This window comes from Neofelis nebulosa, chromosome 7, assembly GCF_028018385.1.
Source record: "Neofelis nebulosa isolate mNeoNeb1 chromosome 7, mNeoNeb1.pri, whole genome shotgun sequence".
Lineage (NCBI taxonomy): Eukaryota > Metazoa > Chordata > Mammalia > Carnivora > Felidae > Neofelis > Neofelis nebulosa.
In genome coordinates, this window is record NC_080788.1 from 44132639 (window position 1) to 45286071 (window position 1153433).

A 1153433-nucleotide genomic window follows, 5' to 3' on the forward strand; every position below is an offset into this window, starting at 1 on the left:
TCTGACCCTCCCCCATTCATGCTCTGTCTCTTTCTGTCTCAAAAATAAACATTAAAATAACTTAAAAAAAAAAGAAAAACAGTGATCATCTCTGTGCCTCACTTTTCTTATCTATACGACATTTCTTACCCTATTTATTTAGCATTCAACCTATATGTGCTGAACAACGTACTAGGTAAAAGGTACACTGTAGTGAGTGTGAAAATAGGCCTGGTCATTCTCTCCACTGAGCTTATAGTCCAGGGTAGGAGGAAACAAATTCATACAAATAATGTAAATAAATATAAAATAATAAGTGTGATATAAAATAAAGGTAAAATATCAACTGTGGCAGGTGCTATGAGAAAGGGATGGTGGGGATATAACAGAAGGATTTTACATAGTTATGGGATCAGAGAAGATTGACTACCTGAGGAAGTGATTTTTGAGCCTAATCAGTTGAGCATCTGATTCTTGATTTTTCTTGATTTTGGCTCAGGTCGATCCCATGTCAGACTCAGTGCTGAGTATGGAGCCTGCTTGAGGTTCTCTGCCTCTCTCTCTCTCTCTCTCTCTACCTCTGCCCCTCTCCCCCACTCGTGCTCACTCTCTTTCTCTCTCTAAAATTAAAAAAAAAACTTAAAACTTTCTTAAAGGGTCTATAATTTTATTCCACTGGAAGCTAACAACTTAATCTACTACAAGTTTATGGTACTGGCAGAAGACATGAGATTCCTGGGTCAGAGACAAAGGACTTACTTCTCATGCACAGGCAGTTTCATGTTTTTATCAGTTTCTCTTGCCCCAAAATTGCATGAGGGTGAATGATGTGGCCCAGGTGGGTGCTGAGCACACATTGGTTCCTATCACAGCTGAGAACCTCCAGGCTTAGGAAATGCAAATCCTTTATAACAGGTTGGCACAAACCTGCCCTTGTCCTAGAAAGAAATATGATCTTTATTTTAGTGGACAAGCAAATCTGCTCTTTGTTCGAGAGGTTGATACTCATTATAGAAATATCCTTAATAAGATAGTCCACAAAAAAAGCTGTGAGTGCCCTGCTCACAGATGTGCAAAAATATGAAAGACCCAGAGGGAATTGTCTTTCTATAGTGGTAAACCCTGGAAAACAACCTTAAAATTTTATGGCTATCCTGAGGTTTTCTGTGAGGATCAAACAACACAGTGTAAGCTAAACTGACTGCAAAACTGCAAAGTAAGAAGCATTAGTAACCATGCCACCCCCTGTCCTTCATGAAGTCACCCTATATGCTTCACTTGAAGTTTTGCAATCAACAAGAAGGAACGGAATACAAGAAGGAAATTAACATTTGGGAGTAAGAGAATTACTAGATATTTTCCACATGCCAGGTTGAATGTTAACACACACTATCTTATTTAGTTTTCACAATCAGATTATAAAGTTTAATATTTATTATGTGTATAAGAAATTGAGCTTTGAAGAGGTTAAAAGACTTTTTCAGAGCCCCTTGTTTTGTAAGTGATGTGCAACAGCCATTCAATCCTAGGTCTCTTCTCTCCTTCAGCCCATAGTCTTAACTCTTCTGTCACATTATATGCCTTTTTGCTACATTTGATCTTCACACAAACTTACAGGGTTGGATTATCATCTTCATCTTTCACAAAAGAAAACTGAAGGCTGGAGACATTGAGTAATTAACTTGGCTTTGCATTCAGCGAGATGGAGATGTGATGGGCCTCCCTTCCTGAGTCCTACCAATTAAAATGCCAGTAAGCAAAGAAGAAGGGTCATGGTAAGGGCTACCTGGCCCTGATCAATAAAGGCAGGATTGGCATCTATTTTGGTTCATTATAGACTACCTTGCAATCTATAATAGTCCTGAGAAAGTTTTTAGTGAATGTATTAGAAATGATGCCTTCTCAGGTATTTCTTAGAAAATAGGCAGACAAGCCTTCTTTAGAATTTTTGCTATAATAAAGCATTTGCAAACACTTTCAATAACATCAATAAGATACTGGCTAAATAAATTATGGAATATCCATGATGTAAGATAATATGTTAGCCATATGTTAACATAAAAGATCCTGTGTTAACCATTTATATATGTATGTAAAGTTATGGCATCCAAAGGGATGTTTACATTTCATTTTTTATACTTTGGTACCGTTTGAATCTTTTACAGTAAGAATGCTTTTCTATGTCACTTATACAATTAAATGAAAAGACAAAAAAAGCTTAATCTCCACTTGTATTTGTCCCTTCCAAGTGTCTTCCATGTCCACAGTTTGTTACAAGGACACATTTCCATTTATTACTACATGATCTACATTTAAACCAAGTGCTTGAATTTTGCATGGGCCCAAGTACCTTTTAACATTGCCCATGGAAGGATTGTCATTTAAAATATGTTTTGTACTGCTTTTGAAACACATTTAATCTTTTCTCCATTAATCTGCTTTCCCTAAACCTTTCCCTAATTCTTCTCAAGGATTTCCCACCTGCTGTGCAGGATATACAACAGAGTGACTCTAATCATGTTTAGAATTATTTTTATCAATTTAATCCATATTTGCCAGTTATTTTCATTCCAAAGTCTTAGACATTTTAGGCTGTATGCTGATCAATTTCTCAGTGTTACGTGACATTGGCAACAGATAAGATAATAACTGGATAATTATCTTCTGAAAAATATGTTAGCTCTTCACATAGGCTAAGCTAAGCTTGGATCTATGCACTGAATATGTTTTAGACCTTCCAGTCATAGAGGTTCTCTGCAACCAAAAATAATACCTTTTCACTACATTATATACAGGCTGCATATGTTTTGAAGTCTTTTTCATGCAGGCTTACGGGCTCATTTTTTTGCTGATTTATGGGCTACTTTTTGATGCAAAATCCAGTTTGAGACTTTTAATAGAATGGGAAGGTCAGATGGCTCAACATTTGAGACTGCACCTGCTTAGATTTGAACAGGACTCTCTTTTGTCCTTGAAGGAACGGAGAGTCAGTTTCTCCTGGTTTGGTCATCCCCACACCCATTAGCTGCAGATGCTGGGTCTTCCTCCTAATTTTGCTCTTTATCTGTAGCATGCCCATCACTATTTCTTCATTTTCACAGAACCAGGAGCCTTTGGGGATGTGTGGGTAAAGCAGTGAGACTGGCATCAGAGAACACAGCTCTTGGTCACTAGGTGGGCACAGAGCTGCAGGGAGACAAGGCAGGCACCACTGGATGCATTGTTTGATTTGTTTGTTTGTTGTTCTTTTCTCAGGAATGGAAATCCATGAAATGATACCTGGTAGCTCTGATAAGAAGCTCTATATTTTGAGGTATTTTAGGGTATATTTCCAACATTCTGACATTCATAAAATGGAAGTTATACCAAATAACCTTGTTCTACTGCTGTCATAAAACACTAAAAATTCTTTACATAAATAAAACCTCACCAGATTGTAGTATTTAGTTACTTTCTATACCCAAGGCTTTATGTGTTTGACCCTGGCCCTGCTTCTTATCACCTTATATGACAAATAATTTAACCCTCTAAAGCCTCACCTTCTTCATGGCTAAGCATTGGACTTTCCTTATGAAACTGTCATGACAATTAAACGAAATAAAAGTAATCAACCTTGAACCCACTCTACACTTGGACTTCTCTTCATGTGAAATAATTAATCTCATTACTGTTTAAAACATAATACAGGTTTTTTCTGCTCACAATAAAGAGTATCCTGATCAATGTGTCACATTTGATTTTGCTGCTTCCAGCCCCTAGAGCTGTCCTTCAATAGTTTCTGCTTTGTCCTCAGGATTCTCCTGTGGGACTGTGGCCATCCAGGGTCCTCCTGCTTCTTCCTCTATATCCTGACAGTAAACCTCTGGCAGAATCTGGAACTTTTCTTCTTTTTGTTTCTTTCTTTTCTCTTCTTTTATTTTTGAGAGAGAGAGAGAGAGAGACAGGGCATGAGCAGGGAAGGGGCAGAGAGAGAGGGAGACACAAAATCCGAAGCAGGTTCCAGGCTCTGAGCTGTCAGCAGAGAGCCTGACACAGGGCTTGAACTCACAGACATTGAGATCATGACCTGAGCCCAAGTGGGATGCTTAACCTACTGAGCCACCCAGGCAACCCATTTTCTTGTCTTTGCGTTTTTACTTTAATCACCTGGTGTTCATCACAAGTGTACTCTTTAATCACCGTCACCTATTTCCCTCATTCCCCCCACCTCCCCTCTGGTAACGATCAGTTTGTTCTCTCTAATTAAGAGTCTGTCTCTTGGTTGCCCACCCCCATGTCTCATTTTTGCCCTTTGCTCATTTGTTTTGTTTCTTAAATTTCACAAATGAATTAAATCATATGGTATTTGTCTTTCTCTAACTTACTTCATTTAGCTTTATACTCTCTAGCTCTATGTTGTTGCAAATGGCAAGATTTCATTCTTTTTATGGCTGAATAATATACACACACACACACACACACACACACACACACACACCCCACATCTTCTTTATCCATTCATCAATCAATGTACACTTGGGCTGCTTCCCTATCTTGGCTATTGTAAATAATGCTGCTATAAACATAAGAATGCATGTATCCCTTTGATTTCGTGTTTTTTTTATTCTTTGGGTAAATACTCAGTAATGTGATTACTGGATTGTAGGGTAGTTTTGTTTTCAGTTTTTTGAGGAACGTACGTACTGTTTTCCAGAGTGGCTGCACCAGTTAACATTCCTACCAACAGTGCAAGAGGGTTCCTTTTTCTCCACATCTTCATCAACACCTGTTGCTTCTTGTGTTGTTTATTTTAGCCTTTCTGACAGGTGTGAGGTGATATTGTAGCTTTGATTTGCATTTCCCGGATGATGAGTGATGTTGAGCATCTTTTCATGCGTCTGTTGGCCATCTGTATATCTACTTTGGAGAAATGTCGTTCATTTCTTCTGCCCATTTTTTAATTGGATTATTTGTTTTTGGGTGTTGAGCTTTGTAGGTTCTTTATATAATCTGTAACTTTTCTTTCTAATTCTTAGATATTATGTTCTGAATTCTTACCTTATGTTCTTTTTAATTGCTTCAAAGAGGCAAATCCATGGCTCCTTTCTCTCAACTATTCTACTTGTAATCTAAATCCTGGAGCTGAGTGCCTACCCTATATTTGTCTCAGACCTTCTGTTGGCATGAAGTTTCTGTGGTTTCCTTCATAGTTGCTCCTGTGACTTTCCTTATGAGGATCCCTTACCTGCTACACTTCCTTTCTCTGCAGGCAGGATGAAGCCTCTAAATGCCACGTTTTGCAATTTCTCCAGGGTTCTACATGAGGTGGACACTCCCAGGGAAAACTTTAACAAATGCTTGTATTTCCTTTCCAATTCCTTTTTCTTATATTCTTTTTCTTTTCCCAGTTTTATTATTAATACAGTAACGTTGATATATATGAAGCACCCAGACTTCAATTTTCTCAGATTTCTAAGCCATTTTGTTGAATTTCTTCAAAGCTCCCACTCCTTTCTTATCACTACCTCATTCAGCTGGATATTGTGTGAAATAGTCTATCTGATCCTGACTTGCACGCTCTAAACCACTGTATTTGCCTAGAGTAGGGATAGGTTTCCTGAGTACTGAATGGATAAATAGATTTCTTTTGCCTAATATGGCTACTATATATGGTAGCCTCTAGCCACCTGTGATTTTTAAATTTAAATTCACTACAATAAATACAATTTAAAGTTCATTTCTTCAGTCATACTATCCACATTTGGCTAGTGGCTACCATATTTGACAGTATAGGTTATAGAATATTTCCATCATTACAGAGAGTTCTGTTGTATAGTATTGCTCCAGGTTGCAAAATATCAAATTTTAAAAGCAGAGTGTCAATATTCCAATAATGGAAGGAATATGGGTTTAAATATGGGAATTAATTATTGACCCTCAGGTTCATACCTCTGCTTTGCCACCTAACCATGTGACCCTGGGCAAATTATTTTACTTCTTTAAACTTCAGTTATTTCATATCTATAAATGTGTATATGTGATAAAATGTATTACCTACTTCCCTGAGCTATTGTACATGAAAGTGCTTTGTAACTGCAAAAGTCACATCGCATTTTGTTGGGGATTGCAGGTAGGGCATGTTAGGACAAGTGATCACCATGTGTCTATTGCCAACTCTTAAGACAGACGAAATTATTTCAGGGCTGACCTTCACAATAGGTAGGGAGAGAGATGTGGCAGTGGCCACAGCTCCGCCAACTCCTGGGATTGGCCACATGCTGTTTTTGACAGGTCAGATTACCAAACTTTCCTCTCAACCCAGCTGTACTCAGGGACATACACTGATTGCTTGACTCTATTGACACATTCTGTCCAGGGCCACAGTCTTTAAGGACAGTCTGTACCTACCGTTTCACCAATGCAGATCTGAGTAGCACAAAAGGGCCCTGGTTCCACTTGGTGGCTGTTACTGACAGCCAAGAACCACTTGATTCTTGAGGCCAAGTTCAGAGATTCCATTCTGCCTTCTGATGCAAGTGCAGAGGTCTACCACTCACCCGATGATAATGCTGTTGTATAGCATTACTGAGCTGACTGTTAAATAATCTCATCACAAATAACGTGTAAGCCATTTGCAAAGTCCCACAGTTTAAGCCATTTTCCCATAGAGGAGGACATTAGAAACTCAGCCCCTTTTCATTATCCATTTGAATAACTTTTTCAATTTCGAGCTTGCTGCCTAACCATGAAGGCTGAATTATGACTAGATTCTCCCTCTCTTGCTCTCTCTTTCTCTCTTTCCTTGCCTAGTGGGAGCACTAAATAGATAAATAAAAATCACTGCAGATTAATTGTAGGTGCTGTGGGCTAGAAGCCAAACTGAGCCGATCTGCAGCCTCTGAGCTTTGTCTGTTTGGGTCTTTTTTTTTTTTTTTTTTTTTTTTTTTTTTTTTTTTTTTTTGGCTCATCATTATAGAGGATTCAATTATAATCTTTCTCCATAAGCACAGCAGAGGTTTGCATACACCAGCCCTGGGGCATTATTCATCATAATGCATTTTGAAAGTGAAAGAAAAAGAAGGAGATGTCTCTGGTTTCCCCTAAAGCTGTATTTTTCATTTGGAGACTTGGTCAAATTTTAGTATTTTTATCCTTCCCCTAAGTCCCTTTCTCAAGCATAAGCTATTCTCAGAGTATCCTCATGAAAATGCCAGAGGATACTGGAGTAGAAAGCCAGGGTTTGTTGGCATTTGTTGGGGAGGGTGCCTCAAAAAAAAAAAAAAAAGACAAACAAGCAGAGAGAAATGAAAGCCTGGAAATGTGTCCTTTTCCACGCAGGCTTTTGGGACTTGGGATAATCTTGGGGAGGGTTTCCATTGAGAGTCAACCAAATCTGTAAGAGTCTGCTTTCTCTGATGCCTGCAGCCTCTCCTGATACTGACAGCAACCACCAAATGCTTCCTCCTGGCCAGCACTATTCTGAGTGCTCTAAAGGTATTAACCCATTTAAAATCTACCTAACTCCTTTGAGGAATATGGCATAATTATTCTCATTTTGCAGAGACAAATGAAGAGGGTTTTTTTTTCCTTTTGAACACTTAGTTCTGTTCACAGAACAGGTAAGTGACTGAGATGGGATTCAAAATCTAGACAGCCAGAGCCTCTGCTTTTAGCTTTTTATATACACAGATAATTTCGTGTAAAAATAAGGAAGAAATATTCAAAACTGCTACAGTCTTCACATAGTGGGATGGTTGTGGCTGCCATTTATAACTACTTTCTTCCACTAATCATTCTGTATTACATTCAGCAAGTGTGTTGGCGGGTATGTTTCCTTGCCTGATAGAGTGACCCAAACCTTTCTTCCTGAAGGGTGTTAACCATAAGCTGTTCTGTCTATATTGGGTTGTTGTGGTTTCCATTTAGTTTAGTCATAGGACAGGGGAGTATTAAGACACTTCAGGGGGATTTCTTGCATTGCAAACATATTCCTCCTTTCCCTCATGTTGTGGTAGCAAACCATTTTCGCCCCAGGAGTCAGGTTCAGTCACCCCAGTTAGTAGAGAGAAAAAACTCTTTTTTGCCTGTTCATTCCGTGTCTTGCAGAACCCCGAATGGCCAGGTGGCAGTTTCAGCTTCCACTTTCAGAGAACTATTGCTGTGTCCCAAAGTGGAAGCATTCCTCCTTTGGAAATTGTGACCTCTAGCACACTTGTGGGGATGGATGCAGAAATAGTTCTAGTAGATCACTAGTGAGAGCAAGCAGTCTCTGCATTTTCACTTCTGGTCACAATGCCATGAAGCCTATCTATGGAAAAAATGGCACCACATATTGGTTGCTGATTTACAGCACCTACTGCCTCCAGGAAGACATTGTCCTAAACAAGGTCTTTTTGCCTATCTGTCACTGCATCTAAGCCTTAAAAGCCATGCCACTATTCTGTCAGGACAGCCATTTTAGGGGTAATTGGGAAACATAGTGATACCACAAACACGGGCCCATTGCTACGTTGCATTTGCTATACAATGTGTTTTTTATCAGAAGCTAGGCTATTTAAGTTGTTGTGATGGTGAGTACAGCATTCACCAGTCAATGGATGGTGGATTTACCAGAAATATTGCAGGGATGGGAAGCAAATCTATATTCAGAGTAAGTGTTTATTCTCCGGTAAGTGAGAATAAAGCTCTGCTCCTTCCATAATGAAAGTGTTCCAGTGTAAACAACCTGCCACCAGCTTGCTGGATGATACCCCTCGGGAATGATGCCATATCAGGGGCTCAGCAGGTTGTTGGTAGATTAGGCACTCTGTAGGGGTAGAAGCCAGTTTGGACTTCATGAATAGAAGTCTGTGTGACTGAGCCCAAGCTTAACCTCTATCTTTGTCACCAGGGCTACTTTATTTGTAAGCCCATTGGACAAGGATGGAGGTGGCTGAGGGAAGAGATTCACTGATGTCCACAGGGCACTTTATCTTTTCCACCTGATTAAGTTTGTGATGATCCAGTTATTCCAAAATATACATATGTTCTGCATTGTTGAATGGAAATGTGGTAGGAATCATCATGCCTCTATCTTTCAGGTCCTTGATGGTATCACTAATCTCCATAATCCACTTAGAAATGTGGTTTTGCTTTGACTCACTATTTTCAGTGGCTACCACTTGGCCATTATTACCATATCTCTCAGTTAATGGGTCAAGGAGCCAATATGGAAATTCTCTCAGTTTCTTAGTTATTTCTATTCCAATTATGCATTCTAGGCCTCGTTTAGTGGTAGCAGTTCTCACTGTCGTTAATGGCCTTTAGAGAACAACCACCACAAATCTCTTTGAGGAGACTGAAGCCCCCTAAATTTGCAAATGTATTTTTCACAGCCTTAATAAACAGAGTGCATTTATAACTCTGCAAGGGACATGATGAGGGAGTGGGCGAGCAGGTCTTAACTTATATGAAATCCACTGTGACGTTCTAGTCTCTCTAAAATTTTAGATACTTCCCTCTGCAACATACTAAGGAAGTTGTGGCATTCCAACTTCATTTAGTGTCAGATACCTTCACATCCAGGTTTCTTTTAACCAGCTAAGCAAATTATTAAGACCATTCACAGCTCCCCATCCTAATACATTGAATCTCTGACCCCAACCCTGCACTTGTACACCTCTGAAGTTCTGCATCTAGGTGCCTTATTTAACTTACCCTAGACATGGCCCTAGTAGAACTGAAGAATAAAACGAATTTTCCAGTAACCTATAAAGGTGTATACAGTGGGCTGCTAAGCAAAGAAATACTTCTTTAGAAGTATTCAGAAAGCTAGAATGTTGGATGTAAAGCATCAAGAGCTCACCAGAAACCTGCAACTTGGGATGTAAAGTATAAAGAGCCATCAGTAATTCTAGGCCTAGCTGAAGGGAAATCCCTGGTTTTGCTCTCAAAATATTTAAAGCTAGTGGAAAACTGAATCTAACAAAAATGCCTTATCAAATTATAGACCCACATAAACTACATAAGAGATGAATAAGCTTCCTCAACTAGGGGTCTTACAGGAAAAGAGACACGCTCTTTTCTGAGAGTATATATTGTTTAGTTAAGTTCCTACTGTTTTTAATACACAGTGTCTGGAATATGATAGTAATAATAAAGATACTGGCAAAGAAGCAACAAAGTGTGACCTAGGATGAAAAAAGGAAATGGTCAATAGAGGCATAGCTAGAGATGGTCACAGTGTTGGAATTTTCAATGAAGACAAAAAGCAAAAGAGAACTAAGAAACAATATCAAATGATCTATACCTTTGTAATTGAGATTCTAGAAGCAAATGATATAGGGAATAAGGGTAAAAAAATATTTGAAGAGACAATAGCTGAAGAACTCAATTGTCCCAAATTGTGTCCCTTGCAAGCAAGAGAGATCAAGAGATGATATTCCAATCTCTCTAAAAGTTTAGATACTTTCCTCTACAACATACTAAGGGAGTTATGGCATTCCAACTTCAATTAGTGTCAGCTACCTTCACATCCAGGTTTCATTTAACCAACTAAGTAAATTGTTAAAGCCATTCACAGTTCCCCATCCTAATACATTGAAGAACGAGAGACAGTTATGCCAAACCTAAGCATATGATACTGACATTGATATAAGCTAACATTAAAAAAAAAAATCTTTAAAGCAGCCAAATTGGAAACACACGCACACACACACACACACACACACACACACACACACACACACCCACATTATATCCCCAAAAACAATGATAAGAATTATGACTGATTTTCCATAAGAAATAGTAGAAACCAGAAAACGGTGGAAAGACATCTTTGAAAGTGCTGAAAGGGGGAAAAACTGTCAAACTAGAATCTCAAAACCCATGAATAATATATCCTTAAAAGTGAAGACAAATAAAGGCATATTTAAATATACAAAAGAAGAGAGAATTAACTACAGCATACCTACATTACAAGAAGTGCTAAAATAAGTTCATCAAACTGAGTGTGAAATTATGCCATATGGAAGCTCAGATCTTCAGGAAGGAATGAAAAACATCACAGGAAGTAAATATAAGTTTAAAAATATATATTTATTATTTATATTTATATGTGTTTTCATATCTTCACAAGACTACTAATATTTAATAAAAAATGACAGTAGTGCTTTGTGACATTCATCACATATGAAGAAAGTAAAATACATGATGAGAACATAAAGAGGATAGTAAAAGGGTAACGTCAGTTATAGTATATTAACAGTCTCACGTGGTTTGGAAATACGTATAATATTTAAAGGTACACTGTTATAAATTAAAGATACATATTGAATCTCTAGAGCAGCAACTAAAAATAAAAACTAAAAAAAAATAAAATAAAAAATAAATATATCTAAAAAATGAATAAAGAAGATAAAATGGAATACTTGGAATTACTCACTTTACACAAAGTAGGCAGAAAAGACATAACAGAGGAAAAAAGCAACAGAAGAGACAAATAGAAAACAAATACTAAGATGACAGGCTTACCCAACCCTATCAGCAATTACATTAAATATAAATACACTAAATATTTCAATTAAAAGGTAGAGGCTGTCATACTAAATTAAAACATTAAGACTTAAATATATGTCCTTCATAAGAAACACACCTTAAAATCAAACAAAGGAAGATAAAAAATAAAATTATCAAAAATCAGTTGGATAAATAATAAGCATCAAAAGGTATAGCAGTTACATTAATATAAGGCAGATCAAAATCAAAATTATAAGTATTATTATGGATAAAGGGGGATATATAATAATCATAAAAGAATAAAGTCATCAAGAAGATGTAATTGTCTTAATATGTTGACTTAATAATTGTGGTTCAAAATACATAAAGCAAAAATTTTATTACTATACAGAGAAATTGATTGTCTATGATAGTTGGAAATTTCAACATTCCTTTCTCAGTAATTAATAGAATGAGTAGTCAAACAATAAGTAGTCTGTAGAAGATCTGACAATATTAATCATCTAATTGACCTAGTTGACATTCTTGAATAACACATCCAACAACTGTATTGTACACATCTTTTTCAATGGTTGGTCTATAAAACAGGTTTCAATACATTTTAAAGGAGATAAATTGGTAAATTTATAACATGTTTTCTGACCATAGGAATATTAAATCAAAACTGAGCAATAAGATATCTAAAATTTGGAACATTTGCAATTAGAGCAACATTTTTAAATGTCCTATGGGTTAAAGAAGATAGCATAAAAGAAATCAGATAGATTTGCAAAGTGAAGTATAATAAAAATATATCACAGTTAATGGCATGCCCCTAAAGTAGTGCTCAGAGGAAAATTATGGACTTAAATGGATATATTAGAGTTGAAGAAAGGTATAAAATCAGCAATCCAAGTTTCCTACTTAGGAAGCTAGAAAAGACAAATTAAAACAAAATAAGTAGAAGAAAGTAAAAATTCCCAGAAGTAAGTGAAATATAAAACTATTAATAGAGAAAATGAACAAAGTTAAAGTTTAGCCTTATAAATGAGTGTTCATAGTATCTTTATTCAGTACAGCCAAAAATTGGAGACAATGTCAGTTTCCATCAACAAATAAATAAGCAGTGGTACAATGAAATGTGGAATGAGCTGATACATGCAGCAACATAGATAAATCCCAAAACCATTGTAGTGAGTGATAAAACAAAAGAGAAAATACTGTATGATTTAATTTACATGAACATTAGAATAGGCAAAACAAATCAGTCAGTGATTTGTCATTCCAGCCTAAACCATGGAATGAATAAGGATTGACTAGTAAGGAATACAAGAGAACTTTCTGGAGTGAGGAAATGCCTATATCATGACTAGAGTGATGCATTTTTTATCCTTATGTTAAAAATGGTTATATTCACTTTTAACTACATTATTGAGGTAGAAATACCATATAGTTCTCCACTTGTAAATTTGTAGTTTGATAATTTGTGGTAATTAAACAGCTGCACAACCATCATTACAATCCAAGTTTAGAACAATTTCATTACCCTAAAAGAATTCCTCTTCCTATTTGTAGTCCGTCCCCATTTACATCCTTAGCCCTAATGAACTACTGATCAGATTGTTTTCTGCAGTTTTGCCTTTTCTTGAAATTTCGTATCAATGACATGATAAAATAGTCTTTTATATCTGACTTCCTTTATTCAGTATAATGTTTTTGAGGTTCATCCATGGTTTTGCATGTATTTGTAGTGCCTACATTTTTACTTCTTAGTAGTATTCTATTACATAAATACGCTACATTTTATCTTTTCATCTAATGACTGACATTTGAAATATTTCCACATAATGGCTATGACAAATAAGCTGCTGCTAACATTTGTATTGTAAGTCTATATGGACACGTGCTTTCTCTTAGGTAGATAGGAGTGGAATTGGTGAGTCATTAGAATGAGTGCACATTTAACTGCTATTTGAAAACTACTTAAAAGATATTTTAAGAAACTGCTTTTTAAGAAGCATCATGTAATAGTGGAAAAAATACAGTCATTAGACACCAGCAAACATGAACCGACACCCTGCCCCTGGTATTGAGCAGCTGAGTGACCGTGGGTAAGTCATTTAACCCCTCTGTTTCCTCACCTGCAAATGGGAGTAAATAACTGTATATTTTATCAATGTTGCAAGAATTTATTGAGATAATGTTTATAGGGAAGGCTCTCCATTCAAGCTAAGGATAGTAATAGTAGTATAGTAGTAGGTAATTCCTCAAATACTTTGTTATTTGGCAAACAGAGTTGACACAAGAAAATAGTCAACTGATCATTCTCAAACTCCCAAACAAGCAACAGGTGTATGTCGTTTAAAGTACTTGCAGATATTTACTTTCATTCTTCCTTCTTTTTCTAAGTCTTACTTGGCATATGAATTAGTAAACCTACCCAAATGCAGGCCATCAGAGAGTGTTGTTGACAGGAGAGAAACCAGAAGGCAAGAGAGTACAAACCAGAAAAACAACAGTAGCCTTCTAAATGTGGCTAGGAAAAACTTTCCGAGTGGTTCAAGATCTGAAGGGTTATCACACAGGACGAACAGGACTGAAGAAAGACTGTTTATATACCTAAATCTGCGTAATGCAAAAATGTGTCCGTGTACCTTATGTGTGCCTAGGAATAGGTTGTTAGGGGGCTCAAGGCATTTGGAGAACTATAAGCTTTCTTTAGCTGCAAGAAACTTCCTATCTAGTTAAGAGAATAAGACCAATATCCGGGAAAGAGTCAAAAAATACAGTTAGTTGCTCAGTTATGTTGTCCAGATTCACTTAACTATGGGAATCAGTAGGGGGAAGAAATTTATGTAGATATGATGGAAATCTTGAAGAATGTAGGGTTTGAAGTGGAGGCAAATATTTCCTCCTTTAAGAGAGAGAATTTTTAAAAGATCTCAGTAAAGGAGGAAATACAGAAATTACACACAGATGTTTGGAGAGCAAAATGGTAGAAGATAGGGACACACTGTGAAATGATCACTCTATTCATAGATCATAACACTATAAGATATAGACTGATACTAATATGGCCATTAAAATGAATTTAACGTTCCATTTAATATTCACAAATCTAATAACGATGTCTTTTACTTTCCACGATGTTGAGTTTAGGTATCCAGGAAATAGTCATCTTGCACAAGACAGGGTGGTAAAATATCTTACAGTTATGTACATCTTATGGCATTTCACAGTTATGCCCACTGTCCTGATTATATGGTAATACAGTGTGCACTGTGAAAACTTTGAAAGACATAGACACATACACACACACACACACACACACACACACACACACACAGGCAACTCATTTGGCCACAATCCGACCTTCCAGAGAGTCTCCTTGTAGCGCATTGCCATTATCTTTTCACATATGGCTTCGTGTGTATTGAAACGACTGCATTGAAGTCACAGTGTGCATTCTCACAGTGCACATTTAAACCTCACTCATCCTCCCCCCAGATGAAAACCAGGTCACTTCGGATAAAGAGAAGTCCTTCAGCTACTTTTGGTCACAAAGCAGTTTGGATCAGTAAATAATGTCAATCCCAGAGTGATAATATAAACATCAGTCTTCACTTAAAGGCAATATCCCTCCCCAACCCCACTCATTCCTTTTCCTTCAGTTTGCCCCATGTAGGTCCACAGCCTATAGTGGTTAGGTAACATTTTTTTCTTCTTTCCTCATCAAGTTCTTCTACTTCTCCTCTGACTTACCTACTGGGTTTCGGATCCTACAAAGCTGGATTGTGTGGAGGGAGAAGGGGAAAGGGACACAGGAGAATTCTTACTTTACTAATGCTGATGAGTTGGCCTCCCCTGTATCTGGTCCTTGCAAGTATTTAAGCTCATTCTTTTACTCATAGAACATTTTTTTTAATTAAAACTTTTTTTTTATCTTTGAGAGACAGAGTGTGGGTAGGGGAGGGGCAGAGAGGAGAGACAGAATTGGAAGCAGGCTCCAGGCTCTGAGCTGTCAGCACAGAGCCTGATGAAAGGCTCAAACTCATGGACTGCGAGATCATGACCTGAGCCGAAGTTGGACATTTAACCAACTGAGCCACCCAGGTAGCCCACTCATAGAATATTGCTATGGGTTTTTTGGAGATCCCCACCCCACCTTATTGTTGAGAATATCTTACTTGTAATCCCCTTGATATGAGTGGGTGCATTCTTCTCGCTGCTCACTTAAGAGGCCTCTCTGAGTCTCTAAGATCTGGCAGGATATCTCCAGCTTGCTTTGCTAAAGTTCCCATATTTAGACAGGATCTGAGACAACCACTTACCAGCTCTCCCTGGCATGTGGCCCTCCAATCTGACCCACAAGAAACAAATCTTCTTGTGAAAGGAATGAAGTTACTCCCCCAACTGCAACCCCTAGTCCTCTTCTGCCAGGTACTTATTCCAGCTTTTCTCTCTTTAGACTTCTCAAGCATGAGTCAGACACATTCCAGAGGACACAGATTATGTTCTCCAAGTAGTCTCATTGAAATCTCTCTATGAGGCTTTCAAGTGGGGAGGAGAGGTATGGGCCTCATAGAACACCAGTGCCTCTCTTTCTCTCTAAATAAATCCTCTTTGCATCTATAACTTAAGATTCTTTTTATACTCTTGAGCCAGATGTGAGGTTGAGTTGCAAGACTGTTGTGAACACTTTCTTTGCAGATTCTACATGGTGCTTTCACATCTGTTGTCTTAGGGTCATGGCTTAAATTGAGACTAATCTAGTTTTATTATATATTTATATTTATATACACATATATGACATATGTCTCCTATAAGGCATGTAATTTGACTGTGGCAGAGATTAGATACATGTTCACCAACCATTTCCTCTTCTTCCTAGACACATAACTATACAATATTTCCTGCTTCCCTTGGACTTAAATATTCCCATGTGAGTGTGACTTAATTCTAACCAACAGAATACAAGTGAACATGACATGTACTTCTTCCAGGCCAGGCCTGTAAAAACTCCTATACATGAGCCCTCTAGGTTTTTCCTCTTCCATGGGTTGGTACCCTGGAATGCACCATCTTGGAAGCCACGTGTTGAAAATGATGGAGCCACAAATGGAAAACATGTGGTCTTTTAATCTTTACAGGGAGAAAAGCCTCCCACCAATAAGGAGGCTTATATATGTTAGACTTTACAAGAGTAAAAAAGAATTTCTATTGTACTAAGCCACTGAGATTTTTCCAAATGTGAGCATTACCCTACTAATATACTTTTTTTATGTTAGCATATTGGATTTTTCTTACTGACTTTTAAAAGCCCTATATTTATTATTAAATATATTCAATTTTGTCATAAGTTTTGCAAAAATATTCCTAGCTTGTTGTTTACATTTTAAAATTGTCTTCATAGCATTTTGAATGCCAAAAAAAAAATAATTACATTTTTCACAGTGAGAACCGACAGTCATTACTTTCATGGTTTGATTTTTTTGCCATTATGTTTTATAAAGGTATTTGGACTGTTGATAATTATAAATTCAGTTGCCAACCTCTCCACTGATATGCTCATATGCCCAATAACTCTTAATTCCTGGTTTGGAGGCTTCTCCTCTAGATTCTACACCCAGATTTTGAAATAGTCATTTGAAATTCACTTTGGGATACTAAAGGTATCTCTTTGAAAGGGTTCTCAGCCAAAATGAAAAAAAATATATACGCATTCGGGTCTGGCAAGTAAGATTAATCTCTGCATTAAAGAAAAAAAAAGTCTTGTCAAAATTCACATAAGTTCAGTTTTAGGGTTTTCTAGTCTGTATCTTCATCCCCATCTCCTGCCAGATACTCAACCCTCACAAGATAATTCCTGGCTGGTTTGGAGTCCTTAATAAATCCTTTTGTTATTCCTGGTCTTTGAGCCATGATTCATGCACCTAAGTTTTATGATGTCACCCTCCACCTTGTCTCCCACATAAAAGCTGCTTGGACCTATATCCTCTTTCTTAAGACAATGAAGAACAGAATCTGAATTAATCTGAGCCCAAATCACTCATATTTGTTCACCACAACCAAAGCAGAGAATAGGAGAATTTGTGCAGCCTTGGGCAAGGAATCTCTAAGATCATGCTACTTTAGGCACCCCTACTTCATTCATGAGTTGGGCTGACGCTGAGTCAGACAGTGATCAATATAATTATTTAGCGTCTGAGTTTATCACATACCAAAAAAAACCTCTGGTGTTCAATGATTTGATTTCCAGCATTAGTATACACATGATTTCAGTGAAATACAGGGTGTTATTTAGGGAAAATATTATATGTTAATACACCTGCCTTCCCAGAACTTAACACATTACCTGGCATATAAGCCATTCAACACATTATATATTGAGTGAATGAAAACTTTTGTCATCCTAGGACAGAGAGTGATTCGAAGGTGTGATGTACAAGTGTACTTGAGAAACAAGAGAAAATGAAGGAAAAAAAATTCATGCTTTGCCATTATTTATATCTATTGTCCAGAGGCATGGGAACCTGAAGAGAATGCAAGCTTAGGGCATCAAATCCACAAGAGGAAGAAATGGCAAGACTAAAGCCAAGGCTGTGATCAAGAATTTCTATAGGTATAGAGGGATGAGGCTGTCTAAGAAAATGGCACCAATTTGGAGAAACCCCATGTGTGAGAAACCAAAAGAAAGTTCCAAGGAAGAGAGAATCTAGGAGAGAAGCATATGGCAGAGAGCCATTCCAGAAGTTTCATGGGACAGAGACAGAAAGATCCCCAGCTCTCTTTATTTCAGGGACAGTACCTTGTTGGAGAGCCACATAAAGAGAATGTGAAAGTATTGTCATATAGATGAGTTCAGCCTTTGACAGGATAGAATTATGGGCCCTATATTTGGGAAGAAAATAAAAGCCCCTAGCATTGTCATTTGTCAGTAGACTTTTGCCAGCCTTAGTGGAGGTACAGAGAAGTTGAGGAGTCATCCAAGAGGGAGACCAGGTGAGATGACACAGTGACTTGCCTCTCTAATTTAACTTATTCAAAGAACCACAGAGCATTACTGCTATTATAGGGAGCTCTACACAGGCCACTGTGTTTTGTCCTCTAGACTAAAGCTTCTCAGGATATAATATGCAAATAAATTGCCTCAGAAGCTTGTTAAAACATGGATGTTGACTCATTGCATCAAGAGTAGGGCCCTAGATTCTCTCTTTTTTTAATTTGTTTTAAGGTTTATTTATTTCTGAGATAACGAAAATATTTAAGGTTTATTTATTTTTGAGATAGACAAAGCACAAGCAGAGCAGGGGCAGAGAGAGAGGGAGACAAAGAATCTGAAGCAGGTTCCAGGCTCAGAACTGTCAGCATAGAGCCTGACACGGGGCTTGAAATCACAAACAGTGAGATCATGACCTGAGCCAAAGTTGGATACTTAACCGATTGAGCCACCCAGGTGTCCCTAGATTCTCATTTTTAACCAGCTTCCCAGTAATGCCAATATTGCAGGTCAGTTGATTAGTCTTTGAAAAGCAAGGCTCCAGAGGATGTGTTCAGGATATGACACTAAATTAACTTAATGATGAGTGGAGGTGGAGCTATTTAAAAAAGTGAGGAACACTTGGAACTAACTGAACAGTGATGACAAATGGAAGCATCAAAGCTACATGGAAAAGAAAATACATTAGTGGAGATTAGCAAACTGTCACTTGTTTTTTGTAAATAAAGTTTTATTAGAGTACATGGCCATTCATTTGCTCTGTATGAAAATGTACTGGAAATAAAGATCCCATAGTCTAAAAATTCCAAAATAATTACTATCTGGTCTTTTATAGAAAAGTCTATTGATCCCTGAGCTAGAGACAGCTGCTTCAGTCCACTACATCATGAGGTGCTCATAAAAGAAAGAGGCCTGTTTGCTTCCTCGTTAATGTTCATTCCTACAACATGCAAGAATTAGAAAGCCTCAGAACTGGAACCAGAACCAAGGAAGGTGAATAGAGTGTACATTTGTTAATCAGAGTTGTGTTTACTGTGTGCCCAGTCCAAGGCGTAGGCCTTGTCGGGAGTATAAGAAAAGTCAGAGCAATGTCTTAGGTTTTTGTTTTTGTTTTTTTTTTTAAATATAACTTATTGTCAAGTTAGTGAACATACAGCGTATACAGTGTGCTCTTGGTTTGGGGGATAAATTCCCGTGATTCATCGCTTACATACAACACCCAGTGCTCATCCCAACGAGTGCCCTCCTCAATGCCCATCACCCATTTTCCCCTTTCCCCGCCCCCACCGGTGCATCAACCCTCAGTTTGTTCTCTGTATTTAAGAGTTTCTTATGGGTTTGCCTCCCTCCCTCTCTGAAACTATTTTTCCTTTTCCCTTCCCCATGGTCCTCTGTTAAGTTTCTCAAGTTCCACATATGAGTGAAAACATATGATATCCATCTTTCTCTGACTGACTTATTTCACTTAGCATAATACCCTCCGGTTCCATCCACGTTGCTGCAAATGGCAGGATTTCATTCTTTCTCATTGCCAAATAGTATTCTATTGTATATATAAACCACAATTTCTTTATCCATTCGTCAGTTGATGGACATTTAGGCTCTTTCCATAATTTGGCTATTGTTGAGAGTGCTGCTATAAACTTTGGGGTACAAATACCCCTGTGCATCAGCACTCCTGTATCCCTTGGGTAAATTCCTAGCAGTGCTGTTGCTGGGTCATAGGGTAGATCTATTTCTAATTTTTTGAGGAACCTCCACACTGTTTTCCGGAGCGGCTGCACCAGTTTGCATTCCCACCAACGGTGCAAGAGGATTCCTGTTTAGTTTTAAGAAGCTTAACATCTAGTTGAAGCTGATTTTCCCTTCTCCATCCTAGTTTTTCAGTAGATCCTTTTGAATTTGAACAAATGACTAATCCTCAGGTACTCATGAGAAAACAATTCCTCCATTATGTCACCATTTAAATAGAATGCATTTTGTCATGTTTACTTAGATGTTCTTTTAATGTAAACATTTTAAAATCAGTAACAAAGTATATATGCAATTTGGTATTATAATCTATATCATAAATATTCCTCCATGTTGCCCTATAGCTTTAAAAAGATTTTTGAGAGAGAGAGAGAATGAGCAGAGGAGTAGCAGAGAGAGAGGGAGACACAGAATCTGAAGCAGGCTCCAGGCTCTCCTGTGTCAGCACAGAACCCTACGCGAGGCTTGAACTCACAGAGTATGAGATCATGACCTGAGCTGAAGTCAGATGTTTCACCAACTGAGCCACCCAGGTGCCCCTAAAAAAAATTTTTTTAATGTTTATTTATTTTTGAGAGAGAGAGAGAGAGACAGAGCACAAGTGAGGGAGGGGCAGAGAGAGAGGGAGAGCCAGAATTCAAAGCAGGCTCCAGGCTCTAAGCTGTCAGCACAGAGCCCGATGCAGGACTCAAACCCAGGAACCATGAGATCATGACCTGAGCCAAAGTTGGAGGCTTAACCAACTGAGCCACCCATGTGCCCCACCCTATAGCTTTTATAATATTCATTTTTGTAGCTGTATAATGTTCTACCAAATGAGCACCATAAATTTACTTAACCTTTGATATATTATTGGAAATACTTATGTCTCTAATAGCTTAAGCATCTAATACTTGAAATAATTTTGGATATATAACATTTTCTAAGTTTTGGTCTCTTAGGATAATTTCTCAGAAGAACAATTATGATACCAAAAATATAAATACCTTTAAGGCATGCTGTGTGTATTTTGAAATAACTTTCTGGAAGGATTATATCAATTTACATTTCTATCAGCAATGAAAAAGCCTTCTAGTTTTCCCGTGCACTTACTAAAATAAGGTATCATTATTTTTGGTTAGTTTGACAAATATTACATGACAATTATGGTACAAACATAGGGATGATTTAATCCTTATGCCTGAACAGAAATTTCTATTATCTCTTCCATCCTGTACTTGAATATAGAACATGAGTTGACATTGCTCATTTCCCTTCATGGAACTAGAAACTGGAACCTTCTTATGATATTATTTGCTCAGGAGTCTGACTAAGGTATGTCTGATTTGAATCACGTCTAAGAGTTTAGTTAATTTGGTTCTAAAAAGAACTCTTAATAACAACACCACTTAGAAGGTGCTCTCAAGGTATGATCCCTGAAGTGTTAAATTGAGGTTTCAATATGAAAAGAGGAAACAAATAAGAAAAGACAGAGTAAGCCACATTCAGTTTTTATAATAGCTCATATTTATACAAGCTTTTTTACTAAGCACTTATACATCAATTATTTCATTGGTGGAAATACATCATAAATTCATCTGTTGGTGGGATAAGCACTGTTACTTTGAGGGTGAAGAAGCTAAATAGAACAAAGTTTATAAAGGTTAAGTGACTTGCCTAAGATTACAGAACTACTTATTCTGAGATTGACCCAAAACCTAGAATATCTATTCATTAACCCATCCGTTCACTTATTGATTAATTGGATAAATATTTATTGAGCATGCTGTATTCCAATGCTAAACCCTGATATGAGAGCATTGACAAAAATAGAAATGGTCCTTGCCCACATAGAGTTTATTGTCAGACAGTAGGAAATAAATAGGAGAGTACTCAATTACATAATACCTAAATCCACCAATTATATAAATTAAATTGTGGTGAATATTATAGAGGAAGAAAATAGGGAGAGAATAATGGAAAGCTATTTTATTTAGATAAGATGTTCAGAGAAAGCCCCTATGAAGAAATGATATACAAGCCAAGATCTAAAGGATAAGAAGACTTCAAACAAGTGTGTGTGTGCGCACGCACACATTCTAGATAGATCCCGATGTCCAAAGCCTCTGAGATAGAAAAGATCTTAACAGATTCCAGAAATGTAAAAAACATCAGTCTAGCTTTTGCAATTTGCAATAAAATACACCAAGTGGTAAGTCCCACCAAGCTCATAAAGCTTGCAAGCAGCTTTTATTAACTAGTTTTGAATATAAATAAACAAAAAGAGCAGACATCTTCAGAATATCTCCAAAATGAAAGAAAAGAATAATACAATCTAAAAAAGGGAGAAGCAGGGGAAAGAACCTCAAAATCAAATGATAATTATATTCTTAGAATGGTGAGAGGTGATATGATATACATGACAAAGGACAGGATGCTATGAAAAAGGAACAGGAAATAAGTAAGAATTTTTGAAATTGTAATTTGACAATCAAATTTTTAAAAACAGAACAGTTGAAAGATGAATTAGAGGAAGTCTCATAGATCATATAAAAACAACAGCTAAAAAGATAGATAATAGGCAAGAAAAGAGAAGATAATCAGCAGATTAATGTAAGAAACTCACTATCCAACTAATTTGATTCATTAAAAAGTCGCCAAATTAAAAGACACATTTCTTGAGTGTAAAAGGCACCATTGAGTGCTCAGCACAATAAATGAAAAAAGACCTGGTATTTTCCATTGTGAAAAATAGAGCTCAGAGACAGACAGAAGATCCTAAAATCTTCTAGACAGAAAGAAGATAATGACATACAAAGTAAAAATAATCAAGATGACATTGGACTTTTCAACAGCAACACTGAAAATTAGAAGAAAATGGAGCGCTGTTTCAAAATTTTGATTGGATATGATTTTTCACATAGAATAAGATTCTAGGTATATTATTAACCCAAAGAATGAAGATATAATAAATCCCTAACTACAAGGATTCAAATGGGTATAGTCTTTCTTAAAAAGGTATTGAATGTTGTCAACTATACTTCAGTTAAAGAAAAGAAAAAGCTATTGAAGAATAGTCTTTAGCAAAGTAAGGTTGTAAACCAAGAAAGAGAAAGGGATCCAGAGAAGATTTTACACAGCACAGGAGAGTGGTGAAGTGGAGTCATGAGATGTCACTTGTGCTGGAGAATCAGGTTGGGTTGATGCAGAAGGGCAGATGCTAAGGAGGTAAAGACTCCAGGGAAAGATATGGAACTGTCAGATTGTCTGATGATTTTGATTTGGGGAGAAAGATATTAATAGGCATTTATCAGTATTGTTTGGCTTTTTAACTCTTGTGCATATGCTTCTTTGATAAAAATTAAAACCGGTTTTGAAAAGCCACAAGCCACTGGACTGGATGAGATTGGTCATGGCAAGTGGAGAGGAGTTAAGATTGAGTCCTGAGGACACTGTAACCTGGAGGTCACAGATAGGGAAGAATGAGTATCGTGTGATGAGTCAGAGAGGGAGCATTTGAAGGATTGGTTGACTGCTACTGAGAAACTAAACAAGATGAGGATTGAAGTTGTCCATTTGATTTGGCATCCTGCAAGTCTTTGGAAACTTTGGCATGTACTTTTCCAGTGGAAATCATTGGTGAGGGGAAGGGGGCAAAAGCCAGACTGAAGTGGGAAAAGTTAGTGTGAGACCACTGTGTGGACAACTATATTTGTGAAGATTTAGGCTATGAAGTCAAGAAATGAGGTGATCCGTGGAAAGAGCTATGAAGTCAGTAGAGACTTTTTATTTTGTTCTGTTTGCTTTTCACAAATATAGGAGATAATACAGCATGTTTGTTTATTGGTAGTGCTGATCCAGTAAGAGAGAGAAGACTGATAATGTGTAAAGAGGGAACATCCGAGGGAGGACAGTGATTGAGGGGAGGAAATCCAGGGTGCATGTAGAAGCGATTGGACTTTGATAGGCTGAAGGGCACTTTTTCCATTTTAACCAGACCAAAGAAAGAGAAAATGGGCCCCAATGAAGATTGCAGGTTTGGTGAAAGGAAGATGATTTTTCAATTTTATCCATGAAATGAGAAGTCATCATCTGAGAGTAGAGAGGAAGGAATGTAGGAGGCTTCAGGAGAGAAAAGGAGGTATAAAATAGCCCTCTCAGGGAATAGGTAAGTAAATCAACAAAAGAAAAATAAAAAGCCTGCTGGGCAGTTTTTGAGTGTCCATTTGAAGCTGGGGATCATGAATTTAAAGTGACTCTTACAGCTCTACTGCATTTTTCTATCCACATTCAGCAGCCCGGGTACAAGCTCAGAGAAGGAGAAGGTAGAGTTCACCAGAAGCTGGGGTCTTGTCTGATTAATAAGGTGGAGGGAGTGAGAAGCAGAGATTTTTGCAAAAGAAAAGAAGTAGAGAAGGAACGCTGGAATCTAGATGGCCAAAGGGGAGGTCAGGGGGGAATTGCTGTGCAGGAAACCTCCCTGCCCTGTGGAGTTGCAGTCTTGAGGGAAAGTAGGCATTTGTATGGTGAATTAGGGCACAATGTAATTATTTTTTCTGGGGTGGTAATTAGTAGAATGGGTTGCATGCTTGTGATGAGAACCTGTGGGGCTTCCCTTAAGGCTGATGTTCCAGGACAGGGCTAAAAGTACCAATATCTGAGTTATTGCCATCCTTCTTCAGAGCTCCCAAGGGAAATAATTCATTTAAATAAGAGTTGGCCTGAGGCACCTGGGTGGCTTGTCATTTGGGCATCTGACTTCGGCTCAGGTCATGATGCCACAGTCTGTGAGTTCAAGCCCTGTGTGGGGCTCTGCGCTGGCAGCTCAGAGCCTGGAGCCTGCTTTGGATTCTGTGTCTCCCTCTCTCTCTGTCCCTCCCCCACTTGCACTCTGTCTCTCTCTCTCAAAAATAAAAGAAAAACATTAAAAAAAATTTTTAAGTAAGAGTTGGCCTAAAGTTGACCCCCCAAATGTCTTCCAGCTCTAATACTCCATATGCTGTAGAAGCAAAGTTCTAGGCTATGGAGAAATTGGTGTTTCAGATCCTGTGGCTTCCATTTAAAAGGCTGTGAGAGTGCTCGCTTTGGCAGCACATATACTAAAATTGGAACAATACAGAGAAGATTAGCATGGCCCCTGCGCAAGGATGACACGCAAATTCGTGAAGCGTTCCATATTTTTTTTGAAGAAGAAGACCAAAGCAGGAGGCATCACAAACCCAGACTTTAGCCTCTACTACAAAGCTGTAATCATCAAGACAACATGGTATTGGCACAAAAACAGACATATAGACCAATGGAATAGAATAGAAACCCCAGAACTAGACCCATAAACATATGGCCAACTCATCTTTGACAAAGCAGAAAGAACATCCAATGGAAAAAAGACAGTGTCTTTAACAAATGGTGCTAGGAGAACTGGACAGCAACATGCAGAAGATTGAAACTAGACCACTTTCTCACACCATTCACAAAAATAAACTCAAAATGGATAAAGGACCTGAATGTGAGACAGGAAACCATCAAAACCCTAGAGGAGAAAGCAGGAAAAAAACCTCTCTGACCTCAGCCGCAGCAATTTCTTACTTGACACATCCCCAAAGACAAGGGAATTAAAAGCAAAAATGAACTACTGGGACCTTATGAAGATAAAAATTTCTGCACAGCAAAGGAAACAACCAACAAAACTAAAAGGCAGCCAACGGAATGGGAAAAGATATTTGCAAATGACATATCGGACAAAGGGTTAGTATCCAAAATCTATAAAGAGCTCACCAAACTCCACACCCGAAGAACAAATAATCCAGTGAAGAAATGGGCAGAAAACATGAATAGACACTTCTCTAAAGAAGACATCCAGATGGCCAACAGGCACATGAAAAGATGCTCAAAGTCGCTCCTCATCAGGGAAATACAAATCAAAACCACACTCAGATATCACCTCACGCCAGTCATAGTGGCCAAAATGAACAAATCAGGAGACTATAGATGCTGGCGAGGATGTGGAGAAACGGGAACCCTCTTGCACTGTTGGTGGGAATGCAAACTGGTGCAGCCACTCTGGAAAACAGTGTGGAGGTTCCTCAAAAAATTAAAAATAGACCTACCCTATGACCCAGCAGTAGCACTACGAGGAATTTACCCAAGGGATACAGGAGTACTGATGCATAGGGGCACTTTTACCACAATGTTTATAGCGGCACTCTCAACAATAGCCAAATTATGAAAAGAGCCAAAATGTCCATCAACTGATGAATGGATAAAGAAATTGTGGTTTATATACACAATGGAGTACTCCGTGGCAATGAGAAAGAATGGAATATGGCCCTTTGTAGCAACATGGGTGGAACTGGAGAGTGTGATGCTAAGTGAAATAAGCCATACAGAGAAAGACAGATACCATATGGTTTCACTCTTATGTGGATCCTGAGAAACTTAACAGAAACCCATGGGGGAGGGGAAGGGAAAAAAAAAAAGAGGTTAGATTGGGAGAGAGCCAAAGCATAAGAGACTCTTAAAAACTGAGAACAAACTGAGGGTTGATGGGGGGTGGGAGGGAGTGGAGGGTGGGTGATGGGTCTTGAGGAGGGCACCTTTTGGGATGAGCACTGGGTGTTGTATGGCAACCAATTTGACAATAAACTTCAGATATTGAATGAATGAATAAATAAATAAATAATAAATAAATAAAAGGCTCTGAGGCTTCAGAGAAGCCACATAATCTACCAGAACATCCATTGTTTTTTAACATGTTTCTTAGAGATCTGATATCCATTTTGGATAAGCAGAATGCACATGCCCCACTATAGAGAAGAGAAAGTCATGCATCATCTTACACATAGTGATAGGGTTTTATTATGTCAAATGAGGAGTGTCCAAATGGCCTTGCTGAATAATTATTGCAAAGAGGAAGAGCTATGGATCAACTACTCTGAAATCAATTATTTTGGTTGACATTTCTAGTCATAACTGCATGGTAGAGACCAATCCTGTAAGATGTGACCCTTTATTTAGTTGCATATTGCCTGTCCTTCTAAGTAGCATGCTTTCTCCAGCTTCAGGGATTTTGCATTCAGAATGCTCTTCCCTGATCCACCCACATTTAGAGTTTCTCTTCCTATTGATCTCACCACTTTTTCGGAGACACCTTCCCTTCCTCCTTGTGTACCATCCCCACCCTTAGTCTCCCTCATAGACACACTCTTGTTATTTTCCTCCTGGCACTTAGCACTTTTTATTTGTGTGTCATTTAGCATCATATCCCCTATATGGAATCATGATGGAAACCATCAAATTTATACTGAATGTTTGAAACAAACTGGAGAATTTTAATATCTTGATCATGAAGACCTTTTGTGGGATTAGGTGGTTATGTGACTGTTGGGTCTCCCAACTGGCCTTCCACCTCCATTTGGACAGTGACTGTGTTTTGCTCTCCAAAGTATATCTAGTACATGACAGGTATCCCCAGATATGCATTGGTTCAGTGAATGGATGAATGTTATATGTTTCACAAATAATTTTTTAGAAGAAATAACTGCCCAAATGTAAGTATTCTATCAGTGTCTTATTGAGATTTTCTTTTAGCCAAGTGAAGATCAGTTACAATGGCCTTCAATTTTTTCAAAGTAAAACTGTTTTATCCTTTCTATGGCTGAATAATATTCCCTGATATAGATGGATAGATAGATAGATGGATAGACAGATTGATATACATATATAACCACATCTTTATATCCATTTATCTAGCCATGAACATTTAGGCTGCTTCCTTGCCATGTGAAGTATAATTTAAGTCCTCATCATTAAACTATCTGGAATCAGAAGAGCACTTATAAAGAATAATTCTATACCTGATCAGAATATTCCCTGGAGTTTACTCATCTCAGAGTGGGGCTGGGAAGGATTCTATTCTAGTTGTGTCCTTGTTAATCAACTGTGCCCAGTTTTCAGTTAACTTATATGGATCTACAGTCAACTACCATTCCCTGCTGTTTGAGCAATCTCTAACCCACTGTTAGTTAGCACCTTCCAAGGCTGAGCTAGGAAAATGGCATTGAAGGTTGACAATGAGAGGGGTTTCTTGAAAAATACAACACTTCCATTTCTCCAAGTTGTCCAAGCTATAGTTCTGAATCAAACCAGAGCAGCCAAATGCTAGGTACTAGACCATGTCACATTTGTCCCAGAAAGACTGCATTTCTGAATTGTGCTTGGTTTTGATGCCTCAGCTTCCCCTGGGGATCTCTGTAAACCTAACTCTGTAAAAGCCATCCTCGGGTCTGTTCTGAGTAACTGTTGAAAAAGTCATTCATCACCAGAGCACACCAAATCTTCTGTAGGAGAGGCCATAGGAGATCTCCTCACATGATCTGGGTGTTAAGGGAGGTTTGAAAATTGATTTTATAATTATATGGTCACAGTGAGTTGTTCACCTGACCAGATTCCTCTTTTCCTGTTGGCTTCTGGAAAGTTGAGAACTAAGTATGGCTTATCCCTAAAGGCATGCCATCATTATGTGCTCTTTGAGAGCCAGAAATCTGGCTCTCAGATTTTTTCTTCTTGTACCTACATGTAAACTTGTGCTCGTGTGTCTTATGTTAGATATTCTTGGACATTGCTTTAGACTTTTATTGGAAAGTAGAGTGTGAATAAACATTTATAGTCTCTTTCTTGCTGACCTGCTATAAGAATTACCCAGAAAATGTAGACAGAACTTAAAATATAAAAGGTATTCAATTAATGATTCTACTGCTGCAGCTACTATTGCCTGCACTCTACGATTGCACCTTAAATTTCCTTACCTGACTAACCAAGTGTTGTCTGTAGCTTTAAATAGACCCTGGTTAGATTATTGTTTTAGCTTCAACTCTCAGCTCTCCCACACAATTACCCTAATGGTACACACTGGATAACAGCTGGAGAGTATTAGAGATGTCAGTCTGGTTTTAATTTCATTAAGAACTACTTGGGATGGCTTCAGAGATCTGGCCACTAACTACTCAGTGAGAGAAGGGAAGGTACTGAGCTTTGAAAAGAGGTCCTATTCAGAATCCAGTGCATAATTTGGAAGGGCTGGGTGTCAGCTAGGATTTTGCTACTCAAAGTGTGGTCAGCTAACTAGTAGCATAGGGACCACCTGAGTACTTGTAGCTCGGCCCCACTCCAGACCTCCTGAATAAGGCTCTGCAATTTAATAGCCCCAGGTGATTTGTATGCACTTTGATGTTTGAGAGGCACTGAACTAGGACAAACTGTGAGGACAGCAGTGCGGGCAGCCTGCAGTGGCTGAGGGAGAAGTACCGTGCTGCCAGCTCACTTGGCAGAATTTCCATGGGATTATGGGAAGAGTGTGCACCCTGTAATCTGATGAGTGGTTCAGCTCCTAGCTCCGCTACTTGTGTCGCGTGACCTTGGGCAGCTTGCCTCACCTTTCAGAACTTCAGTTTCTTCATTTGGCAAATAAGCACATACATCTCAAAAGTTTGCCATGAGGACGGAGTGAAATGAGGTATGTTAAAATGACCCACAAAGAAATGAAACAGTCTGGCGATTTCTAAACAACTAGCTTTGGTCTTTGCCTGAAAGAGACTAGTTGTCATGGACATTTCTAGATCATAGGTGGATCTAGAAATGGTGTATATCTATGGACCAGATGCCAGAGTCACCACAGGCACTGTCACTAATCGTCCAGGGCTCTCGAGAATGTGGGCGTTTGCCATTGAAGCATCTCTCCAAGCAAAAATCAGCCAGGACGTTCTTACTTGATTCTACCCCAAAGGGAAACCAACTGGGAGACAGTATCCCACCCTGAAGAGTAGGAATCATGAGTCCCCTTTGTTAGACAAAGAAAGGAGAATTGATTGACTCAAAGCCCACAGCCGGCATTCACAGACCTGCTGTTTGGACACAGCTTTCCAAATCTGTGCTTTTTAAAAAAACTATATGAAAGTTATTGGGGATACATTGAGGTACCCATCATTGTAATTACAAGTTTAATGACACAAATCTAATAGTACCATTCCTGGAGTAAGGTACTCTCCTCTTTGATGCACATCCAGGATACATAGTCCATTCACCAAAATAAGGAGTTTCTTGTTTAAGCACTTTTGTAAATACAAATGATGTCTCCTTAATTATAACTCATTTCTATCCCACTGGCCTTGGGGCTCTAAATTAGTTTTATGATCCTGCTCATTGCAATTAGGGTCTCATCTCACAATGAATGATCTTTTTCCTTAAGGACAGTGACCAGTGGCTCACTCTACGTGATTAACTTGGTAATATTTCACCCACATCTTCCTGGGCTAAAAAGCATCAACATTTCACATCAGGACCTTGATTTACTAGCCATCTGCTTAGAAGTCTGTCATCCACGGGGATGATTTCTTACTCCCTCCAGACTGCAAGACTTTGCCAAGGTTCTAGTGAGTCAAGGCCTGACCTTGAAGGCAAAAGGCATACCGTACTTCACTCTTTAATTGGTTTAATTGTCTGCCTGTAAAGGTAGGCAGTGAGCCATTTTGGCTTTTCTTGCCAAATTTTTTACACATTGGAGATGTGACTTAAAGGAAACCTCATATGGGATTTCTGAGGAATTTATTTATTGGGACTTCAGTGTTAGGATCTTTGATACAGTAATCTTTTAGTTAGAAGAAACAGACTTGTTCAGATGCCTCTGGGAGGGAAAAAGAAGAGATTAAATGAAAAGATACAGGTTTATGCTAATCCAGGAAAAGTTGAAGAAGTGGGCAATAGCAAAGTCACAAACTGTACTATCTTTGGAGAAGAGCTTTTCTTCTCTACTCACTATTCTTTCACGAGGATGCCTGCTCTGTTTTTATTTCCGTCACATTTAGTTGCAATTTCTTTTACATTCAGGCTTCATTAACAGTCTCTCAGTCTCCAAAAGATGAACATCCTAGAGGATAAGTCTGATTGGTCAAATTTGCTTCTACAGATCGTGCATTAAATTGGCTTTAGGTCAAGTGTCCATCCTTGGTCCATTCTGATTATGGCTCCCCGTCTCCTCCTTCCACGAGGGACGGACCATCATGAGCAGAGGAGACACTCGTGGGCAGGGCATGAACTTCTAATTCCAGGGCACATCCTTATAATTCCACCCCTCTGACCCATGCTTTAGTCAGGACACAGCAAATATGCATAAAGTTACCTTAGCCACAAGTACTACAAGTTAAGCAACCCCACTCCTGATGATATCAAGAGCACCCAAACATAGCAAGAAGAGTGAGTGGGAGAAAGAGCAAACATCCTCGATAGAATAACATCTGACCATGTAAGTTATTACCTTGTTGAATCACTGGGGCACTGTAGACCTTTGTTTTGACCCTTTGGGTCTTGTGCATTCCTGACTACCTCGCTCTTGGGCTCTCCCTTCTCCTGCCTTAGTTAACCCTAAACTCTGACTCCGTAGACCCCACCCAAAGTTCTTGGTGCCTAGGTTTTGATCTGCAATTGCTAGCCACTGAATCTTGCCCTCTTACCTAACTTGTTTTCCTTTTCATTTCATCCATTTTGAAAATCTAACATGAGGAAAAGATGTTTAATATGTCTGCCTCAATTATGGGCATCTAGCACATCTAGTGAAATGTCACACATTTAATAAAGTGACTCTGTCCTCTATAAACATTGTGATTGACCCATCAACTTTGTGGAATATCAAGTAGCCGTCAACATTGAGAAAAATTATATGTGAAGAAATATTCTATAATAGACTACTAAAAAATAATGTGCAATCATTCTTACACTATGGGTATTCTTATATAAAATATGAAATATGTGAATAAGGAGAGACAGGGAAATTAAAAAAAAAGAAAACCTAGGGTGTTGACTTTGTGCCTTGAAAAAAATTATTTGCAGAGTTTTGATTGCTATGTCATTTTTACATTTAATTTAAAAAGGGGGGTTGGCAAGAATGGTGTGAACCTAAAGAACAAGGAATCAGAAGGAGAATATTTATTCTAATTAAGCAGGTACAACTGATCATGCATAGGGGCCCTGCTGCTCTTTCTCCCTTGAAAACAGTAGAAATGTTTCAAGGCACTTTTCCAAAAGTGATCAATAATTTTTCTTTCAAATCTGCTTTGTTGGACTGATCTGAAAAGTGGAGGGCACTGACCAGATGCATGGAGGTCGAGTGGAAGGAAATGGAGTTTGGGGCTTGGCTTACAAGAACAGAAGCATTCTAGGCAAGGAGCACCAACAGGATTAAGCAGAATGGCCTCTCCGGGTGATGTGTTTGGAGAATACTGAGACACCCAGAGAAAATCAGAAGGTCTCAGTTGACTTTCGGTAGTGCACGGGACCCACATCACAGAGGCCTGCATGTTACCCAAGATTCCAAGGCCCACATGACTAAGTGATGGGGGACACTCAGGGCCAGGAAGTCAACCTTTTCAAGCTGATGTCTGTGCAACTACCAGAGTTATTAAAGCAGGATTGCCCATCTGTGTGTAGCACCAGGGATGATGGCCTCAGACCTCATTATGTCAGCATCTCTGCACATCAGCTTTCCATCAGGGTGCTGTGGCTTCTGGTGGTTTGGCTGCACTGCACTGAACACAAGTTAACACCAGGAGAGTATGTTTAGTTGTGTGTTTAGAGACCAAACCGGTCTCTATCATATATAAGTGACATACATTAGGCATCCAAATAGGCAGCCCTTCTGTTGATGAATGTCATGTGTCAGAATCCCAGGGAGCGTATCTGTATCAACATGGATTGCAGGTGGAAGATTCTAGGCTTTGAGTGTGTCGCTTTGCATTGGCAGCCCAATAGGTGATAGACAGTGGCTCTCAGGATGAGGATCTTAGCAAATCTAAATGAATTCCATTGCTCCATAGATGGTAAAGAAGCATGGATGGAAAGTAAGGTGGTAGAATAGCAAGAGTGTTGAACTAAATGTCCAGGAACTGTATTCTCTTGGAAGCTCCACAGCTTACTTGTATACCTTTAGTAAGTCATTTAGTCTTCCAGGATCTGAGTTCCTCTTCTATCATATGGGAATAGAGCTATTTCAAATTTTTTTTTAAGTTATGTTCATTGTTACCTGATTCAGTCCTATTACTCTAAACCAGTCAACTCATCCCAGGTTTCCCAGCCCAAACCCAATAATAATGAGACCCTGCATCTCTTATATAACTCACAGTCCACATCCTTATCTGTTTCATTTTGCCCAACCTTGTTTCTTAGCTACTCATAGCTCAGGACTTGTTAGCTAACGTGTCTTTTCAAGGGTGAGATGGGATTCTTGGCGATGAATCCTATGACTCTGGTCTGCCCCTTCCCATAACACTCCCCTCTTAGACTTGACATTACTCTGGACCCTCCCCATAGTGGGCTGGCCCACTGGATCCTCCCTGGAAACATTTCCACTGCATCTCCCTGCCACCAACAGTAAGAACTACATAGTTATTGCTTTGCGCTCTGTGATTTTATTCTGAGCCCTGCACTTAATCAGAAAGCATGTTGGTATGACAGGAGTTGGGCCTTGCTCCTTCATCTCTTGCTGATTAAGAAATACTTAATATTTCATATGATTGTCCTGACTTGGAGACTGAGTATATTTTTTAAAATGTAAGTGATAGCAATGACCGAATACATACAAACAAACAAAAGAATCCTGAATAAACCTGAGAATACTCTGTTACAAAGCTCATTGTATGTAAAGTGAGTCCTAAGAGTCATGAAAAGGTGCCCTATAAACAAAAGAATTTTATGGAGAGTATGTTTGGAAAATGCTGTACCATGCATGAAAGCATATTAAAAGCTCTGAGAAGTCCTCTGTTAAAGAAACTTATTTAAATTTGCCTAATCCATGGGGCGCTTGGGTGGCTCAGTCATTTAAGTGTCTGACTCTTGGTTTAGGCTCAGGTCATGACCTCGTGGTTTCGTGAGTTCAAGCCCCACATTGGACTCCAAGCTGGCAGTGCACAGCCTGCTTGGGATTCTCTGTCTCTGTCTCTCTCTGCCCCTCCCCCACTTGCACTGTCTCTTTCTCTCTCAAAACAAATAAATAAACTTAAAAATTTTTTTAATTTGCCTAACCCATTATTTGCCACATCAATTCAATCAAGAATCCTCTGTTCAGGAGTGCCTATTCATATATATTATGGCATTGGAGTTACATGGAACACACTTAAAGAAACACTCCTTTAGAAAATCAGGACATCTGTAATGTTCTCTACTTTCATCTCTCTTTTATCATCATCATGGTTATTCTCATTTAATAAATCTCCAGTTGGTTGCTGTTTATAACACATTAATGACCAGAAAAAAAGCTGATGCAGTGCTGTACAAATATTGTGTTTGTATATTCAGAGTGCCTTATGGTGATACCTTTATTGTGTCACTTAGTAATAACTTAATAGTTACCTGCAAGCATCAAGTTCTAGATATGTGAAGTATATTAGATACTCTGGGAAAATGATCAAAGCAAAAAAGAAAATAATTTAACAGCTTTCTAATCAAGTTGGAAGAAAAACTATCATATTACATACAAAATAATTTAAAAATAACTTTGAAGAAACTTATTAATATCTGAAAAATAGTAAAATAAGGTCTTTGGAGCTAAGAAAATAATGGTTACGGTACGGTGGAATTGATATCAGAAGTAACCTGGAGACAAATACAGGGGTGAATAATCAGAGAGCAATAGAATTCTGGAAGCTGGAAAGCTTTTGGGCAAGGCATATAAAACAACAGAAAACTGATTCTAAAACTGCAAAGGAAATTGCCAAGCATTTATCTGATATCACAGAATCTCCAAAAGACTCAGGAATTCATCCCATCAGTAACTTCAGGAAGTGGGTATAGAGAGGTTAAAATTAAGGATATTGGGCTGCAAGTGTAAGGAACATTGAGATCTCCAGATCTCCTTCCCTGCTCCTCTGACAGCCCAGTTGCTGTCCTTCCCCAACCCCAATAAAAGACTTAAAAGGGTAAAACAGTCTCTAGTTTAGGGGAAGTCAGGACAGTTGAGGATGAGAGTTCTGAACTGAAACGGGGGCAATTAAGAAAACATGGATATTTAAATGCCAAGAACAATTCCCCTACCCTCACCCGTTTTTTCCAAAAGAGTGCAAGGCATCCTGGAAGGTATAACCCAGAGATTAAAAAGGTCAATTCTCAAGGATCTGAACTGCCCAAGAGGGAATAAGATGACAATAATGACACAAGACATCTAAGGAAAGCCTCTAAAATGGAAGATGAAGACACAAATAAACAGAAATAAGCAACTTGAAGGAAACAGAGACCAAGCAGGAAGAAGGAATTTTCAGAAAATTACCATCACTCTCCTAAGAGAGATTTTAGAAGATCCTTCAACCATAAAACAAGAAGTGCACTAATAAAGAATCATTCAAAGAATGACAACCACCACCACTACCTCTTGGAAATCCACATTACATAGAAAAAAAACAAAACAATTGATAGAAATTTTCAAAGGGAAGTGCAGAAAAATTCCTAGAAAGGGAGGCAAAAACAAGAGGAGAGAAAAATAAGAAAATTAGACAGTTCAAGAGGTCCAACATCTAAAAATTTTAGAAAGGTAGGATAGTGAAAATGATTGGGAATAAACAATCAATACAGTTAATTCAAGACAATTTCCTGGAGATGACAAACCCAAATTTTCTGTTCAAAAAAGTTTACTAATTGCTCAGAAAAGTGGACATAAATAGACCCATACAAAGAATATCATTCTGAAATTCCAGAACACTCAGCTTAAAGAGAAAAACAGGTAAACTTCTAGGATGGAAAAAACACGTCACATAGTAAGGATTAGGAATCAGAATATCTTTAGTCTTGTCAGAATTAATGTTGGAAAGTATTAGGCAATCAAGCAAAATTCTAAAGAAATGTTTTAAATCTAGAATTTTATAATAAGCCAAATAAGCATTCATGGAAGAGTATCATAGACATTTTAAGTGATGTAATATCTCAAGAACGTTTGCTCACCCCAAGAAAGTAGAAAACATAGGTTATACGAAATGGTAGCTCCTTCAGAGGAAAGGAACAAAGGAAATCCCAAGATGATGGAGAAGAAAAATCCCAGTATGATAGGTGTCCACTAGTCTACTGTGTGGGTCAGAAGTCTACTAAGAGACTTCTTCAGAAGATAAAATTGGTAGATTGCCTATTACATCTGAATGTCCTGAAAGGAGATATGGACATTGATAAAAGGAGTTTAATTTGGGACTGAATTTGTGACAAAACATAGAAATTAAGCAAAGAAACCAAACAAATAAAAACACAATCATTATTTATTTTAGGCAAAACAAACATGAAGCAGGAAAGGGAAAACTATCTCGGTTTTGAATAGCACTTATACGGTCTGTATAATGCGACTCTGATGAAGTCACTTCTAACCAAAATTATAACATGATTCCATTAGAAAGTGGTAGATGGAAGGAGTATGTGTGTGTAGGAGCAGAGGAAGTAGAGAAAGATAAATCCTCGTCCTTCATAGTGAGAAATCAATACTTATTACTAAAACTGAAGAATCAAGAGGTAGCGGTGCAAGCATGTTTTCCAGACATCTTGACTTAATTGTCAAAATAGTCTGCTAAAAGTTTTTGCCCCTGGGCAGAGAAAAATGATAGGAGGACATGCTTGGGGTGAGGGAAGTCTTTTTTTTGGTTTTGTGTATGTATATTTTGTATCATGCCTTAGAGAAACTATTGTACTCTTCAAGACATGAATTTATAACTTTGATTTAAAACAAAATAAATCTGAAAGTAAAGAAAACTATGAAAGAAAAAATGAGGAGGACGCCTGGGTGGCTCAGTCAGTTGAGTATCTGACTTCAGTTCAGGTCATGATCTCATGGTTTGTGGGTTTGAGCCCCGTATTGGGCTCTGTGCTGACAGCTCAAAGCATGGAGCCTGCTTCACATTCTGTGTCTCCCTCTCTCTGCCCTGCCCCTGCTCATACTCTCTCTCTTTCTCTCTCTCAGAAATAAACATCAAAAATTTTTTTAAAAAAGAAAAACTGAGGGAAGATTTCATAACTCATTTTATAAGGTTATTATAACCTTGATTTATATGAAAATGAATTTATAAACCAATCTCAATTACATACATAGGTACAGAAATCTTGTATAAAATATTAACACATCTTATTCAGCAGCATCTAAAAAAGTAATATTCCAAATAAATTTAGTCTCATAAGTAAAGATCAAACAAACATGTAAAAATTGATCAGTTTAACACACTGAACTAATTAATGAAAGGGAAAAACATCATTTTAATAGATTAGGAAAATAATTTGATAAAATTTGATATCTATTCAGGAAATAGACTCTTAGAAAACTAAATTTGGAGAAAACTTCCTTCATCTGATGATAGGTATCTACTAAAAATCCATGTCATACATTACATTTAATGAGAAACTTTAGGTGCAATACCACTAAATTAAGAAACATAACGAGAATACCTACTATCACCACTTCTAAGAGGCTAGCCATTGCATTAAGATAAGAAAAGTAATGACAAGCATTACACATGAAAGAGAAATGACTTTATTTACAATGATTGTTTATATAGGAGATCCATCAAAACTTTCCAAAAACTCCCATAATTATTAAGGAAGTTCAGCATGAAAACTGGATATCATTTCACTATTAAAGATCAATATTAAAATATATTTGTCTATATACCAAGAATAAACTATTTCAAAGTGAAATGGAAATAAACATTTTATACACAATAACTATAAATGTCTGAGCTAATTATTACTATATAAATAAATATATTACTCTGAAGAAAATTTCAAAATGTTATTGAATAACATAAACATTATCTGAATTAATAGGAAGTCATACTGTGTTCATCACCTGTGAAACTCAATATCATGCATATGTCAGTTCTCACCGTTTTAATCTATAGATACAATTTGTAAGTGTAAAGAATGTCGACTAAAATCCCAAGGAAGTTCTTAGAATTTGGCAAGTTGACCCTAAAGTTCATGTGTAAGAGAAAAAAGCTCAAAGTGGCCAATACAATTTTGGAAAAAAAGAACAAGGTTGGGGTTGTCAGTGGTGCTTGCCCTAGTAGGTACTAAGATGTTTTATAAAGGTATACTAGGAAAAACAATGCATGGCAGGCATAAAGATGAGAATAGATCAATAAAAGAGAAACAGAGCCATTAAAAATGGAAAATTGATATTTAACAGAGATAGCATTACTAATCAGGGGAGAGCAAATGGACTGTTAAAACATAAGATGTGGGGACAGTTGGTTATCTATATGGAGGTAAAATTAGATCCCTATCTCACACCATACATGACTAAGTTCCAAGTGGATTAAAGACTTAAATATGGAGGGCAGGGGGAACTTTAGGTCCTGTATAAGAAAACATTGAAAAACATCATTATGACTTGGGGTAGGGAAGGATTATATAAACAAGACACAAAATGTAGCTACACAAAACTTACAAAATTGTGTTTGACAATAGACACAATAAGAAAAATGAAAACAAAAACAAAAAACAAATCCTAGACTGGAAGATGGTACTCACAATGCACATACTTACAAAGGATGGGTATCCAGAAGCTATAAAGAACTCTAGAAATGATCTGGAACACAACCCAAGGTGGAAAATGGCAAATAAGAGTTCAGGGAGGAGGAACCTCAAATGAAAAATAAGCAAATGTAGTAACGTTTAAGCCTCCTAATAATCAGAGAAAGGCAAAACAAGACAGCCAGAGACTACCTCATACCAACCAGAGTGGCAAACATTAAAAGGCCTGACAATATCAAATGTTAACAAAAATGTAGGGATATGGGGCTCTCACGAATTGCTGATAATAGTATAAATCAGTAGTGCCTCCAGAGAGGGCAATTTGAAAATATCTAGAAAAGTTGAAAATGTATGTGCCTTACAATTCACCTCTCCCATTTTTAATATGAATGCTAGGGAAACAACAACAAATGTGCACAAAGAGCCAAACAGAAAAATGTACATGCTAGCATGGTTTGTAATTGCAAAAAAACAAAAACAAAAAACTGCAATATGATCGTAGCTAACAATGGCTATTAGCCTTTGGACAGAAACATTAATACCATGTCATATCCTGTGTAACTTCATTAAATATCACCAATGTAGCAAACAGCACAGAAGTTTTATGGTCAGCCATTTCAGGTCCAATGTCATGTGAGCTACATATATCCTAAAAAAAAATCTTCCCACTCCATGTCCCAGTTGTGTGCCTGTTATCTAAAGGACTAAGTTGTGTATGATCATTTAGAACAGAGTTCAGACACCTCAGTAGTGACTAATTCAAAGTTCACTTTGTACGATTGAAGAGAATACAAATGTGATTTTTGTATATTCAGAAACAAGGATTGACAACTATGTTAATCAAATATTTATTTGTCAGTCGTAAAGTGCCTTTTAATTTCATGTGTTTGCACTTAGTGAGAGCTACAGGTTCTACAAGTATAAATGTGGTTGGAAACAATCGATACAAGCCAATTCCCTGATGATTAGTGGGCTCTTCTGAGTGGCCCCTAGTGACACGTTCTCCTTTGAACACTTAGTACTTTTGGCAAGAGCCACCACTTGGACTGGGCAGCTATGATTTCCAGAGGCTCTGAACATCTGTCCAAATTGTGGCACAAAACCTGCGTGTCCCAAATTGACCTCGTTACTCATTTATAAACATACAAATAGATGACGGGGGGAAATCATCCTTGTGTTCCACAAGAGACTGCTCATTATACTCCCCATCAGTTCTGTTGCTGGCTTGCATTTCTGGTGAGACCTGGAGATCTTTTCAAAGGGCAGTCTTAGCAAACACCACGTTACCACTTTGGATGTGGCATGGACATAGCAAGCCTGGAAGAAAAGAACAGTCTTTGTCCCTCCCATTCAGAGATGATTCATATATGTAACATGAACACATCGTCCAGAACGCTTGTTCTTTGATGCTTGTTTCCTGTTTCCTCTTTTAATGAGCAGCCCAGGTTTCCCTGTGTACTGTGGGCTTTGTGAGCCCCTAAATGGTTTCTAGGGAGCTGCCAGTAGCATTAGCTGGTTTGGTAAAGCATTTGGACCCTGTCCCAGTTTCCACTTCACCTTCAGATGAGGAAGAACCCAGTTGAAAGCCCTGATCAGACTCTGTGCTCCCTGTAGTTTTTTTTTTTTTTTTAAAGCCCAAGGGTAGCTTGAGAAGGATGAAACTTTTCAATTTTCAGATCAAATCCAAGTACCAGGCAATTAGTAATATTCCCTATTAAGCAGGAGTTCCTTTTTTGTACAAAGGACTCTTTATTGTAGAGTTAACTTTTTTCTGTTTAAGACAAAGTCAATTGACTCATTAATAAGTATTAAAACATTTATAGATCACCTAGCACAGGCCGCTTGCAATGAGTGGTCAAGGGTCTGGACAGCCTGTATTTGAACCCTACCTCTCATACCTCCTTGCTGTGTGGTCTTGAGCAATTTACTGAATCTCCCTAAGCCTTGCTTTTCTCATCTGTAGACCAAGGATAACACTAGCATCTACTCACAGGGTAGTTGTGAGGTTAAATGGGTTAAAACACACAAAGAGCTTAGAATACTGCCAAGTATGTGACAAATGTTCAAAAAATGTTGGCCACTGTGAAAACCTAGCACTATGCTACACATTTGGGGATAAAAGAAATTATACAGCACTGTTGCTTCCCTCAAAGGTATTTAATTGAAAGAGACAACTACTATTCATATGAGATAATTAGGGCACAAAACATTTTCTCTGTCAGCAGCATATGCTGAGGTAAATTCCTAAACAGAGCAATACAGACTATCAGAAAGTCGGATGGCATCTGTTCTACCATTTCAGCCCCATGGTTCTGAAAGAGTTAACAGGGTGACTAGATCTGAGAGGAAGGGAAACATGAAGGGAGGCTCACAGAGAAGATAGAACTTGACCTGGATCTTGAAGGGCCAGCAAAATAGAGATAGCTAGAAGGCCATTTTGGAAGGAAGAACCACATGAGAGAAGAGACAGATGGTGTGAGTTTGGCAGGTAAGAAAATGGTAGGCAACATGAAAAATGGGATCTGGGCACCTCTTACTCTTTGTAGCATCACTTCTCAACTGTACACCTGCAATGACTTTGTTCATTGCTTTTCCAACCAGACACCCTCATTTCTGTCCATGTTATTTTTTCCCCTTTATCTCCTTTCCTTTACCCAACAGACCAGACACTTCCCCTCATGACTATAATCGGAATCTTCCCTTAGCTGAATAGCCTCTAGACATTCTTGTAAAGTGTCTCCCATCTTAACATGGGCCTTGGTATCCATTCTCCAGGATAGTGCTCTTGCTGGATTGGAGCCAGATGAATGTACAGGCAATAGACACGTTAATCGACGATATTCATTGTCAGCTGCTTTGTGAATGCATTTTTAAATATGAAACCTACCTAAAATCTTTGTCATCTTCCTTTTAGTCAGAGATACAGCCAAATTACTGCTTAGAATCAGTATTACATTCTCTTATAGAATTATTTTTACTAGATATTGATTTGTAATCTCCTCACCAAATCTTCAGGTAAAAAGTAAAGAACTTAACTAAGAGAGTACTTTTCCCCAGAAAATGAATTCTCTAACAAAACTAATCTGAGTTTCCTCCGAAGTTTTCTTTCTCCCCATTTTCCTTTAATTGAAAATTTCATGTTCATTATGCATTTTAAGTGAAAAAAAAGAAACAAAAAACCAGCTAGATGCATGCAAGGAGAGGAAATGGTACAACAAAGGAATGGAAGGCTCGTCTTTGTGGTGCCCTAACAAGCTGGAAGTTTGCTGCCCAAGGATGATTCCTCCACTCTAAGTGGGACTTTTCAACACCTGCCTCACATCCCTCTTCAGTGATTTCTAGTAAAATCACAAATCTTGAGCCCTCTTACCCTCTCCAACAGTAAGGCCTCCACGTAACAGGCCCATTGCACTTGGTCTGTAGCTGAGTGGGGGCGGAAATGCATTCCTAGAGCTTGTTCGTTCTGGAGCATGGTCCTTCCAGACTGGCCCATGCTTCCAAGTCCTAGGATTGTGCTTTATAAGAAGGAGTGCTGGGGAGGGGAAACTCTTTTCTCATAGGGGAGATTTCCCATCCAAAGTCCAAGCTTTTCTTAACCCTTGACAAGGGAATCTCTTAGTGTTCCTTCCCCCTCAAAAATTCCAGTATGTGGCAAGAGGCCTTTGAACGAAACAATTCTGCATAAATGTATGACAACTTGCATAATGTATGGCAGCTGCTGGCTTACTTCTTGTGAATCCACTGGCATACCATGCACTGGTAACTGGCCCAGAAAAGGAACACAGTTAAGGCAACAATAAAAGGAAACACATTTTGCTTTTCTATGTTATAAGTCAACGAATTTGATATACGGGGTAAAGCAAACCACAAACATAGCTTTAAGCTAAATGCACAGGTCAAGCATCCAGAAGTTGGAAATAACTCTGAACTGATCAGAACATGTCAGAAGTACTAGATGGAATCTCCTCCAGTCTACACACCTTTTATCAGTATCTAACTACCTGCTAGGATATATGCAATGCCTGGCATAGATACGTATTTAATAAGTTAACAAAAGCTGCACACTAATGAGTCAGAGGATCTGAACAGAATCAATCAGAAGAGGGAGAGATTGGGGAATGAGGTAGGTTAATGGGGTTATGATTATGTTTGTTTAGTCTGTAGGGGAGAAGACCTAAAGCATTCATGATTTAACAGGTCACTTTCATCTATGCAGGAGAGAGCTCACTGGTCCACAGTGTAGGGAATTTTCATTTCACTCTGGCGCTAATTTGTATTACACGTGCTGATGAGTTAATGTGTATGATCTCATCAGATGGCTCCTGAGTGCACCTCGCAGACTGCTGGAATCTACACTTGACATAGACTTTTGTTCTCTACTCACATCTATGTATGTGTTTTATGGGACAAATTGTGTAGGCAATTTTAAAGTTTCAAAGTACCTCGGGGTCTCCTGTGATTAAAGACTTGCCATACAGAAGAGGAAGGAGGCTTCAATCTAATAAATGCGCTGATTAAAACCAAAGTGCAAAAGACACAGGGATGAAACTTAAACACTAGAACAAGTTTCCTTCCAGGGCAGCTGAATGACTTGTAGGGGGTCTTTTTTTTGTTTGTTTTTTTAAGATGTATTTATTTTGGAGAAAGAGAGAAAGCCAAAGTGGAAGAGTGGCAGAGAGAGAGAGAGAGAGAGAGAGAGAGAGATTGATTCCTAAGCAGGCTCTGCTCTGTCAGCATGGAGCCCGATGCAGGGCTTTAACCCACAAATCATAAGATCATGACCTGAGCAGAAGTAGGAGACTTAAATGACTGAGCCACCTAGGTGCCCTGTGGGTCTTAAATAGCCAATTTCTCAAGGCTTTCATGACCAAGGGAACTTATGACATTTGTCTTCATACATCCGGTACTCAGCACGGTGACTGGCACATTAAAAGGTCCTAGTGAAATCACAGAATATTAGAGCTCTTGAGGCTCTCATCCAATCACACTACTAATTGATGAGGAAAACAAACCCCAAAAGGCTAACTGACTTGCTCAGCACCTCACACTACAAAATGGCAGGGCCAGTACTAGAGCCCAGGTCTTTAAATGCCATTTCAGTGCTATTCCTGATAGAGAAACACTTCACATTTATGTTCATCAAAATACTCTTGAGTGTTAGATATGCCACACATATTAAGTGGTTTCTCAAGCTATTTCTAGAACTACCCTGAAAGAAAGGGTTGTTTGAGGACATTCTCGATGGAGCTTTCTCTTCACCCCAGCTTCACCATTGTGCCGCCATCTCCCCCGCAGCAGAGATTGGCCAGAAAGGGCATGAAAAAGGAGCACAGGGGATTCACTGCCTCCAAAGGGTTACACCCTCATCTAAAGAATTGGAACTTCGAGATCTCAGTTGAGGGAGGGACACTTCCCAATTCACCCTCTTTTGTTTGACTTTGGTACATGAAGAAGTTTCAACCATTTATTCAGCATGTGTTGAGAGCATCATTTATGTTCTAGGCACAGGGGCACTGTGGCTGGATCTAGAAGAATTCAGAGAGAAGTGCTGTTAGTCCAGAGGAGACATAAGACAACTGCTTTCATGCATAGTGCATGTATGGAGGGACAGATGAAGTGCTTCCTTCTCTTCCTCCATAGAAGGAAGGACCTCATATCTTGGATGGTAATCAGAAAAGTCTTTCTGGTTTTTGAAGGAGGAGTAGGATTTGCAGATATGGTTAAAAGACAATTCTAGGCAGAGGGAACTGAATGGGTGAAGCATAGAACCTGGAAAATATTAATGTATGTACATATGTATGTATATAAAATACTGAATCAGTTTGTCAGAAGTGTACAATGTTTGAAGAAAAAAAGACAAACATGGGTAAGCAGTTGGTGCTAAATTACTGAGACTCTGATGTAGTTAAAGAGCTTAGAGACCTTAGGAAGTCATTGATGGTTGCTAAGTAAAACAACGATTGAGCGGTAATCGGGCAGTGTTTTGCTGGCCATATAGTGGAAGCTGGTGTAGCGGACACTGCTGATGCGCTCACAAGTGCCCACGTTCCCTCAGATCCCTTTTACTATTTCTTTGTGCCCTTCTTCCCAGCTTCCGGGTGCTTCTAACAGTTAACACCTGTGACTTTATTGAGCTGCCTACCTGCCTTTGGGCAACAGGGAGCACTTTGACAAAACAAGCAGAGTGCTGACAATGCCTGGGAATTGACATTGTTTGGGGCAGCCCTCAGCCAATGATTGATAGTATGGAGATACGAAGGCCCGGCTTTCCTGCCTCAGAAGTGCAATTTAGGTTCCAGAGTTCCTTGCAGGATGGGGTGGAGCCAGGACTTCATGAGAAGACTCATCTCGTCTTATTTTCTTCTCTTTCCCTATCTTGCTTCCTGCACTCCTACCGGTTTCTCCCAGAAGCCCTTCTGTAACACAGTGGTTGTTCATGAACCCTCATCTCGGCCTACTTCTGACGAATAGGTTGTACTGAGGAGAATGCTGAGCTGTGGCTGATTGGGAAGCTGCTGTAAAACTACAAGCAAGAGATCACAGGGCCCAGTGCTAGGACAGTGGCGATGTTATAAAAGGCAGGGAAGCAACAGGAGAAATATTCCAAAAACAAATAGACAAGACCTTTACAGTATATAGGGAGGAAGAATTAGGAGTCAAGCAAGAGTCAATAATTTCAAGTCTAGGTAACAAGATTCTGTGAAAGGAGCTGGAGAACCTCAAAAGGAAGAGCATATTTGGGCAAGGAGGCAGGTTCAGTTTGGAGATGTTGCCTTTGCAGTAACAGGAGATGAATATCAAGATTATCGTATGAATGCCGAGCAGCTAGCAGAAGGGATCAGGCTTAGGGAGCTTATTCTGGCAGTCATTAAGCATGGCCTATTCACAGAAACCATGAATTAGGAGAAACTTCCAGAGAGATTCTGGGCTCTGCGTTCATCCGTGGAAGTCCCCAGAGAGGAAACCACTGTAAAGGTCTTAGCCTTTGGAAAACCACGTCCAGCTCTAACAGTGGGCATGACCAAGTCTGGAATGGATCTGACTTGTGTACCAATGTCTGCTTCTAAGAACACTCTCAGTGAGTGAGTACTCTGGATAGGTACTAACCTCTACTCTCATAGCCTCCTCCTCAGAAAGGTATCTGGAAGATATACAGGGGCTTGATGGCCACTGGAGAATAAACTGTGACAATTCTTGAGGATATCCTTCTAAAAAGAAATGTTGCCTTCAAAGAGCTAATTGGGGGAATTGTTAATAACTCTATTATGTTAATCTAAAGATCTTATCATGGAAGTTTAAGGCTGGAAGTGACCTGAGGGGTCTTTAGTCAGTTTGATAGAGGAAAAAACTTGAGGCTAACTGTTGTGTGATCAGTCATGGTGGGATCATGGCTGAAGAACTCACACCTTATAAGTCCAGTGCTGAGCTCTTTCCTCACCCAAAGTAGTGCCCAATCCCCTACTGACGATGCTCTCTATCCCTGTCTGGGACTACTTTATATCCTGGTCATGTGCAGGAGGCTGTCTGATTGGAATCATTTTTCCTAGTGAAATAACAAGTTATATATATTGGAACGCCTTTTTTTGTATTATTTTTAAGGATGTACTAAGATAAAGGATGTGAAAATGTTTTAACATAAAATACTATTCAAATGTAAGTATGCAAAGTGACTTTATTTTGTGGCTTGGTTCCTGTGTGATGATTATAGATGTATATTGGGGTCATGGTATAAAGTGAAGCCACCAGACCTATGTGGGACTAAATACCTTTCCATCATTTTCACTCACACTCGACTCTAAGCAACCAAATGAACATCATTTGTATCTATTGGAGGGAAATCATGTTTATTTTTATTTATTTATTTATTCATTCATTCATTCATTCATTCATTCATTCATTTATTCATTCATTCACTTTGAGAGAGAGAGAGAGAGAGAGAAGGGGAGGGTCAGAGAAAGGAGGAGGGAGAGAATCCCAAGCAGGATCCACGCTATCAGTGCAGAGCCCAAAGTGGGGTCAAACTCATGAACCGTAAGATCATGACCTGAGCCAAGATCAAGAGTCAGACGCTTCACCAACTGAGCCTCCCCAGCACCCCGAAATCATATTTAAACCCAAGTTCCTAGCTAATTAAGTCAAGTGAATGTCCTTGCCCTGAAATAATCAAGCTCACAAATAAATACTGATCAGCAAACATGGGCCAGACATTGTATGGGGTTCTGGAGTTAGAGAAATGCAGTACAACATGTGCCCTCAGGAAGTCATAGTCTACCAGAGGGAAGAACTTATAAAGTTGGTGCTTGACCCTGAACTTGGATGAGTTGGAGGTGAGCCAGATAGGAAAGGCTGGGATGGAGGACATTATTTCAGAAAAGTCAACAATAGCAAAAGCAAGGAAGTAGATAGTGTGTGTAGGTAGTGCTTTGCTCCTTTCACAAACTCTTAGGGAGGGGCACCTGGGTGGCTCAGTCAGCTAAGCTTTTGACTTCGGCTCAGGTCATGATCTCAACAGTTTGTGAGTTCGACCCCCGCATTGGGCTCTGTGCTGACAGCTCAGAGCCTGGAGCCTGCTTCGGATTCTGTATCTCCCTCTCTCTCTGCTCTTCCCCTGCTCACATGCTGTCTCTCTCTCAAAAATAAAGATTAAAAAATTTAAAAAAAAAAAGAGAAAAGAACTCTAAGGGATTTAGTATCAGGCACATAGTTGCTAACTGAATGAATGAAAGACTGAGTGAATGCCAGTATGCAATAACAATAGATAAAAAGGATGGAACAGGAGGAAGGGGCCAAATGATTAAGGGCATTCCATAGCACAGTGGCTTGTTGGCTTTATATACTCGAGCCCAATGGTTCTCTGATGTGTATATGGACCAGCAGCAGCAGCATTCCTTGGGAAATTGTTAGAAATGCAAATCACTAAGTCTTACCCCAGACCTATTGAATCAGGAACCCTGGGGATAGGACACAGGAATCTGTGTTTTAATAAGATCATCCATTCTGATGGATGCTGAAGTTAGAGAACCACTGCTCTGGGCACTCGGGAGAAAGAGATAGTTGAAAAAATAGTTTATGGGGGACAAAGAGCCACATTCATTTCTTGGGGCTAAAAGGGAAGATGAAAGCATTGACTTCTTGCTACAAAAATGCTAGCTCAATCCTCCAGAAGTGCTCAGCCAGAGCCATCTGGGGTCCTGCCTGGGTTTTCAATCGAGTCCTCCTGTCTCATCAGGTAAGTAATCTTGTAGAAACAGCACCTCATTACCCTCCATCAAATGAGCAGTGAGGAAGCACTTTTCATCTGAGAGCTAGATGGCTGAAAAGATTTGTCTGGGGCAATCGCGGTAGATGGCAGTGATTTAAGCTAAATTCAGTTCTGGAAGACAGCTGAGCTATGGGACAACTTGTGTAAAGTTTAGGCTGAGGTATCAGCAGGAATGTCGAACAGTGCACTCAAACCTGAAATAGCAGGAATTAATTTCACTCATGGATCCTCTTTCAAACCAATTTATATATTGAATAAAATGGAAGTTTGCACCTGGCCTCTGATCTGTAAATGAAGTCAGATAGCCCATGGTTTGGTTGACTGAAGAAGCAAACAATCAACCACCACTATCACCCTCCCCAAAAAATACTAATGAAAGAAAATGGAAAAATCAGTAGAGAAGCCAAATGATTCATAAAAATCAATTTTAAGCAGCATGAGATAAGCAGAAAGCTTAAATTTTTGAAAATGCAGTTAGGCCGTCAGACAATTTCAAATGAAAATAAATATCTTTAAACAAGATTCTGAATAATGTTGGTAATTGTACTGAGCAGGAATTGACCGCAAAATCCATGGTTAAAATTCAGAGAGCTACCCTTAGCCAGCGACACATTTTAATAGACGAAAGAAAAAAAGAAAGAAAGAAAGAAAGAAAGAAAGAAAGAAAGAAAGAAAGAAAGAAAGAAAGAAAGAAAGATAGATAAAAGGAGCAGTTTGAGGATCAGCACCCTGAACAAGGATGTGGGGATGATGGACAGACAGGCTCAGAAGCAGGCTCTATATGCACGTTGGAAGCTTCCCCTTTCATGATGACACAAACTGCCCACCACTCCCTATCGCAACAGCTGGAGCTGGTGTGGAAGCAGGCAGAGCCCATAGTCAATAGGCAATCACAGTAATCGAATCTTGGAGGAAGTGACACAAGTGTAAATAGCTTACTCCCAGTTGGCCTGTGATTAACGTGACAACAGCTTGGATGTGATTCCTTCCATGGAAGCAAGGGCAGCCTAGTCACTTGGAGTGAAATAGATAAAAAAAAAAAAAAAAGTAAATATCCTACTGTTATGGCCAAAGTCTGTTAGTATCAGCTGGAGAGGAAACCTAGGATGAAAGGAATAGGTGGGTGCATTTGAAATAAGAGAAGCATGTTTTGAAAGTGCCAAATATTTGCAGAGGATCTCACATGTACATTCATTCAGTTCTTTAAGAAGCAGATGTTAGCATGAGCCCTATTTTATCCCTTTTTGACATGGACTCAGATGCAGAAGTAACAACACTCAGATTTGAACTCAAGGGTTTTCTGAACCTAGATTCTGAGCTCTTCCAACCACAAGAAAAATAAGATAATTAACTGGGGCTGCATGGGAAGCAAAGGGATGCAAGGGTTTATAATCAGAAGAGATTAATGAAAAGCTTACTAGATCCAGCCTTAGGAATTAAACATGGCCCCAGTGTCAACAACACCACCTCAATTGCTATGGCTGTGTGCTCGTATGGGTACTCAGGAATGTGAGGACTCTCCAAATCTTGGCTGTTAATGTATGCTCAGAGGAAAACAGACCTTTGCCTTCATTTTGAGATTCATGAGAGTGGCAACAAACTAAGAGACATGAAGATTTTAAATGTGGTTTGAACAATGAGGTTTGGTGGGGAAAGTTAGAGTGAGAACTATCTATGACAACCATGATGGGAGAGGGTCATACCTCACTTCCCAATGGGGTGGGGATCAGGAAATCCAAAGCTCTTGCTTTTAGTGAAACTAACTTTAGAGAGGAAAAGACAGGTGAAAATGACAGTCCTCAGAGGATAAGATCAAGTGTATTGGAACCAGAGCTTCATATCAGATATAAGAGAAAGGATGGGGAATCAAGCTATTCTAAGTGGGGGTGGGGGAATGTTTTGGTAAGCAGGAGAATCTTGTTATCTTGATAGAGGATGAAGCACTAGAGAGAGACATAGGCATCATCTTGGCTCAGGGGGTGAGCGGCCCAGGGGCAGGTCCTGGCTCTATCGGGGAGTGAGTTTAGGGGAAGCCTTGAGCTGTGGGTTCAACTTTTGGGGGTGGGGTGGCAATAACACCCTGTAAAGCCTGTAATGCCACTCAGCTTGTGCTCACTCTCAGAGCTCCCGCTGACGTCTACATGCTCGGTGGGACTGGGGATGTCAGCATGGAGGCTGAGAACCATTCTTCACCCATGAGCCATCAGCTCCAGGAAGCAATATTTCAACAGAAGTGTCAAAAGCAGATGCCTTCAGAGCCCTTAGGAGAAGGTGGGGGAGACTGTGCTTGAGTCTGAGGAGACCTGGATGCCACTAGTAGCCACTGCTTATTTTGGCTCCTTCCTTAGCTGTCACTGCCTTGAGAGAATGGTCTTATAATAACTCGTATGTAACAGGGAAGACATTTTATTCTTTCTGTTGGGAGGGAGAGGAAGGGGATGTGCTCTAATAAGCTGCTCATGATGAAGGCTAAGAGGCCAAAAGCAAGCTTGAGAGATAAGTGTGCTCCTCCCTTGGTTTACAAGTTATCACAGCCAGTTTAGGCATGCACCTGTAGGGGGAATTCAGAGAAGACATCCAGTGACACGTGTGAGCTCCATAATATCTGGGTTGGGGATAAAAGGACATGGCCAAGAGGCCAATGGGATTTTGAGAGAACAGCAATGTTGAAGGAGGGATTTCACAGTGTTGGTTGTGGGGTGTGATATAAACCTCCTCTTCTGTGTCCTGTACAAAATCTTTGCTAGACTATAGTTGCTTAGTGATGCTTTTCCACAAGCAGATTATTATTGGGGGGTCAAGGTCGTCTAGAAAATGAGCTAGTTCTGGCATTTGCATGAACACAGGAGCCTGATGATTAGGGAAACAGCCCTCTGGGCTATACATCTGACATTTTCAACAACTTTGTAAAATAGATAGTATCACCATTTGAGAGTAAGGAAGCCGAACCTCCCAGAGGTTTAGGAATTTGCCAAGAAGCTGAGTCATCTGGAAGGTCTATTAAAGCACAGATGCTGGTCCCCAACCCCCAGGGTTTCTTGGTTCAGTAGATCTAGGGGTGGGGCCTGAGACTGCATTTCTAACAAGTTCCCAGGTGATGCTAATACTGCTGCCCCAGAGATCCACACTTCGAGAACCATTAATCTGAAAGTGAAACAAGTGGGCTTTAGCATCACCAAGATTTTGGTGCAACTTTGGCTCAGCTTCTTGGCAAATTCCTAAACCTCTGGGAGGTTTGGCTTCCTTCCTCTCAAATGGTGATACTATCTATTTTACAAAGTTGTTGAACATGTCAGATGTATAGCCCAGAGGGCTGTTTCCCTAATCATCAGGCTCCTGTGTTCTTGCAAATGCCAGAACTAGCTCATTTCCTAGACGACCTTGACTCCCCAATAATAATCCACTTGTGGAAAAGCATCACTAAGCGACACTAGTCTAGCAAAGATTTTGGTCTTTGGTCTGATGCATGCTAAGGTTTGAGGACCATTGATCTTCACCACGACATCTCTTGGAAAGCCTGCGCAGCACTTGGGGTGTGATGCGTGTGTAACTCACTGCTAGGACATGACACACCACTGGACAGTTTGAGGTGCCTGAGTGAGCAAGACCTGCAGAGACACAGAACCCAGTCGCTCAGCTCTGAAATGACATACAACCACAAACCTCTGAGGAACTGATGGGATCCCATGGGTAGGGATTATGCAGACGTAATTAGAGCCACTTTGAAAGTCAAGGCAACAGTGTGAAAACAGAATTTAATCAGCTTGCTCCAACGTCACCCTTCCTCCAGGCCACCTCTGCGGGATCCATCTTTGGGCATGATTGTCTACTTTCTGTTGCGTCGTGTCTATAGACTGCCTTGGAAATTGGGGGAAATGGGTCTGTCAGGTTTTTTCATAAAACATATATATGGCTCAGGATAACTGAATTCTAGGCTGAGCCATAGAGATGGAGAGTGTGCCTGTGGGAGGTGAGAACACCTGTCCTGGACAGTGACAATGAGCAAGCCCCTCCCCTGGGTGCTGATGCAGGCCATTTTTCTGCACCATTTATATGTGACTAAAACCTGCTCCTGGCCAGAGCTTTTCCTAATTCTATTGTATAGCCAAAGAGTCTGCTAGATTGTAAGTCAATATAGGGGCTGGGGAGGAAAATATATATTCAGAAAAAAAAAAAAGAAATATTTGAATGCAGTGTGGTTAGAATATATTTATAACTTCTAAAAGGTAGCACAGTGGTAGAAATAGGCCTTAGAAAAATGCATCGCCATTTAAATTTAAATATGATTCATAACAACAATAGTAACAACCATACTACTAATAATAATTGACACTGGGTTTTTACCAAGTATCAGGTGTTATGCTATTGCTTTGTAGGGATTATCTCATTTTGTCCTTCAAAGAGACAGATGGATTTGATATGACTATCATCCGTGTTTTAAAGATGAGAACACTGGGGCACCTGGGTGGCTCAGCCGGTTAAGCATCCAAATTCGGCTCAGTTCATGATCTCACAGTTCATGTGTTCAAGCCCCATATGGGGTTCTGTGCTGAGAGCTCAGAGCCTGGAGCCTGCTTCAGATTCTGTGTCTCCCTCTCTCTGTCCTTCCCCTCTAACACTCTGTCTCTCTGTCTCTCTCTCTCTCAAAAATAAACGTCTAAAAAAATTTTTTAAAGATGAGAACACTGAAGCTTAGTTAGGCGATTTGCCCAAGGTCAGATGCACTGATATAAACTGAACAGTCAGACCCCAGAGCTTGAAACCATTTCGCTTAGTTTGCTGTGCTGTCTGCAAGGACCATTCCTTACAACCTGGGTGACTTGGGCCAAATTACTCACCTCTCTGAATGTCATCTGAGAACAATCAAATAATAGTAGTTCAGCAGGCCTCACAGACTTGATATAGGGATCAAAAAAAAAAAAAGAAAGAAAGAAAGAAAACCAAAACCACTTTAACTTACTACACACAAAGCTAATTACTATTATTGCTAGCTTTCTTACAAAAAGAACAAAGGATGTATTTATTGTAGGGCAATTAAAATGAGAATAAAGGAACAAAAACTGTAGCAGGAGGAGAGACTGACGTGAGTTACAGCAACTGAGCCCTGAACTTATTAGCTTGGAGCTTCCCATAAGCCAAGGCAAAAAAAAAAAAAAAAAAAAAGAAAGAAAACAATGCTTTCGTGATCCTTTAAACAAAGGAGTGATGCCACATTATCAGGAAAGACCAGCTACTTGCAGTGCATTCTAAGGATAATTCATTCCTTTATTATTCCCTAGAGGATGTTAAAGAACACAATAGAGGTGGCTAATGGTGATGATGTTCTAAAAACCAGGGAAGTTTTGTGAGTGATCTTCCTTATAAAAACTGAGGGCTTACCTGTCATTCTAGGAACATGTTTCAGTGAGTTAAAACAATATGGCAGTCAGTGCGTGTGTAGCTTTCTACCACCTTCATAGGGAAATAGAATCTCTGTGATGAAGAGTTTTTATTTATTCTCAGCAACAGGGTAGGATTTTAAATATAGAGCCTTTTCCTTTGAGGGTAGGAGTCCAAAATTTCTCTACAACTATTCCTCCTGCTGCCTCCCAACATACAAACAGGAAAGGACTTCTCCTCTTGGACACCCAAGGAGCCACCAAGTGGAAATGGCATGGGCATGGTTTCTGTGTCCTCATGGAACAGAATTAAGATGAATAAGTGGAAACTGTCCACAGATCCAGTGATTCTGTCACAACATACGGTAACCATTTTCCTGCTGGAGGTGAAACTCCTAGGTGTGCCCTCTCAGAAGTAAACCTGTGTTCTGATTTTCATGGCTACGACATCTCTGGGAGTTGGAGATGGGATGGAGAAGAGGAAGATGACGGAGGAAATGGAGTATTTTCCTTCCCTTCTGCCTCCATTATGAAATGCCTTTAGAAAGCAGCATAGCCCAGTGTTGTTGGAATGAGTCCCACCAATAAATTCTCTGGGTTCAAATCTGGCTGCTGTTGTTTACTGAGGATGGTGGTAATACTCAGCTCTTGGGATCCAACTGGCTGTTCAGCTACCATGTCAGATCCATTTCCACCCCTCTCTGCCATGACCAGTACCCAAGAGGCTGAAATTTATGGACTGTATCACCCAGCTCTCAGGCCCTCTGACTTCCATTAGACTTTGGCAAACAAAAGGTGGGAAGAGGAGGGCCAGGGTACTTACTACCTTTCAGTTCTTCCCCACAGCCTGCACTCACTGAGATCTTAATTGGGGCAGTGAATGCGTTCCTCTATAGCCACAGCTTTTGAGGGGAGGCCACAGCTCTCAGCTCTAGATTCTAAGTACACCATTACCTCCCCTTGTCCTTTCTCATTGTTGTGACGGGCCATAATTGTTGGTAGTCTGTGGGTGCGGGGCCATCCCTGGTTGGTTCTCTTAATCCAAACTACACATTTGCAAGAGTAAATAGCTCCTTTACTAAATTCTCTTAAGTTATAGCCTTTGAATGGGCCACTTTTATTTTTGGCAGGGACACTGATGCAGAGTTGTAGGGAAGTTAATGTGCTTAGCACCTGACACATTGTAAGTGCTCGGTAAATGCTGGGGAGTATTATGAGCAGCAGCGGTGGTGGTGGTAATAGTGGTCATAAAGCCCAGACCCTCCTAAGCCCAAGGGACGTAGACAAGCTTTTTTTAAATCTCTGTTATCTGAGCCATTCCACTGCATGAAGCTCTGCCTGATGAACCGTTGGGTTCTCTGGTGGGAGCAGATGAGCTGAAACATTCATTTGATTTGGAGGAATTAAGAAGAGAGGGAACTAATATTGACAGGAGAAAAAGGACAGATGAGAATAGGAAACCTCCTAAGACAGAGCCCATAACCCAACAGCAAGTGCTGGAACCAGAGGATGGGGAGAAGGTTGCTGGGGTGGGGGTGGGGGCCCTGAGAGCAGTGGCTGGTTGAAAGGAGCCACCCAGACCTAGGCAGAGGAGGGCTCCCTGGGCATCTGTGCCTGTGTTTTGGGATGTGATTTACCCACCATAGGTTCAGTGACAGTGTGAATCCACCCAGAACACCCTAGGTCACTTGCAAGGAGCGACTCTAGTTGTGGGAGGGAAGAGCTCAAGTATCTGTATTTTGGAAGCAAACTGGATGCAACTGGGAGACCCAGGGAGAGAAAAAACACCTGTCACTCATGATGAACCTCTGTTGGACTTGGCCCAGGAGAAACTGCTTCTGTGGAGATGGTGCCCCCTGTCACTACAAGGCCCGCCATTTCAGAAGGTTGTGTCAGCTGGGGTCCTGAGAGGAAGCAGATGGCCCAGTGAAAATGGGTAATCAGGTGCAGAATTGAATATAGAGGCTGTTTACAAAGGCGTGGGCAGGTTGCAGAAAAGCAGCAGTGTGCTCAGAGCGGCCCATCATAGTCGATTGGGTGTGCTCCTTCCCAGTTCCATCTGCCTTGGGTGACTTCATGTCGGGAGCTTAAAATTAGCCATGATGGATCATTTGTGTAATGGAAATCCGTAAACATGACAAATCAGGCTTGTGTTTTTGTTTCATGTTTTTGTTTTTGGAGAGCCAATTTACTAGCGCATCACTATAAAGAAGCATCCCAGAGCTATTAACAGGGCTTGAAGGAACTAGGATAGGCAGCAATTACCAGAATATCTGGGCAAACAGCTGTGTGGCCAAGGCCTCCAGACAGGAGCTGAGTCTTTGGTGAAGAGACTGGCATAACCCATGGTAACCTCACAGGGAAGAAGCCAGAGAAATATTTACCAAATTTCCTTCTCCTTCCTGCAGGGCTCCCATTGACCAAACCCAATGAGAATCAGAAGTCCAGAAGCCAGTGGATAGAATTTACACAGGCCAGTCTCCCGTGGTTGAGGGTGAGGGCTGGAGAGCAGACCCCTAGAGCAAGTAGCAGTCCTACAACTCCCATGCTCTCTAGCACTGTGATGAGAGTGGAGGTCGGGGCTGGCCCTGGGAATTTTGAGGCTCTTGCAACCCAAGGGTCTGGGATAACAGGGCAGGCTTTTCAAGGGTCCAGGCAGACGTTTACGTGTTTGAGATGAAAGGCGTGGTATCATGGAAGACAAGGAAGGGACTCCAACTGTATGGAAACCAATACGCCTGCCTCAGTTTGGTCCAGCCCAGTTCAGCATTCACATTGGAATTTGATTAAGGACCCCCTTTTCCAGAAACACGGCCCTTGAGCCCTTGGAATTCATAATGAATCCCTTTTCTTTGGCTTCTGTTATTTAGCACATTTCAGACTAGAAAGAAAACATAAACATTTCCATGCCACATCTAATACAATTATAAGGTCATTACACATTCTGTAGCACAAAACAGCTGTTTCAAAGATCCTTATTAGAATTTAACAGAGTTTTATTTGTTTGGGGCAAAAAAAAAGCAATCTTTTAAATTATGATTTAATGAGACTGTTAAATGTTCATCACTAAGTGGTTACTTATTAAAGCTGCATGGCGCTTTGTTATTTGGGTTCATAGGAGGTTAACTGAACTTTTCTTCCCACCCTAGCCCCGGACATACACACACACACACACACACACACACACACACACACACACACTCTCACACATGTGCACACAAAAACAAATCTAAACCCTCCTTTCTCCCAAATCATGGCCTATTCTTTCAAAGACCAACTTCATAAAGCTAAATAGGTCTAAACTCCAAACTTCTGTGCCTGAGTTGGCTTTTAGGTCAAATTCATGAGTCTATGTAAAGATACCTCGGCTTCTAAAAATCTTCTTCCTGACACCTTTGAAGAGAGAAGTGTTTGCACGAAACCCATCCAATGGGTTTTAATAAAGAATAAAATGTCTGTGACCAGCACTAATATTTGGGGTTCTACATATTTGGTTCTTTTGGGTTTTATAGTATTTCTTACTGGATTAAGAAACTTTTCACACAGTCCTATTTTCTGGGGTGAGTTTTGGGGTATAGGGAGAGAGAGGATTTTGCCTGATGACCTCCCAGTGATCTACTACAGGTGTGTCATTTTTTAAGGCTGCAATGCTGTAGCAGTTAATCCATCAGCATTTATAATAATTGCGGTATCCTGCAGAAGCCGTACTGTGACACAATGTATCCCTGGAATTCATAAGTAGGTTGTTTAAATGCAAAATAATTATTAAGCACTCATTCTTGGAATTCATCCTGAGATAAGTAGCCCTTAAGAAAATGTCTAATACAAAATGACATTTGGGTTTTAGAATATATAACCTTTTGTATTAATGGTATCCCAAGGTGTTTTACATAGTAATTGGATGGTAGTGTGGTAAGTATTTCAGTAAATGAAATGGCTCTTGGGACTGAAGTAGAGGTTTAGCTATTCTTGGATTTCAAGTTGGATTTCATTGACTATGGGGAGGTGAGGTGGAATGCCAGGCTGTTTAAAAGTAGCCCAAGGCCTTCTTGAAACTTCATTGAAAACATCAGGAAGCAGAAGGGGTCTTAGAGTTAAAGAGAACAAACCCCTCTGTGATAGATGAGGGACCTGGGTACAAAGGTGAGTTAGTGACCCACACGGGGCTGGACACCAGGTCTCCTCACTAAGAGGACCCGAGGTATGATACTCAATCAGGCCTCCTATTTCAGCTCTCCCAGGTCCTAGATGGTTAACTTAGGGCAAGGCACTTAAAATTGCTGGGGCTCCATTTTGACATCTGCAAAATGAAAAATAATAATGTCTGCCAGAGTCAGGGGAGAGATAGAAATAATATATATATAAAGTAACAAGTACAGTTCCTGGAACATAATAGCTGCTTCCTAAATGGCGATTATTATTATTATTATAAATCCACGTTGCCATCAATCTTCCCTGCTTGAACATTTTCAATATCGATTTGCATCACTTATTGTATTAATGCTGTTCTGTCTTACAATTACAAGTTATAATTAGGCAAATATGACTCATCCGGCTTTCCATGTCCAATTCTCAGCACTCCACCCGCACATCAAGAAACAAATCAAAATGCAATTAGATGCTGACTGGATGCTAAATAGAAAGTTTATAATGTATTGTCTCATAGAAGATTACATTGTGAATGTGAATTGATCTCGCGTCAGCGACGGAAAGGTTGAGACTAGATCTGTGTCAAGCGTGAAGAAGATTAATGTAGATGCTGACTTGACATGTTTGGTGGGGGAATGTCTTAAATTGCAATGGATAGGTGTTTAAAAAGTACAACCACACAGCAACAGGCTGAGAGACTCTGCCTGGCACATTTGAACAGATAACATCCTGCGTTTCTGTATGTGATAATATGTATAAATATCCTTATGTGGAGACCACTACCACCCAATTGAGGTATCTATGGAAGTTCATATTTAACCCCCTCCACAAAATTAAGAGTCATTATTAATTTTACCAAAGGAGTCACAACCAGAGGGTTCTTTAAAATGGCTCATCTGCCTCGTATGAGTAAAGGATGATTTGACTCGTTTTAAAATCAATTTACAAGTAAAATTTTCAGGAACACATCTGCTAGGTAAAGCAAGTTCTGCCAGTATCCTGCAATGAAAGTGACAGTGATATGTTCAGTTTTTTTTTAATGGATAAAATTATGTGAGCAGGGAACATAATTATATATTTTAGAAAGAGCGTAGAAATACTTATAAACTCAGGCTTTCAAAAAATCACTTTTTGAATTTCTAAGCCACTGTATGAAACTATTCAGTATTTACCGATTTCTCCATATAGGCCATCTTTGAGACACAGGGTGGGTCATTCCACAAATATGAAAAACTTACTAATGGCTAAACCCTGGAGGCTATTAGATGAGTTGCCGAGTGTTTGCACAAGGGTAACAGAATTTAATCCTTCGACAACCTGTGGCCAGGAATGTCATTATCCCCATTCTACTGATGAGGAACTTAAGGCTCAGAAAATGAATGAATTTATACAAGCTGACAAGGTTAATAATGCATGGCCAGGCTGGAATGCTGGGCTGGCCTCCTATGTATTTTTTTAAACCCACCACTCTCCCCCTTCTCCTCCAGCTGCCCAGTTCAGCACAGCACCATCGCTCACCCCAGCCATCAGGCAACCCCTTCTTCCTTGTGTCTGCCTCCAGCCTCGTTGCCATCCATGCATCACAAATCTGACCTTACCACTCTCTGTTCAAAACCATCAGGGGCTTCTCATTACCAGTGCGTAGAGTCCAAACTCTGTCACATGTATTAAGACTGTACCATCTGCTCTCCATATACATCTCTACCCTTATTTTCATTCCTCCCTGCTTTGCATGTTTTAATCCCAGCCATACAGTCTGATTGGAGGTATCTGCAAATGCTACATATGTCACCTCCACTAGCTTGCTCATGCTCTCTAAAATGCCTTCCTCCCCTCTTCTCCTGGTTCACTTCTGTTTACTCTTCAAGACTCTGTTAGGTTATAACTTCCAAGGACCTTGCTCTGCCCAGTCACATCTCCCCTTGGCTAGCTTTGCTGTGCCTCCCCAGGGCTTTCCTAATCCTCCATTATTATCCTTGATATATTATCCCATGAAAATGTCATTGTCTGGACATGTCGCCAGTCGGGGGCTCCTTCACATCAGAGGCTCTGTTACCATCTTTGTCTGCCCAGAGCCTAGCTCAGGGTCTGGTCCACATTAATAATAAACATTTGCTGAGTTGATAAATGTATACCTAAATTAGCCATAAAACACACTGCAGGGCTCTTAAATTTAAACCCAATTTTCTTTTCAATATGCCAAAGCTCAGTACAAAACAACAACAACAACAACAACCCCCCTGGGCTTCATGCTGAAGAAACTAGACAACACAGACATGGGATACACAGACCCAGAATCGTTGGGGAATGGCAGCCAATGGCACTGCACCAAGTGCTCAGGGATTTCACACCGCACTGTTCCCCCTGAAGGCCCCGGGTGGCAGGGGAGGTCCTTCCTGGTCTCCCCTCAATTTCTGGGGGCTCCCAGAAATCCTGGGTTTGTGGCCACATCACTGCAGTCTCTGCCTCCATCATTACATGGTCTTCTTCCCTGTGTCTTCACATGGCCTTCTTTTTATGAGGACACAAGTAATAAGATTTAGATCCAACCCTAATCCAGTATGACCTCACCTCAGCCAATTATATCAGCAAAGACCATATTTCCAACTAAGGTAGCATTCTGGTGTTCCAGTAGGCTTGAATTTTCAACCCGGTATAGGAGGTATCTCTCAGTCTTTTCTATAGATGGTACACTTTACATCTCAGTTCCCAAAACCCAACTTTACCCACTTCTCCAGCTTAAGTTGGAATGTCTGAAGAACTTAGATTGGATATCTTCCCGTTGAACACCCAAGTTGTCCTATGACTGGGACCCCGGTAACCAATGCCAGACTTTCTTATTATCAATCTCTCCTTTTGTGCACCCCAGTCACTTCCTGCTCCTTCCTTCTGTTTGGATGATGATCTGAAACAGAATGGCCTCATCCTGGACTTTTGTCTAATGGTAACTTGAGCCTCCTTCTGTTCCTCTCACAGACTGGCTCCCATATTCAGAGCAACCACAGACTCATGTTCTACATATGTCCCCCCAAGCCTGCCCTGGCTCCCACACTCTGATGCCTGGCCTTGCCTAGGCCTGCAGGTCTGATGGATTCCCCGTCCTGGCATATTCCCAGGCTGGTCCACCTCACCCCTCCCACAGATCTGATTCTAACAAAGAAGTATCTTTTCCTTGAAGTAATTTTTCTCTTCCTGAAATCCCCTGTGACTGTTGCAGCTCTCATTTATAAACTGAAATGGTCCAGATGACAAGCTCCAAATGTACTAACACTTTAGCATCATAACCTGTTACAAGGGAAAATATTCTTGGTCATCTTCCTCTGTTTAAGATGTTTTCTGTTGATCAATCTGCATGCTTCCCTCTAGGGCACCTCTTAAAACACCTATAAAGGCAAAGGCAGAGTATTCAGCTAAATGTGGCCCATCATTGCTGGCGTGTTATATGGAAGACAGATGTGAATTTCATCTTTTATTAGCACAGTACCTATAGTCTTTTAAAAATGGACTTGCTTATGAATGTGAGGTATGAAATCCATCTGAATATGTTCTTCACCTTAAAAAAAAACTAGCAAATTTCACACCAGTAACTTCCTCCTGTATCAGGCAATGGGGTGAGATGAGGTTTTGACAAAAATGGTAGGTATTACATAACACTCCCGTCTTCTTACAGATGCGTGCGCAGCTTTAAAATAGAAACGGGAAAGCGGTGCATTGTCTGCAGAAGCAAACTGTTTGAGGGAGGTTAGCAACATTCCCAATGCCCGTAATATGAACAAATTAGAAGGGGAGGAAAAATGTCCCCTGCTGGGCATCTTGGAGTGATCTCAGAGAAATGATGTTGGTTAGACACTTTTTAGGAGAGCTTCCGTGGTCACAGGAAGGGTTTCCGTCCCCTTGATGGGCCACCTGCCTTTGTGTCAGGAAAAGCTGTCCCTGTGTCCAGAAGCAGGGTCTTGGTGAGCACCTTGTAAATTGTACCATTTATAGAAAGGATATACTAGGTTGAATAATGTTCCCTAAAAAGTCATGGCCACCTGGAACCTCAGAATGTGACCTTATCTGGAAATAATATCTTTGCCGATGTAATCATATGAGATGAGGTCCTACTGGATTAGAGTAGGTCCTAAATCCAGTGGGTGGTGTCCTTATGTGAAGAGAGCCATGTGAAGACACACAGGGAAGGCCATGGATGGCAGAAACAGAGATGAGAGTGATGTAGCTACAAACCAAGAAACATCAAGGATCACTGGGAGCCACTGGAAGCTAGGGAGTGACAAGGAAGGATGCTCTGTGGTTTTAAGCCCCCAGTTTGTGGTAGTTTGTTCCTGCAACCCTGAGAAACTAACACACCACCCCCAAACCTGTTTCACAACCAGCAAAAACAGACTCCCTGTCTTGCTGCTACCCATCATGAAGATGCTGCCCAAGTCACACAAGTGCCTTCTCTGCCCTCCAGTCCACTTTGCTCATTCCTCCCTTTAGACTCTGGCTCATGCTCTTGGGATTCCCCTTTCTCCATGCCCACCACCAAGCCTGGTTCCTTCAAGACCTTGCTCAGCCCCTCAATAGGTTCCAACTAACTAGCTTAGGTTGTCTTTCTGCTCCTCTATTAATTGTTTATGTCGGTTGTTTGGGCCCACCTCTTTCAACTTGGAGCCCTCTCCAAATTCCATGTTCCTGCCATTCCTCCAGACACCTCCGGCTCGCCCGGCACTGGAAGGCCCCACACGTACAAGACACACTCACTGAATTTGTGCTGAAGGTGTGTTACTCGCCAGGTAGATCAACAGCGCAACAAGGAATTGTGTAGCTTTTCATATAGGGGCTAGCTCTGGCACTGCAATGCAGACCCAAACATGTAAATTAGGTCGAGAAGGTGGCTTGGCATCATGGGAAGCAAAGTCTCCTTGGAGACCTAAGGCGGAGACCCAAAGCCTTTGCTACTTATCAGGTATTTTAAACAAATTTGAGGTGACAGAAGGCAAGAGACTTCCTCCACAAATTGACAGCTCTTTATTTGGAGCCATGTTTGTGCTCAGATCCCCAGTGAGACCACTGGTTCCATCCAGGTGCACAGACTGCATGAACAACTGGAGGCTTAGATGTGCTGCTGAAGCTCTCACCTTCAGGATGTGTTTCAGTGGAAGCATTGGGGGTGTGGTGTGTGCAGCAATGGGCATGGAAGCTTTGAAGCTAGACAGGCAGTGATGTTCTCTGCCTGCCATGGGGTGCCCTGTCCTGTGTCTCAGATCTAGTTTCCCACAGGCCCTGCTCCCGGACTAGAGGCAGACACGTCTCCCCATACTCAGTCAGTGCTGCCTGCCAAGAGAAAGGAAGGGGCATGCAGAAAGGCAGCAGCCTGGCTGGTCCCACTAACCAGCCTGCCAGCATCCCTGGGCCCCTGCTAGGGCACCGCCATGCCCAGAAGTGGAGCTCTCGGTGTTATCCCAGACCTTCATTAGAGAGCTCTACCGGAACAGTCTTACTCTTCAGTCTAGATTCTGTGCTTTCTTCCCAATATCTCTCATCGTTGCTTCTAGGCCATCACGACTTTCAAAATGTTGCTGTGATTTCTTCTCTCACTCGCTCTCCCTCTCTTTTTTTTTTTTTTTAAGTTTTTTCTTTCCTTTCTAGGAATTTAGATCAGGAAGGAGAAGCTGTAGGGAGGTGATCAATCTACCACCTTGAACAGAAAGCTCCAGACAAATTATTTAACTTCTCTAAGCTTTGTTATTTTTATCTATAAAATTAGAAAAATAATAGCAGCTATCTCATAGTTCAATGAGATAATGCACAGAAAGTGCTTATTACAATGCCCACAACACAGAAGGGGCCATAGATATTATAAATTATAACCTTTGATGAATCACCTAACTAGCTCTTCTAAGCCTGGAACTTCCCCCTCTGTAAAATGGGGTCATGATAATAACTTCATATCTGCTACCAGCCAATGTTTTTGTTCTACTTTTCTCCTGAAAAGCCTATGCTCTAACCACAATGGCCATTTGAAGTTTCCCACGTGGTTCATTGTTTCCAGGCTTCTGTGCTTTTATGGAATTATTCTTTTTGCCTCTAATTTCATATGGGGCCACACTTTCCTGTCAGTAGAAACACTATTCCTCGTCAGGCTTACTCGATTCTCACATTGTCTGGTAAACCTTCTCCTTAATTCAGGCAGGGGTTCTTCAGTTGTTCAGTCAATAATTATTTACCAAGCAGCACACTAGGCTAAGAGCTAAGAATTCAGCAGTGAACAAGATGGACAAGACCCCTGTTCTCGTGAAGCTAAAACAAAATTTCAATAGACTTTGTTTTCTACAGCCATCTTAGGTTCACAGAAAAATTAAGAGGAAGGTTACAAACATCTCCCATCTACCCCCTGCCCCCACACATACATAGCCTTCCCATTTTCAGCAGCCCCCACCAGAGCATTATATTTGTTGCAGTTGATGAACCTGTATGAACGCTGTGTTATCAACCCAAGTCCATCGTTTACATTAGGGTTCACTCTTGGTATTGTACATTCTATAGATTTTGACTACTGTATAATGACATGTATCCATTATGGTAACATACTAGTATTTTTCGCTGCCCTAAAAATCCTCGGTGCTCCACCTATTTATGCCTCCCTCCCCACGAACCCTAGGTAACCACTGATCTTTTTACTGTCTGCATTGTTTTATCTTTTCCAGAATGTCCTACCTTGGAATCATACAGCATGTGGCCTTTTCAGATGGGCTTCTTTTACTTAGTAGTATGTGTGTAAGCCTACTTTGCGTCTTTCTGTGGCTCGATAGTTCATTGCTTTTTAGCACTGAATAATAATCCATTGTCTCAGTAACCGCAATTTATCTCTTCACTGACCGAAGGACATTTCGGTTGCTTCAGAGGTTTGATGATGATAAATAAACCTGCTATATAAACCCACATCCATGTAGAAGTTTTCTCGTGGATGTAAGTTATCAACTCCTTTGAGTCAATACCGGAGAACACAATTGCTGGACGGTACGGTTAAGAATAGAGAACACAATTGCTGGAATGCATGGTGAAGAATACACTTAGTTTCATCAGAAAGTGCTGAGCTGTCTTCCAAAGCAGCTGTACCAGTTGGCATTCCCACCAACAATGGATGAGAGTTCCTGTTGCTTCACATCCTTTCCAGCGTTTGGTGTCGTCAGTGTTCTGGATTTTGGCCATTCTAATAGGTGCGTGTTGGTATTTCACTGTTGGTTTAATTTGCATTTCCCTAACGAGGCGTAAAGTGGAACATCTTCTCATGGCAGCTCATATTTTAAGCCTGGCAACTTAGTCTCTGTTGTCTGTAGCCACTGGCCCCAGAGCACCACCCTCTCCAGAAGCCCCCATAGGCCACGAGGTCGTTGCTATCTCCTGCAGCCTGGGAGGCTTTAAAGCAGGCCCTGTTTTCACTCTCATTTTTTATTTCCTAGAGCAGTTGGCACACGGTAGGTGCCCAGCAAATGTAGGTGAGATGTCTGCATGTTGAGTGATTGGTTGAAAATTTAAGCAGCGTACTGATGTGGAGAATTCATGGCTGAGGGCAGGAGTAAAAAGATACGTAGCAACATTTGTGAGGTAATACACAACAGGCGTGTTATGTCAGTGTCCAGATCAAGTGCCGCTCTCAAAATTGCAAATTGACTTCTGGCCAGAGCCCTCTTGGAAGTTTCCTTATTCTGCAAGTGCAGCTCTTTTCCTCTGCTTGACAAGGGAATGTATTGAATACTCCCAGATGGGCCTTTCCCCAAGCAGGGCCCAGTGGGGCCCAAATGAATCAACTTGAAGGAGAGTGAGCAGAGTCAGCAGTGAGAGAAAGACTTAGCTGCAAGGTCATACCCCATCTGAAAACAGGCGTGACGGAAGGCGGAAAGATTTTCTTGGATCATTGTACAAGGAAAAGGGATATTTCATTCCTTTGTCAATGAGTACCTTCTTACTGTATGACTAAATAATACTGTCATGATTGATTCCCTATCTCCCACCTAAGATGAGGAGAATTGTGGCAAAACCCAGTGGTAGAAGACCCAGGGTCTAGCCCTAGCACCACCCCAGACAGCTGGAGTGACCTGGACCCCTCACCTCTGTGTGTCTCCATTTCCAGAAAAAATAAAATGGGTGTGGTGAATGTATAACAGTTAATGGAAAATATCTTGAAAAACTATAACACACTTGACAAAACCAAAGTGTTAATATTTACCTCTTGGAAGCGAGTTCCTACAGTAACCCCTTGCCTTATCAGCATCTTTGTCTCAGTATCTACTGTAGGAAGGAGCATCTAAAAAATATTGAGAAAAGACCAGAGAATGCAGAATTGAGGGAAACCAATGGCCATAGAAAGAAAGCAAGAAAGCAGAAAGAAAGAAAGAAAGAAAGAAAGAAAGAAAGAAAGAAAGAAGAGAACAAAACAACCAACAGCAGATACAAAGGCACCAAGCAATAATAGCCTCTTTACGATACCCTGCATCATTCAAAACACATTTACTACCTTTCGCTGTCTTCCCAGCAGCTGGTTGAGTCCATCCAAATAGGATAGACATTCTGTTCCATTTGAGCAATGAACAAACTGAGCCCTACAGAGAGTGCATGACTTGTTTGAAGTCCATGGAAGTCCAGAGTACAGCCAGAACTAGAATAAATGTCTCGCAAATCCTAGCCGGACGCTTTTTTTCCAAAACAGCACGCGTTGCTGTATTAACAGGCACGCATGAGTGTGCCTTGGTGCCACAGTCCCTGAACCAAAAAGGATCCAGGAGATGGGTGTTAGCTTTTAGAGTCTTAAGAAGCTGTTTTGAGATTGTGATGAAGCCTCACTAAAATCAGCTTCCAGGAAATTGCATGCAACTCTCTCACAGTTTTAGTACACATGTTCAAGGGCTTGCTTGAAGCCAATTTGCAGGTCTGGACTTGGGTCCCTCTTCTAGGCTGTACTTAGAAGCATGTTCTACGCAAAGAGATGAAACGTTACTGACTGTTGAGGGGATAACTGATAGGTCGTTTTTGTTTTGTTACGTATAATACCTCAAGTAACTCACAAGTTTCAAAAAGGATCTGAGTTTGAAAACAGGAAAATAAAAAGTGGACTTTAGTCCAACCACCTGTTCCAAGAAGTGTCAAAACTTTAGAGATACAAATCCAACTTTTAAAAGGCTTCAAGGAGGCCCAGTAAGTTAGTAACTTTAGAAATTACTGCTGTTACTGCTTTTATTTTATTTTTTTTAACGTTTATTTATTTTTGAGACAGAGAGAGACAGAGCATGAACGGGGGAGGGTCAGAGAGAGGGAGACATAGAATCCGAAACAGGCTCCAGGCTCTGAGCTGTCAGCACAGAGCCCGACGCGGGGCTCGTACTCACGGACCGTGAGATCATGACCCGAGCCGAAATCAGCCGCTTAACCGACTGAGACACCCAGGCGCCCCTGCTTTTATTTTTTTTTAATGATTCTTACCATGTCTGCAGGTCTAATCATTTTTCTCTCCAGATGTAAGATTTTACCAAAGTAATAGTAGATAGGGTAGCTAAATGTAAAACACTGAAATTTTCAAAACTGCTCAGGAAAGCATCAGCAGGTGGTTCACAAGGTCAACAAGAACTAACAAGAATAGCTTAGTCTCCTGTTTATAAATTGAAATCAGGTCTAGTTTTGGAAAGAACTACAGTTGTGGGTTTTTTTTTTTCTACAACTCAGTGTAAATTCCTGCGACAATTCCTTTAAGCCTTGAGTCTCAACATTAATGTACCATTTTTTAGGTATAGCCTATATGTAAATCCTTTATTTAAAAAAAGCATTCAGGAAAGTCTTGGGTCAGTGCTGCTTGGGCTTCATAATCAAAGTGCTTGGTTCATTCAATGTGAGATGCCTTTGTGGATTAGAAATTCTTTAAAAACTGGGGCACCTGGGTGACTCAGTTGGTTAAGCCTCTGACTTCATCTCAGGTCATGATCTCATGGTTTGTGAGTTCAAGTCCTACATCAGGCAGGCTCTGTGCTCTCAGTGCAGAGACTGCTCCGGATCCTCTGTCCACTCTCCCCCCCCCCCCCCCCCACTGCCCAATCTACCCCTTCCCTGCTCATGTTCTCTCTCTCTCTCTCTCTCTCTCTCAAATAAATAAACATTATAAAAAATTTTTAAGGGGTGCCTGGGTGACTCAGTCGGTTAAGCGTCCGACTTTGGCTCAGGTCATGATCTTACAGTCCATGAGTTCGAGCCCCATGTCGGGTTCTGTGCTGACAGCTCCGAGCCTGGAGCCTGCTTTGGAATCTGTGTCTCCCTCTCCTCTGCCCCTCCTCTACTAGTACTTTTTCTCTTTCTCTCTCTCAAAAAAATAAACATTAAAATTTAAGAAATTCTTTAAAAACTGGCTATTTAAAAAATCTTTTCTCAGGTAAGTACATCTACTCTAACAGCTAATGTGCAACCCCTCCAGAGTCTTGCCAGGGTTTTAGTGCTTTCACATTTGCACCTGAACCCTGGAAGTGCCCTTGGAATCCTTCATTCTAAGTATTTGAAGGTCAAGTCTCTTTTCCTCTGGCAACGTTCCTCCTCCTCCGTTTCTTGGTGAGGGGGCCATGATCTGCCTCAGTACACAGGCCAAAAGCTGCTAAGACGCATGGGATGTTCCCATTCCTACTCCCCACTCCCCCCACCCCATTCATTTCAGCTATTTCCCAGGTCCTCAGTGGTCCATCTTGACAGTGTCTCTCAACTGCCTGCCTGTCTCCATTCTCACAGGTGCCCTCTTAGCACCTGTCTGGATGGAGGTTACTCATTTTCCCACAAGGGATGCGATGTGTTCCTTCTCATCGCTAGACATTCCACAAACCCAGGGACCAACCAAACACACAGAACAGCTCTGTTCAAGTCATTCCTGTGCTCAAAACCTTCAAAGGCTTCCCAAAATGTGTGCATATGACTTAGTATGGCATTCAAAGCTCTCCAGGACCTGGTTCCTACTAATATTCCTAGGCTTCTCTTCCTAACCGTGATTACATAGCCTAGACTCCAGTCAAAGCTCATTTTTTTTTACTCCCTGCTTCCACTTGACTCCATTAGAGGGAGATTTCTGGAGTTTTCACTGCCTGGTTTTCCCCCACTCAGCCCGTTACAGCCGTTGTACCGGGCAAGGCACATAACTTGTCTGTGCCTCTTGTTTGTACCTGGGATAACACAGGCACTGTGAGGGTGACATGATTTAAGTATGTAAAACACATAGCAAAATGCCCAGCATATAGGAAAATAGAAATAATCGTCAGTATTACTATTATCCTGCCAAGAGGCAGTATTTTCTCCCTGATTTATTTGTATCCAAAGTTGTATCATTTTTTCAAGGCCACACACAGATGTCATCAATTGTTTGAAGCCTCTTGTTCCCATAACTCAAAGGACAATTTTTCTCCTGTAAGATGTCCAGCCTCACTCACCTCCACCTCTTTATGCTGGATACCGTTTTCTAACACAGTTATTTGTATCCATGTATTGTCTCCATAACCATGTTACACATTCCTTTTTGAAGGAGGATTTATTCATTCAATTAACAGCCACTGAGAGCCTGCTCTGTGCCGGACACTTTGCTGAGCACAAGATGCATCTTTTCCCTCTTTCTGTGCTTGCCAGCATCCAGCACAGATACATCTAAAGCTGGCACTTAACCACCATTTGTATCAAAATAGGAGGGTCTGGGTGGCTCACTTGGTTAAGCGTCCAACTTCAGCTCAGGCCACAATCTCGCGGTTCGTGAGTTTGAGCCCTGCATCGGGCTGTGTGTTGACATCTCAGAGCCTGGAGCCTGCTTAAGATTCTGTGTCTCCCTCTCTGTCTACCCCTCCCCGGCTCATTCTCTCTCTCTCTCTCTCTCTCTCTCTCTCTCTCTCTCAAAAATAAATAAAACATTAAAAAAAACCATTCTGTCAAAAAACCTTCTGTCAAAACAAAGGATTGTTATGTCTATTCCATTTATGATTTGGCAGGGACATAAATCGTCTCTTTTCCCCAAACTGGGAGAATGTTTAAGACCCAATATGGTGAAATTAGCAACCTCAGACTATTGTTAAGACAATACTTAAAAGCCCTGTAATCCTAAAAGCTTCCACCTTTTAAAAAATATTTTAAAAGTTTTTATTTTTATTTGACAAAACTCTTAGTTTTTCTTCAAACTTAAAGGACATGTGCCGGTTTATGGAATAGTACTTAGCAATAAAAAGGAATGAACTGATAATACGGCAGCACCTTAGATGGATCTCAGGGCCATTATGCTAAGTGAAAGAGTCAGATCTGAAAAGGCAACATTCTTTATTTTTGCATTTATATAGCATTCTCAAAGTGACACAATTATTAGGATGGAGAGCAGATCACTGGACATCAGGGATTAGGGACAGTAAGGTGGAGGTGACTCTTTGAAGGGTAGCACCAGGGAGATCTCTCTGGTGATGGGATAGTTCTGTATATGCTGGGGTGATGAGTGCAGGGCTCTCCACATGTGCTAAACCAACAGAACTATCCACACACAGTGCAGCCTCGTCAATTTCCTGGTTTTACAACTGTGCTGTCCTTATGTGAAGTATGAGCACTGGGGGAACAGGGTGACAGGTATGCTGTGCGGTGTTTGCAACTTGCTCTGAATCTATTTCAAAATTCAAAGTTAAAACCTTTACAGCTTCAACTTTGGAAACGGCCTGGGCTCTTCTGATAAATGAAAAGGCATCATCAAGTCTACCAGAAACTCAAAAGGCCGGGGCTTCCTTAGAAGCATAGGCAACTTCATGGGGGACTCTTCTTAGGGGTCCTGATGTCCCTGCTTATCAGAGCACTCTTGCCATCATGCAATATCCATCTTTAACCCTGTCACCGTTTCCTTCTGGCACGCACTTTCCTGCTACATGCATTCTTTTTATCCCTTAATTTTCAACCTTTATGTTTCAGGTGTATTTCTCATAAAGAGCAGTTTTTATCTGATCTTGATGCAATTTGAGGATTTATACATGTGAAGATGTGAGTTGAAGCCATTTCCATACTGTATGTATCAGTCAGCGTTCAACTGGAGAGATAAAACTCTCCAGTTTTGTCTGGATTTATTGCAAGGAGTCAGAAAGGGCAGGCCAGAACTGTCAGGCCTGGGCTGAAGCTGCTGTCCACAGCCTGCATTTCCTCCTCTTCAGGGAAAACTCAGCCCTGCTTTTAAGACCTTTCACTGATTGAAACAGACCCTCACAGATTTTCTAGGATAATCTCTGTTACTTCAAGTCAACTGATTGTGGGCTTTAATCGCATCTACAAAATACCTTCACAGCAACATCTCAATCAGTGTTTGAGTAACTGTGGATTGCAGCTGAGTCAAGTGGATAAATAAAACTGACCATCAAAAATAGTGTATTTGTCACCATTAACATATCTGTATTAACTCCTACCAACTAACCTTGGATTTTCTATTTACTCTGTTTTTCAGTTGCTGCTGCGGCTTCTCCTCCTTTCACTCTCCACCACCTCCCCTCCCTCTTTCTTAATTTCCTGCCTTGTGTTGAACTGTGAGTCTCTCCGTTTACATTTTAGCCATTTTCTAGTTTGCAAGTTATGAGTTTCCCTTTTTATTCTTTATGTGATTGCCCTTAAAATTTTAAGTCTGGATGTTTTCCAGCAAAGTCTAAAGTTAATCATCTTTGTTTACCCAAATGACACAAGGAGAATAAAATTTGCAAACCTTATCTGTACTACTCCCCACTAACAAAATACTTCATTTAGCATTTTTTTTACATTTATTTATTTTTTGAGAGACATAGAGAGACAGAGCACAAGTTGGGGAGGGGCAGAGAGGGGAGACACAGATTCCAAAGCAGGCTCCAGGCTCTGAGCGGTCAGCACAGAGCCCGACGTGGGGCTCGAACTCATAAACCATGAGATCATGACCTGAGCTGAAGTCAGACACTCAACCGACTGAGCCACCCAGGCACCCCTCATTTAGTATATTTTGACGCTTACATTATTTAGGTTTTTTCTATCACCCCTCATTTTTTATGTGCGAACAGGCTTCCTAATGCTCTTCTCATTACTGCCACTTGGTTTCTATTCCTTCCTTCTCGATTCTGTTTCCCTCGTCAGAAAGTTCTTTCAATGAATAATAAACTTTATATCTTAAAATACCTTTATGTCATCCTCATTCTTGAGTGATAATTTAGTTAAGTGTAGGATTCTGCATTGGCTGCAATATTTTTCTCTTCAGACTTTGAAGGCATTATTCCATTTTCATCCAGATTACTTTCTTACTGATGAGAAGTCCTTTGTCAACCTTATTGTTTTTCCTCACAGGTTATCTGTCTTATCACTTCTGGCGATTTTTAAAATTTCTTCTTTATATCTGATAGACTACAGTCTCCCGCTCTGTGTGTGTGTGTGTGTGTGTGTGTGTGTGTGTGTGTGTTCTTCAGTTTGGGATTTGGTGTGCGACTTTTTGATGTGAGAATTCATGTCTTGCTAGAAAATTCTCCATCAGTGTATTTGCATGTTACCATTCCCACATTCTTTTCCCCCTTCTGGAACTCTTTTAGACACACTGGAGTTTTTTATTCTATTCTTCACATCTCTCATTGCCTCTTTCTTATCATACATCTAGTCATACTCTAGTTGTATTCTTCAAGTCATCATCCAATTTATTAACTCTTGCTTTGGTCTACTTTGACATGTTAGGTTGAATTTTACAATTAGGACAGCACTCTTTGATTTCTCAGATATATACCTGTTTTCGAGTCTGCTTACTCTGTTTTTATCATGTCTTCTTCTGACATGAGTTCAATTGATTCCTTTATGTCTTTGAACATTTTTGAAACCACTTATTTTGAAGCTCTTCGGAAACTGCTCTATTTTCTTTAGTTTCTCAACTGGAAATTCTCTCATTTGTTGTGTCTGCTGACTCTCTCTTATGGGAATGGATTTCCTGATGTGCTTCATATCTTTTTACTGTTAGCTTACTTTCAACAGTGGTCTTCCACGGTAGTTTCACAGTGGTGTCCTGGATTGTGGAGGCGATCTGATCGAGCAGGTTAGCATTTGCCTCCAACAGCGCCCTGCACATTGACCAATTCTGGACCCCTTCAAAACTGTTTTATATTAAAATATTTCAGAAACACCACAAGGTATAAAGAATAGTGTGGTGGATACCTGTGTAACCATTAACCAGTTTAAGAAATAAAATGTTACAAGTAGTTTTGAGGGTCCCCCCTCCTTGTATCTTCTTTCATTTACAAGTTCTACTCCCCTGCTACCTCCAGAAATAAACACTGAGCTGAATTTGGTGGTTTTTTGATCTTTTGCATGTCCATGTATTCCTGCAAATAAAGGTAGTGCTGCCTTCGATATTTTTAAACTTTCTAGGATGGTATCACACTAACCTTTTGCTACTTTTTGTTTTCAATTAAAATTTTTGTCTGGTCATGTTAATACATAAATCTCTATTTTCAATTTGGTATTATACTCAATAACATGAGTTTAATTTGTATTTACTAATGATATAATTTAATGACTTATTCTGCTGTTGATACATATTTAGTTTTTCCCAGTATTTTGCAATTGCCAAAAATGCTGCCGTCAACCTTCCTGAACTTGCCAACTTGTGCACATGTGCAAGAATTTTGCCAACTTGTGCGCATGTGCAAGGATTTTTTCCAGAGAAAATCCCCAGGAAAGGAATTGTTGGGCAAGGGGGAAGCCGTAGTGACAAATTAATCGGTTTTGCCAAACTGTGCTCCAAAGTTACAAGTCATTTCACCTGCCTCTTCTTTATCAATTTCTAGAATGATCCGAATTGTAATAGTTGCCCTTCTAATGGATTTGAAACCTTATCTCCTTGTGATTTTCATTTGTGTTTTACTTCTATGGTTCAGATGAAGCATGTTTTCATGCTTTTTACCTTTTGCTGTTTGAGTTTCTCCCTTTTATTCCTGTTCTTTTTCTTCTTGATGTGTGGGATGCTTTAGAATTAGCAGGATGCTAATTCCCAGTCTGACTTAGCTTTCCCTTTTTTTCATGGTGACTGTTGGCCTACAAAAGTTTTTATTGTAATATAATCAAAGCTCTCCATCTATTACTTTAACATTTGTGCTTATTTTCCTTGTTAAAAACAATCCTTCCATTAATTACAAAAAAAAAAAATCCTTTCACACGTGTAGTCATAAAAATATTTTCCTACTTTTTTTTTTATTTTAAGGTTTTGCTGTCTAAATTAAGCACTTAAACCCACCTGGAATTTATTTTGAGTATGCTGTAAGATAAGATTCAATTTTATTTTTGTACATGAATAATTAATTATACGAGTAACCTTTATTAAATTTTCTTTTTTCTAATTACTTTACAGTTCCACCTCTATTCCATATAAGCTTTGCATTTATGTATAGGTCTGCGTCTTGCTTTTTTTTCCATTCCATTGCTTTATCTGTCCTCCCTGTGTTAAGTCCACACCATTTTTTTTTTATCTTTCAAGTTTATTCATTTTTGAAAGAGAGACAGAGTGTGAGCAGCAGAGGGGAAAAGAGAGAGGGAGACACAGAATCTGAAGCAGGTTCCAGGCTCTGAGCTGGCTCTGTGCTGACAGAGGGGCTCGAACTCACAAACTATGAGATCATGACCGGAGCTGAAGTTGGACACTTAACTGACTAAGCCACCCAGGTGCCCCCACACCATTTTGATTATTATAGTTTTATAAAAAGATTTGATATTTGACATGGTAAACCCTATTCAAACTTATTCTTCTTCAAAGATGCTTAGCTATTTGTGGTATGTTGCTTTTCTATATAAATTTTAGGACCAATTTGTCAAGTCCTACCAAAGAACTGTCCATTTTAATTGCATTTGTACTGAAATATCAGTGTAAATTATGCATTTTACACTAATTATATTATGTGATTATGTAAATTGGTATAAATAATGATACTGAGTCTTCTAAATTTGTGATACTCAAAGTGCAGTTTGTGGACCAGCATCTTGTGGGAGCTTATTAGAAATGCAGAATCTGGGGCACCTGGGTGGCTCAGTTGGTTGAGCGGTCGACTTCGGCTCAGGTCATGATCTCATGGTTCATGGGTTCGAGCCCCGCATGGGCTCTGTGCTGACGGCTCAGAGCCTGGAGCCTGCTTCAGATTCTGTGTCTCCCTCTCTCTCTGCCCCTCCCCTGTTCACACTGTCTCTGTCTTTCAAAAATAAATAAATGTAAAAAAAAAAAATTAAAAAAAAAAGAAATAGGTTAATAGAAATTATCCATTAAAAAAAAAAAAAAAAAGAAATGCAGAATCTAAGGGGCACCTGGCTGACTCAGTCCAGAGAACATGTGACTCTTGATCTTGGGGTCATGAGTTTGAACCCCGTGTTAGATGTAGACATTACTTAAATAAAAAATAAAAAAGGGGCACCTGGGTGGTTCAGTCAGTTAAGTATCCAACTTCAGCTCAGGTCATGATCTCACACGTTGTGGGTTTGAGCCCCGCATCGGGCTGTATGCTGACAGCTCAGAGCCTGGAGCCTGCTTCGATTCTGTGTCACCCCCTCTCTCTGTAACTCCTCACTCATGCTCTGTCTCTCTCTCAAAAATGAACATTAAAAAAAAATTTAATAAAATAAATACTTTAAAAAAAAAAGAAATGCAGAATCTAATGGCACCTGGGTGGCTCAGTTGGATAAGCATCTGACTTCAGTTCAGGTCATGACCTCATGGTTTGTGGATTCGAGCTCCGTGTGGAGCTCTGTGCTGACAGCTCAGAGCCTGGAGCCTGCTTCAGATTCTGTCTCTCTCTCTCTCTCTCTCTCTCTCTCTGCCCCTCCCCTACTTGCACTCTGTCTGTCTCTCTCAAAAATAAATAAACATTAAAAAAAAAAAAAAAGGAAAGAAAGAAAGAAATGCAGAATCTAGAACATCACCCTGGCCTTCTGAATCAAAATCTGCATTTGAGCAAAGTCCCAAAGACTTCGTATTCACATTCAAGTTTGGGATGCCCTGGTGGAATCCCTAAACACAGAAGCCCTCTACAATTATTTAAATCTTTATAAATTTGTCTGTAAAGGGCTTGTACCTTTTTTGTTAGGTTTATTGCTAGACCCTGTGTTTTTAATCATACTTTATATCCTGTAGGTATTACAGATATATAGAAATGTAATTGATAGTTGCATATTGAACTCACATGAGATTATTTTACTGACTTATCTTAAAATTCACTAATCTTTTCTTCTACTGTATCTAATCCACTAGTAATCTATTAAATTCTTAATAGATTAAGTATTTGTTATTACACTTTTGTGTCTAAAGTTTCTATTTGATTACTTTTTTAGGTTCTCTGATATATTCTTTGAGGAAACACTCCCTCTTTCCCTCCATGTTCTTGAGCTTACAATCATGTTGTGATTAACCATGAGACTCTTTCTATTGTCTTTTATTTTTAACTTTGTTTTTGGCCACTTGATTCTCTCTGGCTATCTATGATAATTCTCACTAAATGTTAGACATTGTACATAGCAATAGAAAATTGGAAAGGGTCTGGATGATGTTGTCTTTCTACAGAGAGGACATTAATTTTTTCTGGCATGTGCACAGAATACAGAGAGATCCCACTGATGCACCTGAGGTTGGGCTTCAGGCTCAGTTGGGACAAGGGTTTCCATTTCCAGTTTGTCTTTGTTCTAGGGCACAGCCCTGGCTCCTGGAGCAGATGCTTGAGGAGTGTCCCCTGGACGCCTGGGATGTTAACCCGGGTTTTTCCAATTTGGTAGGTCCCAGCTCCAACCTCTTTCTCTCCAAACAAAGCCTTTAGTCAAGCTCTTCTGCCTCACAGAAGCTGCTTTCCGCTTAGATTCTTGGCCCCTTGCCATGTGGATATGCAGCTTCTTAGGGGTTAAAAATCAGCTCTAAGGAAAAGTACAGGTCAAATTTCAGGCTCACTTTTCTGCAGCTTCCACTCCTCTGAGATCTGGGCTTCTCAGGTCCTGCCACCGTGGCCACCTGAACTCTAACTTTTGTCTCTCCGGCTCAGTGAGAACTCCGCAAACTGTAAGCTGCTTTCTTCTGCTTCTCTTCCTTGTTCCACAAATCTGCAAAACCCCTCAGGGGACCAAATGGAGGCAAATGTGATCTTGCCCTCAGTGGACCTTACCTACTCTTGAAGATCTTGAACTCTCAAGTCCTGTTTACTTGGGTTGATCTCTGATGCCTGCAAACAGTTCTTTTTAAAATTTTACCCAGTTTGTATAGTTATTCTTGGTAGTGTGGTTAGTGTTATGCAATCTTTTTCATCATAGACAAGAATAGAAGTCACTTTATACATAATTTTAGTTTATTCTATTTTCTAGATTTTGAGTAGATGCTTGGCTTATTGGTTCTCATTTTTTTAATAGAAGGATTTAAGGTAAGATGTTCTTCATATACAATTGTAGCTGTACCCAATAAGTTTGTATACATCATGGTTCCATTAGTATTTCGTTCTAAATATATTTTTTTTAATTCTAAAGTTAGTTAACATACAGTGTAGTCTTTGCTTCAGGAATAGAATCCAGTGATTCATCACTTACATATAACACCCAGAGCTCATCCCAACAAGTGCCCTCCTTAATGACTATCACCCATTTTCCCCACCCCCATCAACGCTCAGTTTGTGCTCTGTATTTATATGATTTTCCTCCCTCTCTGTTTTTATCTTATTTTTCCTTCCCTTCGCCTATGATCTTCTGTTAAGTTTCTCAAATTCCATATATGAGTGAAATCATGTGATATCTGTCTTTCTCCGGTTTATTTCACTTAGCATAATACCCTCTGGTTCCATCCATGTTGTTGCAAATGGCAAGATTTCATTCTTTTTCATTACCAAGTAGTATTCCATTTTGTGTATGTATGTGTGTGTGTGTATATATGTGTGTGTATATGTGTGTGTGTGTATAATTTTAGCCATTTATATGTGTGTGTTGTTAATTTTAGCCATTCTGACTGGTGTGAGGTGGTATCTCATTGTGGTTTTCATTTGTTGGCTCTAAATATTTTTAATTGTTCACTAGGATTTATTGCTTGCCCTAGGAGTTATTAAGAAGTAAGGTTTTAATTTCTCAGATATTTGGGATTGTTTAGTTTTCTTTTCCTTATTGATTTCCAAGTTATTTACGCTTTGTTCAGAAATGTGATCTGCACGATATCATTTCTTTGAAATTTACTGAGACTTGCTTTATGGTCTTGCTTTATGAGGTGTACTTCATGGTCAGCTTTCATTGAAGATCTACAAATGCTTGTGAAGAATGTGTATTCCCCAGTTGTTGGGCATAAGGTTATATTTCCATCCATTATGTCCAGCATGTTGATTGTATTGTTCAAATATTCTTTATTCTTGCCAATTTCTAATTTCTAGAGTTATTGTAGTGAGTTATATATTAAAACCTCCAACAAAGATAATGGATAACTCATTTTTTTCTGTGTAATTCTGTCCAGTTTTCCTTTTCTGTATATTTGGGTACTCAGACTTAGAATTATTATAGCTTTCTCGTGAATTACATTTTTTATCATTATGTAAATAATGTCTTTATCTCTGATAATGCTCTTGATCTTACCAAGCCTTCTGTTTTTAAGAAAGTTACCGGGGCGCCTGGGTGGCGCAGTCGGTTAAGCGTCCGACTTCAGCCAGGTCACGATCTCGCGGTCCGTGAGTTCGAGCCCCGCGTCAGGCTCTGGGCTGATGGCTCGGAGCCTGGAGCCTGTTTCCGATTCTGTGTCTCCCTCTCTCTCTGCCCCTCCCCCGTTCATGCTCTGTCTCTCTCTGTCCCAAAAATAAATAAAAACCGTTGAAAAAAAAATTTAAAAAAAAAAAAAAAAAAAAAAAAAAGAAAGTTACCTAGCTTTTATTAGGGTAGTGTTTTATTTGTATGTAAATATTTATTATATGTATTATGTTATATACAATTATATTTTGTTTTATATTATTATATTGTATGATATCAATTATATTATATAAATATAAATATATTTATTTATCTATATAATATGTATTTATGTGGTTTATTTTTATTTTTTCTTTTATTCTTTGCTTTTCAACTTTTTAGTGCTCTTAGGTTTTAGATGTAGTCAGTTTTTATTTTCTTAACTAATTTCACCATCTCTATGTTTAACCACTGAATTGAGGCCATTTATAGTTATAACACATATATTTAGACCTGTTTATACTATGTTATTACATGTTTTTATTTCCCTTTTCTATCTTTTTGTCTCTTCCCTATTAATTTTTTAATTGGTCAAGGTTTCAGAGGAGATTTGTTTCTCCCTCATTTTTCCCTCTACTGTTTGGGAAATTATATATTCTCTATTCTGTTAGTGATTCCTTAAAGTTTTAACAGGGAACATTTTAACTTTGGTTTCTGGGAAGAGATACCCTCAAATGACTTTCCATGTCTCTCAAGTGATATGAATTGCCGCCCATGAGCATATATAGTACAAAGAACATGGGATTCCAGTTTCTTTCTTGGGCAATTGTTTTCTCACTCCCAGTCCAGCAGGACTTGTGTGCTACAGTGCCATTTCTCAGGCTACTGACCTGAGTTTTTCAGGACGGTAGCCAGCTGCCCAGTACCAGCTGCCTGAGTCCCAGACTCCTTCTTACATCAGACATTACGTTTCCTGTCCTAAGCCACTAGCGGGTCCTGTTAATCCCCTGGCCTCTCTGTCATCAACTTTTCACTCAACTTATCACTCAGCTTTTAGTTTTGAGTGTCCTGCTTGTTTATACCATCTTGACATTTTCACCTCTTGTTTTCATACTTAGTTATATATATATATATATATATATATATATATATATATATATATATATAGTTTTAATTTTTAAATATATTATTTATAATTTATTATGTTTGGAGTGGGATAGTGTCCTCCATATTTAGCTCATTATACCCATTGAACTTGCTCTATAAATCTAGAAAACTTGTAACATCTAGAAAATTTTCCATTCCAGTTTGGAAGATCCTAAGATCTAAATCCCTTACCATTACAGAGCATTTCTATTTCTATATGGGGGGGTGGCGGTTGCAGTGTGATATGACTGGAAATTCAGTTGGTAGATAGACTACTTCACCAAGTGTCATGAAATTCATGTCTTAGTTGTGGTTCTATAGCTAACATTGTGACTTTAAGTTCTCGAGTCTTTCTGGGATAAACTTGTTGCCTTCATATAATGTGGCTAGTAATGCTTGTATCTACCTCTTATCTCAAAGAATCCCCCCTGAATATTAAATGGAAGATTAAAAGATTATATTATATAAGTGAAAGTTCTTAATTTTTTAGAAATATCTACAGACAGCTAACTATTACTATTATTGTCATTATCAATGACTAGTTATATACCATAAAAGAGAAAAGAGCTAAAACTCCTGGAGGGGTAGAAACTGTATCTCAACTAGCCTATAGCTTTGAACATAGTGCCCTGAACAGAAAAGATGCTTAGAAACTATGGGTGGATCAATGTCCAGGAGAGATCCACAGTGAAATTTATAGACTCATTCCTTTTATTTGTGTTTGAAAGTTAATACATTTAGCTTTAGACACTATGCCATAATTTGAGGTATTAGGTCAGGAAATATTGTCAGAGTATTGCTCCCTAGAGTAGAATTCAAGCAAATCCAAACATAATTTTCAGCTATTGGTAAACACTTAAGCTTTTAATAATGGGGGGAAAAAAAACCAAAAAACATTTTACTCAGAAAGAATGATTGCCTTTGATAGCTGAAGTGTAGTAAAGCCTTAAATAATACATTAACTAATTGCTTGTTCTCTCTGATGTTTGCTGTTAATGGTTTTTAATTGTAACATATGAATTTTAATTCGTTTTCTCCCAGAAACCAGAAAAAAGTGAAGGTAAACATGGTGACTGCGACCCCCTCCCAGGAATTAGTCAGGTACACTTTATGTTTTACCTATTTGGATGATATAAATTGAATTCTCTGCATGCGTCCTTGAGTCAAGTTCCTTACTATAGAAACCCAAAGTGAGAAAGTTGATTGCACTAGCCACCCTGGGCAGAGTCTTTCTGAACAAACTGTGGCCCTGCATCGTCAAAAATGTACTTGTCAATCTCAGTGTGGTTTTGGTCCCAGCGGGATATCGTAGACACAAGCTTTGCCAGCAGGACAGGAGGAAAATTTTAAGATCTCTCCATTATATTTATAGATCTGACCAAAATGTGGGAAGCCATCAGGGTAGCTGAGTCTCCAGCCACAACTAGTCTGAATTCACCAGTGCCTATAAGCTACACCTTGATGGGGATATCAGAGTCTCCATTGCCTGGGGAGTAAAGGAGGAATATTATTCACCTCTTGCCTCACTCCATTTGTTTAAGCTCTGCCCTGGTGAAGCCAACCAGCCAATGTTCCTTTCAGTGCAGCAAATTTTTCTAGTTATCCTTGGCCATGGTGTTAGAACGCCATTTGTGTATACCAATCTCCTACTCAAACATATGCAATGCCTTCCCATCGTTGAGACTTTAAATTCCTTTGTCTGCCTTCAGAGCCATCGAGTGTGTGGTTCTGGTTCCGGTTTATCTCTCCCAGGCCCCTGCTCTGACAGCCTGGTTTATACAGTGGTTTCACTGTATTCCATTGTATTCCATTCCTCTGTGTGTCCGGGACTCCTCTAGCAAAAGAGGTTTCTCTCTCACATCCACTTAGCTGAATCCTACTTTCTGACTAAAAACAGGTGCTCCCCTATTTGGAAGGCTTTCCCTTTTTGACCAGATCCTCAGCTTTTGAAGAGCTCTACTTGGAACAGTGTGAGATGAAGGACACCCTTTAGCCATCCAGGTGAGCCAACTCAATCTAGAATCACCTGGTTGGGGAGTGTTGCAGCCAGATGTCACTCACTTTCTGAATTCTACATCTTTTTCAAAGCTAGTGCAAATTTCACCTTTCCCAGCCCATCTTAATGGGATCTCTTTTTCCTCTCAGTGGTTATAAATCTTGTAGATTCCAGATAAAACACACAAAAGATAAAAACTTGCCTATATCAGTATTTCCCAAACCTGAAAAACATATGAACCCCTCAGGTGGAAAAAAAATCCTTTCAGATCCCTAATGTTAACTTAAATTATTTTTATGATGATACTTAAAATATCCAACCATAAAATAAAGCACAAGTCCTGTACATTTTTATATCTTATAAAAAGTTATAGATTAAATGAAACAAAATCTCATAACCAAAATCAAGTTCACAGCATGTCACAGACAATGTCCTTTTGCTGAAATTAATTATGAAAGATGATGTCATTTTGCTGAAACTATATCAGCAACAAAAATGTGAATGTGGTTCTGAGTGCCATAGTGAAAGTTCTTCTGGGTTCAGCCAATATGTCGCTTCCTAGCTGATAACCATGGGCAGATAACTTCTCTGAGCCTCAGTTTCCTCGTCTGTAAAACAGATCAGTGGCTTCATTATAAAGTTATTATGAGATTAAATATATCTGGAAAGTACTTAACTATAAGACAATTATGAAGAATTAAATAGGATGCCGGGTAGCTCAGTCGGTTAAGCATCTGAATCTTGATCTCAGCTCGGGTCTTGACCTCAGGGTTGTGAGTTTAAGCCCTGCATTGAGCTCCATACTGGGCAAGAGACCCACTTAAAAAAAAAAAAAGAATTAAGTTAAATATGCACATGAAGTCCTCTGCATAGTGTCTGACACATGGTAAGTGTTCACAACTTGTTACCCTTTATTATCATCATTATTATAGTAATTATTATACCACTATTCTAATTTTATAATTAAAAAAAAAAAACGTAAGCCCTAATCAATTAAGTAACTTTCCATAAGCAACACAAAATACTTTATGTCAGGATGCTCTGTTAAGAGCCTACAATATAGAGAAGAGACATTACAAATTTAGGCTTCTTTCTTGGTCATAGATTGAGTCAGTTTGAACAATATTCTAAGCACTCCAGAGCCACAATGTTAGTGTTACAAGAGTATTTCATTTCATGTTATTAATTAATTTAGCCTCAGCCTTGTTCCCAAAAGAAGTTGAGACAGCTTTCATATGTGCAATGCAAAAATAAGATAAAATAATCTGGAAGGGGAAACAAAATAAAGAACCAAAAGAGAAGCTAGTAAGAAAGTCAAGGTTAATATCAGTTAGGCCTGTTATATGTTTCAGCAAAGTCACTGTAGGTAATGCAAAATTTCAACTTTTCTTTTTTTTAATGTTTGTTTATTTATTTTGAGAGAGACAGATAGAGCGTGAGTCGGGGAGGGGCAGAGAGAGAGAGGGAGAGAGAGAATCCCAAGCAAGCTCCATGCTGTCAGCACAGAGCCCAGTGCAGGGCTTGACCCCACGAACCCTGAGATCATGACTGGAGCCAAAGTCAAGAGCTGGATCCAATTTTTCAAGGAACTGAAGCATAAGGGATTTTTCTGCTATGAGTCCTCAAATAGGAACACTATTTGATGGGGTGTTTTTTAGTTCAACAGCATTTTTGCTTCAACTCAGTTGTGAGTTTCATGAAAATGGTAACTGCTGCGTTCCCCAATACAAGTAAATAACATAATGCCAAAGATAAAGGTAGTAAAAATCTACTTCCACACTAGATGGACTGCTGCTAATGTAGAGGGACTGTCACTCTTCATGAAACCTCCATAGACATCACTTCTATCGACCGAGTCTTTGGTAAATGTTGAGTAACATATTTTTAGGCTGATAAAGATTAAAGTAGCTATATTTTGAGAGATTCCTATGGCCACATCATCTAAAGCTTTGTATTACTTATGTCTAATGGTACTGACTAACATTTATTTGGTGCTTTCTACGTGGCAGGTTCTGTGTGACTCTGACTGGTGATTGCCTTGTATCCTTCATCTCTCCTATTTGACCAGGAGGAAACCAACGTTCAGAGAGTTTATCGAGCTTGTCTAGGGTCACAGAGCTAACAAGTAACAAAGTTGGGATTCCAAGGATTCCAACACAGGTTGGTTTGAACACAAAGTCAGTGTTCTTAATTATCAGCTCATTGCTACAAAGAGTACAAGCTCTTCTTTGAGCTGCTGGGGAGAAACAGGAGGGCAGGACCAGGCAGGTCAGTCCTGTTTCTGTATATCTGTCTGCTGAGTTTTATTATAGTAATGATTACAAACATCTGTTGGACCTACTAAGCGCCAGATGCTGTGCTAAGCACTTGAATTGTGGTATCTCATACCATCTACTACTCTGTAAATTAGGTACCAGTATTATTGTCCCCATTCTATAGACGAGGAAACTGAATTCTTAAGTTTTAGTAACAGAGTCACACAGGTAGCGGTGCCAGATGTAAAAACAGGTCTGTTTTCAGGGCTGGTCCTATTCTGCATTACTGCTCAGAACTGTGCAGAAAGCCAGGGGAAGGTATTATCATTCTAGGTCCTCATATCTCCCAAGTCATCTGGCCACGCCGCTGTGGGTCCTCGGAAAACTTTGGTTGACTGGCTGACCTGCCAGGAACCCCACCACACAGAGGTTGCGTCCTGGTGGCTTTATACCTCCTTGTATAGTTATAAGGAGGTAAAAGGCTATGGATGCAATAGTGATAGGTAATAGATGGTACACAGATAGATAGACTTTCTAGTACCTCTTGACTCAGATATCCTGTTCACACGTGCCCTCTTTAACAATTCGAACATCATAATTATTGCCCAGTTCGCCCAAACAGCATGCTCTTGTGGTAAGGCTAAAGACTACAAATTTATGTCAGTAATTTTGAACTGGGGACTTTCTCTTTGCTGTGAACAGTGTAAATTTTTTTGATCCAATATTTTTAAACAATGAAGTCGTATGCTAAAAAATTACGTTTGGTGCTCATTTTCTCGGGAAATGAGTCCCAACTCTTCACTTCTCTTAGTACGTATAGACCTGGCCAAGTTGTCCTCAAACATCCTCTCCCAGCCCTGAATGCTAGCCAAGCTCCAGGGCAGAAGGTAACAGATTTCCAGAATGAAACCTTTCAGCAACAGCAGCCAATCATGTGGGAGTGAAGGAGGCTGTCTCCTACAACTGAAACCACAAGGGAGTTAGAACAGGAGGCAAGATAATTACCTACCTGGACAGCAGCCAGGGAAGCAGCCCGGGCCTCTTGTGAAAATGCCATGGGAAATGTAATGACCACATGTGGTAAGAAGGACCTGGGTTTCCTACCTGATCTGATAAGCAAGGTCAAGGCAGGACGCTGATCCCAGGAACAGAAGGGACTGGTATTTATTATTTATCCAACACTGGCAGCCAGGCAGGCTCGGCACAATACGAGGATCCGTCTGAGCACCTTCCTTAGGGCTTAAGGTTATTCTCTGGGGACCTAAATTTCTGGAGTCTTAATGCTCCCCGTTTCCTTAAGCCTAACCCTTGAAGTTCGGGGCTCTTCAGTGACACGTATAGGAGTGGGAGGCAATGGCTTCACAGATATTGGAAGTTTACCCTGTATCCTCACACATTCATTTCTCTAACCTTTCTTCCTCTCTCTCTTTCCTGTCTTTCAGTTGCTCGTCCTTCAGGCCATGGCTTAGATGTCTCTTCCCTGATCCCACACGAGTGGATAGGGGATTACCTTGGGGGGAATGCATCTTCTGCCATAGCAGTCACATCACTGAACTGTGAACCATTTCTCTCACTAGACTGGAAGTTTTGTACAGTCAGGGACTGTTCAGTAATTTATTCAAAGGTGGTGTCCCCAGAACAATGTCTTCTAGAAGACATGGCTTCTGTGATGACAAATTAACTTATACACATATCATAGGTAGGGGTATGATGTCTGCATAATGTGGAAGTCTCACTGGTTTGTAGACAGTATGCTCTAACACTTATCTTTTTGTGTGTCACCAAACAGCAGCCGATGTAGACTAACCCAGCAACTCTAACATGTCACGAAAGAATACAGTGCTGAAGCCAGGGCCCAGTGCCTCAGTGTCTGTGATCCCCATTTACCCACTCACAGACCTTTAGGCTTCCTGCCTGAATCATTTCAGTCCCATCTACTTCTATTGGGGTCACTTGCAGAAGATTCCAGCACCTGCCTGTCACTTTCTGCATCTCTCTGACTGAGGGTATTCTCTGTCTTCCAAGAAAGATTGCTTGGTTTGGATATAACACAAGAAGTGCCAAGGAATTAGTGGCCCAGGAATGATCTACAACTTGACAGGGTCCCACTTGGGGGCTACGTCCCAGGTACTCAGGGTGGTTCTGCTCACTGATGCCACTTAGTAAGGTGAAGCAACTTTCCTTCCTCCCTTGTCTCATTATCATGGTCCCTCGCTGTTCTTCCTGGGATCACCTCCCAATCGACGACTTGCACCAAAATCCTGTTCTCAAGGTCCGTGTGGGAGGAAAGCTCAATGAATACGCCTCATTCTTCCTCTTGACTTTGTCTTCATGCTATCTTGCAAGCGCTCTGGTTCCAAAACTGCCTAGGTTTTGAATGGTCTGATCCAATCTAATTTAACCTCCAAGTCCTTTTATCTTTCTAGTGTGTGAGTTTACAGGATATGAATGTTTTTAGCAATGCATATATTGTATTACAGCATAACCATCTGTGTTTAGCAAGGTATGTAGCATTCAAAAGTTGATCAATAAATATTTGGGGAGGGACACCTGCCTGGCTCAGTTGTTGGAGCATGCAACTTTTGATCTTGGGGTTGGAAGTTTGAGCCCCACACTGAGTGCAGAGATTACTTAAGTAAATTAAATACATACATACATACATACATACATACATACATATTTGGTGAATAGATGAATGGCTGAATAAGAATTCTAGTTGTCCCACCTAACTTTAGAGAAGCCCCAATTTGTATGTGAGAGAACCTTCCATTTATAACTAAGACACCAATTCCTATGTCCACCAATATTTTCAGCAGTGCTTTGTTACAGTGATTGCCCATCTTATTGGATTTAATTATGTACCATTAAGATATGGGGAGAAACCTTTAAATGAAGGAAAATATCAAAAAAAAAAACTTTCCTCACAATTTAAATGTGTATAATTCATTATCTCTAGCTACATATTTATTTCTGTAGAAGTACCACAACCTATAAATTGGATGGTGGCTATTTTGCTGTCTGCATGTAGATTGTTCTTATTCCTGCTATTTCTAAATTTTAAACACATTGTTCAGTGACAACATGCTATTATAAAGAGTACAGTCAATTTATACAATTTAAGTAAATATATTTCAGCCAACAGGATTCAACTGATCCACTAAACTCCATAGAGCAGTCAGTTAATCAGCACATAGGGAACTGAGTAAACATATTACATGGAAAGGACTATACTGTAAATCATGGGAAGATACAGAAAAGTAGAAAATGACCGTAATTTAGGTTTTTCATGGTGACCTTTAAATATTCTGCCCTTCTGGGGCATCTGGGTGGCTCAGTTGGTTAAGCATCTGACTCTTGATTTCAGCTTAGATCATGATCTCATGGTTCATGAACCATCAAGCCCCGTGTTGCATTCTTCACTGACAAGGAGGAACCTGCTTGGGATAGTCTGTCTGTCTCTCTCTCTCTCTCTTTCTCTTTCAAAATAAATAAACATTAAAAAGTCATCCAGCCCTCTTTTTCCCAGAAGTATGCAAGCCCTGTTTTGGGGGTTGAATGATGTGGTACCCATAATAAATAACATTCTCCACCTTCAAAGGACTTTCATTTAATGGGAATGATAGACACAGGTGGGAAGGGCAACAAATTGAGATGACGATACAAGCAGCACAGACCAGTTTTCTCCCAAACTCTGTGCCCTGTGTGTCCCAGGGGTTCGTTGAGGAGCCGAGAGGAGTGCAGAGTGTGGGGGACTTCCCAGAGATCCACTTGCTTTTACAAATTGGGCTTATATATAATATTTCTTTTTCTTTCTTTTTTCTTTCATGTTGAGAACTGCAGACAGAATCAATGGGAGCAATGAATTGGAGGAAGGAGCTGGGTCCGGGGCATCTCTGTGAGCTATGGTTGTGTAGGAAAACATTTTGAGAGGGAACAAGGAGAAAGAGACTTAGATGGGCCTTGAAAGAGGGGTGAAATCAGGACAAGTGAAAGAAGGGAAATGTTAGGCCAGTAATGAGGCCCATCCTTATAGATACACCCAAGGACAAGGACAGGGAATTGCAATTAGCAAGTTAATGCTGCCACCTCCCAAAACACCACACCAAACCAAACCCAAAGCACCTACCACCTGAAATATCTAGATACTCAAGGCCAAGTGTGCTTAACTGGAACTTTCCGACAGTTTTCAAAAATTACAAATGTTTTCACTTTGTTTATAATCACTCCTTGCTTGAAAGCAGTAGGCAACAAACAGAGGTCTGGGGAGTCAGACATTCCTGGGCTAAAATCCTGCCTTTGAAACTTACAAGTTCTCAACCTCTTAATGTATTCATTTCCTCATTTGTAAAATGCAGAAATACCACCAAATGTGCACTATAATTATGCAAATAAGGGATGTAAAACACTGCACACTGAGTCCTAGCTTTTTGTGTGCTTTTTGAACATGAGTGAAAAAAAGTTAGTGTGTTGTAACTTTTATGTCTACAGATTTTTAACCATTCACCAGGGTATAACGCCTGCTAAATGAGAGTGATAGGGGCCCTCGTGCTTCCTCTAATGGGGAGGAGCAGAAAAATATATGCAGAAATATAAAGTACCATAGTGTTAATGCTGTGTGTAATAGAGGATCAAACAAGTGATTGATTTTTCATAAGGAGCCCACCATGCTATTTTGGGTATCTGTGCATTTGCACATGCCATTTCTTTTTATTTGCTCTCTGCTCTTTTCCACCTAGGTGGGGGGCTTCTCAGATGTTAATGTGCATATGAACCCCTGGGAATCTTTTTAAAATGCAGATTCTGGTTCTGTAGGTCTGGATAGTGCCCTACATTCTGAATTTCCAGCAAGTTCCCACATGATGCCATGTTGCTGGTCTGTAGATCCCGCTTTGAATAACTAGGACTTAATTACTAATTTTCAGTCCTCAAGTCCCTTCCTCTGGTTTCGGCCTCCTTGTAGGAGGGCTTTCTAACCAACTTGACATTGTCTCAGTCTTCGGGAACATTCTAAGCAATTGCAGCTTCAAGATAAGTCTTCTACCACTAGGATTACCAGATCAAACCCGAGATTTCCAGGTACATTTGACTTTCAGATAAATAGCCAGAAATTTTTAGTATTTTGCATAGAACATCCTTATGCTAAAAGAATATTTGTTCTTTATCTGAAATTCAAATTTACCTTGGTATCCTTTACTTTTATTTGCTTAATCTGGCATTGCTTCCTACCACCTTCCCCTCCCACCTCACTCAAGCCCCTACAATTAGATTGCTACTCCTCAACCTCTTTTACACACAAATCCCAGGGCAGGCACTGTCCACACCACCACGGTAACTTGGGAATACTTCTCATTTTTCACTTAGTGCGCAGAGATGAGCTCAGTGTTCATTACGTGTTTGTCTTCCTGTGAGCTCCTTAAGCATAAATACATCTTCACCTGTGTCTCCCCAGTTTCTGGCAGAATACAAGATGTGCAATAAAGGTTTGCCAAATGTAAGTAAGCTGAATGAACTCAGTTCCTGATTCAGCTGCTTTGGTTGATGGTAGAAAAATGGCTTTGGCAGAGGTTAGAGGGCTTTAGGGTCAGGGCAGGGCTGTGGTCAAAGAGAAACACATTAATCTTCTTTTTAGCAAAGATCTTCATTCAAGAAAAAAATCTTGATTAATCCAATCCAGGAATATCTGTCCACATATTAGAACCAAGTTCTCTCTCTTTTTTTTTTTTTTTCAAGTTTTATTTATTTTTGAGAGAGAGATCATGAGTTGAGGAGGGGCAGAGAGAGAGGGAGACACAGAATCTGAAGCAGGCTCCAGGCTCTGAGCTGTCAGCACAGAGCCCAATGCGGGGCTCGAACCCACAGACCATGAGATCATGACCTGAGCCAAAGTCAGACGCTTAACCAACTGAGCCACTCAGGTGCCCCCAAACTAAGTTCTCTCTTAATTCCAGCTAGACTAAGGACACACTTTACCATGCCCCAAATAAATTGTCCCCACGTCTCCACTTAACATTTCTTCTGAAGACCCCTCTGCTTATTGCCTCCCACCCTCCTCTTAATTTGCCAGGGAACTAAAATCACACTCATTTGGATAATTATTGTGTGACACTTATTTTTTGCCCCTTTAGTGATCTGTAGTGGAGAGTGGCCTCGCTTTATAGAAACAAACCAAACCAAAGGATACGGGGACTTTAAGCGCCTTCTGATATATCGGCTGAAGTGGCTACACCAGCCCTCCCTTCCACATGCTTATCTGACATCTTCTTTGCTAAATACTAGAAACCCTGGAGTGTGTCCTGAGAGACGTGACCATTTCCAATCTGTGCTATCAACATTCGGCAGCTCTGCCTCATGGATCTGCGAGCAACTCCAAGGACTATGAGAACTGCTGCTACCCAGGTGCCACAATTTGGACGGCCCATGTCTGCAGGAAGGAGGAGCTCAGACAGGACTACCCTCTGCTTATCTCTAGGGCTGTCGCCATCTTCCAGCCAGATGGGGCTATGACGAGGTTGTTGCTCTGTGGCCGTCCTGGCGTTCTCCTTCACGGAAGCTGACATGGTGGACCGATGCCTCCAAAACTACGCGAAGTCATGGAAAGCCTGTCGCAAGCAGAAATTTCATTTTAATTCATTATTCAACATTTACACAAGCTTAGGTTCATTTGGTATATATAATAGCTAGCAAGCCAAGTTTCTTTTATGAAAACCGGGAATCCAAACACAGAGTAATTACTCTGAGGAGGGAAAAACCACCGCCGATCAAATAGTGCCACTCTAAATATTGACATGATGTACTTTCTGCTCTGGGTTAACCATTTGGATCCCATTGGCCTCCAAGTGTAATGTTGTGCATTCAGAAGAGAAAGGCATTCAATGTAGGAAAATGATAAGGGGAAGATTGGAAGTCTGAGCATTGGCCCAGGTGGCAGGAGTGAAATGTTCATTGTGGTCAGAGGGAAGAAAGAAGAGTATAGATCACATTTGCAAGGCATGATGGTCATAGCCACCATTATTGGTACTCTTTGGTTATCAGCCCGTGTTGAATGCTTTATATGCATTCACTTTTTCACTATTCACAAAAAGTCTTCTGGGAAATTGTACAATATCCATTTTACCCCATCACCCATGAGGTCTACATGAGCAGCCTGTGCACAGCTACTGTTACCAAATAGAGGCCTTCAGGTCAGAGGAAATTAACTTCCAACATCCCCTTGCTCTGGACGTCTCTATCAGCCCACCTCTGTTAACATTTGCTTCGTATCTTATTTTTTCCTGATAACAATTTATGTTGAGCACCTTTTCATGTCAAGAATGTTCTCGTGAGAACTCCAGACCCTGGCTGAACCCAGGATGGAAGTGCTGGATGCCTGTCCACAAGGTAAGAATGCTTTCTGATCCCAGAGAGGCAGTGACTTTGGGTGAAAATAGTCATCTTCTAAAACAATCAGTTCTGCTTTTTTGTTTTGTTTTCTTTTAAGAAGTCAGATCCCCAAGAGGATATCACAGTGGAAAGAGAATCCCAAAAACATTTATTCCAGGAAAAAAACTTGGTGTCACATGCTCCATGCTCCAATACCCTTATTATACCAGTGAAAATTCAGGTTTGGAGATGTGAAAAGCATGCCGACATCCACATAAACAGTTAGCCTTCAACTTAATCTGTCCTCTTATCCACCACTCTTCTCCCTGATTTCTCTCATGGAGACACTGGTAACTGGAGAACCAAACTAATTTGAGTCTTAAAACCCAGGTATTATTTATGAGAGTCCTCCCCTGAGGAAGAACCTAAAACTAAAAATGCTCAGCACTCAATCCCATACGGATGTGAAAATCCAACCAGCAAGCTCAAAGCCTGAGTACTGTCTGCTCCCTGCTGAGCAAAGTCTCCCTCTTCCACCTTATTACTGAGTTTCAGGGGCATCGGTAACAATGTCCACCAGCCTATGGAGATGTAGACTCCCCCATTGCCAGGCATGTGGGGCTGTTGAAACGTGTGACATTGATAAGGAAACAAAGGGTTTTTTTTTTCATCTAATAGGGTACACTTTTATTAGAAGCTACACATAGTTACTATCTAAATTAAGAAGATAAAGATAATGAAATAAAATTTAAGGACATCTAAAATTTTTAAATCTCACCCTCCAGTGGCAATTACTATCAATATTTTGTCTATCTTCCTATATATTTATCTTTGGTTATATGTGTGTATGTATGTTTCTCTTTATTTAAATATATTTCTCCTACAAAAAGAAGATAGTATTTTATTTACTATTTAATCACTGTTTAAAAATTTTTTTTTACATTTATTTTTGATAGAGACAGAGCACAAGAGGGGGAGGGGCAGAGCGAGAAGGAGACAGAGAATCCAAAGCAGGCTCCAGGTTCCAAGCTGTCAGCACAGAGCTTGATGCGGGGCTGGAACTCACAAACCATGAGATCGTGGCCTGAGCTGAAGTCAGACACTTAACCGACGGAGCCACCCAGGTGCCCCCTATTTAATCACTTTTTAATTAATAATAGCACATTTATTTCCATGTCAATGAATGTACTTCTCTAATCTATTCTGATGTATACAGAACATTTTATTATCATGTATTTAATTCATCTGGTAATCATTTGCTGAATGCCTACTGTATGTACCCCAGTACAGTGCTGAGTATCAGGGACACACAAGTTGAGTAAGGCAGTTAGCACCCCATCCCTCATGAAGTTACATCCTATACAATACTCCCAATTTGCTTCCTGACACCAGTCAAGATTTCAAGGATTGAACTCTTAGGTCTATGGAGCAGGGGCAGTAACTGGTGTGCAAGATGCCGTGAGAGCAGCCTGAGGACACAGTTACCAAAGGCCCACAGATCTTTAGAATTGGTTTCCAGTTCTAAATATAAGTAAGACATTCTTACATCTCTCCTCCTCTTATGTTCCTTATCTTACTATAGAGTCTAATGCATAGCAAGTACTCAGTAAATTTTATAGATTGATTGAAAATCAATTATTGTTATCTGAATACATGAATCTGCAATCTACTTGTTAAATATGCATTTTATGGGTTCCTGGGTGGCTCAGTCAGTTAAGTGACTGACTTCGGCTCCAGTCATGATCTCACGGTTCCCACACTGGGGCTCTCTGCTGTCAGCATACAGCCCACTTTGGATCCTCTGTCCCCTATTACTCTCTGACACTCTACCGCTCACTCTCTCCCTCTCTCTCGAAAATAAATAAACATTTTAAAAAATTAGAATTATGGGGGCACCTGGGTGGCTCAGTTGGGTGAGTGGCCAGCTTCTGCTCAGGTCATGATTTTGTGGTTCGTGGTTCGAGCTCTGCGACCGGCTCTGTGCTGACAGCTCAGAGCCTGGAGCCTACTTCGGATTCTATGTCTCCCTCTCTCTCTGCCCCTCTCCTCACATTCTGACTGTCTGTCTTTCTCAAAAATGAATAAACATTAAATTTTTTTTTAATTAAAATTATACGAAGAACAAATATTGTTGAAATGTCAATACTACCCAAAGCAATCTACATATTCAGTGTAATCCCTATCAAGGTAACACCAGCATTCTTCGCAGAGCTAGAACAAATAATCCTAAAATTTGTATGGAACCAGAAAAGACCCCAAATAGACAAAGCCATCTTGAAAAAGAAAACCAAAGCAGGAGGCATCACAATCCCAGACTTCAAGCTATACTACAAAGCTGTAATTATCAAGACAGTATGGTACTGGCACAAGAACAGACACTCAGATCAATGGAACAGAATACACAACCCAGAAATGGACCCCCAAACGTATGGCCAACTAATCTTTGACAAAGCAGGAAAGAATATCCAATGGAATAAAGACAGTCTCTTCAGCAAGTGGTGCTATAAAGCTGGATAGCAACATGCAGAAGAATGAACCTGGACCACTTTCTTACGCCATACACAAAAATAAACTCAAAATGGATGAAAGACCTAAATGTCAGGCAGGAAGCCATCAGAATCCTCGAGGAGAAAGCAGGCAAAAATCTCTTTGGTCCTGCCCACAGCAACTTCTTACTCAACACGTCTCTGGAGGCAAGGGAAACAAAAGCAAAAATGAACTACTGGGACCTCATTAAAATAAAAGGCTTCTGCACAGCAAAGGAAACAATCAGCAAAACTAAAAGGCAACCGACAGAATGGGAGAAGATATTTGCAAATGACATATCAGATAAAGGGTTAGTATCCAAAATCTATAAAGAACTCATCAAACTCAACACCCAAAAAGCAAAGAATCCAGTGAAGAAATGGGCAAAAGACATGAAGAGACATCCAGATGTCCAAAGAAGACATCCAGATGTCAACCAACACATGAAAAAATGCTCCACATCACTCATCATCAGGGAAATACAAATCAAAAGCACAATGAGGTACCACCTCACACCTGTCAGAATGGCTAACATTAACTCAGGCAACAACAGATGTTGGTGAGGATGCGGAGAAAGAGAATCTCTTTTGCATTGTTGGTGGGAATGCAAGCTGGTGCAGCCATTCTGGAAAACAGTATGGAGGTGCCTCACAAAACTAAAAATAGAACTACCCTATGACCCAGGAATTGCACTACTAGGCATTTATCCACAGGATACAGGATACAGAACCCAAATGTCCATCGATGGGATGAATGAATAAAGAAGATGTGGTATATACACACAATGGAGTATTACTCAGCAATCAAAAAGAATGAAATCTTGCCATTTGCAACTACATGGATGGAACTGGAGGGTATTATGCTAAGTGAAATTAGTCAGTCAGAGAAAGACAAAAGTCATCTGACTTCACTCATTTGAGGACTTTAAGAGACAAAACAGATGAACATAAGGGAAGGGAAACACAAATAATATAAAAACAGGGAGGGGAACAAAACAGAAGAGACTCATAAATACGGAGAACAAACTGAGAACAATACTGGAAGGGTTGAGGGAGGGGGGATGGGCTAAATGGGTAAGGGGCACTAAGGAATCTACTCCTGAAATCATTGTTGCACTATATGCTAACTAATTTGGGTGTAAATTTTGAAAAAATTAAAAATGAATAAATACATAAATAAATAATAAAAAAAGAAAGCGAAGAAAAAATAAAATTAAAATTATGGAAAAAAACTAATGTGCATTTTAAAATAACGTATCCCCCAGCAGTTAAATGTTAGCAAGCAGAGAACCCTGCACAGAAGTTCCCTTACTATACTTTATACTGTACCGTCATAGTCTATTCAATGCTAAACTATCCTAGTCTGTTCTATACTTTTACTATGCTATGTTACTATGTTTAGTACCATGTGATTAGCTTGTCACGTAATTGGTCTACTTGTGCCCTAGCGGCAAGTCTACAAAAAAACGAAAATGCTTTTCTATTCACTACCCTGGGTGGGTAGGATGGCATTACCCCCTTTTAAATATGGGAAAGTGAAACCCAGAAACATGAGGTCGTCGGCTGATTATCCCACACTGGGAGTATTAGAGCCTGAGCCAGAATACAGGCTCATGCTCCGCTTGGCCCTTTAGCTACAGAGCATTAGTAGCAAAGCAGTTAAATTCAAATAAAAAACAAAGCAAACCTGCCAGAGTGGAGGAATGAGTGACAGCAGAACTTTCTCAGTCCAGGGTGTGGCAGAAAGAGTAAGAGTTTTAGAATCATAAGGAAGTAGGTTCAGATCCCAGCTGCATCATTTCAGTTGCAAGCGCTGTTACTCTAATACATTTCTCAGTTTCTGGGGCTCTGTTTCATTATCTGTAAGTAGGGACTTGCAAAGGTCTGGTGAGAATTGAAGACAACGTATGTAAAAGTGCCTTACACGGGGCCTGTGCATGGTAATGTTCAAAAGGAAAATGCTATTGTTGATAGCATCATCATCGTTATTACTATTATTATTAATTTTTCTGTAAGAGGGAAGATGTTCCCTTCCACAATCCTTTATTAGAATATTCAGAAGCCGAAGAAGTTTGGTACTGCTCATCTGCCATGGGGCTCTGTTTACATCTTGAATTACTCAAATGAAATGTAAAAACAGCTTCACTGCATCTTAAAGTGCTCATTACTTTAATTCAAATAGCACAGAGTTCCCCTCAAAATAAATGACTCTGTCCATCTGTTTATTTCCCTCTGCTAAACTGATTTCCTGCTTTTCTTGGGCTGGTGAGAAACACTTCAAAGACAGCTGATGTAAACTAAGTAGGGAAGTCTACAGCCCACACCACTGGGCTCCGGAGAGCCTCAGCCAGCCCGCGGGGAGCAGGCATCATCAGCACATTATCCAGTCTGTACATGTCTCCATGTCCACAGTCCCGGGCTGCGTCACTCTCGAGGTCTGCTTTAGGGAAGAATTTGTCTGGATGCCAGTTTGGCCATTTTTTTTTTACGTCAGTTTCATTTTGTATGCTTGAATATAATTTTATTTTTGTCATCCTTTACATCATTACTGTCATAGGATACAATTTAAATCAAAATATTGATGATAACACATCATTAAACGATTTTGTGTAAAGGCCAGAAAAATAAATTTTATGAAATTGATGCGCAATAATTTATGAAATGTGCGTGTCAGTATTTTATTGCTCTCCCAAGCGCTGAAAGCCTATCAACAGATCACCCAGACACGTACGATCATTAAATTACTTGTCTTCAATACATTTCTTATTTTTAGGTCTATGAGACTATAAATTTTCACATATTTTTAAGTCCCATCATTATTTGTCAAACTATACTTGATTTAACTGTCGGTGAAATAATTGATCCCTTTAAATACAGATGGTCCCCAACTTAACAATGGTTCAGCTTACAGTTTTTTGACTTTACTATGGTGTGAAAGTGATACATATTCAGTACAGACCATACTTCATATTTTGACTTTGGCTCTTGTCCCAGGCTGGTGATCGGCGTAGGGTCTTGGTGACACTGGGTGGGTGGCCACAGCTCCCAGGCCGCCATGCCATCACGGGGGTAAAGAATGGAGACACTCAAAACCATTCTGTACCCAGACAACACTCTGTTTTTCACTTTCAGGAGAGTATTCAGTAAATTACAGGAGACATTGAATACTTTTTTTAAAAAAAACAGCCTTTGCTTTAGAGGATTTTGCCCAACTGTAGGCTGACCTAGGTTTTCCAAGCATGTTTAAGGCAGGCTAGGCTGAGCCGTGTTGTTGGGTGAGGTAGGAGTATTAAATGCATTTTTAACTTAAAGTATTTCGACTTACGATGGGTTTATCAGGAGGTAATCTGGATACAGAGGAATATCTGTATTTAGACTTGTTATATATGGGCCTCCACTTACATTGTTGCCTTTACCCCCAGCAAATGTGAGCGCAGGCCTGTTTCTGGCTAACGGTGACCACAGTGATTATGTTAGTCCAAGGGGCAGGACTGCACTGACCAGGAAGACTGAGAGGTTCTGACAGATTAATTGCTTCTTTTATGACTTTTACAGAGAACTGGCCCTTCTGTTTGTGATTGTAAATCTCAATAAAATGTACAGGGTCCTCAGGCTGGTAAATTCTTTTTTTTTTTTTTTTAATTTATTTTTGAGAGATAAAGTGAGACCAGGAGAGCAGAGAGGGGCAGAGAGAGAGGAAGACAGAGGATCTCAAGCAGGCTCCACACGGTCACTGCAGAGCCCGATGTGGGCCTCCACCTCACACACTATGAGATCGTGACCTGAGCTGAAGTCCTACACTCAACTGACTGAGCCACCCAGATGCCCCTCAGACTGTTAAATTCTTAAGTGCTGCCTTACTCTTCTTGATTTTTGTAAAACAATGGTAGAGTTGAGTAGTTATGACAGAGACTATAGAGCTTACAAAGCCTATCACTATCAAGCTGAGTAATTCCTAAACAGTTTTATAACATGTAGATTTTCCTGTTTGAGTTAGGAAAATAATTACCTAAAATCTTACCATTTTTTCCACAAGTCACTTCTTTTTATTTTTTGTTATGCCACCTTAGTCCATATCATTTGCATTACTAAATAGTACATTTTAAATTCTAACCTAGACTTCTTTTTTTCTTTAAGCTTTATTTCTTTTGAGAGAGAGAGAGAGAGAGAGAGAGAGCAAGCATGAATGGGTGAGGGGAAGAAAAAGGAGGAAGAGAGAATCCCAAGCAGGCTCTGCACTAGGCTGTCAGCACAGAGACCGATATGGGGCTCAAACTCATGAACCGTGAGATCATGACCTGAGCAGAAACCAAGAGTTACATGCACCACCCAGGCGCTCCTAACCTAGTTAGAATTCTTATATTCTATTTTTTTTTCTGCTTAACGTTGTGGTATAAGTAATTTTTCCATGTTGTTAAAGAATCACCACAAATGACTACAAAAATGTCTATCAATTGCTAGATACTATTTTATTTAATCATTTTCCTTTTGAAAGTTTTTGTTGGTTGTTTGTAAATCCTTGCAGTCAAAAAATTCTGAAATAGGGCACCTCAGTGGCTCATTTGGTTAAGCATTAGACTTTGGCTCAGGTCATGAAATCTCAGTTCCTGAGTTCAAGTCCCACATCAGGCTTGCTGCTGTCAGCACAGAGCCTCCTTCAGATCCTCTGTCCCCCTCTCTCTCTGCCTGCTTCGGATCCTCGTCCCTCTCTGTCTCTGCCCTTTCTCTGCTTGCTCTCTCTCAAAAATAAACATTTTTAAATGCTGAAATATATTATTCTCCCTCTCCCTGGCTGGCCTTATTTGGGGGATTATTTAATAGAACTAGTAGTAAAGTAGTAGTAGAAAAAGAAGTATTCCACAAGAACCCTTAGCAATTACATTTTGGAATTTAGAATCATTTAGATTTTGGAAAGGCTGTATGGTGAGTATACTGTGTATCATGTTTCAGTGTCTGAAAACAGCACCCCATAATCGATCCCATTGATATTTCAATAGTGAGATGTATGAATATACACTCTAAGTAGGGGAAATAAAGGCTGTAAATATCTTTTCATCAGTTTAGGTCAGGTTTTGCTATCTAATGAGTTCAACTCAGGTCAGTTACTGCTGCCAGATGAGTTACAGAAAAACTTTTCAGAGCTTTTCAGACATGGAATTGAAAATAAGAGATTGGAGACTAATAGTAACTGTAATTAACATTAGCTGCCTTGAATTTAGAATTTATTATTAAGAACCAGGTACCATAAGAAGCCCTTTTAAAACAGCAGAGATCTGTATTTTACTTCACGTGAAAATTTGAAAACCTTTTTCTCTTAAGAAGCAAGAAAAGTCTACTCATAGTTATTTATACAAATGTAATTTTTGGTCTCAGTGCTATCATATCATCTTATTAGTAGTTATTGGGTGTCTTATGTTATGTTTACTGCGTTTATCTATTTGAGATATCTTCCTTGTTTTTTCAAAAATTTTATTCTAGTATTTCAGAAGGATGACATTTTTATCCTAATGGCTACTTTTATTTGTATTAATACTTTTTCTAATGTCCTTACTTATTGTCTTCCCTGGTTGCAGTGGTATCGTGTAACATCTCTCACCTACACAACAACCAGTGATCCTATTCAAAGTTCTCTCTTTTTCCTCTCTTCTGTTTTTCATGCTCTTTAATTTTGCATTCTTTCTGCTCTATTAGAACACAGAATGTTTACATCACACTCTTTGACCTTCAATATTCTGAGATCTGGCACACTGAAAACTGTTTTCATATGGCATCAGTAGTGGAAGGACAGTATAGCTGGATTCAATAGCCTTGGTTTGTACTTTCTTCCTCAAGCTTACTGAAATGCTGGTTCACTGTTTCCTTGCTTTGTACATAGTTTTATGAAACATATAGCATTCTGATCCTTTTGCCTTTGGTAATTTATTTTATTTTCTTACCTGAAGGCCTTAAAGAGTTTTATCTTTAAAGTCAAATGGTTTTACCAGGGTCTTTCTCAGATGTCGAAGTTATTTTCCACAGTACTCAGTGAACACTGATTCAGGTCTGCTTTTATTTATGGGAAGTTTTCTTGGGTTTTAGTATTAAACATTACATACTATCTGTTGTTTCCAGTTTCTTCCTCAGGGACACTAGTTACACTTACGCTCAATCTCCTTTGCCTGACTTCTATTTCAACCATTTTCTCTCTGGAACTGTGTTGCTTCTTTCTTAATCTTATTTCATTCTCATGGTTGTTTATCTGCTGGCTTAAGTGCCCTTTATGAAGTCTTTATTTCTGATTAGCTCTTGCTTTTTTTCTTCTATTTCTTTTTTTAAAAGTTTATTTATTTATTTTGAGAGAGACAGAGAAAGAGAACACATAAGCAGGAAAAGGGAACAGAGAGACGGAGTGAGAGAATCTGCTATGAGGACAGAGCCTGATGCAGGGCTCAATCACTCGAACTGTGAGATCATACCTGAGCCAAAACCAAGAGTCAGTTACTCAGCCGATGAAGCCACCCAGGTACCCCTTTTTCTTCTGTTTCTTTCCTGAGTTCCAGTAACTCATGTTTCATTCTTTCTTTTTCTGTCTATGTGTGTTCTTAGTTTTTGTATTTTGTATTCAAGGTGTTTTGAGGGATTTTTTTTTCATGTCTCTGAATCTTGTTTGAGGATATTTAATTCCATTTAGAATGAGGTGTTAAAGTTTACTTCAGCTTCATGGTTCACTGAAATGGAGAATTTTCATCAGCAGAAGAGTTTTATTCACATCATCTTACTTTTTACAGTAACTTTGTGTAGATGTAGTATGCTTTTTTGTTGGTCATATTCATTTCATTAACAAGAGTTCTTAGCTTGAGAACAACACTCTCTGTCAGTTTTGTGTTCTTTGGAGTAGGTTATTTTAATGATGATTTTTTTTGTTGGGCAGAGGAAGGGCAAGAGTTGCATGTTTTGTTTCTCTTTTATTTCTTCAGAATCCTTAATTTTCCTCTTCTTTCCTGATTTCTCTTAACTGCACCATCACCAAGGGATGTTTTTCTAATCACAACGCATTTGAAGGTTGAAGAGTTCTCTTTTTCCTAGTAATGCAGAAGATGGTTTTTGTGTATTTTTATTTCTTCTCTTTGGTGATTTTCTGTTTGGGGGATGAAGGAGGAAAAGAAGATTGATAATCAGATGTATACAATTTTTCTGCAAACCTGGAAGTCCCAACTATTCATTATGACACTTTTGAAAGTATGTAACATCTTTTTATTGATCCAACAATGAAGCCAACAATGAGAGGTTCTTAAAGATGTAGTTCCATATTTCCTGCTTGCATAGTTACATCATGGATATTGCCTTAAATATTCATTCTCAGTGATATGAAACACCTACTAGCCAACCTGTTTTCCTTTAAGTTAAAGTTCCAGGCATGATTTAACATAAATTTGTTTATAATCTAATGAGGTATCATACCACATTGCTATTATTTGCTTTTGCTATTCAGTTATAATACATTATTGTTTCTATTTAGTGGCTTTATAAGGACTTGTCAGGTTTTAGTACTCGAATATTTGTGCAAGTCACAAAATCTCAGTGTTCATCCAGCAATCCAGAGGAAGAGAAAACAATCTGGCGGCGTTGCTACCATTCTCGTAGGCTAAATTTCTCTCCCCCTGCCTGCCCTCCACCAAGAATCAATGGTATTAAGATTAATGTTCTTAATTTTTCATATTAATGATATTAAATACTTATGTTATAAATATACTATCAGGAGAAGAGGCACATTAAGTTATTAATATCAATAAACACTTCAACACCAGAGCAAAGCTCCGAGAAAATGAGGCTTAGGACTAATGAGGCTGTGCTGTTAAAACATTGAAGGCGCGGGGCGCCTGGGTGGCGCAGTCGGTTAAGCGTCCGACTTCAGCCAGGTCACGATCTCGCGGTCCGTGAGTTCGAGCCCCGCGTCAGGCTCTGGGCTGATGGCTCGGAGCCTGGAGCCTGTTTCCAATTCTGTGTCTCCCTCTCTCTCTGCCCCTCCCCCGTTCATGCTCTGTCTCTCTCTGTCCCAAAAATAAATAAAAAACGTTGAAAAAAAAATTAAAAAAAAAAAAAATTGAAGGCGCTAAAAACAATAGCAAAACCAACATAAAAGTAATAGCAGTAGCAACAGTGGTAGTATTGGCTAGCATGCATTAGGTACCTACTCTAGGCACAGGGTATACTAATCACTTTCCAGAATCCCATCCTTTTGACATTCTTAGGAGGTAGTTTTATCATTATTTCTCTTTTACAGAAAAGGAAGCAGAACTTTAAAGAAACAAAATCACTTCTCCAAGATACAAAAGAAATGTAGAATTGATGGTTACAAATGATCTCATTTAATCCTCATAATAATACTATGAAGAATTGACTATTATTATTCCCATTGTACAGATAAGAAACTGGAAACTCAGAGAATAAAGTATTCAACTTAAGAAACTTAAGAATTAGTTAAAAATACACACACAAAAAACAAATAACACAAAGACATGTCAAAAAAGGAAACTTTTTAAATCACTCATATTTCCACCATTCTGTGGTTACTAATGTGAATATTTTGCTGTCTCTCCATTCAGTAAATACACAAATACACACATGGGATCATACTAAATGAACAATTTGTAAACTCTTACAATAACTATGTGAAAATTACATGTGCATGTATTATTCCCACAATTTTCTATTGCTCATTATTCAGGTTGTTTCTTTTGTATATGTTTGTTTTTAAATAATTCTGCAATGAATATCATAGGAGACAAATTTTTGTACAGTCCTAATAACCTCCCCTGGATTTCATCCTAAAAGTTTATTTCTTATTCAAAAAGTATTTCAGTGCTTAGAAGGTTTAATATTTAATACTTAAATTGCATTTCTAGGGGTGTCTGGGTGACTCAGTGAGTGTCCAGTTATTGATTTCAGCTCAGGTCATGATCCCAGGGTCATGAGATTGAGTCCTGCATCAGGCTCCACACTGAGCGTGCTGCCTGCTTAAGATTCCCTCCTTCTCTCCCTTTGCCCCTCTCCCACATTCATTCACACCCCCTCTCTCCCTCAAAAAAAAAGTTGCCTGTCTCTTTTTTTTTTAATATGAAATTTATTGTCAAATTGGTTTCCATCCAACACCCAGTGCTCATCCCAACAGGTGCCCACCTTAATGCCCATCACCCACTTTCCCCTCCCTCCCACCCCCACCAACCCTCAGTTTATTCTCAGTATTTTAGGAGTCTTTTATGGTTTGCCTCCTTCCCTCTCTAACTTTTTTTCCCCTTCCCCTTCCCCTCCCCCATGGTCTTCTGTTAAGTTTCTCAGGATCCACATAAGAGTGAAAACATACGGTATCTGTTTTTGTCTGTATGGCTTATTTCACTTAGCATAACACTCTCCAGTTCCATCCACGGTGCTACAAAAGCCAGATTTCATTCTTTCTCATTGGCAAATAGTATTCCATTGTGTATATAAACCACATTTTCTTTATCCATTCATCAGTTGATGGACATTTAGGTTCTTTCCATAATTTGGCTATTGTTGAAAGTGCCACTATAAACATTGCGGTACAAGTGCCCCTGTGCATCAGTACTCCTGTATCCCTTGGGTAAATTCCTAGCAGTGCTATTGCTGAGTCATAGGGTAGATCTATTTTTAATTTTTTGAGGCACCTCCACACTGTTTCCAGAGCAGCTGCACCAGTTTGCATTCCCACCAACAGTGCAAGAGGGTTCCCGTTTCTCCACATCCTCGCCAGCATCTATAGTCTCCTGATTTGTTCATTTTGGCCACTCTGACTGGCGTGAGGTGGTATCTGAGTGTGGTTTTGATTTGTATTTCCCTGATGAGGAGCGACGTTGAGCATCTTTTCATGTGCCTGTTGGCCATCTGGATGTCTTCTTTAGAGAAGTGTCCATTCATGTTTTCTGCCCATTTCTTCACTGGATTATTTGTTTTCAGGTGTGGAGTTTGGTGAGTTCTTTATAGATTTTGGATACTAGCCCTTTGTCCGATACGTCATTTGCAAATACCTTTTCCCATTCCATAGGTTGCCTTTTAGTTTTGTTGATTGTTTCCTTTACAGTGCAGAAGCTTTTTATCTTCATGAGGTCCCACTAGTTCATTTTTGCTTTTAATTCCCTTGCCTTTGGAGATGTGTCAAATAAGAAATTGCTGCAGCTGAGGTCAGAGAGGTTTTTTCCTGTTTTTTCCTCTAGGGTTTTGATGGTTTCCTGGAGGCATCACAATCCCAGACTTTAGCCTCTACTACAAAGCTGTAATCATCAAGACAGCATATTGGCACAAAAACAGACACAAAGACCAATGGAATAGAATAGAAACTCCAGAACTGCACCCACAAAAGTATGGCCAACTAATCTTTGACACAGCAGGAAAGAACATCCAATGGAAAAAAGACAGTCTCTTTAACAAATGGTGCTGGGAGAACTGGACAGCGACATGAGAAGAATTAAACTAGACCACTTTCTTACACCATTCACAAAAATAAACTCAAAATGCATAAAAAGTTGCATTTCTAATCTAACATGTTTCAGATAAGAGTAATGCCACTTTATATCATAGTTTTGAACTTTACTCAATATATTGAGATGTGTTATCACAAATCTATACATACTTGTACATTCTTGTTCCAAATGCATAACATTGGTTCAAAATATATTTCCATTGAAATAATTTAAAAAAGACCTATCACTGAAAAATCAGATCAAAATTTCTGTAGATCAGAAATATCCAAAGGCAAATGGAAGCTGAAACCTTGGTCCTACTGGACTTCCAGAATAGAAGCAGGCAAAGGCAGCCAGGGTTTGCTCCAGGAGAAAGGAAACAAACACACCCATTCATGGTGATTGATCATATTTAGACTCACTTTGTGAAAAAGATTCCAGAGTAAGGCTCTCCCAGTGAAGTGAGACTGAAAAATGTTTAAACTCCTACCTGGATCTGATAAATGGACAAGTAATTAAAGATACAGTAATGTGGAGTTAAGTGGTTCCAAATATGAGACTTGTTTCTGAACTAGGGACTCTACATTGGGGGCCCCTATGAAGACAACCAAAAACTCTCAAGTATAAAAGGTTGAGTGCAGAGAGTAAGATGTCACAAAACTCCCACGAAAAAATGAACTTGCATGCCAAATGTCAAAGCTAATGTGGAAAGTTGAGGTATGAAGGATACCTCATCAGCCAGAAATTATTTAACTTCAAGGAGATGGATGTAATAAAGAATTCTGAAACCAATTTCCAAATAAATATGTTTAAGATCTATGAAAAAGACTATGGAAGCACAAGGATCATAAATACAGTAAACAAGTTATAGAGGATTATAAAAGACCCAACTAAAAATCCTGGAAATGAAAAATACAGCCATGGAAAGAAAGAATGCCCAAGGTAGAATAAACACCACACTCAACTGAAAAGAGAATTAAAGACTAGAAAGAGAGTAGTGAGGAATTTATCCAGATTGCAGAGTGGAAAGATAAAGAAAAGACAAAAAAAATAAGAAAGAGAACTTAGGAGTCACAGATAACAGAAAGGGAAGCTGTAATAATATATGTGACCAGTTCAAGAAATAAAGGACAAAATCACAGAAAGGCAGTGCTGAAGAGATGTTAACTGAGATTTTTCAGCATTAAAGAAAGACTTCAATTGTTAGACAAAAAAGAGTACTGAATTGTACTCAGGGAAAATAAAAATGTGGCGGACCCATCAGAGTGAAATTAAGAAACATGAGGTGTTCTCTTATGGAGTATTGTGGCGTATTTCTGTTATGACAAGTTTGCATGCTTTAACACTTGGGTTATTTTTATTAGCTTTGTTTTTTCTTGAAACACTTATAGAGTATACATGGCTAAACAATGGGGGGAAATGCCTTGTGATACTCCCAATACAATGAACTATGTGACTTAGGAATTCTTCCACATGAATCATCAAGGACTTCAGTATGTAGCATGGTTTCTCCAATTTTTGGCCACCATATACCACTTAAAGGCTGTTCATCATAGCCAACCAAAGTGGGGATGAGCATCAGGTGTTGTATAGACGTGTTGAATCACTATACTGTACACCTGAAACTAATACTAAAACTGTATGTTAACTAACTAGAATTTAAATAACTAGAAAAAAATAACTTTTTAGGGGCTCCTGGATGGCTCAGTTAAGCGTCCTACTTTGGCTCAGGTCACGATCTCACAGTTGGTAGGTTCGAGCCCCACATTGGGCTCTGTGCTGACAGCTCAGAGCCTGGTGCCTGTTTCAGATTCTGTGTCTCCCCCCCTCTCTCTCTGCCCCTCCCCTGCTTGCACTCTCTGTCTCTCTCTCTCAAAAATAAATGTTAAAATTAAAAAAAAATAATAAAAATAAAAAAATTTTTTAAAAGACAACAAACGTTAGGTTAATTTCTAGAAGATTTATCATAAATTTTATAAAATATAAACATTTTAATAAGAAAACAGTAATGGTATTTTTATGTCAGTTCACTTTATGTCAAGTGTGTATTACAATCTGTCAACAACTTATCTGTGCCAGGCTCGCTATAAATTTCCCAGATCGACCCATTCCCACTCACAGTGGCCGCTTGCCTTACCTCCTGGCCAAAGCTGCTCTACCCACACCTCCCTCCACTCCCAAGATTTAAAACCCAGCTACACCACCATGTTCACAATTAATGAACTCCTGTGTATGGTGTCATTTGATAAGGAGAGGACTCCACACCTGTGCACCAGCTTGATGGACCCCTAGAGACTTTGGCTAAAGGAAAGGTGGACTTCAGACACTGGAAGAGGAGAGGCAAAGGGAATGAGAATATACATTGGTCAGCTTTTCTCCCTGCTCCGTCACTCTACCTCTCCCCTACCCAGGGTTGTTCTCAAACACCTAAGTTTCGTGGGGCCTCATTGATACCTCCATAAGAAAGAACAACTGAGCTATGTTATGGAATTTGGCCATCTCACTCATGCACTCCTTTGTATTTGATCTCTCTTGTTCTCTTAATTAATTCCCTTTTTCCCTCACTGTTAATTCCCTGGAATTGCACTTCCCCATAAAATGTTAGCAGATAATCTTTTGCCTTAGGCTCTGTTTTCTAGGGAACCTGAGCTAAGACTGTTAATTAATATCTGACAGATAACTTGAGCCATAGGCCATGTTCTCTAACCAGTCAATTTCTCTCTTTGCCCTTTCTCTTCACTATATTAGAAAAATCCAAATTTACAGTCACAGGTTGTCAGGAATGGCAGCAAGTTTTTGGTGGCTCTGACAAATGGCTCTGGATTGAATATGGACATAGAAGTTATGAAGAGATTTCCCACTGAAGACTACTTTTATCATTCAGTCAGATGGTAAATCAATGAGTATATCACATTCAAAAGCCAGAAGGTTGAATATTTCAACTCGAGACATAGCAGCAAATGGAGTACCAATTTTGCTCTTAGTGCGTTTGATTTTGGAGAGTATTTCTTCGTGTCCTCATGGTTCTCATTCTTCTGATGAGAGTAGAAAATCAAATGATGGGAAATGTCAAATTCTTGGTGATTATGTTATTTGCACCACCCTCTGGTCTTTGTAACACATGCTAACTTTTGTCCTTGACATAAAAAAGTATTAAAAAAAAAACCCTGCAGGGGCGCCTGGGTGGCGCAGTCGGTTAAGCGTCCGACTTCAGCCAGGTCACGATCTCGCGGTCTGTGAGTTCGAGCCCCGCGTCAGGCTCTGGGCTGATGGCTCGGAGCCTGGAGCCTGTTTCCAATTCTGTGTGTCTCCCTCTCTCTCTGCCCCTTCCCCGTTCATGCTCTGTCTCTCTCTGTCCCAAAAATAAAATAAAAAACGTTGAAAAAAAATTTAAAAAAAAAATATTTAAAAAAAAAACCCTGCAATAATAGTTTTATCTTATTAAAAACACTTAAATTATTGCTAAGAAAACACACATGATTAAATATCTAAAATCATAGAAATGGTCTTTATAAAAATTATGAAAACAATTATTTTATTTATTTTCTTGCACATTTTTAATATTTTATTATGAAAGTTTTCAAACACATGGAGAAGTTGGAAAAATTGTACTGTGAGCACTCACATATTACCTAAGTTCTGTATTTAACATTTTACTGTATCTGCTTTATCATATATCTTTTCATTCATCCATACTACTATTCATCCACTAATTCATCTCCTTGTTGATACAAATGAAAGTCAATTGCAACATGCTTATCATTAACTAGAGTTCAAAATATTTTACAGTTCCTTGTAAAAATAAAACTCATTATATTTACTGAATGCCCAAATCATTTTTTAAGTGTTTGTTTGTTTTTGAGAGAGAGAGCAGGGGAGGGACAGAGGGAGAGGGAGACAGAGAATCCCAAGCAGGCTCCTCACACTGCCAGCAAAGAGTCCGCCACAGGGCTTGAACTCACAAACCTCCAGAGGATAACCTGAGCCAAAATCAGGAGTCAGACGCTTAACCAGCTGAGTCACCCAGGCGCCCCTGAGTGCATAAATCGTAAGTGTACTATTCTATGAGCTGTGACATCTTGAAGCATCTACGTTAAGTCAAACTCCTATTAATATGTAGAAAAGTACCATCATCCCAAGAAGCTCCCTCATATCTCTTCCCAACAATTTCATCCCTATCTTCCAGAGAAAATCATAGTCTGACTTTTCTTTTCACTATATATTAATTTTACCTGTTCTAGAGCTTCATATAAGTGGAATATTAGAGTATACACTATGGACTATTTTTTATAAGAACTTTTTCACTCAACATAATGTTTTAAATATTCATCCAAGCCATTGGGTATATCAGCGGCCCATTCTTTTACATGGCTGTGCTCTAATACGTTGTACAAGTATACCACAGTTTAATTAGCCATTCTTCTGTTCATGAACACCTGAGCTGTTTCCAGTTTGGGACTTCTATGGACAAAGTTTCTATGAACATTCTTGTATAAGTCTTTTTGTGGGTATGTGTTTTTGTTTTCCTTGAGTAAATACCCAGCAGTGGAATTTCTGAGGCATAAGGTCAGTGTCTATTTACTTTATTATAAGAAACTGCCAGACTCTTTTCCCAAATGATAGAAGCCCTTCTCAGGCCATCAACAGTACATGAGAGTCTCTGTTGCTTCACAGCCTTGCCAATAATTGGTGGTGTTGGTCTCTAGTTTTAGCCACGTTAGTGGGTATGTAGTGGTATCTTATTATGGCTTTAACTTCCATTTACCTGATGATGGTGAGCACATTTTCATGCGCTTATTAGCCATTTGTATATCTTCTTATATAGAATATTCAAATATTTTACTTATTTTATACTGAGTGAATTATCCTTTATTATTGGGTTGTGGAACTTCTTTCTATTTACTGAATGTCAATTTTCTCACAGATATATATTTGTGAATATTTTGTCCTAGTTTATGTCTTGTCTAGTCATTTTCTTTCCAGTGTCTATTGAGGAACAGAAGTATTGTTATTGCAATCAAGTCTATATACATTTTTTCCTTTTATGATTATTATGTTACTTGTCTAGGAGAATTATACCAAACCCCAAGTCACAAAAATATTGTTTTATATTTTCTGCCAAAAGTTTTAAAGTTTTAGCTTTTACATGAAGCTTACAATCTACCTTCATTTAATTTTTGTGTATTGTGTAACGGAGGGGTAGAGATTCCTTTTTTTCCATATGGGTATCTACTTTTTCCATCACCATTTGTTGAAAAGACTTTGCTTTCTCTATTGGGTTGCTTTGGTACCTTTGTAAAAAATCATTTTAACCTCTATTGAGCACTCCATCCAACAATAGTAGTATACACAGTTTTTCCCTACTGCACATGGAATATTTTCCAGAGTAGACCATATGTTAGCCACACAAATAGTCGTAATAAATTTTAAAATGTCAAAATCATACAAAGTAAAATCTCTAATCACAATGGAATTACATTATAAATCAATTTAAAAAGGAAAATTAGAGTATTTACAAATACGTGGAAATCAAACAACACAATTCTAAATAACCAATGGGTCAGAAAAAAAACTACAAGATAAATTAGAAAATACTCTGATATAATTTAAAACAAAAACACAGCATACCAAAACTAATGAGATGTAGTAAAACCAGTACTCAGAAGAAAATTTATAGCTATAAAGGCCTATATCAAAATGAGATCTCAAATTAATAATCCAATTTTCCCACTTCAAGGAATTATAAAAAGAAGAGCAAACTAAACCCAGAGCAAGGAAAAGGAATGAAATGGGGGTACCTGGGTGTCTCAGTCAGTTGAACATCCAACTCTTGATTTTAGCTTGGGTCATGATCTCAGGGTTATGGGATTGAGCTCCTCATGGGGCTCCGTGCTGAGTGTGGAGACTGCTTAAGATTCTCTCTCTCTCTCTCTCTCTCTCTCTCTCTCTCTCTTTCTCTCTCTCTCTCCCTCCCCCTCCCCCTCCCTCCCTCCCTCCCTCTTTCCCTCTGCCCCTCTCCTCTGCTCATTCTCTCTCTAAAAAAAAAAGAACAGAAAGAAATGAAATAGTAAAAAATAGAGATAAACAAAATAGGAAAACAGTTCAGAAAATCAACAAAGCCAAAAGTTGGCTCTTTGACAATATCAACAAAATTGGCAAACCTTTACGTAGACTGAATAAGACAGAATGAAATTACTAAAATTAGGACTGAAAGATCTCACTGCTAAATTTACAGATATAAAAAGTATTCCAAAAATTATTATAGACAACTATGTACCAACACATTAGGTAACCTAGATGAAATGAACAATTCCTAGAAGCATACAAACTACCAAAGCTAACTCAAAAAACAAAATGAAACAAAACAGAAGAAAAGAAAACTTGATTAGACCAATAATAAGTACAGGGATTGGCTGAATCAAAAAAATTTCAATACAGAAAAGCCTTTGACCAGATAATTTTACTGGTGAATTTAAATTCAACCAGAGACATGTGGGTGGCTCCTGGGCTAAGTGTCCAGCTCTTGACTTCAGCTCAGGTTATAATCTTGCAGTTCATTAGTTTGAGCCCCATATCGGGTTCTGCACTGACAGTGTGGAGCCTGCTTGGGATTCTGTCTTCTTTCTCTCTCACCTGCTTGCTCTCTCTTTCTTAAAATAAATAAAAAATAAACTTAAAAAATAAAATAAATAAATTCAACCAAACATTTAAATAAGAACTGACACCAATTCTTCTCAAACTCTTCTTAAAAAAGGAAGAGGAAAGAATACTGCCCAACTCATTCTGTGAGGCCAGTACTATCCAAACACCAAACCCAGACAGACATAGCATATTAAAAGAAAACTAAAGACCATTATTCTTTGTGAATGTAAATGAAAAAGTCTTCAACAAAATAATAGGAAACTGAATCCAGCAGTGTATTACAAGGATTATATACCATGACCATGTGGGATTTATCCCAGGAATGCAAGGCTGATTCAACATACAAAAATCAATCAGTGTAATACATCATATAAAAAGAATAAAGGAAAAAAAATGATCATTTCAGTAGATGCAGGAAAAAGCACTTGAGACAATCCAATGCCCTTTCAAGAAAAAAACACTGAACAAACTGGGAATAGAAAGGAACTTCCTCTACCTGACAAAGGCTATCTATGAAAAACTCACAGCTAACATCGTACTTAATGCTGAAATACTTAAGGCTTTGCCCCTAATTTAAATAAGAGAAGGATGTAAGCTCTCAACACTTCTATCTGAAATTATACTTGAAGTTCTTGTCAAAGCAATTAGGCAAGAAAAAGAAATAAAAGATGTGCATATTAGAAAAGAAGAAGTAAAATGATCTTTATTTGGAAATGTCAAGACATTACATAAAGGAAAACACAAATAATCCATAAAAATATATTAATACCAATGAATAAGTTCAGCAAAGTTGCAGTCTTCAAGATCCATATAAAAAATTAGTTATTCTCCTATAAACTTGCATTAAACAAAAAAATGAAGTCGAGAAAACAATTCCATTTACAAGGCCATCAAAAAGAATAAAATACTTAGGAATAAGTTTAATCAAGGAAGTGCAAAACTTGTACACTGAAAACTACAAAACATTGCTGAAAGTAGTAATAAAAGACAAATAAATGGAATTATATCCTATATTAATGAATTGCAAGATTCAATATTGTTAACATGGCAATACTCTCCAAATTGATCTGCAATTAAATGCAATCCTTATCAAAATTCCAGCTTCATATTTTTTGCATAAATGGTCAGGCTGATTTTAAAATTCACATAGAAATGTAAGGAACCCCAAATAATCAAAATGTTCTTGAAAAAGGTTAGAGAACTCATTGGAAGATTCACATTTTCTGGGTATGAAATTTTCTAGAAAGCTACAGTAAACAAGACAGTACGTTATTGGCAGAAGGATAGATAAACAGATCAACGGAGTAGAAATGAGAGTCAGAAAATAAACCCAGATATCTATGACCAAATCATACTTGACAAGGGGGCCAAAATCATTCAAATAGATCTTTTCAACAAATGGTATTCAGACAGTTGGGTATCTATAGACAAAGGATGACTTTGGACCTCAACCTCACACCATATGCAAAAATTATCTCAAAAAAGCAAAGACCTAAAGAGCTAAGACAATAAAACTCTTAGAAGGAAACATAGATGAAAGTCTTCATGATGTTGGAGTAGACAATAATTTCTTAGGTTTGATACTAGACAACGAAAGAAAAAACAGAAATTGGACTTCATCAAAATTTAAAACATTTGTATTTTAAAGGACACTATCCAGAAAATGAAAAGATGCCAACAAAATGGGAGAAGTGTTTGTAAATCATATATATCTGATAAGGGTCTAATATTCAAAACATTTAAAGAATTCTTATAACTCAACAATGAAAAGACAACCCAATTAAAAATGATCAAAGAATTTAAATAGACATCTCTTCACAGGAGATATACAAATAGACAATAAGTACTTGAAAATATGCTCAATGTTATTACCCATTAGGGGAATGAATATCAAAGCTATAATGACACACCACTTCATGCCCACTAGGATGGCTATAATCATAACAATTTTTTAATGGAAAATAACAGGTATCGGCAAAGATTTGGAAACACTGGAGCTCTCATACGTTGCTGCTGGAAATGTAAAATGGAAAGCAGTTTGGCAGTTCCTCAGAAAGTTAAACTTAGAGTTCTTATATGATCTAGGAATTTCTCTCCTTGGGTATATACCCAAGAAAATTGAAAACATATGTTAATATAAAAATAAATGTTCACAGCACCATTATTCATAATAGCTAAACAGTGGAAACAACCCAAATATCTATCACTGTGTGAACAGATTCACAAATGTGGTATGTCCATACAGTGGAATATTATCAGCCATAAAAAAAGAATGTACTAATACATGCTAAAACATGAATGAACTTGGAGAGTATTACGCTAACTGGAAGAAGCCATCCGTTAAGGTCCACATACTGTATTATTCCATTTATATGCAATATGCACAATAGGCAAATCCTTGGTGACAGAGACTAAATTAGTGGTTGCCAGGGTATGAACGAACAGGGAACAAGTAGTGACTATTAACGGGTATAGATTTTGTTTTGGAATGATGGAAATGTTCTAGAATTAGGTAATGGGGATAGTTGCACAACATTGCAAATATACTGGAAAAAAATCACACAGATTAAAAGTGTATGCTTTAAAATAATGAATTTGGGGTGCCTGGGTGGCTTAATTGGTTAAGCATCCAACTATTGATTTTGGCTCAGGTCATGATCTCATGGTCCTGGGATTGAGCCCAGCATCGGGCTCTGCACTGAGTGTGGAACCTGCTTTAGATTCTTTCTCTCCCTCCTTCTGCCCCTCTCTACCACTTGTGTGTGTGCTCTCTCTCATTCTCTCTCATTCTCTCTCTAAAATGAAAAAAGGAATAAAATAAAAATAAAATAATGAATTTTATGTTGTGTGAATTTGATCTCAAGCAGAAACTATCAAGCTGATAGTATGTGTGTGTCTATTTCTGGACTTTCTAGTCTTCCCCACTGATCTATATGTTCTTTTTACCAGCACCATGCTGTCTTGATTATTGTAGCTTTATTGTAAGCTTTGAAGTGAGAGTAAGCTTTCTAACTTCACTCTTCTTTTTCAAGAGCACTTTGGATTAAGTTATAACTTGCTTTTAAAACCTTGGGTTTGTACCTTTTCCTTTCACATCAAGCATATATCAGCATAGAAGAGCATTCTTTTACCTGCTGCCCATTTCTTCTTTTTTATTTAAATTTTTTTTAATGTTTATTCATTTTTGAGAGAGATAGAGCATGAGCAGGGAAGGGGCAGAGAGAGAGGGAGACACAGAATGTGAAGCCGGCTCCAGGCTCCCAGGTGTCAGGACAGAGCTTGAGGCAGGGCTCAAACCCATGAACCATGGGCTCATGATCTGAGCCAAAGTCGGACGCCCAACCGACTGAGCCACCCGGGCACCCCTACCTGCTACCCATTTCTTAGCATAACAAGTTGGGAAACTGGAATGGGCATAATAGACATTGGTGGCTCTGATGTGCTTGTATTCACAGAAGTCAACATTTCCTTCGGGATTTGATCAAGATCGGAAGGAATAGTGTTGGCTCCTAATTGCCTTTTTAAAATAAATTAGTCTGGATTGGTGTTGAGGTAAAACATCTTTGTGTGGATGTAGTAATGCGTTTTTTTTGTTGTTGTTGCATCCGTGTCTGGTCCTCCATCAGTATTTATTATAATGTACCTTTTACATTTCTATCTCAGTTCACAAAATGCCATGAACTAAAATCCTGTATGTGCATTTTTTTAGTGATCAGCAATCAAAAGCTCATCAAGCCCTTGTCCCTCCTCATATACCGTAACACGGCAGGCCCTGATTTGTGTGTTACCTCTCGTCGGTTTTCTCCAACTGCAAGCCTGAATGTGGGAGTGATTGCTCTTTCCCATTGTACTCTATTGTTGTTATGCTATGTCCATCTGTATCATTTGATAAAGAAATCGTACCAATAGCTGTTCTTCCTTCTCTCTAAGTATAATGTTTATTATATTGGGATCATTTTAGAAGCTTTCCAAGAGTGACACTTATTTTTTTAATGCTGTAAGGAATGGGACACAAAGGATGTTTTCTGTCCTTTTCATCTCTTCTTTGCCTTTAGCAACAATGTTCGTCAGTTTTTGTGCCGGAAAACATGATTTTGTGTTTCTTATGGAGAATCTAAATGTATTGACTAGAGTCGTCACAGTGTTTAGAGAGATTTTTTTTTTTAATGTGGTGGTTTCATACCACTATTTGACAGTTTCTTATCAGACAAACACTTAGAATTGAGAGTGAGTGTCTGGCTGGCTCAATAAAACTTAATTTTCAGATTCATCATAATTCCTTCTATTGCCTTTCTTTCTTTTTTGACTGTGAAAAATTATCGCACTTGTGTCCCAACACCCACAGCTTGTGTATGCATGGGGATTCCTCACTCTTCATCTTTTCGACATTATTTTGAATTATGTTATTTTATCACCACTCATATATATCAGTCACTGACTTCTGATTTAGGGACCATTTTGGTTTATTGAGAGTATAATCCAACAGTAGGGTAACAACAATGATTGCAAATTTCTCAAACAAAAATAACATATAAGAGATATGCGAAATATTTTAGCCGACATCAACTATACTGGTTATCTGAAATTAGCCAAGACAGAATAACTAATACAATTCTAGTAGCCCATGAACAGCATTTAAGAATATAAAGATTATTAAGATTATAACTGGATTTCTAGAAAATCATAATTAAGCTCATATTTCAAGATATGTATATATCTTGATATATGTAAAGCATATGTAAATATGCTTATGTATGTAAATAGAAGTGTTGTGAATATTTTCCTTTGAAACCATGAGGAGTGCCTGGGTGGCTCAGTTGGTTGAGCGTCCAACTTTGGCTCAGGTCATGATCTCATGGTTCATGGGTTCAAGCCCTACATTGGGCTCTGTGCTGACATCTCAGAGCCTGGAGCCCGCTTTGGGTTCTTTGTCCTCCACTCTCTCTGCTCCTCCCCCATGCACGCCCTGTCAGTCTGTCTCTCTCTCTCTCTGTCTCAAAAAAAATGTAAATAAAGACACTAAAAGAATTAAAGATTTGAAATGATGAAAAGACCAAAGAACATTTGATATAATACCAGAGACTACCGACATGCTCAAAACCAACTAGGGAAACTCTGGTTTATAGTCCTCTGTCTCTGTTGAGACAGATAACCAAAATGTTTAAAAATGGCCAACGAGCAAACGTATCTTCTTGAACTGCTTCACTAATTTGTTACCCAACTTTGCCAACAATCTGTCCCCTTGCTTGTTGAACAAGCTACAGTTCTCAAACACCTCCTGGGCTGTCGAGCTTCATGTATTGCCAAATTATCATCAAGAAAGCTTCTATCAACTTATATTTCTCACCAGCTGTGTGTGAGAAAGTCTGTCTCCCCAACTCCTCATCAGTTCTGGATAAAAAGAAGTTGCATTGCAGATGATGTTTAGATTTTAAACATAGCACTTAGAGCAAAAAATCAGATACAGTCCAAATGACTCTGGCAGATCCCTTACATTGTGCACGAAGTATAGAGAAATAGGTCTCTGTGTCTTAAGTGCAGTCTAGGGTGCAGGTTCATCGGGTGGGATGGCCGGCAAAATAATCCCAATTGTTTTCATTGTGATTTTTCCCTCCTTTTATATTTGTTTGTTTTTAACTGAATTATTTTTGCCTTCATGTAAATTGAATATAATTGTTTTGTGAATTGCCTTTGTCATTTTTTAATTTGGGGTGTTCATCTTTCTTTCTTTTCTTTTTCTTACATTAAGGATATGATTACCTTTTTAATCACATGTATTTTAAAAGTATGTTTCCTAATATGCCATCTTTGTGCATGCTACAGTGTGTGTGTGTGTGTGTGTATATGTGTGTGTGTGTGTGTGTGTGTGTGCTCTTTTTATGGCCCCCCAACTAGATTAAGTATGTAACATCTTAAGTTAATTGTAGAATACTTTGTTTTAATGTTTACATTTTTAAACTTTATGGAATTCCTTTTTATATACAACATTAGCTAAGCATCTGAATTTATTTTTCCTCAAGAACTTGAACAATTATCTCCTGAAGGGACATCCTTAAAAGTTCTCTGAGATATTTGTATGTTCCCATTCTGGTTCCCATACAAGACTTTCAGCTGTTAGCTATCTGAAAGATAGGAAGAAAATCAAGACAACTTTTTCCCGCCACACACTTGTACCTGGCTTTTCCTTCTTCTTGGAGGAGAATGTCCCTACTTCAATGATTTGGTTATAAATAACACATTGGAGAAAATAAATCAAGTTAGCTTTTTAATCGTGTGGCAAAAGCTATTTACTGCCCCTCACTATCTGTTTTTGCCTTCCTCTTTAATAACAGAATTCTCAATTATTAGCTGGGGTACAAGGTCAACCAGAATAAAGACTATATAATCACTAGCTTCCTTGAATCTGGGAAGTGTCTGGTTTTTGTGAAATGTCCTCAAAGGTAGGAGGCATGACCTTTCTTGTCCCTACTTCTTTATTGCTGGCTCAGCTGTGGACCTGGTGGCCAGAGCTAAAGCAGCCATTTTAGACTATATGGCATCATGTTAAAGAAGCCAAAACAATGAGACAGAAGTGGCCAGGGTCCTTTAGAGGACCTGGCATTTCAGTCATGGAGATAAATGTAGCCGAACATGAATAATACAGAAACACAGGGACGTCTTTTGTTTTATTCAGCATTACATTCTCAGGACTTGACACTGGACCTAGAACATGGTATGTGTTCAATAAATGTAGGAGGCATATATTTCCTTTTATAGGCATTATAGGGATTCTGAGAATTTTTCAGGTAAGTTGAAACCTATTCATTCCACTTACCATCTTTTGTATTTGGACCTGTGATTTTGAAACCTAAAGGAAAACATCATACCCTCTCAGTGATGTTTTGAGTAACTATCGTCTTTTATAGACAGCTCCTTAGAAGGACCTCTTTTGACTTTTATTTGTTAAGAATATGCAAATCTGGGAGTGCTCACCACCATTTTGATGCATGTTCTCTTGGAGCACACTGTGAGTGGGGGATGGTGAGTTATCTAGAATAGATCCCTGCCAAGTTCTGGCATCCAGGTGACAGTTCTCTGCAAGGTTTATGCACCTATTTAATTGCAGTTACATCCTTCTCCATTCCCTGGGGCCCATCTTTATGGAGAAATAGGCAGTTGGCTGAGAATGTTGGAATTGAACATTCCTTGCTAATTATTTAATTTTCGTCTGGCACAAACTGAAGCCTCTTAAGTTTAGTGGGAACTATAAGTCAATTACCTTCCTTTGCTACCAAAGAGCCTACCACATATAACTAAAAACAAACATACAGCTCTATTCTTGCCTTTGTCCTCGACACTGGCCAATGAATCCGCTTTTCTCTTCCAACAGCCTTTCGTGGAGTAATGAAGCCAGCATCTCATGCTTTCTGTCGTAAAACAGAAGCCTCGGTAAAGATGGAGTAAAGACAAAAGCCCTGGCCTCTCACACCCCCATTCCTTGTACATCCCCTTAGCCTTCCTTTATTTCATGTACAATTTATCGAGTACTGGCTTGGAATGTAATACCCGGAACAAGCCAAGGAGGAAGGTGTCAGAAAGCCTGGGTCTGGAGAGGTGAAGCTCCTCCCCCAAGGCCACGCAGCTAACAAGCAGCAAAGCAGACATTTGAACCCAGCTCTGCCCTGGTTATGATTTAGGCCCCAGACTATGGATATATTACCTGTAGTGCCAAGAGGATCTTTAACCTTCTTGTTTCCTTCATGAACCACTAATTCATCTTTCCTGCAACATCCCACATCTTTATTCCAATAAAATGTTTATTTTGAGCATTGCATTTATTATGTGCTGTAAATGTTTTACATGGATTACCTATTTCTATGTCAACTAATCTTCCCAGGGAGGCTACTATGATTAGGGACAGTCTATGAAGAGGAAACTTGAGCAAATAGAGCCAAGGGTGCAAATTCAGGCTTTTTTTTTTCTTTTTTTGATTCTGAAGACCCTGCACCTAACCATTATGGTACAATACGTTTATTATTTTTTTAAATGTTTATTTATTTATTTTGAGGGGGCAGGAAGGGCAGACAGAGAGAGAGAGAGAGAAAATCCCAAGCAGGCTCCTGCTCTTGAGCAGAGCCCAACGTGGGGCTCGAACCCACGACCCTAAGATCGTGACCTGAGTTGGATGCTGAACGGACTGAGCCACCCAGGTGCCCCAAGACATTCATTTTCTAATTCGACGGTGTCCTTCTTGGACTCTAAATTCTGCAATACCAGGCACAGTTTCTTACTCATTTTGTACTCTCAGCAGGCAGTCCACTATGACACTGTTCACTGGTTCATCTGATTTAAATCTCCTGCCTCCTTTGTTGGTCCTTGCATGTGTTACCACTACATGAGGTGGGAATATTAATTTTTGGAATGGACACAGTTCCAAAAAAAATACACCTACGAGCAAATTGAGAGCCACAGATTCATCATCCTGGGGCATACATGGACTCACAACCTGACTGAACTTTTTCCCACATGCTTCCAAACATGGAACGAAAACTGTCTTTTAAAGGAATTCCCGCTTAGGCATGTTCCTTATGGTCTGGTCATCGTCAGTGCTGATTTACCAAGTATTTAGCATGCTCCCTTTTGGAAACATGTTAGGATTTCCTTTCTCTGCCCCCTTGAGTCCGTTGAGACTGTGTGACTTGTTTTGGCCCATGCAATGTGGGGCAGACAAGTGGAACCTCAAGGTGGAAGCCCTAAGAGCCTGTGCATATGATCTCTCACTGGTACGGTAACAAGCAGTGTTTGAAATACAAGTAAGACTATGAACTGAGCCCCCACCTCTGACCTGCAGTGAACAGTAGGGTAAGTAGGACACAAAGCTTAGTTGTTCTAAGCTGTTAAGGGGCAAGCAGTTGAGGGGCACCCCTATGGGTGGCTCAGTCAGTTAAGTGTCCGACTCTTGGTTTCAGCTCGGGTCACGATCTCATGGTTTCATGAGTTCAAGCCCCATGTTGGGCTCCACGCTGACGGCACAAAGCCTGCTTGGGATTCTTTGTCTCCCTCTCTCACTCCCCCTCCCCCACCCATGCTTTGTCTCTCTCAAAATAAATAAATAAACTTACAACACAACAAAAAACTGGGCAGTCGATTGTTTACCGCAGTGTAACAGTCTGTCCTGTCTTAGACACTCCTGACAGTCTCCAGTGGAGTGATTCTTGGCATTTTTATGTTACCTTGAGGAGCTAGGAGGAGAGTCATTAAATTTAGGCTTCACCTCAAAAGCTTTAGACCCAACAGAAGCTTGGTAACTACCATCAGGCTTAAAAAAGTTCTGACTGGGACAGTGCTGCGGATTGTCCTCTATCTCCACTCTGGGCAGAGAAGGTTGAAATGAGCCCAAGTGACCATGAAAGGGATTTAATTAGATGAACGAAAATATTCTGAAGGTCAAAGGGTGGGATGACATTCTGGAATCTCCTTTGTGATGCTCTTTTGAAATCAGAGACGTCACACTCGCCTGAGACTGTGCAGTGAGAATGCGCCAGGAGGGTGGGGATGCACCTGTTGCTCTCAGGGAGTGCCTTCTGGCTTTATGATTTTATATGTTCAATCTTGGCTGGTTAGAAGATTCATTTAGACACTTAACCAGATTTTCTCAGGGTGTAAATTCCCCCCAGAGATAAATTAAACACTTTTAGGGATACAATCAGTCTGTGAGGCCACCAGGGTACCATTCACTGCTTCTCAGCAGCAATTTGCCAAATGGTACCCTGGTGACTTAGGGAGTGAGTGCACATCTGTAAAAGGACTTCCTCTGCATCCAGGGATGCGCTTTCAGAATTCTCACTGCAATGTGCGGACAGCCAAGGGTGGAAATGGAGAGAGTGAGGCCCCCTAGTTCCTCCTCTGTTCCCATCACGCTCTCAGCTGGGGTGCTGTGTCTGTGGAAGATAAGCCACGGTAAATGAGTGAGGGACGGGAGCTCAGCTCCTGAGTACATGCCTTTTCCCCTTGGTTACAGCCAGCTCCTTTGGGGATGGTCCCTCCCCAAGGGACCTGCTGTGTTGCCCAGGGTCTCAGGTGTCAAGGGCTTTTTCTTGGACCACATTCCCAGGTCGTAGTCCTGCCTGTCTCTCTCGTCTCATCAACATATAACTTGTTTTTCCTTCTTTCAGGGCATTAAATGTATTCATTCATTCGAAAAACAATTAGCAACCACTTATTGTATTCACAATCAAGTTTTAGGTAATCACGCCAGTTTTTGGTTTCGATGGACTTGATTTTAAATTTTGACTCCACTATTTATTGGCTTTCTGCCTCTATGCCTCACTTTATCCATCTGTAAAACAGAGGTAATAGTGGTGTTACAGCAAGGATTAAATGAAACAATATGCAGAAAGTTTAATAAAGTGTTGAACACAGAATAAATATTAGCTATCTGATTTACCACATCCTATGTGTCAGAGACCGAAGTGCTAGAGATATAAATATAAATAAGATCTGGTTCTTATCCTCAAGATACTCATAGTCTAGAACAGTGATTCTCAGTGATTCTCAATTCTCAATTCTCTATTGTTCCTGATCACGATCAGTAGCATCACCTGGGAACTTGTTATAGGAATTCTCACACTCCCCCCAGACTTACTGTATCAGAAACTCTAGAGCCCAGCAATCTGTTTTAATTAGCCCTCCAGGGGACTCTGACCCTCACTCAATTTGAGAGCATATGCTTTATGTCAGAAGAATACTAGTATCTTATACCTGAAGGCAGGCTTAAAATGTATAAAATGTTGCTATATGCTTTTAATTCTTACAACACCCCTGCAAAGGAGGAACGGTTATTTCCTCTATTTTCAACTGAGGAATAGAAGATTCTGTAGCAGAAATGGCTCATTCAGTAACAGAAGTGAACTTGTGCTTGGGTCATCCCTCAGGGAAAGCGACCATACAATAATTCAGGACAAATCTCATGTAGGCGAAGCCAATTATGGTAATCCCAATACCTTTTTAAGTGGCTGGTTTAAGAGCGGGCTTTTGACTCAGTCTGACCAACAGGCATGAAGAAAATCTGTTGAAGGATTTCTAAAGATTTTCTCCATTTTTAAAAACAGAGCACACAGATAAGATGGCCTTCTCTTGCTGGACAAGATACCAAGAGTAGCAGCAGCAGCCATCTTGTCACCATGAGGAAGAAAGCACCAGGTCTAGGCAGACATTCAGTGAATGTAGAGTAGGGAGATGGGAAGGCCCTTGTTGATATCATTAAGGGGCTGGATTAGGCAACCCCAGTACCACCCTATCATGGGACCTCTTATCTTATAACACTTTTTCCTTCTTCTTTAAGCCATTTTGAGTTGGGCTTTCTGTTCCTTGAAATGAAACATAACCTGATAAATTCCCAAATGGAGAAAGACTGGCAAAAAGTAACAGAGCTAGCCATCTGAACTCATGCTCTGAGGTCCTAAATGGCTGTTTTTTTGATAATGTAACTTGCTGACGGATGATAGCTCTGTTGGATAGGGCAAACTGATACAGTAAGGCCTGTCCTACCTCATATTGCATCCCGCATCCCTTCCACCACCCACTCCACCTGCTATTTTCTTGAACTAAACTCGAGGCTATCACATTTTTATCCCTATTACTTAGCAAAATGACTGGCCCACAATAAATGGTAACTAATATTACTTGTAATTTTATAATAAATATATAAAGATAGAAATACATACATTTTAGAATGTCTGTCAATGAAGGGAATGGCCACATAATTGCATGAATAAATGACTGACTATTGAGAGGTGATGGCATATATACATTCAATGTCCCCCCCCCCCGAAAAAGTCAGTTTAATGGTAGTCTTACATGCCTTAAATCAGACTGTAAAATGTGAGAGTTCAGGGGAAGAAGCACTGGAGAGGGGAGAGGCTTAAACTGTCCATAGAATCACTGCCTATAAAATGGAAAGGGACTTTATGGTTACTGAGACTATTATTTCAGAAATAAGGAAATTGAAGAAACTCCTCTTCCTCTCCTTTCCTGTCTTCCTCTAGTTTCTTTCCAATTATGAGTTTTGCACATAAACTCATTTCTCACACAGAATCAGCAAATGTTGGATTGGGAAAGGCCCCTACAAGTCATCTGGTCTGGCCTCCTTGTTTGATTGATGCAGAAGCTGATGTCCAGAGAGAGGAAAGTGATTGTCCAAGGGCTCTGAGCATTTTTAGCAGGTGCACTGGACAGTGAAGGCCAGGTTTGGTATCAATCTGAAATGGGGGGTGGGGGGGCAGGGTTGTCACATATGAGCTCTGCCATCATAAATTGCATGGTCTTGGCCGTGTTACTGATCCTCTCTCTGCTTCGGTTTCCTCAACTATGACACGGGGATAGCAGCACTAGCCGCTCACTGCGTTGTTATGGGGAATACGTGTACCATGCGGGAAGTATGTTTAAAGCTCTTGAAGACTGCCCAGTGGCTGTGGGTCATATAATAATACCTAATATGTGCTGATGAGGAGGATGGGATGGTGAGCAAAAGGAAAGACTGGGAATTTGGACCCAAATCTCTAAATTCTTACTTATTTCCATTAACCCAGCCATTTTTCCCTTTTTCTTTCTCTTTTCCCTAACCTGAGATTTAAGTTTCATTTTTGTTTTCCATTTTATTATCGTTTGCGTTAGAGAGAAAATGTGTCATAGGAAGAACATGGGCACTGGAGTTAGACCTAGGTTGAGAGCTTCTATTTGTGAATGTTAATTCTGAAGCTTTGGCCAAACCCGTTACTAATCTGGGCTAGATTTCTTTGGAAAGGAGGGATTCCATCACCCAGTTTCTAGCACTGTGATAATGTAAGTAACACTCCCACTGTAGTCCAGGACATGTTGATTTTTCTCCGAAAGCCACAGCCCAGTAAGTGTGCAAAGGTTCCAAGTCTTAACTGTATCTCCTCTGGGACACTCCTAAAATCGAATAGTGGCACTATTTCCGCAAATGGGCCAAATCCAAATTAACTCGAATCCAGCCTGATCATTCGGTTAAGCCTAGGGCAGATTGCTGACCTTGCAGAATTGTGTCGGTAAGTTGTGGCTGACGATGTACATGAAATGTCGACCACAGCTGGGGCCACGTTCACTGGGATCATGCGGTCTCTCATCTTAAAAGCTAGGTTTGTCCTCAAAGATCCTTTTGCTCACGCTAAAACAAATAGTGCTTTAAAGTGACATTTCGGTCAGCCAAATGAGGAGAGGCTGCCAGGGAAGTTTCAGGCTGCTAAACTTGGTCCAGTGGAGCAGCCTGGGGCAGAGGAAAGGCACTAAATAGGGAATTGGGAGCCCCGGGTCCTTCTTTCATTACACTGCCAGCTCTGTGAGTGCTTTTGGCCAAGTCTTCCCTGACTTCTCTAGTTTCCTCATGGCAATTAAGACCCTTCCTGTTCTCTGGGTCCACAGCATTATTTTTCCGTTTAATGAACTTCTTTAGCAACAGAACATGCCACCATCCATCTTCCACAGTGAACATCTGCTTTTATCCCTGTCTTATAACACAGCTCCCCAACACGGTGTCTTTTGTAGGGCCGAGTATTTAGGCACTTAAATGGAAATGCAGAGGGGCCTTGGAAATCATCTAGCTCATTAGATGAGAAAACTGAAACTCAGAGAGGGTAAGCAACTTCTCCAAAGTCACCCAGCTTTTTGGCAGTGGTTTTAAGACTCCTCCCCTCCACCCCTGCAATGATGCGATGGTTGGGGCATGATGATGGCATCCTTTTTTGTCATATCATCACGGAATAAATGTTAAGAGTAACAGCTGTGTAGACCCAAGGCTTTATTTTCTTTATTATGACAACATGTCCCTGGGAAGAAAATATTTGTGGATCTAACTTTTGGATGTGAAGTAAGTGTCAAACTGAAATGTTATTGACTCAATGGTGCTTCCTACTCTGATAAATGTATCCAATATGTTCCCAGTGACTCATCAGCAGGGCGAATGTATCTTTTTTTTCCTTCTTCTTCCACACTGACATTTTTGTTTTTCTACACAGTGCTGCCCCTAAAATCTGCATATGCAGCATTATAGAATTTCACCCCCAAATTAATAATTTTATTGGTTATTCAAAATCTCAAGCATCCTGACAACCAGCAGCCAAGGGGGGGGGGGGGAGGGGAATAATATGCAAACTGATGATTTATCTTTGTTTTTTTTCCCCAACAAATGAGCTTTCTCTGAGCCAGACAACTTACTAGAAGATTATGGGAGAGTGTTTTGAGTATCACTATATTAGAAGATCCCTAAATGAAATGAAGGATTTTCTAAAACACAGGTTGGCCCTTGAAATATTATCTTTCTTGCAGAAAAAAAAAAAATCAGAAAGGGGGCTGCAACACAATAATTTTATTTTTTGCAGTGTCATAAAGAGATTTAGGAAGATCCCAAACTGAACACTGTGAAATAAATTTAGTGATGGGACAAATGAAATGAGAGTTTTAAGATTAAAAATATACCAAGATTCTGGGCGCCTGGGTGGCTTAGTCGGTTAAGCGTTCCCCTCTTGATTTTGGCTCAGGTCATGATCTGGAGGTTCATGAAATCGAGCCTGCTCCAGGCTCTACACTGACAGCAGGGACCCTGCCTACTTGGGATTCTCTCTCTCCTTTCTCTGCCCCTCCCCCTACTCTCTTGCATGCTCTCTCTCTCTCTCTCTCTCAAGATAAATCAAACATTTAAAAAATATGCAGAGACCCTTAAGTGGCAAACACTATGCTAAGAAGAAACATGGTATACAAAAGACTAAGTAAGGTTGCTGATTTTAATTAGCCCCAGGTATCCTTTCCCCAAAATACATGGCAGAAAACAAATGCCCTAGAACAGATCTGTATATGAACAGTTAGAAGATCCTTTATAACTTCTACGTATTTACAGAACTTGGAATGCCAGAAAGTACCAAAAACAGCAACAACAACAAAATGCTTTCTCAATGTACATACATAAAAGAAAATATGAAAAGGAAAAGAAATGGGTACAGTATCTATGCCAGTGTCCTATGCCTTGAGACTATAGATGCTAATTTCTAATAACAGTGGAATTCTATACTCCTATGCACAGGTTCTCCAGAAAAGTGTGTTCACTTTAATGATAGATAAGTGACAAGCAGAATCGCCCGCAATTCATTAGAATTCCCCACTAAGAAAATCTCTGATGATACCTTTTTATGAATTTGACCCAAGGCTGCTCACTGGAGGGAACAGAAATTGCATCTGACACAGTAATGTGCTTTAACTGGAAAAGGTCTTAAAAGATAGGGAGTTCCCAAAATGAACAGGAAAAGGACCTCCCCAAAGCAGTGGTCAAAATTTTTTGTTTGATCAATAGCATTTGGTTTAACACCAGTGGTTCTCAGACGTGGAGGCTCATTAGAATCACCTGGAGGGCTTTCACTACTCCCAACCTGGCATATACCCTAAACCAATTAAACCAGAATCTCTAGGGGTGGGACCCAGGCATCTGTACTTTAAAAAAGAAAATGAAAATAAAAATAAACAACTACCTTGTGATTACAATGTGCAGCCAAGCTTGAGAAACTGCTACCCCCACGACTGTCTCATTGGCCTCCATTGTTCACTCCTTGATATCCCTGAGCTACTCTCTTGGTGGGCAAAGGTGCTTCCCCATGCCTTGAGTTTGGATATGATCATGTGACTTGTTCTGGCCAATGGGATGTTAACACATGCAATATGTGCAAAGGCTTGACCTGTGCTTTGTTGATGGGCTTGCTCTCTTGTGCGCCACCTGCCTTTGGCCATAAGCAGAGCAGGCCTCAGTCAACCGTTGTCCCGAGAAGAATGAGAGATACACTGAGCAGACCCAAACCCAGTCAGCCACCACAGCCAAGGCCAGCTGAACCCTAGCTTGCTTACAGACATAAAAATGAGAAATGCTTGTTGCTGTAAGCCACTGAATTTTGGGATGATTTGTTATGCAGCCTATGTATAATCAGTAACTGAGATTCGTAAAATACAGAAAATAATTAGTGAGAAGATCAATACATTTTGGAGCCAACTACATTTCTTCTGGCATGAGAGAGAGGGTCAACGTAGAACTATTTCTAAAGGAAAGTTTGACCCATAATATCTACTATGATGGAGCATTTTGGAACAGTGCTAATGTCTTTGTCACCCTTCTGATCTATTAAGCAGAAAATATTTCCTGCTGATTTTTTACTCAGTTTCACACAGGCTTTCCATCTAAATATCTATCTTCACCAGGGCAGAACTAGCATTCTGACTCATCAGTGCCCCAGGCTAGTTGGACAGCAATTTTTTTTTTACTTTTACTTTTTTCTTATTTTTAATTTTTAAATTTAAACTCTATCCATGTTTTTGTGGAAGAACAGAAAAACACTCTCTATGTAACTCCCACCCAAATAACCAGACAGGTATAGACTCAGTTATGGTGACTTTCATTACTTGGGGCGGGGAACCCTGTGGTTGTCCTGGAATCATAGGTCAACTTAGGCACACGGGGCATGGGTTTGTTTCTCTCATAAGAAGAGCCCTCCTTTAGGATTCATAGTTGTTCATATATGTGCGTTTATAAATAAGGTGGGCCTATGTTATGATAGGGGTCCTCAACTTGAGTTTGCATCAGAATCACAAGGAAGGCTGGTTATAACACAAATTGCTGGACCGAATCTCCAGAGATTCTGACTACGTGTGAGACCAGAGGTTTTGTATTTCGAACAAGTTCCCAGGTGAGGCTACTGCTAATGATCTGAGGACCACACTTTGAGAACCACTAGACTAGAATGAAAAGTTTGTATGTGTGATATGTCTTCTCTCCGGGACACTGCCTTGCACAGGAAAGATTCTTATGTTCTTTCTCAGTGGAGAGATTTCTGATGTCTGCATACCACACTAAGGACATGGCCACCTGAGGGACATAAATGGAATCAGGGACCTCAGGACCTCATCTTTTTTTTTGCAAATAGCTTATCTACTCCCATAACCTAACCCCTTGCCAAAAGTTTATCTTCAGCCCTGACTCCGCGAAAAACATCTCATGAAATACCTTCTTTCCAAGGAAGCTTTCCTTGATTTTTCCAACATTGGCTCCTCCTTCTGAAGTTCTAGAACTTTATCTGAACCTGTCCTAAGGCATTCAACACTTAATATGTAAAGTATAGGTGCTGATCGGCTTGCCTCAGTTCCTCACAGACGATGTATAGTCTACCTCTTAGAATTCATCTTAGGGGTGCCTGTGTGGCTCAGTTAACTGGCTAAACGTCCAACTTTGGCTCAGGTCATGATCTCACGGTTCATGGGTTTGAGCCCCGCGTCAGGCTCTGTGTTGACAGCTTAGAAGCTGGAGCCTGCTTTGGTTTCTGTGTCTCCATCTCTCTCTGCCCCTCCTCCGCTTGCTCTCTCCCTCTCTCTCAGAAATAAACAAACATTAAAAAAAAAGAAAAAAAAAGAAAAGAATTCATCTTAGAATCTTACAGCATCATTCCTAGAAGATGCAAAATAAACATTTACAGAATCAAATCTAAGAGTGAATATCTACATGAGGGTGTCTTGGAAGGTTCAAAAGATTAAACTTGAAATGAAAAGTCTGCACCTTCAGTATAATAGCCACTAGCTACATGTGGTCGTTTCAGTTAATTGAAGTTAAATAGAATTAAAAATCCACTTCCAAGCTACAGTAATCAGGACAGTGTGGTATTGGCAGAAGAGTAGACAAATAGATCAATGGAACAGAATAGAGAGCCCAGAAATAGAGCCACATAAATACAGTCAATTGATCCTTAACAAAGGAGCAAAGGCAATACAATGGAGAAAAGATAATCTTTTCAATAAAAGGTGCCGGAACGATTGGACATTTACATGGAAAAAAATGAACCTAGACACAGACCTTACAACCTTTCACAAAAATTAACTCACAATGGGTCATATACCTAAATGTATAACACAAAACTATCAAACTCTTAAAAGGTAACAAGAGGAAATCTAGAGGGCTTTCAGCACTGCAATGAGTTTTTAGATACAACATCACAGGCACTCTCCATGAAAGAAATAATTGATAAGCTGGACTTCATTAAAATTAAAAATTTCTGCTCTGCAAAAGACAGTGTCAAGAGAATGAGAAGACAAGCCACAGACTGGAAGGAAAGATTCGCAAAAGCCACGTCTGATAAAGAACTGTTATCCAAAATATAAAAATAACACTTCAAAATCAACAATCAGAAAACAAAAAACCCAATGGAAAAAATGGGCAAAAGACCTGAACAGACAGCGCACTCAAGAAGATATATAGATGGCAAATAAGCATAGGAAAAGGTGCTCCACATCAGGTATTAGGGAAATGTAAGTTAAAACAACAATAAGATACTACTGTATACCTATTGGAATGGCCAAAATTCAAAACACCAGCACCACCAAATGCTGGTGAGGATGGGGAGCACAGGGAACCCTCATTCACTGCTGGGGGAATGCAAAATGGTGCAGCCACTTTGGGAGGGAGTTTGGTAGTTTCTTACAAAACTCAACATACTCTTACCATATAATCCAGCTATTGGGCTTCTTGGTATTTACCCAAAGGAAGTGAAAACCTATGTCCACACAAAAACCTACACATGGGTATTCATAGCAGATGTATTCATAATTGCAGAACTTGAAAACAACCAAGGTGTCCTTCAACTGGTGAACAGATAAACTGCAGTATATCACCTTCAACTGGTGAACAGATAAACTGCAGGCAATGGAATATTATATTGTGCTAAGAAGAAATCAGCTCTTAAGTTATGAAACCACTTGGAGGAAACTCACGTGTGTATTACTAAGTGAAAGAAGCTCACCTAAAAAGGCTGCATTCTGTTTGACATTCGGGAAAAGGCAAAACTATGGAGACAGTAAAAGGATCAGCAGTTGCTAGAGGTTAGGGACGGATGAATAGGAGGAGCACAGAGTATTTTTAGGGCAGTGAAACTCCTCTGTATGACATTACAATGGTGGATATATGTCATTATACATTTATCAAAACCTGAAGAATCTGCAACACCAAGAGCAAACCTTAACGTAAACTGCAGACTTTGGGTGACAGCGGTGTGTCAATGTAAGTTCATCACTTGTAACACATGTACCACTCTGGTGGGGAATGTTGTAGAGGGCGAGGCAGTGAATGTGTGGGGCAAGAAGTATATGGCAAATCTCCATACTTCCTGTTCAATTTTGCTGAACCTAAAACTGCTCTAGAAAGGTAAAGTTGGGGTGCCTGGGTGGCTCGGTTGGTGAAGTGCCCGACTCTTGATTTCAGCTCAGGTCACGATCTCACCATTTGTGGGATCAAGCCCTGCATCGTGCTCTGCACTGATGGCGAGGAGCCTGCTTGAGATTCTCTCTATTCCTCTTTCTCTCTGCACTCCCCAAAATAAATAAATAAACCTTTAAAAAAAATAAAGTCTATTTAAAAGGAAAAAAATCCAGTTTGTTAATCACATTAGCCATATCTCACGTGTTCCATAGCTACATGTGGCTAGTAGCAATCATATGGGACTGTTGTCAAATACCGTTCTGTCAGGAATACTCCTCTTAGCATTTCCAAGTCACTTTCATCTATATTATCTGAACTTCATCAACTCTCGTGTAAGTTAAGTAGTTAGAAAAAAAAAAGTCATCATGTCTATTCTATAGACGCGAAGATGGAACTTTAAAGAAGTAGAGTGAATTGTTTTATGGCAACATGGAGGAATCTAATCTATAAAATAACTAGGAGACAAGAGAACGTGCCTAGTAAGTAAACTGTACTCCTTTATTTGTTGACGTAGTCAGTTTCCTTTTTTTCCCCAACCATACCTCATCCATTCACTAATTCAGTTGACGAAAATTGCGTTCATCGTGTGTTGGACACAGTGCTTGCACAGGTGAACAAGTGAGACAGGGTCCCTGCCTTCAAGGAGCTTCCAATCTGGCCTTCTTTACTCTTATGTTTTTCTTTTTAAAAAATTTTTTTTTTTAACGTTTATTTATTTTTGAGACAGAGAGAGACAGAGCATGAACGGGGGAGGGGCAGAGAGAGAGAGGGAGACACAGAATCGGAAGCAGGCTCCAGGCTCTGAGCCATCAGCCCGGAGCCCGACGCGGGGCTTGAACTCACGGACCACGAGATTGTGACCTGAGTTGAAGTCGGACGCTTGACCGACTGAGTCACCCAGGCGCCCCGACCCTTATGTTTTTCAAAGCCAGCCAAAAATATTTGTGAGCTCAATGTCAGTAGGATCATGACTGTTCTGTGAAGGACCCAGCATATCACCTCAGTCGTCCAGGTGAAACTTGGGTGTTTCTGGTTGGAAACATGGGGCTACAGGAGACCTGTTCGGTAAGTTCCTTGGCATTTGCATGTTGTCAAACGTCTTGCGCTTATTGAAGTCCACATACTCGGTTTGTTAAGGTAACAAAGTGAACATTAGCTGCCCAGGGCAGAGCCCCTCGTGTTCTATTCCCTTAGAAAGATCTTTAGTAACTTGCATGCTGATCCCTAGGGCAGTTGAAGCCTCATCATGGAATGAATGGCCCTTAGTTTTGGTGTGCACTTCTTACCTTCACTGTAAGACATAATAGTTTTATCTGTATTTTCCTTAGAATCTAGCTCAATGCCCTGAAAATAACAGGAGCACAATTAATAATAGGAGCACATTTTGTAAAATGACAAGATAGATGTCATTTGACTCTTGACCCAGTGGTTCCCCAGTTGAACCCTAATGATTACTCTAAAGCATCATGATACTTACCTGTGTGCCATATATGTTCCATATTAGCTTATCCAATAAGTGTATAATGTAAAGCATATACCAATTTTATATTTTCAGTAGCCAGACTTTTTAAAGATAAAAGAGGTGAAATTAATTTTAATAGTATATTTTATTGAATAGTACAGGCAAACTATTATCGTTTCACCATGCAATCAATACAAAATTATTAGTGAGCCATTACATTTTTGTGTGCCACCTTTGAGATCTAATGTGGGTTTTAACATTTATCATATATTTCAGTTTGGATTAGCCACATTTCAAGTACTCAATATATTGCCACATGTAGCTAGTGGTTACTGTACTGGACAGTTCAGCTTTTTACAGTATTTTGTTTTTGTTTTTGAGAGAGCGCAAGTGGGGGAGGGGCAGCAAGAGGGGGACAGAGGATTTGAAGTGGGCCCTGCACTGACAGCAGTGAGCCCGACGTGGGGCTTGAACTCACAAAATGTGAGATCATGACTTGAGCCAAAGTCAGACACTCAACTGCCTGAGCACCCAGGTGCCCCAACTTTATATAGTATTTTATTAAATCCTATATGATGAGGGGTGCCTGGGTGTCTCAGTCAGTTAAGCATCTGACTTCGGCTCAGGTCATGATCTCCTGGTTCATGGGTCCAAGCCCCTAGTCAGGCTCTGTGCTGACAGCTCAGAGCCTGGAGCCTGCTTCGGATTTTGTCTCCATCTCTCTCTGTTCCCCCTCCCCCCCACCCCCGCTCACTCTCTGTCTCAAAAATAAATAAACACTAAAAATTAAAAAAAGCAAAAACTCCTACAAGATGATTAAGAATAATAGCAAACTTTTGAGTGGCAAGCATTCTAGAAGGATCATCTCATCTAACCCTCCTAACAACCCTCATACATAGAAAAGGAAACAGACCTAGAAAGATTAGTGACTTACTATCAACCCACTGCTTCTTCATGGCAGAGCTGGGTCTTTAATTCATGCTCTGACTCTACCAGGTCAGGGAACAGATTAACTGGGTGGTCTTAAGCAAGGCAGTTCTCTGCATTTTAGTTTCCTCTTTCACAAAATGGGAAGAGAGTTACAGTGGATCATCCAGAGTGGATGCTGGGTCCCTTGATCTTCCTGATTTCCTAGCATCTGGCAAGCCTGTCTCTCCTGTTCCTACCCGTGAGGACTTCAGTTTTATATGCTTCCTTCTCCGATGTGAACAGTCGGCCCTTCCTACCCTGGACTTAAGCGGCTGGAGTTGCCCCGTGTGCAAACCTTCAAGCCTTGCAGCAGGATGGAACCCCTCCCATACCCAAAACCAGTGCTACATTTTCATTTGTGTTTCTTCTATTTTCAGCATAGAGTCCAGCTTTGGCTTCTTGATGTTTTTTTGAAAGAAAAGAAACTTGTTGTCCGGGCACTCAGTTTTAATTTTCTGTCTTCTTTGTTCTTGGGCATGTTGTAGAAAGTTCCCCTCTCCCAAGGATATTCTACTATATATTTCCATAATTTTCCTGCTCTCCCTCTCCACAAAATGCAAAGAAAATAACTGTGAACTTTTTTGCATATATAAATTTTAACAGCCCATACATGTCAACTAATCTTTTATCCAGGAAGGAAAGGCTTATTTCAAGTGATTGAAAGTTGAAATGCTTAGGTTTTCATTCTTGTTGTGTAATGGAACACTGTGTGGACATGCCATGTTATGATTAGTTTATTAATTCCATTCCCCAAATCCACTAACTCTAATGTGTGCCTACTATGTGCCAGGGCAGAGCGCCTGTTTTCAAGGAACCTATCTTTCACCAGGAAGGGTAAGGCAAATGTTCAACCAAGGACAACACAAAGTAGATAAAGTATGCTGAATTCCTTAAGAGGGGTGCAAAGTATAGTCAACCCTTGAATAACATGGGTTTCAACAGCACGGGTCCACTTATCTGAGGATTTTTTTTTGATACGGTATAATATTATAAATGTATTTTCTCTTAGTTATGATTTTCTTACCAACATTTTCTGTGTTCTGGCTTACTTTAAGAACACATTATATAAAACATATAACATACAAAATAAGTGTTGACCGTTTATGCTATAAGTAAGGCTTCCAGTCAACAGTAAGCTATTAGTGAAGTTTCGGGGGAGTCAAAAGTTATACGTGGATTTTCGACCGCACGGTGGATCAGTGCCCCTAACCCCTGCGTTGTTCAAGGGTCAACAGTACCAAGACAGTTCAAATATTTGGTTTGGGGTAAATCAGAGAAAGTTTCACAGAAGAGCTGCCTTTTAGAATGGACCTTGAAAGAAAGGTAGGGTTTCAGTAAACAGAGAAAGGCAAGCAGAGCATTTCGGGAGAAGACGCATAGGCAACTAACTGTCCCTGTCTCTGGCACTACAAGCAGGAGGAAGCGTAGGAAGCAGCACATGGTGGTGTGGTCTGAGGATTACACATGGATTGTGAGGGATTATGTAAAGGACGTAAGGCAGTTTGGCAAACTCCGCACACTCCCAATCCTCCACCCATGGGAGACAGCATTCATTAATCACAGCCCACACCTCTCCAACCAACCTCAGGAATTCCTTCATAAAAGGAGATCGATGTGCCATCCCTGGTGCAGGAGTGCAGAGATAAGTGAGGTAGAGCCTTGAATACCGTGTAGACTAGTTAGTAATTAATTGGATAGGCAATGGGGAGCCATTAAAGTCTTACAAGCAGGGGAGTGACATGGTGGGAAATGAGAGCTGTAGTTCAGGGTAATTAACTTGGCAATGTTATCTGAGATGGATTAGAATGGTTAGAAGACCAAAGGCCAGTTACTTGGAAGGGTATTGTAATGGTTTAGGTGAGCAAAAATGTGTGGAACTGGACCACTCGTTGTAGAAAGGGAAGGGCAGATGTCAGAGAGGTGGAATTTAAAGCACTTGGCAAGTATGTTAAGATGTGGAGAGCTAGGTAGGGGCAGTGGTGAGAGACAGGAGTCAAAGCTAACTCTGAGGTTCCCAGTAACTATCCTGGAATAAGAAAACCCAAACTAGTGTTACCGTAAAGAGGGGAGTCTGGGATTGGCAAGGAGGTAGGGAGAGTTCTGGTGAATCTGGGGAGGGAGAGAAGAGTCTGCAGAAAATGGATTTAGGCTTATCTCTTCTACAAAGCAGGGGTTTTCTAAGCCATTTCTAAGTCTGTCAGAGATCTCAGTAGTGCAAAGTGAAATAACCATTTTTAAGCAAACACTATTGCCCTTTGTCAATGAGCGGAGTCTAAGGAAGGCTTCTATCTTTCCAAATATTTGAAACATTGGAAAGCCTTAATTAGTAGGCAGGTGAGGGGCAGGAGGGAAGGAAAAAAATACAAACCTAATCACTGTGCTTTTCAGGTTTCAAATGCTTCCCCAATCCGGGTAATTTACACTTTAGTAACAATGATTGACAGTTGAGGAATGTATCTAACTCACTTTTATTTTTCCCTTGGGGAAAGCACTTTCGGTCCCAATTGTTTTAAATTGCAGAAGCAGTAATTGTTTGAGAGAGTTAGGAGGAATGGCTTTTTAGAGCTGGAATTTACCACTGAAGGGAATATGGATTCTATCTTAATTGACTAAGGTCACTAGGGCCATTTTCAGGAAGGTCTTTCCAGGGTGAACAAATACCAGCTTAGACAAAGGCGAACAGCAAAGGAACCATTTGAAAACTCGGGGGAATAGACTTAACCAGAAAAATGTTAATGAGTTGCTACTGGTACTTAAAAAGGAGCCAGGGATAATTTTTGAGCCACTTGTATCCCCAATAGAATTATTGGTGAAATTTAAGATGAAAAGGTTTTTTAAAAAAAATATTTTGAAATAAATATGGGGCAGTGAGTGTATTTTGAGATATTCACTTCCCCAGAGGAACTTGCTTATTTATTAAACTGTGCACTTTGATATATTTGTTTACTCAGAAAAGTCAAGAGTGACATGCTAGGTCAATTGCATCAAGAACATTATTAACAGGCTAACCAGTTGTAAATGGTGTGAAGGCTGTTCTGGAAATCTGTGCTTTGATGTATGGGGAAACCCACGCATCTGATTTGGGATGGAGAACACAATCGTGGCTCTGTTAGTAGGCGCCAACAGACAGGCTAAAGCCAGGGATCCTTGCAGAGACTGGATTAAGGTATCAGAACCGTTCACATCTCATTTACATCGCTCCGAAGAGTGGACCACACGTTTTGCTGATTAGCACACAGACCATGGCAAATAGCACTGTGTATCTGAAATCAGACCAAGATCAGTAACAGTAACACAAACCATGTGTGAAGTTTGGCACATGGAGGTTTTTCTTAAGCTATTATCTAACTAGGTCCCCACCCCCCCCATTTTAAAAAAAACACATTTTTCCAAACCAGGAAGGTAGCAAAAGCAAAATGTTCCCTACTTCTCCCTCCCATCCCAACCCCCTAAATACACATATTTATGCCACCTTCTGGTATATAATAATATTTTGTATTGTTAAAATTTGTGAGCTTTCTGAAAGGAAGGTGTGTGTGTGTGTGTGTGTGTGTGTGTGAAAAATGTACTGATTTCAGGCGCCTGGGTGGCTCAGTCTGTTAAGTGTCTGATATCTGCTCAGGTCATGATCTCACCTTTCTGGGTTCGGGAGTTTGAGCCCTGCATGGGGCTAGTGCTGACACTGTGGAGCCTGCCTTTGGAGCTGCTCTCTCCTCTCTCTGCCCCTCCCCTGCTCACGCTTTCTCTCTCTCAATAAATAAATAAATAAATAAATAAATAAATACCTTAAAAAAAAAGTAATGATTCCATCACTGTCTCCACATGCAAAAGGAAATGGTAGATTGAGTACTGAGGCAGAGAAGCCAGGCTACTACCACCTGAATGTTTTCTACTTATCCAATTCGTATTGTTCCTTCATATAGAAGTTGGGGTCAAGGTAATATTGATGCAGTTCTCTACCTTCTGTGGATTTCATTAAACACCTACTATGTGATGGATGTGTTTCAATGGAAGGGAGGTGTAGAATGACGATGTGACTTACTAGCAACCGTTAATTATCTGAATTTTATCATCCAGATATTATTTATGTGTCTCCAGTATATCTTTTATGGCCGAGACTGTATGTTTAATAGCAAAATTACCAGTGGGAATTGGCAATTAGCGGCCACACGGAACTAGATGCGGTGTGGCCTATTTGAATCAGCTTAGATAGTCATCAACCAAACAAGCCAAAGTTTTCTTCAGTAGAAACTACCCTGCCAAGTGGTTTCTGGATCCTTCTCAGAGGAAACAGCAAAGGAGCTGAAAGCCACCTCTTTCAACCACACCAGAAATTGGCTGTCCACGGCGATTCTGGACTCAAAATCTGTTTTAGACACCAATGTATCAAACCAAGACTGGAAACCCACTGGACGTCCCATCCCGAAGTAATAAGTGCCACGTCCCCCCCCCCCCCGCCCCATTCCTCCTCCTTCCTTGGGGTGTCATCCCAGGTCGAATTCCTTTTTAGTTTCTCCTCAGTCCTGGGGTGGGCTGGCAGGAAGCTACCTGCGATTCCCCAACGTGGAATCATTTGTCTCTTCTCAGGCTGGCTGCAGATGGGGACGAGTTGTGTTCCCGAGAGAGTCTCAGAAGTAGGCACGGAATCATCTCGCGGGTCTTAATTTCTGTCCCTGGGCTGGGGAAAGGGGAGGATCGGGGCAAGGGAGCCTTTCCCCTCCGGCCCCCTCTCCTCTCCCCCCCCCCCCCCCCCCCCCCCCCCCCCCCCCCCCGCCTCCCAAAATTGGCAGCCAGTCGGTGGCTCTCGGTCTGGGGTCTGGAGGGTGGGGAATGTGGGTGTGGGGGCCGGCTGGAGAAGCTCTCGCTAGCGCTGCCTGTGGCCAGACCCGCCTCCCAACCCCTCTCGGGCGCACACTTACGTCCACCCAGACACACTCCGCGCGCTCCCTCGCGCTCTCGCTCGCCCGCCGCCGCCGCCTGCTCTCTCTCTCCTGCTCTCCCTGGTCTCTTTCTCCCCCCCCCCTTTTTTTTTTTTTTTGGTACCATAGAGTTGCTCTGAAAACAGAAGATAGAGGGAGTCTCGGAGCTCGCCATCTCCAGCGATCTCTACATTGGGAAAAAACATGGAGTCAGCTCCGGCAGCCCCCGACCCCGCCGCCAGCGAGCCGGGCAGCAGCGGCGCGGACGCGGCCGCCGGCGCCAGGGAGACCCCGCTGAACCAGGAATCCGCCCGCAAGAGCGAGCCGCCCGCCCCGGTGCGCAGACAGAGCTATTCCAGCACCAGCAGAGGTAGGAGGCTGCGAGAGGGGCTGAGGAGGGGGCGGCGGGAGCCCGGGAGCGGAGCGGGGGCCGGCCGGGAGCGGGCGCCCGGAGCGCGGGGTCCGGGGCCGCGCGCGAGCCTGCAGCGGCGCCCCGAGCCCGGAGAGCCCCCTTCCCCTCCCCCCTCCGCCCCCCAGAAATGTTGCAAACTTTTGCAGCCCGTTCTCGGGTTGCAGGAGGAGAGGGGGGCGGGGGAGGCGGCAGGAGGGTTGACAGCCGGCGGGCTCACCCCCAGGCTTTGATTTTTCTGCAAAGAGGAGGAAACATGCGTAGCCCAAATTAAATACGCTCCCCCAAAATACGGAGAACCGGAGAGTGGGGGCCCGGGAAAGAAACTTTTAAAGCGGCAGTGTCCTTTTAAGAAGGAAAAAAAAATCCGTTTATGGCCACCCTCCTCCGGCGTTACCTTTTCTCCTCTTGACAGTTTTGGCCCCGGCTGCCCCAGACGGGGTGTGTTTTCAGCCCCCCCGCAGAGCTGAGGGGGTGCGGGAGGAGTGAGCGACCTGGGAAGCCCCGAGGGTGGAGAGGGGGCGCTTCTGGATCTGGGGGCGACGTGGGCACCTTCTCTGGACCACGGCGGTGGGTTTGGGATTTGGAGGAAGGGCTGGAGGAAGGGGGGTGCGGGCGCGCGAGGTGTTCGCCAAGTTGTTTGGCGGGCGCGGCTAGGGGAGATCCGCAAGTTTGCAGACCCCGGGTTCGCAACCCAGCGCCCAGGCTGGCGGGGGGCGTGTGCACGCCAGCGCGCGGAGGGCGGTGGTGGTGTGGGACGCTCCACGCGCATTCGGAGTGAGCGTCTGCAAAAGCAAACAAGCAGAAACAGAAAGATCGAAATGCACCCAAACTTATTTCTGCCCTGGGAATCCTTCCCTCTCTGAGGTTCAAGCGTTTCTGTAAGAACCTGGGAATGGTCAGCGAGAGTTGAATGCTGGTTGGATAGTGCGAGAGATGTCCCCCCCACCCCCCCATACACACACTTACCCTGAGCGATTTTTACACTTCATTTTGGAGAGTATGTGCGGGGGGGGGGGGGCTCCATTGCCCCCTCTTTGCTTTTTTCTAGTTAAAAGTCGAGTGTTCGGGAAAGCTAACTCTCTTTCTTAAAGGTGTGGGAACCTGATGTGTGCGTGTGGGGGGGTCTTGGGGGTGGGGGATTATTTATTTGATTGCGCCTGGAGTTTGCAAAGAACCGGAGGAAGCTACGGCTTTAATTACTGTTGTAAATAATGTATAAATCACGCCTGTCACTCCGGAGGAAGCGGGCTCGCTCGAGCAGCCCGGGGCTGGGGATCGGGAGGATCTCCAGCCCAGGCTTGGGCACTGGCCCAGCGCGCCCCCTCCTCTTGCCATTCGGCTTCTGGCGGCGACTGGGGAGGGCTGGGGAGAGGCGAGTGGGGGCCCGGGAGCCGCTCCCTTCCTCTCGATGTTATAGTTGGAGGTAGGAATATGGCTGATCATGTGCTGGCTGTTTTACAGTATTCACCCCCCCCCCCACCTTAGCCACACCCCCTGTCCGGGCGCTTTCCCATTCACGGAATTCGAGTACAGTAAAAGCCATCAGGATGACACACACGAAAAACATTTAATTAAAGGCGATTTCCGAGGAGTGAACACGCTGAACCGCGGTTTGAGCGGAGGGGGGGGTGGATCGAGGGCCGGGGGTAAAGGGAGGGGGATCAGGGCTGGGGGCCGGGTCCTGTCGCCAGCTTGGTGAGTTTGTGTGTGGAGAGCTTTTGGCTGCAAAGAGTATATTTAGACCCTGAGACGGTGGATTTGGAATGCGAGCGGGTTATGTAACAGGGTTAATCAGAAACACTGGAGAAAATCCCCTTCATGTGTTTCTGAGTTTTTTTTTTTTTTTTTAACCGGGGGGGGGGGGGCGGAACATAGTATATACGAAGCCACACTAATTTCTGGTTTGTGCTGCCACCCCCTTCTGTGTTAACCTCCCCCCTTCCGTGTGTTATTAGCATCTTCAGGTGTCATTCTTGCCAGAAGGTGTTCTTGCAAGAGACCAGGGTGACAGGCTGCAGAACTGACTAACAAATCTGTAACTTGCTGTTCTTGCAAATTATATAACGCTGGGCATTCAGTACCACCAGACCCCAGGCATAGCAAAAAGGGGAGAGGGAAAAAGTAGGGGTGGGATGCATCTTGCACAGCTGACCTGTTGACCTTTATCCCCTTGCCCCCTAGAGGATCACCCCTTCCCCTCACTCTTCTTTGAACCATCCCCTAGTCCATCCCTCCCAGGATTTACTAGGGGGAGGGAGAAGAGGTAAGGCCCAAACACTCAACTCACATCCTGCACGCAGGCACTAGGTTATATAACAGTCTGAATGGAAAAAGGAAGGTCAGAGATGGAGGCATCCTTCAGCTAACACAGCAGTAGTAATAGCTTCCAGAAATTATGTGCATTTGCAGACTTTAACCTCAGATGTAGTGTCTGCTCCTCAGGGATACCAGTCTTTGTGTGTGTGACCTAGGGAGAAAAAGAGAGAATGTGTAAGTACGCCTGGTAGAGGAGAGTGATTTGAAAATGGGAAATGTTTGGGTTTTCAGATGATGTAATGGAGTTGGCAGAATATGCAAGCCGGCTCCCAGAGTGTAAGCAGCAAGAAAATTGGAGCTGGCATCCAGTATTAATGTTGCATAAATTACAATATCGGAGAGAAATTAACCTATACACTAGGTGATTACGCCTTTTTAATACTTAAAACATAAAGGCACCCAACTCAAAAGGAAAAGCAAACATCATCACCTTATAATTAGCATTTTCAACCTCAGGGAGGATTGAATGGAGTTCTTGGCACTGGGTGAAGTGGGAAGCTTTTGGATTTGGGAGATGCTTTCCAGAGAGGTAGCAGGGTTAGCTTCCAGCCAGTCGGTGTTGTGCAGTCCACAGAAACTGTGGTCTGGATTCTCATGACATTGAGGTGACCTCATGAGACATGACTTAGGTGCACTTGAAGCTGTTGCTGAATGCCACGCTCCTGGGAATCCCCGTGTGAATGGACTGCGTCCCCTTAAGTGCCTGAGCTGCCAAAATCGGATGCGTGACTTTGTAATCTGAAATTCGGACCTCCCCCAGTCCTTAAAACTAGCAGAGATCCTTAGCACTTGTACTGAAACTGTCCTGTTTTCTAGGTGGTATTAATGATGGCTGGTGTCATTCAGTACCATCTTCACAGAACAATGAAAGGGAAAAAAGAAAGGCAAGAGACAACATGGGAAGTAAGAATAAGGCGGAAAAAAACACAGCGAATCTTTTTTTTTTTTTTTTTAAATTTTTTTTTTCAACGTTTTTTATTTATTTTCGGGACAGAGAGAGACAGATCATGAACGGGGGAGGGGCAGAGAGAGAGGGAGACACAGAATCGGAAACAGGCTCCAGGCTCCGAGCCATCAGCCCAGAGCCTGACGCGGGGCTTGAACTCACAGACCGCGAGATCGTGACCTGGCTGAAGTCGGACGCTCAACCGACTGCGCCACCCAGGCACCCCAACAAATCTTTAATTTAACAAGGCTTTCAGAGACTTCAGGGAGCCATAAGCATTGTGACATAACTGTTGTTAAAAACCCTTTTCCAGAATCTCATTATTATATGCATGCCAGAAGCTTACATATTGTACTTCCCTAAAGTTATCCTCACAGGGCTGTGTGGCACGCAGTTGGTCTGGAACACTCGTGCAGTAGGATGAAGGCTTTTAGGGCAGGCCAACCTGAGGGAAAAATCGAAACCAGAAGACGGGATTAACACTGAAAAGCTCAGTTGGGTTGAGATTGAACCCCCTGGAAACTCAGTTTAGATTGACGTAAAATCAGTTAACAAGGCCTGTACTTTATTTGTAGCCCTGAGGACTTCTAGAACCACATAACCCAAGTGCTCCACCTCCACACCCCGCTTTCAGTCTTGGCTGATTCACTTTCTGGGATGTGCCCTTCTTGCCTGGCAAATTAGAGCCCTATCTAGAGATCGATTCGCAGATCAGCTTTTCTAACGTGGTCCTGGCTCTCCACCGTGAGCAAATAAATGATGCCCCATAGTTTGAAAGAGCTACTGGCTGGGATAAAATCCTTTGCCGGAGGGATGGGATAATTATTTTTTTAAACTAAGGGACTTTAATTTTCCGGTAAATTGCTCATAAAAAACATTTCTAATTAGAGCCTTAAAAAATGTAATGGAATAATTTTAGAAAATGCATTTGGTGATAGTTGTGATAACCTTTTTTGTTGCTCCCCCCTTATTTCTTAAAAAGAATTGTATTATTAATCCAAAAGTCAAATCCTGAATGGCTAAAAACTTTTGTAGCAGACTCATTTTATGTTAGTCACCTTTTGGAATTTTCCAGAACCTACCGGCATGATGAGAAGCCTTGGCTGTAGAACATGTCTCCCTTTCCAAAGCTGAAATATGGAGCCTGCATGGAAGCTCCCTAACTATGAGACCCTTCAGCTGGTGTTTTCAAGGCAGCAGAGGTGACAGGCGGTACACGCCTAGTTCCACACCAGGTTCCTAAGTGGGATGTAGGGAGGTGTGAGAATATTCATTGTTGTAGTTGTACCTCCAGGTGGAATGTTCTGAGGATTTTTGGTGACGGCTGAATTTCTTTTGGAAGTGAACTGACCCCTGTCCAGAGCTAACTTTTGGAATGCAAGTGAGACAAGCCCATGGGTTCTGATCCTGGGGCCACACTTTTGTCACATCTGACTTAAGATGCGCGTTATTTCTCTCCATTCTCCCATTTTTGCCTCCAGGATGTTGTGGTGTGATGTTTGAAGTGCAGACTGGGTTGGATGTCTCTGAAAATTCTTAAAAGTGTGCTCTTCTCTGTGCCCTCATCTTCTTAGTCTACTTGATGGATTGTGCTTCTTAGGTTATATTTGTACTTACGTGTCTATAGAAGCAAAATACATAACTACATTTCACGTGTCTGGGAAGAAATAATGATGTGACTGCCCTGTGTGCAAAAGACTACGTTTTCTAGAAAATCCAGCTCTCTCCATGTGACATAACGTTCTGCTCACCCGCTTTGTCTTCCGTGAGCCATTGTTCAGGAACTCTGAGGTAGACATCGTCTGCTCCCTCAAGGAGATTCCTGACCAGTCATCCCAGATTAGTGATAGATTCTTCTAGAGTGACAAGAGTCTGCTTTGAAAGGCCTTCCGGTTCCAGAGTGAACATTAACTTAGAATGTGGAATACCATAGTTTGAATATGAAGACTATCTGAATGTGAAGACTATCATCCTTGTTGAGAACTTCTACTAACAGTCTCTCTGTCCCTCCCTCCCTCCCCGCTCTGTTCTCCCTTCTGTCATTTTTAAAGTAGTGTTCTGGCTTTTTGGGGTGTGGGGGGATTGTGTGTGTGTGTGTGATTCATAATGGGAAGTGTTGGTTTGGAAATGAGCTGTTCAGTTTTTCATTCATCTTACTAAACTGTATGTTAAGAGAAATAAAAGTGAATCATTTTGAATTAGTGCTTTAAAAAAAATTCTCCAGATAATCAGTGTTCAAGTGTTGATTAATATATAGTAAATCATGATTTTTCTATTTTTCTATGAGGGTACCAAGGCATTACTAATGAATTCGTTTTTCTGGCTAACGGTAGATTAACCAGAAATCTTTTCTGTCTTTTTCTTGTTGAATATGCTTTTTAAATGTGTTGGTCCCCTTTCCTACCCCGGAAAGAACATTGGGAATGTAATTGAATCTTTCTTTGAGGTTTGAGGATCTTACAGTGCCACAGGGTCACTGTTCTGAGGATGAATTCTGATTGTACATTATAGAACTGTGAATGGAGACAGTGCCAGAGATTGGACTAAATCTGCCATGATCCCGGTTTGAAAATTGTTTTCTTTTTCCATTAAGTCCTCGATATCAGTATGTTTTGTTATTTGCCGTTTTTGTTCTCTAACTTGCAAGGACCAAAACGAAAATTCCCTTTAATTAGTTAATTCTGGTTAACTGAGGTTTTTACTTTCTAGGAAAATTGTACCCTGAATCTAGAGCCCTAATTCTTTCCCTACAGTTATAGAGGATGTAAAGTCATTCTCAGATATTTAAGAAGACTGTTGTATTTACAAATAAGTTATGTAATATATTACCGTAGCATTATATAACTTCTCTCCCGTGTAATAATGGTGGATAGAAATATCAGCTAATTTTGCGTCTTCCTTAGATATACTGAGGGGTATCTAATAAATCTTAAAAGCTAGGAAATTCTGGGTTTGAGAGAAGACTTTCAAGAATATCAATAAAGAACATTTAAATTCCCCTAAAGGAGATTCTCCTTTAAAGTGTGGGCCTTTGTTCACCGGGCCAGTATGGAAAGCCTCCCCAGGACCGTGCCATCAGAGGCTGACTTTCTCAGGGCTGCCCCACCTGACTTAATGATAGTCTGCGGTTATCTTCTGGTATCTTTGATGTCTCAACATTGCAGATTCTTTTTAGGAGTCATGGTGCTCTTCTGTGACAGCCCAATTATTATTAGTTTGTTTTTGGAGTAAGGACATCAAGGAGATTGTCTAGAGAAGGCCTCGGAAGAGGGGGAGGGGGCACGATGAGGAATACGTGTGCCACAGCTCGTGGCTTGGCTTTTTGCTCCCACTTTTACATGCTGAAGTTAAAAAGAATTACAGGTAACAATTCCCTTGTGTTGGTGGAAGAACTGTTTTGTTTTGTTTGCTTTCCTGACAGATGTTTATGGCCTCTGTTGACATGTCACCATTACAGACTGTCTTATCACATTATGTGCCGTGGCACATTGACGGTGGCTTGGCCCTGTGGCCTCCTGGTGATTGTCTTGTGCGCACAACCGAGGCGCTGGTGGCCAGCTGCAGAGCCCTCCGCGGTGGCCACCTCCAGTTGAGAGTGCAGGTTTCCCACCCCCTTGAAGGTGCTGGAGGTGCTGTTTTTCCTGAAGCTCAGTCAGAGGCTGGAACTGAGTAGGAATGCTTGCAGGGTTTAGAGGCCTCATGATCTCCCAGCCTCTCATCCTCTCTAGCAGTGTTATTTGAGTTTTGATTGTGAACTATCTTAAAGTTTTTTTTTGTTTTTGTTTTTTTTTTTTTCTGAAATAATCAGGAAGTCCCTCCATCCATGAACAGACAGCGATAGATGAAACTCTTCTGGGGCACAAGGAAGGGTGCCACTTAGTACAGGATCCTCAAGCCTGTGAAAGAGGCAGCGCCTTGTTAAAAATACCTAGCTTACTTCGGGGGAGGATTTGGCTGAATACTGATGAAGTTTATGAAATATGAATGTAGTGAAGTTGCTGTACGTAAGTGGTAGGCGTGTGTGAAAGAAGTAAGAAGAAATAAAATTGTGTATAAATGACACTCTGAAACTTGATGGAATTGTATACGTGACAGGAATGGTGACGTTTGGGTCTGTGCTTAATGGGGGAAAGTAAACTGGCTTAAAATCTATATGTCAAACTAGGTGCGGGACTAACAATTAGAGAATATAGGATTTTTGAACATACTTTGTGAGCAAAGAATGCTACCGAGGATAAACGGGGGGAAAAACTGAGGGACCAACACTTGAATTTATGAGGAGGTATGGTAATCACTGTTTTAAGTAATCCAGACTATTAACTGCCGTGCTGCCAGGTAGAGAATTCGTTAGCCCAACAAAAGGCATAAATCGGAATTTGAGGTTGTGTGGGAGAAATCCTCTTGATCCCCAAAGCATAAATGCATGTACTGAGAAGAAAGCTGCACACGATGTAATTTTTTCTGTCTTATCCTGATTAATTGACAGCCAACTGTATGCCTCTTTCCTGAAGGTGACTTTACAATCTCCAGACACAGACATTTCTCTCTGAAGTGGAGTGAAGGAAGGAGAACCCACAAGCTAAAGTGTGTTTCACTGGGTGAAGTATTTTGGGGGGAGAGATAAGGAGGGTGCAGCAGGGGAACGGAGAACTGTGTACAGGGATGGAGAGTGTCTGTTTGGGGCTGGGGAGTGGGGGCAGTGAATGAAGAAAGGAATCTCTGGAGGGAAAGGAGACTTCTGTGCAAAAGAAAATGAAATTAGCATTGACTCTGAAATGGCTGGGAATGTGACTTTCTAATTTTAAATTATCTTTAACAAGGGCAATGAAAAGAGGAAAAGTTGACACTTTGAGAAGTTATGACGAACTTGTCGAGAATGCCAATTGACAAAGGCAGGTAAGGGAATACTTGGAAAAACAGAACAAGAACAGGTCTGAAGGGCATGATGATCTTCTTCCTAGTGTGTTAAGGGAATTGGCGGGCATGTTTATTGACTCTTCCAATTAGTTTTAAAGAAACCTGAAGAAATGGACAATGACGGAGAGAAGCCAACCAGATGTGATTCTCCCCTTCCAGAAGCAGAGAGCTTATCTCATCCCATGTGATCGATGCCGGTCCTGGGGAAGACTGACTGTGTAGAAGTGAATGGATTTCCAACATACCAATCACAGAAGAAACAAGGGTATATTTAGCAAGTCTAAAACCTCTTTGATAAACTGCATTGCTTTTCATTTGCACCGTAAGGTCATAAAGCCAGTGGATGGTAAGAAGGCCGTGGTAACGACACAGCGTGTACTCCCAGGAAGTGTGTGGATGGGGATGTTATATCTGAAAGGACAGGGCATCTGGGAGGATGAACTGCCCATAACTCTCAATTGTCCAGGTAATGAAGCATTGGAAAGCAAAGGCAAATGAAATACTTTGATAATCAAAAATGATGCTTCTTGTAGTGATCCTATTAGTTGACTGATGATGACAAGTGTGAAATTGTGAGCTGTATTTTTACCATTTCTGGCACTCATGGCCCATTTCTGTTGAGTGCATTTATGCAGAAAGTGGGAACCCGGACAATTTCCATAGACCAGGCTGTTAACCCAGAAGATGTAAAATTTCACAGCGTGAAGGATGAGGGTTGAAGATTAGCGAGGCTCTAAAATTTCTTGAGGCCCTACAAAGAATCTGTAGAAGAACTGATAACTACACTGGTTGGCTCTGGGAAGTCCTAAAGCTCGTGTTCTAACCTTGAGCTGTGAGGGTGTGTGCTGGGTATGTGGTGCTCACTCATGGTGTTGTCGCTGGTCATGTTCTGTTAGCCCAAAGCCTGTTAGAGACAGAAGGGACCTTATGAATCATGTATCCTGGCCCTCCTGGTTTAAACTGACGCTCACAGAGGTGTAATAATGTGCCCGAAGTTCCGTTCCTAGTAAATATCAAGGCTGTGAGAAGAGTACAGGTCTTCTGCTTCCACACCCAGTGTTCCTTCCACATGGATGCTGTGCCAGGATGCTCAGAAATTCCAGGAATGTACAAAACCAAGCTCCTGCCCTCCTAGGAAAGCCCCCTGAGGATACTACAGTGTGTACACAAGTTAACCCAGCACGAGATAGTTGACACGTATGAAAGTCAGTGCGCACCACGTGGGTTCTGCAGCAATAATAGAACATTATCAGTAATTGTTATTTTTTTTTAAAATCCCACTAGGCATTTTTATTATATACAAATGAGCTTGTGAACTTGTGGCTGTGTCGAATAAGACCATTCTAAAGCACAGTGACCTTGCTGCCTGTGGCTCCGTGCTCTGATTCAGTAGGAAGTAAAATAGAGGCTATGGTGGGGAATATCTTGTCATTAGCGCCTGCGTGGGCAGTTACGCTAGCTGGAGCTGGCCACAGGGGAGGCGTCTCTCAGCAGCTGCCCTCTTTCCTCGAGGCAGAGGATTTATACAGATGTTCAGAAGCAAGTCTGCCAATGGAATGCTATAGAGCCAGGAAAAATCATGTTGTAGTAGAAAAATAGCTTTTGACGGGAAAATGGCAGTCACTTATTAGTGAAGAGTAGTAACTTTCATAGTAGTATACACAGAATGTCATCATTTTTGTAAGGAATTACCGTGTGTGTGTGTGTGTGTGTGTGTGTGTGTGTGTGTATTAATATGGACCCATCTACACCTTGATAATGAAATGATAAGATGGTTATTTCTGGATTGATTACCTCTGGTGTTAGTTTTTTTTTTTCTCTGTGCTCTTCTGTATTTCTGACTTTCCTGTGTTACACATGTATTACTTTTGTAACTAGAAAAAAATAAATCTTACTTTTTTTTTCTCAAAAAAAGATTGTGTGTTGTGAAACTGGGGGTACTTTGAAGGAACTAATTCTGAGCTTAGTATGTTATACAGAATTTCTGGGTGTTTCAGGATAGGCCAAGTTTACTGGCCCAAAGAGTAGTACCTTTGATGGTCACATTCAGCCAGGAACGTCAGGAAGACAAGGGTCGTTCAGCTTGAATGTGAAAAAAAGTGTCAGATATTGGAATTTCTTGCCCCTCTAGGACACTGTCTTTTAAGTGTTTATACCGTGACCTCCAATGCGAGAAACATACTACATTGTGAGGCAGTACACACAACACACACAACACACACACACACACACACACACACACACACACAGCACATGGGTGCAGTAAACTTTTCACGTAAAATATGTATCCTTTACCTATGATGTGCTGTTATTTTTGCTCTATTATTTACAGGCAAGATACAAATCTCAAGCCACCAAATTGGTTTCGTGATCTGTTTACGGGCTGCCTCTTACAGTTTTAAAAACCCTGTCCTGGGTATGAGCGGGTGGCCTGGCAGTAGGAGGGAGGGTGTGAGGGATGGACTGTTTCCACAGTAACTGATGTTGGACTCCAGGTGTTACTCATGATTTCAGGGAGGAGGTGGGGGAGGGAAAATAATGTAAATACTTATCATTTGTATTCATATGGTATCTTTATGCCACTTTTAGCACATGTTCATTAATACCCTGTTACATTTAAAATTAAAAAAAAAATTTTTAGATTTATTTATTTTTGAGAAAGAGTGAGACAAAGCGTGAGTGGGGGAGGGGCAGAGAGAGAAGGAGACACAGAATCGGAAGCAGGCTCCAGGCTCTGAGCAAGTGGTCAGCACAGAGCCTGACACGGGGCTCGAACCCATGAGCTGTGAGTTCATGACCTGAGCTGAAGTCGGACACTCGACTGACTGAGCCACCCAGGTGCCCCAATACCCTGTTGCATTTAGACATGCATCTGCCTAGACTGGCTTAGAATGTAAATTCTGGGATCCCCTTTGCTCGGGTTTGTTGTCACTGTGTCAAGGCACGAGGGTGGCATTCTTTGATTCAGCAACTGTTTTCTGAGCCCCTTGCTTGTGCCAGGCACTGTGCTAGGCTCTGGAAGAAAGCAGCAAACCGAAGAGGTCAGATCCCTGCCTTCTGGGATTTTATGTTCTAGTGGTGGCATCTCTCAGTGGAGCCCATGGTTTGGGTCACTTCTGATGATTCTCTGCTTTGAGTGTCTTAGACTTTGCCTTTTTCAGCCAGTTCCTCATACGTGCTTTGACCCTTCCCCTCTTCTTCTTCCCAGCCCAGTCTCCCATCTCACGTCCCAATCTCTCTTGGCTTCTTGAAAGTCTGCAGTCATTTTCAGATAAGGCTGTGAGGTAAGACTCACCCTCTCCCTCCTGCAGTTCTCGTGACCCCTGCCTTCTACAGTAGTCAGTCATGTGGGCCTTGCTCACGCAGTAAGCACGCAACCTCTTCCTTTACCAGGTTCCTTTATACTGTCTTATGGTGTGAATTTCCTGGGTAGGTGTCTAGTCTCTCCAAGAAGATCAGCACCGTGGTTTATTATTTTACCCCTGCACAACGCTTTGCAACAGAGGAAGTGCTCATTAGCTGTGCAGCGAATCCCTCTGACATTGCCCTGCCAAACTGGTCACTTTTTCAGTAGATTCAGCTCTACATTTCCCAACTCTGCCAGCGTAGCTTCTATTTGCTTATATTTCCAGCTGGGCCTTGGGTTTGGACCCAGCTGCCCTTGTTTGTCCCATTTCTTTCTCTCTCAGATCCGCCAGTCCTCCCCTCAGTAGCAGGTTCAGGCCTGCTCCAGTCTTGAGCAACGCAGATGGAGGAAGGTTGGACGTGTCGGGAAACAAGCGTGCATGGTTGTTACATGCTCCCTGCTGGGAGTGAGACAGACCTGGGCCAGAGGCCCGGGTGTGCTGGGTGCTGGCTGTGTGACTTTAGGTAAGTGAATTCACTGCTCAGTCTGTTTCTTTTATCACCTAAAAACTAGAGATGTTTATGATGCTGGCTTCCCAAGGTGGTTGAGGATCACCTGTGATCATACGTGCGTGGCACCTGCCAGGATGCCTGGTGCACATCAAGTGTAACTCTAGTGGTGGTGGTGATGATGGGCACATACAGAAACAGGGGGTCCACTTGCCCCCTCTCGCCTGTCTCCTCCTCAAGGTCTTCGGCTCCCTTTCCTTAGAGCGTTTCTCCCTGGTTTCGCGTGGTCGCTCTATGAAACAAGCAAGAGCATCTGAAGGCATCTAAAGCCTTTTCCTCCTTTTCCTGACTGGATCTGCCCCAGTCCCTCAGCTCAACTACCATGGGCTGGATTCTTGTGAGGACGAATCACTTAAGCTCAACCCTGTCAGCCACTTGGGCTTCTGGAGCTTACACCCCACACCTTCCAGTGAACCAGAAGAGGGCTATGTTTGCCCGTCCCCTTCCCCCATCCGTACTATTTGTTCAGTCCTGCTGGCTGCCCCCTCCAGACATTGAGGCTGTGGGAGCACCCTCCTTCCCACTGTGCTCCGGAGCTCTCTCCCGCCTCATTTCTCAGCAACCCGTCATCATTCCTTGCCCTCCCTTCCCCTTTACTCACTTTCTCCTCCCTGCCAAAAATCACGTTGGAGAAGCCTGTCTGCGAGGGTTCCATTCAACTTGTTCTACATTAATGCTCCACTACGGTGACCCACTGCTGAGTCTTTCACTTGTAATGTAATCTAATAATTTACATGCACTTTGCAAGCAATACTCTCAGAGACTCACAACCTGCTTGAAATTGCTCTGCTGTTACAGCAGTTGAACTGATGAGAGAGAGCAGTGTGAGAAAGAGTAGTTATGGGGACCACAATGGTATTGGGTAAACCCAGGAAAATATTAGTGTAAGGTGAAGGTGTGCTGATGGATTATAATATCCTTTCTTAGAGAATCAATTAAACTCGCTGAGGGTCTGGTATTGATTTTGACTTATAATTGGACTAGGATCGGTCAAAGTATAGCCGGTAGAAGCATTAGCAGGAAACAGGAAGAGGACCAAGAGTGGAAGCCTGTCTTTCTCGGAGGCTGTGAAAATGTTTTTGTTTGGATACACTACGTGACTTTTACAGAATTAATTGACACTCTGATTAGGTTGTTTTATTTCTTTACTCAAAGATGTTGGAAGCCGGTTCTCATATACAGTAGTAATGAAAATAGAGTAATGCTGTAGTAATGATGGCGTTGTAAAGTGAATTACACCATTAATTAAGCATCTATTTGGTCTCATTTGTATTGTGCTAGTGTGGGTGATACACATACACAGACATAGAGTAGCTGGTTTTTAAGAGACAAACTGTAGCTGAGAAGCCCCGATCCTATAATAATGAACAGTCAGTGAAAATAAGCCATTGTTCAGTGAAAAAGTTTTTATGTATTTATAATATATTTATAATATACTGACGTGTCTATATAAAATACACATATTTTGTATATGTATGTATTTATACATACATGCACATGCATCCATATACACATATACACGGGCACATGCATATGTTATGACTATCAGGGTGATCAAGAAAATATAGGGTGACTGTGGCTTAGAAATGTTTGCCTTCTGTTGCCTTTTAACAAGTTGGCTAGCTTGCATGGGGAGAGGTGTCTGTTATGGCAAGCCAAGTCAATAATGGTATCAAGGACAGGGTTTGAAAACAAAGCTTTGTGTATTTTTTGCAACCATTTGGTCCTTATTATGGTGTCTGAGAATCTCTATTTATTGATATTTCTCAGGTGGGGGAAGAAACATTAAGGCCCAGGAACTAGGGTCATTTTATTTTCTGTCATTGATCTCCCAAAGAAGGGCATTGGCCAAAGAACTTCCTCCACAGCAGAAAGGTAGAGGCATATTTTTATGCCTTAAGTCATAAGCCAACCCTAGAGCAGAAACAGGATCTGGGAAGGCAGCATCCAATGTGGTTGCTCCCAGTGGGACATGGAAATTAGAAAGTCCACAATTCTATCACCTTTGCCATGGATCCAGTAACTTTAGCCCTTCACTCCTGGGAGCACTGGTGTGGTTGGGGTCGTTTGGCATTGTGTGTGAGTTTGTAACTAGGAGAGTGGTATCTCCAGTGAGGTGCTGAAGACTTCCCTCGGGCGTCTCTAGCCTGGATTGCTGTGGTTTTGTGCAATAGCCATCTGGAAGAGATCTTCCTGCAGTGTCCATCAAGAAGGCATTTTATTGTAGTCTCCATCTCTCCCCTCCACTTGCTTCAGAATTTTGCTTTTGCAGCATTGTCAATACCACCACTTGGTAATCTGTAACCTCAGAAAGACCTCATCCAGAGAGGTGAGATTATATGTAGCTTAGAATATATTTAACTTCAATATATATAATACTTGCTCTGATGACCAAAATGTTGAAAGCAAATTTGCTGCATAAACAACGGTGTGCTCACTGCATCACAGATCAACAATGCTGATTGTAGTCTCTGAGTATTTGAGGAGAGAGGACACAGCATCAGTGCCTGGAGGGTGGATTAAGAATATATTTAGTGGAGGGGCGCCTGGGTGGCTCAGTCGGTTAAGCATCCGACTTCGGCTCAGGTCATGATCTCACAGTTCGTGGTTCAAGCCCCGCATCGGGCTCTGACAGCTTGCAGCCTGAAGCCTGCTTCAGATTCTTCGTCTCCCTCTCTCTCTGCTCCTCCCCTGCTCATGCTCTGTCTCTCTCTGTCTCAAAAGTAAATAAAAGCATTAAAAAAAAAAAGAGTATATTTAGTGGAGAGATTTTATTGCAAACCTCAATGAAAAAAATATCAATATCATATTGTGCCTAATAAAATGTTATAATGAAAATTGCCATGATGTTTGACAACATCCCTTTATTAATTAGTCTTTTTCATTATTATTTCTTAGTAGCAAATACACTCTGGTTTTATCGCTCATTAGTTATAGTCCTTATTGAATTCATGTTTTGCTAATTCGACGTGTTTATCTCCACATTGGTCTCCGAGACGTTCCTTGAGGGCAGTGTTGTAGACTGTCTCGAATCTTCGGTCCCCTATCTCTGTTACTTGGACATTCGGTGAATGCCTTTAGGAAGCCAGTGACCGGGCAGTTTAGAATCAATATGTGTAAGATGAGCCAGCAGAGGGAAGACTAGGATGAGGCAAAAAAATCTAATATGCTTCGAAAGCCTCAGATGTTTAAATGTGATGCAATATATTGCCTCCTTGCATTCATTCATCAACTATTTATTGAACATTTGCTATGTGCCAAGTCACATGTTGGTCGGTGGAGGTACAAGTTGAGTTAAAGGGAAGTGATAGGTAGGAAAGACCCAGTAATTTCAAAAAAAAAAAAAAAAACGTGGAGAGTGCTATAACAGAGATACTTACAAAATATATAGCATACAGAAGAGGGAGGAAAATCTTCATGAGGAGTTAGGGAAAGCTCACAGGTAAGTAGCTTTGCCTGGTTTTAGGGAAAATGGGGAGAGATTTACCAAGGAGGCAAAAAGGCCAAGGTACAGGAGATCAGAGTTCATGGCACATTCAGGGAGGGTGAATGAGGTGTAGCTCGGCATGAAGTATGTTGGCAAGGACGAGGGGATGAAGCTGGACGAAGTGGGCAGGGGCCAGGTAAGCCTTTTGGACATTTTCCTATGCAAAATTTTGACACAAGTGTGTTTGAAGTTGGGATGGAAAATCGACGGTGTCGACAAGGAGCCAAGCTAGGACGTCTCTGTGTCGGCTGTGCAGAGACATACTGCAGGCCAGGACTTGGATGGAGGCGGGCTGGGCTGTGAGGTAGCATTTCTCGGGAGGTAGAGTGGAAGGCTCACGAGGGAGGTAGTGTCAGGAGTCAGTACCTGAGTTGGATGGAATTACTGGCTGGGACAGTCTGGGGTGGGATGTGAAAGGGGAGAAGGCCTGGGTTCCCAGGCTTAGTTGGAGGTCCTGGGGACGTGTCTGATGGGCAACTGGAAATCTGGGGCTGGCAGGGAGAGTGTTAGTCGGGGAATCGGGAGAAACAGTTTTTAAGAAGGGCCTGGAGCTTAGGAGGGACAGCTGGGCTGGAGGCGTTCTGGAGCAGTGTTTTTAACAGGGGATTGGAAGGTGAAATTTTTATACCAGGACATGTGTACATGTTTACATCAAGAGAAGATAAGCCCAAGGTCCAAGTGGGTGTGGTTGCGAAAGTAAAAGGGATGGATTGTTGCAGTGACAGAGAAAAGTGTCTCAGAAGACTGGCTTTAGACTTGGCAATTTTACATTTACTGAAGCCATTAAAAAAAACAAACAAACCAAGAATGTCTTTAAAGTCAGAGTGAGGCTCTGATACGTGTTGCTGCTGCAGGTTGTATTTGAGTTTTATCTGCTTTGATGGTGGTCTCCTTCCCATCATGTCTAATTGATGACTATAGAGTTGTTGCTCGCCTCTCCCGTCCCCCCCCCCTTTTTTTTTTTAACTTTCTACACAGCTCAGCATTGATTTATCCTGTCTCTAAAGGGAATCTGCCTCACACTTGGCAGAACCTCAAGGTTGGGAGAAATGGAATGAATAGTAGCCGTGGAGAGGTCTCCACATTGCCCTGGGAGAAAGGCTTCGTGGGAGAGAGAGTTGAAAGAGGGTCTTGAGAAAGGGTGTGAGATCTTCAAAGGATGGGGTCTGGCCATGGGAAACTAAATGGGAGACTTTTTTCTTTGTAGTTGAGAAAGAAACCGAAGGGCACAAGTGTTTGTTGGCATGATTATGAGTGTGGTGGAATTGCCGCTCTGTGTTTCCAACACATAACTGTTTTCAGGGGGCGTCCACGTATGCGGTAGCCTCTGGAGGTCCTGGAAAGGAGTTGATAGTGTCACAGCTCACGGAGGGACCAGAGAGGTGTTGTGTCATTAGGGAGACCTGTTGACTTAAAACAAGTGGGATACTGATAGGCCGAACTTATCTCGGACTCCAATGAGCGTGACAGGAGGGGCTTTGCCTGTCAGAAGGGCCGTTCCTTTGCCTTCTGAGGCAGATAGCAGAGCTCCCCATTGTTTTCAGTGAGCTCTGGCTAAATACTTTCCCTGTAGATATTCCACTAATATATCCTATGAATTATTTGTGTTATCTCTGTGCTGTGAAATTAGAGGCCTTCACCCACAGTGTGGTAAGCAGATTAAAACGAAAGCCTGTTTTTTATGGTATGGGGGAAACCGGGCAAATATCAGGGAACCATTTTGTGTGTGTTTGATCTGACAGTGGGGAGGCCTTGGGATGCCAGTGTCTTCTAAAATCTGAAAGCTGAGCTCCGGCTGGAGTTTTCTTCAAAGAGGTTTATATTTTATCCGTTGGCACTTCTGAGGGGGAAGGAAGGTTTGGAGTGGGTGATTCTGCGATGATTCTTTTCTCGCTGCTGTTTTTCTTCTCCATCTTTTTAACTTTGCAGAAAGCCCTTCCAGTTCTACGGTCAGACCCCATTCAGGACGTTGGTGGCCAAACAGTCCCCTTTTGTTAAGCGAGCGTCCTATTTTTGTTTCTCTTGAAAGGTGCCCTTCAGGACAGCAGAGTCTTTATTTGGGCTGTTTAGAATCAAGCCCTGAAGAAACCTAGTTAGAAATTGTTCTAAAGCCAGGCCAAGCGCCTCCTTTGCTAGCGAGGCAAAGCTAAACCCACAAGATGAAATCTAACCAGTTGGTTACCTGAGAACCACCGTGGGGAGTTCTCCAGCTTGACTTCTCTTGCTCTGGCCGCCATCCCAAGAGTGAACGCTGAGGGTCATGGCCTTTCTGTGCAGAGATGCAGGAAGAGAGTTCTGGCTCTTGGTGAAGAGGCGTAGGTTGGTTTATGTTTTAAAGGGTCCTGTGTCAGCTCAGCTCGCAAAAACGTGGAGGATTAACGTTTATTCAATTAATCGATTTCATTTGCCTTTTTTCAAAGAAAAAGGTATCGATGGCTTTAGCCTACCACAGATAGGTCCAGGACTACCACTTCTGCCCTTTTCTTCCACAAATTAGGTAAACTGAGTCCTTTGAGAGCACTGGGGCATATGTAGGATTTGATAATTTGGAGGTTATGCATATGAGGTTATTTTATTTTCTTCCGTTATAATAGATATGGGCCCAACGTCTGTGATTTGAAACAGAATCTTCGTTCCTTCCCCAAAACCAAAGATCCTCTGGTTGAGGGCTCAGACGGGCCTCATTGCACAAGTACTGCCTTCACTTTGTGGAATTTTTCTGCCCACTTGAGAGATCACCTGGGTCATTCAGGTGGCCTGGGGAAGAGTGTTGGTCTTTGTTAGAGAAAGAAAGACTGGCTGGACAAGTTGGATCCCTAGGGGCAGTTTGGAGCCTCTCGAGCATGAGGTCATCGGTATATTTAAATTCTCAGCTTCCACACACACTGGTCAGCGACGCTCCACCCCCTCCTCGCTCACTGCATATTTTCTCTTGTGTTTCCAGCGGAGATCTCTGCCTCTTGGGGATCCCCCAGCCTCCTGGGAGCAACCATGCCACTGGTCCCTGTGTACACAGACAACTCAAAAGTGAAGTGGTTTGGAGATAGGCGTCATTTTAAGGCTAAAGTCATACATTTTAGAAAGTTGAGGGCTGGTTCTGTGACAGGGAAGTTGAGCTAAATATGCAGTTCTATTTTAATTTTCACTTTATGCCAAGGCAAAAGCATTGGGAGATAGGCTATAAATGTATAAGTAAGTCACTGCAAGAATAGCCCTTGCAAAATGCAGATTTAGGAAGGCTAAATATTTTCTCACATACTTTAATGCACACGAATAACTAACCCCTGATCCAGTTCCTGAGAAAGGGATGTTGTATAACCACTTAACCTTGATCGCTGTCGTGAATAGTACAGAAGTCTGCTTAGCTGTGTTGTAAGTATTTGGTTGTCTTCACTCCAGCCACAAAAACAAAATACCAGAGACTGGGTACATTAAACTACAGAACTTCATTTTCTCGTGGTTCTGGAAATTGGGATGTTCCAGACCCAGGTCCTGGCAGATCTGCTGATTATTGGTGAGGGCCCTCTTCCGGGCTTGCAGGCAGCTGGCTTTTTATGATATCCCCACATGGTGGAGAGGGAAAGTTCTGGTGTCTCTTCCTCTCCTTATGAGGGCACTAATCCCATCATGGGGACCCCAACCTCCTGACCTCATTTCAATCTAAATTACTTTCCAAAGACCTCACTTCCTAATAGCACCACACTGGGGGCTAAGGGCTTCAATGTATGAATTTGGAGGAAACACACGTAATCCGTAACACCGGTTGAGGCTTAAAGCCTGCTAAAAATTTTCAGGGCGGTCGATTTGTCTCCAAAAAGTTGTTGCACATTCTTAACATGTTCATTTGTTTGTTTAAACAGAGTCCTATTTTTCTATGTATGTTTTATCTCCGGCATGGCCGTGTCTCATCATATTCCGGTACTGTTTGAAAGCTGCAGTAGTAAAGCCCAAGGTAATTAAGGCTATGGTATCATTGTTTTAAATTAGCATGTGTGATTTTTTTTTTTTTTGTAATTCAACAAGTTCCTTCATATTCTGCATAATTGGATCACATTTTAATTTTGTGACAAATAAAGATCTATTTTACATTTCTATTAGAAAGACAAGCCCCTGTGGCTAGGTCTGAATTAGGATACTTGCTGTTGGTTGTACTGAAGGAGCAAGACTTTCAGAGTTCATTCAGCTTCTAAAAACCTCACCTGTGAATCTTTTGGGTCAGGAAACAATCTTTGATTTAAAGGTATACACAGGCATAGAGTTCACGTGAAAGAAAATATCGAAACAACAAGAAAATGAAACATAAGCACTCACTGCAAGCAAAGAATAACAAAATCATGGATTATCCAGTATGGTATAGACTCCAAGAGCATATCAATCTTTGACTCTGGCATATCTGTTTGTGAATACATTTTATTATTTGTATGGTTAATGCCCTGGGAGTTTGCATGGAGCAAAATAATGAAGATATCATACCAGAGAGTGCACCAGACACATAATTGAGAGGCCTAGGTTCTGATCCCATCACCACCATTAATTACATAAGTGGCTTTGAGCAACTAGTTGGCCCCCAACCCCCCACCCATTGCCTCACCTTCTTCAGGTGTGCTCCACGTGTAGCTCAGGGATGCACTGAATTACAAGTTCCTGCCATTTCTGTCATTCTATGACCTCGTGACGAAGACCCAGCTTTTTTTTAATAGGTTTTTTTTTTTTTAAATTTTTTTTTTTTTTTAACGTTTATTTATTTTTGAGACAGAGAGAGAGAGACAGAGCATGAACGGGGGAGGAGCAGAGAGAGAGGGAGACACAGAATCGGAAGCAGGCTCCAGGCTCTGAGCCATCAGCCCAGAGCCCGACGCGGGGCTCGAACTCACGGACCGCGAGATCGTGACCTGGCTGAAGTCGGACGCTTAACCGACTGCGCCACCCAGGCACCCCTAGGTTTTTTTTTTTTTTTTTTTTAATGTTTATTTATTTTTAAAAGAGAGAGAGAGCTTGAGCGGGGGAGGGGCAGAGAGACACAGAATCCGAAGCAGGCTCCAGGCTCAGAGCTGTTCAGCACAGAGCCTGGCGCAGGGCTCGAACTCATAGACCACAAGATCATGACCTGAGCTGAAGTCAGACGCTTACCTGACTGAGCCACCCAGGTGCCCCCAAAGACCCAGCTTTTTTGAGGGTCCAGCAGAGAATACACTTTTCTTATTGTCTTTACCTTATTTTAAAGTTGAAGCATAATTTACATCTCATAAAACTCACCCTTCTTAATTGTACAATTCAATGATTTTTAGTAAATTTATAGAGTTGTACCACTACCCGCATAATCTAGTTGTAAAACATTTCTGTCTCCCCCGGAAGAGCCCTCGTGCCCATTTGCTTTTATTACCCCTTCCTGCTCCCAAGCTAAGACAGCCATTAATCTACTTTCTATCTCTACAGATTTGCCTTTCCTGGAATTTATTTAAATAAATCATATAATGTGTGGTCTTTTGTGTCAGTCTTCTTTGACTTAGCATCATGTTTTTGAGGTTCATCGATGTTATGGCAGGTGTCGGAACCTCGGTCCTTTTTTAGAGCTGTGTACTATTCTGTTGTATGGATAGACTTCATTTTGTTTCTGCAGTCATCCTTTGATGGGCTCCGTTTTCTTTCTCTCATTTTTTTTTCCTGTGTGGGCACTTCTCACTGTAGCCTGCTCCAAATGAGGAAAGAATGCATCTCTTTAAGAGAAATGCTAATTCTTTATCTCCTGGCTTCCTTCGTGGAGGAGGCTAGAGTTTTGTGTTTTAAACTCTTTGAAAGCTCCCAAGTGGCCTGAGCTCAATGAACATGTGATGAAGCAGTATATAGTATCCATCAGTAAATGTGAAAGTACTTTCATTCTTTTCTGTGCATTCTTTTCTGTGATGTAGACCTAACATAAATATGAGGTTTCCTCATTAGGAAACGTGACTCAAAACCTTTCCCAGTGATAGCCTGCTTGTTGTTTTATATTCGTTTTACACATTGGGTAATGAAATACTTGAAAGCAAGAGTTAAAGACACTGGCTGTTACCCTGACTTAGTAATGTCACTTTTAGCATTTTCCTCTGGAAGTCATCAGAGTTATTATGAGCAACAACAAATCCAGAGAGGGAAATACTTGCAGAGAAATTTGTGCCTTGCTTTTCAGCTGTGAATCAAAAAGACTACTAAATATAATTGCAAAGAAAAGGTAGGTAGAAGGAGAAGGGGACTGATTTAAACGTTCAGGCTACTGACCTTTTTTTAAAATTTTATTTATTTATTTATTTTTTTTAATTTTTTTTTCAACGTTTTTTATTTATTTTGGGGACAGAGAGAGACAGAGCATGAACGGGGGAGGGGCAGAGAGAGAGGGAGACACAGAATCGGAAACAGGCTCCAGGCTCCGAGCCATCAGCCCAGAGCCTGACGCGGGGCTCGAACTCACAGACTGCGAGATCGTGACCTGGCTGAAGTCGGACACTTAACCGACTGCGCCACCCAGGCGCCCCTTTTTTAATTTTTAAAAATGCATTTATTTTTGAGACACAGAGAGGCAGAGTGCAAGTGGGGGAGGGGGAGAGAGAGAGAGAGAGAGAGAGAGAGAGAGAGACAGAGAGACAGAGAGACAGAGAGACACAGAATCCAAAACAGGCTCCGGGCTCCAGTCTCTGAGCTGTCAGCACAGAACCCGAAGGGGGCCTGAAACCTAGGAACCGTGAGATCATGACCTGAGCGAAAGTCGGCCAGCTGAGCCACCCAGCGCTCCCAGGCTATTGACTTCTTAAAAGAGATGCCATACACGAGACGACTCTAGTGATTTCTATGCTTGGTGTTGGTTTTGTTTTGTGGGTGAAGATGGGGCGTGCATTTCCAGTCGGTAAGCTCCTAGCTAATGGAGGGTAGTAACCTGGCATCCAAGATGCTCCTCAAATTGTTCTCCAGTTTAGAGTTTACTCTGAAAATGTGGTTAATCTGCAGTATGTTTCCATCTTCAGCTGCTCCCAGGTCCATTCAATTTCCTGGAATCCATCCTTGGCTAGTGCCTTATGTAGAATGAGGGAGAAAGGCTGCTCCATTTGCTTCCTCCTCTCCATACGGTAGACGTGTTTTGTCGCCATGCTGTGTTCTGCATTTCAGAAAGGTTGGAATCACGGGTGATTGTGTGCACACGTGTGTGCATGCATGAAGATGTATATATATGTCTACACAGACACATTTGTGTATATTCACATATAATATATCCTTCCAGCTGATTAATAGGGCTTGACTTATGAGAACCAGCAACTTGACTTAGTTTTATTTAGCACTCAAATTATGAATAGCATCAGCAATATCTTTTGGAATTTAGGTTAGATTGTTTACTCTTCCCAGTGATGGAAATGATGTTGAGAGCATCATACCCTGCCTCTCAGGTCCCGGGAAGGCTTTGCCTTGGTTGAATCCGTATGTAGGGTGTTCTTTTTTTTTTTTTTTTAAGTTTCATTTTATTTATTTTGGGGGGGAAAGGGCAAAGAGAGAGGGGGAGAGAGAATCCCAGGCAGGCTCCGCACTGTCACCACAGAGCCTGATGTGGGGCTCCACCCCATGAACAGTGAGGTCATGACCTGAGCCAAAATCAAGAGCCGGATGCCTAACTGACTGAGCCACCCAAGTGCCTCATATGGTAGGTTGTTGTACAGAAAGATAAACTAGGGCATTCTGTAGTCAACCCCAGACCTTCCTTTGTACAGAGCCTGAGATAAGGTAGCTGTGGGCAGAGAGGGCCGCCCAAGGCTCTGTGCCTCTAGGCCTTCTGGAAGATGAGCAGGCTGCATCCAGTCATGACCACGTTTTTATCCTCTCCTACAGCTTTAAAGAGGGAAAATTTTCCTTCTCTCAGTACGGAGGAAACCAGTTGGGAAAAAAGTGTCCCCGTCTCTTACTTTTTTTGGTGGTGCAGTGGGGGAGAGAAGACCGGTGCACTTTTTTTACTTGGAACTGTGTTACTGTATCATCATGTTGATCATTACTAGGTTATTTACGTATGAGTCTAACTTGTGAGATCCTTGAGGATAGGGATGTGGTGGAATACTTTTATGTTTTTCGGGAAACTCAACATAGTGGTTTGCATACAACAAGCACTCCACTATAGTTTTGTGAGTCAGGATGATGAATACTTTCGACCCAGCAAACCGTGTTTGTGAGTATGTTAGTATTCACAATACTGCCTGGCACTGTTGCTGGGCACCAAAGAGAGAAATAAAAGACAGAATCTCTGGCTCTTTCCCTCTCTACCTCCTCAGTACCACCTTCCTTCCTTGTATAACCACGTATCCGGTTCCTGTGCTTTCCAGGCACTGTGCTGGGGGCTGAGGTTAACGAAATAAGAATAAAATACTATGTGTGTCTTGTATGAGTTTGCAAGAACACGTATCCTGGAACGGGAGATGTGATTTGATAGGTGTTCACAATAGTTAGAAGCTCCTACTTATTGAACCCTTGTTCCAGGTCCGAGGCATACTAGCTCATCCTTAAAAGTCTCTTGCATCCTTAGGAGATTAGAATTAAGACCCCCATGTTGCAGATGAGAAGACTGAGGCCTAGAAGAGTCAGTTAGGGTCCAGAATGTTTATACCACACTGACCAGTGCAGCCCCCTCCCTCCCCCTAACAGTGATAAATGTGTCTACCTAACAGCCCCAGTGCCCTGGGGTCCTTTCCCATCTCTGTTTATGCTCTTCTGCATCTGCCGAGGCAGGAAGTTTTAGTCTAGGCAAAGGCAGCTCCTTGGAGTTGTTCAGCCAAGTCAGCTGACCACAGCCACCCCTGGAGATTGCTTTTTTTTTTTTTTTTTTCTTTTCTAACTTTCTCTTGCCCTCTGCCTGTTCCTGTGGCAGCTCCTTTATCCTTCCGGTTGCAGGTTTTCCTTTTATTCCTTAGGTATCCTGTTGCCCTTTCTGGGCCTGAGATGGTCATGCCAGAGAACTCCTTGAGATTTAGCTGTCTTCCTTGCTGTCTTAGCTGACTTCCGGCTGGCTAGACAAAGTGAAACTCCGATCTTGCTGGAGGAGCTCCTGCGTGCAATCCTGACAAGTAACTTTAACCAATTGTTGAAAGCAACCTGTGCTTGCCGCTTCGCAGATGTGTGTGCCATGGATGATGAATACGAGAGATGTAGATTTTACCACACATCAGAGCACGTGAACACAAGGTCGACACATCCTCAGGGCCTCCCCACCTCGTCCAGTGCTTTGCAGCCCCGACAGGAACTGCCAGCAGAGATGTTGCTGAACTTGGCATTGGCTGGGGCATGGTTTTATTAAGCCAGACTCTTGTGGGCTTGCTGCCCCTGTCGGGAGATTGTCCCCACAAGGAGAGTCATAATTATTACCATGGACCCTTGTCTGGTTCATTGTTTTTTTGCAAGAAAGAGGGAAACTCAAACTTCATGCAAGTTAGGAAGCCTTGCCTGGGCCCACATGTGACACGTTGATATTTTGGGGCAGGGTTTGGCCCAGTGTAGGGCAAACAACATGAGAACAGCCATGGTGCCGACCAGCACATTGAAGTTTTTAGATTGAAAAGCCTGAACAGAATGTTCAGCTGGAGCTGGGGACATATTCCTTTCCTATTTTATCTCTGCCATAAGCCTTGGGGCTGATTGGAAAACACACCCACTGCAGGATTTGGATAGCCAGGATTTTATGTTTATTTCTTAGACCTGCTCACGCATAGTCTCTCTCCCTCCCTCCCTCCCTCCCTCCCTCCCTCCCTCCCTCCCTCCCTCGGTTCCTCCTCCTCCTTTCTCCCTCTCTCTGCTTCTGCCCCTCCTTTCCTCCTTCCTCCCTCCCTGCCTCCCTTCCTCTCTCTCCAGCTCTTTTGGGTAGAAATCTGAAAGCTGCTCATCATATTACTGGTGAGCAAGTATTCTTTCTCTTTATAGAACAGTGCTAACTTCTCTGACATTGACACTAGGGCCCAAGTGATTTTTGCAAATGCAAATCTAATATATCCCTTCCTTGCTTAAACCCTTCTTTGAATTCCTATCACTCTTACAGTAAAACCAAACCCTTTAACACAGCCTAAATTGGCTCCTGTCTAGCTTTGCAGCCTCATCTTTCACTTGTCCTCCCCACAGTAGTTACTTGCATACTCTGTTCTCCAGCAGTACTGAATTGTGCTGCTCAAACATGCTGTGCCTTCTCCCCGCCTCCGCGTGCTTTCCCTTTCACCTGTGTTCTAGCTACTTCATTCACTTATTCATTCATTCATTCAGTCAGTCAGTCAGTCAGCACTGATAGAGCACCTCCTGGGAGTCAGCTACTGTTCTGAATCCTAGGGATACAGTTGTGCACAGACCGACAAGCCCCTGTTGTCCCAGGGAGTTTACAGTCCTTACTTGCTAATCCTGTTCATCTGACAGATCTCAGCTCGGATTTTCTTCTTCCTGGAAGCTTTCCCTGACCTCTGGCCTCTGGGTTAGACACCTTTCCTTTGCCTTCTGGAGCCTCTGTATTTCTGCCGTCACAATACTTACAGCTTACCAGAATTCAGCGTTTGGACCTTTTGAATAGCAGGGAAGTTCCTTGACTAGCCTGGCACATAGTGGGTGCTCAATAAAGACCTGTTGAAGAATGAATGATGGTGGTACATTTAACACGGAAGGCCTTAGTGAAGAAAATACATTCTCTGTGCAGTCATTTCAAACAAAACCCGTTCTCCACATTTTCAACAGCTTTGCAGTGGCCTTTGACCAACAGGAGGCACTGAGTGTGCAGATGATAAGTTTGCTGTCAGTCACATCACTGCTCCTTTATAGGTAATTTGTCTTCCTGGTTGCTTTTAAGATTTTCTCTTTCTCTGGCATTTTGCAGGGTCACTATGATATGTTTAGGTGTGGATTTATGTGTTCGTTCTGCTCGGCATTTGGTGTGCTTATTCATTCTGATAACTCATGCTTCCCTTGCGTTCTGGAAAATTCTCTGATGTTGTCTTTTAATCTCTCTTTCTGAAACTCCTGTTGGGTAGATGAGAGACCTTCTCGTTTTATTTTCTGTTTCTCTTCTCTTTCGTATCTGTTCTGTTTCTCTCTGTTCAGCATTCTGGACGATTTTCCTTGGTTTTTCTTTGTGTTCACTAGTCTTCTCTAATTTGCTATATAAACTGCCCATTGAATTTTTAAAATGGTGGTTTAAGATACATGCAGCAGAGTAACGATGGCTTTCCATGAAAATACACTCTTGTAAGCATCACCCAGGTCAAGACAGAAGAGTCTTCAGAGACCTGAATAATCTCTCCCAGACAGTACCCTCTCAGAGCTAAATGCTTTGTGACCTCCATCATCATGGATTTGTCTTGCCTCCTATTGAATTTCATATGAATGGAAACACACTAAATACATTCTTTGGTGTCACATCTTTAATTTTAAATGACTGATATCCGTCCTTTATAATTTTTTTCCAAATTTGTCTATTTTGTTTTGCAATAATGTTCTGATACTTCGTTATTTACCCTTATTTCTTCTTTATTTTAATCTCTTTAATCACTTCAGAGTTCCTTATTTTATAGAACCTTCCACAGTATCCTATTATGTCAGATTCTTATGGTGTTGATTTTTGTTATTGGTACCTTATTATAGTGGCACTTTTCCTTATGGGACTGTAATTTTTTATTGCGAATTTGTCTTCATCAGGATTGTTTTCCCCCGGAGAGTCCTGTGTATTTTGAGTTTAGAAGTATCCCTATCGTATAGCACAAGGATGGTGTAGATTCAGAACCTGAATACATTTACACATTGCATAGCTTTAGGATTTCAACTTCCTATAGGATGGGGCACCTGGGTGGCTCAGTCAGTTGAGCATCTGACTCTCGATTTTGGCTCAGGTCATGATCCCAGCATTGTGGAATCAAGCCTCACATCAGACGCACACCGAGTGTGGAGCCTGCTTAAGATTCTGTCTCTCTCCCTGTACCCCTTTCTCCTGCTCACACTCTCTCTTTAAAAAAAAATTTATATAGGTGTGTGTGTGTGTCTATATATATGTATATATGTATATATGTATGTATATATATATGTATATATATATGTATGTATATGTATACACACACACATATATATGTAAATTCAACTTGCTATAGGAGCCTTTTTTCTTTTCCCATCTGGGGTTCTAGGTAGATGACAAGTTTCTTTCCCTGGGTAAAGAGTAGAGTTTTTCTAGTGTTGCTGTCATGAAGGTGGCAGATTTTCACGGATCTCTATTTCAATAAGAACCTCGATTCTAGCTTCTGGCCTAGTAAAGATGTATCTCTCATCTCCTGTCCCTGTGTGTTAGTACGCTTGTTCCCACCCCCCCCCCCCAGGGGTATATACTTTTAGGGATGTGTTCCCCTCTGTGTCCAGGCCATCTTTGCATCATGAGGCCATCACTTTTCTGGCTCTTAACATTTTTGCTTTGCTTCTGCCCTCTATGTTTTATCCTAAGTTTTGGCTTCTGTGAGTTTGTGCAAAAGAAAAGATAATTGAGGCACAGCCCAGACCTACTGAATTTAAAATTGTACCAGAAGAACCTAAAGCCTGTATTTTTATGAAATGCTCCGGGTGGCTGTCCAAATGAGGCAAGTTTGAGAAATGTTACATATGGTAATCTCTTAGGTTCTGTTTAGTCTGTGACGTTATGAGAACCTAGTGGTTCTTTCTGTGTTTCTGTCTCTCTTCCGTTATCATCCTCTCCCATCACATCCCTACAGAAGTGGGCACTGAAATGTCTAATCTGGCTATTCAGGCAAAAATGAGTTGGTCTCATTCTATTCTGAGTTACATTAATCTTTCCTGGCCCGTGGCTAGAGGAGGCCCTCTGAGACCCTGGTTCACTACTTTCTGTCTCTGTCTCAGAGACAGTATCAGAAAGGTACTGATAACCAAGTGGTGTGCAAATTTCTGAAGAACAATAGAAAGAAATTACTAAACACTTCAGTTAATTCAGAAATATTTCTTGGAAAATTTCGAGTTAATGTGCAGTGTTTGAAAAACCTTGTGCAGTTAAGTACCCACAGGACCGAATCTGACTGGAGGCAAATCACCCAATTACTGGCAGGGAATGAAATCATGTTTACAGAGAAACCTTCAGAATCCCACCCGCCCCTGTTTCATTTCTTCACCTCTTTTTGCTTGCAGCACGACTGTGTTCCTCTTGGGGCCTGGTTTCAGATTTATCTCCTGGTAGATGGTCTTACCTGCCTTCTTATCCCCGGCCTTTCTAACCGTCATGGCTATCGTGGGATACGAGAAACTGCTGGGGATTCTTTCCCTTTATTTTGAATAAGCAGCAGGTTCACGGATGTGCCAACAAATTCTCAGAGACTTTGACATTCCCAGCATTTAATCAGATTGGTCAATCTGGCCTGACCTTGCTGGGGCCCATGGGTCTGAAAACAATAGCTATCCATCCTTCGGGTTATGCGTGTGGTGCCTCTGAGAGATGCCTCAACTTTCCAAACAAAAGCCCAAATGTAAATTATGAGGGTGGCGCGGAAGATAATAATTGTTGTAAAGCCTAATTTAGAAAGATCATTTACCGTGGCACTCTATTGCTGTGAAAATATATGTAGTCTCTCGCATTCTGCTTTCTGGGCTCAAACCACACTTTGCATTTTTTTTTTTTTCCCTGGGACCGTCAATTTAATTCAGGAATGATCTAATTATGAGGAAGTGAATCCAGTCCTCTGGATGATAAGTGTTGACTACCCCGGGAGAAGCCCTAGCAGATGGTTAGTTCAGAGTGAATTTACCCTGGGATTGGGGCTTTGGACTGACAGCTTTTTTCACTCAATTAAGTGCAACAACTGCCAAAAGGACAGCATTGTACTTGATGCAAATCACTACTGTCTCCAGCGTTGATAAAGTTGAAGCCTGGGCCCTGAGTCCGCCGAGAACTTGTGAGGGTGTTTCAAGGCACCACATCAGTGTGAAGGGGAAACAGAACCCGGTGATGGTGATGCGCAGAAGAAAACGAGGCCCTGCCTTTAAAATGCAGGTATTTATTTCCTTTTCCAGGTCAGTCACTCGATTTAGGGCCTCTATTTTGGTGTCCTGTCTGTCAGTGATTCATGAGGGATCTCCAGCAGTTTGCTTTTGCTCTGGGCCCCACGGATCCTGGGGCGACTGGATAGTCCAAAAAGTTAATTTATTACCATTCTATTTGGGATACCTGATGACCCTACTCTGCATGGCCTGCCTACCCTGGGTGGCCCTCAAAACACCTGAGGGGCAGGGTCCGAAAAGGAGAGAGACCTTCCCAGCGTAGGTGGCGCCTCCGTACATGAAGAAGCCCTGCATAGCTTTCTAGGCCACCCCTCAGAAAGTCCATTTGCACCAGAAACTGTGCAAGAGCGACTCTTCCCTGACTCCTCTGCCAGGGCGGAGCTCTGATCATCTCCAGTCCTCACCGCAATGTGCAACTTTGACTCCTGTCTGTCTCTTTCTGCTCCCCGAAGATTCTCCTGACTTAGTGCTGGATTTCTGTGGTGTCCAAGGTCAGGACCCATTAAGATGTTTTTGCACGGTGTGACGAGAAATGGCTTCCTGCAAAACAAGGTCTGTGAGGCAAGCCTTTCAGAGGGACTCCTTTGCTCCCCCTGTGCCAGGCTTTCTTCGCCCTCTGCCCTCTGCCCCAGAGGCTCCCAGGTGCCCGGCGGTGCTGCACAGCTTGTTCTGGGTTGTTATTTCTGTTTTACAAGCCTGGGGAATCTGAGCCTGAAATTTCTCAGTCAGGTATATGCCGTTGTCAGCCTGTTATCAGTTTCCTGATTTACTGTGTAAGCAGTTTTGATAATCCCTGTCATATGTGATTACATTTCCCCCCCTTCCCATAACATCTCGGTGTAATTGGTTTGATAAACTCGACCTCAGTCCAGTAGTTTGCTTGGAATATACTTTCACCTTCTATCTGTGTGACTAAGATGGTTTTGAATTGCTCTGCTCGGGGAAAATCAGGCTTTGAGCCCCAAGCCCTTAGCTGCGGAAGCAAATCGCCCCGGTCAGGCGGCACAGGCCTGGGAGAGCTGGGGGCTCCAGTTAAGCTTCTGGAGTCGAAATGGAATTTTCTTTTCCTCCCCCTGCACGGGCCAAGAGTAGGTTTGTGTGTGTGTGCTCTTCAGGATCCAGAGAATACTCGTCTTAGATCTATATCTGGGGCTATTGGACCGACCTCTTTTCCATACTTTGTCTTTATTGAAAGTTGGAATGCCTGCTTTATTCCAGGAAGAGTCAGTGAGCGAAAGGAGCTTTAATTGTTTCCATTTGTTCTTTTCTTTCCTCCCTGCAATGGCACTCCTCCTGAGGACGGAGAAGGAATAATCAGTAAGCTTTGACAACGGGGTGTCTTTTGGTAAATTGGGTCTTTTGGTCAACTTGGGGTTAAACTGAAATGCAAAAGCTACTTAGTGCTATTTTTTACATTAAGTTGTCTTGTAATTTAGTACCCAACAGTTCCAAGTCTTCATGGAGAAGACAGTTTTAGAATGGGAGAATGAGTAAGATTTGGAAGAGGAGAGATGGGTTGGCGCAGGTGAGAGAAGGGTGTTTCTGCAGCTAGCGGGGGAACAGCCTCAGCAAAAGTAGGAAGGCTGGAAAGCCCCGTGGGGAAAAGGGAAGGGCCTGCTGGCATGTGGGTGGAGGAAAGGGGAATAAACAGAATAGTCTAAATTAGTGCAGAGAGCAAGACTCCTTATTGCTGGGCTTTGGAGTTTGAATTCAAGTCTGCGGGCAGTTGGGAGCCACGGAAGGTTTTTGAGTGAGGGATGACATCGTCAGAACTGTCTCCCCCCCGCCCCCCCCCCAGAAAATAAACATACAGCAGTATGTAAAGTCATCTTTTCTTTCTTTTTTTTTTGTTTTTACATTTATTTAGTTTTGAGAGAGAGAGAGAGAGAGAGAGAGAGAGAGACAGAGCACAAGTGGGGGAGGGGCAGAGAGAAAAGGAGACATAGAATCCGAAGCAGGCTCCAGGCTTCGAGCTGTCAACACAGAGCCTGACGCGGGACTTGAACTCACAAACTGTGAGATCATGACCTGAGCCGAAGTTGGATGCTTACCCGACTGAGCCACCCAGGCACCCCATCTTTTCCTTTTTTAGAGGAAAATATTATGCAGGCCAAGGCTTTATCACTACTCAAATAGTAATTATTTTAAAGAATTATTACTCTAGAATTTTAAATCCTTTTTAAAATTAATTAATTAATTAATTTAATGTTTTTCTTGAGAGAGATAGGGAGAGAGAGAAAGAGAGAGAGAGAGAGAGAGAGAGAGAGAGAGAGACAGGGCATGAGCAGGGGAGGGGCAGATAGAGAGGGAGACACAGAATCGGAAGCAGGCTCCAGGCTCTGAGGTGTTAGCGCAGAGCCCGACATGGGGCTCGAACTCACAAACCGGGAGATCATGACCTGAGCTGAAGTCGGATGCTCAACCAACTGAGCCACACAGGCGCCCCTCATTCTAGAATTTTAAAAAATGTGGACAATATTTTCTTCTAGGACATAGACTTTTCTGGAGGTATCCCTGAGAATTTCTGTCCCTTCTTCTAGTCTTTGAAGATAGAAGCCACATACACTCCCATTGGCTTGTCCCACTGAGTGATTCCACAGCTGTAACGCTCATTCCCGAATATCCATGATCGGAATGTTTCACAAATGTGGATGTGGACGTGCCAAGGATGAGAATGGGGAGAAGTCTTTCATGCTAATTTATCGTGGTTATTTTCCTAGATCGAAATTTAAAGTGGGATCAGAAGATGTTACGATGGTTTATTTTACACAAAACAGGCCCAGTCTTGTGAAATCACCTGGCTGTGCGGTCATTCCTTGACCGCTCTTCTTTTTTCTTTAAAATTTTGATATTTTGCTCATCATGATTTTTTTGTATAAACAGTAACTTTTAGGATACTGTGTTAAAATATGATTTATCTTGATTACAGCGTTTTTTGGCACCTTTGTATTTTGTGCCTAAGCTGAGTGCCTTATTTGCCTTGTATAGTCTGGTCCTGTTGAGTTTACAAAACAGAGTGGAAAATCTTTTCAGTGCTGCGGGGTTTTTCAGCCTTTCTTCCAGGCTGCTCCTATCCTTGTAAATCTGTCCCTCACACCGCACCAAACAAACAGCAAACAAACCGACACAACTCTCAGGCCTTCCTTGAACCCACTGGGAGTGTCTTGCCTGCACCTGTGCTGGGCTCTTCCCTTGCCCCTCACCAGAAGGTTTTGAGCTGTGCACGGTGAGCACATCTTATGAATGGGAACCTCCTTGTTGAGGCTGACTTCACCAAGTTTTTTTGGAAGGGGCCCAGGACAAACCTGCTTCATAATGAGATCTGCTGGGGAGCATAGAGGATTGGAAACATGGTCCGGTGGATTTATATTTTTTGACATCTTGACAGTTCCCAGTGAATGTCCTTCTCTTAGCCTCACCTGACAGAGTCCGGTTTAGAATGAGGGGTTCCCTGCAGAGCTATTCCTTGTCTGTAATGAATAAACATCCGCCGATGAGTCTAGAAGGAGAAATGAGAGCTTTGGAAGGGCCTCCAGGAGAGTTAACCCTCATCCCTTACTTTGCACCAGGCAAACCGGAGCCACAGGGAGGCCGTGGGGCTCCTGTTGAGCCACGCAGCCTGCAGTGGAGGGGCAGGACTAGAACCCAGGACGCAGTCCCGCTCTCAGCAGGCTTCACCCATGCCCCGGGCAAAGGTGGGATCCACTTTGTCCTCACTGTAAAGCAGCCCGTTACTAAAGCTTCCCTCTGATTCTGGGTTTCAGTGCCTTCCCTTCCGAACTACATTAGGCCCCTTAAGTGCCTTTATTGCCAGGTAGGGAGAGGGAAAATGCAGGCAGCTTTGTAATTGAACAACCATGCTCTTGTCAGTACCCGTTATTTTCAAACCAGCTGTTACAGGGGGCCAGTGCCCTGGTCTGGCACGGTGGCCTTCTCCGCCTCTCTGGCTGAACACTCCTTGACCACTTTCTCCCTGTGGTCTGTGGGGCGATGTGTCTTTAAATGTTCGTTGTTTCCTAAGTTCTGCTCTGGCAAGCAAGCTCTGCCTTAAACCTGCAGAGTTAAATTTACCCAGACTGACAACTGTATATGCAGGGTTGAGTTACATAACAGCAGTTGCTGCTTTTCACTTTGTGCTAATCCAAACACCGTGCTCAAAGAGCCCGTGAAAAAGCAACCTTCCGTTCGGTGCGCTGCATGGGTGACTGGATTATGTGTCTTTATTTTTTTTTTTTTTTTAAACACTGGAACAATTATCCCATTATCCTGACTTTGGTGCCATTAGGTGACTTTTTTAATATCTTAATTATCGGGTTAGCAGATGCTTTGCGCACATGTGCAATTTGTTAATTGATGCTGTTTGAAATGAAATCCAGTTGTTTTCAGTGTATTTCATAATATTATGGCTAACCGAATCGTAAGGCTCCCAGAATTGTAAAGCTGCTAGCAGGAAAAATGTGCGTGTGAGCCTCCATGCTCCCTCTCTCTGATAGTCTCCTCGCGTGCAGCTTGTAGAACTCCTCTGTGACGGTCGCCTCCCCAGTGTTCATCTGGGAAGATCTCTGGACCCTTGCAGGCTGCAGTGGGCCGACGGGCTGGGCCACCTCAGCTGCAGAAGGAGGCTTTTCCATCTTTGAGCAGCCCTGGCTTGCTGGGTGAACTGCTGAGCTGCCCGAGTCATCACAAAGAGACTCAGGGCGTCCGTGGACCAGCGACACAGGCTGCTGGTTGGGTGAGAGGCTAATGTTACAGATGTTTGGTACAAGCCACCCCTTAACTATTCAAGCAGTCCCGCAATACTTATTGAGGAAGCAGTGCACGTGAGGTTAAATAGATGTCAATTCATGGGGCGAAACTACATGGCCATTGGGGTCCGATTTGGTTTTGAATTCTGGCTTTTGGTTTATTTGCAGTGCCTCGGCCCAGTAATTTTATGTCCTTCGGGCTCAGTTTCAACAAAGGGAAGAGAAATAACCCACTAAAGGGCCTATTGACGAAGATTATGAAGTGACCAGCAATATGCTTGACGCATAACAGACGCTCAGTAAATGGTCACATCTTCCCTTTATTGGTCTTGTCTACTCACGCGGGATAGAAGGATACAAGTAGCTTCAGGGAACTGCTGTGTCAGGGAAGAGGCAAAGCATCAGTATGTGCTTAGTTAAATAAAAGGGCAAAGTGATCATGTGAGACATGTCCCAAATAGTCTGGGACTCATTGGCTAGTTATTGGTATAGACCTAAAATTCAGTGAGCTGAGAAGAGGAACACTAGATCACTAGTAAGTTGAGGTACAGATGGTGCTTCGAAGCAGGGTAGACTTTGACCAGTCCTTGAAGGATAGATAGAATTTAGATAGATGGAAGGACGAGTGGGGAGTGTGTGTGAGTGTGTGTGTGTGTGTGTGTGTGTGTGTGTGTGCATGTGCGCTCGGACGCATGGGGATGTCAGTTTCTTACCAGTGGTGGCAGGTTATGCATAGGCACAGAGATGAAGAGGCTGAAAGCTCATTTATGAAATAATGAGAATATGCATTTGTTTGGTCGCGATGGTTTATACGTGGTAAATGGTGGAATACGAGGTTATGTATATATATATAGATATAGGTATGAACCCCACTGTGGAGAGCCCTGAATACCAGATTAAGGAAATTGTTGCATTATCTAATGTGGTTTGGTTTATTAAAACATGGAGCTCTGAATAGACCAGCAGGCTTCTGGGAAGCCCAACACAGCAGTGAACCCATGAGTGAGCGATAGACCTCTGGTGGCCGAGAGAGTTACTGCAAAGCTTAATGGTATGAATTTTGTTTAATTCATAATTCTCATGAGCTTGGCTATATTGTAAATTGGAAGCAGAATGTAAATAACGTCCAGGCTGACAGCGGTAATGGCTCACAGCCTGAAATCTTAGAGTCAAAGGAGCTACAGAAAGCGGGAAAAACATTATGAAACAGCCTGGGGTCATTTAGAGATAGAATGACCCTCTGTGTACTTCTGTAGATACTAAGGAGATCGCTATCTTACAAAACAATAATTGATGACATGAAAATAACAACATTAACAATATAATTAAGCGTAACAACAAAAAAAGGCTAATATTTTTTGGCTGGCACAGTGCTAAGCATTTTGTTGCATTATCTTATTTAATTGTCACAGCACTTCCATGAGAATGGTCTTGCTAAATTGTCCCTGTACACAGATGTAGAAAATGTAGCTTAGAGAGGTTAATTAACTTGCCCAAGGTCACAGCAGTTGGAAAATCGTGTGACTGGGATACAAACCCGGACAGCATGGCTCTGCCTTCTAACAAATACTCTATATTCCCTAATAACCTTCTTGCCTTAGGTCACAATGAACTGATGTTCAGGAAACCAACCCTTTGACAACACATTGAAAGGTCCAGTGTTTCATTCACAAATCTTCCAGTGAAAAAATAAACAGTGAGTTTTCAATGTCTGTGAAATCACTTATATGGAATATTGCCTTCTCCAACAACATGGTTGAAATGAGAAATTATTGCACATTTTAGGTCAATATAAGGAATATGTGTTGGTTTGTTCCTGTCCTTTCCCCCGCCCTGCCCTGTGCATTTTCTTTCTTTCCTGGGAGCTTGGAAGGACAAAGAGTCACACTTCTCTGAAAGGCATTCCGTTTACCTTCTGCTCTAGAACTTGAAGCAATTTCATTAGTGCCCTCATTGATTCACGTTTGACTTTAGTGCACTTCCCTCTGGCCATTCATTATGAGTCTTGGCCTTGCTGCAAGGGTGAGTGAAGGGCAGCGAGAGGTACGGTTCGTAAAAGCACACTTCTTAGGGCTGTAGGAAAGCGCTACATCTGTTGTTGAAAATGGGGCCATTGTAAGACCGGCGACTCTCCTACATGCCCCCCAAAGCCATCCACTAAGGTTAGTGTCTCTGGGTGGCATATGGTGGAAATGGAGCATTAAGGTCTTGATGTTTGACGTTGTCACTGCTTGTGTGACCCCGAGGAAATTATTGAACGTCCCTGGGTCTCAGTAGGTCTACAACTGTAAAAGTGGAGAGCTGAAATGTATCATATATAAAACAATTAACATGATGTTTCTTCATACTCAAATGGAACTGCCATTAATATTGATGTTGGTCATAATTATTTGGTGTTCAAATGAGAAAAACCAAACTCAAGCTCACCAAAAATGGGAATTAATGGGCTTACATAACTAGAAAGTTTCAGGGGAAAATCCTAAGAGTCAAAAAGTTTCTGAGTTGGCCTTTCTCTTTTCTCAGGCAGTTTCTCTCTAGCAAGAGATCCAAGGAAAAAATTCAACTCTCCCTGCTCTGGGTCCTAGATGAATCCTCAAAAACATACCCATTGGCTCAGGCTGGATCATGTGACACCCCCCCCCCCATCCTCCACCATTAACTGTGTGTGGGAGGAGGCATATGACACTTAATGACCAGCCTGGGTCTTGTGCCAATCCTTGCAGAACATGTAGTAGAGTAAAAATATATTTTTGGTTTTTGAATGAATAGAATTCAGATAGGCTGAGCTGAGATGCAGACAAGTATTTCAGGATGATATGAATAAAAGTTTAAGGGGTGGAAATCAGCATAATAATGTTCAAGGATTAATAAAAACGTGTATGGTTGGAGGGACACTTGGGGGGCTTAGTCGGTTAAGCTTTTGATTTCAGCTCAGGTCATGATCTCCTGGTTCTTGGGTTCGAGCCTCAGGTCAGGCTCTGTGCTGACAGCTCGGAGCCCGGAGACGGCTTCGGATTCTGGGTCTCCCTCTCTCTCTGCCCCTGCCCTGTTCTCTCTCTCTCTCTTGAAAATAAATAAACATTGAAAAGTTTTTTTAAAAAATAAAGAAGTGTGTGGTTGGAATAGATGGGTCATCCTGGGGGGGAAGAAGATGCAAGTTAGGAGAGGGAATATGGGCTGGGGTGGGTTCTGACAGCAGGGCTTGTGGCTGGTTGTTATTCTCTTGGTAATAGAAAGTTGTGGAAGGCTTCACTGCTACGAAGTTGTAAGATGATAGTAATAGCAATAACTGATATTTGCGAACGCTGTTCCATTTGCCAGTCACTGACATAGATACCTTGTCTGATCTCCCAGCAGCCTTGTGAGGCAGGTGTTAGCTCTGTTTTATAGATTAGAAAATACGTACTCTGAGGTTTTAAGGGGCTTGCTGGAGGTCCCTGATTGACAGTCACAGAGCTGGGAGGTCACCTGGCCTCTGCTCAGCAGATGACACACCCAGGGTGGGAACCTGGTGAGGTTGGATGTGAACTGGCAGCCACAGGCATCAATCATTTATTCATTCCCTAAATCACTAATGAGTGCTACCCAAGGAAAAACAATAGGTTCACTCGCTGCCTGACTGGCTTTGGGTCTCAGGGAAGTCAAGAGCCACTTTGCATCATGGCAGACACCTGTATTTAAGGGTTCTTCCAGGTAAATGAGGCTGGGCCCAGCCCTGAGCTGCAGACAAGGCCGCAGGTACTGGGCATGTATTTTTGTAGCAGGTATACCTTTGGTGGTGAACGGGATACCTGTGGGCCTCAGGTAAGGATGGTAGGTTTGTCATTTTGTGCCGCCCTTTTAGATTTTCTCCTCTACCCTGGCTGGAGTGAGCTGGATCCCTTGTAGCTGATTGGGGAACCGGCAATCCAGAGTGATTTGCCTGTAAGCACAAGCCAGTACAACATGTCACTTTTAAAATAAAACACATTAATTTACGGAATGACTATTTTATGGTGAAGAGCAGCCTGTCTAAATGAGGGGAATTAAAGGCCACTGGTCAAGTCCTCTGCATTATTCACACCACCCTCCTCAATAAATCACAATTGCTAAAACTGCAGGTTAGCACTTACTTAAATAGCAACGTGTTGGTTAAGGACAACGTGTGCTGATGTGACCTCCGTTTGCACACAACATGCTCTGTGGGGAGCGAACCCCTCAAGAGCCACGCGTATCCCTGGGCCCTCAACCTACCTTGTGCACCACTAAACAAGTTTTAGGTTGGGCCTGGACTGCAGTTGTAATCTTCATTCTAGGCAGCCTTTTCTGGAAGAAGTGAAGCTTGAATGGCAATAGTATTTGGCATTCAGACCTTACAGCCCCGTGCAGACCTGACTTTTGAAGATTCTTGTTGCCACCAGGTTTTCAGAACAGATGCAGGACTACAAAATGTGGGGAATCAGAAGTAATGGACCGGCCCACTGGCACCTTGGGCCTTTGCTGGAGCTGCCTTGATGGACATAGCTGTACTTGGGGTACCACGCTGTGCCCTTGGGTTACTCTGTGTGCGTAATGTCCACCCGAGGGCCACATTGTTGTTTTTATTGTTTGGAGAGAGAGACCGGAAGAGCAGTCACCCTGTCCGTCCCCCTGGAAGTAAGGATAGAAGGGGAAGATGAATATTTTACAGGTTGACTGTGTGTTCATCTGCAAAGCGCAGGTTTTGACTAAAATGGTTTGGACACAACCTCAGAAATACAGTAGCCAGCCTCTTAGTCCTCCCGGCACGCATCTAAGAAAAGAAAGAGAAGGGGCTGCGTGGTGGCGTCATCTTCCCATTTCACTTCCAAGTCTTAGGCGTGCCTCTCCATCAGAACTGATTGCTGTGCTGTTGCTACGATGAGAACGGTGGCAGTACAGATGTGCTTTCTTTAAGAAATTTCAATTTGTGAAATAATAATGTAGGTGGTAATTAGCGAGCGTGCGCTCTGCACCAAGGGTCGTACCAGAGGCTTCTTGTATCGTGTTTGCATCCTGTGTGATGATTGTGCAAGGGAAGTGCTGCTGTTCCTATTTTTAGATGAGGAAACAGAGGTTCAGAGCTTTGCCCAAAGCCACAGCAGTGGAGCCAGCATTTCAACAAAGGTCTCTGCGACTCTAAAGATTATGTTCTTTCCACTATGCAACGCTGCTTCCCAGGTGAAAACCCAGACGTACCAAATATCTCCCTGACGCATTTAGTCTTTGTTTATAGATCATTAATTTATCAGCTGAAAGGCTAAGAATCTCAAAACTATACGGTCATAAGCTATTGAAGATCAATCAGGTGTGGTTTTGTTTTTGTTTCTGTTTTTGTTTTAAGGATGCCAATGGGGGAAACAGATCCATATATACAACTGAAAGTATTTATACTTTGTATAAATTATATGTAAAATTATACACACACACACACATATGTGCAAACATTCAGCACTTTACCCATTGGGTGATATATAGGTGCTTCCTTGAATTGTTTATGTAACCAACATCTTCCATGGCTTTATTTTGTAGTGAAAGCATCTTTGGATATTTAAAGGTAAGCCTCGCCTTATGCAGGCACTGTCTATGCAAAATTTGTGTTAGTTTAGTTTTCATGATATATCATGCTTTCCATAGGACCTGTAAAACGTTCAATTTCGGGGAATCCATTGGTGTTGCTTTTGTGGGTGGGAAAACACTCGTTGTAAAGTGAGGAGTTACAGCTAGTTTTGTGTGTGCCTCCTAATTTTAGGTCTGAGTACACTGATGTTCTTAAAGCAGGACACAGTGATTTTTTTTTTTTCTGGACCAAGTGCTAATTTTTGGAGAAAATAATTTTGATTGACATGTGTGCGAATTTGCCTCAGCAGGATTTTGGGGTGAGGAACAGATAAACTTTAAAATGTATCATAGACTTCAAGTTAATTTCCTTTTTTTTTTTGTAATGTTTATTTAATTTTGAGAGAGAGAGAAAAAGTGTGAGTGGGCGAGGGGCAGAGAGAGACGGGGACAGAGGATCTGAAGCAGGCTCCACGCTGACACCATAGAGCTTGATGTGGGGCTAGAACTCATGAATGGTGAGATGGTGACCCGAGCCGAAGTTGGACGCTTCACCGACTGAGCCATCCAGGTGCCCCTCTAATTTATTCTTTTTATTAAGATTTGCAGAGTTTCCCATGGTATAGACATACGTTAATTTATTTATCCCTATTGATGACTATGTATGTGGTTTACAGTGCAAACAATGCTGGGGTAATTATAGATATCAATTCTACCTTTAATGTCTGGGGCCCCTTTTAGGCAGTGTTTCTCCTTCTTGCTGGGTCGTTGATATTGTGCTGGTCCCATATGGCTCCTCCTTCCATCAGCTTTTATTTATTTATTTTTATTTTTTGAAGTTTATTTTTTGTTTTTATTTTTTTCAATATATGAAATTTATTGTCCAATTGGTTTCCATACAACACCCAGTGCTCATCCCAAAAGGTGCCCTCCGTCAGCTTTTAAAATCACCTACTGTAGATCTCCTTGGGGCTGGGACACCAAATAAGCAGGGCTGGTGAAGATCCTCTCTAGGACGAGAGTTCGTGGATGCGGAGTGGGAACCTGCAAATGGAGTGGCTGCATAGAAATGCTGTGTATTATTTATGTCTTCTCCTTTATGTTCTCCATTATTAGACTGTTAACCCTAGGAAAGCAAAGATCATCTCGTATTCATTTTTAATCTTTTATAACGTCAAGCATGGATGTAAAAATTCACTCAAGAACAATTTGAGCACTGTGTTAACACTGTAAAGTCAAAGATGATGAAGATGTGGTTTTAACCAGACTCCGGCTTGCCTCCTACCCCCCAGTAGGTCACCGAGAGAACCCAGGTGTCCTTCCTCATGTTTTCTTTCCCCAGTGCTGTGTTTTGTGTTTTGTTTTTTGTTTTTTTCCTTGTTCTGAAAAATTTAGGACTGGGTTCCTAGGTGCCTTTAGTTCTGAGAAGCTTGTAAAACATTTCCCTTCTGAGTACTCCAGATATTAGCTCTTAATACTGATAATGGTGGTAAGGGTTTTTTTTTGTTGTTTTTTTTTTTTTCACACTGACTTGTGTTACTCATGTGTTGGGAGATGATGTCCTACTTCATTAAAAGTGTTTTGAGCTACTTGAGGGAGTGCCCTAGAGAAACATGGGATTCTTTTGAGATGCCCTGTTTGCTTATAAACGGTAGGGCCTTTTTTTAGTATTTGCTCTCTTCCTACCGTAGACCTCATGTTTTCAAAGATTTTGATCATCCAACTGTATTTATTAGTGGTTATTTCCCAATTTGTGTTACTCACACAACGTGAGGTCCTAGTTCCTGCCAAAACAAGTAGCTGATATGGTTCCTGCCAAGAGATTTGGGTTAGCCTGGGTTAGTGTGGTAAAAGCAAAAGGTACCTTTTATTTCAGAAGTTTTGAAGTATTTCATGCAGTTCTACAAAACTCAGGAGTACCGGGGATCCTGGATTGGGCACGGGCTGCCCTCGAGTAAGAATCCCCAAACTACAAGCCAGGGGTCAAACCCATCCACCTACTGCCTGCCTGTTTCGGGAAAGATTTATTGGAACACAGCACACCCGTTTGTTTACATATTATCCGAGGCTGCTTTCAAACTACAAGGGCGGAGTTGAATAGTTGCTACAGTGACTGTGGGGCCTATAAAGGCCAAAATATTTACTCTCTGGCCCTTGGCAGAAAACGTTCCCCCATCTCTGGTCTGGTCTAGGGGAATGCTGCTAAAGTGTGTGGAATAGGAAACCCCCTTCAAAGCAAGACAGCTTGGAGTTGGGTTTTGGAGTAGCTGGGGGCACCACGGGGAATGTACTGAAAGCTGCTAAAAGAAAAGGCTCAGGGAGAAAGGCATCGCCCAGAGCCCGTCAGGATCTTCCCTCCTGAGGGGCAAAGGAGGAAGGTCGCTAGGCCTTGAGGCAAGGAGTTCAGGGCTGTGTGAGTGGAGCATTACAAGAGAGGACAGTTGGGGAACTGCCTTTGAATTCTTTCCTTAGGACCAGCACAGAAAGAAATAGAAACATTGACAAAGTGAGACATTGGGCAGTTCTGTCTTCTTCCTCACAGAATGTTCTCCACAGCCCCCCAGGGTGCTTCTGGGGAAGCAACCAGATAAACAGCAGCTCTTGCCAACAGTGCAGGCTTGTAAACTTTTTTTCCTTCCTTTTTATGCCTGTGGTGACAAACATATGCTTTGAAGCATGAGATTTGATTATCCTGTCTTAGCGCTTATAAATACAAATGTGATTAATGGTCATAAAAAGCAGGTTGACAGTGTAAGACTAATTCTCAGCAAAGTAGCCCCTGTGCTGTTCTCTGGAAGTGCCTGTTCCTTACAGAGGCCTGTTGAACGGCGTGGGTGATGGCGGCCCCTTTCCCTACCCCAGTCTGGCTTCCCCTCCTGCTCTTCGTTTTTCCCTCAGCTCTCCCCATCCTCCCCTCCTTGATAATTAAAATCAGTGGATTTTCCCCTAGAGAGCTACCTGAGGTAAGAATCCGAGTCTCTTTGTCATGCCATCAATAGTCCGGAACTCTGCAGAAAGGCATTTGGCTGCATTCTCCATTCCCCACTTGGGCCTGGCGGGCCGCCTGTACATGTTGGGGAACAACACAGCCTAAATCCGGACAATTTGTATTTTAGTAGTGACGGGGATATTCGCTCTCTCCCTCTGTCATTTTGCATTAAAGACCTGCCACTAATAAAACTAATTAATAACTGCTGGCTCGGTGTGCAATAGTTGGACTTCTTAAACCTGGCAGGCTGCCACCGCTGCTTTTGAAAGAAGCACTTCATCTCTGTCACGGACAGGATGAATATTTCTCCACACTTCTAATTGGACAAAGTGCCTTTCAAACTCACTGGCATTTCGGAGAGAGCAGATAAGTAGTTTGTGTGCTCTCTAGATACAATCACCTCTTGGCTGCCTCCGACATGGGGAGCCGATTCCTGAGAGAAGCCTGCTCCAGGGGTCCTGAACATTCTCTGCCTCAGTGATTCCTTCTGACGTTACCTCTGACCTCTGACCCCAGAGGGAGGGAGCCTCAGGAGCGCACCTAGGACCGGAGTTCTCATCACACTCTCAGTGTGTAGGAGGACAGGTTCTCATGGAACCTCATGGGAGCGGCACAGTTAGCTGACAGAAGTGGGGAAACTTAGTGGAAAATACAGATTTCTAGAACTCTCCCCAGTCCTCTAAGTGAGAATCACCAGGGGCAGTGCTAGGGCATCTGCGTTTTCAACAGGCTTCCTAGTGGATTCTGATGCACACCAGGAACTGAGAATCAAAGATAGAATCCAGGTGCTTTCAGCTCCTGGTACAGGGCAGTTTTTCTCTTCAGCCATTCACCAAGACATCTTACAAAAAAATTTTTTTAATGTTTATTTATTTTTGAGAGAGAGAGAGAGAGAGAGAGACAGAGAGAGAGAGAGAGTGGGGAAGAGGCAGAGAGAGAAGGAGACCCAGAATCCGAAGCAGGCTCCAGACTCTGAGCTGTCCACACAGAGCCTGGTGTGGGGCTCGAACTCATGAACTGTGAGATCATGACCTGAGCCAAAGTTGGACGGTCAACAGACTGAGCCACCCGGGTGCCCTTCAAAACATCTTTTTAAATGACCCAAGTATGCAGAGTGCTATGCTAGGAGAGACCAGGGGGGAAGGAGCTTCTCGTCTAGTCAAAGATGCAACACAAATGCACACGAAAACTTAGATGGTAACAGTTAAATAATTAAATGCAACAAACGAATTGTGCTATACAGACATTTCACAGATGGACAGGTCTCCCCCTTTCTAGTAGGGACCAACCCTAGAACGAACTTTAGTATTGGGTACTAAGTAACATAGTGTGCTTGTATTTCCCTGGGGAAGGTTAACCAGCGTACTTTGAAGCTGGGTGATGAAGGATACATAGGAGTTTACTGGGTAGAGAAAGGGAGTGTGCATTTCCAAGTGCTTGTTTGGTAAGAGATCAGACGGAGGGAGGCACTTGCAGACTCCCCTCTCTGGGGCCAACAGAGCTGCGGTGAGGAGCTGCCATTTGGTTGGGTCCAAGTTACAGATAGGGATGTCCCAGAAGCCAGGAAGCCAGCGCGAGCGAGGCCTTTGTCATGGTCCACGCAGGAGGCGGCAAAGGCTGGGGTTTGATTCCTCCTGCAGTATGTACAGGCGTGTTAGTTTTGGTTATTTCAGTTGCTGATTGGGGACATGAGGTTTTCACGTGGTTGTGTGGGCCGAGGGCGGGAGAAACGAGGACACCACTGTAAGGTGTCTACTCTGGGGACCAGAGAGCTAGCAGTGCAGCAGCCAAAATATAGGTGCTATCGTAACACATGCCAACACGGGGAATAGAGAAGAACCACTCTGAACACGGACTTGGCTGATAGGGAGTTTCTGATGAGAGCATTCTGGGCAGATTTCACTTCTTTGTACCACAGCAGCCCCGGTGTCATGAGAGACCCTCTGGTCTGGTTGCCCCACACCCTGTGGTCTGGTTGCCTGTTAATGCTCATAGGGCAGTCAAGATCAGATCAACAGGTCGGGAGGTTAACTACCATTTAGTCGGCCGCAGAGGCTCAGTGAAGTCACGGTGTCAGTAGTGATGATGCTCTCTGGTTCGTCATTGTGCCCAGGCTCGCAGGCTGCGAGCTCACTGCAGCGACCAGAAGATGTCTGGAGTGTCTTTGCAGCCTGGGTTCGCTTCTCGCAGGTAACGCCTGCACGTTCCCTGTGTCTGCCACCTCAGGAAGTTCCTGAGGAGTAGGAGCCAGAGAGTGGGAAGAACAGGCCTTCTTTGATTCAGCAAACATTCACTGTATCGCTGACTCCATGCCAAGTACTGTCCTAGGGGCTAAGGATACACAATAAATAAAGCAAAGTTACTGCTCTCAAGGAGCTCCTGTTACATAGTTGGGGAGGTGGATCTGTAAATAGATAATTAAAATAGAGTGTTATAAGTACTAAAGCAGAATTATGTACCCGGCACGTAGGTACCACAGAGCAGTAAGTGATTAAGCCTGAGGAGGAGGCTTGTCAAAGGAGGAGGCTGAGGGGTGTCCAGGGGAGGCTTCCCGGAGGAGGTAATACAATTCATGAAGTTTGGGAGGATGACCCAACACTTTTCTAGCCCAGGCAAAGAGCACAGGGAATACAGAACAGCACTTGCTTCTTAAGCGTTCAGTGGGTGAGGGCAGCGTGCGGGTTGGAGGCTGTGCAGAGACAGAAGTGTGACTGCGAACACAGCTGGTATGGTTTCATGTACAGAATGGGCAATTTGGGGCAAAATCATGAAATGCAACAGAATACATATAACTCATCCATGCGAAGCAGGTGCATTCTAACATCAGCTGTTCAGAGATGTGTTTGTGAGTTCTGTGGAGGTGGGGATGGGGCTTTAGCAGGAGATGCTCTGTGTCTATTCCTTCCCAGAGGAGGAGAGTCATTATTGTCACGACAGTGGGGTGTGGGAACACTGGGACCCTTCCTTCTCTGTGAATTCCAAGGGTAGACAGATTTAGACCAGACGTGTGTCTGACATGCATGCAAGGAGACGTATGAAAGGAGGAGCATGACGGTTGAATATTTCTTATTCATGTAGCTGATTCCCCCCTCCTCTGTTATAATTGACATGTAACTGACTTACAGCACTGTGTAAGGTACAGCATAGTGACTTGACTTACATTTGTTGTAAAATGATTAACACAATGATTTTTGTCAACGTCCATCATTTCATATAGATGGAACAAAAAGAAAAACAGATCTGTTTCCTTGTAATGAGAACTCTCAGGATTTACTCTCTTAACAGCTTTCAAATAGATGAAATGATGGTGTGAACTGTAGGCCTTATTCTGTACAGTAAGTATATCCCTAGTACTTACTTATCTTGTGACTGGAAATTTGTACCTTTTGACCATCTTCCTCCAATACCCACCCCCCGACCATAATCACAAAGCTGATCTCTTTTTCTGTGAGTTTGCCTTATTTATTTTTAGATTCCAATTTCACCAGTTCCAATTCCAGTTCTCACTGTATGTGAGGTCTGTCTTATTTCACTTAGCAAAATGCTTCAGGGTCCATCCATGTTGGCACAGATGCCAGGATTGCGTTATTTTTTATGGCCAAACAATATTCCATTGTGTATACACCACAACTTACTTATCCATTTGTCCATTGATGGACACTTAGATTGTTTCCATCCTGAGCACTTATTTCGTGAATAACATAGGATGAGGTGCTCTTAACAGTGATGAAGATTCTTTCTGGTCTCTGCCCTTAGAACATAATCATTTTCAAAAGATATACAAATAATCAGAATAAGTGAGGGGAAAAAAAGAGCCTGTGCAAAGTGCTTTTGAAAGTCAGAGGGAAAAGTGATTCTAACTGGGGGCTGAGAGGAGGGACTGGAAAGTCTTTAGCTATGTTTCCTGCCAGTCATGAGCCGCTCAAAAAATTTTTGTTAATTTTAAAGTAATTTTGGACTTGAAGAACTGTGGCAAAAATAGTACAAAGGGCTCCTGTCCACTTCTCAACAAGTTCACCCAAAATTAACATCCCACACAGTATCCTCATGGTACAGTTATCAAAACTAAGCGGTTAACGTTGGCACAGTGTCACCACCTGACCTACAGACCTCATTCAGATTTCATGTCTTTCCACCGGTGTCCTTCTTCTGTTCCCAATTCCAGCCTAGGATCTCACATTACATTTGCTTGTCTTGTCCCGTGGTCTCTCCCAACTTGTGACAGTTCCTTGGGTTTTCCTCTTTTTTCATGATCTTGACCTTGAGAAGAGCGCTAGTTACATATCTCATAGACTGTCCCTCAGCTTGGGTTATCTGGTGTTTTCTCACGGTTAAGTGGAGGCCAGGATTTGGGGGAAGACCATCGAGGTGAAGTGCCCTTTGCAGCACATTATGTCAGAGGAACAAGACATTGATTTGTCCCATTTCCAGGGATGTGGGCCTTGATCCCCTACTTAAGGTCGTGTCTGCCGGGCTTTTCCGCTGTAAAATCATTTATTTTTTGCCTTTGTAATCAACAAATACTTTGGGGAGGCAAAGATCCTGTTACTCTTTAGACTACAGCACAGGCCACTTTCAGATCTGTGCCTTGGCTCACTCCAATCTCCTCTGTTTCCAGACTCAGCATTGCTGCTTCATGGTGATGCTCTGTCTTTCATCTTCCCACATTTTGGCTGGAGGAAATAAACAACACACACCATGGATGTTCCTAGGGTGACGGTGGCAGGTGGAAAGCATTGCTTTTATTTATGTAGGGAGGAAACGGTGCTCAGGGCTAGCAGTTTGTCCAAATGCACTTTTCCAAATGAACATCTATACTTCTCGGCTTTGGTATCGTGGAAGCGGCACTGAACTGGAGGAAGCAAGATGTGGGGCCCTGTCTGCTTCTGACAGTCCTTGGCTGTGTGACCCCAGGCAAGGAACTTCAGTACTCTGGGCCTTGGTTTTCCTAAAGTGGAGGGGGCCATATTAGATAATTCCTGGGGTGACTTTCAGCTCTAACATTCTGTGGTCCCCTGGCGAAATTGCCCCCAGGGCTAAGACTCTAGCTCTAATGAGGAAAAAGTGAGTTATAATGGAGTAAAGAAAACAAATATGGAGAGCATCTTGGTGTTCTATAACCTTGGGGTCTCCGATAATTGAGACATCTGATAAGGGTGGTTTGAAATCAGACTAATGAATGAGAAGTGAATTGCTATTTTCAAAGTCTAACAAAAGGATACACATCCAATTATGTTGGATGGTTGTAAGGATGGACGAGCTCTTTATGCTTCAAGACTTTTACTTTCTGTAGCTTTTCAGAAGATTAGATTGCCTGTAGCTACCCAATCTGAAATTTCCACTCCAGTACTACTGTAATAGCCTCTTTCTTTGGAGGCGTGTAGTTACCTCTTCCACAGTAGATTGTGGGCCACATGTTCATCCCTTCCATATGGCCATATGCTTAAAGCTGAACATGGAAATGACCTACTTTACCTATGTCTTTGCCAAAGCTAACCCTGGGCATTGCAAATTCTTTCTTGGCTCTGCTTATGAAAATGTGTGTTCTTTGCTGATAGGCATGTCACTTAAAAGATGGCAACAAAGTCCTGACTGATTTTAGAGCATGACTTTCCAACCTTCTTTGCTGTTGTGTAAGTACTGGAATGGTTAGAATCCTGTCTCCTCCAGTCCTTTTCTGCTAGTTGACTGTTTTTCACTTCAGTACTGCTTTCGGCCTTGTGAGTTTTTACCTTGGTTTGATTTATCATTTCAAGTACTTGCCTGTATCATTTGCAATTTGTATCCTTTCAGAAGGATGAAAAGAGAGCTAAATATTCTTCCAGGAGATGTGTTTTTAGGAGAGGGCTCTCTTTAAATGGGCTGTTCTTTATTCTCAAATAGTGCAAGACAAACTCAGCATCACTAAGATACAGGTGCTGGGTTTCTGGCCAGGCTGTAAACAAATGAAATTTCACCACTTCCTTATTACTCTTCTGCATTTTACTTTATTCTGGTAATTCTCCTATATGCCTATTAGATGGCTGACGAAGTTTGAGAGGTCTAACCATATTTTGGCACTACACTGGGTACTGGAACATAAAGGCAGACAATGCATGGGCCCTCCACCTTCGAGGTGCTCATGTTCTGCGAAGCAGTACAGTGAAAATAAAGAATTTCGATAGCCATGTACTACATGCTGCCACAGACAAACGCACAAAAATAGAGAGGTAAGACAGAGGAAGAAATTTTTAACCACCTCTGGGAAAGAAGAATTCAAAGAAAGCTTTCTGAAGGAAATACTGTCCGAGGTAGATTTTACATGGTAAAGACAACATTACCAGGAAGAAAACTGGGAGGAGCACATGAACACTATGGCCATGGAACCCAACTTACACATGGCCCCATGACCTTGTAGGGTTCTAAGCACTTGAACTGTGCAGGATGTTGCATAGGCCTGTGTAATTCTTATAGACCCCTTTTTAGAAGACATTCTCACCTTCAGAGAAGATATTGTTTCTTTGAAAATAAGAAATAAATTAGAAATAAATGGTGCCAGGATAAAGGAGGTCTACTGATAATCCGAACCCATTTGTACCAATATCCATGCAGCCACTCTCTACTTGCCTTTATGTGTTTTTAAGGCATACTTTTCTAGCCTCTATAATGTAATAATTGTGGCCCTCCACTTTTGTGTTCTTACTGTCTTTTTTTATATCATGTTGTAAGTGAGTCAGGAGGACCTGAAGGTGACCATCCAAGGGTCTTTACCGGCTATATCCATGTATTTGAACTTTGACATTTCTTGCACAGTTAAAAGTCATCATTGAATCCCTTTAATCAGTCAGTTCACCACATACATATTGAGCATTTATGCTCAGTATGTCTGGTATTGTGCTAAATAAATCCGTTGTGGTCAAACTCCCTGGTCTCAGGTCTTAAAATTTATCGAAGACCTTTAAGGGCTTTTGTTTATATAAATTATATTTACTTATATTTGCCATCGTGGAACTGAAAATGGGGAAAAAGTTTTAAAATATATGTATCTTAAGGTAATAATAAATCCATCTCATTCTAACACAAATAACATATTGTAATGAAAACAATGACTGTTTTCCAAGACAAAAACCAGAGTAGCATTCTTTTTTTTTTTTTTTTAATTTTTGCACATAATTCCTTTTATGTCTGGCTTAATAGAAGACAGCTGGATTCTGAACTCTGCCTCTACATTCAGTCTGTCTCCGTACCACACGTCCTGAAGCCTCTGGAAAACTCTGCTTCTTATGATAAGTATTATTATGAAAATAGTTTTGACCTCATGGATTTCCTTGCAGGAGTCTTGGGGACCCCTAGGGGTACAGGGACCACACTTTCGGGAACTGCTTCACCCTTCCCGTCTGTAGAGCAGAGGTGCCCACACACTGGAAATGGCTCGAGGGGAGCCCGGGGAGGCAGAGCTGCAGATCCATGACCTCCCATCTGCACTGCGCTCCAAAAGATCAGGCCACAGAAGTTTCATGTGACTGTGTCTCTTTAGGTTTAAATCCACATAAGAAGAGAGACTGCACGTGTTTAGGTTTTCTTCTGCCAAAGGAAAAAAGTATGTGGATGAGACAGGGTCATGGAAAAACACTAAATGATGGGGTATACCAAAATGTTTTCATCCCAACCAAAGATATTTCAGAAATTGTATGTATTCATACAGTTAGCTATTCAAGGACTCTGTCGTTGGTGTGATGTTTCTATTTATCAGATATCTTTTGGTAGTTTTTTTTTTTTTTTAACTTTTTTAATGGTTATTTTTGAGAGAGAAGGAAAGGCAGAGCGTGAGCAGGGGAGGGGCAGAGAGAGAGAGGGAGACACAGAATCTGAAGCAGGCTGCAGGCTCTGAACTATCAGCACACAGCCCAGCATGGGGTTCGAACTCACAAACTGCAAGCTCATGACCTGAGCCGAAGTTGGTCACTTGACAGACTGAGCCACCCAGGTGCCCCATCTTGGTAGTTTGTTTGGTTTTTGTCAGTTATATGAAGGCTTGTTTTCTGTTTTTACCAATTCATAATTGTTCATAGTTTCTTCATAGAGAAAAGCTGTTAACTTTAAGAAGTTTTTTGGGATGATAGTTTATGTTAGAGTTAAGTTGATCAAAATACCAAAAACAGCTTTTTGCAGTGATACTTTGCAGGCATTCCGGTGAACACAGTACAATCAGTATTTTTCCTATATCCATGAAAGAAACCGGTACGAGAATTCTAGACAAAATTGATATATTTATCTGTACTCTTTAGTTCATAAAATGGAATTTGGTCAGTCTTGGATTATATTTTGAAATATTTAGGGCAAGGTAGTTAAAATGTTTTAAAAGTTAACGAGGGAGAAAAGATGAAAGACTTAATTTCCTTGGACTTGAATAGCTCAAGTTGAAAGCCTCTGTATTCAATTTTCCTTGACTTCTGTTGGTTGGTTTGGGGTTTTTCTTGGCCTGGGATTGAATATTTTACGTCACTTTAGGAAAGTCAGGATGTATCTAGCTTTTGAAGTAATAACCTAGATTTATAGTTGAATGGATTTAGAATCAAAGGATTTTGAAGAACACGTATTAGGTCTGTTACTCTTTTTTTTTTTAATACCACTAACAGAGAATCAGAGTATTCTAAACACTCTTTCCGGTGGAGCTCTTGGAAGTCCTTCTAAGGCTACAAATTAGAAAATGGGAGGAAAATTTTTTTTTTCCTCCTTTACTCTTTCCCTTCCTGTCTTCCTTCTTTCTCTCAATTTCCTCTTTTTTCCTTACTTCTGTTTTTTAAGAAATTTCTTCATACTTTCCCTCTCAGATTTGCAACAATCAAAAGCCCATTAAGATGTAAAAACAATGATGTGATGGAAAGCGGGCCCTGGTGCTGACAGCAGTATTTTTCACATAGTTGTGAACATGTGTGCAACCACAAATTAGTCTTTGGTTCAACTATCTGTAGTAATGGTCCAGTGATTTATACAAGTCCAATTTCAAAACAGAGTCTGAGTGTGCAGACCACAAAAATTATAAACATATTTGAAGACGTAGGGTGAGAGACCCAAGCCTATCAGTATTTTTAAAGACAGACTTCTGCAAACACAAGTTTTCACTCACCTGCTTTTCTAAGTGCGTTTCCCTCGAAGTCCCTTTGTGTTCCCTTGGAGCATCAAATCCCCCTCCTCTGCCAGAAGGAACATTATTGCCCGATGCTGAAATGTTCTAGATGTAAACATCAGAGCCCCTGCCATTTCACAGAAGGCAGGTTATAAGCACTGAATGGTCTTGTAGGGATTTATCTCTCAAGTGTCTCTTAAATCTTAAATCCCACCAACCCTGTTCCCTTCTTCCTCACCAGCCCCCCGAACCCCGAACTGTGGGAACAGGCTTTCCGTAGATGCAGGGTGGCAAATATTCTGGAGGCCGGTAACATTAAAAACAGGTCAAGACTTACACAGCATTAACATTCATATCAAGACTTTTGTACATCTTTGGACCGTGTATGGATGCCAGCCGTCATTTCAATAACAGCAATGATAATAGTAGCCATTGTTATTGAATGCTGTTGTGTGCCAGACATCATGTTAGCCACTCTATATTTATTATCTCTTTTAATTATGAAATTGAACAAATCTATAAGGTAAGTATTATTATTTTCCCATTGTACAGATGAAGAAATATCAGCTTGCCCAAGCCCACAGTGCTTCATTAGCAGGGAAAAATATTTCATCTTCCCAGACAGGTTTACTTGAATGGCTGGCCTTCTGATATGCCAGGAAACGGAACCTACTCTCTGAAAACCAAATATCCCCCTAGTCACTGCATTTAGAAGACCAGGTTTTCATTTTGATCCAAGTGAAACTAAATGAGTTAGAGCCCCTCCCCCCAATATTGGCAGAGCTCATTACTTAAATGAAAGTAGGGTGGTAGCAGAGGGCAAGCCCCACAGTCCACCAGTAAGAGAACGTTGGAGTACATTGTATAGCCTCTGGACTATGGGTGTTGGGTCTCACTGACCTGGGAATGGATTCAGCATATGTTAAGTGCTAAAAGTTTTAGAAATGAGTGTGTGTGTTTATTCCATTTTTGTTAATGAAAGAATGTGTGTGTGTGTGTGTGTGTGTGTGTGTATGAGTTTAGTAAATGGTGTGATGATGTACGACTTATACAAACTGAACCATTGACATTGGTGATCTCTGGAAGGCAGAAGAAGCCTTCAGTCAGAGTGAGACAGGAAGAGCATTATTTTTCTTTATGTAAGCCCTCGTTTTACTGCTACAGTGATCCTATTTTCTTTTTGATTGAAAAAGTAAGCAAAAAAGAAAAGCCTGACTCAGAGCAGGAAACATAAGTTTGAGCCCCCCCACTTAGTGGCTCATCGACTCTGTGACCTGGGTGAACACTTACCTTCGTGGGCCTCAGTTTCCCCATGATTTTTAAAAAATTTTTAAAAGGTATTTATTTTTGACAGAGAGACAGAGCGTGAGCAGGGGAGGGAGACACAGAATCTGAGGCAGGCTCCAGGCTCTGAGCTGTTGGCACAGAGCCTGACGCAGGGCTCAAACTCATGAACCGTGAGATCATGACCTGAGCTGAAGTCAGGTGCTCAACCCACTGAGCCACCCAGGTGCCCTCGGTTTCCCCGTGTTTAAAATGAGAGAACGAGACTAGCGGTATCCTGAGTCTCTCCAGTTCTTCTGTCTTGTGAAGCACAGTGAGATGCTGTGCTGGCAAGGTAGGTAGGTACCTGTGCTCACTGAGGCCTGGGTGCCAGATTCCCATGAGCCCAGCGTTCTCAGGGCTGATGGCGTGGCCCCAGTGATGCCTTCAGTTAGAAGTGCTCCCTGAGGCCGGCTCCAGCTTTTGCCTGATGAGCTCTGTGCTCTTGGCAAGTGTGCACTCACATAATTAAGCTATGTCCTCTGAAAGAGTATTTTCTTGCCAGCCATAGCACGGACCCAGAGTCTTTCCTTCTAACACTGGTATGTTGATGTCATTGTTTATACTCTGTAAAATCGTTAAGGATATTCTTATCTTAAAAATCAGTAGAGGGGCCCCTGGGTGGCTCAGTCAGTTGAACACAAGACTTCGGCTCAGGTCATGATCTCATGGTTCATGGGTTCGAGCCCCGTGTTGGGCTCTGTGCTGACAGCTCAGAGCCTGGAGCCTGCTTCGGATTCTGTGTCTCCCTCTCTCTCTGCCTCTCCCCCACTCGTGCTCTGTCTCTCTCTGACTCTCAAAAAAAAAAGTAATAAAAAAATTAAAAAAAAAATTAGTAGAGTAGTTAAAAACATGGGCTTTGCAGTCAGGCCCATTTGAGCTCAAATTCCAGCGTTGCTAACTGAGTCACTGTGGGCAAGTTATTTAACCTCTCTGGGCTCAGTTTTGTCATCTAGAAAATGGCAGTAATAATACCTCAGGGGGCTTCTGTGAGGATTAGATATTATGCTTAAAAATAGAGGCCTCAGTGCCTGGAATAGGAGGTCGTCAATAAACATTGGCTATTAATCAGTAAAATTCTGCTCCCCCCAGGGAATAGATGCAAGTTGAAAATGTGGAGTTGGGTGGCTGAAGCTTACCTGGGTCTGGGAAGGTGCTGTTGGGCACAGGAGACCATCATTCCATCTCTGGTGTGATTGAAGTTGGTTGATAATGATGACAGACGCAAGTATTAGAACTCTATGTCAGAGTTTATTACAGAAAGTTTTGATCACGGTCAAATACTGGTTCCTAAGAATCATCTGTGTGTTATTAGTTCTGGGTCTTTGTTTCCCTTTGTTTAATTGCTCTATGAGCCCCTCTCCTTTTCCTCCCCTTTCCTCCTTCCAGCCAGTGAGGGGAGAAGTCTGTTTCCAGTACAGTAGCAACTCCTGGTCTCCAGTGGCAATTAGACCTGCTAATCCTTATTAAGAGCCTTGTATGGCCACTGCCTGTGTTAAGAGCAAGGGAGCGATGTCAGTATGCATCAGTTCTATTCTTTTTTTTTCATGTTTGTTTATTTATTTTGAAGAGAGCATGTGTGTTTGCGTGTACACGTGTGTGTGCGAGCGAGCGAGGAAGGAGCCGAGATGGAGTGAAAGAGTCTCAAGTAGGCTTTGAGCCAGGTGCAAAGCTCGACTCAGAGCTCTCCGTGGGGCTCAAACCCACGAACCATGAGATCATGACCTGAGCTGAAACCAAGAGTTGGATGCTTAACAAACTGAACCACCCAGATGCCCACCCTCCCGGAGTCCTATTCTTAAAGAGCCTTACTATCTACTGGGTTGGACTGAGAGCTCATCATAAGAGAAGGCAGAATGTAAGTAGGGTCCTCTGAGGGCGGCTGGGACATGACAAATTCTAACAGGAGACAGCAGGCAAGGTTTCCCAGAGGAGAGGCCTTTGAGCTGGGCCTGGGGGAAAGGGTGAGCTGTACCTTGCTCTCTGGGGGAATAGTCATGGGCAAAGTGTGAAGCTCATAAGTAGGTAGAGTAGGTAGTGTGCCTAGTAAACGGTGAGCTGCCCTGGGAGATCAGAGTTACCATGTCTGTGAATGGCCATGATCAGGATGGAAATGTTTTTCAGTCTCACCTGCCAGTACAGATCTCCTGGGGAGCTTGCTAAAACTTCAGATTCCCTGGCTTCTCACCTATTGACTCAGACTCAGTGTGAATAATGCACTTCTGAACGATGGATTTGAAGAGATGGGGAGGGCCAGTTTAAGAAGAGCCTTGAATATCATTCAGAGTTTTGACTGTGTTTGACTTTGTATCCCATTGGCATCTGATAATATTTTTAACTAGCTCTTTTTGTGCGGACCTAGAAGATTCACATTGCAAATGATATCTGGGTGGTTCTAGGTCACTGGTTCCTAATGTGAGGTCAAGGATAGCTTGGGGTCCATGAAGACTTTAATGGGTCTCTTCAAGCTATTTTAAGTGTTTCTAAAAATTCAATGCAAGTTAGGCAGTTTTCTATCCTTCACAAATTTGTAACTAGTTTAGTCCTTTTTTTTGGTGTGGAACTGTATTAACACAGTGTGGTAACGTGGATAAGGTGAGGTAGCACCGTGCACTGGTTAAAAGCACAGATTTTGGAGACAGATCTGAGTTCTTCAATTTATTTCATGGCCTTCCAACCCTAAGATCTCAAGGTACTTCACATGTGTGATCTTGTTTCCCCGAGCGTAAAATGGGGATACTCCTAGTACCCAGCTCATGGGGGTGTGGGGAGGATTCCATGAGAGAATGCATGCATGATGCCTGACATGCAGAAAATGCTCAAAAGATGCTATTCTTATTAAGCTGTCTCATGGAAAAATAATTATATATCACTATGTGTAATTTTGTTTGGGAGCAAAACTCAGGGGAGTAATAATAACAATAAAGGAGACTCACAAGTGAAAAGTTTGGAAAGCTCCTCAAAGGGCTTATTTGGGCCACGGCATCTAGAGCAGAGAGCAGACATGCCTTTCCTTAGCTCCCCTAGTCTAGGATAGATGGTCCTCGGAGGACCCTCGCGCTTAAGCTCTGCCTCTGGAGCGTGATTTATCCTGGAAGTGGTTCTAATGGAAAATAATAGAAAACTACTTGCCAGGAGAAGAATCCAATGAGAGTGTGTATTTACTTTGGGCGATTTTCCCATCGCGCTGTGTTACCCTGCCAAGAAGTTAAAAATAGTGGTGATAAGCAATCTGTGAATCGGTCCCTCTTGGGGTGGCAAGGGTCAACTTAAAGTAGAATTGTTCCTCGGGGCCCCTGAGGCCTCCACCTCATCCCCCTTTTAACCCTCTTGTGGCTTCTGTTGGCTGCTGTCCTGCCATCTGTGTACCCTGCCCGGGCTGCCCTGCCTGTCCCATCCACTCCTCAGACTTGTCCTAGGCGGCCTATGTTAGACCTGCCGGGTTTGGATGGCCTCTTGCTTTAAATACACTGTTTATAACCAGTAATTTATGTTTTCGTGATACTTCATGTAACAGCTGGTCTTTGTGCAGCTGTAATAAGGGAATAACGAAATACATGGTATTTATACCAGCGGCTGTGGTGTTTGTCATTTCGTATATGGATTGCAATCGTAGGAAGCATGTAAAATTCCAAAGGGTATTTTTTTTTCTCTTAAAGATAAGCCCTAGCATATTAAATATTCATCTGCTGTGGAAGAACACTATACTATCTTTTTGTTTCCTTCACCCTTATTTTCTCATGGAAATATATTCAGATGTCTACAATATGTATTGTTCTCATAAAATTCTCCTCATTACAACCAGTCCCCTGAGCAAAACTTAAAAATCTTCATCAACAGCTGTTCCAAAATATGCTAATATGCGTGCCCTTCAGCCTATGGGGTCATAGCTAAAGAACACCCGCGGAACACGGTTGCACACTTGCCTCCCGAATTCCTTCAACCCCGGTCAGGCTCGTGGCTTTGAGCTGTGGGTCAGGCGCAAAGGACTGACGGCCCGAAGAACCTTTGCCCTTGTAAAGAATTGCTTTCTCGTCCCCACTACCTCATTTCCAAAGGTGATGTTTGGGGTCTTGTGTTGTTTCTCATTGTTTGGCCCAGCTGCAGGGACTGGAAGGGCAGGTGATCCAGACCTCTCTTCCGAAGATGCGATAAAGCTGAGGCTGCCGCTGAAGGCCGTCAGGAGGAGCAGTGGGGGAAAGTGAGCAGGGTGTTGTAGGTTCTTTGAAGAAGTCCCCTCCCACCTCCGCCCCGCTGGATAGTATCAGTCAAATGGCCCTAGCAGCTCTGTGGAAATCATCAAGTGGGAAGGGTGGGGTGGGGATCAGTGAGCTCTGATACCACACATCTGAGCAATGTGTTCTCTTCCAATGAAGTTCCCTCCAGATCACTCCAGAACAACGATTCTCAAAGTGTGGCCGGACTGGCAGCCGCAGCGACACCTGGGTGTTTCCTTGAAATGCAGATTCACGCCTCCAGAAGTCTAGGGGTGGGGCCTGGGACCCGAGCTGTGGGGCCCGCAGGTGGTTCTGATGCTTACTTAGGGTTGAGAGGCACTTACCGATCTCATTGGGCTCTCCGGTTCCTCGCAAAATAACAAAGGCGTCGTGGCCTACCTCCTGTGTGCCCGCTGATGGGTGTAGGGCTGTGAAGGACAAAAAAGAGGCACAGACCCGCTTTCTGCCCTGAGAGAGTGTGCCGGCTGACAGCGGGGCAGGCCTGGTATAGTTCTGAAGGTTGCGGTGCATAGGAGCCGGTACATTGCCGTGTCCTGGTGCCTGGAAGGAAGATAGGCTCTTGAGCCGGACAAAAGAAGGTTCAGATCCTGCCTTTGTTTGTCACTAGCTGCCTGAACCAAGCGAATAACATTACGTTTTACTGTGAGGAATGAAAAGTGGCCGGTGCCCCATTCGCTTTTGTTGCTGAAGATACTGAGGATATAAAACTATGAAGGATGTCTCTGGGCATTATCTAGCTCCAGTGATACTTCCCTTTGTTCCCGTTAAAATTTGAACCACATGACTTCACTTTCCTCAGTCAGCATTAACATCGGTTTCTCACTGCTGCCAGTGCTAGTATTGGGATACTGCTATCATCATGGCTGACGTCTTTTGAGCACGTTCAGCATGCCGGGCACTGTTCTGATGACTATCCACGTACTCTTCGTATACTTTCCCAACAATCCTGTGAGAGAAGCCTGGTAGGCAATATTATGCCCTGTCAGGATGATTACACCCTAATCCTCAGAACCTGTGACTACGTTACTTCCAGATGTGGTAAATTAAGGTTGAGATGGGGGATTATCCTAGAAGATCTGGGTGGGCCCCAGGTAACAAGGACCTTGTAAGAAGGAGGCCTGTAAGCGGTAGCAGGGAGATATCATGGTGGAGGCAGCCAGAAACGGGGAGGGGGGTGTGCGGTGAAGCGTGTGAGTGAGGAGTTTGAAGGTGCTATACCACTGGCTTTGAGAACAGGAGGAAGGGCCGTGAGCCATGGACTGCAGGTGATCTTGCAAAACTGGAAAAGGGAAGAAGGTGAATTTTCTTCAGAGCCGCCGGAAGGAGCATAGCCTGCCGACCGACGCCTTGATTTGAGGGCTTCCAGAACCGTAAGTAATACTTTTGTATTGATTTAAGCCGCTAAGTTTGTGGTGATCTGTTTTGGTGCCATCCGAAAGTGGTATAGGAGGTCTCTTACTGTCCCCGTGTGGGTCCCGTGGGGGAACTGGCCTTCGGAAAGACCAGAGTAACTCCCACAGGTCCCTCAGCTTCGAAGCAGTATGAGGGGGAATTGTGCCCAAATCTGGCTCCGGAGCCCAGACTTGGGAGCTCGTGTGATACTCAGCACCTTTACAGGAGTAGGTGTCTTGCTTGGAACACTGCCTTCTGGACTTTCTTTTCTGTTACACTGTCCTAGCAGAGTTGGCATAAAGGTTCACATCCGACTGAACTTGGTGATGAAATCAGGTGAATTTTTCTGTACTGTACTCTTAATGTGAGCTGTTTACTCTCTTCTAAGGCATTTGGTAAAGAAGGCAGTTTCTGGAGGTGGTGTTGAGGGAAAAACAGGAAGTGGTTTTAACATCCAATACAGATCCATCAGCTGATTGAGAAAGAGCCAAAAAAGAAAGTGCTTTTTCATGAAAATGGGGTGGAGAAAACAACAGCTGAGAAACACTGAGGCCAAGGAAGCCTTGTAAGGCTGAAGAAAGCCTCAGAGTGGTTTAGCTATCCCCCTGAAGTGTGTTGTTCGTTTGTTGGTGGAGGAGAGGGGCAGAGAGGAGATGTTGTTTTTCCTCTCTCTCTTAGTAAGTCTGCCCTCTGGGAGCAGACAGACCAGGAGTCTGGAGAAGAGGCTGCAGAAAGAGGCCGAGAAAGAAGCTGCTGGGGTGGGGGGGTTGGGGAGGATGCCAGGCACAGAGGCATTGTCAGGACCCCAAAGAGCCGAGCTCCAGACTGAATATTTTAATATCAAAGTCAAAGCAAGGCCCCAGAGAAGCCCAGACTGTCTTTGAAGGTATCTACAGAGATGCAAGAGGGAAGGGCCTAGAATGGCAATGTTTAAGGCAAAAGAAGGCCCAGTGCAGGGACCAGCATTGTGCCAGGGGCTCCAGGGGCCGGTTGGAGGAGTCTAGGCAGCCCCACCTTCACAGGTTGTCTTCTGCCCTGGTAGGAAGAATACAGCATTTTCAGAAATTCTTCTAAGGTAAGAACCAGGAGGGATACAGTCCCAGGGACACGTGAAGAGTAGTGGAGGTTGAAAGCATGAAGAAATCACGCTGATGAAGGTGGAAAGGAAAAGAAATGACTAATGATTGAGGGTCCCTGTGAGGCAGGTTCCATGGTAGACATACTCAAGTGAATTCTCTCCTTTAGGCAGCCAGAGACTGGGAGGTAAACACTGCGTTGTCATGTAGAATGAGGCTCAGAGAGGTTAAAGAACTTGCCCAAACACAGCACGTACACGTCAAAACCAGCACTGAAACTCCGTGTTTTGGTTTCAAGCCCAGCGTGCCTTCCACCCCACTGCATTGCCTCCTGGGGGGAAGGAATCCTAACACGCCTCATGTGTTTTTTAATGACATGGAAAGATGTTCAAGAGATACAGCTAAGTGGATAAAGCAGGTTATGTGACCCAGTTCTCATTATTAACACTTAACCTTAAAATATGGAGATGAATAGATAAAACACCCTAATCCCATCAAGTGGCTGCCTCCAAACATTGAAGCTGGGAGTATTTTGTTAAAATTCTTTTTGCTATTCTGTAGTTAACAAATTTTCTACAGGGAACAACGCTTCATGGATTCACAAATACTAATGGAATGCTGGGTTTTAAAATCCCTTTGGAGGAGTTTTGTCTGAGCGAACATTTCCATGGACTTTACTGGTGCCTGAAAGGATGGGCGGCTGTCCTAGCACTTGGAAACACTTGACAAGAGCGAGAGCAAATGTGTAGAAGTGGGAAATGTTAGGACTGTTTTTGTGTCTGTGTGTATGTGCAGGAAACCTGGACCCAGGCGTGGCTGTAATAGGAGGACTCTGTGGGAAAGTAGTGGGGATTGTGAGTGTGGGTCCCGTCTCTTTGGAGTATCCAGAATGCCAGGTGTAAGGCTTGGTGCTGAGTTCTACAGATTGAGGAACCAAATCCAGAAGTGGATTTTTGAAATGCTATCCTAAAAGTAACACCTTAAATGTGGTAGGGGATTATGTGAGGGCTTTGATGAAGGGGTGGTTTTTGTTAGGATACAGGAGGCATGGGGAATGTCCCCTGCTCCCAGCCCTGCCTGTTCTGGGTTGTGGCACACTATCGCCACCTTGTGCTCTCACAGCCAAATTGTAGGGCTAGTTGGTTCAGAGTCCTGTTGGTAGAGTAACTTATTAAAGCCAAAAATGACAACTTACCTCCGTCTCCAAAGATGTCTAAAGGTTTATAAATACCTGGAAAAGGAGGTGAATGTCTTCGTGTTAAACTACACGTCTCTAAAATGATAGGGACACTGCTTCTTTGAGTAACTCAAAATTGTTAAAATCCAGTAGAGAGAGAAAGAACATTTATATCCTCTTGGAATACACAAATACCTGGGTTCAGCTGGAAATGGAGAGCACTCAATAGCTTTGAGACTTGTAATGAAGAAGAAAACTTTCTTAATTTCTACCAGGTTGGCATTTAAGAGACTTAACTGCTGAGTGCCGAATGAGCAGTGATTTTTACGGAAGCCCGCATTTCAGCTGATTCCACAGCCTGATTAGATGTCATTATAACAAAGACTGGATTTTGAATGGAAGAAGAGTTGGGGATGTTGCCGAGTGTGTGTGTGCCTGTGTGTGTGTGCGCGCATGTATGTGTGTGCGCACGTGTGTGTGTGTGTGGGGGGGCGCTTTGAGAAAGGTGCTCCCTACAGCCAATTTGAGACCTCTTTTGGCAAATAGTTTTTCATTTTCTGGGATTCTCAGGAGGGTTTAGAAGATGTGAACATACTTGGGCACAGGTAAATGTTGGTAAGGATGATGGAGGGGAATAAATCTGATAATGGAGATACAAGTGACAGAAAACATTCTTGATTACCATGTTAGATTTTGGCAGACAAAGTAGCTGTGGATAACACCCAGGATTTCTGTGTCACACATGGAGCTCTTTGTGTGGTGAGGTAAGCACTGTGTTAGGAGTCCTGAGGTCTGGAATGTAGACTTGACTCTACCCTTAATTAACTCTGTGACTTTGGGTAAGATGACCTCTCTGAGGCTACATGTTCCTCAGCCACAAAGCTCGGTTTTATGTAAGCCCTTCCTATACTATAGTAGTGTGGTGAGGTTCACTCAAACAGCACTGAGTAAATGCAACATGGCCTAATAGTTATTAGTGGATGTACAATTTCTTGGAAAAGTCCAAATGCTCTGGAAGGTTTACTACTTACTTACTCTTCCCTATTCTCCCTTGCCCTCTGTACTGTTGTTGCTCCCGTTCTGTGTCTGTTCCTGCTCCTGTCTCTGGCCCTGGCCCTTTGCTCTAGTTAGATCGAGGACAGAGGACGATTGTTCTGTCATTCCAGGTTGTCTTCATCTGTCATCTGTCTAGTGCCTGGACATATGATAGATAATCAGTAGAAACTGGTCACTTCAGCAGGTACTGAAAACTGTGTTAGTGTCACCTTTGTCTCTTTTCATCAAGGTCCTCGAGAACCTTTTAAGCCATTAGTTGTCAAAAGGCTTGTCCTAAAACCTCCAGTCTTTAGGTTTGCTACATTTCTCCTCCAGTTATTAGTTCCTAGAATCTTCTCCCCTTGGGTTGATGGGTCTGCTCTTAAATGATCCTCATACAGAGGAGTTTGAAAGCTTGCAGCTGATGGTTGCCCAGTATGTATGAAGAATAAAGGTTTCAGAGTCCAGCCTTGGGCTTGAATGAAGGTTCTGCCACTTAGGGCTCTATGACCTTCAACAAGTTACTTACCCTTTCTGGGCTTGACATTCTCCATCTCTAAGAGGAAAATCTATAAAGCAGAGAGCCGTTGTGGGGATTAAGTGAGCTATCTCCAAGTGCCTGGGTTAAGCAGTAGTTTTAATTTTTGTATGGCAGGCCTAGGAGTTGAATGTTTCTGCCTGCCCTATACAATTAAGAATTGGTTAAAGACGCTCAGCTTCCATGTTCAGATGGAATATTGATGGCCCCTTTCTGAATTCTGTGCGCCACCCCCTCCCCCAGCTTCTCCAAGTCTTAATCATGTGTTTGCACTCTCAGGGATCTTAGTGATCCATGGAACCCTAGGGTTCTCCAGGGTCGGTGCTGGTGATGGGATTCCCGCCCCATCTGTACTCTGTAAGCAGGTAGCCTGCCTTTAGTCTATTTTACATATTGGAGTTTGGAATAGGATTTCTTCTGGGCAAAAGTTCTTGAGGAAAAGAATTTGAAAACCCCACCCTAAGTTTAGGATAAAAACATTGGATCAAAAGAAAGAATGAGACCAAGTTCTGGACTCAGAGCAGTAGCAGCTATAAAATCACAGAAGTGCTTCGAGAATAAGAGTAGACCTGGATACACAGCGTGGGTTTTGACCTGTTGAGAACATGGCGCTATAACTCCAGCAAGAAACAACCCCAAAGGATGACCATCGGAGTTCCATCCACACTCCATTTGCAGTTGAAGACCTTTTCCTCATTAGAAGCTGGATGCTGTCCCTGGATGCCTGGTATGGTGTTGACAAGGGGATGCCACCCTCTAGGCTGAAGCAGCACGATGACAAAAAGCAGGAAATGGGGCTTTCTTCAACTCACAGATGGGGTGTTCACAGTCACAGCTCCTTCTTGGGCTTTGTGAGGAGGGCCTGGGAAGAGAAATGGGAAGCCTACCTCTCAGTGGGAGCTGCAGGGGGCTGTGAAGGGCAGTGGGAGTCGGTGGAGATAGTACAGAGTGTAGGGTGACTTGGGGCAGGACTCTTTTGTCTTGGAAAAGATTCTCTGCTCTACAATAAGCTCGGTAGTCTTTAGTATTGATGGGCACTCAGGGTTTTGTGCCGCTCCTTTGGAAAGCGCTCAATAATTACCTGCAACATGGGCTATTTTTCTTTTAGACCTCCATACCGCTCAGCTCATTTTTTCAGAAACGGTCTTTCAGCTTCCAGATCTCTTTAGCCCTTAACAGGAAACCTCTATATAATCTGCAGATCTGGTACAGGGGAAAAAAAAAAAAAAAAGTGTGAATTGAGGCTTTACTGATGCAGAACTGGTGATAACTGTGTCAGAGGTAGAGCCAAGTGTCACTAGCTCTGCTCAAGAGGAAAGGGCCCTCCGGAGCAGTGCTCAGGGGTAGAGTGTGAGCGGGATATGGAAGAGCATGCAAAATGATGTGCTAATTACAAAGCCTTCTCCCTTTCCATTCAAGCAGGACCTCTGCAAGGCAAGGTTGTATTAGATGGTTTGTGTTTTTCCTGGTAAGAAGAGTGACACCTGATGGTTCAGGAAAAAGCAAACTTACTTTCTGGTAATCTGCTGATCCTCCACCCCCTTACTACCTAATAAGTCTGAAGTAGGGAGGCTTTACCACATAAGAAAATTAGCAGCCTGCCAGCAGCTCTGGCAATTTTGGGGTTTGGAGACTACAGAAAGACAACAAATATGGGGACAATGTTTCAGGTGCTGAGGAGATCTTCTACTTAGCCAGAAGAAAACCCACATGTTAATGTAGGAGTTAAATTGAAGAATGTTATTTCCCACATGTTTTTGATCTGACAAAGGTCACTGAGCCATCTGGCCAGTGTATTCGCTGTTCCAGTGATAGAGACATCTGCCCTCCCTTGAGAGATGAGATCTCCAGTTCTAAGGGTTTTTTTTTTTTTTTTTTCCTGTTTGTGTTTGTTTGTTTTTTGGCTTATTTTGGTACCTATGTACTTGAATTATGTAGCAGTTGATTTGAGCCTACCTTCTAATGCTACACATTTGGATCGAGTTAGTCTCTGTCTCCTTAGGCAAGTCATTTTCTTTCAGCCTTGCTTTAAATTTCTCCATGTGAATCACTGGGTTAACAGCCCCTTTTTGGAAAGAAACAGTCTTGAAGGAGCTCATTGCAATCCTTTGCATATCAAAGGCCCTCCAAGAATGTGTGGTGGTAGGCTAGCTGTGGGATTTTTTTTTTTTTTTTTTTTTAAAGTGTATTTATTTTGAGAGGGCGGGAGGGAGGGAGAAGATCCCAAACAGGCTTAGGCTGTCAGCACAAAGCCCGATGCGGGTCCTGGACTCACAAACCATAAGATCATGACCTGAGCTGAAATCTAGAGTCAGAGGCTTAACTGACTGAGCCACCCAGGTGCCCCTGGGATGTTTTGAGATGAGCTGTGGGCACATGAATAGCTAGGATTCCTGTAGTTCCTAACCAGCTACCATTGTTTTTATGTCTTACCTGTGTACCCCAGTCTCCACACATTTGGTCTCCGTTTCCTTGTGTCTGTTCCTTGAGCGTCCCGTTTACTCCAGTAGGAAGTACAAAGCATGAGTTGCTCTTACTTGAAGATTGGGCCCGTGTCTATATATTGGTGGCTGGTGCTGTTTTCTTTCCTTGTCTATCATCAGATTATACAGCCTTCTGCATGTCCTGCTGTTTTGGGGTTTTGGAATGCTGACTTGTCTCTGGACAGATAGGCATAGGTGGCTTACCCTGTCATGGCACTGGCTTACAGTCTCTGACTTACCTGACCAAAGGGTGTGTACGGGAACACTAATCCCCATCCTTTGTCCTTCAGGCCCCAGGACACTTGACTGTTTAATTCCTAGATAGCCTTCCATGCTTTGCTATACTGATACTGAAGCAACAGATAAATACCATTATACATGCAAATAAATGGAGGAATAGGTAGTTGGAAAACAGTAAGTAGAATTTTGAAAAAAACACTGAACTACATGGGAGGAAATGATGTGTAACCATGCTGAATGTGTTTCTCTAGCTACTTGGAGCCATTGGCATTTCATTCATTCATTGACTTAACATCCAACATATATTGAGTCTGTGCACCTTAGCTGTTCTGATGGGTGCAGTGAGTCACATAGTTTGGAAGACCTGTTCTGACGTCACTAAATGAAGCATGAGACCATTCTGTGTCCTCTCATATTCCTCAGTAATAGTGGGCTTGGTTCTGGTGTTAGGTTGAAGAACCTTCAGCTTAGACCTCTTTGTTAAGCCATAAAAAAAGCACCTGGTCTAGGTGAGCCAACTCTGGAAATCTGTTAATTCATAAACACTTGGGAATGTCAGGAATAGAAGAGCCATGACTTGATTTTTGTCTTGCTTCTTTTCTTACAGTGGATTCTTTCCCAAGACCTTGCCACATAAGCCTAGTGTGGAAGATCCTTAGGAGTTGGAGCACCAGAAATGCCCCCATTGGCAGCATCTCCTTGATGAACATTTCACCCTCTGTGGCTACTGTATGGGTCCTGACAGGATTTTTGCCAAGACTGGTTTCTGTAAAAATACTCACTTGCCAAGGTTTCTTTTTTAGCTCTAAATTTTTTTTTTTCATTTAATGGTTAAAGAGCAAAATCAGCTGTTGAAAGCTATTACCACCATAATGACCTAGAACTGAGGACTTAACCAGATGGCTTCTACACACTTAGGCCTGTAGGGCTGTTGATGACCCAGGGCACGTGTAAATGTGTACATGTGATAGGAGTCAACTACTATACTAGCTCTTTCAGAGCAAACTCCATGAAGTTCATGGAAGCCTGTCATTACTATACCGTGAAGCATTTATTAAAGCCATCCTTAATTTTTTCTGATTATGGGCAAATCATATGCTCATGTTGGGACATAACAGTAAAAAGTCCTAGTAATGAGCACTGGTATGCATTCTCTATTTGTGTATTCTGCTTTTTGCATGAAACATTATAGTGTTTGCATTTCCTATATGATTAAAAATAGTTCAAAATAATGATTTTCACTGGCTGCATATACAATCCATACTGGTTATACTAGAATATAACGGTTGCCACAGTTGATCACTGTGTTTTTATTTAGACTCCAGGAACTCTTTCTTGTGAAGTGGCCTTAGTAGATAGACGAATGTCTTTGGATTAACACATTTGAAGTTCATATTGGTTGTGAGAAGAAATGACATTTAATTAGCATATTCAAATGTTGTATTGCAGCCACATTCTAAGATGCTTAATGTTTAAAGATTCAAATAATACATAAAGACTAATTTGGAAGATAGTATTTTTGCACTTATGTGTGACCAAGCCCAATAGTAGAGCTGAAAGAATGAAAACCATGAAACATAAAGAGAGGACAGGAAGGGTGACAGTGGACATTCATGGAGCATGTGCTATGTGGATGCATATACATTATCTCATAAAGGTCTCAAAACCAATCTCTGAGATAAATACTATGTGTCCTTATTTCACAGAAGACAGACTGAGCTCAGAGAGGTTTTGCACTTGCCCGGGTTAACCTGGCTGGAAAATGGCAGACCCAGCTTTTGAACCAGGTCTGTCAAATACAAAATTTGGTATTTTTCTTCTATTACACCATGCTGCCCAAGTCCCATGAAATTCTGCCTGCCCCATGTCACTCTAAATTGGTAGGAGAAATTCAGAAAGATAACAATGGGTCTTGTGGATTCCCTGTTCCTTGGAGCCACATAGGGCCTGGGAGGGTGTGGGTTCATATGGCATCCCTAGCATCTACTCTCCTGCTTCAGCCAGAGCAACTCCTCTTTGTCCAGTTTTACAAGTTGACCCCCGCTTGTGTGCCACCCCCCCCCCCCAAATGTAGCAAAATTGATACCCTGGTGAATCTTTGGAATGCAATGGCTTTTTCTGGTGACTTGGTTCAAAGCAGATCTATGCTCCTCCCCAGTGTAAAGTGGCTTGTTAGATTGCTATACCTCCCAGAAACATCCTCCCCAGATTTCCAATGGAAATATTCATTAATGGAACAAATCATTGTATTGGTTGGCCCTCAGTGAAAAAATAATTCCCTTTGTCTAACTGACTTTTATGTCCTCATTTATGAAGACGGCTCTCTTCATAACCCCCTAAAGAGTTCCCACTCAGAATTCTGTCTTCGCTATGATCAATTATGATAGCTCTAAAATAGCATGCAGTTCTGAAATTCTCCACTTGCTCCTGTGTTTCTTATCGGCCGTGCAGTGCCCTCATTCATCCATTTATTCATCAAGCACGTCCTGAGCACCAGCAATGGACCAAGCATGAGGCCTTACTCCATTCTCTCTAGTGTGCCTTTCTCAGCATTTGTAGAACGCTGTTTTTTTGCAGGGTTTTTTTTTTTTTTTTACATTTATTTGAAGTACTAAGAACAAACTTATTTACTGAATATTAAAGCTCTGTAAGATACTATAGTGTGAAATGTGGTTCAGCGTTAAAACAACAATGCTGTGAAAAAATATGTAATGTAACATGAACTTGTAAATTATGAAAGTTATCTTTCTCACCTCATAGTTACTTTACATATGTTACCTAAGGCTAGAGACCTAACAAGCTAATGTCTATAAATGAGGAACAGCTTTTCCTGGCATTGCTAATTGGAGGCAGGTTTTTTACTTTGCGATTGCTTTTTGCTTGAACTCCTCCTTGTCTCTTGTTGGATTAGTGATCTCTGTCAGTAACAGTAGAGGTGATGCTTCAAGTTTATATAACCCTTTGACATTTTTACAAAAGATGCTTCCCAACAACCTTCTGATGTAGGTACATATTAGTGTCTCCATTTCATAAATAAGAAAAATGAGGGCCTGCAGCTGGTGAGGACAGAGAAGGGATAGAACAAATCATTATCTCAGAATTCCTTACATGATCCTTTCGTTTCCCATCCCCAACCCCCAAATTACATAGGAATTGTGTCTTCTATCATTTGGGTGTATCTTCAGATCCTCACAAAATGAAATTTCTCCCTGAACACACGATGTATTCCTGCTTGAACAACTGCTTTTTCATCGACACCAGAAAAGGGAATGTCGCAAAATGAATTTGGTAATTGCTGGTCCCTGTTTATGGACAGCTGCCCAAGCAGGTAAAACATGCATAATGTACACCTTGTTGCCATTGCACGTTTAAAGTGCAGTGTGACGGATGGAAAGGTACATTATTAACCTCCGTCAATACGTTGCCTAAATGTATGAATGCAATAATACACTGTGGTATTTTGGAACACGACGTTAGGTATCCTGATTGGAAATGTTCTTGAACTAAAATATCCTCCGCGAGAAGCTTTTTTTTGTGGTTACAAAAAAAGATCAGCATCTCGCAGGTTACCCGATTTGCTAATTACATAGAATTCAGATCAGGTATTGGTGATGAAATTAGCATGCAATAACTATCAGTTTTTGACAAGGGCTTTGGGTGGAAGAAAGGGATGGCTGTAGGTGATAAAGGGATAAGAAGGTAGCAAGTAGATTTTCAGGGTTGAATTGGATCACCTCGGTTAGATGATGGCTTAATGTTTCAACGTTCAGAGAGAGTGGCTCGATAAGTAGAAAAAGGCAAAGCCACCTCTTTGAAGCGATGGGTCTCAAAAGGTGTGGCCTTTTCTCGGAAAAGGCTAATCACTGGAACTCTTCATGTGGAGTGAGTTACCCCCTCTCATTCTGTGTAGGAGGACCAGTAAGAGCTGGTTTTTTTCCAATCAACAAAGGGTAGGAGGTTCTTAACATATTTACACAGAGGCCCTGTTTTATCTATTTTTATCTGTCTATCTTTATATATCTCTGTATCTATATATCTGTTACTCTACGCTTAAAGTGTACTCAGTTCTACTTCTGAAATGACTTGTGCTGAATCGGACAAAAGCCCCTACTACGTTTGGGTCCTGTGCTTCCCTTTGTATCCTCTGTCCCTAGCTAAAGATGCTGATAAAAATGTGAATGCACTATTAACGACGTACATCGTTCATGAGGTCCTCCCCTCTCCAGCCCCACCACCATCCTTTAAGTGTCATAGACTGTCTCCCATTGACTCACCCCTAAACAGGAATGGGGCGGTTTTATTCTCAAATTTTGCATCAAGTACGGTTTGATCTGTCAGGACTGCTCCCGCAGCCATCTAGATGGTGAGCTGTTCCTTAGCCTTTTTGGGTCTCGGTTACTGCATCTGCAAACTTGAGGAAGCAATAGTGCCTCTCTCAAAGGACTGGATGAGGAGTAAGTAAGTGGGTGTTTCTGAAGCACTAGAAGAGTGGTTGGTACATAGCAGGGGCTGAGAAAGGGGTACTCAATAAAGGCAAAGATAGTTACCCAGGAAGTAAAGAGGTACTTTACACTTAGACATCAAGGAGGTCAAAAAATGTGCAGTACTTTGTGCTAATAAGCAATATTGCTACCCTAGAAGTGGAATGGAAGATTGATACCCAATTCAGCGGTTTGTCCATCCCCACCCCTTCTAGAAAGTTGAGAACCCAGGACTTGTAAAAACAACCTGGCTGATGTGCAGTGGAGATGACCGTGCCAAGGGAAGAGGCTGTCAGACCTTCCTTGAAGCCAAGTCAGATGAGCACGTATTTCCCTGCTGTCTGGAGGAGTGGAAAAGTCCCGCTGTCACTTCAAGCACTCTGGAGATCACATCTGTCAGGATGGGATTGCTCATCCCGCACTCTGTGGACAAAGGCTTGGCGTCTAAGTCTAACATGTGATCAACACCCCATTAGGGATAGTGGTCACTGCAGACTCTTCTGGAAGGGGACTGGGGGAGTCATCCCAGAAGGCAGTGTACAGCTGGGTTAGGGCTTTGGCACTGCCTGCCATGAATTGAACTATGGCTCTCCTGCTCTCTCGGGGTTGGGATTTGGCTTTAGGCAAGGAACATACACATGCCTCTGAGGCCTGACATTATTGTTCTCTGCAGCTCCATGGATCATGGAATTTTACTGATGTGGGTGTGAGGCATGGACTGACTGTCCCAGTGCTGCTTTCATTTTCATCTGTTCTTCTGTGCATGCCTTTATCCATCCACTTACTCAACAGCCGTTTAAGAGTGGCCTACTGTGTGGCAGTCACTAAGCTAGGGCTGGTCTACAGGGCTCTAGTCTCTAGGGCTAGGGGTGTATAGAATAGTGGCACAGATCTACATGAAATCAATCCTAAGGACTTTTTATTTCATTTGGAGAAAGAGAGAGAATGTGAGCAGGGGAGGGGCAGAGAGGGAGACACAGAATCTGAAGCAGGCTCCAAGCTCTGAGCTGTCAGCACAGAGCCAACGCGGGCCTTGAACTCAGGAACCGTGAGATGGTGACCTGAGTTGAGGTGGGACGCTCACCTGACTGAGCCACCCAGGCACCCTTTCTCAGTGCCTTTCATAGTGCTTAGCACATGGTGTGGGGAGGGTAACCCTTAACTTTTGGCTATTTGAGAACGATGGGATACGTGTTAACAATGAAGCTGGATGCAAGATGCTTAGCAGAACCAGATAAATGGTATTTGTGTAGCACAAATACCTAGTTTTGTCTAGTATTAATTTTACAACTTCATTTCATAGTCACACATCACTTAGTTTCCACAAGTAACTTTAAAAGATACTGTACTTTTTGGTAGGTAAACAGAAGTGCTAACTTAATTCCCCAGCATCACACAGTTCTTTGTTAACCATGCCCATCATGGAATTTCACTGAATTCAAGTCCCTTTTTCTGTTGATGGCGTTACCTATATCCTCAATCATGCCCAAAGGGCCATTTTCCCTCCTTTAGGTGGTTAAAACCTAATGTCTCCGATGACATAACATATTCCTATTTGGCCAAAGTACTTGGTTTTGGTTATTTGTTTATCACACAAATATAATGAGCACCTACTGTGTACGAGACACTAACTTAAGTATTTTGCTTAAGATTTACGATGTGTATCATAAGGTTTTTTTTTTTTTTTTGGTTTTCCTGAAGCTTAGAAAATGATCAATTCTACCTTGAAAATGTATTGATCATACTATTGCTTGGGTGATTTAGAGGGGACTTGAGGCTCTGATAGTCCCCAGATTCTTCCATATAACGTTCATTATAAAAGATAGATGGTGTTGAGCTCAGTGTGCCCTGGCTGTGTTGTACATTCTGGAAAATCCTTTGAGAAAGCAAAGCCTTAATATGGGCCAGTATGAAGTCCTCGAAGTGTGATCTTGAATAAGCTTAAGAACCTCTTTTGTTTTCTTAACATCATTTGTAAAGTGGAGGGGTCTGGGGAAGTGCCTTCCTAAGGGTCTTTACTGTTCCAAGCCTTGGCTATAAACCTAAATGGTGGCCTCTTAGAATGCCACAGTTACCCAGATGTTCCTCCTTCCCAAACCGCCTCTACCTCCTGGGGGCTCAGGCTTCCTGTTTGCTCTTCACGCCCACAGATTCCTGCTGGGCTGTTCTCTGGCGCCATCTCACCCTGTCTCTGGGGAAGATAATAGAGAAGAGCTGAGAAGACTCCATGGAGCTGCCTCTTCCATGAGCTATTTTATGACTCATGGACTGCCGGTGTGTGTGTGTGTGTGTGGGGGGGGGGGGGGGTTGGTGGTGCTGGCCTGTGTGGAGGGAGAAGGGACTCATGCCCTTTATTTCTTTTGCTTAAAAGAACCACTCAAGGAACCTACTATCTCAAGTGGACTCTGCTTCCCCTCACTATTGGATCATTTACAAGAATTATAAAACAAAACTCTAGAATTATCCTAAAAATGGTAACAAGAACAGATATTTAAATATCTTAATACTTCTGACCTTCCCCCCCCCCCACTTGTTTTATACTATTTCCCTTTGCTTCATGCTCTTAAAAAAAAAAAAGTGACAGGAAACTGGCTTCTCACCCAGTGAAGAGTAAGAACAGCCCTTTGGGTTTTGAGTAGCTCGTGAGATTTTTCTTCAGATGTTTAAGGGAATTTGTTCCAGAAGAGTCATGGGTGAGGAGGGTGAAGAGTTGCACCTGGGTTAACGCACTGCCAGTTGGGTTCTGTGCCATCAGTAGCATCTTTCTCTCTATGATTGTCCCCATTTTCCAGAAAACAAAGGCCAGAAGGCACACTTGCCCATTTGTACCTTGGCTTGATTGAAACCCTAGGGTCTCCCTTCACCTTGAATATGAGGAGGAGAAACAGCTGTTTTGTTTGGTTTGGTTTTTTTTCTTGAGGTATTTGAATCCTTGAAGCTGTGCCCAGTGATTCACTACATTTGCTATATCTAAACACATCATCAGCCTTTGTCAAGTTTCTGCTGTGGTTGGGCAATTCATGTTACTGGAGGAGGTGAGGAACTTTTTCCTCCCACAGCTGTAGATGAAATGATTTGTCAGGCATCATACACAAGAGTCTTTTCCTTCATCTTTCCCATTGGAATGATCTCCGTCACCTTGTAGCCCAAGGACTACCTCCAAAGATCTTCCCAAGCCTGAGGCTACAGATCCCTAAACTGCCAGAATCCCTTTAAAGAAGGGAAGTCTAGCACCTACTGGAGCTCTAATCTTGAACTTCTCTCTCCACCCCCATTTTTTTGCCTTTCAATGTGGAAACACTAGGTGCTTTCTTTTGACTTGAATTTGGCTGTGTTTAAGGTTTATATGTGTGCCTATTTAAAGTTTATATGCATGCCTAAAGAAATACTTCTCCTATTTTGAACCAGGGAAGTGATAGTATCTGTATCATTGATTTGCCCAAAGATCTCTCTGCCCAGGTGGATGCCCCCTTGGTCATACATAAAGCAAAACCACCATTTTTCACAGTTCTCAGATCACTGTCTATTTCTGAGCCAGCCAGAAGTCTCAACGTGTGTCTTCTGTCAGAAGACATGGCAGACACAATAACCTCACCAATGACCTTTCCCTGCTGCATACACCTGGCTGCATGCACCTGGCGGCATAGACACAATGGGTGTCTGAGTGCTAACACCACTGCTTTCTTTGCTGTTGGAGGAAGCCTAACAGAATGTAGGACTGTGAGAAGAGCTTTATTAGGTAATCACCTTCAATCCCTCTAATTTATATTGGAAACCTGAATTATTTGAACCCTTGAGAATGTGTACTATTTTTAGCCACAAATGGCTTATGACACACATGGAGTGACAGGTCATCTAGAGACATTGAGAACCACTTCTTTCCATTCCAGATACTTTGCATGGACCTCTTGCCCAGAACTTCACTTAGTAATGGAGTACTGTGGCCTCACAGTTTCTTAGTAACGGTACTTTGCACCTTGAAAGCTGGGGCATGAGAAGTTTTATGGGTCTGATAGAGCAACCTGCCTGGTTGCAGATGGGCTCAGGGATGTCCAGTATATAACTATGGAGAGAGCTTATGTCTGGGTCCTTCCTGTCTTGCCTTTTCCATCTGTAACCCTTTCCATCCCATAAAGAGGATATGCTAAGAGGAAGAATGTCATTCAAGGACCCCATAGAATAAAGCAAAATGTTGGCAAGGAGCATTATCTTCAAATTTAGCTGTGGGCTTTGGAGAGGTGAAAGGGTGAACTGGGGGTGAGAGAAGGGGGGTAGGTTAAAAGCTTGCAGTTGGGACAGGAGGGAGAAGTGGAGAATCTCCTTGGGAACTGCAGGATGTAAGCATTTGAAATCTTACATCAGTAAGATATGTGAGCCCACTGTGGGCAAGATGTCCAAGTGGCTGGAAGTGACTTAGCCTTACCAAGTCTGCTCACTACTGAGACAGCAGTAAATACTAGCCAACCTGAGTGATAATGGCAGAGTCCCACCACAGCCTGGCCCTCCATGTCCTTGTGTGTCCTTGTATAGCTTTTTGCTCCTGAGGGTTCTGAGCGATTGAAGAGGGAGCCCATGCATGAAACCCACAATCCAGAATACACAAGGTCATTACTGACGCATGTAGCCATAGAGCAGAGTCATGGTGTTTTAGAGCTGGAAGAAAATTTAGAGTATGACATGGCCAAATCCCTTCATGCAAATCAATTAACAAAAATTATATAGCCAAACATGCACATCGGTGCCCTGTAATTACTAACTGGAGTTTGAGGTACTCAACAAGGTAATAAAGCCTATTAACAGCCATCAGACCCACAGAGTCTGTCTGGCGCAGCTAGTGGGTTAGCAGCTGCTCACTGGATGAAGTGATTGAAAGGAAGAAAATGTTATCTCTTAGGTTCTGCTGGGCCCCATCCAGCCTGGGCCAGTCACACCCACATTTCTTTTCCTGGTGAAAGCCAGCAAAATTTTCTCCCATTCATGGGGGGATTGAAGGAGGATCAAAATACTGAGGGACAAATCACCTCATCCCATTTGAGAAGTGATAGGGTAAGCTTATTTCAACACGGTATTAACCAGAGATGGGTTCCTCAGGCCATTCTCCCAGATTAACGGGCAAACACCTGGACACGGCATTGAGACCCAGCCCCTTGGGGCTTCAGCCTGCCCTTCCAGAACCCTTTTGTCCCAATTTTTACCCCAACTGCAGTGGGTCTTCGAGCACTTTCTGCACTCATGTGACTCTTTGATGCGGTTCTCTGTCGGGAAGCCTTGCTCCCATAGTCTCCTTGCTGTGCTTGTATTCATCCATCAAAAGCCAGTTTGGTTGGGACTTGTCTTCTAAAATGTAAGGTACATTGATCACTAGTTTGGCCATACGTCTGTTAAAGAGCCCATTATTCTGTAGTGGATTGCTTATTTACCTGTAAGTGGTTGCATGTTAGGGTCTTGTTTTTTTCCTCCATGCTTAACATTGAACCTGGTATGAAGTAGTTACCTAACAACTGAGTGTATGGTTGGACAGATGCATAGAGAGATGTACCAAAAACCTCTCATGGTTTTTTGTTGTTGTTGTTGTTGTTTGTTGTTTTACATAAATGTGAAGTCTACAAAGGCAGAGATGTTAGTTGGCTTGCTTCACTGGTGAATGCCCCACCCCCTAGAAGAGTACTTAGCACCTAATAGGTTTCAATAAATACTTGAAACACAATTTTTTCAAGGATACAACTTAAAGAGATAAAGTAGACTGTTGCCCCCAAATGTGGTTTACAAGAAAGTATCCCTTTAGACCCATAATGATTCTGCTCCTCAGAGTGGTTTGGCATGTTTGTCCTCTTCCTCAGAACTTTGCCTCTCGCTGCTTCCTTCTGGTGGCCTCTTAACAGTGAGCATTGGCCGGAGCTCAGCTGTTGGTCCAGTTTAAGAACTGGGGAATTTTTACGGGAATAGGAGTGTTAGGTGTCGACTTCAGAAAGACGTCCGTTGAACATGTGTTGATAACAAGTACTTCTCTGCTGCTGCCGCCTTTCCTGGTTTTATGATTCTCTCCCAGGAAGTTTTGGCAGAGATGAGAAGGTACAGTTGTTCGTTTTTAGTTTGCATATCTAGAGGGAAACTCTGGAGTTGGAGACAGGGTTGGAAATAGTCCTGGCTTTTTTCCCAAGCTACTCTGACTGACAGCTGGAAGGAGAAAGAGGAACAGTTCCTTACACCCGCTCCAAAGCAGACTGGGCCTTGTTGATGATGAGTATGGCCAGTGGCAGGACAAACCATCAGCTCACAGTGGACACCGGCAATGGAAGGCAGTAGCGATGTTTTGTTTGATTTTTGCCTCGTACCTATCAGCGCTGTGTTTACAGGAGCCTATTAAATAGTGGTGCTGTATTTAGAGTAAATGTTTGCTGAGTTGTGTCATCAAAAAAGGTATTGGGGATCAGGTCTCGGAACCTTAAGAGGAGAAGGGAATAGTCAGCATAAGGTATATAGTAGCAATGTCAGGCCTGGTGTGCAGTATACGTCCTCTGGGAGTTAACTTGTGAGATGTGTTAAAGTGAGATATTTAAGTATTTTTGAATCTAGGGGTAGGTTTCAGTACTTATCATTTGCCTACTAAGCTTCATTTGGGACCCAAATATAATGACTTGATAATGATTAAGAGCATGATCCACACGTGTCTTCACAAAAGAAGAGGGGAAGGCACTAAAGAACACAAGGGAAGTGTTGATTTATTCACTTGTGCCATGTTGTGATTGCATAGTAAGTATACAACGCTGCACACTGTGTGTAGTAGAAGAGCGCTCTGTAAAAGAGTATAGAGTTCAGGGTGTAATCCTGGCTCGTTGCTTAACTACTGTGCACCTTAACCAACTTGGAGTTTGGTGTCTTCAGCTCCACATCAGCCTTGGATGACCTTAAAGAACGCAAAAGCATTCGCCTCCTGCGCAATTGATACTGCCTGCCTAAAAGTGCCAGGTTGAAGAGAAATGAAGCCACGTTGGGGTGCAGAATAAATTGGTGCTATCTGTGATTGGCTGGTGATGTCTGCTATGGACAGTGGGTTGAAAGTTACAGTACATGTGCAACTTAATTGCCATTCTGGGCCAGATGACCTGTGAAGTTCCACTGCCTGTATAGTACTGGTCCATAAGGTTGAATCTTTGCCTTCTAAGAACTTAAAACTTCTGCAGATGGGTATAGTTCTGTCGAACTTTATTTAAAAACCCCTGAATGGCAACTGAAGCACCATCGTGATTACAGATCCCTCTCTTAAGTGGAGATATGGCAGTTTTCCTGCAAGCACCTTTCTGCCCTAGGTCAATGGCTTTAAACAGAACAAAGCAAAGGTATAGTTCTCCTGGTCATTCCTGTTTCCATGTATTTTGAAGAAGAGTGCTGAAACTAATCCAAATGCACCAGTAGAATTCTTCCTGAGTTACTATTTAGCCTAAATGAAAGTTTAGTCATCTATGCCTCATTTCAGTGAAAACCTTGAATCTTTAAATAAGTCACATGAAGTTTAAAAATATAAGCAAGAGCCTTTTTGTATATTTTGGTCTAGGAGACAGATTTAACTCTAATTTGAAATTGTGTTTCATTAGGGATGTTTTCTTTTGACTGTGGGTTTAAATTAAGGTTGTTATACATAATAGTGTTAGCCTAGGGAGGGCTGAAAAAGGTCGTTAAATATGGACCAAATTTATGAGATGATCTGTTTGTGTGCACATATGCAATCAAATGATGGCTCTAAAATAATTATTTTTAAATTGTGCATTCCATTTTAAAGAACGGCAATTGATACAGAGCTTTAGAAGCCTCAACAGGATCAACTAAATGAGGCCAGTAAGTGCTTCACAAGTGATTTTCTAAAGTGTTTTTCTTTTACTTCTAATAAATATGATAGAATGCCCCTTGTCACATGCGGCTTACTGCTACCCAGAACTGCACTCCTAAGTCCTGTGATAGGTCCAAAAACTTAAAAGCTTAAGAGTTAATTGAGAAGGAGGATTCCGTCCTATTTCTCCACATGTACAGGGATTTGACCATGTGTGATATTCTCAAACATGTTAAAAACACATGATTAAAACCATGTAAAATTAGAACTGGAAGGGTTATATATGTTTCTTGCCTCTTGTCGTATCGGAAGGGTAGGGCTGTTGGTCTAAGGATCCCTGGCTAGTGATGGCAGAGCTAGGCATCCCAGGATGACCTCTGGACTCAGTCAAATGCCTGTTCTTTCTCCCGAATAATTAAGAAAATAGAGTATAAAACAGGCTGAAGTCCTATGGAAGTCACACAAGAAATGGGCATTCTTATCCAACGACTGGGCTTTCCAAGTCAATGCTTTTTCAAATCTGCTCTGAAGTTTTCTTCTCTGGGATATAGGTATGCGTCATCACTTCTGCTTTCCCTTTTGTTGTGGTTACCTACAGGTTCCTGGATAATGTTGATGTCCAGTCTCCACCTTTGTATTGATCATTATGTTATGGGCTTAGTGTATTGGCTTCCTGTTTTCTTCAGAACTGACTTTTTTTAAGGACCTATCTGCCCTTTGCTGTAAGCTTCTTCAGATCCTCTCTGGAGGGAGGAAGGAGAAGAAATTACTAAATACAAAAAAAAAAAAAATTTAGAATGGTATCTTACTAGCAGCTGGAATAACTTGTAGTAGCAGTGGTGGGGTTCTTTTGATGAACTTTGTGTGATGAGCATTCTACAGGAGAGAAGGAAACCTTTGGAGGACCCAGGGTTCAAACCAAAGATAAGATCTCTTGGTAGATGAAGTGGGACAGAAAGGACCGTCGAGAGTTGAGCTGAGCACAGAGATGTGGGAGGAAGCAGTCGAATGGGGACTCTTCCTTCTGGCCCACAGGTCCTCTGTAACATGAATGATCACAACAGGCTGGGCATGGTTGAATTTCTCATGGCGGCCCTTGATGGGACTATCTTTTCTGTAGGTGATTGCACATGAATAGAGTCAGCTGACTAGATGAAGTTCCTAGCACTAGAGTTACATTTGCTTAGCAGACCACACTCCAGCATTTGGAAACCCCAGATGGAACTTCTGTTCATTTGTTGGAAGCATCATCAGGGGGAACAGAGCAGGTTGCCTAATGTAACGCCCCAACAGAGCTAGCAAGGGAGTCTCCATCTAACAAGCACGTGGGTAGGAATCTGCAAAGCGTGCCTCCACAGACTCAGCCGGAGCCCCTCTCTATATCACAGGTTTTGTAAGCAGGGTTTCTGAGTTCCCTTTGTTTAATCAGCTTTCAAAAAGGGTTACCTGGGTAGACTCCTGCCCATACAAAACATCATCCAAACCTCCTTTCATCTTGGACCAATCAGACCATGTGATACCATTACCATCTGATTTTAAGTTAACGACTGAGTAGATTTATAAGGACCTCTTAATGATACTGAACATTTGGTCAGGGCATCATCTGTTTCACTTTCTGACCTGAATAAGTTGGCCCTGAAATTGCAAGAATGCTAACAAGTTCTTGAGGCTATTCCTCACCACCCTGTTTTTGTTGTTGTCCTTGCATTTTTTGGAAAGGAGAGATGGTTAGAATTAAGTTATTAAGTCTTTTAATAATCCTCCATAGGAGTGGGTCCCTTGTATTTCATGCCTTGGGTGTGTGATTTCTTTCCTTACAGAGGCTAGGGACAGGCTTCCAGATAATAAGTGAGGTGATTTGATGGCTAGCTAACAGATCACCCTTTTTGCCTTTGTAGTTGAGTGAACTGTATAATGTCTGGGAAGGGGGAACTACTAGCCAGAAGTCCAGGATTGGCTTCTGAACACCTGTGTTTGGATGTGCCTTAGGCATCTGTAACCCCACATGAGCAAAGCAGAGCTAGTGACCCCCACCTCCCCCTCATCCCCTCCTGCTCTTCTACCTTCTACTCTTCTCCTTGTTTACTTCCAACCTTTGGAGACCAGCATCAACCTTCTTCCTAGCTGTTCTGGTGTGCTGGTTCCAAACCTTGATCCTCCCCTGTCACTTAGCTCTCTTCACTCGGTCCTCACTGCCACACCCTTGTTCCCTGCCTTTGGTCCCCTTCTCATCCAGATTGATAGGACCTCCTCACTCATGTCTCCATCGCTTTCACATCATTTCCCACCTTGTTGCCAGAGTGATGGCAACACTTGTTTGGAATTCCTTGCTGGCTCTCCTTAACCTTTCTGATGATAAAGTGTATATATTTCTTAAGGTGATTCTGAATGAACGGCTATGTTTCTGCCATGTCCTGTTTCTCACCACTTCCTCCACATGATCCCCAGGCTGTAAGCAGGTAGAATTTATAACAAAGTAGGTAGGTAAAACCCTGAAGGTAGGAGACACACACACACAATTGCTGCTGACTGGTAACTCCTGTCTGAGAACTGAGATCATGGGTGCCTCCCTTACTTGGGCTGAGAAAGGAGGATCATCTGGTTAAGAAGTCTTCCTTATATAATCGCTTCTCGGCCTTTTGGCTAAGATCAAGTGAAGAAGTCTTCCTTATTATCTTCCTTTCTAGCAGAATAAGAAGTTACCTTCTAATAGAAGACCCATTTTTTTTTTTTTTCAAATAATTTCCTCTTTTTTTTTCCTTTGGTCTCCAACCTAGTCTGTGTTGTGGGGAGTACTGGAGCCAAGATTTCCTGAGCCAGAATCAGCTAGCTTCCAGCACGGGCTAGAAACGTCCACGCTCTGTCCTCAGTGTCCTTTTGCACCTGTCAAGTGTGACCTTCCTCTCTCTACCTGGACGGCTGGGGAAGATGGCTGTGAGTTGCAGTACCTGAGAGACTTAGTATCCATCAGGAGCTGGAAGCACCAAGCCCAAGTGGTTTGACCAAGCACCGTGGAGGGCCAGAGTCCTAGCTACCCAGCCTGTGGGCTTCTGTTTCCCTCTGGTGATGAACCTGTCTCTGGTTCAGGCCATGGCTTTGTGGTTGACTCATGTGACCGCTCTGGGGAATAAAATAAGACGGCCTGAAAATGGCCAGAATGCAGGAGGCATCTGCCCAAATCGGACCTATTGTGACACTTGTCCCGGTTGGTGCTCTCGAGTGCTCAGGGGGGCAGAGGAAATAGAATCCATTTAGTTCCCCCGTGACCGCCCCCCACCATGAATAGCCTGAAGTGGGTTTTCTTGTGAAAATGTCTGCTTCAACCTTCTGTTTCTAGCCCGTGTTTTATTGTCTCCCCCCCTCTTCTGCTGCTGTTATTTTACTGCCTCTGCCCTGACAAAGCACCAGGTTTATTCTCTGGCTCTGTGTGTTGGCCCGCTTGGGTGTCTAACCAATGTATCAGCCTCAGCTAATACATTAGAATTTGAATAAATGTATAACAGCAGGTAGCAAGTGACTGGTGACAGGGTGACATATTGACTTAATATCTTGTGTAATGTGATATGAAGGATGTGCCTTTTGGTGTGTATTTTCATTTTAATTATTTTTTGTTGCTTTTCTTAGGCAGACACTTGTAGGCAGTTTTGAGTAATTGTCTGAAATCATTAACATGTTTATTAAATAAGGAAGCAGAGTGCATTATCTAGCGAATCAATTATGTAAATGCACAAAAAGCATAAGAAATTAGTCTTTAACTGTTGCCGAACGGCTTCCATTTCCTAAATTATAGATGAAAGTTGCTGTGTGTGCGTGTGCATGCATTGGGGGGTAGGGAGGTATATTTAGACGCATTCCCCTTTCTCAGACTTCTAAAGCAGCCATGATGAACTCGTGTTTTTTTTAAGGGGGGGAGCATTTCTGAGGTACAGCAACTAGTAGGGATTTATGTAGATCCTGAGTGTAGATGACAACAGATGGTCGGCAGTGAGAAACAGAGAAATCTCCATTGAAGGGTCCGGGTGAAATGATAAACCGTGTTAGTGAAGCACAAGCAAAAGCGTCTCTCCTCTGGATAACAGCAAAACTCTCTAGGTTCAGAATTCTCAATAGATTTTTTTTAAGCCAAACCATTATTCATCCTGATTACTTACAATTAAAATCTTTCTTAAAAAGATCCTACCGTTGACTCCAGTATAATTTTCGGTAGCAATGGTAATTTGTCATTTGGGGAGCAGTTACCCTAGAAAATCAGGAACACACTCCCAAGTATCCACCATTCTCGAAGTCATTAGATAAATTATCTCAACATTTAAGAGAAACACCATCTTTTCCTTCGTGATTTTATTGTGTGGTGGTTTCTGTTCATTTTTTTGGTCTCAGAATTTTGTGGATCTTTCTCCCTTTATATTCAAATAGTTCATATAAACATACATAGGTTTCCTTTATTTAGCCTCAAGTTTAATGACGAAAAGGAAAACAATAGTGCTGGACTCCTACCCCTGCTTTTGGCTGAACGTACTCCCTCTAATCTTCTTGGTGGCAATCCAAAAAGGAAAACTTGAGCAGAGATCCCACCTGCTTTCATTTCCTTGGTAAAGCTTTAGGATCAGGTTAAAGGCTACTCAAAAGGAGATAGTAGTAGGAAGATGAAGGCTGGGGTGCTAATATATGAAATTTTAGCTTTCTGAGCTAGAGAGACACATTTCCCAGTTATTATTAATCAGTCTTCTTTAAATCATGGTGCTTGGCTGGCTTAGAGCGTGGGATTCTTGACCTTGGGGTTGTGAATTAGAGCCCCATGTTGGATGTAGAGATGACTTAAAAATCTTAAAAAAAAAGAAGTAATAAATTGGAAATCAGACCACTTGTACTTAATCATACCAGCCATTTAAGTTACCAGTAGATGCTTACAAACTACTTTGGAACCCAAAAGAAAAATAAAATGGGAGGCAGAAGGATGTTGTAGAAAGAGGTAAACATCTAGATATGGACTGGACATTGGCTACTTTTAGTTGTATTACATAGAACTGGTCATTTAACCTTTGTACACTCCCTTGCGTATTGATAATTGGGGAGTGATAGGACATAACTGGTAGGGTTGTTGGGATTAAGTTAGAATCTATATTAGGATACTATGAGCACTGAATATAACTGGTACACAGTATTTAAGTAGCTCAGTTTCCTTTCTAAAAGTGTTAATAACTGCTTGGATTTGAGTTTAATTGGTGTAGTTTCCTGTATAGAGGACAAATACATCTAGAGACTTGATACAGATTGCTTGCATGTGGGAGTATGTTTATGATACTGTAAAATAATCCAGGAGGTAGTCTAGCTCTAGTAGAATGAAAACAAGAGGGGTTGTCTAGATACAGAAAACATCTTAAGCATAGGTCATAAACTTAACTGTATAGGTAGATACTTTGATTTCATGCTCAGATTTTCTTTTGGACCACTATTTTAAAAATTAATACATATATAGGGTAAAAAAAAATCACAGTGTGAAAGGAAATAAAGTGAAACATGTGACCTATCCTTGCCCTTCCACATGGACTCCAAACAAGTAACCAGCATTCATGGGCTTTGTACCTATTTTGGATACACACGCAGATGATTCTCACAGATTCAGAATGTGAAGATACTGGGTCAAAGGGTATATATGCACTTCGAATTTAGAAATATAAGCCAAATGGTCTTCCAAAGAGGTCTTTAGGGATTCGAACTCCTCAACAAGGTATAGGAGTCTCAATATTAACAACTCTGCATTGACCATTAATCTTGGTATTGTGTTAGTTGTGAATGAAGTTGAACATCTTTGTTGTGTGTTCATTAGCCATTGGCTTGTCTTTTTCTATGAACCGGCTTTTATTAACCCTGGAGGTTGCTGAGCTGTGCTACTCAGATTGCCCTTCAAGAAGGAAGCTCATGTTCCCTCAGCTGCTGCACAGGCTGTAGCGGAAGGAGCTTCCTCTCCAGGCCCACCCCTTTCAGGCCCACCTCTGCTTAAGAGAGCCTGCTGGCCTCAGATCTCACTCCCTTCCAGGGAGTCCCCTTTTCTAGCTCTTAGTGCATAAGGGACTCTAAGGGCTCAACCCCTGACTCCCAGTTTGGCAGTCCCTGTCCTTGCTTCAGACCCTCAGGTGTCTTGTGATTTCACTGCCGAACAACAGCTTTTGTGCGGCCCTGGCTCCTTCTCTCCCCTGTGGGGCTTGACCCTGAGAACACTCCCCTGGGAGCCTCCTGTACCTTCTTCTGCATCTCTAACTGCTTCCCGAGAGAGAGCCCAATGTGCAAAACCAACCTTCTCCATTTTGACACCGGGTTCTTGGTCCTTTTCAAAATGATTTGAAGGCATTCTGTTGGGGAGAAATTCACCTTTTGTCTAATTTAGAGGCTGCAAGTATTTTTGCCTCTTTGTCATTTGTCTTTCATTTTGTTGTTGGTATTCTTAGCCTTTCAAATGTTTCAAATGCTAATGCAAATTTATCAGTTGTCTTTCCTTTTTATTTTATATTTTAATTTATGGCATTTGGTTTTTGTCCCTTGCCTAGTAGGGCCTTCCTTATGGGAATTTTTTTTTTTTTTATGTTCTCTCTCTCTCTCTCTCTCTCTCTCTCTTTTTTTTTTTTTTTGTTCTAACAACTTTATTTTTTACATTTAAATTTTTGAGCCATCTGGGATTTATTTTGATGTAGGACATGAGAATAGAACCAGAATTACATACCCCTCCTCATAACTGGCCAATTGTACCAACATATTTATTGGATAATCCATCATTGTCCCACATCTGAAATGCCAGCTTTATTATATAATAAATCTGTGTGTATTATGTCTATTTCTAAAATAAATTTGCCCCATTTTCCTCACTATTCTTGGCCTAGTAACAAACTGTTTTAATTACATTAGTTTGATAGTATGTTTTAATACCCAGGAGGGCCAATACCCCCATATTTCCTCACCAATTCCCAGAGGTTAATTTTGCACGCACATTTTATTTTTGTTGTTTATCATGCACATTTTAGAATTAAATTTCCCAGTTTCCAAAATACTCCTGTTGGCATTTTTGTTGGGGTGACATTGAATTTACAGTCATTGGGAGAATAACATCTTTACAGTGAGTTTGATCTGTGGACAAACTGCATCTTTGCATTAATTTGTCATATTTTATGTCTCACGGTAGGATCTTAAGGTTTATTCTTGATTCTATACACTTTAAAACTTTTCTCGAGAATGTATGTCCTTTTGCTCTTGGAAACTGGATCTTCATATTTTGTTGGCTTTGGTGTATATAAGAAAACCTGTTGTACAGTAGTTTTGTAATCCTCTAATTTTCTCAGTGTTTTCATTCATTTTCAGTTGCTTCTCTTTGGTTTCCTAGGTTGATAGATGTATCATCTGCAAAGATAATAATTTTGCCTCTTCCTTTCCAATTTTTATTATTCATGACTGACTCGGCTCGGGCTGCCATAACACAATACCTTAGACTGACGGGCTTAAGTAACACACATTGATTTCTTACAGTTCTGGAGGCTGAAAGTCCAAGGTGAGGTGAGGGAGGTAAATGAAAGCATGAGCTCTCTGGTATCCCTTCTTACAAGCACTAATCCCTTAGGACCTCTTTTAATTACTTTCTTCACCTAGCCACATTGGGAGGGTTATGGCTTCCACATACGAATTTTGTGGGTGGCAGGGTACAAAATCTAAGTCCATAACAATGACTTTCTCCTAACTGCATGGGCTGCTGTTAATTGGAAAGTGTAAAATTATAGAGTGTTGGTAGTGGCCATTTTTGTCCCAATAACGTTGCTACTTAGGCGTCACTATTAAAGCCTGATTCTGGATTTTGAGCTGCGATACATTTTTATTAATACCTTTGCCGTAGTTAGAAGTATTCATAGATTCCCAATTTAACCAATTAAATCATAGTAGACTTTGATTTTATCAAATGCGTTTTTAGCCTCTATAGAGATAATTGTAAGGTCTTTCTTATTTAGCTTATTAATATTATGAATCCTAGAAGTAGAATTTCTGTTCTCGAATGATCGTGGTATCCCTGAAATTAGTACTACTTAGTTGTTGTGTGTTAAGCTTTTATTGTGCTGGTAGATTGTGTTTGCTGATGTTTGAGTTAATATTTTACATCATTATTTATAAGTTAGATTGATCTGAATTTTCTTTCTTGGGTTATTTTTGTCGGGTTTGAAATATGTTAAAGCTGTATTGAAAAAATAACTTGGAAGCTTCATTTCCTGAATACATATTTAAGTATTTTAATGTGAGTCAGTATGAAACGGCTTATTGTTAGTGTCTTTCCTAAATACATTTTTGGAGGAAAATACTTGATGAATTAGAATAATTGCCAGGGTTGGACCTCTACTATTCAAGCTGAAAAAGGCAGATAACAGACACATCCCTGAGGAACTGAGAATTGTGCCTGCAGGTGCTCTGAGAAGGTGGGGAACTATAGAATTCAGCTGGAACACTGGGGATCCACTGAAAAATCTTGGCGCTCTTGAGGGTAAAAACAACAACAACAAAACACCTTTATAAATTGGTCTCTACTGTGTGCAGCCTGAGATTCTGAATTTTGACGTATTCCCCCAGTTACCCTGTGACACGACATGGGAAGGGTAAATGCTGTCCTAGTTCATTTTGCTTCCCTCTTGTAACCATATCTGGAGGTATTCTTCTGTCTTAGCCTCCTGCCTCTCCTCCTTCCCACAGAGTCCAGGATCCACCTGTTGGCACTGAACGGCTGGGCACCAGGACTCTGTCATTTCTCTTCCCCCGTGAAAGCCCTACCCTTAGTTTGGCAGCTTCTTGATAAGAAACTATTAGACTGATCCAAGCTCAAGTGGAGATTGGTGATGATGGTTTGTCTCTGTACCTCCAGAAGGTGACCTGTTGATAGTTTTCAGGGAAGTCTGACAGTACTTAAACCAAAGGAGTGGGTGGTGACCTACCAGGCAGGTTTGGAGGGCCCCTGTGTGTGACGGATGGAGCCACGATCCCCACTTCTAGCTCTGGCTGTTATGCGTAGGGTCTACTTTATATTTGAGAAATCAAACCGTAATAGTATCTGATTCAGCCTAGGCAGTCTTAATCTTTGAAGCTGTTGCCTGCTTTTGTAAAGTCGTTAGGTTTCTTCTCCAGCAGGTTTCTAAAATTTAAAAAGAATTTTTTTTCTGGTTTCTCTTTCCCTCTTTCTCATGCTGGAGAGATGAAATTGGATCGTTTTGCCGCCTCCTCCCCCTTTTTTGTTTTGCTTTGTTTTGTTTTTAGCTTCCCCCCCCCCACCCCCCGCCCCTTCTCTCTGGGTCTCTATCTACTAGTCCTGAGCAATTGTGTTACAGTTTTTAACAGAGTAGAAGATGTTACAACGTGTTTCGGCTTCACACCCTTTACATCACAAATAGTTGTGATAAAATGTTCGTTCCAATATCTACATTGATTCCAAACTTAACTGATCTTAAAACTTTACTTCAAATGACCTATACTGAAGAATGTTGTACATAACACAAAGCCATGAATATTGCTTCAATCCTAGAAGTCAGTATGCACCCCTTTCTAAAATATATATAAATCTCTGAAATATGAATATAGCCTTTTGAAATGTGGACAGAAGTCCTTGATCAGTTTTTGGCTTTAAAAACAAAGATGGTTTTTTGGGTCCAATTTACACTTTGCCGTTATGATACTAACAGATAAGAGGACTGCAAATAGAATGAAGTCGGTAGGATTTAGGGTCCTGAAAGGAGGTTTCTTGTGTGAAAAACAGCTTTTCTTGACAAGCTGCTTGTCAAGGTTTTCAGCAGCCTCTCTTCTCATTTATTTATTTGGTTTGAGGGAGTTAGGAAGGTGTTTGGTATATTTTGTGCTGGCAGCTCACACGTCAAAAACACAAGACTAAAAATATTCTCCAAATATGAATATACAGTAGTTTCTTCTTCTTGCTTGCCCTCTCCCCTGCCCCCCCCCCCACGAGTACGAGTGTTAAAACCTAGACACAAGGGCTGACCCCTGGGAAAACTGGCCTGAAGTGAACCCTGTGCCTCTGCTCTGGGTTCCCTGTGCTCCCCACCCCTGGCTCCACGTGTACTATTCCTTAGAAGATTTCAGGTTCCCCTTGGGGTTCCCTGCCTCACCAGCTCCTCCCCAACTGTTAGAACCATTTCTCATCTCTTCTGTCCACCACTGGAACATCCCTTTCCTGGTTCCATTGCTTTGTATCCTTAGAGTTTGAGCAAAAATGGTTTTGAATCTGGCAGCGCTAAACTGGAAGTGGTTAGGAGCTCTTGGTTGACAGGAGCCAGGGAAGAGACGATACGGAGAAGGTGTGGAAGCAGAGGAAGAAAATTGCTGTTGGCCGTAATGTAAGCCTGATTGGCTGTTGATGATTGATTGTCCTTAGCCTGTTGATTTCTTAACATGGAGGCAATTACAGACTTAGATTTTGGTCTATTTCATAGAGTCACTGCTGCCTTAAAGCTACTTCAGTCTAATGCCCTCCTTGTTTATTTAACATAACAGTTTCAAGCTATTGTCTGGGAATTTCATTGGAGACCCATTAGAGAGTGAAGGAGAGGTCACTTCCAGGAAGAACATCCTAGAATATGGGGTAAAGAGGACACTGAAACAGGATCTTGAAGGGGAATAGAATTTTGACAGAAGGTGATCAGTCAGGCACACATACTTGGGCGCGTCACTTAAGTTACTTATCACACAGCATAATTCCTAATTGATTTTAAAAACACCTATTCCCAGAGACCTTGAAGGAATCATGGTACTGGTGAAAATTTAAGGCACTGTGTTTGGCCTTTTGCCCAAACCTAAAGCAATTGAAATCAACATCAACTTATATTCCTCTGTCTTTGCATTTTTGGAAGTGAGCAGACATTGGCAAAGGACACAATTGACAGGTTGAGGAGAATTTTTCTCGAAAAACAAGTCAACATTGTACATGAGGTGTACTGTGAATGTATATGCATACCGATGGGTACATTTATAGCAATACAACTGAAAATGTGCAAATGAAATCCGGGAAGTGCCAAACGGTGTCCTCTAGCATCTAGCAGAACTTTTCTGGTGTGCGAGCGACTTCCAGTCAGGTAACTTTGATTCAGTCCAGTGTATTTAACTATATTTTTAAAGAAGATGTATGACAAGAAACTAGAATTTGGGGGGGGGGGGATGTGGAATGAATAGCTTTTGAGAAAGCATGTTTTGATTTTATGTTATTTAAAAAAATTTTTTTAATGTTTATCTTTGTGAGAGAAAGAGAGAGTGTCAGCACGGGAAAGGCAGAGAAAAAGGGAGACACAGAATCCAAAGCAGGCTCCAGGCTCTGAGCTGTCAGCACAGAGCCTGACGCAGGGCTCGAACTCACCAATGGTGAGATCATGACCTGAGCTGAAGTTGGATGCTCAACCAGCTGAGCCACCCAGATGCCCCCGCATGGTTTTATTTTTGTGTGATTTATTTTTAAATTCTTTTTTTCCCAGTCAGATGTTAGGCTTACTCTGTCCCACCTAGCCCTTGTTCTAAGCCCCAGAGGTAGGACAGCAGGTGTGAAAATTGTCTTTTAGTTGAGTTTCTGGATTTCTTCAAGAGACTGATGAACAAGGGGGCTCACCTGAAATCTCCCTACAGAATCATTCTTGTTTTCCTAAATGATCTGCTTCCCCCAACAAGAATGCAGTCCCTTAAAGCACAGGGTTTCTGTCCAGCTTCTAGCTTAGGTGGCCCCTAGGCTGACACGATCACCTTTCGTCACCTGAAAATCAGAGAGCTTTATTTTAATTTCTCCTTAAGTTGACATGTTAGGATTCTCCTCTTTGTCCCTGTCTGACTTGTATTGACTAAGAGTGTTTATTTGTTGATATGTGTTTATTTCAAAAAGAAAAATAAGACTTTGGGTCTCTTCAGGCAAAATGTTCTTTTCAAAAAAAATTTTTTTTAATGTTTATTTAATTTTGAGAGAGACAGAATGGAGTGGGGGAGGGGCAGAGAGCGAGGAGACACAGAATCCGAAACAGGATCCGGGCTCTGAGCTGTTAGAACAAAATCTGATGCGGGGCTCGAACCTATGAACTCCCGTATCATGACCTGAGCCGATGTTGGCTGCTTAACCAACTGAGCAGCCCAGGTGCCCCAAAATGTTCTTTTAATCTGTTCTAATTTTTCTAATCTATTAACTTTAGACAGGTGTTTCCAAACTGATTTCTGTGGAACACTGGTGACTGGTGAGGGTGTTGTAGTTCTGTGGAAAATATTTCCCTGGTCAATTTAGTTTGGCGAAACACTGCCTCCTGTATCTGCTCTTGGTTGCGTTCCAGTGCACGTTAGCATACTAAAGACCGACAAGTTTGCAGTTAGAACAAAGTTTTTTAACTTGTCTGCAAGAACTTTTTTTTGCTTAGGTTTTTTTTTCCTCCCCTCAGTACCTCTTAACGTCTGAGGGACATGAGTATCTCACAGAACAGTCTAGACTGTGCAGAACAAGACCCGCCCCCGCATCTTGTAGGAGTTTCTTTCTGTGGCTCACAAGCTTTTTGCTGATGGTAGTAGTTTGATCTTGAGTCATGAAGGGACTTGGATTTCTTGAGATAGAAAAAGCTCATACATCGTGCAAAGGATTTCCAAAGATCTGTGCTTAAAACAGGCAACTTTGGCAACTGGAGCATTTTCAGAGTGGTCTTCTTTGCCCCCAGGGGAGTAATGACAGCTAACCTGAAGCAGTAGGTTTTCATATTGTGTAAAGTCTGCTCTCTGAATATTTTTATTCATACATCATTCAGCATACACAGAATCATCTAGCTCCATCCCACGTCTACGTGAGTCACTTTTTTTAAGTACTTCTTTTTTAAAAAATGTCTCATGCACATAGATAATTAGAGAGAGAGAAAAAAAAACGAGCAAAAATAAATCATGTTGTTTTATTTTAAAAACTCAAATGAATCTTAAGAACCGAATGCATATGTTTCTCACTTTCTTGGATTACCAAGAATTACCACCTTTGTTCTGGTCCTATTCCAAGCTTGGGAGTTAGCATTTTTTCACCATAAATATGAATGATAGGAAAACAGCATGTCAAAATAGAGGTGATGCTGTATTAAATTTTCCCAAATGACTCAATATAAATAAAGCATGTAGAAGTCTCTATAACCATGTGCCTCAGGTTAACAGCCTCTTGTATTTCTCTTTCCAGGGTAATTATGTTGTCCGGTTGGACAATAACTTTTCAATTTATATGGTCCCCTTTCAAGATTGTTGCCCAGGAAATGGAATGTTGAAAGTTATTCGTTATTGTTGAGTGAATTTACTGATTGTGTGATATTTATATCAGAATTGTAACCTGTTATTACCTATTATTTCATCATTAAATTTAATGCATGAAATGTGTGATTTTATAGTTGTCCATTACTATGTTAATTTAACATAATGTATAAACGGATCAGCAAGAATGGCCCTCATCTGCGCACATGTTTTATATGGTGAAATGCTGACTGTAGTTGAGCTCCGTTATGAGTGCTGACAGGAGGTGCGTTCTGTGGTTTTGGAGAATGTCTGTATTTGGCAAGGTCCAGCACACTGACAAGAGCACTGGGGTTCACTGCTGCAGGCTAATGCCTCTTGAACTGTGAGGTCCAGGCTGTAGGTACACAGTGCCTAGAAAGGGGACATTTTATTTTATTTTTTTTTTAATTTTTTTTAACGTTTTATGTATTTTTGAGACAGAGAGAGACAGAGCATGAACAGGGGAGGGTCAACGAGAGGGAGACACAGAATCTGAAACAGGCTCCAGGCTCTGAGCTGTCAGCACAGAGCCGCACGTGGGGCTCAAACTCACGGACCGCGAGATCATGACCTGAGCCGAAGTCGGGTGCTTAACCGACTGAGCCACCCAGGCGCCCTAGAAAGGGGACATTTTATAAATGAGGACGTGGGTGTGTGGTAAATTAATTTTGCGAGGTAGAGCATAAGGTCTGTTTAAGAAAGTGTAGAATTCGAAAGCACAAGGCAATTGAACCTCCATCTCTAGGTATGGGCTGCCTTTCTCTCTTGATAGAGAACATCTTTGAAAGACTGGTAACTGCTATAGTTGATATTTATTTGTATTGTATGTGCTGCACAGTAAATGAATGATGAAGAGCCTGCAGAGAAATAAAACACGTCAGAGTCTGTAGTATTCCAAAGTTTTAGAGTAAATACATGTAGATTTCATCAGAATCTTATTTTCATTTATATTGCGAAGTGATGGCCATATTTATTTAGATCTAGAGCAATAATTATTCCTCCTTCATTGACACATGCTAGCTTTGGTCTCCAGTCATTGGATGTGGACCATGCCTTTGTGGAATGGGTGGATGCCAGTGTGGCAAATGCTAAGAAATAATCATAGGCACAGCCGAGGCCATCTTGACTTTGGACTTAAGGGTCATAAATACCACATTTATTTTAAGAGCATAACCTTGAGGAAGAGTTGATACCCTGTGAAAGCGCTGTGAACAAAGTTTCGAGTGCTTTATGAGAAGGGGTTATAATTGCCATTATTGTGATCAGCATCCTCAGTGTCACTCGTGGGTTGGTTCCTCAGTCCTAGTGTCTCTGAATTGTGTTAATTGAAACTCTAATCGGGATAATTGCCTTCCTCCCTGCCACGAATGAATTCTTTTTTCCAAGTTTTATAGAGCTATAATTGACATACAGCATTGTCTAAGGTGTACAGTGTAATGACTCACATGTATTGTGAAAGGACTACCACAGTAAGTTTAGTTAACGTCCTTCATCTACTGAAGATTTAAAAAAAAAAAAAAAAGGAAAAAAATTTTTTCCTTGTGGTGAAAATGCTTAGGATTAATTTACTCACCAGCTTTCACGTATACCACACAAGCAATGTTAACTGTGGTCAACATGTTGGATATTCCCTATCTAATACTTACCTGATAACTGGAAATTTGTACCTTTTGACCCCCATTCCATTTTCCTCTTTCCTTCTTCTGCCTCTGGTTAGCACAAATGGGTTTATTTTTAGATTCCACATAAAGTGAGGTTACACAGTATTTGTCTTTGACTTACTTAGCATAATGCCTTCAAAGTCCATCTATGTTGTCCCGTATGGTAGGATTTCCTTTTTGCATGGCTAAATTATAGTCCATTTGTTTGGTGTGTGTGTGTGTGTGTGTGTGTGTGTGTGTGTGTACACAGTATATTGCAACTTCTTTATCCCTTCATCAATGCGTGCTTAGGTTGTTTTCGTGTCTTGGCTATTAAAAATAATGCTTCCGTGGACATGGGAGTGCAGATACTTCTCCAACATTTTAGAACAGTTTTGTGGCCAAATGTTTCTGGAGTAAGACTCTGGGGGAGGGGAAATGATAACGAGATCCACATACCCTGAACTTGGATGACGAGGAAGTATTGTGGAGAATGAATGGTGGAGAATGAAAAAAAAAAATAGTGGGGAATAAATTCCGTAAGTGCCACACTGAATTTAAGTCATTCAGTCACTAGAAAGGGGGCCAGATGATAAAGGTGTCCAAGTAGTATTTATTTTCCACCTTCTGGTAGCCCTTTTCCTTGAGATTTTGAGGAGCTAGAAGCTATTCCCCTCTCCCCTGCCCCAGAGTGCAGTTTGTCGCTGCTTCGCTCAACCTGTATACACAACCACGGGGTGGTTTTCCTGATGTTTCAGAGATGGCAGAGAGATGGCCAGTTGAGTCAAGATCATGGTTATTGCTTATTTGCTTGTCTCTCTTAATCAGAAATGAGGTATTTGGTGTGGCTCCCAGTGTCTTGGTGTCCATTAGATTTTCCAATGGACCGGTTTATCACTTTGAGCTGCCTCTCTTAGTTTACCACCTATCGTAGCAATCGTCCTGCTCTGTTGTCCTGTTACCTGGCAAAGCAGTGGGGCCTAGGGATGTACTGGCATTTTGTAGCTATGTGGTTTTAAGATTTGGTGGTAGGTTTTTATTTTATTTTTTGAAATGTGGAAATACATTGACGTTACAAATGTGAGAATAACATCAAAGTGTGAGAAAAGCTCTCACACGTAGATATTATTCTCACACTCTGGGGAATAAAATAAGCTTTACTGGTAGGCTGTGTCTGCACTTGCTGTGAGTGGAATATATATGATCCCTCCAAAATTATGATATAAACAGATAACACAAAACTTTGGTTAAAGCAAACATTTAACTGGTACATCTGCCAGAAACAAAACATTATAAAGAAGACTATGAACTTGTTGTTGTGGGGGGTAGGGGATGGGAGGGAGAACAGGTAGTTTTTGTGATTTATAAGAATTCTCAATTTCATCTGCAAGAGTGGCCCTTACCTCAAGAAATTAACAGCTAAACACTTTTTTTTATGCTGAATCAATGGGAGGCCCTGTGACAAATTCTGACTGAACTCAGGAACTGGTTGACTTAGATCAAGGTGCCCTGATAGAGTTCATTCTAGATGAAAAAGGAATGAAGATACTAAGTTTCTCAAGCTATTTTTAAACGTTGGGTATTAAGTTTGAAGTAGTGATTTTTGGCTGCTTTCACAAATGGATGTGACCTACGTCTGTCTCCTCATCAACTGAAGTTTCTGGTCTGACTTCTACTTGTGGTGTCCTTTGCTTTGGTTCCTGTTTATGTGAATGGTTCCCATCTTCATAAAGAAACTAACTGTATATATAATAATATATATAATAATAATAATTCTCCCTGAGAAAACAGGTAGTTAGGACCATAAGAAGAATTCTTCTCATGTGCTTTTTCTAATAGACCAAATAATTGTTTAAAGTATCAACTTTATCACCCTAGGGGAAAATAACCTTGTGTGGTGAGTTCTCCTGAAATCTCACAGGACGGTGCTTTGTTGGCAGGGGCCATATTTTTTGAGGCAGTAATCTGAAGGATGGGGAGTTGGGGGAGTAAGGTACTGATGAAGGAGAATGCCTGCTTTCCAGAAGGCCCATAAAACTCTGAGATGTCTCAAGGTGTGACCACACCTGTCAGACACTTATGTTGTGTCTGTTGGGCCAAGGACAACCAGAACAGGTCTGAATTAGGTTTGAAAATTGTGTGTTTGGTAATCTGAAATGAAACGCACAGTTACATTGTTAGAAATCAAACTTGGGTCAGGGTGCCTGGGTGGCTCCGTCGGTTGGGCGTCTGACTTCGGCTCGGGTCACGATCTCGCGGTTTGTGAGTTGGGGCCCCGCGTCGGGCTCTGTGCCGACGGCTTGGAGCCTGGAGCCTGCTTCTGATTCTGTGTCTGCGTCTCTCTCTCTCTGCGCCCACCCCCCTGCTCACACTCTTTGTTTCTCTCTCTCAAAAATAAACATAAAAAAAAGAGAGAGAGAAATCAAACTTGGGTCATTGCAGAGTTCTGCATTATTCCTACCCAAGAGGTTGAAAAGAGGGTTTTTGCTCAATTCCACATTGGCTAATTAGAAAAGCCGGTATTTACTGAGTGCCTGCTCTGTTCCGGCATTCTTCAAAGTGCTTTACGTGTATTCTTCTAGTCCTGTCTTAGAGTGTGTGTGAGGTACTATCACTGTCCTCAGGCCTTGTGAAGGAGGAACTGAGGCACAGAAAGTTATGCACACAGGATGCTGATAATGAAACCCTGGTAGTAGGCTGCAGAGTCCATGCCCTTTCCTAGCAAGAGAATAGGTGTTTCTATGTAAGAAAGGAAATCTTTTTTTTTTTTTTTAAGACAAACCCATGAAGAAAGTGTACAGAGGGTGTATTGATGATTAGTAGTGTTAACCTCCTAACCAGATCAGACCATTCTGTATTTTCAGACTAACTCAGTCAAGCCCATTCTGAGACTTGAGAAGGTTTTGGAGGGAAGGGTACAAAGGTTCAATGGGTCATATATGGTTAAATAACGGTGGTTAAATCAATGGTTAAATGTGGGTGCCCGGTAAGAGCTCTGATGCTCAAGGAAAGAACCCAGAGCTGCCCATTGAACCAACTGTGGTTACAGAAATCCACAACTCACCTTCCTGGGCCTGCAAGAAAGTAGGCATATTAGAATAGAAACCAGACAATGGTTCAAAAAACCAACCTTGCCCTTTCAGTTGCATTTTGTTAAGGTGTGTCTGAGAATTTCCCTTCCTGTGGGGGAACTGAAGTATGTTTTGCTGGAGTCAGAGATTTATTTTCATTGAGTGTCATGCTGCAGTAGGAAAAAGGGTAGGTGCTAGAAAAGACGGACGTGGCGGGGGGGTGAGGGGGTGTGGCATCAAGGCAAATGTTCCCAGATTTCTGGAACTAAAAAGGAACCTTAAATAGGATGTCAGAGCAACCAGTCCATTTTCAACAAGAGGCTGGTTTATTTTAGGTTGGAGAAGAGCAGAGACAGTAAGTTTCTAGAGTGAATATGGCTGTAGTTGAAGTGATGGCCTGAGTGCCCCCACTGGTGACAGTGAACCTCCTGTGTGTTGGGCTCCTCTCCTTGTGGCTCCTCTGACTTCTGACTCAGCCCCTTCGCTGGCTTTCATTACGTCACAGTCTGCTGACCTTCTCTTCCCTCTGATCAATCAGCAGACGTTTGCATTCTGGGTTTCTGGATCCTCATATATGTCGCTCAGATTCATTGTGCTTTATCATTTCTTTTTCACTTTTTTACAATAAGATTGTTCTGTATACCTGCTGAATGCGTAAATTTAACTTATTTTACTGTTACTACAATGATGATCTTAAATCTTGGGGGAACTCTACAACGCAAACAGGTGGCTATCCCATAGTGAAAAGATTCAGGAAGATGTTCAAACTGCTTTCCCTTTACATTCTCAGAATTAACAGTTACCTTGCAGAACCTTACATATAATCTGATTGACCTTATGTTCTATAGACATATGTGATTTGGAGAGTACTTCTTTTATATTTTTATTTTTTTTAATGTTTAATTTACTTTTGAGAGAAAGAGAGTGTGAGCAGGGGAGGGGCAGAGAGAGTGAGACACAGAATCCGAAGACAGGCTCCAGGCTCTGAGCAGTCAGCCCAGAGCCTGATGTAGGGCTCGAACTCACGAACTGTGAGATCATGACCTGAGCCGAAGTCCGACGCTTCACTGACTGAGCCACCCAGGGGCCCCTGAAGAGTACTTATTTTAAAAAGGTAACTTTTGTTTGGCTATGAGGAACAAAGCTCTGGTTTCCTCTGTACATTTTCTAGTATTTACTACTTTACTTTGAAAGAGTTTACCTTTTGAAGCATGCTTAGTTACTATTAAACTATTGTGTTCCCATCCTTGGGAGAATCTAATAAAAAGCAGGCTATTTTTATTAACTGCCAGATTTCACAACAGTCGAGTATTCCATTTTGATACAAAGAGATCTATAGCAGGATTTATTCAGCAAGTTCTTTATATTTATAAAAGTGTCAACAGTGAAAACAGCACACATTTATACAGGTCAGTCATATAGATGTACTGCACAAAATGGTGGTACCGAACTTGTAGGCTGTGTATCTGCTGCTACCAATACAGTTTGACCTTATTTACAGAACGGTGTGTGGAGTGGGTATCTGTTCTTTCAGCTATGTACATTTCGGACAGCAGTACTGTTACAGCAGAATGTATCCAAAAGCCAAAGGAAATTCTATTTGTGTTTGTAATTGCTAAAATAACAAGCCCTTAATTATTGCGCTTCATTTTTTTTTTTTAGAATTGTAATTATAGCACATTGAAATTTACATTTTCATTATTCATCTTTTGACATTATTTATTGCAATTTCTTGAGATTATTAAGGGTAAGATTGGAAAGAAGGGGAAAGGTCTGGACTGGGATATCTGATGCCTATAAAATGGGGACAAGAATGATTATACTTAATTGTGGTCTAAAAAATTTGAAACAGCAGTAACAATCTAACATGAGACACTTGCCTCAATTGTCTTTGTTTGCCGTGATGGAGGTCATGGTTTCTTGATCATTCAAACATCCTTTAAGATATAAAAAAATTAATTTTCCTGTTGACATATATGCCAGCATTTAATGTGGTTTATACTTTGGGGAAATTAAGATGAATTGGAAGTATTTTTCCAGAATGGCATGGAAACCACTCTGTAAACCACTCTGAATTCCACATTTCAGTGTTTTCCTCCTTCCGTTTTATACTGAGGATACATAGATTAGTGACAAATTCCTTCTTTTTTTAAGGGCTTGAATGCAAGTCGGATTTCTCTCTTAAAAAGAGGGAGGGTAGGAAGGAGAAACAGAGGTAAGTGATGGGGAATGCCCAGAGGGACATGAAGGCTACAGAGATTCCAGATCCAGTGGGAATCTGGGTCCCAGCATCCAGCCCCAGTGCCAGTTTAGTGCTTTTTCCTAATGACATTTTCTCGATTTGCCAGTGATGAAACTTGACAGAAGTGAATGGCCTAGAAACTTTCGGTGATAGAGCTGAGCAATCAAGTCTCCTTTTTCTCCTCCCTTGGACTCCCTTGCCAATGTTGGAATGTTGGCTCAGTGTGTTTTTCTGCTGTACCAGATCAGTGTTGAGATTTTAGAATATTGAGTTTCATATAGTGAGTTAATGCATGAAAAGTATTTAGGATACTGTCTAATACTAAACCGAGCACATTTGCTTAGTTATATTATTATTATAAGATAAGTAATTCAATCCTCGTTTCTCCAGCTTTCCAGTGAATGGCCACAGTGCCCTATAATCTCCCTTGGTCCTTGCTTAGTAAGCTCTCAGCCCTCCTACACTCAACATATGCATAGCTTCCAAAAACACTGTCCCTGTGTTGTCTACAGACAGTGCTGCTTAAATCTGTACTAGTCTCTTGGACAAAGTCTAGACTCATTTTCCCACAGATGAATCAAAAACTTTCAAGACCTCTATTTTTAAATTTTTTTAAAATTTTTATTTTTTTCACATTTATTTAATTTTGAGAAACAGAGCGAGACAAAGCATGAGTGGAGGAGGGGCAGAGAGAGAAGGAGACACAGAATCTGAAGCAGGCTCCAGGCTCTGAGCAAGTGGTCAACACAAAGCCTGATGCGGGGCTCGAACCCACAAACAAACTGTGAGATCATGACCTGAGCCACCAAGGCGCCCCATGACGTCTGTTTATTTTTAATGGGTAAATAGACAAATAAAAAAATATTCTGCTGAGACGTGAGCAAGATTGGATCACCAGGAGAGTTCTTGAAATAGGCTCTGATAAAAGCAAAGACAGAATGTTTGTGATCGTCATATTAACACCAAATGTTCAAAACTGGTATGACCTTGCTGTCCAAGCATAGCATGTTAATCCTTTCCACAAAACACATTAGTGAACCAGCTCTTTGGTGATCTGTGTTTTTGCCTCACTGGGTATTACAGAAGGTTTGACTCGTGGGCACATAGTAAGAACTAAATAACTGTGTTAAGGTTATTTATATGCATGGAATATTGGGAAATACTGGCAAATATTGGGAAATTTTTCTGTGTGAGGTCAGGAGATGTGGGTTTCAGCTACTCCTGATGAGCTGGTCCTCAGTGGTACCATAATTGAATTGCGAAGAGAGATCCCAGCCCTCTCTTTGTTTCTTCTTGAAGCCCTAACTTACTTTTTAATGCATTTCCTACCATTTCATTTTGAGTGTGTTGAAACACACAGAATAGTTGGACGGGATTTATATGGAAAACCCATCCTAGATTGGATTTCAATAGTTCTCATGCCTTAACAACTATCATGGACTGAGTACTTGGGGTCTAAGTCTTGTGTTAAACTTTTACCTGTAGTGTCTTCATTTGATCCTCTTAGTGACATGACGGTAGATATACTTTCATCCATTTTGTAGATGAGGAAATAAAAGCCAAAAGAGAAGAAAATTTTACTCTTAGTACTTTGCTCTATTGAGTGGCAAAACACAATTTGAACCCACATCTGGTAACCACAAATTGTAATCATCTAGCTACCACCCTGCTGCCAAAAACCTCTTTGGCTGCTGATGAGGACACTTTGACTTGATTCTGCCATTTTTATAGAATCAGAATCTTCAAAGCCCAACATAAGTTACTGTCTTTTCAGGTCTTCAGAGACCTTACTTTATCTCCCCTTTCCACTCATGAGATGAGAGGGTCATAGAGGCTTTAGAAGCATCGGCCAGCTCTGAGATCATGTAGAACCAACTACCATTACCAAAAATCAGCTGCGTGTATCTGTGGTCCCGTTCAAAACAAAGCCGAATTAGCTCTTTTTTATGGATGGAAAGACCAGTACATTTCTATGCCAATATTATTAGAACCAATATTGTTAAACCTCTTCAGAACAATGAAAAAATAGTAGTCACTCAGGGTTCAAAAGAAGGTTTCTTCAGATAATATTCTCCCTCCTTCCCTCCGTCATCTTTCTGCTTTTTTTTTTTTACCCCCTTTCTGTTTTTCTCTTTATTTCTTGATAAGAGAGAGATGATCAGGATGTAACTGTCCAGAGCATTTTTGGAGTGCATAAGCAGTCCTCTTGTATTTCTTATTGTTTGCAGATAGTCTTAGGAAATAGAATACATCTGAAACATTGTGAGCTGACTGTGGGTTGGTCATCTGCTTGGTTGGACTTGGAGGAGTTTTTGGCTTACAAGGGAGAGAAATGATCATCTGGGTCCTCATGACCCACTTCTTAGTCTTGGATCTCTTTCTTAGGCAGACACATGTAGGGATTAGAAGGTTAGAGCAGGAGAGCAGGTAGATGGAGGCATTTCCTTCTCGAATTCCTTAATGAAGTCCTTGACAGGGTGAGCAGAGTGCCCAGAGTTTCTGATCCTTTGATTCATTTGACATTTATTAAAACCCAAGTTTCAAATGTTACCATTTAAAACACTGTTACTTTTTTTATTGTGGAAAAATAGCCATACCCTAAAAATTTGATGAATGTATCCATTTAAATACACACGATTTGGTGGCATTAAGTACTCTCACCACGTTCTGCAACCACCACAACATCTAGTTCCAGAAATTTTTTACCTACCCAGACAGAAACTGTGTACCCAGTAGCTGTCACTCCCCACGAAACCCTTCCCCCAGCCCCTGGCAACCAGCAGTCTACTTCCTAAGTATTTTTTCTAGACATTTTACATAAATGGAATTATACAGTATGTGGCCTTTTGTATCTGGTTTCTTCAAGTTAACCTATTTTTTCAAGAAAACATTGGGCTTTTAAATCATCATCTATTTATTTTATTCATTTTTATTGATTGATTGATATTTATTTTATCATTTATTTTTGCCCTAAAATCACAAACGGTACCTGATTTTTCTTAGCGTCTTTCAATACCTTCTGTAACCTACAGAGAAGGAAAATCTCTAGAAGTGAAGAAGATTATCTAGAAATGGGAGATCAAATAAAGAGTAGACCTATTTCCATAATGACTTGTAAAACTGCCAAATGCAGATTTTGATTTTCTGCCCAGCTGGAAAGTCATTTACTGTTAACGAGACATGTGAATTCTTAAATTATTCATTTTTTAAAAAAGAATTATTTTCAGCTATTTTAATTCATGATGCTAAATTACTGTATTCTAAAGGGTCAGGGGCATTCAAAGAATGGGACTTAGGCAAACACACTGTGATGGCCAATGTTTCTTCTTGGCCGGCATTAAGTTAACGTGGAGGACGAAGCCCCGGGCCATGATGTGCTGTTACCCATTGGACTCCACTTACCACTTGATTTCCTTTATCTCCACTTGCATTGCCAGTATTGGATGGTGCCCTGAGAGAATAGATCCCTTGTGCTCTGCTTTTGTTTCCTTGGAGGAAATTTGGAAGTAGTTTTCCTGTCGTCTTCCCTGACAGATATCACAACATTCGTATGTGTTCCTGGCAGTCGAGAACAAGAGAAAGAACCATTTCAACCCTCGTGTGAAACTGGAAAGGCCAAGGGAGTTTATGTGACAAAATCGATTGCACACCCCAGGATTTCTCTCTCCCGATATTCCTGAGTTATCGAACATAATCAACAGCCTCATAGGTCTGTGCTCATCCTGTCTGTAATTATATTCATTTGTACAGGTACCCAGGGGATTCCAGTGACGAGCCCTCTGGACTGGATAACTGCAGACAGGAGCTTGCTGGAATCACAGTATCGTTCGGGGTCTTGCACATTTTATGTGACTAATCTTAAATGTATGTAGTATGTGGGTTTATTTTTCTTTATTTGTAGTTAATAAAACAAAGGTAAGTCAATCATTCTCAGGTCAGTTTATCATTTTTTCTTAGTGCTTTTTAAGTGTGGCCCTGGAGGGGAGGGGAAACAGACATGTGCACACACACAGACACACACACACACACTTGGGATGTAGGGGAAATAGAGGAATCAATCCAACTTAAGCAGAAATGACAAGTAAGCTGACTCCTGAAATGACGTTTCAGTGTGAAACCAAAAGCATTTTCCCTCCTTTCCCCTTCCTATTTTTTCCCTCCAGATTTAGAATCGTTATGGGTAAGCCTCTGTCACTGATTGCACAGCTATGTAAATTAATTAGTACCTGTCCAATAGCTGTAAGAAGTTGGTGCATAGTGTGGGCTTGCAGTCTATGCCAGACCAGTTAAAAACGAGCCGGGGTGGGAGGGTGTGTCCGACGTCTGGCCCTTAGACATTTCATAAATGGAAAATACTGAGAACCAGGCCTGGTCCTGTCTTCCTGGGGAAAGCCGGAGGGGTGAGTGCAGTTGTGCTGGGTGACCTATCTGAATGGCCCATGGTAATGATGACAAATGAACTTAAAGACAATTGTTGAAAAATACTGGACACCAGAGTTCTGTAGTTGAAATGTTCTGTCCAATTAAAGAGAATCAGCTCACGGGCCCGCAGTGTGCGTTCCAAGAAGGCAACTGGGAGGACGTTCCTGGATCATCAGGTATTCTGCATATTGGACATTGCCATTGATGAGGTTTGTGAATCATGAGATAAGATAATTTTGGGTAGTGGGGAAATGACTACCCATTCCTTTGGATGAATATTTGCTAAACATTTCAAGTCAGTGGAATAACAGGTTGTTGAAACAAAAAGTATAAAGGGTGTGAAGGTCACACCTGGACCCTCTGTGGTGACCCTGTGTTTGCTGATCTCACACAAATTCCGTGTCTCGAATCTCATCAGTTTAAGTGCTGTGTTTAATTTGTTTAATAATCTGCACGAGGAAGACTTAATATTCCTCGCATGTTGTCCTCTGAAATAAATTGGTAATAATGTTGTTATTAAACTTTCTCTGTCATGAGACATAAACCTAGTCCTTTTCTTCTCCGGAAAAGGCTGCTAGATACTGTTCAACACACACTCAAGGTCAGAGGGCACAGTCAGAAGTACACATGGCAGCAGTTTGAAGGCTGTGACACACTGCCTTTCAGAGGAGGTCCCCTGCCGGATCTTTCCTGGGTAGGTGTCTAATATCGTAATATATTTATAATTGGATTTTAATTGCAATCTGATTTTAGTGTGTGTGTTTCAGTTTGCTGTTACAGAAGGACAGTGCTCCAAATGAAATTACAGAACACCTCTCCCAGGGCAATTTATTCTCCACCAAAAATATATCTGAGGAATAAAATGCACGCAGTGTTGTTTGCCTTAGTTTATTGGCTTAACCACCTAAGTGCCTTTATTCCTGGATATTTTATCTTGTTTGGTGGTTTAGCCCAGCAATGCAGCATGGCGGAGGCATCATGTACTGCATCGCAGGTTGTGGGGTTCCAATAGCCACTCTGCCCTTCCCTAGTCTTGAGTCCCTGTGCAAATTACTTGGCCTCTAGAAGGGTCAGTTTTCCCATCTGTAAGATGGGAATGCAGTCTTAATGCGGTGTGTGCGTTGGCCAGGGGAGTGTTAACGGTGATGAAATTGGATAAGGCGTGAAACGTATCTGGCACCTAGAATAGAAGGTGACTTTTCTTAACAAGTAGTAACTTGTTAATTATAACTCTGGATAATTTCTCATTTAGTATTCCTCCCTGTCCCCATATATTAATCATAAAAAATTTGTTGAGAGCCTTTGTTGATTCAGTGGATATGGAGAATCAAGGTCTGGTAGTTGACCGGTGGAGTGGTTAATGATAGCCAAGGTTAATGCCTTGAAGCCTCGGAAGAGGGACTTTTTAAAGAAAAGTGACCAGAAATCTTCCCAGCTCTCATTACTTGGCTGCAAAACTATAATTTAAGGTAATATGAGACTTCAAAGAGATCACAACATTAATGGTTGGGTCAACTGGCATTCCAGTATGGCTTCTCAATGTGAGATGTAGCTTTTTCTGGATCAGGTGCCATAGTTCCTGTGGTTATAATATTGCTCACGGTAAATGGGACATGTTTTCACTGCCTTCTCGCTAATTGATTTTTTTTTTTTGTACTAATGGCACTGGTTTTATTTGAGTCACAAGAGCATTTGATAGCAGTGTTTTGATGGAAAACAGAAATTTTAGGTTGATCCTTGTCAGTTTGGATTCAGCTAGGGAGAGAAATGGGGAAAGATAGAAAACAAGCAAAATTGTAACAGTATTTGCCAAACAAAGGAATTAGAAGCATTGCCAATAAAAAAAAATCCGTTCACAGAAGGGTCAGTGAAATAGTATAACAAAGATACTTTGTTCTAACCTAATTTTTAAAATATTTGGGATCAAATAACACCATCTCGTGTCCCTGACACTCTAACAGCCGGAATGATTTGATAGAGAATTGAAGTAAGCATGAATTCAAACAAAACTAGTAAACCTTCTGTGCCTTCTTGTTTGAACAACATTCAGAAGAGTAGAGTATACATATTTTATAATCTAATAGTACCACTAAAAAAACTGGCCTGCTCTGTAGGTGAACCTTAGCAGTGGTCCCCAATGTGTAAGTTGATAAAGCCTCTCCGCCTGCAATATCAAAAATAGACCCAAACTCCGTCACTTTACATAAACATATATAAGGTGTTTAATGTCACGTTTTATAGTATCTTTGTCCTTATTTGTGCTGAAAAGAGGTGCTTTTTACAATAATGTGATAATTGGCTTTTGATGAGAATACTAATGTTAATAGATGTAAAATAGGACATTTAGTGCAGAAAAAGGCAGTTTTCTATCTTACAGCTAATTTATTTTCATGCCGTCGATGTTTCAATCATAGGTAACATTGATAATAGCTAAAAATTTTTTTGAATTATTTCAGTCCTTTCTCTCCCACCAGCCCAAACACATACTTTTTCTCAGGGATGGACAGGGATGGAAAGATAGTAATGCTATAATGCCTGTTATGAATTAGATGCTGGAAAAACCTAAAGATGAGAATGGAGTAAAAGGGGATTACAGTCATAGAGTCCTATGAGGTCAGGATGAAAATTAGCAGTCATCTAATGAAGTGTGATCTCCTTACTAGATGGGGAAACTGAGGCCCAAAGAGTTCAGTGTTACTCAGTTACAAGGCTCGTGAGCAGCAGGTCCCAGATTAGGATCAAGGTTTTTTTTGTGGTCAGGCAGGATTTGAAAAGTAGGAGAATTCAGGGAAAATAATGCTGAGAAGAAAACAAAAGGTTAAAAACTGGTTGAATACAGATGAGGCATTGCTTTCAGTTATGTACAGAAGCTAAAGGGTTATTGGTCTATTGAGATTCTCTGGCTAGAAAGCCATGTTCAAGTTCGGCCTTCTGCTGTTGGTCTTTCTGAGCTGCTTTATGAGAAGGCAGACCTGTGAGCCACCCCACACTCTGTTCTTAATCGGATGGAGAGGGTGCTGAAGCGGCATCTGGCGCAGGCAGGAGCCTTTCCCTGCCTCCACCTGCATCCATTTTGTTCCCGCCTGGAGGTAGACTACAGTCAGGACCCGAATACACAGGAAACAAAACCTACCAGCATGAATTATTATAAGCTGTACCCACTAGAATATAAAAACAGCATTTTCCTAGTGATTGCATTATCTCTGAGCCCTGATAAGAGAATGGCTTAAAGGAAAAGGAGCCGATACTTTAATGGTGTTGGAGGGGGTGGGGGACAGGCTGCATAATGGGCCAGGAGGCAGGAGGCTGGCCTTGGGGAACAGTGAGGAAGCTGTGCTTTGAAGGGAGTATGCAGAGCCCGCATGGTGCCGGACCCCTAGAGGTAAGGAACCTCGCAAGACCTCCCACGGCTGTTTGCCTGTACTTGGGGAAGTCTGAGGCCCGATAAGCATTTTATTGAGTACAGCAAGAGACTTTGAGGACTTAGCAGCAGTCATAAGAAACTGTTCCTCTTGTCTCCCTAGCATCCCACCTGGAGATGTCCAGTGCCTGGAAAGGTTGGCCCCAGCATGGAGGGTGGGGAGAGCCTTCCCTATTCCCTGGTGGGAATGGACATAGAGGGTGGGGAGACATTTGAGGTCCAGGCCATGTGGGGAAATGTCCCTTAGGCCTAGGCTGGGGCCGTGCTTCTCAGATTTGCCTGCATAGAACAACCCCCAAGGAAATAGGAGAAAGGGCGCTTAGAAATCCCAATGCCTAAGCAGTACCCCAGACCAGTTCCAGCAGACTCTGTGGTAGGACTGGGGGAGCTAAAGTATCAGCTTTTTTTTTTTTTTTAAGACTACATTCCCATTCTGTAAATAGTTTTATCTGAAGAGTTTGGGAGAGATTGGTTGTCTTGATCCACAGGAAACTCCTTAGAGGCTCTGCTCAGGCACCCTGCCGTCAGTTAGACACCCTGATGTAGCCCACGGGGAGGAAGAGGAGGAAGAGACAGACAAGATGACACTGGATCTTGTATTATTTGGGATGATGGATTAGCTGCTTTGTTTTGACATGCATTGGGATGTGAGTCAGTGAAAAGCTTTGTCCCCACCCCAAGCTACACACACACACACACACACACACACACACACACACACACACACACACAGTGGTTAAAGTCAGCCTCTGGTGTATTAAGAAAAATCCTCCCTACCCATGTAGGGAGGACCATCCCCCCTGAGAACAGAGACAGAGGAGCTGAGACAGAGGAGTGGAGCCCCAGGAAAGAAGCCTCATCATGAGTCGATTAAAACCCCAGCCTCCTGACCTCCAATCATAAGTTCCTGGCCCTGGGAAATAGCTCTCTAATGGGCTTTAGGCGATAAAGCAACAAGGTTGAAATTGAGGTTACGTTAAAGCCTAATTTTCTTATGAGGAAAAATGTGCAAATGAATATGAAAGTGATGTACCTTTGTAATACAGCTTCTTGCCTGAGCCCAAACATCCATAGCCTTTGTCTCAATTTTCTCAGTGCACCGTGTGCCTGCAGCTGCCCGAATATATTTGACCCAGTAATGCAGTCTCCCTTAACTGGGGTGCGGGCAGAGGGTGAAGGCTTAGCTCCATTTGGGGTGAATCGGGGCTAACGAAGCCTGGTCCGGGTATGGATGTTTGCCTGTACCCACACATCTCACACAGGCGATACGCTGAGAATGGGAGAATGGTTCCAGACATCTGCCCTGAAGAACCACCCCTTACTAGCTGTATAAGCTTAGGAAAAAAATAAATTTCCTGAGCCTCAGTTTTTCCACTTGAAAAAAGGGAAGGTGCAGGAGGAGATCATACCTGGGAAAGGGCTTTAAGCATTCTGGAGCCATATATTAAATAGAAGTTAGGACCCAGCTCTCTGAGGAAGCCAGCTCTGTAACCTCAGGCAAATCATTTCAGTGCCGTAAGCGTGGTTGGCTCATTTTTAAAATTCAGAGTTTGGAGTGGGCACCTTTAAATACGTTCTAGCTCTAGAATTCTCGTGCCTGCATTCTGTAGAAAGGAATTCTATGCCATTTCCCAAAAGTGCCCTTTTTCAAGCGCTTTGCTTACTTCTCAGTCTGTGTTCCTCACTCTCCCCTTATCCATTGTGAGATCTTCGAACAGGGAGTGAAGGAATAACATGGAATAAAGACCATCAGAACTTCGCACCTCGAACAGCAGAGCTTGGCTTAAGAAAGAAAGTTCTGTGTGTGCTGAGAACTGCTGAGATGCCATCCGGAAACACTTTTTACTCCCTTGCAAGCACCGAGAAAGGTGATGGAGAAGGACCAAGTAACTATTTTTCTTCTTATGTGCAGTTCTTATTTCCCTGGTGTTTCTAGGCAGTATTAGCCTTTATGCTTAAGCAACCCATCTTATGTTGTCCGGGATTTCATACACGCTAGATGACATGATGCTATTTTCACTTTTAATGCTGCAATAATTTTCATAACATGCAGGATGTATATGGGTCCTTATTATAACTTGGACTTGGGCCTTTTTTTTTTATACGAAGTCATTTTTTTTCTCTTGGCAGCTACATTGCTAAGGGCTTTGAGAATTTCCTTAATGCCATCACTCGATGGGTGTGTGTCCTGAATTGTCATTTTTTGCTTTTGTGTCCTGTTCCTATGAGCTTCGTTATCTGCTCATGAAGAAGATGGCTCTTAGGAAATTTGGACTGCAGGCAGCTCTAGTTATGCCCAGAGTCTTGTTAGGAGGGCATTTCTTCTTGCCCTTGGCATGAGAGATCTGATTCTGGTACAGACTAAAGCTGAAATGAACCGCTTAAGGTGAGACCCCAAAGACAAAGACGCCTGCAAGTGGCCGAGGGCTTCAAGGGGCAATAGAACCATTGCTGACTTTAGGCTTTCTGGTTTGCCGAAATCCTTCCCGTAGCAAAAAGCTCCCACTCTGAGAAGTAGGGTAGAGCTTGAGTAAGAGGGGTAGGGGGTTCTCAGGGTCATTTGATGGTATTTAGTAATTCACTTCAGAAAGCACACGTGGGTTCCTTGGGAGAAACATGTATCCCTGCACTGAATGCAACCTCCCAATTCTGTTTCGTACTAGCTTCCCTTGGGCAAGAGAATAACCTCTCCCAGACTCAGTTTCCACGTCTATAAAGTGGGACTCTTACAACCAGCTTATTTGACAAGATGGTGTTAAAAAATTGTTAGATAAAGCTAGTTTGAACAAAGAGCACTACAGGACCCCCAGTAAATTTGTTTTTATTAATTGTCCCTAGAAGATAGTGGAATATAAGACTTTGATTCTTATTAAAGTGACTTGTGGCCTTTGGGGCGCCTGGGTGGATCAGTTGAGCATCTGACTCTTGATTTTGGCTCGGGTCGTGATCCCAGGGTGGTGGAATTGAGCCCCACGTAGGGCTGTGTGCTGGGTGTGGAGCCCGCTTGGAATTCTCTTCCCCGCGCCCCCACTCCCCTGCCTTCTATCTCTCCCTTCCCCCTCTCTCTGCCCCTTGCCCTTCACTCTCTCTCTCTCTCTCTCTCTCTCAAAAATAATAATAAAAAGACTCGTGACCTCTAAATGGGGTTGTTGTTTTTTTTTTAATTCTCCACATAGGACAATGGTTTTCAGCCCGCCTTATGTATTAGATTGATTTAACTGGTCTGGAGTGGGGTCTGAGATTAATACTTTAACTTGTTTGAGGTATGATTTAAGACCATGAAGTACACACATCTTAAGTGTATGGTTTGATGAATTTTTACATAAGATTACATCCCTGTAACCAGCACTCCTGTCCACAAGTAGGACATTTAGCATCTGTGTGTTTTTGTTTTCTCCAAGTGTTTCAAATGGGTGGCCAGGGCTGATAACTACAGCCCTGGCGGTGGCCACCCACACTTGGATCTGACCCTGGCTTTTCCTCCCTCCCCAGAATACACAGTGTATTTACATAACCCTGTGCCCATGCTCTCCCCTCCTGTCAGCTCAGTTTCATAAACCTCTTCTCCCAGCCCGTCGGCATGCCCCCAGCAAGCATACTTAGCTCTTGCTGCCTCGGCGCTTTGTACAACACAGTGAGTGGGTAGGTGTCTTTCTTGGAGCTAGGAACTTCTCCAGCACAAAGACTAGATTTCTCTGGCTCTCCGTGTCGCTCCAGGGCAAGTACACTGAGCCTGTATAGGATAAATGAGTTCATTCTGGAGCCCCCCTACCGTCTGCTGCCATTTGCTTCACTCCTAAGAATTAATTATGATGGCAGAAAGCAGATGCAGTTAAGTCTAATTTTTGATGGTAGCCCATGTGGCCAGTCTGGGGAGCAGCCACGGGACGAGCTCCAATGGCACATGATCTTGGAGGACGTCCTGGGAAGTTGTTCTCTCTCCAGGCAGGCCTAGTGACTGACTATCCCTGCATCTTACCTCCTACTCATTCTCCATAGTGGCTGTCCTTCCTCCTCTGTTGACTGGATCTTCCCAGACTTCATTGCTCAGCTTGTGCTGACATCCTTTCTTGAGAGTGTCTTCCAAGGACCCCAACCCCCATGGATTCCTGGCTTTTTTTCTTTCTCTTGCACTGGTGTCATTACAGTCGCTCAGGACAAGGTTGTCAGTACCCCCTTCAGTTCACGTGAGACATGAATTGAGCCTGGATACCTCCTTTGTCTGCATTGGAAAGAAATGGAGGGAAAAAATGTTTTGGAAATATTTTGGAAGTTTTAAATGTGGATTTTATTGCCTTCTGACTTGTTTTTATGAGGGGAAGTAATCTCATAGAAAACAACTGCTCTTGGTTTTTTCTTTTTTTTTTAATGTTTATTTTTGGGGGGAGAGAGAGAGAGAGGATGATAGGGGGAGGGGTAGAGAAAGGGGGACAAGATGTGAAGTGTGTTCTGTGCTGACAGCAGTGAGCCCATTGTGGGGCTCAAACTCCCCAATTGCGAGATCGTGACTCAGGCACCCTGAGGTCAATACCTGAGCTGATAAGGGATGCTTAACCCACTGAGTCACCCAGGTGCCCCACTGCTCCTGTTTTGGCAGAAGGGGAGTGGAAAGGAAGGAAAATGGCCTTTCCTACCATCACAGCCCTGGGCCAGCTTCTCTCAGACCTCTCACTGAGCCTTTGGGTTCTTTTCCCCCTAGCTCTTTGGGCCCTGTGCCTAAACTTCCTCATCGGTGAAATGGAAGTAATCGGGAAACAGAAATAAGCTTCAGAAAATCAGCTGAAAGTGGTTTTTTAAAAACGCTCCCGCAAATCACGTTGGATGTTTTCCTCCATAGCCAGAGACAGAAGAACTCCCCCTCTGCTGGGGCTCCCTTCATCACCCCGATTCAGCTCTTCATGCTTTTGTTCCCAAGGCCCTTTTCCGGGCTTAACTTCATGAAAGCCCCACAACGGTCCCGTGGAGCCAGAACAGGGCAGGTGTTAAGACTGGGGGGGTGGGGGGGGTGGGGCGGGCACCTGGGTGGCTCAGTTGGTTAAGCGGCCGACTTCAGCTCAGGTCATGATCTCGGGGTCTGCGAGTTGGAGCCCCACATCAGGCTCTGTGCTGACAGCTCAGAGCCTGGAACCTGTTTCAGATTCTGGGTCTCCCTCTCTCTGACCCTCCCCCGTTCATGCTCTGTCTCTCTCTGTCTCAAAAAAAAAAAAATAAACGTTAAAAAAAATTTTTTTTTAAATAAAAAAAAAAAACGACTCGGGGGAAGCATCTCCTCCTTTAAGAAACCTTGAAACCCTGACCTTGCCCTCGTCACCTCCCCTTCTTTTGATTCCTGATGTTCTCTCTATCTCGGTCGGCACCACGTGCACTGGAGTGTTATCTGCCTGTGTGGCTCTTTCCCTCCTGGACTGGGGCTTCTGAGGGCAGAGACTGTCTCCTACTTCTCTATAACCAGTGTGCAGCACAGTATCTCGCGGTCACATTCACTCTTTGTTGAACTACGGAGTGAAAGAGTCAGGAAGGTTGCAAGGTAATGAGGTGGAGCGGTATTAGAGAACCATGGCATCCTGAGGGCCCTCGATTTGAGGGCATTGAATCTAACTTTGTTACGGTTTTTGTGGCTGTTTTGTTGTGGACTTTTGGAACTCTTCCTTTTTTATGTTACCATTGTTTTATTTTATGATACCCGTAATTAAGAATACTTAAACTCTTATTTTGATGGATTGTACGATGCTTCAAAATAGAAAATGGAGAATTTCGGAAGCCCCCCAGTACACTCGCTGAACTGAAATTACTGATTCAATTTCTTTTGTCAGGGAATGACTTTGAAAGGGTCCAACGATTTCAAGATCCAGGTTCCCAGTATCTGAAGCAAAGTTTCTCAAACATACTTAGCAGTCAAAACAATTGTATAGGGCATAAAAGATGGAGACACAGCACTTCTATTTCAAATTAAATTTTGTTAACTCTGTGAATGAGAAAAAGTTGAAAAACTAGTATCAAAATCTTTTTAGTGGGAAAGAATTTACTTTGGGAGGTACTTAGGCATTTACAGGAAAGAAAGAATGTGGATTAAGGCAAAAAAATCGTTTCTCTAATACGTACACCTAAAATGGAGGAAAGTCTATGAATGTGAACTTAACCAAATCATGGTAGATAAACAGTTATGAGAACAGAATCTTTGAATGGTTTTATTTTTGGATTTACTTAGTGCCATTAACAGAATCTTTGTGCCTGCAACCCAGTGGAGTTTTATTTTGTTTTAATCGGATTTGTTGGCTGAGGCAGTTATGTTGTTAAAAAGAAAATGTAACTTTTAACATCCAGCTGCTTTGCTGAGAATTACCCATCTATGAAAAAAGTGGCACCATTAACATTTATGAGAAACAGACTTAACATTATCATAAATTATACAGTAAACTATCTTGGCCTTGGATTGAAAGGTGTGTGTTTGTCTTTGAAGCTGATGTATTTTGACAGCACACCAGGAGGCAGCTCACTCTGAATAATGGGCAAGATGAGAGCCTCAGAGGAAAGAAATCACTCCCTTAAGTGAGCGTAAACCAGATAGGGGGTAAATGAACTTCCCCACCTGGACACATCGCAATTTTAGAAGCATTGATCACAAGAGAAGTTAGTGCTAGCAGGGACCTGGAAGCCATTTAGTTCTATCTTTTCTATTTACAATGCAGCATCTGAGGCTCAGAAAAAAAAAAAAAAAGGAAAGAAAGAAAGAAAGAAAGAAAAAAAAGCTCTCAGCTTTATCCAGGGAATCGGGGAAGAGCCAGTAACAGAGCTCGCTGAGCATCACTGGGTCCAGGCCTCAGGACCTGGGGAAACAACAACCACTCCCTCATTTTCAGCCTCCGCCTCCATAAAATGAGCACCTTGTTGGAACTTTACATCCTGTCCAACTTGAAAATACCATGCTTCGCTGATAATTGTACTCATCTGGGTAATTTCTCTATTATCCTAACTTGTGTCAGTTGGTCTCCAAGGAATAAGTGCTTGGTGTGGGATGTCCAGGAAGAGGTGTCCAGGGGTAGGTGACTATGCTGTGAGGTCATTTGGAGAAGAAAAGTGGGGGTCCCTCACCTGCCCCTCTACTCTGATTTTAGGGTAAACAGATAGGTCCTGCTACAGGCTAGTGTATATACATGGCCAACCCCTGTCCTGTTTGGTCTATACCTAAAATTCCGAAATTCCCCAGTTGGGCAGGTCTGACAACTTGCTCAGTAAGAGACCATCTCTCAGCTGTGCCTAGTAATTTTCATTTCCATACCCCCTCTTTCCTTTCTGATGCCATCTGCATGACACCTGAGTGACTACCACTCCTTTATAGCTAGTTGCCTTGCCTTCTCAATTCTTCTTGCCATCGTTGCTAAAATGGTTCATCCTCCATCAAGACTTTTTTGGAGAAAGTGTTGAAGGGCCAACAGTGGGGTTTTGTGGGTGCTTCTAAATTGCCTGGATTACGAAGGCTGTTGATCTAGTTGTGGGCATTTCTGTGCGACTGAGCCACCCCACCAATGTACCTTGTACCCACTACATCCCGTGACTCACTGTTGCCCACCCCACCCAAGTAGCTTCCCTTTGCCACTGAGAACTTGCCTCAGCTTCCCTTAGAACTGAGCTCGTGACGTTCCCATCAAGGAAGCCCCCTCATTGACTACTTCCTGGATTTCTGACCTGTGAGTGCTCCTTATAGAATAGTGACTGCATTGTTGAGTTTTGTGTCCACATTGTCCAGGTCCTTCTGGCTTCAGAAAACTTATGCTCCTGAAATTGCTTATTCTTTCCCAAGGTTCTTCAGGGTCAACCTAAGGCTCCCAAACCATGTGGCACCTTAAAAGAGGCATTTCCCTTCCTGACGCACTTCTAGGGGGAGGCTGATTTTCTAAGACTGGTATCATACAAGGGAAAAGGAATCCATTTAGTAATGCCTTGTCTCTCTAATAAAGAGAAACCTCACTTCACTTTGCAGCCGCAAAAATGTGCTCTTGGCTTTGTTGGAGGGAATCTGTTTTGGAAATTCCATGGTCAGAATCAGCAGGTCTGCTGCCGGGTGGGGAGTGGCAGCCGTGTAGAGCAGCATGTCCAGGATCAAGTGTCCTGTCTTCCAAGTCAGCTAGCCTCCCTTTAAAACCAGCGGTTTGCTGAGAGATTTTGTGTGGGTTTTCATTTTAAATGGTGCCCTTGACTGTGGCTTGTATTTGCATTTCATTGGAATATCCGTTAGAAAGCCTTCATAGTGGAGCGCCTCCCAGTGAAAGGGACAAAATTGAAAGTCTCAAAAGCCAGCTCCTTCGTACATTCTGGAGATATGAAAGACGGCAGTGTCTTCATTGGGCCAAACCCAAGATTCCAAACCTGTGGGTGCTGGATCCCCACGGACCTCTGAGTCCTCTCTAGGGGTGTGGGAATCCACATACCTCCCACCATCAAACAGTGCCTGCCCCTTTCACACGTTGCAGCTTCTATACTACTCTTTCGTAAATAAATTTAGATGGTTTGGGATTTATAGACAAATACTTGTTTGAAAGCACTGCTAAATAGTTTTTTTTAGCGGGCTAAAATTATAAGTTGAGTAACATGGGAGCCGACGTGATATTTTGATGTTACACCGGAGTTTTCACATCCTCCAGGCCAGGAGCCAGTGTACCAAGATCCCGGGGCTTGTCTGTGGTCATGTGTGTGGACAAATGCTGACCAGGACTCCCTATCAGAAGGGGTTAAAGCTTCTTTGGCGGATTCCCATGACACGAGCAAGGTGTAGGGTAAACAGCTTCCTCTGAGGGGGTTATAGACTTGAAGCTTCTGAAACCATTTGACGGTGTAGTATTTTTCTCTAGGGCTTTCACTTGTGGAGACTCTGGTAAGTTTTTTTCGGAGACAGAGGTAAATGTTAAGGCCCAGTTTTGTTCAGTCACAACAACAGAGCCTTCAGTAAATATGAATCCAGTGAAGAAATTTGAGAACTAGGCCTGATAGCAGTATGTTTTTTTCTGCAAAAAAAAAAAAAAAAAAAAAAAAAAATTCTATTAATACAATTTTCCCCCTTTTGTGGAATGGATGCCAATAGAGTAAAGGGTCTAGGCTTTATCTTTACTAAGTTTTTTTTAAAGCTGAAACCCACCTGAGTATTAAATGTTTGGAAGCGTGTGCCAGCCGTGTGGTTAAAGCTGAAATTTCAGCACTGGGTCACTCTCTCCAGAGTTCATTTGAGTTTAGGGAAGAGGAAAGTGGTGATACTGGATAGAGCAGTGACATCAGTCTTCAGGACTGTTTTTTTTGTTGTTGTTTTGTTTGTTTTGTTTTGTTTTGTTTTGTTTTTTGTTTTTTTAAATGTCTCCAGTCATCTCTGTGGTGAGCCAAATTTTTAGTCTCGCAGTTAAGTTTAAATCCAAATCTGTGTTGGCTGAAGTAAGAACTTTGTGGGGTGACATTTCTGTTTTAAGGGCTTCTGTTGGGACCGTATTGCTGGTGTAGGAATTGAGCTTGGGGCAGGAAACCGTTACAGGCCTTAGTGAGTAACATTCCCCTCTTGGATGGAAAAACATTGCAAATCATGATTTTTGGCCCTCAAAGAACAGCTCTTCGTGGCTGCCATGGTTAACTCTGTCTCTGGTTTTGCTTTGGCAACAACAGCCAATTTACCAGGATAACAGGGACTTTGATTTTTTATGGCACTTGACATCTTAAAAGTTGCTGAAGTGCCTCACACACTAGTAAACAGACCAGACCAAATATGCCTCCAAATGTGCGGTATCTCAAGGGTCCTGCACCTCAAGGTGGGGATGTGTGTATGTATGTGTCGCCTATGTGTGTATGTTTTTAGCATTACGAATTGTATTTATGTATTATAAATATTACTTAATACATATATAAACAAACCTTTTTAAAAGGAGTTCAAGAACTCCCTAGCTGGACATTTGAATACCCTGTCTGCAACATGTGGACTTGAGAATGACTGTGGGCTCTGTAGGCAGCTGGTTTAGGAAGACCTGACTCAGTTATTTCAGCCCATTTTTCTTTTCCTTAAAGGATCAGGCGACAGGAGTAACTTGGTCCCTTTCCGTAGTATCTTCCTGTTAAGCCAAAGGCTGTTCTCTGTGGTGGTAAAGAGCCTCCCATAGGATTATTATGCCCCGTCCGTCTGCATTGGCCCGCTACTGTCTTCAGGCTCCAAGTCTGTATCCTCAGTCCAGAATTGGACCTACAGGTGTCTCGTGGCCCCCACCCACCATGCCAACCTTATCTCTTGCCTCTCTGGAGGCAGTCAGGTCTGAGTTCGAATCATCCATACATATCACACCACACTTAGTTAAAAACAACTGCAAGATGTCTGTACTCACTGGTAGGAGCAGATCATGTATCTCATAAGCTTAGATTCAGGTCTATATTTAATTAGCTAGAAGCACAAAATCTTACCACTGCCAGGTGGCTGCTTTTAGCAGGATCCAGATGCACCAGCTCAGTGGGGCTTTTCCTAGGTCGCTAAGAAGGGATGTGCAGGAAAGGGGGTCTAGCTGGACCTAAGAACCCCATGCGTGTTGCTCATCTGCTTATCCCTCCTTGGGCTCACATCACCATTCTAAACTGCCAGGACAGTTTTGTGCCCTTCATTTAAGTAGATGATTCACAAACCAAACTCAGCCCCACAACCTCATCCAGGAGCAGACAGAGCTGGTGCCCCTCTGTCTGTGAATGAGCCCTGTCCCCTGCCTTCCCAAGGGGCACCCTTACCTCTGATTTAAGAGCCATCATCTGTCTGGGAAGTGTTTTCACAAATCAGGGTCCCTGCAGGCAGTTGGAAGGAACATATGAGATGATTGTCACCATCTTCTCAGCAACAGAGCCCAGCTTGCGGTAAGTATTCTGTAAACGTTAGCTGCTATTGTTACTCACCTGTCTTTTGCTTTACAGAGACTTAATTACACACTGTAACCTCTATGAACTCTTCACTTCCTGGCTTCATCATTTCGCATTTCATGCTGCTTCAGAAGGCTCTTTCTCCTGTCTTTACTTCCACATTCTGCTGTCCTCTCAGGCCTTGCTCGAATGCCACTCCCTCCAGGAAGTCTTTATGGACTGCTTCCTGCCTCCCTTCCCTTCTAGAAGTGCACTTACTCCCTTGCCCTCTGTCTCCCATTCTCTCTCTCGAGCTTTATGCTACTTTTCCTTTCCTCCAGCAAGGCTTTTCAGACTTGCTCTGTGTTCAGTCCTTTGTGGATGAATACTTGTATAAGATACAATTAAGAAGAAAACAATTTCAAAATAAAAGCCCCGTTTTTTTGGCTTTTTTTAATTCTGAAATTACCAGACATGATACTGTCGAATTTACGTGAAAGCTTTTAAAGGCTAACACTGTTTTTGTACTCCTCTTGCTCCAGAACAGTACTGACCAGGTTGAGGACCATCTCAGTCCACAAAGCACACTCTGAAAGTGCAGGGTTACGTCTTGTCGATGGGTACAGGTTTTGAGGTACCTGACCATGCCAGTGACCTCACCCTCCTACATCTGGCAGGAGCCTTTCACATCGATGATTGTTGATAAATTGGTTGAACTGAGTGAATGAATAAATGGATGCACAACAAATATTAGTTGAATTGGATGAATGAATATGTGATTGAATGTGCAGAGCGTATTTAAAACTCATAATCCTCAGGAAGAGTTTTCTTAATGAATGGCACGCCAAAGGGATTATAATTTTTTATCTTTGCCTTTTATAAAATTTACTCATTTGCATTGCATATTAAGACTCATTCTTTTTCCTTACTTTTAAAATTTTTCCATCTCTGATAGCTGAATCAAGATAAGGTTTATGCTTTCCCCAGAATAGGGGCATAGTTGATAATATGCTGAGAAAGAAGACAGATTAGAATCTTGAGGGAGAACGCATACCTGTGCTTTAGTGAGAATCCGAATTTCTCAGTTTAATAACTGCTAATTAGCAGAAGGAAGGCAGTATGTACTTATATGTATATGAACTTGACAAGGAAAGTTGTAACTCAAGAACTATATTTGAATTAACAGAGGTAAGAGTTTATTTTATAGCATTGCCTTCAGTCACCAAATCAATGTTGAAAAGATGAAAAGCAAATCTCCCTTCCAAGGTTTTCTTTCTCCTTGAGGAATGCACCCTGGTCATTCTCAGAGACGTAAAAAGGAACCAGTGAAGCAGCTAGGAGGATGCTTTCCAGTAATCTCTGCTTCTCTCTGAACAGAGACAAACCCAGCTTGATCTCTTCTATAACCACTTACAGGAGGTTTTGAGATTTGGAGATAAGCTGTATACATTTCTTCCCTACAAATAACACACTGCTGTTGTTTCTTAAAAAAAAAAAAAAGAAAAAGAAAAAGAAAAAGGAAAATATTAAGACGTGCAAAACCATTCAACTTTCTTCATTTTACTCCCTCCCTACCTCTGGTCTCAGACTTGTCAAGGCCATAGTAATCTGTCCTGCCTTCAGGGTCCACACTGTGTGATCATTCAGCCCACAAACATTTATGGAGGTCTCCTGTGCGTAAAACGGGTACAGAGGTAAACAAGACACAGAAGCAAACAACTCTACACACCAAGTTGACATTCTGTTGCACAAGTGATTCCAAGAGTGATTTTGTCTACAGAGAGGAAGTGCAGAATATAGGACATGTGGGGATTGTACACTGCATCCTGACCGAATGGGAGAATGGGTTGGTCAGGGAAGTGGCATTTAAGCTCAGACATGAAAGATGGGTCGAAATTAACCACAAATGCCCTGGAAGGGGGGAGAGTATTCTAGGACTGACTGATGATTCTCCTCTGTAACTATCAGCCCTGACAACACCTGGGGTTATAAAATATGATACTGTGTTTCTCACTAGTAAGATGGTTTCATATTCTTCCAATCATAGAATTAAGTAAAAGTAAGTCAGGTGTGTGTGTGTTTGTGAGAGAGAGAGAGAGAGAGAGAGGGACAAGCATTGTAACTACAGCAACTTAGGTACTATGGACATCTTCATTTACAGAAGGAGAAACTGAGTCACTAGGGGATTAAATAACTTGACTAAGGTCACAGTCACATAGCCAATAAGCGATGGAGTCAAGAAGTGAACATTGGGCACTCTCTCAGAGTTCATGCTCGTAACAACCATACTGTTAGGCATGTGCTAGAGGCAAAAAGCATTTTCTGTTTCTTTTTTAGGTTTGTAGTTTCCAATGCAGTGCTAAGTAAGTCAACCCCAAAAAACTGCTTACCATTTAATGAGGTTAGATTGAGTTACCCGATTGTCAAAGGGTCTTTATTTAATTGAGAACAAGAAGGGCTGGAGGAAGGTTTGCTGATTGAACTATGTATTAACAGGTATTAAGAGATAGAGGCCACCTGGTTTCAAATCTCCTCCTTGCTACTTTGCCTCATACCAGGATGTGCCCTGTGGCATTTTGTGAGAACTGACTTTTTCATTCATTCCTCAAATGTTTATTGGGTAGCTCCAATATGCTACTCACTGTTTTGAGCACTGAGGATTGGGCAGTAAACCCAGCAGACAAAACCCTGCCCTTGCAGAGCTTACATCCTGGTTACATGGTAATGTGTGTAACGTGCTCAGCACAGGGCTGTGGTACCACTTGAGTCTATCACATGGTGCTGCTGTTTAGTGCTTTATACAGGCGGTATTGGCACATCCCTAATCGGAGGAGGCATGTCAAATGAGATAGGAGAACAGGATCTGTAGATGCTAATGGCCAGTTGGATCATAGGACAAGGTGATTGTGGGGGTCTGCTGATGACCACTGTTGAATTAATCATACAGCCATTGGCCACGGTTTTTAAGATGAGCAAAGTGTTCTCTTGGGACATTAAACTAGTGTTTCTGGTGCTGTGCATTGTAGCGGTAATGTTTGAGTAGTAACAAAGGTGTTACCTTTGGTGGTAACAAAGAGTATCTGTAAATGGCCAGAGAGTGAACGTTTTAGGATTTGTGTGCAATGTGGTCTTTGTTACAATACTCTACTCTGCTGCCCTTGCAGCAAGAAAGCAGCCGTAGACAATATGTCAAGGAATGGGCATCGCTGTGTTCCAGTGCGGCTTTATTTATAAAAGCAGGCATTCAGCTCATAGGTCATAGTTTGCCAACCTCTGTTCCAGAAGACAGTAAGAATTCTGTTAGCGATAACACAGCATGCAGCATTAGCTTTTTAAGAGAAAACGTGAACTGACAAAGCAAAATGACATTGACTCACTTCAAACCTAAAATACACTCCTTAGACACTTTTAAGTTTGCATCTGACTCTTGATGGTTTAAATTTCCTCTTTTGCGTGACCTTTCCTGTTTGGTTCAAGACCAAGACCAGTGCAAGGAAGAAGTTTCAAGAACTTGGAAAGGGCATCTTTCCTGGAATAGAATCAGAGTTAAACTGTCCCATGGGATTTATGTTGGGTGCAAGGAAGAATTTTCAGCAGCGGGGCCTTGGGAATATTGAAATAGATTACTGAGGAGGGTTATTGCTGAAAAGCCTCTCCTTACTCAAGACATTCTAAATTCTAGATAGGACCCAGTTTGGCAGCTACTCAACACACAATTACCAATCACTCACTGATTAAAAATCTGACTTTCTCCTTCTCTAATCTGAGTTGCTTGATGCCTGATTCAGACAGAAGGACGATGGTGTGTGAATTTAATGGATTGTATGTTCTCCCTGGGATTGGGTGGTCAGCTTTATAATATTAGCCAACTAGATTGATGTCTCGCTAAATTATAGTAAGGGAGAGGAAGGCACTCTGAAATGGAGAAAAGAGATGTTTCCAATGTCTTTCAAGAATGAAATTTTATTCAAGAGGCCAAAAATGTCTCTGAGTAATGTGACCATGACTCAAAAATACCTATCCCAGATAAAAGTGTAAAGTTAATTAACATATCAATAGTTTGTAGATCTTAGGTGCTTCCAAAGTGCTTGAGGGTGTTTGACAACTTTTTCTTCCCTTAAGCTCTTTTGCTTTCTCTTTGAAGAATTATTTTAAACAAAGAGAACCCCTGTTCCAATCTATTTTAATCTCAAGGATGTCTGATTTAATATAATTTTCTCACGTTCCTATCAACTTGCCCAAGGTGAGGAATAATTTACTTTGTTAGAACAGAAGAACAAAGAACTTTTGGGAAATGGAGAATAGTGGACTTCCTTAAAAAAAAAAAAAATACTGTACTTTAGTCCATACTGAAAAAACTACCCTCTTTAAACCTCTACGTCTTTAGAGGGCTTTGCATTTCGGGGCCTTTGTGAATTTGTTCACATAGGCAGTCATGCAAAAACAGCTTGTGTTCTCTATCAGTGATCTCTTATGTATTTAGATTTGGTTGATGGGTGTATTAGGAACAAGCAAAGCAGAGGTGATTCCAGCCCAGTGGATACAGCAAATCATTACTTGTGTGATTTTGGAAACCATTAAATCCACACCCACTTGAGAAATGAATGTAGCCAGGGCCCAGCTGGGCAGATTCTGGCTGCTCAGTGACCATGCTCAGGAAGAAGTGTGTAGGAGGGAAATAGGGTTTCCAAGAAGACTTGGTACCCTCTACTAGGATTTTTAAGACTTAAATGGGTCTGAAGAAGGGACCAGGCCTATAGCTTGTCTCTCCAGACAGGTTACTTGATATTCTTACTCCTTCTTACTGCTTTGAGTTGCTTTTAGGAAGGCACACTATAATCCAAATAAAAACGTATTTGTTGAAAATCTGTAGAAGATGCAAAGGCCATGGCCTCCCAGAGTTCATAACCAGATGGAAAACTGAAATGAGAGCCATGCTAGAAAAGACACCTGGTGAACAACACAGGCCATGCTGATATTGAGTGGTGAAGTCAGATCCAAAATAGAAAATTCTTTAAAAGGGCGGATGGAGGAGGTGGAACTGGTCCAAGATGATTAAGGAAGCTTCATGGGTAAGGTGCGATTTGACCGAGGCCTTGATGGGTGAGTGGGGATCTGGATGGACTGGAAGGGAGGGGATCGGAGGTGGTGAGAGTTACAAGCTCCTGAAACGAAGGTGTGTGCTTGTTTTTCAAATCAGTGCTAGTGTTTAAAAACTCCTTAAAGATGCCAATCAAATGAATGAATGAATGATTCTTAAGTGAACGGATGATCCATCTGAACTTAGCCTGTACCACCAATTTAACACTGAATTCCGTATAGGCTCATATTATCAAGGCAATTCTTGTTTTTCTGGCTATATCGTTAGTGCCGTGTGGGAGAGGCCTGTATTTAATATTTCTGCGTCTTTTACAGTAGTAACTGGAACGTTGAACACAGAATGGGTGCTGCCTCAAAACTCCTCCTCATTGAACAAGATGGCCATGCTTGGAAATGTATAAGCAAGCAATTGTAGAATGTATAGGAACAATTGAACAAGAACAACATGCTTCAAAATGTACAAGAGCTATGAGAGGATAAATGTGAGGCCTTCCCTAGTCTGAGGAAGTGACCTGTGAGTTGAGACCCAAAGGGATTAGCAAGGGTTAACTAAGTGAAAAGAGGGCTCCATGCAGAGGAGTAGTATATGCAAAGGCCCTGTGGCAGGTGGAACTTGACAGTTTGAAGAATTGAGGCGACAACCTTGGTGAGGGGGCTGAGTAGAATGAGGGAAAGAGCAGGGAGGAGGGTATGGATAGAGAAGTAGACCAGAGCTAAATGCTTTCAGGACCTTACAGATAATTGAAGGATGTCAAGTAAGGTGATTGCATGCTCCTTACATAGCAGTGGGTGATACACAGGGAGGTGAAGGATAAATGGGAAAAATGCTAGTGACTGAACGCTGATACTCTATTTCAAAAGAACAGGTAGAACTCAGAGGCACCATCCTACTGTTGTGTTTGCAAGCTGTTGATGCAACCTGCAAAGGTGAAGAGTTTTCCACAGACTTGTCAGAGTTTCTGTTGTATGGAAACTGACAGAGCCTACAGGCTGAGGGGCTAATTTTAATAGAAATAACCTAGGTGGGTTTGTTAATTTTCTTCATTCCCTCGATGACCTGTCTGCATAGCGTGAAGGTGCTTTGATGTGACTAGGAGAACAGAAGGATATTTTGTGCATAGCCAACCGTGAGCAGAATGCTGGTTTTGCAGTGAGGAAGTGCAGGGCGATGACAGGTGAGTTGTGAGGAAGGGGGCAGGGGGGATGAGAACAGGTGTGGCTTTTCCCACCTTCCCAAATGCAACCTTGTTTATCTAAGATCCATCTTTCTTCTAGCACAGAATTAACTTTTATGAACTCAGGGTGTTCAGAGTTCCAAGGAAATGCAACACGATGGCAGATTATTTTGTAACTGGCACAGTGTGAACGTCCGGGGAGGGGGGAAGAGCCCCTCCTCTGTTCTGCAATTGACTGAGTTTGTTGTTGTTCCCCTGGGGTTCCATGAAAGTTATGGTGCTCGCGGAGGGCCTTTGAGATTCAAGTCTCATGGCACTTTCTGCCTGTGTTAAGTGGATGGGATGGGGGGTGGCCTCTCCCCTGCATGCAAATAATCTGGGTATTGCCTTTGTGGAGTTCTTTGCTGGATCTGGGGTCTGTTCTGAGAGACAGGTTGCCAGGGCAGCGCGAATGCCATGGGAATTATAATCGATCCCCAAGCATCTGTGCCCACTGCCTTTGGGTCTTTGAGATCTCTGCAGAGTGACCGACAGTCTCCATGGGGGGAGGGGACAGGACCAGACACTGAGGAAGGTATGGGTGCTGACAGCCACGTTGGTGGTCCTTCTTGTGGTCCTGGTGTCTGTGTAGTGGTGACGTTCACCTGGAAATGGGGAGGACCATGCTTCTGGGGTGCACCTCCCTCCCTATTAGGGCTTGGAGAAAGCCCTTGACCCGTGGTTCACATCATACAAGTTGGGGTCATTGTGGACTCAGCCCTCAAAGTTTAAGGATCAAGGGAGAGGGAGGGGCAGAAGAGGGCCTGAATAACCTCAACTTTGCATCCAGTTAAGGCTAAATTACCGGGCAGCTGATTACCCATGCAATCATGCTTTATGCCCTCCTCCCATGATGCTCAGCGCCGGTCCTGTGCTGCCGAATTAGCCCTGCCACTGAGGGGAGGGCAGCTCATGTCTCACTGTGCCTTCCTGTGCTTAGCCAGCATGCTGCTTACTCCTACTCCAGAGCACGCTGTACCCAGTTACCCACCTAAAGTCAGGGGAAGGACTTAGGAGCAAGGGAGATCAGAGACTTTTTGAATAGAGACACCTATTCTATAGATAACTCTCTGCCACGCAGAGAGCAGGCACTCAGTTTTCGTCCAGCTTTAACCCTGGGTGAGCATTGAAAACTAAGGGGCATTCAGATTGCGAGTGTAGACTGAATCTGAAATAGGAGAATGGGGTCTTTCACTGGGACTTAGAAAAGTGTCTGATGGTCCCTCCTTAGGAGATCATCTGGCCCGTTAACTGGAGGAATCTCACTTTGTAGAGAACTGTCCTGGAGGGGAAAGAGCGGTCAAGCAAGTAAAGGTAGAGAGGCCTGTTTCCCGTGAGCAGAAGGAAAAGTGGTTGCATCTTTCTGAGTAGAAGGTGGCACTGGAGAACAGGTGAGGGGACTGTGATGGTCAGACACTTGGGTGTGGAGATGTGGGAGCGGAACCAGGAAGGGGTGGGTGCATAGCCGGTGAACGCGGAGCGGTCTGCCAGCAAGAAAACAAAACTGTGCTTTTGACAGTAGGGGCCATATAAAAGGGAAATTGGATATCAAAGGATGTTTTCAGAAGAGCTTTGGATGTCAGGGGAATGGAGTAGAGGGAATACTGAGCAGAAACTGAAAGCTTGGGAGGCCAGAGGTCCTCAGCTGTGGCCCTGACAGTTAGGGCAGCCAAGGCCAGAACTCACAGTGGGAAGCAGAGCTTTTATTTTGTTATTTTAGGGGAAGGATGTTTACAGGGCGCTGAAGGAAGAGGAGAGATTAGATTTCACCGTCTGTGTGACATGTTGAATGAAGTCTGTCGCTGGCAGCCCTGGAGCATGTCAAGTTGGTGGGGGTGAAGACGGGGCTCCTCCTATGGAAGCCCCAGGCGTGGAGTTCTGCACCCTGCTTGACAACTGTTGACAAGGTCAAGTGCATGGCTTCTCTCAAGCAACCGCTTTCTTCAGTGAGGTCAGGACCTGGACCAGGGGATAGGACCTTGTGATGTGGCCTGGGAGGAGTGTATGTGCAACTTGTGCCCGAACCACGGTCCAGGGGGACAATCCGGGGCTTGTCAGGGAGCATTCTCAGCCCAAGCTTCTACCCAGATGCGTGCCTGGGAGATGGTGTGGGAGTTGGCCTGCTACCACTTTGCCCAGTGGGCCAGGTTAGCTTTGGGAATGCATAAAGCCACAGGCACACATGGTCTTTATGTCTCGCTGCCATTTCGAATCCATTACCTAAGATCTTGAAGGTGTTAGCTCCAACATTCATAGCAAACCTGTCCGCCATCCCCTGTCTGGCCCAGGCCCCAGGAACTTGAGTGGCCCTGTGGCCAGCCTCCCGCTGTTGCTCTTCCTCCCCACCTTGTCTTCCCCTGAGATGCAGCAGCGAGAATGTTCTTTCTGAAATGCAGATCTGGTTCTGTCACTCTCCTCTTTGAAATGCTTTCTTTTGGAGTTAAAATTAAAAACCACTCAACGGGTCTACAAAAGCCTTGCAGGGCTTCATTTGGTCGTTTTAAAGGAAGACTATATGCTGGACACTCAGGAGAAAGCAGAGATGAGATTTCCACAGTCGTTCCCGCTTCACCTTTGTATTGCTAAATTTTAGCCACGCCCATCTACCCATTTCTTGAATGCATCAAGCTCTATCCCACCTCAGGGCCTTTGTACATGCTGTTCGCACTGCCTGGAAAACCATCATTGCATTCCCTCTCCTTTCCCCCTCTTCTCCCCGTCTGGCTTATTTCTTTAACAGACTCTTTTTTTTTTTTTTCAACGTTTTTTATTTATTTTTGGGACAGAGAGAGACAGAGCATGAACGGGGGAGGGACAGAGAGAGAGGGAGGCACAGAATCGGAAACAGGCTCCAGGCTCCGAGCCATCAGCCCAGAGCCCGACGCGGGGCTCGAACTCACGGACCGTGAGATCGTGACCTGGCTGAAGTCGGACGCTTAACCGACTGCGCCACCCAGGCGCCCCCCGTCTGGCTTATTTCTACTCATTCCTCCAGTCGCAGACTAAATAGAATCCTTTCCTCAGTGTCTCATGGTCTCTCATTACCCTTACTTATTACCCTTTGATTCCCTTTGTGGCAATTTGCAATTGGCTGTTCGTTCGTGTGATTATTCAGTGTCTGTCTTGTCCGTTAACCATAAACGTCCTAAGAGCAAGAATGTAGCTGTGTTAGTCATCTAGATGTATCTACTGCACTTTTAAATGTTGATTGAATAAAAGAATGATTGAAGGAATATATTACAGCAAGTTTCTGTGTTCCTGTTTGTGCTTCATGTAGACGACTTTAAGCATTTATTCGTTATCTACCTAATTTGTTCATTCTACCAACATTTAATGAGTGGTGAGTATGTGCAAGCCGAGAAAAAGGCACAGTTCCTGTGCGAGGGGAACGGTGGAAACAGTGGTCTCAAAAGCTGGCGTTGTGCACCGGAGAGGGCTGGGTGGAATGCTGGTAGGCTCCTAGAGAAGGCCTGCGTGCACAGTCTTTGTCCTGGCATTCCGGGTGGGTTATTGAGGATAATGTTCTGAAATGAAAGCTGTTCAGAGTCAGTGGATCGGGTAGTGATCAACCATTCCCAAATCTCATTGGAAAGATATTAGCCTAAACTGTAAGGGGTGTGAGATAAGCTGTGGTCTAGTTAATTGCAACATGAGGGCACGTGCTGGTGGCAGATCATACGGTGGCTGATAAGGAATATGGAAAACCAGAGCCTGGGAGAGCCGGAATGTGTCATCGACCACTCACCCTTTGGGAGAATGGAGACTCTCCCCTCAAATGAATGCCTGCACTCTCCAGATGCTGGTAGCCCTGAAGTGGAGGAGGGCAAACCATTCTGCCTCTTTCAGAAGAGGCTAGTCCTTGTAGCCTTGCAAAGTACTGCTACAAATTAGCAGACATTTAAAAACTGCTCTTAAGGTGTGGTGGGAGAAGAAGAGGGTGACTTCTGGCTCTTTTGCATTCTGCCTGTGATTGAAGATAATAGAAGACTTTATTGGATTTAGTAAATTAAACATGATTGTTCCTTTTTAAATTATGTATGACAAGAGGTAATACTACCTAATCCAAGTTTATCATTTCTAAAATTCACTAACTCTAGAGAAATGACCTTTAGTTCGTTACCCCAACGGTGTCCTCCAAATAGGTTCCCTTCACCTAAGGCTACGAGAGTTTGAACTTTATTTCCTGACTTGATGAGTATTTCATGATAAACCAGTTCTGGCCCATTAACTTCATTTCTCAAAACACAGGTTTTAAAAGCATGTTTCCTAAAGGAGTTGCCTCTCAAAATGGAATGAATCCAACTTGGGGGAAATAAAAATGGTCAGAGGGAACATGGCACACAATCTTGAAGAAAATGGTTTGTGTGTGTGTGTGTGTGTGTGTGTGTGTGTGTGTGTGTGTTCGTGTTCAAGTAGTAACATTATATAAGTGACAAGCAACATGTGTCTGATTAACAGCCCAGTGTCCAATAACTATTAAGAATTCCTGTTAAGTATGAGCCTGCCCTCCTGTTCTCCTTCTATGTGTTCTAATTGATCTAGAAAATTAAACTAGCGAGGTAATGTTCCAAGAAAGCCATCCCCTCCCTGCTGGCGATTTAGTGGAGAATATGATGGAGTGTCCTTTTAAAGATAAGTGTGGCCCACATTTACAGGGGTCTACATGCAGATTGTCCCCCACTCATGATGGTTCAACTTCGTGTTTTCAGCTACGATGGTGTGCACACGATAGACATTCTGTAGAAACTCTGCTCTGAGTTCTGTTCACTTTCCACAGTTGATTGTAAAATAGGCTTTGAGTTAGATGATTTGACCCAACTGTGGGCCAATGTAAATATTCTGAGCGCCTTTAGGGCAGGCTAGTGTAAGTGATCATGTTCACTAGGTTACGTGTACTAAATGAATTTTTGACTTGTGTTATTTTCAGCTTATGGTGAGTTTATTGGGATGTAACCCATAGTAAGATGAGAAAGGTCTGAATGGATAGATTGATACAGAATGAATTTGCCCAAACCCTGCCCTGGGAAGTTAGGAACTGGAAATACATCATGGGATTTCCTGTCCTGGGGTGTGGCCTCATCCAAGGAATGTCTGCAATTCCTATTTCCATTTGAGTAAACAGGCAGATATGAAGGGTCACTGGGGTAGACCATAATTAGGTGTGTTGTTGAGATTTTCAGACCTTTTGAAAATTGACAATATGTGAAAGATAAAATATTCCCCACAGAGGATTCAGCTAATTGTTCTTCTAGGCAAAGAAGGGCTCCATTTCTTGGTCTGTCTGATGAGGCCTTTTCATTTTCCGCTGCAAACTAACCTAATTTGCAAATGAAAAACTTCACTGAGGCACGCGTTGCCTGCAAGGGAATTATAGTCCTGCACCTTTGGAAGTGTTCAGTAGAACACACGATTGCATTTTAAACAAAAGACTTATGATCTTAATTCGCAGTTAAAATAACAATTGCTCCTAAGTGGTGCTTATTATTTGTAAAAACGTAGACATTCCAATAACGGTAATCAGGAGGAGTTAGGTTCACTTAAAAGCCAAACACATGAGGAGTAATTGTGAAAACTTGCTTAGTATTTGCTGTTTTGGGGGGAGATTTGATCCTCAGATCCCACCATATCCCCTTGTTGATACATTTCACGGCTGGTCTTTTTTAGATCCGTGGAGACTGGGAACCCTTTACAGCTTTCAAGCATAGCGGCAACACTTCTCGTCCGAGCCCGTAGTGTTTCAGTGGGGGCTTAGTGGAAGCAAATAGGGTTTAGACGAGGCAGAGGACTTGGGTTCAAGTCTTAGTTCCTACAGTTACGGACTTTGTGACTGCCTAGAGGGTCGTTTGCCTTGAGGATCCTCCTCTCAGCTGCGAAGTAAGAATTAAAATGCTGAGGCTTTTTATGTGGACTACGGCGATCACTTCATCCAAAGCCACAACGGTACCAGGCAAGGGCACCAACCTTGACACTTGTTCAAGTCCTTGTGGTTGAGGGCAAGTGAAGTGATGGATAGCCCAGATAGATTTATTCAAAGTTAAAAAAAAATCCAAGTGAGTTACACAAGGAGACCTTCTACTTCTCTTGGGTCTTTTCTACTTTAGAACTGTATTTGATCTATTTATTCCAAAGATGTTTATGGTGCTTGTCTTCATGCACTGCCTGTGTGCTAGGCAATGAGGATAAAATGTAAAGGAGGAGACACGGGCCTTGCTGAAGGAGTTGACTGTCAGGGCAGAGGGGGAAGACCAGGAGTGGGATATCTCAGTGGAGCGACTGGGCTGGGCGGCTGCCGCGAGGGCATGGGAACTGGTGGTCAGCAGTGAGGTCCGAGAAAGGTGGGACAAGTGGGCCTTAGGATTTAGTGGAAAGGGTTTGGATTTTATTCCTGTTCTCTGGCTGTTGCTTTTATTTACTTTGCATGCAGAAAGTCTCTCCAAGTCCAGACATTAAGCTGCAGCTCCAGTGTGTCCGAACAGCACACAGGAGGGGGCAGACGCCTGTCTCATTTGCTCCCCGTGACTCCCCACTTATCAGTCTTGCCCATCTTTCTGGACCCTGCCCCGGCCTTCCTTCACCACAAGATCCTCCCGGCTTCCCGTTTATAACATTTCCTTTCCTGTTGGCCTTTTTATAGTACTTCCCACATTCTGCCTTGTTTAAAATTCTTGGTGTTGGTCCCCCTGGTAAAGTGGGAGCCTTGGGATGCCAGGGCCTTATGTTGTTCACGTTTTCTTTTGCATCCATTGCCATGCACAGGTGCCTTCTGCATGGGAGATGCCCAATAAATATTTATCGAGTTGAAACCACTCAAATCTGGATAGGAAGCTAGCAGGGAATAGTTGCCCAAAGCACTGCACGGGAGAGAAGCTGATCTGAGAGCACAATGGGGAACGTACCATACGCACCCACAAAATGGTTTCATTCTTGTATTTGTTCGGACTTGCCGAGGAACTTAATGGGTCTGTGATAGATGGTTTCATTTACTAGATGGATTGGATCGAGAGGATTGTGAACCTGTAAACCTTGAGAATTAAATTCCAGTTCCAAGAAGGGCATTTTACTCATTTTTTAAAATTCTAAACATAATGCATAATTACAAAAATTCAAACCATTAAGAAAGTACATGAAGTTAAAAAAAAAAAGCCTCTCTCCTATCCCTCGTACTAACCTCCCTCAGAGGTAATTGTTGCGCATAATTCCTTGTTTATTCTCCAAGAATGTCTCACCTGATAGTACATCTCCCTTCGTCCATGTCAGTACCTACAGATGTGTTTCTTTGTATTACTGATTGTGTAATCTTCCCTAATGTGGCATGTTATTGACATGTTCCTCCTTTGAGATCTGTTGATACTGTTTCCAGTTTCTTACTCTTTGCAGTGAACTCTTGGCACATCTTGCTACCACCCAAATGGTATGGTCAGCTCAGTCAGAGTATGAGCACCTTACCCGTTCGTAACACGTCTTGACTACCTACTGTGTGTCTGGCACTTGGCTTCCGTAGTTTGCCACACCACACAAAAACCAATTAGGTATTGCCTGTGCTGTCAGGGAGCTCGTAGCCTGGTTGGGACAGTTGGCTCTACCTACCTAACAGTCCACTGTAATGAAAGCTAGACTCCAGAGCTGTACGAGGTGTCAGGTGTCGTGGTTACCAAGTGACAATGATCAGGTGGGCTGGTGGGTGTCAGAAAGGGCTCTGTTAACGAGGGGCTAGGCTTGAAGGTGGGCCGGGGGGGGGGGGGGGGAGGGTGTCTAGAAGGGCCTTCTGGAACAGAGCAAAGCACTGAGAATAGAGCTGCCAGCATGTAGGATGTTGAGAGAGGGAAAAGAGGAAAAGATGGGGCAGCAACTGTAGGCCAGGACAAAACTGCAAAGGCCTTTGTGCCACGTGAAGGGACTTGAAAGAAACCTGAGTAAGAATGAGTTGGGCATGTTTCCTGAGCCCTTTCTCACTCCGCTGCATTTAATGCAAATATGCAAGACATGCTGCATATTCAAAGCCACAGCATAATGAGCTGTTTTCGAGAAGAGTTCCCTGCTCTGTCACAGCAGCCTTGCTAATAAGCCAGTCTGAGTATAGAGTTGCTCTTCCAGTAAGCTGTGCTTTCCAGTGGACAGCCCCTGAGTCCTGGTGACCTTGCAGTGGGCAACATCTTTCTTACTCTCTCCCCCACTCCCACCCTCCTCTCCCTCTGTGTGGAGACCGTGCAGAAGGGCCGAGCATCTTTTGTGGATTCTGCACATAAATGGATAGGATTGGTCCCCAAGGATGTCAGCTTGGCAACCTTTAGAGTGTGAAATCCATTTAAAAAGGGATCAGGAAAGGAAATTCAGAAAGAATGGGAGAAGACTGTTTAGATGGGGTGGTTTATACAGTTAGTGGGTTTAATTTTTATTTCCTGGAAAGGGTTTGAGAGAAAGACATGTGAGGTAAATTCTCCTGTGAAGTGCTTACAGAATTGCTACTCCATCAGCAAGGAAACCGCAGACCAGGGCATAAGTACTGTGAATTTAAAGCAACCTTGGATTAAATTCCTCAGGTAAGCCTGCTAGTCATGTCTCCCCAGTGCCTATTTATCCAGATGTCCTTTTGGGATGGGACAGGACTGGTTTTTAATGACTCTGAACTGCCTTCCCTAGGCACTGGAGGCTGCGTTTTGCTGACTGTGGAAGCTCTTTGTGTGAGCTCGCAGGCTGCTGTGTGTAAGGAAGATTCGGCTCTCCCCTTGTCCCTGCGTGCCTGCACATGTCAGTCTCTCCATCTCTGAAATGGGGATTATAACCTCGCAGGAGGCCTTTGTGGCAACAGATAATTTTGTTAAGAAAAATAAAGATTTATGGTTTTAAAATATGCATGTCTAAAATAGCTCCTGGTGCTATTTGGCTGGCTTTTCCTGAATTTCTCTATGCCTGTAAGTGAGATTCAGCATTTTCTTGTGGACTGTGAATTGTTGCTACTAAATGAGCTTGTCAGTCTCTGCTAAAGAACAAAATGTCCTTGGATTTACCCCACACTGCATTGCTTTATGCACTTACACCGGAGTGCTAAATACGGAATGTGCCCAATTCTGATTTTTCCCCAGAAGGCTGCAGCTCCAGAAGGGACACTGGTATACACAGCCACTCCCCAGAGCCACGTAGAAGCCTCGGGAGCCTTTGGACTTGGCTCTGCCGCAGACTTGCCCCCACACGGGCCCTGGGCGGGATGCTGCCCACTAGACTTCCTTTCTCATCTGCAGAATCTCAGCTCTGGCACTCGTCCGCAAGAGCCAATCTTTGCTGCTTTAACTTCTCGTAGTTGGCATTGGATTTTTGGGCATTTTCTTTGTGGTTTGTGACTCCTAATTCCAAACCTTCCGGTTATTGTAAAATAAGCAACAGGAACAATCCAGATGCCTTTGGGGTATATCTCCTTACTCTGAGGACCAGGTCTTTGATGTGAAAGGTGGAAGTTTGCCTGACTTAAGGAGAATACTTTGTGTCCCAGGGTACTGCTGGGTGTTCATGGACTCTCAGGGCTGCCTCCAGCGGATAAGGAGGGTACAGAAAATAACGGACCCTGGGTCCCCAAGCCCCTGACACTCTGTTGAAACAAGCATCCTTATTTGTTACCTGATTTGCCTGCAAGATTTTGCATAAGATACAAGAAAAGGGTTCTGCTGCTAAAAAAAAAAAAAAAAAAGAGTGTTTAAAACCTCTAGTTCACGCACTCTGGGATTTTGTATCCTTGCACAGCCTTGACGCAGTCTTATCTTTTTCTCCATGAAATTGGAAAATGCATTTGTCACCCAGGCCCAGCCCTCAGACTGGGTTGATATTTACACAGTTGCCAGGATTCCTCAGACAGGTAGCCATTGACCTTGCTTCATTGTTTGCAGTCTTTTTATTAGTGGTTTTGTATATGGCTTCCTTTAAAATCATTAGTACATTTTATTGAAAACTCTTTCCAGAAAATAAGCCTTTAAAAGGTGTTCTCATTTAAAAAATATTTATAATAGTATCTTTTGATAAACAAATTACTCTAATAATAGACGCTTCCTGGAAACTGCCTCGTGTGATTATCTCTGCACATCTTAGTTTTCCCTGCGCTTCAGACATGTGCAGTATTCTCCTACCGGGCTTCTGATGGATCCCGGGACAAGCCAGTTCAGTCCCCCTCTGCAGGCTACTGGAAAAAAATCTTCTGGCAATGAGGATCTGACCATTGACTCCTCTGATCATAGCTTGATGCCCAAAGAACAAGCTGTCCATCCATGCCCTGAATTCTCTGCTTCATTCAGTAACCTTTCTTGAATGCCTGTAATGGTTCAGGTGTTGTGCTGGGCCCTGAATTCCAGAATTCCATGGGATATGGAATATCCCATATGATTCCAACATTTCTGCCTGAATCCTGTGCGTGGAGAAATAGGGGCTTACCATTCCATAACCGGCTCACATAGCACCTCCTGTGAATTCTTCACGTAAGCAAAGGAGCACCTTTTTCTGGTTTTGGACGTTCTGTGCACATCTATCTATCCATTCTCCGTCGTCAGGATTATGGTAGCTGGTTGTCTATCATTGGACGCTGCCCTTGGAGGGTATCAACTGGGTCATACTGGTCATTGTATCCCCAGCATTTGGTCCATCCCCAGATGATGTCCATCTACTGGAGCCAGGAGAAACCAGGAATGCAGGTCACATTCTTGGAAAAGGAGCCTTCACTACAGTCAGACCAGCTCACACCAGCATTGTATCCCCAGCCTCAGATATCTACTAGCTGTCCAAAAAATATTTCCTTTTACTTCCTGGTCTTTTCTGTTTGGGCTGGAAATAACTTACCCTCCTCTTTATGACATTATTTCTTTCCACTTTTAAAAATAGTTGTTTGTGGCTCAGTTGATGAAGCATCCAACTCTTGATTTTGGCTCAGATCATGATCTCACAGGAAGTGAGATTGAGCCCCACGTCAGCCTCTGGCCTGACAGTGCGGAACCTGCTTGGCATTCTGTATTTCCCTGTCTGTCTGCCCCTCCCCTGCTTGCTCCTGGACTCTGTCTCTCTCTTTCAAAATAGACATGAAAAAAAAATTTAAATAGTTGTCTGTATTTAAATGGTAGCTTCCTCTTTCCCACTGGAGTCTGAGATCCCAGAGGCTAGTCACTTGTCTCACTCACCTTCGTCTTCCTTTGAGAGTCATAGCATATACTGTGCTTGGTGTGTTTTATGGGCTTGGGCACATCTTGGTTCAGAGAGCTGGTATGACTGCAGTGGAGGCTCTTTTCCCGAGAATGTGAGCTGCATTCCCGGGTTGTCCTATCTCTAGTAGATGGACATCATCTGCGGATGGGGCAGAGAAAAGGCTGGGCCCTGTACTGGTGACTGTTAAAAATAGATCAGCCGCCAACCGCTGAAATATCTGCTACATGGGTTCTGCTGCTTTCTATCTTGTAGGCATATTTGATTTGAGTGGGTAAAAGGAAAATACCACTCCGAGGTAATTTAATGGTCTAGCTCTTCCTTCCTGTAACTGTAGGGTGAATTTCTGCCTCATAAATCTATAGGTCTTTGTGGGGGCAATAATTCTCAATATTTTGAGATCGCCTTGGGATTTGCAGAAACCTCAGTGTTTTTGTTTTCCCCTAAAGCAATAGCAATGCGTGTCTCTTGATCATTTATCCTTAGGAGGAAAGGATAGGTCTTTTCAATGAATATTACACCATGACCCGCAAAGTTCATCAGCATGTGGCTTCCTCCTGTGCCCAAGTCCCACATGTGAGAGGCATAGTCCTGGGCCATACTGAACGGTGGTGAGGATATCGGGCCACCTGCTTCCCAGGACTTGTCACTGGAGCCAGGGAAGTTCGTTGTTCTCCTCCTGAAATAATTTCTGTCCTCTGTGGCCCTGGGAGTGTGATAGACATGGTTTCCCTTTGATTTAGTGCCTCCCTGCCCAAACCGCATTTCATGGAGCTCTGCCTCTCTGTCGACTGTGAGTGAAGGATAACAGGACATAAACTACTTGTAGACGTGATGGAGCCAAAGAAAGATCGTTGCCTTCTGAGTTGGTTAGCTTCGGAGATGGCTGTCAAGTTTTCAGTCCTGATGTGAACAGTTCTGCTACGACCACTCCCTCCCGGAGGTTGATGTGAAAGGACTTCGCTCTAGAAAAGCCCCAAGTCCAGATGAGCGCTCTGCCTTATTGTTGACCCGCCCGTCGTCACCACCGTGTCATGGAATTTCGTATGTGTGGTGCCCTCTCCCAGATGGGATGTCGACATCTCCACGATTGAGGTAAGCTCTGAGCATAAGAATAAAAAAAAAATCAACAGCTCAGCTTGGTGGTAGAGGGAGGAATGTATTGTTTGCCTGTGTCTCCAGGCTTCGGGGATAATGTGCAGATAATCTGCTTTGTGCCTACATCATTTGGTTGACTCATGTCCTTGGCAGACCCATATGTGATGCACAAGTAGTGCGATACCTTAAGTTGTGTTTGGGGAAGCTCTCAGTCCATGTTGGTCTCTAATGGCACCTCTTGTGTTCATACTGAAAGAACCCAGTCACAGGAAGGGAAGCTTTTCTATCTAGTGGGAATTTAAGAAACCTGTCACACCTAGAAGAACATTGCCTTTTCATGTTCACTTATCCCTTGGTGAGATGATGAAGTAAATACTATGACCTGAGTCACGTGAGAGAGCTGTCAGTCATTAGTCTAATCAGGGAGTCAAAGAAAGTAACAAGAGTAGTACGTCTTTAGGAAGGCTCTAACAGAATTAAGCAGCATTGTCCACAGCAAGTGAAAGGGGTGGATCTGGGAGCTGGGGGGTAAACGTCCCAGTAGGTCTGCACACACTTCATTCACCTGCACAGTGCATTAACCTCCTCTGGAGTTTATCTGGAGGGAGGAGCTCTGGAGAAGCCCCTGAATCTCTAGTTTGAATTCCCTTAGCACACCGATTCCAAACCTCAGATGGTATCTGTTGACTGGAGGGGAAGGAGGTTTTGACTGTGGTTAGTACTCACCATTCTGTACGCAGTGCCAGCACCTCCCAGGGCGGTTTGTGACATTCTAAATTCCACCTAAAATGTGTCCTTTTTCACTTGGCAATATGTAAGCTCCTCTGATGGTAGAGATTTAAGTAACTGGAGAATGCTGTTTAGGTGAAATCTCATGGAAGACACACCCAGAGATCATTTTCATTCATATTTTTTTTCATTTCTTTTGGCAGCAATAATGCAGTATTTCTGTGTTTCATTATTATGTAGTGTTATGGGGCATATTCTTTGTGGGTTTAGATTCCAGAGTAGCATATCTGATCTATACTTCATAAAGCAGTGTTAGCCAAGTAATTTTGCTGAAAAGCAGCCACTTTGGCGGAAAGGGAAGAGCCTCTTATAAAAAGAACAGCATATTACGAAGCTGGACTGGAGTTCATTGGGACCAAGAGATGTTGGCTACCAAAGGTCTAGAGACTAAAAGTTTGCTTGATTTGATTTAAATTTCAATTTCATTTAACTTTTTTTTTTCTTTTTGGACAGTCTGTCAACCTTTAACTTAAAGTGAGTTTCATGTTTGCTTATCACCAACACATTTGATAACTTCTTCCCTGAAGGACCGTCACACTGAGCTAAACACTATAGGTGACTGTATATCGTAACCATGGAAACTATTGTCGATGACTTATTAAGCATTCTTTGTCCTGATCCCAAACAATACATCGTGTATTGTCCAAGTTCCCTGGAGGGTTGCCTTTTCCCTTATCATATAGACTGAATTTAGTCTTATTTCTATCTTGGTTTTTTTCTATTGTTCGATGATGGTATTGGCTTCTTAAAACGTAAAAGCCAGTTTGGGGACCACCATTAAGTGTTTAGAAGTCTTTTTAAAATGTGAATCAAAGAAAATGTTACCATGCGCCATTATATTACAAGTCAAGAAAACTGAACCTGACTTTGAGTCTTTTTTTTTTTTTTTTCTAATGAGTATGGATCCATAGAAACAGTGGTTACGTTTCTAATAATGGCTGGGTACTGGTCCTCAGCAGTCCAAGATACCATTAGACACTGAGCGAGGGTATGTTGACTCTGCTTTTCCTGATGTTTTTTTCATGTGAAGTAGCTTGTGGATCAGTAGAGAACATCAAGGGAATGTTTTCAAAAGTTTGTGTTGTTTTTTTTTTAAGTTTATTTATTTAGAGAGATGATGCGTGCATGAGTGCATGGGCAAGAGGAGGGGAGGGGCAGAGAAAGAGAGGGAGAGAATCCCAGACAGGCTCCATGCTGTCAGACCAGAGTCCAGCATGGGGCTGGAAGATCTGAGCTGAAAACAGGAGTCAGTGGCTTAACCAACTGAGCCACCCAGGCACCCTTCCAGTACTCCGTTTTGAGGCTATCTGACTGAAGAAGCTGGGTGGGGCTAAATTTTTCAGTCCTCCCAAACCTCCCAGAGGGCTTTGTGGTATCCTTTGTTGGAACACCATAGGGAGGCCTGCCCCTGGGCAGAGGGAGTCTTTGTGCTTGGAGAGCCCGAGAGCCCTGGGCCTCCTTCATTCAACAAGCCCTTGAATCAGGCTCAGGCAGTGGTAGTTGTGGTGGTGCTAACGGCCGCCCATTTTGATGGCAATTTGGCAGGGAGTCAAACTTTGGCCCTAAAGCAGAGGTGGTGCAATTAGACAGCTGAGATGCATTCTCTAAACACACACTTTTAATTGATTTCAGCTTGTTCAGTTCACAAAGATAGAGCTCTGACACATAGCAGCCTTCTTAGAGAGGCTTATTTTTACTTTCCCTTTATTCAGCAGCGTAATTCAACAGCAACAGAAGCAACAATAATACAGAGCTCTAAAGAGCGCGTATTTGGCATGGCTGGGATACAAAAAGTATTATTAAGAACTAATGAGTGAGATAGTTAGATGTTAACCGGAAAAGCATTAATGAGCAGAGGAGAATTCTGGCATAAACATCTGCTTCTGAAGCAGATGTTTTGTTACCTTGTAAATCTGCTGAAGAAAAGCCTGCGTAAATGGAACAGTGGACCGTTTTAGGTAATAGGAGTGACAGAATGATATCATGAGGTTTTCAGATCCTGTTGGTGGCTCTTCTGAAACTCAAAAATGACTCTCAAGGCAGTGAATTTGGGGGGGTGGGACAGAGTGGGGGTGACAAAGGATATCAGAAGAATTACAGTAGGAGATCACAATGAGCAGGAGGCCAGCGATTGCTGTCTCACAGGGAGAGATTTGGGTTTCTCATTACTTAAATAGCTGACTCCTGTCCCATCTTGTCTAGGGCTCCATAGTCATCCCCATATAGATGGATTGTGGCTGTTGTCATCTTCTTGGGCTAGAGATTTAAGATCTGTTCTGCCCCCAACAAAAATTACCTAACCTTTGGCTGACTTACTGGTAGCTTAATTTATGTAGATGACTAAATGGCTAGTAATGAGTTAATGGTCACACTTTGCGAGATTACACAATGAGTATGCTTTAGCAGCTTTCCATCCTTCATCCAAGAGTCGCTAGTTGGCAAGATTTTCAGGGATTCCCAATGGAGGGTTAGGTGTTTTTTTCAGAGACTTCAAATGACCTACTCTTGGCAACTGCCCCATTCACATCTACACGAAGACAGCTTGATATGGGTTATTTTCACTCAGTATCCTAGAACAAACTTGGAGCTGGAAGGAAGCTTTAGAATCGTCTAGGTAGTCCAAAACCCTTAGAGATCCAACTGAAAAACAGAAGTTCCTAAAAATGATTCTACCAGCATCACCTGGCAGTTGGTGAAAGGGTTGGTTCCCAGAACCCAGGCTCATGTCTGGAGCTCTTTCCACTGTGCCTCATTCTACACAGCTCCTTTGTCCTTCTCTCCCCTCCTAAAGGTCAAGAATGGGGAGTTTCCTCTAGGGGGAAGAGTGCCTTCAGAGAAGACCATGGGCTTGCCCCGTTTGGTGCTTTGAAAGTTAGAAGCAGGGGCTAGAACTGAAGTGAAAACCAGCCCCCAGACCGTATAGTTACAGATTGTCCTTCTGTAGCTTCTTTATTTGTATCCGTCCTCAGAATGGTCACAGGCGTAGATATGGGGATTTTTATTTATTTATTTTTGTAACCATTAAGTTTTGGAAAGCTGTGTTAACTAGATAGGTGACAGTGTGGTTGCTTCTGCATTGGCATAGTTGGAGCCCGCTGCTTGTCTGTTAGTGGGCTGCAGAGGAACCCAGCAAACCATTCCCACCACCAGGGACCCGTAGCCTGCAGTGATGGTTTTGTTGATGCTGGATGAGTCTACTATCTGCCACAAAAAACACTACCTCTGAAATTTTTCAGGAGACTTTGAGTAGGGGGATCTTAGCCATTTGTGGCTGCTCTGGGAGTCTTCCATGGTGCACCATGTTTATAAGAGATAGGGGTCTCACCTCTGCATATGTGATGATTCCTTTTTCCGTGTGAGTGAGTGAGTGGGTGTGTGTGTGTGTGTGTGTGTGTTCATGTAAGAAAAAACATGAACAAAGCTATAGCTTCATGAAACGGGATGATATCCCAAGTTAGCAAGGCCTGTATTTTTCTATGGAATTCTTTCTCCTACAGAATTAAGGAGGGCCCTGGTGAAGAGTAGCCACTAATCTCTGACTTCTTCCCAGATCACAGGCATTTGCTCCTAATCATGAGGGGCTTTGTATCCTCCCTAGGAGGAGCCACAAAAGCCCATGTTAACAGAATATTCTAAATTAATTCCTTCTGTTATGCTTGAGGTGCCGATTGATTTCTCTTGAAAGAAACTTTGCGTCTGTCATGTAGCTCATGGCGAGTCAGAGGCAGATTTTGTGTTACTTGAGGGGAAGTCTGTTTGACACCCCTAATGGTCCTGGGGACACAGGACGCCAGTGGAGCTTGTACTGGGTTGACATTGTGAAGGTGCTCATGAGGCTGCCATTTTGAATGGTGTCCATTGTGTTTGTGATTCATCATCTCCCTGAGAGCATTTCTTCCATGGGCATGATGATGACACAGGGAGACAGGAGATGTGAGCAGTGTTGCTGAGCCTTTGAGTTGCTCTCTTAAGTGACCCCTTCCATCATTATTCACTGCTGAGGGAAGAGGCTTCTGAAAGAATGCTTTGAAAAAAGAAAGAAATGTTTCTCTTGCTGTTGATCGTGGGTGTATTTCCTTCCTGGTGGCTTTGCTCTTCTTCAGTTTACTAGCCCCCTTGGTCTCAGCACCCAGCCATTACCTCCCTTGATTCTCACACCAACCTCTGAGGTGTGTATTACTAACGAGTACTCGGAAGGTTGTGGAGATTCTGGAAATTACCCAAGGTAACACTGCTAGTCAGTGATATGTTACACTTGAACTAAACTCCAACCCCTTCCCAAGCCTGTACTCTTAACACACTGTACGGGTGTGTCCCTCAACCCCTGTCACATGAAGCTTGACCTGTACTAAACTAGGTGGACATTATAGAACAAATTGTCCTGGCTCTTGGAAGTGTGGATTTGTTCATGCTTTTCTCACGTGAACGACACACATGTGTACACAGACTCATGAACACACACGCATACACACGTAGATTGCTTTGCTTAGTTTCCTTGTACTGATCTTTCAAGTCTTGGATCAGACATGACCTCCTGCAGCCAAGCTTCTTCTATGAACCCTCCTCTTCACCCCTGCTGCTCTCTTGTGGCACTCTGCACAGCTCTGTTACAGCACTTACTATGTCCTGTTGTGTGTACGACCTGTCCCTCTGGTCGGCATGTGCATGCCTGAAGGTCAGGGGCCTTGTCTCAGGGCCTAACCCTGAGAACTTGTGGCCCTGCAGAACTTGCTACGCTAGGCCTTGCCAGCTCTCTAAATGTGAATGGAACCAAGTCGATAGCGGGATATTTGAAACCTATATGGCACTGATGATACAGGTAACCTGAACTTGAGGGGGGCCCATAGCCTGTGTACTCGAGCAGGTCTAGAAACGGCCTGCTAACAGAAGACATCTGTGCCTTCCTGCTTTCCAGGCACTGTGAAAATCTCCACAAGCAAAAGGTTTGAGGAACTATAACATTTATGGCTCCCTGGCCATAAATTCACTGAAGAACACATAAAGAATGCCATTCCCACAGGGTTATGGCAAAGATTCAGTATTGCAAACATCTGCATATGAGCAGTAAAGCTAACCTCTGGTGCGCACTGCTCGACTGTTATCGACATATATTAACATTAGTGACAATCAGATGTGATTATCTGGGATGGCATTTTATCTGCCAACTGCAGACTTATGGCTTCTAAAAACCCAATTCGCTCCCTTTCTCATATGTTGTTTTTATATGACTCAAATCACATGCAGAAAATCGTGATGAGTGTGGCTCTGCTTTTATGTTTTGGTGAATACGGGTGTGTATAAATTTTCAGTACTTAAATTGATTTTTAGCATCCTGGTTAGAATAGGCTCTCAAAAGTTTGTTAAACAGCTAAGTAAATTTTAAAGCATTATGACTTTACATTTGAAGACACTACTGAGAGCCAAGAAAAGGGGATAGATGCTGGTACTGGCTGATAGGGTTTTTGGTGTAACAGCTTTCTAATTAATTTACAAGATTGGAGTGCATATGTTACATGACGCATCTCAAGGTTTAAATTGCTGTCATTATCTCATTATTTAAACCAGGGTTTAGCAGAATTTCTCTGTTCAGAGCTAGATAGTAAATATTTTTGCCTTTGTGAGTCCTGGGTTCTCTGTAATAACCACTCCTCTCTGCCACTGTAAGGTGAAGGTAGAGAATACAGCAACAAATGAATGGAGTTGTGTTCCAGTAAAATTGTATTGACAGAAATAGGCAATGGGCTATAGTTTGCTAACCTGTGGTTCAAGCAAATAATACATTTTTCTAGAAGGTATTGGGAGATTTAGGAAGAAAAAATTCAGACCTTTTGCAAATGGACCTTTCCTCTGGCTCCCGTTCTATTTGGCAGTGTCTAAAGTGGCCAAATTAGATTTTAAGTTAAAACATAAAACTTTAAATCAAAATATGTTCTTTATGATAGCACAGTGATTCTTAATACTTATTTGATTTTAGTTCATCGAATGCATTTAATGCATCTCCAGTAACAGTGACTTGTTACTGCAAAAGTTTTAAGAGGAGAGGGTGGCATTACTCTGTATTCTTTTCTCTAAATTCCCTTCTAAAACCGTATGAGCATGAACCATTGCATTGAAATAAGTAGAATTTCAGATGGGCAGAAATATATAGGTGTCAGAAAGCAAGAGCTTAGAATCAGAATTCCTTTCTGAAACCTAATGTCAGCATCACTGACACAGGGCTTTCTCCATTTCACACCAGGCCATAGAACCTTTGAGAATGGACGTATGCTGGAACTTGCAAATATCTTACGGGTGATCGTCAGATTTCCGAATGGCAGGAGGGTTTCTGGTTTCACAGTTTGGAAAGGATTACAGAGCTAGGCGCAAGGGAAATAAGTGAGAGTATACCTTATCATACTTGTTTTTCTCTTTGTTTGAGGTTATTTTTTATGCCTCTCCAAACGGTATGTGAGACGACCCAATTTGCATTGCACTATTCTGGGTGACTGAGGCGGTTGGCGAAACCGTGACCCAGGATAACATCCCAAGCAAGTGGAGCCTATATAGATTATTCTTACTTCTTATTTGTTTATTTCAAAGCAGTGTTTCTACCTTGTAGTCCCAAGTGGTTTTCAAGACGTCCTCACCAGTGTAGCAACTGCTGACAGCTTAACGTTAAGCCTGTAGCCCTCCCCACCCAGGTCTTGGCTGCTTAGCTTTGCAAATTAGCGAGCAGAAGTTGGGGGCAAGAGAAAAACTGTGTAATTGTAGGAGAGGCTTGTGACCCATCTAGCGGGGAGTACTTTGTGGAATTCTTCATAAGGTCAGAGCCAGACAGTTGTGACTTCTCACGTGACCAGTTTGGGGATACAGCAGTGGGATGTTTGGAGGGGAAGATGCATGGTCCTCAGACATGCACCTTCGGCATCACCAGCTTTTTAGAAATGCAAAGTCTCAGGCCCTATGGCCAGGCTACTAATCAGAATCTTGGCAGGTGGGTCCAGGAATCTGATCTAAGCAGGTCTCATGCTGATGGTCCTGCCTACGAAAGTTCAAGAAGCACTGCTTGATTCGCCAGCCAGTTAGCTCCATCTAGTACCTTTTTATGGTTCTGGAAATTGAGGGCAAGTGACTTGCCCAACATGAAGCCTGGGGGTGGGGACCTGGTGGTCTGATTCCCAGGCCAGGGTCCAAGACAGTGCCAGTTTAGGTAGATGACAAAGAGGCCAAGGGCCTTAAACAGAGTGGTGACTTGGGACCAATGTCTGCACACTGTGCCATTCATGTTGTGGTGGAGAGACCTGGTCGGAGGAGAGGTGGAAGAGTTGGTGACTGCCAGCTCTCCTCCTAACCTGGGGCAGCCTTTCTCCATTGAAGAGCCTGGTGACCCTGCTGTTGAACTTCCTCTTTTAAATAAACAGCTCCCTAGAGCATCCTCCGCTGAGCTTAGCAACAAGGGAGGAGGGAGTGAGGAGGGGCGGGAGGAGAAAGGCTCCCCCGTTATCATCATGTCAGTGCAATCACTGGGAATTACGGTTGAGGATTAAGAGTCACTTGGGGATAATTCAGCCAGGCTGGAGAGGGAAATACGCACCCGCGCGTGCGTGTGCACACACACACACACACACACACACCCCGTAAACATATTGCTAAAACTCCTGGCAGGAAACAAACAGCGCAGGAAAACAAGTATGGGCAGAACTGAAAGGGCCTGAATTTTGAATAGGTGGTATAGGCTCCAGAATGATCTGTTTCCTAAACACTTTGGGGGAAGTTGTATACACAGTGACTATAGCAGAGCAGCTGCTTCCCCAACTCTGTGCATTGCTCTGTTTCAGAACCAGCATCCCTTCTCCTCCAGGCATCTGTTCCTGAGAACACTTGAAGGTTCTGCCAAGAGGACTCAAACTGGCAATAGAATACTTGAAATGTAGAAAACGATACACACACACACACACACACACACACACACACACACTTCTAAAAAGACGCAGCAAGTCCCAAAGGAAAGTGTCGCCTATCTCCCAGAATCAGGTGCCTCTGCAGAAGGTCAAATACATTATCCATCTCTTGTGGTTGTCCTTGCACTGAAACAGGAGACCTCAGCCAGTTAATGTTATGCTTTTCCCAGAGACAGTGTGGAATTGGATCACACTCTGGGTGTGTGCTGCCTGTACCAAGAATGTCTTTTCTCAACATGTGACGTGAATGTCCAGCCTGACGGGATTCTCCCTAAGCATGGTAAATGGAGTCTAGAAGAATCCTGTGCTTTTCCGATCAACTCTGAAAGAGCTAAATAGACCAGAGCAATCTAAAGTAGCGAGGGGAAATAATTTGTTCGCCTTCACTGAGAGTCTTGGCAGAAAATTCCACTGAGGGGCATGGCTGAGACCTCATGGGGCCAGTTTCAAGTGAGAGCTCCCTTCACCCTTCGTGTGTCTCTCACTTGAGGTTGGCTGCGAGGCAATTAATTATCTCCATGGTAGATGCCTCCTACTACTTCTTTCTAAGCAAGTCCCAGGCCTTAAACAGGGGTTAAACCAGGAAGGAAACGGCCCCAGGCTTTCCAAGTGTAGGTGCTCTTAATATCACTCTGAGCCAAACAGAAGCAACCGTTAAAAACTGAGAACAAACTGAGGGTCGATGGGGGGTGGGAGGGAGGGAAGGGTGGGTGAGGGGTATTGAGGGGGGCACCTGTTGGGGTGAGCACTGGGTGTAGTATGGAAACCGATTTGACAATTTCATATTTGAAAAGTTACCTTTATTTTTATACTCTTTTTCCAGTCTTCTTCATGCTTTATGACTTGAGAGAGATCTTGTTGTTGTTTTGCGTAATGAGACTGACTTTATTTTATTTCCCGAGGAGGAGGAGTTCCAGAAGTGAGAAGGTGGGGGGAGGTGCAGGCCAAGGAGGCTTTCTCTCCCTTTCCAAATCCTCCCCGTTAGCATTAGAGCACTACAGAATCCTTTTCCAGATGGACAAATGCTGCAACAGATGTGTCAGCAGTCGTGTATTCTGGGATTATTTGGGTTTGTTTAAATTGAGCTTACCCTGCACCAAAGGATTTTGTGGAAATATGTCGTGTTTTTGGACAAGGAGAGGTTTCCAGCCTCAGATTTGAAGGGGCTGAGAGATTACCCCATTCCAGAATGCCCATGGGTATGCGTGGCTCTGTCTTGGGGAATTGCTGCTTCAAGGCCAAATAAGCTGAAAGAACACATCTCTTCTTTTCTCTGATACCTACTGGAACTAGACGTTTCATAATCTGGATCTTTCCTCTTTGATTTTCTGCCCAGGATCTTAATAAGACCGGCACTATCTGTGAAGCTGAGGTGACCTGTTCAGATGCTCTCAGAGTTGGAGAGGGAAGCCATGTTGGGCTTCAAGGAAGGGACACACGTCCTGTCTGCCCATTGTGGAGGTACAGAGAAGGGACCCTCCAGGGAACAGTCAGGCACCGCCCTCAGCCGCCAGACACAGCTTCCACAGCAATTCCACACTTTTTTGAGAAGGATGCTTTTGTGGTCTCAGATGCTGGCTTCATGTGGAAAGCTGACAAGGAATGTTTTGTTGCGCATGGGGCGCTGCAGATCTGGAACACCGTGGAAGTCAGGAGCTCTTGGATCCAAACCTGGTTCTGGGATTCTCTGTGTCCTCTTAAAGGACTCATTCAGCCTTTCTCTACCTCCCTTTCCCCATCAATGAGGTTGGATTAGAATTAGATGCTTCTTAAGTATCTGCTAATGACAACACTCCAATTTTTTGACTCTGTACTAAACTAACCAAGTACAGTGTGTGTATTCTACCTTCTCCTAGGATTTGAGAATGTCTTAGCCAAAAGAAACCTAAAGAAATAATTGATGGACAGGGCGTCTGGGTGGTTCAGTTGGTTAAGCATTGGACTCTTGATTTTGGGTCAGGTCATGATCTCAGGGTCTTGAGATCCGGCCCCCCATCAGGCTGAGCATGGAGCCTGCTTAAGATGCTTGCTCTCTTTCTCTCAAAAAAATATATTTTTTTAAAATTGATGGAGATTTCCCTACAAAGGTGAAAATTTACACAGAAATCCTATTGTTAACTCTTTCCTGCAAAAGCAACCCAGTGGACATTTGCCCTTCAATCTTGATGAGGAACTGGAAAGATCTTAATTACTACTAAGAAGCACAGTACATTACAGAATTCTTTCACATATGATCCTCAAAGCAAACCTATGAAGTGCTGTGCGTTATATCCACGTTTTGGAAATGATGAGTAAATGGTAAAGCTAAAACCTAAATAGGGTTCTTCTGTCTTCCAGTTTTCTAGAATTCTAGCTAATATTCCTAGTGCTAATTCTAACTAATTGATGATAAATCCTGGTTACTCTGCTAATTGAGTAAGTTTTTAGCACCTGCTATGGAGCCCCCCTCCACCCCCTGCTCAGTTTTCTTTGGAAAGTAAAATATAACCAAGGCAAGATACATATGCTGAGAAATGATTAATAAGACCAGTTTATATTCAGCATCTCCAAATATGTATGTATGTATATATATATATATATATATATTTTAGTCCCAAACTTGTAAATAATTTTATAAATGAGTCACTCTCTTGCCTTTTTATAAGCTGTATCTAGTTCATTTCCCTCTTCCAAATATAAATCCCTAAAGGTTCAGCGTACTCTTATTTTTCAGGCAATAAGGAACAGACAAAGTTAGCCTTTTCAGGTATTTTCATGTAGTCAGGGAAGCTCGCCAAGGGAGTGAGGATAAGATGGCCCAGTGCCCTTGGGCCTTTAGAAAACGTCTCATGGGGGCAAATGCTTTGATTCCCAGCAGTGCAGGAGGTAACAGATGTGAGGCTCTCCAGGTGCTTACCAGAAATATGTATCTACTGTGGGACAGAACAAGGTACTTTGAAGATTGGAGAATTTGTCGGCCCTGTGACTGTTCACTTTATTGCTTTCTTCCTGTGCAAAATGTCTCCGGACCCAGAGGGAGAGGCACCAGCCAGACAGTGAGTCAAATGACAAGTTGACAAAATGGTTGTAATTCTAGAAGCTGCAGTCCCATCCCACTCTTTTTATGTAGGGATGGGATGAAGCCAAAATCTGAAACAGCTCCCAGGAGAGCAAAAAGATATTGTTACTAATGGTTGGACTGACCTGAATTCTTTCCACATTTATTTATGCCAACCATCAGAATAAACATCTGAATCACATCCACCTTAACACCCATATCTAGTGAGGGTGTTCTTATTAAGAGAGTGCATCAGCCAAGCCTCACAACATGCCCTGTGCCCACCAGGTGCAGGACAAGCAATTGATATCATGGTAGAAAGGCCTTAGAGTGACACCACAAATATCTCTGCTCCTTATCCAGAGATTTCATGACACCAGGCACAAGATGGGACAGCAGAATTTGATGCCACATTTGAGCCAGATACTTTATGTTAAGGGAAGATTTGTGTCGGTTTAGACATGGTATCTGTTTGTGTCCATTCATTCCTCTGCTAAACAAATGGTTACAGAACACCTGCTACTATCCGTTATTGTACTAGAATCTACAGAGACGGCAATGGCACCTGGTCCTGGCTTCCGCTTTCTTACTCTCGGGTAAGAAAACAGCGACTTTAAAACACCAGCGACAGGTCCTGAGATGTAGGTAACAGGTGTTGAAGGGAGTCGGGTATGAGTCCTGTATCTTTTCATGGAGACAGAGTATCAGGAAGAAGCAGGGATAGAGGTGCAGGTTAAGCTAAAGGTGAATACAGGTGAACCAGGTGAAATTTGCACGGAGTCCACAGGGAGAGAAGTAGAAGTTGCAATCGACTGAAGGCGTACAAAGCCCTGGGAGGTAAGAGAGGGAAGTTGTGAATCACTACCGGCTTCCAGGCCTGCTTGTGATGTGGCAGAGTGGACCAGTGCCCTCCTGCTCGCCTGTGCCGTATCCTGGACCTCACTGATCCTTACTGTCTGCTGGTCACGTGCCATCCTCTTGATATACACGATTTGCATACTCCTCCTCCCCCTGCTAGGAATATTACTGTCTCACCACCACCATCCAGAGCGTCCAGGCCGGAAGGAGCGAAGCTTGTGGAACCTGATAGTCCGTTCTGTCTTGTGTCTCCCTGTCTCAGCTCCCTGCCAGCTCTGTGAGGACAACGAGCAGGATTATTCTTCAGGTACCACTGCAGTGCCTGTGACGGAGCAGGCCCGTGGTACGTTCTCTGGAAACACTGCTAGCTCAGATGCTACTCTGTCACACATTGCCCTCTTCCATCCTTGTCTTAAGAGTTTAGAAGGGGTTCCATGTCCAGTGACTTGTGGACATACGCACTTGTTACCTGATTCTTCTGAAACCGGGTAGGTGACCTAGTAGGGATGGACTAGTTGATGGTGTGAGAGACGTAGTGACTATTAAGAGACCCTTGAAATCCTCGTACTTGGTTTTGCAAGTGAGGTCGTTAATGCTCAAGAGGGAGAGAGCCTACCCTGCTGCCAGAGATAGAAAGTCAGGCTTATGTTGTGGAAAAAGTTCTCCAAACTAGACGAACCATGTAGAGCTGCGTCAAAGATCTGCTAATGAATTCAGGCATCTCCATCTCTTTAAATGATATATTAACATATTTCAGGTTTACTGCTTTTTTTAAGCGAGTGCTTTTTAAGTAATTTTAAGACAATGTCTCAGTGAATTGGTACTATCATTTCTGATGCTCACACTAGATAAAATCTTCAGGGGTAGGGTTTTAAGAGAGTATGGATTACAGTATTTGTTTTTACTGGTTAGGAGGAGGGTAATAATAAATCTGTAATTGGTTAATAAGGGGATCATGGACAAGTGGTGCCAGTAAGTCAGAGTGGGAAGTGTGTGGGCTAATTCAATCTCCTATACCTACCACTTAGGGAAGTGTGGGTGAGTTAGTCTCCTGTACTCTGGGTTTTCTTGTTCATTAAATGAGGAAAACACAGCTTTCCTTTTAGAGGTGTTGTAAGGTTTAACAGAAGTAGTTCATAAAGAATAATGAATTCATTGCCCAACCTGTAGTAGGCATTTAAGCCCCTAATTCTATGAGATACGTGAAAACCCCATGCCTTTCTTCCACTTATCCCCGAGTAGGATATGCCCTGATTGTGGCAAGGTCTCTGGCCATAAGTGGAGCATAAAAACTTGGCCACCGAACTCACAAAGATGTGGATTGAAATGATGGCTTTAACACTATCACTTTGACTTCTGCAATTTTACTTATTCTTTCTGTGCATAATTTTTTTCCTCTATAAAATGGGGAACATGATACTATCTACCTAGGAGGGTTATTATTGGGACTGAATGAGAGAAGCCGTTCAAAGCCCTTAACGTGGATTTGGTGCATAATAAATACTCAACAGACACTAGTTATCATTAGCTACCTATCACCCAGTGTTGCTTTACTAGGAAGTGGGTATCAGGCTCCTCCTGGCACAAGAGAGCTTGCTCTGTTCACTGAGGCTTGCTCTGCAAGTAAGGTTGCAGTCCAGTATTACTGAGGATGTGAAAGCCACTCTGTGGGGGACAGAAGCAGGAACCCTTGCTGTACTCTTTCCCAGTCCAGAGGCACTCAGGTAAGAGGCCAGATCTGCATGGGAAGGTACAGAAATGGAAGAAGTACCCACATAGGGCACCACAAAAGGAGGTTAAGGAAAGCAGAGATTGCTCTATAGGAGTAGGATTGGAGGCTTCAGAGGAATTCTGGGCATTTATTTTTATTCCAGAGACCTAACAGCATATAGAAGTTAAGAAAGCACATTATTGAAAAGGAGATTTCTTTGGAAGACCTGCATCTTTCTTAGATAAACACAGAGAGAAACGTTGACAGAAGCCACGTAGCTGGCAGTGCACTTCTCAGGGCAGGCTTCTCTTTTCGGGTGCCAGAGCCACCCAACACAGAGGTGATCATGACTTCTTACCACGGTGAATCGGGCAGTATGGGCAAACAGTTTCTGCCTCCCGGAGCCCGTAACACTTGCTAGGTACAGGCAGTCTAGACTGAAGGAAATGATTGAGACTTCAAGATACAGTCGTTTACCTGGGGACACAGATGTAGAAAGATAATAAATAACAGCTGGCCAAATGCAGAATCCTTCACTTTCTTCAAACACCATCTTTTTCATTAGGAATCTGAATCTGCTAGATGATCCATAGAGTGCAGTCCTTCTAAAATGATTTCTTACTCTCCCCCTGTCTCTCTCTCTCTCACCCCTCCCCACTTAAAAAAAAAATAGATCCCCCTTGCTCACACCTGGTATCATCTACAATTAAAGATCACTTGAGCTGCTGACAATGTCCCAAGCTGTTCTTTAAGACGAACTCACTCCACTTAGCAGTGCCCTGTGCCTGCTGATCCCACTGCAGTGTTTTCTCCGTTGCAGGCATTGCCTCAACAAAATCTGTTTTAGAGTTTTCTTTGCTTCTCCATGCTGAATTACAGTCACAGTCAATGGCCCACTTGTGTGTAGTTCAAGAAGCAATTAAGGGCTCTTTTCTTCGAACAAGCAAGGGAGGGGGTAGAGTGAAAAATGATCATTACTCTGATGAGTCCTCTGCGTAGCTGAACAGTTCACAGATCTTTGATAGCATGAGTCCCCCCACATTTAAACCCATCTCCGTAACTGCCTTCTGCAGCCTCTCTTGCTGTCAGAGACACTTGAGGGCAGGTCAAGGACTCACATGTCCTAAGGTCGGAAGAGCCCAGTCTGACTTAGGGTTCTGATTAAATACGGTTGTACCAGCTGTACAGAAATCCACAGCCGGATGATGGTGTCATTGGAAATTAAAAAGTGGAAACCTGGGAGACCTCCTAAGTAACGTGGCAGTCTCCATCATAAGCCTTTTGTTTTATTCAGGGGGATTTATTATAATAAACACGGTAGTCTTCCTATCTATGCTCTTCTACGTGAGTTGTGTCCATCTTTAGCTTGTATGTTGGTAGAGGGCAGAGACTTCTCTATCTTTGACCATCCTGGTCTAAAGACAGAAGCTGCTCAAATGTTTTTGTTAAGATGATCCCTGGGTACCCTCCTTGATGTTTCTCAGTAAATATCTGCTCTGTGTGGAGCAGTAAGCTTGGCTGGGGTGGGAGGGGGGAGAGACCAGCCATTGAAGTCAGTGGCTCTCAAAGAGAGGGCCCCTCAACCACATCATTAGCCTCACTTAGGAATGCGTTGGAAATGAGTGCTCTTTTGGCCTTACTCTCAGAAACTCTGGAGGTCAGGTCCAGCAGTTGGTGCTTACCTAAGCCTTCTAGCACATTCTGATATGTGCTCATGTTTGAGAAAGAGTGCTCTAATAAATCCCTCCTGGCCCTCTGGCACCTTGTTCGCTGAAGAGGAGACCCCTTCCTCTTATACGATGAGGATAAGCTTTAACACAGCCTCTCAGCTTCCTCCACAGGGTGACAATGTGGCTACTTGCCACCGTTGGAGGTTTGAGGACTGCCTGGCAGCTCAAGGAGCCAAGGAGCTTGACACAACTATGTGATGTGCTATTTGACCATGCTTGCCTTGAAGAGAATGTCTTCGTTACTGGGTATGCACGTTGAGTTACAGAAGGGCACTGCTTGTTGTTCAAAATCGAAGCAGCTATGGTCTGAAGAGAAGTTTAGATGCGAAAGACTTGGGTCAAGGCATAGATCTTGTGGAGAAGCTTTGGGACTTTGGGAAAATCCATTAACCTTGCTAAACTTAGATGGACCTGAGTTTCCCCATCTTAAAAACAGAGTTAATTATATCTGCCCTATCTGCTTCATAGGACGTTCTGCTCAATGGAGATAGGGGTCAGGATGGGATTTTGCCCAAACTCACTTCTCCACTCAGATTTTTGGATGAAGGTGCCCTACCGACACAAAAGGCTCAGTGGGGATAAAGTATTTTTTAATGTATTAATCTGATGCATTCACATACCTGTGTGTGTACAAGTGCACACACACTGTGTTGCTTCTCTAGTGAGGGATAATAAAACATAAGGCCGAGTCATGTCAGCCTGAGTGAAGCCTTCCATCTCCACCTTGTGGTCAGATTCTATGTCCAGTCACCCCACCAGCCCAGGCACGAGCAGCTAGGACCCCAAGCATGACTAAAGTCTGGGTGTCATGACCACCCACAAGCAGGGACCTAAGTTGAGCCTGCCCACTACAAGTGCCAGAATGAGTGTGGGTGGTTGAGAGTCTAGCAGGCTGCATGAGAGGACAGCAGTTCTGTCCATTGTGACCATGGCCCAGAGATGGCCAGGCTCCAACCAGTGCATTGCGCATGTTGCCTCCCATGGGAGGAACTAGCAAGGAGTAGACTGTAGAGATGCATGTCTGAAGCAACCCCTACAAGATCCCCCTCAAACATGAGCATGCTCAAACTCTACTCTCCAGGGTAGGAATTCTCCTTCCCTAAAGTGTAAACACTGGAAGAAAATAGGAGTTTTCTTCTTCCTCATTAGCTAAGCACTCACTCTGAAAATGTTAACAGTTTATATGTGTGAGATGCTATATTCAGTATTTCTTTGCTCTAGTCCCCCAGTGCCATGACAATCACCGGGCCCCGAGGACTCTCATTGTCAGGTTTGTCTCTTCTCTGCCTAGTGGGCAGGGATGGGGCTTGGTGACAGGGGTAGGCAGCAAGCTAGCTCAGCTTGGTTGGGCCCATGGTGCTAAGGCAGTTCTGAGGGAGTGGGCAGAAAGGAAAATGGTGTGGAAAGATGGAGGCCAAGAGGAAATTTAGGTCCTCAAATAGGAAGAGGCACGTATCAAAACAAGATGAGAGGGGGCTTATGGGCGAGTGCTTTGAACAGTGGCTGGTATTTGTGATTTGCTTCACGGGCTCAGGACTGTTGAATGGATGCATTTGCTAGGTCTAAAATGCTAGGGATGGATGAATTTTGGCTTGACCTGGTAGCACATCAGAAACCTAATCCCACACCTAGGTAAGACCTGATTGTGTCTTGATGCTACCCTGTCCTCTTCCTGCTTCTCAGCCTGCAGACTGTAGCCGCCCAAGGCTGTGTGTGCGCCTGGTCCCCACAACTGCCCTTCTGCTTAAGCCGTGGTGGTCTACCACCTGCCAGGGCTGTGGCCCTTCCTCACCCCAGCACACCTGAGCAAGATCCTGAGAGCCCTGTCCCATAAACCTGCTCTCTCATTGTACGTTCCATTTTTACAACTTCTACAGTACCAAAACTTGCCCAATAATAACCATAATCATTGACTGGACACACTCGTTACTCTCTTCCATCTGTCAGGTAGGACTCGAGGTATTCTGAGCATGGCAGCTGCATACGGTTGTGCAGGTTGTATCTGGACAACTTGGGAGGGTGCTTTCTGGATGGTGGCCTATGTATGTAATGTGTAAACACACCTGGTAGCCCTGAGTTCCGTGGACAGAATGTGATTTTGTCATACTTTTTTGCATATTGTAATTTAGACTGACAAATTTAACTTTGCTGCTCCACAGCTCCTTGCAATGATTGGGCTCTTCGGGTAAAAATGAGGTAAGATTAAGTTCAGACATAGGTTTTTAGGTCAGCAATTAAGTCTGGATGGAATTAATAATGGCAATCATTATTCGCCCACCTCCCTTGTCACTACTAACACTTCCTGAGCACCTGTTACATGCCAGGCACATGCATGGTTGAAGGACATCCCAAGACTTTCTCTAACTGCAACATGGCAGAACCATCACTTCTTCGTAAATCCAAAGGGACATGTTACACAAAGATGAAATCTATGAAGCAGCTCCCTTAGAGGTGATCTTGAGGAGTAGAGACTCTCAGGCCTGCTACCTGAGGATGTTAAGGTCTGATAAGCGAAAGCTTCCTCACCCCAAATTCCTAAGGTCCCCAAACGTTGTCAGTTTATTGTGTCTTGGTTAGTAAATTTTCCAACCCCTAGACCGAGAAAAATACCTAGAAGTTCATTTATGTATAGCTAGTTTCAAAAAACTCGATACTCATAGTCTGCTCCCTGACATAGGTCACTGTGTGACCCTGGAAATGTAAAAATAGCCTGTGGCTTTCCTGTGAATTTGCTACAGCACACAGTCTGGGAACCATGACCTTAACCACATCTGAGGCAAAGAGGATAGAACTTAAACACTTGAGTCTGCCAGGAGTCTGCCACCAGCAGGTCACTTTGCCTTGGAATAGTCCAGTAAAACAATGAAAATTTTTACCCAGTCGTTTGGAAAGGAAGGCAAGTTGGAGAAAGACGATGATTTTGATAAATTGTAAGGAACTGGTAGACATAGTTTCCTTAACAGGCATTTCAATATCAGGATCACTTTTGGGCCAAAAGACAGTTCCTGGCCAAGAATCCCTTTGGACCTATTGGCAGATGCTTCCTGTAGTTTAGCTTAGAAGCACTAGTTTCTTTCTGGAATGACAGAATCATTGCCCATGTCCTGAGTACTTTTGAGTCTGTGTCACTCAGTGGACCTTTGGCTACTTCAGGGCAGGGACTGGTATAGATTAGGTGTTTAATGCATGTTTTTGAAATATGTAACTCTTTTTTAGATGACTTGTGAATATTTTTATTCCTCAAGTAGTTTCTCTAATGAACATAACTTTGTCATTCTTTGGTCTTTTTTTTGTTTTGTTTTAGGTTTGCAGTCAAAAGGTAGCATGAATTCATCAAGCAGTGCAGCTAAGTATGCATTTAAAGGCATAGGCTTATCCTTTCGAGAGTTGCCAGAGAGAAGGGAGATCAAAGTGTATTGGTGTGGCTGTGGAGATCCTGGTACACCTTTCTTTGCTCCTCATGATAATAGCAAGCACACCATTCTCAACATGTACATAGACTCCATTCCGTAGGTGGCCATTGGAGCCTTAATGCCATTCCACATTTTATGGTTAAGTTCAGTTATGAGCAGTAAGGCAAAGTTTTCATGGCAGGAAACCAAGAAACAGTATCTTATGTTCTTTGAAACGGAATGCTTGATATTCTGGAAAATGAATGAGTCATATACCATTGAAATTCAGCAATGAACTTGGCAATGGTTGGCATTTGTGCTGGGAAAAACACAGTGGGGAAATTGAGGAGCTCCAGAAAAACCCAGTAGTTTTTTTTTTTTTTTCTTTTAAAGTAGGTCTACCATGGAATGCCTGTCCCTAATCTAATGACGGGTAAAGCATAATTATATTGATGTAGGACGTAGCTTGAAGAGGCAACACAGTTTCTGTTTAATATTTACTTTAAGGGAGTACCTGGTAAACTGAGATGAGAACTTCAGTTCTGGAAATTTTTTGACTTTCTCCACAAGTCCCTTTCTCTTTATTCCCTAGGCCAATGTCCTCAAAAATCCCTTGGGTTGAGGCGAGTCACTGCAATATAAGCAGTGGTGCTCTTTCCAGGCAGTTCATTCCATTTGAGATATTTGAACCACTGAGCAATGAGTGATAGCGCTACAAGGAAGTCAGCCCAGACAACCTTTAATAACCATTCCAACCCTGAGAGAGTCCATGCTTTCGAGATGTGAGCTGCTAATAATCCCACAGGGTCATTGAGTGTCTTGGTTTTAAATAAAACAGGAGCAGTAAGGAAGCTTGTTGTGACAAATAGTACACCTGCTCACTGCCCTCTACCTTGCCTCACAATCAAACAAAAGCCCTTTAGCATAGGAATCTCAACAAGCTGCTCAGAGGAGCCATTTATAGCACAGAAGTAAGAGAGCAGAGAGCATTTCCAGGCTTTTGCCAGTTGTAGTTCAAAGCAGACGTTGACTTTCGGCTCTAGCTTAACTTCTTTTCTGCTGAGAGGTAAGAAAAGGTGCATATGATGGTGGTAAGGAGGGCTTAGGAAGCCACACCTTTGGGGTTTTTTTTTTTTGTTTCTTTTTAGGAAGCCACACCTTTGTAAAAGTTTTTTCTTCGTTTGTTACAAACCACATTGGGTCTGCCCAGACCTAAATTCCTGGAACTCACTTTTCCTGGAACTCTGATGAAATGCAAACACTGACTTTGAACACTTATTCCAACACTTTTACTGTGCCCCATGCCCAGATCGTTCTGAGTACTAACTCATTTAATCCTCAAAAACAGGATTAGAATCAACGAGAAAGATACTATAAGTGTGATCTCTCATTCGTTCATAGGATTTTATGGTTGCCTGAGATACCTATCTTGATCCTCCAAGAGTTCACAAAAATAATGTTTCCATTGGGGGTGGGAGGGGGGCTAGGCTTTATAAAGTAGAAACTATTTCTTAAAAAAAGAAAAATCCTGCAAACAGTATAGCTTACATTAACATTTTTTAAGTCAAAATATGCAGAAGAAAGACCCCACCTGATACAGAACTCCAGTTGGGTTCTTTTTTTTTTTTTTTTTAATGTTTATTATTGAGAGACACAGAGCATGAGCAGGGGAGGGGCAGAGAGAGGGGGAGACACAGAATCCAAAGCAGGCTCCAGGCTCTGAGCTGTCAGCACAGAGCCCAACGTGAGGCTCAAAGTCACAAAGGCGAGATCATGACCTGAGCCAAAGTTGGATGCCCAACTGACTGAGCCACCCAGGCACCCCTTTTGGGTTCTTTTAAGGTTCAATTTTTTGTTTTTGTTAAATGGTAGACATTTTAGGATAAACTTACTTGAAGGTCATAGATGAATGTAGTTCTTGGGACAGATAATCTCTCCATTCAGCACTTAAAATTACAGTCTTTCTACTATACTGATTCTTAGAGGAGCTTGAGATACAGAAATGTGGGTGAATGTGCTTTTTCCACTCAGAATATTACTTGATGTTGTAAGATCATAACATAAAAATAGAAAGTTACTACTGTATTTCTTGTAGGCTTATCACTGCCAATGTCCATGGAGGGGACTGAGAGAAGGGGGCAGGTTGCAGGTAATACTATCTTTTCATGAAAGAAAGAAATGGAAATGTTTTGGCTTTCTTTCAGTAACATATCATTTGTAACGTCTTCCCCTCATTTACAATCATGTCCATTTATAAACAGTAATTTGCTCTTACCAACTTGTACTGTAGTTAGAGTTCTGTTGGGAGTAATTGGTGTTCTTTATCTGTGACATCATGAGCATTTAAAAAACTATAATTATAAATATCCTCTTGGGTAAAAAAAAAAAAAAAGTAAAAAGAAGGACTTGAAGAATCTGTGTAGACTGTTTCTTACTGCTTTGTCTGAGTGTCCTGCCCCCACCCTAATCTCTGTGAATTGAGACACCTCCAAATTCTTCAAAACTCACTGTGGATGTTGCCTAATACAAATCTTGGAAAATGTTACTGTTTAGAGAACAGCATTTAATAATAGTATTTCTTTACATCTAAAATAACTTGTTGCTGTTAATGTTGATCTTCCAGTTCTGAAGTCCCAAGAATAAGCTTGGATTCCTTTGTCTAACACAGTGAATTGTGGGTTTTGGGCTGGGCTTCCTCCCTCTTCTTCTTCTTTTTTTTTTTTTTTTTTTTTTTTTGCTTTATCCAAGGATAGACCAATGGAATCAAGGTTTATATTTCTCTGAATGGTTTGAATTAGAAACAACCGGTCCTAGTGATACTGATGAGTGGTAGGAGACTCAAGCATAAAGTATTTGGAGGAAAAGGACCAATCTATCAAAGACAAACTTCAGTTTCCTAAAACATGCAGTTACAGAGAGGCATTTCGACAGAGGGGAGACCAGTAGATTACTAATGGGGTATTTAGAGAGGAAGGAGCACAAGTAGAGTGTAATCTCAATATATAAACCGCTTATGTTCTTAAAGTCCAATTTGTACCCAGTATTTTTTTTTTTTTTGTAACTCAGAATGTATTTCCCCATGGAACTATATTTTGCATGCTTTTGGGCTCCCTGGCCAGCTTATGAAAATCTATGTCAAGCATAATGTAGTAATGTGGTTTTTTAGAAAGAACACAGAATTAGATATCATATGGCCCTGGGTTTGAGTCCAAACTTTAGCACTTACTCGTTGGTTTGGCCCTAGGCAGGTCACGGAAGCTTTCTGTGCTTCAGTTTGTTCGTACCCAACATTCACATGCTGAGAACCAGTGTTTGATAGAGACTAGACGTTCAATGAATGTTTGCTGGTTGAATGAACAAAGGAATAAGCACGTTTTTTTCTGTGGGGAAAAATATGTACAAGGGATGAGAACTTCTACAGTCTCTGCTGCCTCATGGTGGAGGTTTGAGGCCAGAATCTACAGAAATGGAGACTTCTTACAAAGCCTTTCGTGACCATTTACATGGTGTCGGGTTTACTCTGAAGCACCTGGCGGCTGGACTTCTAGGTGCAGTAGCTTCAGAGGCAAGGCCAAGGCTTCAGGAACACCTTTACAGGCTCCTGTACATCGAGCAGGCACATCGCACATCAAAGGGCGTGGTGGCCATTTGTATGTTTGATTCACACACAAGCTACATCTTAGCAAATCAAGAACTTTGTGTATACATTTACCCCTGTGAAATGTAACAAAGGGCATAAAAAAAGTTGTTTATTCGAAAATATATTACCTATATTTTGATTGGCCCAAAGGAGGTAGGTTAATACATTTAAAATAATGAGAAGGAAAAAAATAAGCATAAAAAAAGGAAATGCATCATGTTATTCCCAGAAGGGAGCAAAAAGACACAAGGTACTACAGACTTGGAGGCAGTTGTGTTCTGATTTGGGGAATGGACTTAAGTTTATTTTAACAGACCCCTGCTTTTCTAATTACAGTCAGTTCTCAAACAGATGGGTAAGAGCAGTTGTGAATCTATCTTCTATTTCAGTAGGCATACCTTCTGAAAAATCCTTAAAATTTCAAGAGGAACTATTCTTCTTCATCATCTTTTTTTTTTCTTAAGCAATTGCTGTATTTTGAGCTCCAAGGGCTGACAGCTGTTCTAGTTTTGCTTGGGGACTTTTTCACAATGTGGATTAATCAATGTTATGAACTGGGTCCGTGGGGTTTTGGGAATGTAATTGGTTTCAGATGACACTTTGCTAGTCAATCTGTGAAACAGCCGAATGTTGACACAGCTGAACAATTCCAGCTGTTTCCACTCGCCCCTTCCTCTTTCCCTGGACGCTACATCCTTTGCCTTTATTTTTGCCAGCTCTATCTCATTGTGACTTTGCTAAACTAATTTGTTACCCTTTTTGAAATTTCTGTGTGGCTCCCCATTTATTACATCCTCCACTCAGTTTTATTTTGCACAACGTTTTTTTCTTGGCTTGCATAGTTCTTCAGGATATTGTGGTTTTACCATGTCAGTTCCCTTTCTTATGTGGTGATTACCTAGGCTATTTATTTAAGGGCACACAGTAACAAATTTGGGTTTTACACAAGCGCTTGGAGTCCTTGGATATTTGGTTTCACAACTGCTTGATTAACGTTTTTATTTTTTTAATTACCAGAGGCGTCCCATTGAATAAACAATACAAGTCATTAACTTCATTCAGTGCGTAGCCGTGTTTGCTACTGTATGTCCCTCTGAAACCATGAGAAAGGGAGATTCAGGTGTCTGTATCGCTGCTAGAAAGACATATGATGAGGAGGAGAGAATCAAAAAAAGACCAACCCTGAGTTACCTACAGTATATTAAGAGTTTATATACTGTCAGGGGAATGGTTTGCAAATTGCTTTCAGTGGTTTTTCATTATCAGACTAATTTCTCTTTGTTTTTTTCAAGAGTACTTGTTTCTACACCTTACCCAGTGGAGGAAAAGCTTTAACTGCTTCTGTGCCCAATAAAATGTTGCCGTTTTGTTGGGGGATGGGTTGCAGATCTAGAGCTACACAGGTAAACCAAAGAACAGGACTGCCTGGATAGGTACATGGGTCAGTGTGATGATTCCCACTAGCTGAGACCCTTGGTGTAAACTGAGTAATCCTGCTGTGCCCAGAAGGGTCTGTGTGGACCAAATGGTTGGCCCAGATGTACGGGAGCCTGCTTCAGATTCTGTGTCTCCCTCCCTCCACCTTGCTTGTGCAGACCTAGATGCACAACACACTTACATATTCTGAAGTCAAAGGCCAGCCTAACATGGCAAAGCATATGGGACAACGGAGCAGTTCTGAGAATTTGGCAAATAAAAGCAATCGACATAGTGAATTTTTTCAGATGTTTCCTCTCGCTACAATCATGAATGAACATAGTATCAGAGGAAATACTTGGGGGCGGAGACTATCTTACAGACAGGAAACAATGGGTAGATAGACGATGTCATTTCTCTGAATGGAGAACTATAAACAGTACAGGCACTTGGGCATTGGTGAGGGCTGATCCGATTTAATTCTTACATAATGGTATTATGTGTAGTGAAACTTGGGGATCTTTTTAATAGCGAAACACTGAACTGTCATGGGCCACGTGTGCACAAAAGAAGCACCAGAGTATCTGCATCAACAAAGCATATGGGGAAAAATAACACAAATTGCATTTGTAGATGAGTAGCCAGAGTTATAGGTGCTGACCCAGTAAATGGGCTTTTAAATCATTGCACAGAGTTCTCTGAAGACTGACCAAATGTTGGTGAGGGCCAGAAAGACAGATCAAGTACTGGATGTAATCATGGAGGGTACTAGAATCAAAGTGAAAAGTGCCCATACATAATATAACCTATAGGTGGACCTGTGCACCTTAAGGACACTCTGACCAGACCAAGGAAGGTTCTGAGAGGGATAATTAAAGAAACTAAGGGATTTGAGCTATACCACTTGAGGTAAATAAATAACTAGTACCTTTATTTAGGAAGTGGAGAATGAATGGGAAGGAGATCTCTAATATCAGACTGGGTAGGAGAGTGTGAACCTAGGCTTACTTACCCAACATGGTGGCAGTACAGACTTGGAGGGTAAAACCACAGTGTACTGGATAAGAACACCAGTGTTCAAATTCTCGTTCTACTCTTCTCCATTTCTAATTATGATGATTATTTTTTTAACCTCAAAATGGAGGAAGTCACAATCTTCATAGATTTGTACAATTATTAAACGAGAGGCCTAATGTGGAATGCCTGCCATCATTCTTGTGCTGTATTTAACAAATGGCTATCGTCACCCTCACTGTCATCAACCACATTATTGATACTGTATTTTCATTATAGTTAATAAAGCTTCATAGAAGCACATTTAAAGCACATTGTGCAGGTTAAAAATTAGACTTTATAAGTTCAGATGGATACATAGATGACATGTCAATAATGGTTAACTGGGAAGAGCTAGAGGTATGTGGGCTAAGTCTTGGGCCTTCTGATAATGAAATCAAGTGAGAACTCATTGCTTCCGCAACTATACCTTAATGTGGCTGCCAGAAATAAATGACTGTGCTTCAATGGAAGCAGGCCTGTCCTATCTACCACTTTTTCTTGGTCTTATTAAGCCTTTTCTTTCATGGCCTGTGGGTCTAGAAGAAGAAAGGTTTGGATCTTCTGGGCTTGAGAAAACACACCTTAATTACTTGGTTCTAAGACGAAACACCTGGAACCTCTTGAAAGGATGTTTTAAATTCTTAAGGAATATACTGCTTTTTCTTAGTACTATACATATCCTGGGCTGCTTAGAGCTTTATCATTTGTTCCAAAAAAAACCAAAACCAAAACAAACAAAAAAAACCCCCAAAGAATCAGTTTCTTCTGGTGGAACTTCAGTTTTGTAGTAAATACTTAACATTCTCAAGTTTATGTTCTGAAAAGTGACGAGGACACTCCTGTGTCCTTCTGCTTCCATAGTGCCTGTCTGACACCATGGAATCATTAACCTCTTTTAAAAGCTGGTGGATGGCTTGGAATGTAAGATGAGAGCCAGTAAACTCTGGCAAAACGAGTGCTTACAAATCAACAACAACAAAATACTAAGTGAATTTCTCAGACAAGGAGGCACAAGTGGAAGGCCCAAATCCTCCATAACAGGGACATTGATTCAGTCATTGGCTTTATATGAAGATACTTCAACCAAGCCGCAGCTAATCTTGAAGGGAAAACACCAGCCATGGTAGAGAGAGAAATTCTCTGCTTGTTGGGTAGAACAGAGAAGTCATTGGAGAATATGAAATATAGTCAGACTAAAGTCAGACCAGAGTTTTGCATGAAGGAAATGGATTATGCAACGAAAACAAGATCTTGGCATTAGCGTTCTTGCGCTCTGAGAGATCCTTTGTTTCCCAATTTTGCAGTCAAACTGGGACCAGCATGAGGTTTATGCTGGATTCCTTGAATGCAGGAGCAGGAAGGACCCAGGATCAAACAGTCTGTCTGAGGCGGAACTGTCCAGGTATCCAGCTCTGCCCTATATTCTCTCACCAGCCTCTTTAAGGGCAACATTATTGACCTCTGAATGCTTTCATTCATTCAAAGGATGTTTTTAACATATAAGGTGTTTTTATATTAGTTCCCTTTGTTGCGCTTATGGAGCTTACGGAGGTCCAAGTCATGGATCAATCAGTCACTGAAATGCTAGGAGATGGCAGCTGCATCAGGTTGTTGCAAAGGAGAGGTGGAAGGTGCCGTGAGCTATAGTGAGGCATGTTGACTTGGGTCAGGGCAGGCTCACTGGGGGGAAATGGCAGTTGAACCCAGATCATTCAACGTGAACCTGGCTAGGGGCACCTGACTTTGGCTCAGAACATGATCTCATGGTTTATGGGTTCGAGCCCTGTGTTGGGCTCTGTGCTGACAGCTCAGAGCCTGGAGCCTGCTTCGGATTCTGTGTCTGCCTCTCTCTCTCTCTTCCCTTCCCCAGCTTGCACTCTGTCTCTCTCTCTCTCCCTTTGTCTGTCTCTCTCTCTCTCTCTCTCTCTCTCTGTGTGTCTCTGTCTCAAAATTGAATAAACATTAAACAAGTTTTTTTTTTAAGTGACCTTGGCTAGGCAGATGGAAGCCAAGGCTATAAAGTTAATAAGGTGCCTACCTGCAAAGTGGTTCTGGTGCATTTGGATACCTGCTACCTGTGATAGAGGTTTTCCTAGGGACGTTTGTTAGCACCTACAAGGGAAGTGGAAAATATTACCGGGGAGGGGTTATCATCAAGGACAGCTTCCGGGAAGAAGTGACATTTGAATTGAGCTTTGAATGATCACACTACTGATAGTTTGTGAAACATCCCGGAGCCTTAAATACATCCTTTACAAAATTGCTTTGGACTCTGATTCTCCAAACTTGATGTACTCTGAACACTGAGTGATTCTTTTTTAGTATCTATGGGGGCAGATTAGGAAGAGTGAGTAGCTCAGGGCAAGCAGTGAAGCAGCATTAAGTATGAGGGGACATGGGGTGGGGTGGGGAACTTGGGGAGTACTAATCGCTCCCCAGTCATATTGCATCTTAGAAAACTCTAGAATTTCACTTCTGTGCCAGGAAAGGGAGATTGTACAATAGTTTTTCTTGCTGCCTGATGACCGGGGAAGCCATAGGTCAGGTAAGGGTGGTCACTCAGCCATCTGTCTGTTGTTTCCCAAACTCTCCATGATGAATCCCAGAGAATGTTTTTTACACTGTGCACCACTGACATCAGAGGAATTTGGGGAGGCTGTTAAAACAGCATACCCCTGGGCACCACAGTAAACCTACAGAATCAGTAAGAAGGTAGGCATCTGCATTTTTAACAAGCTCCCTACGCTCACACACTCTGAAGTTGGTGACCCCTAGAATTTGCACTAGGATTTTAGGCTATGTGTGAGTACTGGATTCTAGCCCCAGTATGATGGGATGTAGCTCACCAGTCTAACATAAAGCCACTAAGAATGGGCCATGCCCACGGGCCCTTTCTTAAAATAAAAGGAGCTGTTCACATATCTGGTGCCAAGACAGTACAGACTAAAATTACCTAGACAGCCTTCTTAGGTGGAAACAGTGGCTCAGGCGAATCAAAGCTGTTCTCAAAAATGTGATGTGAGTTGGTGCCTTTCCCTTCAGAGTGCGATTGTGTAATTGTACACAGGCGCTCCCCCTTCCTCCAGGCAGAGGGCTAATTACATAACGTGGCCAGTGGGCCCCATCACTCTGTCCTCTAATTATGGTTCATAAAATGTGCTGCGATGACCTTTGCCATCACAGTTGCCCTCGAGGTTGACTCCAGAATGTTAGGGCTCAAAGGGCCTCGAGACATCTCCAACCCTCCTGTACTAGCACCTTATAGTGAAGTGAGGGGGAGGCCCAGCAAGGTGAAGTACCGTGCCCAAGGCTTCGCAAAAATGAGCAGGGAGGGCCGTGACCAGCCCTGATCATGGTCTTTGCATTTCCAACAGCTAGGCTAAACCTGCTGTTGCTTTCTTTTGTAACACTGCCTCATTTCCGAGTCTTTCCACAGCAAACCTGATTGGAGGTACTGTGGGATTTTTAGGGTCAAAAGCTGCTAGTTAGTGTTCTTACTGTTTTATAACCATGATAGTTAACATTTCTGAGTACATACCATGAGCCAGACAATGCCCCGGACACGTTATCCACCTTAGCTATCTGATCCTCTCAGCGGACCTATGGAAGTAACTATCCCTCTTTTAAAGATGAGGAGACTGAGGCTTGATAAACTTTCAAGAACCTTTTGAAGGAGATCGACCTGGCAAATAGAAGACCAAAGATTTCAACCAGGCCAGTCTGGTTCCAGGACATTATTTTATATCCTAGGACACTGTTGATCATGTGGATTCATGACAAAAATGCCTTTAGTGCAGGTCGAAGCTTAGGTAACCTTATCTGAATTACTGTTTACTTTTAGATGATGAGAGACAAACTGTAATAAATGTTTACTTTCCCCTGGGTCCTAGGTTGCATAACTTTTTGCTTTATCAAATTATATTAATAGAGTATAAATACTCTAGCGTGACCTCACTAGACAGTGGTTGTCTTCTGTCCGTCTCCCGCCCTGCCACCCCACCGTGTTTTCTAGAAGCTTGTTTTCAGTAAAATAACCCAAGAAGAAGAGAATCTGGACTTTGTGTGAAGCCTGATTTTGCAGTTAGAAATAACAACAGCTCCACAAGGTGAAGACTTTGAATATTGTGTGGTCGGGGGAGCCGTGTTGGTCGTGCCGTTCATTGGTTGATTTATGGGCTTTGCGAAGCCAGCTGGTATGTCGTACAGGTCGGCAAGCACACCGATGAACACATGGGATGAGAGTGCCCAGTCCTGACACCTTCCGTGACTGTCCTCCTGTGCTGTGGATCTCCACCTTGGGTAATTTACACAGACCCTAAATTCTACCCTTTTCTGGTGATGGTCATAAATTAGCAAAGCTAAGTATGGAAAAAGAGCTCACATGAAGTGGGATGTCTTATTCTGCCGCATGAAGTGGGATGCGGGGAGCATCTCCCTAAACCTTGATGGTCAGCATGGAAATGCCCTCGCTCAGAGATGGAGACTGCATTTCCTTGCACAGAGCTCCTGTCTGTCCCCATGCATTTGGGAGAGGGGAGGGTGTAATCACTGTCGTCACCCCAGATAGGAGTGCCATGTGGACACTGGATGCATAAATTATCATACACGTGGAATGCAAATCCTGTCCAGGGACTCCTTGAGGTTGCTCATCTGAGAAGCAGTAGTTACAAACAGGCCGAGACTTTATCCAAGCTGTTCCCTCCGCCTCAAACACCCTCCCAGCTCTGCTCCACTGGGCTCACTCCTTCTGGTTTTCAACACTCCACTCTAGGCCCCCTTCTCCGATACCTCTTCCCTGATTCCATCCAGACTCGGGGGCGGGGGGAGGTGCTCCCCTCCCCAACCCACACTGTTGTACTGACCTCAGGCAGCTTGTGCACTGGGCTTGGTTAGACTGTTTCTTTGTTTGGCCAGAAGTGGTTTTCAGGGTTCCCAGAGGCCTCTCCAGGGATACAGCAACCCAGAGGAATGCCCCTTTCCAGCCAAGGGAGCAGAGGTGGATACTTGACTTCTCTTCGTTAGCATCCTGGTCACTTGCTTGGGGACTGGGATGATCGGCATGCCTGGCCAGGAGCCATGGTGTGGCCCCGTGGAGCCGATCACCCAAATGGGGCGGGGGCACCCTCTAAATGGGGTCAAAGGGGCTACTGACTCCCCCTCAGAAGTCACGAATGAAATGTGAATAGCAAGCAGTGCAGAGATGTGGACTGGAGCTGGGAACAGAGGGGCCCAAGGAGAACCTGAGTTGGACCTTGAGGTCAAGGCTAGGAAAGAGACGAGGAGTGGCATGCATGGTCCAGGGCCATCTACTCAGTTCTCTTTTACCAAACAGAACAGAAGAAGCCCTGAGTGCCTTTGTCCCTGTTGATGGGCTGTTGCCCTTGTGCTAGGGTGTTCAGAGCAGAGAAGGCCTAGTGAACGGGTGGCATTGTCCCTCAGGGTGGGGGTGTGCTGACTTTCAAGAGTCAGCTTGAAAGTGACTCCTTGACGTTTTTTGAGCACTTCAACTCCTTGACATTTGTTGAGCACTTACTGTATGCAAGGGGCTGATACAGTGATTCATAATAACCTCTCTGCAGGCGTCCTCTGCCTGGCAACTAAAGCAGTAGTTTAAATTTCCTTTTGGGACACCTGGGTGGCTCAGTCAGTTGAGCATCTGACTCTTGGTTTCTGCTCAGGTCATGGTCTCATGGTTCGTGGATTGGAGCCCCACGTCAGGCTCTGCACTGACAGTGCAGAGCCTGCTTGGGATTCTCTCTCTCTCCAAATAAAGAAATAAGCCTTAGATTTCCTGTTAACTCTTGGAATTAGAGAAAACCTATGTAAATAGGCATTATTTTCATTTTCCCTAGGGACAAAGAAAGCACAAAGGGCTTCAGGGCTGTTGCATAAGAAAACTAAAAATCTGGGATTACACTGTAGAATGAGGGATGAGGCCAGAAGCTTGTCTGCCCGATGCCGGCAGCACCTGAGTAACACCGTCCATTCCTCACATCAGCACATGACATGTATGGGTGCCACTTAGAGCAGTATTACCATGATAGCACTTTCTGCTCTGTCCTTTAAGGCCCAACTCCAGGGGGAGGGAAGGTAGCTCCTCCCTCTTAAGGTCCGTTGGGGGCTGCCTGCTTTTACACTCAGGCTGGATGTTTTAGATCGTCTTTGATTTGGATTCTAGCCTTTGCTTTTTTAAACAAGAAATGCTAGATGCTTGTATATTACCGAACTAGAGTTTAAATAATATTTTGAAAAAAGAAAAAAAAAAACGCTAGCTGATGTGACCACTGGCCTCTCCTAAGCTACTTTTGTCATGTGCTCTTTGGGTGAGAAAGCCAGAAATTTCGGCAACGGAGTCCTCAGTCCTGAGCAGCCAGTGGTGGTCTGTGGCCAAGAAAAGCATTGTCAACTCTGCTTGGAATCTCCTCTCTTCATTCCCTGCTATGGGCCTCAGGGTCTGCCACACTCCCTCCTGCTCTCCTGTGTCCCGGGAAGGCTCTTGTCAAGTGCTGCTCAGAGGGTGTGTTGTCATGGCAACCACCTGGGACCAGGCCAGGGAGAAGCAGACTCCTACAGTGCATCAACTCGAGCTGAGCAGAATGGGGAGGAGGAGGTGAGCTGAGAGGGTCTGTGAAATGTGCGTCTGGATGCCAGAGGCCCAGGGAACAGGATTATCAGGTGCTCACTTTTGCAACATGGGATGCCAGGTGTGAGTGAGGGGGAGCCTAAGAAATGTGTAAACTGCAAGAAGTTAGTTTACAATCCATTCACTTAACAAGTGATAACTGAGTACCTCTCTGGAACCACATCCTGCACTAGGAGATGAGGATTAATCACATAATAGCTCTTCTGCTTCCAGAACTTACCAGAAAAGCATAGATTTTTTTTTGATGTTTATTTTTGAGAGGGGGGGCTTGCACAAGCAGGGGAGGGGCAGAGAGAAAAGAGGGTCAGTGGGTCTGAAGCAGGCTGTGTGCCGACAGCAGAGAGCTTGACGCGAGGCTTGAACCCTAGAACCATGAGATCATGACCTGAGTTGAACGAAGGCGGACGCTGAACTGAGCCACCCAGGTGTACCTAGATTTTTTTTTTCAAATACAGAACTGTGGTGTTTTGTTTCTATGTTTTATATTTTACGAACTACATTATTTACTGAAAGTCAACACATCCCTTTTTCGTGATGAGACCTACTCGCTGCCAGAAAAACGGATCTTTGAATCTACTTTAATTTTTCTCCTCAATACCATTGGTCTTGTCCCAGCTTTTAGCTTAATTCATATTTAGGGATGGTATAAGTAAAGAAAATTGAGAAGAAGGATCTTTTATCATATCCCATAAATAGCAGGGAATTCTGGGCTCTAATTTCCCCACGGGAGGAAAGATTCTGCTGATGTAAATTACAATAGGGTGTCTCAGAGCAGATTTTGAATGCAGTAAGGAAGATTTCTACAGGCCTCTGTTCTTCCAGAAGTGAGAGTAATTGTTCATACTGTGGTCTTGTAATAGGTACATTGTGATAACTTTCTGGTAGACAGGGAACATAAAATAAACTATCCTTCACCGTGACAATTAACTATCATGACTTTGAGTTGAGTAAGCATCACTCTAATATGCAGTGGACATCTAAGTGGACTCATTTGCCAATAAAATGCAAGATTCCCTGCATTTTATGTGTTCCTTCGATGGGCAGGGATCTTGGTTGTTTTGACTCTATGAAGACAACTGTGAATTCTGTTTCTTTTTTTTTTTTTTCCCTTGTGCTCCCCTGAGGTTCATTTATTGGCTTTCTTTGTTGTTTCTTCTCTCTTCTTTCTTTAGGAGACTGATCTACCTTCCTAGCCTTAACATTCATCTGTCCATCAACAGTAAAGGCTGTAACTAACAGACATTGGGAAGGAAGATGCACAAATAGGTGTATTACTGGGGCAAGAGGGGAGGGGAGGGGGCGTGCTAGTTAAGAAATCAAACAGGACTTCTCACATTTCAACATGGATCTCCTCTCTGGGAATGCTTTATCACGGTAAATTCACTCTGCTTTCCCACCGCCAACCTCCTCTTCCTCCAAACTGGGGTCTGCCTTATACAACAAGTACTTATGGAGCGTCTGCTTAGTGTTGAGCGTTGTGGTTCAGGAGCTTGAAACATACAAAGGCAAATAGTATGCAGGTTTTGTCCTAGCCTGGTTGACCGTCCAGCAGGCCACACTGACTAATCATAATACAGTGTGTCTTTTCTGGTTAAAGCGCTGAGTCCTGCAAGTAGGGACAAAGTGTCTCTGAATTCCCTGTCTGTGTCAGCGCCATCATCATTCTGCTGGTCACCCCCATGTAAAACTGGGTTATCGGTAATTTTGTCCTCTGCTCCCTGAGTCGCTTGGTGCTGTTTGGTGAGTCTGAAACCTTCCTGGCACTCGTCACATTACCTCCTCCCTTGCTTGCCTCTGTTCTGTCTGAAACCAGGGCCTTCCTGTCTCCTCCCTGTGTGTTGTTTTCCTTGCTTCCAAAGTTGATTTCTTTGCTCTTGAACTGACTCCTTCCAGTCCATCCCAGATGATGTAGCCAGGTTAGTTTCTTAAAACATTTCTTTCCTCCCCAGCAGACATCGCATGCACATTCATTCATTCGGCAAATGGTGACGGGCTTAGAATCACTGGACGCTCCCCATGGCGTTGGGGATGAACTCTGAACCACGGCCTGACTTCCAGTCTGGCTGCACTGTCAGCATGACCTTCCAGCTGGCACTTTTTTCTCACTGACTCATGCCATGCCTTGTGTGTTCCTGTGTCCTCCTTTGCTCTTACTTCATTCCCTTCCAGGCCATCCCGATACCCCATTAAGGGCTAAGTGAAATCCATTGTCTGCCTGGAGGCATCCTTGACTCCTCAGTCCTAAGAGTATACAAAACACCCTATCCGGTCAGGAGCAAACCATACTCCTGCCCCGATGGCCCACGAAACCCCTGGTCCCACTGAATCTGTTAGTGAATCTCTTCTTAAAACTTGGCTTAGAAATAACTGCCCATCGTTCGTTCTTCTCTATCTATGGTGGTCTGTTCTAACAGGTGTTTTCCCAGAACGGAGAGAGAAATTTGGGGAACGCGAGGGTCCCCAAGTTACCTATTGTTAGTGGAATCACTGTTACTCAGTAAATTGGGGTGACTCAAGAGTTAGCGATAGGTCCTGGAAGTGGCCTTGTACAAAAGCATATTTTCTGTGTGGTTTCTTATCCCCTGAGTTCCCTGCTTGAAGAAAAGTAGAAGGGGCAAAGACATTAAAGGTTTCTATAGACGTCCGTGCATCAGAGGTGGCCTTTATACACTCAGTGTAGGGGGCACAGGAAGGTGGCTGCCTTAAAGATGAGCATAATTGTTGTTACTTACATTATTCTATGACAGTGTGGTGAGCCGACTCCAGATTCAGTTGGGTTTCAGTTTAAAAATGCTTCATGTCATCTGCAGTGCTGAAGACACTGCCCTCCTAGAAGAAAGTACTAAGCGTAATCATTGTGAGAAATGCTGGCATAAAGATCAAGGTTGAGTTTGTAGGGGCTAGAAATCATGTGTTCATGAATTTCTGCTGTTGGGGCTTGGCAGGCAGAAATAATATTCTTGGGTTCTCTTTTATACTTGAATATTAGAGAACGAGGCAGAGTGAAGTACATAAGGGTGACTTAGAGAAGTGGGCTAAAACACCTCTATTTTATGGTGAGTATTCAGTGTAGAGTATCCTGCTGGGGCTTCCTTCCTCTGTCTTCCTCTGCCTGTCGTGTCTAAGGAGACCTGGCAGCCTGACATCCCCTTGGGTGTTCATGGAAATCGTTGGAGGCAGACGCCTTTGATGTGCTCACCTACCAAAAATGTCACATCACCACTGGTCCTGTTGTTTCACATTGAATGCGGATTATTCACTGAAAGGTTAATTTCAAGTCTTGTCAAGTGTGGATCATTAAAGGCATTGCCTTTTTGTGGCACACCAAAAAAACGTCAGGGGGCACGAAGGAAGGGCAGATACAAAGGTTGAACAGGCTGGATACTGTCAGAAGTCCTTTGGACAACCACATTGGGGTATTTTTATCTCCTCTCAACAGAGGCAGTGATTGTTGACTTACTGCAGAAGGAAACTGGATGGGTGTCTGCCTGTTTTAATGGTCAAACAGGCCCAGTCTACTCTAAGACTGACTTTGGTAACCATTTTTCATTCTGTGCCTTGATTCTAGGGCAGAGATGGCCCATATTTTTAAAAAATGGTTTTTATGTTTCTATTTGTTTTGATTTCTAGGACCGTGTTTAGATGACAAAAACACCAGATTGAAAGACGGTCCATCTGGTATCTTTGGCTTTCATAAAAGCCAGTTTGAATCACATCATAGTTGATCCAATGGCAGGAAAACACATATTTACTCGAAATATGGTTAATTTGATGTCTCTGAATAATCTTGGATTTTGTCGCCTTGAACAGGTCAGGCTTTAATTTCTTCCCATTTTCCTTTCTTCAATTTGAGAAGCATCATGAATAGTGGAAGGGCCCGGGAATTCAGAGAGACCCCAATAGGAGTTTCAGCTTTTGCTCTTCAGAACTTTTGCCCTTGGCCAAGATCCTCAACCTCTTTGAACCTTGGTTTCTTCCTTTGACCTAAGGATGTTAATACCTACCATAGGATTTAGGGGAGGGCTAACTTGGCGAACCCATAGAAGAGTACCTAACATAGGAGCCAGGAAATTAATAGTAAACAGCCCCAAACTGGTGTCCACTCTTGATATTGTTGTTTGTTGTTTTCTTAGTTTTTGTCTTGTTTTCGTTCTTAATTTTTTCCTTTTCCTCTGCTTTAAAAGATAATAGAAGTAGGGTGCCTGGGTGGCTCACTCGGTTAAGCATCGACTTCAGCTCAGGTCACGATCTCACCACTCGTGAGTTCAAACCCCGCATCAGGGTCTGTGCTGACAACTCAGAGCCTGGAGCCTGCTTCAGATTCTGTGTCTCCCTCTCTCTGTGCCCCACTCCTCCTCACACACTGTCTTGTCTCTTTCTCTCAAAAATAAATAAACGTTAAAAAAATACTTTAAAAAATAGAAGTAGATGGATTTTCTTATGCATTTGAGTTGATAACTGAAGAATTGAATATTTAAGAGTTGTTTATTACTTAGAAATAGCATGGTTTTCTAAGACAAGTATTGAATTAAAGTGTGCTTTTTAATAACAAAATGGTTACCTTGAACAATCTGGAGTTATGGCCTCACATAAAAGAGTATTACCTGTCAAGAGACATTTACTCTACTGGATGAAGAAGGGTGGAGAGTACCATGATGTTAATTATTTAAAGCCACTTTTTCTGAAAACATCTCTCAAACCCTCAGGATTCTTTGTGCTGCCTGTAGTCATTACCAGTCCTATTGTATACTTTGAGTTGGTTCTAAAAATATAGAAAGGAAATTTTGAATTGTGATAAAAGTTCAGGATGGTCAGCCTTTTCTGCCTGTGTACTTGTGTTCAGTATTGCTTTCAAACACCAGCTGGACTATTTCTTTGAAGCAGCCTTTTCTTTCTAAAGTTACTTTGTGTGGTGACCCTAAGGGTGGTCCAGCTGGTGACCCAAACATTCGAAACGCCGTAAGAAGACGCACTAACTGTGCGGGCATTGCCGGTGAGGTGGTGTAAGAAGGAAGTAGGCACATGTGTTTCCTTTGAGAAATGAAGTGATTTTCTGCTGAACAGCTTAAGGTACTCTGTAAACATTAGCCACAAAATAAATATTAATCCCCACTGTGGCCCTGGTCGCTCAGGGAAGCCATGCTTACTTTAGGAACGGCTGTAATGAAGGGGGAGGGGAATTCTGAAGGCAAACCAATCCGTAAGATGTATTAAAGCCTACAGTATTGAACTCCACTACAGAAAGGGTGAATTCAGACTTCAAATGAGAAAAGAGAAACCCGGAAAGAAGAGGAGGCTTCGGATGGGCAAGGGGGCAGTGTTGGCCACCGTGTGGGAAAGCTCAGGTAAGGATTTTCTACATGGCCAAGTTAAAGGGAGAGTCAGCCATCACTTCATTAGCACAGTCTGGCAAATTTGGCCTTTTTCATAAACAGTGTGTTGCTTGACCGGGTGTCCTTTAGCCATCCCGTTGAGGTGCCTCAAGCTGCTCAAAAACAGAGTATTAAGAGAATACAGATAATAACAAGAAAGATACAAATACTCAGTGAACGGACTCTGTGGGCAGCCTGAGTGTTGCTTGGAGTTGAAATCGGAAGGCCAGGTGTTTCCGTTGCCTCGTCGGCATGAGGAACATACTGGCTGCCGTTCGAGTCCTGATGCTCTACCCCCAGCCTTATTGTCTGCATTACCCCGATCGCATCTCTAAGGGAAGACACCGGATACCATTGGAGACCTTTTAGAAACAGGGTATGGCCGTGGCAAGAAATGACGATGGACTCTTCCATATCTTGGCTGGAAAATACAAGTTGAGGGGCGCCTGGGTGGCTCAGTCGGTTAAACGTTCGACTTCGGCTCAGGTCATGATCTCACTGTCCGTGAGTTCAAGCCCTGCGTCGGGCTCTGTGCTGACAGCTCAGATCTTGGAGCCCGTTTCAGATTCTGTGTTTCTCTCTCTCTCTGCCCCTCCCCTGTTCATGCTCTGTCTCTGTCTCAAAAATAAATAAATGTTAAAAAGAATTGAAAAAAAGAAAATACCTTAAAAAAAAAAAAAAGAAAATACAAGTTGAAATGTTTCCAGGAGCCACAGGGAGACACCACAGCTGACACCTATTTTTGCTTCCTGCCTTATTCTTTCTTTTCCTTACTTGACAATACCTGTCATCTTAGTCTTCAGGAGAAATGGCACATGTGAAAAAAGGACAGCTAGGTGTGATGATGCTGGCTAAGTCCATCCTTAAACCATCCCCTATCCATTCCCATTCCTTTCGCTTTTTTTTTTTTCTTTCCCTTCATGCTCCACTCAAATGGGTGTGCTTAAAATACACTACAGATTTCCAGGTCCCATCTACCATCCAGCAGCTTTGGGATAAAAACGTTATTAAGGTTTGTTTACTTGGAAAGGATTCCTTTTAAAGAAATACCTTTGGGGGCGCCTGGGTGGCGCAGTCGGTTAAGCGTCCGACTTCAGCCAGGTCACGATCTCACGGCCCGTGAGTTCGAGCCCCGCGTCAGGCTCTGGGCTGATGGCTCGGAGCCTGGAGCCTGTTTCCGATTCTGTGTCTCCCTCTCTCTCTGCCCCTCCCCCGTTCATGCTCTGTCTCTCTCTGTCCCAAAAATAAATAAAAAATGTTGAAAAAAAAAAATTAAAAAAAAAAAAAAAAAAAGAAATACCTTTGCAGGAAACAAAATAACAAAACTCCCCCTTTTCCTTAGGTATTGAATTTTGTGAAGGAGACCTTCCCCCAAGAATGCAATAGGTGTATTATGCTCTGGGAGTGTTAAAGGAGCCAATGGAGCTGGATCGTGCTTCACTATTGTGTGGATCCCACAAGCGCCTTCAGGGAGAAGCATTTGTCTGAATAAACGCCCAACTCTTACATACTTGTTTTCTGGCTACAAAAATAACCATCAGCTGTGTTGTTGCCCTGGAACCCCTCAAAAGGGGAGAAGCAAGAATTTGTTTTTGAGAGGCATTCTCAAAGACTGTGCGTCCGCAGCTTTGTTACTGAAGTTCTGCCTTCTCTGGACACAAGCTTCAGGGCCACCAGTAACAGGGAAATAAGGGTCATCCTGGCGTCCATCCATTCATAAGTGCCCACGGCCTGTGTGGTGGCCCCTGTGCAGCTGTGTCCCCAGCAGTGAACCCTGTCACTGAGCTCTCTGCTGCAGTGGGGTCACCTGTGCAAGGCCTAATTACGTCTGGACAGGGGGGTGGGAGCCAAGGGAACCTTTGTTCTTTTTGTCAGCGTGAGTCAGTAGACCACCATTGAGTCTCAGGGAAGAGGGGCAAAAGCTAGATTTTTGTTAAAAAAAAAAAATGTTTTCGCAGCTGACAGCTGTATGCAAACAGTAATAGTACATTGCAATGAGCATTTTAAAATAGGAGGAGTCAAGATTATTGGCTTTGGGTGAAAACCCAGTGATGTAGGATCAAGTGATTGAGTAGATCCAATCACATCCGTCTCTCACAGCACAGGCATTGGTTGTTGCAGGGACAAACACAGAAGTGATGTATTTGGTTAAATCTTTAATCTTAAAAAAGTAATGAGCTGGAATAGGAGATTTATTTTTCTTTAGAATACTTTATTTATGATAGAATATCATTTATCCCCAAAATGTACTTTCAGTGAGTTAGAAAAAGATGTCCCTTTTGTAATCCTGTAACAGATACACAGCTAGGTAAGTAGGCTACACACCGGATACTTGTGCAGGGCACAACTTAACCAACTGTCCATGGCATGCTGCCTGAAGTTTCATCTTAGCCTCTGTTTTCCCTCTGGGCTTTCCGTATACCTTTTGTGCTTTTGTCTTATGGATGAGCTGTATAAATACAGTCAGGAGTGCATGGAAATATACTGTGACCTAGAAGGGAAACAATCAGTGAGGGGGACCAACTACCCAGTCTGACAACATGCACTCAGAATATTTGGAATGGTTCCTGCAGAATTGGCGATGATGTGTAGAAATGGGCTGTCTTTGATCTAGTGAAGCAAATCCATTTTCACAAACTACAATCTGATAAATGTCACTTACCCTCCATTTCTCTCCTGGACTGATGTTTTCCTTCCTTACAGAAAACACACAGCCATAGTTTATTATAATAGCCTTGTATGATACTAGAACCACTTCTTGAAAGCACGCTTAGTGCTACTGCTATAGTTAGCTGTATTTTGAAGGATGAAAAGCATTATGCATGATGCTCTGCCATCCAGACTTCTAGAATCCTAGCTATATTCAGTGGGCCTCTTGCAAGGAATCTGAAATGAAGAAGAAAAAAAAACAGCATAATTTGATCCCAGAGTCTGTCCACAGCCTTGAGAAGGCTTACAAGACCCTCCCCTCCGCCACTGCGCTTGGTGGAGGACTGGACCAGTTTAATGAAAACACTGATGGTCTCTGTGTGCATAAACTACACCCACATAGCACTAATGTTTAGCACCTCTAACTCTTGCCACTGTGGGATGGGGAACAGATCCTCACCACCCATCTTGTGTCTTTTCTGTTTCTGACTGCAGATGATCGCATTTCTGTCTAGTTGAGAAAGCAGCAGATGCTGCATGCATAAGACTTCCAGGATGTACAATAAAGGAAACAGGTTATTGCAGCCACATAAGGATGTGGGAGAAGACCTTTCTTCCATCACTGCTGGAAGGTGGGATGGGCGAGTGGGTGTCTGCTGTATACTCTTGCATAATTAGCGCTACAGGTTTGGGCTGCTCCCTTTAAGCACGACGTCGCTTATTTCTGGGCCCCTTGGGGAATGGCAATTGCAGCCACAGGGAATGTTTCGAAGCCAAGACGAGACTTCAGACTCTTCTTGCACGTGGAAGTGTCGGCCAGAAATAGCAAATGCCAGGCCTCCCCGAAGCCTCTCCTGCTCTCTTCGGGATGAGAACAGTACACGCAAGCATCACTAGGTGGCATAGCTGCCCTGGTGTATTATTCTCGCAGAGCCAGGCTTATAACTACTGTGGGATGCTTTGATGATTTACCGGATAGGATTCCTATCCAGAGGCATCGATACAATTTATTCTGATCAAGTTGAAGATCCCATTAGCAGTGGATCATTGGATTGACTCCAGGAGGGAAAAAAAAAAAAAAGCCACATATTAGGATCTGTCACCACAAACACCTGCACAGCACAATTCATCTTGCTCAGGCTGTGGCTGAGGCAGAGCCGCTGAGCAGAGCTCAGGCTTTCAAGTGTGTGAATCAATATGACCCACCCCCACCAGCCCCTCCTTCCCGCAGATATATATGTGTGTATACAGGAGTACACACACACACATGCACACACACACCCACACACACCCTTAACTTAGAAGAAACCAGGAAGGTTGGGGAAAACATATATATATATGTTTTCCCCATATATGTGTGTGTATATATATATACACACACACACACACACACACACACACACATATGTGTATATATAAGCATATATATGTGCGTGTGTGTGTACATTTGATAATGAGTGTTGTGACCTTTAAAGACTCAAATCATAATACAACAAACCCATTTGATTGGACCACCAACTCATTTCCCTGAGCCATAGTTGTTATCCTCTCTATAGCTGGGGTCAGATCTGGCCACTGCCTGTTAAGTTTTACTGGAACAGAGCCAACCTTGTTCGTTCATTGTCAATGGCTGCTTTTACACAGCCGCACAGCTGAGTGACGAGACAGATACTGCATGGCTCATAAAGCCTAAAATACTTACTCTCTGGCCCTTTACAGGAAAATCTTGCCAACTCTTGCCCTCTAGAATACAGTTTGGGGAACCTTCATTCCTATCATCAATATTTCTAATAAATTTCTTAAGTCACTCTTGAGACACTTCCCATGGATAATGGAATTTCTGTAATAACGATAGTAAATACCCTTCTCCTGGACCATAAAGCATTCTGGCGATAACATAGAAGGACGCTGTGCCATTATATATGAGGCCTGTCTTTGGGGAGCTCACAAGCTAGTGTGGAAGGCATGCGAGACACCGCAGAGCGGCGAGAACGCAGGAGTGGGGAAGAGTGAAACACAGGATTTAGAGCAACCAGAGTTAGGGTTTAGTCTTGGTTGTGACACTTTGTCCTGTGATAACAGTAAAAGCGACCTTTCGTCGAGCATTTACTATGTGCCAGACACCATCCCAGTGGCTTAAGAACATGAATTTCTTCTGCTTCTTGTCACCTGGAAGTAGCTACTGTTGGTATTCCAATTTATCTGTAAGGAAAGGAAGTCTGCGGTCAGCTACTTATCAGAACAAGGTGCACATGTAGGAAGTGGTAAATAAGGACCAAAACAGGTACGTGTGTCACGTAGCCACCAAGTAATAACCGCTTCTCCTTAGGGGTATCACTTGACATGTGCATTTCCCGCAGGCAGCAGGATGCCACAGCACGCCCGGCTCCAAGACAGCATGCGGAAGGTAATGTTCTCAAAGTTCGGATGCTCAGCTCCTGACGGACCAGCCGTGCAGTGGGCAGCAAGAGCCTCGGGTGGTGGGAAGGTCACTGTGGGTTGGATGAGTCACAAAGAAGGCTGCCTCTGAGATGGCTTTAGAAGGCTGAGAGAAGGAAGGAGGAACAAGACATTCAGAGTAGACACAAAATGGGATAGCACCACATCCTTGAACTCTGAAGGAATCGGGAAAGGTTTGGGGAAAAAATAAATGTATGTGTGTATGATTTGAGCCTTTAAGCTTCACAGTTAAAAGCTCTGAGAAATCCTGCAATTAAGAAACATCTTTTAGGGGCACCTGGGTGGCTCGGTTGAGCGTCCAATTTTGGCTCAGGTCTTGATCTCGCCATTGGGCTCTGCGCTCACAGCGCTGAGCCTGCTTCAGATCTTCTGTCTCCTTCTCTCTTTCTGTGCCCCTCTCCTACTCACGTGTGCTCTCTCTGTCAAAAATAAAAATAAAAATCACTTACGACTTTATGTAACCTACAGCTTTTCTACTTTTGTGAGCACCAGGATGTGCTTTTTACAGCATATCAATTATCATTTATAGACCAGTATTGCTCACATCACCAGTTACAAAAGGTGGATTTTTAAGTTTTGACTCAATCCAACCAACCCTGTATTTTTTTGATGGTAGGCTAGTCACATTTATGAAATTATCACTTTTGTTCGAGGACGTGGACTTACATGCTGACCCGTTCTTGTGCAGTTCAGTTGTTTGTCCACCGAAGGAGTTGAGCACCTGGTCGGAAAGGAGCCGTGTGCCCTGAATCCGCACGGGAGGATGTTGGAGCAGGGTGTATCGCAATGCTCATCTCTGTGTTGAGCTCCAGCATAAGTGGGAGTTCTTAGAAGCCGTGTGGTTTAATACATCTGTCTCCTTGGTGGCTGTGCCAGCTTTTCATGACAGTGCTTTTCATCATCTGAAACATGTAATTGCTTTTGACGACAACAAGAGAATTATGGCAAGAGAACTCTCTACAGTTTGCGAAAACACTGAGCCGCCAGTGCTCCCGGTCCAGTTAAGTTCAGCAGACGTGGTGTTGGGACGAGAGGGTTTTCAGACCCACAGGGGCACCCAGCCGGAGAAGGATTTGGAGTTGGGTGCCTCGGTGGGCGTTTTTGTCAGAGTAAAGGTTTGTGGCTGGAGTTTCCCCCAGCACACAAAGGGTTGAGGGGAAACTGAGGTGATTCTGTGTAGTGCAGCGGGATGACCCCTGGCTGTTTCTGGGGCCTGATGTGGGTCTGGCCTCCCATTAAGCTCCAGGGTATGGTGTGTGCTTGGAGAGCCGAGTCTGAAGCAGGAAGCCTGTCAGCGGGAAGCTCAGACCCCACCCTCCACCGCCAGCCTCTCTTTCAAACCTTCCCTTAGGCCTCCCACACACATGAGAATTGTTTGAGGGGACTCTATACGCCTTCCTGGGATTGACATCAAAGTCTCCTTGCGTCCTGAGCTTCAGAAATGTCAGCAACTACACATGCCGGAAGATCGTCTCTGTCAGGCAGGACAATCAAAAACAGGTTGGCTGCTGGGCCATGGTGCTCCCTGGGCTCTGGGGGTGAGGCCCGCCATCAGCAGATTTGGGGTGTGGGGCGAGGCGAACACTTCTCCCGGGGAAAGGGTCATGTCGTTCCTTTGTGTGGCTTTCCCCAGAGGACAGAGACCCTGCAGTGGGAGGTATCTCAGTGGGTTTCTCCCTTCCTGGTGTTGCTGGACTACTGTCCTCTCTGGAGGCCAATGGGGAAGAGAAAACCCAGATGCAGTGTTCAGCTCTCATTTCCTGGGGAAAAGTGGGCATTCTGGTGAGTGCAGCTGGATAGGTTAGGAACGAATTGTCAAAGGCTTATGGATGGGAACCTGCAGAGTGGACCTGTATACAATTTAACTGGGGACGCAGGCATACTTTGCACTTTCAAGTGTTGGTGATGGCCGTTAGCTTCAATACAAAGAGAAGAAGCCATGAAAGATGCTGATTGAAAGTGCACGTGTCAGTGAATCTCTGCAGTTTAGAACCCACGGGTCACACCCTTCATTAAGATGCCAGTAGTCCCTTGTAGGCCTGTGCTCTTTTCCAAAGCCCTATCTAAAGCCCTGGTTACATAAACACATGAATCACGTCTGCCTTCTGGGGAGTTTTCAAGTTACTCATTTTATCACTGTGGGAGCGAGTATCTTGGTTTGGACGGTCTGTTCTGGAAAATAGGTCTACAAGAAATACTTGCTGAGTACGTGACCGTACCCTCTTGTTGCACCTGGGGAAACCAAGGCAGAAAGTTGTGGATAGAGGCCCATGCTTTCTCTACTTTTCTTTCCAAGTCGATTCAGGATATGAACAATTACGGGGCAAGAAAGGAGTGGGATGTTTTATGTGCTATCAGACATACAGGAAAGGAAAAATGTAAAACTGGCATTTTTTTTTTTCCCAAGGAACAATGCAGGAAAAAAAAAGACGCCTCTGATTTTTCATTGACTTTTTTCTTGACCACTCTCAACACCCTCGTTGTGATTTATTTCTCAAGAACAAGGCAAGAGATGCTCCAAGCACAGGTTCCAATTACCCTTTTGAGAAGGCAGAGTTGCATTGGAGGCTGCTATCACCAGGTCCTATAGAGGCACTTCTGTGGTCTTAATGCATTTTATTCCTTCCTCCTTGCGAAAACCCAAGGCCTTTTGTTTGCCTGTCCTGGAAAAATGTGGGTCTGGAATGAGAAAAGTGGTCTTCCGTTTGAAATCCTTCAAAAGCTGGGGGACACAAGTCGGTCCCTTAGTAAACCTGCCTTATGTCCTAAGTCCTGTGCAGCAAAGGATTCTGCAGGGGGACCCAGGCCATGTGCCAGCTGACGAGAAGAGCCGTGGTTCACATCCTGGGCATAATTGAGGACAGGTAGAATGCATTTACTTAGGGCATCAAAGACCCTCTGTGCTGCCCAGACAAGGTCATGGGGTGCCATTTCTCAGCACGCTGGAGAACCCTCTACCCCTTCTAGAATAAAAGAGACACTGTTTGTAGGTTGATACCACAGTTGGCTACAGTATGGCCAGCTGCCCCATTTGAAGTAAGAAGCTGACGAAGGACTGTACGTGCTCTGGGCAGAGTTGTCTAAACAGAGCAGGTCAGGCTGCCCCAGAAGACTCCATCAATCTAAGACCGCCATTTTGATCAAAAGTTTCTCTCAAAGAAGAGCCTTGAGCTTGAAAACAGAACTCCTCCTTGACATCATGTGCCTTCTGGCAGGAGGCTGGCTCTGAGTACCTGAGAGGGTCCTTGTTTTGTTTTTATTTATTTATTTTTTTTTGTCAGAGCTGCCTTGAAGTCACAAGAACTTGAAAGAGTTCACACCATATGAGGCTGTTCCTTTCCTCTCTGTTGAAGACCTTTTGGAGTTTATGCTGAGAGCCCTTCTGGCTTCATTTCTCCCGTACTGGTCCTACTACATAACACCCCACCCAGTCCAGCTGGAGTTTGTTGATTTTCTTAAAATATTGAGCAAGAGCTGACAAAGGAGTCCTGCTGCTTGATGGGAGGGTCTGGGGATAACCCTCCACTTGACCTGAATACCTCTGTCGTGACCTCCGTGGCTTGCCTGTGGCTCAGGTGGAACTCCCAAGTTGCCCCAGCTGTGGCAGCAGGCAGGGTGGCAGTGTGCCCAGGCCCACCTTCCCCTTCACGAGAGGCTTAGCACCAGTTGAAACCTACTGGTTCTATCCCACCACCTCTCCTGAGGGGGATGTATCCTGGAAGATAACTGTCAGAGCTAAGAAAAAGCTGGTAATGTTTGCCAAAATGGGGTGGAAGAATGATGAGCTTTCAGAAGAGCTATTCCTATTTTGTACAGCTCTCTGGCCACACGGAGATGCCCCTTCTTCCTCATGCTAATTAAAAGGGAGATTTATTGTTTTATTAAAAATTTTTTTCTAGTGGACCTTTATTTTACAGAGAGGGAGAGAGAGAGTGTGTTCAAGCTGGGGAGGGGCAGAGAGAGAGGGGGGGACAGAGGATCCAAAGTGGGCTCTGTGCTGATGACAGAGAGCCCCATGCAGGGCTCAAACCCACGAACCAACCATGACATCATGACCTGAACCGAAGTTCAGGCACTTAACTGACAGAGCCACCCAGGTGCCCCAAGAGAGAGATCTATTTAAGACTCACCTTCACATTCTCCTCCCTCCATCCACCCCTCCCTTGCAGAGGCACAGCTTCTGATGGAATTTGCAGGACCTCACTTGTTCTTAATTCCTCTTCCTCTTCTCCTTTCTTTGTTCCCCGACTTCCCAGTCTCTGCTGTCTCTCCTCTCTCCTGCCGCCCCTCTAGCCCACAGTGCATCCAGTCTGAGGCTGGCTGGATGGGATGGTGTGTGACCAGGAGAGTGCCCGGAGACCGAGACCGTGGTTGTGACCTTTGTATGCTGCAAGCCGTGGCATCCTTTTTCCTGAGTATGTGCTTCCGATTAAGAAGAAAAAAATCAGCTTTATGTGTTTGTTTTATAGCTCATGTGATCAGACATTCCATTTGTGTCAAGGATGTTAGGTCTAGTAAAGGAACAAAATGGAGAGTTGAGGTGCACAGCAGTCCTTTGTCAGGTCTTTGTTTGTGGAACTGTGCTGTGAGGCCTGCCCTGCTGGCCTGTTGTCTGCTCCCATGGCCCTAAGGCCTTCTTCTCCCCTGTGTCTGTTGCTGGATGGTCTGGGTGCCTCAGAGTCCCCACTGCCCAGTGCCCCCTGCAGTACTGGTCTTCACTTCTTAAGAACTCCTGTCCCTGATACTTCAGCCTCTCACTCGTGAACCTGCTTATGTTTCACCTGGGGGCCTAGTTATGATTCAGATTGCACACCAGTAGGTCTGGGAAGGATCTAGGATTCTACGTTCCTGACAGATCCTAGGATTTATGGACTGTGCTTTCTCAAGGACCACTTTTGGCTTGATTTGGTGGTCACGCTAAAGTGAAAGGATTAATCTGATGAGCACATCAGTATTAATCAACTAAAGGAAAAGTTGGGAAAGGGCCTTCCCCTTTCCCCAAGTGTCCTGTGTGCAGCAGCCTCCTGGAGACAAATCATTTATCCGTTCTACAACCATTTCTCAAGCACCTGCAGAGGGCCAAGTAATGTTCTAGGCCCTAGGGCAGTGCCTCTCCAACTTAAATGTGCATGCAGGTTACCTGGGGATCTTGTTAAAATGAAGTTCCTGACACAGTGGATCAGGGGTGGGACCCAAAAGTCTTCATTTCTCACAAGCTCCCAATCCATAGCAGTGTGGCTGGTCCACGGAGCACATCATAATGGGGACGAGTGTCGACTAGAGCTGTCCAACGGAAATAAGATGTGAGCCAGATAGGATAACCTCACGTACGATTTGAAATTTTTTCGTGGCTGTTTAAAAAGGTGAAGAGAGACCGTTGAATTTAACTTGGAACAAATCTGTTATTTACCCCAGTGTGTGCAAGCTGTTCTTTCAACATGGAACCAATACAAAAATTATGGAGGTAGCCACTTTGCTTTCAATATCAGGTGTGGATTTTGCACCTGTAGCACGTTTCAGTTTGGAGTAGCCCCATTCCAGGTGCTCGGTGGCCACATGGGGCTGAAATCTGTTGCAGATACTGCAGGTGCACATGATGTGCTCCTCTCTGGGTGGCCCAGCACAGTGACTCTGAGAAGAGCAGAAAGCCCCTCCCCAGGGCCTGGGACTCCCATAGCAGAGCCCCATGGTCTCCTCTTGTGAGGAGCAGCATCAGTGACATGAATCTTAGGCCAGCTCACTTCCCAATCGCTTGCAGAAAAATGAAATGGAAACCTCTCAGCTTAAGTGGTTTCTTCCTATTAGAGGCAGCGGACTGCTCTTGAGTGGGTCAGGTTCCCTTTCCATCCCAAATATGCTCATTCTGCTTCGTTGAAATCAAACTCCTTCATCTCCACCGGTGAGTGAGCAAGGGGTGGGGAAGGGTCCGGCTCCCCTTCTGTGGCTCTTACCAGGTTTGTTTTTGACGTCAAGTGCTTTGAGCACAGCCTTGCTCTGGGAACCAAATTCTGACTTCGTGTTACTGCAGATTCTCTTGTCACTCTAGTTTGCTCTCAAAACTGGGAGATGAGAGCAGGTGCCTGCTGCTTATGAGTCCCCACCTCCACCTGACCTACCAGCCGATTGGAGGAAAGGGGCCGAGTTGGAGGGCTTGGAGACATTTAAAAAAAAATTCTTTTGGCTTTCTTGACTCTTGTCCTCTGCTTCATCCCCTGCACTGTGTGCCTTCATAGTGTTTCGAAGGTACTTTATCCTGTAGCAGATCTGGATGTGGCAAATACAGCCACCCTGGAAGATAATGCAGGGCAGTCATAGCCCAGGATGCTGTGCACTTTCATGGGGGTTGGAGTTCACCCAGGCCCTGTGCCTGATGTCCAAGTATTAAGTGGCTCTATGAGAGAAAAATAAAGTTTAAAGCGGGGATTAAGGGCTGGTGTAGTGATAGAAGTTAACATTAATATAGCCCTTCTTAGTTTATATAGCTTTTTGATCTTCTCTCATTTCATTTTCACAAAGCTCTTGAAAGGTAAATGTTTTCTAGAAGAGGAAAAACGACAGAGCTGGAGTCCTCATCTGTGAGGCAGGGAGGTGGGAGGCATGGATCTCTCCAGTCCCATTTGAGTCCGATATCCTCTTATCTGGGGTTGGTTTGTGCATTTGAATCATCGGACTCTGGGTGAGAGTGTTAGCTCTGAGGTCACGTAGCCTAGATTGGACATTGGGCAAAATTTTTAACCTAAGTCTCAGTTTCTCCACTTCTAAAATGAAAGTGAGAATTGCACATGTCACACAGCGTTAGGTGAGATAATCTATGGAATGTACTAAGTTCTTGGAAGTATTTCCATCATTCTCATCACTACCACCCAAGGCCTACACTCCATGTCTGACTACAGTTGTGAACCATGTAAATGAGTGGAAGGATCTAGATAACTTTGTTCTTGCTCACACCTGTGCTTCCTTGCTAGCCATGTAGTCTGATACCCTGATTCTTCCCTGTGTTGTTTCAAAGGGGAGAGTCTGGGTGTCTTTGCTGATATTTCCATTTCCAAAAGAAAAATGGCTCATGAGGAGACGTAAAATTGTACGTCAGAGTTCCTCTAGGTAGGCAAAATGGGGTAAATAAAGGGCTTGGCCAGCAGCTCCCAAAGAAGCACACTTGGGAAGGATGCATCGAGCATTGGTAGCAAGGCTTACAGGGAGAAGCTACTGGTTCCCTCACTGGCACCATCTGCCAGTGGTAGTATTGAGATACCGCCATGTCTGCTCAGCCAGCTAAGTACAAATTAATCTCTCGTGGCTGACCAATGACGCACAGTCTTATGTGGGAAAACAAGTTCAAAGAAATGCGTTAAGAGAGGAGTAGCTGCTCTTAGAGTAGGCTTGCCCAGTCGGAAGGCATTTAACTTCCCCAGCTATCGTCCAGCTAGTCTTACCAGAAGGTGTTGGAAAGTGACTATATCTAGTCGTGTGTGTATAGACCCATATTCGTTACCAGGGTAGCCAGGCACCCAGGTCACCTGGGTCAGTTCCAGATTACAATGGCAGTCCTTGAGTAATTATTAATAGCACCCCCTTTCACTCTCTTGGATGAGTCTTGGTTTGGGCAGTAAAGTACTTGGTTGCCTTAATTATAACCACATAGTATGTCTATATATGTAATAAAAACACATGATTGATGGTGCTGGAAGAGCCTAACTGGCTGTTATGGAGGTGTGCCATTTTTGTTTTCTCTAGAAATATAAACAAAAGTTGTATCCTAGAAAGAAGGTCGCCTTTGAAAACAGGGCAACTGAGGCCCTATTATACAGGAAGTTTGGATGTGGTAGTTAAGAGAGTAGCCTCCAGAGCTGGCCATCTGGGTTCCAGCCCTCTGCCAATGACCAGCTCTGACTCCTTGGGCAAGTTACCTATCCTCTCTGTGTTTGACCTCTAAGAAGGACCTAGAAGTACCTCCTTCATAGGTTGAAATGAGGTTTAAGTGAGTTCATAGTTAACACACAGGAAACAATGACATTGATTAAGCCCTCTGTACATACTTCTTACTACTTTCGCCCCAGCTTTACTGTTCTTTGGCTGCTTGGCCAGGAGGGGTGGAGGTTTCTGAGTCCTGATTCCCTGTAAACTGAACATACTACTTTCTACTTCCTAGAAACGTAGGAAACATCTAATTGGGCCATGTACGTGAAGAGTTGAAGTTTAGTGCAGCACCCGATTTTCAATTGACTTTCCACAAATGTTAATTTCTCCTCCCTCTCTCCTTTGCCCTATTAAGATGGAAAGGTGGGGGGCGGCGCCTGGGTGGCTCAGTCGGTTAAGCGGCCGACTTCGGCTCAGGTCATGATCTCACGGTCCGCGAGTTCGAGCCCCGCGTCGGGCTCTGGGCTGACAGCTCAGAGCCTGGAGCCTGTTTCAGATTCTGTGTCTCCCTCTCTCTGACCCTCCCCTGTTCATGCTCTGTCTCTCCCTGTCTCAAAAATAAATAAATGTTAAAAAAAAAAAATTTAACAACAACAACAAAAAAAAAGATGGGAAGGGGGTCTGATAGCTCATGGAGCTCATCTGTTCTCTTGGTTGTTTGAGGTGGTCTTCTGTGATGTGCCTGGCATGAGGCTGTGAAGCCTACCAGTGAGATAAATAAATATCCCAAGGGTTGCTTCTGTCACATCAGTAATACACAGAACCTCTGAGCCTGGGATAACTGTAGTGTTGATGGCAAAAAGATTAGTTGAAAAGATGCCTCAATTTTTATAGGCTTCTAGAGCACCCATTGCTACATACCCTGGTGAGGTGTGGTTTGTTTTTGTTTTACTATTCCCATCCCCTTTTACCATCCCGCTCCCCCTTCTCTCTCCCAGTGTCTATGGGTGAGTTATTTTGATTTCCAATGACATTTCTGTTTAGGTTATAATACTGAAATGAGCTGGAGACTGCGAAGAGAAATCTCTATGGGAGCTGGTATTCCAAAGGAGGCTTTGTTTAAAATACTTGCTTTCGGTTTCTTTGGGGGTATACAGCACCTAATCAAGAGCTTTATCAATAAGAACATTCTTGGGGCGCCTGGGTGGCGCAGTCGGTTAAGCGTCCGACTTCAGCCAGGTCACGATCTCGCGGTCCGTGAGTTCGAGCCCCGCGTCGGGCTCTGGGCTGATGGCTCGGAGCCTGGAGCCTGTTTCCGATTCTGTGTCTCCCTCTCTCTCTGCCCCTCCCCCGTTCATGCTCTGTCTCTCTCTGTCCCAAAAATAAAAAAAAAAAAAAAAAAAAAAAAAACATTCTTTGAAAAAATGAGTAGTCATTGGCTAATGCTATAAACCGTGGATATTTCAGACCAGCTTGATTTATTCATAGATGAGTTTTTACTTGCCTATCATTCAGCCATCCTTTCATTTATATTTTGTTTTTTTAAAAAAAGTTTGCTGTTTATTCACGTTTGTGAGGTAGAGAGAGCAAGCAGGGGTGGGGCAGAGAGAGAGGCAAAGAATCCGAAGCAGGTTCCAGGCTGTGACCTGTCAGCACAGAACCAATGCGGGGCTCGAACCCACAAACTGAGATCATAACCTGAGCCCAAGTCAGATAGTCAACCAACTGAGTCACCCAGGTGTCCCTCATTTATATTTTCAGTAATTATTTATTGAGTACTTACTACATGCCGGGAAGAGTACCTTCACATTTAAGGTCTACATAGTGTTTACACAGTCTCCTTGCCATCATTTAAGCACGTTCTAAGGCCCATTAAATGTCCTAAAACACACAAGTAAAAAACACAAATGGAGCTAAGAATGAAATACAGGGAAAGGATCAGTATTACTGACCTAGAAATAAATAAGCAAAAGCCTTTTATCAGTGTTGTACAGGAAGGTGAAGTTGGTAGCTTGAGTTAAGGTCATGCAAGATGACTAGACCAGAGAAGTGAAGCAACCATTTCACGTTAAAGCTTTCACATAGTTCTTGATGCCTTACTGGTCTCCTTTCAGGCCTGAACCTGTATCTGCCTTACTTTTCCACCTTTCTTGCCTAGACAAACGTAGATGGCTGTATTAGAGTGTGCCATAGGCCATCTACTGATTTAAGATAAAGTCTACTTACAACTAATAGAAAATGGTTGTATATGTGTGAAAGCTTGTGATCATAGACGTTAAAAGTGTATTCTTGGGATACAGGCGATATAAGCCATGAAGTTGAAAGTGGCTGGGAGAGAACATGACTGAAAAACCATGATCAAAAAATGATGCAAACCCTTTACCAAATGTCATTCATTGCCAATGTTCTCCAAGGTGGTTGGCAGACAAAAGGCATCAGGGAACCTTGCTGAAAAGGCACCTGGTAAGTGAAGATATTTAGAGGTAGGATCTGGGGATCTGCATTTTTAACAGCTTTGGGTAAGTTTTCATGCACAGCGAGCTTTGGGACCCATCAAGTTACCCGTTTTACCTAGAAAGAGTGTGAGCCTCCATCTCAGAACACTGTGTCCCTGAGAAATGGGCAAAGCAGGATACAAATAATGCCAGATAAAAAAGAAAAAAAAAAAACATGAATAAAGCATCCGTTTGAGAAAATATAGAAGGATCTTGGAATATTTGGGATTTCTAAGACTGAACCTATATTTAAAAAGGACCGTTGAACCAAATGCCTTTCAATTTCTTTAGAAGTCCAAGATGATTTTCCTAAGGTTTGAGGTTGACAAGAGCCCAGATACACTGGCCAGAAGCAGCTCTTCCCCCTCAGATTTTACCTCCCCCTCCCATGCATTTTTAGGGGAATTCAATCCATGTGTTCTTGATAGTTTTACCCTAAATTCATCAAAATGTCATTTTTGTAACAATAATTTGGTAGCCCCATAGTATGTCGTCGTCTTTTGTTCCTTGCCCCCCCCCTCCCCCGCCAAAACCGGAAGTTGCATTTGCCCAACAACATACTAACCCCAAACAGAAGTTTGAATTGGGTCCAAAACACAAGCCCCACAAGTATCCTGTGAGTCTCCCACAGGCTCTGGGCACTCTGCTTAGAACTGGAACCTAACTTTCAAATAGCTCCCTTGACTCAAAAAGAAGGCATTTAATAATGGCAGCATGACATCCCAGAAGAGCAGGGGCTCTTGGAGAAAAATCATGCTTTAGTCTTGGGTTTTCCGCCAATTAGCGGTGTGGCTTTGGGCAGATTATTTAACCTCTCTGGTTCTCTGCTTTTTTTGTGTTTAAAAGGAGAGGATTAAACTGCAGATAGCCTCTGACTTACAGTGGTTCAGAGCTTAAGATTTTTCAACTTCAGGATGGCGTGAAAGCAACGCATTTTTAGTAGAAACCATACTTGAAATTTTGAATTTGGATCTTTTCCTGGGCTAGCAATATACCATTGAAAGCGTTCTCAGATGCGGGACAGCAACAAATGAGCCTCAGCTTCCAGTCAGCCATGTGGTCACGAGTGTAAATGACTGATATGCTTAAGACCATTCTGTACCCTTAAAACCATTATTTTTCACTTTCAGTACACTGTTCAGTAAGTTACATCAGCTATTCAACTCTGTCTTATGAAGTAGGCTTTGTGTTAGATGATTTTGCCCAACTGCCGTCTAATGTGAATGTTCTGAGCATGTTCAGGGCAGGCTAGCCTAAGCTTTGGTGTTCGGTCGGTTAGATGTGTTAAATTCACTTCTGACTTAACATATTTTTGATTTATGATGGGTTTATTGGGACATGACCCCATTGTAAGACAAAGAAGATCTGTATGTGACTTCTGGGTCTAACATACTTCTCTGTCTCAAGTATCATAACAATTAAAGAAATTGCTCCCTAAATTCCTCCATGACTGCAGTGTATTTTGGTTGGCCTGTTTATTGCCTTTGCAAACACAATGCAGTACTATGTCTCTGGCTTCTTGCCAGGGAAGACGAGCCAATTTGATTGTGTTGCTTCTGGTTGTCAAAACATTCTCATCTGACCATGCCACAGAAGAAGTTTGTCGAAAGTGTGACTGACTGACATAATGACTGATTGGCTGATAACGGTGGCTGACAGTGATTGATTGAGTGTAAAATTATCTGCTCTCATTACTTCTGAAATTGAATTCAGATTGGTTCTATTGGAGGGTTTCCATGGAGACCATAAACTGCTGTAGCAGGTGTTAGTGGATGCAGTGGCTTATTGTGATCAATACCTGTTTCCTGTGCTAGTCTGAAGAAATTATTAGTGATTGTAGTAGAAAGAGGCAGCCATATATAAGGGGGGGAAACTCATGTTTTGTCTTATTGCAACTCAAAATGCGGGCCTTCGTACATTCACTAATTTGCCATTTTTATTTTGTTCACTTGGAGGATTTGCTTTTACAAATGAAAACTATTCTAGGATTTTTTTTTCCTCTTTGAAGAAGATCAGAACAGTAAATAAATGTTCATACTTGTTTTTAAAAACTGTGGTATGTTACGGTAACAACAAACCTTTAATCAAGTCTTAAGCACACGCATGTTAATGCAAAGACAGGGATGGTCCCTCGGGCTTTATCTGGGTTGTTTCCACAAATGAAGAAGTCATTAAACAATTTCGGAGACTCGCTTATTGATCTCTTACAATGGCATGCTTCGTCTGCTTTTCAGGGAAGCCTTTGCTAACTGCCCCCATCAGAGTTAATTACTATTTCCTCTGTGTTCCGGTGGCTTTCTTCCATCCTCCTGTTGGAACGTTCACCTCAGGCGACCTTGCCTTAAAATTGTTTGCATCTCTCTTGCCCTCTAGATTATGACCTCCTTGAGGACAGGGTCATGTTCTTCTTTCTCTTTATGTCATCCTCAGCATCTAGTGGAGTTCCTGAGACATCACCGGGGTTCAATAAACACTTATTGGATTGAATCATCTGGGTTTGCATTGTGAGGTCATCTCTTCCGAGACTGGTGTTTAATGGGATTCCCACAAAGGGAGGCAGTGGAGCGTGTGCCTGGTGGTTCAGTGGCTTTGTGTCCTGCCCTGTAGCCATGTCTGTGCCCACGAGGGTTGTTAGGAAATGCTGTGCTACAGGAGGTTCACGTTGCATGGAAAGACTGGCAAGCTTCTAGAACAGCACTGACCATGCTCGGGTGACGGGGGAAGGTTACCCAGTAAGGATTCAGTTTTATGCTTAGCTGCACTCATTCATTTCTTCAGCTGGACTCTGCTGCAGTATACCCATCCCCCGCCCCCCAAATTTGGCTCATTAGGTTGAAAGCACTTCTGGATGGATCCAGTATTAATAGCACCTAACATTTTTGGGGCACTTACCATGTGCCTGGTTCTGTGCTAAGTACTTTACATATTTTTCTGTTTTTTTCCATTGCTGCCATTATCCCATTTTGAAGATAAGGGAACTACAACAGAGTGGTTAAGTAATTTCTGTAAGGCCACACAGGACATGTAGAGACAATTCTCGAGCTCCAAACCCCACTCCTAAAACATTTACTAGGTTGCATCTTGGCAAAAGTATTTCAAAATTTAGTTCCTTCACCACCTGCATGAAAGTATGCAGAATCATGTCGAGTAATTCTGTTAAAAAAAAATCAAAATAACCTAGAGTGTTTGTTACAAATACACATATCCTCTGACCTACTAATTAAAATGCTTCTGAGTGAGGCCAGTGACTCTGCACCAGGATGTTTTATTCTGTACTTCAGGATCTTTGGCGTTGGTTAGTGGTCTTGTTTTGTAAGAGGGATAAGCAGTTTCAGTACCACAATTTTATGAATCTCTGCTCTAAGGTAGCCACACTCCTTGAGACTTCGAAATTAAAGTTGAGGCTTTTGGGCTTTTGTTTTTTTGTCCTCTAACTTTATAAATAACTGCCAATGGTAACATCACAGCATTTTTAAAGAAAATTACTGGGCCTATCTTTTTAAAGAGAATGGGTGTTTAATGGAACAGTCCAGAGAAGTCACCAAAGATGGGCATGAAGAAGTACAGACTTGCTCCAATTAATGGCTCAGCCAGTGGTGGTAGCCGTGAAGGGACTGTTCAAGGGGCACCCTCCACGGGATTCTCACGACTACAAGCAGTTTGCAGGGGGCTTATCCATGAACTTCATGCCCTCATGCTTGAGCCTTCTGATGTATGCATCCTGCTTTGTATTTTCCTCCATGGTAAATGCAAACCAGTGGAGGGACACCTCAAACAGTCTGAGGGCAACAAGGAAAACCTTGACTTCCTCCAGAAGGTTGTTTCTTCTTGCTTTGTCTTGGCTGAGGCTCTCGTATGGGCCACCTGCGTCACGTCATCTTTCCTCTCCTTCTAGCAGAATTTGCCTATTCTGATCCCAACTCCTCCTTGCAGGAATTTTCTCTGCCAGGTGCATCGCATCCTCCGAGGGGAGGCTCCCCACCTGAAAGTTTACTAGGCTTATGCCTCTGGGGCTAATTCGGTCCTTGGTCTTAACTTTGTTTTCCCTTCCTACTTACCTTTCTGTGACTTGTTTCCTGAACTGCTGGAAGGGGCAGAGACTGTATCTTTTAAGCTCTCCTGTTGTTACCCCTCTTCCTCACTCCCGTGACAACCACAGCACCTCCACACACCAGGGCTGCCATTACATCTTAGAATTAATCCTTCCACCCCTCACCCTGGATTCATTGATACAGTTGACATAGAGGATTGTATAATGATTTGGTAATACATATATTGCAGAACGATCACCACAAAAAAAGTTGAGTTGACATCTGTCACCTCACATAGAGCATTTTTTTTTTCTTTTTCATGTTCCTGTTGGTTTATTTTCTGTCTTCCACAGTTAGAATATTTATGGACCCCATGCATGCTTATGGGGGTTAATGGATTTTCTCCATATCCCCTTCCCCCAGTCTTCCCCCTCTCTCCCCCAGACCCTTAGAAATGCTTCTGTTCTTGTACGTAGCCACTGTCTGTAAGCCACGTGCTTGTATGTAGCACTTCATGCCCATCAGTGTTCTTACAGTTTGTGTGTAGCATAAAAAAAGTTTGTTAAATAAAAAATACCTTCGCTTAGATGGTATTTATTAGTGATTCAGACACCTATCATTCATTTTAGCTATTGTGGCCTTTCAAGGGGAGCAGGAGACCTCTGTTTTGTTCTAGAAGCCAGTCATGGTTGAAAAGCCTCCAGGTGGCTTTGCCCCAGGGGTCCAGCGACCTCCCTGTACTCCCAGAATGGTTCTTGTGACCCCAGCTGTGTGGTTCAGGCAGGATTCTTAGGACTCTTAAGTGAAATGGAACAGAAAATTGCTTGATGTATTTTGCCACATGAAGTACCTTTAACCGCCGCTTGGTTCTTTATACTCTTTCGATTAAGAACTCTACTAACATTGTGTGGGTAAGTAAAAGATTCTTTTTATTTTTATTCTGTTTAAAAAAAGAAAGAAAGAAATCCAGGCATTGTCAAAATATTTGCTTAATCTTGCAGATTCAGGAAGTTGTGTAGCTGCTTGCTCTGACAGACCAGAACAATGGTCATTAAATTAGACACAGATGCAATAAAGTATGCGGTAAAAGCCTTCTATTACGGGCTGTAAGGGGAGAAAAATTAGTTGTTAACAGAACACAGTAAGCGTTATGGAGTAAATCAGAACAAAACCATTCCCAATTACTGTACAAAGATAATTAAAGTCTACAACGCTAATTAAGGTCTGTTTATATCTATTTCTGTTTGTGTACAAACATATGCACATAGTTAAATATTTTCTATTGTTTTTTTATGCGACGCTAACTTCAGAGTCTAGAATCTCTCTGAATTTAACTTTTGTTTTTGTATCACCAGGAAGTACAATCTCCAGAAATTGAAACTCCAGCTTTTCCTTCTTGATTTTACTTTATTTTTCTTGGCTAACTTCAGAAAATTGTTCAAGTATGTAACACTGTTTCCTTGAGTGGACTTTTTTTTGCTCTACTGTGTTTTCAGCGGAGTCAACCAGATTTTTTCCCCCGTCGTTCTACAAAGGAAAAACGGGTTTTTCTTTGAGCTTGACCAATATGCCAAATTGTATTCACACGTTAGTGTTACGTAGGATTACAGAATGTCCTTTGGATATGGATCTCTAGATAGAAAATTCATAGAAAATTCAAACTTGAAGAAAGAGAAATTGATAAATAATCCTCCCTACTGGCAGTTCCCCAGGGTTTTCTTCACAGGCTATAAATATCCCATAAATATTCCCTAACTGTAAGCTATAACTTTTTGGATGAATGTCAGTGGTCTTTAAGAGGGAACAACAATGAGCTATAATTATCATTCGAAAGTGATTAGCTAAACAAGTGGAAAGGCAATATCTTTTAACTAAGGTCCCGGAATAGCCGCTGCATATACCTTACTTATCTTTGTCAATTAGGAAGGAACTTTTTTTCTCACTTGCTTTTGACCTTCTTTTGAAAATGACTTCATGCCACCACACAGATACGAAATTTCATTTTTAAGAGAAAGTACAGGGTTGTTCTTTTGACTTCTTCTCTTTCTTTTTGTCAAACCCAGCTACTTTCTGTTTTTTCCCTTAGTCTCCATCCTCCAAGGATTTAATGTAGCTGAAACTTGACTACAGCCCTTCCTTCTAGGATTAAACTAAAACAAAAACGTGTATATGACTCAGAACTTCAGCAGGTCTGTAAACAGCATTGGTGAGACTTCATTCCAGACCAACGCTGTCTAACAGAACTGTAATGCAAGTGGCTTATGTAATTTTAAATTTTCTAGTAGCCATACTTTAAAAAGTAAAAAGAAACCGATTAAATTAATTTTGATACAGTATTTTGGATCTCTTAGGTTTAAAAAGATATTAATTATAGCATGTAACCAATATAAAGTAGTTGCTAATGACATATTTCACATTATGGTTTTGTTTTTTTTTTTTTTTCATACTAGGTCTTTGAAGCACAGTGTGTATTTTTACGCTGTAACACTTCAAATTGGACTGGCCACATTTTACCCGATCAATAGCTGATTGGGTTGGTGGTGACTTCACTGGACAGCATCACTGTAAATAATAGTTAGAAAGGACCCAGTGTGAAATTAACAAAATCTTGGGGCTTGAGTGTCATGTTTATATGAAGTTACTTATCTAGGTCAGTTTGGAGATAAAGGACGAATCACCCTGTGTCTCACTTGGGTGGTGATGGATTTGGAGAAAGGAAATGGCAGGAGGTCTCAGTAATGTGAAGGGTCCGATTGATAAAACATGACGTGATTTTTCAGCAGAAAGCTGCAAATCTGGAGCTGAGGTTTAACTTGAGTGAGAACTGTCTTGTTGGGCTTGACGTTCTGTTAGGAGCAAGCTAGGACTTCACTAGAAGGATCGTGGGGAAGAATTGGTTGTCCCTGAACAATTTCAGAACAGAAGGGACATTTGGTTTGAAGGGAAGCTCGGCACTCCTCTTTCCTGCTTGCCTGAGGCAGCTCCTGCTACACAGAAGACTCACAGTGTCTCTTCTGTCTTGTATTCTACCCATAGACTGGAGCCTAAATCCGTTTCAAGCTTGGTGATAAACACACGCAGATTCTTTGGGGTGTAGCCAGGAGAGCATGGAGTTTTAGAATCTCCGTTTGAACAGCTCGGTGACTTGAAGCAAATTGCAGATCTGAATCTGTTTCCAGCTGTAAAACAGGAAAGATAATGCCTGCCTTGCCGAGCTGTTCGAGGAGTAAATACCATCAGGTGTATAAAGCCCTTGGCAGAGTACCTGGCACATAGTAGGCAGTGAATAGAAGATAGCTGTCATCATGATGTAAACATTGTATAAATGTGCAATATTTGTATAGACATAAATAATAATGCTACTGTATTTAATTTCTGTCTCAAGCTGCCGTCGTGGTCCTATGCAGAAAGATCTTTTGTATTACTCTAGGGTCCATGAATGAAAGTAATGTTCTCTAGTTTATGATCTGCGTGAAGATCGCTTTTGGTGAAGGTGGGGTAGGAATCGTTAGCTGTCTGGACTGTTAGAAAACTAAGTATTGGTCAAACTTAGCTCCTGCCTCTTTAAAATTTTTTTTTTCTTTCTTTTCGCCCAGAATGATTTTAACCATGTGAATGCAAAATGTTTCTAACATCCATACTTGGTGCAGCCTGGGTACATCACTCTGTGTTAGAACTCCTTATGGTTGTCCTCTGAAAAGGTAGGGCATGCTTTGGTCTACTCTGTTGACCAAATATAGATGAAATTCTTGGTTTTTACATTTTAGGGGCTTCGAGTTTTCTTGGAAGCCAACTTTTTATTATTTCTATTCTCTAATTAAGTTTCAAGTTAGCGAGGTTAGCCAAATCTCCCACTGACTCATTCTTACGGCCAGACAGGCCCTATTTGCAGGATTCTCTTTCATTTGTGGGAAGTGGGTGGTAAGGATCTGTGTTCTTCTATTCAAAACTCTTTGCTTTAGATTATGTTTGGGCCACATTTTATAGCTTATTTTATGATCCATAAAAGTGGCAACCATAATTGGTTAAATGTGATGTGAGCCGCTTGGACGAGTTTTCTTTGTAATTCTGCATAGTTTCAAGTACTCTGCATGTAATTTTGCTAACCAGCCAATTAACTGAAGAGTTCTTTAAGAGCATGCGCTGAATTTGATGTATGTGGCTTATGTAAAATGTATCCCTTTCACAGTGTACTTCTCCTGGGACACAAAAAGACACTGTTCTAAAGGCAAACCTTTTCAGGAGATCAGTGATAAAGTGACTATTCTTGGCAAGACCAGTCAGAGGGACAAATATCCTCCAGTTCTTCAGAAAGGAAGCCAATAATATTGAGAACAAAATTAAGGACACCTTTATCTGTTACACAGAAACGTCTCCATTTAATATGTTACATAAAAAGTTTCTCTAACCATTTCTGTGGCTCTGCCCGTCTGTCCTTGCCCCCACATCATGATGGAGCAAGAAATAACAACTGTTACCTTTTACCCCATTCTCCTAATAGAGATGTATATACATACATGGACCCATTGATAGAGGGGGTCTCTCTGGAGGTTTTTTGGTTTGGAAATAGGATCCTACTACACATTTTTGTTTTGCATTTCACAGTACATCCTGAAACTCTGAAAACTCAGTAGATAGAGTTCCGACACTGTCTTTCCCCCTCTAAATTGCCAAGATCTTTAGCTGCCTCCTGCCTGCACGTTTAGAACACACACAACCACATTACATTCCCAATCCTTACTGACAGTAGTCCTCGAAGTTGGTTGCTTGCTAAGCCAAGCCGTGTTTCAGTTCAAAATGCATCTGAGCTAAAACCACATCAAAAGCGTATTTCCATTTGGTGTAGACCAGAAAATAAATAATTCAGGTAAATAAACTTGACTCATTGTAGCTTACGAGAATTATAGAGCCTTGGTAAACATGTGTCAAGTAAAGGGACTCTTTACCTGGAGACTAGCAAGATCTGGAAAAGAAAGAATATAAATGACAGTTCTGTAAATACCTCATTTTACCGAGATTGATATTCAGAGAATTTTTATTTATATTATAGTTGAGTTTCAGCTGGCCAGAAACAACTTTGGATTTAATATTTCTATTCAGTTGTATTTTTACCTACTCTTTGCCCAAATATTGTCAGGAGGCCAATAATTTATAGTGAAATTCAGTTGCGTCCAGAAACCATATATTGAACAGTTAGTAAAGCAAATTAACTATTGTTGCTTGAAGTACTAGGATGATATTTTATTTTATTTCTTTAAATTTTTTTAATGGTTGTTTTTGAGAGAAAGAGAGAGAGTGTGAGTCGGGGCGGGGCCGAGAGAGAGCGCGAGAGAGAAACAGAAAGAGGGAGACACAGAATCCGAAGCAGGCTCCAGTCTCTGAGCTGTCAGTACAGAGCCCGATATGCGCCTCGAACTCATGAGCCGCAAGATCGTGACCTGAGCAGAAGTCGGATGCTTAACCAACTGAGGCACCCAGGTGCCCCTAGGATGATACTTTAAACAACATGTGGTGTTATTTTATTAAAATGTACATTAAATGTATACATAAATATGCACATATACTAAATTGTGTTGTGAGTTTTAAACCAGATTTTTCTGATATCTTTCAAAATTATTAATTTGAGTTTTTCTCAAATAAAAATGAAGAAGGAATGACCTAAAATATAGTTTGTCTATAATTAGACATCAACATGTTTGCTAAATTACATATACATATCAGTTAAAGAATCATTTTAAAATGCCACCTTTTTGAAGTCCTTGAATGTGATTCAAAGGCATGGATGGCTTTGTTTTGTGCATAATCACCATCTTGATATGAGCCCTAAATTTGCCTGACAGTCTTTTTCTACCTCTCTGATCAACTCATTCTCCCATGTAAAACAGCAATATTTGGTCTTTTCTCACACTTCGTTCCTGCACCACTGCATCGTTGATTTTTCCTTCTCTTTTATGTTCTTCCCTCCGTACCAAATGGGTCATGCCCACTGGCTTATGAAAAGGTAGCAAGACTCATACAAAGAACTTTATTTTCTTCTGAATCGCCTGGGGGTAAGTTGCCATCCTCTTGTCCTATCACCCTTGGAATACCTAGTATATGATCCCTGTATACAAGAATATTCTCCTGCATATCCCTGATAGAAACATCAAAAATCAGGAAATAAGTGCTGACACATCACAGCCTTTGAACCTGTTGACTCCTTTCAAGTTGCCCCAATCTTTATATGGGTATATTATATAAATTATGTATATATAATGTGTATGTGTGTATTAAATACATATAAATAATATATATAATGTCCTTTCATAGCAAAAGGTTCCAGTTTAGAATCTTAGATTACATTTGGTTGTCATGTGTCTTTGGTTTTCTTTCATGTGGATCACTTTCTCCATTGTCCCTTGACACAGTTGAAGATTAGGGGCCGGTTATTTTATAGAATGACTCTCTGTTTGGGTTTGTCTTTTGCTTAGATTCCGTTTATGCACTGTCAGGCTATTCAGTGTTGGAATTCCTCACGGTCCAGTTGTCTTCTTCTTGACTTCTCGCTGAGTCAAGTTCACGCACACACAGGGTTCCACTTACCGCTCTTTAGGTGATTCACAAATTCATATCTCAAGTTCAGACCTCTCCAGGGAGCTCTGGAATCCTAGAACCCACTATCTTCTTCATTTCTCCTCTTGGATACTGTATTCCAGTCAGTTGCCTTGTTCTGTTGATTTAACATCTTAAACATCCTAATCGGTCCACCTCTGTCCATCATTGCTACCTCATCCCTTGCCTTGGACTGTCACAGCCTCTTGACTGGTCTGTACATATACTGTCTGGTCTCCTCGGGTGTATTCTCCTTATTTCAACCAGAATGTTGTTTTCAAAATGGAAATTTCGTTGTCATTTTTCCCTGGTTACTTATAAAACCCTCCAATGGTATCTCATTGTGCTTTGGAGAGACAGAATGTTAACATGGCTAACGGGGTTCTGGGTGGACTGGCCCCCGATTCCCTCCTCAGCCTGACCTCAAGCCCAACCATATTCTAGCCATACATACTGGCCTTCTTCCTGTCTTTCCAATTGTGTGCCCTGTGGTTCTGCCAACTGTCCCAGCCCATCATCTTCCCAGCCTTCTAGTATTTTTTTAAAACTTATTTATCTATTTATTTTAAGAGAAAGGGACAAAGCAAGAGCAGGGGAGGCCAGAGAGAGAGAGAGACAGAGGAGAGAGAGAATCCCAAGCAGAGAATCTTCATACAGGGCTCAAACTCATGAACTGTGAGATCACGATCTGAGCCAAAATCAAGAGTCGCATGCCTAACTGACTGAGCCACCCAGGCACCCCCAGCCTTCTGGTATTTTTAGGGAGCTATTGAGGTATGATTCATATACCACTTAAAGTGTACATTTCTGTGTTTTTTAGTGTGTTTTATTATATTCAGAGTTCTGTGACCATCACCACTGTCTACTTTCAGAATAATTTCATCATTGCAAAAAGAAATCCCCTCCTCATCAGCCACCACTCCTCAGTCATACCTATTAGCAGTCAGTTTTCGTCCCACCCGCCCCTACCTGCCCAACCCTAGGCAGCTACAATATACTGTCTCTGTAGATTTTCTTGTTCTGGCCACTTTATATAAATGAACTATATAGTATGAGGTATTTTATGCCTGGCTTCTTTCACTTAGCATAATGTTTGCAAAGTTCATACATGCTGTAGCATGAATCAGTATCTCATTCCTTCTTATGGCCAAATAATTCACTCTGGATATATCATATTTGATTATTCACTCATGAGCTGTTGGACATTTGGGCCAACTTTCAAATCTTGAATCAAGTATGCCCTCCTCTGAGAACTTCCCTTACCAACCCAGCCTGTGCAGACCCTGCCAGGTGGGGTTTCACTGTAGTTTCTCTCTCTCTTTGGTAGCTTTTCTCAGAGCTGCCATTTTTGTTTGCATATTTCTTGGCCTAAATGCTAAGTAAGTGCTGGTCTTTTCCACCATTCTGTAAACAAGAGAAGGCAGGGACCGTATCTGTTTTGACTTACATGGTGTGCTAACAGCTAACACAGGGGCATGCACACAGTAGGAATTGATTACATATTTGTTAAACGAATGAATCCTAATTCTGTTCATTGAAACAAGATTGTTTCTGGCAGTCTAGATATTTGAACCATTTGTATGAATTTCCTTGGCATAACCTCTATTATGCCTTAGAAGAGAAGGGCCCTCTATAAACCATTCATTTCTTCTTCTTGCTTCCAGCACGCCTTTACTCAATTGTATTTCTTAATAGAATTCAGCATTTATTGTATATATTTATTTGAATTAAGTTGCAAAAACACAGAAGTGGCTGTGAAAGGCAAACGCAGAGAAGCATGGGAAAGCCAACGCACTGCGAGGCAGGAGCAGAGCTGGGAAAGTCCAGGTGACTGTCAGCCCTAAAGAGAAAGGGGATTCCAGAAGCAAGCTTCTGGGAGCCTCTGGGGAAGAACTTTTTTTGGTGCATTTCCTTTTTGTCATTAAAGTGTGGGAAATTGTTGATGGTAAACATTTTTTTGCTTGAACAAGTAGTTGGCTGGAATGGCTAGTATCTCTTCCTGAATCACTTACCCTGGGTTAGGCATAGTGCTGGGAGCTTTAGAGGTTCATTTAATTCTGCTAACCACCTTCTGATCTAGGCATTACTGTTACCATGTTACAGATGGGTAAACTGAGGATTTGAGAGAAAAAAGTAGCATGGCATTCATTCCATAGTGTTTTCTAATTTGGAATCTTACGTTAACTACCGCAGTTGATTTTGGCAGATCTGGGGTTTCTCTTTAACTGGAAAGTTTAAAGTAGAGAATTAAACTAGAAAATCACAGGCTATTGATGATGATGTCTCAACAAAAATATCTGTTAGAGAAGAGGAAATCACTTAAGCTCTGGAGCTGGATGGATCTGGATTGCACACCTGTCTCTAATGTTTATTAGTTGAGTGCATTACTTACTGTCCCTGAACCCCAGTTTTTTAATTTTACAAGTGGGGGTGATGATAGCCATCATGGTGGTTAGTTAGCGGTTAAGTGAAACAAAATAAATCTCTAAGTAGTGTCTGACACAAAGCAGATCCTTGAAAAATAAAAAAAGCCTCCTCCCCTTTTCATGTCTCCTAAGTGGCCTATAACAGTATGCAAATGATTGGCTTTGGTATAAAGTTTCAGCTAGCTCACTGAACTAATGCTCTTTTTAGGCCAGGATTAGAAAGAAACTAGGTACTACACAGTTAAAATGGTTGTTGGAAAAAGAAACTTCCCTTCTCACCTTAAACAGTCTTCTCTTATTCAGTGAATGTCCATTCAACTGGTCCTGTTGGAGCACAGGAATGAATGTGATACTCATGGTCCTTTGCCCACCTTGGGCTCAAATTCCAATAGAAGAGACACAAACAAACAGGCTTTTACAATTCAACCAAATACAGCTCACTCACTACTACAAATGCCTTTGAGGCAGCATGGGGAAATTTTGTCAACATTTTTTTGCAGGCTAGAAGGCTTTCTAAGCTTGCTTCTGATGCAGTTAAGACTCAAAAGCCTCCGGGAGCCAGTGAAAATCCCCCCCCCCCCCCCCCCCACTGCAGCATAATTACAAGGGAGAGGAAATGCAGGGTATTTAATGAGGCCAAGTCTCCGTTAGGTGCTAAAGGACAGTATTGGGCACATGTCCCACCCAACAACTCCTATAGGAATACAGGTCATCAGCCATAGGTGCTTCCGGGATCTGGTTTTTAAGAGTTTAAAACAGGAATAGACTAAGGACCAGTTTAGAGGCCAACTTGAAAAGTTCAATTTTATTGATACACATTTCCAATTACTTTGTTGTGACCTAGAATTTGCGAGGCCAGCAAGCGGTTTATTTCACTATTTATGAGGCAAGCATATTAAATATGACAGAGACCAACTGGAATTGTGAATGATGTTTCACGTAGTAGTGTTAAATATCGGGGGCAGGGCAGACCAGGAGCCAGAGTATACTTACTTGATTTCTTCTGGAGTCACTTTGTTCTTAAATACCCAAATACCAGATATTTAAACACATTTTCACGATTCTTTTGAATAAAAAGCAAACAGAATGGCTACCATTGTAATTCTGCTGCTTCTAGCAATTCACCAGCAGAATACATCCCGAAATAGCAGATATACAATGCAGCATATGCTTTGGTGAATCTGATAATCTCGTGAACTCCTTCGCTTCTGGGTTAGTAATCTACATAGCTTGAACGGTGAACTTTATAAAATTTGGAGCCTCATGAATCAGAAGGGAAAAAACAAAAGTGGACAGTTTTAACAATGATGGATGAGTTGCTAGGGAGTAAAATTAAATGGTTGATAATAATTGTGGTAGCTCACAAAGACTGATGTTATTTACAAAAGCTCCATTTTGCATGTAATCAGATGTCTATTCCCATGAGCTGGGTCATAATTCATATTCCACTTTAATGTTCGTGGAAAATGTGCTTCTCTGTGTGTATGTATTATTTTTAGGATGTTATGTTTCCTTGGTGCATACACAATGAGCCTCAAATCCTTTAGGAATGTGTTTAATTTGAAAGTTTTATCCTCTGGGTCTGGTTAATTCAAATACACAGCTAGGAACATTACGGTAGGGTCTGAAAGAATGTAGGCATGGCAAATTATATGCACAAAGGCAACCCCATCCTGTGTTGCCAATGCGCATTTGGTGAAAGGGTGCAGGGCGAATTTTCTCCCCAGACTTTTTCTTCGTCTTTTCATTTGATATTTCTGAACTAATTCCTTATCTTAATCAGCTTGATTTACACTGGACTGGTTTTTTTTGTTTTTTGTTTTGTTTTGTTTTGTTTTGTTTTGTTTTGCTTTTAAACTCAGCATCATCGCTGGTGGCTCTTTTGAATTAAAATGTTAAGCCTAGGGACTTTTTAGAACTTTGTGTCTTCCTCCCAATAGCCAGGGCATCCCATGGTCTCCTGTATATTCTCTCTTGTCCTTGGTCGCAAAGATGGTGTGAGCTGCATTTCCATGTCTAGAAGTTGGGAAAGTCCTAAAAGTATAACTGAAGGATCCCCGCTCTCAGAAATGGGCGAGATTTGTCCCACTGTCTCAGAGAAGATGTTTCTGGATCTTGTCATTGTGTCACGGAAGAACAGCGGGGGCCTGGGAATTTGGCCTGAAGCCTTTCGAGGGGATGCGTGGCTTTCTGGGAGCTGAAAGCTCTCTCAGGAGAGACATTTTCACAGGGCTCTGTGATACTCCGCCTTACTTATGGTCAGAGACATGCATCCTAAGACTTGAGAAGTCTGAGGAGAAGGTAAGTTCTGTCCCGATGTGTCGTGCTCTGCCAAGAGAATGGTCAGAACATTCCAGAGCATCCCAGGGTTGATAAGGACTTCTTTACACATGGCAGTGGGTGGGTGATGCTTTGGAGTGACACAGCCTCAGGTCTGAGTCCTGGCTGCTCAACCCGTGAGGTGTGTGATCTCGGCTTGGACTGAAACTTCAAACATCTTCAGCACCAAGAAGATTGTGATGCACACACACATAATAAGTCCACGTCATGCAAAAAATAAAAAGTTAAACCACAAAGTTACTATAAGGAGAGCTAACAGATTTCTTTTCCCCCAAAATGAATGCTATTTGTATGATTTTTTTTTTTTTTTTACTTTCAAATTACTTCTCACCCAAATACCGCTCGTGCCCTTGCTATGCTTTTATCCTCCGCCTGGGTCTTAGGTTTTGCGTAGAAACCCAACATGAGGGATTACCACCTCCCTCTCTAAGGATCATGCATATTAAATAAACAGAAGTATGTCATGAACCTTGTATGGTGCCAGACATACTGGAATCAACTCTCAACATAGGTTAGGTTTTTTTAAATCATTTCTCATCTTGTTTTTCCCTCTAGACTTGTGAGAGACCAGTTTACATTTCCCCCAGTGCAGTGTAACTGGACCTTCTGAACTGGGCTTGATCAAAGCAGGTAGAAGAGAACCATGGTTATATTTATCCATGTGTATACATTGGGTACTTGTATCTTTTTTCTCAAGCCCCGGGGAGTTAACTACTGATGAAGACAATATCCCTTGGAAAATCATGAACGGGAAGGAGTCCGGTTTGTGATTATGACAAGTGAAGTTGTGTCTTGTAGAGATTGTTGGTCCATTTTCGTATGTTCCCACTCCAAGGGAATTTGCTTAGACAAAAGTTGCCAAAGCTCTTAACTGGAATAGTGTAGGGATACCAGCAGCAAGCCAGCCATCTCAAAAGTTCATAGCTGATCCTGAGGTAGTCCTGACACTTCATAGCTCCGCACAAGTGGAGCACGTAGTGCTGTCATTTATTCAGCCTTGCTTACCCCCAGGTGTCCTGTCGCCACTCTGCATCTCTTCCCTGAGGAGCCAAGGACAACCTGAAAACTCAGGCTTATGCTCAAGACACCATTTCTCCTACCCTCATCTGGACAGCCAAACCACAAACAAGGTGTAGAATGGAATTCACCAGTTAATCCTCATGTAACCATTTTGTTTAAACCTCCGTGGTCCTCACTGCAGTGTGTCCCGGGGTTGTAGTTTTACCCGGCCTTAATATCAGAAAACGCAAAATTACGGAAAGCTGTCTTACTTCACAAGGCAGGGCTCTGAACGTGACCCCACCTCCCAGTTTGCAGCGCTGAGCCGTATCGGTTTTATTGTGTCATCTGTTCAGTTCATTTTTAAGGCCTCTTGAAGTGGAATGCATTAAGTGTATTGTGTTTATGCCTTGCTGAGTCTGTAGCAGATGTCACATTAACACAGTGTGTCTGTGTGGGCACCATTGACGGTACTGGCATGAAAACAAAGATGGCACTCTGAAATTTGAACTCTGTTCTTAAAAGCACTGGGAAAATGCTGTTGCCCTTCAAGCCAAGCCCAGTGGCCACACATCTGATCCAGATTTCTATTCCTGCAACATCTCCGCCTGTGACATAGTTGTCATGCACAATTTCTACTTGTATACGTTTGTTCACACAAATGGACATGTATTAATTGTTACCAAAATTTTCAGTGGTTCTGTGTCAGGCATTTTCCATGCATTAGCTTACACAGTGGTTCTCACCACCTTGTAGGGTATGTGCCTTTGTTATCACAATTTGCCAGATAGGGAAACTGAGTCAACAAGGTAGTGAAGTAAGTTGTCCCCAATCACAGATCCCACAGTGGTTGACTTCGTATTTGAGTACACGCGATCTGAGTTTGTACCTCCCCCACTCCTCATAACTGCCAGCCTATGGTCCTTTTCCTAAGCAAATACTACTCACTTTCTAAGGCTCCCCGAGGTCAGCACATAGTTAATTGACCAGGACCGCTTACTGTGAGCAGGGCATCTCCTGAAACATACAAGCAGATACACACGCCATTCACTTCTAGTCCCTGCCCACACAACCCCATTGTACTAGTAAGTTGTGATGTGGCATGTCTGTGAGCACTCTGTTGGAAGTTAAAAACACAGGGAGGATGGTCACACTTTGTGCTTTTCCTGGGGACAGCATGTCCTCCTGGTGTAATTATTAAATGTGCTTCTCTTCACTCTCATAGCCTTACTTTGGATGGTATCATTGTCCTAGCCATAGAAGTACATTTGAGTGTTTAAGGAAGGAAAAGGGTGCATCTGGTCACGGGCTTACATGCAAGATACTGTCTATGGAGAAGGTGGTACTTAAGCCATTCTTTGCAAGGTAGTGTGGTGCTGTGGCTGGGAGAATAGATCTGGAGTCAGGCTGCCTGTTTCAAATCCCTTTTGGCCTCAGTGTCCTTACCTGGGAGATGGGTAGAATTCTGCTCTTACCTCAGTGTTATAGTGAAGAATGAATGCTAATTCCCATAAAGCATCTGTAGCTTTGCTTGGCCTAGAGCAAGTGCTTGATAAATACCTGCTATCATTACTTAGGTAGAAGGAAAGATGTTCTAGGTTTAGGCAGTGACATTTGGGATGCACTGAGGGAACTCTAAGAGTCATTTGTAAAGCTGCCCGCTCCCTGTCCACCATAGAGACCAAAGAATAAAAATCACTTTCGCAGCCTGCCTTGTCGTCAAGTGATCCATTTATGGCCAATGAGGCAAGACAGAGGGGCCCTTGCAGAGAAGTTCTCTGTTCAGGCCCCTCCCACTTCCTGCATTGGAGTATTGGTGTGGACTTTATACTTGAAGGTACCCTTGTCATCTGTTTCCCTTGAGGGAATGACCAAGAGAATTCCCAGCTATGGCTGGAGTCCTGCCCTTGTGTGACCTCTAATGCAAACTGCAAAGTCAGCTGCTTCCAGATTTTGTGTTATATGAAGGAAGATAAATGCTTATTTGTTTATCCCCCTATCTATTGTGTTTCTGGTACCTACAGCTAAATTCATCATAACTGATAGGGAATGAGAACCTAATTTGGCACAAGGATCAGTTGTCATTTGACAAGTAGAGAAGGAGGGGTTGGGGGCGGGGAGTGTCCTCAGAAAATGATAGCGAGCCCTTGAAGGTTTCTTACCTTGGGAATAATATGACTTGAGTTATGCTTTTGGAAGGTAATTCTGTCTTCATGGTCTATGATGGATTAGAACAGAGACTCCAAAATCTAATTGTGCACCCAGATCCCCTGAGAAACTTTACAAAATACAGATTTGAGGGGCCTTTTGTCGATACTCTGAACCAGAATCTCTGGGGGGTGAAGGTGTAGGAACATGTGCACTGGAGGAGGGAGACCCGGGTGGTGTAACAACAGCCAGACATCCTTATTTTCAGTAAGCCGTAGGAAAGGAGTCTCATTTGTATTGTAGACATGGCAAGGTTGAACCTGAGAGTGATTAAGTCAGTGTCCAAAGTTAGTTCTTGAAGAGGCAGCAATTGTGAAGTAGAATCCTGGCTCATCTTTGTGCAATGTGTGTGTGTGTGTGCGCGCGCGCGCACGCGCACCCGCACACGCGCTCACCCTGGCCTTTGTGAGATGCCCACTTCTGAAACAAAGGGCTCTTTATTCTGGGCTTCTGGGCTTCATGTGGGAAGGTCAGAAGGTGAATGAATGGTGAGGGAGAGGGTGGCATATAAGTAACAGATGTAAGGAGTTGTGTGGAGGTGATACTTGGAAGCTGACTTAATGTGGGGAGCCAGGAGAGGGCCAAACAAGGCATTTCACACCTGCAGAACTCTGACAGTGGTAGCCCCGATGGGGTTTGGAAGGAAGAGGCAGGCTTCAGAGCCGGTTTCCTGATACTTTACAAGGGGACGTTCCATGGTAATATCCAGCAGACACTTGGGGATAGGAATGTAGTGCTCCTGAGAGAAGTTAGCACAACCCTGGAGGGTGGTGCCATGGGAGGGGTAGTGAGGGATGCAGGGAGAAGAGAGCAGAGCAGAGGTCCCCCACTGGAGTACATTCAGAGTCAGAGCAGGAACAAGAAGGGGATATTTGAGAAGTGGGAAAGGAGCCAGGAACGCACTTTGCTGTGGAGGTGAATGGAGGGCTGAAGGCTCAGGGTGGTGGACAGACCATTGGAGGCATTAGTGGGGACACGATCAGGAACCTGGCCAAGAGGGTAGGCCATCATTAGTGGTGTGGGAAAAAAAAGGCGAACTCAGGTGTTTGAAGTTATGGAGAGAACTGGGGGGGGACTTGAAGCTGCAGAATGATTTACTCTTTGAAGACCAGTACTCAGTGGGTCGCCTGGGTGGCTCAGTTGGTTAAGTGTTGGATTTCAGCTCAGGTTGTGATCTCATAGTTTGTCAGCACGGAGCCTGCTTTAAATCCTCTGTCTCCCTGTCTCTGTCCTTCCGCACCTTCTGTGTGCGCATGCTTGCTTGCTCTCTGTCAAAAACAAATAAACACTAAAATAAAAGAAGAGCAACGCTCAAAAGGGGGGGCAGGGATGGGGCAGGAGGACTGCTGCATTTCCACCTCTTCCCCAACCACTCTGGCCCCAAGCAACCGCTATGTTTTCTGAGCATCAGTAACGGTTATCATCTGAATTACACTACTGAGCAGTAAGATTAAATCTTCCATTGGCTTCTGATTGTCTGGGGTTACAAGTGTGATCTCTTAAAATCTCACAGATGGTTAGTAGACAGTGGTGTTTATTACATACTTGATAGCTGATTGACACACCGCACCAGGAATTACTACACAAAATGGAGGAGGAACCCAGGGGATGACGTTTCCCCTCTTGAAAGAAAGGGCATGATGAAGGACAGACATGGGGAAAATTCTTGTTACTTGAAAATGAGGGAAGCACAGCCCGAGAACAAATGGGGTTATCATGACAATGTTAGAAATTTGGGGCGAGTGATGCCGGCAATATCAATTTCAGAGGAGCTGTGTGGAGCAGTGCGTAATGTATTCCGCTGGGCATGTTCTGTGGAGCTGTGCCTCGCAGCAACTGGGTCCTTTTGTATTAGAGCGCTTTGGAGATGTTAAGAGCATTTGGGGATCTTAGCAGAACTAAAAAAGGATCTTTCCTTTCAGAGGGTGTATTAGATAAGATGGAAGAAGACTCAGGGGGGACAGAGTTGTACAGGCTGTGCTTGCTTGAAGCCCGTCAGCCTGGACATGTAGGTCTACATTTAGTCTTAGGTGATTTCAGGTAGCCTCTGTTGCACAGGGCACAGGTTAAGTGGCTCAGATACATGCGCATTTAATGTGTATAGTCACACACATATAGACGTGTGTATGTAAGTATGTACTCATGAGCTTATATGTGTAGGATGAGTACATACCTGAGTCTGCCATATACGCACAAGCTCATGTGTATTCAAATGTATCTTTGAGGTCACCATATTCATAGATACATCTGTACTTATCCCTGGGGATCTATACATGTGTGTGTATGCATCAGTATACACATACATGCAGATATATATATTCATGAGTGCAAATACATGTGTATACAAGTGATGGAGAGTATTTAGTTCATTTGCACATTCCCCTTTACCATTTGGAGACCTGTGACACTTTGCATTTATAAAGTACTTTAGGGGCACCTGGGTGGCTCAGTCGGTCGAGGGTCCCACTTCGGCTCAGGTCCTGATATCATGGCCTGTGAGTTCGAGCCCCGCGTCGGGCTCTGTGCTTACAGCTCAGAGCCTGGAGCCTGCTTCGGATTCTGTGTCTCCTTCTCTCTCTGCCCTTTCCCCACTCATGCTGTCTGTCTTGCTGTCAAAAATAAACATTAAAAAAAAAAAAAAGTATAAAGTACTTTAGATACTTGTCTAGATTGTTTTGGCATTCCTTTCTCCCTACTTTGATTTCCTAAGGCAATCCTGGAATGTGAGTGGGGGGCGGGGCAGCGGGGGAAGAGAAAATAAATCCGCTAAGGCTCAGGGCCTCTGAGCTGTTTGAGCTGTACTGGACCAAGGTGCAGCTAGAGCCAGACAGAAGAGGCCCCAGGAACTTCCGACTTTAAGCCCGCTACACTTTGTCAAGGAATCAGAAAGTGAGGTCCCTCTGAATTAGTCAAGAGCCTGGACCGTTGATACTTACAAAGACACTCTGTTTTATCACTTTTGTTCCGTGTGTAGTGAAATAAAATGAAACGGACCAACCAAGCATTCCATAGGAGAGTTCTTTGGGGGAATCCATTGTAATCAATAGAAAAGGCGGTTGAATACCTCAACCAGTTTTCTGTATGTAAACAATGCTTCTAAATGCTTGGGAAGAGCATATTCCATTATTTAGGCTGAGTATGTGTGTTAGGGTATTCATTTGTTTTGTCAGCCCTTGCACCCTTCACGTAAAAGTCAACTTCTCCCCTACCCCCATCGAAATGATCAACATGGGGAATTAGTGGAACCGGAATCCATAAGGTTTAACTGTAACAGCAGTTAGGAAGGAATGCACATGTGCTTGTCTCTGGGAAGGTTAGGAATGGAAATAAATGCAAAAATATGCTTTTCTGGAAAGTCATCATTTTTAATACGAAGACGGAAAGCACGAGACAGCTTTGTTTTGCCTTTTTTCTAGGGTTGTGGTTGATTTTCTTTTCTTGCTTCCTGGTTTTTGCTAGAAAGAAACTTGTTTATTCCCACCCACTCCCCGCCCCCTCTCCCAAGCTAAAATATCTGTCCAAGATCAGCCTTTTAAGTGCACAGTCTTAGAGACGATAGAAGAAAAAGAACTGTGATTTAAAATATATATGTACATCTTTTTTTTAAGCTTGCAAACTGGGATTTCTAGACTCAATTTGTGTTCTTGAGACACTGGAGTCAAGTTTATATATAGTTTTTGATGTAGGACCTAATTAGGCTCTCGGCATATCTTAATACTTTCTGCTACATCTGCATTAAAGATAACGTTGCATACATTTGCATTTCATTTACATAAAAAAGTTAGCCATGCTGTATGTAACAATCACTTTAACCAAGTACCGTTGACAGCAAATATTTTGAATAAGCATGTGAAAATCCATGGCTACACAAAGCCTGTCCTGGATTCTGTCGCATCTCTCTCATTTAGAACTTGTTGGTGTGTGACACAGTCCGGTGGAGCCCTGGAGGCCAAGCCAGCAAATCAGGACTTCTGAATCACAGTGGTCTGACGTCTGTGATGTACTCAACTAGGGAAAGAAAGGCTCAATTGATACTCTTCCTGATGCTTTTATAATCTTCTTAATAATGACAGTCAGTAGTAATAATGGCACGATTTTTGTGATATGTTTTAAAAGAGAGGGGACAACCTTGAAAGAAAAGTATTCATTCATTTCTTTATTCATTCATGTGTATTCAGATGAGTCTATATGGGGCAACCTTATTTCCAGGTCTCATTTAATGAATCTCAGGTTTATCTGGGCCAATTTGCTTTAAAAGTGAGCCTTGCCAGGGGACTGCCCCACCAGTTTTCTCAAAATGAGCTGTTGCTTGCCTTATGTCCTCTATGTCCACCGGGCACATTTCCTGTGTTTCAGACCTGCCCAGCGGTTCCCCTCCCAAGTGTATCACAGTTGGGCGGTTCTTTCCCCTTTAAGGGCCATCCCCTGGGCTGGCTCTCTGGGGTGTGGTTTAGGGACATGACATGACAACAGACATAGCTTGTGATGTGTGGTCTCTTCAATAGTCATGGGATCCCAAGCTTGTTCTGAGAAACACACTCTTTCCAGGGAATATTTCTTAATAACGGTTCTAACCAAACCCATCTGGGAATTGTTAGGTACTTTTATCTCTTCCTGGAGATCCACAATGTCTAAAGTGAAAATCTTGCTTAATTTGCTCTAAGTTGGTATTTCCCAAACTTTGGGGACCATGGAAGCCTTTGTTGGCATGCCACTTATTTACCCTGGGAGACCAGTTTTGTGCAGTGATTTTGGAAATCACTGTTCTATTTTAAGGACAACAAGGATAGCAACAATAATAATAGCTGCTGGCATTTGCTAAGAGCTTCTTGAGCAGCTTGTACTCCGGTAAGTGCTGTACTTAACTTATCTCAGCTGATTCCCTCAAGAACCCTAGAAGGTTAAAGTGCCATATTAGTGCTGAGAGACGAGAAGACTGAGACCTAGGAAGGTTAAATAATGTTACTCCACACTCGAACCCAGGGCACTTCTCCTATTCGCTGTGCTTTGTGTGAGCCCTCACAAAGCCTGGTGTCTTCTTTTCCAGGCTGTCACTACCTGTCCCTGCAATCATTCCTCACATGTCATGCAAGTCCCTCACCATGTCAGCCACCTTCCCCATGGTTTATCCATGTCCCACATAAACTGTGCTTGCTTTACTGAACGCAGACCCCCAGCTGGATGCTGAGGTTCAAGGAGTCAGGCAGAGCCCCCACCTCCCTTGTCCTAAAGGCTGTACTTCAGTTAATACAGCCTAATAGTCAGTGGCTCATATGTATGCAGCCACTTTTTAACAACTGAGTTTGGTGATCTAAAGCAAGTTTTCACCCTCCTGAAGATTCAGGTTTTTATTTTCCTGGTGAGTAGAATGGAGGTTCAGACCTACTGGGACCTGTGGGGGGCAACACATGAACACATGAAGTCATTGACACAGTCTTATGTGTAGTAACTGTTCAGTACATACTAACTGGTATAATTGTGTTACTGCTGTTACTAGAAAATTTGAAATGGCTGTTGAGCAAAAAGCCTCCCTCACCCCGTTTTTCTGTGTATTTTATTGTAATTAAATTTTTCTTTACTTTAAAAATGTTGAATTAATATCTCTGTTTGTAAGAGCAGCTCTGTCAGTACATTTGAAAGGATTCCCACAATGCTGATTTAGGCATTTCACATTTTTATGTGCATTTGTGGCTGTTTTTCAAAGTTGCAAGACTCTAAGGGGGAAAAAAAAACCCTAATCCTTAGTTGGCAGGCAAGTCCCCTCCCCAAATCCTTGGATTAAAATAGAATCTGCCGCCAGGGCTTTCCTTGTCTCCTGTGATTGAGATCTGTCTTAGGCAAGAAGGCTTCCAATACCTGTGCGTGGCAAGTACGTTCTTTAGAGGTAGAATTTGCAACTTTAATATCTATCGATAGGCACACTAATTCTCTTGACGATGGTAATTAATGAAATGCTTATATCTTATTTTGTGGTAGTTTAACAAGCTTCAGGCTAGCAGGGAGGTCTGGTGCTTGCTGTAAATGCTAAGAATCAGAGATGCTGGAGGAAAATGCAGAAAATGGAGCAGAAAAATTAAGGTCTTAGTAGCTAAAATGCCTCAGATTAAAACAACCTCAAAACAAACCTTGCTAAAGCAGCATCATTTAGGAATCAGTGAGAGCCTTCTGGGGAAAAAAGTCATACGTTTGCCATTCGTTCTCCTCCAACCATGCTGTTAATTTTGACCACCCATTTGTCTTTCTACCCGTTTGCTCTGGTCTGCGTTAGCAGTGTGCAGTGAAAAATTGAGAGGAAAACCTCTTTTGCTTCTTAAGGCTTAGATGGTTGCAGCCAAAACATTTTGTTGTAATGTGTTTTGAATAATTGCTCCAAATCTACGCTTAATTTTGCCACAGACAGCTAGCCTTATAACCCTACTTAACCTGTGTTTTCTCTTGTTCTTTCATCCTTTGGAAATGAGGTCCACAGAATACAAATTCAGAAAGGCATAAATTCTAACTCCTCAGAAGACAGGAATAGAAGTCAAAGTGACCTCAATAAATCAAAAGCAAGTTGAAGTTCAATAGGGACAAATGTAAGGTAGGACACTTAGGTCCAATAAATGGACTCACAAATTTAAAATTGTCCAAGCCCTGTCGTGGTGGAAAACTGCCTTGGTCAACAACGTGAGGAGGGCATTCGTAGCCTTGTCCTAGGACCTACTGCGTGCTGGTCATTCTGTATAAGTCAACTTCTTCACGAACACACTGTCGTCATCTCCCTACACTAACTGTCTGAGCTCTACATAATGCGCTCTCTGATTTTATACAAGTGGAAGCTGAGGTTGAGGGAGGTTAAATAATTTGCCCGAGCATTCACAGTTAGTAAATGATCTATCTGGTTTTTGGACCATGCTTGACCAAGAGCACTTCATTACAGAGCTGTTATTTAAAAAGCCAACCCGGTTCTTGGCTGTATTAACTTGGATTTCACTGGAGAACCAGATAATAACCTTTCTAGTATACTATACATTAATTAAAATTTAAAAGAAAAATGAACAGGAGAAACTGGAGCAAGTCCAAAAATACCCACCGAGCAACAAAGGCAGGGAAAGAAATTGAAAACTGGCCTGATAGGGAGAGACTCAAGGTGTTAGGGATTGCTTAACTGGGAAGAATGCATCTGTGGGGTCAGTGGCACAGTAATTGCCTATAAACATCAAAAAGGCAGTAATAAAGATTCATTTACATTTTACATAAATATTGCAGTTTACAAAGCACTTCCAGACCAGTCATTTTGTTTGTCTCTCACAACGGACTTCCAGAGGAGGAGTTGGCAAACTTTTTCTGTAAAGGGTCAGGGGGTTAAATATGTTTGACTTTGCAGACCCTGTGATCTCTGTCACAACTACATGGCTCCGCTGTCATAGCCCAGTAGCCTGGGCTGTTCCTACACGTGTGGGGGTGTCTGTGATCTAATAAAACTTTATTTACAGTAAGAAGTGGCAGGCCAGATTTGGCTTGTAGGCTATAGTAATTGACTATACCTTATTGTTCCGGTGATACAGTCAAGGAAATGGAGGCTTGAAAAAGTAGTGACTTGTCTGATGCAACTCAGTGAGTAAACACTGGCTATAGAGCTAGAATCCTGGTTCCCTGGTTCATAGTTTGATGTGCAAGGCGCTAAATAGAGGACATGTCCCCAGAAAGATTTTGGGAAAGGTTGTCATCCCAGGATACCATTTGCTTGTGATGGTGATTGAAATTTGGAGCAGACTAATCAGGAAGTTAAGTGACTACCTGGTGTAGTGAAATGTTATTTGCCAGGCACTTGAGAAGGGGTATCTGGTCACATAACTTTTTCCATCATGGACATTTCCATTATTAAAGCAATTACTTAAGGATCTTCTTGAGACATGTAAATTTGCAGTGAATTATAGCTTTCCTGTACCTGAGAGAGCAAATACGTTAGATGACTTCTAGGTGTTTGTTTGTTTGTTTGTTTTTTCCAGTTAGCTTGCTGGTGCTGTTTTTTAGCTAGTAAAGAGTAGGATTGAGGAGTGCCTGGTGGCTCAGTTGGTTGAGCGTCCAACTCTTCATTTTGACTCAGGTCATGATCCCAGGCTTGTGGGATTGAGCCCTGCACTGGGCTCTGCACTGAGCATGGAGTCTGCTTAAGATTCTCTGTCTCACCTGGGTGGCTCAGTCACTTGCGCGTCTGACTCGTGATTTCAGCTCAGGTCATGATCTCGGGGTTCGTGAGTCAGAGCCCCGCATTGGCCTCTGTGCTGACAGTGCAGGGGTGGCTTGGTATTCTCTTTCCCCTCTGTCCCTATGCTGCTCGTGTGCTCTCTCAGAATAAATGAATAAACTTAAAAAACATTTTAAGATTCTCTCTCTCCCTCTGCCTCTCTCCCTCCACCCCCGCCCATTAGCTTGTGTACTCATGCTCTCTCGCTCTCTCTCTCCCTCCCCCGCTCTAGAATAAAAAAAAAAAATTAAAAAATCAAAAAGAAAACAGGATTGAGAAGGAATATGGCATCATAGCAAGTTAGTGTGTGTGCAATTTGGGGTAGGGAATAAGGTCATGAGGAAAGATTACTGTACCACTGTAGGTGTTCGATATGAACAAATGGCGAAAACATTACTATCTGCTAAATTTATTGGGTATTTAATATCATTGTGGGGCACATGTTCTAAGAGTTGTGCTTGGATTAATTCTCCAAACAATCCTGCAAGATAAGTGCTCTTATTTCTATTTTAGAGGTAGGGAAACGGAGGCACAAGGGCTCACCATACGTATGGTGGAGAGGACACATAAAACTCAGGTTGTATATCATCTGCTAAAGCTCCCTGGCCCTGTCCTTCTTGGTCAGCTCAGGCAAGGATCTCCTTACACCACTGTAAAGCAGACTGTGTACCCATGCTTTGACGCCAGTTGGCTGAACCAGGTGATGGCACAGCTCTTTCTGTTTGTTTGATAGAGATGTAAATTGAGGTAAGCTGTGGAGAAAACAGAGGCCACACAGTCTGCAGGTTAATGCATCATTCCTGGCCGGGCCGGATGGCATGAACTATGGCTGAAGAATGTTTCCTCTTGTTTGCTGAAAGAATCCTTAAGTGGGCCCTTGGAGCAAGCTTAGATACACCTACCCTGCTCAGGGTTAAACCCTCATAAATCAGAATAGCTCAAGTGACCCTAGTAAATGCCAGGTACCCAGCAATGGATGAAGTAAATCAATCTGCTTTATAAGTGTCAATCTACTTTATAAGTGGCAAGTAGCCTAATACTTTTTTTTTTTTTAACATTTGTGTGTGGGTGGGTGTGTGTGCGCAGGGGAAAGCTTTTACAGATAGACTTTCAATGAGATTTTTTTTTCCAGTGTCTTCACTGAGAAAACAGAAGGGAATGCCAGTTCTATTTCCTCCTTAGATTACAATTTTATTTCAAACTCCTCTTCTAACATACTTAAAATAGATGAGATTTATGCATTTAAAACAAACAGTGCAAAACCTTTTATCATTTTATTAGTCTTGACATTATTAGTTTTAGGATATCATTATTTTTAGAATTTCCCAAATTTCCATTCTTCTCTTGGGTTTCAGGAAGTTTAATACCTATACAATAGAGAAATAGATTGAGTAATGAGATAATGAATGTTTATAAAGGAAGAGAATATGAGAGATACAGATCGTAGGAAGGGAAGGGAAGAAGCCAGGTGTGTGCGCAGCGGAATGAACAAGTGGGAAGAAGCCCTGGCTTTGGAATCGGAAGATAGGAGTTCAGTTCCCAGCTCTGCTACTTGACTGCCTGACCTTTACCTTGTTACTTGACCGTCATCAGATTCCTTCTATATCATGCTAGAATAATAAGCTTTAAAGGGTGTTTAAGTGACATGATGTGGATGAAGTCACTTGGCTTAAGAAAGGTGTATGGAATCTATGTGTCTTGGAATTACAGCAGAACAAAACCAAGGGACCAGGCTCATGATATAAATGGGGAAAAAGGATCTCAGGAAGTCAGTTTGTTTAGGTGTTCTCAACCAAGTCTTCATTTCCAAGCTCTGAAAAGCCATGGAACATTCTTCGTATCTACTGTGGATTACACAGTACCCCCTTGCGACAAAATCCTAATATCACCAGCTTGCTAATGTTGACCAGAACTTTCTTTTTCTTTTTTTTTTTTTTTCAATGTTTTTTATTTATTTTTGGGACAGAGAGACACAGAGCATGAACGGGGGAGGGGCAGAGAGAGAGGGAGACACAGAATTGGAAACAGGCTCCAGGCTCCGAGCTGTCAGCACAGAGCCCGACGCGGGGCTCGAACTCACAGACGCGAGATCGTGACCTGGCTGAAGTCGGCCGCTTAACCGACTGCGCCACCCAGGCGCCCCGACCAGAACTTTCTAAGGCAAAGGCAGGAATAGGATCTCTTATGTGCACCATTTAATGGGTAGACACGTTAAAGGGATGATAACGGGTATTATAGTCACCTTGGGATGGGTTCAAGATAACTCTACATGAAACAGAACCTCTCGATGATAGTGTTAGATTCAGGTTCCAGTCAGCCTTGAAAAATTCTACATGGATAAGTACCCCCAATTTTCTCAAGCATAGATTTTTCTCTCCCCAAAGCCAGGAATTTTCATAAGCTAGATTTAAATTTAATTCTTCTCTCCCTGTGTCTTTTCTTCTTAACTCACCATCTGACAGGGAATAGTTAGTATATAACCCAAAGCATATGTGGTAAGTTTGTTCCTCTCTGCCTAAATATGAGTTTAATAAAAAAAAAAATAGCAGTTAAACATATGTTAAAAATGAGGCAGTACAGTTGGGGGCAAAGACTAAAAGGCGACACAACTGTTTATTAGTTGTGTTTTTCATTTTCATGTTCAGAGAATTTTAAAACCTGATTTTTTTTTCCTCCTAGATGCAGCCAGATCTGCACAATTATGTACTCTATTTTGGTCTTTATTTCCTACAGATAAACACTAGACAGTGTTGAAGTCCATGTCCAAAGCAATGAACATCAATTACCAAATTAATGAGTTAGGACTCTTTTATGTGTCAATTGTCCAGGTTAATAATTTCAGGGCTTGTAATGTTTTACTGCAAGAGAGTGCTTTGGCATTATGTATAGAAATCAGAGTGAGGGAGCGTTAAGTGATCTTGGCTCCCTGAATTGCAGTTCACGATTCCTGAGATCTAACCAGAGTAAATCAGATGGTTCCTTTTCTCATTGTCGTTAACAGCTTTATTGAGAGAGTCCATCTGACTTAAAATCGGTGATTAGTCTTGATCTTGTAGGTGAAAATTAATTGGCCCCCTTTTCTTCCCTGTGTCACAAGGATGAATCCAGGTAGAGACATCTTCTATCGTGGTGTAACTGCCTCCGCCAAACTGTGATCAGAGACATGGCTGTTTCCTTTACTAGAGCGAAATTAGGGCTGCACGCCCAGACTTTTCATTGCAAAATGAATTCTCCCTGTAATAATTTTTTTGCTCTATATGTATGACATCAGTGACTTTTTATACCCATCCTTCTACCCAAATGGGCTGTTTTATAGGAAAAGAGAGGTGACATCAGGACAGAGAATAGAATGGAGAAGGATGGGTCAAAGTTCTTCTTCCGAAAGTGTCGGCTTAGAAAAGCTTTTCAGACTCAAAGTGATGAATCCGTAATGGTGTATAAAGAACTTTTGGATTCATACTCTAATTTGCTACTGACAAGAGTCTTGTGAAGTAGTAGGGAAGGTGTCTCTCTTGAACTCCTCTTGAAAAATAAGGAAACTGAGGCCCTGAACGGCGAAAGCATTGTTTGAGGTGGGGAGTCATAGGACCTGCTTCATTCTTCACCCTTGTCTTTCTAATTGTGTTGAGTGGGTAACTTCCTGAAGTGGCCCCTGGTCAGAGTTGGCAGAGAGGTGGAAAGATAGCATGTGTGTCCCCGGTAATTCTTTGGTGTAATTTATTTCAAGTCTTTTTCATGGTTTGGGTGTGGGTGTATGCATGCAGCTTTTTAAATAACATAGTGTACTTCGCTGTGGGATTTTTGCCTCATGGAATCAAGGATAAGCATAATAAGGTCAGATATGGACAAAAGCAAATTCTGTTCACATGCTAATTTTTTGATAGGATTTCTTCCATTCTTGCAAATAATAAACATACATTACTTCATTGTAGCTATAAGTCACAGTGGGCCGCTTAGTTTTCCTTTGCCTTCTGGGAGTCAGGTATATCCCACCCATCAGGGAACCACCCACTGTCAGACACAACCCTTGTCCTCAGAGTGCTTTGTGCTCATTCCTATTTTTGTGCTCTGAGCACCTCCTCCATGAGAGAACCAACCAACACATGGCCTGTGGCTTGAGGTGGAGTGTGGCCTGATCGCGTGAGAGGACAAAATCATATATTTTCTTGAGGCCCTTTAATTTTTTTTAAATGTTTATTCATTTGGAGAGAGTCAACACAGAGCTGTCAACACAGAGCCTGATGTGGGGCCTGAACCCACGAGCTGTGAGATGATGACCTGAGAGCTGAAGTCGAATGTTGAACTGACTGAGCCACCCAGGCACCCCTAGACCCTTTAAAAAAATTTTTTTTAACATTTATTGATTTTTTGAGACACAGAGACAGAGTGTGTGCAGGGGAGAGGCAGAGAGACCGGAGTCACAGATTCAGTAGCAGACTCCAGGCTCTACGTTGTCAGTACAGAGCCCGACCTGGGGCTCCAACTCACAAACCATGAGATCATAACCTGAGCCGAAGTTGGGCACTTAACCGACTCAGCCACCCAGTGCCCCACCCCTAGACCATTTAAACCCAGGAACATAAATGTCATTTTCTGGGGTGCCATAAATGAAAAAGTATAGTCTTGACATGTAGTAGACAGTGAATTTCAATTTTTGGCCATTTATTCCCCCCACAAAAAAATAAGAATTGTGAAGTTTTTTGTATCTCCTTCCTCATGCTTTCCTAAAACCTGACATTTAAAATTTTTCGTTTTAAGTTTAAATAGTTACAAAGGATATAAATTCCTGGCAAATGATATTGACATTTTAAAATAAAACTGTTTGATCACTTTTGAAAACGCATGCAGTTAAATCTAAATGCTATTTTGAGCGAATATCCACCGTCATTCATTTTTTTTTAAATACACGAACAAGCTGTTCTTTAACATCCAAAAATTGTGTATCTTTTTTCTTTGAACTGTATTTCCATTATATTTCCCCTGTGGAATTTTATACTGATGTTACATATTTTAATGCTTAAAAGTCTTTTATTGATTATGCTGTCATAATTCTTTGCAATAAAAATGTGTAAAAATAAATTAAAATTTTAAACCCAATGATCATAAAGCTCTAAGTAATAAAGTCTTCTAGATTGATTTATCATTATAATGAATTTTAGTACAAAGTTAATCAAAACAAAATAACCATATGAAACATTTTGATGAATAATTATTAAATATAAGAAACAAAAATTTATTGGAAATGCATTTCTTAATGAGATGGATAGGGCTTTATTTCCAGTTAGTTCAACTTATGGATCAATACTATTTATTGCTAAGGGTTCGACATCAATTCTACTTCTGGTTTTAGTTTCTACAATATGGTGAATATAATATATATAAAAATATAAATTGTCTAATATTATGAGATGGGAACAGATGCAGGAATGTTAGAGCAGTAGCATTTCTGTTTTTGAACTTTGGAGTCATAAGCCAAAAACAAACGACCAGTCACAGCAATATTTAGTGATTTCTAGGTAAATTGATTAGATCGTCCTTTGATTTTGTGAAAAACAAACAGTTGGTGGGCACCTGGCTTCCAAAAGTGTTTGTAACCATTCTTAAAGTCCTCCACTTTCTCACTGTACACTAAACAGTGTATCATATTTGCTTTATCAAGATGGGAAATGACTAAAAGACGTATGTGCTCTTTCACTTAGTGGCTACTTCGCCTGATCTACTTAGAAAGTGTTGGTAATTAGGCGTATTGGAAATTTCAGTGTACCTTTGCCTGCCAAACAATATTTTTATACGATTACAGTAAGGATGCTTTTGTCACATCTTTGAAATGCGTATTCATCAAACCTTGGATCTGCAGATTTAGTTCATGCAATGCATAGATAATATACCCTAATTGTGCCCATTATTTAATCAACCAGCCAAGTCAGATTTATTTTGTGTCAGAAGAGTCTGACTACATTTTCCAACGGATGTATTTTTCACTGTTAATATGCAGCCCTGTGACAGCCTTATCATCTGCGTTCGAATTTTAATACAGAATTCTGACCACATTATAGCTCTGTAAGGACAGGGTTTTTAAAAGTGTATATTTGGGGAGGCAGTAATTGCTTAATAAATATTTGTCAGGGGGGTAGAGGGAGAGAGAGGGGAAGAGGGAGGGAAATTGCGCTTTGAAGCCCTGACCTGGTGACCTGGGTGTGATAAGTCTGTACGACCTTCACTGGTTCTTACTGACTCTCTTTGTTCTAATGGGCTCTCCAATAATAGTCAAGGGGTAGAGGAGAGGTAGTGAAACCACAATTACCATCCTTCTCCTCATCCCACTCCACCTATCTAAATCTCCAAAGTGGTCAAAATACACTACTTCTGACTCTTTATGAAAGACCCAAAGGCCTACCCACCTTGGATTCATTACCACCCTGATTCCAGGAGGCTTACTTTTCACTCATGTATCAAGTTGGTTCTTTCTGGAGCATCCAGTGCCAGTCATAGCTGCGGGTATGGGGCACAGGGGATTTGAGAGGGGGGAGAGTCAGGGCTTTCTTCCATGAATGCATGGTCGTAGGAGGCTGGGGAGTATGCTGGCAGGCACCCTTGAGCACAGATGTGTTCTCAGACAAACTTAGGAAACAGTCTAGGGGAATAGAGATTCTGTAAGTTTATTCCCTTAAAATCACCTGTGTCTATATCTTTCTTGGAAGGATTTTTGTGACACTTCAGGTATATATGTTCCCTAGTCTGAAGACCACTGTAAGGGAGAAAGAAGTACCCTTAAAAACAAATAACAGGGGCGCCTGGGTGGCTCCTTCGGTTAAGCGTCCGACTTCGGCTCAGGTTATGATCTCACGGTCCGTGAGTTTGAGCCCCGCGTCAGGCTCTGTGCTGACAGCTCAGAGCCTGGAGCCTGTTTCAGATTCTGTGTCTCCCTGTCTCTCTGCTCCTCCCCTGTTCATGCTCTGTCTCTCTCTGTCTCAAAAATAAATAAACGTTAAAAAAATTAAAAAAAAAAACACACACACACCAACTATCATTCAGAAGGGGCTATAATTTGGGAGGGGAGGCACAGGACACACATGTAAAGGTACCGATAAGGCATTTTTCAGGCAAAATATATTTCCCTGTGTTTTGAGTCCATGATCTTCCCGAGGACCGTGAAAACCGTGTGTTAGGCGGAACCTGGAGAAAGGGTACTCCTGGGATTGGTGAGTTCCAGAAAACTGGTAAGAGAAAGGGGAAACAGCATTTATTGAACAGGTTTTGTTGGTCGGGAGGGGTTGTATATCTTAACACATTTATTTCTCCCTTTGCATTGGAGAGGTTAAGTGACCTTTCTCAGAGAACATGGTCAGTGAGTGGTTATGCCTGGCTCCAGAGTCCATCCGGGAAGAAGTGTGTGTGAGCTGCTTTCTGCCTCTTCCTAAATCCACCTGAGTCCTAAGGAGTCAGGTGATGATAGTCAGAATCTCATCTTGAAAGAAGAGTCCATTTTATTTTTTCTTAGTTGCAAAAGAAACACATGCTCATTGTAGAAATCATGAAAAGCACAGGAAGGCCAAAGTCAGTAGACAAAAATCATCTCTAAGCCTACCACTCCAATAACTGTGAACATTTTAGAGTGTATATATTCATGAGGAAGGACAATGTACAGAAACGTGCACACAGTCCTTGTCACAGCAGAGACAGAAACTTTGTGTGGTTTACACCACCCCCATTTGGGTTTCAGTGTGCATTTCGGCATTCGCCAGTTTCTTCATCTGTGGAAAGGCAATGATAATAGATATTTCATAGAGTTGTTGTGTTACGTGAGATAATGCAAGTATGCTTAGCTAAATGCTTAACCCACAGGACACCAGATGAAGGGATGGATGGTTGAATGGGTGGATGGCAGATCGTAGAGGTTAAAATTTTCTTTGGTTAACAACACTTCCTGAACACTTCTCCATCTCTTTAGTTGTGTGTTGCTGTAAGCATGACCTTTAACCACATCCATTGTATGAATACAACACAGTTGACTAAACTGGTTGTCTTATTGTTGGGCACTTACATTGTTCCCAACAGTTGGCTATTCTAAACAGCCTTGCATGAAACACTCTATTGCAGGGGATTGACGCAGTAAAACTATAGACGTGTAATTGCTGCTCTGGAATGCACACGTGGAAGACATTTTCAGCATGTTACCTAATTTAACTTCAGAAAACTCTACTAATTTATATTCCAACTCTATATAGATGTGAGAGTGCCTGTTTGCATAAACCCTCACCAACATAGGTATTATCTTTCTTATTCATCTTTGCTAATTGGATAAGTTTTAAAAAGTGTACATGTTTTAGTTTGCATTTCTTTGATTATAAGTGAGGTTTGACATTCTCTGTTATTTCTGTGGGCTTACAAAAAACAGCCTAACAATGAGGATGTGTGCAGGTGTTTGTTCTTCTTATGATGCTTAGTGTTATTTACTCCCAGTCTGTATCCCTCTCTTTTCTGTAGGAGGCATAAAATTAAAGTTCAACTTTCCCAGGGCAGGTGTGTATGCATAAGAGGTTTAATCAATAACTGACAGAGGAAGTGGGAGTTCAGAGTTCCCTCCCAGGTCTCTATGGATTCTTTCTCTTTGAATCTGGCTGCTGCTTCTCTGACAGGTGTACTTCTTAGCTCCAGGGACCTGGACCAGACAGCCCTCAGCTCTCACTCTGCCCAATGTGCCATGGGACTCTGGACGTTGCAGAAATACATATGGTCTGGAGAATGCAAAAGGTCACAGGCTTATTTTTAGATGGGAAAAATGAGACTCCATTTTAAGCCTAAAGGATCCTGTAATAGGATGTGCCCTCTTGCTGCGTTATTTGTATTCTAGTATTCATCTCTCTCTCTTTCTCTGTCTCTCTCTGCCTTTCTCCCTGCCTCTCGCCGGCAAATTATCCTCTTCCATGACAAGAGGTAGTGTCAATAAAGAAAGCAAATGTCTAACAAGGAATTTAAATAATAGAAGAAAATGTCCTAAACCTAGAAAATCTTGTTTGCAAATTGACAGAATGAGAAGGCTGTTTCTCCCTTGGCAAGGAGTTTGAAACCTCCTCTTGTCTGAGTTCCCTTCTCTCTGGGATCTGAAAGCTGTGACAGGTCTCTGTTGCTTTTGTTCCTCCACACTGAGATTGGGTTCCCCGCCGCTCCCCCCCCCCCAAGTTTTTTTGTTTGTTTTTCTTGACCATGAGAAAATTTTTCTCATCGAAAGAGAGAGACGGAGAGGCAGTCTATGTGTGAGAGAGGCAGACAGACAGATGGAAAACAGCAGGAGCAAAGGCCAGGCCTGTGTCACCTCCTCCTAGTTCTGAGTTTGATTTCCTTCCCACCAGGGAGAACAGCCAGGCTTCGTCAGCCGCTGCTGGAGTGCCTTGGAACTATCACCCGTAGCTTCACTCTCATTTCAGCCCTTCCTTCTTCTAAAGGTGGTCTGGGATACGCATCATTTCTTCCTCAAAGCTTGCTCTGTTCTCTCTCATCTCCCATGCCTGACCTTGCTTTGCATTTTGTCCAGAGAACATGAAATAAACTTGAAAACTTGCTTGATGAGATAAATATTCACAGGCCTCACAGATATACCCAAGCCCACATGGTCCGTATGACTACACTAAGCAGACGAGGGCACCAAAGATGCAATCTAGTTTGTCTTTGAATTTCGAAAGTTTGCATCTCCCAGCTGGAACCCTCGAGTGGGTTGCATTCATATATATTCAATACAAGCATAAACGGGATCCTAATTAATGAGTTGGTTAATTCTTCTTGCCAGCTGGGGACAAAAACCATTGTTCCAGGCTCCAGCCATTGTGTGTGTGTGTGAATTTGGAATCTCCAGATTTCAAATCACTAGATCAGCAGATTAGATAGTGTCTTCAGTCTCTCAAGATTTTTTAAAAACATAGATACTCTTTCTTATAATGTCTAATAATCAGAAATGACCCTTTTTGTAGGCTGCATCCTGTATAGCTTGTCATAATGGATACCCAGAGTGATAGATGTTGGGTAGTTATGTCCTTGTGTTTTCAAGTGATTTACAGAAAACCAGTTTTCTGACATTGGTGAGCACAAGGTATTTATATTCCCTGGCTGGGTGCATCCAATAACTCCTTTTCAAATGGGAGCATCAGCTCCAAGGATGAAAGGATCACTTCTCAGAGTTTAAACCCTAAAGCAGCATCATTCACAAGAATGATTTGCTGGCAGAGATTAACTCTCTCACTAGATGATGCTTTGGATAAAGTAAGAAGTGGGCTGACTAGTTCCTAAATTACAGGTAGGCTGTGTTCAGAAACACGAAGGTATTTGTTCAATATGATACAAGCCCTTTAATCTCTCTGCATGGCATTGTTTTAGCACTGAGCACAACTCCTCAAAGCCCAAGATTAAATTAGGAGAAATCCCCCTGCTGCTTCTATTGAATTGAGTTAATATAATGAGTTTATTGTTAAATTAAACAAAATGAAACTTGCCATGTGGAAGAAATACGGCTGAGATCGCAGTGGGATGTTGTTTTTTTCCCTTCCTACCTTGCTTCTGTGCTGCTGAGAGGCAGCTCCTTGTATCAGATGGTACCACTCTAACACACTCACTCAACTTGCCCTGGGAGGTGGGACCTGGGAGTTACAGTTGACACACAAAACAAAAAGGAACTTAAACCTTGTGGGGTGGTAAGGCTCAGTGCCCAGCCTTTGTAGACTAGGTCCTTCCTTCGTTGTAGATACACTTGCTAGTGTAAACCAGGACATGACTTCCACTTCCCTCCCATGGGTTCCATTAAAAGACAGGGTTGAAACCAGCCAGTTCAGCTCCACAGTCCAGAGAAAGGAGCTTTTTGTGCAACAGCCACCTTCCCAGCTGCCCCTCCTGTCCATCCCTCGCCTCTTCTGGCTCCTTTCTATGTGATGTCTGCTGCCTCCCCCGTGTAACTAGTGTCTTTTCCTCTTGCTTACTCCGTCTGACTCTTTCCCTTATCTCTACATGGTTGGGTCATTTTCATCATTATGCTCTTGTTTTAAATGTCACCTCAGAGTCATCTTTCTTCCTTCACCATGTAGAAGCAGCCCCTCAGTCACTCTCTATCATATTCCCTGGTTTTATTTTTTGTCACATTTCACATCACCATTTATTTCTTCACTTCTAGCTTATGTGTTTACAGCTGCTCATCTCTCCCTCCAATAGAAAGTAAACTCTCTCAAGGCAGGTGCCACAGGGGCTCCTCCCACTGTATCTCACAATGTCTAGAACAGAGCAAGCACTCAGTAGATACTGGATGAAAGGGTGACTCTGCAGTCTGCCCACGTGACCTAGAGCAGGCTTCTTGACCTCTCTGAACTTAGGGTGCAGAGATAATAAATGGCCATCTTCCTGTGGCCCTTGAGAGTTAAATCCTTTAAAAGCAAATGAGCCCAGAACAATGACACATGCTAGTTTGCTTCTCTGGGCTCTAAGACTTAATCTTCAAATGCTTTTTCTGCTTCTTAGGGCCCATACCTTCACCATCCAGCATGCGTACAAGTTAATATGGTTGATGTTCCCAAACGCAAAGCTGGGCTGTAAGTTGAGTTATTAATGACTTTTCTATAGCACGCTCTTCCTATCCCACAAAGATTTGTAATTTGTTTTTCAAAAGCATCATTTCCCCCAATAAACCATGAATTGGTAAGTATTATCTCTGTCTCAGCAATGACTGATGGAGTGAGGAACCAGCATCTCAGTGAAAACATGGGCCAGAACCAGAATGTGGGGAGGACCCTTAAGAAATAATTGGGTAAGACATGTGTCTTTTATTAAAGAAATTTAAAATGGAATGTCCTCAGCATTGGAGAGAGAGGTTTTTATGTTTTTATTTTTAAGTTTATTTTGCATTAAAAGATCCTCTGGAGCTGGGAGGAACCTAAGAAATCATTTGCCGCATTCTTATGTTACAGATGTGGGAACTGAGGAGGCCTGCAGCAGTTAAAGTTGCTTATCCAAGACCTCCTCACTTGTAAGGGGCACGTGGGCCACCCTGGTCTCCTAATTCCCTCACTGATCATTTCCCTCTTGCCTGGCTGATGCACCTCCTCCAGAATGCCCACCTGGGTTTCTTTTGCTGTCACCTAATTTCCTTAAAGCCTCTTTTTAAAAATCAGTCATGTGCTTGATGATACTAAGTTGCCCTTTTTCTTTTCTTCTGAAGTCAAAACCACCCCTAAATCCACTGCTCTTGCCTCTCACTAAGTCTGTTTCCCGTCTAGTTAGCAGCTTCCCTATCCCTTTAGCCCCTCCTTGGATCGCAGCGGCCAGCCTTCTCTTCTCCCTACTCTCCGAAACATTCTCCCTGGACGGGGTCCTCCTTGCCTCTGAGCCTATGACCCCGGGCATCCCTTGACTTCAGAGTTCTCTGAGCAGCATAATTATTATTTTCAGCTATGAAATGTTCACTTTGCATCCGATGTCCTTTCTGTCCTGATGCCTCTCATCTTTTACATTGGTTGGCTGCTCAGTAGGGCAGTCTGTTCCCCAACCTTACAATGTCTTGTATTTGGCATCTTAAAATGTCCAGTTAATGTTAGGTGAATCTAGAGATTCACGTTAAGCTGATTGAAGTATGATTTAGTAGAACAGAACATTTTAAAGATTCTTGCCATCATCATCAAGAAGTACTAAACATCAAATGTATTTTCCAAAAAGATCTTCTTTAGCTAATAATAAAAAAAACCCTAAATGCTAAGTATATCCTATAATTTTACATCTGTTAAGTGATTTGAACTGTGAAATGTTCACACTGAAAAACAGTTTGCCTTTCCAGCTGTTGATCTGCTCTGAACACTGAGAATTACTGTACAGGAAGTCTTCTTCGCAGGCTCAAAGTAGTTCTGTTCGGATGCCTTTGAGCGGGGACTGGGGAGCAGATTAATTTTTGGTCTGCAATTCAGCTGTTTTCATTTTCTTTGAACATAAGAAGTCTATTTAGAATTTGCCCCTAGGATGTAATGCATTAAATGGCCACAAGCCAGTTTTTGTGGCCCTCTATTCAGAAAGGGTTAAAGCCAGCAGACACACAACAAGAACCTGGCAGCAAAATCCCATCCTTCCCTTCTTGTCCACACGCAAAGTCAAAGACACCCTGGGCCCTTCTGAAGGCTAAGTCCCCAGCATCCATATGTACAGGAAGCCTTGTTAAGATTAGTAGTAGGGAGCATTGGTTTAAGTCTGAACACTTGGGCGACAGGGAGGAAATGTGTACACAGCAGGCCGTATAATGAAGGGCGTGTTGAAAATTCAACATACCTGCTTCCTTTGAGTACATGAAAAGCCCTCCATGTGAAATGGGGATATGTTATTTTATTTGGCCTCAAAGGGAAGTTAACATCCATGAGTATGAGCTACCAGGAGACAGATATCACCTCCGTGCATGGAAGAAATCCTCTAAGAATCTGAGCTACCAGTGGTGGAATGGCCTCAGTGGTAGGAATCTTCCTGTTGTGATTCTTTTGAGAACCCCCCTGTTCACATGTGCTCTGCGAAACTTCCCACAGCCGTGTTTGAGGACCCCGTGAGCAATGAGCTGAACCTTTCCATCAAACAGTAAGGAGTTTTAACTGCCCAGCTGCCTGTCCCTCAGTTTTGATTGTTTTCTATCTCAGGATCCATGTAGAGTTAATTTCCGATAGAATTCTTGTTAAAAAAAAGTCACTTGAAAACCACCACACTTGATCATTTTTCAGCCCCCTTCTAGCTCTGGGGTGCTGTGACTATAGCAGAATCCAGGATGGTTGGTCATCAGGTTCTGGACCCCTAAAGCCCCCAAAAATACGACCCTGGATTCGCAGTCCTCAACTTTTTCTGGACGTTCACCTCCCCATTGACTGGAGGGTGATAGTTCTGATAAGGTGGCCATTCTTCCTCTGAGCCTTGCTCTGTAGTTTCTTGTCTTTTTGGTTCTGGCTCTATAAAATGAGCATGATCATGTGTCTCCACTGGTGCTAAGGTGTCCAGACCCACAGGAGGGTCTACACCACCTGGAGAGGGGGGGTGGGCCCTGGCCAGGCTCAGAGAGATGTCTGGGATCTGTAAAAAGCATCATGGTCATCCGCCTTCAAAAACACCTGTTAGCAATACCCGCAGTGAAGGTAGCTCTGGCTAAAAGGAAATGATACAGCAGAGCAAACCCACGTGGCATTCTGAATTTTCCTCTAAGGCTTTGCAGCCATGCCAGGATCATGCCAGTTGCATCTCTCTAATGGGTTCAATTCTGCTTGTGAGCTGTAAGTCACCCGTGTTCCATGTGGCTGGTGGGGACACAGGCACATCCTATTAGCTTCTGTTCATGGGGTTCACTCCACGAACAACGTGTTGAAGACATGAACAAGAGTGTTTTGTTTTTTCCTATTACACATAATAATTGGTTTCCTTGGGATTATGGCTCTTTTACCTTATCACTGCCAATTCTTACAGCTCCAGAGAGAAGGATGGCTTGCCCAATTGCTGAAGCAAAGTTAAAAGACACATTAAGGTCCAGGCAGGAGAAAATGTGAGTTTGAAGTGATAAAATGCCTTTGAGAATCTTCTGTTTTAGGGATTGGATATTAGCAAACATGAGTGAGAGTTTTTAAAAGCCATAACTCTTACAGGGAAGATAGATGAGTGCATGAGTACTTTCTAAGAAGTTAAACTTGAGTAATTGAGTGTGATGCTAGACTACCTAATTTTTTAAAATGCTTTTGGAAGCAACCATTCTCAGGGGGGAGGGGAGAAAGAATGTTTGTCTGAAGATGCTTTACCATAATATTTAGTAACAGCATTACTTTATAGAAAGTTGATGACAGATATAAATGTCATATTTGCTTTAAAATACTAGTAGGAAACGGCATTTAAAATGAGGATAAAGAAAACTGGAAGGAGAAACAGAATTGAGAGCCAGAAGATTTGCGTTTGGCAGAAAATGGCTGTGTGTTCTTGGGAAAACTGCTTTTCTTCTCTGAGCCTCAGTTTTTATAGTGGCTTAATGAGGGGTTTAAACCATAGGATCCAGAGCCTTTTTACCTCTGAAGTTCTGTCCTTCTCTTTCTGAATTGAACAAATGTTCTCCTTCCATCTGTGGATCAGATGGAATGTGAATCGGACCAGTTTTGTTGCCCTCCCTTCCACATTCCCAGCCAGGATGCCCCTCATCAAGGTGTTTGACACCAACTGATTCAAGCACCTAACATATTCTACTTTCATATGATAAGAATAGCAACAACTAGTCAGCTCGTAGGTCACATGAAATAATATCATCTTTCCCTTCAAAAAAATCTTTCTGAGCCACTCTGGATTATTAGAGGCTCCTAAGACTTAATTAAGGATCACATAGGCATTACTTTGGGATCTTTTGAGATTATTCCATATGTAAAGAGTAGACTGATAAAGTGTCACAAAGTATGTTTTTTTTTTCCTTGTGTCTTTACGTTAGTCAGCTGGTATAGATGCTTTGTATAGACACCATGAGTGTTACAGGAACATAAACCCTTAAACTTTTTTCCTCAGATATAATTAGCATACGGCAAAATAGATCTTCTCTGTTCAAGTCAGTGAGTTTTGACAATCGTATACGGACATGTAACCAGTGCGTAAAACAAGATAAAGAACATTTCCATCCTTCTGGAAACTTTAAGCACTTATTTTAGTATCTTAGTTTCTCATTTTGGTCCTTTTTACTTAATTATCAAACAGTCCATAAACAAGAATCGGTGAAAAAGTGGACAAGTTCATAAAACTTGGACCTTTACATACAGGAACACTCTCTTTACCTTGAACTTGATTCAAAGTATTGCTTTTCTTGAACCGAAGGGCCAGGTTTGCACTCTTTTATCCATGTTCCTACTCCGTGTGTAAACACAGCAATGAGTAAATAAACTTGGGTGGCATAGTATTTGATGTTAGTGAACATTCACACAGAACATTTACTGCCTTGTGGGGAATACCAGGGTATTCTGCCAGGGTGTCTGGAGACAGTGGTGCGGCACAGTGAAGACACTTCGGGCATTTTCTAGGGGTGTTGAGGTGAGCATCAGGTGTGTGCTCAGACACTTGAGGACAAGAGTCTTGTGAGTGGGCAGAGGGCAACCCTGTCGCTTTGAAGGAAGGAGAGATTGTTAGTTGGGAAGATGTTGGGGAAGGGAGGAAGGAGCAGAGAGGGGAAACCTCTTTCAAGGTCACCTTGCTGGGAACACAGAGCCAGGAGGTAGAAGGGGCACTGGTGAGATACTCGGGGCCAGAAGGCCACCACTGGTGCGATTCAGCATCAGCTCGGGAAGATCTGCTACCACACCTGAGGCAGCCCCTCATTTATCTGAGCCTCTGTGCCGGGGCTGCTAACAACCAGCTCAAATTGGCTGATTTTTCCACATTTGTCAGGGAGCCAGCTGCACTGGCTCAGCTGAGCATCTGCGGAAAGGGAAGCAGAGAACCAGAAAAAAAAAAAAAAAAAAGCTTTTAAGTCATTATTCTTATTCATTTCCCTATTCTCTGCCCCTCCCCCTCGCACTCTCCACTGCCATGCCTCTTTCTTCTTCTTCTTTCTTTTTTTAAAAAATCTTTTTATAACCATCTTTTCCTTTATGTGGCGAGGGCCCTTGGCATCCTTCCAGTGACCTGTCTATAGAGAGATACTCCTCCCTTATAATTAGGCCTTTGTTACACCACTTCCTGATTTTCTTCTTTTTCTTTCCCTTTTTAAAAGCTTCTGGCCCTTGACACCCCAGTGCCCCAATGGAGTAACCACACTTGTTAAAACGAAGGGTCTTCAAAAGGGTGATAAAGTTGGCTTCCTCAAGGAGGCCTGTGAGTTCATTCAAGCCTGTGGATACAATGGACCAGGGCATGGAGGGACCCAAAATAAGACGTGCATTGAGATGTCTTCATTCTAATCACAACGTCACCTGCTGCACTTCTCTGACCTCCCCGTGCACGTGCCCTGGAAGGAATGGGATCATCGTGCATTCCCGCATCATGCGTGCATCTCTGGCTCTCCCTGCCTATTTGGGGTTTAGTTCTTTCTGTCATCTCGGGAGCGTTTGACAGGATGATATCCCATCCTTCTGCCCAGAAACCTGTATGAGGCTAGCCCAGGAATGGTGGAATGTACCAGCTGTGATCCAGAAATGACGTGGCCCAAGAAGAGGGCCTTAGGAAGCTAAGGGACACTGGAAGTCTTGCAACCACTGAAGTCTTCAGAATATAGAGAAGAAATGATGAGAGGCCTTAGTCCTTTCCTGTCATGATTGGTGATGTTCCATTCTGTTCCCTTTGTTCGGATCTGTGGCTCAAAAAGAAATCAATGCCACATAGGCTAGATAACCACTCTTAGTGACCTCTGTTTCTCTAAGGTGGCTTTGAGAAATAAAACTGTTTGTCCATTACAAACAAAATACTGGATTTTTCCCCCTCAGGTTGATGACCTGATGAACCCGATGTGTTACCAAGCGTTTCTGGTAGGCTTAAATCAGATGAGGGTAACACTAAGGTTTGGTCCCCTCTTTTATGGGTTTTAGGACTGTTAGATATTGTACTTCATTTCCTTTTGAAAATTTTATGTCTAGGGGAATGTTACAGGGGCAAATGTTTCATGACGGTGGTGGTGGGGGTGGTGTTACAGAGATCCAGCTTTTCAGTTGTCATAACCAGCTTACTGGTAGCTCTCTTTGTTGCTGCCTAGTTAAGAATACCAAATGCTCTTCCTAGTGGTTTAAGAGACTGAAGTTAAGTCCTTTGGAAACACTTGGACTAGGTCGAATGAAAATTAAATGGGTTATTGATTTAAAGGCATGTCTAAAACACTGAAGCTAGATCTCCGCTTTGTAACTTATTTTGTAAGTTATTTGGCTTGTCTGTGACAGGGGATCATTGATACCTTCCTTACAATAATGCGTAGGTTAATGAGCTCCTGGGTATGCAGTGCCTGATAGGATGCTTGGCGTAAGGTACATGCTGGAAGTGTGCACTGACCAGCCGTTTTCAAAGACCTGCAAGTGTGATTTTTCAACCTAGAAAAGTTACCCCTATCCAAGTAGGCGCTGAACTTAACAGAGCAAGAGTATTGTAGATAACCAAGTACTTCACTGTCTGGTAACTGATGCCGAGGATAGGTAAGTGTTGCAGGAGAGCTTGACCAGAATCCCATGCCTGCCCGTTTACACTAGTTCAGTAACTAGAGTACCTAGGTGGGTGGGACACCTCCAATTTATGGATCAATTTCTGCTGAAGCATTTGAAAGTTGTTTCTTTGTTTGTTTTGATCCAAGAAAGCCTTTTCCTATAAGGACTGTGGGACAGTGTTGAAGTAATTAGTTAGGTACCCAAACCAGCCAAGGTAGATTTGTCTTGCAGCACAGATTGTGTTTTGAGTTGCTTAGTACCTGCAGTATTTTTTTCTATGAAACAACTGCATCCTGATTTTCAAACACATGCCTTTCCTCTACATCTCTGCAACCTGTGTGAGTGGCTGGCTGACCCATTCTCTGGTGTCAGAGACTCTAACTGCCGGGCAAGGCATGACAACAGATGGGCAGGTGCTGATGAGATCAGTTTGAACCCTCTCAACACCTAAGGCAGCCGCAGGGGAGGGAAATCATTCCCCTGTGACTCTGCTTCTGGATCTAGGCCTGGTGTCCCCACCTTCCCCGAGGAACAGAGGGTTTCCGACCCACAGGGGTGGGAGGATCTTGTTCTGACTACTCTCTGTTCCCATGGTTATGTATGAATCATACGTACATTGGAAGTATGTAGTGTCCGTTGGCACCCACCCGACCTGAGTTGGAATGGCAGCTTTGTAATGCAGAGGTTGTCGAGATCTTGGGCCTGTGTCAGAAACTGGTGGTAGAGCCCAGACCTCCAAGGGATTCCAGTGGATATTAGAGTTCGAGGATTACTGGTGTAAGCACTAAATAGGATTCCTGTCTATGCTGCAGGCTTTGGGTCAAGGGATGCCTGTGGAAAATGGGGTGAGGCGAGTCCCATGGGCAAGATAGGGGCTCAGTAAACATTTATGTCTTTCTTTTCTTTGGAGTTGACTTCTCAAAGTCGAGCTGCCAGGTAAAATATAGATGCCCAGTTAGATTTGAATTTTATTTTATTTAAAAAAAAAAATTTTTTTAACGTTTATTTATTTTTGAGACAGAGAGAGACAGAGCATGAACGGGGGAGGGTCAGAGAGAGAGGGAGACACAGAATCCGAAACAGGCTCCAGGCTCTGAGCCGTCAGCACAGAGCCCGACGCGGGGCTCGAACCCACGAACTGTGAGATCGTGACCTGAGCTGAAGTCGGACGCTTAGCTGACTGAGCCACCCAGGCGCCCCAGATTTGAATTTTAAATAAAAAAGAAGTAATTTTTTTTTTTTTTTTTAGTATCAGTAGGTCTCATTTGATGTCCTGTGTTTTTATTGGCTAAATCTGGCGATTCTGTGTGGCAGAAGAGTTAGGTTGTATAGAAACTTGAGCAGACATCACCTTAGTGATGTTGACCTTGCTTGCTTGTGTAGTGATAAGCTATGTTAATATTCTGTGTCCCCGATAAGATGTGATGAGAAGGGCACTTGACCTCTGAGCTGTTTTTGTTTTTTTGTTTTTTTTTCAAAGTCTGTAACCTCAGTGCCATCATTAGGGAACGTCAGACACACCCAAACTGAGAGACTCTTCAAGTGTCAAGGTCATGTAAAACAAAGAAAGATGAGAAACTGTCAATGATTGAAAAAAAGAAAATTAGGAGATGTGAATAACTGAAAACAATGTGGGTTATTGATGGTACCCTGGAAAGAAAAAGAGACATTTATGGAAAAGCTGGCAAGACGTGGGTCACCTGGGTGGCTCAGTCTGACTTAAGCTCAGGTCATGATCTCCGGGTCTATGACTTCGAGCCCCACATGGCTCGCTGCCATCAGCCTATCAGCGCAGAGCCTGCTTCTGATGTTCCTCTCTCCCCCTCTCTCTGCCCCTCACCCGCTTGCTCTCTCCCAAAAATACATAAATATTTTTAAAAAACTGGCAAGACTAGAATAAAGTCTAAAGTTTAGTTAGTAGTTAATGTACTTAGTGTACTGTGGTTATATGTGTTGTTACCTATTAGGTCAAGCAGGTTAAAGGGTAAACAGGAACTCTGTACTATCTTTGCAATTTTTGTGTAGATCTCAAAGTATTTTAAAATGAAAGGTTTCACAAAATTGGGTGGGATATACCTTAGCTTTGTGAGTACCATCTTTCTTTGGTTCCTTATGGGAACAAAGATATACTTTACTTAATTGCTGAACTGAGAACATTTTGATGAATGATGAACACATGGAACATAGCTCTTCCAACATGGTAGGGGCCAGCAGTGTTGCTGTGGGTTTAAATCTGCCATGGACAAATAGTATCTTTGCCATGAGCGTATAATGCATTCTGCCTGGAGACGCATGGGAATCCGTATTTACTGTTAGGGGTTATTCAGTCTAGAGCTGATTGGGACAGATTTTTGAGGAGGAAGAGAGGTCAGCGGTGGGGTTGCTGTGTGACTGGAGCTTACACAAGGATGATTGATCAGAATGGCTTGATTGTGCCAGGAAAATTCTGTTGTAGCTCCCCAGTTTCTAGATTTCATCTGCAGAGTTTGGTCTACGTGTGTCCCCAAGCCTGGGGATGTGACAGTAGCTTCTCAGCACAAAAGACTTTTCCACAGCACCGGTTTGCAGATGGCTGACCAATTTGTTCCAGAGTTAATGGTTTCAGATAAAAACCTTTGGGTAGGCCTTCTCCTTTCAGGCATTTGGAATCAGGCTGTGAGTTTAGTTTATTCCCAGCCCCACCTTGCCCCTTCCCTTCTGTATCTGCTGTACTTCCTCGGATGGGGATGTCTTTTAAATTGTAAATTTGCCAGCTATAGGGACTGTGTCATCTTCTTCGGGGACTGAGAGCCCTCCCCACAACAAGAGGCCTGAAGATTGCAGTTACCTTCCCTGTGGAGGCTTATGTTAACTTCATCCCAGCTCATGTCTTAACCACAGTGAGTTAACCACAGTGGCTACATCCTGTCGGAAGGAGCTCTCGCTCAGTCCAGTTTGTTTGTCTTCCCTTTCCTCCCTGTCATCCCAAACCCATGGGCCTTCTAGGCGCTATTTCCTCCAGCAGGAATCCATTTTTCTCCCCAGTTTGAAACTCCTGTGTTTCCTAAGGAAATAATATTTAGAAGCATACATTGTATGCTTTGCAGATTTTTTTTTGCACTCATCCATTTCACTGTCTCATAGGTGCTTCTCCTGGAGTCCAAAGATTGCTTTTATTTACTTTCCATGATTTTCTTCCCATTTTTTCAGTTATTTATTATAGTTTGTTAATATTGAATGTTTAGTATTTATTAATAATTTATTTCAGTTGTTATTTTTTACTGTTAGGTTGTTTCTAATGTTTTACCATTTTAAATGACAGTGGGATTTACATTTTACCAACTTTACTAGTTACAACTTTTTTCATCTTTTTGAGTCATTTTTTATCAGGAAAACCTCTCAGGTATAGAATTACTGGGACGCAAAAACTTTTAAAACTTTTAGGACTTTTGATGTGCATTGCCTGTCAGGGTGAGTTTTTACATGTCTAGAATGACCAGAAATGTCCTCTCTTATCCACTCTAATGCATGCCTATAATCTTGAAAACCTGCATTGAAACATTGCTCACCCAATCTGTAGTTTCAAACTTTATTCTTCGGTGATCTTTTCTCATCCATCCATTCATTCATCCATCCATCCATCCATCCATCCATCCATCCATCCATTTCTACTTGCTTTATAGGTGTTACTAGTTTTGTAAGGAAGAAGGGGGTGGTTATAATCTGCAGGGTTTAATTGATGTCTTCACAACAGGCTTTCCATTCATTTACAGAATTTTTATTTTTACAGTGAACATCCAATAGTTAATGAAAAAAATGAATGTAAATAATGTTGTTCCTCGCAAGTTTGAAAAAGTTGGATTATTCAGTAGGCATAACATTGACAAGGATCACCTGAGATTTGGTGACACAGAGCACTTTTACATAGTTGTCTGTAACTCATTTTAGCTAAGTAGATTGAAGGTTTATAATTTGATTTCTACCTTCATCATATTTTTGAGATCCCATTTGTTTTAACTCCTTTATATCATCTAGTGCTTGCTACCCTCAGGTGTTGGGTAAATGCACGTTAAAATAATGGTACATGTGTTTTTGCTTTGGGGGAAGCCTGGGAAATTTGCTCATGTTCTCCGTGAGTATTCAAGGTATGGGTGGGTGTATGTTCACATACAGGTTTGTGAGGAAATAACTTTGTATACACATAAATTATACACTTGTAAATGTGTTTGTTACCTCATTCAGAGAACCAAAATTCTTCCAGAATTCACTCTCTTGCCAGTGTTACATTCCTGATGAATGTTCAAGATAAGTGTGCTGGCTGTTTAATCAGCCATTTCTTATCCAGGAATAATGAGCTTTGAAGGAATTTGAACCACTTCTCAACAGTCTATAGGACTCACCATTATATTTTACTTTTTATTTTCTCAGTTTACTGCAAAAAGCACACGAGTAGAAATTCACTCACTTTCTACCTTTTAGTAACTGAATTACTGCCCAATCATAGTGCAAGACAAGTATATCTTAAAACAATGGCTAATAAAAAAAAAAAATCAGAAGCCTTACTAATTCCAAAGTATCCTGACACTTTTATACTATTAATTGACAAATTAATATTTCACTTATCATTTCATTAAGCCTTCTGAGTGCATAAACTCTGCATTAGGGCATAATTGGAGCTTTTTAAAATAAAAGTTATATTTGATCTAACAAGATAAAGTCCATTGCTATTGATTTGCCTGGGAAACAAAAAGCTCAGATCTCAGCATGAACCAAATGAAACTTTTGGTTCCTCAAGTTCAAATTAGTGTTATTAATCATATGACCTCAGGGTGTTTGAGTTGAGATTAAAAGTAATAATGCTCTACCAAATAATTATTCAGTGAACTTTTAGCTCGAGAAGCTCTAGGGTTAGTGGCTGGACTAGTGGGAACTAGGTAGACCTGGGTCCCAATCCTGGCTTTGCCACTGGTAAGCTGAATGATCCTGGGCAGGGTGCCTTCCCTCTCAGCCTCAGTTTCCCCATTGTGCTTAGAGCAGCAATTCCACTTCTACATATTTACCCAAGAGAAACAAATCGTTTGTCTACACAGAAGCTTATGCATGAACGTTTGTAGCAGCATCATTCATAACAGCCAAAGGTCGATCCATCAGCTAACGAATGGGCAAACCCATGGTGGCAAGTATATACAATGGAACATTATTCAACCATAAACTAACAAAGTGCTCATACTTGCTACCATTTGGATGAAGCTTGAAAATATTATGCCCAATGAAGGAGGAAGCCACACACAAAAGTTCACATATTACGTGATTTCCTTCATCTGAATATCCAGGATAGACCAATCCATAGACACAGAAAGCGGATTAGTGACGAGAAGATAGGAGAATGGGAATGATTTCTTGATAGATACGGGGTATTTTTCTGGGGTGATGCAAAATGTTTTGAAACCAGAGAGAGAGCTTGCCCAATGTTGTGAATATACTAACCTTTACTGAATTGTACATTTTAAAGGGCTTAACTGTATGGTAAGTGGATGGCACTTCCATAAAAAAGAGTACAATGAGAATACCTCACCCTCAATGTTACTAGGATTAAATGCGGGTGATGTGCATACAGTAGGCACTCGAACAATAGGTATTCATTTCCTCATTCTGTCTTTATCACTCCTCTGTTTCTGGGCAATACCTTCACCTCTCGAATGAGATAATAGCATTTTGAACTGAGTAGTGGGTGGAAGTTAGGAAGGGATGTAAATGCCAATTTCTGTGCATCTGGAATACATACATCTAGGTCTGCCCTTAAGGTGTTTGTGTCTGTGACACCACGTTGTGTAACTTGCTGAGAGTGTTTCAGGTGGCCTTAACCATCCTAGAGGGGCAGGAAAGGACAGAGACAGCTGCATTGTCTGGAGCCCTTCATCTAGGGCAGGCATTTGCCAAGGAAGCAGCGAGTCATAATTCTAATAGTTTAGCAACAGAGGATTTGCCATGGTCGATAGGCTGTTTGTCAGTGAGGCAAGTGTTCTGCCTTTGGCTATGACTTTTATATATTCTTTCCAACAGAGGCAGAACAACACAAGTCCCCAAATAGTGCATTCACTGGTTGAAAAATAGGCGTTTCCTGAGCTGAATGAAAGTAATTGCCTTCTGACCTGTGAGGTTATCAGTTCATTTCCAGAAGCATCAAATGTGACTCCCCTGATATTAGCATGCTGTGATTGATAGCCAGTGTATTTGCTCCTGATTCTCTACCCCCAGGAGAATTAATATTTCTACTTGGTTCTAGAAATAGGGAATGTGTCTTTCGCCCCCAGTATCTGCTCTCTCCAAAGCCCCCTTTCAACCTCTCCAAACGTGCTTGGGAGTTCTGCCCGCCACCTTGTTCTCACTCATACCACTTAGTTGGCCCCCAAAAGATGGTTTGCCGACTGCCTGGGTCCTCAAGAGCTGTACAGCATTGTGCCGATGCTCAGTGTAATGGCAGGTGTGACAGCAGAGCCAGGATGGGAAGGTGGATGGCAGGTGAAGATGCAGTGGGGAGAAGGTTACAATCTGATGGGTCGGGGGGTCAGGGGCAGCGTCGTGGGGTGTGTGATGATGGGAGTTATGAAATGTGTTCCAGCTCACCAGTCAGTCGGTGTTTGCCCTTGGGCATCTACTACATGTACTGTTTGGAGAGCACGTGAGTTCACGGCCAGACATGCCAATTACTAGTTCTGTGGCCTCTGGAAGTAACCTGTAACTCTGGGCCTCAGTTTATTCATCTGAAAGCAGGAGGTAAAAATCTCTTCTCGGGAACATTTTGAGAATTTAGTGAAAACTCCCTAGTACCTATCAGAAAGCAAGTGTTCTGTACGTGGACACTCCATATAACTGAAATTCTGCTTCACAGATGTGGGATACCATCCCTGCCCTCAAGGATTCTTAGGGAGATAAGGCCAAAAGTTCTGAATTATTGCACAAATCAGACAAATGCTCAAGGAGGGAGTTCTGATTCTTGTGTCTTGATTTTCACAAGAGAAGGGCTCCAGCCAAATAGATGGTTGGAGTAATAAAAGTCTGAATGCTCACCAGTTTTTGTAGCCCCAATCCTCACAACAAACCAGCATTTTACAGTGACGCCTCTGTGACTCAGAGAGGGTAAGTAATTTGCCCACCTCAGGTTTGGTCAACCTGAAAGCCTTGGTTTTATTCCTCAGTATTGGAAGGAAGCCTTTGTAGAGGTAGAAATTGAGTTGAACCTTGGGGCATCTGGGTGGCTCAGTTAGTTGAGCCTCTGCCTTTGGCTCAGGTCATGATCTCACAGTCAATGAGTTTGAGCCCCACGTCGGACTCTATGCTGACAGCTCAGAGCCTAGAGCCTGCTTAGGATTCTGTGTCTCCCTCTCTCTCTGCTCCTCCCTTGCTCATGCTCTCTTTCTCTCTGTCTCAAAATTAAATAAACATTAATTAATTAATTAATTAATTAATTGAATTGGACCTTGAAGAAGAGCCGACTTGGATAGACCATGAGTCTCTTGGGTAGCCATGATGAGATAGACTATCTTCCAGGCAAGGAGGTACAGCTGGGCAGAGGCAAAGGAGAGGAGAGTGACAACGCCAACAATAAGGAAACACAGTCCGTGTGGAGTGGGAGGAAATAATGAGACATCACAACCCACATCTTCAGTCTTAAAGTCTGTTTAGAGCATTATTTTCCCTAGTTGACCACAGCATGTCGCCAGCAGCGTCTGTCCCTTTTCATGTGATTACAGTCTTTCCATGGAGAGGCTCCTTTAGCCTCCACCAAAGGAATATTAGGCATTGCTGCATGTTAGAAGTAGCCGAATCCTAGGTGCCGTAATCACTCAGTCTGAGGATTGTGCTCAGTGGAAGTCCGATGATTTGGGGCACTTCTGTGCCCCCCTTTTACTAAGAGCAGGTGTTTCAGGGAAAAGTAGAACTTGGACTGCTTATGTAACCTTTCTGGCTCCAGCAGACCCACACGCACCCGGCTTTGAGAACATTGTCCTGCAGCTCGAGGCCAGTACACATCAGTAACGGCAACCATGACGTGTGATGTGTTTTATGTTCCAAACACTTTCAGAGCCTTTCAAAGATTCCAAGTTTGTGTGTCGCTGGGCAGAGCAAGCTTCAACAGAAGTCACCGCGCTGCCCCTAACAGCCTCAAATTGCCACCTAGTGAGCCTATGTCTTCATTTAAACACCTAGTGAGCCCTTGTTTTAATTTAAAGCTTTATGTAAGTTCTTGATTTTTGAAGAACCCCTTGATTTGAGTAAAACATGTCAAGGCAAGCTCTTTGCCTAGCCTCAGCAGAAGATTAATTTGTCACATAGATAAATATTGTCTAACCCCATTTCCAAACAGAATGATGGCTTTTGAAAATACAGGTACTAAGGTTCAAGAAGGATTTAGTTTTTCTCAATTTAATCAAATATTCTGATAACTTTCAGTGCCAAACATTTTAATTTAGTTCTGCTTTCTCTTAGGCAAGCTTTTCTAATTTTGAAAATGAGAAGACATTTAATTTATGTTTTCTCTTTCACTCGAAGATTCTACCAATCACGCTATTTAAACTCTAAATCCTTTATTTAAGGAACTTCAGAGTCAGAGAGGAAATTAAAAGATTTTAATCCATTTCCTGATTTTACCCATCATAAAAGAAAGAGATGCCTACATTCAGACAAGAGAGATGTAAAACTGTAGGAGAATTCACACACATTTTATTTCCAAATCTTAAGGAAACTTGATTCTGGAGTTTCCCCTGTTTTCACCCATAATCTGTAACAATAGAATTCTCTTGTTCCATAAATCCTGCTCAAACCACTGTAGTACATGGTGATTTCTCTGTTCGTCCAAATCTGAATTTACACAACTGTTACCTGGACCTTTCATTTCACAAACCCAGTAGCATAGATTGTCTAAACTAGCACTTCTCAAACTATCTGTAGTGAAGAACTACTTCCTCCCCCACCCCCCACCACACCCTTCTAGTTTATTGCCGACTAATACTTTTGTTTAAAAAAAAAGAACACAATAAAAATGAATTATCAGGAAAAAAAATGAAATAATACAAAAAAAACCATACAACACACAAAACTGCATTCATTATTAAATTTTACAGACAGAACTTCATTTTGGAGGGGATGTGCCCCATTTTCGAAGTGCTGTGAGTTTCTGTGCTTACCTTGTCTCGAACCAGTAATGAGCTTGCAGATCAGCTCTGGCCAGTGCACTGTACTTTGAGTAGCACTCATTATTATATGCAGTGTTGCATTATTTTTGCAGGTGTCGCTTGCAAACTAGAAGTAGAAAAATATGAAATATAGAAAATGATTCCACTTACAATAGCATCAAAGATAATACTTAGAATAAATGTAACCAAGGTAATGTATGTCATGCATACTGAGAATTAAAAAAAAAAAACAAGTTTTGAAACAAATATGTCTCTTGTTGATGAGTCAGAAGATGTAATATTGTTAAGACAGCAATACTCTCCAAACGGATCTACAGATTATTTGCAATCCCTATCAAATTCCAACTGTTTTTTTCCCACAGAAATGGACACACTGATCCTAAAATTTATATGGAAATGCAAGGGACATAGCCAGAATATACTTGAAAAAGAAGAATAAAGTTGGAAGACTCACACTTCCCAAATTAAAAACTTGTCATAAAGCTGCAGTAATCAAAACAGGATGATACTGGTTTATAAACATATATAAACCAATGAAATAGAATTGAGGGTCCAGAAATAAATTTTACTTGTGTGGTCACCTGACTTACAACAAGGTGCCAAGAGAATTCAGTGAAGAGAAAATAGTCTTAACAAGTGTTTCTGGGATAACTGGATAGCCAGGTGCAAGGGAGTGGAGTTGTGGACCTTTAGCTTACACTACATACAAAAAAAATAGTTCAAAATGGATCAAAGACTTAAATGTAAGAGATGAAACTATAAAATTCTTAGAAAGGAAGGTAGTTGTAAATCTTAGGGTTTGGGATCAGGCAGTGGTTTCTTAAATACGACACCAAAAACACAGGCAACAAAAGAAAAAATTCAGTAAGACTTGATCAGATCAAAATTAACTATGTGCAGCTAAGAATACAACTAAGAAAGTGAAAAGCAACCCAAAGAATAGGAGAAATAATTTGCAAATTATGTATCTCATAAGGACCTGGCATCCAAAATATATAAGAACTTACACAATCCCAACAGTAAAAGACAATCAAATCACATGGGCAAAGGATATGAATAGACATTCCTCCAAATAAGATTAACAAATGACCACTGTGAAAAAACACTCAATAGCACTCATTGGGGAAAATGCAATTCAAAACCGTGATAAGATACTGGTACACACCTACTGGGTTGGTGATGCTGCTGCTGAAAACAAATGGAAAATAACAACTGATAAAGAGGATATGGAGTAATTGGAACCCTCATACATGGCTGGTGGGGATGTAAAATGGCCTCACCTCTGTGGAAAAATTTGGAAGTACCCCCAAAAGTTAAACATGGAGTTGCCATGTGACCCAGTAATTGCACTCCTAGGTATACACGTAAGAGGATTGAAAATGTGTCCACACAAAAACCTGTACATGGATATTCATAGCAGCATTATTTGTAATAGCGAAGAAGTAGAAACAAATCCAGTGTCCATCAACTAATGATGGATAAACCGAAGGTAGAATATCTATATGATGAAATATTACTCAGCTATGAAAAGGAATGATCTACGTGCCACAACACGGAAAAACCTTCAAAACGCTATGCTCGGAGAAAGAAACCATATATGAAATGTCACATATTACATGATTCCGTTTATGTGAAATGTCCAGAAAGTAACGAAGTTGCTGCCAGGGATTGGGACGGTCTACTAACAGCTATGGGTTTCTTGGTGGGGTCGTGGAAATGTCCCGGGGTTAGTCTTGATGGTTGTGCAAAACTGTGAATACTGGAAAACTGCTGAATTGGGCTTTTTTTAAATGCGAATTTTATGTTGTGTGAATGTTTTCTCAAAAAACAAGAAAACTTTTCATAGAAGAATATTTTTAAATGAACGTGAACGAACACTCATTTGGTTTTAACACAGAATTTTATTGTTAAACTGTTTTGTTAGGCTGACAACTGACATCTGTTTTTTAAAAAAGGCTACAGAATACTGTTCTTGTTGTATAATCTTAAGACACTAAGTTACATTTACTGTCCCCTCTCCACCTGTACCTCAAACTAAATATATAATAATGACTGGGCAAAAATTTCCCTTCTTCATAATAGTGGAAAAGTCATCTTACAATGTGATTACTGATGGTTTTGTAGGTGTTTTCCCTTCCCTCTAACAAATTTTGAAAATAACTTGGTAGAACCTGGCTAGCTATATTATTTATTTTCCACATAGGACCCTTTTGAGCATGAGAGTGGGCACTAACCATATAGGATGCTGGCACAGCTGGCATAAGCCAGATTGTTCTGGGCACCCCAGGACATACGGCTACTTGAGCAGAGGTGGCCTCAAATTCCAAGCAGAGACTCATGGCTGGAGACTTAACAAAAAGTACTTGGGGTAGGTATGAGGATTGCTTCCAAGGTAATAGGTGTGCTGTTGGTGAGCTGTGAGGTTTCCTCTCTCCTAATCGGGAAGGACTGGCTCGAGTAGAGGCCACTGTAATCCTGGCACACCGGGCCCAGGGTTTCAGTGGAGGCGGGGAAAGGTAGGGGTCTGCCTTCTAGATGCCTGTGTGGGGTCTCTTCCTGAGATTATTACCTCCTTTCCTGTTCTGCATCTGAGTAAGGACTTGGGGATCAGCCTGGGTTGCTGTGCTAACATTTACCTGTCCATTTTCAATGGGCTTATGTGAGAGAGAACATGCATGTGGTCAGATCGAATGGCAGAATGGAACTGTGGCTGCATTTGTTGGCAGTCCTGGGCTGTTCAGACTGACCAGCAGAAGGGGTGGGGATCAAAGAATTGGTCTTCACTACCTGCTCTATTCTGATCTGCATTTGCCTGAAGACACTTGGGGACCGTTTCATTTGATTGCTCATGATTGCAAATGACAAAGCTGACACTCAGGAGTGGTTCAGGTTTTTCTGTTGAACACCTCCCCTTCCTGGAACAGAAACTGTTCCCTACCTATTCAGCTTCCATTTTCCCCGGGGGGTGGGAATTGGGAGAGAAGGGGAGCTCTTGGAACGAAAGAGATTTGTGGAAGTAGTGGGTGAGAATCTGGACAGTCCAAGGCATTAGTCCCACAGGGCTTTTGCTGTGTGGCACGCTCAGGGAGCTGAGGTTTCTGTTGTCCCTCCTGCCCTGCCCTGGCCCAGCCCATTTACCACTGGCTACCGCTCAGCAGTCTCATTAGTGAAATTGTGATCCTCTGCCTCCCTGGGCTGGGTTGTGGATTAATTGCTTGATGTTCTGAAAGTACCTTAAAGAAGGAGCGGTTACCTGAGCCCTTCCTGCTGATCTCATCACTCAGGACCAGGCCCTACTTGGAGGTGGGGAGAGAAGGCAGGCGGGTTTCATGGCTTCTAAGGCCCCTGCCCCAGAAAACCTTGCAGACTGCCTATCCTCTTAACTGAGTTTGAAGCCGAGATGGGTACGTGGGCGTGTGGGTGTGTTTATTAGTGATGGTGGCTTCAGTGAAGTAAGAGGGGACACATGCCAGACACGTAAGAATCAAGGAACCACGTTAGAGGTGTCAACATTTTCTGTGCCTCGTTTTGTACCGAGTCTGTTATTTTACATCCATTCGCTCCTGTAATCCTCTGATTCCTCAGATATGTGTGCTGTCATCCCTACTTCCTGGACTAGAGTGAAAGAGCTCCCAGAATCCAGCGTAGCCTAGATAGGGAGCAGGTGTCATCAAAGGCAGCCCTGATCCCACACACTCAAAGCAAACACGTCCTGGGTACAATCCACGTGTGTATTTCAACACTCTTCATAATGAGCTGTGAGGGTCAGCTTTTCTTATTGTCTTTTGAGTCTGGAAAACTGGAAATGGACTCCTTCCAGAAGGTCTTTAAGAACCTGCCTTCAAATCTAAGAAGATGTCCTGCTGGTGACAGGACTTAGAAAGCCTGGGAAGGGACTTGGCAGGCTGGGGCGACTTAGGAACAGGAATCCAACGCTTGGTTTGCCTGCTTTCTGTTTGCAGACCTCACTTGTGAACCCTGCTTGTCTTCACACTCTGGGGCGTGATAGATTGGTATTTGCTTACGTCTCCTTACTCCCTGCCCAGATGAGTGCAGCAGCTTCCACAGGGCATCCACAGGGACATCTGTCCTCACGTGCCCTGTCCCCTTCCTCCCTCCACTTTCTCCACAGTGAGCTCCTCACCCCACTTGCTCTTGCTTTTCTGGTTGAATCCCCATGCCCTCCCCCTTGCCAGTCTGGCTGTGGCCCACATTGCTGGCCTGCTCTCTCCAGGTTCAGTCTTGTTCACCAGGTCCAGCCAGACATGCAAGCCTCTCCCATCCTCTTAAAGTCTAGAACAGCCCCCTTCTCCCTTCCTCACTGGCTGAGTCCTGGCAAGTCGCAAAGTAGCTTCAAGTTTCCCCTCCTTCAGGAAACTGTCTGATACCTTGATCCCCTCACCTCCAGGCTAGGAGTGGAGGTTGTCCCTCCGGAGGGATGAGACCTCGTCCCTGGCATTTAAGTCACAGTGCTGGCACTAATCTGTAGGCTCCATGGAGGCCTTGTTTGTGACTTCTCTCTACCCGTTGCCTTGCACAGAGCCTGGGACAGAGAAGAGGCTTAGTGCATGTGGAATGAATGAGGCCTTTTATTTTTTTTATTTTATTAAAAAAAAATTTAACGTGTATTTATCTTAGGGAGAGACACAACAGGAGCAGGGGAGGGGCAGAGAGAGAGTGAGACACAGAATCTGAAGCAGACTCCATGCTCTCAGCTGTTAGCACAGAACCTGACGTGGGTCTTAAACTCGTGAACTGTGAGATCATGATCTGAGCCAGAGTTCTGGATGCTTAACTGACTGAGCCACCCAGGTGCCCCTGGAATGAATGAAGCCTTTTGGAGGACTGACACCCCAGAGCATATTTTGCACATATTTTAACTCCTTTTTTTTTTTTTAGTTTAGTGTGTGTGTGTGTGTGTGTGTGTGTGTGTGTGCGTGAGAGAGAGAGAGAGAGAGAGAGAGAGAGAGAGAGAGAGAGAGAGAGAGAGAGAGAGAATCCCAAGCAGGCTCCACGCTGTCAGCGCAGAGCCCGATGCAGGGCTTGATGTCACAATGGTGAGATCATGACCTGAGCTGAGATGAAGAGTTGGTCGCTTAACCAAATGACCCACCCAGGAGCCCCTCACATATTTTGACTCTTAAGGGTGTTGGTAACTCAGGAGCCTCAAAAGTAAAACACAGAGTGAATAAAATCCTCGCCACCCGAGGGGGTGGCAATATTTTCCTCAGGGCAGAGAGCTCTGTGCCAGAATCACCTGGTGACTGTAAGGGAAAGAGATGATGAGGCAGAGATTTTCCTCAATTTACAGACAAGGAACTGGAGAGGTGAAGCGCCTTGATGAAGATGAGCTGGCCAAGGGTGCCCGTGAGGAGCGTTGCTTTGGGGTTCGGTATAGTCTCTCTACTTCCACACCTCCCTTAATAGCAGCCTGGAAGGATGTGAAAGAACCCAAGCCCATTATAGGATTCAGGAGGTGACTAATGGCAAGTCCATGCTTACTTTCATGGGCCGGCTCTGTGGGGGCCAGGGTGGAGGCCAGGGCATTGGTCCCTCCATGTCGTTGTAGACTTTCCCCAAAAGGGTCTTCATCTGGGTTAACTCACTCCCAGGATTCACGGAGCAGCGTGTCAACTAGATGAAATCAATTAAAAGAAGTTTGAAATGCAGTGTCCTGTATGGAATGCTAAAAATAAGTCCCCGTGTACGGTGACCCTTCTCGGCTCATTGCTGATAGGGATTCCATGCAGAAGGGTCTCCTGGGGCAGTCCTGTCACAGTCTCCCATCTCCAACGCGTAGTTAGAGAAGGAAGAGATTGCAGGAAGCCGAACTGAGCTGTTGGCGGTTCCCAGACCCTCGGAGCCAAGGTGACTTTTGTCTTTGTTCTTCTTGAGGCCCCGGCCTGACAACATCACCTCCTCCCTGGGCCTGGCTACAAGGGTCTTGAGGGCAACTTCTGTTGTAAGCAGAATAATGTTAACAGCTGGGATGTGCCAGTCTGTCAGAGGTCACTGCTGTTACAAGTTTCAGAGTGAACATTTTTAGTAGAAGGTGAGACAGGAGAACTGCAGGCTACGCTTTGAGGCCGCAGACTTGAAAAATCAGAGCGTTTTCAGAGCAGCAGGCTAAGGCTGCCCAGCCACCCTGTCTGTCCCTTACCAGCCCTGTAAGTTCAGACAGAGCCCATTCTAAGTAAAATTGGGCAAGTGGCAGGGGAAAGTCCCTGGACCCTGAAACAGGAGACAGAAGCTTTAAATCCTGCTTTTCTACCACTGAGCTGTGTCACTTTAGGCAAGTGACTTAACCTCTCTGGTTTGCACCGTGTTGTGTGGACCAGGGTTCTCCTAGATTCTGTTTGGACATTCCGTGAACCTGTGATTTGAGAATTTTCTTGTAGTTGGTCATCTTCCACATTCCTCTGCATGACCCTGCCCACCTCCTTTTTGATGTCCCCACCCTCTGAGACACACAGGGCTTTAATTTGTGTCCTCCCATGCCCAGTTGCCAAAGTGCTTCTCTTTTCATTCTAATCCCAGATTTCCCATGAGTCATGGGACGATTTAGCAAAGCTCTCTGTTTTTGATGCTTCTTCATCAATTAAAGCAGGTCCTCATCTATTATTTGAAGAGAGATGAGGATAATTGAGTGAATGCTGGTCAGCTCTGTTGGAGAGTCCTCAGGTCAGAGGATCACAAGACTAACAGCAACACCTATTATGAGAATTCACTCTGTGCCCGGCCCTGTGCCGAGGGATTAACATGGTTTACTGCATTTAAATCTCCCAAAAAAAACCCTACAAGGCAAATAATAATATCATTCTCATTTTATAGGTGAGAAAACTGAGTTTAGAGAGGTTAACTAATTTTGCTGGAGTCACACAGCCAGTAAGTATTGGAGCAATGTTGGAATCCATACTCAACACTGTGAGGCCATTTGTTTCCCCAAAGACTAGCGAAATGCTTGACTTTGGTTTTAAAGTAGCAAAACTAAATACACACACACACACACACACACACACGGCCAGAATCCTAACAAACGGGAGAATTTATGCATGTGAATGAGTTCCAGAGCTCAACGCCATCACCTTATAAGGTTGGTTTATGCACTTGTTCCAACAACATTACACATGTGTGTTGGGGTTCCTCATGAGCTACACACACACACACACACACACACACACACACACACACACAGTATTTTTAGGTCATAGCTACAGTCTACGTTTGATTCGTTATTGTCATCTTTCTTTACCTTCCAGTGGCATCATTCCTTGAGCTAATGTAACTTTTCACCAGTTAGGGTTCCAAGTGGCCTTTGGCTCTTTGCAAGATGCAAATCCAATCTAACCTTGAAAGATTTGCCACCATTCAACCAGTCTGACTGGAGGTTTTCCCACCATTCCGGTGGCTCACAAAGTATTTTAGCAGTGGAACCATTTTTATTTCTAGTGGTCTCTTTTAGAGAAGATTCCAATTTGTAAGGCAGATAAAAGTAGAGTCTGTGTTTGAAGCATAAATTAAGGCATGACCCCCATCCATTCTTCTCTCCTGCCCTTCTTGTTCTCCTCCTTGGCCTAGAAGGGTACCACCAAGGAAGCTTCAAGTTCCATGGGACCCGGTTTGAAAACCACTGCCCTCACCCAGGCTGCCCAGTGATGGGTGGGGCAGTGTCAGAGCCCCTTGCCCTCTCACTGGTTGGGGGTGAGCAACTCCTGTCCATGAACTGAAGGAATATATTTGTGTCTCCTTCAAGTTCTCACCAGCTGCAGGGTAGGTGAACATGACTCTTGGATGAACACTGCTTGTTAAAGGCCTTGGGGTCTTTAATCCACCACTCATATTTGTAGAAGAGCCGTTAGAGGTTTGCAGAATGCTTTAAGGAGGGAAGAAGAGGGAGCTTGGTGGCTATAAATAGAAAGGCTAGTTTTGAGGTCAAGAATGGTGGAAGAGGAGACAAAAAAATTAAGGATTGCAATGGAATGAGGAAAAGCATCACAAAGATGTTAAGAAAAAGCATACAGAGTGGGGATTTCCAGCAGAAAGCGAAAAGCACAATGCATCTAAATCCCCGGCTGAATGTTGGATGTCAGCTGCGTTCTCTGATGTGTCCAGCCTCCCACTGCAGTTAGGGGCACGCAAAACCAGGAGGGATACCTCCTCCGCGTCAGGTCCTGGGGCTACCAGCGAGGATCCCTCTCTTAACGAGCTCACTGCTAAGTAGGGGACTTACTCAAAAACTCTGAATCCACGAGGACATCTGGAAAAGCAGTAAGGGAGATAAAATTGGAGAAGTTACGGGAGATCAGAGGAGGAGCTTCTGTGAAAATACCTGAGCCAGAGTGAGGTTCCTCTAATGCATGATGTTCTTTTCAATCCTTCAGTGTGAACTTTGGGTGAAACTTTAGATTCTTCAAATTGTATCTTATCAAACTTATTTGGACTCCTTTATCCTAATTTTGCTCTTCTCAAAAAAAAAAAAAAAAGGAGGAGTAGGAGGAGAAGAAATAATTGTCTGTTTCTACCCTCAGAGGAGGTATAAAGTCATAACTGTGTTTTTTCCAGCATGAGTCAGTTGGACCCTTGCTTTAAGTCGTGATTGCATGTGGCTCAGGAATTTTTCTGTTCTCCTGTCTGAATTTCAGTGGAGCATAGCAAGGCCTTCCCATTTTTGCTTAATTGCTTTCAAGTTGCTTTCCCTTAAAAGTATTGTCTAGTACCTCAAACCTCCAATTTTTTGGAGGTCAAAAAATCTCTGACCATCAAGGGGGAAAACAAAGAGACCTCAATTAGTTTGGAGGACCCCAGCCAATTACCAATGATCTGGGAGAAGACTTAGTTACCATATAAATATAATAAAACCAAGGGGGAGTATGAAGGGTTGTTGGATCTCATCCTGTGATTTACTCATTTTCCTGGTGGCCCAATACTGTGAAACAGGTTCCAAACCAAGCTCCTGTTTCTTTTGTGAACAAGCCCCTTTACAGGCGGAGTTTGCAACAACTTCTAACATAGGCCAGCAGTGGGCAGCACCTTCACTCTTGGCTTTGGACTTGAAACAATGCTGCGTTTCGTTCTCTATTTCCAGGGCCTAGGACAGTGACTTGCGGGTATTGTGTGTGGGGGACTGAACCGGTTATGACAAAGGCAGAGAAGGGGAAAGGTACAAGGGATGTTTGTGGACACGAGAAATAGCTGACACTTGGTAAGCATTTACTGAGAGCCAGTTCCATGCTAAGTACTTTGCTTTCTTCTCTTTTGACCTTCAGCAGACCTCCAGGAGGTAGAACTATTAGTATCCATTTCATTGGGGAAACAGATCGCATAAGCGATGTCTTCGTTTGTGAGGACCACCATAAAAGAAACCACAGACTGGGTCACTTAACACACATTTATTTCTCCTAGTTCTGAAGATTGGGAAGTCCACGATCAAGGTGCCAGCAGGGTGGATTTTACTCTTTTCCTTTTGGCTTGTAGATGGTGACCATCTTGATTTGTGTTCCCATGATTTCTTCTTTGTGCATGTTCACTGGGGAGGGAGAGAGGTCTGGTGTCTCTTCTTGACAGGACACTATCCTCTAGTATCAGGGCCCCCCTTGGGGACTCTATTCAATTTTACTTTCTTAGAAGCCCCCTCTGTACACACAGCCACATTGGGGTTAGGGCCTCAGTATACAAATTTGGGGTGAGAGGGACACAAACATTCAGTCCATAATAAGTAACCAGCTCAAGTTTACATGACTAAGAGGCGTCTGGAACAGGAACTTGAACCCCTTTACCCTGAAACCCATGCTTTCCACTGTGAGGCATCGTTTCCAGGACGGGTGGAGTTACAGCCTAGTGTATGTGGAGGGAAAGGACTCTGATGTTGGAGATGATAATGATGAGGTAGTCTGGAACCCTAAAAATGGAGTCTCTTGCCACACCATCTGTATCTTGCCTGCTCCCCCCTATACTGAAAACCTTGCAGTTCCCTGAGGCTTCTCTGCTCCTTGACCTGCTGAGTACGGTGCTTTGCTCTGTGTTACTGTGGTAGCCTTGAACCTCACCTGCACATTACAGCCATCTGGGAGGGGCGCGTGGATGGCTTAGTTAAGCATCCAACTCTTAATTTCAGCTCAGGGCATGATTGCACAGTTTGAGCCCCGCGTCGGGCCCTGTGCTGACAGTGCAGAACCTCCTTGGGATTTGCTCTCTCCCTCTTCCTCTGCCCCTGCTTGCACATGTGTGCTCTGTTTCTCTCAAAGTAAATAAATAAACTTTAAAAAAAAAAATCACCTGGGAAACTTGAGGAAAATCAAGAGTCAGAGCCGAAGTACAGGGCTCCCTTGAGCCCCAAACAAATCATGATAGTGACAGAAAATAACGTGAACAAAATAGAATAGTATGAGTTCATACTGATAAATTACCTAATGAATGGATTGAAAGTTTGATTATAAACAGGATACTTATATAATTTCAAAGCACCTCTCCAAACAGGACTGATGAAATAGAGGAATATGAGTGAATTTACAGTAGAGAATCTGCCAGTCACCACCTTAATCAAGTGACCAAAGTGAACATCATCGGTATTGGGACAAATAGAGACCAGGTGCCATTTCACAGGTGGCAATGAGAAGGCACCAGGCACTGCCGTGATAGCCCTATCAGGGAGGTGTAACCTGAATCTCACCATGAGGAAACATCAGACCAACCAAACCTGAGCAACATTTCCACAATCTTCAAAAGTGTCAACATGAAAGCTAAGGAAACAATGAGGAACTTTCCAGGATCATGGCAACTAAAGAGAGAGAGTGAAAGGTGACGTGCAGTTACGAATTCTGGAGCCTTTTACTATAAAAAAAAGAAAATTAGCATTTGCCAGAACTTGATCATAACATATCAGTGTGGATTTCCCGATGTTAATGGTCACATGGCAATTATGTTGGAGAAGGTTCTCATTTGGAAGAAAATACTCACTGCAAAGAAGGGAGTAATTGGACACCAAATCAAATTACTTCCAAATGGTGCAATTAAAAAAAAGTTACTTATACTGTAATTTTTCTGTAAGTTTGAAATTCTTAAAATGCAAACACACAAAATCCCTGATGTCCAGTTTGCATACCAAACCAATTAAAACAGAATCTCCAGGGAGGAGACCCAGGGTTCAGTTGCTTTTGAAATTCCCAGGTGAATCCAGTGTGAGCCTGAGCTGAGATGCTCAAAATATAGTCCCAGAAGCAGTGGAGTGAGAATCAGTGGGGTATGTGTTAGCACAGATTGTCTGGCCCTACTCCAGACCTCTTGAATCAGAAAAATCTGAGGGCAGGGCCCAGAAATCTGTATTTTAACAAGCCCATCCAGCTAGTTTTGGTTCATGCTTCAGGACTATTCACCTGGAACCTTCCTCATTCTTCGGTCCGTATTTGCTCCCAATTATCATTCCAGAGTCAGTTCAGACCCTCTTCAGATACCATTTCTGGGGCTATCTCACTATCTTAGTGTAGCCTCAGAGTTTAGAAATGATCTGTTTACACGCTGGTCACCCCCACTAGAGCTGGTCCAAGCGCTGTTTACCCAGTCCGTGGCACAGAGTGGACACCAGTGCATGCCTGTTTAATTGATGCTTAGCAGATGATTGGAGGGACATTCAGTGGTGTCCCCTGTGTCACATTTGCTTCCATTTGCATGCCCTTTGGAGACACGCAGTGATGTGTGTAACTGTGATGGGAATCGGATAAGGGGGCTCCGTGGAGGCAGGGAACATGACAAGCATTTGAAACCACATTCAGAAGCACCCCCACCCTTAGGGGAGCTGGTTCGGAAGCCTTTTACTAAAAGGTGACTGCGAACTGCTGGGCTCTCTAATTAAACCAGATGGACTGGATGATAGCTGATTAGATTCCTGACGTACTGATCCTCCTTCTATTTACTCACATAAATTCGTTGATGAGCCAGAAACCATCTCATTCAGGAAAAGCACCTCGCTGAATATTTTTAGAAAATTAAACTTTTATGGATGACCCAGTCTGTGAGCAGCTAAAATGCCAAAGTCTGTTTCCTATGGCACTCAGATGGTTGAGCTTTCAGCAGGGGAACCGTGAACAAGTTTGCTTCTGCAAATGTATGCCAAAACAACAGCAACAACAAATTACAGGCCCATCAGTCATTTTGGATGCAGAGAGCAGCACGTCACAGTGATCAACACAACCAGGGACTCGGGCACTTCTTCGCTGGAGCTGCCTCTCACTCCTCTAGTTCCATTTGGTGGCGTCACATTTGTTGATGCTGACTCCCGAGGCACTCGGCTGTCTTGATTGGTAAGATTTCAGAGTGGGGATGATGAAGTAGAGGCTGAAAGGAACACACAGTGCATTAAGACATTCATTGACAAACACATACATATAAATCCACCTACATCTGTCCGTGCATAAATACATATGCATATGCGTATCGATAATGATGTCACACTCTTTGAAAAAAATACTAATTAGAATCCATATCTACGCCCTGTAGAAGATAGGTAGGTGGCCCAGATTGGACCCCAGGAAAATTGTTTTGTGAACTGCATTGCTTTAGGACTCTTCCAAGACCGTTCTGCTGAGATGACAGAAGAGTGAGTAGAATATTCTAAAGGTATGGCATGGGATGCATGGCCCTGAAGAAACATCCTTGCACTCGAGAGAGGACAAATCTCAGTCCCAAGTAAGTGCTCACACTGGGTTTGACCCGTGAAAATTGGTGCTGGTCTGGACTGACTTCCTCAGCTGAACCTGTATAATCAGAATTCTGTTCAATCACACGCAAAGAGTATTTTTGACTGCCTGATGGATTGCTAGCGGGTGTTTACTTCAATGGCTGATGCAACATATTTAGAACATATCAGGTTTACTGAAAATATAGAAGCATTCCCTCTTAGAGTCAAAGCCAAGATCAGATTGTTCTCTAAAGGCATGGCAGGTCTCTGGAAGGTCAGAGGGAAATAATCCCAATGTGTAACTTTCTGCTCATTTATTCACTCAGCTAGTTATTTAATACATTTCTACCTGTGCCAGATACTATTCTAAGAGTAAACAGTGGTTGGTAAGGCAGGCACAATCTCTTCTTTTATGGAACTTACAATGTGTATGTGTTAACCAACCATTAAATTTGGTGAAAAAAGAAATGAACAGCATTGGTAGAACTTGCAAACTAGCTGGGAGGTAAGACTCATCTTCCAGAAAGCCATCTCTGTAGAATATTGTGAAGGACTAATTGTATACTCTCAAAAATCCGTGTGTTGAAATCCTCATCCCCAGCACCTCTGAGTGAGACCTTATCTGCAGACAGGCTCTTTCAAGAGGTAATGAAGTTAAAATGAGGTGATTAAAATACGCTCTAATCCAACATGACTAGTGTCCTTATAAGAAGAAAAAATTGGATAAGGTAACATATAGAGGGAAGATAAATTGAGTACACAGGGAGAAGATGGCCATGTCTAGGCCAAGGAGAGAGGCCCATAACAGGTCCTTACTTCACGGTCCTCAACTTTGCAAACTCCTTCATGTCAGGCATCTAGCCTCCAGAGATGTGAGACATGACATTTCTGTGATTGAAGCCACCCAGTCTGCAGTACATTGCCACATCTGTCCTAACAAATGAGTGCAAATATATTACATGCTAAAATGTGGACAGGGACTGGACTGGCTTGATTGGGTAGGGACAGGGTGAAATCAGTTACACTGTTTGAGTAGTGAGGAAGGATGGCTTAATTAGTGTTCCAGGGAGGAAAACAAAAAAGGAAAGAAACTGGTGCTTGGTGGAAAAAACAAACAAACAAACAAACAAACAAAACGGTTCCTGCAAACAGAGAAATCAAGATGCAAGTCTCTTTGCATCCTAAGAGCTTCATCAGTGTGAAAGAGGCTTCTGCCCTCTCCAGAGAACGCATTCCCCTTGATGTCACCACGGAGGATATTGAATTGTTTTGTTTTTCAGCAAAGCACAATGGCTTCAGGTTGGGCTCCTCCCTTCTTTTGCTCAGATACGTTAAGCTCTTCCATTGTAAGACTCTGTTTGTTCCTTATAATGTACCCTAGACATTTCCTTCGGGCTGGGATTTAGAGTTGAAGCCCAGGAAGGCCAGAAGGCCTCACCAATGCTGTGTTTGTATTGTGCCCTGACCACCAGTGGCCCTGGGGACATCAGGACACATACTAGGCAGTGAGAGAAGCAATAGAATTGAGGAAAGGTTGATGCTTTCCCATTGCCGTCCCATTGTTGATAAGCTCAGTGACGATTGGGAGGAAGGTTGGGGCATGAGCTCAAAGAGGTGAAGTCAGACACTATCAGCACTTGTGTGTGAGGCGATGCAGTGCTGGTGCTCAGGAGGCATAGAAACTGCTGTAGTAGGTGAGGTGCCTGCATCGATCCTGTCAGCCTGGAGAGCTATCTTCATGGAGGGCTCTAACACACTGTTGTGCAAGGGGCTGATGGGTGGCCTTGAGTGCTAGTTGGAAGTCCATTGTCCATCACCACATAATGCCTTCGCTCCTGTTCCTTTAGTCTCTTGAACCTCCTTCCCACTGCTTTCCAGAAAGACTTGACTAAAGGGAGGAGGAGTTGCTCCAGCCTCTGAGAGGGATCCATGCTGGGAGGAGTCAAGGGGCCTGTCCCCATTACTCTTGTGTTACATTTGCTCATCACTTCTCTGTCTCCCCCAAGATGGAAAACACTCAGTGACAGGGATCATCCTGTAACGTTCTCTGTATCCTTAGAACCTGGTCTCTGCTTGGTTCACAGTTGGCACTCAGTAAATATTGGCTCCAGGGAGAAAGGGAGGAAAAAATGCTTTATTATTGGTCTGAGCAACACCCCTTTGTGGTATAACGTGGCATAATTCAGTATAATTTGTGTAACTTAAGGCTCCCAAGAATCTCAAGTAGGACCTCTCCCTGCCCACCCCCCCCGATAACTGCTTCACCAAGAAGGTGACTCAGGTGTGCTTCTGAAGCCAGTCCTCCCAGCGGCCACTCACAGGCCACCAACCTCCACAGTGCCTGGAGCCGGAGACCAGCGGTTCTCCCCTACTTTCTCCTGATCCTTAGGGCGTTCGCCTGGCAAACTACTCAGGCCACTGTATTCTCCACCAACAGGACACTGCACCCCAAATCCTGCTGGCTGCACTTACCTCAACTGGCCACAAGGCAGCACTGCCTTCCTTAGGCTCTCCGGGCCCCATGAGTTTTTACTAGCACTTTTATTCTACTTTTGGGACCTAGGTATGAGGCCACAGGAAAAGGGACTGAATAAAAGTGCAGAAAGACTGTTCCCTCTGACCCTGACCCTGGTTCTTAATACTGTGACTGTTGAGGCTCATTTCCTCGGGTTGGGGGCTCTCCCAGGAAGCTCCCCAGAGCCTCCTGCAATCGGAAAACCTCCTCATCCCACCCTCTGCCAGCCGAACCTGAATCCTAGGGTGAGTTCCAGTTAGGCTTCCTACGCTGCTAGCTCAAGGGTATCCTCCTTGGCTGGAGGCCACACCTCAACCGATCCAGATGGGCATATTCATGTCTTAGTTACCAAAAATAATCCATGTAGCTCCAAAAAGGCTTTAGCAGAGCATGAAAGCCATGCAGGGGTGGGAGTCAGAGGTACTTCTGTTTCAAACCAGACTGTACCGGTTGCTATGTGTGTGACTGTGAACAAGTTACTCAGACTTTATGGGCTACGTTAAATGGGATAATTCCTATCTCACGAGACTCTAGAAGGTTTACATGAGTGGAAATAGGAAATGAGGGTAGGGCGTTGCCGGAAGATAGTAGGTACTAGATCTATCTTTCTTTTCTTCTCCTCCTGTTCCCTTAAGTTAGGAGTAAGGAATAACTTGATACAGATCTTTGACTTTAAACCACCCACTGGTGACCTCCCCTTGAATATCCTAGCGGGAGAGCCCCATCAAGGAATCCCCATCCCTGCCATTGGAATGCCTAAGTATCTGAGCTGCTTCATACTAACCAGGGCTGAAATCCACAACTGCCCACTGAGCCTCTCGGGATGTGCTCGCAGAGCTAACTGGGCCATTCCTGCTGAGTTCTGTAGCATTCGGTAGAACTCTTTTAAGATGCTCAGAAAGGGTTTCCCATGAAGCTGAGGGAGGTACCACAGGTGAAGTGAGCTGAGCAGGGAGCAGAGGAATGGAAGGGAAACCTCGCAAGTGAGTACAACCTCCTGGCCAGGAGGCTGCTAACCAGAGGATGCCAAGTTCCTTTCCAGCACCACCCAGAGGTGGTTCGTTGCTCTAGGTCTAAGGGAAATTAACATAAACATCTTTAGATTTCTTCCAACTTGGCAGTTTTCAGCCATTTGCTCCCACTGCCCACTTCCTCCGTTCAGCATTACCGCTGTTCCTGTGTGAGATCTCTGCATAGTGGACAATGCCTGTGACCTGTGTCCCCTGCTTGCATTGTGATGAACAGAGGCGCTCCTACACCATCACCACCCACATGAGACACACTTACTCAAGCTTCTGACTTCGTGCCTTAGGGTACAAAAGCCCAGACCAGAATGAGAACTGATCTCCCCTATTAGCTGTTCAACTTGGGGGCAAGCCATTTACCCTCGGAAAGCTTCAGTGTCTTCTGAGTGTAAACTGAGATCGTTACATCTTCCTCACAAGTGTGAGTAAATGAGATAGTAGATGGTTTGGTCACTGTTTATAGGTGTCCTGGCAGTAGGAAGCGTGGCAGGTGTGAGAGGCATTCACTCATACCAGGAATACTCTCCCCACCTCTTAAGACCCTCCCTGTTCTTCATGCCTGTGAATGGCATCGTCTCCATATTGTTTTCACCATCTTCTGCAACCGTCTAATTCCCTTTGAATGCCTGTCATACCTACCTTCCGCCATTTCTTGGCCTCTTGTTGCCAGTTCTTCTGAGCAACTCTTCCGTTTTCCCGGTTTGACTATAGGCCCTTTCAGTCTAGGGCCTTTCGAGACTAAAATCACCCTTTCTAGTGAGTGTTTCAGTAATGGCTCACGGGAGCTGTGAATATCATTGCATGTCAACACCCGTGTTTGGGCAGGTGGACGTACTCAGGTTGGCAAGTGTTCATGTCCTGGTATCTGAGGCAGTGTACTAGTGTGCTGAGGACAGCTCAGAAATGGCCAAGATAAAATGGAAGAGGGAGAAATGCTACAGCGTCAAATAGAACTCTTAGGGCCACGTCCAGGGACTATACTCAGAAAAGGCCAGCTTTGATCTGTGTGTTCCCTCCGGGACCAGGTGATTACAGTTTAGGATGGATTGGGGAATTTCCATGCTGCTGGAAACACCATATGAGAACCTTCCTAGTATTTGGGTTCAACAGCAAATGCTGAGACAGAAAAAATATTTCCATCCATCTGCACTAATCTCTTATTTCCCTAGCAGTTAGAAAGAGAGAGAGGGGACGAAAAAATAAATTAAAGGCTGCATCAGAAAAAAAGCTCAAGAGCCAGGCTTACGCTCAGCCCGCTGCCAGGTCATTTTCTAGTCGGTACAGGAAATGCCAAACTTCTGCGGCTATTGGGTGGAGGTGCTGGGAATATAATCATTTGAACTGTGATAATTGAAGGCATTAAAGAAGAAAGCCCAACTGAAAAACTTCCAGAAAGGCAAAGGCACTCAGAATTCAAATCAGGCCGCTCGCATCCTCCAGTTTCTAGGAAGAAAGCTGCGCTTCGTCAGGACCAGGTCTCCTTTCCGTGTCCCGAGACGATCCATCCACCTGCAGCCGGTGCTCCGTGCCAAGCAAAACCCAAACCCCAGCACCTTTCTACTTACTTATGTGCAGACCTTCCATGTATGTATATGTAAATGCGCCCACGTGGTGGCTGTATCAGTTACTGCTTTTAGGCTGGGACCCCAGGGAACATACACTTGACGAGGGCTTTGCACTTACCTTCAGTTATACAATCTGTGTCTTGTTACACTGCCCATCAACTTAGCACGTGCTTGTGGTCGGCTTGCGCTGGCGGTTCTTGGTGCTCCTGGAGCCAGGCCAGGCTGACAACATCTATCTGTGGATTTAACCATTAAAGCCGTAATGGCTTCTTCCCCCTCCTCCCTCCTCCTTGCTTTGGCCCATTCATAGCCAGAGACGTCTCTCAAAGGGAAGAGGCTTGTGCCCATATATATCCTAGGCCAGATCGAAAGTAGCGGCTGAGAGCTTTCACGTGGGCACAAATGTGGTTGCTTCGTACGATCAGTACTCAACTTTTAAGTCTCTGTCATGTCCATAATTAGATGGTAAACATTTTCCTCTTGGTAACGTCTATTTCTTTTCTTGTGGATCTTGGCTTTCAGGACCAGGTATGTTTGTATGGCAGCTATGGGAAGGTCGAAAAGGGTCCAGTACCTTCGTAAGGCCATCAGAGAACTCATCTGTGAACAGGTTTCTGTTCGGTGGCTTGTGCATGTAGTACTATGCCGGACATTGTAGTAATATTTGATCCCTGACTTGAGGAGGCTCACCGTTGGATCAGAGGCCATACACAAACTGGAATTAAAATAAAAACTTAAAAAAAAAATGAAACGAGCCTAAGATTGTATGCTAACTTACTGGAAGAAAAACTTAAAAAAAATTAATGGAGGCCATAGACACCAACATCAGCATGACACAGCCCAGGGCATAGAAGGTGAGTGAGAGAGGGTAGCAAAGAGGGAAAAGGTGGTGGGGGGGTGAGGGGACTAAGAACACGGAAAAAGTGTTCTCTGAAGGATGTGACATTGGCACTTGACCTTGATGATGTGGTCACATGTTAGAGAGGATGACACGGTAAATAAAGCTTATAGAAACTGGTAGTTATGAGAGAAGACTGAAGAGAGATGGCATGTTCTTAAATCCCAGCTCTGCTTCCTACCCCCGTGACCTTGAGTAAGTTACTTAGCCTCTTTCTTCCTTAGTCTCCCTACTTGTAAAATGATAATAATAGTGCTTGTCTCATAAGGTTGTCTTGAAGATTCCCCAAAATACCACCTAGAAAGCACGTAGCTAAAATGTGGTGATGGTGGCTGGTGATACAAAGCTCATGGGAAAGCCAAGAACAGGAGTGGTCAAATGGGAGGGGCATACTGTAACCTGGTGAAAATGTATTGTTAGGGGAAACTAGTGTGTCATTGGTTCATCTTTCCTGGTCATTTGAACCTGCAGTCACCGGCCCCCTTATTAGATCCGATGGGCAGACATCTAATCGGCCATCTCAATGGGCCAAAGCATCAGTTGGACAACTTTTGGAGCGGGTGTTTTATTTTGAATCAGATGGGAAATGTGTGACCTCAGTTAGTGATAAAGTGCCAACTAGAAAACTCCAGCACCTACTTCTTATGAGGGTCGGCCAGCATTGTGGCTGCTTTGGAAAGACGGAGGAGGAAAAAACTGGTGTATTTGCTTCTGGCGGCTGTCTTGGTCACAGGGATTTCATAAGACCAACATGTTTGTCAAATGCATCAGCCATACGCTGATGATTTTATGATAAAGTAAAAAAAAAAAACAAAAAACAATTTATTTAACTTGTCTCTATGGAATCCTGTAATTTTGGAGTGGGAGAGGGCCTCAAAAAACTAGTCTTTGTAGCATTGAAAGAAATAGGAAGCCAGATGTCTCCATAACCTGGGAAGAAGTGTCCAGAATCTCAGATCCTAGTTTCAGAAAATGTCTTCCTCATTCCACAGAAAGTCTTATTTCCATTTGCTTTGAGGGCTTTTAAGGAAGACTTTTGCAGTCCTCATTGGCTGCAGGAAAGGCTGCAGTAGAGGGCAGCCTCTCCTATGGTGAGCCCCACAAACCCCATTTCCAAACCCAGCAATGAGCAATGATGAGGTCTTAAGTGTTGGATGAGAGAGGAATTGAGAAAGATGTTCCTAGATGTGTCTCTACCATAAACATACATGGCAAAAGGGAACCCTCCTTCTGAGGATCATGGAATCCAGCAGCAGAAGGAACCTTCAGGATCATTGAGTATTTTTAAAAGTGTGTTCTACCAGTTTCCCAAGATGTTTCAAGGTGTTACATGTCACAATGTACTAAATTTGGAAATGATTACTTGAGCGACAATAATAGGTCTGTTTGCCACAGGAATTTCAGAGTCTCTAATATGCTACCATTAGCGTTGTGACTCTCCAAGAAAGGGATATAAGCATGAGCCCAATTTATGGGGGTATTTTTGTTGTTGTTTTTTTTATTTTTGTGAAGAACTCTTTCATGTTATGGTTCCTGGCAGTATTTCCTAGTATTTGTGTTCTGTAGAGCTTCAGGACCCTCTGATTTTGTCTACTGCCTAAGTTTACCTATGAGGATACTGGAACAAAGTCATTATCAAATTCATGATTGAACTAGGATTCAAGCCCAGGTCTCTTGAGCCTCCTTCAGAGTTGCAGAACTCAAAGTAGGCAGATGAAGCTGCCCACTTTATCTGCAGTTATCTGAATGTTTCAGGAAAACCATGGTTTTAAAAATACTTACCTTGGCCTCTTTGGATCTATATTTCCATTTGTCACTCTACCTGTCATACAGAGGCAAGTGGTCACAGAATATCTAATACAGCCCTCTGTCCAATAGACCGAAAAAAAAAGAGAAAAGGAACACTTAATTTCTATTCCTTCTTCACAAAAGTGCCCAATAAGATTGGCTCTGTTATAGAGGCTGGTAATCCTGGTTTTGAAGTTTCCACAATCCTCCACATAATTAGCCTTGGAATGTGTTCATAATGATCTATTAGCAGGTAGAGTTTTAATGGGTGTGCCACTTTGCAGACATCAGCAGTGTCTGAAGGGTTTTGGTACTCTGATTTGTTGGGAGAGATTCCAGCTCACATGGCTCAGAATGGTCAGGGTCCTTGCTTCTCTGTCATAGGTTGCCAGCTACCCAAGAATGTGCCTGAGCCAAGTTGCTCTGCAAACCTGTTGAATGGACAACTGAGATGGTGTCCTCTTGTAACCAACAATCAGGAGGCCCCTTCAGGCATAGTACATTTTCCAAGTAATTCATTTGGTGGATGTAAGCTGAGTTCGATTTTCTTAATGACAGCAATGGCCACCATTATTGCTTAGCTGTGAGTTCTCCTGCTAGGCATTTAACATATGTTTTATCTCATTTATTCCTCATGACAGCCATTGCCAAGTCCTAGTTACCTGACCTCAAATAAGACAATTTAATCCCTTTGTGCTTGAGTTTCCTCAGGGAGTTGGGAAGATTGAGTACAGAGAGGTAGGATTAAAAGAGCATCTATCTCATGTTCGCACATAGTAGGCGCTTAATAAATAGTCATTTATTGGGGCAGAATTTATATTGCATAGGATATTATAAAATCCCATTTTCCTCCTTCCCTACCTCTAGCCAAGGCAGTTAGGCCATAGTAATATTGTAGATAGTCATAAGTTTGGGTAAAGAGGCAGCAGACCACATTAGTCTGCTAAATCCAGAATGGCTCTTTTTATCAGGATGAAATGGAATTTGATTGTCCATACATGCAAAGGCTCAGGTAATTTGAGTCTGATGTTTAATCCAGTATGAACATCCTTTGTATGAAATCACTGCCATCACCACTTTAAGAAAGTTAATATTTATACCAAACATCTTCTGTAATGAGATAGGAACTTTTGACCACCCAGAAATCTAGCTCAGATTTTAGATTTTCATGCTCCCATAGTCAGGTTTCGGAATGATTTCTTTATCCAATTGCAGAAATAAAGTACATGCACTATTTCAAAGGAGACATTGAATCAAAGCAGATCACTCATTATCCCCTTCTCAAAGTATTCTGGTTGTGGAAAATAAAAGAGGGCTCTGAAATCAAACATATCACGTAGATACTTTTGAATATTTATTATGTTTATAAAGCTCCTTATAAGACAAACCATGAAAGGCAGGTGACCTGATGGGATGATATTGTGAGACCAAGTATTTACATTTGAGAGGAACATGTAGCAGTTTCCTGGGGTAAATGGGTAATTCTTCCAGAGTAGTCTCTGCCTCTCTTGGTGCTTCTCCTTTTTCTATCACCCTCCCCTTTGCTCTCATCTAGTTATATCTTACCATTGAAGACCAAGATAAAGTGGCATCTCCTCTAGGAACCCTTCTCTGGCCTCCAGGTGGACTTTGTCCATTTTCACGTTGAGCCCTTTGCCTATCTGTATCTCAACCATGAGCGCCTTCTTCTGGAATCATTAGTGTGTGAGTCTGTCTGTTCTGCCGAACCACAGCTCTCTGCAGGGCCTGAGCAAAGTGGCCCTTGTGTCTTTGTTTACCAGGCACAATAACTCGGGTTATCAATAAGTGGGTCATCAGTAAGTGTCTATTTAAAGAAACAACAAATCCTGGACGGTGGGCTCAACCATTGCATTGCTGAGAAAAAGAGCCAAGGGGTTAAATGGTGTCAGGGAATGGATGGAACCGTTTCTAAAAAGACCTCTTGGATTTACTAGTTCTTTCATGCTGGAAGAAAGATGGTAGGCACAGTGGAGTCCTCACCTGCCTTTCCTGGCAAAATTCCTAACCGTGGGTGTTGAGAGGATGTTAGTCTTCTCTCCAAAAGGATCGTAGGCTGTGTTCACATTTTTTAAGTGCTCGTGTAGCCCCCACGGTATCTATTTCAGTAATAGGCACATTGTAATAATACCTGACTTGAATTCATATCATAGTATAGTCAGTCATTTATCATTTTGCGTGTCTGTCTCCCCTGCGATCCTAACTCACTTTTGAATCACCACTCTTTAGTGCAGTGGCTGGCGCTTGGCAAGGATGCTGCTAACAGTCTATGAATGAATGGGTGGATGGAATGCATGAAAAATACATGAAGCCGTTTGTATCATACCTTATAGACTTTATGGTACCTTCTCTGCAGATCTCACTTGATTTAATCTGTACAGCAATACTATAGGGCTGATGTGACTAGGGTTATTAGCCCACTTTATAGATACAGAAATTGACCATCAGAAAGTTTAGATAACTTGTTCATGACCTCATATCTGATCAAGAATGGGACTTAGGCTCAGGACTTCCAGTGTTTGAGTCATAGATTCATGGCTCTAACTCATAGTTCCCTCTACAATTTCTGATAGACTGGCTGTATATTTGGTGGTTGAAGAGATGATGGGACTTGATAAGCTACTTTTCCCAGGATAGGAGGAGTAATTATAATAACAACGACGGTTACTATTTATTGAGTCCTTACATTGGGTACGTAGTAAATGCCAAGCACTTTACCCAAGTCATCCTGACTAACACACTCCAAGGTAGCTACTGTTGTTAATTTTGTTTACCACAGGAGACTGAAATATAGGATGTTTACGTAACATGCGCCTGGTCACAGAGCTGGTTCATAGTAGAGGCAAGATCTGAACCTAGACAGTTGGTGTTCAAAGCCTCTACTCTTTTTTTTTTTTTAATGTTTTTTCATTTTTGAGAGGGAACATGTGAGGAGCAGAGAGAGGGGCGACAGAGGATCCCAAGCAGATGCAGGGCTCAAACCCATGAACCCCCACTAACTGCGAGATTATGAGCTGAACCAAAGTCACATGCTTAACCAACTGAGCCATTCAGGTGTCCTACAAAGCCCCTACTCTTAAACCGCTCTCCTATACTTCTTCCCTTGAAAGACCAGTTTTCTTCTAAATTGTCATTGTTTTCCTAACAGGCCAACACCTTGTGAGTAATTTTGACCTTGGGCACATTATCCAACTTACCTGGGCTTCTGCTTCCTGTTTTGTAAAATGAAGAAATTAATATCTCCCTTTTGGAATTGCTGTGAGGATAAAATGGTAATACATGAAGAATGTGCTTTGTAAGCTATAAAGCATTATACAAATGAAAGTTATTATTGCTTAGTGGAAAAAAAAGGCAACAAGCTATTGTGATAATAATTCGATTGAACAAGTGTTTATCGAGTTCATACTGTGGGCAAGGCATGATCAAAATAAGAGAAATACTTCTATTCATCACTGAACATAATGCTATCAAATTTCCAGCCAGAGAATCTCCTTCCCCTGCTTCTTTCTGTTATAAACCTGCTGGTGAAATTATCTAACAAGAAAGAAAACAAAACCATGTAAAGCAATCTTGTTTAAAATGGTGCCAGTGATTACAATGTGTTTTCTGATTTTCTGTTTTCAGTAATGCACCATCCTACGTAAAAGCTTGCCTACCATTATTGTAATTTCGGACGTCCTCTGGCCCCTTTGGAGAGTATATGTATGTAAACTGTTCTGTTCTCAATGGAATAAACAAAATGGATAAACTAAAAACAGTGCCACAAGGAAGAACTAGAGAGGCATCGGGACTGTCAGGATTGAAAGTTGGGATTCTTGGTTGGGTCCCATCCTCCTTCAGATACATCCTGGCTTCATGGCCTTGGGCTTCAATGACAAGGGTTATTATCCCATCTTGTAGATGCAGAAATTGCCCATCCGAAAGTTTAGATAATTTGTTCGTGACCTTATGTCTCATAAAGAGCCAGGCCTCATACCCGTGACTTCCAGTGCTTGGGCCACAGACTCATGCCCCTAACTAAGAACTTCCTCTGTAGTCTCTGACAGACTGGGTGAGCCTCCACTGCTTTACCAGCAATGTGCAGCAGTCACAGCTTGGTGAAAACAGTTCATGAAATCCTTCTCACTGTAGAAATGTGAGTTCTTACTTTGTGTTGAATTCACAAGAGTATTTAGCATCTTGTTGAAAATAATTGCATGACAGTTAGCACCAGGAATCTTGAAGGTGTAAAGTCAATGTCCAATTAAACTTCTATATGATAACAGTTCAATAGCTAAAATGTATTGAGAGTCGAGGAGCGCCTGGGTGGCTCAGTCGGTTAAGTGGCCGACTTTGGCTCAGGTCATGATCTCGTGGTCCGTGAGTTCGACCCCCGCATCGGGCTCTGTGCTGACCGCTCAGAGCCTGGAGCCTGTTTCAGATTCTGTGTCTCCCTCTCTCTGACCCTCCCCCATTCATGCTCTGTCTCTCTCTGTCTCAAAAAAAAACAAACATTAAAAAAAATTAATACAAATAAAATGTATTGAGAATCGAATATATAACCAACATAGGCTTTAGATGTATTGTAGAATCATGTTAATAGTTCTTAATCTAAAATCCTAGCAATTGTAATAATACACTTAATACATATAAATGAAGACTGTTTTTAAAAAATGTAAAACCCAGGGGTGTCACGGTGCCTCCGTTGGTTGGGTGCCCAAGTCTTGATTTCAGGTCAGGTCATGATCTCATGGTTCATGACTTCAAGCCCTACATCGGGCTCTCTGCTGACAATGCGGAGCCTGCTTGGGTTTCTCTCTCTCCTTCTCTCTCTGCCCCTCCTCTCTGCCCCTCTCTCTCTACCAAAATAAATAAAGTTTAAAAAATGGAAAAAAAAATGTGAAACCCCCATAAATACGGCAAGTCAATGCAAGAAATAAAGGGAGAGAAATGCTCAATTTTTTCAGTAATTACCGATTGAATTAAAACGTGCCAGTTACTGAATGGTCGCAAAGAGAAGCGAAACTGGTCCGTTCCCTCAAAGAGCTCATCATTTGCCTCAGAATGTGATAAGAGCTGAATAAGACTCATAAAGTACTTGAGAATTCCCAAGAGAAAATAACTAGTTCTCCCTGAGGAGTCATAGAAGAATGTTCCAGAAGAAGTGGCATTAAATCTAGAAGACACACAGGTCAATAAGTGATGGGTAGCAAATCCAAATAAGGACCCTCCTCATAAAACGTAGCCTCAACAAAGCAAAAGCTTTTATCATCCATGTCTAAGGAGGATTAGAGTCCTACCCTTAGGTGTGTATAGAAAGTCTCCCCTTTGAGTGTGCCCAGAAACTCTTGGAGTCAAGATTCACCTTCTAGCCTACAGAGCTTGAAACTGTCCTGAACGTTCCCATAGTCTTAAAAGATCCTTCTCGTCCCTTTTGCAAAACCAGTGTTGATGGCACACAGCAGATGGTATGAAATGGAAGCTTTATCAGTTGATTTCACTTACAAACCAAGTTCAGATAAAGATGTAAGGAGCTGCCGAGCGGGAAATGTTACGCTGAAGGTGGGTAGGAGTGTGTCATTGCAGTCTCTAACACCCTACCGTGGGATCTGTGGCAAGTGCAACACGGCACCATGGGACAAGGAGGTTAAAGAGCATCCCCTCGATCTGTATCCTGCGGCGGAGCGTCTAGTCTAGCTCCAGAGTTCAGATGAGGCTGCAGCAGTTAGAACAGGAGCGGAGGGGTCTCTGTGTTGGTGCTTTGTGTCCCCACACTTCACAGCTGCTCCGTGAGCAAGTCCAGAGCTGTGTGGCTTTCTCTGGTGTGTAGTAATATTGGATGCCAAATACAGCGGCGAGGGAACACTATTTGGGCAGTTTATTTTTACATGCTGAGTTTTTTCCCCTTTAGCTCTATATTGAGAGGTTTTATCTCTGTGAGGCAGTGCTGATAAACAGCCTAACTGGAGAAGCCAAGCAAGATTTGGACTGGCAGCTTGCAGCGTTTTCATTGTGGATGGTGCGAGACAATTTGGCTGGCCTGGGGATCACGTGGGGTTCAGCTGCCTCACTGCAGTAGGCTAGGAGCTTCTCGAGGGAGAGACCATGACTTAGATGCATGTACTCCTGGGTGTAGCAAAGTGCTTGGCACATGGTAGGGACTTTGCAGATCTTTGTAAGAGAATGAATGAGTGGACAGCACCATTATCCTGTATTATAGTGCTGGTGCCGCTTAGAAAGACCGCTCATATTTCTTCTCCTTCAGTGCTCAGAATACACTTCAACTCAACCCTGCCTGCTCTCTGTTTGCCTATTAAAATTCTCATATCTCACCCTCCCTAGAACAACTCTCTGACAATCGCAGCCTTCATTGATCTCTTCTTGCCTGAATTACGGTATCATTCCCTTTAGCACCTGTCTTTTGGAGCTAGGGGAAAATACAACCAAGCTCTGGTTTCTAATTGTTTACATGAGTTTGGGTCTCTTGACTTCTTTTTTTATTGATGTGTAGTTGACATACAATATTACGTCAGTTTCACCATAGTGATTCAACAATTATAGACATTGTGAAATGTCACCACAATAGTATACTTAGCATCTGTCACCATACAGAGTTGTTACAGTATTATTGACTATATTCCTAGAGCTGTACTTTACACACCTACAACCTCTTTATTTTATTATTGAAGCTTGGACCTCTTAATCCACTTTATTTACCTAGTTCACCCATTCCCCACCCACCTCCTTCCTAGCAACCAACAGTATGTTCTCTGCATTTGAATCTTTCTGATTTTGTTTGTTTTGTTTTTAGATTCCATATGTAAGTGAAATCATGTGGTACATGTCTTCTCAGTCTGACTGACTTCGCTTTAGCCCAGTACCCTCAAGGTCCAGCCATGACATCTCGAATAGCAAGATATCATTCCTTTTTGTGGCTAAGTAATATCCGTGTGTGTGTGTGTGTGTGTGTGTGTGTGTGTGTGTGTGTATGTCTGTCTCACATCTTCTTTATCCTTTCATCTGCCAGTAGGCTCTTGGCTTGCTTCCGTATCTTAACTGCTGTAGATCGTGCTGCAGGCAACATAGGAGTGCATACATCTTCTCAAATTAGTGTTTTTGTTTTCTTCAGATAAATACCCAGTAGTTGAATTACTGAATCATATGGTATTTCTATTTTTAATTTGGGGGGTGGGGGAACCTCCATACTATTTTCTACAGTGGCTGCACCAATTTACATTTCCACCAACAGTGCATGAGAGTTCCCTTTTCTCATTTCCTTGCCAACGTTTGTTATTTCTTGTCTTTTTGATGCTCACTATTCTGACTGTATGAAGTGTTATTTCATTGTGGTTTTAATTTGCATTTCCCTAATGATTAGTGATGTTGAGCATCTTTGCATATGTTTGTTGGCCATCTGTATGTCTTCTTTTGAAAAATGTCTCTTCAGGTTCTCTGCCCATTTTCTAATTGGATTATTCTTTTGGTGTTGAGTTGTATGAGTTCTTGATATATTTTGGATATTAACCCCAGTATGGTACTAACAGAAAAATAGACACACCGATCAATGGAACAGGATAGAGAGCCCAGAAATAAACCCACGCATACATGGTCAATTAATCTACAACAAAGGAGGCAGAATATACAATGAGGAAAAGACAATCTTTTCAATAAATGGTGGTGAGGAAACTGGACAGCTACATGGAGAAGAGTGAAACTGAGCCACCTTCTTTCACCATACACAAAGATACACTCAAAATGGATTCAAGACCTAAATGTAGGACCTGAGACCATAAAACTTGTAAAAGAAAACTTGGGAAGTAATGTCTTACACATCAGCCTTAGCAATATTTTTCTGAATCTGTCTCCTCAGGCAAGGGAAACAAAAGCAAAAATAAACTACTGGGACTACATCAAACTTAAAATCTTCCCCACAGCAACGGAAACCATCTACAAAATGAAAAGGCAACCCATGGAGCGAGAGAAGATATTTGCAAGTGCTCTGTCCAATAAGGGGTTAATAGCGTTTCTTAAAAGCAGGGAGTAAGTAGGGACATGTCTTTGTACTCAACATGGGAGAATGGTTGTAGGGGATGAAAAGCATCTGGAGCTACAATTGGATCCAAGTGTGTGACCTGGTTCTGTCCCTTAATATTTGGATGATCTTGGCCAAGCCACTCAACCTCTCTAAGCCTCAATTTTCCCATCTTTAAAGTAGGAATAAATGCTGCTTGTCACAGTGAGGTCATGAGATTAAACGAGGTTGCTTATGTTAAAATGTCTGGCATAAATTAAGTGTTGTTGTTACTTATCCCTGACAGAGGCTAGCACTAGCTGAGAACTTCATCTATTTTTAGTGGCTATTAGTTTAGTGGCTGAGGTAATGAACCATGGAGAGTATTTTGCCTTCCAGAAGTGACTCCTGTAACTCCTTTGTAAGTGTTGGCATTTTGGAGGGGAAAGAAGAAATGGATTTTGGTTCTTTTAAATGGATGATGCCTCGCATTTGCATCACAAGGAAAAGGAGACAAGTGTTTTCGTTCAGTTTTATTTTTCTTCTTTAACACTAGTGACTTGTATTTCTTGGGTCATATTTGCCTGGGAATAAAAAATAGGGTCTGCAAATAGTTTTGCTCCCACGTATTCTGGAAAGAACTTTAATTCCTCCCCGTCCCCGATTTTTTTTTTAATCTTGTGGCATATTTCAGGCAACCTGGTCATTTTGGCTGCCTTCATGTTACCAATGGCTCTTAGTGGTGACATTGTCTGAAGCTGTTGATGCTGAAATATAGCAGTGTGGACCTAATATCCAAGTAAAACATCATCTACCACCAGAGATGCCTATGGGTGACTGTGGGGGTGGTGTTGCTGCTGCCTGTCGACTTCTGATGCCCACAGATGGCTGCTCCAAGGGCCTTGAGACTCTGTGCCCTGGCATTCAAAATGGCCATCACCATTGTACTTCCTGCCAGTATCCTTGCTCAGGTACCAGCTCCCACCACTGAGCCTGCCAGCAGCAAAGCAGCCAAGATGCCCTTGTTTTTGCTAGGTGCCATTCATGATTTTTGGGAAATCGTTCTTTTTTTTTTTTTATTTCATTTCTAGTCAACCATGCAATCGTGGCTGTTCTCCCATGAGGCACATGACAGTTGGGGCAAAGAATGAAGTGCTCCACTCAGAATCACCCCTTTCCCTGATCCTGGCCCAGTCTCAAAAGGTGTATTTGATTCACTCTTCCTTTGGAAAATAGATTGCCATCCTGGAGGCTCTTCGATTCATGCTGTGTGTAACTCACATCAAGTGTCACCTCTCTTCCAGACCTGCTTGAATCCTAGGGTGAGCCCTCCTTGAACTCAAAGTGGGGACCCTGCTATATACCCCTGAGTCTTCAAAGTGTCCAGCTGCTGGGTGACCTCATGATCACCATTTCCTGGGCGAAAAGGGACAGGATTCAGACCCAGTTGGTCTCATGGAGTAGAAACTGGGTAGACAACTTTGTCTCTGGCTCTTTTGGCCGATGAGGTGACTTTAGGTGGTCCCGTCTTCCTCACAGACAGAGGTGACCTCGTGATTTCAGGCCTCGCCACATGCACTGTCTTGGATGAGCAGAGCTCATCTAAGTGTGAATTGTCTTCCTTTGCCAAGGAAATGCCCCTCGCCTGAACCAGTCATTTCCCCTTTTCCCAAATACAGGTTTGACTGTATCTCTTCATGTCTGCTAACACTTCTTGACAGAACATCTTTTTGTGTATGTTGCTGGGGAGTGGGGGAGGGGTGAGTATTAAATGGAAGGAATTTAAGAAAGAGCTCCTTTTCTCCCTGAACAGTGAGGAGCCTCATTTCTTCTAAGTAGCTCCGTTCTTGGCGGCTGTAGCCTGGAGAGCCTCATTCTTTCCCTCACCTTCTCATCTGCAGCAGCCACGATATAACAACATTTCCCCTGACAGGAGCTCAGGCAAGCCACTGTCTCCTGGAGGCGAGCCAGCCATGTGCTGGCCAGATGGCACTACCCGCCTGAATGTAGGGAGCCAACGTTCTTCTCCATCCCCAGAGATGTCAGTCCTGCGGTGCCCAGCTCCCTCCAGCAGGAACCTTGCAATACGTATTTCCCTAAAAAAGAGACATGAGAATTCCCATTTTCCCCCCATGACATGCGGTTTATATGATGATGAACTTGGATTTTCAAAGTGAGTGTGGGGAGGCAAATGCTACTTTATAGTTTTCTGTCCACCCCAGCTCCCGCTTGCTGAATTCACTGCATATATCCAGCAATAACCTTTCTCCCCTCTGCCTGTAAGCCGACCAGCTCTGGGCAGTTTCTGTCCTAAAGCCAAAGTGGGATGTTTGGCTTTGGTTGTGTTTCGTTCTATATATCGTGCTCCTCTCGAGCATCTGTTGCACCTCCTAGCGGTGGACCCCGTGGAAGCGCTGATGATCTGTCTGCCTGGTGCTAAACCCAGGTCATTGTCAGTGGGGGCTCAGACCACCTCGGGCCTGGAGCACCCTCGGCCACGGAGTCTGGCATGCGGTTTTAAGTGTTCCTCTTGTTGCTGACATATTTCTAGCCTTTTGCAGGGACACCCATTGGAAATGGTTGCCTGCCCTCTAGAAATATGGGATTCAGGAAATCTGGGCAGTGCTGTTTACCATGCACCAATTTGGGATTTATCCACCTACGGCTGTGACCGTGAAAGCAGTATGTGCCGAGTGCCTGGTGCAGCATTCACAGAGGCAGGCTGGGTGTAGAGCAGGGTGCCTCGTTCTAGTTGTGCATGCGAATCTCTGGGGGACTTTTAAATCATATTGAGGCCCAAGCCCCATCTCAGCTCCAAATCAGACTCCTGGGGAATGGGAGTGGCAGGGGCTGGGCTTTAGGAATTTTTAAAGCTCCCCAGGTACTTCTCATGTTCAGTCTGTGTTGCAATGCTTCAGTTTATAGGATTTCCCTGACAGCTGGATGACCTTGAGTGTGTGTGTGTGTGTGTGTGTGTGTGTGTGTGTGTGTGTGGTTTTCCTTTCACCGTGATGGTCGGCCAATCGACCGCGGCAAAGGCCTCTCTGTTTTATGGTTTGTTTAGCGAGCGGCGGTGATCTATTTATCCTCGTGTTATAGACACACTTGCCGGGTCCCCGAGATAGCCAGCTGCGGTTAAAAATGTCATACATGGAGAATAGGGATTGTTTCAGTCCCTTCCTGGGCCTTCAGTCTTGCCCTCATTAGCCCTGTCCTCTGAGACAGTAGCTGAACCTTCCCACTGAAAACATAATCATCTCAGAATCCTGATCAAGAAATAACACCCCTTTTAAAGTATGACCTTGATTACAGCAAAGCATAAGAGCTCCTCAGAAAAGTGACGACGAGAGCCAGAACAAGATGGAATAGATCAGAAATGACGCTCTTAAGCTAATTCAAAATGTGAAAAATAGAAGGAACGTGAAAAATCAGATTCTAAGCCTGGCAGTCAGTCCCCTTTTCAAGTGTCCTACAGAACCTGACGGGCTGTTTTCCTCACAACACTGTGGCAAAGGCACCTTTCTTTCTCGACCACTGGCAGGTCTCAAACTCCGAAGATGCTGCTGTGTGTAACTTTGTGAGCTTGGATGTGGGCATCAAGGCAGCAAAGATGGCTACATGTACCCTGTATCTCCAGTTATCTCCATTTGGGTGAAGCAGTAGCAAAAGAGAGTGCACGTTGAGAACAAAAGTTGTTATTCAACCATACTACAAGAAAATATAATACATTTAGCCTTCAGTGAGCTGCTATTTAAACTCTAAAAGGGCTCTGTGGGTTTGATAATGTGATTAGCCTTGTTTGTTCCATAATGTGTAAGGGCAGCAGGGTCCAACCTTGGAGTCGTGAATTTTTGTGTCTTTTTCTCTCTCGTTACGCTGAGCTTTCTTTGGCCTCCCCATCCCCGCCCCGCTGTATGTCTCTGTTATCACTTGTGCACATAAATCTCAAGATGAAGGACAGTGAGTGTCTTAGAGGTGGATAGACCCAGGGTACAGAGAAAACTTAAGTGTTGGTGTGTATGAGCACAAAAGGTGTGTACCGTGTTCTAACAGCTGCACACTAAGCATCATCGGTAACGGGGAAATTATTTTAACGGATAATCTTACAAACGGATTACAGGTCACTGCTTACATGAATGTGTGCCTGAGGCTACATCACTAATGTGAAGCAAAGTACAAGACATGAGAACCCTAAACACATACCTTTTTTATTTGTGGGCAAATAATTGCAGAACATCTTGCTTAACACACGTAATGAGCCTTGTGAATAGAAATGTAAACAGAAGCCTGGTTCTCATATGTGCAAATAAGCAATAGGGGAAAGAGCATTGATTTTGGATTTGGTCTGACATGGGTGTATATTTGAGCTCTGCTGCTTACAAGCTGGGTAGCCTTGAGCTTGTGACGTGAACTCACTACAACGCAGTTTCCACATCCAGTTAGAAGGTTTGAAAAATCCACTGTGCTCAGAGTACCTGACCATTACTAGGGGCTCCATAAATAGTTATTTTACCATTAGCTATGCTTTTTGCTGGTATTATAGTTTCTGGCCAGACCCCTCAATTTAAAAAAAAAAAAAATCACTGCTTCTGGAAAATTAAGAGGAATCTTCACAAGATACTATGGATTAAGTTTTTATTCAGCCTTTTAGGAGGGAGCGGTTGCTCAAAGACATAGCAGGTTTTATGCATAGGAGGTATACCCATTCACTGGACTGGTGAATGATGCAAAAATCAGTGATTAACTTTGTAAAAACTGCTTTGGCAATAACTGCAATGCTAGTCACTGGTTTTGGGGTTTCCCATCTTTTTTTCTCAGGAGCAAACATTTGAAGTCCTTCCTTACTTCCAGTATCTTTGAAGAGAAGAAAAAAATAAATCAATGATGAGAGGGAGTCTTGGAGTTATAGATGTTAATGTGTTGAATGACTCATAATTGAAAAAAAAAAGTGACCAAAAAGTGCTTATCTTAAGGGACACCTGAGTGGCTCAGGTTAAGCGTCCAACTCTTGATTTCAGCTCAGGTTATGATCTCATGGTTTGTGAGATAAAGCTCCATGTCAGGCTCTGTGCTGGGAGCTTGGAACCTGCTTGTTGTTCTCTCTCTCCCCCTCTCCCCACTCGCTCTTTCTGTCTCACAAAATAAATAAACAATTTTTAAAAAGCCTCATCTTAAGATCTGAAAATTTTCTTGGGCTACAAAGTAAGTACTCACCAAGGAACTAAAAATAAAGCAGAGAAGTCACTGGAGATCTTCCAAAAGCACCTCTGGATAAGAGCATCACAAAAACTGGCTACTGTTGTCCGGAAGGGAACATCAGCATCAGCCTGGGAAGTACCATATCATTAGGGTTCCCTGTTGACCATGGCTTAATCTTCCCCCAAGTGTCTTAGAGCCCTTTACCCCATTTTACAAAATGTTGACATTAAGACTAGCCAGATTTAACTTGGAGGTGAAGTGGGGGATCCCAAGAGCTAAGTGGGATCGTAAGGTGCCAACTCATTAAAGAACCTGGAGAGATCAAAGTATGGCACAATTACACCATTTAAAATCTTTAAGAGCCGTTATGTCCAACTCTTTCACTTTTAGAGACCACAAAACCCTTGAAGCCCAGGGAGGTGAAAACCACATGCTTGAGATCACATCTCTGGTTAATTATTTACTCCAACATTTAGTGCTTTTTAGACCTAGCTGGAATTAACCAGAAGTGGAGCTGAAACTGGCTGGTCTTTTCTTTCACGGTGGTGGCGTATAGGTGATCACCATACTGCAGAGATTACAAAGTGTTTAGTCTCTGAAGGTCAGGTTCACAAGGGTGGTTTGTTCCTTTTTACATTATGAGTGTAACTCATTTTCCTGTATACTACCATTTCTTTCTTAGAGAGCTGTCACAGAGGAAGCAGTCAGGGCAATTCCCCTCCATTAACAATCTTTGCTCTTCTGTTTTTTGTTTGTTTGTTTTTCCTGCTTCCCTTTATTAAGATAGCACTTATATACAGTAAAATTCAACAGCTTTAAGTGTACATGTTGATGAATTTTGGTAATTGTGTACAGCCCTATAACCACCACCAGTCAATATATAGAACGGTTTCCTCATCCTAAAAAGCTCCCTCGGGCCCATGTGCTCTCAATTCCCTCCCCTACCTCCTTGCCTCTGGCGACCACAGATCTGCTTTCTGTCACTATTGTTGTGCTTTTTTCTAGAATTTCACATAAATGAAATCATGTAGTACATGGGCTTTTGTGGTCCAACTTTTTTTTCTCTTAGCGTAATGTTTTTAAGATGCATCCATGTTGTAGTTGCATATTAATATTTTGTTTCTTTTGATTGCTGGAGTCATTTTCCCCGGTATACAGGACATAGGAAACACAATCCGTTTATCCATTCACCACCTGACTGCGACCGGATGGCTTCCATTTGGGGGCTGTCAGGAATCATGTCAGCTCACGGTTGTGTCCTTGGTTTCTCCTACTGACTTAATATCTTGATCCTCTGATTTGTGTGGTCTTAGGTGTTTGTCCTCACTATTACAGAGAAACATTTTCAAAAACGGCTGTTGGGCTGGTGGTGCTGCTCCTCTTCCTCCCATCGGTGACTCTGGAAGTGATCTCCTCATCTCAAAGTAGTAACCCAGGGCCCGAAGCTGACATGTGGCCTCTTTAGTGTGCTATGATGTCATTTGCCATCGGGACAGGCCTTCAGGGACATGGCAGAGTGCAACGAAATGCAGTATCCAATATTGATAGTAAAGAGAGTTGAGTGGCTTTTTATCCTGCCTTGTGGAAAAGTGCCCCCCCCTCCCCGTCTGTTTTTCACCCATTCCAAGTGCTCGCAGAGGGACAAGAGGGAAGACCCATGGGCAACACCGTCCCACGCTAGCGCAGCCGACTTGGAACAACCCGGGATGAGTTAGCGCTTAGAACGAACAGGAGAGACTCTCCTGAAAAATGTGCTGTCCCCTGTTATAATTCACCGTAATGAGCGGGGAACAAAAGGTTGTGAAGGAGAGTGGTGACTGATGGCCGACACGGCCGCCCCGTGCTGCAGCTGGCACGGCTCCCGCTGGCGAAAGGCATAATATATTATAGCTCCAGGTCGCGTAGTGGTAAATGAACACTTACGGCCGCTATGGCAACTGGATTGATTATTGCAGCCACCACAGGCCCAGACCGGCCCGGCGGTACAAGTGAGCACGTGCGCCCCTGCCGTGCTTCAGTCAGAAGAAAGCCTCACAGGCCATTTGTACAAACGCAAGTCCCTGATGACTGCGCGCCCCTCCTCTCCGGCTCCCGCCTCCGGTGGGGAGTTTGGCCGAGGCTGGCCAGGATGGAAGGGCCTTGAGGCCTAGTCTGAGGACTAGGGAAGTAGAGCCACCCTGTGAACAGAATATCCGGTTCGCTGTGATGGCAGGGCCGCTGTTGGTCGAATACGATAAAATAAACGAACTGGGCGAATCCGTGAGTGGAATGGTCTCTGAGACCGGGCTAAGGACATAGTGGGAAAGTGAGGGTGGGGAGGCCATAGTGGGTATCAGGAGCTGGAATGCCTCGCCAGGAGGTCTGAGAGAGCGGGAAGAGGCAAGCCAGACTTAGCAAGTTGAAATGGACCAATGGACGGTGGCCTGAGCGAATACGGTTGGTCAAACCATTGCCGGTAACTCGACTTCTACATGTTTCTGAAAGCGTGTGCTTCACTTCAGAAGTGTGGGATGGACCGGTTCCTTTTCTTTGAATCTACAGATATTGGTTGGAATTAGTGCCTAAATCTCCAGTTTTTCCACTAGCCAGAGGAGGGAGAGCAATCCATGTCCCCATTGGAAGGTTTAGGCGGAATTATAATAATGTTCTAAGTACACTCAATTATTTATTATTTTTTATTTTTTACCAATATTTTAAAATGTCTAAATGATTTTTTCCTTTTTTTTTGGATATTGATCTAAATATGTATCATCAAGGTTAGAGGGTGGGTAGCATTGGGGATGCATTAATCTTATGTTTTGGTTGATAGAAGATTTACCCTGTGGAATTTAAATGTGGAGGTATTTTAATTATTTGTACATGGCCTCTATGCTAGACGGTCCACAGTGACAACTAAAGTGGCCACCACCTTCTCTGGGACCATGTTTGAACCCAGCATACAGACTTTCCTTGTAGAAGCCTAATGGCATGGTATTAATAATAACCTCCATTAATTATGGGAAATGGAATGATATAGTGAAGCTAGACCTGTATCTCTGAAGTTGTTGACTGTTGCTTTCTCAGGAGCCTTTTTAGGTATTGTTTTTTCTTAATTGTCCTCCCCATGAAATTTTAGTGTCACAGAAATAGTGTGTATTTGGGTTTTTTTTTAAATTTTTTAATGTTTTTATTTATTTTTGAGACAGAAACAGAGCATGAGTAGGGGAAGAGCAGAGAGAGAGGGAGACACGGAATCTGAAGCAGGCTCCAGGCTCTGAGCTGTCAGCACAGAGCCCGACGTGGGGCTCGAACTCATGGACTGTGAGATCATGACCTGAGCTGAAGTCAGACGCTTAACCAACTGAGCCACCCATGTGCCCCAGAAATAGTGTGTATTTGTTTTCGTGCTGTATGTATATTTGTCTTTTTACATAAAAAGAATAATATTTTTTGGACCCCAAGAACCAGTTTTTACCTTCTTGGGGGTGATATCAACTCTGTTGAAAATGCACAAGTTAGGAAAACCTGGGTTCAAGTTCTCCCTCTGCTAATTTTCTCTGTAAGCCTCACCTGCTTTATCACCAGCAATAGAGATATTAATACGTACTTAATGGGGTTCTGGGACCTAAGATGCAATGAAGAGATGTTTGTTGTCATCACTTTTATTGTTATTTATACTCGTACGTGTTTCCGTATAGAATATCTTGATTGATCCTAATTGTGAACGTCTCAGGCATGTGGATTTATGTCACATTATTACAGGTATCATCCCCCCTTTACCAGTTAGATCACACACAGATGGTCATAGTGGTTCGGTGATTTTCTCGAGGTCATGCAAACAGTTAACATTGGTTGGAGCTGAGACTTGAACCTAGGCTTAAGCTGTAGCTCGGAACTCTCTTGTTTGGACCTCTCTTGGGTGCGCCTTGCTGCCTATAGTGGTACTAGGTTCTACTGGGTTATGAAGACCTCAGTTGGAATTGGGAGAATTGGAGAAGTCACCTATGCAAATGGGCTCTAAGAACCAACGATACATTTTCTGTCCCCAGTGTGTACAGACTGAATTAGCAAGGCTTGGAATGAAATGGTCACACCCAGTTTCAGGAAATCTGTGATAAGCTTTTCCTGTGTTGCTTAGTAACTCATGGGTTTAATGAAGCAGGATTTCCCCAAGCTTGGAAGAACTTGGCTTTCCAGCTAGATGAGGGTGAGTCCTTTCTCACCAAGATAAAGCCCTTATGAAATGAACAATAATAATCACTCAGATAGGAAATACTCTTGAGCAACTACCATATTCAAGCTCAGTGCTGACCATCTAGAAGTATTCAGAGAGTGCTTATGCTGGGCGTAGCATTCCTCTGAGCTCAGCGAAGGGCTGTGTAGCGGAAGGGGAAGTCCAAGGGTTTTATTTAAGCTTTGCCATTTGACAGCTGGTGCCTCAGTTTCCATATCCATAATCCAACATAACGGCACTCCATACATTGTCTGGCACGTAATAAATGTTTGTAATTGCTATTATTAGTTGAAAAATGTAAAATACACATTCTTCCCATCACAGAACGTAAGATCTAATAAGCATAGCCACCTCAACACAGTGTTTAATCTTTTTTGAAGTGGTTTCAGAAACAGAGTCTTTGGCATCTGGAGATTTCTATCTTTCCCTGCCCTGCCTAAACACCTTTCATCAATATCACCTGTTTGTTCCTTTTTCTAACTAGCTAAGAGATATTTGATTCTCTGCGCATGAAAAAAAAAAGCATGTTGAGAACAAACATGTTCTTGTTTGACCACTTCATGGTCAAGAGCAGTGCCTGTTGCTAAGGCAGAGCCATCTGTATTGGTCACTCCACACAGGTGCTTTCAGGGGTGACAGAACTGCTGTGATCCTCATTTGAGGTACAAGGTGGTAGAGATGCTGATGGGAGAATGCTGAGGCAGACGTTCTCACTTCTGTAGCTACAGAGGCTGAAGGCCTGACAGGTGCCTAAGGAATGCCCTCTGCTTCTCCAGGCAGGCTCTTTCTGAAAACATACCCCCGTACTGCTAATAACACCAGATCCCTCCAACAGAGCCGCTCCACGGGTTGCCTAGCACGAGGCTAAGCCGAGAATTGGAGGAGAGTAACTTAGTGTGTTCCAGCTAAGAGAGGGCTTTTGTGAGCAGCTAAAAGGAAACCTGTAAGGAGTGAATCACATGATGTTGCTCCCAGAGATGGATCTGCCCTTTGCCCAAGAGGACTTCCTTCAGGGTCATAGATACCACAGCGACATCACTTAGGCTTCAATCTGACATAGCTGTCTTTCTGCTGGAACTTTGCACGGGTGTTCTGGTGACTTTCTCACGTGTAGACTTCCTCATGGCTAGTATTGCCATGGTGAACTCTAAGGCTGCGTAACTGCAGGGCAGGCCATGTGGGGAAACCCTTGGAGGTAACCCAGAAACTTGAGCTGGTGATGAATTCAGCACCAGTGTCGGTTTACCCAACTGAAAGACATTTGGGTTCAACCCACTTTGCCATCATTGTCTTTCATCCATAGCAAACAAGAATATTTCCAAAAAGGGCAAAGCTGAGTATCTTCTGGGAAGACCACACTGCTTGCCCCCGGTCTCAAAGGGTCGCATGTTGCTGATCATCTGTGCAAAATGTAGCTCGTGAAGTCCACTCTCTCCAAAGCAGTGAAGGATAAATCTACCAGTTTGAGTCTGATGTTTTATTTATCTGTACTGGTAGCTTTATGTATGGTGTGTTTTCTCTGTTTGGGCCTCAAGGCTGGTTAAGCAAAAGGCAGGAAACATAAATAAGTAATAGACAGAGAGGGCTGTCCATTTATAGACTTTCAAAGATGACCTGGTTTTCTGTGCCAATGTAAGCATTAGTGTTGCATTAGAGTAATATGCATTCGAGATGTTTTTGCCGGTGCATTGGTGGTGATAATCAGGAGAGACATATTCATGTTCTATTTTTATAATAAAAATTAAGAAACCTCAGGCTGTACCAGGGGCCCTTGTTGGCAGCATGAAACCATGAGCTTGAGCAGTCCATTTTCCTCGGGTTGTGTGGGATCATCATGTTCCTTTCTGCTCTTCTCCAGTTTCTGGTTATTATTAAACAACCCTTTGTGAAGGATTAACTCTGGCTTTCCTCCCAGCTAGGAGATGTCTACACAAAGCCAGAATATCCAGCCAATTCCAGGCAAACGGGTTATTTGGTGTAGGACAGGAACAAATAACTGGTTGGCAAGCCAATTCTTCACTTTTTGATGGCTTCCCTTGGCATGGAAACAGCCTTCTGTAGTACATGGTATAAATGCTTATGAGCATCCCTTTAGCCATTCATTCAGAAAATATTTCCTGAGGGCTCACTGTGGGATTAATTGTTTCTAAAATGGGGATAATAATAGTACCTACTGCATAGAATTATGTGGATTAAATGAGTTAATATGTGTAAAGGGTTTAAAACAGCGCCTGGCACACTGTTGGGGATTAGTCAATATGAGCTTGGCTGTGGAGTTCGAGTTTATTTTAAAGGCAAGAAAGAGGTAATGAAGCCAATGGTATAGGCAGATGAGTCCTTCCGAGAGGTGGTTTCAGTAGTAGGGTAGGGAGCAGAGCTTAGTGTGGCAGAGCCTAGCAGCAGGGAGAAAGGCTGTTGTCCTCTTGTCCTGCCTCTGATGGCTTTCATTTGCCTTTCTTGGGATCGCCTAGACCAGTGCTTCTCAAAGTGTGGTCCCTGAACTAGTACATCACCTGGGACCTCGTTGGAAAGGTGGATTCCTGGGTCCTGTCCAGGAACCAGACTACAGAGTTTTGGTCCAGCCATCTGTTGGTTTAACAAGCTCCCCAGGTAATTTTGTCCTTGCTGAAGTTTGAGAACATTGGTCTAAGTCTCTTGAGGGCAAGTGGAAAGGAGAGCTTTATTTAGAACATCTTCCCCCCACGCACCCACCCACCCACACGTTAAGATGGCACTGGGTCAGCATAAGGCAGGTGCACAAGTTTTGGGGAGGGTCTCCACGTACAAAGGCATGCCAGGTGGCAGTCTCCTTGTTAGCTGGTCACACAGAAGCAGGAGCCTTGTTAACACAGCTCCAGGCCACCTGTGGAGCACAGCAAAACCAAACCTCAAATCTCTGCCTGGCTCACTGCCAAGAAAGCATTGTGACCCACCCCTGTTGATACATATGGTGTAGAGCTGAAGTGGTGCCATGCTAAGTAGGTGTTTTGTTACCAGAAAGACTGTCAGCTGCAAGACTCCAGTGTGCCTCTCATGACATTGAGAAATGAGGGAGCCCAGGTGTTCTAGGCCCTTGCGAAGCACGTGCTGCATCTGGCTCCTGGGAGTCTGTGCGCACACACCCAGAGTCATTGCATGACCAACAGAATGGATCACATTAAATGCTTCTGCCCTTTCCCATATGAAAAGCTTGTGGCTGGGCTGGGTTTTTCTTCCTGACGTGCTGCCACCTCTGGGACGAAATACCACAGCTGTGGATAATTCTAGAACATCCATCTAGATCTTCTGAATTCATTCATTTGTTCATTAGTGCAAATTCACATACACTGGCATGATGGGAAATAACCATAAGACCTCTCCCTCCTCAACCCGTACTCACCCCTGGAGTATGCCACCCAGGAGGAGGTAGAAGTTATCCACACAAGTGCCAGCAATTTGGAATAGCGTGCTGTATGTCAGTGGGAAAGTGCCAACAGTGGGTGGTATGAGAAATCAACGGGGCTTCCTTGGAGTGACCTGGGGAAGCTTCATGGGAGAGGGGGTAGCATGTGATCTGGGAAGCCTTTCAAGAGGTAGGGAGAAGGGATCTCCAGTGAAGAGAACTGCAAGAGCATGGGAGGTGGGAAGCACATATGGTCCCACAAGAGCCAGGGGTCTGGTTTGCCCAGGATGCCGAAAGTAGCGCACTAGAGGAAGATGAGGCTTGAAAGATAGATGGCACTGTGAATACCAAATCTCAGGCTAGGATGTAGACATGATTCCATAGGTGGGGGAGCCCTTGGAGAGCTTAGGTTGGGAGGTTGGTGTAAGAGTCATTGTGCTACAGGGCAACTGGGCTGAGAATGAAATTGGGATGGGAAGGATTTGAGGCCATTAGTAAGTGATGTGCTCAGGGTTCTAGCCATAGGAATCAGCAGATTCTAGGCTAGAATGAAGTTTTCGGTGTTCACAAATTCATGGCTATGGGAGGCAACCTGGATGCTCCCAGTAAGAAGGAGGACTGAGCTTTAAATCAAAGGTTTCCTGATGTAGAAAGCCATCAAAACTCTCCACAGATGGAGAGGAAGAGGGAAGAGTCACTGCGTGATGCCACTTGCTTTTCTGGTCCATGGTTCTTGGTCACCTGTCAGAGAAAACATTTGTCCCTTTATGTATGAACACCAGAGGTCCTCAATATCCCATGCTAGCCAAGCCCAGAGCATCTCAACAATGCCACGGAGCCTTGGCAAGGGGCTGAGTCACGGGCTTGGTTCTGACTCAGAGGAGTCAGAACCACCTACTGAGTCATTTGCAGGAGCTGTGGTTTCCCGGGAGGCTTTCCAACCAGTTACCCACCCTGCCGAATGGCTGGTAGCATGCAAGATCTGAAGGGAGCCGCACTTGACTGTGCCATGGCTTCAGGCAAATGCAAGTTGCATATCTCAAACTGTTGCATGGAAATTATTTCCTTGCTCTGCACAGAGAAACTTGGCACTTGGCGGTAACAGATAAACAGATGAAACTTCTTTTTACTCACCTGTTAGTTACTTGATCTTAAAGAGGTCTCAGTTTCCCCAACTACAAATGAACAACTACTCATGGACAGTTGTGATTTCTGAAAGAATTGTTGGTTTCTCTTGAGGAAGGTCCAGAATTTTCCAAATTTTGCACGAATCTGCCTTCCCCTGTAAACTAGTTGCCTGAGAATCCTGGTGGAAATGGAATGTGGTCCACATCCAAATTTGGCACCTCCGTTCCTTACACCTTTATTTACCTCTGCTCAAGCAGCTTTGCCTTCTTGAGTCTCTCATGTTTTTCTACCGTGAGTAATCTTAGAAATTTCAAGTACCGAGAAATCGTTGCACTCAGGGATACACCACAGTTTGTTTTTCAGGGTGAATTCAAAGATACTGGTACTGCTGTGTTCTTCCAAATAAAACTTGCTCCTCTACCCTCACCACTGGATCTTTGTTTTGATGACGACATCTCTTGATTCAGTATCCTTTTCGAGATAGCCTTTAGAATTCAGGGTTAGAACCAGTTCTATTGGTGAAGTCTAGTACCTAACTGCCAGCAAGTGAGCATGGATTCCTAGCATGTATGAAGTTGAAGTGCTAAGCCAATACAGTGGTTAACATGGTTCCCTAACACTGAGCTAATGTTGATCTAATGAATATTTAGCTGGAGATCTAGGCTAGCTGTGTGGAGTCCAAGCTCTTAACCATTCATAAGGCAGAAAAGCAAAGAAGGTTGAGATTTTTGCCAGACCGTGTCCCTTCTTTTCCTGCCCTTAATTTGGTTATGAGGAAGTCACAGTGCCCTGTGACCTGTAAGGAGTTCTCTCATAGATCTTTATCTCTGTCTCTTTCTGTCCCTTTCTCATTGTGTGTGTGGGGGGGGGAGGGAGGGGCGCACGCGCACAATGAGAGGCAGTTTTGGCCCTGTGCAAGATACTCAGGAGCATTAAATCTTGGCATTAGCCTCAACGCTTTTGATACCAGTGCCTGTTTTCTGGAGGCAAAATAAGGCTACTTGATGAAAAGAAAGGATAGTCAAATGTCAGAGACTTGCAAAGCTCCCGGAGTCTGGGAGATTGGCAGAGCTGTTCCTCTGGAAGCTGGAGCCAGGCATCTCCTCTCCTGAGCCAGTCGCTCTGCGGCTCTGAGCTGGGTTTCTCTTCTGTGGGGAGTTAGGGGAGTGAGTTAGGAAAGGAGGTTGGGCAGGGATGGGATGTCTGATGGTGACGAGGGGGCGGTGAATGCTGGTGGGCTGCCCCTTCCCTTCCGGAGCAGGGTCTCTGTGCCTCTGGTCGGGGCAGCCCACCTGCCAAGGCCTCACATCTCCTGAGCCTGTCTGGCCCACGTGAACATTGCTGCTGCTGCAGTCAAACACACCCTTCACGTTCCCAAGCAGAATTTTCTCACAGATGGGGGGTTCTGCCTCAGATCTTGACCAATCACCCTTCTAAGCGGCTTTTTGTCCCCTACCCTTTAAGAATATATGTATACATATAGTGGGGGGAGTCCCTCTCACAACACCATTAAGAGACAACACCAGTGTCCTGTTATCATCAGAGAACAGAATACTTTCTGCTTTTCAGGGGCCGCTTGCCCATCTGATGTGCAGCCTCAAGGAAAACGTAAGGGGCCTTACCTAGGCAAATATGAGGCTGTTGGATTTTAGTTCATACTGTTGTGCCCTACCAGTATCTGCCACTGGCTAATAAGCCCTGGGGCTCAGAGATGAATCAATCCTGATCTTCATGGATCTCAGTCTCTGCAGGGTAGCAGGGGAGTAGGTAATGACAGTCACACATGCTAAGTGTGACCATAGAGGGTGGGTCTCATCTCAACACGACAGAGGTAGTGGGGAATCTACCTTGGGCACGTAAGGAAGGGGTTTAGAAGTCTGTATTCTCTCAGGGAATGGGAGATGATTAAATACAAAGCTGTCTCATTAATTCCTAAGTAGGGAAGGAACGTCTCATGTCCGAAAGTGTTCACAACATTAGCTAGAGGACAGACTCCTGGCCCCTTGCTTCTTTAAGTATTTTCTGTTACAATCCCAAGGCTTTCCTAGGGCATTTTTATCACACTGTGCCATCTGGTGTTGGGTCACCTGTGTGTTTATCTTCTCTGTATTGGGAAGGAAGGGACTTCATCCTGAAGGACCAGGGCCATATCTTCTTCTCAAAGACATCCCTCGCAGCCCCATATAGAAGGTACTTAAGGAATTGAATGTTTCTGTTTCCCCACTTGTGTCGACATTGGGAGTGGAGGTGGGAGGATATGCTCCTCCCTCCTCCTGTTCCACTGTGACTAAATAGGGCACACCCCCAAGGGCTTACAGTATTTATTAGCTGCAAAATAATGGGAAGTGGCAGGAGACTGGTATATCAGATCTCAGGTGCATATTGAATTTTTCAGTCTGTACATGCTCTCCAGAATTGAAATATGCAGTGATTTGCTAGAGCTCTGCTGTCCAATATGGCAGCCACTGACTACATGTTGATGACTTAAATTTCCATTAAATAAAATTAAGAAATTCAGTTCCACACCAGCCACATTTCAAGTGCTCAGTAGCCACAAGTGATTATTAGCTACAGGGTTGGTCAGTACAGAACATGTCTATCACTGTGGAATGTTCCCATAGACAGCCCCGGGATGCAGCATTTCTTCCAAGTAGCATTTCTGGATCCAAACTGTATTCCATGAATCCTATCCAGCTGAATTACTTGAAGGCAAGTAGAGAAAAGAGCTTATCAAAATAAACCTTCATAGGGTCCTCCCTAGATCTCAATCAGAATCTCTGGGAGGGAAGGAGTTGGGGAAACCGGGAATCTGTCTTTTAACAAGTACCCCCAGATGGCTATTATGCATGCTCACATTTCAGGATCAGTCCTCCAAGGGAAGCCAGAAGTTGAATAGCAGACCTGAAAAACCTCCTGGTAGAGCAATTCTGAGCATCTGAGATGTCTTATAGTCCTTTCCACTCCAGTGTAAGATTTCCTAACCCAACATTTCCAAGAGTGTGTGACTGGAGCTCCCAGATTGCAGCGAAGGGCACCGTCTCTGTAAAGTCCTGCCCAAGCTTCCACCAAGCAGTAAATAATGAAGAAAGAGGGTGTCCTAGCATTATCTCCCTTTCTCCTCTTGCAGAACCAGGAGGATGGAAATAACCTCGCTGTTCCCCTTGAGCATGTTTGAATCACAAGTACCTTCCTCTAAAATAAATTTATTTCCTGCTGCCTTCATCCCAACAAAGACCAGCCAGTGATGAATACCAGACTTCATAGCTTATTTGTCAAAGCAGCACACCTGTGAGGATTCCTGTGGAAGATAAATTTTGGTTTGGGGGAGGGGCGCCTGGAGGAGGAGGGACCTGGCCAGGAATAAATCTTAACATGTTGCACCAGACGGTGAATGAGCGTTTGCCTCACAAGGCTCGCCCTCCTGACAAGGTATGATAAATTACCCTGTATGTTGACACCTTCATTGGGTTATTTATGGCTCATTAATTGAACCGAAAAGGGGCCTTGTAGACCCAGCAGGGGTACCTTACAATGCTCCTCCAGTGGACCCAGCTCAAAGAGAAGAACAAAGGAGGGCAGAGGGGGGAGGGGACACACAAATGTGTCTGCTTCTTGGCTTGAGACACTCTTGAAATCCAGAGATTTCAAGATGTGTTTTAAAAAAAAGAAAAAACCTGGGGAAGCACAGGTGAACCTCTCTGGGGATGATTAGCTGTCTACCTCACACCCAGCCTGTGCTGTTGTCTGGCACCTTCTAGAGAAGCCTGTGCCTAGAGCTCTGTGCACGATTGCCATTGTTGCTTTAGATTTGCTCAGAAAGTCAGCTTGCCATAATGGAGACCCTCAGAGGCCCCAGACATGGCCCTAGGTCATTCATGAACTTGCTGTGGGACCCTGGAGAGGCCAATCGATCTCTTTGAGCTTCAGATTTTTCCCTTATGAAGTGAAGGTATCAGACTGGATGATCTCAGAGTCTTTTATATTTCTAAAGGGTCCAAGAAAACAAAGAACTGTTTGCTCTTCACTTCCCATTGTATTAACACCTCCATTTCTGGTGACTAATGGTTTGTTTATTCATTTGACAAATAGTATTTACAGAGATCCTGTCATGTATCAGTTCCAAGGCGGGGATGCAGGCATACTGGCTATGTATAGTCTTGACAGCTTCCATGAGTTTTCAATGTAGACTTTTATTTGTGTTTTCAGGGGCTGGTTAGTACTTAAGGAGGAATTGAATCCTTCAGTTAAGTACTTACAGGAGAGCCCCTTAGAATAAGCTCGCTTTTACTTGACAATAAGGTAACATGCAGTATTTCCAGATATTTTGTGTGAAAGGCTATCTCCCCAGGGTGCCACTGTGGCCCATGGCTGAGTTGAAAGGCCTCTCTTTTAAAGTGTCAGGCATTTTCCCTGTTGTTGCCTTCCAGAAGGTTCTATCCTGTAGAAATAACGTCTGAATAAAAGGAATGGCAGCATGTTTTCCCTCATGTATTTATTCATTCATCCATTTAATTATTTCTTTTTCCATAGTATTTTATTGAGCATGTACTCACATCTTTGTGTCAATCTGTGTTCACAAGATGAATGAAACCAAACTCAAGGAAATTACACTCTGGTGGGAAGGCAAATGCACTCCATGATCATTGAGTACTACTATAGTCGTTTCCTTAGAATCTATGGGAACATGTGGGAACAGAAGCTTAACTGTGCTGGGGAAAGCTTCCAGGATAATGAAATTGGGTTTTAAAGGACGGCTAGGAGTTTGCTGGGCATACAAGTTGTAGAAGATTATTCCACATAGAGCAAAGAATGTGTGTAAAAGCACAACTATGCACATCAGCTGTTTGAGAAATTACAAATAATTCAGTCTGGTTCGTGTCGAGTATGAATTCGGGAGATGGGAGGCCAAGTGTGGAAGATGGGGCTGGAACTAGGCCAGATCTTGAAGAGGCTTGTGTGAAATGCCGGGGAGCCTGCACTTTGTCCTGAAGGCTATGAGAAACACTTGAAGAGATTTATTCAGTAGAAAGGTATAGTAAAATCAATGTTTCAGGGAGAACTTGTGGTACCAGGGTGGAGCGGGCTTTCATGTGTAGGAGATCAGTGAAGGAAAAACCTGCTAGATGACTACTGCAATAGTCCAAGCAAGAGCAAATACATGGGCTCAAAGGAAGGGCATGGCTGTGAGGAAGGTGGAGAGAACACAGGACTGGCAACTAGAAGGCCTTGATTCTAATCCAGGCTCTGTTGGTATCCACTGTGAATTATTTATTTTCTCCAGGACATGTGACTGTCTGTTCTCTAACCTGACTCTGACATTCTATAAGGATTGGGTTTCCTATATACTCCCTGTAGTTAGAAGCGGGAAGAGGGAGGAAGATAAGGGGCCAGTATTTAAAATTGAGGGCAATTTTATTTAGTGGTAACGGGTGGCATGTTTATCAGCTCTTTCCTGCTAAGAAGATAGATGGGCCGTGGTAAATGAATGCTACAACTGGTGATAGGCCAAGTTCTTTGCCTCCATTCCAAAACCCACAGAGAGGGCTTCCTTAAGACTCATACAAAACTCGGGGTTTGTAGAACCCACATTCTGCTTTAGGAATCAACTACCAGGCAGCTAGATGGGACAGCACCCAGGAGAACTGGTCCACACATGCTGAGTACTTTCTGCCTCGTCAGTCAGGTGAGAAGGATCAGCATGCCGAGTGCATACACCCTCAGAAAGGCATTTCAACCATTTGAAGAGATCTCTACTCTGTCCACTCAAGGTTTCCAGTGAAATTACTTTTTTATTCCAAAATGAAAATAATTCTTTCTCTGATATCAAAAAAGAACATGCTCATTGTGAAGACACCAAACTGTTTTAAAAATATGTATAGAATAAAATTGACCTGAAATCTCAAAATCCAGGTAATAAATCAATGTATCTGTAAGGATCCTTCCAGGCATCTTCTCTGTGTGTAATAATCTGGATATATTGACATGTATGGGCCAGATCCCATAAACTGTTTCATTCAGGCAGTAATATCTTGTGGACATCTTTTGTGATACTTTCACGCTTCATCATTTTTATGACACACAGTATTTCGTTCATTGATAGATCATAATGTATTCAGCTGATATATCAGTATTAACGGACATGTAGGTTGATACCAATTTTTCTTGTATAAACAAGGCTAAAGAATACCTGTGTACACTGATGTTTGTGCATTTGTCATATTATTTCCTACAAAGGAAGCTGCAAGGGCAAAGTTTATGCATATTTTTAAGCTTGGCTACATCTTACGAAACGTGCTCTCTGGGAAGAGTTACCGTTGTGCCTAAAATGTAATTTAACACGCATTTTCTTTGGCTGGAAAACCAGTGTGCCAGGACTTGCAGGTGGGACGAGATTGAGACGAGGTGGGGTGGGGTGGAGTGCGGGGGGACTCTGTGGTGTGCCCCACAGCTCTCTTCACCAAACACTGCTGAGTCCATAGTCCGGATGGGAGCCTGAGACTTTGCCAAGGGCTCATAGAAAGCTTTGGAGAGTCAGGATGCCAGCTAACACTAGGTCAATAGGGTGCCTTCCAGCTTCCTCTCCAGAGTAGCTAACCCTAGATCTCAGGACATTTGGCTTCTGAATAACAGCGTGTCAGTACATGCACAAGCTGGAAGAAAGGCAGACGCAGAGAAGCCTTCATAACCGCAGGTGTCTACCTTTCTGAAATGTTACCTTCTCTGGGCCCCAGGGCAGTGTCTTCCGGTCTCTAATACCACAGCCTTCTGTCCTTGGTGTCCAAGGACACGTCCAGTTCAGTATACTCCAGGCTTCCATGCGTGGCAGACCATGCAGGCCAGGTATGGCTTCATCACTTGACACCATGTGATGAGTTTGAGTGGACTTGACCAACCATTGTGTTTCCATTCATGACAAGCATGGCGTTTCCATCTCTTTATTCATTGCTCATTTATTCAATGTATATTACTGAGAACTTGTGTTATTGCCAGCACCGTGCTGGGTCCTGGGCAGAACACAAAAATGAGTAAGAACTTAGAGGGTCATGGTGTTTTTGAGAAAAGAGGAATCCTGATACTTGTCAAGTCCAACCTCCTCATATCCCTGTTGGGGAAACTGAGGTCCAGAGAAGTGAGAGTTTTGTCTCCAGTTGTCATTCTGCATATCACTTCCCCCAGTCAGGTGTGGAGTATACTTTTCCTAAATTGGAGCAGCTGAGCCAGAATGCCATGTGGGTCTCTCTGGGAGAGACCCTGACTCCCCTCTGAGGACAGCTAGCCTTGCAGGACCAGAGTGTTTATGACTGGGCCATAGAGGCATGGCGTCCTCACTATTGTGGGCTCGGGGGTGCACGGGAAACGGAGCAGTGCTTTGCGGCCTCTAACAGTGTGGTAACTTGACATCTCTCGGCTGCTCTTGAGATCAGCCATCAGCCTGGTTCAGCCATCTCCTTTAGTTTTGAATGTGGGAGTCTTTAAAATCTCCTTTGAGGGCACCCGGGTGACTCATTCAGTTAAGCATCAGACTCTTGGTTGCAGCTCAGTTTGTAATCTTAGGGTTTATGAGTTCGAGCCCCACATTGGGCTCTGTGCTGACTGTGTGGAGCCTGCTTGGGATTCTCTCTCTCCCTCTCTCTCTCCCTCTCTCTCTCTCTCTCTCTCTCTCTCTCTCTCTCTCCCTCTCTCTCTCTCTCTCTCCCCCTCCCCCTCTCTCTCTCTCTCCCTCTCCCTCCCCACCTCCTCTACTCTCTCTACCCCTGCTGTACTCTATCTCTCCCTTAAAATAAACTTTAAAAAATGCTCCTTTGGAAGTGATTTCTATTTAGAGAGTATAGATAGTCTGAAGGCGACAAACTCTGGGCTGAGAGATGTTTCAGTGGTGAGGAGCTGACAACATTTCAAAACTGCTGTTGAGAGAGCGTCCTATAATTGTGGCTGTGGCCAGGATCCACCTGCCATGATGTGATGTGGAGGAGCCTTCTCCGTTGTTAGATTACCATTGAATCCTTGAAACTGGTAACACATCTTATCAATTACCAGTCGTCAAATCTCTACGATCATTAGAGCTTACAAGGTATTTTCAGCACATTAGCTGTTTCCTTCCCTGTATCACCCTGTGTATTAGCGCTCCACTAATTAATTTTGCTATGTGTTCATGCTGTACTAATCAATGAGGCATCTGAAAACAGAAAGATTGAGTGACCTGTCCAAGAGCTAAAAAGAGAATTGAGTTTGCAACCAGGTTGCTGTTTTGTTTTGTTGTTTTTTTGTTGTTGTTTTGTTTTGTTTTGTTTTGTTTTACTTCTAATTCCATCCTTTTCCCAGACCTGTGCCTTTGTTGGCTCCTGGGTTTGTACATCGACCAGCCACATGAATGGCCAGCAGAGAGTCAGAACAGAAAGAGGCCTCTGTGCCTGGAGACTTTAAGATGGGCTAGGAGAGACCCTTTGCCTTAGACAATTTGTCCGTACCACAAAAGGTTCATTCCTTTGTATCTTGAAGGCTTTCAGTAAAATGAAAATGGAACCACATAATTCTGTTCCATTTGAAATGGAATAGAATAGATTAGAATAGAATAGAATTTATGTTCTATTATAAACAAAACACAGGGGCATCTGGGTGGCTCAGTCAGTTAAGCATCTGACTCTTGATCTCAGGGTTTGTGAGTTCAAGTCCCGCATCCAACTCAGTGTGTTGATAGTGCAGAACTTGCTTGGGATTCTGTCTCCTCCTCTCTCTCTCTGACCCTCCTCAACTCATACTGTGTGTATATTCTCTCTCTCTCTCTCTCTCTCTCTCTCTCTCAAAATAAACTTTAAAAAAGACGTGAACTAGAATTCATGGATAGAAGTATGATTATGGACACATAAGAATTATACTCACTTATAAATATGTGAAAAATATCTGGAGTCTCTACAGTGTAAAAGGGCTGTCATATGCGGTAACTTTAGTTTTCTTCTTTATTCCAATCTGTATTTTTATATAATTGAATTTTTTTAAGTTCATTTATTTATTGGACGGAGGGAGGGGAGAGTAAGCAGGGGAGGGGCAGAGAGAGGGAGAAGGAGAGAGAGAATCCCAAGCAGGCTCCACACTGTCAGTGCAGGGCCCGATCCAGGGCTCAAACCCCACAAACCATGAGATCATGACCTGAGCCAGAATCAAGAGTCGGACACTTAACCGACTGAGCCACCCAGGCGCCCCTGCATTTTTATATTTTTATGCCATGAACATGTATTCGTCGTAGTGGCACAGTAAGCTAGTTCTTAAAAATTAAGAGACTCCTCATTCCAGTTGTGTGCTTTGTTTTCGGTGAGTGAAAAAGGATGGAATAAATATGACTTAATGCCTCTGTTCCATTCTCCTGGCACCCACGTTGGTCACACCTTAAGCCTTAGAGAAGTCACCAGCTAACCCTTTTGGAAGATGAGTTGTCAACAAGCTAAGAGCCAGAGTTTGTCTCTGGAGTGGGATAGTACGCAGCGGGGATGGGAAGGATGGCAGGGGGCAGGAGAACAAGTACCAGGGTGAGTGTCACCCAGTGGGCTGACTCTACCTGTGCTGGCTCCCTGAAACACAGTGCCCGTGCCCACACAGAATCACGGCCAATCACCGGCTCTGTTCAGAGCAGAGTCAGACACGGATGAAGGGGTAGGACCAGCCTTCTTAGTCCCTGCTCACTCCAGCTCCCAGGGCAATTTAACTGCATCTAGCACACAGCATGCTGTTGGGTGAGTTGGATGGGAGGGTTCCTTCTGGCCATTCTGGGTGAGGTCGTTGCCACTGTGACTTGTGGTGGGAACATAGTAGGCGCATAAGGTATAGGGCAGCCGGCTAAACAAAGTTTTGTTGCTGTGGCGTGTTCCGAAAGGCATCAGCACTTTGCCTCGCAGTTTTTAGGTGTAAATGAATAGATGGATCAACACAGCACCGTCATAAGTAAATACATTCTAGAATTGGGGATTCTTTTAAGAGTTGGAAGAGATCCTAGAAGCTGCCGGAAGCCCATGGAAGTCAGTGGCTTGCTTCAGGTCACCCCAAGGGTCAGAAACACAGTTGAGACTAGACTGTAGGCCTCCAGCCCCCCAGTCCAGGGCTTTCCCCATTGGCTCTGTTTACCCTCATTCACTAATTTATCCCACGCACATTTACTTTGGGGCCAACTGGGTGCTGGGCGCTGAGTGGGGAAGGGGGATCCACACATGAATAAAATGAGGGCCCTTTTCCTCAGGGTGCCCATAATCTGGTTGGAGGAGCACATTAGCAGGTTATTGAATAAAATGCACTGAGATGCCTGCCTGAAAGGAAGGACCATGAGACGCATAGAAACCAGGAGACCATCTGTTTGAAAGGAGTCAGCACATGGTAAAACCCTGCTCTTGGGTGTGTGATGCCACCATTACTCAGACCCCAGAGGAAGACATCCAGGCTACAGATAAGTTAAGAAAGTTGGAGATGAAAGAGGGGAAAGAGAGGAAGGTCAGCTTTCCTCCTTCATCTGGGCGGTGTGCTCCTTTGAGGAGCTCTGAACTCTTGGTTCATGCAAACAGTTGAGGCTGGACACCATGCCTTTGTGTCTCCCAGAAGTACTCACCGCAGGGTTTCCTTTGTATGTCACGTGACGATGGTAGCTGCTCTCCTGCTTGTGTTCACAGTTGGAGTTAAAGGGTCTGTCCTTTATTGTGTTAGATCTTGTTTTGACCAGGACAGCGACCATCGATGGTTCTGAAGAATTCAGAAGAGTGCTTTAGACAGAAGCTCTGGGTGTTTCCAGGAGGCTTCCTGACTGCACCCTTTTCCCTTCTCCACAAAGGATCCTGTGCTGGTGGCAAAGGACACAGACAGCCTCTCTGCCCATTGCCCTGTGGTTTGTTAAACGACTGAACAAATCATGAACGAAGACATATGCATCCATCTTCCTTGTCTGGATCTTGATTTGAGCAAACTAGTTATAAGGACATTTTGGGGGTAATCAGGGAAGCTTGGTTAATAGCAGTAGTTTTTAATGATAATAGTATTGTGATTATGGTTTTCAAGAGTTATTTCTTAAAGATGCAAACTGATACATCTTATATATACATAGCAGTAAAATATACTTTTTTTTTTCATATGAAATTTATTGTCAAATTGGTGTCCATACAACACCCAGTGCTTATCCCAACAGGTGCCCTCTTTTTTAACAATTGGGGATACAGGTTTAGATAAACAAGTTTGGCCATGGATTGATAATTCTTGAAGCTGGGTCATGGGTCCATGGGGGTTTACTATACTTTTCTCTTTAATTTTGTGTATATTCAAAATTTTTCCATATTAAAACATTTTAATATTGAATGACTATATATTGAGCAGCTGCCATGTGTCAGGTCCTGGGCTAGATGTTTTATATGCAGGGTCTTATTATATTCTAACAATATCCTAATAAGTGGGTTGTATTATGCTGATTGCTCAGATGCAGAAGCTGTGATATAAAGCTGAATTGAATTCCAAGTCACATAGTCGGTGGCAGGGCTGGGAATTGAACCCTGACCTTTTTAACTTTTGATTGAAGTAGAACATCTACAGAAATGTGTACAAACAGAGTTGTACAACCCAACGAATTTTTATATGACCGCATCAAATAACCTAGACCCCCAAAATGGCCTAGTACCAGCATCCCTGAAGCCACCTCATGACCTCGATAGTCACAGTCCCTCCTAAGAGGTCACCACTATCTTGATTTCTAGCACCTTAGATGAGTTTCACATATATTTTGAACTTCGTATAAATGGAATCATACATTTATGTATGGGTTTTCTTCCCCCTAACATTCTCCCATGTTGATGCCTGTACCACGTCTTTCCTTTTTGTTGCTGTATGTTTGAGGTGGACGATGAAATGAGACAGACACAGAGGAAGAGGTACCACACACAGCATCAGCCACACTGTAGCCATCCAGGAAATGGCACTTGCCTTTCTTTAAAATATTTTAAGTTTATTTACTTTGAGAGAGAGCACAAGTTGGGGAGAAACAGACAGGGAGGGAGGGGGAGACAGAGAGAGAGAGAGAGAGAGAGAGAGAGAGAGAGAGAGAGAGAGAGAGAGAATCCCAAGCAGGCTCCACACTGTCAGTGCAGAGCCCAATGCAGGGCTCGAACTCATGGATCATGAGATCATGACCTGAGCCAAAATCAAGACTCAGACACTCAACGGACTGAGCCACCCAGGGGCCCCTAACTGTTGCCTTTCTTTGCTGCTTATCAAATGTGTTCCTGGTTATTAGAGTTCTCTCCCCAGGTTGCATCACTCCAGGGTCTCTAGAAGCCTTTTTATTTTGCCTCCGACTCTCTGGATGTAATGGTTGGGGGGACGAGATGGTGCTTCTGAGGCTAGACTAAGGCTGATAAAGAAACTGGCCTTTTCTGTCCACTCCTCTTTTTCACTGAAAGGGAGCCTTCCTCCCCTTGCGCTGTGTATGTGGACAGCACGGGGACGCTGTGGCATCCTTCTCAACTTGTCTCTGTAAATCCTGTAAGATTTTTATTTCTTGAATGGTTGAACTCTCAGGTTTAAGATTACGATTTTTTGTTTGTTTATCGATTGGCTGATAGTCCCACCTTCTTCCAGAGATTTTATAATAACAACACAGGTACAAAAAGATCAAGACAATCTACCTAATGCAAAAGCAGGTTTTAAGAAAACAAGAAGGAAAGAAAACTATAATGGAAATGCCTGCCTGAGGCAATCTGAACAAAGGAGCACAAAATGTGGCTCTCAGCCTCCTAGCAGCTGGGGCGGAAGAGGGGACTGTCTCCTATTCTCATAGTAGGAGGCAGTTCAGGTCAGGAAGAGCAAATGTCTGCCTGTTCTTGACCACTGAAAGGAATCTATTGCAGGAGTCTTTGCATAAGGTTACTATGCAAAGGTTATTTAAAAAGGCAAAGAAAAAAAAAAAGCATCCCAGAGTCCCTTTCCTGGTAGATGGAGAAAGACTTCCCATTTGGCTGTTGTTTCTATTAGCCTCCTCTCAATTTGAGACCGTGGGCAACTTGTCCCTCATGATGGAGTTGCCTTATGGAAAACCACTTGGAGGTAATGGACGTGCATTCTAGGCCCACCTCTGACCTTTACCTGCCGTGTGACTTTGGGCCACACGTTCACCCCTTTCTGGGCCCTGGGTTTCCCCTCTGTTCAACAAGGAACCCCTTGCAGTTCTAAGAGGCAATAATGTTCTTACTCTACACGTGCCAAGCGTGGAGCTCCTGGATAGCTGAGAACCCATCATATCACGTAGGGTTCTTCTTTCCCTATCTGCTGGATATCCCCTGAAAATAAACAGCAAGAGCAACTTCAGAGAATAGTTGGCTCCAGGGGATGTAGAAGAAGGAACTGGGAGGACACTGTTGCCCAAAAAATCAGCCTACATACCAGATTGGTTTTCAGTGGGGTGGGGGTTTCATGCCCACATGTGTTACATGAGCTGCATGCCTTTTCACAGCACCCCTGTTCCTAGTGTATGGAATCCCTCACCCCACCTCCTTTGGGCCTCCTTTCTGCAACTAATATTCTCCTGGTCCCCACACTGTCGATGACCAAATAACCCCTTAGCCGAGTTTCCTCACTCCATAGTCAACACGCTGGTAATTCCCACCCGTGCCCTGGATCAACAGTTGTGCAGACTAGCCTCGCAGAACTCGGTCCTCACACCCTTTGCTAAAGCTCATGTGTGTCTTTCGGCCCCCTCCCTGTCACCGGGGCACCCCAGACCTGCCCAGAAACAGGACGAACCTGCACAATGGCATCCTGTGCTGCCAGAAGAAGAAATTAAAAAAATATATGTATTCCTGGTGTCTCCAAGCTTCCTGCTTTTTCTGTGAATGAGGAATCAAAAGATAAAGTCCCTTACCTTAATAACCTTTCTTACAAGGCCACAGCCCATCATGTCATTAATGGGTAATTCCAAGGTAGCCAGTTGTTGGTAAACACACACCTCCAAAGTGCCTAGTTTCTACCTGGCAATTCCAATCATAATTACCATGAAATTACATAACTGCCAATTACCCTGCCATGTGAGTGGTGTAAATAAGTACGTTCCTGCTCTGTGATTATAAATTTGAATGACATGGCTCGTTAATTAGTAGCCACTGGAAATTTACCGATGGGCTACCAAACCAATAACTTTCTCCTCAAGAAGGAAGGGGGTGGTTGGGGTTTGATGTAATCAAGGCCTTAGTGGAGGCATTGGTATCGCCTGTTCTTTCTCTTTTCCTGGTCCCTGCTGTTTGAATGTGGAAAGTGAGGGGGTGCTCCCTGGAACGAAAACATAACTTGGAGACCAAAGGTGATGAATCCCAAGTTAGCCACTGGCTCGCTGTATGACTGGGAGACAGCACTTAATCCCCCTGAGTCTCAATTTCCTCTGTAAAATGAGCGATGCCAGTGCTGATGACGATGAGTTCTTCCTGGGGTTGGCAGGAGGATTAGATGGGGTGTGCACATGGAAGGTGCAGTAAACTCCCAGCCCTCTCCAGGGTTAGCTGTTGTCATTGACCAAGGATGGGAGGGAAGCCCTGCTTCCCAGGCGATTCGGCTTCTGTACTCTGAGGGCTGGGTCTGATTCAGTTGGTTGTGAAACACCGTCACGGCACAGACACTGTCACGCTTTGTCAGTTGAGGGTGGCAGATTGAACTCGGCTGTGAACTTTTGCCATTTTCTAAAGCAAGATTAGAACTCCATTTCCATCAGGAAATAAGGGGTGATGCTTCAGATGCATGAGAGGAAAGGATTACACCCAAAGAAATTTAACTCCCAAGAGATTATGTTCTCAGCCCTTGCCTTCAGCGGGGAAATAATCAGCCGAGAGTAAATAGTCTAGTAACAGCTCCAGTTGTGCAACAGGAGGGCTCTGACCGGGCAGCCAGAGCTGCCCCACAGCCAACTTTTCTGACTTTCTCCCAGATAGCTCTCCTTGTGGGTGCCTCACTCAGGCAGGAAAACCCCGGGAGGGAGAAAGTGGGACAGCACCCAGCGATTTCCAAGGAGTGTCTACAAGAGGCTCGGAGGACTTTCAGATAGAATTAGACCAAGAAAGGCCACTTTCCTTAAGACGGAAAACTAATGCCGCTGCTCATCTTGCTTTTTGATGTGCATAAGGGCTGCACCTTGACAAATAGAAAGCTACTCTTGGAGATGATAGATTTATATTCCAAAGTACTGCTAAACTTGTAACCATAGTAACAAACAAAGCTATTACATAAAATGGCTTCACCATGTGAAAGCAATAATTATATTAACCAGATGGGAGGGAAAAAGAGAAGGAGGTCTGATCACTGTGGAAGGTACCAGCAAATTGGATTGAAAATGCATGACATTTTCCTAAATTACCCCTATTTGGGGGCGGGGGCAGGAGCCAAGGATGAGGAGCAGAGGCCGAGTTGGGACCAGCTCCCACCAGGTGGCAGTGTGCAGAAGTTGTAGAACCAGCACTTCTGCTGATGGCTTTCCGCTAGCTTCAGATGAACTTGCTTCAAGGCTTGATTTTAAAGCACCACCCCCCTGCCCATTACCAAGTCAGTGGGGAGTTTCCCTGTCAACACTAACAATGTGGAAACGGCCCAAATTAGACTTTATTAAAGAGGATGTTGGTTGAGAATATTCTAGTCGCGAGAAGCAGAGTGTGCTGAGTGAAACGTGAAATGTGAGTGTAGTCTGATTAGGCCCAGAGCGTGTGATACAGACCAGGACCCCCGGTGCGGTTAACTCCTGAGCTTCTCCCCCGATTGTTCCCTCTAGACACGCGGTTCTCAAACATTGGTGCGCGTTAGAATCATCCGGAAGACTATAAAAATCCCTGGCACCTGGCTGCCATCCTCACCATTTCTGATTTAATTGTATGTGGCTTATATAGCCTGGGCATGGGGATTTTTGAACAAAATACCTTCCAGGTGATTCCAGTGATTTCTGGGGTGGGGTGGGAGGAAGCCGTTTACGAAGAGGGAGCTGAGGTGAACTGTTCAGAGTTGGCATCTTTGGGGGCAAAAGGAGCTGGGGAGTGACTTTCTCATTAACTGCTCTCTCTTTTAACCTGGTGAGTGGTTCTCTGTTTAATTATTCTAACTAGAAAATATCAGCTGACCAGCGCAGAAAGTGCCTTCCTGATGTTTCAGGCTATCTGTGCATTTGTTGTAGAATGTCAAGGACCCTTCCCTCGTTTCTCTTGATCTGTATATCTCAGTGATGATGCCTCCTGTCAAATCCCTGGCCAGTAAGATCTGTTCCTTTCCAAGGCCAGGGGGATTGCACAACACAGATGCATCTGAGGGAATCTGAATAGCTAGATCTTGTGTAATTTGACCCAATCAAAGACACATGCAGGGACGGCCCTGGGAAAAATGTAGGCAAAACTGCCTTTCCTTCCCTCACCCCTCTCTCCTGGGCACCCCCCCTCCCCAGGGCCCCACCCAGTGGATTTTAAACCTCTCTCCTTCCACTCAGTTTTAAGTGAAGTGTTGGTGAATGAAATAATGGATTAATCAAAGAAACTCCCCCTCCCTTCCTGTAGGGAGCCTTCACGTGACAGACAAGACCCTAAGAGCTTTATCTCTGCCACTTATCTCAGCACATTTGTGTGGTAGGCCTTATTATGTTAATTTTCAATTTTTAGAAAAGGAAACAGGCTTGAGGAGGGTAAAGGTCTTGGGTTTGGCCTCCTAGCTAGTGAGTGGCAGAATGGGATTTGAACCCACATCCTTGAGAGCTGGAACTCTTAATCCTACCTTACACTGCTTCCTTTTTAGCTTCTTAGAACTGAAGTTTCCTGCCTTGGCTCTCTAATACAGAAACCACTAGTGGCTGTTAACATTTAAATCTAAATTAACTAAAATCATGTAAGATTAAAAATTCAATTACTCCTCAGTCACACTAACCACATTTCAAGTACTTAGTAGCCTTTTATGGTTAGTCACTACTGTATTGGGCAATGTAGAAAATAGAGCATTTACATCATCATAGAAAGTTCTGTCGTACTTAGAAATAATCTGTCAAGTCTTTTCAACTTACAGATGAGGAAATAAGGACCAGGGAGGAAAAGTGATTTGCTCAAGAACCAGCCCTCTGTGGCTGTACGTTACCCAGAGGATAAAGTACAGGCTAGAACCTGGGCTTCCTGATGCTCATCTCTTGCAACCTTTACATAAGACCATACCTGCCACTCAAAACCGTTCTTGAATGTTGAACAAAGGAAGACTGGGGCACAAACCTGGGAGACTGTGCATCAGCTGGGCTAGACAGCTAAGGTAGACAGAGGGAGGAGACTTTAAATGCTGCTAATCAAAGCTCCAGAAGGCCTTCTCTAAGCCCCTGGGATTATTGCTGCTAAGGTTGAATCGCAAGGGTCTTCAGAGAAGCGCATGCTCTATCAGTGAAATCAGTGCTGCCTGGGTACTTCCTCCGGGGCCAACAGTTTGTAGGTATGTGCCCTCCCTTTGGTGGTATCCAGGCTGTAGTCAGACTGCTTATTGGTAAAGAAGTGACAATGCTTGTGATCTGGAATGCAGCTTAGGGAACACTTATTGGTGATGCTTCTGGGCCACACTAAGGAGAGCAGGCTGCAGAAATGAGTAAAGACTAATCTCTCCCCTGTGGGACTCCAAAACCAGAGGAATAATAGGGGCCAGTGATGTGGACTGGAGAGAGTTCGGTCTCCAGGCTTAGATCTGTATTCAGTTTCTGGCATGGCCACTTGCTAGCTGGGTGCCCTTGGGTATCATACACAGTCTTTCTGATCCTCTGCTCCTTAATTGTAAAGTCACATTTGTCATGGCCAATTCCCTTGCCAGAACTGAAATGAGAGATTGAAGTACTTGGCCTGGTACCTGGCTCAGAGCAGGTACCAAAGAAACCTTAGTTCCCTTCTCTCTCCACCATTGCTGCTTCTTCGTGGATGGCCCACCAGCCCCCAGAGTCCCCTGACATTTCTGGGGTCAGCCAGAAGGTGGATTATCACTTTAGGATGCCTGAGATGTTGAGTCTTTACTTATTTTTTTAAATGATGGAATCCCCAGGCCTGGGTTCCCATGGATTTACCTTATTTTCTACTTGTTAATCACGTTCATGGATGGCTTCCTGGACAAGTGAGATGTTCCATGGAAAATTCATTTCAGGAAATTTGTGTTTTAGAGCACAGGAGTACAAAATAACATATTTTCTGGTGAAAGAAGCCAGCTAGACCCTGAAATATTCATTCACGTCACAAGTATTTACTAAGTGCTTACTGTGTTCTGAGTACCGTGTTAAGCGTCTGGATACAACAGTGGACACGCTCGACAAAATTGTGCAGGCTTTTTCATAAACCACAAGTTGAAAGCACACATTTGCGTTCCTTGTTGTGGATCCAGTTCTGAGGGTAGATGTTTGTGAGAAGGAGGGGTTGCTTAGCCTCAGAAAGCATGGCTGTGGAATTACATACGAATTTCTTCTTTTTCACTGGGAGCTGCCTTCCCCCAGCCTTCTCCATGGGCACATACTTGGGAAAGCCCCTTCCCCATAGCCTCCAGCCCTTTCTCTTGGAATCCAACATTGCAGTTTACATTTGGTGCTTCTTGAGCCCAAAACAATTTCTTAATTCAACAGATTGTCACAAATCACTCCCTGGCCATGTAGAGTCTGGCAAATTAGCACAGCTGCCTGCAGAAGAAGATATTTGTTCTGCGCATGAGCCCCTCTTTACCTTCGTGGTCCTTTCCTCGTTGATTGAGCACAGATCATCTCTTGGGCGTCCTCTCTGTGCTAGATGGGGTTTTAGACGTCAGGGTTACAAAGAAGAATGCAATACAGTCCCCTTCCTACAAGACTTGCAGTGTGGAAGGGATAGAGACATAAAACAGAAAGACCCGGTCCTCCAGACTAAGTTCCATAGGACGGAATGCCACAGAACAAAGGAATGGTCAGTTTGTTTGGGTTTGGAGAGCTCCAACATGGAAGGGCAGACAAAAGGAGGAAAGGGGGTTCTCAAAAGAGAGAACAGCATGTGTAAAGGCATATACATAATTTCTTCAGACTCTTTAATAGACTCTAACTTCACAATTGTTACTTTGACCCTAAACAGTAAATCCATAGTGTTTAAGTGTGTTCTACACTCAACCAAATATTTGTTCATACCCTTCTTTACCCGTGTCTGCTACTAACAAATGCCAGCAATGCACAGCAGAGTCTTTGTTCTAACGTTTGCTTTAAATAAAATAGGGCTGCCTTTCTGTCTTCCACTTGACTCACAGTGAAACAGAAAGCCCTAGAATGAGGTAAGTCGTTTGGTGCACTGAGATAAGGGACAGAGTAGCCTGTCACATGGCAGTCAGTGGGTGTGGGAGGGGTGTTGTGCTGACAGTCGCTAAGAAGTGCAAAAACATTAAGGGGGCTTGGCCAACCCAAATGGAATGCCAAGTTGTTAGCCAATTTCCTTCATGCTTTCTGTGGAGAGGTGGGTGTAGGAGGCTGATCATAGCCTGGTTTCCTGGTTCTGGAAACTGGAGGTGTGGCCAGGAGCCCTCTGTAGCTTTCCAAGTAGTGGTCATGAAGGCTATGGAAGTGACCATGGACCTTGCTGTCAACACCGGAGTCTGAGTACTGGGTGGCTGGGCTCTTAACTCACCCCCACATCCCAGCATGCAGCCACTTAGAAGCCAGGAAAAGGAGGCAGATCTTCCAAAGCCTGGCTGCCCTTATGCAGTATTGTAGTGGAACCTAATCCAAGCAGATATTGATAAGAAGAAATCCTATAAAGTGCTGTTATGAGCAAACATTACCTTTTCAGAGTATTATTTCTTCAAATATAACTTCTAAAACTAAATTGTATGATGGTTATACTATGATATGAATTTACTAAAAATCATTAAATTGTGTACTTAAAATGAATGGATTTTATGGCGTGTAAATTTTATCTTAATAAAGCTGCTTTCAAACTTTTTAAAATCAGATTCATTAAAGGGTCCTCAGAGCACTTCTCTAGAGTGTAGAACACTTAACAGGCATTTCCTTAAGCAAAAGAGTACAGTCACAGGACTGTGGTCAGGGCTCCTGGCATACCTCTTCTGCCCCTTTCCCACCTCTGTGGCCTTCCCAGCATTGGTTTCCTGAGACCCTCCTCTCTTTTTCCCCCAAAGAATTGCTTAGTATTTTACCTATTCGCTAGTGAATGAATCCATTGCCCTGAATTGATTCTTTAATATTTTGGCCCTTGCAACTTGTCTCTCATTGTCGAATGATTATTTTTAAATCCCCACTCAGGGGATTTCAAACCTTAGAGGAAGGGCTAGAATAGAATTGAAGAAGGGATGCCTTCCCCTGAGAATCTGGAAGTCACAACAGGAAGGCAGCCATCGGCATTTTGTCTACAAATGAAATCAGTCAACCAAGTCTGACCACAGATTGAGTTGGTCCGATGTTCTTGGACCTGGCCACGTAAATGGCTTTGGGAGCAGAAGGTATGCTACAAGGCTGGCCCGGCCATTCCATATTTCTGTCCATTGGTGAGTAGGACACAGCCAGGTGCTTCCACAGCCCCCTGTGGTCATAAAGACAGCCTGAGACTTAGAGATGATTTATGTCCATGGAGAAGAGCATGGCCTCCTAACATTGACGTGATGGGCAGGGTAGGAGTAAATTTAGTCACTTATTATAGGGTCACTCTTGTCAACCTTGTAAAGCACCTTGCATTCACCAAGAAGAAAGCACTGTGATTCCATGGAGAATTGGTTGTGGAAAGCCATTCTAGGCTTGTCCCTTCTCTGTTGCTGTCTAGCTGTATGAATGTAGATGATCCACTTAACCAGCGCTCTGAACCCTCTTCCGCTCATCTCCAAAATGGGACTGTCATTCCCAGCCACACAGGGTTGGTTTGAGGCAGGTGATACTCCTCTGCTCACGGATACTACAGCTAGTAATTCAGATTGACTGAAGGAAGGGGTTTTTACAAGCTGAAGTACTCTACAAACGAGAGTATTATTATTCACTCGACCTTCCCAGTAAGTTTCAAGAAAAAGATAATGCAGATGGTTATTATCTGTCTACTCAATGGCATAGAAAGGCACACTGGTAGCTAAGTGATCTGCCTGCCCAGGATTAATATTTGCATCTCCTGATAGAAACATGTGGCTCTGTGGGAGGCAACATTTTCAAGTTCAGGGTTAGTTTCTACTGTGGTTCAGGAAATCTAGACAGGGAACGTCGACACTGACATTTCAGAACCCTTCCAATTAGTCTCAAGAGTTCAAATATCTCTCTGTTCAATACAACCCAGAGTGTAATCGTTTGTTGGTAATAACCTAGCCCTTGTTTAGCTTCATAGATCTGACTCTGAACCTGGACATCCCATGGACAAAAACACCACTTGCTTTTTATTGGCATGTTGGGTGGAATGGCTCCACACAGCTAGGAAACAATTTTATTTTTCCCCTTTGCAACTCAATTATAAGGCTGAAGGGCACATATAGATTTTTCTGCAGGAAGCAAAGGGCTTTCAGGCTTACTTTATTGGCAGATTTCTGCATCACCTCCACGGTGAAGGGTTAGATGCTTTTAAGGGACAGAAATGCCCAGACTGGAAAAAAAAAAAAAAGGAAAAAATAATAATACATTCCAGATGGCCTTGTAAAAATGAAGGAGGTGTTCTAAATCTTAGCCTTTCACTCCTGCCCCACCAGAGGCCGTTCTCTTCCCAGAGGCTCCATGAATCAAACAAGAAACAAAACAAGGGCCCTGGGCGGTGGTAAGAACTCTGAATTCGAAGCCGGATGCCCAGGCTGGGGCTCTGTCCCCAACTCTGACACATGCAGAGTTGGGGCCCTGCTTAGCCTCTATTCCTCAGTTTCTTCATGTGTAAAGTGAAGGTTGTGGATAGATTGCTTTGTAAATTCCCCCTTTATTGATGTTCTGTGTCTCTGTTTCTTCAGATTTTCTTACAGGACATCTTTCTCCATTTATTGGTGCATGTTGCGATTAAATATTGTGGGAAGGCTCAATGTGAGAGATGGAAAGGCAGGAATAAACTGTGATCCTGGGTTTTCTGCTAACTTTGGCTTTTCCTCTTGGCCCACTTAGGTGTTAAGGAGCCTGTCTCTGAAACATCAACACCTTGCCTTGGCAAGATACTCTCTGCTCTTTTGTTCAAATCCCAGAAATTCCCTGATGGCTCAGAATAGCTCAACTGGGAGTCTCGTGCCCAAGGCTGGCAGATGTGTCCAGCATAGCATCTGGAATAGAACCCAAAGCAGCTAGAATATTGGGAGCCCGTGTCCTTGCAGTGTGAATATTTGCAGTTGTTTTTCTAGTCCAGTAAAGCTGTCGAGGGCTCACATGGCTTCTTGGGACACGTTTCAACTTGCACTGACACGAGTGGCATGAGCAGACCCATCCACCTCCCAGCACCCTGAAGTAACAGTGGCAAGGAGGTTCACCCGTTGAGGGCAACACAGTTTGGGCAGTATACTGGGCCGTACTCATGAAAGAATCCCTGAGTCTGAGGGGACATCCTTTCTCTCCAGCACTGGGTAGTTGGTCTACGGTAACCTGCGAGCTCTCAGTAAAAAAGAAAATCAAAGTAAAGGAAAATAATTCCCATCTTTAGTATACCAGGCAGCAAGCAGGGTGTAATCGCACCAGTGCTATGGTACCTGGCACAATATTCAGTTGGCAAAAACCACACTGTCTTACATGCATAATAAGCTCAATATTCAGCCTGCGTTACTGAGGCCCTGGTGAGGAGAGGGTCGGAAGGGGAAACAAGATGGGAGAGAGAATAGAAATGAATATTGAATCCAAAGTATTATTGTTAGAATCTCTGGAGAAAATGGCTCCCGGACATACAGGATTTTCAATACAGTTTAAAAAAAGGAATGACTCTTCTGGTTTTTCCATTTATTGTAGCTTCCCAGAGCTTATTTTTAGTAGCACTAATAGTGCCTCCTACCCCTGTACTCATTTTCTACAGATTTAAAAATTTTGTATTATCCTGTCCCTCCAGAGGTGCCTTCTATTTCTACAACATTAGTACCATGGAAAGGGGGGGGGGGGTGTGGAAATAGGGCATTTCTGAGAGAAAAGCGTCTTGGATATTTGCATTCCAATTTGATTAGTATTTTTGCTTCTCCTGGTTCATTCTGAATCAAGGGAAAACATATTTAAATGGAAATAGATTGATGCCAAGGATCTCTGGACCCTAAAGGTCCCCCTAGCCCCTCTCACTGCCCCCCCCCCCACACACACACACAAACACAACATGGTTAGGTCAGGCACGGGTGTCCCCTCGGAGCTGGGCTGATAAAGGCCTTGACACAGGGGCCTCACCAAGATGGATCAACTATAAACTCAACCCTGCCCAGGCTGAGCTACGAGCAGGAGAAAACCACATGAGCATGTGGCCTGTTTCTTGGTGGAGGTGGGGAGTTCTGAGCAATCAGACCCCATGCACAGTCTCAGAGGCCAGAATGAGGGAGTCTATGAATGAGGAAGTCCAGAAACTGCCCTCGTAGAAGCACCCTCTGGGTTGATCATGCACGTGGGAACAAAAATATGACCACGGAGTCTGCTGCTAAACAGTGACAATACTGGAGTTCTTTACAATTCTTTTTTTTTTTTTTTTTTTTTTTTTTTAATTTTAAGTAGGCTTCCACACCCAATGTGGGACTCAAACTCACTACCCCAAGATCAAGAGTTGCATGCCCTACTGACTGAGCCAGCCAGGTGTCCCACAGGACTTGTTTTCTGACTGGAGTTTCAGACCTCAGTGACTTTGCACACACCTCTTCATAAACTGGGCCGCTTTGCCAAATTACACATGGGAACTAGATGGAGTGTAGCATATGCTATCTTTACCTGTTGGCTCCTGGGGTGGCTGATGGTTCCTGAAAGAAAGCTATCTATGGGCATTCTCAGCTCATCGCTGCTTTTATAAAGTGATGGCTGTGTGACAACATGATTATCTGGGTTCTAACAGGGACATTACAGGCCAAGTGTAAGAAAGTAGTGCTCTGTTAGATTTCTACATACAGTCTCTTGTAGCTTAAAGAATTCACAACTAGCCTAAAAATGTTAGATCTGAAATGGACTTAAGAGATACTTTATCTCACTCATTGTTATGTAGTTGAGGTCCCTGAGTCCACAGAGGGGATGTCGCTGGCTGAACATCACCCAGCAGGTGTCTTGTACAGGTTCATGGACTATGTCTCTGGACCCTTCTATTGCTCCTTCCAGTGCTCCTTGAAGAAGACAGACGCCAAAAAAAAAAAAAAAGCGGGGGGGGGGGGGGGGAAGAAGACAGAGTGGCTGCTGTGACATTATGTGCATGTAGGGAGTCAGAGATGCCAGTAACACCTCCCTGTGACTGCCTCTTATAGCTTCTTCCCAACTCTTATGTGCTGGGCAGCCCTAAGCAAGTTGCTCTCCCTCTCTGTACCTTGTTTACCACTTGTGTAAAACGCAGATGAAGCTGATGCTGATCATTGATGTTACTTCCCTCTCAAAGTGCTAAGTGGTCCAGAATGAGCTTTAGAGTCAGACAAATGGGTTCAAATCCGGATGTTACTTCATTCAGCGCTTGGAGCACTTGGGTCACTTACTCTCTCTGAGCCTCTGTTTCCTTAATTTTAAAATAGGGGTAATAATACCTAACTCACAAAGTTATTGTAAAGACTAAATGATAAAATATATACGTAAAACTCTTCAGCCCATGTGCTCAATAAATGGCCACTGCTATTATTGTAATTGCCAACTATAATAATGAGTTAGAAAAATGTAGGTAAAAGTCCTAACACAAATCCTAATGTGTGATAAAAATATTAGTTATTATTAACTAAAACGGCCATAGTATTCATCCCAACCTGTTAAGATTCCTACGTATCTAGCAGCTGGATCAGCCCAGAACTGGGTACTAGGTTTGTTTGCTAAGTCAGCTTAAATCACTCGTTTGCCTCTGATACAGTCTGGCTATTTCTGACGTGGCCAAAGAGACTGCAGAGGGCATTAAGCTCTAGAAGAGGAACTACAAACAAGATTTCAGAGAGGGAGAGATTTCCTATAATTGCTAGGACCACCTCCCCGCCAGTTTGATTTCCCGTGCAGACGAGTGTGTTGAAAAGATTGATGTGGGTGTGACCTTCAGACCCTGTTTGGAAATTATAAATACAAATGGTGCTTTAATGGTACATGTGGCAGTTGGGGGGTTGTGTTAATTACATTTGAATAGAGACATGGTGATAACTCACTAGCTCTGCCCCTGGTAGTTAATTTTGTTACATCCAGGGGAAAATTCTGTTGGGGTCTATGAGTAGCTGTGGTGCAATTAGACGGCAAGAGGGTTTTTGTCGGTACGGTTGCTATTGATTAGTATTTACTTTAAAAAGAGTAAAAGCTATTCCCTCGTGCTCAAGCTGCCTAATCTGTCAGGGACGCGGCTACATGTTTTGGAGATGCATAGCAGGCTTTTTCATATATTCTGACACTCCCCCCCCCCCCAAAGAGAGTCCAGTATAAAAATCTCCCCAACTGGTTTTAATGATGCTCAAATAAAAGGCATATACCACAGCCAAGATCTCATTAAAAGAGGGAAGTCTTTTTGTAGATTTGCTTATTTATTTATGAAACGCCTCTGAAATATTTATAAATGCTTCCCTGATATTTGTCTGAAAATACATTTTAGGGCTTCTTTGGTGGAAGGCAGGGGAGGGGGAGACTGGAGGAGAGGATGCCGGTGGAAGAAAAAGAGGTGAACTTGGCACAGTTTCTTCCCCTTGCAGTGAAGTGGGCTGTGCCAGGGTATTATCCGCATGTGTCACTAGGGGGTGCCCCAGGAACCGGGCAGACTCTAACCTGCTCCATACAGGTGACCCGACTTGCTTGCATCCCTTGAACAGAAGCAATGGCAATCACTAGTGCTCTGTTTAATTTTCCTGACAGAACCAGGGCAGATTCAGACACTCTTGAGGCCCTTATCACTTCCTTCACTTTTAGAGCTATTTATTAATTGAAATAATAGTTATGCTACCGCTTGCCTCAGACCTACTTTCATCTGTTTAGCAACTGCTTTCTACGAAACACAAAAGGGCTGAGCAATGACACTGGTGTCTTAATTAACCATTGAATACCTTATAGAGCATTTGTCACTTACAAGAAAGCATAGTGGTCCCTGTTTTTAAACAAAACAAAACCCCAAAAACCAGATACACAGAAAAAAAAAAAAGTCAATCTAACGAGCTGTCTTGGATGTGTCTTTAGAATTCTATTTTTTTATCATGGTGCTTTGCACTCACATACCTATGCAGAGTAAGGAATCTCAGGCTTATCTGGAGCAAACCAGTGAATTTACTCTTCTCCTCAACTTTCAGAGAATCTGGTTGCACAGTGGCTCAGAGAAGTGGCCCAAGATCAGAGAGGATAACACAGCTAAGACTGCTTATTAGTTAAAAGAAGAGTAGGGGCTGATTTAAGCTTACGTAACCAAAATGTTTCCAAGCCTTTCCAGCCTGTGGGTATAAGTAAATCTCATTGATATTAAGACCAGAGCCTCGAGCCCTTACCTATTAATGTAGGTAACACAGCCCCTTATAAAGCTCATTCCAAACTCAGTGTCACTTTGAGTTGCCAAGGTAGAGTTTTATATCTGGTTAGGAATTAGTCTGGGCTAACTCACCGCTGGATTCTGCTTGCTATTCCGAGTTCCACTGGGGCCATCAATATTGGCCCCAAAGCATGCCACGCTTATATTATTATTATTATTATTATTATTATTATTATTATTATTAACTGTTAGTTATGGACTTCTGCCTCTTCTCATGATTGATTTCTGGCTCTAGCCACCAACCCTCTCATATCTTTCATTACCAGGACAGAGCAGTAGCCTATGTTGAAGTGAGGAAAAGTGTTTTCTGTCTCTGGACTCATTTAGGAAGGTTTCACCTTAGTAAAGTAGTTAGAACCTGAAAGTACTCCAGAATTTGATGAGGGAGGCTTTTCAGTTTATACGTACAGCCCTTTCTCCCTGAGGTGTATACAGCCCCTGGAAGATGAGGACTGGATGCGTTGAAACTCCAGCTAGCATAATGGAAGAGAACATCCAGCCTATCTGAACATCTTCCCCCCGGACTCTCAGCCTTGTGCCTCGGTCTGATTGGCCCTGCTGAATTCTCCCATGGTGATGCTTGATTTTCATCCCGAAGAAGGTTCTCAGCCCCCATGCAAATAAATATTTAAGGAAAAGACTCCTCTTACTCCACATACTATGTTTCTGAAGCTCTGTTCTCTCCCAGTGAGGACCTCCAAATCCTAAACATCAACCTAGTAAGAGAGAAGGCCTTCAGTAACAGCCGGGATAAATCTGGGGAAGGATAAATGTGGCAATGACATTATGGTTACCTTGTTTCAGCTCTCTTTCAATGGTTATGTGGTGTTTGAAACATTACAAAGAACGGATGCCTTGTAAGGACTGTGCAACCCCTCAGGGCGAAACAAATACTGCACCAAACATTGAGCTTAAGGTTCAGAATTAGTAGACACTCAATATAAATAATAGGGAAATCATAGCAGCCCAAGGATTGTTGTTATTGACCTTTCATTTTTCAAAGCAAACAAGATACTTTATATATCACTATATAAGAATGCAAAATGTATCCCTGCAGGCTTAACAAATCAATGGGACAGCAAAGCATTTTTAAAAATTAAAAAAAAATTTTTTTTTGATTTATCTATTTATTTTTGAGACAGAGAGAGCTGGGGGGAGGAGAGGGGAGAGAATCCCAATCAGGTTCTGCACTGTCAGTGCAGAGCCCGACAACAGGGCTCAAACCCATGAAACTGTGAAATCATGACCTGAGCCAAAATCAAGAGTTGGAAGCTTAACCGATGGAGCCACCCAGGTGCCCCAACAGCAAAGCATTTCGTAACAGGAGTTTGCCATGGACATTTTAACATGTTAGAAGATACTCTACTCACTGCTGCCTCATTTAAAATCTCTGTTATTGGGGCGCCTGGGTGGCGCAGTCGGTTAAGCGTCCGACTTCAGCCAGGTCACGATCTCGCGGTCCGTGAGTTCGAGCCCCGCGTCAGGCTCTGGGCTGATGGCTCAGAGCCTGGAGCCTGTTTCCGATTCTGTGTCTCCCTCTCTCTCTGCCCCTCCCCCGTTCGTGCTCTGTCTCTCTCTGTCCCAAAAATAAATAAAAAACGTTGAAAAAAAAAATTTAAAATCTCTGTTATGTGAACTTTTCGACTGGCCTTGTATTTTGCATAATTCTAAATTTAGGGTCCCTGGGAAGGCAGTCCCCTTGTCATAACTACTGTATTACTATTTATTTACTTCTGTGTGTCCTCATCTGTGAACATGTTGGGATAGCATGGTACCTTCTTAGTGGTGAGTCTCTGAATTTGCCACCTCCAGTTGCCCAGCCCTTGGAGGAAACAGTTGGTGGAATATAGTAGTTTGCCAAATGAACTTCAAAATGAAGCAGAGTTTTGAAAATCAGTACCAGATCATGTGCCTGGGGCCTAGAGAAACCGAGGAAGTCCGATGCAAAGTGCGTGCACAGGACTCTGAGGCTGCTGACTCCCCCTGGGCAGAATGATTCCAGAAGGCGTTTATGTAAAGTTTCTTGCCAAATAGGCACATAGGGCCCATAAATGTGTCCAGCGGTAGAAACCGTGGACCCCGGTGGTCTCTTTCGAGGGTGCCCTGGGGAAGACCGTGTTACTCGATGTCCTCTCAAGTTGCAGTGAGAAGAGACTGGAGCCAGTTTTGCTCACCCTTCCCCAGTGACATTGTCAGTACAGAGTCTACACTGTCTTCTCCTGGGACCCTACTACTACTACTACTACTACTACTACTACTACTACTACTATAAATATCGGGCCCCTGGTGGCTGCCTGATGAATACCTGTTGAGTTGATTTTCCTGAGCTGGAAGTCTCAGCCAGCAAGGTCAGGATAGTCTCCCCACACCCAGAGGGACTTGCCAGAATCCATCCCCTGCATAAAATGCTTCACATTAGCCTAGTTTCTCTCCAAAGCCCTTTTTCCCCCCAACTTTATTTATTTGCGTCTGAGAGAAATCCTCAATTAGGAGAACATAAACTTGAACGTTTGCATATCTTCCTTGTAGCAAAAAAGTGTGTCCCTCAGTTCAGAGCATTCTGCAGGCAGCTATAGATGAGAAGAGACCCAGAGCTGGTGGTGTGTGTCATGCCCCGATTCTGAACTCGGTGACCTTAACTCCTCTGTGGTGGGGGGGTTTGTAACCTAGAAACCAGCCAACGCTGCAAAGCAGGGTTTTTCCTCTCAGGGAGCCGTTGTTAAGCACACGAGACATATACCCGCTGCCCCACCCTACCTCACGTTACCACTCTCCCGAGCAAGGTTTTAATCATCTTTCAGCATGCCTACAAAACAAGGTAGAGTCGAGTCTACATAGGAGCAGCAGCAAGCCCTCCTGCTTCCTGGGCCTGGGTTCTAGATACGAGATAGAAAACACGCAGAGTTCTTCAGTGATGAGCTCTTCCCACATGTCCAAGGAGAGGCCCTTCCTTCATCGCACATGAACCTCCAGGAAGCTGATCCACAGCTCACAAATGCCTATGAATGAGAAAGATCGACAGGTAAACTTTGCACCACTCTATGGTTTTCGAGGTAAGTCAACATTTGATACTGAGATAAGTAGATGTTTATCCGTTTGAATTCCCAGAACCATCGCTGCAGAATTTATCTGGTGACCAGATGACACTACTAGGCTAGCTTTTAATAAGTGAAATGTTCAGAGTGAAAAAATGGAATAGAAATACAGCCAGAACTCTGATATAAGAAGTCTTGTTATTATTCGGATATACCTGTAATGTTGTCCAATGCATAATTCTGTGATACAGTAGCAAAGAAGAAGAATCTGATTTGATCTGGCTGATTAGCCTTTTGTTTCCCAGACAGTGAGCCAAGGCACCCTGGGCATTGCAGCAAACTCCAGAGTGCCAGGAAATATTTTCCAGTAGCTGAGGGAACTGTATCAATTCCTGACATCTCTCAGACATCGTGTGAACTATCAGCTCCAGGCAGTTCACAGTTTCACTATTGGAATGCACGACATTCTTTTCAGTGATGTCATACCTTTGCGAAGTGAGGTTTCGGCAGTTGGTATAATATAAAATGGTACCACGTGGTGCAGTGTGGAGCAGGAAATGCGGGTGGGCCTTTCCACTCTAATGCCAGGGTGTCAGAAGTTGTGAAGTAAGTGCTTGTGATTACTGAACAATGAAACGAAAATCCTATTTTTATTTATGCGTACAGGTTTAAAAAAAAACTGCCCAATTGGTAGGACATACTTATTAAGTTATTGGGGCCTCATTAATACACAGAACTTTTAGGTTATCCCTTTTAGCCTAGGAGTGCTATAAAAAATTACTCCCGCATTAATCATGAAAGAAGAATGCTTGGGAACTTCTGGGTTAGACAGTACACAAGATAAATAATCGTTGTTTGTTATTGAATAAATGACAAGAAGTATCTATTGTGTGCTTATCACATATAGGCGTGATTTTAAAACTACAGAGACATGTATGTGAGATCCCTTTGCCCAAAGTTGGAGGAGGGAAGCAACAATATTAAGGACGTAGGATGTGCCAGAGCCAAAGACTTTACATGTTACCTTATTATATCTGTGTAAAAGCATACGAGGAAGGTTCTGTAGTCATCTTGTAGAATATAAGATAGTTTCAGAAATAAGACAGTTGCCCAAACCACACATTGGTGGTGAGTAAACAGGCTCGTATTTGACCCAGCTCTATTTGATTCTGAAGCATATTCAGCCTTGTGCTATCAGTATCTGGGACTATTGTCACAGCAAAATCGAAAGAGCAGTCCACGTGTCTCAATACAAATCAAGAAGATGCTGTTTTAGGACTCCCGTGACAATCCAAATAACTGTGTACTCTCAAGATACTGTGTTTTTATTTTGCTGTGTTGATCAGTGTGGGAGCATACTTAATTCTGTGAGTGAATATTTTAATTCTTTTTCCCCCTAATTATGTGGTTAAACCATTTCACTTTGAAACATTTCATTTGGCAGACAGTAAATGACCCTTTTAATCTGGGTCTATGTGCCTTGTACCCAACAAAGTTAAAAAGCACCAAATGATGCCAGTTGGGTTGTGATTGTCAGGTTGTGTGATGTTCAAGCTTAACCCCTAGCAATTAAAGCAGCTCAGGGAAAGAACTTTCCATTCAGACTAAGGGGAAAAGGCTCTCTTACTCTTTTCAGGAAACAACTAAAATAATTCTGTGGCATATATGCTTTCCTGATCTTTGCATAAGGAAAAACAGGCTGTTGGGTGGAAGCTAGCATAACTCTGGGCTTCCCTTGCTGTCGTGTATTGGCTAGATTAGGGAGTCCTCAACAGCATCTTGAAAAAGAGTTTGACTTTGTGGTCTGACATTTGTATAATGGATATTCTGTACACACGTTCCCCACATTTTGTTGATTCAGAGATTACTCAAACTCCGTCCTGATAAAGCTGTATTTAATCTGGGTTTACTTAGTCGTTTGTTTAGTTTAAAGGGTGGAGAGTTGTTTTGGAAAGTGGGTTGCTACTTGCGCTGAAAAGGATTTTTGCTGACGTCCCTACCTGGTGAGATGGCGAGAGGCAGTTCCAGTAGATGGTCAAGCACGTCACATGTCTATCAACCTAACCTTAAGAGAACCCCATGAAAGGAGTGTGGCTAAAAACTGCCGGGTTATGCTTGCTCAGGAAACTCCCTGTCTGGGTTACTTACCTTTCATTACTAACGTTTTACCCAGTCATTATACTGGATTTCCCCTTTTCCTCTCAGAAAATTAGTAATCATGTCATTTCCAATCCATATTTGTGCATTCAATCAGACAAGAGCTGTGAAGGCTCCGTGTCCATATTGGGACATATACGTTAGCATACTGCATGATAATCTGCTTTTGTCCTGCCCTGGTGGCCGGTGCCGTTCTTGTTCAGGACTTTTGAAAATGATGCATTTGTGTTTACTTCTCTGAGATCTTGCCTAGGAGATCCTAAAGCAGGATAGAAGAGGAGGCTGGAAAATGGCATGTGTAACAACATGTTTGCATTTGGCCTGCCCAGGGCAGCCTGGAGATGAAATGCTGTTCCTTGTTCCCCTTAAGTTGGATGTTGACCACCTCCGAACCCAGTGGTGGCTGAAGATGGTGTGAAGGTTAGGTGCTGCCCATGAGACTCCTTGCTACATGTCGTCTGCAAGTTCCAGGGACCATTTACTGTAGTCTCATCCTTCAATAAGCCTGAGATCATGCCTTGCCCCTCACCCCATTCCCTACTTCCATGCCCTCCTATCAGATCCCTGAAAAATGGGCACTAGATAGAACTTCTTCACAGTAATTTTGAATAGCTGTCCTCGGAGCGCTTCACCATCTAACCCCGTGTGATGTTTCCCAAAAAGCATCGCCTCATTTTTCTGAAGAGTTCTACCCTGTCTGCCTTCCTGCCTCCATTTTAACCCTGTAGGACCTGAGCTGTACAGAGGTTTATCAGCTTTGATTCCTCTTCTTTCTTGAACCTGGAACTAAGACCATCCCTCCAGTAAACAGAAGGCCTCCAAAGCCTGTAGTTCACCCTGAATCTACCCCCATTCATGCCTTGGAGTCACCAGAACTGGATTTGAATATGAGCTCTGTTAGTTAGTCATCTACAGCTTGACCAAGCCGAGCCTCTGCTTCTTTGGCCTATAGAGTAGAGAAAATAATGCTGCTTCATTGTGCTGTCACGTCTAATGTTGGGTCAGTTGTTGCATGTAAAATACCTAGCACATAGTAGACACTCAAGAATTAGAGCTTCCTTTTTTAAACTTCATTTCTTGACTACTCCTTAGGATCCATCTTCGACATTTGCTCATCTAAGGTAAGGATAGGAGGAAGTAAGGGTGTAAGGCAGCATGGAATCTTGTCTCTAACAAAGTGGGCCTCGCCTATTCTTTTCAAAGGGTCTTGCCTTCCTTTCTTTATCGTGGGCACAGTTTTGCTTTCCCAATTACATGCCTTTGTGTTTAAGAGGAGGTAAATGAACTAAGATGTGGGACTATCCTTGCCAACTCTTAGGGGATCAAGTAAGTGTTGTGTGTGTAAGTGTCATCTGATCTCTGGGCAGGCATTGTAAAATGTCCAGGTTTATCTCTTCCATGTAAGCTTCATCTTTGCGAAGAAAGTACAATTTCATAAGAACTTCCACATAAATAAAATTCACAGATCACTTGGAAACAAGTGTCTCAGTTTGGGGCCCAAGAATATGTCTTCAGCCACAGCAAATCCAACCAGTGGATGTGGAACACAAAAACACAGGCTCTTCTCTGAGCAATGGTCTGTCGGACTAGGGGAAACTTATCCTCACCCCCCAAAAATAGGCACTTGTGTCACCAAGATCATTAGTTCATGTTTTCCTTTGCCTATTCATCTAGCACTCATACCCCCTCCACTACAAGAGCCAGATTTGAGGCAACTGTTTAATGTGATCTTTACCAAAGTGGAGATTGTGTATACACCCTGATTACTCATTAATCCCATGGGCAAAAATCTGGAGATGTCACTTTTGAGGTAGGTAATGAGTATCAAGGCCCTGATATGTAATCAAGTCAGGGCAGACCTAGAGGGAGACTGGTCAGGCAGTGGGTAGAGATGCCTGTCGGCTGATGAATAGAGGAGGCAACCGGCAGCCCTTGGGGAACTCCTCTGGCCTTCTGTCTCCTTTTAATAACTGTTACTTAAGCTCTGCGGTCCTCTCTCCCAGGTGACTGGTATTCTCCTTGTTCTCACTGCTGCCATTAAACAACATGCACACGTGCGCACACACAAACGCTCACACGCACATGTACTTGTGCATATGGCAACCCCCTCCTGGAGCTGCCCTTCCCAGGATGTGCCCTGTTTCTTTATCTGTCCTCCACCTGAGGAGGATAATCTGTCCTGACCTCTCTTTCCCTGACCCACCAGCCTGCAATTAGGGGAACTCACATGACTGAGCCCTGTCTGGATGGCAAACCCCACTCAGTATGCTCTTCCTGTTTGTTTATTCACCTCTCAGGGGTGGGTATTCCTCTTCTTTTGTAAGTGACACAGCTGAGCTTCTTCGAGGTGACATGACTTGCCCAAGTTCACAGTCTTAGGAAAGGGTCTTGGCTTCCAGCTCAGGTCTGTATAACCCCAAGGCTACATTCTCTTGGCGATGTAACCAAAATAAGACTGGCTAAACTCTCCAGAGAGTCTTGCTGATTAAATAGATTTAATGGGTTGCCTCTTGAAATAATTTAATGTAAAAAGGGTATAGCTGTACCTAAAATATCATAAGGAGTTTTTAGTCATGAAATTTTAGGAATGAAGTAGATTGGGAAGGGAACTATTTGGGGGTTGGAATTTGGGGTCATTCCCTCGTATTACACAGTGAGAAGGAATAACCTAAAACCAGGTCTGTAATAAGACTTGCTGTATGCATATCAGGAGAATATTTTTATTTGGCAATGGATTTGTTTTTTTGAGGGTCTCATGGTGGAAATGGGAAATTTAGAAACGTAGTCTGTTTCCAAGGGGGTAAGATCAATCTTTATTCACGCGTGGAGCATTTTGCAAGTGTGTTAGCTTTCCACTGATTGGCACTGGTGATGTCCAGGGTGCGTTAGCTTTGAGAGCTGATGGGAGAACAAAGGTTTGGGCAGAAAAAGTGGAGTGTGACCATCTGGGAGGCAGATCTGAAAATGGTCTTGCCAGGTCACCCTCTCACGGAGCTAAATGCCAGAGCGTCTCCAAGTGTTTCCAGTGTGAGTGGGTCTTTTCTATACACTAGCTTAATGAACACAGCCAGACCTCCCTAATCCAGTGATAGGAACCGCAGACACTGCTCGGAACTGTAACACAAGTCCTGATTGATGGTTTTAAGAGAGTAAAACAGGAGACCCTTTACTGAGAGAATTAAAATGTGTACTCTGAGAAGGCTGCCTGTGAAAAAGTTCGATATTATCAATGTTTACCTTTCTCTAATTAAAAAAAGTAATCACCTACACATGTTTAAGGAAGAAGTTTAAGCTCTTCTCCTCGCTAAAAGAATAAATGGAGCAGTTAAATCTTGAGGAAAGAGACCACACAGAAAGAAGTGGAAAGCTGAAGTAAGAGTACTAGCTTTTAGGGGCGCCTGGGTGGCGCAGTCGGTTAAGCGTCCGACTTCAGCCAGGTCACGATCTCGCGGTCCGTGAGTTCGAGCCCCGCGTCAGGCTCTGGGCTGATGGCTCGGAGCCTGGAGCCTGTTTCCGATTCTGTGTCTCCCTCTCTCTCTGCCCCTCCCCCGTTCATGCTCTGTCTCTCTCTGTCCCAAAAATAAATAAAAAATGTTGACAAAAAAAAAAAAAAATGTTTAAAAAAAAAAAAAAGAGTACTAGCTTTTAATAGCCATTTATTAATTGTTCTTGGGGAAATTGCTGAAGGAGGAGAAGACAGTATTTGAGCCTGTGTATTGTGTGGGCAAGACTCTGGAACATGTACGGGGTGCCTGTCACAGTTTATTTCCAGCCACTGACTTTGCCGTGAATGACAGAGTGTATTTTATTTTATTTTATTTTTTAAAGAAGAAGGCTCAGCCTAAGGAAACGCTGTGCTTCCACAGGATGCCAAGCTCTTGAAAGAGCCGTTCTGAGAGGAGGGTGGGGGCAGGGAAAGTATATTTTCTAAGATTTTCCGATACTAAAACCCATTTACGACTGTTGAGGAAAATCTCTCTGACGGAGGATTTAGCTCTCGCTAATCCTTAAGTGACTTGTTTTGACAGAGCCTTTATAGGAGATTTTCTCAGTAACTTTGGTTTGCTCTAAAGGAGCAATTACCGATCTGTCCTCCAGCACCTTCTTGTTTTATGTTTTTATTTTTTTCCTGTTTAATGTGTGCCAATTAATGAACTTCATGTATGTTCCAAAATAGCAAGAGAATCCGATCAGAACTGTTTACTGTAGAAATTCAGGAACGTTTGGATTTTCTTGGATCTTCTGCTCTCTTTCTTGCCTCTGGGTATCAAGGACCTGGATTTCATTTCGTGTGTCATGTGGCCTTCTCAGCAGATTCTTTGACTCGAGCTTGTGGAAATCGAGCCCCACTTTCTATTTAGACTGCACTTTCTCTCCATAAAGACGTTTTTCCTCCTGCTTGAGGAACGAGCATGGGGACCCCGGGCTTTTAAGCCTCCCGGTGTTTGCTTTTGCTCAGATAGGCATTACCTTTTCCGAGGTGACTAAAGGAGCCGGAGCACGCAGCTCACCTCCCTGTTCAAGGGACCCCTGGTGCTATGACAACGGGGCCCTCACGTCTTGGCGCTTCCATTTCCCACCCTGCCTGCTGTGGCTGTGAAGCGATGCTGAAATTCCACCCCACGTCCCATCTCCCACCTTGCCGCTGAGTCCCACCCCAGCAGAGGCCTCGGTGGGTCTTTCCAGCCCACAGGTTCCCAAAGTGTGGTTTCCCAGACTGGCAGCATCAGCACCACCTGAGAACTGGTTAGAAATGTGGATTCTCGGGGCACCTGGGGGGCTCAGTCGGTTGGGCCACCGACTTTGGCTCAGGTCATGATCTCGCGGCCTGTGAGTTCGAGCCCCACGTCCGGCTCTGTGCTGACAGCTCAGAGCCTGGAGCCTGTTTCAGATTCTGTGTCTCCCTCTCTCTCTGACCCTCCCCTGTTCATGCTCTCTCTCTCTGTCTCAAAAATAAATAAATGTAAAAAAAAAAAAAAAAAAAAGAAATGTGGATTCTCAGGCCCCACCCCGGACCTGCTGAATCAGAAAACCAAGGAGCAGGGCCTACCCAGCGGTCTGGGGCTTGGCACACTTTCACGGGGATTCTGACTCGAGCTCACGTTTGAGAGGCCCTGTTTTCTAGTCCCTCGGCCTGTCTTGTTTGCAGGAAGGAAAGAGCAAAGGAGCCACCCTCCTAAAGAACCACCCCCACTCCCTCAGACTGCCCCCCCCCCCCCCCCCCCCACATTCGTGACTCCACACTCAGTTTTGGTTTGTGACTTCGAAAGTTTCATCCACACAGTTGGGTTTCTGGTCCTAATTTATGGTTGGGTTCACTGTACCTTTTTTTTTTTTTTTTTTTTTCTAAATTTCATTAAGCCGTGCCAGTGACATGGTGATTACTGTTAGGGTGTGGCAGGAGAGATTTATGAGTTTTCACAAAAGTGGCCAAAACTCTAGGCGGGCATTAACATACTGAGTTTTAAATTATTCTTGGGACTTTTTTGAAAGCCGCCTGCTTTAATCCTCTTGTCAGGGAGCTGCCGAGTTAAAAAATGATCGCCGAAGCAGCTTTGCCAGCTTCACAGGGAAAGTCAGCCGTGAGAGCTCTTCCCTGGAAGAGCTGTCTCTGGGCCCATGTGGCCAATGAAGATAGTTTTTAGAGAAAGTGAGCAGCCATGACATTGGTTCTGAGGAGAGGAGCATTATGGGAGGCCTCTTGGGGGTGAGCATGGGGTCACCCTGTAGGTACCGCAGCGTTCATGCCGCTCCTGACAGGGTGACAGCAGCCCAGTCTCTGTGGACTGGATTAGAGACCTGGGAGGGCAGAATGCGGGTCCTGCTTCTCTCCTCACAAGTAGCGTGACCTTGGGCATTAGCGTTTCTGACTTTGGGTTTCTTCATGTACAAAAGAGAGGAGGTTATACCAGGTGACTTCTAAGGGTCCTTTCAGCTTTAAAATTTATGACTCTGGGATTCCTTCTCCCATCTGCCTCCCTGCACCATCCTTCCCCTTGTGTACAGAAGCAGTCGAATTTATTGATCCCTCAGAGGCTGTGCCACCCACTTCTCCTTCCTCTATGCCCCTTCGTCCCTTGAGAGCCTCTTGTAGGACTTGAAAAAAATAAAAACACATACAGCGGACACGTCTCTTCAGCTGCTCAGAAGTCACCTGCAAATCGGCTTCTTGAATTTCATACGGAGGGTTGAGGTGGGCACCCAAAGATGACAGAGTCTGAGTTGGGCAGGGTAGGGGTTTCATTATCCAGAAGTCCTTCAGAGAAACTTGAAATGAAAACATACAATAATACTGTCTTCCCTCAGAAAATCAGGACTCCCGGCCTAATCCCATTCCCACTTGCCCTGTCCTCTGAAGAAACCGAGCTGCTAAAAACACAGCGGAGGTGAGACAGAGGACATGGTTGCTAATTGCTGTTGAGCATTCTGGGAGAGGGGGTTTAGGGAATGTCCTATCAGCATCTCACATTTGCCTCCAGTTCTGGGAATTCTCCCGTCTTTGGTTAGAGCCGTGTCCTTGGGTAACCTGGCCAAGCGGGCCATTTGCTGTTGAAGCGCATAAAGGCAGACATCCTCTTGATTCCCTTCAGCCCATTTAACCAAACTGAAGGTTAAAGGTTAGGCGACCCTTTGCAAGCTCGGGCCATGCTGGGAGAATTCATCTCACATCCCAAATTCTCACGGGAGCATGAGATGGGAGGAGAGGGGGTCGTCAAGCACGTGTCGCATATCGCCACTTACTGTCTCAGGAAAGTGCTTTTCACGATCCTGTAAGATGTCCCAGGTAAACTTAAGGACAGTAGTAACGTGACAGCTTCTTGTCAGACTGAGCGCATGCCAGCTTTCCTTCTCTTTATGCCCTGTAGCCTCCCGAAGCTGGAAGCCACTGGAAAATTCCTTTCACGATAAGGCAGGGAAAGAGTTCCTCTCGTGAAACCATTCTGAGTATATTTCCTTCTCAGGAAAGTTTCCGATTCCTGGGTGAGGAGTGAAATACAAAGTGGGGAAAGGTAGCTTCAACTTGCTTTAGGCTTTTTCCCTGACACGGAGGAGCGTATTTGTGATATACCGGGAGAGTCCGCTAGCTCCGAAGTCTTCATTTCACATTGGGTAACAGGCCCTGTCAGTGCCAACAGTGCCGACTGGAGACGAGCATAAGGGCAGGGACTTGGGGAGGCTTAGGCGTTAGGAAACATTGTAAGACACGGGTTCAGGCAGGTGGTGCCCAAGCACTGAACTCTTGTTTCTCTTCGCTGGCTCCGTCGCCGTGTAATTGTTCCCCTCCTCTGAAAAGAGCTAAGAATTTATGAAGAGTTGCAGTATTCCAGATTAGAGTCCTCGAGAATCTTATTTCAAAGGAGCACTGGGTTAAGGAATCCCAAGACCTGGTCTTCTGTTGGGATTTTGCTGTCAACCAGCCTTGTGATGCTGGCTGGGTATTTTCCTTTCAGCCTCGGGTTCCTCATCTGCCCATTGAGGATGTTGGTCTAGAGCACAAATGGCAAATGATGGCCCATGCCCTGAAGTGGCTCCTTAACCAGAGTATAGCATTCTTTCCTTGTGAATCCCAAGACCTGGTCTTCTGTTGGGATTTTGCTGTCAACCAGCCTTGTGATGCTGGCTGGGTATTTTCCTTTCAGCCTCGGGTTCCTCATCTGCCCATTGAGGATGTTGGTCTAGAGCACAAATGGCAAATGATGGCCCATGCCCTGAAGTGGCTCCTTAACCAGAGTATAGCATTCTTTCCTTGTGATTCCAGGTGAGGCCTCAGAATCCCTCTCAACACAGTGCCTCCAAGCAGCCATGACCCTTTCAGAGTTCAGAGTTGACCCTTTGCATGAAAATGTTTTGCCATCTTTCTCAGAAGCTTGGAAATGGGCGTGATGTCACCAGAGCATGTAGGAGTGGTACTTCACTAGGCCTTGAGATTTGGGGAGCAAGGAAGGCTTCCAGGAGGAGGCAACTCCAGAGCTAAATCTTGGAAAATGAAAGACCAGGGCTTGGGAGAAAGGGTCATCTGGGTACAGAGAACACAAGGAATAAAGACAAGAATGGAGAAAAACACACAGTCTGCTGCATTTTTATTTTGATGGCATATAAGGTGTCACATGTGGGACAGCAGGAGATGAGGCTGGAAAGAAGGGAAGAGACCAGATCAAGGAGGGTCTTGGAGACCACGCTTTGGAGGTGTGGTTTTGCTGACCTGTCTCTTGTCTTTCATGCCCCAGCCTTGCCCCTCTCATGCTGGCTGGTGGTTTCTGAGTCTGTACCTCTCTGCTTCTGTCTTTTGTTACCCATTTGACCCTTCAGTTGTCCCTGGCTCTGACTCTCTCTGCGGCTAACATTGTTCCTCTCCTGACCTCTGTCCATGTGACCTAACCAGGTACTGACCCCTTGACCGGAGGCCCACCCCAGATGCTTGTCTGTTCTTCAACGTTCTGAGCAGCTCCGCATCCAATTTCTCTACTTTGTGTGTACATCTTATTCTTCGCTGACCCCTTACTCTCTCCCACTGCACACACACACGCACACACGCGCGCACACACGCGCTAGATCTGAAGCTTACATCAAGGGCACTTAAGAAATATTACATAATGACAGCTTTCTTCAGATAGAGTTTGGGCCAGTTAGAAAGAGAAAAATGGGCTCATTTGCAGGATCATATCAGCTCGCACATGGAAGAGGGTCTTTTGAGGCTCTAATGGGCAGGCAGCTGATTCTGACAGCAGAATTCTGGGTCCTTGATCTTCCCAAGACATCTCCCCCCTGTTTTGAACATTAGCTGTGGTGTGGGTCCTTCCCACGGAGAACTGTGAATCCTATTCAGCCGCCTCCTTGTGATTTGGACACGAACAGGGAGCTTTCTCTGTCTACTTAATTCCCTTTGAAAGCTTTCTCGTCCCACTATTGGGCACTTCAGAGAGAGCACTGCATTAATATCTTCTGCTCTGGTTTCAACTTGGTATGGTTTTGTGATCTTAAAATAGATGGAATTACCACGGCAAGCATTGTTCTGCCTTGAACTTAAAGTCTCAAGAGCAAGTACTTCTAAAAAAGTTAATCCTTTTCTTATTTGCAAGGATTCTGGACTGCAGTTTACAAAGAAATATGCTAAATTATTTATAATCCAGGATCATTGCAATACCAAAGATTTCCTTGCATAACATCCCAGCTCCGCTAAAATGGCACAAACAGAACAGCCATCGGCCACACCTTATCTCAGCTGCTCTCTGCGGTCCCTGCAAAGGAGCCCCGGAGCCAAGCGCCCTGACCATGGGAGCACATGTTCTCCGAAGCATCACCCTCCATGGCTCACACGCTCATATTTCTGCTGCTGGGGCCTCCGGGCAAGAGAAAAGCTGGGATGGTGTGGACAGGCAGCATCCTTCTTAATCGCAAACATATCGTTTCTTAAAACGTGTACCCGCATTCTTCTGAGAGGAGCTGGGATGGGCAATAGTTAAAAAGCGGTATTAATGAGACATTTTAGAAACATGCAGTCTTCTAGGCCCATGTCCACACTTAATTTTGAGAAAACTCACTGAGCTCCCAGTTTGCACGGATGTAAAGTCGGGAGTTTAGGATAAATGATCCTGAAAGTGCCTTCAGTTCTAACAGCAGGTAGCTTGAAACAAGTACTGACCTAATGCACAGATGCTTCTGTGTCCGGCACAGATCATTGGAAAATAAGATGGTGACATCTGAGTTACTCATTGTGGGAAGATGGAGCCTGAGAATCCTAATCCCTGCCGTGAGTAGTGAACCTTCTAGAATCCATGTATATATGTATAATACATTTCCCTCTATTTTCAAAATCGGGAAATTACTTGATGATGTTTTATAATCTCTTACCTTTTATAAGTCATTTCCAGGTTTCAGAAGTAATCTTCTTATACTTTTAAGGTATTTTTACATCCATTGCCATCCATTGCCATCCATCGGGGTTGTTATGATTCACATTTCCTGCAGCAGTGTGTGGGTTCCACCTGCTATAAATTTAAGTCTGCTAACGGACACAGGTGAAGGAGGCAAGACAGCACTTTGTGTTTTCCCGGCCTGCGTCTGCCGCCCTTAGACGTTTTAACTTGGGAGATTTGGTATCTTTGCCTGCAAGGGAGGCCAGATCTAAATTCCAGGGGGACGTGGTGCCTCTTGAACATCCTCCCCACACAGAGGTGCTCCCATTTCAGCTCACCACAAGGCCTCAGACGCTTGTCTGGTGCAGCGGTCCCTCTCCCCAACTCGTGAGCTTTCGACTGTCTAGAACCTTGACTTGGCTGTCTCCCAAAAATCCATGTGTGTCCCAGTACTCACTCACAGGTCTGCGGGGCAGTGAAGCCTGTTCACCGGGGTTCTGGGAGGAAAATGAACTAATAAGGGTCGCATGCCTACGATGCCTGCTGGTCTGTGGGTATTCCAGAAAGGTTGATTCCTTTCCCTCCCACCCTGTCTCGCTTTCACTCTCAGCACCAGTTTCCTCCTCTGCCAAAGGAGGCTGGACTAAGCAATCAGTCACTCAGCCAACAGTTAGGCACATCTCTCTCTACCAAGAACTATGCAGCATGTGCTGGATGCACAGCCCCAGAGGACCTAGTTCCTGCTGCCAAGAAGATCGTAGCAAAGTGGGAAGTAGCCAGCTCCTTCCAGGGTGGTGGTGGGGCATATATAGGATGCTCATGGGACCGTGCGTGGGAGGCAGACTTAATCCCAGGGCTGAGGCCTGGCAAGGAAGGGTCAGGAAAGGTACCTCTGAGGTAGCCCTCTTATTCTTAGCATCTCTTAGCTGTGATCATCTTCTGGGCTCCAGTGAGTATACGTTGACAATATACTGTCTTTCTTTCTGTGCTAAAGGTCCATTCCCTGCTGCCACCATCCCACTCCTCTGAGCGGAAGGGGTGTTAGGGGCCAATCTGTCTAGTCTGTCTGCCCTGGGGGACCCCCAGGGAAGGAGGCTTGTTGCCATCTCAGGAAAGACTTGCAAAGTGGCGGGCTCCCGTCACACAGGGCACTGACAGCTTTGGTCTTTGCTGCTGTCTAGAATTGACAAACACCTGCCTGGAAGCTTAAAGGGAAAGAAGATCGTGAGGTGAGCCAGAAAAGTACCCAGCGTTAGGAGCGCTGGAGGACAGGTGAGACAACAGCAACAAAACCAGGGAACACTTGCTCAGAGGAAGTGCTGTGAATCAAGCCAGTGAAACCATTGCATGACCGGGTGTGTGTATGAAGCCAGGGGAGAGAGAACAGCTCCAGGGCGGGAGCCTGGTTGATGAGGTGAGGGTTGCAGAGCAAGACAGGGACAGAGAGAGACCACCTTGGAGCTCCCCCCAAAGGCTCTCACTAGCCTTCTTTGTAGGTGGTCATGATGAGACTCCATGAAGTGTTAGACCATATGAAGGAAGCTCCGAGGAGTCTGGCTGCTCTTGGGTGAGACAGAATGTCATCTCCTGCTTATCACCGCAGCCAGGCACAGGTGAGGCCGTGGTGTGGCACTTGCGAGGGAACAGCTCCAAGCCTGCCTTAGTACGTGAGAACAACCAGCCTTTCAAGCTAGCACTGTCTTGCACCAGAGAGAGTGAGCTATTTTTAAAAGCTCCTTCCGTACCTTCTGCCCATCCAAATGCCAAATAACCATGCGCGTATAACCCTAAAGAAAGAAATAGATGGCCCCGAAGTCACATCAAAAGTGCCTGTAAAGATACTTTTTTCTACCTATTGTATACTCGTGCTCCTTTGCCTTTTCCTTGTCTCTCTTTCTGCTCTTCTGCTCTTGTCTATAATATGTAGAGCACTTTGCTTTCCCGAACCTGGTTTTAATCCTGGCAAGGGTCTTCAATAATGCTGAGCCTTCTGAAATTCCTTTAAAACCGCAGTTTGGCTGCCTTTTATCATGAACCAGGCGTGCACCCTAGTGACAGCATGATAGAGTAGGAACAAGAGAATGTCTTCACAACTGACCAAATAACTAGATCCCTTCAGGCCGTGAAGGGTTGCAAATCTGATATGCTTAACATCTCTGTTAAAAGATCATAGAGGCACTTGAAACCTTTTTACTAATTCCAGCTCGCTCTCACTCTCGCTCTCTCATTTTTTTCTCTCCTCTCAGCTCTGGCACAGCAAAGTACAGTGCTGACAAAGAAGCCAGCTTTCTTTTGACCTGTCTTGGTTTTTATTTGCAACAACCTGATGAAGACCAGATCACTTCCAGAAGCAGTATAAACTATTGAGGAAGGCAGTCTTGTGGTCCAGGAGCAGAAGGGAGATAGTCACAGATGATGTTGTTCTAGGAGGCTGTTAGGTTTAAATGTGGTGACCACAAGTCTCGTCTGGACTTTGGAAATGGTAGGGATTTTAGAGTTGTTAGTTGTCTTCCAAGTCTGTGCCACAAACACTTAGCAAGTCTGTGCCAAACCATTCCAGAAGGGACCCAGTTGTCTACGAAGAAGTCGTGGCCGTAAAACACATTCATTGCAAAACCTAGATGATGGCGTACTAATTTTAGTAATGGCTTAAGTTGTTCTTGAAGAGTTTTAATAAAGCCTTTCATCACCCATATAAATCATTTATGCAGGAGAATTTGCTTTTTTCATTACTGTAGACCCACCTCAGGTGGAGATCAAAGCTGTCTATATTGACTAAGCAAATGAGTTGAAATGTTTTTCAGGAGGAATTGAAATCCATGGTTATAACTGGGTGGCCCTTGGCAGGCCGACTCTATAAGGAGTTTAACATAAGCAAGCGTAAGGAAAGGTTCCACAGGAACCACCCAGGCATGGAATTTGGTCCTTTCATGTGGGATATTCCTACACTCGGTTGTAGGCAGAACCGTTGCAGCGTAAAGCCTTTGAGACCTACTTATGCTTCAACCCTGGTGAGCTATGAGATGAGAGGGAGGAAAGTTACAGAGGGGTCCCAGCCTAGTCATGTAACTAGATCCTATATTAGAACCTTCTGGCTTTTTCTTTCTTTCCTCCATTTTCAGGGCCTCTCTACATCTTTTTTGTTTGTTTGTTTGTTTGTTTTAATGTCTCTATTATGGGTGTTTAGATGGTTTGCCTTCTATCAAATCATGCTGTCTGATGTAGTTGGGGGAAATGCTGTCTCTGTACGTAACAAGTTCTTGTCTGTCTTTCCCTTTAAGGACCTTCTGCATACCAGATGGAATTCTTTTAAAGATGCCCTCTATTTGGGGAAGCTCTAGCAGGGAGTTGGGTTGCGATATAAACAAGACAAATAGGCAGTCATTTGCCTGGAACAGTCAGAGTGTCCAGGAAATGAGGTGGCAGAGAAACAAGCTGATATTCAGACACAAGAGGCAAGGCTGGGTCGAGTGCTGTGGGGATCACAGCCTCTGGAAGCCTCCGCCTGTGAGCCACGCTCTGTGCTCTGTGCTTTACATTTGCTTTCTCATATAACACTCAGAACAACTCCATCAAGTAGGGGTCATTATCCATGTTTTGCAGATGAGGAAGTTGAGGCTCAAAGAGGATTATAACTGCCTGAGTCAGCTACTAGCCAAGTGGCAGAGCAGGACAGACACTACTTGCATTGTCTTGCATTTCAAGCACAGACTATATTTTATCTCTTATTTCAGATGGGTGAAATAGGTAGATGGATAGATGGCTTTATTTATTTCTGAGGCAAAACTCATAGTGAAAACTAACAGCCATTGTAAGCCTCTTGCCTAGACTATCTATTATTATGTAACATGCTACCCCAAAACTTTGGAACTGAAGAATAAAACCATTTTATTCGATGTCACATTTTTTGTGGGTTTGGGATCCAGGCAAAGCTCGGCAAGGCAATTGTGCTGTTTTGCGTGACATCACATGGAGTCACTTGTTGGTTTTCACCTACAGCCGCGCTGGTCTGAAGGGTCTATAGTGGCCTCACTTGTGTATTCAGTAGCTTGGCAGGGACAGCTGGAAATCTAGGGCTCAGTTGGGCTCCCCTCCTTCATGTGTTCCTACGTCATCTCCACATGGCCCTACCACAGAGTAGTCGGACTTACTACATGTCACTTCGGGGCTCCAAGAAAAGCTGGTGGAAGCCACCAATCTTCTCGGAGAATGAGCTCCAAACAGGCATAGCTTCATTTCTGCTCTACCCTCCTGGTGAAAGCACCACAGGGTAGCCTAGATCCAAGGAGAGAAGAAATCAACCCCACTTCTGAATGGAGGGAATACCAAAGAACTTGGAGCTATCCTTCACATACCACAATCCCATATGTTCTTTGCATGGAATCAAGCGAAAGACTGCTTTTTAGGGGCCAGCTGTGAAGAAAGCCACATTCATTTTTGTGGCCTGCTACCTTCAGTGACTCCTGCCTTTGTCTCACCCTTCCTCTATGTCCCTAAAACCTGTGCTCAAGAAAGATGAGACACCTATGACTCACATTCCCTTTGGGGGACCGTTTTCAATGTGAGCTCTATTTCTCATCGGGGCACAGAGGATTTTTTTCTTGTTAAAGGAATGTGTTGCTTCTCTATGTTTTGGAGAAATCAAGAAGGCAAGAGAGAATGGGTTTGGGCAGAGGGTCCTCGACAGTCTGTGAACTCCAGCTTATGCTACCTTAAGAGAGTGATTGCTTGAGTCCGCTCCTTCTGGTAAGGTGTGCACATGCTCCCTGTCTCTCTTTCTCTGTTTCTCTCTTCTTTCCTTCTGTGACTCTTCTACTCTCTCTCTCCATGCACACATGCTGATTTATACTTCTAGGTTTGTTTATTTTCTTCAGCCGCCCCACCAGGATGACCACAAGTAGTCAAATATATAAAATCATTGCACTTTTTTTTTTTCCTACCTAAGTGACATAAGGATCTAACCATTCCAAGAAAAGGGCAGATGACATTTTTCAGGGTTGCTGTCCCAATGAGGCATTTGTGAAAAGGGAAAAAAAAAAAGTTCTACAAAGGCTGTGAGAATTATATTCATGGGTCTGGGTTAACACTGGTCTTTTTAGGTTGTTCCAGAAGCTAGCCTCTCATGTCTGTGTCATTTTCTTCTTCTTCTCTCTCTCTCTCTCTCTCTCTCTCTCTCTCTCTCTCTTTGGGATACTTTTTTCTGTTCTATTTTGAGCACCACAGCATAGCTCTTTTATTCCATTTGTCAGCTGCAGACGCACATCCAGTTGAAAAGCACCCCCAGCCTCCACTGCCACAATGCCTCTGATCTTGTGGCCACTGGAGCCTCTGACCACATGAGTCTGTTGATTTGTGGCTTCTCTGTTGTTTTAGCTCTTGGTGTTACCAGTGGGAGAAAGGCTCAAGTGAGGGAAGAATGCAGAAAGAGTAAACCAGTTATAACAAAGGACTGACTGCTGCCGGCCCATTGGGTTATTATAATCCCCATATTTTGAATCCATGGTAGCTGTATCATTGCATCCCTCAGTTGCGTCATGGAACGGGCTTCCCAAGCACTGAATGTCCTTTCATATGCCCTTGCCTACTGCATTTTTCCCCTTCCTTACTTAGGTTCTACTATGTTCTTTTATTTATTTTTTTGCAACAGCAAAATAATCTACACATTCTTTTCTGTTTATAAAAGTAATACAAACTCATTAGATTATCTTTGAAAAACAGAGAAAAATAAAAGGATACAGATTATGATAATGTCACTCATTGGCAGTCATGTCCATCCATTCATTTCATCCATTCAACATTAATTTTTAGATACGTACCAGGAATACAGAAGTGCAGAAGGAACCAAAAAGGGCAAGATCCTTGGACTCATAGACTTTAGTTTAATGGGGACCCCAATGCTAGAACAATAAAAACATGACTTTGAGCAGCTGTATAGCTAGCATTCCATCGTTTGTATATATGTGGGGTTTGATTAACACTGTCTTTTTCCATAATTTGTTTTATCAAGCCAAGCTAGAATTTATTACACTAATCACATACTATTAGACATTTGTATTATTTTCAGTGTTTTTTATTATAAATAAAGCTTCACTTCATATTCTGGTAAGTGAATCTTTGAAATTCTTTGGGACAAATTTCCTATAGGATGATCAAAAACTGAATGTGTTTAAGACTCTGAATATATATTTCCGGTTCGTTTTCGAGAAACAGCCCCATTTGTACCACTTACCCAACCCCACCCTACCACCTCGGATGCTGGTCTTGCCATACTCTTGCCAGCAATGAATACTAACTAGTCAAGCTGACTTTCACTTTAGTTCATACAGTCTTTCAAAGTGAAAACAGTGTGTTATGTTTTTTGCTTATAAAAGCACTAAATGCTTACTGTAAAAGCAGAACAAAAATAACAAACCAAATAAATCCAGGCTGGACATCTCAGAACAAAGGAGAAAAATGAGCACACTCCTATTTACAGATAATCACAGATTACATTTAGGTATGTATCCTTTCTTCTGAGGTTAAGTGCCATTTTAAGAGCAATTCCTTTCAGAAAAAAACGTGCTCTAGGGAAGACTCATACAACCAGCTAACCTGGATGCCTTGCTTGGCTCTGTTACTACCTGGCTGAATTCTCCCAGTCTAACTATCCCTCCCTAGGCTTCAGTATCTTCATCTGTGAAATGAGAGGTTGGTCCACCAGATTTTTATCATGGTGTTTCTTTTAGGCCAGAGTTTCTCAACGTAAGCACTATCAGCATTGAAGGCAGGACAGTGCTTTGTTGTGGGAGTTGTCGTATGCATGGTAGGATATTTAGCAGCATCTCTGGCCTTTACCCACTCGCTGCCAATGGCCACTGTCACCCCCAGATGTATCAATCAAAACTGTCACCAGACGTTGCCAAATGTACCCTGGGGGCCAAATTGCCCCCAGTTGAAAAGCACCACCTTAGGGCAAAACAAGCTACAATTCTGTGTCTAGTCAATTGTACTGGCTGCTGCAAAGCAAAACTTTGGGTGGTACCCAGCATGCTTTGTGTTGGGGGGGCAGAAGAGGTGGTAGGTGCAGGAACAGCAGGGCTAATTGAGGAGGAAGCACCACCTGAGTACTGGCCTGGATAGTGTGCCGGGGACGGTTCTGGAACACGTGCACATGAGGATAATGCTCTGAGCCATACTTAAGTCTCAGGTGCCCATTCATGGTCAGTGGGTAGGAAAACAGATTTCTTTTGTGGTAGTTATATTGTGCGCCAGCAAGGTGATGAATTATTGAATGGGTTCTTTTTTTATAAACATATTTATCCTCTTTCTTTTTCACCAGTCCTGTGGTGAACAAGGGAAGACAGAAGCAGGCAAACATTTTGCAAAGAGCTTCAAATGTTGCCTCCCTTTGGTGAATGGCCCCCTGGTTTGAGGTGTTATGTCCTTCTCAAGTGGTCTCTCTGCCTCAAGGACACTTTTTAATGCAATTATTGTTCAGCCAAGGAGTCACCCTGTTTTCTAACACTTTCTCTTTCACTTGCTCCCTTTCTTATTTTAGTGGTGAAAGGAAGCCTAGGGGGTTATTAAAACATGGGATGACTGTGGCAAAGTGGCCATTTTGTGTTTTGCAGTGTCTTTGAGCCTCAGCTCTAATGGCCAGCCTATCGTGGAAGTGGGTTCCCAGTTTTTTTAGTAACGGTGTTGAATTCTCCTGAATATTCAAATGATTATTTCATCCAGTGGTTGAGATGGGGGACTTCTGGAGGGTGGGATGTGTTGACTGCACCATTCTGGAGCCGTGATGGGCCAGTGATGGGGCTGCTCAGTGTGTTTGCCTGGGCCCCTGTCCTGGAAAGATCTCTCTCCGAGATGGCAGCCATGGTGGGTGTACCCAGGAAGGGTGCATTGCGGGAGGCCCCTGGAGCTCAGGGTCTCAGGGAGGAAGACAAGCAAGGACAGCTAAAAAAGCAGAGGCCAGACTGACAGTAATAAACAGACCAAAGGTGTGAAGGTCATGGTGAAGTTAAGAGTCATTAAGACTCATTGTAGGAAAGTGGAGTGCTGGCCATTGTTCCCACCTCTCTCCTAATTAATGTTTATTCTTTTACATCATTGCTTTTCAAGAGGTGCTTTGAGGAGCCCTTTTGGGGGAGCCAAGGAAGAGGCCTCAAGGTTAAAATGGGGGTTAGAAGGTGGTGGCTGAGGTGTTGACTGAGCGGGTGAATGGCAAAATGTGTATATTTTTATCTGCCTCTGTTTTCATTTATGGAAGGGAATCCTGTAATTAAGGGGGGGGGGGGGGAAGTTAACCCCATTGGCAGAATTATTTTGTATTTTTGGTTTTCTCAAAGCAAAAATATATGAAATTTAATCTTTTGTTTCATCATTTTAATGTCTGTAGAAATCAGACCATTATTTATTTTATTTTATTTTATTTTATTTTATTTTATTTTATTTTATTTTATTTATACCTTCTCTCCTTTTACAGAGGCCTAGAGCTGGCCTACAACACATCCATAAACTAAAATAAAAATAAATGGTAAAGTTAGGTTGAATGAAATGAAGTTGTTGCACTTCAGTGGGTTTTAACCTACAGAAATGGCAACATCTCTAGCCTCAGGGAGATTGTTGTTTGGATGAGGACCAGTTCCAGGGAGGTGGGGGGGTGTGGGAGAATGGAAATATATAGGTCTGTGGGCCCTCCCGGGTTGCCATTAATTAAGCCTTACATATTCCTGGACACTGAAGAGTAACATGAGGTGTAATTGGTCAAAAGAAAGCATTTCAGTCTTGGAGGGAGGCAAATCTGCTTCTTATACTCTTATGTAAAAGAAATCCTGCGTGCAGGCCCTCTTAGGGGACCCATGGATGATGGCGTAGATTTCTTTCTTCAAACGCACTAACAGGGAATGCAGTCAAAAATTTCATAAATCTCCTTCTTATAGTGACTCAGAGGACAATGCCACAATCCTGATCATGTATATTTGTTTTTAAAGGAAGTAGTATTCTAAAATGACACATTGGGGTGGAAGGGTTAGGTTTGCGTCCTATTTTACAAGTGGTGAAAAAGGAAATTATTTGTTTCTGCCAAATAACATTTCAAAACATTTCCTCTTAGTCTATGAGGAATTTCCAGAGCCTGACCCTAAACCCCAATTCTATCAGGCTGTCAGAGAGAGATTTTACTGATCTCTTTTGTCTGCTGTCCACTGATGTTACTTCATATTGTCTTAAAGTGAGCCCTCACACTTTGGAGTCTGTAATCTAAATAATTGATCGGAGAAACTGAATGTCCTTTGTGGGAAAATGCTTCAAATTATATAAATAGTGCATTTTATAAGATGATGAGGTTACATGTAATTAGTTGCTTGGCATGTTGTCTTATTGACTTTTGAGAGTTGTTTGCTTTTGCTTCTCCAAATAACACCAACAGCTAATATTTCTGAGCGTTTGCTGTGCACCAACCTTTGTTCTAAGTACTTCATATACGTCATTTCACATACTTTTAACTAATCAGTAGTACCATGAAGTAGGTACTGTAACCATTCTCATGTTACCAATGAACAAAGCAACAAACCAAGGCTCAGAAAAAGCTAAAAAGAAAACAAACAAACAAACAAAACTTCCCCGACGCTACCCGGCTAACAAGTAGCAAAGTCAGGATTTAAACTCAGCACGGTGGACCCTGAGACCCTCGGGATCACCCTTGTTCTTGATGGTGGTACACTCCACAGCACAGGTGATTATTCTTTGCTGCTGCTTAGTGTAGATGAAGCATGTGCTTCTAACACGTGGAAACAGCCTGATCTTGTCACACAGGCACATGGGCAGTAGAGGCACTACATAGCCAAGAGGTCCAAGGGCAACTGGACCTCAAAAATCTTGACTTCGAGAACTAGAGGGTCGTTAGAGGTGTTTGAGTACTGGCCTGAGACCTGTTCAAGCTGACTGGTGAGTGGCCAGGTTGGGACTGAAAGAGCAGGGAGATACACAGTGGAGGTCTGGAGTTCTGGAATCCAAAGAGCTCAAATTAAGGAAACAAAGACTAAAGATTATAAGACAAAGCACCATTTCTAGATACCTACAGGGAGGACTGCATAATGAGAATTTTCTTTTAACAAGTCTGCTGCAGTTCCTTGGGGACCTTACCTCTGGACACAAGTTACTTCATCTGGAAAAATAGGCACAGTAGGTCACCATAGTAACATTGCTTCTGATAGCTGCGGCTTCTGTGGGGTCCAGAGTTTCAGACAGAGGTCTGAGCAGTGATAGGAAGCTGGGATTTAGTCATGTAGCTTAACAGAGTACTTGTAGAGGAACAGAGCTTTCTTCTAAGCACAGCCTTCCAGGGACCAGGACTGGCCTCAGAGAATGACTTATACTCAACCACTGTAGGACAAGCAGGTGAACCCACAAAGGAGCAAGGTAGTTTCATCACATCTTCAGTTTCTTCAGCTCCAATTTCCCTCCCTTCTCAGTTACACCAGCCACCAACAAAGCAACGCCGAATCCGCAGCTATGGTTGTGTCCCAAGAGGGTGAGTGCTGGTGAGGAGAAGGTCACTCCGTCCTCCTTAACATTGGAAAATCTTATTCATTTAGGCTCCGTGCTCGGTTCTTCAGCAGCCCAAATTTACTTCAGTAGTATCCATTTTTAAGGTTTGTGTACTGTGGTGAGCCATTAGAAGTAGGGCATTTTACATGTTTAGTTTGCCTTGAATAGAAATGAACCCAAATCAGGTCTCATTAGAGCACTGCTGGTATGATTTAGGCAATTTTACCGTTATCTGCAAAGAAAAGAAACGGTGGGTACATTCAGATGTAATTCTGTAGCATAAAAGTGAAATCTCCCTTTTAGTTGCTTTGACTGCTGGATTTTAGTTGTTGGGTTTACTTGAGCTTTCAAGGAATGAGCCCAAGTGAGTATGATCTCTAATTGTTAAGTTTTTAGACTTTGGAGTGGATTCATTCATTTTAGGCTGAACATTGGTGTTTTCAATTAAAAATGCTTGGTTATTTCTCAAATTGAGAAAAGACAGTAGCATTTGGATAGTGAAAAAAATGTATACTGAATTCTACTCCGGGCCAAGGTGAACGAGATGGAAGACAGAGGAGGCTGCTTTGAAACAAAGTCCCCAGGGCTCTTGGGTGGCTCAGTCGGTTAAGTGTCTGACTTCGGTTCAGGTCATGATCTCACAGTTAGTGAGTTCGAGTCCCATGTCAGGCTCTGTGCTGACAGCTCGGAGCCTGGAGCCTCCTTCAGATTCTGTGTCTCCCTCTTTCTCTTCGCCTTCCCGACTCGCTTTAGAGCACGTGTGTGCTCTCTCTCTCAAATTTAAATAAACATTAAAAAAAACCTCTTAAAAACACACAAAAAAGTCCCGTGGGCTAAAGTCACCAAGAAGTCCAATCATGTGTTTTCATTTTTCTTGGGTATATACCTGCAAGTGGAATTACTGAGTTATATGGTAACTTTATGTTTAACATTTTCATAAACTGCCCTATTGTTTTCCAAGGTGGCTATAACATGTTACACTCTTGCCAGCAACGTATGAGGGTTTCACCTTCTTCACATCCTCTCTGGCACTTGTTACTATCTGTTATTTTTATTTTAGTCATTCCTTATGGATGTGAGATGGGAACTTATTGTGGTTTTGATTTACATAATCAGTAATGATGTTGAGTATCTTTTCATATGCATATTGGCCTTTCTACATCTTCTTTGGAGAAAAGTCTCTTTAAATCCTTTACCCATTTTTAACTGGGTTGTTTGTCTTTTTATTAAAGAGCTGTAAGAGTTTTTTCTTATGGACTGGAAATAAATTCCTTATCTCATATGTGACTTGTCAGGATATTCTCCTGTTCTCGGGGTTGTCTTTTCACTTTCTTGATTGTGTCCTTTAAAGCACAGATATTTTTAATTTTGTAGGAGTCTAATTTGTATTTTTTGTTGGTCACTTATGCTTTTGGTGTCAAATCTAAGAAACCAGCGCCTTTTCCAAAGTCACAAAAAGTCATCCTTTGTTTTCTTCTAAGGGTTTTAGAGTTTTTAGCTTTTACGTTTAGGTCTGTGATTCATTTTAATTCTTGTGTGCCATGTGAGGTAAGGGTCCAGTTTAAATCTTTTGCATGTAGACTCACAGTTGTGACTGAACCATTTGTTCAAAGGCTCTTCCTTGTCCATTGAATTGGCTTGTAATCCTTGTCTAAATCTTGATTGTTTTTAATCACCAATTAAATCAACTAGATCCTAAGATATCTTAGAATCACATAAAATAATCCCAGTCCTTATTCCCAGAGAACTTGCTGTCTCCTAGGGAGAAATGCTTGCCAGAAAAAGGCACAAGAACACTCATTCATTCATTCACCATCATTCTAGTATTCTTACAAAATATTAGGCAGTATGATAGGCCTTGGGGAGACTGGGATATTTAATAAGAGGGATAAGAGAGAACCACACTGAAACAGGTGAAGGACATACAAGCTTTCAGTTTTAATGAGACTACATTAGGTCCCAAGAAATTTTAGCATCTATGTACATGTTCATTCTTCCCATTTAGTTGCCTTGCTTCTAAACTGCTTCTCACCCTTGGATTCAGATGACATTACTTCTAAAAGGTCTTAGCCATAATCCCCAGAGTTGTATAGACCTCTGTAATAGCATCTTAGCATGTTGAATTGTAACTGGGTGTCTGCCAGTCTCACTCATCCTTGAGGAAAGAACTGTGTTTTCATGGCATAAGTCCTAGATGTAGAAGATGTCCCATACATGTATATTGAACAGGTTAATATTTGAATGATGAATGCTAGATAGAATTGCTTTTTGAAAACTTCCTAGAAGTGCTAATATGCAAACCTTCCAAACAATTTCAGAAAAGAAAATCAAACATCTCAATAAGTGTAATACATAGGTCGGTTGAAGTCGTGTGACTCTCCCATAATGCCTTGATCTGATAACAAAGGTTTTAAAAGTGGGTGAGGGAAATAAGTCAGTCAGAGAAAGAAAAATATCATATGATTTCACTCATATGTGGAATTTAAGAAACAAAACAGATGAACATAGGGGAAGGGCAGGAAAAATAAGATAAAAACAGAGAGGGAGGCAAACCATAAGAGACTCTTAAATACAGAGAACAAACTGAGGGCTGCTAGAGGGAGATGGGTGGGGGATGGGCTAAATGGGTGATGGGCATTAAGGAGGGCGTTTGTTGGGATGAGCCCTGGGTGTTATACGTAAGTGATGAATCACCAAATTCTACTCCTAAAATTATTATTATACTATATGTTAACTAACTTGGAGTTAAATAAACAAATAGATGATAGATAGATAAAAATTAAAATAAAATAAGATAAAGTAAATAAAACTGCAATAGAAAAAAAAATAAAAATAGGAAAGAAAGCAAGAATGTCTTGCAATACTCTGGTCGGTGACAGGGTCAGCCAGCTTAATACCCAGTCTCCACCACCTTTGGTGAAGTGTTCCAGCACAGGGGTCTGGGTGACACAGACTCTTCTGTGGGCTTACCTCTTACTCTGGGTACCTCCCACCTTCCTCTATGACTGTCTTCAACTTTCATCCTCCCAGTTGATCCTACATAATGTACTGTTCTCAATTCTCAGTGATCGGTCAGGGAGAACTACTCAGCCTCACCAGAAGACTGACTTTCTCCCTGCACACCTGCCCTGCAGAACTGTTCTGAGGGGTCCCGACCATAAGCCTCTCATGCACAGCTCTGTGCCCTGCCCTTCTGTCCCCTTCACCCAGAATGCCCCCTCTCCTCTGCGAGCTCCCACAATGTGTACCTGCCACGTCGTTCTGAAAGGACGTTGGGAAGAAGAGTCTCTGGGGTGGATGTTTAACTGACCATGGAGGTAGTTCCCAGAGGGGTGTCCAAATATCTTTTCACCATTAAGTGAAGTCTCTTATATGTGATAAGTATATAGCCTCCCCCCCCAAAAAAAGGGGGTGAGGGGATAATATGTATGGGCACCAGTGCAGTGATATACAGGACTTCCAAAGCGACTATTGTCTTTGGCTTGGGAAGAAAGACCTTAAAATCCAGTTCAAGGCCCATGCGACCCAGATGTCTCTAGTCAGCTAAACCATTTGTCAAAAGGATAATTCTACTGACTCTAACCGTGTGGTGGTCTTTTAGCCCTCCTACTTCCTGTCAGAACCCACAAATGATAGATCCCAGAAAACACCAACCTCAGAAAAAAACAATTATGGGGGGAGGACCAACTTCAGAAAATTAATTTTCGTCACTCTGTTACACTCAACAACTAATTAGCTTCAAGTTCCCTAAGAGAACCTTTATGCTGTTGTGGATTGATTTGCTTGAAATAGTAGAACCTTGTGGGCCTCCAGAAGGGTGTGGTGGATGAAGGCACAAAACTCTTGGCTCTCACGGCTCTGGCTTTTCTCTTTCCCTAAGGATAACTTTCATTAAATATCCTGAGCATCTGTGGTCTTCAAAAGAGTTTTTGGAGAACCTGATCCTTAAGTGAAACAAGCAAAAGGTTGAAAATAATTACCATGAAAAATAATATTTCACAAGGCTCATTGGGTGGTCTCCTGGAGCACACTGCCAGGTAGAAGAAGCCAAAACATTTAACCTCATAGAGGCATTCCAGTTTACAGTACATGTATGGAAGCCCTGACTTCCTTTGTGCATGGAGGAATTGGGTTCTTTCATCTGCCTTAGGCCTCTACTGCAGAAATTTATTCTCTGAATGGCCATATTCTTCTCTAGGGTACCACTGGAAGCCTCACTGTTGAACATATTGATAGGACAACAGCACATACATTTCTAACCAAGGTCTTGGGGTAGTCCTTTTTTCCCCCAAATCCCTCTCCATACATCAGAGGACAGCCTTAAGCTTTCTTGGAGAACTGGACTACGTTTTGCTACCATTTGTAGGTATGCCCAGCTTTTATTACTCATGGATCATGTGGTTCAGACAGGACCTTGCCTTGGAAGGCACAGTACCTGGGTTCCCCTCAAGGTACTTACATGCCAGTCATGTCTCCTCCCTGAACCTTCACTGTTGTTGTTGTCGTTGTCGTTGTCGTTGTTGTTGTTGTTGTTGTTGTTGTGTCATACATAACTAGAATTTTTTCATGGGTTTCCTGTGAGCCTTGTGCCCTGATAGTTATCTGGGTTATCTCAAGAGCCTCCTGAGATGTAGATATTATTATTACCCTCCTTTTATCAATGATAAAAATGAAGCCTAGGGAGATTAAGTAGCTTGCCCCAGATCACCTTTGGTAAGTAGAAAAGGCAGGATTTGAACGCGGGCAGACTGACTGTAAAGGCCACACTCTAAACCTCGATATTGCCACATGAGGGGAAAGTAAGGCTAAAATAAGTGTCCTTTTTCAGCACTCAATTTCTATAATTCTTTAAGTCGTTCCATAAGTTCTGTAGCACTACTATTTGATTCCAGTGATTGATAAGAAATTTCATGAACTGGAACAGAAGTTGGCAAACTATTTTTGCAAAGCCAAGTATGGGCCCCTGCCCATTTATGTCAATAAAGTTTTTTTGGAATACAGCCACATTCATTTCTTTACATATTGTCTATGGCTGCACTTTTACCAAAATGGCAAGGTTGAGTACTGCAAAAGACAGTCTGGGTGCAAAGCAAAAAAAAGTACTTTCCTGACCCTTTTACGAAAGAGATTTGCCAACACCTAAGCTAGAATGTAAGGCTACAGTGCTGGGAACTTTATTCTGTTTACTCCTGTGTTTCCAGCACATAGAACAATGCTCAGTACATAATAGGTGCTTGATGCATGGTTCTGAAAAAATGAATGACATAAAAAGAAATTTGTAACTTCATCAGCTATGCCCTGATAAATGTGACTTCATTCTGGAAAGAAGCAGAATTTTAGAATAAGCTCTTCCTCCAAAACCTATGAAATGTAATGTTCAAATACACAAATTTTATGAGCAGTGAACTCATAAAATGAGATTTTTAGCAATTTTCTTGAGCATTTACCAAAGGTGGGGTGGGATCCTAGCTGCAAAATAAAGTTGGTTTAGGTTTTTCTCCCCCCAACCCCCTTCACTACCTTTAGGACCTGATGCCTTGGCTTGGTGAAATTAATGTTGACATTGAAAACTACTTTATTTGTTTTAGGTGGATTCTTCATTAAACTAATGGACAAATATGCCTAGAAGGATAGACAGACTGCTTTGGATTCTGTCTTTGCCCCCTCTTTCATGAATTACTATGCAAAGATCAATTCCCTACTATTTTACACATGGCAGTTACCTACAGAATTTGCTTTTTGCTCCAGAATGTATTATTTGGGGATGTTTAAAACAGCATCTGGGTATCTCTGGTTGTATCCCAATTTAATAGAGCTAATACAGCTAATTGGATGTGAGAGTTGCTCAGTAGAAGCTACTTTATATTCTAGAACCAACTTGGAAACATAATAGCTATGGCAGGGTTTTTTTTCCCCCAAGTTCTTATAGTCATTTATCTTAGCAGTGCATTAATTAATTTTCTTTCATTATCTGGTACTTAGTCATAAAATGTTGTCATTCTCATTATGTCATTCTGCAAAATGCTCTGTACATATTGTTAGTACTACTGAAATGTGTGAGCTCACTGCTAATCGTGAGTGTATTTGGAAATTATTCCTGTAGAAATAACATTTAATGTTTAATAGCAAGTTCTCCTGGCCTTAGAAGTACATGCGCACTTCTGGAATAGATCTAAGTGGTTTGACCATTTTATTCATTGATTCATTTATTACTGTAACCTACTTTGTGCTGAATACTTGGCTAAAAGATTAGGATGTTGGAAAACGCGTGCACACGCGCGCGCGCACACACACACACACACACACAGCCTTTACCCATAAAAGACCACCATCTGGTGCAGAGGATGTTCGGTAGACATTTAGGATGTGGGATGAACAATTTGGTCATGGACTGGGGAGAGGAACCAGCTGAGGTTGGGGGAGGGGAAAGATTAGGAAAGAATCTTGAAGGATTTAACCCTTGAAACCTGAAAACCAAGAAGAAGGAAGGATGGAGAAAGGTGGGGGGACATAAATAAAGGATTGGGAAAAAATAGAAAACAAAAAATGAGTAGGGATTACCCTGGTACCTTGGTAAGAAAGATACAAAAGGATATTCAGAGAGGTCAAAAAAGCGGGTGAAAGGCAGATAGCATTGAACAATACGTGTGCTTGTGAGATAGAAGAATACAGGGGATGAGCAAGGGTTGAGGACCTTTGTGCCATGCTAAGGAGTTGAATTTGATAGTCTGGGTGCTGGGGAGCCACAGAACAATGACCATACATCCTGCAGTAGGAGGGAACTAACTGGAATGACAGTTCAGCCTGTGGTGATACTGGCATTGGGGGCAGCAAGAGTCCCTCTGTCTATGAATGAACCACATCTTCATTCACTAGATATTGAGGTGTCTGGGCCTCAGACATTGAGCTCCTCCTAGACCTCTCTGCTATGTTATGTTTGCTTCCTGATATGGTGATTTCCTTAGAGCACTGCCGGTGAGTTGCTGTCCAAAACATAAGTTCATCCATAAAGTTTTTTTAATAAACTGTTTATTTTGGAAAAACTTTTAAATATTTTTACTTATTTATTTATTTTGAGAGAGAGAGAGAGAGAGAGAGAGAGAGGAGAAAGAGAATCCCACACAGGTTCCTGGCTGTCAGCGCAGAGCCCGCTTTGGGGCTCAGACTCACAAACCATGAGATCATGACCTGAGCCCAAATCAAGAGTCAGATGCTTAACCGACTGAGCCACCCAGGCGCCCCTGGAATAATTTTAGATTTACAAAGAGCTGCAAAGCTGATACCCAGTTCCCCTAATGTTAATCTCTTACATAACTGTGATTCACTTGTCAAACTTGAGAAGTTAACATTGGCACGTAGGTATCAAGTAAAGTTAAGACTTGATTTCGATTTCATCACTTTTCACACTAATGTCCTTTTTCCATTTCAGGATCTACAACCTAGGATGCTGCATTGCATCCTTCAAGTTCTTAATTACACATGATTGTGGTTTATAGAAACTGACTACACATAAGAGCCTCTGAACCTGGTGAAGTTGGAAAGGAAAGCCATTTCTGTAAAAGGGGAAGGTTTTCCTTTTTTAGTGAAAAACCAGCCAGCCTTTAGGATGTAGGCATAACATTCCCCTCATCAGCTTTCCTAGGCTGAATGGTTTTAACAAGGTAGGAGAAAAATGGATGAGTCAAAATCTGACTTGGCGGTATTTATTTGATGAGTGGCATTATGGGTAATCTGGCTGTCCCTGACTTCTTGAAATAAATGGTGCTCATAAAATACTTTAGACCTCCTATGGATATAGTCCTCTGGTCCCATAAGCAATGCTTTGTTTGCTAGGACCATGGTTCAATGAGGTCATTATTTAGTACACCTTGGGCTTGCAAACTGAACTCCAAATTTAACAGGAAAGTTACCAAATACTTCTTAAGTGCCCTTGAAGAGTTTGGCCTCCAAATGTGTGCTTTGGTGTGGTTTTGGGAAAACACACACACACACACACACACACACACACACAACTTTGATCTATGGCAGGAGTGTAATTTGGGAAAGTGGACAAAACTTCTGTTGCCTGGATCTTAGTCCATCTTTTTTCTTAGACCTGAGCTATCGTGCACAGAAGTGCATTATAATCCCCATTCCCCATGCCTGTTCTAATGTGCCATTTCCAAAAGTTCTCACTTTGGAGGAAAGAGAATCTGGCTGAACCTTTCCAGCTTGAATTTTCTGGCAAACCAGTAAGCTCTGGTATGTCTTCATGATAGGACTGGTGAGGCAAATGAAAGCTCTAAAATGTTGTTTAAAAAATCATTTCCTGTAGAAGCTGGTGTTGACTGTCTTGGAAAAGAACACTGTGATTGGGACTTGTCTCTCATGAGGGCCAGAGGCAGGCATATTCTAATGTCACAGGGATGGTGACCCAACTCTGTAAGTGACCCATCTGTGACTCCCGATGGTAAGGAATTGAGCCAGCATAAAAGTATAATCATCGAGAACCAGAGTGGCTATGGGAGAGGTGGGAAGCTCAGGCCATTGGCCAGGTCTTAGGCTTTCCTGACATTAAGCAGGTTTCTGTGCAAAAGTAGCATCACTTACACACACACACACACACACACACACACACACACACACACACACACAGAGTCATAAGCTGACTGTGTGATGCAATAGCAAAGTACCTCCGTAGCCTTCAGGACACAGATACCTGCTGGCTAACTACCTCTCTGCCTTATCATTGCTGCCACTTGTCACGGCACCACCACCCCTGTTTCAAGGCCAGGTTCTTTTTATCCATCAAGGACTAGCATATAAATGGCCTTTTTCATGAATTCTGGGAGATAATTGTATGAAGACATCAGTGCTCTTACTAAAATCGCCCAAAATTCTGTCTATAACTCTTAGATGCGCTTCTCACCCTCTTGCTATATAAGTAGGTACCTTATCTCTCCTCACTTAATCTCTCCTCAATTAATTTGAGCACAGGATTTACATTTAATTCACCTTTAAATATCCTCGCAGTGCTTAGCATGCGACTTGGCACATAATAGTAATTCAATAAATATCTCAGCAGGGGTGCCTGGGTGGCTCAGTCATTTAAGCATCCAACTTCAGCTCAGGTTCGTGGTCTCACAGTTTGTGAGTTTGAGACCCATGTCGGGCTCTGTGCTGGCAGCTCAGGGCCTGGAGCCTGCTTTGGATTCTGTGTCTCCCTCTCTCTCTGCTCTTTTCCCACTTGCGCTGTCTCTCTCAAAATAATAAATAAGTAAACATTAAATAATATGTAAGTAAATAAATATCTCAATATATACCACCTGGTTACTCAGCTGATGGCAATAACCCTAGCCTTGTTCATCACCTTATCAGTGAAATTATGAATAATAACAAGTCCTGGCCAAGTATCTGATGAATTCTAATGTCACTATTGCAAGAACCACTTCATGTGGCTCTTTTCTTTGGCCTGATCAACCATGATGAGCTTTTGGCCCCAAGTAAGGGGAGATAAGCAGGAAATGAAGAAAATAGACAACCCCACAGTCACCTTCTCTTGACCGTGCTGCAAATTCAGAGTCTTACACTGTATCCTAGCTGAATTGCCTCCTCTCTCTGAGGTGTAGCATGGGGAGTGTGGAGCGAGGAAGGAAGGCAGCACACACAAAAGCCAGAGGGGACCAGAGGAGGACACCATGGCTGTCAGGCCAGCATTCTTCTTGGGACCAGCATCACTTGAATTCAGTTGTCTGTTTTATGATTTTCCAGGGAGGAGAAAGAGCTATAGTTGCTAGCTTGCCCTCTAATGTCTCTCTCTCTCTCTCTCTTTTTTTTAAAGTTTATTTTTGAGAGAGAGAGATGGCAAGGGACGGGCAGAAAGAGAGAGAGAGAGAGAGAGAGGGAGAGAGAGAATCCCCAGAAGCCTTAGTGCTGTCAGCCCAGAGCCTGGTGCAGAGCTTGAACCCATGAACCATGAGATCATGACCTAAGCTGAAGTCAGGAGTCCGATGCTTAACCACCAGGGCCACCCAGGCACCCCTGCCCTCTAATGTTTCTTCCCGTTTCCCTCAAGAGACTGGGGAATCTCCCAGAAAAAGAGCTTTATGAAAGCCCTAACCTGGGACCTGCTGAGCCAGCTTGAAGCTCTTAAATGTTTATACCAAGTGGTATATGTAGACAACCCACTTAGTGGACATGGTTTGCCACTGCTTGCCACGAGTCCTGCCCACTCAGAGTTCAAGAGTCTCTACCAACAAGAGATGGCCAGTCCTGTGTCCAGCCAAAGTATTTACTGACCCGGGAATGTTAAATTGAAACCTGTCCTTTATTACAGAGACTGCCATTTTGTCTCCAGCTGCAGGTGCATTTGGACTGTCTACACTGTGGACTACCTGGGTGCAGCCTACCACCCCAACCTCTATAATAGATACCCCTTCTGGGATTTTCATGGAAAAGAACAATCCATTTTTGAAATAGTGAAATCACCTGATGGCTTCTATATCTCTAGAGCATTTCCCGCCTCTTAATTCTATCCCATTCAGGTGCCTGTCAACTCCTCAGACAAAGGTCAGTAGAAGACAGTTACCATAGTTGCATTGGGGACCTGCAATTTTAGGGTCATTCCAGCCAAAATGTAGAGAGCTGATGTGTTGTTTTTTTTTTTCCTAGATGAGGCACATTTTCCGAAGGACACCACCATCAAAAGATTGTAAAATAATGGGGGTGCATAATGGAGCAATTCGGTGTGAGGTTGACAGTAATGAAACTTGAATGTCCATCACATTTGGCATGCGTTCTAGACAGCTTCCTAGTTTGAAGTGTGCTGTCTGTGCCTCAGTGGAAATAATCACATTGCCAACCTGTTTTTGGCAAGCCATAGAGGTAGCAGCTCTTTACTTACTGGTAAATAGCAAGGCGTGAAGCACTCTGACATTTTCTCAAGTCTCTTCCTGGGTGTTTTGCCCTGGAAAATGCTTTAATAGTCGCTTGTTAAGATCTCTAGTAAAATATACACATGAAAGAAGAGAGAACTTCTTTTTTTTTCTTAACTTCATTTCTTTTGAGAGAAGCACGGAGAGAGAGAATGTTAAGCAGGTTCCATACTGTCAGCACAGAGCCCATGTGGACTTGATGTCACAAACCATGAGATCATGACCTGAGCCTAGATCAGGAGTCGGACAGTGAACTGACTGAGCCACCCAAGTGCCCCCAAAACTTTTTTTTTTAATGTTGGTTTATTTTTGAGAGAGAGAGAGAGAGAGAGAGAGAGAGAGAGAGAGATACAGACAGACATAGAATCCAAAGCAGGCTCCAGGCTCTGAGCTGTCAGCACAGAGTCTAACATGGGGCTTGAACTCATGAATGGTGAGATCATGACCTGAGCCAAAGTTGGCTCTTTAACCAACTGAGCCACCCAGGCACCCCTAAAAACTTCTAATAAAATGACATTAGGGTTTCCTCCCCCCTCCCCCCCCCCCACACACAACACCCTTGTGCTACCTCTGACTGAATGGATTTGAAACCCAAGTATCTTGCACTTTGAGGTTGAAAGGAAGCCTTAATAATTACCTCATTCAGCCCCTCATCAGCTTTTTAAAAACCCCTCACAATAGCAATGCAAGCAGGATTGATTGTTGACCCTTAGTCTGTGATTCTTCTGATAACAGAGCTGGCTAACTCAACAGGACAGTCAGGTTTGGAAGTTAATCTTAAACTAACAAGATCGCTTTCAATGCATGAATCCTTTTCAGTAATAAAGGCTACTTTTCTTTTCCCCCAAAAGGTGTCTGTGCTAAGAGCTTCAGTGCTTGATGCGCACCAGCTCCTCTACTATTCATCCCAAAGGGAGATAGTACTACTCTTATGGCTAAGGAAACGGAGATGGAGTTGGCTGAGGTGCTTCTCCAGTGTATTCACACAACCCCTAGGGACTGGAACCACACAGCTGTTCTTGACACAGCTCTGACTCTCAGGAACTGCCTCTTAGGTGAAACATGTTTCCCTGTGAAGGAAGCAGTGGGCATTTTTTGAGTACTGGCCAAATTTCAGGCACGATGCTAGGCCTTGCAAATTCAAAGAAATAGTGGATTGTATTTATGTGTTTACTTGTATTTCACCTCCTTTTAAAAAATATTTGGGGCATGGCTGCCTGGGTGGCTCGGTCGATTGGGCATTGGACTCTTGCTTTCAGCTCAGGTCATGATCCCAGTTTGTGAGAAGGAGCCCATGTCAGGCTCTGTGCTGACAGCACAGGACCTACTTTGGATTCTCTTTCGCTTTTCGCTCTCTGTGTCTCTCAAAAATAAATAAATGAACTTAAAAAAAAAATATTGTGGCAACTTGAAAGGAAACTTCTGATACACAATGGGAGGATATAAATAGGACTAGAGAACCAGGATCAGAGAAAGTTTAAATAAAACTGAAAACTACCGTGACCAAATGAAAAATACATTACACAGATCAAATGGAATAAGCAACACTGTATCGATTTGTTTCATATTTGACCTGGGCTTCCCAGAAGCCAGAACAAAAGGGGAGACACTGTCAGTTTACAAGTCTTATTAACAAAAGGATGGTCAAAATAGGGTAGCTATTTTCCTGAAATTAAACGGTGAAAAGAAATCTCTCTCATAGGACTTCATATTGGGGGCATTGAGAGAGAGATCAACTTAGCTGCAGCCTTAGCAAAATTCCTATAGGATATGCCTTAAAATACTTTGTGCAGTTGTTCTTGAAGCGTCTTCTGTGAGAACCCAAGAGCAGAGCATTAAAATAAACTTGGCGAACAGGGCAATATAGGTCGAGTAGGAAATCTGTGGCCTTCCATCTTTATCCTCCCCAAAGCATAAAACGTTGCCTGCCCCTGGCACAAAGGATCTTCATTACAGATCTCAGCTACTGAAACATATAGACATGCCTGAGTCCCAGTCTATGAATGATAAGAGCATAGAGAGCAGGAACTCTTTTGAGTTTTCCAAAAACCAACTCATCACTGTGGGCTGAGCCTTCTGGGGCCATTTCTAGGAGGGGATGACCTTTGAGCTGAGCTGCACTGAGCAAGCATTCGGAAGGAGATGGATGAAAGATGAGTCAGGCTAAACGTGACTGATTTGACTTATTCCTTTCACTTAAACTGTGCTGTGCCTCAATTTCATCTGTCTGTGGAGGGCACTCACCCTTGGCATCAGCTAGAAAGTGAAACTGCAGGGCGTTCATGGGCTCTGGCCAAGGAGCCATCAGCAATCCCATCACCAGTACGTAGAGTGAGTCTCATAAGGCAGATTTGGCTCCAAGCAGCAACCACAGCTCGATTTTCATAAAGTAATTTCACTTGTTTGTCCCAGTTAATATTAATAAGCCCAGGGCTACATGCTTCTACTTATCAGAGCACAAAGATAATAGGATAATGGAATGTTCAAGCCACAATGGACCTTGGAGATCTTCTAGTTCAGCTTCCTCATTTCACAGATGAGGAAATAGAGGTACAAAGAAGTGAAGGGCCAGGTTCCAGATAGTTAGATTTTCAGACTGAGCTAGAACCCATTTCTCTGATGGCCAGCCCTGCACCTGGTCCATCGGATATGGCTGGCAACCTCCTGCCTTATTCCTGAGAACTGGAGTGTGGTAGAAAGAACATTGGATCAGTCCTGGGAGAGCCAGGACTTAAACATCTCTTACTCATTTTAATCCTGAGGTTCTCTAGACTCTTATTTCCTCAGTACAACATCAACTTCATTGTAAGAGTGGGTGCCTGACAGTATTCCCCAAAGGAAGAGACGAGATAAAGCAAAATGTCTGCAACACGGGCAACACCACGGTCCTTTCGATTCAGCCCAAACTGGGCACAAACCAAGTGCTGGTGGTACTTCGTGTTCTGTGATTCTGAACATATTTTCTAATCTCATTGAACCTAAGCTTCACTGGACTGTTGTAATTACCACGTGAGTAAATATGTGTAAAGCGTATAGCAGAAGGCATAGCACTGAGAGGCTCATACGTGCTCATTCTCCTTACTGTGTTACTGCTTTCTTCCTTCTCATAGATCATATGTGAGTCCATGTGTATCTCTGAGGGACATGAATCATCCAGACCTCCATGTAGTCAGAATGTAGAGTGATATAATGTTCCTTAGTTACTTACCTCTTTCCACTAAATAAGTCAGCCTGCGGGTCTCATTTCATTTCTCTTCAACTGGCCAAACATCCATTTTCACCTACATGGAACCTTCCGCTGGCCCAGGGACAAATAAATCACATTGCAAGTGGTCCCAGGACAATTCAGCTTTGAAGAAACAGAAAGGATGGCAACATGAAGGACATTTGCTGTGTTGGGCTGTCACCAGGTCCCCATCGGAATCATGAAAAATTATGGCCAATAAAATAACATTTTTCAAAATGTGACACTACTCTTAAATTTATCTTGGACAATAAATGGATTTTGAAGAGAATAGTTGAAGGGAGTTCATTTTTCAAGCACTCAATAACACATCATAAATGAATCACATTATTAATTTATAATAGAATAATTGTTTTGTCGCAACAGCCATTTTTACAAGCTCTGGCATTAATTTTCTCTTTCTTTTTAATCATCTCACAATATTAGCAAATACAGCACCCCAGCATCCCACCCAGGCCTCTCCACCTCCTTCTGCAAATACAGACATGATTCTGACTGGTTGGCTACAGGATATTCTGGCCATCCCTTTGTGATCATGAGAAGTAGAGCAAAAGCAGCTAGCATTGACCGAGATCGACTGTCTGTCAAGTAGGATGCTAAACAGGTGAACTGTATTCTGTTGAGTCTCCCTAATAATCTTGTAAAGTAGGTGCCATTATTATGCCAATTTTATATATGAGGAAACTGAGGCAGGGAATCCTTTTTTTTATTTAAAAAAATTTTTTTGTCCCATTTTTGAGAGACAGACAGAACACAAGCAGGGGAGGGGCAGGGAGAGACACAGGGGAGGGAGGGGCAGAGAGAGAAGGAGACACAGAATCCAAAACAAGCTCCAGGCTCTAAGCTGTCAACACAGAGCCCAACACGGGTCTCAAAATCACTAACTTTGAGATCATGACCTGAGCTGAAGTCAGACCTTAACTGATTGAGCCACCCAGATGCCCCCAGAGAATCACTTTTTTAAAGTAACAAACAAAACAGAAAGAAATGCCATTTCCACTTATGAGGCTTCATGAATACAGGTTTCATAGATCAGGTTTGCTTAAACCAGGGTGCATGTGAGTGCTATCCCCTTTATATAACAGAAAATATAGTATCCTCTTTAAGTGTACCCAAGTCAAAGTAATGAAGGGCAGAGAGAAAGTACCTATCAAGTTAAAACCAACAAAACAAAATCTTGGGGGAGGATTTTTTTTTTTAATGAATCAGTTGGTTCTTTTTTCAAATGAACCAGTTGCTTGTATATGTTGTAACATTAGTCTATGACATGTACAAGCATTCTCATTGTTTTTCTCCTGTAGAGTCAGGCTACCGGGGTGCCAGCCCCAGCTCTGTCACCAACCATTTGTGCCATAACAGGTAGGTCACTTCATCTGTCTGAATCTCAGTTTTCCCCGCTGTGAAAGATTTGCCCTCCAATTCCAACATTCCCAGAGGTTATATTGACCACAGGGTAGATCCACGGAACCATTTACATACCAATCATGAAGATGATGAGGGAAAAACAGGCCATCTTTAATGCCCGGCATTTGATATACAAAGATATACAAAGAGTCAGCCTGGTATTTCAAGTTGTCGGAAGGGAGAGCTGTATAATTGGACTTCGGTGAAGAAAAAGCCCATATGAAAGCTTAATAATAACAATAACCCAAAAAAAGGCAGTCTTAAAGCATCACGACACTAAAAGCTCATTAAGATCTCTGTCCCAGCTATTACACTTCTAATTGAACAGTTACACAAATAGACGTACAATACAATCGTGACTCTAATTAAGGCTCCGACCTCAGAATCTAGTAGAAGCTTATACAGTTCCTGCTCCCCATCCCCCTTTAAATAGCTGTTCTGGGCATGCTTTGGGAAGAGAATCTGTCCTATTGTAACTTCACTGAATAACATGAAAACTCATACAAGTGCCTCTTTTTGTTTATTTTCCTAACCCAGAGCACACCTCCCACCTCCCACTTCTTTCCTTTCGCTGCTGGGAATGTGTCGTCTGGTGGAAGAGGATGCAGTTTGCCAACTCCAGTGGCATCTGCCCTGTCACTTTCTGCATTTCTCCACAGTGCCCTCCGTCGGTGTCTTGATATATAGGACTGTGGGTCTGTGAGAGTCCTGTCTGGTACTCTCAAGCAAGGCTCTCTCCCTATTGGATAATTGCCTTTCTTGCCCATATATTAGTTTTACTTTCTCTTGCCCACTTTTTAAATTTTTTGCCCATATATACATCCCGGCTAAGGATCTTGACATATAGACAGTTTTGAGTTTCTCTGTGCTTTATCCTTTTCCTTCTTGTCCTGACCTTTGCAGAGAAGAAGGATGCCAAGACCCACAGGAGGTAACCTTGGGAGGAGGGGTAAAAAATCAAGGTCTGCCATTTGAATAATGAAGAATCCACAGGCTTAGAAAAATTCTAAAGGAAGTTAAAGATTTGTGTATAGAAGATATTCCTCAAGTGCCCACTTCCTATCTCTCTGAGCTGGTTGCCTGCCATGCTAATGGAGGTTGCCATATGCATCATGTAGAGCTAAGATAAAATCTAGAGTGAAAATAATTTTAAAAAGTTGACCACCTCCATGAATTATATTCTTTCTTAAAACTAAGGACCTATTTCAAGGGCAGCTTAGTATACGGATTGAGAAGAGCCCAGTGACCTAGAATTTCTTTAGATCCTTTCATCTCTTGAAATCTTGAGTGGTGTGGCCTTCTGCAGGGCCACTGAAATGGAGGGGAGTCTAACACACCAGGATACTTAATGTCAAGTTACATAAAGGAAAAGGCAGTTTAGGGAGACCCTTCGTTCCTTGGAATTAAAAAAAAAAAATTCTAACAGTTTAAAAGTAAGAAGTGGCTGCCTTTTGCTTGACCGCGAGTACAGCATAAAAAGAGTCGTCATCTCCATGCTGCACACACTAGTCATGTCACATTGTGACGAGCCACCAACTACCCCCAGGGTGACTCTGAGAGCCCAGTGAGCAAACATTTATGAAGGTGCTTTGAAACAGAAAGGTGCTTAACCGGTGTAAGTGGGTGAGTCTACAGACAGACCCAGCTCCTCTAGTGGGAGTTGATTTAGAAAAATTAAGAGGTAAGCACATTTTTCTGAGACATGTGATTGACATTAAGCCATCTCTGCTATGGATGGTTGACCTCTTTATCAACCGGGATATGCGTGTGATTCCCTCATGCATTTTCAGTTCCAAAAAGGATATAGCACTGTCAATGGTGTCTTTAGGAGCTAGTTTTATTGTTGACATCCTTGGGAACAGCCCAAAGTCTTTCCCAGGGGCTCAAGCTGGAGCGTGATTGCTAAGGATATCCCTAAGGACTATCTGCACATCATTATTAAAAGACTTTTCCCACCACGTAATTGGTTGATGCCTCTGTTACTCCCAGCTGGGGCACCAGGGGCTCCAGGACAGCCAATCTCCCGCTCCAGGCCCCGCACAGTTTTTAGTACCCAGTGGATGGTCACTAAATATTTGAAAAGAGAAAGGCAGTGAGGGTTAAAAAAACGGGAAGTTCCACACTGAATTCTAAATACCCAACACTTCGCTGGCACACAGTGAATTCCCAGTAAATATACATTGAGTTAATAGCTTTGACACGCAGCAGACATTTTAGAATTTTGTACTCAGATAATAACAGATATTTAGCATGTCACAATTCAGAGAATTTAGCAGATAAGGCTGAGGGCTTTGATCCCACTTCCTGGATTTCAGTATCTCCATACCCCACTGGCCATGGCTATGGGTTACTGTTTCATGAACCACACGTGGGCTTTAGTCTTCTGGGGGCAGAAGGCACTACTCTGGGGTGTTTATCCTTAACGCTCTAGCAAAGAGTTAAGCCTTTTTTTTAAGTTTATTTTTTTATTTAGGGGGTAGAGAGAGAATCCCAAGAAGGCTCCCTGCTGTCAGCACAGAGCCTGATGTGGGGCTCAATCCCATGAACCATGAGATCACGACCTGAGCTGACATCAAAAGTTGGACACTTAACCTACTGAGCTACCCAGGTGCCCCATAGTTCAGCCATTTTTAAGGGACAGCATAGTTCTTACCTATTTATGCTGGACTTTGGGCCAAATGGCCTCTGTTTTCCTCTGAGAGTTCAATTGAGAGCCTTTGTTATTAGAAGCTTAAGGTTTGGCCCAAAGGTGTTAAGTTTCTCGCAACTTTTGACCTTTGGTGCTACACTTAAGATTTTCCACTGCTGAGCAAATTATGCAACTGCTATTAGAGAAATGACTATATGCTCTTGGGTTGGTTTGTATGGCAAGCCAGAACCAGCGATCAACACATTTAGAATGGTTTGAGAACACAGATTTGGTTTCAGTCCCCATCTCAAAGGTTTGGATGGTTATCTGAACTTGACTCATCTGATCTCAATCTGGACCATTGAACGTGCAACGCAAAGCTCAAAACCTCAAGAGGGAAGACTTCTGATATTTCTGGTCACGCCAGCTTCCCATCAGGCCAGCCACATTTCGGTGAAATGTCCTCAGGCATTTTGGCAGGTCTGGTTCTGCTCCAGGTCCAGGTTGTGGTTTTTTTGAAAGTAGTAGGTGTAGGTGGTAGGAAACAGGCCCCCAAGCTTTGCAGAGTTCACACTAGGAATCTGCTGCAGGGCTGAGGAGAGGGGGTTGAAGAGTCAGCCTTCCCTCAACTGTGTGTCCTCCCGGAGGAGGGAGGACTTTAGCGGGTATAACTCGATTCTTCCCCAAACTCTGATTCACTGCTTCCCACCCTACCTCGTCTAGTGTCTTAAACTTGAACATGGCCACAGGTTACCCGGGCATCTTGTTAAATTGAAGATTCAGATTAGAAGGGGCTGTGTGGAGTCTGAGATTCTGTGTTTCTCATAGGCTCCAAGTGGTGCTCATGCTGCTGGTCCCTAAGCCATACATGTTCTGAGCAAATGCCCCATATGCAAAGCACTGGACCAAGTGTAGGGAACTCAGAGGTGAATCGCCGAGGAAAACAAGGCCATTGCCCTTGGGGAACTACCCTCTGGTGGGGAGACAGGTAAACGGGAACTCTTCGGCAAGTGCTCAGGGCAGAGACTGAGGTGAAGAGAGCCCTGTGGGAGCCCTGCCCTGGGCCTCAGAGGTGAGCGGGATGTGAGCAGGCAGGGAGGCCAGAAGAGAGCGTTGTAGGCAGCAGCAAGGGCCCGGGTAAGAAGGAAAACCACATATAGGCTTGTCATCTTTCTGCAAAGCAGACACCTAAAATACTGCCCAGTTCATTCCCAAGCCTCAGAGGGAAAAAAGTGAAGCATATGAAAGCACAGAACATCCCTGTGGCAAGTAAGCACTCGCTCACATCCAAGGGCACCGGGCCTTCTTTCTGCTGCACAATGTAATGAGAGTGTTGGAGATGTGGGATCGGGAGGAGCACCAAGCTGGGGGGATGGTGAGCCAGCCGGAGCTGCGAAAATGTCGGGCGTTCCCACCCTCTCTGCAGCCTTGCTATTATTTCTCGTGGATTGACCAAACTGGGGTTTTGCTTTTTGCTTTTTTTTTTTTTTTTTTTTTGGTGTATTTTTTTTTTCTCTTTAATGAATCTGAAAACTGAGTGAAACTCAGAGGCAGGCTGCTGCCTTTCCCCAGGGTTTTTCCTCTCCTTCCTGCTGCCACCCTGCTTTCCTCCATCCCGACTGTCCCTTGGGGTTCCACCCAGAAATGAGACTGTTTTGCATTGCCCGTGCTGCAGACCTGTTCTCACTCTTCAGCTCTGTTCTGGCCCATCAGACTTTCTGATCCTAGCTGGCAGAATCCAAGCATTGCAATCCAACAGCGGCCCAGAAAAAAAGCCCTCAGCTGGTCTTTCTTTTTCATTGCGTGTTCTGTCTTGGCCCTGCTTCTAACCGGTAGGGAGGCCCAGAACACGTCTTGCCATTATGGTAAAACAATAGCAACGGCTTGCGTAGAAATTGACACAGCTCTCCTTTTTAAGACTTCCACCTATCCTGGCAAGTAGTTAGGGCACATACCAGCATTCTTATTCCCATTTCACAGGTGGAAAAACTGAGGCCCGGGGAGTCACAGCTCACAAGTGGTGGACCAAGGATGTGAATCTCGTGTTCTGACTCTGTGCAGTAACATAATGTACTCACCATGAATAGGCTCTGCAGTCAGTTCTCACAGCAATCCATATTGCAAAGAGGAAACTGAGGCCGAGGGAGACTAAAGGACTTCCCTGAGGTCAGGGAATCGCACACTTGGGATGCAGACTCCCAACCGCTTGATCACTGCGTCCTCACTCTTCCCTTGGTGCAGTATAGCTTCTTAGATTATTCCACAGTCCATTCTGCCTTTGCCCACCTCTCTGGACCTTGTTTGTTCATCCGTAAAATGGGGACTCTTTCTGTGGTCTGTGAGACCTCTTCCCAGCTATAATATGCTGTGATCCTGTACTTTTGTCTCAGAAACCAAAGTTCTTCCCTGCCAGCTTCTATTCAGTGCTAATCATTTTGCTTAATTATGTTTAACTCTGAGTGTGTTTTACTGCAGCTGTCAACACACTTCAGTTCGTTTTGCTGCCGAAGTTGATAGCTAGATGATAGCACCTGTGTGCCATTTTGCAGAACGCCTTCAGCAGCCAGGCAGGCCTTCAACTTGGCTGCGTGCTCCCGTGTTCTGTCTTGGTGCCAGCCTTAGTTCCTCTGTTTATACTGGAAAGAAGTAGGCATACCTTCAGCTACAAATACCCAGAAAGCAACATCAGTAACCTTTGGCTGAAGGTACACTGCTGGTTGTATTCCAAAGCCTCACAAGTGTGTGAGAGGGGGTATTCAAGGTGAAGAGAGCAAAGGCTCACATATGATACATTTATTTCCATGTTGCGTGCACGAGCGAAGAGAATTTCAGTCTCAGGCTTCTCCATGATACCTCTGTCTCCTGGTATCTTCCCCTGTGAATGAAACCTCTGCTCACTGTTTCCCTTCAAGCCTCATGAGGTGCCACGTTATCGAGAAAGCCTTCCCCGACATGTTCTGTCTGCTCTCACGCTTTGCCCACATGTCCCCGAACCTCCATCCATCATAACCCTTGCCCCACCATAATGAAAATGTCTCTCATTATTTTCCTGGCTGAGGGCACCAGCCATATGTCACCCATTCCTGGATGCGCTCCCACTGAATGTGTATTGAATGAAGAATGGATGAATGAATGAAGTCATAATGGCTTTCTGTTGTTCATCCTTGCAGAGTTCTACATACAGATTAGGAGCAAGATTTTCCTTTGTCTTTCTGATATTCCGCTGTTAGGACTCCTCCTTCCTCTTCTGACAGATTTGCTCACAGTTTGCCCAGTTGCCCTCCTCCTCCTCTGAGCCATCTCCCAAGCTTATCTATATCTAGAACAGCTTTCTTTCTCCCTCTCTTTCCTTCTTGTATACTCCTCTGATGGCCCAGGGTCTCTGTCCTCCATCTCTGAAATGGCACCTAAAACTCTGTTCCTTCTCCACATGTTCTCTGGCCAGAGAAGAGGGGACACTTTTTCCGTCGCTCTGTTTGAGATAAACATGCAGTTGCCAGAACTAGCCTATCTTCACAGAATACTCTTCTTTCCCCTTGATCCGTACATAATATAATATTGTGTATGTGTGTATATACATTTTTTGTTTTATTTCTCAAGTTGTAAAAGTATCAATGCATCGTGTCGGTGGCTTCCAAAATCTGGCTTGTCCAAGGGCGCCTGGGTAGCTCAGTCGGTTAAGCATCCAACTCTTGATTTTGGCTCAACTCTTGATCCCATGGTTGTGTGATTGAGCCCTGTGTCAAGCTCTGTGCTGAGCCTGGAACCTGCTTGAGATTCTCTCCCTCTGCCCCTCCCCCACCCATGTACTCACTCTGTCTCTCGAAACACCAAATCAGATCAAATCAAATCTGGATTGGCAAGCTAATATATTTTGATACTAGCTAAGGACCCTTCCAGTTCTAGAAACAATTTATATGTAGGTAATTCTATAAGTCAAGAATGGATCTCACCCCCAAGAGATTCCATTCAGGAGATTTGCCACTGGAGCTCAAATTTTAACAGGTGACTTGTTGGTGAGGGAGACTCCACCAAGGTGAATACTGGTGAATACTGCTAGGGAGAGAGTTGGAAGGGAAATAAAACGCTGAGTGGTGGGAAGCATTTGGGGGGCTTCCTTCTGGAGAGACAGTATCTATCATGCTACTTAATTGTGGCCTCAAGTATGCCAGGAAGGGCGTTTTACCCAAGCTTTTCTCCTTATGTCCCACATTTCCTTCTCCCCTTGACCCATATCCTCAGTTGGTGGTGAGAATCTTCTGGCCCGTTAAGGGCCGTGATTGTTGGGGATGCGTCACCACAGTCGTCTTTAACTGCAGTGAGTTTGAGAATCACTTGATATTGCTGAAAGCTTAGATTCCCAGGCCTTCACCAGGATTCCTGATTTCACTACCTGCGGAGCAAGCCCACAAATCTGTATTTTATTTTCACTTCAGATTTAGTACAGAGACAGGTTTTGTTTTTTTTTTTTAATCAAGCATTGCAAAAGAGTAAACGATGAAATGTAAGACACCACACACTTGCCCTCCAAGACCGGAGTCAAATTCTGCTCGCCCCATGGGAGAACTGCGGCAGAGTAAACACAAACGTGACTAACTGTAAAGCAACAAACGTTTCTGCCGTTGTCCTCCTTCCTGAACTTATCACCAAACCTGCCCAGTTCCACCAGGTGGAATTGTGCTGTGCTGGTTCTTCATGTTGGAGGGGAGTTTGGGGGAAGAGCGGCAAGAAAAAAAAAATCCTTGGAAAATCTGGTGGAAACACAATGATCTTACACCTATGCCTAGATTCTTTAACAAAGAAGAGAGGGGAGACATAGGGGGACCGAACACTTCAAGTGAAAACTCCTGCCCGTGACAAGAGTGGCTTATCTCCTCAGCACGCTCTCTTGGAGCTGTGGAGAGCAGAAGCACCTGGCGAATGAGTCAGAAGTTAGGCAGGCGCCTATATGATCTGTCATGTGGTTTCTGTATTATCATAAAAGTTGATCCTAAGTTTCAGCCGCCCTGCTAGGCTGTGTCTTTCTCTCTAGTTTGCAACATGAAAGGCCAAGAGGCACTTCATTCTTTTGATACCCAGTGCTCCGGGAAACTTTAAAGAACAGATTTCTCCCACATCTTACCAAGTAGCTTGTGTCTACCAATGAGTTACATGCAGGCCAATAAAGCAGTGCCAGGAACATCGTCAGGGTGGTCAGCCACACAGAGGAACATGATCTGAAGCCCCAGACCCTGAGCCTGAGTCAGCTACTTTTTTTTTATTACTAAGCTATGCTCAAAATGACTACAAGCATCTTTCCCAGACTTTTTCACCAGGGTCAGGTATAGAACTTGAGAAAGAAAATCCTTACTGCTATGTTCCGGGATGCTCTATGTTTTAGGGTGTTGGTGATACCAAAATCTGTTTCCTGCCGGGAAGAAATGGGACAAATATTTTGAACTACCAAACTGTCATTCCTGTTCATCCTCTATACCTGGCAGGTGTAAACATCAAATTCCCTATTCCTGTTAACACTGGATGAATCGAAAAATGTCAGATGCCTTTAGCAAGAGCCCACGTGGAGGGATTAATAGCACATCCTAGGGTTGCGGTGGTTTTCTGATAGTCTCCATTTAGGTGTTGTTATTACGTATCTCTGTTGCTAGGAAGCTTAGCTGAACTGCTACAAGTTGCTAATTTTGTTTCTGATACCCACCCGTCAAAGGCCGCATTCAGCTATATGCTCATGCATGTGCTCTGTGCCTTGGTTTACTTTTCTTATTGTGTTGTATGAATAGTCTCACCTAAATAGTTGTATGTGTAGCATTTCCCAGGTTCCAGTTAATCATCAACAGCAGAAAATCTTCTCTCCTAGAAGGGTCTAATACAGAGAAGCAGCATTGCCTCAACATTATATAGGGATAATCTCTGAGTTGATGTTACCATGAATAATAATAACTACTATTTGTTTGTCTACTGTACCTGTTAATTTATAAAGGACTTTTCCATCTTTTCTCACATTTAATCGTCAGTGAATTTAACCTTCTACTATAGGCTGCGGATACTAAGGTCATTCCAACTTTGTGGGTGCAAAAGCTTTGGAAACAGAGTACAGCGATGATAAAAGGTGATTTAAATTGCCCATCACGTGTGGACAGTCGTTGAGATTTGAACACAGGTCTGTCTGACTCCAAGTCCAGTGCGTTCTATGTTTAAATTTCCTGAAATTCTGCGAATAAATCTGGTATTGCTGCTCACGGTAGGCCCCAGTGATCCGAGTGTGCACAGAACCACGTGGCTAACGCCCTATACTGCCATATCGAGACCTGGCCAGATACGCTTTGAGCCCGTTTCCACACCAGGCTGTTGTCATGAGATGTTTTAATCGCTGCTTGCTTCTTCCTCTTTGATGTCTTCTTGTTGGCAATGGTATAGCCATTTGTTACGCACCCAATTAAGTCAGCAGTCTTGTAGTCTTTTGTAGAATGTGGAAACTTCTCGTTTTATGTCTTGTGACTGCTTCATGGAGCCGACAAGAGAGATGGTAGAAAAGGTTACAGTCACTCCATTTCTCTATTATCATCTTCTCCTGAGAGCTTATCACTAATTCTGGTGTCAGAGCAATAGTCATTTTGAGGCTTCATGAAAGCCTACATACTCCCCAGAAATGCAGACAGCCCCCCTGACCTTTGCGGCTGGAGATAATGGCCAAGGCTGAGGCACAGTGACCTTTAGGCCAAGAGTGGGTGGCAGCACTTTCTTTTCTGTGACATTCGTTTTGCTTTTCAGTGTCTGTATTTTTAATTGGAAGCATGTACAGTGTGAATCTGCCTGGTTCTCCCCATATATACACCCTGAACTCTGAGTAGAAAGATTGTGTCTGGCTGGCTCTTGTCATAAAGGAATGCTTTCCCCGCTAAGCTGGGGGCTATTACTAATTGCCACAGTTATAGACACAAAGGATATTACGGGTGACCTTTCCGGGGTGGGGGGGGAGATGCTGTTAGCAGAACAGGGCCTTTGTACCACCTGGCCCAGCCCATGCTCTTTCTCATATTCATTTTACCCCCATGATCTCATGAGATGAATCTGGCACTTGGATTTTTTTTTTTTTTCAAACGGCGTGTTTTATTGTACCAGAACTCTTACTATTCGAAGGGGACCATAGCCACTTAAGCCATTTCTGCAAGTTCCTTCTCAGATTTGTTTTCTCCATGAAACTATCTGCTGCAGACTCAGCCAGAGTGTTTAGTTCCCCCTGCGCTGTGCCTAGCTCCAGCCCATAGCAGAGATCTTGTTTTGTTTAAAAATGTTTTTAAATATATATTTATTTTTGAGAGAGGGTGAGAGAGTGTAAGTGGGGGAGGGGGACAGAGGATCTGAAGCGGGCTGTGTGCTGACAGCTGAGAGCCAGCGCAGGGCTCGAACCCACGAACTGCAAGATTGTGACCTGAGCCAAAGTCTGATGCTCAACCGACCGAGCCGCCCAGGCACCCGAGAGATCTTGTTATTTATTCTGTTTGGTTCTTTATTATTTGATAAGTCTATAATCCCAGCTTATTTTCCACGTGTTCATCTCATTCCCTCAAATGTTTTTGTTTGTTTGTTTGTTTGTTTTTTACTGCTTATCAAGCAGAAGCCGGCCACCAGAATTTTCTAAGCACCTCCTTTTGTGCCGGGCCCTGTGTTAGGTGCTTCTTACATAGTTTTATTTAATCCTCAAGACATCTGGGAGTTAGGTGTTGCTCTCCTCATTTTATACCCGAGAGACTGGAACTTACACACACTGTACACATAATAAACTTCTAAGGGTCACACACAGCTGGCAAGTGGGGGAGTGCTGTGCAGCTTCTGTGTGCTAAGGCAGGATGCCAGCCATGGACACAGCTGGGGGATGGGTGGGGAGAGGAGGCCCCCAAACACAGATCACATTACCCATGTAGTATGCTCCCCACAGCACCAGGCACATGGTTGTTCAGTAAGAACACCCATGATGGTGTTCTTTTTTTTTTTTTTTTTTTTTTTTTTAATTTTTTTTTAACGTTTATTTATTTTTGGGACAGAGAGAGACAGAGCATGAACGGGGGAGGGGCAGAGAGAGAGGGAGACACAGAATCGGAAGCAGGGTCCAGGTTCCGAGCCATCAGCCCAGAGCCTGACGCGGGGCTCGAACTCACGGACCGTGAGATCGTGACCTGAGCTGAAGTCGGACGCTTAACCGACTGAGCCACCCAGGCGCCCCCATGATGGTGTTCTTAAACATGACCCTCTTCTACTGAAATACACTGGGACAGCCCCCTCGACCTCTGACTGAGGCTCAAGTACAGGTGTGTAGCCAGGGCAGGGGTCCTTCTGATAAGGCCTGATGGGGATGATGAAATGGGAAGACAGGTCATGATGACGTTGCTCCTTCACTGGCTCTCTTAGTATTTATAGTGCGAGCATACGCAAGACGCTAGGGAGAGCCTGCGGGAAATGTGGCAGAGTCTTGGCCTTCAGGAGCTGAGACATTATCAAGAAACATTTCCTCCTCCTTCAGAACCATCCAGAGATCCAGAAGAAGAGTTCTCAGTTCACAGTGAGAACTGTTCAGTTCACAGTTCACAGTGACGTTCTGAGCAAAAAGGAGGAAGGAGGGAGGAAAACCATTGTGGGAGCGGGGGGGGGGGGGGGGGGGGATACACACACACACACACACACACACAGCCATGAACCAAAGCCACTAAATGTCCTTCATAAAGTAAAACTTACAGAATACCAAGATTTATTTCCTCCCGCTATTTGAAGTTGCTTTTTATGTTCAGAAAACTCAGAGTAGGAGTCATTGGTTTTCTCTTGCTTTGAGCTGTGTGCTTTGGACAGCCTGGGACCCAGACCACCCCAACTGGGTTGGTATCTCGAACTTTCCCCGCTCCCCAGACTCATGGCTGCTCCAAGCTCACGTCACTGAAGCCTTTCACAGGCACATCCATGGGCCCTGGTGTGTCAGGAACAGAGCCATGATGCCTTCTTCCTGGGAGACGGGGAACGAGATTTCCATGGCGGCAGGATTGATGCCTAAAATTGTCGGAGGGGGTGACAGGTTGCCAACATCTTAGAAGAACACTGCGTTTTTATGTTGTGCCGATTTTTGAAATCCGGCTCCTGCTTGTAAATTGTTGTGTAACCATGTCAAGGATTAGGTAGGGTTTTTGTATTTATATATACGTGGGCATTGTTGTTCCTGATGAGTCCAGCAGTGGGCTGGCGGGGAAGCTCGGTCCACCTCGCAGAGCACTTAACAAGAGACCTGACAACAGCAATATGTTACCTCTTTTGTTTGTATGGCATCTTCACACCCACTCGCTCAGCAACGGACTGAATGAAATGTGCTCCGCTGCTTTGTGTGGAGGAAAAAGAATGAAAATAATGGCCATTCAGGCAAAATAAAGCTTTTTAGTGCTTTTCAGAAAGCAGTCTTGTCTTCATTGTTGTCCCGGTGTTCACATAATGGCCTTATCCTGTCCTTCATTGAAACACGCCCAAAGCAAGGAAAACATCGCACCCTGCACACAAACAAATGTGTGTTCTGAAAGTGATCAACAAGGAAGGCATGGGTCTGAGAGGGCCGTTGGACCAGTTATCCAGAGGGTTTGTGAGGAGAGGGCTTCCGCTCAGAGCAAAGACAACGGACAGGTGATGTGGATGGCGGGAAGGGGCTTGTTAGAAAAATAGCTTTGGAGATGAGGGTCTGTCTGGCAGGATCTCGAGAAGGGGAAAAACATGATTTTCACTGTTATCCCTGCCATTGTGCACACTGATCAGGCACATGCTGTGTGCCAGGTGTGACACTGAGTGTCTCTTATGTATTATGTAATCCTCTCAGAAACCTCTGAGGAGGACTGTTGTCCCCATTTTAGTTATGAGGAACCTAGAGTCTCGAGAGATCAAGTCACCTCCCCAGCATCATTCAACTGGGAAATGGTGGAATCAGGAGTCAAATCCAGATACCGTCTGACCCCACACACCAACTATTCTTTGAATTTTTTTTACATTTATTTATTTATTTGGAGAGACAGAGAGAGGACTTATTTATTTGGAGAGACAGACACAAAGGAGGGGGGAAGAGAGAGAGAGGGTGAGAGAGAATCTGAGACAGGCTCTGTGCTGTCAGTGCAGAGCCCAACATGGGGCTGGAATTCACAAACCACGAGATCATGACCTGAGCCAAGAAGGAGTTGGATGATTAACTGACTGAGCCAATCCGGCTCCCCCAACATACATACCAATTTTTTTTTAGTGTTTATTTATTTTTGAGAGAGAGAGAGAGAGAGAGAGAGAGAGAGAACAGGGGAGGAGCAGAGAGAGAGGGAGACACAGAATCCGAAGCAGGCTCCAGGCTCCGAGCTGTCGGCACAGAGCCCGAAGCGGGGCTCGAAATCACGCACTGTGAGATCACGACCTGAGCCGACATCTGATGCTCAACCAACTGAACCACCCAGGCGCCCCTTTACCAACTTTTTAAACACCACCCTAGGATCCCCCAGAATCCAATCACCCAGGCTTATAAATTAGAGGAAGTGACACCTGGGTAACAATGGGAATTCCAGGGAGAGTTACTTTGGGAACCCAAGTTCATTTGACTGCTCATCTTTATGATAGGATTGTAGGGGTGCTGCATGTTGTGTCAATCATCAAACGTTGGAGAGGCAGAATAAGTGAGGACATCAGCCTGAGTTCAGGGCAAGATATCCTCTAAACCAGCTCAGCAAACACGGACTATTCACTGTTCCTCTCTGGGTGTTGCTAGCCTGGTCTCTTAACTCCACCCTTGACTCATTAAAATCGGTGCTGGGCTGGAAAAATCATCAAGATCCTCCCGACAATAAGATTTTCTGTTCCCATATCTCTCTAGCCACCTTCTCATGGTGACTTCTAGTTAATCTCTTATTTCTGTTTGCGTCAATGACGAGAAACCCACTGGAGCCACAAAGGCCATTGATCCCCCCACTTCACCAGCCTTAAAGTGATCCTTAACCTCTGTGTGCTCCATGCCTCTTGCCCTCTCCTGAGTCTATCCTCATCGTCTCAACTCTTCTAGGTCCACTTGAAATCCCACCCCCCACCCCAGCAAGATCCTACTTGACTCTTCCCCAAGCCACATTCAGAGACATTGCAGTGGCAGCTTGAAGGCAGTCACTTTAGGAGCATTTAAACAGAACTGGCAAGAACTACCCATCAGGCCATCGTTATTGTTTTGAGAGCTCGTTTATGAGCCCACCACTGCTCATACCCAATGTCCTACCCCCATTTGACTCCAGCCATTTAATACCCCACAGGCCATTGTTTTATCATGTGCCTATACATGTCTCACTACAGAGACTGTGGGGTCATCAAATTCTTTACATCTCTGCAGTACCTCATGTACCTTATAAGTAGTGAGCACTCTGTCCGTACTGTTCATCTCATTTCCTTGGGTGTACTTTTTTCGATCCAGTTGGTTGCATGAAAATCTGTTAAATAGTCCATTGTCATTTATGCATTCATAAACCATTTATTCAGACCAAGGAGCATTTACCGTGTGCCAGGCATTAGTTTAAAAGGCAGAATCCCTGATAGTAAAAGCAGTAGGAGGTCTTTTCCCACAGAGAGCTCACGTTCTAGTCAGGAGAGACTAAAAATAGACAAGTAAGCAAATTAACAAATAAATTGGATGCTGTCTGTTAACAATAAAAGAATAACTTGGAAGGATGGAATAGAGGAACTGGAAATTGGGTGGTACCTAATCTCAGGTTGAGATGTGTGTTTGCTTCCTGTCGCTGCTATAACAAACTATCACAAGGTTTTTGGCTTTAAACAATACATATTTATCTTACACTTTGGGACGTCTGAAGTCTAAAATGGGTTGGCAGGCCTGTGTTCCTTCTGGAGGCTCTAGGGAAGAATCCATTTCTTGCCTGTTGCAGCTTCTGAGTCCATTTGTACCACTTGGCTCCTGGCCCTGCACATCTCTGACCTCTGCTTGTGTCATCACATCTCCTCCAACTCTGACTCTCTTACCCCCTTCTTTTCCTTATAAAGATCCTCCCTGCCTGGGTAATCCAGGATAATTTCCCCATCTCAGAATCCTAAACTTGATCATAACTGAAAAGTCCCTTTTGCTCTATAAGGTGGCCTAATCATAGATTCCAGAGACAGGATGTAGACGTCATCGGGGGACATTATTGTGCCTCCCAAGGGAAGGCTTTCTTGAGGAGGTAACACTTGAGATGACACTCAAATAACAAAAACATGAGGGAGAGTATTCCAGATAGAGAGAACATCCTGCAAAGATCATGAGCCTGGCCTGAGCTTAGAGTTTCTGAGGAAGGTTCCAACTCATTTGAATGAGCATCCAGAGGGAGGCCAGGGAGGTAGGTAGGCAGGGCCCAGGTGCCTCAGCATCATGGGGGCCAGAGTGGGAGCATGGACTTCATTCTGAGTGTGATGGGGAGTTGGCAGAGGACTCAAGAGTTGTGTTTTTCACTGGGTTGATCCATACTTTAATGGAAACAACTTCTCTGGCAATTGTCTAAAGCAGTGCTGGCCAGTAGAAATATAATGCAATGCACATTTCTAATTTTAAGTGTTCTGGTAGCCATATTTTTAAAAAGTGAAAAGAAACAGGGTAAGTTATTCTTAATAAAACATTTACTTAACCCCATACATCAAAAACATTATTTCAACATGTAATCAATATAAAGAACATAAGAATGTGATATTTTTACCTTCTTTTAAAAAAAGTGTTATGTCTTCAACCTCTGGTGTATGTTTTATGCTTAAATCACATCTCAGTTTTGACTAGTCATATTTCAAGTGCTCAATAGCCACCTGTGGTTTGTGGCGACCGTTTTGGACAGTGCACCTCTGGACACGGTCCTCACAATCCTGTGAGGAGTCTACTCAGGGAATGTTTGAAAAAGCAGTGAACAGTGGGGTGTCACACAGAATGTGGGGCACATGTCACTGCCCTTAGCCATTCCCAACTTCATAAGAAGAATATAATATATTCTAGACAGGAATGTGTCCCCTGGTCCACTCTGAGTGGACTCTTGTCTGGCTGGAACCTCCAAGGAACACCTATCTCTATCCATTTGAGTGGTCTTTAAGTTCACCTCTTTGTCTACCCCTCATACCTTTAATCCCCTGAGAGTTTTAGCCCAAGCCACACTTTCCCCACTTCTTTATAGACAGGGCCATTTATTCAACTCATTGTACCGATATTATGGAAAACAAGGGCAGAGGTCAAGAATGGGAAAAATTGAATGAAGCAACAAGAGGCTATCAGTTGCTAGGCAAGAACTGTATCTCAGACGCTCCCAAGCTGTACCCATGCCTTCCTGTGCTCTCACAGTGACCCATCCCCGATACTAACCAGCCACAAAAGTCTAGCCCGAAAAGCTTAGTACAATAACACCATGTATATTCATTTAGAGTTTTTACAGTGATATTAAATTAAAAGCGTTTATGAAATAGAAAATAAAGATCTGAATTAAAAAGGGAGGTCATGGAGGTTACATAAAGGCCAGCTTAGGAGAAGCATATTCAACACTGCACAAGACAGTAAAAATAACAGCAACATTTATTAGAATATCCTATTTAGAGCCAGTGATCTGTGCCACACTGCTTTCCGGAAAAGGGATGGCACCAGGTTCCCTTCTGATGATGGATTTGGTGGGCTGGCACCTTGACCCGGACATCTGGGCTGTGGGTACCAGCAGCACCATCAAAAGACAGTTTGGCTGTTTTGACATGTAGGGACAGAAGCTCTCATGTGCAAGGACAAAGGTGCCTTCAGTGAGTGCTTTGGGGCTTTAGAGCAGCAGTCAAATTACCAGTGGCTCTAATTAGTGTGCCTGCAATCTGGAGCGATCTATATCTGCATCCCAAAAAGGGGTGGAATGCTTCCCTGTGATAACACATTAGCACAAGACATTCTTGGTTGAGTTTCCCAAAATTACAAGGACATGATGGTGTGGGAGAGAATCAGCCTCGATGGAAGCCTGTTGCTTTCAAAATCAGCAGCCATCTTTGCAATCAGCCAGTGAACAAATATTTGTCTACTACCTGTGAAGTGCTACAATCTGGAGGAACTTAAGCAGCATGAGGTCCCTACTTCCCAGGGACTTAAGACCTGGCTGGAGAAAAAAAATAATAACCGTGCAATAATAAATAACAGTACATGGCACTACTGTGGTACACTGGGTCAGGTTCTGGCCTGAGAATCAGTAGATCTAAGTTCTGCCACGAACTCAGCTATTTCTGAGTGCTACTACCTGTGGTCTAGTCATCACCTAGCAGGGGCAATGGTTACTGGATCACACAAGACTCATTTCCTTAGGACAAGGCACCTTACCTCTCTGGACCTCAAGATCTTCTAGAAATCAAGAGGGTTTGGAGAGATTATGATGGTGGCAATAATAATAATGGCTCCATACCGTGACGTCTAACTTTGTGCTCGTGATTGTGCCACATACGTTACATAAGTAAAGTTTTCCCAGTTTATATAGATGAGAAAACGGAGATTTAGGCTAAGTAATGTACCCCAAAGCAAAGAGCCCTGACTAATGCAGACCTGAGATTCAATAGCAAGCCTTTGGGTCTGTAAGTTTGGAATCTAAATGCCCTGCACCCCATCCCAGCTATCACATTCTTTAGTTCTGGGACCTGAAATAATCATGGGAAGATTACTTGGGAGGCTTACTGGGTGAAGACTGATGGAAAAACCATGTTGCAGTAAAACATGGACCGGGTGTAAGCAGAGCTCCAGAGGGAGAAAGACACCTGTCGCTGTGGCTCAGAGAATTCAGACCCAACTGTATCAGAACACCGTGATGCTGGAATTCTTCATCTCTGTCTGGGATATGCTGATCAACCAATGCCGGTGTCTCAGTTTGCACTGATGCAGCACTGGTCATTCGGCAAGACAGTCACACAGCAGGCGGAGTCACCAGAAGGGGACTTCAGGGCTGCTGCGTGAAAATAAGTCTCAACTCTTCAACATTTTCATTTTATACTAGTCTCAGCCACAGGTGGAAGAGCTGTGAATTTCACTTTAGCCATAATGTTTGGTTAGGACACACACATACACACACACACACACACACACACACACACACACTGGCACCCACAAAGTCTTCACTTTGAGGCAAGGGTGGGTTTGGTTTCCTTCGCTTACACAACTGATGCCGCCCAGGGACTCTTTGGTTTAGATGGCTCATTAGCCACAAACTGTTTCGTTATGTGTTGCCCAGTTACCTTGGCTTCCTGCACGTTCTCTTGAGCGGATAGTTCATCTTCTTATCTCAGAGAATTGTTTCCCCAAGTAGCTCCAGAGTGTGTAGCTTTGATACCATCGAGGCAAGAAGGCATTAAACCACCCTTTTTGTAATTATTTTAATCGTACTTTTTCATGTCTGCTTCATGAAAAGATGATGTGGTTAGATTTAAGCTGGGCCTTGCTGAGGGTGTCGTTTATGCCTGGGGTTACCCACATGGTCACGTGCCTTACCTTCTTTTGCAGCAGGGTGATCTTATCTTCTTTGTTGCACCTTGTCAGAGAGCATCCACCTCCTTCCAGCTTTTATGTGTGTGTGCGTGCACACACATGTGCGTTTAGGCGTGTGTGGAGGTTTGCTCGTGGCAGCAGCTTGTAAAATGATACCTTGCCATTCATCTATAATGAGGCCTTTGCTCTACTCTTAGAAAAGAAAACCTTTATTGGCTTTTCACTTGGGAATTTGGAGCAAAGTTTTCCTTAAGCAGATGTATTTCTATTTAATTTAAGCAGGGAATTCTCTTTTTCCCTCTATGTGTCAGGAACTGACCCAACTACTTAGGGTACAGAGATGAATATGATTGAGCCAGTGTCCTTGAGAGATTTTCACCGTAGCCGTAGAGAGAAAGCATGTTAACAAATAGCTAGGATTTAACCCAGAAAGGGCCGAGAGGTGCCATAAATGCAGTTCTGAAGGAAGACAGACAAGGGGGACTAGAAAGGAAGAGCCAGGGGAGGTTATGAAAAGGAGAAGACATTTAAAATCCGTATTTAAAGTCAAGTACAAGTATTCCAGTTAAAAAGGTAAAAAGTATTCCCAGCAGAGGGAATAGCAAAAGAGATAAGGAAGATATGGACATGTGGGCTATGTTTAGTATGGCTTGAGCAGAGCAGGCATACAGAGGTGAGGCTGGAGAAAGGTGGGCTGACCCAGCTAGAGGAGGGCTCTGTGCATTGTCCTGGGATGTTTAGCACCTGGGATAGCATCCTGGGATCTTCAGCTGTAAGCACTTTTAGCATTTAGTGTCCTACGCTCTTTCGCCTTAAGATTTAAACCCAATGAGTGCACCAGACCCCCCGGAAAGACAGGAGGACACCTTACGGGTCCTTGCCAAAATGAAGACCTTGGCCTTCCCCAGCCAGACAGGGCTGTGCCTGCCAGTCTCTCCCTGGTTCTGACTCAGCCTGTGGCTTTCCTTTCACAAGTGATTTAACCCTCCTAGTACCTGGCTTGCTGTGCTCAGAGTGTGAATCCTCAAAGTGTCCTTGACTTCTGCTGACACCTTGAAAGACACATGGGAAGAATCGCTTTTATAGCTCATGTGGCTCTTGGGAAGTCAACGGACGCTTAACCATGACCTCCATAGGGACAGTAGAAACAGGCATTGGTTTGGGTGGTGGCAGTACATTGTTGCCAGGCTAGGCAAAGAGCTCTGTGCCTGGGAGACTTAGAACTCGTGGCCTTGCCTGGCCTCTGCCACTCTCAGGCTGAATGACCTTGGACAAGTACTTTCTGTCCAGGCTCCGGTGAACTCACCTGCTCATGGAGGGGCTGGCCTCCATGGCTTCCTTCTGTGTCTGATTCTGTCTTACCTCTTTAACTTTTAGGAACTCAGAGTGTTCTATGATGGAAGAGTCTGACCGGAAGCATTTCATGTTAACATAGGGCCTCTGGGAGGTTTGTGCCTTGGACGAGGGAAGAAGAATCACCCGGAGGCCCAGTGAGGATGCCCCTTCCTCCATCTCCTAGCAGCAAAACAGCTGGAGAAAGAGGGAGGCAGAACCCAGCTTCCTACCTGAGTCATCCTTAGGTGTGGAGGTTTGGAGAATGCCCCCTGGGAAGGGGGCTCTGGGAGCCACACAGCAGCAGTGGGTAGAAAAGGAGGATGGAGTGAGGGGGAGGGGGCTACAGCACGCAGTTGTCCTCTGGCTCGGATAGATCCAGCCAGCTCCAGCCCCACCACCACTGCCCTCACCCGGCAGATGCTGTGGCCTGCTTCCACTGCCTGGCCACTCAGTGCCTCCCAGGCTGCGTGTCATGTTTGTCACCCTGTTTTCTACTCTGAAGGCTGAGCATTCTCAAGTCATATGCATTGAGGGCTCCTCTGCACATGGTCCTCAGTTGGGTTTCAGCGGAGGTGATCCACGGCCGCCAAAGCATATGTAGACGGGAGAGCCCAGGGTGGTCTGGCTGCAGCACAGGGCACCTATTACCATCCTGACCACAGGTTTTGGTATCATAACAAATGACATGGGTTCAAGTGCCGGGCCCGCCGACTCAGCGTACAGCTTTTCATGGTCACTTCATCTCTGTGGGCCTTATTTTCTCATCTCCGAAGGGCAGGTAACAGGACTTTGTACGACTGTCAGAAGAACAGACTCAGATGAAGTCTTAGTGCTGTGCCCGGCATGTAGTAAGTGCCCCATAAGTGGTAGCTTTAAAAAAAAAAACCTAGTATTATTAAGGTCTAGAAAAGTAAGTTAGGGCCGGAACATAGAGGCTCCTTTCTGCCAAGGCAAGGGATTTAGATGTTGTCCTTCAGCCCATGGGCAGCCACTGAAGATACTCCAGCAGGGAATGGCATTAAAGAAATTGGTGTTTGGGGAAATCTCCACCTGTCATCATTTTGGGGTGCACCGGAAGCAAGAAGGAATGTTGGAGCCTGCTCAGGCTCTGTTGGTGTCCAAGCAAAATGGATGAGGGCCCAGGGAGGTAGCAAAGGGAATGGAATGGAAAAACAGAATCAAGACCTTTAAAAAGGAAGATGGCTGAGGAGGATGAGTCGGGCCCTGGGCTGAGAGGCAGTAGAGGAAAATGAAGGAGGATGTACCAAAGAAGGCATCAACCCAGAGTGGGGTGTGAGTGTTCTCTGTCCTGGGGGTGGGGGTGACTGTTGACCCGGGTCCCAACACCGTGGTTTTGGGCACATTGATTGGTTGTACATTTTGTGTCATGCTTTGTGCACAAAGGGTTCGAGATGGTTTTACGTGGTCTATACTTTCCTCGTGAGGAAAAATGAACTGAAACAGTAATGACCAAAGGAAAGAGGAGATGGAAACGAGAGCAACATTGTCGGGAAGTAGAGAATGAGGAATAAGATGACTGACAACACAGGGATGGGAGTGGTGGTGTCGGTCCCACAATGTCAACTTGTGGCCTTGGAATTCTATTATTTCCCACCTACTCCCTTCCTTAGGGAAGCATCCCTCCCAAAGGGACAGAAAAAGCAGGTTTCTTTCACCTCTTTTCTACCTTCCAGAATAACAGTGGGGTATTTCTCAATGGTATTTTTCATCTTCCTTTTCTTTGTAATGGCAGAAGCAAGGGCAGTTGCCTTCTTCTCCAGAAGCAGTAAAAGTCCCAGGAAAGGATGAGAGGGAGGGAAAGCAAGCAAGAGCAACAGAAAGGGAGAGAGAGAACCCATCGCCAGGTGACCTGCTGGTCGGATGGTGGTCGTGGCGGCTGCCACAGAACCATCCAGCTTGTGGCTTTGCTTCCTCTTTCTTTCTCTCTAGTCGCACAGAATCACTCAGCCCTAGATTCCTCTTGGGTTTCAGAACGCAAGAGGTCTGTGAGGATACCTTGCAGTGCCTGAGGCCCGAGAGAGCGTTCCCAGCCACCGCAGAATGTTTGGAGTCTCCGGGCAAGTGTTGTTTCCAAGTGTTGTCTCTGGGCAGTTGTTGTCAGCTGCTGGGTGGCGTGGGGAGAAAACGAGGCACAGTTGTTTCCTGCAGGTCTCTGCTGACAGTGCTAATGGAGAGTCACTCAACACTTGGTAAGTGCAGTGAATGTTTTTATTCTCAATGCCCAAATTTCTCTGGCTTCCGTAAGTTATTGTTGTCGAGGAAGAAGGTGGTATTATCGCCACCCTCCCTCCCCGTGTGGTGTGACAGCGCAGAGATCATTATCTCTACACCTAACTCAGCATTGCTTTTTTGGGGGTAACAGCTTTCAAAAAACCATCAACTGGGCTCCAGCCAGTCAGGCTTCAAGGGCAGTTACCACAGTGCAAAAAGGCAGACTGCTTTGTCGGGCGTGCTGCAGGCCACGGATGCAGGCTTTAGGGGATAATGAGCACATCCTTTCTTTGTCACAGATCAGAATCTAGACCCACTCGTTCTTGGGACAAGGAGAGAGGGGAGCTGGGTGACAAGTGTGCTGGTTAACCTAGAGCTCCTTCCCATCTCTCCTCTGCCAGTCTGGCAGTGGCTGGACACGTGCAGGGTCCCTTTAGAGAGAAGAAAACAGCTTAGCAAACATCTAGCTGTCATGATCTTCTTCCTAATGGGAACCCTGAGGCTGAACTAACTTTCCCCAGGTCAAGCCCCGCTGCAGTTTAGAGCTACAACAGGATTCGAGGTGTCATTGGCTCTGCATTCAGTGTTCAGACACTTCTTGGTGAAGCGCAGAGAGATTGGCTCTGCAGAGGTAGCCCTGGACCAAATCCAGCCTGAGGACCCAGGAGATGTCGTCTTCACCCAGCTCCATGCCAGGCCCTCGGTGCCCTCTGGGGATGCTGCAGAGCCCTCTGGGACAGATGCTGAGGACACACAGATGAGAGGACAAGTCACCCGGAGCCAGTGAGTCGCAGAAACAGGCACCTCCTTCTTCCCATTACGAGTAGGCTCTCTTAGGCTTGAATGTCCCACAAAGAAACCAAGCCGCCGCCCCCCCGCCCCCCCCCCCCCCCATGTTATGGCAGTAGTTGGCAACATCAGTCCTCAGCGAGTAGAGTTCACTCTGGAAGCAGTTCTAACTGCTGCTACAGACTCAGGCCTTCCTCTACCTACTGGAACCATCTCAGGGCCAGCTCGGCACACTCAGCTCCCTTCTCCCTGTCGTAGCTCACGTACCATAGATGGTCCTCCCACAGGGAGGACTCTCCTGCCTGACCCTACTCCAGGCTGCTAAGCACGACAGACTCTTAGTTCATCTTCTTCCAGTTTGGGAATCTTCCTTCTTTATTTACCTTCTAAAATGTTTTCCTTCAATCAGGCAGGCAGCAAAATTGTCATAGTGCCTCCTGGTTGCCAGCCTCTCTATAAGCCGCTACCAGTGATGCAGACACACACATAGCCGTCCCTGTACGAGATTTTTTTCTACCTATACTTCTAGTGCCTCTAAGAGCCCAGGACAAGGTCACTTTATCTCACCAGGGCAGGAGCCATACTTTTCCTTGTATCCTATGGAGCTGCGCTCCCACGGGTACCAATCTCATGGAATACCATGAACGGTGCTCCCCGGAATTATGAGATCACTGTATAGACCCAGGGTCCCCTCTGCCACATGTACTGTGTGGAAGTGTGAGGATATAATATGGTCGTGCGTAAACGTACGATCTCAAAAGCCCAGCAGATTGGATTCAGATCTGGGCTCCACTGTCTATCAGCTTTGTGGCTTTGGGTCACTTAATCTCTCGGAGCTCCCAATGAGATCATCATGGTATTTATGTTTAGGGTGGCTTGATAAATTAAGTTAAAAATACAACTAAAGAGATTTTTCAGTGGGGCACATAAAGGGCCAGTACGTGTTAGCAACTGTTATTATCATTGTTGTTAATATACTGATTGCTCAGTCTTACTGTCATTATGTTCATTAAAGGTAGGGCACACTGTGCTGACAGTGCCCAATAACACAAGCCCTTAATGTGTTGAATGAATGTTTTCAAGGATGATCAGTCAGGTGGGGCTCCAAATGCCCTGTTACAAGAAAAAGAAGAAAATTGTCTGGGGGAACTGAATTAGAACCAGAAGACACTGAGTTTTTTTTAATGTGGTTTTGGTTAAATCGTGTTCTCTGGGAACTGAAAGCAAAGAGGGAAATCTTGACCTGGCCACAGTTTTGACACCTGCAAGTATGAGGCTGTTGTTATCTGGTGTGGGTGAGGTTATTTATGAACACACTGTTGTTTCCCCCCTTCACTTGGCCTCATGCTTCTTTTCTGAAGGAAACCTCCAGAAGGATGGGCCTTAGGTCTGTAGTCTTCAGGCCAGATTTCATCCTGCACAGACAAGGTACGCCACAGGCTTCTCTCTCCATGGCCAACCCAGGGCACTGGTCAGCCAGGCCCCGGGACCTGCTGCCTTTCTGCTTGGACAGCACACCCTGGTTGATGGGGCAGGTGCCAAGATGTTCCCTCTTCCCCATGCCAGACTTCTGGATGTTTGGATACAGCTGGAGAGCTTTCTCGTTTTTTCATGATGTTCTCGATGTTTGGTGCTGTGCTGTCACAGCCAGGGTAAAGTCCCACACCTAGACCCTGTGTGGGTCAGCTTGTGTTCAGTGTTAAAAGCAGGATGAGGGTCCAGGACTCTACAGGCCAGACCAGGCTTAAATCAGCAGGTAGGGATCTGGCCCAAGCTTATGGGAATGAAAATTGCACCTGTTTTCTAGAGTTATCAGCAGATTACTCAAACTGTGGCTCATGGTTCCATTGGAGCATGTGCTGGGGAGACAGATGGTGTCAGAGGAGACAGCCAGACATTGAATCCAGATCATCCCATAGCATTTGAAGACTCGAGTGTATATCAACGATGATCATAAGCAATGATAACAAAATCTCTATTTAGAGAAGGGCTGGGAAGCCAAATCTTAAAAAAATTTGGAGCATCAACTGTGCTCCACCTCACGTTATATGGCCTGTGTTATTTGTTCATAAGATCCCTTCTGGAGTGTTCATAGACATTTCCTGTGCCAACCCAAAGGGCACAAAGAGGAGGGAGATATCCCTTTCCTTCGGGGTGTAACTTCACAATGCCAAATGCTTGCATACAAAGTGAACAGCTAGTTGCTTCCAAATGTTTCCAGATATCCCAGTTTGGGGCATCATGAGAGGAGACCATCAGAAGCTAACTCGTTTGGTAGGGCCTTCTGTGATTTCAAAGCTAATAGATACAGTGAAGGCTATACCCCCAGTTAGCTCTTTAGAGAAGTAAATGGTGCATGCGTTTTTTCCTAACTCTGTGGTCAACATGGAAACGAAGGCCAAGGTTACCGGCCAGCATTAGATAGGATTTAAAGTGTGTGTACCTCTACCTCCAGACAGGCTCCCCACTGTCTCTACATTCCAGACAGGTAATGAGGTCGCTGTTTTCTTGCTTTGTTTTTCACATGTTAAACTTGCAGTACCTGCTACCAAGCCTGTGTTGACGTGTGCAAGGAAGGATGGGGTTGGCAGTGTGTAGTACCCATTGACTGATATACGTGCATCCTCGCCGTTGCGTAATTCTAGAGCCCCACCTGGAGAGAAGCTTGTGTGAGCCAAGCTTCAGTGCACATCTGGAATCACCTCAATCAGACAGGCCTCATTTTTTTTTTCCTGGTCATTTTGTTTTCCTATTTCCATCCATTGACCAATAAATAGGAAATACAGGATAGAAAGGTGTGGTTTTGGGGCGCCTGGGTGGCTCAGTCGGTTGAGCGCCGACTTCGCTCAGGTCACGATCTCGCGGTCCGTGAGTTCGAGCCCCGCATCGGGCCCCTGTGCTGACAGCTCAGAGCCCGGAGCCTGTTTCAGATTCTGTGTCTCCCTCTCTCTGACCCTCCCCCATTCATGCTCTGTCTCTCTCTGTCTCAAAAATAAATAAACGTTAAAAAATTTAAAAAAAAAAAAAAGAAAGAAAGAAAGAAAGGCGTGGTTTTTGTGACAAGAATTCAAGATGGAGAAATAAGATTGCTGGGCTCTGGCCTGGGATCTGCCTCTAAAGTTCCACGTCCCTTAATTGCCCATTCAGGGAGCCTAGGGAAGGGGCAAAGACAAGGTGATAGAGGGCTTTAAAAGTCAAGGTAAAGATTTTGTACTTGGTCATGAGCACAGGGGGCCATTGAAGGATTTCTTCAGTAGGGAAGGTCCCGGTCAGATTTACCTTTAGAAGCATCACTGGCTGCAGCGTATCCAAGGTTTTGAGGTTTAGACTAGATGAATGACATGGGAAGGCATGGCCTAGGGCAGTGGGGTTGGGAGGGGAGGGGAGGAGGGGAGTCTCTGGGGAGTCTTTCAGAGATACACCCTTAAGGGCTTAGCAACCAATGAACCTGAGTGATGACAAACAGGATGGGATACAAAAAGAATCCCAGCTTTTCTGTTGTGGTTGGATGGGGGTGTTTCCAGCTAAATGGAGAACCCAGGAGGCAGTAGATTAGGCAAGAAGGCCACAGATTTGGTTCTCAAAGTGCTGCATCTGGAGTCCCCACTGGACATGGGGGTAGAAATGTTCAGGGAACCAAAGGAGAGTGAGTCTAAAACTGGGAAGAGAGCTCTGGTCTAGAGGTGGACACTGGGAGGTTATCGATTGCCTAGGAAGAGTGTGGAGTTTGGACCTACCAGCCTGCTGATGAAAGAAACCTGTGGGACTATCATCAGGGGCAGGGGGAGCATGTGGCAAAGATGAAGAGAGAATGGTCAGGACAGCTAGTGTAAACTTTCAAGTCTCCTCATGATGTCCTTACCAGTGTGTGAAACACCAAGAGCAAGAATGAAGTTTCTCTGTTTTGTCTCCTCTGTCCTTCGGCACAGAAAACAGAACGGACCAGCACAAACTTTTAAGTGGTGTTTGAAGCCTCCTGGTAGTTCTCTACAGGCATGTGCCTTCACATGGGCTGGCATTTGTTCCCACATGTTCTGGGTAAACAACTATCACACCATGTCACCTGTATTTTCAGCTGAATGCCATTTATTAAAAAACAAACAGGGGCGCCTGGGTGGCTCAGTCGGTTAAGCATCCGACTTCGGCTCAGGTCATGATCTCACAGTCCGTGAGTTCGAGCCCCACGTCGGGCTCTGTGCTGACAGCTCAGAGCCTGGAGCCTGTTTCAGATTCTGTGTCTCCCTCTCTCTCTGCCCCTCTCCTGTTCATGCTCTGTCTCTCTCTGTCTCAAAAATAAATAATAAAAAATGTTAAAAAATTTAAGAAAACAAACAAACAAACAAAAAACAAGAAAAACATAAGCCAATCCTGCCTATCAACTGTTAGGACCCATGTTTAACCATGAGAAACATACCTGTTGATGGGCATATTAAAAGAGGTTGGTGTAATGGAGTAATAAGTGATTGAGCAGCACCCTAGGTATTGAACTGTGCCTTGAATACCACAGAACTTGATAGTCCTTTAGACAAAAATAGATAAATAGCAGGGAGGCTGTTTGCTTTTAAACTGAGAGTAAGTTTTCATCTCAATGGCAGTTGGGAGGTAAAAAAAGGGTCAGTGATTTTTCCTACCTTTGGAGGTGAATCAGATGATGCAGACCAGCCATCTTCTAGGTTGTATCTGAGGATAGTAAACTAAATCAGAGCATCATAATGATTAAAGAGGAAGTTTGAGTTTAAAGTGGAAGTAAGCTACTGACAAATTTGTGGAAGGACAGAAGAGTCAGAAGACCTGGGATCAGGTCCCCCTGTCACCACCTCTCTGACCCACAGGCTCCTCATCTGTCAGAGTTTGCGGGGGGGTGGGGAGGTGCGGTCATCACAGGTAGTCTTCTACAGATTGTCATGACAATGAATTGTGTATGGATTTTTCGGATCTTTTTTTTTTAGAGAGGGAGAGAGTGTGCCAGCGGGGGAGAGGGGCACAGGGAGATGGAGAATCTTAAGCAAACTCCACTGTCAGCACGGAAGCCCGACTTGGGGCTTGATACCATGCCCCTGGGATCATGACCTGAGCCAAAATCAAGATTTAGATGTTCAACCACTGAGCCACCCAAGTGCTCCTGGAAATTGTTCTGTTATGTGAAGTGTGTTGGGCCCAGGCTGTTTGATTGGTGTCTTATCTTGCAGGGAAGACTTCACTTTCAGGTATGTCTCAGGTCCCTGGAGGGCCATTCAGAGAGCCGATGGTCTTTGTGCAGGTTATGTTTTTGAAACCTTCTTTGGCCCGCAGTTTTGCTTACCCTCTCCACTTTACGAACGTCAGAAAGATTATCTGATTGACTGATAGAACACCAGCAACCCGGAGAGATATTGTAGCACGGCCCAGAGCTATACTTTCCATTTTTATTAAAATTCTTATTAACTCATAGCCCAAGAGCTTTTAAGCCAAGCCTGATCTCCTTTAGGGCCCCTTGATTTGATCAGAGCAATTTGTGTGCAGTGTTCTGGTCCCACTTTGTGGAAAGGCAGCAATACAGCAGCCAAATGGTGTTATTCAGAAGATGGTGGGATTCTCTCTCCCTCCAAAACCCCCTGGCCTTACAGCCCTACTCCCACCCTGGCCACATAGACACACTTGAGGTCTACAATGACAAATCCGCTTCCTGAGTTTAAGGCCTCCCACCCCTTTGAAATTGTAAATCTTTCTAGGAAAACTATCAGTCCTTTGTAGCTCAGTGGTGCTGAATTGGTTGGCTCCTGTTCTGAGTACAAAGATAACTCTTTGGGGGGAAAATATCCTGCAAGGTAAGGGTCCTGAGGGAAAATAACACCATCTTGAGGTGCTAGGGGGAAAGAGGGACAAGTTAGGGACCTTGCCGCTTGGGGGCTAGCTCACAGTCTTGTGGAGTAGGAGCTGTCTGAAAAGGGTGCGAACAAAATGGTTTTCTCTCAACAAACCTGCAGGAGCTCCATGTGTGTGATTGGGTCAGGTCCATCATCTGAGCTGTTGGGTAAAGCTGCGTCTCTGTTCTTCCCCCATGGGCTTCATGGCGATTTTTATCCTTCAGTTGGTGTTTGCTTAAGTGGCCTCCCTGAATTACTCACATTTATCCTTCCATTAATAGGGAGTCTTAAACTTAATGTCATCACCTTGGTAATCTGCTAAGCTATAGAGCGCCTGAAAATAGCAACTCTCTTAGCAGCTTGCTGAGTAGAAGCCATTTCTTTCCGGACATAAACTATATCTGGAGACTTTTTTATTTTTCCTCATATTCGTGTTGAGGTACAGAACACATAGCGTTGAGGCTGTGAAGGGTGGTGCCGCTGTCCCTAGGATCGAACGTCCTATCTCCAGCATTGCTGACTTAGATTTTATTGCCAAGAATTAATTGGTAACGTGGCTCTGAAAAACCCTTCATGAATGAAAACTTGTATCTGAGGCCTTATTTTGTTATCTGCCCAGTGTTTCATGCCTGCTTTGTATTTGAAGGTGCAGATGTCCAGGCAGAGCCTTCTTCTTTGTAATTTCATAATATTTAAGGAACTGTTATTTTTACCTTTTTTGTCCTCTCCTTTATTTATTCTACAAAGATTCACAGAGCTGGCATTCACTATGTCCCTGGAACTGTGGTGAGCCTGCTCACGATATGCGGTGAATATTAGAGAGAGGACTGATTCTCAAGAATAGTTAACATGGTTATAGTGCACTGATGGCTGATGAAGTATTCCCATAATGTCTAAACTCAAAACAACACAGTGCAGTGTGCAGAGGAAGGATTATAATCACTTCTACCTCATAAATGACAAAACTGTCACTCAAGATCATGCAGGCAGCAAGTGCTGAAATCCAGACTCGAACCCAAATCTGCTAAACTCTAAGCCCTGTTCTCTCAACCATACCCTACTGCGTCCCTGGATCTTAAAGAATCTTCCCAGGAGATGAGGCGTAAGCATGGAATAAGACAAATGACTATATAAAGAAGTCTGTGATTAAATATCAAATGCGTGGTTAAGACCGGTGTTGCCAGGTTCCAGAAAATGGACAAAATTATTATGGTAGCCAAAAAATCATGGTAGTAAAAGAGAAGGGGCTTGGTCAGTTAGGTTAGCTGGAGAGAAAGGAGAGACCTTTGACAAGATAGAACCGATTTATCTTTCACGTAGAAGTCTGAGCTGATGTGGCAGCTGAGCTACAAGAATTTGGCATGGACCCAGGCTTCTCCTGCCAGTCCTGGGCTTTCCTTCACCCGCATCCCCAAGGTGGCTCACCATCTTGTCCATATTCCAGGAAATAGGCTGAAGAGAGAGGTGGTGGAAAGAGAGTGACCAAACATTCCATTTTTGCCCAGTTCTAGGGGATTTTCCAGGACATGAAACTTTCAATGCTAAAATCAGGAAAGTCCCTGGCAAATGAGGGGGTTGTCATGCTAGTTGTCGTGCTAGTTATAGGGCCGCACCTGAAAGTTGTATGTTTCACTTGTAGTTCTATCCAGTTTGCTAGAACTTAGTCACGTGGTCACACCTGGCTGCAAGTGAGGCTGGAAAATGTAGTCTTTATTCTGGGTGGCCATGTGCCCAGCTAAAATCTTCCCATGGAAGAAGGGGGTAAGAGATACCGGGCCATAACTAGCTATCTCCGCCATAACACAGAAATATTTTTGGTGGTAGAACAGTGTTCACAAAAGGTAACAAGCTTTTGTGTTGAGTGCTCCCCAGATGAACTTTGAAAGGTCTGCCGCCTGCTCCCCACTATTAGGAGATAGCGTCGACCGTCCAGCTGACGTGTCATGATGGAGGGAACCTGTGCGCACAGGTAGTCAGTTCTGCCCCGGCAGACATGCTCTCCAGCCTTGTTCTTGCTGTGCTGGAGTGCGGTTTCCATACAAAACCCTCCCAGTTAGAGTTTGAAATTCATCTCATCAAACACTCCAGCTCCAAGGACAAGAAGACTGGATTGGGATACGAAGGGACCAAAGGAGTGAGAGACAATATGGCAGTGTTTGGAAATCAGTTGTTCAGTAGAAGAGAGCCTAGGACACAACTTATGTAACATATCCCAGTCTGGTAAAGACCCTTCATCACCTCCTCTATCATCCTAGCCTCCCGGGTATTCCCAGTCTCCACACTGATGATACAAGCGTGTGACCATGTGTCAACTTTGAATTATTGTTTCTCTTCTTGATGGCCTATGATTTTTTTTTTTTTTTTTTTTTTTTTTAGCAAAATCATTTCACTGTGGGGAATTGAAATATCTCTGTTCCTAAACTGAGGCGTGGTCCCTCCTGCCCAAGTGAATCTCAAGTGTTTCGTGAATCAGCTAGACTTTGGCCATGTGTTTCTCATCACGCTCTATGCCTGTTTTCTTGTGTACCCTGGAGCTTCCAACTTGAAGAGAATAAACATTCCAAAGGCATTAGCATGCTTGTATGAATTAGTAACTTTGAGGAGGGAAAACGCTGAAATGAGATCCAGCCGCAGTTGTAACAGCTTTACTTGCCTGGAAGTACTTACTTGTCATTTTGTAAAGGTTTTCAGTCAGCATCAGCCACTGTGATGGTTACAGAAGCCTGGGAACAATTTTGATTGTGCAGTGATTCAGGGAGTTATTAAGGACAATAAATCTGCATTAGTTAAGAATTGAAGAGCTATAATGTAATATTATGCAGCCATTAAGCATCACATTTTCAAAGAATATTTAATGGTGTGGTAAAATGCTCATGATATAATGTTAAGTGGAAGAATCAAGATCTCAGACTGCATCTACAGCACGTTTCCAATTTTGTAAGTTTGTATATGGAAAAAAGACTAGAAGGAAATTCTCCAAAACGTTAACAGTGTTGGTGAGACTATAGACCACGGTTTTGTGCTTAAAGCCATCTATCTTTTCCACATTTTCTAAATGAACAACTGTTCCTTCTATTTTAATGCAAACATGTACTACACATATAATTATGGAAAGTTATTTACTTTTAGAAGAATATAGACCAAAATGCCCTTTTGTGACTATGTGATGATGTTGATGAAAATAGACCATTTTCTGCAAAAGTCCAAGGCAAATATTGGGACTCCTCACCCTTGAAAGAGCTCTAACACAGTCGTGTGCTCAGTAGGTAGCTTCAGATCTGTGTGGTTCATTCATGCATTCATCATCTATTTATTGGGCTCCCACTGTGTGCCAGGCACAGTGCTAAACTGAGTAAGGCCTGGGTCCCAACCCTAAGAAGCCTGCCCTACGATGGGGAGACTTTCATACTAATAAGGCAATATGTTAATTGTCTTAGGGAGTTGTGAATAAAGTATGTGTTCATTAGATGAATTAGTAGATGGATCAATCAATGGATGAACAGAAGCAAGAGTTGGTCACCAGGTCTGACCTTTCCTTTAGGGGTTTTCTGGCACCCTGTGAGATTTCTCCCATCTCCTTATGGGAATCTCAAGTGTCTGGGCTCTGCCCTTTCAGTCGATTGCTTCATAAGACGACAAAGGCAAATGGAAGAATTGACCATCTCTTTCCATGTGTTGTCCTGGCGAGGCTGTACTGATTAGGGAATGGATGATTCTGGAAGGAGTCAGAGCTGGAGGCCTCCAGATGTGCAAAACTTCTCCCTAGTTCATGCAGGGTTCCTGTGGGACAAGAACTCAAGCTACAGGCATGAACAGACCAGTATTTTTTTTTGGCAGAATTGGACCCAGCAGGAAGTAGAAAAGGCCCTCTGTCCCCCACTGTCCACCCCCACCCCCGCACCCAACACTGATGCAGGAACTAAGCAGAGAGGCCCCTTCCATTCCAGTGAGAGAGGAGTTTAACAGGCCAATGCCCCAGGGAACAGCGACCCACTGAATTCCAATAGCCCTAAGGTATAAATAAATGCCAAGGGAGACTAACACTTCTGCTGTAAAACTCCCTGGGGCATATGGTGTCTCCAGACTGGCAGTAATCCAGGTAAGCAAAGGTGAGGCGTGAACCAGGTTGGACCAGGGAAAAGACATCTCCTCCCTAGCAGATTCTTACTAAATGCTCTGGCAGTCTCTCTCACTCTCTGGGACACACTACCTCCCCCTAGTGGGGCTTGCAGTTCTCCTCAAAGTCCTGTGTGGAGGAGGACTCCTGATGTGTTTTTTGCAGGACTCCTGGAAATCCTTAAGCGATCTAAGTAAATGAGTAACTCTTTGGATAGTGCAAGATGAAAGTAAATGAGCTGCCCTGAGACCATAATGAATGCAAATGAATTCTGCACCTTTACACAGGTTTGAGAGAGACTAGCAGAGCTACTAGTGGTGAGACTAGTCTGAACATGAGAGAGACTCAAAATCAATGGGAATCAGGAAGAAGAGAGGGAAGGAAAATGCAAAGTGGTAGTCCTTGGAGAAGCCATTAGCCAAGGCTTGGCTTTTATTCCTTTCTTCCTAAGAAATACCCTAGGTGGTTTCTGCCCAGTGCCTCCCTGGAGCTTTCTCTTCGAGGGTCCCACATCCCCACGGGTCTGGGCCGGGGTGAGGGGTACATCCATTCCCTGTGCAGAGGCTGTGGCTGCACCCAGTGCGCCTCAGTCAGAAGCTGCCCGGAGGTGCCTAGAAGTAAATAGACCACTGTGGTGGCTGAGCCCAGACTTGACAGTCACCAAAGAGTGTCTCCTCCACCTTCCCTTCCTTTGTCCTCCTCTCGGGCTCTCTTTCCTTCCGGGAGCCTCTTGATGCCCTCTGAGCCCCGACCCAAACCTTCCTTTACCTGGAACTGATCACTAGTTTGGCAGGACCGCCTTCTTCCCCTGCCTGCCTCTCTTCCCCTTCCTGCTCCAGGCTCAGGTCCAAAGCAAGGCCGAGAGGGGAGAGGAAGTGAGTCTCACACCTGTCACTGCTTCTCCAACTCTGTTCCCTCCCCTCCAAACGTTGTTCAGGAAGCCTCTTCAGTCTGTCCCGCTTTCCCCACCACTCCTGGTGTTGCCTGTCCTTCACCCTAGGGATCCTCTACAATGAAATGCCTTGTATAGTTAGTACTGATTTGCCTCTGAAATGTACATGAATCTTTCTTTCTTCATCTAGTTCTCAGTGAGCACCTAATACATGCACCCACTGTAGCAGAGGTTATGGACACGAACAAGCTGAATCTGGCTGCTTATAAGGCGATAGCTAGAATGCAGTCACTGAATAGTCCTGAATCCTGACTGGAAGCAGCAATCGTGAGGCAGACGGTAACCCCCGGGTCCTGTGCAGATGGTCCCTTGTTCTCAGGGACCAACACAGGCAGCTCCTTCCCAAACCCCATTCCTTCAGAGACCCCCTTCTCTCCCACAAGGCAGCTCCACATTCCCATATCACTGCAGCAGGAAGAAGGATGTTCACCCCCAAGCTGGTTCCTGAGCACACATTCCTATGGAAGCCTTGCCATAAAGGGTGGTTTGGGAATATCCTTCGGACTACGCTTCAAGTAAATGACAGTTAAAACATAACTTTTTAAACCTGTCCTCTGGGAATATAACCACCCTTCATAATTTGCATTTCTGGGAGAAAGCTTCCAAATAGCAAATGAACAAATGAGTTCATTTTAGATTTTATATAAACCAGATATTTTCTTACCAGCCCTAAACCCCTGAACTCTGCCGTTCTCTCAGGGCTCCATTTCTACCAGCTCACTCACCTTTTGAAGTCATTTATGTCAAGGTATTATTGGGTTAAAAATGTTGCTTTTATAAGGAACAGGCATTTTAGCAGAGGATTCCGATAGACTGATGCCTTAACTCTCAAAAAAGAAAAAGAAGAAAAGATTTTTTTTTTCATTCCAGTGTTTCTCTCCATAGCTCTAATAAGGGGGGGAGGTGGGTAGGGGGAAGGATCTCACATAGATTTTAAGGCAAGTCAAGAAGAGAAACATTTGGGAAGAAGGGATTTGGGGCGCTCTAAAATCATACACTTTGAGTCTCACACCGAGTATATATAAACACAGCATTAATATTGTTTTCCAATTAGGCTTTATGTTCTACCTCTCCAAAGTACTTAACATGTTATCTGTATCACAGGCAGGAGAAGGGGAGGGTGTTGGTCTGCCCAATGAGATGCCTTTAATTCTGAAATGTAATTGAAGGTTGTGGAGTTTCGGAGTTTCTGAATTGAGAGTGCACACCTTTTCCTTCCTGTGGTTGCGTTAGGGCTTGGGAACTAAAGCTAAAGACAATAAATATCTAAAGTTTTAAATCTGATGGAGAGAAAAAGAAAGAGTATGTCTTTAAAAAAAAGAGAGCAGGTAGAATAATGTCCCCAGGCCAGGAAAGTACCAGTCATTTTCAGATAAATTATACCCTCCTCCTCCTCCATGGGAAAAAAAAAAATCATACTCAGACTTAACTGTCCCTTTGGCACTTTTGTCAAATGAGTTTTAGTAGCAGGAGCTGCTAAAAATATAAGCCAATTTCTTTCTTCATTTAAATCAAGTGCTTAAAAAAAGTGTAGCGCCTAGAACTGGTGCAGGGCTCAGCATAGCAGCAGCTGGTCTGCCCGAGTCCGTGAATAGTCCTCAGTGATAGCCCAGCGCCCTCTCAGAGCTGAGGGAAGCCAGCAGTGAGGCTGGAAATTGTCCCTAAGGGTGGGGGCTGTTTTTAGCACCTGAGACTCAAGTTGAAAAGGTGTCCTTGGGTGCCTACTGACCAGATCAGATGCAGAAGGTACTCTCAAGAGTATTTTCTGGGGCGCCTGCGTGGCTCAGTCGTTTAAGCGTCTGACTCTTGATTTTGGCTCAGGTCATGATCTCACGATTTGCGAGTTGAAGCCCCGCATCGGGCTCTTTGCTGACAGCGCTAAGCCTGCTTGGGATTCTCTGTCTTTTCTCTCCGCCTCTCCCCTCCTCCCACCCTGAAATAAATAAATAAACCTAAGAAAAAAAGAATCATCTAAGATACACATAAGCTGTGTATATCAAAGATTATCTTACGTTCAAATTTTGTGAGTGGAAACGTCTTAAGAATTAATCCGATTCCCAGATTTTTATAGGTGAGAAAATTCTGGAAAAGTCAAGCCCGTGCTGTGCAGTGTCTGCTCTTTCTCCCTGCCTGTGCTTTGCACTCGAGGGAGAGCAGCAGCACACTGCTTCAAGAATAGGATGTATGAGGGGGAAGCCGGCCTACTAGGAGCTGACTGTGTATTGTGCTCGGATTTCACCATGTTGCCTCCATTACTTAGCCTTGAGACTTATAAATGAGGCCACCTTGAATCAACCCCCCTGTGGAACTTCAGTGATTCAAACAAGCCTCCTGAATGAGACTCTGAGATAGGTTTGCCATAGTTCAAATTCTGGTCTCTAATGAATAGTGAACATAGTTATTAATGTCACAGTGACTTCTACAGAAGAGCTACATCATTTTTACCACTCTATCAAACCTGACTTTTCTATACAATAATTGCATTAATGCCTTCTGTGCGTTTGTATGGTGAAGATACAGATGTACCTAAGCATGTGCTAGAAGCAGTGACGCATCGTGGCAAGTATCCCCACTATGCTTTCTTCCAGTTCTGCTTAACAGTGGCACAGAAATTTGGAAGGCTGCCAAATATCCCCGTTACCATGGCACAGGAGGGAAGTCAACTGATTCCAATTAGGATTAACTCTGTAACCCTTCCTTCCTTACAACAAGGCTCTAATCACCTGAGTTAATCCTGAGATATCAGCACTAGACAACTCCAGAAATTCTGGCTACACAGTCCTACTTTACCCTGTTTGGACTCTCTTTATTTATGATGTTTTATATTCCGCCTTTGAAGTCACCTCTGTGATCTTTTTCCTAAGCATCAGATTATTTTGTCCTTTGCCAGCTGCTGTCCTGTCTCTTAGCAGAGTCGCAGTTCATTCTGGATGGTCTTTTGGATAAGCAAATAGATCTTAACAAGGGATTGCAGGGGTTTGAGATTGGATGAGGTTTCTAAAGGATGATGGCTCCCTCTTTTGTAGCATTTCTTATGTGTCAGGCGCTGTTCTGAAACTTTACGTACATCAGTTCACCTCATCTTCAGAGCAACAATCATACTACAGAGGATCATTATTGGCCTCATGTTACAGATGGAGAAACTGAGGCAAGGAAGGCTGTTTCATTTGTCCAAGGTCCCACAGCTATTAAATGACAGAAGCTGAGATTTGAATCCACCCAGTCTGGTTTAATCACTACGGGGTATGGCCACTAGTACACTAAGTTTTGAAACATGGATACTACGATTAAATGTAACATCCCAGTTTCTGGCATTTTAGAATTCTGTTTACAAGGGAAGATGTCTATGAAAAGAGATAGTAGGTTTCTGTCAGCAAAACTATATTTAAAACTCGCATTGTTTCTCTTCATGTGAACTCCACATCACATCCAAGAACAAAGTTTGTCTTAACTTCATAGATCAGGCCTGTTCTCTACACAAAGCTAGGGAGAAATGTTGACTCTATTAATTTCCAAAAGCCTAGCTGAGTCAAAAATGTTTCCAAGTATCAGACCTCTTCCTCTTCTACAAAACACCCCCCCCCCCCCCATTATCCCATCATGTCACGCATTCTCCCTCTGGATCTCTTCCTTGAATCTCCCGTGAACCTAAATGAGGACTGCTGATCTGACCAGGGCACGTGTGTGTAAGCATTCAACAGACCTGCATACTGGAAATAATGTTTCACCACTTAGTGACTTATGTTATCCTTCTTATAATTCCATACCAGAAGCTCTGTCTTCACAACAACGTAACGGCTATGAACTATGTCCTAAACTTCATTGTTGCTCACAAAGGGCTTATTAATATACTAGCCACGCCTAGCTACATTGAATAAATATTTAGGGATCCGACCTAAAGAAGGTGTTGTGTTTTAGGCAAAGCTATGCTTTTAGCAAAAGTTACTACATGGATTTTTTTTCTTGTCCATAGCCATTGTTTATTATTTTTTCATCTTTTCCTTTTCCTGGTAGTTGTCTGCTTACCTGTTACACTGAGCTGAATTTAACTTTCTTATTTCAAGGGGAGGTAAAGTATGTATTACGTATGTTTGTGTTCTGTCTCTAGAGGACTCTGGCAGTGAATTCTGAAAAATGAAAAATGCAATAATATATATGTCCTGCCTACACATACCTACACATACACTCATTCATTCATTTGATCTGTTTTTTTTTAATTTCTTTAATGTTTATGTATTTTTGAGAGAGAGAGAGAGAGAGAGAGAGAGAGAGAGAGAACAAGTGGGGGAGGAGCAGAGTGATGGAGACACAGAATCTGAAGACAGCTCCACACTCTGTGTCAGTACAGAGCCTGATATGGGGTCAAACTCACCAACTGTAAGATCATGACTTGAGCTGAAGTCAGATGCTTAACCGACTGAGCCACTCAGGTGCCCCAATTTGATCGATTATTTATTAAGTCTCCCCTGTGTGCCAAGTGCTCTGAGTGACACAACAGACCTGTTTAGACTCTCTATTCATGAAGCCTACCCTCTGGGGTAGTGGGGGCATAGGCAAAGGACACTATATGAATGTATAATTTCACATCTTGCTAAATATTGCTGGAAAGTAATGATAGAGTGCTGTCAGAAAAAACAATAGAGCATACCTAATATAGAATTTGGATTTCTGACCAGTTCCCAGGAGCTGCTGGTTTGGGGAGTACGCTCAAAGAACCACTGCCCTGGTTATTTTGAGTGGAGGACATTTCACTTGCCTTATGGGTTAGCTCATCATACATTTGAATCACTTGCAAGCCTTTAAAAAATACGAATACCTGACCCCATCCCAAGAGATTCTGTTATAGTTGGTCTGGGCTGGTGCCTGGGCATCAGCATTTTCAGAGGTACCTAATGCACATGGGGGATAAAGAACACTGATGCTAGATGGCACCAGAGAGGGTGGGTGTTGGTTGCTGAGCACTGGCTAGTGTATATATCCTCGGGTGGTTTGCAACACAAATGCTGACTCACTCACCCACCAGTCAGCCTAGTGGTAAGGAATTCTGCCGTCTTCCAGTGTGGACCTCACACATGCCCGGTTGCAATGTGATGCTGTAATTCTACCCACCTGTCATATGAAAGAACCGGATCTTTATGGGCTCACTTGCTGTGAATTTGAGCTCCAGCATGGAGTGTTTCTAATAAACTCAAGTCATGGCCAGTTGGACTTTCTGTTCCTGAGCTGAGAAGCCTGGAGCAGGAGGGTGGTGGGGAATGGGCTGGCTAATGGGTTGATGGTGGTGCAGCTGGAGTCAGGGGACCCAGGCTTACTCCCAACCAGGCTCTGATGAGGTAGAGATTTTGGTATGTCATCCACCTCCTTGGGCTATCGGTCCTTCATTTACAAAATGAGAGCATTGAACTAGGAGATCATCGTGCCTCTTTGAAATGATCAAGTTCTGGAGCGCTTGGGTGGCTCAGTCAGTTGAGCGTCCAACTCTGGGTTTCGGCTGAGGTCATGATCTCACAGCTTTGTGGGTTCGAGCCCCACGTCAGCCTCTGTGCTGGCAGTGTGGAGCCTGCTTGGGATTCTCTCTCTCTCCCTCTCTCTCAGCCCCTCCCTCACTTGTGTTGTCTCTGTCTCTCTCAAGGTAAATAAATAAACTTTAAAAAAAAAAAAACCTAAATGATCAAATTCTAGTTGTGAAAGTATATATGAAACTGAACCCCACTTTCCTCCTCGATAAAATCAGAGCTGGACTCGTGACTTCTAAGACTCTTGTCAGCCCCAGGTGCTATGATTCTACCAACAGTGACAATAGCTGACGTTCAAAGAGCATTTACATATATCAGGCACTGTTTTGAGAAATCTGCATTGTCTCATTGCATCCTTACAACAAAACAGTGAGATACATTCTATTATCATCCCCATTTTATAGATGAAGAAACTGAGGAAAAAAGGGGCCAAGTGGCTAGCCCAGATTCACAGATTTAGCAGGTGACAGAGCTGTATTCTGACCCAGCCATCTCTTCCACAGCGGGAGCCCCTAACCACCATACTGTTTTACCTCAAACGGTTTGTTTCGCCGCTCCGACCCTTGGTTTCTCCAGCAGTGAAATCAGGATTTGGACTAAATCCAAAATGCAATGCTTCTTGGATATTTCTAATTCACCCTTTGCTCATATTGTCTTCATTTATTCAGCAAATTTTGAGTGAGCTCTTATTGGGACTTGGGAGTCAGATTGCTTGGATTCCAATCCTAAACTTATTAGCGATTATATGACTTTTGTCAAGTCACCTGAATTCTGTGGCCTCACTAGTCTCATTTATTTAAATGAGATTAATAACAACGTTGCTCACGTAGAGTCGTTGCAAGGGTAAAGTGGCATATTGCCTAAAAGTACCTGGAACAGTGCCTGCCAAATAGTAAGCCCTCGGTGAATGTTTTGTTATCAGCATCATGAGGCCCCACGCCAGTTGCTAGGGATGCAAGGATGAATAAGACGTCCTCCTAGGCATCATAGAGCTTACAGCTTAGGCAGCAAAGAGAGATGGGCAAACATATTTAGGATATGATGTGAACCATAGGAGAATTGTGTCCCACGCCTTTTGGGGAATGCAGAGGAGGGAGTAATTATTTCAGGAGCGGGGGATGGGGAACCTTTTTAACATGAGCCCCATTTTCTAGGGGAAAACCACCAGCACTAGGACATGGGCAGCTCATGGAGTGGACCGAGCTTGAAACACAGAGTTCAGGAGCCTCTGATCCAAATGGCTAAGGAGGTGGAGAGTACCATGCTGATCAGAGGCGCCAGGCAAGAGTGAGCCCGAAAGGGATGGGCACACAGTATGGAACAGGGAGACGGAAAGGAGCCACAGCAAGGAGGAGCTGGCCGGAAGCGAAGCACGCACCATGAGTGATGATCAGAGAACCTGGAAGCCCTGAAGACATCTTCAGTGGAAGATGAATCTCTTTATCAGCCACTGACCCTGCTCCTGGGTTTGCTTTTAGGGCTGGTGTGAAGAGCCAGTCTTGGCCAAGACCCTAGGCCCTGCAGGGAGGACTCAGGAATAGCCTGGCAGAGGGGAGGTGTGCTCTGGCAATGGGGTAGCTGCGGTGCCCGGTGATGCTCCTTTCCAAAGAGTCTGGGATTGTAGAGTAGCAGAGAGGGTGTGGGCTGGGGTGGGATGTGGGGACCTTCTAGCACACCCAGCACCTTTCAGGGCACGGCCTGGCAATCTGCATTTTAACAAGCTTCCCTAATGGTTCTTGTGTCTGTCGTCCGGGACTGGCTGTACCTGGAGAGACACACGGTAGAGGGGAGCGCAGCGCTGAAACTCGCAGACCAGGCGGACTGACGCATACATCGGGACCTCCCGAGTTGCAGTTTTCACAACTTAGGGGAAACCTGTGTTGTTTTCCTCCAGGTTTCCTGTAAGACCTGGGCACCTGCTCCCTCCCCTGCACCCCCTGTCCTCCTCCTCAGTGTGAAAGCTACCAGCCAAAAGGACAACATTGAGCTTACAAATAACTTTTAGAAGTTTAACAGGACTGAGAATGCACCTTTTTGACCTCAAATCTTAAGCCCCCTTGACGCCGTGCAGGCCTGGTTCCCACCAGCCCTGCGCCACGCGTGAAATGTTTGATCCGGGGCTTGCTTTGCGTGAGACCTCCAGCATGCCGAGAGCCAGGACTCTGTCTTCCCTCCTCGTCTCAACCCTTGAAAGCTAGTTCCTGATACTGTCTACTCTTTTTCAACTTAAGGGAACTGCCATATCGGTTTGATCAGCAGTGTTTACCCATCTCTGGGAAGAAGAAGAAGAAAGAAAGAAAAAAAAAAAACTACTTTGGAAACAAGTGCTAGGACCTGTGCTGAGCAAGGAGAAACCCTATAAATTCCCCGAACCACCCTCAGGTTGCTGGGAGGCAACGAGGAGCGTCTTCATTTGGCAGCCTCACTTGTCAACTTGTCCCCAACTGCTGGTTTCCCAGTCACAGGGTAGCAGACTGGCTTCAGGCTTCTGTGGCCAGGGGAGGACCTGGCTGGGTGAAATGCTTATGCGCGCACGCGCGCGCTCACACACACACACACACACACACACACACACACACAGAGTTTTAGTTTAGGCTGTTAGGGAGGAGAGGGTTGTGTGGCAGAGACTTTCTTCCAGGTTGCCCTGAGGCATTCACAGGGGTGGAGCCATCAGTCCCAGAAGCAGACCTGGGACCTGTAGGGTCCCTTCTTATGAGGGTTTGCCCAAGGAGCTTCCCTGCTGTCTCATTTGGGATCCAGGGTCCTCGCTCTGAGATAGGCCATGAGCTCCACCCACAAAAAAGCAGCCATTTCATGTGTGTGTCTAGCTTTGGTCTCAGTCCCAGGGTGTTATTCCCAAAGCTCTTGGAAGTCCCTTCCTGGAATTCAAGTGCCCAGGTAGCCAGAGGTCCAAGGGAAGGAGGAGGAAACTATCAGCGCCTTACTTTCACTCCACAGACTGGCCCCAGCCTCCGAAGGGCTCCGGCAGCAGCCTAGACCCCGTGGAAATTTCTCTAGGGAAATCTCACAAGCCTGTAAGAAACTTGACCTCATTTGCATTTTCTGATTGAATCACAGATAGGTTTTGGTTCTCTCCCTTCCCTTTACGAAGATAGGCCCAGGAATGAAGAAAGGCTACGTTACCTGGCATTTTCAAGAGAAATGTGCTATTATTGATTGTAAACTTGGTTGTCTTCCCCATGATAGTTCCAGGCCTTGACCGGTTCCATAGCAGATGTGTGTCTGTATCATGCTGTTTAAAAATCTTTCTTCCCTTCTTGTACATCATTGTTTAATGAAAAGTTCAACAGCATCAGAGCACACTCCTGAAGGATTTATTAGTTAACTGAATCTTCCTCCTCATTATGGTTGTGATGGAATTTCTTTCAAGGACCGCAGTTCCAGTAATAGCATAAATCAAAGACAAGCCAGTTGCTTGCTCTGCATAGGACTCTTGTTTTTAATCTCATTCCCCAAAGGGAGGGGGGAATTTAGATGTAGAAAAGCAGAGAGTGAGACCAAGTTATTTAGATGTCAGCACGCATCTGGACTGCTGGAATCTGTTAATTGGTGTCACAGAGCCTTTAAGAGAGGCAAAGGATGGTGTAGAGTTTATTCTTCTGCGTGTCTGTTGGGCTTTGTTGTGCTGGTTTTGCAGAAGTCCATGAGCACAGTTCTGTCCGCCAGGCCCACACAGTGCAGGGAAGTATTGCTGGGATGAAGAATTAACAACTTGCTCGTTGGGCTTTTTTACAAAGAAGGACGTCAAGATACGTATGTAATACCGGGAAAGACCAACCGAGAGCCAAGGCAAATCAATTCATATTCCTTCTGATGAAAGATAATAGGAATCTTTTTTTTTCCCCCTGCAAAAGTAAGAAACCACTCTTCAGAATACAGCAGTCAACGCCCAACTGGGTGCTAAGTTCCTTGTTTTTTCTTAGTTATTAGTTACCCCCTTTCTCTTCGGCATCCTGAAGAGAATGGGCCCTTAAGGACCCCAGCGTCACAAATAACACCCCCATCAGTGGAATGGACACTTTGCTCTTCCAAATGGTCAAGGTGGGATTCAGACATAGTTGGGCTGATTGTTAGACTTTGCAATTTGTTAGCTCTGTGACCTTGAGCAAGGTACTCCACCTCTCTTAGCTTCCGTGCCTTCTGCTGTCACATGTGGCTCTCGTTACTGTCTCAAGGGTAAGCATCAGCAATAAGGGAGATAAAGTATATAAAGAATCCCAACATTTCCTCCCGCCCTCCCCACTTCACTTATGTGGAAAATTCCTGGAAAAGAAATTTTAAGGATGATTTTAATGTAATCTTAACCTATTAGAATCCTTGCACCTATTCCCTACTTTTATTTCAGGACCTCCCCTCCCAAATATTCCTCCTTCTTTTCTCGCTTTGCTTTGTTCCTAATCCTTCCCTCCAGCACTATTTCTCTCCTTTCAGGAATCTCCTCCTTTCTTTCCTTCTTTCTTTATCAATTTTACTTGCCCAGGAGTGATATGGAAGTGGTGATGGTGGCGGGGGGGGGGGGGGGGGGGGCGGGTTAGGAAAGGATTAAGGTTAGGGTGGGGCATAGAATATAAGAAAACAGAATATAAGAGAAAAAGTGAGAGACTGCGTTCTTTCATACATGCAACACGTACTGATTAAGCACCTGCTGTGTGCAGACCTAGTGCACAGGACTGGCACGCCGCACGCTCCCACGGCCTTTCGTGGACAAACCTGGAAGGCAAGACACAAGTATAATTCCCTGTGCCGGGGGCTTTGGCCCAAGCAACAGAGGATGTTGTGACACCTGAGGAGGACTTAGGAAGGAGGTAGCATCTACCTGAAAGCTGAAGGCAAAGAAAAGAAGGAGAGCCTCTGCAAAGGCCGTCAACAGCACGAATAGAGACCCAAGAGAGACAGAGAGCGAGCGAGAGAGCCTGGTGTGTTTGCAGAAATAAAAGAGATCAAGAGGGAGGAACAGGAGGTGCAAGGGAGAGTTTGTAAAGATGAGGTGGAGAGGTGGCCAGGGTCCCTTGGGGAGGACTTCAGAGTTTAAGAGCCAGAGGAAACCAGTGGAAATAATAGGGGGTGGCCGTGATCAGGTTTGTGATACAGTCACCTTGCTCTGGCTGCAGGATGGGGAGCTATGCCTCCGTATCTTGGCTGCGTGCCTATCTTTTCACAGTGGTAGTTTGGGCCCTTAGAATTGCCAAGTCCTCAGCTTTGAAAACAAGCCGTCTTGCTGAAGCTAAGTGCTTTCAGTGGTCCAGTGAATTGAGATCAAAAGAGCTCCCCCTTGACCAGGCGCTGTGTTAAGGACTCTGCTGAGGATTTAAACCGCCTAGTTTTGAAATGTAAGAGAAACCATAATCACCAGGCAATGCTCCCTTGTTTTGCCAGGGAGAGACATTTATAGGTATTAAACTAGATCCAGAAGGCCTCTAATACAGTTCCTTAAATGTAATAATAACACAGAATTATTAGGGGAAACTATTATTATTATTCCAAGTAATAACATAATTTTGTGCCCATGGAGCACGTCCAAAGGGCTGAGAGAAATGAGCATTGGTTAATTAAGCCTCTCCACTCCTCCCTGAGTTAGGCGAAGTATCATTAGACTCATTTATAGAGAAGTAAACTGACACGCTGTTGGGTTGGTTGGCTTCCTTAAGGTCAAACCGTGGGAAGAGAAACTGGGGATTTTTACGGTTTATCAGCCCCTTCTGCTTCATGCATCTGCTTATGAGCATAGATTCAGATTTTCCCAGTGCCTAAGCAAAGAATTCACCTTCAGGGTTGGGACAGACCTTCAAGGAGAGGGGGAGAAGTGCTCAGAATCAGTTCTGGTATCTGTGCCCTCTGCTCCTCCAGATCGTCATGGGCCTTGGTACCTACAGAAAGGCTGACTCATTGCCATGCCAAAGGCCGACTTTTGGAGGAGAATCACAGCGCCCATCAGATAGGGCAAACAAAGCCACATTGCATGGGAAGGGGGAATGGAAGAACAGAGGTCATGGTTGCCAGGGTCTTCGTGGTCTGGTGGCAGGAATACAAACTCCAGAAATTCTGAAGCATATGTTGGTGCAGCCGTTTTCAACTTCTCTGCCTGCCCACTTTCTTCAGCTCTGCTCTCCTGCCTCCAAATTTCCAGGATTTGAGCTTGGGAAAGACACCTGTGGGACTGTATTGGGCATCTCAGCAAGCTGTGTCCTCTCTTCCAGATCATTTATATCTTCATCCCATGATCCTTTAACTCATGTCAGGAACCACACGGGACCCTGGAGATAGAGAGCAGAGAAAGGCTTGATGCCTACCCTCAGCAAATTGATGATTTATCTGAAGGAGAAAAAGATGTCATACAAGCCACCACCCACCCACCCACCCCACCACCACCACCAAAAAACCAACAGCCTTCACAAATACATGATCTGTGCTCCAGGATGGACAAGACATGGGCAGGGCATCTTGGAGAAAGTGGACTGGCTAATTCTACCTGGGAAGTTGGAGAAGACTTTGAGGGAGGGGGTGGCATGTCAGCCGGCATTAGAAAAATGAGATTATTGGACTGAAAACCAAGAGAAAGCCCTCTGTGCAAAAGCAGTCCCTAATTACATATTCTCTCCTGATTTTCGTAGATTGTTTTATAAAATGTAATAGGCCTCTTTATCCAGGTAGATTATAAATTACTTAAGTTAGGAGACCTCGTTTTCCCCCCATTACACAAGGCTGAGCAGCCTTGAGTATCTAATATCTACCTAAGACATACAAGAGAAAAGTCAAAGTTAGACACAGGTTGGAAGACCCAGGCTGAAGGGTCACTTAAAGCACCAGCTCAGAGTGATCTTGGGTGTGTTGCTTCCCTTCTCTGAGCCTTGATCTTCTCCTATGTAAAATTATAACTCTGCTATTTCCCACATTATTTCAGTGATAAAATAACACAATAAAGACAAAACTGTTTGTAAGCTATATTATACAAAATATTATCATTAAGTCTAATATAATAATTATAATAAAGATATAATATTCTAGAATAATTTCTTTTCTTTCTGTCCCCTCACCTGTCACCAATTAGAAAAGTTCAGCCACAAGGCAGCATCGATGGGAAGATGAGCAAAGGATACAATTGAACGAGTCTCATTTAAAAAAAAATCTTTTTAATGTTTATTTATTTTTGAGAGAGAGCGAGAGAGACAGAGCGTGAGCAGGGGAGGGGCAGAGAGAGAGGGGGAGACACGGAATCTGAAGCAGGCTAAGCTCCGAGCTGTCAGCCCAGAGCCCAACGTGGGGCTCATGCTCACAAATCACGAGATCATGACCTGAGCTGAAGTCGGACGCTTCCCTGACTGAGCCACCCAGGTGCCCCAAATGGGGCTCATTTTAAGACCAGGTTTCAGTCAACAAATTCCAGAGCCCGCTCACCACTAGGGGTAGAGCTTCTATCACATTGTCTGCCTAGACTCTCACTGCCTCGAAGACCAGGAGAGTTAAGAACACAGGTTTCAAGTCTTGGCTGCTTATGGGTTCCATGGGACATAAGGAAAAGAGAGACTGGCAGCCCATGATACATGACTGAGGGTGCTCAGTAAAGAGATAGAAAAGTGATCGCCGGAGAAAGCAGCTGGCTGTCTAGATACAGCTCCACGAAGGGGGGTGGCCCGTGTGAGGCTTTGTACTCACCACCCTGTCTGCTCTTCAAAGCACCCAGGATATGACATTTCTCTGGCTCCTCACAGTTAGGTTGGGGCCCTGAGATTGAATTCTGGCAAATGGACTGTTGATGTGGTGTAAGTTCTAGGGCAAGGCCTTTGAGAACTGATGTGCCTTTTTGGTTTCCCTTTCCCTTCCCTTCCTGTGGAGACCTTGGAGATTATGTGTTGTGGATAGCAGAAACAAAATGGAGGACTGTGGATCCACATCAGACTTGGTGGAATTGGAAGTCTTTTTCTGTTAAGCTCCTGAGATGTAGGGATCTCTTTTGTTACCACAGAGCCCAACCTCTTCTGGTCAGACGGGTGGAATTGCCTTGGTATCGTCACCATAGTTCAGACTCTAGCAATATCCTTTTTTAATACAATAGCAGACCATGCCCCTGGGTGATATTCATGCATCCAGTGTGCACGTCCCGTCAATCACATCACATCTGAGAGCCCTCTGACCTGAGGCCCCCTTATACCTGACTTTGGGGATTTTTGTTCAGATCCACTTGGTGCTGAATTTACAGTTTAACTGTCAGATGACACTCTTACTTTTCTTCTATCCCTGAGGGGTGAGGGGCTGTCTCTTTGTCAAGCCACACTTACTGCATATTTATTAACTTTACTCCTTAGTACTTCAAAATATGGGATAGTAATGCATAGAATTAGTTAACATCTATTGAGCTCTTTCTATGTGTCCTTCACTGAAACAAGTACTTTGCCCATATATTATTTCATTTAATTTTCACAATGAATTTATAGGGTAGGTACTATTGTTGTCTCTATTTTACAGATGGGAAAACCAAGGCACAGAGAAGTTCATCAGTTTTCTCAAGATCAAACGGGGAAGCAGAGATTCAAATGTAGGCAGTATGACATTAGAGGTCATGTTTATCAACACACTATGCTTTTCCACAATCTGTACAATTCTTCAAGATTAAAGAATGCTACCACTCGATTCAGCTTTGGGGTTTAGGGGTTTTTAGACAAGTGGGGAATAACCATTTCAGTATTAACATAATGAATATGCAAATGATTCCACTTTCATAAATAACCTGAGGTGGAAAATTATTAGCTGCCCAAGAGGCAGTAAGTGAACTTGACATAGTTTGGCTCTTGGCTGGCTTTGCACATTGCTTACCATGGATTGATGGTCAAATAGATATTTAAAAGGCTCAGACTACAAATGCATTGGGCAGAACCAGGCTACAGATATGTAAGTGGGCAGAAATGAGAATTGAGATCTAGGCACTAATAAAAGACATAAATAAACTGTCAGTTTTCCAGAGGATTAAGATTTCTTTTCAGACAGTGTTATTATATTGTCAGTCCAAAGTATATTTGACTCTTTTACTATGTCGAAAATGGAATGATGGAGTTTAGACAAAATGGTCAGAGATAGCAGATTAAACACACATAGTTAATTCTGTTCTCTCCTCAAAATCTACCACAATAACTTGTAACAGGTATTTTTAAAGGATGACCCACAGGCTGCGTATGAGAACGCCTCAGCAATGACATTTGGAAGCTAGGAAGCCAGTGGAATAGATGTGGCACACTTACCAGATGAGAAAGCTAAATCCAGAGCCAGTAATGGAGAAAACCCAGAACATCCCAGAACCCATCAAGAATTGATGGTACCAGTTACCTCTGAAAGTTAGGTACAGGTCAGGTACAAGGTGGGCTAACAATAATATTGAATAAAAATCTATTCGAGTAGCAATTTGTTCCCAAGTTCCCTCCGGAAAACTGTTCCACCCCTCTTCTGACTGGAATTATTCTTTGGATACTGTAAACTCATGGTCCTTCTGCTTGGGACACCATGTGCAAACAGTGGGGTTAAGGATACATTCTCATATTTCATTGAAGACTCCCTGCTTTCTTCCTCCAGCTTGGCTCCCACACAGTGGCAGCCAGATGTACACCTCTTAGCAGGAGATGGAATCTTCACTACAATACCTGACCAGACTAAGAGGAATAAAATACTAAAAACAAAAAACAACTCATGTTGGGGTTCCCCAAGGAAATCGCCAAATCAATGATTCTAATAGCAATTGAACTCCTTTCATGCACCCAAAAATCATACTCAGCCTCTCAGCGCCCCATTCTTACTTAGGAGCACATAACCAAGAATTACCAGACATCTGAGGAAAGCATCTAATATGAAAGAGATTTTCTTAAGTAGCAAATTAGAGGAAACAGAAACTATAGAGGGAGAAAAGAAAATCGGCAGAGAGGGAAATATCTCTGTCTTTAATAAATACAGAAAGATAAATGGAGATATGACATCCATGAAAAGAATGGGATCCTCTAAAAAAAAAAAAAAAAAAGGAACACCCAAAATGTTCCTTTTTTTAGGTCAAGAATGAGCTATAACAAAATCTAAATGTAGAAATGAAAAATAAGACAGAGAAAGGAGAATGAGGAGGATGGAAAGGATGAAATAATTCAAGAGATGATTCAGGAAAATTGGAAGGTGAAAGACATGAGTCTCCCATTGAATCTATCAAATGCCTAGTACAATGAATGAAATTAGATCCATACTAAGAGAGGATCTTTATGAAATTGCAAAACACCAAAGACGAGAAGATCCTTGATGTTCAAAGAGAAACAACAGGTTTCATACTAAAGATGAAGAATCGGATGGATGTTAAGCTTCAGACCAACAACAATGGAAACTAGAAGGTGATGGAACAAGGTTTTCATGTCTGAGGGTAGATGACTTCCAGTGTAGAATTCTCTATCTAACCAAACGACCAATTACACATGAGGTTAGAGAATAAAAATATTTTCAGGTATTTGAGGTTTCCAAAATATTACCTCACACACATCCTTTCTCAAGAGACTACTGAAAAAGAAGCTCCATCAAAACGAGGGCAAAAACCAAGAAAGACACAGGCTGTAAGAACAAGGAAGCCAACAAAATAGTGAAGAGAGTCCCCAGGATCACGAGAAAGAGAAATCACAAGACAACAGCTGTACAGCAGCCCAGAGAAGAACGAGGCCATATTGGAGCTGGTCAGAAGGCTTCTAACGAAATTGCTTCAAGAAGGTGAAATTGGCAGAATATCTGATAGGTTTCGATATATTGAATCATGCAACTAAGGGAGAGTTTGAGGTTAAATACATGATCGGTAGATAGAAAATTAAGTGAGCAAAAACAGTTTGTAACTAACTCCAGGAGAAAGATAATATTGTACAAAAAAGGAAGCATACTCCTGGGCTACAACATGACCTAGCAGTGAATAGCTCTTTTGTTGTCATTAAAACAGAAGCACAGAATATCGATCCAACCAAATTGTGAGAGGGCTACATTGGCAGGATGCGGGACAGGAAATGTGCGTGTGTGGTGGAGGTGGGAGATCTTGAAAGAAAGCAGAAACCTCATCTTCCGTAGCGGAAGGTCAATAGATAAAGCCTAGAACTGAAAAGTCAGGTAGTTACATAAACATGTTATTTAGAGATATGGGCGTAAATATCAAAAGAATCAGCTAAAGGAGTAGCAAGTGGTTGTCCGTGGGGCATGGGAAATGGAGGGAGGAGACTGTTGGTTTTTCTACAAAACTTTCTAGAACTGTCTCTTTAAGGTACAGGTATAGTGGTTAAACATGAATTTTTTTAAAAGCATTGAAATTAACTGTACACATTTCGACCAGTTGTTGAGTTTCAGGCTGCTATGACCAATGACCATCAAATTTACCAATCCAAATCTGATGTCAGCTTGGTCATTTCAAGGAGGTATAGGATTGGTTCTAGAATTTACAGCTGACGGATCTTATTTTATAGGCAAGAACCTCCCTATGAAGAAGGCAAGTAACTTGCTCAATGACAAGTAACTTGCTCACTTACAGCAGAATCAGAACTGGAAACCAGAGCCCCTCACCCCTGGCCCAATATGCTTTCCTTAACACCCTAAGAACTCCACTTCCCTCCTTTTCACATGTGAGAACGTGTTCCCCATCATAATGGACAAGACAGGTGACGATAGTGAAGGAAATCAGCGGGGACTCCAGGCCTCACTCTGCTCCTGACCTGCGGCTCCTTAACCTCACTGAACAGGTTGGTTGTTTTTCCATCTGTGAAATGGGGATAATAATGCCCATGTTGCCTACGCAGCAGCATTGTTGTGGGGATCAAAGAAGAGTATAGCGATGAAATCACCTTATGAAACTGTAAAGCCTTTACAGATACCAGGGGGTGCTATTATTTTCATTACCACCGCCACTCCCTGGGAGAGACAGCAGTAAAGACCATCTCAGAGTTCCCGTTAGTAACGCTGATGAGAGTTCTTGGGCAGTATTAAAACAATGGTATTTCAGAAGGCATGGCAAGGGATGTTTGAACCATTCTCTTGTGGCCTGGCCTTGCATTTGTTCGGTGCTGCTGCTGTCTGTGGGGGGCGCATAGATACCTTCCCACGAGGTGAGCTTAGAGTCAGGGCGTGCATCACTTTGGGTGCTTTTTGGTCAGGCACCCAGATCAGCCATCCACTAGACTATGGACTTTCCTCTGTCCCTGTAATTTTTATTTTGTTTTCTAACCCCCTTGTAACTTTTCCTGTTGGGTTCTTACCAGGAAATCAAAAGCAGAAGAGTTAGACTCCTTCTGACAGTTTCGACTTTCCTACTGAAAGGAAAAATTTCAAAGCAGCACGTCCCTGCCTAAAATGCTTATTAGAGATGCTGTGGAATTGGCTGGAGCACTCCAGAGGGAGGCTTCACAAACAATTCCCAGGCACTGAATCCTGCCCAGTCCACCCTTGACGTTCCTGGGGGGAGGGGCAGGCTTGGAGAGAAGAGGACTCTGTGCCCGAAGGAAAAGACTCCTGGACACCTAAAATGTAAACCGTCGCCTCTTGTGTGTGACCTTTTGGTGTTGGACAGTGAGTAGAAGAATCAATACCACATAGAGACAATGGCACTCTTATGTGGCCGAATTGGAAACTGATCCCAAGTTATGTGATTGCCCCAAGTCCCCCATCTGGTCAGAGGCAAAACTAGGACTTGAACCCAGGCCTCTTTCACATCGTTCTTAATCACGTAGCAAATAGTTCGCCAGAGTAAGAGGGGTGCGTTGGCTTCTAGAATGTTCACTAATGTACAGAGAAGGCAGACCTACTGTGTAATCCTATATTTTAATACAGTAACGTAAATCACCTAACACAAATTGAGTGTTATGTGCTACGTGTTTTACGTAAATACTCAGAATCTTGTAACAGCCCTATGAGTTGGCCCTATTACTACTCCATCCTACAAATAAGAGAGGGGAAGTAACTTTTCCACCCAGTAAGGGGAAGTACTGGGTTCAAACCCGGTTCTTTCCAACTCCTACGCCTCCCTCTAGTGGCACTGTCTCCCCGCATTTCCTAAGTCCACACATGGGTGACTGTATTTTAATTGCTTGTGGCAACAGTGCTCACTTTCTCTCTCCTCTCCCCTCTCCCTCTTCCCTTTTCTGTGACTCTGAGTTCCCCAGCCTCCTTGGATTGTTGTTTGTGGTTTAAATGACACCGTTTTATTTGGGCTGTTGTCAGAGTGATTGGTACAGTGAAGTCACCCCTGGCAGGTGTTCCCATGCCTGTCAGAGGAGAGTGGCGTCATGGTGAGATGGGGCGGCTTGTGGGGGGGGGGGGGGTGGGGGGTGGGAGTAGAGAGGACCTTGGGACAACTTGGGCTGCATACTGGGGAAGTGACTGGTGGAAGCAGTGATTCATCACCCTGGATGTGCTCAGGACTGGATCCATGGGATTCTCACAATTTTCACACCCTGAACAAAACTGGTGCATTTAAAAACTGTGGCTGGGAAGTCATTTTCCTTCGATTTACTTGGGGGATGAGGAAATCATTTTTGAAACTGCACACATAAAGAGGCCATTAAAAAGGAACAATGAACAAATTTGGATTTTAGGTTTCTTCTCTTGAAAGGGAGAGATTGTTTTAATTTAAGAGCTGTGATCGCAGGCTTATAAAGAGGAATAAACTGAGCCAGGATCTCTGAATCTGCAATTCAAATATATATAAACCCTGGCCAAAATGCAAGGAGACTAGTCTTTGTGTGTAGCTCCTGAAATCAGTTGTTTAATCTCATACATATGTAATTTCCTAGTCACAGCTCTCTCATTTGTGGAAATTCAAAAATATTTGTAATCCCCCTTAGCTACAGGTGATCTTAATCACTAGTGGAACTTAAGCAATCAAACTTACCAAATCACATTTTAAAGGTCTCTGATTCATGAACTTGCTCACTTCTGCACTATGGAAATAGCACTCATGTGGGAGTCAGATGGCCCTGGGTTCAGATTCACATTCTGCCGTTCCCTGTGTGATCTTGTGCAAAGTACGTCTGTGTGCCTCAGTTTCCTCATCTGTCAAACAGAGAGGTCCAGAGAGTGGACCTCTCTACGTTATTTGGAGCATTAAGTGAAATAGTTTTATTCAAAAATTATGTTACAGGGGCGCCTGGGTGGCTCAGTTGGTTAAGCGTCTGACTCTTGGTTTCGGCTCAGGTCATGATCTCGCGGTTTCATGAGTTCAAGCCCCACATTGGGCTGTGTGCTGACTGTGTGGAACCTGCTTGGGATTCTCTCTCTGTCTGTCTGTCTCTGCCCCTTACCTACTTGTGCTATCTCTGTCTCTCTCAAATAAATAAACTTTAAAAAATTATGATATAATCCCAAACAGAGCAAACCCTTCTTGAATGTTTATTAATATTAATGCTAGTTCTAGATAGTATTTTGTCTGTTCCTGAGCTATGGTGGAAAAGGCAGACAGTGAAACAGAGATAGAGAAAGAGAGAAAAATAGAGCTAGAAAAGGAGAAGCCCAAGTACGGGTTTCCCCATCCAGATTCATAAAGATCAATTCTCCATATTATGGGTCAGAATCTTATAATCATCACCCCCCCCCACCCCAACCTATGTTAGAAAGTAGTTACATTGTGGGGTTTGTAGGTAGTAATAACAATTATCTACCTCCTCTTGAATTAGAGTCATGGAAAGGCAGAGAAGGAAGAAGATCTTGGAGATCTTTTATTTTACTGCTAAGGAAAATGAGGCCCAGGAAGAGGATATGACCTGACCAAGGGGATGCACAATGGGCAGCGAAACAATGGGACTCCGTACTCCCAACAACCACTCTGGAATCCTTTCCACTCTGAGATGTTCCCTCATGGGCTTCGTATCTGTCAATCCCACTCCTCTTCAAGTGCTTGTCTTTTCTTAGAGCGACAAACACTGATACACAGGTTGCATGTATGTTCCTCCTCTCCAGGCTGGAATTGTTGAACGTTTCATAATAGGTTGCTTCCATAGACGATCAACATGAGACTAAGTAAGTGCCCTGGAGAGGACTGGTAGGCCTCAACTTTCCTTCCACCAGCTTCTTCCTCCACCCTGAGAACAAAGAACTGCATGAGTCAGCCCTGGGCTGTGCACAGTGGTCCTAAGGGACTGCTGCTCGGGATGTGGAGATGGGAGGGAAGATTTCAGCCAACTTGAGTTCTAATTTGAGGCATAAATTAATGCACACCTGAACAGGTGACATCATCCAAATGATAAATTGCTATAGGCACAGGCCATTGTGTTCATAAGGGTGATTTATGGCCCAGGTTTGGAAATGAACAGAGGAAGAAATATTTAAATGTAGCCATTTAAAAACCAAGCTGTTGGGTTTAGGGTTAAAAAAAACTGAGGTGTCTTTTCTCTGTCTAGAGTTGTCCATATCAATCAAAACAGAGTGGAATAAGTTTGTAAATTAAAAAAAAAAAAAAAACAAGAAGAAATTGTTTCAAATAGGACATGTAAACCTTTCTGTTCTTTTTTTTTTTTTTTTTTTTTTCAGAACATATCGCCCAGAATGAAACCTGCAGGAATCTGTACACATTTTTTTTTTTTTTAACCTGGGCCTTCCCTCATCTTCTTGTCTTTTGAGGCTAAGCAGAAAATGAAAACCTTAATTGATTTCCTGCCTTATTGAATCTGGGCAAAGATTTTTATCTGTGCAGACACAGAGATATCTGAAAAAAAAAAAAAAACCAGATGGTTTGTCAACAACAGTGAATATCGTTTCAAAAGTAAAGAGGAATGGAAGAAATTGGCCAGGCTCATGAAAACACACACACACATACACACACGGGCATGGTTTTTCCTTCTGAACATGGAAGCCAGGCCGCTCACTAAGCCCTTCAAGGAAGAAAAGAGAGACGGACCTTGTGAAATATTTAGAATTCCCACCCAGCAGAGTCCCAAAGAAAAAATGAAACTAGCCCCATTCACGGGGCCAGGAGCCCTCAGTAAAGCTAGAAATGGTAAGTACTCCTGGCTACCAGTTGGTCCCTACGGTGTACTTCTGTCCACCCCCACCCCCACCACCACACCACACCACCGTTTGACCCTCCCAACAGTCTTTGAGTTGGGAATTGTTCACATGTTCATATGAGGAAACTGTGGCCAGAGGGATCATAGTTGGCCACGATCGAGGGACCTAACGCTGGGAGAGCTGTCCAGTCTCCGACTCCAGCACGCATACTCTTCCAAATCGTCTCCACTTACGGACTTAACGGTGGTGCCCCTCCATATGCAACCCCCACCCCACCTCACTCCCGCTGCACATCTTGGAAGAGCTCTGGGTTTCACTGCAAGACCGTCCGTCCCCCAGCAAGGAGACCGTGGTACCTCTCCCAGCCTTCGTTTTCCACATCTGTGACTTCAGTCAGTGATTTATTCCCTGCCTAGCTGACACGGTTGCTGTGTCAAATGAAATGAGAGAAAACATAGGTGAAAACAGCTTTTAACACTGAGATATGCCACCTCCATCATCATCGCCGTCGTCTTACGCTGTAAGTTCTATTGCCCCACACCCGCAAGCTTCTCTTTTATTAGGAAACACTAAAAAGCCCATGAATGACTCTGAAAGTCGTCTGAAATGATGAGTTTTCTTTGCAAGGGTCTGTTCACAAATTCCACACTGTGGCGAGCTGCCTCTCCCGGGCTTTTGGGCGGCTGCATCAGGGGCATTTGAGGCCAGAGAGCTTCATGTCTTTATAACATTATGCATTAAAGTCATCTGTAAAATGAAGAGACATTCCAAATAGCCCTTATGTTTTTCATTTTTTCATTTTGGCACGGGGACACGGAGCAATTTTCCAGAATGTTTTAAATAGGAAAAAAACGGTCATTCTCAAGACAGCCGTTCTGTATTCCTGAGCCTCTGGGTCATATTCACATTCTGAAATATCTGAGCCACTAAAGTCTGTGTTCCTTTAAATGGGCTGTTTCTTTTATTAAAACAAATGAAGGCAGCATTCGTTCCTTATATAATATTCTTACCTCTGAGCCCTTTGGGCAGGGAGGGTTCAGAATCCTGGAATAAAGCAGTTGGAACACACTGAGAGAAGGAGGAGGAGGAAGAGGGGGCCACAAGTAGAAGAATGCTTTCTGTAGTTCCTAACTGATCCTTTCCACCCAGGGCCTCCAGGTGTTCACGAATTTTGTCTAGCAGCTATGTGATTAAATGCTTTTATAGGGTCTGTGCAGGCCAAGCCTATTCCTAAGGGTTGGCGGTACTGTGCACCCTTTTTTTGTGATCTGCCCTTGATAATAACTCTTTATATTTTTTGTATTGTGTTTCCGGTTTAAAAGCCCCTTCGCTTCTAGTTTTTAGTAGTTCACTTTAATAAACATGCCGTGATCCACTACTGTGTGCCAGTCACAGCAAAAAGTACTGGGAATGCACCCTCAGTGTGGCCCCTGCCCTTGCGGGGTTCACGGAGCAGCAGAGGTTGGGGGCACCAAATCTCTAAGCAGCCACACGCTGGAATCGAGACAAGAGTGATGTGCTGAGGGACCCGCGTGGCAAGGAGCAGTCCCTCTTCTTCTGATGGAGGTGGGGTGGCTTTGTAAAAGCAGCAGAGAGAGCAGAAGCATGGGAACTGGGTCCCAGAGGATGAGTAGGAGCTCAGCTTGGGGGGAGAGTGGGATGGTGGGAGGGGGGGGCAGTCACCCTGTAGGTTAGGCAGAGGAAGCATTACTTATTAGTCAATAACAAGGGAACTTGCACTTAGAGAAAGTCACTCCCTCCTTGAGGTCGTGAGGAGGATGCTGCTGTATGTGACCACCGCGTGAAGCCTGGCATGCCCCCCCACACACCCCTGTCCCAGCCTTTAATACGGTTCTCTTCTTAACATCAAAAGAAATGAGAAATGATGTGAAATCTTCACCTCTTCCTTGTGGGTTTATAAGGTTGTTACTTTCCACCAGAGCTGAGTCAGAGACGCTATTACCAAAGAGAAATTTTGTTTTAAATTAGTCTTCCTGGCAATTCTTTCTCTGCCTCATAACTAAATCCTAAGGCTTGTCATCTTTTTGAGAAGACCTTACAGGGGGTTTGCTACGAGTAGAGCCAGAGAGGTGTCGGAAATGGCTAAATTCAAGGGAATGGCCCATCATTCTTCCTTTGTTTATTTAGCAAATATTTATGGAAAGCCTATTATCAGTGGTGAGCTGGTGAATGTTTGACAACTGGCCCTCTAGAAAGAAAGAAAAAAAAAAAAAGTCCTGATTTGTAGTGTTTGCCAACTTCTCTGGTGTAAACTCTCCCATTTCAGGCAACCTGTCTAAATGTCTCTGAAGGCAGGGTGGAGGGGAGATGCAGACTTGGCACAGGCACTGGGTGAGACGTTGGAGGTATGCCTGTCCTCTCTAAGGAGTCACGATCCCCGTCACTGGGCAGATGAAGTCCTAACAATATTTCTGTTACTGTTTTTAGTATATATTTTTAATTTTGTAATGCTTATTTATTTTTCAGAGGGAGCAAGCAGGAGCAGGGGAGGGGCAGAGAGAGGGACAGAGGATCTGAAGCAGGCTCTGCACTGACAGCAGAGAGCCCCATGTGGGGCTAGAGCTCACGAACCGTGAGATCATGACCTGAGCTGAATTCGGTCACCCAAATGACTGAACCTCCCAGGCGCCCCTCTGTTACTGTTTTAGAGAGAAAGCCAGAGATAGAGGCACTGAGAGACAGAGACAGAGAGCTAGAGAGAGAGAGAGAGAGAGAGAGAGAGAGAGCGAGCTGAGACATTCCAATATACACATCTTGATAAGAGCTAAAATGCTTCAGCCATCTGTCCCTTCTGTGCCCCTCCCTCCTTATCTCCCTCTCTGCTATGGCAGTCTCCAACACACAGGTGTTTAAAAGAACATCAGATTGCAGGGGAAAATGAGAAAAGAAAAAAGAAACGAGGCTACTTCTCAGTGTGTTTTCACATGAAAGCATCATGATAAACTTAGTATTTTGATGGCGGGATCTTGTTGGCTTAAGACCTTGTTTCCCTTAGTGACTCTACACTCCCCTCCCTGGTATTTTTGGACCAGTGCAGAATATAAATCAATAACTCTGAATCAGACAGAAGGAGGGCTGTGATTCTTTGAAAGAACACCTATCAAGCTGTGACTCTGACAAGGAACACCAGGTATCTTCAGCAGCCAGCGTTGGGCCCTATACGTGCCCCAGGCTCCTTATGGTAAGGTCTCAGGCTGGCCGCACAGAAGAAACTGCTTACATGGTGTGATGGAGAGGGGACACCTTTGCTGAAATGTCACTCTCCTTTCATTGATGGCAGTCCCTCTTGCTAACGGATACCCACAAAAACCTTGCTGTTTTCAAGCATTGACACCTTAGGGTAAAGCAGTTTATCAGATAACTTGTAGAAGAAGAGTTTGCTAAAAGTGGGTTTTCCAGAGAGAGGGAGAGAGACTGAGCAGGGCTCCAGAGATGGGCATAAAGGGTGGAGGGCAGAGGTTTCAGGGATCCTGGGGGAAGTAGGCAGATGAAGAGCTCATTGGAGGGAAGGTCCCTGCCTTTTCCCTGAGACCATGCAGACGACATGTTAACCCTCTCTGGATGACTCATCGTGACCATGAATAACCAGACCACTCCATGACACCCTGATGTCCTCTAGTCCACACCATGACACCCGTTCGATAAGCCTCTTCCTACTCTAAAGTGCGGATGTATCTTTCCTTTAATAGAAGGAAACCAGGGGGTCACAGGCGGGAAGGGACTTACCCAAGATTGCACAGCAAACAGGTGGCCATTTCTGGCCTTCAGGCTTGGGTCTGTCTGACTCTTAAGCCTGTGCTTCATCATTCTGTTGTGGTGCCTCTCGGGGTAGCACTTCACATGGCTTCGGGCAGTCCGATTTTGTGTGACTTAGGCTTGCCTTCACTTGTTTTGGGCCTTCCTACTTTTGTGGTCAGTGACCACATGTTGTGGCAGTCAAGGTACCTTGCCCGGGGCTGGGGGAGAGGCTCCTTCTCCCCCTTCCAAGGAGGAGCCAGTGTTTCGGTTTAGGAACCAGATAACTCAGCTTGTTGTTTGTCTCTAGAAAAAGAGTCTGTGGATTTTGAGTAGAGTCCTAATGGCATCTCCCAAGCTTGAGTGCTTGGTCTTTGACACGTAGTTAACTTACTTTTGAATTCTTTGCTATTTTCTAAATAAATTAAATTATGAAGCATTACATTTTATTGGTAAAATATTCTATGTATATTTAGATTTTTTTTTAGGTACACTGCAGGTAAAGTATGTGTTTGTGCGTGTATGTGTGTATGTGTGTTTGTCTTTGGGAAGAAGAGAAGGAAGAGAGAGTGAGAGCTCATTAGCTTAGCAACTTACTTGGGCCTCATGCATTAAATAAAGTTTTGGGGTTTTTTCCCAAGATACAATAATTGGCTTCATGACTGCTGCCAGGTGCAACCTTTTGTTAATGTGTGTCTCCTTAATGCCAGAATTCAAGCCAGTTGATCAAACTAGTCATGCTCCCGGATGGGCGGGGGCTGGTGCTGTGGCAGAGCTATAGAGCAGTGAGGATCATATTAATGTTGTGGATATCTGGCTAATTTTAAAGGCTTCACCGTGCCAAAGTGTCAGCCTAGCTCCTGGAACTGTTAGTAAAACCAGTTTGCACCTGTCTGGGGGCCTCCAAGACCTCATGTGGAGAGGGAGGACCTGGCTGGGCCCAGTGATTGCTGGGTGGGCCTGTCCAGATCTACATCCGGACAACTGCTTCTTCTCATCAACCACATGTTGGTCTTGGTGAAAACCAGAGTGTGCTGTTACTTTATAAATGACACCAGTGTCCTTAGCAGTGCTAGTAAGGAGTTAACATCTTGTCTGCAGAATGTGAGGAGTCTTACATAACTCATTCAGTCTCATCTCATGGGTGTTTTTCTGTAAACTCTGCCAGAACTAATTTCACGGTTTTAAAACAACTCATGGTACCAAAAGAATGCGTAATGAGCTGCCATGAGATATGATCGTTTCCCGTTTATAAGGAAAAGACCTGTAGCTCCTTGGGACTTATTAGGAATAATTTCTCAATTAAGCCAACAACCCAGACCCTTGGAAGGGCACCCACAGTGCGCAGAGATAGTTTTGGAAGGTCCTCCCTCTACTGGAGCTCCAGTGTGCTCCCTCTCATTCACTTTATCCCCACCTTTGTCTGCTTTCTTTCTCTCTCTCTTTTTTTTTAAAATATAGTGCTATAACACATATAATAAGATTTACCATCCTAGATGTTTCCAACTGCATGATCTAGTGGCATTTAGTACCTTCACAAAGTTGGGTAGCCATCCCCACGGTCTAGTTTCAGAACACTATCATCACCCCCAAAAGAAGCTTCCTTCCCGTTAAACAGCCATTCCCCATTCCCAGCCACTGGCAACCACTAACCTGCTTTTGGTGTCTGTGTACCTACTTTGGGTATTCATGTAAATGGAATCAACTATTATATGGCCTTTGGCAGAGCTATAGTCAGGCTTCTTTCACTTAGCATAATGCTTTCAGGGTCCATCCCCTTTGTCGTATGGGTTAGGCCTTCATTCCTTTTTTGTGGCTGAATAATATCCTATCATATGGATATAGCAGATGTTCTTTATTCATTCATTAGCTGACAGACAGTCAAGGTTGTTTCTGCCTTTTGCCGATTCCCAGGAGAGCTGCTATGAAAATTCAAACACAAGTTTTTATTTGACCACCCGTTTTTAGGTTTTTAGCGTATATACTTAGGAGTGGAATTGCTAGATATATATGATAATTCTGTATTTGATTTACTGAGGAACCACCAAAACGCTTCCAAAGCGGCCGCCCCATTTTACGTCCCCACCAGCAATGTACGAAGGTTCCAGTTTTTCTACATCTTTGCCAACTGCTTGTTGTTCTCCTTTTTTCTATTTAATTGCCATCTTAGTGGGTATGAAATGGTATCTGTCTGGCCTTCTTTTGGAGGGATTTGTTTCTCAAAACTGTTTATGTATTTCCAGTGGTAGAAAGCTTGTACAGGCCAGATCACCTTGACAGTCCAGCTCAGCGTTTCCCTCGTCACACCTCTAGGTTTAAGATTGAGCTCCTGCATTTGGGGACATCAAAAGGGTCACCTTCAGGATTGCAGTGCACATCAGAACTCTCCAGGGCTCGCCTCGTTTCGTGAGCTTATGCCATCTCTTGAGTCTCTCCTAGTTTAAGTGGTCTCTGGCTCTCACCAGAGCTAAACTTTGACCTTCTCTGCGATACAGAGTCACAGACAGCAGTGGCCAGAGTGACAGTGGCAGAGCCACCGCCAGACCCCAGCTCACTGCTACTCCAGGCTTCTTTCCACTCTGTCATGAACCACAGATTCATTTCAGCTTCCTGTTTTGAGGATGCAGAGGTGAGAAAAATATTGCGATGATGATGATGATGACAATATTTACGCAGGCTTTAAACATTTTGATACTCACATTAGTCCTGTGATGTAGGCCGGACATCAGGTAGTATGCCCCCATTTTAAAGCTGAAGAAGGCAAGGCATAGCACCATGTAGGTATTTGCCCAGAGCTGTTTCCACTCTAATATATTGTCCTAAATAATGTTCCATGGTGTTACAGTGCCATACAGTCCGCATGGCATCTTCGTGTCAACTGAGGCTGGAACAGAGGGAGGGATGGGGATCCAGGTGAGAGGAATTGGCATACAATGTGTTTGTGGGGGGCGGTCATTAGGAAAGTCTCCCCCTATAGTCTGAAGATGACAGATAAACCAGCTGTTTCTGCTGGCTTACTATGGAGGGAAGGGAAGGACAAAGTTATTTGAAGTTGCAATCTTAACAGTTCAGGCAGTGGCTGCTCCAGAACCTTCCCTCCGCTTTGCACCATAAGAGTAGATGCCCTAGCACCACCATGGTGTCGTACTGTGCCCTACAGCAGTGAGGTCGAAGGACTGAGCCTTCTCAGGGAAGCTCACTTCTCAGGGAGCTTGCAGTCTAAACAGTTGTCAGCTTTTTAACTCAAAATATACTCTCCTCGGGTTTGGCCACCTTTTCTGGGATAGGTCATAAGAAGAAGAATGGGGAAGCAAATTTTGTGTTTCAAGCAACCCATCTAAGGGCTAAGGTTTTATTGTTGCTGCTGCTGTTGTTTTGTGATGAGTACAGGAATAAAGTGAGAAGTTGCTGCCAGCCTGCAGATAGATGGTGACTAGCCCACCCTGAGCATTGGTTTGAGGGTGCCATTTTGAATTCTCTCTATACTTGTCTCCACTACCAGCCTCAGAATCCAGGTTGGCTCTTTATAGGTAAGAATTCTTTGCTCCAATTCCAGAGCTGGAAGACATCTAGTGGGTGGGGATTTGGGATGTCTGCCAACACTCCAGGATATGTGTGCCAAAATAGTGATAGACAGAAGTTGTGATGCTTATGGCAGTGTTTTCTTGAGGCTTTTATGTGGTTGGCAAGCAGTGAAGGGGGTGTCACATTTTAGAAACTAAGGTCTAGGATTTGGTTTTAGACAAACCCCTTTGAGAGCAATCCCTCATTTCTACCTCCTATTTTTCACATTTGCTTTGTTGAAGGAGTTGAGGTAGAAAGGCAGGACCCCACATGTAAGCTGCTTCTGAGCAGTAAACCCAAGGATGTGGGCAGATGGGCCAAAGCACCCATCTAAACAGAAAGCAGGGAGAGAAGCCAGGTGCTTTTTACTTGGGCTCTAATTAAATGACAACTCTGCACTATCAGAAGTTATTTTATTCGACATCCAGTGGCCAGTGACTTAGAAGGTTCTGGTTGTCATTTTGAAAATATATTGGATTTTTCTGTCAGAAACCCACAGACAACTCACAGGGATGTCAGTGACTGAGTTGCCTCTGACATCAGTGGATATTTGGATATGGATGTCAGAAAGCAGGCTTTCTCACTGACTGTGTACCCAAAATTTTCCCTTGGGGCTTTGTTATCGTTTTTGCCCAAAGGACAGGGTAAAAGCAGGTATGATGGTCTTGAGGTGGCAAAATTCAAATCTAAGAGCCATTCAAAAATATAAAGGATGTACATTCCACATTGTGTACTATCAGTTGGGAGGTGGGAGCAAGTTGAAAAAAGGAATTTAACCTGGGACATGTGACTCAGAGGCAAAAAAAAAAAAAAATAGGTTTATCAAGAATGCCGTGAAATAAGCAGAAAATTATTCAGCATTTCTCTGTTCATTAAAGTAATGGTGTTAGGCTTGGAAATTTTCTGTTTTAGTCAGACCTTTATTTCATTTACACCAGTATTTGTAAATAATTATATTAACGTGACATTTTAAGTAGACCTGTTTCCAAACAGCATGTTATTCACAGTGGCTGTTTTCTGGGGAGCAAAGAAACAGTCACACACACTGCGCTCAGCAGAATCATAAAGCTGCTGCCAGTGAAGGAACCGAATAGTTCTGCCTTTCCCCTGCCACCTCAGAGAGGCCGCTGGGACCCAGGTCCTCAAGGAGCTGTTCCAGAGTGCACCGGTCAGTCATGAACCTCCCGGGCCTCGCTTCATCCAGCAGTCTCAGAAGCACTGAGCAAGGATGGAAAGGCTCCCCAGCTCAAATGTCACAGAGCATCACAGCTGAGGAAGGCCACCCTTGGGGCAACCTCCTGGAACGTGGTGGCCTAGCCTTAGAGTCTAGCCTGGCTTCAGTCCGTCTCTGTGGCAGATCACCAGAAAGCTCTTTGAATTTCCACAGATTCTCCCCCCAGTGAAACATGGACACACTGAATATTTAATTAACTGTTCCCAGACCTTGGGGCGTCCTGGCTTCCCTACTCTCTGCTTCTCACACAGGCAGGACTTGTGCAGTGAACTTTCGCGCTTGGCTAAGCACATTCTGATGTGGTTTAATGTAGTTCCTCAGTTTTCAAGATGACTGAGAAACGGGTCATCCAGCATCAGTATATTGCAAATGTGAAAGGAAATCTGAGAGTTGGGATAACAAAACCACCTTACCTTTATCTGTTTAGGGCTGTGCAGTTGACAAAGCGTCTATGCTATGACTTACCTCATGTTCTTACATTAGCAATGGGAGTATGTTTTGGGTTATTTTTGAATTGTGAGGCACAAAAGGATCTGGTATGTCTCAGAAGCTTCTGAGGCTCATTAGTCCTTGGGTGAATTTTATGAGTTTGTCTGACCATTAATACGACTCAGTTACCTTCACCATAATAATGGAAATATAAATAATATTCATAAAAATTAAATGGAGCATATTACTAACTTAACAGCTCCAATTTTGACACAGAACCACAGTATCTTCAGGCCAAAAGGAACTTTTGAGAGTACTTGTTCCATCTTTTCACTTTATAAATAAGAAGACAAATGCACAGAATTAGCTTTGTGCCTAAGATCACACAGCTGATAATAAATGCAGATTTTTGTTTTCGTTTTTTCTTGGGTTTTTTTTGGCGCGGGGGTGTTGGAGTTTAGGGAGGATGCCAGAAAAAAACAGAATTTGTAGGATCTGTGGGTTTTGTTTAGAGGCTGTATGTCATTTAGTCTATATGGGATAAGTTTGCTACCCACTGGAAAAAGTAATAACTGTTTACTTAAAAGAATTTTTTTAACGATCCTCATTCCTTTTGATAGATCTGACTTACCATTTACTGTTATTTCCCTTCAAACTAAGGAACTTTTTTATCATTTCTTTTTGTGCAGGTCTCCAGGTAATGAAGCTCTCAGTTTTCATTTACCTGAAAATGACTGTTTGTTGCCTTTATTCCTAAATGTAGAATTCTGGATTAACAATTGTTTTCTTTCTGTACTTTAATGGTATCACTTCCTCATCTTCTGCCCTTTGTTGTTTTTTGAGAGACATTAGCTGACATTCACATTGCTGCTTCTCTTGTGACTAATATGTGTTTTTCTTTGGCTGCTTTCAAGATTTTCTCTTCACCTTTGGATTTTCGAGAACTGACGGTGTTGTGCCTCATATGATTTTCTTTGTATTTCTCCTGCCTGGGGTGTGTTGAGCTTCATGGATCTGTAAGCTAATGTCTTTCACCACGTTTGGGAAGTTTTCAATCATTCCTCCAAATGTATCTTAGGCCCATCTTCCCTCCCTTGTCCTTCTGAGATTTCAGTTTCATCTATGTTAGACTGTTTGATGGTTTACAATGCTCAGGTCCCAGAGGCTCTGTTCACTTGTCTTCATTTTTTTTTCCTCTCTGTTTTTAAGATTGGATACTTTCTATTGATCTGTCTTCAAGTCCCCAGACTCTCTCTTGTCATCTCCAAGCTGCTGTTAAGCTCATACCGTAATTTTTTTTCATTGTAGTCATTTTTCTTTTCAAGTCTAGGATATCCATCCGGGTCATTTTTATAGTTTCTCTTTGCCACTAGGGTCCCATATCTGTTCATTTATTATGCATATAGGTCTTTCAGTTCCTTGAATGTATTTATAGTAACTTCTTTAAAGTCCCTATTTGCTAAATGCATCATCCAAGTATTCTTGGGGTTAGTTTCCATTGAGTGCTTTTCTTTTCCTGAGTAGGAGTTAAATTTTACTCTTTCTTTACATGTCTAGTAACTTTTGATTGGATAATAGATAATACAAATAACCATTGCTGAAGCTGTAGGCTCTGTTATGTTCCTCCAAAGATAAATTACTTTAGCAGCCAGTTAACTTGGCTGAACTCAAACTCTAGCCCTGTCTTGGGGGTAGTCAGCAGCAGCTAAAGTCTCTTTTCTGTTCTTTCGTCTTTCAGCTGCTACTTTGTATTGTCCCCCCTGAGATCTCCTTCATGCATATGTAGTTTAGCAGTCAGTCAAAGATTCAGGCAGATTTTATATACCTATTTTGTGACCCATTCCATCTGCAATTTCCACCCTTACAAACTTTGTCCCCTAACTTTCTTATTCCTCTTCCAAACCTAACTTTATTCTCTGACAGTTTGAGATACCCAGAGCCAAAAACTGATTAGTGTTCTCAGGGGAAATTTCATAAATCCACACATTTCACCAATTGGAGGTCATATTTTTCAAGATGAAGACTCTATCCCAGTTTTCTGTTACCTTTTGGTTGCACTCCACTGTCTTCAAATCATTTTTTAAAACTTATTTTCTGTAGACATTTTCATTGTTATCTGTAGGAGAATTAGTGACCATTACAAGAAGCCAGTACTCTATATATTTACATTTAGATTTTTCACATATTGGCTCCATATCACAGCTCTGTGAGGCACAACAAATATTACAGATGAGGAAGTAGACTCAGGGAGGTTAAATGACTTGTCCAAGTTCATACAGCTTTATACTAGCTGAACTAGCCATGGAACCCACATCCCAAGATTTTGGCCTGGGCTCAATTCCATAATTGGGGTTATGCAAATTTCATTCTAAATGAGCCAGACTTTTCCCATGCCAAAGCTCCTATTGCTTTCTCTTCCCACTAATCACTACTAAACAATCAAATGACAATCTTGGCTTTTTGAAACTTTTTGATCCCAAAGAAGGATCTGGGGCTTCCATGGATCACAGAGATCTTTAAGAAGACTGTGCCATACTGGTGTTGGAAACAAAATACCTGCAGCAGTCCTAGAGCCAACTGATACCTGCAAGCCCTTGCATGCATGATTGTGAAACTGAAGCCAGTCCAGAAGTTTCTTTTTGGGGAAGCCATATACAACCATGGCAGGAATGTTATGTGTTAACTATCCAGGGCTACCTAATAAAAATGTTAGTGTAATAGAGCTGAAAACTCACCCTGCATTGGCCCTTGTAGTTGGGGAAAGTGTTGTGCTCCTCTCTCTCATGGGGACTCAGCACAAAGTATCTACAGGTTGACATTCACAGGAAGACATGAGTTGTCCAGCTGGGGTCTGCAGAGGTATTTCATAGTCAATCTACAGCCTTCTCTACTCTCCAGGTTTTAGATACATGTTTTCTGTACCTTCTGTCAGTCCTGGATCTTCCTCAGGCCATGATGCTACATCATCTTTAAGTCAGATTCCAACTTCTTGAATGAAATATCACTCTGTACTAGCCTTCCCATCTGGCTCCCACCCAATTCCTCCCTTTCACATCAGTGTTCGTATCTGGTCAAGGTTTCTCAAAGTGGTCTTAGAAAACCCGCAGCAAGATCACAGGTGGTTCTGAGGCTCTCCGGCAGAGCAGTGTAGTGCTTTCTATAACTGTGGTGAAGGATGTTAACTAACCTTACTGTGATAAATCTTCTACAGTAGGTATGTATATCAAATCACTATTCTGTACACCTTAAACTTCCACAATATTGTGTGTGGATTACATCTCAATAAAGCTCTGGGGAAAGATCATGAGTGGGCACCCGTATTTAACATGCAGGTTCTCAGGCACCACTCCAGTTACAAGAAATTAAACACTCTGGTGTTTGGGCCAGGAAATCTGCCATGTAGGAAGTGATCCAGGTGATTTCAGTGCTCGTGAAAGTGGAAGATTCTTCCACTGATCTTGGTGAAAGGAGGAATGCCAAGAGCAAGCTGCAGTCTAAAGACTGACCTGTTCGAGCCATGTGTCTGTCCTCTTCCTGGGGGGGCATATGTTTGTTCACTCGTTCTTTTCCTTTTCCCTTCCTTCCTTCCCTCTCTTCCCTTTCTTTCCTTTCTTTCTTTTTCATTTATTTATTTTTTGGTCACCGGTTCTCAGATGGAGAAACTTGATACTTAGAAACCAATTCTGTCTCCAGCCCTAGTCAGCTTTTCATCTGAGCTGCTGTGATGCTCGAGGAAACCACCCTTACCTTTGCTTTGGCTGAAGCTGTCAGACCGTATACTCACAAGTAGCTCCTTTTCCCGTAGCTGTTCAGTTCATGCTACCTACATTTATGCCATGCTTGTTCCGTGCGAGGTACTGTGCCCGAGGCTCCAGAAGCAGACTCACTCGAAGCGAAGAAAGCTTAAACTTCAGAACTCCTCTCTTGCATAGGCTTCTTCCAAGGTCCTGGGAGGGATCCTCGAAGTATGTTCTCATGGTTACGTGTTTTTGTAATAGTTTTCAAACTTAGACTTTTAAGTTCTTGTTTTTAATTTTTTTTAATGTTTGTTTACTTTTGAGAGAGGGAGACAGAGTGTGAGCAGGGGAGGGATGAGGGAGAGAGAGACCAAGAATCTGAAGCAGGCTCCAGGCTCCAAGCTGTCAGCACAGAGCCCAACACCGGGCTTGAATCTGTGAACCGCAAGATCATGACCTGAGCCCAAGTCGGATACTTAAGTGACTGAGCCACCCAGGCTCCTCTTTAAGTTCTTTTTCTTAAAGAAAGTACCCCAACTAGGTCAACTCCAGCCACCCCATCAAAAGCGTATCTGCCCTTATAAAGAGCTTATAAGTAAGCAGTGAGAGAAAGAGACAAACACATGGATGATTAAAATACAGTGTGGTAGGTACAGTGTGGCCCCTCTTCTGGGTGTTCTGGGAATATACTTGTCAGAAGGAAGGTGAGCGGGGAAGACTTCCTAGAGGAGGTGATGCCTGATGTTAGCCATGAAGTAGGGGAAGGAAGACTCTTCCAAAGAAGGAGCTTGAGGGGCGCCTGGGTGGCTCAGTCGGTTAAGCGCCCGACTTCAGCTCAGGTCACGATCTCGCGGTCCGTGAGTTCGAGCCCCGCGTCGGGCTCTGTGCTGACGGCTCAGAGCCTGGAGCCTGTTTCAGATTCTGTGTCTCCCTCTCTCTCCGCCCCTCCCCCGTTCATGCTCTGTCTCTCTCTGTCTCAAAAATAAATAAAACGTTAAAAAATTAAAAAAAAACAAAAAACAAAAAAACAAAGAAGGAGCTTGAGCACAGGTCACAGAGGTGAGGTATGTCGACGGGGGCGCGGTGAGATACTAAAACATTTTGTTATTTGAGGCATTCTCTTTAGATGAGGGGAACCTCCAATAGCAGAACAGTGAAGAGATTCTATTTCCGGAAAACCGCGTGGACCGTGAGGCTGTCTTCCCAGAGCACACCTGATCCCTCAGCCTCCTAGAGCCCAGCTTGCCCCTCTGCTTGACCTTTAGGATACCTGTTAGTTGACTACATCAATAATTGTTCTTCAAGCAAAAATAACCCTTTTATTCTTCCCTTCTTCTCCCATATCCCTCCAACCCTTCTATACTGTCAGCCTTGCAAATCAATATTTCATTTTGAAGAGCCTTGTTTGATGCCAGTTCTGCTTATTTGCTTCGCAGCCACTGTGGGTAATGCTTTGTAGGTCTGTCAGTATGTAAATTAAACCAAGCATAGATAGCTTTGTGTTGCTTAATGTTCAGCTGATAAAAATTAATGTGGTGTGAAATGAGCATTTTATCTGACTGCAGATACAGTGACGGAGTTAATTAGACAGGCAGAGGGAAAATGTTATTAAGCGAGATGGGGGCTTTCTCCTCGAAGGGGGCCCCAACCCTCAGATAGAAGGTTTGGAAGGGCCGCGGGTGTGGCCAGGACGCCCAGGTCGAGGCAGGCTCAGAGCAGCGAGGCAGGGAGGGTGCCCTCGTGAAGCCGTCAGCCCCGTGGTGCTGATGACTGTGTGGATCCTGCCGGGGGAGGAGGGGAGGGATGCACAGGCCAAGCCAGGCCGGCCACTTCCACGTCGCTGCAAAATGCACACATCAGCATTTGCTGAGGCGGCTTCTTCCCAGGACGATATCACTGCCATTGGTAGAGAAAGTAGTTTCATTCTTAAGCAAGGAAGAACAAGGTGACGGGCCAAGCAGCACCCCACAGAGCAGCCACCCCCGGGGAACTAGGAACCCCCATCTCCGACTAAGATGTCTTCAGCTTTGTTCTCATGGCCTTTGTGCCTGCTCTTTCCTCTGGCGGGAAAGTGTTTCCCCTGCCCAGCTATGATTGGCCTCCTCCAGTCAACTGCATGCTTCTTAGGGTCACAGATGTCTTGCTTATCATGGTGACCACAGTGCTGAGCTCATGGGAGCTTCGTAAATGTCAGTGGAATGAATGAAGGCACGTGATGCTCGCTCTGCCTGAAATCTCCCCCTGCCGGTGCATCTTCCAGCCCCTTGGCCTCACACGTTGCTGAGTGTCTTTGTCACCTCAGCTCAAAAGTCACATCGTTGCCAGAGCGCCTCCTGACAAGATCAGTTCCCCAGACAGACTCTTGAGACACCTTGTATTTTTCCTTCCAGCACTTCCCAAATTTATGACCAACTGTTTGTGTACCTACCATCCGCCCCAGACTGGGAACTCTGCAACGGTGGGGACTGGGCTGTTTCGCCACAGTATCCCCAGCACCTGGCAGCGTTCCCAGCACGATTAAATGTGAAGAACGAATCGATGGGCCAATGAATGAATGAATGAATGAGTGGTCTTTCTCATGCCCGGTAAAGTCCTCTTCTCTCATCAATGCCTTATTTCAGAAAGGTCTCCTAGGCACCTTGGCTAAATCTCTTCTTCCTCTGAGTTCCCACAGCACCTTGTGCCTTGTAGTGTTATGCTTGCCAAAGAGTGGCTGTAATTTTGGTTTATATGCTCTTCTAACCAATTAGGATATGGCTCTTTGAGAGCAGGCATGGTGTCTTCTTCACCTTCAGGTCCTCAGTGCTTGGCACAGGACCTGGTGTTTGTAAGTGCTCGGTATGGGACTGCAGAATGAGTAAAAGCGAACTAACCAACAGTTTTAGGTATCCCTAGTTTCAACAGTATTTCAGTTAAATGAACAAATTCTTTGCCACTAACATAGGCTCTCCCACTCTACCCCTTGCAAAGGGATACCCAGAAAAGACAACAGGGCGTAGCCATCCCTCTTCAGTGTTGATCACAGCTGAAGGGGAGAGGTTGTGAGCAAATGCCATGTTTACTGGATCCTTCATAATTCCTTTTACCATTTGATGAAGGTGTAATTCTTCCAGACAATCATAAAGAGACCACCACGTCCAGCTCTCAGCTGGGCCAGGGCCCCCAAGCTCCCAAACGTTGTAACAGCTGCTTTGAGCAGTAACAAGGCCTTCTGTTTTCATAGTCCAGTGCGGTTATCCAGCACTTCTGCCCAGTTCCCCTTTTAGGTCTCATTTGATCAACTTGTCCCTACCTTAAGAGCATTGCACGACTTACTAGAGACTTACACTCTGCTTCTCATTTGCAAAATGGGATGACATTGCACTTTGAGAGATACAGACTGGAAGCCTTCAGTGTCTTCAGAAAACACTAATGAGGTTCCACTCACACCCCACCCGCTGTTCCCAAGGCACCTTATCCTGAGAAAAGCCATGGTTCTCACTCTGTGATTACGCAGGAGTCTCCACACCTGTGCTCATAGGTTGCTAAATAATTATCACAGGCAGAGTCTCCAAGAGGGAGCTGCCCCTGAGTGAGGGCTGGATCCCATCAGGTGAGCTTGGGGGAGGGAGGAGACTTCCTGTTTGTTTGCCAAACCCAGGTGAGACAGGGCCTCAAAATCACTAGAGAAACAACCAAACTTAGGGTAGATAGTTTTACAGACGAATCTGCCCCCTTTGTCCCTTTCCCCTGGTCCTCTGCCGTCGCAAAACTGTTCAGTATTCCTGTTGGAGGGTGGGCATCCTCCGGGTGGCCCTGATGGCAGGAGGGTGGTCTTCCCCAGCCCACAGAACAGCCCCCTTCTCTACCTGCTTTCCCCCGGCCTGTGCCCCTAAATCGGCCCGAACCTCTCCTGCTCTACCAACCGGATCTCACCGAAGAGCGTGGCTTCCATCACGTTTTCCTCAGAAGGTCCAAGATTCTTTATAGGGGTGGCCTTTTTACTTTCCTTGTAAGTAAAAAGGAATACCAATATTGACCTTTTCAGGCATTTTCGTGTGGGTAATCTGGTTTTACCTTCTGGCCATTTAGCAAAGGGCACACTGATAGTATCCCATTTGGCAAATGGGGAAATAGAGGGAAAGAAAGGTTTAGTGACTTGTCCCAGGCAGTATGTGCCATCTGTACTCACCGATGCCACGTGCAGCCCAGCTCTCAACCTCAGTGATGTCGTTTATGTGTGAAAGCAGTGTCTCCAGGTGACGAAACCCTCAGAGGCCTGGAACCATGGCTTTTACCTTGTTCCACAGAATGCCTTGCAAAGGCAGGTCATTAAAAAAGATTTGGGTGAGGGTAATTGTCAAGGATCCATTCGCTCCATGCATTTAGTGCCTAAATGGTTACTGAGCCCTGGCATGCAGTGTGCTGGGAATAGGATGGGGAACAAACACAGATGTAATCCCTGTTCTGAGGAGCTAGCAGTACTGTGGGGGCGGGGGGGGGGGGATGGAGTTCACCAAATTGTCACTAAATAAATGTGAAATAACAAACAGTGACAAGTGTGATGAAGGATATGTCCTCTGAGGATACGTAGTAGGGGATTTGTCTTACGTGAAAGGAAGGGAAGTTTCCCTGAGGAAGGAGCAGTCAGAAATATGAATAGGACTGAACCAGGCAACCGGAACATCATGTGCAAAGGCCCTGTGGAGAGATGAGGAATATGTGTTTGAGGAATTGGGTGAGGGCTACTAAGGCCCAAAGCCCAGAAACATGGGAGAAGCAGCATGAGATGCAGCTAGAAAGGTGAATGGCGGGGGGGAGGGGGGGGGGGTGGGGGGGGGTTCTTGCATAAGCTTTCTACAGTGCAACAGGCAGAACATTTGATGTTTGCTTGTGCCACATGTGACATAATTTGCAAATTAACTTGCTCAAAAGAATTTATGGGATCATCCTGGCAGTTACAACTCTTTACCCCTTCATGCCTCACTTACTAACAGTTAAAATTCAAATCCCTTCTCCATTTACCTCTTCATTTACTTAAAATATTTATCACTGGAAAAGAGAGGCTGAAAGTTCCTGTCTTTGTTTGCATCAGTGACCACAGAAGAAAAGCCACACCGGTTTCCAACCCACACGAGTCCCCCTGCTGGAATCTCTGGTAAACCATTTGAGGGTATGGATCAAGCCTGTTAGAAGAATGCTCACTGGTGTTTACGTTTTAAGTGCATGAAACCAGACATTGAAACTGTTCATTAAAAATTCCTATGTTCAAACAGACAAAGAAAAATCATTTCAGAAGCTCTGTAATGAATGTACAAGCGGGTACAGGCTATCTTGTCAAACACCACAATCATGAGTAAATGCAAACGGGATGCTGCTTGTATTTGATTTTGCCTTCATGCTGACAGCTGCCTCTGGCCCTCCACCTCCCTGGGTGGGAGGACCTGGCCTTTCGCTTTGTGATCCCCTCTGGCCAGGACTGAGGTAGGGGCAGCGTGTAAATATGAGAAGCACCCAGTCGGGGAGTAAGACAGAGAGAATGAAATGAAATTAACACACACACAGGCACTTTCACGTGACCCATGCACAATGACACAGCCAGGGTGCCGGGAGGGTGTGAGAAGTATTGCTATACTCTTAGCACTGGAGCAGGCAAGTAACTGCTGTTAGAGGGCAGAACCAGGGTTTTTCTTTTCTTTTCTTTTCTTTTAAGGTTTAGTTATTTTTGAGAGAGACAGAGAGAGAGCAAGCCTGAGTGGGGAAGGGGCAGAGAGAGGGGGACCGAGGACCTCAAGCAGCCTCTGCGCTGACAGCAGCGAGCCCGATGTGGGACTCGAACTCATGAACCATGAGATCATGACCTGAGCTGAAGTCAACACTCAACCAACTGAGCCACCCAAGGCGCCCTGGCAGAACCAGGGTTCTGATCCGGTCCTCTGAATCCACATTGAGAGCTTTCTCCTCAATTCTGCAACTGTCCTTTAGATTTTACGTCACGTTGTCCAACTACAGAATATAGTTAAACAATAGTCCATGCTGTGTTGGTCACCAAAAATACAAGGACAAATAAGGTGGTGGTTTCTGAGCAAAGATGGTCGCAACTCCATAGAGCAGACAGACACAGTGCTGGAAGTAAAGCTCTTTAATAATCATATAGCACATGTTGAAGAGTCAAGGGGACCAGAACTTTCTGTCAAACTGTTTGGTGTGGCCCACTGAAAATGTCCAGAATCTCCATCTTTCTGTTGAATGGGGATCTAAGGTTAATGTCTGTAATAAAGTAGTGGAATTTCACTAACATTTTGGAGGCCAATATATAGTTCCTGTATTTTACTATAAAGAAACAACAGGGACAAAATATAACTCACATCTATTTTCACTATCTTTTCCAAAAAAGATGGGTTTTTTTCATGTTTGTTTATTTTGAGAGAGAGTGTGTGTGTACAAGTTGGGGGAGGGGGCGGGGGGGAGGGGTGGTGCACAGAGAGAGAGAGGGAGAGAGAGAATCCCAAGCAGGCTCCACACTGTCAATGCAGAGCCTGATGCCAGGCTTGATTTCACAAACTGTGAGATGACTGAGCTGAAATAGAGAGTCAGACGCTTAACTGAGCCACCCAGACACCCCAAAAGAATGGAGTTTTTCCGTCAAAAAATTAGAAAGGACATTATCTTAGAATAAGGAATAATTTAAAAAAATTTTTAATCTATTAATTTTTATTTATTTTTGTGTGAGAGAGAGACAGACAGAGCATGAGTAGGGGAGGGGCAGAGAGAGAGGGAGACATAGAATCCGAAGCAGGCTCCAGGCTCTGAGCTGTCAGCACAGAGCCAGACACGGGGCTCAAACTCACAAACCATGAGATCATGACCTGAGCCAAAGTTGGACACTTAACCAAGTGAGCCACCCAGGCACCCCAGGAATAGTTTTTTACTGTGAAAATATTCAACTTCCTGAAAACCCATTACGGTATCCTTATTTTCCCCCATTGAACACAGTGAAAACCAGAACACAAATCTGCCCATGCTGTTTACTGACAGGCAAGGGGAAAGCTGCTGTTAGTTAGCGAAGTATGGCTGTACTTGGTTTGACTGGAAGTCACGAAGTTACACCAGTGGTGAGACTGGTTTATTACCACCAGTAGAGATTTCCTTCTCTGCCAGGCTTTTCAAGATGATCAGTCACATGGCCCTGAGTTTCCTTAATTTCAGGATGGATGAGACCAATTGTTGATCTGGAGGGTTCTTAAGCCCTGGCAGTGAGAGTTTCCTCAGGGTCTCTTTGGAGGTGCTTCCAGATAAAATGATGATGGATGTAAACTAATATGGCTGCTGTGGGGGTAGCAGCACCCCATTTTAGTACCTTCCAAGACATCCCGTTTGGAAAAATGAAAGAGGTTCTCTCAAAGGTGAGAGTCAAAGGCCAAGCACCTGGCTTAGACTACAGTCAAGGGTGCAGTGTTTTAAGCCCCTCCCCTGGTAATCCAGCATGATCTTGGTGACCCTCTGTATTTCACTGTTTTCATTTGGGAAATCCTTAATAAAAGCCCCTTTGCACAGATGATCTGGGTAGGAAAATAATTGTCCGATGGACCTCCTGGTACATTCTCTGTAATGCCCTTAATTTCTTTTATATGTTAAAAAAGGTCAGGAAAAACATTCAAGAAAATCCCATCATCTTCATGATATTAGATCTTAAATTTCCCCCTCGTGTTCTGGAGTTTAATAGTTGTGTAGTATTCCATCGTCAATATGCGAGAATTTGTTAAGCCATTGCCAGTTACTGAACATTAGGCTCCTTCTGAAATTTCATGTGTGTGTGTGATTAGATTTGATCATTAGAGACAGTACTACAGTTTGTGCGCTTTTTGCTTCTGTCAGATTATTTCTTTAGTATAAATTCCCAAGAGAAGGATTACTGGGTCAGAGTAAGCACATCTTTGTGATTCTTGTTACACATTGCCTTATTTCTTTCCAGAAGAATTATGCTGATTTAACTTAGTGCCCACAGCATTTGAGTCTATCAGTTTTACGGCAGCCTGACCAGCATTAGGGTATTATTTAGTAAGACTCAAATGCTACCTTTTCAAAGTTGCTTTAATTTGCATCTTTTATGACTAGCAGGGATGAACATTTTCCCACACGTGCAGTTATTTAGTACTATTTATTAAAGATGTTTTAGGGCCACATGTGGGGCGGGGAATACGGATGGGCTCATGGCTGGAGGGGCGGATGACAGCTGTGGATGAGTCTATATGAATAAAACTTGAATTGATTTTTGGGGTATGAAATGACTGCACATCGTATGACCACTTTGTCGCTGTTGAAAAAATGGATGGTTGTGACATTTGTGGGCAAAAGAAACAGATCCCCCCCCCCCAAAGTAGGCAGCCAAAGGGAGCACTCATTCATTTACCTCGGTGTCCTCACTGAAAAGTTTCAAGGACTTTCTGGAAGTCCATCAGTCTTCAGGTCTTTCAGTGTTTCCAGTTGTTCACATGAAGACTTTAGAAGCAAACAATTAGTTGCAAGGCCCATGGCGAGGCCCACTTCTTTGGATGTACCTGTGCATTAACCTTCACATGCTCCTTCATCATCAGGTTGGGTCCACTGAAAACTGTCGTACAACAGGCATATTTTAAGACTAAATAAACTCGCTGCCTAAAAGAGTCTGAGCCCTGTTCACTCTGCTGGCCTTCCCACCCACAGCTGACCAGACTCAAGGGCGTAGGATTTGACGATTGTGGAACTAAATGGGAAACAAACGGCTCCAAACTCCCAATTCTCTGGAAGATTTCAGAGTCTGTTTTCTTAACATTACGCTAATAGTGCCTTTCCTGCTCACCGCCCCCCCCCACCCCCGCTCCCCCCCTCCAGGGAGGCACTCAGCCCAGTGGTTACATAACTGAGACTTGACGCCCGCCACAGCCAAGGTACGGGAGTTCGGTTCACTGAACTGTGGCAAGGCTTACGTTCTCGTCCCTGCACTTGCCAGGGAGGAGTCCAGTTAGAGGATAAATAGATGACTTCAGGTTGCAGCTCGGTTGCCCCTAACTCCGCGGGCTGGCTGGGCCACTCCATGCTGCCTGAATGTGGGGAAGCGGTCCCAGCAGAGTCCTGCTCTGGGTACCTAACATAAATGGCCCCTCAGGTACCAAATTAAGCCCCAGCATGAGAAACCTTGCCTGGTTGAGATTTTTTTCCCCTTCAAGAGAGTGGCCTCCAATGGACTGCTGACCACAAAGCTCTTCAGGCTCTTTGGGTGTGCAAGTTCAAGGGAGGGAGATTCCTCAACACCAGTCTTGAAAGCTGTGGCACCCGTGATGGCTGAGTTCACTCTCACCTGGTCAGTGTTGGCCTATCAAGAGGAAAGGCTCAGCTCTCCCCATTCCATCCCTGCGAGGTCAAAGTGAGCACCCCACATGCCTGAGCCTCCATGTACCTCCTACATGCTTACAAAGCGGAATAAGCTGGGGATATACATCTGATTCTGTTGAATCAGGAAGGTCCAGCTCTTACGGGTTTTGAGATCTTTGAGACGTTAGTTAAGCCATCTGAATCTCAGGTTCCCCATCTGTAAAATGGGTATAATAACGCAATCCACCTGATAAGGCTGTTACAAGGGTGAAATGAGGTATGGATTGGAAAGCCCTTGAAATATTGCATGACCCATGGAAAGAGACAAATAAAAACCACTTTTTATTATAGTACATTTTTCTCTTAACCCTTCCCTTGCTAGATTGGATGACTCTAGCACGTAGAACCTATTTCTGCTTCATCTCAGTACTGCTGAAAGCAAACACACTTCCCGACGCATTGTGGACCCTCCGTATGTTTGGTGCATGCAAGGCTGTGTGGATGTGAGCTCTCTTAGGAAACTTGGACCCAGGGATCGTGGATGCAGCAGGATGGGATTTGTTTCATTTTGTCCTTTTATTTAAAAAAAATTTTTTTTAACATTTATTTTTGAGAAAGAGAGAGAGAGACTGAGTGCAAGCAGGGGAGGGGCAGAGAGAGAGGGAGACACACAATCTGAAGCAGGCTCCCGGCTCTCAGCTATCAGCCCAGAGTCATTGCAGGGCTTGAACTCACTAACTTCGAGATCATGTCCTGAGCCTAAGTCGTATGCTTAACCGACTGAGCCAGCCAGGAGCCCCTCATTTTGTTTTTTTTTAATACTTTTTTCATTTTCGGGGGGGTCAGTACTATAATCCCTAATTCTGCTCATCAAATAATTTGCTTCTTCTGGGTATAGAAATAAGAATAAAGGATTTCTTATTTTAAATTAGTTGCTCTGTGACTTTTGAGCTTGGGATTGTGAGTTTGAGCTCCACGTTAAGCGTAGAGATTACTTAAAAATGAAAAAAATAAGAATAAAATAGTTGCTCACATGAAATATTAAGTAAAACTAAATTAGTAATGGAACAATGATGCTGTTTGGAAGCAATTACCTCAGGTCTCCATGCCCTATTCTTTGTAAAGGAATATCTCTCTCTTGTATGTTTCTTTACAGGTAACGTAACTCCTAGGTAGAGTGTTCACAGTCCACACTGTGCTCCTGAGACCAGCCCAGTGGGTCCCAGACCTGTCTGTGCAACAGGATTACAAATGGAACTTTTTTAAATTTAATACTCCTGTCTTACTCTACTCCTGGGGAGGCAGTGTTAGGAATGAAATAGACATGAGAATTTGCAAAAGTTCTCCAGATGGTTCTGGTAAGTAGCCAGGGTTGAGGTCCACTAGGCTAAACTTTTCCACACCCAGAATGGTAGTAAGGAAAGAAATTTCTCTCCCTCTATTTTTCTTTAAATTCCGCATTCATTATGTCTCAGCTAACCACCCCCGCCTTCCGACTGCCATATCCTCACTTAAGAGACACATATCATGTGTGTTCTCTGAAGTATGACTATTGTTGCTGCCAAAAGCACTTTACTGTGGCACCTGGGTGGCTCAGTCAGCTAAGTGTCTGACCGGCTCAGGTCATGATCTCATGGTTTGTAGGTTCAAGCCCCGTATTGGGCTCTGTGCTGACAGCTCAGAGCTGGGAGCCTGCTTTGGATTCTGTGTCTCCCTCTCTCTCTGCCCCTACCCTGCTTGCACTCTGTCTCTCTCAAAAGTAAACAAATGTTAAAAAAATTCTTAATTAAAAAAAACTACTTAGAGGTCTAAAAATTTGCTAAAAAATCCCCAAGTGCTTTGGAAAACATGTATCCACATGATTTTGATAAGGGAAAGCTGATATCTGAGTGTCCCCACCCTCCCAATGGAGGCACATTTCCCTGGTGCATTTGAACCACACTGATAATCCCCACCCACCCACCCCCGTGTCTGGGTCTCACTTGACCATGCCATAACAATAGAAAAAAATATCAGTGTTCATCAGTTCAAGGCACGTGTGGGGAAAATGTAGAACCATTTCACAGTTGTCAGAAGCTCCACTGCTAGAACTGTTGTGAGGAAAAACTTGTACGGCTTCCTACAACTTGTCCACCAGTTTGGTCTTTGTGAAAGATTAGCCAGTAGGGTTATAGAGGGAAAGGTTACAGAGTGTGTTAGCCTGCTCATCTTTGTCTCTCTCTCCCTTTATCATCTGTATGCTTGTGCCAAATAGCATTCCCCTTACACGGTCCTGCCACTGACACCTCCCATGGCTGCAGGTGCAAGGTGCAGCGAACAGTCTGGACTGAAGACAACTTCCACGGCAGGGCTAGGCTAGTAAAACTCAAGCCTGCGGTTCACGGAGTCTTATTAGAGGGAGCTGTTGGACAGGCTCAGGCATTTAAATGACCTACAGGTGAGCCTTTGATCTGAGCTCATTTCACTGGTGTTGGAGGGAGGCAATCCCAAAACTGAGGATGGAAATAGGGGGAAGCTATGCCGAGCAGAGAGATGCAGAGAGATCTGACCATCTTTGACGTGTGCAGCGACATCTAAGCTGGGCTCAGGTCCTTGATCCTGAGATGGGATTTTCATCAGTTTTCTGGAAGAGGAAAAGTCACATGAGCCCTTACTATACATGGGAATCCCCATGGTTCATTCTTTCACCGGCTAAAGTCCATTTGGGCTTGAAACTAGTTACTCATGCCCCCACCTAAATGTTCTCATCTATAAAATGGTATAAAATGGGGCTAGTTCATACCTCACACGGTGTTGGGAAGGGAATTGATTAATTAACGTTTACAATCTGCTTTGAACTTGAAAAGGATTCCCTAGAAGTTGTTATTAAGCCTGTATCATATTTACTTTGAGTTCTGGGGTGCGTCTAAACCTGAAATTCAAAGGAAACTTCACAGTTTGTCCACCCCCAGAGGGGAGATAAAATGTAGTAAGATTAATGCAGATTCCCTGGAAATGGCTCCCCTTTAACCAGCACACAATGTGTTCTCTGCGAGAACAGTGTGTTCTCTGCGGCTCTGAAGGGATCCTGAAGCAGAAAGGAAAGATGAGTAGCCATCTTCTATGTGAAGAAGCAGGAAGCAGTTCTTCGAACTGAGAAGGAGTAAAGTGGGAAGGACTTTGTTCTTTGGTAAAGGGAACCATCATTTCTCAGAAAATTTAGTTTGTGACCCTTGTGCCTTCAGTAAGATCCTGAGGAAGCCAATCAGAGTGTTCCAGGCAGAAGGGTTTGTATGTAAGGTATTAAAGCATACTCACAATAATTTAATTTGTAGCTCTCTTAATTTTTCCTCTTGTCACTCAGCAGCAAAATAGTCATATACAGACACTTGTCTGCAACCAGGTAATCAGGCTGTGTTATGAAGCAAGGCGCAATGCCAAAGGAATGCATGGCAGAGAGCACGTTAATGGGCACCAGCTCTTGGAACCTGGGGTCTTTAACCATTCTGTTGGAGCAGGGAGACAAAGGTGGGTCCTTGTGTGGAGGAAGAACAAAACAGTGATAACCTAATCCTATTAGAAAGCCTTTGTAAACCATAAAGATAACAAGCCTGGGCCCAGCTCTTCAGTAAGCCAGATCAAAAATTATTAACCACATTGATTCCTGAGCACTGGCCATTCCCACCAAATGTAGTTTGGGATAATTGTTTCTTACTGAAGAAACAACTACCTGTGATATGTATCAATACCAGGCCTGCGTGATTGCATTAGATTTTTCTTGCCGGAGGCTATGGCTTGAGTTTTAAGTCAATCGAGTCTATACAACAGAAGCTCTTATTGACTATTGGATTAAACAGTAAGTCAATTTATTTTTCTGGATTCAGTATTCAAGGATGCAAGAGAGCAAAGAGATCCTCCAGATGTGCTTTTGTGCAGCGGTTGTAACCCACTCACATTGTTGTGCTGCTTTTTTAAGCCATTTGAAATAGCATTTGCACACCCCTTGCTCAGCAGTTCAATACGCGCCTTGGCTATTGGCGTTTTCCTCATTCGCTGTGCTGGTGAGATGGCTGTTTGATTCTCGGTTCTCCAAAGTGGCTATTAGAGATGAGCTCCTGGGCTCTGCTGCCCTGGGGGCCCTCAGCACCTCACCTTTCAGAGTAAATGCCTGCTCTGCTGAGTAAGGATGTCTAAATGAAGGTGTAATCCACTTGGGGGCTGCGGCCCACAGCGACAAGGGGAGGGGATGCAACTGTAATTTCTCTCCCACGAATGATCATACTTAGCATTTTTATATCGAGGGGGGCTAGGTAGGGTTTTGCCATCTTAGGGCTAGATGTGATGCAGTGGGCACTCGTTAAATATTTGAATCAAATCAAGCTTAACTTGAATGGAGAAGCTGAGGCCGAGAGGGAATAGGTGATTTGTCCAAGGTCACCCTGCTGAGTGCGCAAAACTGAGTCTTGAGCCAGGGTCTCACATACACCTAAGCCAGTGTATTTTCCATGATACTGTAGGCTTGTCCTTGAGAAGCGGAGATGTGTGTTTATTAGGTTGGGAGGAAACAGACCTGAATTTTATTTTGAGCTAATGTTCCAGGTTTTCTCTCTCTCTCTCTCTCTCTCTCTCTCTTTTTTTCCAGCTATTCATTTAACTAACTGGAGGATACTTTGTTAGGAGTAAACAGTAGATACTTCTGCTTTTTGTGTTGTTTTATTATGTTTTGACTACAGTCTTAAAGCATCCCCCGTGTTGTAGAGTAGGAGAACTGCTTTTAATAACTAATGTTCATTCATTCCTCTGGTAAATATTTATTCAGCAACAGCTACTATTAACCAGGCATGGTTCTGAGTACTAAGACCACATTGGTAAACAGCAACAAATATCCATGACTTTGAGTTGCTTATTTTCCTGCAGAGAGAACACAATTAGCAATAAATATAAGAAATAAGTAAATTATGTGGTGTTTTAGAAAGCGATACGTTCTAAGAAGGAAAAAGTAGAACACGTAGGGGAGGCAGATGGCAGGTTTTAACGGGGTGGTCGGGATAGGACTGCATAGATCCAGACACAGCTATTGCTGTTATTGACAAAGCGTCTGGACACAGGCTGCTTCAAATAAAGATTCAGACTCTTTCCAGTAACTCATCTCCCCCCGTCAGATCTTGGCCTCAAACTCTGGGGGCTTCACACTTGATTTCTGCCTTCTGCATTCATGACTCAGTTGCACCCCTTTTGGCTGGGGAATCTGTGCTCTCTGCTCTCTGGGTTTGGTTTGCATAATTTAAAAGCAGCGGAAAAAGCACATGTATTTCAATGAAGTCTGCTTGTGAAGGCTTTGATGGCTCCCTCCTTTCTTCCTCCCCAGCCCTGAGCTCTTGGGTGGTGCTCCTAGCTTCCCAACCTTTTGCTCCCCACCAGCATCTCTTTGGCATCTCCAAAGACCTGAACAAAGTTGCCGTACTCTATTTCCTTCTCCTAAAGACTTTGCTAGGAGATTACCTAGCCATCTGGTAGACTAATGCTAGATGAAGGGAAGCAGCTGATACACTGTAACATATCCCTCCTGGGTGACATTTGCATTCGAACTCTAATAATGATAGCAAACACATATATCCCTTTTGATGTAGGCCAGGTACTGTTCTCATCATTTGATAATACTAACTCACTTAAAAAATATATTTTTTTTAATTTTTATTTATATTTTAGAGAGAGAGACAAAGTGTGAGCAGGGGAGGAGCAGAGAGAGAGGGACACACAGAATCCGAAGCAGGCTCCAGGCTCTGAGCTGTCAGCACAGAGCCCGATGCAGGGCTTGAACTCACTAACTGTGAGATCATGACCTGAGCTGAAGTCAAATGCTCAACTGACTGAGCCACCCAGGCATCCCATAATGTTAACTCAGTTAATATAACCATATGATACTGTAATTATCCTCATTTTACTGTTAATGAAACTGAGTCATGGAGAAAGGTCCCCAAAGTCATACTGCTTTTAAGTGGTGGGGTTAGAATTCAAACGCTGGCAGTTCAGGCTTATTCAGTGCCTTAACCCTGGAGTATAAATAGGCTTCAGCTTTCCTGTCAACTCTCATTCATTGGTAGTGACTGCTTGCAGTACTATAGGGAGAAAGATTTGGGATTGTGTTTAGTATTAATTGGAAAGAATTCAGTGATTGATTAGCACTATGGGTTGATTAGCCATGGGTTCAGGATGGGGAAATGGACAGTTTCCCTGTCTTACCCCAAAAGGAGTACTCAAGAGTCGGGCCTGTGTCACAGCCAGTGAGGAAGATATTTGGGGGCTGGTCTCTGCTAAATTAAACTGTAAAGTCAAAAAATAAATTAATTAACTGTAAAGTCAACTGTTAATGTACCAGCAGAATTCAATTCCTATTTTCTTACTGTAGTCTTTTCTCTTTCCCCCACAAGTGTGAGAAGTATGAGGTGCATCCATGGAAAATGGCAGGGAATGGAGAAGCTTGTTCCTGCAAGCTGGCCATGAGTACCTTTACCTCAAACTGGTTAACGATCACAATATCCTGGGTGTTGTCTAAACTCAGTTCTAACTGAGCTAGCAAAATACCCTCCCCTTCAGCAAAGTTTCAGGTTCCCATCGAATTACCAATAAGGACTAAGCTACAGAATTTGAGGTTGAACTAGTTCACACGCAGACGTGCTGACCTCTGCAGAAATGACACCTCCCCGGGGGCGCCTGGTAATGAAGGAGATGGAGTCAGAGGGTTGGAGTCAAAGCCCAGTGCAGGGGACCTTTCCCCTGCCACATTGTATGCCATAATGACCCAGCCATGAACGCAAGGGGGTGCTGCCCAAGATAATTCTTCCATGTCAGGAATTTTAAACCTAAAGAGGTTTGATGTCCCATAAGCAGATTCATCTTTCCATGTTTATTAAATTAAGCCCTCCATGAATTTGCAACAACATACTGTTCATTAATAGGAAAAGAGACCATTGTTTCCCCCCAGGGAACATGTTGGCTCAGATCCCTTCCAAGGTAGGTATAAATGAAACGTGGGCATGTGTGCTCGTGCACCTTCAGGAGGGATGATACAGAAGGACAAAGAGCAAAGAGGAAAAGAAGGAAACGAGGTCTTAGAGCTCAGACCAGATATATCCAAGAAGAGTTTTTATCAGAACTAAATCTAAGTATCCCTGGCGGAGTGCCTAGCAAGATATTAGTTTTTATAAAGAGAAAACCAAACATGTAATTGTAGTGTCTCCATAGGAAGGAAACTGCAGATCTGTTCAGGAGAACCCCCCACGCAAATTTGAAAACAGCTTACGTATAGGAAAGTCAGGGTTTTTTCCTTCTAGCAACATTAACATAGTCAAACGACTGAAGAGAGAATTCTATTAACGAAGTCAGTCCCATCAAGTTAAAGCCTAGTAACACTGCCATCGGGGCTCAGTAGGGAATCTAATCATTTGTAGCTTGGACCAGAATAATGTGGAAATCCCATTCGTTTAGAGTCGTGTTACTACTGATGCTGAAGGCAGACCCAGGAAGTCCAATACAAGTGTAGGGAGCTTAAGGGAGGAGTGTTGAAAGAAGAAAGAAGAGGGTAAAGATAATCTGGCAGCCGTGTGATTTACAGGTGAGGAGAAACCCTACAGGTATGCGGTATCTGAGACCCTAGTGATAGCTTGTTTCAGGACAGCACACTTTATTCAGGCAATGTTACAGTAATAGACTCAAAATATCAGTCACAAAGGAAGTTGAGGAAATGTGTTGAGTAATCATGAATTGATACTACAATTACCCTAAATTTTCAAGTTTCCAGTTAAGCCAATGGTTGTTTTGTAATTGAATCTGAGGAACATGGTTATAATGTGGGTTCAACAAAGAGAAAGCTTTCGTCCTCAATTCTTATGCTCTGCTTCAGGATGAAAATAAGATTACCATGGGAGGGGGCAGGCTAGAACATTTAGAAAGAAATGCTAGCGATAAATGTGGTGTATCTCAGGACTTCAGTGTGGAGAAAGGCAAATGCTGAGGCACTTGAGTGACCTGGATGACGGGTACATCCATTGAGTCTCTCAAGGGCTACCTACACTGGTGGCTCCTCAGGGCAGGTAGTGGTGTAGTAAGGAAACAAGACAGGGGCTCTTCTCTTTTCTAGGAGTAAGCTGTCCTAGTAGATGCAGCCGTAGCAACCTCCACACGCAAAAGGCATGTCAAAAGACACGTCTGATGAAGGATCCAAAGAGACTGGGCCTCCGTGATCTTTCCATGGTCTCTGATGATAGCCTCTCAGGAGGAGGCAGTTTCCAGTGATGATTCCTAGATCAGGGCAGAGTCTCAGATGGAGGACATCAGGAAAGGGGGCAGCACATATGAAGATGAGTGTGAAGAGGGCCTTGACATCCATTGTTAAGCCCAAAAGTAAGTCATCTGACCCAGATAATCTGATGAAAGCTAATCCATCCAGAGCAATAACAGGATTAGGTTCCCTGGGGTCAAGAAAAGGGAACTGCCCTATTAGGAATCTCTGGAATCCATAGCTATGGTTTTCATTCAGATCTTTGAATCTGACTTAGGCCCAAGGCACCTACTGTCATCCAAGGGCCTTTGAGCTGGGAGGTCTTAGTGGTCTTCCCATTGCTGCTGAATGATCCTGATTTAAGCCTGCTCAGAGAGCCATTAGAATCTTAAATGTGGGAGAAAAGGCATATTTCAATGAATAGGTCTTTATTGTGGGTCTTTATTACACACTGCATAAGTGCTGAACATGGCCCTGACAACAAAACAGAACAAAACAAAGAGTTCTTGGCCTCTGTTCTGGGAAGACTCCATAGCCAGGCAAAGGTCGTGTCAAATCTGGTTAGGCAAATAGCTCTCAACGTTTGGGTCAAGACTGACCTGGCCTTCTTGAGTCTTTATGTGTGTATCAGTTCAATGACCAGATGTTGGCCTTTTATTTAACTACATTTGCTTCTCGTGACCAGTTTGAAATGTTTGTTAGCAGTAGAATATTTTTCTTTGAAATACAGAGGCCCTGGGGTGGGAGAAGACTACAGCCACTGTGCCCACCCCTGCCCTCCACCTTCCACCCCTGAGGTGCCTGTGTGATGTTGGGGTTCCAAAGAACACTGTTTGAGAAGCCCTAGCAGGACAGATAGGCTGGTCCCTGAGTTCTTGAGTTTGTCTTGATGCCGTTGCCAATGTATAGTTAGCTCTATTCTTTGGGTCCCATTTCTCTGTCTCCAAGATGGAAAGGTTCTTCCTGAAAAGGTCGTTTCCTCCTCTTGATTCCTGTGCCTCTTTTGTAACCAGATCTTAACAGGTACCCGGGGTTTTGTTTAGTGAAGTCGATTTCAGAGTAAATCAGTATTGGTAGAGTAGATACAATTATTGTAGCCCTGTAAATTTATGAAGTCGGTAACTCAGTGGTGGTTATGTAAGAGAATATCCCTATTCTTAGGAAACACATATGGAAGTATCTAGAGCTAGATGATCGTGCTGTGTATACCTCATCCCCAAACCCCAAACGTTCGGAAAACAAATTATGTATATCTGGAGAGAGAGAGAGAAGAAAATTTTACATAAATCACTGTGAATCATAAGGCTAACACTGGACGTATCAAGAATATCACTCTCCAGGTCAAAGTTCACCGTAGATATTTATAGCAAAGAGTCTACCCAAAAGCCCAAAAGCCCATGGCTCCCTGTGCTCCAGCTTTCATAGACTTGTCAAGATGGATCAAGGTTTCATGGAGACCCCGGAGCCTTCAGGTGCAAATGAGCTGTCAGGAGAGGTTTTCAGAGCGCAGTAAAGAGCCTCTTCCTTAGAGGCCAGGAGAGCCTGGGTCTTCCATTTTAGTCAAAGAAAGTAAATGGAACTAGCAACCCAAAATATGTAATGATTCACCCCATGGTAATAGAGCAGCCCTGGAGAACTCCCTGGAGGGATTAATCTTAATCGGCAATTAAGATAAAGTCAGGGCGCATGCTAATCCAGGGCTTAATCGGAGACATTTTAATGTGCTGCTGCCGTGTGGATAGAAGACTGGGATTCCACTAATTGCGCCTGGAATGTGGGTGTGAGGAGGAGGAACCACAGTGTGCAGATGGCCTGCTCCGCCAGCTGCTAAATGACGCTTTGCAAGAGTGCCGGGCAGTCTTGGCTAGCACAGGTACTGTGTGGCTCGCCCTCCTGTGAAGGCTCACAGGTAAGTGAGCAAAAAAGTAAAGCAAATTCTTCACGAGACTTACGGAATACTACCTGCCTCACTAGACTGTTCTGAAAGCCCTGGGTCATGAGATTATCAGTGACACTCGCTCAGGGTGTGGGAACCAATATGAACATAAGCAAAAGCAAAATACAGAAGTGAAGGGGCACCTGCGGGCTCAGTGGATTAAGCATCCAACCCTGACTCAAGTCATGATCTCGGGGTTCGTGGGTTTGAGCCCTGCATTGGGCTCTGTACTGACAGCTCAGAGCCTGGAGCCTGTTTCACATTCTGTGTGTCTCTGTCTGCCCCTCCCCGGCTCGTGCTCTCTCTCTCTCTCTCTCTCTCTCTCTCAAAAATAAATGAACATTTTTAAAAAATACTTAAAATATACAGAGGTGAAAAATTTTTTTTAAGTTTTCAAGTTAAAGCCAGGATCATTACTGCGTTGTTTTCTTCCTAAAACTTCCTTTTCTGCATATTTCTAAATCCAGACAATCATGGGATATTTGTAAGTATTAACTCCCACGGACCATGACTTGGTACCCTGGGTTAGACAGAGAATCCTGCCACCTGCTCTCCAGCTGGTTGTGTCTCCAGCTGTGTCATTCTTAAGTCCCATCTCGTCCACCATGATTTGGAGATTTGATGCGGGTGTTCGCCCCAACTCTCGTGAGAAACCCAAGCATCCAGTTTCAACGGTATAGTTTAGAGAAGTGTATTCCATGCCGTCTTCCTTGTCTCTAAGTGCATGCCAGCCACCGTGCCACTTCTGATTTTCCAAGTTCAGATAGATCCTCATGGGCGGGAGACAGGTGGGTGCCAAGCTCTTTTCCCAGATAACACACTTGACACTGAGAGCAACTGCCTTGTGCATGTAAGACAAGGTTTTGCATTGTTTACTCCTGTGTCCATGAGAAATGAATCTGACCATGAAACTTTGGATCTTCTATATGACTGAGGGCATGTGTGCAGGCTTCCCCATGTGCCCACTGGTTCACACTGTGGGGGAGGCCCTGAGCCTTCCCTCAATGTGAGAAATAAGTAAGAGCAAGTTGAAGCTACAAAGGAGGATGGCTCAGTGTCCATCGATAGTCATCTTTTAAATCAGTAGGTATCTTGGAGCACCGACTATGTGACATGCTAGTGCAGGACTCTGTGAAGTGCGCCCAGGGGTATTAGGCAAGGCCACTTCCACACAAGGCTTCCCCCCAATACAAAATACGTAGGAAGTGATAACCGAAGCTGCCAGGCGGTGCATGAGAGGTGTCAGACAGAAAGAGCTTTCTGATCTAAATGGAGCAAGAAATGACTTTGGGTGTCGGGGAAGGCTTCCCTGAAGAGGCGTGTTTGAGTAATCCAGGGAGAGTGGAAGAAAGGAGGCATTCCAGATGGGAAACTCATCCAAATTCAGAAGCTGGTAAATAGCACACAGATTGGAGTGGGGTGGAAAGGTCAGATAACTCAGAAAAGAAGGCAGAAGAGAAAAGGGTCAGAGTCCGTGTTTGGGGGACCCCTGGAGTCCTGGCTTAAGAGTTAAGGCCCATCCTCAATGAGAAAGAATGAAATCTGGCCATTTGCAGCAACGTGGATGGAACTGGAGGGTATTACGCTAAGTGAAAAAAGTCAGGCAGAGAAAGACAGATAGCATATGTTTTCACTCCTATGTGAATCCTGAGAAACTTAACAGAAGACCATGGGGGAGGGAGGGGGAAGAAAAAGTTACAGAGAGATAGGGAGGCAAACCATAAGAGACTCTTAAATACTTAGAACAAACTGAGGGTTGATGGGGGGTGGGGGGGGGAAGTAGGTGATAGGCATTGAGGAGGGCACCTGTTGGAATGAGCAGTGGGTGTTGTATGGAAACCAATTGGACAATAAATTATATTTAATAAAAAATTTTTTAAAACGTTAAGGCCCATCCTTTTACACAGTGCAGAGAGGGTTGCAAGATTTAGCAAAGACATACACACATAAAACAAAAACAAAACAAAACCAAAGAACACCTAGTTAGATTTGAATTTCAGTAAGCAAAATAATTTTTTGGTAAAAATAGGTCCCAAATATTGCACAGGACATACTCATATCAAAAAGGTTATTCACTCTTTATCTGAAATTCAAAGGTAACTGGGTGACCTGTATTTTATTTGGCAAGCCTAACCATGGAACTCAAGAAGGTTTTGGAGTAGAAGAGTCGCATGAAGATAAATCTCTTCCACAGAGAAGTCTAAGAATCAAATATTAAGAACTGTAAAACTTTACTCATCATATGCTTTTCTTTATGGGAAAGCTCGGTGGAAATCTCATGCCCCACGTAAGGGGCCCCCTGTAGCTAAAATGCATGAATTACTTGGTTATAAGACATGAGCTGAACATGGGCCATGAATTCAATAACATCACCAATGAAAACGGTTGTCCCTAGGAAGGCTGATTGGTGTGTAGCTGAAATGGGCTTTGAAAACATCATTTCTTACAAACCCTTGACTCCTAGGCTTTCTGTACCTGCCTGTGTGTGCTGGGCAGTTAAGAAACACAAAGGGAGATCAAACATATGATAGGCATGACATTAAAAAGCGTAATAGGAAAATCATATTGGGCCACTACAATTTGCATTAAAATCTTTTTTTCTCCAACGAAATAAGTAGTGTATTTTTTTTTGAACATTGGTAGTTTTTAGAATTTCAGTGGGCAGCGTTCAGAAACAAAAGCCTTTTAACGAAGGTGTAAATCGTGCCTTTTAAAATGACTTTCCTTCCTTACCCTGGTACCCGCAGTAATGAATACTTCCTACCCAATCAAAATAGGAAAACAAAATTGGAGCTGTGTCAGCATCTTGGCTGCAAATAAAACTCAAAACAGGTTATAGCACATGCTAGGAATACAAAATAAGGTTAGAAATAATGCTTCAGCTGTGAGTTCTTCAGGCTGTGGAAATAATGGAGCATAATTTAGTAGAGGGGGAACTAGGGAGTCAGCATACACAGGAAAAATGAAAAAAGCAAGAAAAACGCAAGGGGTAGGAAGCAGGGTTGGAAGAAATTTGAGGAGGACACCAAATGGCTAGTCATTAGAGGAGATGACGAAAGTCCCAGTCTGGTCAGAGAAGGTTCAGGAACACAGATGTGGAACTGGCTGAGTTTTATATAAACTTGCTCATAATTGAGTTTTCAAGGTGATTCTAAACGGACTCCCAACAAGACCAAAAAGGAGGAATCCACTTTTCTTACCTAGTGACTAGAATAGTCAAGGGGTGTTGATTTTATTAAGTCTGAGATGATCTCCTAAACTCCAACCAAATTTGTAGAGCCATTCCGTAACTACTTTGGTTTAGCCATTCAGATGTCATGTTGCAATGTTCAACCAAACGGATTTTTCTTTTTTTTTTTTGCAACTCCATCAAGATATTACTAGTCCAGATTCCTCCTCCCTCACCCACCCCATCTGAGCACCTGACCCTGGTGAATGGAGACAAAAATAGTTAGCAGGTTTTCTGCTTCACACTGTACTTGCAAAAGGCTTATCAAGATAGTTATCTAAAATTGCGATTTGAGGGCACCTGGGTGGCTCAGTTGGTTGATCGTTGGACTCTTGATTTTGGTTCCGGTCATGATATCATGGTTATGGGATCATCCCTGTGACAGCTAAGGATCCACGCTAAGCATCAATTCTTGGTATTCTCTCTCTCTCCCTCTCCCTCCCCTTCTTGCCTCTGCCCTTGTCCTTCTTATATACACACACACACACACTCTCTCTCTCTCTCTCAAAATAATTTTAAAAATTTTAATAAATGAAATAGAATTGCAGTTTGCACATTCACTTCCATTCTAACTCAATTAAAGAGTATTTTTCTTAACCAACATTGATCATGGAAGTTAATTTCCTTTCGCACTTGACTTCCTGGTGCTAATAGTTACAAACCTATTATTCATGGAAAGGAGAAGCCTTCCTTTGCTCTCCTTTCACACCAGGAAGAGTCATTCAAATAGTGCGATCTCTCCCATCCACCATCTTGAATAGGATATCAGTTGCCTGATTATGGTGATGCCCGAAATTTTGCAGGCTGTGCTCACAGTTTACATTTTAGAAATAGCCACACACTCAGTGCACATCCAGTGAAGATTCGTTCAGGATGAGAAACAAAAACGTGTTGGTTAAAACTTCTCTAAATGTACTACAACCTCTACTCCATATTATCTCTTGAAATAATTATTTTGTGAGAAGACACAGTTCTCATCTTAAGTAGTTCATTGCCGAAGTCCACTCCTCCCTCCCACCTAGTCAGTGCTTTCTCATTGTCTGCATGTGATGAGTTCATTAGAAAGAATAAAAATTCATTTTATCAGGACAGTCTTCTACCTTTATCAGTGCACCTGCTCTTGATTTTACCACTTATGTATGATTCGAGTGTGAGATAGAGTTTAAGCTTTGGCCCCTGGTTCAGTTTATTTCACAAGGATGCTGTGCCATATTAATTTTTTTTCTTTCAATGAGGTCAGCTGTGGTAGCAATCATTTTACACTTTTATAATTAGGATGGGGTAGAGAATAAAAAAGGGAAGTTAATTTCAGGCCCAGCCAATGATTTGGAGGGAAATCAGTTTTATATTCAGAGTTTCCCATACCCCAGACTTTGAGCCAGCCCCCCATTCACAACCAGGCGAACCTGCCATGTTTTCAGGTCTTTTCACAGGCTCTCTTTGGGATTGGGCATTTCCTGACTGGCTTTACAGCCATGTCATGATCCTGCAGTGCACATAGGCCAGGTCTTACTTACCCATACCGTGTCCAGCAAGTGTTTGGTGTGTTTTCAACTTAAAGCCACTTGATGAACTTATCAGGGTATTCAAAGTAGTGTGTCCAGCTATATGACAACAGAGGAATGAGTGGCAAAGCCTTGTTAAGTAGAGAGTGTGGAGGATATGTGAGGGTCCAGTGATGGCTGTGAGGAAAAAGACCAAAACATGAATGGAGTTGACCCTTTCCATGTAACTTCACTTCCCCAAGGAGACCTTGAAAGGTGTGTGATTCAGATCCTCCACCCCCATAGACCATCTTGTGTTGAATTCTTTCTGCACGTCAGGCACCTGTGCTGGGCATGGGAGATACAGCGATGAATGAGATATGACCATAACCTTAAAGGAACCTACAGCTGCATGAGAGGGGATATGTATATGGACCTTCTTTCTACCACAGGACACTTGAGTAAGAATGGAGGTGGCAGGAGCTCTAAGGTCAGAATAACTGACTCAGGGGTTCACAAAAATTTTCACAAAGGAGCTGGCAATTAACCTGGGTCTTACAGGATGAAGAGGAGTTGGCAGGTACTGAAGGAAAGAGCATTCAAGGTAGAGGGAAAAGAATATGCAAAGTCAAGAAGTGATAAAATGATCTAGAATATCTGGCGTGGCTAGACTAGAGCAGAGCTGAATGAGAATAAAAGACTGTGGGGTCCAATAGCATGTCATATACCCTTCACGGGGACTTTGCATTGTAGTACTTCAAAGCCAATAGCCCTAGTTTCAAGATCCAGCCCTTAGGACAAGGTACTTAAAAGCAGAGAGCCTCAATTTCCTTGTTTGTAAAATGGCTATTAGAATCCTGATAGATATGTTGGAACAATCCAGTGAGATGACATATCTCCAGCACCTGCCAGAGTCCCCCAAATATGCCAGTTATTGTTACTTGCCTTTGTGTGTGTCCTTATCATGGGTCATAAACCCAAAAGGCCTGTGGTCCACCAGGTTACATAAAGATGTCAAGAGAGCCAAGTCTAAAGGGCTTAATGGCATCTGTCACTCCATCTCAGTTGAGAAGGAACATATGCCGTATCTGAAACAGACCCAGGAAGGAAGCCCTTCCTTCACAATCACATCCTCCGATTTTCTAGGAGAAGCTGGAAATAACAGATTTCCAAGTGAACTTTCCCAATGTCTCTGTGTTGGCCACAAGTGCAAATTTAAAACACAGTGCAGGCAAAACAGCACATGTCTCTGGGCCACACACCACCTGTGGGCTGCCAGTTTAGGGCCTTTGATGTCTATCTTCTCTCTCCCACCACATTACAGGCTCTTACGGGGCAAGGGCTGTGGTTGCTAATGATTCGTATCAGGGCTGGCTCATGGCGGATGCTTCGTGGTTGGAGGGCACTGACTTGAGCCACATCCAGACATCGGCACCAGGAGCGAGGAAAAGCCAGCCAACAAGTGAGGTGTTCAAAAATGCAGAATTCAAAGAGTGACCCAGCGCCATAGCACAAGCCCAGGAATGAAAACTTTTAAAACTCAGCCCCAGCAAGAAGCTCCTGGGGGAGGAGCAGATCCTTGGGAAAAAAAAATGTGCAGTCTGTGAAGGGCAAAGTTTGGCAGTCTATTAAACATCAAGTTACAATAGGCAAGTGCAGAGATCACAGAGGCTAGGATTCATGTACACACATCTATACAGGGGACTTTGATGCTTTCAAATGCCTGCTCGCCATCTGAAAATCAGGCAGCAGGCATCGCCTACATATTTCACAGCAGTCTACCTGTCTGGGTGTTTGGGCTTGACAGCAGGAAGCTCTTTGAAATGAGGCTGAGGCATTTCAAACACTTCTGCTTGAATATCCAGTTTGTATATTCTGCTGATGCCTTTTTTTAAAATTTTCTATTTTATTTTATTTTTTTCCTAATTTTGGAATCGTTTATGAAGTCGGAAGACTGTAAAAGACCGAGTTACAAAGCTAAGATACCTTTGACAATCTCAAGTCAGTAATCAAATACAGACTCACATGCTCACACGCAATCCCATGTAACGAGGAAGGAAAGAAGTTTTATTCACAGATCAGAACTATTTTCAACAACAGTCTAGTAAAAAGTGCCAAATGTTTGAACCATTTGACTCTTGCCCAGATAATTTCATACTGGTTTAGGGAGGGATGTTTATGGCTTTCTTTGAGTAATAAATAATTTAGAAGCCATTCATTAAAACCTTCCAAATTACAGACACTGCAGGCAAATTCCTTCTTTTAAGAAGGAAAGGATGACCTGGAAATTGGTCCCCTGTCTCTAGCCTTCTTCCCTTTGAAACTCTTTTTATTCTTATTCTCCATACGAGCTGCGTGAGTAAAATACAGCAGTAGAGGGTTTACACCCCCATGGTGCGGGCAAAAATGAAGCTGAACCGCACTGGCCTGGTGAAATTCTGGGTGGAAGTTGGAAGATCTTAAATTTCATTCTCAGGTACACAGATTCCTGTTCATCCATCTCTGCTCATTTTTAAAAGGAGGTGCCACTGTCCTGGCTGTAAGAAAGAGAGTGCAAGGATTTGCATAAGGGAGGTTCTCTGACTCAGGGTTTTCAAAGCTGCCACATAGGATGCAAAAAATATTATCCTCGGCTGCATCGTGGCAGAGGTGTGGTAGCTTGGCTATCTCTTCTGACACTACCTTGCAAAGCCCTGATTGTGGGGTGTGGGAATCTTACGCAAGACCTAACCAAAACCACAGAGGATTAGTTTTAATTTCATTCAAAAGCTGTAGGTAGGAGAAAAGGTTGTCAGTACCTAAGGCGATACTGAGGAGCAGGGAGACCTGGTGGGGACGTCTTGAGAATGACAGGAAGACCCCGATTCTGAATTGACTTGAGGGCTCCCAGCCTCCGGGGGGCACATGGAGAGCTTATTTTCATTTGGTTTGGTGGGGGGTCATGGGAGCAAAGAGTACTAGCTCAGCCCATGGGTATAAAAGGTAAGCAACAAAACCGTAGACTTGAGCTAGAGTTCTCTGGTTTCACGAATAGTCGGTGTCAGCAAGAGACGTGGGACTGAGCAATGTGTTCTGGACTCTAGGGTCTTCCCGATGTAAAGGCATCCCTCTCCCTCACGTACACATTTCTGATTCCCACCTCTCGGTCACTTACGCTGAAATTTGGCACCAACATTCACACTTGAAGAGAACCAGGGCAATACAGGATGCCAACTTTTGTGCGGACAATCTCTGGGCTGATGTCCGCCCACAGAGGCAGGGCCCCGAGAGCGCAAGCTTCTGGTTGAGGGCGCAGAGGACGTCTCCAGCTACATAATGAACACATTTTTTAAGATGTCCTTTTTATGGTTCCTTAGATGACAAGGCATTTTAAGCACAACGTGATGAAGGGGCACGATCATAAAGTAATGTGGATGGAAAGGAAGGTATTTTATGTGAGCAGGAGTGTCAAAGCAGAGCTTTATCAGGGAGTGGAATTTCCTGTAAGTAGAAAGATAAATGAATTAGTAACTCAGAGTAATTTTTTAAAAAATACATATCCAGATGAAAGCTTGGATAAGTTTGATCCCTTTTAGCCAATGAAGTATGATCTCTAATTAGGTTTCCACACAGACGGTGCAGGCTTGGAGTACATTTCTGAATCTAGTTGACCTTTTCAGCTGGAGAAGCCAAATGATTTCCATTCCATGCTCTTTAATTCTGGAGGAATTTCTAATTTGTTGCCAGAGATAAAAACTCACTCCAAACAGGGGGGAAAAAAAAGTTTTAAATAGTTCAGAGTCCCATTTATAGAATATTAAAATTTTAGAGCTTGGAGAACCCTATGAGACCGCTTTATTCACTCCCCTTATTTTCTTGATAATAAAACCGAGGACCAGGGGCGCCTGGGTGGCGCAGTCGGTTAAGCGTCCGACTTCAACCAGGTCACGATCTCGCGGTCCGTGAGTTCGAGCCCCGCGTCAGGCTCTGGGTTGATGGCTCGGAGCCTGGAGCCTGTTTCCGATTCTGTGTCTCCCTCTCTCTCTGCCCTTTCCCCGTTCATGCTCTGTCTCTCTCTGTCCCAAAAATAAATAAAAAACGTTGAAAAAAAAAAAAAAAAAAAAAAAAAAAAAAAAAAAAAAAAAAAAAAAAAAAAAAACCGAGGACCAGAGAAAATCAAAGACTGGCCCAAGGTCACTCGGGGACTTAGGAACCAGAACTAGAACCCATGTCTCCTGCTGCGCTCACCAGACTCCCTGTGTGGCCCATTTCTCATCTGCCTGCCAGGCTTTTTGGAGTCGTCCATATGTTGTTGAATCAAAAGTCCCTCACTGAACTCCAGTATCAGGCCTGCTTTGGGGAAACTTCCACGGGCCAACACCTACCCTTTTGGCTTTCTTAATTTCTTTTGGAAATTCTCTATTCTCTCACCTTATTAATGTTAAAACAAAACGGGTTCTTTTATTGCCACAGGCAGCAGGAAAGTGAACTTCTTGATGGAGGAAAGTGTCTTCCCTAGTGAGAGCAAGTAAATTAGTTCTGAGGTACTCTCACTCACTATAACTGTAATGAGAGAGACACCAGCCCTTCCTCATTAATGAGATGCCAATCACAAAGGGATCAGCCTCGGAGAGCCTTTGGGGAGGGGGTGACAGGGGGACAGCGGTGATTGGCACTGTAGCGAGAAGGTAGGAAGCAGAAAAGAAATCCTCCAGAGGTGGGGAACACACGTGGCTGATCTAGAATTGGAGGGGCAGGTCTGGTGGGAGCTTGGGTCCTCCTGAATGGGCACATCAGTGTGGTTTATGGGAAGCATCTTTGAAACGGACCAGGAGATTGGGGAGCTCTCGTCTGGCACACTTCTCCTCACACACTTCCTGAGGCAAGGTTGTGATGGCGCTAAGTATGTCCCACATGGGGACCCATATGATTGGTGACAGTTGGGCTTGGCTAATGATTTGAGCCCTCTTGGAGGGTTGGCAGCAGCCTATCTTGTCTGTCTGCCTTCAAACTTGTCAAGAGTTTAACATACTGTGCAACCTCCTCAGTTTTGCAAAGGAAACTTTCTAAAAGAAAGTTAAGGAGAAGGGATGTGATCCTGAGGGAGTGGAATAATTTCCCCGGTAAGAGACCCTGGACCTAAATTTGCCCAAGGACCGGTTAACTGAGGGCTTTGGATGCATCAAAGTCACATTTGTTCAGCAATCACTATCGGAAACAGTTTGGAAGTCCTGCCCCTGGCAAGATGATGCTGTCTTTCCCCCTGAGCTGCCCAGAACAGCATTTACCACATTGTCGAAAAAGTTTTAGGAAAATAGCCGTCCAAGTCTTCTAACTCAGTTTTCAACATGTGCAGCCTGCTTTTGCTTTGGTAGATTGGTGAAACTCTGTGCATCTTGGAAATGAATACAACTTCCATTTGGAATTAAATGCCTTTTTTTTTCCTCCAGTTGTTTTTTTCCCCTAAACCATTTATTTTTTATGAATATGGGTCTCTCTGAAGGTTAAGAGACTTTCAGCACTCAAAACAACTTAATAAAATGTCTGAGAACACAATTAGACATGCTTATGTCCTTCAAGGACCAGGTAGCAGGAGTTCTAGTTGGCAAAGAAGCATCTTGAATGTCATTTTCCAAACCTATTAGACCACGTCTAACCAAGGAAGAGGAGACGCCACAGCAGCTTACACAATACCAGTAGTGTCCCTCTTGGAGACATGATTTTAGGGTAGCAGTTAAGACGGTACTGAACTTGGAGATGTTATAGAATGGAGCTGCGAAGCTGTACTCGCCTCAAGTGAAACGGCATTTGTGAAGAAGATGGTGTGGAGGCTCACCTGTTCGTAGAAATGGGAGTAAATATGTGTGCAAACGACCTGGAGCTGCTTCTTCATTCTGTGTGTGTGTGTGTGTGTGTGTGTGTGTGTGTGTGTGTGTGTGTGTCTGTGTGTGTGTGTGTCTGTGTGTTTCGTGTGTTTCCCTAAAGACACACAGTCAGCCACCAGTGCAGTAACATGGCCTCCTTTCCTTGACTTTTTGGTGATCTTCCTCCCCAGGTTGGGTGAGACCGAAGCTTGCCATTTTATAGAAGGACAACATACACGTTTTCAGTTAGCCAAGCCTGATACCTTACATAAGCTCAGTACCTGGCTGCTTCAGGTTGACCACCACTCACATTTAAACTAAGAAGAACCAGAATTTTTTTCATCCAGAAGAGAGAGCCTCCAGGAGACATTATTTCAAGCCTGGAATCTCTCTACATGTAGGTTAGCCCTTTGGAAAATCTGAAGAGACTCACCTAGGAATTCCATTCTTTGTGGAAGGCCAAAAGGAGGAATCATCGTGGAAAATAAAGATTCGTAAAGCCAGTTGCATTTTATTTTTGGTGCTATGTTGCTGCTAGGAACCTGTCCTTCAAAAACTTGTTTGGCAGAACCTCCTCTGTGTATTTTTCCCCTTAAATTTTAGACACCTGAGTTTTTAAAGATAAAATTCTTGCAGATGTTTTGGATTAATTTGTTTTCAAAGGTGCCCAAGAACTTGGTTTCCAAGGACTAGATGTTTTTTTCTTCATTACCAACCACTGTGGTTTGCAGGGAGGGAGAAACCCCCCTCGTGGTTGTCCTGAATGCAGTGGAGTCACCTCCTCCTGGTTTTTAGGAGCATTTGAAGCTAAACAAAGCACAAGTGTGCCTCTGACTCTGATTTTAAATATATAGATATATAGATATATATATAATTTTGTCAACTTTGTCAGACCAACTTCTTCTATGATTTGAATCTGTTTATTTATTTATTTACCTATTTATTTCTTTTAATATAAGTTACTGCTATATTGGCTTACATACAACACCCAGTGCTCATCCCAACAAGTGCCCTCCTCAATGCCCATCACCTCCTCTCCCTTTTCCCCTCTCCCCCACCCCCATCAACCCTCAGTTTTTTCTCGGTATTTAAGAATCTCTTATGGTTTACCTTGCCCCCTCTCTGTAACTGTTTTTTTTCCCCCTTCTCTTCCCCCAGAGAAACTTCTGTTAAGTTTCTCAAATTTGTGATTTGAATTTAATTGGAAGCATATATAAAGAGTTAAGGGAGGGGTGCCTGGGTGGCTTAGTCAGTTAAGGGTAAGGCTTCAGCTCAGGTCATGATCTCATGGTTCCCGAGTTCGAGCCCTGCATCTAGCTCTCTGCTGTCAGCACAGAGCCTGCCTCGGATCTGCTGTTGTCCTGTCTTTCTGCCTCTCCCCTGCTTGAGCTCTCTCTCTCTCAAAAATAAATGAACATTAAAAAATTATTTTTATTTCTAAAAATTTTTTAAAATGTTCATTTATTTTTGAGACAGAGAGATTCAGAGCATGAATGGGGGAGGGTCAGAGAGAGGGGGAGACATAGAATCTGAAGCAGGCTCCAGGCTCTGAGCTGTCAGCACAGAGCCCGACGCGGGGCTCGAACTCACAGACCATGAGATTGTGACCTGAGCCAAAGTCGGAGGCTTAACCGACTGAGCCACCCAGGTGCCCCCAAAATTATTTTTTTTCAAATAGTTAAGGGAGTAGGACAGAAACTCTCCCTAAAAACTGGTTCATAGGAAAATGAGGGCTTTCAGTTTTACCTACTCAGTCACACGGTAGAATAGGTATTTCTCCAAGCTGGTAAATGAACCTTTTTTTAATTCAGAGGATAGAAACAATGCCTGGGTAAGAGCGTGAAAATAGAGAAGGCCTCAGATAGAACAGTATTTTTAAAAATATTACAAGAAAAGGGCTCCCAGCACTTTCTTAACTAGTACTTCTAGTGAACTGGCTCATCCACATTTACCATAAAATAATTGATGTTTGCAATGCTGACCCGAAGGCACTATAGGATCCCAAAGTGCCCTTTGAATCATCAAAGAATGATTCACTGCGTTCTGGGTGGTTTTCTTGTTGAGCGTATTTTATTGTATACTAATCCCTTTGAAAATTGGTAACACACCTATGGCAGGTACCAGAGGTTTGCAACCAAGAGCACGCAGCCACCACTGGGGAGTGGGAAGCTTCTTTGGTGTTCAGGCTGGTAGCCACCCCCGCGTCTTCCACCCTTTCCACCCTGCTGCCTCAGAGGAAGTAGGCATTGCTGCCCAGGGAATCTGTAGAAATTCTTCTCTGCTCGCTGGCTGGCTGGAGCCCACGTAGAAACACAATTCTACATTCCCACCCCCTCCCTGTGCCCACAAGGAGAAGAGCCAGAAACTCAGGGTGGCATTAAGTAGGGTGAACTATATGAAAATTCTTTTATTTGACCACCTTCCATCTACAACGGCAGCACTTCCATATGACCAGTTTCAGTGATCACAAATATCAGGTGCCCTTGTGTATGTGTGCGTGCACAACTACGCATGCAGATATACACCTGTCCTTCTGTTACTCAGAGGACTCCATTAACAAGAACATCAGAGCTCCTCCCCGGCTGCTCAATGTGCTGCCCCCTCGTTGGTTAAGCAAATGATTTTTCCTTCTGTGATGATCTTTAGCCATTCCAGGAATGGCACCCCAGTGTGTCACAGCACTGCTATGTATTAGGTGGAAATGGCCTTCCTATTTCTTGGTGTGCCCTGTTTATATTTTAATGCTGTTTACAGATGAAATATTCTATAAATATTCATATAGTGCCTGTTACTGAAAGGCTCCAAAGAGCGCTTTATTAACAAGCTCCCTCAAGTAAGGGTAACTGTGGGAGAGAGGGCTTTAATCCATCCTCATGAAGTTCTCGCACAAAAACTGCTCTACCCTCTTTACACATAATGTTGGGGTGACCTGGGATTTACCAGCTAAATTCACAGCTAAAAGTGTCAGCTAATGAATTATTCCAAGTAAATTAGCAGACCTAGGGAATCCTTTCTTGGTCCCATACCAATGCTCCCTTCATTAGCAAGTACTCTTAATGTGGGAGACAAATCAACTGGGTGCCCAGAGAACATTCAGCCCACATTCAGCCACGCCAACAAATTTTGAATTTTATTTAAGCACCAATATTCAACTGACATTTGTTAAAAGAGTGTTTTATTCTTCCAAAGGAAGGCTGGAAACATTAGAAGATTAAAGGAAAGAGAGAGAGAAGGAGGAAAGGAGGGAGGGAGGGAGAGAGAAAGAAAGGAAGAAAGAAAAAGAGAGGGAAGGAAGGTGGAAGAAAGAAAGTTCAAGGAGAACTTACAGTGAAGCATATTGAAACAATTTTTTTTTTAACTCACAAATGTTTTGGGTCTTGAAATGTAAAACTATTAAACAGTTCCAGGTTACACATTACAGATTTTTAAATATGGAGTTATTGAGTGACTAGCAAGTCCAAAATACTGTCAGGCTGATCTTTGTACCAAAGAAATTGAAATAAAAATAACAAATCATTCAGTATCTCTTTGAATGGGTAGGTGGGGGGTGGATAAGATATCAAATGGTCATTTCCCCAAAGTTCTGTATCAAAGGTGGTGAAATACTCCTTTTTGTTCAACCAGATTGGCTTAACTGGCAAGGTGATATTTGGGGGAAAACTAGATGGAAGAATGAAATCTGCAGCCCCTGGGCTCTGCAGGGCACCATTTGGCTCTCACTGTGTTCAGGCCTACCCAGAAGTGGTTAATCAGAGAGTTAGGGAAGAGGTCAGGTTCCATGAGAGGCAGGTCCTCTGTGTGTATGGACAAATATGAGACGGCCAGTCTTTCAGGTCTGGAGCTGTGGTTGCATGCAAAACGTGATCCAAAAATGAAATGCCAGTATTTAATCCTTCCAGCTCCTCGGCTTCCTCCTTATTCCCTTGTGGGAATTATGGTTGCTACTGTCTCAGAGCTGCTCCCCTCCCCTCTGTTTGGTGATGTATTAATTGCTAGAGATGGCTCCAATGCTCCCCTAAGCCTGGATTCCAGTTGAGGGTCCTGTAATGAGAATTCACTTAATCTCAAGATAAAACCCAGCAACAAGGACTTTTAAGCCTTGAAATGCACAATACTGTGTATATATTTATGTGTGATATGATAATCACTCTCACACACAGTCTGGACTGGCCTCTATGGGTCAGGACTCTGCGAGTTCTCTCAGGCACTCCTTGGGGAATATTTCGTGGCGGAACACATTTTTGTTACATGACGTCAGAGCTACGTGTGGCCACTGAATCAACCATTTTGACATCAGTTAGTTCTTTCCAGTTGTCCTCATGACTGTTCATTGAACATTTGATTGGATTAGGATGGGTTGATGGAGTTCCCCTACATCAAGGTGCAGAAGGGAGGACAAAGCCCTGGATTGTAAATCCCTCTAGCGGCTACAGACTCAGCTGCTGACTTGCTCTGCGACGTTTAAATCTCTTGACCGCTCTGAACCTTGCTTTCTTTGTCTATGAAATGATTATCTGGCCTCTTTTATCAATCTTTCAGGGTTTTAATAAAGATTAAATGAGTTGGTGGATGGGAAAGCTCTTTAATTTGAGTTAAGAGCCTAAATTTTATAGTTAGCTGGCATAGTACTACAGGAGATAACTTGAGGGTGGCTTTGCAGGGAACTTCTATGCCAGTCAATCACAAACCATTCTTTTGTGAATGTAAGAAAATGCGGGAGTCATTTGGGTCATTTGGACCCACTTGGTCATCACTATTTTCTTTTTTAAACATTGTATTTATTTTTGAAAGAGCACAAGCAGGGGAGGGGCAGAGAGAAGGAGATAGAGCATCCCAATGGGGCTCTGTGCTGACAGAGTGCCCGATGTGGGGCTTGAACTCACGAACTGTGAGATAATGACCGGAGCCGAAGTCAGATGCTCAACTGACTGAGCCACCCAGGTGCTTCCTGTTTGGTCATCACTACTTTAAAGAGGAGCAAAAATAGTTGAGAGAGTCATGGCGAATTCTTTGCCTTAGCTGTTCCTGAAGAAACAAAAAGGAAAATTCCCACTCCCTGATTGTATTTGAAAACAGAAAAGTCTAAAGCATTAGAACAAGTTGCAGTGAATGGACAGGATGTCCTAGAATGACACTCTAGGTGTAAATAAATCACTGGAACTCATGGCATCCACCCAAGAGTTTTGAAGGAACTCAAGGGTAAAATCGTGGAGCTGTTGGCCAAAATGTGTAACTTGTTACAAATGGGTACTGTGCTCCAGACCTGGCAAATCGCCACCACAACGCTGAAAGAAGAGAAGTGCAAATCGGTGAGTCTCACTTTTATACCTGGCAAGCCAGTTTGAGACTATCTGAGTTGATAGTGTCACTGAATATGTGCTTATCATTACACAAAGCATTTATTGAGCGCGTTCACCATGCCCGAGGCTAGAGATAGACGGGAACAAATGCAAGTGTCAAGGAGGCAGTTTGGAAAAGGGGTCTCAAAATTCCAGTGCTCCAAATATAGATCTGGGGAGACGTTGACATGCAGGTCAGAGAAATAGCTCTCTCCTGGAGTGCTAATGCCTATCAATCGGCAGAGCCTGCCTGGAGCACCATGCCTGCCAGAACTAGACTGGAGAAGCCAGCTGACCTCCTCTAGTGATGTCTTCCCTGGGCACTACCTTGGTCGGGATTTGCCGTCTTCATATGTAGATGGGTGTTCAGATTCTGAAGGTGGCTATGATGACCCAGGGAAGGTGTGACAAGGGAGAAAGGAAGAGGCTGGAAGGCCGACTCCTGCACAAAGCAACAGTTAAGGAAAATGAAACCAGCCAAGGAGGCTAAGACAGATCATCATTTATTCCCCAGTCCATTTATTCACAAATAAATATCAGGCACTTTCTATGTGCCAGGTGCTATTTCACACACTGGAGTCTCATCCAGGAAGCAGGCGATGCTCTCTCTGTTGGAATTGTTCCAAAAATACCAGATAGCAGTAAATACTCCAAATCAGAAGAGGGTAACGTGGTGGACAGGGATTGGATGGGCCCTGGAACAAGATTGGTCAGCTCTTGTAGAAGCTGAGACCTGAATGGCAGGACTCAGCTAGCTCTTCGAAAGGAGTAGGTGAAGAGAATCCCTGGCAGAAGAAACAGCTAGTGCAAAGGCCCTGAGACAGAGGAGATGGCAGAAAAATATTCTTCTCTGAAGTTCATCTGTGGAAGGTGGCAGTGTTAGGGGAAGATAGGGCTGAGGAGGTGTCCCGCTGCTGCTTATAGTTGGTTGGCTGGTAGTTTAGAGTGGAGAAACTTGACAATGTTTGCACATTGAGGAAAAGGGGAAAGACTATAGGAGAGAGAAAACATGATAGACGGTGCTGAGAAGGACATTCATCTGGGAGAAGGAGCTGAGATGGTGAGAGCAGATACACAGTTGAGAACAGCATATTCCAACCATTTTTAAACTTGTAAACTCATTTCTTAGTAATATATATTATTTGGAAAAATTTTTAATCATCTGATCATCTCGCATGCAAAGCAAAATGATTTAATGTTTTAAAATATATGTGTCATTTTAGATCAGCATATATTAAGGATTTTATTACAAAATTAATTGAATACAATATTTACTAATATTCATGGATTATAGTAATAAATTCCAAATGAGTTCCATCTAACAAGTGATACGCATGGTTTAATTTGCTTTAATTATGTAAGAAACAACAATTTATAAAACATACATTAAAATGACATCTAACAGTGTACTTAGTTTGGAAACCAAATAAATATTAAGCCGAGGCTTGAAATGTAACTGTGTATCACAGCATCAAATACTGACAAAAACAGGCAAAATCTGCTTTCATAAGTAATGTTAGGAAGCCTGGCATTTTGGGTTAAAAAAATATGATTTCTTTTTATTCTTTGTTTCTTTTATTTCTAAACAGTGAAATTTTAAAAAGTAGGTTTCTGGCTACTAAGATTGACAGACACTTCTATGCAAATAATTAAAAGCCAAATTGGATATAAGCAACACCAACTTTCCTATTATTGACACTGGTTTTTTAAATTCTGGAGCGAGCTCAGCGGGTTATAGGAGAGGTCAGTCAATGATACGGAATTCTGAAAACTAGTGAAGAGTGAATTGCAGAATTGCTGTCATGTGTACATTCTTCATAAACTTTTCAACATTTTACTGCAGAATTCTATTTGCCTTTACCCAAAGGCCCATTATGGGTAAAAATCAGACAGCTTAATCAAGTAAACACCTAACAAAAAAATAAACATTAAAACTGTATGACAGGGAGATCCCCACCATGACCAGTGATACTCAACTCACTACCCAGTACTGGAGAATGACTGAGTGATGAGCAAGACGCCTGGTCCCAATCTCTTCTCTTATAAATGGAAAACATATTTGATAATCATTACCTTTATTCAATAATTTATCTTATTTTTTTTTAATTTTTTTTTAATGCTTATTTATTTTTGAGAGAGAGACAGAGCATGAATGGGGGAGGGACAGAGAGAGAGAGAGAGGGAGACACAGGATCGGAAGCGGGCTCTGGGCTCTGAGCCATCAGCCCAGAGCCCGACACGGGGCTTAAACTCACGAACCATGAGATCGTGACCTGAGATGAAGTCGGACACTCAACCGACTGAGCCACCCAGGCGCCCCACCTTTATTCAATAATTTAAGTGGAGATTTAACTATATGCCACTCTGAGGGCTCCTGGGTCGCTCAGTCGGTTAAGCATCCGACTCTTTTTTTTTTTTTAATGTTCGTTTATCTTTGAAGGGGAGAGACAGCAAGCAAAGGAGGGGCAGAGAGAGAGGGAGATACAGAATCCAAAGCAGGCTCCACGCTCTGAGCTGTCAGCCCAGAGCCCGGTGCGGGGCTCCAACCCATGGACCACGAGGTCATGACCTAAGCTGAAGTCGGATGCTTAACCAGCTGAGACACCCAGGCGCCCCAATATCTGACTCTTGATTTTGGCTCAGGTCATGATCTCACAATTTGTGAGTTTGAGCCCTGCATCAGACTCTGTGCTGACAGCTCAGAGCCTGGAGCCTGCTTTGGATTCTATGTCTTCTGTGTCTCCTTCTCTCTCTGCCCCTCCCCCACTTATTCTCTCTCTCTCTCTCTCTCTCTCTCTCTCTCTCTCTTGTTCCCTCGCTCTCTCTCAAATAAATAAAAAAAATTTTAAACTTTAAATACAAACATATGCCACTCCTGGTTTCCTTCAAGTTGGGAACTGTTACTTAGAGGAAGGTGCAGACATTGAGGGATGATAAACACTACAAGGGCAGAGACTTCATTTTGCTCACTGCTGCAAATCCAGACCTAAGACAGTGCCTGGCATGAGCCAGGCGCTTAACAGATATTTGCTAAATAAGTGAATAAGCAGTTGAATGAATGCATGGTGAAGCAGAAGGTCAGGTCTTCTATGGAGGTGTAGAATGCGATGGAAGAGGGACTGAGGAGAAGGGACGAACAAGAGAGGGAAGCAACAGGGGATGGGTTAGCAAACACCATTAGAGGTGAAAAGGCCAAGTTTCATAGAGGACATAGTATCCATAAAGGACCATCGTTTATCCTCAATTTCTTAAACAACTATGCATTTGGGCTTGTGAAAGATACTGTAGTATTCAGAAAAGAAAAAGACTCAACCCTTGCCTTCAGAAGAAGCTCACCAAGTTTATCGGGGTAAGGAGACAAATATCCATTTTAGACCGCGTACATAGTGTGGACCGTGTCCACAGACATTAGGGAGAAGCAGAGGGGTCTCACAGAAGCAATGTCGGCCTCAAGAATCAGGAGATTGGGTTAACTTCTCCTGCCTCACTATCAACCAAAAAGTCATCCGACCTCCCTGGATGCTAGTCTCCTAGTCTATGTTAGAAGGGATTACAATCTCCTCTAAGGTGCCTGCCCAGTAAACCTTTCACAGTCCACGGGCTTGGAAAATTCACAGGGGGTTATTGGTGTTGGCAACAAGGACGTAGCACTTGAGTTGGCCTAGAAGGATGGGGGGGAAGATTATCAGAGTTGGGGCTGAGCACTTCAGGCAGAAGGACTAGCAATGAACTGAGCTATGTGGGTAAAACTGTACAGTTTTTGTTTGACAGCCACTTTATAAATTAGTTAAGAGAGGTATGAAAAAACAGGGTCAAATGATATGATGTATTCCATGCTAAAGTTGGAATTAGCATGACTCTTTTTGTTGTAGTGTTTTATCGCTTCCATACAAGAAACAGAGGGTCAAAAAGATCTAATTGGAGTAGTACCAGCTTTGGGAACCCCATATATTGATATTAAAAGCAATCTTGCAGAACAGCTACGTGAGAGAATACACAGCAAAATCTCATGTTAGGGAATGATGATGACGTTAATAAAAGGTAATGGGAAAATGCTATAAATTCTTATAAGGTGGAATAGGAGCCACTGATTCTCAAAATGGACAAGTGTAAAAATAGCCCCTGTTATATTTCTAACGTGGATTTCTACCTAACAAGGGAAGCCAGTGAGACCCAAAAGACTGACCCATGTAGCCCTCATCTAGAAATCTCTCGAAGCCCAAACTGGAAACATCAATCTGCACTGGCTCAGACGCATTAAGAGGAGGTTGGCACTGGGTGCAGATAGTCACTGACCAGTGTTCCAGTTCCGGTGCAGTTCTGCCATGTTGCTTGACCTTGGTTTCTGCATCTGCGCAATGGGAATAATAATAATAATAATACCTGCTCTGTGTGTTACATGGATCAAGTGAGATCATGGGAATGAATTTGCTTTAAAAAGAGTCAAGTGCTAGAATTGCTGGGATGAGGCAACAGAAATTTGTGCATTTTTGATGTCTGTCTGGTATATGAACAGCTTGTGCAAACACACTTAAAATAATTCCTTGTAGGGGCGCCTGGGTGGCGCAGTCGGTTAAGCATCCGACTTCAGCCAGGTCACGATCTCGCGGTCCGTGAGTTCGAGCCCCGCGTCAGGCTCTGGGCTGATGGCTCGGAGCCTGGAGCCTGTTTCCGATTCTGTGTCTCCCTCTCTCTCTGCCCCTCCCCCGTTCATGCTCTGTCTCTCTCTGTCCCAAAAATAAATAAAAAATGTTGGAAAAAAAAATTTTTTTAATTAAAAAATAATAATAATTCCTTGTATTTGCAGAATGTTTGAGTTTATCAGCTTCCAAATATATATATGTACATATATACACATATATATGTACATATGTATATGTATGTATATATACATACACACACACACACACACACACACACACATGAAGGGACTTAGTGTGGTTTTAAATCCAGAAAAAAAAAAAGCGCCTGGGTTTGAATATCAATCTTGTCCCTCGCTAATGTGATTTGGCACCCAGATCTTTTAAAGTATGTAGGCTCAGTTTCCTCATTTGTAAGATAGGGATAGCACTACCTCCCTGGTAGGGTGGTTGTAAGATTTAAATCCAGTGACGGATGAAGGGTAGCATGGTTAGCACCTGTCTTCCTGGACCCTTAGTGCACAGCGTCTGCTTTATTTTCACACTCCACGAGGATACGAGGTCGTAGGGCTAAGACGCTGTCAGCTGGTTGGTAAGCCCAGTGGCCAGCAGAGTTCCTGCGACAGAATTGGTGTTCAGTAAGTATCTGTTGAATGGATGGATGAACAGAATGGATGGATGGATGGATGAACACCGACTCTGTAACAGACACAGAAGACGGTACTATCTGCTTTCCTGTGTAAGGAAAGCAAGGCTCAGAGAGTTTAAATGTCGAAGGTTTAGTGTCAAAACTAAAACCTGCAGGCAGCATTCATGTCATGAGCCCCTTCCCCAGGCCATCCCTGTTTTGCCCTCTGTTGTAAATCTCTGGCTGCTGGTGAGCTCAGTTTTGAGAGCTGTTATGGTCTTATCTTTTAGAAAAGCTGAAGCAATACTATTTGCCTCTGCTTCCCTCCTCCTTTTTTTTTTTTTTTCTTTCCAATCAGGGCTCAGAGAGTAAAAAATTCAAGTCAACTTCTAAATTGTTTTCCTTGAAAAGGGGCCAAAAGGAAAAGAAAAGGAAAAAAAAAAACATAAGCAGAATCTCAAATAGTCTTGGGTTTTGACAGTCCTCGGTTGGCTGGACTAGCTCGGGAAAATACTCTTCACTGAAAGGTACAGTTTGTTTCTTTCTCCTGCAGACGGAAATGGGTGTTTGGGAAGCTGATTCATCCCATGGCCCTTGCACCAGGCCTGGGACCAGCACTTTTCATTATTTGCTCTGTTCCTCTTTGGTTTACAAGGTCAGAGTCGATGTTTTGGTTGTTTTCCAGCAGTGCTCTACTGACCGACTTCACTCTAATCCCTTGATGTCACTTAAATAAACTCGAGGCGGGTGGGGGAGGGGAGCGATTTGAGGACTCCAATGATTTTCTGCCGCTGTTGTTCTCGGCGGCAAATTAATTTGATGCTGTTATGTAAGTGTAATCATCCTCTCTAATCACATCACAGGATTGGGAACTGCCAGAAATAACAGAAGGGAACATTCGCGGTATCAAAGGGGAGCCACTAAAATAGATTGTTTATTTAGGTACCAAATTGAGACGCTATTATTGGGATATGGAAAACAACCCCCGCCACACTCCCCTTTCACACGTCCCTGCGTTTTACATACTGTATTTGTCCGTGTGCATCATCCAGAAGTAAGAGGAGATATGAAATTGGAGCTTCCATGGCTGCCATCGGGGAAGGAAAGCAGGGAGTTGGAGGTGTCTGAGCGTCAGTGGGTCTTGGGTGACGGCTGGAATTTTGGTGGCATTTGTGCTGTTGTAAGAGACTCCTCTCTTTGCCTGATGTTCTTTCCTATGTCTGCCTCCCTGTCTTTCCTGTTCCCCCTGCCCCAAACTGTCCCATTGCCTTCTCTCTCCCCATTTTTATCTAGTAAGTCAAAGAAGCCTCAGCCTAACTCAGGTGGCCCCCTGCAGCTTCTTGTTGATGTCTCCCCCACCCCCAATGGGTCACAGGAACATATGCTAAACGGTCACAGCTTCCCTGCCTTCTCCCACATTCTGTCTGGTTCTCTTTCTTCTTCCCAAGCATCTTTGCTCTCCTTCCTGGTCATAGAGTGCTAGACATGAGAAGGAGAGTCCCATCCTTATCTGACAGTGGGTTGCCCAGAGTGGTCTATGGAACAGAGGGCACATGGCTTCAAGTCCTGTTTTAAAGCTCACCTCCGCTCCTCATCCTGGGCAGATCATCTTTTCTGAGCATCAGTTCCCTCATCTGTAAGAAAGGACAGGGGTGCTCAGCTCAGTCCATTGCTGTGAGGATTCAGGTGGGAACCCCTATGAATGTCCAGCATACGGTGGTCAAGAATGTGGGCTCTGGGGTCAGAATATGCAGTCAGAGTTACTACCACTTACCCGGCCAGTGTTGTTGGTCAGGGTGCTGACTTCTTCATACCCTAGTGGCCTCATCTGTGAAGTAGGATCATGATAATACTGATCAGAAGAGCAGAGAGTTAAACAAGATTGCTTATTTTAAATGTTTGGCATAGTGCCTGGCTTACTAAATGTTAGTTTCTTGGCATTATTATCATTCTTGTTATTATTATTTATTATCATAATAGCAAAACCTAATTAAACAAAAATAATAATCATAATGATGATCCATTTCCTACTCTCCCCACCTCTTATTCCCACCACTTATCTCTGCACAACTGCCAATCGCTCCTGGTGTTATTTGCCATAAGTTATCAAGACGTGACATAAGGTTGAAGGGGACAGAACAATTTAAAACATGGACAGGTGGTGAGGAGGGGTACCCTCCACGGGGAGGGAAAAGACACTCAGCTGAAGGATGTTAGGAGACTCTCTCCTTGGAGTCTCTGGGGCCTCTCCCTGCTCCCCTAGTCTCCACAGTCCTCTGCCGTGTTCTTTATTGGGTCCCCTCCTGCCTTTTTTCTCTGTTCTGAACACTGCCTGCTTTGAAGTGCCTTCCACCAACCAAGTCCTCACCTCAGAACGAACATGGCATAATGAGGGGCACCCAGCCTGCAAGGTTAGGAACCTTGAATCCTTTCCTGTCCTCACCTCTTGGAAAATTTTGGTGGTTTTATCTGTGCACATGGATGGCAAGGGTATAGCCCATGTCACCTGGAGTGCCAGCCAGTCCCCTATTTCTGAAGCATCGACTAGGACATCGAGTGCCGCTTTCCCCTGCCTCCCTTGAATGGAAATACTGTTTAAGTAAAACATACACATTTATTTCTAAAACTATTCACTGCACGCTGGTCACAAAAGGGAACAGATCACTACCCATAGTCCTCTTTCACCCTTTTTCCTCTAGTCTAATCTCAGTTTGATGTCCTCCTGCACTACAGATTTTCTCTGCAGAGAGTCTAATGATCAGGCTGCCCAAAGCAGCCATGGCACCCGGAAGAAATGCTAACTGAGGTTCGGTCACCAGATCCAGACAAAGCTGGCTGGCTCTGTGGCAACCAGGCCAAAATATGTTTGTAAAAATATATTGCGAGTAAAATTTTAAAGGGATTTTGTTTTTCCTTTTTCCTAAAGAAAATTATGTGGACAGTTCTTTTCTGTGTACCACTTCATTCTACATAAACTTTTGCAACTGCGCATTTTAGCTAGCTGGTTTTTACCTCGAGCGAAGGAAACAGTGGCACAGGAGACCAGTAGCAGTGGGGAGAGTGAATTCTTATCTCAGGTACAGACACAGCTGTGGTCTCTTGGGCTTTGGAGCCAGACTCTAGCTCTGCCACTTTCTAGATATGGGACTTTGGGCAGGTAACTTAGCCTCTCTGAACCTCAATTTCTTCGTCCGTAAACTGGTTGCTATCGGATCCATCTACAGGGCTGGTGTAAAGACAGTGGGCAATATGGTATGTAAAGTACTTGGTACATAGAAATGGCTTGATTAATGTTAGCTGTTATCATTATTGTTGTTGTTGAGATTTGGATCTTCAGATGCCCAAACTCATAAGGCAGATTTTCTCTCTCCTACTCCTGGTAAAAGAGATGCTGGCTAAACGTGTTAAGGAGCACCTTGAAACATTCATTCATCTGGGCAGTTTTAGTTCATTTCCACTTTGTCTTGCAAAACTTGGTCATTAAGGCGAGGGTTACTAAAGTGATTATCAACTCTTCTCTCTCTCCTTGCTACTAATGAAAATAGCCTTTAAATTAATATGCTAAAATAACTAAAACAGTTAAATATTTGACTCTATATCAAAACTGACTACCATCGAATATTAGTTAGGAAAAAAAAAACAAGCATTTACAGAAATCCCATTAATTTGCATTTCATCCATTCTTAGGGCAATTTGTGGTAATTCAGTCTGGATCAGGCTACATTAACTTTTACATCTATGTTTTATAGAAATAATTTACTGGAAGAATTAATGGTGTAAATGAGATTGTAGGGGATATACAAAACTTTTTTAAGACAGCAAGTATTTTTTTAACAATAATGCTCGTATGAAAATCAAATTTATAATTCATACATGGGTGTTGTTCAGTGAATGCAGAGAGCAACATTTCTCAAAATTCCATCAAATAAAATCATGAGGAGGGAGAAAAAGTCAAAGATTCCTGAACTATACCCCAAAACTTCTGAATCAGGATCTGTGGGGGTGGAACCTAGGAATGTGCATTTTAACAAGTTTCCTAGGTGATCCATAGGTTTACTAAAGTTTAAGAATAGCTATTACAGGGGTGCCTCAGTGGCTCAGTCAGTTAAACATCCAACTCTTGATCTCAGCTCAGGTCTTGATCTCAGGGTCACGAGTCCAAGCCCCACGCTGGGCTCTGTTCTGGGTGTGGAGCCTATTGTAAAAAAAAAAAAAAAAAGTGTGTGTGTGTGTGTGTGTGTGTAGTCAAGATTTATATTTTTAGATGCTTATGTTTCTTTAGATGCTTGTTCACTGATTGTACCAATATGGGGTTAGGACCATTTTTTCCCCACTCATTTCTATATAGCATATATCACATAGATGAGCACATGTGCGTGCACACACATATTTCAGATCAACATGTGTATGTATATACTTAAAATATTTTAAGCTAGGCTTGCACTCAAAACCAGATCTTTATATCTCATTTTATAACGGTGAAGAATGTGCAGCAAATACAAAATTGACCTAGAGGTCAGTTTATGCCACTGTTTGCCAGAGATTAAAACCATGGGGTGAGCAAGTTTGCTTGTAACTAAAGCACAGACTCTTGGCTATTTGCAGCATTTTAAACTTTAACAAGTGGGTGATGCAATATAAATGATGCTTTAAACATTTATGCATTGGGTGGGAATCCATATTAATTATAAAACAAAGAGCCAAGTCCTAGAAACAAAGTATTCATTTTTCTTCCTGAGTTGCTTTACTAAGAATTAGATCTCTAAAGTAAAGGCATAGAAACAAGAAAGGCTCTACCTTCTTACCAATACTTGATTTGTGGCTTACCTGGGAGCCTAAGACAACTCATCCAAGAACTTCCCATGGTCTGTTTACTGTCTCCTCTGTGCCTTGCTTGTGTCCTGCAGCCATCACGCGCTATGTGTCTGGAGAATACTTCTGCTTATGTACAGTGCTCATTCTCATGGTCCATATGGTAAAGCTTCACCCATTCTACAGTCCTGAGATGGTGGAGGCAAGCCTGAGCCATAGGTGGTTTATAAAGCGTCTCTGGAAGGTGAATGGAGGCATTTCGGCATTTTTTTCTCTCTGTAGAAAATAGTCCTGTATTTCTCGAACAGGCCAAGATTAAATAAAGAAATGTCACCTGTTTCAAACCTGTTCCTTTATGTTCCCTCTACTTCCATACACCTGAACTCTACACCATAGAGTAAAAGCAAGCTCAGCCTTACGCGTCTACCTCTCAGGGAATGTTCCACGACTCCCCTGAAGCTGATGGATGAGAAGGGTTGAAAATGGCCATCTCTCAATTAAAAATATCTCTCCAACCAGATCGCTTTGGTTGCAAGGATTCTGGCTTTTCTTTGGAATCTCCCTTAGGGGCCATACTCAGCTGTTCTCACCTCAACAGAAATTTCTTTGTTGGTGTCTTAGAGAAGAAGAGAACTCCTGGATAGGTTTTAATTTGAGCAAGGAGCTTTTCCCAGCCTGGGAGGCTGCCAAGCTTTAATGAAGGGTCATTAATGTTGGGGTGTAAGGGGTGCAAGCAGAGAGGGCCATGGGCTGTGAAAATGGTCACCAGTTCACAGTTCAGCCCAAGGCTGACACTAACTGGAGTCATTCAGTGAGTGTGTGCTCACTTTTTTATTCGGCATCATTTGATCTGGAATTCAACTCTTCCTTATTGGGAAGGAAGTCCCTAATTCCACGGGTCTAACTAAAGTGGGCAACCTACCATCTGAAGTTAAAATAATCCTCTGAATTATTTGTCTCAAAGCCACCAAGGGAAAAAATATTTTTATGACCACATATTTGAGATGGTCTGTGAAGGTTGAAGTGTCCAGTTAACTGTACTGCCCGCCATTTCATCTTGTCTGTCCACGCATAGACTTAGCAAGAAATAATCCCACACGCTGAACCCAGGCCTGGAATCTTTACCCCTTCTGGGAAGTCAGTAGAGGCTTCTGTCTCCTTGAGTTTCTCTTGCAAAAGGTTTCAGTTTTCTCTTGGGAAAGGCTAGCGGGAGTCTGGATCATTGATCACAGGTAGTTTAAGGTCAGAATGTTTTCTCTCTCTCCCTTTCCAATCTTTAACCATGTTTATACAGAGAGTTCTAAAGACTAGAATTTATGAATCTCAAGGCTCATAAACCAGTCTCCACCCACCGTATAGTCATAAGCTTTGGCTGTACCCATCTGCAAGGCATACCTGGCGTGTTCAGCATCTGAGAAGCTACAACTGGGCAGCAAGCTGGAAAATCAAACCTCCATTCATTAAAAATAAAACAAAATAAAATAAAATAAATGCACATGGCCCACCACCCCTGACAGCTGGCAGCCTACATTTTTCCAGCTGGATTGTAGCTTAACACCTTTTGGGACGTTGTCTTCCAAGAGAATGTATTTGTGCTTTTCAAATCTGACATTTGGATTAAAAAAATGGAGCCCAGAGACTGTGTTGGACACATATTTATAAATCTGTGAAGGCTTAGCCTACAGAAGCCACAGGAAATACTATGATATTTTGGAAAAGGTCGAGTTTCATAGATTCTGTAAGGCACTCAGCAGGTTGTAATTATTTCTTTTATTTAAAAGCCCTCCAGATATTTTTTTCCAGAGGGTCTCTGCAATTGAGGGTAGCAGACATTTTTTTCATACTGTACATTCTTTTTGGCCGAGTGCTGGAAATACACAGGAAATAAAGTGGTTTTGGAAGATCCAGCAGAGGCCAGGCCAAGGCATGAAGTCACTGAAACAAAATGGGAAATCTCCAGATCAGCAGCATCAGGTTTTGGCTGCCTTTGTCCCCCGCCTTGTGCAGGAGGGAAAAAATGAAACAGGTGAACACACTGGTCTGTTGTGTTCTAACAGAAACCAAATGTCACTGTGTCCGTGGGCCCAGCGCAGCAGCTGGAATCGCTCAAGAGGTTTAGACACAGGCCGACAAGACAGATGCGTTGAGGCGGCCAGGAAAGTGGAATGAGTTGCCTGTGTCTTAATTCAAGGTCTTTGCACTGCCTTGGGCCCTGAATTCTGCTGGCCCGGCTCAGACTGAGGGCAGAACTGGCCGTGCGGAGGCCAAGGAACGCAGGCCAGCAGCTTTTTACACTAGCCTCTGGGCTGCCTCTCAGGAAAATCAGTTGTGAGGACTCTCACCTCAAACCAAAAAGAAAACGGGCTGGCCTTTTGGTCTCAGCTACCAGAAACAGAAAGGCAGCATCTGATTCTGAGGCAGCAGGTAGACGCCCGTCTGGCTTCCTTTCCATGGGGAGGTGCAGATCTTTGGAGACATAGGAACATATGGGGAGAGACCTCCATGGAAGGCGAGCTCTTGGCTCCGGCCAACCCATGGCCTCCGCGGTTAGATGGGATTCTGTTAGAATCCTGGAAAGCAGCAAAAACTCCCCGGGAAATGAACTTGGAGTGTGCAAGGCCTTCACTTGCCACTGTTCCATTCAGATTCTTTTGGGATGCTTTGGGCTGAGTAGGGTTAAGTTTGAGCAGAAGGGGAAAGGACTTCAGCCAGCATGAATGAAGTGCTCCCGGGACGAGTCACAAAATGGCCTTTCAGAAAGAGCCATCCATTGAGATGGGAGCCAGCGGGTGAAGTCACCATCAGCACAGGGTGCGGTGGCCAGGCATAGGCTGGATTCAACAGAACCCTGGCCTGGGCCCATCACACCCTCCAGCATTTCCATTTAATCAGTGGCGGAGGCCCAGGGTGAAATGAGGTAGGGAAGTTGTGCAGTTCCCAGTAGGTTTCCTAGGACTGAGTTTATTCCTTCCTGGCTCCCACCATGGAGGAGATACCAAGAAGGGGCAGAGAAGATTCAATGATAGCCCTGGGCAGAATCGATTCTGGGGCTTTCCAGCACCATTGCTGTCATCAGTTACTGAAGTTGCTGTACATTGTGCTGTGCAAGAGGCCACACTAAGTGACAATTTGAGTGGGTCTTCATGGGTCACAAAGCATGCTCATATACACTTATCTCATTTGACCCTCCTAGTTGCCCACGGTGCGGGCAGGTGACACCATCATTGCTCCTGGTGGGCTTGTGAGGACACTGAGCTCAGGGAGGTTAAGTGACGTGTCCTGGGCCACACAGCTAGCAAGAAGACAAACCAGGACTCAGACTCAGAGCTTTTAAAACTACGGCAAGATTCCTCTTGGGATATAACCCAATCAGCTAGGTGGATATGGGTCCCTGCCCTCCAGACATGGCAAACGCAAAGCAAACAACAGAGGTATATTTATGTAACCCATATTAAATGGAGCTGCCTCATGTCCCCAGTGTCAGCCCAGTGTCACTTACAAAGAAGCACACATTGACTTCCAAAAAGAACTTAAAAGCAATTTGTATCTTCATTACAGTTTCTCAGAAAGTGCTAACGGAAGGATTCCATATATAGCTGATGGCAGATTTTCTGACATATCTCTTCATCCATGTACCTCCTCACAACCCCACCCATCACAATATGACAACTGTCTTATCACTCCCCCTCTGCTATAGATAGATAGATAGATAGATAGATAGATAGATAGATAGATAGAAGTTCCCTCACTCCCCCACACTTTTTCTCAAACGTAGTGCCTTCTGATTTTATAACTTCTTTTTGCCTACCTCTTACCTTCCAAATCTGTTATTTCCTCTTCTTTGAGTCTGGTTTCTCCAGCGTAAACCAGTCAGTCCCTTTTTTCTCCTTCATCCCCAACCCATTACTCTGATTGGAATAACAAGACCCAGGATCCAATTGGACTGAGGCTGTCTTCTCCCTGGATGGTGGGAGAGAGGGGAAAGCCGTGTGTCTTATCTTTCTGGTTACATGTGTCTGTGAGCTAACGAGGGTGGCCTCGAACCTTCAAACCAAGGAAGGCAGTGCATAAGATGTGAAGAGCAGAGCCTCGCCTCACTTTGGGCTTTAGAGTCCAGACTCATGCTGTGTGATGGTAGGCAGAAAGACTGGCAGATTCGTTCAGCATCCCTTGTTTACACTTCTTTTTGTCAACCTCAATCACTCTTCTCCTCAAACCAATGTTTCCCACCTTTATTCGACTCATCAGTATCTGTGACAAAGTGATAATGGGATTGAACTGCATCTTTCTCATCTTCTACTCCAGAATAGACATATTTAGACAGATAGATATCTGTATCTATATCTGTAGAGAGAGATTCAGTTGGGGCCATGAGAATCATTTGTATTTCTTTCTAATCAACCTAGAATGGCTTCCTGGAGGAGGTCAGATTTCAGAAGTTACATAAATGCTGTGAGAGAAACTTTTGTTCAGCTGGGAGGGAAAGAACTGGAAGGCAGCATTCTGAGGAAGCTTGGCAAGGAGTGGCATATTGGTTCCCAAGGAGATTTGTGCGGTTGGTCTGAGGCATGTGGGGGATGGGGGTCAGCTGTGGCCATGGAGGAAGTGGGGAAAGAAAACAAGGAAAGCAAGATTGCAGAGGCCTCCCAGTGAATAAGGAAGAGGTGAAGAGATTGAGAAGGGCCCTGAGGCTCTAAAGATGAGATTTGAAGGAGAGGCAGCAGGCATCCTCGCGGCCAAGTCCCTGGACCCCGTTAAGTCAGTGAGGCAGTGGCTGTGCCCCCCACACCCCCATCTTTGCACTGAGCTGAGGTACCAGCACCTGCCGTAGTGAATTGTGGGCACTTGCTCGGTGCCCTAGGTATAAATCTCCATATTTCTAGGGCCAGACAGGAAAGAAGCAGCAGCAATCTCTGCCCTGGAAAATTGCCCTCTGCGCAGTGTTGATGAGCATTTTCACAGTCGGTCTGACTGTACCCTCTGCCCTGTTCCATTGTCTGGGAGCTCTCACCCCAAGGAGGCATTTTCGCATCTCACTTTGCCCTGATCCTGGTTATTATGGCCTCTAGAAAGAAAGCCTGAAGCCTGTGGCCTGTTGGAAGCCATATTACCAGAGGTCATGTGGATAGAGAGTGAAGAGTCTAATTCCTGTTGGGGAGGGAGAAGCGTGGGAGTGCATGCAGCTCCTCCAAGTTAAAGAAAAGCTCAGGGTCGTATGAAGCAGAAACCGCTGCTCCTTAGGACACTGTCCTCTGAAATCCATTCTGTGCCATATGAAGTTTCTGCCTAAGAATTGAATTTGAGTCATTTGCTCACTGAACTTTCTCTTTCCTGCCCCACATGATTTGCTAATGGTGGGTGTTACTAATATGATTAGTCAGCTGAGGCATTTGGAGAGGATTTGGGGATACCTTTAGCGGTTTATCACACACTGACCTAGAGCCTAGAATGTCTGTTCATTCTCAACCACACCCTTTCCACTACCCAAGAAGAATGCCTGGGGCATAGATTTTGCAGTTTCTGAACACGGTGCAGGAAATATACATGATCGGAGTGTATAGACTCAAGAAGTACCTCAGTTTCTTTCTCACCCAGGGTTTGCTCAGACTTTGGGCTGCGTCTGGTCGGTACACCAACTTGCAGGTCTCTTTTGAAAAGAAGGGAGGAGTATGCTGGCTTCTTCCACAAGTCATTTGGTCTTGTATATGTATGTAGCAATATTGCTTCTTTTTTATTTCTTTTTTTTAAGTTAACAAAGGCCTAGGAGACTTAGGGTTCAGAAAACCACCACCATTATTTTATTATAATTTGTGCTAAGATGGGGCGCCTGGGTGGCTCAGTCGGTTGAGCGGCCGACTTCGGCTCAGGTCACAATCTCGCGGTCCGTGAGTTCAAGCCCCGCGTCGGGCTCTGTGCTGACGGCTCAGAGCCTGGAGCCTGTTTCGGATTCTGTGTCTCCCTCTCTCTCTGACCCTCCCCCATTCATGCTCTGTCTCTCTCTGTCTCAAAAATAAATAAACGTTAAAAAAAAATTTTTTTAAATAATAATAATAATTTGTGCTGAGAGAAAAAAAAAAAAAGAAACCTGCTTGAGGTGGTTTCAACAGCTCCTCCACGTAAACATCAAGTGCTTTGTCTTTGGCACACACACCCTCAAAGCCATTACTGTTATTTACCCCAGCCCTCTAAGAGAACTATTTCACAGGGACAGTTGGGCTTTCAGCACAGCCTAACTGGCATTGTCGTTGGTGTCTTTAACGATGTCTTAGGCTCCAGTTCACATCCAGGACTGTGAATGGTATTGCCAGACCCAATTGTGTGTCTGGGAATAAGCTGGAGCTTTTGCAATTTAAATGGACAGGCCAAGTTCATGTACTGTTTCAGTTCTTACTTTATGGGCCCCCTTGGGCTGTGCTGCTTTATTTGGCTGGTTTTTTTTTTGTGTGTGTGAGGTGATTTTTCTTCTGAATGTGTGGGGAGGGGATAGGGCAGGAGGTTGGAGGGAGGGTAGCCACACTTTGTTTGGGTTTATAGACTCCTTTGGGAATTAAACCATTGAACCACCGAGAAAGAATTTGGAGCCCTTTGTGGCACTGAGCAACAAAAATTGAAGCAAAACAAGGGAGTGATCATCTCAGGTATCCTTTCCAGTCTCCCTCACGTTTTATCTCCCCTTTCCAATAGAGAAGAGGGGAAATGTTGGTGTCTGGGGGTAACGGGCCTTCAGAAGGAGCCTCTCTTTCTTTCCCCTCCGTTCTGGGTAGTCAGTCAAGACCTAGAGGCCAGTTGAATGTTTCTTGCAGGGGAAGATAAAAGACCAGTGGGGGTGGCGCGGGGGGGTGAAGACCATGAGAAGCACATTGCCTCAATGAAAATCAGATTTAAAAAAAAAAAATGAAACTGTATTCTTCCTCGGTTCCTAAGAGGGCTCGGTTCCAAGAGGCAAGCGGCAAACACACAGGATGGAAACACCTCGGTGGAGGAAGGTTTTGCTTCCGTTCTGGAGGCTGGCTGCTCACTCCCAGGGCCGAGGTAGGGTTAGCAACTCACCTGTACTTGGAAGTGGGCCATTAAAAGAAGTTAACTTTCCTCCAGGTTAAGTTGATCCATAGAAACTTTTTCCCTGAAGAGTTTTTGAATCTTTAAGTATTTCCTTTAAAAACAAGGTAAAACAACTGGCGCCTGGGTGGCTCAGTCAGTTAAGTGTCAGACTTCGGCTCAGGTCATGATCTTGTGGTGCATGAGTTCGAGCCCCGTGTCGGGCTCTGTGCTGACAGCTCAGAGCCTGGAGCCTGCTTCGGATTCTGTTTGTGTGTCTGCCCCTCCCTTGCCTGCACTCTGTCTCTCTGTTTCTCTCTCTCTCTCAAAAACAAATAAACATTAAAAAATAAAAAAGTAAAAGAAAACATAAAACATCTCCTCCCCCACCCCACCCCCAGGACCTTATCTCATTTCTAATACTTTGGAGACTCCAGTCTTGCAGCTCATTTCCAGAATCCCAGAGAAAACTTTGCAGGGATGATCGCTCCGTTAGACCCAGGACCTAGGTCCCTGTTATGTGTTCATTTGTGTCCCCTCAAAATGCATATGCTGAAATCCTAAATCCCCAGTACCTCAGACTGTGACCTTATTTGGAAATAGGGTCATTCAGAGTCATTCGTTAAGATGAGGTCATCCTGGAGTGGGTGGGCCCCTCATGAAACACGACTGGTGCCCTTATAAAAAAGGGGAAACTTGTGGACAGACGTGCACGCAGGGAGATCACCAAGTGAAGATTGGAGTTCTACCCCCTCAAGCCAAAGAACTAGCAGAAGCTGGAGGAGAAACCTTCGAAGGGGCAGACTTCTGGCCTCCAGATCTGTGAGACAATACGTTTCTGTTGGTAAAGCCATTCGCTTTCTGGTACTTTGTTACAGCAGCCGTAGGAAGCTACTGCAGGCCTATCGTACTTTTAGGGACCCTCTGAAATCTTTCCACTTTCATCTCTTGCAAAATCAGAAGGAAACATGAATATAATAATAATGAATATATAGTAAACAAGTCCAACCTGCCTTATATTTGTCTTTATGCCAATGCAGCCATAAAAGAAACTTTTTTTATTTTTTATTGTAATGGAGGAAGGGGCCTGGGAAGGCAGAAGTGCCCAGGACCCACAAAAGATAATGCTCCGGCCCTGAGGCCCAGAGTGGATTTGGAACAGGTGAGAGGTCTCTACATTGCTAGAGAATCCCTGGAATTTGTGGCTGGGTACCCATGTGTCACCTCCCCCCCACCCCCCCTGTCCGCCACCTCCAAAAATGATAAACCACCCGATATCTTGTGTAACTATGATGCAAAATATTCCTCAAACTTTGCTGCTCAACCTACGTCTTTACCTCCGGCAGATTGTGTTGTTTTCGTGGCTAATTTCTGTGGGAGGAGAGTCGCAAGACCGTTTCCATTTGGTAGGTGCTCTCTGCCTGCCGATACAGCTGAAGCACGAAGTGGGGCAGAATCCACCACTGTCTCTGTCTGTCCCCTGTGGAACTGCTGGCTTCACTAAAATGGGAAGGGAGAGCTTCAAATTAAGTCTGGCCTCCCTCATTCAGCTCCCAATAGGTCTTTCTTTTCCACCGTCTCTTCCCATTCACTTTCAAAAGCTCTATTACTTATTTATGACCCAATCCAGTAGAAATAATATGCACTTAACTTGCACTTGTAACTGTTACCCTATTAATTACTCAGCTAAAATCCATAAAAGTGGACGGCTGTCACAGAAGTCTCTGCTAAAATCCTCACAAAGGGGAGCGGCTCTTGACAAATTCATTAATTAGGATCTGGTGTGTAGTTCTTCGAAGTCAAATAGCCTGAGTTTCCAGGAGCCCAGTGGCCTGTGAAGATTGTGTCTTGTCCTCGCCAGTTGACAGTTCACACAGACTGTGGAATGAAAGTGAATATCTCTTCCTGACAAGCAGCAATAAACAGGGGAAACTTATGTCAAACAGACAGGTGATTCTACATTGACAGGTGATGTGTACCCATGACCCTCATATCCCCCCTGGTCTATAGCCCAGTGGTTCTCAAACTGTAGGGAACATCGTAGTCACCTGGAGGGCTTGTTAAAAGCACAGATTGCCAGGTTCCCCCCCCCCCCCCGCCCCGACCCCCACAATTTCTGATTCAGTACATCTGGCATGGGGCCCAAGAATGTGCATTTCTACCTAGTTCCCGGGTGATACAGATGCTGCCGATCCAGGGCCCACACTTTGAGAACCACTGGTCTAGACACTAGCCTTTAATTGGCCTTTTTCACTAAAAGGTGAGAAAGGACACCATCCTGCAGTTACCAGGAGACATAATGAATTTTTAACATAGGAATGGGCTGCCTGAAGTTCTGGAATCTTCTTTCCTGGAAATAGGTAGGAGTGGATGCTGCCTTTTTCCAGGAGGGTTTTATGCAGTTTGGCTACAAACACATGCAGCGGGAATAACGTAATCCACATGATCGTATCCTCCTTTCCACGGTTGGAGCAGGTTGGCCCAGGTAAGAGACCCTGCACGGGTAGAGGTGTGAAAGTACATTTGGAGACTGAAGCACCTAGGAGCAGCTGCACAAATGGGCTCCAAGAAAGGGTGCAGAGCATGGGGAAGGAGCACTTAGTAAAGTCTTAGCAAGACCTTAGTCTTTTGAGCAGTGGAAAGGTGACTTCTGTCTGCTCTGTTCCTTCGGCCAAGGTGTATTTATTGAACACTGTCTGTGTGCATGTATCTGTGCTGGGCAAGGGGAAGAGCACCAAGGGGATTCATCCAGGGAAGCTAAAGTTCTAGCGGGGAGAATGAGGCAGTCCCATAATCATCATACGTGGTAAGACGGTGCCACAACAGCAAACTCACAAGGGCCAAAGATGCTCCAGAAATCATCATACATCAAACATAGTTATTACTCAGGAGGGGAAAAAAAAGAATCAGATCGGAGTGTTCAAATCAGATGATAATACCAAATCAGAGTTCGTGAACTGAGACACCGAAGCCAGAAGTCTTCAACTGGATGCTGGCACATGCAGAGGGCTTCCTCTGGGTGCAGGAGTCCTTTACCTAATAATCCTAAATGCCAAAGGGTGCCTCTTATCAATGCTTTTTGGAGAGGGAGACCAAAGGGGCTGTGTTTTGAGATGTTTTCTGTAGTAACTATGACCTCCTGCCATGCTGCTGCCTGTCATCTGCCTTGAGAACCTGTACCAGCTGAGATTGCCACCATGAAAGCTCTTAGCCCAACCAGAAAGGACTGTTCCTGCATACTTTGGGACCAGGGGAAAAGCAGAAGACTGAATGTAGCTACACTTAGCCAGCAGTGAGCCAACATCCCTATTCATACTCGCCAACCCCCACAACCTGCTTAAAGCCTCCCCCAGATAGCCCCTGCTTCTGATAGCATCTGCTTGAGAACTTCGATGACTTCTTAGAGGTGACAGGCAAGCAAGATAATGAGGAGAGGTGACAGCTGAAATGGGATAGATAATACCCTGTTGTGAAGGGCATGGATACATCTAATCTACTATGTGTTCAGAATTGGGAATGGGGGATTAAATCGGGTTCGGCCTGTCCAGTCAATATATCTTTCTCTGATGGTGAATCACCCTTCCCATTGGTGACTTCGCCGCTTTCCAGTATTTCATTCCAAATGGAAGTGAGGAATTGGATTTTATCTTAAAAGCACTGAACCTTGACTTTGTTGTTCTGCTTTGCCTGTATTTCCTGCCAAACGTCCTTGTGAAATTTTACCCACTAAGCAAAGCTCCTGCCTTCCACAAAGGTTTCTCCTTCCACATTCCAGTTCACATGGACCTCTCTAAACACAAACATTTCAGTGCTGAACTTCTCTTTACCTTATCTGTTCTGGAGGCCAAAGTGGTGTCTGTCTTTTTCTTTTTCTTTTTCTTTTTCCTTAGGATGCTTAGCATAGTTCGAAAGATGGTAGGCCCTCAGTAGTGTAACTGTTTTGTTTTGTTTAATTAAATAGCAAATTAGGCAGGTAGGGTATAGGTGTGATCTGCTTTCCCAGACACAGATTAGAATGATGTCTGCCACAGATTCAATAACACTAACTGGTCTCTCTCTTCTTAAAAGAGCTACAGAAATAGTGTTTGGCAATATTATATAAAAAAACAACCTTTTATAAAGCAAGCTATGTTTAGTTAGGGGTCAGATGATGCTTTGTTCAGTATGTCTTGTCACAGATGTCTTTTATCATAAGCAACAAATCTTTCTGTGTTGGTGAACATCTCTGAAGCAGATGTCCTGTGACCCAGGGTGGAGGTTTATCCTTTGTTCTGTGATATATTTGCCTTCTCTTGAATTACAGGCTCAGTGACTCAGCTTCTTTCTCTCCTCCAAAGAGATGTCAGTGACTGTTGTTTTGCTCTCTGATGCTTTATTCCTCACAGGGATTTGCTTTTGTAAACTGCATGGCTAAGGTGCACACCTTAAATAACACCATTAAATAACTCTCTTTTATACCCAACTGTGCTGCCCACAGTTGTCTACAAGTCAAGTCTGAGTGCACATAGCAGAGAAAATGAAACAATAAAAACAGTATAGAAACAAACGCCAGATTGATGTATTGGATTGTAGGAAAGTCATTTTGTTAGCCATTGCCAGAAGTATTACAGAAATTTCTAGCCCCATCCGTCACCTCAAAGTGGCTACATGATTACCACATCATTACACATAGAGCTGGATGGCCTTTTGGAAGAATGCACCTGTACCCTTTGAAGCATGGTATCAAGGTGTGAGTCTCTTTCCAATCTCGGAAACCTACTTTTCTGTCAGCATTTGAGATTGGAGAAGGACCCACCCAGAACATGGTGAGGTCAGGTGTCCCAAGAATCCTAATAGTGAACCATTACCTCTGACTCTCTCCTGTTGGCAAAAACTGGCTTTCAGCCCTACAGGCTCAAAGACTTGTCTTTGCAATGTTCAGAAATGTAAAGAAAGATTCAAATACCACAAGCTCCCACAACTGATGTGTAAAACCAGAATGTTCCTTTTGTTTATTTAAATGAGAGATTTCTTCAGCTCTTTCTTCAGTGGAACTCCAGAAATAGTAGTTGGCTTGTGTTTAGGGCAGTGGTTCTCAAACTTTATCATGCATCAGAAGCAATGGAAGAACTTTTGAAAATACAAATTGCCAGGCCCCACCCACAAAATCTCTGATTTAGTAGGACTGGGGTGAGACCCAAGTCTGTATTTCTAAGGGATTCCCAAGTGATGCTGATACTGCTGGCCCAAGGATCAGACTTGGAGAACACTGGTTAGGGGTCATGTGGAATGCAATTAAACACTAAAAATCCTATCAAGCACACAGAGATGCTCACAGGCTCAAGAACTAGGGCTGATTGGAGGATGTGTGGAGTCACATTTCCTGTATTCATCTCACTCTCCTATCTCTCCTCCTCCCCCTCTGCTTTCCTCTCTTTTTCTCTTCCTCATTCTCCTCCTAATTCTCTCTCTGTCTCCCTCCCTCCTGCTTTCCCCCCTCATCCCTCCCCCTTTCCCTATTCAAACACCTCACCTGTATGCAGATAGTTGGATACTCGTAAGTTAAGCAACTCAACTTTGCTGCCTCTGGGAACGACTGATTGGATCCTTTGGCGTGAAAAACCCCTAGAAGGGCATTGCTGTGTTTGTCCCCATGACCTTCCTTTCTTTGTGCTTCCTTGGCCAGACTTGATTATCAGACGTTCTTTTGATGTATTTTTAAGTTCAAGCAGGCTCCAAAATCTGTCTTCCAGAAAGCTCCGTAAGGGAACTGTATATCTCTGCCATGACCCTTGATGTGGGATCATACAGTTTACCTCTCTGGCCATGGTCTTTTTTCCTCCCTAGATCTCATTCTTGGGGGTCACCTCTGCAATTCCCAAATATTGATAACATTAGTATTTGCATTTTAGTTAAAGTATAAAGGTCTCCTATGTTAAAATGAGTTCTTTCTCAAACTGAGGGTTGCTGGGGAGTGGGAGGGAGGGGAGGGTGGGTGATGGGTATTGAGGAGGGCACCTTTTGGGATGAGCACTGGGTGTTGTATGGAAACCAATTTGACAATAAATTTCATATATTAAAAAAATAAAAAATAAAATAAAATGAGTTCTTTCTTTGGCCTCTCACGGTAACACTGCCCTCTCTTCAGTAGAATTCAGCCCTCAAGTGACTCATCGTGGCCCACGCAAATACCCACCTGCCCATGGGGCCTTAACCATGCACCGATCATACTATCTGAGTTTGGAACTTGTTTCCTCGCTCATCCTCCTTTCCATCGGAGTGTGGCATCTTGTTTATGGTTGCTCCAGTTGGTAGTTTCACTAATTCAAAGAAATCACCCCAAGAAATCCGCAGGAAAAAAAAAGATTGAGAAATGAATAGGGGAGGAGGTTGAGAAGGACATTGACTAATGTATTTCCTTATTTAGCTCCATTTCCAAATTTAGGGAACTCATAAGAAGCATAATTGAGTCTCCTACTTATAAAAGTTCTGAGCCAGAATTCCTCCAGAGGAACAAGCTAATACCATCTCAGCAATAAAGGGGCCAGCAGCAGAGCACTGTGCTCTTATTTTCTGCACAGTCCCCGGGGCTTGGTGTTTATGAGAGTGTCCCTTTGCAAGAAGATTTCCATCCAAAGAGGGTTGTTTTTGTCTGGAAGGAAAATAGTATGATGAGGGAGGGGGAAATACCTGAGTCTGCTTTGCAGGGGGTTGCTAACAGGCCAGTGTGAGTAGATGCATGTAAACACGTGTGTGTTAATAGGTGTTTGGATGTGAGTGAGTGTGTGTGAGTGTGTACGTTTTCATGTGCAAGTGTGTGCGAGTATATGTGAGTGAATAAATGTGTATGTGTGTTTTCATGCATGTGTGTGAGATTGTGTGGGGTGGGTGTGTGCATGAGTGAGTGAGATAGAATGTGGACGATTATCCCATCTCAGACGGGCTGGATGGGCTTGCTTGACCTCTGTCTGACACAGCTGAACAAAGCCGGCCAAATGAAGCAAAGGCTTATTTTATTTGCTTAATTTTTTTTGAGTGGGACAACTTCACCAGGAAGGCTTCCTGAAATGTGGTGGTAGATTCTAAAGTGTGCCCTGGGTGCAGGAAGTCGGCTGCTTCCTGAAGGTTCACTGCAGGGAGAAAATCTTTGGTCTGACTTCTGTGCAAGCAGCCTGACTTTGCTGCCTCACAGGAATCTGGAAGGTGCCGGCTTGCCCTCACCTACCTTTCCCTCTTATATAACCCACCAATTTGACAGTCACATCCTCTTCCTGTTAGATCCCATTTCTGTTTTCCTTGATGGTTAGTGTATTTCAGATTTTTAGATAATACGTTCTTTTAAAGATATCTAGCTTGGCGGGGGTACATATGCAGAGGCCACATTATCCAAACAAGATGTTTCAAGCGAACTTTTCTTTTTTGAATTCTCAACTCTGTATACTGAATGTCTGCCAGAGATGCGTTCTGTTCCACTGTACAGTTGAGACGATCCTTCAAGTTGGCACTTGCTGTAACTTGCAGGTTCTCTTGGACTATATGGGGAGCCGAGCCTTAGCTGACGTGGAACTTTTCATCTGGTAAGGAAGGATCCTAATTCATTAGCCAAGAGAGACCTCCTGTTTTCCCTGAGACATGTCCTCTGCAGACAGTTGGCTGAAGAAGCATCCCACCAGCAAATCGAAGCTGATACAATTCATGTCTGCTTGTGAAATTCAGACCTGTGGTCGGTCACAGTGGAGGTGATGACTCCCGTGACTGAATGCCATACTGGTTTTATTTTGGGTGCCGACTATCGTCGGTTGGTAGTGGCTGCCTGGAGCGCTGGCTACAGAAGAAGTCTGAGGCTGAGTCCTGGTTCAGTGGGAAAGAATACCACAATAGATTAGTGATGTCTGCCATAACCAGGAGTTGGGGGTGTTGGGGTGTTTGCTGTACTCACCCCGCTCTGTTCTAGTTAACAAAAGAAAGCCACCGCCTTTATAAAAGCCTATTTTTATTTGCTTGGTAAAGTTAATTTTTGCTCTTAGAAGTTGGGGCCATCTCTAGACACGTGACTGATATTTCAGCAAATTTGGAACTCTTAATGTTGTTTTTCTTTTCCTGTGTTCTTCTTCTAGAATCTCTATCTTACATCTTCCCCTCCCCAACTTTAGAATTCTTTGCCACCAGAAACACTCACTGAACATTTTCTGACTGAATCGGGCTTGCTGAGAAGGAAAGCACCTAACAAAACAAGTGGTTGCTTATTCCTAAAACATAATGTGTGTTTATAGGGAATAATTAGAGCTGGCCGTGTTTAGACCAAAGGAATGAGTTTCTAATGGTGAAATTCAGGTATACCAATTGGAGGTTTGGGACATGGCCCTCTCCTTTACACCACTCAAATGACCATATTCACTATTGCTGATAGTTGTTCACCCCATATGGCCCGTCAGAGTTCTTAAGTCTCTCAAGGTAGAAATGATGGGCTGCCTCACCGCTTACTGGTCTTAGCCTCAGTCTATGCCAGACTATTATCAAAAAGCAACGCAAATACTCTCCTTCCTCTGTTATTTCTGTCAAAAACAGCATCCCTTTTCCACATAAAAGTAGCTAACTGTTGGGGCACCTGCATGGCTCAGTCAGTTAAGCATCTGACTCTTGACTTCAGCTCAGGTCATGATCTCACAGTTGGTGGATTCAAGCCCTGCATCAGGCTCTGTGTTAACAGTGCAGTGCCTGCTTGGGATTCTCTCTCTCTTCCTCTCTCTCTCTCTGCCCCTCCTGCCCTCCCATCTATCAAAGTAGATAAATAAAAAAACAGTAGCCAACTGTTGAGACATAAAAACTCAGACCATAGTATACCTTCTTATGTATTCTATGTAATACTATCCAGCAGTTAGAAAAAAGGATGCAAACATAGATACAGTGACTTGGAAACCAATCCAGGATGTATTAAGTAAAATAATCATAGAATAATGTACAAAGAAAAATACAGGTGAACACTTACACACACATATATACATATTTTTAAGCCTATTCTTAAGGCATATAAAGTAGCCTAGAAGAAATTATATTAAAAAGCTTTAGCTCAGAAGAAAGGAGAGGGATTAGGGAATGTTGGGGTAGAGGAGGGGGGGAATGAAAGGCATCTTTTTATTTTTATTTCACATTCAACTGCATTTTATAGCTTTTTATAGCCAGCATATATTACTTCTATAATTTAAAGAAAGAATGGTTTAGGGGCGCCTGGGTGGCTCAGTCGGTTGAGCGTCCGACTTCAGCTCAGGTCATGATCTCGCAGTCTGTGAGTTCAAGGCCCGTGTCAGGCTCTACGCTAACAGCTTGGAGCCTGGAGCCTGCTTCGGATTCTGTGTCTCCCTCTCTCTCTGCCCTTCCCCCACTTATTCTCTGTCTCTCTCTGTCTCTCTCTCTCTCTGTCAAAAATAAATAAACATTTTTTTAAAAAATTTTTAAAAGAAAGAAAGAATGGTTTAAATTGTTGGAAAGACAACAGCAATAGCCATCAGGCCATAAAAGGTTAAGGCCACTGGATCAAATGCAATTATTCCAAGTGGGAAGAATGGCATTTCCTATTGTCCTTGATAACCCCAAAGTTTCCAGCTGCTAACGATCGTCTCCAAGGGTCCTGTGCACACATGAAATGTGGACGGAAAGCCATCTTCCCCTATAGTGAGGAAGGCCTTCCAGCACCTTCTACTTCAGGCCCTCTCCTTTGGTCACCTAAAGAAAGATAAGCTGCTGGGAGCCTCTTGGGCAACTGCTGACTATTTAAATATGATCCCAAGGTCTGCTTTTTAAAAACTGCTTCCCAGAGACTAGCTGTCTGTTCTTGCTTGAGGCTTTGTTTATGTTAGTATAACAAGAGAAAGATGTAAAGAGTGACGGGTCACAACAAGGGCCACTTCATTTCAATGCTCTTCAGTGTTGCTTCTTGCACAGATAAAGCTGGAAAGGAGGGAACCTAGGATTTTTTTTTTCATGTTGAAACTACTTCTACTAGTAGTTAGCAATTAGCCTTAAAGCAGAGGTAAGATGTTAGATGGAAAATACTATAGTATTAGCCCTACCCCTTGACTCTGTAAAGTGCAAGTTAGATTAGACCTTAGATTTTAGATTTGATACAGTTAGAGAAACAAGTGAACGAACCATATTAAACAATCACAATCCAGTTGGGATGGATTCTATGCCACTTATTGGGATAGTAGGACAAACCGAGGCACTACAGTCAAGGTTCCTGTCAAAAAGATTCCCTACACGGAGCTAACAGTCCCACCCACAATTGTATTAAAACATATTTATAGACTTCATGAGAGTTTTATATCACACACTATATACAGCCTTGGCAGTGTCTGTCACTGTTGAATGTTAACAGCAAAGAAAATGGAGGCTCAGATGAGTAAATGGGTTTGTCCAAGGTTACAATAGTGAGTGACTGATCTGGGACTGAAATCTTAGAATCCTGACTCTGTTCCCTTCAACTCTGCTAATATGGTGTGTCTTTTGGTTCAAGACCCATCCCCAGAAGACCTTTGTTAAAGTGCATATTCTTAGAGGTTGGAATAAGGAAAGTTACCAAGAGATGAGCCTTTCCAGTCAATGTGTTGCCCTCTTCAGAGTCAACACTAGGGCTCTTTAGTGATGAAGTTTTGATGGAGTGGAATACAGGTGGAGGCATCCAGAATATGGGGTGGGGTGAAGGGATCTGGGGGAAAGTCCAGTGTACCAACCTGCATCCCAAAGTAGAGATACCAAAACATGGGAGATAAAGGTCAGCATCAGCTTCACCTCTTCCTATTGGCTTCCAGTTCCTGTCTACTAATATTAATTAAACCTAGAATAAATGCCCCATCAAAGGGAATTGTAAATACCCACTTACGGAGATACTAAAGTGTCACTTTGTGTTCAAATGGGTTAACTTAAGGGGAGACCCCTACCAGATGAAATGAAAAACATCTTACACTAATATAGCAACTTTATCATTTTATAATTTATTATAAATAAATAATATCATTTATTATTTGTAATTTATTCCTCTCCCTGACAGCTGATCCCTTATGAACCAAAGCTTCATATCATTTTTTCTAATCTGCACCTTTCTTACGGCACTTTCCAATGTCTAAGCTTTTTGAGGGTGGGTTCCGTGCCTGCTTCATCTTTAGGTATTAAGAAATGAATAGCGTTGAATATGTCCTTGCATTAATGCATGGAGCAGGGATGTTAACACAGATCTGTTTAATTGTCTTTAGTGTATGATACTTATAAATGCATTGTCCTTACAAAATTTAAAAGTGGAAGACTCATCATCCGTTCTTCATTTTTAAGCTGTTTGTTCCCCTTTATAAATGAATTTGTTTTTGTATGAGAAGAATGCTTGTAGTAATATTTTAAAGTTCAAATGACCTAACATCCTAGGTTTGTCTGTGTTAATGAGGTACAGCCTAGTCCCTGCATAAGCAGGGGCAATATAATCTATTGCAAGTTGCTTATGTCCAACAGGATGAGAATATTGGAGATCATTAATCAATAGTGTTGAATGATAAGAGAACATTTTTCTTTCTCAGTTATGGATTCAGTTTTTTTTTATTAAGTTTTGTATTTTAATTGCAGTATAGTTAACATACAGTGTTAGAATCTGTTTTAAAACACAGAAAAGGGGGCGCATGTGTTGCTCAGACTTTTGAGCATCTAACTCTTGATTTTGGCTCAGGTCAGTTTTGGGTCAGGTCATTTTCCCAGGGTCGTAGGATCAAGCCCTACATTGGGCTCCATGCTGATCATGGAGCCTGCTTAAGATTGTTTCTCTCTTCTTCTGCCCCTCTCCCCTGCTCACATGTTCTCTTGCTCCCTCTAAAATGAAAAACAATAAAAAAACAAAAAAGGAAGCATTTTCTTATCTTGTTAAATTCTATATGAAGAATAATCACCCAGATGGGAAGTAGAAGTAAGGTTCAAGTTCCAAGAACATGCAAGAAAAAATGGAAAAATTCCTTTGGCCTGCATTCCCTTGATGCAGAGGAAAAACACTGGGCTCAGTGTTTCATGGACCTTGGTTTCCCCATCTACCATCTCTGGTTAAAGTGGGAATATAGCCCATTGTGAGCAGGCAAACCTTTCAAATGCATTTGCTGTGTTTGTAGAGAGGAGACGAAGCCAGGCCCAGGAGTACATTCAAAGAGGGACGAGTACCTGCCGAGGCATGTGAATGTCAGAAGCGCTGCGAACCTCTCCTAGGGTTTCACTTGGCAGGCAGGTGCTCCATTGAAACTATCTCCCCAGGGATCTCATGGACTCTGAGATCCTGCTCCTTCTCTTACTGGGTGGGATGAGAGCAATGGCCAGTTCATGTGAGGACAGGGACAGATTCTTTTCATTTGAATGCCATTTAAATAAAAAAAAAAGAAAGAAAAAGTTCCCAACAACCTATTCCAGGCCCTTCTCCCTTCACAGCACTGGTCCCAGGTGCCTTTCCTTTGCATCTCTTTTCCCAGCGATGCCCTCACCCCTGTAGCATAGAACTTGTCCGCATTCTTTTCCTGCTCTGTTTTGCTCCTGAACTTCTCTAGTGGACAATCAGAAGCTTTGGTTCACAAGGGATCAGCTGTCAGGGAGAGGAATGTTAGGCTCTTGTTTTGGACGGGATTTGGGCAGAGTCTGTCTGAATCCTTGCTTTTGTCTGGCAGCATAAAGAACGATTACAGCAATGCATGCCCAGTGGCCTAGGAGTGCAGGTAAATCTAAGCAGGGGCCTGTTTGTGAAGGAAGGTATGCTGGGAATCTAGTGGGTTTGCAACCTATGGAGAATCCAAGGCGTATTAAAGGCTAACAGCGAGCATAGGGAAGCAATTACCAAGAAGGGAAAGGAGGTATGGTTGTGTTTCTTTTTTTATTTTATTTTTTTTAAATAAAAAAGCAATGGGCTAAGTTCAACGGAGCCGTGGAGTGAGCTGAGGGCAGAAATATTTGTCTTTTTCCTTGTGGCCGGCTGTGTCATAGCGCGGCTAGGTGGGGAAGAAAACCGGCCAACCAACCGGTGCGGGCTGCTGTTTGTGAGGCGTTCACGGGAGTTTGCGATCAAAACGATTGTGAATGTGAAAGTTATTACTGCTCAAAAAACACTTTATATCAGGGTTAATTATAAGGAGATTCTGGAGTATAATTAGTGTTCTTTCTATGGAGGATTAAGGGGCTCTCCTAAATGGCCTTTTTGATTGCCTTCTTCCCTTTTTTAATTTCCTCCTTGTCCTTTTTGATTATCTACCCCACGACCCTCAGGGCTCCTCAATGTAATACAATTAAAATAACATTTTTGTGTTAGAGGGTTTTATTTTATGAGCTATTAACCCCCTGCTTGCCTGCAGTCTGGTTCCGTCTCCCTGCACAGCCGCCACCCCCCAGACGCCCAGGCGTGTCTGCAGCCCGCCCCCTGTCCCCCCGTGGGAGGTGTCTACACGGCCACGAGGAGGCTGGGGACTACCGCTGCGGGGTTGTTGAAGACAGGATTGGATGCTGACTTTCAAGCAGGAGTGGAAGGCAAAAGGAGCCGTCTCGGCTTAGCTGGCTTTAGTGTAAGTCGCTGGCTGGATGCTCTGACCTTGTTCCGACTCATTTCCATCTGTGTGCCCTGGCACATTGCCTTTCACATAGTAGGTGCTCAAAATTGCCCATTAATGACCTGCTTAGAACCATTTGCCATCTTTGTTTTTGCAATTAGAATATAACCAGGAACTTGACCATTTCAGCTTCTCTTCCCTGTTGGTCCTGTACCCGTTAATTTATTAGACTTGCCAGCTTGGCTTCATATTAACCTTTATTTCCTTCATTCTGAGCTTAAAGGTGGGTTCTAGCCAATGCATGCATTTAAGAGTGAAGGTGATTCTGGGAAGCACTGTAGAGGAAAGAGGATAATTTTGGAGTCAGATAAACCTCGAGTCCCACTTGAACCCTATCACCTAGTAGCTGTGTGACCTTGGCTTAGTTACTTAAATTCTCAGAGCTTCGTTTTAATCATGGGTAGAAGGCGAGGGGACATTCTATTAATATCTAATATTTGTTGTGATAATTAAATGAATTCAAGTGTGTGGAGCATTTGGCCCAGTGCCTGGTATGTCTACCCAGGAAATGTTGTGCATGTGCACCTCCCAACCCCTACCACCATCCACCCCACCCACTACCACCCTCACCCCCACCTTTCTTGCCATTTGACAAGAACTTTTATAGTTCTTCCTGGATCGCTTCTCGGCCTTTTGGCTAAGATCAAGTGTATAGTTCTTCCTGGAGACTGCTCTATAGAACTTCCCTCACTCCACACACTTCACATATGAGTGACCCAGTAGTGGAGGACATTTATATTCACTTTATTTGAGGGACATAACTTTTATGATACTCTATGGCCTTTCCTGAAGCACATGGAACCAATAACTTGAGTGACTAGACTCTTTGAACCGTTCTAAGAGGTACAAGTCACAGTGGTCTCTTGAACATGGGGACCATGAATTAACATTGCAAGAGTTAAATAATAATTGTATACAGTAATAAGTTTCTCTAAGCAAAACACGATTGTCAAGTAAATAACCCAGGTAATAAGAGTATAAAAGATGAAAGGAAAGACCATGCCAAAATAGGAAAGAGAGAGAGGGCTTTGGTGCTGGTAGCATTGCTCTCAGGCGAATTGGGGAAAAAAAGAAGACACTGAAATACCTGGATTCATAAGATAATTAAAAGTGCCCAGTCCAAATTTGAATGTGGCACTTTTGAATATACTTAGATTAAATTGGGTCCATTTTGTAATCACTGATCACGAAGACCTTTTTTCCTTGTAAAATTTGTTTCTCTCTGTTTGACAAAACCTAATGCATAGGCTTTACAACTCACAGATTAGTAGTGGTTTAATTTTAGAAGCATCACGTAGACTTATCAAATACAAGTAGGTGAAGCTGCAAAGCCACCATGAAGGGACCAGTGCTTCTCTGGGAGAGTATTCACAGGAAAGTGATGGAGCCCTCATTCGTTCCATCAACCCACACCAACTTTTGGTAAATATCTGTTATGGCTCATATATGCTACCAGGCCCTGACAGCTTGAAAGTGAGAAGGCACACCTGAGATTCTTAAGAAACTCACACTCCAGAGATACCGGTGCTCAGATGGGGAACTCCTCATAACGCAGCCACGGGGTCAGGGAGGCATCACAGAGAAGATGGAGCCAGTATTTGAGAAGGCCCCTAAGACTAGATGGGGCACTTACTGGTAAGTCAGACTAGTAAGCAAAGGGCTTCTGTCCCATCAAGGGACCTAGAGAGCTCAAGTATGTGGATAGGCCACGAGGGATTCTCCTGCCTCTTCCAGGCAGAGCAGGAAGGTTCAAGCTCTGATATCACTGCTTAATAGCATGATGCATTGCTCTCTTTGCTTTGCTTCCCTCTCCTGTGAAATAGGGATAATCGTTTTAAGAGTTGCAAAAGATTATTACGAAGACTAAGTGAGAAAATGGTTGTAAAGTGTTTAGTTTGATGCCTGACACAGATGAGTTCTCAGTGAAAGTCGCCTGTAATAGCAAAAATGAGTATCTTTCTTATTGTTATTATGGGATGTAGTAGGGTAACGTATTAATTCTTAAGAATTTAGACCTTTTTACTTCCCAAAAGGATCTGAGGTGACTTATACTAATGCCATGCACAGGTAAAAATTCAGTGAATAAATCATGGTGGAAAGAAAACCCAGGTAAGGATAATAAGATAAAACCAGAGGCAAAGTAAGTATATAAATGGCATGTTGTCACATTTGGTACATATGTGGTACAGACCTTAAGAGAATTAACACCTTTTGTCACCTGTACTCAAATTAAAAAAAAAAAATTAAGAGAGAATTAATACCTTTACCTAAGCACATAGTCTCTCTAAGACAAAACTAAGGCCCCAGAGTTCATTGTGTTGCATAGATAGACCCATCTGGTGCCTGGTGTGGCTGAGGAGAGCCGTGCTCATATATGCTCACACGCACATGTTCTTACGCCTTCCTTTCACCCCTCCTTGAGGACTGAGATCTTGCCTTGGTCTTGCTTGTACCCCCCACGCCACAAGAACAGGACTTTTCACATTGTAAACACTCAATAAATACTTCTTGATTTGTTGGGTGAATGAACGCATGGGTTCACGGATGCATGGCATCAGATACAGTCCTGCCTTGAGTTGTAACTCTGACCCTGCTAACCTCTCAAGAGTTCATATCGTATTTGTTTTAGGTGTGAAAACCTTCAGAATGAATGATGTGTTTAAAATCTGTCATTTAGTTTATTTTAATCAAATCAGTTTTCAGATAATTTCACTAGAAAGTTTTCAACTAAGCCAACTTACCTTCTCTCCTTTGCTTTTTTCTTCTCCTGACCTGAGGAGAGTGTCGTTCCAAAAATATTCAAAGAGAATGGCGGTGTGTGGGTGTAAATGGTTTGATAGGGTCACATTTGTCAAATTCAACCAGTTTTGAGGTAACAAATGGCCTTTATTTTCCTCTTCTTTCAGCAAACCTTTCAACCTCTATGCTTGTCTAGAGCAAGGGTAGCTGCCATTACTTAAGTAAAATGTCACATATTAATCTATGCTTGACTGTTAGGCTTTTTGTAAAATCTAGTCTTGACGTTATTTCTTGGTTTCCTTTCTTGAGTAAAGAATTCTGTGTCCTAAGAAAACTTCTGTGTTTTATCATAATACGATTATTGAAAAAAGTTCCATTATTTCCATACCCTTAAAGACCTCAGCAGCCTGAGGACAGATAATCCAGAGAACTTGGGGCTTCTTGCAAACTAGTCTGAGGAAGTCTTTTCAAAGATCTGGTGAGAGGTTAAACTCAGTGGTCCGTGATGACATGTTCACACTCAGAATTCCTGTGGCTCCCATCTCACTGTACCCTGACCACTTCTCTGGAAGTGTTCTCATTGTTTGCCAGGCACAGAGAGGGATAAGGAATAGGAAGGAGGTGCCTCATGTCCAGTGTTGGAAATGTTCATCAGAACAGGAAGGTCAGAGGGGCGTCTGGCTGGCTCAGTCTGAAGAGCATGCAACTTTTGATCTCAGGGTTGTGAGTTCAAGCCCCAAGTTGGGGGTATAGATTACTTAAAAATAAAATCTTGGGAAAGAAAAAGAACAAGGTGTCTGCGTTGGCTGAGGGTGTGGTCCTCTTTTCCTGCATTATCCTTGGATGACCACAGGACAAGGCTGCGCAGGAATGACCAGAGTCCAGCCTCTCTCAGGGATCTGGCATATATAGCACCAGTCCAAACCAAAAGGAAATTCGTCCAGGGAAGTCTGCCGAACCAGGAAGAGGCAAGTAGAGGTGATACCCTAGTGGGCAGGGCCTAGAGTCCAGGAGGTAAGACAGGTGACGAGAGCAGCAGGAGTGAGCCAAGAACTCTCATTCTTCAGATAGGCCACTTTCTGCTGGTGTCATCAGCCTATTGAATGTGGGTACCCCTGTCTGCTGGGGGTTAATCAAAGCTAGAAGAAGTCCAGAAAGTTTCAGGTAAGTCATCTACATGAATGAAGCAGGACAGAAGCACTCTGTTTATTTGTATATATGTAAAGATAAAAGTTGTAAGAAATAGTATGGTAGGGGGTGGTGGGTGATGGGAAGGGGCAAATCTTTTAATTGCACCTTGGCTTGCTAGGTTATCTTTGTGATTTTCTTTCCCCTTCACTTTGCTAACAGCAACATAAGCTCAGTTCTTTAATGATATGTGGATAATTTCTTGCATTTATGTTAATGACACACGTTATGCTGACAACCAGTAGAGCTTTCCTTGGAATTCAGAACTTAAGAAAATAAATAGTATCTGGAAAATTGAAAGAGAAGAGAATGGAGTAAAGAGAAAACAAAGGTCGAGAATAAATAGTGATAACATGAGCTAATTTTATTTCTTTGATAGGGTCTCTGTAGAAAAGGTATTGGTATAATGTCACCAATGGTGATCATTTAGACTCTGGCTGGACAAATCCATGACAAAATGATTTGCTAAGCAAATAAATATAGGCATCATTTGTTAGACAATGGTGCATTTCTAAAGAGGTGTTTGTATACTTTCTATGGAGAATCCTTCAGTGAAAGAAATCCAGCCTGTAAGGAATGCCCCCCCCCCAAAGACTGAGACTCTTTTTAGGGAGCAGGTATGTCCCTTTGAAGAAATCATCTTTTGTTTTAATAAAGGAGGCTGATCCCTGATTGGTCTTAGAAGCACTTCGTATATAAATGTTTCATGTATCTGGTCTGTTTAAATGGCCGTGTGTGTGTGTGTGTGTGTGTGTGTGTGTGTGTGTGTAAATATATCGTGTAAATAAGACTTCCAGCAATTATTTTTTCCTACTAGAAGAGAAACTTGTTTGCTGGCACGTAAGAAATAGCTATTACAGGGGCACCTGGGTGGCTCAGCCGGTTGAGCGTCCGGCTTTGGCTCAGGTCATGATCTCACAGTTCGTGAGTTTGAGCCCCGTGTCAGGCTCTATGCTGACAGCTCAGAGCTTGGAGCCTGCTTCAGATTCTGTATCTCCTTCTCTCTCTCTGCTCCTCCCCCCTCATGCTCTGTCTCTCTCCTTCAAAAATAAATTAAAACATTAAAAAAATTAAAAAAAAAAAAAGAAATAGCTATTACCAAGCTCTTCAAGAATACCCATCTCTGCCTTCCCCATGGCATGTCTTCCTAGGAACTGTACCTAGTGGTACTCAACAAATCTGGTTTGTATGAGTGAATAAATATATACTTAAATAATGTATGTAAGAATCCAGAAATAAGAGTATTTTTGCAATGGAAGCACAGCCTTGCTGTCCTCAGAGAGGTTCTTGGCTATTGTGGTTTCAATTTCCTCTTATCTGTTTGTGAATCAAAACCCACACCAGGCAAATTTATTTGTGTAGCTCTTGATACTATGCATACAATAACAAAACAGTATTTTGATCATTCAAAATTTTTGTTAATTTGGACTATCCTCTCCCCTGTGATTAGTCCAGCTTAATGAGGTGATTCTTCTGTATGAGCTGAGCTCTCTGAGACACAGAGTCAGAGAACCCATGGCCTCTTTTTCTCTCTTCTGCCCCTGACTCATTCTGTGACCTTCAAAACTAAGACGGCACTACCCCAGGAAAGGTGGTTGTATTGATTGCAGTTGAGAACTGAGGTTTCTGCGTTTCTCTAGTTGTTTGATTGATGATGTGTGATGCAGGGAAAGCAGCGTTCAGGGAGACTCTCAGGTGTGGGGGCGGAGGTAGTAAGTTCAAGAGTACCACAGAGTTCTGCCGGCTGAACCGAGAGCTGGCCGGGGGTTTTGGTTAAATTGTGTTTGAAAGCCTTCGCGAGCCCCCAGACGACGTACGGCAAAATCAAACGCAAGGAACACTGTAGAAGTCATACCCACAAACTCTCGGAAATTACAGCCGACGGTTATTAGTCATTCTTACGGGCAATAGTGTTGTTTTAAAAAATTCAAATCTGATGCTGTGAGTAAAGAGGTGCTCTTTCCTGGACCGGATAATAATATTTCCAGGATCGATTCAAGAAATTAATAGGAGACCTTGCTCTGTGCTGCCAGCATGCTTCATTTTTTTTTTGCCAAGTTCAGCCTGCACACAGGTGTGTTTAAGTTCATGGGGAGCCATTAATATATATAGAATCTCAAGACATTACTTGCACAAAAATGCAGTTGCTGAGGGAAGAGGGAAGAGAGTAAACATACCATGAATGGAGGCAAACACCAAGGGGGATTGTTAAATTTACTGTTGATAAAAGGTGATTAGGCACATTCAGATACTTCTGACTGGAGAGTCTGGACTTTTAGCTTGTTGACTTAGATTGCGTTAGTATCTTCTGCACCTTTCTGTTCATGTTAAACTTCGTAACCCAAATTGGACTCTTGTTTGCTGTCTAGCTCTAAGGGAGGAGGATATGGGTAGTTGGGGCAGGGGGCGGGCATCAGACTAGCTCTCCTACAAATCACAGCCCATGCACTCAGGTGTCTTAGGGCCAGAAGGGACCCAAGAGACGTTCACGGATTGGGATGTTATTCCCATGTCCCAGAGGAGGCACCATGGCAAAGTCATCCCCTTAGGTTTACACTAGCACGTAGCAGGAGAGGGACCAAATTCTAGGCTCCTGCTTCTAGATTAGCACTTCTTCCACCCTCAAAATGCTGGCTCTCTCCACTTTTTTTTTTTCCAACAGACACTGGGAGAGGAACAACAAAGGGTGGGGGAAAGCTTTGTGGACTCTAAATGCCTCTCCAGCCAGGTGTTACATCTTGCATTACTAAAAGGTACTACGGTGGTGTAGCCATGCCCATACATTCTGAGCCTTCTCACTACTCCTTCTTAAATATACAACACATTTATTTTACCTGTGAACACCCACCCCAACCCCCAAATCAATTTTGCCTCAACCAAGCACCTCAACCAATCCTTGAAGCAGGAGTCTGCAAGGTGAATTTCCTAACAAGCTGACTTTTCAAAGGTTTTTCAGCTCTCAAAAACATGAAAGCCGTGTTTAAAAATTTAAGGGTCTGATATGTACCAGTTCTGTGGAGCAGCAGCAGGATGTCGCTTTTTGCAGTGCCGTGATTCCCCAAACCCCAACTCTTTAAATTAAGATGTTTATGACAGCTGCTTGTGCTTAATGGAATGCACATAGGATTGGCCATTAATTATTGCTCTCGGGTTTTTGCACATATCCCCTGTATTTCACCACAAAAGGCAATATTGTTGTGTAAACCATTTTTAGTGCTTTTTAAAGTTAACCTTCTTTATTTGGGGCTGGATTTTTTTTTAACTTTTGCTGTAAAATTTCCAAACCTACTCAAGAGTCAGGGGGAAAAAATACCCACAGTCCTCCAATGGACCTCTCATTGAGCTTCAACAACCATGAACATTTTACCATAGTTGTATTTCCCACTCCCCCCTCCCCCCCACACCCATACACTTTTTAATTTTGCTGGAGTATTTTGATAAGGACCTCAGACATCAGGCCATCTCACCACTAAATATTTCAAGGTACACATTTTAGAAGCATTTTTATATAGCCATAACGCTGTTATCAAAATGGAAGAAAATTAATATTTCCTTAGTATTGTATAATATTGCATCCATTTTCAAATTTACAGTTGATTTGCTCAAATAAAGATCCAAGGGAAGAAAAGCATTGAATTATAAGTGAGGAGTTTCCATGAGGACTTTTAGCAGCTTTAACTGGGTTGTTCACTATCATTTGGAAATGCTACACACACAAACATGCACACACACACATGCACACACACACACACACACACACACACACACACAGTGCTGATTTTTTTTTAAGCTCAAGAAAGGTCAGTCCTTGACCTCTGATCTCTACATTTCGCTTTCAGAATGCATCTCGAGCTGTACTAAACAGAAAGTTTGCCTTGGTAATGACACAGTGCTCTGTGTCCATTGTGGAAGTACCTCAGCTTTGTGGCAGAACTTATTATTTTCTTGTGGTAAATATTTGTACAATTTTTCTTGATTTTCATCGGTGAAAGGCACTTGGACTTGGTGTGCCTTTGAGAGAGCCCCTTTCCACATATTAATGACTTCCTTGCCTGCTTTCTGCCAAGTTCTGTACTTTGGATTAGAAGGAGGTCAAGACGTGGATGTTTAGATGAATTTCCTGCTACCCCGGCTTTGTGTATTAAATTCTCAGTATTCCTCTCTGGCTCCAGCTATCTATTTAAAGTCTGTTTGCAACATGGTGACAATTTTGACAGCAAAGTCCAACTTAGCAAATGAGCATTATTCAAACGTGATTAAACCAAAGACTTTCATTCGTATCTAGCCAGAAAACCTTCTTCTAAAGTGGTTTTTCCTATTCAGATTGTAAATCTATCTTTTTCTCACTTACTGGACTAGTGCATGAAAGTGAGCTCACCTTTTTCTAGGTGAATTTCTTCACTTTCCTGCTGTCATATTCACCTTGAATTCCACAACAAGAGAAAAACCTTGAGGAAGCCGGCAGCGATGGTGGCTTCATCTGAGTGTAGCATCAGGGATGAAGTGAGAAATGTGAGCATTGTAGAAAGATTCCATCAGTGACTGATGGATGAACAGAAGGGCAAATCTCTGCCTAGTGACACTCTGACCACCATTTATTTCTGCATGTATGTCAAACTATTTTCATTAGGCCAACTCTACCGTGTTCACATATCCTCATTGATCGGAAGGCCCATCTACACAACACCAAATGCTAGAATGGAAATGCAACATTTTGGTCAGTTATTCAGAGTTTTTCTGCTAATAAAACCCAGCTAAACTGGAAGCTGGTTCTATTTGGAGGCTTCCTTTGGGTATTTGATTCAGGGTCTGGCATATCATGACAGCCTAATGAAAATGTTACCTAAGTAATTGATGAGGCCGAAAGATACCAGTTGAGGAATCATGACAGAAGATAACAAAGCAAGACAAGGGGTTTATAAGTTACTGCCAAGAGTGGAAGATTGTACCTGTATGCTCAGTCACCTTACCTTCTAGCTTCCAACAACATCATGGGCGGACTTTATTAACATGCTTACATATTACAGACCCCATCTCCTCCTCAAGTCTGTGCTGATTAAGCCATCCAAGAAGTCCTGATTCTGGGCATAATACTTTAAAAAAAAGAGGAAAGGGGCCTGATACTTGTTGAACCCTCCTGCATGCAAGACACTGGGCTGGATTCTGTACCTTTTCTCGTTTATCTACAGTAACAAGCACCTGGGTGGGTATCTTTTCATTTATCCACAGTAATAAGTGCATGGGTGCGCATCTTGGATTTATAGTACACATGTGGCTCAGAGATGAGAACTGCCTGGCTAGTAAGTGGTTTCACTGAAATGGAACCTCAAAGTTGTATGTTCTTCTCCTGTGCGTGTGCAATAGACTGCCTCCTTTAGGTTAGCAATTGCAAGTGTCTTCAGAAGGGAGTGAGGGAAGATTCACAAGGAACATAGTAACTTATAGAAGCCTGCTTATACTATAATTGTCTGCAACCCATTTCTTGACCTGGTGAGAACAGTGTTAGGAGGGTTTGGTCTAGAATTTTGCTACTCAGAGTTTAGTCCATGGACTGGAAGTTTTGTCATCACCTGGGAACTCGTGAAAACTCAAGAATCTCAGGGCCCATGCCGGACCCACTGAATCAGGATCAGCATTTTTAACAAGATCTGCAGGCGATTCATATGCACATTAAACTTTGAGAAGCACTGGCCTAGAGGCTTGTGGGAAATGATCATTAAAGATGCTGACTGAGTAGTTCTAGTGTAGAGCGAGATCATTTCGGAGTATAGGCAATTCTCCTGTATTAGTCTGAGAGGAAGAGTCACAATTTTTTTATTTAAAAAAAAGGTAACAGCATTTCTTCCAACCGTGAATCTGAAGATGGTGTTTCAACTAGGAAATGGATCTTTCCCTCCTCCCACATTTAGATTGCTTTTTAACTACTAAACCAGGAATGTGTGCACATACACACACACACACACACACACACACAGAAAAAAAACTAGCCTGCGAAGGTATTAGAAATCGTTGTTGAGCACTGTTGGGAAGTATGATGGAAACTCAATTGTGTTTTCATTACATTCTCTTTCTAAAAATATTATTTTGGTTTTGTTGTTTCTCAACATGCAGAAAAATTCGCCCAATTTATGCGAATGCAAACCTTAAGGAATGAATAAAGTTGTGGTTTTCATAAGCTTTGTTCACCCAGGCTTCTACTCTCCTTAGACAATCTCCAGGGAAGCTCTTTCCGTCAGTCATGAGTCACCCTGCAACGGTCTTTGGAAAAACAACGTGAGAGGTTACCACCTACCTGTTGCCGGGAAACTTTACAAGAAAGTTAGCAAAAGAGGAAGGTGTTTTATAGCTGACTGCCACATCACTTTCTTGTTGGGAGGTTCGAAGTGTTTTTAAACTTCCACTCAACTGAGATTCTTTTCTCCCATCTTTGCTCCTTTTCTTTTCACTGTGTCCTTGTATGTTGGATTTCTGCTCCTTGTAGGAGTTCCTATGGAAATAGTTATCTACTGGGAGGCATGGCCAAGACCCTGCATCACAGAGCCTGCTCGAGAGGGAATGGGGTGTTTCCTATAGTTGTTAAAGCTGACCCTCTGACACAAGAAAGAGCTAGAACTGGAGAGTCTTGCAAGGCCTTGTACTTTGCAATACCAAGATCATCCCAGATATGGGAGGCAGCTTGTGAAGTGAAAACTTCATCTGACAGGAAATCAGAAGAGTTCTAGTCCCAGCCTGGCCCCTAACTGGTTAGGAGAGTTTGGTCTTTTCTCTTCACCTCTTGAGGTTTGGATGGCACTTCTGCAAAATGAAGGTCACAGGTGGCCTCCTCTGGCCTTCGAATGAAGGATTCTGGTATTCAGTCTACCAAAGAATGAGCCCACATTCTGAGGGCAGTGCTGGGCTCATTAATGTTCACCTTTTCTGTCTGGTCGCAGTTCATGTCAACGTATTCTCCCAGGGAGAACATAGAAGCCCATTTTGACATCCCAGGATTTCCCATAGACACACGTTTTCTATGTGCAAAGAAAATTCCTTCTTTAAACCAGAAAGAAAATTTGAAAGGTGCTGATTCAGTTGTTCTTGGGTTTCTTGAGGGCCCAGTTTTGCCAAGTGAAAGGACCACATCCGTTTGAGATGGTCGTAGAGCTTTGGTTCCTTACTTTATGACATCTTCGCTTGAGATGCTCGGGGGTCATTGGTTTGCCAGCCTGTTACTCAACACCGTGAATCCTGTTGAAAGTGGCGTGTCTTAGATATTGGGTGGTTTCCATAGAAAATTAAAATGATAATAGTAGCTGATATATATTGAGCCCTTCCTTTGTGGCAGGTACTAGATCTCAGAACGGAAACTAACTGTGCTTTGCTGATGTGGAGGTTATGGCCCAGAGATGTTTGGTTACTTACCTCAGACAACACAGCCAGTTAGGGGACAGGAATTTGAATGCATACTATGTGGGTACATTCATCGCTCCCCTCCTTTGGGACTATTCCTGAGGGCTAAAGATGACTTGGTTGGGGAGAAGAGAAAAGCAGAGAGAGAAAGCCGAATGTACGTGGGAGTGTATTTTAAATTGTTCTTTTGATTTCGGATCTTCTTGTCGTTGCTGTTGTTTAGTTTCCATTTCACAAAATGCTACAAATGTCTACATGGTGTTGTCTGAGAACTAGGGGCACTGACAAGTAGGAACCAAGGATTTTAAGGACAGAATGAAGCATTCCCTTTGTCTTCTTACCAAACTGATGGAAGGGGCCACCGGTTTACTTAGTGGGTGAGGAGGGGTAGGAAGAGGCAAGAAGCCATTTCCCCGAGCCAGATAACCTTCCTCTTCACCCTTGTTGCCGTGGTCTCAGTAAGGACTTGCATGTGTCCTTTTTTTGGGGTGGCTGGACACCCAAATAAGAGGTGCAGTTTCTAGGCTAACCCTGGCATAGGTTGCCGGCATTAGCACATTTGTTTTCTTACAGGAGATGGTGGTATTAATGACTATAATCTTCCTACATAATTTAGCACAATTTAGTGTGATCAGGTACTGCCACGGAAGCCCTGGCCACAGTCAGAAGAAAGTAAAAGAAATGAGAATCTGTTTGCATTGCTGATTAATGTAACCTAAACTGTTTTTTTTATCCAGCTTAATGCAGGTTCAAAGTATCCACCCTGCCTGTTGAAGAGGGTGTAAGTCCACTATCCATGAGTAGAGAGATTTCAGGCTTTCTAGTCTGAGAGGTAGAATTTCCATTATCAGGATTTTTCTGCCTCAGAGGAGAGCAGTCTGTCCTCAGTGAAACATTTGGAGGACAACGTGAATTCTAACCTCACATGAAGTGTCATGAACTCTAATGGTGGGACATCCCATATCAGGGAAAGAAGCTGGGTGCCAGTAGTCAGGAGGGGCATCATGGAAGCACTAGGAATTGAGGCTAGCCTTCAAGCTTCTAGAATTGCCAGAGCTTAAATTGGGTCCCATCCATCATATAATGCCTCTCAATAGACTCAGATCTTTAATGCAAATAACTACTGAGGCTATGTGCATACCTTAAGCCAACTAGGTGCATATTAAAAAGATAAGCCAGGGTGCCTGGGTGGCTCAGTCGGTTGAGCATCTGACTTCGGCTCAGGTCATGATCTCACAGTTTGTGAGTTTGAGCCCCACGTCAGGCTCTGTGCTGACAGCTCAGACCCTGGAGCCTGCTTTGGATTCTGTGTGTCCTTCTCTCTCTGCCCCTCCCCCACTCATGCTCACTTGCTCTCTCTCTCCTCTCTCTCTTTCCCCTCTCTCTCTCTCTCAAATAAATAAACATCAAAAATTAAAAAAAAAAGATAAACCAAAATGAATCCAAACCATGGTGCAAACCTGATAATAAATGGTAACTGACACATGACCTCACCTCTGCTAGCAGTAGGAAATGGTGTGGATTGTGTCAGCCAGAGAATTTGTAATCCAGGCAGCTGCTCATTCAGATCTAGCATAATTGCATAATGATGGAACACACGCTTTGTGTTGCTGTGTTTTCTCTTTTTAAGAAAAGACAGAAATATATGTGTCTTAAAGGAGACCTCTGGATATTTAAATATTGGAAGATAACTCAGTAATGCTTTGTAAAGTGCTTGACGACCATATGTAATCCAAATAGAACATGCAGGGAACCTCTGGGATGTCACCTCTGGAATAAGTCTTCATCATTAAATCAACACAATGATACTTTCAGTACCTTGTGTTTAGGGTACGAGTTCCATTTGAAAATATCAACCCCTCTTCCTAAGATAAGAAACATCACTTCTGATATTCATAGAAGAAAAATACACTGTCATTGGCATTTCAGATTTCATTTCTGAAAAAAAAATTCAATGTATTATTAGATTACATATCACAAAATAGTTTTATTATACTGTGGCAGGAAAAAAAAGAAAATTGAAACCACTGCTATTATAATTTATAGCATCTTGAGAGTGAGCGTGGGAAGCCTAAGGAATTTGGCATGTTATTATCATATAATTTGTTTCAATAAAGGTGTTTTAAATTTTGGATTTTTCTGGCAAGTCATGGGTACAAAGATGTTGCTAGGAGCTTTTGAAGAACCCGGAGGACCAGTCCATGGTTAAGCCATCTGCCCTAAAGTGTCATCCCCCCACAGCCCTTGACCCAGAGGGCATGAGGACCAGAGGAGACAGTAGGGTCCGACAACAGTAGAAAAGAACAAGCAATGAATGGGAGAACTACACCCAGCATTAGGGATGCTACTCACAAGATAGGCAACCTTTAATCTAACTTTTTCTTCAATCTAACTTTTTCTTCAGCCATAGAATAGCTCCCAAAAAACAGACCCTTCCGGTTCATGGTGTGTGTGTGTGTGTGTGTGTGTGTGTGTGTGTGTGTGTGTGTGTGTTCATGGAGGGCAGAGCACAATAATGGGGAAGAAGTGTCTGTCACCTTATGTCATCCCTTATTTAAGCACTTGACTTCTTTTTTTTAATTTTTTTTAATGTTTATTTTTGAGAGAGAGAGAGAGAGCGAGCAGGGAAGTGGAAGAGAGAGAGAGAGAGAGAGAGAGAGAATCTGAAGCAGGCTCCAGGCTCTGAGCTGTCAGCCAAGAGCCCAATGCAGGGCATGAACCCACGAACCATGAGATCATGACCTAAGCTGAAGTCAGACGCTTAGGCCACCAGGTACCCCTAAGCACTTGGCTTCTAATCAACTGCTGCCTCAAGCTGTCCATCTTCTTAAGTACAGTAGGCAACTTTTGACATTTATTCATTATACATTCATTTATTTAATAAATATGTCTTGATTGCCTGCTCTATGCTGGCAGCAATTTGGGTAAAAAGAAGCTGGAAGTCAAGAAATATATATAGTCCCAGGTATATAGAAGCATGCATTTAGAACTAGGAGTGAAAAATGTACATTCATTCCTAACTCCAGGTCAAGTAAGAGATACACATGGCCTTGAAGACACAGAGGCTGCTTTAGGAGCTGCACGTGGGAAGGGCAGGAGTGATCCATCTTTAAGAGGCCTTATAGAGACAAAATCTACTCTGGAATAAATGGGCCTAAATTGGGCTGCAGGGGAAGAGTGAGGCTGGAGAATTCTGGCGCTTTGGGGTAGAAGGATCTCCAGAATTGTAGGGCCAGCATAGCACTTCCTAGCAGTGTGGCCAGCTCAACAAGGAACTTCTTTTCTCATTGCCTCAGTTTCCCATGTATAAGTAATGGAGTTGTGGGAATCATCCCTGAGGCCCCTTTCTGCTGAAAGAGCTACAGGTCCTGCCTGGATAGGTGCTCTGGCACATAGAGGGTCAAAGGTTTGCTGGGATTCCTCATGCACAGCTAGCCCTCCTTCTTCTCTTCCCACCTGAGACCAGTGCAGTGAGAAGAGCCGGGCTTTCCTTAGGCACCACGGAGTCATCCAGAAAGCCCATCGTGGTCTTCCCACTGCTCAGGGGGAAACTGGGCTTCAGCAATGAAAACGTGAGTAAAGGCACCAAGTGAAGGCCATCTAGCCATTAATAGCCAGCTCCTTGTGCCATGGTTCTTGCCTTTATTAAACATCTCCTATACAAATCCTTGGTGGATTCTCTGATCTACTCAAACATTTCCAGTGGAAGGGTTATCCATACTGTTTTTCTATGGGTAATTCTTAAGGTCAGGAGGAGTCCACCTCCCCAAGTTCAAGTGCAAGGCAAGATAGGGCTTTGTCCAAAACAGAAGAGCCTGGGTTAGAATCCGATCTCCACGCTACTGAGCTTCCAATGGTGAAGTGTTCCTGAGGCAGTAAAATCAAAGTAAAACCTCTGACCAGCCAAACACTTAATATATAAGTCACTTCTTCCACACCAAAACCCTCCGACCCTGTCCCCTAGAAGTGGCCATTACCTCATCTGCAGCATGTAGAGGCAGGGTCTAAAGGAAACTGATGGGCTTAGGAATCAACAGGCCTGAGCTTGAATCCTCAGTCTGTTACTTCATAGCTATGAGATTGTAGGAGGTTACTTTCCCTCTCTGAATTCCTTAACCAGTGAAACGAGAGTAATAATAGTGATTTCTCAGTGCTGTAGTATTAAATGATACCTGTATGTAACATACCTGGCACAGAGTAGAAAGTCAGTGAATGGCAGTAGCTGTTAATTACCGCAACTTACGAAGCTCAAATATAATTAGTCCAAAGAGGAGTTTACCTGAAGTTCATCAAGCTAGGGGAGGAAATACTAGGGTATGTTATCTTAGAGAATCCCACCGCTGATCTTTCTGAAGTAAGTTTTGGGGCGGGCAGACCTGGCGGAAGGAGCTGGATGAATCTCAGTGGTTTCTCAAAGGCCTCTGATTCTGCCCATCCCCCATGGACTTTGAGAAGTGGCCCTGAGATAACCATGTCTCCAGGCTCACACAGCCTTTGCTAGCCGCACTGGCACTACATCAAGGCCTTTCCTTGCATGCTTGGTGTTGCTTGAGGTCCGCAGCGAGGCCCATGGTACAGTGTGGGGTTTTACCTTATCATCAGTACTTGTTTTCAGCCTGACCTCTGGATGCTCTGTTAGGGGATAGATCTCCTGATCCACTTCCTTCTCAGAATTCTCCTGCATAAACAAGCCTAAGCTCTGAGATATAAATAATTCCTACTCTGATACCAAACAGACGTAGCCGCAGCAGTGCTGCTATGCCCTGGGAACGGGAAGGGTGAACGTGTGGAGGATTGAAAGGGCCTGGGAGGGAGGAGAGGATGTCAGGATTTCTATGGAGAGTCTGGGGAGTTAAATGAAAGAATTTTTGTGCAAATAGTATGGAAAATTCCTTCATGGCCCTTTACATAATAGAAGCTATTTCTAAGTATTTCTCCCACCCACCTTGGGACACACACAGGCATAAAATGACAAAGAAGCTCCACTTCTAATGCTAAGCCACAGTTGAATGCCACTTGGATGAGAAGTTAGTGACATTCTGGTTTTAAAAAGAAGGTAGGTGCCAAGGAAAGTCCTGGTTGGGCCATAAATACACGTAATACAAAAGGATCCTCTGTGGCCCAGAGTGCTATGGGGAAGTTCAAAGGATAGCCTCTCTACCCTCAAGAAGCCTAAAGTTTAAACCTCAGTCTAAGGAGTTAAGAGTTTGTTCAGAAGGAGCAGGCTAAGCAAACATCCACAGAAACTATGCAAATGGGTGACAAACATGAAATCACATATGTATGCAACTAGTTTTATGTAAATCCCACAGGGCTATGCAGATGATGGGAATGAGGAGCAAATCTGGCAGATAGGAGAGTGGGCTCCCAGTGTGAAAGAGGGGAGAGGCTGACCTTGGAGGGGCAGAGTGGCATTCCAGGTGCTAGAGCACCAGCTAAGAACTGGGCACGTGCAGGAGCTTGATGAGAGAAGACAAAAGTGGCAGTAAAGGACCCCAAAAAAACATTCAAGGAGGATTTACGTGGGAGCAGGGAAAGGAGGGGGTCTTAGGGACTAACTGAGTGACTTCAAGAAAGAGAGGATCGGGATGCTTCAAGGGAATTACTCTTGCTTGTATGAGGGGGCTGCTACAGTCAGACAATTAATTCGGGGCTTGGGAAGAAGCCAGCAGATACCCACTGTGCTGGTAGCAAACCAAGACCCTCAGCCTCCAGTGAGCAAGTGAGGGCCACTCGACTGACACATTAAGTCCAAGGTTGAGCAAAGTGGCATCTTCCCTCAGGACCCACTGAGTGCCTCCATTTGCTAAACAAACGACATTGTTAGTGTCTTTAAAAACAACAAGTAACAACTACACCTGAGTTAGGTAAGTAAGAATCAGAAATTTTGTTATCACAACGTGTCAGAAATGTAGTTCACATCAGAGGCACATCAGTTTATTAATTTGGCTGAATTTTTCTCTTGGGGGTTTTTCCTTTTTGGGAAGTGATTGGAGCTGAGCCCCGGTTCCCCAGAGAGCTTGGCATTAAAAGAGCTTGAAGTTTCGGAAGTGCTACTTCGGCTGTTATTTTAAGGCTCGCAAACTCTTTGCAGAAGCACCCTCTTCAGTTCATCAGTTACTGATCCAGACGCATTCTGGTATAGGCTTCTGTCTCTAGAGAGGGTATGCAACAAGGGGAAGCTGAATTCTGCGCATGGAATGCTCCAAGATGAAATGGAGCAGGACCTGATGCCCTTGGGCCAATACTTCCTTCTCTCAGGGCTCCAGGCTCGTATCTCTCTTGATACAAGAGATGAAGACTTGTGGCCTGTCTCCTGTCCATTTATTAGATAGGGACTACCAAGACCATTCAAGCCCTCTCCCTCCTTGTTACCAGCCTCCCGCCAAAGACCACGCACAAACCCACATTGCAGAGGACAGTGGAATGAGAAAAAAAACAAAGCCACTTGGCCGACGTGCTATTTGAGGGTAGTGTATGTAGTAGTAAATGGAAAATTCGAATTACCTACACCGTCAATGTTGTCCATGTTTTTGCCTTCTGAAAAGCACCAGGAAATGCAGTTTCTTCCATTGGCAATAAAACTCATGCCACATGTGCACACCTGGGGGGGCACTGGCAAAGCACGCAAACGAACTTGTCCTAGTGTTAGTTTGTCAACCAGCATCTACCGGGTGGATTCTTCTGTTCAGTGAGTTGATTAGGTGCTGCGAAGTCATGCAGACCTAGCCTAAATCACAAGGTGCACACCCTTTCTGCTACTCTTTATATAGCTCTATTTCCTCACCTGAGATGTGTGGATGGTGCCAATGAACCTTCATAATACCTGCCACCTCCCTTCCACCTGGGGACCCTAGGAGGATTAATTAGGTAGCATCTATAATATACTTTGCACTCCTTGGAGAAAGATGCTACGTAAAAACAAAGTAGTATTATTTCTAAGAGGGATGATACTTATTAGCTCTTCGTACGATCATTAAGCAAATAGATTATGCTTCCCTTTAGAGAAATTATCTCTCAGTTTTCCTAATTCTTACATCTTACAGTCTGTAGAACAGAATACACAGTCTAAAGCGGGGGGCAGGGGGGGAAGTTGTTTGGTGAAAGAGAACAGGGTGGATTTCTAACCATAAGTCGAGAAGTTGTTTTTAAGGACTCTGTCACCAAAGAAAATAGTACCGTCCCCTTCCTTCTGATTTTTTTAAATGGCCTTGTCTCCCTTACAAGAGTTACATAATAAAATGACTGTATTTCTAAGCCTGTTCATTTTATGGCCTTATGACCCTACAATTGTTGAATACTTTGATTAAATCACATTATAGTTAAGTAGCTGTTCAAGAATCACAGGGTCATCATTGCACACATACTTGTGGTGATATGTTACAAATTGATAATGTAAATTATGAGGGGAAACTTTTAAATCTAAACTCCAGTCCCCAGAAATTTCGGGGAAAACTCAAACCGGTATTTATCTTATCATTGCCCCGTTTTCCAGATTGCATCAAAATTCCTGATTTGGCATTCCATCGAAGCGCAGTCTTCGAATGAAACCAGTTCAGCGTGCCATGTATTTCGGATTAACTTACTACAGTGAGACCCAAACTGCCTCAGTTGCCCCACTGTGTAGGTAGAGAACTTCTCACTGTTTGTGTTTCTTTTTTTCTGCCGGCACAAAGACACCACGTTAAGAAGGATCGTCTTGCTGTGGGGGGGAGAGCAAAAGAAAACACAAAGCAGAAATTAAACCCCGAAGCCCTTGAAGTGAGTGTTGAGCGAGTTTAGAGGAGAAAAGTCAGAGCAAATGTCTGTAGTGCCTCCACGCACACACTCACACGAAGAGTGTTGCCAGCCCCCAGCAGTCACATGTGGAAGCTCATGCGAATCAGATTTTCATCCATTAAACTCATTCACAGGAAAATGTAATGTAGGTCAGCGGGGAGAGCGGTGTGGTGTTGCGTGCAAGCTCATTCACCACCCAGAGAAATAGGAGTCAGGGGTGTTCAGTGTGGAAGGCTTGAAGCCCATGATAAGATAACCACGATGTGAACCCAGTCAGTCGTCGACAAGGCCCCGTGTCAGTGTCTCTCGTGCAGCTTTCCATGGATTAGCGCCCATCTGACCTAGATTATGCACTTGAAGTGCCAGCCACTTGAGTTCTACCTTGTCATTCTCTCCCATGCGTTCTTAGCCACCTTTTTTCAAGCTTTTATCGTTTCCCATTTTATGTATTTGATTTTATGAGAAGGCTTCATGCTTCTCTGAGGGATTTAAGCAAAACCAGTCAACTTCTGTGGCCAGGAGGGACAGGGAGAAAGGAGACGACAGAAGACTTGGCTGGAGAGAGCTCTGGCGGTTGTTGTTATTTTTCACCCTCTCCGGCTCCCCTGCCCCACCCTCTAAGGAGGATGCCTGTAGCGACTTCGGGGCGCCACCCAGGCAGTGTGACAACAGGGTCTGTGGGCTGTGTTTGCTTCTAGGATGGGTGTGATGAAAGCATGGTGGCAACACCCTTCTTTCCTCGTAACCACACGCTGATAGTGGCCCCTCCCACCACTCATCTCCAACCCGAAACCCTGAAAAAGCACCAGAAAGGAGCCAGCACGTAAGCACCTTGAAAGCAACCTTAGTTTGGTATTTCATCCATTCGAGTTTGGAGTCCGGCATCTTTGTCACAGCCGTGTTACCTAAGTCAGAGGTAAAATTCCTTGAGGGTAAGGAAGCCTCTTAAAGCCATTTCGTTAGAATTGATGTGGTTTCTTTTAGAGCTTTTAATAAGTTAGCAAAATCAAGTTTATTTTAATGTCCCCTCTATAAAAAGTAAAACAAAATAGTCATATAAAAAGTCTGGAGGGGCACCTGGGTGTGTCTCAGTCGGTTGAGCGTTCGACTTCGGCTCAGGTCATGATCTCGCGGTTCGTGGGTTCGAGCCCCGCATCAGACTTTCTGCTGCCAGTGCAGAGCCTGCTTCAGATCCTCCGTTTCCCTCACTCTACTCCTCCTCCAGCCTTTCTCTCTCTGTCTCTCAAAAATAAATAAACATTAAAAAAATTTTTTTTAATCTGGAAAAGATGCAAAAGCAGAAAGGAGGAAAAATACTAGATGCGATCACAGTTAAAATTTTGCTATATTTCCTCATAGACCTTCATCCTTTTTTTCCTTTCTTTGCTTCTTTCCTTTTACTTCTTTCTTTTTCTTTCTTTTTCATTCTCTCTCTCTCTCTCTCTCTCTCTTTCTTTCTTTTGCTCAAATTTTTCTGAGATCCTCGATAACCATGTTTCCAGGCTCAAATATGTGGTCTTTGGAAATAAACTGTTTTAATCTAAACACAAGGCTGTGTAAGGATGAAATTAAATGACCCCTTAGCATTCCTCCAACACCTTCTCCATTCACACTGGTCAGAGAGGATGTGTGATGTGAGCTGGCATCCTCTCCATGCCTGAAGCAACTGGGAAAAAATGTTAGGATGGCATCAACCTAATTGCCCTTAAGCAGATTAAGCCTCCTAGTTCTCATGGTAAAACCTGCTAGTGACTGTCCTTATCTGCCCCCCTCCATAGCCACTGTTGATTAATTGCAAATTTGCATGCTTCGAGACAGAGAGGGGAACACTTGTGCCTCTCTGGTATTCTCTGTGCATTCTATGTTCATTGAGGAAAATGCAGCCAAGTGGGAATGTGGCCAGCAATGCAACTGGCTTTCAGATGCATGTTTCTGTAACACACTTAGTGCTATATTTGTCAATGGACTTAGGGCCTCAGAGAACTTTCCAAGGTGAAAACCTAACATTGCTTCCATGGACATTGAGGGTAAAGCCCTTAACCCTGCGACTTAATGAGAACAAAATTAAGTGCTTCTTTAAGCAGCTTAGATTTATCTTGTCAATATAAGTGATGGGAGGTTTCTTTGTGTGCTTTAGAAAAGAGATTGTGTGTGTGTGTGTGTGTGTGTGTGTGTGTGTGTGTTAATCTAAAGCATCGTCTTTTTGCTTCATTATGTCACCATCCACACTGTTCCTTTATGATAGACAGGGTTCATCTATTCCCCTGCTCTAAACTTAATTACTTTGCAATTAATTCTTTGTTGAAAATAGCAAGGCTCCTAAACTCGGAACATCTCATTGTGAGAAAGGCTGTTTATGGATAGAGGTCAAGAGGACGAATTGGAATATTCCACAGCACTGCCACAGATATTTTGAATGAAAATGGTAAGAGAGAAAAGGCCCATTCCAAACAAGGTTGTCACAGAAGGTGAGGGCTTCCTCCCAAACAAACTGAATTAAGAATTTTAAACATAGCACCATAGAAAAATCTCTTTCCAATAATCTTAATGAACTCACTTTTTTTTTAATGACCTACTATATGGCAACCACTCGCACATGTATTGTTTTAGTTAATCCTTATAAAAATATTCCAAGCTAGGTAATAGCTTGAGCTATCATTCCTTCCCTTGAGCTGTGACAAGCTGCGCAGTAGACCACAGGCTGGATTGAGGGCACACTGGGGAGCGACAGCCAACATAGCCTGGGTATGATGATGAAGTGCAGATGCCATTGAGTCTTGAAGGTTTAGTGGGAATTAGCCCAGGAAAGAAAAAAGGAATCTCATTCCTGGTAGAGGAAACAAGACCGGTCTTTAAGAGGTCTTTAGGAACAAGGAGCACCTGGGGAGCTGTAAAGGCTGAGAAATCAGGTGCCTTTCTTCATTAAGTAACTTCCTTGATGCCTCAAATACAGCACTGTATTGGAACAACACTTAGTGCAAGTGAAATACATTGAAAAAATTCCTGACTTTTTTGTTCTTGCTTTGCCTACTGGGCTGTTCTTTTCCCTACACTCAGTAGAGGATGACTAGATTGTACTCCTTTCCCACATCCTTATGGAGTATGTTGAAAGTATCCCTTGGATTTCTGTTCTCTGTGTGTGGAATGAAAGATTTCCCTTAAGCATCATCACCTTGGCTCTGCTTCCTCCAGTTTCTGCAAAGCCAAAAGGCCAAAGAGCTCCGTGAGTGGGGCTGTGGTCAGACAGGACTAAGATCAACCACCCCTGTCCCCTTCTCCTACAGTAGGCTTTACCTTCCCTTAAGGAAAATTGTGTGCTGTACTACATCTTTGCTGGCAATTGCCCTGGTGAAAGGGAGTGATGAGGAAGGGTTGTTATATTTTAGACGCTCTTGAGTAGAGTGGTGAATTGTTATTCAAAGCCCATATGGTGGCCTGTCTGCTCACATTATTCTTCCCATGCTCTAGTTTTTTCATCAAATACGTGCTTCCCCTGCCCATCCACCTTCCCCCCAACCCCTGTTTCTTCTGATGAGCACCATTCCCACATCTGGGCAGGTCAGCCCTCTCTACAATGTGCTTCCTGTGTCTTTGACCTCCCCAGCTTTCCTCCTGGACAAAAAGCCAATCAGCTCATGGAGTAGCACAAGAACAGCACGTCATGTCCTGTGTGTATGCTTTGTGTGAGGTCAGTGAATGGAGCCCTCTTGGCTTCTGCAATATAACTCTAATCTCAACAAATTTAGGTAGATAGCACACAGAGCTTTATTGATAAAATCAGCCTTATTTGGAAAACTATTGGTATTAAAACGTTACCAGTAATTTTCATTGTGGGTAAATACAATATACTGAAGATAAAAGTGAAACTTTCTGTGATGCCAGTGATCTGTTAGAGAAAGTGTTAAGCATTTTGCTTCTCTGCATAATCCCCATTTTACATAGAAATCAGGAAATGTTCCCAGGTTTACTCAGTAAAAACAAATTTAAGAAACGGATGCTCCAAATCTTAATGTTGTCCTCATTTTCTAAAGAAGAAGCAGAGACTCAAATTCTGTACATAAAGTTTTGGGGCTAGAATTTGCTTCCAAGCCTTTTGATATTCCTGATCTTTTTTTTTTCTTACATGACAGATACAGTGACATACCTCACTTGGGAAAAGAATAAAGAAAGACATGAGAGAGTTTGTCTATTGTTTGGACTCAAATCACAAGAAGTGGAATGAAATAATTTATCTATTAACTAAGCTAAAGAAAGATAGGGACACCTGGGAGGCTCAGTCAGTTGAGCATCCGACTCTTGATTTCAACTCAGGTCATGATCCCAGGGTTGTGGGATTGAGCCCTGCATTGGGCTCCTTGTTGAGCATGGAGCCTGCCTAAGATTCTCTCTCACTCTCTATAAGAAAAAAGAAAAATTAAAAAGAAAAAGAAAAAATTGATCTAGGTAACTTTGAGTTTTAAAATTAAATATGAAGAATAAAATCATAAAAATTTTTTAAAATTTTTTATTTGTGTATCGTTAACATAAAATGTTATATTCATTTCAGGTGTATAAGAGTGATTCATCGTCTCTATGCATTATGCTGTGCTCACCACAAGTATAGCTACCATCTGTCACCTTACGACACTATTACAATATCATTGACCGTATTCCCTATGCTGGGACTTTCAATCTCATAATTTATTCATTCCATAATTGGAAGCCTCTACCTCCCACTCCCCTTCACCCATTTTTCCCATACCCTCAGCACCTTTTCCTCTGGCAACCATCATTTCTCTTTCTGTATTTATAGGTCCGATTCTGGGTCTCATTCTGCTTTTTGTTTGTTTATTCACTTGTTTTATATTTTAGATCCCACATGTAATTGGAATCATGTGGTATCTCTCCTTCTCAGTCTGACTTATTTCACTTAGTATAAGTTTATCTGTGTTGTCACACATGTGAAGATCTCATCTCTTTTATGACTGTGTAATATCCCTCTCTGTGTGTATGTGTGTGTGTTTGTGTATGTACCATATCTTCTTTATCCATTCATCCATCAGTGGATGTTCTAGTTACTTCTATATCTTGGCTATTGTAAATAATGCTGCAGTTAACATAAGGATGCCTATATCTTTTCATATGATTGTTTTTGTTTTCTTTGGGTAAATACCCAGTAGTGGAATTATAGGATCATATGGTATTTCTTTTCTTAATTTTTTGAGGAACCTCCATGCTCTTTTCCACAGTGGCTGTACCAATTTACATTCCCACCAACAGTGCATAAGAGTTCCTTTTTCTCCACATCCTCACCAACGCTTGTTATTTCTTGTCTTTTTGATTTAAGGTAACATCTCATTATATTTTTGATTTGCCTTTCCCTGGTGATGAGTGTTGAGCATCTTTTCATTTATTCTTTGGCCATCTGTAGGTCTCTTTGGAAAAATGTCTATACAGGTCCTCTGCCCTCATAAAAATAATTTTTATAAATATAGGTGAATATGTTTTTGGAATAGACAAAGTCTTTATAGGTATATAAGCAAGGGCAGAAACCATTAGTGAAAGACCACTAGATTTGATCCCATCCCCTTAAATAAAATAAAGCATTTTTATTTTGCACATATAAAAATAAACCAACACAAAATTTAGAAAGAAAACAGCAATATTTGATTAATTTTACAGAATTACTACAAATTGGTAAGTAAAAGACTAATATCACCTACAAAAATGGGCAGAGATATGAACAGGCAATTAGTAAAAGAGAAAATACAAAAGTCAGCAAACTTAAGGGCACCTGGGTGGCTCAGTCAATTAAGCAACCGACTCTTGACTTCAGCTCAGCTCATGATCTCATGGTTCATTATTTCAAGTCCTGCACCAGGCTCTGCGCTGACAGTGAGAAGCCTGCTTGGGATTTTCTCTCTACTCTCTCTGCCCACCCCCCTCTCAAAATAAATAAATAAAGTAAAAAAAAAAAAAAAAAAAGTCAGCAATCTTAGATAAGACAATCTCATAAGTAAACAAAGACATGTAAATTAAAAGAAGATACCTTTGAGTCAACTAAGTATCAAGTCTTACTTTCCAGGATAATGTTCATATCGGTGAGAGTATACATTAGTGCAGGAATTAGAGATTGACAAACACTTTCTACAGGACACTATTAATGATATATATTAAATTCTTTTTAAAAGTTAAACTTTTTAGGTGCCTGAGTGGCTCAGTTGGTTAAGTGTACAACTCTTGATCTCAGCTCAGGACATGATCTCAGGATTCATGGGATCAAGCCCTGCATCATTCTCTGCACTGATAGCAAGGCACCTTCTTGGGACTCTCTCTTCCTCTTTCTATGCCCCTCCCCAGCTCACCACATCCTCACCAACACTTGTTATTTCTTGCACTCTCTCTCTCTCTCTCTCTCTCTCTCTCACTCTCTCTCTAAAAATAAATAAACTTTAATAAAAGTTAAACTTTCAAGAATGTACTTTTTAAAAAAAAATCATGAATGTCAGCAGAAATATACATAACAAGGATATTTATGGTAGAATTATTTTTTCAATACTTATATTTGGGAGAGTGCAAGTAGGGGAGGGACAGAGAGAGGGGAACAGAGGATCCAAAGCCGGCTCCGTGCTGACAGGCTGACTGCAGCCAGCCTGATGTGGGGTTCAAACTCATGAACCGCAAGATCATCACCTGAGCTGAAGTTGGATATTCAGCCAACTGAGCCACCCAGGTGCCTCTATAGTGTAATTATTTTTAATAACAAAAAGATGGAAATGATAAAAGGGCTACAATTATCAGTATGTGGTAGAGTTGATGGAAATTTTAACCGTCAAAAAATTTGCCTTGATGGTCTACACTAAATATGTATTACTTTCTTTTTTAAAAAATGGTGATGTACCTTTTTTAAGAAAGATGGTGGAATGCTTTCACAGTGGCATATCAAATAACAGGCAGGCAGTGGGAGTGGTTGGCCCTGGGGGCAGGAATATTTTATAACTGACGTTGCTTAGGATTGTCAGCCCCTGGTAATAATCAGAAGCCAACCAGCTTTTTATTTTTTATTTTTTATTTTTTAATTTTTTTTCAACGTTTTTTATTTATTTTTGGGACAGAGAGAGACAGACAGAGCATGAACGGGGGAGGGGCAGAGAGAGGGAGACACAGAATCGGAAACAGGCTCCAGGCTCCGAGCCATCAGCCCAGAGCCCGACGCGGGGCTCGAACTCACGGACCGCGAGATCGTGACCTGGCTGAAGTCGGACGCTTAACCGACTGCGCCACCCAGGCGCCCCCCAACCAGCTTTTTAAATCATTATGTGCACACTGGGCCACTGCTCCCCCAGCATTCTCCCCTCCTTAATAAATGACTGTGACTTCTGATGCTTCTGGAAAGAGAGAGGAAGGGGTGGCACCTTAACTTGCTCATCTAGTATGTAAAAATCCCTCAAAATTGGTACTTATGCCAGTTTCTACAGTAAAATACATAATCACTTCACGGCTATAAACCCCACCAAAGCGTTTTTCCAGCTTACCTGGGTGATCCTACTTCAGGAGTGGGGTGGCATCATTTTCACTTTGTAGGCTTTTATATTCTGCATGTGTGTGAGATCCCACAGGAGCCTCGTTGGTCCTATCGCACAGGAACTTTACAAGTGAGAGTTGCTATCTGAGTGGCGTTAACTCCGTGCTTCTATCTCGGAGGAACCTAGAATGAGATACCATATAATATGAATGGATATCCCCCTAGGCACCCTATAAATTTATTATAAAGGACTGGATTTTGCAATAACAAAAAATAACTTATGAAATTTGAGGAAAGTCTAAAAATGAGAAATTTATGTCTCTGCAGGGTCACAGTAGACCACAGATGCTACTAACAGGCCTGATTTCGTTAACATGAGATCAGGCCTTATTTTCTCCCGAGCAGGCAGAAGTATAGCAGTGTGTGGCTCTGAAGCTTCCCTCCCGTGTTTGGAGACAGAAAGCAGACTTTTCTGGAAAGAAGTAGCAAATGTGGACAGTTCTGTATGTTGAGGCAATAAGAACAGCTGGTTAAATGATAACCTTGTTTGCTTTTAACATCTACGTTGTAAAAGATCTTTGCAAAGATAAGATTTGGGTTTGGGGCTGTACTTGGAAGATGGGGGTGAGGGGAGCCTCATTTGGACAGTTGTGTGGGACGTAGAGAATCTAACTTGGGCTTGCGGTTTTTGAAAAAAAATATGTTGGGGTTTATGTAGCTCTTTAAATGTTTATTTTTTCCAACTGGCTTGGCATTTAGTTATCTTTGAAGAAAGTCATGAGCAGAGCTAAAATTTATGATACGGAAATTACTCAAAATCCTATGAGAAACAATCCATACCAACTGGAACTGCTTTTAGTTCAAGAGAGCTCAAAATTCTCTCCCTCTGTTTCATGTGCCAGAGTGATGGCAGAGCGTGTAAAGCTGCCTTCAGAAGTCAAGCCCTCCTTTTGCTCTGGTGAAAAACCCTTTAGAATCTCAAGAAACAGGCTCCCTATTTCAGTTGCCCACCCTAAATGCAGATACTGTTTATCTGTTATATCAGTTTAATGAGAGGACCATCTCACGCTCATTAAGTCGATTTGAAAAATGATCAGAAGAATCGAGACCGTGTCCTTGGAGGATATAAAGGCCTCCGAGGCTATATCCATTTTAGGAAAACCAGGTCTTTTACCTTTGCTCTTGCTTCACCTCAGCATTTTCTTCCGCAGCAGAAATAATGCGTTTAGTCATTTTGGAACAACGGTTTAATACATTAATGATCGCAGGTGCTGTTGCTAGGATTTCGGCTCTGCAAATGTTGTGTGGTGAGTGGGTCAAAGGCAGGAAGCGAGGGTCGTGTAAAGTGAGAACTTTATGAAGCCGGCATGCCCTGCAGTGTAAGCAGGAGCCTCCCACCTAATTAAAATGGATGAGGAGTATGTGCTGCATAGACCGCCGAAGATATATGTGGCTGGGCGGTGGGCCGGGCGAAGAGGAGGGGGGCACGGAAGCCGCGTGAAACGGATAGGAAATCAGAGAAATGCCGGCCTCCTCTTCCGTAGCTTCTGGAATTAAGGAGCTGTTACATAATCCAAGCCAGCAGCTTGAGGGGATTTGGCTAATAGTTAACTTAATTTTTCTGGAATGTCCTTTTTTTTTTTTTTTTTTTCTGTAAGTCGGCCTGCGTGGAGAGAAAATGGAACTCTCGTCAATGAATCAAATGGCAGGAGGGGCCAGCTGGGAGGAGCTGTTCCCCCCGGATCCTATACGCATTACTGCACTCCTTGGCTGTACTTCGAGAGCAGGTTAAATGAATTGTTCCCATTAGCGGGCTGATAGGACAGCTCCTGTAGATGAAGGAGACTCTGTACTTCGAATGTCACGGTGGCGGGGAAGGTAGCCCTCATAGCAAAGTTGGCAGTGCCACGCGTGGTGGTATCTTACCGTCGTCGTTAAAAGTCCATAAAATGATGACTTACAGCAAGGCTCAGAGTTTCAGCGTAGTATGTAATAAGAAGAAGACTTCTGTCAGCTTAGAAGCGATGTCGGAATCCTCTGCAGCTCCGCCGTCTCTCGGAGGCGTGGTGGTCGTGGAAGCCGTACCTGGTGCCAGACTTGCTGTCTGAGGCTGAGTCCATCTGACGTTGATGGCCCTGACGCAGTCACGTTCGCTCTGATGAGTCACTTCTGCCTTCATTTGCTGCAATTAAAATCCTGAAAGTTTACCTGCTTCCCCTGCGTATCTAAAGCACTCTTCAGTAAGCGACACCGAGTGTGACTACAGGGGGAAAACATGAAGAATCGGGAGGATGTTGAGTTGGCTGAGAGGTTCCCGATGTCTGAGCTCAAAGCTATCCGACCTTGACCATATCGGCATCGGGGAGATGGCTTGTTTGATTCGTTCTGTTACCCTGGAAACTGAGGCATGAGTTTCACGTGTGCAAATACAGAGTGACAGAATCTGCTATCTTTTTTAACAGAACCTGTTATCATAGTCATATAGTAGTTGTAGGAACTCTCTGGAATATTTAAACCATGTGTAAGGATCTTTCAAAATGCAAAAAAAAAAAAAATTATCAAAGATGTCTGTGGGGGGGGGGAGAAAAGGATGCCTGTAGGGGAAAATATATAAGCAGGAATGGGGGAAGAGGTTCCTCTCGCATGCATTTCTTTGTGGACATAGGCTCCTGAAAAAAGTCAGCAGGGCCTCAAGTGACCAAGGATGAAAAGAGAAATGTGCCAAGAGTTTGACCGAATTAACATAAGTCTGCATGTTTTCACTGCCCGCCCCCCAAAACACTTTTTGCTGTTGAAGCTCATGGATGTGCTGAGCAAAGTTTGTGCTTCCTGAGGAAGAAGTGATGACAGCTAGGAACGTGTGTGGGGCTGATGCAAAATGGATGGCCAGAATGGGATTTGGGCCCCTGGTTGAGGCTCTGACTGATACCCATACTGTAAGCTTTTCCCTTCCGCACCATGAGTACAGGGACCATTGCTATCTTGTTGGCCATCTCCATCACCTACCATAGCACTTGACAACAGGGGGCAAGGAGAGACGAGCAGTCAGACAGCCAGTCAGAGGCCAGTATAGATGGCAGGTCTTGAGTTTTCACCCTTGAGCAAATTCCACTTTGAGCTGAAAGATCAGCTTATTCATACATTGTTCATTAGTGAGATGTTCAAAAAGTTTCAAGCTTTCCTTCGGCTCTGGGACTACATTAGTGACAGCTTTGAAATTAAAGGTAACTAAAGCTACCTCAGCTGCATATGGGTTGGTTTCCAAAATCATAAAGGCATTGAGAGTGCTGTTTTTATGTTGTGTGGGTGAAAGCCAGAGGGTGGAAGACAGAGCTGTGTGTGACAGGATTGATGCACATGCGTTTGGATAATGTACTATCATAGGGAGTCCAGTCTCTCACCTGGTGGTTAGGAGTGTCCTTGACGCTTGGGTAAGGCTCCTCTAGTCTCTTGCTCACAAATACAGGACATGGAACAGAGGGGCACTCACACAACTGTAAACCATCTAAACACTGGTTTACCAGTCCAAACTGCACAAAATGGAAAGGACAACCAGACTGTAAAGCGAGAAGAGCCTGTTGGTGAAAAAGTTAATGCTGGTAGAAGGGACGGAAGACTACAGGGAACTCACTGACCTGGAATACAGATGTTGGTCTGTGATGCTTTTTGCTGGATGCCTTTGGCTCTTGGTGTGGGCTCAGGAGGTGCACTTAAAGGCTTCAACCAGAGAAGGAAATAACTACAATGGCCACTGAAAAACATCACATGATTGAGCTTTTGGCCCCAGCTCTGTCATACAGGAGCCACTTGACATTGAGCATGCCCCTTCACCTTCCGATATTCAGTTTCCTCCCTGGAAAATGGTTCAGCAGTATCTTCTTGACCACTTGCTTCACAGAGGGAGACGAGGACATCAGAAGGTGGGTTGAAAATCTGCATCAGCTGTACAACAATGAATATGTTGTTACAGTGGCAAACTACAAGTTGCCCTTGGGTAATCTCTTTTTTTTTAATTGTTTTAATGTTTTTATTATTTTTGAGAGAGAGAGAAAGAGAGAGACTGAATACAAGCAGGGGAGGGGGAGAGAGAGAGAGGGAGACACAGAATCTGAAGCAGGCTCGAGGCTCTGAGCCGTCAGCACAGAGCCCAACGCAGGGCTCGAACTCGTGAACCACGAGATTATGACCTGAGCCAAAGTTGGAGGTTTAACTGACTGAGCCACCCAGGTGCCCCTGCCCTTTGGGTAATCTTCAAGGGAGTTTGAAAATGTGGGACTAAAAATAAATAAATAAATAAATAAATAAATAAATAAATAAATAAGTAAGTAAATAAGTAAATAAATAAAATAAAATAAAATAAAATAAAATAAAATAAAATAAAATAAAATAAAATAAACAACTAATGGGGAAATGCTACATCTTGTTTGAGGATCAGATTGCTATTCTGAATGATGAATTGAAATTACCTGTAAAGGGACTGAACTGTAAGTTAGCAACAATCATCTGCCTTAAAATAACCATTCAGAGAGTAGCCAGGATATCTTGGATTCTTGTTTGGAATCATTAACCAAGGACCCCTGGTTTGTTTAGGTTTCTATGTAGAAGTGGCCTGCTTTTAAGGGTGGCTGCTGTTATATGCCACTGATGGGACTTTCATCCAACCAACAAAAACATGGGCTGCTGAGAATGAACAGAACCAAGCACAAGATTGTCCAAGAGGGTAGACTCATCAAAGTATAGTAAAAAGATGGTTGGGGCGCCTGGGTGGCGCAGTTGGTTAAGCGTCCGACTTCAGCTCAGGTCACGATCTCGCGGTCCGTGAGTTCGAGCCCCGCGTCGGACTCTGGGCTGATGGCTCAGAGCCTGGAGCCTGCTTCCGATTCTGTGTCTCCCTCTCTCTCTGCCCCTCCCCTGTTCATGCTCTGTCTCTCTCTCTGTCTCAAAAATAAATAAACTTTAAAAAAAAAAAAAAAAAAAAAGATGGCAGTGAGCCACAGGAGGGGAAGGTGGAATTCAAAGTCAGGTCTTCTGATTTATTTTCTACCACATGCTCCCTTCACGTGGCCATAACAAATTCCACTACTTTGGCATCAACCAATGAGGTTAGGTTCCTAAAACGTGTCATGGTTGACAAAACCACTATTGGCAAGATTAAGACCCCATTGAAAACAAGAACTTAAGGAGGAGGAATAAAAGGTATTAAATGTTTCTTTGTGTAAGTAAAATCAAATGAATGGCTGAATAAATATGTATTCTGAAGGTATCTGCTCTCCACAGCATTCAAACCTGCTCTAGTGAGTAGCATTTTCTTCAGTGGTTGGGGAACTATGACTGCTACCTATTCACATGTGTGGGCAGAATCTCTCACATACTATACATGAGATAGACTCGGCCTCTTTTCAAAGTTTTCCAAGCCAGTAAAACCCTTCTATTATGAAAATTTCAAACATATACTCAAAGAGAGGTAACAGTGGAGTGAATTCCTGGATACCAAACGTACAAGATCGAATGCTTCTCAAGATTTTGTCACACGTGCTTCGGCTTTCCCCTTCCCCTTTGCTGAAGCGTTTTTTGGGTTGTTTTTTGTTGTTGTTGTTGTTGTTGTTTTTGTTTTTTGTTTTTTTTTTTGAGAGAGTGAGAGAGAGGCACACACAGAGAGCAAGCTGGGGAGGGGCAGAGAGAGAGGGAGGCACAGAATCTGAAACAGGATCCAGGCTCTGAGTTCTCAGCACAGAACCTGACGCAGGGCTCGAACTCACGTACTACGAGATAATGACCTGAGCTGAAATCCGATGCTGAACCTACTGAGCCACCCAGGTGCCCTGAAGCATTTTAAAGCAGATCTCAGACATTGTATCATTTCATCCCTACATGTTTCATATTTCAGTCTGGAATTAAATGTCTGATACACTCACATTCTCCCCTGTGTTCTTTTCAAGGCCACTCAGAAAGGTTTTATGATTGCAATTTTGTTTTGTCTTCTGGACCTGCTATGTAGCATAAACTTGTTTTCCCTTTCTACACTACTTCCACAGGCATGATCTGGACCGCGTGGTCCAGAGGAGTATGATCAAGAAATAATGCTGCATTACTCTGTTGAAAAAGAAAGACCCAGGGCGCCTGGGTGGCTCAGTCGGTTAGGCGTCCGACTTCAGCTCAGGTCATGATCTGGCGGTCCATGGGTTTGAGCCCCACGTCGGGCTCTGTGCTGACAGTTCAGAGCCTGGAGCCTATTTCAGATTCTGTGTCTCCCTCTTTCTCTGACCCTCCCCTGTTCATGCTCTCTCTCTCTGTGTCTCAAAAATAAATAAATGTTAAAAAAAAATTTTTTTAAAAAGAAAAAGAAAGACCCTAAACTCACATATGAAATAATAATCATCATCATCATCATCATCATCATCATCCAAGGATTTCATCTAGGATATACAAATATAAAACAGAGCTATCTTTAAAAATAAAAATACCAATTTTATTTTTAAATCACCTTGAATAGAAGGGAGATTGCTAAACCCAAGTTAACCTCTATATCTAAGAACCCTGCATCCTAAAATCGTTGTTTCTAAAACTGCTTTCTCAGCCTCAGAAATGGGAAAGTTAAACTATTCCGAATTGCCATAGAAGAAGTCACACAAGCTCTTCTTCTTGCTGTAGCATATGGTTAAGTGGGAATTTTTCTGTCGGTTCTTTATTATCCCAGAGCCAATATGAGATTAGCTTTACAAGTTGGGTTATAACCTTTACAGCTTCTGTGTCGGGGATCCGTTAACAAGATCATAAAGATCTTTCTAACAGATGAGGCCTACGTGCCCTGTGTTCAGCTGTGGTAATGGCCAAATTGATTTTATCAAAAGTGTTTAAGAGCGCCATTTTACCTTTTCTATTGATTGCCTGACCTCTGCTTTGGGTCCTGGGGTTGGTATGTGTTCTCCCCCCCTTCTCTCTTTGTGTGTAGTTTGCTGGTTTCTCTCCACCCATGCAAAATTTTCCTTCTGTGTCCCCAGACCATCTCATCTAGCCTCTGCCTAACCATTTCTGTTCTCCCGTGTTCTCTATACATTTCCAGAGGACTAGGTTTTGAGGTCACAATCGATAGACTAGACACGTTGCTCTGGAGACCGTCTCCAGTCATTCATTTGACAGATGTTCTTGAGCTCCCACTATGTGCCAGGCACCATTGTCAGCATTCTAAAATACAGTGATAATCCGAGAACATGAAGTCCCTGACTTTTAAGGGTTGGCATTTTTGGAAAAACACACCATAGCTATTTAATAGAATGTCACAGGGAGAGAAATCCTGTTATGAAAAGTAAAGCAAAGTGGAGAATGGAGCAGGAACACCATTGTAAATAAAGTGGGGGGAGGGGAGTGAGCATTCTGCCTTAGAGATCTGAGTAGCTGTGAGGAAGGCCTGGGGAGATGTGGAGGAAAATTGAACCAGGCAAAGGGAATTCTAAACTGAAAGGACTCCAGGCCAGAGCAAGCTTAGATCTTTAGAGACAATCCTGCAAGGTCCATGTAGAAGATCAGGTGTGAGGGAAGGCAGAGAGAGGAGGACATGAGGTGGAGACCCAGGGAGGCTTGTGGAGGAGCTCATGAGCCACGGAAGGAAACTGAGCAGGGGCTGACACTATCTGATTAACAGTTCAAACAGTTCGCTTTGGCCTAAATGATGCTTTGAAATGATGCCAGTGAAACCTTCTTAGGTCTAGCTGAGATGTTCTGTACGATAACAGGGAGACTTAAACATACCAGGCCTTGGAGCTGACAGAGCTCAGTGCTGCTCTCCGCTCGGCCTCTAATTGGCTGGATGACTTGGAACCAGTCACCTAGTCCCTCTCGGGCCCAGTTTTCTGTCCTTTCCCAGGAAGAGATATAATTTCTTCTCTCTTCCAGATCTAACATTTGGTGATTAAGCTATAAACTAGAGTTATTTCTTAACCCTATGTATGCGTTAGGGTAAAGGCTAAAAACTGCTATAGCAGAGACCCAAGAACACAGTGGCTTATATGAAGTGGAAGTTTGCTTCTCTCTCCTGTGGTGTTTGAGCCTGTAGAAACCCCCAGGGAAGGAGACAGGCCTACAAGCTTACAGGGTCCTGTCTCCAAAGGTGCAGCCCTCATGGTTGGAGCTGGGACACAGGCTCATCCAAGTTCCAGTCCACGAGAAGAGAGACGATATCCCAGGCAAGCAATTTCCTTTTAAGTGACATGGAATTTACACATACCCCTTCTGCTCACATTCTTTGTGAGAACGTAGTCTTATGGCTATACCCAGCCCCAAGGAATCCTGGGAATGTAGTCTCTAACTGGGCCGCTGTGTGGCCACCAAAAAGGTGCCTGCTGTGGAAGAATGGGAGATACGGAGATATGGAGGGGAAGCAAGAGAATTGCCACACCATATTTTTGAAAGATCCCAAGGTATTGTCAAGATACCGTAAGCTCATAAAATTTCCTAAACCTTTGTATCAACTTCCTATGGCTGCTATAATGTGTCACAAATGAGTGGCTTAAAACAACAGAAATGTATTCGCTCACAGTTCTGGGTACTAAAAGTCCAAAATCAAGGTGTCAGCAGGGCCATGCTCCCTCAGAAGGCTCTAGAGAAGAAGTTCTAAAAGCCTGTCTCCTAACTTCTGGTAGTTGCTGGCTGTCCTTGGCTCCTTGGCCTACAGCTACATGACTCCAGTCTCTGCCTCTATCTTCACCAGACTTTCTCTTGTGTCTTCTGTGTCTCTCTGTCCACACCTCCCTCTCCTTTCTCTTATCGAGACAGCAGTCACTAGATTTAAGGCCTACCCTAATCCAGTAGGACATCATCTCGATTACATCAGTAAAGACCCGGTTTCCAAATAAAGTCACGTTCACAGGTACCCGGGGTTAGGACTTGAACATAACTTTTTGAGGGATATAACCCAAGCCATTACAACCTTCTTAAGACTAAAGGGAGGGAGGGAGGGAAAGAAAATACAGAAGAGAGGAGTTGTGCTAGTTGAAATCAAACAAATTATGACAGTATGTCAATTTCAAAAGAAGCCATAGTTTGGGGGTACCTGGGTAGCTCAGTTGGTTAAGATCCGGCTTTTGAGGGGCGCCTGGGTGGCGCAGTCGGTTAAGTGGCCGACTTCAGCCAGGTCACGATCTCGCGTCTGTGAGTTCGAGCCCCGCGTCGGGCTCTGTGCTGACAGCTCGGAGCCTGGAGCCTGTTTCCAATTCTGTGTCTCCCTCTCTCTCTGCCCCTCCCCCGTTCATGCTCTGTGTCTCTCTGTCCCAAAAATAAATAAAAAACATTGAAAAAAAAAAAAAAATTTAAAAAAAAAAAGATCCGGCTTTTGATCTCGGCTCAGGGCTTGATCTCAGGCTTCACAGATCAGGCTTCACATTAGGCTGAGTTCAGCCTTCACATTAGGCTCTGGGCTGGGTGTGGAACCTGCTAAAAGAAAAGAAAAAAAAAAAGAAGAAGAAGAAGAAGGCACCTCAGTGCCACAACCCAAGGACATAGAGACCTTTTTCCCTTCCATTTTTTGTGGAAGCATTCCATTGCACTGCTAAGATACATTGCTTAGGTAATGGAATTCAAAGACCCTTGACACCTTTCAGCTTTATGCTGTCTATACCATTTGATGATCACAACAACCCCAATAAGAAAGTATCCTTACCTCTTAAATTTTTTCTAACATTTGTTTTTGAGAGAGAGAGAGAGGACGAGCAGGAAAGGGGCAGAAAGAGAGGGAGACACAGAATCTGAAGCAGGATCCAGGCTCTGAGCTGTCAGCACTGAGCCCAATGTGGGGCTCGAACCCATGAATCATGATCTGAGCAGAAGTTGGACACTCAACTGACTAAGCCACCCAGGTGCCTCTTCCTTATCTCTATCCTACAGAAACTGAAACTGAGACTCGGGCTAAGTAACTTGCCCAAAGGGAAATGACTCCATGATGGTCACTTAGTGATAGTGATGAAGTCAGGCTTGCATCCTGGGTCTTCCTGTCTCCAGAACCCTGCTCTTTACATTTCATGGCAGTAACATCCAGAGAATTCTCAGGGGACACTGACAGAGGGCTCACTCTTGCCTTGAGGGATTTGTGATCTGAGCCAAACCAGAATGAATGCTTAACCAACTGATCCACCCAGGCGCCCCTTAGACTTTTATTTATACAGTTTTATCATAGATAATTAGAAAGTAATCTGACCTCAGTACAGCTGTGTTTGAGAGACAAGGAAAGCCTACGGTCCCCCCTACCTCTCCGCCATCTTAACTCCTCTGTGCCTTAAGGAGGGCACTTGCTGGGATGAGCACTGGGTATTATATGTAAGTGATGAATCACTTTCATTGGTTTCAGGGTTCTACTCCTGAAACCAATACTACACTGTATGCTAATTAACTTGAATTTAAACAATTTTTTTTAAAAAAAGAAAGAACATTTAGAAAGTAGAGACAAAGAAAAAAAATGAAAAATCACCCACAATCCCTCCACTCAGAGATAACCACTCATTTATTTTGCGCGTATTTTTTAGTCATTTTTCTATGCAGTTTTTGATTTTTTTTTCTTCTTTCCCCAGAAATGTAATCATGCTGTAGTTGGTTTGAGTTTTTTGTTTCTCTAAAGACAGCTACAACATCTTTCTATGCAATTAAGTTTTCATTAGTTTAATGATGACAGAGTATTTCATTACATAGATATACTATGGTTTATTTAACTTATCCTCTATACTATTGACTTTTGGGTGGTTCCTCCCTAACCTTTCACTGATAACACCAATGGTGCCACAAAAACGCTATGTACATCCATAATCACTTCCTAATGCCTACATTTCTGGTGGTCACATTACCAGATGGAAGAAGAAAAGATTTTTTCCCCCCTTCTTTAAGAGATGAGGAAACTAAGGTCAGAGAGATTCAGTATCTTGGCCAAATTCACATAGCTGTCAAGTGACTGAGCTAGGCCTGGAATCAAAGCTTCCTGACTCTAAATCTCATGTGGGAAAACAGTTTATTAGTCTCATCTAATAATTATCTACTCGATAAATTCTGTATGTTGGAAAATGTACAGGAAATACCTTGGTAACTACTTTCTTTTCTTGAATTATCACCCAGCAGCAGCCAATCCAGACAAACTGCTTAAAATCCTGTCTTCACGGGAGCGGCTACGAAACACATATTTCATTGGAGTTTTCGTCTTTTTTCTTTCAAAATGATTAATGTGGACAATTTTAGGTATCCTTTACAGAGCCTTAGTAGCCTATCTGTTCAGCAATAATTGAAGCCACCTGTCCACTGAAAGTAAACATCACTATTTATTTGATATCCTGCTGGATCGTGTGACTTTTAGTGTTCATCCTGGTTCTGACAGTAGAGCTCAGCTCCTCACAGTGTAGAACTGAATTCCCATTGTTTCCACTTCAGATTCCCTTTCCTTACTAGGTGATGGTAAGGTGATGGTTCCATGCTTGTGCCATCAGCAGCAGACTTTGGTTTTGGGGAGACGGCAGACTGGGTCAGATTTCTTCAGTCATTACTCACCTTGACCTGATATGCCGACTACAGTCCATGCTCCACAGGATTTGCGGAGGTGGAGGTCGGATTTCGGTTGTCCACACAAGGGCATAATACGTGAACAGTGTCTATGGTGCCTGACTTGCTTTTGGGGCCGCAGCTCTATAATGTCCAAGTCACCCTCATCCAACCAGTTCTGGTAGCTTTGAGTTCGGGCGTTACACCTATCGCCACGTGTTTGACAGCATCTAGGCAAGTCCCCTACATGCACCTCAAGTCAGGACGTGTCCGTATTAGTGGCAAAGATAAACAACTCACCAGATTTCAGAGGCACCTAAAGTAAAGCATTTCCTGGAAGAGCATGATAAGAGCTGTTGATTTTTACCTGAATTGAATTATTCACTTATGAAACTACTCCATCCCAGAAGGCTAAGCTGGAAGTGTTTGATGCTTGTCAGTTCAGATCTCTGCTCAGAGCTCCAAGAGCAAATTGAAGTCAGCGGAGTAATATTTAATGGGTAGCTCCGTTTTCAGTATGGACGCGATAAAAGGAAATCAATTTGAAAGAACAAGGATTCTTACTTTTCTTAACTATCCTTTAGTGCTAATCATGCATCTGGCACCAGCAGGCCACAAGAGGATAAACTACCCTCCTTGGGTATGGACTTCTCGTAACACATTACCTAGTAATCTCTAAGGGACAAGATGGATGTTTCCCAACTCAGTTTAGTCTCACGTTTTCTTTCTAGGATAGTCCGCTGGTGTCTTTATGTTGCTTTTGCTGAGGAGCTGGGAATAAGGTTTTGTTCTTAGAATGGTTTTGTCATAGATAAAAGCAGGGTTTGAGAGAGGGTATAGCTCTTGCCTGCCTGCCCCAAATTAAGAGGTATTTCTGGGCACAAATATCAGGAAATATGACCCAGAGATGGAAGGCAATCACACACACACACATTTTTTTTTCAAAAAACAGAAAAAAAAGTTCCTCTTATCAATGCCCATATCCATTTTTCACACTAAAATGGAAATTTTTTTCATGTAGCATAAAGCACCTTGATTGGTAAAAGAGCTGAATTATTATCACTGAAACAGCTCAACCTAGGCTCAAATCAACACAAAAGAAATCTCACATTAAAGTATTATTTATCTTCATAATTAGTATTTCTAAATGATTTTTAAAGGCTTTTTATGCAATTACAAAATACTTGATTGTCGTAACATTGCTAATGCTTTGATGCCTTCCGAGTGTTGTCCTTGGTCCCTGCAACCCTGGCACATAATTTATTTCTCTTTTGAGTGAACTCTAAGCATTAGTGTCCATTAAGAATTTTTGAAACAAAGTCCAGAGATTACTTGGAGCACTTTCAGTAATATGCACTGATTATCATTAATAGCTCTTTTGTCCTAGACAAGGACATTGTTTTGTAACACCACTTTGTTTGGTGAGGCCACACTTGGGCTGTGTTCCTGATCTGCCTCCTGCATAGATCCTCTCCTTGGCTGTGTATGGAATAGAGCAACGCACAGGACAGCTCAGGATGGGGGGGCGGGGCGCAGGGGCCAGCACAAACTGGGAGGTTTTCTTTATGAAACAATTGTTAGCCATTCAAAAAAAAAAAGAAAAGGAAAGAAAAAAGAAAAAGCAACCTAAATGCTGGGCCATGTTTCTTAGCTACTGTTCATTCACTGCATATAAATGACTGTTTTAACTATGAGCTCCTTACAATGAGGAAGTCAAAAGGAAGTGCACGAGGGGAGCAAGCAGACCCAGCAGATTGCAACCTTTGCACTATGCTTGTTGATAATATGGCAGGAGGGAGGTTAAATGCTCCACATTGTATTTTGAAAGTTCTGCCTGAACGTTCAAACACTCATCTGCCAGATTATGTCTTCTTAATGACCTTGCCCTAATGGATATGCCTGTGTCCACCCAAGGGATATCTCTCTGTCCAATGCAAAGTGCGATTAGAAACATCATGAGTAGGAAAGAGGCATTATGCTACATGCCCTGCGTGAATTACTTTACTGAAGCCTGAGAATTTTTTCCAGCACTGAGAATTTTGTCCCCATTTTATGGATAAGAAAATGGAGACTTAGAGAAGTTAGGTCATTTACCTAAGACCTCACAGCTTGAATAATGGGCATGTTATTTAACTCATTCACCTTGTGAAGAGGGAGAATAAATCCTGTGAAAGCCCTCAGATTTGGAGCCCTCCTTTTCTGGAAATTAAACTAAGAGTTCATGTGTGGGTCTAGTGTAGACGCATGAGTTGGACAATTAAAGATTTTGGGTTCTGATGGGGGTTTTTTGTTTTGTTTTAATTCTTTTTAAGTTTATTTATTCATTTAGAAAGAGACAGAGACAGCACCAGTCGGGGACAGGCAGAGGGAGAGAGAGAATCCCAAGCAGGCTCCACACTGCCAGTACAGAGACCAACATGGGGCTCGATCCCACAAACTGTGAGATCATTACCTGAGCCGAAACCAAGAGTCAGATGCGCAACCAACTGAGCCACCCAGGTGCCCCTGAAGATTTTGTCAATTATCAAGTAGCACATCTCCTCCTTCCTCCCTCCCACACAAGCTCACTTGAAATATGGAAGCATTGAGGGGCGCCTGGGTGGCGCAGTCGGTTAAGCGGCCGACTTCAGCCAGGTCACGATCTCGCGGTCCGTGAGTTCGAGCCCCGCGTCGGGCTCTGTGCTGACAGCTCGGAGCCTGGAGCCTGTTTCGGATTCTGTGTCTCCCTCTCTCTCTGCCCCTCCCCCGTTCATGCTTTGTCTCTCTCTGTCCCAAAAATAAATAAAAAACGTTGAAAAAAAAAAATTAAAAAAAAAAAAAAAGAAATATGGAAGCATTGACATATTTTAAAACAAAAAGAAAAAAAGAAAACTTGGCTGCATTTTATTTTCGGTAGTCTTTGTTGTGTTTGTTTTTGTTTTTAATTTTTTTAATGTTTATTTATTTTTGAGAGAGAGAAAGAAAGAGACAGTGTGAGCTGGTGAGGGGGAGAGAGAGAGGGAGACACAGAATCCAAAGCAGGCTTCAGTCTCCAAGCTGTCAGCACAGAGTCCGACACGGGGCTCGAACTTGCAAACTGTGAGATCCCGACCTGAGCCAAAGTCTGACGCTTAATGGACTGAGCCACCCAGGCACCCAGTTTTTGTTTTTTATTCTAACACAGAACTTACCCGTGTTGAAAATATCTGCATCTCATCAATTGTTATCCCATTATGCAAGAAAGTAAGACACCCAGGCTGAATAATAGCAAAGTGGCAAAGGGACATCTCTATAATTAGGGACCTGTCTAGAATGCAGGGCCTCTGGAAATGTTAGTTTAAAAATTGGCATGTCTGGGGAATAAGAAAGATGCCATTTCTTACCAAAAAAAAAAAGTTAAAGTAAACTTGGTACCCAGACAATTGCCTAGAAACCAGGAGACAATAAGAAGTCCATCAAGGAAGTTAATTGGTCCAAGATTTGGCACTGATTGGAAATATCAGATTACATTCCTAAAGTGCTCTGCTCTGTGATAGCTATAACTCTGAAACTACTGATAACCATGACAGTGATAAATTTGTGGTATTTTCATGACATTTGCTTTGCTTTACTTTGAAGCATGGTTGGCTAAATAGAGTCAGGCACTCTTGCTGTATTAGAAGCCCTACTTTGAGTAGAGTGTTCGTAGAGATTTTTCCTCTTAATTTTAAGGGTATTAATTGACAATTTAAAACTGATGTCATGTTGTTAAATTAAAAATTACTCTTAAAGCGTCACCTAGAAATGTTTCTCTTCTCTTCTCTTCTCTCTCTCTCTCTCTCTCTCTGTATACATATATATATATATATATATATATATATATATATATATATATATATGATCTGGGTGAAATATAAGGAGTCTTGCAACTTTATCAAAGGTACCATTTTTCTGTAGCCCAGATAATTTTAAAATATCACCCAAAAGAAGTGTAGCTTTTACTTATATAACCTTTTGTGGGTACTGCCTTCTTTCTTCTTTGGTTTTTAAAGGCAAAAAGAAAAAAGTTTCAGGGGGTTACCTTTGATTGTGAGCTACATTAGATTTTTGTACAGTGAGAAATAGATCTGGAAGCCTGTTGCTTAGAAAGAGGAGGCTTGGTTTGAGAGCTAGAAAGCAGGGCAAGGAGCCACGGATCGATGAACTAGACAGGAAATTAAGAAACCATGCAGTGCAACTATCTCATTCTACAGATGAGAAAACTAAGGCCCAGAGAGATGTTGAGTGACTTGCCCAAATCAACCAATGAGTTCACTGTTGGCTCAGGGTAGTGACTCTCCCACAGCTCCGTGAAGTTGCAGTCTCTGTAGAGATCACTACTCTGCCCGGTGGCCTGTTTGCAGATCTCAGTGGAAGGATCTTGGTGTTCTTCCCAGTCACTTGGAAGCGAATCAAAACCTTCACAACAGCTGGACTCTGTGTGACACCCTTTGGTGGTGGTGATCAAAGTCCTCTGCCTGCACTAAACAGCAGCACACTTAGCACACTTGCCAATGAGCAAGTATCTTCCCTAGATTTCAGAGAGTGAAGAGTCCAGGGGATTTCAGGGTCTAGAATAGCACACACTTACTTTGAGGAACTCTCCTCCAACAAATATGAATGTTCAAGTCAGAGCACTGGGTCTGAAAAACAGAATCCTAGGCCGTAAGTCAGTGTGAAACCCAGGGACATCAGGATAGCTAGGACATAGCTTTCAGTAGAACATTCTGATTCTGCTTTGTGAAAATAAGACCGTGTGTGCCCCACCCTTTTAACATTCTTATTATGCTTCCCAGTTTGGAAAGCTCTTTGACATCCTTATATCTTTTTTTTTTTTTTTTGGTAATGTTTATTTATTTTGAGAGAGACAGAGCACAAGTCGGGGAGGGGCAAAGAGGGAAGGAGACACAGAATCCAAAGCAGGCTCCAGGCTCTGAGCTGTCAGCACAGAGCCCGACGCGGGGCTTGAACCCATGAACCATGAGATCATGACCTGAGCTGAAGTCAAACGCTCAACCGACTGAGCCACCCAGGCACCCTGACATTCTTATTTCCTTTTAGTTTTCACAACAACCTTTTGAATATTATTATGATTATATACAGTTGTAAATTCAGCCCAGAGAAGTTAAGTCACTTGGCCAAGGTCTCTCAGCCAAGAAGCAGAAAGTGTATGGGCTATGAATGCAAGCTCAGGTCAGCAAGACTCCAAATCTAGTTATCTTAAGAGCTGCCTTTAAAAAGTCAATTCTTTTCTACTCCGGGGTAGAATTAGAGCAGTTTGCCTACTAAATACTCATGAAATTTATCTTTGGAAAACCAGTTCTCCAACAATTCATTATTCAGAGCTGCTACTCCCACTGCTGCTGGTTACGTTAGGTTTGGATCTGCTTAAGGACAAAAATGGGCAATTTTTGTGATCTGTGATCTGTGATCTCATTAAGGAGGCACTTTCTGTCAAGAAAGGCAGGAATCTTGCAACCTCTGGGGAAATGAGAAGAAAAAGGGAAGACCCACCTCACCCCCACTGAAGGGTGAAGAAAATGGCTGCTGGTCGAAAACCAGGGTATACGGGCCTCTCTGTTTGAGGACCTCCTTCACCCAAGCCCTGGTGGGGCTTCCTGGTTGAGAAAAGACTAAAGGACAGGGGCCCTGTAGGTTTAAATCATTTACAGAGCTGACTGCTGAGTGGTATGGTCCTGGGTGTAAATCTTTTTTTGAATATTTTACTCTTGAGAGGCACTGTCTGTACCAGGGTTTGTTTCTGGGTTTGTTTTTGTTTTTGTTTTTTTAGTTTTAACTTTTATTTATTTTATTTTTTATATATATAATTTAGTGTCAAATTGGTTTCCATACAACACCAAATGGTCATCCCAACAGGTGCCCTCCTCAGTGCCCATCACCCACTCTCCCCTCTCCCCCACCCCCTATCAACCAACCTTCAGTTCTCTTCAGATCATATAAATCTTTTGCCTTGTACCAGGGTTTTTAAATATGAGCCATGGATACATTTCCAGAAGGATATTAACTTCCCACAGAAAGCTTTTTATTGTGCTACTTAAACTTCCCTGAGCCTCATTTGACCCATCTGTGAAATGAAGATATTTTACGGTTTTGGTTTTGTTTTTTTTTTTTACACTTCTGTGGAGTCAGTTGCTATGAAATACTAGAGCTTCTATAGAGAAAGGAGCCGCACAAATTCGAGATGTTAGTGCGATCACCAATGTTATTTTTCAGGATAGGAGGAGGAGGGGAATGCCAGTAAACTTTCTCATCATTCCATTAAATTTATCTTTTGAATGTTCACGTTGTTTTCATTTCTTTACTTTTTTTGGATAATAGAATTTTGTCTTCATAAAGGCTATTAAGTAAAAAAAAAAAAAAAAATTAAATGATATGTATAGTCCAGTCTTGTAACTAGCAGTAATGCACTTTTTATTAAAATTTTGCAGGGCGCCTGGGTGGCTCGTTCAGTTAAGCGTTCAATTCTTAATTTCAGCTCAGGTCATGATCTCACAGTCGTGAGATTGAGCCCCGACTTGGCCTCTGAGCTGAGCATGGAGCCTGCTTAAGATTCTGTCTGTCTGTCTGTCTGTCTCTCTCTCTCTGCCCCCTCTCCCTCCTTCACGTGTATGCACTCAACTCTCTCTCTCTCTCTCTCTCTCTCTCAAAAAAGAAAAAGAAAAACATTGCTTTCACAAGAGGGGTATGTTTTTAAGCCTTTCCCCATGAAAATGTACTATTAATTTATTGTTATGTTCTTCACTGTAGGTAAGAGATATAATTTATGTTTTATTTGTATGGATTAGCGTTGCCAGATAAAATACAAGATCCCCAGTGAAATTTGAATTTCAAATATACAATGAAGGAGAATCCAAAATGCAAATTGAACTGGCATCCTGTGTTTTATCTATTAAATCTGGCAACTTGTCTGTAGGTATATCCCCCAGTTCATTATATTGGTAGCGCTCAGTGGCAGCTAATCAAACTGAGGGCCCGTGTCGCTACTGATGCTGGGGTCATGCTTTCTCCTGGAGACAGGTGTGAGTAGTTTTAGCTCTGTGCCACCGCGATCCCAAAGATCAGGTGGCTTTCCTGGAAAGATTTTCAGAATCTATTATCAACGTAATCATCATGAAAATATTTGATGAGAGCCCTGCATCACGCTGTATAATAAATTTAAGTAGAAAAGTCAAACCAGTGGTATTTTCATCAGGGCTTTGGATGTCAGGAGAAAATAGTTCCACACTCAGCGAATATAGATAGGTCTGTTTGGGGCTGTGTTAAATCCAATTGTGTGGAGGTTCTGAATAATCAGGAGTGACAGCATAAGCACTTTCTCTTCAAAGTGATTTTACAGAAAGCATTATTTCCTAAGGAAAGTACACATATAGCCCTCATAATGCTGAAAGAGCACTAATGTATCAATTTATTGGTGCTGGTGTCATGAGCCGGAGTTGCAAATTGTATTCAGATTTTCAACTTCACTCGCAGTTGCTGTTGGGGGAAGTTCCCTTCCCATGATAAAGCTTATTTCAAAAAAATTCTGGAACATTTTTGTAGTTCCCATGTGAGAGAGCCTTCAAGGCTCCTCACAGAAGGTTCTAACTTCACTTTGAGAAGCCAACTCAAACATGATGAAAAACAATGGTTTAGTTTTCCTCAATAAAAAGGGGGGGAAAAAAGAATTCGAGTTGGGCTATGTAATTTCAGCTTCCCTAAATAAGCCCTTTGGAAAGTTGTGGGGGGAGCAAGCGTGTGATTTTGGTCTTGGCACACAACTTTGGAACTAACTTTTTTTTTTTTTTACGTCTACCATGGATTTTCATAACGGATTTCTTCCCTGTACGATTTGTTCCATAGCTAAGTAATGGGTCTGATGTGGATGCCAAATTTTTCAACAACTTTTACTTTCCAGAGGAGGGTTAAATAGTTCTCTTAATAACTTGAAAGAAAAAAAATGTCAAGGTTTACCACAGTTCTTAGTCACAGGCTAAACGTTTTCAAGAGTTGTATTACTTTGAGCTATTTAGTCTCAAGATCTCCCCCAAGAAGAACAGAGTGTAAGGAGTTCAAAATGGAGTCCTTCTGAAACAGAGATAGCGCTGTTTGCACTGAAGCATTCGTTCGTGTTATCTTGATGTGGTCTTATGTGCTGAATCTTGCTTAGCCCCGTTCATCTGTCACCTGCTCTCCGTAAATCATCTTGGAAGCATCCAGGGTGCTGACTCATGAATCCCTCGTGTTTTCATACAGTTTGTGTTCATTTTGGTGCCGTTCACGGAGCAGCAGCAGTTATTCCCCTTCTGACTTTAATGAGTATGGACAGATAGGTACATTTTGTGGAGGTTTTTCCTTCCCATAAGAAGTTATGCTTCATGTGAGCCGGCAGAGTCGTTTTCATTAAAAAGTAAACACAGAATCAATGGCCATAGCAAATTAATTGCTCTGGCGCTCAGCTCACTCTTGTCTGAGTAGGTTGGCATCACTCTCTCGTGCCTCAAATCTTCCCCACTCCGCCTATAAACGCCGTCATCTCCCCTATTTAAAATGAAAACTGAGAGTCTTCTCTCACCCTGTTTAATTACTGTCCACGCTGCTGCTTTTTACCACAGAAAATCAGTAGGCGATGCTGGCCGTGCCTGTCATCCACGGATCTGTTGTTCTGGGGTAGGGTCCAGTGCCACTGGCAGCCAAGATTAAGACCGATCCTGCCTCTGCATCGCTGTCTCAACAAATGCGTTCCTGGGTACACTGTGAATGATGTGCGTCTCAAGAAGTACACACGGGACGCTTTCTTACCTTTGTCATTGTTTCTTCTCTTCTAGGTATCTCAGTAACGAAGAAGACGCATACATGTAAGTAATGCCTTTTTTTTAACCCAAAGTTTCTGAAGAGTTGGAATTCGCATATGTCTGGCTGCTGTGACCCTTCAAGTATAAACTAATGTTTCAGCTGTGATCCATGGTCAACAGAGGTCATACTTCTCTACCTGTAGTGGTCGGAAGTGGTACATCTCCACCTGTTTGTACTGAGTGTGTGTTCAAGAGAGTCTAGACATGGTCTGATGAATTCTAGTGATTCAAGTCATTAGTCTTCAGAAAAATCATCAAACCTAGTCAGGAGGATCAATTAATTACTTACTGATCACCCCTATTCTGGATCCTTCCACTGGTATGTTTCTAGGAAACATCACCTTGATTTCTTTTAAACTTTGGTCTCCTTTTCCTCACCACTAGTTCACGATTTAGGCCGTTTTGTACTTGTGTCTGTGGAGCAGAGGTACTGACTGGGAATATAGGTGCTGTCGCTCGACCATGAGTGTGGCCCATGAGGGCCCTGGTAAATGGCATTGGTAGTTTGATGTGGAAATGTGCGCTGGAATTACACTCTGTATTCATCCCCACTTCTCAGGTTCAACTGCTTTCATCAATTGCCTTCATTCGAACTACACCATAAGTTTACAAACTCACGTCAATGTAAAGTGTTGTGATTTTGCAATCCGAGCAATAATGTTTGACTGTGCTTTGAACCTCAGGATGAAACTAATCCGTCATTGATGCAGGCAGTCAACTTTCACTGTACTTGACCAGCATACTTAGACTTTGAATTAATAGTGTCATCAGAATTAGATAACTATTTTAGACCACAGATATGTGCTACCCATGAGATGTGCTTGGGCATCCTTCTAAGGCAAGCTGTGGAGATATTTATGGCACAATTTAGGGCCGACAAAGATGTGTCCCCAAATATTTCCTAATTACGCTTTTAAAATTTTTGGTTTCATGTGAAACATTTGGGGGAAAAAATCTGTGTAACATCAAAGTAGTTTATCTTGTGCCTCAGTTGATTCTTGAAATCTGCTCTTGGGTTTGTCTGTCTGTCTATCTGTATTTGTAGCAAACAAAAAAAGCAAAACAAAACAAAACAAAAACAAACAAACAAAAGAACACCCCACCAAATTCGATGGTTGCCTGACTCTTAGGGCCCAGTCCTGCAGTCTCTCCACGTGGCTCTCCCATGGGCTTCAATGGAATTTTGTCTGAGGAAAGATGTAAAGGTCGGGTCCGTAATGGACACATGATCAGGACAGCACCTCCATCTCTCAATGCACAGTTCCAGTTGGCTGTCCCTCCATCACGGTAGTCTGTGGCCCTTAGCTTTTTGGGGGTTGTTTTGTCGTCGTTGTTGTTGTTGTTCTTGCTGTTGTCGGTGCATAATTGAGCTCATGATGACTGAGAGATTGACAGTGCAGGAGACTGAAGTCCTCTGTATATCCGCAGGGCAGGCATGGTACAGAGCGCTTCCTTGCACAGCCTTGCCCATGAGCTCGTCCCTGGCCTGGAGGGACCCACTCTAGAGGTGGTAAGTAATTCAGTCTTTCTGCTAGCTCAGTCCTGGGCCTCTCCCGAACAGGAGCGGATGATTATGCCTACTGTTTATGGTGGTTTGGGGTATGGACTCCTGGCCACCTGGCAATACACAGAAAGTCACTGACTATTTGCATTATGACTTGGCTCTTGAATAAGTGGATAAAACCACTAGTTGAACTCCATTGGATACAAAGAGTGCTCCTCAATAAGACAGAGACCAGAGATGTTAGTAACTATATAGACCATCCATCCATGAGGACCTTCAAGGAATTGTCATCCCTGAGACTAATTTCATTTGGCCTATTGCAGAAACAATAACTTGTGGTCACATTTAAAATCATAGAAAGATTTGGATGACAGCATGAGATTGGTGGCTAGTAAAGAAAAACTGGTGTTCCAGGAAGAGGGAATAGAACCAGGTTGGCCCTGCAACAAAGGCTTAACCAACTCCATCAGCTATACCTGCTTTAAAACAAAATCAAGATGTAGCCAGAGTGTGTAGATTTTGACTGCCTTTCTAACTATGGAAAACAGCAGGAAAAGTCTTAGGCATTAAGCATAAAATAAATGTAGAGAGACTTAAAATAAAGCTCGCTTTATGTAATTTAAATATTAAATTGACCCAAAGAGATCAGAAATCATCTTAGTTTTTGTTTGGTGTTTACTTTGATGATTGAGGGGAGAGGGCCCACGATAAAACAGATCAATGACGACTTGAGAAGAATAGCATCTGAGCAGACAGTTGACACAAGACTTTGCACATGCCAAGGAGAAATTGAATTGTCCAAGCTGGCGTGTTAGTGAAAGTCTTCTATGCCACTTAAATGTGGAGATTGTTTTTGTCACCCAACTCAGCAGACAACCCATCATGTTTCTGATCTTAGCATCTCTACAGGGCCTACAACTTGTGAGGGGGAAGAAAATCAATCAGTTCTTTCTCCAATAACAGTCACCCAAATGACTTCTTCTTTAGCATCTGTCGGATTTTTCTTGAAAACTGAACTGTCCTAACTTGCCTATAAGTTTTCCTAAGATGTTAAATTCCAGCTCCTCTTAAATCATCTTGACATCTGTTCTTCAAAAAGTTTCACTATCAGTGAACTATATGAATTCATTTTTGTACTGTCTCAAGACTTCCATTTTTAGCCAGTGTTCTGGAAACCCTGGTCAGGGCTTGACTACATAATCATCGACAGCTGAAGTCACCCCACATTAGCAATTTCAGTCTGGGTTTCCTAACTGCCCTCACAGAGAGATGGTTCAACTTACAAATTAACATGTACAGTTGCAGAATATATTATCAGACTAGAGTGTCAGCTCACAGGTACACCAGTCAGAGGTGCGAGAACTGCAAAATGAACCTGAGTAGATGTGACACCTGATCATATTTTAGGCCACCTTGTTATCTGGAAAGCATAGACATTGCTTCTTTAAAAAAATAAATAAATAAATAAAAGTGCTTTGGGTGAGTTGAGCCAGAAAGTCCCAGGAAGGAAAATCTGATTATTAGCTTCAGAGGAATTCACAAGCGGGGTGTTTGGAGAACTCAAATTCTCCTGAATTCTCGAGAAAGGCACTGGTGGTGTTTGTCATTAACTTTACTTGGCCGGTGGGAGAAGGCAAAGTTTTGGGCCTTCTAGTACTAAGTCATCATGACCAAACTGGTCAAAGAAGGCTTTCATTTGTGATATTCTGCAATTGTTGATAGGAAATGTTGCTGTCGGTTTTGGTATGTGAACAGAAAAGGAAGTGTTTACTTGTGAGGTAGGGATATATCAGATAAGTTTTACACCCTGTTGTAGAATTTCAGTTTAATCTTTGTGGTGATTATATATAGCACCTGTGTTTGGTTGGACACTTTAAAGATTGGTTTTACTTCGGTATTTCACAAGTTTGTTTTGGTCTCTTTCCTGCTGAAATCGTACCATGTTGGGGAAGTATCTTTTTCATGGCATCAGCTGCTGTTTTGGATTTTATTTGCCAAGGACAACCGGTCATTTGCCCCTGGCTTTTTAATCTAAATCTACCTGGATAGTTCTGCCTACACTAAAATTATAGAAGATGGCAAATTTGGAGGTGAAAAAGTAAAAGAAAAATGCAACAGATGATCTTAGTTGTATCGAGCTGCTAGGAAGTTGAGCATCATGGAGTCAGGAACCTAAGGGAATTTATCAGCCAATCACCACAACGCAGACCCAAAAGACACCAGGTAGGCTCCTGGATGGTTTACAGAGCAACAGATGATTGTGACTTCTTCCTGTTCTCATTCATGTTTATATTCTTTATTCTTCCTGTTGAAGTCTGTTCTGCTTGCTTTCTTCCCTCAGGATCAGGCACTTACAGTCACATGAAAATTGCAGGGGACTCGGTGAGCAGTCAGAAAAATGTATCTGTTTAATCTGAATTCATGTCAGTTTTCCCCAATAAATAGCAAAATAAAATATGCTTCTGAATCTTCTGAAATATTTCAATTTTAACATGAATAGCCATTAAAGTTAATTGAGGACACTTTCCAATGTTTGCTTACGGTGGGCTAATACCTAACATATAAAATTAAAGTGCTATCTTATTTATAAAGAGATTCTAGCTCTCAATAGTAAAAATATTTTAGTACAAATCAGAATATTTCCTTGAGAAATAATCCTTTGTATCCGTAAAAAGAAAAAAAGTGTTTACCACAGTCATTTAAAGTGGAATAGGTTAATGTATTCACTTTTCACCCCTAGAGACTTGGCTTTGAATTTGACTCAGAGAAAATTAGTTTCGAGGCCTCAACCTCCTCTCCTTAGGCATTTGTTGATATCACAAAACCAACCCAACAATTTGTCACGATTGTTGCCATTTACTCAGGAGGTCCGAGAACTAAAATAACCTTATTTGCTCGTTTTCTTCTCTTGTCCTTGAGGCCATTCCTTTTGATTGTAGACTCTTAACGCCACCAAACTTGGGGCTCACCCATAGGATTTTCACAGTCCAGGAAAACTCAGCAACCATTCTTGGCAAAGCTTATGGAAGGTGCTTTGGTTATATAGTTAATAGGTTGCTGTGGCAACCCACGTGACTCAGGGTGTGACTCATAGTAAGTAGAATTTCAATTGCTGCTGGCAGGGTGTTTCATTAGGACAGGCCTGAAAAGAAGCCACACCGAAGTTCTCTTCGTAGGCTTTCATCCAGATTCCATCTACCCATTGAGAAAGAGAAAAGAGGATAACCCAGTGCTCACAAAGTAGCCAGAGGATTCATTTCTTAGCTTGCTGAGGCTACTCTCTGTCCCGGACATAAAGCTGGCTGGTACATGGTCAGAAGTAGATGCTGCCCTCATAGAGGGCTAACCAAACGGACAGCTGTTTACTGATTACCTGCTATGTGCTGACACGTTCTTTGCCCTCAAGGACCTCAAAGACCAGGCTGAAAGTGAGGATGGGGCGGGGGTGGGGTGAGTGGGCTTATATAGTCGCTGAAAACACAAACACCTCGTGTACCATTTGTAAAAGAGACAGCTCACAACTGGAAAGCAGACTGGTAGCTGGACGTGTGGGGGAGGAGAAAAGAATTCCATGATCCGGGATTCGGCTACTGTGATCCAAGCCTACAGAAGGATGAAAGGAAAGGGACAGATTTAACCCTGGGTGCTGAAGGCTCTCCCTGCTGCACATCTCCCATTCTTACCCAAAGTAACACCTGTTCAGTCCCTTCAAGATCATCCAGTTCAGGGAAGTAAAAATCCCTCGTCCTGCCTGAAAATGTTTGCCTTGTTTAGACTCAGCCTGTGTGGCTGTAGCCAACCCTGCCTGAGCTTAACAGGATTTCTGTCTCATCATATTAAGATATAAATGGACTGCACTTGGCCCTGCCACTCAGTTCTTCCAAGGTAGAAGATTTACATAGTCTGAAAACCCACGGTTCATTCCATTAAAAAAACAACAACAGAATGTTAGCTAAGTGTTTCCATCAGAGCATCCAGTTGACTCAAATTCGCTCTGTTCGTAGACATCAGATCCATGAATTGAATTTGGAAAAGTACTTGTGTTCGCATTTCATAACACAGGTTCACAAGGGTGTATTGAGATGGTGAGGTCACCGTAGGGGGAAGACACAAATGCCTAGCCTATCAGGTGCTAATATGTACTTGATAGATTATGTATTTAATAAACTCTGATACATGGTTGGGTTGATCTTTAAAGAAGGCTGGGTGTCTATCACAGAGTTTTGTGTTACTTTTGTTTCAGTCATGGCAATAATATGGAGTAGCAGTAAAAGTACCCGTAGATATAGTAACAGCAGGGTAGGAACTGCCACCCCTGGGGCACCTGGCTGACGCTCAATGGGTTGAGCGTCAGACTTCAGCTCAGGTCATGATCTCACAGTTTGTGAGTTCGAGCCCCACATCGGGCTCTGTGCTGTCAGCACGGAGCCTGTTTTGGATTCTCTCTCTCTCTCTCTCTCTCTCTCTCTCTCTCTTTCTCTCTTTCTCTCTTTCTCCCTCCCTCCCTCCCTGTCCCTCTCCCTCCCTCCCTCCCTGTCCCTCTCCCTCCCTCCCTCCCTCAAAAATAAATAAACATTAAAAAAGGAACTGCCACCCCTGAGCAATTAATTCTGATACTCCAGGTATTGTGTTTAGCACTTTATGTGCATTATCTCATTTAATCTTCTCATCACCTCCATGAGCTCTGTACCACATATGTCCCCAGCTTGTATGAGAAAATTTATCTGAGGGATCAGCAGCATAAAGGAGCAAAAAAACTTGCAAACTCATCCAGCTGGTGACAGGCAGAGCCGGGACGCAGAGAAGATTGAGTCCTCACACGCACAGAAATGCCACACCATTATCTCCAGTATCAGCATTAGGTAACGTCGTGGAACACTTACAAAGTGCTAGATGCTTTTCTGAGCACTTTGCACATGTTCGTTTATTTCATCTTTGCCACAACCTTGTGATGTACGTCTTGCTGCTACCCCACTCTCCAGGTAAAAACTGAGCCCCAGATGTCTCCAACTAGCTAGTATGTGATGGAACAGGATTAAAGCCACTCCACAGAGCCTAAATGCTCCTACAGTAACAGGGTAGACTTCTACTCTAGACTATAGCAAGAAAGCCAAGTGTAACAGCCATTCCTACAACTGATTCAGGTTCTTTAAACTTACAACTATTTTACCTGTAAAGGCTTCTAAGCTTGGTGAACGAACTGATGATAACAAAAAAGGTGGGGGGGGGGGGGAATGTTATTCCTTCTATATGAAAAAATTCATGTAAACAAAGCAGTGTGCATAAAACCATGCAGCCTTCTTACTTTAAAATGATCATTACTTCTCTTTTTAACAATCTAACCTAATTTGGCAAAGAACTGGCATCCACTTAATATCACTGTTTGTACAACTCAACTGATTCTGTAATAGTTCAAAATGGTTACTTTTGATTCTAAGATACTTATGTCCCCCACAATAATAGTAAAGTGTATTTCTTTTGGCATGAATCCATTTTTCACTGCAACTAAGTCTTTAATAATGGACCTTAATAACATACATAATAAATTTGTGCATTATTCTTTTGTCAGACCAACTGATAATTCATGTATAGCTTTCATTACCACTAAGAGGTAGCATGATTCAGGACACTGTGGTTTCCCTGAACCCTAACCAAAAACAAACAAAACCATGAAGGCAACAAGAATGCCCAGAGGGTTGAAATATGTATCAAAACCATCCATACGAGAATTAAATATCTAGGTTTTGAGTATGCTTATGCATACCTGAATTTAGAATTGGATTTATGGTTATATCAGCTTCTCTGTTTTTCGGGATCTGCATCCAAAGGAATAAAAACAGAGGAAAAACAGATGCCAATGTGTTTGAAATATGAAAAAAGTTATTGTTGTACATTAATTTCTTTATAAATTACACAAAATTTTTTGTAGCAACTCTGTCAGCTACTCTGCCAGGAAATTAGTTTATTTGTAGTCACATGGTCCCTTTTGATTGTAATTGATGCCTGTGTCTGCATATTATGGTAACTAAAGTTCTGATTTCCAACCTACCCAATTACCCTTTTTCCTGGGGCTTCCCAGGATTCCTTACAGTGGAATTTTCTCCACCTACTTCACCTTCACCTCTGAGTAAAGTTTGTCTATGTAGGAGTGATAGCTTTTCCCTTGTTTTACTTTGTTGATCTCCTAGGTAAAACTCCTAATGTCTTAAGTAGTTAACAGCCAAGCATAATGACTGGAAGGCATATTGAGGAGTAGAAAATGCTCGAGTGTGTAGGATTAAGCTTCAGATTCAGCAAAAGAGACTCCGTAAGTCTTTGCTTAAAATTTTGTTTTTTGGGGGCGCCTGGGTGGCTCAGTCAGTTAAGTATCCGACTTCGGCTCAGGTCATGATCTTGTGGATTGCCAGTCTGAGCCCCATGTCGGGCTCTGTGCTGACAGCTCCGAGCCTGGAGCCTGCTTCGGATTCTGTGTCCCCCCTCTGTCTCTGCTCCTCCCCCGCTCACACTCTGTCTCTCTCTCACTCTCAAAAATAAACATTTAAAAAATAAAAATAAAATAAAATAAATAAAATCTGTTTTTGTAGGAGAGAGGGAGGAAATTGTATGGTAGGTAACCCAGATACCTGTAATACTAAGATCTAAGGAAGAAAAGCTGGAAAGCAGACCACAGGCACGCCCTGTAGAAAGAGCATGGGGCTGGGGGTCAGACTGATCTTTTTAGCTTGGTATTTCCAACCCCTCTTCTGTGCCTAGCACTGTGTTAGGTATAGAAAGTTTAAGTCATAACCCTCACTCTCTAATAGCTTAGTCTGCATCTGAGGAGAAAGGGCAGACCTGTTTGAGCAACCTGGAGTAATGAAGGAATTGCAGGAAAATGCAGGGTTATGATGCAAGTCGGATTATCTGTATGCATTGGGGATGCTAGTAGTGAGCTGAGCTTGTTCTGGAATGGTAGCAATGATTAGGTGTTTGATCAGGTGGATCAAGGCAGGGAGGGGGGGCAGTGGAGGATGATTGTGTAGACCTGTCTGACTAGAATAGAGTATTAACAAGGAAAAGGAAGGACAAGAAGAACAGTGGTAAGGTTCTGGCTTTATCTCAGGACCAATGGGGAGCCACAGAATGTGTGTGAAAAATACACTGACCTTTAAATAATGCTTTTATTGCCACGGTCATTTAGTGAGCGTTACGTAAAGCAGACGTTCCATACTTCAGTCCCGTCTCCGAAATCAGACAGAATTCTCATCCTTAGATAGAGGTTCTTCTCTGGCCTTTCTTCTGATTAACTGTATAGCGGAAATGCTCATTGAGCAGGACAGATCTAGTCCGAAAAGAGAAGGCTGTTCTGATTATTAAAGAAAAAAGAGTGTTTTCTTTTTTCTCCATCTTCCCAGTTTCAAGGTCTAATTGTAAGACCAGTTCTTGCCATTTCATTGAAATCAGAGGAATGAAATAAGCCTAAAAAATATATGTGCACTTTGAATTGTGTGGCTGATGGTTCTCCTTGCTTTCTTTCGTTCCTACTGCTAATTGGATCCTACTGTAATACCAGGAGCCTATGTCTTTCCGACCCGTTATAACTCGACCATATGTAGCTTTGTAAAAATTTGAAGCCCAGGTTCCACATCTTGTTCACACCTTAGGCAGGCAAAGTAGACTGTATTGACTGTGACGTTTTCATCAGCACAAAGAATTCTCTCCCTCACACGGCTAGACAATACAAGAGGGTGATTGTACTTCCTTTTCTCTTTGTGGGTATTTCTTAATTTTCCAAGAATGAGTCTCTCTTGTTTCACTTAAAGAACAGTAAGATTCAGATGAAGCATTTTCATGAGCTGCATGTTCACAGAAGTCTTCAGGATATAATGAACTATAGCGCATTACCTTTTCTGTCTCTCTGAACGTGGTTATCTATCTTTTTGTGTCGACAAAACTGAAAAGTCACTTTCCCTCCCCAAGCTGGGGCATCGGGATAATTGATTGTTACCAGTCTCTGCTGTTAGTAGACAAGATAACACCAGTGCCTCTGGAGAACGGGTAAAAACTAAACTCTGTCCCCTGAGGCCAATGAAATCGCTGTTTGGTCCCTTGTGTGAAACTTCCTAATAACTTAACTGGGCAGCCTCTGGGTCCCTGGAGGGTTTCTCCACAAGAGTATTCCCTCTCTTTGTTAAGATTGCTTATTAAAAATGATTTTATAATGAAGTTGCCTCAAATAGCTGCTCTTTTCCTGGTTGTCCTTGAAGCTGTGGTGAAGAATCTTAGAGACAACTGTCTAGGGTTTTCCTCCTTGTTAAAAACTTCTCTCTTACCACTGTTACTCTTGATTTTTAAGGAGACAAAGTCTAACTGACACAAGTCCCTCTCCGGTTGATTATGTCGCTTAAAACCCTGTGCAAGGCACTATTGGTAGTTAAGCTTGTCATTTGGGCTCAGGAATCGAATTGATCTACATGGACGGAGGACATTTAAGTCTGCAGTGGGAACAAGGCTGTCGGGCTTCCCCGGAAGAGCAGTGGCTGGGGAATGCTCTTGCTAACTCTGCCCCTGACTCCATCACAACAATGATATCCAATTATTTTCTCTCTTTGGTCCTAGATTTCTCCTATCTGCAAACTAACCAGTTTCCTGCCATGAGGAACTGTCATGAAGAGGGATCAAATAATAATAAAAAAAAATTAGTAGTGCATTCTTTTCTATCCATGCTCTGTATAAGTTCAAAGACTTCTAATAAATGTAGGCAATTGGAAGAATCAGGGTGTTGTTGTGGTTGTTGTTGTTGTTGTTGTTGTTGCCGTCCACATCATCGGCTTGGCTCTTTGGCTTGAAGAGGCTTCAGTATGCTGGTGTATTTAATATGAAGAAAGATAAAGCAGATGTCAATAGGGCTTACCATTGGGAACATCTACTTCAGACTTGGTAGATGTCCAATGGCCAGGTGGACTCAGGAAACAGCAAACCATATAAAGTTGTTAGTGACAGATGCCGCTTGAAATATTTTTCTAACTCGAAAGCTTGTCAGGCGGTAGGTAAATCTACAGAGCAGAGTGTTCAAGATGCAGGTCGGCCCTCCTTTGGCTTTGTGAGTACAGTACATCACCAAGAGTCAGAGGGACCATCGTGAGTCTTTTAGCCAGGTGACTCAGGAAACGGCAAACCATATAAAGTTGTTAGTGACAGATGCCGCTTGAAATATTTTTCTAACTCGAAAGCTTGTCAGGCGGTAGGTAAATCTACAGAGCAGAGTGTTCAAGATGCAGGTCGGCCTTCCTTTGGCTTTGTGAGTACAGTACATCACCAAGAGTCAGAGGGACCATCGTGAGTCTTTTAGCGGAGAGATCAGTGTGGTCCAGTTGTGCTAAGAATTACTGTGCGCTAAGCTGTGCTAAGAACATGCCTTGGCTAAACTCTATCCTCTAAGACCAGGTGTGTTAGAAAATACTGTCTTTGTACTCAGCAAGTCCTGTTCCCTCCTTTCTCAAATAAAAAGAAGAAAAGAAAAAGAAAACCGATGACCTGCTCTGGATTCCCATTGCCAGCAGGATCTTCTCATTCCCCCTCCTTAATAACCTCGTAGGGCTTTCCGTTGCCTCGGGAGTCTACACTTCTTAGTATGGCTCTCAAGGGCTTTAGCAATCTGATCTTAATATTTCCACCGCTCCTTCCTTGCCTTGTAGGCTGGCAGTTTCTGCCATCCTCGGTGACCAGTTTCTACACGACTGTACAGGGGGCATACCTCAGTGCCTTTGCTTCTGTTGTATCTTGTTTGTCCTGGAATGTCCTGCACCAACTGCTGCACCTGTAGAATTCTTATTGCTCCACCAAAGGCCAATACAAATAGCATCTGCCATGGAAAGCCTTCTCCAACCCCCACCCTCTTTGTTAAACTATTAACTGCAGCTTCTCTGCTCCCACAGTACATTATTAAGATGGCAGTACAGAAAGTATATTGTAAATTGTTGTTGTTTATGTAGCTTTGTCCTAGATATGGTTTAATTATCTTTATATCCCTTAGGCTTAGCAGAAAGATTGGTATCTACTATGTGTTCATTTAATATCTGTATATTTTAAATAAGCATGTGTGTGTCTGTGTGTGTGTGTACAGACACAACATTATGACCTCCCGTTCTTCTTGCACATTTGAGGCTAGGGAAGAATAATGATCTTTTCGTTATTAACAGCTGAAAGGAAGAACAGATATTTAATATTTGAAATTGTATTGTGAGATTCGTACTATATTATTTTGGAAACCAATACTGCAACTCAAAGGGCTTCTTGATGTCTGGCAACTTACCATACGTATCTCGAGTCTCAGTTCTAGCACTGCTCGCTTCAAAGTTTTGGTTTCTTTTGTTAATATTTAAGTCAGAATCTCATCCAGAAGGCTTAAAAGTACTTATTTTTATTCTAAGATGAAAAACATGTTACTTTTCTGAGTGACCTCTTAAGCACCATTTGTTTGCATTATCAATACAAGATTTTATAAACCAGATGATCAACTCTATAGAGTACAAAGTAAAGAGTCATTTTCACTTACCTTTGGCATCTATTTAAAGGCAGAGGAGGGGTGCCTGGGTGGCTCAGTCGGTTGAGCGTCCGACTTCGGCTCAGGTCATGATCTCACAGCTCGTGAGTTCAAACCCCATGTTGGGCTCTGTGCTGACAGCTCAGAGCCTGGAGTTTGCTTCGGATTCTGTGTCTCCCTCTTTCGCTGTGCCCCTCCCTCATTCATGTTCTGTCTCTCTCTCAAGAATAAATAAAACATTAATAAATAAATAAATAAATAAATAAATAAATAAATAAATAAAGGCAGAGGAGAAAACATATCTTTGAGAGCAAAGCATTGGCCGTTCTTTCCACCCATGGAGAGAGTACCTTCTATCAAGGAAAATATCCTACGTTTGTCTGATCTATAGAGGGAAAAGCGATCCTAATGTGTTAAACAATTTGGGAAGTGGATGTCTTGATAATCTTAGATTATTCACTGAGTCTTAAGGTAAATTCCAGAAGTAAATGGCATTTATTTGTTCAAAGTCCAAACACGTGACATTGCTATGTTTGTCTGCCCTGGAATGTAAGTATGTTTCCTTAGCTTCGCAGGGACCAATGATTTCACAACGCTGGCCCTCTTCAGAAGTAGCTGCACACAACCATGCTTTCCGTCTGCTCTTCCTTGCAATCCTCTGCCTTTTCAGCTTTCTGAGCAGCTTCCTCACTTCTTTTGTTTGTAACTCTTTCTGGAGTCCAAACAAGAGGAGCCAAATCATCCCCTGCAGTATCAATTCCTTGAGTGGAAACCTTGCTTTGTAAATGAGAGGGTGAGATGTGACCCAATAACAGAGTCTATTTTTATTTTAATTTTAATTTATTTCCTGGTGGCCCTTTATGCCTCCTTAGGCGATGACCTAACCAATTCTATCTTAACACTGATTTTTTTGTTTCTTCCAAGGTCAAAAAGCACGTTGGAATCATTATGACAGGAGAGTAAATGTTTTCTTGCCTCTAATGGAAAGTCCATCTCTTCATATGAAATGTAAAGTCTGGTTTTTGCAGCTTTACGAAGCGCAGCCTTTCTCTCGTGAGGCTTCTATTAGCAAGCTAACAGAGAACGGGGGGAAGAAAGATCTTTGATTTTTGATGGAAACACCATCTCTTGTAATCTCTTTCATCCGTCTCCTTTCTCAGATGGGAGTCTTTAATAACGCAGCCAAAGGAGCTGTCTTCATTTTGTGCTGCAGTTTCACATAGCAAAGTGCAAGCAAAAGTCAAAACTGTCCTAGAAGGCGCTCAACCTGTGGTTTTCCAGGTTGGAAAAGGGAAAGCTGTTACACCATCACACGTAGACATGTGTCCCCATACTACCCCCCCCCACACCGCCCCCCACCAAAAAAAAAAAAAAAAGTTCTGGCTGTTAGCTCTAAATCAAAGAACTTTCCATGGCCTGATTTGTGGAAGTTACCTAATCCTACCTATAATTGGGGTGATTTGAGAGATGGGAAAGTGTTCTCATTTTCATTATGGGAGTCGCTGGGGGACAGTGTCATTGAGAAGAATATGTTCTTTTTGCCCTAAATTGCTTTACCTGAGATGCTATTGGTATGTTTCACTTAAGTTACATTTCTAATGAACAAAATGACCAGTATGGGTCCCTTTCTCAGAGACTCTACTAGTGCTTAAGCTAGTCTTTAATGCTCAGTGAGCTTTCCTACATTCCATCTCAGAGTTTTACTCCTAAGGAAAAATTCTAGAGGGTTGAGTTAATATGCCCCTGGAACACAGAAGAGTCAGCTTCTAACATTCTGCGTATGGTCGAAGGATCTACATACTGTCCATGATTCGTCTATGTTATACAATGGTAATACCTCATCATAAAGTTTTTTACATTGTATGATCGCCATTGAGTGAACTCACCTTGTAATGCCAGACTTTGGAAACTTCTGGAACCAACCCTCTTGGCACAGAGGCTGGGCTGGATCTACCCCACAGTGAATAAAGTGAAGTTCTCCCATAGTCTCATCTAAAATTCACAATTTCTCCCAGCTTGTCACCCCTACCATTAAATAAATTGGGCTGAGATTGGGTTCCCCAGAGAGTAGACTCTGAGATTTGCATAGAGGAAGTTGATCAGGGAGTGCTTCTAGGAACAACACCTGTGAGGGGTGAAGGACGCTGCATTGGGCAGGAGAAACTGAACTGTCATGCATTTGTAGCCTGAGTTTAGCAGATGCAGCAGGGAGATGAGAAGCAGGGGTAACCCTTGAGAGATGTCCTAAATCGAGGCGAGGAGGCTGGATATTTTACCCTGCATCACCCAGCCACCGGATGCCAGCTGCCCACAGGATAAGACATAATATTGGGCAAGGCAGCTCCCTTTAGCTAAAAGCAAGTCTCAGTTGTGAGCCACTGACAGTCAACACTCAAGGCCCCCAAGGAGAATAAGGATCTCAGTCCTGGTGGCAGCAAAGGATTTGGGTGGCATGCCACAGTATCATTATACAGGGGCCAAAAAAGACATTGAATTTCACTTTTGGGGAAAAATGTTTCCTGTGTTTGAAATGACACACATTTTATTGCTTAGCTAGGATGTAAACTAATAAAAATATATGCTTGGCCTCAGCATTATGGTATACCAGAATTGCAAATGCTGAAGAAAAAAATAGTATTTTTTTTCTGTTGAATAATATTCTTCGTTAGAATTTCTGGTCCTGGATGTGTGCGTTATAAATCATATGTTTGTGCAATTTCACGTAATGTTTTATTTTTCCACACATGGACATTCCAGAGAGTTAACACATTTTTCTCAATTATAAAAATAAATAACACATTTCCAACTCTTTTGGCTCATGTAAAATGAATTCATATAGGAATAAAGAGAATGCTTACAAAGAACTAGTTATACATATTACCTGTTACTTTTTGGATTTTGACAAGTCTACTGTCTTACATTTGAGGTACAGTATCTAAGTATATTGCAGGGCCTATTTGCGTATATAGTATCTCTCTTTTTATGAAATTCCACCCTCGTTTTGCCTGTTAGCAACTACTTGCAGGATTAAGCTGGAGATTAGTGGTGGCTGCAAAGATGAGAACCATCATGAGCCAATAATCCCATCCCCCAACTATTGCCTTCTAAGAAAAAGCTTCTCAGTAGTAATTAGTGATAAAGTACAGAATGAGTTTTTGTTTCATTCCTCAGAATTTTCACATAAACTCTGATTTAGTGAAATTTGACTTCAATTTTAATTCTGAGAATAAGAGATCCCAGGGGCGCCTGGGTGGCTCAGTCGGTTGGGCATCCGACTTCGGCTCAGGTCATGATCTCACAGTCTGTGAGTTTGAGCCCCGCGTCAGGCTCTGTGCTCACAGCTCAGAGCCTGGAGCCTGCTTTGGAGTCTGTGTCTCCCTCTCTCTCTGCCCCTCCCCTGCTCATGCTCTGTTTCTCTCTGTCTCAAAAATAAATAAAAACATTTTAAAATTTTTTTAAAAAAGAAAAGAATAAGAGATCCCAATATGAGAAAAAGCAATACAAACTGTGTTCGTGGAGTACTGTAGAAAGAACTGAGTGTTTCCACTCTTTCCACCTTGTTTCAAAATACATCTCCCAATACCAACGCCAACGTTCTAAAGCTCCAAATTTTTCTTCATGGAATTGCCATAGTTTAGAATACCCCTCTTCCCTCCAGAACCAGAAGCTTGAGACACCTTGCAGATCTGAACAAGGGCTTTCCAGTTTCACAGATCCTGAAGTTTCAGACAAGTATCTGAACTTGTAGAGTTCAGATAGAGTCAGGGTTTATCTAAATGGAATTCAATCTGTATTGCTTTCCTGGATTTAGTTTCTGTGCCTCTGCTTGGAAAGGAGGGGCCCTTTCAGGTTGATAATGAAGTTAATTCAGATTATTCTTTCCTTTACTCAAAGAGAATCAATAGATTGGAGAAACTCTTTACCTGGTCTAAAAGCTTCCATGGTTCCAACAGCTCCTACCTGGGAACATCCCCAGCCATTCTTTTGGAGATCCCTGTGTCTGAGCCCTGTGAAAGCGATTCTGATGGTGCCCGTGGACATCAGTGGCAGCCTGATCTGTCTGGCCTGGGTATTACCATAATAATTACAAGGTCCTGACAGCAGCTTTTCAAGTGGCAAAAATATTGGGAGGACAGTCTCCTGTAACTCACTCTTGGGAGAGGAGTGGAGTCCCCTGTATGCTCTACCAAGTAACCCATCTAAATTTGCCCTTTCACAGATGTCTGATCCATCCCATCCAATGACATGCATTGTGTAACCACTCCACTTCTTTTTTTTTTTTTTTTTTTTTTTTTTTTTTTTAATTTTTTTTTTATTTATTTATTTTTGGGACAGAGAGAGACAGAGCATGAACAGGGGAGGGGCAGAGAGAGAGGGAGACACAGAATCGGAAACAGGCTCCAGGCTCCGAGCCATCAGCCCAGAGCCTGACGCGGGGCTCGAACTCACGGACCGCGAGATCGTGACCTGGCCGAAGTCGGACGCTTAACCGACTGCGCCACCCAGGCGCCCCACCACTCCACTTCTTTAGAAAACATACTGATAGTGTAAATTACAGTGGTTTTTTAACATAAAGGTAGCTAATGAGCTGAAATGCATTATGATTGCTATTTCAATGGACAGGATGAATCTGCTCCTTAATTTTTTCCTTGCAGGGGGGCGACTCTCTTCTCTCTCTCTCTCTCTCTCTCTCTGTATGTATATATATATATATATATATATATATATATATATATATTTTTTTTTTTTTTTTTTTTTTTTTTTTTTTGCCTGAATTTCAGTGAGTGATTCACATTACTGTCAATTACACGCCCTTATTATGTATTACAGCCACCAGGCAGCTGTCCAGGAAAACACAAGTCTGAAAGTGCTTCTCTTTTAAGAAAATTAAATTCATGGTTGCTCCTCCTTTGGGCATGGGCAACAGGCAGGAAGCCTCCACTTTCTTGCCAAAGAAAGGGATAAGGCCTTGTCTACTTTATCTGGATTAAATACCCACTCTGACATCTTGAGATCTTGATACCAATGCCCAGATGCAGGGCTTGGTTTGGGTTTCTAAATACTCTTTTTTATTTGTTTGTTTCAGCGTGTGTAAGAAAACACAGACTGGTGTTATAAAACAGTATTTCTAGTTATGAGTCACAGCATTGCCTGTGCATTACCAGAAAGGCTGTGTGAAGTCTGAATGGAGAAACTGTTCACTTTCCTCCTTCCCAACAGACAGAGTCTACGACAGCTTAGGGCTCTTAGCCCTATTTGCAAAGCTAGCCCCGTTGTCTCCATATTCAGTCGCATGTCTCTTTTTTGAAGTTTGGGTAAAACTACATCTGAAAACTACATCTACTATTGGGCTGCTCTACAGTCCCAGAAATTCTGCTTTTATATGGGCAAATGAGGGCTGCTAGGCTTTGTCAGATGTATTCTTCCTGGGAATGTTACAGAATGTAAAAATACGGTCTCTACGGTGAGTGGGTAAAGTTGCCTAAATAGTTCATGCATTTGAGAAAACTGTGAGAATTAGTTGATATATTTCCAGTTCAGAGTCTTTAACTTCATTTGTATCTGATTCTTAGAATCAGACATTTCAAATAATGAAATATTCAGTAGCTTTCAAGCTGGGCTTCACACAATCTGTGTTCCAGATACATTGTGCCTAAGTGATGTTGGAATCTTAAATAAATATTTGAAAGACAAAGGATTGTGAATTGAGTGCAATCACTTTCACCTCTGCCCTTGTTTAGAAGCAGATTCAAGCCAAAAATTGAAAAAATAGTTTTTTTAGGTGATGGATGAAATTTAAATATGGACTGGTATTTTAGATGATACCAAGGAATTATTTCTTTAATACTGTCAGGTGTAATCATGGCATGGTAGATGTTTCTTTAAAAATCTCTATCAGAGGGGCACCTGAGTGGCTCAGTCAGTTGAGCATCCGACTTCGGCTCACATCATGATCTCACGGTTTGTGAGTTTGAGCCCCGCCTCCGTCTTGTTGCTGTCAGTGCAGAGCCTGCTTTACGCCTTCTGCCCAGCCCGCCATCCTCCGCCCATCCCCCCAGCCTCTCTGCCCCTCCTCCACTTGGGCACGCACGAAAAGTCTCTATCAGAGATGAACACCATAGTAGTTATGGGTGAAATGACAGGATATCTGAGATCTACTTTAAAATTCTCCGGGAAAAATATATTGAGGTGAGACTAGGCACAGGTGAAGCAGGAGTAGCAAAACATTTGTTTTACCAGGAGGGAGAGGGGGAGTGCATGGAGCTGTATAATACTATTCAAGTTTTGCATAAGCCTGAAAATTTTTTAACAGATTACCTTTTTCTCACCTTCTTGTCATCTGTGATTTCTAAGATGATTATATTTACATAGATGGTTTGACCATTTGGGTAATTAGTCTTTGATGAGAAAAAGATGATACCGATGAGCACCTCAAGTTCAGAAGGTTGATGGTGATCTCTCATACTCCATAAATCCCTGCATCTCTATAAAAATTCTGCATTGTTAGCATCCATGTGAATAAAAACTACCGCGTATAACAAGGTTCCCTCACCTTCGCTTCAGGTTGGAAAAAAGGTAGGAGTGTTAGTCGCTCTTGTTCTTCTGTCTTTTCAGTGTTCTGGTCATGTAGACCCAGATTTGAGAGTGGACCAGAGAGTTCGTCTGGTGGTCCCCACCTCCCATATTCGAGATGAGGCGGGGGGGACATTTTCACCAGCAGGTATAAAGTGTCTTATTCAAAGGCAGTTCCACTTGCCTTTACAGAAGTAGAAGCAAGGCTGGAACCCTTCGACTCTATCATACCACCTCAATCTCGTCCTTTAAAATACTCATTAACCATCTACTCTCTGGGGAGCCAAGCAGTTTTCTAAATCCAGACCAGCGACTGCGTGGGAGATGTTCATTCCGGGTAGTGTGGCCCCAAATTATCTTTTCCTTTATTGAACACTATTTCCAAGTTGTGTGATAAGTCCCAGAAGTGATAGTTTTTAATTCTGTTCTTGTTAATGCTCAGCAGTGGGTTTACAACATGTGCTTCCTCTTCTGCTTTTCATAGACTTTCCGTCAGGGAGGGTCAATATACTCGAATGACAGTCTGGGCTGACAGGAGGATACACTTGGCTAAGTAATTCCGCCGGGACCATCAGCTGCTTCAATAATGCCTTTCCGAAGGCATTTTATAATTTATGCTGAAACTCCAAACATCACAATTGAAATAGGGATGTTTTTCTTCAAGTGGAAAAATGAATTCTGTTTTGCATTTGTGGCCAAATCCTTTAAGCACAGACTTCCCTGCTAAACGTTGTCTTCTTTGCATTATACTTAATAGTAGCTCACTGGGGTAAAGTAGAGGGTCAGACTGGCATTTATAAAACAATTGTTGCCTAGTCTTTTCAAGAATTTTTCAAAGAGCAACCCTCTGATTCCTGAAAACATAAGTATACAAATAGATGGGGAAATAGAAATAGAGACAGAAGGACTTTGCCCTGTTGATATGGTCTGTGAGGAGACCATCCACAGGGTTTGGTCCTTTCTCCTATCCATTACTCAGAACTCTGGATTCTCTTGTCTATTGGATGCCCAAGAAATACAGATTTCATGAATTCATTCATTAATCATCCTGCCCTTACTGAGCTCCTAATATGTAGAAGGCACTGGGGATATAGAAAGGAAATATTGACTCTCTACCACCACCATCACCCCATTTTTTTGGAGGAGACAGGGACACAGAAACAGAAAAGTACACAAATGCAAAATTTTAAGTGCCTTGAATATGAGTGCTAAGGAAAGAGATGGTATAGGATCCACCCTCCATAGGGGCTCCTAGAAATCATGAAGATCTATGCAAGAAATATTTCAGAGTGTGAAGTAATAGCTGAGAGAGCATTCTAGGCAGAGGTAAATGATGTGAACACTTGGCTCTTTGTCTGCGTCCAAGGTAGACTTGATCCTGAGAATTTGAAATTTCACTTAATCTTTTACCCTTTTCATAAATTATACCTCCTAGAAGACATTGACTTAACTTACTTAGAACTCAAGATCATAATCCTATAGAGGAGTCTATGATTAGATAAAAATAGGGAAGTACTTGATTTCCATTTCAGGCTCCCAAAGGGAAGTTTTTCAGAGGCCCCCACTATGGCTAAGCTTCTCAAGGATTGGCTTTGTTGTCAGTACAGGGAGGTCTGTTCCTTCTCAGGATTTTCATCTGCAGTGTAATCTAACTAGGGAGTAAGTCCTCTAGTCTTCCAGGGGCAAAAGAATCAGCTTCCCTTGGTTTTGTTCATGGGAATATGCTTTTCCCATTATCCAGAGCTGCTTGTGGATTCCTAGTTGGTCACTGATATGGAGAGGGCCTGTTTTCTCTGGGGGATTGGCAGAAGCGTCATAAGCCACAGCTGGACCCACTAAGGTGCCCATATCCAGAATAAGAGGAGAAGGGGGAGAGGAGAGGTGAAGGATGAGGAGGAAGAGGGGGGAAAAAGAAGAAAAAGAAAAATAGGAAACTCATAGGTAGCTTTGGAGCTTACCCAGAGACTTGTTACATGAGCTGACCTCCAACCTGTCAATCCATAGACAAGGCCTTTTACTTTGTTCAGGAAACTCTGGAGATTTGTGGTTTCTAATATTCACGGTGCTATGTGCCAACTCACATAGCCAATTTTGCAAGCAAGTAGTGCTGCCGACACATGACCCATATTTCTCACAAATCCCATTATTCAGTGGTCTTTCTATTCTTCTAATTATACCAAAAAGAGAGTTTCTAGTGGGTAATAATCTCTCTTTGCTAATACTTTGTAGTTGGGTTCCAAACCAAGACCTTTCCTCTATCACAGCTTGAGTACGTTATTTTTATTTTAGAGCCAGTCACGACTAACGGGGAGGAGAGATTCTCTTGGCCTCCTGGGGTGGTGGTCAATGGATTTATCCTTTACTCTTCCTTCCTTTTTGACCCAGTGCCTCATTTGGTTTGACTTGCCTGGGCAGATGGGGAGATACCTGCCCAGAAGATCTCATTCAACGGGCATTGTGTGGTCTGGCTTGCTTGTTTATTTTTTTCAAATCAGATGCTCAAATAGGGCACGTTGTGAAATCCTTAACTAAATTATAGTCCAAATACTTGGTTCCAAGGAATCTTGAAAAAGGAATAATTTCACTGTTTAACAAGTTTGATTACTATTTTTTTAAAAATTACAAAGAAATTTCATGGGATTTAAAGATTCCTTTTTTTTATTAAAAATTTTTTTTGATGGTTATTTATTCTTGAGAGGGAGAGAGACAGAGTGCGAGCAGAGGAGGGGCAGAGAGAGAGAGGGAGACACGGAATCCGAAGCAGGCTCCAGGCTCTGAGCTGTCAGCACAGAGCTTGATGCGGGCTGGAACTCATGAATTGTGAGAGCATGACCTGAGCTGAAGTCGGACACTTAACTGACTGAGCCACCCAGGTGCCCCTAAAGATTCCTTTTTAATCTATAACTCTTATGTTGGGCTTATCTCTGTAAGCTCATATTTTCTATATACATGTATTATCTCCCCTAGACTGTAAACACCTTGAAGGTAAGACTGGTGTCTGCTTCTTTTTGTGTGCCTCAAATTCCTGGTACAGTCATCTAAGGCAGCAAGGCAGATGGGGATACATACTGGGTCCCGGACTCAGAACCTGGGCCCCAGGCCTGAGTCCACTAGCCAGTGTGACCTGGCAAACTCCAAATGGGCCCCACCTTTCCTCATCTGCGAAGTGAAAAAAACAGGACTAGATGATCCCCAAGGTCTCCGTCTTCCTAAATTATGATTCGGAGAGTCAGTTAGATCTTGAATTGGAAGCACTGAAGTTATTTTCAGTCTTTATCATTAATTTTCCTTTGTTCCTGTATCTCACAAATGAATCACCTAAATTTTTCCACTTTGGTAGAAGGTATTGATTTTACCTCTATGATAAACCGAAAAGAATCCTGGATGAGAAGTAAATCACTAATATAACCATTAAGTGTTCATAAGTTCCTTGGGGAAACTATTCTCTTTCGCCAGCCAGAGTAGCTTAATTTATTTTTCTTTAAATTAAAAGACTTGCAATACCCGAACAAAAGAGAGTCCCAGAAAAGGTGAGGTATATCGCTGTGGTCTGCCGTCTCTCTGGCCAAAATATGTGTGGTATGTGCATCTGTGGCTGAGGGTGGAGTGTTCTCTCCTTTGCTCTTCTTTCGTTTATGAAATCTGGTTGAAGTTAACATCCAGGGATGCATAGAAGGCAGAGTTGGGAGGAGACCGACTTCTGCTGTAGAAGGCTTTGGGAAGGGGGTGTGGGAGCGCTCATGTTTATACACTGGCTCCGCATGTCATTCGTTCTGCTATTTACTTGCCGAGTGCCTACTGTATATTCTTAAAGGTGCTGGTATTTGCTAGTTGTATTGCGTAGTACGGATGCTGCCTTTTCTTCCTCCTTGTCTCCCTGGTGCTTTGAACCCCTGGAAGCACTGAATAGATATTTGCAAAGGAATTGGCCTCTAAATGCTTTTTATCGTGGCCTGTGGTCTCTTCCACCTGCCCCCAGGAAAGAGCTTGCTGGACCTGAAGAGCTTATACACAGCTGCCTAAATTCTGGGGTCATGTCATGAATAACTGGGAAGCTGTACACCCAGTGGAGCCTTAAAAAAAATGTCTTTCTTGTCCTCAGAAATTGGGAGTTTTTTAAACCACTCAATGTTGCCATGTCTGGTACATTCTGTGTTCATGATTTCCTTCCCTTACGTTTTCAATCTGTTCGGTAAATATTAACTTGTGAGTCCATATTATATGCCAAGGACTATGCTGGTCACGAGAGATGTAAATAGGAAGCAAATTCATGCATTTCCTAATGCCTCTGTAATAAATTACCACAAGTATGGGGCTTAACACAACACAGATTTCTTCTCTTAAAGTTCTGGACTCCTAAAAGTCTGACAGGAGTGGGGCTAGAGTCAGGGCATTGGCAGGGCTGGCTCCTTTGAAAGTCTCTACTGAAATCTGCTTCCTGACTTTGCCAGCTTTAGATCCACCTGTGTTTCTTGCCTCGTGGCTCCTTTCTCTACCTCCAAAGCCAGCGACATAGCATCTTCCAGCCTCTCTCTGTCCCTCTGCTTCCATAATCACTTTACCTCTGTGTCTCTGAAACCTCCAGCCTCCTTCCTGTAAGGACCCTTGTGATTACATTGGGCCCACCAGGATAATCCAGAATAATCTTCCCATCTCAAGGTCCTTAACTTAATCACATCTGCAGAGTCCCTTTTGCCATCTAAAGTAACATAATCACAGGTTCCGGGGATTAGGATGTGGCTGTCTTAGGGGGAGGAGGGGCCATTTTTCAGCCTACTGCAGCAAAGCACACGGCCTTGCTTACCTCAAAGAGCATAGGTTCTGGTTGCACAGGCAAGGACAAAATGGGGTAGGTTTTTTGTATGCTTGCTTCCTTGTCTGCCTGTTTGGTTTTGATGCTTTATTCTAGCCATAAAGTTTCAGTGGAAATAGGTATGGAGAGGGTATGTCTGTTAAATTCAAAATGTATCAAGGTTAAAACTAAATCTCCCTCTTATAAAATGCTACCTTCAAAACAGAACATTAACCATATCATCCAACATCTTACGGTATATATCTAAATTGTTTCATCGTCCAGATTTCAGCATGAAATGATTGGAATCTTTATTTGCAAAGGGAAGAAATAAGACTTCTCTCTCCTTAGCCTGTGAGAAACTTTGGTCAACAAGTCATGAGTCACTAGCTACTTTGATTAAAATGATAGACATTCTAAATCCCAACCATCCCAAAAGGCAGCTATCACAGGGAAAGAAGAGAACACAATTCTTCATCTCAAGTGTTGGCCACAAAGTCCAGGGTTCTCCTGGTAGAGTTCATGCTCTCGTTGAGACTTTAACTGTCCCTCAAGTTCTTTGTAGTTTTGAAAATGTCAACATGAAAAATATTGCCCTGGGGAATTCAAAACATAAATTACAACATTAAGCAAATAAGAGAACCAACTTAGAGAGGGAGAAATAATCTGGCTACAAATAGCAAGAAATATAATATCAGAAGCAGAAAACAAAAATGAGGCCGGGTGGCTAAAACATGGCCTGATAGACAGGTACAGTCAGACTCTGCATTAAAAGCCACCCAAAGAGTACAGTGTCATGAAAAGTCCCAAGGCCCAGAGGCATCCTCATGTGGTCACATTTTGCCTCTACAACCAAGTAGGAGTAATGTGTCTGTGAGCAGGCTATTTAACCTTTCTGAGCTCCATGTGTAAAATAGGGACAATACTACATAGCTGAATAACTAACATCGTGTGGGTGCAAGCCCATGCTTCCCCAAGATCTGGCTGATGGATGGGCAGTCAGTGATGACAGTGCTCTGTGAGCAGCCTTGGCACGCCTATCCCTCCGTGGGCACAATGGCCTTCATCTCCTATGGCCCTCCTCCAGTGTAAGGCTGCCCTTGATACTCACTTTGGCCAAACAGAAGTCATTGTTTGTAAGACACGCTTATGATCTGCTTCATGTCCCAGGCATGTTCAAAACACACACACACACACACACACACACACACACACACACAGTGTCTCCCAGAGGTCGACCCTGTGTCTATGACTCATACGTGGCAGCCAATTTTCCAAGCAAACTCAAGCACTATAACAAGGGTTTGGGCTTTACCCAATCAGTTGGGATTTGTCTGCAGGCTCATAGGTCATTGCCCCTAGCAAGCTAAAAAATTCACTTTCAAAGTGGTTCATAACCTGTAGAAATGAAAGCGCACAGTGTAACATCTCAGGTAAAAAATCCGATGTCACTCAGATCAGGCTTACCAGCTGAACTCGGGTGATTATGAAGTGAACTCTGTTGTTGGAAACCTGCGTGAACATTAAAGTCTGTCATCACTTTTATTGGCAGGTGCCACGGGCTCAGACAGCAAGAGGGCAGGATGGGAGAGTACTGCCGAGCTGGTCAAACAGAAACAATGGAGGGAAGGAGAGCAAGAGGCAGCAGAGAGAATTTTGATTTTTCTAAAAATGGAACTATTTGTGTAGTGGGGAGTCATGAAAACTTATGGCCATGTGGTTTGTGTTAAGTGTTTCACAATGGTTAAATGTGTTCTAGCACTCTGTGGAAATGGGATTCTCTACCAACTAATTGAATGAAGGAGAAAAACATGGGAGGGATTAGTTTTCTAGAAGGAAAATGAAAATGAGAAAAAAATCATGTCACTTTACTTCTATTCTCTGTTGGGGATTTTGAGAAGATTTATCTTGGCTTTTCTGGAAGGACACATATGCAAATCAAAGAATCATCAAATTTGAAGATTAGCAGGGAAATTTGAAGTAGCCAGGCTAAACTCCCGTCTATTCTCAGGACCCTCCACTCAGCATCCAGCTTAGGCACAAAACCTGCAACAGAAGATGTTAACTTCTTCATTTCTTGTCAATGCAGCCCATTATACTTATGAGCCAGTCTGGTTTTTATTTTATTTTATTTTTTTAGTTTCGTGAAATTTTTTTAATATGAAATATATTGTCAAATTGGTTTCCATACAACACCCAGTGTTCATTCCAACAGGTGCCCTCCTCAGTGCCCATCACCCCCCTCCCCTCCCTCCCACCCCCCATCAACCCTCAGATTGTTCTCAGCTTTTAAGAGTCTCTTATGGTTTGCCAATCTGGTTTTTAGAAAGTTCTTCTGTCTACTAGGCAGGAAATCTCTCTCCCTATAATCTCTACCTATTGGCCCTACTCCTACCTTTCTTACGCTATTGACTATCTTTAATAATTTTGCAATTGGGAAAAACTGGAGCCAAGGTGGGGTCAGATAACTTGTACATCATGTCATAGCTACAAATGGCAGAACAGAGATTTAAATCCAGATCCGCCTCACTGCAAATCTCCTGTTCTTTCCATATGTCACCTAGCCTTTCAGTCTAGGCAAGAGAAAGGCAGCCTGCCATCTAGCACGGGGGGCAAGTCTAAAGACCCAACAAGAGCGGAGTGCAGAGGAGGGAGGGAAAAACTGGTGAGCGTGAGTGAGATGGAGGCGGGCAGGAGGACACCCCTCTCTGATTGGGGTTACACTTTCTTAAGCCAGGCCAACTGTGGTTATCTGACTATAACTCACATCCAGCTATTGACAGCTTTCCACCTGGTGACATGCTTAATGGCCCATGAAATTCTAGCCCTCAGGGCTCAAGCCTGATATTTATGGTTCCCCACATAAACCTAAAGTGGATTGTAAATGTATCTCTCTCAGATTTAGGTGACTAAAATGGCTGTTCGAAACTCTGGAAGGGATAGTCGACTTTATGGACATGATGTACGAACTTTAAAAAAGATTAGGGTGGGAGGAGGGTACAGAGAGCCGCTGCTCCCAGAAGCCTCCTGGAGTGAGAGCCGCCTTGTGTGCCTGAGGGTATGGATGTTATGGAAGAAGAGGGCCAGGTAGGGGGAGGCACATCAATTTTGTGCCATTGAATAGTCACACATAGTATGATCAAAATCCATTGTATTGTAATGAAAAAAGGGAAGCTGTTCAGCATAGGAAGCTTTTCCTAAGCTCCAAAGTAAGCCAAGTGGATATCTGTATAAATTAGGCATGTATGTAGTAGGAGATACCTAAATAGGAAGACTCTGCTTGTTGAAGATTTGTCCTTGCTAAAGTATGGATAACCTTCAGGAGACTCTCTCCAGAAGCAAGCGTCATTTGGTGTTTCTGTTTAGGTGTGTGCATCCTTCAGACTTGATGCCTCTAGAGCCAGCAGTTTCCTCATCTTTGGCTTCTCTGATGTGAACTTGCACCGTATGCAGGATGTGACTTAAATTTCACCAGCAAGTTCCAACATGCAGAGTTTAAAAGGAATACTCCCATGAAAAGATGGGGACATAGTAACAACAACCAAGTGACCACATTTCCCTCTACTGCATGCCCACTCCCCGTTCTAAATTCTTTAGTATTTTTTTCCAAACGTTTCTCTCTCTTCCCACCAATCATAATGTGGGTTATTAGAAAGGATGTAATTAGGAGCCGATCTGGCATGTTAGTAAGAAGTCCGGCATGAGAGGCTCAAAGACCCAGGTTTGAATCTTAGCTTTCCTACGTACTATATTTACTGTGTAACTTGGGACTTACTGTCTGAGCCTCAATGTTCTGATCTGTCAAATGGGGGTAAAAACACCAACGAAAACAGTGTGAAAAGCATGAATGACACCAAGAACTAAAAAGTAATAGGTTTATAAAACAGGAGTATTGTTTGCCAAGGGGTGGTGTAGTTCCCCCTTTATTGAGGAAGAGAATTTGCTTGACCATTCAACTGTGCACCAAATCCTCTCCCCGGGGACCAGCAGAAAATGGCAAGCTTCTTCTGAGTGGAAACAGGGCTCCCCAAATAGACTCTCTGGTCTCCCAGTTTCACCCAGGAGAAAAGGCATTCTCCTAGCAGGCATGTTCACACCATGAGCAATCTTTCTCACCCTCTCTCAGTGGAATTCCTCTCTCCGGTTTTTGAGATATCCTGGCCTCAAGGACAGAGCAGTGGTTTGGAAACAAATTCAGATTTGAATGCATCCCCTCCCCCTTGCTGGGGGTGGGATTTCCAGGCTGCCTTTTCTGAAGGTACTTTGTGAGTAACCTGAAGTCGTTATGCCCTCCTGAGGTCGATGTATAAAAGCCAGCGCATAAATAGGAACTAAGGCTGAAGTAAGCATAAATGTTCCCCCAACAACTTCAATAGAGAAAGGCTTGTTTGATCCTCTGGAAACTTCCTGAAACTGAGCTGAATATTTGTTTGTTTTGCGGTAGCTCCCTTTTTTTTTTTTTTTTTCAAGCCTTGTAGTGCATGGCTGTTGGTTTCTCTGTTTAAAAGGAAAGTGCTCTTTCTCAGTAATGATGCTCGCGTTCTGAACTTGGCAATACCCACTTCTAAAGGCCATTTCATCATAAAGATAAAGTTCTGCTAACTCTTAGACCTCCACAGATAGAGGATGTGGCCAGTTACCATGACTTGTGCTTACCTCCCAAAGGGTGGCGTTTGGAAGACACAGCCTAAAAGTGTGTGACAGAAAGTTTCTAGATTTATTTTCACATTGAAGATTTGACCCCGCTGGGGAAAATGTCAACATAAATGACGCTGCAAACAAAACCGTAGCATTCTGACCTTTTAATCACCAAAGACACAAAGACCAAGTTAAAGTGAGTTTGCTATTCTGTTACTTTTCAAGGGCCCTTCTGGTAATTAGCACTGTTGTTTATTATTGGAATATTTGTGGAACTTCAGCTCCACGGATACTCCAAATTAGACAGCCCAAGAACAATACGTGGAGAAAAACACCCAGGAGCAAAGCAGGGGGATCATTTGCAGGAGACAGTGATAGTGGTGAGTCCTTCCTTTTGGCTTCCTTTCTGGTAGATGTGTATCAACACCATAAAACCAGCATATGATGTCGAGGTGACAGTTCCTAAGACAGAATGTTCTGATGTTGGAAGAGCTAAGAAACGGCATGTCAGGCCTGAGGTGCTTGGCAGAGTTTTCAGGTACATGTAGTGTTTTCCTACACCTTGTCTCCAAAACGCTAATGTTCCCTGGTGCCTGTGTTTCAGACCCCTCAAAGTGTGGGAGACAGCACTTAAGGCCATGACAGCAATGGTCAGATCCCATCTCTGTAGCCTGTGAACACAGGGGAAATTTGCCAGGTGTCAGATGTAAGAATCGTATATGCCATGGATTTTTTTTTTCCTGGAAGCAATTGGAAACCAACTTAGTGACACTTAAGTCCTTCACCTGCTGCATCACTGTAGCCAGTGGGTGTGAGCCAGAGTGGTACCAAGAAGGGCCCTCATCAGAACAGCCGTGAGAGTTACGGGCTCTGGCTTGGAGTGGAATGTTATACTACCTTCAGAGTCATGGCAACTTGAACTTGGCAGCCATATCTGCTTCTGACATTACAAGTGCCTCACAGCCAAGTGCACCTGTGACGAGAGTTGACCTCAGAGTGGGATGTCGATTGAGAAACCTCTTTACTGTAGCTAACGATTCCTTTGGACTCCTTTTAACAGCTGGATGGTTAAGTAGCAGTTTAAGTGTTGGGATTAGCCGGCACTGCTTTTCGCCTCCCATATATTAAATGTGAGATACCTATGGAATCGCTGAAAGCTTCCCCACCCCCAAATAAGAGGGGTGCTTAGAACTAAAAGGATGTTTTCATATTGTCTTTTGTTTCCATTATCAATGTATATAAAATTAACCCCATTTGAAATTGAGACACTTCCATGAAGTTAGTAATAAGTTCTCTTTGCAAAAGGGCTATTTTTCAAAGGATTGTTCAGACCGTGTTTCGTGATAGACAGGTTCCAACATATTTGCACCCCTCAGAACACGCTCCATTTGCTTTCATGTGTTGTGATTAGCTGTGCTTAATCCGTAGCATGTGGCATTTTTCTATAATAGTGCTTCTATAGAAAATTTTACTCCCGGCATGTTGGAGACAAGTTATAATGCTTTGGTTTAAAAAAAAAATCTGTCCAACATTTCCAACGGCCACATTTTCCTAAGAAAATGATGTGTGAGTGCCTAAGGTTGAAGTTCCAAAAATTATTTTTACATTTTCTTCAGGTGATTTTTTTTTTAATGTTTCTTTATTTATTTTGAGAGATTGGGGTGGGGAAAGGGCCAGAGAGAGAGAGAGAGAGAGAGAATCCCAAGCAGGCTCTGTGTTGTCAGCGTGGAGCCCAACACAGGGCTGTGTCCCACGAACCGTGAGATCGTGACCTGAGCTGAAGTCAAAGGTCAGATGCTTGAGCAACTGAGCCACCCAGGTGCCCCCAAGTGATTTTTAAATGACATTGAGTAATGGTATTAACAGCGCATCTAATGTTGATGTAATTAGTATATATAATATATTCTACTAATACCAGTCTTCTTTAATGTTTGCATATGTTTAAAATAGCATGTGGTTTTACTGCCTATCAAGTTTCCCATTTATCTCCACCTCCTTCTGTGTTATATGTGGAACGTATCTTCGTGTTGCATACAAATGAGACACTGTCATGCTTTCCAGAGTCTTCCATCCTTCCCTCTCTCTCCTCCCTCAGTCGGCCTCATGTTCAGTTAGCCAATCAAAGTCAACGTTAAATTTTCCCCTTTGGCCTACGTTCTCCCTCCTCCTTATATAAGCCTTGGTGGCCCCACACCTCTCCAAAGCCACCACGACACCTGGCTGGGCAGCCTGTAATAGCCGTCTCACACTTCCTTCTCCTCACCTGATCCATGTGGCTGACCCACCTGCCTCCAGGGTGTGATGCCAGGGATTCTGAAGACAGCTGGGGCAGGATGAGGGTATAGAAGAGGCGCTGTGTAAATAATGGTCACCTTGTGGCCTCTATTCTTCTCTCAGCAACAAACACAGCATATGACACGTGTTTTCTCTTTCTGAACAACTTTGAACTTTGAGCATCCCTAGCACAGAGACAGCCTCTATGATTAGAAAACCAAAAATGTGGGACTCCTGGGTGGCTCAGTCCGTTAAGCGTCCGACTTCGGCTCAGGTCATGATCTCACTGTTGGTGAGTTCAAGACCCACGTTGGGCTCTGTGCTGACAGCTGGGGGCCTGGAGACTGCTTCAGATTCTGTGTCTCCCTCTCTGCACCTCCCTTACTCGCACTCTGTCTCTGTCTCTGTCTCTCTCTCTCTCTCAAAAATAAATAAACATTAAAAAAAAAAAAGAAAGAAAAAATGTAGTGGTAACAATATGGCTTTTTGGTAACAAACCACTTGTTCGGTGTGCTTTTCTGTCTCTCTCTTACCTTCTCACTCTTGCCTCGGGATTACTTGTCCTTTTGCTCAGTCATCCAGCCAACAATTAGCAACAAAGCCAAGGCCCTGGCAGTGATGGAAACCCTGGACCTGCCAAGGTCTCCAGGTGCTGAGAAGAGAGGTAGGTGTCACAGAGCCAGGCTGAGTTGGGGAGTCGCTTTTGCAAAGGTTTACAAGATCCTCTTTTTGGGCTCAGGGAACCAACCGCTGTGGATTTGCTCACAAACATTGTGTCCCATCCGCGAACCTTGTTTCTGAGCAGATTTAAAAGTATAGGGACTGGGATAAAAATTGAAGGCCTCACAACACATCTGAGCATCAGGGAATCAGGGAGAAAGTCTTTGTAGTCAAGGAAACTGAGACCTAGAGGTAGCAAGCTGTACACACAAAGTTGGCAGCAAGGGCCACAGAACGAACTAGAATAAAAGAAATAAGTGTGTGGTCCATTTTCCCGTCCGTACCAAGCGAGCCATTTTAGAATGAATGAGAATAGTAGTCGCATTTTTTCACTGGGTTCCTCTTCTAGGTCATAAACACTTCCTACCACAGGTTACTGAGCCCAAAAATAAATACGGGAAGAAAATTCTTTGAGTGTGTGAGGCACTTTGTATTTTCTGCCTCCTTCTCAATCCTTAATTAAGCTTTGCAGCCACCCTGTAAGGCTGGTCATTACCACTGGGTGAGGAATCGGAGTCCCACAGGAGCTATGTGACTTGCCCAAGCATACGAGCCAGACAGGCCGGGCAAGGTGAGACTCCCAGTTTCTGATGCCCACGCCCCATGTGCAATCCAGCCTCGTCACCCTGGGTCTTGGCACGGGGAAGAAGTAAACAAACAAATGACTATTACATTGCTTTTACTTCTGGGGAGCGATGGGTTCTTATTCAAAATAGGTACAAGGGGAAAAACAAATGGTATGTCACAGCAAAGCTGTTGGGGGAGAGAGGTGCAACTATTTAGGGGCTTGGGGTTCTGCTCTTCCTGAAGTTATGTGTCCCCCTCTAAGTTTCCCTTTATTGCTCACATACCCAGGATTTATTCAGCAAAGGGGCCACATATCTTGCTGGCCAGTGGGGATTCCAAAGCAATACCATGAGGTCGACTCTGTTGTATTCAGGTTTAGTACCATGTAATACCATGTGATGTGTGCTGTAATACAGATATTTATGGAGACAGATGGGAGTCCGGAAGAAGAAAATTACCCTCCCTGGGGGTCAAGGAACGCTCCACAGATAAAGTGACATTTAAATAGAACCTAAAGAAAGAAGCAGGAGTTTGCTAGTTGGAAACAAGGGAGAAGAGCATCCAGGCAACTATGGTAGAGGTGTGATAAATTATGGCTTCAGAATCCACCCCCATATTCAAATCATGTTCCCTATAACCTTCAGTGTAAAACTAAAACACATAATAAGCTCAGCCCTCAACTCCAATGTCAGATTAGGTCTCTCTGTCCTTTCAGAAGTCTCTCACTGCACTTTCCCTGTATCATACGGAAAGCCAGGACTTCTGAGAGCTCCGAGGTTTGGGAGTTTAAGGGGAAGGCACCCAGGGCTGTGTTTCCAGTCATCCCTGGCTCTGAATTGATGCACTCCACTGATTCATTTCCATTCATTTGATGTCTTTTTTACAATATGTACATGTCTCTCTATGTACACACATATGTGCATATATACATGGATAAATATGTACATACATACATATGCATATGTACACATGTATATGAAATCCACCTCTTACTTGATTTAAAAAAAATCTATTTCACTGAACATTTTACTGGGGCGGGGGGAAGGATGGGTAGCAAACAATGGATTTCTCTTACAGAAACATAAACCTCACATGGCTCCTGAGGGACCTTCTTGTCACAGCCCTCCAGCCACCATGGGTGGACCACCATGGACTGTTTGCACTTCAGTCACACTGCCACATGCCCTCTTGTCTTCTGCCTTTGTCCCTTCCTCCACTCCTGTCTCTCCTCTGTGTCTCACCCTGAGGTTCCTAGTTTTCCCTCTCCCCCTCTTCTCTCTCCTTCCTCCCCTTCCCCCACAGCCCTGCTTAGTTCAGTTAAGTTGTCTCTTGGTTCTTATTGCCTGCATCTTCAAGGTCACCCCTTATTGTGGAATTGTCCTAAGAAACACAGTTCTTTTCTAAGAAAAATTTTGATATTACAGTGGTTTTAATTTCCATTTGTCTGTGTGTGACTCACCATATCCCTACACATGGCCTAGTCCCTGACAAGAAGTGGGCAATCAGTATTATCTGTTCTCTGAATTAGTTAATCGATTAAATAGTGCTTTAAAAAGATCTGTCTTATCTTGCTGTTTGACTATATTGTAATGTTGCCCTGAATGCTAGATATAAGGAGGTTTAACCACCTTAATAAGACAGGCCCTGTTAGTCCCCATTGCGTGGTGATGCCCACCAGTCACTAAAGCCAGATTGCCGAAATACTCCAAAGGCCACATTTGTTAAGCCAAGCTGCTACGTGGGCAAGCCTGCATAAAGGCCAAGAATGGAAGGACATATATAAGCTGCAGAAGAGAGTTTGCCTGTTGGGAAAGAGGAAGAAAGAAGCATGGGAGCAGGCACAACCATAACATTTAGTTTCTTTTTACAAGAGCCTAGGGTTGCCTGAGTGGCTGAGTTGGTTGAAAATCTGACTCTTGATTTTAGCTCAGGTCATGTTCCCATGGTCATGGGATTAAGCCCCATATCGGACACTGCATTGAGCATGGAGCCTGCTTGGGATTCTCTCTCTCTCTCTCTCTCTCTTTCTCTCTCTCTCTCTCTCTCTCTCTCTCTCTCCCTCCCTCCTTCCCTCCCTCCCTCCCTCTCCCCCACTCATCCCCCCCCCAAAAATAAAAATAAAAACATTTTAAAAACAGCCCAAGTAGCAATTGTAAAATCTTGGAAATAAGGATGTACATTTACCAAGTCTCTGCATTTTTATATGCTTTAAATATTTTGTAGGTTAAAAAAGATTCCAAAATTGCAAAAAAAAAAAAAAGGAAAAAGGGAATCCTGTACCATAGATGCCCATTGAAATGCACCTGCTAATGAAGAGGTATTTCAAAATATGATGCTCTTCCAAGAAGAGAAGTATCTAGGGCCCTCAGCACCCCAAACAGGAGATTGCTCTCAACCACTGTTATCAGCATAAGACCAAAACCTCAAGATTCACAAGAAGTCTTTGTTGCTTGAGGTCTGTGTCTCTTACCACTGTTATGTGATTAAGTCGTGAAAGGCCTGTAAGGACTTCAATACATGTCCACAGAAGCATTCAGGAGGAGTCCCCAGTTCTTAGAACAGCCTGGTGAATTGTCCCCTCTTCTTACCTCACTCTGCACAGGGAATGTTACAAAGGACTTTAAGGAATTTTTTCAAAGTAGTCCCATCCGTATGTCCTTTTCAAAGCAACATGGAAATGGTATGAAAATATATCAATAAAAAAAAAAACATCCCGGTGGCTTCCCTGCTATTCTCATAACTTCCTGGGAAGGTGAGAAAAATGCACAGACATTCCTACAGCCACTTTGGTTACTAATAAGTCTCAGAGAAGCCTGTCACGAGGTTCTGTCCAAGTTGCCCCACACTGTCCTGAACCTTCCTTCTCAGTTTATTTATTTATTTGTTCCCATTCTAGAACAGCCAGCAAATGATTTCACACCTTTTTGTTTAGCTGCTAAAAGCAACACAATAACTCCCCTCAGGGCTGCCTCTGTGGGTTCCAAAAATAAAATGGGCTCATTTTCATGCTAAGCATGCAAAGGCTCGTAGGAATTCTAAAGAAAGGCAAAGGAAGGAAAGGAGGAGAAAAGAGGGGTCAGGCTGGGGGTGTTGCTGTGGAAGGTCAGCTTCTGCCTCCAGTTACCAGCTGCCCCTGCCAGAAGGGATAGGTAAAAATAACAGACCGTTCTTAGGCTACAAATTAAAAGGTGATCTAATTCAACCCTGTACTCTCCAGCCTTATCGGCTATCCCTAAACCCAGGGTTATGCTTGGAACACAACCTGTCTTTCACCAAGGATATAGAAGAGTAGTAGCCTCCTTCAGCTTTCCAGAGAAGAAATCTCTTGGGCAGGAAATAGCCAGTAACTTGCTTCCAGGTGAGAATATGAAATCTTGGATCTATGAAATTCTAAGTTAACTTCCGAAACTCAAAGTTTTCTGGGCTTGAGCTGTTATTTAAACGGCACTCGTCATATCCCATATGTTACTGTTAGAACGTTATGTGACACAGATCACATAGTATTATTAGTCCCTGCTAGCCAGCCTGGAATGTGTGAAGAGATTTCCGTGAGAGCTTGCTGGAAGTGTCTGTGCTGCCCACCTGCAATAAGAGGAATCCTTGCTCTTCTGCCTGCCCCCAAATTTAAACATCCAGCGATGGTACCTGCTCGTTGTATTTACAGGCAGGCTTTTGCTTATGTATGAAGACAGACTGTTGGAAATTCTCTCCATTTGTTGAGTCAAAATCTGCTTTCCAGTAGCTTCTACTCATTGGTTCTAGATTTGTCCCATGGCAGATGCAGCACAGAATCTGCCTTTTTATGAGAAACCTTCAAATATTTGACAACTGCCAGCCTTTACAATCTCCTCTCCTTTCACTTAAGCCTTCCCATTTTCTTCTGTTAACACGGTTTCCAGTTTCTTCCCTAGGATGTGATCCAGTTTGCACAGTGTCCCTCTTTTTTTTTTTAATATTTATTCTTGAGAGAGAGAGAGAGAAAGAGAGAGATGGAGTGCAAGCAGGGAGAGGGACAGAGAGAGAGAGGGAGACACAGAATCCAAAGCAGGCTCCAGGCTCTGAGCCACCCAGGTGCCCCCACAGTGTCCCTCTTGTAACACAGCCCAGAAATGGACTCACCTGCCCAGAGCACAATGGTATGAATACCTCCCTGAGCCGAAGAACATACAAGTCACAAAGCCTGAGCTTACCTGAGCCATTTCTTTTAGCAGATGTGTTATGCTGTGGAATCATATTCCCTTTCAAGATCTGTGAAGAAAGGATGTGCTAAGCCAACTGTAAATAGGATTGCTCAGAAAATCTAAATGCTACTTAAAGGAACACAATTTTTAAATAGTTTAAAAGGATCCCTTTACATACAAATACTCCACATGCAAATTATAAGTCCTTCTTATTTTTTTTTTCCGTTAAAGCAGATACCCAGAGTGCCTCCGTCTGGCAAACCTAATATAATTTTTTCTATGTTGAGTATTTGAAAAATTTCTAAACTACATTTCTTTAGAATTATTCTGGGATTCAGACTTTCTGTTCAAGGAATCCTAGAATCTTTAGAAATGGAAAGGGCATAGAAAGACTGTCAAATCTAGTCACAAACTTTTAAGAAGATCTTACCACCTTATCTTACGTATTCATTCCTAATTCATTCACCAAGTGATTTCTGAGTACTTACTCTGCTCCATGCATTGTTCTAGGCTTATTCAAGACATATATATATATATATATATATATATATATATATATATATAGTCCCCTTTGTTCAGAGTTTACATTCCCAAGAGGAAAACAGACAAGCAAAATTTCACATAATTCTAGGTCGTGATAGGTGCTCTGAGGAAAGTAAAATAGGCTAGGATAGACACACTAGGTGAGGAAAGACAAATTTTAGGAGGGACCACCTGCCCGAACTGTTGAAAAGGTTTCAACCGCTGCAGAAGCTGGAAGAAGCTTCTTCCAGGCTATGGAAACAGCAAAAGCAAAGTCCCCAAGGTAGAAACAAACTTGATGTGTTCTGGGAAGTGAAATTAGGCCAGTACAGTTGGAAAATATTAATAGAAGAAGAAAGTGATAGCAGATGGGAGTCAAAGAAGACAAAGATAAGCAGGGACTAGATCGCACAGAGCATCAAAGGCTGTAGTGAGAAGCTTGGATTTTATTCTAAGTGCGCTTGGAGGGCTTTAGATAGGGGAGTGGCATGATTTAACTTACTTTTTTTTTTTTTAAAGTTCTATCTACCTGCTGTGCAGAGACAGATTATACAGGGTTTAAAAACAGAGGGAGAGAAACTAGTCAGGAAACTATTGCAGTGCCCTGGCAAGAGATGACAGTGGCTTGTACTGGTGCGATAGCCATGGAAATAGAAGTGGGTACATTCTGATTATATTTCACAGGTACACCCAGTAGGACTTGCTAAGAGAAAAACCACTGGAGTCCAGGGAAGCTTAAGTGACTTGCCTAACAGGGAAGAAGGAGAAGGGCACCGAGCAAAGATGAGTACTTAGCCGTGCCGTGTACTTGAATCCTATCATTAGTCCTAATAATACTGTGAGAGAGATATTAGTTTACCTACATTTTATATAGAAGGACCCTGAGGCTCAGAGTATTTCAGTAACTCCAAATCAGACACAGGGTCAGGTTAAGGTGGGATCCAAACTCAGGACTCTTTGACTAGGTATCTCATAGTATCTTCCCACTCTACCACATTGTTTTCCAAAGTGCTGGCAGAGGGGGGACCTTGAGGGCAGACTCTGGGTTAGAGCTCCTTCTACACACCTTCTCTTCAAAGTTACTGATACTTAATGAGAGCCACTACTGTCATTTGCTACAGATCCCCCAGTGTGCCATTATATTCAACCAAAGCTAAGATGCCTCTCTCCTGTTTCCATTCTTGCCCCCTTCCCTTGCAGCTCACAACCTCTGAGTGGAGGTCCACTCCTCTCTCTGCAGTTTAACTGCCAGAGACACGAGCCCCTGGACCTGCCTCCCTTCCTGAGGAGCTGTAGCTGGAAATTGCTTGTGCAAGCCGATGACAACTTATCTATATTTAGCAGAAAAAGTGGTGGCAAGGATCTGTCCAGCTCAATTTTTTTTACAGTTTCAATGTTCAGAATCTCACAGACCATCTCTCCCGAAAGGCACATTGGCCCTGACAGTATCTGAGTGGAAAGAAGTTTCCTCCATCTCACCGGGCTATCCACTAGAAGCCTTGTTCCAAGAAATTACGTGGACGTCCATCCCAGAGCAAAGATGTGACATGCGCCATGCTCCCCCACCCCCAACACCAACAGCTGCTGGCACTGTAGGCACTTTGATGACTTTCAAGTGTTACTCTAAGACAGGAAAACAAGCACGGAAGGTTTGAGGGGGAAATGGACTATTACATAATTGTTTATGTGTTTAAGTGATATGTACAGCGCTTGATTTTTATTGCTTTTCAATGTGGCATGGAAAAGAAATACAAAGTGCCGTTGATGGTTTAAGAGCAAAGATAAACTTGCCTCGGGTGGGGAGGTGAAAAAACAGCAGCAGGTATTCTCAAGCGCTTAGTATGATGAAATCATTGCCACGGAGGCTGATTATCACTTATACTTAAAGTAACTTAATTCGAGGATGAGGCACAGTTTAGCTTTTCTGGAGCCAGACTAAACCAGATACGGTATATTGTCCATGACTCTGACCCTCCTCACTGTTGGTCAGCCAGAGAGAATTATCTACTAATGAAAAGCAGAACAATTAAGAAGAGCAAAGAAAACAGGAGAGTAGAGACTGTTAAAGAAAAATGGGAATTTTCAAGACAGTGAAAGAGCGCCAATTGGATCACAAAAAGGGAATTTGCAGGGGAAAAGAATTGTGTCCAGTGAGCACTTACTTACACACAGCCCTCTACTTTCTGACATGCAAGATGTATCAATCCTCGGTTGTCAAGAGAAAGAAAACCTACTGTGAAAGGGTTTTTATTAGCTTTAGAAATAGAAATTTAAAAAAAAAAAAAAGGTTTTTTCATACCTGCTTCAAGTCCCCAACTTCATTTTGGGTTAAATCTTATTCGGAGGAAAAGCACTTAGTTTAGAAATGTCCTGTCTCATTTTCACAAAATCTCTTCTAATGAGATGAGTTTTAGTGTTGCTATATTTACTAAGGAAAAGAGATAGGGAAGTAGAAAACCCACTTTTTGTACCATTGCACTTCTTGGGGCTAAAGCTTCCAATATTGTATTCCAGAAGTTAACTAATTAACAGACCATTATTAAGGGGGCAGGAAAAACGTATGGAATTTGGGGTAAAATGAAAACACAATTAAACTTTTAAAAAGAGAAAGAAAAAAGTCACCTAAAATCTCAACACTCTAAGATTTCACTGTTAAGCCTTAAAAAACAAAACAAAATTATTTGGCACATCCTTTCTAGAACCTTAATGGGGACCACTGTAATTCAGGCTCTCTCTCCTATATCATTTTGTGACAATTTCTGGCAATTTTCTACAGGTCTATGGGTTGGTATCTTTACTGGTGCCCCAGAAGTCCAAGCAGAGGTGATCTTCTAGCATTAAATATCTTAATCTCCTCGCTGGACATTTTCTTTGCTTGAGATGAACAAAAAGATATATAATTCTTCTTTTTTATATCACTGTTCCCATGACTGTCAAGAAACCAAGAAAGTCCTTCCTGATTTTCTGTGTCATAGCATGAGCTCCATCCTTCATAGACACAAGAAGAACTATATTTTTCAACTAAGACCTCAAACTTCAAAGGCAGACATCCTCTTTAAACAGTTTTCTTTGTATATCATCTTGGCCATCTTTTAAGGAATTCAGTGTAAGAGCTAAAAAGAACTTCTGAAAAAATTGGGGGTGATGAAACTACTGGCAAAAGAATAGGCAAAGAAATCAGTTAGAAAACCCCCAGATATAATCTTGCATATGTAAGAATAAACTGAAATATCTATATATGGAATACATGAAAAAACTGTAGGGACAAGTAGTCAACAAGTGGTCCTATGATAATTGTGAGCTTATCAGGAAAAGAATTATTTTTTATCATACCATATAACAAGATCTAGATAAAGAAATATTATTTTTCAGAAGTTAAATAGCTAACAGAGTAATCTCTACATATTTACTCTAGGTGGGTGAAGATTTTTCTGTACTTTAAAGCAATGGAAGAGGTCACTGAGTAAAGGGTCAATAAGTTGAAATATAGAGTAATACAAAATTTCCGTGTGTCAAAAATAACCATAACAAAATCAGAGGCCAAAAAGCCAAATGATAAGAAAATGTATTTTTTTTCCAAAATGGAGGCACAAATCATCTTATTATATAGTGTCTATATAAATTAATGAGCGTATCAGATAAAGGTCATGAGCTGACAATTCATAGAAGAGAAAATACAAATAGCTAATTATACAGTAAACAATTTTCAGCCTCACCAGTGAATACCAAGTTAAATAATAGGGACCTAACAAAGTAGCAAAGATTTTTAAATTACATTAGTCAGTGCAGTCAGAGTTTCAGGAAGACACTGATACACTGTGTTAATACAAATTAATACAACATTAAAAATGATTACACTCTTTGATCTGGTGTTTCTCCTTCTATTAGACTATTCTAAGGTATTGATTTAAGGGGTGCCTGGGTGATTCAATGGGTTAAGCATCCGACTCTTGGTTTCAGCTCACGTCATGATCTCACCATTCCTGGATCGAGCCCTGCGTCAGTCATAGCTGTCGGCGCAGAACCTGCTTGGGAGTCTCTCTCTCCCCCCACCTCTCTGCCCTTCCCACATATGCATGTTGTCTGTCTCTCAAAATAAATAAACTTAAAAAAAAAAAAGAAAGAATTCAAAAGGCTAACATTTATGCATACACATAAAACGTTAATTTAGGTATGCCCTAAATGTCCAAAATTAGGAAAATTATTAACAAGTTATAGCAGAGTCATATGATGAAAAATTATACTGCCATTAAAACAATATTTAAAGAATAATGGCATGAGGAAATACTTTTGATGAATTGAACAAAAACATGGTGTGTGAAATTCTCTGTAAAGAATGATCTCAGTTACATGAAGATAAATCCTAGGAAAGAATACTGGAACCATTCTTAACTGTGGTTGCATTTGACTAACAGGATAAGATTTGGTGATGTTTTTGCATGCTTCTTTTAACGTCTTTCTAAATTTCAAATTTTCTACCATGTGTATATATTATTTTTAGAACCTTATGAAAAGAAAGAAAAATTGAATGTGGAGGGGTTTAGAGCCTACCCCCCTAAGACATGCCATTCTGGGATAGGGCTTATTTTGAGCCTCAGTTTGACAATTGAGGAGAAACAGACTCAGGACAAATTCTCTGGCCTCCCCCTCTCTACCAGGAAGGGCTAGAGGATTCTTAAATTTTTTTTTTAATGTTTATTTATTTTTGAGACAGAGAGAGACAGAGCATAAACAGGGGAGGGGCAGAGAGAGTGGGAGACACAGAATCGGAAGCAGGCTCCAGGCTCTGAGCCATCAGCCCAGAGCCCAACGCGGGGCTCGAACTCAAAGACCATGAGATCGTGACCTGAGTTGAAGTCGGACGCTTAACCGACTGAGCCACCCAGGTGCCCCTAAGGGCTGGAGGATTCTTAACCACCAGAGACTATTCTAGCCTCTTATCAGCCCAGAGTCTGCACCAAAGGAATCTAAATAACAAACCTTACTAAAAACAATCTTTATCTTCCGTCGGTTTCCCCTCATATATCTATCTTCCTACAGTTTGCCGCCCCTAGAAGTCTAAAACCCTTTTCCTTCGTCTTGTCACTTCTCTACAGGTGTATCTTTCTTTGAGTTATTCCTCATTAAGTATTCCACGTGTTGTGTGCTGCATGAATCAATCAACTTGCTTGTTTTTCTCTCATTTGCCTGTCCTTTGTCAATCTAATTTGCAGGAATGAACCCAAGACAGGTAGAAGAAAAAGAAAAATTTTCCTCCCCTACAGACTACTACAATGATGATGATGATGATGATGATAATAAAAGAACCAGTGGTAGGCATCCTTCTCCTTCAGCAGCTTCAGACTGCCTTCTACTTGATGGCAGGCCTAGTTGGATACCTCCAAGCCCATAGAAGCACTAGTGTGTACTACGAGTCAGCTTACTCAAAAGGGCAGATTGCTAGGTGTTCTGGGGGAGAGGGTGGATAGCTATTGCCCTTCTTCTTTTTCTTCTTCCTCCAGGTTTAGTTTCCTCTTCTCTTTCTTCCTTTCTCCCATACTTGATCCAAGTAAAAGCCAGGAATTATGAGCACCGTACCTCAACTCCTTTCTCAAAGTGGTGACGTAGGGTTGCTTTCGTCTCTTTCTCCCAGTCTGATAAGATAGACCTGAAAAGGAGAAGAACACGGGTTTCCTACGTGGGTAGAAGGAATGGTCTCTGTAAGGAATTGGACGAGCTTCTCCAACCTTCTTCTTGTAGACTGCGTCTGGATATGCACCGAACACACTTCCTGAAGGAGTTCATCCGAGAAACAAAGGGAATGTTTAACCTGAACAAAAATATTTTGGTATTTCACAAGGGTAACTCTTAAGGCGACAAACCCCATGACTACTAATGCTACCACACCACAACCTCTAAGTGAGGCAGATCTGAAAATAAAGGCATTGAGAATGCAGTCTTGCCTGGAGTTGACTCAGACAGAGAATAGATGACGCAAAGGCTCAGAATGTGTCTCCAGCCAAGTCCAAGGTTTTATTTTGTTCTGTTGAAATGAAAAGCAAAATGCAGGGTGTACTTTCCCTAGCTCATTTGCCCTAACCATTTCAAGCATGTTTCTGTTGCCGAGGGAACTGAGGGCCAAGTCTCTGATTCATTTCCCCGATGCAGCAAAGCATCCTTGGGAGAAAGCGTCACTGTCTTTCACATGCATTTGCAAAGCCCTTTAAGGTGTTCTTTCCCCTTTAAGTCTCATAGCTGTATTCTGATTGCAGAAAGCACATTTTAAATCATTAGAGGCAAATGGAATCAAAATCTATCAAGAAACGCCTTTTTAAGGATGATAGCTTCCTCCAGTTTAATTACCATATTACTAATTGTGGCTATTTTCTTCTTTTTTCTTTATACCTAGAATCCAGAAACTAGGAAAATCTAGCTTCTTCCTCTCTCTCTCTCTCTCTCCCCCCTCTCCTCTCTCTCTGTCTGGATTTGAAGCTCTCTTTTCTTCCCTGTCCCCAACAACAACAAAAAAATTTATTCTAGTCAGGCTAAAACACATAATTCAGCAATATGCCACCATCACCCTAAGGTTTAATGTTCTTTCCACTGAAAATAAGTAAAAATAGCACATTGTCCTCAAACTTGGTGGTTCGGAAGAGAAGCACGTGGGGAGAGGATAACCTCACAGCTATCTTTAAATTGCAATTTGAGGGCCACAGTTATTCGCACTCTTCCCTTGCCCTGAGGCTGCACACCCTGATGCACAGTGCCATGGTCATGCTCGTGGCTGCTTGGTCTGGGTGACAGAAACCATTAAAGACAAGCACAGGGCCCAGCTGCCCTTCGTGGGTTTCACTAGCTTACTTGTGTAGGAGGAAGACGGCGTCTGAAGGGCTCTGGACTCGCTAACCAAAATGTTAATGGCTTAAAGACAGTGAGAAATTAGTTAGTGAGATGTTTATCAAGTACCTGGAACGAGAGTTGACTTTCTGTGAAACATCACCCTGGACTCGAAGCCAAAACCTCTCTCTTGTCTTCAGTTGGACCTGAAAAGAATAATCGTGTCAGAATTAGTAAAAGGCAAACACCAGCAAGTGAGGAATGAAAACAAGCTGATATTAAATAGAGCTGAGGGCAAAATACCTGAGCTTCAGTCATTACAGAAGGGGTGGGATTTAAGAAGTTAAAAAAAAAAATGGTAGCACTCCTTCTGAATGCGACTGTCTGGTGGCTTTGAATCTCTCAGGCAGGACTCTGGGGGGTTGCAACTGGGAGGTGATGTTAACTGGCCTCCTTAGAGTTCAGGTTGAAGTGATTTTTCATGGGAGTGTATGTGTTTCATATCTTTTTTTTTTTTACTTATTAGGTAAGATAAACAATTACAATTTAAAACTCTGTCACCACAGGGGTGCCTGTGTGGCTCAGTCAATTAAGCCTCTGACTTTGGTTCGGGTCATGATCTCGTGGTTCACGAGTTCGAGCCCCACGTCAGGCTCTGTGCTGACAGCTCAGAGCCTGGAGCCTGCTTGTCTCCTTCTTTCTCTGTTCTCCCCGTCTCACTCACTCTCTCTCTCTCTCTCTCTCTCTCTCTCTCAAAAATAAATAAACCTTAAAAAAATTAAAAAATAAAAAACTTTAAAGTTTCCCTGGTAATAAGTCTTTATATGTGTTTCTCAAGAAGAAACTATATACAAGACTTGGGTTGGGAAGTTGATTTTAATCATGATTTCTGTTAATAACTCAGCAATTTCACATGATTCTCCACTTTTACAGTAGAGTTTTTCCTTGTGCAAAATGCGAAGGATGATAGAAAGTCTGAACTTGGGGACTTGCCTTTTGGCCTGTCCAACGACGCCTGCCTTTTGGCCAATACCCAACTCTTCTCGGCCAGGATCACACATTCTGCCAGTTCACAAGAGCCAGAATTACTCATAACTACTAATTACTTGTAGTGTCAAAGATCTCTGGATTCTCTGATGAAGGGGCTTTAAGTTCAATGTCATATTATCCAATTGCTAAGCGTTCTTTTTACGGACATAGGGACGAAGAGCACAGAGATCAGGCTGTGCATCAAAGGAAGTTTAGAAAAGTTTAGAGAAAGGTTTTCTGTGTATTCTAAGTGGAGGAAGTGCTTCATGGTCTGACAAAAGTCACCTAATATTTCCACACAATTAATAAGCTTCTCCGAAATGAAATACTTAAATTAGATAGTAACATAAGGTCATCAAAAGTCGACCTTCTCTTTCCTTTACTTGAAAGTGCTCTGTGCTTCTCTCCTAGCAGCACAAACCTGTGTGATGTGTGATATTGGTACTGTCATTTTACTGGGGCTACCACGGCATCACCTGGTCTGGGTGTTCTCAGATCCCAGGGCCTGCGCATCATTGGGATGGAGTTTTCACAAAACCGATGACTATACGTCGGAAGGCTGCCAACTTTCTTTAAGAAGCATTGCTCTTTTGGGGCACCTGGGTGGCTCAGTCAGTTAAGCATCCCACTCTTGATTTAGGCTCAGGTCATGATCTTACCATTCATGAGACTGAGCCCCAGGTTCTGCACTGACACCATGGAGACTGCTTGGGATTCTCTCTGCCCCTCCCAGTGGTCTCTGTCTCTCTGTCTCTGTCTCTGTCTCAAAAATAAATAAACATTAAAAAAAAAAAAAGTACTGCTCTGTACTCTTGTCCTTCCTACTTTGGAGATATTCAGATGTTACTTTCTTTTATGAGTTAACAATAATTGAAAGTGGCAGTGTGGTATTTTTTAACATTTTATTTGATCACATTTAAACTTGGCAACAATAAATATATTAATCTTCTCACAGTGTCACAACTTTCTTTTCTTTTTACATTTTACTGGTCTGTAAAACCCAAACTCTGGAAAACATCAGTCTGTGGCTCGTTCTGTCTATATGGTAATAGGGAGGATGCAGGTAATTGCCGTTTTCAACCTAGTATATCACATTCTTTCCCTACTAAAACATGTGTCCCAGCCAATGATAAGTAGGACACCCAATGTGGTTGAACTGTATTTCTGTCTCTACCCTCCACCATAGGGGTTCCTAAAATTAAGCAAGTGAAAGGTCAAAAAAGGAGGCAGAGGAAAAAAATAATCTGGATAACAAATGAACTGGCTAGTTAATGCACCCAGTGTCAAATGACAAGAATAAAAGCATGTTCCATGCAATATTTGGAACACACTTACACTAACGAATTGTTGTTTATTTTTAATTTAAATTTAACTGGATTTTCTGTAGTTTATCTGGCAATCCTACATCCGAGATTATACGACCCTTTAGAAAATACATAGGTACTGTATCATCTAAACATTTCACATTTAGATATGAAACCTAGACAACATAAAGACAACTAAAAGAGTATTTTAGTAATAGCCACGTATATGTATTTCATGAATAGCTATTTATAGGGAGAGGCTACTTTAATTCATATTTTATTACATACGTCGTTCCTTTTTTATTTTAAATGTTTATTTATTTATTTTGAGACAGAGCGTGATAGAGTACTCATGAAAGCATACCAGCCTTCAGTTGAATCAGGAGAAGAGTAAAAGAAGTTACCTTGCTCCCAGTTGGCTGACATTATGAATGAGCTGATACGCAGTGTTTACAAGTAGTTCCTGCCGAGCCACTCAGCTGCCCACTTCTGAGCCGGCTGCTCAGGTGATGCAGAATAGTTCCCTCCAACCCTCTCTGATGTTTCAGGATCGGAAAGGTTGTGGGTGGGAAGTAAGGAGGAAAGCTAGGATCCTGTGAAATGCTCTTTGATGGACTCAGCTTGCAGCCAACGCAATTGTTCTTTGTTTCTTACTTTTCCTTCCCATGGTAAAACTGACACAAAGTTTAAAAGTCTACATTTTTCCCCCCCACCATGCTACCTGGCAAATGTAGATTTCCTCACCTTAGCTTGAAACAAAAGTAATAATAAAACTGTCAAGTAGCACTAGTAACCTCTCTGGGTGATATTTGCAGGGAAATTACTTTCCATCTACAAAGTTGACACCTATTTTCTGTTAGGGAAATGAATTTAGATGAGCTCAAGATTGGCAGGGAACTAGGAGTCTAGGTCAGATACCTGGTGTGCCTTTCATTACAATGAATGTGAATGTGCGTGGTGTTTTGTTTTATTCTCCCCCTCCCCCCGCCACCACCTCAAGGTTGTTGCAAAAGTAATGCGAGGGGGGGAAAAATACGGTGAACAGTGTTCATAGATTCGAATAAATGGAGACTAAAGATCAAAATGTAGAACCGGAGCCGATTTTGTGGTCAGTCCTCAGATGGGCTGCTTAGGGTTGTCATGGGAAGCAGTGTTAGGTCTCACCAGGCTCAGGCGCAGTCTACCAGACTGACTCTGGGCAGGTTATGTTGTCCTCTGGACATCAGGTTCCTTCCTTGTCAAACGAAGGGACTACATAGGCTAATACTAATATGGCCCCTTCTAGCTCTGACGTAAGGAGGCACAGAGGAGAGGAAGAATTTTGGAGTTACCAGTTAGTGAACAGAACTCATCCACTTACCCTCTGGGGATTCGAAGGCTATATTTTTGAAATAACAGACTTGCTCTCTGATCTCGTGTGCTGACCTTCCGATGTACAAGTGCAATCATTCTTTACGCCTTCCTCTGCCCAGCCCTGTCTTGTCAGAGAAAGATCAGTTGGACCGTGTTCTTGGTCTTCCTGGGAACCCTGTGAGCTCTGTCACAGACTGTCCCTCTGGACTCTCATACACACAGGTCACTTATCTTTCTTTTTCAAAGCTGTTACTTAGGTTGGATGAAAAATAAGCAGAGTTCAACCATCATAATTATTTACACGGGTACACAAAGACGATACGTCCCATGTTTTTTGTTTTTAAATCATAGTCTGGACTCTCAGAGTTTCTTTGCCATGTGCTTTCCAGGCCTTTTCCCCCTGAGCTTATTCCAGTCAGAATCTGTACAAAACACTGCATTGGTCCGTGTTTTGAAATTGAATTTGGATGGGAAAATACATACTTTTCAAGGTCCGCGGTGTATACACAGATTCTGTCCTTTGTAACCATGTAGGAAACATGGTGGAAAATAAAGATTTCTATGGGATCCTTTCCATTCTGAGCCCAGAATGGAAACAGTTGCATTGTTCTAGATTTCCTCATGCTTCCGAAGATGGTTGTCCTTTCCTACTATGGAATCCTATCGAAAAATCCAAGTGTTCACCTTCCGTGTTGTCCAGAGTGTGCTTTTTTCCCTCGCGTTTGTGCCAACACCAGAGAAGTTCATTGGGGTACCTCCCTGGCCTCTCAGGAGCTCTTGTGTTGTTCTAATTCATGGGATACATTCTCAATTTATGCAGACATTCCTCCAGCCCCTCCCCCTTCCTTGACCCTAGTTTTCCCTTATTCCCCATCCTTTGTCCTATGAACCCTTGTTGCCCTCCCCAAGGTGGAAAATTACTGGACAACCTCTACCTCTGTGCAGCCCACACCTAGAGCATTGGCCTTTGCCCAAGTTATGCCACCCCGTTTGAGATCACCTGACACCATTGTGATCAGTCTCATGACCTGGCAGCATCCCACCTGCCTGCCTGGTTCACTCTTGCTCCATTCAAGTGCCTCTTACCAGCAGGTGCTCATGCGTCTTCTTGTCACTCAGGCTCATCCAACACCCACCCTTTTATTCATTCAACAAGATAATTCAAATACCTCTGTTTGCCGGGGAATGTACTCTGCCAGAGTAACTCAAAATTCACTACTTGTCCTCAAGGAGCTTAGACTCCAGGGAGGGAGACTGACAATAAAGGGAACGATGAATCATCGGAAACATTGAGAAAAGTTGTGAAGAAAACAGACAAGATCTCTGGACATAGTGGCAAGTTGAGCCTTTTTTGGATAATGTCATCTGCAGGACTCGCATTTAGCCCTGCACCTATACAATGAGAAGACATCAGCCATGGGGAAAAGAGAAGTTGGAGGTGTCTCTCAGGTTTTGGGCTCAGCATGTGAGCAGACTCTAAGGCAAGAACCAGCCTGGTATGCTTGAAAACTGAAAAAAGCCTCTCTAAATCCTCCCCACTTTTCCAGGGCCTTCCCTCCCATAGATCTTTGCTGACTGCACCCACTCACCCTCGTTAGTCCATCTCCAGAGCTGTCGTAGGTCATTCTCTCAGTTCCACTTATTTGACACTTGTTTGCATGTTGCCTTTTATTATTCAGCTGTGTGGAAGATCTTTACAGAACTTGAGGTCCATACTTCATCTCTCCAAAAGCATCAATCAGGGTTCTGTTTATATAGGAGGTACCAAAGAAGCACTTGAATTTAATTCAGTTCACTAACCATTAATCAAATGCCTGGTCTACACTAGGTGGTACATGCTAAGTATTTAGCTCAGGGCTAGTGTTTAAAAATAAATAAACCCCAATCTAGCCATGAGAAAAAAAAAAAAAACATCAGATAAACCCAAACTGAGGGATATTTTACAACATACCTGCTCAGTATGACTGAAAGCTCTCGAAATCATCAAAAACAAAGTTCAAGAAATTCTCACAGACCAGAGAAGGCTAAGGAAACATGACAACTAAATGTAATGTGGTACATGGATGACATCCTGGGACAGGAAAAAGACGTTAAGGAAAAATGAGTGAAAGCTGAATGAGCTATGAAATTTACTTAAGTGTCACATAGCCATGTTGATTCCTTAGTTGTAACAAACGTACTATAAATCTATAAATCTGAAATTATTCCAAAATAATTTGTTTAAATTAAAAACGAATGAACAAATTACCAAGCCATGGTCCCTGCCTCTGTGAGCTTACACTTCAGTAAAGAAAACATATATCTAAATAAATATTGGCAGGACAGCATGGTAACAGCAACAACAAAATTACATGCCAAGTACAGAAGGAGCCCACATGAGGGCATGCTGACCTCTGAGAATTTAGGGAAGGACTCACTGAGGAGGGAGGGGAATGCTTGGAGCTAGGTTTTGAAGGATCACTAGGAGTTTGAAGAACGAGGAAGACAAGCCTAGAAAAGATTGATTCTGGCCGTTGACACCTTTGACAAGGCATACAATCCTTTCAAGCAGTTTAGCTTTGACAAAAGGGAAGAAAGAGAGAAAAGCAGATAACAGCTTGGGTATTTGCTACAAATTATGGTACAATAGTTAGCAGTCTCATTGTTTGTAGCTAGGACTCAACTGCCCACGGCAGCTGACCCACAGGGCCTCTGAGTGGAGCCCACCAGGCCTCCCTCCCATCACTCTCCACCAGCTGTTGAGGCCATCTGTATGGTCACCTTGGACTCCCCAGTACAGTGGGGCAAGGCACATTCCCAGTTTCTGGAGGTGGATAGATAATGGGAAAGGACATGAATGCAGAGAACCACAGGAGGCAGTGACTTGGGGACTGAGGCAAGAGCTCAGTGGTCAATCATGGGCCATTGTCTCCAAACTGGACAGGCCAGAATGTCTGCCACACCCATAGCTAGAGGTAAAGGAGGTAGAAGGCAAATCCATGGAGAGCAAGGGCTTTGCTTTATTGGCGCTGTGTCCCCAGTATCGCAATGCTTGGCTTAAGGTCAGTTCTTCAAAAAGGAAATTGGTGAGTATAGGACAAGACTAACCCCATGAGGTCTGGTAGCCCTCACCACAGGTAAATGAGATGGCCAGCCCACAGGAAGTGGCTGTTGGAAGGATGACCTCTCAAATTCTCTCTCATGGGACTGAACAGGAGATCTGAAGATGAGGAAGCAGTTAGGAGACAGCTGACAAGCAGAGGGGACCTTGAGGTAGGAGAGGGCCTCAAAGGCCCCTGTGGGAGCTGGTGTTATAGGGGCACAAAATGACCGAGTGAGCCCAATAGGTAGTGAATAAGCCAGCTGCTGTCAGAACAGAGAAGCAACATCAGGTCCCTTGTTGCCACAAAGCAGTTAGCACAGTGCTGGCACCCAAGTGCTCCGTAATTGTTATTTTTGAAGTTGTTTTATTATTCTTATTGGATTCCTACGAGAACGGTGCTATTCTCATTGCTTCACATGTATCCTTTCAATAAGTGTCCCCTCACTTAGTGAGTTGTTGTTCCTTACAACCAAAACAACAACAAAAACAAAACACACACACACACACACACACACACACACACACAAACACACAATTCCAAAATTATCCCTGGTCAGAATTATAGCAAGTATGTTTGGCATAGCTCGGCGTGGGGGGGAGGCCCTAATCCCTAGGGTTCATTTTCTCTATCAGTCCTACAGCAAAGGTCCCTACATACTAAGACCTTTGTCTGATAGATCTGGTACAGATCAAGGATGTCCTGGTTTAGGGAGAGTTAGGCCACAGGCACGAGGCTCACTCACCCTGAATTGAGCTGTAGACAACTGGAAAAGTCAGAGGCTGGAAAGCCTGGTGTTGAGACCAACGTGGAAGGGCTTCTGAAGACAAACCTCACCCGGCTCCACCCCCAGAAAATGGTACACAGTTCGTATTTTTACTTTGTCATTTAATCAGTGTATTCACACACATTAGTATTCTTTATCTTTTGAAAAGGTCACATGGGTACATGATGCAGTATTCAAAAGGATATAAAGTAGAGGTATGCCCTATCTTCTAACCAATGACCACTTTCTAATGCTGCCTTCCAGAAATAATCCATTCTATGGATATAAGAGCATGATGAATCCCAACACACATAGTTACATCTACACACACACACACACACACACACACACACACACTCTGTTCTGCATATTGAGTTTTTAGATTCCCACTACCACCCTAGAGCTAATTCCATATCAAGGCACACAGAGCTGCCTCAGTCTTTTTAACAACAGTGCTACACAACATTTTGTGGATACACCAGCAGCTATGTAATCCCCTGCTAATCAGTGTTTAGGTTGTTTTCAGACCTCAGTAACACAAACAGTGCTGCATTGAATATCCTCAAACATATACCAGTTTGCACTCACGCAGATAGATGTGCAGGATAAATCCCCAGACATGGAATTGTTAGGACAATGGGAAAGTTGATTTGTAGTGTCATTGAGTATTGCGATGTGGACCTCCATAGAGAATTTACCAGTTTAAACGTCCACCAATAACATACGTGATTATACCCTCACCAACACAGAATGCATAGTTGTTTTTTTTATTTTTATTGTCTTAAAAGGATTTAGTTTTGTAGCACATACAAACATAAAAGCAAAAGCCTTTTGCATGGCTTTTTTTCTGAAGCCTAGTCTGTCCCTCTGAATGTCTCTCTCTTCTCATCTCCTGGGAAGGTATGTGCACCCATACAATGGCTTGCCCTCTCCCCATTGGAGACTGATTTTTTAAAAGCTTTAATTCTTTCCTTTTCATATTGCAATGGGTTTTCATCTTTGGTGATTTTCATTTGCAAAAAAAAAAAAAAAAAAAAAAATTTCACTGAGTCTTACATTCCCCAACGTAGAGGGTCTCTTAATCTTTCCAGAAAGCAATTGCTGCTGCCAGTATGCCAGGACCTATTTCTTCATTAATTTTTCCAAAGCCCTTATAATACTGAGGGGACTGATACCAGGGCCGATAATGCCCAGTAATTCTCGGTATTTACAGAGCTTCTTTGTCTGAGATCTCAAAGCACTTGACAGCATTAAATCATCTTTCCCTTGTCTCTCTCAAAAGAATCTTTGAACCTAGAGGGATGATGCACAGAAATGAAATATCTGCTTTCTATCCAGATTGTCTGAAAAGTGACTGGGGAGAGAATACGAACCAACCAACGTAGTTTCTAGCCATTAGCAGCATGTCCCTTTGGTTATCCAAATTCTGCACTTTTTGTGGGTGCATTTCCAGTGAATTATCAATCGTCTGTGTATAAGCAGCAAATAGAAATGTGGTAAAAGGGTTATATGCATCTGGTAAAAGGGGTTAAGTGATATCAGGAGCGTTGAGTCCCTGGATGCAAAAACAGGTGTGCTCAGGCCTTCGAGCCTCTTACATTCTCTCTGATCTGAGTCTCTGCCAATCTTCTCTGAGGAAATGTATAAATATGACAAAACACCACTTCCTCTAGCCCAGAGAAAGAACGAAGGGAGGGGGGAGAAGGGAAAAAAAAAGAAGGAAGGCAAGGGGAGGAGAGGACCTGATTCAGATCTGATGTTTCCTTCTCGCGTTGGATAATACCTTAGGAGTTGAAAGCCCAGCCCAACCTCATGCATCTTGTCTGATTCCACTAGTGAGTAATTGCCTTTCTAAAGAGTTTTTCATCCTCACTCCATCCTTCTCCTCCCCACCCTTTCTGACCCCCTAGTCTCCACACCCTCCATACCCTACGTGTACCATACACAGAATATCAATCATACAGCAAGTGTTTAGCCGGGAATGTTAGCAAACATCATCTCATATTTCAGATACAGAAACCAAGGGACAGAAAAGCTATAATTTATTTAGTGGTAAATATTCTATGTTAGGCACACATATCAAAAACTGCATCAACTGGGTCAAGAATTATCAATCAAGGGAGTCCGGGTGGCTCAGTCTGTTAAGTATCTGACTTCAGCTCAGGTCATAATCTCATGGCTTGTGGATTCGAGCCCTGTATTGGGCTCCGTGCTGACCGTGCAGAGCCTGCTTGGGATTCTGTCTCTCTCCCTCTCCCTCTGCCCCTCCTCTGATCACACTCTCTCTCTCAAAATAAATAAACTTTAAAAAAAAAAACTATTTCTACAAAAAGAGTTATCAATGGGATTGACTTTTTTTAAATTTTTAAACGATTTATTGCACAAATAATATGGAAGATCAAAATAAAAGTGAACATCACTGCAATCCCACCACCCCAACTAAACATTCTGCTTTCCTCCCTCTTCCATAGCCTTTGAAGTTCATAGTCCTCATGCACATACCATAGTAACCAGTGTGGGCAAGAGCCCAGAGAGCGGAGCCAGGCAACTTGCACTTGTATCCAATTCTACCATTGACCAACTAGGCTTTAGTCCCTGCATCTATAAAACGAGCATCCGAATAGTATGCACTTTATAGAAATGTTATGAGGAATCAATGAGATAGCCACGTTACAGCGTGTTACCTGCTCCTATTATTATTAAATTTTGCTTTCTGCTTCTTGAAATGTATCATAAGCAATTGCAACAGAATTGTCAGATCCCAAATCCTTACTAAGGTGACTACCCACCCCAGGTGCCACCACTTCTGGGTTCTTGGGGGGTGGGAGGTGGGAAGGAGTCCTTCCTGCAGAGAGAGCCAAGCAGCATCTTTTAGCCCCTCCCCTTTCAGGGCCTCCATAGACTGCACCTGTCTTGGGCTTCACTACTGTCCTGCCCCTGTCACCCTACAAATCTCAAGGTGTCGGCGCGCCTGGGTGGCTCAGTCGGTTAAGCGGCCGACTTCGGCTCAGGTCATGATCTCGCGGTCCGTGAGTTTGAGCCCCGCGTCGGGCTCTGTGCTGACGGCTCAGAGCCTGGAGCCTGTTTCAGATTCTGTGTCTCCCTCTCTCTGACCCTCCCCCGTTCATGCTCTGTCTCTCTCTGTCTCAAAAATAAATAAACATTTTTAAAAAAATTAAAAAAAAAAAACAAATCTCAAGGTTTCAGGGGGAAAAGTGGGAAAATGAGAACCACAGAAGTCACTTCACTTCAGGGCCTTGGGTGAGAATAGCTGCTTCCCTCTGACCAAATTATGTTCTGATGATTGCTGTTCCTTTTCAGAATAAAGGTAGTAAGAGGCATTGTCATTTTGGTAATTTTAAAACTTAGTATTTTTCATACTTGAAAACTTTTTGTTAATGTATGTTGGCGTATTTCTTAACTTCCAGGGATTTACAGGCATAGCACAAGTAACTCCTATATGCCCCTTTATCACTTTTACACACACATCTATACGTACACATACGTGTGTATGGATATGTATAAGAGATAAAGAAAATGTTTCTCTTTACCTCTTTTCCGGGTGGATTTCCTAAAAATGTGGTCTTTCTCTGCCATGACCACAGCAAGAGCGATCATAATCAGGGAATGTGATGTTGATACAATGCTATTCCCCACCCCACAATCTGTTTCGTATTTTTAAAGCCTCACTTGAAAAAGCAGGTGTGGGACAAAGATGATACATGTACATCACAGCCTAATTAGGCCACTCGTTCACCTGGTGACCTTCTCGCTGGAGTCGTTCTTCAAAGACCTGCTCTAACAAGACTCCCCTGCAAGCCTGTGCGGGCTGCTCTCCCACCTGGTAGAAATCATTTCTCTGCCGGGCAGTCCACTGTGCAGGCCGCGGTGATAGCCCTTTATGTGGCATAGCAACAATTTACCGTCTGTCTCAACACTGGACTAGGAGCTTTTTAGGGTTCCTGGGGCCCACTTGAGTAACTGACAGATAACTGGTGCTCAGGAAATGTTTGCTGGGGAAAAAAAAAAAGGAATGAGCAAATAGACTAATGCAAGCCTCTGCTGAGTTGAATTCGATAAAGAGTTAGGTGGTGGTGTTTTTTTAATCCATCAGATGCAAAGTTCAGCGGTATGCAATACAGTGGATGAAAATATACATGCATCTTAGGGCAAGCAAAAAAAATCATACGTGGGATTTGGCTCATGCCTTGTTGCCACTCCCTCCAACTTTTTTTCTCCTCCCTCTGCCCCAAAATATAGTAGCTGCTGAAAGAATACAGTTATATACAAGGGACGTGTGTAGACTAGCTTCTCAGAAGAGCCGTGCCTGTGAGCCTAAGAAACACAGCCCAGGATTTCAGCTCTTGGCAGACCTGCGCTTTCCATGGTTCCTGCCACGTTAGCACGCAGTAACTTTCCGCGCCGACTCCGCGCTGCGAGGCCGACCGGGGGCGGAGCTCCGGGCTGTCCCCTCACCGCAGCAGCCACCGCCTGTGGGCGCCAGGGTGCCCGGCAACTGCTCCTCCTCTGCCTAACCCGAAAAGCCACACGTCGCAGCCCTGGGAGTGCGCCAGCTGAACCGAGTTGGTGGCAGAACCTGGTACCTTCCAAGGCCCTTAAAGTGGAGCACGGAGTTTGCTGTGTTCCCAAGGGCTTCACCTCCTGGAAAGCACTGTCACCAACCAGCCCATCGGTCCTGGAAGCCGCTCCCTCCCAGGCCTAGCTGGTTCCAGTGTCACAAAACAGAGTAGGGAGTTCAGCCTTTACTGATCACCTACCCTGTGGCAGGCACTATGGTAGAGTTTGGCAGTGTGATGTTATTTAGTTTTTATTTTCATGTAACAAATGCCTGTGTGGCGTTTGCTGCGTGCCTGGTGCTGTTCTAAGCACTTTGCAAATACGAACTCATTAAGTCCTCAGGACAGCCTATGAAGCGGATACTATTATTATTTTGACTTTTTGCATGAGGAAACTGACACGCGGAGAGGTTAAGTAACATAAACGGGTGAGAGTGGATCCCTGCCCTCGTTTGAACTAATACCATAATGTCTTTTTTCTCTTTCACATTTTCTACGTTATTTTCACTTACTTAATTGTCCTTTGGGCAGTTACCTCAATCCACAATGTTATTTAGATCAGTGTATAAATATCCATTAATACTTCCTGTGCTCTAGATACCCTGGGGACTCCAGGGAAGTCTCAGGCAAAGTCCTCACTCTAGGAACAGTGGCGTGAAACACGGACCCTCTTGCAACAAAGGGAGATGCTGAGAGATGCTGGCCATGGGAACTCCTGGAGTTGAAGGGAAGGCAGAGGACAGTCTTATGGGCAGGAATGGTTGAGGAAGGCCCCCAAGAAGGTGGATGGAACTCTCTGGAATAGAATCCGCTTTGGATAAATAGGATCAGGAGGAGCCTTATATGGACGATGGCTTTCTGTGCCTGGAGGCCCAAAAATGCAGGCAAAGCTACACATCTTCTGCAGAAAGTACCTCAAGCAATGTCTGTGGTTCCATACCTTAAATATCCTAGAGTCCTAAAATCTTGGGCAGTTGGGTTGTCCTGCCATCTTCTGAGCCACAGTGAGGTGGTCAGGATGGCTAATGCTTGTGTTATAAGCCATCTTGATCCATTATGATGAAGCATTGATACAGACAAGCATGGGAGCAAGACAACTTGTGTGTAGACAGATGTCACGGCTGTGAGAGCAAGGATGAAGGAAAACCAGTTAATGGTTTAAGGTTCCAGGGTTAGGAGTGAGTTTCTTGGTTTCCTTATATATTACGATATTCTTATGCAATAAAATTAAAAATTAAAAAAAAATTTTTTTTTAATTTTTTTTCAACGTTTTTTATTTATTTTTGGGACAGAGAGAGACAGAGCATGACGGGGGAGGGGCAGAGAGAGAGGGAGACACAGAATCGGAAACAGGCTCCAGGCTCCGAGCCATCAGCCCAGAGCCTGACGCGGGGCTCGAACTCACGGACCGCGAGATCGTGACCTGGCTGAAGTCGGACGCTTAACCGACTGCGCCACCCAGGCGCCCCAAAAAAAAAATTTTTTTTTAACATTTATTTATTTTTGAGACAGAGAGAGGCAGAGCATGAACGGGGGAGGGGCTGAGAGAGAGGGAGACACAGAATCGGAAGCAGGCTCCAGGCTCTGAGCCATCAGCCCAGAGCCCGACGCGGGGCTTGAACTCACGGACCGTGAGATCATGACCTGAGCCGAAGTCAAGTCGGATGCTTAACCGACTGAGCCACCCAGGCGCCCCTAAAATTAAAATTTTTTAGCCAACAGAGCAAAGCCAACTATCCCTCAACCCTGCTGATTATGAATGCACCCAAAAGGAATCATCATGATACATCAGCTGTGAAGATGGGTGGCCCTATTTGTAGCCCCAAGGTATTTTCTACCACAATGGATCAGATGCAGTTGGAATGGCTGCGGACAGTACCCAAAACTTAATTCAATCCCCAACAGTCGGAGGAATCAGAACTTGCCTTTGTCGCCAAAGAAAGATGAGCTATTGAAGATGTGTCCGTTTGTGTAGTGGTTTTATTACCATAATCATGCTTTCAATCAAAGAAGCCATTACTGGATATTGAATTCTGGAGAGTACACTTTTCATTATGAAACATTACGGTAAGCAGCTTATGTCCAACATGATTGCAATTAGAGTGTAGTGAACCACAAGAAGGGACAATCCATGTAGGATGCATCAGTGTAAACTCGTTTGCCAAGAACAAGTTTTAACCTTTGTACAGCTGCTGAGGGAAAGGTTCCAGTATTCCCTGTGAGAATACCTGTCAAGTTTTCATTTGAACAGGGAACACCTAGTTTGTGTTTTCGAAGACCACTCCCTTTTTAAGCTGAGCCTCTTTGGGCATGTGTCAGCAGGAGGTGTTGGGACAGATACAAAAAAAAAAAAAAATACACGAGCTTCAAATCCAGCAGATTAGCAAGATTTGGGGAAACGAGAAAAATTCCAAAGAAAGTGTCCATTCCTATAACATGCAAATTTGGGGAAGTGACATTCAAAAAGTAATTCTGGGAGTTCAGGAAGAGATTGTCTTTAAAAGGTAAGACTCAGAGGACAGGCACCTGGCTGGCTCAGTTAGTAGGCCATGTGACTCTTGATCTTGGGATTGTGAGTTTGAGCCCCATGTTGGGCATAGAGATTACTTGGAAAAAAAACTCACAGGAAAGATGACTTTCTGCTCTCTTGAAATGAGAAAGTCATTTGTTTTTACTTTTGTCACCAAAGTATAAAGAACATATTATCTATGTATCACACAGTTCCTTTATGGAGAGTAAATACATGGGGAAAAGTTGTATCCACATAATTTTATGGTGAGTTGAAGCTTGGGGGGGGGGGCGGGGCAAATACAACATGAAGTAGGCACCTGCTTCCTAATACTTTAATCTAGTCATTCAACATTTAACATATTTATTGGGCACCGCTGTGTGCCAGGTACCTGGAGTGCACACAGGACAGGTTTCAAGGTGTGTGTGTGTGTGTGTGTGTGTGTGTGTGTGTGTGTGTGAGCTATATGTCAGTGTGTACTCCCATGAGTTTTGAGGGGCTGTGTGGGGGTTGGTGGGGGTCAGCGGGGGGGGGGGGGCGCGGAATGTAGCAGAGCTGGTAGTCTTTTCACCTTGGTCAAAGCTGAGAGAGGCTTTATCCCTGCTACCCAAACATTGCTTCACTGCTCTTTCTGAGCATGATGTTGCCATCAGATTCTTGGAGTCTCTGGTTACCTCTGCCACACCTGAGGAACACAAGAGGGGAAAACCAGCCAATGTAAATGTTAATGGCTAAGAAAAGAAAGATACGTGGTAATGGAAGAATGTTGAACAGCTTATCTGTGGCCTCTAATGGTCCTATATGTATATAATCATTCGAAATTGTCCTCAGCTATAAGCCCCAATCACTTCTCTGTGACTTCATAGTTTTAAGAACCAGAGTCCAGAGTTTGACTCCCATTATCACTCTCGAGAGCACAACACCCTTTTAAAGCATTTCTCAGTCCCAGCTGCCTCCCTGTCTTCCCCATGCACACAGGGGCAACTCAGTCCCTAACACAGTGGAACACTACCCCTGAAACAGCTCTGTTCCCACTTGGGCTTAGCACCTGTTGTCAAGGACTAGAGGAAGCCAGGCTTTCCGCCCTCCAGGAGGCAAACCCCCATCACTAGGTTTGCAGACTTTATGAAGACTGGGCAATGAAGAAGCTCCCTGTTACAGGTTTTTATGTATGAATATATGTATAAATATTTTTTGCTTTATTCTTTCTTCCTGATGAATATGGCTTATCATCCACTGTGTTATGAAACTGCATCAGGCATTGAAATTGGCCCATGACAACGCTACCCATAATACCTCTGTGGGAGCCTGTGGACAGGCTGTTCTCTGAGTGGGAATCTCACTCACTTTCCTGCTTCTTGCTGAGTTGCTGCCTTGTGCTGCCCTTCAAGGCTTGGTACAAGAGTTCACCTTTTGCTTCTGTATTTTGGAGATAAAAATAGAGGCCCCCAATTTCACTGGCACCAGGTATACTCTTTTTGTTTAGATTAGGTCCACTTATGAGGACCAACTGAGTTTCTCGCCCTGCATGACATATTTATTCAACAAATATGAACAATGAAAAGGGCACCTGTTGAGTGCAAAGCACTGTGGTGAGGGTCTGAGGCTATACCACTGAGCCAGACAGCGACAGCCCCTCTCCTAATGGATTGACCAGTGGAGTATATATATAAACTTTGCCTTTGATAAGTTATGCTAAGATAGGAAGGAAAAATTATGGGGCTGCCAGTAGGTTTGGGGTTTTTTAATGCATTTTTATACTGTGGAAGTCTTCCCCAAAATGCAGTATCTTTTTTTAATATGAAGCCTATCTATCACAGTAAGAGCATTGCCATCCAGTCTTCTTCAAGTTATTTTCCTGGAGGACCACTCCAGAGTTACGTGTGACGCTGGGCTGGGAACAGGGGGGTTTCCTAACACCTTGCCACTGACTCAGCAAACCTTTGAGCTAGTTGGGCTGAACCTGGATTTGCCCCAGCCATAGAACAGAGGTGTGGTCATTCTTATTTGTGCAAAGTGCAAGATTATTCAGGGAAAATCAGTTTATTTTTACCTGACAGGCTTCCTTTTCCAAGCTCTTTTCCTGGAACGAGGTTCTGACATATTTGGGGTCTGTTTTGGTTCCAAGATTAGAATCTCTTAAACTCTCTGACCACTGGAATTCCTTGAGACTTCCCCTAAACACGCCTTTGGGGCTGTTCCAAACTCTGGATTTCTTTCTGAACCTTTCTAAGGACTACAAGGGATATTTTCTAACTTTTAGTTAACAACAGATACCAGTAAAACAACAAACAGAAGTCAGAATTTCTCAATCCTTGCCAACCAGTGACAATCCTTGTGCGATTGGGAGGGTGCCTGGCAAGTGTGGGAGACAGATTTTAATAGACAACGAGGTGAGAGGAGAGAGCGGGTGCATGTGCTGGCATTAGTCTCATACTCGCCAAAGACACGTCATTACACCAGCCTGGAGAAACACACACCCTTATGGGGTTTGATCAACACTTCTATTTAATTGTTTAACACTACCAATTCACATGTGGTTGAATTTACCTTGTTCTCGTTGATACCCAGACCACAAATACACGCATGTATATGTATGTGTGCACTCATACATTAAACGGGATGAAAAGTGTTTTGTGTATGTGAGTGGGTATGTGTTTACCAAATTGTATGTATCTCTTAATACTCTTTCTACAGAGCTTTGTGCGTCTTGGGGAGCTGCATTTGCTTTCTGCCACAGCAGTGGCACTTTGGATGAAAGCAGCTTACCCAGATGAGACATGACCATAACAGTGCTCATGGGCTGCCCCGTGCGAAGGAGCAGGATGGAGTGAGAGAACAAGACTTCTTTCCAAAGCAGCCCTCTCCCCCTCTCAACCTTGAGTCACAAGACTCCAGGCAGCTAAGGGTTTTCAGAGCACCCGGCCTCATCAGTCATTCCTTGCTCATTAACAAAAGGACTTGTCATCTGGAGAACTGGTTGCCATGTGTTTATTGTTAGGAGTTCAGGACAAACAGGTTCCAGCAACGCACAAAGGTTTTCTTGGCAAACAGAAAACATAAACAGTTTCCTTATGAGCTAGCTGGATTAGGGGAGAGCAGCTCCCCCAGACCCTGGTTACCATGCGCTGTCATTCTTCCTCTGCCTACCAGGCATTGCCTGTCGTGGGGTTTGCTGTGTAAACTCAAATCCTGGTGTTAGCCTTCTCCTCCCCGGTTGCTGATGGAGCCCCTGGTACAGAGTTACCTGCCTGATCCCAGTAAGTGCTTGGAGCCCCATCTCATGAGACTTTGGGGAGAATTTCCCTCCTTTCTCACATTGCAGATGTTGTAGGTTGGAGACACTGGGGGCAGTGTTATGCTTTGCTGTTACCAGCTTCCCAGATGAGTTAGGCACACCTTCAGGACTTAGAAACAGTCTAAGGGCTCAGTAGAGAACAGAAGCTGCCCTATGCCCCTTTATCCGTGTCCCCTGACCCCAAGCATGGGGTATTACAGGATTCAAAACACAGGTATCAGAGCCATCACTTCAGCCGAGTGCTCGAACCAGAAGATGAAGAAACATGAGCGAGCGTTAGGGCTTTCAACTGTGGGTAACGGCAGCTAATCCACCACCACATTCTAGGAAGAAGAGTGGGGGCCTTTGGGGTAGTGCTGTCTTCTTCCTTGGCAGCCATGGCTTTACCGTGACTCCCTGAGAAGGCTGTTCTGGTCCCTCCTTGTGTATATAAAGCTGGATGGACCCACAACCTTAACTGTATTAATTTTCTTATCTTAGGATGGGAGTTCTTATCTCTTCCGCTCCCTATAGCAAGATTAGGTACACTCTGAGAGATTACTATATTCCAGTCATTTTGTATGTGTGCAATTATGTGTATATGTGTGTATAATCTCATTTAAACCTTATGGTAACTTGACCATGAAGTATGAATATTAATTGAGGAAACTAAGTTTTTAGATGTTAAGCAACTTACCCAACAACCCACATAGCTAGTGAGCCCCAGAGGTGGGATTGAATCTAGTCTGTCACACCCCTGTGTCCTTGTCCTTCCTACCGAGTCTTGCTGTCCCCCTCCCCTCAAGGCTCATAGAGCCAAAGGCAGAAGCAATGTCTTTATAAACCAGGGTGTTAGTGAGCTATCTTCCAAACTTTTTAATACTTTTCTTGGGGCTTTCTTGAGAGATATTGAGCTTAGTAGTGCACCTGAGGGATGCCTCTTTTCTTCACAAATAGACACACCCCCCCCAAAAGAATCAACCCCTTAATGCGTCTACCTACATTACTTGCCTTGCCTTTGCAACTTTCCCTTTTCTATTTATTCCACCACCTCCACCTCCTCGAGCTCCTGTCTAGAGCCCACTCTCTCCAAGTCTGCCCCCCTCAGCTGGTGACCATCCTCCAAAATTGCCCTTCCTTCCTCTTCCTCACCTCTGTCAACATTTGTGTTCCCTCTGTGCTATTGGAAGGGAAGTATTCCATTAAAGCCAAATTGTATTTAAGTTCCATTCCTGAGATAGTTACCTTTTGACTAGAGAGCCCATCAACCTAAATGGATGAATCCCCGTAGAATTCTCTAGTTTCCACCTAAATGTCTAACCTCATTTTAAGAATGAAAAAGGATCTTAGAGAAGAGGAAAACAATATACCTATTTTTCTCACTCATCTGCCAAAAAGATTTTCCTGTTTTCTTTTCTCATCTTTTATCATATACATGTCACTTTTGTGTTTTTGTAATTACAGTATAGATCCAATGTTGTATTCTTTTTTCTTTTTCCCTGCACGATTTCTCCACATCAGACATCACCTGTTTGGTCTGAAGGACAGGCTTACTGAGGTCCCAGCAGCAAATTCATTACCCCATCGTTGTGCCTCCGCGTGAGTTATCTACATGGAATCTGAGGGTCTCCCTTTAATAAACAGTAAAGATAAAGGGTGACATTACTTTTTCAGGGGACTTTGGTGACCCTAATCGTCACACAAAACAAGACATCAAATCCAAAATGTTACGATTATTATCCTCTCTCAGATATTAATCATTTTTAGGATTTTCAAAGGAGATCAGAAAGAGACATTGCTTGAACACCATGTGCCTGGCAGTGTGGCGGGCCTTAAATCATACGACAGCCCTGTGGGGACGGTACTGTTACCCTCATGTACAGATGAGGAAACCAAGGCTCAGAGGGAGGAAGCCCCCTGCCAAAGTGACAAGCGATGGGACAAGATTCTAAGTTAGATACACCTGATTCCACAGCTCCTTCCAACTTACCAGCTGACTTTCTCTCCTCTGGGAAAAACCTTCTGTAAGTCAGCATTAGTCCGAGGCATACCCGAGCAAATGTAACAAAGAAGGGGAAATGGAGAAGGTTTTATGGTCAGTGACACACACGTACATTACAGGCTCACAGAGAATATGAAACAAATGTAAATTTATTCAAAAATTATGAGAGACAGTTGTAGTGATACATGTTAACAGGAGACCTATTACTCATAATTGATTTTACTAATATTTTAGCATCTGACCTGTTTCTCTTAATTGAATTGAAATGACTTATGCAACACATTTGTTTTACTGACTTTGGAAAGATACAATCACCTTCACCTACACTTTTAATTTTAAAATAGAAGTTTTTTGTTTTTTTTTTTTTAATTCCTGAACAGTGGCCTTAAAGATAAGTAAAATGCAATTAGAGTTTTCTTCCCTCGGAAATGTCTAGAAAATTGTGGTTATTTTGTTTTAAGGGGAAAGAAAACAACAAAGAGAGGGCATTTTGCACAATGATTGGTGAGGTCACCCTGAACGAAAATAAAATGTCCATTAAACTCTTCCCAAGAATCACAGATCGAGTCACTTGGGAGTCACTACTCTGCCCTGCTTAACTTAGTCGAAATTAGTCATTCCAAAGCCCTTAAAATATAAACTAATTTCATGTTTGCAGAAAATACTTTACCACCGGGAACAGGGTAAATCAGAGAGACAGAGAGGGATTCTTATGGGAGCAGAAGCGTCTCACATCTCAGCTTCTCAGGACAGATAACTTGCTCTGCCAAGTGGCAGAGAATACCAGTCTGCTGGGTTTGCTAATGCCCAGGCCTGCAGTATACCAAGGATGAGAATTCAAGAACATACCAGGAGACTGTTCGCTAAAGCAGGTAAAAATTATGGCTCTAACCTCAGGCTTCAACTGGGCGCACATCCACCAGTTTCTGCCCAGGGTTAGTTGAGGCTTGGAGAAACATGCCAAAGTTAGGGGAGGTTCATTTTTGTTTTTCAAGTTGGCAGGTCTTGTCTTGGAAAAGAGACAGAATTGGTATACGGGCTTTAATGGATTATAAGATGACTGGGCGTTGGGCGAGAGCAGAAGGGGGAAAAAAGGCAAGCAAAAAGAAAAAAATCTATTTTTGAGAACTTGCAAGAAATAGGTCTTGCTGGCCAACAGTGGCCCTAGGTTGACATCTGTTGTATGTTAGTTTAGAATGTGTCTGTTTCTTAATAAATGATCTCATAACTTCAGTGATAGCATCCAAAGGAAAATTACAAAATGAGCTTGAGGAAACATTTTTCTGGGTTCCTTCTCCCCGTGCCCAACAGGGAAAGAGCCGATAGAAGCCCTGCCTAGTCTGACTTGAGGCCACCCATTGGCTGGTAGGACTAGGATGAAACATGAGCACCTTTAATGTGGGGTTGAAAAACGGAATGCCAGGAAGTTAAAAGGACTTAGGGGAAAATGTCCTTTGGCCTTCCGCTGCGTGACAGGATTCTGAAGTGGCAGCTAGTGAGCAGAGTAGACTCAGTTAGTCCAGTCAGAGGAAAAAAGCAGCAAAACCAGAGGACCAACATCAGTAATATCTTTGAGTGCAGTGATGAAAGAGCGAGATGGCTCTGCCAGAAAGGCGGGTCTCTTCATCAGGTTTCCCAAAGCAGTTTGTGCCTCTGGCCAGCTGTCAGAGGAAGCGAGCCCTGCCTATTGGCTGGAATTTATTGAGCACCTACTAAGTGCTCAGAGTACTCTAGACCCTTCAGACCAAGAAGACTCCATCCTTCTTTATTTTTGCCAAACTTCGGATTGTTTGAGATGGAGACAGACGGTGATTTTGTTTCCTACCAGGACAAAGAAAGTAAAATGTGGGAAAGGATAAGGCAACAAACCCACAACGCCAGGAATCCGTTCATATACAGACGCTGAAGACATTGAGAAGGGGTAAAGCCATGGCGAACTGAATCCCTTTTTCCTCCCTTGTGTGACCCGTTCTCATGCTCATTCAGTGCTGGACACCTGGTGGGGTATGGAATGAACAGCCAAGGGGGAGAGACAGAAGAAATCAGAACAAGGCTCTGGCCACTTCTGCTCTGGAGACTCTTGGAGATCTTTTGAGATCTGAGAGATTGAACCCGTTCAAGAGTGAAGAAGAATTTTCTGTTCCCCACTGCCTATGTAATAATATGCCCAGCCCGACAGAAGGAAGATAATCCAGTGGGAAGAGAAATTTTAGTTCCCTTTGTATGCAAACTCCCTTTGATGTACAGGGACTAGGGATTACCTCCTCCCTCCCTTTTCTCCTAAATTAGGTTAAAGGTTAGTACAGGAAAGACCACTGGTGCATAGACATTAGACAGCATGACTTCTTAGCTTTTCTACAAATACATACACCATTTTTGGTCATCTGATGATTTTATACCTTACCTGAACCAAAACACTCTCAGTCCAGAGGTGTTCTGGACAACCATCTGTATGAAAACAAGAATTTTTCAAAAGTCTATATATTTTATCTCCGCGATGCAATTTACCAGCATTGTACGTGAGTGAAATTGAACGTTTTTATTCAGGCGATTGCCCCGCATCGGATACCGTCTTAAGGAGCCTGTCTGATCCGTTCATTTTCTTTTACTCTGTCTTTCTCTCTTATCTGGGTGCTGTTGCCCAATTGTGCTGTTGCTATCATTACCTACTTAGTAGCAGCAATGGGAAATAAGCCTTAAAAGTGGTAACCTGTCATATTTTTTTTTTATTCTGCTGGTCTCATAAAAAAACTACCAGTCGTTTATTTCATCTCACTTATTGTCGATCAGTCCCGCATTTTTTACCTCCTTACCGTGGTTTTCTTTGTGCTGTGGTTCCCAGCCACGGCCCGCTTCCTGCTGAATTAAACTGCAACCCAGACAAAACCAAAGAGCACGTCTCTCCCAAAGTTCACTCAGAAGGTCGCCCCTGGTGAGATGGACATTGCAGATGTGCTAGAAAGATTAGAAGCCGCTTTGATAAAACCTGCGTCTGTTCTTTGCTTCGGGTCCTCAGAGTGGAAGATCGGATGGATTGCCACTGCCTTGCATTATTTAAGAGTTTTGATGAGCAGCTCCCATCAAAATTCCCCACAGACTCCAGACCGTGTGTGTGTGTGTGTGTGTGTGTGTGTGTGCGTGTGCGTGCGTGTGTGTGTTTTAAACAGCACTTTGGAATGATTGAGATGTTCAAAAGGACATTGCCAAGTGAGCTCTCTTTGCAGGGTTCACATTCCATTAGATTGTCCTTCCTTAAGGTCTCTTGGTGGCCCTTCTGTTCTATTTGATGGCAAATTCTGTTCATTCCAGATTGTGTTAAATCCCTTTAGCAGCTTCAAACAGCTCTCCCGTGCTGCAGTTTTAGCATTTGGGTGCTGATCAAATCAGTCCCTGGACTTTTGTTATTTTTTACTCCTTTGATGGTTTTCCTCCGTTCTTCTGTTTTCGTTGGTTTCTACTTTCATCTCGACTGTCTGTTCTTCGATGGTGTTATCTATTCATTCGAGAGAGTCCAGCCATTCAGCCCTCTGAAGAAAGGGCCGTTCCCTCACTTCTCTGGCCTGGCTGCCCCAGTGGGTAGTCCATGATTTGTGCCTTTTATCCTGCAGCTGTGGAGGCCCCTCTTTGGGCAACCACTTTGGTGATAGGATAAGGATTAGTGTATCATGATTTCGTTTTTATCAATCTCTTCTGTGTCTTCTCGTTTTTAGTTGAGATGCAGTGGTTTCTGTGATGGGAGGGCAGGCATTTTTATAAATGGCTTCATTTCTGATCATTGCGAATGATAAAAGTTAGGCCGCCTCATTTCCATCTCGTGAAGTTGCCACAGATAGATATTTATTGTCATTTCCTGGAGTGTGACCGAATGGTCAGAGCGCTGAATAGAAGTGAGACCTTGAGGATTTTATCCCGGGTCTGTCAGTATCTCTACCTGAGACTTTATGTAAATCGTTTACTCCCACGGCTACCATGTTTTTGTTCTATCGAAATTCCTTGCCATAATTATTGCATGTTATTTTGCCCAGTTACATACTTCATGTTTTATTTCAAAAGCCCTAGTCCCAAATAATACACCTTTTAAAGGTAATATGACCTATTATGGTTCTCTGGAAGCTACTTCAGTGTTTCATACCAAGCAAAGGGTGGTAAGAGCAAAGTTCTATGGCATAGGGATGCCAGATGAGCCTCCCTTAAGTGTGGAAGATGGTCAGTGTTAGAACTGATCATGGGAATCAATCCTATTGATCCCCCCTTCCCCATTTGAATGGACAACATATTAGAAGGTACAAGGGAGGCTTAAATAAAGTAATGAAAAAGATAACCATAAGAGAGAGAGAGAGAACACTTCAAAATATATCCTTGACTTCTGAGGCCAGAGTCATGTTGGGTACCAGGCTCTAACAACCACCCTGTGTATCCCTATCCCACTGCAAGGACTAGAAATTATGAGACAGCTGCCATATGACCAGGCTTGGTTTAGGCTCTGCATCATAGGAGTTAGTTTTCTGTAGCCTGTCTAATTAATTAACAATTAATTTGCAACTTATCGGTGGCGTATTGTTGAACTATGTAAATTATCTCTTGCGGTAGGAATGAATAGATAATATAAAAACATATAAACTGAAAGGAATTCGTGATAAAAATCTTCTGAAAAAGTATAAGACAGCCTCCTGTTTTACTTTCAAAAATCCTCTTAATGGAAAACTTTCCATAGTTACCAATCTGAGTTCCTCAGAATATAAATTCTTAAAGAACTGGAAATCGGTTTTCAGTATCAAGCATGTGCCAACATTTATCAAGCACTAGACTTAAGGAGTCAGAAACCCTGGTTGAAGTCCCAGCTCTACTCTTAGCAGCGTGACCCAGGCTACACTGGAGAACCTCCCCAAGCTTTATTTACCCCATCGGTGAGTGGGGATTATGAGCCCTGCCTGCTTGCTCTTCTTCCCGGACATTTGTTAAACATCAGGTGGTAGCCTTTAGACTGCATTTTCATGAACAACAACAACAACAACAACAACCAAGTACAACTACTAATGATGATGATAAATTTAATAGTAATTCAGAGGTGACCATGATGATTTTAATACAAAAAGCATTATTCTGGAGTCTGGACGGGATGTGCAGTGAAAGCCACAATAATGCAAAAAGTATGGCCCAGAACCTTCACAGCAGCGGCTTCCCCCTTGCTCCATCTAGCCTGGAGCGGAGAGAATTCATCTCGGGACCTTCGGTTCCTGCATTGTAGAGTCTGTACAATGTGAATCTAGCCTGGCAGGTGTAGAGGCAGCAGTTTCTATGACTCCGATAAATTAACTAGTGTTCACGGATGTTTTGCAGCTGCCCTGGAAACAGGCTAGCAGTTTTGAAAAAGAATCGCTGCAGCCATGAAGGAGGTGTTGGTATCCTGTGTGTGCACGTGTAAAGCGTACTTTTAAACACCTACCACCTCACCTGCACTGAGTGAAAACAACGCCCAGTTGTGCCTCTGTTTTTCTTTCTTTTTTTTCCCCCACGCTGCACGTACTTAACAGCTAACCTTTGCTTCTCCAGAATTCTGGCAGGTTAAACATTATTGTATAAATAGCAATTGCTACTGTATAAATAGCAAGTATCTCAATATAATGATACATATTTAAACCTCAGCATTGAACGCTCAAAATTCAAGTAAACATTTACAAAAACACTGTAGCTTAAAAAAAAAAAAAAGAGGGTATTTGGACAGCTTTTATTTTATTGATATTAGGCTAATATTAGAATTGAATAAAATACCAGTGTATAAAACAGTTATTCGTACTATGAAAATCTCTTTATTTTTCCGAAAGTTTGCAGAGTACTGCTTGTTATAACTGAGAGACCCTCACTGTAAGGTTTTAGTAATTAGAGTTATTATTGAATTATGCATAGCCATGCTGCACCCACAGACATTATTGGAAAATGGGATATCCCATATAACTTAATTTTCTGAACTAGATCTCTGTAAGTGCCTCAGGTACTTCCCTTTTATTTTGGTGGGGATGAGGGAGGTCTTTCGAAATAGATGATGTAAGTCCTTGTCTCCTTAGTTCACGGTTAATCCATTCTTAATGTTTCCAAATCATTATAAACATTAATTATGATGGTGTGTATAGTATGCTGTAATACAGGATGTCCTCAGAGTCTCTGAGGTGTGGCGATTTGTTTGCCCCTACGCCAAATGGCCCCACGCTGCCATACGTTTTATCGTTTTTCATCTCTTCCTTCAGTATTTATTGTTCCTCCTTGCTCCTGTGAGCAGAACTCTCCAGTCCTTTCGCCGTACTTTTAAATATATTTTATACCCTGGAAAATCAGATATCGAGGTTTGCAGAATTGTGTCTTACGTAAGAGTAGATAGTCTCTGGGTGAATGCCCAAGAGACTTTTCAAGCAGATAGGAACTTAAGTTCTTAAAATTTTCGTGGTATCTTTGCAGATCTTTGCTTCTGTTTTGTTTTCTTCCATGTTCCATTCCGTAGTGCTTTCGAAGGAGAGATCTCTAATTATGAAAAGTAGTATAGCAGTTATTTATACTTCTTTAATAGTTCTAATTTCATATAGCTTAGATAACTATTTGCCTTGTGGATATACTGGCATACATTCTACTAGTCTTAATGATGATTTTTTGTGTGTAAGCAAGGGTAAAACTTTTTTAACTTCCATTTTCAAATAGCTCACACAAGGCCTCACCCACAGTCTGTTCCCAGAAAATATCTGATGATTAACTGAGATTTAAACATAATTATCATGCACAAGCTACATACAGATGAAACTTTCTAAGAACTATACTTGTCTGTCATGTTCTGGAAAATGCTTATGTGCTTTTCACACTTTGGTTTTAAAAAAATCAAGAAAGACAAAGTTGAGCATAAATGATAAAAAAAAAAAAATTGTAAAGGAGCTGAAGATCTAATCCTTCACAGATACGAATTACAAGAACATCGAGCTTTCCTATGGGATTATTTTGTTGATGGAGGAATTTGTAACTCATAATTGGAATCCCTTTCATTCATTCATTCATTCCAACAATAGCATTTATCGAATGCCTGCTGAGCCCCACCAGGAATGCACAGGCTTATCAGACACAATCTCAGGAAACAGACATTTTGGCCAGAATTTGAAGGTTGCGGTCAGTCAGAGCCCAGCTGCCATATGTTAGAAGCATTCCCCCAGTTAAAACTGAAAGCTTTAAAGTGAAGCTTCACTTGCTCTTAAACTAGCTTTGATTCTATTAGAATGACCCCAAATATTTCATGTTGTGGGAAGAAACCTGGAGAAGCGGTGTCATAATGTTTTCCTGTTCCCTGACAAGTCAGTCATTCAGTAGCCCTGTCCAGGACCATTTAAAATAGCCTGGAAATAATCGGATGTGATGTGCCTCTGTGGAAAACACTCGCAGGATGCCTGTCGGCAAATGATGTTTTAAATGAGGTTTAATTTAGACCTGGTGGTAGGTTCCTTATAAGAATTCAGGTGTTTAAAAAAAATGTCATCTCTGGGGCGCCTGGGTGGCGCAGTCGGTTAGGCATCCGACTTCAGCCAGGTCACGATCTCGCGGTCTGTGAGTTCGAGCCCCGCGTCAGGCTCTGGGCTGATGGCTTGGAGCCTGGAGCCTGTTTCCAATTCTGTGTCTCCCTCTCTCTCTGCCCCTCCCCCGTTCATGCTCTGTCTCTCTCTGTCCCAAAAATAAATAAAAAACGTTGAAAAAAAAATTTTTTTTAAATTAAAAAATGTCATCTCAAGAAAAATTAACATACGTCTAAGTTAAGAAACAATATTGCATATAAAATAATGATTCTTGATTCTGAGGTTTTACCTATCTGTTCTGCTGTGTAATCAAACACACAAACGTAACATCTCTCCCTCCCTACCATTAGCTTCCTTTGCCAGTGAATCATCGTGTTTTGCATCTACTGAAGACCAATAATCTTATTCAGTGTCATTTAATCCTATCTGATCATCATAATTTTGTAAGGCAATAATATGTACACATTTTGAGTGATGTAACCACTGCATTATTTATGCAGCTTCTTTTCCACTGCGTTTTACCATTTATGTTATATCATTATCCTTAGTTGCACACAAGAGGATTGTGATACTTTTATAGAAATTATTGATTTTGGGGGTGCCTGGCTGGCTTATCCAGTGGAGCATGCGACTCTTGATCTTAGGGTTGTGAGTTTGAGCCCCACGCTGAGTGTAGAGATTACTTAAAATCTTTAAAAAAAAAAAAAGAAGAAGAAGAAAAAGAAAAAATAATGGATGTTTATAGCCTCAAAATCTTAAGGGACATGGTAGATCTTTTTAAGAAAACATTTCATGGGTGCCTGGGTGGCTCAGTCAGTTAAGCGTCCGACTTCAGCTCAGGTCATGATCTTGCGGTCTGAGTTTGAGCCCTGTGTCGGGCTCTGTGCTGACAGCTCAGAGCCCAGAGCCTGCTTTGAATACTGTGTCCCCTCTCTCTGTACCTACCCCACTCGCTTGCTCTCTCCTTCTCTCTCTCTCTCTCAAAAGTAAATACACATTTAAAAAATTTAAAAAAAAAAATTCCAGGCAGAATCATATGCTTATTAATTGCATTTAATTCTTTGTTTAACAGGAGTGTTTGAAAGAGAAAAAATCTTGTTTTCAGAGCATACAAACTCTAATTATGTTATTGAAGAATCACTTTCAAACATCCAGAAGATATTTTTGAAATAGAATGGATAAATCATCAATTCTTGTGAATACATATTCATAGTGTAGAGGATGTACATAACCTTTGATCTTGAAGAGTGGGGTTGATTGACAGAGTGAGAAAACACCTATTTTCTAAAGTGAAAAATTCTCCAAACTATTTAAGTTCCCTGACTGCATACCACTAAATGTGTAAAGAGTTGATACTATCCAGATGGCTAAATACATTCATTGCTCAAACTGTAATCAGTATATTTTGTGTAGCTCACCTAGTTACAAACATCTAATGTGTCTCATAAACCACTCCAATTCATTGATTATTGGATATCACCAGTATACCAGATATTAGTGATTTTCACGTTTACTGTCTAAATTTTAAGGTCTTTAAAAATCCTGAAAGATGGGTATTATTTTTCTAATTTTACAGGTAAGGAAACTGAGGCTCAAGGAATATAAGTAACTTGTTACCAGTCACATAGCCACTAGATATAAGAACCGAGATGAGAAATCAAGTTTTCCAACTCCAATTCCAGTGTTCTTTCCACCATACATACTGCTTTCAAAAGAAGTATTAATTTATTCAACAACTCTTTATCCATCATCTACTATATGCCAGGCACTGTGCTAAGTCTTCGTGTTACCAGAGATACAAAGTCTTAGTGTTACCAGAGATACAAAGGTGACTAAGACAGATGTGTTCCCTGCCTCTTAGAGTCCAGAGGTTTTTTTACCAAAAAAAAAAAAAAAAAAAAAAAAAAGTGTTATGAAGAATCAGGTTTATGGAAAGGGAGGAACAGGATGCCAGTGGGAACTCAAATCTCATCTGATGTAGGCTAGCAGTTTGTCTCAGACCTCCTGAAGGCAGTGACATTTAAACTGAGACTGTAGGATGGCAAAAATGATAGATAAATAGATATACAGATACATACGTATGTAGGTGGATAGATAGATACATAGTTAGAGTTGATTCTCATTATTGGCAGATTCTGTATTTGCAAGTTCGTCTGCTCACTAAAATGTGTTTACCCCCCAAATCAATACTGGCCGCCATTTTCAGACTTGCTCAAGGGTTGAACGTCCTAATACACATCCCAGCTGAGGTCTGATGAGGCAGTGCTCTGCCTTCTTGTTTCAGCTCTCATCCTGGAAATACGTGTCCTTTTGACGGTTTATTTAGTGCTATATTTTCCTAATTTTGTGCTTTTTGTTAGTGATCTTACTATTTACAATGGCCGTCAAGCATACTGCTGAAGTGTTGGCTAGTGTCCTCGACTACAAGAATGCTGTGATGTGCCTTACAAAGAAAACATGTTAGATAAGCTTTATTCACTGATGTATAAGCATTATTCAATGTTGGTGAAGCAACAGTATTTATCAAATAAGGTGTCTTTACAAACACAAAGAAAACAAGGTTATATATTGATGAGTTGGCAAAAATGTTATGAGCACAGGCTCAAGAAACCTAACTTTATATTTCCCCTAGGGACACTGATTCAGTATTTGCTACTTCAGTGGTCCTAGTGACTTTATAGAACCTCAGTGCATTGAATAACAAGAACTGATAACAGATAAATATCTAACACCACCAAGTGCTGGTGAGGGTTTGAGGCAACTAGAACTCTCAGACATTGCTAATAGGAATGCAAGCTGGCACAGCTACTCTGGAAAACCATTGGGCATTTCTTATAGTTAAACTTCTATATTCCATACCCTCTAATGGTTCTATTTCTAGATAGCTACCCATGTAAAATAAAAACTTACGTTTGCACAAAAACCTGTACATGAAGGTTAGCAAATTTATTTGTGAATGCTAAAAAATGGAAATAACCTAAGTGTCCTTCACTCAGGGAATGAATAAACTGTGGGATGAAATATTACTGAACAATAGAAAGTAACAAATTATTGGCAAGAGTGCCTGGGTAGCTCAGCCGGTTAAGTGTTGGACTATGGCTCAGGTCATGATCTGGTGGTTTTGTGGGTTCAAGCCCCATGTTGGGCTCTGTGTACTGACTGCATAGAGCCTGCTTGGGACTCTCTCTCTCTCTCTCTCTCTCTCTCTCTCTCTCTGCCCCTTCTCTTTTTGCTTTTTCTCTGTCTCGCTCAAAATAAAAAAAAAAATTTTAAATTTAAAAAAAATAAAGTAACAAATTATTGATATGCTCAACAGCATGGGATGTATCTGAAATGCATCATGCCATGTAGAAGAAACCAGAGTCAAAAAACCACATAATATATTATTCCATTTAAGTGATATTATTTGTAGGCAAAAATATAGGGATAGAAAACAGCTATGTGGTTGCAGGGTTTGGGGAAGGGGAATACTCTGGCTACAGAGGGGCACCGGAGAATTTAGGAAGAAAGGAGACGGAACTGTCCCATATATTGATATGGTTGGTGGTAATTCAATTACATACCTTTGTCAAAACTCAAAGAATTATACACTAAAAAGGGTGAGTTTCACTATGTGTAAATTATACTTTACTAAGAGATGCAAAAACTGAGATTTACGTGATGAATCAAAATACAGTTCTTCTAGTTTGCCACGAATAACATCAGAAAATATCATTTTGTGCAGCACAGGGAAGGTAGTCAATAAGATGGTAATAATGTTGTTGAGTGGCACATGGTGATGACACTTATCATGGTGAGCACTGAGTAATGCAGAGAATTTTTGAATCAGAATGTTGTACACCCGAAACTAATATAGTACTATCTGTTAATTATATTTAAATATGGGGAAAAAAGGAAAGAAAATACCATTACAACCGGGTACTCCATGGGCTTCACTATACTTCCAGTTGATAAAACTAGTGTAAAATAAATACCATGTAATTCATGTTATTCTATAAATTGAGCAGTGGAGGCTATGAACATACAAAACATGTTTTCTTTTCTCTTGTTTTGTAATGCTTACATTTAACCTGGCTCTTACTGGTTACAGGAAACAGCCTCTTACTGATTTTTTGACAAATGCTGAAATCTGCAATCTATACTATAGTTCTAATATATACATTATTCATAATAGAACAGAACTTGTGTTTGATTGAATTACCCAGCTAGATGGCATTTTGACTTTAGGATTAAAGAGGGGAAAACCAGACAATAGAAAAAATATGATAATATCACTTATCTTGCTTCTATGTGATTACTTAATGATTGGCAACTGTCACATGGACGGTTTAACTGCTCACATCCTTGGAAGCAGGGAGACCTACCACCTGACCTTGAGTGTCTTCCAGTTCTAGTATTTCTTTTTATTCTTGCTTGTTCATAACGGCTTTGCCACACTCCCTCTGTTATAGTTCAGGGAGCAAAGATGTAAATCAAGTCACCATTACATTTTAGTTTATGAAAGTGACTTTCACCATAAGATATGTACCTTGCCTTTGGAATAGTGGGCAAGTTGGGGTTTCTGTGGCTATTATTATCCTTAGGCCTTTACAATAAATTCAATAATACATATCATAGTTTCTCAATAATGTGTTCCATCACTCACACAAACAAGTCACTCTTTCTTACTTGTATTATGACATTTTCAAAATTAATTTTATCTATATTTTAATTAAGACGTGTTGTCAAAACGTCTAAAGGCCGTACATGGACTATGTCTCTGTATAAATAACAAAGTCGTGCATGACTATAGTCCATAAATATGGACAACAATTTATTCAAAGTGAGTTGAAAATTAAGTGATTGTGCTAAATATTTTACATTATCAAAGCCATTTGTTAGGTGATCAAATAGGTGAAGGAAATGCTATACTAGGTGATATGTTGCAAAAACTATGAAAAGAGCATCAATTATAGTCTTTGGAAAAGCAAAATCCGTAAATATCCCTATCTTGTGCTTTTTATGTAGAACAGCGTGAACTACAAATTTTTTTTTACATTTTTAACAGATTTGTTCTTTTGTTTGAAGTCTTTTTAGGAGTGCAGTCTTGGCCTTTGTAGCTTTTAGTTTCCTTGCGGCCCTATTGAACATTCCATTACCAATATTTAGAGTTGTTTAATCATCCTAAAATAAGAAAGAATTCCCCTTAAGAGTTAACTTTGTAGCAAGTGTTTCTTAAATGTACAAATGGCAACATTGTTTTCAAACAGGATAATTACAACTGTGTACAATATGCTTCTTCATTAGTAAGTAATTAAATAATTTACTAAATTGTGCAATAATTCATAATGACACATGCTAGTCTACTCGATTATAGAAGCTAGTGATAAAAGAATTTCTTGCACACATGCCTAAAATTTATTAGAATAGTAATTCTTGATTCCTGAAAAAGTCAGCTTGCCATTTTCAAAATACTGAGTAATGCTCAATTTAAGGCAAAAATTTTTTTTAATTTTGAGAGTCCGTAGCATGATGGTTAAGAGTACAGACCTTAGAATCAGTTTACAAAGATTGTTCTTATGGTCCTACCATGTATTAGCCTTCTCTTCCTGGCAAGTTACTTAATGTCTCTGTGCCCCAGTTTCTTTGTCGGTAAAAAGAGAGTTCAGGCTGAATTAAATGTTAAAAAGAGCATAACATAAGTGCCTGCCACAGAGTAAGTCCCAAGGAATTGCTCACCAATGGGAGAGGGAAAAGAGGCAATAGCAACAGTGTTGCATAATTATTGGAAAGCCCTTTTGATTTTGGAAAGTTATCTTTGGGGATATAAGGTTTAACCGGATACTCAAAATCTAATGTGAATTTTGGAGTCTTCTGAATAGAACGCCTAACTTCATCTACCTTCCTCCATCTTACAAAATGAAAAAGAAGAGTGCTAATTTTTTTTAATGTGAATCTCACATAGTTAGAAGAATTTAATTTTTTTTTTCATTAAAACAGAAGAACATACCCAACCTATTATTGTTTCAGTACTCGAAGCATACTTCCTCAGTGCAGGACTGGACAGAAATAGTAGCTGTACTTCTGAGAGCAGAGAAGACTTCTGATCAAATGCCGTCAGCCAAACGAATCCTATCCTATAAGCTGCAGCTTAAATGTGATCATCAGAACCACTATTGACATGTGGCACAACTGTCTGAAATGTCAATAGTTATAAAATGAGTATTTCATAATGCAGAATAATTGATTACTCTGCTTGACTGAACAGAAACATATTTTCTCTGCGAAAGCAAAATAATGCCAGCATTTGCTCCTGGAACGCTCCTAGCTGCGAGACTCGGATTTCCCAATGAAGCCCACCTACTCTGCCGCCCTTGATCATGCATGACAAAAATAGAGAGAACCATCTGTAACTGCTTATCTTTTCTCCATTATTTGAAAATATATTTTTAAGAGACTTCTTAAAAAATAAAATATGGCCTATATACAAAGCCTCTATATTAATAGAACTGTCGCAGATAATTTTCAGAACTTAAATGGATGAGATACAGAATCAAATAACATTCAATTTATCTTGTTCATCCTAAAATGCCCCGCATAGCTTTTCACTCTGATGAAATAACACCCATTTCCAGTTTTATTCTCCCTCTGTGTGCTGTGATGTGGAACTCTTTTGCTCTGTGTGTTTTATTAAGTGTAATTTAACTTTATGACTATCAAACCAGCTATTAATCCTTACAATAAGCCTATGAAATGGGTGAGCTGCAAAGAGATTTATTTTCTAAAGCACAATTCTCTTCTTCTGCCCTCAATTATTTTTTTCAAAACTCATCCTCTGAATGTATATAGTTTGCAAAGGTCTCTGCTAGGCACTGTGAGGAAAAGCAGAAGAAATAGTAACAACCTACATTTTGAGCTTTTTCTCTGCCTGCTTCTCGTCCGTATGTACTTTATGTTGCTATGAGCCTTCACTACGAGTTTCTTAAGAAATGCGTTTTCTGTCTCTGTACTTTCATCTGTGTCCTGCCCTCCTGTTAAGATGTCCTTTATTCCTTTCTCTATTCATTAGATTCTATTTGTCTTTCAAGGTAGAGTTCAAGTGGCACGTCCTCCATGAAGTCCTTCTCATAAAATTTAACTTTTAAAAAAAATTTTTAAGTTTATTTATTTTGAGAGAGGGAGAGGGTGGGCAGGGGAGAGGCAGAGAGAGAGGAAGTGAGAGAACATCTCAGGCAGGCTTCGTGCTATTGGCAGTGATCCTGATGAGGGGCTCAAACCCTCAAGCCATGAGATCATGACCTGAGCTGAAAGCAAGAGTCAGATGCTTAACTGACTGAACCACACGGGTGCCCTGTCATAAAACTTAAGATTAATCCTACGCAAAGTAGCCCCTCTTACTCGTGGTTTACATAGCACCTTATTCTGCCCTACATTCTAAGTACTGCATGCGTTTATCTGCTAGATGGCAAGCTCCTTGAGGGAAGACCTGACGTTTTAATCTTTTTGCTTCCCTCTCCATGTCCTGACACACATTTTTTAAATTGTAATGCACAGAGGTTTACATTGTTCATCAGATGGGAGCTTCCACTCTGATGGCTAAGACGTAAGAAAGCGAGACCATAAGGCTCCTGAGACCAAGGAGTAATTTAATTTGTATTCATCTTTGTATTCTTAATATATAGCAGGCACTTAATAAATGCTTGTTCTATACACCTACACACACACACACACACACACACACACACACACGTTTTCAGAATTGTAAAGAGCTTAGCAAAAGTGCATTCTAATGGCCATTTGAACACATCTTTATTAAGGTCAATAATTTATGCCATGCACAGGCTCTGTGTGTACAACAATGTAGGGACTGGTGGTGGTGGTGGTGAGGGTATTCCCACTCATAAGCCCTGCTACCTGGTAGTCACTCTGTCCTTTCTTCAAATTGTTTAATCCTCCCAGTGGCCCTACCAGCCTTATTTCACATATGAGGAAACAAAAGTTTGCTCAAATCACTCAGCTAGTGAGTGGGATAAAGGTTGGTTTGGGGCCCAGGTTTGTCTAATGCTGGAGTTCATTCTACCATACCATGGAGTTCAGTGACACAAAGAAGCCTCCTTGGAGAGGGAAGCTGATGTGGTGCAGCAGGGAGAAAGGGATGGTGTTCCTGAGAAGTGGATAGGACATGATCCTGAAAGTCGTTCTGAATGTTTGAGTTGTAGGAGCCCTTCAAGGTCCGTTCCCATTCCTTCATTCTACAGGTTAGAGGCCTGAGGTCCTGGCAGGTGACATGACGTGCCCAAGGTGGCATTGACAGCTAGTTGAGTGTGAAACTTGAACCCAGGCTCCAGGTTTTGAGTTTGCTTCCCTTTTTCATATTCCTTTAACTAAAAAATCATTTCATGGCCTGTTCCCCTTCCAGCTGCAGGAGTGGGGTGAGAACACCCCCTGGGAACACAAGGCAAGAAGGTCTCTCTAGCCTCTGATGCACACCTCCTTCCTTGCTCCCTTGGCAGGTGTGAGTGTGTGTGTACAGTGAGCCACCTGCTACCTGCCTTTTCTGGGGAGGTTACTCATGTCTGTATGCCTGTGAACTTCACCCTTTCCCTCATTGTGATGGTTACAAAACACCTGCCGGTTCTTGAATTTCCCAATAGATGTATGAGATATGGAGTTCCAGAAATCTCAGAATCCCTTCACCATTGTCTCAATCCAGCCAAATCTTTCACCTCCAACATCCCATTACGCTAATAGCCACACTAATGATTCGCAGCTGTCTGTCAACTGTGAGGTTCAAAGTGCTGTGCAAACATCTTTTCAATGGGCAACCAGACACTGCCTTGCTTTAGGGTTGCTCAGATGACTTGGGGAGTGGACTTCTCTACAGTTTTCCGAGCCAAAGTCAAATGAGGAGTGAGCTTGTTCTTGTCTGAGTCTCCAGGACACCAGGCACATAATACACATTCAGTAAATGTGCTTGATAATGTGACATATGTATGTGTGTGTGAGTGTGTAAAACTGACGATATCTCTTGCCACCAAAATCCAGTTTATTTCACCATATTTCATGGACTATATAGATATATATATACATGCATGTATGTTTACATCTACAACTATATTTGTTATAGATGTAACTACATTGTTTTAAAGTCATGAATGGCAAGCAATCTATATTAATCTGTTCATCCCCTCCCCTTACACTCATAAATAGGTGGGAGGGCCTCTCCGATACCCTTGGTTTCCAGGTCTCACCAATATTATTCCATTTGTAAATGTTCCTCTATGAGACACTGACTCTTTCCAGACTCAAAATTAAGCACATTTGTGATATGTTATAGGTAAGTCTGTGCCTCCTCTGTAGCTTTCCAAGTAGTCTTTATATAGAATTCTCTGGGTCGGAATCCATTTGGTCTGCAGGAGACCTATGGCTCTATGTCGGTCAGAATGGCCCAAGTCCTACAGATCACAGTCTAGTGGTGGCTAAGAATTCAGTTGAATCAAGCTGCCTAGGACCACATTAACCTTTCACTGATCCCTTTCTTGTTCAGCTAGAAAGAAATTAATTGAATTAGCAAGCTGCCACACACCACAGAGGGAGAATCAGGCCTGGGTGAGACACAGAGCCAAAACACTCTCTCACATGCAGCAGCAAACTTTGAAATCATCTTGGTACTAGGAGCTGCTTGCCCAGTCATGATAAATCTGTTGATCCATTGGTTTGCCACCCTCCGCAGTAGCAGCTCTGTGTGCGGTTCAGAGTGGTCTACCAAACCCCATTTGATGGGAAACCAAATGTACCCTCATAAAGTATCATTTCTTTATTTAATCTCTGAAAGCGGGAAGATTGGCACCAACTTACTGATCACACTCCTCTCTAGATACCCTGAAGAAATAGAGCAGGCTTTCCTCTTAGGCATTTGGGAACAAGCTGGCATCAGAGGTGTCTCTCCACTTTCTTGCTAAGTGACAGATCAAATGTGAAAACCAATATATAGGGACACAATATGGGGCGGTGACCATCTCTAGAGGACTCTGAGTTGAATTACATGACAAATATGTGGTGTGCCTTCCTTTTCCAAGATTACCCAACAGGAACATCTGAATCAAAAAGTAATGTATAGCTTAATTCTGTTCATGGTGAAGAACTCCCATCCTGTTTATCTTCATGTAAGCAATATTCCTTTTCTATTTTCTTCTCAGAACACTTGGTAAAAAATGTTTAAACATAAAAAAAATAAAACTTTAAATGGAAAGACTATATTGCTTAACACTGTTTCCCCCATAGTATTCTAAGCATTTGTTTACTATAATCCAAATACCTATTTCTACATGTTAATATATAGATAGTAAAACTTGAACTGAAATGTGCATCGTTTATGGCTCAAATTTGGTAGTATTGAAGGGGAACATGGATCCTTTCATTCCTGACTGATTTATTTGGTTGGGGATTTAGAATTCCATAGAAAAATTATATTTCAAGAGTTTTGTGTGTGTGTGTGTGTGTGTGTGTGTGTGTTTTTAATAGCCTCTCATTTTTACTTTCAAAGTTTCATGAGAGCTTTGTGTTAATATAAAGAACAATATTATACCCTGGGTTAACAGCTGAAGACATTTAATAGAGGCATTTATTACAAATAGCATCTAGCCACACAGGAAGGTTAAGACTTAATATCTGAAATTCTGTTGCTCATTAGTTGTAGGATGAGAATGAAATACATTTCCAAAGGCTAAGGTCAGTATTACATTATCCTGGAAATGTCTTTGTTGAATATATGTGTAAATATTTCAAATAAGTATTATGAGATTATATTTCTATTGGGGACATATCCATAGAAAATTGCAGGAGCACACGTCAGCTTACATGTCATTCCCGATTACCGATTTCATTTGAAATGGTCTGGAAATAAATACCGATTACTAGTAATGTAAGACTATTTACCTTGGAGTCAGATGTCTGACAGGCAGGCTAGAGCTAATGGATTTGGTTATTTTCAAAGCATTGTTTTCTGGAGCAGGATACTGTTTTTTAAAGGAACACTGCAAATTTTCCAAGTTGTATTTCTGTATTCATTTGCAGTGAGTATGAAGAGCATACCCATGAACATGCAGTCCCTGATGACTTTCCATCCTTCAACGGTACAAAGGAAAGAAAATTGTACTGGGGACCTACCTACTGGATAGCTTGGCTTTACTCTTCCCTGTTAGAGTTGTTAGGCCAAGGGAAATCAAGAACCAAATACGAAGGATGGCGTCAATGTAACCGAGGGGCGTTGCCTCACTAGGAGATGCACTTGCATCATGGGAATGTGGTGTGATTTAATTTCACAATTGTAAACATCACAGTGGATATGGTTGATTCATTTGAAATTCTGGTCCACTTCGCTATGGCTGGAAAGCTGAATTAACATGGGTAGGTCTTGGCTTCACATTTTCATAATTTCTGATTTTTGTGGTTTTATTTGAAAAAAAAATCTAAAGGAAAAACTGCTAGGATGGTGTTAGCTGAAATCAAACTTTTATAAAGCTATGGTTTGATTTAAGGTGTGATGAATTTTACTGACCTTCTAAATCAGGACTGTGTAAATTTTGCCTGGAAAAGGAGGGTTGGGAGGGTGGGGAGTACGTGAATCCTAAGTTTTCTAGAGGGCTGATTGTCTGCATGTGTTTTAAGTTATAGCCCAACTCAGGGGCAAGGACAACTCAGTTATATGGGAAAAGAATGCTAGCTAGGACTCTCCTTATTTAATCACCATGAAGGCATCCACTAAAAACTATCTGATCTTTTAAGTTGGAAATGGAAATACAGACCATCAGGAAAGAAAGCAGAATTGAAGTTGTGTGAAGCGGGGTGCCTGGGTGGCTCAGTCGGTTAAGCGTCGGACTTCAGCTCAGGTCCCTATCTCGTCGGTCCGTGAGTTCGAGCCCTGCGTCGGGCTCTGGGCTGATGGCTCAGAGCCTGGAGCCTGCTTCCGATTCTGTGTCTCCCTCTCTCTCTGCCCCTCCCCCATTCATGCTCTGTCTCTCTCTGTCTCAAAAATAAATAAACGTTAAAAAAAAATTTAAAAAAATGAAGTTGTATGAAGGAACAGTAGCAGGTATGCAGACTGGGCTTTTGAATTGTTCTTCATACTATGCTCAATGTTATGGACACAGCTGGCAAATTTTTAAATAATGCCAACTCTGGGTACGAAGCATCTGAAATTCATCCTCAGAAGATTCATCTGACAATACTGTCAAGAGTTAAGTTTCCATATGGCCAGTAAAAAGGATTAAGCTTCAAAGTTCAGAGGGAATTCACTCTTAGTTGCAAGTTAAAATTCACCGAGTTGACCTTTAGAGGTATTTTTGTTTTCCTGCCCAGAGTGCCACAATGTCTCATTTCTAGGATGTGACCACTAGAGCCTTTTCCACCTGTAAATGGGTTCTCTGGAGAGAATGCTGGATATGGAAGAGCCTGGGAATTCAGTGGCTCAAATCGGCTGGCGATTGGATTATCATTTAGGTGATTCACATAAGAGTTTTCTGCTCTCCTTCCAGGTAACATTGTTCCTGGGGAATGGGGGAGGTGTAAACAAGGACCTTTGGTGTTGGTGTGATGGGAGATTACCAACCTCTTGGTGGGCGGGGTTCCCCCCGCTCTGGCCGAGCCTCTCCGGAAAGACTTAGGAGGCACTTACTCCACTCCCTGGAAAGGTCCGGGTGACAGCGTTCTGCACGGCCCCGTCTGGGGGACCTACCTTCTGAACAGAGCTGGGGCGCTCTGGGAAATGAGGGTGACTACAGCCTCTCCCCTTCAGGCCAAACCCCGCTTTTTCTCCGGCCAACTGGAGCATTTAACGCCCCGCGGGCTCGGGCGAGGAAGCAGAGTGGCGTGGGGTTGCGTGCCCCTTGCCCCACGGGGTGGGGACAGAGAGTGGTCAGGCGCGCGTTCCGCGGGGTGCTGCGTGCAGAGAGCACCCGGGGGACCGCAGGTGTTCGGAGAGGCAAAGAGGAGGCTGGGGGCCTGGGCTCGGGCCGGGGGCGCGGCAGGGCAGCGCGGGCCCGGGGTGTGCCAGCCGAGCCGCCGCCGCTCACCTGCCCGCGGGGGCGGGGCGGGGCGCGGCGCTGGGGCGCGCCTGCCTCCAGCCTCCCGCCTCCCGCCCGGGGAGGAAGCGGAGGGGCGCGGTGTAAACAGAGCGGCGGCCGTGATGTCAGCCGGTCACATGGAGCCTCTTATGGCTCGGGATGGCTCTCGGCGGGCGGGCAGCTGCGGCAGCTGCTGCTGTGGCTCGGGCGGCGGCGGCGCGGCGGCGGCAGAGGGGGCTCCGGGGTCGGACCATCGGCTCTCCCTGCGCTCTCCGCACCGCGGCTTAAATGATGTATTTTGTGATCGCAGCGATGAAAGGTGAGCCGGGAGTCCCGCCGGGGCCGGGTGGGCTGGCTGCTCAGGGGGGCGGGGAGGAGGGCGCGCAGGGGGAGGGGTGGGCGCGCCTGCCCCAGCGCACGTACTGCCCCGGGCTGGGCGCCGGAGCCCCGCCAGGGCCTTCTGGGCCACAGCAGCGGCGCCACCTGAGCCCGGCCGCGGGATCAGCCTGCCTCCTGTAGGGGGCAAAGGCGCACGGGCTGGACCCCCCTCTTCCGCCCCCTCTGACTCCTGTCAGCCGTCCAGGTCCGCCTGGCACCCGGCGGGGCTCTCGGAAGAAAGTTTGCTGGGAGTCGCGGCGCTTCTGGAAGGGAGGGTAGGATCTGGGGAGCTCGGAGGAAGCCGGGGACGCCCGCGGTCGGTCCCCAGGGCCCGCACCCCAGACAGCTCCGGCCTACGTAGGGAAGGCGCTGCGGCCGGGCCGGGCCGTGCGCGCGCGCGGGGACGCGATGTCATCCCTGGGGACTGGTCAGCGCCCCAGGCCTTGCGCCCTCCCCCCGTGGCGGCCCGAAGGCCCCGAGCGGCCGCGGGCCGGGAAAGTGCGGCCGTTTTCACTCTGCGTCCCGGCGCGGCTACTTACGAAAGCGCCCGGGCCCGAGCGAGACGGGCTTCTCGAGCGTGCCAAGACTCTCCCGGCTGCCGTCCGCAGCCGCAGCGCACCCCCACTGGATATTTTGCGTTGTGGAATGGACGTGGGGAGGCAGCCCTGCCCACAGGAGTCGCGGGCAGCGGTGGAAGTTAGACCGCGGTGAGGGCCGACCCGCGCGTGTTGGTCGCGGTCAAGTCTCCCCGTCCGGCCTTCCGCCCAGATTAGGATTCCTTAGCAGGCTGGTGGGGGATGGCAGGGGGGACTAGTTGAAGAGAGGATCGATTCGAGGTGTTCCGAGGTGAGGAGGAGAGAAACCGAGGCAAGTTAGGGAAGTTTCTAATGAGAAAGCCAAAGTTTGGAGGTGTGCAGGAAGTCGCCTGTGTGGCCCGGAGGAACCGAGCCACGCTGTTAGGACTCTTGCAAACAGTCCTGGAGAAACTCAGCCAGCAGCACGCTGCCCGCTTGTGCGCCAGCAGGTTCCTCCGGGAGATAATCTGCCCGAGCGGCTTCGCGGACCCGGCCGCTGGGAGTGGGGATTTAGAACCCCATCTGCTTGCGGCGCACAGGGAGCCCCTAATGCGCCGCGTTTTTGCAGACCCGGACCGTCCTGAGGGTTCTGCCCAGCCGTGCGGGCGCCCAGAGCTCCTTAAACGTTCAGTAGGTTGAGGTTTTGTTGCAGTCCAGGATGAAGGACACTAGTTCGGTGTCTGTGCTGCGTTTACTTTCGGGTCACCGAGCTTTGCCTTTCTCCACTAGAGATTGGGTGGCATCTCTTTCATTAATTATTAACAGGCCGAAACGTGCTGGACACTAAGATGAGCTGCTTGAGATGAAATCTTTCTATACGACGTACCCACAGCAAATTTTCTGTCTTTCCCTTGTGGCTTTCGGAAAACGGGATTTAATCATTTTTGGAATATGCAACGGATAAACGAGGGAAAATCTCCTTGTGTTACACGTTCTTAAGCATCTTAAAATCATCTTGTAAAGAAAAAATGTCAAGTTTTTCTCTATGCCCCTCCCCTCCCCCTCAAAAAAACTTTTATGCTATTTCCTTAGTTTTATTAATCCTCTAAGAATAAAACGACCCAAACAGCCTTTGTAGTTAAGATATTTTCTTCCTTTTTTTTTTTTTTTTTTTTTCCTTTAAGCTATAAAATAGATTTTGTTGCTTGGAAGATGTCAATGCCAGTCTTTATCCATTTTATGTAGTATAATTTGTGTTGATTGAGGGAAGAGTGAAAAGCTAAGACTGTTTCCCCTAATGAACAGTAACTACCAAACAATTAGTAAGGAAAGTATGTTTTAATATTTTAATTTAATGTGATGCTTTCGGTACATACAATGTTGCTTTTGTAGCTCTGGTACAAAGTCGAGTACTATCCCTTGCTAATATAATCATGAGAATCACACAGCCATCATCCCCCAAAAGCTCTAGCCCACACATTTGTCTTGGAGTGACCTCTGGCTGCCATTAGATAATAGATTCATAGTAATGTGCTTTGAGAAAAGTAGCTCAGTAGTGGCGATGCAGTTTTCCTATAAGCGTGAGAGAGAGAGAGAAATAGAATGCATCTGGACAATTAGAATATTTCATTTCCAATATCATAACATCCTGTGTTTTAATGGGATTATCTTGCTTTGGTGCAAATTTAAACTGAAGAAGTAGTTTGTGGGAAAATGAGGAATGCTGTAAATGTTTCCATATCAGATTTAAGGGGAAAAAAACTGGCCCAGAATCATATTAAATACTTCCCTACTGCCTCTCATTTTTAATAGTTAAATTGGTTCCATATGTAAGAGAGTTTGTATAATTAGATTTTTCATGCAAAACAGAAATACTCTTTACAATATAGCTTTTTGGTACGTGTATGCATGTGGACGAGGGGAGGAGAAAACAAGCGACCATAAAAGAAAAACATTCTCTTTGTTGGCTGATTGCTTGTGTTTTTTAAACATCATTAAGTCAGGCCCTTTGAACTCACCAAGGAAGAAAATCCTTGCCTCTGTGTTAGTTGTCAAGTAAGTTTAAGCTTAAAGTGGTTTCATGCTTAGAAGTAATACATCTTCATTTGAGCCATTCTCGTCTCATCCTTCAGTTTTGTTTTTGTTTAATTAACAACTAAATTCCAGTACCCTTTGGATTGCTTCTCGGGCAAACAACAGAGAGAGCCAGCGATAACATTTGTAATCAGGGGAGCACTAGTTCTGCTCATCAGAAAAGCGCATTGGCCAAATGTCCGGCGGCAGCCGAGCGCTGAAAGGAAATGCAAGGACTTCATCAGTTTCCGTAGATTATATACCCCTTAGCTTCTTGAGGGCTCAGCCTGTGCTCATGTAAATGGAGTTAGAGTGAAGGGAGAGGCTTAAAGGGAATTTCTGTCCCATAATAGATTCTTCCCCCAGCACAATTCATGTGCAAAATGCAAACTTCACCTTACTGCTTTGAAAATACTTTAGGTGTTGGTGATGAGTAGTATTTCCAACTCCAATAAATTTGATTTCATAGTTTTGAAGAATGTGGCCTTTCTTTTTACCAAATGAAATGTGAATTTTATCCCTGGTCTTATTGCAAGCGCCCTATCAATGATACCTTTAGCAGGGATTTTTGTCCCATTTTTTTGTGACCTTTGATGGGTAGGATTGGGAGAAGGGTGATCTTGAAAAGAGGCTAGATCTTGAAAAGAGAAAATGTAAATGGCCGCTCCACGGAGCAGAGTTGATCGGGCAAAGAGGGGTCAGTTCTTTTAAAGACAAAGAGGATTTCTGAATCCATTTGTTCATGGGGGTTGGGGGGGGGGGCAAAGCTCAGACCCTCTATGAAGTAGAGAATATTTTTAAAGCGCCATTTTCTTGAGCAGCCTCTTAATTTTATATCAGTCACTTCACTTGAAATGCAAAGTAACATCATACTCAAGTAAACCACTTTGCTCTCAATTTGAGTACCATGTAATTTTTTTAAAGCTGCCCAGTTACAAAATAATTTCTAAATGGAAATAATCTGATAGATACATAGATAGATAAATGAATATGATTTCAATCTTAGAGAGTATAACTAGTAGATAAATTAGTAAATATATACTAATAGTTCTCGCTAGACTCCTTTTTCTCTCACCTTTCCCTTCCAGTCAAGTGAATCACAATGAAATGGATGAGATCAGCAAGTAGATAATTGCAAAGCACCTGCACTAGCACCCAGCCGCTTTGTAATTTGCTCAGGGGCATTGAAGGAAATAATATTTACAAATGGCCATTTACTGGGAGAAAAAGTTACTAGATAGATGGGTAGATAGATCTGCAGAGGTGGAGTTGGAGTTCAGTTTTCTTAAAATTCTCTTAAATTATTTTAGTCATCAATAAAACCCATTGTATGGAACAAATCTAAGAATACTTTGTCATAGAAATGTTTTGATGCATTCTAAATATTCACAGTCCTTATTAGTAAGAACTCAAGGTTGCTTTAATCTACATAGTTCATATTTAGTAAGTTTTAGAACCATAGAATCGCAGAATCAGCAGCATAAAATCATGCTTTATGTTTCTCTGCTTAAAAAAAAATAACTTGGAAAGATCCACCAGTGACAACACAGATATGAATTAACATTTAATATTATCTCCAAGACTATATATTGACTCTCTGAGGAATGATTTGCAAGTTTCCTCTCCCTACTTATAGATCCTCCACTGAGAATACCTCCCTTCCACCCCAACCTTTGAGTCATGGACTTAGAGATTCTTGGAGCTTTCTGTATTTGTTGGTATTGTGTGTGACGTGATGCATGCTTTTTCAGTTAAATTGTCAGAGTGTTATGTCCAAAGAGGTCCAAATAGATAGCAGCATGTGATTAGCCCATGCGCAAAATGCAGGAAGGCAGTTGTAAACTTTTGTATCTGGATTTTCTTTTCAAAGTGACATTTGTTGGGGTGCCTGGCTGGCTTAGTCGGTAGAGCATGAGACTCTTGATTTTAGGGTTGTGAGTTCAAGCCCCATGTTGGGTGTGGAGCCTATTTAAAAAATAAAAACAAAAAAATAATAAAAATAAAGTGACATTTGTCAGCCCTCATCATATTATAAGGCGGTAATGTGATAATTTAAAAATCTTTGCTCCCATTAGTATAAAAAGTCATGTTACAACTTATTCCATACGTTTGCCGGTGATTTCGTTTTTTGACTTTCATTGCCTCTGAAGTTTACTAGGCATTTCATAAATAAATAGATGGATGATGTTAACCTGTATTTGTTTTGTGCTTTATGTTTTACAAACATTCTTCTGTCACTTAATCTTCCATGGAAAGTCACTGATACTCATGATGTTTGGTTGAAAAAATGAAGCTCATAGAGGTTATGTGCTGTGGCCAAGCACTTCCGGCGGATAAATGGTAAAGCAAGGGCTAGAGCCCTAATTTCTACTATTTTCATGCTGCCTCCCCTGGAGGAAGCTGTAAAAATGTCCTGGATATAACTTTGTCTCTAGTTAGTGAAAATTATAACTCTGGCATTTATAAGAGGAAAAAAATAGATTCAATTATGTAATGCTTTGCTGAGCCTAATATCTTTAAATTACTATTTAATAAAATCAATTTGGTACAAATGGGGTTATTCTTATTTGCTCATCATTAGCTCTCTTCATCCATGATTTTCATTAAGTCTACTTGTTGTAAGAGGATCTGGGTGAAATGTAAGCATTACCTTTGTAAAGAATACAGAATACTATGAAACGCAGCTAACCTATCTCCATTGTGAGAGAATCGAGCTAGAGATTTACCTATATGTGTTCCACTTATCTTTAGGCAAAGGGAGCATTTACAAATACATCTTCTAATTTTAATATGCCTTTATGTAGAAAGCTGATGAATCCTTGGGCTGGTGAGTGTTGTCCTGGTTGTTTCCATAACAGCTAAAGGGCATGATTGTGGACCTAACTCTTGAGAAATCTGTTGTCTTTTAGGAAATCACAGGAGAGTAAAAGTTTCCAAGTGGATAGATCTGCAAAAGCTCATTTCTTACTTGATGGGTGTTTACTTTTCTGGTGACTGGGCTGAGATGTGTTTGTCTGAAAGCAAATAAACATTATTTCATAGAGTCTTGAGGGGAGAAGAAACTTTAAAAGTCATTCAGTTACAGGTCCTATTGGCATTTGGTTCTTCTCCACAGCATTCCTGCTAAATGGTTGTCTGGTTATGCCCGAACACCTCTTATGACAGGAAACTCCCAATTGTTAGAGGTAGCTTATTCCATCTTGAATTAGAAAATTCTTCCTGTATCAAGCATAAATCTCTCCTTTGTATTTTTAATCCCTTGATTATGACCCTTTCTTTTGGGACTGTGGAGAGCACATTTAACCCGTCTTTCAGGTGAAAGATTGTCAGCTATTTGAAGACCAGAAGTGTGAAACACACACATATACACAGCTCTAACCCTTAATCTTTGCTGTCCCCTGCTCCACTCATTCACAGTAGGTCTTCTTACAATCTTAATCAATTTCTTCCTCAAGCATACTTAAATTTGTCTAAAACCTCTTGACATTTTGCTACCAAAAGTGGAACCCGAGTACTAGTTGTGTTATGACTGACTCAGCACTTAACCACATAGTAAAGACTAAAGACTTGTTAATTTTGTTTTAAAATTTTTGAAGATACACAGGCTAGGCTGTAACTTTAGGCCATCGCATGACCGGTCCTTGTGATATTGTTGTAATGTGTGAAAGTAGATTTTTGACCTGTTCAGAAATGCCTTTAGATGAGCTGAAGTTGATTATTAAATATCTAGGAAAACCAAAGATATTCCAAAAATAATTAATGGAACATAGAAGCATTGTGAGGTGTTTTTCTCCCAAGTAGTGTCAGAGCTGAGATAAGGCTGCCCTCTAGTGGTTACCTATTCATGGAAAGCTAAAAGCGTAATGGTGCCATTGAATTTCCCATCAGGCTAGTGGAAAGGGTCAAAGGTTGAAATTATTTTCTCAGTTGCTGTGGGGCATTCTTCATCAGATTCCAAAGTGTAATTCATTGTTTTAAATGGTTATTAGAGATGTATCTGTGGGGGAGATAATGAATTTCACAAGTTTGCTTGGGAGATAACAAAGGGAAGTTTTAAAACTGAATTAGGAAATTTTGTTTGGCTCCATAGTAAATTTTAAAATGTAAATGAGATTTGGTTTGTGAATAAACAATTATTATGACCTTTATGGTAATCCTTGTAATTTTTTTTTTTTAGTTTCAACCTTAATTCTATTCCTCGACCGTCAAATAAAATTTCAAAAGAGATTGTCATTTTTAAAAAAATTTTTTAATGTTTATTTTTGAGAAAGAGACAGAGTGCAAGTGGGGGGAGGGACGGAGAGAGAGGGAAACACAGAATCTGAAGCAGCTCCAGGCTCTGAGCTGACAGCATGCAGGCTCACTCGGGGTTCAAACTCATGAACTGTGAGATCATGACCTGAGCTGAAGTCGGACACTTAACTGACTGAGCCACCCAAGTGCCCCAAAAGAGATCGTCGTTTTGATCAGCATTCTCCCCTTTTAAATCTAGAGCTTTTTTTTTTTTCCAAAAAAGATCAACATTTAGAAATAAGCAAACTATTGGAGTTTTTGGCAATAAAACAATTTTAAACATGGATGCAAAACTATTAACCACTTGATTTGTGAAGACTTGTGGTTAGATCACTTGGTTCACATAAGTGTAAGCAGTTTGCCCAAAAAATAGAGTATATGTTATGCAGGACTTTTAGAATATCATATAGAGCTTATGCTTTAAAACAATGGAAGTAAAAATATGTCTGTGTAATTTTTTAGGATAATAGATAATACAAGTGAATTGTGGGCTCAGATTTTGGTGGTTTGTCAAGTGTGAAACAGTCGTAAAACAATCTGATACTTCTGTTGGCATCAGAAATAAGTATTGATCCTTAAACATCATGTAAGGAAATGATGCCTTGCAGAAAGAAGAATGAGGATACAGGCTTATATGAATGTTGCATTGCTCAAGAAGTCAAGGCTTCAGAGCTGAGCTGAAAACCAGGATAATAATAACGACAGGTAATCACCAAGATTCTCAAGGGTAACAGTGCTCATTTGTTCCTACTGGAAAGGTGCAATTGTATCTTTATGTGAAAAACAAGGAGGGAGGAGAAAAAGCAAGGAAAACCTGCCGTTTAAACTTTTCCATCATAGCAATAAGATAGTGGCTTGGAAGTAAAGACTTGTGGTTAGGTTTCAGATCAGTTATTGAAGCAAACCGTTTTTCAGATGACGCCACCCAGAAGTGTGATCTTGCACCACATGAGAAATATTCTCTTTCATAGAATGTTATTTTCATTTTTCAGTTGTTAGGTTTTTTCCTCTTATTTGTTTATTTCATGTCACATCTTCTGCAGAACACGGAACGTAAATAACTAAATAAATTCGTTTCAGCAGATACTTAGTAAGTGCCTACTGTGTGCTTTTATAGAGCAGAGACACCCTCCTCCCAATTATCTCTTAAGCCGTGAATCAGCATCTAAAAAATGCACCGGGAGATTGGCAGCCACACTTAGCCAGAGAAGGCTGTTTTAAGACCGTTGCTCTTCTACGTTTGCAGCTTCTGTGAGCTACACGCCATTTAAAATAAAGGAGAATTTGCGACCCGCAGTGAAATGTTACTATAATTGAATAAAGCCCATCATTCTCCTTCTGTGTGAACATGATTTCCTTCCAAATCAGCCATAGGTTAGCTCTAAAATCCTGCCGAAAGCAGTGGTTCTGAAACTTAAGACTGCAACATGTAATCCACAGAGTCTGTTGAAAAGGCTGATTCCTAGGTCCCCCCTGGAGAGAGCCTCACTCTGTCAGTCTGACCCAGGAAGGCCTGTGTTTACAAGTGTCTCCGGGGATTAGGATTCAGGTGGTCCTCAGACCACCAATTCAAATAGTCCTCACCTGCTGGAGCTGGGATGAGCCTGGGATCCTCTAGCCTAGCCCTTCAGCGGTTCCTAAATATCCTTGATCTTCCCAGTCGACTGAGAAGCATTCAAAAAAACAAATGCCCGTTCTCCATCACCACATGAGTGGATCCTGCTTCTGATAGTCTGGGGTAAGACCAAGGAATTTGAATTTGTAAAAGCTCTTCTGGTGGCTGAGGACCTGGTAAGTTTAGGAACCATTGCTCTGGTCTAACCCTCTTTGACTAGTGTGGAAAGTGGAGCTCGGAAAGGTGAACAATATTAGGCTCAAGCACAAGCCTTCGTTTAGTCCTCCGAATCTCCTTTTGAGCTTAAGATGCCCAACATGAGCAGTTCCCACCATTATTTGGATGTAATTAACACACTTGAGATAATCTTCTGATTATCTCAGCCTTTCTATACCACCGTGTGGGAGGAAATGGACATAACCCAAATCTGTTAACCCAAGTGGCCCAAGCAGGCAGAACACCCTGAGACTTTGGTGTGGGAAATGCCTTTGATACTTTCCAGACACTGTGTGCCTTTTCTGCATAAGTCTTCCTAGGCAGCTCTGGCCTTCTGGCATTCGGTGAGCCCCGGGGCTGGGTCTTGCCACCATGCTGACCACTCAGTAGGGGTAGGTTAGGGATTGTGCTGCAGGAGTCAAGGCCAACTCCAGTGGCAACAGTGATGTCTTTTCTGTGTTGCTTTTCTCAGCAACAAAGTTAAGGTGCTAGCACCTGGCTGTCCCATAGTGCTTCCTATTTACGTGTTTCTCAGGCCCTGCACACCTGGCGGGCCTGCCCACTTCCAGGCGCTGGAGGTAACTAAATACGAATGAGGCAGACACAACCCTGCCTTCATACAGCTTAGATTCTAGAATGATGAAACAGATAAAATGAGAACTGCTTGGGTGATGTGGAAGGCAGCCTGCTCCCTTCCACACCACAATTCCAGACCCCTCTTTCTTTGGAAAACGGCAGTGCAATATCCCATTATTGTGGCAGGTATGATGCTGGGACTGTGGGAGCCACAGTGAACACAGTGGGCTTAGTCTCTGGCCTTGGCGAGTGTCCATTCTGTTGGGAAGAGGCAGATAATACCTAAGTGAACACATAAATGAGCCAGATAAGAACAGGCAGTAACAACAGCAAGACTAACATGGCAGACAGTGTGACAGTTTAGAAATACGTATGGCCTCATGGGTAAATTTTAGGGAACAGAATCCAAGAATGTTTCTTCCAACTGATGGTGAACGTTTGGCAGTAGACTCAGGAAGGAGCTTAGAGGTCATCTGGTCCCTTAGTTCTCAACCTTCTCTGCACAGTAAACTGTCTACAGAGATTTTTAAAGATACTCAAGCCCAGGCTGTCTCCGAGGCTCTTACTTTACCAAGTATTGTTCATTTTTAAGCTTCCCGTATGATTCTGGTTGAGAAACCCCCAAGTCCAACCCCCTTACTTTACACATGAGTCGTTGGTCCCCCCTGCAGGGAAGCAGCACTGAGTGGTGCAGACCACTTCCCGCTCCATGTTGGGTGGGGGAAGACGTGGGTTCTCCTCCCAGATCTACTACTCAAATTATTTTCGGGTTACCTCAGTTGCTCATTTTTCCCATTTGTTAAGTTGGAGAGACTGGAGAGCCATCAAGGTCTTTTCCAGCTCTCCCATTTGATGAAGTGTTTGTATTAAAACAAAAAGGTGCTCTGGTTTCTTGTTCAAGACTTGGAAGAAACAGACGAATGCCTTCTGGTTTCCTTATTCCCCCACCTCAACCCTTAGTTGCTGTAAGTGCTTTAATCCGCTAATCCCTTCCTTTCAGAAGTAAAGAAAATTTAAGATAGAAAGAGGTGATTACTTTTGGCCAACTATTTAAATGTAAGCACAAGCAAGCTTTCATTAATACTAATAATAAATATGCCCAGACTTAGTTCTGGTAAATTACAGAAATATTGTATCAAATTCTATCCCAAAGCCTTTCCCATTTTTGATGGTTGAGTTAAAACCAAGGAGGTTGGGGGCAGGGAGGTTGCGTAAAAATGGAAACCCTGGAATAGTCTTAACTCTTGCATACCACAGTAATTTTATTCTTTACCAAATATTCCAGGCCAGAAACTCAACAAAACTTTGAGTCTCTCCTAATATATTATTTGCAGTTTATTAGCCAGCAGAAACAGTGTATCTCCTATGTTGCCAGCTTACAAAAGGAAAATGACAGAACTCAGCTCTGTCATGAAAAATAAACTCATTGTACTTCCTCATTTGAAATCCAGTATCTCTAAGAACTTGGGTTTCATTGAAACATTTATTCAGAAAGGTAGCAGTTCATTATTAGCCAGGCTTGTGTGATGTAAGCACCTTAGCTTTATTTCCTTTTTGTGTGGAATGTCCCCAGTGGGGTTTGATAATATTCAGCAGTTCCAGAATTGATAAAGGAGTTTGAAAAGTAAATCTGATGGGAGCAGGTAAATGAAATTAGAGCCGTGTCTTTTTCAACAGAAATTTTTAAAGATGAATATATTGCCTACTTTATGTGTATACATTTAAGAAATGGGACACGCATTGTATACACAGCCATAGGTTTGCCTTACATATTAAATTACGGAAAATCATCTTCCTCTGACTTAAATGGCATCCATAACAGCAAGTACCTTCTGAAATGATACTGTTTAATAAAATAAGTGGTTTGGCAGAAATCTATTTCAAAAGCAGTGTTTCCATCACAAGCAAAATCATGTAGAACAGAAGCGTTTTGTTTCCACCGTTGCGGAGAAACAAAGTTGTCTAAGATGAGTTAAGATGTCTTAAAGTTTTGGCCGACTTTCTGAGCCTCCTGCTGGTGTTGCATTCAGAATCCCTTTTAACGTGGCTTGGAAGTTTTCTCTGTGATTTCAATGGCTGCTTAGGGGAAATATTGGCTAAACTACTCATTTTGACTGTTAAGATGGCTTGCGCGTTTTCAGAATGTTTTCATTTGCTAGAAATATGTTCTGCACTCAGGCTTCTCTTGTTGGGGAAGGTTGGTTACCAGCCATCTGATGATGCCTCAGGGTGTTTACAGACAATGTGGGTGCTGTACTATTTGAGCACAGCCCTCCCCCAACGAAGATAGTGTGGTAATCAGCAGGAATGTGAAAACATGTATTTAAGGGTTGATGCTTGTAAAAGGGGTGCCGTAAAGAAACATGGTTGTTCAGATGTAAGAAATGACTGACAGCTCTCCTTGTAGGCATGCTAGTAACAATAAAGTCTAGAAGTTCAACATCAAAGCGATCACAGCTTACTCCACCAGTGACTTGCACATCAAAGAGGGAGTGCAAGACAAAGGAAGTGCACTGAGGTATGTTTCTGCCTCACAGCCAGATGCTCAGGGGGAGCTCCCATAGCTCCCTTCATGAATGCAAAGTGATTTTTGCAGATCAGCGTCTTCATTTCATAAATGACCGGGAATATAAAAAAGCAGGGCAAACGAGCGTGGTAATTGCTCCCCATCACTTTAAGTTTGGCTAGGAAAGACTCATCGCACAGAGATGGGTCTCTCTGGTTTCCTTAAGTAACGATTTCTGTAGCAGTGTGGGCAGCTCTAACGTCACCGAATAGAATACAGGCAATTATTCACAAAATAAGAGAGTACAAATTGGATATATTTCAAGTGCGCTGTGTTGAATTCTGCTTGAGAACAGAAAACTGGACCTAAGTTTGTAGAGTTATGCCTTTCTTTCTTTCTCTCTTGCTTGCTTTTTAATTTTTTTAAATTAACCTTGTGGGTGGATTTTTGCTGAATCAGGTATGCATTACTTAACAGGTGTGTGTGATAATGAAATCTGGGCCTGTTAAACCGGCTCTTAATTAATTACCAGATCTGTACCTCAGTTCTCTAAATCAAATGGCTGGTCCTCCACAATGCCAAAAGTAAAAGAACAGCCTAGATTTGACTCCCCCCCCCCCAACCCTTAATATTAAATTGAAAATAAAATTAACCATGCAAGGATTATGGGTGATTTGAAATACTGTGCCTTTTTTTTTTTTTTGCTTGCCTTTGAAATTTGAAGTTCTTTTATAGTTCGTCTTCAGTAATTTACTCATTTTTAAATGCTATTGAAAAATAGTAGTGCTCTGTGTAGTCATTAATAAATACAAAGCAGCTCTCTCAAGGCTCTGGGGAGACCTAATAAACACAACTGTGTTACTAATTGATGCTATACTGAGCTGACAAAAGTAGTGCATCGGTAAACAGAAGTTAGAAAGCAAAAAGTTAAAGAACTATAGGGGATTATGTAGACATCAAGGGTTGGAAATTATAATAAGGCCTCTTTAGGGGAGCATTAATTTGCATGTGGCTGAATTAGGACACCCAATTATTTCTGAGGACACTACTAAGAGCTCATCTGAAATACCCCTGAAGTGAAAGGCTTGGGAGGGTTGGGTGTTAGATGGGATAGAGGGGGGACTGGGCAGGTCATATTTCCTGTAACTCATGATAGTTTTCCCGATAGCTTGTTAGAGCAGCTTTCTTTGTCAGGGAGGAAAATGCTGAGGAAGTCAAGAGTACTGCAATTTCTTTGTTCTATACACACAATTTATGTTGAATTGCCACAATGGAATTTTTTTTTTTTTTCAGCAGGGAGGGCAGGAGGGTGGAGACAGAAATAAACCTTTAAATCTTCTTTATGTGAACCCCACAAGGACATAAACACTGAGCAGATTAGAGAGTGGATTTATGCTGTTAGTATCCTCTATGCAGTGGTCCTCAGCTTGGGATCCAGGCACCCCTGGGGGCCCCAAGGCCCTTCCCGGGTTCCAAGAGGTAAAAACTATTTGTATAATGATACTGATATATCGTTTGCCCTTTTCACTGTACTGACCATTTGGCGTCAATAGTGCCAAAGCCTTGGTGGGTAAAACTCCTGGCATCTTTGCAGGAATCAAGGCACGGACACCGACTTGGACAAGTCGTCATCGTATTTGTTATTACTGCGGGCTTGCTGGTAACAAAACATTGCCAGGTTCATTTGAGAATGTCCTTGATGAAGCAGTAACAATTATTAAGTGTATTAAATTTCGACCCTTGAGTCCAACTCTTTTTAATATTCTTTATGACAAATGGGAAGTACACATAAAAGCACTTCTGCTACATGCTGAAGGAAGATGTTTGTCTCCAGGGAAAAGTACTGTGCCGTTGAGTTAATAGCTGAACTAGCTGCTTTCTCAGTGGACTGCCATTGTACTTACTAGGACGACTGACTCTAGCTATTCAGATTTGGGTATAGGTCATTTATTTTCTCAAAAATGAACCAAGTGAACCCATCATTTCAAGAAAAATAGCGGGCAGTATTTATTCCCGATAAATTCAAGCTTTCAGGCAAATAGAAGTTTCAAACACGGCATCCAACACCATTCATTTGACTGCCTCTCAGTATTTAAAGACTTTTCTGATGATGTAGGTGGTGATATTAATAAACGTGATTACTTGGTATAATCTCATTTGGTAATGAAATATGTCAACATCTGGAAGAGCTTCGTAACTCAATGAACTAATGGTTTCCAAGTGGCCAATACATGGGTAGAAGATCCGTTCAGAGTACAAAATACAGGGGCACCTGGGTGGCTCAGTTAAGTGTCTGATGCCAGCTCAGGTCATGATCTCAGGGTTCGAGCCCTGCGTGGGGCTCTCTGCTTTCATTGCAGAGCCTGCTTCGGATCCTTTGTCTCTCTCTGCCCCTCCCCCACTCATTCTCTCTCTCTCTCTCTCTCTCTCTCTCTCTCCCCCCCCCAAAAATAAATAAACATTAAAAATAAATGGGCGAAAAAAATAAAATAAAAATAAATGGGCGCCTGGGTGGCTCAGTCAGTCAAGCTTCCGACTTCGGCTCTGGTCATGATCTCCCAATTCGTTCTCACAAGCCCTGTGGTGGGCTCTGTGCTGATGTGAGGAGACTGCTTGGGATTCTCCCTCTCTCTCTGTCTCTGTGACAGCCCTGCTCATGCTCTCTCTCTCAAAATAAATAAATTAAAAAAAAAAAGAAAGACATCAGCACTTGGGGAGTTTTGGTGTAGTATCAAAGGCTATCCAAAATTATCTGAAAAAGCTGTAAAATATATCTCCTTTTCCAGCTATAAATCTATGTGAGGCCTGATTGTCTTCGCTTCAACCAAAAGAACACAACAGATTGAATGCAGAAGAAGTTATGAGAATCCAGCTATCTTCCATTAAGCTAGAGATGAAAGATGTGTAAAAATGTAAAAACAAAAACAAAAACAAAAAACAAAAAGGAACTCTTCTGATTAACCATTTTTGGGAAAATATATTTTTCCTAAAAAATACTTTGTTAATCTGTAATGAGCTTATTACTGTTATTTTTAAATTAGTTGTAAGTAAATATTTTCTCAGGTTCCATTTCTTATACAGTAATTATTGATATATAGCCCACATAAACAAAAGCTCTTTCAGGCTTATAAGTACATAAAGGGATCCAGACACCAAAAAGTTTGAGAACCACTGATGTATGGTTTACTCTAGGAGACAGGAGATTTTTGTGCCAAAGCACGAGGTAATAATAGAAAGGGCTTTAAATTTAGATAAATTTAATTGATGAGCCGTGAATTCTATATTAAACAAAACTCTTTCAAACATGGATTCAAGAACAAGTTTTCTAATGTCTATTTTCGTTATAAAGTCTTTCCCTTTAATGGCCAGAAAAGAGCAAAATCATTGCTGATGTTACATTTTCAGAGTTGTCTTCTTTTTTTTAATACAACAGAGATTTGGCGTAAAATTGTGGTTTACAGAGGCTTTACGATTTATCTTTAATCATCTGCAACCTACATTAGCAAAAACTGTAGTAAATTACTGCTGTTTGTCTTTTCAGTTTGGGCTTTTATTGAGGAAAAAATATTTTGTACCATTAGTGCAACTTCCAGAGCTATCCCCAAATCCTGACAGACGGGAGACTCTCCCAGTAATGGGGGCGCTTTGGGGACTTTTACTACTGTCTGCAGTGATGGAAAGAAAACCCTCACGGGTCTTGCCACACAAGGGAAGGATCCCCTCACCCACTGTCCGTCATCTGTGCTCCCTCAGACCTTCTCTAGGAGGGAAGAGTTCTGCCTAGGTATCTGTTGGACCTTCTCTAGGAGGGAAGAGTTCTGCCCAGGTATCTGTTGGCACTGAGAGCGTGGCAAGAAGGCTGAGCCTTCGACTAACTTCAGATGTGCTTGGCAGATTCAGTTCCATTTACTAATTAAATGTATCAAAGTCCAACCTTCTCTGAAATGTCTTGTGAAAAATAGCGTGCAGTTAGAAAGCCATGCTCAAATACTTGTTAATTTTATAATCGCTTTGTTGGCATCTAACATATAGGCATTTACGTTGTCCTCTGTGGCTGGGTCATTGGCCTCTTTGTTGTTATCAAATAGGGGGCACATGGGTCTGGGTGCCGTTTGGTTTCCTATCAACAAGCTGTCCGTTGATTGGGAGCAAGTGCATTTTGGCACATTCTGCTTTTCCAGGGTCTTGCTCCTGACTCTGGTAATTCAGGGAGGAGTTGGCACCCCTAGAGCCAGATTGGTGTCAGGGTATCGGGATCCCTCGCTCCTGGCACGGTTTTATTAGCCAATTAAAGGCATCGGCTGAAACATACTCACTGTGTAAACAGAGGTTGTACAGTGGCCCCCAGCTAGCCTGGCCGTGAGAAAAAGCACCTCATTTCCTCTTGGATCTGCCCAAAATGAGGAGGGCTAAGGGGAGTGAGACGGCCTAGTTTCAGAACAGCTCGCAATGATAATGTGGGGGAAGGATGGGAGTGGAGAGGAAGGAAATGAAAATGGCATCCTCTCTCCCTGGGCTGTTGAGAAGGTGAAGCTGTAACCTTTGCAAAAAGGGTGAGAGAAGTAACTACGTGCCTACTCATGGTGAAAAAGAAAACCAAACTTCCTCCAAATGCCCAAGATAATCATCCTCTTTGAGGTGAAATGGCTCTTGAAACTCTTAGCATTTTCTTGCGAACTGAACTTAATACATTTTACACATTATGTTTGGCCTTATTCACTGGTCTTGACCCAGGTGTAGGAAACTATTTAAAAAACCAAAAGGCATTTTTATTCTTGATCTAGGAGTATTCACTCTCTGAAAATTCTTCAAGCTTGCATTCATGATGTGGGCCTGTTTCTGTAGGCATGTTGCACTTGAGTAAAAAGCTTACTAAAAGGCTAGGGCATTCTAGTACATTTTTAACATAAATAATACACTGAGTACTGAAAAAAATTCTCTAGACCCAAGGCTTTGGAATTTTTCACTGTCATTTAACACACGTTTTGTTTATTCTCTATTCCTTTGTACCACCACCTCACAAACGTAAAATTGAATCTATGACTGTACAGAAGGGAAACTACAGACATTTATATGGGTCAAGTATGTCTACAAAGCCATAACTATATCACAGAGACTTGAGAGCAGCCCTGTGGTTTTCTTTTCTTTTTCCCTCCCTCCCTCCCTCCCTTTCTGCCTGCCTTCCTTCCTTCCTTCCTTCCTTCCTTCCTTCCTTCCTTCCTTCCTTCCAGCATTGGCTCTTGAATGACCTGTGAGGAAGGTAGAAGGAGAAAGTAAATCAGAAGACACTGGGATACTGTGATAGGAATAAGAATTTCTCTGAAGACTTCATGCTTCCTGTGTGCTTTTTAGCTCTTTGCCAGAGGTTCTGACCCTCCATAAGGATGGCCTCAGGCAAATGGGCTGTTTTCATAGTCCAGCATTTCCCTTCTCATGCTCTTTGGGGTCTCCTGACTTAGCCGACAGCAGCGTCGTCCTCCTTCTGCATAAATATTGAGTAGTGCACCTCTCCCTTCCCCGTGCCCTGACTCAGTGCTATGGTCTTATGTTTCCTTCTCTCCTGGCTCTTCCAGGTGACATGGCTGAAATGAATAGGAAGGAATGTGAGACATTTGACATCGGTGTAAGAGCATGAGTGGATTTGGAGATGTTTCCAAATAGGAGGTTAAAGTCCCAGAAATGCTACATGCTAGCTGAAGGATCTTGGGCAAGTCACATACCTCTCTAAACCTCCGTTTCATCAATTAGAAAATAATTAAGAAATTGACCTCACAGGGGTTTTAGACAGTAGACAGTAATACATAGAAGGTGCTTCCTACAATGCCTTGCCCATAACAAGTCCTTAGTACATAGTAGATGCTGAATAAGTGCTGTGATTAATATCACTCTGTTCACATGGGGAATGGTACACATCACGTACACAAGTTTGCAGTAGGGGTAATGACGTCACCCCATCTTAGCTGGTGCACACCTTTAATGCCAGTGCCCTGGCATCTTAACAGAGGCCTTTGCTGGTGCCCAGAGTTAGGAGTTACGTGATCTGATCAGATGGGGGTTGACCGAAGGGGCACTTTGATGATATTCCTCATCATATAACATAGGAGGCTTCAGATTCTTTATTATCCCAAGCACTGCCACTGTAAACAGCACTACACATCCTAAGCCTACCATGTTTAAAGTGCTTCTTCTGTGCCAAGCGCTGTGAAGTGCATTATTACCACACTGAATACTCATGTGAGCCTTTCATCCCTCTTTTTACAGAGTTGAGACTCCAAGAGACAGAACATCCATCCAGGATCACAGAGCTAGCACTTAGGGAGGCCAGGCCTATCTGACTCTCAAGGCTGTGTCTCTAGCCCCCTTGTGATTCTGACCCAAGATCGCAGCACCACAGGAATCCTACAAAAACACATTGTTCCAGACTCTGAGATGGGGTCATCATACACATTGGGGTTGGGTGCTCTTTCAGACCACTTCGGTGGAATGAGGGTGGGTAGTACAGACACAGATATTTACTGAGCCTCTGCTGTGCCAGGCACTGTGTACAAAGTATTAGACCCAGAGAGATGAAGAGAGGTGTAGTCCCTGCCTGCAAGGACCTCCCAGGCCATTAAGGACCTGAGGTGGACATACAATCACAACACAGTGAAAGTGCCAGCTGAGAGAAGGAGAGATGCAATTAGAACATACAGGAAGAGCCCTCCTCAGGCCGGGGCAGGAACAGCCCTCTGGAGGGAGGAGGTAAAGTCCTGGCTGAGCTGTGAAGTGAAGGAAGGTATTCCCAGCAAAGAAGAGAGCTTGCGAACATTCTCAAAGGCTGGACAGGGAGTAAGGTGGGTTGGTGGACGGCAGGTAGTTGAGTGTGGCCTGTAGGGACTGCAGGAGACGAGACAGGTAAAGGAGTCCAGTGTGCTTCAGACCACAAAAGACCCTGGCTGGCCTTCCAAGGGAGTTGTTCTCTATCCGGAAGTGGGTGGGAAGCCACCGAAGGAGGTTGCCCAACATTTTCAAGGCGCATGGAATCATTAGGAACAATCAGATGTCCCTGGCATCTTCTTTTCCCCCTTAATCACTTCAGGGGGAAGAAATAAAAAAGCTTTTTGGATGTAGCAAAGGACCCTTCTATGGTATGATTTGGGTTTCTGTGCGGACACTTTGCCTCTTGTGTGCTCTCGAGAGAGATATGAAAGGCATCCGCCACAAGACTCCTTCAATGGATTTTTGCACTTTGCTTGTTATAAATTGATTCAGGGACTTCATTATGATGTCGCTAAGATGAATGGGGCAGCAGTGTTTTGGCTTGCGCTGTCAGGAGGAGGGAAAACAAGTTTCTGTGGTGCCGCAGTTCAATCACGCTGCTTACAGAAGTAGGGCCATGAAAGGATGAAGGAGTGTGTCTTTGATACTAGAAACCCCGTAGCCCTGTTGGTGCTACAAGCGAATGCTTAAATTAAAGGTTGGAGCCAGCTTTCAAGTGTTGACTGTCGAGCAAAAAGCTCAGCCCACACTCGTGCACTTACTCAAGCTTGTTAAAATAAAAATACACTCTCGGCGAGGCTCGTGTCACAGCTAGTGTAATTATTACATTGAAGATTGTTGTTTGAATTTGAGATGCTGGAGCACTCGTTTATTTAAAGATATGCTTGGCAATTTAATACATTAGTCAGGACTTATGCCCACACCGTGGAGAAGTAAATATCATTGCCAGCTGCCTCTCGGGTTGTTTCTCCTTTACACGTTCAAGGTAAACACTGGCATTCGGCAGAGTTATCCACAGCGCAGGTGATTTCACTTCCTTTCCGTCGTAGCCCAGTTCCTTAACTGACTCAGCTCTCATCTGCCAACAAAGGTAATGATGCCATTGCCCTCAGTGGATAGTTCTGAGGATTAAATAAGGTAATACATTTAAGGTGCTTGGCCCATCAGTAAGTGCTTCAGAATGTCATTTTATTATTGGTATTATTATTATTTTTTTTAATGGCGGTGTAGAGTATGACTTAAATGCCACTCTTCTCGTCTGGCTACCAATGATAAAAGCAGGACAGGGCAACTAACTGTAATAGCTGTGGGCTCATTAGCCCTTTGAGTTATACCCCCTGCATTTCTTGTGGTTGGATTTGCCCAAATTATTCAAGTGTTTGAGAAAGTTGTGCAAGACTGTACAACTACGAGGCATCACGCTCATTCTTTTATTGGTTTCTCATGGGGTTCGAAGTCACTCTCCCCACTTGCTCTGTCTTGGCTGTGTGAATGCAGGACATCTCCAACAAGTGAATCCACGTTATACCCATTTATTGAGTGGCTTTCTATGTTTAAAGCTACTCAACTTTGCTATGTTGTTTTAAGGTCTGAAATTCAAATCGTGGATATTGAAGATGGGGTATACCCAGTGTCTTTTCCGCAGACCTCTGGAGTCTCCTGCACGGAACATAGAGGTCAAGCCTCCCTCTCCCCATCTCAGGATGCTGGGATTTATGACCTCTGCAGAATGCTTTGGGATGTTTCAGCCAGGATATTGTTTTGTTTATATACATCACTCTTAGACCCTGCACTTTTGCATGAACGATAACTTTTTAATGAGGTGACAGAACAGCGGTGAAGTCGATTTATGTGTCGGCCCAGTGTCGTGATGAGTGAATTTTGATAACTCCCTAGAGGAGAGCAGAATTTTGATGGTGGAAGGTGATGTAGCTATAAAAACATCAGTCCCTTAGCTAGTGGGCATTTTATAGAATATTAGGCCTATAAGCAAGTTCAGAGGCCGTCAAGTCCAGTGTGTTTACTTCACAAATTAGGTAGGTGGGGGATCAAATGGCATGCCCCGGGTAAGTTAGTAGTACACTTTAAGGACTAGAATCAGTCTCCCGCTCCCTGCCACAATTGTTTCACTGTTCATGCTTCCTCTGAGTGCCGCAAACAGCTTACATGTGATATTATATCAAAAAGGGCTGTAAGTGATGTGTTAGGCCTGTTTCACTCTTCAGCGACAAGATTGTACATTTTTATCAAAAGGTTTGATTGCATAATTATTTGTGTTTTCATAGGAAAGGGCAAAAAATTAATCCCACCCAAGAGTGACAGCACAGAGGACCATATGCACCAGAGCTTTAATGTCGGCTTTAAAAGCACAGAAAAACACAGGAAACCACTTCAAATATACCATCACAAGGAATTCAAACTGTGTCAGAGAAGCCAGCAGAACGGTGTCCCTTCAGGCTGAGCCCTGTGAAAATCTATTCTTGTTTGCTCTGGTCCCCTGTGAAAGGCACAGCGAAATCCCCCTCCCCTTCCCGCCCACCCCAAGAAAAAAAAATAGCATAACAGTAAATAACAACCCTCAGATAATACAGATGGGTAAACATTTCCAGAATTGATTATATAAAGTACTGTTGACAAGCCACTAGCAGGCAAAATGAGGAGCCGGGGGAGGGGGAAGAACTTTTATCTGCCATTTGACTCCGGGCATACAAGGCAGGATAGACACAGAGCAAAATCCATGATTAACATGGTCATGTTCTTCATTCTAACAGCCTAGTCCAGGCTGTTACTCCAGAGGAAGGGGAAACTCAGAAAGGTTAAGTGGCTGGCCCAGGATCACACACTTCACAGCAAAGCCAGTTTGGGGACCCTGGTCTCTTGACTCCTGGTGTAGTGCTCTCACAACTGTAGCATGACCCATGAATCGAGTCTATGACACGAGCAGCGTCAGGGGTGCAAGATGAGGTTCACAGAAATTTCTCTAAATGGATAGCTGTTTTTAAAAAAAACCTCCTGAAAGCTGTTCGTGATTTTTAGCATCCCCAGAGAGCAGAAACTTAATACCATATCGTGTAAAACCTTCTTATTGCCAAATTCAGAGAGGAAGGAACTTTTCATATATATTTAGTTATTCAATAAATATTTGCTAAATGCCTGGGCTTGTATTTGCGTGACCCCTGGTCCATGATCAATTCTCCTCTTGTCTCTGAGACGACGAATAAGCAGGGGGATCATTGGATCTGTCCCCTTCACCCCTCGGTCTAAGGGTGTCATGCGCACATCCTCTTACTTTTCTCTGGTTTTTCCTATCCTTTCCATCTGGTCTTTAAATGTCAGTCTCTGTTCTCGGCTCCTTTTTTAGCCCGTGTGGGTTTCTCCTGTTTGTCTTGCTCTCCTTTCGCTGACGTATTTGCATCTCTGTAGTTGCGCTTAATATCTGCTAAATCAAACCATATTGGCTTGAATAGCTTCCATTGATTTGTGAATAAAAGGATGCTTCAGCTGCCCAGCCCTGCTCTTTGTCCGTTCTTTGTCACCAGTAGGTTTAACTTACTCAAACCCTCCTTGTCCTTGTCCCTCTTTTACCCCGGTATTGTTCCTGCGGGGGGGGGGGGGGGGGGGGGGGGGGGGCGGGTACTGCTGTTTCATTTCATTTACTCCTTATTCAGTGAATGAGGTGGCTGATTGTCATTTTCTCTTTGCTGTTGTCCTGTTTTCACTTTTCACCACCACCGCTCCCCCAGATTATCATGATGACCAGAATCACTGTTGTCATTAGCTAAACCACATTGAGTATCTACTACATATTGGCTAATATCATTCAGAAGACTTGAATTTTGTAAAAATGGAGTCTTTGGCTGCTTCTGAGAAGGGATGGAAAACAAGCCTGTTTTGTTGATTATTTTAATTCAACCAATTTTCTATATACAATACTCTCACCACAGACAAATGATCAGATACTATGTGCCAGAGAAAAGAAGTGTGAAAAGGCACTAACCACAAAAATATGATTTTGTAAGCGTATCATCAGCCTGTCCATTTTACACTTCAGGAAATGCCCTAATCTTCATATTTTTTTTTCTTAGCTCAAAACCAGTCCAACCCGAAATCCATATGAAAAATATCAAAACTCTCCAGTCACCTCTTACCTACTTCTTGGCTTTGTCATTCAGCAACTGCCCACTCCTCCCCCACAAAAGCTCGCCTTTTCTTCTTTATACTAGGAAAACATACAGAATCATACTGATGGTTTGCTAATGTAACAATAATGCTTAGATTCAAGATTAATTTCATTACAGGAAACATGAAAGGAACTCTCAGATGTGTGAGCTCGGAGGCCCCGTTGCCTGTGGACGGGGCAGCCCAGGAGTGTGGTCTGAGGTGTGCTGGGACCTGGGCCTAGCCTGCCTCTAACCAGCAGGTGTTAGCAGCAACAAGTCCCCCGTCCCAACCAGACCAGACCGGACCTCACCACTGCCTGGTGTGGGGAGAAATGGCTTCTTCTCTTCTCAGAAGCATTCTCACACCACACTTGGCCAAGGTGTGTGAATGGGGAAGTTTGGGTCTTGAGTTTGGGTCATGCCACACTACATCAATAAGAGCATTAGCAAGAGGACCCTTCACTGCTCTGCCGCCTCATGGGTACGTTTGGAGGTTCTCACAGACAGGAAGGCCTTTGGGGGCTATTTTGCTATCACTCTCTGAGGCCGCCCAGCTGTTCCATCTCCCCTTGGTTGGGAGAACCTTTGTCTCTGGCATAATAGAAGGATGCACAGGGGTGGAAGTAACGGCAGCAGATATGAGACATCATCCTGTCCGTTTTCCAGCAGAGCACCGCTCTCTCACCCAGAGCTTGTTTTTCTGGAAGCCCTTCTCCCTGTGGAGCAGTGGTTCTCAACTGGAGACAGTTCTGACCCCCAGGGGACATTTATCAATGTCCAGAGACATTTTCGATTATCACAGCTGGAGAGTGCTACTAGTATTTGGTGGACAGAGGCCAGAGATACTGCTCCCCGTTCTGTACGATGCCGAGGACAGCCACCCAGAATAAAGAAATCACAGAGCCCAAAATGCCAGTAGTGCTGAGGCTGAGGAATTCTGCCATGGAACATGTTCTTTACCTCAAGTTCGTCATGGGCCCCGTTATGGGAAGACACATAACATCTTCATTTTCAACCCAAAGACCTTATATTTAAAAGCATTTAGTTTCAAAAGATAAAGAATTCAAGTGAAAACATTAAAGCACTTACTTTCACCTTTAAATAAAGGAATAAGTGGGAGACCTCATTGGCATGAGGGACAAAAAAGGGGGGAAAGTAATGCATTAGCAAAAACAGCCAGAGATAATCCACATAAATTAACTCAGTTAAGTTCATTTACACTTGCTTGCGTTGGTAGAAAGACTCTGTGGTGAAAGAAAACATCTCTTTAAAAGAGAAGCCATAAACTTCAGTGCTTAGTGTCTCCAGGCAGGTGACATGAATGTGGCAGATAGAAGAGGCACCTGGACCTCTGGACAGCACATACGCCATCTGGGACAAGCCACCTCCCTTGGCTCTGACCAACTGTCGCCATTTAGAATTACTGGTCCACCATTGCCAGGTCTTTTGATTTTTCAAGAGAATCTAGAAGTCTGAGCTTTGCTGTGAAAGTCCCTGGTTACCAATTGTTAGAAACAAATTTGAAAACTCAAAAGCTTTGTGTGGCTGAATATTGGGCAGATGAGACAAAATCTCTGGTCTAATACATGGGTCTCACTAGGTTCCCCTGTTCCAAAAACTTTAAGTGACTTGGAAAATAAGTCCAAACTCGTTAGCAGAGTGTTCAAGATCCTTTAAGATTAGGACTCACCAACCTAGCTGCCTACTTTGCACCCACTGGCTCCTGTCCACCCTTCCTTTGAGACGCAGCATGCCTCTCTTTGAACAAACCATGCATGCTCTTACTGGGACCTCTGCCTGGCTTTCTCTCCCTCCCAAACCAATTTCCACTGCCTATTGAAATGTGGTAATCACTCTTCGTGACCCAGATCAAATTACACATGATCTTCCTGAATTCCTTCAAAAAGCTGGGTCTGCTGTATTATGTTATTCTTATCTTTACAACTTAGCATACATTCCTATATTCATCTCCCCACCTCAAGTAATGTAAAAGAGTTGGAGGCTAGGAACCCAGCTGTGTTTATTGTTTTCTCCTCCACGTAAACCTAGCCTTTAGTAAATTTAAATCACCTTCTCCTTAATCATCCACCATCATGCATGGCCATTAACATGGCAGTTTCTGTAGGAAATACCAAATTTTCTCCCTTCCCTTTCTATGACCAAATTTGCCCCCCCACCAAATTAAAATAACACTAAAATAATTAATGGCAGTATTGGAATTATGTAGGTTTTTTTGTATTATCTCAGACCCTTTATTAAGAGGGAAAAAGTAAAACTTGAGAGGTAATACTTAAAAAACATTTGGAATAGCAATTATATAAGTATTTTTAAATGGTTAAATATTTGCGTCTATACTTAGATGTATAAATCGGTATTCTTTGAACTTGAAGTGGATTTTGAACTGTGCTGTCCATAATTATAATAATCATACATTTTATTTATAAACAGTTGGACTATATAGACATTAACCAATTAATTCTTGATGGCATTGCCTAATAAGAAGACTTTCCTTGGTACCCTATTTTTAGAGTGCACATATGAGTGTATATTAATTATAGACCTCTGTTATTAACTTTGCATCCTATTACCCAAATGCTTACTTAACAATTTACCAACAACATCAAGGGATAGGTGGGCAAGAAATTCATATCAGAATTAACTTCAGTCTTGAAGACAGGAAGCGAGTGACATTTATTAATCCATCAAATACCTGGCCTGAGTTCAAGGACAATTCATTTTCCTTAAGTGTGTGAGTGGTTGTTCAAAGGGATATGTTGACTTTCTCAATTCAGGTCACATTATAATTAGCTAATTAAAAAGAAAACGGATAAAAAAATATATGTAATATATATGTGTGTGTGCGTAATATATATGTATGTGTATATATATATGTATATACACATACATATATATATATTTGAGCCAAATTGAGTTTTATTATAATCCTGGTTTTGTTAGGTGATATAGCTAATAATTAAGTTATCCCCATTAGGTTATGCTTTCAGAAGTTGCTATGGCCTGCTGCCTATCCCATTAAAATGCTACCTTTATCACTAATTTTAACATGAAACAGATCCATTTAGAGAAAATCCATTATGAGTGAGATAGAGTAAATTGTTGAATAGCATAGGTTTAGGCTCAAGGCCTAATATAAATGTGATATAAATGGAAATATATTGGACAAATGCAATTTATCTCATTATTCAGGAGTGAGATATTCCAAATGGTTTTGCTAATGAATACATAAAAATAGATTACATGTAACATGCACCCTGTAGGTTGCACTTACAGAAGTATTTTTGCCACCTCTACTATGCCTGGAATTAATCCTGTTTGAACAGCAACAGTACTTGAGTCTCTGGTTACAGGAAGCAGCTCCTTTAAAATTTAAACTAAAAAATAAAAAAATAAAAAAACACACCGACTTTTCTTCCTTTTTATTTTTAGCTGTGGAAGTTACCTTTATGGAAGAATTCTGAGGAATACACCAATTTTATCTAAATCTGCTTGTGTTGTCTTCTGTTAATCCTCTATTGTCCCTTGAAATCAGCCCACATGAAAAGAAGGCAGTGTTCTTCAAAGCTCTGACGGGGAAGGCAAAGACTGAGGTTTCAGGAACACTGTCTTTTTGCTGAGATACTGGTAGAACACAATAGATAATATTCACCGAGCTCACAGGGAGGTCACTGCTTGCCCATAGGAGTTTGTAAGCCGTTGGTTGTAGCATTGAATTTAAAAGCCCTAAAGAGTAGGAAGAAAAACAAAGTATAATGATGCTATTATTGCACTGGTTACAGGGTTTTAACTCTGGTATTATTAGGGTATCAAGTTATTTAAATATTAATGCTTTTCGGGGGTACCTGGCTGGCTCAGTGGGTTGAGCATCCGACTTCTGCGCAGGTCATGATCTCTCACGGTCCATGAATTTGAGCCCCACGTTGGGCTCTGTGCTGACTGCTCAGAATCTGGGGCTTGTGTCAGATTCTGTGTCTCCCTCTCTCTCTGACCCTTCCTCGTTTGCACTCTGTCTCTCTCTCAAAAATAACTAAAAACATTAAAAACAATGAAAAAATAAGTATCAATGTTTTTTGCTCTCCTGTGATTTTCTTAGAATAATGATTAGTTTATATTGAGAAAATAGTTTAAACTAGAACCCTCACTGGTTCCCCATCCCCCAATATATTTGAGCAATAAACTTGTTAAAAGTTCAACGAGTCGAAGAGGATTTGCTTTCGCAGGCCCTATCATTCTTGGTTAGAGGATTGTCACAGATACTAAAAGATCAGAGTTATTATGGCACAGGAGGCTTCAAACACAGGAAAGCGTATTCCGCAGCCCTTGTTGGTACCCCAAACCCTAGCCAGCTCTCATAAGTGAAGGTAAAAGTAACAGGGTGAAAGGGTATGGATGATTCTTACCAAATTATCACTACAAGTTAAACAAACGAACAAACAAACAAAAACAGCTCCAAAAGATTTTAGTTGGTGAGCAGATGTGAAGAGCACGAGATTAGGATAAAGTCAGCAATAGTTACAATGCAAACTGACGTTTATTGAACCTTTTCTATATGCCAGGCACTGAGCTAAGCAGTCAACATGCATGATCACCCTTAACTTTCATCAGCTCTCCAAGTAGGAACAGTTGCTGTCCCCCTTTTCTAGCTGAGGGAACCAGGGATCGGAGAGGTTAAAGTGACTTGTACGAGATCACACAGTGTTCTTGGAGGAACACTGGGAACTGAGATTTGAATTGAGGTGTCTGACCCCAGAGCCCTTCAACCCTGTCTCCACCGCCACAGCCATGCTGTAAGCCTGCCTGTGTGAGCGTGCATATCTCCGACGGTAGATTCATTGCCTCGACATGTCATTCACAGGCTAAAGGAAAGAAGTGTGTGGTGACAAGCATGCTCCAGTTAGGAGGTATGTGGAAGGCTGCATGTGAGAGCACAGAGTGAACTCTGGACCCAGGCCTGTGGAATACCAGGAGTGTTCTACCCAATCCCGAGTGTCATGTTTGCTGGTTAATAGATACAGAGGCCATCGTTACCTGTGCATGTACTTACCATAGTGGAGTAATTTCCCAGTGGCTGCTAACGATGAACCACCGTGAACTTGAACCTGTGTTCCCTGTGGTGTGACCACACAGGGCAATTCATGATTTGGACCTGTGGGGAGCCAGTTGCCTAATAGACTCTTTGGCATATACAGTAAGAGCTACCGTGAGAAGCTCCCATCACCCAAGCACTGTACTATCTCATTTTCTTTTTAGAACACTGTGAGGTGAAGTGAGGTGAGTGGTAATATCCTCCTGCTACAAATGAAGAACTGAGGCTCAAGGAAATTTCCCTGAGATCTATATAAGTGCCAGCACTGGAATCCTGAGTGTTCTTGACCACTACAACGATTGGAAATACACATAAGGACCAAAACCTCATGACACTTCCCTAATCAAACTTGCAAGGTAGACTTCATTTTGAAGTGAAGTGAGACACCTGCTAACTCAGAAGCCTGTTTAATATCTTCTATCCTTTAGAATAAATGTCTCTTGAGCCACTGTACAATAAGTGGAATCCCATGTGGAATGCTACAGATGTATCTGGTTAGGGAAAGAGAAGCAGAAAAGGCGGACAGTTGTTTGGCATACCTGATATTTGCATAGTCCGAATCCTGCACATGGTAGGTGCTAATAAGGAAATATTTGTGGTTTATTTCAGCAACAGGGATTTTTGTCTGCGTATTTGAATATTCACCTCATTTTGGCTTTGCTTTGATAGGCTAACTCTTCATTTGGGGAGAATTTCAACTTACATGGGTAGAGTTATGGATTGACATTTACTTTTCTTCTCTTTTCCTTGACCCTCTTTAAAATGCGCTGGTAGGGGCGCCTGGGTGGTTCAGTCGGTTAAGCGTCCGACTTCGGCTCAGGTCATGATCTCACGGTCCGTGAGTTTGAGCCATTCTGTGTCTCCCTCTCTCCCTCAAAAAAAACATTAAGAACAATTTCTTTTCAAATGGGTTGGTATTTTGCAATTGAGATCAGTTATGTCACGGAACAGGGTCCAAAACCTTGGGAGCTATCTTGTGGTTAAGGCTTCTTCCTCAAGTTTTCCTGAGTCTGTGACACTGGGTGAAATTCTTGTATTCGTTTCAAAGTCAGAGTTTTATTTATTTAATTTTTTTTTCAACGTTTTTTATTTATTTTTGGGACAGAGAGAGACATAGCATGAACGGGGGAGGGGCAGAGAGAGAGGGAGACACAGAATCGGAAACAGGCTCCAGGCTCCGAGCCATCAGCCCAGAGCCTGACGCGGGGCTCGAACTCACGGACCGCGAGATCGTGACCTGGCTGAAGTCGGACGCTTAACCGACTGCGCCACCCAGGCGCCCCTCAAAGTCAGAGTTTTAAATTTTCTTCATTAGTTTCTTATCATCACAATTATAATTATGTTTCAGTTATTTACAATTAATGTGCATTTTCCATATTTAAAAAATACAAATTAAAACCTTCTCAGGTATGGAAACTTATATTTTAAAACATCACCACCAATGTGTGTGTGTGTGTGTGTGTGTGTGTGTGAAGATGCATATATACAAATGTGTGTACATTTTATAAGCCTTGATTATCTCGAGGAATGAAGATTGTGAATATGTTTTTTCTTTATACGTTTCTGGATTTTCTAAATTCTGTTCAATAAGCCTGTGTCAGTTTTAAATAGGAAAAAAAATGTAGCCTAAAATTACAGTTAAACATTAGCAGCTGCTAAGGGCAGATGGACAGATTGCCCAAGCATCCACATTAGAGGGAGGATATGCACTTGAATACACATATTAAGCATAAACATAACAAAAATGGACTGGCAGTTCAGTTCCTGTGTTAATGAAATATTAAGGGTGTGACTAGGGCAAGCTGACCCTGATTATGTCACATGAATTTGACTGTTTCAGAAGACACTCTTGAAAACAAAAATAAACAAAAAGAAAATAATTTTACAAAAGCAGTTTTGTCACACAGTGTTTTTTAAAGTGACATACATTTTAAGATCTAGCCAGACTGCATTTTATAGCTGTAGGATCATTTTCAACCTGAATCTCCTTAAGAAGTGAGTCACAATCTCTAGAGAGATCTAAATTTAATACAGTCTCGTAGGGAACGCAAGTAAGAGTCGCTCTGATAAACTTTTTGCTTTGCCAGATATGGATTACACATGATTGGCTGATGTGGGCCAAAAATGAACCAAAACCGCAAATTCAAATCATTCACAGACTTCTTGTTGTAACTTAAATTGCTTCCTTAAGAAAAAACAACCAGTGTAACTTTTGACTGTCTGTAATAAGAGGGGGGAAATGGCCAAAATTTATAAAGTATGGATATTTGGCTTAGAATATTTTTTAGAGCATCAATTTGTTTTGATTAGTATTAAGTCATTTTTCCATTTCTTAAAACATATCTACTTGAAGTCATTGAGAAGAGATCAAGAAACTTTCTCAAACTGAATGTGCTTTCTGTAAAATTATCCAGCCATAATGGAAATAACAGAAAGGTGATGGCCATACCTTGTGCACCACACTTGATCTGGGAAGGTTAACAAATGTGCTCTTTGGATTACCTTTTTTGCCTTCCTGCCACAGCAGTATTTCACTTAGGATGGATCTGCCCTCTTGCAGCCTCTTCTAGCAGCAACCATCTGAGAATTTAGGGAGTAAGGAAATAGGCCCGTGGGCTGCCAAAACAGAGTCCCAAAGTTCAAGCACTGCAGCTCATGCACTTGACTCAGAGGAAATCCCTTTGGACCCAATACATCCTACTTATAATTGGCTTTTACACAGGTCATCTGACAAGTTTGGCTATCTGGTTACGTTCCAAGCACATAAGTAATTCCAAGATGAAATATTAATTACAAGTAGAAGGAGGGCCACATAAGAGCTAGCATATGACTATGTATGGGAAGAAAACAACTGATAAAGAGGAAAATAACTATAAGAAGGACAACAGAATGGGGCATTTAGCTTTGGGACAAAATGTCATATAAATCTTAGAAGTCCTTAAAGTCATTACAGCACATATAGAATAATTTTGCTTTTCTGGTAAGTTACTAATACATTTTAAACCAAGTTTTATTTTGAGAGAGAGCGCATGCTCATGAGCTCAGGAGAGGCGGGGGCGGGGGGGGGGGGGGGGGGGAGGTGCGGTGGAGGATCCCAGGCAGTCTCAGAGCTGTCAGCGCAAAGCCCTGTGTGGGGCTCAAACCCACGAACTGTGAGATCATGACCTGAGCTGAATTCGGATACTCAAATCAACTGAGCCACCTAGGCACCCCTTAAAACAAGTTTTATAATGTCACTTCATCAAGAAAGAAAGAGCAAGTTATGTTCAAAATACTTTAAAAAGAAGAGAAATATGTCACACTTTTAAAATACTCCATAAAGCATGTTTAGGATAACTATCCTCTTTGTTTTGATGTGCTTTCTTGGATAAAACTTCAGCTCTTTGGAAATTCAGCAATGCCAGATTACTTATTAGGGCTCTAATCAGCTGAAATTCACTGCTGTTTGCTGTGGTGATGCTCTAAAATACATAATGTTCGCAAAGTTTTTGGAGTTAGGAAAATTTACTTCATTGAATTCTTTGAGAGAGCCATCTAGAAAATGACTTCTGTTTGTTTCCAGTTTGCAAGATGTTTCTCTTGTAGCCCAAGGGAATGTTCTCCTGATGGATGGTGGGCTTGACTAACTGGAGGACCAAGGACAGAATTTCCTGTGTTTATTCTCCCATCCCAGAGTTTGTAACAGTTGAATCTGGTTATTTGAACTCCAAGGCTGAGCTTGCATCTCATTACATAACAGTGCAAAGTAACTTCACCAAAACATGCTGTTCACTACACTGGCCCTTCCTGTCATGTAACCGTGACCTCTGCGATTTTTGCTCCTTCCAAATGAAGGCCAAACCATACATGTCCTCTTGTACATCTTCTTCTAGGACCAGAAAGCCCTACTTTCTAGTTCCTGGGTAATTGTAACAGCTAGGTGCATCTTAGATCTTACTTAAGAAAGTGGGCTAATTTTAGGTATGACTGTAGAGGGATAATGCAGAATCTTCCATGGCAACTTGAAGCTCAACCTTCACAGGATCAGAGCACTAGGCAGAAAGAATACAGGTAGCAGAAAATTCTTCCTGCCAGCAAGTAGGAGGAGGAGAAACTTGTTTAGAACATAAGGAGAAAAAGACATGTTCAGTGACAGTGGGATTAAACCAGTCAGGATTGGCTATTTAAAGAGCATTTATTGGGTGCTTATTGCCGTTCAAGCATTTGGGGATGATGCAGCAATGTATGCTCCGATAAATCTGTTCCCTTGTCGTTTATCTTTGAATTGGGGTGGACAAACTAGTGTTCCTAGAGGATGATGGCAAGGCAGCATACTCACAGAAAGGAAGATAAGGAAGTTCGAATTGGGCACGTGAATGGTAAAAAGAAGCGTTTATTATAATTTGTAAGGTTTCTTCATTTTAGAAGGCTTTGAAAGGAGGAAGTGAGGTTTGAACCAAAGATGGGGTCTGCAAGAGAGCCTGAAATGGTGAAGAGAGAGGGGAAGCTATGACCTTCTAGGCACAGAGGACTTCATTCGTGGCCAGTGGACTCGGATGCTGACTTTGGCTTATGCCCATAGGCACATTCACCCAGTGCACCTTCTCAGAAGTGTGGGGAGCAGTCAATGGTAACAACCTCACCTGCCAGAGCAAACAGAACTAAGAAAATAGCCTAGACCCCAGAGCAGGAAACGTATTTCCCTAAAATTTTAGATAGATAATACAAAAACTCTTTTTTTCAGATCGATAACTGCTTTAGTTCTCTACTTTTCCATGATAGGTTCATAAAAGAGAAAGGGCATGGGAGGAGGTGAGAATAAATGGTTTAAAGTCAGAATTTTTTGCTGAGGCTAGATTTTCTTCCTCCCTCTTCCTATTTATGCAGCTATCCACAACACCTTCGGTTTTGAGGGTAGATTTCATCTGGGGACAGATGGGGAACACAGAGCCCCGGTCTCCAATTGAGTGAGTCTAGAAGGAGGGAAAGCATGAAGTAGAAATAAAAGGAGCATCCAGGATGCATCCCTTTTTGGGTTTTTTGTTTTTGTTTTTTCATAGAACTCACCTGAAATGCCAGTTACTCCAAAAGCTTTCAATTTCAGGTAACTTAAAATCCCTCTGCCGTCTTTGCCTCATTGGCAAGTAGAGAGGGACCACTCTTTCAAGTGGGGGAAATGTATGTAACAGAAAGAAAAGGCAGAAAATAGGTCAACAAAGTCGAGTGACCTACACAGATGGGTGTTTCGAGATGTGTCAGCTGTGGTTCCACAGTCACTACCCGGGTTCACTTACGAATATTGGGAGTAAAGGCCGGAAGTGGAAAAATATTTTCTGGGCGGGTGGGAGTAAAGAAGAAGGAGAAGTGGGTTATCTTTCTTCTTTCAAAGAACTACCACTTGAGACATTTTTTTAAAGTTTCCTTAAAAGTCATTTTGCTCAGCAGAGGACAGTATTTCTAAGAAGAGAAGTCAAAAACAAAAAAAAAACAAAAAACAAAAAAACAAAAAAACCAAAAAAACCTTCAAACAATGGGAGTCTCCTCCGAACCCCCACCTTCTTCCTCTTCCCACCTGTGAATACAAGACCATTTCTTTTTCCTTTATTGGCCCCATTCTGCTTAAATATCACAAGATCGCACGATCACTTCTTTCAAACAGTAACCTAATACCAAACAGAATTTTAACATAGCCACTAATTCTTTTGAACAAGGCTGTGTTGGCAATTATGAAACAGGGTAGACGTTGGCAAGCGCTTTCAGAATAATTATAGGGTTCCTCGACTAGTACAGTATAAATAATTGCTGGTTTAAAAGCGTTATTGTGAGCAGCAATTTATACTAAAATTTATATTTGCTCCTTGAAACCAATATACGTCAAGAGTGCCTCGCTTCCACCCCCACCGTCCCCACGCTGAGATCTCAAGGGCTTTGGAACCTTTTGATTCCATTTCACGTTTAACTTAGCAAGGCAACTACAAGGCACGTCTGAGCTGTAGTAAATAAGGGTAAGAGTAATGCATTTAATAAATGGGCATGAATGAAGTAATGAAACCATTCCAGCCCTGGCCACCCGGTGTGCTCCCAGGATACTGACATGCAGAAAGGCCATTTTGGTACAGAGAGAAGCTAAGAACTGCAGCGGTATCACTTTTGCCTGGCAAGTAGGGCACGCCGAAGAACATTATCACCTCCTCTTTGGCTTATGATGGTGTGGATGGGAGGCACAGAGGACTAAGGCACAGGAAACTCGTGGAGATAATGCCGCTCTAAAATAGCCAAGGAGACTTATTAAAATATATTTTTTCCTCTCTGCGGAAATTTTCATTTTATCCTATCGCACATTAAAAATGGGTAGGTACCTCAGAAAAGCGGATTGGAAGGGTGGAAGGAAGCCCGGGGGGGGCTAGGGGGGCTGTTTGTGAAGGACTCTCCTCGAGGGGTGAATGCTGAATAGAAGCACTTCTTTTCCAAGCAGGTGACTGAATGTGTCATCTGCTTGTCTTTCTGTGGATCCTAGTGGCTTCTCTTACCCAGTGTGAGAACTCCCCTGAGATTTTCACATCCTGAATGTTTCTCACCAAAGTAGCTAGTGTTCTAGGATAATGTGTTTTTTGTTTCAACTGCTGTTCCTGGTTTCTGTTCTCTAAAACCCTTTTAAGCCATATTTTCCATGATTGTTCAGTGCTGGCTTTGGTATTTAAATAAGCCTTTCAATGGGTCATTAGCTCTGTAATTAATTCCAGCTATTTTTAAATGGTGCCTTGGTTATTAAAGAGCTGCCATATTCTCAACAGCCTTGTCTTTCTTGGAGCATCCCTAAGCATTAGCTGATTTTTTTTTTAGTGCCAAAAATATTGTAATTTTTTTTTTCCTCCTTTCCAACATATTCTTCACTGGTAGGAAGAGTCAAATTTTTTGAATGAGGACAGAAAATATTTAACTGTTACACTTCTGTATGATATCCCTGGCCTTTTATTTTTCTTTCAAATGATCTCAACAAATAACCATCCAAGGACTTCCTGTAGGACAAACCCTGCCCACTATTTAACTTACATTTTAAACATCCATTTTGGCAAATCACAGGATTTGAATAGGAAGTGACTTTATGCAGAAACGACTGTAACAAAATCACCGGCCAGTTAGTTGCAAAGCTTAGAATTAGAACCCAGACCACCTGACTCTTAGTCCGTTCTTTCCATTTCTTTGTGCTTTGTTATGTAATATCAACATAGCTGTTAGTCTCTGTCACACTGGAAGAGGCTTACCAATTCTAATATTAGAACCAGCGAGTCCGGCCCCACACCCTTGGCAGACGTCACAATCAATCACAGCACAGTGCACCTCGACCAGCATCCTAAGCATTCATGAGAACTCCATCTGACTTAGGAAATGAGCTGAAACCCACTTGCCACCTTGACCTTATCGTAATCCCAGGATAAAGCAGTAATTCTTGGTTCAGAAAAGCAGATGGAGATTAACTTTGATTATTGCGTATTATCTGAGATTAGATAAAAATACCAATAGCTCACATAATAATAGTAATAGTGTCTACCATTGTGTGCCAGGCACTGAGCACTGAGCATCTAATTGCTTAGATGTATTCTTGCATTTGAATCTCCTAACAACCCTGTGAAATAGTTACTGCTATCTCTTGTACAGACGAGGAAATTGAGGACCGGAAAGGATAAGTAACTTGCCCATGATCACTGAGCTGGTAAGTGGCTGACTTAGCATTTGGGCTCAGATTTATCTCTAAAGCTATTCCTTGGCACCTAACAGTATACATGGGATGCCTCTGTGCTGTCCACTGTGGACCAGCCTTTGATGTCAGAAGAATAGTTACTACCTTTCTCTCCGTGACAGTTCACCTTCTCCTTCACCTCCAGCCCCTGGCTTCTTTTTTTTTTTTTTTTTTTTTTTTAATTTTTTTTTTAACGTTTATTGATTTTTGAGACAGAGAGAGACAGAGCATGAACAGGGGAGGGTCAGAGAGAGGGAGACACAGAATCCAAAACAGGCTCCAGGCTCCCAGCTGCCAGCACAGAGCCCGATGCGGGGCTTGAACCCACAGTCAGCGAGATCATGACCTGAGCCGAAGTCGGGTGCTCAACCGACTGAGCCACCCAGACGCCCCTGGCTTCTATTTTTAATCCTGTGAACTCCTTTGGCATCTTTGAGTTACAGATTCTAGTAAATGTAGTTCAGAAAAGGATGCTTGCCCAGCTGATTTTGTTTTTCATTTTTTTTTTAATGTTTATTTTTGAGAGAGAGAGAGACAGAGCATGAACAGGGGAGGGGCAGAGAGAGAGGGAGACACAGAATCTGAAATGGGCTCCAGGCTCTGAGCTGTCAGCACAGAGCCCGACGCGGGGCTCGAACTCACAGACCGTGAGATCATGACCTGAGCCGAAGTCAAGTCAGACGCTTAACTGACTGAGCCACCCAGGCGCCCCTGTTTTTCATTTTTTTAATAAATTAGGTATCCTTTAACTTATTTTGGTCCTTGCCATACAGTTTCCATGCTAGAAGGAAAAGCCTAGGTCTGTCTAGGATATCTCTAGCAGCCTTCTTCTTCCTCTCTACAGTAATAGATTACATGCTAGAAGGGGGCAATAGGGTTCCCTAATTTAATCATTCCTTTGGAACACCTGCCATATGTCAGGCCCTGAGCTTGACACGGGTAATATAGGATGAGGAAGAAAGACGGGTCCTGCTCTATATACCTTCCATTCTAAATGTGCAAAGACAGCTAATAAACACAAAACATTCCAGGGAGTGATAGATGTTATGAAGAATGAATCCAGATATTGCAATAACAGATGACTTGTGGGGAGAGGGTAGGAATGCCTCTGGTTTTTTGGTTTTGTTTGTTTTTGTTTTTTCCTATGGTCCCTAGGGCAAATATTAAGGGGGACTGTAAAAGGTAAGTTTAGGTTCTGTATTTCTAGATATGTCTATAGCTCACATAGGGCTAGGACTGCGGTTGGGGGAGAATGTCAAGTGGACACAACTTTATTTCAGTGTAATCTTCCTCTTTGGCACCCACGTCATTTCCCCACTCTGTTGGGATCTTCTCTTCTGATCACTATCTCCACTTCCAGCTGCCCAGCGTTCTGCCTGCCGTGCCAAAGCTTGCCGCCTCTCCTTACCATCACTAGCTGAATCGTGAATGATCCTCTTTTTTGTGTCCTCAAGGTCAGGCCCCCTGTGGCTGCCAGGCCTCAAGTAGCCACCCTGATAAACTAACCTCTGCTCACCCCTCCCACATGAGTGATTTCTGTTGACCCTGGTTCCATTCTTTTCATCTGTGAAGTGGGGACGTTGGGATAAACGTAGTTGAAAGATGGCAGGAGAATGAGCACATGTGGGTGGTGGTTTCTCCTGGGTCTCACCCCAGCTTGGTAATCTTGGGACAGTCACCTTGCCTCTCTGAGAGCCTCATTTGCCTTGGCTAAAAAATAATGGGTTCGATTGAGCAATCTCACACGTCTTTACAGGTCTGGAACTCTGTAATTTGGTTTAGCTCTTTAGAGCAAGCTAAACAAAACAAAAACTATGATTCATGAGAGAGAGCACCTCTACCTCTATTGTCTAACTCGGAGAAGGATCTTCAGACAAGGAAGGGGGCCCAGCAAAGATATCATTGCAGGGCAGTGGGGGAAATTATTCAAAGCCTTTTAACTTCCCTTCCTGAGGACAGTTAGTGTTAGAATGGACTCTTACTGACATTATTAATGAAATAAGAACAAAGATGACTCTTCATATGCCCAAACTATGTTTAATATCTTCAACCTTAGAAATAGCAGGTTTTAACGAAGTCAGCCACATCTCCTGACCAGTCCTGTGGCAACTGAGCAGGGACCAGAATGAGCCAAAGCATCAAAATCACATATTTGTGTAAGTGACTAGCTTCTACTTCCTTGTCATCTGTCATTTACTCCATATTGAGGTCAGAGTGGTAAAGCTATTATGCAGTATACATTTACATTAGATTATCAGGAAGACAACGGGCAAGGGCACTGAATCACTCTCACCAGTAATTTCTAAATGCTGGAAATAAATGCGCGTGATCTATTCTACATGGATGCATCGTGTTGTATATTCCCTTTGCAGCCATAGCTTTTACTTAATTGATTTCACTTACGGAATCCTGTGAAATCTCCTTGCAGAAACCTGAAAGATGAAAAGGTACTGCTTAATTCATCACTGCCTTGTCTTCTTCTAAAGGGGTTTGTTTACTGTGATGAAGAACAAGTGGTCCACGCCGCGAATCTTCTGCACAAAGTAAATTAGCGGAAAGAGCAGCAAAACCAGCATGGTTCTGCAAAATGCTTCTTTTGTTTTCTGTCAGCATGGCAATGGCGCCACACAATTGAAAACTTATTTTTGCAAGCCGGTGTTCAGTGTAATTTTGAGGTGTGAATTCAGCCATTCATTATTTGAACTTTTGTTATTTCAGAATGAAGGTAGCCTTATTTAGATTCCTTCATCTCCTTTGGGAGCCAACATTTACATGATAATCTGTACATCCATTTACATCTTCTTCTGACTGTCCTTGAGGAAAACAAACAGCATCAAAAAGGATTAATTATTTTCCACTGGAAGCTTGTTGTGTGCTGACAATAACTTTAATCCCTTTAATGTCCAAATGAGGAGGATTGATAACTGATAACACTTCTATTGATATTTTCCAGATAGGATTCTGTAGCAAAAAACCAAAACTTTAATGCCTTTTAAGTAAGCATTAAAGGGGGAAACCCTTTACATAGACTATAAATTCTTGGCTTTAAGCAATATTTATTTATTTTTATTTTTTTTTAACATTTATTCATTTTTGAGAGTGAGAGAGGCAGAGCTCGAGCGGGGGAGGGGCAGAGAGAAAGGGAGACACAGAATCAGAAGCAGGCTCCAGGTTCTGAGCAGTCACCACAGAAACTGACGTGGGGCTTGAACTCCCAGACCGCAAGATCATGACGGGAGCTGAAGTCGGACGCTTAACCGACGCTTAACCACCCACACGCCCCTAAACAATATTTTTTTAAATGAGTGTGTTTGGGGTTGGATGTGAACAGCTTAAAACATTAAAATTTCCATCCACACATCAAGTCTTAGATGTTCCTCTCCTATACATTTTACTAGGTCAAAAGCAGCTCAAATGTGAATAAATAAAACTTTGGCCATACAGTTTTCAAATATCATTTATATTTTATTTTATAAAATGAGCTACATTGTCCTTGTGATTTAATTGACAGCTGGAAGAAAATCAGACACTTTACATACAGCAGAATTTATGAACCCCTGGAGTCCTATTTGTGACTATTTCACAATACAAGTTAAAAATACATTTTTTTTTGCTTTGTTTTGTAGATTAGAAAGGAAGTGTGAGAGGATGGAGAGAGACATTATAGTTTGAATTTATAATTAGAAAACAGAAAGTGAGTGAAGTGAAAAGATTGTTACCATGAAAGTATCACCAGATGCCCCGCCCCACCTCCCAGCACCCAGGCAATCAGTCTTTGGGAATCCACCTTGGGTGTTTAAAAACCATTGCAATAAGAAAGTGATATTAAAAATGGTATATAACCACTGTAGCAAGCATGACACATATGTGATATCCTGAGAAATTGCCCGATATTTTCTTATCCCAGGTTTGGTCCCTTTCTTTTAAAGTGTTGGAAACCAAAGAATACAGCGAATACCATTTTATATTTATCCTATTCCCTTAATGCGTTGCTTGTTTCTTAAATCAGTTCATGGGCAATGCATGAGGAGAGGAAAATAACAGCAACCACAAAATACCCTGGTGATATGATAGTGATTACCACTTCCTAATGCTTACTTCTTACCTAAGAAAATAGCTTTATTTTCTTCTCTCTTGTGCCAAACTTGATTGCAGAGAGCAAGAAAGTAGAGAGCAACTCTGGTTTTTTAATGCTGTGCTATTAATTTCACTCCATACAACATGTTTAATTCCTCATTCCTTCTAACTTTGGGATTAAGTATAGTGTTTTGTTGTGTGTTTACAATACAATCGGGCAACAGACACAGTATTTAAGAGGTGCTACCTACCATCAAACACATCAAGAATGCCACAAATCTTTCTGCTTTCATCACTAAGACTTTGTTAAACTGTACATATCAAGAAGTTCAATAGGAGCAAAGCTAATCTGGTATTTTAATATTTTTATCTACCGCATCATTTTGAACCCACACTATGTACCTTTAAGTGTAGCGTTCGTAACTTCTCACTTTCCAAGGTTGAGGATGTCCTCATTAACTTTGTGTTTCTCAGGAAAGGAACACGTTCTCCTGTGGAAATTCTTGACCAATTTTAGCAAATTGAGGCCACCTGTTCATTTAAGAGTGTTGTATGTGTTTGATTACCCAGAATGGCTTGCCCAAAGATTCTCTTCTGGAGAAGTACCAGCACAATGCCCGAAACGAAACGCCAGAGAGTGGAAAGTCCTAGTATCCATGAGGGGGATGACTGGAGTGTTCCTGGAGACAGTGTTTTCGCATGGCTGACATTAATGACAACCCAACGCTACACACTCACTAAATGTTTTCATTTCAGAAGAGCATCAAAACCACGGAGTCCTTTTAAGTCGTCTTCTTTTACTGCGAAACTAGAAACCATGCGAACAACTACTTTGAGTAATAACCTGTGTCCCAGCTACAGGCTGTATTAAACTCCTTGTCATATAATTTTCTAATTTGTGTGTAGGTAGTTGTAGCAAACAACCGAGCTTATTTCAGAGTATGACATCAGAAAGCATATTTTAATGCAGCGGTGATGGGTAATGAAATCAGAATTTCCACAAAGTCCACTCTAATTGAACAGTATTGTAAGGAGAGGTAAAATATGAGACTCAGAGTTTCCTCCCAAAGTCATTTACACTATTAGGTAATGAGGCTGATTTTATTTTAACAAATGTACCAGGAGGTATGCTTCCTCGTGAACATTGCCCCCTTCAAAGCAGTCCTCTGGGGAGGCTAAACATCTGTGCCAAAAACGCTGTCCCTGCCAAAAACTAATATGTAATCTCTCTTCTGGAACTGCTTTCGGCTCCTTTAGCAATGTCTTAATAGTCTCCATGGTGGCCATTGTTCTCCTGGAAGAGTGACATCATTTGATTTCTGAAAACAACCAATGGTTAATATGGTGAGGAAGGGACCAGAAGAAACCAGGCCAAGCTGTTTTCCCTTAAGAACAACAACCACAAAAGTGACTACGAAGTGACAAACTTGTCTTTATCAGCACACTGGCACTGAATGTGGTTGCCAGAGAAGCAGTTCAAAGAAGTCTATGACAACGACAGCCTCACTCCTATGAAGACCAATCCTCATTTTGGGTGAGAGGCCGGTGCCAGTAATTTTGTGGGAAGAAAATATCGGCGGCCATTTCTCTTCCTCCAGAAAATCAACATGGTGGGCGACAGCCACGACAAAAAAGAAAGGACATTCAAAGGCCGTCTGTGCCTCAGTACAGAAGCACCTCCACACACACGATGCGCGACCCATATCCAGATATCACCCCCCTCCCGAGAGTGTGCGGTTTTGGCCGTGTCAGAATTACTCCTCCCTGACTAACAAAACTGCACAGTGAGCAGTGAGTGTGGGAAGCTGAAGGGTGGGGGGAAAAAGGGAAACTCCTAGGTGGTGACTTTCATTGTCATAACCTGATAGTGATCACTGGAGAATTCTGACGTAAGCCACCAGTTCAGAAATCACTAAGGTGCCGCCAAGTTTGGTCGTGGGGCAGCTCAGTGCCTTTACTGCAGTCTGCACAGAGTTCCCTGATTCTGGGCTGGGCAGACCTCACGTACTCAGCGGTGGGGTTCAAGACCAGGGCGCCATGGGGATTTCGATGAAGTGTTGGTGGGGCGCCGAAGCATTCCTGCTGGGAAGTCCTTTGGAACAATCCATGTTGTGTCCCATTGGGTGGTTCCATGTGTCTGGGGATATTTAAATGGGTTTCCTTTAAGTTTCACTTTGTAAGGTTTATGAGATGCTGCTGAAGGATGTATAGAACTGCCGCCTGTTTTCTGGTCCCTGTGCCTTTCTCCGAGGGACCGTTTTTGTCTTGCTACGGTTGGGGGAAGAAGAGCTACACCGGAGTGAGATGAGTGGCAGTATTCCCAGGGAAACCATTCTTCGATCTGCCAGTCATGATCTCAGACCCCTTGGCCCACTGGCCATTTACACCGATGGCCAAAGTCTTTGTGAGCGGTTTCCTACAGTTTTAGCAATTACTCTCTCACTAGACAGAGCAAACATGAATTCAAATAACAAGGGTTTTCCATTTTCTCCTTTATTACTCCCGATTTTGCCAGTTGTAGGTGAAAGAAAATGGAAGTCTTGGCAAATGAGCGAGGGTGGAGAGCCACACGGCTGCTTGTCCATTTGTCGGGTTAGGAGAGGGCTCAGAGGCTGTGGCATCCTGTGGGACTGAGGGCTCCCCAGCCTCCTGACTCTCCGATGGGAGTTACACTGAAGGCAGCCTGTCTGAGACTTTGAAGTTTGGTCTTCTCTATGTTGATCTCTTCCTTAAAACCTCATTAAGGAAAACTCCTGGAATGACACATATAAAAACGAGATAGACCTTTTAAAATCATTGTTACCACTGTTCCTGAGAACCCCCTGCCTTATTGAGGACATTCTGTTTTTCACAAAGTGCTTTGAACTTTAATGTAGGTACTCAAAGAATATTTGTAAACTTATGCCCAAAGAAAACATTCTTTGAAATTAACTAGTAACATCCAACTCAAGAACGAAAGGCAAATAATAGATTCACTCTGAAATGAATTGTACTGAGTGGGCCATGAAATGCTCCCTCTTGAAGACCATTTACCTCAACAGACCAGAAAAGGGGAAAGGATGGCTCTATTATAGATGGAGTAATTCACTGTCAAGAAACATTTTGAAATGGAATGGGGCACCTGGGTGGCTCAGTCACTTAAGCGTCTGACTTTGGCTCATGTCATGATCTCATGGTTCATGAGTTTGCGCCCCAGGTTGCGCTTTCTGCCGTCAGCACAGACTCCACTTTGGATCCTTTGTCTCCCTCTCTCTCTGTCCCTCTCCTGCACTCATGCTCTCACTCTTTCTCTCTCTCTCAAAAATAAATAAACATTAAAAAAAAAAAAGAAACAGACTGATTCTTCTCTGGTAGAGTTACCTGTCTTGCTGTTGACAATGGTACGTTTTATGGTAATCAGTTCATCTTGTCTAACTGACAACTCAAAAAGCTGATTCCAAGAACAGGAAACTGGCTTCAATAGAAATATTTGTTTATTTTAGAGGGTGGAGTTGGGTAAGGACTGATCAAACTTAATCTTGTGACGTATTTTATTTATTTTTTTTTTTAATTTTTTTTTTCAACTTTTTTTTTATTTATTTATTTATTTTTGGGACAGAGAGACAGAGCATGAACGGGGGAGGGGCAGAGAGAGAGAGAGACACAGAATCGGAAACAGGCTCCAGGCTCCGAGCCATCAGCCCAGAGCCTGACGCGGGGCTCGAACTCACGGACCGCGAGATCGTGACCTGGCTGAAGTCGGACGCTTAACCGACTGCGCCACCCAGGCGCCCCTCTTGTGACGTATTTTAAAGGATGTTTTAAATGAACACTAATTCCTCATAGGTGCTAGCCGTCTTTCTGGTTATTGGCAGGTGTGTTTGAGGTGTGGCTGATTTTTTTCAAGCAACATACCAAGGTTGTGCACCCGAAAAAAATCTTGTCCCATTCAGAATTTCAGTTTGGAAGCCTGAACGCTTATTCAAATGATTTTTTTCTAAGCCTTAATTCTCTTTTTTGAACTCTTGTTTCTTGGAATTGCTTTCAGTAGCTGCATCGGGTTTCTTTGAATAACAGCTAAATCAAAATAAAGGCAGGTTGCTGTGAGTAGTTAGGTTGATTTTCCTAAAGCACTGGGCTGACTCCAGCCACCCCTCTGGGCATTGGTTCCCCAGCATCTCACAGAGAAGACTCTTGTCTGATGAATACGCTTTTGTGCTGTCACCAGACAGTTCCTCAGAGGTTACTTCTGTATGTCTTAATGGTCCTTGACATGACCTTGGACTTGGCCCTTGACATCTATTGCCTTAGACAGTTGTAGCTGGGAACCGTGTAGCTTGAGGTCCTCAAATGCTTTGCTGTTGGAGGTTTTGTTGTGGAAAAATAAATAACAATGGGAAATAGATTTGCATTACTGATGCTACTTGCCATGGGCTTTGCTGCTTTGGATTTAAAGCAAAAGCATACAATTATTGAGGGTGGGGGTGGGAGTACAAACAACCTTACCCTGTATCAGCACATTCTATTCAAATTGTTTACGTTGAAGGGAAAATAGGACTTTATTTTCTATCAACACCAAGTTAGCATCGTATTGCTAACTGTTTCTTCTGTCTGTCTCTTCTATAATGGCAGGGCATGATATTGAAAGGAATACTTTTTGACTGATAGTAGTAAACATTTTTTCTTTCATAAGACCAAAAAAGGGAGTGGGGCAGGGGCAGGTGTATAAAAACAAAGCGTTCCAGCTCTGGTAAGAGCTCTGGCAGAACTTTTCCTGTGGACCTCGACGAGAACATTTCATTCTGTTCTCTTTCCTAAACCAAAATACGATGAAAACAGATAATTTGGTTGCCAGGTGGTCTTCTCTTCCAACTTCTATTACAACTTTTTCCCTGACTAGATGACACCCTGCTGGGTTTTGCCATGAAAAAGATGTCCCTACTGTTGGAGAAATGACAGTTCAACTCTCTCTTAATCATCAAATCACAGTATAATAGAGCACGACTGGAATGGGAAGATTGTCTGGTGCCACAATGCACCTAAGATCAGATGAGCCCTGGAGAAAGAGGGTTGCAAAGTTTCTCCGGTGTTCGGTAAATTGCACTCAGTGACAGGTACTTTTAGAAGCCTCCTAACCCTTGTAGTTCAGTCTTTTTGCTATCTCACCACACAGCTCTTAGAAACCTCTCCCACTTCCTCTGCTTACCACCTCTCCAAGATGCCAGCCTTGCCGTGGGCTTTACCTAGAAAGTGGGTCGCTGACATAATACACACCGGTCTCTTTCAATTCTGCTTTATATCTTCTTCGTGTTACTCCTCATGTTAGGCCTCTGCATTACAAATAAAGCTGCTGTTTGGGCGCCTTGATGGCTTGGTCAGTTAAGCGTCCCACCTCAGCTCAGGTCATGATCTCACAGTTCATGAGTTCGAGCCCTGCATCAGGTTCTGTGCTGACAGCTCAGAGCCTGGAACCTCCTTCAGATTCTGTGTCTCCCTCTCTCTCTTCCCCTCCCCCCACTCACACTCTGTCTCTCTTTCTCTCTCTGAAAAACAAAAACATTTAAAAAAAATTTTTAAGAAGTTGCTAACCTTGACTGTGTCTTTATCTAAAAGGAGTGCACTGACCTGTTCTTCTTTCTGCTGCTGGTTTTCTCAACTCCACTTGCAGCCCTTAGCGGATAGTGCTTCCCTTAAAACATGGGTGAGGAGGAAGAGGATTGCTAACATTTACAGAGCACTTACTGTGTGCTAGGCACTGGCTCCTCAGGCACTCTGCCGGGTCCGCTTTAATAATGAGGTAGCGAACATTTTTTTTTTTTAATTTTTTTTTTAACGTTATTTATTTTTGAGACAGAGAGAGACAGAGCATGAACAGGGGAGGAGCAGAGAGAGAGGGAGGCACAGAATCTGAAACAGGCTCCAGGCTCTGAGCTGTCAGCACAGAGCCCGACATGGGGCTTGAACTCACGGACCGTGAGATCATGACCTGAGCTGAAGTGGGACGCTCAACCGACCAAGCCACCCAGGCACCCCGGTAGCGAACATTTTCAAGGCAAGGAGAATCAGAGGCAGAGAGATTAAGAAACCTGCCCAAGTACACATGGCTAGTAAGTGACAGGGTAGGGATTCACCCCCGGGATCTAGAGCTTGCAAAATGAACCTCCACACTGTACCTTCAGGGTCATCCCCAACCCTTTCCTTCCTTCTCCTTTGGAAACCTGTTTGCACTTCCATCCTTAATTCACATATGGCGGAGCTGACACAACGAGATGGTGGTGGGTTCCATGGGCCCTCTTTGCGTCTCTGGTGTCTGGCCATGCAGGTTGCCAGCAAGTAGTGGTAGGACTTGCAGCTGGATGGACTTGTGTGTGAGCGTGCGGCATGTGGCATATGGTGTGTGTGTGTCAGAGAGAGAGAGAGAGAGAGAGAGAGAGAGAGAGAGAGAGAGATGATTTAAGACGGTAGCAGCTCTGGGCATTAAAAAGGACCTGCTATTCTGAGCTCAGGCTGTGACAGTGAGATGTGCCTGTAGCAGCTGTTAGCAATCAGAGTGTGTTTCCATCTGATGTGAAATGCACTGCCATCACTTGTGAAGTGGATTTCAAAACCTTGCCACACTGAAGTAGCAGAGTGTATGAGTGGTGCACTTTTACTGCAAATTAGAAGAATTCGCTTATTCCAATGATAATGTCACACTCACTCGCTCAAGCTATCTTAAGTAGCAAAAGCGCACATCGCCAAATGCTGGATGGCTGATGAGGGTGTGTGCAGGACGGTTGTAGAATGTCATCTGAAACGTTTGTCTGCAGGCAAAAAGCAGCTGCATGGACTAGAGGAGCCGAAACTGAAAGTGGAGTAAGGAGGACAGTGCCGTGAACCTTATTTTGGTATCTCTCCATGGCTGTGGCCTTCTTACCTCGTCTCTAGTACCTGACTCACATGAAAATAGGTAGCTTCAAGATAAACACCCACGATGTACATTTCCTTTTGTTGGGAAAAAATGACATTTATTAGGTATTACAGTCTGTGAATTGATGCCTAGTCTGATGTTGAGACCTTCTTAAAAGAAATCTGACAATCTCTTTACTTGGTCAGAACATTCCTTTTCCTCCTGCCTCACAGCCATTTAATATCCCCAAGGCTCTGCAGCCTTTTTCTGTTTTTCCCTTTCTTGCGAAGAAGTCGCTACCAGCACCTGCTTTCTCCCCATGAGAATAGACACAGAAACAACTGTGCTTCAGCGGTCAGCAAATATTGTTAACCATTCTCTGGTTGATCTCCTATATTATAATAAAGAGTGGAAACGTTACTTTAAAAAGCAAGGGGAAAGAACATGCATTTAGAGAGAGAGAGTCAGGAAAAAAACTCCTCAGGCCACTTGTCTGGTCATTCTCATGCCTGGCTGAACTGGTTGCCTAAGAAAAGCACCATAAAAGATAATTGTAAAAAATACTATTGAACTGCAATCCAGAAATACATCTGTGATACAGTTGAAGGCTTAGAACTTGACATATCTATTGTTTAGATGTCATTGGCTATGTCCTGGCAAGAAGAGGTAGAGAACCAGCCGAATTTTTCTTCCAGGAGTTGGTCACTAATCCTTCAAGATCTTAATGTCTTAAAATGATTACTGTAACAACATCTACACTTCTGCTTCTGGCAAGTCCAAATAATTTGCTTATGACTTTTAATAAAAACCAGACCTTTCCGTGACTTCTTATCCAAAGCTCCGTTCTCCCTATTAATTCTAGGGAGATTTTGGGAAGCAGGAAATAACGCAGAGGTGGAGGGGCATCTGGGCTGTGGGATGATCCTCTTTGTTACCCTCATCCTAGATCTGTGGACCAAGAAACATGTACCCGTGGCTGTGGATGTATTGTCATTTTAGTCCTCTGTGGCTTACTATAAAGCAATATCAATTTATTTCCAAGGTTTGAAGTTACAAGTTATTTTCAATCTTTTGCCATGAATCCAAACTTGATTTGATTAGAGAATGAATATTTCTTAAATGACATAACCTACTATTCAATGAATAGTAACTGATCCAAAAAACAATCTAAGCCAATGGAAAGAAGCAATGGGTTCCTGATAACCTTTGATGATATAATCTGGATTCTTCTTGTTTTGACCCACTTCTGCACACCTCCATCCAGCTGATTTTTGTGATAGCGCCTGTGGTGGTGGGGGGGGAGCATAGAAATTACACAATTGGAATTAACAATCAATAGCTGACTTTTTAGGCAGGAGATTTTGGCCCTTTAAGGAGTATTATGAGGCAAACAGAATGTTTTGATTGATTTATTCCGTAAACTATGATGCTATATGCTAAGCATACAAGGGGTCAGACTCACATGAAGCCATAGAACAGATAGATTTAGGCAAATGTCCTATTTGTTGTAAGATCCATTTCTATGCCAGTAGATTGCTCTGTCTTTGGACTTGTAATTGAATCACCAGGTTTGTTTATTTTTGTAACATTATATGCACACATTAAAAAACATAAAAGCTTCTACATTGAAATACCAAGATTGCTCAATGAGGATAGCTTGAGGTATGCGTAAACATGTGTGAAGTTAAGAGAGCTGCCAAATAGAGTGTCAGGTGTGAAAATTGGTGGGTAATGGTATAAAGTAAGATTATTTCATAAAATGCAGTAAGAGTAATTCTGATGTTCTTGGTTAAGCAGAAACTAGATAAGATCTCCAGATTTGGTTTGGTTTTAGAGATGTTCTTCTCTGTTATTGTGAAAAACAGACTTTAAAATGATGAAAGCAAAGAGCTGACCCCGTTGCCCTCAACTGCAAGCGAAGGAAGATTTAACCTAAATGGGGCGCAGTTGTTCTTGTTAAGGAGAAAAAAGGAATTGGTATCTAGAGTGAGGTTGATCGCTAGAAAAGATTAGATGCAGTTCTGTGAGTCAGGTGACATTTTTTGGCCTAGTATTATCCAGGAGAATATAAGGGACACACATTTACTGTTGGAAAAGAAGTTATTAGGGATTTACCTTGATTTGATCATAGTCTAACCACTTAGTAAAATAAAATGGATTCTTTTTCCTGCTGATATGACAGTTAACCTACACTGAGAGGTTCAAGAGAAGAGTTTTTATTAGATATTTCTGATTGCAAGGTCCTAGAAAATCTTCAAGAATTAAATATTGAAAAAGTGTAGTCAATTCTAGAATCTTAGAGGAACCTTATCCCAACTGAGAATAATTGGCCAAATGGCCAGTTGCCTTTGTCTTGGTCCCTGATTGCATAGAACCCTACACATTCCCAACAAGTATGTTTCACTGTTTACAAAGGCAGTAAGAGAGGTTAGATAGGGAAGACAAAACAGAGAAAAGTATTCATATTGCTGACATTAATGGCATCCTCTTTTAGTGACTGAGAATTTCTTCAGTATTTGCCCACTGGATGAGTACAGTGAAGATTAAGAAGCTGCTTCGCTTGGGGCGCCTCGGTGGCGCAGTCGGTTAAGCGTCCGACTTCAGCCAGGTCACGATCTCGCGGTCTGTGAGTTCGAGCCCCGCGTCAGGCTCTGGGCTGATGGCTCGGAGCCTGGAGGCTGTTTCCGATTCTGTGTCTCCCTCTCTCTCTGCCCCTCCCCCGTTCATGCTCTGTCTCTCTCTGTCCCAAAAATAAATAAAAAACGTTGAAAAAAAAAATTAAAAAAAAAAAAAAAGAAGCTGCTTCTCTTGCCATTCAAGTATTTTAAGGTTGAGTTGGTTATCAGGTAGTTACCCAAAGAGGTCAAGAGTCAATTACTTTAAATGGAGGTGTTTTGTACATTACTGTGTAGCAGGAGGGTTCTAGACGGAACTGGATCTAAAAATCAAAGCCATCCACTATTCCTCTATGCGAAAAATCTGTTTCTTCTCTGATTTGACAGAATTTCCCTGTCTGGAGACAGAAACGCTCATCTGGATTGGGCTTTTAGCAAAGATACATAAGCATCAGGGAATATGAGTCAGTTTCTCTGGAAAGCTTTATCTAGTAAGGATAGAAACCTATTACAAAGGATTAATATTCAGTTCCCATTGTCAGAACTACCTGCATATTCACAGAAAGCCACATGAGAAGATATGCCTGTCTTCCTTATTCTTCAGAGATTTCCTGCATACACAACTAAGCTCTCTGAATTCATATGGGGCATTCTGGGCTAGTGTTTTAACTCTTATGCACCTAACTCATACATGTATAAAGTCTGAAGGAAATGGCCAAAGCCCCAAAATTCTAATTTTGTCTTATTTTAATTCTAGTTTGTAGATGCTTGCTCTCTTGACTGTTTCAGGTGTGTTCATTTGTATGTATTTTGGCGGGTGTATACAGTACTTTTTTATTAAAAAATCATTTTTTAAAAGGCTGTTAAGTTTAGGGGCGCCTGAGTAGCTCAGTCACTTAAGTATCTGATTTCGGCTCAGGTCATGGTCTCAGTCGGTTAAGCATCCACCTTTGCTCAGGTCATGGTCTCACAGTTCGTGAGTTCAAGCCCCGCGTCAGGCTCTGTGCTGACAGCTCAGAGCCTGGAACCTGTTTCGGATTCTGTGTCTCCCTCTCTCTCTGCCCCTCCCATGCTCGCGTGCGCATGTGTGCGCGTGCTTTCTCTCTCTCTCTCTCTCTCTCTCTCTCTCTCAAAAAGAAATAAACATTAAAAAAAATTTTTTTAAAGCTGTTTTCAGCAGAAACAACAATCAAGTTAAAGATTTTAAGAAGTAGCTTTAAATAGTAGGTAAAATATAGGTGTTTTGTAAGAGAGCAGAATATGTGGCAGGAGGTTTTTTTTTTTTTTTTAACGTCTATAATTTGACAAGGTCCTTTGGGTCAGATATCAGCTTAACACCGAGGCTCAGGATGTCAAAGTATGACAAGTATGTTTATTGTTTACCATGTGGGAACCATGCAGTTTCCATGATGCCCCTGTAACACTGCACAAGCCCTGGTGAAAGTTTAGTTTCAGTGACTTTGCTTGACACAGCTGAGATGGAGAGATGACCTCTCTATCTGTGTGTCCTTTTTTTCTTAAGTTGAGACTAAGATAGTAAGATCTGAACCTATTCGTCCTTCGAGAAGGCATTTTGGAAACCACCAATTAAAAACAAAACAAAACTCAAGTCTAGCTAGCAGATGAAAATTACAGTTCTGTGTATTTTTCTTTATTCGCTTTGTGGAGAAGCTTGTTGTGGGTAGTGAGGGCACGGCGTCCTGGCCCTTGCCAAGAATGATATGCCAAGCTTCCTAAAGCTTCCCATTTATATAAGTCTTTTCATCTTCAAAGAGCTTTGCGAGCATTCATTGGCCACCACCTGCCTGGGAGGTAAGAATTATTCCCATTTTGTGGACGGAGGAAGTGGGGGTGTGAGTGACTTGGTGACTTGTTTGAAGCCACCCAGGGAGTCAAGGGTCAGAGGGAGACTTGGAAGTGTTGCAAGCTCTGCTTCTTAGGTAAATCAGCCTACAGCGCTTTCTCCTGTCATTTCCCCTCGAGAGCCCCAGATTGATGATAGCATAAACCTGAAGCCACCAAATAATCCTGAATAGGAAAGAGACGCCAGGTCAGTCTTACTCGTGGCTGCCTCTACGATTAAATCTCTGGGAAATCTAGACCTAGAGAAGAAACCATTTAAGCCTCCTGAGATTCATTCTCTGCATCTGTAAAATGGGGATAATAATACCCAGCAGCCTACTTCAGAGTTGTTGTAAGCATCAAAATCAAAACAAGCTAATGAGAACAAAAACTTTAAAATTTGTTACACAACCCTGCAAAAATCAGATGTTATTATTGTCGCCAGAAATGACCACGAGGCTGCACTGCAAAGGGGGTAGGGCTTTTCTAATTAGGTGGCTAATTGCTTTGGTGATGTTTAGGGAGGATTAAATACTGTTATGAAAGAATCCAAAGTCCATAGAAGGAAGGACCATAACAGAGAAACATACTAGTATGTTATATATTTAGTAGACAAAATGGCAGAACAAGTTGATCGTTAGTTTGTATAGGCTGCAGCTGGAACTTGGCCCTCCCCACCCTGAAGGACCACTGAGCATGCCTGGGCTGTGGAACATACCCATGCTGTACTCCCGAGCCGTGCATCCAGGAAAACAGAATGTGCCGAACTATTCAAAGCCCACAGTCTCTTCCCCTCCCACCGTGGAGAGGTAATGAGAGCTCTCTGCAAATCCTGCGGCGGCCTGTGGCCTCCAGCGGCAGCCCTGAGAGAGCGGAGGAAAATCATTTTGCTCCCTGAATTGTTCACCACTAGTACACACAGCGCCTTTGCACATTATGAAGAACGGCACCATATCTGCAAGGTTGGTTTGAGAAAAAAGTGCTTATCTGGGCAGACAAATCCGTGCAAAGCTCCCTTACTCCGGGCTGTTACAGACACCCTTCAGGCTCAACAGCCAGGTGAATTTCAGCCCCGACTTTTGTCCCCTCAGTGGGACCCCATTGGGCAGGACACAATGTCCCTGGAACTAGGAGGTGGCTAGACCCAGAGGAGCCATGAAACTCTAGAAGCCAGGAGCAGGTAAGCAGGTGTAGCATCCACCAGCCGGCCTTGACATGCAGGCCAGCCTGCCATCCAGGCAGCCACAGAAGCTTTTAATACCCCAGCAGTTTTAAACTGGGGATAAAATAAAGTGTCTAATCCATAAAGGACTCAAGCCATTTTACCGAAAATAAAAATCAAATGCCTTAGGGTTTTTCTTTTTTAATCTTTATTGGTTTTTCTGCTTACAAAAGTAATACATGCTGGTTGTAAAAAATTCAAATATTAGGGGAATATGTAATATGGCAAGTACAAAGTCCTCCACATTCTCAGCCCTCCAGAAAAAAAGCTGTCCACAGATTGGTATAAAAGATAGTTGTTTGGGAGTTTTGGTTGTTTTGTTTTTGGGGTTTTTTTTTTGTTGTTTTGTTTTGTTTTGTTTAATTTTTTTTTTAACGTTTTTATTCATTTTTGAGACAGAGAGAGACAGAGCATGAATGGGGGAGGGTCAGAGAGAGGGAGACACAAAATCTGAAACAGGCTCCGGGCTCTGAGCTGTCAGCACAGGGGCCCGATGCGGGGCTTGAACTCATGGACCACGAGATCGTGATCTGAGCCGAAGTCGGCGCTCAACCGACTGAGCCACCCAGGCGCCCCTTGGGGTTTTTTTTTTTTTAAGCAGTAGTTCTCGATGGTTTTTGCAAGACACACAAACTCGCGTTAACATTCATCCATATAACTTCCTATCTCGGGTGCATCCAAGGTTGGGCCATTTTCCTGGCAAGCCAGCAGGAACCCCGCCCTGTTCAGTCCAGTTCAAGAAAGTATCTGGTTGTGTATGTGAGCTAGAGTGGCAGATATTATTGAGGTAACCGTAGGCCCCTATTAGTTTATCCTTTATATGAACCAATAAAAAATTTAATTTTTTTTTACCATTATCAGTAACAAATTCCTTGCGACACACACCATAACGGATGGCAACATACAGCCACGTCGTAGCAGTTAAGTGCCGAGGCTGTAAAGGATTGCTGTGGTGGCTGGTCTGAACTGCCTGTCATATTATTTGGAGGATAAGCAGCTTTTCTCTATCCCCACGTTGGAAAGAGCTTAAAGTCTGGAGAAAAGACTTTAATTTCGCTATAAGGCAGGATTTCTTATCAACAATAGCAATAATAATAACTACTATTTATTGAGTGCCAAATATTTCTGTATGATGTGCATGTGTATCTACATAGAATACATACATACAATAATCATTTATGTGCTGTATCGTGTCTACATTATTTCACTGGATCTTCAAATATGAAACAAAGGCTCAGAGAGGTGAAGTAACTTGCCCAACCTTAAGAATTGTTAAACGTTGGTGTTAGTCATCTTAAGGTCAAAAACTCTACTCGAAATTCTGTAAAATGAAGAAGAATGTTCTAGAAGGTTGATGATTTCTTACAATTATAAAGTACTTGGTTATAAAGTAATTACGTATAACTTCCAGAAAGATATCTTGACATCGGTTCTCAGTAGTTTTGTAAGTTTAACCACATCATTTGTGTTGTGTCCTTTGCATCCTTGGTGAGTGGTGGCATACCAGTCATAGTATGTTCCTGATGTTTGTTATTGGAGAAGGTTAGCTTGGCTGTGAACTATGGTGGGAAATGGGGGGGAAAAAAAAGCAACTAAACTTTTGAGTTAAACAAAAAAGACAAAATGTGTCCAAATCCCAGCCTTCCATCTCCCTAGCTCTCTGACTTTGGGCAAGTTATTTAGTCTCTCTGAGCTTCAGTTTTCTCTGAAAAATGCAGATGATGGTGATGGTGATGGTGATGGTGATGGTGATGGTGATGGTGATGGTGATGGTGATGATACCACCTTCCTCATAGGGTTATTGGAAAAGTGGATATAATGCCTAACACATTATAAGCCAAATACACGTTTCATATTATTATTGTTAGTTATAAATCCATTAGATTATCATGGCATCACCTTTTCCCCCATTGAATGGGTACAGCTCTTGTACAATTGTATTTTTTAATTCTTTGAGAGAATGGGTATTTTTCTCTGGACTAAGATATCTCCCCAAAAAGGTACTGAGGAATAAGTGAAGTGTTAAGAATGCCATTGTCCATGTTCTTGTCCCTTTTATAATGAAAAGTAAAGAGCCAGGCTTTTCTCAAAGTACAATGTGAAATGACAGCCCAGCCCAAGGACCACTTGGCTAATTAGCACACTTGCATTCCAGGATTTCCTGACTCCCCGCTGCCACTTGTTGTCAGCTCCTTGAAACTGCAGAAATTTGCCTCTGCAGGTGTGGAGAGCGTGCTTGAATTACTTAGGGTGCGTGAGAGAGCAAATTATTTAGGCAATAGAGCAGAAAATGTGGGCAAATTAGAATTTTTCATAGCAAGATTGTGCATTGTTAAGCCAATTCATGATTATATGTGTACATCTTGCTTCAGATATTCTGCTACACAATGAATGTCTTTGCTGCGATGAATATGTATGTGGACTAATTTAATCAATATACTTGTGACAGTAGTGGTGTCTGACAGAACTCATCCTTTGAAAGGCTGGCTGAGTTAATGTGTGCAGTATATATATGGGCCAAGACTCATAATTTGTCTTAAAAGAAGATTATTTTGAAAAGACACAACACTGCCTGTTAGAAAATGAAAAAGCCTGAGGGATAGAAAGCAAAGGGCAAAAGGGATTTTTGTCCTTTTCCCTCTTACTGGTCTGAAAACTCAAATTTAAAGAACTAAACTGCTTTCCTTTTGAAAAAATATTGCAAGGCATTTTTTTCCTTCATTGATACATTTGAATTCTGTGAATTGACTAAAAGGTGGAGGGAAGTGGCTTTTATGCATTGTTGGATTAAATGGAAGGTTGAGTAAGTGCCCCGCTCCAATCTGCAAATGTTTGCTTTCTGGAAATATCAACACATGTGATCAGATCACATTCAGACAGTTTGCTTTTTTGGAGCAGGTGGATTTTAATCATTTCCTAAAGAGCACTTGCAACTGAAATTGTCTTCTGAGATAAGAGAGCCACCCGGGGGGTAAGCTAGTAGAATAGTTTAATCTGGCCAATCAGAACACCTGAATTTTGCTTTGGAGACTGCTCCCATCACCTTACTATGAGATTCCTAGTGAGGCTTTTCCAGTTCTGATTCTTTGGACAACATTGTCCCCTAGAACTAAGCACAAACACAGCGGGAGTCAGAGGTCTGGGTAAATGACCCCTGCTTGAAAATACAGGTCAATATACAGTGAGTCCATTCAGACTAAGCATCTTGGCCTCCATAAATCTTGTGAAATATGTCTCAGGCTTGAGTGTCCTCCAGATCTGAAGACCTGGGAGCTGAAGCAAGGCTGAACCCCAAGAATTTGGGAGCCTGACTCAGACCAGCAGAGCTATGCAGTAGTTGGTACCAAACTCTGGGTTTGTGCTACAACCACCCTCCTGTCCCATTCTCCAGCCCGAGCCAAGCCATGAGTCATTCTGAGGGTGGAAGTTCCGGGCCCAGATCCCAGGGCTCCCGCCATCATGAGCAGACCCCTCTGTGCCTTGCATATATCACTTGCAGGATGACAGGAGCCACTGGCAGGTGTTTGGGTCTTACCTATCAAGGTGATGTTTGCATCATCATTTCACTTCTCATGGATAATCCACTGTGACCCCAGGCAAAATGAACAGCAATACGCTATTCTCCATTCGAACTAGATACAGCTTTACTCAGCATTCCCAATATTGGAGGGCCTTCATATCTTTTAAAGAACTAAGTAGGTGTGCTTGATCTCACTATTGTTAAGCTGGAAGGAAGGTAACTCTTGAAAGGTCCAAATTCAGCACGAACATTGCTTTAATTGCCTCAGGTAGTTTTGATACAGACTTAAACTATAGGGCCTAATGAGGTTCATCTGTGTCTAATTTCTGTGATTACGGCTTGAGGTAAGACGTAGGAAAAGCTCAGTGTCCGTCTTTTTATTTCACATATAAATTTTGTTTAATAGATGGTCCAGATACTTCGTGTTGCCTAATTATTCTGTTCCTTAGGGGTTGGGGGAGGGGGGACGGAGGCTGGTTCTCATTATAGACTACTTAATTCATATGGGAAAATCCAGGCCATCGCTCTCAGCTGACATCACCTTCCAGAATGTCTCTACTACCACTTGGCTTTTGTGTCTCAAAAAGGTTGGACATAACTTTATCTAGATCTACAGACACTATGTGACACAAAACTTGGCCTTGACTATATTAAAAATACTGGCGGAGCCATAAATGTGAAGCATTATTAGAGTTCACATTTCATAAAGAATTTCCGTGAAGAAATCAAACAAGACATCAAGATGTGGTGGAAGATTTAGAAATGATCATTTTTGTTAAATGCAACCTTATAACCCATTAAGCTGTGTAACTCAGAATAGACAATATACGAAAACACCATTATGTACATATTAGAAAACCTCCCCATTACAGGGGCGCCTGGGTGGCGCAGTCGGTTAAGCGTCCGACTTCAGCCAGGTCACGATCTCACGGTCCGTGAGTTCGAGCCCCGCGTCAGGCTCTGGGCTGATGGCTCGGAGCCTGGAGCCTGTTTCCGATTCTGTGTCTCCCTCTCTCTCTGCCCCTCCCCCGTTCATGCTCTGTCTCTCTCTGTCCCAAAAATAAAAATAAAAAACGTTGAAAAAAAAATAATTTAAAAAATAAAAAAAAAAAAGAAAACCTCCCCATTACAGAAAATGTACTGGATGTAAGATGTCAAACAATCTTTAATTCTGGACAATGAAGCCCAGAATGTCAACACTAAAAGTGATCGACATGAAAAGACCTCTCCTTCTAGAATAGCTTGCACTCCCTAAAAGTCACTGCAGTCCTGTACTAGTCCCCTTGAAAGGAAGTTAGCAGGTACACATGGTTTATAATGAGGTTAAATCCAGTAATTTAATGTATGCTGTTTCTGAGTATTAAATGCAAACATTGCATCAAATCCGCAGTAAGAGGTTGTGGAAATTATTCCAGGATATGGGATTACGTTAGAACTAATAGCGGGCTATATGTATAAGTGTGTTACTTACATCATGCAACATAGCCCTTAGGTTAAGTCATTGCTTTGTGTAAGGCGTGGAGCCAGTTCGGGGCTATATGAAAATGAAGTCCACTTATGCTCTTGCAGTTGTGTTTGTGTGTGTGAGTTAGTAATCTATGATACTATGATATCCATAGTGAAGCCCATGAGAAATAAAACTTAGCAAAATGGAACATTCCAGGTAAACTGGTGAACGTTGCCATCCTGTATCTCCAGCTCAGTGTTGATCTTTATTTCACATACAAATTATATTTAATGGGTGAGCCAAGAACTTTGTTTTGCCTAATTACTCTCTTCCTTAGGTTATTTTTTTAAATCCTTAATTTTGTTCTTTCCAACCAACTGTGCTAAAGATCTATTGTGTTTGCTCAGAAATGTGCTTTGTCATCTTTGACAACTTTGGTGTCATGTATATTAGTCTTTGGGTGGTGTTCCAGTATGAGGCATCTTCAAGTAATCAGTTGGATAGAAACACACACACGCTGTACCAGGCAGTCAATTTCCAACTTGAAGAACTCAGAAGCTACCTATACGATTGGTCAGGATTTACCATTATTAAATTCAGCTAGGATATTAACTTAATGGTTAAAAGGTTTTGATCATACACAAATGGACTGATTTTTAACACATGGCAGCTACATTAATTGAAAAAGATGATTAAGGCATTCTTATCTTGCCATCATATGTAACTTATTAATATTTCGAGTTGAATCATTTTCCTAAGTAGTCTTGACTTTTTGGAGTATATTTTTTCCCTACCAGTGGAGCTGCAGTGCTCAGCCAAGACAGATTTATGACCTTTTAAAAATAATGATGGAAAATGAGATCGGAGGAAACATTTTAGTATCTGCTTTGCTCTGAGGCCTAAACTGCGAGCTCTCCAGTTCTTGAAGGCTTTGAAATGCTGATTCCAGTCTTCTTGTGGGTTCTTAAACACCTTCTCAAATGACCCATTTTAATAACCCGAAAGCTATTATATAACGAGCAGCCATAATTTAGTCCAGGGCTCTAGGGGGACCCTCACAGTTCAGCAATGAATAGTTAATGCAGTATAATGTTTAGCAGGTTATTAGTTTTCACTATACAAATGCTGATCAGGGAACGCTTTTATAAGGTGTTTAAAAGAAAATGTAATTAACTGGTTGCGTGCTTCTGTTGCAGCTCAAATTGAAATTATTCCTTGCAAGATCTGTGGAGACAAATCATCAGGAATCCATTATGGTGTCATTACATGTGAAGGCTGCAAGGTAAGCCTTTTTAATTGTTGTTGTTGTTTCTATTAATGCTGGAATGTATCTTTGCGATGTTACTTCTGCTATGTCTAAAAATTCAACTCCCTGGCATTTTGAGTGATGAGAAATGACAGGACGGAATAAATATTTTGGTGTTAAATTATAATTAAGGAAGTCGTATATATTTTTATGCCTTCCATCAAACTAACAGGAAGCTAGAGGAAAGTATTTGAGCATTGCTTGTCACTTCCAATCCTGGAATTGATTGAACTGATGAACAATCCCTTTTGGGGTTTTTTTTTGTTTTTTTGTTTTTTAAAGAAATGACTCTGGATTTCTGTAGTGTCCCTGTTATAAACTTTATAAGAAAATATTTCCAATGGTTTAATCAGAATGTAATCAGAATCTTACTGTTGGCACACATATGTTGATATATCTAGCCAAATTACAGCAAAGCCACTGGATAGAACTCGGTTCTGGTCCTAATGCCACCACTGTCCCTCTTGCTTGGGCTTGTTTTAATCTTTTAGTGACTCAGTTTCTTCATCTGTAAAGTGGGCATAACACCTGTTCTTCCTACCTTTTAGAACTATTCCAAGGATAGCGTGAAAACCTGTAAATAAAAGTCCTTGCAAACTGAAAAGTGCTATTTAAATCGAAATATTTTCATTCTTCTTGCTGTTGTTACTACTTAATTATCGCTGATGCTGATCGAGGGCAATACGTTCAGCACAGGCATAATGTGGGAATGGGAATAGAGATGTTTATCCTCATCATTCAAGACCTCCAAACCCAGATTGCCTCTGTTATTCAAATTTCAATTTATTAAGATTTAAATCCTCCGGCTTATATTGGAAGGGCCTTGAGACAGCTTACAGGATAAAACAGTGCAAAATAAACAGGCAAAAAGCTATTTAAACATGCAGGAGGCCTCTGAGACAGTTGATTGCCACTGAACCAGGCCTGATTAGCCCTAAGGCGTTTTGAGGCTAAGGCAAAAAAATAAAATAAAATAAAATCCACAAATTTGGTTAGCTTTCCTTCAGTGAAATTAGAAAATATAATGTCATAAAATACAAAATCACCTTCTGATAACAAATAACTACTGGGAGATTTCAGGGAAATTTGCCTCGTAATTTCCTTAAGTCTTTGTTTTACTCTTAATCATGGTAACATGTGTTGCTTTGTACGCATACAGATCCACTCTATTGATCCCATCTTGGTGCTTCTTGAGCTTTCAGCACACTGCCAAGCATGCTTTTTTTTTTTTTTTTTAATCATCTGCCTTTTAGGAATAAGGGGTTTGCTACTTAAAGGGGATTTTGAATTGTTCATCGTTACATCAGTCCTCAAGGCCTCAGGGTCTAGATTACTAAGAAAAAAAAATTATGTCCTTTTACTTCTTCAATTTGCCCTCCCTCAAAATTAATCAATTAAGTAAATAAAAGTAGACACAATGAAATCAACTGCGTGACCTATGCCATCCCAGGATGTAAGGGAGGGTGGTCTGGCTGCAACGACTGACATCCCATTGATTTTCAAAGTTAATTCGGCTGACGTGGCTGGGCAGCCATCACACTTCACCCCCACCTACTCTGTGCTCATACCTCGTCCTGCTGGAAGATGACCCAGCCTTTCTCGGTGAAGGGAATATAGACGGTGATGCCCCCTACCAGAAATTCCAAGCAAACATGATATTGTGCGTTGCACAGCGCCTGGGTATTTCCTGAAGTGGACAGGGTCCTGGGCATTACCCACGTGTCCCTTCATTCTGCCTGAGAAGCTGACTACTCTCTCTGAGTCTCTTAGTAATGCCACGTGTCGTTTTCTGTGCCAACCAGAGTGAATACCTAAGAGTGGCATCTGAGGCAGGACCAGGGTAGAGGTGGGGGCCACCTCGTATGAATACCCAACAATTCGGAAGATTAATTAACAACAGGCTGTTCAGTAAAATCAGAATTCTCTGAGAACCACTGGGTTTACATAGGCATAAACAATGTGTGTTTTCTTTTTACTCCCAATGTTTATCTATGACAAAAATAACAGCGATAAGAAAACAAAAGGCACAGGGTGCCTAGGTGGCTCAGTCGGCTAAGTGTCCAACCTCAGCTCAGATCGTGATTTCTCGGTTCGTGAATTCAAGCTCCACATCAGGCTCCACAGTGAGCTTGGGATTCTCTCTCTTTCTCCCTCTCTCTCTGGACCTCCCCTACTTGCACACATGTGCGCTCTCTCTCTGTCTTACTCTCTCTCTCAAAATAAATAAACTAAAAAAAAAGAAAGCAAAAGGCAGCTATTATTTCATAGTTATCACTTTTCTAGATTCCCTTCTGGATCTCATACCGCCTCAATGCCAAAGTGAGGGGTTTTTTGGTTTTTTTGTTTGTTTGTTTCTTGGTTATCTGTGGTTCTATTCTCCTGTCCTGTTGACTTTATACACTGGAAATCACAAAGACAAACAATTAAAACTTAGTTTTATTAACAGATTGGGCCTATGCCCAGCCTGGGACCAGTGCAGTGGTATGTGTTGATATTTGATGCGTATGGTATTTGCTCTGCAATTATAATTTCTCTCTGCTATAATTAATATTTTTATCTCTAGTTGTGGTGAAGTCAAGAGACTTCTGCTTTTGCCATTGATGTTAATGATTTATCATGCTCTAACCAGGTGAGGGTGGTTACAACATCATAAATTGTAAATAGTTTATCTCTGTGATAGGATCATTAGCCATAAGGATAATTTCTAATTATATATATAAATAGATATCTAATGAAAGGAAGGAAAGGGACTCAGTCATTTTTGGAGCTAATCACTTTGTGAATGTATTTTAAATTGCATTTTAAAGTCAACCACCTGAAACCATTAGAAACCAGAGAACCTATTTAATTGCTGAAATGATCATTCATTTTACCACATATTTACTCAGGTAAGCATTGCACATCAACAGCAAAACTGATAGAAGTTTCATAGCTGTTTCTCTGCTTTTTGGGTGTTCCCAGCTCACCCTCTCCATGTCCCCTTTGCTACCTGTGGAGAGACAGTATTGCGTCACACTTATGATCTGACTCTGGAACAAGACTGCCTGGGTTTGAATCTAATTCTTCTGTTTACTGACTTGAGCACCGACCCAACCTCTCTGTGCCTCTTTCCCATCTGTAATATCAAGATAGTAGTTGTAGTTATTTCCTGGGGTTATCACATGCATTTAGGTAAAGCGCTGAGAAAAATGCCAGGCGTATAACAATCACTCAGTAAGTGTTGGCTGTTGTTATAATCATTCCTAGCCAAATTCCACATGCTTGAGTCATGCTACTGTAGTCAGCTATCATTTCTAGGACATGCAGGGGTCAAGTCTTAATTTTGTGACCATTTGCTATTTGTTATGCAGACCTTGCTAATAAAAACAAAATAATGAGAACCACCCCCACCTTGGGGCCAGGCACCATATAAGAGCTGTAAGGGGTCCAAAGACATAGAAGACCTGATCCTTCCCTCAAGCAGTTTATGATCTAGTTGTAGAGGTGAGGTCTGCATAGGAAAAGCTAAATAGCAATGCAAGAACTAAATCCTAGATTTAGTAAACCAGAAAAAAAATTTTAAAGGGGGGAGGAAGTTCAGGAAGAGATCCACCCATTTAAGGTCAGTTGAATTTTGACAAAGACGCCAATTTAATTCAATGAAAGAAAGATGGGTCATTTCAAACAATGTTGCTGAAACAACTAGACATTAATATGAAAAAGGAAAAAATTAACTTCACGTTTATACCTTTCCCTGAAAGCAAAAATTAACTTAAAGAATGTACTAACTGGGGCACCTGGATGGCTCAGTGGGTTAAGCATCTGACTTCAGCTCAGGTCATGATCTTACTGTTTGTGAGTTCAAGCCCTGCATCTGTGCTGTCGGTGCAGAGCCCGCTTCAGGTCCTCTGTCCCCCTCTTTACCCCTCCCCTACTCACATGTGCCCACATACACATGTGCTCACCCTCTCACTGTCTCTCTCAAAAGTAAAATAAAACATTAAAAAAAAAAAAAAGGGTCAGAGGAGCACCTGGGTAGCTCAGTTGGTTAAGCATCTGACTGGATTTTGGCTCAGGTCATGATCTCATGGTTCATGAGATCAAGCCCCATGTTGGGGCTTGGGATTCTGTCTCTCTCCCTCTCTCTGCATCTCTCACCCCACCCCCTGCCCCACTCACTCTCTCTCTGTCTCAAAATAAATAAACATTTTTTAAAAGAAGAGGAAGAAAAAAAAGAATATCCTAAGAAAACGACATAATGCTGTATTATTTCTAGAAGGAATCATGTCTTTGTAACAGTAGACATACAAATATTTCCTCAGACCACACACTTAAGTCCTTACCTTATTTTAAAAAATAATAAATTTGACTTCATCAAAATTGAAAAATTTGTGCCCTTCAAAAGCTATCATTAGTAAAACGAAAAGGCAAGCCATGTACTGGAAGAAATAGAAGGAAAAAAAGCCAAATCTGAAAATAAATAAAAGGACAAAAATAATAATAAAAAGGAACAATACCAAGAACCATCTCTTCACAAAACCCGGACAAGGAGCCAATAAACACATGGATACAGTCTCAAGATCTCTAATCGTTAGGGAAATGTAAATAAAACCACAGGGAAATACCATGACATATTCACCTAAGAGACTAAAATTAAAATAGAACAAAACAGCAGCAAGACGAAGAAGAACAAAAACTCTGCCAATGATAAACGTGATGAAGATACAGAGAAACTGGTGAATTTTCCAGTCTCCTGTTGTCTGGGGGCGGGGCTGTGAAGTGGCACAGCCCCTCTGAAGAAAGGTGGCATCTCATAAGCATCAACCTAACATATGACCTCACACCCGATCCTTGGTGTTTCCCGGAAAGAAACACAAGCACCTGTCATAGAAAGACTTTTCTGTGAGTATTTGCAGCCCCTTTATTCACAATGTCCACAAAGCTTTGGAAAGAACCCAAATGCCCGTCAAGTGAAAAAGGAGCAAACGTGGGTGGTGGATGGATAAAGAAGATCCATAGAATGGAATGCTGTTTGGCGATAAGAGAGAATGTACCCTGTATGCACAAAACAACATTCTGGTAAAGGAGAGAAGCCAGAAACAGAAGAATACATACCGTAGAATTGCGCTCAGAAATCATTCTAGAAGAAGTACCAATCTTAAATCTATAATGGCAGAAAGCAGATATGGTTACCTAGAGCCAAGGTGAGGAATGACTGCTAAGGGAAGGACACTTTTGTGGTTTGTGGCAATGTTCTAAGGTGGCGGTAGTTACACAGGTGTGCCCATTGTCAGAATTCTTCAAAGTGGACTCTTCACTTAGTGGTGCGTTTTTGTATTTAATTTACGCCTCAGTGAAGTTCATTTAAAACATACATAAAAATGGGGCTCCTAGCAGTGTCCGATTCTTGATCTCGGCTCAGGTCATGATCTTGCAATTCATGGATTCAAGCCCTGCATCGGGCTCTGTGCTGACGGTGCGGAGCCTTCTTTGGATTCTGTCTGCCAATCTCTCTCCTTTCTCTCAAAAAGAAATGAACATTTAAAAATAAAATAAGGGGCGCCTGGGTGGCTCAGTTGGTTAAGTGTCTGACTCTTAATTTAGCCTCAGGTTATGATCTCACTGTTTATGTGATCAAGGACCATGTTGGTCTCAGCACTGACAGCACTAAGCCTGCTTGGGATTCTTTCTGCCTTCCCATGTTCTCTCTCTCTCTCTCTCTCTCTCTCTCAAAATAAATAAATAAACTTAAAAGGTTTTGAAAAATATATGCACATAAAAAGAACAAAATCCTGGAGTAATGTCACAGTCTATGATGTGGCACAAACAGCACATACCCACTAGGCAGCAAGAACCCACAGACGGGAAAGTCTTGGTTGTATTTTGCGGACAACATATAATCCGGTTTAAGTGGGGCAAAGGGTAGCTTTCTGTGGACACTGGAAAATAAGGACAAATAGGTACGCCATTCCCAAATTTATAAAGAGTCCATTATGCCAAGGTTTTTATTACGAAGGTACTTTACTTGTTCTCTTGAAATAATGAGGTAACAGTATACCAGCCTTGGTCATGCCTTGAATGTTGCATCTCAGAAAAACATAGATAATAGGTCTGCAGGGGTGTGGGTCTGTCACTAAAGATATTTTTGAGGTCTTGGAACAGAATTGAGTCTTAGCACTGGATAAGTTAGGAGGCGGGTGTGGGGTAAACTGAGGCAGGCCTGCCTGGGAGGAGGGGCCAGGCCATGGAATGGGCAGGCAGAAGAAAAGGCCAGAAATAAAACAAGAGGCTGCAGATATTAGGGTTGAGGTTCAGTCTTCAAAGTGAATAAAACTGCTGAAGTGTTTATAGAAAAATGACACTGGTTGGTTTCCTTTGAGAAATGACCCTATTTGTCATTCCACTTCCCTTCCCAGCTTCATTATTAGATACAGTGGCTGCTCAGATGATGATGAAGAAAAATTTATCTCATGATAAAAAACACAGGTTTTTTAAAAAATCTATATTCTTTAGATTTTTTGGATATACAGTTTCACCTTTAACTTTTTAAATAATAATGTACAGTCAAGTGTTGGAGTTGGCAAATTGATTTCTGATTACATTTAAGACCTTTTGCTCTTGATAGGGTAACAACAGACTAGCGTTTGTTTGTCACATACTTATTGGTCAATTAATACATGTAAGATGATGTCTTATGCAAAGTTTGCTTTTCCACCCAGAGAATTTAGAGGAGTATCTTTGCATTAAGAGTATGCTATCTGAGGGGCGCCTGGGTGGCTTTGTTGGTTAAGCTTCAGACTCTTGATTCTGGCTCAGGTCATGATCTTACGGTTGTGGGATCGAGCCCCCCTTGGGCTCTGCTGAGCATGGAATCTGCTTAAGACTCTCTCCCTCTTCTTCTGCCCCTCCCCCCCCTTGCACATACATATGCTCTCTCATATGCACTCTCTCAAAACAAATGATTAAAAAAAAACAATATGCTATCTGAGGTTAACAATAAAAAGCCTTTCAAAGATAGCCAGAGTGCAAAATTGGTACTTTTCTTTTTTTCTTTTTTTTCCTGAAAGAGTTAAAGCAATTTCTGGAGCTTTTTATGTTTTAGGCTAAAAAGAAATGTCCATAAATATTCCATTTAGGCTCCAACTGTTTCTTAGAGGATTTTAATATTTTTATTTCTGTTGTGAAATGTTACTAGCTTTGGAGCAATTTTATCCACTTTTCAACAGTGATATATTCCTGCCCAACACTTTTATTTTTTCTTAAGTTTATTTATTTTGAGAGAGAGAGAATGTGTGTGCATGTGTGCAGGGGAGGGGCAGAGAGAGAGTGAGAGAGAGAGAATCCCAAGCAGGCCCCACGCTGTCAGCACAGAGCCCGATGCGGGGCTCAAACCCAGGAACCATGAGATCGTGACCTGACCTGAAATCAAGCATCAAATGCCCAGCCGACTGAGCCACTCAGGCATCCCTAACCCTTATTTTAGTGTTTTAGAACACCTGGACCCAACATTAGAGCTAGCCATTTAAAACAAAAATTAGACGTGGCTCTTTCTGCATCCTGTGACATCAGGGTTTCGGTTCTGTTATATACAGGTGATAAGAAAAAAAAATGTATGTAGCTCACTCTTCCAGTCCTGTGATGAAATACACTGGTAGTAGGGTGTGTTAAATTCCAATGTGCATCCAGATGATTTGGATTTTTTTTTTTTTATTGTTGTATTTTTTGTTTCTTTGTTTTGGTCTTAATCATGTCTCAGTAACTACTGCCCTTCCTCGGCTCACAGGCCGTGCTGGGCTTATGGCCTTGCCCTCAGTAGGGGCTCTAACATAGTGTCCGACTCTGGGCAGGGCCCCTCATGCTTGCCTGGGGAATCCCTGCTGTTCAATGTGTTCATTTGGATTGGGTCTGAGTGTCGCAGATCACAGTATGCCAAAGCAGACGTCTACGCTTACCAAACATGACACGTGAGGTCAGCTTTAATCAGAGATCATTTGCACATACAATTCTACAGGGAGGCCAGTCTTTATTGAAGGAGAAAGTTGTTCAGGAGATCTGTGATTCCATGATTTATTGCTACCAGATGTATGCGTGTGGAGCTGTACCAGCTAACTTTTGCGAATGAGGTTGCCTATTCTTTTCTGAAGAACAAATTCTCTTCTTCATTTGCTTCCTTGGGGAATATTATTCCTGCCCCCACCCCACCCCCTGCAACTTAATTCTATCATTTCCCTCTGCCTCTTCCTGTCTCTGATTTTAATCTATTCATGCCCTCTCCTCCCCCCTCAGTAAGATTACGTTGGCAATTATTTTCTTTCTTTTCTTTCTTTCTTTCTTTCTTTCTTTCTTTCTTTCTTTCTTTCTTTCTTTCTTTCTTTCTTTCTTTCTTTCTTTCTTTCTTTCTTTCTTTCTTTCTTTCTTTCTTTCTTTCTTTCTTTCTTTCTTTCTTTCTTTCTTTCTTTCCTTTAAATACTTAACTCTCTCCCCATGTTTATCCAAAGATGTTTCTTCTTCCTCGCTCCCATATTTCTGAATATTCTCAACAGAAACTTCCCAAGAGAAATAAAATTGTAACAGTTCATCTTTTAAATAAGGGATTCTCTGCTGTGACAGGGACACACACACTCTCTTCAAGAGCTCCCCCCCCCATTTCAATTTTTTAGTTGTATCGGAAAATACAATAATTTAGGCAGGCATAGGAGCATTCACAATAAATCATAGAGTTATGAATAAATCTTGGTTGTCAAAAGCAAATGTGTAGCCGTTCCAAAGCGTCTGCCATTAGAATTCAGCAAGGCAGCTGTCAGCTGTTTTCTTGTAATTAAACAGCCAATGAACAGCTAATTAAGACATATGTGTATACAGAAGTGGAAGTGGGTATGTTAATGAACTGTAGGAATCAATTCATTAAGTGAAAATTGTCAAAAGACCAAACATCGGATCAGCATTTCAGCCTATGCCTTACTGAGAAGGAGCCCCAAACAGGAGGGGAGCCCCCTCAGAGCAAGATCCTCTGAGCACCTTTCCACCCACACCCATCGTCCTCCGTCCAGCCAACCCTCACCTTTGGGCAAAACTATTAATAACCCCCATAGGCAATGCCACGTTTATTAAGTAGATCCAGCAAATGAAAATGTTTTCCGACCCATATGTAAACCTGGTATTCAGTACCCTGCGAAATGTCACCTCCCTCTCCTGTGTCTAAACCATTATATGGAGCTTTGAGTACAGAACTGAAAAGTGGGCCTTTTGCGTTTATTTGTTTGGTTTTGTTGTTTATCTGCTTTTGTTTGATCTGCCCGACGTGCTTGCCTCAATGCTTTTTTGGTACTGTATTAAGAAGTCTACGGCGTTTAGAATAACACGCACCCAGGATTCAGCCCTTCCCCTTACCTGCTGTGCGACTTTGGACACATGGCTTAGCCTCTGTGCACTCTGATTTTCTCATTGTAAAACAGATACAGCAATACCCACTTTGCAAGGTTGATGTGAATTACAGATCCATAATGTTTGCAAAGTGTCCTACATAGTGCCTGGTATCGAATAGGTGTTCAGCATATGATTGTCACCACAGGTTTTAATCAGTCCCATCTTTTTTTCCCTCTGGTCATTCATTCAACAAGTATTTGTTGACTTCTTGAAGTACTGGGTTAATTACTGGAAAGAAACAAAGCAGTCAGTGAGGGAGACCTGGCTCTGAGCGTATACATGGGAGGGGCCCCTCAACCAGTCTTAGAAGGGGCACAGTCAGAGAAAGTGATTATCTCAGTGAATTCTTAAGAGAAGGGGAGAGGGGCGCCTGGGTTGCTCGGTCGGTTGAGCTTCCAACTTCGGCTCGGGTCGTGATCTCGCGGTTTGTGAGTTCGAGCCCTGCGTCGGGCTCTGTGCTGACAGCTCAGAGCCTGGAGCCTGCTTTGGATTCTGTGTCTCCTCTCTCTCTGCCCCTCCCCTGCTCGTGCTCTGTCTCTCTCTGTCTCAAAAATAAGTAAAACGTTAAAAAATAATAATAATTAAAAAAAAGAGAAGGGGAGAGCTTCTGGGAAATGGGGGTGAAATTGGGGGGTTGTGGGGGTGGCTGTCCTATGAGGAACTGCGAACACAGCAGTTTAGGCTTAGCCAGAGTATGACTTTGAGAAGAGGAGTGAATGTAGGAGAGAGTTGCCTGGATAGGTGGTTGTGGCCTGGTCAGTAGTAGAGAGCTATTCAAGGGCTAATAAGCCGAGAAGTGGCCTGATCAGGTTTATGTTTTAGAAAAGATCTCCAGTGACTGTATGAAAATGGATTGGAGAGAGTGTGAATGGAAGCAGGAAGTCCATTTGGGAGGCTGTATAATAACCAATTCAGGAGATTACAGATACGGAGCATTGAGAAAATTGCAGTAAAGATGGAGAGAAGTAGATGGATTCGAGAAATATGAAAGTGGCAAGAAACAGCCTAACACGGTGACTGCTTGGGTGGGGGAGGGGAGGAGGCAGAGATGCAATGAAGCTTATCGTTCTGCCTTGAGTAACTGGGATGAAGTTGGTCCCTTGGCTGAGCAAGCAAACACTGAAGGAGACAAAGCTAGGAAACAGGCGGTGGGTTGGGATATGTTCTGTTCTGGAATGAAGACAAAACCATTCAGCTGAAGTTTCTAGAGAGTATGTGTGTGTGTTACAGGGTTGGGGGTGATAGGGCTATAGAAGGCCAAGCCACAGCTTTGGCGAAAGGCCCATCCTAAGTAGGGAAGATTCATTCAGATAGTGTGATGGGAATCTGGGGAAGGACTGGGTTCAGTCCAGTCACTTGCTGGTCAGTTTTTAACAGCTGACTCATTGGAAAACAGTGTCTATCTGTACGTACCAAACTTCAGTGTATGTTTCATGGATATATGACACAATTTACAAGTAGTAAAATCTACAATATTCTTTATTATAAACATATAGACAAATGGTTGTCACTAAATGCCCCCAGTGATCTTTGCTGAATTCCTCCATCCGTAGGTACAGTTGCAGTTGATGACAGACTGTAGTGCCAACACGAATGTTGATACTTTCATTTACATTAATGAATAAGAGGAAAATGAAATAAGGAAAACGTGTTTTGGAACTTCACTCATTCATCAGTGATGACATGAGCAACCTCTTTCCAGAATCAGATGATAGTTTTTAAATACTAGAATATTTCCTCACATTTGTTGTGCTATTCACAATGTGGTGGGTATAGACATTGCGTACTTTTTTAAATTTTTTAATTTTTAAAAAAAAATGTTTATTTTTGAGAGAGAGAGAGAAGGAAACAGAGTGTGAGTGGGGAAGGGGCAGAGAGAGAGGGAGACACAGAATCTGAAGCAGGCTCCAGGCTCTGAGCTGTCAGCACAGAGCCTGACGTGGGGCTCAAACTCATAGACCAGTGGATCATGACCTGAGCCGAAGTCAGATGCTTAACCGACTGAGCCACCCAGGTGCCCCAGAGACATTACATACTTTTAACTTTAACCCACATTATTGTTTTCTTGATCACTTTTTTAAAAAAATTTTTTTTACATTTATTTATTTTTGAGAGACAGAGAGAGACAGAACGTGAGCAGGGGAGGGGCAGAGAGAGAGGGTGACACAGAATCCAAAGCAGGCTTAAGGCCCTGAGCTGTCAGCACAGAGCCCGATGCAGGGCTCGAACCCACGAATCGTGAGATCATGACCTGGGGCGAAGTCGGACCCTTAACCAACTGAGCCACCCAGGCGCCCCTTCTTGATCACTTTTTAAATCTAGACAATAGGCAGAACAATAAATCAAGCCCTGATTTGTAGCTTTTGCCAGTTTCCATGGTATAAATACTCCCAGCACATGGTCAATTTGAGGCCTCCCAACCTGACATCCCATTGAAGACAGAGCAGGGAAGATTCACTCACAGTAGCACACCATTTGTAGTAGCCGCACCATCTGGATATAATTGATGTAAATAACCTCAAGAGCATGGATAATAGCAAAATAATAATAAAATAATGAGCTAATTTTTAATAATGGCTATGTTTAACAATTGGTTCACAAAATTCCTGAAATTTTAACACGCTGCTCTTGCAACCTGCTGTGAGGCTTCTCCCATACGTCATGGCCTCAGTCCCAGTCCTGGGGAACTCCAAACTAGTAGGACTGGTGAACAATTTCATAGCGTAAAGTCAAAAGTTAGGCAAGAGAATTTCCCAGAGGATCGAAGCAGAAATGGGACATAAAACTCAATGAAAGGCACTTTGAAAGACTAGGTAAAATAAGGAAGGAGACACTGGAGAGTTGTCTTTGAGGCTGTTGAAATTGATACAAACAGTTGGTGTGTATGAGGAAATCAAGACTGTGTGGCATCACTTTTGTTAGCACGCTTAAAATTAGGACAGTGGTGTTTGAGTCTTAGTAGTAATACTTAATCAGGCATGGGACAACCTTAAACCAGTCACTAACCATTCTGAGCTTCATTTATGTTATTTACAAAATAAGAAAACTAGAGTAGATCTTAACAAGGGAAAGGCAGTGGAGTCTTCAGGAGCCTTTGTTAAAATACTTATCATATAAAAGTGGTATCTTTTGGGGTTTTTTACCTGCAAAAATGGCACTTTCATATTGTTCAAACTATATATGTGTTCAGGACTATATCCCCAAAGGTTCTGGTTCAATAAATTTCAGGTGTACTTTTTAAACGCTTCATGGGTGATTCAGATGCACCATCTGTTTGAGAACTACTGAACCTGATAATCTCACAGCTTCCTTCCAGTTCTGAAGACCTGTTTGTATTACTCTCATTTACTATTTGCAGTAACTGCACGTTGGTATGCTGCCACTAGGTGGTGATCGTGTGCCACAGTCACACCAAGTTCTGCTACCCTGAAGTTCTCTCTGGTCAAGTCCACCATGTTCACAATGGCACATCTCCATGTATTTTGACATCCATAAAAAATGTCTTCTTTTAAAAAAAACCCAAAGAAGTAATTCATGAGCTCATCTTTTGGCAATAAAACTCCAAAATTATGAACTTAATATCTTTTCTAGCTAACGCATAGCTTCAGCACTTTCTCTCTTCTTTATACATACCTCTTCAGTTCCACCCAAAGCTCCATGCACTGGCTTGTGCTATTTACACTCTCTGTGTGGCCTCAAACTCCCTCAACTCCTAGAACTTGTGTCACAGCTCACTCATTTCTCACTCGGACCCTCTACAGGATTACTCCCCAGTCAGTAAAATCCTTTTACATTTATGAACGTATTTCTACCTCTACCTTTCTTCCTCGTCCTTCTTGCTCTTCCAGTCCTCCTCCTCTGAGAAACCCCAAGGAATGCTGAAATGAAGGGAGAGTGAGAGAGAGAGAATGAATGAATGAGTGAATGAAAGAAAGAAAGAAAAGAAAAGAAAAGGGAGGGGAGAAGAAGAAAGAAAGAAGGAAGGAAGGAAGCAAGACCAAGTCCTAATCTCTCTGAAATGCAGAGTTCAGTGTTTATCTGAGTCATACAGGCTTGCCCTCTGTCTCTCTTCATGGCTCTCACCTTATAACCCTACTTGACCCATCCCATCTGGTATGTGATAGCTCTCCTCGTGGGCATGACTCTGTTGTCTTAGTCCAAAAGGAACATCTCTTCTCTGGCTCTTACCCACTCCTAGAACTTTCAGCAGACACTTGCTCAATTGACCCAATGAAGAATAAATGGTGAGAAGAGCACAGTATGTCTGTTTGCTCGCCTGCTTTTCCCAATCCCTTCAAAGCTGACACATCTAAAGAAGTATAGTTGTTTTCCAAGCTGATAGCTTGGAAGCCAGACATTAGTTCCAGCCTCGGTGCCATTGCTCAAAGCACATGTGGAATGCTTCAAGGATTTTCCTTGCAATTTATGGCATAATTACTCAGACATCTTTAATGGTACATGTCTTTAATGATTCAGTGTCCTTGAAGTAAGTTTGCTGTTATTTGTTGTTTTGTTTTCCAAGTAAGCCGAAGTAATGTAGACCTAAATAAGGTGAATAAAAGGAGACGTGATCCTCTGGTCAGAAATGAGGGGAAATTGTGAGATCATGGGACTGGTTTTCTCATCTGACTCTAACCCACATCAGGAGGTGACTGTGGAAGAGAAATCTGTAAAATGCCTGGGCAGTGCCCTTTCGTCTGCTAAAGGGGCTAACCTGAAGGAAAACAGCAATTTCAGAGTAGATCAGTCTTGCTGCTTTATTCATATCTGTTTCTTTGCCTAATTTAATGGTTGCCCTCTATGAGAACAAGCAAGTGGGAATCCTTTTGACATGCAAGGGAAGCAGAAAAATAAAAAAGAATGAAAGTGTGAGTTCTGGAATTAAGCCACATGCATTCATCCCCTGCCTTTACCCCATGCTAAAGGTGGAGCTCTGAGCAAGTCATTGTACCTAAAACCAAGGAAATGATGATGCCTTCCTCATACTGCCCTTGTTATAATTAAATGATGTCATCCACGTAAAGCACAGGGTGCCTAGCACATAATCACTGTTTCAACAATGCCTTCGATTTGTTTTAATCAGGTAGGTAAGACACACAGATGCAAAAATGTCATGAAGGATGAAGATTTTATACTCACAGGTCCCTAGGAAAAAGAGGTGCAGTATGGCATGCAGGGGGGACCACAATGGGAAGGACCAGGATCAGTCAGGGGTAGAGGGAGCAAGGGGAAAATGTGGGCAAGAGCCTTGTTGTGATTTCCCCTAGAAAGGAATGGGCAGGGCCGGATAAGCAGGTTTAAGATTGGCTAGTTTTCATAATTTTAGCCAGCTCTGGCTGCCCTAGTTGTCTGGTACCTGGTCCTGGGGTAATTTGGTCAGGGCACTAGTGGCCCAGAGTGTGAGAGCATTATAGAGGAGGTGTTTGGGTATACGGGCTCTGGATTGGTTGGTTTGCCTATGAAGAGTGTGTTCCCAGGCAAGTTGGTTGAGATGTCTAAGAATTAGCTAGCCCTGGGAAATGTAATCTCTCCTTGGGTCACAAGGCCCCAAGATGTCAAAGCATAAAAAGTATGGAATAAAAACATATGGTTAATACAAGTACTCATTAAAGTTTTTCAGTCATCATCATCATCATCATCATCATCACCATCACCATCCTCTCTCAGTGTTCTCTGGTAGCAGAGCAAATTGATGGCTTCTATGCAAGCATTCTGGAACTTACTAGTGATGGTTGATACTAATTTGGATTTAGTAAGTGCAAACTAAAAAGTGGCATCCTTTTTTGTTAATGACCCGAACATTATTCGAGAGCTGTATCTAGTTCTGAATTTCATTTTTTTGAAGAAAGTGGAGAAACCTGAGAGAATTCTGAGAAGAAATACTTCAGGTGGAAGAGAAAGGTGACAGATGCTGTGATTTGGTTTACAGGCACGGCATTGGGAGGTAGGGTGGCCATCCACAAGTACTGCTTCCATTCACATAAAAAGGAGATCACTCAGACATTTCTCCATATTCGATGATCGTGGAACAAAATGGAGCAGGTTAACTGTGAAGCAACAAAATCCAGCTTCGACTACAGGAAAAGCAAGTGATTCCTGATCCTAGGCACCTGTGGTGACAGCAAACGTGGGTTGGTCTGAGCGGTAGTAGTCTCAAGAAAGAAATAGACACCTTTCAGCTTTGACAGAGATTATGCATCTCAGACAAATTGAATACCTAGCCAGGTGACCTCTTGGTATCTCTTTCTAAGGCTTATCTGCCTCTGCTACCATTTATATTTTCCTGAATTCTCTCCATTAAGTCCCAAAGAAAGCTTTACTTCTCACTTCTTTCTCACAGAAGAACACACACACACACACACACACACACACACAAAACAAATGAAAAAGCCCACAGCTTTTTTTGAGAAAAGAGAGATTGCTTCACAGAAGAGGCCAGACTCAAAATAAGGGAGATTTAAAGCATATCAGACAGACAGTCTGAGACCCAGGATCCCCAGCCTTGCCCATGTTTAGGTTAGTGAGTGGTTTGGCAGAGAGCCAAGGGCAGGTGACAGGTGAGTGCCCTTTCCCCTCCCATCCCAGGTTGACTTCCAAAACGAAGAAGGGGGAACTAAGGTCATATCCATCATACCTGTTGACTTAATCCATAGTCACCCACCTGTCACAAAAGAAAGCACATGTACTAGATTGCACTTCCCAAGTAGTTCATATACATTTCCACCTACATATTGTACAAAATTCAGAAAGTGCAGATAAACAGAAAGATGTTTATTTTTATCATCTTTTCGAGTCAGTATTTGTGTTTCTGAAATTCCATTTTTAATGGTTTTTGAATGTATGGATATCCAGTTATTTTCCAATTCACTAATGTAAGATATTTAGCATCTTTCTAAATTATTTTGATATAACAGATACTGTGTATGATAAACATCCTTGTAGATAAGTCTTTGTACCATTCTTAATATTCCTTTAAAATATATTCGCTAAAAGATAATTACTGGGGCGCCTGGGTGGCTCATTCGGTTAAGCGGCCGACTTCGGCTCAGGTCATGATCTCGCGGTCCGTGAGTTCAAGCCCCACGTTGGGCTCTGTGCTGACAGCTCAGAGCCTGGAGCCTGTTTCAGATTCTGTGTCTCCATCTCTCTGATCCTCCTCTGTTCATGCTCTGTCTCTCCCTGTCTCAAAAATAAATAAAACGTTAAAAAAAATTTTTTTAAATATATTCGCTAAAAGATAATTACTAATTTAATAAATAGACATGTTTTTAAGGATTTTGATACAACTGCCACATTGACCTCAAGAAAAATCTTTTGATGGGATAGTATATTTGTCAGTTTGTCCACTACTTTGTCAGTTTTTCCGGATTTTACCTCTCCCCTCTCCACTTGTGTCCCCTTTATTGAGGTCATGTATCTTTAACATTAAGGATTTGAGGATAATAATGCTCTTTTGTACCCTTCATGGCTCTACATCATAGAAATGACTCTGGTTACCTTCCTTTTCTTCACTACCTCCCTAGCTTGTGAAACCACTAAGAGATAAGTCAACAAGAAAAAGACAACCAACGGCCCCATATGTTTAGAAATCAAGAAATATGCTTCTAAATATTATATTAAAGAAGAAATCTATTGGAAAATTAGAGCATGTTTTCAAGTGAATGGTAATAAAAATGCTACATAGCAAAACTTGTGGGTTGCTTCTAAAACATAACAAAGGGGTGCCTGGGTGGCTCAGTTGGTTAAGCGTCTGACTTCAGCTCAGGTAATGATCTCACGGTCCGTGAGTTCGAGCCCCTCGTCGGGCTCTGGGCTGATGGCTCAGAGCCTGGACCCTGCTTCGGATTCTGTGTCTCCCTCTCTCTCTGCCCCTCCCCCATTCATGCTCTGTCTCTCTCTGTCTCAAAAATAAATAAACGTTAAAAAAAATTAAAAATTAAAAAAAATAATAAAACATAACAAAAAGGAAAATGTGCAGCTTTAGGAAAATGATAAACACTGAAAATTAATGACATAGTGAGGATCCAGCTCCAAAAATTAGCAAAAATGAATGAATGAATGAATGAATGAATGAATGAAATCCTTGAGATCAGTACTTCCTTTGGCATCTTTGAATACCCTCTCATTTCCGAAAATGGTGCTTAACAAATAAGTGGAACTTGATGAACATCAGATTGGATTTGCTAAATTAAGGCCATAACCCTGAACACGTGGTATTTCCAAACTGTCAGAGGTTGAGGAGTATTCCCATTCTGATTGATCTACCAAGGTCATCCATCCAAATGTCATTTAAGTTCTTGAGGCAGTAGCTTCTGTCTTAGGAAATGCAAGATGCCTGGTGTGGTGGAGTTAAGTGGGCTAGTAGAGATTACCCGCGGTAGCAGAATTACAGCCACCATGAGTTACACTGAGGCAGCATTTTCCTTATCTCTGGACATCCCAGAGAAGTGTTTTGTGTTTATTCCACTAAAAATATTTTGGAGATAAAGGTTAAAGATAAGTGACTTTGTACCGATCCATCAAGCACATGGTTTGTTTGTCAGAAGCTGAGAACAGGGTCTAATCCTATGCCTTTCAAATAGGCAACCATCTGTTGGAGTTAAAGAAAGTTTCGCATGTGTAAGGGACGGAGGATTAAGCTCTGGGGATCAGTTTTACCCAAGCAAAAGAAGTGACTTTAATTTCATTAATGGTCTCCTGGATCATTCTGCTACAACTTTAATTCTCCATTAAACATTAATGCTGCTCAGCGCTTAGTATACTGCCTTTAGTATCATACGGCTCAAACTGACACTAACCTGTTTTATATTTTATAACTGAATCACAGGGCTTTTTCAGGAGAAGTCAGCAAAGCAATGCCACCTACTCCTGTCCTCGTCAGAAGAACTGTTTGATTGATCGAACCAGTAGAAACCGCTGCCAACACTGTCGATTGCAGAAATGCCTTGCCGTAGGGATGTCTCGAGATGGTGAGCCCTCATAATATGAGTTGTAGAGTGGCATGGGCTTGTGAAAGTGCCTTCTGAGACCTGGACCCAGATCTGCCAAAAGACATCCCCTCTGTCCCTCCCCTACACCACCCCACCTTCTCCGGTGGCTTTTTGGGTTCCACAACAGTTACTTCCCCCTCTGTAATCCATTGGAGTCAGCTGGGGGTGGGAGTGGCATGGAAGAGAAGCAGGTGTGGTCAGAACACCTTCAGATTTTTTACATTTAAGGCATTACAGGTTGATGAATTGATTGAGGGTAAATGTCATCTGAGGACCTAAATAAATATAGCTCTTATAGGCACTTTCCCCAGTAAGAAATATAAGCCAGAGCTAATCATCACGTGCTTGACACTAGTAAGCTTATTGGCAGTTGGAATGAATTAGCTTTTATGTTAACTGGGTGTTTTGAATCACATACCAAAGTCATATATTTGAGTTTAAAATTTTTTTTATCACTTTTTTTTAATTCCAGTGTAGTTAACATCCAGTGCTAGGTTAGTTTCAGGTGTACAATATAGTGATTCAACATTTCCATACAAAACCTCGTGTTCATCATGACAAGTGCACTCCTAAATACTCATTGTCTATTTAACCTGTCCGTCTTCCCTCCTACCCTCCAATAGGCTTTAAGAGTACCTCCAGTTAAAGTTATTATTTCTTTTTTCAACCAGAGCATTTTTTACTAAAAGCATACTTTAGGATACATGGTTCTAAGAGATAAATGTAAAACATTCCATCCATGAAAAATAGAATACACATTTTCTTTAAGTTTTTTCAAGAATCCCCTGGATAAGTCACATAAAAAGAGACATAACAAACATTATAAATTTAAGAAGACTGAAATCATACCAAGTATATTTTCCAACCACAATGGTACAAAACTAAAGATCAATAATAAAACAAAGCCGGAGAATCTACTGTGTAAATATTCAGTATTTAATATATAAATATTAAACACCACACTACTGCACAAGCAGTGGGCCAAATAAGAAATCAAACAGCAAATCAAAATATATCTCAAAACAAAAGAAAAAGTCATATATTTGTACCTAGAGAATGCGTGAAAATAGTACAAAGCATGGCTCAATGACAAAAAAATGTTTTTCCTTAAAAGAAAGTATGTTAAAAAAATAGAGGTCATCATTCAATTGTAAAACATTTCGAGATCTTTCTGTAAAACTGTCTTATGTACGTGGAGTAATCAACCCCAGATTTCAAGACAGTTATTCTTAAACGGGGAAACTGGGCAGAAAGTATAATGGATACTTTTATGAATATACAGGCTGGCTGGCTCTCTTAAGAGATCCCTTGAAGGAAACATCTCTTTCAGTGGAATTTCAGCGTGTGGAAAATATTTCAGAACGCTGGGCAGGCATTCTGAAAGCCTATCTTTCCCCCTAATTAGATGTTCTTGGGGCCCATAGGCCTGCCCAGGCACAAGTTGTGATGTCCTTCAGTAGTGGTGCACAGGATGGCACCTGTGTAGGAACAAAAATGTGTGGGAACAAAAAATAGAAAGTTTGGGGCATGAAAAGATGCAAGTCACAAAATTTATATTCTCAGAAATTCCTGTGATTGGCAGCTCTGCCGATCTCATCTTCCAATGGCACTAAACCGACAAAGTTAGGCATTTCTCTTGTGAACTTGTTGGCTAAGGTCACAGGTTGTGTGCGTACCTGTGGTTATCCGTCCCACTGGGTATTCTATTATGTTGGGGCTTATACAATGACAGGCCTGAAACCTAGAGCTCAGAACAGCTTGATCGCTGCCTAACCAGCCCCACCCAAGTTTGTTACCTGAGTCGTGGAAACTGGAAATTGACCGGGATCCCACTCCCTTGTTTCCTATGTGAAAAGGAACAACATGTCTTCCTTGGCAGAAAATGAATCTCCCAGCTGGTCTGGGTGGTGGCCCTGGATCCCAATTTCACTTCCATCTATTTTGTCTCCTGCCCCGAAACTCCTAGTATTATAATGATAGTCAAATGGGTGCATTCATCCACCTAATCGGGTATTAATGTAACCATAATCAATTAGTAGATCTTAGTCCCTCCAGCAGAGGATTTATCTGCATACACAGAATCAGACTGACAATGGATAAAGAAGATGTGGTTTATATACACAATGGAATACTACTTGGCAATGAGAAAGAATAAAATCCTGCCATGTGGAGCAACGTGGATGGAACTGGAGGGTATGATGCTAAGTGAAATAAGTTCGTCATAGAAAAGACAAATATCATATGTTTCCACTCATATGTGGAATTTGAGAAACTTAACAGAAGACCATGGGGGAATGGAAAGGGAAAAAGATAGTTTCAAACAGAGAGGGGGGCAAACCATTAGAGACTCTTAAATACAGAGAACAAACTGAGGGTCAATGGGGGGAAAGACGAGAGGGGAGTGGAAAATAGATGATGGGCCTTGAGGAGGGCACGTGTTGGGATGAGTACGAGGTGTTGTGTGTAAGCAGTGAATCATGGGAATCTACTGCCAAAACCAAGGGCACAGTGTATACACTGTATGTTAGCCAAGTTGACAATAAATTATATTTAAAAAAAAAAAAAAAAGAATCAGGCTGACAAATAAATGGGTTACTGGGAGAGTTCAGACCAGGAAATCGTAGGGTTCCTTTTATCAATTATCTGGTGTTTTAAGAGAGATCATTTGGGATTCTGAATGAACTGGATAGTTACTACACACATTGTTCTACTTTAAATATGGGGACACATTGGTGCCTAGGTGGCTCACTTGGTCTCACGATCTCAGAGTTCACAAGTTTGAGCCCCACTTCGGGCTCTGTGCTGGCAGCTTGGAGCCTGGAGTCTGCTTCAGATTCTGTGTCTCCCTCTCTTTCTGCCCCTCCCCTGCTCACACTCTGACTCTGTCTCTCTGTCTCTCAAAAATAAATGAACATAAAAACTTTTTTTAAATATGGGGACACATGGCAAGGAGAAATTTGCAAGCACAAATTTTCCCAACAGGGATCTTACGCATTGTTTGGCCTTCCCAAAATTCCAGTACTCTTTCTACTGGAGGCTAAACAGCAGAAAGTCACTTAAAGATGGGCCCAAGGGTTTCACAAGGGTCACCATGACCCAGAAGGATGCGGGGGGCTTCTTAGGTCACATAGACTCAGAGATATAATTCAGGGAATTGCAAAGGCCTCATCCAGTCTGTTTAGGTCTCTCAGCAAAGCCCCAGTGTCGGGCCATTGGATTGGGAAGGAGCAAATGAATGCGTGAAATGAATGAAAGTTGAAGTTTGGCTGCTTGTGCCTCGTTGAACCTCTATGAGTCTGCATCCCTGTACACTGGTCTGAACCCTGGGAAGAGAAAGAGGTGGTCTAGGCAGGCTGCATGGGTGGAGAATGAACAAGCCCATTAAGTCACCTGTCAGTGATTCCCACTGGGCGTAGGGTTATGTGACAGCAGGAAAACATACGTGGTCATTGCCCTTCCGCCAGTCCTAGGTCTGTTTCTGAAACTTTGCTCCTCTGGGATGTGGAGCCGGCAAGCTTGTGTGGGGTGGGACTGCTTTCACCCCTGGATCATGTCCTCATTCTGTGGTTATGTGGTTTTTGATTGAGATTGTCTGAGACTTAAAAGGAACCCCTGAAGCATGCTGGAGAGAATAATAAAGAAGAACATACTGTATATGGTGCGGTTTGGCTTTTTTCTTCCAGCTGTAAAATTTGGCCGAATGTCCAAAAAGCAGAGAGACAGCTTGTACGCAGAAGTGCAGAAACACCGGATGCAGCAGCAGCAGCGAGACCACCAACAGCAGCCTGGAGAGGCTGAGCCGCTGACTCCAACCTACAACATCTCGGCCAACGGGCTGACAGAGCTTCACGAGGACCTCAGCAACTACATTGACGGGCACACCCCTGAGGGGAGCAAGGCAGACTCTGCTGTCAGCAGCTTCTACCTGGACATACAGCCTTCCCCAGACCAGTCAGGTCTTGATATCAACGGAATCAAGCCAGAACCAATATGTGACTACACACCAGCATCAGGCTTCTTTCCCTACTGTTCTTTCACCAATGGAGAGACTTCCCCAACTGTGTCCATGGCGGAACTAGGTAATGGCCTCCGTGTTTCCGTTGTGATGCATTATTCATTCCCTTCCAGATAAATGGGATATGTTGGACTTTCCCATAATAAGTTATGGTACTTAAATGGCACTAAAAGAGAAATTCGCCTTTACCATATGGGCCACTTCAGATTTTCACGCTGCCCCTTTGCTTTTGACTATGCCCTATTTCCCATCACATATCAAAGAAACGCACTGACCTGTCAGTATCAGAGAGGGAACAGCATCTCGGTTCAGAGATTTAAAGCGGTCTTTAAATTTCACAGAGGCTATAAACTCAGGAAACAGCCCCATTAATTTTGTTCATTATTTTCTTTAGTTCTATTCCAGGTATTTCTTTATACCTGGAGTCATAAAAATGGCAGCCCACACCCTGAACCTGGTCCATACGCATGTTTTTTTGACCCTGAACCCGGTCCATACGCATGCAGAGTTGTAAGATTTGTGAATCGGTTGCTTAAATTTTAAACCTAGACAATTCTGCCTAGAAGTTCACATTTTCAGCTTCTTGTGAGAGGAAAAAAATGATCTGATTATACTGGACCAGTATCGCTGAATGACAATAAGCAGCTGGCCCCAGATAGGCCCTAACACCATTGCGTGTTTTCCCATTTTATATCACTGCCCAGCTCCTGTTGGCATCTAGGTTTTGCAACCCTGGTGTATTCCATAAATGTTAAAGGGAAATTGGCGTCTTTATCTGCCAAAATGGTTTGGTGATGATATTGGTGACAATACTGGTATATTTCATAGAAGAAGACTCACCATGCAAAACAAAACAAAATTTGTCGTTTCCTAATTCCTGTGAGACGTTGTTGCTTTTTGGGAAATGTGACCTAGCCATATTGATAACACAGACAGTGGAAGACTTGCCATTTCAAGGAAGTTGTGTTAACAACCCTCGTTATAATATGTGATCGATTTTTAGGTACAACACTGTTATTAGAGAAACTTTGATTAGAAACTTTGCAGTTCTAGAATTTGATGTGCTCCTCCCTGCGATTCCTCACACAAGGTTGCAGTCCTTTGGGATATTTCAATTAGTTGCTGTGGAGGTGACTAAGTTAACACGAGGAGAGAATGGGGACTTCAGATGGAAAAGAACCAGCAGGTTCTGACTTGAGCACAGACATTCTTAGTTCACAGAAATAACGGTTGTGTTCTTTAGATGGTTTCTCCACCTCTGTACCCCATAAAACATTTTAAGTGAAATTTATATTTCCAGTAAAATCTTTCTCCAAATAGAACAAATTGAATGTTCTTTACGGTTTTTACACAAGCACCTCTTTATGGGTCTAAATTTAAATCCTCAAGAGCAGGGACATTTTAAGCTCGGTCTTTAACCACTGAACAGCATTAAAGGTGTATCACAGCTCTTTTGATTAACAGAGGAACCTCTGAACTAGAAGCCAAGCTGAGCAGAGGTAGGTTTGATATTTTTTTCTTGAACTAGAACAAAAACCTTCCGTTTTTGTCGTGAAATCTTGGCTGGCCGAGACTTAAGCAGGACTGTAATGAAAGTGAAATTTTCAGAAATGAATACGCATTTGATTGAAAGCTGACATGATATCATGAAAACTGACCTGGCTCACTTTCCGTGTGCTCCCACCTTATCATAAATACATTTGAATCTGGCCTGTTTGCTTGTCAAATAGTCAACTCTGGAATAAATCCATAGGGCTTAGCCAAAGCATTGCCCTTAAATATGGCCCTGGGGCTAAATGTGCGCTAATACCTAAGTGGGACCACAAATGGCCAAGCCATTTCTCCCTGACCCCACACGTCCATGTCCTCTTCCACAGTTGTCACCTCCCTCTGCCGTCTGGGAGCCCTGTAGCCTCTTATGTTCTCCATGCTCTCCTAAATTAGGGCTTTTTCACATGTACTGTGGCCCTTTCCAGAATGACTCAAATTAGCTTATCACTAGGGTTAGTCCCAAACCTAAAACTAAACAAGAATTTGTCTGAAAAGAATATAATTGGGTTATAATTTTCTTCCCCATTTACATGTACAAAATTGTTTGAGGAGCTAAGGGTAGCATAGAAGTGGCCAAAGACTTTGCAGCTCCTTCTTCATAGCTACCTGGGGTTCCCTGATAATTCCTCTGGGGCCTTAAGTCCTGCTGTCTTTTTTTTTCATTCCAGTATAGTTAACATACAACGTTATATTTGTTTCAGCTGTACAATATAGTGATTCCTGTCTTACTATCTTAACTAACATTCCTGACTTCATTGTAGGCGAAATTTTGTCATCAGATTTTAAACAGACGAAACCAACTCTACAGTTGGAGAATAAATTGTAAATTGACATATCTTAACCTCAGTTCTATCTTTCAACAATAGTATCTACAATCCATGACTTTCAGTGGAAATACATCTGCATTCCTGGCTAGGAAATTTCGCCCTTGATGTACAGTTAGTACCTGAATTATACATTGCAGATAAACAACCTACGTTCATTAAAAAAAAAAAAAAAGCTGGCTGCACGTGTCACTATAATTGATAACTAAAGCCTTATGTGGAAGAGACAACTAATTATTGGACAAAAGCCCTAGTCAAACAGTCAGCTCATTTGGTTTATGGTCCTAGCTTTGCTATAGGTTGTACAACCCATTTTAAGTCCTATAACCTCTGCAAGCTGCAGTTTCCCTGCCTGCAGAATAGAAAGATTAAGAGCACAGACTCTGGTGCCAGATTGTGTGTGTTTGAATCGCTCGTCACTTGCCAGCTGTGATGCCTTGGAAAAGCCACTTCACTTTTGATTTCATCGTCAGTAAGAGGGCAATAATACTAGCACCTGCTTCCTAGGGTTGTGATGAAGATTAAGAAAATGTGTATATTCAGAATATATGTGTCTATATATATATGGGTCTAGCACATAGAGCTATATAAACATTAACTCTTATCCTTACTAATGGTGTCATTATCTATAAACTGAGGAGAAGGCGGACCAGGCAATGTCTAGAATTCCTTCCCGCTATGAAAATCTGTGACTGAGAAGTCAGGATTTTCTGTCTGAAGTACCTAGACCTTAGCTGTGTTGAGGAAACCATTGTGGTTGAGAAGGTGAACAGATTTGCCCATCACGAAGTGGGTTGTCTGCTGAACTCACACCAGAAACCAGGTCTCCTAACCCTTCCAGAGTGTTTCTCTAAGAGACCACACCAACTTAACTTTTACTCAGTCTGACCATATTGTCCTTTGCTGAAATGGAGATTTAAAAATAGTAGTGTCTGAAATCTTACACTTGCCAAATCAACTGTGAATTGTAAGCAAAGGCAGTTGGTGAGAATGCAGGCACTGCCCTCTACTGGCTCGATGTGTACATTACGCCATTCCTTGTCAGCTCAGATAGGCAGGGAGGGGTGGGAACAATTTTGGGGATGAAGTGAAACAAGATGCTGACCATATTAACTGGAAAAGAAGCATGATCTGGAAGGGAATACTATGAGTCTCTTCCCATTATTTACCTCATAGGGTCTTCTGGATTCCCTGCAAACACTTTATTTTTTTTCATATCTGCAAAAATCATTGGACTATTTGCACAATTATTTTCTTGTTTCTGGCTCCTCATTGTTTTTGTCTTTACTCCCCTCTTCTCTCCATAAGCTTCACTGATTCTATGACACATCATTTATCGGCTTCTCCCTCTTCTGGTCAGTGTCTCTCTGTCTCTTCACTTCAGTTTTTTTCTTTGTTTGTTTTGTTTTCATGATATTCATTTATGTTGTGTTTGTGTCTGTGTGTTGCCAAATACAACTGTTAAGATTTATTGTGTTTCAGTCTCTAAGGAGATTCTGGTTTCAAGCTTCACTTAGGTGAACCCACTCTGTTTTCATACAAACAAGTCTGATTCTGTCTAATGAAAGCAGTAACAAATTTCCAAACAGACACTCTTACTGGGATTGCCAAGGTTTCACTCAGCACCATTTTTTTAAAGGGCTTTCCTGTTACATAATCAAGACCGTGGAAGGGGATCGCTTTTGGGTATGGTTTCATATTCATGGAATCTTGTCTGTTCTTTTAAAATACTTGCATCGTCCTTCTCTTCCATAACATTTATTACCAACCTACTGCACACTCTTAGTCCCTCACTGTGGACTGCAGCAGCCTTCTGATGACGCCCCGGCCTCCAGCCTGTGCTCCAATCCACCAGTCACAAAACTGCTTGTTCTGTTTCCCCAGATACAGTGCTCAGTGTGTCTGCTCCACCTTGAGAATTCTGCAGACTCCTTTTGTGAAGCAGGTCCAACCCCACATTCCTAATATTCAAGCTTCTCCAGAATTTGGACTCATACATACTCGTGTTTCTGTTTTGATACTATCACTTTAGCCCATCTGCCTGTCCCCTGCACATGCCATCATTTGTTCCTTCATCTGTCATTGCCTTGAATGCGAAACCGGCCCACCTCTTCGCACCACTGACCTCTGCCTGCCAAATCCTCCCTCCTCATCCTTCAGGGTCCACGTCACATGCTCCTCTCCTGCCAAGAACCATTCTCTAATTCCCCTCATGTTTCCCGTCCATGACAGTGCTTGTGATCTTTTTGTCTCTTCTGATATAATTCAACTTGATGCTGAATTGCCTAATGTCTTGACTTGTCCTTTTAGCGTGTACATACATGTTCACCAGATTATAAGTTCCTAGAGAAATTTCTTAGGCATATATTTCTTTTAATATCTTCAGACTGCCTATATTCCAGTATAATAAGAACAAATGTTTATGTAGCGCCATAGTAGGTGACCCTCTCTGTTTTAAGTGCTCAACTCATTTAATTCTTACAAGCTCTTTGAAATGGGTACTGTTTTTGCAAATGAGAAGACCGAAGCACAAAGACATTGAGTAACTTACCCAAGGTCATACAGCTAGTGAATGCAAGAGCTGAGTTTCAAACGCAGGCAGTCTGGTGCCAGAGTCCATCTCTTAACCACCACGTTATGTGTAACGGCATAGTGGCCCTCGGTAATGCTTGTTGTGCTAGTTGCTGGAAAACTAAAAGAAAGAAATCGTTGTTTTCACACAAACATCCCATTTCCCAATTTTTCAAGAGAAATCCTCCCGAGGTCAACGTATACAGCAGATGTGTCTTCATAAAAATGCCAAGAAGAGGCTGTGTCAGTCATTTCCTACTCTTGTCCGGGTCAATAACTGTTCACTCCCAAACAGTGTAAGGCCACAGAAGAAGGTCAAGGTCGGGAGGGTCTTTGAAGTCCCCAAGACTTATTGCTAAATATTGGCTTTGCCTGTCCTTCATCTTCATGTTCGAAAATACAGAATAGTTCCACATTGCTCATTTAAATATGTAAAGATAATGAAAACTGGTTCAACATGTTGCTTTGTACGTATTACTTTTTAAACCACATAAGTACAGAAAACCCTGCTTATCCAAAGAAGAACTTGGCTTTTCATGTTTGTGATCTGTTTTCTCCTTAGAACACCTTGCACAGAATATATCTAAATCACATCTGGAAACTTGCCAATACTTGAGAGAAGAGCTCCAGCAGATAACGTGGCAGACTTTTCTGCAGGAGGAGATAGAGAGCTACCAAAACAAGGTATACTCTGAAGAATTTTACCCAGGATTGAGGCAACGGTGGGAAGGGTGTTTATGCTGGAGATCTGATCAAGAACACAAACAGACTAGACAATGAATGTATTTCATCAGATATCAGATGTCTGTTTAAAAATCTGTCTCCTAGAGGGGCACCTGGGTGTCTCAGTCGGTTAAGCATCCGACTTCGGCTTAGGTCATGATCTCACCATCCCTGAGTTCGAGCCCTACGTCAGGCTCTCTGCTGCCAGCTCAGCTTTGGATTCTGTGTCTCCCTCTCTCCCCGCCCCTCCCTCTCTCACACTCTGTCTCTCTCTCACTCTCAAAAATAAATAAACATTTAAAAAAATTTTTTTTAATCTTTCTCCTAGAGATGATGATCTACTTGGGGCTTTGTCTTACTGAGATGCCAGTGTGTGAAATTTCTGCAATAACAAACCGATTTTGTTGTGCTATGACTTGACACATATCTCCTATCATATGTCCATGGGAGCTGGAGGAAGCAGTGTCCAAAAGCCCAAATGAATTGAGATTTGTCCTGATATCACAGTGGAAGATTTCAAGCTCTGGAAGCTGATAGAAAATAATCTCAGCTTCGTGTTTCCAGAGCACTAGAGAGTGTGTACAAAACAAGGTTTGGAAGCTATTGCCATAACTCCAGTGAACCTAGCAACGTGAGGCTGACAGCACTGCTTCTAGCCTTTTTCTTTACACACTCTGATCAGCAAGCCCCCAGAATGGAAGGGCAGGGCTGGAGAAAGGGAAGTTTCAGTTATCCACTCTGGCGTGGGAAAGGGAAATGCTGTGGTTTTTCCTAATAATTATAGAAAGGTAGGGCTAGGAATGATGATAGAGATTATCCAGGCTAATCCTCCCCTGCATTTTACAAATGAGGAAACTAACAACCCTTGGCATATGGTGGGGGATTGAGAATATCAGGACTAGACCGTGACTCCTGGCTTCTAATGCAGTGTTTCCTTCACCCCCATCATATTGGTGGAAACAGTCTTAAACTAAGGTGGGGGGAACACATGAGCAGTGTAACAGATCCAGGGTATAGATACCCTGTAACTAAAGAGTGGGTATGTAAAAGCAGGTAAACAGGAAAGGTTGAAGAACGGCAACACATCAGTTTGTTTGCCTTTGAGATAGCAGCCAACCAGTGTTACAAAGGGAAACCAGAAAGCAGTAAGAAACAGCAAGGCTTATGAAATGGGATTCAGAGTCAGAGATGCTGGGATTTGAATCCCAGCTCCAACACCTCCAGCTGTGAAACCTCTGTGAGCATTCGTGTCCATTTATGGGAAACGGAAAAATGTTCGTGGGGAAATGAAACAAGACAAAGGTGCCATAAAGCATCTAGCTCAAAGCAGGTGCACAGTAAATGTAATTGACTCCCCTTTTCCTTCCCTTCCCCCAGTAAAGTGGTGTTAACTTCCCCAAGGTAAAATGATTGCTCAGAAGAAGATCCTACTGGGGCACCTGGGTGGCTCAGTCGGTTAAGTGTCTGTCTCTTGATTTCGGCTCAGGTCATGATCTCACGGTTTGTGAGTTCAAGCCCTGCATTGGGCTCTGCACTGATGGTGCAGAGCCTGCTTGGGATGCTGTCTCCCTTTCTCTGCCCCCTCCCCTGCTTGTGCTCTGTCTCTCTCAAAATAAATAAATAAACTTACAAAATAATAATAAAAGAAGATCCTACTTTGCTTCTCTCCGAGGCCCAAGGGTAAAGCAGTGGCATGTGTTGCTTTTCTGCCTCGTGTTTTCACCTGCTCATAACACCTTCCTCCCGTCCCTTTGCCACCAAGATGGTAAAAGAGGAACTGGAGGAGACGAGAGGGGCTTGGAAGCAGTCGTTAGAACCCAGATGTTCATTTTTAATCCTCTAGCTTTTTTTTTTAAATTTTTTTTTTAACGTTTATTTATTTTTGAGACAGAGAGAGACAGAGCATGAACTGGGGAGGGTCAGAGAGAGGGAGACACAGAATCCGAAACAGGCTCCAGGCTCTGAGCCGTCAGCACAGAGCCCGACGCGGGACTCGAACTCACGGACCGTGAGATCATGACCTGGGCTGAAGTCGGACGCTTAACCGACTGCGCCACCCAGGCGCCCCAAACGTTTATTTATTTTTGAGACAGAGAGAGACAGAGCATGAACTGGGGAGGGTCAGAGAGAGGGAGACACAGAATCCGAAACAGGCTCCAGGCTCTGAGCCATCAGCACAGAGCCCGACGCGGGACTCGAACTCACGGACCGTGAGATCATGACCTGGGCTGAAGTCGGACGCTCAACCGACTGAGCCATCCAGGAGCCCCAGGGTAGTTCTATTTTTACTTTTTGAGGCACCTCCATACTGTTTTCCAGAGTGGCTATACCAGTTTGCATTCCCATCAACAGTGCACAAGGGTTCCTTTTTCTTTATGTCTTTGTCAATATTTTTTATGTTTTTCCCTTTTTTTTTTTAATTTTTTTTTTAACGTTTATTTATTTTTGAGACAGAGAGAGACAGAGCATGAACTGGGGAGGGTCAGAGAGAGGGAGACACAGAATCCGAAACAGGCTCCAGGCTCTGAGCTGTCAGCACAGAGCCCGACGCGGGGCTTGAACTCACAGACCGCGAGATCATGACCTGAGCCCAAGTAGGACGCTTAACCAACTGAGCCACCCAGGCGCCCCCCTCTAGCTTTTTTTAATCCGTTTCCAAAGAAGGATTTTACAAAATACGAACAGTTAAAGTGAGTGTGTCAAGGATGTGGGTGACCGTGTATGTCAATGTGCTTCGCTTCTCAACAGCAGCGGGAGGTGATGTGGCAATTGTGTGCCATCAAAATCACGGAGGCTATACAGTATGTGGTGGAGTTTGCCAAACGCATTGATGGATTTATGGAACTGTGTCAAAATGATCAAATTGTGCTTCTCAAAGCAGGTATGTGCTTTCTGCAAGTGAATTTTGAGATCTCCTCCTAACCTGCTTTCACCCGCTTATTAAAGAAATGCTTGGTAAGGAAGGTGTCGGGAACAGTTTTCCTCCAACGATAATAGCTCGGGCTTCTCTTAGCAGAAACTGAGTCCTTGTTAAAGGGTTTTGAGCTCTCTGCGGGAAACACTGCCTCCATTTTGCTTCTCCTCTGAATGAAACAATTAATTTGAAGGACATCTGCGTTCCCCCATCTTACCATCACCTGTGTGTTTCGTTTCTCCCACTCCAGACTCTCGGGAGCGAACAGTAAGTTGTTAGGAAGGTTATTTATGGCACTCAGAGGTACGCCCCTGGTTTTTTGGTTTGTTTTAATAAATAAGAATCAGTACGTTTTCCTGACAACTCTGAGACTCTGTATTGCAAGACAGAAGAATGCCAGAGAAGTAATTTGTAACTCCATCTGTCTTCAGGAATACAGGCCTTCATTAGCTTCAGCACACATCTTTAATTCCACTCGTGAACTTTGCCCCTTTAAACAGACAGCTGATGTGACAGGGAGCCGTTTGCCAAATACTGCCCCTGCTGCACTGAATCGCAAAGGGGGCTCTACGTTCGTGCCTTCAAGCTAGATGAGTCTTCACCACGATAGAATAATCGACACCATTTCTGCCTTCGCTTAGGTTCTCTAGAGGTGGTGTTTATCAGAATGTGCCGTGCCTTCGACTCTCAGAACAACACCGTGTACTTTGATGGGAAATATGCTAGCCCCGATGTCTTCAAATCCTTGGGTAAGGAAACCTGGCTGCTCTGTCTTTAAACCGGGGCCGTAGGAAAATGTGGGAACCCCGCCAAAGAGCTTTTGCATGGAATGGAGGCTGTTATTTGGAAACAAAAATGAAAGGATTTTATACTTCTGTTACTTTATAGTCACTGCAGAAAATGCACACATGTCTGTCTTACATTTAAAGGGTTAGCGTTTCATTTCATCCAGGTGGAAATCGAAGAAATTTATATTGTCTAACTTTCCAGTTCCCTTCTGGATTTTAAGAACCAGATTTTCAAAGGATACATTTTTCACGTAAATGAGAGGATGTGATTTGATACATAAAATCAAGCAAATAGCTAAATGTCTGCCCTTTCCGTACTTCTCCAATAACAACGATTAATAAGAATGAAATGCAGATATCATAGAAACAAAGTATTGCTAGGTGAAACTGTGACATGTACTATAAAAATTAATTAGTTTAGATTTCTATAATTTAAAGTGGGATGTAATCATTAAGAATGAAACGCTATCCAAGATAATGCTGTTAAATGATTTTAAAAACAATTAAATGATAGAAGGTCTATGTACTTTATAAGGCCCATTGCCATTTATTTTTTTTTTTTTATTTTTTTTTTTTTTTATTTTTTTTTCAACCTTTTTAAATTTATTTTTGGGATAGAGAGAGACAGAGCATGAACGGGGGAGGGTCAGAGAGAGAGGGAGACACAGAATCGGAAACAGGCTCCAGGCTCCGAGCCATCAGCCCAGAGCCCGACGCGGGGCTCGAACTCACTGACCGCGAGATCGTGACCTGGCTGAAGTCGGACGCTTAACCGACTGCGCCACCCAGGCGCCCCAGGCCCATTGCCATTTAAATATGTATACATAATATGCAAAACTGAAAGAGTACACACCAAACTTAACCAATCTTTTGAGGATGGGTTATTATTTTATGGGACTTTCACATTTTATGTTTTCAATTCTATAATAGCTCTAATGATTTTTACCACCATAATATGTCATTTGTTACCATTTTTAAGGGTGCTTTAGATCAAATACAGTAGAAAACAAAAAGTCAGTGAATGTAATGTTTCAGTTAGATTGTGCCCATTCGAGTCTACTGGTTAAGATAGTGGGTTCTGGGGGTGCCTGGGTGGCTCAGTCACTTAAGTGTCTGACTTCAGCTCAGGTCATGACCTCACTGTTCATGGGTTCGAGCCCTACATTGGACTCTGTTCTGACAGCTCAGAGCCTGGAGCCTGCTTCAGATTCTGTGTCTCCCTCTCTCTCTGCCCCTCTTCCTGCTTGCAGTCCGTCTCTCTTTCACTCTCTCTCAAAAATAAATAAAACTTTTTAAAAAATTAAAAGAAAAAAAGATCACGGGTTCTGAAGTCGGGCCGCCTGACTTTGAACTTCAGGCTGTTACTTCCTACCTGTATAACCTAAAGTGCATAATTCTTCTAAGTCTGTTTCCTCACCTCTAACATGGGGATAATAATCATAATACCTCTCCCACAGAGCTGTTGTAAAGCAGTAAGATACCTTTTAGAGTGGTGCTTAATGACGTAGTAACCTTGCAACAAAAGTCCACTGTCATTATTTTGGATGATGATGATGGTGTTGATAGGGATGATGGCTAAACAAATTTTTCTTTGGAGATTTCAAACGGTTAAACTGTAGAAATGTTATTACTGTCCCCGTGGATCTTGAACTACTACATCCTTCTTCATCTTACTCTATGTTTTTCTCCTAGGATAATAACCAAAATCCTAAACTGTCTTTAACTTTGGCAGGTTGTGAAGACTTTATTAGCTTTGTATTTGAATTTGGAAAGAGTTTATGTTCTATGCACCTGACCGAAGATGAAATTGCATTATTTTCTGCATTTGTACTAATGTCAGCAGGTAAGAACCAAATGACAATGAAATGTCAGGTAAAGAATTCTTACAAGGTCCATAACCTTTAATGGCTATAGAATATTGAGGTGCCTACAAAGAAAGGTTGCCACCCTCATTAAATCTAATCTTAAGTTTTTTTTCAAATAACAACCCCCCCCACACACATGCACATGTATGTGTGTTTAAGACTTCGTGCCATTCTGAGAAAATCTTAAGAAATGAGAATTGACCTGAAATCATTATTACACTGTATGTTAACTAACTTGGATTTAAATAAACTTTAAAAAAATTTTTTAAATGGAAGCGAAAATAATATAAAAAGCCGGGGGGGTGGGGGCAAAACATAAAAGACTCTTAAATGTAGAGCATATAGGGTTGCTGGAGGGGTTGTGGGTAGGGGGAAGGGCTAAATTGGCAAGAGGCATTAAGGAGGACACTCCTTGGGATGAGCACCGGGTATTATATGTAGGGAATGAACCACTGGATTCTACTCCTGAAATCATTATTGTACTATATGCTAACTAACTTGGATATAAATTTTTTAAAAATTAAAAATATTTTAAAATAAAATTTAAAGAAAGAACTAAAAAAAAAATTTTTTAATGCGAATTGAATAAAACCCAGTCCAGAATTAACCTCCTGATAACACAAGAAATGCTCTGGGAGAGAAGGGCTGCCCTTCTTAACACAAATCTTCAAGATAACATGGTTTTTAAAGCATCCTACTTTTTCTTAAGATTCTTTTGGATGTCACCCACAAGTTGATCTGAATTTATCTGTGTTTTCAACTAGTAGTGCCTCTTGGGGATAATCTGCTTTGCAAATTTACTATCTTCTGTTTGGAATTCTTATACCTAAAGACTACACATTAACAACCCTTCAGTTGTTTGGAATTCTCTTGACAATTTTAGTTGCCTTGGATTCTAAGGCAGTTTTCTTATTTACCAGAAAGGCAAGCATAATTGCTATGAGTATTTTATCCAGAAATGTAATTATTAGAAAGATTTGAGCATCGGGGCACCTGGGTGGCTGTCAGTTGAGTGTCCGACCTTGGCTCAGGTCATGATCTCATGGTCTGTGAGTTTGAGCCCCACGTCAGGCTCTGTGCTGACGGCCCGGAGCCTGGAGCCTGCTTCGGACTCTGTGTCTCCCTCTCTCTCTGCCCCTCCCCTGCTCGTGCTGTGTCTCTCTCTCTCTCTCAAAAATAAGTAAACATTAAAAAAAATTTTTAGAAAGATTTGAGCATCTGTGATGGTTTCGTTTGCCCTTGTGTGAATATGGCCTTCAATTTAAATGGCTATTCTTTTGGAAGGAGAGGACTCTCCCTTCATTTAAGTACCAGTAAAAATGGAAAGCTTTACCACTCAGTTTTATAGCTATCATAGATCAGTTTTCCATTGTTTTAGGAGCAAATTTTGAACAAGGAGTAAAACTGGCCTGTTGTTCTCTAACTCAGCACTGTGGTATAGTTGTGTCCAAGAGTCAGGAGGAATTGGGGTGTCCCGAGACCATGGAGGAGAAATACTAAGAAGTATCATTTTTCATGTGTAGATCGCTCATGGCTGCAGGAAAAGGTAAAGATTGAAAAACTGCAACAGAAAATTCAGTTAGCTCTTCAACATGTCCTGCAGAAGAATCACCGAGAAGATGGAATCCTAACAAAGGTAAGAGTAAAAGATGGTCTGGCTGCCATAGCCTGAATCATCCCTTGCCATAGGTCTCGCTGCCAGCCACCTTTGGAAGTCATCTTACCAGACCCCAAAAGTATCTATAAGCAGTAGGCTACTGACAAGAAAGAAATGTCTCCATTTCAAAAAATTCCATTGGGCCAAAATTCAGGTTACGTTCTACCATCGTTGGTTATGAAGCATCCTGCAATAATAGGGCAATGGTAGAATTTTTTTTTTAAGCATTTTAATACATTCTGGAAATCCTCCTCCTATTCCATCTAAGCTGGGCATAAAGCAGAGCTAATGTTCTGCATTGACATAAATTAGAGAAAGAATCTTTGAATTTAGAAGGAGGAAGTTATAAAGGACTAAAACAAGCAGGGTAATCACATAGTCTAATATTAGTTCTATTTCCATTACATTCATTCGTAATCAACAGAAAGTGACTTGTATTTTCTTCATCAATTTCCCATTACTACCCTGTATTCCAAGCAGAAGGCTTCATTTTTGCTAATTATTACCTTTTGCAATAAAAATATAATTAGGATGTCAATTTAAAATACGTTAATATTCTTCAGTGCTAGTGCTTAGTGGTATATATTTGGTCTTAAAAAAAAAAATCAGCCCAATTCTTTCTTAGACTATTCTATGCGTTTTATTGTTCAAGAAGATTGATTTGAGAGGTTTGGGTTTTTCTTCCTGCTTTCTCTTCTTTTCTCCCAATAGCTAAGTTCATACAGAGAGGGGAGGTTGGGGGTTAATTGCTGTTTTGTGTTTATTTTGCACCTGTTCAACGAGAGATTGAGGCAGGAATAGAAAATAGAAGAAGAGGTCTCTAGACTCGTACTTTCTTCTCCAACTTTTTGCCCCAAGGCAAGGGTACCGTCAGGTTCTTTTATCATAGAGGGCACCGAACATGTGGACAAGATCCACGATCCGTGGAACATGCTTCTTAGAGAGGATTATTCTGGTCGAGCTGATACATAGTGTGTATGGTGGTTTAGAGTTTTAAAAAAACGTGGTTTCAAGCTGTTACTATCTTCAGCTGGTAAATGGCTGATGCTGGGACTTCCGTCCAGGCCTTCTGACTCTTTTTTTTTTTTTTTTTTTTTTTAAATTTTACTCAGGGCCTTTTGCTCAGACCCAGAATTGCTTTGTTACAGGCAAAGGGCTTTCCCAGAAGAAACTTGCTGTCACTGGAGTTGGCTAGTACTAGTCCTGCCTAAAATACGTGGGGGATGCCATCATCTCTAGTTGCAGTGACCTCACCTGCCCCTGACTACCTCCTTGTCCTCTTCTCTGTCACCAGATGTCTTCTTTCTCCACAGTGGCAGAGGGCAGGGTTGAGGACAGTAGAGCAGAAACCATGTTGGAATAGGAGGAGGAGGTGAGAGGCTTGGGTTCTCATCTCAACTCTGCCACTCTTGCTCGTGAACATCTTTTCGGGTTGTTATAGTATTTGTCTTCAGAATTGTATTTCATGTATACTTGATACGCTACGATGTACCTAAAATGTGTTTTTACCAGTCTTCCTTATTGAAGAAGACGTAAGTCGCTTCAAGTGAGTTTCACTGTTATAAACAACATTGTAAAGATCATCCAGGTTCTCCGATTTGTGATGCTCATGTCTGTTCTCTCCTCACAACATGTCCTTTCTTCCACTTGCAGTTAATATGCAAGGTGTCTACGTTAAGAGCCTTATGTGGACGACATACAGAAAAGCTAATGGCATTTAAAGCAATATACCCAGACATTGTGCGACTTCATTTTCCTCCATTATACAAGGAGTTGTTCACTTCAGAATTTGAGCCAGCAATGCAAATCGATGGGTAAATGTATCACCTAAGCACTTCTAGAATGTCTGAAGTACAAACATGAAAAACAACAACAACAACAAATTAACCAAGACACTTTATATGGCCCTGCACAGACCTGGAGCGCCAACACACTGCACATCTTTTGGTGATCGGGGTCAGGCAAAGGAGGGGAAACAATGAAAACAAATAAAAGTTGAACTTGTTTTTCTCATGCATATGATTTCCATTATGCCTACAGATATGGACCCTTTTTCTGTCTCAACTTCTCAATCATTGACCTCTGTTTACAACTGAAGGAGGGTACTAAAGTCGGAGGATTTCCTTTTCTTGTAGCTCACTGCCCACAGACTTTCTGCAGAGTCACCAATCTGTCGGTAACAACAGAGAGTCCAGCAATAATCGGTGACTGGTGTGCATAGCGGAGGTTGCAGCATTATTTTGCACAACTTGCTCTTTGTTTCATGAAGGAAGTTTTTATTTTTCCACCGATTATTGCCAGTCAGCAGGATGGCATGAAAAGGGTCCATAGCACTAGCAACAATAGCATTATAATATATTACAGGGTAAATGGGCATGAAGACTATATATAGCTAAAAGAGATATTGTTTATATATTGTTTTAATTAATATAAAATGTAGTTACTGGTGTAGCTTTTCCTGTTGAATTGATAAGGCACTTTCATTTTGCACCTTTTTCTTTAAATTAAATGCTAGCGTGTTCACTGTCGTGTCGCATGTGCACCAGAAACACAAGTTTAACTGAGAAGGCTTGGAAGGTACGTCAGGAGGTATTTATGCTGCTGTTTACAAATTACTTTTAAAAGACTGGCTGGTCATATCTAGAAATCACGATGTGGATTATTATTTTTTTTTTTACACGTGAATTCGGAATTAGAACTCTACCTAAATTATACTTTGCTTCGTGGTAAGTTTAAGGATAGATGTGTTTATGCTTCATACAAAGTTGAATGATCGATTGGTGCTATGGACTTACACCATCACGCACATTATTTTTAAAAAAGCTTTTTTAAATGCCACCTCATGGAGGCAGGGGAGAGAGGGGAGGCTCATTTTACACAATTCTATAGTTATATGGAGTCCATCTCAACTTGGAACTCTTAATGCTTTGAGAACAAATCAGTAACCCAAATATTTATTGGAATTCAGCTTTTATTATAAGAAGGACCCAAAGATTATATCTGGAGCAAATACACACTCCCCATGTGAGGACATGAAGCATTTACTTTGTGAATGATTATGTTCTTGGTATAATCTAGGAACCCTAAGAGGATATCTCAGAGTAAACTAGTTCTAGACTAGCTGCCTCTAGATGCTATAATTCTAGAATATTGCTCTCCATAGCTCACAGACCCTGGATAGAGGGGTGATAGAGGCATGCAATGCAGAACCAGTTTCTCTTACTTAAATATGAAATATTTTAAGCATTCAAAGTGAAGTTGATGTTAAGCTGCAAACATTTACTCTTGTATTTATCTTCACTAGAAAACTGTGGACTGTAATTTATTTTATTAAATATTTAGAAGATTGCTTGGCTTTTGTGTTCAGGTGAGAAATATTGAATGTTCTTGTTTAATTTCATGTTTTGGGGTTTTTTTTATTTTAATAATTCCCAGGGGGGAAGGGAAAATGAACAGTCTGATATACAGGTGTGCATATTTGAAAAATAAGTGCCCTTTGGAAATGTAGGCATTTAGAAGATGATTTTAGTCACCCTGGGGGTAGGATTCAAACTTGTGGTCTGACCTCAAAGACCACGTTTGTACAGAAAAGGAAATATCTTCCCATAGCATAAAGGTGGGAGTGTCCAGGCAGCCCTTTATAGCAGAGAAAGTGTCTCTACCACCCGGGTCCCTCCTGAATCCTGATGTCACGTGGATAACAGCATGGGCTTCCCAGAGCCCGATACTCTGGCTTTAACTCCACTGATTTTCTGACTTGTTTCCTGAGGGATTTGGAGAAGAGGAAGGGATTATTCACACAAAAGTGTGTATGAAGCCTAAATAACATCTTAAATTTTTTTTTCAAAAATATAGTAAGGGTTTAACCATAAATAGAAGACGAAAGTAATATTTACTTAAATTTCTTACAAGTATATAAAACTTTATGTGAGTGTTTATACAGAGAGGTTAACTATCAGCATATAGTATTTATATTTGGGCAAGAAGGGTTAAATCAAAATTTTAATTTAAATAAGCATAGTTCCTGTGAGGATCAATAGTATTTATACTCTGAAAAGAGTACCACGTTTAGTTCAGTTATTTATTTGTCCATCTTTTTTCCTATTATTTCTCTTGTGGGGGAAAATGGTATGGTATTGTTTTTTGGGGTGGTTTTTTTTTTTGGTTTGTTTTTTGTTTTTTGTCATTCTGATTCACTAAATTTGGGGGTGGTTTGATTAAAGTATATTAACTTCTTTTTAACCAAAGCTTTCTGAATATGACCAGCCTCAGGTGCTAGCGCATTAAAGAGCAACTAAACCTAATTCCAGTGTCCACTTGTGAAATGAAAAGAGCTAATTGAACTTCTCTAAGGGTGAGAGAGAGCATAATGTTGAGCTTAAAAGAAATTCCTTTTCCCAGAAGGGATTTTGCATGTACCAAATGCAAAAAAAAAAAAAAAAAAAAAATGCTTAATCTCAATAGTAGTCCCACCATGGTGACATTGCTTTTAGAGTAAACCAAGATACATTGACATGATGCTGCTACCAGATCTTTCTGAAAGAAAAGCAAGGTGAGGATTTTAAGAGCAAAGTACATTGACAGTGTAGGGACAGAGCAGGAGAGGTGTGCTCGGTGAACAGAGGGAACAACTATTATTTGGATAAAAGTTGGGATCTGAAGTTAAACAATAAATTCAGTTTTAAAAAGTGAAGTTCAGAAAAGGATGTGAAAAACTTTGCATTTTTATTTTCTTTCTTACTATAGAAACACCTGTGTGATGACACAAAATACTTGGTGATACAGAACAATTATTCTTAAGAGTGCTTATAAACTAAAGTTTCCTAAACTAAAATATCCAGTAGTCTTTGAAAGATTGGAATCACATCATTGTTATCCCAGCTGCTATGTCTTGTATACAGTTTTTCATATAAGGTACGTAAGGCTTTTGTACAAAGCCCGAATACCTTTGGTTACAATGGTGTCAAATGATCGCATTATACTCTGGAGAACCTGGCCTTGGTCACAATGAAAACAAAAGTGCAGATGAAAGTGCTTTTTTGGACAGTTTGCAAATTGTGTTAAAGCTATGGATTTTTTTTTTTAAGTGTTCAGCATCCTAATTTGCGTTAAAGCTATGGATTTAAAAAAAAAAAGTCTTCAGCATCCTAATTCACCCTTCCTAATTTAAGGAAAATATGACTTATGGCACTGCTTCTAAGTTTGGTTGTTCTTTATAGTGTGGATACCCGGATCTCTGTGAGCGTATGGGGGTGGGCTGAGGGCCAGGGAGGAGGGAGTATGTGTGGGTGGGTGTGTATGCAGGTGTGGGTGTGGTTTTCGTGTGTATGATGTGCGTGTGTCGGACCGCTTCTAGGCTACTAAGTGTCAATGGAAAAGAAAATGTATTCAAAATACTTAAATCAAAACTAGAAGATGGGGGAAAAAATGACTTATTCTATACAAAGCCTTGTCTGGACCACTTTAGAGAGACTTCTATTTTTTTAACCCTTCTATAAATATTTGATGGCACTTGAAATATTCCTGCAATAAAATGTGATTTGTGTAAAGAAAAAAAAAAGATTTTGTAATGTGAAACAAAGAAAGAAAGTAATGTAATTTTCTAAAAAAAAAAATACAAACAAACAAACTTTGTATTATTTTCTTGATGGAATTTGTCTATCTGTCTTTGGGAAACTTTTTATTTCATTGAATGTGCCATAGTAGAAATACGTGTTTTTAGTTTTAGACTAAGGAATAGCTGTTTGTGTTCCGACATTCCAAAATGCAAAACAACCTAGTGGAATCTTGAATGAAAAGGTTTAAGTAGGATGTAAGCTTCTCTCATTGTTGCTTTTTTGCACATGTTCTCCATTCCTCTCTAGTGCAATATGTACATAGAGCACTTGCGGGTGTACCTTGATCCCTCAGGGAAAAAATACATATTTGTACAGTTTTGGTTTGTTTTGGGTTTTTTTTTTTTTTTGGTTGGTTTTTTTTGTTTTGTTTTCGGGTTTTTTTTTTGTTTTGTTTTGTTTTGGTATGGTTTGGGTTTTTTTGCCTTTTGTTTTTGGCTAAGGAATGTCGATTGAATCACTTGTTATTGTTGAGGGGCAGCCAGATAATAATCCTAAAGCCACTGTTTTCAAACATTGATTGTTTAAATCACGTGTCCTTCCAGTGCTATTATTTTAAGGTAATAATAATAAAAAAAGTTATTTTCTGACAGTTCTTTGTGCTGATTGGTGGAAAAAAAAAGGGTAAATAAGCACCTTATGATTGACTTAACTGTGAATGACAATCCATCTTGATATCAACAATAGAAACCCTATCACTTTGGAGTTGGGGTTAAGAGTCAGAAACAATGTGCTCAGGGATCTCCTAAAACTCTTCAAACAGGGTGGCCAGTACTACTGGGACAAATTGTGTTTTTTATTATTAATAATAGTGATAATAATGCTATCCCTCAAGGCACAAGTGAACTGTGTAGGACTGCGTGTGCGTGCATGTAAACTCTTCACTATCGTCTTGTTTTGTTGAGTTCAAAATGTATGTGTTCTTCAGTCTTGTGTGGTTAAAAACATGGAATAACTTCCAAAGCAGTACTTCACAAGATACATTAATAGGCGATATACCAACAGGGAGTATCACTTCAAGTGCATTTCCACATACTCCATTTACCTTTCTCTAATAATTAAACCATCCATGATAAATATATTCATAGCATTATATATTAGGAACTATTTCAAATTCTACATGGTGTGCAAAAAATTGTTGAAACCACTCATGAGATGAGAGCCTGCTTATTGGTGCAGTGAAACAGCTGAAAGTTTGAACAAGTCTTTTCAAATGCTAGCAAATAACTTATTTTAATTGTGTTCTCCAGAAGGAAACCAAAAAATCCCTCTATGTAACACCATTCTTTTACTTCCACATTTATAGTTTTCATCCGTTGAATTAATACAAGAGCTAATGTTTAAAGACAATATAACAGCACCACAAGCCAGCTTTTAGGTTACGTTGGACATTTTTGAACTGGAGCGTCGCTCTTATGTTTCCTTGTATTACTTTTCATAAGGTCAGTGAACCTCAGTATACTGTTGGCTTTGATTCTTCCATACCTGGAATACACATTCAGAAGAAGTTTTACATATTTTCTTACTCCCATAGCAGAGTATAATTTGGGAAAACTTTCCATGTTGTTTAGATGAAAAAGAAACTTTGACCTTGTTGGTTTTGATATTAAAGACTATGGAACATGGCAGAAATCTCTGTCTCTCCCTGTCTCTCTCTCTTACTCTCTCTGCCTATATATATGTATACACACACACATACATATAGGTATATATTCATACACATATACATATATACATACATATGCATATATATAAACACACACAGGTTATTGACGTTTTCACATACTGTATCATGTGATTGCCACTTCTTACTTATAAAGATATGATACAACAGAACCCTATGAGAACAACTTTATACTATGGATCAGATTAACAAATGTAATTGCAATAGTAAGTCTTGATCTGTTGCTAATGTCTGTAATACAAGTCTTCGTTCTATCTCTAAACACTAGTATTATTAAAGAGGTGCCACCAGATTTGATTTTTGATTAAAGAGGCCTTCCCATTATTGTTTATTCTTAAGGTATGAGAAGGCGGCAGATTTGTAAATGTCTTTACATAGCAATCAGTTTCACTTCTGGGTCTGTTGCTTGTTTGTGTGAGATCAGTTTTGTCAGGCTTTCAGAATAATTTTATAAAATAATCCAGAAGCCTGGCTTTATACCAAGGAAACATCACAGATAGAGGGATCTCCGTGTTTAACCAGACCCTCAGATCTTAGAGCAATAAATACATTCATTCAGTCATTTACTTATTTACAAATGAATGACAGAATATTCAGTCCAAATAGAGATGTTTTTTCAGCAATGCAACATAAAATGGAGTCTTGTGTTGAGAAGCTGAACATTAATATTTTAAATAGATGCCTATAGAATCTGTGTTTGCTGTTTACATTTAGTGTGTTTGCCACATTTCCTTTTACTTCTTTCCTTCTAAGGACTAATGAAAGACAGCTTGCTACTAGCATTGACACACTGCACACGCCATTATGTTGTTCTCTAATAGCAACTAAACTCTCTCCAATGTCTGTGTGTTTCCTTTTCACTCATTATGACTGTAATGTGGATGAATACCATTTCTAGGAACTTGGTTATTATTAAACAGATTGCATATGTAAATGCAGATAATTCTTGAGCAATATAGTGAATATGATTTCACACACAAAAAATCCATATGTACTGTACACATCTTCCTGAATCCGAAATTCTCTTCTTATCCACAATGGTTTGAAATCTCATATAAAACAGTGGTAAATTTTAAACGTTAGGACATTAGCTGGCTGCTTCTTTAAATGTACCTGTATTGTCTGCCTGCTCCTTTTGTGGAGATGTGTTTTTGTATTGGATGTTTGGGCCAATGGGAGGCTTCAAGCTACAACATATTTTCCCAGTTTAAATATATTTAACATATGACAAACCCCAGACAAGGCTTTTAATATGTATAAAGAACTGCAGTGTTAGGTGGTTTATTTGCAAACCGTTTTCAATGTTGTCCATTTTTATGGCACCTTTAACGATATTCTTGTTTCCAAAGTACAAAAAAAAAAAATAGGTTAAATAATCTAGCCATAACTGAATGTCAAGCAATAAAACAAATGACTTTTGTGCATAGACTTAAAAAAATACAAATTTTAGACATCTGCATGTAAATGCAATCTCTTGTTTACTGCTTTCTTCAACTTGAGCAATTGATTCCTTATTTACTATTAACTTAAGAACTTGTAATGGCCTGTAAACATTTTCTCTCTTACTCTTCTTTCAAATTTACCTTTGTCCCTGCTTTTAAGTCATAATATTTAATGTTGTTCTGCACATCTCTATACAGTTAACTTTTTGGCTTTCATTCTGTATAGATAAGAAAATGTTATATTATAAACAGCCTACTCAGTGCAAATATTTATCTGTTTATCAAATCCACAATATGCTGTATAATACTGGTTTTACTATATAATCTATTTTAGACATAGCTGTTTAGAACTAGAGTGTGCTATTTTTGTGTTTTTCTGATGTGTGGTGCTAGATAAGTTACTTTTGTGAACAACAAAAAAAATCCCTTTTATTCCTAGACAATACCACCTTTGGGTCTTGTTAATTTCACTGAGTATAACTATATATTTGTATATATATACATATATATATATATATCTACCTGTTCCCACTGGCAGCTGTATCAGAGTGCTGGATTTGGGACATGCTTTTCTCTTTAAATACATAATATCATTATATAAATTATTCTAGAGTGTATTTAATTAGGATAAAATTACTTCCTTAGTATGGATATTTGACATCTATAGGGTGAATCTGTTTATAAATATGGATATATGAAAATTTATTAGCATTTACTTTATGTTTGCTACTTGGCTTTATACCGTATCTCCTGAGATGAGAAATAATTTGCCAGGCCTTCAAGATCCTAAAAAACACTCTGGTTTAATGGAGTAATACTTTTGTTTTTTCTTACTAAGGAATTGTATTATTGGCACCTGACAGAGTTGTGTACTTAACTCCTATTATAGATGATAGGCATTTATATAAAATATCCTTGGTGGCTTGATGGCAGAAACTTTCCCCTCCTACCTGAGCCATGGGAAGCATAGAGATGTCCACTATCATGGCAGAACATGGGCCATAAAGCAAATTTGACAAGAGATGTTCTGTTTTAATATGACCTCAACCAGTTCCATGAACTGAGTGAAAGACCTTCACTTTAAAACTCTTTCACCTGTTCTCCCAAGACCTATTGGCATTCTTACAAATCAAAGTATATCAAATATCTGACTAAGGATGTAGTTAACCTTATTAAATATTGATTAGAATTGTTCTGTAATATTACTGAATTTGTAAGATCTTTAGCAAAGATTTTTGAGCAATTTATAAATATAGAGCAAATGTTTCTGTTTACTGCACTTTTTGTAATTGAAGGTAATAAATTCTCAAGCCATGGTTATTGGCTTCCGTGCACTGCATATTTACCCACAATTCTAGACATTTTCCATTTTTATGGAAGAGTTGCTGTTACCTTAATTATAAATGCAATCATGTGGTTAATGAGAGCGAATGCTAAGAGTTAACCTTTTAAAGTGAATTGGCTACAGTTTAGGGAGAAATCTCTTTTAAATACAAATCACGTCATTCCTTATTGCTTCACGTAGAGATTGAAACCTGTTTTTGTTTTGTTTTGTTTTGTTTTGTTTTGTTTTGTTTTGTTTTGTTTCTCAGCACCATTTAGCATCCTAAACTTCCTGAGGGTAGAGATTGTATCTCTTCGTGTCTACACAATGGCCAGCACACGTCAGCATTTGATAACTGTTAAATGACAAGTGTGCCCAAATTAAAACTTTTTCCTGGGATTTTTTTTTTTTTTTGGTAAATTTATAAAGTATGTCAAGCCTTATGGTTAACACTTTCTTGTACAACCAAGTAATAAAGCCACATTTAAAAAGACCACATGAAATGCTGATTCTAATTGTGTGTAGGTCTTAAGGATTAAGCACACAAATGTCACAAAACTCTGTGAGTAACAAACTCAGCCTTCTGTAAATATACATGCAAGTTTGGAAACAGTAATACTGTACCTATAAATATATGCTGTCTGTTTTGTGTACAGTATGTAAAAACTCCTTTTCTGCCACACTAAAAATGCAAGCCATTTACGGGAATCCTAAAAACAGTATTGTACTAAAACTTTGCTAATGATCTTTATTAGAGGATCATCCAACTTTTCACTTACATTGGGTTTTCTTTTCAATTCACTCTTATGGTAGTCTGCTTATTTCCAGCTGTTTGTTATTTTATTGAGTCCTCAATTTAAAAAAAAAATATTTTGATTCATTTTGTAAATACAAGCTGTAAAAAAAAAAAGAGAGATTTAATGTTGTCTTTTAAATACTCCGATTTTCATTCTAATATGAATGTTGTTATATTGTACTTAGAAACTGTACCTTTAATATTACATTACCTTTATTAAAAGTGCATTGAACACATCAATTTTAGATGTGCTTTATGTACTGTTATCCTATAATAAAACTTCAGCTTCTAATGGAACACTTGCCTGTTTTTCTTCTTTTTTCTTGGTTACTGAGTTGCATCAAGTTTGCTAGCTCACATTTTGTCTCCAGAAAATGGACCAGAAGAACCTTGCTATTCAAAGTGCCATCCACAGATCATTCGCACTGGCATCACCTGCAACATTGACCTTACTAGAAATGCAGGATTCTAGGCACCTTCCCAGACCTACTAAGTCAGAATCTGCATTTTTACAAGATCCCCAGGTGATTCGTTTGCAAATTAAATTTGAGCAGTACTGGTCTGTAGTATAGTCCTTTTTAAAAAAATTAATTCATTTCCATTTGCTGAGGGAAAATGTATAGAAGGATCAAGCTACCCTTTGGATCAGAGAAGTCAAAGAAAGAAATTTTAACCAGTCTGTTGATTGGACACAGCTACCAGAAATGCAGCATTGAAGGATTCTCAGGCTGTTTGCTGTCTCAAAGAAGGGTGCTACGACTGATTAGTGGTATCTGCCCTGATGTATGGGAGGGGAGAAATCCTGAATGCACACCAAACTTTGTCATCTTTGCTTTAGAAATCATTACAATGGAATGTCAGAAATGATGCCAAAGACAGAAAAATCCGTCTTTACCTGAGCTATCTTTGCCCTACTCCAGCCCAACCACCGCTTGTGTATATAGAAGTAAACTAATAAATTTAACATCAGCTAAGTATCACAATATTTTAATGATGCAAAAACCCTCATCATAATTTATTTTGAAAGGAGGGTGCCCTGGTGGCTCAGTCAGTTGAGTGTCTGCCTCTTGATTTCAGCTCAGGTCGTGGTCCCAATGTCATGGGATAGAGCTCTGCATGGGGCTCCAGGCTGAGTGTGGAGCCTGCCTGAGATTCTCTTTCTCTCTCTCTCTCTCTCTCCCTCTGCCCCTCTCCCCTACTCACTCACTCTCTCTCACTCTCTCTTAAATAAAATAAAATATTTTGAAAGTAATGTCAAGAACATTCAAATTATAAACTACCCTGAGATCAGAATAAAGGCAACAGAGTTGGTATTTTCCTCTACTACATGCATACTACAATGCCTAAGTGTCTCTTGCACTCAGTAAAATAAATATGTGAATTGACCCCAAAAGTTGCTTCACGTGAGAGTCCCTAATCCTGCTTTTATTTCCAATTGCCTCAGAAGAGGAAGAAAAAGATTATGCATGTGAAATATTTGTAGACTGTCAAGTTCTACATAATTACAAATATTCACCACCTTCTAGCATCTCAGGAAATTAAGAATTAATGCACATAATGGAGTTCAAATTATGAAATCTGTCACATCCAGGCCTTTGGCCAAACCCATGCCTAACCTCCTTCTGATGAAAACAATGGTTTACACTCACCTCCGCATCATGTATTAACTTGCCCAGCTTCCAGAGGGATACCAGAACAGGAGTATAAGAGGAATTTCTTACCTCCTGTATATAATGGTCTCATGGGGGAATAGAAAGGAAAACAAACATCTGGTTAAAAAACTCTTGGAGAAAAGGCAAAAGTAATCCTAGTAAGACCTGACCGCAGTGTGTCTCTTGGTTGCTACTATTACTACTAAGTGTAATAAGCCAAGATCAGTCTAGCCCCTCAAAATTAGACTTCCACTTTTAATGTGCACTTGGATTAAACGGACCAGTGCAGAGCAGGCCTTGACTTCTCATGACAGGTCTGCGAAAAGACTATGCTCGTGAGCTGCGGAGGGTAACCGCCGATGTGCTGAGACGCAGCTCAGCGCGTCGACTTCCCCTTTTGAACAAGAAACTGAAGATGGGCCCCAGTGGTATTCAAAGCCCTAAAAGAGGCGGTTAATATGATATAAGCCACCAGAGTCCAGAAGAATAAAAACATTCTTGCCTGCGGGATTTCAGGAACATGGGCGCAAGCAGGGAGTTTTTGTCAGGAGAACACTCCTGGATCCCAGAAGAATCACACTGATGGATCCTCAACTTTTCTTAATGCAAGCCTAGACTCTCCAGAGGGGCAGAAGTCTACTACTAGATTAACAGGCACTCTGTAATTGCACTGTGCCACCAGGAGTAAGCTGGAGAAAAATCCTGTTTTGTTTTCTTTTTTTCTAACGTCATTTATCTCTGATGTTGGAAAGACATAAGCTAGCCTTAATACATTTGACTTTGCCTCTGGATTTTTTTTCTCCTCGGGAGGGGTACTGTTGACTCCAGTAAAATATAGGCATGTCTAAACAATCCATTTGTTGTTTTTCCACTTGATGGGCTTCTCAGACAATTTTTTCACTCCAAGAGGACTTCCTCTTTGTGGGGGAGAAGTTGTTTCAACTATTACTTGTTTTGTGCTTGGAGAACAAAAACTAATTTTAATATTGGCCTCAGCCAAAATTATGATCATAACCTCCTAACAAATCTCACACCCACCTTTTCTACCCTTCTTTCTTTATCCCTCCAATAAAATACATACTGTGCTCTAAAGACGAATATAAATAATTACTTAATTATCCTACTTGAAATTATCTCTTCTGTCATCAACCCCTCTGTGGGAGAGTTAGATGCTCCCTACAGAAGACCAGCATTCAGATGAACAGTTAGTTCTGGGTTTTCTATTTATTTGTTTGTTTTAGCACAGGAACCATGTCATACAGAACACAACAAAATAAACTTCACAAATTATCTTCTGAGTGGGAAATTTTGAACTCTTTAGCCATTCTCTTCTGAAACAGGATATCTCGAGCCAGAGCGCTAAGCTAGCTTTCAGAAGTAATGAGAATTCCCTCCCCACTTGAAATAGGATTTTTTGCTGAAAAGCCCAATTTGAGCAAACTACTACTGGCAATAGTATCCCCACCCCCCCCCCCACCCCCATAGTCCTGAATCAATTACTAGATTGAAACCTCTTTGCTAGGGAACTATTTCTGGACTCCCATCTTGAAAGGTCCTTATGGATGATTGTAAATTCATGAAGTGATTTCCTGAGTGAAGTACTTACCAGACAATAAACTCTCCAAAGCTAAGTTCACCACAAATCAGGCAAAGGAAGCTCATTGGCTGAACGGTAGGAAATGACTTGGAACTAATAGAAAACAGATGAGCATGCATATTTCTCTGTCTCTTGGTCCACAAGAAGAAACACAAATCTAGAAGCAACTGTAATAACTTTACTTAACCAAGTGGTTGCCCTTTTAAGAGTTCTCTTTGAAATTTGGTCCAATGAAACATCTTGTAAATTCAAACTAAGTACCTACTGCTAAATACTTTTAATATGAAACTGACTTCTCATTCAACCTCTGAGTTTGTTTGTTTTTCAATTTAGCAAAAATGGAAAATCTCATCTTTCTTCTGCCTAAAAACCCATTGAATAAAATGGCACAATCACTTTGGAAAACAGTTTGGTAGGGTCTCAAAAAGTTAAGCATAAGTTTACCATACAGCCCAACAATTCCACTCCTTGGTATCTGCCCAAGAGAAATGAACATACAAACTTCACACAGAGGGTGGTATACAAATGCTCGTAACATTACTCATAACAGCCAAAAAGTGGAAACCATCTAATGTCTGTCAACTGTTGTATGGATAAACAAAATGGGGCATATCTGTAAATGCCCTACAATCCAGCAACAAAACTACTAACACCTACTACAATATGGATGATCTTGAAAATACTTTGCCAAGAGAAAGAATCCATATTGTATAATTTTTTGTCTGGAAAAGGCAAATCTATAGAGATGGAAAGCAGATTAGGGTTTGCCTGGGGCTAGAGAGTGGGAAGAGAGATTAACTGTAAAGGGGCACAAAGGATTTATCAGGATAAATCCTGATACATTAATCCTGAAACATTAATGGAATGTTTTATAACTTGGCAGAGTTGACTGACAATTTGCAAAACTCCATAAATTTACTAAAAATCACTGAATGATACAAATAAAATGGGTGAATTTTATGATCCATAGATTATGTTTTATGATACATGGATACAATAAAGCTGTTTTAAACCTACTACACACACACACTGGTTTCCACATCACCAAGAGCATAAAACCCAGCGTACTTCCCTAACATAGCATGAAGACCCTCTCTGGCCCCTTCTCCCCTTTTCAGTCCAATGAGTTTCATTACCCCCCACACCACACACACCATATGGGAGTAGCTCTTCCCCTTCCCCAGAACATACAGTGCTGTTTCACATTTCTGCATTTTTTCCAAACCTGAAAACCCACAGGTCTCTTCTCTTCTCTACCCAGGGAATTGCTACTCATCTTTCAAGACCCAATGTAAAATGAACTTCCTTGAAGTGGTATCTAAACTGTCTCAATCAGAATGAATTTATTCCTCATTGTGTTCCCATAGAATCTGTGTGTGTGTGTGTGTGTGTGTGTCTGTGTACTGTTTTTTTATTTGTATTATAATCATTTGTTTATAATGCCACCTCCACTGTTTTTTTGTTTGTTTGTTTGTTTTTATTTTGAGAGAGAGAGAATCCCAAGCACCCTCAACACTGCCAGCATGGAGCCCATCGCGGGGTCAAACTCACGAACCGTGAGATCATGACGTGAGCCAAAGTCAGACACTTAACCAACTTAGCCACCCAGGCGCCCCACCACTGTGGGGTTTTGTAGGGCAGAAAAAATATATACTGATGGCTATTTTATGTTGAATATTTACTCTTTGCATTTTTTTTTTTTTTTTTACATATTACTTCTAACCCTCACAATTCTGTAGGGGCGATATTACAGTCTCCTTTACCCAGATGAGGAAACCAAGGCTCACAGAGGAGACACAACATGTCTAGGATCACACTGCCAGTAAGCAAGAAAACTGAGATAAAACCCATATCAGCTAGACTCCAAAATCCATGTTCATTTCACTAAGCTGCTTCTGGTTTACAAGCAGAGCATAAAGAATAAAGGAGACAGGGGCACCTGGGTGGCTCAGTCGGTTAAGCGTCCGACTTCGGCTCAGGTCATGATCTCACAGTCTGTGGGTTCGAGCCCCGTGTCGGGCTCTGTGCTGACAGCTCAGAGCCTGGAGCCTGCTTCGGATTCTGTGTCTCCCTCTCTCTCTGCCCCTCCCCTGCTCATGCTCTGTCTCTCTCTGTCGCAAAAATAAATTTAAAAAAATTTTTAAAAAAAAGAATAAAGGAGACATACATTTAATATATTGTAATGGCAAAAGTTATAAGACCTAATTTTTAGGATCCACTTTATCACTTATCATATAATGTTGGAAAAGTCATTGGACAACCTGGGCCTTAGTTTCCTTAACAGGAAAATAAGAAGTTAGACTAGATAATCTCCAAAGTTCATTCTGGCTCTAAAAATTCTGATTCTATGTGCTATCTTGCAACCACTGGAAATCAAATAGACCAAACCAGAGTATACTCTTTGATGATAATTTGTAATCTCAACACAGGCCACGTATGGTGATGTTACTATATCACACTACTATGTGCTGATAACAGCAGCATAAGTGCCTGAACTATTCTTGAACAGTTTCGTAAGCAGCTGCTAAACAGTAGGAGAGGATTCCCAATTCTCTCTGACTGCATGCTTTAAGAGATAGTACCCAACACTTGAAATTCTACACTGTTTTGATGTCCATCTCTGTCCTAGCACAGGCTGTCAACATCACTCATCTAATAAGTGCTACCTGCACAGTGCCAGTCATTGCTCTGGCTGATCTGCAAGTATTCATAAGCACTGTGTCCTAACCTGCCTCTGTGCTACAACTCATTTAATACATTGCCAGATAAACTTTCCTGAAACACAGAAACTCTGTGTCATACTTCTGCTGATAAACATCCCCACCCAGCCCAGCATTTCATTTCTTATACAATGAAGTCAGAATCCTTAATCTAACTTATATGTTCTTGTGTGGCCTCATCCCAGTCTGTTTTTCAAACCCTTTTCCTCTACTACTTTTCATAGTCCTTGCATCTCAGATAAAATAAATTACCTAAGGGTCACTGGATTCAAGGGAGATTTTATTTTTATTTTTTTACATTTATTTATTTTTGAGAATCAGAGTGAAACAAAGCGGGAGCGGGAGAGGGGCAGAGAGAGAAGAAGACACAGATTCTGAAGCAGGCTCCAGGTTCTGAGCAAGCGGTCAGCACAGAGCCTGATGTGGGGCTCGAACCCACAAACTGTGAGATCATGACCTGAGCCGAAGTCAGAGGCTCAACCGACTGAGCCGCCCAGGCGCCCCAAGGGAGATTTTTAATAGAAGTATAATTTCTCTCTGAACATAGCTTTACATATCATAAATCATTGTAAAATTTAGAACATGTTTTTCTGTTAGCATACACACTGGACTCTGTTCATGCAATAGATTTATGTGGCTCCTTGTGCTGGTCTCTTTCTAGAATGTCCTTTCTCATCATCCACATACTTCAAATTCTTCAAATGAGCTGACATGTCAAGTGTCCAATGTGGTAACTGATATATAAGTATTCAAAAGGTATCATTAGCTATTAAAAGCTGCTTTTTGTCCCTCTCACTAGTAATTTCTCTCCCTCTGAATTCGTACAATTTCTCTTACGTAGCTTACTACTTTCTACTTTTATAATTATTTAATGTGAATGAGATTCCCAATGATCAAAAGCTCCTGTTAGAACTGGTATTCAGTCTTAGGCCCATATATGTAACCAGCACCAAGCACAAATTGTAAGTGCTCAATAAATCTTTCCTTAATGAATGAGAACAAAATTAGTGGGAGAGCCAGAGGGGCTGCTGGTGGAAACTGACATCTAAAGTGGGGTGGGACGTGGAGGAGCTGTTGTGTGCCAAGTACCATGTTGAGCACAACTCTCTCCGTTATTTCATGTAATCCTTTAAAAAATACTACCAAGTAGGTGCTAATATCTCCACCTTACTGATGAGGAGACAGCGTTAGGAAGCTAAGACATTAGCCTAAGGTCACAACCAAGTCTGTTCGGGTCCTTCCAGTACGGTACGTGTCGCCCGTCCTCCTTTTAATTCATCATCCCCTCAAGGTCGAGGACTTTCTAGGACAACACGCAACCCCTGGCTCCTTCCTTCAGGCCAGCCGCGACGCACCGAACCTCGCAATTTCTAGCCGAAATACCCCGAATCCGAGAGGGAGTACTCGGGCCCCGCCCCCGGCGTCGTTGGATACGTCATTACGCAGGGCCGAGACGGCGCGGCTACGTCCTTTAAATAAGGCCTTCCGAGGGCGCGCGCGACAGTGTAAGGAGTGGGGTGGAGCGTGTGTGGAGTGGGGGCCGCGGCCCGGGTCAGAGCCGCCGCGGACTAAGAGGTGGGCGGAAAGGCTGCTTTGCAGCAGAGGCGCGGAAGGAAGGGCGCTGCCCTGCAGGCGGGCGCTCGTGAGGGCGGGAGGAGGGAACATGGCGGCCCCCTCGGCCGGACTAGGACCCTCAGCTCCGGGTTTTGGCGTGGCCCCCTCCCACGGCTTTGCTCACCCCTTTAACTTGCCTTTCTGGAACCTTGTTTCTCCTTCCGCCCCCTTCCCGCAGCCATTCCTTTTACTTTCATCGACCCTCCCTCCCCAACCCCACAACGGGTCATAATGTGAGAGGTGGGATTATGTAGGAGCAGGTCAGGCCCGTCAGGTACCGAGAGACCGACTCTTAAATGTGACTGCTCGTTTCTCACATACCACTTTATCGGTCCGTTCCGGATGAAGGAGAAGCAGTGAACATAGAGTGGTCAACCCAGATTTGCAGTCCTAGTGATTGCTCTGTATGATCCTGTGAAATGTCACTTAAGTCACCTGGACCTCGGCCTCCTCAAAAGTGAGATTCTTTTTGAAAGATTCTTGATAACCAGGGAGTTTTTGTCCAGCATTGCTTGCCAGAATCTGCCCCATGCCGTGTATGTTTGGGAAAACGGAAGCAAGGTTTATTTGGGCATTAAGGGAGTGCAGGGGATCTGAGTTAGGACTTAGAGCGCCATGCTCTAAGTGATTTAGTATGTAACCAATGAGAACACCATTCTGTTTTGACCCTTTTATTTCCTCAGTGAGTGTCCTGAGAGTTACATTTCTGGAGTAAGTTAAATGGAGAAGGACTCCTACATCAGCATTGCTGTTCTGCTCCAAAGAACCTTGGGAATATTCATCTGTCTGCTGTATTCTCTTTTAGGTGTCCCTGTCAGTTGAGGGTAGGTGTTAAAGGTTCTTCTTACACCTAGGTTAACAGCCCCTGGCCGGTCACCTGCTTTTGATCCTGACCTTTGGTTTTTCCTCGGTTGAGCGTAGATTCTGGAGAAATCCTGCCTCCGTTGGAGCCTGCACTGCCAGGCAGCAGAATTGTGGGCTAGAGTGAAGCAGAAATCTAGAAATATGAGCTCCATGATGGCCATGGGTGAACCCAGGCTGAACTGGTGAGTTACATCTGTTTGTATTCTAAAGAGGTGTGAAGTGGGACTGGTGGCTGGTTTAGCAAAGGAGAGTTTCTGGCCTGGAGAGATTTGGAGGAAACACAAAGATGATACAAGTTTAATGGTTCAGAATGTACCTGGATCTTGTCTTCACGTACTGAGCACTTTTGAGTTATAGCTGATTGCACTTCCTCTCCTAAAAATGACAATAGTTCATCACTCAGATTGCTACTAGGTATTGCTTCATCATGTATTTATTGTTGGTCTCTCCGCGAAGGAGACAGGCTAGAATTTTCTTGTGTCCAAGAACCTTGCCTGTATCTGTACAAGTAATAGAAAAACCTCTTTAAGAGTAGACAAGCTTCATGTTGTTAGTCTATATCAAGTGGTTACATAAATGCATAGACTGTTTTAGAAATATATGAGAACTTCACAAATAGCAGACTTAGTAAGCGTGGTTTTGTAGGGATGTAATACATAGCTGCGTTACATCAGTTTAACACACATTTACTGAGCATCCACTTTTTGCTGGCCAAAGAGAATACTAAAGTTACAAGAGATGACAAAGCTGATGAAAATAGTACCTGACTCAGAAGGTTCAATCAGTATGTGCTCAGTAAGTGTTTTTGTTGTTGTTGTTGTTGCAGACAGTACTCCCTTTCCTTCAGGGAGCTCACTGTCCCTGAGTCTCTGACTTTGTTTTTGTATGATATACAAAATCCTTATAATTTAATGAGATTTCACAGATAGAGTACCATAACGAGTCATAAGAAACTACATTGGCACATAGCAAGTAAGACATTCTAATTTTTATCATTTGTACTTTAATCACAGTGTTTTTTGGTTTTTTTTTTGATAAACACTTTTAAAAACAGAAATTAGTGTGGAGCAAATATGCTAAGATTTCCTATTTGGGGAATGGGCAGCCAGAAGTTACCATTTGATAGACTGTTCTACTGTAAGTTGTAGAAGGCATGTACATTTATGCTCCTTGCCATAAAGAATGTATTCAGATGCAGCACAGATGCTCTTAAAACGCCATTGACATTGTGAAACCAAATGTGAACCTTTGCTCAGTATTGTAGCCGTTTTTCCACAGAGTCCTAATAATCTTTGTCCTTTATAGATTATGGTTCTCATTGTTTTTAACTTTCTAATTCCTTCAGCCAGCATTTATTAGATGCCTCCTATATGGGAAGCATTGACTATAATAGCTTAGTCTCTAATTATGATGTTATGGAAAATCATATAAGACCTTGAAGTGGTTTTAGCAGAGGCACCCCATTTATTACATTGGCCAAGTTAATGAAAATAGGTAAGATATTCAGTCTTTGTAGTGTCTTTTGGCCTGGCACAATAATGCATGGTACAAAACTGAGAGCCTGGGGTGAGCCCTGCCCCTGACAGGCTCTTATTATACTTCAGTCTCTTCTTTGACTCTTAAGTATCTCTGACATTTAATTGGGTATTAAGGAGCAAGGCTGATTATTTGAACTGGAGAATTTCAGAATGAGCCTAGGCTAAAAGCTACCCAAGTAAAACATCTAAAATCAAACATTTGGTACATGAAACTGAAATTATTAAGAAATGATTGTCTTGGAAAAGGGTATAGGGGGCAATAGTAGTTGTAAACTACGGTTGTACCAGTGTGCTGCTTAGTCTAGCATGAGATTCTGAATTGTCAAATGTAAGTTAATTACTTTGTTTCACAGGGATGTTTCCCCAAAAAATGGCCTTAAGACATTTTTCTCTCAAGAAAATTATAAAGTTCATTCCATGGCTCCAAGTTTAAAAGAACTATGTGTTTTATCTAACAGGTAACGTATTTATTTATTTAGCTATTTGTTTTCATATTTGATTGTTATTTTTCTGGCAGTTGAAGTGTTATAAATGTGTCCACTGTTAAACATTCAAATTATAGAAATGTAAAAATTAGAAAATGGAAGAACCCAGTACCCAAGGATGGGTAGTCTTTGGTTTGTTTGTGTGTGTGTGTGTGTGTGTGTGTGTATAAATTTTTTCAGATCTTTCTCCACATAGATATAAAAACAAAAATGGGATCATATTATAAATAATGTAAAATACTAAGAAACTGTTTTACAGTTTGCTTTTTTCATTTAAAATAATATTTTGTGTAGTTTTCCATGCCTCTACACATAGCTTAATCTTAATTGTTGCCTAATACTTCATTGTATAGATTTACTTTCAATTCATTTAGGTAGTCTGAATTTGCAAAATGTGTTCCTCTTTTTTTGTAATTATAAACAGTACGTTGATGAAATTCTTGTAATAGTTTTCATAAGATAAATTCATAGAAATTGAATTGTTCAGTCAGATGGTGTATGCATTTTATATTTTGATAGATACTGCCAAATTCCTCTCTGCTATGAACATGCCTGTTGAGTGGTAATTTTCCCTTCTCACTGCCTGCCTGCCTGTAACATCTCCTTTCCTTTGTGATTGGCTGTTATTGTGGATGAATCTTGAAACCAAGTAATTGAATTTACTAGAATGGACTGTAAATACGCCAAGTGAGGAATTGGGGAGCTTCTCTAGAGTTCAACATTTACGTTCATCTTTTCTTCACTCATTTTGCAGTGGAGGAAGCATATTTCCAGCCTGTATATGGAATGGGCCCCATCTGTTCTGCCTTCTCAGTACCCTTTCTGTCAATTAGCATCTGCTCTTACTCCTGTATTTTCATCTTTCAGTGTTTAAAGGTGCTCAAGTTTTTCCTGCTCAATCCCTGGATTCCATGTTACTTTCTTACTTCTGCTCTCATTTGTACTTAGACTTCTTTAAAAACTCGTATGTGTTTGCTGGGAGGAAAAGGGGGACAAACAGTTGTAAAGCGTACAGAAATCGTTTGACAAAATGGCAATAATAATAAGTCCATCCCTTCAATAATTACTTTTTAAATGGATTAAACTTTCCAGTCAAAAGACAGATTAGGAGAATGGATGAATAAAACAGAAGAAAACACGTCACTGCACATCCCACTGCCTTTGCTTTCACTGAACATCTCACTGTAATCTGGCTTCCACCCTCAGTAGTCTACTAAAACTGCTCCTCTCGGGATCATCAATGAGCTCTTGACTATGAAGACATCTCACTCTCCTGGCTTTCTGGTGATAGTGATATTTCTGTCTCTTTTGCCTCAGCCTCATTATATTGGCTCATTAGACTCACTCTGGTACTTTTAAGAAATAATGATTTTGTACTCTCAACCCAGCTTTTGGAATCCAAACCTTTAAGGATGACTCTGGAATCAATTAATTGACCCCACTGATATTTATTTAGGTTATTTCCATCCCTTTCCAATTATAAACAATGAGCATCCTTTTTATACATGTGCTGATATAAGTAGGATAAATTCCTCTAAGAGGAGGGTATGTATGTTTTTTTATTTTGATAGATGCTGCCAGATTGCCATTAAAAACATTTTAAAAATGCTTTTTTGATTATCAGATGAATAAATAAGTTCACATAAAAGCAAGCAGATGTTGTATTAAAGAGGCAATTTTAAAAGCAACATTCTTGCCAAGTGCATAATTATAATGTCTTTGCTAATATCAGCTATAGAAGGTTGAGTAAATCCTGTATAAATGTATCTGGATTTTTTTCAAGCTGACTTTGTTACTCAACTTGTACCATTTCTTGAGGATACCTTAATCTCTTTTTTTAATTTCTTAAAACTTACTACCAAATAAAGAATTGCCTTTGTTTATTTGAATCAAAGAATGCCTACCAATTGTAATATCCTGGAAGAGGAGGGTAAAGATGTATATCTTTACCTTTTCTTAAAGGTAAAATGAACATATATCTTTAAAAAAAAAAACAAAAAAACACTGCTCACCGTTTTATGTACATTTATCTCAGCCTTCGTCTTTTCAGACTAAAAATTTTTAATATTCATCTTCTTTATCCTGCTTCTTAATTATTTTAATGGTTCTTTTTTTTTTTTTTTTTTGAAATTTATTTATTTATTTTGAGAGAGAGCACTAGTGAGCATGAGCAGGGGAGAGGCAGAGAGAGAAGAAGAGAGAGAATCCCAAGCACAGAGCCCTGCGCAGGGCTGTAGATCATGACCTGAGCCAAAATCAAGAATTGGGCACTTTACCAACTGAGCCACCCAGGCACACCATATTTTAATGGTTCTTTTCAAGTTTGGTTCTAGTCAGCATACCCTAGATGTGGGTTATAGTCTGAATTACGTAAGGGAAAGGATATCTTGCTGGCAATTGGGTACAGCTCTTAAAATATTTTCTTCTTAGGATATGCTTGTTTTTCTTTAGATTTCTGTATAGCACAAAACAATTTATTAGTGTAACTTACCTTTTGGCACAGAAAAAATAAAGACACAAGACATTGATATCATGTTTCTAGTCTTTTTTGCTCATGTTAAATTTTACTAAGTTTTGTCACAGTAAGGAATGGGTTTTCAGACTGTGGTAATTTACAGCTGTTTTCTTGATGGAAATATTAGAAAAAAATGTAAAATTTTTATTATCCATAATTTTGTGTGTTTTGCCTTCTCCCATCATTTTCAGGAAAATATTGGTAACTCTCATTACTCTGCTTTCAGTAATATGAGATTTTTATTCAGCCCTTCTCCCTCTACTGAAAAGTAAACATTTACCTTTTTTTAAATCAAAGTTTCTGATTGTAGATATTTATAACTGAGCTTTAAACCAGCAAGGGGGAAAGTAGCTTCCAATTTAAAAAATTATGAAATTTTAACGTGTTGAATATAGAAAAGTAAATCAATCCAGAAGGTACAGGTAGACTTTAGATGGAGGCTAGAAGCACCATTTCCAAATGCTACTTTAAGAAGCCACCTAAACCAGTAGACTTAAAGCATAGGAAACTAAGTTTGAATTCTGCCTTTTCTTCATAGAAACTTTAAGAAAGGAGAGTGGGTAGTTGACAAAATGAAGGGGAAAAACTTCAAACCATCAACTGAAATAAAATATAATGCTGTAAATGTGCATAGAGAAACCCTGTCAGATGCTTTTGGCCTGCGCCCTGATGAAGATTTTGACAGCACTGCACACGGAAATGATCTTGATGTGCTGCCATTTCATTCTTTGCTGAATGTAGCCAATTTAAACTGCTAGAATTTCTTGACATTCCTACTCTGGCATATCTGAGTCAGCATCTTGTTGCTGCAGCAGCTTAATTAAATTTGCCAGTTTGTGCCACAAGGACAGACATGTTCTCATATTCAGAGAGACAGCTGTGAAGCAGTATTGTTAAGAGTTGCGGACACAATACCGTTAGGTTTGAATAGCTCTCAAGACATTTTCTAGTGAGAAATCAATTTGCTGTAATACATTTCTCCCAAGATCAGCAGTTAATATTCATTTTGTTAACCTAAAATATGCTTATTTTTATACAGTTATTGGAGAAACTTTAGTAGCTAAGTATGTCTTCTTTCACCTGTATTATTTTCAGAGCCAGTCTAAGCATCTGTATTTTAATTTCCAAAATTCTTTTCCCATCCACTAACCAGCTCTTTTGATTAGTTTTCCATCTTTAGTTTAGCTCTAGAAGAGTACTCTTGACTATTTTGCTTTATTTTGTTTTTTTCTGAGAATCTTTGCATTTTTACTGTATTTGCTTTAGTATTATAAAGCTGATTTAAAACAAATTAGCAGTGGTTTTAGATGGGGCTCACCTTTTATCCAGATACAGATCTAGATTGATAATTCTCAGCTTTATCAGGCCAACACCGTCCCACTTTTCATAACAAATATTTATAAGAGATGAGATACCTCCTTTACTAGCCTGAAATGGAATTAGCCTCCGACATTATATTTAAAAGTAACGTCCCAGATATATAAATGTGAAATCAAAGAAAAGAATACATATTATATATTTTAATATGTAAATGCATAGATACTACTGCACTAGAAAATATAATGCAGTAGTCAGATGCACCAGCTAAAATGAACAAGGTTAGATTGAAAAGAGGTTAATATAAACTGTGCCATAGAAGAATCATAAAAATAAAAGAAAATAAAATGTATTGGTAGGATAAGTAATAACAGACCAGGTTTGTTTGTATATGATCAGAGAAAGCCTAAAGGGACCTTTGAAAGTTGTGTAGTACACTGTCGTATGTTACATTACAGGCATCTAGTGTTCCTTAATCTCTCTCTACATGCTTTCTTTTGTGACAACCCGGATGTAGCCACAGGCTTCTAAAATTCCCCGAAGAAATTAATACTGTCATGATTGCAAGCCACAGCTCTGAATATTTCTTGTGTCTCCCCTTTCTCCCTCTTAATCCCTTATCGCATTATCCTTAGGATTCTTCTCTATCACCTATTTAGTATGTACCCAGTTTGGAAACCTCAGATCTCCATAGTTACATTGTATTAATGTACATATCCATTTGATTGCAAAGTTTTAGAGAATAGAGACTGTATTGTGCCCCAGTGTCCAGAGTTAGCCTGGCACATGATAGTCACTCAGTAAATATTAATGAATGGGGAGATGAAGAATGAATCAATAGACAGCCATCCCTCTCATTAGTTTCCCTTCCTCTTGTGTTATTGTTGTTATTTAATTTGGAACCAGATCACGGTGAACAGTTAACTGCTATGGAAAATAGAATTATAGAAGCTAAGGAAGTGTAGTTGTATGTGTGTGTATTTGTGTACTTTAAAACGCTCTTATTAAAAGTGTAGATTGCTAGGGCACTTGGGTGGCTCATTCATTTAAGCGTCCAACTCTTGATCACAGCTTACTTAGGTCATGATCACATCGTTTGTGGCATTGAGCCTAGCATTAGGCTCCATGCTCACGGCGCCAAGCCTGCCTGGGATTCTCTCTCTCCTCCCTACCTCCCTCAAAATAAATAAATAAATATTTTTTTTTAAATGTACGTTACTACATTTGAATACTAGGAATAGAGACAGATTATGAATAAGATAAGAACTTCATGTTCATATACCTCACTGGGGCAGAAAGGTGGTTTTTTAGAAATTGCAGGTATCGTTTCATAGATATGATAACAGGTTCTGTAGTTACCACTTTCTCGTTTAGTGCATTTCATCACAGGTAATACCAGATTTTCTCTTTTGCATTCATTCAAGGCATAAAGACATTTCCATGGATTCAGCCATGTACTAGTGATAGAGAATTGTACAGCTTTTCTAAAACCACTGTTGCTTCCATAAAATATGGCACACAGTGTTGGAATTTTCTTTTTAAATCTTGAGATAATTAAAGCAAAGGAAACTAGAAAATTTAGAATATCAATCAATTTGTGAACTTGTGACTTCATCGTATCCTGCTTTTAGTGGCTTTTGTTTATATTAATGGATGTCACTTACTGAAGAATTTAAGCTTTTAAAAACAACTCGCATCGTTGGGGTGCCTGGGTGGCTCAGTGGGTTGAACATCCAGCTCCTGGTTTCAGTTCAGGTCATGATCTCACAGTCTTGCAGTCAAGCCCTGAGTCGGGCTCCGTGCTGAACAGGGAGCCTGCTTAAAATTCTGTCTCTCTCCCTCTCCCCCTGTCCCTTGCTCACACTCTCTCTCAAAAACTAAAATTTAAAAAAATAAATAAAAAAAATAAAAACAACTTCTATTGTAATAAAACGTAAACATGGAATATCTGCATATATAATTGATTGGAAAGAGCAATTACCCCTCTTGAGTAAAGAGAAAATAGTTCCAAATTGAATAACTTATCTAAGGAGTTTGCCTCTCCCTCTCCATCAGATAATTGAAGGTAAACTTGTAATGTGATCGTATCCTGCAGAATACTTGATTTACACCAAATGGCTAAACATCAAAATGCAGGTGGCAGAGTTAGATAATAATCTGGAATTTACTATGTTAATCACGCTATATTCTCCCTGGTGATTGAGAATCATGAAGTTCCATGATAGTAATCTTCATGTGAAAAGCACATATTTGTAAATTGTATTTTTTTTTCCAGACGTATAGGAGAAAATTTGAATGCCTCAGCAAGTTCTGTAGAAAATGAGCCGGCAGTTAGTTCAGCAACTCAAGCAAAGGAAAAAGTTAAAACCACAGTTGGAATGGTTCTTCTTCCAAAACCAAGAGTTCCTTATCCTCGTTTCTCTCGTTTCTCACAGAGAGAGCAGAGGAGTTATGTGGACTTGTTGGTTAAATACGCAAAAATTCCTGCAAATTCCAAAGCTGTTGGAATAAATAAAAATGACTACTTGCAGTATTTGGTATGTATGCTATTCTTCAGCTTCAGTAAAAAATATTTTAACTTTGCTTTTATGTTTTTAGGTACAACCCTATTAACAAAAATGGAAATTTAAAGAGTTTAATTGACAGAGCATTGGTGCTTACATTCTTTTGTTGGTTCTTTTATAATAGGCATTTTCCTTTGATTCTGAGCATATTTCACTCCAGTTCATCTTAAGTACTAGCAATACAATTTTATAATGCTCACAAACAATTTTAAGTTTTTAATTTCTTTAGTTTTAAGTTTTCAATTATATAAATGATGCCGTATTGAACATCTTTGTTGCAAACTCTTTGTTCACATTTATACTTATTTCCTTAAGGTAAATTCTTAAAAATATAATTGCCTGATCAAAACTATACATGTTTTTAAGGCTTCAATCTGTATTTATACCTGAGTAAATTGTTCTACAAAAAGTTTAAACCAATTTGTACCACTATTGTATGAAAATTTTCTTTAAAAAAATATGTATCTTCACTAACGCTGCACATTACCTTTTTGCCTCTAATTTGATATGGAAAATATGGTGATCCCTTGTTTCATATTAATTTACAGTGTTTGGTAATGAAAGTAAGTCTTTCCTATGTGCTTATAAGCCATTTCTTTTTTTTTTTTTTTTTTTTTTTTTATAACTTGCCTATTCATGTTGTTTGCACATTTTTCCATTTGGATGTTTGTCTTTTTTTATGTTAATTTAGAACATTTTATGAAAAAGCTTAATCATTCCTAAATAGGTAGTACAATAGTCATTTGCTTTTTTATTTTTATGAATTTTTTTAAATTGAAGTGTAGTTGACATGCAATATTGTATTAGTTGCAAGTGTTCAACATAGTGTTTTAACATTTATATACAATGTAGTGTTTTTAGTAACAAGTTTGCCATTATTATGTAATAATTCTTACTATTTTTCTGATTTCTGCTTTGGATGTGATACTTTAATTAGTCTTTAAATCCAGATTATTAGAGCAGTGATTGAGAGGTGATTGTTTTTAATTAAGCTTCTTATTCCAAGACGTGTCTACTTTTTTAAAAATCAGGATATGAAAAAACATGTGAATGAAGAAGTTACTGAATTCCTAAAGTTTTTGCAGAATTCTGCAAAGAAATGTGCACAGGATTATAATATGCTTTCTGATGATGCTCGTCTCTTCACAGAGGTAAAAAATAAATAAAAAATCACATTTATTTAAACTGCCGAGAAATAAGCAATAACAACATTTTAAAATGTGTGATGATCCTGCCAAAATCATATGGAAATATCACCAATTTAGAGAACAAATTGTGTGTAATAGGTCTTTTATTCATCACATATTTTAATAATGGAAATACTAGCATCTCAAAATCATATACTGTAGTATATTCATACTTGTTTTTATTAATAATATGTATTATTGTACTGGAGTTTATCTAAAAACATCAACACTGGTCTGAATTTTTTTAAAGTCTTTAAAATTAGTCATTATACACAACATTGTAATACCCTTAACACTATTGAACTCTTAAATGTAAAAAATGGTTTAAAATGGTAAGTTTTCTGTGTATTTTACCATAATTAAAAAAAAACCTGGTCACTGTAAATTGGGGGACAGCAGAGGATTTTAGTTTTACCATTTTTTGAACACTTTTTAAGGTGAAATTTTGCTATTAATATCAACTAAAAGAATGATTCTTCTAAATAAAAGGAAGCATTACGTGTTTATTTTCTCCGAACCTATATGTGATATACTCAAACCAAGTATCATATTTTTCCATATAGAAAAGGAATTGTAGCTTTTCCTATTTTAATAGTGCCTTTGAAAGGACCAGAATGACGGTTTTAAAACCTAAGTCACATCCCCTCATGTCACTGGTTTAAAATCGTTTCTCACTTCACTCAGAAAGAGGTCTTTACAGAGTTCTACAATGCCCTTTGTGATCACACCCTCTCAATCCCCCCCCCACACCAGCCTGCTTCATCTCCTACATACCTCCCTCCCAGTTGTTCTATTCCAACCTACTGTACTTTGTGTTACTTGAATACTCCAAGCATGGTCCTGCTTTAAGGCTTTTGGCTCTTCCCATCTTTCTGGCAGCTTTTTCCCAGAGAAGTGCATGGAATAGTGTCTTGATTTAAAGTCTCTCTCTGTTCAGATGCCAAGTATCAGTGGGGATATCCCTAATTACCCTAAAAACATAACATCGCTTTCAGGGTTCCCTTTACCATGTTGATTCTTTTTTATTGTCTTTCTCCACAACTTGTATGTAAGTACTTTTTTGTGCACTGCTGTGTTCCCAATTAATAGAATAATGCCTGACACACAGTTCTCAAGTGCTGAATTTAACTACATGAATATAAAAATGGTTTGTTGACAAAGTACATTATTTGATAGCTAACAATCAGCGTTAAGTCTTATTTTTTAGTCAGATTGACTTGGCAACATATTTTGTCTAGTTTACATTTTATATCTCCACCCTAAAGGCTCACTGATATTTTCCTGATTTTTTACAGTTTAAAAATTTTAATTTTATATTATGAAATGCAGTATACTTAAGGAAAAGTATATAGACCAAATATAAACAGCTTAACAAATAATTATATAGTGAACACCTATGTAACTCTCTTCCAAGTTAGGAAATAAAACATTTCCAGTAACCCACAAGCTCCCTATGTATCCCTCCTGATAACATTCTTCCTCCTTGAGAAGTTATCAGTGATACAAGTTTGGTATTGATAATTTCCATACCCTTTATTTTGGTACTTCTTTAAGCTCACTTTTGCCTTTTTTTTTGAGTTTTAAGTGAACAGAATTCTTCCTTCCTTCACTCATTAGGTTTGTGAGATGCATGTATGTGTGTAGTTACAGTTCATTAATTTTCATTTCTGTGCATTGTTAATTGTATGAATAAACTACAATGTATTCTATTGATCACAATTTGAGTCATTTCCTATTTGGAGCTATTCTAAATAGTGCTTCTGTGACAATTCTCATACATGTCTCTTGGTGCACATGTGCACATTTCTACTGGGTGTATACCCAGGAATGAAATTCTTGGGTCATAAGTATGCATATTTCAACTTTAGTAAATAATATTAACCTGTTTTCCAAAGGATTATACCAATTTACAGTCTACCCAGCAGTTTTGAGAGTTTTGTTGCTCTATATCCTCAAATTGACACTTAAGGTCATTTCACTTTTAAACAATCTAGAGGATATATATATATATATATATATAAAATAAGACTTCATCTTTTCATATACTAATTGGTCATTTTGTATGAATCAGCTGTTCAAGTTTGTGCTATTTATTCTAGTAGATTTTCTTTTTGTTATTGATATGTGGGAGTTCTTTGTATATTCAAAATACAAAACTTTTAATGGGTTGTATATGTTGGACCCTTTTTCTTCTATTTGATAAAAAGCACTCTTTTAATCTACAAGTTCCTCCTCAATTCCTTTCTTTTCCTTAAACTTTCTCTTTTCAAGAACTTGGGTCATTTTACCTCTAAAGTTTTCCCACAGTCTAGATTTTGATTGCTTATTAGCAGTGATGTTCATTCAACATGTTCTCTTTTCTCTGTATTTCTTACAAATTATCATTGGGATCTGGAAACTTGAACAGAATTAGTCTTGGCCAAAGGGATTTAACACATAGATTTTTTATTCTTTAATCAGGTGGGACATAATGTTTGGTTGTTTCTTTTTTGTGGTGTTTGCAGCTCTTCATGCTCAGTGCCTAGATCTGTTCATTCACTGGGGTTTGCAAGATTGTAGGATTCTAGTTGCATCATTTATTCGTATTTATTAGTTGGAATAATTTTATTAAGATATGTTTTCCCTTATGTATTTGGTTCCCCAATTCATGTAGCGGAAAAAATGCTAGATTCTTTTACCCTTATGTGCGAGTTTCAAAAAAATTGATTCCTTCTTATTCTCCAAAGTTGATCGGTGTTTTCTTTTTTAAAAATATTATTATTAAATCATAGAATTAAACATGTTTGATGGGTTTTAGTCCACTGCAGTTACTCTTTTTGAAGCTCATACAAGACCAACTTCAGCCAGTGACAGCTCTTTATACTGGCTTTTGAGTCTTTTTTAAGTCTTTTTTAACATTTATTAATTTTTGAGAGACAGAGACAGAGTATGAGTGGGGGAGGGACAGGGAGAGGGAGACACAGAATCCGAAGCAGGTTTGAGGCTCTGAGCTGTCAGCACAGAGCCCAATGTGCAGCTAGAACTCATGGACCAAGAGATCATGACCTGAGCTGAAGTAGGAGGCTTAATTGACTGAGCCACCCAGGTGCCCCGTGGCTTTTGAGTCTTTTTGAGTCATTCTGGTAAAATCTATGAGGCTTGTACTGTACAAAATTTTTTTATACGATCTCCCTATTTTCCCTTACTTTAAAAAAAAAAAGATTGTACTGTTTCTATGTTGTTAGAGCATATAGTCATTACATACTAAATAAGCTCTTTTTTTAAAATCAATGTTATTGAGGCATAATTTACATATAATAAGGATCCATTTTAAGTGCATGTCACTGAGTTTTCACAAATGTATACACCTGTATGATCATGACCACAATCATAGTACGGTATATTTCCATCACACTAAAAAGATCTCTTAGCCTCTTTTCTATCCATGGCCCTGGAAACCACCAGTATGCTTTCTGTCACCATGGATTAGATTTGGGTTTTTTTTGAGTTTCATAAAAACTGAATTGCACACAGTGTATTCTTGTGTCTGACTTCTTTCATTCAGCATTTTTTGAGACTCATCCACATTGACACAAATATGTATAATGTGTTCATTTTTATTCCTTTTTGTTTTGTATGATTATGCCAAAATTGGTTTATCAGTTCATCTGTTGATGAGCATCTGTATTATTTCCAGTTTGGGGCAATTATAAATAAAGCTACTGTGAACATTCTTATACAAGGTTTTTTAGGAACATTTTTTTCATTTTGGGAGGGTTAAAGAACTAGGGGTAGATTTTCCAGATCGTATGGCATGTGTAGTTGAATTTTATTAGAAACTGCCAACCTTTTTCATAATGGATGTACCATTTTACACTCACAACAGTGTGCAAGAGTTCCCTTGGGGCACCTGGATGGCTCAGTCGGTTGAGTATCCCAACTCTTGCTTTTGGCTCAGTTTATGATTCCAGAGTCGTGGGATTGAGCCCTAAGTAGTGCTCTGCTCTGAGCATGGAGCCTGCTTAAGATTCTCTCTCTCTCTCTCTCTCTCTCTCTCTCTCTCTCTCTCTCTCCCTCCCTCCCTCCCTCCCTCCCTCTCCCTCCCCCCCACCCGTGCTTTTTTTCTCTTAAAAATAAGTTCCAGTTGCTCTGTACTTTTGCTAATACTTAGTGTTGGTAATCTTTTTACATTTTAACAACTTCTTGGGTGCCTCAGTGTGGTTTTAGTTTCCTTAATGAGCAATGATGTTTTAAAATCTTTTGCTGATTTTATTGGTTTTTATTTTTATTGGGTCTTGAAAGTTCTTTATATATTCTGAATACAGGTCTATTATATTTGTGGTTTTCTCCCAGTTTGTGACATGTTTTTTCATGTTTTAACAATGTCTCTCAAAGAACAGAATTTTAATTTTAATGAAGTCTTATTTTTCAAAATGTTTTATGGTTGGTGATTTTATGTATTCTAGCATAGAAATCTTTGCCGACCCCAAGTAGTTCTCACGTGGGATCTTGTTTACTTCTTTACCCCTATGGACTTCGCGATGTCAGAAGACATTTTTGGTTGTCACAACGGGCAGAATGCTACCAGTATCTACTGGCTAAAGGTCAGGGATGCTGCTAAGCATACTGTAATGCACATGACATCTCCACAACAAAGAATTATCCAGCCCAAAATGACAGTAATGCTTGTGTTGAAAAACCCTAACCTAGAGGTTTTATAGTTTGAGTGTGAATGTTCAAGGTTTTTTTTTGGTGTAAGATGTGATGTTGAGATCAAAGTTTATTCTTCTTTTGAATGGATATCTAGTTCTAGCATAATGATTCTCACCTGAGAGTGCTTTAGCCTCCCAGAGAACATTTGGTAATTTCTGGAGACATTTTTGATTGTCACAACTGAGAAATGAGTTCTTGTGGCATCTAGTGGGTAGAGCCAAGAATGTTGCTAAATACCTTTAAGTGTATAGGATGCCCCGCCCACCACAAAGAAGTATCTGGTCCAAAATGTTGAAACTGTCGATGAGAAACTCTGCCTAGCACTATTGGTTGAAAAAGCTCTTTTTTCCCCTCATTGAATTGCCTTGTCACCACCAATATGTGGGTTACTTTCCTGACTTTATTTTATTTCATTAATCTATATATCTGTCTTTATGCTAGCATCACCTAGTCTTCTAGTAAGTTTTGAAACCATGTTGGGTAAGTCCTGCAACTTTGTTCTTTTTAAAAATTGTTTTTGGCTCTTTTTAGTCCTTTTTATTTCCTTGTAAATTTTGGAACCCACTTGTCAATTTCTAAAGAAGAGCTAGGTGGGATTTTAATGGGGTTTTTTGAATCTGTAGAACGTGTATTTTACAAATATCTCTTAAAATAGTGTTTAGCTAGATTTTTTTTTCCTTTTCTTTTTGAGTAAACTCTTGACCTCTCTTGCCTTTTAAATGGAAAGGTTAGTCATTTACATTCACTATGATAATTGATGTACACAGACTTGTTTGTGATTTCTTTTTGTCTTTTTCTACAGTTCTATTTTTACTTCTTTTGAGGGGATTGATGTTTTTTCTCCTTCTTTTCCTCCTTATTAATTTGGAATTTGTTCATTGTTTTTCTGTTCTCTTAATGGTTACACTTGAATTTTTACAATGAATTTTTTCCCTCACTGAATTGTCTTGTCACTATTGATGTGTGGGTCAATTTCCTGGTTCTATTCAGTTTTATCAGTCTATATGTCTGCAGAAACCATAGAACATTTTGACTTTCATCACACCCCTCCTGACTGATATTGTTTAATGCTGTCTCTTATTTAAACCTATCTACATTATTATTTTATATGGACAATATTTGTTTTATCCACAAATTTTGATAATTTTTTTGACTTTCGATCTCTTCTCAAATCACATTCTGAGATCCTGTTCATTGTTCCTCAAATGCTACGTGTTCTAGATGTTTGTTTGATGAAGGTCTCTTGGTGATAAGCAATCTTTTGGTTTGTTTATCTGAAGATATTTTTTTTGTTTTTCTGATTAGATGGTTTTACTCCATACATAATTCTAAGTTGACTGTTTTGTTTCTTTATCTGAAGATAATAATTCTTTGGCGAATGTTACTGTTATTGAAAAGTGTGTGATCAGGGGGCACCTGGGTGACTTAGTCACTTAAGTGTCAACTCTTGATTTCAGCTCAGGTCATACTCTCATGGCTTGTGACATCAAACCCCGTGTTGGGCTCTGTGCTGACAGCATGGAGCCTGCTTGAGATTCTCTCTCTCTCTCTCTCTCTCTCTCTCTCTCTCTCTCATTCTCTCTCTCTTCCTCTCTCCCTCCCTCCCCAAATAAACATTAAAAAAGAAAGAAAGGTGTGTTATCTGTCATTTCTTTTAGGGAATCTCTCTTTTCTGTCTTGACTGTTCTTAGGTGGTTTACTGTTTCATTACAGTGTATGTGTGTTTAAATGATGCTTGGTTCATTATGTTTCTTGTATCTGTAGATTCCTTTCCTTCTTCAGTTCTGAAAAATTCTCAGCCATTTTCATTTATTGCTTTTCTTTCATTTTCTCAACTCTGTCTTCCTGAGATTCCCATATTGCCTAGATCAGACCTCCGTCTGTTTTCCATTTTTCTGTCTCTCTCCTTCCTCTTCCCACCCTCCCTCCTTCTCTCTCCCTCCCCGCCTCCACTTTTTAACTGTGGTAAAATATACATAACATAAAAGCTACCATTTTAATCTTTTTTTTTTTAATTTGTATTTATTTATTTATTTTGAGAGGGAGTGTGTGCACACAGTCAAGTGTGTGTGAGCGGCAAAGGGGCCGAGAGAGGGGAGAGAGAGAAATCCCAAGCAGGGGCCCAATGCAGGGCTCAAACTCAGGAACAATGAGATCATGACCTGAGCCAAAATCAAGAGTCAGATGCTTAACCACTGAGCCACCCAGGTGCCCCTATTTTAATCATTTTTAAGGACAGTTGAATGGCATGAAATACTTTTATATACTTTTGTGAATGTAATTCTACCACCCATCTCTAGAACTTTTTCATTTTCCCAAGTTGAAACTCTGTACCCACTAAGTAATTCATTGTTCCCTCTTTTCCCCAGTCCCTGGCAACCACCATTCTACTTTCTAGCTGTATGAATTTGATATTTGACTTTTCTAGGTACCTCACATAAGTAGAGTATTTGTCCTTTTGTGATTGGCTTATTTTACTTAGAAGGATGTCTTCTTCAAGGTTCAGCCATGTTGTAGAATGTGTCAGAATTTCCTTCCCCTTTTTAAATTTTATTTTTAGTTGTGGTAAAATACAACACAAAATTTACTATCTTAAGTGTGCAGTTCAGTAATATTAAGTACATTCATATTGTTATATAGCCTATCTCCAGAATTCTTTTCATCTTGCAAAATTGAGACTTTATACCTATTTCTGAACTGTTTCTGCTCTAACAACACTTCTGATACCAACTATGTGGGTTTTTTTCCCCCACATCAACCAGTATTCCACCTCAGGACAGTAGGCCTAGGGTTTCAATGACCCTTTTCTCTAGTTCAATAATTTGCTCTAGAACTCAGGTAAGCTCTTTACTTACTATTTCTAGTTTATTGTAAATGGAGGAGAGAGATGCATTTGGCAAGAAATGTAAGAAGAGGCATAGAGCTTCTATGCCCTCTCTATGCACACCACCCTCCCAGTACCACCATGTGTTCACCAACCTTGGAGCTCTCTGAACCCCATTGTTTAGGGGTTTTTATGGAGGCTTTGTTTCCTAGGCATGATTGAATAAACTATGCGTTGTTGGTGAGTAGGTCAACCTGTAGCCCTGTAATGGGCCTTGGAATTTCCTGGCAAACGTCCCCCACCCTGAAGTTATCTAGGAGCCATGAGTCATCTCTGTAGCACACAAAAGACCTTCCTTCTTATCACTCAGGAAATTCCAAGGTTTTAGGTGCCCTGTGTCAGGAACCAAGACAAAGACCCAATAGGAGTTCTTATTTTATCGCATCCATTAAACAATAACTCTCAACTAGGATTCATCCATGTTATGGCATGTTTCTAAATCTTCTCTTTTAAGGCTGAATACATATTCCATTGTAAGTATTTGGACATTTTTTTTATCCATTCATCCATTGATGGGCACTTTGGTTACTTGTGCCTTTTCACAGTTGTGAATAATGCTCCTGTGGACACGGATGTACAAATATCTGTTCAAATCTCTGTTTTGTAAGGCGTAAGTGAAAGAATCACATGTTCAGCTCCTCACCTCACCGGATCTTGCCACAGGTGGAGGCATTTGCCCTCAAGCCGCCTCAGTTTTCATGGGTTTTCTTACTGCTCACTGCTCCTGTTTCTTTTCGCTCTAGGTGTTTGGGGGTTATTTATTTACTTAGGGTCTTTGAGATTCTTTTTGCTTTGTACCAAGTCCAATAATGCATAAAAATTGTTGGCTGTGATTTATCTCGTATCTAGTGGGATTTGGGTAGAAGTCCTCTTCAAAGTACCGACCCTACCATACTGCCAGAAGTAGTGTCCTTTAAATTTTTAAGTTTCAAACATGTATGATACTATGTTTTTCCTTTCTGGCCCAAAATAAAATTAGGGAGCTGAATCATTTTCACCTTTCTTTGTAATGATAAATCTGTATTGTGTACATGTATATGCTTTTGGTGTATTTAGTTTTCAAGATATTTAGAGTGTTAAATAACATTCAGAGGTTGGGTGATGGGAAATAGCCTGAATCTCTTAACCTCATAGCTGTTTTTCAAAGACAAATAAATTATTAAAGCGTCTTAAATGTATCAAATAATGATTCTTTAGTTGCTTAGTACCTACCAGTTATGAAATACCTTTAATAATATATAGTAATGGGGGCACCTCAACTGGCTCATTTGGAAGAGCATGTGATTCTTGATCTCGGGATTGTGAGTTCGAGTCCCACATTGGGTGTAGAGATTACTAAAAAAACAAAATGCTTAAAAAAAAAAATGGGGTGCCTGGGTAGCTGAGTAGGTTAATTGTCCCAACTCTTGATTTCAGTTCAGGTCATGATCCCAGGGTGGGATTGAGCCCCATGTCAGGCTCTGCTGAGCCTGGAGCCTGGTTAAGATTTTCTTTCTCTGTCCTTCTCTCCAGCTTGTCCTCTCTATCCCTCTCTCTCAGATAATAATAACAACAGCAACAATAATATGTAGTAATCTATCTCGTTATAGGAGTAAAACTGTGTTAGATTTTCTGTGACTCTCTCTCTCCCTAATTAGTGAATTCAGTAAAACCCTGTGAAACATCCAGTAGAGTTTTACCAAGAAAGATGTGCCAGTGAATATCCAAGTAGAATAGTTTCTGTGTCATACAGTTCTTATATATTGCTTACCTTTGTACGTATGTTCAACTTCTTATAATGACTGCCATAAGATGGGAATGTTAGGGGTGGAAGTTAACTAATATAAATAAGGAACAAAGATTTTATGCAAATTTCACTTTGCAGTTGACTAGGATTTTAAAAACAAACAGAATTTTTCCATATTAACCCACATCTACCTTAGTTGCAAGTATATCCTGAATAAAATATCAAAGTCAGCATTGAAAAGCATGGATTGAGGGAGAAAATGTGAAAGATGGGGCAGTAAGAATTAAATAAGAGGAGAAGGGGATATGAAACTAGATGAAAAGATAGACTGGAGTAAAGTTACTGATTTGTAACTTGACAAATTTCATAAATGTCTGAAGTGAAAGAGGATATAAAGATATTACAAAGATATGCTTACTGCTAATTACTCTTATGATGTAAAATATATTCTAAAAGGTTCAGATTAGATTAACAGGAGAAAAAAACTAAGTTTCTTAGAAGATGATATACATGTGTTTTGTGGGTTTTTTAAAAAATACTTATTTTTGTGAGAAAGTGAGCGCGTGTATAAGAGCAGGGGAGGGGCAGAGAGAGAGGGGGACAGAGGATCTAAAGCGGGCTCTGTGCTGATAGTAGACAGCCCAATGTAGGGCTCAAGCTCACAAACCATGAGATCATGATCTGAGCTGCAGTTGGACCCTTAATCAATTTAGACACCCAGGCACCCCTGTGTACCTATGTTTTTTAAATTATAACCCCACTCCCACGCGAAAGTGCTGTGCATGTTTGAGTTATTTACATGTTATCACAATTGTCATACATTCTGCTTGAGTAAAGCTGTGAATTTTATTTCCTTGTTGATCATATTTCCTGCTAAGTTATTAGTATTTTGAAAAGTTTGGAGAGAAGAAAATACTAAATACTCCATCATTTATAACTTTTGTTATTTACTTAGTTCTTAAAGTTTATTTATTTTGAGAGACAGAGAGTGGTAGGGAGGGGCAGAGAGAAGGAGAGACAGAATCCTCAGCAGGTTCTGTCCTCGCAGTGCAGAGCCTGATGCGGGGCTCAAACCCACAAACTGAGATCATGACCTGAGCCTGAGATCAAGAGTCAAATGCTTAACTGAGTGAGCCACCCAGAAACCCCTGTTATTTATTTGTTTAGATTGTAGATTATAGTGGTCTGTGAGATAACTACTTTGTTAATTTATTGTGCTTGGGAATCATTAGTGTATTAAACTTATTTATTTCTCATTAGTCATATAACTGCTTTTATTGCAGGAAAGTGTGTTGAAGTTTTCATGTGACTTTATTTCCTTGACAGTTTCTTAAATAGCACAGAAAATATGATGCATCTTTTCTATTTTTAAATTTTAATACAGTTGCTAATTTTAATATTTTTAAATATCAACTTTTAAGAAATTAGGTTAAAAAGAATAATGAAAAATTAGAGATTAACTAAAGGAATATACATTATGCTTTGATTATTGGAAGTTTGATTAATGAGATGAATTTAATATTTCAATGAACAATTATATAGTCACATGTAACTAAGTTATTTTTGTTTTATTATTGCAGATGTATGATACAAATGATTGTCTCTTAATTTCTATTCCCTAGAAAATTTTAAAAGCTTGCATTGAACAAGTGAAAAACTATCCAGAGTTCTATACTCTCCATGAAGTCACCAGCTTAATGGGATTCTTCCCATTCAGAATAGAGATGGGATTAAAGCTAGAAAAAACTCTTCTCGCATTGGTAAGGTTTACCAATGAAAGTTTAAACTTATTTTTGTCTGAAACATCATCTGTATTTTGCAGACAATATTTATGTTTAAATTTTGAACAATAATGAGATAGAACTTTTAAAATATGCAATACAAATGGGTCTTCTTTATTTTGTGGATAACAGTCCTTGATATTTTTTAAAATGTCACTACCAACTTTATTTCTTGATTTTCTTTTCATTCCCACCTTTTGTAATGTTCCTAAATGCAAAGAAGGTAACCTTTTTTCTTTTAAAGGTTTTTATTCACAATCATTGGAAGTAAGTATGGGTAAAGAGGATATTTTAGAGTTTCTGTTATATTTGTACCTCATTAAATGAGAGGTTAGAATTTAAAGTGGTAAGGAAGATTACATGGCACCCTGGTCTTGGACCTTCTTTGAAAAGAAAAACCCATGTATGCAGATTTTCCAGCAAAATCATGGAAGTCTTGACTTTGAGAAGGTCCTAAAGTAGAGTGAAGTATTTTAAGTTGAGGGTTTCATATGCTGAAAAGAATACTTGTCTTAGGGGAAAAATACGTAAGATATTTGGAATAAGACATTCCCTTTTTTCTTACTTAGGGCAGTGTAAAATACGTGAAAACGGTATTTCCCTCAATGCCTGCAAAGTTACAGCTCTCAAAAGATAACATATCTACCACTGAAACACCAGAAAAAACAGCTGCAGCTATGCATTACGTAAGTAGAAAAGTGTTTTTGAATTTTCCTAAGTAATCTTCTGTATCTCATAAAGTACATAACCATCTTACTGTTCTAAAGTCCCCTAGTGGAATGTCTCCCTTCTTTTTGGTACTTCCTCAAAGAAATTTCCAATAAATATAATCAAGTAACAAGTTGTATTTTGTTTTTCAGGATATTAGTAAAGATCCAAATGCAGAGAAGCTTGTTTCAAGATACCACCCTCAGATAGCTCTAACTAGTCAATCATTATTTACCTTATTAAATAATCATGGACCAAACTACAGGGAACAGTGGGAAATTCCAGTGTGTATTCAAGTAATACCTGTTGCAGGTTTGTGATTTGCTGTATCAAGTAACGCTCTCAAAAGTGGAGTTGGACCAGTTCTATTTCAACTATCTAAACATACATGATCATTTGTCAAATTAAAAAATCTTAAGTTTTGATTTAAGGAGAATGTGAATTTTACACTTATACTTAGTAGAACTTTTAAATAATGCTACTCTAGAATTGATACCCATGCATGAGTTCTTAGGTCTACAGAACCCGTACTCATTTTGTGGGGTGAAAGAGAAAAATAATTACGGTTTAGAGTAGCCAAAAATACTTGCAATAATGAGTTTCTTCTTTCACTGAAATGAAAGGAATGCAGAACTTTATTAGATAGCCTCAGATGGGTCAGTTTCCAGACTTATTTACGTGTCTGATACTGGAATTCAGAATGAAAATAGGTCTGTACTTGTAAGCATAGGATAGTCTTTCTTTGGACAGTCAAGTTAATATCTTCTAGAATTAATATTATTTTGTGTAACAATTGTAGTAAATACAGAACTGTGTCTAATGAACAAAACTACAGTTTAGAGCTAAATGTAATATATTATCTGTGGTAAAAACTTCGTCACTTTTTGGAACTAGAGTCTTGTAAGAACTGAGTAATAATGACAGTAAAAGTATAACAATAAAAAGGAGAAAAGCTTTTTAAAAATCTGTTAGAGAACATTTTTCTAGCCAAATTCTCTCAGCCTTAAATCTCTAAAGATCACAAGCTCAAGAGTGGCAAATACATGAGACATGTGCTACCACTTTCCTATCCTATATTGCTTTGTTTGGTGATCTTTCTGCCCTGTATCTTGTTTGTTTGTTTGTTTCATTTAAATATAACTACTAGAAACTAATCACCCTCTTTCTTCTGTTTCTGTTTTAAGGTTCAAAACCTGTTAAAGTAATTTATATTAATTCACCACTTCCTCAAAAGAAAATGACAATGAGAGAGAGAAATCAAATCTACCATGAAGTTCCATTAAAATTCATGATGTCCAAAAACACATCTGTTCCAGTTTCTGCAGTATTTATGGACAAACCAGAAGATTATATGTCTGAAATGGAAGTATGTAATGCTTGCTTCCTTTTTTTTTTTTTTTTCAAGAAATGTACTTGTTTATCCTTTTGAAGCATAAAGTTTTACTGCAGGTCTTTAAATCTAATAGTTAAAATACAGGCACTATATTGAAACTTAAAATGGAACCCCAAGTCAAGCTAGACTTTGAGCAACTAATTTAACCTCCCTCAGCCTCAGTTTTCTCCTTTTGTAAAGGAGAGATGATAATACCTACTTCACAAGATTGTTGCAAGGATTAAGTTTGATATTACATGTAAAATGCTGAGCACAGTCTTTAGTGTATATGTACTAAAAACTTAGTGGTGGTGGTAATCATGATAGTGGTTTTATTTAATTGACTTCATTCATATTCAGGAGTTCTTAAGTATGAAAAGGAATAGATGAGTTTGATTGGTGCAGAAAAGTATTTGGCCAGATTGTTAATTCTTTTCAGTACACTCATGAGCAGCGTGACCTTAGGCAAGCTTTCTAATTTCTCTCTGTATATGGTTTGCTCATCTTCAAAATGGGTTTCATGAGGGTACCTAACTCATAAGATTATTTTGGATTAAATGAGTTAACACACATAAAACATTTAGGACAATGCTTTCCTCTCCATAAATAGTACTTTTATTATTTTGTGTCCTTAAAAATATTTTCCATGATTCTTAAAGTAAGACATTCTGTTTAGACAAAACTTTATCCACTCATTTTACAAATATTTATTAAGCAGATACTGTTCTCTGCACTCAGCATACAGCAGTGAATAAAAATAAAGTCTCTTTTTCTCTCACAGCTTACATTAGTGATGGAGGATGCAGATAAAAGCATAGCAAACAAGCAGGTTGTGATAAATCCTATGCAGAAAAATAGAGTAGGTTAAGGGGAAAGAGATGGGAATGTGTCTATTTTAAATTGATGATCAGGACTTTTCCAATGACAAGAAATATGAACAGAGACCCGAATAAAGTGAGAGAGCAAACAAAATTAGAAAATAAAATTGAAAATGTTTTTTATTTTATTTATACCTAAGAGCTCATACTATCTTGAGGATATTGGCCTTCTGGGTTTCATATTTGTTTATATGTTTTTCTCTGACATTTGCCTTTAATATATTTATGGTGTAATATCATAAAGCACTTCCAGCATTTCTTAAGTTTTCTTTTTATACATTTTTTAAATATTTTCTTACTGTTTATTTTTGAAAGAGAGAGAGACAGAACATGAGCGGGGAAGGGGCAGAGAGAGAGAGGGAGACACAGAATCCAAAGTGGGCTCCAGGCTCTGACCTGACAGCACAGAGACCAACACAGGGCTCAAATTCATGAGCAGTGAGATCATGACCTAAGCTGAAGTCAGAGGCTTAACGGATTGAGCCACCCAGGTGTCCCTCTTTTTACACATTTTTAAATTTTTTTTTTTCTTTTTTTTCAACGTTTTTTTAAATTTATTTTTGGGACAGAGAGAGACAGAGCATGAATGGGGGAGGGGCAGAGAGAGAGGGAGACACAGAATCGGAAACAGGCTCCAGGCTCCGAGCCATCAGCCCAGAGCCTGACGCGGGGCTCGAACTCACGGACCCCGAGATCGTGACCTGGCTGAAGTCGGACGCCTAACCGACTGCGCCACCCAGGCGCCCCTTTACACATTTTTAAATCTACCTTATACTTGGTGTGAGGTGAGTGTCAGGAAGTAACAAGTGCTGTGAAGAAACATGAAGTAGGTTAAGAGGAAAAAAAAAGTAACAATAATTTCTTTCTGTGATAACAAACGTTGGACCTTTATCATTATTGATAACAATGAAAACCGCTGGACAGAATATAAAATTTTCTTTCTTAGCATCATCAAAGAGCTAACAAGACAGTGAGGAATTACAATGAGGGCTGAGATAGTAGAGAAGACCAACATCCAGAGAGCCAAGTCTGTCACTCAGAGAGTCATTTTTGCCCTGAATGTTATCTGCCAGTTTTGAAGAGGCAGCAAAAAATGAACTTTGTTTTTGTTAGGATCACAGGACTAGGGTGAAAAAGTCAGAGTTTAGTTTTCTGCCAAGGGCTTGAACCCTACAGGGCTGCACCCCAGGAGCAAGAGTGAACTAGAAATAAATTCACTTTCTCAGAGATTGTAGCCCGAGTTTTCAGGCCTTAAACTTGGATTCAAATGCTTTTGGATTGCTAGTGTCTCTAGACACCTAGTAAGAGCAAATGAAAATAATTCTTAAAGAAACATAATGTCATTTTGGGCCTCAAATTATTTCTACCAGTAACTTTTTAAATAAAGCATCAAGAAAACATTTAAAGATAACTGAACCCACAAGGAGAATAGGTACTATGAGCAAGAACCATCAGAAACAATGACCATAGAAATAGACTGAAAAATAGATCCTACAGTTATCAGTCACAGATTATTAGCCAACTCTGTTTAACATACAGCATTCAAAGAAATTAAAGCCATGCTTGAAAATTTTGATGAGGAACTAGAAACTTCTGAAAGAGTAGATTTGAAAAAGAACTAAAGAAAAAATTTTAAACTGAAAATTATAGTAAATGCAGTTAAGAATTTTCTAAGTGGGGTTATTAGCACATTAGATGAAGCCAAAAGGAGAATTGATAAACTGGAAGATGAGTCTGAAAAGACTATCCATAATAAAGCACGGACAACAGAAAGAAAATAGAATAGAGCAAGAAATATAGAGGATATAGTGAGACCATTTAACACATGTAGTTCTACCCAGAAAGATATTGTAACAGAGATAATTGGACCAAAGCAATAGTGGGAAACAAAAAACCTCTTAAAAGCCACCAGAAAAACGAAAGGCACATTACTTGTACAGGACTGAGAGTTAGACTGGCAAGTAATTTGCAGTAACAACAAGGGAAACAAGAAGACACTGGAAACAATATATTGTGCTAAAATAACCCCTACACTAAAATTACCTAACCCATGAAAATATCCGTAAATAAAAAAATCAAAGATATTTTCAGATAAAAATTGACTTTGCTACCAGCAGATTGCCTCTGTTGGATGTTCTTCAGGCACAAGGAAAATAATCCCAGACAGAAGGAGCATGGTAAAAGATGCAAGAGGGAATGAAGAAAAACAAAAGTGAAAATAATGTGGATAGGCTCTAATCTGTAGGTGAGTACAGGGACACTCAGGAAATTAAGAGAGTTGTGGGATGACCTGGGCCCTAAAAACTCTAGAAACTAACCAACTAAAGTTCTTTCCCAGACAAAAGCCTTCATTCAGGCTAGTAGTACAGTCTATATTGAGCATAACAAGGACATTAAAGGTAAGGAAAAGAAGTTTTTCTATAGCTGAGGACGAGGGGAATAGAGAAAGCAGATTTCAGAATGTATTTAAGATTTTACACACACACACACACACACACACACACACACTTATATACATACATACATACATTCATTCGTACATACTTTGTAGAGGAGTGGAATATGAGCTTAGAGCCATGAAGCTCAGAAAGCTGACTTGGCCTGCCCTCACACAGGATTGTCCAGGAACAGGAGAATCCATCCAATTTAAAGAGGAACAACAGAAGAAGATTGTTGATGGAAGCTCTTACAAAGGTATTCCAAGAAAAGAAGATAATTGCTATAACATTTCTGCAATCATCTGAAGAAAGATGTACCCACAAAACATGAAATGGGTTCATCCTTTACTATAAAAATCTCAATTCCAAAAATGTAGCTCAGAAGTACATGAGGAGGGGTGCCTGGCTGGCTCAGTCAGTAGTGCGTATGTCTCTTGATCTTGGGGTTACAAGTTTGAACCCCACTTTGGGTATAGAGATTACTTAAACATAAAATCTTAAAAAGAAAAAAAGTACACTAGGAAAAGAGCAAAATGTATGTGCAAAGTATTCATTCCAGCACTATTTGTAGTAGAAAAAGATTGGAAACCATCCACATGTCCCTTAAAACGGTTTTGATTAAATAAACTGTATGTCTTCGACAGCATACTGTGCAGCTATTAAAAAGGATGAAAAAACTATAGACAGGAATCTACAGAGTGATACCCAAGATATATTGTTAAGTGAAAAATGCAAAGAAGACGACATTTTGTGTAATGTACTACTATTTATTTATGAATGGGGAAATACAAATATATACACACATAAACTGACTTGCTTATATTAAAAAGAATAAAAATCCTGCATATAATAAACCTAAAACTGGGAGAAGTATGGAACAAAGTAGGGGAAAGCAGGATATCAACTAGATTTCTCTAAATGTACTTTGTTTTACACTTCTGACTTTTGAATCACTTTTGTTTTATGTCTATAAAACGAATTTTTAGATTGTTATAAAAGCCAACCTAAACTGAAATGAAACAAATTAATCCACAATATATCAAGTTAGTAGTTTAACCACTCAGTGAATTATTTTAAATGATTTGAAACTCATTAATTTGACCATACATCCCAAAAGATTTATATCCTAAGTTCAAAAAGAGCTGCCAAAAAATCTTAAACTGCGTTTAGTAACCATATTGTTAGTAATGATACTACTTTTGTGATTTTGAGCATGTTAGATAATTTCCATGGTTCCTTTATATTAGGAACCAAGAATTTTGGAGATAGGAGAGATAGTAAATGCCAATCAAAGAAGTTAAGTAAAAGCCCTGTAATAATATTGGAATAGTATCAAAAACATGCCAGAGCCACTGAAAGGTTTTCTGTGGACCAGAGATGTGTCAGTTTGACATGACAAAGAATGGCTGCAATGGAATAAAACATAGAAAATATGTTAAAACCCATGAATTCATAATGATAATTTTTTAAAAAGTACTAGTCACCTTTGGAGGGTGTTAGTGCATAAAGTCATGCTAAAAACTGGTTTAAAAAATACCAGATATTTGTCTTACCTTTCAAGTGCAATCTATATTTAGGGTAATGATAGAATGTGATTGTCACCATTTTTCAGCTAATAAAATAGTGAATGAATCTAAACAGTGATCATCAGGGCACCTGGGTAGCTCAGTCGGTTGGGCGTCCAACTTGATTTTGGTTTAGGTCACGATCTCACAGTTAGTGGGTTCGAGCCCTGTGCCAGGCTCTGTGCTGACAGCATGAAGCCTGCTTGGCATTCTTTCTCTCTCTTTCTCTCTCTCTCTCTCTCCTCCCTCTCCCTCTCTCTCTCTCTCTCTCTCTCTCTCTCTCTCTCTCTCCTCCCTCTCCCTCTCTCTCTCTCTCTCTCTCTCTCTCTCTCTCACACACACACAAACACACACACACACACACACACTAAATTTGTGAACAGTGATCATCAGTAATGGCTGCTAAAATTGATCAGTGAGGTGTTTCATAGTGGGTAGATTAAGTTGAGGACCCTTGATGACTCGATAGATCAATTATAGTATCACAAAAAGAAAGACAACCAGAGACATTATTAGCCTCCTGATTGAAGTAGAAAGTACACAATACTACCATATTCAGGTTAAAAACAACAACAAAAAACTGCCCGAGGGGCACCTAGGGACTCATTCGGTTAATCATCCAACTCTTGATTTCAGCTCAGGTCATGATCTCACATTTGGTGAGTTTGAGCCTCTCTTTTTCTCTCTCTCTCTGCCCCTCCCCCGCTTGTGCCTGCTTGTGGGCACGCAAGTTCTCTCTCAAAAACAAATAAATAAACATTTTTTTTTAATTAAAAAAAAAATTGTACCTGAATCTAATCAAGCTACTAGGTTGTTTTAATAGGAAATTTAAGGGATAGAAGAATGTGTTAAGTGATATCAGGGAGATGCAGAAGTTAAAATCCAGAATTAGAAATTTTTGTAGGATAACTAATTTGTTTTTTTTCTACAAATATCTGGTGATGTGGGAGTTGGTAGAGTATGGGAGAGAGGCATTTGACAAATCAAAATTGACAGATATGTCAACCAAATACAGTGTAGGGATCTTGATCCTGATTCCAGTTAACAGTTGTAAAAGACATTGATCAGGCTGGGTAATTTTAACACTGATTAGCTATTTTATGACATTAAGAAATTATTAATTTTTATTGATATAATTAATGATATGTTTTAGAGAAGAATCCTTTTACAGCTACATACTGAAGTATTTACAGATAAACTATATTTAAAATTTTATCTAAGTTTGTTCTATTAGAGATGAGACCATTGTTTTTCAGTTCATTGATTTTTTTATATTTACTAAATTTCTTCACTTTATTATTATGATTATAATAGTATTATTTTTCTATATCTTGAAAAGGCTGTGAATGATATTTCCGATTTTTAATGTCTAGTGTTCTATTTTTGTTGCTTTTTAACTATTCTGCAATTATTTTAATTCTTTTATCCAATAATTGGGAATGTTTTTTAATGTCTAGGTGCTTGGGTTTATTGTTGTTTATTTACATTTTTCTTAATGATTTCCAATTTTATTTCCTTCTAAACAGAGAGTAAGATCTTAGCAGATTCTGCTTTGTGCTATATTGATATTTTCTTTGTATGTTAATTTATAGTCCATCTTTGGAAATGCCCCTTGGATTCTTGGGAGGGAAAAGGTATATCTTTGCAGTCTGTGTATATGTTTCAGTCATTCATACATACTTCATTTAATATTATATGTACTTTCTATATCCCTGTTTTTACTTAGAAATAGTATATTATTGACCAAGTACAATTGTATTTCTGTCAGATTGTCCTTTTATTTTTCAATTTTGACTCCATATTTTGAAGTTATTTGGCATGTGAAAAATCATTATTAATGGATTTCATCTTTTTTCAACATAGGATTCCTTTTTCTGTCTAATGTTTTTTGCACTGAATTCTGCTTTGTTGAACACTTAATATTGCTATCTCTTATCTCTGTTTCTTGATGTTTGTCCCATTGTTTTGTTTTTAACCTTTCTGTGTAAGAATGCCTCATGTAAACAGCACATGGTTTACTTTTTACTTTTTTACTAAATCTGGTGGCCTATTTTAATAAGAGCTACTGTTTACTGAGAAGCTCCTTACTATGTACCAGGGACTATGGTAAGAAACTTTTTATATACAAGTTCTCATTTAATCCTTAGAACAAATCCAAGAAGATGACCCTCTTATCACTATTTAGAGATGAAGAAATTGAGGTTCACAGAAGTTGAATAATTGACATAAGTTGTTCTTTCTTACTACATGATTACTGTCAGAATATTTCTCTCTCAGATCCTAACCTGTATGGCTAGTGGGTATGTATAGCTTGTAACCAAATTTTTATGGTATTTATCTAAAGTCCTTTGCCAGATTGAGGAGAGATCTATTGCTACTTGGGGAGAGGACAGTTTATTCTTGAATAAATTAGACCTGTTTATAGTTCTTCCGTTACCAAAACAATACATGAAAAACTATAACCTCAATGATTTGATGTCCCAGAATACAATAAAATCATTTCCTGTCCATATTAGAAGAGTTGTTTTCTCTGAGTAGGTGTAGAAAGTCATTGTTGATGTTAGGGATGCATTGGAGGCTGGTGACACTTCCCCAGCTGCGGTAGAAAGCAGCTTCCTCACAGGGGCAAAGAGGCTTTCCTCCTGGTCACCTCATTACAGTGTATATACAGTGGGTATCAGTGAAAATTCTTTGCATTTCTGTTTGGCCCCACATTTGTTCTTTGTGGTTCTCTTTTCGATTAGTGGAAATTCCTTTTGGGATGTGGGGGTTCACAAATTTGTCTTTATTTCATCAACATTTCAGTAGGAAAGTAAGGTTGAATCAGTTAGTTGGTAGTAGTTTATCATCCTCTTAAGCAAGAACCTTTCAGAGCCATTAGACATTTCTTTCTCCTTTTAAAGAGCATGAACTATCTATGTGATGTGTAGAGGCATTAAGAGATAGGTGAGGACTGTCCTGGAATATCTATTAATAGTTTACCAATATGTTTTCTTAAGATGTCTTATGAAGTTAATGAGTGCCGAAAAATTGAGACCCTTGAAAATTTGGACCTGGATTTTGATGGTGACGTCACAGAACTTGAAACTTTTGGAGTAAACACCACCAAACCATCAAAGTCACCAAGTCCAGCAAGCACTTACACAGTACCCAACACAACAGATACCCCCACAGCTCCCAGCACAGCAACCACATCTGTGGCACCAACTGCTCCAGACATTTCTGCTCATTCTAGAAGTTTATCTCAGATTCTGATGGAACAGTTGCAAAAGGAGAAACAGCTCATGACTGGTATGGATGGTGGCTCTGAAGAGTGCAGAAATAAAGATGATCAGGGATTTGTACCATGTGGTGAAAAGGCATCAAATCCTGAGAAGTCTTTGGTGCAAGATAGTGACTTGAAAATGTCTGATTCCTTACAGTTAGAAAGTTCTACAGAAATTGAAACCTCTAATAAAAATGATATAGCTACTGATACAGTATATGCCCCTGAAAAACTAAATATTCTAGAGAACACAGACAATTCAAAGGAAAAGACTGTTACATCAGAAGCAGTGAGAAGTGAAGATGTAATTCTTTGCAATAGCGATACAGATGAAGACTGTTTAATCATTGACACAGAGTGTCAAAATAATAGTAATGGAAAGACAGCTGATGTGAATTCTAATTTAAATTCTAAACCAGCTAGCCCCAATTCTTCTTCCACACAGGCTTCTGTAGGAAACCAGACTAATGCTACTTGTAGTCCTGAAGAGTCATGTGTTTTAAAAAAACCTATCAAAAGAGTATATAAAAAATTTGATCCAGTTGGAGAAATTTTAAAAATGCAGGATGAACTCCTAAAGCCAATTTCCAGAAAAATACCTGAATTGCCCTTAATGAATTTGGAAAATTCTAAACAAACTCCACCTTCTGAACAATCCTCTGCTCCTTCAGATGCCTCTAGTTGGCCAAAGTCTGTTTGGCCTTCTGCGTTTCAGAAGCCAAAAGGACGTAAGTAAATATTTACAAAGACCTTTGTATTAACTGTTTTGCCTCTTCCTTATCCTTCAGTTTTTCTCCCGCATTCCCTCACTTTATCTGTTATAACCTGTCTCATATATAAATATATATATATATATATTTTTTTTTTTTTTTTGAGAGAGAGAGCGTGCAGGGGAGGGACAGAAGAAGGGAGAGAGAGAGAGAGAAAGAGAGGGAGGGAGGGAGGGAGAGAATATATTAAGCAGGCTCCACTTCAAGCACGGAACCTGACACATGCAGCTTGGTGTCACAACCATGAGATCATGACCTGAGCCGAAATCAAGAGTCAGATGCTCAACTGACTGAGGCACCCAGGCACCCCCTGTCTCATAATCTTTACATCGTCATTGAGATTTCATTTTTCAGTGTACTGTTTATCCAACATGTACAGTGGCTACTGTAGCTGCAGGTGATATGGCTCACTGGAATGATGAAGGGGAAGTGATCAAAAATAATCATCAACATTTATGAGTTCAAAATTTACTAATTTGTGGTGTCAGACCGGAGTTTTATACTTTTTCACATTCTGAGATAGATATAAAGTTGTATCTCAGCTCTGCCTGAGAAGTCTTCCCAGAGTTGTTAAAAGGCTACATTTTTGGTCTTCTTTTTCCTCTGTTGTTTGGTGGGAGGAGGAGGAGGGTTGATGTAAAAATTTTTTTTCAGTTGAAAAGCAGGTTAAGGAAAATGACATCACTTTTTTTAAAACTTTTTTTCTTCTTGCTTCATATGTTGTTTCACTAATTTAACGTTGGTGTTAATGAAGGTAGTAAAAGTTTTGACTTCAGCTCTTGGCTGCAGTTCCTGTAAAAGTAAACAGAAATGGTACTAGTGTGAATGTTCAACTCAGAGAAATAGAAAATAAAGTCGATAGAAACCTAAAATTAGATAATGGAATTATTTTATTTTGAATTATGATGGATAAAGAGCTAATGTATTTTAAAATAAAAATGAGAAATATAATTATTTTTAAAGGATTGCCATATGAACTTCAGGACTATGTTGAAGATACAACAGAATATGTAGCTCCGCAAGAAGGAAATTTTGTTTACAAGTTATTTAGCCTGCAAGACCTGTTGTTACTTGTGCGATGCAGTGTCCAGAGGATAGAGACCAGACCACGTTCTAAAAAACGGAAGAAAATCAGAAGAGTAAGTTGTTACCTCGGGAGTTAGGATGTGGTAGTATAAGTAGATAATCAGCAAATATTTAACATGCCATTGTTATGAAGTTTAATTTTAAATTGTTGGTCACTCTAGAATTTTTCCAGGTTGAGCTGAGGCTTTTTGTTTATTGTTTTTTTAGTAAAATACTGAAAGCACTTTTAATAAGGGAAAATGGAAAGTGTTAAATATAAAATTCATGAATGCTCGTAACATTCTTGCATGGAATTTATAAACTTTTTGAAAAATGGCACCATCATAGATTTGACCTAGGCTGGCACATATATTCCTGCTTTCTGTGAATTTGGAGTTCCACTATGACTTATTAGCCCCTTTCTCTCTTACTTTGGGGATCTTCTTGACTCATTTTAGAAGTACCACATCTTGAGAGGTGTGCTTTCACACACATTTGAAGTCTTCCCAGAGTTGTTAAAAGGCCACATTTTTGGTCTTCTTTTTCCTCTGTTGTTTTTTTTTGGTGGGGGGAGGAGGAGGAGGGTTGATGTAAAAATTTTTTTTCAGTTAAGAAGTTCTTACTACAGTTTGAGTAATTGGTTCTTAAATAGTTTTCTGTATTTGATATTTGAAGTTCTCTTTGAGATTAGTTTGGTTTTTGTGTGATCACTGAATTCTGGTAAAGAGGAGCCTCTATATTATAATTGATTATAGTGATGTCTTTCATTTTTACATAAGAGAATTTTTTCTGTTGTGTACATTTGTCATTTTGTGTGTGTGTGTATTTTTTTTTAATTTTGATGTCTCTGTCTCTTGCTTTCTAACCTACCTCCTAATAAGAATCCTTAGTGATCACTTTAAAATGTCATTATAGTTGCAGCTAGGAATCAGGTGATCAAAATTAGTGATGCTTTAGCATTGACCCTTGTGGATCAAGTCCCTGATTACTACTTTGTCATATTAAGGAGTAACTGGGAAAAGGAAGGAAGGAAGGAGGGAGGAAGGGAGGTGGGGAGAAAGAGAGAGAAAGAAAAGAAAGGGAGGGAGGAAGTGCCAGCCTTTCCAAGCTGCTAATAGCAGTGTCTATCAAGAAAAAATTCTAGGGGCACCTGGGTGGCTCAGTCGGTTGAGCGGCCGACTTCGGCTCAGGTCACGATCTCGCAGTCCGTGAGTTCAAGCCCCGCGTTGGGCTCTGTGCTGACAGCTCAGAGCCTGGAGCCTGTTTCGGATTCTGTGTCTCCCTCTCTCTGACCCTCCCCCGTTCATGCTCTGTCTCTCTCTCTCTCAAAAATAAATAAACATTAAAAAAAAAAATTAAAAAAAAAAAAATTCTAAAAGGAACCCATCAGGATCTAGGATCTTTGTCCAGCAGAATCTAGTGGACTTGGAGGATCTTTTGCTTGATGATACTGTTCTCCTTTGTTAAACAGAAGGAAGACTGTGAATAAATTTTTTAATTCTTTTCATAATTTGGTTTTTATCAGTGGTTAAGACTTGAAATTTTAGAAACCAAATGGTTTTGAATTAAATGTATGTAGTAGTGTTTTTTATAAGAGAAAGTCAAGGAATGACAGAATACTAAAAATTTTATTTTAGTCTGCTCCTAAATAAAGGCTAATATTCTCCAAATTAAAAGATTTTACCTTATTTGTTAATTTTTTCCCTTCTCGTGTATACTTAACTGTGATCAATTTAATGGCCATAGCATGAATGTCTTAAATATGTGTCAGTGCTATGGACTGTGTTTTCAGTGTTTTATTTCTGTAATTTTTACTATCTCTCTGATTTATGTGGGAGCTAACCTCATTTCTTTCACTTTCTACCCTGTGAACCCTTAGCACTTTGTATTGATCTCCCAGCTGCCGGCAGTTAGTAACTATCGATGTCCAGTATCTCTTAAGAAAGAATAGCTTTAGGGATATATTGGGTACCGAGTTAATTCTTGAAACAGACAACCTATTAAGGACATTGTCATTCACTTGACTAAAATGCAATTTGTAAATATTGAGACACAACTTTATAGGAAAGAATTCACTCTTCATCAAAATATATCAAAATAGTCAAGCCCCAAAGAATATCTATAGCCTTAGATATAGAATATAAATAGCCTTATATTTTTGATTATGTCAAAACCAGAGTAAAATTGTAAAATTTTCAGTGAATTCTTATCATATTGTACCTTTTATTATCTGTAATAGTTTAGTACACATGGTTAAAATCCCTTACTAGAATGCATTTCCCTTGGAATCATGTCTGACTTACTTGTTTCTCCCAAATGTTTTATATCCTAGAAACACAATAAACAGGTATTCTATAAACAAGAAGAATTGAGGGATGAGAGAGAAGAGGGTGTTATTAAGGAAGAAATTATTTAAGGGAAATTTAAGCACTAGTTTGAGAAGTTTTAAAGTAGCCCTATTTAAACTCTAGGTAAGAAAGCATTCTCATTAATATTTACTACTTAAAAACCAACTTGTTTAGATAAAGCTTTAAAATACCTAAAATCAACCTCTGATACTAGCTATTAAGTACCTATTTAGGAATTTATGTAAAAGTTTAGAAAGGTTTATATGAGTAACTGGAAGACAGAACCAATAAAAGCTTTCATTTGGGGAAAATAGGAGTTACTATTCAACATAGAAAGGAAGAGTAAATATAATTTTTTCTTAATTTTCCTATTTATTTTGAGAAAGAGAGTGAGAGAGCACACTTGCACGTGAGTAGGGGAGGGGCAGAGAGAGGGAGAGAGAGAATCCCAAGCAGGCTCCACACCACCAGCACAGAGCCCATTGCAGGGATCAAACACACAAACTGTGAGATCATGGCCCGAGCCAAAATCAAGAGTCAGACAGTCTACGACTGAGCTACCTGGGTGCTCCACTAAATTTAATTTTTATAGTTTGAAAACTTTGTATTTAAAATTTCACTTTAATTTTGGAATAATACCATAAAATATCCAGACTTTTCTTTCCCTTGGCTTCCTGGAGATGGCAGTAGAATACACACAAATTAAAACCAGATTCAGGACTTAGTTTTATAGATACGGCAGTATTATCAAGGAAAATTTACTCATGATCCAAAAAGAGTATCTTCTCTATCAATTATTCAACTCTTCTGTAAACTGACTCTGTCCCTGAGCAAATTTCTCAACCATTTTAACCTCTCCTTCCTTATCTCTAGCTTATCGTTGCAACTATAAGCAACTGTCAATGTGGACTACCAATTGCCAAAGAATTATTATATAATAAAACACTTTTAGCAGTAAAATTATCTTTATCACAGTGTAATTTGTTTTTAAATGTGAAGACACGTAGGAGCCTTATACTTGAGGTTTGGCCCCCTGGAACAAGAGCTTATTAAATATGCAAAACCTAAAGTACAGAATTGTTGGAATATTATATTGTGCACTTGAAACTAATATAACACTGTTAATTATACTTCAATTTTTAAAAAAAGAAAAACCTTGTTCTTCATCTCAGATTCTGCATTTTAACAAAGCTCTTCCCCGGGTTATGCATATGCACTTTGAAATCTAAGAAACACTGCTTTAAGAGTTTTACAACATTCAAAGGTAATCTTATGAACCAAGCTTACTGTTAAGAAAAATTTTACTGGATTTGAATTGTTCTTACCACCATCATTGTTCCAAGCACACTAAATTTGCCACTTTGCGAAAATCAGGAATTCTGAAACATTTATGAAATATTTTCAAGTATATGAATAGTGACAGCTTAGTATAGTTTCAAAAGTACTAACTAGCCATATCACTTTGAATAAATTTCTTGAATCATGTATTTCTCCTTCTGCAGCTGCAAATGAAGAGACTACTATTAAAAGTAGAATATTCTTTGACAGAAATGAGATAACATGAGCATAGTGAACATGACTAACATACTATTTCAGAAGCATGTATATCTTTGCATATACTCGTTTAGACCAGTAATGGCCACAGTTATTTTACTTAATCTATTTAGTGTCCTGACCAATAAACTCTAAATGAATAATTTACCAGGTATTTAATGTTCGGAACAAAGCCTTTGTATTAATGAAGATAAGGACACTGACAGGTGTTAATGTAGGTATTAATGCCTATACATTCATAGAATGAAAACAAGCTAGTCAGAGCATTTGAGCCTGAGACCATGTGTTTAATGCTTTAAAGGGCCAAAAATTTTTTTCCTTTTTTATCCTCTGAGAATTAATAGTATAACAGTCTTTGGTTCCTAGCATCCATCTTTGAACCTTTGGGCAAATATGTGTTATAGGCTCTGTTCCCAGGTTTCTAATGTCACTTACACAGCCTGATAAAATGTGTGCATATGTAGGGAGGTATGTGGATTTGGGGTGGAGATGGGAGGCAGGTAGCTGTTGGTTCAGGATATCTTATCTGTCCACCTCAAATTCTACTGTATCTGAACGGATGAAATAAGATTACATGAAAGTATTTTGAAAGTGGCAGAACTATATAGGCAAATGTATTTTCTATGAAAAGTAAATTAATGGAGCTTTGAAAAAGCATAACCTTGCATTTCAGCAATTTCCAGTTTATGTACTACCCAAAGTGGAATATCAAGCTTGTTATGGAGTTGAAGCTCTAACTGAAAGTGAACTGTGTCGCTTATGGACTGAAAGTTTATTGCATTCCAACTGCTCGTTTTATGTTGGTAAGTTACCCAGGAGGCTTTATTCTCCTTTTTAATTCCTTTGTAAAAACATACTTTTGTTAATCAATTATAAATACTTACATTCTGTACTCTTTGTTTTCAATTTTCTTATTGTTTTAACATTTTTTTCTGTTAAAACAGCATTCCTCCTGCAGACTTAAATGGTGGGGTGTGACTAGTGAGATCAAATGTTTTCATTTCCCTCTTACTCATTGTTCAGTTGTACTTGAATGTCAACATAATCCTTTTATTTTTAAAATACTTAGTTTATTTTACAGTATAATAAACTAAAACTGTAGAGGTGTTTTCTAACAAGCTTCTTTTAAACTGTTGCTGTGAACATATTTTGAAATTTTCTTAAAATTATAATGACATTTGAATTTTTTCAAATAACATTTTTTTACTTTGTTTCTGTTTTGCTATTTGAGGGGGTGGTTAGGGATTTGATTTCTGTTATCTGGGTTCACGTACAGTTAACATACTTCACATGAAGGATTACTTACCAGTCATTATTGATATTGCTCCCTCCAAGTGGAATGTCTCATCCCATGTTTTAATTCATACCATATGTCTCAGTCCATCCCAAATATCTCAAGCTGCCCTTCTGTGAAGTCATTTCCTTCTTTTGATGTTTCAAGGTAGTCTTTTTTTCACCACTTTTATGACTTGTTACTTTGTATTGTGTTGTTCCTTTTGATACTTATCCTATCTTCCCATTAGACAGTAAGTAGTTTAAGGTCAGTGTCTGATGAAACTTTGTATTCTCATAGTGCTTAGCGTAATTCCTGGTGTGAAATAACTGTTACAAGTGTGTTTTTCTTAATCAAAAAAAGGCGACTCATCTGAAAATTTTTTCCATATTTTGGTTAATCAATATTTTGTCTTTACTGTGTAAGAGTATTAATAAGATAACTGATTTGCTCTCTCTGCTTAACTCAAAAACACAAGTGGCTAAATGTCCTATTTGGTAGTGCACTAGCCCCCTCCTCCTGTTTCATACTCAGTGCCCGAAGTTCTTTTAGTTTTCAGCCACTAACCACAATTGCAGTGTTCCTCCAAAAGACCTCTTGCCCTGAAACATACCAACAGTCTTCATGAAAGCTACTTGAAAGCAGTTACTAGCCACATCCATTTTAGGAAAGGATGAAACAAAAACTGAGCACTTAAATCCTGTTTAAAGCACGGAAAGAATAGAGACTCATGACGAAAACAATACAAAGTGGTGGGGTTTTTTTGTTCGATTTCTGATGTACTCTAACAGATAAAACTGCCATCATCTATATGGCTTACTTCATCTAAAGTATTCTTTGAAGTCCAAGTAATTATTGTCCTATGTGCTCTTTATCCTCCGTAAATCTTACCCACTTATAAGCCATTCATTTTAATTTAATGGGATGGTGTATTTGGTTTCTCTGACATTTGTTTGATGAGAAACTTACGTTGCATGGTTGTGTTTTCTTTGGGTTTGGGGATAGGTTTGAATTTTTATGTGGGCGTGAATATGTTTAAAAATGTTGTTTTAAAAGCATCTATGGGTTAGAGGGTTGTTTTTTATTGTTGTTTCATGTTGCTGTATTACTCTTTTAATTTTCAGAAAAATGTTACATCAGGAAGGGAGTGTAGGAGAAAGGGCTCCTAAGTAAGTTTTTTTTATAATTACTCTCTGGAAATACAGAAAGCAACAGTCATTTTTGTTATCGTATCTAGAATGACTGAATATAATTAAAATAAGTTATATATCAGTTGTGAAAGTGGTTTGTGTGACTCATTACTTAATCTCTTTATAGTTACACCTAATACAATGTAGACTTAGTGGTTTTGGTTTTAAGAAGAGTGTCTGTCTACAGATAGTCAAAAGGTAAAGGAGCTGTGTATGAAATACTTAAGATATCCCACTTCAGAAGTGTTTATTATTGCCCTTGACATCCAAGTAACAGACTAAATTGGAAATGAGTTGCTAGATATGAGTTACAGTATACCCTTAAAAGCTGTAATGTGTTTCTTTTCAAATATTCTGTTCTTTGATCCTCCCTGTTAATAAGTTAGTTTTCCTCACTACACTCCTCCCAGCCTCCCAAAGTACAGCTTATAGAATATTGTTGAGTATTTTTTTTCTTCTTTGGTTTATTATGTATCTACCACTCACAAACCAAGTTGTATATTATCTGATGCACTTGAAATGCTCTAAAATCATCCTTAGAAACTATTAAATACATGTGTGCGTGTATGTGTGTGTGTGTGTATGTGTGTGTGTGTAAAATAATAGAACAAAAGAATATAATAGAGCTCTCATTTATGAAGTATGTAATGTGGGTCGACGACTATATATCCATTATTGCTAATCCTCACTATTCTGTGAAATAGATGATGTTTATCTTTGTTTTACAAAGGAAGAAACTAAGGTTCTCTGTGTTTATTGCTCAAGAGTACACAGTTGCTGGGAAATCCAGAATTTATATCCGTATCTCTTCTGATTCCGCAGCCTGTGCTTTTTCCATTATAAATAGAGTAGTGGAAATCATGCTAAATGTGGGAGTGAGAAGGTATGTGTGTATGGTTACTATATATTTTATAATTGTTTGCCTGAGCCTTTTCACTTATACATAATGAACATAATAATATTTTGTTCAACTTACTTCAGGGACTGTATATACAAACCTTTTTTATTATAATTATTACCTAATATATTGCCCCAAAAGTAGACTTCTTGATGAAAATAGATAACTGCAAGACAGTGAAGGAAGATTTTGTATATTTGTGCAGAGGAAAAAGCTAGTAAGCTAGAATTAGGTGAAAATATGGAAGATCATCTTTATGATACAAGAGTTAAAGGATTTCTTATCCAAAAATTAAGCAGCCTAAAACAAAGAGCAATAACTTCTCTATACTTACACATAATTTTTAAATATCTACATAGTACTCTTTCCATTCTAAGAAAATAGAATAGTTGTAAAGTACACCATTGACTTGATGTGTTTTTGTCTTCCATTTTTAACTTAAGTATAATACACTTTCAGAAAATGGAAAGAGTATAAATGTACAAATGTACAATGTACAATGTACAATGTACAAATGTACATTTGTACAAATGTACAAAGCCAGTACCTCTGCAACTAGTACCCAGATCAAGAAGCTGAAAACTACCAGTGACCCAGAAGATCCCCAAGTAATCCTTCCCAATCATTGCCTTCTTCCTCTTCTCCATTTGTAGTCATAATTCCAATGTGATAGTCTTGTTTTCCCACTCCATACACATGGAGCCATAAAATAGTAGTTTTTTGCTTATGCCTTCTTTCAACATAATTTTTGAAATTTATCTGTATTGTTACTGTATGTAACAGTAGTTTACTTTTGTTATTTTGACATATTCCTTTGTAAGAATATACTACAGTTTATCCATTTAACTTTAGGAACCTGTCTGGGTGGTTTCCATTTTAATGGAACTCTGAACATACTTGTAAATGTCTACTAGTGCATGCATACATATTGCTGTTGGGCATATGCCAAGGAGTGGAATTACTAGGTTATGTATGCTTTCAAATTCAGTAGATAATTTCAGAAAGTTTTCCAAAATGATTGAGACAACTTACACTTATATTAGCAATATGTGAGGGTTCCAGTTTTTTTCACATTCTTGCCCATACTTGGGCTTCTCAGTTGACTTAATTTTAGCCATGCTGGTAGGTAGATAATATTATTTCATTATTGTTTTACTTTGCCTTTCTTTGGTTGTTTATGAAGTTGGACACTCTTTCATGTGATTGAGCATTTGGATGTTCAGTTTTATGAATTGCCTATTCAAACTTCTTGCTCATTTGTTGTGATATTTTTGTTTGTTTGGTCCTTCTTTATTGGTTTTAAATGTTACAGATATTTTTCTCCCACTCTGTAACTTGCCTTTTCAGTCTGTTAATGCTATCTTTTGAACTTATTATTTCCTTTACGATTAGTGCTTTCTTTGTCCCATTTTAAACTGCATCCCCCAGCAAGATCATGAAGATACTCTCCTATATTATCTTCTAGAATCTTTGATTTTTTTTCTACCCCTTCTATTTAGATATACAGTTTATGTGGTATTTTTACATGGAATATCAAGATCATATTTTCAATTTTTAGCACTCTTTTTTTTTTTTTAACGTTTATTTATTTTTGAGACAGAGAGAGACAGAGCATGAACAGGGGAGGGTCAGAGAGAGAGGGAGACACAGAATCTGAAACAGGCTCCAGGCTCTGAGCAGTCAGCACAGAGCCCGACGCGGGGCTCGAACTCACGGACCGCGAGATCGTGACCTGAGCCGAAGTCGGACACTTAACCGACTGAGCCACCCCGGTGCCCCATTTAGCACTCTTTATTGAAAATACCACCCTTTCTCTGCTGTTTTCCAATGCTACTTGTATTATAAATCATATATGTGAATCTAATTCTCACTCCCTGTATGTCCTTCAGGCAGTACCTGTTTTAAGTACTCCACCTGGAGTAATTACTTAATTTTTCTAGCTACTCTAGCTAGACAATTAACACTGTTTAAATCACTCTAGCTTTATGAAATGTTCTGTGTTGTAAAGTGAATCTTGTCAATTGGTTTTCTTCAAGAGTTTCTTGGCTATTCTTCGCCATTTGTGTTTACAAATTTTGGAATCAGCTTGTCAGTTTCTACCAACAACAGCAAGAAGGTTGGGATTTTTGTTAGCAACTGCATTGACTCAATGTGGAGCAAATTGATAGCTTCACAATAACATATCTTCTAATCTATGAACTTTGTACATTTCTCTTTATATCTTTAATTTCTCTTAGTATTTTATGATTTTGTATGTAGAGATCTTGTATATCTTTTAAGTGCATTTTGTTGGTATTTGGTATTTTTAAGCTATTGTAAATGATATTTCTGACATTTTACTTTCTTATGGTTTGTTACTAAAATATAAACTTTTTTTGCATGTTGATTTTGTATATTGATCTTCTATCTAACAACTTAGCTAAACTCACTTATTCATTCTAATGATTTAGATGTTTTAAGTAACCAATCATGTCTTCTGCAAACAATGACCATTTTATTTCTTCTTTCCAACCTTTATACCTATTTTTCCTTGCCTGCATTACCTAGCCCTTAATTAGAGGGTAAATAATGGGCATTTTAACCATATTTCTGATCTTAAGAGGGAAGGTTTTCAACATTTCACCATTGTGTTTGGTATTTTGCATAGGTTTTTGTAGATACCTTTTATTATAATAAAGAAGTTCCTTAGTATTCCTAGTTTAAGAATTTTAATCATGAATGGTTAAAAAAAAAACAAACTATCAGTTATTTTCTTCGAATTTGATGTGATGCTGTGACTTTTTTATTCTACTAATGTGACATATCCTGTTGATTAATTTAAAATGTTAATCCAACCTTGGTGCCCCTGGGTGGTTCAGTTGGTTAAGTGTCCATCTTGTTGTAGGTTCAGGTCATGATCTCATGAGTTCATGGGTTCAGGCCCCAAGTTGGGTTCCATGCTGACAGTGTGGAGCCTGCTTGGGATCCTCTGTCTCTCCCTCTCTCTGTCCCTCTCCCACTCGCGCTCACGCGCGCTCTCTCTCTCTCTCTCTCTCTCTCTCAGAATAAATTTAAAAAGAAAATGTTAATACAACCTTGTGTTCCTGCCATAAACCCAGCTTGCTCATAATATATTACTCTTTTTATATATTTGTGGATTTAATTTAATATTAATATTAATTTTGTTAATATTCTGCCATCTGTGTTTATGAGTGAGATTGGTTTGTAATACCTTGCCTAGATGTCGATATTAAGGTTATGTTTATGTCATAAAATGAGTTCAGATGTATTCCCTCTTCTTGTCTTATAGAATTTCTGTAAAGTTGGTGTTACTTCTTCTATAAATGGTAAATTTTACTTAGGAAGCATGTGAGCCTAAAGTTTTCTTTTTTGAGAAGCTTCTAATTATCAATTCTGTTTTTAAATTAGTTTTAGAGCCATTCAGATAGTTAATTTCTTGCATCAGTTTCATAGCTTGTGGTATGTGTATGCTTTTAAGAAATGTTTTCAGTTTAAATTTTGAAAAGTACTGGCATAAAGGTCTTCATACTATCTTCTTCTCTTTTAATGTCTGTAGTACCTATAGTAATTACCACATATTAGTAACAAATTTGAGTTTATATATTACTTCTATTTGACTCATTGGTTTAGAGACCTTTGTCTTAGTGCTTTCTTGTGAATTGAATATATTTTTATTCCATTTATTCCCCTTTATTAACAGAATAGTTCTTTGTTAACATAAGTATATATATACTCTTTTGCTACTTGTTTTTTTCTTTTCTCTTTTACTCCTCTTTTAAAGGTTACTCTAGAGGTGTGCCAGTACAGTAGCTCCTAGCCACAGGTGACTGTTATAAATTTATTAAAATTAAGTAAAACTTAAAATTCAGTTTCTCACTTATACCAGCCATATTTCAAGTGCTTGAAACCTGCATCTGGTTACCATATGGGACGGTGCGTGTATTTCCAAGCATCACAAAAAGCTCAATTGGAGAGTGCTACTTTAATAATTTTAACATGCATCCCTGACTTATCTCCATTAAAAAGTACTCTAGTCTTTTCTCAGACAATAGTATTTTATTTTTGTATACATTATTATTAGTATATACTTTTGATATTCATTTACATTTATTCATGTTATTTACCTGATTTACTGCTTTTCTTCTCATATTTCTAAGATTCAAACTAGTGTCATTTTTCCCTGTCTGAAGAATACCCTTTATATTATCTTTATTACAGATATGTTAGTGACAGAGAATCCCAGTTTTTATTCATCTAAAAGGTTTATTACTGTTATTATTATTGTTATTAATTATTTCAACTTTATTCTTGAAAAGTCAGCTGTCCATGTTAATTTTTTGCTCCTTTGAAAGTAACAAGTCTCTTTTCTCTGACAGACAAAATTTTATCTTCCTCCTGGTTTTGAACAATTTTCCCACATTGTGCTTAGTTTAGATTTTCTTTGTAAATATTCCTTTTGCGGTTCATATTTCTCCTTGAAAATGTGACTTGATGACTTTGAACAATTTTGGAGAGTTCTGTAATTATGTCCCCAACCATCATTGCTTCTCCATTGTCTCTCTTTCTCCTCCAAGATTTTAGTTGCAGTGTTATTATCTTATTGTAACCCTAATGTCCTATATTTATTTTTCTTTATTTACCTTTCCTTTTGACTCTTCATGCATCATGTTTGATATTTTTTTTCTACTTCATTAATTCCCTCTTCATCTGTCCCTGATACACTATTTAACCCATGACTTGAGTCCTTAATTTCAGTTATTGTATTTTTCAGTTTTAGATTTTCTATTTGGCTCTTTCTTTCTTTCTTTCTTTCTTTCTTTCTTTCTTTCAGAGAGAGACAGAGCTCGTGGGTGAGCAGGGGAGAGGGGCAGAGGAAGGCAAAGGGAATCTTAAGCAGTCTCCACACACAGTGTGGAGCCTGACACGGGTTTGATCTCATGACCCAGGATCATGACCTGAGCCAGAATCAAGAGTCACGCACTCAACTGACTGAGGCACCTGGGCGCCCCTGCATTTGCTTCTTTTTTTACAGATTATAGTTTTCTATAGAAATTCTCAATCTTTCCTTTGTCATATTAGGTAAAATTATTTTAAAATCTGTGTCCAGCGCCTCTGTTTTCTAGATTTCTTGTGGATATTTTCTATTTTCTTTTATGTATTAGTTTCCTAGGACTACTATAACAAAGTACCACAAAGTAAGTGGTTTAAGACGACAGATATTTCTTGTTCTGGAGGCTAGAAATCCAAAATCAAGGTGTCACTGGATCATATTCCCTCCGAAACTTGTAGGAGAGAATCCTTCAGAAGATAGAATGCTTTTTATCATCTGGTATTTGCCAGCAGTTGTTGACATCTTTGGATCGTAGATGCATCACCCTGATCTCTTGTTTCTCTCATCAAAAGGCATCTTCTTCCTGTGTCTCTGTCTTCTTCTTATACAGACACCAGTCACTTGGATTAAAGGCTTACCCTACTCATCTTAATAGGACTTCATCTTAATCTTTAATTATATCTGCTATGATCCTGTTTCCAAGGAACGTCATGTTCTAAGGTACTGTGGATTAGGGATTCAGCATATCTTTTGTGGGGGACACAATTAATCTCACGTTTCTTTTTTTTTTCCATGTTATTTCATTGTATGCCAGGCTGTTCTTTATCATGGGCCAGCTGTTATATATGAAAAATTGTAGAGATAATGAGAAAGCTAAAATGTATCTTCCTCTAGACAAGACTACTTAAAGAAAAAATTTTTTTTTTTTATTTGAGAGAGAGAACATGCGAGTTGGAGAGAGGGGAAGAGAGAGAGAGAGAGAGAGAAAGAGAATCTCAAGCAGGCTCCGCACTCACCATGGAGACCAATGCAAGGCTTGATCCCACCACCCTGGGATCATGACCTGAGCTGAAATAAAGAGTCAGATGCTCAACAGACTGAGCCACCCAGATGGCCCTAGACAAGATTACTTGCAATCTACCCTAATTCACTTATAGGGAGTTAGATCATTTAAAGCTTGACTTTGGACCCTAGAAAGACCAGTCTGTTTCTCACTTATTGCTAGGGTATTGCTATTCGGGGTCTGTGTAGATAGGAGTTGATGTAGCAGGACTGACACTACCAATCATTGGAAAGACCTGTGTAAGGTCTTGTACAAGACCTGTGTTAAGGTCTTGGAAAGACCTGTGTAAGACCTTGCAAGGCTGGCTCTTAGCTGATATGTGGGAACTTAGCTAGTAAACCATTCTCTATACTGATAGAAGACTTTCTCTAACTGATAATGATAGGTCATAGTACCCACACTGTACAGACAATATGGCTTATCTTGAACATCTGCTTTCCTTTGAAAGTTGAATTTTGGTATATGCTAGGCAGTGGGCACCTACATTATGAACCTTCAATAAAAACCTTGAGTGCTAAATCTCTGATGAGCTTTTCCAATATACAAAAAAAAACTTGTTGCTGGAAGAATTAAGGTGCATCCTATGTGACTTCAGTAGGAAGGGACTCTTTGTTTTTTAATTGTGGTAAATACACATATTTTAGAATAACCTAGAATTTACCATCTTAACCATCGTAGTATCCAATTCAGAATACATTTTTAGCATACAATTCAGTGGTTTGAAGTACATTCATTGTGTTATGCAGCTATCACCACTGTCCACTTCCAGAATTTTTTCATCATCCCCAAACAGAAATTCGGGAGAGACTCATAGATTTCAACTGGTTTCCTCTGGACCTCACTCCACCCACCTTTTCCTTTTGGTCATTTTTCTTTTGCTTTGTATCCTTTTGCTGTAATACATCTTATCCATGAATACAGCTATATGCTAAATCCTATGAGTTCTTTTAAAGAATCACCAAATCCAGGGACCCCTTTTTACACAAGGTCCCAACTCAGAGTTTGGGTGTTCACTTCATTGATAGATCCCGAAATACAGTTTTGTTCCTCTGATTCTGAAAGACTATTGAAAGCCCTGGTTCATTTCTTAGCCTTTCATTGCTTTTTCCAGAGAAAAGCAACCACAAAGACCAGGCTCACATCTCTAGGTTTCTTTCCTCTAGTTGGCTTCATTTACTCTTTACCCACACAAATGTATCCCCAGTCCCTTTTCCTGGTTGCCACTAGTAAACTTTGTACTTTAATTGTGTCGATTGCCCCTCTTTGGGCTTCTTGTTGATTGATCATATCTCAAGCTCCTAAAACAGTATCTGGCACATGGAGATACTCACTTATGTTTAGAATGAATGAGGTTGCCTTTGATTACTGGTTGAAGGAACAGTAAAAGTCAAGGAAAAGGGGAATGGTAAAAAACAAACCATTGAATTTGTATACTTTGTTCTTTTTGTCCCTAGGTGTGCATAACATAAGCCACTGGGATGTAGGAAGAGAATATTGTTATTTATTTGTTCTTATTTATTTGTTCTCTAAAGAAAAGTTAAACATTACTTACATTATTAAGTATGTGGATTGATAAATCGTACTCTCTCTTTATGTTGTCATACAGTCCTGTCACGTATAATACTAGAGAGACATTGTATTCAATCCCTTCCTTGTAAACAGCCACCCCAAGAGTTGTGCCGTACAGCATCCTTGGGTATGTTAAGTATGATTTTCTTGCCAAAAATGAAAGATGTTACTTTTTTTAATGTTTATTTATTTTGAGAGAGAGCAGGGGTTAGGCAGAGAAAGAGAGAAAACCCCAAGCTAGTTCCATGGTCAGTGTGGAGTCCAACACGGACTCAAACCCATGAACAATGAGATCATTACCTGAGCCAAAATCAGGAGTTGGTTGCTTAACCGACTGAGCCACCAGATGCCCCAAAGTGTCACTTACTGTAAACAAAAGCAAACAAAAAACTTATATATCTGTATACTTTAAAAACTTGGAATCAGATTAGAAAAAAAAAAAAAAAAAAAAGAAACCTCTTTTAAAATCTTCCAGAGAGCCTCAAGGATAGGAATGTCCCTGTCGTAATGTTTATAAGAAAAACTGGTTAACGACAGGGAAGATGGACTTTAATTAGTAGAATTCAGACAGAGACTTTTGTGTAATTGGTGTATGGTGTTAAAAACAATCACTGTCACTCTTCAGGAAGCCCAGCAATGAGCCATTTGTTGCATTTCGATCTTTGTATCCTTGGATCTTTTTTTAGCTCTCACAGACCTGTAGTAAAATGAATTGAACTTTTTTTTAAAAAATTTTTTAATGTTTACTTATTTTTGAGAGAAAGAGCGAGTAAGCAAGGGAGGGGCAGACAGAAAGGAAGACACAGAATTTGAAGCAGCCTCCAGGCTCCAGCTGTCAGCACAGAGCCCGATGTGGGGCTTGAACTCGCAAACCTCAAGATCATGACCTGAGCTGAAGTCAGATGCTTAACCGACTGAGCCACCCAGGCATCCCAAAATGAATTGAACTTTTATTTATTTATTTTTTTTTTTCCAACGTTTTTTATTTATTTTTGGGACAGAGAGAGACAGAGCATGAACGGGGGAGGGGCAGAGAGAGTGGGAGACACAGAATGGGAAGCAGGCTTCAGGCTCCGAGCCATCAGCCCAGAGCCTGACGCGGGGCTCGAACTCACGGACCGCGAGATCGTGACCTGGCTGAAGTCGGACGCTTCACCGACTGCGCCACCCAGGCGCCCCATGAATTGAACTTTTAATCCATCCTTCAAATAGTTGTATCACACAGCATTAAACCAAGATTTCTCAAAACAAAGCATAGTTATTCATACATTGTATATTATTTTAACTTTTCCAAAATAATTTGCTCTGTTTTAAGTGCTCTGTTTAAGTTTTTGATGTGTGTAGACCACTGCTATAAGCAAAAGAGAAAAGTAAAGTTCAGAATAATTAAGTAACTTATTCATAGATACAGAGTTTTTCGGTTGGCAGGACCAGGATTCATTCAGTTTTTAAGTGTTAATAACTTTGCCATTACACTAAAAAGGCCTACGGAAGAATTGGGGAAGGGAGGTATAGGTGTTAGATGTAACAAAAGTGAAGTACTTTGTATGTGACAATATTAATCAGTGTAAATTAAAACAACTGATTTTACTGTGTTCTAGAAACGGAATTCTTAAAGTCTTGATTAGAAACTTTCCAAATGCTCATATTCATGCACTCATGCACCACAGTCCTTTCTCAAATGTGGCCTGAGTTTTCCTTTTGACCATTGCTAGCCACTCCTCTATTTAACTTAAGCATTTTGTTATTTTTTTCCCCATCCAACCCTGTTATCTCAAGATTTTGAGGAAATTTAAGATGATTTTTCCTCAGAAATCAAAATTGGGGAACAGTGCATTAGATCTTTTGGAGAAAACAGTGAGGATAGAGTTTATCTGCATGATTGAGCGATTCAGATAAAACTTACCTTACAAGAAAGACAGTGATATGGGAGTTACTGTCTTTAACTGAAGAGCACGTTGGTTTGTAGGACATGCATTCATTGATTTTCAAATTTGATTGTTCATCAGAATCACAAGTAGGGCTTGTGAGAGTAGAGATTTCTGGCCCTGACTCTATAGTGTCTAGCTCAGTAGGTCTGGAAGGGGACCTAAGGCTTACCATTTCTAGCATGTTTTCCGGTGCTGCTGCTGTTGCTGGTCTGGGGACTGCACCTTGAGAACCACTTCTGTAGTTCATAGTCTCTTTTTCAGGTAGAATAAATATACTGTTTTTTGTTTGTTTGTTTGTTTGTTTGTTTGTTAATATATGTCTGCTTCTTTACCATGAACATGTTCTCTTCTCAATTGTATTTTTTTTTATTCTCAAACCCCATAAAAACATTAAGAGATACTCCTTAAAGAATATTCCTGAAGTAATCTTACCACTTGTGTATCTACCTTCTAATCCTTTTGATATATCACTTCTATATAAATGACAAAAGACAGGCCTGTGAATTTGCAGTTTTAAGATACACCAGTTTCAGTTACTATGGTATATTTACTGTAACTAATCGTATAAACTCCAGACTTCACTGCTGACTCTCCAGTCCACACAGATGCACATCATGACCAGTGACCAGTTATGCACATTTTCCAGTCTGTCAGTGGTCACTGTGTACCTGTGTCCGAGTTCACACACAGAAAACAAAGTGTGTCGTTGTGTTCCTTCCTTGCCTCCCAGTGATAAACTCATGACATTTTACAAAAGTGGATAATCACACCGATAGTTGGCCGACCACGAAATACACAGCGATACTGCTGGAAGTGCAGTTGGAATTGAACAGAAGTGGGGTTGCAGGAGAAATAGCCAACCGTGGGAATGTCGGCACCGCTGCTGTTCAAGAGACCGCAGATGTGTCGCCACGGGAATGAAGTGAAGGCCAACTTAGGGACACAAATGAGGAAAGTGGTTGTGACATAAAGGATGAAAAAGTGACACCAGCATAAGATTTTACATTAAAGGAACTCTTGGAGATGTTTCCTGACATCAGAAGTATAGAGGATACAATGTTGGAAGCTGATCCTAACTTAGAAAGGAGTATGACAGTTCACAGCATAGAAGAGATGCTTGCTTTTTATCATAAGTTGTACCAAAATAAGGTGACAAGCAGTGTTCAAACTGCTCTTGATAAGTTCTCTACAAATAAAATAATCTTCAGTGTTTGTAATGTTGTAAATTCCGGTATATAAATAAATATTAATTTTACTATCTTTTTCATTTCCCTAAACATTTACAATTGATGGGGAATTCATAATGTTTTGACAAAAAGTTTTAATGGTTATGGAACAACTGTATTTTTCCAGCTGATCATTAAAATTGCTTGCATGGTTTCAGTTTGTATGGTTATTTTTATCATCCCATACTGCATGTAAAGCAAGGATTGCCTGTGTGTATGTATGTATGCATGTATAGGTGTTTGAATATATGTATGATTTGATGCATGTATAGAAAGTCTTTAGTTGTATTACACAAAGGCTTTATTTGTACTCTGTAAAGCAATTTTTCCCACCTTTGGATAGCCCAGTTTGATGTACAAGAGATTGGTCATGGCTGAAGGGCAATGGCCAAGAAACTTTCCATCCCAAGCCTTCCTCGGCTGCCCCAAGGGCTGAGGAGATAAATATCTGAAGTACACAGGAGTCATTTGAGGCCCACACGTGAAAATGCTCAAATATTGAGAGAATTGTAAACTCCTTGAAGAAGTAGGGCTCCTAGCACTTAGTCTGGCCTTCTCTATATAGTTATCTTTGACCATATTTGACATATACTATATTTTTTACTGAGATTTCTTGAAAAAGATATGAGTTATTAATCTCCTCAAAGGCATATTTAGTAAATGTCTAAATATATTTTATTATATTTAATACTCCCTTTCTACAGTTATTAAAGCAGTTATTAGAAATGCCACTGTATAATGAGTGTTAGAAATGCAGAGGTGAAACTAAAACTTGGCATAGGAAATAACAAATGGACGTGGGACAAATGGATTCATTGTTTTAAGGTAGAGCATCTGATAAAAATGTTTCTAATTCTTTTTATGAGCATAAAGCAAATGAAAGGGAGCTATATATAAAAATGACATGTGCACTTTTTGTTGTCCCATTGATTGACGTTAGCTTCCCAGGTAATGTGTTTTGATAACTAAATATTGCAAGTTAAAAAATAAAGACAAAAAGTGATATTTTCAGCATTGATGAGTATTACATTCTTGTCATACTAATTGATGTTTTTAACTCTGGTACAAAGCATGGTTTTTGTATTGACTTGATTTTGTAACATTTAACTCAGGGCTATCTTTAAATTTTTTTTTTTTTTTTTTTTTTTTTTTTTTTACATTTTATTTATTTTTGATAGACAGAGAGAGACAGAACACAAGTCGGGGAGGGGCAGAGAGAGAGGGAGACACAGAATCCGAAGCAGGCTCCAGGGTCTGAGCTGGCAGCACAGAGCCCGGTGCAGGGATTGAACTCAAAAACCGTGAGCTCATGACCTGAGCCGAAGTCGGATGCTTACCAACTGAGTCACCCAGGTGCCCCCAGGGCTATCTTTTATATCATTCTTCCTTGGTACATTTTATTTATTTATTTTTAATTAAATTTTATTATTTTTAATTTACATCCAAATTAACATAAAGTGCAACAGTGTTTTCAGGAGTATATTCCTTGGTGCCACTTAACCCATTTAGCCCATCCCCCATCCCACACCCCCGCCAATAACCCTCTGTTCTCCATATTTAAGAGTCTCTTATGTTTGGTCCCCCTCCCTGTTTTTATATTATTTTTGTTTCCCTTCCCTTATGTTGATCTGTGTTGTCTCTTAAAGTCCTCATATGAGTTAAGTCATATGATATTTGTCTTTCTCTGACTAATTTCTCTTAGCATAAATACCCTCCACTTCCATCCACGTAATTGCAAATGGCAAGATTTCATTCTTTTTGATTGCCAAGTAATACTCCATTGTGTATGTGTGTGTGTGTGTGTGTGTGTGTGTGTGTGTGTGTGTACCACATCTTCTTTTTTAAATTTTTTTAAAAATGTTTTTATTTATTTTTGAAGGAGAGACAGAGCATGAGCAGGGGAGGAGCAGAGAGAGAGGGAGACGTAGAATTTAAAGCAGGCTTCAGGCTCTAAGCTGTCAGCACAGAGCCCGATGCGGGGCTCAAACTCACGAACTATGAGATCATGACCTGAGCTGAAGTCAGACGCTTAACTGACTGAGCCACCCAGGCGCCCCTGCACATCTTCTTTATCGATTCATCCATTGATGGACATTTGGGCTCTTTCCATACTCTGGCTATTGTTGATAGTGCTGCTATAAACATGGGGGTGCATGTGTCCCTCCGAAACACACCTGTATCCCTTGGATAAATACCTAGTAGTGCAATTTTTGGGTCATAGGGTAGTTCTATTTTTAGTTTTTTGAGGAACCTCCATACTGTTTTCCAGAGTGGCTGCACCAGCTTGCATTCCCATTCCTTGGTACATTTTAAAACCTAAGTGTCCTGTCTCAACCTATTTTGTTGTATAAGGTACATGTTACTTTTTAAAATGGAAGTGTTGTCTTTTCCTACGTTGTTTCTTAGAATTCTGGAATTATGTCATAGTTGTAAGAAAGTAGGACCTTAAGCAGAGTTTGTTGTTTTTTTTAACCATGGGGAATCTTATGGTGTGCTTTAATAGCCAGACTTTTTTTAGCTTTATTGCAGTATAATTGACAAATCAGGTTGTAAGATATTTAAAGTGTACATCATGATGATTTGATATACGTGTACACTGTGAAAGGATTCTTTGATGATTTACATTTAAGTTCTGCTCTCTTAGCAGATTTCAATCGTACAGTGTAGTGTTATCATCTATAGTCACCGCACTACATATTGGATTCTCAGACTGTATGGCTGAAAGTTTGTACCATTTTACCACCTCTGTCTATTCCTTCCTCCCCCAGCCCTTGGAAACCACTTTCCTACTCTGTTTCTATGAGTTTGACTTTTATTTTTAGATTCCACATAATATTTTCTTTTTCATTCTTATTTTCCTTAACATAATGCCCTTAAGTCTATCTATATTGTTGTAAACAGAATTTCCTTCTTTCTCATGGCTAATATTCCATTTTTTTATGTATACCACATTTTTATCCATTCATCCGTTGATGTATGCTTAGGTTATTTCCTTATGTTGGCTATTGTGAATAATTAAGCTGGATTTTTATAATCTAATTCTTATCTTAACAACCAGGTGTGTGTTAGAGATGTGGAGAACATACCCAAACTATAAATCTGACTATCCGCTTACTTTGATAATAGGTACATATTTCTCTAAAAATTTAATCTCTATGAAAATGCAACATTAATAGGAAATAGAAACACCAATATTTTAAGTTAGGGTTTTTTTTAAATTTTATTTATTTTGAGAGAAAAAGAGGGTGTGCGCGAGCAGGGGAGGGGCAGAGACAGAAGGAGACAGAGAATCCCAAGCAGGCTCAACACTGTCAGCACGGAACCTGACATGGGGCTTGATCTAATGAACTGTGAGATCATGACCTGATCTGCAAACAAGAGTCAGACGCTTAACCAACTGAGTCACCCAGGCCCCTTATCAGTTGTTACTCTTAAATTTGGGACTTAGAGGTTAGTTTTTGGTGTGCATATGTGTAAACTTTTCTATATTCAGCAAATATTTTAGAATTAATATGTATTTCTTTTATAATCTGACTTTAATGTCATTTTAAAATGCAGCTTTACTTAATAAACTTAATAAAATGTACAATTCTCTTTTAGAACATAAAGTTCCTTTACAGGTGTTACATTTTTGTAAAAACATCTTTAAGGAGACTGGATAACTTTTTTTGTTTTTCAGTACTGCAATTGTTCTTTTTAAGTTTGATATTTTATTTTAGGACATATTGATGCATTTACTTCAAAGCTTTTTCTGCTAGAAGAAATTACCTCAGAAGAATTAAAAGAAAAACTCTCAGCACTCAAGTAAGAAAGTTTACTTTGTGGTGGGATTTTAAAAACTTGTTAATATGATCACTAATTTTCATTTATCTCTAAATATTGGTTAAATTTAAATCATTTATTTTCAAGACTTTTATACCTTTTATACATTGAGGCTTCCCCTGACCCAGTTTGTGATCCATCTGTATTAATCATCTGCATTTTCCAATTAAATAGAATACCAGTGGTTCCAGTCTTTCTACTTCAGACAGAGAAGGCTAGAGGGAGAGTAGTAGCCCAGCATCTGGGAAGTGCATGAGAGCACACGTCACTCCTTTTCAGGGATGGAGAACAGTACAGTCCTAGACTCTTAGCTCCAAGCTTTCTATTTAGACATCCTGACTTCTAAAAGTTTCCCCTGTGCCACGGATGACTGTACATCAGATTGAAATGAGTTTATTGTGCTCAGGACTCCACGTACCAAAATGCAAAGGAACATAACTTACGAACGTTATCTAATTTGTATGTCACAGCTTTCGAGAAAAGACTGGTGGTAGTATTATCCTCATTTTACATGTTGGGAAGCTGGGCCTTAGAGGGATTTGCTCCAGAGCACACAGCCAAGCTAGAGTGATAACCTTGGTAGTGAAGATGTTTGATTCACCAGTAGGATGAGCACTGTCCTGACTTAGACTGGTTGCAGAGTTCCAGCTTTGGGGCTTGACACAATTTTTGAAGGATTTCAGATTCAGTCTTGAATTCTCTGCTTGTTCTCAAAAATGTCCACTTCTATTATAAGGACTACCTCTTTCGAGGGGTAATTTTTTTTCTTTACGTGAATAAAAAATGTTTTCCATGCATTACTCACTGCCTGCCCCACCATTCCCAATGAAACCTATTTTTAAATAAATAGTTGAGGAATGAATTTACGTCTCGAAAAGATACAAAAGAAATATATTTCATTTCCCTTTAACTATCCTGTCACCACTCAGTAGCTTCTCTGGCATCACACATTTAAAATACCTCTCAGTTACTTTGGAAGCTAATTCACCACCTTCTCTAAAAGGCAAGCTTTTTGCAGATTAGTTCTGCTGAAGACTTCTGAATATTCTTAAAGTTTATAATTTGAATATAAAATTGTGATCTCTTTACATCTGATTCACACAGGTCAAATACTTTATGATTGTGAAGAGAAATCAGGAAATGGCAAAAATTAAGTAAATTTTTAAGTCTTTTAATTTAATCACATTTTTGGCATTCTCTGTTTTCTATTATTTTATGGGTTTTTTTTTTTTTTTGCTTTGTTAATGAGGGTATTTCTCTTTCTGAGAAGCCACAATTGTTAAGAATACCTTTTTTTTTTTTAACATTTAACTTTACATGAATTTCTTCTGTTTAATAGGATTTCAAGTTTATTTAACATCCTCCAACACATTCTAAAGAAATTGAGTAGGTAAGTATTTTTTGGACATTTTGCATTGATATGTATGATTTTCTTGGGTGAAAATTCATAGAAACTTGGAATATATACTATTAGGGGTAGATAAAAAAAAAAAAACCCAGAAATGCAACATTTATTCTATTTTGTCAAGATTTAAATTGTGAAAATATAAATAAAAGGATAATATAGTAGTACCCAGCTTACTAGTAAATAAACATTTTTCTGTAAGGCTCTGTTGTATTGGTTTCCTGTTGTCAGTGTAACAAATTACCACAAATTTACTGGTTTAAAACAGCGCAGACTTACTCTTTTACAGTTTTGGAGGTCACAAATCCAAAATCATTTTCACTGGCCTAAACTCATGTCAGCAGAACTGATTCTTTTTGGAGGTTCTAAGGTCATAGTCATATTCCTTGATTTGTGGCCTCTTTCTCCATCTTCAAAGTGCATCATTCACATTTCTGCTTCCTTTGTCACATTGCACCTTAATCACATTTGGAAAGCCATTGAAGGTAACATTCCAAAGTTCTGGAGATTAAGATGTGGATATTCTGGGGACCATTAAGGAGCGTAGCCTAGCTATATTGTTTATATATTCAGAATAAGGAAGCAACATAGAGCTGGTGTTCAAAACTCAGTAAGTCCAGAGAAATCTTGAATATGGATTCCCCACCTGAGTATTTTTATCAGACTGTTTCATTATGTGAACCTTTGCATTCCTGTTATGCCCTTACTAAACATAAACTAAAAAACAATTCAAGAGGCTGAACTAAAAGTGAAAAAATCTCAAACTTCTGAGTCTTCTACTTATTATGCAACTTATTATGTTAGTTTCCTTATTTATGAAATGATGGTGTTGAGTTTATTAATTTCATAGGTCTGTTCAGTTCTGTGATTCTGTGGCAGAAATTTTATTTTGTGTACTGTGTTCTTCATGTGAAGCACAGTACTTATACATGACATTTGTCAGATGCTTTTTGAAATTTTATTATTGATATCTTAGTTTGTGTATTCATTTTCTACTGCAGCTATGGCAAATTCCCACAAAATTCATGTTGTAAAACAATACAAATTTATTATCTTTCAATTCTGTTAAGTCTAACAGGTCTGCTGGGCTAAAATCAAGGTGTCAGCCAGAGTGATTTTTTTTTTTTTTTTTCTGTAGACTCTGGGTATGATCTTTTTCCTGGACATTTGTGAATTCTAGAGGCCACCTGTATTCCTTGGCTTGTTGACCTCTTCCTTTTTCAAAGTTTCAAAGGCAGGTTGAGACCTCACATCACATTGTTCTGAGTTCTTCATAGTTATATCTCTCCGCTGAGTCCCTTCTGCTTCCCTATTCTACATTGAAGGACTCTTCTGATTACATTGGGCCCACTAACATAATCCAGGAAAATCTTACCATTTTAAAATCAGATTAGAACTTTAATTCCATCTTAGTTCTGCTTTGCCAGGTAATGTAATATATTCACAGACTCTAGGGTTTAAGGTATAGGCATCTTTGGGAGGTCATTATTCTGCCTACCATGGTTAGTACCCATCCATGTACATTGCACTGTATGGTACTTTGAAGACACTCTTCCTTGAAGTATCCCATTAATGGGAACAGGGCACCTGGGTGGCTCAGTCGGTTAAGCATCCGACATCAGCTCAGGTCATGATCTCATGGCTCATGAGTGTGAGCCCTGCGTCAGGCTCTGTGGTGACAGCTCAGAACGATTCTGTGTCTCTGTTTCTTTCTGCTCCTTCCCTGCTTGCACTCTGTGTCAAAAGTAAACATTAAAAAAAATTTTTTTAATTTCTAAAAAGAAATTAATGGAACATAACTTACCAGGTTTGTAGGCAGATGCATTTAACTAAAGTATGATTAATCCTTATTTTAAATGATATGGGAAATAGCTGATGTTCTAGCACCTTTGAGCTAGAGGAATATAAAATCCCAAGAAAGTACAGGATGTTAATCATAGCCTTTTGGCTCTTTATGTTGATATACTGAATTCCTTAAAGCTTTCTAAGGAGACAAGGAAAATGTAGATTTGTTGTTTGATAGAAGTGATTATTGTAATGGTAGAGAATCATAATTAAGGTTATGGCCTATGGAGAGTTCAACCCCCTGAGTGTATATCTAAGCCCTGCACTCAGGACTTTGGGCAGATTGTTTAGTGTCTCTAATTTCTATTTAGCTCTAATATGGGGTGAATAATTAAAATTATGCCTTAAAGATTTGTTGTTGAGGATTCAATAGTAAAATGGTTTTTAAGCAGTATAATTGCTCATGATAAACATTCATACCTATCAGCTGCTGCTGTTATTTTTATTCTAATAGCACCTCATATTTTGTGATTGTTCCATTTTTTTCCTTCCACTTTCTTTTATTTTTTTTTTATTTTTATTTTTTTTTTAACGTTTATTTATTTTTGAGACAGAGAGAGACAGAGCATGAACGGGGGAGGGGCAGAGAGAGAGGGAGACACAGAATCGGAAGCAGGCTCCAGACTCTGAGCTGTCAGCTCAGAGCCCGACGCGGGGCTCGAACCCACGGACCGTGAGATCATGACCTGAGCCGAAGTCGGATGCTCAACTGACCGAGCCACCCAGGCGCCCCAACTTTCTTTTAAACTATATCGTATTCACTTCTATATCTCTTAATCTTTATATTACTGGATACAAAGCAGGTTCTGTGTTTGTTGTGTATGTACACTCCTGAAATGGTTTTCATTATATGTTATCCATGGATTAGAGAATTAGACTGTTTCCCATTAAATTACCAAACACTTAAACATTGATTGAGATAACAGTAAAAAGAAAGTAATTATATATCCTGAACTTTGGAATAAGAATTAAAATAATTTCCTAAAGGTGGCTTAGTCGGTTAAGCGTCCAACGTCGGCTCAGGTCATGATCTCGCAGTCCATGAGTTCGAGTCCCACGTCGGGCTCTGTGCTGACAGCTGAGAGCCTGGAGCCTGCTTCGGATTCTGTGTCTCCCTCTCTCTCTGCCCCTCCCCCACTCGCGCTCTGTCTCTGCCTCTCAAAAATAAAGAAATGTAATAAAAAATAATTGCCTAAAAGTCATGAAAATAGTCAAAAATAAGACTTACTAAAACTTATTTGGTCATAGAAGTGTTTTTAGAGGTGGTATTCCCTTCCCATAATTGTTTTCAATTTTACTAATAGATCATGATTGAGAAAATGCTGTTGAAATTGACACAGTGAGCCAATGAGTTGTATTTCCTTGTATGATTTAGCTTGCAGGAGGGTTCCTACTTGTTGTCTCATGCAGCAGAAGATTCTTCACTCCTGATCTACAAGACATCTGATGGAAAAGTTACTAGGACAGCCTACAATTTACATAAAACACATTGCAGCCTTCCTGGTGTACCTTCCAGTCTCTCAGTTCCCTGGGTCCCTTTAGATCCCAGTCTGTTACTACCATATCATATCCATCATGGAAGAATACCTTGTACTTTTCCACCTAAATCACTAGGTCCCACACCACAACAAAAGGTAAGATCTTTTTGGCAATTAAATGTTCCATTAGGTTGTTTATCTGTTTCATTGACAGTACGCTATTTTAACATCCTGTCCACATTTGCTACATTAATCACAATATCATTCTGAAAACTATTTTCATAAGAGTAGATAAAGTTTTATGCTTTACTGAGTCCATTTATTATCAGTGGAAGTTTCTACTTTTGTAAGGTTTATAAGTCAACTAAAGAAAATTCTAATAGTTTGTCTAGTGGGAGCATCCACCTAGTTAAATCCCTGTGTCCCTATGAAAAGCAAAGTTACATTTTTTTCTGATTTTTATTTATTTATACTGTTTGATTTCATTAAATATTTGAGACAGTTTGCAGAAGAATATATATAATAAAATTACGGTGGTACAATTAAAAGTTGATAGTAGGATATAGAAAAATAGAAAAGCAAGTGTTAGCCATTAGTGAATGCAGCACCTTATTAAATGTACGCTGAACTGTTAAGGACTAAATTGTGTTTACAAAGTATTGTATAACTCCATATTTATTGAGTTATAATTAACATTACTCTCTTTGTAGAATCCTTCCTAGAAATACCAGTTGAATGACTTTTCCCTGTCTGAAACTTTTGTAAAGCCATGGCTAGAGAAACTCTTCACCATGTCACTCATTCTTTATATCATATAAGATACTCCAGTTTGGGTTTAGTTGTAGGAAGAGTTTTGTTCTGTACAAGTGGATCTGAATGTTCAGGAAGTAAAAACTGAGTGTATTTTCCTTCCCTGCTGCCAAAAATCTTTGAGTCAAAATTATTGTCTGAGTTCCATAATCTTACCAGTATGTGTGTCCTGGAACAGCTATCAGTTACATATTCTATGGATATCTTCTCTTCCCCCCCCCCCCCATGGTATATTAATCTGTGTTTTCAAATCCTTTTAGAAATGGCTGGAATGCAAATATTGAGGATCTTTTTATAATTTAGAGTAATGACGTTTATATTTTTCAGTTCTTTACCCCAATGTTACTGTATGGGAAGATCTTTTTAGAAATGAGAACTCCTTGCTCATTCTTAGCTAACTCTGGCCATGAAAACATATAAATATGGTTAACTAGTTGCTATAAGTGAAAGAATGGATAAAGTTAACATTTTAAATCATTTTGTCTACAGTTCTGGTTTGTTATTTCCAGCTTAAATTTCATTTGACTAGTGATTTTTATAACTTCCTAAGGCAAAATTTTCTTCACTAACTTAAATCTAATTGAAAACTACTTTTGAAAGATTTATGTTCTTTCAAGGATAAAGATTTCCATTTCATTTGGAAATCCTGATTATAGTGTCTCACCTGTGACATACAATTCTGTATGGGGGTGACTTATTCCTTTTTGGTTTAATACTTCAATACGATTCCATATGTTCAGGGTTTGGCCATATAAATACAAAAGTAAACAGTTCACTTATATGTATATGACCGAGCAGTTGCTGGTTTGTATTTTTTAAGACACTTCATGTATTCAGTGCCAAGGACAAACCCTTAGTGAGATTATCTAAGACGCAGCTGTTAGGTCCAGTAGGCAGTTAGATAATTAATGCTTGGTTGGTATGTTTTCAAGTCCTTGAAAGTTTTTGGTCATCTCGTACACATCTCGCTACAATCTAGCTTTATGTCTGGTGGGAATTACCTGACCTTCCTCCCTTACTTCCTCCTAACCAGGCCATGGGAATGGGACTCCAAGTCAAGGTAAACAGACAGGGTTTCTAGAAAGCCTTAGCAGCAATAGGAAAACACTAAAGCTTCAGGAAACCTAAGGATGTAACACCCTACATGAAACAAAAATCATCCACATATTTAATGGTGTAAAAACTCATACAACAAATATTCCTGTCTCTGATACAATCCTTTAGTCCCTAGTCCACTTGCAGTTCTCATCTTTGTGTAGTGCCTTAAGTACTAACCCTGAGAGATACCACAGTGGAGTCTATATCTGCGTCTTGCTTCATGGAGGAGCACTTAATAGGAGGATTCCCCTTGCTTCCTATGCCACTCCTGACTTTTTCCACTTCCAGTACTTTTGCAGAGGCTCTGTGCCCATCCCTTTTCTCTTTCTACAACTTTGGTAATAGATACTCATTAGACACACACACACACACACACACACACACACACAAAATTTCATGATGGAAGTTTCACAATGCTTACTTTTCTCAGCGATATAGCAGATACAATTTAGGGTCATCACTATACTTTTATAGTAAATATCAGCTGAGTGGGGAGTGGTATAGATAATCTGAAAATCACAGCCCTTTTCTAATCAGTGCATTTGAAAAGTTCATCAGATTCGGACAGACACTGGCAGACTCAAATCCCAACTGGAGTTTCTCCTTTCTGGTCATCTGATGGTAAACTAAAAAATACCCCTGAAGAGATAACATACTAGGTTAGGGAAGCTGGAGTCTGATGCATCCTGAGTGAGCCAGTAGCCCGTTAGAGCAATGCTAATAATATGTCTCATATTTAGGAATATGAGTGTGCTTGGAGTAACAATATTACCCATCACCACCAGGTCTGGAATTCACTGGACAAGATGCGAAGATACAAAGGGTGCAAGGTGGCCAGGGAAAATAGAAGCAGAAATGGACAGGTCCTGGGGAGATGGTTTTAGGCTGTATGGCCTTGGCCCTTCTCTGCAAGGCCTGAGTTTCTCCATTACCACTTGTCAAAACCATGTTCTCTTAGTGGCTAAGGAGATGACAGAATTTCTAGATCTCATCTTCAGCAGGACTACAGTTAGCAAGGGATTGTGTGCTAAGAATACGTCTTCTCTTTTCTGTAGGCTGTGTGGACTAGAAAGTGAGGGTGGGCAGCTACTTTTGCTGAAGAGGAGTAGATATTAAGGTAGCACCAGCCCCCGACCAAACTTTCTTCCTCCCACTTCCCTTCTTCCCTTTTTCCTCTGTAGCCTCCTTCCAGTTTTTTCTTCCCATTTTTCTTTCTTGCAAGAATCTTCTCTTTCAGCTTCTCAAGTTTTCCTTTTTACTTGGGTTCTTTTTTTGCCTTCCTTTTTTCCCCACCACATTTATTTTCCCTCGTTTTCTCTGTAGACTTGGCTATTTTTCTTACTCTTTGTCTCTTTCTCCATTTTACAATTTTTCCCCCTCTTAACCACCTCCAACCTTTTTCTTGTATTTCCTTTCTCTCCTATCGTTTTTTTCATTTCTACCTTTCTTCTGTCCTTCAGTCTTTATTGCAAACACGTTGCTCAAAAAGCCTGTCATCCTGTCATTTTCTAATTTAACATTTCAGCCTCTTCCAGGTTTAACACACAGAGTAGTTTCTCCCTTCACTTCTCTCCACCTACCCTGATCTATTCCTTCTGTGATTGCATTTGAAAGTTTAGTACTTTACACTGTGTCAAATTAAAGTTTGTTTAGAAGCAGCCAGGTGGCTGGAGATTAAAAATATATAAAGGACTATTTGCAAGGTAATTAGTACATATATAAATAATATGGACTTGACTGTACATAAATATGTTGTAAACATGTTAAACTATTTGCTTCCTCTCTTAGGTTGGTGGAACAAGAATGCCTACACGCAGCCGCAGGAATCCAGTTTCCCTGGAAACCAAAAGTCTGCCTGCTCAGCAAGTTGAAAATGAAGGAGAAGCTCCAAATAAAAGAAAAATAACTTAAGGACTCTGCCATGGAAAATGAAGAAAAACTGGTTTTAACAATGTTCAATTTAGAAAAGTTGGAGGGGGAAATATACCCAGAATATCACTGGACAAGATGAACATTTTTCTTTCAGTGTCCTTGAGAGTTCTTAGAGTGCCTTGAAAAAATATGTTGGCTATGTAAAGGAATGTTTCAGCTAAAATGCAATGTTATACTTTTACCACTTGACGTTTGAAGAGAATCTAGATATGTTTTAACATTATCATGGCAGGGAAACATATAGAGGAGAAAAATATTTTTATAGTAGACCTTTTCCAAAAACTGTAAATAGGAAAATCATTTGCTTTTTTTCAAGAGCAATATTTATCATTGTGTGTTATGTTAACAATTTGAATTATATCACCAATCTGTTGAGATTGGCTCAAAAAGCTGAATCTTGGCACTGTCAGAAATAATTTTGAGCAACATAAACCTTGCTTCTGATGCATTGTGACAGTTTTTATATACTATTTTAAAATGATTGTTGCAAGTTAATAAAGTTAATATCTTTAAAAACTTGATGCAATTTTATTGCAGAAGCCAAAAATTAAAAATAAATAACTCCATGCCTCTGAAAAGTCACAAGTTAACAGTTTTCTTATTGGTCAACCATCAGTTTTTTTAAAAAAAAAAACCTTCAAAAAATAAAAAATAAAAAAATAAAAAATAAATAAAACAAACCTTCTGTGGCGTTATAGGTTTGGTGATGAATACCTCTATCTCTTGGCACAAATTTCAGCTGAGTGTTAAAATATGCTACTGAAAGCAGAGATGATCATGTTTTCCAGAAAAATCTCATTTTTTCAACTGATAAGGTTAATATGTGATACATCATAAGCTATTTTTTCTTATCTGTACTGATTAAATTTCCTAAGACCACAGGAGATGAATTTGGAAATGCTCATCATCAGCTGATGTTACTGTAGCCAATTTGGACTTAAGAAGGAATGGACTTATTTAATTTTTGTATCTTGTTCTTTAATGTGCAGTGAAAGTGTCAGAAATATGTGCACACTTTGTAAAATACATGTTTTTTAATCCAAAGTCATATCTGCTTTGTTTTTGGAATTTTTAAATGTGTTTTATGCTAGTATAAGAACTAGTTCGAGAAATCTTCTTAACTATTATAAGTAACAGTTGAATATTTTTATTCTCAACTACCAAGTTTTGTTTTGATTTTTATAATCGGTTATAAAATATTTTTTAATGAGTACTTATTAGTAAAATTGTTTTATGTATTTTAATATGTAAATTCCTCATCCTACCATTCCCCCTTTTTTTTTTAATGTTTATTTATTTTTTAGAGAGAAAGAGCACGGGGAAGGGGCAGAGATTTCAAAGCGGGCTCCCTCCACGCTAACAGCCGAGAGCCCGATGTAGAGTTCAAACTCACATATCACAAGATCATAACCTGAGCTGAAGCCAGGTGCTTAACAGACTGAGCCCCCCACGCACCCCCTGCCATTCCCTTTTTAAAACATTGAGCTTTTTTTTATTGGACTTGAGCTTTTTTTTTTTTCAACTTTGTCACATGCTTCCATATCCCAGACATATTTTAGTTGTGAATCATTTGGCAGTGAACTAAGGGAGAGGCAGGGATTCCCTTGGAATTTGCTCTTTTAAAAAAAACTAGACGATGATTTCTTCAGACTTCTAAATACCAGAAAGACTTGGCTTTCAATTTTTAATATTATTTTTTACTTAGTAAAACGGGTGGTCCTACAAGTGATTATTTTGAAATTATCTTAGCCATAAATTTGAGTAACCCTGATAAATATATAAATCCAGCCTTAGTTTTTCATTTGTGCTTAATCAAGTCTCTTATAGCATGTATTTGATCCTGTTTGTGATTTTTCCTTGATTTTTTAGTACAACCATACCTCCTTTTATTCCACTTTTCTTTGTTGCACTTTGCAGGTAGTACTTTTTTTTTTTTTTTCTGTTTTACAAATTGAAGGTTTGTGGCAACCCTGGGTCAAGCAGAGTCAGTGTTGGAAACAATGCGATGGACCTGGTTTGCTTACACCCATGGTGAAGGTATAATTTATACGTACCTCTTGGAAAACATTTAGTTCAGGAAATGTCTGAGTGTATTTGTGTGTCACACAGTCTTAAGTAGGTCCTCCTTGTTACTCTCATATTCTTTTTTCACATACCATAGTATTTGTTTATTTGACTTACTGTCTTTCTTCTTGAATAGACTACAAGCTGTGTAAGAACAGAAGCATACTTGTTTTGTTCATAGTATGTCACAAACACCTAACCTGGTATTTTGTCTTATAGTTTCAGTTTAATAGATAGAAGTTGGATGGATGCCTAAATGAAGGTCTAGGTATCAAGGACAGATTTTATTTTTTCCAGGAGCTCACAATCTGGTGGAGGACATAATACTAAACTATGTGGTAAGTGCTCTGATAAAGTAATATAAAAAAGTCATATAACCTGAACCTGATAATTAAGGCAAGTTGTCTGAGGTGAAGCCTGAGGTGAGTCTTTTCGAAGTGAGAAAGGGTTATAAGGAAAGAATGAAAGATCTTCCACATAAAAACAAAGAGGCATATGCAAAGGTGAAAGATGGCCAGATTGTAGGCTCTGAACTTGGGATTTGAGAGAAAAAGCTATTGGACAGGGACAGACATGCCATTCCATGACATTTGAATGTTGTGCCATTTGGGAACTAGTAGTAAATTTAAATAAAGACAACATGAGCAGGTAGTCTTTTGAAAAAGCTTGATGGCATCAGTCTAGAGAATGAAATAGAGGTGGGAAAGACTGTAGGGAAAGAGAAAAGTTGAAAAGCTGTGTTACAATAATTGAAAAATGGTAATGGCCCTGATTTAAAGCAATAAGAGTAGGGCTAGGCTCAAGTGACAGGAGAATAAAATGGTAACTTAGTGAAGCAGTTGGTAGGAAAAGTCAAATACGGTTTCCAGAGAAATCCCAATTTCTCATTTGGGATACTGGGTAAATTGTGATGTTACTCATTGAGAGGGAGGAGGACAAGTATGGATAGGAGTGGAAAGATTTCAGTTAAAATGTTCGTTTCCTTTCATTATTCCTTGGATTCTGGGTTTGGATGCAGTATTGGTTATATATTGCTGCAAAATAAACTACCCCAAATTTAGTTAGAACAACAAACATGTATTAGAGTTTCTGTGGGTCAGGAGATGCAGCTTAGCTGGGTGTCTCTGACTCCAGGTCTTTCATAAAGTTGCAATCTGGCTGTTGGCTGGGGCTGCAGTGATCTCAAGGTTTGACTGGGGCTGGAGCATCTACTTTCAAAAAGGTGAAGCCCCTGTTCCACTATTTGTCGTCAGGAAGCCTTATCCCCCCTGCTTGTACCTCTTCATAGGTCTCCTGGACTATCCTCATGACAGCAGGTGACTTACCCCAGAGTGAGCTATCCAAGAGAAAGAGCAAAGAGGGCACCCAATGTCTTTTTGTCTTAGAAGTCAAATACTGTCGGGGCGCCTGGGTGGCGCAGTTGGTTAAGCGTCCGACTTCAGCCAGGTCACGATCTCGCGGTCCGTGATTTCGAGCCCCGCGTCAGGCTCTGGGCTGATGGTTCGGAGCCTGGAGCCTGTTTCCGATTCTGTGTCTCCCTCTCTCTGCCCCTCCCCCGTTCATGCTCTGTCTCTCTCTGTCCCAAAAATAAATTTAAAACGTTGAAAAAAAAAATTAAAAAAAAAAAGTCAAATACTGTCACATCTGGCATATTCTCCTCATGAGATACAAGTCAGTAAGTGCACACTCAAGCTCCACCTCTTGAAAGGAGGACTATGGAAAGAATTTGTGAACATGTTTTTAACTATCTCAAATGTCGTGAACATTTTAGGGATGCAGAAGAAGAATTCGGTTTGAGGTGGAGAAAAAAGAAAGGACACTGTTTAGTGTCTTATTACCAGTATGTTGAATCTAATAGAGGTAGTTGACATCAAAGAGGGTTGATAATTTGAGTTTTGAACTCAGGAGCCTGATCTCATTAGTACGGATTTGGGAATCGGTATGTCTGTGGTGACTGAGAGAAATAGATAAGGTAACATAGCAGAAATGAGCATCACGAGAGGAGGAGCGTGAAAGGAGCCCCAGAGAAAACCATATAACTTCAGTAAAAGGAGAAGTTTCATTAAAGTGGCTAGTATGGAAATCAAGTGTATAAACATTAAGGAATAAGTTGCTGGACAGTTTCGAGGCTGCATGCGGTCTCTGCTATCTCCTCCTGACATTGCCAAACAACCATGTCATCAGAATCAAGCAAAAAACAAGCCCACAGTGATCCAAAGTGATGGAGCTCCATCCGAAAGGAAGCATAACCATTCTGACAACAGGAAGGTAAATACTAGAGCAAGGAGGCTGAGGCAGACCTGTGGGACCCTGGCAGAGACTGAGCTGTGCAAGTACACACAGGAGTTGTGGAGGCTCATGGCTGAGATCCGGGAGCTGAAGAAGATGAGAAAAAGACTGAGATGGAAGATGAGAAGATCCAGAGCTGTGTGTATTTCATGACTCTGAAGAAGCTTAATCGATCAGCCCATATCAGATTGAAGAAGGCAAGAGATCAGACCCATGAGGCCAACTAGAAAGTAGATGCCTGTCACGTGCAGCTCCAGAACCTGTTGTATGAGGTGATACACCTGCAGAAAGAAATCACCAAATGTCTGGAGTTTAAGTTGAAGCATTGAAGAAATTGATCTGGTCAGTTTAGAAGAGTTTTATACGGAGGCTCCTCCAGATATTAGCAAGGCTGAAGTCACCATAGGAGACCCTCACCAGCAAACCCTTGCATGTCTGGACTGGGAGCTGCAGCAGAGGAAAAGGCTGACAGAGAAGTACGTAGAGTGCCTGTCCAGCAAGGAGGAGATCTTCAAGGAGACTGAGGTAAAGAAGGGTACCTCAGCAGCCTCCAGGCTTGCCTCAGTAGCATCATGCAGGCTTCCCTCCCAGTGTAAGAGTACCTATTCATACTGTTTGACCAGGCTCACAAGCAATATGAGACAGCTAAACACCTGCCATCTCCCCTCTATATCCTCTTTGTCCAGGCCGCTGCATGTAGGCGGGCCTGTCATAAGACATTGTGGCGATTGAAGGCAGTGTGGACAAAGCCAAGGCTCTGTTTAAGCCTCCTGAAGACTCCTAAGATGATGAGAGTGACTCTCATGCTGAGGAGGAACAGACCACAAAACGCCAGTGGCCCTCACTGGAAGTTCAGTTTGATGACAAGTGCATGGAGATGCTGAAGAGGCACCTGCTGCCTGTCATGCTGGACCTGAAGTGCAAAGATGACAGTGTGCTTCACCTGACTTTCTACTACCTCATGAACATCGACACCATGACGATTAAAGCCAAAGTGATGACCACCACGGAGCTGATCACCCCATCAGTGCAGGTGACTTTCTGTCTCCTCACTCAGTCCTGAGCTGTTTGTATCCAGGAGATCACAGAAAGAAGACTCCGAATCCAGCCATTCAGTATCAGTTTCAGTGGCATCCTGACTTTGAGAGACTATGTGCTTGACGCATATTTCTGGGTACAGAAGCTAGGTGACCTCCTCTTCCCACAAAGAATAGCCTCAGCACACTGTGATTGCTGAACACTTGCCGAGCACCGGCCACATGGGGACCACCATGAAACTGCTGAAGACTAGGGTGCAGTCCCACCTGGCCCTCCAAAGTTTGCATCCTTGGAACATGGCATTGAACCAGTTACCAGTGGTTGACAGTACCTCTTCCCTGCAAAGGTTGTCTCCTGCCTGGTGAAGTGGGTCACGATTGCCCATGAGGATTACTTGCAGCTACATTTCACCAAGGACATTGTGGAGATGGGACTAGCTGAGGACACCAATCTCTTCTGGCACTCATGGAAAGGGGCACAGCCAAACTCCAGGCTGCCGTGGTGCTAAACCCCAGCTACTCCTCCATCCCACCCATTTTCCAGCTCTGTCTGAACTGGAAAGGGGAGAAAAACAGTAGCAATGATGACAACGTTCAGGGCATGGAGAGTGAGGTCATCGTGTGCTATAGGAGCTATGTCCCTCAGTCCAGCCATCAGCTCTTGACCAACCAGCTGCAGTGCCTGTGTGTGCTGCCGGACGTCTACCTGAACGTGGAGAGCCATGACGACAGCGTGGAGGAGCCCAAGGAATTTCCCCAGGAGATGTGTCTGCGGCTTTTCAGGGGTCCCCGCAGGATGAAGCCATTTAAATATAACCAACCTCAAGGATTCTTCACAGCCTGTTGATTCTTCCTGGCCTCTAGACTCTGCCTCTGCTCTCTGCTCTAGCCCACTTGTGGCTCTTGATACTCTCCAAAGACAGGATTTTTATTTATAGCCTATTAAAGTATCACTTGACCAAGTAAATAAATAAACATTAAGGAATAGTAGAAGGTGAGATGGAAACAATGAAGCTCTTCATTGCCAAATGATCACCAAAACTTGGAAATAGTTTCATTAGTTGGATGGATCTTTTGCAACTGCGAAGGAAGTTAACCTGTTCCATTCCATTTCTCCTTGGATTCTGGCTTTGGACATTGTAAACATTTTAGACATATTACAAGGAGGCATGGGTTTAGGGTAGAGAAGGGAAATAACACTTTAGTATTTTATTATGAGCACACTAAATCCAAAGTGTCTCACTAATTCGCATACTAAGATGTTTGTTATGTGTTACAGGTACATGGTACCTTTTTAATCAAACCGTAAGAGTGTTTGATATCAACTGTGTTTTCAGCACACAGCCTGCTTTGGGTCCTTCCTCTCCATGTTCCTCCCCTGCTTACACTCTCTCTCGTTAAAATAAGGCACACTGCATTAAAAAAAAAAAAATACAAGCATAAAAAAGTATTTGATATCAAGATTTGTTGAGATTGTTACTGAGATGTATGTAGAAATAAAGGAGATGTATCTCATTGATCCATTCTCACCATGTTACCTTGGCTAATGTCTAAACTTATCAAGGTATGTAGGGGCAGACACACAAAGCATCTATCTGGGGATTGGATCTGAGCTGCCAAGAAAAAGTTACTGAAGGAGTTGAGGCCCAGATGTCCATTTCTAGGATGAGAGGCTTAGATTGCCTCATCAAATAGGAAGATTAAAACAGTACAGGGTTTGCCTTGGCATACACGTTGGCTTTCAATATATGAGCTATTGTTAGAAAGGGATCAAGCAAGGAGCTATTGCTGTCCATGCATAGAGTAGCCTGGTTAATTCTCTAAGGAACGGGAGGAAAAGCCACAGTGTGAATTAATCAGTGTTTTGAAAGTGAAGAAACCTAAAGAGTCTGTGATTAGTAGGTTGAATTCCTCCTTCCCTTTTCTTGAGCATCTGCATTTCTTGGAGGGGGAGGGGGAATCTTTTCTCCAGCCCCTATCCTAGGTTTCGCTTACCCAGAAATGTACAGCACAGGAGAGTATATGCATGTTAATCATAAGAATCACACTGCAGTGCTACACTGATGCCAGGGATTGCGGCTCCCCCAAGCCCTGCTTTAATGCAACATCCGCTCTAGCCAGCTTTTACCAACACACAGATTACCCATCTAGTCCCTGCCTGCATGCTTTTGCACGTAAAGCTCTACTTGCTTGGATTTATTATCACCAATTGGAAGTTTCATTAGAGTGGCTAGTCAGTGGGAAATCAGGTTTATAAACATTAAGGACTAACTAGAAGGTGAGGTGGAACAATGAAATTCTTCATTGCCAATTGATCAGCAAAACTTGGAAATGATTTGATGATGCTTTTTTGAGCATCTGTTGGGGGTAGTGCATTATGCCAATTTCTTGGGATTTAAAGATAAATAAGATTGGTTTTTTTGGTCTTAAAGGTAGTATCTAATCTTGTTGGAGAGATAGATGTGTGCAATTAGCTGTAATACAGAGCAGAATTTAGCACAGTAGTACATAGGAATAAGAAAAGGGGGTGCTTGACAATAAGAGAAGCTCATGATAGAAATGACCTTTATATTTGGTTTGAAAGACAAGTAAAATATTAATATGGACAAAAAAGGAAGCAGAAGGGCACGTGGGTGGCTCAGTCAGTTAAGCATCCGCTTTGGCTTGGGTCATGATCTAACAGTTCATGAGTTCGAGCCCCACATGGGGCTCTCTGCTGTCAGCACAGAGCCTGCTTCAGATCCTCTGTCCCCCTCTCTCTCTGCCCCTCCCCCATCTGCGCTCTTGCTCTCTCTCTCTCTCTCTCTCTCTCTCAAAAATAAAAAATAAAATGAAAAAGGAAGCAAAGCATTACATCATGAGTAAAAATCATGAGAAGTGCTGATTTTCAAGAATAGCAAATATGCTCATGTGACAAGCATGAGGGGGAAAGAAGATAAATGGGAGATGAAGTGAAAGAGGTAAGTTAGAGCCTGAGTGTGGAGAGTATTATTATTCCCAGATAGTTTGATTTGATTCCAAAAGCAGGGAGGAGATGTTGAAGGCTTTTTGAGCAAGATGACATCGATTTTAGGATACTTACAATATAAAGAATTATTTAGAGAGAGGAAAGACAGTGAGGAGGTGGAAACTCTATGAATTAGCAAGTGGATGGAAAAGGTGTAGATTGGGAAGTCATTTAGTTAGCAGCTGTCAGATTTGACCCTATCCCCCAAATGAATGTTCACCTCATGTAATATAGTCACAAGTAGGTAATAGACACTAGGTGTTGGGAATACAAAGATGAATTAAAGGTCATGGCACATGAAATAGCTTGTGTGTGTGGAATTATGAAATGAAAGTTTCAAAGACAACTGAAATTTTTAGCCTGAGTGCTGCCACTGACTTAAATGAAGATATCAGAGGAAGAAGGTGGATTTGGCAAAAAGACAACTAGTTATGTTTTCAACCAAATGTCAGCAGTACAATTAAGGTGATGTCCTATGGAACCTGTAAACTCAAAATGTGGGTCTACAACTTAGGGGGGGAGAAGTATCACTTTTGGGCTGATAAACCAGGAAATTGGGGCTGGCATGTCTGGGACCATGCTGGCCTTTTCTTTCTTTTCTTTCCCCCACTTCCTCTTTACTAGGGCGAAGAAACTGGGAGTTTGGTTATATACTAGATTAACTGAGCTAATAAATACACTGAGAATCATGGAGAAGGGGAAGGCAAGAATCAACCCTTTAGTATTTGACTGGAATTGGAAGTATCAGAATGAATCCATGGTACATAATATACAGAGAGAGTGGGAGAAACAGATACAGCTCTGTGTGTGTGTATGTGTGTGTGTGTGTGTGTGTGTGTGTGTGTGTGTGTGTGTACATAGTTTCTAACTCTGCTGATAGAGCCTAGAAGCAATGATACTCTAGAAGCAATTAACACAGTTAGTGCCCAGATCTTGGTTTCTAAATTCTCTTCTTCACTAAAAGAAATCAAAGCTCCTTGGAGAAATTATTAATTCCAAGACTGAGCAGGGAGAATACAAGATGAACCTGGAGCATCATCTTGCACCAGAAAATAAGAAAGTGCTCAAAGAGTGATGGGTGCACGCCAAAAGAACCCAGGAACTAGCTTAAAGGAGTTCTTATGTCTGGGAACATTTGAGCATGAAATGCTGACAGTAATGTTTTATAATGCTTTGAGTAAAATAGTAATCCACAAGCTCATCCTGGCATAAAGGAATAAATAAATGGGGAAGAAGGAAATACTCTGTTCTACAGTTGATTTATTGCCAACCAATAAATCCAGAGGGAATGATGGAATCAGAAAAATCTATTTGCAATCATTATAGAAATAATTATTTATCTAAGAATCCTTGAAGGGTGCTAAATATGGTGGGTGAAAACTTGATGGCAAATAGAAATATTCACATAGTTTTAAAGAATCTCCCTATTAGATAGTTATTATGAAGTATAATATACCCATTTGTTTACCTAATCCTGAAGAAATCTGGCAGAAACTATCTTAACCAAGAGATTAAAATTAGAGTCATCAGTAATGAGACAAATCACCAATGTATGTTTCTTACTATGCACCAAGAAAAGCACAACATTACTTAGGTGGTATATTACTGTCTGACTCACTCAGTGTTACTCTATTTCATTTTAGATCAACAAAAGACATACAAATTCAGATTAAACAATTTGAGAGAAACCGTATATCAAAACCTCTTGAAAACATTCTACCTGGCAGCCAAAACCTGTCTGGACAAATCTATTTTTCTTCCTGGTGCGGCAAAAAAAAAACAAAAACAAACCAAAAAAACTACTCTTTCACACAGTTCTGAGGTCTGATCATCTGCAGGTAATGTTCCCCGATGCCAAGTAAACATAAGACATCCACAGTTTTTCGAGTTGTTCTTCCAGCAAGCCTTTGCCCAACTTACTCTCCAGAAATAAACTATAAGGTTTTTTGGTTTTAGCCTGTTAGACTCCAAATAAACAAAGAGGATATTGTGTCCAGAACCAGTTTTACTGACTGCCTTATTCTCCATGAGATACTATTTAAATTTCCTCCTGAAGTGTGCAACTCAAAGTGAGAAATGAGTCCAGAGTAAATGATCAGATGACTGCAGTCTGTTTAAAGTTAACATTTCTCGACGACTAAGATATAGAATGTATTTTACAAAGTTTGTATTTTGTTCTAACACTATGCACACAGCAGTTTTACTAATGTGAAAAATAAATAATGGAATGCATTTTGCAAGTATAATGTCTGCCCTCTGCCCCACAAAAAGTGATGCAGATTATAATTTCCCAAGTGCCACAACGGGCAGCTGGCACTAGTCTCTGTCCAATTCCAAAATGCAATTTCATAGAATTGCACAATGAGTTCTTTTGAGTTCAAGAAGAGGGTGAGGGAAAGTGAAATCACAGTGCATGAGACTTGAATGTCTCTGTGTATGTGTGCATGTTGGGAGGCTAATAAAGTGGTGGGTCAGTCCCTAATTCAGTTTGGCTTTTTTTTAATGCTACACTCTAGTGCCTGAAAACTTTTACTCTTGAGGAGGAAGGACTGTGTAACTTACTAAGTGCCTAAGGCCAAAATGTCATTTTGCATATTAGGGAGTGCTGAGTTTGCTGTCAGCCAAGCCTTCTGCCTCCCAGGAGCCGGTGCTAGAGTTAATTCGCATCCAGCAGTTGGGGGAGTCTTTAGAATGTTAAGACTGTCAGCTGCAACTCAGAGAGAAGTATGAGAAGTTGAGTCTCAGAAGTAGGCAGCCCAGAGTCAGAGTTTATTGGAAGAGGCATGGGGTGTGGAGAGGAGGCGGAAGTAGGGAGCTCTGAGTTAGAGTCTCCACTCCTTCATTTGCTAAGGCCTTCTCTCTCCCCTCTTTGAGTTTCAGTCTTTTCATCTGTAAAATCCTGATATTTATACCTTCCCAGCATATTCTATAGGCTCTAATGGCCTTCCAATAAATATTATAAGAAATGGCTCTAAAAGTTCTTTTTTTTTTTCATTTTTTTAACGTTTATTTATTTATTTTTGAGACAGAGAGAGACAGAGCGAGACAGAGCATGAACGGGGCAGGGGCAGAGAGAGAGGGAGACACAGAATCGGAAGCAGGCTCCAGGCTCTGAGCCATCAGCCCAGAGCCCGACGCGGGGCTCGAACGCACGGACCGCGAGATGGTGACCTGAGCCGAAGTCAGACGCTTAACCGACTGAGCCACCCAGGCGCCCCTAAAAGTTCTTTTTAAACTGCAGGTCACATTGGGGGGTCTGGGTGGCTCAGTCGGTTGAGCGTCCGACTTCGGCTCAGGTCATGATATCGCGGTCTGTGAGTTCGAGCCCCGCGTCGGGCTCTGTGCTGACAGCTCAGAGCCTGGAGCCTGTTTCAGATTCTGTGTCTCCCTCTCTGACCCTCCCCCGCTCATGCTCTGTCTCTTTCTCTCTCAAAAATAAATAAACATATTTAAAAAATTAAAAAAAAAAAACTGCAGGTCACTACGTAAATGTGAAGTATCATCAGATCAAATCCAATGAATGATGTCTTTCGATCTAAAACTTGAAAGGAGTTTGCCAGACTGGAAGGGAAATCTCAAGCTCAGGGACAAAGTAGAGCCAATGTTCGTTGGTGCAAACATGGAAAGCATGTTGGAATGGCAAGTCATTGGTGTGGCTAAGATATGACCAGGGTGCCTTTGGTTGAAGGGACCCAAAGGATCTAAGAAAGCATGCTGGGGAACTTGTCACTGAAAAGCTTTGATTGCCTTAGAGACTGTGGCATTGCCTTGAGGTGGGGAATAAGGAAAAGCATTTTAATTTTTTTTAAAGTATTTTATTTATTTTTGAGACAGAGACAGAGTGTGAGCAGGGAGGGACAGAGAGAGAGGGAGACACAGAATCCAAAACAGGCTCCAGGCTCTGAGCTGTCAGCATAGAGCCTGACGTAGGGCTTGAACTTTTGAACCACAAGATCATGACCTGAGCTGAAGTCAGACGCTCAACCAACTGAGCCACCCAGGCACCCCAGGAAAAGCTTTTTAATGGAGGTGGCAGTAGAGATGGACAACACGGTTGAACTTCTATCATGGAAACTATGGCAATATATAATGTGTAGGATAGATTTGGGGGCAGAATGGAACGTAGGGAAGCCTGAAGGCAGGAACATCTGGGAAGGCTATTTTTCAGTCTAAACTGAAGGTTCTGGTGATCCATCTTACTTGGCCATCTGTCACCTCTGTTTTTGCAGTACCAAATAATGCCTGCCACGTTTGGGAGAATGTGGCCTGATCTTAAATCTCCTGGAGTTGGACAAGTCAGAAATGGAGTGATAAGTAGGGCAGACCCTCACACGAGCTTGGTCAGATGCTTTCTCCTTCCTCCACAGCCCCAAGTTAAATGGAGTAAGGATTTCTTTGTGAAAAAAAATTATTCTTTGGGGCATTAGACTCTAATTATATCGTTTGGAAGTACACTGTAAATCTGGAAAAATGTTGGTATCCTCCCAAGAAAGTCATTTGAAAAAAAAGAATGGTTAGCTCTTTAAATGCCGCTTTTACCTAGTTGGTCTCTTTCCTAACCTTGTAAAACTTGGACTCTGGGGTATACGAAAGAAAAACAAAATGAGCCAAGCAGCTGAGCCCAGATGCCCAAACTGAAACCCAAATTGCCCTCCCTTTAGAGGCTTGAGGGCCGGGGTAAGTCATGCTATGGGCTCTTCCCCAGAACATTTTAATGTTTGTGGGATAATTATGTTAATGGTAAGTGTTTAAAACGAGTACTCTATCCTTGAATGAGAAAGTTGACTTAATCAGTTAAAATAGTAACACGTTGACCAGTTCTGCCAGCCCATGTGGGTCTCTACCATGCCTCCTGCCCCTCGTTCCTTTCCAGTTTCATATCTGAGAAGGGTATGAAGACTTCAAGTATTTTTTTTTTCACAATACAGAACAGTTAACTTTATTATGTGCATTACTTATTAATAGACTAATTTGTTAAAAAACTAACAGAATCAGGGGCGCCTGGGTGGCGCAGTCGGTTAAGCGTCCGACTTCAGCCAGGTCACGATCTCGCGGTCTGTGAGTTCGAGCCCCGCGTCGGGCTCTGGGCTGATGGCTCGGAGCCTGGAGCCTGTTTCCAATTCTGTGTGTCTCCCTCTCTCTCTGCCCCTCCCCCGTTCATGCTCTGTCTCTCTCTGTCCCAAAAATAAATAAAAAATAAAAAAAAAAAAAAAACTAACAGAATCAATGTTAGTGATTCTGAGAAAGATTTCTGTTTATGAAGGAAGAGTACCACTCGAGGAGAGTGCTCAATCTTTGTGAGGAGTGATTGGCAGGGGTCTCTAGCCTGACTCTGCATCCACTAATTCTGTGCCTCCTCTTTTTCTTCTCCAGGTGTCCGGGGTCATATCTAAGTTTGTTCCAGCCATCCAGAATACTCTACAATGCCCCCTGGCTCTGGAAGAGGAAAGGGACTGACAGTGTTAACTGAATCCATTTTGAATGAGACATACATCATGCCAATGTCATTCACTGGAAACTGTAACCAGCTTGGTTGGCTAGTCCCTTGCCCATGGAATATTGGTTTTTCAGACTTTTTTTGATGTATAAGTACCTCAACCATAGGTATGTCATTACTGAAGATTGCATTTCAGTCCACTATATTTTTGGACATTGTCACAAAAAAGTACCTTTTTTGTTTTTTAATTTGAGGGGGGGATGTGTGCATGAATGGGGGAGAAGGGTAGAAGGAGAGGGAGGGAGGGAGGGAGGGAGGGAGAGAGAGAGAGAGAGAGAGAGAATGAGAATCTCAAGCAGGCTCCACACTCAGTGTGGAGGCCAACATAGGGCTTGATCTCACAACCCTGTGATCATGACCCGAGCCAAAATCAAGAGTTGGATGTTCAACCAAATGAGTCATTTAGGCACCCCCCAAAAAAGTAATTTTAAATTGTATTACATGATTTTGAATATTTAGTATCTCAGGAACTCTGAAAACTTTATTGGACTGTTAGATATTCACTTCAGACCTCGTATCAGAATGATCAGACTTCCTTAAAACCAGAAAATCAATACTGCTGACTCCATCAAACAATGTAAGTAAGTAAGGGCTTAATCATGGTTTCCTGTATTTTTAACCCCAGTTGAAATTCCTACTATCCTTTGCCCATTTAGTCATGAGCCTTGGCTCAGAATGACCTCTAGCTGTTCAGCTCCTCTCAGTAGACCCAAATTTGCCTTAGGCTCTGAGGAAAACACTTAAGTAGAGGAGTTCCAAAATTTTTTTCAAATTTTCACATTAGTGGCATCAACCAAATAAATATATACCGTCTCTAGTGACTATTCCTTTTTACCTGTTTTTATACCAGAATGGTTTGCCTAAAAACAGTCACACCTCTGCATTGACACTGTCCACAGATATAGAATACATGGGGTATGTGTTACATTTCCTCTTCTGTGGTTACACAATGACTTCAAATAGCTATGAGTAATTGAATGGATTGGCCAAGACAGAATGTCTTACTTCCTTTCTCTAATGGTTAACTGTATTCATCATTCTCACATTCGGCTTCCCTGTACTTTGATTTCATGTCTCATACATTTGTCAAATTGTAATTACTTATTTACCTCTACTACACCTTGAGGTTGGAATTACCATTTTTCCTATTATGAGTTTGCTGTAGTCCTGCCCTAGTGCCTGGCATATAGTGAATACTCAATGTTTGTTAAATTGAGTGAATTTGTCTTGGGAGTTCCTTGATTTTTATAGTTAGGTACTGGCTGCTTTTTCGAGACATGGACAATCAAAATCAACTAGGCATTTATTTGTACTATTTTAATAAGCATTTTAGCAGTTTCATAGAAAAGATGTGTAAAATATTTGATGAAAAAAACATTCATGTAAGTGATATTTGCAGAGGAAAGATGGGGGCACTCAATGTAGGGACACATCCTGGGAACAATTTCTCAATTAGGAGTATTGTGAGTTACACTGTTTTTTTTTTTTCATTCTATTTCAATCTTAACAGTTTTTCTTAGATTCCTTCCTTTGGAGCTACAGCATAACCTGAATATTAGAATTGTTTTCTTCACCCCACCCTAGTTGCCATAGCTGATGAGTCATAGAAACCAGAGAAGGGAAAGACCAGTGAAATCATCTGGTTCATCTCCAAATTAGGGAGTGGAGGCTTGGGATTTGGGGAAGACTAACCTCTCATTTAAAAAGGGGGGAAAAAAAACAAAAAACTGCAACTAGAGCTGATTAGAGCAGCTCATCCATCTGTCTGTCTTCTGCTTCTAACCCCATCCTGAGATCTACCCTATTAGAAGACAATCAGGAATTCTTTCCAAGGGCCCCAGGAATACCAGATGCCAAAGTGTTAAGAAGGTGAACTAAAATTGTACTGCCTGAGTAATAAAGTTGGATTATGAATCTTCCAAAGATTATTTTAATGGAGTCTTAAAGAATTTGAAACTCTGTTTTAGTAAGACCTTATAAATTTAAGAGCTAGCAAAGGACTTACAGATGGTCTGGGCTAACGTGTGCAGTTCCCAGATGGAGAAATTAGGATGGAAATGATGAGATTACAGGTATGCCTAGGTCAGGAGTACAGGCCTCCCAATCTGTTTCTCTTTGTGTCAGAATAGCCCAGGATCCTCCCTCACAGTGCTCTCCTCCATCGTCTTCCTCTCCTCCTCCTTCTCTTTTGCATTATTTGAAGAAATAGCATGAATGATTTACCACTGGTGCCTACTCTTCATGTCACCCGAGTCCAGGTATCACATGTCCTTGGGCCACAGAGGCAGGTACATGCCACTTTGGCCCCACCTACAGCCTTTCTACCACACTCCTGGCTTCCCTTCTGCTTGCTTCTGTGTTGTTTCAGCTACTGAACCTTGGCTTCATCTCCTGTCCAGAATCTGCTCGTGTCCTGTGGACTTTTTAACAAGTCATAGTGTCCTTTGCCCCTCCCTTGGTACCTAGCTTAGATCTACCCCACTTCTGATGTTCCTCCATAGCATCCTGCACCATCTCTGGTCTCTTGGGTTACAAAACTGGCTCCATACTGCTTTTTGCTAATGTCCCCTTACAGAGTGGGGAGGAATATTTGTACGCTGTCAGTAGTGATAGCATGTGCATACGTGTGTCCTCACACATTCACATTATTAGAAATCTAAGTTCCTTTGCAGCATTAGAGATATTCAGCAGTTTCCTGTTATTTTTATTTTGATAATATTCTACACAGACTCATTTTACTATAAAGTGATGTTTCTTTCACAGCCATAGCTATACATTTGAGTAACCTAAGGACTAAAAACGTGCTGGGATCCATGATCCAGCGTGTGAACTAAAGCAACAACTATATATGGATATATTCAATTACACAAGGGATACTCTTCCCAATTTGGACAAAAATGGAATGTAAAGAAATGGAATGGAATGAAAAGAAGAAAGCTGATCATATTTGATAAAAGTCATCTAGTGATCTACTTGTAAAGTGTTACAATTTTGTTAAAGTACTTGCATTTAGAAAGTCTATTATGCTTATTTTAATGAGTAGATAAAACCTGTTTATGTCTAGTAACATCCATGTGCACATACATGATTAATGTGCCTAAATATACTACATTTGCACATTAAGGAGTGAGTTTTAGAGCCCAAAGAGAACTTGAAGATTTTCTAGTCAAACCTGTTTTCTGCAGTTTGGGGAAGGCTTATCTCTGCTCCATGAAGCTTCAGTTGAGATGGCTCAACTGGAGACTGGACCGTCCACTTTCAAGATGGCTCACATAGCTGGCAAGTTGGTACTGGCTGTCAGCTGAGGACCTTGGTTCTTCTTCATATGACTTTCTCCACAGGTTACTGCTTGGGTTTCTTCATGGCATGATGGCTGGATTCGAAGGCAAGCATCTCAAGTATGTAAGGTAGAAATGCATTCATGATCTAGCCTCAGAAGTCACACAGAGTGATTTCTGCAGTTAGTCTGTTTGTCAAATAGTTCATGATACGGTTCTGGGATATGGGGATACACTCTTCCCCTTGATGGAGAAGTGGCAAGATTCTAGCAGAGCATATGGGATGGGAAATATTGTTGTGGTTATCTCTGGAGAGTATAACATGTTCTGTCTTCGGGCTGTCACAACAAACTACCATAGATTGTATGGCTTGTAAACAACAGAAATTAAGGGGCACTGGATGGCTCAATTGGTTGAGCGTCCAACTCTTGATTTTGGCTCAGATCATGATCTCATGGTTCATGGGATTGAGCCCTGCATCGGGATCGGGATCTGTGCTGGCAGCATGGAGCCAGCTTGGGATTCTCATTCATTCATTCATTCATTCTCTCTCTCTCTCTCTCTCTCTCTCTCTCCCTCCCTCCCTCCCTCTCTCCCTCTCTCCCTCTCCCCCTCTCTCCCCCTCCTCCCTCCCTCCCCCCCCAACCTCAAAATAAATAAACATTTTTAAAAATCTCTATTAAAAAACAGGGTGCCTGGGTGGCTCCGTCAGTTAAGGGTCCGACTTTGGCTCAGGTCATGACCTTGTGGTTCACGAGTTCAAGTCTCACATGGGGCTCTGTGCTGACAGCTCAGAGCCTGGAGCCTGCTTCGGATTCTGTGTCTCCCTCTCTCTGCCCCTCCACCGCTCATTCCTCTCTCTCTCAAAAATAAATAAAAATATTTTTTAAAAATCTCTATTAAAAAAACAACAGAAATTAATCTCTCACATTTCTGGAGCCTGGATAGTCCAGAATCAAGGTCTGTTGAGAACTTACTTCCTAGTTCATAGATGGCTGTCTTCTCACTGTGACTTCATGTGGAGAAAGGGTGAGGGAGCTCTGTGTGGCATCTTTTATAAGGACACTGATCCTATAGGAGTGCTCTGCTTTCATTTCCTAACTGCTTCCCAAAGGCCCTAACTCCAAATACCTTCTCATGGAGGATTAGGTTGCAATATATGAGTTTTGGGATGAGAAAAACACTCAATAAAATACAATAATTTTTTGCTTTCCTGGAGGTTTTTATTTGATAGTTTTTCTTGACAGTCTCACTAATTCATTCCCAAACGACTCAGTAAAGCTATTCATTTCTTCTTAGTGCCTTCAAACACCTTGGGCAATTACTTCCTCCCACTCCTTTGAGGCCTCCTTGCTAGAGCCTCCAGTTATCTTCTCCAGTCTAGACTGTTTGCTCTGTATACCTGCTGCATAAGTTGTTCTGAGTTCTCTCCTCATCTTTCTGAGATTTCTTTTCACATATTTTTGCATTCAGTCCCCAGTTGTCTAGATCCAGTGCTTCCTATTTTTGCTTTATTCTCTTGTTTTGGTGGAGCACGTCATTCAGGAGCCTCCGAAGAAAGGGTATGTAATGTGTAATGGGATGAATGGTGATGCTCAAATTATGTGTCCATATCCCAAGCCTCAAAATCCGTGATTATTTCCTTATCTGGAAAAAGGATGTTTGCAGATGTAATTAAGTTACAGATCTCAAAATTAGAGCATTCTTGATTATCCACGTGGGTCCCAAATCCAATGACAAGTGTTCTAATAAGAGACGGGAGCCAGGGGTAGGGAAGGTGTCTGGGTGGCTCAGTCAGTTAAACATTAGATATCAGCTCAGGTCATGATGTCATGGTTCGTGAGTTCGAGCCCCATATTGGTCTCTGCACTAGTAGGGGCACCTGGGTGGCTCAGTCAGTTAAGGTCTCTGCACTGACAGTGCGGAGCCTGCCTGGAATTCTGTCTCCCTCTCTCTCTGTCCCTCCCCAACTTGCTCCAGCCCATTTGCTCACTCTATGCTCTCTCGCACGTGGACATGCACTCTCTCTCAAAATAACTAAATAAACTTAAAAAAAATTTAAAAAGACAGAAGAGGAGAAGACAGAAACAGAGAAGAAGACCATGTGAAAATGGGGAGATACTGGAATATTGTAGCCACCAGGTATGCTGATAGCTACCAGAAGCTGGAAGAGACAAGGAAGGTTCTCTCCCAGAGCCTCCAGAGGGAGTATGGCTGTGCGGATACCTTGATTTCATACTTCTGGCCTCTGGAACTGTAAGAGAATACATTTCTGTTGTTTTAAATCGCGAGGATTGTGATAATTTGTTATGGCAGCCCTAGGAAACAAACACAGGGTCCAGGGGTATAAATAGCATTTTTAAAATTCTTTTTCTTTCTTTCTTTCTTTCTTTCTTTCTTTCTTTCTTTCTTTCTTTCTTTCTTTCTTTCTTTCTTTCTTTCTTTCTTTCCTTTCTTTCCTTTCTTTCCTTTCTTTCTTTCCTTCTTTCCACCCAAGTTAGCATATAGTGCAATAATGATTTCAGGAATAGATTCCAGTGATTCATTCCCTATGTATAATACCCAGTGCTCATCTCAACTGTCTTCCTTAATGCCCCTTACCCATTTAGCCCATCCCCCCACCTACAACCCTTCCAGGAATCCTGTTTGTTCTCTGTATTTAAGAGTCTTTTATGTTTTGTCCCCCTCCCTGTTTTTCTATTATTTTTGCTTCCCTTTCCTTATGTTCATCTGTTTTGTATCTTAAATTCCACATTTGAGTGAAGCCATATGATATTTGTCTTTCTCTGACTGACAAATTTTGCTTAGCATAATACTCTCCAATTCCATCCACGTAGTTGTGAATGGCAGGATTTCATTCTTTTTGATTGCCGAGTGATACTCCATTGTGTGTGTGTGTGTGTGTGTGTGTGTGTGTGTGTGTGTATACACATACATACCACATCTTCTTTATCCATTCATGTGTCAAAGGACATGTGGGCTCTTTCCATACTTCAACTATTGTCGATAGTGCTGCTTATAACATTGGGGTGCATGTGCCCCTTCAAAACAGCACTCCTGTATCCCTTGGATAAATACCTAGTAGTGCAGTTACTGGGTTGTAGAGTAGTTCTATTTTTAATTTTTTGAGGAACCTCCATACTGTTTTCCAGAGTGGCTGCACCAGTTTGCATTCCCACCAGCAGTGCACTAAAGATCCTCTTTCTCTGCATCCTCCCCAACATCTGTTGTTGCCTGAGTTGTTAATTGAGGCATTCTGACTGGTGCAAGGTGGTATCTCATTGTGGTTTTAATTTGTATTTCCATGATGATGGGTGATTTGAGCATTTTTTTCATGTGTCTGTTAGCCAGCATTTTTGAAAAATGTTTCTTATGCATGCATCCTTGATTTACATTGGGATGGGTATAGAATTCTAGTTGCAAACTAATGACTTCATATTTCTTTCCTAATACATTTATAAGTTGGCATTCCTCTGTAAATAAGAGCTTCCTTATCCTATCTTTTGTGTATTTTTTTAAACTATCAATTTAGACAATTCAGTGTACTATAATCAGTTCCTATCATTTTTCCATCAGTTCCTATCATTTGCTCAGATTATCCCAAAATTTAGCGAGGAGAGCCCCTTAAAATTGGCTTTTGTGTCTTTTTGATAAATTTTTTAACACAAAGCTCACCATGTATTTTCTCTGCCCCATTTCTGGAACCAGCCCTTTCTCCTAGCAGAATTGTTTCATTTACTGGAAAATAGTATTTAGAAACCAAGATTTGAATGCTGAGTATAATGCCATTCTTATTTCTTACCCTTCATGTATGACCTTTAAAAATTTCTGGACTCTTTTAGGAATTTGTCCCTGTTTCCATCCAGTGTTCTGAAATTTCATGGTAATGTGCCTTTGTGTGTTAGGCTTATTTTGTTGTTGTTGCTTTTTTGTTTTTTTCTATTTATTGTGACTTTTTCAGTGTAAAATCTCATGGCCATCGGTTCTAGAAAATTGTCTTTATTTCTCGATGATTTTCTTCCCTTTGTTTTACCTATTTATTCTTGCTAGAACGCCTATTATTTGAATGTTAGATTTTACAAATACTCTTTTCCTCTTCTGGCCACATATTCAAATACAAGCCATTATTATGTACTGATTATATGCAGCAGGGCTCAGAGAAATAACAGCTAAATGGTTAGAGAGACTTTAAGCCATATAACAGAGGACTTGGAGCCAGCCTTTGTGTCACTGAAAAAATGGTGGTATGTGAAAAATATGGTGTAATGGAAAGGCAGAAACATATATTCTAGTCTCAGCTCTGCCACTTACTAGTTTAAGTACTGTGGTAGATTGTTTGCACAAGTGATTGCCAACATTTCTTTCTACCCCTCTCAACACCTGTCACTTCCTTTATGAAGAGGTAGAATCTATTTCCCCTCCCCTTGAATTTGGGTTAAATGACTTGCTTTTTGAACAGCGGGATACAGACAAACTGACAATGTTACCGTCTAGGCCTGGAAGCTTCCACTTTCATTCCTAAAAACTATCAACTACCTTGCTGCAGAGAGGTCCTTTTGGATCTTCCAGACTCATCTGGGTCTCCCTAGCCACTGCTAAATAGACCAGAGATGAGCTGACCCAGTGAATTCTGCCCTTTGCAGAATCATAAGCAAATGGTGGTGGTTGTTTTAAGCCTCTAAGATTTAGAGGTGGTTTATTTCCTAATATCAGTAACTGAAACAAATTAGTACCAGATATGGAGTGTTGCTGTAACAAAAACCTAAAATATGTGGCATTGACCCTACTGCCAGGCAGTAACCAGATAGTAGATGGTTAGTGGATGTTGAAAGAGTAGTGAGGAGGTTGGAGAAAAAGGCTATGTATTGGCAGAATGTTTAACGCTACCGTTGCCTATGGTAACATCAATGATAGAAAATGTGCCCAATGAACTCTGAATCTAGCCAAGGAGGTTTCCAGGAAGAATCCTGAGAATGGTCATCTTTTTGCCTCTTAAGATTAAGTAGAAGAGGAGGAAAAATCATTAAAGAAAGATGTTTGGTTTCCAAACAGAATTGTTAGCCAGTACAAGGTTTACAAAGTAAGAAATGGCCTCGGGATAAAGATCAAATCATGTGTGGCTACAAAACCTTCTTTTATTTTTAAGATTTCAGAGAGATTTAATGCGGTACTTTGAAGACTGTCTCAGGTCTTTTAGGAATCTTAAGTGCTTTGGTCCAGCCTGACAAGCACCAAGTAGAGAGAGAGGTCTGTTTAAAAAAAACTTTTTTTTATGTTTATTTATTTTTGAGAGGACAGAGCGTGAGCAGAGGAGGGACAGAGAGAGGGGGAGACATAGAATCCAAAGCAGGCTCCAGGCTCTGAGCTGTCAGCACAGAACCCTATGTGGGGCTCGAACCCATGAACCGCGAGATCATGACCTGAGCGGAAGTCAGATGCTCAACTGACTGAACCACCCAGACACCCTGAGAGAGGTCTGTTTTTAGCAAGCATAATACATGTGAATTTTTGGAGCATGGAGTTAAACCTCATTACGATTTACAGAAGACCCATAATGTTTTTGAGAAAATTGTATTGGATATAAATTTTGGAGCCTGGAATGAACTTCACTAAGATTTATAGAAAATCCACCGAGTTTTAAAGATAATTTTTATTAATAAAAGAACTGTCAGCTTCGACACAAACAGGACAAAATGAAAAGTTTCTGGACCTTTGAGTTTCTACTGGCATGAAGCATATTGAGAGAGCTACTCAGCCACAAATATGGGCCATTCTTATTTATTTATTTATTTGTTTATTTATTTATTTATCTATCTTTATTTTTGAGAGAGAGAGAGACAGAGTGTGAGTGGAGGAGGGGCAGAGAGAGAGGGAGACCCAGAATCCGAAGCAGGCTCCAGGCTCTGAGCTGTCAGCACAGAGCCCAATGCAGGGCTCGAACTCACGAACCGTGAGATCATGACCTGAACTGAAGTCGGATGCCCAACTGACTGCACCACCCAGGCACCCTAAATATGGGCCATTCTTAAGGAAAAGGAAATACATCTCAGACAGTATAGTCAAGAGGCTGAAAAGCAAAGCCCAACACTGAGAAGACAATGGATTGAAGCAAGGATCAGCAAACTACAGCCCATGAGGCCAATCCAGCCTGTTGCTGTTTTTGTATAGCCTGCAAGCTAAGAGCCCTGGCACCTTCAGCTTTTGCTTCTTGAAAAGCCAGCACCATTACTACCCTGGTGTAGAGATGAGGACCTGGAGGATGAGAGACCAAGAGACAGAGAGACCTAGCCTGCTCTCAGACGTTCTAGCAACCCCTGCTGAGTCACTAGACAAATGGGTAAAGCCACTTTTGATTTTCCAACCTTAGTTGAGCTGCCCCACCCAGCATCATGTGCAACAGAGTCAAGCTGTCCCTACTGAATCCTGTCCAAATTGCAAAATCATGAGTAAATAAGCGGTTATTTATGTTTTAACCACTAAGTTTTGGTGGTAATTTGATACCTTGCAATAAATAACTTGAGTGCATTATTTAATTTCTGGACTGGGTAGGAGATTTTATTTGGGTTTCAGGTTCCTCATCTATAAAAATTAAGGATTGGGCAAGTTGGTCTTGAGATCCCTCTCTGCTCTAACATTCTGTTACTGTGTGAATAATTCTCTTCTATTATTCTATCTTTTTAGTGAGTGCTTATCATTGCTAGGTAGGTATTATTAGCCGTGTTGAGGTACAGCAGACAAAGTGTGAGTAAAATAGAGGCTTTAGGGGTCAGTATGCACAACAGTAGACCTCATCTGAGATCCTTTGTAGTAAACATCCTCCCCAACTATGGGGGGAATAGAAAGGAAAAAGAGAATCTTTGCACTAAAAGATTAAAAAGTTCTTTTATACTGGCAGAATTGGTCCCACGCTTCTCAGAAATAGCAAACCATGGCTTCTAATAGCTTCAGCTTTATGACACTATCAGTGTAAATTTCTGTAGCTTGAAGCAAACTCTGGCTATTGCCCAGATCTTTATGAATTTGCTGAAGTCGTAACTAAGATAAGCAAAAAAAAAAAAAAAAAAAAAAAACCCACAAAAAACAAAAACCAAAAAACATTCTTTTGGATACTTGGTGGCTTTAATGTATTCCATGATTTGAATTTAATCTTATGCTGTGTAGAGGCCCCACCACACACAGGTAGGAATAAGAGGCTATGCACCATGCCCTGAAAGGAATAGAAAAGAGGTAGAATTCTGTCCACCTGTGTAGTCTGTTTCCCTTTCTGTTCCAAAATGTTCTGAGGAGTAGGCAGATAAGCACAATTTCTGCCTGTAAGGCTTTCAGCCTAAATTTAAGAGCTGTATATAAATGTAAAGGGTGGGGGGGGGGGGTGCCTGGCCAGCAGCCTGAGTTCTTGGTTGTGGGTTCGAGCCCCATGTTGGGTGTAGAGATGACTTAAAAATAAAATCATTTAAAAAAATGTAAATCAGAAATTGTACCAAAAGAGTTGGTTTATTTTCTATTTGTCCTTCTGATAGGGCCTATTATGTATAATTACAAGGGAATGAACTGGGTAACAGTGAGCTCAGGGGTGAGTGTCCATAGACCCCCTTTGTGGCTAGCCTGCTAGGTTACCGTGAGCATGGCAACCTGTGTCTCTTTGCTTTCCTATCATTTTCTGATTCCTAACAGTGAAATGAGGCTCAACTGGAAAGTGAAAATAGACCTTACAGTAGATGGAAGACTAAAACACAGAAGCACGAGAAGCACGAGGAGTAGAGAAGAGTTTGGTAACTGGTGAGAAAGGAAGTACTTCAAAGGTGCAGGGAGACGTCCTTGGGATTCTTAGTCAAACATTCCTGCTAGTTTGAAGTTTGAATGCAGTATTTGAGTAGTCACACACAAAATCACGTTTGCTTACATGTTTCCACTGTGGCTTGTGGAAAATAGCAGGGGAGAAAAAGCAAGAAACTGAGCAAAACCAAAAAGGCTGCGGAAGAGCGGCAGTTATGAAAGAGGGAAGGGAGGAACTTCTTTGTTGGAACTCGAGGCTCAAAGCCACCGGCCCCACCCAGTCCGGACGGCCTGCCACGAGGACGCGCAGGGTGCGGAGCGGGGTCGTGCGAGGCGTGGAGAGAAGCTGAGCGGACCGCGCTCCGGAAAACGGGCTCCTCCCGGGCGCGAGCGGGGTGGGATCTTGGCTCCTGGCTTCGGCCTCCCACCCGCTCCTCCCACCCCAACCCTGGCTCCGGGCCCGACTTCCCGCTGCGAGGCCCCGGAGAGCCAGTCTTTGCAGGGCAGAACCCGGCGGATCGCCCGCCCCACTCTCCTCCCGGGAACTGCTGGTCAGAGGTTAAGCTAATATGTTTGCAGACGGTAACGGAGAGCTTGAGCTGGATGCCAACGGCCCCTGTTGAGGGGAATCCCGATTTATGTTTCTTGGAACAATTCTTCCTTCCATTGCATTGATGCCTAAAAAAAAAAAAAAAAAGAAAAGAAAAAGAAAGAAAGAAAGAAAGAAAGAAAGAAAGAAAGAAAGAAAGAAAGAAAGAAAGAAAGAAAAAGTGACTTAACCGAGCTCCGAGCCTACTAAAGACTTGCTAATTTATTAACTTAAGCTAGGGCTGGGGACTCGACGTGGCGCTAAAAAAGTAAAAGGAGAGAAGAAGAAACGAGCTGATACGTGGGCCTCAAGGAAGCCTCATTGGTGTTTTAATGGAGGGCAGGGCCGTGGGCGCGGGGGCAGCTCCCGCGTGGCGCTGCTCCGGAACGTTCCTGGGCGAGGCCGCCCCAGTGGGCGGGCGGGTCGGGGAGGGTGAGTCACCCGGACTCCGGGTGGGAGCGGGCCGGGGGAGGCGGGGCGGGGCGGGCCTCGCCTGCACCGCGAGGATGTGGCGGCTATAAAAGCCCCACCCAGGGCAGCCAGCTCTGCTGCACAACTGGGGACGCTCGCTGCTCTCGGCGCCCGGCCCAGGTAAGCTGGGCGCGCCCCGCCCGCCCGCTATGGCCCCGGGGCCGCCGCGCTAGCGGGGCGGGGAGGAGCGGAAAAGGAGGCAGACGGCCTGGCAAAGAGGCTTGGGCCACGGGAACGGCCTCGGGAGGCCGTCCAGGAGAGGGGGCTGGAGGGACGGTCCGCACGAGGTGGAGAGCGGCGCAGTAGCAAGGTGGTCTGGGCAGGGGTGAGGGGGACCAGTTGCGCCCCGGCGTTGGGGGTGCGGAGCAGAGGGAGGGGGTCGGGTATCCCCCCCGCAGTGCTCCCAGGAAGCTTGGAGAGGGGCGCCAGGGAGGGGAGCGGAGGGAGGCCCTACATTCCAGACGCGCCGGGCGCAGGCGGTGGGCAGGGTGTGGCTGCTCGGGTAGCCTCGGCTCCCAGGCGGGGCGGTCTGGGGGGCATTTCCCTCCACGTTTAATAAAAGCTTTACGGCCATCTAGAAAGTAACCCCCAGCAGTTTCAAGTTACTTTACTTGAAAAACAAAACAAAACCTCGCCTTTGTGGAACTTGTACCGACCCGAAGGAGGAAAGCAGCTGGCGGGGGGGGGGGGGGGGGGTGGCGGTTTGGGGTGTGGGAGTTTGTAGTAGCAACCTCTCTCCCCGATAACACAAAACAAAGCAGGAAAAAAAACTCAGCTCATTCTCCTTTGCCTAGATTGTCTTGTAGGAGAGCAACTTTTGATTTCATTGTTATCTGGAGAGTATCTTGGTTGACCATTTTTTGCGTCAGGAAGTAAGTGTCCCCCAAGCTTGGGGGAAGGGAAGGAAGAGGGTTGTCCTTGACTGTTACTCCCGGTGATGCAGCAGTGAGTCAGGGACCAGGATACAGAAAAGGGCGTGGCCCCCTGGGCTGCTCCAGGCAGCTGGGAGGCCGGTCTCAGCCCCTGGAGCGGAGGGCTGGATTCCATCAACTGGCTGTTGAGAAGGTAGGGAGGATGACATCAGTTTCCTTACCCATGAAAGTGGCTTCAGGATGCTCGCTCTTACCTACACAGGGTTATCATTGAAGATTAAAAAAAAAAACACATTCAAAAGTAAATATGTAAAGTATACTGAAAACACGAAGTGCCCCACAATTGCAGATTGTCACTTTTCGGTTAAGATTTGCCATTTTAATGTTGTGGGTATTCTGAATCTAAAAGAGCAGTGGCTTCATGGGTACAAATGGTCTTTACCTAAAGCCATAAGATCCTAGAGTCAAGGAGTCTGGGCCCCTGAGCTTAGACTGACTCTACTGATGGATTCTGTCCAAAAGTGGGTTCTGCTGTGCTGGTCTGGAACTTGGAGATTTAGAATGCAGAATGCACTTTCTCATTGAAACAATGTTAGAGAGGTGCTTAGGTTCCTAATTAACATGGATTGTATCTAAATTCTCTACTGATAGTAAGTACATGCTTAATTTGGTGGCGGGTGATGGTGAGGAGGAAAGGTGGGAGGATAAAGGAGGGTATGTGGGTAGGAAGAATAAATCGCTGAGATGTCATTCTGGAACTTTCCTTAATTTTAAGGTTGGCCCTGATTAATTATTTTAATTGGAAAATTAGATCTTTGCCCCCTCTCACCCCCCAATTTGTTTTTTTTTTTCACCTACCTCCTGTGTCCTTAGTGCCCCCCTTCTCTGACATATTGCAGAAGCCATTAGGCTTATCCAGTCCTGTCTTCTCACATCAGTGTACTTACACCCAGCTAGAGACTACCAAATTGAACCAATATTTATGAAGTTAAGAGTGGTTGGTGATCCTGAAATCCTCAGCAACCCAAAGGAGTTGTATTATTTAAAAACCAAGAAAAGCTTGTTAACCTAAACACATCTATGCTTTATAAAGTTAGAGGCTATGGAATTAAGGAACCGCATAATTACAACATTCAGGCGTTGTGAGGGAAGATCCCAGATGAGGCCAGGTTCAGAGAGGCAACCTCTGGAGAGGAGTCCTCTGGCCTGTGACATTAACACATTTCAGTTTAGCATTTCTCTTTCTTCTGAGTCCATCTCTTATCTAGATGCTTCAGGGGTTTCTCCAAAAGTATCCATCACATCTGTAGTAAAAGGGTGTGACCATCAATGTGCATTTTTGTGATTTGGAGACCTCCTGGATTTTGTAATTTCCCACAGAGCCAAACAGCCTATCTGTGGCAAATGCCCAGGAAATACTGCTTGCTCACTGGCTTTGATTAGGTTCTTGGTCTTGGATTGCATCTCAGTATTTAACATTTTGTGTCTTTCAGCTATTAAAGGACTGTATTGATTGACATTATGCTGGCTTTCACGGCCATTAGTTTCCTGACTAATTTCTGATTTAAGTAGTTTTCTTGGCAAGGTAGGTAGCCTTCTATAATTGTTATTGATTTTGAGGGCTGTAGGCTCTTTCTGCACCGTCGGAACTGGAATCTTGCACTAACACACTCTTGCAGGCTGTGGGCCTGCAGAGGCATTTTTTGTTAATGGAGAGTGGGCGGGTCACAAAAAGGAGTCCCAAGGTCTCCTGGGCTGCTTTGAACATCCATTCATTCCACAGCATTTATTACGCATCTATTATGTTCTACTCACAGGTATAGGTACTGGGTATAAAAGACTGAACAAAACAGACAAAAACCAAACAAATAAAACCAAAACAAACTCTGCTCTTAAGACTCCAAGTCTGGCAGGAAGTGAAAGAAAACAGACAAAATAAGTGAATTATATAGATAGTAGTTGGATTTTGAACTCTACATTTTCCCAAATGAATATTTAGTTTCCAAACTTGGTGAAAGCTCATTTCCCCTTTAATCCAGCTGTTCCACAAACCTGAGCATCATATTTAGCTTGCCTGTGGCAGTGACCTTTAAAGTTATAGTGACTTAACCTGCCTTCTGGATTTGATTGTTAGAATTAAATAGAAATGGAATCCTCCTCTTTTTTCTTTTTTTGCACAAAGGACTCCACCTCCCTCATTTTCCCTGGTGCCACACCCAGTTCTAGTTAGAGGCTACATCAGGAAATTCCAGTTCTTTAAAAAAGTTCTTTCCACCCGTTCACTGGTATACTTTTCCTTCTGTTGCCAGAGACAGTCTCCATCTCTTTTGTTGGGAAGCAGGTCATCAGTAGGGGTCAGGAGATGCCCAGGCTTGTTTTGAGTGACTCCACTGAGATTACCTCTGAGTCTCCCTTCTGGGGTACACCCTGAAACTTTAAGTCCTCTGCTCTCAGTCTTATGAGAGAGAAGTCAGTAGCATCCAAGTAGTCTGAGTTCTAATCCCAGTTTTGGTGTGGGAAGTTCGACTCAAGGGAGTGGCTGTGATCTAGAGTCCTTGCTCTTTGTCTCCTGGCCACACCCAGTGTGCACACTCTTAACCCAGAGGGAATGGGAGTCCAGAGGCCACTTGCAGGTCCTCGTTTCCACCTCCTTCCTTACATTCCATGCTGTAGGAGATGCAGGTAACATTTCCACATTGTCTAGGGGACAGAGCTAGGGCCCAAGTGACCCTAACAGCACAGAGGTAGGGTGCTGCGGGTTGGAAGGGGCTGTATGTCAAGACGAGAAGGAGGCTGCCCCTGAAGTGATCTGCCAGGCTTTGAGAAGATTTGCACAGAAGCTGGCCGCTTAAGCATCCAGCTCAGAATATATGGAACTGGAACTGCATTTGGGATGTTTAGTCTGAAGGAGAGAAAGAAGACTGAGCAAGAGTGCATTGAAATAGGAGACATAAGTTGGAAAGACCCAGTGTGTGTAAACCATCCGTAAGTGCGATTGAACGCCAACTGTTAGCTAGGCACTGCACTCAGACCTGTGAGGAAACAGAAGTGAATGTGACAAACCCTATGAGCAGATACAATGGAAGACCACCTTCATATACAGGAGACAGGAGCACAGGGCAGGGAGAGGTGCAGGAGAAAAGTACATGATTTTTTGTATCCTGAAATCTCATGAGGATGTCAGCTGATCAAGATTGGGTGTTCCCAGAGGAGGGAACTTGAAGAACTTGGGCATAGACATAGTAGAACTGTGCTCAGTGTATTTGGAGAAGGATTACCAGTCCAGTGTGACTGCAGTGCTAGGGGTGTGTGCGTGTGTGTGTGTGTGTGTGTATACACCCACATACGTATTTGTATGCGTGCATTCGTGTGGGGCTGTGTAGGAGATATTTATGGAAAGGTAGGTAGAGTCCAGAGTCAAGATCTTGAATGCTGAGTTTAGACTCTTTCCTGTAGGCATCAGGACCCCATTAGAAATATAATAAGTGGGTCATAAAACATTGAAATTGAACTGTAGATGTGCAGGCCTTGATTTCCCAACCCTGAAAGTGTTTCATGCCAGCTGACTTCATTCTTCCTGCCAGTTTCTTTCCACCCACTCCAAACCCACGTCAGGGGACTGACAGAGAGTCTCTGAGAACAGGAGGCTGCCACGTAGGTCTGTAGGTAGCAAACAGACACATTCCGATACAGGTCTGGCAGCAAACGAGCAAGCCAGAGCAAGTGCTGTTGTGTCCGCCCTGCTCAGTTAGATCAAGGCCACTGGGTACAATTCCAGGATTTCTGCGGAATGACTTGGCCCTGTGACTCAGGCATTGATCAAGACCGTAAAACCAAGGAGAAAAGTATGTGTTTTCAGGAATGTTCTCTTCAGTAGAGATGCTTTGGGGTGGTGGGGTGAAGAGTGGACAGAGTACAATATGAATTCCACGCCCAGCCCCACTCATGCATTCCTCCTCCCCACTTTTGGTTTAAAATCCCAGTCTGATCCTGTGGACCTGGAACTCTGCACAGGAAAGGTTTTGGTCGGGAAACCCAACTCTCCACACTCCCAACCCCACACATTTTCGCTTTAAAAATCCTCATTTGTATCATCCAGTTCCTGATTGATTCATCATGGTTGCTAGGGCTGTGTTTTGTGGCAACACATCAACATGCCACGTAAAAACTGTAAAGTGGGTGTGTCCACGAAACTGCTGGTTTATACTCAGATTTCAGATTTGGTTGTGCAGACCAGCCCTGTTGCAACATGGTTTTGTTTGTTTGTTTGTGTGAATTAGTATTTGGGTTTTCTGGAGCTGGTTCCTAATTCCTTTTAGTAGGACTTGTTTTTGATTTGTAGTGTTGACTCTTGGGTTTGCTTTGTCTGTTTCAACTTTTTTTTGTTTGTTTTTTGCAAATTTTGTTTTAATTTTCTTTTTATGGGAATAGTTAAACCTGTTTCACTTGTACCATTTTTATTACTGCATGTTTGAAGTGAAACAGTAAAATATTTTTTAAAATGTAGGGATTTTTTTAAAAAAAGGACAAATCCTTAAGTATCTTTTTTTAATCTTTTTTACTTGTTTTGAGAGAGAGAGAGAACATGAGCAGCAGAAGGGGGGCAGTGAGAGATGGGGACAGAGTATCTGAAGTGGGCTTAGCCAGAGAACCCAGTGTAGGGCTCCAACTCAAGAACTGTGAGATCACGACCTGAGCCGAAGTTGGAGGAAGTTGGAGGCTTAACCGACTGAGTCACCCAGGCGCCCCCTTAAGTATCTTTAAGACAGTCCTTATGTTAAATGTAAAAGATTGTTTTTCAACAGCTGCACAGATTTCATTTTTTTTTTTTTAATTTTTTTAACGTTTATTTATTTTTGAGACAGAGAGAGACAGAGCATGAACAGGGGAGGAGCAGAGAGAGAGAGACACACAGAATCTGAAACAGGCTCCAGGCCTGAGCTGTCAGCACAGAGCCTGACGCGGGGCTTGAACTCCCGGACCGTGAGATCATGACCTGAGCTGAAGTCGGACGCTTAACCGACCGAACCACCCAGGCGCCCCTGCACAGATTTCATTAATGTCTGGCTTTGTACTCTAAGAGCTTTTCCAGTCAGGCAGTTAACTGTCTTCATTCATTAATATTTTCAAGGCCAGAGGAAAAAACTGTTCCCTTTATGGCTGGGGCAGGGAGGGGCACGGTGAGTCTGTGTTCTCACCCTGGTGGTGAATTATTTCAGACTTGTTTGAAGTAGGTGTGGCTCTTTCAGTAAGTCACTCTGTACCTCTCCAGTTATTTTCTTAAACGAAGAAACTTTACCTGATAAAGAGCCATTTTAATGATCTTGTCTCGTCAGCCAGCCCTTCCCTGGGAATGGAAGGTACTGGTGCGTGCAGATCCTAACTCACCAACAGATGGTATTTGCTGACTTTTTTTTCCCTTCTGTTTTACAAGTTGAAACCAGTTGGAGATCTGGGTGAGGTCAAAGTGCTGGAAAGAGTGATGCAGACTGCCATTTTCATGTTCTGTAAGAAGTCTGCCAGGCAAGGAGTGGTTGTTCTGCTTTTAAAACACTTCAGAATTTTTACACCGTGATGTGGAATAGGTGAGAGTGGATTTGTCTCATGGCTTGTAGACTTCATTTTATTCTCAAAGCACTAGGTAAACTAAGGCAGAGCTTAAGTAAGAAAATTCAGCCTCCAGGGGCACCTGGGTGGCTCAGTTGGTTAAGCTTAGTCTGACTCTTGATTTCGGCTCAGGTCATGATCTCACGGTTGTGAGACTGAGCCCCACGTCAGGGCTTAAGAGTCTGTCTGTCTGTGTGTCTCTCTCCTCTCCCTCCCCTTCTGCATCCCCCCTGCACCACCCCCTCCCCCCAAAAAAATTCAGCCTCCACAGCAAATGTTGTGGTGAACAGATACTACAAGCATTGGTGAACAAATCACTTTGGCTTTCTGGCTCTCCAGTATTTCCACAGCCAATCTTAATTTTGCACCATTCAGAATCCAATATTTTAGGCCCCCCACAGGATACCACATTAGACATGTTTTAAACCTGTCCTCTTGGTTCTCCCACCACCCAGGGATAGACCATCTCTTCCATTTCTTCTCCCTAGCCTTTCCCCCATGTTTCTCTGGTTGGAACCTTCCCGAGTGAATGCTATTCTCCATCTAGTCAGTACCTCACCAGAAAGCTCTTACCTGATCTCACCCTTATTACTTTTATCTTTCTCTCTGCCTGAGTCTTAGTCTTTGGAATGAAGAACTGTTGTGAAGTTGCAAAGGTGAAGGCCCAAGAGTCAGAGGACCCAGATTCTGGCCCTGCCTCCATTCTCATTAGCTGAGTAACTTGGGCTTATGTCTCAGGTGTCTCACTGGGGCAGGAAGGGAAGAGAGCTGGAAAGCCCTGCGGGGGTGGAGTCTGCATTTCACAGTTTTGTGTGTGTCTGTCATAGCCCTCAGTGAGTGCAGACCAAGTGTGTGCTTGCTAGGGGTTTATTGATTATTTGCACGTTACCCGTGTTTGTAACCTACAGTAGCACTACCAAGACTTTCTCTGCTTTCAAGAGTAGCACTGCACTGGCACATTCTCATCAATCAAACGTACTATGCTAACTGATGTTTTAACAAGCATCATAAGTGGCAAAGCCAACTGTTTCTTCTAGTGACTAGTCAGTTGTTCACAAAATGGCTTTGCGTTGCCAGGGGCTCGGATGAAGAAACAAGGGCCATATTTTATTTGTAAGGTGAAAATGTATTTGTTATTAAGCTTGCACGAAATAGGAAATATTTATTGGATAGAAAAGAACTTGCATTGAGTTATAGCAAATGTCATGGATATTGTTTTGTGGTTATTGTGATCATTTTGCTTTTTCTGCAGAATGGCTATAAATAATACAAATATAAATGTTAATTATGCCAAATACCAACTCATTTCTAAAAGTTTATTTAGCATCTAGAGTGTGCAAGGCACTCTTAAATTTGCGGGGGATCAAGACTCGATGAGGAAGATGAGGTAAAACATACTCCCTGCCACTCTGAATGGTACTTAGGCATTTGCCATTTGAATACTCGGTACATGCAGGAACTCAGTCAGTACGTTTTGCTCAGCAAAGAAGTCTGGTGGCATCAGAAAGTGCTTTTGGCATTGAAAGGTAGGAGAGAGCATGTGGGATGGCAGCTACAGCCACCCCATTAGCAGATGCCAGAGTAGTGGTAACTTCAGGAATGGGTATTGTCTCCATAACTAGAAAAAGAGGTAAAGGTAAGGGTATGGGGGAGGAAGCAGGCATCAGGGTGCTGTGGATGAAAGGAGTACAGTGTTTGGGGAGAAGCAAGTAACTATTGGGCTCAAGTCCACTTTTCCTGGGGAGTACATAGAGGGCGCTGAAATGGGGTTTCTGTGCCAGTCTTTGAGGGCTGCCCCAAGCTGGAATAAGAGAATACCATTGAAGGATGGGTTTTTAACTATGTCAATAGGATGAAATAGAAGAATTTTATTTTTTTTCAAATGTTTATTTTTCAGAGGCTGGGAGAGGCAGAGAGAGGGGGACAGAGGATCTGGAGTGGGCTCTGTGATGACAGCAGCTAGCCCGATGGGCTCGAACTCACAAACCAGATTCAAACTCAGGATCCGCGAGATCATGACTTGTGCCAGAGTTGCACCCCTAACTGACTGAGCCACTCATGTGCCCCAAGAATTTAATTGATAGTAGCATGTAGGATTGATTTGATGAAAGAACAGCACAACTGTGGGCGATAAAATGGAGATGAAGCTTTGTGGCGCTTAAAAAAAAACCCTATTTTCTGGCTCTCCTCAGTGTGTTGTGGCTGTGGGAGAAGAATTAACAGGAATGGAGAGTGTATATCAGATTGCCTTTGACTTATATGGTAACGAGGGTCCCACGTGGGACAAGCTTAGGCAGCTGTTTGCAAAGCCAGTGCTCATGGCTGGAAAGGCAACTTAGAGGAAGAACTATGCAATAAAAACTTACTGTGCCTCTGTGGTTGAGATTCTCTAAACATCAGAACCAATGTGAGGTAACTGATTTAAGAAAGAAGTGGACTTTAATCCACACTTCTCTGTGAGGAGAAACAATTCTGTCTACAAGTCTGACTTAGCGGTCCTCTGTTCAGGGTTTTGCTTTTGTTTCTGTGTTTTTATTTCTTAGCGGTTTACGGTTGGGACTAGAATTCTTCCAGGTGAGTGACAACAGTTCATCCCTTACTGCAGACCTATTGCAGTTCTGAGTAAGCCTCAGGGGTGGTAGTCAAGGTCAGGATTGGGTGGTTAGTGTCCTAGGGAATTCTGCTTAGGTGATTCTCAGGCTGATGGATACTGGTGATACCCTCTGGAATGTTTCTTGCCACAAGTAGAAGTAGGAGATTTCCTGCTCTATCAAGGCAGACTCAAACTTGTTTGTCTTGACAAGAAATCTCAAACTTGGTTTTCCAGTAACCTGGCCACTGCAGACGTTTTTGGACTAGGATTGGACCATGGCACCATGGGATCCTTTAGACCAGTGCTGCCCAACAGAAATAGAATGTGAGCTGCACATGCAACTGTAAACTTTCTTGTAGCCACGTTTAAAAAAAAAAGGAAAAGAAACAGGTGAAATTAAATTTAGATCATGTATTTGGTGGAACCCAATGTACCTAACATATCATAAATACGATATATAATTAATATAAAAAAACAAAGATATTTTCTATTCTTTTTCTCATAGTAAGTCTTCAAAATCCAGGGTGTAGTTTACACTTAGAGCACATCTCACCTTGGACTGGACAGTTTTCAAATGCTTGATAGCCGGGTGTGGCTGGTAGCCACTGTTTTGGACAGTTCCGTTAGAGATGCATGACCACCCATCCCAGCATGGCATATTTGTTACAACTGATGAACCTACCTTGACATATCACTGTCATTCCAAGCCCATAGTTCACATTAGAGTTCACTCTTGGTACTATACATTCTATGGGTTTTGACAAATGTATAGTGGCTACCATTACAGTATCATACACAGTAGTTTCGTGGCCCTAAAAATCCTCTGTTCATCCCTCCCTCTTTTCTAATTCCTGGCAACCACTGATCCTTTTACTGTCTCCTTTGTCTTGCCTTATCCAGACTGTCATTTTAGTTGGAATCATACCATGTGCGTAGTAGGTAGCCCTTCAGACTGGCTTCTTTCACGTAGTAATAGGCACTTAAGATTCCTCCATGTGTGTTCATGGCTTCATAGGTCATTTCTTTTCAGTTCTAAATAATATTCCATTGTCTGGGTACCACAGTTTATTTATAGAGCAAGACTTTTTACAGTCAGGATTCTATCCCAGTGGTGGGACATATTTGCGGGTGGGGTGTCTGAGGGCTGAGGGAGTGGGGGTACTTGGAATAGTGGTGGTTTTCTTGAAGACAGAGGGGTGGGCTAGGAGAGAGCTCAGGATGAAAATCTTGCAAAAATATATCTATAAGCACAAATAAAGGTGAATCCTCTTTTCTTACATTTCTTACACCTCCACCCAACACAGAGCCTGGCACCTGCTTTTCGTCCAAAGTGTTGAGAAGAGTTAACAAATGTGTGTGCCAAACACTGCCTCCAAGCCAGTTTTATGAAGATCCTTAGACCGTGCTAACTGTTGGAAGAGAATGGAAAGTAGGATTTGCATAGGCATAATTTCCTTGATCAAAGAATACTAAGCACAGAGAGATCAAAGAGAACGTTGCTGTAATTCAATTGTCGATCCCAACTGTTTCAGGATACAGCTCTGCTCTGTTTTCTTTATTTTGGGATGATGGTGCTAAATGACCTCTCTTGTCTCAGTTGAGATAAATTTCCTGCTACTTGGGCACTTTTCATTGGCAGAGGTTGGTGTATCAATTCCGAGAACTGTGTGATTTGCAAAGCTGGAAAGCCAATTCATCAGGCTATAGTGTCACAGCCCGATTAAGTGTATTAACTGGAAGATGACTTCATTTCAGCCATTTTGAATCTTAAATACAAGGATCAGTCTTTTATGGAATGAGTTAATGTTAGAAAATCTGTCCATTGTCTTTTTCATAAACAGTTTAATATCTTCTAAACATCAGTGAGCTAAGAAAATAACTATGGATAGTAATAAGTATGGATAGAATGGGCCAGTGTGCAAATGCTATTGATTTCAGGCCACACTCATGGTTTTCAGATCCTTTTCCATAGGTTAAATTACTGGTGAGAAATACAGAAGCAGTGGCTGGTTTGACAAGCTTATCACTTTTTATGAGAAGTGGAAGACTCAGTTTTATCCTGTTTGAACAGGTTGCATTAGCCTTGGGGAGCATTATGTTTTTATATTCACAAATCAGTCTCCCCAGGTTCTGTTTACACAGAACAGGAGAAAGACTGGCTACTTCTGTAGTCCATCCCAAATCTAAGGCATACCATCTCCCAGCTTTAATTTGCCCAATCATAAGATAGGAATTGAATCTATTTGCAAAAATTACTCTAATATCCTCAGATGAAATGGTCCAAGAAATAGAGATTAGTATAATGAATCACTGCGCTTCAGGGGAAAGGAAAGCCTCTTCATAAATATTTTCTTGTTGTACTTTTTTTCCCCAGCTTCTTTCAAAATGTCTACTGTTCACGAAATTCTCTGCAAGCTCAGCTTGGAGGGTGATGTAAGTATATCATTTTCACTTTGTGTAATTTTTGCAAATTGGACATCTCTCTGGATAACTGTGCTACTCTCCTTCCTTGTGCATCTAGGGAAAATGAGGACAAAATACAGTCATTCCCCGTCTTTGTTCCCCTTTCCTTCCCCGTTACTTTTGCTGTTCCTAGTAGTTCAATTTGATAGAAATGTTATGGCACTAGAAACTTTTTGGGCATCACATTAAAATTGAACACACACTAGTGACATTGGAGTGGCTGGAGTTTTACCTTGCTGTATACTTAGCATGGCAATGGTAGTAATTGTTATGATGATACATGTCTTTTAATGTCATGCCCTGGCATTTTATTAATGACTGTCATAAGCTACAGCCATCTTGAAAATGATCCTTGTGTGTTTTGGACTTCTTACAGTGTAAAGGAAGTTGTTCTAGACAAGGACTTAGACGTTTGTTATTTTTTTAAAAAATTTTTTAATGTTTATTTATTTTTGAGAGAGAGAGACAGAGTGAGAGCAGGGGAGGGGCAGAGACTGAGACACAGAATCCAAAGCAGGCTCCATGCTCTGAGCCGTCAGCACAGAGCCCAGCCTGGGGCTCAAACCCACGAATCGTGAGATCATGACCTGAGCCAAAACCAAGAGTTGGGTGCTTAACTGACTGAGCCACCCAGGGGCCAGTTTCCCCCATATTTTGAAGGAAGAAAAAAAATCACTTTTCCTCAATAATTGGATTTTCAAACAAGTGGATTTTACAGGTAATAGGTTCAATTATCCATTTAGTTTTGTTTCTAGAAAATTTATAAATTATTTATAACTTTTCCCTACTCACTGTTGTTTTTGGAATAAGACAACATAGGACCTGAGAAATAAAGCCTTATATGATATGGCTCAATGACCAGAATGCTTGCCTTTGGAAATAATTGATGTAAATAATTGATTTTTTATTGTTAATAATGTTTTAATAATCTAATAATAATAATAATAATCTAATAATCTAAGATGTTCTTCTTAGATTTCCAAACACATTTTATAGCCACCATAATAAATGTATTACTTCAGAATAGCATCTGTCCTTACCTTTTCCTGAATGTATGTTTCATTTCCATTGATATAATCTTACGGGAGTGTTGAGGAAAATTAGATGGAAAATACTTTAGGAATCCATTGTGTTTCAGAGTTTTAAATATTACATGGATTCAGTATTTGGCCAAGATGATCACAAGTACATTTTGAAATACTCTGTCCAGGGGCGCCTGGGTGGCGCAGTCGGTTAAGCGTCCGACTTCAGCCAGGTCACGATCTCGCGGTCCGTGAGTTCGAGCCCCGCGTCAGGCTCTGGGCTGATGGCTCGGAGCCTGGAGCCTGTTTCCGATTCTGTGTCTCCCTCTCTCTCTGCCCCTCCCCCGTTCATGCTCTGTCTCTCTCTGTCCCAAAAATAAATAAAAAATGTTGAAAAAAAAAAAATTTGAAATACTCTGTCCAGTCTTGAACTCAGATTTCTGGTTTGCCTTGGGAGATATTTGAGAGGATGGCATCATAGTTACTTACCTGTAAAACCTCACTGCTAATAAAACCAAGTGAAATGGGTGCTGGGATGCCTCATAATGTGTTGCCCGTGGGTGGAAAGGTAAGTCAGGGCACCTCGGTCTGGGACTCTTCCCAGAAACCGAAGCAAGGCAAAGTCATCACATCATGATGGCTGTTATGTACTTGGGGTAAGTGGTGGGGATGGACTAATCTTGATGTTGAAGGTGGATGGTTCCACTGACAGCATAAACCAGTGTCCGTCTTCTTTTGCTTGTCCTTTGCTTTGGGACCAGGTAGCAGGGAGGAAAGCTCCAAGAGCTCTCAAGGAAGGAGAGAAGTTAACGCTTTGGAAGGAAGTGATGTAGATGCACTCTACTGTCCTTCCCTCAGTCTGGGGTGGTGGGGTGGGGTGGGCGGGAGTGGGGCCATCAGATCATTGGAAAAGGGAGAGGGTATTGTTTAAAAGGCGATAAGAAAATAAGAAGAGTGGTAGGCATAGGGTTCAAGGCATAGTGTTAAAGATAGCAGAGGAGAGGGAATGGAGAGAGAGAGGAGCAGGAACTTGGTGAGCAGAAAGAGGTTGTGGGCCGTGAGGCCTGACCACCTTAGTGCCATGGCTTCCCTCGCTTATCTGATAGTCTAAAATAAGCAGGCCAGCATTTTACATTTACATTTTAAAGAATTGTGAGCCCAGTGTTACAGGCCCAGTGGAAATTCATATGCCTGTAGCAAAAACTTGGCTAAACACACTTGTCATTCAGGCATTACCACCTTTTCAGCTTGTTTCACATTGTTGCTGGCCTAGTTTAATGCTTTCCAAAGCCTTACCAGATAAACGCCCAGTAACATGGGAATAGGCCTAAGCTGAGAGCCAGGAGGCCCACTTCTGGGTTGTGTGCTTTTGAGTGTGCACCAGAAATAGGGTAAGTGGAAATAGACGGTGTATTCTAAAGTAGCTGAGCCTTTCAAGACAAATTCTCATTAGAAATGATGAAGTTTCTTATCCTCTGTATGATGGGCACATTGATACTTCCCTAGTTACCTAGTTTACGAATGATTTGAATTGTTTAAAGAAACAATGGAAAAAAGTCCATTTTAGGGCTGTTTCAGCTGGAGGGTTTGAAATGTTTATGACTTGAGTGTGTTTGTCTTTCAACCTCAGCACTCCACTCCCCCAAGCGCATACGGGTCGGTCAAAGCATACACCAATTTTGATGCTGAGCGTGATGCTCTGAACATTGAAACGGCCATCAAGACCAAAGGTAGGTGACTTTTGTCTTCCTCTTGTCAGGCTCTGATTGAGGCATTTTTGTTGTCTCTTCATTCTCCCTCAAATCTCCATATACTGCCCATTTGAAATTGTCATCGAGCCTTGATGGAGTGGATCTATGCCTTCCCCACTCCACCCCACCCCTCCTTCCCTCCCTCCCTCTTCCTTCCCCACTTTGAAGAGAAGACTTGAAACATGAGAAAGTATTTTAAGCAAGTAGCCCAGTAACATGGGAATAGGTGTAAGCTGAGAGCCATGAGGCCTGATCCCCTGCATGTGTGTTTTGGGCTCAACTCTTCACTTGGAGGCCTCAGCGCCTCTTTTATAAGGAAGAGGTTGGTCATGGTGATCCGAAAGAGCCTTTTTTTGTCCTGGATCCCCTTGAATTTTGTTACATTTGTTGGAAAAATGCTGGGAGATTTTTACTGCTTTGCTTTTAGATTGATCTAATGAACAAAAAATTCAGACCTTTTTTTTAACCCTATTAGTTACGCCCCTTCTTCTGCCTGGAGCTTGAATTAGAAAAGCTGTCAGAATGAGTGTTTCCTCAAGTTCTAGGATGAGTAAGAGAGGGCTGGGGGCATATGAGCTTCCCTTAGAAATACAGCAGATGAGGAGCGCCTGGGTGGCGCAGTCGGTTAAGCGTCCGACTTCAGCCAGGTCACGATCTCGCGGTCCGTGAGTTCGAGCCCCGCGTCAGGCTCTGGGCCGATGGCTCGGAGCCTGGAGCCTGTTTCCGATTCTGTGTCTCCCTCTCTCTCTGCCCCTCCCCCGTTCATGCTCTGTGTCTGTCTGTCCCAAAAATAAATAAAAAACGTTGAAAAAAAAAAATTTAGAAATACAGCAGATGAAGCATTTAATTGGGCGGAGCTGAGCACGAACTTGTTCAGGTCATCATCGTGCTGTTTTCTCTTCAGGCTCTGGCTTATGTTAATGAAGCACGTGTCTTTGGGGTCCCCCCACCCCCCAAATCCCTGGAACATTGTGATTAGTGTGGTGATGCTTGTGATTCACTGCATTCTTCCCCCTTTTGGACAAAGCACTTCCTTTCCCTGAGGGGCTAGACTGAAATGTGGATGTGACCCAGCAACCAGAACAGTTGCTGGTTCCTACCTGTGCTGATGAGTGGTTTTCTCTTCACAGTAGAGTGTTTTAACTTAGGGACACTCTTGTACAAGTTGCATTCAGGTCACTGACAGACTGGGAACTTCAACGTTTTTTATTTATTTTTGGGACAGAGAGAGACAGAGCATGAACGGGGGAGGGGCAGAGAGAGAGGGAGACACAGAATCGGAAACAGGCTCCAGGCTCCGAGCCATCGGCCCAGAGCCTGACGCGGGGCTCGAACTCACGGACCGCGAGATCGTGACCTGGCTGAAGTCGGACGCGTAACCGACTGCACCACCCAGGCGCCCCCAGACTGGGAACTTCAAACAGGATTACCTAGGAACCTAAAACGAGGATGATCATATGACCTGGCTTATTTATGTCTACGTTATTTACTGATTGTGCCCCTTGTCACTCTCAGAATTGTTCTGTGGGATAAATTACATGGTCATCTTTCCTAAAACCTCAGAGAAACTGGTGACTTTGTTTCTAGAGACAGGATGGAGAGGAGAAAAATCTTTTACATCCTGTGGCTCTAACAGGACACAAGGATTTGCACCTTACATTGTGTGAGGACACTGGGAACCTCCCAGAAAGGCTGCCTGGACAACTGAAGGGAGAGTAAAGAAGCATCCAAATTAGACCTTTAATATGAGTCTTCTTTTCTTGATGCTTTTAAATGACCATACTTGTCAAAGGCTGGATTGGGAAGTCAGGAAGCCACTAATCAGAAAATGAGACTAAAATTTTCAGGCCTTGGGGCTCCCGGGGGACTCAGTCGGTTAAGTGTATGACTCTTGATTTCAGCTGAGGTCATGATCCCATGGTTTGCGAGATCCGAGCCCGTCGTCTGGCTCCCCACTGAGCACGGAGCCTGCTTGGGATTCTGTCTCTCTGCCCCTCCCCTGCGCATGTGCATGGGCATGCATGCACTCCAGTGGTCTCTCTCAAAATGAATAAATAAACAGTTAAAAAAAACTTGCAGGGCTAATCTCACCACAGACCTTTCTCTTCGCTGGAGCTGAAGTGTGTAGTGGGTGAGTGCATGTTCCATTGTGGCTCACTTACCACCTTGGCTCTGCCACTAATTTACTAGCTCTCTGACTCCGGAAAAACACTTGACTTCCTTAAGCTTCAGTTTCCTCCTATAACGTAGAGCTAATCAAAGTTACACTTCACAAAGTTTTGGTGTTTTTTTCTTCTCCCCCAGTTGTTGTGAGGTATGAGTGGAGCCTGCCATAGAGACAGTGCTCAAAATGTGCAAAACATGTTACCTTAACACACAGGATCCGCTGTCCTAACACTCGCCTTATCTCCCTATTTGGGTGTGCCTACATTCCTGGGGGTTCTTGACAGGCCACTGTAGAAACACACTGCACTCACCCAACAGTTAACTCATCTGACAAAGATGGTGCCTTTTACAAGCTTGAGACAAAGGCTGCTTTCATCCCTGCATGAGAAAGCTTCTAAGCACACTGGAATGTAAAGATTGTGCAAATGAACTCTGGTAACAGCTGAAACTCCCAGGGTAATAAAAATACCTTCAGGCCCTTTCTGCGTTAGTAGGAAAATACTGTAGTTTCTAAACAGAAACGTCTGGAGGGCTAAGAATTGGATTCCTGCATTCCAGTTTGGTCAGAAGCAGCTGGCATCACTAATATGGTTGCCACCATTTATTGAGCGCTCATTATGGGAAGGCATTGCACCAAGCACTTTAGGAATGTTCTTCTTAGGTGAACTTCAAATTGATCCTGACATAGTGTTGTATCCTCTCGGATTTATGGGTGACACAATTTAGGGTTAACATGTTTCAGGTCTCTTGGCCTTGGTTCAGACTGGGGTTTGAACAGCTTTGTTCAGCCCCAGGCCTGTGTTCTTAAACACCCTGATCTCGTGCCACCCACCTGCAAGGATTGGACTTTTTTTCTTTGCCATAAGTTATTTTCAGACGTGAAGAACATTTTGTAGTTGGGATTCTATCGATATCGGATACCTGTCATATTTGTGGTCCAGGTTCAGATCCCCTGTCTTCTTCTCTTCCGGATTTAATGCCTAGTGATTCCACTTAGGACCACTTAATTGTTTACTTTTGGTACCTGGTAATTTTACCGAGTAACTGAATTTTCTTGTGTTAGTTCTCTTGGCCCCTTAAAATAATTTGTGGATTGTCAGTATGTTTGGGAACCTTAAATCCAGGAAACTATTGAGAAGAAAGGAAGTGATATTCATGTAGAGCTCAGTGTACCAAAGATGTTAATATCAGCATTAGTTATGGTGGTGAAAACCCCGGGTCTCTTCTAGTTGGAGAATGACTTAGTAAGTTGTGGTGACTCCTTCTGTGTTACATAGAATATCTGTAGAATGTCACAGAAATGTGAAAAATGAGATTTATGAGCAATTTTTACAGAGATACAGTTCACATACATACAATTCACCTATATTAAATGTGCAATTCAGTTTCTTAGTGTATTCACCGAGTTTTGCAACCATCACCAACATTTTAGAATGCTCATTTTAATTTTTTTTTAATGTTTACTTATTTTTTTTTTTTTTTTTTTTTTTTTTTAAATTTTTTTTTCAACGTTTTTTTTATTTTTTTATTTTTGGGACAGAGAGAGACAGAGCATGAACGGGGGAGGGTCAGAGAGAGAGGGAGACACAGAATCGGAAACAGGCTCCAGGCTCCGAGCCATCAGCCCAGAGCCTGACGCGGGGCTCGAACTCACGGACCGCGAGATCGTGACCTGGCTGAAGTCGGACGCTTAACCGACTGCGCCACCCAGGCGCCCCAATGTTTACTTATTTTTGAGAGAGCGTGCCCCCGTGAGCGGGGGAGGGGCAAAGAAAGAGGGAGACACAGAATCCGAAGCAGCTCCAAGCTCCGAGCTGTCAGCACAGAACCTGACGCGGGGCTCAAACTCACCAACCGTGAGATCATGATCTGAGCCGAAGTCAAACGCTCAGCGAACTGAGCCACCCAGGAGTCCCTGGAATGCCCATATTAACATACATTCACCTTAAAGGTGTCAGTTGTATAATTGATTCTTTTCCTCTATTGCACTTTCAGCACATTCTGTATTCTCCAAATTTGCTATGGTGGCACACATCATCTTCATAAATGGAAGGCAATACATTTAATTACAGACAAATGAAGTCACTAGTTGGGAAAGTAACATCCCTTTGTTCCTTTCTCCTTCCTCTTGATATTTGTAGATAACTAACACTACTTTTAAAAAGTGAGCTAATTAATAGTTGCGCTTCCCATTTAAAATACCTTCTACCTTAAGTGTAATTAAGAAGCTCGTGCCACACCTTAACCCCACTCCCACCTCAAACCCTTTATCGGGAGGTCACCATGCTCCATAATTGCTGTTTCCTTGACATCAATGGAAACAAAGGGTAAGCCTCAAATGCTGACCTAAACAAAGGGCAAAGGACCATGACGAGATGACTCTCTGGGCCTCCCCTCCTAGATCAGGTCACCTCAGTGTATGTGCACACATGTGCAAGTGTGTGCCACGTACCGAGCTCACTGGGCGTGTTCTGCTCCATCTGACTGACCATAGACTTCCCTTTAGTGCAGGTACTCTCAGGAAGGAGAGCTGGGAGCGAGTCACCTGTGGGGAGGCTTCTGCAGCTGCTGTTGAACAAAGGATGGCAGAGGTGCCTGGGTGGCTCAGTTGGTTAAGCTTCCCACTTTAGCTCAGGTCGTGATCTCGCGGTTCATGGATTCAAGCTCTGCATCACTCTCTCTGCTGTCAGTGTGGAGCTGGCTTCAGATCCTGTTTCCCTCTCTCTGTCCCTTTCCTTCTTGTGCGCTCTCTCTCTCTCTCTCTCTCTCTCTCAAAAATAAACATTAAAAAAAAAAGATGGTAAACGGGAACAGGCCTGAAGTTGGAGGAATTTGAGGGAGGGGCAGGACTGGGTGAGAACAGTGGGCTGCTACTACTGTCTGGACTAGTCGTGAGGACCAGAAGCAGTTATTAGCCTTCCTTCCCCTCAGTCATATCCTCTCACCTGGCCTGTTATGGCATCTGTCCTCTTAATGGGTCACCTTGCCTCATCCATTGCAGATTCTCTTTCTAGCTGCTTCTCCAGGCTGTTCAGAGCCTTTACTCTGATGGGAGTGTGCAGTCCCCATCTAGTGGGAGTGTTAGCCCACTTCTATCCCCAAGCAGCTCCCACTCACCTCTCAGCATGAGCCCGTACACAGCTTCTTCTCCAAGTTTTCTCTGAGGAGGAGGCAGAATCAATTATTCCTTGGTCTTTGTCTTAGATACTTCATGTAAGTCATTTACAGCTCTTGTCATACTGTGTTGTAGCTATTTATGTATGGATTTGTCTCTCCGACCAGAATGTGAGTTCCTTGAAGGCAAGGACTTTATTTCATTAAACTTATTTAATCTGATTTAACATGGCCCCTGAGACTGTGTGAGAAGGTAAATATTTAACCTATATTTAAAGTGTAGTCAAATGTGCACAGATCCCAGACCACACACAGGTGAGTGCAGAGCAGGGAGTGAGATGAGGCAGCAGAGGACAATTCCAGAATCTGGACAGTATCCAGGAAGGATAACAGTTCCCTAGTGAGCTTTGATCTGTTTTCACAAAATGAATTTAGCTCACGCTTGTGAGTCTGCCTTGTTTTTAGTTTGAAGGGATCTTAGTATCTCTTGAGTATGTCACCTAAACCAAATGCATGATTGTTTTGTGTATACTCTGGCTTGAGGTAGACTATGCAATTACTTACCTTAATTTATGTCTAGTTAGAAATCGAATAAGGCTGTGCAAAAGTAGTAATATTGGTTAATTAACAAGAGGTTTCTGAGACTTAAATCTGTAGGAGTCTCTTGGTCTAGATTGGCCCTGGGTTAAATATATACTATAGAGTGTACAACACAGCTGTGAATGGTTTACCATATGGGTCCAAATAACTAGAAAGGAAAGTCAGCTAAATTAGAAAAGGACGAATCCAGACTCCATAAAATAGATTGTAATTAGAAGCAGCACAACCCCAGAGTTAGTGTAAGTGCCAAGAGACGGCTACAGCTTCGGTCTCTCTCTCTCTCTAGAAGGGGAGGGAAATGAGTTGCCCTGTTATTATTGCCAGTTTTGATTTTAGCAGTATTTGTGTTCTCCGGAAGGGATGCAAAAGCGGGTGATTTTTCCCCCTTCTCCTAAGCACAAGTATAGAGAAGCATAACTGCAGCAAGTTTTTGCACTTAGTTTTCTCTTATATTTTTGAAAAGGAACCATGTTTTCCAGCATGGCCCAAAGTCCTAACATTCCATGCCAGTGGAAAGCAGGCCGGGACGTGTATTTTTGGTTCACCTGCACACCTGGAGGGATATTCGTCCAGCTGAGACAGCAGTTAGGAATATAGTCTCTCGAAGATGCCAGGAGGCAGACTGGCTGTGAAAGGTGGCTTCTCTCTTAAGAGGGGAGTGGGAGGTGAGGGCCCAAACCTACAAGAACCCTTAAGCCTGAGGGAGTGTACTCGTGAGGAACCCTTAAGCCTGAGGAGTGTACTCGTGAGGAAGGTCTTTGTGACCCATGCAGCCCAGGGCCTCCCCACCCTCCTGTGAGGAAACAGGAGGAAGGGAACCTTCCCTTCACTGAGGACTTTTCCCTTTGTGATCAAGTTTACTTTCGGCTGAGTTCTCATCTTACAGCAGCACTGGGAACAAAGAGGCGCCAGTGCTGAGTCATGGCCACCTTTACTCTGAGCACAGATTTTGTGATTTTCTTCAAAATGATCTTTGTCTACATGGGTATATAGATGCCAAACCTGAGCCAAGAAGTCTGCAAAACATGGGTGCTGGAGTCCCTGGTGCCTGTCTAACCGTAGGCATTAGCTTTGATTGCCTGCCTCTCAGCTCTTTTCTTTTTTTGTAAAAATTTACTTTTTTCCCCTGAGGAAATCCAAATATCAGTTCTACATAGGGACAATGGAAGGAACCAGATTTTTTTTTGGTGTTAGCAATGCTAAGACAGTAAATAGTGACTTCTTCACTGTCAGTCGAGTTAAGGGTGGGTATGCTGGTTCCTCGTGCATCTGTTCAGATTTTAAAATTTTCTCTCCTGAGGCTAATAGAATAGCAGGATACAAGATGATGCTCGCACTTGACAGGTCGTCCTTCATTTACATTTTGATTTGGCTTGAATTTGGAATGGTGGCCTACTTTGTGTTTTCCTGCTGGTCCTGTAGAGTATTTCAGAAATGTAACTATGCATGGAAGGCAGACGGGGTTCTAGATTGTTGAAGTGTATGCACACTGGGAGTACCAATGGATGGCACGGACATACTTTCTAAGGGACTCCTCAGAGGTGAGACCAGAGCAGAATGGAAATAGAAGAAAATTGATTTGGGGGCCAAACCTTCTTCTTAGGTGCTTAGCTAAACCACACTTTGCTTGAGTCAGAACCATTCCCTGTCGGTGCCAGTGTTGGGAGAGGCGCCGGGGTTCCCCATCCACCTTCCACCCTGTACTTGTTTTCTTTCTCCTCTCTCAGGCAGCTGCCACAGGTTATCATGAAAACTAATCTAATGAGTGCTAACGGCAAAAGTGTTCCCTGTCCTCTCTTTGCCCTTATTGTCATTGACTCAAAACCGAATGCAGACAAGAGCCAGGCCTGTGACAGAAGCTGAGTGGAGAAGGTAGTAGACATGTTCCCAGGCTTTAACTCAGCCTGTCCTTTCTTTTTGCATCCCAGTAAATGTTCTCATGATCTGTTTTACAGAGCAAGAAACCGAGGCCAGGGAGATAACTAACATGCCCCAGATAGTACAGTTCTGAGCCCCACATAATTTCCAAAGCATATGTCACTGCCACTGATCTAGATGTCTCCCTTTTTTGTCTTTGTTGTCCACTTGAATGTCCAGTTCCTGGCGGGACCCTCTGGACACCGAGTGCTCACGTTTGCTGAGTGTGATCCCACGGGGTGCCTCCGAGAGCAGGAATTCTGGGCCAGGCAACACTGTGGCTGATGGTGGGAAGGATACTTTTGGGCAACTGTGTGTGTGTGTGTGTGTGTGTGTGTGTGTGTGTGTACGTACATGTGTGTGTGCTTCTCTGTCCCTGAAGTCACTTTCAGGAAACAGATGACTTGGCATATTAGCCCTGTTGGGAAGGGGCTGCCCTTCTCTCCCCAAGTTAGTAATGGCTATCTGGAAGAGAGAGTCTTTTAGCTCTTTCTTTTAAAAAAACCTCAGTTGGGATATCTCTTCAGTGGCCATGCACTGTTAGTGAGTGGCAAATCATTGTCTACAGGTTATTAAATGTGTGTACATTTGTATGTACTAAATAGTAAGTCCAGTGCTATAGACATATAGACACAATACTGTCCCATATCCTTTTTAGGAGCTAGATGGAGGAGTGTGATATGAAGAAGTATTGAAGTGTAATTTCAAAAAGGTACCAACATGACTCATATAGCTTTGGGATGAACACGTGCCAAATATTTATTTAACTCAAAGGAGATAAGACTAGTTCAAAGAGACGTTTGAAAGACTGGGTAAACGTTTATAGGCATTGAGAAAAGAGTGTAGGGATAAGGATTGCTGGGCTGGTTACAAGACCTTTAATGTCCTATAGGGCACTGAAGCCCTAACCTTTGGACCATAATCTCCCAAGTTAACGTGTAACCCCATGGAGCCTGTGCCCTACAGTAGTAACTAGCAGGTTGAGTGTGAGCATGCCATGGAGAAGCGCCTTGGAAGGCCCTGTTAGCCACACTGGGAGGACGTGCTCTCTTCCTCTGATCTTACTAAATTTTGGATAATTTTCTATACCAGGAGGCAGGATAGCCCGATGCAGTGAGCCTGGGTCTTTAATCCTGGTTTGAATTCCAACTCTGCAGGTGACTTGCTTGTGTGACCTTGGGCATGTCCTTGCCTTGTATGAGCATTTGTTTCCACATCGGTAAGATGTGCAGTAACACCCACCTCTTAGGGATGTGGTGAAAAGTACATGGTAGAATTGTGCGAAGTACTTAGGAACATGCTTGGCACATGGTAGGTATTCAGTGAGTGGCTGATATTATTATGATAAAAAAAAAATATGTCCACACCCATGGATCTGTGGCCCTCTCCTTTCTCTGTGGCCTGCCGCTGACCTTCATGTTGCAAAGGTGATTTCTTCTGAGGTTTGATACCCGTACCTCCAGTAATCTAAGCTGAGGCATGGTTTTTCCCACATCTAGATAAGGAGGGGATCTGGGCAGTTTAATTTTCTAACCAATCAGCCATGCCCTGAGGGACTCCTGAGCCTTCATCAAACAAAATGAAATCCATTTTCTTTGTGCAGTCAATGTGTCTTGGCAGATGTGAGTCAGCATCCTGTTCAGAATGGCCTCTTGGTTCCTTGCCATGGACAATAAAGACGCATTTTCCATGGAATGCCAGATGTGGAGCTGAGTTGGGGTTTCTACCCGCAGAGAGGAGGGAACTCCAGGAGGCTGATTTTATGGTTTTGGAGTTGGCCATTATTTTAGACAGCAAGTGTTCTTTATGTCTAAAAAAAATATGGCAGATGGTTCCAGCTTGAACTCTGCCGTCAGCGGCGCCTCCCTGTGGCATCATGTGGTGCCGCAGTTTGTGCAGCGAGCTTCAGGTGTTCTTTCTTACCTGGCTTATTTGGACAAAGGTAAGCGTTTCTTTCCCTGAAATTGTCGTTGACCCTATACCTCACAGAAGCAGTTGGTGGAAGTAACTTACAAGTCTTCTTCGTAAGCAACATGCTGACTGCTTCGTTGACTGGCATTTTGAACAGTGACTGACCTTTCGGATGCCCCAGCTAAGGAGCAGTGGAAACATGTTTGTAGTTAGTTAGCTGATGAGATTAGCCGACCATTTTCATGAACGGCATCGGTGCTTATGAAATTTACTGTAGTGTTTCCCATCAGGAGCCAAATAAATTTGTGTCTTAGTTCCTTAGCCAATCTTGAAACTTTCAACTTCTATTAGTTTTGAAAAGAAATTAAAAAAAAATCAGCCTGGGGCGCCTGGGTGGCGCAGTCGGTTAAGCGTCCGACTTCAGCCAGGTCACGATCTCGCGGTCCGTGAGTTCGAGCCCCGCGTCAGGCTCTGGGCTGATGGCTCAGAGCCTGGAGCCTGTTTCCGATTCTGTGTCTCCCTCTCTCTCTGCCCCTCCCCCGTTCATGCTCTGTCTCTCTCTGTCCCAAAAATAAATAAAAAACGTTGAAAAAAAAAAAATTAAAAAAAAAAAAAATCAGCCTGGAACACAGAATGTACTGTGTTCTCAGCCACATTCTGTAGGCTCCCCCGCCCACATCACTGTTTCCCATTGTGAGCCTTTGGCTTCCATTACTTTGGCCTTCCACATGAAACACAAGAGGAATGGGACGGAAAAGAAACATTATTCAAGTTTGTTGTTGTTGTTTTTTCTTTATGCTATTGCCCTGCCCACACAGTTTCTATTAGAACCTGGGTCCTTCTGCCCAGCAAACAGTTCCTTACGTACTGGAACCTAAGAGGTCTGAAGGTGCAAATCTAGGGGGGCAGAGCCTCATCTTCCAAGCATTTGCACTTACGTTAAATATATTAAATTCAAAGCTTTCCTAGTGTACTGGCACTTGCTATGCACTGTTGACGATGATTGTCCTGACATAGGTAGCTGAGTGCTCAGTCCTCATCCTTCAGCCATGTCCTGGGCAGAAATGGTGAGTAACCGTATGACCCTTGCAGCTTCAACCTACACTGAATTATTTTCCACAGGAATAAACTGCCTCACCAATTATGAGAGCAAGTTGAAAGGAAGCAGCAGCGTTCTGAAGATAAGATGGTTAAATCCCACTGACAGAAATGTGTATTCTGGTGTTAGGACACTGGATATGCCTTAAGTGGCTTTGACTAGGCAATTGATCCTGGACTCCATGATTTTTTTTTCCTCTTTCCAGTTCAATTTGAACCTTGCAGACAAAGGTATGGGAGAAATGGCTTATGTGGGTGAGGTTCTAGGAAGGGAGAGGGGGCTTTCACTTGCAGAAATAGCTTCTATTTCTTTGTAGTTGCTTCCATTAGCATTTGTGTAATGGATCAGATTGTTCACTTGTAAGGGGTCCCAGCATGTTGGATGCTCAGCAGGCTGTTTGCTTGATAAATCATTTCAGTAAAATACATTTAGATTCTTTCAGACTATCATAGCTGCTGCCACCTACATGAGATCCAGGTCAACCACTCAGGCTCTTTACGGGGATTTCCAATAATTGGATTGAGTTCGGATTCTGTTGGCTGGGTGCTTAGCTATTGTGAACAGAAAGGCAAAAGGTTGTTTCATTGACTAAGAGCGTGGGACTACACTGCAGTTTGTGCAGTGAACTCGTCAGGTGTTATTTCTTACCTGGGTTATTTGGACAAAGGTAAGCATTTCTTTCCCTGAAATTGTCGTGGATCCTGTACCTCACAAAAGCAATCGGTACAGTGACTTAAGAGTCTTCTTCGTAAGCAGATTACTAAAGATCTTTCCATTCCTCACACTTACCCGTCTCTTGGTGCTTCTCGAATAAAAATTCACCAGGGAGCTGGTGGAAATGCTGCTTCCTTGGTCTAAAGTCCTAGAGAGTCTTAATCAGTAGATCTCAGGTGTGGCCCAAGGGGCTCTGTGTTTAATAAGTCCTTCGTGTGATTCTAATTCACGTGGGCTTAGGACCACAAACATAAACTTGGCATTTGTTTCCAAGGGAGAAGAATTTTTTTTCTTTAATTTTTTTTAAATGTCTATTTATTTTTGAGAGAGACAGAGACAGAATGTGAGTGGCTTAGGGGCAGAGAGAGAGGGAGACACAGAATCCAAAGCAGGCTCCAGGCTCTGAGCTGTCAGCACAGAGCCCGACTCGATGCTCGAACTCACGAGCTGTGAGATCATGACCTGAGCCGAACTCGGACGCTCAACCGACTGAGCCACCCAGGCGCCCCAAGGGAGAAGAATTTTTATGGGTCAGTGTTGTTGCATGCATTCAGGTCAGCGGCCCTAAAATTGTTTTCAGGAAATACTAGAATTGAGGTTTGAGGGTATGATTGATTTTGTTGTTTTCTAGCATTTTCAGATTTGGGTAAGAAAGTTGAATGTAAAGCAAAAACACATTTGTAAACAATGGTTTTCCTAACATGAAGTTAGAGCCATAGAATATTTAAGGAGAGTGAGAGAGAGAACACAGGTGTGGGTAGGCTCGCAAGATTGTATCTGTTAGTATTTCCTGGAAGCAGAACTGGGGTCATTTTTCAAGTGCCTTTCTTGTGCAGATGTAGAAACTGAGACCCAAAGAAGGCATATGTTTACGCCTGTAATAGTTGGAATGTCTTTGAGCTTCAGCTTCTTCATCTACAAACTAGAAAGAGGAATACCTATCCTCACTGGGTAGTTGTGAAGAATGATAGTTTGTGTTAGGATATTTTGGAAACTGACGAGAATTATATGGATGAAGTTTGTAATTATTATGCATATTGTGTTTCATTCTAATTAAGGTATTTAGAACCATGCTAGGGACCTTTTGATGGGAGGTCACTAGTCGATTCTAGATCAATGACTGCATGTCACTACTCTGTATGTAAAAGAACCCTTTTTATGATATTACAGTGAACTTTGAAGGTACATGTAATCAAAAGAAAGAAAACTTTACAGTAGCCGTAATCCTACCACCTACAGGAGCGCTATTAAAACTTTGGTATAAAGGTTTCTAGATCTTTTCTTGTAGGTACACATGCATTTTACAAAAATTGGGTTACACTGTATATATTGCTTTGCCATCTGTGTTTTCTCTCTCTCTCTTTTTTTTTTTTTTTTTACTTAACAGTTTATTATGGACGTTTTCCACATCAATTAATATTTTATGACATCATTTTGAAGGATGGTAGTATCCCATTGTATGGACAGAAGAACACTTATGTAATAGATCTCTTATTGGACATAGGGCTTTTTTTTTCCCCCTTAATTTTTGATACTCTCTCTAATGCTGAAATAAGCGTCTTTAAAACTGCATCTCATATATAGCAGTTGCGTTAATCTGTTGACATTGGTACTTTCAAAATCGGAACTAAAGTTATAGATGCTGCACTTAAGATAAGTGACCAACATACTGGTATGAACTCACTCTGAAATGAGTATATAAATACAAAAATAAATGTTACTTATTTTTATACCCAGAAAATCTAACCTAATGCATTTTGATCTAATATGCTTGAGAGTTGAGGACTCCTTCTCTATCAGTTGGCTTATTGCCTCTGCCTCAAAGCATTATAGTTCTAACATTTCTGTTGTTTTGGGGCTCCTCTGATTTCCTTTAGGCAAAGCTGTTTGCGGTTTGCATGTGACCTTTTGGGCTTTGCTGTTCTCTCCCTCACCCAAGAATTACCTATCCAGTTATGGCAAAAAGACTCTTGCTTTTACTGAACAAAGTTCAGAATCAGTCAGGAGGGAGGCCTTTCACTTTCTGAATTCTTAAAATCGTGCTTTCTTAAGTTAAATGGCATTTTAGGAGTATTTCTGTTATAAAATTGGAAACTTTCAGATACAAGAAGGCATTCTTATCTTTGTAAATACACATGTTCCAATTAAAATAGGTACTAAAATATTTTGGTGGCACTTCATAACTCCCAATTTAGATTTAATTTAGATTAAACCACTTACTCTTTTTAATAAAGTTATAAAATTGATTATTAAAATTGCTACTGAAGATTAAAAGCAGTGGAACATTTATTTTCCTTAAAAAACAATTTAGTCTTCAATAAGTATGATTGCATTAATCAATTATGCTATTAAAATACAACTGCCATATTAAATCTGACTCATTTGTCATGACAGTTTCTATAATTATAGAAATTATACCTAGCTGCTTATATAGCTGTAATCCTGCAATAAATATAAATAATTGTCTCAATTAATTCAGTTCACAGTTACTGTCTATTAAATCCCCAGTTAAATGGCAATTTGGGGACCTTCATTTAAAATCCTCCTAAATCTTTGTTGTTCCATTTGACTGCCAAAGCCCCACAAACACACCTCCCACGGTTGATTCCAGAAACCAATTTATGAATAAAGTAGTTTATTTTTAAATGCAGATATTGAAAAGGTCCATTTAGACTTGAGGTTTGAGGCTGTCAGGATAAAAATTTGGTAAACACATTGGGTGGAGGATACTGACAAAAAGAACAAACCTTGATGTCTTGGCATTACAGTTTGGAAAACAGTATTTGGAAAACAGTTTGAAAAAACTGCTTGAAACCTTCAATATAAGCCCAGAAGACTAGAGCACATGGGTTATTAACTACTCACAACTTGTATCTCCGTAGGTGTGGATGAGGTCACCATCGTCAACATTTTGACCAACCGCAGCAATGAACAGAGACAGGATATTGCCTTCGCCTACCAGAGAAGGACCAAAAAGGTACAAGCAATTTCAGGGATGGAGGGTATTCCTTGTTCCATTTCATTTCCTCAGCCATTGCTTTTTCTTTTAATGGATTCTGGCTAATCCCAGCAAGAGCCAGGTTTTCCTTGGATATCCGAGGTTTTCCTCTTACATCCTTGTAAGTCATCACTCACACACTTCATGGCCCCCTGGAGTGCTTGGAGCTCAACCATAAAGACTATATGCCCTCCTCCAACCAGAGAGTATGGAGGGAGCACTGCTGGGAACAGAAAGTTAGGAGGGACTAGGGATTATCAACAACATGTCTCATTTCTAGAATGTTTGCTTTGTGCCAGGCCTGTAGTTCTTTATATGTAGCAACTCATTTCATCTTTATGACTTCTGCTAGCTCTTGATAAGATGTTTCTAATCTGAGGACCCTAGACTTCCCTTAGGATTGATCCTGGTAGGTTCTCCTCATTCTTAAAAAATATATATATACTTGAATTCTTGGGCTTAGTTAGTAGTTCATTTGGTCTACTAGGCTATCTTCAACATGCCATGTTCCCACTATTTAAAGAGCCTTTGTGAGCTTTTTCCTTGCTTGTGCTCTAGTGGTTAAGGAACAACCCAGCATTTGTTCATCCTTTATTTTGTTGCAGTGTTAGGAAATTTTATTTTTAAGGACGGGATGTTTTATTTTTAACTTCTTGCTATTAAAAGCTTTTGATTTATTCTTGGACAGTGCAGTAAGCGTGGCTTCCTGCAGTTCCTGTTTGACTTAACGGCTTTCACTCGTAGCCACAGTGGAGGTGAGCTGGAAGGCTTCTGGAAAAGACATTTCTTTTCTTGGGGTTGACATGACCACCAGGGTTCTGAGAGTTGCAGGTCAAGGCCTTCTATAGCTCCAACCCCCACCTACTCAAACAATTGGAAGAATCTGGCTTCTGTTATCTCATGTGCATTAAAATGCTTTTTTCCAACTAGACTTGCAGTCTTTTGTAGTGAGCCATGAGGGGAGTGCTTTATTTCTCCAATTTTCTAAAAGGATCTGGGAGCTGGTAGGACTGAGTTCCAGGTGGAGCAGAAGTCTCACCTGTTTGGACACTATGCCTGTAATTGCTTCCTCATCTGTCACTTACAGAGTGGGGTGTTAGAACACACTCGGATGTGTACACATAAGTGTATATGGAAACAGAGATGCCTGGGTCTTGATTTCAAGTAGATAGATGAACAAAGCCCTCATATACTATGTTGGAAGGAACATGTTACCAGAATTATGGTAGGGTTCATTGATCACACAGGCTTTGTGTGTGGTGGGGACAGTTCACTATCCTACTGATTCGTGATGTCTCTCAGTCTTGGGCTAAGGAAAATTGTCATTGTGTGCAGAAAGATACATAAATTACTTGAGATAATTTCCGAAGGAGATTTTGGAAGTAGAACCTTAGTGTTTTGAATGAGTTGTCTGCATAGTCAAGGAGAAAGCCCTGTATTGTAGAGTATGTTAGTGATATCGGCTGAGGCTGCCTAGGTCATGAGCTTTGAAGACCATGGGCAGGGGCGCCTGGGTGGCTCAGTCGGTTAAGCGTCCGACTTCAGCTCAGGTCACGATCTTGCGGTCCGCGAGTTCGAGCCCCGCGTCGGGCTCTGGGCTGATGGCTCGGAGCCTGGAGCCTGCTTCCGATTCTGTGTCTCCCTCTCTCTCTGCCCCTCCCCCGTTCATGCTGTGTCTCTCTCTGTCTCAAAAATAAATAAACGTTAAAAAAAATAATAATAAATTAAAAAAAAAAAAAAAAAAGGAAGACCATGGGCAGAGCTAATAGAAGTGGAGAGGAGCTGGGGGAGAATCTCGGTCTTCTGTTTTGTTTTTTCAAGTTCAAGCAGATGCCAGATTTCTCCATATAAGGAATGGTAATGTTTTATTTATCAAACTTTTCTGGGGTATCTGTTACATACAAAGCTCTGTGCTAGACCTTGTGAGAAGCAGGAAGTTGAATGCCAATAGGAGTTTATAATAGAAGTGGAAGAAGTCAGTAGCTACCCAAATGCTATTTGAGTTTGAACAGACAATGGGTCGAGGAGTGTCAAGGGTAGGCTAAGTTTGGAATTCCCTAACCTCAAATTTCCAAATTGGAAAATTGGTGCTATAATTGGCAGGTGTTGCTTTTCAAGTCCCTTTCTAGGTGCTGTGTGTTACTAGAACACCAGGAATCAGAGGAGAGTAGGTTTGGAAGGGGTGGGCCAGGTGATTGCTGAGATCCATCTCAGCTCTCACCACCTATGAATGGTTTGCAAAGATTCTGCCAGAAGCAGACTGTACATCATCTCCTGGCACCATTATAGATGCTGTGAGGTGCTGCTGGCAAGCAGGGGAGAAAGAAAGAAGAGAGAACAGGGAAAAAGTGAAAAGAAAGGAAAATAATTACAGTGGGAGAGCTCAGGCATCACTCAATGCTCATGATGTGTAGGAAGTTTAATCGTCAAGGAAGCAGCTATAAAAGACACATTGAATTGGTATATTTGTCTGCATACATTGGTGCTGACACAGACCTCTGACTTAAAATCTACATTAATTATGACAGTGAAAACCTTAAGATGTAATACAGAGCGGGAAGGCAAGGGGGTGAGAAAGGGGGACTTCAGTCTCCCATCGGCTCTGTCAACTCGGCCCCAGTTTGGTATGGACAAATAGATGTTTTGTCAGTCCTGGATGAAGTGTTTTGCGTAGGAAAACTTCATGATCCAACTTCCACCCATGGTGGGGCCTCTGGTTCCTCTGGAGACTTTTAGCAGCCACCTCTAGTGCAGCTGCATAAACATCTTTTACAGGGGGCTCCCTAGTCTAACCACCTCCTTCTTAGCAGAGGCCTTGAGCTTGGAAAGTGCCCTGTATTCTATGAGTGGTTATCACTTGCGAGGGTGTTATAAAGTGTCCTCACACCCCTAGCTTTCTGAGAAATTGCATACTGCCCTGGTTTCCTTTTAATGACTGGGAGAAGATGGCTCAGCTTGGATGTGAAGGGATTTTGTCAGAGCAGTCTGATCTTTTTGTTTCTGACATCTGGGTCCACTGAGGGGAATGCAGTTGAAGGACAGTTTGGTCTGAGATCCCAGAGTGGCTAAGGAATCACAACCTGCCTTACAAACACATCCCACTTACTTTTGTTTCATTCACCAGTTTTAAAGGGAACATTGGTTACCAACCTGTTTTTTTCCACGTTCTTGCCCGTTTTTCTGAAGGAACTTACATCAGCACTGAAGTCAGCCTTGTCCGGCCACCTGGAGACCGTGATTTTGGGCCTCTTGAAAACACCTGCTCAGTATGATGCTTCTGAGCTGAAAGCCTCCATGAAGGTAAACATGTGTGAGATGTACTCTCTGTCAAATCTGCCATTAATATTTGTAAATTACAGCTTTCTAAGTATAATTAGGTGATTTTCAGTTTTGTTGAATTCTCATTTGGAACCATTTTTTTTTTAATGAACTGGAGCTATAAGTCTCAGGATTTGTACCAAAAATATTTCAATTACTTTTTTTAAGACTGTAAAGAAATTTCATGATGCTGAGAAGTCAGTTACCAGCTGCTACTGCTCGGCACCTGGGCAATTGGAATTACCATTTGGAAAAAGTACTTCCTTGATTGCACTTCCTTCTTAAAAAAAGATTTGTTGTGATACTGAGGCAAAAGTAAAACTCATAGCTTTTGTTAAGTGAAGCTTGCAAATTCTGCCTATGCGGTCTTGAGTGTTTCTTCTTCTGACCTTCTCCTGTCAGTCCCACTGTTTGATTCAAATTCAGGAAAAAATCAGAACATCATAGTGTATATAAAGGGTGGTTTCAGATTGTGAATGGTACCTGTGTTTTGTTCAAAGTATTGTAGCACAGATTATCTCTTGTTTGCTTTTTGCTTTTGCAAAGTTAATTTAGAATTTTCAGTTACATTAGATAGTAAAAATTCCAGGTTAGAAACTCCCTGAATTTTGTGCATACCTAAAACATCCAGTATTATATAAATGTGATAGATGCATAAACATAAAGGCATTTTACAGCAAAATATAACCCCTTTTATATGTAGTGTGTGCCTGTAACACTTTGAATAATCTGATACTGCCCTCTGCTGATAAAACTGGGTAAAGCCTCCAGAGTACAGGGGAATGCTATAGCTCTCATTTTTAGTATATGTGCTGCCGAAGCGAGCACTATAGCTCTCATTTTTTATTCTAAGTCCGAGTGCGTTTTCTATGATGCCTGTTCCTGAATTATGAAGGACCAAGCTGTAAGCCTGTCACCAGAGCTGATGTCACGGTTCATGTCATCTCTCTCCCCAGAGAGCACCTCGAGAGTGAGGCGGCTTCTCACACCGGGCACTTCCATTGCCCAGGACTTGATAGCTCAGGGCTGCTGAAAGATTTGTTAGGAAATCTTTTTCTTCCTTCAGTTCTCCAGCCTAGTCCAACCTGTACTCAGTTTATTTGAGCTGACTTGCTCTGAGTTTCCTAAGTAGGCTATATTGCAGAGAAGGTAGAATTACAAATGATAAAATGTCAACAACATTTAATGACCCTGCTTCATAAAAAGAGCACTCCTGAAAACCAAATCGTGGGTTTATTGGAGTCATGGAAGTCAGCCTGTCCTAGGTTTCTTCTGACCATCATCACTTCAGATCAGTTTTATCTTATTTTCGTCAAAAATCTATTTAGTTGTAATTCGTGCAATCTTACTAGTATCGATGACTAGGTATTAGTGACTTGAAATAGACCTGTTCGAGCTGTCAGTCACCATTGTAATCTCTGTAATTGGGCCCAATGAAAGGTGCTTTGACCACTAAATCTTTGACCTGGTGCCAGCTCTTCCATTAGCTATTACAGTTGAGTACCCTTCTGAAATACATAAAGCTCGAAGTGACATTAACTGAACTATGCTTTAAAAAAATCTGTTTTGACTTCTGGCAATACCAGTGGCAATATTAGCCATATGTTATGGTAGAAGTTGCCCTTGTGATAGGAATTGTAGACAATCTGTGGAAAGCTTGGGCCAAGTTTTGGAAATTGCCAAGGTCACCTTTGAATAGAGATAAAAACACTATTAGAATTCTCAGATATTAACACTGGCGTATCAGCGATGGAAGAAAACATCTTATGTTGATATACCTGTCTTATATTTCAACAGTGTCAGGATATGGCATTTCTTCCAATACATGAATTATTTCTAGTCTATATTTTTATCATCTCGAGATTGAAAGCCTACCCCCTAAAATATTTGAAGACACTCAGTAGTCATCCTATAACATTTGTGTAGAATGTTGCGTAGACCTTTTGCTAAGATGGAAAGAAAGTTTGGCTTTGCTAGAACCTCTACACGTCATGATTAAAAACTCAGAAGAAGAGGCATTTGCTTGTAGATTAGATTATGAATAAAATTCAAAATTAACCATTAACCTGAGGTTTAGCTTATATTATATGAACCACTTTTCAGGGGCATATAAACTCTAATAAGTTTAATTAATAGCTGACACACTTTTCATGTGGATAAGTAAGTTTCGTATTGTATTAACACCTTATAATTGATTTACATTTTAAACAGTTGTAATTCTACTTAGTTCAAAGTGATATTTCCATATTCGGAAAGACAAGTATTAGAGAATCCTGATTATTAAATCTTGACTTTGATCATGAAGCCAGCTTTGAAATACATGTTTCATTGAGTCCTTTCAAGCTATCTGGCACGTTCAAAAGTGTATATATTAAATTTGAATACATCACCCATCAAATTCTTATTCCTTAATAAAGTGTTGGTGTCTAGGTTTATTTGGCACTTCATTATTTCCTTTTGCTTCCCTAAAATGCCTGAAGAGTGCATAGTAATCAAGCGAAAGTGGAAGTACAAGAATGAAATTTTTAACATTAACCCAATTTTACATTTCAAAGAGGTGAAGCTAAAAATTTTATCTTATCTGTACCTTTCCCTGGTAAAAAGACTTACTCCCTTCCAGTGGTGCTGGCTGCAGAGGACAACAAACTCTCTCTCTCTTCCTTTATTTTAAATTACTGAGCAGAATTGTTTAATAAAGAAAAATTTCCCATCTATTAAAATAATTTGAAAAATAAAGAAAAATAGGAAGAAGAAAAAGTTACTCATTTTGTAAACCCATCACCAAAAGGCAACCCCTTTTAACATTTTGGTGTATCCCATTACTGTCTCTTCCCATTTGATATACATACATATATATGTATTTTTAACATTCGCACATAGAAAATAGACATAGGAAATAACATTATGTTGTGCTGAGGAATATAGTACAGATCCCCTAGGTAGGAATGTAGAAAGGAGCATGCTAACTGACCCAATCCATGTTTGCGATTTACCTGATTGAGATCAGAGAAGTAGGCTAATGGCCTGGAGAACTTCCCCTGCTGATGTCTGTGCTGCCTGGTTCACAGGGGCTGGGGACTGATGAGGACTCCCTGATTGAGATCATCTGCTCAAGGACCAACCAAGAGCTTCAGGAAATTAACAGAGTCTACAAGGAAAGTGAGTAGCTCCCGCTCTGTGATGCAGCTTGTCAGACCAATTTCTGTAACCCCGTCATGGCTACCTGGGCTAGTGCTGGGGATAGGATGCCCAGATTACGTATGCAGAAATGCCATCTGGACCGTCCAGGGGTTTGCCCTTGTCCGGGTCCCTCTTTTCTACCTTCTTGTGGCCTGGGTTTTGGCTATTACATTCTGCTAGAACTTCTATAAAAGGATAGGCAGGAGGGAAAGGCGAGAAAACAATTTTTTTTCCTTAAGGGTCTGGTGAAGGAAGTAGAAAGCAGTGTACGTGGATTTAATGTATTGAGTGCTTTCCAGTCTCTGCTTAAGAAGTTCCCAACTCTGGATTGTGGATAATTATTGCAAGAGGCATGTGGATCTGTGTGCACCAAGCACTACAGGAGGCTGTGGCTAGAATAAATGATGCAGCTTACATGTGTATCTGTTACTAGGTTTCAATGTAGAAGCTATTTGAATAATAAAATACAGATTCATTTAAGTGTAATATTTAATTCCTACAAGTTTTTGCCATTGTGCAGTTTCTCATTCAGTGGATAACAAAGCACAGGTGTGTGTGTGTGTGTGTGTGTGTGTGTGTGTGTAGCCCTCCAATTTTTTTCCTTTTCAAAGTGATTATTCCTAGTCAAGGAGTTTGGGAACCAGTATTTTAGCTACAAAAGAGGTCACTGATCAAAGGTGAGCTTGAGAATGCCTGATTGGATCCAGCCCTGCCTATCTCCTGTCACTGATAATAACATTTAGCTCTGATTTTGTGAGTCTAAAAATCATCTTAGACCATCTGCCCTCATTTGGGTGGATACATCCATGCTGCCACAACTGTTTCTGCTTCTCAGAGGCTTAATGGGGCAGGGGGCAGTTGGGGTGGGTGGGTGGCTGGCTGGCTGCACAGGCAGGAAGCATAAAACCAGACATGTTGTTTTCAAAGTGTACAAGACTGATCTGGAGAAAGACATCATTTCTGACACATCCGGTGACTTCCGCAAGCTGATGGTTGCCCTTGCAAAGGTTGGTTTCCGGTTTATTTCTTTGTCCTTGTTTCCTCCCAAGGCAAGTCACATACCGCATTTTGTACCTGGGAGCGAATTAAGTCAATCCTCTGTGCCTGCATCAGAAATGCCAGCTTCATTTCTGACAGTGGGTTTGCACTGTCACTGCAGAGATGTCATTTTTGTATAATAGGATTTCTTATCCTGAGAAACTGCATGGTCAAGTGGACTTTGGGGCCAGAGGAGGAATAGGCAGCTCTCAAGTCCTGGCCTGGATTATGTGGCAGCCTTCGCCACATGACTTGGGGAAGGTCACTTTGCCTCTATCTATAGCCACATAGGACCCGATGGGAAGTGACCCTCTTGTTTTTTCTTTCGTTCTCTCTGCTCTCACGTCTTACGTCTTACGAGAGGATTTGCCCAGGTAGTCCTTTGCCTGGAGAGGGGGTCTTTGTTAATGTTAACGCAGACATGTGGATGAAAGGCATTTCCCTCTGAGTCCTGACCAGTGTGCAATTTAAAGCCTCTGTGCCGGAGGAGGGAAGAGAAATGATTTTCTCCAGGAACCTTAATGACAGATGATTGTTTGGCATGCTGCATCCTGCCCACTCACATCTCCATTATTGTAACAACTCCATACAGCCCTCCCTGGCGACTCCTCGCCCTGTGTACCACCAACCACCCATCTGTTGAAGGCTGTCTTCACTATTTCACTCCCTTGATCACACGCATTTCTGCTACATCAAATCCAGATTCTCCGCTGCCTTTAAAAGTTCCCTGTATCCAGGGGCACCTGGGTGGCTCAGTCGGTTAAGCGTTAGACCTCAGCTCAGGTCGTGATCTCACGGTTTGTGAGTTTGAGCCCCGCATCGGGTTCCCTGCTGTCAGCAAAGAGCCCGCTTCCGATCCTCTGTCTCCACTGTCTCTCTGCCCCATCCCTGCTTGCACTCACTCTCTTTTAAATATAAACATTAAAAACAGTAAATAAAAAGGTCCCTATATCCTGCCCTTCCCTAATTTAATCCTCCTAGGATTCCCCCCTGCCTCCCTTCCCCTGTAGCTGCATGGCACCTCACTGACCTGTGGGCGCGCTCAGCCTCTTCCTGTGCTGTTCCTCCCACGGGGAGTGCCTTTCTCCCCATCCCCTTTACTAGCCTCATTTGACACATCCTTCGGTGTTCACCTCAGCCCTACCCCATTGTCCACAGACTTTGCTGACTATGCTGTCAGATTTCTCCCTTCTTTTGCATTTCATGTCTTCTTAAGCCGTGGATTACTGTGTTGTTTTATCTTTGTTCCACGCTATTTTTCCATCAGGATTGTAAGCTCACTGAAGGAGGGAACTAAATATCGGTAGCTTTTTTTTTTTTTTTTTTGGAGGTAGAGGGAATTCTGTAAAGTGCCTATCCCAGGAGAGGGGGGGTTGATGATGGTGAGGCCCACCCCTCCCCCCACTTCACTACCTCAGTTATACCAATCCTTAGTCTTGTCTAGACTTCAAAATGAAGAAAAAATTTTTTTTAATATTTGTTTGTTTGTCTGTTTTTGAGAAAGAGAGAGCACAAGCGGGTGAGGGGCAGAGAGAGAGAGAGGGAGACACAGAATCCAAAGCAGGCTCCAGGCTCTGAGCTGTCAGCACAGATCCTGATGTGGGGCTTGAACCCACGAACTGTGAGATCATGACCTGAGCCACCCAGGCATCCCAAGTGAAGAAAAACTTTAAGTGTGTGTTTGCTCAGTAAATTAAATAACGGCTTACAAGAGTTGGGGGAGAAGATACCATTTTCAACTTTAAAATATACAAAGGAACGTATTTGATGTTCTTAATTTTGTTTTCTTCCGTAGGGTAGAAGAGCAGAGGATGGCTCCGTCATTGATTATGAACTGATTGACCAGGATGCTCGGGTAAGCGAGCTTCTCGGTTTGAGTTTCTGTTTTCCAGCAAATCTCTAGGTAGTCTACTTAGTAATTATCGATCCTGTGTAACAGTTTACCTTCAAACCTAGTGGTAGCCCTAAGTTACATCTCTCAGTTTCTTTGGGACGGGAACTGGGGAGGGGCTCAGCTGGGTGGTTCTGGCTCAGGACTTCTCATGAGGGTGGGGCCAAAATGTGGGCCAGGGCTGCATCATCTGAGGGCCTGACAGCATCAGGAGGATCTCCTTTCAAGGTCACCCATCTATAGGACTGTTGAAAGGAGGCCTTACTATTTCTCCACGCGGGCCTCTCTAAGGGCTTGCTCGAGTATCCTCACAACCTGGCAGCTGGTTTTCCCCAAAGTGAGTGATCCAAGAGAGAAAGCAAGGAGGAAGCCAAATGCTTATTATCACCTAATGTCAGGAGTCACACAGTGTCACTTCTGTCATACCCTTCGTTAGAAGTGGGTCACTATGTGTAGCCTATAGTTAGTGCAAAGGGAAGTAGGCACCACTTTTGGAAGGGAGGAAAGTCAAATTTGTGGGCTTCATTTTCACTCTCTGGGAACAGTAGTTATCATAAGATATTCCCTCTTGATGCTGGTATGAATTGTAGGATCAATACCTGAGTCACATATGCTTGTTCAGGCTTTGCTTGTGTGAAAGTACCAGATTCTGCAGTGTGCTAAGGCTGTGTGCACTGGTGTGCACTTGCTACATAAACAACATAGCAGAGTGGAAGAAAATGGTGGAGGCACAGCCAGGGATAGGAAGGCTTATTGTCCTTTGTGGTGAGGGAGAAGGGGAGGGCGGCAGAGACCCTTCTTGTCTGGTTGAATAGCACTTTCGATGGTTCCAGTCGCGAATCACCGAGAACTGTTTGTTAAGCTGGTTCAGATCACTGTGAACTGCATGCCTTTTCCAGAGGGTCAACAGCTAATCTCAAAGCATTTTATAAGAGCTGCAGAGAAAATTAATTCATTTTAGTTTTAAAATTCAGTGTGTTTCTCACAGCACTTTTAGCAGGAGGCAGAGAAGGTTTTTACATGAAGTGACAGAGGTTAGGTTTTACAACCCCCAGGTGGTGGGTGGTCACTTAATGAGTATCTTAACCTTGAATGAATCTTTCTTCTTCCCTCCTTGCCATTCTTAGCATGATTTGTAGCCCCTAAATTTCCCAGAAACTAAAAATGAGACTTTCTGAGTCTCTAAGAAGCATGGGTATAGGTACCTGATCTGTAACTGTCTTCAGCAGACAACCATTAGCTTATTTGCCATCCAAAGTACCAAAGGAATGAGGGCTGGATGTACTAATGAACATTTGCTTGTCCTTCTGAGTAGGAATAGAAGCTCTTGGTTCTCCCTTTGGCATTCAAGGAAATCGATGTGTACGGCACCCACCTCACAAATAATCTAGTCTCATACTTTGTGCCTAGTGAAGACTTGATTAAGACTTTTGACCCTTTAAAAAGAAAAACTTTTGACTTAAATACTACATTGCTGCCTGTGTCTTCAGTGCAACTGTCCTTTCTCATTTGGCATTTTCAGTGTATAGGTTTTTGGGGTTTTTTTGCATGACAGTTTTTATGACCTTACTCTGGACCACATAGTCAACTTTCCTGGTTGGTTGTGCTTGTAGGACCTCTATGATGCTGGAGTGAAGAGGAAAGGAACAGACGTGCCCAAGTGGATCAGCATCATGACCGAGCGGAGTGTGTGTCACCTCCAGAAAGGTGGGTGCTGTGCTGAGGAGGTCCTAGAGCCTCGGGATGGTCCTCTCAGCCAGGCCTGCTGGTTATGTGTGTTGGGGTGTGGGTCTGCCAGAACAAAGTTCACTCTCTACTTTGTACCCCATAATCTCACTCATTTTTCCATCACCAAGTCCATTGGCCCTTCCCTTCCATTTTGGATCCTTCTTTCTCCTATTTTCCATGTTTGGTGCTGTATCTTGCTGCCCCTTCTTGTCTAGGATCATTTTATCATGCTGTATTTGTTGAAGGAAATGGACTTTCCTGGGCACTATGTACTGTTACTCGTTGCTTCCAAATAGAAGGCTCCACTCAGAGCTGAAGATGGTCAAAAAATGTGGTCTGGCCGTGCCATTCAGGACAGTGCCATTCAGTACAGCTGTCCCAGGTCAACCGGTGCAGGGTCCGCTCTGGTCCATCACGGCAACCCCTAACCCTCTAAGATGCTGTGATCATCCTCATTTGTTTGTTTATTTTTATCATGGTGCGTAACCATGTGAGTGATCATTGACAGCTTTGATCAGCCGCTCTGTTCTAGTAATAATTTTTTGTTTTTCCTTAGTGTTTGACAGGTACAAGAGCTACAGCCCTTATGACATGCTGGAGAGCATCAAGAAGGAGGTCAAAGGAGACCTGGAAAATGCTTTCCTGAACCTGGGTGAGCATGTGGCTCTCCCCTCCCATCCATAGTGGACATCAGCTTTCAGTAAACTGCCATAGCAGAAGTAACAAGTGGCCATCCTGTTAATTCAAGTGTGTTTGGGAGGTGTGACTCCTTTAGATGACTTGGGTAGTTGTATAATCTTCACTGAAGAAATTTAAGGTATGAAACTGAGGGACGCTTACGTTGGTAGAGCGAGGAGTTGCCCAGGAAGAATAAAATAACAACAAAAGGGGCCCTGTTGGGGAAACTCACATATCCTGTAGCCCTCAAGATCCCCTGGTTTAAAATCACCATGGAGCCGAGTTTCAGAGGAGCCCAGGTTTTCCCTTAGTGTTTCCCATTTTTCAGCCTGTTCCTGTTACATTAGGTCATCTTATTTGTGGCTCGGGGTCAGGGCCTCACTCCTCCCTGGTGAGGAGAGGGGTAGCTGACCCCTTTTCTTCACTCCACAGTCCAGTGCATTCAGAACAAGCCGCTGTATTTTGCTGACCGACTGTACGACTCCATGAAGGTAAGGGCAGCCAGCTGAGGGGTCCATGTTTCCACAGTGGGCTTTTCTTCTTTTGTGCCCCGAACTATAAGTCTCCTTGACTAGTGGCTGGTGAAAGGGACACTGCTGTCTGGGTGCAGGAATGTACTAGTCAGCTGTGGTTGTATCGGACAGGTGAGAAAACCACAAGTCAGTCTTCTCTGTCTCTCTCTCCTACCTTCTTGAACGTGTGTTTGTGCGCAGGTAGAAAATAAAGTACCAGATGGTAATCGTGTCTGACAACTGCTCAGACTTCTCAGTGATGGTCTTCCATTACCCCAGAGCAAAGACAGGCAAGGAAGGGAGAGATTATTAAGCAACCCACTGTGCAGGAGACATTGTGCTACTTACTTGATCTTAAATCATTACCAAAAAGTCCATTTGGCCTGTGACATATTCTTTACAGATCAGGAGGCTGAAGCTCAGAAAGCTTTAACTAGCCTGAAATAACGTAGCTAGATTTGAACTTAGGTCTGTCCGACTCTAAAGGCGGCCCCACGACTGTCTCTTCCCACAATCCCATCCCATTTTCTGCGCCTCAGATGTCCCTTGTGCTTTCCACCTTCCTGGCCCTCCCACTCCTTCCTGCATCATCCCTTGCCCACACCACCTCTCCCATCTCTCCTAGGGTTTTGGTCAGATAGGACATGTTCCTCAGTGCCTCTGGTCTGAGACTCTGAAAGTAAATTCTGTGGTCTTTATTGTTTACACCATTCACATTGGCACAGAGCCACAGTGAAAGTGTGGTGGCCTGTGTTCTCTAAGCGCCGAGAGCCAGGAGCTGTTTGTTACATATGTAAACTCTCACACTTACTAAACTGAACCATGCAGTAGTTAATGCTCCGTACACGTTTATTGAATGCGCAAAGTGGGGGTTTGTGCTGATGTCATCCTGGAGTGTTTGAAATTCCAAGATGCTCATTTTTCTTAAAGGAGTAGTTTCATCGTTACCTTTGCACTTTCTTAAAGGGCAGCCTCAAGAACCCAGATGAGTTCCATGTGCAAGAAAACTTACTGGATTAATGTTGTCAGTGAATTGTAACTTGGAACATGTACTTGACTTTCAGGGCAAGGGGACTCGCGACAAAGTCCTGATTAGAATCATGGTCTCTCGCAGTGAAGTGGACATGTTGAAAATTAGGTCTGAATTCAAGAGGAAGTACGGCAAGTCCCTGTACTACTGCATCCAGGTAAGCCCCGTGGTGACGTGTTGGCCCTTCCTGGCCATCTAGAAGGCCCTGGAGCCCCAGGCTGGTGTCCTGTCAGAATTATGACAGAATGGTGGTTTTCTAATTCACTGGGGAAGAGGTGCTAGTCCTCAGGTATCAGCGGTTTATTTAGAAAGTGCCATTAACGATTTGTCCTAGAATCTTATAGAGACAGGCAAATATTTTACACTTCCCACATCTGCTGTTCTACAGTGATAATTGGTGTTCATGACAATGATCCTGCAAGACTTGCTGACATCCTCCTGAAGAGCCCGAGATCAATTAAATGTTGCATTTTATGCAGTTGACCCTTAAACAGCACAGGTTTGAACTGCACTGGTTGAAAATCAATAGATTTTTTTCAATAAATACAGTGCAGTACTGTAAATGTATTTTCCTTCTGATTTTCTTAATATTTCCATTTCTAAAGCTTACTTTATTGTAAGAATACGGTATATCATACATATGACATACAAAATGTGTGTTAATGTTTATGTTGCAGGTATGGTTTCTGGTCAACAGTAGGCTATTATTAGTAGTTAAGTTTTGGGGGGGAGTCAAAAGTTATATGAGGATTTTTGTCAGCACGGGGCAGGGGCGAGAGTTGGTGCCCCTGACTTTGGCCTTGTTAAAGGGTCAACTGTTTCCATTTTTTGAAAATCCTCTGTGATAGGCCTGGCAACATTTGGTTACACAGAACTTCCATCTCCCATCAATTCAGTCTCTCTATTTTGGAGAGACGGAGCATTTGCATGCAAGGAGTGGCTGCACACACATCAGCCCCCTGGCGTGTCCTTCAGACAGGCGTTGCAGCCCCCCTTTCCTGCAAATTTCAAAGGCATGTCCGTGGTTACAAAGGATGAATTTTGAGCTGGGTTTGGTACACCCAGGTTTGTTAGGGCACGTGTTTAAAGTTTAGGGACCAATGAGCCCATTAGTAATCATTTCCTCACTTCACTAGCTTATTCCCACGTGGCCTTAAGAATCCTGGAAACAGCACGGTGAGGCAGGAAAGTACCTCTCTTCTCTGGAGGCACGCAGGCCAGAGAGAAAAGTGGTGGTGCATACAGGACCTCACTGCAGTAAGAGCAGGCTGGGTTCTGTGGGTCTGGTTCCTCGCTGTGTTAATCCCTACTACCTCACATTCTCTCTGCCCTCGCAGTAGTCACGTCACTTGACGCCCCCCCCCCCCCCCCACCTAGTTTCAGACCCCCTGAGGGTCTGCTGATGATGGTTTGGGTCTTTGTGCCTGGACAGGTCCCTCAGAGTCTTGTCTTTGTTGCTGCTCAGGGAGGCTCTCTATGCGTTGAGACTGCTTGTATGTTGTTGCAGACCTCGGGTCCTTTTGCCGATACTGAATTTCTTTTTTCTCCTCGGCCATTTATAGCAAGACACGAAGGGCGACTACCAGAAAGCGCTGCTGTACCTGTGCGGTGGGGATGACTGAGCCCATGACAGCATGAGCGCCAGGAGCGGTGTTCCTTTGTTTTCAGCTAACAGTTCTAGAAAATAGCTCGTGACTAACAGCCCCCTTATGCTCATCCCTGCGAGGATGACGTTAGCATTGCCCCTTCCCCATCTTTATTTCAGTTGCCTAAGCATTGCCTGCCTCTCATGTCTAGTCTCTTTAGCCAAAGAAATGAACATTCCAAGGAGTTGGAAGTGAAGCCTATGATGTGAAACACTTTGCCTCTTGTGTACTGTGTCATAAACAGATGAATAAACTGAATTTTTACTTTATAAACAAGTACTCTGTGGACCTTGCTTTCAACTTAATTGTTTAGCAATCAAACACATGTAAAAACAAATAAAATAAGAAATAAAAATCAGACATGCATCAGGGCTGTATCGCTCAGCTGGTAAAGCTGTCCGCTAGAGGAATAAAGCTCTGGGACTCAGCTGTTTGATATGGTGGCCAGTATCCAGATGTGGCGATTTACATTTAAACTTATGTAAATGAAACACAATTAAAAATTCACTTCCTCAGTCACACTATCCACATTTCAAATGCTCGGTATCCACATGCGGTTAGCAGCCCATGTATTGGACAGCACAGGCAGAGAACATTTCCATTATAAGGGAAAATTCTACTGGGCAGCTCTTCATGCCCAGGGGATAATAGTACCTATGGGGAAAAACTTCCATCTGCTCATCTTCCTGCAGGTAAATTACATGAAAACAAATGATCAGTGATGGCCTCAAACTGGGAAGACGAGTGGGGTGGCATGGTGGGCTCTATTTAGCAAATATTGCAAATATATCTAAAGCCATTCGGACGTACAGAAATAAATAACGTTCTGTCTCAACCTCAAGGACTCACCTGTCAGTGAGTCAGGCTACAATATTCTTGGGAGGAGGTGTAACAAAAGTGGACTGAGAGCACAGAGAATAAAGTGATCGCTTTGGGGAGGATTGGGAAAGATGACCCAGAGGAGAAGGAAGCATTTGAGCTCTGCCTGAAAATCCAAGGTGAAGTTTTAACACAGGGAGAAAGCTCTCCACCGGATTCTTTTGGTTCTGCTAATGGCGAATAGGTGATTCGCACTAAAGGTACTATAGGCATAAAGACTTAGGGCAGAAAGAATTCTGTCTCCCCTACCTCCCGGCAGCCAGGGGTCATTCCTGGCACCACCTGGTTTCAGGTCTGCCCCCCTTTCATGGAAGGACTGCAGTAAACATGATGTGTGTCATTGTGTCTCATAATGTCAAGATGCTGTCCATGGGCTGCTAGCCCAGGACACTGTGGACGGCTTGCTCACCCAGGAACTTCCCCTAAGCTGGGAATAGGGCTGGAGGCAGAGGGACTTGATGGCTGTCCCCAAACCCTTACGCTGTATTTATTCCTCCTCCTTAGAGGATTCTGTGTCACCTGCTAATTCCTGAACCTGGCCGACACAGGACACAGTAGTCTGTGGGGACCGCAGGTAATGGCAATAAACAGGTAAAATGGCAAGTCAGACAGAATGTGGGGACTGGGGGTGCTGGAGAAATGAAGAAGGTCTGCCCCACTTTGAGCACTTCAAATTCCATTCAAATGACACTGTGTTGACCCAACAAAATATATCTGTGGCCTGAATGATTTGCCGTTTTGACCTTTGGCAAACTTGGGGTAGAAACTCAGGGTGGAGCATGGCTCTTGTGTGGCCCTTGATGTACCTGTAAGCCCACGACGCTATTTCTGAAAAAGGATGTGAGGCAAAAGTAGTGCCTTCTCAAATGTATCCATCTATGCATATTAGAATTGATGTTCAAGTCCTAAAATCTACGTTTCTGTGTGCTTGGGGCAGAGTTCAAGGAACTGCGTAAGAAGCAGGATGTTTACATTTAACCCTAAATTACGGTATTGAACTCAAAATTGATAGGGCTGGGCAGAAGCTGTCAGGAGCAATGTTTCATATTGAGAAGTATCTGGGCTTTGTTTCTTTCCATCATAAAGTGTGTTTCAGGCTGCAAGGGGGAAAGTGGTGGGAGAAGGTAAGGCTGTGCAGCCAGATTGTGGGAAGGCTTCTGCCCCCACCAGGCACCCTGGCCACTGGTCTGGCTGGTCGGATCCTCTAGCAGGCGTGAGGGAAAATTCAAAAGGCAGACTGGCACCGGAAAGGCTCTGGGAGAATTGTTCCAAACACCGCCCGCTGTCTCTCCCCTGTATGGAGCAATGGTTGTCCAATATCATCCAAAACTGACAGGGCACTTGGACTTTGGTCTCATACTCTTCCGGATTCCAGTCTGTCCTCGGTCAAGCTGTCCAAAGCATTTCTTGAAATAAAGAACCATCTGGAGATTTGAATAGTCTCCCAATTTTACTTTGTAAAGAGAAGGAAGAGAGCACCAGGCAGGCTTTAACATTTTGTCAGTTGATAATAAGAACTTTGATTTTATTCTTTGAGGAGTTAAAGCCAATGCATGTAGTATAGCCATGGAAACTTACTGAACTATGTGAACAAGAGGATGACTTTTTCCCCCTCTGACCTGTGTTGTGGAACTAGGCAAGGCTGTCACACCGCACAACTCCAGATGGCACCCTTCACGTCGTATACTATATGAATGGTATCTCCCTTTGAATTATGCAGTACACAACCTGAGTGGCCATACAGGACGGCCCTATATGGTGACCCTAGGCATGTGTAAGATGGCCCATTAGGTCTTTTGTCACAGAGTTGGCTTCCAGATTAAAGACAAATTTTATTTGGGAACAACTGGCTAAACCTCTGAAGGCCTCGATTTTGCCATACAGATTTTTCCAAACGGATCTTTGGATCCGTTTTATTGGGCTATACACGAGCGGCTCTGCATATGAATCTTCCCAGCATGCGAAGTTCCTGTAGTGTAAATTATTAGTAAAGATGGCTAAAACAGGGAAAACCTGACTCACAGAGTGGCTACATTTAGCAAGAAAAATGATTTGAGGACAGAACTCCTTTAAATCAATTTTTAGTCTTTAAATGACTCCAATCTCCAAGCGTCTCCCCGTGTTTTGACAAACGGCTTTGGCTTCTTATCCACATCAGTTTATTTGACCTCCTTTTTCCATCAACTACCAAAATGAAAACTCTGCTTCGAGAGAGAGAGAGGGTGCAATTTTAAACATCCCTTAGCAATGAGGCAGAACATGCTATAGCCATCAAGTTCTAGTTGTTCATTCTATTTATTGAGAAAAGCCTGTAGCCTGATTTCTTTTATGCGAGTACATTTGAGCAAGCAAAGTTTATAGAGATGACTTATCTCATTACATTAGAAGAGTGATTTGCTATCTCAGCATCTATAAGCAATTTTAACAGACATTTCTGGATGAAGAAAAGCTTTTGTAAATATATGCGAAAGACACGATTTCATCAAGCATTAAATTGGAGGTGCCCCGGAAAAATATTACATTTGTGCATTCAATTAGCTTGATTGTGGCTGAATTTTGTCCACTGAAGGCAGCATTTCTGCAGAAAAACAGAAGCAATCCCTACGTCAGCAGGTTTCCTAAAACAGAAAAGCACACTTTTCCCCCTTTGCAAGTCTTCTTTTGCATTTGTGCTCTTCCCAGCTATGCGTCCCTAATCAGGCTGCTTAGTCTTGTTCTCCACAGTAGAGTGCACGGGAAGAGTAAACCAGAAGCCACTTTATTTAGGTGAAATCCAAAACCAACAATTCCAACCTTAAATAGCGTGTACCCAGTCTAAATGCTCAGCAAGCCCTGGGCAAAAAGGGGGCTGGTCCAGATGGAGTTAAGTTCTCCAAACTTCCCTTCCTCGCTTTCTGCAGGGCCTCTCTCTCCTTTAGGGGCTGTTTAAACTTTTTTTTTTTTTTTTTTTTTTAATTTTTTTTTTTTCAACATTTTTTATTTATTTTTGGGACAGAGAGAGACAGAGCATGAACAGGGGAGGGGCAGAGAGAGAGGGAGACACAGAATCGGAAACAGGCTCCAGGCTCCGAGCCATCGGCCCAGAGCCCGACGCGGGGCTCGAACTCACGGACCGCGAGATCGTGACCTGGCTGAAGTCGGACGCTTAACCGACTGCGCCACCCAGGCGCCCCACGGGGCTGTTTAAACTTTAAACAGATGCTGTTTAAACTTTAGTATGGCTGTTAGCCCATGTCCCTTTCTTGGATGTGTGTTTATAGGGTCAGCCTTATCTTGGAATGAAAGCTTTTGTTTCCCTATCACAGGAAGGAGAGGAGTTACTAAGGAAATGGACAATGTTTGGGCACAAGAGGCCTTTCTTGGACCCCTAAAATCACAGTGAAGCAATGAGCTAAGTATTTGGGATATTCACCAGCCCTCCCCGCCTCCCCAGTTGGTAGTAGTTGAAGTACTGTAGTTGAACAACCAGCTTCCGTTAAGAAGAAACAAACCAGAAAAGACATAGTATGTCCCCTACCTGGCTGTGGGGTGGCTGTTATTTTTAAACAAGTGGTGATGACAAATGGAACTTTCCTAGCTTTAATCCATTATAGCCTAAGACTATCATACTTGCAAGTACATTTCTAAATATTAATTTAGGGATTAGGAAGGGTTTGAATCAGGAATTGAGAAATCTTTTCTTTCTTTCTCTCTCTTTCCTCTTTCTTTTTCTTTCTTTCTTTTTTCTTTCTTTCTTTCTTTCTTTCTTTCTTTCTTTCTTTCTTCTTCTTTCTTTCTTTCTTTCCTGTTTATTTTTTTATCTTGAGAGACGGGGAGAGAGAATCCCAAGCAGGCTCTGTGCAATCATCACAGAGCCCCATGCGGAGCTCAATCTCATGAACTTCAAGATCATGACCTAAGCCTAAATTAAGAGTCGGACACTTGACCGACTTAGCCATCCAGGCACCCTGAGAAATACTTCTGACAAGTTTTAGGTTTTTATGTCGGAGAGTTTGCCAGTTTTCAAATTTTACCATGGATTCTTGAGTTTTTGGAGAACCAACTTGGTCTTAATGGACCACATTTGTTCTAATAGATATGAACTCCTTTATGACTTAGAAAGATTTTTTTTTTAATTTTTTTTAACGTTTATTTATTTTTGAGACAGAGAGAGATCGAGCATGAACGGGGGAGGGTCAGAGAGAGGGAGACACAGAATCTGAAACAGGCTCCAGGCTCCGAGCTGTCAGCACAGAGCCCGACGCGGGGCTCGAACTCACGGACTGCGAGATCATGACCTGAGCCGAAGTCGGCCGCTCAACGGACTGAGCCACCCAGGCGCCCCAAGAAAGATTTTTAAAGTCTAGAGTTGAGCAGGTAATATGGGGCTTCAGTCACTGACTTATTCATTGGCTTACTAATTTAATCAACAGATCGACCTACTATGTGCTGATGATTGACCTAAGCCCTGGAGATTTAAGGAACAAGGCATCACTGACCATGTAGAATGAAAGGGCTGTGACTGAGGAAGGCACAGGTGAGGTACTTGGGGGTCCATAGTAGCTAATCCTCACCCAGGATGAAACATCTGAAGGTTTCTGGGACAGGCAATCCTCAAAGCAGGATTTATTTGCAGTAAAGGGGGTTGCAGTGTTTTTTACTGATGTACAGGAGGAATACACAGTAATTGTAGAAAGCTGGAAAATACAGAACAGTGTAAAGAAGAAAATCTGAATCACCTGCAACTTCAACCACAACCAATCATTGTTAACATTTTGGCAGGATGACCTATTTGAGAAGTAGGTCTTATTTCCTTGGCAGTAAGCACATCAGGAAAGAAAGAGACAATTTTTCCTCCTCCTCAAAAGGGAGAGCTGGCTTTAGGCAGTGAAAGTCTGGCTTTCTTTGCTGCAAGAGTTAAGTGGCTTTTGCTTTTTCAAAGTCGAGTTCAAGAAGATAGAGGCCTGGATTGTTCTGGGTGATGGTTCTGGATGAAAGGAAGAAGGAAGTAGCCTATCCCTTGGCCAGCTGGCTTTCCAGAGACTAAGCAGGACAGTGTTCAGGTGATAGGGATGGAACCTGGCCCCCACATAGTGCCTGAGTGTCCTGAGCTCTTATGGGGGATCAAAAACTGCCCATAACAGAATTGGCTATCTCTGGAAAGGTCTTAGTGGCTGGGCCTGGTGAATGAGGAATGAAGCCCTGCCCAATGTTGAAATCTTTTTTTCCAATCCTTACCTGATGCTATACCACTATCTTCTCAATCACCAGAATAGTCAGGGGTCCCTCCCTCCCTTCCTTCCTCCTTTCCTCCCTTCCTTCCTTCCTCCCTTCTTCCCTCCCTCCCTTCCTCCTTCCCTTCCTTCCTTCCTTCCTTTTATTTTATGATGTACAATATCTATCCCAGGTAAATCATACTAAGTATTCCTGACACTTCATAGCGCTAAATTTAGATATAACTTTGTACTTTGAAGACCCTAAGTTAGCTAAATTTTGTAAATCAGTAAGGAAAACAGGATCCTACTAGAGTCATAAAACATGAGAGGAAAACGAAGGATGTGCTCTGGATCTCATATTCCAGGTTGCTAGAAAAACAGGGAAACAACAGAAAGTGATTTCAGAGCATCAATTTAAAAAAAGAAAGATGTAGAATCAAAAATTTTCAGCTTGTCAGTGGGATTATGGCCAATTCTTTTATGTTTATTTTTTTTTTTACAGTTTATTTATTTATTTTGAGAAAGAGAGAGAAAGAATGGGAGAGAGCCTCAAGCAGGCTCTGCACTGACAGTGGGGCTCTAGCCCAGGAACCATGCGCTTATGACCTGAGCTGAAATCAAGATTCGGACTCAACTGACTGAACCACTCAGGTGCACTTGCCAGTTTTTAATTATGAGGTTTCCATGTAGTTACTATTTGACCTCTAATATTGACAAATACAGAGTAAGATAAGAAATGTTGGGGCATCTGTGTCGCTCAATCGTTTAAGCATCTGCCTTCAGCTTAGGTCATGATCTCACGGTTCGTGAGTTTGAGCCCCATGACTGGCTCTGTGCTGACAGCTCAGAACCTGGGGCCTGCTTTGGATTCTGTGCCTCCCTCTCTCTCTGCCCCTTCCCTGCTTGTGCTCTCTCTCTCTCTCTCTCTCAAAAAATAAATAATAAAAAACAAACAAAAAAAGAAATGTCGGTCTTGTTCCCATCCTCTGTAGCTTTTGTTTATCCCCTTAGCCAAGGTCTACAAATCCCCACATGGAAATTAAGGCCTGGCTTGACCCTCGTTTCAGACCTATGCTGGCCTGAGCATGGAATATTGAATCATCTGTGTCTCCTGCTGCTCCTGGGAATTTGGTGGCCTCCGTACTTCTCTGGAGAGGAGTGAGCTGTTCCTGGGGCTCACATTCTGTCCCCAGCACTGTGCCTGGCTCTGATAACCCTGGCCCTGTAGAGGCTGAGATTGTTGTAACTTGTCTTCTGCCCTGGTAACTGACCTCATCTCCCAGCTACCCTAAACCCTGGGCTTGATCTTTTTCTCAGTACCCTGGAACCATTTCTTCCAATCTCAGTTCTACTTAGCTCAGTTCCTCCTCAATGAATGTCCACATAACAGGGGCAGCCATTCTTGAAGAATGAGCTCTGCCCAGCAATTGGAACATCCCCTCACTTTTCTGAGCCTTACTGGCTCTTTCCATTGTCATGGGTAACTGTTTGCCTGTACTTCAAACATTTTTCATGTTTGCTTTGCCTTACTCTAAATAACCAGCCAGGCACTGATAATTCAGAGATGATAACACAATTTGTTTGGCACAAAAAACATGCTACATAAGTTCAGAGATCAGATAATAACTTCTTTCTTTCTTTTCTCATCCTCCACCTACTGCTCTGCCAGAAACTCCTCCCTTATCATTAGTCTTTGCATCTAGACATTGTCTCTATGCAAACATGCTATTTGGGAGGGGTGGTTCTAATTAATCCTTTAGCATACTTGATTTATAGCCACTTATCATTTCCTCAAAAGAAAATGTGGCTCTTAAAGCATGGGATGTGGGATAGAAGTTTTTTTTTTTTCCTTTTACTATTTTTATTTTGTATTATGAACAACAACAACCAGTAATATACTGCTTTTCTTCACATTCGTATGGGTTTTTAAGAAATTATTGCTTTTTCCCCCTGGAGAACTAACAGACAAAAAAGCAGTACCACATTGTGAAATCTGTAAATCCCAGAAATCAACAGCTTGAAGACAATCCCCAGGATCAGGGAAGAATACAAGTGTCACAAGAGATGAGACAAGCACATATAGGGATAGTAAGCTGAGGGAGTCACTGTTTCAATGCCAGTGACCCAGACAATAGGAACCCTTTTTCTCCTGGCACCCATTGCCACCACCTTAAAGGGGTCATTTGGGGTCTATGGTCTGAAGAACTCTTTTCAACTGACACAAGAGTTGCTTTGTGGAGAGGTGCAATGAGAAAGCACGAATAATGAAGTCAGAACTCAGGGAAGAACACAGAGTGAAAAGAAAACCCAGAAATGTCAACATCTTTGCTACTTCAACCAACTGCTTCCATTGTACCCAAAAAGGAGTCTGGAAAACATTTCAGGGTTCAAATCAGCATATGTATCATGTCCCTCCAAACCCTACAGGGTTACTTTGCTGACTAGATGGTGATCAGCTTATGTCCTGAAGCAACAGAGACAGGTACCAAGACTGCCAAAGTTAAGGGGAAAAAAAGGTGGAAGTTGTGCTTTCTTCAAAATGAATTGGCTTTGAAACTGCCTTTTCTCCTGGTCTAGCAACTTCTTTCTCCCACACTGCTGCGGGTTTTATTGCCTTACACTTGAAATGAAAAACCGAATTTTGAGGTGCAAGGACTGCGCAATCCTGAGAAGACAGGGGGTCTGCAAGTACAGTAGTCAGACAGGCTGCGCTCTCAAGGCTTGGCCTTCCTTGTATCCCAAGAACCTATCCCTGAGGTCAGTCTGAAGTTCTCCGCAAGCCTGGTGACCACTCACTATCCCACTGGGGCAGTGTGAGAGAGTGAGGTCTTCAGTACTCCCCAGATAGGAAATGTCCATGAGTTTATTTTTTTTTTTAATTAAAAAAAAATGTTTGTTTATTTATTTTGAGAGAGAGAAAGAGCATGAGCAGGGGAGGGGCTGAGACAGAGAATCTTAATCATGTTCCACACCCAGCATGAAGCTGGACGTGGGGTTCAATCCCAGGACCTTGGGATCATGACCTGGGCTGAAATCAAGAGTCCACAGCTTAACCGGCTGAGCCACCCAGGCGCCCTGAAATGTCCCTGAGTTTAAAAAACAAAATCATGATTGCTCTTGGGGCTGCGCTGTTTCCCCCATTCCAGTTTTAGCAGGATGTGGCTGTGGTCATGGGGTTCCTGGAGAGCTCTGAGACCATCAAGTTGGTGGACACCAGCACCCGCATTTAAGTGGGGAATGTGCAGTAGGAACGTTGCACATCAGGGCTCAGTGTCTGCAAGAAGCCTATAAATTGAGAGCTGGCTGCTTCCTCTCGGCTGCCGTGGAGTGGGCATGGAAGGTAGGATCTCAAATTCATACTGTAGGAGCTGCTAGAGCTGGAAGCCAAAGTTGGGCTAGATGACAGTCATCTGATTGACCTAAATGAAGGCCTCCTTGAGGCGGAACTGCTTTGTCTTCATAAGGTATGAATGGGAGATCCCAGCCTCACAGTGGACCAGGACGTTGCTTCCCAATTCACTGACGTGGTCAATGAAATCTAGCACTTCCTGAAAGTGGGAGCTAACGTCAGTGGCTGTCTTCCACGGGGATCCATTTATTGTGCCGGTAGGTCCTTCGGGCCTCAGAGGTTCACCGTGAGACATTCAGCAGGGTAGTGACATGCAGGTGGGCGAGCAACTCGTGCTTGGATGCACGGTGGGCACTTCCAAGCAAGAGGACAGTAAGCTTTTCAGCTGGCCCCCCTGGTCACCAGCCCGCCGTGGCTGATGTCCAGCACTTGTTGTGCACATTGGCTGCCGAGCGCTCTCCCGGTTTCCATCTTCTTTCTTGAAATGGGTTTACACCCACGTAACAGGCCATTCCAAGTAGGAAGTCTCTCACGCCCCACTGGGGAAGCACACCCATTGGTCTGCGGGCTACGGGGCTGAGCCAGGCGCATGCGCAGCTATTCCCACGCAGCGTCAGGCCGCCACGCAGTCACTATTCTCCCGGCGCCCCACGGGGCAGCACGTACTGCGCAGACTCCGCGCCGTGGCCGGCCGCCAACGCGCCCAGAGGAGGTGGGCTGAGAATGAGTGGCGCGTCGCTGAGGGGGCTTAGGTCGGCTGGGCAGCCGTCGAGTACCACGAGGCGCGCGAGGACCCGTGGCTATGGTGCCCACTGTGAGTCTCGGGAGTGTGAGGCCGCGGGGCCGCAGCCGCCCACCGCGCCTCTCCCGCCCTGCGTGCCGCTGCCCGTCGTCTTGCTGCAAGCCGGGCCAAGCATCTTGAAAGAGGCGTGAGCCTAACAAAACGTGCAGCGCTCAACTGCGGACTAAATCAAAGTAAGACATGTAACCGGAAGTTCCATTAGTAGACTTCTGGTGTGTTTTAGAATGGAACTCTGACTTAGATATCATTGTTTTGAGGGCTCCTCCTCAGAGATGATTTAAATATCCTCCGCCCCCCCGCGGCAGAGAATGCAGATGTGAGAGTGCCCAGGGTTTGGGCTGTGTCTGGATCCAGCTCTGCTGCTGCAAGTCCCTGGTGAGACGGCCATGGGGGCAGTTAGGATGATTGGCTCGTCCCCAGCACGGGTCTCTTTCCCTTGAACCCTAGCGTAAGCCTGCCAGTTCACGTAAGCTGAATTCTTTCCTGGGAGTTTCCCCACTGTGCCTGATGGGTCTGCCCTCCCTGGGAATAATACTGTTGACCTCGCAGGGTTGTTGTGACGATTAAAAGGGATAATTTGGGTAATGTCTCTAGCATAGTGTTTGGTATAGCCGAAGTATTTAGTCAAATAAATAAGTTTCATATGTTACCAGGTAGATAATATATAAATAAGGAATACTGTATAATATTAAAGAGTTGCCCCTCATAGACACAGGAGAGACTTTCCACTGTATGATATTTGCACAGGGCAGTGGACTTTAGTTTCAGGGGTCCTATGTGGCTTGTCCTTCTATGGCCTGTTTCCATTTGGGAATTTAGCTTCCATGGTTCTCTTGGCTCTTTCTCTCTCTCTCTTTCTTTCTTTCTTTCTCTCTTTTTCTTTCTTTCCTTCCTTCTTTCCTTCTTTCCTTCTTTCTTCCAGAAAGAGAGAGAGTGGGAGAGAAGGGCGGGGGGTGGAGAGAGAGAGAGAGAGAGAGAGAGAGAGAGAAAGAAAGAATGAATGAATATATCTTATGCAGGCTTGATGTTCAGCGTGGAGCTGGACACAGGGCTCAATCCAGCAACCCTGGGATCATGACCGGAGCCAAAATCAAGAGTCTGACACTCAACTGACTGAGCCACCCAGGTACCCTTGCCTTTTTTTTTTTTTTTTTTTTTTTTGTCATATAGTTAGCTTAGGATGTGCCTTCTACCTCATTCCTTCCTATCTGTCAACAAATCACAAGACCTGACAGTACAAGTCCATCAGGGAAGTGTACAGTGTTTGGATTGTAGTATGGCATGTCCTTGAATTTATTTTATAGCTAACATCATTCATGGCAGCGAGACAGATACCCCCACTTTTTGTCCTTTAAGTTTCCATCAACTTTGGACCATATCAAGTTGGTGAATATGTATATGATGATGGGTAGGAAATAGTGTTTAGTTATGGCCAGTGTCTCCTGTTCCTGAAAATCATGTAATCTGATGACCTAGCACAAATCATTTTATTTTCTTTCTTTTTAATTTTAGTCCCAGTATAGTTAATATATAGTGTTATGTTAGTATCAGGTGTACAATATAGTGATTGAGCAATTCTCTACATTACTCAGTGCTCATCAAGATAAATGTACTCTTAATCCCTTCCCCTATTTCACCCATTCCCCATCCTCCTCCTCTCTGGCAACCATCGGCTTGTTCTCTAAAGTGAAAAGTCTGTTTTTTGTTTGTCTCTTTTTTTCTTTGTTTATCTCTTAAATTCTGCATATGGGTGAAATCATATGGTATTTGTCTTTCTCCGACTTCTTTCATTTAGCACTGTACCCTCTAGATCCATCTGTGTTGTTGCAAATGGCAAGATTGCATTCTTTTTTATGGCTGAGTATATATATATATATATATATATATACACATACATACATACACATTATATCTTCTTTGTCCATTCACCTATGAATGGACAGTTAGGTTGCTTCCATATCTTGGTTGTTGTAAATAATGCTGGAGTAGACATAGGGGTACATATATCTTTTCAAATTAGTGTTTTGTATTCTTTGGGTAAATAGTAGCGGAGTTACTGGAACATATATTCTATTTTTAATATTTTGAGGAACTTCAATACTGTCTTCCACAGTGGCTGCACCAGTTTGTATTCCCACCAGCAGTGTATCGGGGCTCCACTTTCTCCACATCCTTGGCAACATTTGTTGTTTCTTGTCTTTTTCATTTTAGCCATTCTGACAGGTGTGAGGTGTTATCTCATTGTGGTTTGAATTTGCATTTCCCTGATGATGTGTGATGTTGAACGTTTTTTTCATGTGTCTGTTGGCTATCTGTATGTCTTTAGAAAAATGTCTGTTCATGTCTTCTGCCTGTTTTCTATTTTGATTGTGTGTGTGTGTGTGTTGAGTTGTATCATTTTTTAAAATATATTTTGAATACTAACCCTTTATTGGATATGTCATTTGAAAATATCTTCTCTCAATTAGTAGACTTTTAGTTTGTTGATTGTTCCTTTGCTATGCAGAAACTTTTTACTTTGATGTAGTCCCAGTAGTATATTTTGCTTTTGTTTCCCTTGTCTCGAGACATAACTAGAAAAATGTTGCTAAAGTCAGTGTCAGAGAAAGTGCTGCCTGTGCTCTCTTCTAGAATTTTTGTCATTTCAGGTCTCACGTTTAGGTCTTTAATCCATTTTAAGGTGCGTGTGTGTGTGTGTGTGTGTGTGTGTGTGTGTGTGTTGTAAGAAAGTGGTCCACTTTCATTTTTTTCATGTTGCTATCCAGTTTTCCTAACACCATTTGTTGAAGAGACTGTCTTTTTCCCATTGCACATTCTTGTCTCCTTTGTTAAAGATCAGACCAGTTCCTTTAGGGAGAAGAGTTAAGGGCTTACTTTCTGAAACCATGTGACAATGACTGCAGTTAAATTACGGTAGTAAAAGCTGTAGGAAATATCAAGCTGCCTAGATTTGGGGGAGTTTTGGTCCCACAAGATCAGAAAGCATGGAAAAGGCCACGAAGCCCTCAGAGACATGTTTTCTATTCTGTATGAACATGTTAAACCAGCATGGTGAGTCTTAATTTTAGGAGGTGACTTTCAGACTTGTTCTTGTGGTCAAGTCCCTCTGAGTCACTTCTGGGGACATCACAGAATAATGATCCATCCTCCATGTTTTATATAAACCAGGAGCAATTTTCTTGATTGAAAATTCTATAATCATATGTGTACAGGTTCCATGCCTCAAAAATTTACACATAAAATATTTCTAGGAAATGTCATCTACAGTGATGGTCCTTGTATCTTTCCTCACCTCCTTTCCTGGATGGAGACTGGCTCTTGCTGAGGCTAGGTTGTAGAAGTAAGCCTTTGGAGGACTTCCTTATTAGCTCAATAACATTTAAGAAGGTTTGCTAGTGGAAGTTAACCATTTCTGAGTATAGAGTTTGATTGCGTTTTAGTCCTCTCCATTTTCTCCTCCATTCTTTGGACTTGAACATGGAGCAGAGATAGAACAGAAGATACTTGCTCCATGTATATCAAAGGAGAGGCATGGACAGGTTTGGGGAGAGGAAGGGGAGTGATGGAGCGAAAGAAAAGGCAGAACAAAAGAAGACACAAGGGCAAGGTGAAGAGAAGGGAGAGAGGACACCTTTTTCAGACTGTCCTCACAGAGCTAGGGACTAAAAACTCATTTGTATGGGCTGAGCCCAGGAGGCAGATTGAGGAAATTAGAGAAGAAACCCCCAAATCTGTCTCACCCCCAAATAGAAAGGCTTTCTATTAGTTAGAATATATCGGTTGAATCTAGGGTAAATAGCTGTTTGAATATTTTTCTGGAATTGATGTTGGTACTTGATAGAATAAGATTAAGAATTTTTTTTTCTCTCAGGGTGCCTGGGTAGCTCAGTCGGTTAAGCATCGGACTTTGCTCAGGTCATGATCTCATGGCTAGTGGGTTCGGGCCCTGCGTGGTGCTGTGTGCTGACAGCTCAGAGCCTGGAGCCTGCTTTGGATTCTGTGTGGCTCTGCCCCTCCCCTGCTTGTGCACACGCATGCTCGCTCTTTCTCTCTCTCAAAAATAAATAAACTTAGAAAAAACTGAAAAATGAAAAAAAAGAATTTATCATTCTCACATCCACAATAAAGGACTTGATATAAAGATTTTGCATAGGGGCACCTGGGTGGCTCAGTCGGTCGGGCATCCGCCTTCGGCTCAGGTCATGATCTCACAGTCTGTGAGTTCAACCCCCACGTCAGGCTCTTCACTGACAGCTCAGAGCCTGGAGCCTGCTTCAGATTCTGTCTCCGTCTCTCTCCTCCCCTGCCCCACCCTCACTGTGTCTGTCTCTCAAAAAAAAAAAAAAAAAAAAAAAAAAAACCCACAAAAAACATAAAAGTTCTCATCACAAGGAAAAGTACTTAAAAAAAAAAAGATTTTGCATATTCTGAGTTTTTCTATGTAAAACAGGACATTTGTTTTGTCAATCAGTCCACACTAGGTAGCCAGTAATAGCAATATTTTTTGAAGTTACTCTGTGGCAGGCACTGTGTTAAGTGCTTGATACAGATTATGACATTTAATTTTTGCGTTATGCCTAAGAAGTAGGTTATCATGATTCCATTCGACTGAAAGAGCTGAGGTTCAGACAGGTTAAGCAGCTTTCTCAAAGGCATACAGCTAGGAGAGGCAGAGCTCAAATATCTTATTCCAATACCTTTGTTGGTAATCGCTCACTCTACTGCCTCTGCATCAGAATTTTAATAAAAATGGAAGAAAAGTCTTGCCATTAATTGTGTGTGTGTGTGTGTGTGTGTGTGTGTGTGTTTATGTGTTAATTGGGAAAAGACTCAACCTTTGAAAACTTAAACGTTTAATTTTATTTAAAAAAAAATTTTTTTTTCCAACTTTTTTAATTTTTGGGACAGAGAGAGAGAGAGAGAGAGAGAGAGAGAGAGAGAGCATGAACGGGGGAGGGGCAGAGAGAGAGGGAGACACAGAATCGGAAACAGGCTCCAGGCTCCGAGCCATCAGCCCAGAGCCTGACGCGGGGCTCGAACTCACGGACCGCGAGATTGTGACCTGGCTGAAGTCGGACGCTTAACCGACTGCGCCACCCAGGCACCCCAAACGTTTAGTTTTAGAATAGTTTTAGTTTTACAAAATTATTGTGAAAATAGTACAGAGGGTACCTGTATTCTCTATACCCAGTTTCTCATTTTATTAACATCTTACCTTAGTATGATATATTTGTTACAATGAGTAAACCAACATTGATACATTATTAGCTAAAGTCTATGGTTTATTCAGATTTCCTCAGGTTTTATTTATGTCCTTTTTCTGTTCCAGGTTCCCATCCAGGATATCACACTACATTTAGTAGTCCTGTGGCAGTTCCTCAGACTTTCTTTGTTTTTGGTTACCTTGACAGTTTTGAGGATTATCTTGTCACATATTTTGTAGACTGTCCCTCAGTTGGAATTTGTCTGATGTTTTCCTCATGATTAGGGTAATATGTTTTTTGATGGAAGATCATAGAGGTAAAATGCCATTTTCATCATTTTATATCAAGGGTCATCCTATCAACATGACCTGTCACTGTTGATGTTAATGTTGATCACCTAGCTGAGGTAGAGTTTGTCAGGTTTCTCCCCTGTCAAGTTACTCTTTCCTTCTCTTTCCATGCTGTTCTCTGTGAAAGAAGGTCACTATGTGCAGCCCACACTTAAGGAGTTGGAAGTTATGCACCACCTCCTTGAGGATAGAGTATCTATGCAATTAACTTGGAATTTATCATGGTGGATTTGTGTCTTTTCCTTATTTATTCCTATTATTTATTTGGTCATTTATGTTAGTATAGGATCATGGATATTTATTTCATACTTTGGATTATAATCCAGTATAACTTTATTGGTCAAATTGTTTTAGCTTTGGCTACTGGGAGCTCTTTTAGATGGCTCCTGTGTCCCTGTGATACATCAAGTTAAAATTTTTTTTTTTTTTTCTCTCTGGCACTGCAAGATGTTCCAGGCTCATCTTGTATATTTCCTGCCCCAGTCCTTGAATCTGCCATTTTTCCAAGCAGCCCTGGTTCCCTTCATTGGAGAATTAGCATTAGAAACCAAAATATGGGCGCTAAGTGTGTTCATTGCTGTTGGGATATTGCTTCTAGGTTCTCTCAGCTGTAAAAGAGCAAGAAAATATATGCGTTATACATATCTTTAAATTTTTCTATATGTAACCATCTGTATCTACATTAAACTAAACATGAGTTCATTCATACTAGTATCTCCAACTCTAATTTGTCACTACACGGATCACTCTAGCCTTCTCCCCTCATTTATCTGTAAATTCTCACAGATTTCTCCAACAGTGAGAAATGAGGTTCCTGACATTTATCATCCATTTACTTAATTGTTTAATTCTAGTATACATGTATAGCAGTATCAGAATTTTTAACCCAAATCCCCAAGGAAAACAGCTTTATCAGCTGGAGCACAGTGCCACGTACAGTTCCTTTTTACTTTGGTGTTACAGATTCTGCTCATTTCCAAAGTTGCTTCAGTCAGTACCATTTTCCCCACTCCGTTCAGTGAGGTATGAACAAATGTTCACACATTTGTAATATAGTTGGTTCCTTGTCACAATTTGTATTCCATTCTGGGATCTTCTGTCCTCCTAAGTAATTTTTTTTTTCTAATTTGCATCTGGTTTACAGTAACACAGAGAATAGTTTCAGCACCCCCCCAGAATCCATTGCAATTCATGTACCCAACTTCACCCTCCAGACTCCTGGCAACCACTGATCTGTTTCCTATCTATACAGTTTTGTCTTTCCAGAATGTCATATAATTGGAATCATGCAGCAGGTAGGTTTTTCAGACTGGCTTCTTTTGTTGAGCCATGTCTTTGTGTCTTGATAGATTGTTTCTTTTTATCACTGGCTAGTATTCCATTGTCTGGATGAACCACAGTTGTTTATCCATTTACCTGTTAAAGGACATGTTGGTTGCTTCCAATCTGCAGATTTCTGTCGGATATAAGTTTCAAGTCATTTGGATAAATACCTAGGAGTGCAATTGCTGAGTCATATGTTAAGACTGTGTTTAATTTTGTAGGAAACTGCCAAACTGTCTTTCAAAATGGCTGAACCATTTTGCATTCCCGTCAGCAATGAATGTGTGTTTCTGTTGCTCTGTATCTTCACCTGCATTTGGTGTTGTCAGTTTTTTGGATGTAGTCATTCTAATAGTTGTATAGTAGTATCTTGTTTTCACTTGCGATTCCCTAAGGACAAATGATGTTGAGCACATTTTCATATGCTTATTTGCCATTTGTAGATCTTCTTTAGTGATGTGTCTGTTCAGATCTTTTGCCTCCTTTTTATTCTGCCTTTTATTTTTTTTAATATTGACTTTTAAGGTTCTTTTGTACTTTGGATATGAAGCATTTATCAGACATGTATTGTGCAAATATTTTCTTTCAGTTTATCTTCTCATTTTCTTTCCAGTCTTCCAGGCTTGTCTTTTCATTTTCTTAGCAGTGTCTTTAACAGGGCAGAAGTTTTAATTTTAATAAAGTCCAGCTTATCAGTTTTTTCTCTCATAATCTGTGCTATTGACGTTGTATTTACAAACTCATTACCAAACCCAAAGTCATGTAGATTTTCTCTTATGTTTTCTTCAAGAAGTTTTTATATTTTTCCATTTCATATTTATGCCTGTGATCGATTCTGAGTTAATTTTTGTGCAAGGTGTAATGTCTGTGTTCAGGTTCATCTTTTTTTATATACGGACATTCAGTTTTTCCAGCACCATTTGTTGGAAAGCCATTTATTTATTTTATTAGAAAAATATTTCTGTCCAGTTTGTGGAACTAGAGTTCTTTGAAAGCAAGCTTTGAGAACTCTGGCCCAGTCACTGAAGTCTTCTTGTAACCTCCATATGCTATTTTCTTTTCACCCATCTTCCTGCCAAATCAAATGCTAGCTGCTGCCTACTGAAGATAACTACAAAAACTTTCTTATTTCAATACACTGGAGAGAAACTGGTGTGTGTGTGTGTGTGTGTGTGTGTGTGTGTGTGTGTGAGAGGGAGAGAGAGAGAGAGAGAGAGAGAGACAGAGACAGTAAAGTCCCTTTGGGAGGGGAGGTTTGTAGAGGAAGGGCAGTGGTTGGAGACTCTCTACTTTATCCTTGAAGATAGAAAACTCTTAAGATGGGTAGAATTTAATTAACATACTTTTGAGACAAACATTATCTCTTAGGAAAAATAAATAATTTTGCAGTATGTACATACAGCTGTGTGTGCACAAGTGCACGCAAACACACCCCCACCCCCACACACACCCACACCTACACACAACCACACACAGCCTTTCTCCCAAAGCTTGGTTAACTTTAAGAGCACCATCAATATCCTTTTCCAGGTCTTGGAGAGAGTCAGACAGAAGCTCTCCATTGTCACATGTCTCAACCTCAGGGAAGTGGGGAGCAGATTTTCATTAACTGTGATGTATGTTACAACATAAAGCGCATGAAATTAGCTACATACTTCACAGTCCTGTTTATCTGAGTGTGTGAAAATCAGACATACTTTTATTTTATTTTATTTTATTTTATTTTATTTTATTTTATTGCTTACAATGAATTAAAAATAAAGAAGAGTGCCATCTTGTGGGCATCTCTGTTACTACCACAATCATATCAGATCCTGGTGGAAGTCCATCAACCCTAGAGCACCATTTGGCCTAGGAACACATCTGTATGTAATGTATCAGCTGAAGGCAACGGATTAAAGACATCTCTTCAGTTCTTTTACCTATATTCAATCATTCTATGGACTTTTATTTTCATAAATGACTAAAAGGTACTTCCTAATAACCTATGAAACCAGTCATGGAGGGGCATTTAAAATAAAAAATGGCATATTATCAGTTCCTTTACATACTCAAATTCCATTTTGTATAAGAAGTTTTGCTGACAAGTTTCATAGTACATGAACCTACATGGAATGGGAATTTCAGAAATTTCCAGGGAGAACGTTTTGTATTTATCATTATATTGAGTTTGGTTGTGGTTTTCAATCCATGCTAGTCTTGTCTTAAAGAGTATGGTTGTTACTTATTTATCAGTATGAGCAAAGAACCAGGACAGACCACTCAGTAACAGGACAGAAGTTTTAGTAGCAATTCAGGAACCACTGAGTCAGATGGTGGACTATAGGCCAGGATAGGGAATTGGATCCTGGAAAGCTCTTTGACAGGATGGAGCCAAGGTTGACAAGTCATGCTACTTGTTGCTGAGACACTCCCTTCTAATTCCAGGCTTACTGGTTTTTTTGTATTGTTTTGTTTTTTTACTATGAGACCTTGGGAAAATCCCTACACCTCTTTTTTTTTTTTTTCATTCTGTGAAATGACACCTTTGAAATACATATTCTCCAGGGTCTCTTCAAGGCCTGAAATTTGATTTATCAAAGAGAAGGACTCATGTCTCATTCATAACCAGGTTTCCTGGTTAAGGGTGGGATTTATCACAGAGATATTTATTTTTAGTGAAGCTTCTAGATAGAGCATTCTGAAGCCATGGAAATGGTTTATACTTTACATAGTAACAAATTACGGAAATACTTGAATGTAATTACTCCTTCAGTATTGGTATCCTCACTTTGAGTTCCTGTAGTCCTATAGGATGAGGTATCAGAGAAAAGCCACACTCACTTCCATTCAGGGACTGAGGCAGGTGGGCCCTCACTGCACTGAAGATATATTTTCCTTGCAGATGTGTGCACTTGACATCACAGCATTTTAAGACATCTTAGGCAGTGATGGGTGACATTATCCACCCAGCCACTATATCAACCTCATGCTGTCAGTATCTGACAGTGGTATTGATTCTAGGGGAAGAAACCATCCTTTACATGGCCAGCTAAAGGACATTCAGGATGGGTGTCATTTCATGAGGAAGACTTTCTATGTTCCCAAATGAGTAAGGAATGTTGCTTTCCATATGTGTTTAATGCCGTGTATTTTAAGAGTTCTTATAATCTAAGAACTCTAAAACATTCCTCTTTGATGGAGTGAATGCACTTTAAGGTTTTTTTTGGGGGGGGGGGTGAGAAGGGTCCAAGATCCAACAAGATACTAGAAGGTTCAACCCCACATTGCATCTTATCTTTGTCAAAATTATGTTGCTGTGGATTGGTAAATGTGCCCTTTAAAAAAATGTGGAACAGAAATCATGCTGATGGCATTTTACCACAAGAGAGCGCTCTAACAAAACACCTCACAGCTCAAAAATCTACATCGACCTTCTCAAACATTTACATGCTACAGTTTCTGGCTGGTCTTGTGACCTAAAGCTCAATGTCACAAATATTGTTTCAAATTTTATGAAAAGAGACTTTTTGAAGAATGTTGGGAGCCTGAGAAGTAAACCCTGAGCACAAGTTAAACTACTTTGTTTAGCTGGAGATGCTTTATACTTCTTCCATCAATTTCTAAAAAGGGGGCAAAAGAGTTTAAAAACCTTTACTGTCTTTAACAACAGACCAAAAAACACAAACTCAAAACACTTTAAGAGCATTTTCATTTCCAAACTACATCCTTTATGGATAATTTTCCTAAGAATTTGGAATCTAGATATGTAATTGAATAAAAAACAAAAGCAACCAAACAAATCCATTCTCTGATCTAGATAAAACTGTCAGAGAACGTGCTGTGTTACCTCTTCCAGGATACAGATACTAAAGAAATGAAGTAGGGGAAAGGCTATGTGATTGTCTTTGAAGTAAATTAAAGCACTCGGACTGCATTTCCCTCGTGGACAGATAATACTTGAGGGCATTATTGCCAACAATGAATATCCTTTACATTTAAACAATCTTTACTGATAATAAAATAATTAGAAAAATTTATGGGCATGTGCACTATTATTAACATGGTTTTGCCTAGAGGAGATTCAGATGGTTATTCACGGATGTTATGAGGTTCTCCACCCCCCCCCCCTTCAGATGACATGTTTATACTTAAGCAGCACTTCTAAATTTTTAATAGAGATGAAGAGATTCCATTTAATTAGGTAGAGTGACTTGTTTATGTGCAGGTTATACATTTACGAGTTCTAATGAAGAACAGAAAATACCTATTGAGCAGCCTTTGAAGTTTCACTTGTTTAAGGATAATTGTAAACCCAGCTCAATGGAAATAGCATCTCAGTCAATCCACTGACCAGAGAGTAGAGCATAGGGAGTTAAGTCTAGGTAAAATAATTGTACAAATCACATGTCGATCAATGCTCAGAGGATTTTTTTCCCCTTCTAAATCAAAGCTCTTCCATCTTCTGTTTGATTGGAATATTGAAACTAGGTTATAGGAATAAATGTTAAGGATATAATAAGATTTTTTTTCTTTCTTAAAATCCCCCTCTATTTATATAAAGCTTTTCTCTATGTTTTTTTCAATTTTTACTTTTTATATTCTGTGTAGCCTATCTTATTTGCAAATTAGAAAACTAAGTCATGCTACTGTCAAACGATTTTTCCACATTCATAAATCCTTTCTGAAAATAAGTTAATTTTTTCTTAAACTCTGACCTAAGGTAAAAAATCCAAATATTTGTGTGCCTCAGATGTACCACAAAAAGGCCACCTAAATTAATGAGGTTTCTTGAATTGGTGTACAGAAATGAATTACAAAGCTTAAGAAGTCCAAGAGATTTCTCGTGATTTTTAAAGCAATATTAATGATCATATGGAATGAGAAATTGAGCTTTATGTTATTAATATTGGATTAGTCTTTATTTCCTGAAAGCCGGTCTATTTATGGGTATGCAGGATGGAATAAAAGTCTGAAAAGGTTAATTTTTTTTTAAGTTCTGTAGAATGTCTGTTTTCTTTCACTTTTTATAAGTTTCCCTTTCAACGGTAGTTGCAACCTGCATTTGGAGTGAGTCCAGGAAGCTTGAATAATAATGTAATCGCTGGTGGAGCCACTCTTAGGGGAGGGAGTGGAATCAATGAAATGCTGCGCGCAGGTTCCTGACAATATATTCATCTTGCTATTATCGTGGCTGATGGATTGTAGCAAGGAGACTCCTAGGGCTTGCATTTGCCATCTTTAGTATACATTATAATTTCAGTGTGGAAAAAAAACCCCAGCATACAAAAGAAATAAAGCCATCCCTGCCTGAAAAGTAGTACCTTAAAAATGTACATTGAAAGAAAAGATATTTGTCTTGTTGCAGGGAGAATAGAGAGTAGAGGATAGAAGGCGAAAGAGGAAAGGAAAAGAAACCGTTGCCCTTTGCTTAGCTTGCTGACCATATTTAAGGCTCTCGAACATTTTAGTAGTTGCACATCCATTTTCTCTTTCTTCTGTGTGCTTGTCTAATTTATTTTCATAAGAAAACTCTGCCCCTCTTGTCTGGAGCCAGCATTATGCAGCTGAAATCTTGGATGGTATGGGTTTAAGATCAAACAAGACCTAATAAGGTGGGATTTGTTTTCTTATTGATCTTTTTGTTGCTTGGGTCCTGCTGACAATCTGCAAAGTGATGGGGAGGTATTAGGGCAGCAGCTCTTCAGAGAAATGTGTTCTGGCTGGGGCTCCACCTCGAAATAGGAGAGCAAGAGACTTAAAACAGCTCAGGACAAGGGGCTCAGGGCTTGAAGAATGGAAGTGGGTTCAGGGAATGGCCACCAGCATAAATATTAAAAGTGGAAGATATTAGGGACGCTCTGGGTGGCTCAGTCAGTTAAGCATCTGACTTTGGCTCAGGTCATGGTCTCACGGTTTGTGGGTTTGAGCCCCACATCGGCCTCTCAGCTGTCAACACAGAGCCCACTTTGGATCCTCTGTCTCCCTCTGTCTCTCTGCCCCTTTTCCCCCCATCTCAAAAATAAATATTAAAAAAAGTGCAAGATGCTAGATGATTTTTTTTGTTTATTGTATTTTTGGTTCTCGCAGTTTGGCCAATGTCCTTGATTAGAGTTGATCAACATGCCTAATTCAGGTCTAACTTAAGAAACAAAAGCCTCCTGACTTTGTGGGAGACACTGGAAAGTAGGGCAGGATACCATCCATGTAAGAGAAAAGCAAAAGAGTTTGATACCTTTTTTTAAAAGTTCCCTTAGGAGTAAAAAAAGAAAACACACACAAAAAAACAAAACTGAGGAAGTATTTAAAGGAAGCTGAAGGAAATTAAAGTGAGCAAAAAAAAAAAAAAAAAAAGTTAGCGGACAAATTAAACTCCCTGCTAGTAAATGGAAAGAAGCAGGAGAAAAACGTTGGGGGGTGGGGTGGGGAGGAAAGGTAACTGTTATTAAAAATAAATCATTTTGGTCCAGTCTTTCAGAAATAAGGAATTGAAGTAAGCACCATTTGTGGTCTTATTCAGTAACTTAATTGAACTAACATTAAAATCTGTCTCCTGTTAGGGTAGATAATGCATAGTTGATGCTCCTACAGGATGAGAAGCACAGCATTTTCATATTATTGGCAAAGAAGAACATATGCCTATTGATTCTGTGTTATTTAGGCAACCACTTCAGTCAACTCAGGTATCAAGGATCATGTTCTGCTTCTGCCCACCTTCCAGTGTTGCAGAAAAGTGAGAGGGAAAAACACCACAGAAGGGAGTAGCCATTACAAGTGAAATATTATCGAGGACAGTGGAACTCCCCTTGACTTCTGGAGGCTCTTTGGCAAGGTATTTACAGATGCAGTATTTCTGTCAGCCTCCTCCCTTATTCCACTCTTTGTTCCTTTAATGGACAAATTAGCCTTAGGTTCTTGTTAAACCTGTTCCTTTTGGGAAGAGAAAATAATGTATGTCCTCATGAATAGGCACCACCAGGAGAAATGTCATTTGGAGTAGAATGCCCTCTTTCCAGTGATGCTTTTCCCTGGGGGTGAGGAAATGAATGTCACCAGCTGCTTGAATGTCAGCTCTTCAGTTGGCCTCACTTTTAAGTGCAGTCCTTTGGCACGAAGGGAAGAAGATACTCAAAATTGTCCTAGTGGGAAGAAATATAGGATACACCTAGTCATATTTGGGCAAAGGAGAACTTCCTTCGATATTGGAGATGGGAAGGAACTTAAAGGCCAGCTACTCCAAGCTTTTCATTTCTCAGATGGGTGAATTGAGGCCCTTTGAAGTTCAGTGAATTGTTCAAGTTAGCGCAAGGAGTTAGTGGTAGAATAATTTTGCTCCTGCAGGGCACTTTTGAGGAGGAAGCTTCTGGGGAAACAGGCACATCTTTTTGGGACTGGGAGGGACCTTGAGATAAGAAAATTATGGTACTTGTTCTCCAAAGGGTAGTTCATGGACCAGTAGCATTGGCATCACCTGGAGCTTATTAGAAATGCAGCTTCTCAGTCTCTTTTAGACCTACTTTATTAGATTCTGAATTTCAACAAGATCTTTAGGTAATTTCTATGCATGATAGAGTTTGAGGAGCACTTTGCCCCAAACACCAGCTAAAATGATTGGGCAGCTCAAAGCTGCCTAATTTCAGCAAGTGTGATAACAACTTCTAAAAGACGCTGTTGTAAGCAACATTTTTAGCTGAGGTGAGTATATTAAAATTTAAAAATGCAAAGAGTAAAAAAGTGATGCTATACAGTGAAGGTGAAGATTCGGGGAAATGGTTACACTAAATGATACAACTCTTCTGGAGGGCAATTTGGTAATAGGTATCAAAGCCTTAAAAATTTGCATACCCATTTGATCCAACAATTTCATGTTCCAGGAAGTTACTCTGGAGAAATAATTGACTGGTTTGAAAAGATGTGTGAATAAGAATGTCGTAATGTTTATGATAGCTTGAAAAGTTGTAAGCAGCCTAATATCTAATAGTAGAGAATAGTTAAGGAAATTATGAAACCTACAGAGAAATACTATGCAGTCACTTAAATGATAATAAATTAGAGGACCATTTAATACTCCAACAACCTGTTTACATATGTTTTTTAAAGGTTTTTTTTTTGTTTTTTGTTTTTGTTAAAGAGAGAGAGAGATAGTGCAAGTGGGGGAGAGGCAGAGAGCGAGAGAATCCCAAGCACACTCCACATTGTCAGCGCAGAGCCCGATGCGGGGCGTGAACTCACAAACTGTGAGATCATGACCTGAACCGAAACCAAAAGTTGGACACTTAACTGACTGAGCCATCAGGGTGCTCCACATATATTTGTTGATAAGTAAAAAACTCAGGTTACCATCTCTGTATAAAATGGTCTCCTATCTTGTTTAGAAATAGGTATATAAATTTAAAATCCAGATGGCCATAAAGCTAAATGTTAACAGTAGTTACTTCAGAGGGTATTATAGTTATATATTTCTTTTTTGCTTATATTCATTTTATGGCTCATTTACAACTGACATGTATTAGTTAGCTAATCAAAGGTGGTAATATAGTTGTTATTTTGGAAGAGCATTTTTTTCTTTAAATGTTGAATATTTCTCTTCCAAGGCTACATTCCTAAAAGAAAAAACATTTTAGCATCTTGTGTGCAACTTTTTCACTATGCTGAGTACATTATATTGAAACTTTCTATTAAATGTCTTTCTCCTCCAAGACTGTGAACACGGATGACAAAGACTGAGTCTCTAGCGTCCTTGTATGTAGGCCTAGCATGGAGCTTGGCACTCAGCGTGCAGTTAACAAGTGTTTTAAATGGATAAACGAATGGATGACTGTCTAAAGACTTTTTTTATTCATGAGTGGTTTAAAGTTCTTAGCATGCTGGAATTGATTGCAATTGCATATAAGTAGTGTGCCTGATGAGATAACTATGGAGGGCAAAGTTCTGTCTGACATGTTGGTTTAGAGGCAGTTTCTACTCTGGTAATAAATTGTTCTGTGAGGTGTGGGCTAGGGTTGAATGTGTGTGAGGAGGTCAGGCTGTAGAGGCCTCTAAAGGCTCAGAGGAAGTGTGCTTCCCAGGAGCAACCACCCTCTACTCCCATGAGGAAACCTAGGCTATTGTGCCCAAGTGGGAGTTAATAGGCAGTGGAAACTGGGTTTCCAGGTCCTGGTTTGTTTTATTATACTAGTTGTAATTTCAGGTTTTATCTCATTAGGCAACAGAGTTTTGAGAGATTTGAAGTATTGCTAACTAGTGTTTATTCTGTTTCAGCATTATGCTAAGAAGCATTTGCAAACATTCTTTCATCCAGTCCTATTGCTTCCTTATGAGGGAGGTACCCACTCTACAGAGTAAGAGACTGAAACTGCAAAAGGTTAAGCTACTTGTCTTTTCAGACACGAAGTTCAGACACAAAGAGGTAGAGCTGGACTCCAGACATGGGGCCCTGAACCCAGAGCCAGGCCTTCCTGCCATGTTATAAAGAAGCTGGAGGATTGGGATTTTCTCTTGCTCTAACACACTTCAGTGTGACTCTGCCCGTGGAGATGTCCCTGGGCCTTTTTGAATGTCTCCAGTTCTCCTTGTTAGATTCTATTTGAGAATGGGTCTCCACTTTCTGTGGGTCAGGTAATTTCTTTCTTGCTCTTGGGTCTAAGTGAAGTCACCAGAAAACTTATTTTATAGCAAAAAAGTGTTAGGAGAATAAAAAATATTTTTAATAAAGTAATTCATGTAATAACATGAGATAAAGTTCAAGAAGGTAGTTTGCATACTTAAAGGTAAACCCTAGCTTTAATTTGGCTTATAATTTAATTATAAATTAATTTTAATTCATAAAGTCATGAGAGAATTCATGGAAGATTCATTGAATATATATGGTTTGTTTCTTGAGATATTCCATTTTCTGTATTTCTAAGTGTTGACAGTATACAAAAATAAGTTATAATCTGTAAAATTGAGGAAATATTTCCAGTATGGAGTAGTATAGTAATGAAATATGAACATTTGTTTAGAAATCTTCTTGCCTGCTGTACAATTGGAATTTGCATAGTAATATGGAAGGATCTTGAAAAACATCTGGGGAGGGGCGCCTGGGTGGCGCAGTCGGTTAAGCGTCCGACTTCAGCCAGGTCACGATCTCGCGGTCCGTGAGTTCGAGCCCCGCGTCAGGCTCTGGGCTGATGGCTCGGAGCCTGGAGCCTGTTTCCGATTCTGTGTCTCCCTCTCTCTCTGCCCCTCCCCCATTCATGCTCTGTCTCTCTCTGTCCCAAAAATAAAAATAAAAAAATGTTGGAAAAAAAAAAAAAAAAAGAAAAACATCTGGGGAAGGGTCATGATTTGGTCCAAATTATATATCCAAGAGGTTTCAAAATCATAAAATGATATAAAAGTACTCTGGATTTTTCTTACTACCCCAGCCCCAAATGGGTTGTATCTTAATTGTAACAGGTTGTGACTTACTTTTATTTGCATGATTATCTGATCGATATGTGTCTCTGCCACTAGCCTTTGAGCTTCATGGGAGCAGGATAGCCACATCTGTTTTGCTTGTCATTGTAGATACTTAGCATATAATAGCATGTTGTAGCATGTAGTGATAATGGCAACAACAACAATGAATGAGAATGATAGCTGATACTTACTGAGCCCTTACTGTGGTCTATGTAGTGTTCTAGGTGCTTAATACTAACTCATGTATTGGAACTTCTGGCAAATATTGGTTGAATGATTTTGATATAAATGGAAAAGAACTTTGAGTTTATACATCTGGGAACTATTTAGTGTTTTGGAGGTTTGGGAGACTGTCTATCACAATGAGAACTGGAGGACCTTGGACTCAACGTGATTCAGCAGAATGTAGCTTTTTTTTTTTTTTTTCATTCCTGACAAATATTTAAGTTTTCATGTTTTCACATTCTTTTTTATTTGCTATTTTAATATCCCCATAGCAGATATTTAAGATACAAGAGAAAGGCTAGACACCATGTAACTACTTAAGGAAATAGAATGGCAATATGATTAAAATTGGTCTTTAATTTTAATGAAGTCTTTGACTAGCAACTGTGAACATCAATAGTGGGAGGGGAGGATCGTCTTTCCAGAAAGTTTCAAGCTGACATCTGTGTTGCTACTGCAGTAACCTCCACTTAATTTATTGTCATTTACTGCAAAAATTGATGAGAACATAACCTTTGTAAGGTTTTTATGTTTTATTGGCTATAAAAGATAAAATATGGAGTAAAAGGAAGTAAAATAGTATTTTGTTAGGTTGGGGGATGGATTTATGTTTTAACTAACTGATAGAATAATCAGAGGGTCATAAAGATCAGAGTCTCTGCCTCCTATCTCTTCCCTTTTTTATGTGTGCATTCAACAAGCTTCTCTTTGTGGCTGTCAGGCTCATGGGAGCTCACCCAAACACCAGGCCCCCTTTGTCCAAGGGCATTAACTCAGCTGTGTAGATGAAGAGTATCACGGAGGCTTCTGTTGCAAACATTAAGCAATTGGGATAAGTCTAAATGAATCAGATACTTGACATGTGCAAATGGGATATTTGTTCACAGGGGACTCCGGGCTACATTGTGTCTTGAATGAACAGGCAAAAACAAAGTGTGTGAGTTAAATTGAATTTTGCAGGAAACACACAAAGAGATCTGGATCTTTGGGAATTGCTGGTGATTGTGGTTTAGGGGTGGATGCTGGGAGGGCCCAACCCCATCAATTTCCCAACATACTCTCTCCTGCCAAAATAAAACAAAATACAACAAACAAACAAAAAAAGGAAGGAAGAGAAAGAAAGAAAGAAAGAAAGAAAGAAAGAAAGAAAGAAAGAAAGAAAGAAAGAAAGAAAAGAAAAGAAAAAAGATAGCAAACAAATTTCAAAGTGATTCTGTTTTGTTGTCTAGGACAGTGGTTCTCAAACTGTAGCCCACACATCAGAATTACCTGGAGCACTTGTTAAAACCCAGATTTCTGGATGCCACACCCAGAGTTTCTCATTGAGGAGGTCTGGAGTGGGGCTTGAGAATTTGCATCTCTAACAACCTCCCAGGTGATGCTGATAATGCTTAAAGACCACATTTAAGAACCACTGCTTTAGGCACTTAGTTGTCTATGCTGTAGCTAGGTGGATGTGCTTCAAGGAGCTGTAACATTCCAAGGAAGATATTTTCTCACCTCAGAAGTGGATGGCCAGGTGAGTCTTTAGGGGTAGGTGTGTGTTTCGTGTGCAAACAAACCAGGGTCTGTCCTAAGGGTAAGGAACTGCTTTAATTTTTAGAGCTTTCAGTCTAACTTTCGGCGAGGAATAAAATACCCAACTTAATTAAATCTTTCCTTAAGTGTTTTGTTTTTGTTTTGTAGGATTTGCTTCTAGAGTAATATACTAGCTTGGAACCTCTTGAGGGTGCTGGTCTGTTATTGCTGTGGCCTGGATGCTGAGCATAGTGCTATGTACCAGACCTGCTATATAATTTGTAGTGCAGAATGAAAATGTAGGGCTCTTTGTTCAAAGTTAAGAATTTGAAGACAGTGACAGCAGGGTGTTAACTCCAATTCCCTTTAATTGTGAATTAATCCCTTCTCAGTGGAGGTCAGTGTGTGGCTACACAGATTGAACACCCAGAAGGTGGTCCTGCTTGTCACCTAATAGATACTCCACAGGAGCAAGCAAAGGATCCTCACCAAAAGGATCTGCACTAAACATTGACCAAGAAGGATTTCGGAGAAGGGTTTGAAGGATTTCCTGGTTTGACTCCTCCCTCCCCTTTTTTTGGTGGAGGCATGTGTTGTCATTTTATGTAGGTTTTGTAGTTATCCTGGTGCCTGTTGCACCTGTTACCCCCTTGATAGCAGGTCAATGAGGTAGGCATTATGATCCCATTAAAAAGGCTCAGCTGTGACTTTGCCAGTTTCCTGAAGTCCCATGCTTTTAAAAATTTTTTTATTTTTCTTTTGTTATATTTGCCTCTCAGAGATGTTTAGCTCTTTGGCTCGAAGACACACAGCTAGTGACATTTGAACAGGAATTTGAACCCAGTCTTATGAATCCTGGATGAACATTCTTTCTACTACTTACCCCTGAAGAAAGCATATTTTGGAAAGTTCATTGATTCTATTGATATCTTTGAGCTCTGAAGCCTTAGTGTTGAGCCAGTAAATCTAGTTGATTCCTGGTCTGTACGCATGTGCTATTTAGTTCTGAGAACAAATGGCTCCTCAGATACACCCTATTATCATGAGGGTCTGGCCCTTTAAGTTTTGCTGCTGCTGGCTTGGAAGATTTCATATAAATTAATTTCCCAACTGCCAGTCTTGTTCTGCAATGCTAACCATTGTTTAGGTTAAAGAAAAATATTTCTTGATACATTGTAGGTCTCCTCTGCCTCCACTCTCTTGATTTACTTCTGTGCACCTGATGCTCACTCCCCGGTTCTCCATGGTTGTGAAACACTACCTCCCAGGGGATGAAGCTTGGTGGTTATGGCTGCCCATGACCATGGACCAGCTGTCTGGATTTGAGTCATGCTTCTGTCTCTTACTTGCTGTGTGATGTTGGCCATGGTTTTGATTTAACCACATTTGAGCTTATTTCCTGATCTGTAAAACAGGGATAATACAGTAATAGAGTTTTGATGTGATGATTAAAAGCCATAACTTAATGCTTTGGTAATAGCATTACTGTGTTGAGGGATGACCCCACACATACCTATGCAGTGGATCAAATTTATTTAGTTTATTCTCTGATGCTTATTTAATGCTTTCCCTACTCCCTAGGAGAGGACTCTTGGAATTTTGCCTTTTCTCATGGGATATCTGCGCTGTACAGTATTGAAGATTTCAAAGCAAAACAAAAGAAAAACAGTGGACGGGATGGTACTGCCACAATTTGCAGAGCAGTAAATGTTTTGAAGTAGACTTTTTTGGGGGGTGATGGGGAATGCCATGTCAAAAGTAGTACTACCTCGTAGGTGGTCATGCATTCCAAGAATGTGAGGAGAGGAATATGTGTAAGCAAGTGTGTAAAGCACTCATGAACTTATTAGAATCTCCCTTCCTCTTTACAGGTTCTCCCATCTTCCTTTCACCCCACTTTTGGAATGCATTTGGAATAAATTGAATCTATATTTGTATGGGGCTCAGGGAAAATAATTTTACTTCAGTGTACTCACTAGAGCTGCTCATCCTCAAAATTCTTTCTATCAGTTGGCAGTATTTAGAATGTATGCAAATGTTTGCCAAGATCTTGTTGTGTTTTTCTACATCCAGAACTATTTATGCAGCTAAAATGTTAAAGTAAACATTAAGGAATGAAAGGAAGATGAACGTATGTAATTCCAGCTGCTTTGTCCTGATGACATTAAGGAAAATGGAGGCTCTATATATTTGAGCCTTCGGTACCACTTCAGGACCTGCTTGCTTCATCCCTTTTGACCTTCCTGTACCTGTGCAGCAGACAGAGGTGCAGCCCTCCTTTCTCTCCATCTATTCTCCCACCAAGAAAACAACCCAGGGTCCTGAGCAGCTATTTAGAGTCCTTGTAATAAGGATGAGATTCCTTAGATTGTCCAGAGCAGGTTTTGTTTTTTGTTTTTTTTTGTGTTTTTTTGTGTTCTTTTTTTTTTTTTTTGGAGGATGAGGTTGAGTGAACGGATAATAGCTGCATTGCAAACACTAAGTTGATATTGCCCATCAAAGCTTAACTGAAGGATTTACTCCAAATGCTTAGAGGATTCTTTACGTTTTTGCATTTATTAAAGGTACATGAAATCAGGACCATAATTTGGTCTATATAATTTTACAATGTTACGGAAAAAACCACATTGTTAGTACCCAGTGAGAGACCCTTCTGGTGTTGATGAGACTCGTGCCATCCCTTCAGTGATTTGCTGCCCCTCTATCTGGTTGACCCAAATGATCAGGGATGACATAGACACCTAAAACCAGAGATAACTTAAGAACTCCCCTATTGCTATGAGGTGGTGTCTTCCCTCACCGTACATAAAGAGACAAACGAGCTGATGGTTTCTCTGGTGGTTTTCCTTCTTTCCACTTGGGTTTAGGCTAATGAGCATCAGATGGCTGCTTCCACAGAATTTCAGTGCCAAGTGAGCCATTAGATGCTGACTTGGACTCCTCTCTCTACTTTTATTTCCCCTCAGTGCAAGAATAACTGTTGTCCACCAATACCTCTGCTCTTCCTTGTGAATTTCTTCCTTAGAAATTCCTGATATAAACCAGATTCTAGCAGATCATCATAGACCCCCTCCTTCTTGCTCACCTCAACATGGAACAATTCACTACATATTTTTGGTTGTACCTCAAATCTCTCCAGACTGCCTCTCTCCCTTGTCCCCACATTCCTTGCTCTTCTGGAGTCTCCTACTGCTATCCCTCTCCAGTCTCCCTGTCAGTCTTATCCCAAACTCCTAGAATGAACTAAACAGTGCTAGCATGCATAACCTTCATTGCTTCTCAGAATTGAGTCCAAACTCCTCTTTTATCATGGGATAAAATATTTTTATTGTTCCTCCCTTGCCTGCCTCTCTAGCTAAATCCATTGGCCTCTCAAAATCAGCTGGAATGCATTACTTTATTCTCCCAAATGGAGCATATTCCTTAATTTTCTGGGCCTTTTTTTGTGAATTCTTCCCTCATGCTCTGTCTGGATTACTATTCTCAGCTCAAAACTCACCTCCTCCTTGAAGTCTTACCTGACTCCTCAGGCAGAGATGACTCTTCTCTTCTTTTGACTTTGTATGACAATGTTAAAGCACTGGTAGTACTATATTGTACATAATTTTTTTTTTTGTTTTTTTTTTTTTGTTTCCAATGTTTTTTATTTATTTTTGGGACAGAGAGAGACAGAGCATGAACGGGGGAGGGGCAGAGAGAGAGAGGGAGACACAGAATCGGAAACAGGCTCCAGGCTCCGAGCCGTCAGCCCAGAGCCTGACGCGGGGCTCGAACTCACGGACCGCGAGATCGTGACCTGGCTGAAGTCGGACGCTTAACCGACTGCGCCACCCAGGCGCCCCCATATTGTACATAATTTTTAAGAGCCGTTTTTTTTCTTTCACTTTCATAAGAATACATTTTAAACATATTTTTATAAACTGGTAGCATACATACCAGAGTGTTAAATATATATGTGCAGTTTAAAGAACAACCACTATAAAATCAGACACTTAGGTGTCTATCACCTAGCCTTAGATACAGGACTTTGCCAATCCCCAGAAATCCCTTTTTTGTCCCTCTCTGGTCTCCTCTGCTTCTCCCACCTCCTATAGGTAATCAGTATTTTGAATTTTATGTTAATTATTAACATGCTTTTCTTCGTAGTTTTTAAAAAATGCCACATGTGTGTGTGTGTTTGTGTGTGTGTGTCTATTCCTAGGCAATACATTATTTAATAGGGTCTGTTTTGAACTTTATATAAAATGGAATTGTTCTGTGTCCATATATGACTTCTTTTATTATGTTTATAAGATTTATTTGGTTATGTGTTGTCATGTTTCATTTTTTCATGATTGTATTTTACAAATACGTCATTTTATTTACCGAATCTATTGTTAATGACTTATTTCTAGGTTTTGCAGTTGTGAACAAGGCTTCTGTGAACATTTTTGCCCATGTCTTCCCGCCCAGAGATAGGATTGGCATTAGAAATATATACTTGGAAGAAGGACATCTGGGTAGAATATATATGCAGATTTACCTTTAGCAGACATTTCCAAACATTTGTCAAAGTAGTTGTGTCAGGGACTGTATCTTTTTTATTTTGGTTTCCCTAATACCTAAGATAGTGAATGCCAAACATAGTTGCTCAATACATAACCATTGAGTGAAAACAGATGATAAAGTAGGTGTTATGCCATAGCCCTTGTGTATGAATAGCTCTGGGAAATAAAGTCAAAGAAAGGACTTTTTCTACCCCCAATTTGATCTGATAGAATAGGGCTTTTAGCCTGGTATAGTATGATACGTTTTAATAATGATATAGATAGGAGTGATGTAATTGTAATGTCCCATACCACTTTTGAAAGGATTCTTGGAAAATGAAGTTGAAATTATGACTGTAGCAGGCAAAAACCTCAGAGTAGAATGGGTTTCCAACTGCAGTTAATAATCTTTTCCCAAATTACAGAGGAGCTAAATCTTGGGAACTAACCTGTCTTGTCATGTGGGTCTTTCTCCAGTGCATCTTCTGGAGTTTGGAGATGGGTGTAAACACCACAAATTTATAATGCTACACAGAGAAAGACACAGATGGACTCTCTGTGTAGCAAAACACTGCAAAGCCCTGTTAACATGCAGATCATAAATTGGGATACAACATGAATTTATTGTGTTCCTTGAAATACCTCTATAAGGCAATATTTTAGAGATCCCTTCTCTTATCCAAGATTTATTTAATAAATTGATTCTTTTAAAAAATCTTATTTAAAAATAAATTTAGGTTTATAGAAGAGTTGCAAAGATGTAGAGTTCCTGTATACCCTCCACTCAGCTTCTGTTGATACTAACAACGTCTTATACAATCATGATATAGTTATGAAAACTAAAAAATTAACACTGGTGTAATACTAAGAATGAGATTATAGACTTTATTCTGATATCACTAGTTTTCCACTAGTGCCCTTTATCTATTCAACACACAATCTAGAATACCATTTGTATATAGTTGTCTTGTCTCTTCTAATCTGTGAAAGTTTTTCAGTTACTCCTTGTTTTTTGTGATGTTGGCCTTTTTGAAAAGTACTGGTTAGGTATTTGTAGAGTACCCCTCGGTTTGGGTTTGTCTTATGTTTTCTCAGGATTAGACTGGATTATGGATTTTTGGGAAGAACCTCACAGAAGTGAAGGTGTCCTTATAACATTGAGTGAGGGGTAGATGCTATCAGCATGACTTACCATCAGTGAACCTACCTTGATCATTTATTTAAGGCTGTATCTGCCAGGTTTCTTTGCTGTAATGTTACAATTTTTCTTTTTCCTTACTCTGATCAGTAGATGGAAATCACTAAGTCCAGCCCATACTCAAGGAGAAAAGAATTAAATTCTACTTCCTGGAGTGAGGAATATCGAAGAATTTATGGATATATATTAATACCACCACAATTATTAATAAATATTTTGCAAGATACTTTGAGGCTATGCAAATATCCCTTTTCTCTAAATTGGTTTATTTAAGTCAGAAAATAGAACACTCAAACCCTAAGAACAGAAATCAATTAAAAGAAAATTGTGACAATAAAAGTCCCCCCCCCCTTTTTTTTTTTTTACTCAGTGGGTAATACCAGCTAACCCACTGTTTTTTCAGGCCTTTGCTGAAAAGGTTTTTCGTGGCTTAATAGTTGAGCAGCTGAAACCCATGTAATAGGAGGAGTGGACCAAAGAACAATTCCTCTATATCCAGGTGTGTGGATTACCTGTACCTCGTCTTACTTAATTGGCATTGATGACATCCATTTGCAGTATTGTCTATTTTGAGATATTGAGAGTTGGGCCCTATTTTTTAACAGAAATATTAAGTAGCAAGCATGCATAATTTCTTTAGACAGAGCAAGAGGTAAGCATTTCATTTCCCTGTATTTGTCTTTTGTTGCAACTTGCATTAATTACCATTTGGGATAAGTTTCTCAAGGCTTTGGGTACCAGGCCTTATGAATACTAGTGTATTCATTAATTAATGAATCAAGCCTATATATTTTTTCTAAGTGAAGAAAATGGACAAGAATACCCCCAATATACAATTGAACTTTCTCAAATGTTTCCTGGCACAAAGGGAAACTTCATATTGTAGGTTGTGTGTCTTCACTTTAATGCTGAAGAAAAGTTCTAAAATAATCTTTTTGCCCAAGTTTCATTAGGTGAATTTTAGAAAATTACCTAAAATTTTTTGGGGGGTCCTATATCGAGTGAAAATGAGGAAATAAATAATTCAAGAACATTTCTTAGACTTGAAGGACTTGTGGTTTCAGAATGAAAAGAACCTAGTACCCACCAAAATGGATGAAAATAGAACCATACTAAGGGACATCGTGATAATACTTATGAGCTCTTGGGACAAAAAGAAGGGCCTAAAACTTCCAGAGACCAGGGTGGGTGGGAGTTATATACAGTCAAGAATCCAAATCACTTGGGACTTTGCATGTGCTCCCCAACTAGAATTCTAAACATAGCCAAAATAGCAATGAGGTATAAGGGTTGAACAAATAACATTTTTCAGACATGTAGGGACTCAATTGTTTTATGCCCCCTGCAGCTTTTTCTCCTAAAGCAACCAGAAGAAGTGTTTTATCAGAACAAAAAAGCAAATTCCTAATGATGAAGATACAAATTTTAAGAAAAGGAGAATTAGATTTAAGAGAGAGGTGAAGATAATTTTTGGGATGATGGTGGAGGGAGATTCCTGAATGAATCTATGAAGCAGACTAAGAGAACAACCAGAAGATTGGAGCAAGTCAGAAAGTTCAGGAAGAGATAATTCTAAAAAATAAAATCCATAGTGTTTGTACTGAAAGGAAAAAGAGATAATCAGGAGTAAGTCTGAAGATAAAGTAGTGAGAGCTTATAAAACAAACAAACAAAAAGTAAACCAAACGAACAAAAAAACTAAGCAAACCAGAAAACTAAGCAAAACAAAAAAAGGGAAGTATTAACTCTAGGGGAAAAAAAGAGTTGTATGGGAAAGAAAAAAAATTGTGGCATACTTCATGGCTTAGCAGTGAATAACATTCACATAATCATCATAATACAAAACTGAATAAGGATCAAACCAAAATTATGATAAAAAATGTTGGAGGCATAGAGGATTGGAAAGCCTGCCCTTGTGTGGTATGTATGAGTTGGGATAGAGAGAATGCAAAATACCAGTTTTCTTTTTGATTGTAGTATAGTTGACATATTAGTTTCAGATATACAACATAGTGATTTGACAATTATATACATTACAAAATAGGGTAACTGCGTGGCTCAGTCAGTTAAGTGTCCGACTTCGGCTCAGGTCATGGTCTCGTGGTTTGTGGGTTGGAGCCCTGTGTTGGGCTCTGTGCTGATGGCTCAGAGACTGGAGCCTGCTTCAGATTCTGTCCCCCTCTCCCTCCCCTGCTTGAGCGTTCTCTCTCCCTCTCAAAAATGAATAAACATTAAAATAATTAAAAAAAACCAAAATGCTTACCCCAATAAGTGTAGCTGCCATCTGTCAGTGTACAGAGTTATTGCAATGTTATTTACTGTGTTCTTACTATACTTTTCATCTTTGTGACTTAATTGTAACTGGAAGTTTGTACTGTTTAGTCTCCATCTATTTTACCCATCCACCCACCACTCCTCCTTCTGGCAACCACTGGTTCTCTATATTTATGAGTGTGTTTCTCGTTTTTTATTTCTTTTCTTCATTTTGGTTTTTAGATTCCACATTTAAGTGAAATCACATGGTATTTGCCTTTTTCTGTCTGACTAATTTCACTTAGCATGATACCCTCTAGGTCCATCCATGTTGTTGTGAATGGTAAAATTTCATTTTTATGGCTGAGTAATATTTCATTGTTACATATGCCACATCTTCTTTATCAATTCATCCATGGATGGACAGTTAGGTTGCTTCCATATCTGTGCTATTGTAAATAATGCTGTAATAAGGGCTGCATATATCTTTTCAAAGTAGTGTTTTTGTTTGTTTTCTTTGGGTAAGGACCCAGAAGTGGAATTAGTAGGTCTTGGGGTAGTTCTATTTTTATTTTTTTGAGGTATCTCCATACTCTTTTCCATAGTGGCTGCACTAATTTGCATTGTACCAACAGTGCATGAAGGTTTGCTTTTCTTCACGTCTGTGCCAACACTTGTTGTTTCTTGTCTTTTTGATACAGCCATTCTGACAGGTGTGAGATGATATCTCATTATGGTTTTGATTTGCATTTTCCTGGTGATCAGTGATGTTGAGCATCTTTTCATGTGTCTACTGGCCATCTTTATGTCTTTGGAAAAAATGTGTATTCAGAGCCTCAGCCCAATTTTTAATTGGATCATTTGTGTTCCTTTGTTTTGTTTTGGTTTTTGGTTTTTGGTGTTGAGTTGTATTTATAAAACACCTGTTTTCTGTAGAGGAAGTCAGCAGGTAATACCTACAATTAAAAACTCGAAAAAGTTTATACTTGCTATTAGAAATAGATTATCAAAATAAATAATAAAGTGCTTTACTGGAGTGGAGGAGAGGTCCATGATGACTAGTCTTTACAGAACTTTTTGCCTTTTTACACTTTTTGCATATATAGGTAATTTTGATTAAGATAAAAACAACCATCAAAAAATATTAGAAATGAGGTATCCTTAGTTGAGATGGCAGACTTTCTTAACATCTGACAAGTTGTTTGGGGGATGATTAAAAATATGTTCAGGAGTCCTATTGTCTTTCCTTTTCCAAGGTTGTAGAAGTCAATTTGTTTGATGCTGAACATATCTGAAATGATTAAATTGATTTCCCTTTGCATAGCTTTTTTTCCCCCCCACCTAAAGCAATTTAGAGGATATGGTTAGTTGGCCCAGGCCTTTTTCCTGCCTGCTCCTGGTAACATCACACCTTCTCTTTTGGGAAATGGCTTTATTTCCACTTCAGCCAGTACTGATGGGTGCTTACAGATGACCAAGCCTGACCTGATTGATCATCATTCATTCTCCCTCTGGTTATACCACTGGCCTAGGAATGGGAACCTAACTCACGTTAGGTCAATCAGGATACTTTACTGTTCTAACTGGAAGTGATGGAGAAGAGTAGGGTTTTGTTTGTTGGTTTGTTTTTAATATAATTTGTTGTCAGGTGGGCTAACATACAGTGTATACAATGTGCTCTTGGTTTTGGAGGTAGATTCCTGTGGTTCATTGCTTGCATACAACACCCAGTGCTCATCCCAATAAGTGTCCTCCTCAATGCCCATCACCCATTTTCCCCTTTATCGCCCCCCCACCCATCAACCCTCAGTTTATTCTCTGTATTTAAGAGTCCCTTGTGGTTTGCCTCCCTCCCTCTCTGTTTCTAACTATTTTTCCTTCATCCCTCCCCCCATAGTCTTCTGTTAAGTTCTCAAGTTCCACATATGAGTGAAAACATATGAAATCTTTCTTTCTCTGACTGACTTATTTCACTTAGCATAATACCCTCTGGTTCCACCCACGTTGCTGCAAATGGCAGGATTTCATTCTTTCTCATTGCCAAGTTGTATTCCATTGTGTATATAAACCACATCTTCTTTATCCATTCATCAGTTGATGGACATTTAGGCTCTTTCCACAACTGGGCTACTGTTAAAAGTGCTGCTATAAACATTGGGGTACACACGCCCCTATGAATCAGCCCTCCTGTATCCTTTGGATAAATTCCTAGTAATGCTAATTTCTGCGTCGTAGGGTAGTTCTATTTTTAATTTTTAAGGTACCTCCATACTGTTTGCCAGAGTGGCCATACCAGTTTGCATTTCCACCAACTGTTGGTGGGAGCAGGTTTTTAGTTTAGTTTTTTTTTTTTTTTCAGTCTTGTCTACATGCTATAGGGATGTAAGCCTGAGCTGCCTGTAGCTATATTTCCAATGTGTGAAGTTCTTCAAATAAATTGAAGCAAATATGCAGGCAGATAGAGAGATGAGAAAGACTGTGGGGCATGGAAGAAGTCAGAAAGGAGGAATGAGGAGGGACAGAAGACCTCTGAGCCTTTGCATCCAGCTGACCTAGCTCCATCCCTGCCCTTTTTGTCATTGGAATTCAGAAGCCAACAAATCTCTTTCTTTGTTTGATAAAATTATTTAGAATTGGGATTTTTGTCACTTGACAACAAAAAGGTTCAGGCTAATGTGAGTAATTAGCATGTTTTATAGCATTAGGCAAGAAGAATTTTTTCCATGTTCAAGAAAGAGAGCATACAGACATGCCCATTACCCTCTGCTTAATTTTTTTTTTAAACAATTGGGATTATATCATGAAAGGTAAAGACTCTTAGATGGGATTGAAAGTAATCTGATGGTTTGACATTTGAAACCCAGAACTGCTTTGGATCAATGCCAACAATAAGAAATCTTTAGTTTTATGACTTTTGCTGAGATAAATTTGATTCCTTTCAAAATTGTAAGATACACATTTTATATTGAATCAGAAAGTTTACTTAAAGAGTTAAAACCCATATTTAAGAGTTTAATTATGATCTTCTGGACACTCTGTTAGGTTGGCACTTTGGGGAAATGCAGAATAAGTATAAAGTATGATCGATGCTTTCATGTTGCTTAAAATCAGTGAAAGATCATGTAGACTTATGAAATATTTAAGTATTATATGATAAGAATTACAGGCACTCATCCAAGAGAAAGGAGCCATTCTCTTGATGCAACTTCTAGCCAGGTGAGTCTAGAACTTTCTTAGAATTCTCTCCATTATATAGACTAATCATTTTTTCCCTTCTTTCCTTGAACCTAGGCATGGAGTAAAGGACTTTGGCTATGAATGAGAATAGAGCAGCAACTCTGCTTTTTTAGGTTAGGTTGTAAATAAACACCCTTGGTATAAACGTGGAAGCTGAAGAACTCAATTGCTTTGTTAGGAAGGAAGTGAAAAGCTCAGCTGTTCTGTGGGCCAGAAATGCTGAGCCGGCAGGTTCTTCAGCACAAGGGAAGAAACTGCTTTGCAATGGCTCCATGCCTCCAGGGTTGCCCTGTTCTCATCAGATGCTTCCCCTGTTCCTACAGGCAGGCATTGCCCAGAGGAGGAGGGGATGGCAAGGTGCCAGCTGTAAATAATGAATAGCACCCTCATTTACATTCTTTTTTAGTGGTGCCTGTTTGCACACAGCATTGCAGGAATCTGGAGCCTGAGGAAATATGACTTGGAGCTTGCTTGGGCTCCCTCCCTCCAGTGTGCCTAGTTCAGGAAAAGACAGAGCTCTGTCCGTCAGACCATCTGGCTCTCTTGAATGTGCTTATTAGTAACAGTGGAGGTGGGTCTATTAGCTTGGGACAGCATCTCTGAGACAGATGCTGAGTTTATGTGTAAAATATGGCTTCCAGCCAAAGCACTAATCATGATCGCCTCTGAAGTGGTTCCAATCGTCTGGATGAGGCACTCCGGCTCTTATGTTGTTTGTACAAGCTGGTAGTTAGAGGTGTTGTGTACAAGATATTTGTAGTCATAATTTCTCCAAACAGGTTAAGGCAAACATTATGAGAATCAGCATATTAATGTGCTGTGTTTCAAATTAGAATTATAAACACAATTTCCTCATTGGAGGCCTAATCTGCTAGGAAGAAGCCAGATGTTTAATGATGAAACCATTATTTAGGAAGACCTATCAAAGTAAAACAAATTGTTGTTGTTTACGTGGAGGGAAAAACCTGCTTGATGCAAGGGAACTCAGAAAAACTGCTTTGAGAGGATTCTTGATCATGTTGAATTTCCATACATTTCTTTCTGCTGCTCAAGAGCAAGGGTTTATTTTAGAAACATCATTTAGCAAATAGGAATTCTGCCCTCCTAGAAAAACCTACAGGCCAGGACAGTGCATCTCCCGGTGAAGAGGGGGTAACAAATGTGCTGCAGTAGTAGTTTGGAAACAATTTAGTCTCAGAGGGTTTTTGTTGTTAACTTTTGATATTAACTCCCTCTTTGTGTTGTTTCTGAGGTAAGAGTCGGAAGCGGTGTTTGATGATGGTTGACATATGTGTCTTCCACTTGTCTTTTGAGCTGCTTTATGTGTAACTGGCTCCCACATTCCTATTCAGGTATAATCATTCCATTTGGCTCCTTCTTATCTTTAAGGGATTGCAACCCCACACCCTTTGCATTGGTCTGTGACTGTACCTTTCTTTCCTCTTCTCTCTTCTCCCTCCTTCCCCTCCTTATTCGATTCCACTTTCTCATGTTTCCTTCTTTCTCCCTTTCTGGTAGGAAACACATGTTAGAGAATATATCCAGTTGCTCTGACGAGCACACCAAAAAAACCCAGGAAGAAGCACAAAGATGGGCATTGGAGATGGTTTTCTAAAATTTAATGACATCATGTATTTTGTCCTAAATATTCTAGATACCGCCACTACTATTCTTGAGTTCCAATTTAGTCTTTTTCCCAAAGTTTTCTTTGCTGCGGTATAAATTTTTGGATTGTCCCAAGTCTGTTCAGAGTACACAAAGCTGTTACCTAGCAGATTAACTGAGTCCATTTTGACATGCTTACATTTTTAGTCCTTACAACGAGAGGAATAGCAGCTTGAAGTGGTTAGAAACCCTGGGAGTTGGAGGCTTCCCTTCTGCTGGATTCTACAATTTGGGAGCTGTCAAGTCCTGATGGGATCCAGAGAAGGCAGCACCTCATCTAAAATTTTTCTATAAAACCTGGAGGATGCATATGCCCCGAGGGCTCATTTGCCCCCTAACCTTTGGCATTATAAGGGATCAGAAAGAAATCATCCCATAGAGATGAGAATTTGTTGTTACTGAACATGTTTTGATTTCTGTTAATACTATCTCATTTTCCTCGAAATAATTTTGATTTTTCCTCCTAGTCTGTTCATGTTCCTCTGTTTCACTCATTCAGAAGCACTTGTTAACCTTTACTTATTTGTATCTTCTTTTTTATTCCACCAAGTCCTAGAAGGGACGTGAAGTAGAATCTAACTCATTTGCCCACCTTATACTTGAATTCTCTCAAGAACGTCTTCTCATCTACGGTTTTCTGTTCTTGCTCATGGTTGGTCATATCCACTGACAGAAAGCTTTAAATCTTCCAGTCCCACCTATTTCACCTCTGGGTTATTCTAATTTTTAGAATATCCTTTTTTGTGTGGGCTTTAAATCTGTTTCTTGGCAACTATCACTCATTAATATCTGGATCGTTGTGACAAATGAGGTAATGGATATAATATACTTAGCATAGTGTCTGGCACAAAGAAAGAACATAATAAAAGATAACTGCTTTTATTCTTGCTACTGTTAGTTCTTGTTTTGCTCCTTGGAGTTGTGTAACACAAACCAGTTCCTCCCATTTCGAATTCCTTCACACAATTGAAAACAACTGTTGTCACTTGTTGACCTAGCTCCCTTTCCCATATTTTAAGCTAAATATTCCCACTAACTTGCATCATTCCTCACATGACTAGGCTTGAGTTTCTCCACTTGCCACTTGCCTTGAACAAGTTGTAGTTTCTTGTTCTAGATGTAGCTTCCAGAAGTGAAAGCAATATTCACGTAAGGGTTGGGTGTGGGTTGGGTTCTATGGTATAATAGCTGTTAATGAGGCCTAAGTCACATTATCTTTTCTGGCAGTTATATTAAATTGATGATTAGATTTATTGATGAGATCTCTTAAATTTTCCTTTGACAGGATAAACCTATACATCTACAATTTTTTTTATGTCTGCAATTTTTTCAACCAAAAGTAGACACTTCTTTTTATCATAGCTAAATACCATCTTAGGAAATAGCTGCAGCTCATATTCTACCTCTCAAAGACCTCTTTTGGTTCCATCCACATTGCACTTTGCTCTTGGATCCACAGAAATAGTTTTCTTGGCTTATAGTTTGAGTTTATGTGGGGAAACCCTGGATTTCTGCAAGATGATGTCTTAACTTGGGCTGCTATAACAAAAGGACCATAGCTAGGTGGCTTATAAATAATAGAAATTTATTTCTCAAAGTTCTTGAGGCTGGAAGTCTAAGATCTAGATACCATCATGGTTGGGTTTGGTGAAGCCCTCTTCTAGGTTGCAGACTGCTGACTTGTCATTGTATCCTCACTTGACAGCAGAGAGGGAAGGAAGCTATTTCATGACTCTTACCAGGGCACTAATCCCATTCATAAAGGCTTTCCTCTCATGAATTTATCTAATCCTAGTTACTTCCTAAGGGCCCCACGTGCTAATACCATTACATGGGAGCATAGGGTTTCAACATCAGAATTTTGGGAGACACAGACATTCAGTTCATAACAGATGAGGAGACTGCTAGAGCGTTCACTAGAAAGGAGAAGGAAGAGTCTGGGTGAGCAGGATTGTTCATAGTGGCAGAGTTAGATTCCACATTCAAGTAGAGTGAAATCGGAACAAAGAAATAGGTAAACACAACAGATTCAATGACCATGAGCATGAATTTGGAGACATAAAAACTTGAAAATAACCCAGCTACTCTTACGGCATGCAGGCACAAGCATGGAATTTAAAGGATCATCCAGCAGTTAGGAAAAAACTTACCATTTTCCCTGGAGGAGTTGTTATTGTAATCAGATGGGATCATAAGGGAAAGAGCTTAGCACAAAGCTTGAAACTTAGTAGGGAATCAATAAAAGTGGGTCTAGGGGACATGTGTCCTCTTTGGGTCCTTCTGCATCTTGATTTTGGCCTTCATCTTTTTCTTTTTGATAATTTTCTCTTAGGTGATTGCATCCAATCCATTATCTCTTTTTATTCCTCACATTTTCCATCTCTAGCCTATCATTTTTTTTTTCTATTTATTTATTTATTTATTTATTTTTTAATATATGAAATTTACTGTCAAATTGGTTTCCATACAACACCCAGTGCTCATCCCAAAAGGTGCCCTCCTCAATACCCATCACCCACCCTGCCCTCCCTCCCACCCCCCATCAACCCTCAGTTTGTTCTCAGTTTTTAACAGTCTCTTATGCTTTGGCTCTCTCCCACTCTAACCTCTTTTTTTTTTTTTTCCCTTCCCCTCCCCCATGGGTTTCTGTTACGTTTCTCAGGATCCACATAAGAGTGAAACCATATGGTATCTGTCTTTCTCTGTATGGCTTATTTCACTTAGCATCACACTCTCCAGTTCCATCCACGTTGCTACAAAAGGCCATATTTCATTTTTTCTCATTGCCACGTAGTATTCCATTGTGTATATAAACCACAATTTCTTTATCCATTCATCAGTTGATGGACATTTAGGCTCTTTCCATAATTTGGCTATTGTTGAGAGTGCTGCTATAAACATTGGGGTACAAGTGCCCCTATGCATCAGTACTCCTGTATCCCTTGGATAAATTCCTAGCAGTGCTATTGCTGGGTCATAGGGCATTTTTTTTTCTTTTTATTTATACCCGCCCCCCCCCCCCCAACCCATCTCTAGTCTGTTACTTTGTGAACAAACCCATGTTTACGCTCTCCTTAACCTTCCTGACTTTATAGCCTTTAATCTTTCCCCCTTTGATTCTTCATCTTTCCAGGCTGAAGTGCCCTCAGATTTTTAGTCCACCAAATTCCCAATCCTCTCCCTCATTCCAGTGCCCCTCTCAAGACTTAGTCTAGCTCTCTGCCCTACTTGAAGAAGGACTTCTTTTTGGGTTTGGCATATGTTACCTGCTCATCTTCCCTGGCCTCATTATAGTCTGAGACTTCATTTCTTCATCTGTAAAGTGGGAAATAAAGCCAGTAACCTCATAAGAGGGGGTGGTAAGATTTGAGTAAATTGATGGATATGAATTGTCTAATGCAGAGGAGTGAGGCATGGAGGAGTCTCAGAGATGTCATGGTTAAAACCATCATGTTCTTAATTAAATTTCCTTTTAAAATTTGACTTAGAAATAGTATGAAGTATGTTGGTTTCCTTTACACTTGCACTGTAGATTTCCATTGAGAAACACAAGAATAATTTTTCTGTTAACAGTTAAACCTGTTTTATTTTAAATGTTTATTTTTGAGAGAGAGAGAGAGAGAGAGAAAGAGAGCAAGCAAGCAGTGGAGGGACAGAGAGAGAGACAGAGACAGAGACAGAAGGTCTGAAGCAGGCACTGAACTGCCTGATGTGGGCCTTGAGCTAACAAACCCGTGAAATCATGACCTGAGCTGATGTCAGATGCTTAACTGACTGAGCTAACAGTTTAACTCATTTTAGCTTCATGGTAACATGCTTTTACTGCTTATGTGGAAAATTGTGAGGGAGAAAGCTCTGATGAAATCATTCACTGTGTCCTGCTCTCTAAACCATTAAACCATTGCTTTGGAGGTTGACAGCTGCCAGGAGCAGGACTTAAGCATTCCATGAGCTCTACAGGAGCACACCTTTAAAACATGCTGAATTTTATGTCATTTGTGAACCTTTGTACTATTAAAAGAGTGATGGTGATGATGACTTCCATTTTTGAGCCACTTACTATGTGCCAGATACTATACTAGGTCCTGGAGTCAAAAGAATAAACATGGCAGTCAAAGATTAGAGACAGTCTATAAATAGAACTCCTACCCCATTGTCTGGGACTTGGTAGATTTCCAGTAAATATTTGAAGGAAAAGAATAAGTGATGCTCAAAGAGTTTAATTGACCTCCAAGGAGGTCTTTTGGATTCTTGAAAAAATAATGGCTTTTATAATTGGAGGGTATTATGCTAAGTGAAATTAGTCAGGAAAAGACAAAAATCATATGACTTCACTCATATGAGGACTTCAAGAGGCAAAACAGATGAACATAAGGGAAGGGAAACAAAAATAAAAACAGGGAGGGGAACAAAACAGAAGAGACTCATAAATATAGAGAACAAACTGAGGGTTATAGAAGGCGTTGTGGGAGGGGGGAATGGGCTAAATCGGTAAGGGCAACTAAGGAATCTACTTCTGAAATCATTGTTGCACTATATGCTGACTAATTTGGATGCAAATTAAAAAAAAATAAAACAAGTTAAAATAAAATTTAAAAAAAGGCTCAAAATATCCCCATACCATACCAAATTTAGATCCTAGGAGAGTGATAGGACTTCTGAGATTCTATTGCATCTGGGGCCTGTTCAATTCAAAGAAGTTTACATGAGCCTGACTTTGGGTTCCCTATTCATTAGTCTCTTCAGACTTCTCCTAGATGGCCCACACTGTTCCATGGAGCATGGCTCTAGACAAAAACTGGGAAAGTGTGTTAGAGGAAAGAGATAGCTAAGGCAGTAGGGCCTTTAGTTCTCTAGAAGTGCCAGCCAGCACTTAGGAAGACAATGCTTTTCTCCTTCGGTTTCTTTTTTCCTAGTTACTGGCTTTTAACAAATACATCTTTTTTTGACAGAGAGAGAGGGAGAGAGTGCACATGAGCTGAGGAGAGGGGAACAATTACATCTTAATTGTCAGACAAGCTGTTTTTAAATTGTTTTGAAAATAGGGTTTTCATTGACAAACCAGTTTTGAGGTCTCTCTTCTATGTTGTAATAAAACAGTACTTCCGCCGTAGTCACACTGGGTGTGTGTGTATGTGGGGGGGGGGGTGGTATATGAAGTGCAGTACATTTGGTAAACATTCTTGATTAGCTTAATGGATGCTTGCACAGTTCTTTGTGGCATTAATTTCAGTTTTAAATGATATTTGGTGGTAAATATGTTAAGTACATTAACTCTTGCTGCCTTGGTATCCATTTGTTAAATTACCTATTTTCTTGCACCTGAAGACCTCTGAGTCCTAAGGAAGTTAATACCCCCATTGAAAGTGAGCAACTTTATTCCTGAGCCTTCCACATTAGAAGGATCATCCCCAATGTTTCTGAATTACTTAAGGATGTGAAAAATATCTTTATTTTCTATTTGATGACACTTCTAGGTAATGTGAGGAATTATAGAATAATACCTTAGCTTGGAGAGGATTTTACTCCAAAATAAAATCAAGTCAGATTCTCAGCTGTTGCTTGTTAAGTGCCAGTTTGACATTTGAAATGATCTGAACTTCATGATTTGGAGAACCCCACAACCAGCAACTATAACTTTCATCCACTCAAAACCCATTTGGTCATGACTCATAAAGGAGCTCATTTTGTTGGGGAGGATTGAATTGGAGCAATTGGGGATGAAAACATAAGACCTAATGATGGAGTATCTGCTGTGCAACTTCAAGGTCCAAATTTGTGTTCACTTTAAAATAAACACTCTTACTTTTATGCCTGTTTTTCTTAAGAAATCTAGGATGGAATAAAAGTAATGTTTAGAAAAGGTAGAAGTAAGATTTATAAATATTCTTTGGGTCTTAGGACTTCATGTTGTCTATTGGCCAACCATAATGTGCTGAGCTGGGTCTTGGTTTGGTCCTCCATGGCAGTATGGCCTTGGGAAAGTCAGTCAGCACTTTTTGGCCATGGTTTCCTCAATTACACAAAGAAGCTGGGAACTAGTACCTTTGTCAGAACACTGGTACAATTGAGTAGGCTTCCCTCTGTAATGGGATTAACATGCAGAAAGAACTGGTTGGGGTTCACTTTTAGGAAAACCTAGTTGGAAAGTGGATTACTGTGAAGCTTATGGAACTTAAATGTCAGGATTCCTCACTTGCACACACCCTTAATTAAAAAAAAATTTTTTTAAGTTTATTTTTAGGGGGTTGGAGGGAGGGAGAGAGAGAGGCAGAGAGAGAGAGAGAGAGAGAGAGAGAGAGAGAGAGAATGAGAGAATGAGAATATCCTAAGGAGGGTCTGTGCTGTCAACATAGAGAGTGATGTGGGGCATGATCTCACAACCTTGAGATCATGATCTGAGCTGAAATCAAGAGTCAGATACTAAACTGACTGAGCTACCCAGGGGCCCTGCACATTTAAAATATCTTCTTTTGTACCTAATTTTGTATTTATTACGTTTTCTTAAACAGAGGCTCCCAAATTACAGATTCTGATAAAGCCTGGATTCTCCCTTGTCGAGCTTCTTCATAAGTTTGTTCCATTATTCTTCGTGCTTGTGCAGACTCCAAAATTCATCAATTTAAAAAAATGCTTTTAATGACTGCTAAAAATAAGACACTGTATTTTAAAGCATTTGCGTAATATTTGATCATAGAGCTCTCATGCAGGACTTGTCCAGAGGGAGAAGAATTAATTTGCCTCAACACATAAATATATTTTTAAATTTTTTGTCATGTTTATTTGTTTTGAAAGAGAGCAAAAGAATGCATGCACATGCATGAGAGCGAGGGAGGGAGGGAGAGAGAGAGAGATGAATGAATCCCAAGCAGGATGCACACTTTCAGTGTAGAGCCTAAGGCAGGGCTCAATCCCATGACTGTGAGATCATGACCTGAGCTAAAATCAAGAGTTGGGCGCTCAACTCACTGAGCCACCCAGGTGCTTCATGTCTCAACACATACATTGAACAATGGATTTATTTCTGCTAAGGAAAGCAAGGGTGTAGAAGCTTTCTTGATGGGATTGAATGATTTGTAGACAGGTCCATTGATGAATCACTTGATGTAAGTGACAATCACATCACTTAGTTAACATCACATCACTTGATATTAGTGACAATAAACGTGCTGAAATAAGATACATAGTCTTTTGTGAATGCCTCTGATATTAATCTCAGCTCATGAACATTTTGTTATATTTGGTTAAATTGGTCAGTTTGTTTTTTGCAGTCATGGTTGTCTGTTGGACTTAGAAAGCTATGTGTCATCTTGAAGGGTAGGAGAGGTATGGGCCATTCTAACTGGGATGAGAAAGAAAGATGTTCGACAGAGGTGTCGAGAGATTGTGAGTCGGACTAAGAGAGACATGGTATGCAGGCAGACCATGACTGTTTCTTCCCAAAGTATGCAGACTTTTCTTAGAGGGAGGAAAGAGTTCAGGTAATGAGGCATTAACTGAGAGAAGCTTTTTATTTTAAGGACAGCTCTTGCCAAAGGAGGCATTCTGATTAAGGTCATACATACACACTCACAGATTGACAGAGGTTGAGTGAGTGGAGGTTGAGAGAGATCTACCCTGAAAGACTGAGCAAATTGAAATGGAGATGAGAAAAAAACAGGGCTTCTTCTCAGATGAAAGCAACCAAAACTGAGGCTGATTTTGAAAGAGAAGGAAAATAAAACAAAGATTCCACTTGATTCAGAGACTGATTTTACTAAGCCGAAAAACAGAGCAGTAGCTATGCTTTTGATAGGGATAGAAAGAGCTCAGTGAGCAATGGGCAGGGGACAGAGCCACCCACGGGTGACCTTCCACAGGTAGCCCAAGTGGCTGAGACAGCTTGTCTTGGGAAGGGCTGGAAGCAGGACTTGGCCAGCAGTGGGGGAGGTAGGAGGAGTTGATGCTGGACTAGTTAAGGCTGACTAGGCTGTAAGCCTGTGTAAAAGAAAAACATCTTCAAGATAACTAACTACATTAATTGAGAATTTGAAAAGTGCTCTAATGCTTTATGGTTTCTGCTTTGGAGTGATTCGTATTATTTATTAGTTATTAAGTGTTATTGGTTTATTTAAAAAAAATTTTTTTTAATGTTTATGAGAGAGAGAGAACGAGTGAGAGGGGCAGAGCAAGAGAGGGACACAGAATTGGAAGCAGGCTCTAGGCTCCGAGCTGTGAGCACAGTCTGACGTGGGGCTCGAACTCACAAGCCACGAGATCATGACCTGAGCCGAAGTCAGACGTTTAACTGACTGAGCCACCCAGGTGCCCTGAGTGTTACTGGTTTATTAACCCGCAGTATGTTTTACATTTTATTGGCAACAGTAAATACTATGACTCTTATTTTTTTTATTGGTGCATACACTTTACATTTATCATGTTATAGGGTTTTCTTACTAAAGTTACACTTAGAATTGCTTAGTAACAATGTACTCTGAGAGGCAGTGAGATAAAACTCTTGGTTGGGAGAAAAAACTCAGTTATTTTATTGATAGTGCAGGTGATGGTGAATGGATGCTACTGGCTCTTGGCTGGCCATGGTATAAAATCACTTGAGGTCTGGATCCATTTTCAATTCCATAATTACTTACTGAGTGCATCCAGTGATGGGCTGGATTGATTTTACAACCTCTAAGAACTGATTATGTGCATCTCTTCCCAACACCACTTTCAGTGACATCATCTTGGTTACTTGAAATTGGCCACAGTAGGCATATTTACACCATGGAACCTGGCTATCCCTATGAATCAAGAGTTTTCCCCACCTCTGGAGAACTGGTTGTTCACTGTTTTCCAGCACACATCCCATGTGCCGGGCAATGGGCTGAGTACTGCAGAGCAGTTAAAATGGGAGTGAGATAACATCCCAGTCTGTAAGGATCTTTTCATTTGTTGGAAGGAATTGATGATGATAACAATAAGTATTTATTGATCACTTACTATATACCATTAGAACTTTACAGGTATTAGTCCATTTAATCATAACCAAAAGGGGTGGGGGGAGGTTTGAACAAATTAATTCCATTAGTTTACTGTGGAAAGCAGTGTTTTATCCTAAATGTGTGTCTGTAATACTAAAATTGCCCGTCTTTTCACACCTTCCCCAATTCTAACATTTTGTGAACAATCTCATGTTTATGCTATCTTTGCTCTTTATGAATTTAAAGCTTTTGGTCATTCCCCTTTCATTCTCCATCTTCTCAGATCTCAAGATCTTTAGCTCAGGCAGTTCAGACAGGCTCCCTGTCCTCTCCCACAATCCAGTCTCCCTTCTCAGGACTCTTTGTAGCTCTGTGCCTTCGCATATATGCATGTATGTATGTTTTTATTTTAATTCCTGTTAGTTAACATACAGGGTTTATTAGTTTCAGGTGTACAATATAGTGATTCAATACGTCCACAAAACACCCAGTGCTTATCAGAACAAGTGCACTCTCTAATCCCCATCACCTGTTTTATCCATCCTCCCCCCCCCCCCCCCAACCATTAGTTTGTTTTCTGTAGTTAAGAGTCTGTAACTTGGTTTGCCCTCCCCCTCTCATTTTTCCCTTTGCTTTTTTGGTTTCTTAAATTCCACCTATGAATTAATTCATATAGCATTTGTCTTTCTCTGACTTCGCTTAGCATTATACTCTCTAGCTCCATCCATGTTGTTGCAAATGGCAACATTTCATTCTTTTTTATGTCCAAATAATATTCCATTATGTGTGTGTGCGTGTGTGCGTGTGTGTGTGTGTGTATACACATTTTATCCATTCATTATTTGATAGACACTGGGATTGTTTCCATATTTTAGCTATTATACATGCCGCTATAAACCTAGGGATGCATGTATCCCTTTGAATTAATGTTCTTGTATTCTTTGGGTAAATATCCAGTGATGCAACTGCTGGATCATAACATGGTTCTATTTTTAACTTTTTTAGGACCTCCATATCGTTTTCCACAGTGGCTGTACCAGTTTGTATTTCCACCAACAGTGTACTAGTGTTCTCTTTTTTCCGCATCCTTGCCAACAACACCTGTTATTTCTTGTGTTTTTTATTTTAGCCATTCTGACAGGTGTGAAGTAATAGCTTAGTGTAGTTTTCATTTGCATTTCCTTGATGATGAATTATGTTGGAGATCTTTACATGTGTCTGTTGGCTATTTGAATGTCTTCTTTAGAGAAATGTCTATTCATGTCTTCTGCCCATTTTTTTTTTTTCAACGTTTTTAATTTATTTTTGGACAGAGAGAGACAGAGCATGAACGGGGGAGGGGCAGAGAGAGAGGGAGACACAGAATCGGAAACAGGCTCCAGGCTCCGAGCCATCAGCCCAGAGCCTGACGCGGGGCTCGAACTCACGGACCGCGAGATCGTGACCTGGCTGAAGTCGGACGCTTAACCGACTGCGCCACCCAGGCGCCCCTTCTGCCCATTTTTAAAATTGGCAACAAAAGGGTTCAGACTTATGTGAGTAACATGTTTTATAGCATTAGGCAAGAAAAAGGTTTTGGGTGTTGAGTTTGTTAAGTTCTTTATAGATTTTGGATACTAACCCTTTACTGGATATGTCATTTGCAAATAGATTCTCCCATTCTGAAGGTTGCCTTTTAGTTTTGTTGATTGTTTCCTTTGCTGTGCAGAAGATTTTTATTTTGATGTAGTCCCAATAGTTCATTTTTGCTTGTGTTAGGGAAAAACCTTGCTTCGGAAGACACATCTAGACATATCTAGAAAGAAGTTGCTACAGTTGATGTCAAAGAACTTACTGCCTGTGTTTTTATGGTTTTGGGTCTCACATTTAGGTCTTTAATTCATTTTGAATTTATTTTTTGTGTATGGTGTAAGAAAGTGGTCCAGTTTGATTGTTTTGCATTTTGCTGTCCTATTTTGCCAACACCATTTGTCTTTTTCCCAATGGATATTCTTTCCTGCTTTTTGGAAATTAACTGACTATATGATTGTGGGTTTATTTCTAGATTTTCTATTAAATTTCATTGACCTGTGTGTCTATTTTTGGTCCAGTATCATACTATTTTGGTTACTATAGCTTTGTAAGGTAGCTTGAAGTCCAGAATTATGATGTCTCCAGCTTTTCTTTTTCAAGATTGCTTTTGCTATTTGGGGTCTTTTGTGGTTCCATACAAATTTTAAGATTTTTTGTTCTAGTGTGGTGAAAAATGCTATTGGTATTTTGATAGGGATTGCATTAAACCTGCAGATTGCTTTGAGTTGTATAGACATTTTAACAGTGTTCTTCCAACCCATGGAACATCTTTCCATTTCTTTATGTCATCTTCATTTTGTTTGATCAGTGTTTTATAGTTTTCAGGGTTCAGGTCTTTCACTTGTTTTGGTTAAATTCATTCTTAGGTATCTTATTATTTTCGGTGCAATTATAAATTAATTGTTTCTTAATTTCTCTTTCTGTTGCTTCATTACTGGATTATAGAAAAGCAATAGATATCTGTACATTGATTTTTGGATCCTATAACTTTGCTGAACTAATTGATCAATTCTAGCAGGTTTTGATGGAGTCTTCCAGGTTTTCTATTATAGAGTATCATGTCATCTGCAGATTGTAAAAGCTTTACTTCTTCCTTACCAATTTGGATGCCTTTTATTTTTTTTCATCATCTGATGGCTGTGTCTAGGACTTCACTACTATGTTGAATAAAAGTGGTGAGAGTGGACATCGTCTCTTGTTTCTGACCTTAGAAGAGATCTCAGTTTTTCTTCTTTAAGGGTGATGTTTGCTGTGGGTTTTTCATATGTGGCCTTTATCAGATTGAGGTATGTTCCTTCTAAATCTACTTTGTTGAGGTTTTTATCATGAATGAATGGTATACTTTGTCAGGTGCTTTTTCTGCATCTGTTAAAATGATCATTTGGTTCTTACCCTTTTGCTTATTGATGTGATATATCACATTAATTTGTGAATATCGAACCGCCCTGGCATCCCAGGAATAAATCCCACTTGGTCATGGTAAATGAATTTTAATGTATTGTTGGTTTCATTTGGCTAGTATTTTGTTGAGAATTTTTGCATCTTTGTTCATCAGATATACTGGCCTGTAATTCTCTTGTTTAGTAGTGTTTTTATCCGGTTTTGGTGTTAGGGTAATGCTGGCCTCATGGAATAAATTTGGAAGTTTGCCTTCCTTTTCTATTTTCTGGAATAGTTGAAGAAGAATAGGTATTAACTGTAGAATTTACCTGTAAAGCCATCTGGTCCTGGGCCTTTGTTTGTTGGCAGTTTTTTGATTACTGACTCAACTTCTTTGCTGTCTATCAGTCTGTTCAAATTTTCTATTTCTTCCTGTTTCAATTTTGGTAGTTGATGTTTCTAGGAGTTTATCCATTTCTTCTGAGTTGCCCAATTTGTTGGCATATAGTTTTTTCATAATATTCTCTTAGAATTGTTTGTATTTCTGTGGTCCTTTCTTGAAGAACTTCTTTTTTTAAATGTTATTTTTGAGGGAGGGAAGAAGGGAAGAAGTTGGCGGGGGGAGAGAGAGAGAAAACAAACATGAGTGAGGGAGGGGCAGAGAGAGAGAGAGAGACAGACAGAATCCCAAGCAGGGTATGTGCTGTCAGCACAGAGCCTGATGTGGGGCTCAAACTCAGGAACTGTGAGATCATGACCTGAGCTGAAATCAAGAGTCGGATGCTTAACCAAATGAGCCACCCAGGGCCGCTTGAAGGACTTCTTGTTGTGAGTGGTTGGTGACACCATAGTTCCTTTGCTCATTTTGAGATTGACGTTTTGAGGTGATAATATGATATTCATATATTTCCTTACTCATAGAGCATCTTTAATATATCTCTTAAGAAGGAAGGACAGGAGATAATAATGATATCTTTGGCAAAAAGGTTTTCAGAAAAAGCCTTTATAAATGCTTCACATTCTTGTGGAATCCAAAGTCCTACAGCAGAAGAAAGGGCTTTGGGAAAATGATTTTCACGCAGGCTGTCTAGTCGAGAAAGGTCAGCAAAGTCAATACTTGCCTAGGCTTGTACTTTGAAACGTGGCTGAGCGAGCCACTAGGAGGAGTTCTTTCCGTGTGTAAATCTGCATTCTTCCTCAACTGTTTGCTGTAGGTTCAGACAAAACCAGGATTGGAGATGGAATTGCTGCTTCAAGCCTTCTTAATATTTAATAGAACAAGACATTTATAAGCAGGATATTTTATTCACCTGAGGTGGAATTCTAGCTTCTTGGAATGGATCAGGATTCTAGCTACAAAAACTTATTTTAAAACCCCAACATGATCCACCAACCTTCTTGGTCAAACAGGAAGTGGGGTCAGCAAGCATGTATTGGGTTTGAACTGGAAAAGGAAGAGCCTAGCCTTTACTTTAGAATGTTTAGTGATAGCTAATTCTTTTCTTTCCTTCAATTAATGTAAATACGTTAATGGGATATGATTTTCCTAACAGACAACACTGATGGTAACAGGGGTGGGACGGAACCTAATGGTTTCTGTAACATGTTTAATTTCTGATGTTGCTGTTAAATGTTGAGGAAAATTAGTCACATTTAGAACCATCTGTTGCCAAAAGTGGTTAAAATGTGGATTGCCTCCTGACTAGCCATTTTATGGCTTAGGATAATAGTGTTGGGATGAAATGATTGTTTTTATTCCCTTTCTTTGTTTTCTCCTATGAATACTTATGTATTTTGCTTCTAGGGAACTGGGATTAAAAATGTCAAAGAGCATCCTTCAGGCGTCTAGGTCATCATGGATGTCAAAAAGAATCTAAATTCTTGTTTTCTCTTCCATCCCAGTATAGCTTATCTCCACTTTATTTTATTTGTTTATTTTTGAGGAGGCTCCATGTTCAATGTGGGGCTTGAACTCATGACCCTGAGATCAACAGTTGGTGCTCTTCTGACTGAGCCAGCCAGGTGCCCCCACATAATATGTTTCTTTAAGGAAAAAAAAGTCTGCCTTTCTAGGTTGTGGTTGGGACTTTATTTTTGAGTGATAACTGAGAACTTTGTATAGTTTCCTAATATTGGATTATTCTGACAGGTTCTTATAGAAAAATCAAACTGAAATATATATATTTTTAATTTTTAATGTTTATTTTTGAGAGAGACAAAGCAGGAGCAGAGGAGGGGCAGAGAGGGAGACACAAGATCCGAAGCAGGCTCCAGGCTCTGAGCTGTCAGCACAGAGCCCGACACAGGGCTCAAACTCAGGAACCATGAGATCATGACCTGAGCTTAACTGACTGAGCCACCCAGAGGCCCCTGAAATCCTTTTTTCTGTCTTGAGTGTTTATGGCTATTCAGACCTGCCCTAGCAGTGAAACACTTGACAACTCTGCTTTCTAGCACTTACATAATGGAGGAAGATTTACCTACTTTCCTTGCTGCCCATCTACTTAGGAATATGGTTTCTACTTGTTAACATAAGACAAATTAAAAAAATTTTTTGGAAAAAGATGTTTTAAGAGGAAAATAAGAAGTGAGGGAGAGTTTTTAAAACCAAAAATCAACTGCAATGATATTGAAAATTTTGTTTTCTCACAAATCAAGAATTAAAGTAACCCAAATGTGAAATGAATTTAAAAAAATAAAAAACTGTATTGACAGAGTAATCAACTTCCATATTTGTAACAGAACAAAACACGAAAGGTATGCTAAACTAACTGTACAGTGAAAGTAAGGTATTCCTCCCTTTATGTTGCCAAGAGTGGCAATAGCTGGGATACTTGCTTGATGTTGGATGTTATGTGAAGCTTTAGATGCTCAATTAGTGAGTTAATCCTCCTGAGGGTAGAACAGCTCCTTTCTCTCTGCCCATGTCAGTCTGTAGGGGAAGAATTGGTTATCTTCTGAAATCATTTGTTGGATCTGCTGAATAGTGGTGGTGGAGAGCTAAAATTTTGGCCTTTTAAGAATTATGAAATTTAGCTAATTGGTGGAGAAATTCTCTTTTTAATCTCTCAGTGGGCAAGCACCCAGGTTGTTTTCTATAAAATGAATTTTGAAATAGGGTGCTGACAACTTGTTCATCAATCCTGCATGACATTAATTTCTAAATCATATTTTCCTCCTATTAGGGCAGAATTGATTGCAAAATTTTTAAATGGTAGCTTTTTATGGTACAGTTGACAGAACAAATGTGAAAGGAAACACCTTAATTAGACCACTGTGAAAATAAAATGGCTCACACTTACACTATGTGGAATCCTCAATGAAAGTTCAGCAGAAAGAATTTTTGATTGCTGTAGTTGAGTGTAACAGCAGAACAAAATCACCAGCTGCCTGTGGTATCTGTAATAAAATAGGAGCTGCTTCAAAGAGAATTGATGCAATTAGCTTCACCTATATTCTGTCTGCATTCTCTGAATTACCTCCTGACCCTATTTTCACCTTTCATCCTATTCATAGCTAAATCAGGCCTTGTATAACAAATAGTCATTTTTTCATGCCTTAAGTATAAGGAGAAAGAAATCAGGAACTAAGTTTTTCTCCCCTGGAATATCTACTTTATACAAGGAGAATTTGCATTGTAGGAGGGAATGTGACAATATTACATATTTTTTTGGCAACTTTGATAGGCAAGCCATTTATTGCAGGTGCCTAGAGGTATATAGCTTAATTCACTAGAAACAGCTGACAATATGGACACTAGTGATTATGACCAATTAGTGACCAAAAGAATTCAGTTTCCCATCATGAAAAATTTAGACAAGAAAGATACTTGACATTATGTTGTGTTAGTAAAACACGTTACCATTCTTGCTGGGTGTTTGTCATTTATTTTTTCATTCATTTCTTCACTCCCTATATAAATAATTTTTCCGCCCCTACTAAGTGCCGGCACTGTATGTGGCTCTGGAGATAGAGCAAGGAATCAGACATGGAGTTATAAATATTGAAAATTACTGAAATAGGGGTGCCTGGGTGGCGCAGTCGGTTGAGCGTCCGACTTCAGCCAGGTCACGATCTCGCGGTCCGTGAGTTCGAGCCCTGCGTCAGGCTCTGGGCTGATGGCTCGGAGCCTGGAGCCTGTTTCCAATTCTGTGTCTCCCTCTCTCTCTGCCCCTCCCCCGTTTATGCTCTGTTCTCTCTCTGTCCCAAAAATAAATAAAAAAACGTTGAAAAAAAAATTTAAAAAAAAAAAAAAAGAAAATTACTGAAATAATGAATGACAATGGTGATGAAATTTTGAGGAAGTACAGTGTGCTCTAAGGGTGATCAGATAAGGATGATAAATTATAGTCTGGATACTGCATTGAGTCTTGATTAGTAGTTTAAAAATACATAAATTAACAGGTACATGAAATAGCAGTTCTTTCTTTTTTTTTTTTAAAAAAAATGTTTGTTTTAAGAGAGAAAGAGAGGGTATGAGCAGGGGAGGGGCAGAGAGAAAATCCCAAGCAGGTCCTGTGCTGTCAGTGCAGAGCCTGTCACAGGGCTCAGTCTCAAACCATGAGATCATGACCTGAGCTGAATAACTGACTGAGCCACCCAGGTGCCCCATAGAAAGGCATTTGCAGAGAAATGTAACTATGTGTCCTGAGAATACAGGGTGAGTGAATGTGGAAGTCCCTGTAAAATAGAACAGTAACTAGGAAGATTATTGACTATTTGATTTAAAGTGTAGCCATATCCCTGGAAAGGGGATTCAGGTTCGTTTTGCTGACTGAGCACTAGGAAGCTGTGGTCTTTGTGTTCTGAATTAAGTTTTCCAGAGTGTTTTATAAGAATTAAGTATTCTGGGTAGCAGACACCTTTCACAGTATTTCCCCATGAGTTTACTTTCGCAGTTTATTTATTTGAACAACTTTATTTCACAGGCTTTTCCATGTTTGTCCATTTTATTTTGTTGGTTTTAGCATACTTAGTTCTCCCTGGATTCTCCTGCTGACATCCACAAACATAACTCTGTTGTCTTTATGTCATTTGGAAATTGGTTAAAGATGTCTTGCCTGCCTTCATCTTGTCTTATAAAACTGCTAATCATGACAGGGCCAAATGCAGAGCTGGGTACACATTCCAGAGGTCTCGCTTCAGGCTGACATTGCTCCATTAGTAAGGTGTTTAACTAGATTTGAATTCCCAGCCCTGTGCCATCGTCATTGCTGTATAAGGAGGGGGCCAGTTAACTAGGGTGAGGGGAAGCACAAGCTGGATGGGCAGAGCAGTGCCACTAGCTCTGGACCACTGGATCTTAGACTGTGATCACAGAAGACTAGAATTATTGACTGTCACAGAGTGGTAGACCAGCCACCATGAAATGAGAAGCATGAATTGAGTGTTGGGGCTTAGTGTTTTATCAGTTGAGAAACTGCAAACTAAAAGAGTGGCACACCGTGGACGCCACAACCTCTTTCCTGAGCTTCCAGTGTGTCCAACTGTGTCCCAGTATTTACTGGGACTTCAAATATGTCATGACTTGGACTCTTCCTGTTCCCTAGAACTGTCTCCTCTGCCTTTATTAACTATTAGTAGATTTCTCTCTATCCTGATCCATCCTCCACATTGATTTCAGAGTCCTCTAACAAATTGAATATAAACCCCTTTTCCTTCCTTGTTCAAAATTTGTTAGTGGCTCCCTCTGTATATGCAAGATGAAATCTGAGCTCCTCCTTATGAATGAAGAGTCACCATGATCTGATCTCATCTAACATACCAGCTTCATCTTTGGCTCATTGCCTTGTAAATTTACAGGCACGTGCAACATCTTTGTTTTCTTGAATGTATTAAGTTTCTCATTCTCTTACGTTTGCATATCTTATTTCCTCCTGGTCAGAACCTCGTTTGTCTCCCTAACAGCTCCCTATTCAACCTCCAAGTCTTAATTCCAGAGCCACATTCTCTGTGAAGCCTGGAGAGACTTTATAACGAAGTCTTCGTAGGCTCCCCTGGCTGACTCAAGGATCCTCCCATGAGATTAAGATCCTCCCTTTCAAATTAAACCATGCATGCTGCAATTTTAATGCTGATCATAGACATCAAAATGGTGTTTTGTTTTGTTTTTTGTAGGCAGGGTCTGTGTCATTCTATCTTTGAATCTCCACAAACTCTGCTTGGAGAATGAAGAACAACTGAGTAAGACTAGAATTAGGAAGCTATGGAAAGAAAGGTTTAGCAGGGACTGTTTGCGGGGTTGGATCCCCTAAAGACGGAAGGACAAATTTCCCATTATGCAAATGCTCTTACCGTACCTCTGTTGTGGCTCTGTGTAGTCCATCCTGTGGCACAGGTGGCTAGTGGTGAGCTACATCCATTCTTCTCTTCTTCCTTTAATAATAGAACTGCAAAGGTTAGCTAGACACCTGGCTTCCCAGCCAGAGACTACATTTCTCAAATTTCCATACAAGATGTAGTCCTGCATTAAAGTTCATGGCAATTTAATGTTCCATGACAAGAATAAAGCACTCTGTTCTTGACGTTTTCTTCCTCTCCCATTGGCTGTTCTGTAGATATGATGGAGAGTGTTAGAGTATCTATCTTGTACCTAGAGATGGAAACCCTGGGTTGAGAATGGGCAGAGCAGTGCCACTAGCTCTGGACCACTGGATCTTAGACTGTGATCACAGAAGACAAACTTGTGACTTGTCAGCCTACTGTAGTTTTGGATCTCTGTAGTGACTGGACCTAAATAATAAGTATCTTAAAAACATTTTTTTTTATGTTTATTTTTTAGAGAGAGACAGAGAGAGACAGAGCATGGGCAGGGGAGGGGCAGAGAGAGAGGGAGACACAGAATCCGAAATAGGCTCCAGGCTCTGAGCTGTCAGCACAGAGTCCAGCACGGGGCTCGAACTCACGAACTGTGTGATCACGACCTGAGCTGAAGTCGGACACTCAACCCACTGAGCCACGCAGGTGCCCCAATAAATATCTTTTTAAAGAAGATTATGAACTTTGTTATTTAGCAGAAACATGCCTTGGCATGTACCCTTATATGCTTATTGTATCACACTTACTTAAAAAATTAGAAGACATTTTAAACATACATAATTACAGTTTTTATGGTATTGTTTCATATTTCTTTGCATTTTTAAAAAAAGTAGTATGACGTTATATTTAGAGTTAATACTCATCACTGAGCCCAATTCCTCATTTTCCCTCAGAAGCAACCTCTAGGAACACCTGGGTGGCTCATTTGGGTAAAGCGTCTGACTGGCTCAGGTCATGATCTCATAGTTGATGGGTTTGAGCCCCGTGTTGGGTTCTGTGCTGACAGAGCCTGGAGCCTGCTTCAGATTCTGTGTCTCCCTCTCTCTCTGCCCCTCCCCTGCTCACACTCTATCTCTGTCTCCCTCTCTCAGAAATAAACATTGAAAAAATAAAAAGAACCTCTGTATTCTGGTTTTCTATTGACCAATCTTATGCATACTTTTTATACTTCTAACTACATGTTTATGTGTCTCTAAACATATGTAGCATTTCTGTATACATTTACATGAAAGCATTTACAAAAAGGTATATATTTTTTTTAATTGCTATTAGGTTTTGTGATTAGTCTATGGTTTGTCTATATATGGTGGGTTCAGTATATTAACTATTATATAATATTTCGTATTTTAACTATGTAATACTTCACTGAAAGAATATAATTCAAATGATATTCTTACTGATGAATCTTGAGATTGTTTCTAATTTTTAAATATAATAATTGCTGCAAGAATACCTCTATACATGTCTTTTGTGGTCACTTGCAAGAGATACAATGGGGCAGTGGTGCCTGGGTGGTTCATTCTGTTAAGTGACTGACTCTTGGTTTCGGCTCGGGTCATAATCTCACAGTTCGCGAGTTCGAGCCCTCTGTAAGGCTCTGTGCTGACAGTGCAGAGCCTGCTTGGAATTCTCTCTCTGCCCTTCCCCCATTCACGTGTGCGCACTCTTGCATGCGCGTTCTCTTTTCTCTCTCAAAGTAAATAAGTAAACTTTAAAAGAAAAAGAGATAATGGGGCAGAACCAATATTTGAAGAACTACTACTAACCTAGAGTTTCCAGAACTGCCAAAATATCTTAAATCAGCTAAAAGTCAAGTGCACCTCAGAGCCCAGGTAGATGGAATAGATATGATTTGGAAGATTTGCAACTATCATGGCCATAGGACAAGAGTTCTGGAAGGTTTTACACTGATAGTTAAATACTCTGGCCTCAAAGTGACATACGGCACTTCCTTTCACAACTATGGCTAGACTAGTCACGTGACCCCATCCAACCACAGAGGGCCAGGAAGTATACTCCTAGTCTAGCATGTGCCAGGAGAGGAGAGCTAGGATATTTTGTAATCAACATCAATTATTACCATAAGCTCAAACCATATCTCTATTAAAACCACCAAATCCAAAGGTAAACAGTTTAATTTCTATTTGACATACCTTGTCAGGATTGGTAATAAGAGCAAGTAAGTGACATTTATTAAGTACCTGCTATAATCCCAACTCTGGGCTTTATTTTCCTTATTTAATTAAAAGTTCTCAGTAACCCTAGGAGGAAGGTAATATTATTATTTCAATTTTACAAATGAAGAAACTGATAAATAAATGAGAAAGAATGCTTAAGTGAATAACTAGGTCATAGAATGAGGGGACAGGAGAGCCTGGATGTGAACTCCAGATCTGGCTTGGACTCTTCCTCTGTGTAGTCTGCCTAAGCGAGTCCTCAAAGCCTCTGCTTTGGTTACCTCCTTGTCTAATAGAACCAGCAATGAAGGCTTTCCTCTGCCATCTCTCTCAGTTTAAAGCCACTAGACCACTCTGCAGAACAGAGTTTAGCAACATTATGCTCCCACAGTAAGTATTCAAAGCACCTCAGCTTTCTAGTCCAGAGATGAAACAGCTGTTCTCTCCAAATGGCTTATACTGAAATGTAAATGAACAAGGACATTAGAAAAAAAAGTAAAAGAAAACAGATTTAAGTTCTTGCCTTTTAAAATTTTTATCATTTCCCATCCAAGCTTACTGTTTTTGTTTAATCTTGCCATTCCTTTTCTTCTTCCTTGTATGCTCTTTTTCTTAGGGATATGCAAACTTTATTAGTCAGCTCCTCTTTCAAGCTCTGTATGCTTTTGTGTTTGAGAATTGGGAATCAGGTACTTTTACTGTTAGCCTCAGGGTGGATCTGAGCAGGAGGAAGCTTTATGAATAATCAAGGTTGACATCTCCAACGTTGTTCCTTCATTATAAATATTGTTAAAGGAACTGTGACCACCATGGGCTCCCACTGAACAGTGTGTGCAGGGGGAGGCAGAGACAGCCTTTGATTTCAGCTCTTTTCTGGTTATCACTTCACTGATGACCCTGGAGTTGACAGGTCTCTTAGATTTGGCTGCCTCTTTTTCTTTTCCCAGAAAGTTTCTATTCAATTAGTATAAGTGTTTGGTCTGCAGGAAGCTGGCTGGGTTCATCTTACCAACTCCAAAGGCTAAGGACCATAGTTAATATTAGTGCTTGTGCATTGCCTTAGCCTGAATCCCTAATGAATGCTGAGCTGCTTGGTGACTTTAACCATTTTCATTCCATTTGGATTAATTATAGCATCATTACTTTATCAGGAGGAAAACAAATTATAATGCCCAAGGTCTTTAAGCCTTCTTCCCACCTCTTGAAAAAGCTTAGCCTCCACAAATGTCTGAAAAGATATTTTCTCCATATTTCTACTAAGGTGCCTCCTCCCACTGGTGCCCCACTAATCCCTAGTTATTATATGCATTAAATATATATACATATAATTAGCCAACCATGTTTTAGATTATTCATATTGTCTTGACAGTTTTCATTTTTAAAATGGAGACATGTGAACTTGAATTTATACCACATAAGTAAACCTTTGTAAGTTTCCTCTCTCTCCTTCCTCCCCAGCTGCATTATCTTCTATTCACCCCCAGGAGAGTCACCAAAGAGTGTTTTAGAACCTGTTACATACTAAGAAATGGTATGGACTTCACTTTACATGTCAAAAGCCTTGTGAGGGAGGTGATACTGCTGTTCTGATTTCCTTGAAAGATTCAGACACGTAGGCTTATGGAGTGAAGGGACTTGCTCAAAGTTACATGGTGAGACATGGTTAGAATCAGAGATAACATGCTAGGCCTCTGACTCAAACCCTCTACTCTCTTGCCTAGTTCATGTTTATTAGTAATATTTGCCATTCATTTATTCTGCCAATATTATTGATCATTAGTGTATGTCAGGCACTGGAACTTACTAAGATCACTAAAACAGAGTTCTTAGGACCTCAAATTCTGGTGAGGGAGAAAGTTCTGTTAACTGGCAGTAAGGATACTAAATTACTAAGATATTTAACAATGCAGTGGTTGAAACAGAGAACTCTGAGGGCATGGAGGAGAGACATTTCAACTTGTTCTCAGGGTCTCAGGGAAGCCTTCTTAGAGGAAGTGGGAGTGAGTGTTGCAGTAAAAAGGTAGGTCTCATTAAAAAGGGAGCTGAGCTTGGGTGGTGGCGAGCATGGAGAGTGCGCCATGAAGGCGTTGGGCACACTGCGAGAGTACACGGTGGTGGGATACTGCCTGCCCACACTCAAATGCTGCACTCCTTCTCTCTATCACATGTGAATCTTTGTACCTAATCATGTTGTTGCTAAGTCCTGCTTCTGGTACTTTTTGTCTCCGCTGAAGAAGCTGAAGAAATCTTGAGGGGAAATTGTCTTCCTTGGACAGGTGTTCTAGAAATCCCCTTTGGCATCTGGCTGCATTATGACTCCCTCAGTGGCATCCACAACACATACTGGGAGTACCCAGACCTGACCCCTGCAGGCACTATTACCTGGTGCTGCCAAGATGGGGCACCTGGCACTGCCCACTGGGCCATCTCCATCCAGATCATGAAGATGGAAGAGATTATAGCCAGAATGTGCTGCCAGCTAGCAGTCAAGCAGTTTGATGACAGTAAGATTAAGTTCCTGCAGCCCCACGTGAGTCCTACGTTGCCAGCACAAGCTATGCTTCACCACTAAGAGGCCCAACACCTTCTTATAGATGCAGAGCCTCCCTGTCCCCAGGTCTGCCCAAATAAACTTCTTGGGAAAACCAAACCAAACCAAAATAAAACAAAAAGGAGTCTGTTTTTAGACAGAGGTAAAGGGAAAGAGATTCCTTTCTTTTCTGGGCCGCTTTAAAACACTTGAAATACTTTTGAGTAAGCCCACCAAAGATTTTGAGGTATGTATGTACATGTGTTCCCTGGGATCCAAAAGACCACATTCCTAAATGTAAAAATGGAGTTTTAATTTGCATGATGTGGGCATAGGGAAGCAGGAGGAATACCAGGTTTGGAGAAGAAAATCATGAGTTTAGTTTGGGATGTGTTGAATTGAGATGTTTGTAGGAAGTTCAGGTGAAGATATATAGGCGTTGGGCTGAAGAGTGGTCATCTGGAGTTCAAGAATGAAACCAGATTAAAGATAGAAATTTAGGAATCCTCATCATTCCAGGAGGCAGTGAAATCAGCTTGCAAGTAGACAGATGAGAAGGCCAAAATTGGAGTCCTGAAAAATACCATTATTGAGAGGACAAGGAGAGAGAAGGTGCCTTCAGAGGGACTCCTCAAAGAGGAAGGAAGAAAATGAGTGTGATGTCATAAAATCCTAAGGAACAGAACATTTCAAGAAGAGAGAGGGTTCAGGGTGCCTGGGTGCTTCAGTCAGTTAAGCATCAAACTCTTAATTTCAGCTCAGCTCATGATCTCATGGTCATGAGATTGAGCCCTGCGTTGGACTCCATGCTGAGCGTTGAGACTGCTTAAGATTCTCTCTCCCTCTGCCCCTCCCTGATGTGTGCACATTCTTTCTCTCTCTCTTTAAAAAAAATAGTCTAACATGCTGTCAAGTTTATAATTTTCAGTGACACATCACATTGGATTTGGCATCAGAGAAACATTGTCAGCCTTTCTCAGAGCAATTTCAGTGTGTGTGTATGTGTGTGTCAGACTCTCAACTGTAGTAGTGGAAGAATGAATCGAAGTGTATGAGTTGGAGATCACCTTTTATGAGTTGGCCTTTGAAAAATGATAGAGCACTTTTTCTATCAGTTTCTCTGAAGAAGGAGGAGAGATGTAGGAGAGTAGATGGAGAGGGACACAGTGTTGAGGGAGGAGGTTTTAAGATGGAAGAAGGTCTTAAGATGCTGATTGGTGTGTCTATTAGTAGGGAGGAGGCAACCAGTTGAGCAGGTCTCTAAGGTTCAGGAAGGGTGGTGGAGTCCTGGGCAGAGATGAATTCACCTAAGCAAGAGAAGGAATCCTCTTCTCTTTGGACGGGGAGTACTGAAGAATGGCTGAAGACTAGGATGAATAGTGGGAATTAAGACCCCAGGGTAGTTTTCTGAGTGCTAACCATGTGTCAGGCACTGTGCCATTCACATACATAAAGGAATTATTATAATCAACATTCTGTAGGTGGGGAGAGAGAGGCTCAAAGGAGTCCAGTTAGTGTCCCAAGGCCAGAGTTGGTGTATAGAACTGGGATTTAGAGGCAGTCTAGCTCCAGAGCCTACTCTGTGAATACATGTTCTGCTTTATGAGGGAGGCCAGACTAGTGACTCAGGCAAGAATTAAGAAGCTTCGGGAAGTTGTGTCAATAGCTCTGACTCGGATTTCCTTTGTTGCCCTGGTTTGTCCTTCGTCAAGCTGACTATCTCTTTGTACCTAATGAAAATTCACTATGGTCCTTGGAGGTCAAGTAATGTCTATATTTTGATAGTGTGAATATTTGCTACCTCTTCATCCACTATATTTGTGTTCTCTGTTATTTTGTGTAGTAGTCAATGTTTTTCAAACTGGAGTTTCCATATAAATTTTACGGAGTCTATGTCATAAGGAATTTACATTTTTTGTTTTCCAGAAAATCTTAGGAAATATTAATATAATTATACTTTGAGTCACTGGGATGATCATTTTGTAACTAGCTCTTTTCTCACAACGTCAGAACCCATGTTGCATTTGTATGTATAATTGTGTTGGCAGGAAGAACCCAAGTATGTTTTTTGATTTGGGCTAGTGAGAACAGATTGGAAGCTTAAGGTGTAACTAATTTATCCATACCAAGTGAAAGGCAAATGATTTCACTTAGCAAATATTTAGTAGTTGGTGCTATGGAGAAAAAAGACACAGGAGGAAACTAGAATATCAGTCATGCTTTCAGGGAGAGATTACATTTTATTTGAGAAAATCAGACTAACATAAATGAAACCATTTGACACAGATTTTTAGGGCATAAGCGGGTAAGGTAAAAAAGTGGCAAAAATATGAAGAAAAAAAGAAAAAAATTTTTTCTGCCTGAGACCCTGGCCTAGCACTAACAGCCCTGCCTCAGCATGAATGGCCCATTATCTCCACACAACAGTGTTCTAATGGCTCATATTGGGGAGTTGGAGAGTCAGGTACTACACCCATTCCTTATCCTGTTAACCCTTGCCCCTCATTATCCAGTGGGGTAGCAAATGCTGCTAGCTTGAACCCCTTGGAAAAAGATAGAAAACTGTCATCAGCTAAGAAGTGGTTAGTAACTATCCGTTAAAGCTCTTGCTATTCTGAAAAAAAACAAAAGTTTATATGCTTTCATGTTCAGTGTGCCTTGGTGAACATGTTAATTTCCCATGACCATAACCAGTGCTGGAGTACATGGGGCATAAAAGTGAACAGAATTGTGAAGGGAGGCAGGGCAAGAGGAAAGACACCTTTTTCTACCAGCAGAGGTTTTAGGAAGAAATAATTTAATGAAAGAATTTAAAAAATTTCTTTAGAAAGAAAAAAATGGCTTAGACTTGAAGACAAGTGATACATTCTATTCCATTCAAAACCCACTACCTACGTCATCACCAAATTCACTATTGGTACCAGTAGGTAGGTTGAGCCTGTGGAGTAGAATGGAAGGTGATTGGGTCTGTAGTCCCAGCTATACTCCTATCCCAGAAGGGGTGAAGAGAAGAGGGCATTAGCTGGGATGCAGGTAATTGGGAAAAACAGTAAGGAGACCGTCACTTGGGCTACTAAGGACAGTCATGCTGTCCTGCTCTCTCAGGGGCCTGACAAAGTCTCTAAATCTGACCTGAGCAGGAACTCCTTGCACCTTAGAGGGATCAGGGCTGATAAGTTGGGCAGAGGAAGGTCTGGTGGGAAAAAGGGGCTGCAGAGTCCCCATCTTTTACACATTTGATGAGGCACCAACATATATGTGTTGTCAGTATAGGATCAGAGGCATGTTAGAGTTAGCACCACTGTGAGATTCTTCATAGTGCAGACTGCGTTGCTCAGCTTTTCAAGCACCAAACTCACTTCATTTTTCCAGCAGGGATGAGGCTGAGAAATCAATTCACGTGCACAAATTTCAAAGGAGACCAATGCTCAAACTGTAGTGATGATGTATCAACAGTGAGAGAGAGTGACTGGCATCAGCTTTCCATACCAGGCACACTCTGCTTTATGTTTGTACACTCAGGAGGTTATATTACAGGTTAGAAAGTTGCTAGATGAGTCCCAAGTTTGAGTAGGGGAACTGAACATTCTTGTGCAATAGCTCAAATCACTCTTTTCCAGTCTAAGGATATATGAGGCATAGGAGTCAGTATTGGTTATCTAGACTTAGAGCACAATCTTGTGGACAATAATTTTACTGTAAACTAGAAGCTTTTATCATTTCTTCTTTTCATTGAGATATACTTGGCATATAACTTTGTATTTGGATGTACAACATGATTCAGTATTGGTATATATTGCAAAAATATCACAGTATGTCTAGTTAATAATACCTGTCACTATGCACATAATTACAAATTTTGTTTTTCTTGTGATGAGAGCTTTTAAGATACACTGTATTAGGTCATATGTTGGAGTTCGTACATCATTTGACAGTAGTTACTAGATTGATGCAGAGAACCTTTTGGGGAGGCACATTTGTTTTAGGTTATAAGTTACCTCTGACTTCAGGGACATTCTAAGATGATTTCCATAGATGGCCAATGCACTAAATTGATGTTGAATTTTATTTATTTATTTATTTATTTATTTATTTATTTATTTATTTATATGTTTTATATATGATTCATTGTCAAGTTAGCTAACATACAGAGTGTACACTGTGCTCTTGGCTTTGGGAGTAGATTCCCATGATTCATCACTTACATACAACAGCCAATGCTCATCCCAACAAGTGCCCTCCTCAATGCCCATCACCCATTTTTCCCTCCCCCACCCTCACATCAACCCTCAGCTTGTTCTCTGTATTTGAGTCTCTTATGGTTTGGCTCCCTGTCAGTTTGCAACTATTTTTTTTTTCCTTCCCTTCCCTTCCCCATGGTCTTCTGTTAAGTTTCTCAAGTTCCACATATGATATCTGTCTTCTCTGACTGACTTATTTCCCTTAGCATCATATCCTCCAGTTCCACCCATGTTGTTGCAAATGGCAAGATTTCATTCTTTTTCACTGCCAAGTAGTATTCCATTGTGTGTGTATGTATGTGTGTATACACACACATATTATATATATGTATATATATATTTATAACATATAAATAATTATATATATAATATGCACACACATACCACATTTTCTTTATCCATTCATTAGTTGATGGACATTTGGGCTCTTTCCTTAATTTGGCTATTGTTGAAAGCACTGCTATAAACATTTGGGTACATATGTCCCTATGAATCAGCACTACTGTTTCCTTTGGATAAATTCCTAGTAGTGCTATTGCTGGGTCACAGGGAAATTCTGTTTTTAATTTTTTGAGGAATCTCCACACTGTTTTCCAGAGTGGCTGCACCAGTTTGCATTCCCACCAACAGTGCAAGAGGGTACCCCTTCTCTACACCCTCGCCAGCATCTATTGTTTGCTGAGTTGTTAATTTTAGTTACTCTGACTGGTGTGAGATGGTATCTCAGTGGGTTTTGATTTGATGATGAGCAGTGTTGAGCATCTTTTCATGTGTCTGTTAGCCATCTCTATGTCTTCTTTGGAAAAGTGTCCATTCATGTCTTTTGCCCATTTCTTCACTGGGTTATTTATTTTTTGCGTGTTGAGTTTGGTAAGTTCTTTATAGATTTTGGATATTAATCCTTTATCCAATATGTTATTTGCAACTATATTCTCCCTTTACTTTGGTTGCCTTTTAATTTTGTTGATTATTTCTCTCACTGTGCAGAAGCTTTTTATCTTGATGAGGTTGCAGTAGTTCCTTTTTGCTTTTATTCCCCTTGCCTTCAGAGAAGTGTCGAGTAAGAGATTACTGAGGCTAAGGACAAAGAGGTTGTTGCCTGTTTTTTTCCTCTAGGATTTTGATGGTTTCCTGCCTCACATTTAGGTCTTTCATCCATTTTGAGTTTATTTTTGTGTGTGGTGTAAAAAAGTGGTCCAGGTAGCTTCTTCTTAATTCGCTGTCCAGTTCTCCTAACACCATTTGCTAAAGACTGTCTTTTTTCCATTGGATCCTCTTTCCTGCTTTGTGAAAGGTTAGTTGGCTATACTTCTGTGGGTCCATTTCTGGGTTTTCAATTCTGTTCCATTGATCAGTGTGTCTGTTTTTGTGCCAGTACCATACTGCTGTGATGACTACTGTGTAATACAGCTTGAAGCTTGAAGACTGGAATCGTGATGTCTCCAGCTTTGCTTTTCTTTTTCAGAATTGCTTCGGCTCTTTGGGGTCTTTGTGGTTCTGTACAGATTTTAAGATTGTTTGCTCTAGCTCTGTGAAAAATGCTGGTGGTATTTTGATAGTGCATTAAATATATAGATTGCTTTGGGTAGTATAGACACTTTAACAATGTTTGTTTCCAATCCATGAGCATGGAATGTTTTTCCACTTCTTTGTGACCTTTTAAATTTGAAGGTAAGTTATTCTTAATTCTAGGTGTAGTTGCTACAGTATCTTACCTTTTTGTTTCTTACTGATCACAAGAATGACTGTGTTACAAAATAATGGTTGAAAGCTGATTTAGAGATCAGAAACCAGGATGGTGATGGAACCAAAATCATATTCTATGAGGAATGATTCAAGGGCATCTTTAGAATAAAATGTTCAGCACTAGGTAGGGGATTTCAAATATATGGAGGGCTGTCATATAAAGGGATTAGATTTGTCCCCTAAGACCCCAGGGGTATAACTAGCATCATGGATTAAAACTACAGGACAAACAAAACAAAACAAAACAAAACAAAACAAAACAAAACCTGACTCAGAATAGGGAAAACATTTCTAAGGTGATGTGATAAGATAGAACGATCTCCCTCATTAGGTAGTAACCGCCTCATTACTGAGACCATTAGAGCAAGGGCTGAACAACATTTGTTGTGGATGTTGCTGAAGACACTCAAGTTCTGGACTGGATATGCCTTAAAACTCATTTCAACTCTGAAATTCTAACACTAAAGAAAAAATTGTAAATTAAGGATTTCCTATTATGTATGAATAGCAGAAAGAGTATTAATAACTTCATTAATAACACATAATGCAAAACTTTAAAATCTTGGGCTTGTAGAATCCAGCCATGCACTTTACCTTAAAAACTTGGGGCACCTGGGTGGCTCAGTCGGTTCAGCATCCAGCTCTTGATAGAGGCTCCTGTAGTGATCTCACAGTTGTGGGATTAAGCCCGGCGTCGGACTCCACGCTGAGTGGAGCCTACTTGGGATTCTCTCTCTCCCTCAGCCCCTCCTCCACTCATGCTCCCATGCACACACTCTGTGTTCCTCAAAATAAATAAATAAACTTAAAAAAGAAAAACAGAACCATAACTCAAAAGTTGAAAAGGTTTTGGCTTCTAAAGACATTACAGAGGTGGTTGTAGATTATTGATTGTGTTTGAAAAAATTATCCTTGAAAAAGGGAAGTTTTTCAGGAGCCATTGCAATAGAATAAAGGAGTCCTTGAGAATAAAGGGAACTTAAGAATAGAGGAGTCCTTGGAGTTTGTCAAGAGTTTATATTTCGCCCAATACCGAGCTTATGATAAATGATTATTAAAGTAAGGTAGTCATCTATATGCTGTCTACAGATTTAGCATGTAAATATCATGGGAATGTAAAAATTTGCTTCCAGAAAAAGTATAGAGAAAGAAAAGGCAAGGGTGTCTGAGGTTGTTTTTCTCTGTGTGGCATTTCCTCTTTACATGTAATGTGGAGAAGTTGTATTGGAGCTGCTGAGGCTATTTTAAATTATCTTTGGCAGTGCTTATAGAACACAGTGCTTATAGTGCTTATAGAACACAAAGAATTATATAATGGGCATGATAGTAATGAATTTTTATCATAAACCTTTCTCTATCCAGGAAGTACCAGTCTCATTGCAATTACTCTAGTCAATGAAATGTATAGGTGCTGAGGTTTTGCCATACCAAAGCACATTTTGGTTAAATGGGAGGTTTTTCTTGCCCATAAGAAGTATTTGAGGAAGGGTCAATATAGAAGGTCACTGAGTGCTGATGGCTGATGACCACTAAGAAAATTGCTTAGCAGGGTAGATAGCAAAAGGTTATAAGAGAAAGAGTTTGAAAAATAATTCTCATTTATATCAGTTTTCCATTTCTGTATTCCCACCAGAGTACTGAGAGCATAGTAGGCATTCAATAAATATTTAGGGATGAATGACTTTTAGGATAAGGAAAACTCCTCTGAATTTCAGTTACTCCTTTTACTAGGACTGTGTTTGCATGACTGATTGAAAAGTGAACATTTCAGCCATCATCTGGTTGTTAAATATTTAGGCTGCCAAATCATTTATTTGATTGATGCTTATACCTTTAGAATTGACTGACTGCTTTGGCTCAGGGTAGACGCAGCATGAGTCATATGCTGCAGTTCTTGTCAATCACTGGTTGCATTTCCACACATAAACAGTTGACTTATGTTAGTCACATCAGTCACAAACATAAATCATCACAGTTCAGTAATTGGTACTTGGGCCTTTTCTGGTTGGAATGATTTCTTGGCTATTCTGGTATTAATGCTGCTGAATACTCAGTGATTGAACAATACTGGCCAGCTGACTGGAGGAGTTTCCTGCCCTGAAAAGATCTTTTTTTTTTTTTTAATTTTTTTTATTTTATATATTTTTTAATATATGAAATTTATTGTCACATTGGTTTCCATACAACACCCAGTGCTCATCACAAAAGATGCCCTCCTCAATGCCCGTCACCTACCCTTTCCTCCCTCCCATCCCCCCATCAACCCTCAGTTTGTTCTCAGTTTTCAAGAGTCTCTTATGCTTTGGCTCTCTCCCACTCTAACCTCATTTTTTTTTTCCTTCCCCTCCCCCATGGGTTTCTGTCAAGTTTCTCAGGATCCACATAAGAGTGAAAACATATGGTATCTGTCTTTCTCTGTATGGCTTATTTCACTTAGCATCACACTCTCCAGTTCCATCCACATTGCTACAAAGGGCCATATTTCATTCTTTCTCATTGCCATGTAGTACTCCATTGTGTATATAAACCACAATTTCTTTATCCATTCATCAGTTGATGGACATTTAGTCTTTTTCCACAATTTGGCTATTGTTGAGAGTGCTGCTATAGACATTGGGGTACAAGTGCCCCTATGCATCAGTACTCCTGTATCCCTTAGGCAAATTCCTAGCAGTGCTACTGCTGGGTCATAGGGTAGGTCTATTTTTAATTTTCTGAGGAACCTCCACACTGTTTTCCAGAGTGGCTGCACCAGTTTGCATTCCCACCAACAGTGCAAGAGGGTTCCCGTTTCTCCACATCCTCTCCAGCATCTATAGTCTCCTGATTTGTTCATTTTGGCCGCTCTGACTGGCGTGAGGTGATATCTGAGTGTGGTTTTGATTTGCATTTCCCTGATGAGGAGTGATGTTGAGCATCTTTTCATGTGCCTGTTGGCCATCTGGATGTCTTCTTTAGAGAAGTGTCTATTCATGTTTTCTGCCCATTTCTTCACTGGATTATTTGTTTTTCGGGTGTGGAGTTTGGTGAGCTCTTTATAGATTTTGGATACTAGCCCTTTGTCCGTTATGTCATTTGCAAACATCTTTTCCCATTCCGTTGGTTGCCTTTTAGTTTTGTTGGTTGTTTCCTTTGCTGTGCAGAAGCTTTTTATCTTCATGAGGTCCCAATAGTTCATTTTTGCTTTTAATTCCCTTGCCTTTGGGGATGTGTCAAGTAAGAGATTGCTATGGCTGAGGTCAGAGAGGTCTTTTCCTGCTTTCTCCTCTAGTGTTTTGATGGTTTCCTGTCTCACATTCAGATCCTTTATCCATTTTGAGTTTATTTTTGTGAATGGTGTAAGAAAGTGGTCTAGTTTCATCCTTCTGCATGTTGCTGTCCAGTTCTCCCAGCACCATTTGCTAAAGAGACAGTCTTTTTTCCATTGGATATTCTTTCCTGCTTTGTCAAAGATGAGTTGGCCATACGTTTGTGGGTCTAGTTCTGGAGTTTCTATTCTATTGGTCTATGTGTCTGTTTTTGTGCCAATACCATGCTGTCTTGATGATTACAGCTTTGTAGTAGAGGCTAAAGTCTGGGATTGTGATGCCTCCTGCTTTGGTCTTCTTCAAAATTACTTTGGCTATTCGGGGCCTTTTGTGGTTCCATATGAATTTTAGGATTGCTTATTCTAGTTTCGAGAAGAATGCTGGTGCAATTTTGATTCGGATTGCATTGAATGTGTAGATAGCTTTGGGTAGTATTGACATTTTAACAATATTTATTCTTCCAATTCATGAGAATGGAATGTTTTTCCATTTCTTTATATCTTCTTCAATTTCCTTCATAAGCTTTCTATAGTTTTCAGCATACAGATCTTGTACATCTTTGGTTAGATTTATTCCTAGGTATTTTATGCTTCTTGGTGCAATTGTGAATGGGATAAGTTTCTTTATTTGTCTTTCTGTTGCTTCATTATTAGTGTATAAGAATGCAGCTGATTTCTGTACATTGATTTTGTATCCTGCGACTTTGCTGAATTCATGTATCAGTTCTAGCAGACTTTTGGTGGAGTTTGTTGGGTTCTCCATGTATATTATTATGTCATCTGCAAAAAGTGAAAGCTTGACTTCATCTTTGCCAATTTTGATGCCTTTGCTTTCCTTTTGTTGTCTGATTGCTGATGCTAGCACTTCCAACACTATGTTAAACAACAGTGGTGAGAGTGGACATCCCTGTCGTGTTCCTGATCTCAGGGGGAAAGCTTAGTTTTTCCCCATTGAGGATGATATTAGCTGTGGGCTTTTCATAAATGGCTTTTATGATGTTTAAGTATGTTCCTTCTATCCCGACTTTCTCGAGGGTTTTTATTAAGAAAGGATGCTGAATTTTGTCCAATGCTTTTTCTGCATCGATTGACAGGATCATATGGTTCTTATCTTTTCTTTTATTAATGTGATGTATCACATTGATTGATTTGCGAATGTTGAACCAGCTCTGTATCCCAGGAATGAGTCCCACTTGATCATGGTGAATAATTCTTTTTATAAGCTGTTGAATTCGATTTGCTAGTATCTTATTGAGAATATTAGCATCCATATTCATCAGAGATATTGGCCTGTAGTTACCTTTTTTTACTGGGTCTCTGTCTGGTTTAGGAATCCAAGTAATACTGGCCTCATAGAATGAGTCTGGAAGTTTTCCTTTCCTTTCTCTTTTTTGGAATAGCTTGAGAAGGATAGGTATTATCTCTACTTTAAATGTCTGGTAGAATTCTCCAGGGAAGCCATCTGGTCCTGGACTCTTATTTGTTGGGGGATTTTTGATAACTGATTCAATTTCTTTGCTGGTTATGGGTCTGTTCTAGCTTTCTCTTTCTTCCCATTTGAGTTTTCGAAGTGTGTGGGTGTTTAGGAATTTGTCCATTTCTTCCAGGTTGTCCAGTTTGTTGGCATATATTTTCATAGTATTCCCTGATAATTGCTTGTATTTCTGAGGGATTGGTTGTAATAATTCCATTTTCATTCATGATTTTATCTATTTGGGTCATCTCCCCCCCCCCCCTTTTTTTTTTTGAGAAGCCTGGCTAGAGGTTTATCAATTTTGTTTATTTTTTCAAAAACCAACTCTTGGTTTAATTGATCTGCTCTACAGTTTTTTTTAGATTCTGTGTTGTTTATTTCTGCTCTGATCTTTATTATTTCTCTTCTTCTGCTGGGTTTAGGGTGTCTTTGCTGCTCTGCTTCTGTTTCGTTTAGGTGTGCTGTTAGATTTTGTATTTGGGATTTTCTTCTTTCTGGAGATAGGCCTGGATTGCAATGTATTTTCCTCTCAGGACTGCCTTCGCTGCATCCCAAAGTGTTTGGATTGTTGTATTTTCATTTTTGTTTGTTTCCATATATTTTTTAATTTCTTCTCTAATTGCCTGGTTGACCCATTCATTCTTTAGTAGGATGTTCTTTAACCTCCATGGTTTTGGAGGTTTTCCAGACTTTTTCCTGTGGTTGATTTCAAGCTTCATAGCATTGTGGTCCGAAAGTATGCATGGTATGATCTCAATTCTTGTATACTTAGGAAGAGCTGTTTTGTGACCCAGTATGTGATCTATCTTGGAGAATGTTCCGTGTGCACTCGAAAAGAAAGTATATTCTTTTGCTTTGGGATGCAGAGTTCTAAGTATATCTGTCAAGTCCATCTGATCCAATATATCATCAGGGCCCTTGTTTCTTTATTGACCATGTGTCTAGATGATCTATCCATTGTTGTAAGTGGGGTATTAAAGTCCCCTGCAATTACCACATTCTTGTCAATAAGGTTGCTTATGTTTTTGAGTAATTGTTTTATATATTTGGGGGCTCCCATATTCAGTGCATAGACATTTATAATTGTTAGTTCTTCTTGATGGATAGACCCTGTAATTATTATATAATGCCCTTCTTTATCTCTTGTTACAGCCTTTAATTTAAAGTCTAGTTTGTTTGATATAAGTGTGGCTACTCCAGCTCTCTTTTGACTTCCAGTAGCATGAAAAATAGTTCTCCATCCCCTCACTTTCAATCTGAAAGTGTCCTCAGGTCTAAAATGAGTCTCTTGTAGACAGCAAATAGATGGGTCTTGTTTTTTTATCCATTCTGATATCCTATGTCTTTTGGTTGGGGCATTTAGTTCATTTACATTCAGTGTTATAGAAAGATACGGGTTTAGAGTCATTGTGATGTCCATAGGTTTCATGCTTGTAGTGATATCTCTGGTACTTTGTCTCACAGGATCCCACTTAGGATCTCTGGTAGGGCTGGTTTAGTGGTGATGAATTCCTTCAGTTTTTGTTTGTTTGGGAAGACCTTTATCTCTCCTTCTATTCTAAATGACAGATTTGCTGGATAGAGGATTCTGTGCTGCATAATTTTTCTGTTCATCACATTGAAGATTTCCTGGCATTCCTTTCTGGCCTGCCAAGTTTCAGTAGAGAGATCTGTCACGAGTCTTATGGGTCTCCCTTTATATGTTAGAGCACGTTTATTCCTAGCTGCTTTCAGAATTTTCTCTTTATCCTTGTATTTTGCCAGTTTCACTAGGATATGTCATGCAGAAGGTCGATTCAAGTTACACCTGAAGGGAGTTCTCTGTGCCTCTTGGATTTCAATGCCTTTTTCCTTCCCCGGATCAGGGAAGTTCTCAGCTATTATTTCTTCAAGTATACCTTCAGCACCTTTCCCTCTTCCTCCTCTGGAATACAATTATGCGTATATTATTTCTTTTTAGTGCATCACTTAGTTCTCTAATTTTCCCCTCATACTCCTGGATTTTTTTATCTCTCTTTTTCTCAGCTTCTTCTTTTTCCATAATTTTATCTTCTAGTTCACCTATTCTCTCCTCTGCCTCTTCAATCCAAGCTGTGGTCATCTCCATTTTATTTTGCAGCTCATTAATAGCATTTTTTAGCTCCTCCTGGCTGTTCCTTAGTCCCTTCATCTCTGTAGCAATAGATTCTCTGCTGTCTTTTATACTGTTTTCAAGCCCAGTGATTAATTTTATGACTATTATTCTAGATTCACTTTCTGTTATATTGTTTAAATCGTTTTTGATCAGTTTGTTAGCTGTTATTATTTCCTGGAGATTCTTTTGAGGGGAATTCTTCCGTTTCATCATTTTGGATAGTCCCTGGAGTGGTGTGGAACTGCAGGGCACTTGTCCTGTGCTGTCTTGAATAACTTTCGTTGGTGGGCGGGGCCGCAGTCAGACCTGATGTCTGCCCCCAGCCCACCGCTGGATCTACAGTTAGACTGGTGTGCACCTTCTCTTCCCCTCTCCTAGGGGCGGGATTCACTGTGGGATGGCGTGGCCCATGTGGGCTACTTGCACACTGCCAGGCCTGTGGTTCTGGGGATCTGGTGTATTAGCTGGGGTGAATTGGCAAGGTGCACAGGGGTGGGAGGGGCAGGCCCAGCTCGATTTTCCTTTGGTGATCCGCTTTGGGAGGGGCCCTGCTGCACCGGGAGTGAGTCAGACCCGCCAGAGGGATGGATCCGCAGAAGCACAGTGTTGGGTGTTTGTGCGGTGCAAGCAAGTTCCGTGATGGGAACTGGTTCCCTTTGGGATTTTGGCTGGGGCATGGGCGAGGGAGATGGCACTGGCGAGCGCCTTTGTTCCCCACGACGCTTCACTCTGTTGTCCGGGACTCAACAACTCTCCCTCCCGTTGTCCTCCAGCCCTCCCGTTCTCAGAGCAGAGCTGTTAGCTTATAACCTTCCAGATGTCAAGTCCCGCTTGCTGTCAGAACACATCCGTCTGGCCCCTACGCTTTTGCAAGCCACATTCGGGGGCTCTGCTTGGCCGGCGGGCTGCCCCTCCGCCCAGCTCCCTCCCGCCAGTCCGTGTAGTGCACACCACCTCTCTGCCCTTCCTACCCTCTTCTCTGGGCCTCTCTCTATGCTTGGCTCTGGAGAATCCGTTCTGCTAGTCTTCTTGCGATTTTCTGGGTTACTTAGGCAGGTGTGGGTGGAATCTAAGTGACCCGCAGGACGCGGTGAACCCAGCGTCCTCCTATGCCACCATCTTCCCAGAAGCCTCTGTGAAAAGTTCTTAAAATAGAACGTAAAATGGAATTGGCCAGTGAATGTAGGTTCATCTAAGTTCAAATACAGTTCTAGAACATGGTGGAGAGTGACTTTACTGAGAGAACCTGAGAAAAGTTGGAATAAAATAGGACACAAATAATGTATTTTTTAGGTTTCTAGTTGTGGAGGACAGACTTTAACGTGTTCCCCATGATGTCTACCTTCTATCATTTATGCCTTTGTATAATCCACTCCCTTTGTGTGTGGGCAAGATTTGAGACCCATTTCTAAGCAATACAATATGACAGAGGTGATGGGATATTATTTCTGTGATGACATTATGTTATGTAAAGCTCTTTCTTGCTAGCAGAATTGATAACAATTGTACTAGAGTCTTCTTCTCTGTGCTAGCTTTGAAGAAACAAAATTCCATGGAGTCCTACAACTGCAAGCATATGACTTCTGCCAACAAGCTTAGTGTGAAGGTGGATCCTTTCCCACCTAAGCTTCCAGATGAGAATCCAGCCTATGATCATAGCCTTTTAGGGGGCCTAGCTAAGCTGTGCCTAGATTCCTGACTCAAAGAATCTGTGAGATGATAAATATGTGTTAAGCTTTTAAGTTTCTGGTAATTTGTTACACTACATAGAAAATGCTAATTATTATAGTCATTGTTCCTAACTAAAATCTTGATTATGGTGTTGGTTTTTAGGATATACACCCAGAAGTCAACTGGAAGATGCTGTAGTATGCTAACTTCCCTGGATTAGCTGACAGAGATACTGAATTTTGACTTGTCCCAGGGAAGAAAAAGAATAAAGAATAGATATGGAGTCTATATTCCTGTTGCCAAGTCTCATCATTTGTATGTTTGAAATTTTAACTAGGACATTTGTATTTAAAGAAAAAAGAAATATGATTGAATTCCCATACATATGATAAAACCTTGGGTAGGAATTTGTGGTCAGTGTGGTAGCTATCATTTGCTCACACTAATTTTTCCTCCTTCATTGCCCTTGCCTGGCTTCTCTGTGGGTGGAATATATTTCCCTGCCCTACTGGTGTCAAGCTTAGCCATATGAATTGTTTTGGTCAATGGATAATGATGAAAGTGAGATTGTACCAGTTCTGAACTGAGACTTCAAAGGCTGGGTGAATGTCTACCAGCAATTTTGTTTCCTTAAGAAAAGCACAACTAAGTTAGCCACTGCTTTTTAGCCTGGATTCCTGAATGAGAGACACCTGGAATACACTGGCGTTTGACCTGCTTGAAAGCAAACTTTCTTAGTCAGCCCAGAGACCTATCAATGAGAAGTAATTTTTTATTTTATTGGAAGTGTCCAAGATTTGGGATTGTTTGCTATACAGGCTTACTGCAACAATAGCTGCATAACTCGAAGTCCAAAAGCTCATTCATTTTAAATTAAGCTAACACTGTTTTTGACCCTTACCACGGAAGTATGAGTAGATAAAGTTGTTAATTGATTTTCCATCTCATGTCCTATTGAATACTAGTGTTATTTTGGATGTTTACTCATGTTCTGTCAGTTAAGGATTCTATATTCATGGAAGTTACAAGAAGACTGATAATGTTTATTAGCTCTAAGAAATTCTTCATTGAATAATGAACTCCTGCTAGATATTATTTAACTTAATATGCCCAATCTTACTAGACCATGGAACCCTTTCCCCTCAAGAACAATTCATACCTTGTTTCTCTAGAACTGGTGAATACTTCTATTCACGGCGGCATGTGCTCACCTATCCAGCCTTGTCATATTCCAAGCAAATGGTGTGCAGTATAAATTTGGAATGGTGCTCCCAAAACTCAAGATTATTAGGCAGATACCACAGAAATTACTGAGTATATCTCTCCATGAGATTGTTAAGGACCTTGTTATTGCATAGTCCTGGATCTTCAATGAGGTTTAAAAAGAATCCTCTGGGAAGTCTGGCAAATCTAATATGGAATGACTCCATGTTTGGTCCAAAGGTCCAAGGTTATCAGCATTTCCTGCTATCACTGAATTTTCTGGGGTATGAATGATCCTTTTGACTTATGATTTAACATGGGGATCTCAACTGCTTAAAATGCATTAAAAGTGAACAAATATATTAGGACATGAAAACACTTTAAAAACATTTCCTAAATATATTAAAACCCCGATTTGGCAATGAGAAGTGACTTCTTGCACTATGTCAAGGCTGTATCTTCAAACTACAGGTGACTCCTGATAGTATCCTATCTCCCTCTTGAAGATACTCAGGGATTAATGAGATTAAAATGGAGGTCATAGTTTGTGAGTGTTCAGTCTAGGGACATATTCAGTGTCATAACCAAAACCTAAAACTGCCCTGATTTCCCCAAAATGCTGATCTGACCGTCAACAGTACTTTAGCTTTCTTCATGTCTGTGGGGCCTTTGCAGCTTCCTACCTAATCAGCTCCAAGTAAGTTTGTGATAAGTATAAACAAGTAAGTTGATGCATATAAGTTTTAGTAACAAATCACAATAGAAAACTTACTCATCCATGCTTTATAAACTGAGTTGTAACTACTGAATGTCTTCACCACTTTCTGCTTGGAAGTCTCTGTTCCTCAACAATTTCTCTCTCAGTAAAATATTCATATCAAGTAAAGGTTTCTGAATTTTCTTGTGACAATTTCCTTTAATGGGAGATCTGGTTATTTTATTTCAAGCATTTGGGAACTGGATCTGTGCTTTCAGATGGGAATGGCAAGGCCTTTCTAAATTGTGTTTAATATTTATTTTTGAGAGAGAGAGACAGAGTGCGAGCAGGGGAGGGGCAGAGAGAGGGAGATAAAGAATCTGAAGCAGGCACCAGGCTCCAAGCTCTCAGCACAGAGTCTGACACAAGGTTCGAACTCACAAATCGTGAGATCATGACCTGAGCCGAAGTCATACGCTTAATGGACTGAACCACCCAGGCACCACAGCAAGGCCATTCTAAGGCAGGTGGCAGTGACTGGAGGAGACATGGGGATAACCACCTTAAAAAATGGTTTTGATGGAGTAATGAGATTAGCATATTAATTAAGGTCTTCATATCTAGTAATGATCTCATTTGCTTATAGAAACATGACGACAACACTGGGAGAAATATCTTAACCCCTTTTTGAGGGAGTATTTGACCGGATTTTGGTAAAGTATAGGTTCTTGAAGCTAAAGCTAAATGTTGTTCCCAGTCACTGTGTTTGTTTTCATATGCTGGTCCCCCGATGTTGGCTTGCTTTTTCTCATCTATGAGACAGGGAACTGTGACTGAGGACTGGTTATAATGTTTCTTGATAAACCTTCGTAAAGCAATGTGCTGTTGCGAGTAATGGGCTCCATTCATTATTAGCCCAGTTGATTTTCATTTACACTTGGCTCTAACAATTAGCTTGAGCAGGTGTGAAGGTGATGGAGGGGCTGGGACACCCGGAGGTCAGCCTCAGCTGGATGTGATAAATTAACCATTATTACCAGCAGTGAAAGTGGTTCTTTACGCTTGTCAGCAACAAACAAAGGGACAACATATCTCACATAAACTCACTATTCAGAGCTGGGTTTGCTGAAGGATCAGCGTTTTCTTCCAGGCCCTGTAGACAGATGGGAGGGAGGAAAGTACCTATATAAGTAGAAGTGAGGGTGCCTTGAAGGAATGACTTGGTAGACTGAGTGGTATATGCATGTCCCACCCTGGGTCATTTTGCAGTGTTCACCCATTCCAATATGAAGACATCAGTAGCCTCTCTTGGTGATGGGGATCCACCTGTGCATACTAGAGGGGACTACTAGAGAGTGAAGAGTATGCACAACAAACTGACAAAGTTTTTACAGGGTGTAGATAGATGCATATTTCTATATACTAATCAATAGATATTTCTGAACAATACCTTATAATTGAGCACATTTATAGTCAGTGAAAAGGAGTTAGATTCCTCAGTTCTCCATCTGTACCAGTTTTATAAGACTTCAACAGACTTAAAACTCAAAAAGAAGGTGTAAGTAATACTGTCCACAGGAGGCAGCACCACATCCTTTCTGCTCTACACCCAACAGCTCTAAATGTCCTGCTTCTAAAACAGGAAGTGTGTTGCCATATTTTGTTACACCCTGGTATGGAAACTCACTGAGCATAACAAGAGGTGAAACATTGAAATAAGGAAAGAGGTAATAGCTGGTAATGACTATGCATATATTGAAATATATTAAAATCTCATAAATTGAAATATATTGAAATCCCACAGATACAGTTTGTTTGGTTTGAAAAGGCTTGGAGAACTGTTACAGACTGTGTCCCTCCATCCCAATTCAGATGTTAAAGTCTTAATCCCCAATATAACAGTACTTGGAGATGGGGCTTATAAGAAAGTAATTAAGGGGAGAAGCTCTCTACTTGCTACATGGGGATGCTTCCCATCTCATGATTGCTTAATAAAGCCAATGCATCTTCAAAAAAAAAAAAAAAGTTAAATGAGGCTGTAGGGTGTGGCCCTGACCCAATAGGATTAGTGTCCTTAGAAGAGAAGAGATGAGAACTCACTCACTTGGTCTCCATTTGTTTGCATGCAAAGGCCATCTGGTGACACAGTGAAATGATATTGTCTAAACGCCAGGAAGAGAGCCTTTACCAGAAACTGAATTGTCTGGTACCTTGATTATGGAATTCTAGCCTCCAGAAGTGTGAGAAAATAGTCTTACAGAAAATTATTAAGTCAAGAGCGCCTGGGTAGCTCAGTCCATTAAGCATCTGACTTTGGCTCAGGTCACGAACTCATGATTTGTGCGTTCAAGCCCTGTGTTGGTCTCTGTGCTGACAGATCAGAGCCTAGCACCTGTTTAAGATTCTGTGTCTCCCTCTCTTTCTCTGTCCCTCCCCTGCTTGTGCTCACTCTTTTTATCTTTCTCTCTCTCTCAAAAATGAATAAACATTAAAAAAATTTTTTTTAAGTGTTAAGTCAGTCTGTGGTATTTTGTTATGGCAGCTTGAGCAACCTAAGACAGAGACTAAAAATCTGATTGGAAGGTTGGAACACATAAATGGACTTGTTGATCAGGAGCTTTGTTTTAGAGTGATTAGACTGTGAGCCTTCAGTGAGGAGCCCTTGAGGTCAGTATGTGTAAGTCTTTGCTCTTGGTCTGTTAAGACCATGTAGAATTTTCTAGGTTCTGCCTTGGGGTGACTTTTTGGATGCCAGGGTCCTCTAATCTAGGTAAGGCAAGGGTATGGGGAGAGTCTCAGTTGTATGTGTTCTCCCTATTTTGTGAATGTACATCTACCATCAGCTGTACCCAGTAGTATTTAGTCCAGATACTTTAGTCCAGAGGGCTTTGCTTTACCCTCATTAGACAAAAAGCTTTCAGCCCTGTATTGGGGTGGGGGCTTGTTCCATGGCCCAGATCTGGGTGGGAGTTGAACTATTTCTTAAATGGTCTTCAAACAAATATTTCTTATTTAATTCCCTGCTTTGTTCCCACCTCCAGATGCTTCCATTTAGTGAGCCTTTTGCAGTTGCATTTCCATTTAATGAGCCTTCTGCACTTTCTTCCTGAAAGTGAGACCCTCTTTAAATCAGAATTTATATCCTTTATCTGAAACAGTAATGGTGGAGATAGGGGTAGTTGGATGTTGACAGAAGACCTGGGGATGCAGATCAGATCAGAAACACAGGGGACATGGGGCTACATAAAGAATCATGCAGAAAAATTAGAAACCGCTAAAAAGAGAGCCTTTGAATAATAAAAAAAAAACAGCTAGTCTGAAATACTCCTCTGGCTTCCCCATAAGAACCTGTGCAAATGGCTGGTCCATTAAAAACTAACTTTTAGGGGCACCTGGGTGGCTCAGCTGGTTAACCATGTGACCTCAGGTCAGGTCATGATGATGTGATTTGTGAGTTCCATATTGGGCTCTGTACTGATGGCATGGAGCATGCTTGGGATTCTTTCTCCCTTTTTATCTCTGCCCCTCCCCTCTCATGCTCTTTTTCTCTCAAAAATAAATAAACTTAAAAAAAACAACTCATTCAACAATAAGTAATGGTAAAGGAACTAGAAACATGTCTGTGAGAGATACTATAAGAAAAAAGAAGGAAGAGGTGCATCAAAGTGTGTTAGCAGATGATCAGCCCTCACCAGAAAGACATTGTCATGAAGTAGAGGAAAAGTATGAATGAATATTTTGACATGTGTCTAAAAAATAAACCCCCAAATCTCAGTGATTCAATTGGCTTTCTTTACAGTTACCACCAGGTAGAAATCCAGAATTGAAAGAAAAGACAGTGAGGCAGTAGGCAGGGAAGAAATATTAACTAGGATTCAGGAAAGAAGTAGAGGGAAAATACAAATGCAGAAATCAAGACAAAACTGGAACTAACAGTGGAAAATCCTGATAGAGACAGAAAAGTGAACACAGTGAAATAAAAGAATTTTAAAAAATAACAAGAAAATAAGACATGGAAGTTACATGAAGGATCCGACAAACATATGGAATACCCAAAGATGAAAATCAAAAAAATGATACAGAACAGGTATTTTAAAATACAGTTAAAGAAAGAAGATTTGAATCTGCAAAGGTCATACTGTGTGCTGTGGAAAATTGACCCAGAACAATCAACACCAAGACCAATCCTAGGAAAGTTATAGGACTATTAAGAACTATTGGAAAATAGCCAAATAATGTAGAAAATAGCAAAAGTAATGTTGAAAAATAAACCCAAAGCTGGAGGCATCACAATTCTGGACTTGAAAGTGTATTACACGGGGCACCTGGGTGGCGCAGTCGGTTAAGCGTCCGACTTCAGCCAGGTCACGATCTTGCGGTCCGTGAGTTCGAGCCCCGCGTCAGGCTCTGGGCTGATGGCTTGGAGCCTGGAGCCTGTTTCCGATTCTGTGTCTCCCTCTCTCTCTGCCCCTCCCCCGTTCATGCTCTGTCTCTCTCTGTCCCAAAAATAAATAAAAAAACGTTGAAAAAAAAAATTAAAAAAAAAAAAAAAAAGAAAGTGTATTACAAAGTTGTAATCATCAAGACCGTATGGTACTGGCACAAAAAGACACATAGGTCAGTGGAACAAAATAGAGAATCCAGAAGTGGACCCACAAATGTATGGCCAACTCATCTTTGACAAAGCAGGAAAGAGTATCTATTGGGAAAAAAAGACAGTGTCTTCAGTAAATGGTTCTGGGACAACTGGACAGTGACATGCAGAAGAATGAAACTGGACCACTTTCTTACACCATACACAAAAATAAACTCAAAATGGAGGAAAGACCTAAATATGATACAGGAAACTATCAAAATCCTAGGGGAGAGAACAGGCAGCAACCTCTTTGACCTTGGCCATAGCAGCTTTTTACTGGTGTCTCCAGAGGTAAGGGAAATAAAAGCAAAAATGAACTTTTGGGACCTCATCAAGATAAAAACTTCAGGGGCGCCTGGGTGGCGCAGTCGGTTAAGCGTCCGACTTCAGCCAGGTCACGATCTCGCGGTCCGTGAGTTCGAGCCCCGCGTCAGGCTCTGGGCTGATGGCTCAGAGCCTGGAGCCTGTTTCCGATTCTGTGTCTCCCTCTCTCTCTGCCCCTTCCCCGTTCATGCTCTGTCTCTCTCTGTCCCAAAAATAAATAAAAAACGTTGAAAAAAAAAAAAAAAAAAAGGATAAAAACTTCGGCACAGCAAAGGAAACAATGAAACTAAAAGACAGCCTATGGAATAGAAGATATTTGCAAAATTGGATAAAGGGTTAATAGCCTAAATCTATTAAGACTTATCAAGCTTAACACCCCAAAACCAAGTAATCCAGTGAAGAAATGGGCAAAAGACATCAATAGACACTTTTCCAAAGAAGACATCCAGATGGCTAACAGACACATGAAATGATGCTCAACATCACTTATCAGAGAAATACAAATAAAAATACAACAAGATAGCACCTCACACCTGTCAGAATGACCAAAACGAACAACTCAGGAAGGAACAGATGTTAACAAGGATGTGGAGAAAGTGGAGCCCTTTTGCATTGTTTGTGGGAATGCAAACTGGCGCAGCCACTCTGGAAAACAGTATGGAGGTGCCTCAAAACATTAAAAAGAGGACTACCTTACTAGCAATTGCACTACTAGGTATTTATTCAAAGAATACAAAAATGCTGATTCAAAGGGGCATATATACCCCAATGGTTATATTAGCACTATCAACAGTGGCCAAATGATGGAAAGAGCCCGACTGTCCCTTGACTGAAGAATGGATAAAGATGTCAGACACACACACACACACACACACACACACACACACACGTGTGTATGTGTACACATACATACATACAGTGGAATATGGTGATCAAAAATAATGAAATTTTGCTATTTGCATCAATGTGGATGGAAATAAGGTGTATTATGCTAAGCAAAATAAGTCAGAGAAAGGCAAATACATGTTTTCACTCATGTGGAATTTAAGAAATAAAACAGATGAACATACGGGAAGGGAAGAAAAAATAAGATTAAAAACAGAGAGGGAGGCAAATCATAAGAGACTCTTAAATACAGAGAACAACCTGAGGGTTGTTGGAGGGGAGGTGGGGGTGGCTAAATGACAGATGGGTGTTAAGGAGAGCAATTTTTTAGATGAGCACTGGGGGTCATATCTAAGTGATGAATCTCTGGATTCTACTCCAGAAACCAGTACTAAACTGCATGTTAACTAACTTGAATTTAAATAAATTAATTAAAAAAAAAAAAAGACGAAGAACCATTGGGAAGAACAGGGGTGTGGTGGGAGGGTTGGGATTTCACTTACATGAAAAAAAAAAAATCGGCCGGTATAAGACTTTTCCACAGTATTTTTTTTAACACCAGCATGTTATGGAGCACTACCTAAAAGTTCCTCAAGGAAAGAGTGAGCCAGCCGAGCTGTTCTTCAGATGTAGAGGCTGAACATGCAGGAACCCTAGGAATATTAGGTGCTTGGGATATGAACTTAAAAGGACACCAAAAAGCTCTGTAATAAAGAATAATATTTAATGCAGTATTAACCTAAAAATTAATGGAAAACATCCATGATGAAATATTAACATTTTAAATAAAGACAGGATCATTATTCCTGATTTTTTTCTTTTGCCTCAGGCTCTAGTATGGCTTGGCACAGCACTGTCATTAGCCCTTCCTGAGGAAACTACTGGAAGACAAATTTTAGCCACAGTATGGCTAGGTTGATATTAGTATAAGAATTGGAGCACTGAATATATTTAACAGTATAATTAAGACTAAGTAAGGCAAATGTGTGGGTTAGGATAACAGAAAAATACATAAATATACGACTTTTTATAATGAAATACATCCTCTATTTTTTTTTTTAAATACATCCTCTATTAAGCAACAATCAAGTCAAAGAGGATATGTAAAATCAAATGTTGGGACAGCTAGAAAATAATAATATAAATACTATATATCAAACTATGGGATATAATTAAAGCATTTCTCAGAAGAAATGTATATATACACACATGGTAAAAGTAGAAATACATGTTATAAGAGTCCTACTTAAAAGTTGGAAAAGGAAAAACAATTACGAGAAAGAAGGAAAGAATATAGACAAAATAATGACTTTAGTAGAACTATTAAATTCTAAAGCTTTGGAAAAATAAGCATCTGGTTATTGATTCAGTAAAAGAAGAAAGTGCAAATACAAAAGATAGGAAACAATAAAGAAGAATAATAAAAAAGAAAAAGTAATAACAATGTACTCTGTTCAATTTAATGCAAATTATGTTTATCAAAATAGACCTCAAAATATAGGGGAAATCTAAACAATACAGCATACAAATAGAGGAAGTTGTTCAAGAACCAGTCCCCCAAAGTGTTACGACTAGATGTTGTCACAGAGAAATTTGACAGTACCATTGAAGAATAGTTCATTTTAATATTTCATTTGTCCAGAACATCAATCAGGTAAAAAAAGCTCCAAATTCTCTTTAAGAAGTCAATGTAAAACTGTTATCAAAGCCTATTAGAAATTACACACAAAAGGGGTGCCTGGGTGGCTCAGTCAGTTGAGCGTCCGACTTCGGCTCAGGTCATGATCTCGCGGTCTGTGAGTTTAAGCCCTGCATCGGGCTCTGGGCTGACAGCTCAGAGCCTGGAGCCTGCTTCATATTCTGGGTCTCCCTCTCTCTCTCTCTCTCTCTCTCTGCCCTCTCCCGCTCATGCTGTCTTTCTCTGTCTCTCAAAAATAAATAAACACTAAGAAAAAATTTAAAAAAAAAAGAAATTACATACAAAAAAAGAAAATTACAGACCAACTTCACTTAAGAATATAGAAGTAATGGGGCGCCTGGGTGGCTCATTTGGTTGAGCACCCAACTCCAGCTCAGGTCGTGATCTCACGGTTCGTGGGTTCTAGCCCCGCGTCCGACTCTGTGCTGACAGCTCAGAGCCTGGAGCCTGCTTCGGATTCTGTGTCTCCCTCTCTCTCTGCCCCTCCTCTGCTCATGCTCTCTCTCTGTCTCAAAAATAAATAAAAACATTAAAAAAAATAAAAAGAATATAGAAGTAAAAATTCTTTAAAAAAATATTTTAACGTTTATTTGTTTTTGAGAAAGCACAAGCAGGGGAGGGGCAGAGAAGGAGACACAGAATCTGAAGCAGGCTCCAGGCTCCGAGTTGTCAGCACAGAGCCCGACACGGCTCGAACTTGTGAACTGTGAGATCATGACCTGAACTGAAGTTGGACGGTCAACTGACTGAGCCACCCAGGCGTCCCTAGAAGTAAATATTTTATGTAAAGTATTTATAGATATCATCCAGAAACATGTTTAAAGAACAAATCATGTGGAGTTTGATTTGGAAAACATACGTTTGAAAGTTAGAAAATAAATTACCATAATGCACAATGTTGATAAATTTAAGAAATCATATTATTTTCTAGCTGCGCCAATCATATGATGACAAATACTGAAGTATTTTGAGAATTCAGTACTATCCTTGATAGAAAACGCTTAATAAAATAGGGTATTTTTTTTTTTTAATATTTATTTTTTGAGAGAGAGATTGACAGAGTGTGAGCAGGGGAGGGGCAGAGAGAGAGAGAGAGAGAGAGAGGCAGAAACAGAATCTGAAGCAGGCTCCAGGCTCTGAGCTGTCAGCACAGAGCCTGATGCGGGGCTCGAACCCACGAACTGTGAGGTCATGACCTGAGCTTAAGTTGGGCGCTCAACTGACAGAGCCACCCAGGCACCCCTAAAATGGGGTATTTCTTAAACATAAAATATATCTCAGGCCCAAAACAAGCATTATTTCTTTAAAAAAATTTTTTTAAAGTTTATTTATTATTTGAGAGACACAGAGACAGTGTGAATGGGGGAAAGGCAGAATCCCAAGTAGGCTCCACACTGTCAGTGTACAGGTACAACATGGGGTTCAAACCCACAAAACTGTGAGGTCATGACTAAGAGCCAAAACCAAGAGTCAGGCACTCAACCAACTGAGCCACCCAGGTGCCCCTAAAACAAGCATTATTTCTAATGGGGTAACCCTAGATTTACTCCCACAAAAGTCAAGAGTAAGGCAAAGATGTAGAGTGGTTAATATTGGGTTGGAGGCTGGATTTACTCCTGAACATCTTAAAATAGGAGAACTAAAAGGACAAAGGAGCAAACATTATTGGTAGATGATATTGTTGTATACTTAAAATACATATTTGGGAAGAAATCAAAAAGTGAGTAGAGACTTTATTAAAATAGTGTGTAAAATTGATAAACAGGAATTAATAGTTACCATATACACAAAGAACAATTAGAGAAGATAAAATGAAGGAAAAAATCTGCAATACCAGCCCAAAAGATAAAATACTTAAGAATAAATTTAGCAATAATTATAAAAGTTGTAACTGAAGAAAACTTTAAAGCATTCCTAACTGACTTAAAATAATTGAAAAAGGTGGGAAAAAGTACATCCTGTTCTAGGTTAGGAAGATTCAACGTCAAAGAGATGTCAGTTTTCTCAAAGTTAATTTATAAACTTAACATGGTATCTCTAAAATACCAAAAGATATATTTTTTTCAGAACCAGGCACATTTATTGCTACATATGTGAATATTTTTTTCTAACAAGAGGTAGGAAGGTTTTTAAAAAGAGCAAAAATTAGGGGGACTAGATGTTCCAATAGCAAGGTATGCTGTAAAACATTAGTTGTTAAATTGTTATGTTATTAGTGCGTGTCGTCAGAACAGTGAAATAGAATAGAAAGTCCAGAAATAGATCTGAATATAATTGAGATACATAATTTGGGGGGGGGGGTAAAATTCTTTTTTGTAATTAAGTTTTTAATTTTAATTCCAGTATAGTTAATGTACACTGTTACATTAGTTTCAGGTGTACAACATAGTGATTCAACAATTCTATACATGACTCAGTGCTTATCCTGTTAAGTGTACTCTTTAATCCCCATCACCTGTTTCACCCATCCCCCAACTCATCTTGCCTCTTATAACCATCAGTTCTCTCTAGTTAAGAGTCTTTCTTGGTTTGCCCTTCTCTCTCTCTCTCTCTCTCTCTCTCTCTCTCTCTCTCTCTCTCTCTTTTTGCTCATCTGTTTTGTTTCCAAATTCCACAGAGGAGTGAAATCATATGGTATTTGTCTTTCTGTAACTGACTTATTTTGCTTAGCTTTTTACTCTCTAACTGTATCCATGTTGTTGCAAATGGCAATATTTCATCCTTTTTTGTGACTGAATAATATTTCATTGTTTATATATACCACATCTTTAGCAATTCATCTGTGGATGGACAGTTATGTTCCTTCCGTATCTTGCCTATTATAAACAATGCTGCAGTAAACATATGGGTGTATGTATTTTTTTGAATTAGTGTTTTTGTATTTTGGGGGTAAATGTCTAGTAGTGCAATTACTGGGTTATAGGGTGGTTCTATTTTTAGCTTTTCAGGAACCTTTGTACTGTTTTCCAGAGTGGCCGCACCAGTTTGCATTCCCACCAACCGTGCAAGAGGTTTCCTTTTTCTCCACATCCTTGCCAACACTTGTTGTTTCTTGTGTTTTTGATTTTAACCATTCTGATGTGTAAAGTGTCATTGTAGTTTTGATTTGCATTTCCTTGATGATGAGTGATATTGAGCATCTTTTCATGTGTTTATTGGCCATCTATATGTCTTTGGAGAAATGTCTGTTCATGTCTTCTGCCTATTTTTAAATTGGATTATTTGGGGGTTTTTTGGGTGTTGAGTTGTATTAGTTTTTCATAGATTTTGGATACTAATCTCTTAATGCCTATGTCATTTGCAAATGCCTTCTTCCATTCTGTAGGTTGCCTTTTAGTTTTGGTGATGGTTTCCTTACTATGTAGAAACTTTTTACGTTGATGTAGTCCTACTAGTTTATTTTTGCTTTTATTTCTCTTGCCTCAGGAAGGAAAATCTAGCAAATGTTGCTCTGGCCAGTGTCAGACACGTTACTCCTGCCTGACCTCTCTTCAAGGATTTTTATGGTTTCAGTCTCACATTTAGGTCTTTAATCCATTTTATTTTTGTATATGGTGTAAGAAAGTGGTCCAGTTTCATTTTTTGGTGTGTAGGTATCCAGTTTTCCCATTTCATTTTGAAGAGACTTTTTTCCCATTGCATGTTCTTTCCTCCTGTGTTGAAGATTTATTGACCATATAATTGTGGGTTTATTTCTAGGTTTTCTATTCTGTCCCATTGATCAGCATGTCAATTTTTGGCCCAGTACTATACTATTATAATAACTATGGTTTTATAATATAAGTTGAAGTCAGGAATTGTGATACCTCCTTTTTTGTTTTTCAGGATTGCTTTGGCTATTTGGGGTCCTTTGTAGTTCCACACAAATTTTAGGATAGTTTGTTGTACTTCTGTGAAAAATGCTGTTAGTATTTTGATAGGGCTTGCATTAAATCTCTAGATTGCTTTGGGTAGTATAGACATTTGAACATTGTTCTTCCAATGAGCATGGAATGTTTTTCCATTTGTTTGTATCATCCTAAAATTCTTTCATCAGTGTTTTATAGTTTTCAGAGTACAGGTATTTTGCCTCTTTGGTTAAGTTTATTCCTAGGTATTTTCCTTCTTTAAGAAAAAATTTTTAAGTGTTTGATTTATTTTTGAGAAGGAGAGAGAGATAGAGTGCAAGTGGGGGAGGGGTAGAGAGAGAGAGGGAGACACAGAATCCAAAGCAAGCTCCAGGCTCTGAGGTGTCATTGCAGAGCCTATTGTGGGCCTTGAACTCATGAACTGTGAGATCCTGACCTGAGCCGAAGTTGGATGCTTAACTGACTGAGCCACCCAGGAGCCCAAGTGGGATCATTTTCTTAATTTCTCTTTCTGCTACTTCATTATTAGCATATACAACCACAGTAGATTTTTGTGCATTGATTTTGTATTCTGCGACTTTACTGAATTCATTTATAAGTCCTAGTAATTTTTTGGTGAAGCCTTTTGGGGTTTTCTACATATAATATCATGTTATCTGCAGATAGTGAAAGTTTTACTTCTTCTTTACCAATTTGGATGCCTTTTATTTCTTTTTGTTGTCTGATTGCTGTGGTTAAGACTTCAAGTACTATGTTGAATAAAAGTTGTGAGAATGGGCATTCTTGTCCTTGTTCCTGACCTTAGGGGGAAAGTTCTCAATTTTTCTCCATTGAGTATGATGTTTATTATGGGTTTTTCATATATGCCCTTAATTATGTTGAGGTATGTTTCCTCTAAACCTACTTTGTTGAGGGTTTTTGTCATGAATGATGTTATACTTTGTCACATACTTTTTCTGTATCTATTGAAATGATCATATAGTTCTTAACCTTTTGCGTATTGATGTGATGTATCGTGTTGACTCATTTGCAAATAAATCCCACTTGACCATGATGAATGATTTTTTTAAGTTTATTTATTTTGAGACAGAGAGAGAGAGAAAGAGTGCATGAGAAAGCACACACACGTGTAGGGGAGAGAGAGAGAGGCAGAGAATCCCAAGAAGACTCTGTGCTGTCAGTGCAGAGCCCAACATGGGGCTTGAACTCATCAAATGTGAGATCATGACCTGACCTCAAATCAAGTGTCAGATGCTTAACCTACTGAACCACCCAGGCACCCCTGGTGAATGACTTTTTTTAATGTATTGTTGGATTCAATTTGGCAGTATTTTGTTGAGAAATTTTTCATCTGTGTTCATCAGAGATACTGGTCTGCAGTTCTCTTTTTTAGTGGTATCTTCATCTGGCTTTGATGTTGGCCTCATAGAATGAATCTGGAAATTTTCCTTCCTCTTCTATTTTTTGGAATAGTTTGAGAAAAATAGGCATTAACTCTTATTTAAATGTTGGGTAGAATTTGCCTGTGAAGCCATCTGGTCCTGAACTTTTGTTTGTTGGGAGTTTTTGTTTTTGTTTTTTTAAAGATTTATTTCACCTTATTTTATTTTATTTTTTTAGAGAGAGCATGCAAACTGGGGAGAGGGAGAGAGAAAGAGAGAGAGAGAGAGAGAGAGAGAGAGAGAGAGAGAATCTTAAGCAGGCTCTATAGAGCCTGTAGCACCTTGGGGCTCTATCCCAGACCTTGGGATCATGACCTGAGCTGAAATCAAAAGTTGGACACTGAACTGACTGAGCCACTGAGGCACCCCTCTTGGGAGTTTTTTTGATTGAACTGACTCAAATTCTTTGTTGCTTATCGGTCTGTTCAAACTTCCTATTTTTAAAAAATAACCGTAATATTTTTAATACATTAAAAGGTGACAGAAACAGTGGGATGAAATGAAGCATTCAAAAAATGGTAAAGAGACAACAGGGTAGCATCTGAAAAAAAATAAAGTTGTATTCATACTTCACACTGAATACTGAGAAAAATCCAAATGTTTAGAAATTTTAATATGAATAAATGAACCCATCAAATTAAAGAAAAAGCATGAAAGATTTGTATCTCAGAATAAGGAAGGCTTTGTAAACTATGACAAAATTTAGGAGCCTTAAGAGAAAAAAAGATCAATACATGGAAGTGTGCGTTTGTGTGTTTTTATGTGTATATTAATGTGTAATGTCTGTATATTTTGCATACATGGCAAAAATTGTATGCAAAATCAGAAGATGACAAAATGGGGAAAATATTTTAAGCCCTTATTGTAAAGATCTAATTTTCCAAATATATGAAGTATTTTAAACATGAAGATACTTATTAGAGATTTCACGGAAAGAGAAACAAAAATGATGCTTAAATGTAATGTGTAAAGATGCCCAACCTCACGCATAATAAGAGAGAAAGGTCTATTAAAACTACACTGAGCTACCATTTTTTACCCGTTCAGCAAATATAAAAGTTTGAGAACACATCATATTGGTAAGCCTGTGGGGAAACAGGCACTTTCATACATTGCTGGTGCGAGTAGAAATTGGTATAACTCTTTGGAGGGCAATCTGGCAATTGTATGATAGTTATAAATGTACATACTCTGTGACCCACCAATTCAACCTCTCACAATTCACCTTACAGATTTACATTTGTCTAATAATTTATATACAAGATAATTTACTGTAGCATTGTTTTTCAAAAGATTGGAAACAACCTGGAGGTCTATCAACAGGGGCCATTGGATAAATCATGGTACATTCATACAAAAGAATACTACGCATACTATACTATGCGGGGCATCTGGGTGGCTCAGCTCAGTAGGTTGAGCATCTGACTTCGCCTCATGATCTCGTGGCTTGTGAGTTTTGAGCCTTTTGTTGGGCTCTGTGTTGACAGCTCGGAGCCTGGAGCCTACTTCAGATTCTGTCTCCCTATCTCTCTGCTCCTCCCGTGTTCACGCTCTGTCTCTGTCTCTCTCTCAAAAATAAATAAACATAAAAAAAAAGAATACTATGCAACTAAAAAAGAATGAGAATGCTCTTTATATACTGGTTTGGAAGGGTCATTAGGGTACATCATTAAGTAAAGAAGATGGGGAGTAAAAGTTTAATATTTGGATAGAATAAGAAATGCATTTAACTTTTGAAACAAATACTATACAAATAAGAAATGTAAATGAGAAATTTAGTCAGTAAACACCATTCCAAGCTGTGATACCTGAACCAGTAGATATTAAACCCTCTATACTTTCATTCATATGGTGATGATTAGTGAGTGATATTTAGCTTTATAACCTGTAGTTCCTATGAGATATTTAAATAAGGAAAGATGTAATTGTGTTCATCTGTTTCAAATTTGTGTCAAGTTATCAGCTTAGCATTGTAATAGCAGAATGAAAGAAAAACTTGTCTTAACTCTTTTGGACATCACATTAAAAACATGCTAAGGGTGTCTTGCCAAATTGATAGGCTGACTGATTACACTGAAAATCATCAGACCATTGGGTTTGTGTTGACTAGTAAGCAAGAGATGGACTAAAATACTTAATCCCAAATTGCTTTGCTTACTTTTTAGTTAACTAAAAAATGTAGTTTAATTAGTTGATTTTTCTATCATATTTTCTTGGATCAAAATAGTAAATGTACAAAATTTTAAAAATTCTGAAAAAGGTAAAGAAAATAAAAAGCCTTGTAAAATAATCTTTGTTAACATTTTGATCTCTTCTTTAGTCTGAATATTTATTTTAATTAAAATTTATTTCTTTTGAGAGTACATGTGTGTATGCACACATGTGAGAGGGGGAGTGGCAAAGAGTGAGGGAGAGAGAGAATTCCAAGCAGGCTGTGTGCTGTCAGTGTTGAGCCCGATGTTGGGCTCAAACGCATTAACCACAGGATCATGACCTGAACCAAAATCAGGAGTCAGGCGCTTAATCGATGGAACCACCAGGGACCCCTAGTTTGTATATATATTTTTACAAAACATGAACATTGATCCTACTTTTTTATGACCTGCTTTTCGTATAATATTTTATGTAACAGCACTTTCATTGTCAATTAACATTCTGGAACATGATTTTTAATGACTTCTGTGTAGCACATTGTATATATGCACCATAATTTATTTAATTAATCCTGCAGTCTTAGACATTTAAGGACAACCTATTCCCAAAGCAATTTGGTTAATTGAAAATTTCCTATATTTTGCTGATGAATTTAGTTCACTCTTTTTGTAAAGTACTCTGTAGAATTTTCATGTTGGCTCCCTGAGAAAGGTATGAACCTTGGTCTTATCCTAGAGTGGATCCATTCTTAAAGGCCAGATAATAAATGTGCCTGCCTCATTTTCTGCTAGAGTTTGAGACAAATGGATGGACTGCATTTCCCAAAGCCACTTGATACAATGGTTTTGCTGGCTGATGCTTCTTTAGATTAGACCGTTGCTAAGATGCTTTAAGGTGTTACAGCAGCACATACTAAAAACTAACTGGGGTTGAGGATATTCTGGACAAAAGGTCTTTTCTTTTTTTCATTGTAGGATAAGGCCTTCACTTTGGAGAAGCTAGACAGGAATTTGCTAGGGTAAGAACTACTAACCTAGCCCAAGCATTGTGCATCAAGAGCTATGTCTCGAGTTCTACAAAATTACATGATTTTAAAAAATCACTCCTCCAACTATTTTTTTCAGCATTCTATATTAAACAATGTATTGTATACGTTTTCACTTTAACTTGAGTTTAAAAATTGTACATTGATTTGTAATTGGTAATTTGTAATATGGAAGACTTCATGAATTTTGCTTTAGTCATTCATAATATGATTAAAACTGGGTAAGTTAGGATTTATCTCTAGTTTCCTTTGAAGTGAACAAACTTGCCTTCTCTGGTAATAAAGATGGCAAACAAATGTTGTTTCATTGTACACTATATGAATGAATGAAACCGCTTTTACATATTTTCAAGCACATTAGATAACCTTCACTTATAAAAGAATAATATACTACTTACAAATAATTATTTTCTGTTTCTTACATTGTCTCCTAAGTCTTATGTCTTATTGGGTGATACAAGTAGCTGCCGGTGAGTTGCCGTATATGAGAAAAATGTCAGAGGTGGAAATTCTTCTTAAATTGTGTAGCGAAGTCTTTGCTAATTACAGATCAATGAGATTCTATTTTATATCTGTCTGTTAGGTGTATTTCCAGGTCCTCTTACCTGAGATTTTTCTGGTGAAGGGAGAGGTGTTCAAAGGCAAATACTAGAAACTGTATCTTGGAGTATGTGCTTGGAGTCAGGCTAGAACAATGTGGAAATGATAGAAGTTAAAGTATGGAGCCAGGGGTGTGGTTGCTGAGGCATCCAGAATATCAAGAACCAGAACATTTGCACTCACATGTTTTGTAAATGGATGTAACTGAAGCCAAAGGAGCTTTTCCAACTTCCCTTCTCTCTCCCACCTAAGTCCCCTTCCAGACTCTGGGATGAGGTCACTTCACAGGTTTTGCCACACTAACTGGAGGTGCAGCACCATCAAATAAACTTCGGCAACTAGCATGACAAAGAGAAGTGGCTGGGGGCCTGCCTCAGAGGCTCACCCTAGAAGGGCAGTGTACCTTTGTCACTGGGGCTGCATCATGGAAAGTACTGGCCAAGCCAAGAAAACAGGCCAACAATTCACCAACTGCAAATTCCAGCATTGAGGCTGGCAGGACACCCAACAGGGGGACATTATTTATCCTGGAGAGCCAGAGTGCCAGCCAGCACATGCCCAAGGGGTCTCTTTCTCTCAAGTTCATGAGGATGTGTATGACAGCACTCTCTCCAGACAGCCAGATTGTGTCTTAGAGAAATAGCAAGAAGGAATGGCTGACAGATTGAACATTTTCTAAAAAGGCTGAATAAACAATCGCATCAGACTTAGCTTTGAACTCAGTTACACATTTAGCTGTCTTTTTCCTCACTAAGTAGTGGATGGGAGCTTATAAAATATCAGCTATAGATGAAATAAAGAAGCTATATTTTCTCTCCACTTCCAAATCATTAAGTTAAATTTTTGGTTCTAACATAAAGCAAAATAAACAAGCAAACAAAACCAAAAACCTGTCTTCATTTCTTGGGTCATTTTGATTTTAGGATATTAGTGCCATTCACTGACGTTGTTATGCTATTTCTCTGTGCGTGAAATATATGTAAAGTGTTATCTGAGTTGATGTTCGGTAGTAGAGGCAAGTAAATCTATAAATGCCATGGTGACCAACATTTAAATTCTGATATACATGTTTTGAAGGCAAGAAAGTTCATTGTGGAAGGAATGTAGAGCATAATTATAAAACCAGTTTGGGGCACCTTGGTAGCTTGGTTGGTTAACTGTCCAACTTAGGCTCAGTTGATCTGAGCTCAACTTGATCTCGCGGTTCATGAGTTCGAGCCCCATGTTGGGCTCTGTGCCGGGAGCCTGCTTCAGAGTCTGTGTGTGTCTCTCTCTCTGCCCCTCCCCTGCACTCTCTGTCTCTCAAAAATAAACATTAAAATTTTTTCTTTAAATAAATAAAACCAGTTTAAAGCAATAATGGCAATAAAACAGCTTTTGAAGAAATACCTTAAAAGGTGAATGTAAAACAGAGCTCTGTTAGGTTGAAAATCAAGCTGAGCAATTTAAAAAGAGAACAACTTTAAGAAGTGAATCAGAGAAAGTATCAGGTTTTAAACACTATTTAATAGTGCATGCAGTATATTTGCTCTACAGTAAAAAAAAAAAAAAAAAAAAATCTATTGATAGTGCCTCTAGCTTTAGTTCTTTAAGTACCTCCAGGCATTTGGGCAGTGTTCCTTTGCAAAGGGCACCAAATATTTGTTTGCTAAAAAGTTACATTTGGGTATGGGGAATAGTGAGGTCAGACAGTGTGTGCTAATTAGAAGTTGAACAAAGAAGACAATGGAGATGAATTTTTATTATTTTTTATGGCAAATAGCTGTTATGTGGATGATTATTCGTGAACAAAGAGAAGCATTTTACTTGGGCTGTTTTTACTCCATTTCTAGGGGGTTCCGCCTTAAAAGCATTCTCTATCAGCAAGGTAAGAGTTGTCTTCAAATTTAGATGCCAAATCTGCCATGATAAAGGTTTGCTGTACATGAACTCTCAGCAACTCATTTATTACTTGGAGTATGAGTCCTATCAGCTCTCAGTTGTGTGAACATGGTGTTAAAGGAACAAAGCTTACAGTCAATCCCAAAAGCCGACTTTGCAAGAGAAAAAATTATCTCCTGGAGTCCATGTACCTACTGTCTCTTCAAACATCTTGAAATCAAATTCAGTAATGGGTAGGGAGAGGATTAGAGAGTGGGTGACACAGAACTCCTAGGAAACCAACTCAAATTACACTTATTGATTACTAATGTCCACTTCAAATGAGAAAATATTTATAGTAGATCTTTTTTTTTCTTTGGTTTTTGTTTGTTTTTTAAAAAAAGATAAAACCTTTTAGTAAAGTATCATGCATAAAGCACTCATATCACACAGATCTATAGGAAAATTGTAGTTGCTTTACAAGCTTTCTATCACTTGGTATTGTCATAGAGTAGATCATTTGTTAACTATACCCATGCATATGTTAAAGGGCTTTAATCCTGCTTATAGTACTTCAAAAATTTCCTTAGCTTGGAGCTTTTCCATACAGTATTGGATAACACAGGTCTTTGTGATTATGCCATTCTAAAAAATTCCAGAGTAACAGAAGGGAAGACTGCAGATAGAAAAACGTAAAGGAAAAAAAATCCAATTGTGATACTGTCATTATAGCAGTACTTAAATTGTGTTTATCTCTCAAATCTTCCTCCTTAATATCTCACATAAAGACACCAGAGAAGAGTGAAATTTAAGAAATAATCCACTATGGAATTTACACATCTAGAAATGATCTTGGGGAGCCTGTTTTAAATGACTTCTTTCTAAAGCACTAACTTCTCTTGTTCAAATGAAATCATCTGATGGGTATTAATCTAATAGCATGTTGGTGTCAGTAGCCTTCAGAGGACTACTTAACATCTACCAAAATAACTGTGTTTTGGGTGTTGACACTCAGTCACTTGCTTGTTTTCTCCATCAGGCAGGATTTTTTAAATCATGGTGTTTGGTAAAGCCAGCAATGGGTTGGCTTCTACAGGATTTAACTGTATTTATATGCTACAATTTATGGTTTAATTGAACAGTGTCTAATACCTGCTAATTACTTTAGGTGTGTTTACCTGCCTCTGCACAGATTATCTTTCCAGTACCTTGAGGGCAGAGACCAAATATTAACACTTTTGTGTACTTCTTATCTTCTAGTAAAAGTAATCTCCTACTTTGATTTTTTCATGGTTCTCCAGGGAACAAAAGGGGTGTGTGTGTGTGTGTGTGTGTGTGTGTGTGTGTGTGTAAGCTGAAATGGCATAAAGCAAAGAGTATTCCCTCCTTCGTGAAATGTATATATTGTATGTATACACCCACAGTGATCACTGATTTTATTTAATTCAAAGAACATACATAATGCACATATTTTCCAAAAACTGTGATTATTTTTTTTAAATTTAACCAACAAATTATATTGTTCTCTCTTTCCAATAGGAGTGTTTCACACCTTCTCTGGCAGAAACTTTTTCACCATTTTAGGACTCCTTCTTTTGAAAGGTAGGTTTATCCATTGGGATTCATTTAACTGTAAATAACAGAGTATCCAGCAGGTCATTTTGCAAACCCTACATTAGTTACATAGATAAAGAAGAAGATATCAGGAATGTCTGTTGGGTTGTCCAACCAACAGAACCATTGTGCTTGCTTTAGAAATCCAGAGTATTCTTATTGGATAACTCTGATTATCAGTGTATGTACTTCCTCATATTGGCTAAAATTCTAACTCCCTAGAATTATTGTCTCTGAAATTTCATTCTATTTGAAAAGCATGGAAGGATTATATTCTTTTTTCCACCAGAAAACTCTTCAGACATTTCTAAACAGCTTTATTGGGGGGGGAGTATAACTTATATACATAAAATTCACCTGTTTAAGTGTGCAGTTCAGTGATTATAGTGAATTTAAACAGTTACGCAGTTACGACCACAATCCAGGTTTAGAACATTTTCATTACCCCAGAAAGTACCCTTGTGCCCATTTGCAACCAGTCCTCAATTTTACCCCTCTCACCTTCAGCACTAGGCAACCACTGATCTGCTTTCTGGTTCTAAGGTTTTTCTTTTCTGGAATTTTTAAATACATGGAATCATATATTATGTAGTTCTTTGCATCTCACTGATTCCAGTTAGTATAGTGATTGGAGGTTGTGCATGTATGTATGTATATGCATGTTATCAGTGTTTTATTCCTTTTTATGGCCTCCAGCTTTGTTCTTTTTCTCCAAGATTGCTTTGACTCTTCGGATTTTTTTTTTTTTTTTTTTTGGTTCCACACAAATTTTAGGATTGCTTATTTTATTTCTGTGAAAAATACCCCATTGGAATTTTGTTAGAGATTGCATTCAATCTGTAGATTGCTTTGAGTAGTGTGGGCATTTATTAACTATTGTTAAATAATCATGATCCATGAGCATGGAATATCTTTCCATTTCTTTTTGTCTTCAATTTCTTTCATCAATGTCATATACTTTTCAGTGTACAGATCTTTCCCCTCCATGGTTAAATTTATTTCTAAGTATTTTAATTTATTCTTTTTGATGCAATTGTACATGGGGTTGTTTTCTTATTTTCTCTAATAGGATACTGTTAGTGTAGAAATGCAACTGATTTATATTGATTTTGTGTCCTGCAACTTTACTGAATTCATTTATTCTAGCAGTTTTTTAGTGGCATCTTTAGGGTTTTCTATATATGTAAACATATCATCTGCAAATTGAGACTGTTTTATTATTTCCTTTCTGACTTGTATGCCTTTTCTTTTTTTCTTTTTTCTTCCTTTTTTTTATAGAATTGTTCTGGTGGGGATTTCCAATACTATGTTGAATAAAAGTGGTGAGGGTGGACATCCTTGTCTTGTTCCTGATCTTACAGGAAAAGTTTTCACCTTTTCATCATTGAGTAGGATGTTACCTGTGGGCATGTCATATATGGCCTGTATTATATTAAGGTACATTCCCTTTATACCTAATTTGTTGAGACTTTTTGTCATGAATGGATGTTGAAATTGGTCATGCTTTTCTCTATCTATTGGAATGATCATATGATTTTTGTCCTTCATTTTGTCAATGTGCTGCATCACATATATGTGCAGGTGATGAACTGTCCTTGCCTCCCTGGAGTAAATCCCAATTTATTGTGGTGTGTGAATTTTTTACTGTAGTGTTGAATTTGGTTTAATATATTTTGTTGAGGATTTTGCATCTGTATTATTCAGGGATAAATATATTAATCTTAATTATTTTAAATTCTTTACCTGGTAATTCCAATATAAATGTCAAAGCTGAATATGGTTCTGATACTTGCTTTGTCTCTTCAGACTCTGTTTATTCTGGCCTTTTAACCTGCGTTGTAATTCTTTGTTGAAAGCTGGACACGATGTATTGATTAAAAGGAACTGAGGTAAACAGGCTTTTAGGGTGAGGTTTTATGTTTATCTAATTAGGAGTTAGGTTGTGTTTAATGTTCACTGTAGATGTGGGTGTTAGGCTTCAATTTCCTCTCCTGTCCTTGTTTCTGTCTCCCTTATTATCTTTGGGTTTCCCTAGTAATTCCTTTTTAAATAGAGTTGGTGTCTTGCTGCTCTCAGTTGTAATCCACTGTTGTACTAGAGCCTTTTTGATGGGGTGGTCAGTATTGGGGAGGGGAAGCAGTCTATAACCTTATGATTAAATTTGAGGGGTTTTGCGCCTGATTCCTTTCAGAATTGTTTTTTAGCTTTGTATTTCCTCCCCTGGTGTGAAACAGAAAGGATAGAGGGGGCTCAAGTTGTCTGGTAAAGTAATTTTTCTTGAGGGCAGGCCTTTGTTATGGAGAACAGTATGTTTTGTATTTCATAATGGTTACTTTTCCCTCTCTCTTCTGAAGATTTCTTATGCCTATTAGTACCAAAAAAGAGCAGGGGAGGACTTCTGGGAAAATGGTAGTGTATGAGAATCTTAAATCCACCTCATTCCATGGGCACATCTAGGTAACAGCCAGATCAGCATATCCAACTCAGAAAATGACCCAAAGACTGGCAGAACAGACTTTCTACAGTTAATCATAGAGAGGAGGCCACATCAAAAAAGGATAGAATGGGTGGAGATGCCATCAGCCAGGGACCAAGGTCCTGGGAAACTAATCACAAATTGGAAGGACACCATACTCACCAGGAAGGGAGAGGAGCAGACCCCTCACTAGCATACACAGGGGACCTATGGTTAGAAGGTGAATCCCCATAATATTTGGCTTTGAAAACCAGTAGTGCTTAACTGTGATTTTTTTTTTTTTTTTTACAATCAGTGGGGCTTAACTCTGGGTATTTTAAAAATCAACAGGCTTAGCTCTGGGAGAGCTGGAGGGTGATAGGAAACCAAGTCCCTGCACTCAAACAGCTAGCATGACAAGTAACTCCACCAAGATACAGCATAGAAGCAGCAGTTTGAAAACGCCTGGGGTGTACATGAATGAGATTTATTTACTAATCTCAGAATGTGTGTTGGAGGAACAGGGATCTTTAGGAGAATTCTCCAAGAACAAAAGGGCCTGTGGGTGCCATTTTCTCCACACTCCCCTATCCTAGCCTACCCTAGATAGCAGGACACTTGGGGGAATCAGTGAACATTCTCCACCTACCTTGCTAACACCACATGCCCCGTCCTCACATTCTGCAGATCGGTCCCATCCAACCTGCTCTATTCAGCAGGCATCCCTTCTGAGTGGCTCCTGTCACATGTCATTCTATAAGCAGCCTCAGCAGTGGCTGGCGCCACTCCAAAGTGACTCCTGCCCTGTGGAGAGGGGAAGATAACCACACACACCCATTTATCTGTAGCCCTAGCTGCTGAACCCTATAAATTGGCAGTGTGGAGAGTGCCCTGTCAGTCAGTGCATTTGCAGCCTCTGCAGACAGACTGAGGGCAGGCATCTGGTTTGACTGCTGACACTGCCCAACCCCAAGCCCACAGCAGCTCCAGACTGGCACTTTAACAGCATAGAGACCAAACGCTACCCACAGCAGGCAAAGTGGACCACTGCAGCAAACTGAACTGAAGGTAAATGTGGCTCAGCCACAGCAGTAGGGTACATGCAGCTCATATAGGAGACATTTCTGAAGCACCTGGTTCTGATGAACAGGGGACATTGTGCTACAGGGCACCACAGGACCTCTTCTTCATAAGGCTGCTACTTTCAAGATAAGGAGTTGTAGCCAACTTTCCTAATATATAGAAAAGAACAGAGAGTTAAACAAAATGAGGAGACAGGGGAATATGTCCCAAATGAAAGACTAGGACAGAACTGCAGCAAGAGAGCTAAATGAAACATATATAAGCAGTATGCCTGATAAAGAATTGGAAGTAATGGTCATAAAGATGCTAACTGGACTTGAGAAAAGAGTGGAGAATCTCAGTGAGACCTTCAACAAAGAGATAGAAAATATAAAAAAGAACCAACAAGAGATGAAGAACTTAATAGTGGAAATTAAAAACACATTTGAGGGAATCAGATCAGAGGAGGCAGAAAAATGGATCACTGACTTGGAAGACAGGATAATGGAAACCCTCCAAACTGAACACCAAAAGAAAAAAGGAATAATAAAAAAAGACAACAGGTTAAGGGGACTCAATGATACCATAAGCATAATAACATTTGCATTACAGGGATACCTAAAGGAGAAGAGAGAGAAAAGGAAGAAGAATATTTATTTGAAGAAATAATAGCTGAAAACTTATCAAATCTGGGGAAGAAAACAGAAATCCAGATCCAGGAGGCACAGAGAGTTCCTGACAAAACCAACCCAAGGAGGGCCATTCTAAGACACATAGTAATTAAAATACCGAAAATTAGTGATAAGGAATTTTAAAAGCAGCAAGAGAAAAGAAAACAGTTACAAAGGAAATTCCATAAGGCTCTTAGCTGGTTTTTCAGCACAAACTTTCCAGGCCAGAAGGGAGTGGCATGACACATTCAAAGAACTGGAAGGAAAAAACTTGCAACCAAGAATACTGTATCCAACAAGGCTACCATTCAGAATAGGAGAGATAAAGAGTTTCCCAGATGAAAGTTAAAGGAGTCGATCACCACTAAATGAACCTTAAAGGAAATGTTAAAGAGAGCTCTTTGAGTGGAAGGAAAGACCATAAGCAGGAGTAAGAAAAGAAAGAAGCACAAAAGCAGTAAAATTAAATATAATCTATAAAAATTAGGCAAGGATTCATGAGATAAAAGGATGTAAATTAAGACATCATATATACCTAACACATGGAGGCAGGGAGTGAAGTAAAAATCTAGTGCTTTTAGAATGGGTTCAAATTTAAGTAACCGTCAAGTTAATATAGATTGCTATACGCATAAGTTGTTATATATGAACCTAATGGTAACCACAAGTTAAAAACCTCTAATAGATATGCAAAAAATAAAGAGAAAGGAATGTAAGCATATCACTAAAGAAAGATACAAACCACATGGGAAGAGAGGAGGAAAAGAAAGGGACAGAGAGGAACTACAAAAGCAACCATAAAAAAGTAACAAAATGGCAATAAGTACATACCTATCAGTAATTACTTTGTGTGTAAATGGACTAATGTCCTAGTCAAAAGACATAGGATAACTGAATGGATAAAAACACAAGACTCATCTATATGCTGCCTACAAGAGACACATTCAGACTAAAGACAGACTGGAAGTAAAAGGATGGAAAAACATATACCATGCAAGTTGAAGCAAAAAGAGAGCTGGGGTAGCAATACTTATATTGGACAAAATAGAGTTTAAAATAAAGATTGTAACAAGAGACAAAGATGGACAGTATGTAATGGTAAAGGGAACAGTCCAACAAGAGGATATAAAAATTGTAAATATTTATGCACCCAACATGGATTTCTTTAAAAACAGGATGAATTACATAAAATGGCAAAAATAAAAATTTGCTTACATATTGTAAAATTATATGGTATACACTAAAATACAGTGTTTAATAAAAAAATAAAATTAATAAACAGTGGGTCACTCAGGAAATCAAAGAGGAAATAAAAAATACACAGAGACAAATTAAAATGAAAACCTAATGGTCCACAGTCTTTGGGATTAACAAAAACTGTTAGAAGGAAGATTATAGCAATACAGACCTAACTGAAGAAGCAAGAAAAATCTCAAACAATCTAACTTTACACCCACAGGCTCTAGAAAAGGAAGAACAACAAAGCCCAAAGCCAGTAGAAGGAAGGAAATTGTAAAGATTGGAGCAGAAATAAAGGAAACAGAGATTAAAAAAATAATAGAACAGATGAATGAAACCAGGAGCTGGTTTTGAAAACATAAAGAAAATTGTTAAATCTTTCACCAGATAATTTTAAAAAGAAGAGAGAGGACTTGGATTAAAAAGAATGGAAATGAAGGAGGAGAAATAATAACTGACACCCTAGAAATACAAAGGATTGTAAGAGAATATTATGAAAAGTGATATATCTGCAAGTTGGACAGCTTGGAAAAAATGTATACATTTTAAAAAATTTATAACCTTACAAAACTAAATCAGGAAAAATAGAATATTTGAACAGACTGATTACTAGAAATGAAATTGAATCACTAATCAAAAACCCCCAACAAGCAAAAGTCTGGGTCCAAATGGCATCACAGGTGAATTGTAGCAAACATTTAAAAAAGCATTAATACCTGTTCTTCTCAAACTATTCATAAAAAAACAGAGGAAGAAAGAAAGCTACCAAATTTATTCTATCAGCCTTACCCTGATACCAAAACCAGATAAAGACACTACTAATAAAAAAAGAAAATTACAGGCCAATATGTCTGATGGACATAGATGCAAAAACCTTCAACAAAATGTTAGCAAATTGAATCCAACAATACAGTAAAAAAGATCATTCCATCATGATCAAGTGAGATTTATTCCTGGGATGTAAGGGTGGTTCGATATTTGCAAATCAATCAATGCAATACATAACATTAATAAGAGTAAGGATAAAAAAAAAGTATGATAATCTTATTAGCCGCAAAAAATGCATTCGACAAAGTACAACATCTATTCGTGATAGACACATGAAAAGATGTTCAACATCACTCATCATCATCAGAAAAGATGCTCAACATCACACTACAATGATATATCACTTTACTGTCAGAATGGCTAAAATAACACAACAAATAACAAGTGTTAGGACTTGTGGAGAAAAGGAAACACTTCTGCACTGTTGGTGAGAATGCATTTTGGTGCAGCCACTGTGGAAAACAGTATGGAGTTTCTTCAAAAATTAAAAATAAAGGGGCACCTGGGTGGCTCAGTCAGTTGGGCGTCCAACTTCGGCTTGGGTCATGATCTCGTGGTCCGTGGGTTCGAGCCCTGCGTCGGGCTCTGTGCTGACAGTCTGGACCCTGGAGCCTGTTTCAGATTCTGTGTCTCCCTCTCTCTCTGACCCTCCCCTGTTCATGCTCTGTCTCTCTCTGTCTCAAAAATAAATAAATGTTAAAAAAATTAAAAATAAAAACTAAAATACCATATGATCCAGCAAATTCCACTACTGGGCATTTATCCAAAAAAATGAAAACACTAATTTGAAAAGATATATAAACCCCTATGTTCATTGCACATTATTTACAATAGCCAAGATATGGAAGCAACCCAAGTGTCTATCCATAGATGAATGGATAAAGAAGATATACATAGAATAGAATAGAATGCTAAGTGAAATAAGTCAGAAAAGACAAATGCCATATGATTTCACTCATATGTGGAATTTAACGAAATAAACTAACAGAGAAGGAAGACTCTTTTTATTTTTTTATTAAGAAATTTTTTAAATTTAATTTATTTTTAAAATTTACATTCAACTTAGCATAGTGCAACAATGATTTCAGGAGTAGATTCCTTAATGCCCCTTACCCATTTAGCTGATCCCCCCTCCCACAAAACTCCAGTAACCCACTGTTTGTTCTCCATATTTAAGAGTCTTTTATGTTTTGTCTCCCTCCTTGTTTTTACATTCTTCTTGCTTACCTTCCCTTACGGTCATCTGTTTTGTATCTTAAAGTTCTCATATGAGTGAAGGCATATTATTTTTGCCTTTCTCTGACTGACTAATTTCACTTAGCATAATACCCTTCAGTTCCATACACGTAGTTGCAAATGGCAAGATTTCATTCTGTTTGATTGCCCAGTAATACTGCATTGTGTGTGTGTGTGTGTGTGTGTGTGTGTGTGTATATACACACACCACATTTTCTTTATCCATTCATCCATCGATGGACGTTTGGGCTCTTGCCATACCTTGGCTATTGTTGGTAGTGCTGCTATAAACATGGGGGTGCATGTGTCCCTTCAAAACAGCACACCTGTATCCCGTGGATAAATGCCTAGTAGTGCAATTGCTGGGTCGTAGGGTAATTCTATTTTTAATTTTTTGAGGAACCTCTATACTGTTTTCCAGAGTGGCTGCACCAATTTGCATTCCCATCAGCAGTGCAAAAGAAATCCTCTTTCTCTGTATCCTCGCCCACAGCCTGAGTTGTTAATGTTAGCCATCTTGACAGGTGTGAGGTGGTATCTCATTGTGGTTTTGATTTGTATTTCCCTGATGAGGATTGATGTTGAGCATTTTTTCATGTGTCGGTTGGCCATCTGGATGTCTTCTTTGGAGAAGTGTCTATTCATATCTTTTGCCCATTTCTTCACTGGATTATTTGTTTTTTGGGTGTTGAGCTTAAGAAGTTCTTTATAGATTTTGGATACTAACCCTTTATCTGATATGTCATTTGCAAATACTTTCTCTCATTCCGTCAGTTGCCTTTTAGTTTTGTTGATTGTGTCCTTCACTGTGCAGAAGCTTTTTATCTTGATGAGGTCCCAATAGTTCATTTTTGCTTTTGTTTCACTTGCCTCCAGAGACGTGTTGAGTAAGTGCTGCGGCCGAGGTCAGAGAGGTTTTTGCCTGTTTTCTCTTCGAGGATTTTGATGGCTTCCTGTCTTACATAAGGTCTTTCATCCATTTTGAGTTTATTTTTGTGTATGGTGTAAGAAAGTAGTCTAGGTTCATTTTTCTGCATGTTGCTGTCCAGTTTTCCCAGCACCACTTGCTGAAGAGACTGTCTTTATTCCATCGGATATTCTTTCCTGCTTTGTCAAAGATTAGTTGGCCATACATTTGTGAGTCCATTTCTGGGTTCTCTATTCTGTTCCATTGATCTGAGTGTTTTTGTGTCCGTACTATACTGTCTTGATGACTACAGCTTTGCATTAAAAAAATTTTTTTTTTAATGTTTTATTTATTTTTGAATTTTTTTTTTTTTCAACGTTTTTTATTTATTTTTGGGACAGAGAGAGACAGAGCATGAGCAGGGGAGGAGCACAGAGAGGGAGACACAGAATCCGAAGCAGGCTCCAGGCTCTGAGCTGTCAGCACAGAGCCCGACGCGGGGCTCGAACTCACGGACTGTGAGATCATGACCTGAGCTGAAGTCAGACGCCCAACCGACTGAGCCATCTTAGGCACCCTGATGATTACAGCTTTGTAATACAGCTTGAAGTCTGGGATTATGATGCCTCCTGCTTTGGTTTTCTTTTTCAAAATTGCTTTGGCTATACACGGTCTTTTCTGGTTCCATAAAAATTTTAGAATTGTTCATTCTAGCTCTGTGAAGAATGCTGGTGTTATTTTGATAGGGATTGCATTGAATATGTAGATTGCTTTGGCTAGTATTGACATTTTAACAATATTTGTTCTTCCTATCCAGGAGCATGGAATATTTGTCCATTTCTTTGTGTCTTCTTCAATTTCTTTCACAAGTTTCTGTAGTTTTCATTGTATAGATTTTTAACCTCTTTTGTTAGATTTTTCCTAGGTATGTTATGGCTTTTGGTGCAGTTGTAAATAGGATGGATTCCTTGATTTCTCTTTGTGTTGCTTCATTATTTGCATATAAGAATGCAACCGATTTTTGTGCATTGATTTTATATCCTGCAACTTTGCTGAATTCATGGATCAGTTCTAGCAGTTTTTTGGTGGAATCTTTTTGGTTTTCCATATAGAGTACCATGTTGTCTGCGAAGAATGAAAGTTTGACCTCCTGGCCGATTTGGATGTCTTTTATTTCTTTGTGTTGTTTGATTGCTGAGGCTAAGACTTCCAATACTGTGTTGAATAACCGTGGCTAGAGTGGACATCCCTGTCTTGTTCCTGACGGTGGTGAGAAAGCTCTCAGTTTTTCCCCATTGAGGATGATATTAACATTGGGACTTTGATATATGGCTTTTATGATCTCGAGGTATGATCCTTCCATCCCTCCTTTCTTGAGGGTTTTTATCAGGAAACAATGCTGTATTTTGTCTAATGCTTTCTCTGCATCTATTGAGAGGCTCATGTGGTTCTCGTCCTTTCTTTTATCGATGTGATGAATCACATTGATTGTTTTGCGGGTATTGAACCAGCACTGCATCCCAGGTATAAATCCCACTTGGTCATGGTGAATAATTATTTAATGTATTGTAGGATCCATTTGGCTAATATCTTGTTGAGGATTTTTGCATCCGTGTTCATCAGGGAAATTGGTCTGTAGTTCTGCTTTTTAGTGGGGTCTCCGTCTGGTTTTGGAATCAAGGTAATGCTGGCTTCATAGAAAGAGTTTGGAAATTTTCCTTCCATTTCTATTTTTTGAAACAGCTTCAAGAGAATAGGTGTTAACTTTTCCTTAAATGTTTGGTAGAATTCCCCTGGAAAGCCATCTGGCCATGGACAACTGTTTTTGGGAAGATTTTTGATTACTAATTTGATTTCTTTACTGGTTATGGGTCTGTTCAAATTTTCTATTTCTTCTTGTTTCAGTTTTGGTAGTTTATATGTTTCTAGGAATTTGTCCATTTCTTCCAGATTGCCCATTTTATTGGCGCATAATTGCTCATAATATTCTCTTATTGTTTGTATTTCGGCAGTGTTGGTTGTGATCTCTCCTCTTTCATGAGAAGAGACTCTTAAATACAGAGAAAAAACTAGTGGTTGCCAGAGAGGAGGTGGGGGGGATGTTTGAAATATATAAAAGGGATTAAGAGTACACTTACCTTGATGAGTACTGAGAAAGGTATAGAACTACTGAATTATTGTGCACCTGAAACTAATATAACACTATGTCAATCAGACTTGAATTTAAAAATAAATAAATTTATAAAAAGAGAGCAGGGGAAATGTTTCTACAAGGAACAATGAGTCAGCTAGGGAGTACACGTACCCTCTTAAAAATTACATATCCTGTGAAATGTGGCATGACTACTCATCATGATCTCCCTAGTAATATTCTTTTGCATTTTATACCACTTTAAAGTTTTAAAAGACCTTTCACCTACTTCATAACATTTCATGCTTATCATGCCTGTGGATGATAAGGTGGAATTATGCCTGCTTTATTGACGAATGAGGATCAGAAAATCTATATGGCCCAAGATACAAGGCATTTATACAGTGCTACAAAATAGTTAGTAGATATCTTTAGGCCTGGAACTTTAGTTGGATGTCTTAGCTGCTAGCATAGTGTTCCTTACAGTAGTATTATATCATGTTGCCAAATTTGGGAAGATTTATAAGGTACTTCTTATAGTAAAAGATACAACAACTTCAAATTCACTTTTTCCTAATATTTGGTGGAAAATTTGGTCCTGTTAGAATAGGAAGTGAGGCGTTTACTGTCATAACTGAGAGTTTCAGTCCTTTGCCTTTCCATTCCATGTACTCCAGGCCCTACTCATACCCTCCTCTTTCATAACCTTCTCTTAGATCTCAAGCAGTGAGAATTGCCAAGACATTTAATAACTGCTGGAACCATAAACCAGAGCCTGAAGCTTTGAAATTTGCAAGAGCTTAATAAAATGTTGGAATTCTGGAAGAAAATTAACTGAATGAAAAATCTAAAGATATAAAATTGATATTAATAGAGGTTTAATTAAGCTTTTACAAAATGAAACATGTTTAACCATCAACTGCAATTCATTTCAATTCATATAATTTTATGCAAATCTTAAATATGGGATGCAGGGTATTTGATATCATGTGAGAGAGGTAAGGCTTCCAGGAAAGCGAGAGTGCATGGAGCCAGTAGATGCCCGTGTGCAGCCCTTGATGGTAGCTAGAACTTTACCTTTAGCTTGAGTGGCAGTCCTGACGTGATGCTAAATAGCCTCTTCTGTTTGACAACAGTTGTGGCCCCAGTGGTTTCACGCATCTCTTTTGGGCCAGCCTGTGCTATGGCCAACCCTGAGGGTGAAAGGTGTTCTTCAGTCCCATTGTGAAAACTACCCAATACAATAGCAATTTCAAGGAAGGAAGTCAATGCTTCTTGGAGGCAATGGCTGGTCTGAGAGAACAGAAAAAATATATGCTTAATCTTTTGATCTGTCAAATGAAAGGCATGTTCTCAAGTGAATAGATGCAATACACAGGGGCTTAATTACTGAGCTTGGGGAGGGAAAATAAAACACACAAATAATATGTTTATTCAGTGTGGGAACATATAATATATGCAGGACATAATCAAGGAAATTTGAAGTGGATAATGTGTAAGGTTATCCTGGCCATTCCCTGGAGCCATTGTGGGGTCGGTGTCACTTTGTATTCCAGATTCCTCTGTCTCATCTAATTGGCAGCATGGGTAAGGTTTTTTTGTTGTTGCTGTTCCCATGTTTCTTTAAAATCAAAGATGCTTGGGGTACATGGGTGGCTCAGTCGATTAAGGGTCCGAATTTGGCTCAGGTTTTGATCTCTCACTTCATGAGTTCGAGTTCCGCATCAGGTCCTGTGCTGACAGCTCAGAGCCTGGAGCCTACTTTGGGTTCTGTCTCTCTCTCTCTCTCTCTCTCTCTCTCTCTCTCTCTCTCTCTGGCCTTCCCCAGCTCATACTCTGTCTGTGGCTCTCAAAAATAAACAAAACATTAAGAAAAAATAAAAGATTCTCCATGGAGGTATAGGGTGTCATTTAAAGCCTGTGGTATGTATGCATTGTCTTCTGTCCTTTCTGTAAGTAAGGGGTCCCTCCAGCCCCTGCAGGTACATGTAGTTCAGGGGATGAAGTAAAGAAATACAGAACTTCTTCTCTTTTTCCTAAAAAATCCACTTGTCCAAATTCTTAGAACAGCTGAGCAGGGGTGGTGGGAGAATGGTTACTCTAACTCCAAAGCATCTCTGGCGGATTGCAGGACACCTGCTGCTGTGGTAACAATCTCTTACGGTGGTACAGGGCTTCCAAAAGTTACCTCGTGCTCTTTACCCTCCCTTGCCTATGCAGTTCATGACAGCTCTAGGAAAATGTGAAGTTAGGTATAAGCCCCTTCTACAAACAAGGGAACAGTCAGAGATGGGACATAACAGGTCCAAGGTTATATTGGTGGTGGGTAGTGAGGGCAGAACCCAAATCCAGCTATTTGGTTCCAAATCCTTGTGATTCTTTCCACATAATTAGGAATAGGTTTTTTGTCCCACTTCTCTTCTTTTGGAATGCTGAGTAGCTGGATCCCAAACCATCCAAAACTCAAGAATGCTTGTGTAGTGAATTTGCCTTCCATGGCAGTATACCATGGAAGTATACCATGGAAGCCCAGATGGCTGCTTCAGGATAGGCCTACTAGAAGAATGGGCTACCACTGGGGAGGGTCACTAAGTAACAGCGTTCAGTCTTTAATTGTTTTCATTTAGAACCTTCTGACATTTTAGGGATAGTGGTGAGAAGCCTTGGCTATGGAATGAGGTGGGCTAGGTTCAAGCCTGCTCTGTGTCACCTGGGCAATTCTAAGGAAGTTGTTTAATGTAGAGCCCTTAAATATTTGTTCTCAAAAGAATTCAGTAATTTGCAAGAATGGTTATTATGATGCAAGATGAAACTCTTAGTATAAGTTAAAAAGTTAGCAAAAGGAAACTGTAGTAAAAGGACATTTTGAAGCTCCCATGAGCATAAATCATGTGAAAGATGCACTGGGTAAGGTGTAGATGTCTGCTACAAGTATTACTTGGTAAAAAAAGGAACTGAGGAGTCTAATGGTTTGTGTTTTAGGGTCATCAGTGGTAGTTCTAATTTCTTGAGCACAAAAGAGTCACATCACATATTTCCTTTGAGAGCAAAATGGAGGTCAGGGTGAGATTACTCAATTACATTACATGAAATTCTGTTCGTTTGCTGGACAAGGGTCACAGATTGGCCTCTAAGGTCCTTGGCTGCCAAAGCAGGAGAGAACCACGATCTGATTCAGGGGCGAGCAAACATTTTCTTTAATAAGCACATAGTGAATATTTTTGGTTTCATGGGCCACATACCTCTCTGGTACATTTTCTTGTTTGTTTGTTTGTTTTGATTTTCATGGCCCTTTAAAATCCTTAGCTTGCAGACCTTATGAAAAGTATCTGTGGGCCAGATTTGACCACAGTTTGCTGATCTTTGTGAAAGAGATGCTCTCTATCAATGAGCTAACAAGTTGCTATAAGGAGACTGTAGTTGTAGAGACTGAAATCATAGAGAAATGTGTTTAGAAAGTCTTCATTGAATCAACACTGCATGGCAGCAGTTCTTAGAGTAGGCAGTTAGCTAGATATGAGCTGGAGGCAAGGGTGGCAGTAAACAGTGGTTTTGTGGCTTTTTGATTTCTGGGGCTATCAGACCAAGAACAGCAGGTGCAGAGTGTGCACTCTCCTTTCCAGCCTGTGTCCTAGAATAACCTGTAGCTTCATTATAATATATTTACATTGTGGTTTTGACACCACCCCTCCCCCTCCACCCCCGCTAGGGGAAGACAGCCATGGCACTTCCACAATAACCTGTAGGGCTGAAAACTCCCCCTCCTGACCAGTAGAAGGAGTCCCTTAGATGATTGGAAACAACCTCAATTGGAGACCGCACTAGTTATGACTCATAACTTTTGCAAACATAACAAGAAAAGATACCCCTAACCCCAGTGCAGTTTCCACCTCTGGGCCTGCCTGCTCTCCCATTTTGAGAGTGTACTGTCCTTAATAAACTGCTTTCCACTTGCTACTTTCTGTCCATCTTTATTTGAGAGCAGATCCTCATGTAAATCTTTGACACGGAATCCAAGAACTGAGACTTCCATTCACACAATGCAGAATCTCCCACCAGTAACACAGTCATATTTTTAAAGGTCATCTGGGGGAAGGATTAGTATCCTCTGTTGAAAACCAGTGAGCCAGACAAGGGTCCTTCTGATTCTGAAACTATATCAGCACCACTCAAGGTGAAAGGCAAGTTATTCTACCTGTCCAAGCCTGTGTTTTCTCCTCTTCTCTAAGATGAGGATAATAGTAAGTGTCCTGCTCACCTTCCAGGGTAATTGGGAGGATCAAATGAATTTCTATATGTCAAATTACCTTGTAAGTGATTCTAACAGTCCTGAGAGTGTTAGTGACTATTTATCAGCTTAGCCGTAGTCAGCTGCCGGTAGTTGGTCTGTGCCCACCATACTCATAAGAAACCTCAGTCTAGTGAGGGAAGAGAGGCAGAAAAGGGGAGCACCTCAACCCACATGCAAAGGCATATGCACAGACAAGCCCTGGTTTCCAAAGAGCTCATGGTTGGTGAGACCAAAATAGCACCAAAGTAACAAAACTAAATATAATATCATTTGTGCTAAAATGACTCACCTAGAGGCACCCAGCAACTTAGTTGTAGAGATATATTTGCTGTTGCAACATATTAACACCTGCCTTTAACTGAGCACTTATTTTAATTTTTTAAAAATTATTTGTCAGATGTTCTGCTAGGGTCTTCACATATTATCTCATTGGATTTCACAGCTGGCCTAGGAAGTAGGTCTTAGTAGCTCCATTTTTTTTTCAGAAGAGGAAATTGAGACTTGAGTCTTCAGGCAAATATCATATGGCTGGCAAATAATTAGAAGGAGGCTAGCCTGGCAGTTTTCCCGGATGCAGCAAACTTGAAACATAGTTTTAGAGAAAGAGGGCAAAGGCAATCATGTGAAGGTTTGCTGTAGGATCTAGCAAGTGAAATGAGTTTAACTTCCTCTTGTTATTTATACTTCCCAATTCACCGGGTTCTTCTTGCCACCTGACTTGGATCCTTCTGATGCCTTCAGAAGGATGAGCAAGGCAGGCAGTCAGCTTGCAGAGGCCAAATTTGTCACTGTCCTTTGTGCAATGTACTTAATTTCATGGAAACTGCTGGAGGCTTGGATTCAGGGGTCCTTTAATTTACGTGGTTCTACCCACCTCTGTTCTTAAGTTATTTTGGAACCTTGGGATGTCCCTGCTTTACTCTAGGCTCAGAGCAGAGTTTTTTTCTCTGCACATTCAGAACACTGAGCTCACAGGGCCCTTCTACTTGTAAAATATCCTGGATTGCAGTATCCTCAAAAACAGGAGCTGCATCTAACCATGAGGGAGTAATACTTTCTTAGGGAAGTCAGAACACCAAGCATTAGATCCTGGGTCCACAGGAAAATGAGGTGTTCTATAAGTGAATTTTCCAAATAGCTGAGGCTGGCCTTTTGAAACACACAAACTTTGTTGTACATATGTAACTATAGACGGGTATCTTTTCTAAGTTGTGTTGTACTTTTTATTTCTTAAACAGAGCATACCAATTATCAGTGATCTTCTCATTTATAGTCCAGCCCATTTTTGTATTGTACAATTCTCGGGTGTATTTATTGAGTTACAAGAAGATACTTTCCCTTGCACTAAATAGCTCCTGGATATTATTTTCAGAAAACCTTATATCTGATTTCTGGAGATTTCAGTCTCTCTCATATCATATAGTACCTCTTGCCATTGTCTTTATGTTGTTGTTATTAACCTCTCACATGTCTGAGGTTTTTACTTCAAACATGGTCTGAGTTAGGAACCCAGATTACCTTCTTTGTTTGGATGTAAGAGTAAGTAGGATTAAAAGGTAAGCGCAGTGGTTATCCTGTAAATTAGGTGAGCTTTGCAGAGGAACTTTTAGACATCCAGTTTAGCTCTTCTTAGCTTGTTTTGGGGTTCTCAGCTGTGTTACACATAATCAAGCATGTCTAAAAATAAAACTTTGTATTACGGACATTTCTTTGGTTTGGCATATAAATGCCAAATAGCTCTGTAATTTATTCCTTTTCTCACAAGGCAGTGTATCAGTCAGCTAAGGAAGTACAATTCTTTTAATCTTTTTTTATATTCTCTATTCTTTTGCTCGTACCTCTCATGATTTTAACGTTCCCTGAATCTCCACCATCAACATGCCTCAGTTTCTGGGTTATGTAGAAATAAACATGTTACTCTGTGGACAAATGTCTGTGAAGAAGAGTGTCCTCCTTTGTAATAGTGCCTGAAATGGCAAATGCAGAATTCTTTGGATTTGGCAACTTTTAACCTTGTCAGTTGCTAACTGATTGCATCATCCTCACTTTCTGTAACCTCTGGGTCATCTTCAAGCCCAAGAACACAGCATATATCTCATTTCCAAACTCAGTTCTTCCCTGAGTGACATGGGGGGACTTTGTAAACAGGTTGAGTTGTGAGTATCATTTATATTCATTAGTGCTAATTATTTTTTTTTAATTTTTTTTTAATGTTTATTTTTATTTTTGAGATAGAGCATCAATGGGGGAGGATCAGAGAGAGAGAGACACAGAATCTGAAACAGGCTCCAGCCTCTGAGCTGTCAGCACAGAGCCCGACGCGGGGCTCGAACTCACGGACCGCGAGATCATGACCTGAGCCGAAGTCGGCCGCCCAACCGACTGAGCCACCCAGGCGCCCCCATTAGTGTTAATTATTATGTATATGCAGCCAGAGGCTGAAACACATCTTTTATAAAAGGAAAGAGTGCGTAAATAAATGGCTGCTTCTATACATTATGTTGACTCTGGTTTCCCTTTTTCTTCCCTTCATTTCCAGTCTGCTGTGATATGATTCACCACCTTTTCCCTCACCCCCCAAAGGGGATCTTACTCAGTATTTCTCCCACCTGATTTCTTTTTGAGATGAGGGCAAGGAAGGGTAGAACATAATCACTGATTCTTCTTGTATGTGATCTATTGGCCTTTCCCCCCTTTCTGTTGGTCTCATTATTTTATGTTACCAATACTTTGCATGCCATCAGAATTATGTTGGAAGGGGAGCTGATGAATTCTTCTTTGTAGATCATGGGTCTCAGTGTAGGTGAGGGTGAGTCTGGCCCAACACCGCCTGAGATGGCACTCAAGCCAGAAGTTTTTCAACATGCACATGGTGGCTGGGCCACCAGTAGGATTAGCAGCCCTTCCCACCCAATTAGCAGATGGCAGTTCTGTGGTCAGCACATGAGCAGCATGCCAGAGAGAAAGGGGTCAGCTTTTCGGCCCACCCCTTTTAAAAGGTTGTCAGCCTCTAATCTAAGCCAGTGGTTTAATTACTGCTCCTGTCACCTTTCCAAAGTTCTGTGAACTCTAAGGGTTTGTGTCCACATCTCAGAGGGCTTCTCTTCGCCTTTGAGTTGGTTTCTTGTTTCCAGTTGCATTTCTTTTTTTTTTTTTTTAATGTGTTTTTTTTTTTTTTTATTTATTTTTGAGACAGAGAGAGAGACAGAGCAGAGCAGGAGAGGGGCAGAGAGAGAGGGAGACACAGAATCCGAAGCAGGTTCCAGGCTCTGAGCTGTCCGCACAGAGCCCGACGCGGGGCTCGAACTCACGGACCGTGAGATCCTGACCTGAGCTGAAGTCGGACGCCCAACCGACTGAGCCACCCAGGCGCCCCTCCAGTTGCATTTCTGCTCAACTTGAATCTTTGAGAACAAGAGTCTGATTTCCAACTCTTCATTATGGAGATTACATGATGGCTAAATATGAAATGTGAAAAAAAAAACGTTAAAGCATAAGAAGCCCCTCCTCATCCCTTGAAAAGTCATTGACTAGTAATGGCACCAAATTCTCATATGTTAGTTTGATTTCAGTTTCTTGGTCCAATTGTAATTTCAAAATTAAAAGTTCCAACTCCTCCCCACAGTGAACCACTTATCAAAACTGTGTCTCTTAAACTGTGGAAGCACTAAATTTTGATGATATCTACATTAGAGGGAGTTCTGGTACGCACACTGAGGCCTAAACAGAAAATGGGAGGTAGTCAGCTAATTCCTTGGAGTAAATTAAAAGATGCATATATATTTAAAATGGTAAAATCAATAGAACAAAAATACATCTAAGGGTCACTTAAAGCAATGGTGAGTTTTAAAAAATCTATTAAAAAGCACTTAATCGTGTCTTTTTAGGTTTATCTATATTTATAAAGAGCGATTTTTCAATTAACATACATCGGTGTAATTCATTGAACCTGTCGGCAGAGGTTAGAGATGATTTATCCTCCCACTTTCTTTCATTGCATATCTTTGTGCATGCAAGCATTAGTTCAAGAAGTTTATGATTTGGAGAAGATAGATAAGTCAACCTGGGCAGAGTGCCAGGCACAGGCTATATAGAATATGCTGGCAGCCAAGATTGAAGGAGAGCCTGGATAAGAGATGGTACCAGAGCAGGGGTGACCCAAACTCAGGCTGGCAGTTCAGGGATGTGGGCAGGCAACTTGGGGTTTGGGGACAGGTCATGACATGTAGGAATCTGAAAACTCATATTTGTGTTCTAGCCTTGTTGTTGATAAGCTATGGGTTCTTGAGCTTGGACATTAACTTTCTAGGCCTCGGTTTTTCACTTTACAAAATGGGAATAACAAAATCTGCCCTATGTTGACTGTGAAAAGGCAGTGAGACCCAGAAATAGAATTGTTTTTAAAATCAACAGTGCCTACTGATCAGGTAGTGTACCATATTGGCTTAGACTTCTTGCCAAACCAGTTTCCCTAGTCATTTTTTAGATACTATAATGTGAAATATAAGTAAAAGACTATGGGTCACACTATGTTATACTACTCTTCAAATTTGTTTCATAATGATGAGGGTAAATTATATGGCCATAGCACAGAAAGGTTTGTTGAGGTCTAAGGGATAAAATTCGTTGTCTGGTATCTACCCTATCATGGAAACAAAAACAAATTTCCAAAAGGTTTTACTTTTACTGCTTGCCAATTTCTTCTGTTACCCTCACTCTCAAATACAGTGCCATAGAGATCAATGATTTGAACTAACTACAGGTCAAATATATATTTTTTCAGATACAATCAGCTGCATCTTGATTTTTTTTTTAAGCATATCAGAGAACTAAAGAGTTTGTCAAGGCACACTGAAGAGGTAAGAACCTCTTGTATTCTACCTTTTACTTTTGTGGTTTCCAAGTTCTTGCTGGTGTTGGTAAGAGGCTCTGCATTTTGAGATCTTCATGGTTCCTTTTCCCTGCAACCATTTTTATTTGCCCCTCTTCGACCAAATTCCATTGAAAGTCTAGGAAATTTTCCAAGTAACTGCTTGGCTGGAGTATAGCCATTTATGTGGCTGTATTAAAGTGACCGTTTCAAGTTGGCTAACATGAGCACTGAATAAACACATATTGATATTATAGAACAAAATAATATATTAGCACATTGCTCATTTGTGCTCCAATAGTCACCCTGATACTATTCGTCATGTGGGGAGTGACAAACACAATTACACCCGAGTGCTAATAGAGTGGAAGGGCAAAACTGCCTGACCTCGGCATCCCGGGTCGATTTAGATGTTTGATGTCTCATTGAATTAGTATCACAGTGTGAAAGACAAAGCTCAAACTAATGGAAATGAGCCTGGACATGCAATACTGCTGATTGGGCTGACATAATTAGAATAATATTCCACGCAGAGCTAATAACAAGCCGAAGAAATAAATAACCAAGAGATAACCTAATTGCTGCATGCTAAAACGTTCTTTTGAATATGCTAAGGTTAGCATTTTCTATTTACTTATAAAGCACACTGATGGGCTTAAAAGAAAACGGTAGTAAGCGTGGTAGAAGGGATGGACACCAAGATACACTGCCCTCTGAAGGGCCCCTCCCTTACACCTGGTGACTGTTCACCAGTACATCTTTTTGCAGGCCTACTCTGTGTCAAAGCAAACGTCTGGCAGTGTGAACCAGACCTACACCTTGCCTCCAGGAGCTTATGGCCTCAGGGCAGTGATGAGATGTGCATAGAAACAGAGTGAAATCTTGCCGTTTGCAACAATGTAGATGACACTGGAGGGTACTATACTAAGCAAAATAAGTCAGTCAGAGAAAGATATATAATTTCACTGGTACGCGTAATTTAAGAAACACCACAGATGTATATAGGGGAAGGGAAGGAAAAATAAGATCAAAACAAAGAGGGAGGCAAACCATAAGAGATTTTAAAATACAACAAACAAACTGAGGGTTGCTGGAGGGGAGTTGGGTGGGTGGGGGATGGGCTAAATGAGTGGAGGGCATTAAGGAGGGCACTTTTTGGGATGAGCCCTGGGTGTCCTATGTAAGAGATGAATCGCTGAGTTCTACTCCTGAAGTCAAGACTACACTGTACGTTAACTAACTTGAATTAAAAAGAGAGAGAGAGAGAGAAAGAAAGAAAGAAAAAAGAAAGAAAGAAGGAAAGAAAGGAAGGAAGAAAAAAAAAAAGAAAAGAAAGAAAGAAAGAAACAAACATAGTGAGCAGTGGTCTGTGGGAGAAGACAGAGCCCGGGGAAGGTTAAGGAAATTCTGCTGCAGGAGATTTCACTTTCAACATATTTGCAGATTCTGTAGCCTAAAGATGCAGATAGAAAGTGCAGTAATTTACTGAGGTAACACTCTGGTTTCTTAACTGGGTACTTGAGGAAGATTCCAATTCATCATAAATTTCCAGTATCCCAAGGAAGAAAGGCCTTATTAGGATTGGTTTGCCAAGTCTTTGCTTATGCTTGAGGTGTACTACTCAAAATCCCTTCGATTTGTGTTGATTTTTATACTTTTCACGGTAGTTTCATCTACAGTTTAGTGCTCAGCTCCTGCAAGTTCTAAGGCAAAGAGGCATGCCCTGTTCACCTAACTGTAAGCATCCAAAAGGGAACAGGGAGGTGCAAGAAAACTCTCAAAAGTAGAATTCTCCGACTTCATGGAAATGAGAGCTCACATGTATTTATTTTGGTTCATTGTTGTATCACCAGTGCTGAGAACGATGCCTAGTACATAACAGGTGCTGAATAAATATTTGTTGAATGAATGCCTATGTACTTTACCTTGATTATCTCATTTAAACCTTCCAGATATTCAAAGATGGAGCTATTAATAGCTCCATTTTACACATGAGAAAATCAGGGTGTGGGTAGGTCACATCACTTGCCCCAGGTCACACAGCTAAGAATTGGTGCAGCCCTTTCTGACCCACAGCCTGTGGGAACTGTGGGTACAGATTCTTCTGAGGAATTTGGTTATGAAAGGAAAGAGGGAAAACAGGTTTTAGGTTGAGCTGGAGACCAGTACTTGAGATAGTTTCTTCTCTAAGAATAGAAATCTATTCATAGTATCCCTATCAAGTCTCATGGACAGTGAGATGCAGAACTGGTGAATTTACTACCTTTAACAAACAGGAAACCTGAGAAAAAATAATTAAGTGCCCACACAACTAGCAAGTGGCAAAATAGGGCTAAACATTAGGATTTCCAAGGCTTGCTTACCATCTCAGTGTTATTTTTGTATCCTTGGGTTGTATCCCGTCAAGTTTCAAGGTATATTGTAGTAATATTTTCATACAAAGTGACCAGGCAGCATGGAATAATGAAAAGAAGACAGATACAAGAATTCAGAATTATGTTCATCCTGGTCTCAGCTTTGCCATTGATTGGCTGTGTGAGTTTAGGTAAATCTCTTCGGCTTTCTGGGCTAATCTCTTTCAATCTCTTTTAAAATCCTAATGGCCAGTGGAGTATTTTTGAGTTATTGACTGTTTCAAATGATTCCCAGTCCAGCTTCTTGTGTTCACTTCTTGTGAAATCTCCAAGTTCCTTAGCAGTGTTTCTTAAACTCTTTTGGTCTATGGTCCGCCATCAACTGAATCACCTAAACCACTGTTTTTATAGTAAAGACATCCCTTAAGACACCTTGCCAAACAAAAGAGTTAAAATGGCATAGACTTCTGTGAGAATGTGATGGGTTAACATGTAGGTTTGTGAAATACTGAAGGAAAGTTATTCGTAGGTGTCATCCACTCACTGATTCTTTTCATTAAACCTTGGAATGTCTCATGTGAGCCAGGGGTGGTGTCACTTACCTGTCCAGATGTTATAAGAGGTCAACCAGACTGTGGCTTCCTGGTAGGTTATAGACATTATTTTAAGAACGATGGCCCAAAGTGAGACATGATAGAGACATTCTTTAAATTGCTATAGTAAAGTTGCTCATGTGAAAAGAGGATGATGCAGATGAGGAAGAGGATGATAAAGATATTTTTATAAGACATTGACTGTTAATATTTTAGCTAATTAAATCTTATTAAACAATGAAAAAGCTAAGCAGTTGAGTTTTAGTGCACTGAAACTTGAAATGGTGAGCTCATTTATGTTTGATTTTAAGATATGACAGTATACTTATGAGGTCCATGGAGAATAGGTTAACTACAGTCAGGTCCTTGAAGGGAAAAGAACTTTGGGGATTCCATGTCTATGCAGGTATTCTTTTATTAAAGCAGTATCAAAATGTTCAAGACTGGCTGTTTTTCCTTTGTTTATAATTATTGACATTGTGTTAGTTCAAATTTTCATCATTTCTCACTTGGATTATGCTGATAGCTCCCTAACTAGTTTCTTTTTCTTGTCTTGATACCCTTTCGAGGCTGCCGTTGTTCTCAGGGTTGGTCTGACTTTAGATGAGAAGCAGTGCCCATGTGAACTGTGTTCAGCACCTTTCACTCTTATCTCTTAATCCTTCCCTCGGCATCCTTTGCTGTAACATTATAGAATTGCCTGGAGTTCCCTGAATAAACCATTTTCTCTTCCCACTCCAAGTCTGTGTCTGTACTGTTCCCCTTATCAGGGAGGTCTTCCTTTCTTTCCTTCCTGACTTACTCCTCCTCATTCTTCAAGACTCAATCCAATAGTCACTTTCTCCAAGAAGGTAGACTAGGTCTCAGAAACCCTTTCTGGATTCCTTTCTAAAGGAACCTGGACTTAGGACTGGTTATTACAGGTCTGTCTTTCCCATGACATCCAAGGGCATGGGTAAACAGCAGGTTCTAGAGTCAGGCAGCCTGTGTTAGAAGGTCAGGTCCTTCATTTCCTAAATGTGTCTTCACATAAGTTACTTAACAGCTCTGTGCTGCAGTTTCCTCATCTGTGAAACAGGGATAATAATAGTACCTATTTCTTAGGGGTATTGTGAGGATTACATGTGTACAATTCTTGAGAAACAGTGTCTGACAAGTAATAGACGCTAAGTATTAGTGGTAGTAGTGGTAGTGATAGATGTAAAATAATTTAGAACAGTGCCTGGCATGTAGTAAGTGTTAAATTAATTGTTAGTGATGATGATGGTGATGATTAGGTTCACAAGGCACGGTTGGCTTGAAGGGTAGGAACTCAGAATGTAGAGGTTTGAGGTGTCATTGAGATGTGTCATTAGGAGATTGAATGGTGTGACTCCTACACTGAAGGAGGCAATTGTTTCCTGCATTCCTGGTTCAGATGCCTAGAATCTCAGCTCAGGATAGTTAATGCAGCTTTGCCCTGGAGATGCTTCTTGGCAAGGAGCTTAATTCCAGATCTGTATAAGATGGCAGCAACAAATGTGATTCATGGCTGACTGGCCGACCTTGGCAGTGACTGATAAAGTCAATATTTAAAAGGCAATCCCCCCTACTCCCCCTGCTGCCCCTGGTAAGAAGTGATATTGGTGTTGGAAAGTCGGGGAAGGGAGTATGATACTCTGGATAAAACCTGCTTTTTGTGATATGGAAGATGTTCTCAATGTAAAATCGCTCAGTGAATTAAACCCCAGGACTGCCTATTTCCCATGTTACTCTGGGGTTCACTAAACAGTTCTGGAACTGGAATGTCTAAGTACGTGACCTTCAAAATAAGAAAGGCTTGCCTGAAGTTCCTCTCCCTCTTTTCAGGTGAAGTTGTTTTTGTTTTCTTGCCATAGCTTTCATTATCTTTCTTTAAAAAGATGACAATGAATGTCCCTTTTGTGTGTGTGGGTATGTGCACATTCCTACATAGGAAAGCACATTATTTCTTTTTATTAAGGGTTAAAGGCTTTCGTTCAGTTTGTTACCGGTTGATCCTGAGATAGAGCAATGCAGAGCCAGCAATGGCCACATGTGTTTTGTTAGCAGGGGTATTTCTTTGCAATTGCTCTTCTGACCAGTTACCTAAAGAGGTGTATTCACAAGAGGGAGTGGAAAGCCAAGGGTAGGAAATGCAAAAGCCTGTTGCCAATCACAGTAGAATCCAACCAGTAATGAAAAGCAGTACTACTTACTTTACTTAGTTCTTCAACCAAACTGGTCCTGTACTTAATGTACTTGTGGAGTAGGCCTTTTTTGGTAGCCAAGGTTAAAGGACAACCCAGTCATTTGCAAGTTAAGCCTCTGAGTGGCCTGAAGGATTCTTCCCCAGAGTTACTACAAAGGGTTTTCAGAACTCAAAGCATGCCCACACATTTGAACTAAACCAAATACTAAAACAGCTCTCTGATTGCTTCTGCCTAAGATCATCAAACTGAAAAAAAAAAAAATAAATAACCAATGAATTTATTAGACTCCTTAAGTGACATGTGTGTTTAGAAACCTTATTGTAGAAGCTGAAAATATATCTGGGAAGGTATCACTTGACCTTTGAGTCATTGAGGTATCGAAAAGATGCTAAACCAATAGTAGGGAATGGGTGGCAAAAAAAGGATGAAAAAATAATTAATTCTAATATTCTGACCTGACCTTCATCCATGCTGGACTTCCAATAGCCACAAAGGAAGTCCTGCCTCTGTTTTATTCAATAGGAGAATTGTAATTTTAGTGCTTTCTACTTTTGCTATACAATGCATTATTTTTATTGTTCAAAAGCTTTTATGGAAAGCTTATTGTGTGCAGAGCACTAGCTACTGTAAGTGTGTAAGAGATGACAATATGCACAGCATATGTGTAGTGTGTGAGGTGACCCCTGGATTGTGCAGCCCAAAATTTGTTTTTTTCATACTGTTTCTTAATTGGTACAAACTTGGGAGGGGTAACAGACCCCTTACTTGTTACATTTTAATCTAGTTGTGGAATGATAGAAAATACATCAAAATGTTTATGTGGAAGCTTGAAAAATTTGAAACCTCTTGGTAAACTTAATTTCCATTGACTGCATTTAAGAAGGAATGGGTAGGCCACCAACTTTTAACCTGAGACTCAATATATCTTGGGAATAAGACATATGAAACAGCATCATCACTACAGAGTAAACAAAGCAATTTTATGTATCCGAGCTTGGTTTCCCATCTTCCTCAGAATTTTCTTGTTGATAGGAACCAGAGCTGATGAACAACTAAGTCATGTTAAAATAATATCACCTGATGATGAAAATATGAGCCATCTGCGATTGTCTTCTTCATATGATGGAGATATCTTGAATGATCAGGGGATGGGGTTCTTATTTTGAGACCAAGATGTATTGCAAATTCACAAAGAATAGTGAGATTGCAGCAAAAGATGCTAGGAAATTCTGTTTAGGCTCAGGCACATCAAAATTTTCTAGGGTGTAAGTCTATCATTATGGACACTGATTATGGTAAATTTGGGAATTTTGTAGGCTAGAGATTTCTACTATTAGAATGCAAAATAAACCAGCTTTTACTCTTACAGAATGGAAATTCTCCTATTGGTCATATGTATAGAAGGCATGAATGAAATAATATGAGCGACAACCATAGTGTTGTTGGGCATTTATGTTTCACGTGATACTAAAGCACAACCCCATTGTGTGCTGGCTACTCTGCCTTGAATTGTCTCTCAACTCGTAATAACGGTGCTTTCCATTGTTGGACACTTACTGTGTGTCACTGTTACGAATTTTACAAACATTATCTCATTGAATCTTCTTAATAGACTTAAGTGGCAGGTACCATTATCATCTCCATTTTACTGAGGAGAACCCTAAGACCCACAAGGTCAAGTCAGACAGTAAGTGGCAGAGCTGATTTTAAACTCAGATCCCATCTGAGTCCCAAATGACTGTTTTTAGTTTGAACACAGAAGATATATGTCAGGAGCCCTGTGCAAGTCCCAGGAGGCACTACCATTCCCATAGAATTCCATGGTCTATCTCAGTATACGTGTTATTGGCCAGTGGTCCTGCTTGCAGATCATTTGTTTGCTCTCAAAGCCTGGGAAATGTGTATGTTGAGATCTGCTTTGCATTGACCCCATATCTCTTCCCTCTCCATACTTGGAGTCCTTTGTCATTCATTTCTTACTCCTGCCTCTGGAGACAGTCCTGAACAGAGAAGGTGAACATGGACTCCTAGTTCAATTCAGCATCAACCAGCACTAGGTTAGTGCTGCTTGGACCAGTCTCATTGCCAATATCTCACCTTGTCCCATGGTTTGGGTGAATGGGTGCCTACTATATGATAAGGCCCTTGTACTTGCTCAGGGACTGTCTGTAAGCCATTACTGGCACACATTGGTGTTCTCTGCCTGCCTTCAGGGCCTACTCCTTCATCCTTTCTGTTGCTTAGGCTTACCTGGACTCCTCTCTGTTTTCTGTGATTATCCTTTCATTCTGAGTTCTGCCTTTCTGATGGCACCATTCCCATGGTGTGTCTTTTACTCCCTGGTACCCATGGACACAGCCAGCTTTCAGCCTCAGCTTCTTTACTTTGTGCTTTCTCTCAGTGAGTTACTATTCTGTGCCCAGTCACACTATTAAACAGTAAGAGTTGTGGATACCACATGGATGATAGTAATGATTGACCAGCATGCTATTTCCATCCCCAACCACAGTGTTTGGCATTTGTTGGGCACTGTTATTACATAGTTACTGAACATGTGAAATATTTAGTGCCATGAATTGTGTGCTTGAGACTTGATAGTTTTACATAATTTATCTCATTTTTTCTTTTTTAATTGAAGTAGTAGTTTATATCCATTAAAATGCTCAATTCTGAGGTGTACAATTTGATGAATTTTGATACCTCTGTAACCAACACTCTAAGATATATACAGAATTTCTAGCACCGCAAGTTCTCTTATATCCTTCCCAGTCAGTCCCTGAACCCTTCCTAAAGGCAACCACAGTTCTCATATCTTTAGATGTAGTTTGGTTTTGCCTATTATTGAACTTCACATGTGAGTGCATGTGTGTGTGTTCCTGGTCAACGGGAGATGGAGTGTGACTGTTAGTCAGTGAGGTCTTCATGGAGGGAGGAAACAGGGACTACTTACCTAAGAAGATTTAGAATGCAGTTTCTGGAGAGAGGCAGCTCGGGTTACAATCTCAGCCCAGCTACCAACTAGCTTTGTAATCTGGGGGAGTTACGTGATTTTTTCTAAGGTTCAGTTTTCTCATCTAAAAAACAGAGATTTGGGGAGTGACCTCATAGGGTGGTTATAGGGGTTAGACCAGAGAATGTATGTGAAGTACTTAGCTCATGCCTGGCATGCGATACAGTAAATATTACAACAGCTTCTCCTCTTCTTTCTGGTTAAATGAGATTGTTTGTATGTCAGGCACATTACTAGGAGCTCACTGTTATCACATTTAGAACTTTCACCAATACTGAGCAGTCAGCGCTATCATACCCGTTTTGCTGTTGATACAACCGAGCGCTAGAGAGGTGAGTGATTTGTCCAATGTCACAAGGTAATAAATGGCAACCTTCAGAATCCAGGTGAGATCTGTGAAATTCTGAGCCCAGTTTTTCCCTACTTTGACACTTGACCTCCCAAGAGGGCCCTTAAGCTGTGCTTCCACGGAGTTGTAAGGAATGATATTACAGAAAGGAATAATAATAATAGAAATTGATAGTAATTGGGCTTGCTTGTTGGCAGGTATTGTGGCGGTCCCTTCCCATGCAGCCTCACTGATCCTGACAAGGACCCTCCAAGCTGAGCACATCATAAATCCCCATTTGTGTAATAAGAAACTGGGACTTGGGTTGGGTAAGTGAGTGTCCCAGTGTTACCCAGCTTGATGGGGGGCAGATCCAGGAATTTTTGTATGTGAGGAAATAGGGATTGCTTTTATGATATGATAGATTTGGATGGACCCTAGAGATGAAAAACTTGGCTTAAAGGCCCATTCCAGTGTTCAGAGAAGTGATCGGGATAAATAATTGTGAGGATGGACACAATGAAATGAGACAATTGGCTATTAATTCCAAAGATCCTCCCCCTCTCTCTTTTTTTGTAATAGGTTTGCTATGATAATCATCGGGTATGAATTCCAGTTCTGCCACTTACTGGCTTGTAGAAAATACATTACTTCTCAAAGTTCTTTCACTGGTTGAAACGTGGACAAAATACGCCTATTCCACAGAATTGATAGATACTAAATTCACCACTAAATGCAACATCTGTGTCACCTGCAGAACACCTGGCAGGTGTTATAACTGGTTGATGGTTATGACTGTTACATCACCCTCATCTTGTAAAGCACAAAGGAGAAAGAGGAGTTGAGATGGATTACAACTTATCAACAGGGAGCTGTACCTACCATTGGTAATGGGGGAATGTTGGAGAGGAGAAATGTTTTAAGAAGGTTCAGATTGGGCAAGGGTGGGAAGAAGACCATGGGTTTCACTTTGGATACCGAACTGTTAGAACTAATAGTTGCAAGTAGAGATTGGAGAAACTTATTTTCATACATGTAGCAATCAAATCCGTGTGAATGGATGGGTTATTTGCAGGAATAAGTTAAAGAAAGTGAGATAGAATGCATAGGGCTGAGTAGCATGTGGTCATTAGATTGCGTGGTGTGTGTGTGTGTGTGTACACATGCACACACATGCGCATGCACGCACATGACGGCAAAGTAGGGGGTTATGTTTCTTGTAATAAATGCTGTGGAACAAGCACCGGCACTTCAGATCAAGGACGTTTTTCCTTTTCTAATAGCTTTAAATAATTGCTACAGAACAGGCGAACAAAGTAAGATAAATTTTGCATTTAGCATATGTGGAAATATTATGAATAGTTGCAGACTCAATTCACTTTGATGCCCTTTGACAATCTGATAATTTTTGCAAAGATGTACTTAAAATGCTGTTTCATGCAAAGTTTGGATATTTTTCCCTTGTTTAAAAAATACACGACATCATTAATTTGCAGGCCTGTATATTAATTTTGCTGAGAGCACCGTTTATTTCTCTTTCCTCCCACTTTGTTTAAAGTCAGTTGTTGACAACTCTCAAGCGTGTCAAACTCTCATCGCCAATAATTGCTTAAGGACCCCTAACTTCTACAAATGTTGGTTCCAGCTCCAAACCCCATGCTAGCCCTGGAAGAAAAAAAAAGAGAGGGAGGAAGAAAGAACTTCTTCTGATGAATTTTTGATTTTCCTTCTTAACAAAGAAATGTCTGAGATTCAAAGCAATAGCTTAAAGTGATATTATAAAATAGAATATGGAGTGCACTGTTCTGAATGACTCTTTGCTTTTAATGTGGGGCTGAAAAATTGTCAGTGCCTTTTTTGATTAGATGGGGTTTTTTTTTTTGTTCTTGATCTAAGAATTGAGGAGAAAAACATGCTACTTGCATTTGAATATGGCATGAGCAGAACTGTAATGTATTGGAGATAAAGTAATAGCAGCAATGCCTTAAGGCAGCACCTGTATCTCCGGGTCAGCGCCATCTCTCTTTAGATCGCTGCTGTGCCACTCTTTCTGTGGCTGCTTTATTAGGCCTAATTAGGCGGGCTGTCACTTTTATTGGTGATGGGAAAGGAAGATAAGTAGATCACTTGTGTCATCTATCTCTATCCGGACGTGTCTAAAAAGTCTAAAGTGATTGCTGTAGGCCACAAATATATACCACAAGAGGGAGAGGGAGCAGGAAAAAAAATAACACCCAGAACTGTAATAAAAAAAGAAAAGAAAAGAAAAAAAAACCTCTAGAAATGCCTTACCTTTGGCACTGCTGTGTATAATTTCAAACCCTCAGAGAAGAGCTTGTGAAACATCCTGGAAGCCCTTTTGTTGTGGGGGAGAAGGTTGTCTAATGGATTTTTTGATAGCTGAATGGAGTGGGGAGGGGGAAAATGCTTCCTACTTGGGTGTCTAGCAATGGGTTCTCAAGAAAAAGTTGATTGTAACAAGAATTCCACATACGGTATTGCTGCACAGTAGAGTCATAATTAAGAATCCCAGAGCTGTGATTTTTTTGTGCACATGTGCTCGTGCGTGTGTGTGTGTGTGGTGATTTTAATAGTGGCAGGGAGAGGGTTTCTGAAACCTTTAGTAACTGGGTTCTATATGGGAACAAGAAGTTCCTCTCATTTGCCTGTAAAAATAGTGCCAATAAAGATAAATAGCCCAGAGGACATTGGTAATGTTCTCTTCAGCTATGAGCAACTGCCTGAGGCTTTCAGAAAGTGGCTTCTTTTCTTCTAGAAAGGATTCTTTACCTAACTGGGCATTAATGATATGGACTGGAAAACCCAGCTTTTTTCCAAATATTAGCTCTCTGATCTCTCACCTATCTGGTTGTGGGGTGAGCTGAGGCTACTGGCTCTTGATTGTGGTGATTTTGACTCTGAATGGAATCCCTTTGTCCAATCACATTTCTTTAGAGAGGTGATAAATTATACATACATACATACATACTTTACTAAGTATGTACCAAGACCTTGAAAAATCATGATGTTTGTTGCTTTCTTAATTGCTGTGACTGAATGGGCTTTTCAGTGTCAGATGAGAACTTTAATTTCTTCTTTTATGTGGAAAATAATGACCATCATAAAATAATTTAAAAGATAATTATGAAGTACCTCTCAGTAATACTTACACAATACCAAGATGTTTGGGTACTCAGTCAGAATTTTTATTCATCACTTTGATATTTATTATACACATAATCAAATACATAGATTGACCAAGTAGAATTTATTTTTCAAAGTACAGACTTCTTTACACTTTCTATTCTGGGAAGACAGAAAGTATTATAATTGGGAACCTGCATTGGAAGGGCAAGGTAATATCAACTGATGCTAGTCATTGGGTTGGTAGACTTCATGATTTTTTTTATATCACTTTAATCCATCACATAAAATAACGGCATTTTGTAGCACCCACTATGTACCAGGCACTTTGCTAAGTGCTTTACATACATTACTTCATTTTAGTTTGATCAAACCCTCTAAAGTAGACATTACCCATTTTACAGATGAGAAAACTGAGACTGTGAGCCATCAAGTAACTTTCCCAAGTCCACACAGCAAGTAAATGGAAGAGCTAGAATTCAAACACATGTCTGTTTGATTGTACCGTCTGAACTCTTAACTACAGTTAGGCTCAGTCTCCGACTTCTGCATGTTGCTCATGAGAATGTTTTGCTTTTTTGAGAAAAGAAAACAACTCCTGGACTCAAGGAATTTTAGGTTAGAAGGAACTTTTATTACTGATTTTGTTGAGTTGATCGAATTGCCTTAGAGTATGATGGTTGGACTTAGGAACAACTTCTATTGTGATCTTTGACTTAGAACGTTCAGCACCACTTGTAAATAATTTGCATTCATTTTGTCTGACATAAATGGAAATAGAAACATTTGTCACTTGAGGCTGAAAGTCTGTTCCTAAGCCAAGTTAGGAATTTAAGGGCACCAAAAGCCTGTTTGACCAAAATGCTGCCTCCCTTAATCCCATCAGTTTACTGGATAAATAAGAGTATTAAAGCATTTATAGAATGATTGCCATATGCCATGCAGGTCCATATATTATTTAATCCTTTCAATGATTCTGAGATTGAGGTATTCATGCTCTCTCTCTCTCTCTCTCTCTTTTTTAATTTACATCCAAATTAGCGTATAGTGTAACAGTGATTTCAGGAGTAGATTCCTTAGTGCCTCCTACCCATTTAGCCCATCCCCCCTCCTACAACCCCTCCAGTAGCCCTGTTTGTTCTCCATATTTATGAGTCTCTTCTGTTTTGTCCACCTCCCTGCTTTTATATTATTTTTGTTTCCCTTCCCTTATGTTCATCTGTTTTGTCTCTTAAAGTCCTCACATGAGTGAAGTCATATGATTTTTGTCTTGCTCTGACTAATTTCACTTAGTGTAATACCCTCCAGTTCCATCCATGTAGTTAGATACACACACACACACACACACACACACACACACACACATATACATACATATATATACACCACATCTTCTTTATCCATTCATCCATCTATGGATCTATGGACATTTGGGCTCTTTCCATACTTTGGCTATTGTTGATAGTGTTGCTATAAACATGGGGGTGCATGTGTCCCTTTGAAACATGCTCTCTTTTTTTAAACAGATAAAGAGCAGAAGTTTTTTTTTGTTCTCCAGGAAAAGGACTTCTGATGGGCAAAAAGGAAATGTTGCATCGCCTGAAACTTCAGGGGAGGCATGGCAGTGGGGTTACACTTTTGGCACTTGAAATGTTAGAAGAGGACTGTGATCGTCTGGAAAAACGGAATCTCCCATTTGAGAGTGATAAAATGGGGCGGTAGTGGAAGGACTTAGCATCTTGCTGCTATCAGTTTTTGTCAGTTGGTACAATGTATGGTCTGTACCCAGGGAGGGCATCGTTGAGGAGCTGTTTGCTAGATCCAAGCAAATTTGTCTTCTTGTTCTCTCCAATTCTACTTTTTAAAAATGTTTTATTTTTATTTTTGAGAGAAAGAAATAGGGTATGAGCCGGGGAGGGGCAGAGAGCGGGAGACACACTCTGAAGCAGGCTCCAGCCTCTGACCTCTCAGCACAGAACCTGACATAGGGCCTGAACTCACAGACTGGGAGATCATGACCTGAGCCAAAGTCGGACGCTTAACCAACTGAGCCACCCAGGCACCCATCTCCAATTCTAATGAGTCTCCATAGTCTGATGCAGGGCTGGCCAATATCTGACATACTGCCGCTCTCCTTTCCCGATGTCATGGCAGACATGGACAGTTTGTTAGAGTATCTAGATTTCCAAGGCCGTAACTCAATATCAGAATCTCAACACAGTGCTTCAGGTAGTTATTACCAATTGGCACACAACTTGAGACTTACTTGTCAACCCTGAGTTAATGGGGCTAACTCCTAACTCTTCTCTCTTCTAGCTGTTGGCAGGAACTGAGGCAAGCATTCGTCTCTCTGAGCCTCAACTACCATCCATAAAGAAGAGGTACTACCTAGCCCGTGAACTCCAAATTCACAGGAGTATCAAATGGGTTTTATAGTAAATCAGAAATCTCATTTTCAATATAAGGAGATCTTATTTTTACCGAAATTGACTATTTTGACAAAACCACAGTCTTATTAGTCCAGTTACTCAAAGTAGTATTCATGTTGATTTCTCTGTTTGCTTCACTTTCCTACATCCAACCATTCTCCAAATTCTGTTGATTTTTCTTTTTAAATAGTTCTTGAGTCCTCCCCCTTTCTTCCCAGGCACAGTGGGATGGAGTCTGTGCCCTCATTATGGGCCTTTTAGGTAACTGGCCTTTCTACTGCTAGTCCCCTCAGCTTCTAGTCTATTCTCTGCTACTCTGTGGCCAGAGTGACCTCTTCAGACAAGTCATGTTTCTCTCTTTATGTTCCCTGTGGGTCTTCCACACTCACCATAACAAAGCCTAAACTCCCTAATCTGGCACACGTGGCCCTTTATTTCCCTACTCCTTCCATGTCCTCGGTACACCTTGCTCTGCTCATCATTCTCTCAATCTCCAGACTCTTTTATGACATGGTGTCTTTCCTTAGGTTATGCCATTCACTGTCCTTGTTCACTTGCCAAACTCAGACTGCACCTCTTGGGGCCCAATTAAGTGTTTCATGGTAGGGCCTCTGGAGACACCGTGGAAAGAGAAACTTTTCTGCAGATGGCACGTGTGTCTCCAGGTCTGGTGGTGGCATTCTCTGAAACTAAGGAGTGAGCCACAGGGGACAAAAGGGCTCCCAAGATGGAGGCAGGTGGCAGCCTTTAGTTATAAATACTCACAGGCCAATACTGTGGTTTCTTCAGGTAAAGATGCTCAGATCTCAGAAGGACCTGAAAGAAGGAAGGGAGGGAACTGATTGTGTAGATTTAAAATTTTTGCAAAATCCTTGCCTGCCCTATTCAACTAGAAACATCATCCTTTATGCACACCTCAGACTCTGGGAGCATGACAGGACTTCTGCTGTCTCTGTCTGCCCAGGCCCCCCAGTAGGTGCTTGAGTGTTACTCCCTCCCCTTCTTCCTCCTTTTCCTCCACTTCTGTATCCGCCTCATCCCCTGTAATCAATAATTCTTATGACATTTTTAAATTTACAAAACACTTGCAGATACATCATTTCATCTGCATAACAACCTCATGAAGTACATTGATCTTATATTATATCTCAGTTTTAGAGATGAATAAATTGAGGCCCAGAGAAGTTCAATTACTTCTTGAAAGTCAACATAGTTAGTAGATTATAGAACTGGGATTTAAACTAGGTCTTCAACTCTAAATCTCAGAGTTGTGTTGTTTGTTTTTATAAAGTGTTGTGACATTGATATTTAATTTGGAACTATGTTTCCATTTGTAGCATCTTTCTTGGTATTAAAATATGCTGTTTTACAAACCCTCTTCAAGCATCTTGCTTTGATTGCTCTAGATAAAAGTCATTTTGGGTGCCTGCATGATATCCTATATCATAAATTGCCAGTATCATTGTACTTCTTCCATGTGTTATAAGTCTGTCTTTGTGTTGATCTCCCAAGAACTGTGAACAACAATGAGGCAGGGCTTATCACATATCATCAGGTCCAAGCATACAGGCTTGGTGCAGAATAACCATGTGATCAAAGTTTGTTAAATGAGTGAATGATTGATGATAAAAACTAACTGTTATTGAATGCTTAGTATCACTAGCCACTTTACTTTCTCTTTCTATACATTAAGTCCTTTAATTTAAGTTAATTACTACAAAAACTCTATTGGGCCTGTACTATTATGATTCCCATTTTACAGCTTGGTGAACAGAGGTTTGAGAGGTATGATTCCCATGTTACAGCTTGGTTTGAGAGAGGTTAAGTAACTTGCTAATGGTCATCCAGCAACTAGTAAGTGGTAGAGCGAAGATGTGAGTCCAGGACACATCCTGCATATTTAACCTGAGGCTCTACTGCCCCATCTAGTGAATGAGTAACATCCACACCAAGGGGTGTGATGAAAGGGAAGTGCTTTGACATCGTATCTGAGTCCCAACTCCGCCCTTAACCAGCCGAGAAGCTTCGAGTAAGGCACTTAATAACTTCTATGTGTCTCAGTTTCTTCCTGTAAACCAGGTGATAATGTATGCTTCATAGGTTAGTTGTGAGGATCAAACTCTGTGATGGCTAGGACGTTTTGTAGTTCTAAACAACTCTTTAGAATTTTGCCAGTTACGTTATTGCTCTGGTTGTCACGAGGCTGACAACAGTCCCTGCTGGTGAGCCACAGGTCTCCTGTGTGTTTTGCTTAAGGCTGGCTCTCCAGAAGTTTCCCCAGCACTGCGTTGAGTCCAGCAGGGAGCCAGTACCCCCCTGGACTTATCAATTAGCTGTGGAGGGGGTGTTGCTAATTATTCTTTAGCTCCAGAGTGAGCCAACACATTTCATCTTTATCTTCTCAAAAGAAAAAAAAAATCTCTTTTGACCTTTGGTGAAATAATCGGAATTCTTGACATTTTTTGCCTTTTGCAAGAAAAGTAGCTTAGCCATATCCCTTCTTCCAATTCCTCAACTACATTCTTTATTTATGTCTTTTTCTTTTCTTTGTTGCTTACAGACAACATAGAGCAGAGATGATATAACAATGTGAAAATCAGTTCTGTAAACTTCCTTTTCAGTTTCCTCTGGACAGCAAGATTTTTCTGGCTTCTTGCCTAGTGTAAAAAGGTCAAACTTGTGAGCTGTGTGCTCAGATTTGCCTGGGTTCAAGTCCCAGCTCTACACCTTCACCATTGTGTAGAGCTTGATGAGCCACCTAGCTCCTCCAAGCCTCAGTTTCCACATCTGTGTAAAGGGGGTAGCAACCATAGCCATATCATGGGTTTCTTACAGAACCTAAATGAGCTCGTGCATGTAACACACTCAGAACCATGCCTGGTGAATCATAAATATCCAAAAAAGTTATTTAAAAGATACCTCATTGTTTCAAATTCTACCACATAGGTAAATCTAAGCTGCTGATCATGGTATTGAATACTTTGAAAGAATTTCAAAGGAGCAGGGACAGTAAAATTTCATTAGGCTACTTTTTCTTTTTTTTTAATGTTTTTTTTTTTTTAAGAGAGAGAAGGTGGGAGGGGCAGAGAAAGAGGGAGAGAGAGGATCTGAAGCAGGCTCTGTGCTGACAGCAGTGAGCCGGACGCAGGGCTCATACTCACCAACCATGAGATCATGACCTGAGCCGAATTTGGACGCTCATTGACTGAGCCACCCAGGCACCACTAGGGTACTTTTTCGATGATGCCTCACCCTCTGGCTGAACAGAGAGAAGCTGACAGCTGTTTGCTTTTATACCTAAAATCCTAAGTCTTTGGGTATTTCAAAACAGTTGTGTAATTTCGTAAAAATGTTCACTTTATTTCAGGGTTATCTAGCGTGTACAGTCAGCTCTGGTGCTTTGGTGTGGGTGCCGCCTCAGTCACCCAGGTTCTTAAGCTTAGGGTTACACCGTCCTGATGTGTTGTGGTCAGTTGTGAGGTAGGACCCAAAGAATTGATCATTATTGATATGGTACTTAAAGTTGTGAATATCTTTAAAAAATTATTAGCTTTACAAACTAGAGTAGATTCAAGGCTATGTCAGCAATAATACTACATTTCGAACTCTCTTGTATGCTAAGACGTGTCTTGAGTGGGTGAGGCAGGCCAGGTTATGGCTAGTTCCTTGAGACCTGTAGGTACTGTTAGCACATGTAGAGCCTGGGAATTTTTGTGGTGCTTTACTGCCCCATGAAGTTTTTTGGGATATTTGAATCTACATATAGGTATAGGTTCAAGTTCTGTATGTTAATTATCACTTGCCCTGTGTTTCCCAGTGGAGAAAACTTGAGAATTGCTGAGTCAGTATGTAGTTTTTAGACTATTTTTACAGCAATAGTTTTGAAACTGCATTCCTTGGAGCCCTGTGGTGTTGCCTGAGGATCCTTGGGGGTTAAAACAAGGTGAGTAAATGGAGGTCTAGGTTCTCCAGTTTTTACTTCAATCAGAGCAGTGCTGTTTTCATTTGTGTTATATTTTGGCATATCACATGAGGTTTTGAGAAAAACACACTATATTTTTTCTTGAAAATTCTGTTAATAGCATCCATGAAAGTCTTGCAACCTCTGTTTGAGTTCCTCTGCCTTCTAAGTTGCCCTGTTCATTTCATTACATACACCTCTGCTGGGAAGTTCTCATGAGGGCCCTGAATCTGCTTCATTGTATTATTTAACCCCTGGTCCTAGTTTTGTCTCCTAGTTTGCTCCTTTTACTGTTGAGCAGTACATCACTGTAAACACTTTTAGAATTAATGCTTCCAGGAAGTAGCCCAACGGGCCACGAAGTTGTCATTTTTAGTTTTTGTGGGGCACAGATTAGGGTCACTGTTGAAGGATGATGATGAGAGCCAATTGTCTGCTAGAAAGCCACCTATCATTCCACATCTTTATAATCCACATCTTGATCATTTCCCACTCATTATTATGCATTCAACAGTTCTCCCAAAACGATGAAGAAAAATATTACCATTTCCTCATGGAAAGTGGTCCTGAAAAACAAAATAATTATTATCGCTGTTGATGGAGAAGAAATTGCAATCATGTCTTATGAAGTGATGGTGAAGAGCTACGGTTGGCCTGCTCCAGAGTTTTAAAACTCTATATGCTTAATATGATTGTGGGAATATTTGTGTTAACCTGGAATTATAGTTACAGCCAAACATCTTCTTTTAATGGTCAATAAGAGAGCAAGGAGAACTCATTATATTAGCTTTTCTTTTATTCAGAAAATGATCTAATTGTATTAATGATTTTCTGAATTTCCCTATAATCATATTAACGTTAGTTTTACTCCTTGAATTAAAAAAAGAGCCACTTCTAAAATGTTTAAACATTACTGTTCTAAATTAATGGCTTCTTGGTCTAATTAGTGAACATTATTGTTGTAATATATTTATACTCACACAGCACACCAGAGGCAGCACAGACCACTCCTGTGTACAAGCAAGCATGAAGAGAACGAAAAGCACAGTTCCAGAACAGTTCGAGTCTTTTACATTAAAAAAAATCTCATGGCTAATTTCCTAATTTCCACTTGCTCGGCGGCTCTTGGTACTAAAACACCGCAAGGAGAAGAGCTGTTGATGGGCTCCCCCCTCCCTCCTCCTTTAAAAGCCCTGTCACAAAACAGGATTGTGTTGTAGCCCCTGTTTGAATATTGAGCAGGCTAACTTTGCTTTTGCTCCTGCCAGATCTCTTCAGGCGGGAGGACAGGCCACCTCCCGGCAGAAGACCGCACTCACTGCCCACTGCAGGTGTTATAACCTATTTGTGAAGCACATTTTAAAGAGAGATTCTGTATTTTAATGGTCAGTTAGTAGTTGGCTACCAACCGTCTGTGCTCTCTGCCTGGGGACAGGAATGCCAGGCTTATTAAATATTGAGAAGTTGTTCATTACTATGGGGATCTGTGACAACAGCCTATCTGCATATTGAGAAAACAGCAAATTTACATTCTTCAGAATAGCTGCTCCAGTTCTGGGGAAGGACTAATGTTTGTCTGGCTAAAGATGCATAAAAATGCAAACTCTATCTTGGAGATCTGCTTTGTTGCCCTTTTTTTTTTCCTTGAAAGTGAAAATTTCAAAAACCAAACTTGCTTATGGAGAGAGAATTAAAAACAAACAAACAAACCTCTTGAAAAATCTAGTTATCTCATACTGGCTTTTTGGGGGAGAAAATGCCAGGTGTTTGAAATTCTAACTTTCATGTTGGAACATTATAAGAAAATGCATTTAATTAAATTTGGATTCTAAGCAACTGAGAAATTTGGTAGCATGTAGGTAAGTTGTAGGGGATAAAGTAATGAGATACTAGCTCTTTCCCTGAAGTCTTAATAATTGGAAAACGAATCACCAAGGGTTTCAGTCAATGCCAGCTGCAGATTAGCAACACAGGAACATGCAACCCATTTTGTCCTCAAACAGAGACTGTATATATGAATGTGGTTGCTAATTACCAGTTAAATACCAAGATCTCATGAAGACTATTACACAGAGTTAGACCAGTGGTCCAACCTGCCCATTATTCAGTTTCTGACCATAATATGAATCATTATTGCCCAAAAAGAAATCCCTGAAAATGTCTGAGGTGTTACCCACGTGTGCACAACTTTCCTTCATGATGAAGTATGGCTGTATCACTAATGCGTTTCTATAAACCTTTGCCAATTCTGTTTACAGTTTAAAACAGTGATTCAGTGGTTCAGTATGAGAGAGAGGACCAATGCTGTCTTCTGTTGACTCTCTTCAGTCTGCATTGTGACCAGACACACCTACTTCACTGTTTACCATGGGTTTTTGTGTATGTGTGGTAAATATAATAAATAAATATATATGAGAACAGTGACATTATTGATGGCAGGGATAATCCCTGGTACATTGTGAACCATGTCCTTTGGTTTACTCCTTCATGCCCAATCCTCTGATTCTTTTCTTTTGGCTATTGCATATTTGAGAGTCTTTGTCTTTTGGGCACCCTGAATCAGAAACCTGGCCTCCATAACATCATTCTTAGATATTAGTGGTGTCCTCTAATCTTCCCTAACCTTTGCTTGTTACAGCAGTCATTGAGAACAAAACTCTTTTTTTCCTGGAATTTGCATTTCATCTTTTTCAGTGGATGCATGGTATGTTCCCTATGCTTTTCCATCTATGACATTTGTCCAATTCCCTAGCTAATAACTCTCAGTTTGTTACCCCATTGCGCTGCTTTTGAAGAATGTAGTGCTTAAGAGCTTGGTTTGACCATCTCAATGTGGATCTTTTCTCCATAATTTATTATTTATGGATACCTAGGCAAGTAAATCAATTTTCTGTGTCTCAGTTTTTCAGTTGTGTGTTGAAGACAATAATGATAGCAGTCTTCTGGGCTTGTTATGAGGATTAAATAAATGACATCAGGTGGTTGGTATCAATGCTTAGCACATGGTAAATACTTCATATATGTTAGCCATTATTACTATCAGTATGAATTCAACAACATCATCCAATGCTAATTGAACATCTTTTCTGGATAGGCAGTGAGGGAAAGAGATAGTAAAACATAGGCATTGTCTTAGAATAAGCACAGACTCTAATGGCAGAAATAGACAAGGAAGCGAATGCAATGCAGTGTGATAAAATACTTTTGTGATGGCATGTTTGTTGATTCTTATTTGGCTCTTAAAACAATTCTCTGAGATATTAACCCCATTCTCAGATGAGGAATCTGGAGCCCAGGGAGGTAAAATGAAGACTGTAGTCATCGGGCAGAGACAAATTTCTCTCCTAAGCCTCTCGCTTCCAATCTCATCTCTTGCTTTGTACACCAGACCAGCCCACCTCATGGCCCTACATTCCTATATTGTTGCTGGTAATTGTGCATGAATACTCCTGTCTCCATTTGACTGTAACTTTCCATGCTTTGTAGTGTCCGTTGATTCCATTTGGGACTGTGGTACAGTAGAAAGAGCACTGGGCAAAGGGTCAGGGCTACTGTAGGCATATTCCAGGTCTTTTATATTGTGTAAGTACTTACCTGGTGTCCTCACCTCTCTGGACCCCAGTTCCCCCAGCTGTTTAATGACAGTTTTGATGAGCACAGTGGTTTTCAGAAGGCGGGTTCTGGCATGGTGCCTCTTTGGCCATCTTGGGGGGTGAGATCCACCCCTTTGTTAAAAGGTTATGTTTTAACCTATGCAGTACATTGGTGTTTCATGAAAAATTATGTTTGAGAAAAAGATTCTGTTGCTAAAAACCGTTTGAAACCCTGTGGACAAAAAATTACTTTTAAGATCTTAGTCTGAAATTTATGGGTTTTAGTTGTTGAAATGTGGTGAGAAACGCTAGGAGGAGAAAAAGTTTTTGACTACATCGTCACCCTCTCAGTTGCTTCCAAGAAAAGCAGACTACAAATGATTTTTAATAGGTAAGTGGGTAATAATTAAGTTTCTTAAGATTTTATCTCTCAAGTAAACAGAAAATTAATAACTGTTCAGATCAATGTGGTATGGAGTAGAATGGTTTTGGGGTTGCAGGACGTGGGTTTAAGTTCTGGCTCCAGCATGTGCTCTGCATGACCTTACCCAAGTCACTTTACTGCTCTCAGCTTTGGTTTCTCTTGCTCAGCCTTGCTCCTCCAGCAACACAGGATTGTTAAGAGAGATAAGTGGAATAAATGTGGTTATAAGCCAGAGCAGCTATGAAAATGTAAATTCTCCTTTTATGGTTGTTTTTAACATACTGATAAAGTCCTTAATATTTGTGAGGTTTTCAAATCTTCATCTTCTCAGAGTTTCAGACATTTTTCTCCAGCACGCTCCCATGGCCGGGATGTCTCTAGAATTTGTTCTGACAGACAGGTCTTTAGTTAACAAAGAGAAGAGGGTGTGTGTGTGTGTGTGTGTGTGTGCGCGCGTGTGCGCATTTTGTTATTGTCATTGTTGTCCAGGCTGACAAATGGGTTGAGGTCCAGACTCCCCCCTGCATTATTAATGAAAAATTGCATATCACCTGAGGCTAACCTAGCTCCTTTCACAAGTCTTTGGCGACTAACAATCTTGCTGCCATCTGAAGAGAAGTCTGCCAAGCAAAGAATCTCCTTCCTCCTCTTTCCCTTAAGAAACACTTTAGCATGCCTAGCACAGGACTGTTTCAAATTAGGTTTGAATAAAATACTGTGATAAATAAGTAAGTGCCTCCCCACACAGATTGCCACTTGTTTAGGAATAAAGTATCGATTTTTGAATGTTGCTGAGATTTAGACATGGGTTAATTAAACATTTACATATATGTGCTGAACAATATATTGCATGGTACAATAATGTGCACTTTAATCAGAAACCATGGGTGTTTGTGTTTGCTTTTTCCATGTTAATTGGCACCATGCTGGCTCAAGCTTAGGTATTTGGCTAGATGGAAGAAAATAGACATGGTGTTTTAAATATTTTAATTAGGACCAGCAGTTCTCAGCTCCCTCATTTCTCATTGGATTGTTTTTCATGCATGAATAAATTAGCTAGCATGGAAGTACTCTGTAGAAAGTGGTTGCCCTCTGGCCATAAAAAGAGTCCTGTTCATTAATACTTTAATGAAATTAGCTGTGAGCAAAATATTATTCCTTTTAACTGTGTTCTAATTTCTTAATTTTAATTAGGCACATAATTGTAGGGTGCTGAAATTATCTTCATGTTCAGCAACTAAAGTTCCATCATCAGGAGCCTGTGGCTGAAACACCACACACTCCCAACACGTTCCAGCAGGAAATTTTCCATCCAACTTTTTCCCCATTTGCTTCACCAAAGATCCCCCTCACCCCTCCATTTGTGGCCATGGTGTGATATTTCAGAGCTTCTGTTCCTTACTTAAGGAACCATTGGTAATGAAGCCATTGGTAATGAAGCTACTGACTGGCCTGTGGATCATTTTAGAAGTGAGGCAGTGTGGAGGTCTACAAAGAATCTGGTCTGGTGGGGATTTTTTTCTTCCAGTTTTTGTCTTTTCAGGCCCCTACCTAAATATCTGTCCCCCTGGTTTTATATTAGAGTTCTCTTTGTCTCTCTTTATTACTTATTACTTTATTGGCTTGTTCATTTGGATCTATAAACTCTGTGAGGGCAGGGATTTTTCTTCTTTCAAACACCAAGTTGTGGCATATAATTCCTACACTATACCAATATAGTTGTTGAATATTTAGTGGAACTGTGGATTCCATAATACTGAAATTTTCTGATACAAGTTGTGGTATTTTACAATGCTTCAGGTAAATAAGATAGTCCACACATAAATACCGAAATGAAACTTCTGAATTTGATATAGTGATACTCTAACTTTGCTGAGTTTTTACTGTAGAGGGAATAATATGAAATCTGGGTTGAAATGTAAGGGAGAGGGGCGCCTGGGTGGCTCAGTAGGTTAAGCGTCCGACTTCAGCTCAGGTCACGATCTCACGGTCTGTGAGTTCGAGCCCCGTGTCGGGCTCTGGGCTGATGGCTCAGAGCCTGGAGCCTGCTTCCAATTCTGTGTCTCCCTCTCTCTCTGCCCCTCCCCTGTTCATGCTCTGTCTCTCTCCATCTCAAAAGTAAATACATGTTAAAAAAAAAAAAAGAAATGTAAGGGAGAAACTAAAAGCCTATACACATTACTTTGTATTATTCCCCACAATTCAAACTGAGATTTATCATGGCATGAATCGAGTGTATACGATACAGTAACTACTGAAAAAATGAAAATTCAGCCAATAAATGTTTATATCATTCTTGCCTACCACCCTTACTAAACATAGTCTCCTACACCTGTAGTGATGGTTTTTGAGTGAGACAACTGCCTCACTTATTTAAATATTTCATAGGTATTAAATACAAGTAAATATTTTTATAGGTTTATCCAGAAGTTACATATTTGATCTTATATGTAAAATAGGAATAATAATAATAATAATAATACCTCCCTTATAGGCTTATTTGGATTATTAAGAGAATAATACATATCAGACACATAGAAGAGTACCTGATACATAGTAAGCACTCAATAAATGTCAGATAATATTATTGACATTATTAATACTTGCATATAGATTGTCATTTTGCAAACTAACATTTGACAGTATTTTATGGTATGCAAGCCTGTCTTATCTATTTTCTAATTTAACTGTATTTAATAAAAAGAGATAAAATATCCAGTTGTACAGAATGAGGCAAATTTTATCCCACCGAAACATTTTTTTTAAATGTTTATTTATTTTGGAGAGAGAGGGAGGATGTGAGTGAGTGAGGAGCAGAGATGGGGTGGAGTGGGGGTGTTGGAGAGCAGGAGACAGGATCCTAGGTGGGCTCTACACTGACAGCAGCAAGCCTGATGTAGGATTCGAACCTACAAACCTGGGCCGAAGTGGGACGCTCAACCAATTGAGCCACTCTGGTGCCCCACCACCTATTCTCTTAAAAGATAATATATTAATGAGACCATGTTTCAGATTTAACTTAATGCTTACTCACACCACAGTTCAAGGACTCCACTTACTCAGTTTGTAAATGCTATGAACACAGAGGAAGCACTGTGCCCATCACCCAAATTACTCTTCTCATTCCTAAAGTAAACAAGATCCCAGAGTTTCTTTGTATTCTTCCCATGTGTGTTTTCAGTTTTTACTATATATAACTCATAAATAAATAATATGTAGGGATCAGGAGCAGATCCTATTTTTGCACACCAGAAACTTATAAAATTTTGATAGCCTTTGAAGTGATCATTTATTTATAATGAAAAAAATTATAACAATTTACAAATTGAAAAAAAACCTCAGGAATATCACAAAAATCTAGAAAAATAATATTTTTGTTAATTAACTATTTGACACATTTCTCTTATACTTTTTGTATAATTTTTTGGTTACATTTTATTTCATGTGAAAGATTTAATAACATTGTCTATATAGTTTTCTAAAGTAGCTTTTTCTAAATAGATTTCATCCCTAAACTTTTAGAGAAATATCATTTCCTAAATAATCTGAATACAAAGATAATTTTTTTCCTTTAGCATGGTTGATCAAAAAATTTTTTGTTCTTAGTAGTTGAAATTCATAAAGCATGAAACTTTGTAGACGGAAATACTCATTTTTCATACTACTGATAGGGAGTTTTGCCTTATAAACATAGGAATTATGATAAATTCTCTTTTCTAAGATTTCTCCCCAAAGCAAAACAGTGTGTTGGTAATTGCATATGCTCCATTATGAGTCTATTCCCCACAAGAGAGAACTTTGTTTTTACTAAGTGTCAATGAAAACCAAATCTCCCATTTACAGTTTTATATGTCTGACTGAAGAATTTTCCACTGACCAGCTTCTGCTTACATGTTTCAAACTTTTTTTTAATGTTTATTTGTTTATTTATTTTGAGAAAGAGAGTGTAAGCAGGGGAGGGGCAGAGAATCCCAAGCAGGCTCCTCACTGTCAGCCCAGAGCCTGACATGGGGCTGGATCTTACCACCACAAGGTCACAACCTGAGCCAATATCAAAAGCGGAATTGAGCCACCCAAGCACTGCTGAACTTCGTTGTTGTTGTTTTTAATCTCACCATACTCCTAGTCCCTGGCGCTATATGGCACATTTATGTCTTGATCTGATCTTGGACATGGCACCTTTGAGTCATGATGCCACACCTGAGGATCCGTATGGTAAATTGCAAGAATATTCCTGGGGCACCTGAGTGGCTCAGTTGGTTAAGCATCCAACTTTGGCTCAGGTCATGATCTCATGGTTCGTGAGTTCGAGCCCTGCGTCAGGCCCTGGCTGAAAGCTCAGAGCCTGGAACCCGGTTCAGATTCTTTGTCTCCCTCTGTCTGCCCCTCTGCTGCTTGCTCTCTGTCTGTCAAATTGTCTCAAAAATAAACATTAAAAATTTTTTTTTAATAAAAAAAAAAGAATATTCCTGAGAGCAGTTACTACAGTAGATGAGTAGTAAAGTGCATGAACACATCTCACAAACCCTAACTTAAATGTATCCCCAAAACAAGTTCCCCCCTGAATCAGATTCCCAAATGACCATGGTCACTGCAGTGCTACCTGATAGAAAGGGAAGGGAGATGGATGGTGAAGTTGGCATGGAAAACGACAGCTGTCTTAACCAAATGTGGTTAAAATATTATACAAATTTGATAAAATATATGATCATGTGAGGGCACCTGGGTGGCTCAGTCGGTTAAACACCTGACTCTTGACTTCTGCTCAGGTCATGAGCTTGCGGTTTTGTGGGTTTGAGCCCCATGTCAGGCTCTGTGCTACAGTACAGAGCCTGCTTGAGATTCTTTGTCTCCCTGTCTCTGCCCCTTCCCTGCTCACTATCTCTCTCAAAATAAATAAATAAACATTTAAAAAATGTATACATAAGATCATGTGAACACATTGCCAGAGCCTCTTTCAGGGCTTTGAAAGGGTCCCAGAAAAGTAAGGGGCCCTGAAGCTTAAGTTTCATTAGCATTGGAGTAATTCTGCCTCTGATAGGGTAATTACATACGATGACAAATTCTAGGTCAATGTTATGATGCTGTGTTTATCTTTCAGTAACTTATATCATCACTCATCATTACAGTTTTCAGATTTATCCTTATACATATAAGTCTAATTTGTTCATTTTAACTTCTCTGTAATACTCCATTTGATGAAGATATCACATTTTATTTTTATTTTCCTCCTGGTGGCATTCAGGTTGTTTTCAACCTAAATGTGTTCATAAGATCTTCTGTTTTGTAAGTTTTTTTCTTTTCTGGTCTTTTAAGTTTTATCATTTTACCCATAAATTTCTTGTACATAGCATTTTTTTTTTTGTATTTTCCATCTTTGTGTGTGTGTGTGCGCGCGCGCATGAATGTGGAGTTTTCCAGTTCCCAGTTCTCCCCTTTAGCTATGTCCATTCTGCCATTAAACTAATTCATTGTTTTATAAATTTCATTTATTATGTTTTTGGTTTTGTAATTTCTATGTGAGTATTTTAAAACAATTCTTTGCAGTTCTCTGCTGAAATTCTGTCATACCATCTACTTTCTTAAACATGTTAGTCTTTTTAAAGTTTTTCTCTGATAAACCAATGCCTGAATGTCTAGTGAGTCTGAAGCTAATGTTGTTTTCCTCTTAGTTGTCAGGGTGTGTTTGTTATGTTTTTATTAAATATCAGATACTATGTATAAACATTTTAGAACTAATTTGAAACTCTGCATAATTTTATAGTCCTTGAGAGAGGATTTATTTTTATTCTAGAAGGCATTAAGATAGAGGCTATATTATAGTCTATTGGTGAGTAACAAATTATCCCAGAACTCAGAGGCTTCATATATCAAACATTAATTGTCTTAGTATTTCTGTGTATCCAGAACCCAGTTGTGACTTTGTTGGGTACCTCTGTCTCTAAGTCTCTCACGAGTTTGAAATTCAGGTGTTGACAGAATCTGTGGTTCCATCTGAAGCCTCCCCTAGGGTTTGACATGTTTCCAAACTCACACACATGGCTTTTGGTAGGCCTCAGGTCTTCACTAGTGATTTGCTGGAGTTATTGATTCCTTGCAATATAGACCTCCTTTATTGGTCAGTTCACAACATGGTGTCTGGCTCTTCAGAGCAAGTGAGAAAAGCAGAGAGAAGGGGTAACAGAAGGACAGTCTCTTTCTAAACTACATTGGAAGTGGTAACCCAACACATTTGCCGGTTCTGTTTGTTAGAATGCACTAGGTCAAGTCCACACGTAAGGGATTACCGAAGGGCATGAGTACTAAGAGGTGGGTATCTTTGGGGGCCTTCTTAGAAGCTGCCTGCTCTAGGGACAGATCGCTTTGATCTAGTATGGGATTATGTCAATTAAAAACTCAACTTCAGTCCTTGTGAAGGCTGATCTATTTCTATTTCCAGTTCACCCTTACAACTAGGATGTATACTCTTTAGGAATCCCAGTTGAAAGCCTGGGGTATATGGCATGTTCACTCTTCTCAATGGACGCTAAATTCCAGTTCTTCTCCCTACAGTTCTATGAGGCTACTAAAGCTTCTGCTCATTTTCAGATTATGAGACTGAAGCGCTACCTACTGCGCTAACGAGGCACCTACTTCTGCTCATTTTCTAAGCTCCTTAGCCATCACTGTAGAATTCGTATATGCCTATAGGGCAAAAGTGTAGGATTCAGCTTTCTTTTTTGTGTCTCTGAGCTCTTATTTCCCCAAGTCTTTATGCATTTTAGTGTTCTGCCTTCAAACAGATTTTTTTTCCTTATTATCGATCTTTTCTAGGTGTTTTCAGTGAAAGGTTTGTTCTGACCTGAACTTGTCCATTATAGCCAGAAGAGGAAGAACTAAATGTGTTTGGAAGCAGCTTGAATCCAGTGTTTACTCCTGGCTCATTTAGTTGTGATCAAGAGTCTCAGGTTTCAAAGCCTAACCTTAACTTTGGGGCTGTGTTCTCTCTCTTTATAGATAAGGACAATGTGAGCTAAAAGCTAAGCAGACACTCCTGAGAGTATCCATTACACAGATACAATTGACTTTTATTTCTAATTATCAGAGAGAACAGATATTAGGCTAATGAGAAAGAACATAACAGTAGGGAGAAAAATACCCTGTATTTATACATTAAAATTTGAGGAAACATTCACATTCTAAAATAAAGCATATATATATATATATATATATATATATATATATATATATATATATATTTTATTTTATTTTTATTTATTTATTTATTTTAATTAGGATATTCCACTCAGACTTTATGAGTTATCTCCTAAACTGGAGGATATATGAGGATGGGTTATGTTTCCTTATTTTGGAATCCCAGTGCCTAGAATATAGTCTCTGGAATAAGATGTTCAATAAAAGTTTTCAAATTGACCTCAATTAATATTACAATAAAGTTACCTTTCCTGAGCACATTCTGAATAATTAGAGGCAGGGAATTAGAAGATGATTTGGTGGTGAGGCTGATATGTAAAAGTTTTCCCATGTAACCAATATTCTTTTAAATTATTTAATTTAAAAACTCTAGGGGCACCTGGGACGCTCAACTGAGCGTCTTGATTTCATCTCTGGTCATGATCACAGAGTCATGGGATCAAGCCCCACATAAGGCTCCACTCTGAGGGTGGAGCCTGCTTAAGATTTTCTCTCCCTCGGCTCCTCTCCCCCTCTAGTGTGCTCTCTCTCTCTAAAAATAGAAACCAAAAAAACAAATGACTATATCCATTTCAACTGTAAACCCTCAGTACAAAATGGCCACCTAGATGTGGCCAAAATAAAACCAGATGGACTCTAAATATGCTATTAGATATTTGCATTTTTAAACAGTCTCAACTGGTTATCAGAGTAGGATTTGGGCTAAGAGTGAGTATCTGTTAAAGAGCAATTTGGTCCTGGGTTTTTACCACATGAGTTCCAAGTCACATCTGTTCTAGGTGTTAATTCTGCAGCTTCCCTCAGGCAGGTAGTACACATGATTGTAGTTCTTGATTATGCCTTCCCTCTGGGAACTGAATTCAGATTGGTTTGCAATTAAAAGCAAAACAAAACCAACCTTGATATAACCTGGGAGAAATTTTCTGCTTATCCACAGAATGCTACTAGAAACAAGAAAGCTAGAGATTTGTCATTTCCACTGGCAATCTAGTTTACTGTACAAACAATTTAAAATATAATGTGCTATACGGTCTGGTAGCATGTGACATGACCATGGGGAGTGTTTACTTTTTACCTGTGGTCAGTCTTCCATCAGCCTGAATACTCTTAGGACTCAAGATGGAAAGACTGGAATCACATAACCTCTAAGTCATCATTCATCACTTGGCCAAACAATTGCTTCTGATTGAGCAAGCAAGAGTATTATTTATTGATAGAAGTAGTCGTGAAGAAACAATTTTGACATTGTCAAAGAAGCAGCCTAAGATTTAAATCATCCAGTACTCAAAATGCAGGGGGAAATGTCTGTCTGTCTCTGTCTCTATTTGTCATCTATCCATCTCTTTATCCTTCTGCCTATTTCCTTGTTCCAAAATGGATTTCAAAGACTCATACAAATACAACTCAAGCACGTACACAAATTCTTTTCTTTGGAAAAGGTTGAAAGATGATAGCTATGTAGATAGGCATAGAAATAAAATCGGAAGACTGTACCCCAAAATGTTACCTCTGCATGGTGGGATTATTACAGATTATTTTCATTCTTCTTGAGCTTTTCCATATTTCAAAATATTTCTTTAATGCCTATGTATCATATTGTAACACTATGATATAATAAGAAATATATATTTGGTTTTCATGCCTGGTTCTTGGCACAGAACTAAAACCCTTATAATTTCCAGAGTGGTAGGGGTAATAGGAGCATGTTCTATTATACTTGTTCTTACTCCTTCATTCCTGACATAAGAGCTTTTTCTAAGACCTTTGGAATCTCCAGAGTGATAAGACTGTCCTTTTTTATGCTAATGAAATGGCAGATGGCTGGGGACTCCTGGAGAGCTCCAGGTTGGAGAGTGGTCACTGGAAAGACCAAGCATAACTGGAGGCTTGGAACTCTCAGACTCACTCCCAAATCCTCTGGTGAGGAGGGAGGGACTGAAGAGTGAGTCAATAATTGACCATGCTTACAAGATGAAGCCTCCATTGAAATAC

General features: G+C 41.8%; 3 protein-coding genes, 5 long non-coding RNA genes, 1 other non-coding gene and 3 pseudogenes across 26 annotated transcripts; 8 read left to right on the forward strand and 4 right to left on the reverse strand.

Annotated features, from left to right (window-relative positions):
- The first annotated feature begins 25239 nt into the window (after window positions 1–25239).
- Window positions 25240–25346, forward strand: LOC131518314 (U6 spliceosomal RNA). Its single transcript, XR_009265005.1, has one exon. It is a non-coding gene; the product is annotated as a U6 spliceosomal RNA (small nuclear RNA).
- A 111968-nt stretch (window positions 25347–137314) lies between these two features.
- On the forward strand, window positions 137315–859819 carry RORA (RAR related orphan receptor A). 4 transcript variants are annotated; one of them, XM_058740658.1, is made up of 11 exons: window positions 137315–137530; window positions 670924–670953; window positions 813249–813334; window positions 831591–831732; window positions 835437–835832; window positions 841277–841398; window positions 844186–844318; window positions 844993–845100; window positions 846872–846982; window positions 848528–848640; window positions 850315–859819. In XM_058740658.1, exons 1-11 carry the CDS (start codon window positions 137365–137367, stop codon window positions 850477–850479), a joined length of 1572 nt encoding a protein of 523 aa, XP_058596641.1. In that variant the 5' UTR covers window positions 137315–137364; the 3' UTR covers window positions 850480–859819. The 4 variants fall into 4 exon arrangements, with proteins under 4 accessions (XP_058596641.1, XP_058596642.1, XP_058596644.1 ...); XM_058740659.1 differs by lacking the exon at window positions 137315–137530 and adding an exon at window positions 451867–452121; XM_058740661.1 differs by lacking the exons at window positions 137315–137530; window positions 670924–670953 and adding an exon at window positions 752873–752891.
- Window positions 390891–396350, reverse strand: LOC131518084 (uncharacterized). Its single transcript, XR_009264899.1, has 2 exons — window positions 396065–396350; window positions 390891–392422 (listed from the first exon to the last, which is right to left on the reverse strand). It is a non-coding gene; the product is annotated as an uncharacterized LOC131518084 (long non-coding RNA).
- LOC131518085 (uncharacterized) lies at window positions 396467–399608 on the forward strand. Its single transcript, XR_009264900.1, has 2 exons — window positions 396467–397889; window positions 398393–399608. It is a non-coding gene; the product is annotated as an uncharacterized LOC131518085 (long non-coding RNA).
- LOC131518087 (uncharacterized) lies at window positions 502914–520912 on the forward strand. Its single transcript, XR_009264902.1, has 2 exons — window positions 502914–515496; window positions 515747–520912. It is a non-coding gene; the product is annotated as an uncharacterized LOC131518087 (long non-coding RNA).
- Window positions 694842–718688, reverse strand: LOC131518083 (uncharacterized). Of its 5 annotated transcripts, none has more exons than XR_009264897.1 (6): window positions 718433–718688; window positions 717756–717873; window positions 714192–714268; window positions 712824–712893; window positions 706734–706791; window positions 702905–703054 (listed from the first exon to the last, which is right to left on the reverse strand). It is a non-coding gene; the product is annotated as an uncharacterized LOC131518083 (long non-coding RNA). The 5 variants fall into 5 exon arrangements; XR_009264898.1 differs by having other exon boundaries at window positions 718232–718688; XR_009264896.1 differs by lacking the exon at window positions 702905–703054 and adding an exon at window positions 694842–694940 and having other exon boundaries at window positions 717756–718688.
- On the reverse strand, window positions 859070–866871 carry LOC131518086 (uncharacterized). Its single transcript, XR_009264901.1, has 4 exons — window positions 866658–866871; window positions 862781–862864; window positions 861172–861260; window positions 859070–859621 (listed from the first exon to the last, which is right to left on the reverse strand). It is a non-coding gene; the product is annotated as an uncharacterized LOC131518086 (long non-coding RNA).
- A 79-nt stretch (window positions 866872–866950) lies between these two features.
- ICE2 (interactor of little elongation complex ELL subunit 2) lies at window positions 866951–932038 on the forward strand. Of its 9 annotated transcripts, none has more exons than XM_058740650.1 (18): window positions 866982–867066; window positions 867789–867929; window positions 868027–868151; window positions 869861–869965; window positions 876100–876361; window positions 877420–877539; window positions 888500–888637; window positions 889228–889344; window positions 889519–889678; window positions 890551–890732; window positions 897212–897253; window positions 898619–899612; window positions 900618–900793; window positions 905295–905424; window positions 922322–922406; window positions 923764–923814; window positions 927050–927308; window positions 930849–932038. In XM_058740650.1, the coding sequence occupies exons 3-18, from the start codon at window positions 868111–868113 to the stop codon at window positions 930969–930971; spliced, it is 2985 nt and encodes a 994-aa protein (XP_058596633.1). In that variant the 5' UTR covers window positions 866982–867066; window positions 867789–867929; window positions 868027–868110; the 3' UTR covers window positions 930972–932038. The 9 variants fall into 9 exon arrangements, with proteins under 9 accessions (XP_058596634.1, XP_058596636.1, XP_058596633.1 ...); XM_058740649.1 differs by lacking the exon at window positions 866982–867066 and adding an exon at window positions 867079–867562; XM_058740651.1 differs by lacking the exon at window positions 867789–867929 and having other exon boundaries at window positions 866951–867066; window positions 867960–868151.
- A 2661-nt stretch (window positions 932039–934699) lies between these two features.
- LOC131516475 (THO complex subunit 5 homolog) lies at window positions 934700–942418 on the forward strand (annotated as a pseudogene).
- A 14573-nt stretch (window positions 942419–956991) lies between these two features.
- ANXA2 (annexin A2) lies at window positions 956992–1001124 on the forward strand. 3 transcript variants are annotated; one of them, XM_058737532.1, is made up of 14 exons: window positions 957024–957120; window positions 959366–959457; window positions 968447–968505; window positions 971188–971287; window positions 985712–985806; window positions 989014–989127; window positions 992214–992304; window positions 993253–993332; window positions 995159–995218; window positions 996868–996961; window positions 997539–997634; window positions 998093–998151; window positions 999237–999359; window positions 1000765–1001124. In XM_058737532.1, exons 3-14 carry the CDS (start codon window positions 968458–968460, stop codon window positions 1000822–1000824), a joined length of 1020 nt encoding a protein of 339 aa, XP_058593515.1. In that variant the 5' UTR covers window positions 957024–957120; window positions 959366–959457; window positions 968447–968457; the 3' UTR covers window positions 1000825–1001124. The 3 variants fall into 3 exon arrangements, with proteins under 3 accessions (XP_058593517.1, XP_058593515.1, XP_058593516.1); XM_058737534.1 differs by lacking the exon at window positions 959366–959457 and having other exon boundaries at window positions 956992–957120; XM_058737533.1 differs by lacking the exons at window positions 957024–957120; window positions 959366–959457 and adding an exon at window positions 957185–957310.
- Window positions 1001125–1010070: 8946 nt separating this feature from the next.
- Window positions 1010071–1010862, reverse strand: LOC131517908 (dual specificity protein phosphatase 5-like; annotated as a pseudogene).
- A 54617-nt stretch (window positions 1010863–1065479) lies between these two features.
- LOC131517909 (large ribosomal subunit protein eL20-like) lies at window positions 1065480–1065995 on the forward strand (annotated as a pseudogene).
- Window positions 1065996–1153433: the final 87438 nt, after the last annotated feature.

Bases quoted from the DNA above. Each gene is read 5' to 3' on its own strand.
- RORA (XM_058740658.1), top strand. From the start codon at position 137,365: ATGGAGTCAGCTCCGGCAGCCCCCGACCCCGCCGCCAGCGAGCCGGGC. The intron at 831,733-835,436 runs GTGAGCCCTCAT...TTTTTCTTCCAG, and splicing joins CGTAGGGATGTCTCGAGATG to CTGTAAAATTTGGCCGAATG. The intron at 844,319-844,992 runs GTATGTGCTTTC...GCCTTCGCTTAG, and splicing joins AATTGTGCTTCTCAAAGCAG to GTTCTCTAGAGGTGGTGTTT.
- ICE2 (XM_058740651.1), top strand. From the start codon at position 868,111: ATGAGCTCCATGATGGCCATGGGTGAACCCAGGCTGAACTG. The intron at 889,345-889,518 runs GTAAGTAGAAAA...TTTGTTTTTCAG, and splicing joins CAGCTGCAGCTATGCATTAC to GATATTAGTAAAGATCCAAA. The intron at 922,407-923,763 runs GTAAGAAAGTTT...TCTGTTTAATAG, and splicing joins GAAAAACTCTCAGCACTCAA to GATTTCAAGTTTATTTAACA.
- ANXA2 (XM_058737534.1), top strand. From the start codon at position 968,458: ATGTCTACTGTTCACGAAATTCTCTGCAAGCTCAGCTTGGAGGGTGAT. The intron at 989,128-992,213 runs GTAAACATGTGT...CCTGGTTCACAG, and splicing joins AGCTGAAAGCCTCCATGAAG to GGGCTGGGGACTGATGAGGA. The intron at 992,305-993,252 runs GTGAGTAGCTCC...TTGTTTTCAAAG, and splicing joins TAACAGAGTCTACAAGGAAA to TGTACAAGACTGATCTGGAG.